Source organism: Pseudorca crassidens, chromosome 5 (genome assembly GCF_039906515.1).
Source record: "Pseudorca crassidens isolate mPseCra1 chromosome 5, mPseCra1.hap1, whole genome shotgun sequence".
NCBI classification, from domain to species: domain Eukaryota; kingdom Metazoa; phylum Chordata; class Mammalia; order Artiodactyla; family Delphinidae; genus Pseudorca; species Pseudorca crassidens.
Window position 1 is genome coordinate 121,651,720 of NC_090300.1, and position 1,153,433 is coordinate 122,805,152.

The 1,153,433-nt window shown below is 35.3% G+C and overlaps 1 protein-coding gene, 2 long non-coding RNA genes and 1 pseudogene across 15 annotated transcripts; 3 read left to right on the top strand and 1 right to left on the bottom strand.

The window, feature by feature from the left end:
* The first annotated feature begins 6,913 nt into the window (after positions 1-6,913).
* USP25 (ubiquitin specific peptidase 25) lies at positions 6,914-145,881 on the top strand. 2 transcript variants are annotated; one of them, XM_067739229.1, is made up of 26 exons: positions 6,914-7,370; positions 26,535-26,612; positions 29,982-30,126; positions 41,309-41,432; positions 51,192-51,354; positions 59,266-59,352; positions 65,552-65,689; positions 67,928-68,004; positions 84,813-84,886; positions 88,940-89,088; positions 94,399-94,526; positions 94,875-94,970; positions 96,157-96,318; positions 96,937-97,163; positions 100,163-100,233; positions 101,299-101,527; positions 102,960-103,160; positions 112,275-112,414; positions 117,606-117,719; positions 119,918-120,013; positions 130,511-130,689; positions 132,500-132,578; positions 137,146-137,225; positions 141,234-141,357; positions 144,769-144,964; positions 145,274-145,881. In XM_067739229.1, exons 1-26 carry the CDS (start codon positions 7,326-7,328, stop codon positions 145,444-145,446), a joined length of 3,375 nt encoding a protein of 1,124 aa, XP_067595330.1. In that variant the 5' UTR covers positions 6,914-7,325; the 3' UTR covers positions 145,447-145,881. The 2 variants fall into 2 exon arrangements, with proteins under 2 accessions (XP_067595330.1, XP_067595331.1); XM_067739230.1 differs by lacking the exons at positions 117,606-117,719; positions 119,918-120,013 and having other exon boundaries at positions 6,916-7,370.
* Positions 145,882-216,946: 71,065 nt separating this feature from the next.
* LOC137224318 (protein SET-like) lies at positions 216,947-218,015 on the top strand (annotated as a pseudogene).
* Positions 218,016-336,404: 118,389 nt separating this feature from the next.
* On the top strand, positions 336,405-938,644 carry LOC137225334 (uncharacterized). Of its 12 annotated transcripts, XR_010943792.1 has the most exons (13): positions 336,405-336,491; positions 470,719-470,764; positions 567,954-568,002; positions 627,570-627,646; positions 706,193-706,236; positions 762,507-762,567; positions 809,656-810,035; positions 815,038-815,152; positions 816,205-816,352; positions 823,979-824,101; positions 848,290-848,371; positions 863,915-864,005; positions 865,236-865,566. It is a non-coding gene; the product is annotated as an uncharacterized lncRNA (long non-coding RNA). The 12 variants fall into 12 exon arrangements; XR_010943791.1 differs by lacking the exons at positions 336,405-336,491; positions 567,954-568,002 and having other exon boundaries at positions 470,718-470,764; XR_010943796.1 differs by lacking the exons at positions 336,405-336,491; positions 470,719-470,764; positions 567,954-568,002; positions 627,570-627,646 and adding an exon at positions 650,804-651,435.
* Positions 938,645-1,066,332: 127,688 nt separating this feature from the next.
* Positions 1,066,333-1,113,660, bottom strand: LOC137224553 (uncharacterized). Its single transcript, XR_010943381.1, has 3 exons — positions 1,113,526-1,113,660; positions 1,110,891-1,111,021; positions 1,066,333-1,066,401 (listed from the first exon to the last, which is right to left on the bottom strand). It is a non-coding gene; the product is annotated as an uncharacterized lncRNA (long non-coding RNA).
* Positions 1,113,661-1,153,433: the final 39,773 nt, after the last annotated feature.

Below are 1,153,433 nucleotides of genomic sequence, written 5' to 3' on the forward strand. Positions count from 1 at the left end.
ATCTGTTACCACATATTGCTTGTGTTGAAGAATAAGAGGAAAATCTGGTCTCACACAGATATATAGTTGGAAAAAGGAGCATCTTGCAGACCCCCTGAAAGGGTTTTGAGGACCTCCAGGATCCATTAACCACACTTGAAAAATGGCTGGTCTACAGTGTAGAGGGTTTAAATGCCAAAGCTTTGAAGTCAGACAGACCTTCTACCTGAATTCAATCCAGTTTAATATGTTTTGGTTGTGTGTCCTTGGATAATTTACTTAAATGATAAGACACAACTTCTTCCTCTGTGAAAAGAGTGTAATAATTCCAACTTCATGAGGTTGTGGTAAAGATTAAATTGCTCGGATTGTGAAGTGCTTAGCATAGGTCCTGGCCCACAGTAAGTGTATGGAAAACAGTAGCTGGCTCTAACGTATCATAGGCTGTTTCTCGTACCCTGCGCAAAATAGAAGGCCTAGAATAGTCAACCTAACTCAGCTGACAGTAAGGACAGTCTTAGATGGAAGTTCTGAAATTGAAACCAATAGGATCTAATTTTAAAATATGCTATCCTATTTTCACTTATACAAGATTAATTCTCAGTTAATATTGCCACACAATTGCAGGTGTTTATGATAGCCCAAACTAAAGCTATGGTAGATTTGAACAGAACCATTTAACTAACCTTCACATAAAAAAATTCCATGCATTGTTGTTAATGCAAAACAGACCAAACTGCTAGACTGAGAAAATAGTAGATTATTGTATATACATCTCATTTTATAAGATGGTAATAGGTATTCTAAATATACTAAAAACAGTTTCTGAAAGCCTAGAAAGTAGGAAAGGGGATTTTTAAAATTTGGTTTTATTCATTTACTTATTTTTAAAATTTATTTATTTTATTTTTGGCTGCTTTGGGTCTTCGTCGTTGCACACGGGTTTTCTCTAGTTGCAGTGAGCGGGAGCTACTCTTCGTTGCGGTGCATGGACTTCACATTGCAGTGGCTTCTCTTGTTGCGGAGCACCACTCTAGGCGCATGGGCTTCGGTAGTTGTGGCACACAGGCTCAGTAGTTGTGGCTCATGGGCTCTAGAGTGCAGGCTCAGTAGTTGTGGTGCACGGGCTTAGTTGCTCCACAGCATGTGGGATCTTCCCAGACCAGGGCTCAAACCCATGTCCCCTGCACTGGCAGGTGGATTCTTAACCACTACGCCATGAGGGAAGCACTAAATTTGGTTTTATTTTTGTTTATAAATTCATTTTAATTACACTTATTGAGCACCTATTTAGCATAAACATTGTGCAGAATCCAAAAATGAGTAGCACTTCTGCCTAATCTTTAAGGTTTTTTTTCCTTTTGTTCTGTTTCTACTTGCTAATAGCTTTGTTTGTGCCAAAATAAATTTCTGACTTGCCATATCTCTAGTATGTATTTTTAAAAATTAAAGACATTTATATCTGAACTTTGTGTCCTTTTTACTATCCAAGAGAGAACACAAATGATCATCAAGGGTCTGAAATTAGTGGTAAACTAGTTGCCCAGGAATAACTAAACTAATTCTTTTGTACATTATATGATATATGAAACTATTACAGAAATGTCAGTAGAACAGTCCCTTCTTAGACTGTCAGATTTTGTAAACTGATCTCACTTAACTCTGCTACTTGTATTGTTTTCCTAGACTCAGAATATTCAAACCCAGCTGAATAATTCTTCTTGGTGTTCATCTAATGGTTTTAACTTCTCAATTTATAGATCATGTGGAATCCCTAATAATAATCATAGCAAGAACCTGCTCACATTTATTATGTATTTACTTTGTGCCTCATGGTGTTCTAAATACTTTACATGTACTTAATCATGTAATCATCAAAATAACCCTATATTATTATTCTCATTTTATAGATTACTGAGACCCAGAGAACATATGACAGTAAAGGTCGTGTCAGAAAAACACAGTACTCTCTGAATATTTAAATCAAGGGATAATTCAAAGGATTGGTTACACAGGTAAGGGAGGAGTACACCAAAGAGGGACAGTGAGTTAAATCAGAGTTTAGCAACAGCAAGAAATTATTATGACTCTTAATTTGGAGAGATGATGGGAGGAGGCAAGGTTTCCAGAGCTCAGGGACTTGCTTCACCAGGAGAACCTTGAACCAGGGTAGGTCAATCTGGTGAAAAGTGGAACCACCGAAGAGACATAGCTCAAAGAGATGCCCCCAAGGGGAGAGGGAGAAGGAGAAAGCAGAATGGCCTGGCTTCTCCCTTTCTCTCACATTCTAATACCCCACCTATCCCTTTCATTGGCCAATCCATTCTGAAGCCAGCTGAGCTGAGAGCATGGGATATGCATGGGTAGTTCTTCCGTGATTCAGAGCAGAGCAATAGAAGTGCAAGGAATGTTCCTGATAGCAACTAGGCAAGGAATATGCAGAAGGCTTTAGGAAGTTGGCCAAGATAAACCAGCTATCAGTCTTTCAGTGGCTCTTTGGGATTTGGACATACGTAGTAATCATATGCCCTGAATAAGGGAGATAGAGGTTTCGAAAAGTGACATTAGTCACTTTCTGATGTGTTTTTTTCTGCCCATTTATGTCATAGGATAATTTCAGGGAATGTTTGCCTACCACTATAGCAGGGGAAGAGAGGTAAGAAATGAGAAAGGGTCTGGGATTCTAAACCATTTTCAGTGTCAGAGTATGCCTTTGAGCATGTTCAAGGTAAGAAGAACAAGTGATTCATGCAAGAAATCTCCACTTTATTGTACTGTCTCTCAGTTGATGAAGTATAGCTTTTTCTCCACGTAGATCTTGCTTTCAAAGTAGACCTTGCAAAGATATAGTTCACATTCAACTAGAATCTGTTTTCAGTTTTTCAAAACTATTCTAATTGGAAGTGTCAATATTGGCAGAAAATGTGGAGATACTATCTTTTAATGTGTTAATGCATCCCTTGACAATCTAAGAGGTTATGGGATGGGGCAGGAAAACAGGATATTTGACGTCACATAGGCATGAAGTATAGGATTATAAGTAAAGTAGGCTAAATATAACTGCTATGAGCTGAATTTTGTTCCCTTAAAGTTCATAGTTTGTCCCAACCCCTAGTACCTCAGAATATAACCATATTTGGAGATAAGATCTTTAAGGAGGGATTAAGTTAAAATGAGGCTGTTAGAGTGGGGCCCTAATCCAATATGATTGGTCCTTATAAAAAGAGAAAGAGACACCAGGGGAGTGTGTATACAGAGCGTCAACCAAATATGCAGAGGCAGCAGCTGCAAGCCCAGGAAAGAGGCAGCAGGAGAAACCAACCCTGCTGGTACCTTGATCTTTGACTTCTAGCCTCCAGAACTGTGAGAAAATAAATTTCTGTTGTTTAAGCCACTCAGTCCATGGTATTTTGTCATGGCTGCCCTAGCAAACTAATATGCTGACCAAAGAAGCAACATCTGGAGACTCTCAGTGTGGGAGGCATTATTGATGGCTGGAGATCCTAATAGTGATATATTTATAAAACAATATGGCTGCCAGGACCACAAAGCTGTCAGATTGGAATGAGAAGTTAGAGTTAGACACACACTGTAAAAGTGTAAATACACTTGTTTTTCTCTCCTTCATGGCTGTCCATTTAATTCAATATGCATTTTATTGTGCATGTATTAGTCAGGAAGTACTCTTACAGGTTCCAATCTGAACACTCTATTGCTGAGTGGTGCTATTGTGACATCATAGAAACCTCCTCTTTGAATGATTGCTTATGGTTCCCTTATTGGTGGAAACAAAATTGTCCCAGAATGTCAATACACCTTAAGAAGAAAAATAATTCCAATCCTCTTCAAAGTAGATTTAAAAAACACTCTTCTCTTGTGGCAATTGTTCAAATCTACCCTGTGAACTGAATGTTTCTCACTTGTTCATATCTTACAGATGTGCTTTGGCAACATATTAGACTTTGGGTGTCCAGAAACACATTTTCAAACCCTTTCTAAATGAAAAGAAATAAAGAGTCAGGATAGAATAATACCACCCTTTCTAAATGAAAAGAAATAAAGAGTCAGGATAGAATAATACCAATGTCCTTGGTTCATATATAAGATATAATATTAAATATCGTTAGAAACATCATTTTGATCCACAATAGAAAAACAGACTTTGTGTTAAAATCTAAACATTTAAACAACCTAAATATCCATCGACAGATGAATGGATAAAGAAAATGTGGTACGTATATACAATGGAGTACTACTCAGGCATAAGAAAGAATGAAATAATGCCATTTGCAGCAACATGGATGCAACTAGAGATTATCATACTAAGTGAAGTAAGTCAGAAAGAGAAAGACAAACACCATATGATATCACTTATATGTGGAATCTAAAATATGGCACAAATGAACCTATCTATGAAACAGAAACAGACAGACATAGAGAACAGACTTGTGGTTGCCAAGGGGGAGCAGGGTTGGGGGAGGGATGGATTGGGAGTTTGGGGTTAGTAGATGCAAACGATTACATATAGAATGACTAAGCAACAAGGTCCTACTGTATAGCACAGGGAACTATATTCAATATCCTGGGATAAGCCATAACAGAAAAGAGTTTAAAAAAGAATGTATATATGTGCATAACTGAGTCACTTTGCTGTACAGCAGAAAGTAACACAACATTGTAAATCAACTATACTTCAATAAAAATAAATTTAAAAAACTAAACATTAAATTTTATATGAAATTTATCACCTTACTTGCTTACCTAAGTGTCAACAATCCAGAGCAATGCAATAATTTAGGAATTATTAAATAATATAATGGGGATATATAATTCCAGCAACCATCCATATTAAGGCTGACGCATGAACAGCAAAACTGATACTGGGGCACATTTTAACAATGATTTAGGATATCTGGCAATGCGTCTTATGTGCAAATTTATCTCAAATTCTCACATTTTTATCCTCTATTCATTCCGATTGTATGCTTTCTGGAAAAAAAAAATACCTATAAGGAAACATGAAATTTACTTCTTAAAGTTCTACAAAACCACAATTAAGATTTAAAGAAAATTAAATAGGAAACCATCAAAAGTGATTAGGGTACAAACTACCCTATAAAGAGTTTTATTTGGTAATAGTATAGTAAGCACTGGTAAGATAATTTTTTGTGGAACTAAAATCTAACTCAGGGGTGGGATAGGGAGGGTGGGAGGGAGGGAGATGCGAGAGGGAAGAAATATGGGGTTATATGTATATGTATGGCTGATTCACTTTGTTATAAAGCAGAAACTAACACACCATTGTAAAGCAATTATACTCCAATAAAGATGTTTAAAAAACTAAAAATTAAAAAATAAAATCTAACTCAGAGGAACATTTATTGCCAAATTCTAGAAACTAAACTAGTATCTGGCAATATCCTTATAAAACCACAGTACTAGATTTTTATGTTAAATTTAACTTTCTTAAATTCAAATGTCATGAACTGGATAGATTTAAAAAAAAAATCTGTAACACAGACAAACTTGGAGTTGATATGTGGAAAGAATTTTCATCTATAAATGAGGAAAAATGGGCTGTAGTAAGCTTTTGTTGACAAGTCACCCTCTTTGGGTCTCAGTGTTATAAAAAATGTGTGCATTCTATCAAAACTGTTGCATTATTCCTTAAAATTCTGGGTTTCCAACCACTTCACAACCTTTCAAATTCTTCTGTTAAAGATGTAAAATAAAATTTGTAATCTGTCAAAATCAAATGAGCAAATAAACATGAAGACTCAAGAGAAAGACCTCAAAAGCGATTGAAGACATCTAAGGGTGCAGAGCAAAGACAGTTTGTAAAGTGCACAGATTGATTACAAAACCTTAGGAGTTACTGTAATCCATGATTATTAAATAAAACCTGATATTTCAATGATCACGTACCAAACTTGCTTTTCTTGCCATCAGATTAAAAACTGTATCCAGATTTGCATATGTGTGCATTGTATTTGTGACAATACGCACTGATTATTCCCCCTCTCCCGCCACACCATCACCCTCACGTCCCTATCTGCTTCCTATCCCCAGATTAGCTCCTGAAACTTAAGATATTTTTGAGGCTACATATTGCTTTCTCAATATTAGGTTTTCCTTACAATGCCACATATAGTCAAGTATTCCAAGCAGGGTGGTTAACAGATAATTGTTTGGCAACTGGGATATTAGGTGATGTATACCATCTAAGCAGTGATACTTTTGTAATATTGTCTGTTGTATAGACCGTATTTCATTTATATCAAACCTTTGGAAAATATACCTTATTTCTCCAGAGCCTAGCAGTGACTGGCACACGTTTGAATGAAAGAAGTAGACAGAGAATATCAATATTCATTTACGTAATGATTAGTTAAGGAATAAAGTACATTCCAGCATAAGGGCTTCTGACAGCCTTTTGCTTAAACCACACTTGACTTTTCCCTTCGGGCGAGTATACTGCTTGTGAAATTCCTAGAAAGGCCAGAGACATAGAAAGGAGCTGGGATTCGGGACCCAAAGCGGTTTTGGGACGTTATGCGGCCTGGAGAGAAATGTTTTGTCTTGGAGGAGTTCGGAAAGCCAGCGATCTAACAAATTCTGGGCACAGAGAGAAACGCTGCCCTCCCGCCTCGGCTTGGAGCATCGCGGAGCCAAGGGCAGGCGTCGCGCAACCTGCCGCAGGGGCGGCTCCGAGGCCCGGCCCACGTGGCGCTCCCTCGCTCCACCCCCGGGAGCGCGGGTACGGGGGGTGGGGCTCCGGGGCGGCTCCGCCCCGCCCCACCGCCCCGCGGGTCATAATGTAGGGTTAGGGCGGCCGGAGGGCGGGGCTCGGCGCGGGAGGAGCCGCCGGGCGGGGGCGGTGACGACTGTTGGGGGAGGGGAGGGGAGGGGAGGAGGAGTCGCGGCGGGAGGAGGAGGACAGCGCCATTCCGGCCGCTCCCTCTGTCCCTTCTCCCTTCCCCGCAGTGGCCCGCGAGCCGCCAGCGAAGGAGCGCGTGAGTGACGCGTCCGGACTTGCTCGCGCCCTCCCGCGCCGAGTGTCCGCCGCCCCGCTCATGGCCCGGGCCGCGGCCGACGAGCCGTGCTGAGGCGGGCCGCGCGGAGTCGTGGGGCCGCCGCCGTGGCCCTTGCTGTCTGCGCCTCGCCGCCAGCCCGCGGTGCCCGCGCACGCCGGCCGCCATCGCCTTCGCGCCTGGCTGGCGGGGGCGCTGTCCTCCCCGGCCGTCCGCGCCGCTCCCTGGAGCTCGGCGGAGCGTGGCAGTCAGGGCCGGCGGAGGCTCGAGGAGCCGGACGCCGCCGCCGGTGTCGCCGCCGGCGCTGCGGGGGCCATGACCGTGGAGCAGAACGTGCTGCAGCAGAGCGCGGCGCAGAAGGTGAGGCGAAGCCGCGAGCCGGTGCGGCCCGGCCCCGCTCCTCCTTCTGACATGCCGCCTTCACCCGCCTCGGCCGGGACCTCCCCGGCCTCCCCCGCTGCCGCCCGGGCCTCCGCTGCCCTGGGCTTCCCCCTTGCTGCCCCCGCCCCTACCCGCTTTGGGGGCGTCGCGCCCAGTTCCGGGCTGCGTGTGGAAAGCGGGGTGTAGTTAGCGTGTTTCAGTCCATTTCCTTCTTGCCGATTGTTTTCCTGTAACACGGTGCTGGGTATTTGGTTGAGCGCGACCTCACATTCCTACACTCCTCTATATGGCTTCTTAATTAAACTTTATCTTCCTCCTCTTTTATAAAAAAGGAATAGCCAGTTGTCATCCCTTCTGAACCCAGTTTTTATTTCCAAGGTAGAAACATTCCAGGCCTGCTATTTTGCAAAAGGGTCTCCACCAGAATTGAATAGTCGGCCTGGCGGGACAGGTACATTAACCAGGTAGACTCGGTGTAAAAGTAGAGGATTTGGCTGGTTCCTTTTCCTTTCTTCCTCCCTCCCTCCCTTCCCTCCCTTCCTTCCCTTCGTTCCTTTCCTTCCTCCCTTCCTTCCTTCCTTCCGTTTCTTTTTCTTTTCTTTTTTTTCTTTTTTGAATATAGAAACTGTCCCTTAAGGAAACCTTTCTGGCCGTGTTTATTCCAGGAATCCTTTGTCCCCTAAGTTTGACCTTGTTCCATCGTTCACCCTTTACTCTTGCCTTAGTCACACATTCGAATGGTCACTCACTTAAGAAAAAAATCTGCGTGAAGTTTCAGATCTTTTACGTTAAGTAATGAGAGATGCTACTTTTTTCCTAGATTTTGCTTTCAGAATCTCAAGTGCACTATCACGGCTTGCACCATATCCTGAAAAGTAGTTGGCTATGACTTAATTTTTTGGGGGGGGGGTGATCATTGGTGTGAAAAGCATTTTGGGCAAAAGGAAAACATTGCTTTACTTGTCTTGGAATTATGGGGGTAACCAGCGTTTACAGAGAGCAGCTACCAAAAGTATATTTGATTTTTCTGGGAGAGTAGTGAATGCCCCACCCTGTTGTAGTTTTGGCATTGTTATATCCTACCTGTGCTTGATTTTAGAATAAGGGCTGCTGTCCTGCTGACTATGTGTATACACGCAGCTTGCTAAGTTTTTGCTTTGAGATTATTTTTAGAATTTTATTATAGTACTTGAGGTAATTGAAGATGCTCAAGAATTTTGGAAAGCAAGGATAGTGCATTGTTAGTTTAGGCGCTTTGGGAAACTTGTCTTTGGAACTCTTGTGTGCCGTACTGGTTAATTTAGAAGACTATTGCAGACTGCAGTTTATTTACAGTGAAATAATTCTAGATTTAATAATGGGAGTTTAGAACAGTTTATCTCCTAATCCCCTCCATTCTGTTTGGAATACCTTAAACTTTAGTTTTTGATGTTGAGTATGACAAAGTCTTAACACTTAGAGGAGAATCTTGTGGTCATATGTATACTAAGCAATATTTAATAGGTTTGGTGTCGCTTCTGTTTATAGTTCTGTCCAAAGTTGAATATTAAAGGCTATGTGTTACAAAGTGGGAAATATAACTATTTTTCACATCTCTTAAATTTGAACATTGGCAAGAAATTTGTGAGTTTTTTAAATTGATTTTGGACTAAAGTACTTCTTTAGCATAAAATTAGGTAATGCAGATCTGCCCAATTCAGAGGTTTATGCATAAAACTGTGAATCAAGAATCAAATTACTGAAAGTGGTCCTGGCCACCAAGTCCAGTTTCCTAGTTTACTGAGTCCCCTCTTTAAACAAAGGGAGTAGTTGTTAGTCTAAAATATTACCATTATGATGCTGTTTTTAGTGTATGTCTGTCAGATCATCTCGTTGATACTGTGGACATTTTTTTAGAGCAATACAATTGCATTTATTTTTATACTTCCATCATGGTGTTTATGTATTATTTTTAAAAGAAACATGTAATGTGTTTGCTTTCTATATCAATATACTATTACTTTGTTACTCAGAACTATTTAAAAATATTCGTATAGGTTCAAATACCTTAAACCATCCACTTAAAATGAATTGACAATTTAAATCCACCGTGCTAGTAACTAGGAAGTAGACTTCAAGCTAGTAACTAGGAAATGAACTACTTTAGAAGAAACAAAAGTGAAACTCTTTGCTTTTAAATTAGAAACTTTATGAATTATTAGTAAAACGAGAATTGCCTAGTGCATATTGCATAACCAAAATCTTAGCCTGTTTTCTGCTGTCCTTTAAAAAATTGTGTGTTGTATGCTCATGTATAATATTAGCTTTATATAAAGAGCCATATTTTGGTAGTTGGAACAGTTTTCTATTTTTCAAGATTTTTTTTTCTTCCAGAAGGATGTATGATTAAAAAAAAAAAAGCACAACACTCATATGTCTTTTGTCACCTACAGAGTAGCTTGTCACAGGGTAACATAAGGCAAGGGCTGTCTTTTCCTCTGATGTGTTCTTTGCTTGATTGCTCAAGTTTAGCCATGGCAGGGAGTTATGAGATTAATTGTAACTGCAGAGAGCAGTTTTTTTGAGGTTTAAGATGATACAGGTGAAGTGGAGTTGGCAGCAGATTAGCTACAGTTAAAATCTGTCATAATTTTGTTCTTGAACATGTGTATTCGGCCTTTGTGCTTGATATTTACCGAAGTGTAGGATCCTTGCATCTCAGAAATTTGATTCATAGATTCAGGTCCCAAATAAGGATTTTTTAAAAAAATACATCTTTATTGGAGTATAATTGCTTCACAATGCTGTGTTAGTTTCTGTTGTAGAACAAAGTGAATCAGCCGTATGCATACATATATCCCCATATCCTCTCTTGAGCCTCCCTCCCACCCTCCCTATCCCACCCCTCTAGGTGGTCGCAAAGCACCAAGCTGATCTTCCTGTGCTATGCTGCTGAGTAGCATTGACATATATACACTACCAAATAAGGATTCTTTAGGGCAGCAATATAGTAGCCTTCCTCTCAGGGACCAAATTAATTTGTAGAGTTAAGTGAGCTGGATACTATTTTCATTAAATGTATCCTCCTGAGTTAAATAAAACATAAGGTTCATAAGGGAAGGTATTTTGCCTATTTCATTTCACCCTAGGGCTTAGAACAGCTCCCTGCACTTAGTAGGTTTCAGTAAATATTTGATGAATGAGTGAGTGTTTTCTAAAAGGAATGCAAGCGCAGGGGTTATTTTAGTTCCCTAACTGAATCTCACGATTTAACATTATTGAGAAACGATGAAAGCTCGAAACTGTGGACAACTGTTAGAATAAAGGTGGTGTAGTGAAAAGACTAGGATGTGGGTTGATCTAAATCACCTTTCTATGACCTTGGGCAAGTCATTAAATGCCTCTGAATCTTCTTTTAAAGCCTTAAAGTTAGTATGATTAGACATGAGCAACTTTTTAAGATCTGAGTGTTTAGTGTAGCAAAGCATACATTTATTCCAGACAGGGAGGATAAAAAAGAAATAGTAGAGGATGGAGGCAGAAGGAATCTTATGGATCAACAGTCAACTTTCACTTAGTTATACTGGGGGTTAGGTGGGAAGGATGTCACAGATTAACCAAATTAAGAGTTAAAACAAAACTTGCAAAACAATACAAGCTGAATTCAGGGTAAATTTCTTAGTTAAAATAATGTGGTATTTTCTAATTTAGGTATTATCTAAAGTTATAAAAATATAATACAACATTTCAAGGGACAGTTAACATTATATAAATCACTCTAAACATTATATAAAATGGGTATTCTTTAGTATGAAATAGTTGGTTATCTTGGTATTAGCATAAGACTTGGTTTGCAGAGAGAAAGGGATCCAGCTGCTTATTCCCTTTTTACTCCTTTCTTTTCTCACCTAATTTTGATTTGTTATTCTAACATTGTATCCAGCTGCCTTAATGAATTTTCATTAGTTCTACTATTCTGTTGATATTCTTCAATATTCTTTGTATGCAGGCCATATCATTTGCAAATAATTATCATTTGACCTCCTCTTTGCCAATCTTTACACCTCTTTACTCCTAAACTGTTTCATTGTTTTAGCTAAGATTACAGAATACTACTAGGGTTAATACTAGTTTCTGTTATGTATTGTTTCATTGTAATATGAAATGTCCTTACAGTTACACGTTTTTAAAATGCTTTGAAATCAGATTTAGATGTTGACTCTTTATCACATGTTTTTTGTTTTGTTTTTTTTTGCGGTACGCGGGCCTCTCACTGTTGTGGCCTCTCCCGTTGTGGGGCACAGGCTCCGGACGCGCAGGCTCAGCGGCCATGGCTCACGGGCCCAGCCGCTCCGCGGCATGTGGGATCTTCCCGGACCTGGGCACAAACCCGTGTTCCCTGCATCGGCAGGCGGACTCTCAACCACTGCACCACCAGGGAAGCCCTGTACATGAGGTTTTAATGATCATATGAAAAGGATATGTATTTTTTTGAGAGTTATAGAGTTCTATATTTATATATTAAATGAACACTTATAGTGTCATTTGAATATTTCATGTTTTTTTCTTTATGTCTTAAATTCTGAGAGATACTGACATCTCTACTTTTAATGTAATTTCATCAAATTATCTTTGTATTTCTAATGGATCTAATCCAAACTTGTGTTTTTGCTGGTCTTTTAGTAAGATTTCATCATTTCCATATATAGTGATAACAAATTTAATCCTTTTATTGCCCTCTGACTTTGATTTATTTAAAGAGCCTTTTCTGCTCTTTTAATTCTAAACGAATATATTTAAGCATGTTTTTTCTATAAATAATTAATAGTTTTCTCTCCTTCCCTGTGTCTTCAATAAGATAAGACTGTTTAGCATATTTTTACTTATAGCATTCTTGATTTTGTTGGGATAATATGGAATTCTAATTTAAATGATGATATTTAAAATTTTTTACAATATACCTTTCATCAAAAATATTACTTAATTGTGTTACATGTTAGTAGCTAATAAGTTTTTAAAAATAGGTGTTTAGGTGTTTAATTTTAACTATGTTTTTCTGTGTAGTTTAATACCGTTTGATTTTTTTTGGTAGATAAGTTGTTAACCCTCTGTATAAGCTTATAAGATTTCTTCTTTGGTTTTAGAGTGCAGAAATTTCACACACGTGTGTGTGTGTGTGTGTGTGTGTGTGTGTGTGTATTTTTAACCATCCTGGCGAGGATTTTTGATCTGAAAACTTTAGTGTTCTTCTCAGGAAAAAGATATATATTTAAGAATTATTACTTCTACTCTATTCCTTTTTTCTTTCTCCTTCTGAAACTACATTATTTGAATATTAGATACCATTTATCTCTCTACCTTGCTTCAAATTTCATTTTATAATTTCTTTCCCTTTTTGCTCTATGTGCTAGGATAACTTTTAACTTTGTCTACATTATTATTTTTGTAATGCCAATTCTGCATTTACTCCCTCCACAGGTGGTGAGATATTTTTTTGTGGATTTGTTTTAATAATGTATACACTAGTTGGTTCTGAAGTACACAGAATTGAATTAATCATAAACGTTGGATCATGATCAGCTCTCTATGCAAATGTTTTTATTTACTTATGAAATAGCATATTAATCTTTAATGATAAGCACACATTGAATGCACTACTTAAAACACAAGTGAGAACTTTGAAAGGAACCTATATCTAACCGTATAGTCCCCTCATCGCATCCCTCCATTTTCATTTGAGATTGTAATCAGCTTGAATCCTGTTTTCATTTTCCCCTTGAGTTCCTTTTTATTGCCGCTCTGAATTCCTGAAGGTATATGTTTTTTTTGTTTGTTTTTGTTTTTGTTTTTTTGTTTTTGTTTTTTTGTTTTTGCGGTACGCGGGCCTCTCACTGTTGTGGCCTCTCCCGTTGCGGAGCACAGGCTCCGGATGCGCAGGCTCAGCGGCCATGGCTCACGGGCCCAGCCGCTCCGCGGCATGTGGGATCTTCCCGGACCAGGGCACGAACCCGCGTCCCCTGCATCGGCAGGCGGACTCCCAACCACTGCGCCACCAGGGAAGCCCGGTATATGTTTTTAATTTTAGTTGTTTTAACTTTGGAAACTTTTTTCACCTTGATATATAAATGAAATTCATCTATATAGTAGTAAGAATTTTAAAGTTATGTTTGTAACATCTAGATCTTATTCTGTCTGTACTTAATATTTTGTACCTGGTGTGAGGTAGGGATCCAATTTAATTTTTATTTTGTATATGATTTTTTGTTGTTAATCTTACCTTATTGAAAAGTTAATGCTCTCCCCCACTGAACTGACAGACCATCTCTGTCATATATAAAAGCTTTATGGAAAATGCTTTTTTTCACCCTCTGCTGTTTTGTTCCGTCATTTGTTTTGTGAATACCGTCCTGTCTTTGTTGCTTTGGCTTCATAGTAATCTCTAGTACTGAAAAAATAAGTTTGCCCCTCTTCTTCCGAAGTATTATGGTACTTTATCTTCCTTAGAAAGTTTAGAATAATTTTACCAAGTTCTCTGAAAAACCCTGTTTGAGTTTTTTAGTAATTTTATTGAATCTATATACCAATTTGGGATCATTAACATCTTTATGATTGAGTCTTTCTATCCATGAACAGGGTATACTTCTTTTTATTTAGGTCTTCTTTAATTTTTTTTTTTTTTTTTTAGTTTATAATTTTAACAGTAGAATTCTTACACATTGTTTGTCCTATGTAGTTGATACTTTCTGATAACAATAATATGTGGTGCTTTAAAATGTTTGTTATTTGTTACTGGTGTGTATGAATGCAGCTAGCTTTTGGATAGTGATCTTATATTTAGCCACCTTGCTAAACTTTATTCTAATACTTCCATAGATAATTTTGGAATGTCTACATAAAAGATATCATAAATAAATCATGACAGTTTTATTTATTTGCAATTTCTATGCCTATAATTTCATTTTTTCTTATACTAGGTAAGACATATGATAAATGTTGTTTAGAAGTGATGATAGTGGATGTTTTTGTTTTATTGCTGCTTTTATTTATTTTTTTTTAAATTTATTTATTTTTTCGGCTTCACCCCCCAACAAATGAACAAGTGGTTTGGTTTATTTTCTTTCTTGTTTTTTACTCTTGTGAACTAAAACATGCCAGTCTATTCTGGGACACTGATAGTATAAGATCACACCCTTAAACGTAATAATTTCTAAGCTAATGTCACCCTAGGAGACCTTTATAAACAGCTATCCAGAGTTTTCTTGCTACACCCTGATCTTGTCATAGTGAAACAGAGCAGGACCCTATGGTCCTTGCCCCCCACCCCCCCGCCATGTCCTTAGCCTGCCTTTGTAAAAAAATTAATTAATTAATTAATTAATTGGCTGCATTGGCTCTTTGTTGCTGCGCTGGCTTTCTCTAGTTGTGGTGAGTGGGGCTACTCTTCGTTGTGGTGCGCAGGCTTCTCATTGGAGTGGCTTCTCCTGTTGCGGAGCACAGGCTCTATGTGTGTGGGCTTCAGTAGTTGCAGCATGTGAGCTCAATAGTTGTGGCTCGTGGGCTCTAGAGCACAGGCTCAGTAGTTGTGGTGCACGGGTTTAGTTGCTGTGTGGCATGTGGGACCTTCCTGGACCAGGGCTTGAACCCGTGTCCCATGCATTGGCAGGCAGATTCTTAACCACTGCACCACCAAGGAAGTCCCAGCCTGCCTTTTGTCTGTGGAAAAACTTATCGATGACTTCATTTTAATCCTCCTCCCTTATTTTCCCCATGATTTCTCCATCCAGTTTTAGTAATGTTTTATGGTATCTCTGTTAACTGCCTCACATCCTTCTTTATTGCTGTTTTTAAAGGACAGTTTGTTACTTTGTTACCTGATATACTTCTAAAGTATTTCTCTTGGACAAATACATAGGAGTGGAATTGTTGTAAGATATGGCTAAATGTTTATTCAAAATGGTTATACCATTGTACATTCCCATCAGCAATGTATGAGAGTTCCAGTTGGTCTATATCTTTGTTTACACTTGGTATTGTCAATTTTTATATTTTAGCCATTTTAATGAGTATGTAGTGGTGTCAATGTGTATTTCCCTAATGACTAATGGTTTTGGACATCTTTTCATGTGCTTATTGGCTATTTTTGGATGACTTTTAAGTATTGTTTCTCATTTATTATTCAGTTTTACATTCTCACAGGATCAGCAATAACAAAAGCTACTTATTTTTCCAAGTCTGAAAATGGCAAAAAAGTTAAAGATGTTCCTAGAGGTAAAACACTTAGGAGCATGTACTGATATGCTTACAAAACAAAATGAAATTGCACAATTTTTCCTTCATTTTATATTTTTTAAAGTAATACCTCATAAAGAATGCTCACTACTGAGGAATGAAAAGCCTTTTCTTCTTCATGCCTCAGACTAACATTAATCACTTTAATAATTAATAGCACACACAAGAATAATCTTTATGATGTGTATTTTTCCCCACAGGGTACAAAAGTACTTTCACATTGTAGTTAGCTTGGAAGTTTGGAAAGAACTTGGGGGACCAATGATGGGGTGGGATGAACTGTGGACAGGTAAACAATTGAGCAGAGAAAGACTTTTCTTACGGTTTTTGGTCCATGTGAGAATGAGACAGAAGAATAGCTTGTTTTGAACTAGAAACTTATTATTTGTTGGGTTTTTGTTGGTGGTGTTCAGCCTGGAAGTGGCTCTGTTGGGGTGAGTGGCACTAACTTTGAGGACAGGTTTGGCTGCAGAGCTGAGAGCTAGGTCCTTAGTGAAGAGGAAAGATGTGGGGGAGGAGTATAGAGAGAGGGACCAGGAATGAAGAACCATTAGTGGCCCGGATCTGATGCTGTGCTTGCACTAATGTGAGAACCAACCATACACCTGCATATACAAAAGTTTATGCATCATAATTTGAGCCAGAATACATGCAAGCTTGGGCTGGAGGTGTTGGGCTTGCTGTATCCTCCACTGAGGCCTCTGAGCTGGTCTTGGTGTGTCAGAAAGAGGGCCCCTAATGTCTTCCCATGAGACCTTAGAGAAAGGCTTTGGGTCAGGACAGGGCCAAGGAAGTGGGTTGAAAGGAAATTAGCAGCAGTCCACTGCCTCAGGTCTAAAATTTCCAGCGTTTGGAGGGAAGAAGGAGCTCTCTGCACAGGCCTCCTGGGGTCATGGGCACTCTTTGTGCCTGTTCTAGTTGTACCATACATATTCTCAGAACTGACTTCCGGGCTTCCACAGTGGCGCCGGGACTTCAAGTTGGTAATAAGCTGCAGAACTAATAGAACTGATGATATTTCCATTTTTGCTTGTGGCATCAGAGGGAGGGCACCCAGGGTATCTGAGCATGTGATGCTTTGGTGGGATAGAGAAGGAAGCATATGAGCATATGTGGTGGTTATTTATACTTATGGTTACACAAACTTAACCATTCTGGTGTTGATAACCTAATTGGTTATCTTTTTATATGTTTATGGACCATTGAGGCTTTTTTTCCCTGCGAAATTCACATTTGTTTCTGTTTTTTTTTCTTGGGGGAGTGATTGTTTTACCTTTTTTGCTTTGAAGGAGTTCTTTATAGTTTATATACTACTTTTTTTCCCCCAACTTACATATTCTGCAAATATCTTTTTCCGTTTATCAGTATGTCTTTTTACTCCCTTTATGTTGTTCTTTCATGAATAGGAGTCCATTTTGATTTAGTCTTATATGTAATTAGTTTCCTTTATTTTGATCTTTCATACCTGTTTCATAAAGATACTCTCTTTTATTGCCGTGTAATCTTTTTCTTGTTTTACTTTTGGTATTTAAGTCTTATTCCAATTGGATTTGAATTTTGCATGTCTAAGTAGGTGTCCGAGTTGATTTTTCTCATCTGGAGAACCAGCAGCTTTATTGAAAAGTTTCTCCTTCCCATTAATACTCCACTTGATGGCAGTATTTTTTTATCCTTGAGTTAAGACTGTTTTAAAGGAAGACAGGAAAGGAGGTTTCTGGAACTCTTTCTTGAACTAAAGTATTTTTATTATATTTTTACTGAAGCTTGCATAAATATAAAATAGATATACATTTATTATGTTCTATTGTGTAGCTTTTATGCACTGAAACCAAAAACTAACTGTTAACTCAGTTGTAACCAAAATTAAAAAAACAGAATAACAAGGTTAGCTTAATTTGACAGATGGTAGTGTTTTACAGAAGCTAACTTGGCAGTTGCAGCTTCAGCCAAGGAAAGTAATGTATGTATATCAGGATATTCTTGTAAAATATCTTTATTAAACATTCGGAATAGATTTTATTGCTGCTGTCATCCACATTCCATCTGTGACCCTGGTACTTATTTGATAGCCTTTGTCTTAAGAGTAGTGTTCTCAGCCTTTTTGTTGTCAAATCTTCAGAGATGTGCCACCAAGAATGATCATAGTTTAAAACTTTTTTTTTTGCTATAGCTTAGTAAATGTATTGTAATTATTCTAGTATCTCTTAAGCAGAATGTTGAACTGAACAGGTTTTGTGATTTAGTGTAGAGTGGAATACACTTGCTGTGAATAAGAGGTAACAATTATAGCTTACTTTTAAGTTAGTGCCATATAAATATTATGTATTGGAACTTGTCAATATTTTGCCTGTGAGCATGTCTTAGTGCCTGGATAATCAAGAGGGTGAGATACTACTGTGCAGTGTGATAACTCCTTTTGCAGGTACCATGCAACCGTATTGTTGTACTGGAATAATAATTGTGTTGTAATTATTACCACTTCCTTTAGGAGTTGTTGAATTTTGTTGTGGTGAAAGTTTTAAACCTTTTCAAGTATGCTGCCAAAAATATTTAATATTTGAACAAGTACTACAAACACAGAGAAGTTGAGAATTGATGGGTAAGAAGACAGTAGCAAGTAGGCCTAGCTATGGGCAAGATTTTTGTAAGCTTGTCAGCTTTTGCTGTGTACTTTCAGTACATATATTTAAACTATTTACATTTGGGCAATACAGCATGGTAAAATTTGGCTGTTAATACCATATACTATGTGTCTACTTAACTGTAGGAGTTTTTGAAGGTTTAGTCTTTGATTTTCTGCTTTCTTCTTTGCAAGCTTTGAGAGATTATGTAGTTTCTCAGTCATATATGTTCATTACTACCAAGTTTGTATTTTCAAAATAAAATTTTCACCCTCACATAAACTCTTGTTTCAGGTTTTCAATTCCTGTTGTACATTTCTGCTTAGATACCCAGTCGACTCTCATTATCATGTCCATCCATTCATTTATTCTTTGTCTTAAGCAGATAGAGAAATAAATAATACACTATAAAAAAACTTATAGTTTGGTGGGTGGGAGCCAGAAATGCATACATTATATTAGAAGTTAAGTGAAGTATATACAGGATATATTGGTAGGACCAAGGAGAGGCTCTAAGAACAGGAAAGGCCTCATAGAGGAGGTAATGTTGAAGATGTATGGGGAGATTGAAGGTAGCATTCTAAACGAAGACAAGTCCATGAGCAAGGACAAAGAAACCAAATAATTTGGTGCCTTCTGTTATCTGCAAGTAGCTGTACGAGGCTACGCGTGGTAAAATAAAAAGTAAATGTTTAGTCTTTTCTCCCGGTTTCTGCCACAGAAATTTACTGTCTTTGTATGCTAATGAGATAACTCCTGGTTGGGGGACTAGATAGTTTCAGAATGGGAGCTGTGCCTCAGAAAAACCAACCACTATGATTAGCGAGTTAGAACCTTCAGCCCACTCTCCAGTTCAAGGAGGGGAGAGGGACTAGAGATTGAGCTCAGTCACCAATGGCCAGTGATTTAATTGATCATGCCCACATAATGAAATCTCTGGTGCCTTACACACTTTTAATAAGTGCTCAGTAAGCGGTGGTTCTTGGATAGCACTTGCCATATATGGTTAATTTTCCTCTTCCTATTGTTTTTGAGACTTACTCTCTTAAAAGTACAGAATTGCATCATTAACGTAGTATTAGAATACAAAAATTGCTTTTAAGGAAGTTGTATGAGTAAGAGTCCAGTTAGGACACAGAAACTACACAGTAATTTGAACTAGTAATAGATGATTGGCTACTAAAGTGCAGAGAGAACTCTAAAGAATAAAGGAAGGAATACATTTGGGAGAGGTCTTACTAAGCCCCAAGTATGAGATTCAGTTCTTACTGGAGAGGTTGTGATTGAAGCCCACTGGATGGAAGACAAGTTTGCTGAGGTGCTGGAGGCTGAAGGCTTCTGCAAATGGCTCTTTTATGGGTCCGGGCAAGAAAGCTTTATTAAACCTAACATTATATCTAGAAGAATGGAGTTCGTAATAGTCAGTAGGATGTATTATGAATGTAATTAGTGTGACCAAATACTGTATTTGCTTTAAGGAATTGTTTGTGACACGTATAGCTGCTAGGAATTATGTAGTATTCTAGTCTGAAAGTTCTACGTAAAGCATACTTATTAGTGTAAGGGATTTTATTTTTGGACTGAAAGTTAATTATGAAAATTTACAGAAACCAAGAGACACATAAAGATTTAATTGGACACAAAGATTTTATATATCTTAGAGAGGTATATTAGGAATCAGCCAGATCATTAGCATCAAAAACAAGTTAAATATATACTTTATTTAAACTGAAAACGTTGCAGTTCAAGGATATGATTTGATTCACAGAAGTTTTGTTTACCCACATATTCCATAATGTAGGCATTCTAATTTAAAAACACAGTTCCAAAAGATTTTGCAAGTTGAGTTTTTGGAACTCTAAATGCATATTGCCATAGAAACCATGTTTCATGATATTAGGTTCTTATTTGGCCAAGATATGTATTTAATTTTGTGTGAACTTAGCTTATAGGGCTGTGTAACAGTATATTTGGGGAAAATTGTGTTTAGAGTTTCTACTTCTGATGCATGTCTTATATCTGCCAGTTAATAGGGATGGGAGATTCTATTAGGGGCATGGACATCATGCAGATGTTAGATTGGTTGAAGGGCTGGAGTGGAAGGTAAGGGTATGAACTCTTAGGTGAGGAAGGATGGAAACAAACATTTATTGAGGGCGAACAAAGTATCTCATTTCTTCACTTCTTATTTTTTTGGGGGGATTACATAATGCTTAAGATTGTAGCTCTGGATTCAATAAAAAGGTGGGAAAAGACTTTAAATTCAGAATTTCTAGCATTTCTAAGGCTAAATGTAAATAGTGAAGAATAAAAAAGCATACTTTTAGATTTATACATCCATAGAGGTATGTGATTAATTTATCTGAATAAATAAAAAATAAAGTGCTGTTAACCCAGCAAGATTGAGATAAACCTTAGCTCTCTGGCAGTAGAAAATACAGGATACCCCAACTATTCTTGAGATTAATATGTAAATTATTTGCAGTTGGGAATTTGAACAATATTGTACTGTACACTCCCCTTCAGGCAGGATTGACAGGACCAGAACTAGGTTATAAAGTGTTCTGTGAACTTCTAGGTGCAATGTAGGAAAGTGTAGAAAATTTGCTAAGCGGCGTGATTTACGCATGCTTCTTGTTCCCATCTCCAGTAATTAGTTTGTACCTCCTTCCTGTGGATGAGTTCAAGCCCTGTGATCTGACTTACTCCAGTTCACCTCTGCAAACTCTGCTATATTCATTTATTCAGTCAATATTTATTGAGTTCCTACTGTTTGCCAGACACTGTACTAGTTAGTTATCGGGAACACAGTGATGAGCGAAATAGAAAGTCTTGTGCTCTCTTCGATTTAGAGTCTGGTGATTAACATAGTATGTTATTACAATCTGTGGTAAGTGTCAGGGGAACCTCTAACCTTAACAGAAAGGTTAGACCTTTGAATTAGGAAGTTGAATAGTATTTTGTAGACCCTAATGAAAGAGGGAAGAGGAAGAAGGGGAAAGTAGTGCAGGGTGAAGCTAGAGATAGCTGGGGCATGCAAAGGGCCCTTTAAGTCATGAGAAGGGTTGTACTGTAGGAAAATTCCTCAGAGAGGTCATAGATTATTACATATGAAGGGAAATGAAAGGTCATCATGTTGTCCTCCTTAAAATTACGAATAAAAATAAAAAAGACTAATGAAATGAAGTTTTTTTTTTCTTCTTATATATCTGGTTAGAGGCAGGTTTGGGTCTTACAAAGATGTACTTGAAGGATATATTATGTACTTGAAATTATCCATCAATGAAGTTTGGGAACTTTTTGTTATGGTAAGAGATAACATGAAGTAAGGCAGTTCAGTGTTAATTAGGTATATGCAGAAGGTATTTGTAAAAATAGATATATGTATGGTTATGTACCTTAAAGGCAGTAGTATAGTTAATCCTTTCATTGATAGGCAACTTTGAAATGTTTACCATTTGGTGCCTAGCAATGCTGATTCTGAAGTTTAGGGCATGTGATTCTGAAGCTTATGAATACTTTGGGATTTTCTATCAAATTGGGTTTTTTTCTTCTTTTCTTAGAGATTTTGAGGTTTTTTTAGAGGTTATTCTAAGAGTTACTGTATTTTCCCCTGAAGATGAAAACCTTTGTCTTTCTTTCTTTTGCACTAAACCAAGTTTTGTTTATATTTAGAAATTCAGTCAAAGGAACCAAGGACTGACTTAAGAGTCACTCACCCCCTAACACAGAAAGCTTTCCTGCCTTGTGGTCATCATTACTCCAGTTTTCTTGTACCATTATCTAAGTATTTTATGTCAGCATAGTAATGGATTTTTGGGCTGAGTTTTCAATTTTCACTGAATCTTTAATCTGCAAAATCAGATACCATAGAGAAAATGTGGAAGAGACATGGGCTGTGGAAGTTGAAAAATTAGTCAGTCATTTCTGTCTCTGTACTCATTAGTCTCTTAAATATTCTATTAGTTATAAAATGAGAGTAACTTTCTAGAGGGTTTATGTGTGTGCACGTGCACGTGTATTAAATGATATTATACACCGGAAGCACTTAAAACAGTCTGGCATACAGCAGGAGCATAATAAATGCTTGTCTTCTGTTTTGGCTTAAGCCAGTGATCATTTTTTGCATTCTCAAGAAGTTACACCAATGTTAAATATGCTGTAGTCTTACTTAAACAGATTTAAAACAGACCCAGCATTACATAGGATGAACGGCAGGGGGTGGGGTGGGGAGACGGAATTTCTGTGAAACACTCTGATCCTTACTTTATATTGAAATTACTGATGCCTTCTTCTCCCTGAAGTGCATAGTACTGGATTTTGCACGTAGTAGGTACTTAAGGATGTCATCACTCAGTAAAGATTACATCGAGGAAGGAATCTGAAGGCCTGTAGGTAGTCTTGGTTTGTTTGCTTATTGATTTTTGTAGTGTTTGCAAGCCATTGAATCTCTTTGAACATTGTGTCTTGGTCTTCTTGGTCCAGCAGTGTGAACATGTTGCACCCACCTCCTTATACTTTAGTAGATAAGAAATCCACACAAGGAAGACCTCAGAGCTCAGAAAAGGAATTCTAGAAATGATAGTGGGTTAGATCCACCTTGGATCCAAAATCGCTAGTCAAGGAGGAGAGAACCATATGCAGGACGTTTTTAGTTGAGGATCAGGGTATATCAGACCAGAAGTTTGGTGAATAAGAAGGTGCAGACCTTGAAAGAAGACCAGGGTCTTAATCACAACAGAAATAATAGCAACAAAAACATATAATTGTAGGAAATGAAGGTGCACATTTTCAAAGATAGGAAAAGCACAGCTGGAAGATGCCAATAACAAAGGGGAAAACTTGACAAATGAGGTGGCTTCTCTACCATAAACTTAGAATTTTTCTCATAGCTCGCCTCTTTCGATCTCAGTCCTGTTTCTTGCTAACTTAGTTAAGAAAATACATTTACTTTTTCTCCTTCCCACTCTGCCTTCTTCCCCACCCTCATCCTTTTCTCTTTATTGTTTCATTTTTCAGTCAAAACTCATGAGATGAAGAACCATGCACCTGAATTATTTTATTAGGATATTTAGCTGACATTATTGTGAAAGATGAACAAAATACTAAGTGAAAACAAAGTCTTAGGACTTCCCTGGCGGCGCAGTGGTTAAGAATCTGCCTGCCAATGCAGGGGACACGGGTTTGAGCCCTGGTCCAGGAAGATCCCACATGCCACAGAGCAACTAAGCCCGTGCACCACAACTACTGAGCCTGAGCTCTAGAGCCCATGAGCCTCAACTGCTGAGCCCTTGTGCTACGACTACTGAAGCCCATGTGCCTACAGCCCATGCTCCACAACAAGAGAAGCCACCACAATGAGGAGCCCACACAACACAATGAAGAGTAGCCCCCGCTCGCTGCAACTAGAGAAAGCCTGCACGCAGCAAAGAGGACCCAACACAGCCAAAGATAGATAGATAGAGAGATAGATAGATAGATAGATAGATTAATTAATTAAAAAAAGTTTTAGACATTGCTTCTCTTCATAAAATACTCAGTATTCTTATAATGCTCTCTAGCAGTCAACTATCAGTGTAACAGACCACAGCAAAAGTTAGTGGCATACCAAAATATTGTCATCGTGTTCAGATTGGTTGGTTGGGGTGGCTCTTCTCACATGCCCCATTCTTCTGGGGCAACAAGTGGGCTACCCAGCTTATGTTCTTCTTGAGGAAGTTGCAGAAGTTCAATAGGGGAAGCCCAACCATGCAAGCACATTTCATGTCTGCTTGCATACTGTTTGCTAATATGCCATTGATGAAAGCTTGTCACATGGCCAAGCCTATCATCAGTACAACAAGGAAATATATCGTGTTTCTAGTGAGAGGAGGTGAGAAGTGGCAAAGGGTGTGGGTACAGAGATGGGAGAAGAATTGGGAGTCTAATGCAATGCAGGCTCTGTAAACTTTTCTGGGTTTTACATTCTTTTTTACATCTTACCTTGTACTTATTAACATATACACACAAAATTTTGTATTTTACCACTTTAGCTTAATATGATTTTGTAAAGATTAACTGCTATATAGATTATATATTTGCTATTTAAAAATATACAGTTGTTTGCTTAAATCAAACTGTGCTTCTAGGTTCATTTATATCAAAATCATTTGAGATGCTTCCTAAAATTGCAGATCCCCTAACAGATCCCCTAGCAGATCCAGATGGCCCTGGAATCACAATTTCTGGGTGTGGCGCCTGGGAATCTTCTTTATTGACAAATTTATCAAGGCATTCTTTTGCACATTACAGTTTAGAACCTCTTCCTTAGTGGAAGGACATTTGCATTGTTTCCATTTTTCCAGCATTATAAATAATAGCGAGCATCATTTGTACACATGACTGATTTCTTTGGGGTATTCAACAGTCTTTTCCTGATACACGATTGAATAATTGCAGTTGAGGAAAATTATATTCTGTGTAAAGAATGGAGTTTGGAGTGCTGGTAGGGGTGATTACAAACAAGCTTGTAAAATCTTTGAAATATTTTATGTTCACTAAAATAAGACATTGCAATTAGATAAGGAGAATTTCTATAAAATTTGTATATATCTTTAATTTGTAATGTTGCGTATTGTGTAAGTTAGTCGTGGTTCCGTTGCTAGCTAATAGTAATTTTTAAAATGAAAGTAGAAAAGTTGACAGGTCTAAAGAGAATTTTATTTTTCTCATGTTTCAGCACTGTGAATTTGGCAGTTCAGTTCTTTTATTCAACTATTTTGATTCTTTTTGGCATTTTATATGACCTTTGTTTATATACTTTATTATGTAATTTATTTTTAGTCTCAGTTATCTCAGCTTTTAATAAGATGTTTATGGAAATTAAAATTCATTGATGGCATGGCAGATACTGCCAATGCCTGTTCAGTACATTCTTTTCTTTTTCCTTAGCAACAGATTTGCAGAAAAGCTTTTTGCCTAGCTGAAAAATACATTTCCCAACCTCCTTTGCAAGTATGAGTGGCCACATGACGTGACTTTGTTCTGCTCAGTGAGGCCTTAAGTGGAAGTCACTAGATAAGGCCTATTAAAGAACACAGAGTCATTTAGCAGACACCCTTTGTCCTTTGCCCTTTATCCTACCTAGAACTTGGACAGGATGCTAGAGGAGGAAACACTGAGTGACATTTAGTGAGTGTCACCTACGAATGTTTAGTGCGAAGACAGAAGATTTCAGCAGATCATTTTATTCTAGTGGTGACTTGTTTTCCATGTCATATCCATTGAGCTTTCCTTATTTCATGGTGCCATCTTACAGTTTTGGGGAACTTGTTTTAAGAAATGCAGAGATGGGGCTTCCCTGCTGGCGCAGTGGTTGAGAGTCCGCCTGCCGATGCAGGGGACACGGGTTCGTGCCCCGGTCCGGAGACCCCACATACCGCGGAGCGGCTAGGTCCGTGAGCCATGGCCGCTGAGCCTGCGCGTCCGGAGCCCGTGCTCCGCAACGGGAGAGTCCACAACAGTGAGCGGCCCGCATACTGCAAAAAAAAAAAAAAAAGAAAAAGAAATGCAGAGATGTAGGGAGGAGCATGGTTCTTAATTAGGGAAGTTTAGGGAACGGTTTTGGTAGTAGAATCTTATCCTACCTCTTTTTCTCTCCAGTAGAGTATAGTCGATTATATAGATCAATAGAGTATAAACAGATTTAAAGCAAATGGGGGCAAGTGATCAGTTTTACTTCGGATCTTTTATGACAGATTGGAAAATGAGATGATCCTTTTTTTCCTTGAATAGGGTAGAATCCCCGTGGTGTAATATATCCACCTAGTGCTTGGCCTACCAAAGGCATGTTTTTTCCAAACGTCCTAGGTGCCTCAATGCCGGTTGACTTAAGGTAGAGGGAGCGATTAGTAGGGCTGCCTGGATTTCATTCTGTTGTCTCATCCCCTAGTTAAAGTAGCCCAATGAATACCTGTTTTCCTTAGTTAAGTTTAGCCATCAGGCAGATCACTTCTTTTCTTGCTGGGAGGCATAAATTAGGCAGTGAAGAATGGGCTTTTAGAAACAGGAGAATGGAATGAGGGCTACCACAGTATGGTTCATTCTTCCTAAAAGAATGAAATTTATTCAGTCTTTGTCAAGTTCTATTGTTTTTTTGTTTTTCACTCTAGTTTATTTTGTGTTTTCTGTTTTTTTCCCAAAGGTCATTTATTTTCTTGTCCTTGTATATTTTCAGATTTCATAGATAACACTTTTGGTTTTTCCCTTCCTCTAGCACCAGCAGACGTTTTTGAACCAGCTGAGAGAAATTACTGGGATTAATGATGCCCAGATACTACAGCAAGCCTTGAAGGTATGGCCTCTGTTTCGCGACATACAGTTTCTAGTACACCCTCATCTCCACTGCCTACCATATTTGAAACTTGAGTTTTTAAATTATACCATGGGTGGTAGTAGAGATATAGGAAAGAACTTTTATAAAGTTAAGAACCTTACTTAACATAACATAGTGCAACTTCAAGCATGTTAGCTTTTAGCAGCCTAATGTTCCAAGATACCTTGGAGTGAAAGAAGACCTCTCCATGTGAAACACTTTTCATGCAAAAAGGTGGGAAGTGAATCCAAGTGCTAATGGCTGGTTTTACTCAAGAGACATGATTTTAGAGTTTAATTGGGGGTGTGGGGTAGGGTGGGGTAGAGGCGGAGGAGGAAGAGGAGGTGGGAGAAAATTAATAGAGTATCAGAAGTTAACATTTTTTTCTTCCAAGAAGGAGAAATATAAATTGGCTAACATTCAATTAATTGCACCTTAAGAACATTCAACATCAAACTGTTCTATTATGCACCAAATGAAGGGCCTGAGTTTTGTTATATTTTACAAAGTTATGCTCATTTCCACACAGTGGCACCCAGATGAGTCAAATCACATGGATATGCACATTGAAAGAGAGCGAGTGAATGAAAGATGTTCAAGAACTAGAACTGCATTTTAAGTTTATTTATAGATTGCTGCCAAAGGCTAACAGCAGTACAACATTTTTGCTACTATAGGCATACACATAGCTTCAGTCCTTTGCAAGTTGCTCTGAGAGACAACATTAATTATATCATTTTTGATTTTGTGCCAAAAGTTCTTCATTTGTTTCTAGAAATAATTTATCTTTTGGATGATTGTAATCATAACTGTAGTGATAATAACTAGCACTTATTAAGCACTTACAGTGCTATTCTAAGTACTTTATGTGGCTAACTCATCCTCCTAATAACTATGACGTAGGCATTATTTTTATCCCCTTTTTAAAAGATAAGGAAACAGAGAAGTTAAAGTGACTTGCTGAAGATCACATAGTATGTGGAGGAGCTTGGAATAGAAACCAAGCAGCCTGATCCCAGTGCCACACATAATTTCTCCTTTCACTGGAAGCTTTTTCTTCTGCGGTACGCAGGCCTCTCACTGTTGTGGCCTTTCCTGTTGCGGCGGACACGCAGGCTCAACGGCCATGGCTCACAGGCCCAGCCGCTCTGCGGCATGTGGGATCTTCCCGGACCGGGGCACGAACCTGTGTCCCCTGCATCGGCAGGCGGACTCTCAACCACTGTGCCACCAGGGAAGCCCTTACTGGAAGCTTTGCTTCAACTGTTTTCCCCAATCAGGAAAACAATGAAACAGTACGGTTAGGAGCATTTTAATGGATGGTTATGAAGCCACTGTAAGTATTTGGAGAGGAAGCAAAAGTGTTGTGCCTCAATTTTTATGATTATGACATTTAGATGATTGCCAGTCCTTTCTTTATTCTGCTAAATATGATTAAATCATTCCATGTCTTTTTTCAGAAATTGCCTTTCCCGTTCTGTTATCACTGAGTGTGGGGCTACACCCATTACTTTGTCAGGGCAAATTTGGGGAATTCACTTATTTATTTATTTATTTTAACTTGGGAAACACGTAGTATATGCTAAATTAAGTAAATGTAAAGAATTAAATTATTGTCCACATTTCCTTTGAGGTAGGTTGTGTGACCATGGTTTTTGTTTTTTTTTTTTAAACTTTTGTTTCAGTTATCAGTATCTGGGGAGGAAAACAGTGTACTTAAACCTTAATTGTTGCTCAATATAAATTTGTAAGATGTTTAATAATGAGTTGACTCTCTCAGCAATATACTGACAAGGAGTCTACTTTTGGGAGCCACAATGTCATTTATCGATTTTAGCACTTTTACTGTTTTTTATTTTGAGAATTTATTTACCTCCAAAGTGAGTGTAGATCCCTGCTGCATTCAGTTTATTATTATTGTATGAGAGAGTATATAGAAAGCCCTTAGCACATTTCTTGGCACATAGTCAGTGTTCAATAAATGTTAGCCATTGTTATTACAGTTATTTTACGACTAGTTTACTTATCTAACTATAGACTATGCTAAACCCATATTTTGTATGATTCATTTAAGTATCTTATAATGGTTGTGACAGATAACTAAGTTTAAAACAGTGGTGCTTTTCAGACTGCACTCCTAATTTTTTCTCTCCTCAAAGGCTGCTAGAATTGGAGTTAGGATGGGTTGGAGACTTCATTCTTCCAGTTGCTCAGGCCTCAAATCTTGGAATCATCCTGTTCTTTCTCCTTTTATCCTTCCCCACATTTAATATGATAGCAAATAATGTTGGACTCTCTGCTTGTACCCATTCTCTCCTATAGTCTATTCCCAGCATACAGCCAGAGTAATCCTTTTAAATTGTAAGTCATACCATGTCATTTCTGTCCAAAACCCTCCACTGGCTTCCTATTATGCTTCGTGTGTATGCTAAACTTCTAAAGCCCTACGTAGTATTATGGGTTATGGCCTTCTGTTACAAAGATAACTTCATTACTAATATCTGGATTTCATAATGTGGTTTCACTTAGCTGTCATAGAGCTAGTGTTATATTTATCATTAACTGTGGAGAGCATATAGAGATAAGTGGGCAAGTCTCTTCTCATTTTGCTATTTCAAAAATTTTTAGTTTTTTAGCATCTGTTTTCTTCTAAATTAACTTTAGAATAATTTTGTCCAGGTATTCTTTTTTTTTTTTTAACATCTTTATTGGAGTATAATTGCTTTACAATGATGTGTTAGTTTCTGCTTTATAACAAAGTGTCCAGGTATACTTTTGATGAGAACTACATACAATTTATATATTTAATTTGGGTAGGATTTTCATCTTGATAGTATTGAGTATTTCTAGGAGTTCTGTGTGTCTCTCTATCAAGCTTCAGACCATTTTGCTGTTTTCTTCTTATGAGTCTTTGATATTTGCTTGTTAGTTTGCCTCTAGGTAGGCATTCAGCATACATACTAAAGGGAATATCTTTTATTGTCCTTGTTTGCTGAAGTACTATTTTAAATATTTATTTTTCACCCTTTTGTGTGGTCAGTTCCAGAAAACATTTTTTAGTTTGTTCATTTGTTTAGGAGTGTAAGTTATGATTGGATAATTAGTTATAGAATTAATTTTTACATTACATTAGTAGTTTTAATTAATAGAAAAAGGAATTACTATTTATATAGTCTACTTTGTTTACAGTGAATTTATACTGTAAAATTAAGAATCACATAGAATAATTTTAAATCTGAAAATGATTTTTACTATTAGTATTAGTTGTTATGGAGAAGATTACATAATCATATGAGAATGTATAGAGTTATTCCAAAATATTTGATGTTCCGTTCTTGATATTTGAAGGATAGTAACGGAAACTTGGAACTAGCAGTGGCTTTCCTTACTGCGAAGAATGCCAAGACCCCTCAGCAGGAGGAGACAACTTACTACCAAACAGCACTACCTGGCAATGATAGATACATCAGTGTGGGAAGCCAAGCAGATACGAGTAAGTATACTTCTTTCTTAATATTTTAATTAGAATGTAATGAAAAATTTTTCTTGGAGCTGTGTTTTGTTTAAACAGAGGTGAAGAACAAAAAAGGAACAACTTCAGCTTTGATTCTTTTTGGTGTAGTGGAAAGGCTCATATGTTTTTTTTAGCTGCTATCTTTGTTTTCAGTTTAGGAGTAAAAGATTATATTTAAGTTGTATATCCTTTTATAAAACATTTCATATTGTATTCATTGTTTTGAAATATGGAACATCTAAAGGTCTTACTCATTAAAGAAACAAAAGTTTCTGGAATTTTAAATGGGGCACAGTCATTTGTTTTATTGATGTTAAGTGTTGGTAGAGATCTTAGTATTATTTTTGAAGATAAAGTATTGTTTCTAATTACTGATAGATTTACTGTTTAACAGAATTTTCCTTCCCTTAACTCCAACCTCTCTCCAGAATAAAGATCTTGGAAAAAGGCTTACTACAACATAACAAAATAAATAAATACACATATACACATACATACATATGGAAAATTTTACACGGGACTCTAATTTTTCTTTATAATGTGAATAATTTATGCTTATATAGTTGAGTTTTGAAAAATATGTTCATTTATCTCTATCTCATTATGTAATAACTGCATTATATAAAATGTAGGTATTTCTGTGCATTCTGGATTTGAGAAGTTTGATTACTAACTTGTACTTAAAGAGAATTTTTGATTTTGTTTTATAGACTTTCTCAAAGTTAGGAAACAACCAGGAAGATCCCATTCACATAGATGTTTATAGCTATTGATTGACATTAAATGCTGTTTAATGTTCATTGATAAAATATTTTAATTTCAAAATTTCAAGGTAATCTTAGTGTTTTTGCTCCAAAAATGGTCTTATGTCAGCCAAAGCTAGGATACTCCTATCTCACACATGTAATAAGTGATGGGAGAAGTTTTATGTATGTAAGACAGACTCAGTTGCTGTGTCCAAGTTCAAGACAAAGTGTGGTTTGGCCCCTATCTACATCTCTACCTTCATTTTCTACTGTTTTCCTCCTCTCACTTTACACTGTGATAATGCAGAATAGATTGGAAGTTCTCATTCACCCAGTGCTATTTAATTTCTTCTGTCTTTACACTTGTTGTTCCTTCTGTCTGGAATCTCCTCCAGCCTTTATCCCTAGCCTAATTTCTTCTGATGTTATAAGACTTAGCTTAAGAGCTGCTGGCTCCAGAATGTTTCCTCTAGCCCCTAGAGTGAACCAAGGGCTTTTCTGACACCCAGAGCATACTTCTGTCTTAACGAGTACTGTGCTATTTTGAAATTATTTGCTGTGCCTTTCTTGCTTACCAAACTAAACTAAACTTAAAAGAGACCATTGGTAGTCCCACCATTATAATAGGATGTTATTGTTTCTCAAAAAGTGTTTGTTGAGTTGTTTTTGATAATATGTGTAAAAAAGCTGTTTTGAAACCAATGAAAGTTCTCTTGAACAGGGTTGAGAAGCTTGTTATAAGAAGTTGGAAAAAAGAGAAGTGGTATAAATAGAGGAGGAATTAGTATGTGAGAATAACATATCTTTCAAGGTTCTGAGACTTGGGAGGAAAATGAAATTAGGTAGAAAAGGAAAAAAAGAAAGATTTTGATTGAAGACAGCTGGTTAAAATGAAGGAGACAAAACTGAGTAAACATGGTTCAGCGTTCTAGTTGAAAGGATGGAAAGATTTTAGAATGATAGCTGTGAACTCAATATAGATGGTAGACTTTGAGACGTGGGACAGCATATATAGATATGCAGGGGAGAATTAGGATTATAAGACTGTCATTAAAGATGATGTGTGAAAATTAGAAAATACTGTTTAAGTCACATGTTAACACCTGTTCAAGACTTTGACAAGGAACAGTGAAAATGTTATGGACAAAAAGAGAGATTTGAATAGGTGCTCTTAGGGAGGAAGCAGCCTGATTTCAGAAAGCATGTGTCCCATTTGTTGATAATTGAAAAAAATTTTTTGTGTGTATGTGTGTAGCTCTCGGAAAATATGCACTAAGTACTTTCATATTCCGCTTGAAAGAAATGGTAGAGAGATGGAGTTTCTGGTTTCATCTTACTGATTATCTTATTGAGCAAATTGCTCGTTGTTGTGGTTTCTTTATTGATAAAATGAGCTGTCCTTCTAACCAGGATGCTAATTCATATTTAATAATTGAATAATTTGGATAGTGCGTTCATAAAGTTGGTTTGAGATTATTGAGAAAAAAACTTGTAGAAATATAGTGGGGTGATTGTATTATAATAGTATTAGCATTAAACAGAAAAATATAGCTGATGAGGTGACAATAGTTATTTTCTATTTAACAGATTTGTACCATCTTTCATAAAGTTCTAAGAAGTACAGCTGCCTTTAGGAGATAGTCTTTGTTCAGCATTTAAATTTAGTAGTGTCATAATAATACTACAAGTGTTATGACACTTGTATAATACCAAGTGTTACAAGGTTTAAAACTGAGAAAGTAAGTAGATGTCATGCATTCAGCAGATTCTTTAAATTACTATGCTGTAATTGCTGAGTAGAAATGAAATCTCTGTGTATTTTTAATTCTTGGATGGGGTGGTAAAACGTGGGAAGGATAGGAAATAATTATAAATGAATATATATATTCAAACGCAGGCCTCTTGGGGAAAACTCTGTAAGTGCTGAAGGAGTGTGGAGTATTAGAGTGATCAGAGTGTGAGGAAGTTTTCAAGGGATTGTTCTAGATATAAAAACCCTTTTTGAGCATTTTCTCAATTTTATGTGAAATGCATTGTTACTTGAAAGTTGACCATAGTCGAACTTAATTCTTGCAAATATGGTAAGGGTTTTTATTTTTTCAATTTCTTCTTTTTTTTTTTTTAAGTATAAAGTCTGTTACAACCAGGCTAAAGCATAAACAAAGCTTTGCTAACTTTAAGTGTGTCATCTGTTGGTTGTAGTGCTGACAAAACATCTATATTTTGAGATAAAAGTCTCTAATGCTAAATATATAATGGTTCTTTATTGTTATAAGCTAGAATATAGCTTATAACTGAAGGTCTCTTTTAGAATATCTAAAAATACATGTTTTTTTGATGACTAGAAAAATTTAGCTTTCAAACTAATATCCCATAGAAGCTACTTTTGGGGTTGCTGGGAAATTTTCATATACCCAAGTATATCAGAAGAGAAAGCAAATTATGTCACTTGATTAGGAGAACACATATTTGTGAACTTTAATATTGAAGGGGTAATTACATTTTCAATTGTTGGCCTTCTCAGTGTATTTTTACCTTTCATTTTTGAGAGAAAAAGGAAACATTTCAAGGAAAGCTTGTACTCTGCATAGTAAGGAATTAAGAAGTATTGCTTTGGTAACATTCGATACTGTAATATAACACTCTGTTGAGTTCTGGGAAAAGACCCAAACCATTTTGTAGTACTGTTAGCAAAAATTTGAGGCACCTTTTTAAATTACTTACATCTCCTGTCTAGATTGGATATTGTGAATTGTCAAATGAGTGCCTCCTACCTCTCGCTTAAATGAGAAATAAAATTACTGTGTTAGGAGTTTTGAAGTTAAAAATGCAAAGGGAACTAGGAAACAATGCAAGATATAGAGATATCATAGGTGTATTTAATAATCAGAGAAGAGATTGTGTGAAGTCTTTGTGTCATGGCAAACTCTGTCATAGACATGACCATATAAGGCTTTTGCCCAATTTGAAATCAAATAGTAATATTCTTTCTTTCATGATCATTAAATTCTTTTTAACTTTTTTAAAATGGGAAAAAAATGGTATATACCCGCCAGAACGAGATGTGCTACAATTGAGCAATCAAAGTATGGATCAAAAGATAAGAGGGATTTGGGTAGGTAATTTTAACACAGAAAATAATGCCGCATATTGGCTTAAGTTTTAGAGAAACTAGTATAACACATTGGAGTGAGTGTTAAGTGGTAGACTCTTCACAAATTTAGAATCACTGTATTTTTTTTAAGACACACTGTATTTTTTTTTTTTTTATCCTCCAAAAGAACTTGAATTATTTGGTAAGGATTGCATAGAAAGTGAGAAAAATGTTGAAGTTCTGTCCTAGAACTCTAATCTTGGTTATATTGCTTGGCTAGCCTAAAAGTGATTTAAAGCACAAATGATAAATAGATCCCAGTCTAGTGCTCTCACCCCTGCTGAGGGCAAATCACTTATGTTAAGCAGTTTAGGATTTTATTCATTGAATACTGATATTTTTCCCATTCACCAAATTTGTTAAACAAGCATCTGCAGATAGAAAAAAAAAATTAGTGAAATGGAAGTTAAATCTCTTTCTGTAGAGATTTCTAATGCATAAAACTATTCTGATGATTCACCAAAAGTCAATGTTAAGCTTAAAAATGAGATGCTACAATGGTATGAAAATTACTTGTAACTGATTGGATGCAATTAGACTTACATTCTATATTAGACATACACTGTAGAGTTACTTGTATAACTTTATGAATTTTCTTTAACTTTAGGACAGAATGATAGCCATGGGCCTTTGCACTTTTTGTTGACTAATATAGAATGTTAACTTTTAATTTTTTCCAAGTTGGAAAACACAGTAAAACAGATGACAAAAATCAAGAATGGCTCCTTTATTATTACTTTCCTTACTTAGTAATGCTGCCATTATAAATTTAGCAGCTATTATTAAAAACAGAGCAAGACCATTTAGAGCTGAGCTGTTCAATACAGTTGCCAGTAGTTACATGTGGAGACTTAACTTTAAACACAAAATTAAGTAATACTGAAACTCAGTTTTTTCCATTGCCATAGATACATTTAAAATGGTCAATAGTAGTCACATGTGACTAGTGGCTACCTTATTGGACAGTACGGATAATAGTACATTTCCATCATCACAAGAAGTTCTATTGGACGTCACTGTTTTGGAGAATGTGAGTTTAGCAATGAGAGGATTGGAAAAGTAGGAACATCTTAAGAGAACTGAGTGACGGCAGGGGAGAATGGGAGAGTGGGATGAGCAACAAAATTTACATTGCTTTTGTCTTCTTGATTTTAAATATTCTTTTAACATGATACTTTATTATGCTACTTGTCCTTTTACTAGAAAAAATTTTGGATAAGGTATATATTCTCAAGTATTCTAACTAGTGCCACTGTGGAGATGACTCATTAATTTTTATTTCTATTCCATAGTCTAGATATTAACCTTTATTTGCTTAACAAATATTTATTGATTGCCTAATATGTGTCAGGCTTTTAGGCCCTTAAAAAATCAAAAAGTGTCTCCGTTTACATAGGGGGAAGACAGACAGTAAACAATAAATAAATATTGTCAGATAATAATAAGTTAATGAAGAACAATAGAGCAGGGTAGAGGGACAGAGGCCGGCAGGGATGAGGTTGTAGTTCAGACATGGGGTATGCTATTTTAGATGGAAGGTTGGTTGGGAAATGTCTCATTTATACAGAGACCTGAGGAAGTGAAGGGGTGAACCTCAAGGATGTCTTACGGAGGTGTGTCCCAGGCTGGGGTCTTGAGGTAGGAGTATGTTTTTGGCTCAGGAGGTGAATGGTGAGGACAACAACCGTGGTTGAAGCAGAGTGAGAGTGAGAATGGTATTTTTCTCATTTCCAGTCGGCTGACCATCGCTTTCTTCATATTTGCTTTTTTCTCTTAAGGGTATCCCTGTCCTTTTGGTGGGCCAGAAGATTTTTTCTGCTCTGGTACCTACTCTTATTACAACTCTTCTCAAACTCTTGTTCAGCACTTTTAACTCCTCAAACTCCCAAAACAGTTATTTCTACTCATATCACTCCCCTGCCTAGAAATCTTTGCTGGTGGTAAATATAAGCTTGGCTTATTAAAAATAAAAAAGTGTTTCCCCTAGGTTTAGCCTTATGTAGGTAAGGAAAATAATGAAAGAACTATTTTTTTCTAAAATAAAAATCTTTGCATATATTCAATTGATTATGGGCTAAATTGGCTCTTGTGAACTAACTTGGAAGCCTCATGTCATTTTATATACCATTTTCATGAGAAAAAATGAGTGATAAACAATTCATACATTTGAAGTCTAATTTATTGTTAAGTTGATGACTTTCTGTTTTGGAGTTAGCAGAGAAATGTTTGGTAGTTGGTGTGTAAGTTTTTGGAGAGTGGAAGATTTATTGGGGTGGATGTTATGTTTTGGTATATATATTTCTGACTTTACAGGAAAAAATGTTTTATTTTGGTCAATCTTGAAATGTTGTAGATTACTGTTCATAGGCTTTTGTAACGTGATTTTCTACAGTGTTATTCAGCTGACACTAACACACTTGTGCCCTTGAATTCTGTTCACACTAATGCTAATACTAATACTGGAGGGAGGATTGGTTCAAACAAAGTTTGGTGTTTTACCAAGGTCCTCCCTTGGCATTGACAGAAAAATATTCATAGTACTTTGGTATTTGGATGGAATTTTTACAAAGGCTAAGTTTTTATAGTTGACTTTTGCCAATTAGAAATTGTTTACTGCTAAGCTTATTCTCTGTTCCTTTTTGAATAAACACATAAGAAAATCATAGAGGGCTATTTTTCATTGTGAAATTGATAGTTTATTACATATTTTACAGAAATCATTCTAGTAAACTCCAGAAAAATAAATTTAGGATTAACCATTCTATTAAAGTTTTATTTTCTTAATATCTGTTCTTAAAATCGTATGTATTTGGTATGTGAGTAGATTATAGTAATTCAAGATTTCTGTATTGTTCTAAAATGACCTACAGAAAGAAGCTTTATGAGGTAATGGGAACATCATGGAGAAAATTATTGTAATTATAGTGAAACTACAAATAATAAATAAACCTTCTCCATCACTTAAAGGAACAAGTCCCAGCTTTTCAGTTAAGAACTGATAGTCTGTGGTCAGCTAACCTTTCTAGCACTAAAGACTATAATTGCTTGTTTCTTCCTCTGCTCATACTTATAATACTTCTGACACCAGATATGTGAGTTTTTTTCCCCCTCACGCGACCAATTCTCCAACACCAGCTGGGTGTTCTACAATTCTGATACCCTCTACCTGGAGTTAGCATCAGACCCCACAGGCTAAATGCTCAGTCCCATAAGATTGCCCCTACCTTAGACACCAGTCACAAGTAGTGGGGCCCCAGGTTACCCACATTCTGTCTGACTTGGCTACAACAAATTGGGGTTCTCAAGACCCCCTCAAGTTTGATCATTTGCTATAATGGCTCATAACTCAGGGAAACACTTACTTTTACTGGTTTATTATATAATAAAGGCTATGATAAAGTATGTACAGCCAGATGGAGAGGTATATAGAACAAGGTCTGGAAGGGTCCCAAGCCAGGAGTTTCTGTTATGTGGAGTTGGGGTGCACCACCCTCCTAACATGTGGATATGTTCACCAACCTGGAAGCTCCCCAAACCTTGTATTTTAGGGATTTTTATGGAGGTTTCATCAGGTAGGCCTGATCGATTATTAACTTAACCTCCAGTCCTTATGTCTCCCTGGAGGATGGGAGGTAGGGCTCAAAGTTCCAAGCTTCTCATCATGGCTTAGTCTTTCTGATGACCAGTGGCCCATCCTGAAGCTATTTAGGAACCCCCCAGAGTCAGCTCCTTAGAGCAAAATATGTTCCTGTCAAGCTAGGAAATGCCAAGTGATATAGGAACTTTATGTCAGGAACTGTGTCAGAGACCAAATATTAGAACAAAAGGTTCTCCTAGTGTCTTATCTTGCTCTTTGAATGAATTGTTTATCCATGCATGATTTAATAACACAGCGCATTGGTAATTTGGAAAAGGTTTCCTTCCAAATGTTGGAAGAAAGTCTACATTATAAAACAAATAGAAATTGTTAATATCACTCGATTTCACCAGAAAAGCCTTTTAAGTATTGGGAAGATGTCAAGCTCATAGTGGTAGAAACAAGTTTTCTGAAGTTTCCGTTTTTGCTTGAAAATTCCATGGTAATCATTGGCAACAAATACTCTTCATTTGTTCTTCAAGTGACAGGCTCACTTTATTTTTCAGAAAATGTCTGCCAAATACTGATGTCTGAATAATCATAGTTTGTAGTTTGTCAGTTGTTCTTTCAAGTAAAAATAGTGCTCCATGAAAAAAAAATCAGTTCAGCTTGCAACTCAAGCAGTGTTCTAGTGTTTTTCTTTACCAACGGCATACTTTGGATATACAGCAGAAGTACTATGCATACTTTCTGTTTTGTCACATAGAATTAAAAGAACATGTAAAACAATGTTTGAGATTTAATAAAATTAGTTTCCTCATTTTATCAAGAATTTAAGAGACTGGCTTTTTTTATTTTGAATAATGGGTGTGCATAGTTGTAATATAATTAACTTGATGCTACTGCCTTGATTTGTGCTAAGATGCTGTGGTTTTATGCATTGTTGTTTTGCATAATCACTGCAAATGTGACCCCAGTAGGAAAGGCAAATAACATCTTATTATTATTATGAGAGTATTTTTTATTTAAGGAACGCCTTCCTTCATAGGGTCATTGGGGATCCCAAGGATCCATGGATTACACTTGGATACTGCTAGTGTAGAGGAAAGACCATTGGACTTAATCATTTGAAGACTTAAAGTTGAAGCCTGTGTACCATTCTTTATTCTTATACTATTAGACTTCATTTCTTGCAACTTCATTATCTCATTTATGAAATAGGGTTAAAAGCATCTTGCCTAGTTTTTTGCTTTTGTGTTGCTTGAGTTACGATTGCTAAATTATGAAAAGTTCTAAGTATAACTTGTTGCCATTTCTAGGTGAGTTCTGCTCTAGCCAGTTTGGTTTACTTGTCAGTCATGAAACAGTAAACACTCTAGATAGTTCCAAAGAAGAAATTTAATACAGGGAACTAGGTTCTTAAAAAAATCAGTGGAAGCAATGGAGGAAGGATCTCTAGCTCAGCTTTCTGAAATGACTCCTGGATTCTTGCAGGACTGGCCAGCCAGGGAAGCCATTCCGTCTGCCACAGTCAGGAAGATAGTGAATCAGGAGACTGCCTTTGGGACTACAGGGTTCAAGAGCGTACATAGCTCTATAGCTGCTGCCCAGGGAACAAGCAGGCAGGATTAGGTAACTGCCACTGAGCTGTGCCTGGGCATTGGAGTGCAGAGTCTGGTTACCACTTCTACTCTATCTCTTGACATACCTGAAGCTGTAAATTGGATACTGGATTGCTACTGTGGAACAGCCCACATTTCTTCAGTCATGCTGGAGAAAAACAGCCAAAAGCAGCAGGATAGTGGCTTCCCCCCTCAAGTCTGCCTTCCAAATCTTATGCTGATGCATCCGATTGGTGGAACCTAAATTTTATCCAGAACCATAACTGCAGGTGAATCAGGAAAATAAGCTTGTTTGTTTTAATCTTTTCAGCTTCTGTAGTTGTAGAAGGCACACAAGGAGGATGAGAGATTGGAATCTGAGGGCTAATTGATCGTGTCCCCAAAACCTGTTTTTCTGCTTCTTTGTGATTTTCAGGTTATTTTCTTTACTTCCATTATTCTCTCTTTACTCACCCAAGTTCTAGTCATTATTTAATGATCATGATAGTTCTCATTTTTATGAGGCCACTTCATGCCTCTCCAGTCCTAGCTTCTTTATCAATATTTCAGCTGGACTGAATGACTACACCCGGTGATATCCATCTACAGCTGTGGTTTGGTGGACTCGGAATTTGTAAACCAGAATTAGGAAACCTTTGGCCTGCTGACGTACGTATGCATGCTCCATCATTTCACTTGCTCTATAACTCTGTTCCACATTTTACTTGACTGAGTTTTTTGGACCTTACTTACTACATTTTTGTGAGGTTTTGTTATACTCTCTAAGAACATTAAAAAAATCTTCCGTGGCCAACTGTTATTTTTAATATTCTCATAAGCTGCTGTTTGGAGAAAAAAGTGTATATAACAATAGAAGTAGACTTTTGAAACTATCAATATACTTTATTTTTTATTAAGTGCAAAATATTTTTTTTCTAGTAGTTATATATAACCCTGTAGCCAGATGGTAAAATGAAGACACTTTATCTCCCATCCCCAACCCTTTTGTTTGTTTCTCTCTTATTCTAAGATTACAAAGAAAAAAATTAATTTTAACATGTCTCGAATACAAATAAACAAAGTGATTATAAAACTTGTCCAGGATACCAACCAGCATAATCCCAACTATGCAAAGATAAGGTAGTAACAGCTATACTTCTTTCTCTTTCTCATCCCATTATTTTGTAATATCCTACTTAGTAACATGTTATGATCTATCATTGTTTAAATGATAATAGGAGTATAATTGACATCTTTTGAGGTAAGGAAATAAATCGATGTATATTGGGAAATTGGATTAAAAATCAGTTTTTTTGAATGTGGTAATAGTTGTAGACTTTATTCTTTGGAAGAAGAACACTTACAGCATCTAGACTACTTTATTTTATTCTAACAAAAGAAAACCTGTCATTTACTTGCATATTTTTCTTTTTTGTGAAATGAAAACCTTTTTTTAATTAAAAGGAATGCATAGAACATTAAATAGAAAGTGAAAGATCCTTATACTTCCTTCTCCCCATAACCCTCCTCATTGAAATTAACCACTGTTAACAGCTTCATACATTCATCCAGACTTTAAAAGTGTATATAAACATAGATATGTATGGTCAATTAGTTTCTGAAACATAGTTTTTGAGAGCTCATTTAATTATTATACTTTAATAAATGTCTAGGTAGTATAGCCGACTGGAATGTGTGTGTATTTGGGTTGACTTCAGAAAGCATAAATATAAATGTTTAATTATGTTGGCTTCAGTTTTTGTTGTTAAAGAACCTGTTTTTAGCAGTCTTTCTGCTTATTAGCTTTTAATCAGAGACTTCATAGTAAATATTGAGATTCCTCTGTAATGAAAAATATTTATACTCTTAATTGCTTTAGGTATATTTTATAGAGAAGAACATTCAATTTCAAAGTATAACCAATTTAAAAAGTTTGCATTCTCTTCAGAGAGGCTCTTATACAGAATTAAGTTGGTGCTGTCTTTGATTGGAAAGGGTATATTGGGTATAAAATCTCCATTATAAGAATTACCTTTCATTTTGTTTGACTTTTAATTTTGAGAAAGATAGTTTTGCTTTTCAGATGTGATTGATCTCACTGGAGATGATAAAGATGATCTTCAGAGAGCAATTGCCTTGAGTTTGGCGGAATCAAACAGGGCATTCAGGGAGACTGGAATAACTGATGAGGAGCAAGCCATTAGCAGGTAAAAATATAATTTGTATAAAGTAGATATAAATACTATTTATAATAGAAATAATAATTGACTTTAATTTGAAGAGGCACAAAGATATACTTTGCAATTCTAAATAAACTATTAATAAACTTAGTATTGTTTTTATATTTTATGTAACTCAGATTTTCTTATTCTAGATTCAACTGCATTTGAAACTTAGATTGTTTTTAGGATTTTGGAGCGGCATTGTGGGGCATTAAATTTAGGTATATATTTTAATATTTCTTTGATTTTTTTCTTTCTTCCCCTAATTCCTTTTGGATACATTGTCCAATTCAATTTATAGTCATTTATGGCCAGGGTCAACAAACTTTTTTCTGTAACGTGCCAGTGGTAAATATTTTAGGCTTTGTCAGCCATCTGGTTTCTGTTGCAGTTGCTCAACTCAAGTGTTGTAGTGTAAAAGCAGCCATCGATAATGCATAATTTAATGAGGGTGGCTGTGTTCCAGTAAATCTCGATTTACAAAAACAGAGGGCCAGCTGGATTTGGCCCATGGGCCATACTTTGCCAACTTCTGATCTATAATATGATAGTATATTTATAGGTTTTTTGTTTTTTTTTTAAGAAATAAGCAAGATTCCAAGATGTGTGATGGAATGCATCTTTTTTTTTTTTTTTTTGCGGTACGCGGGCCTCTCACTGTTGTGGCCTCTCCCGTTGCGGAGCACAGGCTCCGGACGCGCAGGCTCAGCGGCCATGGCTCACGGGCCCAGCCGCTCCGCGGCATGTGGGATCTTCGCAGACCGGGGCACGAATCTGCGTCCCCTGCATTGGCAGGTGGACTCTCAACCACTGCGCCACCAGGGAAGCCCTGGAATGCATCTTTTGATTTAATTACCAAAACTTTTTAGTTTGAAAAAATTTGATCCACCAAAGGATTAAATAAGTTTGATTTAAAAAATAAAACTTTAAATTATAACTAAACATAATCTTCTAAACAACTCTTTGGAGCCAATGGTAAGTTTATCTTACTGAAGAAGAAATTTGTCTTTTAAGAGGTTAAATGATTTTCCAAAGATACACAGCTAAGATGGGTCTTATGACTCCAATGTTCTTTTCCCCTGTTAACAGAGTTGTTTGGTAGCAGAATGTACCAGCTTTCTTAGATAATTTCCCTTGGCACAATATTAATAGTACATTTCTTTCTGAGTAATCTGAGATTACCGTAGGAGATGCCTCAAAATGCTATGTTTAGCAAAGGCACATAATTTTTTGTAGTAATACTTTTTAATGTCTTTGTTACTTTGGAAACTGCTTTGTATAATAAGATATCAAGATGGCAAGCCTTAATTAAAATTCATTATCCTCTTTAGTTGTGGCTAATATCATTTAATACCAGTAATTTTAAATGAAAACCAAAAGTACATGTGCTATTTTTAGACATTTTATTTAGGCTTATTTTTTGAAGGATTTGGAGAAATTATAAAGTTAGATTTTGTCTTATAAAAATGAATTGGAATGAAATATTTGTCTTGAATAATTATAAAATTTGAAAATACTTAAGCTTTATGAGAAATATTTTAAACATGAAATACATCAGTTGGAATTCATATTTAAGGGGAATGATAATCTAGTATGTGAAAAAGAGATTATAAAATAGAATATATACTATGATACAAATATTTTTAAATGTATATATATTGTTATATATATTAATTTATATTAGTACATAAATAGAAAAAAGTCTGGAGGGTTATATACCAAGTAGTGTCAGTAGTTTTGTATCCTGTGTTTTCTAATTAAAATAACATAATTTAGATAATCAGTATAAATAAATAAATAAATAAAAGTTAAGAAATTTAGATTATTCCTAATCTCTATTACGTACAATATATGTTATATATTCTTTAAGATACTGATTTTTGTCCAAATGGAAAAAAAAAACTCTTTAAGTTAATGCACTTTTTTTTCCCTTGATCTTTTAATTTTAGTATACTCTTAAAATAGTAAATACTTTGCAAGTATTTTTATTGTAGATAGCATTGCAGAGAATTGCTATAGTGTAGTATAACAAAATTTTATGTAAAATTATACTCAGAAGTAAAAAAAAATAATTTACTGTTGCAAAATGTAATTTTTTCCCTGATATGCATAGATTTTATAATATATAGTTAACAAAAAAGTTAACTGCAACATTCAGTAAATAAGCACATTTATAAATCATATTGTATTAGAAATAAGGGAATATGAGAATTCTAGTTAAGCATTTGACAAATATAACATTGCAGTGAGTTTTATTAAGGCTTAGACTCTAAATTCAAAAGGGAAAATGGTGAATTTTTTAAGGAAAACATTTATATATTATGCTTAAAAGTAAATTTATTTGTTCATTACCTAGTAAGTTCAGATGACAAAATCTTGCCAAGTAAAATCCTAGAATCATTTGACTATGGTTATATTTCAGTATACATACTTTAATATGAATTCACACATTTGGAATACTGCGCTATTGTGTACACCTAGATGAGATAAAACCTTTTTACATCTTACAATCTTGTGTTCAGGCACCCATAAATTTCATGGTAAAATTTCTTAAGTTGAACATTTTACAAGTGTACTTCTTAATATAATTACTTCTTAATGTCAGGATTGGATGCATTTATTATAATTATCTTAGTTATCACTGCACAGACAGGGAACAAGTAGAGTATGGATAGTAGAAATTTGTTAATAAACTGCATTGTGGCTAGTTTGTGTCTAGCATATTTGTTGTGAAAATGGCTTGCCTCATGAGATGACTTTGAATAAGTTGGGTAGAAGGTAGGAATAGGTTCTAGTTAAAATTGTTACAAAGACCACACCTTCAACAGTTTCAGGAAACATGGTAGACTAAAACAGATATTCTAGTGGAAACAACCAGAATGTGTTGTTTCTGTTGGATGTAAAATATTTTAAGATCTCTTGAAAGTATTATAGAATTGTTAAGATAGTAAGGGCTATAATCAGACTAAATCAAAGTGAAAGGTGGAACCCAAAGAAGTAAGTTCGGAATGCTGAAAGTCACTTTTTGACATGATGACATTTGCTTGTGTGTATAAATTTGAATTTCAGTTTTGATATCCTTGTTGAATGTGGGAAAAAGAAGTTAAAGGCCATTGTCTATATTAGGTGGGAAGTTTTAATAAGAAATCATTCCCCTTGTAAAGTTATGTCAATGGATGACATATTCACAAATAAGGGTAAATCAGAACTATCCCCCCCTCTGAAACCCCTATAACACTACAAAGACAGTTGCCTTAGCTATGAGGAGTGTTGTTGGAGGGGATGAGATTTGCTCCTGAGAAGTTATACCATGGTTGTACAGCTGAAATTTGTGTCACTTTAATGATTCAATAAATCTCTACTTGAAAAAGTACTGTGAAAATATCTTCTAGAAATGAAAATAAGAATTACTAAATTAAAAAAAAGGAAAAGAAAAAACAGAACACAGGTTTAATAGCAGATTAGAAATAGCTGAAGAATGTATTAGTAGACTGTAAGCTATATGAGAAGAAATTATCCAGTGTGTAACAGATAGCTAAAAAGTTAAATAATATGAAGAAAGGTTGAATGACACGGAGAATAAAATGAGTAGGTCTAACATACATTAATTGGTGTTACTGAAGAAGAGGAGGGAGGGAGTCAGAGGCAAAATTTAAAGTGATAATCACAGAATTTTTTAGAAGCGAAGAGGTAACTTGTAATTTCATGAGCCAACAAATCCCAATCAGAAAAATGAAAAGAAACCCACACATAAATTCATTATAGTGACACTCCAGAATACATAAGACTGGGAAAATCTTAAAATTACTCAGAGGAAAAAGGTAGAATTATCCTAAAAATAGTACCAGTGAAAGTGACAAATGACACAAATTTACATAGCAGTTAGACACATGAAAATAATAAGTTCGACCAGTTAAAAGTGGACAAGTTGCCATGTTGGGTATGATGATAGATTATAGCAGTGGTGGTAATCTTTGTGGTACAAGTTTGTTGAGTCACCTCATTGGAGAACAGCCACCACTATATATCCAACACAATGGCTAAAATGAAAAAGACTGACAATATCAAATGTTGGCAAGCATGTAGAGCAATTGGAAGTGTCATATATTGTTCGTAAGAATGTATAATGGTACAGCCACTTGGGAAAACTGGGAGTTTCTAGTGTATTTCAACATATATTATGCTAGGACTTAGCATAGTCCATGTTTCCACTTCTAGGTATAGACCCTTGAGAAAGAAGCACATAGTGCCTTTATTGATAATAACTAAAAACTGTAAACAACCAAATATCTGTAAGAGCAGAATAGTTCACAGTGGTTGTATATTCACACAGTGGAATACTAAGCAATGTAATGGAAAACATTTTCCTGGTAATTTAAAAAATGTGGAGGAATCCACAAAGTAACATGTTGAGTGAAAGAAACTTGACACAAAAGAGTAACTGCTGTGTGATTCCATTTATGTGATGTTTAAGGACAAGCAGAACTAGTTTATTGTGGTAGAAGTCAGATTGGTGATTATCTGAGAATTAGAGAGACACTATTGATTGGGAAAGGGCATGACAGAATTTTGGGGAATAACAGAAATTTTCTATATCTTTGTCTGGGTGGTGGTTACATGCAGGGTGGTATTCATTGGTAAAAATTTCACTGAACTATACATTTAAGGTTTGTGTTTCTTATTATATGTAAATCACCTCAATAAAATACTCTTACCAAGAAAAGATGTATTTAGCCCTGTTGGTTGATAATCAATATAAAAAAGGTTATGTTTTTATGTATAAGAAAGAATGATAAGGAGAAAATTTTAAAAGCTACCATTTATAACACATAAAACTATTAAAGACCAGGAATAAATCTAATAAGTGTGCAAGAACTTCTAAGAAGAAAATTATTAAATAACACTGAGACATATTAATAAATATGGAAATAATTGGAAATGTATTCTGTTTCACAAATTGGAAGACTGAATATTGTAAAACTGGTTAGTTCTCCTTAAATTAACTTACGGGTTTAGTGTGATCACAATCAAAATACCAATAGATTTTTTTTAAAGGAACTGTAGAAGATGAATACTCCTTTCGTCCCTCCCTTCGTCCCTCCCTCCCTTCCTCGCTCCCTCCCTTCCTCCCTCCCTCCCTCCCTTCCTTCCTCTTCTTCCTTCCTTCCTTCCACCTTCTTTTTTCTTTTCTTTTTGGTTGATCTGTATAGCTTAAATGATATGCATGTTTTCCAGTGAGTATGTTGCTTGCTTGGAATAGACTTAGATGATCCAAAGTGGAATATTTTCTATAATGCAGTTTAAATAACAATACAAAAGAAAACAAGCAAAAAAAAAAGCCCTCAAAATCAGTACGATAAAATTCTACTAGGAACATGAACACTTACTCTAAGTAAGTGCTTTGAAGATTCATTCAATATAGTGTGTAGAAGGAAAAGAGACAGCAAAACATTTTGTCATCTTTTTATATTGTTGAATGCCATGGTCATGACTAGTGTTGAGAAGATAAGGTGATTGTAGTTGGGGTTGGTATTTGTGGCTTTTGGGCTTGCCTTTTTCAGTATGCTACATTTTGTTCTAAGCTATTTCTGAGCTCTGAGATTTGCAGTGTTATTTTTTTATTCTCTCTCTCTACTTGCAGCCTTAATATCTGAAATGTAGCTATTGGCATACTTTACACTTTAAAGCCTGGGTAGAGTCATTGGCTTTACTTTGTTTTGTGAGGCCAGGGAAGGAACCCTTATGAGGACTTGCCTTTATATGACGCTTATATTAATATGCCAGGACTGGACTATAGCAAAGGACAAGGGCTTGGGAATGGAGGGCTCATATTTGGGCTAGAGGTTGGGCTTTTTGTTTTTTTTTGTGGTATGCGGGCCTCTCACTGTTGTGGCCTCTCCCATTGCGGAGCACAGGCTCCGGACGCGCAGGCTCAGCGGCCATGGCTCATGGGCCCAGCCGCTCTGTGGCATGTGGAATCTTCCCGGACCGGGGCACGAACCCGTGTCCCCTGCATCAGCAGGCGGACTCTCAACCACTGCGCCACCAGGGAAGCCCTAGCCCCTGTTTTTTGTTTTTGTTTTTTTAAAATCATGTACGCTCTAGGGATGAAACAAATCCATGTTTCTATCCTCTGGTTGCTGGTGGGAGAGACTGGTTGATTAATAATTTTGTGCAGTGTAATAAATGTATTTATAAAGTCTTTTAGGATCCAGGAGGAAGTGGTAGGAGGAAACCTAACTGGAGCATGTTGTAAGTCCTTGGTGATTAAAAAACTAAATGTGTTATAAGCTCTAAGTGAAGATCACAAAGTCATGGCATTCTTTAATCTACTATTTTTAGTACCATAATTCTACCATATTACCATATGTTTAAGGAATATTATAATAAATCTACTTCTTTAAAACTCATGCTTTTATTATAATGAATGATGATCTCTACCATATGACTGAATTGAGTTATATGAATATTTAATTATATACATTTAAGTATGTATACCCACCCACCAAAAATAAATGTGGTTTAGAAATGGATACTTCAAAAATTTTTATATCTTTAGGTCACTTTGAGAAACAGTGAACATGTATGTCTTAAGCTCTACTCAGTTATTACAGTTTGTATGTAATTTTACCTCTGTAAAAAGTTTTATGGGAATGCTGGAGAGATGGTATCTTCAGTTTATATCCTTGACTTTCTTTCCCTCCTCTTGTAACAAAAAGTGCAGGTAAGCTGCTTGGTCCTAGAAACTACATTTGAGGCCATACATTCTCCCAAAAGTAGGCAAGGGAACTAAAAAGCTTATATTATCTTATCACATTAATGTTTTCATACAACGTGAAAATCAGATGTATTTTCTTGGTGGGAGGGGGCTGAAGAGGAGGGTGCCTGAACTGACTGTATCGAACCATTAAAAAAATACTTTCTGGTTTTTAGTTTTTAATAATCTTAACTAGATCTGGAATTAGAAGAATGTCATTATCTCAGGGGAGTCTAGATTGTAGATTTGGGATGGGTTGTTGACACTTGTGGGGAACAGGAGACCTAGTTTTACTCAATATGGTCTTGAGGCTGAGTTTCATTTTGTTATTAACTTCATGTGACTTATTTTTTCAATTTTTAATATTTATTTTTTTAACCTCTTTATTGGTGTACATGTGACTTATTTTTAGACTTTAATTTTTGTAGACAGTACATTTTATAGAAATCAGGTCTTCTCAAGTTTTCCATGACTGTTGTCTGTGTGACCCGTTTCCTGGTCATTATGATACAAATGATCTGGTGTGTTGGCATTGAAAAGGGTTATTTCTAATTAGTATTTTATTATAATTAGAAGTTTAAAAATATGTAATGGTAGAGGGTCATCCACCTAGAAGATTTAGGAATGAGTGTAGTTCTCCTTGTTCTCCTTCACTTTTGATCAGTTTATGCTTTTGGAATATACTGTAGAATCCTCTTTTTTAATGGTTATTGTACATGCCCACTGTTGCTAATCAACTGCTTTATGCCTCTTCTGTCCCTTATATATGACCGCTGGTGCTAATTCTTCTTTCCTGTTTGTGTTATTGTTGCTACTTCACCCAGAACCCATTGCTTGTTTTTTAGTTCATTCATTTCTAATTACCAATGAGGAATAAGGTTCCTTTATTTATACTTCTGGATATACACATGTTACAAAAGGAGCAAACTTTTCAAATGAAAACATTCCCATTTATAAAAGTCAATAAATAATTAAATATACCTTGTTATATAAAATAGACTTTGGTGTTGTATTTACCTTTTGTATACCATGTGTTAACTTTTCTCTTTTGAAGTAGTCGCCTTGTACAAATTTAATTTTTCCAGTTGATTATTCTGATTCTTGTATTACATTATGTTGAATTGTACAACTTGAACAGTAGGAATTCTCTCAGGTTGGCTCTTTGACTTACCTCCCCCTTATGTTCTTTAAAACTTATTTCTGATAAGAGTGGGATGTTCTAGATAAATGCTGACTTTCTTATGCCCCAATTCATCTAATAAATACCTTCCAAGGAGTTCTACTATTTTTTAGTGGTCAATAGTTTAAGAGAAAAAGCTTGTATGGGCTGAGGTTGCATGGAGAGTTGATTAGCAGAGTACTGCTGCTAATGTTGGACCACTCTTAAAAGTGTATACTGTTTATTTTAAATATGTGAGTTTACTTTGATCTTTGATCTTTACATTGTAATGTATCATGTTGTTTTATTTTTTAATTAATTAATTAATTTATGGCTGCGTCGGGTGTTTGTTGCTACACACAGGCTTTCTCTAGTTGTGGCGAGCAGGGACCTTCGTTGCGGTGTGCGGGCTTCTCGTTGTGGTTGGTTTCTCTTGTTGTGGAGCACGGGCTCTAGGCGTGTGGGCTTCAGTAGTTGTGGCACACGGGCTCAGTAGTTGTGGCTCGCGGGCTTAGTTGCTCCGTGGCATGTGGGATCCTCCCAGACCAGGGCTTGAACCCGTGTCCCCTGCATTGGCAGGCGGATTCTTAACACTGTGCCACCAGGGAAGTCCCTATCATGTTGTTTTCTGCTTTCTTTTTTTCAGTATGTGGTTTTACTGATTCCCAAAGAAGACTCTATCCTACATTCATATAAGTTATTTTAAGTAATACTAGTTTGGAATCTAATACATTGTATCTAAGGTCATGTTGTAAGGTTAGAGACAAAAGAATAATTTACTTTTTCTGCATAATTAAGGAAGATAGCTATATTATTTTGACATTAATCTGATAGAGCAAAATCTTTAGGAGAAAAATAGTGTAGCATGAATGAGATCTTCTCAAGAAGCCAAAAACGTTGAAAAACTTATTCTTGCTGAGGTTTTGTAATGAATACAGAATGCGTTAAGATATTTAGCTATTATTTATGCTTATTTAGAATAGTAAGTAACACATGTCTTGAGCAGGCAAAAATGCATGGTTAGTTTATATGTGAGGATTAGGGTTTTCCAGCATGTTGTTACATGTTTAAGAGCAAGAAGAACACCATTAAGCAAAGTAGCATTACTCTTAGCCATGTTTAGATATTTTAGATATATTTTTAGATATTGTGTAAGTGCATTTATTTTGAAGAGTTTAATCTTTTATTATTCTGATATGTAGATATTTATTTCAGTAGATTTCTCCCTAGGCAAACTTTTGGGTAAAGAAGTGAACACATAAATATTCTCTCCCTTTATTTAGCTCTTGTAGAATCATGGATCTCTAGAACTGAAAGGAACCCTAGAATTTACTTTACCCTTTTTATAATAGAAAAGGAAATTAATGGTCAGAGGAATAAAAGTACAGTTTTTTTCAATTTTTAGTTTTCTTGATTCAAAGTAATTCTTATAAAAATAGTCATTATGTTATATTGTAAATATGTATTTCAATACAGTGACTTTTCAGAAAACTTACCTAGGTACTGTATCCCTGGTACTAAGCCTCTAATTTGTTGAAATATAATTTAATATATTTCCTATTACATAATGCTGTCTTTTTGTGTTTGAAATTTCCTTTTTCTGAGAAAAATAGGCTGCATGCCTCTTGATGTGTTGGCATTGCCACGGCTATGTTCTTAAAACTAGCCTCCACTTGAGTAAATTTAATTTTAAATATTACTTCCCCAGATGGATTGTCTAGAGCTTAATCTATTAAAATCCTTAGTTTATAGTATGCTATTTTCTAGGGTACAGCACTAAATTAATACTGTACTTTTTTCCCCCATCATCTTCTTCCCATTGTTTTAGAGTTCTTGAAGCCAGCATAGCAGAAAATAAAGCATGTTTGAAGAGGACACCTACTGAAGTTTGGAGAGATTCTCGAAACCCTTATGATAGAAAAAGGCAGGACAAAGCTCCTGTTGGACTAAAGAATGTTGGCAATACTTGTTGGTTTAGTGCTGTTATTCAGGTAAGAGTCTTTATGCAGATCTTATTTGGTGGGCCTGACAGCAATGGAAAGTGGGTTGGGGTTGTGTTTCTTTTAAGCTGTATACTTTATATATAACTGCAGATCAGGTTTTAGTATGCCTTTCTGTCTACTAACCTAGTTTGGGGATTGCAGTATTCCGCACCCCACTTTGTTCCTCACTCCCAGTATGGAGTTTTAATGATAGAACACTACCTAATGCCTTATTCAGAATTAATTTTTCCTCCTTCCCATTTGTTGGGAATTGTCAGAGTGGAAAGAAAATATTTTTGTATATAAATCCCTGAAAATTTAGGGAAGGATGTAATCAAGGTATGAAACCAAAACTGTTTTTTTTTTGTGAGTCAAATCAGAATTATTTATATATAATGGAAAATATCATTCAAGAATTATAGTCATTTAAATACTATTTTTTATGTAAGAGAGCATTTTATTTGAGGAGGGAACAGATTGACAAATAATTCTCAATACATATGTGAGAATGACGTAAAGAATAAATGTTGATAAATAAAGAATAACATATTTTCTTTCTAACTTGGAAAGGCCTTAATGAAATGTTTCTTGAGCTCCTTATTCTAAAATGAAAAATGTTTGTATGCATAGATATCCATCATCTTCTCAGTTTGGACTAATTTTCTTTTTTTTTTTTAAACTTTTATGTGATATGACTTTTGACATAAATCTTTACCATTCTCAGACATTGATAATGTTATCTGTCAAATTGTAAAACGTTAAATTAAAGTCTCCTTAAATAAAACAATCTATGAATAACATGCTCTTAATTTTAATTGCCATTTAGGAAAATTAATATTTGTGCTTATTTTCCTAATACAGCTGAATTGTAGCTTATTTATTATTTCTGATGAGTACTTTTTAAATCATTAGATGTATTCTAATTTACATTCTTTTACATTCAAAATATCTCTTCATTTTGTACTTTTCCAAAACTGTATACTGTGTAAACTTTCATATGATATTAATGCAACTCACAGGTTATTAAGTTCATTTCTACAAGGTTGTTAATTGTGTTCTCGAGGCGATTAACTAGTAGTTTTAACTTTTTTTCTACTTCCGTGTTATAATTTCCAACTCTTTTCTGCCTTTCTGGCAAATAATATTATATAATGTGATTTCCTTTGGTTTTCTGGATTTATGCCTCACTTTTTAATAAACTGTGGTATACGCTAGTTAATAATATGGTACGTTATTTGTTTTCCAGCCTATTAAAATGTTAAGGAATACCTGGATTAGCATAAATTTGTGATGATACTTTTGTTCTTGGCCTTGAGTATGCATTAATTGTTCACTTACATGCCAACAATATCTCAAACTTTATTTGCTATCTTAATCTCTTAGATCTTCTTAATAGGCTATCTTGCTTTACTTGCACTGTTAGTAAGGGCTTTTTTGCATTTCATTGTTCAATCTAAATTTCATAATTTAGTCATCATTTTAAAATATGAAGCACAGTTTTAAGGCTCTGATCTGAGTGTTTATGAGTATGCTTTGCAGCCTGTATTTGGACAAGTAGATGCTACCTTTACACTATTACAGCCAGTAAATGAGGCTCATTGATTAGCTGTTTCTCTTAGAAAACTATAAGAAGTAAGAAAGTGCTTCTAAAGAATCAATAGTTTAGTTAGAATAAACACCTAGGAGAAGTAACCGCTAACCTTGAAAAATTTGGATTATAATAAAGTAATAAGATACTGACTTGGGGATGTGGAAAAACATTAAGCTTCAGAGTTCAGAAAATTGTGGGTGGGAAGAAAAATTTATCTGGAGATAACTTCATTTTGTTTTTGAATGTAATTTTAAAGTCTCTTAACCCATTTTAAGTACCTTTTACTTTTCATTTCTAGTAATTGAAATATTTTATTTTTTCATTTCTTGACATTTGCTTAATTTCACAGACATCTGAAATAAGTTTATCATCATAAATGGAACTTTTCACTTATGAAAGAAAATTTGGGTAGGAAATCTGTATTAGTGCTGGAAGTTTTTAAATTGTGTTTTCCAAAGCAAGGTGGAACTTGTTCAGGCTGTGACATAAATGTACTGTGAAGTTTCAATTACAAACTTTTCTCAGGGATGGAATTTATTATACTTAGTTGGCAAGACTAGTATGAAACAACAGGGAATTCTTCTCTTTGTAAGTATTTCTACCAATTATAGTAGTTTACTGGGATTATAAATCTCTAACTTCAGAGTAGGTAATGAGCATAGGCTACAGAAGGCACAGCTTTGTTATATTTGTTCCTTTAGGTACTGAGACCTAAGTATTTTGGAAGAAAAGGGGAACAGAATATCAGAAAGAGACTGTAAGCAAGGAGAAGGTTGTACAGAGAATGGCTTACATAATCTTTTGGATGCTAATAATATTAGCCTGACTGTCTTTAGATTGGGTATCAACCAGTTATCTAGTCAGGACTATTTTCATCCTGTTCAAAAGGAACTTTTATGTAGAAAGTACTAATTGGGGCTGCTTTTTCCACTAGGGTGTCAGTGAATTAGGCAGTTACTTATAGGAATATGTTCTCCTCTTTCTCTGGTTTGGGGTGTTAAGTTCAAGTAATCCATGGATTCTCACGATAAACCTTAGCACCATTCCCATTTGGATGCCTCTGAGATGCTCAGAAGTAAGGTGCTCATACTTCTCAGTTTGCCTGGTACAGTCCCAGTTTACTCACATTGTAGATCTATCAGCACCTATTAATTAGTCTTGAAGCCCTTTTTCATACTCAGAAGGGTTATGGGTTGGATGGTAAAGTATATGGTCACCTTATGCATAAATTATGAAACTCTAAGTTGACTAAAATACACGCATCCTGAGGGCAGAGAGCACATCATCTAGGTTACTGTTCTGTACCAGTGTATAGTAGAGTGTCTGACACGTTGGAGGAACCCTTTAAGTAATTACTGAGTTAGTAAATGAATGAACCGTAAAGGAGCATATATTACTTATGGTGGAATTGAAGACTTAAGATGCTTCTAGCACTCTAATGTATTAAAAGTATGGTATTGAAAAGGTGCTGCAAGTTTTCAAAACATTTCAGGATATCATTTAACGTGTTTTTCATAGCACTTGCTTTTGTCTCTAATTTTCATCAAAGAACATGAGTACATAGTTCAAAGAGAAAACCAAAAATCCCATAGCAATAAAAGCCTTGTGAAAAATAACAGCCCTCTGCTCCAAACCACCCTGCCTGAGAAGCATAGTCCTGCTTCTTAAAGGCATCTACAACCAATTCTGTTTCTCTAGCTATCTTTGTTTTTCTAAATGACATGCCTTTCTGCAGAGATAGATGAGGATTTAGCTCTTTTCATTTCACCTACCTAGAATTGCCTTTCCTTTCATCTCCCAACATAGTTATATCACCAGTTAAAAATAGTCAGTAGTCAGTGTTTACATTTTCTTTGACTTTGTAGACATTATAGTGGTTTACTAAGACTACCCCTCTGTAATTCTTTGTTTTCATGGAGTTGTCAGTTGCCACCTTTTCTTCTTTCTGTTTTCTGTATACTTATTTGTCCTTAAAAATTTCCAGCTGCTTCAACCTCTCTTTTGAGGTATTATCCATAGTGTGTTTCATATACTCAAACATCTCAAACATGTTAACTCTTTTCTTTTCTTTTTTTTTTTTTGGTGAGGGGAATCCTTTACAACATGAGATTTCTGTGCCTCAAATCCAGACTGGATCCTGATTTTTTTGTGGTTTAAGCATGGTTGCTAACTTTCCAAAAGCAGGTCTAGAGAAAGGGAATTGGGGAAGGGACAGTTGGGGGTCAATTGGCAGGCTTTTACTTAACCCTATTTGTAGCCCTGAATCTCATCCTACCCTGAAATACACCATGACTGATTTTTATGAACCTGAGTCAGTTAAATTATATTCAAAGTTTAAATTTTCCTGTATTCCACAGGAAGAGAGAGAGAGTACTTGTCTGATGCTTCTCAGTCTGGGAAGGACATAGGGCTTTAATTGCTCTGTATACAGACTTTCAGTTTTTAATCCTGCCAGTCTGTTTCTATCTCACATTGAAACTTATCTGATACCGTTTCATTTTTTTAAAAATCCACCAAGGAGAATTTATGTTGCTCTTCCTTAGTATTTTTCATTATAGACAGTTTATGTCTCCCTTTGCTCTCTTGTCATCACTCTTTTTGTTTTCCACAAATTATGTATTTAAACTCTCATCTTCCATTAGCTCTCTGAAATTAGCAAGAGTTTAACCAAACTCTACTTTAACAAATTTCAAAATTGACACATTAGCTTTGGACTGAATGAAAGGATACTTGTTTTCAATGTGTATGACTCACAAACACAATTTAGGCAGTAGTGACAATTACTCTTTCCCACCCCTTTGAAGGCATGTGTTGACTAATAGTACTATGCCTGGTTTATGGTATAGATTGGTACTTAAAATAAATTTCTGTGATTTGTTGTGATAATCCACGGTCACAAATTCTACTTCGGGTAGTAACATTGTTTTCGGACATCTACCCGCTCATATTTTGCTGGAGTCCAAAACAAAACAAAAGAAAAATGAAATCAGCTTTTTGAAGGCATCATAAACCCTAAAGCAGTGAGGAATTTTGAGGCTACACTTTGAGAGAACAAGAATTTCAGAGAGTAAGCTTCACATTTTGGGCTGATTTTATCTTTGAGGCAATTTCAGTAGTGACTACTGATTGGCTGGGGAGCTAAGCAAAGTTTCACACAGGCTTGGAGCCCTAGGAAACACCTCAGATTTTCAGTTAAATTCTAAAGGGCTACACCCTAGAATTAACTGAGAACTGAAAAATAGGCCAGGCTTTATAATTTGTGAATCCCAGCTTGAGATTTTCTCAGAATTGATTGGATTAAGATGATCTAGGCTTGCAAGTAGTCCCAGTTTTGCTGCCTGCCAGAAGGAAATGTAAATTCTGTTAGAAGATACTATCATCTCGAACTTAGAATTTTCTCCTTTTGCGGTATGCGGGCCTCTCACTGTTGTGGCCTCTCCCGCTGCGGAGCACATGCTCCGGACGCGCAGGCTCAGCGGCCACGGCTCACAGGCGCAGCCACTCCGCTGCATGTGGGGTCTTCCCGGACCGGGACATGAACTCGCGTCCCCTGCATCGGCAGGTGCACTCTCAACTACTGCGCCACCAGGGAAGCCCCTTTTCTCCAGTTTTTTACATACAGTGTCTAGCACTCAAATCAGTCATAATTAGTTATATCAGAAAATAAGACATGTCCAAAAATTAAGAGAAAATAATGGATAATTAGAAATATACCTACAGGGAAAACTAAAAATCGAATTATTTGTTATGTAACTATTACTATGCTCAAGGAATTAGAAGCATGATTGAGAATTTTGATAGAAAACTAAAAACTATAAAAAGAACAAAATAGAATATTTTGTTCAAAACAGAATATTTCTAAAATAGAAAATTTAGAACTGAAAAATATGATAAATGAAGTTAAGATATCAGTGGAAGAGTTTAGCAGGCTACAGACACACTGAAGAGAGAATTAGTCAACTGGACAGTTTGTGGAACATTTTCACACTAAAGCCATGAGATACAGATGAGAGCATATAAGAGATATTTTGGACATGGTGTAAATTGTATTAACACAATTTATTTTTGGTTCCAGAGGGAAACTAAAAGGGAAATAGGATAAAAACAATATTTGAAGAGATGACAAAGAATATTCCAAGCTTGATGAAAGAGATGAAGCCACAGATTAGGGAAGCAATAGGAACCAGGTAGTATGAACGTAAAGAATACTACACCAAGGCACATCATAGTAAAAGAGAGAAACACTCTAGACAGAGAAAATAGTAAAAGTAGCCAGATAGAAAAGGTGTATCGCCTCTATGAAGGAGCAAAAATAAGACTAATGGTTGACTTTTCAACAGAAGTGCTATCTTTAAAGTTCTGGGAAAAATTAACTGGCTGTCTAGAATTCTATAACTAGCAAAAATCTTTAAAAAATGAAAAAAGCCCCCACAATTTTCAGTTTAGCAGAAGCTGAAATACTTTGTTACCAGGAGACCCACACCAAAGGAAATTCTAAAGGGTGTTCAGGAAGAAGAAAAAAGTTTTCCAGTGGGAGCTCAGAGCATAGAAGTGGGATTGAGATTCTCCAGATTTGTCAATATACTCTTTCCTATTTAAATTCCTTTTAAGAACAGTCTGTACTTTGTCCCCCTTACTTTTATCCCATTTCTTCAGGACCCATTGCTGCTATTCTGCCATTCTACCATTCTACTGGAAAGATGACTTCCCAATTGACAAGTCTAAAGATTATTTTCTTGCCCTTACCTTACTAGAATGTGGCAACCTTCAACCTTTGCTAATTTTGTCCTTCATGAAATTTGCCAGTGATTCTTGGATGTACTCCAGAATCTTCTATGGTACTTTATATCTTTGTTGAGAGGTTCCTGACATAGGAATTTTTAAAGCTCTGCAGTTATTCTGATACACAACTATGTTTGAAAACTTTTCTACTCCTTTTTCTTCTGTGATCTCATACTCCACATTTCCTTTACTATTTTTATTTTGTCTTTCTTATAGCTCTTTTTCCTCTGGCTTTTAAATGCTGCTTCCTTAAGTTTCTGATTTTGGTCTGTTATTGTACTTATTATTTCTGACTTATAACATCTGCTCTCATTGTTTTAACTTGCAATAACAAGATAATACAAGGGCAGAGACTTGATATATTTTATTCTCTGCTGCCTGTCTTCCTTGTGTCTGGCATGTAGTAGGTGCTCCATAAATATTTGTTAAATGAATGAATAAATAAACGAATATGTTCATATTGTTTAATTTAAAAATACTTCAGATCACAATTATCAGTTTTATGGTTTTACCTTTCATATTTACGTCTTTAATCCACATCTATATCTATATATGACTATTTATATATAGTAGACCAGTTTTCCCAACACCCAGTATTAAACAAAATCTTGTTTTCTTATGGATATGTGGTGCTATTTTTATTTTCTAGCAAGTTGGCTAACCCATCTTTTACTAAGATTTAATACATTATAACCTCCAGTGCAATGATTTTCAAACTTTATAAACTGTGACTCACAGAAAGGAATACGTTTTACATTGTAAAACACTTTACACATACATACGTATGTAAAAATATCACCAATGAAAATTTTACAAATGATACTCTGGTGAATTGACTGTTTATGACATGTTCTGATATTTTCCATTATATTTTATTTCAGTTTTTAAAATTAATGTTTATCATGATGACATTAATGGGTTACAAGCTATAGCTTAAAAACATAGCTGCAGGAAGCTTTTTCATGAGCATCTTTCACATGCTTTCATTATGCTCTACATGATCAATATTACTGTATTTTTGAGTAACACTGCTATTGTTATAATTAAATATCTGTCTCCTTTCTAGGTTGTGTGTCTCCTTGACCATTAGCGATAATACGTAATTTCTTTGTGTCTCTATCACGTAGCATCTGGCCCATAAATTTATTTGTACTGTATTTTTGTAGAATTGATACCTCTAGAAAACTCATACTGAACATAACATGTCTAAAAAGTTCTCAACTTTGCATTTGTGTAGATTTTATTTTGAGGAAACTGCTTAGGCACATAGTAACATAAAGAAAGGAAACTTTTAATAATATATATTATGTTTTTTTGAGTTGTCCACGTATAATTTTCTCCTTTGCAGTACCATAAATATTGTTAATGATCAAGAATAATATGTCAAAATAAAAGAAATGTGACTTTTTCTCAGGGAGAAAATAGGCCTTCTTGTGCTAGTGGGAAATATTCTGTATATAAAATAAATCTTTCAGGCCAGTCATATTTTTATAGTTCTGTTAATAGAATTTTCCCTTCGGTTATCTTAAATTGTTGTTCTTTTTCAGTCATTATTCAATCTATTGGAATTTAGAAGACTAGTTCTGAATTACAAGCCTCCATCACATGTTCAAGATTTACCCCGAAACCAAAAGGTAAAATTATGAAAATTTTCATAATTTTTTTTTTTTTGTGGTACGCGGGCCTCTCACTGTTGTGGCCTCTCCCGTTGTGGAACACAGGCTCCGGACGCTCAGGCTCAGCGGCCATGGCTCACGGGCCTGGTCGCTCTGCGGCATGTGGGATCTTCCCAGACCAGGGCACGAACCCGTGTCCCCTGCATTGGCAGGCAGACTCTCAACCACTGCACCACCAGGGAAGCCCTATGAAAAATTTTTAAGCAGAGTATATATGGTCTTCATATTCTTTTATCTGTGCTTGCTTTTGGGAAATTTGCCAAATCAAATCTGAAATAGTGTCAAATTTGAATGTGAACCTATTAATCTCAGCTACAACAGTAACTTCCTATTCTTGGTTAGTATATTGTAATTATGAATTTTTCTTCACCTGTGTGTCAGTAATAGGCCAATTTTTTTGTTTCACTTTAGTAATTTCTTTTTTCTTCTTTTTTTTGGATGTCAAATTTCAGTAAATTTTATAGGTTACCATTTACAATTCAAGGCCTTTACTCAGTTGCCTCCTGAAAAATTGTGTGGAAATCAAAAATTTATCAGTTATTTCTGTAGCTGAGCTCTTTAAAAGGTTAGTTTTGCACTTGTTGTCTTTGCAGTGCGAATCTATAACTTCTAATATTGTTAGGCAATATAATGTGACAGAGAGCACAGGCATTAGGACCATATTTCCTGGGTTCTGGCTGTGGACCTGCTTGGTCTAGTTACTGCTCATTTTCCTTATCTGAAAAGCATAAATAATAACAGCAGTTATTTTATAGAGTTGCTGTGAGAATTAAATGAGATAAAACACATAAAGGACTTAGAAGTACCGGGTACATAGTAAGTACTAGGTGTCAGCTATTGCTAGTTATTGTACTGTTCATATTAGCTTTTCAAAAGATAGGACTGATTTGCACGCAGAAATTCATACTTAATGAAAAAAATTAATTATGGAGTTGATATCCTTGAGTGTAAGACTTCAGTGATCTTGTCATAAAGAAACTGTAGCCCTAAAGGGGACTGGTTGCAAAGACAAAGAAGTTATAGGTTTCAGTAAAGTGTTGAACTTTGTGTGACCTATTGTTAATAGTAATAATACATTATTAAATTATGTTTTCCTTTTAGTATCTAATTTTGAAAACTGCTTTTCCTGCAAACACGTGAAACATTTATAATGCTAGCTAGTGGGAATATAATTTGATTTATAACCAGCTTTTCAGGCCGTAATCTTTGGCCATAGAGTGTCAGACTGATAAGCCATTTTCAAAAGGGAAGCAAGATCACCTGACCAACTACTCATACTTCCAGAGAAATTAAGCAGACACCTTTAAGTCATTACAGTTTTTACATGAAACTTTTTGGACTGTTGCCTCCCTCTGTCACAATTTGGTTAGTTTGTTGTTCTGATGTCTTGGTTGAAGTATATTTATAATTCACATGATTATTTAGAATTATTACTTGCAATTTGAAAGATATCTAGATAATCCCCCTAGTACTTGGAAATTATTTACACCTCTAAATAATCCCAGGAACAAAGAACAAGTCAAAGAAGAAATTTCAGGGTATTCTGAACTGAATAAAAAGTAAAACATGATGTATCAAAATTAGAGGGATTTAGCTAAAACAGTGGTTAGTGGAAAATACATGAACTAAATGCCTTATTAGAAAATAAGAATTGTTTCAAATTAATGGCATCAGATTGCATCAAGAAATTAGGGGGGAAAAGCTTGTTAATTTGAAAGCAGAAGAAAGGAAATAATTAAGACAAGTACATAAATCAATGAATTAGACATCAGGAAAACAGTAGAGAAAAATTAATGGAACCACAAGCTGCTTCTTAAGAAAGTTGGTAAAATTGATAACCTTCTAAGTAGACTGAGTAAGAAAAAAGAGAGAAGAAACAAATTACCAAAATAAAGAATGAAAGAGGGGCACATCACTGCATATTCTGTAGACAGTAAGAGAATAGTGGAATATTATACACAACAGGCAAATATTTAAAAAGCTAACAGCTATTGAAACCGATGAAAAGATAGATAACCTGAGTATCTCTATATTATATTAGAATTTTTAGTTAAGAACCTACCCACCCAAAAAAAAAAAAAAAATCAATAGCAGCAAGATTTATTGGTGAGTTATACCAAACATTGAATGAAGAAATAATAGCAATTCTCTACATGTTTTCCCAGAAAATTGAAAAAGAGATAAAACTTCCAAATTTACTCTATGAGACCAGCATTATGCTGAAACCAAAAGTAGAAAAATATATTTCAAGAAAAGAAAACTACAGACCAATATTCCTCATGAATAATAGAAGAAAAAATTGTCAGATTTTTGGCAAGTTGAATGCTGTAGTACATATAAAGGATAATAATACCTCATTGGCAGGTGGAGTTTATCCAGGACTGAAAGATTGGTTTAGTGTTCAAAACTCAGTATAATTCATCATATTAACAGACAAGAAGAGCCGTATGACTATCTCAGTAGATGAAGAAAAAGGATTTGAAGAAAGCTAATATATATTTATGGCAAAATCTCACAGAAACTAGGAAGAGTAAAAAACTTTTTTATCCTGATAAAACTCATTTATGAGAAACTTACAACTAATTATAATACTTTCTGGTGTAAGACTGAACCCTTTTCCTCAAAGATCAGGAACAAACAAGATGTCCCTCACCACTTTTCTATTAAACATTAGACTGGAGTTCTTAACCAGTGCTGTAAGGTAAGAAAAAGAAATAAGCATGCAGATTGGAAAGGAAGAAACAAAGCTGTCTTTTCATTTATATGACTGTCTATTTAGAAAATCCTAAGTACTCAACTAAAAAAAAAAAGATGCTAGAATCAAGAAGTGAGTTCATTCAGCAGCATTACATGATACAAGGCAAACATACAAAAATCAACTGTATTTCTTAATACTAGCAACACACAATTGGGAATTTAAATTAAAAAGTACTTATGTAAGACAGCATAAAATATGGAATATTAGAGATCAAGTAGCCAAAGATATGGAAAACTACAAAACATTGCTGAGAGAAATTAAAGAAATAAAGAGATATACTATGTTCATGGATCAGGGGATTCAATTTTTTTAAGATATCAGTTGTTCCCACTTTAATCTATAGAATCAGTGCAATCCAGTTATAATTCCAGCAGGCATTTTCATAGGAATTGACAAATTGATTGTAAAATCTATATGCAAAATCAAGGGATGTGGAATAGCCATAGCAGTTTAAAGAGAAAGGCAGTGTTGGAGGAATTAATTTTTTGGCTAATGATCAAGACACTGTGTTATTGGTGAAAAGATAGTCATATAGATCAGTAGAACAGAATAGAGAGTCCAGAAATAGAACAACACATATAGGGGTAATTGGTTTTAATCAGAGTTGCCAAAACAATTAAATGGTCAAAGGAAAATCTTTTAAACCAATGATGTCTTAGACAGAAAAATACTTTCCAACCTTTACAGGACACTATTTATGAAAAAAAAATCACAATGAACTAACTATAGACCTAAAACAAAGAAATAAAACTATAAAAATTCTTGAGGAAAACATAGAAAATTTTAGGGTTCTGGATTAAGAGAAGATTTCTTAAGAAGGACAATAAACAGGCACAAATCATACAAGAAAAAAATTGATATTTTCATCAAAATGAAAAGCTTGTCTTTGAAAAATTCATACAAAATGAAAAGGCAAGCCACAGATTGGGAGAAAATATTAGCAAAACATATATCACACAAAGGAATTGTATCTAAAATATGTACAGAACTTTTACATCTCAATAGTAAGACAAGTAACCTATTACTATATTGGGAAAAATATCTTAACAGATTACAACACCAAAGAAGATACACAGATTGTAAATAACTACATGAAATGATGCTTAATGTTACTAGTCATTAGGCCAAATGCAAATTAAAATGAGGGGTGCCACTAGAAGAACTAAAGTTAAAAAATATAGCCCATATCCAGGTGTTTTAGAATGTGGACCTAGAACTCTCATTACACTGCCAGTGAGAATACAAAGTAGTTTAATGCCTTTGGAAAACAGTTTGTTTGTTTCTTAAAAACATCTACCATACAGCCTTGCCATTTCCCTTCAGTTCTTTACTCAAGAGGAATGAAACCATATGTCCACACAGAGCCACATCCAATAATATCCACTGCAGCTGGAACAGGTTAATGGATAAATAAGTTGTGGTCTGTCCGCACAATGGAATCCCACTCAGCAATAAAGTGGAATTAACTATTAATGTACATAAACATATGGATGAAGTTCAAAATAATTATGCCGATTGCAGGAAACCATTGACTAAAATGAGTACATAGAATATGATATGATTTATATAAATTTCTAGAAAGTGTAAAGTAACCATGGTCACCTGGGAATGATTAGGGAGGGGAGTGAGGGATGAAGAAAGTTTTGGGGTGATGGACAGGTATGTTATTGATTGTGGTGATACATTCATGGATGTATACATATGTGAAGCTTGTAAAATTGTACACTTTCTAATGTACAGTATATTGTACATCAGTTATATCTTGATAAATCTGTTTTAAAAAAGATAAAGAATTGTGTTTGAATAATTTCTAGATGTGGTGGTATTTTCATAATTTATGCAGTGGCTAGTCTTAACAGCAACCACTCATTTTGCCTTTTGAAATTCAAGATGTTCTAGCCACAGGAATTGGCTGAGAGCAAAAAATGTTTTATTAAAGTATTTAACTTTTCACATGTGCATCTCAGCAGAATTTCACTTGATTTCAAAAGTCATTTATTTCATTCTTGTCACTTGGCAAGGAATGTCTCAAAAAACTGCCTTGCCTTAGGTACAGTGATAAATGAAGAAATTGATCACAAGAAATCAAGGAGATTTCTGAAAATTATTTTATGGATTAAAATTTTTAACATTTACACTCTTGAAACCTATTTATATAGGACACTTGTTGGGGAATAGTAAGTACCACAGAAAAATCATGGATTAATTTTTTATCTCATTTAAAACTTTTGCATTTCATCTTTATCATCAATGATGGAATTTGTTATGCTTAAATAAAATCCATGTTTTCTATAACTTAGCGTTTTTATGTTAGACTTTATGTACTTTCTGATTGCTGTAATGGGTATGTAGTTTTTAGATCAAATAAATATTTGGAATCAATTTTATTCCTTTACACCTATTTCTTAGGACTGCTCTTTAATGTATTGTGGGAGCAACTGTTTCTTTATTAATTGATTATATTATTCTGGGTAACAACTGTACACACACAGACACACTGCTACAAAACTATGCAAACTTGGAAAATTTTTCTAATATTTAAATAGTATATGTAAGCTTTATCTGTTAAAATTGTTATTTCAGGAGCTAACCATAGTAAGAACTGCCTGTCTGATTTGTTACCATAATGTATTTCACTAAGACATGTGAATTACATTCTTATAAAAAGTTTTCTTCTTATTTTAAAATAAATTGTTTGTGATTGATAATATTGGGTTGTTTTTGTTCCTTATGGAAGAAGAAAAACAATAGTGAGTTTTCAAAGGAACACTAGAATGATGATACATTAGTCTAATATTAGGATCTAGTCTAATTACTTATTAGACTAATGTGTCTGATAATTAGGATTTTCACATAACAGTGGCAGTAGTGATTCATTACTGAATGAAAAACATTAATTTCAGTAGATGTGGAGTTTGAAGAGATCATTGACTTGGAGGGGCCTGGGAAGGCTTCATGGAGGAGGGGGATTTTTGCTTAAATGGGTTTATTGAGCATAAAGTACTTAAGTAGTGCCTGGCACGTGGTTAGCACTCATTGAATATTGGCTCTTGTTATTGCTGTCCTCAGCAGCAGCTGGGCTTTGCTGAATGGAAAGGATTGTAATAAACAAACTTAAATGAGGATATTCTTGGCTGGGTAATGACATGATTTACTGTGAATATGTGGCATTTATTCTAAAATTGTGAGCTTAGTCTAGGTCCTCTGCTCTTTCCATGTTTGACTCCTTCTTTCAGTCTCCTAGATGACAAGATCACTCTTCTTTTTTTATGATAATAGGAGTGCTAGATTCATCCCTAATCTATATTAGTCAAATTTTTGGTTAATTTTAAAATGAGTATCTCTTTACCAGTAAAGATTTTAATCTTCACTTAAGGATTTTTTCTTTTTTTTCAATAGGAGCATCGGAATTTGCCTTTTATGCGTGAGCTTCGGTATCTATTTGCACTTCTTGTTGGTACTAAAAGGAAATATGTTGATCCATCAAGAGCAGTTGAAATTCTTAAGGATGCTTTCAAATCAAATGACTCCCAGCAGGTAGCTTTGTTGTGCTTACTAGTTTATTAACTTTTTTATTTAATCTGATCTTTTCTTAAGCATTTTTTTCAAAGATAAATGACAAAGATGTTGTCATTTATCTTTATACAAATAAGCTGGAGCCACTTAAAACATTGTTTATTTGGAAGATTTACTTTTAAATTAAGAAGTAGTGATAATCTTGAAAGTATATGATAAATGAAGCTGTAATTTATATTATAATTAAAATTACTAAATGAAAGCAGTAGGTAAAATTCAGAATGTTCACAAATTTTTAATTAAAAATCTTCACCAAGGTGTGATAACCCAGTGTCAGTATAGTATACACGCTTTTGATATGCCTCTTTTTGCTGGCAGAAAGTAGTTTTCCGTAATTACTCAGAAAAGGTTTCTGAATGACATTAACTTTGTTATTTTATTTTTCTTTTATTGCTCTTTTATTTCCCAATCTTTATGTAGTGCTGTTTGGTTGCTTTTTATCAATTTTTTAGAAAGAATATTGGGAATTTTCCTATAAAAATAGAAAATGTCTGTAAACAAACCAACATTTTCACATATAATGTGAGAAGTCAGAGAAATTAAAGAAGGAAAGTGGAAGAGAAGGAAAGAAAGTAACAGAGAATAATAGCAACAGTGTTGGAAAAGATGACAGTGACATAATGGGCAAAAAATAAAGACGATACTTGAGATTTTAAAAATATGCTACGTTTGCAGTGTAGGTGTTGTAGTACTTGGATATATATCTGTTACGTGGATGTGTGGAGAGCTGAAAGATGTCTGATTTTGCCACTGCCTTCCCTGTGCTTTTTTTTAAAAATTCACTTTTTATGGCAAAGATAAATGAACAAAAAGGGTGGTCATATCAGAATTTGCTTATATTTGTTGTTTTTCTCCCCCCTAACAATTTCTTCTAAAGAGTATTGGATAAGTAGAAAACCTTTTTGTTTCTTGTCAGATATAACCTTGCAGGGTAAGTAATGTTATAGAAAAGTATGGAAAGTCATTTTAAAGTCTTATATTAGTGTGCTAGGACAGCTGTAACAAATTACCACAATCCAAGTGATTTCAAGACAATAGAAAATGATTCTCTTATAGTTCTAGAAGCCAGAAGTTCAAAATAAAGGTGTTGGCAGGGCCGTGCTCCCTCCGGTGGCTCTCAAGGAGAATCCTTCCTGTTAAGGAAGTTGTCTTTATATGTTAATAAGTTTAGTTGTCTTTATATGGCTTTGGAGCAATTTATTTAAGCTTCCTAGACCTTAGTTTCAACATTTTAAAGGTAAATAGGTTGGCCCAGATGCTTTTCAAAAAACTTCTAGCTGTGAAAATGTATAATAGTAAGTTTGTTTTATATTTGGGACTATTTTGATAAAGGCAAATTGCTTACACTTATTTATCTGTCTTTGGGAAGTCATAGTAGGGTTGCTTTATCCCCCCAGCCCACCCCAGCCCACTCTACTCCCCATGCAGGTTCTATACAAACCTGTTTGCTATGCTCCAGGTTGGAGTGTTGAAAGAATTTTATGGTAGTTGACAAGTACAACTGCCACTGCTTATTCCTGTATATCTATGTCAGGTGATCTAGGACGAAGGGATGGCAAAAGGTGAAGGTTGTGCTGGTTCTGATTGGAGAATCAGTTCGAAGTTCATGAGGTGGTAGACTTGATAGTTGAGGAGTCAGTGATTAATTAGGCTCAACCTATCCAAATTAACAGATACCTTAGTAAAATCGGATATGGCTTAAAAAGCTGTGCATTAACAGTTGAATTGAAAAAATGAATTGTTTAAAAACACATATTCCTTCTAAGACAGAAACCAGTAATAAATCTTTATATAATGAAGAACTCTTTGGTAATGTGGGTCCTTAATTTTATAAAGATTCATTAGAGAGCTCTTTGTGGGGAGGTAATAACTTTTTAAAAATCTCATTGATAAGTTTGAATTTATATACACACACACACACACACACACACACACACACACATATTTTTTTCCCTCCTAAGGTGAAACCCAGTTACATGATTATGAATATAATGCTTGTTTTTCTCAAATAATGATTTTATGCTCTGGTTAAGTTATAAATATTTCTTGCATTTGATGTGAAACATTTCAGATGATACCGTTGCGAGGAGTCAGTTAATTATACATTTGAAAAGACTGGCTGTAAGTTTTATGTTGCAGTATTTAGTGTTTTCATTGGTAGGCTCGAATATCAACAAGACTTTTTTTTTCCCCCCACAGCAAGACGTGAGTGAGTTTACACACAAATTATTAGATTGGTTAGAAGATGCCTTCCAAATGAAAGCTGAAGAGGAGACGTAAGTTATTGTGAAATTTAGTGATGGAGATAAATTAGGAGATCGATAAATAACACTCATTTTTTTTTTCTTATGTATTCAGTGTCAACAGAGAAATAAGAATCTGAGATAAGTGTGTGGAAACCCAAATGTTATCTGTATTTTTGACAAACTCTTTGGAATTTATGGCCGCAAATGTTGGGTAGCTTTAGATGTCCAATATAAGGTCAATCTAGTGAGAGATATCTAAGAAGTGATCTCTGAAAAAGCTAACCCCACATCAGTTCTTATTCCATGAAGTCATATTCCATGAAGAAGATGGGTCAGTGGTAGGGAAACATGCCAGGAGTAATAATTGTGATGAAATCTTTTTACATGGAATCGTGAGGACATTCGTGATTCCTTCCATGTAAAGTTTCTTCTTAACATTCCCTGGGGCTTTTTATTTTGTGCCCATTTGGTTGAACCACTAAGACTCTGGTCATTTAAAATATATGGGCAGACCTCCTTAAGGGAAGAAGTTCACACACTTTCAGGGTGGTCCTACTCCCACTCTTCTGAGGCCACTCTCCTAACACCAAACATTGGTTCCTTTGTGCATCTTCCTGAAACATTGGTGGACCATTTAGGATTTGCCACCGCAGGTTTTGATATGATTCTACAAGATGCATTATGTAAATTAACACCTAGAATACAGGCAAAAATCCAAGGCTGAAAATTCTTTCCTTCTCTTTTTATCTATTTTTGTTCTTATTTGTTCTTCTTCCAGTTTTATTGAGATATAATTGACATAACAGCACTGTGTAAGTTTGAAGTATACAGCATAATTATTTGACTTACATACATCATAAAATGATTACCACAATAAGTTTAGTGAACATCCATCATCTCATATAGATACAAAATATAAGAAAAAAATATTTATTCCTTATGATGAGAACTCTTAGAATTTATTCTTACAAATTTCACATATAACATACAGCAGTGTTAATTGTGTTAATCATTTCAGTACTTATTTATCTTATGACTGGAAGTTTGTACCTTTTGACCACCTTTATCATACAAAGATATTTGATTATTATTGACTATATTCCCCATGCTGTACATCCCTGTGACTCACTTATTTTGTAACTAGAAGTTTCTACCTCTTAATTTCCCTCACCTACTTCACTCATCCCCCGCCACCATCCACTTTCCTACTGGCAACCATCTGTTTGTTCTCTGTATCTATGACTCTGTTCTGTTTTATGTTTGTTCATTTGTTTTTTAGATTCCATATGTGAGTGAAATGATACAATATTTGTCTTCCTCTGTCTGACTTATTTCACTTAGCATAATACCCTCTAGGTCTATCCATGTTGTCACAAATGGCAAGGTTTCATTCTTTTTTTATGGCTGAATAATATTACATGGAATGAGTATATACACACTCACATACACACACACAGACACACACATCTTTATGCATTTATCTATCAGTGGGCACTTAGGTTGCATCTGTATCTTAGCTATTGTGAATAATGCTGCAGTGAACTTAACGGTGCATATATCTTTTTGAATTAGTGTTTTTGTTTTCTTTGGATAAGTATCCAGAAGTGGAATTGCTGGATCATATATGGTAGTTCTGTTTTTAACTTTTTGACAGCCTCCATACTGTTTGGCATAGTGACTGCACCAATTTACATTACCACCAAGAATGCATGAGGGTTCCCTTTTCTCCACATTTTCACCAACGCTTGTTGTTTGCTGTCTTTCTTGTTTGTTTAGCCTCCATATGTTTGTGTTTTTTACATTTTTTTCCCTGTAGTTTATTTCTAATCTCATAGTGTTGTGGTCAGAAAAGATGCTTGATATGATTTCAATTTTCTTAAATTTACTGAGGCTTGATTTGTGACCCAACATGTGATCTATCCTGGAGAATGTTCCGTGTGCACTTGAGAAGAAAATCTAATCTGCTGTTTTCAGATGGAATGTCCTATAATATCAATTAAATCTATCTGGTCTATTGTGTCATTTAAGCTTGTGTTTCCTTATTAATTTTCTGTCTGGATGATCTGTCCATTGGTGTAAGTGACGTGTTAAAGTCCCCCACTATTATTGTGTTACTGTCGATTTCTTCTTTTATAGTTCTTAGCATTTGCCTTATGTATTGAGGTGCTCCTATGTTGGGTGCATATATATTTATTAATTGTTATACGTTCTTCTTGGATCGATCCCTTGATCATTATGTAATGTCCTTCCTTGTCTCTTGTAACATTCTTTATTTTAAAGTCTATTTTATCTGATACGAGTATTGCTACTCCAGCTTTCTTTTGATTTCCATTTGCATGGAATATCTTTTTCCATCCCCTCACTTTCAGTCTGTATGTGTCCCTAGGTCTAAAGTGGGTCTTTTGTAGACAGCATATAGATGGATCTTGTTTTTGTATCCATTCAGCAAGCCTGAGTCTTTTGGTTGGAGCATTTAATCCATTTCCATTTAAGGTAATTATCGATATGTATGTTCCTATTACCATTTTCTTAATTGTTTTGGGTTTGTTTTTGTAGGTTCTTTTCTTGTGTTTCCCACTTAGAGAAGTTCCTTTAGCATTTGTTGTAGAGGTGGTTTGGTGGTGCTGAATTCTCTTAGCTTTTGCTTGTCGGTAAAGCTTTTGATTTCTCCACTGAATCTGAATGAGATCGTTGCTGGGTAGACTAATCTTGGTTGTAGGTTCTTCCCTTTCATCACTTTAAATATGTCCTGCCACTCCCTTCTGGCTTGTAGAGCTTCTGCTGAGAAATGAGCTGTTAACCTTATGGGAGTTCCCTTTTATGTTATTTGTCGTTTTTTCCTAGTTGCTTTTAATAACTTTACTTCGTCTTTAATTTTTGTCAATTTGATTACTATGTGTCTCAGTGTGTTTCTCCTTGTGTTTATCCTGCCTGGGACTCTCTGTGCTTCCTGGACTTGGGTGGCTATTTCCTTTCCCATGTTAGGGAAGTTTTCAACTATAATCTCTTCAGATATTTTCTCGGGTCCTTTCTAGGTCTCTTCTCCTTCTGGGACCCCTATAATGCGAATGTTGTTGCATTTAATGTTGTCCCAGAGGTCTCTTAGGCTGTCTTCATTTCTTTTCATTCCTTCTTCTTTATTCTGTTCCGCGGCAGTGAATTCCACCATTCTGTTTCCACGTCACTTATCCGTTCTTCTGCCTCAGTTGTTCTGCTATTGATTCCTTCTAGTGTATTTTTCATTTCAGTCATTGTGTTCTTCATCTCTGTTTGTTCTTTAATTCTTCTAGGTCTTTGTTAAACATTTCTTGCATCTTCTCAATCTTTGCCTCCATTCTTTTTCTGAGGTCCTGGATCATCTTCACTATCATTATTCTCTATTCTTTTTCTGGAAGGTTGCCTATCTCCACTTCATTTAGTTGTTTTTCTGAGGTTTTATCTTGTTCCTTCATCTGGTACATAGTCCTCTGCCTTTTCATTTTGTCTGTCTTTCTGTGAATGTGGTTTTCGTTCCACAGGCTGGAAGATTGTAATTCTTCTTGCTTCTGCTGTCTGCCCTCTGGTGGCTGAGGCTATCTAAGAGGCTGTTGCAAGCTTCCTGCTGGGAGGGACTGGTGGTGGGTAGAGCTGGGTGTTGCTTTGTTGTCTTTTTGATAATAGCCATTCTGACAGGTGTGAGGTGATATATCATTGTGGTTTTGATTTGCATTTCCCTGATGATTAGTGATGTTGAGCATCTTTTCATGTGCCTGTTGGCCATCTGTATGTCTTCTGAGAAAAGTCTCTATTCAGCTCCTATGCCCATTTTCTTAATTAGGATTTTTTTAATTTATATATATTGAATTATATGAGTTCTTTGTATATTTTGTATATTAACCCCTTATCAGACATATCATTTGCAGATACCTTCTCCCATTTAATAGGTTGCCTTTTCATTTTGATAATAGTTTCCTTTACTCTGCAGAAGCTTTTTAGTTTGATGTAGTCCCTTTTGTTTATTTTTGCTTTTGTTTCCTTTGTCTGAGGAGACATATCCAAAAAATTGTTGCTAAGATTGAAGCCAAAAAGCCTACTGCCTATGTTTTCTTCTAAGAGTTTCATGGTTTCAGGTAGTCATTAATACATTTTAAGTTTATTTTCGTATATGATGTAGGAAAGTGGTTTGATTTAATTCTTTTGCATGTAGCTGTCCAGTTTTCCCAACACCATTTACTGAAGAGGCTTTCTTTTCCCTATTGTATATTCTTGCCTCCTTTGTTATACATTAATTGAGCATATAAGTGTGGGCTTATTTCTGGGCTCTCTGTTCTGTTCCATTTATCTACCTGTCTGTTTTTGTGCTGGTACTATACTCTTGATTTCCATAGCTTTGTAGTTGTATAGTTTGAAATGAGGAAGCATCATACCCTTGGTTTTAGCTAACAATTTTTTTACATATATCTATTCTTTTTCAGATTCTTTTCCCATATAGGTTATTACAGAGTATTGGTTAGAGTTCCCTGGGCTATACAGTAGGTCCTTGTTGATTATCTATTATATGTATAGTAGTGTGTATATGTTAATCACAACCTCCTAATTTATCCCTTCCCCTCCACCTTTCCCCTTTGATAGCCATAAGTTTGTTACCTATTTCTGTGAGCCTGTTTCTGTTTTTTAAAGTTCATTTGTATCATTTTTTTAGATTCTACATATAAGTGATATTGTATGATACTTGTCTTTGTCTGACTTACTTCACTTAGTATGATAATCTCTACTCCATCCATGTTGTTGCAGATGGCATTATTTCAGTATTTTTTATGGCTGAGTAGTAGTACTCCATTGTATATATGTACCACATGTTCTTTATCCATTCATCTGTCAGTGGATATTTAGGTTGCTTCCATGTCTTGGCTATTGTAAATAGTGCTGCATTGAACACTGGGGCGCATGTATCTTTTTGAAGTATGGTTTTCTCCGGATATATGCCCAGGAGTAGGGTTGCTGGATCATATGATAGCTCTATTTTTAGTTTTTTAAGGAACCTTCATACTGTTCTCCATAGTGTCTGTACCACTTTATATTCCCACCAACAACATAGGAGGGTTCCCTCTTCTTCATGCCCTCTCCAGCATTTGTTGTTTGTAGACTGTTTGATGATGGCCATTCTGACCAGTGTGAGGTGATACCTCATTGTAGTTTTGACTTACATTTCTCTAATAATTAGCAATGTTGAGCATCTTTTCTTGTGTGTGTTGGTCATCTGTATGTTGTCTTTGGAGAAATGTCTATTTAGATCTGCCCATTTTTTTGATGGGGTTATTATTATTAATTTTGATAGTGAGCTGCATGAGCTGTCTCTGTATTTTGGAGATTAATCTCTGGTTGGTTGCATCTTTTACAAATATTTTTTTCCATTCTGTTGGTTGTCTTGTCATTTTGTTTATGGTTTCCTTTGCTATGCAAAGGCTTTTAAATTTAATTAGGTTCCATTTGTTTATTTTTGTTTTTAACTTTCATTACTCTAGGAAATGGATCCAAAAAATATTGCTGTGATTTATGTCAAAGGGTGTTCTGCTTATGTTTCCCTCTAAGAGTTTTATAGTATCTGGTCTTACATTTAGGTCTTTAATCCATTTTGAGTTTATTTTTCTGTATGGTGTTAGCAAATGCTCTAATTTCATTCTTTTATATATAGCTGTGCAGTTTTCCCAGCACCACTTATTGAGGAGACTGTTTTTTCTCCATTGTATATTCTTGCCTCCTTTGTCATAGATTAATTGACTGTAGGTGCATGGTTTTATTTCTGGGCTTTCTATCCTGTTCCGTGTATCTGCAAGTCACTCTTTGTGCCATTACCATACTGTTTTCATTACTGTAGCTAAAGTCAGGGAGGCTGATTCCTCCAGCTCAGTTTTTCTTTCTCAAAATTGCTTTCGGTATTTGGGGTCTTTTGTTTCCATACAAGTTTTAAGATTTTTTTGTTCTAGATCGGCAAAAAATGCCATTTGTAATTTGGTAGGGATTACATTGAATCTGTAGATTACCTTGGGTAGTATAGTCATTTTGACATTGTTGATTCTTCCACTCCAAGAACATGATATATCTTTCCATCTATTTGTATCATTCATCTTCGATTTCTTTCATCAGCAGCTTATAGTTTTCAGAGTTCAGGTCTTTTGCCTCCTTAGGTAGGTTTATTCCTAGGTAATTTATTCTTTTTGATGCGATGGCAAATGGGATTGTTTCCTTAATTTCTCTTTCAGATCTTTTGTTATTAGTTTATAGAAATGCAGCAGATTTTTGTGTATTAATTTTGAATCCTGCAACTTTACCAGATTCATTGATGAGCTCTAGTAGTTTTCTGGTACCATCTTTAGGATCTTCTGTGTATAGTATCATGTCATCTGCAAACAGTGACAGTTTTACTTCTATTCCAATTTGGATTCCTTTTATTTCTTTTTCTTCTCTGATTACCATGGCTAGGGCTTCCAAAACTATGCAGAATAAAAGTGGCTAGAGTGGACATCCTAGTCTTATTCCTGATCTTAAAGGAAATGCTTTCAGTTTTTCACCATTGAGTATGATGTTAGCTGTGGGTTTTGTCATACATGGCCTTTATTATGTTGAGGTAGGTTCCCTCTATGCCCACTTTCTGGAGAGTGTTTATCATAAATGGGTGTTGAATTTTGATAAAAGTTTTTTCTGCATCTATTGAGATGATCGTATGGTTTTTAATCTTCAGTTTGTTAATGTGGTGTATCACACTGATTGATTTACAGAGATCGAAAAGTTCTTGCATCTCTGGGATAAATCCCACTTGATCAAGGTGTATAATCCTTTTAATGCGTTTTTGGATTCAGTTTGCTAGTAGTTTGTTGAGGATTTTTACATCATTCATTTTTACATCATGTTCATTAGTGATATCGGCCTTTAATTTTCTTTTTTTGTGGTATCTTTGGTATTACTATCAGGGTCATGGTGGCCTCATAGAATGAGTTTGGAGTGTTCCTCCTCTGCAATTTTTGAAATAGTTTCAGAAGGATACTTGTTAACTAGTCACTAAATGGTTGATAGAATTCACCTGTGAAGCCATCTGGTCCTGGGCTTTTGTTTGTTGGAAGCTTTTATGTCACAGTTTCAATTTTAGTGCTTGTGATTGGTCTGTTCCTATTTCCTATTTCTTCCTGGTTCAGTTTTGTGAGATTGTACCTTTCTAAGAATTTGTCCATTTCTTCTAAGTTGTCCATTTTATTGGTATATAATTGCTTATAGTAGTCTTCTATGCTCCTTTTTATTTCTGTGGTGTCAGTTGTAACTTCTCCTTTTTTTTTTCTAATTTTATTGATTAGAGCCATGACCCTCTTTTTCTTCATGAGTCTGGCTAAAGGTTATCAATTTTGTTTGTCTTTTCCAAGAGCTAGGTTTTAGTTTCATTGATCTTTTTTTATTGTTTTTTTCATCTGTATTTAATTTATTTCTGTTCTAATCTTTATGATTTCTTTCCTTTTGCTAGCTTTGAGTTTTGTTTGTTGTTCTTTCTCTAGTTGCTTTAGGTGTAAGGTTAGGTTGTTTAATTGGGATGTTTCTTTTTTACTGAGGTAAGATTGTATTGCTATAAACTTCACTCTTAGAACTGCTTTTGCTGTGTACTGTAGGTTTCAGATCATCATGTTTTCATTTTCATTCACCTCTAGGTATTTTTTGATTTCCTCTTTGACTTCTTCAGTGATCCATTGGTTATTTAGTAGCATATGGTTTAGCCTCCACGTGTTGGTGTTTTTTTAGTTTTTTCTCGTATCTGTTGTCCGATCTCATAGTGTCGTGGTCGGAAAAGATGCTTGATACGATTTCAGTCTCAAATTTATAGAGGCTTGCTTTATGGCTCATGATGTGATCTGTGCTGGAGTGTGTTCCATGTTCACTTGAAAAGATTGTGTGTTCTGCTACTTTCAGATGGAATGCTCTATAAATATCAATTAAGTCTATGTGATTTAGTGTGTCATTTAAGGCCTGTGCTTCCTTATTGACTTTCTGTCTGGATGATCTGTCTATTGATGTAAGTGGGCTGTTAATGTTCTCCACTCTTATTGTTTTACTGTTGATTTCTCCTTTTATGGCTGTTAACATTTGCCTTCTATGTTGAGGTGCTCCTATGTTGGATGCATATGTATTTACAATTGTTTTCTCTTCTTGTATTTTTCCCTTGATTATTATGTAATGTCCTTCTTTGTCTCTTGTAACAGTCTTTATTTTAAAGTCTATTTTGTCTGATATGAATTTTGCGACTCCAGCTTTCTTTTGATTTCCATTTGTATGAAATACCTTTGTCCATCCCCTCACTTTCAGTCTGTATGTGTCCCTAGATCTGAAGTGGGTCTCTTGTAGACAGCATACATAAGGTTCTTGTTTTTGCTTTTGGTTGGAGCATTTAATCCATTTATGTTTAAGATCATTACTGATACATACTTACTGCCATTTTGTTAATTGTTTTGGGTTTGTTTTTGCAGGTCTTTTTTCTTCCCTTCCTATATTTTTCTCTTCTCTTGTGATTTGATGACTGTCTTTAGTGTTGTGTTTATCTTGCTTTTTCTTTTTTGTGTGTGTATCTATTATAGATTTTTGGTTTGTGGTTACCGTGAAGTTCTGATATAGCAGTCCATATGTATATACAAGATTGTTTTAAGTTTCTGGTCTCTTAATTTCAAATGCATTTCCAGTATTCTATATTTGTACTCACCTCTTCTCACAGTTGCTGGTTTTGATACCATATTTATGTATGTATATTTTCCTGCCTTTACTGGTGAGCTTTCCCATTTGTAATTTTCTTGTTTCTAGTTGTGGCCTTTTCTTTTCTGCCTAGAGAAATCCCTTTAGCATTTGTTGTAAAGTAGGTTTGGTGTTGCTGAATTCTCTTAGCTTTTGCTGGTCTGTAAAGCTTTTGATTTCTCTTTTGAATCTGAACGAGAGCTTTGCTGGGTAGAGTATAAGAATATACTTGTAGGTTTTTTTCCCTTCATCACTTTAGATATATGTGTTAGTCCATTCTGGCCTGCAGAGTTTCTGCTAAAAAATCAACTGATAACCTTATAGGGATTCCCTTGTATGTTATTTGTTGCTTTTCCCTTGATACTTTTAATATTTTCTCTTTGTCTTTAACTTTTGTCAATTTGATTAATGTGTCTTGGTGTGTTCCTCCTTGGGTTTATCCTGTATGGCATTATCTGTGCTTCCTGGACTTGGGTGACTGTTTCCTTTCCCATGTTAGGTAAGTTTTCAGCTATTATCTTTTCAAATGTTTTCTCAGGCCCTTTCCTCTCCTTATGGGACCTCTATAATATGAATGTTCGTGCATTTAATGTTGTCCCAGAGATCTCTTAAACTGTCCTCATTTCTTTTATTCTTTTTTCATTATTCTGTTCCACAGCAGTGATTTTCACCATTCTGTCTTCCAGTTCACTTATCCATCCTTCTGCCTCATTTATTCTGCTATTGATTTATTCTAGTGTGTTTTTCATTGCAGATACTGTATTGTTGAACTCTGTTTGTTCTTTAAATCTTCTAGCTCCTTGTTAAACATTCCCTATATCTTCTTGGTCTGTGCCTCCATTCTTTTTCCAAGATCTTGGATCATCTTTACTATTACTCTGAATTCTTTTTCAGTTAGATTGCCTGTCTGCACTTCACTTAGTTGTTCTTCTGGGGTTTTATCTTGTTACCTCATCTGGAACATGTTCCTCTGCTGTGTCATTTTATCTAACTTTGTATTTGCAGTGTCACAGGCTGCAGGATTGTAGTTCCTCTTGCTTCTGGTGTCTGACCCCTGGTAGGTGAGGCTGGTCTAAGAGGCTTGTGCAGGCTTCCAGGTGGGAGGGACTGATACCTGCCCACTGGTGGGTGGAGCTGGGTCTTGTCTCTATGGTGAGCAGGGCTCTGTTAAGCAGTGTGTTCAGAAGCAGCTGTGGGCTCAGGAAAACTTAAAGCAGCCTGTCTGCTGATGGGTGGGACTGTGTTCCTACCCTGTTGGTGGTTTGGCCTGCGGCATCCCAGCACTGGAGCCTAAGGGCTCTTGGGTGGGACCAGGTCTTTGCATCAAAATGGTGGCCTCCAGGACAGCTCACGCCAATGAGTAGTACTCACCAGTACCTCTGCCACCAGTGTCCTTGTTCCTGCAGTGAGCCAGAGCCGCCCCCTGCCTCTCCCGGAGACCTTCCAAGACCAGCAGGTAGGTCCGTCCCAGGCTCCTGTGAAGTCACTGCTTTTTCCCCTGGGTCCCGGTGTGCACAAGACCTTGTGTTCACCCTCCAAGAGTGGCATTTCTGTTTCCCCTAGTCCTGTGGAGTTCCTGTGATCAAGCCCTGCTGGCCTTCAAAGCAAATGCTCTGGGGGCTCCTCCTCCTAATGCCAGATGCCCAGACTGGGTAGCCTGATGTGGGGCTCAGAACTCTCTTTCCTGTGGGAGAACCTCTGCAGTATAATTATTTTCTAGTTTGTGGGTTCCCCACCCAGCATGTATGGGATTTGATCACGAATACGCCCCTCCTACCTTCTCATTGTGGCTTCTTCCTTGTCTTTGGAACTAGAGTATCCTTTTCTGGTTGGTTTCAGTCATTTTTTGTCAATGGTTGTTCAGCAGGTAGTTGTGATTTTGGTGTTTGTGTGAGAGACGGCTAGCTCAGGTCCTTCTACTCGGCCATCTTGTCTGCTCCTAGATAGCTTAAAGAGCACTGACTTTGATGACGAAAACCAAGTCCTAGCCAATCTGCCAACTAGCTGTGTAAACTTAGACAAGTTGTGCCTTTCTGAGCAATAATTTTCTCATTCCGAGAAAGGAGTTGCACTTACATGTGCTTTCCCACCAGGCACTTAAAACCAAACTCACAGGCCCTGCGCCACCTCAGACCGGTTCCAGCTGGGTTACTAGGGGCAGCTTGATACTTTTGGTTTTGCTCTTTTTTCTCAAGATTGTTTTGTGTATTCAGGGTCTTTTGTGTTTCCATACAAATTTTAGAATTATTTGTTCTAGTGTTGTGAAAACTGCCTTTGGTATTTTTATAGAGATACATTGAATCTGTAGATTGCTTTGGGTAGTATGATCATTTTAACAATACTAATTCTTTCAATCCATGAGCACCATATATATTTCCATTTGTTTATGTCTGCAGTTTCTTTCATCAGTTTCCTAGTTTTCTGAGTACAGGTCTTTTAGTTTCTTAGTTAGATGTATCTTTTCTTTTTCTATTTTAAAATTATGGCCAGGCTTATTGTCCAAAAAAGGCATAATAACGTAGTCTGCAATGAGATTGAATTAAAGTAAAAATATTCTAATTATATATTGTTAGCAACTAGGAGATGCTTCTAAAATTTTATATAGCCCTCCTCATTTGTTCTCAAATTCTCAGGGGAAAAATAAGTTTCCAAATTATATCTACTTGATCTTTTAAGGAAAAATCCAAACAAATTATACTTGAAAGTCAGATTCTTTTGCCCTTTCGTTGCAGTCTAACAAAAAAGAAATCATTTTTGACTTTCTGAGTTTGTTCAGCCTTTACACTACAGGCCTGAATTGAGTTGAATTCTGTGCCTGAATTGAGTTGAGGTTCTTCAGGTGAAGCCTGTATTCTCTTTCACTTGTATGTGTGTAGTTCTTTCAGTCCTTCAAATGTTGAATTTCATATACTCTAATTTTAGATTTTGAAGGATTATTAGGACACATGATTAACATTGATCTCTTACTTTTGAAATTTTGAAACAAAACACAACTTCAGCCCTTTAACTTTCAGTCCAGCTATAATATTCCTAGATCTTAGTACAATCCAGACTCAAGTTATTGTTGCTAAAGACTGTAGCAGAAAATCTGGATAATGTCATAAATGGAGGCAGTCATCATGGTTTTAGTTCTGCCAAGATGCCTGTCATTAAGGGCCAGTTGGTCTTAGACAACTACTTATAAACTTACGTTGGAAGAAATCTCTCGAGATTATGGTGCTAAATCTACAGTATCTGAGGGAAAAAATTCTACTGTTGGAAACTGTCTTGAGAATGTGGCATTGAACAAAGCCGCTTCCTTCTTGACATGTTCAGAAGTTTATGATGCTAACAGCTCTGGTCAGGTGCCCTTCTTTTCTGTCCACCAAAACTCTTAAGTTACATTTTTCTTAACGAGCTTCAGTTTTCTGGCCCTCAGTGCTGCATTGAATGTAAGCTCTTTCTAATAACATATTTCTGTGCCCAGTGGTTGTTGCCATTGCATTGGTATGGGATTGTTTAGGCCTGTAAAACATGTTCTAGGTAGTTTCTTTCTTCTCTTCATGTTAGCTTCATTTGTAAATCTCCCTATCAGATTGCTGAACTGACTCTGCTGTTGATGCTTCTGAAACCTGAGTTCCAGCATCCAATGAAGATCATCATCTCTATGATATGCTCTTTCCTCAGCTTTTGAAAGTTCTAGGACTTGACTCTATTTCCTTCTGCTACTTTTTTTTTCTGGGCGGGATAGCCCTTTAAGGTTCAGTTACATAGACGTTTTTTTCATTCTTCTTTAAGGAAGACTTGGCTGAATTTTTAATAGTTTAACCTGCTTCTTAGCTTCTACCTCATTCAGGACCAGCTGTGTTTGGTGGACGAGTATCTTCTCTTTTTCTTCTTTTGACTTTGTATTCTGACCTATAAATTTGTTTTTGTCTAACATGTTCCTCTGTATTTTCTTGATAGGGCCCTCATAATGAGAGCTAGTGAAATATGAGTTAGGAGTATGCCCAAGTAATTTATTGTTCAAACATGCATTGTCCACCTTCACCTCTTTTGTGTTGCAGAATTCCACCAGGGTTCTGTCCTGTCAGACCAGCAGACAGCCCATGTGTGGACTTGATCTATGATTGTCCACCCTGGCTCCTCTTTAGTAAAACTCACGTTCCTTGTACTTTTCCTTAGAGTTCCAACCCCCAAAATTTATTGAGCTTGTTTCCTCAGAATGTGAACAATATCTATATCCTCATCAATGATTACTGAGTCTCTTTGAAGTTCTCTCAGTAATTCTTTGAATGTTTTACCCTGAAATCCCTAGTTCCTCCTCAAATCTATCCAGATTTTCTATAAGCAGCTCATATAGTAACCTATCTGCAACACAACTCCCTGATTACTTTTTATCTCTAGCCTTAGAAGACTGCCACTTGACTGTTGCCTGAATCCTGGTTATTTCTGAAAGGATCATTCTTTTCTGATTTTGGAGATCTTTCCTTATTACTCATTTACTTTTGAAAAATTTCTTTGGGTCCCAGTGTCAACTTTTCTGATCTAGTAACTAACAAGTTCTCTCCCCGTTTCCTAAAACTGTTTTAAAAGAAGCTAGAACTTTCCCATTTCATCTAAAATTGTCTTATTTGAAATATGTCCTTCTCCTCATTCATTTCTCAGTAGTTTTGTTTTTTCTTTACTGTTTATGGAGCTAAAATTTTTTTTTTTTTTTTTTTTTTTTTGCGGTACGTGGGCCTCTCACCGTTGTGGACTCTCCCGCCGCGGAGCACAGGCCCCGGACGCACATGCTCAGCGGCCATGGCTCACGGGCCCAGCCGCTCTGCGGCATGTGGGATCCTCCCGGACCGGGGCACGAACCCATGTCCCCTGCATCAGCAGGCGGACTCTCAACCACTGCGCCACCAGGGAAGCCCCAAGCTAAAACTTTTTGAACCACTATGCTCTGCCTATCTAGAACAGAGCTTTCCAGTTGTTGTGCCATGGTAAGCCAGATTATAGGTATGTGGAGGTATTGATCCTGTTTCTGTGATCATGAGAAAACATGTGGTTTTATTCCAGAGTTCTCTGCATATATTATCTGTGTGCCAGTGACATTAAAAAGATTGGGAAGCACTGAGTAGGTTACTCTATCAGTTGCCCTAGATCTCTGAACTCTTTCTGTGTTGACCTAATTCCCAAGGCTAAAGTGTCCCTGATACAGGTTTTCTTTAGTGATTTCTTTTGCCCTTTGCTATTTGTGTCAATCTAGCTTTTCTTCATGCAGGTGGTGGGTATATCATTTTTGTTATATCAATAGAAGTCTCACGTCTTTTAAATTGCTCTTCACTTGGGTTCCTTACATTTCTGTTGATAACCACAGTGTTAGTCCCTGATGTTCAAAGCTTAAATGCACAGTAAAGAGTAGGACCTCTGAGAGGTTGCAAAGAAGGACAGGGTAAACAATTTCTAGAAGATTGGTCTGTCTGACTCCTTAGGGAAGGTCAGTGTGCATACCACAAGTCAGTGGAGAGCAGACCAAAATTCAGATACGAAGATTTGGAAAGAGAATTCAGAATTAGTCGCAGCTCTTACCCAGTTTCTTCGGCCAAAGTCACCAACCTGGTATGTCACTGCTCTTTCTATGCAGTATGTATGTGACAGTAAGGAGAGAAACCAGGAATGTTGCTTTTCTACATGGAAATATGACCTGTGGAAATGGATATACTAATATTTATGTCTAAAGATTCATAGACATTTACATTAAGAGAGACAATCTTTGGATTCTTCCTCTCCCCCATATCAGTCTCAAGTCACAGTGTAAAAAATAAGGTGTGAAATAAACTGTTTTCATAGAGTTAAAATGCCCAGAGATTAAGTATGCATAGTGGGAGGATTCGTAGGTTTTAGAGGCAGACTTGAGTTTGCTTTTCAGTTTGAGCACTTACTAGTTGTGTGAATTTGGGCAAGTGACTTAGCATAGTCTACAGTTTTATTACCAGTGCAATAGAGGTAAGAGTGCCACCTGCTGCCATTTAGGGTGGGCTAGATAATCCTGTGGCAACATCCCCCAAACTTCAGAGGTTTATGTCATAGCCTTAGCTATGCCCAATGAGTGTGAGCAATGGGCTCTGCACATCCATTGACAGGGCCTTACACTGACAGAGGCTTCATCTCATCACAGGATTCTGGGATCACCACATCAGTGGAAAGTATATTGGCTCTCAAAGTTACAGCCCAGAAATGGCACACATTACTTCCACTCACATTTTGTTGTGCAGAGCAAGTCATGTGGTTTACTTAACTTCAAAGTTAATGGGAACACCTCATACCCATTAGGATGGCTGCTATCAAAAAACAAAAACCAAAAAAACCCTCACCAAACCAAAACCAAAACAAAACAGAAAATAACATGTGTTGATGAAGATGTGAAAAAATTGAAACTTTTGTGCACTGTTGATGGGAATGTAAAACGGTGCAGCTGCTGTGGAAAACATGGTGGTTCCTCAAAAAAATAATACTAATATAATTATTTGATGGAGGGAATCCTTTCACAGTGTATACATATGTCAGATCTTCACATTGTACTTTAAATACCTTACAGTTTTGTTGGTCAATTGTATCTATAAAGATGAAAAAAACAAGAATTAACCACATGATCCAGCAATTCTACTGCTGAATTTATATCCAAAAGAATTGATAGCAGGGTAAAAGCAACTGATGTGTCCATGGATGAATGGAAATACAAATGTGTTATACACATACAATGGAATATCCTTAACAAGTAAGGAAACTCTGATACATCCTACAACATGGATGAACCTTGAAGACATGATGCGAAGTGAAATTAGCCAGTCACAAAAAGACAAACACTGTATGTCACTTATATGATGTGTTAATAGTTGTCAAACTCAAAGAAACAGAAAGTTAGGATGGTGGTTTCCAGGGCCTGGTGGGAGGGAGGAATGTGGAGTTGTTTAATCAGTTTCTCAAGATGAAAAATAGTTCTGGAAGTTGGTTGTACAACAGTGTGAATATACTTAACACTGCCAAACTGTAAACTTAAAAATGGTTAAGATGGTAAATTTTATATTGTGTGTATTTTATCACAGTTCAGATTTTTTTCAAATTTCAATAAAAAGTAAATGGGAAAGTGCTTCTTACTATGTACCTAAAAGTAGAGGGACAGAAATCTCTTTGAATAGCACTGATGACCACCACACTACCTCATAGGATTGTTCCAGAGATTAAGTGAAGTACTTCCCACCAATTATTTTATGGTTTAAATGAGGGTGAATGTAACACATATATCAAGAGACAGATAGTGTCCTTCTCTCTTTTTTAAAATAAATCAGTTTTACTAATTTAAACACAAAATTTATGAAGAAAAAGTCTCTCTGCAGTTGTGGACACAACATACTTTTATATAGCAAGGCCAAAATAAACTTTGTGTTTTTAGACCACATGGTACAAAGCATTAAAAAAAAGTTTAAAATTGTCAGTTTCTATTTGCTTCAAGCAAAAAAGAAAAACAACAAATTTATATGTTAAAGAATTTGGAAAATTCACAGATGACTAATTTTACCAGCAACATGAAACTTTATGGAGTTTCTCTTTAGCTACCTGGGTTGAAGCTGGTGTTTTTCTCCTTCACTGCTGATGGCTATTGTTCATTCTTCTGGGTAAATGTGGGAAATGACTTATTGAAATTTTATAGAAATTTATTTTGATTAAAAATGGCTTTCCCTCCTTCCCAGCAAGTCCAGATAAGCATGTATTGTACAGACTGAAAGTTCAAGGTCGAAATGATAATGGAAGGATCAGGCACTTCCTGAATACAGACTCTACTTAGGTCTTCTTATAAGAGGTCCCACATAGTAATTCATTTTAACCCTTACAACAACCTTGTGAGTTCCATTACTATTACTATCCTCAGCTGACAGGTGAAGAAACGGAAAATAAATTTAAGTACCTTGGCCCAACACTAAGTCGCAGCGCCAAACACATGATAACCACATAAATGTTATTGTCTTGTCATATATTATTGTTCTTTTAATGTTTTCTCTATTATTTACAGTTCTAAAAATTAAGAATTATAACCACATTTATATTTTTAATGTTATTTTTAGGGATGAAGAGAAGCCAAAGAACCCCATGGTAGAGTTGTTCTATGGAAGATTCCTAGCCGTGGGAGTGCTTGAAGGTATAGTTACACATGTTTACTTTTTTATTACAATTGAGATATTATTAGCTTTTAGCTCCTTTGTCATGATAGTGACTTTATTTGTGGAATGGTTTTTAATTTTAATTTGACTTTCTCTGTCTAGTAGTTTCTGCTGCATTGCTACTGCTAATCATTTATATAAAAAGCAAAGAATTGAGTGCCTGTAAAGGAAAGTACAGAGTATATTGTCATATGCTACTTGGTACTTAGTTAATGTTGTCCTGATGTTCTTTGCCTGGGACAGGTTCTGTGATACTGTGAATTGTTAGGATACAGGGATTAATGGGGCAATTGGTGGATCTTTTAAAAATAATATTGGAGTTTAATACTGGGCTTGGTATGATGTATGATGGTCACTGTTTTTGAGGGTTTCAAGTCTATGCATGTTGAAAGCTGTACTTAGCAATTTAGCATAGTCAGGGTATTGCAGGGTTTCCATTTTGGGGGTGATTATAAAATTCTTCAGAATATAGTTTTCAAGAAAGAGTTGTACTCTGTCTACTGAAAAATCAGTTGAGTGATACTATTCCTGTTATGTAAAATCCAGGCCTCACCAGTTACTCTTTGGTTTTCCTAACAAGGGCAGGGAACTGACTCATAATATATACTTCAAGTAATAATATTACTAAGTCCCAAAGCATACATTTTTGAAAAATTGTTATTCCCAAATGACCCTATACATCAACTTTTGAAAGTTCACCCAAATCACCCAGAGTATAAAATTTGGGAAATTAATTTTTCTTCAGGATCTTAAGTGATGGAGTCCCATGAAGTTTTGTTTGAATGTAGTTTTATATTTGAGATTTGGAAAAAGGGAGACACTAACTCAGGATTTAATCAGACATCCTAAAGGTTATATTGAGGTGTTAGTACATTTTGTTTGCCTCAAATGCTAAATATTCATTATATAAATAGTGGAATATTTTATATAGTGCATTGTATTCCAATTTGGGATGTCCACACTATCATACCAGTTTTTATCTGAAGTAGAACACTGTATATAGCAGAAGAGGAGCTCTAATCAGGTTGTGACTGGGCACTATTTGTAATACTTCTCATGAGCACTTCTACCTATATTATCTGGATTCTTAAAAGTGATTATTAAAATTTCTCAGTCAGTGAAGTCTTTGTACTTGGTTTTGGTGAGTTGTTTAAAGGCTACTGTGCTGCATAAATGTGCTTTTAATACATTTCCAAGTGAACTATGTGTTTGCTTTGTTAACAATTTATTTTAGAACACTTTATTATTTTTACATATATCTTCTTAATGCCTTTTTTTAGACTAGTGACTCTCAATTAGGGGTGATTTTCAGTTTGTTTACTAAAGTACTCTATTGCAAAACTTCTTCAACTCTTCTAGAATTTCTAGGCCATTGACCCCTCCATTCTGTTCTTCTCAGTCTTTGCTTTACTTCCTTCCTTGTCCATTATGATCATCCTTATACATTTCTAAAACTCTTTCCCCTCATTCCCTTCTGGCACCACCTCTCTGGCTAGTCTCTGACCCTCATGGAACTATTATTCCTCTTCTCTCTGCATGTACTGAGAAGCTGACCATTGCTAGGAGAAAGTCACGCAAATGAGCTAACTGTAATGGATCATAAAGTTGTAGTGACTCTAAGCTTTACTCGTCCCAAGCCTGTAATCCTACCTGGCAGTCATCTTTGTTTTGTTTAATCACTGTCTTCTTTCCCATTTTCTGCAATAACTATTTCCAGTTTTTCTACCTCTAATCTAATTTCTTTGTGTCTTCATTTTCTGAGAAAGATCTTAACTCAAATTTCATGGATTTACCATGAAGTTAATGAAGCCTAACTATGGGTCCTCGCTAAGGCTCTGAATCTAATTTTTTACTTATAACTTTTTTATCATAGTTCTTAAAAGTGAGTTCCTCATATATATGAGCTTCAGGCTTCCCAACTTGGATCCATTCCAACCTCTACCACATTCTTTTATTTGTCCCTCCAGGTAATAGAGGAATTATTTAGTCTAATATCAATGGCTATTCATTACATGTGCTCAGAATCTCATCCTTTCATGTTTTCACTCAGGCCTTATTCTGTCCATTATCTTGCTTTTTTTCTGTATCTTTAGCTTCTTCCTTTCACTGTGTCTTTCTCGTCAATATTTAGACATGCTCTGGTGTTTCACATCTTTAAAATTAAAAAAAATCTCCCTTCACATGCTCTTTTTCAGTCAGTCTTATTCAGAAATAAGCTCCTTTAAAGTGAGGAGTTTGTTTTCACCTGCTATCTCTCCAATTATTCTACCTGTCCCACTTTCATTTTCTGTCCCCAGACCTCTTCTCAAAGGGGCTTTTTAAGGTTATTGATTTCTTACATGTGTGTTGGTCCATCGAATCCCTCTCAGTTCTTATTGAATTCTTATCAACTATTAATGCTGTTGACTCCACTCTCTCCTTCTCCCCCTCTTCCCCACTCTTTCCTTAAAAACACTTCTCTGGCTTCTATCACACCATATTATCTTGGCTTTCTCATGCCTCTATGGGTACTTCTTATGAGTTATATTTATAGTTCTTCCTGTATCTAAAGGTAGGAGATCCTTGGGAATCAGCTTAGGTCCTCTTCCTCTTCCTGTCAGATAATTCCTTGGGCAGTCTCGTTCACTTCCTTATTTCCTGCTATCAATAAGCTAGCAGTTCTCCAATTTATAGCTTCACACCAGTCTTAGTTACAGACTTATGTATGTCCACCTCTTTTCAACTTGAAATCTTATGGGCCATTCGAAACCAATGATTTTCCCTGCTGCCTTAAAACAAAAGTAAAAAAAAAAAAAAATCCTCTACTCTTCCTTCACTGGTGCCCCTTTCAGTACATAAAAATCAATTCAGTTGTCCATGCTAAAAATCTGAGTATCATTCTTGATACCTTGCTTTCTCTTCTGTTCCCCATCCTGCCTATGAGCCATTCAGTCAAGTCCTATCGGTGCTCCCTTTTGTGTATATTTATAAATGTGTGTATGTCATTTCATCTGTTTTTATACACTTTTACTAACACCCTATTCAATGCTACCTTTATTTTTAGATAGATTCTATAATAGTCTCCTGACAGTCTATCACTCACTTAACACAGAAACCATAAGGATGTTTCAGAGATATAAATCTGAGCCTCTTATTCCTAGATTTAATTATTCAGTAACTTTCCATTATATTCAGAATATACTGGAAAAAAATTCTCAACAAGGGCTACTAGACTTCGTTAAGAATTTGATTTTGATCCCTCACCTAACTCTTCATTGTCATCTCCGTCTTGCTCCCTTAAGCTATACTTTCCTTCCCTTAATTCGTTAAAACATGCCAAGTTCTTTGCAGCCTGAAAGTCTTTGCGTGTGCTGTTGCTTGGCCAAGAATACTCTGGCTCCCCGACGTTCTGGCCTGGCCAACTCCCATTCACCTTTACAGTCTCAGCATAAATGTCATTTTGCTATGGAAGTTTTCCCTGCTTCACCCTCCAGCCCTAAAGACTAGGTTTGTTCCCCGTTTTTATACCTTCTCACAGCACTCTGTCTCACCACCCCTTTTATAATATCTGTAATTATAAACAATTGTTTGTTCATAATTATATATACAATTAATGTGTATAATGTCTTTTTCCAGAAGAGGATAGGAGTTTCCTCGGCTCAGAGACCATATCTCTTTTGTGCACTGCTATATATATTCTCAATGTTAGCACACTCTCTTACCCTTAGAAGGTACTTTTTTAAAGAATAAACATATATATATACATATATATATATATATGTATGTTTATATACATATATACATAATATGTACTTACATATGCATGTATATAATTACATACACACATAGGGGTGTGTAATATCTATAGCATAGCTGGATGTGAATATACATATGTACAGGTACAAACCAATAGGAAAATTATACCAACTACTACTATCTGGAGCATAAACAGTTATAGTTTTCAGGTTCAGGAGATAATTACTGTATACATCTATTTACTTTTAGTAGCTAAAAGGCCATATTGAGGAATATTAATTTCCCCCCTCTTATAGGTAAAAAATTTGAAAATACTGAAATGTTTGGTCAGTACCCACTTCAGGTCAATGGATTCAAAGATCTACATGAGTGCCTAGAAGCTGCCATGATTGAAGGAGAAATTGAGTCTTTACATTCGGAAAATTCAGGAAAGTCCGGCCAAGAGGTGAGTTTAGCATCTTTATTCCCCTTTCCTTCAGGTCTTTCTTAAAATGTTGTGAAGTGCAATTTAAAGCTCTAAGGATATAGCTACTAATAATTGAGAGAATACTCAGAAAATGTATTTGGATTTAATTATGATAATTTATGCATATTTGGGAAACCTGCAGAGTCAATATACTCTATAATCTAAGTTAAATTTTCATTTAAAATTTTTCTCAAAATTTGATGTTAAAATCCTCCTTTAGGACACTGTTCAGTCTTTTAAGACTTTTCAGTCATGGTGCTGGCCATTACAGCATGCTAGTCCTGGAAGTAAGGAAGAAAAACACTGATGTTAGAGTGGAATTTTATATAGACATATGTTACTTACCTCAAATATTGTTGGAATATGTCCACACCCAAGTAGGCAACACCACACTCCTTTTCTTGTAAAATTACTGTGTGATTGCCTGAAGAGCAGATGAAAAAACTTGCTTTCTCAAGAAAGAAAGAATTAAAAAAATATATTACAAACCTATTTATCTGTCTCCACTGGTCTCTGTCTAATAACCTATCTCCATCTCTCAATTCATCTCTCTAGCTCCATCTGTATATCCTTCCATCCATATATTCTTCTAGAATAATAGAGTAAACGATAAAGGACAGATTATGTGCGCCAAAATCAGTCATCATTAAGCAATTGCTGATAGCTGTCTAGATGTAAACTCCGTGCATGAGGGTGGGGGTCTTCATCTGTGCCATTCACTACTGTATCCGTAGGGCAGTGTGGTGACTGCAGATAAAATTACATAATACATATTGACTGAATGAATGAAATGTCTCAGTCATATTAAAAAAGTTGCCAAGGTCTTTATTCTGAATAGGTACTTAATAAATATTAAGTGATGGCATCTCTGTTTATCGAAAAAGGGACTAGGTTCTTGTATTTTTCAGAATAAATTGCTTTTATTTGAGTTGTATGCTTTTTTAAACAGATATAATTCTATCGCCATCCTCATTTCCTTTTCTTCCCTCACTCAAACAAAAAAGGAAATAAATAATATTTACTATGTTTTGGCTGTTTTTTTGAGAGAGAGAAAATATTTGAAATAGTTTTTCTCTCTACATCATAGAGCATCTATTTCAGTGATTCTCAACAGATATCTACACCTCACTTCAAAGCTATCGAAATCAGAATCTAGGGTAGGGGTATGGTATATGGCCACCAGAGCTCCACAGATGACTCTGATATAGACCTTTAATTAAGAATACTTAAATTAAGCATATCTATTTTATTGATTGGGAAACAAATCTGTAAAGATTGGAACTTTCCAAGGATCCCAAAATGGAACAGGTTTGCAGAGCCCCATGAAGTGCAATCTGTTTCCTATTAAACAAAAGAATGATGGGTTTGGGCAGGGAAAAAAGGGATGGCATTTTCCTCACATTGTCAAAGTAGCTTATAAATGAAACACACTATGGTTTATTGGTAAATAATTTAATAATTGGTAAATAATCTTTCTCACATATTCCTAGCTTTTAAAAATGTTTTTCTTACATTGACTCTGATTGTCATTATTTATTTTTTAAAAAATCTAGTTTGTCCTCTGTCTTTGGCTTCATACTCTGAATGCCCTATACCACAATATATAATTTCTGCCTAGGTTTTCCCATCTAACCTAAGATAGACAGTGGTTTGTTGTCATCTCTGAATTCAGTTTCTAAGCAGTCTCAATAACAGCAAATTTGATTACCTGTGATTCCTAGTACCAGTTGCCTAGATTTGCTGAACACAGTAGTTTCAATAATAATTCAGCCTGGTTTAAGTGACTCTCACCGACTAGAGCAGAATATCTTAAAAGTGTTTAGTAGCACCCTTAAATTATAGTCTTATTATGTGCTTCAGAAAAGCTATTTTGTTTCTCTATAAAGACCAATGAGTAGCATTTTAGGCTTGTTTCTAAACAAAATTGGCATAATCCCCGATGTTAATACCTTTTATCTCTTACACTATTATTTAATAAAAATTATTGATTTTACTTTGATACAGAAAACATCTGTTTTTTTTTTTTTTTTTCTGAAATAGCTGGGGCCAACTAATATAGGAAGATCTCTAGTCTCTAGAATTGCTTATGTTAAAACATCCAGTGGGCTGTAAGAGTTTACATTTCTGTAATGACTACCAAGAGGCAACTGAATAAATTAAAAATGATTATATGTAAGATATTTTTCTAAATCATAAATTTTAATTAAATGGTGTGCCAATTGTAAATGAGTTATACTCTCCAAGAAACCTGGAGCTATTTTTTGATTGCCTGTTGGAGAGAAAGAATTTCAAAGAGTAAACACCTCACTTCTGGTGTGGGTATTCACTACTAATAGTATGATGTACATCCTTTTAGACGATTGCTATGCACATATAAATATTGTATTTGTCTGTTCATACTGTCCTGAGACTTGCATTTTTTTACTTAGCAGTATATTGTGAGCATCCTTCCATGTCAGTATATAGCTTTACATCATTCTATTTAGAACCTGCATAGTATCACTGTAGCCCGTATTTATAAAATTAAATTGTTGTAATTCTTCTGTGAGACAGTAGTTGGACAAAGAATTATTTCAAAGAATGTCTTCCTGTAAATACCCTTGAGCACTTAGGAATGAAGGATAGTTAGAAGTGGAATCTTTAGGTCACAGGGCATACTCATTTAAAAATGTAAGTACTGCCAAATTTCCCTTCACAAAGTTGTACCAAGTTATAATCAAAGTGCTGAGAGAAATTTTACAGAGCTTTAATTAAAAAACTAAGTTATAGAAATAATACCTATGTATACTATATTAGATATATGGAGATATTATATAGGAAATATATAGGGCAAAGGAGTGAAGGCAATTAAATGACTGAAACTAATTTTTGAATTGGAATTGCAAGTTTTCTCTTCTCGTGCTTAGTTTATATCCTAGCTTTGTTTGGTGTTCTGTGGGGAATTTGCAATGATAGGTCTGTTTTTTCTTGTTCCTCCCCCCCCACCCCCCATATTCATGTAATCTTCCAAAAGCAAGGTAGTTAAAACATATTAATAGAAAAATCAGCTATTTACTCATAAAAATGGCCACATTCTCTCTAGAAGATATTTTAACAGGTCAGATTTATATTTACAGTAAATTCAGGAGTACTGCTGTTGCCATTGCTGATTGTCTAAGTTCTTTTTTCATTAACTGCAGAAATCTATTACCCCTGTCAGTTCATTTTATAATGTAGTAATAATAATAGTAATCAAATGATATGTGTTTTGAGATATGGAGAATATAAGCATCATTTTTACCTTTAATGACCTGTGTCTCACAGCATGGCCTACTGGTTAGATTAGGGATAAAGTATAGAGTTTTACTGAATGGAAAAATATTTTGAAAGAAAAAAGTCTCATTGGTTTATATTATTTGAAATTCTACTTATGTACTGCTGTACTTATGATCTAAAAATCACAGAGCTAGACATACCCATAGTATTTTTGTAAATGAATTTAGGGAATGGTGTGGCTATCTCTCGTCCTGATCAGCATGATAATGAAAAAGTGAAATCCTTCCACTCCTGTAGTAGGAAAGAACTGTCACTGCTGTTGGAGGAAACAGATCCATACAGAGACATATTACATAATATATTATGAACATTCTTTCATAAGATATGGAACCTATTTCCTGGACTATTTATGGTTTACAGAGAAGCATACCACCAATTTGGGTCATTTCATTTCTGCTGGCCATTGTAGGTTCCCGTGAATTAAAGTATGTTAACTATTTAAAGTTAATACTTAGATTTAATTTTAAATAGTAACATTTAAAGCATTGCAAAAAAATGAAGGTAATAGTACTTGAAATCTACTTGTTTGAGTATTATAGAATGGAATAGAGAATATCATCCTAAGGCATCAGACGTTTTCCTTGTGATATGTGTGGGGTATATTTTAATTCTTAATAGTAATTTTAGGTGTGGATTAAAGCTTAACTAAAAAAAATTCTTTCCAGTGCCATGGGAGAACAAAGCAAATAAGCAAACTTTGCTCAAGAAATTTTAAAACTTAAGAGATGTTTCTAATATTAGATCTTCCATAACTTTCCCTAGTCAGTTTCAGGTAATATCCATAAAGCAAATTCCTTAAACTTCAACTTTTAGTAAAAGGTAAACCAAATCCAACTCAGGAAATCTCAATTCAGGTAATCATTAGCATTTTGGGAGGGAGAAATAGTTTTTAATAACCATTTATTTTTATTGATTTTATTTACAGAAAAGTAGCAACTTTCAAGATCATATTCAGTTTGCCACATGTGCAGTTTCTGCTTTTCTTTTTCTTGAATGTTTGAATTTAAATTAGCATACTCTTAGCTTATTGACATTTATGTGGTGACATTTTGTAGCACTTGAAAATACCATACACAATATAGTATGCAAGTTTCTTTTTACAGAAGTACATTGCATGGCTTAAAATAAGCACTTCAGAAATACTTGTTACATTAATTTATACTTCTGTATTTGTTAATTCACAAGTTTTTTCCTTTTTCTTTCTCTTTAAATAAATAAGGTTTATGTAAAGCTTGAATCTGTTTATTGAAGTTTTGTTGCATTTCACGCTTAATTGAACAGTTGCCAAAGTGTGTGGAGGAAGTGCCTCATAGCAGTGAGGCATTCAATTCTTTAAGCACTAGTCATTTTTTAAAATATTAAATGTAGTTATCATCAGTATAAACTCTGTTTCCTAGTGATAAATCTTTTTCTCAAATTTGTCAAAATTCCAGTGGGAACATTAAATTTAAAACAGGAAAGTATCAGTTTCTAGTTTTAGCATGAGAATTGTGATCATTTATGCTATAAAATTTTTTTTTCTTTAGTGTACTACCTCTTACATGTTACTTTGTCACAGGTTTTTGACCGTGTGGTTGATTGTATTAAGTATATGTGCCATTCCTGGTAGTAATTGTGACATAATATTGAAGAAGCCAGAAAACTTGAGATACTAAGCCATACTTTTATTCAGTGTCTTTCTCTTTGGGTTAGAAACTCTAATGTAAAGAATTAATCATTGAAGAAGGAGAGTCATTAGAAGGTTTTTCTCTTTCCTGGTTGTGTGTTACCCCATTGGAATTTTCAAAAGGTGTGAAAAACTTTTAGGAGGAAGTTGAGTTTTAACTAAATTGCATACCCAATCAATTATTTGTCATGTTAGCATTATTATGATGCATATAAAAATGCCACTGCTAACTAACATCCTGTGCCTAAAATTGCAATGGAGAAAACAGAAAGGTGATATTAAGGGGTTTTGTTACTGTTTTCTTTCAGCATTGGTTTACTGAACTACCACCTGTGTTAACGTTTGAATTGTCAAGATTTGAATTTAATCAGGCATTGGGAAGACCAGAAAAAATTCACAACAAATTGGAATTTCCTCAAGTTTTATATCTGGACAGGTATGGTTTGGTATACAGCATGACTTAGTTTTGAAACAGTTCAGTATCCAGTGAAGACTTATTGTGCTTAGAGAAAATTTTACTTAATTTCCTTAAAATAATTTTTACTTTTTGTGTAACGTATCTAATACTATTTGTCAAGGAAAATGGAGTTCCCTTTTTATTTAGAAAAGGATAGTTACTGGGAATAATGTTATAAGGAAAAATACTAATTTGTATTGTCTGTATGATGTTTTATTATAAAATTTTGGATGAGTTGATCTTCTGTGGTGATGGCTAGACTTAATATTGTGTCTACTTCTGTATTTGCAAATACTGATAATTGCTGTATTTCTTTTTCCTGATAAGATACATGCATAGAAACAGAGAAATAACAAGAATTAAGAGGGAAGAGATCAAGAGACTAAAAGATTACCTCACAGTATTACAACAGAGACTTGAAAGGTATTGAAACTTCAGTGAAATTATGAGCTAACTATAGGAAGTCATATTTTTAGTGACTGTCTAGAGCTTTAATTTAAAATTTGCTTTGAATGATTTGTGATTCTAGGAGTAAATAATCATTCTGGATTGATATTTTTCTTGAATAGTTTAGGCTTGAGTTTCGTTAGAGACTAAAATAATTCATAGTTGGCATTAGAAGATGATTTTATTGTTTAAAATTAAATATTCCTACCATAAAGAGGTAATACACATGGTACTAAAAATAGATGTAAAGTTAAACTAATCTATGATTGAGATTTCTTCTTGTCTGAGACTAAATATTACTCTTGAGATTTCCCTTAAAACTAACAGGTAACTGAGTGTTTCTCCTTAACACAGAAGATACAAACTCAGATGCCTACGAGAGGCTCATGGAGGCTTTATAAAGAAGGGAAGCAAGTCAAGCGTGAGCTGGTGGGCAAAGGGAGTCAGAGAGCACATCCCTGTGGAGAGAGAGGGTGGCTGCTATCCGCACTAGTAGGCGGTGCCACGCGTGAACATCATCTTCCTATTGTCTGTAGCTTCGCATTGTTTCCAGAAGAAGCCAGAATCTAGAGTATGAAATATTCTGTAGTTGAGACAAAAGTCTACAGGCTGAAATGTGGTCTGAAAGATCCCAGTTTGCAACCTCTGATCTAATCTGTATTCCCTTGTTTTAGTATTAATTTGAAAGTTAATAGCCTAAAACTTTTAATACAAAATAATATGTTATTTTTCAATAGTTTTAATTCTTAAAAGGTATCAGTAATCATATTGAAAAATAGTCAGACATAAACGGTGGGAGGATAATGTTAGTCACCATCTTGAGACCAGATAACAGATCTAAAAATAAAAGTCTCAGGAGATGGAAATGTCAGTTTTCATTTTACTGTTGGGTTACAACTTAGAGCAGCATCTAAAATTTATAACAGTGTATATACACATTCAGTCTTAATCAGCTTTGGTTTTGTGTTCCTTTGGAGAACATTTAATTTATTTCTTGAGTGTATATTTAGTTTTACCATCTTCATTTGAAAGCAAAATTAATTTCATTGTTGAGGAATATTTATTGAAGTGTTTTTATTATGTTTTATAACAATTATTGGAAAAAAAAAACAAATGTGCTTTATACACAAATGAAAGCATTCATACATTTTATGGTTAACAGGTATTTAAGCTATGGTTCGGGTCCCAAACGATTCCCCTTGGTGGACGTTCTGCAGTATGCGTTGGAATTTGCCTCAAGTAAACCTGTTTGCACTTCTCCTGTTGATGATATTGATGCTAGTTCCCCATCTAGTGGTTCTGTACCATCACAGACATTACCAAGGTAAAAAGTTTTCTTGATAGAAGAGACAGCTGTGTTACTGTATTACGTAATAACATAATTGATGCCTTTAAAGACGGTTTTATAAAATGCATGTTGTGATTTATTTTAGTGAACTCTAAAAAGATGACATTCACTTAGAAGGTTGTATGCTTCTGGGGGCTTTCTTATTTCATTGTTTCAATGGATTTTGTGGTTGTGGATTGAAATTTTCATCATACTTTTTTCCATTCAGAATTATACTTCAGGTTGTATGTTATATGTATCAACCTTTCATCCATGAAAATACTACTGTTAAATTAGAAAATTTTCTGTAATGTGAGCTGCTAAGTATTAGCAAGGGAAGGTTTTATAATTCTGGTATATGTAAGATTTGTATAAATAAATATGATTAAGCCATTTCTACTATAAAGCCCCAATTTTATAGTAATGTAGTTCCATATATTAAGAATCTCATTAGGTTATTAGATTAATCCACATATTTCTGGGGTTTTTTTTAAGAAAACTTTTTCTTTTTGAAATTATAAGCCAATTTAATGCTGTTTGTTTGGCACATAATCATTGTCCAGAGCTTCAACTTGAAAAGTTTAATAATGAATATTCTGTACTTTAAAAATACAGCACAACAGACCAGCAGGGAGCTCCTTCTTCAGAACTGCCAAGCACATCACCCGCATCAATAGTTGCCATTTCGTCGAGATCAGTAATACACAAACCATTCACTCAGTCTCGGATACCTCCAGATTTGCCCATGCATCCAGCACCAAGGCACATAACAGAAGAGGAACTCTCTGTGCTAGAAAGCTGTTTACATCGCTGGAGGACAGAAATAGAAAATGACACCAGAGGTAAGAAGTTTCTCATAGCTACTCTACCTCAGATGGACATGATTAATGTTAGAATTGAGAAGGGAAGTCACCTATGGATTATGGGTTTCATGTGTAAATATTAATAAAGGTTTTTTTCCCCTACAAAGTGTTTTCTGTAAGATAAACTAGTTTGGCTTCCTTTTTTATGATCTTAATATCAGGTTTAGAGAGACCAAAAGATTTTCCCTGTATTACTTAGCTAATTAATGACCTAACAGATGGTCTGATTTTCTGGTTTAGTGCTCTAAATTTATATCAAACAGGTATTCACAGGTACTCCATTGGTGAAACATCATACAGCATCAGATTTTGTACTTAATCAGTTATGTACCTCCCGTGATGTTTGTGCAATGAGTTCAAATGATACAATATTTTCTTTAGGTTGAAGAATTAGAAATGTGAATTTTAATATTCAGTCTTCTCTAGTAGGTTTCCAAATATGATCTATTAGCTCAGTGCCAGTCTATAACGAGTTTTAACTGGCATGTAGTAAAATCAAAAAAATAAGGACAGTGCTCTGTGGTGTGTGTGTGTGTTAGTGTTAAGTTGCCATCTGTCCATGCTTGGAAGGAACTCTCCTTTATTCTGAAATTATCTCCTTTACTTTTATCCTACTTTACTGTTGTTAAAATCTCCTTTTTCTTAAAATGAAGTGATATTAATATTTTATGGTAGTTTTATCATAATTTTTCTTGCATGTCAAAATATAATAACCTATTATTGCTCCCTAATTTTATCCTAATTTTATTGATCTATGAAAAAAACATCTAGGAGTTACTCTTTTTATACCAAAAGGTTGGACTTGTACTAAACAATATCACTTGTTAGATTTTAAATGCCCAACTAGATGCTTTATAGACAATATGGAAATAAAGAGCAGTCTGTATTTAATAGGGAGTAAATAGGGTGTGGTGGTAACTAACAGTTAGCATTAGTAACTAAAGATTTTCCTTAGTATTTTTCATATATAAGGAAATTTTTTGTATTTGAAATCATTAGTAAACATTAATTAAGCACATAGTTTTTCCTGAATACTGTGCTAGGTGTTGGATAATTTTCTAGTGGACTTGGCAGATTGTGTTTGTTTTCATAAGATTACATTCAGAAGGCTGAAAGCTAAGAACTTTTGACACCAAGGTCATAGCATTGAGGGAGGAAAGAAATGAATTTGGTATATTCTTTGATGTGGGTCATTGACAAGAGGGAAGGAGGGGGAGGATCAGGGATGATTCCCTTAGTTGTTCATAGTGATATGTATAACTACATAGATGGAATGCACTTTGGAAATGAGCAAACTGGTGGGGAGCAGGCCCTCACCTTGGGGGAGGAAGTAGGAATATGATGAGTCCACTTCTGGCCATTTTAAGTTAGAGGAACTTGAGAGACATGTCATAAGGTTTTGGACCTATAATACTATGCATCAGGTATTAAAGATTTTCCTTGGAATATTTGTTTTCTCTCTTTTATCCCTGATGATATTTGCTGTTAGCATTATTTTTTAAACTATTACGTAGTATTCCAGCATATGAATATGATATAATTTATTCAGTTTCTATGTTGTTACTAACTACCAATAAAGCTGGCCTTCCGCATACATATTAGCATACTTTGTGAGTTGAGTATATTAAAAATGCCATTTCTGATCCAAAGTGTATATACTTAACATTTTGACTATTTAAAAGTTTCCCTCCCAAAACAATGAGGCAGTTTACATTCCCAATAATTTTGTGTGAGAGAACCTGTTTCCCAGTACTCTCCCTAGCTCTGGACACTTTTTAATTTGTGGTAGTCTGATAGTTGAAATGAAAATGGTATTTCAGTGTCTTGATTTGCATTTCATTAATTATGAGTGAAATTCTATTTTTCTCTAAATTGGTGACCTTTGCCCATTTTTTATATTGAACTATTTGTCTTTCTCTTACTGCTTAATAGAAACTTTAATGTTATGGGTATTAACCTGTTGCCTGTAGTGTATGCTGCAGATAATATTTTTCCAGTTTGTCATTTGATTTTCTTTATGTTGGCTTTTGTTTTCTTTCTATAATAATAGATTTTCTTAAATTGGGGGAGGGAGTCTTTTCATTTATGGTTACTGGATTTTCTCGCAAGCTGTAAAAGGCCTTTCCCTAGTCTAAAGTTCCTAATTTTCTTTTGTAGTCTTTGGTGTTTTTTTCCTGATTCTGTTTAACAGCTTCATAGTATAGTGTGGTTATACTATAATTTAACCATTTCCCTATTGACAAATATTTAGGTTGTCTCCACTTTTTAAAAAAACAATTATAGGCAATATAACTGTGAAACATCCCTACCTCTAAATAATTTTGTAGGATAGATTTCTACTGGAAGTAGAAATAATGAGTAATGGGAGTCTCATAACTTTATTTCAGTTGGTGATTAAAGTGGATTTTTATTCAGTTACTTCTGTACATATACATATATGTATGTGTGTGTGTGTGATGTGTGGTGAAGTTATTTTATTTCACTCTAAAGGTTTTCGTATAGGTTATAGCTCCCCTTTTCAACTTATGTGCCCTAATTTCCTCTGGCTCCAAAGTTACATATTTTGACACAGGGGGAACTTCATCAAGATAAAGAACTTTATTCTTGATTTAGGGCAATAAAAGAATAAACTACAGGAAAAAAATAAAGTTTTTCCTGTTTTATACAAATATGTAGGGGGGGTTAGTTTTAATTTTCATTGGAAACTTCCTTTATAAATTTGAACAAGGTTCAGTTTTATTGGCTCTGCACATTTTTAAAATAAACCATATTTGTTTTCATTTTTCCTTTGTGCTATATCTTTTATAAAGAACTAAATTTCATTTTATACAAATCCTGAATAGTAAGTTTTAGAACAGTTTTAGAAACTTTTTCTTATTCCTCTAACATATTGGTAGGAAAACCCTTATTCCCTACCTTATAAGTCTCAGTAGAAACATACTTGATGTTAATCATTAAATGGCATCTTCTATCCTTAGATTTGCAGGAAAGCATATCTAGAATCCATCGCACAATTGAACTAATGTACTCTGACAAATCTATGATACAAGTAAGTTGAATTTTGAGCTAGTAAGCATTATCAAAATTATTTACATATTTTAATTTATCTTTATGTTATTTATCATAATTCTCATACTTTTTGTTATAAAATTGTTGAACTTTAAGATTTTTATATTAATATTTTCCTCATTCAGTTGTATTCTCATACTGTATTAGCCTACCTTTTTATTCTTTTATAATAAAATTTATCAAAAATTTCTAAAAGGGCTTAGCATTTAAAAAAAAATTCTATGGGAAAATTACATGGTTGTTTAACGATATTAAGATTATGGGAGTGGGGCTTCCCTGGTGGCGCAGTGGTTATGAATCCACCTGCCAATGCAGGGGACACGGGTTCAAGCCCTGGGCTGGGAAGATCCTACATGCTGTGGAGCAACTAAGCCCGTGCGCCACAACTGCTGAGCCTGCGCTCTAGAGTCCGTGAGCCACAACTACTGAAGCCCGCGCACCTAGAACCCGTGCTCTGCAACAAGAGAAGCCACCGCAATGAGAAGCCCGTGCCCCATGAAGAGTAGTCCCCCACTCACCACAACTAGAGAAAGCCCGCGTGCAGCAACAAAGACCCCGTGCAGCCAAAAATAAATAAATAAACAAACAACTAACTAAATAAAAGATTATGGGAGAAGGTAAAGGGCTCAGTTACATTTTAACTTCTGAGGCTCATATAATGGCTTATTATATAAGCCATTTTGCTGAACTCATCCATCAATTTATAACTGTGAAGATTTAAACAAATCATGTGCTGTATATAAAAATGTTCATCATAAGTTCTTTATTCGAAAGAAATAAATAGATCAACAAATATACTTCCAAAGTTTTGAAAATCATCTTATACCTGTCTGTTTTACATGTCTTTAGTTTGCTTATCCTCTCCGCCCCCTGCCTTTTTTTATTTCATAGTTTAATTTTTTCAAAACTTTAATTCCAGCCAATTTACTCTTGTTAAAAAACATATGCTCCTATGGGATTCTCCAGTCAGATGGTTTGTGGGTTTCATGGGATGTGGTGTAATAGACTACATAACTACAGTTTAACTCTTCTTTTTCATATTTAGGTTCCTTATCGCTTACATGCTGTTTTAGTTCATGAAGGCCAAGCTAATGCCGGGCACTACTGGGCATACATTTTTGATCATCGTGAAAACAGGTGGATGAAGTACAATGATATTGCTGTAACAAAATCATCATGGGAAGAGCTAGTGAGGGACTCTTTTGGTGGTTATAGAAATGCCAGTGCATACTGTTTAATGTACATAAATGATAAGCCACAATTCTTAATACAAGGTAAGAATATGAAATATATAGGGTGGTATATATTTTTAAATAAGTAACCCTTTTATGTGACTCTGGTCTCTGGTGTGATTAGTTAAGTGTAGTTTACTAAAGAGTGTGATGAATATGATTAGGAAATGCTGCTGGGTTATTGTAGGTGAGAAAACTGGAATTGAAAAGTAATGTGACCAGGGCTGAAAACTGGAGTATACTTTGTATTCAAAGTTAACTATTTAGTAACTATTATAAAATGTAAATCGGACTTTTTTCTCCTTGTTAAAATCCCTTTAATGACTGTGTCACACATTGACTCATATTCAAGCTCCTTAACCTGACATAAAAAGCCTCCATTTTCTGGCCTCTAATTGTCTCTCCAGCTTCATTTATAACCATTGTCCATTTCAAACTTTATGTACTTCACTAATATTTGAACTTCTTTGGCTCACACCAAATCATTTCACACATTTATATCTATATGTTCTTATGTTTTCTGTTTTTATTTTTTGCCAGTAATGATCTTATTTCTTTCTTCTTTTGCCTAATTCTTTCTCATCTCTCAGGATTCAATTCAGATGTCATCTGCTCTGCCAGGTTTTCCTTGACCTGCCACAAAGTATCCCTCCTTGTGTTCTCATAGCATACCTCTATTGGGCACTTACTGTGTGTTGGAATTGTATGTTGACTTGTCTTTCGCACTTCACTCTGGTCTGCTCAAAGCCAGGGAGCATTTCATACTGTGTCTTAACCTTTTTATTTCTCATATTCTAATATAGGCTTTGCATATAAAAAGCACTTAATAAAGGTTTGTTGAGACTGATAAAAATAAACTTTCCTTTTGTATTTAACCATTTAGCAAAACTAGTTAGGCAGTTCATTTATGACTGAAAGCTAAAATTTATTTTGTGTGTGTGTGGTAGAGGTTGAGTAACGCTTTTAAGTACTACTTATGTGATGTTGAAAGAAATCTTGCTATATTGATTGATTAGTTTTCAAATTGCATATAAGTATATTGCTATACTTAACTGCTTCAGATGAAAAAGAATTTTAGTTCTATTTTGAGCTTTCGAGGTTATGAGTTATTTCTTCTCATTTTGTGGTTTTACTTCGTGAATAATCAAACGTCTGGTATTTTATAATAGAAAAAGTAGCACTATGTCAGTGTTTGAAAAGTAGCAAACAATTTTGGCCTTATGTCTTGTTCCATTTTTTTACTCTTCAGCCTAAAAGTAAAAGCTGAGAACATTACCTATAATGGATTATCAAATATTTGCATCATTGTTTTTCTGAGCATTTATTTGGGTTTTCTTTTAATATATAGGTAATATTGATTCGCCAAGTGGTAATAATTTGTACTTTAAATACATTTGAAACACCTTCTATTTTGAGCTTTGCATTTTTCCTTTAATCCTTAATTTTATAATAGTTTTTGAAATATGATTTGCAGAGGAGTTTAATAAAGAAACTGGGCAGGCCCTTGTTGGAATAGAAACACTACCACCAGACTTAAGAGATTTTGTTGAGGAAGACAACCAGCGATTTGAGAAAGAACTAGAAGAATGGGATGCACAGCTTGCCCAGAAAGCTTTGCAGGAAAAACTTTTAGCATCTCAGAAATTGAGAGAGTCAGAGTCTTCTGTGACAACAGGTTAGTCCACTTTTATTGCATTTTATTATCAATATCATGTTTATTATTGATATTTTATTATAAAAATAAGATATGCTCATTGAAAAAGCAAAAACAACATAAAACTTTAGTTATCCTAAAATATGAAGACTCCAGTAAAAATCATCTGAAATTCCGTCACTCAGAGATAATAAAAGGCAACAATTTAGTTTACTCCTTTGCCAGATAACACTGTATGTACATATATATCATTTTCAAGTTAAATGAGATGATTCTGCTAACTCTCCCTCTACCTATTCTGCCTACTTTGATTGACTTTTTTTGGCAAGATGCTTAGAAAAACTGTGAAACCGCAGGTAACCCAAGCCAATTCACTAAAGCTATCAAAGGAATGAACTCTAATAATTTCATATTTGAGCAAAATAACACTACTGGTAGATAGTATTAATTCATATAGAGTATTTATTTGATTTTTTTTCAGAATTCTTAAAGTTAAAAACAGAATTAGCAGGAACTAAATATTTAATATATTCCAAGCAAAAATCTGTATAGATCTGTAAAACAAATGAGAAGATAAGTATATAAAAATATAAATATTAAACATTCTACAATTATTAGATGATAAAAGCAATAAAATATTAAGAATAACACTGTACAAAAGTATCTTCTAGCAAAGCTGAAAATACAATGTCTAATGATTTTTTTTAAGATTAATTTCATCACTAAGTTGTCACAATATTTTAGGATGACATTTTGTACTGTAGGAAAGGTCCTCTTTCTGTTTAGTGGTTGGAGAAATGAGAAGAGATAAATTAAACAGATATTTTCCTTAACCCCATTTGTCTCTTTCTCTTTTTTTTTTTTTTTAAATAACTCTGAGTGGATCATTTTGAATCACCCTTTTTTTGTAAGATCTGTAGATCTGTGTGTTTTGTTTTTATTTTTGAAGAAAGCATTTTAGGTGTTTGTTTAATTTCATCTTTTATAGACAGATTCCCATGCAGCTTTACCTGGGTAGTTTTCAGCATTATCATCTGAACTTTACAAGGAATTATTCTTTCAGTGAGAGATTTGTAATACCACAATATGGTATGGTGACTGAGGTAGGCATGCACAGATCTTTCCAGACTTGGAACTTGTTCTCATATGAATTGAATAGTTGAGTCCTTGATCTTGATTTTAGGTGACATCGATTCAGAATTTTTAAAAGACCAAGATAATGGTATTATACCAACAAAGATACCAACATATTGATACAGAAATGCAGTACAGTATATCTGAATACCACCATTGTAGTCTCTGGTGAGCTCTACCAGACGAGGACTTTCTTCCTGTACATCAAGGGCCACTGTGTAGAAGAGGTGAAACTCTATAGTTTCACAACAATGCAGTTTCATTATAGTAACTTTGTCCATATTAGTAGGAAGTAAAATAGCTCAGTAGATATCAAGAGGTTTCTGAGTTCAAATCACAGTGTAGTAACTGTTACAGTTCCTTTCATTTTTGAGTCAGTTCCATCTCTTTGTGATTTCATCCCTTGTCTTCTGTACATATCCTTTCCAAATTACTCCCTAGAACTTGCCCCAAGATGGAGCTACTCTGTTATTCTTTGCTTAACTTTTAAGTGCTCCAGTTGCACATGGCTCTTCTTATCTTATTAGTGGGAGGACAGGGCTGCACAATTGGCGTGATAGTGGCACCTAAGCACTCAGATGAAGGTGAGTGCTCCAGTCATTGGTTAAGCTCCAACCCTATTATTCTTGGCTCAGTTATATTTTGTAACATCAAAATATTAAATTCTATACAGTCTCTTTTCCATCTTTTCTGTTTCTCACAAGACTATCTAAATTTACAGACTTGACACATTTTATTTTTACTAAATCAGACTAATACATATTCCCCACTAATATTCCTGTCTGACAGGACTAGCCAACTTTTCCCCATTATTTACATTTGTCATCTTATATTCCCTCGCTATGAAAAGGCCACATGTGTGTATGCTCCACACCCTTTTTATCCTGGTCAATACTTCCTATTGTACACTTTATATGGTGTTTCGTAAGTTTTAAAAAATTCAGCAATAGGTATTGGGCATATATGTTCATGTCCCTCTTTAGTATTTTAAAAAAAAAAAAATTGAAGAGAAGTACAGATGTATTTCTGAAAGGAGCCAGAATAACTAAAAAATAAAGAGATGGAAAGGTCAATTCATATGTAATTACTATGATAGTTATCTTCCAGACTGGGTTTTTAGAAAGCAGTGACAATACTGCCTCAGTAGAAAACATTGTGTCCTGTATAGGATTGCTAGAAATACGCATTTTGAGTTAGTAGAAATAGAATGTTCTAAATCTATAAATTTGGGGGTGAGATTATTGTTTAAAAGATTGGTTTCTATTACTGTTATCTTACATATCATATTAAGAAATCCATCTTCTGTTACAGGGGAATTTAACATACCACAGTTGAATAAGGGAATCTATTATAGTGTTCATTGGAATCACTTAACATCCTATCATAAGTAGAGAAATTTTACTTTAATGCCTATGCCATCTTTTTCCTGTTTCTCCTCACAGTTTTCAAAGTAATTTGTTTAATTTGGTATAATACTTTCAGACTGTCAAAGAGAACCTGTGTTTAAATCTCTCAGGTGTGCACTAGGATTATGAGTGACTAGTGGAAGTAATACAAGGAAATCCTGTTTATAAAATCCATCAGAGTGATTTTTTTTCTCTCCCTGCAAATCTTTTCAGTAAAGCTGTAACCTAAGAACCATTAAAATCCAATTTCTTAAGGGTGATATTCCAAATAAGAATATTAATTTATATAGTATTAATTAAATGAGTATTTGTTCCTCTTCTTTAACAGGTGACGAAGAAATCCATAGGTATCACTTCTCCCACACAATTCATTGTCTTACTGAAACTAAATAATAAATGATAGAAAAGTATTCTTTAGTCCATCTCACACTACCTCCCTAACCTGCCTAGTGCAAAAGAAAACTTACCTTAACACTTATGTTTAGAGATTTAGCCAACGGTTCTTTACCACGGTATATATCGATACATCAGAATTACCTGGGGGACTTTTTCTGAGTATAAACAGGACATACCACCTAAGATTTACTGGGCTCAGAATCAGTGGAGGAAGGGTCCAGAATATATATTTTTAAAAAGATGTTCAGATAATTCTGAGGTGTACCTGTGGTTAAGCAGCATGGCTCTAGGCTGTATGTATAAAACAAATTATTCTGAAGGAGAGAGAGCTTTGCCTGTTTTGCTTGTGTTACCCATATCTTACTCAAAAACTATTTGAAGTCCTTACAATATATATAACATACTCAGATTTTAAAAACAGAAAGAAAGGAGCTGAAACCAAAAAATGACCTCATTTTTGACAAAAATAAGCTGATATTCCAGGAAAGTACAGCTGGTTCCTGAGAGTCAGACCTGGTAGAATGAACAATATCCTCAATATTTTCAAGTTCCTTTAAAACAGGGACCAGGTGATGTTCTTATTTAAATCTCCAGAATCTAGCATAATAAATGACAAATGGTTGATGCCCCTTGAATATTTTCTGATTTGATTTCATTCCCTATGGAAATTGCAATAATGAGTCTCCTAGGGGTGATCCTCAGTGTATGGGAATGCAACCGTTTAAAAAGGAATGTAAAATTACACTTAAAAAGGAGTGTAAAATAGATAGCTAGTGGGAAGCTGCTGCATAGCACTGGGAGATCAGCTTGGTGCTTTGTGACCACCTAGAGGCGTGGGATTGGGAGGGAGGCTTAAGAGGGAGGGGATATGGGGATATATGTATGCGTATAGCTGATTCACTTTGTTGTACAGCAGAAACTAACACAACATTGTAAAGCAGTTATACTCCAGTAAAGATGTATATGTAAAAAAAAAAAAGGATAGCCAAAATAACTATACATTAGGGAAGAAGGCTAAAAGTATGTTGTGCAGATACAGCTCTATCCTGGATAATTTTTAGGTTTAACTTTGGTTCCTAAGCCTCTACTCCCCACATTGCTGAGAATTCTGTTTGTGGTGCCACCTAGGAATCTGAAGTCTTAAAATTGTTTCTGTGATGATTCTATGCAGCCAGCTTAGCATGGCTCTTTATAGGCTGCTTTTGGGGAATCATTGATTTTAGATACATTTCTGTAAGAAAAATGGACTGCTATTCTTTGATGCAGTACTCTTTAAATATTGTTCTAAATGTGCATGTAATAAGTATGACTCATTAGTAAGTTAAGGTATAAAATACTTCTGAAAGATATGAGTTGTGTTCTTTTTTTAAATAGTTGATTAGAGAGCAGATCCTTATGCTTTAACAGAAAGTCAATTGCTTGTCAAGTTGACTCTTAAAATGCTAAAGGCCACAACCAGGAAACAGGCATAGAACACCCCCAAGGTCCTCCCAACCCCTTACTTCAACATGAAGGTGGACTAAAGGAGCAAGTTCTGAGTACTCTCAGAATGTTGGATTTTATATAACAGCCAAATAGGTGAATGAATAAGTTCTATTATCAACATAGAACATGGCTGGAAAATATCTTATGTGGAGGATAGCCATCCAAAAATCTCAGTGAAGCATCCATAAACTAAATAAATGATTAGAAAGATACTCCGGGTACAGGGACATTTTATACCTCTACAGAGAACTGGTCATTCACGGTGAAATGAGTGTGTTTAGGAGTTTGTAGCTGCAGGTAGGTAACTAAAGAAAACTTCCCAGGAATTAAGAGTAACAAATGTCACATAAGTAATCACCAGCTGTATTTCAAGCTGAAGCCTGAACAATAACACTTTAATAACTGTGGGACCAGTTAGTACATAAAATGCCAGTTAGTGCATAAAGGAAACAGCGTGGTCTCTGTTTATTGAGCTCTTACCATTTATATAGGCTAGCAGGGATGAGACTTCTATAGGGATACAGGATGAACAAAAACTGTTGCGTGAGACTTCTATAGGGTTACAGGATGAACAAAAACTATTGTGCGTGCAAAAAGCATAAAAGAGCCAGATGTTTTGTCCTAATGTTGTTTTTAACAAAGAAATGGAAATTGCCTAAATGTATGGTAAAATATTAGTTGTATGAGCCCTTTATACAGAAGAACACGGTATAACCAGTAAAAATTGTATCGACAGGAAGAATGTTTGTTATATTAAGTTAAAAACAGTATATTCAGAATAACTTTTTGTTTAAAAAAATTTGGGTAGGTAAAATCTGGAATATATAATACTAAAAATATTAATAGTGCTTATGTCTAGGTAGTGGAAAGAGCCTTTTATTTTCCTCCTTTGGTTATTTGTTCTAGTGAACATGTTTTTTACTCTTCTGGTTTGACAAAATGAAGCTAAAACCTCTTTCCTTTTTTATGAAGACCCTCTATTATAATCTGACTCCCTTGTAATTCTTTCAAGACTACTATTCTATGTTTCATCTAAGCCAGGGTATTCCCCATTATTCTTGCTGTAGGTTATTTTCCTGTCATTAAGGCTTTGCTCATGAAGTATCCTTCATTTGGAAAATGTCCTCTTATCCTCACTATTCTTGAAATTTTATCCATTTTAAGACTTTCCTCATATCCCCAAATCTTTATGAATCCCCCTAATTACCCCTGTAGCAATTATTACCTTTTTTCCTCTATTCTAGTCCCAATCTATTCTCACTACCAAATTTATGTTATATTTCATCTTGATTACCAGTGTAAAGGCTCATTAATAGCAAGGATTTTATTAATCTTTTATCTGTCCTTACAGTGCCTTTGCATATGCTATTCCTTCTGCCTGGAATCATCTTGTTTCTCATCAAGATAATTTTCTCTACAAATCCTTCAAGACTCAGCTCAGTTGACATTCCTCCTTTCTTAGCATGCAGCATCATTCCAAGTGTGTGTATTAGGTCCACAATGCTTCTGTAGGACGTTGTGCATAAGTCTGTTATTGCATTCAGTACTTCGTGTTGTAATGGAGTATACATTTATCTGATTTTGTTGAGAGTTCCTTAAAGTGAGTAAATTTTCTTTTTTTTTTTTTTTTTAAACCATTGTTAATACCTAGCTCGGTACTAAAAATGGCATATGCTCAACAAACATGTTGGGAATGAAGTTTGGGTTTTTGTTTCCAAACTCCCAGAACCGAATCCTTATAGGTTTACCTACTGTGATTACAGTACCACTCAAATAAGTTCCCTGGAAGATATTTACACAGGGAAAATTCTAGAGGAAATAGTTTTATATGACATTTAGGCAGAATCATTCAGCATCACATAAGGTTTTTGGACTCAAATCCCTATGTGGAAGGAAACCTTGACGCTGGGGACCTAAGGTGTATTTGACTGTGTCGATCAGATAAAATTACTTTTTCTCTTAAGGACTTAATTTACATACATTGTCCAGGTTTCCCTGGCTTAGACCAGTGTCACGCCAGATGGATTTCTTGGCCCTCATTGCATTACGCTCACATCCTATTATCAACTACTGATGTTTTATCTATTACAGTGAGAAGAGACAAAGAGGGAAAACACAAGTAATGAAAGCTTTATCAACAAGAAGTCTCTCTCTGTTAATCCCTAGAGCAGCTGACTTAATTCACTTACGAAAGCTTCCAGAAGCAGAAGACTTGCTAAGCTGGAGTTGTAGTGGTTAAGATTTTCTTAACCTTGTCTATCATACAGGGACACTGAAAAGAACATTGCAGTCCAAAGTCAGGAAATACAGAAATGAAGACATTTAACTTTTTTAAACTTCTTTACCTATCACACACATTGTAAGCATTTCTTCCTTTAGTTTTCCTTGTCATAGTGTATTTCACTCCCATTATCCTAATCACTCATACCCAAAATTTAAGTCATCTTCACATCAGTCTCCAAACCTTTATGTCTAAAATGCATCTTGAATCTAACCAATTCTCTCTTTCTTGCTGTCTCTGTTATCCAAAAGAATAGTCGTTTCTTGCTCGTATTGCTGTAGTACCTTTTAGTACTTTCATTGACTTCTAGTTTTACTTTCCTCTCTAATCTGTTCTTTGCAGTGTGGTCAGAATAATGTTCTTTAAACTTGACATGTTGCCATTGTATTTAAAATGTTTATTCACTTGCTTTGCCCTTCAAAACTTCTGTGACTCAAAGGCCTCCGTTTTGTCCCTATCTGCATCATCTCTTGCCACCTCTCCCCTCTTGTTATACTATAGTCCAGCCACACTAGATGCCTTTTGGACTGAGCTTATGCTCATTTCATGGGCTGTTCATTCTTCCATTTTCAAACCTAATCCATTTAACTTCAGCTAAAAAGTCAGTTTATCTCATATCCCATAACCTAAATTACCCTTGCCCCATTTTATTCCTATAATGTATTATTATGATATTGTCACAATTCATATGCGTGATTCTTTGGTTAGTAACTTTCTCCATAGTTGACTATAAATTCCATGGGGGTAGGGACTGGCTGCTTTGTTCACACTCAGAGTCCCAGTGCCTAGCCTAGAGCCAGGCACATAGTTAGACACTTAATTAGAATTCATTGGATAAATGAATGCTCGTGCATCTATGTTGAAATTACATTATTTCTTTTTGAATAATATTTCACTTTGAGAAAAGTTTTAAATTAGTAAAATATTGGAAAGGTTGACAGTAATCCTGTCGTGTCCCACCAATTGATTGAGCAAGGACTCATCCTATCCCAGTAACGCTGTAGAATATTTTAGTGTACTTTCTTATTTCTTTTTATCCATTCATTAGCTTATTAATTCATTTGTTCCATTAAGTTATTGTGTGCTTATTATATGCTAGGTATTGAAGAAATAGCAATACAAAAGGGAGATAGCATCACTGCTCTTTGGATTCTTACAGTCTAGCAGGGGATATGGGCTTGAAACAAATACTTAACAAAAATAATGAAGTTATAATTGTGTGGTAAGTGCTATTAAAAAGAAAGTATACGTTTACTCTAGAGCAGTTATTCTCACCTGAGAGTGATTTTGTCCCTCAGACGGCGTTTGACAATACTGGAGACATTTCTGGTTGTCACACCTGCGGAGACAGTACAACTGGCATCTAGTGGGTAGATGCCTGGGTACACAGGACAATCCTCCACACCAAAGAATCATCTGAACCAAAATGTCAGTAGTGTTGAGGAGGAGCAACCCGGCTTTAGAAATGGGGTTATCAGGAATACTTCCATAAGGAAGTGATATTCAAACAAAAGGATATATAGAAGTTATTAGATGGTGGGGGGGATGAGAATTGGTGAACACACAGGCAAAGGGAAGAAAATGAGGAAAGATACAAAAGTTGGAAGGTAAACCTCTTCTCTGATGTATTAGATAAGCTGAAAAAAGTCTGGTATGTGTTCCTTTTTGAGTAAAGGGCAAAGGACACCTGGCGATGTTGGAGAGATAGGCAGAGACCCATTTATATAACGCCTTGTAGGTCGTATAAGGATTTTGGGGTAGTCTGTTAAATACCCAGTGGACATTCAGAGTACATTGTTGCATCTGTGGGTTTCGAACTCAGAACATAGGCAGTAGATATAACTTTAGGAGTTCTTCACAGAAGTAGTATTTGAAGTCTTGAATTTATATTGGTACCAGTTGGGCAAGTTTTAATTGTTTTTCTCTGACAACACTCAGCTACCAGGAACAGGTTCAGAAAAGATAGAAGGTTGGGTTCGTTCAGGGTTAGGATTTTGTTAGGTAAGTATGAAAAAGGATACTGTGTCCAGAAAAACAGCTACTGTGCTGTCTACAGAAACTCAGACCAGGATTGTTGTACAAACCACCCCCCCACCTCTTTTTTTTTTCTTTTTTTTTTTTGGTAGAATGCTCATGATTTTCCAAAGTTAGACTTTGATACTTATCATGACAAAGAAATTTACTATGAATTTCTTAGCATAAACTATAATGAGTGCTTTCTTCAGTAATTATTTGACTACTCTGAGATCTGATTCTTTCTTTTGGTAAATTCTGGGGGAAGTGCTGTATACTGAAGCATGTATTACTTTAAATTGAGTAAGTAAAGTAAAATTAATTATTGTATAACTTCAAATGAGAAATAAATTACAGATATATCTTAGTATAGACTCACTGATTTATATTAGATATACAATTGATTCTTTTCTCATGAAGCACAAGCAGGAGAACCAGAATATCTAGAGCAGCCATCAAGAAGTGATTTCTCAAAGCACTTGAAAGAAGAAACTATTCGAATAATTACCAAGGCATCACATGAGCATGAAGATAAAAGTCCTGAAACAGTTTTACAGTCGGTAAGAATTTTTCTTTTAGCTCTCTGAACATACCCATCAATGTTCACGAGGTTTCCTAGCAGTATAAGGAGAATGACCTGTCTGGGAGTCAGGAGAGACCAGGCCAAAGGACGGCTTCGCTTGAACATGATGAATGATTGTAGGTGTCACCTAACTGCCAGGCTGTAATTTCCTCAGCTGTAATTTTTAAAATGCTTCTTTTTTAAAAAAAAGTTTCTATCTTCCTGTTAGAGAATTATGAAAAATTATAATCATAGACTAAACTAGTCATTTGATTTGGAACTTAAAAAAGAGAAGTACAAAATTTAGCATTATTTTTCTTTTCTTTCAACCCCTCCTCCCATCTTTAGTCTTACTACATTGGAATAGTTGGTAATATAAGGTATAAATTTCATTGTTTCATGGACTGTGTTTAACAAAATACTAGATAGTCTAGGTTAGAGTATTATTAGTAGAATAAATATGATATTATAAAACACTTTATGCCTATTTCGTGTCCTGTATAAAATTGTCATTATAAGCCTCCTTTATTGTTAATTTTCAAGTATTCAAGTGTGTCTTTTTATAACAGTAAGTTGAGCACATTGGTATTGCATTACGTTTCAATGAATATGATATTCTGAGAGATGTTGTTTCAAGAGTTTCATACTACAAAACTATTCAGTTGCTATAGTCATTTATTTTTTATTTTATTAGTGAGCACAAGCAACTCTAATACAAGTTTCGTGATAGCTAATTTTAGGATTTGAAGATTCCACTCCTAGAGTGCTAAAGCGAACAGGGCATGTAATTTTTCAACACATAATTTTCCACTGAGTGAACTTAATCTCAACAATAGCCTGCTAATTACAGTGATGTCTTTAATATGATAAGATCTTGATTAACCAAAATGTTCAATTAATATTCTGTTAATTATGTTTTGATGAACAAAGTAATCAGAAATTATTTTTTAATTTAATTTCCTTTTTGAAAAAGTTTGATTATATATCATCTTACCATTAAAAAACGTATTAATATAGATTTTTTTTTGATCATTTCGAATTTTGCAAATGTCCCTGGAGACTAAAAAACTTGAGATGAGGAACTGCTAACTCTAAAGCACTTCCTGAAAAATGCTTCTTTTAATAGATCTGGGATTTCTACTTCTTGGGGGATGGTAGAAGAAACCCTAGGGAGGGAGAAAAAACACAGGAGTAGGTAACAAGGGAGAAACATTTTTGCCTGATATAAAAAAAATAATTTGCCAGGGCTTTTGCTAATTAAGATTTTTATTTGTTAGAGCCTACATTATGGTTAATAAGTATCATTCTTTTAACTGGTATCAGAAAGCTGGAAGCATTAATTAGCTTAATGTAGAATCATGATTTTTTTTTTTTTTTTTTAGTTCGGCTAATCGTGTAATTTAAATTTGTAGAAATCAGCACTTAAATTTTGATTGATTAGTTTATTCATATGGATATCATCTTATACGCTAGCAATCTGCTGCTTCACCTTTACTTGAAAAAAGATGGCATTGAGGGAATATGATAGCTAGCATAAATATTTTTCTATCTGGCATATCTTCGGAGTAGCACCAATAGTTGGCCACATTGTCTGTATAAATTCTGCAGCATATCTGAGAATATATTAATCATGACTCTCTGACCAGTGGTTCCTGGTCTCATGGTCAGTTGCTTAGGATCATGGTAACCACCTACTGGGTTTTCTCATTTAAAGGTATACATTAGAAACTAAATTTCAGAGTCTTTAGATTTGGGGATTAAGTAGTCCTGGGTTTTTGAATATTAATTTTACTTCTTGCTAGCTATGCAAACTTGAATAAGTTGCTTAATTTTTCTAAACCTTAGTTTTCTTTTATATAGAATGGAGGTGATTGTCGGATGAATTAAGATCATTTTTTTAAGTGCCTAGCATGTAGTGTAGGCCCTAAGTCTCTCTTTATTTCCTTCTGTTACTTAAATCCTAAACATTTCACAAATACACAATAAAGTTCCAACCTTAGTAGAAGAAGAATTTCCTGGAAAGCTTAGAATCACAGAAACCATAGAGAGATACTCTCCAGATGTTTAGACAGCTTGCTTTTTAGAAGAATGTCTTTCATTTTAAGTGAAATATTTTAGAAAATTTAAAAATTCAAAAAAGTAGACTCTAAGAAAGAATCATGCATATTTCCACTACCCAAAGTTAATCACTTAATAAGTTGGTATGTTTTCTTTCATTCTTATATACAGATTTGGGATTTATTTTTGTAATTGAGTTACTACTGTATATAAAATTTTATATCTTAACTTTTCTTCTTTTAATCACTGAACATAACCGTTTCCCCATGTTACAAACTAAAAAACATTTAATGGTTGAATAGTATTCCATTAAGTGATTAAATTCTTACTTACTTACTCATTCCCCCTTATATATTGATTTCTACTTTTACATTATTATAAATAGGCTGTTAAAAATGAAACTTTTTCCATATTTCTGGTTATTTCTTTAGACTAGATTCCCCCTAAGTTAGTAGGTTAAAATGGTATGAGCATATTAAGGGAGCCAAAGGGGTTGAACATATATAGCTTTCTAATCACCCTTTTATGGGACCACTTTTTTAAAAAATCATGTATTTAATAGATTCAGGCAATTAATAAAAATCTTTGTGTTCTAATTATTTTTACAACTTATTAACTGAGGAACTTATCTTTAATCTCTTTCAAGTTCAGCCTTTGTTAAGGTGTTCATATGGGACCTGACAGTAAAAGGAAAAGATAAATGTACTTCAGTGAACCCTAAAATTCTTTATATGAAAATTTTTTATGGTACTTTAGGATATCTAAACTTGATGGACACAAAATAACTACATACGCCCAAAATTTCTTCCCTTTTTCAACTTTCACCCAAATAATTAATTAGTGTTATTGCTGTTGAAACTCTTCTGTGGCAACTGGAAAGGATTATAGAACATTTATTTTTCCTAAGTGCAGTTATTTTTCAAAGGAAACATGTCATTTTTTAAGGATAAGTATTCTAAGGAATACATTTTCTGGTTGCTACTTGCCTTAAATTTGTATTTTTTCTTCTTAATATAGTATTGTTTTGGGTTGGTTTGCTTATGAGAAATTTTTCACCAAAAGTTAAGACAAATTTCTTAGTTTACCTGCTTATATTTCACTCTTGTGAATGGAGACGTAGGACAATTCTTCCTCTCTCAAATGCTGGAAGGATTAAAAATCCTTAATTAAATGTCATAGACCAAGCTTATCTCTGTAAGTAGTAATATTGGGTTAGGATTATTCCGGTATAAGCAATTTCAAGAAGCATAATAGTATAATATTTGTAATACCTATCATTTATAGAACAACAATTAATGTGTCAGGTTTTGGGTTAGCTGAATATTAGCTCTCAAGATCATGACAACCATGCAGGTTGGTTGGTTCCTATTGAAAAATTGAGGACTCAAGCAGAACGAGGAAAGCTTTTCTGAAAATGTTATGGTTAAAAATAACATTTCTTTTAAAGGAAGCAATGCCGGTCTTGGCCATTATTCTTGTTTTATTGTTCAGTTAAACTTCTTCTGCATATGTACTTCGGAATATTCAGAAAATCTTCACATCACTAAAATTTACCTGTATTTTAAACTGCAGTAAAACCACTCTGTTTTTATTAAAATTTTCTGTTTATTTGATGTCAAAAGTAAAGTTCATCTTTGCTTAGGGAAATTTTTATGGTGCAATTTTTTTTTTTTTTTTTTTGCGGTACGCGGGCCTCTCACTGTTGTGGCCTCTTCCGTTGCGGAGCACAGGCTCCGGACGCGCAGGCTCAGCGGCCGTGGCTCACGGGCCCAGCCGCTCCGCGGCACGTGGGATCCTCCCAGACCGGGGCACGAACCCGCGTCCCCTGCATCGGCAGGCGGACTCTCAACCACTGCACCACCAGGGAAGCCCTGTGGTGCAATTTGAAATTACTTAAGCAAGCTGCTTTCAGGCACCTTAAGTACTTCTGAAATTTGTTTGTAGGTGAATAGTGAATATGCTAGTTATAAATCCATTCAGTAAAGTAAGATCCTTGTGAAATCTGAACAGTGTTTTGAATGAACCATATTAGTGTCTTTTTTTTGCGGTACGCAGGCCTCTCACTGTTGTGGCCCCTCCCGTTGAGGAGCACAGGCTCCAGACACGCAGGCTCAGAGGCCCAGCCGCTCCGTGGCATGTGGGATCTTCCCAGACCAGGGCATGAACCCGTGTGCCCTGCATCGGCGGGCGGACTCTCAACCACTGCGCCACCAGGGAAGCCCCATATTAGTGTCTTTGAGTGGACTTTCTGGATTTCACACTGGCTTCCACTCCATTAGTTTGGGTTAGTGAAATTCTTAGAATTTGTTAACAAAGAAAAGAAGAAGAATCTGAGTTTTTAAAAATGGATATCACTTTCTAGCAGCTTTCCCCAAAACAAGAATTCACTGGACACTCATGATGTAAATATATTGTACTAGGTCTCATAGGCTGCGACCGAGTGGGTTTAAACACAGTAGAGTGTGGATATTAAGTAGCTATACAATCGATTATTAGAAAGGATAGAAAGGTAAAATCATAAGAAAGAAAACTTACAGACTCTCCTGGATTCAGAGGAGGTCATATCTTATTTTGATGGAGATCTCTAGAAAGGCTTTGTGGAGTTATTAGAATTTAAAAAAGTAAATAAGGGCTTCCCTGGTGGCGCAGTGGTTGAGAGTCCACCTGCCAATGCAGGGGACACGGGTTCATGTCCCGGTCCGGGAAGATCCCACATGCCGCTGAGCTGCGCGTCCGGAGCCTGTGCTCCACAACGGGAGAGGCCACAAAAGTGAGAGGCCCGCGTACAGGAAAAAAAATAATATTAAAAAATAAAAAAGTAAATAAAACTTTCACCTGTAGAGACAGCAGTAGGAAATACAACTTCAGTATTAACTATTTTTAAGAATTTGAAGATGCTTTGTGGGAAAAAAAATTAAAATTTAATTTAGTGTTTGAGATGCAAAGTGAAAGCTGGAAATCTTGTATTATTACCTGATTAATGCATTTGCTTTAGTGTTCAGTTTTAGATGTTTTCATTTCATGCTAAAAAAATGCAGGTATTTTTAAAAGGATCAAGAGTCTATGCACTTAAACTGAGTGCTTCCATTGTGCTCTTTTCTAATGTTCACACTAATGATTTTCTTCTGCAGAAACCTGAAAATACCACAAGCCAACCACCTTCTAACCAGCAAGTTGTAGAGGTGGCGATTCCTCATGTAGGGAAATTTATGATTGAGTCAAAGGAGGGGGGTTATGATGACGAGGTACCTTTATTATAGCCCTCTGCACTGTTTCCACTTGTTTTTTGCTATTTAATGCAAGCACTTTGGGCATGCCTGCACCCTTACATTGTCTGTTGCTGCATAACATACAGCTTTGCCACCCACCGTCTGAAATTACCTTACCAATTGCTGACAGTACTTCGAATTTCAAATGAAGATTTAAGTAGAAAGCTTATGGATTTGTCAAAAGAATAATTTTATGTTGCTAGAGTTAATTCTTTTGTGCAGACATAGGATTTGTTTACTCTAGGGTTGATAGGTTTTGATAAGGTTTGTTTAAATAGCAGAAATTTTGAGCACTTAAAAATATTTTCCTTTCCTACTTTCCTTGAATTATGGATTATAATACTTTGCCACTATTTCCTACCAGAAGATCCTACAATCTGATTAGATATAGATTAGATACAGATTAGTGTATAGATAACTGTTTTGTTCTTTTTTCTTCTGCACCCTCTGTGTGACTGAATTGAATGATTCATCAACATAGTCGAATGCCTACCAGTGTTGTATACACTGGGCACCTCCATCTTATCTCTTCTTACTGCCCCACTGTTAATTCTCATCTACTTAGTTTTCTAACAGTATGGAGGCATTTTTGTTTCCCATGATATGGTTCTTGGGAATCCAGATGAAAATTGCTGTTGTCCTGATCCCATCAGATATTTTTTCCCCTTTACCACGTTTTTCTTTACACTGTTCAGTTTTGATCTTTTCTGTATTTGAGAGGGGGCCAGTAAAGCTGTTTCTGAATAGTAACAACAGAAAAGACAGACCCTGGATTCTATCATTTGTTAGTTTTTACTGGCATGGATGAGAATTGAATGTATATTGAATAGTTTTTTCCAAGTAATGTTTTTTTCAGATTTACTTCAAGGTTATGATTAAACTCTTATATGAGTTAATCAGCAAAATCAGACGTGTCATAAAGACATTACTATTACTGTGCTACTGTAAGAAAGCATGGGCCGTAAAGAGAATAAGAAGCAGGTTTGTGAGTCAGGAACTGGCCAGAAGGATTTTCTGAAGCAGTTAATGTTAGGTATATTGCAACTGTCAGTGTGTACTCCAAAATAAATACTATGGGTAATAGGTTCAGTGAATCAGAGGTAATGGATGCAGTCTCTTTATTGCTCTAATATGATAGCTTCTTAGTGTCTTGAGTTGTTTCACTTTGCAGATGTTTTAAAATACAAACATTTAAGAATACAGTCATCCCTTGGTATCCGCGGTGGATTGGTTCCAGTACCCTCCCTGTCCCCAGCAGATAAGAAAGTCCACAGTTGCCCAAGTCCATTATATAAAATGGCATAGTACATAATAAACTATTATGAAGACAAAGAAATATTTAAATATTTAGTACTTAATAGCAGTACGTTTTTCTGTTTAACTGTTACCATGTTGGTGCTTGCAGATTATGGAAACTGGCATGTTTTTAGTAAAAATGTTAATTTGTTGATCAAGCATCTTAGTGCTTGTTTTAGGGTGAGCCTTCTGGCATTTAAAAAAGTAGAATTGTGATTAATCATTTAACACTACCTTTTGTGCAAGTGCTTATGCTCTTGGCAGAGTTTTTTTTGTGTTTTGTGTATATGTTTTTTTTTAATTCGTTGGAGTGATACTTTAACAGTGCATGTGCCTTGTAACTTTTAAAAAGAAGTCATATGGGTACAGGGCTGCTGCTTAGATATTTAGACTGTATGGTTGTGCAGGCAGGGGTGCCAGGCCAACCGGCAGAAGTGGAGTTGGAATTGAGCTAATGCTCAGTTCCCCGAGCCTTAAAGAAGAGGCATCTTTTTTAATAAAAAAAGTGTTGCTTTTTCTAAATGGTTCTCTTAGAGAGCAGCACATTTTTCTAAATTGTCTGTCAAGAAGGGGGTGCCTTTTAAAAAAATTCTTCAGTTCAGACAGTATGCCTTTTTGCACTTCGCACAAAGGCACGATGTCAGCTAACTGTGGCCCTGTATGGAAGATTTCGAGATACTTATATGCATATCAGATCACATTTGCTACAAAAAAGTGCAACGTTTGATTTATAAATAGTGAAAAACAAAGGACTTTTAACATGCATGTAAAAACAAAGGACTTTTAACTTGCATGTAAAGGAATTATTTTGGTTTTTTGATTTTTTTTTTTTTTATGATAACCATTCAAAAGTTCTTACTTTAAATCCCTTGTGGCAGATCATGATGACACCGAACATGCAAGGTATTATCATGGCGATAGGTAAATCCCGGAATGTATATGACAGGTGTGGCCCTGAAGCAGGGTTCTTTAAGGTACAATGAACGTTTTCATTTTATTTATTTATTTTTTAAATAAACTTCTTAAAACGTTTTATTTCCTTGAATTAAATTTGTTTTCCTGTATACCTTCTCTCTTCCTATCCATGGCTAATCATGGCCACATAATGTTCTAGGGGTTTCTTTTATGCATGAATCTAAGACTGATTATTCTTTTTAAAGTCAGATAATTAAACAAAAACAAAGCAATTTACCTGAGCTATCCTAATAGTACACCTCTGATTTGTTAGCAGAAATTTATTGTATTTGAAGCAAATAAAGGGTATTGATGGGCAAAAATAGGAACTGAGTAAATACTTGTGGTAATAGTTTATTTTCTCCTCTGGTAATATTGTTAGTCAAAATTATAATATTTTTCTTTACTTTTATTATCATTTCATACTAAATTGATTTCTTCATTTAGTTGTTTCTAAAATGATTCATTCATTTATTATCTTATATTTCTTGTTTTCTCCATAATTAATTTTAATATCCTTGTCATTTCAAGACTTGAGGCCATCAAGCTGATGCATTATTCCATGACTAAATCTTTATTCCCTCTAATACCAGATCTAATGTTTTGATTACATTATTATTTGTTCTTATATATTTGAAAGATGAAAACACTGTGTTTCGTTTGTCACTTTCTTTAGGTTAACCAAAGCCAATTCAGGCCCCTTTTAGTGTTTGTTATTTTAAAAAAAAAAAAAAACAGCTTTATTGAGGTATAGTTCACTTCAACAAAGCTACATGTTCCCTTTCTTGACATTTAAAATCTAAAATTTTCCCTTAATGTTCTATACCACCATTCACTGCAGTCTTTAAGAAACTGCTTATTTTCAGTGTTTCTTTTGGTATATAGTATAAACAAAGGCCTTGTGATTAGTAGCCTTATATCAATAAACACTTTTGAACTGGTTAGAATTAGAGTGACCAATCATCCTGGTATGCCTGGGACTGAAGGGTTTCCTGGGATATAGGACTTAGGTGCTAAACTGTTGAAGTTCTGGCAGGCTGGTCCCAAGATGAGTTGTTCACTCTGTTAAGATCCCATGAGAGAGGTTGAAAACTACTCTTATCAAAAAAAAAGAAAGAAAAGAAAAACAACTTTTATGTTTAAAAATTAATCCTTATTCCCAGGCAGTCTACATTTCTTTCTTAGAAAACACTAAATATGTGTGTTCAAAAGTTTTCTTCTGTTTCTTATGGAAGAGTTATCTGTCATTGATAGTACCATTGTCATCTTTGTCAAGTTGGGTATCTTTATCTATTTTCCAGTTGAACTGGAAACTTAACTTTTATTAAATTAATACCTGCATATATTTTAAAGAGCCAACTAATTGTACATACTACAAACAACAGTAGTCACATCATATCCCTCCCACCCCCAGCTCTGGTAACAGCTTTCAGTTATTTCATCAAATCCTTTTGGCATTAATTCTATATCTTTATGTAGAGTGCTTGTGATTTTGTGATTCTTAGTTTACACATTTCCTGTTGAATTCCCTACCATGGGACGTGAATGATGAGCCCTCTTTATTCTCCTGCCCCATATACACGCACCAGCACATACAGTTTTCATCCCTCCATCAACATACACACACACACGCAATATGTGTATAAGAATCTTGTCATTTGATTAATTCAGAATTCTCAGCTTGTATTATTATTTCTTGTGTGCTACTCAGGGTTGAACTAAGTCATACATATTATTACTTTTACTTCTTTTCCCTCATCTTTCGTTTTCCTTGGAATTGGTTGTTTTGTTTTTTATTTGCTTAGTTTTTTGCTCTGTTCTTTGTCAGCTTTATTTTCTTGTGGAATTCTGTTCTGGAGCTTTATGACCTGCTGGAGTTTGCATTGGTTTTCCTTTATTCCTGGTATATAACTGATGTCTTGAGATCTCCTTTCATCATCACTTTGGGGATGCCCTTTGCATCTTATCCTTTGTGTATTTTCTATATCTCATATATTTGTCTTTTTAAATATACCCTCTGATTTTGAAGCAGCACAAAATCTCTGAAGTTTATATTTGTGTATATTTTCATCTATCTGTAATTGAGGAATACGTAGGTGAACATTATCAGTTTATAATTAATGTATACTTTTGGTATAGGTAAATGATTAGCATTTGGAAAGTTCTAGCTGATAATATAAAATTGGAGAAAATTTGTCATATAAATAACAAAAATAACGTATACAAATGCAATCATTCAGTAATATAGAGGTGTCTTAAGTAAAACTAATAACAACAGTCTGCTTCTGCCCTGTTGTAACCACTTCTAACATTTGTATAACCTTTCTGGTTTTTTCCTTTTGTTTTTAAAAACATGCATATATAGAGAAATTTTTTAACTTTTACTCTTCATATTATTTTGTAACTTATATCACTCAGAAATATATTGTGGGTATTCTTAAAGTTAAGACAATATATCTACCACATTATCTACACCACCTGCATTTAGTATTCTGTGGTATAGATGTACATATTACTCTCTCTGTGGATGTACGTCCTATATTTTTTCCCAGTCTGCCATTTCTGTTTGAATTTAGTTTATGGTACCTTTTTCCATAAAGAAGTTTTAAAAATACTGTGATATCTATACTGTCTTTCTTCTCCTTTCTGGATTCTGGAGTTTCACTGCTATACAAAAAGTCTTCTTCAACCTAAGGTATTATAAATTTTCTGGAATATTTTCTTAAAACACTTTTCTTAATAAATTTTTATTTCATGAATTTAAAAATACCCTATTTACATTTAACTCAGTAGCATTTTATTTGGGCTTTCTGCATTCTATATTAATAAAAAAATTGCTGTAAGTTTTTATTTGGGGGCTGTCTTCCTCAGGTTTGATGTCATGCTTATTAAGTTCATTTACTAAATTCATTTAGTAAATGGATTTGAGCTCTCCTGTTTTTCTTTAACTCTAGTGTAGTTTACATAGGAGTTAACTGTTCCATAAGAGTAAGCTAGAATTCACTCGTAAAACCATATGAGCTTAGCCCCTTTTTTGGTTATAGGTCTTTTGACAGACTTTTGGTTCCTTTTACAGCAGTTGACCTTTTGATTGTTCCATATGTTCTTGGCAATTGACTCTAATCATTATCGACGTTCAGTATTTAAATCACTAAATATATACATAGCACAGAATCTAACATATGATTCCTTTTGTCTTCCTATGTTCCCTAAATCAGATATAATATAGTTTTAATTTTCTTCCTTTTTAATGCTTAGTTTATTAAAAGTTGAGGGAAAGAGTTTTGTTTTTTTTTTCTTCTATCCTGTCACATTACCCAAAAAAACTTTGTTGGGTTTATTTTATATTAGCTTTTTGGCTGTGAGAAGTTTTTCAACTCTGCATGTTTAAGTACTTCTGTATATGGATTTCCTTATGCATTATTATCAGAACAATTTTTAAAATGTTATGTATGTTTGCTAGTAGTAAAACCATGTGATGAAAATGTTCTCTTTGTTACTGATAAAAAGATAAGTTGGGAAATGAAACTTACATCTAGCTGGGTAAGTGGATTTGCTAAGAATTAACTTTTAAATTAGGAAGGGTTACCAACCCAGTCAGTCACAGTTCCTATTTCAACCACAGGCCCTCCCACATGGGAGTCTGCCCCTGTACACAGAATATTAAAGAGTTAATAGGCAGGCAGATCTGGAAAAACAAATGAGAAAAGACATTTACCTAAGTCCTTTTCCCAAGTTGTGACTCTATTTATTAAGATTAGTTTTCACTGTTAACAGAAAGTCCCCAAATCATAGTGGCTTAAAGGCAGAAGTTTCTGTCATGTAAAAACAAAATCCAGGGAAAGTCAGTACAAGGCTACTGTGATGAGCAAAAAATAAAAGCCAGAAGGAAACAAAGGAATAATATTCTCAAAGTACTAGTTGCCTGTATGTATATGTACAGGGGTGGGAGTGGGAGGGTCACATCATAATTATAATCATGAGATTAGTATAACTTTTTTCATTTACTTTCAAAGACATTAAAATTTCTTTTTTGTACTTTTCTTTTTTTTTTTGTCTGTACCTATTAAAGTGCCCTTAGGATTTTAATGAAGCAGTAACACTTCTATATTATGAAACTTTTTTTCCTTACTGGTTATTTCATTGCTTCATAACAATTGTTCCCAGTTGACATAACTTTATTAGTTTGTTTTTTACTTTAAAAATGCCTATTATCATTACCCCTCTGTTTATTCAGTAGTTATAAAAATATTTTTATTAAGATGTAAAACATGCTGAAAAGAACACAGTTCTTGAGTTTACAGCTCTGTGAATTATCACAGAGTGCACATATTCATGTAACTATCAACCAGGCCAAGAAATAGAACATTATAGTATTCCAGAAATTACCTTTGTTTCTTCTTTCTATGAACTACACTTTCCCCCTATCCAAAAGTAGATGTTATCTGAACTTCTAACAATGTAAGTTTTCTTGTTGAACTTTATATACCTAGAATCTTTTACTATAGGTACTTTTGTGTCTGGCTGCTTTTACTGAGGAACATGTTTGGAGCTTCATATATATTATTGGATATAGTTAGAATTTGTTCATTCTCTTATGGTATTCTGTTGTATGACTACACTATTTTTTTTCCATTCTGCTGATGGGCATATTCAAAAGGTATTACCTGCTTATATCAAGGTACTGTACTAAATCCAATGAATATAGCTGGGGAAATGATGGACTGAGTTCCTGCCTTAATGAAACTTATTTTCTAGGGGGAAGCAAACACTAATTAGAGTCATAATTAGTATGTTAAAGGAGCATTTTGTGGAAAGAGACCTTATAATGGAAAAACAGAGCTGTTATCTAGAGGGCTTCTTAGAGAAAGCGATGTTTAAACTAATAAAATATACATATACCAAAACATAGAATGAAAACATTTCTCTCTCACTTTTTAATTTTCACTCCACAGTTAGCTTCTATTGATTATTTCTTGTATATGCTCTTAGGTAGATAAATGAGACTGATATTCAGTACTCATCTATACATTATAATTTAAATAAAAATAGAAGTATGCTCTATCTTTTTCTAGTTTTTTTTTTTTTCATGTAATGTGGTGGATGATTATTCATGTCATGATTTGTAGATTTATTGTTTTTCATAAGTACATTTTATTTCTTGTTGAGCTTACCAAAATTTATTTAAACATTTTTTTAGAGCAGGGCATTCCAGTTTTTTCCTTGTTATGACAAACATGGATGGATCTAGTGATGGATCTGGCCACCATAAAGGCTGATGGGATTAGTATCTCAGAATTCTTACAGCTTATTCGTGGCCTAGGTTAGAAAGTTCTGTCCCAGGCGAGCTGTTACTAGCAAAGGCTCTATGTTCAGATGCCTGGGTTTAAATTCTAGCTTTATCACTTAATAATTGTGTGATCTTAGGCAATTTACTGACATTATCATGGCCATTGTTTTTTATTTATAAATGAGAAGTTATCTTGAGAATTAAATGAGATAATCCATGTAGACATCATTGGACAGTGTCTATCACATAAAGTGTCAGTGTCACATAAAGAACACTCACAAATTGTAACTTTTATTAAATTCATCATTACCATTTTTGTTGCTGGTTTAGGTCATTTCCAGTATTTTTGTGAACATTCTTGTACATATATCATTTGAAAACTCTTGTGAACATAGCGTAGTAGAATTTCCAATGTACTGTCATTGATGCTTAGCTGACAAAATGATATAAAAAGGGTAATCCCATTATTTTATGTATCTTTGATCTTTAGTTAGGCTAAGTATCTTTCTGTAAATTTTTTGGCAGTTGGTATTTCTTATGTTAACTGCCTGTCCATTTTTTGCACACTTTCTTTGTTTTTTTCTTTTTTTTAACTTAAATGAGCATCTGATCTGCTAAGAATTTTGATTCATCTATAATTTGAAAATTGTATTTTGTGGTTTGTCATTTATCTTTAAATTTGTTTTTGGTGTCTTAACTGTACATGATATTTTTAATCTTATAAAATATAGCAATATTTCCTTAATGGATTTGAGACTATATGATCACTTCTAAAATTATGCAAATCTTTAATTGTTACTTTAATGATTTTTATTGTTTGATTCCCAGATATGAGATTTCAGTTTTCTCCAAATAGAGAAATATCCAAAAAGTCCAAACGTATCATGACTAATAACACTTTGACTAATGCATTCTTTGCACACTGACTTAAAATACTGTATTGTATATTAAATCCCATTTATAAATGGATCTCTTTGGGTCTCTCTGTTCCATTGATCATTTTTCTGTTTTTGAACATTACACTTATTTACATTATGGACCATTTATTTGTAATGTATTTTGTAGTAGAAACACCTCTTAATTTTTTTTCTTTTATAAATGGAAAGTTTGGCAAGTTTCATTTTTTCTTTTTTGATAATTTTTAACCAACTGCAACTTGTCTCCTTAAATCCTTTCAGAATTTGATTGTACTTGCATTATATTAAGTTACAGTGAGGTGGATAATTATATTTTTCAGTATTTTTAGTCTTCTCAGAAAGGAACATGATATGAATCTTCAGTTTTTTGGTCCTCTCTTATGTCCTTAAGTAAGGTTTTATAATTTTACTTCATAATGGTCTTATACCTTCCTTTTTAATCTAATCTTAGATATATAAAAATTATTTCTGTGAATTGAGTTGTTTATCCTCACTTTTAATACCAAATTATTGGTAGGGTAGGTAGTGGAAAAACTAATTACTTTTATGTATTTATATTGTATCCATTATTTTATTGAACCCTTTGTATTTTCTAATAATTTTTTGGTTGATTCTTTTGATTATTTCAGTAAACTGCCTCCCAATAACTATCTCATTATTGGGATAATTTCCATTATACTTATTTCTTATTTCTGGTTTTATTATGTTGACCAGCCTTTTCAGAATATAAATAACAAAATAATGGTAGTAAACTCCTTTGTTTAGTTCCTGAGTGTAATGTGAATGTTTCTAGTGTTTTATTATTAAATAGAATGTGTAGTATTGGTTTTTTACAGATCCTCTCATAAATTTAAAAGCACTTTCTTAAATTTACAGTTAAGAGTTGTCTTTTAAACTGGCTGGTATTGGAATTTAGATAATTTTTTAATGCATGTATTTGAGATGCTGAACAGATTTCTCCTTAATCCTTGCAAAGTAAGGATCTTAGCATTCGTCTGTCTTTTTTTTTAATCATTGTAAACACTATCTGTTCCTATATATTCTTTATGTACACAAGCTCCCCTAAGATGTGGGTCTTGGCATCTATGTTTACTGACAAAATTGATCTATACTTCCTTTTTTAAAAAATATTTGTCAATTTTTGATATCAGATTATACTAGTTTTATATAATCATTAAGGAGGCTTTCCCCTTTTTCAGGTTCAGAGCAGTTTAGATACAGGAATCATCTTGTCTTTGAAGATCTGACATGACAGCACAGCTCTGAAACAGAATGGGCCTAATTTCTTTATTGGGCATAGATCTTAGGCAGCCTTTTCAGTTATCTATATTTTTTCTGCATCTCTTCAGTTTTTCTGCCTCTTAAAGTAATTCTGATAACTTAGAGTTTCCTAGATGATCATCTGTTTAATGAAGATGTTATAGTTTATTGGTATAAAGTTATGTATTATTATTTTATAGATTTTAAAACTTTTTCCTGTATTTTTGGTATTATCACCTTCCTTATTTCTGGTGTTGATTTCTCCATTTTTTGGTCTTCCATTCAGCTTTTTGGAAAGAAAAAGCCTTTGGTGGTCTTTATCTAATTGCCACATTATTTTATTTCTTCTACTTTATTTTGGTTTATTTTCTTTTTCTAGCTTCTTGAAGTAAATGCTATTCTGTATTGCTTAAGCTGGAATTTTCCTTTACCAATCTGGCTGTGTCCTTTAGGTTTTGAGATCTCATATTCCCAGTATTAATATAATTTTGATTCCTTTGGTCCAAGAATAATTTAGAACAGTATTTTAAAATTCCTAAGTGTTTAGTTTGGGAATTATCTTTATTTTTAATTCCTATTTATATTACATTGTGCTCAGAGAATATAACCTATATGATTCTGACCCTCTGGAATTTGAAGTAGTTTTTCTTCATCTCGTAGTACACTATCAGTTTTTAAAATAAACAATTTTAAAAATAAAATGATATACCTAGCTTTCTGAATTTTACTCCAGCTGATTTTCCCTTAGATCTTACTGCCTCCAGAGTATACTGTATGTTTGTATTTTTGACATTTTCTAGTGTATACATATACTTACATCAAAATAGTCTGTAAGAAGTTATAAATTTAGAATATGTTTTATTGTATGATTTAGAAAAGTAGAAAAAAGTCTAAGTAGAAATCGTTTGGAAGAAGATTTCAAAAGAGAGAGACTTTAACTAGTCTCATTGAATGAGTCATGTGTGGCTAGATGGGGAATGATCAAGGACATCATGCATGTAGAGAACTTAAGGAGCAAAGACGTGTGCATTTGTGGGGAGTCGAACCTGATCTGGGTAGAAGAGTAACAGGAAATAAAGCTAAATAGGTTAACACTGAGCCTGATTAGTAGGACCATGTTAAATGTTAACGGTAGATTGTGTACAGCTCTCCTAAATATACCAGTGTGGAACACCTTGTTGAAAATCTGACGGAATATGTATGGTTGCAGTATACTGTAGAAGTCAGAAAACTTCTTGTGAAGGAAGTTCATTAAAAAAAAAAAATAGTTGATAAATTAATTTATGCTGATAAAATGTGGTATTTTGTGGTTGAAAAATTGCTCCTAGATATTTAGAAGTACCTTTCTACCTCTACTGGTTTAATAAAACACCTATAGATTATAACTTTGGCATTTACTCATTAAAATTGGGAGAATCTTAAATAGAGAAAAATCAAGAGATAAACATAATCGTAGAGTTAAAGGCGATGTATATTCTAGCTCTAATAGAAATCTATTTACTATTTATAAAAAACATCACAACCTGTGTTTTGAAGGTGGCGGGGGGGAATGGATAATCATTTAGTGTTGTAATTCCTTATGTCTAAACCTATAATATTATTTAAGAGACAAATTTATTTTATTCTGGTCATACTAATTTAGGCCGAAAGGATGACATCTGAAATATTTAAATATCCAAAAACCTTCTAATAGCCTATGGCAATCATTGTCTAAGGGCCATAATAAGGAAGAACAGTTATTTATTGTTTTTCTTTTATACTTATTCTCAAATTCCGTATAGTTCAGTTATTAAATGATCATGTGCCTTTGTTTCAAATTGGAAAAATTTTTAATCTCAAATTGGGAAGATTAAAGAGTTTATAAGCAAAACATGCAGTAAAGTGAGCCATGATAGTCTTACATGACTAAATATAGTTAATTTTCATGGCTGTTTTTAACCACAGCAGTAACACTTTAGAATGACATGTATATTGAAAATAAAATTGGAATAATTTATTTTAGCCATAGAGTAATTATCTTACTCTATTTATAATGCTAAGCTATATATCAATAGAAAGGACTTATTAGCTCCCCTAAGAATATATAACTAGAATATTTCATTTACTGTTTTTCAGTTACGTTTTCTCAATTCTATAAAATACAGCCCAATAGGTGGTAGTTTCTGGATGGCCAAGAATTGCTTAAGAAAGGCATGCATTTAAAAGAAAAGAGAAAAACCCTTTCCAGTAGAATGGACTTTTTGTAAAATATATTTTGCATATAGCCCCAAATGTTTTATGGTTAGCAGAGTTAGAATTTAGATGTGTCTAATATAAATGAATATTTTTAAAGTGTTATGTTTAACTATATGGGCTTCTTATTTATAGTAGTATTTTATATATAACTGTACACATATTTCTTTATGAGCAGATATTTTTCAAATCATTTGCTTATGTGTGGGAACATGCATTAGTATTTATTGTTTCCCATTATAATATGAATTCTAAGGTGTTTGTAAAGAAAAAGTAAGCTCACGTATCAAGGTAGTAATAGTGATATTATGCATTAATTATCATTACACTGATAAAATTCAAATATTTGTGAAACAATGAAAAATTTATTTTATGGTAAATAAAAAACTTGCTTTTCATCCCTTATTTGTCAGCTCTGCAATTGAAGTTAATTGTGGTGATGTTATGCATTTAAGAGCCAGCCATTTTCTTTCAGATATGGGTATTCTAGGGAACTGCAGTTCAGCCCTAGAATTTGAAACATTAGAGGGGTACATCAAACTGAGCGTAGGTTAGGTGATATACCTAGTATCTCTGTCTTATGCCTCTGAATAGACTTTGACCAGGCTCTGATAAGTTTTACGAAGTTACTCACCTGGTAAGCTTAGATGTATTTAAACTATGCAACATGGGACAATATTCTTAGATGTACTACCTCCTTATTTGTAATATTTTAAAAGGAAAAAAGCATATTTCACTGTAAGGATAATTAAGTTATAATATTGAAAGATTTTAATTATTATAATTAACCAAGATTGACATTGTCTTGTATTTTCTAGGCAATTAAGTTGGAATATTCAAGGTTGGTTAAATTGGCCCAAGAAGATACCCCACCAGAAACAGACTATCGATTACATCATGTAGTAGTCTACTTTATCCAGAATCAGGCTCCAAAGAAAATCATTGAGAAAACATTGCTAGAACAATTTGGAGATAGAAATTTGAGTTTTGATGAAAGGTAATTTGAAAATGTTTAATATCTTATTCGTATGCTCAAATTGTCCTTGTCTTTTTTATAGTTCCCAGTGCAATTTTTGAATGTTTATTTTACACATACACAGACATATTTCAATAAATGCAGTACAAAGTTTGACTTCACTTAATGTGAACAATTGCTTTGTAATTTATTTGAGATTTATAATCATGACCTTTAAAAGTTTGAAGTAAAAATAATTTAGATCGCTTTAGTACATTTTAATTGTGAACTAAGGTACTGAGCTAGGCAATGTAAAGATACACAGAAGAGTATAATATAATTATCACTGCCCTTTGGGGACTTAATATTTGAATTTCTCAACCTCTCCACTATGGATATTTGGGGCCAAATAATTTTTTGTTTTTGAGGGGGCTGTCCTGTAATTTGTAGGATATTTAGTAATATTCCTGGCCTCTACCCACTAAATGCCAGTAGTACTCTCCAACTGGTGACAACCCATACGGTCTCCAAATACTGCCAGATATCCCCTGAGGGAGCAAAATCACCCTTGTGTGAGAACCACTGGAGAAAAGTAATTATATGTACAAGTAAAGTAATTAAACATCTCCTGACATAAAGAGAAGGCTTAGAATGGTTAAATTAATTTTGGTTTACCAAAAACTGTTTTCTCTTAGAAACTCCTATAAAACTATTTACTAATGTTAAAAATTTAAATTTAATCTAATTAGAATGAATACTATTTAAAACAATTTAGGCCTTAGGTAAAGATCCAAAGTACTGAAAAGTTATTTTAGAATACAGAAACATTTATACTATCTTGGAGTTCATTGTAAACACATTTAAATTCTGAAGTAAATGATTATCCTTTCATGAATGTCTCAAAAATAGTGAATTAAAAATACGTGAGTAGAGAAGAGTATGAGGGAAAACAAAGCATCCAGGTTTAATTTCTGCCTGACCATGTGTCTGCTGTGAAATTTAGGATTAAGTGAAATAATACAGGTGAATGGTTTTGAGCATTATCTGGTAGACAGTAAATGCTCAGTGAGTATTGGCTATTAATATTTTTATTAGTAGTAAGGTTGGCATCACTTATTTTGTTACATATAACTGTGAAGAGCTCAGAAGCTATAACCCTCATTATCTGGACTGTCAGTATACTATGTTCCAATGAGTATATGCTATTGAATTTGGGGAAGATACTTATGGAGTACTCACGTTGATTTTTCAGTCTTTTGCAGTTATTTGCCCTGGCAACTAAAAATAGTTTGTTTTAAGAAATCTGATTTCTCTTGTGCTTGAAATCCAGAGTAAAATGTGTGTGATAACGAAATATATTTTGGGCGGATTTCTTTAGCAATGGTTCTGATCATAAAATCTATTGAAATGTTTCCATTCCTACCTGAAATGATAGGCACATTTTGGATTCCTTTTTACTATTTATGAATAATACCATTTGGAGGAAAATAAGATTTCATGTCTCTGGAGCTTACTTAATAATACATTATAAATTTTAAAATTTTTTTTACATATTCCATCTTTATTAATAGAATATAATTTAAAAGCCATATGTATCAATAAATATAACATGGTAAATTTGAATTAGAATTATTGCTTCTGTCTTCTTTATATATTTTGTAACTATCTGGTATTGTCCAAAAAACACATTTTTCACTTAAGTATTTGAAAGTTGTTTCCTCAAAAAAATATTACTCAGTGATAGTGGATTTCATTTTCATATGTGTTGGGTAGTCTAGTTTTATATAACACATGTTTTTCAGTCTTTATGGAGTTTGCTTTTGATTTAGAAATACATTTCTTTTATTTGAAGGTGTCACAACATAATGAAAGTTGCTCAAGCCAAAATTGAAATGATAAAACCTGAAGAAGTAAACTTGGAGGAGTATGAGGTAATGTGCCTTTTGAGAGGTTGAACTGTAGATTGAGGAATTGTTTAATTCAGTAATCTTTCATTTCAGTACAGCTAATAAGCACGTGAGAAAATTTGACATAGAGTGTTGAAGTAACTTGCCTAAAGTTCTCATAGCTTCACGTCACAACTTTGTTAACAGAACCTATGTTCTTAAATACTGTACTACAGTGAAGCCATGCTATATTTTTTCTTTGCTTCATCAGATATTTTGGGGGGAAGTTAGAAATTCGTTTTAATCATTGTATGCCATATATATTTGTCATTATTGGACAGTGTTGTGTGAGAGATCTCGAGCACACACATGAGTAGTCGTATCATGCCTGTGGTAATTTTTGTGCAAAATATTCTCTTTGTGTTAAGTTTGGCTTTAAAACTAATATTTTTTTAAGTTACCAATTCAAACACCTAGTATTTTTTCAAGCTTTTAAATTTAACTTTATACGTTGTCTTTTCAAAAACTTATAAACTTGGTAAATTTTAACTTGCTTTCATGAGTGCCTTTGATTAATGACTGCTCTCATTTACAAACTTAATTACTTTATATTCCCTTAAACAATTAGTGTAATTCACTACATTAACAGATACAAGGAAGGATACAGAAAACAGTTATTTTTTTTATAATATAATCGTCGTTTATTTTTCTCCACTTATTTTTTGTTTTGTGTTGTATTTTTTTAATATTTTTATTGGAGTATAATTGCTTTACAATGTTGTGTTAGTTTCTGCTATTCACAAAGTGAATCAGCTATATGTATACATATATCCCCATATCTCCTTCCTCTTGTGTCTCCCTCCCACCCTCCCTATCCCACCCCACTAGGTGGACACAAAGCACCGACCTGATCTCCCTGTGCTATGCAGCTGCTTCCCACTAGCTATCTGTTTTACATTTGGTAGTGTATATATGTCCATGCCACTCTCTCACTTCGTCCCAGCTTACCCTTCCCCCTCCCCATGTCCTCAAGTCCATTCTCTATGTCTGCATCTTTATTCCTGTCCTGCCCCTAGGTTCTTCAGAACCTTTTTTTTTTTTAGATTCCGTATAGATGTATTAGCATACAGTATTTGTTTTTCTCTTTCTGACTTATTTCACTCTGTATGACAGATTCTAGGTCCATCCACCTCACTACGAATAACAGTTTCGTTTCTTTTATGGCTGAGTAATATTCCATGGTATATATGTGCCACATCTTCTTTATCCATTCATCTGTCGATGGATACTTAAGTTGCTTCCATGTCCTGGCTACTGTAAATAGAGCTGCAATGACCATTGTGGTACATGACTCTTTTTGAATTACGGTTTTCTCAGGGTATATGCCCAGTAGTGGGATTGCTGGGTCATATGATAGTACTATTTTTAGTTTTTTAAGGAACCTCCATACTGTTCTCCATAGTGACTGTATCAATTTACATTCCCACCAGCAGTGCAAGAGGGGTCCCTTTTCTCCACACCCTCTCCAGCATTTATTGTTTGTAGATTTTTTGATGATGGCCGTTCTGACTGGTGTGAGGTGATATCTCATTGTAGTTTTGATCTGCATTTCTCTAAGGGTTAGTGATGTTAAACATCCTTTCATGTGTTTCTTGGCAATCTGTATATCTTCTTTGGAGAAACAAGGTAGCTACTTTAATCTACTAAAGAGTGTCTTGAAAAACAAAAACAAATATAAAGAAATCTGAACATTGAAAGCTTTCCTTTTGTGATCAAGAAAAAGACAGGCATGTATGCCATTACCACTTCTATTCAGCATTGTACTGGTAATTCAAGGACAGTAAGGCAACAAAAAATAAAGCAAAAAGTAAGAGATTGCAAAAGAAGAAACAAAGTTTTCATTATTTGCAGATTTTATACCTAGAAAATACAAAATCTACAGATAAATTTATTGGAGATAAATAAAGATAATAAGAGAGCTCTGTAACATACAAGTCTTATGTCAAATATCAGTTTTATTCCTTTATACCAGTAACAAATAATCAGATAGAAATTCTAAAGAATAACAGCATTTTTAGTAGTACCCAAACTGTGGAGTACCTAGAGGCAAATTTAGCAAAAATTGTGCATGACTTTAGGAGACGTTATAAAGAAGACCTAAACAAATGGATATATGTATCGTATCGTGTTTGGGAAACTTTGTATTATAAAGATGTCAGTTTTCCCCAAAATGGTTTATTGATACTGTGCAGTTTCTGTCAGACTTCTAGCAAGTTGTTTTATGGAGCTTTAATAAGCTGATTCAAAACTTTTATGGAAATGCAAAGATCTCACTCTAGTCCTGACATTCTTGAAGAAGAACGAGGTAGGAAGGCTTTTTTACTTGAAATCGATACAAATTATCTTAACCTTTATGCTTTATAATAATATTAGCATAAGAATAGGTAAATTCGAGCAATAAAGCAGAATAGAAAATCTAGGAACACAGCCACAAATAAATGGACACACAATACATGCCAGAGATGGCAGGCAAATTGGTTGCTAACTCTACCCTTGTCTCCAAGATTCAAGTAACATGGGACTTGATTTTTTTTTTTTCTTTGCGGTATGCGGACCTCTCACCGCTGCGGCCCCTCCCGCCGCGGAGCACAGGCTCCGGACGCGCAGGCCCGTCGGCCACGGCCCAGGGGCCCAGCCGCTCCGCGGCATGCGGTATCCTCCCGGACCGGGGCACGAACCCGCGTCCCCTGCATCGGCAGGCGGACCCTCAACCACTGTGCCACCAGGGGAGCCCCGGGACTTGATTTTTTATTTGTGATTTGATTCTACAGTCTCTCTACAAGCATGCTTCATCAGATTGGCTTCAGCATATTTTTATTATGAAAACTTCTCATATTTTTTCTAACTGCAGAGCCACTAAGTCTTATAGGTATTTACATGACATGTTTTTGGATTCTGTATATCCCACATATCTTTGTCTTGCTCTAAGTCACGCATCAGCAGACCTTGCCCACAGACCAAATCCAGCTCACCACCTGCTTTTTTAAGTAAAGTTTTATTGGAACACAAGCCATTTGTTTAGGTATTGCATATCAGCACTTTCACACTACAACCGCAGAGATGAGTAACTGCAACAGAGACTGCATGGCCTGCAAAGCCTGAAACATTTATTGTCTAACCCTTTAAAGAAAAAGTTTACCTACTTAACAACTTCTAAGGTGATTCTAATGACAATAGAGTGGCAATTTGAATACTTCCCCCAGAAAAGTTAACTTTATGCTTGCAGGACAATTTTACCTTTATTTGTTATTAAGGTCTACTTATAGTGTGGAAATTATGCCTTTTAAAATTAAAAATTAAAATGATTCATATTCAAGTAGAATGTAGCTGGTCAATAACTGGCCTGTATGTTTCTTATTTTCATTTACTTATAATAATATGTATATAAAAGCTTTCACACTTCTATCATCACTATCTCCTTTAGGTTAGTCCTATATTGAATTTTAGTTATGATTTTCCTTGAATCAATTTTTATTAAGTAAGTTAAGAAAAAAATCTTGATTTTATTTTTTTAAGTCATTTTCTAGAGTTATAAGTTGTAAGTTCTGAATCATTTAGTCACATTACATGCCCAATAATTGTGAGTTGTTTTGGAGGGAGAGGCTGTTGAAATGTGAAATGCATCTATCTTTTTCACCATAGCTCAGCTGAAAAGAGTATTCAGCAACCACATTTAAAATTTAACACAAATTTGGGAAAATTAAAAGGTTAAATAATTTTATTATGATGTAACATTTTTTTTTTCTTTCAGTTCCTTAAAACTGTGCTTCAAATAACAGTCTTCAAGCTTTGCTTCCTGTTAGAGGAGTTAGCTTCATTTACCTTCTACCTTCAATGTGATGTAGATCTATAATAATACTTTTTAAATTTAAGTGTATTTGCTTTACGTTATATTAGTTTCAGGTGTACAGCATAGGTTCAGTATGTTTACAGATTATACTCCATTAAAAGTTATTACAAGATAATAGCTATAATTCCCTGTGCTATACAATATATCCTTGCTGCTTATCTATTTTATACATAGTAGTTTGTATTTTGTAATCCTGTACCCCTATCGCACTCCTCCTTTCCCTCTCCCCATGGGTAACAGTATGGAGGTTCCTCAAAAAAATGAAAATAGAACCATCAATATAATCCAGCAATTCACTCCTCTGTATATGTCTGGAAAAAATGAAAACACTAATTTGAAAAGATACATGCACCCCAAATATTCTATAATGATATCTTAATAATAAAATTTTACAATGAAGAATTTTTGAGAGAGAGAGATGACCTACCTGACTGATTATCTTGCCTTTGTATTTCTGTTTTCTTCTAGTGAGTCATTGTTGTTTAATTTCTCATCAATGTCTAATAATTTTTACATTTATTATTATACCGATAAATAGTTTTGTATGTAAGACAGTAAAGTCTTGATTTAGGTCTAGTTTATCTTTAATTATGAACTCTTTGCTTCTGTTAATTCAAACAGTTATCAAAACAATGTATTTATAAGCAGTTTTCATTGTAGTTTTAATATATATATACTTTTACTATTTTCTTTCACCTACAGGAATGGCATCAGGATTATAGAAAATTCAGGGAAACAACCATGTATCTCATAATTGGGCTAGAAAATTTTCAAAGAGAAAGGTAAGGCAAGATGTACACACATGAAAAGGAGAGCTTAATTTTTGTATTCTATTCAGATGTGACCTCATCTATAGAAAAGGTTTTTTTCACAGTGTATATTTTCAATAAATGTTTTATTTTAGAACAGTCTTAGATTTACAGAGAAATTGCAAAATTAATGCAAAGAGTTCCCATATACCCCACATACAATATATTTTCCATTTTAAGCTAAATCTGTAAAGCTGGCATTATTGTCATTGTTTTTATCAGCTCTCAAACACTGCAATTGAAACTTAGAATGGAATAGGATTAGACTGAAGCCTAGAAGTTTGCTGGGGACCGAAGAAGCTGGTAGCCCAGCAAATGGAATTCTTTGTATTCTTCAACATCTACCTTCCAGTCACTAGCCTTTTTCCTGTTCTTTCTGAGTTTAATCTTGACTTCAAATTAGAGATAGTGTTTCTAATCTGTCTCTTTCTCTGAACTTCGAGGTACTATAAAAAATATAGCTGTAGAAAACTAATCACTTGTCTTCTAAATACTGCGACTGTAAATATTTTAGATTACTTCTCATACAAATTACAGATGGTTTTAAAGGAATTTCTGCTTTTTAAATTGCAATCATTGTTACCGAGAAGAAAAGGATACATATTGATTTATTGACCATTATAGATTATTCATTAATGTGTATTTACTTATTATACACGTATTTCTCAATTCGTATCCTTTAACATTAATTTACTTGACTAAGGATTTTTTTATGTGCTATATTTAAAATACACTGTAATACTGCTGCCAAGTAAAAGGGATATTGATTTCTTTCTTTTTTTTCCTTTTCTTTTTTATTGTGTAAAGTATAAGAAACCTCCACTTGAGGTAATAATGTTGTTTTTTTTAAATGCCAACATGCAACATTACTTCTAGAGCTATGCTGTCCAACATGGTGGCCACCAGCCACATGCAAAAATTTAAATATAAATTAATTAAAATTTTTAAAGCTAAGAATTCGGTTTCTCAATCATACTAGCCACATTTTGAATGTTCAGTAGTTACGCGTGACTAGTGGCTACTGTTTTGGCCAGCACAGATACACCACTTCCATTATTGCAGGAAGTTCTGTTGGACAGTGCGGCTCTGTTCGTTGGACAGTACACAATGCCATCATTCTTACACTTATCAAAATCTTAAAAGTTATCACACAAAAGTAAAAAGTAATGTTAATACTTGGATACAAATTATTAAAGTCCTAGTGATTGTGTACTTTTAAGATAATTTACTTTGGTTACTGAAATAGAAAACTGTTTTGATCAGTAGCTCTATTTTATTAATATTTTGGTCAAAGTTTTATTTAATAGGGATATTCTAATTAGCTTTAGGATTTTGGAGATTAAGTTTTCTGAGAAAAATATTAATATGGTCTTACAATTGAACAGAGTATCTAAAAGGTATTTCCATTTTATAGGTAAAGAAACTGGGCTCCACAGTGCTGCAATAACTTTGTCAAGGTCACACGACTAACTAGGGAGAGAAAAATTGAAATAGAGACCTCTGTATTCTTGTATAATTTAATGAAATCAGAAAAGGACAAAATGTATTCATTATCGCAATAAGAATTAACAAGATGAGCCTGTCATTTTCTTGCTCTCTGCATAGCTTCTACATTAGCTTTTCTGAGTTAACATTTGTTAAAGGACTTTAAGTATAACTTGGAATTATGTTTAAATTTCATAATTTGCTTATTCTTAAATATGTTCTTGTTGGTAAAGTGAATATTCTTAGCATAGCAAATGTGAAAGGTCAGCTAGAAAATCAGTAGTGGTGACAAATAATATTTATGGAATATTGTAAAAAGAAATGTTAATTTTACCACTTTAAATATAGCGGTTACCGTTACTAGCAGTGTATAAAACATTGCCAAAAGGTTTTGTCAAACTTGTTTTTAATGAAAACTTAGCACTTGAAAGCCATAAATTGAATTATTTATTGATGGGTCATTATTACTTCTCTGAGTAATGAAATGAAATCATGTTTTTAGGAACCATAATTTTACAGCAGTAAAACTGGAAGATAAAGAGAATCTATCAGGCTACATAGTCTTATTTTATCTTAAATAAGAATTTGGTAACTGGACTGCTGAATTTTATTCTGATTACTTGAAGTGTAAGCACTTTAAACGTTGATAAAATGTAGAACGTTTTGTGTACTTCACTAGAAAATTGGAACATGTTCATAGTTTCAGAGCTATTCTCAGAGCGATGACTCAGGTCTAGAAAGCCAGATATGGATGTCATTCAGGGGAGACCTTTCAACAGGAAACTTAATAGCTATAAAAGGGAAGGTAGATGTGCCAGCAAACTAATTCAACTTAGTGACGTAAAACAACATTTAATATTATTATCACTCTTTAAACAAAAAAAGCTTTAGCTGAGACTATACCCATATTATTTCAAAATAAGATTTCATACCCTAAGTTTTCTCAAAAACAAATTCCTGGGAAAAGCTGTTTCCAAAACATAACTTAAAAGAACTTATTTTTTATGAAGTAGTTTCAGGTGTGTAATTTGATTTGTTATGAATGTGTACATTAATTTCCACATAATTCTACATTTAACATTTGGACTATAGACTTGTTTCTGAGCACCTGAAATTAATAAACAGTAACACTGATTGGCAGTAAACATTGTTTCTGTACAGTATTTCACTTTTTAGGATGTTGCATTTTTCTGAATTTGTGAGAAGATACGTTATGATTGGAAAATCTGACACATAGGAAATATCTTAAAATATCTTTCATATTTCAGTTATACAAATATATAGCTGTATATATTTTTTCCTACAGCATGTTAGGAGAAGAATAATCGTTTTAGAGACAAATATAGTACTCAAACATTTTTCCCATATTCCCTTTTTAAAACCTAGTTTGAACTTCTTCTTGTTTTTTTTTTTTTTGCTGTACGTGGGCCTCTCACTGTCGTGGCCTCTCCCGTTGCGGAGCACAGGCTCCGGACGCGCAGGCTCTGCGGCATGTGGGATCTTCCCAGACCGGGGCACGAACCCGTGTCCCCTGCATCAGCAGGCGGACTCTCAACCACTGCGCCACCAGGGAAGCCCCTAGTTTGAACTTCTTAAGGTCTAGACTTATATAAATAACATATTAATATTAACTATAAAACAAAGGCCTAACCCTGCCTGCCTTTTATGTTAGTGTTTTCTTTTGTCTGTTTGTATCCCACTAGATTTCCCAGATTTAGAAGCATTTTTTCCCTTCTACTTCACCCATCTCCTTTGGATATTCTCCCCTCTTACATTTTTCTCAATGAGTAGAACTGTGCCCTCACATAGAAAAAAACCTGACTAAAAAAGAGTCACTGAATGAATCGAGTGCTGTTCGTTATAAAGGAACAAAGTAATCTGATCCTTCCCTCAAACAAAAATGACATTATGTTGTTTAAAAAGTAGATCGTTGGACTTCCCTGGTGGCACAGTGGCTGAGAGTCCGCCTGCTGATGCAGGGGACGCGGGTTCGTGCCCCAGTCCGGGAAGATCCCACATGCTGCGGAGCGGCTGGGCCTGTGAGCCATGGCCGCTGGGCCTGCGCGTCTGGAGCCTGTGCTCCGCAATGGGAGAGGCCACAACAACAGTGAGAGGCCCGTGTAGCGAAAGAAAAAAAAAAAAAAGCAGATCGTTGACTTTCACATCAGTGTTAATTTTGAGTCTAAATGGAAATAAATACCAAGGAAGACAGAAGGAACTCTGAATTCATCAATTATGGCCTTTTTCTCAGTTTTTTCTTAATTCCTAGTTCTGTTTTTTGTTTGTTTTACTTTTAAGACAACTATCTGCTGGTTTCAGATGTGGCTGTTACTCAAAAGATGCCTTCAGGCATACAGTGTATCATCAGATGATACTTTTTATTTTAATGTTGTTCTGGATAATCAAAATTTAAATGTGTACTTAAAATGCTTTAAAATTGTAATTGACCTTTTTTTACAAAGATAAAATAGTAATGCTGTACTTTTTTTTTTAAAGTTATATAGATTCCTTGCTGTTCCTTATCTGTGCTTATCAGAATAACAAAGAACTCTTGTCCAAAGGCCCATACAGAGGACATGATGAAGAATTGATATCACATTATAGAAGAGAATGTTTACTAGTAAGTTGAATGTACATAGTATGTGTTTACTTTATCATTTTGTCTTACATTGGGGCAGTTATCTAGACTCATATATAAGTGATTGACTATTAATTCTGATGGGGTGTCATGATGATGTCTATAATCTGGGTCTATTCCCTTGAGGTGGGAAAATACACTCAATTCTTTATCCCTTCTTCTTTAAGGATCTTAAGTTTTACAGATGATGAACCAGAAATGTTCTTAAAATGAGGTCAGAATAATTACATTTTTATATTTAGATTTCTTCTCATTCTGCCATTCCCTCTTTTGATGACAGAAGAGGGCCTAAATGATGAATTATCATCATTATTATTCCAGAAAAAGAATAGATTTTTCTGAGTTTTTATAAATAGTATATTTGGTGTACATAATGTTAAAGGATTCATTGTAGTATCATATCATTTTTTTTCACCTAGTCAATGGAATTTTTTTCCTCAAATATTTTTACTATCTATGTGCTGAAATATTATTGTTGTTATAAACTTTAAGAAATCTTTTTAGCAAGTTTTTTTTTTCCCCCACCAGTTTACTCTCTAGATATCTGGAGTACTTTGTTAATGTTTCTTGAGTCAGCTAACCGTTATGTATAAAATTACAAATTCCATCTTTATACTTTTTTCTGATTAGATTTTATTTAGCTATTAACATGACTATAGATTGTGAACTTCTAAGTTGCAGTTTTTTTCTATAAAATATATAAAGGTATTCAAGAGTATGATTTTTGAATCTATATAGGTTACTTGGTTTATGTGTACTTTAAAAAACTTTAAGTAGGTGTACTGGTGAAATGTTTTCTTTCAGTAGAACTACATAGTATATGTTAATTGTAGTCTGCGGTATGTTTTCGGAATTTTTGAATGTGAATATTAGAGGCTTGTGATCTTGTTATTTTTCTCTTAGCTGATTTTGCTGCATTTGAGTGTATTTTAAGACTTGAATTGTTGATGGTTTGTATCCATTAAGGATGGTATTCTTAATTTGGTCAGTTTCAAAAGGTTTTTAATCAACCCCTGAGAAGGAAGACCTGAATTATATATATTTCAGTTTAAAAAAGTACAGTTTTATATAATTATATAAAATTTTGCATTGAATGAGTTAAAGCAATTTTTAATGTAAAAACGTTACAGTGTTGGGATATTGAAATATTTTGGTAAAACTGTTTTAAACATAAATACAATCAAAAAAACTTGATGGTTATTCTAAGACATTTATAAAATGGTAGAATGTGTTTCTTTTATCATTTTAGGTTAGTAAACCAGCCACACTTTGTTGTTTCACATAGGGATTTAAATAAAACCTCAGGAGGATTATTTTAGTGTTCCTTTAAGGTTTTTCTTTTTTTTTACATTGAGTATTTACTGAGTGTCAGATTCTGAGGGATGCAAAGATAAATAAGACCTATTATTTATCCTAAGAGAATTCAATCTGGTGAGTGATGTACACAGATAATTTTTATATTTCAGAATAAGTATTATTATGAGAAATATGCAAAATAATATACCTGGAATTGTTGGGGAGAAGCTTAAGAGATAAGATAAACACTGATCTGGATCTTGATGGATAAATAAGAGTTTAAAGCCTTGTAGAGAAGAGAGAAAAACATTCCAGACAAAGGAATATCATATAAAAAGGCATGGGAAGTATACAACAGAAAATGAAGATAAATCCATTGTGGCTAAGTTATGAGGAACAGGGTTAGGTGGAAGTGATGAAGCCAACAGGATTTGTTGTTAGACTGTGAAGAAGCTTATGCACCATTCTAATGCATTGGTACCATTGTAAAGTTGGTGTAAGTTTGGCTTGATCAGGTTTTGGAAAATCATTCTGGCAGTCGTATACTAGAAGATGAACTGGAAAGGAGTAAAGATTGAAATGAAGAACTCTAGAGGAGATAGACAGGGAAGAGAGGGTGAGAGCCTCAACTAAGGCAGAAGTACGATGAATATGAAAGAGAGGGTATATAAGATGGTAAAGGAAATGAAATCAAGGACTTGGTAACTATTAGATGAGTGGGAAGAAGGAAATAGAAGCATTAAGGCTGCCTGACTTACTAGTTCTGTCTTTGGCTTTCGGGACTCTTAAGAGAATGAATAAGGTTGGCTTTGGACATACTATGTTTGAGTTGTTTCTAGGATATGTTTTGATTTAGTGAACTTAACATCGAATTTCAGAATAATTACATGTCTTCGAAAGCAAATTATAAAAATTACACTAGATACTTAAAGGCTTACCTCATTTAATCGTCTTAACCACTGTGTAAGGAAGGTAATAGTATCTCATTTTTCATATAAAGACGCTGAAGCTAGGAAGGTACTTGTTTGCTGAAGGTTAAATAATTTGCTTAGTGGCTGAATTGGACTTTCAGCATAAGCCTCTCTACAAAATCAAGATAAATTGCACAAGAATGACATAACATAACCGTAAGAAATAATAAAATTTTTGTATTTGAAGTTCAGCTTAAAACTATTTAAAAATCATATTTATCATTCTGTAAACGTAAGACTTCAGACATAAACGTCTTATTATACCTGTACCTTTTTATCTGTCTCCTATGTCTCTGTTTCTTATCACATGGATTTCTCTCTTCTACTCAATTAGATGTCAGCACACTTGGCCTGTGCTACAGCCTACCACTTGTTTTTATAAATAAAGTTTTATTGAAACATAGGCGTGCTCATTCATTTACGTATGGCTGCCTTTGTACAGCAACGGCAGAGATCAGTCATTGCAACGAAAACGATATAGCCCTCGAAGCCTAAGATATTTCCTATCTTGTCCTTTACAGAAAAAGTTTACTGATCCCTGTATTGTAAGGGGTTGTAAGCTCCATGAGAGTTTTCTGTATTAATCACTTGGGTACCCCTGCATCTAGAACAGTTTCTGGCACATGGCATGTACTGAGTAAGAATTTTTTGAAGGAGTAAATGAACTAATGGATTACCTTTATATTTTTGTATCAAGAAGTATAACAGTCCCTGTTGAGTTGACATTTATGGAAAAGATGATGAGTTTTTCAAAAATTTCTTCCTTTTTAAAATTACTTTGAGTGCTTGTCAAATTTTAGAATTGGGGGAAATTCACCTCTGGAGAACAAATTTTAAAATGGTCCCTATAGTGATGATCAAAGTAAAATAAACTGAACTTAAGCTTTAAAAACATGGCAACATTATTTCTCCCACTTCTTTTTTGCTTTTGTTTCTGTTGTTATATGCATAGCCTTTTCTAAGAGACTTTTCTTGCTCAATAGGTTGAGGTTGCGTTTTGTGACTTCCATTTGTTCTAATACTGTCTGCGAACATGCTTGTTATGTTGCCTTCAGTATTAACACTTACATTTTTATTTAATTAAAAAAGGAAACAAACTTGTTGTTCTTTTTTTCATTGCGTTAAGAAATTAAATGAGCAGGCTGCAGAACTGTTTGAATCTGGAGAGGATCGAGAAGTAAACAATGGTCTGATTATCATGAATGAGTTTATTGTCCCATTTTTGCCCTTGTTATTGGTGGATGAAATGGAAGAGAAAGATATACTTGCTGTGGAAGATATGAGAAATCGATGGTGTTCCTATCTTGGACAAGAAATGGAATGTAAGTTTAAACAATGCAGGTGGACACCTGGGGTGTTGGGATTAAAAGCAGTTAGAATTAGATGTTAGTTATTATCATTTTTTATATTCTGTAACATGTTTATATTCGCATCAGTTTTTTTTCTTATTTACAAACTAAGCTGTGCACACTACTGTTGCCATTTATGTTTTACTTCTTCCCCCCAAATGGTAATGATTTTACATGTTTTGAAATGAAACATCAACTGACCACTCCAAATTAATAAATCTTGTTGAAGATAATTTCTCTCCCTGTCGATCTTTAGTTACGTCTAATTGTTTATATTTGCAGCAAACCTCCAAGAGAAGCTGACAGATTTTCTGCCAAAACTGCTTGATTGTTCTACGGAGATTAAAGGTTTCCATGAACCGCCGAAGTTACCTCCGTACTCCACGCATGAACTCTGTGAGCGATTTGCCCGAATCATGTTGTCCCTCAGTCGGACTCCTGCTGATGGAAGATAAACTGCACATACTTTCCCTAAACACACTGTATAAACTTTATTTTAGTTCTTAACCCTTGCCTTCCTGTTACAGGGTTTGCTTGTTGCTGCTATAGTTTTTAACTTTTTATTTTAATCACCGCAGAAGACGAAAGGACTCTACAGACTTTAGCCAGACTGCAAACAAAGCTGAGAATCGCATGGCGCTCAGACTTTGTTTTAACCAGAACTGATGTATAATTACAAATCCAGTTGATTTTATTATGGCAAAACCATGCTTTTGCCACTTGTCTTTACAGTATTACTTTGCTTTTATCTTTTCTTTATCTACAGCTTTCCATTCAGTCTGGATCCTCCATGACTACAGCCATTTAAGTGTTCAGCACTGTGTACAATACATAATATTTGGTAGCTTGTAAATGAAATTAAAGAATAAAGTTTTATTTATGGCTACCTATGTGTTTGTAAGCAGGTATATTATATATTAGTGTATTTTTTTAGTTATATAAATGAATTTTGTCTGGGGATTGTTTAAGATTGGGTGATAAATAGATTAATACACACTTTTAATTTTGCTCTAATGTTAGCACATTAGAAATTTACTGAGTACTTGACACTTAAATATATCTGTATTTTTGACTAAGTTGTTAAACTTAGTATGGCACCTAAACCTGTTTTGAATTCAAATCAGGTTTTCACTGAAGTGAGCGGCTGATATTTAAGTCAACCACACTGAAACTTTTAACCTTTTCTTAGATTAACCTTTTATTTTTTTATGTATTTACATATAATATAGCAAGGTGATTATTTCAAGAGATACCAGAAAAAAAGTACTTGAATAAGGGCTATTTAATAGTGAAACTTATAAAAAGTATGTATATGTATATATACATACATACACACATGTATACACACACATATTCTTCATAATGGAGGACAGTGTTTGCATTATATAATCATTCTATTTTTGTAAATTGTATACTACTTTATTTGAAAATGTTCTCTACTAATCAGTGCTGTGAAATGAAGTTGATATTGTTGAACTAGAAGTTATGAGTATCTTACCTGCATTTATTTACCTCCTTTTCAAAAAGGAAAAAGCTGTAGAACATTTTGTAGATGGAACTGCTGTTTAAGATTAATGAAGTAATATTGTGAATGAAATTCAATGCTTTAAAGGTAATCATTGTTACCAACAACCTATTTTTGAATTTATAAAAATTCTTTATAAGTGATACTTTGTTAGTGTAGTAAAATATATCATTATACTATGTGTATGTTTCTTATAGCGTCGCCAAAGCTAGTGCTCTTCATAAGTGCCTCTCATAAAAGATGCTGGGTGGAAGAGGAACAAGAAAATATTAAACTGTTATATAATACTCCTTATAAAGGTATCAATATACTGCTAAGGTATTAATGACAAAGAATTGGTACTATTTCTGTTGTAAAGTTAGATTTTGCATATTATAGCCATCAGAATGTGTTTTGGTTTAGATTTCAAGTTCTCTACTGAGCAGAACTAGTGCTCTGCATCGGTTTTCAAGTCCTATTGCAAGTTTAGAAACTTCATATGTATCATCAAGGCATTTATAAAGTATCTTCAGTATTTTATGATATTCTACCATAATGGTAAAGTTGTTTGTGTTTATGTGTATAATTGACCACTGAGACACAAACTGCTAAACACCATATGGAAATTACTCCTTTTACAAGGCACATCCAGGTAAGTATTATTATCATATTTACTCTGTACTTAAAAGCCAGTTTATTCATTCCTAGTTATGAATCTGAAGTTCTTATTTAAAAAAGGGACCTTTTTCAAGACCTAGGGAAACAACTTGTTTTTATATCAGCTTTTAATCTACTCTTAAGATTTAGGTTAGTGAAATTTTCTTAACATTATTTACTGGATTAAATATAACTTATGGCTAGTAATTTAAAAATTGAAACCTCATAGAACTGTTGTCCATGGCAGATTTCACTTTGATTTAATGACTCTCATTTTGATTACTATAGTACTCCCTTCCCACTCCCCCACAATTACATTTTGAAATAATTTAGGGTAGAATTCAAATAGATAGAGAAGATTTTTAGGAACTTGTTACAAACATCTTGTATAAGGAGACTGTAGCCATGAGTGAACCTGTGAGATCCCATAATACTTTGCAGATTCGTTAAAATACAATACACTAAATACATTAAATAAGTAGTTCTCAAAGTGTGGTCTCCAGACAAGCAGCTTTTCAGCATCATCTGGGGACATGTTAGAACTGAAAATTCTTGAGCCCCGTATCAGAACTACTGACTAACACATGTTAAAACTTGAAGAGTTAACAAGTTTCAACAAGTCCTTCAGAAGATTCTGATATCTGCTGAAGGTTGAGAACTACAGCACTAAATAAAACTGTCAGTAGCATTTTATGCACCTTAAATTGATGTTTAAATTCTGTTTACTTTTGAACCCCCATTTCTTGGAAACTTTTCATTATTTCCCTCACTGGCAATTTCAAAGAAGTGACTAAAAATTATTTTTCTTAGTTTTAGATTTATTGAGACTAAGGTGGATTCTCTCCTCCTATATCTAATTCTCCAGAAGTTCAGTGTCTTTGTTTTATGATTCAGAATTGTTGACTTTGGCTTCTGAGTCCTATTGTCCTCCCTCTGAAGTACAGTCACACAGCATACTTGGGAAGAGTAAGTAGGGATACAGTTGTGTAATCATTTTTTTTAAATTTACTTTACATTGTTAAGCAGATTAAATATTATTTGTTGTGCCAATGATAACCTCATCCAAAGCATGTGTATTTTGCTGCTAGGACTGCCATAATAAATACCACAGACTGGATGGCTTTAAAAACATAAGTTTATTTTCTCACAGTTCTAGAGGCTGGAAGTCCAAGATCAAGATGTTGGCAGGTTTAGTTTCTCCTGAGGCCTCTCTCTTTGGCTTGCAGAAAGTAGCCTTCTCACTTTGTCCTCACATGACCTTTTCTCTGTGCATGTGTGCATCTGTCTCTTCCTCTCCTCTTCTTATAAGGACACCAGTCATACTGGATTAGGGCCCCACCCTTATGACCTCATTTAATCCTAATTATCTCTTTAAAGGTCCTGTCTCCAAATACAGTCACATTTGGGGGTAAGGGCTTCAACAAATGAATTTGGGGGTGGGAGACAACAATTCAGTCCACAGTATGTGATGGCCCAGTTTATATACCTCCTTTGCAGACACAAAAGTATTGTTGTTACAAGATCACTGTGCAAATATCTGTAGTTCTATTCTTTCATCTGCTTTTCTTTTACTCTCACTTTATTCTAAAAACCATGTCAAAGTTATAGCAAACCAAGTTAGAAATTGCTCACAGTGCATCCACCTAATCATTTCAGTATGTTTTCATTGAACAAATTTTTGCTGAATGAATGAAATAATTCATGTTGACTTGCCCTTGTTCGTGTTTATTTTATTAGTTTCACTTAACATTATACCATAGGTCTGTTTCTGTTTTGCTGGTGTTTTTATTCTTACCTACTTTATATCCCTATTCCCCAGCTAGTACTGGAGGCACTGGTGTTAACCATTGTGGACACATATTTTTCCATGTTTGGATAATGTTATGCGGTGCGTACATATAAGCATTGGTGGGGTTTTTTTGCAGAGGGTTGGAGGGTGGAAAGGGAGAGGGTCGTTGCTTTTAAAAAATGAAAAAACAATCTATTTTACATATGCTTTCCCCTACCCCCTCCTGTACTTTCTAGCCTCCAATTCCTTCTTTTTCTAATTAGCCATTTGATAGAGGTGACTTACAATAATCAAATAATAAGTACTATAATACTACTAATAAAAGTAAATGAGTCATGATTGAGAGAACTACATACGCAATTGAATGCACACAGACATACACACCAGAATTTCAAATATCCTTACTTACTCCATGCAAAGTTCTTTCACACCTTCACTACCATTCTCAACCTCCTATTCAGTGCAGCTCCAGTAAAATAGGATGATCTCACCTTTACCAAGAAAGTTGGGGAGCTTGGATATGAACCCCTTCAACTTTTCACCTCCACACTTGTAAATTTACAGTTAATTATTAACCAGGATGTGACAAGGGATAGACATTTTTGATAACCCAGTGTTATGAGGATGATACAAATAAAATCAAATTCAGTATAAAATGAATTTATAAACTTAGTTAAAAAATACGTTCATTATTTGGGAGACATATTTGCTCTACTACAAAAGTAGCTCACTGTTTTGCTTTGTATTAGCCCAAAGCCTGTACAATATCAGTTTGTCCTTTAGCAAATGGTTCTTTTTCAATAATCTGGAACTAGATTAGTATCCTTAACCTTAGGTGTGCATCAAAAGGGTGAGCTTTCTTTATAAAAGGTGTCTAGGTCCTATGTATCATGTGGATTCTTAAAAGCCTTTTAAAGTGAGAACTATTTTGAGAACATTTGGTAGGTGCTTGTCCAACTTTAATTTTTCTAAGGATTACCTCTGGCCCTCCCCTCAGAGACTAATTGAGCCTGACTAGTAGGGTGGAGAAATGTGCTTTTTGCATTATTTTATGTCACGTGAAAAGGCAAGGGGTATAAATTTGCTGATGCCCCCCTCAGCCATACTGCATGCGCATTTTAGTCTGCGCTCCAGCTGAAGCTGCACTCAAATGTTCTTCAGTCCTTAACTTGCTGGACTTCTTTCTCTCTTCTGAGTGGTAAGAGTGCAGGCTCTAGAACCACACTGCCTGTGTCCAGATCTTGGCTCAGCTCCTCACTGTCGTGTTGATCTTGAGTGCACTCTTTAACTCTTCTGTGCCTACATTTCTTCATCTATAAAATAGGATTACAGTAAAAACTGCCTTATATCATTTTTTTAAAAGATTAAATGTGTTTCTGTATTTAAAAAAACTCTTAGAAAATGTCTGCAACAATGTAAGTGTTCAGTAATCATCAGCCATTTTATAGTTTGTCACTATTGGCTTCTGCTCATGATTTTCAGAATCTCTGCCTTCCTGAGACGAGCTGCTTTGGACTACTCTCATTCCTGTCTGCATTCTTTGTTTTCTTTTCTTTCTACTCCTTAAATATCAGTGTTGGCAAGGTCTGTACTTGACCCTCTTCTAGCTCTTCACCCTTCCTGGATGGTCGTGTCTGCTAGTTTGTCTTCCTCTGCTGCCTACATACTTATGATTCACAAGTTTGTGTTCCTAACCAAACCGCCCTTGTGCATTTTAGATCTGTACGTATGTCCAGTTATCTGTTCAACATAGAGACTTGGATGCTTCACAGGCACTTTAAACTCTGTATATCCAAAACTGAATTCACTACTTCTTCCCAAACCTGATTCTCTTACATTCTTTTGGTGAATGATATAATGATTCAGAAATAAGGAATTATTCTCAATTTCGCATTTATTTCCCATTGATTACTAGGTGTTGACAGGTCAGAGTTTTAATACCTTGCTCATGCATCCCTTTACTACTGTTGATGAGGTTTCTCATCTTTTAATTTGGACAATTGGATTTGGCCTTGAGTGGCCTATCTTTGCCCTTGCCCCTTTAATCCATCTTATATACTGTTGGCAGAATAATCTTTCGAAGAGGTTTTGCATATCTGTCTTCCATTGCTGGACTGAACTCCTTTAGAGGGAAATAGTATCTCCTGGTTTTGTAACCCTAGTACCTGTTAAAATATCTGGCAATTTAATAAAGGTGCAGTCTTGCAGGTTGTCTGGTCCTCCAATCACCTTAGACCTGCGTGGTCTAGTATGATGGCCACTAGTCACCTGTGGCTATTTAAACTTAAACCAAATATTAGTCATCCTAGCCATATTTCAGATTCTCAATAGCCACATGTGACTGTTGGCTGCCGTATCGGACAATACATTTTAGAACATTTCTATTATTGCAGAAAGTTTCATTGGACAGAGCTACCTCAGACCCTTGCTGATATGGACATCTTCCTCTATTAACACCCCTGGAACATTCAAACACCCTCCAAAGTGCTAACCTGAGCAAATTGGCCATCAGCATTTACATCTCCTTATCTTGATCCTGCCATTAACCACTTTACTACATCTGCTCTTCAGAGAGCATCTCTACCATCATATATCCAGTCAGGAGCGCCCACACAAGGTATTTCAACAGAGGAGATGTGGTAGAGGCATTAGAGAGTAACCCAGAGAGCCTAACTGCAGGATGCAGCTACTATTCCTAGGGGTAGGGAAACAAAAGGAAAAGTTGGGGTTACCAGAACCTTGGAGCTCCAAAATAAGGGTCCCCATGGAGTTGGTGCTCAAACCTCTGAGAAGGTTCACCACCTAAGTGCTCTTGCTACTTCTGAGGGATGCAATGAAGATAGCTCTAGAAGTTCTAAAGTTGAAGCTCTAAGTTCCAGTTGAAGAATCAATTGAAATTATTAGGTCACCGGTAGGATTGGCAAGCAAAGACAAAGAAGTAAGTCTTGTTTTCCTCTTTCTACTTTCCAACTTTTCTCTAATACTTCATATTGACAGAACCTAAATGGAGTGCAGAGAAGAGGTCAGGAAAATGCACTTTGCAGAGTCCCAGCCGCAGCATCACAGAGCAGGGGATAAAAGGGTGGATGGAACTGGAGCTGAGAGACAATAGGTATAGAACCTACACAATAGTTTCCGCTCCAAGATTTCATTTTTATCCAAATATGTTAATCACTAAAACACTAAATATTCAGAAATGTATCTATGGAGTATCTCTGGGACCTCAAGAGTAAATGCACTAGTTCTGATTGAAATCCTGTTGCTCTTTTTTTATCAAATGAAACTTTTTAATGATGCTATTTAATGCTTTATTTTTAAAGTCAGCAGTGGAAGGATGTATATATAATATGAATTCATGCCCATTGACACGTTTTGCTTGTGTGCCATATGCCACAGTATCTGCCAGGTAGTATGTTTATAAAACAAACAATGATTAGACAAAAGTAATAATCCCCCCAAATTCATCTATCTACCCAGAGTTAGACACTTAACATTTTTGCGTTGATCCCCCTGGACATCTTTCTGTGCATGTGCACATATACATGCACACATACAACTATATCTAAATGAAATATAATAGATGTAGACATATTTCCAAGGAAGTGTGTATATATATCCCACTGCTCTACAGCACTTTATTATAAGGAAGATGTACAATATTTATTCATGGATATACAATGTAGGCTGCTACTTATGTCTCTCTGTGTACTACTTTTTATCTCTTTTGTCTTTCTGCTAAATTTGTAGATGTATAACTTTTGTCTGAGTTACGGAGTATACAGATATAAAATTTTGAGCTAAATTGTCAAACTTTACCAAACTTCCTGTTTATACTGCCACCACTAGTGCATGAGAGAGTGTTTCTTCACAGGTTCAACAACATAGAATATTAACAGTCTTTAATATTTTTCAGGGACAGCCGAAAATTTATTGTATTTTTAAAATTTTTAATGAGAGTGAATATGTTTCGATATGTTAATGGCCGCTTGTACTTGCTTATGACCTTTGCACTTTTTCTGTTGGGTGTTCACGTCTATAAATTTGCAATAGCTCACATTAGGAATCATTAGTTCTTTACTACTACACACACTGCAGATTTTTACCTTCTGTCATTTACTTTAAGCTTGCTTATAATATTAGTGTCTTATGACTTTATTTTTATGTAATCAAATCTGTTGACCTGCTTTATAATTTTCACCTTTGATACCATGTTTAGAAAGGATTTTCCCTGTTCAAGATTATAAAAATACCCATATTTTCTTCTGATATTTTTATGATTTTGTTTTTTATGTCAGTCTTTAGTGCAGTTGGAAATTATATTAAAGGGTGAGGTAAAAATTCACAAAATTTTGCCAAGATTATCTAGTTGTCTATAAAATATTATTTTTCCTTACTGCTCTAAAATGTAATCTGCACTAGGTAATAAATTTTTATATTTGAAATTTATGAACACTCTCTTCAGTTCCACTTAATGTTTTTGTCTATTCAGCTACCATTACTAATTTAATGACTTTTTTTAACATTGATTTAAAATATTTGTTTTATAACTAATACACATTTTCCTAGTAGCTAATATGTTGTGTTACTACCCAACAGAGATGCGCTTAATACTCATTTTTTTCCATAATTTTCTGTACTCTTTTACAGATAAACTTAGAATTATTCAATCTTCTTTCAAATAAAAATCCTACTGGCATTTTGACTGTACTTACATTGGCTTACATAGATTGGCATATAGAGAAATCATTGCGCCTTTACAATGATGAGTCTTCCTATCCAAAAACAATATTGTCTATCCTTTCATTAGATTCATGTCTTTCAGAAGAGTTTAATTTTTTTTTAATTTTTCTTTAAGTATCTTAATGTGTTTTAATGTTTTTGTGGTGTTTATGAATTGAATTCTAATTGAATATTAGTGGTAGAGAACAGCAGGTCTCCAACTTTTTGGTCTCAGAACCTCTTCACACAAAAATTTTTGAGGACCTAAAAGAGCTTTTGTTTGAGCAGGTTATATCTATTGATATTTTACCACTTTAGAAATTGAGTAAAACAATATAATATTTAAAATGATAAAAATACCAGCATAACAAGTTAACCAAAATAATATATTTTAAGTGAAAAATAGTTAAATTTTCTGCCTTCTTTTTCTTTTGGAGTTTGTTGTGCTTAAATCACAAACCTGAGGCTTGAAAGGAAATTAAGTGCTGATTATAACTGCTGCATCCCTTATATTAATTATGAAAATTACGCTGTTCTCACACTTCCACATGACACATAGAATTAGCTTAAAATTTGGACTAGCAAGGACAATTATTTTAAAGATAGATAGGAATCATTTTTCAAAGTAGTCATGTAATTTCTTAGAAAAATAAAAATCATCTAACAGTTTCAAACTTCAGTGTGCCTTCCATAGTCCTGGAAATTTCACCGAATAAGACACCTGCTCTTTGCTTGGTTTGCATTTTCCATACCCCATATTTTGAAAATGTCTCCAGGAAGAAAGCTTATCTGGTGTTCTACACTGCCCTCGAGTATTGCAACCTTGCGTGTCCATTTTCCAAACACTGAAAAGAGTTGCTTCATATTTTTTAAACTGTTCCATGATGGCTAAATCACAGAAGTCTATAAATCTTTTAGAAGATAGTGTATGGGGAGTGTCTTTAAGATCTTGGAATAGCAAAGGATTTCTTAACACAGAAAAAGAATTAAACATGAAGGAAATCTTTGATAAATTTAACCACATGAAATTAAGAATTCTGTCCATCAAAAGATTCCCTGAAGAGAGTGAAAAGACAAGGCAATATAGTGAGAGGATATTAGCAATTTGCAAGATGGCAGTGCAGTAAGAAAAATAAAGAATGGACTTACGGCTTGGGTGAGATAATCATGATAACATACTTTCTAAAATGTTCCCAGATCCTTTTTTCATTAAGAAAAGGATAGTTAAAGAAAAACATAGGATTTTTCAACAAAATGAAGTGACAGGAATTCTTATAAGCTACAAAATACAAGTGGATGGAGCCAAACTACACGCAACTACAATATTTTGGCAAGACTTTGACAGGTTTAGCAGATGTGAGGAGTTATCAGTAAAAAGCAAGCAAACAACAACAACAAAAAAAAAAACAAGGAAATTCTGTATGTCCTAAGACCCTCAGAAAACAGAAATTGCCAATAAATACCATAAAGTGAGAAGACCTCAATCGGAATCTTCTGCAAATAATTCTGAGAACGATAAGCAAAACAGGGAGAAGACTCCACTGGCTTCAGTTTGTGGTTGAGTACAAAAGGATGTGGACAAAAATATCGGAGGGGTCTGAGGCAGTCTAATCCTCAAGGAAATAAAAAATGCTCAAAATCAAAATTGCTTCAGAAGGGTAGACATCATCCTGGAGAAAATGCTGGGAATAGAACCTAGTTGAGGTAGACCTAACCCAAAACTCTTAATATCTGACCTGCATGAACTCCTGCTCTTGCTGGTGTACCATAATGACATTCCTGCAGCCCCAGGAATTATGTCCATCATACCTGAAATGCTTGATTATATCCTTTTCCCCAGTGCACAGTCACCTTAATAACTGGGGACTTTCTCGAGGAGACTGAGTCTCCTCTTCATTCAAGTGGCTCTGCGGCTGCACACTGGCTTGTCTTGGAATTGGTTGAGGGGCCACGACTCTTCATTTGCTGATTCAAGTGAAATTTCTCTTCAACAGATTTATAAGCTTTTCTTCTTTAATAGTCTACCTATCTATTTTAGTCCTAGGACACCATGACAATTAGACGTTGCCAAAAATCAAGACTCCCAGTTATTTTTGGCTGTGCTGCCATTAAAGTAACCATATCTACCTTGTCTCTACTAGTTCAGTGATGCTACATGACCCCTACCTCTCTGAGATCGTATTATTCCCATTGAATTCTCGCAAGTTTGAGGGCAGCACTTCCCATTGTCATTTCTAGTGCACAGAGAATAGCTACAAGAGCTCTTTTAAAGGATGCTGGTGATCACGTCACCAGTATATTTCCCAAGGATTTGATGAAGGGAGTATCTTCTGGCCTCTCCAGTGGACACAGCAGGGATACATAATCTACTTCAGCATTGCAATTTCTGTAAACTTTTGGGCAATTCCATATGCAGTGTACCAAGGAAGTTCTGGCATCTCAACTTTGTTCAGTTTTTGCCATATTCGAGTCCAATTTCAGTCACCCAACCAAGAAAACTCTTAGAGCTGCTGCTAGCCATTGAAGCCAAAAATTGAATCCAAGGTCTCTGCTTAGTGCTTTCATATCAATCAATTTAGCATTATATTCGAATTCCCTCACTCTTATCAAACATCCATTCTCACACATTGTCCTCAGGTTCCTCTCAAAATAAATTGGCAGAATTTTGCATTTTTTTAATGTACATAGTGTCTCCTCTTGGATCACACTTTAAGTTTAACCCTGGGGCCTGCTAGAATTTGAATCTGAATATAGGCCTACAAACAATGAGAGGTGGTGTGAATATTGAAGAGAATCAGCAGGTCCCTGCTAGACAGCCACCTCAGGTGAGGCCATTACAAGTTTTTCAGGCAAGGGAAATCCAAACTCAATACAGGAGAAGAAGGCTGCTCTTATTGACAAGGTTCAACAGAACTTTGGGGTTTAAGGTCCTCAGCTTCACTGGAGACTTCCCTTGTGTCCCTGTTCCAATTTTCAGGGTCCCACTCTTTCCCAATCAATGACCTGACTTTAACATAAGAGATCCTCTATAATGCTGTGAACTCAATTTGGTTTTTAATTCAGCCTTGCACAGAATTCAACTTTGGGTATGGTTTTAGAAAAGACCTTGTGGCTATAGGAGACAAGGGTTTCATTTAAGATAGTTGCAGTTTTCTTGTCCTTTACTCAGACTTTGAGATGAGAATTATTTAACCCCCTGAGCTCATCATTTTCTTTCTTCAAATTCTTCAGTGCACTTTGATGTAACCAATCAATCTGTTAATACAACAAATTTTCACAAAAAATGGCAGCAGCTACTTAGTCACTCCAAGTCTTTCCTTCTACAAGTGATTTCATGTGATAATTTAAGTCACGGTTTTGCCACTGCAATTCACGGCCTACCAGCATCGCCTTTATGATAGGCAACGTTAATTCATTTTAATCTAATTGGATTGGAGATAAACATGATAGATTAATGTACTCAAGATTCAGTTACCCTGGAACCACTTCTGATACCAATATCTACATTAATGAGGTTAAATGAGGGAAGCAGAGCTACTATGAGTTGTGAGATAAGATACTTATAATAATTAAAACTTACACAATTATGGCAGCATCTGGGAAGTGACATTCTAGGAGAGAAGTTGGCAAATCAGAGGAGGTATCACTGATCAGTAAACCTGGGGAGCCAAGCATGCCCAGCTGCTGAAGTGGGACTCTGAAGAGAAGGCTCCTAGATCTATGAGAAGGTATGCTCTGTATAGCTACCAACTCTGCAATGATGATGGGCCTGGGGCAACTGTTGGTCAACAGAGTTAGCAGCCAAAGAAAGCTGGGTGTGGAGTGGAGGAGAGCAGGTTCAAGCTAGAACCTACTGGCACCTCTGCATTTGTCAGTCACCACATCTAACTAATGACCTTCAGAAAACAAGGCTCATTCACTTCTACTTTCCCAGTCTTGCAATTCTTTTGGCCAATGCTAACTAGCAACCATACAGGAAGGAGATTCTAGACAGGGACTTACAACTTTCATTGTTGACACAGTTCAGGCTACCATAGTTCAGGCTATGATGAAGACATAGAAGAAAAACATAGCCACAAAGAAAAAGAATTATATGTATATATAATACAAAAATGCCTGAGAATCCAATAAAAACCTGAACTTGAATAGAGGCTTTACCAAAAAAAAAAAAATCCAAATGACTGATAACCAGAAAAGTGTTCAACCTCATAAATAATCAGGAAAATGGGAATTAAAATCACAATGAGATACCACCAAACACCCACAAGATTGGCAAAAAACAAACAAATATTGGTGCGGATGTGTATGTAGCAATAGGAACACCTAAATTATACTGGTTGGTGTGTAAATTAATGCAACCTCTTTGGAAAAGTGTTTAGCATTATTTTAAAACACCTGAAGTTATGAGTACATTGTTCAGTAATTCCTAAGTATTTTTCCTAAAGATAGTTAGGTACATGTATATCAGTTTACACATACAAAAATGTTCTTGGAAGCATTGTTTATACTAGCAAAAACTAGAAACAACCCAAATATCCATCAACGATAAACTGACAAATTGTAGTATGTTCATATAATGGAATACTGTACAGCAATAAAAAGGAGAAGGTGACAGCTGCATATATCAACATGGGCGAATCTTATAAAGATATGGCTGACTAAAAGAAGACAAAAGCATATACAGTAAAATTCCATTTATTTAACATTAAAAAACCTAGGTAAAATAAAAATATATAGGAATGCATTAATGAATGGCAAAACTGAAAAAAAAAATTAAAAGACAAGAAAGGATTACCATGTAAGTCCAGATAATAGTTACTCCAGGAGGGAGGATAAATGTGTGATTGGAAAGAGACACGTGGGAGGCCTCTGGACTTGCTTCCAATTTCATAGCATTTAGTAAGTTTTAATTTTCTGTTTCTATGCAAGTTTGCCATTGGAGTTCTAAGTCTGGAGCTTGGTAGAGGATTATCCTCTAGAGACATAAAGTTGAGAATAATCACGTCTGAGATGCAGTTAGTCAAGGGAATTCATGTTATGTGATAAGATGATGTAGAGAGAAGAGAGGAGGGCCCAGGACTGAGTTCTGAGGAGCATTAAAAGGTGTTATGTTGGAGGGAAAACCAGCTAAGGAAATAGAGACTCTCCAATGAAGTAGGAAGATCTGGTGTCTCTTACTCCAAGACAGAAGAATTTTTCTAAAAGTAGGAAATGGTCACCTATGATAAGTGTTTCTGGGTAAAATGAGGACAGAAGAGTAGGTGATTTTGACAAGGGTCTTTTCAGTGGAGTGGTGGAGACAGAAAGCATGTTGGATTGGCTTCAAGAATTTAACAACACGGCTGAATTGATAATTTAAAAAATGCTTGATGACAGGATGGTTACACTGAAATAACTTGATTGTTGTCTTCTAAATTCCCAGTAGGTGGTGTCATAATACTGTATTTAGAGAATAGTTTTTTTTCTTTTTAATAAAGTAGAAAAAGAAGAAAATGCTAGTATACTTGCTTAAACATATGTACTTTCATTTTAAAAGCTTCTTTACTTTTTCCTCTAAGATGACACTATGATAAGCACCTTAATTCTTTATGATGATTCTTTAATTCTCATTTTTACAAGAAAGGATGTACTAAGTAATGGCTTTTTATTCTTTTATTCTCTATAGCTATACAATATTACATAATCAGTCAAAAGAATGAGATGTTTAAAATGTCCTACCCCAAGTTTCCCAGGATCTTTTTTTACTCTTTTGTCTTAGACATATGAAGAAAGAAACTGTTTTCGACCTGGAAGTCAAACAGGAATGCAGGACCTGTCATTATAACCATTATAAGCGTTATTTTGCCCTCAAAATGTTGTCTACTTTTAGATACTCTTTTGAATTATCGATATCATAAATGATTGACTTTGTGGAAATCTAGCTATTTCTAGTTGAATTCAATGTACTCTTAATCTTCCTACCTTACATTTCAGTAATCCTTACATTTGCTTTGGCCATGCAATATATGCAGTGAGATAATTATAACTTGGAGTGTAGTATGGCCTCTGTGTGAGGATGACTCTCAACAGCTATGTAACAATCCATGTTTTTAGGGTCTCCTCAGATTATATACCCTTGGAGGATCAGGCCAATGGATTAATGGGTGGTTTTGTTTTTGGTTTTGATTTTCATAACCACCACAATGCCCTTTTTGAACTATGCAAAACTGTATAGTAGATGTTTGTGTTTATTAAATAAATGTGCTACTATCTACACATAAACAATTCTCCTTGAAATTTTCCTACATCCTAGAGATATGGTGTCTACACTGTGAGCTCTATTACTTTGATAATTTCATACTTGTGACGCTTCAGTAGTCAGGAATCTGAAGATGTATGCTCTCCATGGGGTTAGTGTTTGATGGAATAATGTAAATTCTTTTGAAAAAGTTATAATTATTTCACTTACTTTTTAAAATCTGCTAAAGAAGTTAAAGCATTTTTAACTTTCTATTTTCTGAAAATTAAGATATTGAAATAAGATAATTTTAAGTTAAAAAAATAGTTTTTGAAAAATACTGAGAATCTCGTTACATTCAAGGAAATGTTGAACACCCAGGCCTTCGAAAGAGCAGAAAGTATGACCATTTCAGGGACTTAATAAGAATCCATTGACGTTCCCGGGGCAAGTTGTGTCTTTACTTTATCACTGAGTGTATTGGTATGAAGAGCCATTTCCTGAAGGCTCTGTAAGAGTTCTCTCGGTCTGAATCTAAATTGTAATGGCCTCTAAAGTATAGAAATAATGAAATTTCTCCTTGAGAGCCAAGATCCATCACCCCAGGTGTTATGGGCTGAATTGTGTTCCCTTAAATTTTGTATGTTGAAATCTTAAAACCTAGTACCTTAAAATGTTACTGTATTTGTAGATAGTGTCTTTAGAAAAGTAATTAAATTAAAATGAGGTGGACCCTCATTCAATATGATGGGTGACTTCATAAGAAGTCTGTACATGGACATGTAAAGGTAGAAGACCATGTGAAGACACAGGGAGAAGATAGCCATCTACAAGCCAAGGAGAAGGGCCTCAGAAGAAGCCAATCCTGTCAGCACCCTGATCTTGAACTTACAGCCTCCAGAATTGTGAGAAAATAAATTTCTATTTTTTAAGCCACTCAATCTTTGATATTTTGTTATGGCAGCCTTAGCAAACTAATATACCAGCCAATGTTGGTATGATCCTTTTGGTTTCTTCCTTTGGTACAAATCCTCTCAAATCTCTCCTTTGCTTAAAAATGAAAGAGAAACTTCATAGAATGCAAATCTGAGCACTACACACAGAGGTCAGTAGGTCTGATTCTAATTAAGGTGGTCTCTAGCAGCATGAGGAGGCCAACATTCTCTTTGAATTCCATTCATCCTGGTAAGTGACTCTTTCTTGGGAAAAAAAAAAAAACAAATAGATTCAGAAACCTACGGTCAAGAACTAAACTTTTGAGCGGAGCTTTTATTTCTGAGAATGGTACAATCAATGGCTTCAGAGAAATCTTCCCTGTTTAAAAAAAAAAAAAAGCTGCACAAAATAAAGTACATATATCTATGTGAAGGCACTGGAGAACTAACTAAGTAATGAAGATTGAGGATTTGTGCACACTTGAATCCAGAAAAGAATGAGAGCAGATATAGACAAGCCCAGCATCAGATGCTTCTTTTCTCTTCAATATATTTACCGGTTCCTAACGAGGCAGCTCAGAGGTGGGGAGGCTGAGAAGCACTTAGGCTGACTCACGGGGCAGCAGGGATTGGAGTTCAGGACCCATATATAAGAAAAACCCAGCGCCTAGAATGGTTACACACTAAAGACACTAAAGAACAAAAGCAAACAGAAAAAGGCCCTCAGAGGGACTAAAGCCCAGATTTGACTCATTTCAGTGACTGATAAAATTAATGTCAATTGGAGCTGCTAGCACCCTTAACTGAGCTGCCTGACAGAAATAAAAGTAAATCCTCTGTAGGTAAATATATATATCATCCAGAACCTGATATGATCCCTTTGAACTTTATATATAATCTGTACTCAAGCAAATCAAATAAGATGAAGCAAACATATACAACAAAAACTAGAGAAGACATGAATCTGAATTTAAATGACAAGCAAAAAGTCATTAGGAAAAAATATATGGAAGATTCAGATCACAGAATGATCATACAAGGACTTTAAATTAAGTGTCATAAATAGAATTTATTCAAGGAATTTAAAGGAGCTCAAGGAATTTAAAATAGAAAATTTCAAATGGCTGTAAGACAGGTAAGAAAGAATGAATAGCAAAAGAAAAAGTATATATATGGAAGAAGGAAAATATATAATGATGGAGTAAGGACCTCTGAAAATATATTCCTCTATAAAAACTATGAGAACATTAGAAAAATTATCAAAGCCACTTTATTTCAGAACTCTGGAAAATTTTCAAAGGATTGTGACAATCTGAAGAGTGTTATTCATGAAAAACAAAAACCTTTTTTTTTAACATCTTTATTGGAGTATAATTGCTTTACAATGGTGTGTTAGTTTCTGCTTTATAACAAATTGAATCAGTTATACATATACATATGTTCTCATATCTCTTCCCTCTTGCATCTCCCTCCCTCCCACCCTCCCATCCCACCCCTCTAGGTGGTCACAAAGCACCAGGCTGATCTCTCTGTGCTATGTGGCTGCTTCCCACTAGCTATCTATTTTACGTTTGGTAGTGTATATATGTCCATTCCACTCTCTCACCTTGTCACAGCTTACCCTTCCCACTCCTTATATCCTCAAGTCCATTCTCTAGTAGGCCTGTGACTTTATTCCCATCTTGCCCCTAGGTTCTTCATGACCTTTTATTTTCTTTCTTTCTTAGATTCTATAAATATGTGTTAGCATACAGAAAAACATTTGTTTTTCTCTTTCTGACTTACTTCACTCTATATGACAGACTCTAGGTCCAATCACCTAAGTGCAAATAACTCAATTTAGTTTCTTTTTATGGCTGAGTAATATTCCATTGTATATATGTGCCACATCTTCTTTATCCATTCATCTGTTGATGGACATTTAGGTTGTTTCCATGTCCTGGCTATTGTAAATAGAGCTGCAATGAACATTGTGGTACATGTCTCTTTTTGAATTATGGTTTTCTCAGGGGATACGCCCAGTAGTGGGATTGCTGGGTCATATGGTAGTTCTCTTTTTAGATTTTTAAGGAACCTCCATACTGTTCTCCATAGTGGCTGTATCAATTTACATTCCTACCAACAGTGCAAGAGGGGTCCCTTTTCTCCACACCCTCTCCAGCATTTATTGTTTGTAGACTTTTTGATGATGGCCATTCTGACTGGTGTGAGATGATATCTCATTGTAGTTTTGATTTGCATTTCTCTAATGATTAATGATGTTGAGCATTCTTTCATGTGTTTGTTGGCAATCTGTATATCTTCTTTGGAGAAATGTCTATTTAGGCCTTCTGCCCATTTTTGGATTGGGTTGTTTGTTTTTTGACATTGAGTTGCATGAGCTGCTTGTAAATTTTGGAGATTAATCCTTTGTCAGTTGCTTCCTTTGCAAATATTTTCTCCCATTCTGAGGGTTGTCTTTTCGTCTTGTTTATGGTTTCCTTTGCTGCACAAAAGCTTTGAAGTTTCATTAGGTCCCGTTTGTTTATTTTTGTTTTTATTTCCATTTCTCTAGGAGGTGGGTCAGAAAGGATCTTGCTGTGATTTATGTCATAGTGTTCTGCAGATGTTTTCCTCTAAGAGATTGATAGTGTCTGGCCTTACATTTAGGTCTTTAATCCATTTTGAGTTTATTTTTGTGTATGGTGTTAAGAAGTGTTCTAATTTCATACTTTTACATGTAGCTGTCCAGTTTTCCCAGCACCACTTATTGAAGAGGCTGTCTTTTCTCCACTGTATATTCTTGCCTCCTTTATCAAAGATAAGGTGACCATATGTGCGTGGGTTTATCTCTGGGCTTTCTATCCTGTTCCATTGATCTATCTTTCTGTTTTTGTGCCAGTACCATACTGTCTTGATTATTGCAGCTTTGTAGTATAGTCTGAAGTCAGGGAGCCTGATTCCTCTGGCTGCGATTTTCTTTCTCAAGATTACTCTGGCTACTCGGGGTCTTTTGTGTTTCAATACAAACTGTGAAATTTTTTGTACTAGTTCTGTGAAAAATGCCAGTGGTAGTTTGATAGGGATTGCATTGAATCTGTAGAATGCTATGAGTAGTAGAGTCATTTTCACAATGTTTCACAATGTTGATTCTTCCAATCCAAGAACATGGTATATCTCTCCATCTATTTGTATCATCTTTAATTTCTTTCATCAGTGTCTTATAATTTCCTGCATACAGGTCTTTTGTCTCCTTAGGTAGGTTTATTCCTAGATATTTCATTCTTTTTGTTGCAGTGGTAAATGGGAGTGTTTTCTTAATTTGACTTTCAGATCTTTCATCATTAATGTATAGGTATGCAAGAGATTTCTGTGCATTAACTTTGTATCTTGCTACTTTACCAAATTCATTGATTAGTTCTAGTAGTTTTCTGGTAGCATCTTTAGGATTCTCTATGTATAGTATCATGTCATCTGCAAACAGTGACAGCTTTACTTTTTCTTTTCCGATTTGGATTCCTTTTATTTCTTTTTCTTCTCTGATTGCTGTGGCTAAAACGTCCAAAACTATGTTGAATAATAGTGATGAGAGTGGGTAACCTTGTCTTTTTCCTGATCTTAGTGGAAATGGTTTCAGTTTTTCACCGTTGTGGGCAATGTTGGCTGTGGGTTTGTCATATATGGCTTTTATTATGTTGAGGAAAGTTCCCTCTATGCCTACTTTCTGCAGGGTTTTTATCATAAATCGGTGTTGAATTTTGTCAGAATCTTTCTCTGCATCGATTGAGATGATCATATGGATTTTCTCCTTCAATTTGTTAATATGGTATATCACGTTGATTGATTTGTGTATATGGAAGAATCCTTGCATTCCTGGGATAAACCCCACTTATCATGGTGTATGATCCTTTTAATGTGCTGTTGGATTCTGTTTGCTAGTATTTTGTTGAGGATTTTTGCATCTATGTTCATCAGTGATATTGGCCTGTAGTTTTCTTTGTGACATCTTTGTCTGGTTTTGGTATCAAGGTGATGGTGGCTTCGTAGAATGAGTTTGGGAGTGTACCTCTCTCTGCTATATTTTGGAAGAGTTTGAGAAGGATAGGTGTTAGCTCTTCTCTAAATGTTTGATAGAATTTGCCTGTGAAGCCATCTGGTCCTGGGCTTTTGTTTGTTGGAAGATTTTTAATCACAGTTTCAATTTCAGTGCTTGTGATTGGTCTGTTCATATTTTCTATTTCTTCCTGGTTCACTCTCAGAAGTTGTGCATTTCTAAGGATTTGTCCATTTCTTCCAGGTTTTCCATTTTATTGGCATAATGTTGCTTGTAGTAATCTCTCATGATCCTTTGTATTTCTGCAGTGTCAGCTGTTACTTCTCCTTTTTCATTTCTAATCCTATTGATTTGAGTCTTCTCCCTTTTTTTCTTGATGAGTCAGGCTAATGGTTTATCAATTTTTTTTATCTTCTCAAAGAACCAGCTTTTACTTTTATTGATCTTTGCTATCGTTTCCTTCATTTCTTTTTCATTTATTTCTGATCTGATCTTTATGATTTCTTTCCTTCTGCTAACTTTGGGGTTTTTTGTTCTTCTTTCTCTAATTGCTTTAGTTGTAAGGTTAGGTTGTTTATTTGAGATGTTTCTTGTTTCTTAAGGTAGGATTGTATTGCTTTAAACTTCCCTCTTAGAACTACTTTTGCTGCATCCCATAGGTTTTGGGTCACTGTGTTTTCATTGTCATTTGTTCCTAAGTATTTTTGATTTCCTCTTTGATTTCTTCAGTGATCTCTTAGTTATTAAGTAGTGTATTGTTTAGCCTCCATGTGCTTGTATATTTTACAGATTTTTTTTCCTGTAATTGATATCTAGTCTCATAGCATTGTGGTCGGAAAAGATACTTGATATGATTTCAGTTTTCTTAAATTTACCAAGGCTTGATTTGTTACCCAAGATAGGATCTATCTTGGAGGATGTTCCATGAGCACTTGAGAAGAATGTGTATTCTGTTATTTTTGGATGGAATGTCGTATAAATATCAGTTAAGTCCATCTTGTTTAATGTATCATTTAAAGCTTGTGTTTCCTTATTTATTTTCATTTTGGATGATCTTTCCATTGGTGAAAGTGGGGTGTTAAAGTCCCCTACTATGATTGTGTTACTGTCGATATCCCCTTTTATGGCTGTTAGCATTTGCCTTATGTATTGAGGTGCTCCTATGTTGGGTGCATAAGTATTTATAATTGTTATATCTTCTTCTTGGATTGATCCCTTAATCATTATTTAGTGTCCTTCTTTGTCTCTTGCACGAGTCTTTATTTTAAGGTCTATTTTGTCTGATATGAGAATTGCTACTCTAGCTTTCTTTTGATTTCCATTTGCATGGAGTATCTTTTTCCATCCCCTCACTTTCAGTCTGTATATGTCCCTAGGTCTGAAGTGAGTCTCTTGTAGACAGCATGTATACGGGTCCTTTTTTTGTATCCATTCAGCCAGTCTATGTCTTTTGGTTGGAATATTTAATCCATTTACATTTAAGGTAATTATCGATATGTATGTTCCTATTCCCATTTTCTTAATTGTTTTGGGTGTGTTATTGTAGGTCTTTTCCTTCTCTTGTGTTTCCTGCCTAGAGAAGTTCCTTTAGCGTTATGGTAAAGCTGGTTTGGTGGTGCTGAATTCTCTTAGCTTTTGCTTGTCTGTAAAGGTTTTAATTTCTCAGTCAAAACTGAATGAGATCCTTGCTGGGTAGAGTATCTGGTTGTAGGTTTTTCTCCTTCATCACTTTAAATATGTCCTGCCATTCCCTTCTGGCTTGCAGAGTTTCTGCTGAAAGATCAGCTGTTAACATTATGGGGATTCCCTTGTGTGTTATTTGTTGTTTTTCCCTTGCTGCTTTTAATATGCTTTCTTTGTATTTAATTTTTGATAGTTTCATTAGTATGTCTTGGCGTGTTTCTCCTTGGATTTATCCTGTATGGGACTCTCTGTGCTTCCTGGACTTCATTAACTATTTCCTTTCCCATATTAGGAAAGTTTTCAACTATAATCTCTTCAAATATTTTCTCAGTCCCTTTCTTTTTCTCTTCTTCTTCTGGGATCCCTATAATTCGAATGTTGGTGCATTTAATGTTGTCCCAGAGGTTCTGAGACTGTCCTCAGTTCTTTTCATTCTTTTTTCTTTATTCTGCTCTGCAGTAGTTATTTCCACTATTTTATCTTCCAGGTCACTTATCCGTTCTTCTGCCTCAGTTATTCTGCTATTGATCCCTTCTAGAGAATTTTTAATTTCATTTATTGTGTTGTTCATCATTGTTTGCTCTTTAGTTCTTCTACGTCCTTGTGAAACTTTTATTGTATTTTCTCTATTCTATTTCCAAGATTTTGGATCACCTTTACTATCATTATTCTGAATTCTTTTTCAGGTAGACTGCCTATTTCGTCTTCATTTGTTACATCTGGTAGGTTTTTACCTTGCTCCTTTATCTGCTGTGTGCTTTTCTGTCTTCTCATTTTGCTTAGCTTACTGTGTTTTGGGTATCCTTTTCGCAGGCTGCACGTTCCTAGTTTCCGTTGTTTTGGTGTGTGTCTCCAGTGGCTAAGGTTGGTTCAGTGAGTTGTGTAGGCTTCCTGGTGGAGGGGACTAGTTCCTGTGTTCTGGTGGATGAGGCTGGATCTTGTCTTTCTGGTGGGCAGGTTCACGTCTGGTGGTGTGTTTTGGGGTGTCTGTGGCCTTATTATGATTTTTGGCAGCCTCTCTGCTAATGGATGGGGTTGTGTTCCTCTCTTGCTAGTTGTCTGGGATAGGGTGTCCAGCACTGTAGCTTGCTGGTCATTGAGTGAAGCTGGGTGCTGGTGTTGAGATGGAGATCTCTGGGAGATTTTCGCTGTTTGATATTATTTGGAGCTGGGAGGTCTCTTGTGGACCAGTGTCCTGAAGTTGGCTCTCCCACCTCAGAGGCACAGCACTGACTCCTGGCTGGAGCTCCAAGAGCCTTTCATCCACAGCGCTCAGAATAAAAGGGAGAAAAAAATAGAAAGAAAGAAGATAAAATAAAATAAAATAGTTATTAAAATAAAAAAAATAATTATTAAGAAAAAATTTTTAAAAAGTAAAAAAAAAGGCGGACGGACAGAAGCCTAGGGCAAACGGTAAAAACAAAGCTATACAGACAAAATCACACACAGAAGCATACACATACACACCCACAAAAAGAGGAAAAGGGGGAAAAATATATCTTTGCTCCCAATGTCCACCTCCTCAATTTAGGATGATTTGTTGTCTATTCAGGTATTCCACAGATGCAGGGTACATCAGGTTGATTGTGGAGATTTAATCCGGTGCTCCTGAGGCTGCTGAGAGAAATTTCCCTTTCTCTTCTTTGTTGGCACAGCTCCCAGGGTTCAGCTTTGGATTTGGCCCCGCCTCTGTGTGTAGTTCGCCAGAGGGCGTCTGTTCTCCGCTCAGACAGGACGGGGTTAAAGGAGCTGCTAATTGGGTGGCTCTGGCTCACTCAGGCCGGGGGGAGGGAGGGGTGAGGATGCGGAGTGAGCCTGCGGCGGCAGAGACCAGCGTGACGTTGCAACAGCGTGAGGTGCTTCGTGTGTTCTCCCGGGGAAGTTGTCCCTGGGTCACGGGACCCTGGCAGTGGCGGGCTGCACAGGCTCCGGGAGGGGAGGTGTGGATAGTGAGCTGTGCTCGCACACAGGCTTCTTGGTGGCGGCAGCAGCAGCCTTAGCGTCTCATGCCCGTCTCTGGGGTCCATGCTTTTAGCCGCGGCTCGTGCCGATCTCTGGAGCTCCTTTAAGCGGCGCTCTCAATCCCCTCTCCTCGTGCACCAGGAAACAGAGGCAAGAAAAAGTCTCTTGCCTCTTCGGCAGGGCCAGACTTTTCCCCCGACTCCCTCCCAGCTAGCCGTGGCGCACTAGCCTCCTTCAGGCTGTGTTCACGCCGCCAACCCCAGTCCTCTCCTGGCGCTCCGACCAAAGCCCGAGCCTCAGCTCCCAGCCCCGCCCGCCCCCGCAGGTGAGCAGACAAGCCTTTCGGGCTGGTGAGTGCCGGTCGGCACCCATCCTCTGTGCGGGAATCTCTCTGCTTTGCCCACAGCCACAGGGCTGTGCTCTCCTCCGCGGCCCCGAAGCTTCTCCCTGCCTCCGCCACCCAGAGTCTCCACCCACGAAGGGGATTCCTAGTGTGTGGAAACCTTTCCTCCTTCACAGCTCTCTCCCATTGGTGCAGGTCCCGTCCCTATTCTTTTGTCTCTGTTTATTCTTTTTTCTTTTTCCCTACCCAGGTACGTGGGGACTTTCTTGCCTTTTGGGAGGTCTGAGGTCTTCTGCCAGCGTTCAGTAGGTGTTCTGTAGGAGTTGTTCCACATGTAGATGTATTTCTGATGTATCTGTGGGGAGGAAGGTGATCTCCGCGTCTTACTCTTCTGCCATCTTGAAGCTCCTCCAAAAACGACAATCTTGGTAAGAAGAATGAGCTCTGTCTCATTTTAACTTTCCTTCTTCCCATCTCCTCCCCCAGCTCCATGATAGCCTTTCAAACCAGCAACTTAGTAACCACTAAAGGGGACAGAATGGATTTTGGACTCTCCAAAAATCTCCATCCCCAGATAGTGGTTACTACCTCACCTGTCTGGCAGCTTCATGGAAAAGTCCACTTCAAAGGGCTTGCTGTATTTAAACTGACTCAGAACTTGCTCAGTGGGAAAGATACTACACCCAGAGCATTTGTGAAATACAATCAGCAGCAATTTTTTAACATGCAGGTAGCTGAGGTAGCAATATCAGTTGGGGCAAACAAGAGGCTGGCCCAAAATCATAAAAGAAATATTTGGAGAATAAAATGTCCATATAGGGTTTTTTAAAGCTCTGATATATTCCTGAATCTAGAAGGTCGCACACACTGAAAGGGCTGTGATGTGTCTAGGCCAGGAAGGACCTAAGAAATACTTCTCTCTCACAGAAAGTAGACCAAGAAGAGTATGGTGGTTTTGCTAAGTTGAGAAGACAGAGATTAGGGTACACAGAGGCTATGTCTGGAATTTATGTAGCAGGATACTTGAAAGAAGGTCATTCTGAGTCTGTTCTGAGGTTCAAGATGTGGATTTAATGTTTTTTCTCTGGCTCTTTCCCTTCCAGGGTCTTTCTTCACTTCAGTGGTATTTTTCTGGCATCAGTTTTCTGGCTCCCCAACCCAGAAACACAGTGTGATTTTTCACAAGTGCCCCTCCCCACACACACACTGGGTGGCCTCAAAGATTCCAATTAACTTTAGGCTAAAAGTCGTAGAAATAGGTGCTTACTGCTCCACTGCCTTCCCTTGAGGGTATATGCCACATCTAAGTCTGCTTTAGTTTCCTCTTCAGTGCCTTAGTGCAAGGTTTACAGTTGTTTCCTAGGAGGTGAGTCCTCTGATAGGACATTATTCCACTATTAATGGAAACTTTCTGATTGGTTAATCTCCATAGTTCTGAAAAGTTGATACTAATAAATACCTAATAAACACTTAACTTGTAAACAAGTAACATCGGTTGTATACACTCTATTTACTCTGAGTCTAAAGGGACAGATAAGGTTGATGTTAATTTGAACCAATAGAATGTAAGACATATCAAATATGCCCAGGTCCCTAGTTAGCATAAAGTGACTAGCCTGCCACTCAACAGAAAAGAACAACACTGTACTCTCTCCCTCTCTCTGGAGTACTCTGATCTTGCAGCAGTTACATGAGGTTACTATGACCACTTAGTGCTGCTTGGATGGAGAACACTTATGAACAAAGGATCAGCTGGGAATAAATAACAGCCAAAGGAAATAGAGTTTTGGCTAAGTAATAGGCATAAGTTAGTACATCCCTTCCTGCTCTATCATCTGTTATGGCTTGTTTGCTTAATTGATTGATTGCTTAATTAGGTTGTTGAATGAAAATAAATGTATTTTGTAATAATAAGTAGTTTACTTGGTTATTTCTCTTAGCATTTTCAGCCAGGTCTTTGCTTTAACCTGAGGTAGAATCTAAAGTCAGAGTATACACTCAAATTTAACAGTTGGTTCAGATACAACAGCCTTGCGACTCACATGCTCTAGCTACCCAGAAATTAAGTTTTATTCTTTTTTTTTAACTTTCAAAATTATATATTGTCATTAATAACTTATACAGACAAGTTGTTTTATATTTATAGACCCGTTAATCATTTCGTTTGTTCAATATTTCTTATGTTCCAGCTGTCATCCTATAATCGGTTTTCTTCTTATGGGGGTCCATCTGAGGTGCCTTTAGTTAAGGTGATAAACATTCAAAGGTTTAGGTTTCTAAAATGCCTTTATTTCACCCTTGTTCTAGTAATAAAGTTTGGCTGGATACACTATTCTTGGTTGATATGTATTTCCTCTCAACACTTTGAGGTCTTCCCACAGTCTTCTGGCTTCCCTTGTTACCGTTGAAAATTCTATCAAAAGTCTTTCTATCATCAATCAATCTATCATGCCTTTGTAGGTGGTTTGCCTTTTCTCTCTGCTATTTTAAGATCTTCTTTATTTGTCAGATGCTTGCATTTTCACCACGATGTTTCTATGTGGATGTTTCTTTGTATTTATCCTGTTTCAGATATATTGGCAGATACTTTTCTTCCACACAATCATTGAGGGACTCCGATTTTTCCTTCCTGTGTCTCAATAATTTACTTTTCATAGTCTTATCCAGCCAGAAGAAGGGAAAAGAGACTATTGTGGAGGGACACTAGCTTCTTAATGTCATTGGCCTGGAATGACAAACATCAATTTCTTCCACTCACTTTTCATTGGACAGTCACTATTCACATGGCTACGTCTAGAAGCTAGTAGGGCAGCTGCTTCACAATCCACCTTTTTCTTTCCAAGCATAGAACACATTTACCTTCTCTCCAAGAAAGATAGCCCAAAGTCATTTGGCTATTACATCCAGACAAAAGTCGAAGCACTTTGGTGCTCAGCGTACTAGGCTGAATAATGGCCACCCAGAGAAAGCCACAAATCCTGGAAGCATCCCTTCACGCTACAAATGCTATCTTATAAAGAAACAAGGTCTTTGCATATGTGATTAAATTAAGGATCTTGCTATTGGAGATTATCCTGGACTGTGTGAATGAGCTTTAGATGCACTAGCAAGTGTCTTTATAAGAGGGAGGCAAAAGGAAATTTGAGATAGATAGAAGAGAAGAAAACAGAAAAGGAGAAGGCTATGTAAAGATGGATGCAGAGATTGGAGTGATGTGGTCACAGCAAGGGAATACCAGCAAGCACCCACAGCTGGAAGAAGCAAGGAGTGAATTCTCCCCTAGAGACTCCAGAGGGAGCACAGCCTTGCTGACACCTCGATTTTGGCCCAGGGAAACTAATATTGTACTGGCCTCCAGAACTGTGAGAGAATTTCTGTTGTTTGAAGCTGCCAAGTTCATGGTAATTTTTACAGTAACCACAGGAAACTGATATACTCGGATGAGGACTCCTCGTAATCATGTGAACAACATTTTTTGAGTGGGTCCTAAGGACAGGGAAGGAGGTTAAGTAGTCACCAGAACTTTATTTTCCTTCTTGGAGAAAGAAGAACATTTTAGCTGTGGATACTACATTATCATCTCTGATATTTTTGGTTTGATGGGATAAAGTTTGATAGCAGTTCACCAGGAGAAATGTTTTGGGGAGCATGCAAAGTAGACCTGCCTCTTCAGTGTTCTTTGGAGTGATCTTGCTCCTCTTTTAATACGCAGACAGCCCACAGGAGACTAAATTTACCAGATTTTCAACTATTACAATCACTGTTTGATTGTATTTCATCTGTCACTTACCTGTTAGCTGTGGTGTTTAAGGAACGAGAGACTTGATCTCAATGGTCTGTGTAGTGAAAAAAGTGTTTGGACTTTCCAGTATTCTTTCACCCTACCTTAGCTAATATCATCCTGACTTCCACAGAGTTAATTAACTCTCCCAGTTTGTGCGATTTTGGTGAGACTGAAAATCACCGTGCTCTCTCTTTGATCCATGTGCTGTAAAATGCTAACATTAGTGATAGGGAGTAGCCTTCCATTCAGGTAAGTTCAGAGGTACTATAAATTATGTCATCTAACATGTACAGACGGTCCCCAACTTAGATGCTTCGACTTACTATTTTTCGACTTTATGATGGTGCCACAGCGATAAGAATTCAATAGAAAGTAAACTTCACATTTTTTAATTTTGATCTTTTCCAAGGCTAGTGATATGTGATACGATACTTTCTCATGATGCTGGGCAGTGGCAGTGAGCTGCAGCTACCATTCAGCCACGTGATCACGAGGGTGAACAACTAATATGCTTACAACCATTCTGTACCCAATACAACCATTGTTCTTCACTCTTAGTACAGTTTTCAAAAACTTACATGAGATATTCAACAATTTCGGCTTTGTGCTAAATAAGTTTGCCCACCTGTAGTCTAATGTAAGTGTTCTGAGCACATTTAAGGCAGGCTAGGCTAAGCTAGGATGTTTGGTAGGTTAGGTGTATTAAATGCATTTTTGACAAGATATTTTGAATATCTTACGATAGGTTTATTGGGACATAACCCCATCAGAAATCAAGATCTGTATACAAATCAACTTCTCTTTAAAAGTACGTAGTTGATCTCATTTCATTTGGCATTTTTACTGATGCATGCCTGTGTAAATATTTCAGCAGCTTTTCCACTAAAGGAAATTTCCTTTCAAACATCAATAATAAGCAGATTGGTTTGATAATATTTATTCTATTAGGTGGTTTATTTATGTTGACAGTAAGTGGTTACTTTAAATATAATGTCTACTGAAAGAAAAATTGTGGGATCATATGTTTTTAAGATAGTGTTTTAGATTTCCTATGTTATTATACCATGATTTTTTGGAAACAAATTTGTACTCGTATCGTCAGTTACTATTTAAAACTGTTTGAATGTACATGTCACTCAGGATCCAATCGGGAGATGGAAGTCACATTACAATTTTAACAAAGAAAGTTTAATTCAAAGAATTAATAACTATAACCAATTACTTAGCAACAGAAAAACTCTAAAAAATAATTGAATTGAAGAACACATCTAGGGAGAAGCCACTATCTCTAGGGCTGAGTCAGAGCACCAAGAGAAAGACCAAATCTGGAAGAGGTACTCTTCCCCACCAATGGAGAGGGTGTAGCCATGACCATGGCCCATTGGATGGTGTCCTCTGAGGTATATTGCCAGCTGAGATTGCCAGGAAGCTGCCTTCTGGGTGCTTGGAAAACTGTCCAAAGGAGAGTGTTGCTTCATGGAATTTGCTGGGGAGCTGCCCTCTGAAGTGCCAGAGGAACGTGCCATTGTGGAGGTGCCATTCAGCAGAACACACTGTTGTCCTATGCACTGCTGGATGCTGTGCACCACAGTAGCAAGTGGAGAAAAACACACTGAAACAAAGCCTCGTTTTCCAGTAGTGTTCTCTAGCGCCATCTGCTGACAATACTTACCATTTTGTCCTCTGAGGAAAGAGAAATGTTTTCAGGGTCCAGCTCCAGGATCATCAGCAGGGCAATGGTGAGTGGATTTGGAGATGAGAGGTAATCACTTGGTAACTGACACAAGGTAAGTGAAATTGATCTTTTTTCCTAAGTGAAAGCAAGGGATTTTGCAAGACTTGGTGTTCCATTGGTTTAATCTGATAAGGAAAATCAGTCCTTGAGTAGAATTTTACATAGGGTTCCATATAGGTATTTAAACTGCAAAAACAAGAAAATAGCTCATGTTTTGTTTTTGGAGTATTTCTTTGAAATATCTAGGTACACTTATGCAGTGAAAATACTGGAATTCTCAGTTTTAGCCTGTGAAAATGCTCCGTTAGAAAATAATTTTCTTATAAAGAGACAGACTGCCCACAAACAGTCTATTCCCTAAGGGAAAAATCTGTGGTTTCTTAAAAATTGAGCTCAGATTGTGTTTGCATGGTTAGGGCCAAGCTGATTTTTATGTACTGATGAATCATCTAAGACATGGAACTGTATTCCATCCAACATAATTGGATGGGAATAAATAGGCCATCGGCTGAGGTTGCATGTACAACACACTGTAAACTATAAAGTTGTATGTAAAAGCTGTTCCAGAAGGATTTCTGTTTTGAGTCTGCTCTTTCTAATGTCATTTAACTCCCATAAAATTTTTCCAAATACTTGCAGAAAAAATTCTTTTTTTTTTTTTCGGTACACGGGCCTCTCACTGTTGTGACCTCTCCCGTTGCGGAGGACAGGCTCTGGACGCACAGGCTCAGCGGCCATGGCTCACGGGCCCAGCTGCTCCGCGGCATGTGGGATCTTCCCGGACCGGGGCACGAACCCGAGTTCCCTGCATCGGCAGGCGGACTCTCAACCACTGCGCCACCAGGGAAGCCCCAGAAAAAATTCTTAAAAACTGTTGAAGTGACAAGGCAGAGCTCAACAGGTGGGCCAAATTTACAATTTACTCTTTGTAACGCTCTGTGACTATTGGAGTTTACTATAAAATAACAGATTCTAGATATCATCTATAGAAAAACTAACTCCTTCCCAAGTGGGTCTGAACATTATTAGAACTTCAGACAACTGCTACCCACCCCCTAAGCTTTTCTCCAGAAATTCTGACATTTCATACTATCCTTGTAATGTTCTAAATCCTTATTGTCTAGAGTTTGTTTTGGGATGGCTGCAGAACCAAGCAGAGAAGAACTAAATTGGAGCAAGAATTTGCTATTTCCCAGGATAGGACACAGAAATGTGACCAAATCCTGAAAATCAGGAAGAATGTTTTATAGAGTTGAGCTAAACTTTTGTGCTCAGATTTCTAGAGTTTACCTACTAACATAAGGATTAACCATATCTCAAAGTTGATTTGCCCACAAGCACGTGGACCACAGACTGGTTGGAACCAGAAGGTCGATGATGCTGACTCACCATCAACCAATCAGAAGAATGTCCACGAGCTGATGACGCCCTCTTTGAACCATTACTATAAAACTCTTCAATAACCCCTCCAAGTTGGGACACACAGTTTTTTTTGTTGTTGTTGTTATTTTTTGTTTGGTTGTTTGTTTATAATTGTATTTATGTATTTATTTGGCTGCATTAGGTCTTCGTTGCTGGGCGCGGGCTTTCTCTAGTTGTGGCGGGCTGGGGATACTCTTCATTGTGATGTGCGGGCTTCTCATTGCAGTGGCTTCCCTTGTTGTGAAGCACTGGCTCTAGGTGTGCGGGCTTCAGTAGTTGCGGCTCACAGGCCCTAGAGCACATGGGCTTCCATAGTTGCAGCGTGTGGGCTCAGTAGTTGCGGCGCACGGGCTTTGTTGCTCCGCAGCATGTGGGATCTTCCTGGACCAGGGATCGAACCTGTGTCCCCTGAACTGGAAGGTGGATTCTTAACCACTGCGCCACGAGGGAAGTCTGAGATACACAGTTTTGAGGGCATTAGCCTGCTGTGACCCCCTTTGCCTGGCAAAGCAATAAAGCTATTCCTTTCTACTTCACCCCCCCAAAAAAAGGTTTAAGAGTTTCCAAATATCATTAACATGTTCTCCAATCATGCACAATCAATTGTAATCTAAGCAAAAAGTAAAATACAGCATGGGGGGCTTCCCTGGTGGCGCAGTGGTTGAGAGTCCGCCTGCCGATGCAGGGGACACAGGTTCGTGCCCCGGTCCGGGAAGATCCCGCATGCCGCGGAGCGGCTGGGCCCGTGAGCCATGGCCGCTGAGCCTGCGCATCCGGAGCCTGTGCTCCGCAACGGGAGAGGCCACAGCTGTGAGAGGCCCGCGTACCGCAAAAAAAAAAAAAAAAAAAAAAAAAAAAAAAAAAAAATACAGCATGGGTAAAGCTAAAGTGTTTGCATCTCATATTTCCATCTAAACTGTAGAGCTGAAAGGTGGGTGTCTCGGATACTAGAGAGTGGGGCATGGGCTGCTTACCACATACTGTGTTTGTAAAGTTTCTATAACAGCATCTTTGTCTAATTAAGTAGTGTAGATTCTCCCCCTCCTTAAATTAATTCCCCCCAAACTCCACATCTCTTAATTATTATAAATACTGGTTTCATTTTGCTTGGAAGTAATTTTCTGCTTCCTACATTTTTGTGGTTTACAAATTTGGAAAGAATTATAGCCAGTGTGCTCTACTTCAGATAACTCTGCAATACTACAGAGTCCTCGGTGAAAAGTTCCATTTTCTGTGTCTTGGGGAATTTTCAAGGACTCATTCACAGCACAGTCAAATGGATTTTTAGAATAAGGAAAAATCCCCTACAAATATGATCACATGTTAGAGAAGTTGCATAAAAGAAGGACTCTCTCCCTCCTTCCCTTCCTTCCATCCTTCTTTTATTTTATATTCAAATTGAATACCATCTCTTTTTTTTCCCCGTAACAGGACCCATCCCTGAGATTCACAAACCTCCAGATAAAACTAGTAAAAGTGGAAAATGATAAATTTATCTTTTTTATCTTTTATCTTTTTATATTTTCATTTGTATTTGTTTAAATGGAAAAGTTAGTCCTCCACAATTTTTTTCTCTTGACATTAAAACCAGGTGAAAGATATCATATAAAGACAAATGACCATGCAATTAAAGATGTCTCATAGTTTTGAAATCCTAGCGGAGTCTGCCAACTCTTGCTTTTAAGAGTGAAGAGGTTTATGAGAACTTTTAGAGTCTTATCTCAGAGGGAAAAAAGTTCTACAAAAAGCCTTGTATTGATTCTGGATCATGACATTATCTCATAAATAAAGACTTAATAAAATTTGACTATAAAGAGAGAGAAGAAAGTATTTGCAATGAAATGATATCTTAAAGACTTATCAGATTCAGTAAAATAATTTTGGGTTTGTTTTTTCAAGGAACTAGGCACTGAGAACTCTTTAAGGAAGGAAAGTAGTTCAGAGCAAATAGGAAATTAATTATTTAATTTAAAGTTTGATGTGCCACTTGCCTTTTGTGATATATATCCACTTGACTGGAATATGGGGTGACCAGATATTTGGCTAAATGTTATTTCTGGGTGTGTCTGTGAGAATGGTTCTGGATGACATCATCATTCGAATCAGTGGACTCAGTAAAGCGGATTGCCCCCCGCCCCCCATGTTGATAAGCATCATCCAATCTGCTGGGTAGAACAAAGTGGGCTGAGAAGGGAATTTGCCCTTTCTGCCTGACTGTAGAACTGGGACACCCATTTCTCCTGCCCCTAGACTGAGACTTAGAGCACAGACTCCCCTGGTCCTCTGGCCTTTAGACTCCCACTAAACTACATCATCAGCTTTCCTGGGTCTCCAGCTTGCAGACGGCAGATGGTGGGACTTCTCAACCTCTGTAATGGTGTGAGCTAATTCTTCATAATAAATCAATCTCTCTCTCTCAATATATAGATATAGGTAGATATAGATGTAGATACAAGTATAGACATACTATCTACCTACCTAACTATAGATGTATATATAGATATCTACACAGATAGATATATACATCTATAGATAGGTAGGTAGATGTGTATATATATATATATATATATAATTGGTTCTGTTTCTCTGGTGAACCTTGACTAATACATCTTCACTAGTTTCCATTATTTCAAATAATATTTATAATTATGTTTGACTATATTTGAGTAATTCTAATTTGTAAGCAATCAGGTATGCAGGCACTCCTAAGTGATTGTGGCATGTATATGTAGAGATTGGGAAGGATGGTGAAGGAGACATGGAGATAAATGTTTGTAGACAAATGAACCCCAATCCGTAACTCAGTTTTAATGGTTTCAATTATAATCTGCATGGATTAAATAGAATGTGGGTACTTTTTATCTTGATTCTTAATCTCTTAATCTATATTCCAATCTCATTTTTTAACAAGCCACCATTAATTACATCAGTAATAACAAGCTGTCATTACTTCTTTATGGTTGTTGGTGCTGAGTGACCATTTGCACAAATACATTTCATTAAATGTGAATTATAATTCATTACATCTATTTTAATCGGGCTGACCACTTCATTGAGAAACTACAGTGAATCTGCTAAAGAAGAATTCTGTTAAATTCCTTGTCAGATAATGTCAACATCTGTGTCATCTTGGTGGTGGCTCTGTTGATTGTCTTTTCTGGTTCGAGTTGCGATTTTCCTGGTTCTTGGTATGAGGAGTGATGTGTGATTGTATCCTGGACATTTTGAATATTATGTCATGAGACTGGATTTCATCTAAATCATATTTTAGCAGGCCTCCTCTGAAGCTGGCAAAGGATTGGGAGCATCTCTTCATTACTGCTAGGACATGGTGGAAGTCTAGGTTTCCCCACCTCTGTTAACCCCACAGTGCGGGCAGGGGGTTGTTGAGGGGTACCTCGTTACTTCTGGGTTGGGGGTGAGAATTCAGGCTTCAGTCTAGACCTTCACGGATACCTCCCTGGCTAGAATGGCTGCTTATTGCACACAGGTGTCCTCCACTGATATGTGGGGCAGGGATAGGGTGGCAGTGGTAGAAGTTCTGACCCTCTGCCAGTTTTCATCTGATACTGCTGAAACATGGGGGGAGAGGAGGGAGGGGAGCTTTATTACCACAGTGCAGGGGTACAAATCCAGATTCCCCATGTGGTGTCTGCTGACACCAGGGTAGGGTGGGATGCATTACAGCTTGATGGAGATGGACTTCCCAAGCCCTCACTCAGCCTTCTCTGACACCATACCAGCAGAAGTGGAGGCAGGAGCAGGGTCATGAGACAGCAGTTTTCTCTGTGGTATTCGTTTGGAGCTGAGTTGTTATTGTCTAGGCCGACTCTTTCCTAGTCCTCTGGGTAGAGAAAAATAGACTTTCATTGAGGCTTAATTGTCTATGCCCATTAGTATTTTCTGCTTGCTGGTTTCTTCGGCTCTAAGTCTGAGGTATATGAGATAAAAAGAAAACCCAGGTATTTCACCGTGGTGTCATTCCTTGGGTCCACAGTTTAGCCAGTCTGTGTAGCCAGCCTGTCCTCTTGTCTCCACCATTCAGAGCCTTCTTTTGTTTTATATATAGTGTTCAGGATATCCAGCTGTACTTAGTGACAGAAATGGGCAAATGTGCCTCCCGTCAGTCTTTCCAAACTAAGAATGACTTTTTGAGTGATCAATAGTAAAGGTACTGAAAAAAAAAAAAAAAGGGCATGAGCTACATGGGAGTGGGATGGAAGGAAGTTACTAAAAAAGCCAAAAGAAGTGGGAGAGAGGAGACAGGGATTAATTTAACTGAATATGGCGAAAAACACTTCAGCTGTTTGTAACCAGCATGTTCCCACAAAGGTATTTCCCAACCATGGTCATACTATCCACAAATATGCAGATTTACCCCTATGCCCTCTCCCAGGATGATGGGACGTAAATACCCAAATCTTTGGGGAGAAACTGGATGAAGCAATAGTAGTGGCTCTGTGAACCTTTCTCCAGGATTCTTGCTTAAGTGCTGGGCAGATCGGGCACCAGTGTGACTGCCTGTTTGCTTGGTGATGTGAGTGTCCTTTGTTTACTTTCTCTTTTCTCTACCCATATGAAAACTTGACTCCTCTCATTGTGGTTTCAGGTGAAAGCAATGCAAAGCTTGGCACCAGAAATTCCATTCAAGACAGAATTTTGTGGTTTTACCAGACTTGTGAGCCCTGACACTTTATTTTAACCCACAGTTTGTAACCTCAAAATATCCCAACCCATGCATGTCGTTTTTAGAAGAAGAAATTTCTCCAGAAACCTAAAAATCCCCTGTCCTTCAGTTCTCCAGTGTTCCATCATTGAAGTCACAATTCCCATATTTATTACGTGAGAATCATATCTGATTTTCATTTCTTGCTCTCAGTTTACCAGCTGGGGTGAGACCTTGTACAATATGGATTGACTCATGACTGAGATAGAATAAGATAGAATCACAATTGAGAACTGGTAAAAAAAAAATTATTTTAGGAAACTTAACACCCAGCATATCACCTGGGACCCATGTTGGAATTTACTCTGCATATTTAATCAGGAAACTGCAGTTTATCCAAGCGTGTGTCAAGGATAAAGTTTGAATATGTGCTCCTTTACTCTAGATTATGGAGTGAGGCTGGCCCTAGAAGAATTTGAGGCAGTTGGCAATTTTCTTAGATTTCTGAGTTTTACATCACAAAATCCTGTGAGTACTTTCTGCAGAGGGTAGGGAGATAAGGAAAAGTATCTCAAGTCAAGAACTGGACTCAAGGGGCTCATGGCACTAACTGCTTTCTAGAAGCAATGCAAGGGGAACTACACTCATTTACTCATATATCAGCACTCCTAGATGTTTCCAGGGTCACATGAGCAACTACATGAAAACATTTGTGGATTATTACAAAACCTTGATGTGGCCTCTGTCTCGCTCTACCATCTCAGTATGGGTCATGCTTGAAGCAGGCAAAGGTGGAGGGGGGGGGTCCCTCTGTTGGGTACTTGTATCTTGAGAGAAAATCCTTGGTCCTTCATTACAAGGATTTGTACTTCTAGAGATTTCAGTACGCAGAACAGTAACCAGCATATGTAGTAAGTACTCAATAAACACTTCTGCTTTGACCAAATTCCTCACTATCAAAAAATATTAATCATTTTCAAGTGTCACAGTTCCCCAGATTCTGGTTAGGGCTCAAGCTAATGACTGAGACCCTGAGAGAGAATGCAGTTCTTGGGTATGTGATCCATTTGACAGAGGATTACAAATATTGTAGCATAATATTTAGGCATATTAACAGTGATTCCCCCACCTTTGCTTTTCTTTGTACTCTTTGATGTCTCTCAATTAATCAGCTAGAACATTACTTATTCATTTCCCTTCTTATTTGCAAAATACTCGATTAATGATATTTTAATCTCTTCAACATGGTTAAAAAAGGGGTAATTGATGAGTAACACAAAACTTGCTGCCTCCCACTGAAATAATAGATTCTTAGAGCTGGGGTAAGAGGAGAGAAAGATGGAGAACATACTTTATAAAAGGGAGATGACCCTTCTCTTGGATGAGCTAGGGGTCATTCAGACACTCCAGATAAATTGGGGAGATTGGAGTGAAAGTGGTGCCTCTTTTCCCTTCTGAAAGTACAGCCATGGAGGCACATCAATATTACAGAACAGAAACCACTGTTTAAGATATCTAATCATATGGGTCTGTGTATTAGTTAGGATAAGCCAGCCTGTGGTAAGAAACACAATCTGGTAATGGCCAGACAAAAACAGGAGTTTATTTATTGATCAATAACAGTCCTGGTGGGTGTTTCAGATTACAACTCTCTGCTCTATCATTCAGGAAGCAAGGTCCTTTGCAGCTTGTACAGCTTGTATCTTTTCAGCCTTTAGAGATTCACTTGTCTGTGTCATGACAACAGAGGAGGAATGAACATAAAGGAGCATGTGTGAAAGGCTTGGGGGCCAGGCTGCAAGTGACTCATATTATTTCTGCTCATATCCTATTGGTTAAAACCCAGTTACGTGGCCACACCTCCCAGCAAGGGAGGATGGAATACTGGCTCAGGAAAAAGACAAAATGGATTTAGGTGGACAAACATCTCTGATCAACTTATGGTAACATTTTTCTCCTATGCCAGGTTGATACCTGATAAGTATAAATATCGCCTGAAACTAAGAGGAGCAAGGAAGTGATGAGAGATCATAGGCAGCCTCTCATCCTGTAAATCTCTGTGGACTTGTGTGATTAAGAACAGCAGAATAATCCTACATACTCTAAAAGAACATGGGACATAGCCTAGACAGAACATGCCCGCAGGAACCTTTCGGATGACTTAGCAGTGACCTGTTTCGACAGAAATTCATGGACGGAAATGAATTATGAATTCCTCAGCTGATCTCAGGAGATGCCAGAATATACAGATTGTAAGACAAGAGCCAGATGCCCATCAACTCCCACCCACCCAGCATTTAGAACCCAGTGACAAGACAAACGGATATTTAAAGGATATTAAATTTTTATGATCTATTTGGAAGCTTGTGACAGAAAATAAACTGAGTAATAGAAAAATGAAATTGTATTCTGTGAACACCTAATTTTTATACTGCATTTTGTGCCTACTCTACATAATTAATTATTTAAATCATATTGCAAAAGAAATTAAGGCTCTGATAAACCTTCTCTGAATACACTAGTCTTCCAGATGTCTTCATTGGCTTCTGAAAAACTTAACTGACATAAATAGCCCTGAAAATTATATAAAGTAGTGATGTACATTAAAGTACACTCTTTATTGTGTAATGGGTTAGAGTGTAGGCTACCATGTTCTACTCAGGTTCAATTCCTAGGCCTACTATGGAATATATAGCTTTGTGACTTTGGGCAAGTTACAACATCTGCTCCTATCTTCTCATCTGTAAAATGGCAATATTGAAGTATCTAAATCTTAGGATTGCTGTGAGAATGGAATGAGGTGGTATATTAATGACAGTGCCTAGTAGAGAGTATGCATCCTGTAAATATTACTTATACTTACTTGTACTTCTAGAGATTTATGTGTGCTCTAGCTACTGCCTGGAATGCTTCCACTCCCACCTCCACTCCCACCTCAGGGTTCCTTTCCCCTGAACTTATTCCTCGTCTTGCAAACCCATACCAATATCACTTTCTTCTCAAAATGACAACCATTCTCTCATGTCTATTCATAGAACTACTTATTTTATTGGGAATAATGATGTTGGTGAAATGAAAATGACAACAATTTTTGTTTCAATCATTGTGATTTTTACTCTGTTTTCATGAATCTTCAAACTCCCCAGTACTCTTTCAGAGTATATTTTATTGTTTGCATTTTATGGACAAAAAAACTGAAACTCTGAGAGGGTAAGTAATTTATCCAGAATTATATTGCAAGTAAGCAATGAATCTAAAATACAAGTCTAGTTTATTTGATTTCTATTTATTGCATTACTATTATTTCTTACCTGAATGTCTCCTTTAGTAAACCATGATCCCCTTGATATTAGGAGGAATATAGTCATCTTTAAATCCCTAAAGTATAAGTCAAAAAAGATTGAGTGACTATGAAACTAATTTATATGACATTTATTATCTTGAAGAATTTTATGTCAGTGATGTATATGCATGTGTGTATGTGTTTCTATGTGAATGCTGGAAGAAAAAGAGTACCAGACCTGTTATTAGTAGACTGGTATTTAGTTCCCAGTGGATTATATTAGTTATATGATCATTAGTTATATTAAAAACAAAACCTTTAATTTTTTCATGTCACATTTTCTCCGTCTGTAAAATGAGATCTAGGAATTGCCAAAAAATAAGACCACTACTCAGTATCTGCAATGTAAATGCCAAAATTACAGCATAAGCAAGGGAGAGCTCTGATGACTAAGCTTAATCTTGTAGAGCAAAGCATATTGACAGTCTTTTTTTTAAAAAAAAATTATTGGAGCATAGTTGCTTTACAATGTTGTGTTAGTTTCTGCTGTACAGAAAAGTAAATCAGTTATACATATATATATATATATCCCCTCTGTTTTAGATTTCCTTCCCATTTAGGTCACCACAGATCATTGAGTAGAGTTCCCTGTGCTATACAGTAGGTTCTCATTAGTTATCTATTTTATACATAGTAGTTTATATATGTCAATCCCAATCTCCCAATTCATCCCACACCCCCCGCTTCCACCCTTGGTATCCATAAGTTTGTTCTCTACATCTGTGTCTTTATTTCTGCTTTGCAAATAAGTTCATCTGTACCATTTTTCTAGATTCCACATATAAGTGATATTATATGAAATTGGTTTTTCTCTTTCTGACTTACTTCACTCTGTATGACAGTCTCTAGGTCTATCCACATCTCTGCAAATGGCACTATTTCGTTTTTATGGCTTTAGGAAGACTTCGTTTGGGGTCATGCTAGTTATAGAGGAAGGAGTGTGTTGAAGTCAATCTTAGAAGCATGTTTTGTGTTGCAAATAGAAACAGAAGTAGGGTGATGTTTTGTCTTAGTTGCAGAGGTACGTACACTGAAGTGAATTGTCCCTGAACAAGTAGACAGATTTAAAATCACTTCTGCTGTTACCATTGCCAAATATCTGTCATTGATACTTTAGACAGATTTAAAACCAGTTCTGGTAGTTATATGTTCCTATGACTGTGGGATAATCCGGATTTCCTTTGGAGTTTCAGGCTTTTTATCCTCAAACCCTCTTTTTGTTCTTCCTAAGCCAAAGCTGCAGAAGAAAATGCTCGTATGTAGAGTTCAACAGGTCCTCACCATTATTGTTGATTTGCCTTGAAGGTGGGGTATAAAAATATTTAGGCTCTGGAAAACTGGTGATAAAACAATTATAATGAAACGTTCTATATGAGGGGACTGAAAGGCACTATGGAAATTTATTCAGGTAGCTGAATTTCTTTTAAAAGCTGTTTCAGTTTTTTAAATAGACTTTATTGAGGAATAATCTACATACAATAAAATGCACTTATATAAAGCATATGGTTTTGTGACTTTTGAGAGACATATACCAATGCAAACAGCAATCCAATAAAGATATAAAACATTTTCATTATTCAAAAAAGTTCCCTTCTGTCCCTTTGCAGTTAATTCCCTCCTGACCACCCCCAATCACCGGCAATCACAGATCTGCTCTCTGCCACTCTAGATTAGTTTTGCCTGTTCATATGAATAAAATCAAACAGTACATATACTTTTGTATCTGGATACTTTTGAGAACATAGTATTTTTGAGATTCATCCATTTTGTTGTGCATATAAGTAATCTGATTCTTTTCATTTCCGAGTGGTATTCTGTTATATGCATATACCATTATTTGTTTATCCATTCAGCAATTGATGACCATTTGAATTTTTCAAGCTATTATTTTCTGTTTTTAAATATTTTTTAACATCTTTATTGGAGTATAATTGCTTTATAATGTTGTGTTACTTTCTGCTTTATAACAAAATGAATCAGCTATACGTATACATATAACCCGATATCCCCTCCCTCTTGCGTCTCCCTCCCACCCTCCCTATCCCACCCGTCTAGGTGGTCACAAAGCACTGAGCTGATCTCCCTGTGTGATGCAGCTGCTTCCCACTAGCTATCTATTTTACATTTGGTAGTGTATATGTGTCAATTTTACTCTCTCACTTTGTCCCAGCTTACCCTTCCCTCTCCCTGTGTCCTCAAGTCCATTCTCTATGTCTGCGTCTCTATTTCTGTCCTGCCTAGGTTCATCAGAAAAAAATATTTTTAGATTCCATATATATGTGTTAGTGTACAGTATTTGTTTTTCTCTTTCTGACTTACTTCACTCTGTATGACAGACTCTAGGTCCATCCACCTCACTATAAATACCTCAATTTCATTTCTTTTTATGGCTGAGTAATATTCTATTGTGTATATGTGCCACATCTTCTTTATCCATTCATCTGTCGATGGACATTAGGTTGCTTCCATGTCCTGGCTATTGTAAATAGAGCTGCAATGAACATTGTGGTACATGTCTCTTTTTGAATTATGGTTTTCTCAGGGTATTTGCCCAGTAGTGGGATTGCTGGGTCATATGGTAATTCTACTTTTAGATTTTTAAGGAACCTCCATACTGTTCTCCGTAGTGGCTGTATCAATTTACATTCCCACCAACAGTGCAAGAGGGTTCCCTTTTCTCCACACCCTCTCCAGCATTTATTGTTTGTAGGTTTTTTTAATGATGGCCATTCTGACAGGTGTGAGGTGACAACTTATTGTGGTTTTGATTTACATTTCTCTAATGATTAGTGATGTTGAGCATCCTTTCATGTGTTTGTTGGCAATCAGTATATCTTCTCTGGAGAAATGTCTATTTAAGACTTCTGCCCATTTTTGATTGTGTTGTTTGTGTTTTTTTTTTTTTTTTTTTTTTGATATTGAGCTGCATGAGCTGCTTGTATATTTGGGAGATTAATCCTTGGCCAGTTATTTCATTTGCAAATATTTTCTCCCATTCTGAGGGTCGTCTTTTCATCTTGTTTATGGTTTCCTTTGCTGTGCAAAAGCTTTGAAGTTTCATTAGGTCCCCTTTGTTTATTTTTGTTTTTATTTCCATTTCTCTAGGAGATGAGTCAAAAAAGATCTTGCTGTGATTTGTGTCATAGAGTGTTCTACCTACGTTTTCCTCTAAGAGTTTCATAGTGTCTGGCCTTCATTTAGGTCTTTAATCTATTTTGAGTTCATTATTGTGTATGGTGTTAGGAAGTGCTCTAATTTCATGCTTTTACATGTAGCTGTCTAGTTTTCCCAGCACCACTTATTGAAGAGGCTGTCTTTTCTCCATTGTTTATTCTTCCCTCCTTTGTCAAAGATAAGATGACCATACGTGCATGGCTTTATCTCCGTGCTTTGTATCCTGTTCCATTGATCTATATTTCTGTTTTTGTGCCTGCACCATACTGTCTTGATTACTGTAGCTTTGTAGTATAGTCTGAAGTCAGTGAGCTTGATTTTTCCAGCTCCGTTTTGCATTCTCAAAATTGCTTTGGTAATTCGGGGTCTTTTCTGTTTTCATAAAATTGTGAAATTTTTTGTTCTAGTTCTGTGAAAAATGCCTTTGGTAGTTTGATAGAGATTACATTGAATCTGTAGATTGCTTTGGGTAGTATAGTCATTTTCATAATGTTGATTCTTCCAATCCAAGAACGTGGTATATCTCTCCTTCTGTTTGTGTTGTCTTGGATTTCTTTCATCAGTGTCTTATAGTTTTCTGCATACAGTTCTTTTACCTCCTTAGGTAGGTTTATTCCCAGGTATTTTATTATTTTTGTTGCAATGGTAAATGGGAATGTTTCCTTAATTTCTCTTCCAGATTTTTTGTCGTCAGTGTATAGTAATGCAAGAGATTTCTGTGCATTAATTTTGTGTCCTGCTACTTTAGCAAATTCATTGATTAGCTCTAGTAGTTTTCTGGTAGCATCTTTAGGATTCTCTGTGTATAGTATCATGTCATCTGCAGACAGTGACAATTTTACTTCTTCTTTTCCAATTTGGATTCCTTTTATTTCTTTTTCTTCTCTGACTGCCGTGACTAAAACTTCCAAAACTATGTTGAATAATAGTGGTGAGAGTGGGCAACCTTGTCTTGTTCCTGATCTTAGAGGAAATGGTTTCAGTTTTTCACCATTGTGGGCAATGTTGGCTGTGGGTTTGTCATATATGGCCTTTATTATGTTGAGGTAGGTTCCCTCAATGCCTACTTTCTGGAGAGTGTTTATCATAAATCGGTGCTGAATTTGTCAAAAGCTTTTTCTGCATCTATTGATATGATCATATGGTTTTTATTCCTCAGTTTGTTAATATGGTGTATCACATGAATGCTTTGCATATATTGAAGAATCCTTGTTTTCCTGGGATAAACTGCACTTGACAATGGTGTATGACCCTTTCAATGTGCTGTTGGATTCTGTTTGGTAGTATTTTGTTGAGAATTTTTATGTCTATGTTCATCAGTGATATTGGCCTGTAGTTTTCCCTTTTTGTGACATGTTTCTCTGGTTTTGGTTAGAGGGTGATGGCAGCCTCATAGAATGAGTTTGGGAGTGTTCCTGCCTCTGCTATATTTTGGAAGAGTTTGAGAAGGATAGGTGTTAGCTCTTCTCGAAATGTTTGATAGAATTTTCCTGTGAAGCCATCTGGCCCTGGGCTTTTGCTTGTTGGAAGATTTTTAATCACAGTTTCAATTTCAGTGCTTGTGATTTGTTTGTTCATATTTTCTATTTCTTCCTGGTTCAGTCTTGGAATGTTGTGCATTTCTAAGAATTTGTCCATTTCTTCCAGATTTTCCATTTTATTGGCATATAGTTGCTTGTAGTAATCTCTCATAATCCTTTGTAATTCTACAGTGTCAGTTTTTACTTCTCCTTTTTCATTTCTAATTCTGTTGATTTGAGTCTTCTCCCTTTTTATCTTGATGAGTCTGGCTAATGGTTTATCAATTTTGTTTATCTTCTCAAAGAACCAGCATTTAGTTTTATTGATCTTTGTTATTGTTTCCTTCATTTCTTTTTCATTGATTTCTGATCTGATCTTTATGATTTCTTTCTTTCGGCTAATTTTGGGTTGTGTTTGTTCATCTTTCTGTAATCGCTTTGGTGTAAGGTTAAGTTGTTTATTTGAGATTTTTCTTGTTTCTTAAGATAGGATTGTGTTGCTTGGCTCTTAGAACTAACTTGGCTCTTAGAACTTCTTTTGCTGCATCCCATAGGTTTTGGTCACTGTGTTCTCATTGTCATTTGTTTCTAGGTATTTTTTGATTTCCTCTTTGATTTTTTCAGTGATCTCTTGGTTATTTAATAGCATATTCTTTAGCCTCCATGTGTTTGTATTTTTTTTACAGAGTTTTTCTTGTAATTGGTATCTAGTCTCATAGCATTGTGGTCGGAAAAGATACTTGATATGATTTCAATTTTCTTAAATGTACCAAGGCTTGATTTGTGACCCAAGATATGATCTATCCTGGAGAATGTTCCATGACCACTTGAGAAGAAAGTGCATTCTGTTGGTTTTGGATAGAATGTTGTATAAATATCAATTAAGTCCATCTTGTTTAATGTGTCATTTAAAACTTGTGTTTTCTTATTTATTTTCATTTTGGATGATCTTTCCATTGGTGAAAGTGGGGTGTCAAAGTCCCCTACTATGATCGTGTTAGTGTCGATATCCCTTTTTATGGCTGTTAGCATTTGCCTTATGTATTGAGGTGCTCCTATGTTGTGTGTATAAATATTTACACTTGTTATATCTTCTTCTTGGATCGATCTCTTGATCATTATGTAGTGTCCTTCTTGTCTCTTGTAATAGTCTTTATTTTAAAGTCTATTTTGTCTGATATGAGAATTGCTACTCCAGCTTTCTTTTGATTTCCATTTGCATGGAATATCTTTTTCCATCCCTTCACTTTCAGTCTGTATGTATCCCTAGGTCTGAAGTGGGTCTCTTGTAGACAGCATGTATACAGGTCTTCTTTCTGTTTCCATTCAACCAGTCTATGTCTTTTGGTTGGAGCATTTAATCCATTTACATTTAAGGAAATTATCGATATGTATGTTCCTATTACCATTTTCTTAAGTGTTTTGGGTTTGTTTTTGTAGGTTTTTTCCTTCTTTTGTGTTTCCTGCCTAGAGAAGTTCCTTTAGCATTTGTTGTAAAGCTGGTTTGGTGGTGCTGAATTCTCTTAGCTTTTGCTTGTCTGTAAAGGTTTTAATTTCTCAGTCAAAACTGAATGAGATCCTTGCTTTGTAGAGTAATCTTGGTGGTAGGTTTTTCACTTCCATCACTTTAAATATGTCCTGCCACTCCCTTCTGGCTTGCAGAGTTTCTGCTGAAAGGTCATGTTTACCTTATGGAGATCCCCTTGCATGTTATTTCTTGCTTTTCCCTTGCTGCTTTTAATATTTTTCATTATATTTAATTGTTGATAATTTGATTAATATGTGTCTTGGCATGTTTCTCCTTGGATTTATCCTGTATAGGAGTCTCTGTGCTTTCTGGAGTTGATTGACAATTTCTTTTCCCATGTTAGGGAAGTTTTCAACTATAATCTCTTCAAATATTGTCTCAGACCCTTTCTTTTTCTCTTCTTCTTCTGGGACCCACCCCCCCCCCCATAATTTAAATGTTTGTGTGTTTTATGTTGTCTCAGATGTCTCTGAGACTGTCCTTAATTCTTTTCATTCTTTTCTCTTTATTCTGCTCTGTGGCAGTTATTTCCACTCTTTTAACTTGCAGGTCACTTATCCGTTCTTCTGCCTCAGTTATTCTGCTATTGAATCCTCCTAGAGAATTTTTAATTTAATTTATTGTGTTGTTCACCATTGTTTGTTTGCTCTTTAGTTCTTCTAGGTCCTTGTTAAATGTTTCTTGTATTTTCTCCATTCTATTTCCAAGATTTTGGATCATATTTCCTATCATTACTCTGAATTCTTTTTCAGGTAGACTGCCTATTTCCTCTTCATTTGTTTCGTCTGGTTGGTTTTCACTTTGCTCCTTCATCTGCTGTGTATTTCTCTGTCTTCTTATTTTGCTTAACTTACTGTATTTGGGGTCTCCTTTTCACAAGCTGCAGGTTCTTAGTGCCTGTTGTTTTTGGTGTCTGCCCACAGTGTGTGAGGTTGCTTCAGTGGCTCTTGTAGGTTTCCTGCTGGAGGGGACTGGTGCCTATGTTCTGGTGGGTGGGGCTGGATCTTGTCATTCTGGTAGGCAGGGCTGTGTCCAGTGGTGTGTTTTGGGCTGTCTGTGAACTTAGTATGATTTTAGGCAGGCTCTCTGCTAATGGGTGTGGTTGTGTTCCTCTCTTGCTAGTTGTTTGACATGGGGTGTCCACCACTGGAACTTGTTTGCCGTTGGGTGTAGCTGGGTCTTAGTGTTGAGATGGAGATCTCTGGGGGAGCTCTCACCAATTGACATTACATGGGGCCAGAAGGTCTCTGGTGGTCCAGTGTTCTGGACTTGGCTCTCCCACCACAGAGGCTCAGGCCTGATACCAGGGCGGACTACCGAGACCCTGTCGGCCACACAGCTCAGAAGAAAAGGAAGAGAAAAAATAAAATAGAGTACAAAAACAATAAGAAGAAAAAAAAAGAAAGGAGCAACCAAATCAATAAACAAATCCACCAAAGATAATAAGTACTTAAAACTAAACTAAGATAAATATAAAAATCAGAAACAAAAACAAATCAGTCACAGACAGAAACCCCAAGTCTACAGTTGCTCCCAAAGTCCACGGCTTTAATTTGGGGAACATTCATTGTCTGTTCAGGTATTCCACAGACACAGGGTTCATCAAGTTGATTGTGGGGATTTAATCCGCTGCTCCTGAGGGTGCACAGAGAAATTTCCCTTTCTCTTCTTTGTTCGCACAGCTCCTGGGGTTCAGATTTGGTTTTGGCCCTGCCTCTGTGTGTAGGTCACCCTCAGGAATCTGTTCCCAGCCCAGACAGGAGCGGGTTAAAGCAGCGGCTGATTAGGTCTGTCTTTCTTTCTCAGGCCAGGGAGAAGGAGGGGTACAGTAGTCATAATTGGAATGTGGGTTGAGCCTGCGGGTGCATTGGCTGGCGTGACATTGCAACAGCCTGAGGCATGCCATGTGTTCTCCTGGGGAAGTTGTCCCTGGACAACTGGTGTGCTGCATAGGGTCCTGTGGGGGGTGTGGGTAGTGACCTGAGCTTGCACACAGGATTTTTGGTGGCAGTGGCAACAGCATTAGCATTTCATGCCCATCTCTGGGGTCCTAGCTGATAGTCACAGCTCATGCCTGTCTATAGAGCTTTCTTAGTCGGTGCTCTGCCTTCTGTGGGCACATGGGGAAGGAATCCCCTCTTCTCCTGCACCCCAAAACAATGGTCTCTTGCCCCTTAGGCAGGTCCATACTTTTCCCCTGACTTCCTCCTGGCTAGTTGTGGTGCACTAGCCCCCTTCAGGCTGTCTTCACGCGGCCAACCCCAGCCCTCTCCCTGGGGTCTGATCTCCGAAGCCCAAGCCTCAGCTCCCAGACCCGACCTGCCCTGGCAGGTAAGCAGACAAGCCTCTCAGGCTGGTGAGTGTTGGTCCGCACCGATCCTCTGTGAGGAATCTCTCCGCTTTGCCCTCTGCACCCCTGTTGCTGTGCTGTCCTCCATGGCTCTGAAGCTCCCCCCATGCCCACCAAAGGAGGAAACTTTTCCTCCTTCACAGATCCCTCCCAGAGGGACAGGTCCCATCCCTATTCTTTTGTCTCTGTTTTTTGTTTTCTTCTTTTGCCCTACCCAGGTACGTGGGGGTTTTCTTGCATTTGGGAAGTCTGTGGTCTTCTGCCAGCATTCAGTAGGTGTTTTGTAAGAGTTGTTCCACATGTAGATGTATTTTTGATGTATTTGTGGGAAGGAAGGTAATCTCCTCATCTTACTCCTCTGCCATCTTGAAGGTCGCCCCCAAGCTATTATTTTCGATAAAACTTATAAACTTTCATTTAGAAGTCTTTTTTGAACATCTGTTTTTTTGTGTTTATTATTGACTAACATGGTAAGTGAATTTTAACTTTATGAGAAGTTGCCAAACAGTTCAAAACTGTACAACTTTACACTTTTACCAGCAATGTTTGAGACTTCCATTGTTCTACCTCCTTGACAACACTTGATATTGTCTGCCTTTTAAATTTCACCTACAGTAAGTCCCCTACATATGAACGAGTTTTGTTCTGAGAGCGCATTCTTAGGTCCAATTTGTTTGTAAGTCCAACAAAGTTAGCCTAGGTACCCAACTAACACAATAGGCTATCTAGTACTGTACTGTAATAGGTTTATAATACTTTTCACACAAATAATACATATAAACAAACAAACACAAAAAATAAAGTAAAAGTTTTTAGTCTTACAGTACAGTACCTTGAAAAGTACAGCAGTACAGTGCAAAAGCTGGCATACAGGGACTGGCATCGAGTGAACAGGCAAGAAGAGTTACTGACCAGAGGAGGGAGAGGAGGTGGGAAATGGTAGAGCTGAAGTATCCTCAGCAATAGGAGACAGAGGACAAGCTGCAACTTCACTCACACCTGACATTGATGGCACAGGTTCTGGTTCCTTGCTAGAACCAGATGCACATTTGCATCTTTGAAAGTTCACAACTTGAAGGTTCATATGTAGGGGACTTACTGTATTTTATAGGATGTGTAGGGATATTGGAGTTTCCATTTGTACTTCTTTGATAATTAATCATTTTTAGCATCTTTTCATGTGTTTATTCAGCTACTCATATCTTTATTTATGAAGTATTTATGAAAAAATCTCGCCTTTTAAAATATTTTATTTTACTTTTGATTTGTAAGAGCTCTTTATATATTCAGAATACATGTGCTTTTCTATATATGTAAATTGCAGATATTTCCTCCTAGGCTGTGACTTGTATTTTCCTTTTCATAGTGGTGTTTTTTGGGCCTCCCTGGTGGCACAGTGGTTGAGAGTTCACCTGCTGATGCAGGGGACACGGGTTTGTGCCCCGGTCTGGGAAGATCCCACATGCCGTGGAGCGGCTGGGCCCGTGAGCCATGGCTGCTGAGCCTGCGTCCGGAGCCTGTGCTCCGCAACGGCAGAGGCCACAACAGTGAGAAACCCGTGTACCACAAAAAACAAAAAAAACATAGTGGTGTTTTTCTAAAAGCAAATGCTTTTTTTTTTTTTTTGGCTGCATTGGGTCTTTGTTGCTGTGCACAGGCTTTCTCTAGCTGCGATGAGCAGGGGCTAGTATTCGTTGTGGTGCATAGGCTTCTCACTGCAGTGGCTTCTCTTGTTGCAGAGCACGGGCTCCAAGCATGCAGGCTTCAGTAGTTGTGGCTCATGGGCTCTAGAGCGCAGGCTCAGTAGTTGCGGTGCACGGGCTTTGTTACTCCATGGCATGTGGGAACTTTCTGGACCAGGGCTTGAACCTGTGTGCCCTGCATTGGCAGGCAGATTCTTAACCACTGCACCACCAGGGAAGCCCAGAGCAAATGCTTTTAAATTTGTTGAGATCTTTTTATGTTTATATCTATGATTCATTTTAAGTCCATTTTTCTGGACAGTATGATGTGAGCATTGATGATAGTTTGTCATAAAATGATGCTCAGTTGTTTCAGCATTGTCTGTTGAAAAGACTATTTTTTTCTTATTGAAATACCTTGGTTATCTTTCTTGAAAAATCAATTCATCATATATATGTAGGTCTATTTGTACACTTTCTAGTCTACTACATTGATCTCTTTATCTGTTTTTACTCTCAGCACCAACACTGTCTTAATTACTGTGGCTTTCTAGTGAGTCCTAAAATCAGGTAGTTTAAACATCACATAAATTAAGTATTATATTGGTTTCTGTTTTCTCATTATTCTGTACAAGGAAGGTGATATCACTAGAGCTTACATATAAAGAAATACAAGCATCAAGACCAGAAGGCAGTATTTGTGCTCAAGCAATTAATTAATGTTTCTTTAGGTTACTATCAATATGATAAAACAACAAATAAAAGAATTTTTAAAATATTCTAGAGAACTCAAAGGGCCTCTGTTCTTGAAAACAGATTTAGATTACACTAGTATCAATAGAACATCATTTCAAAAGGTAGTTATCCATATGGAATGGTTAGTCCTTCCTTGCACTGATCTGATTCTGCAATATGCTAATTGCTTTGTAAATCTTCTGCTCACCCTTATTAGATGGTCTGACATGTAGTATGAAAATCATTCACAAATTTGAAAAAAATACAGAAAAAATAATACCACTTTATAATTTTTTATCACACTTTCTCAGTATTTGCCATAAAATTTCTATGAACTCAATGAATTTGAATCACTACCCTATCACTTACTTAGAAAATTGCTTGTGTGTCTCTGTTTCCTTATTTGTAAAATAAAAATAATAAACTTGGCTCAAAAGATTTTTGTAAGGACTAAAGGAGAAAGCATTTGAAAATTTCTGTAAGTAGAAGATGCCAGAAATATTAGTTTCCTTCCTTCCTTGACGCCAGTGAGTAATAGAAAAGATGCTTTAGCTAATTTTGATTAGAAATAATCATGATTTTGTCTCTACAGATTCATAAATGGATGCACTTTAAAGTTTCATTTAAAAATATTATTTTAAAGTCTTTATTAATTTAATGGCATGATAGAAACATCTCACAGATATAAGCTCTGTTGTTGGTATTCAACCCTTTGGTACTGTATCAAACACTTTCCAAAGTACCATTTAACTCACTCAGTGGAGGTAGATTGCATGAATAGCCTGCTGTGGGTTTTTCTTCCTTTCATATAGTTAACATTGATTGGGAATAAGTGCTTCAGATAGTTTGGATGAGGTAGTGTAAGACAGAATAGTAATCATTTAACTACGGCATAAATTCAATTATTATTGTGTCTTATATCATAAGGTGTAATTAGGCAAAAATTAGCTTATGATTTCAGTTGATATAATTACTGTGGTAAAGGAAATATTATGATGTGTGAGTTAAGAATGGCAATTGTTTTTTTCTGGATTTCTATGTTTCGATTCTCTGTTATAGTTTCTACTTCCCATAAGCAGTTTTCAGTCCCCTCCTGCCTTTTAAAGTCACAATACAAACTTTTTCATGCAATTTTACATAATTTTATTTTCTATGAAAGAGCAAACGGCTCAGGAAGGAAAAGAGAGCTGCAATATCAGCCTTCAGATGGTGTGGGCAAAACCAACAGGCACTTTCTTTTCAGCTGTGCTTTGACTTCAAATCACTTAAATTCTTCCTGAAAATAATTTTTTTCAACATACCCGTATAACGTGAGCACCATCTATATTGAAAATGTTGAAGCCTAATGTAGTTAGGAGAATAAAACTCCTTAAGTAGTTAGGAGAATAAAACAAGATAATGTTTCTGCTCATTTATTATTAATATTCAAAAAAATATTCATAAAGAATAGCCAATAGGTAGATGGCATTTTGTAGTCTTTGATAAAGAAAAGAGGCAGATGGGTTGAAAGTATTTGTGTTGCATTTCTAAGCTTCCTTAGATAGTGTTCTTAACTCCTACTGATTTTAAGTGTTGGAATTGCCAGCACATATAAAGATAAGTGTTTTAAGCTGCTGATTTGCTAGAGTCATTTAATATCTAGAGTTTGAAAAATGACAAAGGAAATTATCTAATATTAGTTAACAGGTAGTTTTGGTTTAAACGTAATTGCTACATGTTTTAGTGGCATCTTTTAAAAGCCTTCTCTTGTTTATTTAATACAGTTTTCAATGTATTACTACAAACTTTAAATACCAGAAACACAGCATAAAATATGTTCTATGTTTGTCTGTCTTGAAATTCCAATCACATCTGAATAAACACTTTCTCTTTTTCTAAAATCATTTGATGGAATGCAATCCACTGAGTTCTGATTCACTTCAATGTATTATCACAACCTTGTTATTAGAGGTTGATGTCCAAGAATTAATGTCCCTTAAGAAGCTCTTTTATTTATTTTTTGGCAATTGTTTTCCTATTGGATAAAACATTGAAACTCTTGACTAAAGGACATACTAAAAAACTATTTGGTTCCTATTCAAACCTAAGAAAATTAATTATGAGGTCAGACCTAATTCTGTTATTTATTTGGCAATAATAATAATACATCAAATGAATGCACCCTTTATTTGGATTTTAATGTATTTTTGGAAATATTCCATTTTTAAAAAGTTTGCACATTCCCTTTTTTGTTGTTGTGATTATGGCCATTTTGTGATAAAGAAATGAAAGTGTTGAGTTGTTTGTGGTCACATAGTCTCGATTAGTGGAAAACTGTCCAGGTCTTCTGATTCTCAACTCGCCTTTTTCCACAAGACTTCACTGCCAGTTCTGACCTTCACTCATTTTAGTTGCATGGTTTCCTTTTCATGTCCTCAAGTAAGCAAGGGTAATGCGGCTCTCTGTGTTATTGCAGCTGAGGGAAGTGAAGTGAAGGGGTCACCGGGGTCGAGATGACAGCGGAACTCTTACCGTTAGCTCACCAGGCTGCTGCTCAGCCCTTCCCTTCCTGCTGCCTTTGAAAACACACTTCTTGAAAGTAACTCCTTCTATTTCAAGTGTTCAAAGGTGGGCAAATCTTGTGGATTTTTATCAAACATAAAAGGATCATCAGCTTCATATGAGCAGTTTGCAAAGGGTAGTGAGAGAAAAGAATGTGAATTAATGTGTCTCTTACGGGCACTCAGGATGTGGTGACAGTCCATGAAATGATCACACGTAATTAATAAATAGCTACATAGGTGAGGGAGTTAACTAATGGATAAGCGGGTGATTAGTGGTTACCCCATTTTCCACTGTCTGAACTATTGATAAAAATGGTGTCTCCATAAATACAATGTGAGAGTGTATTAAAATTCCTCCACAATCCCTTTCAACTCTAAAACTGTATTGTTATAGAAAACCAATAAAAATCAGAATGAGTTGACAGAATTGGCTTATTTAGAATGAACACTACAAGGACTTGTGAAAGAAATGTATGTTATTCTGAAACTGAAGCTTTGACAAAAGATAAACTAAGAATCATCAAAGGGAAAAAAATGTTGTCTCAACCAAAAATGAGTCACTTCCCATAAACTTGTCTATTGGATTTTAGAACTGGGGCGGGGGGGGTCTCTCACTTTTGGGTGGCAATATAGAAAGCAGCAATTTTGTCCCAAGTGATTTCTTTTCCAGAAAAATACAATTCAAATATGTTTGCCTAATAAAATCACTGCTGATAAGAGTATAATATACCATACCATTGTAGTATTTAATAAAATTATGTTTTACTAACACGCTAGAAAATCTCAATAACTAAACACTCATGTGCGGTATCCTTTACAATTGAAGTCCTGTAACTTTGAACTTAGGCATGTTTAATACAATTCAAGCAAAAAGTATTGCTTTTACAGAGAACAACATCTCTGTACACATTCATGGTACTTTGCAATTTAATTTTTTCCATGCGTAATATTTAATTATCGAAGTATAGTTGACTTGCAATATTATAGTAATTTTAGATATATAACACAGGGAATTGATATTTTTATAGATTATACTCCATATAAAGTTATTTTAAAATATTAACCATATTCCCTGTTTTGTACATTACATCCTTATACCTCACTTATTTTGTCTAGTCGCTTGTATCTCCTAATCTCCTACCCTTGTCTTTCCTCTTCCCCACCTCTCCCCTTTGGTAACCACTAGTTTGTTCTCTGTATCTGTGAGGCTGTTTCTGTTTTTTTATATTTATTCCTTTGTTTTATTTTTTAGATTCCACATGTAAGTGAAAAATACACTATTTGTCTTTCTCTGTCGGACTTATTTCTTATATAATATTTTACCAAAGTATTAGAATATAAGTGCTGTGGAAAACAGACATTTATTAAATTCACTGCACAATCCAAAGTAAAACTCACTTTTCTTCCTGCCCACTCCCCCATATCTATATTTTTGTCCAACTCATTCAAATAAAAATATTCAGGCTGAACTGAAGTTAAACAAGAAATGTAGATTGGGGAGGGCTGACAACAAGCAGCCTCTGTCTCGGCATCATTCCTCACATTGAACTTTGTGCTCTACACTTCATTCAGATAAATGCCCAAAGGTGCAATTTCTAAGTTGTATGGTAGTTACATGGTTAGTTTCATAAGAACACTGCCAAATTGTTTTAATGAGTGGCTGTATTATTTATATGCCTACCAGCAATGTCTGGGTGATTGTTTCCCAGATCCTTATGAGCATTTGATGTTGCCAATATTTTTAACTTTAGCCATTCTGATAGGTAAGTAGTCATATCTCATTTTGGTTTGAATTTGCATTTCCCTAATTGCTAATGATGCTGAACATCTTTATGTCTTGTTTGCTGTCTGTATATGCTCTTCAGTGAAATGTCTGTTCAGGTCTTTTGTCCATATTCTAATTGGATTGTTTTATTACTGTTGTTTGAGAGTTCTTTATAGATCCTACCTATTAATCCTTCGCTGGATATGTGTTTTGCACATATTTGGGCTCAATCTGTAGCATGTCTTTTCATAAAGGTGTTTGAACACATAAAAAACGTTTAATTTTGATGTGGTCTAATTTATCAGTTTCTATATTTATGCATCATGCTTTCGGTATCATGTCTTAGAATTCTTTGTCTACCCCTAGATTCTAAAGATTTTCTCCTGTGTTCTTTTCCCAAAAGTTTTATAATTTTACATCTAAGTTTGTGAGCCATTCTAACTTAATTTTGGTACAAGACATAAAGTTCAGGTTTGAGGTTCGAATTATTTTACCTTGGATGTCTTATTGTTCTAGAACTATTTGTTGAAAAGTCCTCCTCCATTGAATTGTTTTTGCATCTTTGCAAAAAATCAGTTGGCAGAATAATATTCCATGGTATGGATATATCGTATTTATTTATCTATTCATCATTTGATGGAAACTTGAGTTGTTTCTACATTTTGGTTACCAGTAATGATTCTGCTATGAACATTGGTGTGCAACTATTTGTGTGGACATATCTTTTCATTTCTCTTGGATATATTCTTAGGAGTGGAATTAATGGGTCTCATGGTACCTCTATGTTTAATATTTTGAGGAACTGCCAAACAGTTTTCCAAAGTAGCTGTACCATTTTACATTTTGATGAGCAATGTATGAGGATGCCAATTTCTCCACATCTTTACCAATGCTTGTTATCTGTCTTTTTTCATAACAGCTATCCTAATGGATGTGAAGTAATATCTCATTATGGTTTTTATTTGCATGTTCCTAATGAGCATCTTCTCATGTGCTTACTGGTCATTTGTGTATCTTCTTTGAAGAAATGTCTTCAGATCCTTCGCCCATTCTTTTTCTTCTATTCATTGTTCTGGTTTATTTCTTAAAATTTATTTTTTATTTTATTATTATTTTTTAAAATATTTTTATTGGAGTATTTTGCTTTACAATGGTGTCTTAGTTTCTGCTGTATAACAAAGTGAATCAACTATATGTATACATATATCCCCATATTCTCTCCCTCTTGAACCTCCCTCCCACTCTCCTTATCCCACTCCTCTAGGTCATCACAAAGCATTGAGCTGATCTCCCTGTGCTATGTGGCTGCTTACCACTAGCCATCCATTTTACATTTGGCAGTGTATATGTCAATGCTACTCTCTCACTTCATCCCAGCTTTCCCTTCCCCCTGCCCATGTCCTCAAGTCCATTCTTTACATCTGTGTCTTTATTACTGCCTGCCCCTAGGCTCATCAGTATCGTTTTTTTAGATTCCATATTGGTGTATTAGCATACAGTATTTGTTTTTCACTTTCTGACTTACTTCACTCTGTATGACAGACTCTAGGTCCATCCACCTCATTACAAATAACTCAATTTCATTCCTTTTTATGGCTGAGTAATATTCCATTGTATATATGTGCCACATCTTCTTTATCCATTCATCTGTCAATGGACATTTAGGTTGCTTCCATGTCCTGGCTATTGTAAATAGTGCTGCTATGAATATTGTGGTACATTTATCTTTTTGAATTATGGTTATCTTATGGTATATGCTCAGTAGTGGGATTGCTGGGTCATATGGTAGTTCTATTTTTATTTTTTTAAGGAACCTCCATACTGTTCTCCATAGTGGCTGTATCAATTTACATTCCTACCAACACTGCAGGAGAGTTCCCTTTTCTCCACACCCTCTCCAGCATTTATTATTTGTAGCTTTTTCATGATGGCCATTCTGACCGGTGTGAGGTGATACCTCATTGTGGTTTTGACATGCTTTTCTCGAATGATTAATGATGTTGAGCATCTTTTCATGTGTTTGTTGGCAATCTGTATGTCTTCTTTGGAGAAATGTCTATTTAGGCCTTCTGCCCAATTTTCGATTAGGTTGTTTGCTTTTTTCATATTGAGCTGCATGATCTGCTTGTATATTTTGGGGATTAACCCTCTGTCAGTTGCTTCGTTTGCAAATATTTTCTCCCATTCTGAGGGTTGTCTTTTCGTCTTGTTCATGGTTTCCTTTGCTGTGCAAAAGCTTTGAAGTTTCATTAGGTCCCCTTTGTTTATTTTTGTTTTTATTTCCATTTCTCTAGGAGGTGGGTCAAAAAGGATCTTGCTGTGATTTGTGTAATAGAGTGTTCTCCCTATGTTTTCCTCTAAGAATTTTATAGTGTCTGGCCTTACATTTAGGTCTTTAATCCATTTGGAGTTTATTATTGTGTATGGTGTTAGGAAGTGCTCTAATTTCTTTCTTTTACATGTAGCTGTCCAGTTTTCCCAGCACCACTTATTGAAGATGCTGTCTTTTCTCCATTGTATATTCTTGCCTCCTTCATCAAAGATAAGGTGACCATATGTGTGTGGGTTTATCTCTGGGCTTTCTATCCTGTTCCATTGATCTATATTTCTCTTTTTGTGCCAGCACCATACTGTCTTGATTACTGTAGCTTTGTAGTATAATCTAAAGTCCAGGAGCCTGATTCCTCCAGCTCCATTTTTCTTTCTCAAGTTTGCTTTGGTTATTCGGGGTCTTTTGTGTTTTCATACAAATTGTAAAATTTTTTGTTCCAGTTCTGTGAAAAATGTCATTGGTAATTTCATAGGGATTGCATTGAATCTGTAGATTGCTTTGGGTAGTAGAGTCATTTTCACAATGTTGATTCTTCCAATCCAAGAACATGGTATATCTCTCCCTGTATTTGTATCATCTTTAATTTCTTTCATCAGTGTCTTATAATTTTCTGCATACCGGTCTTTTGTCTCTTTAGGTAGGTTTATTCCTAGGTATTTTATTCTTTTTGTTGCAGTGGTAAATGGGAGTGTTTCCTTAATTTCACTTTCAGATTTTTCATCATTAGTGTATAGGAATGCAAGGGATTTCTGTGCATTAATTTTGTGTCCTGCTACTTTACCAAATTCATTGATTAGCTCTAGTAGTTTTCTGGTGATATCTTTAGGATTTTCTATGTATAGTACCATGTCATCTCCAAACAGTGACAGTTTTACTTCTATTTTAATTTGGATACCTTTTATTTCTTTTTCTTCTCTGATTGCCATGGCTAAAACTTCCAAAAGTATGTTGAATAATAGTGCTATGGTTGGGCACTCTTGTCTTCTTCCTGATCTTCGAGGAAATGCTTTCAGTTTTTCACCATTGAGAATGATGTAGCCAGACTCATCAGGAAAAAAAAGGGGAGAAGACTCAAATCAACAGAATTAGAAATGAAAAAGGAGAAGTAACAACTGATGCCACGGAAATACAAAGGATCATGAGAGATTACTACAAGCAACTATAGGCCAATAAAATGGACTACCTGGAGGAAATGGACAAATTTTTAGAAAAGTACAACCTTCCAAGACTGATCCAGGAAGAAATAGAAAATAGGAACAAACCAATCACAAGCAATGAAATTGAAACAGTGATTAAAAATCTTCCAACAGGGCTTCCCTGGTGGCACAGTGGTTGAGAGTCCACCTGCCGATGCAGGGGACACGGGTTTGTGCCCTGGTCCGGGAAGATCCCACGTGCCGCTGAGCTGCTAGGCCCATGAGCCATGGCTGCTGAGCCTGCGCTTCCGGAGCCTGTGCTCCACAACGGGAGAGGCCACAACAGTGAGAGGCCCGTGTACCGTAAAAAAAAAAAAAAAAAAAAAAAAAAAAAAAAAAACTTCCAACAAACAAAACCCAGGGCCAGATGGATTCACAGGAGAATTCTATCAAACTTTTAGAGAAGAGCTAACACCTATCCTTCTCAAACTCTTCCAAAATATAGCAGAAGGAGGAATACTTCCAAACTCATTCTATGAGACCACCATCACCCTGATACCAAAACCAGACAAAGATGTCACAAAAAAAGAAAACTACAGACCAATATCACTGATGAACATAGATGCAAAAATCCTCAGCAAAATACGAGCAAACAGAATACAACAGCACATTAAAAGGTTCAGGGTTTATCCCAGGAATGCAAGGATTCTCAATATATGCAAATCAGTCAACGTGATACACCATATTAATAAACTGAAGGAGAAAAACCATATGATCATCTCAATAGATGCAAAAAAAGTTTTTGACAAAATTCAACACCGATTTATGATAACAACTCTCCAGAAAGTGGGCATAGAGGGATTCTACCTCAACATAATAAAAGCCATATATGACAAACCCTTTGCCCATTTTTAAAACTTGGGTTATTTGTCCTTTTATTATTGAGTTGTAACAGTTCTTTACATATTTTGTATCCATTTCCTTTATCAGATATATTATTTCCAATTATTTTCTCCCATTTGTGGATTATCTTTTTGTGCTCTTAATGATATAGTTCACAGCAGAAATAGTTTTTATTTTTGATGAAGCTCAATTTATCTAATACTTCTTCTATCTCTTGTGCTTTGGTGTCATATCTCTGAAGTCTTTGCATTATCAAGGTCATGAAAATTTACTCTGTATTTTTTTTCAAAGAGCTTTATAGTTTAGCTCTAACATTTAGGTCCATAATCATTTTGAGTTAATTTTTATTTATGGCATAAGAAAGGGTTCCAAATTCCCTTTTTTCCTCTTTTTTTTTTGCATGTGGCTATCCAGATTTTTCAGAACCATTTATTGTAAAGACTCTTTTTTCTCCATTGAATGTCTTGGCACCATTTTTGAAAATCAATGGACCATAAATGTAAGGGTTTATTTCTGGGCTCTCAATTCTATTCCGTTGATCTAAGTGTCTATCCTTAAGCCAGTACCACACTGTTGATTGCAGCAGTTTTGTAGTAAGTATTAGAATTGGGAAGTGTGATTCCTCCAACTTTGTTCTCCGTTCTCAGAATTGTTTTGGATATTCTGGATTCCTTTCAGTTATATGTAATTTTATGATCCGCTTGTCAAATTTCAAAAAAAAGAATAAAACAACTGGGACGTTGATAAAGATTGTGTTGAATATGTATATCAATTTTTGGAGTATTGTCTTCTTAACAATATTAAGTCTTTGCCAATTGAATTTTTTAAATTAATTAATTAATTAATTAATTGTTTTCCTGCATTGGGTCTTTGTCACTGCATGCGGGCTTTCTCTGGTTGTGGTGAGTGGGGGCTACTCTTTGTTGTGGTGTGCAGGCTTCTCATTGCAGTGGTTTGTCTTGTTGCGCAGGCTCTAGGCGTGCGGGCTTCAGTAGTTGTGACATGCAGGCTCAGTAGTTGTGGCTCACGGGCTCTAGAGCGCAGACTCAGTAGCTGTGGTGCATGGGCTTACTTGCTCCGTGGCATGTGGGATCTTCCTGGACCAGGACTCGAACCTATGTCCCCCGCATTAGCAAGTGGATTCTCAACCACTGAACCACTAGGGAAGCCCACCAATTGATTTTTGACAAATGTGCCAAGGTAATCCATCTAGGAAAGTCTGGTCTTCTCAATAAGTAGTGCTGGACCATAGAACTAAATGCAATAGGGAAAACAATGACACTTCTAGAATAAAACACAAGAGAAAATCTTCATTACATTAGGTTAAGCAAATATTTACTAAATATTATATCAAAAGCATAATTTGTAACTTGGACTTGAAAAAATTAATCGACCTTTAAATGACACCATTAAGAAGTTGAAAAGACCTACACATAGGGAATACTACATGGACTTTTTTCTTTTTAACATCTTTATTGGAGTATAATTGCTTTACAGTGGTGTTAGTTTCTGCTTTATAACAAGGTGAATCAGTTATACATATACATATATCCCCATATCTCTATCTCTTCCCTCTTGCATCTCCCTCCCTCCTGCCCTCCCTATCCCACCCTTCTAGGTGGTCACAAAGCACAGAGCTGATCTCCCTGTGCTATGTGGCTGATTCCCACTAGCTATCTATTTTACATTTGGTAGTGTATATATGTCCATGCCACTCTCTCACTTTGTCACAGCTTACCCTTCCCCCTCCCCGTGTCCTCAAGTCCACTCTCTAGTAGGTCTGCGTCTTTATTCCCGTCTTGCCCCTAGGTTCTTCATGACCACTTTTTTGTTTGTTTGTTTGTTTAGATTCCATGTATATCTGTTAGCATACGGTATTTGTTTTTCTCTTTCTGACTTACTTCACTCTGTATAACAGACTCTAGGTCCATCCACCTCACTACAAATAACTCAATTTCGTTTCTTTTTATGGCTGAGTAATATTCCATTGTATATATGTGCCACATCTTCTTTATCCATTCATCTGTTGATGGACACTTAAGTTGCTTCCATTTCCTGGCTATTGTAAATAGAGCTGCAATGAACATTGTGGTACATGACTCTTTTTGAATTATGGTTTTCTCAGGGTATATGCCCAGTAGTGGGATTGCTGGGTCATATGGTAATTATATTTTTAGGTTTTAAAGGAACCTCTGTACTGTTCTCCATAGTGGCTGTATCAATTTACATTCCCACCAACAGTACAAGAGGGTTCCTTTTCTCCACACCCTCTCCAGCATTCATTGTTTGTAGATTTTTTGATGATGGCCATTCTGACTGGTGTGAGATGATATCTCATTGTAGTTTTGATTTGCATTTCTCTAATGATTAATGCCGTTGAGCATTCTTTCATGTGTTTCTTGGCAATCTGTATATCTTCTTTGGAGAAATGTCTATTTAGGTTTTCTGCCCATTGTTGGATTGGGTTTTTTGTGTTTTGGATATTGAGCTGCATGAGCTGCTTGTAAATTTTGGAGATTAATCCTTTGTCAGTTGCTTCCTTTGCAAATATTTTCTCCCATTCTGAGGGTTGTCTTTTGGTCTTGTTTATGGTTTCCTTTGCTGTGCAAAAGCTTTGAAGTTTCATTAGGTCCTGTTTGTTTATTTTTGTTTTTATTTCCATTTCTCTAAGAGGTGGGTCAAAAAGGATCTTGCTGTGATTTACGTCATAGAGTGTTCTGCTTATGTTTTCCTCAAAGAGTTTTATAGTGTCTGGCCTTACATTTAGGTCTTTAATCCATTTTGAGTTTATTTTTGTGTATGGTGTTAAGAAGTGTTCTAATTTCATTCTTTTACATGTAGCTGTCCAGTTTTCCCGGCACCACTTATTGAAGAGGCTGTCTTTTCTCCACTGTGTATTCTTGCCTCCTTCATCAAAGATAAGGTGACCATATGTGCGTGGGTTTATCTCTGGGCTTTCTATCCTGTTCCATTGATCTATATTTCTGTTTTTGTGCCAGTACCATACTGTCTTGATTACTGTAGCTTTGTAGTATAGTCTGAAGTCAGGGAGCCTGATTCCTCCAGCTCCATTTGTCTTTCTCAAGATTGCTTTGGCCTTTCGGGGTTTTTTGTGTTTCCATACAAATTGTGAAATTTTTTTGTTCTATTTCTGTGAAAAATGCCACTGGTAGTTTGATAGCTATTGCATTGAATCTGTAGATTGCTTTGGGTAGTATAGTCATTTTCACAATGTTGATTCTTCCAATCAAAGAACATGGTATATCTCTTCATCTGTTTGTAGCATTTTAAATTTATTTCATCAGTGTCTTATAATTTTCTGCATACAGGTCTTTTTTCTCCTTAGGTAGGTTTATTCCTAGGTATTTTATTCTTTTTCTTGCAATGGGAAATGTGAGTGTTTTCTTAATTTGACTTTCCGATTTTTCATCATTAGTGTATTGGACTGCAAGAGATTTCTGTGCATTAATTTTGTATCCTGCTACTTTACCTAATTAATGATTAGCCCTAGTAGTTTTCTGGTAGCATCTTTAGGATTCTCTATGTATATAGATACTGACTTTTTATCTGTTTTCTCGAATAGATGCTACTTTTCCATGTATATCTCTGAGTCAACAGAATACTGGTTCCTTTGTGGTGCCTGTTTTTTAACTCTTTCATTATTCTGTGTTTTAGTCATTGCTATGCTTCAGTTCATCCTGCATCTATGTATTCTTGGTTGACTCTTTCTTGCCCATCAGTTCCCTTAACACAGATTAATTCTTATTAATGTTTAAACTATGTTCAACACAGCTATATTCTAGCCCCTTATAATAAATATATTCTGTTATCCTCTTATTTTTGTAATGATGGGCATGGTTTGAGTGGGAAGTGTGATCTGTATATTCATATAGGATTAATAAGACCAATTTTCACAGGTGTCTGTTATGCTTTGGATTATAACTGTAGTCTTTCTCCAAACACCTGTCATTATAGTCACTACCCAAGTATCCATCACAATTGGAACATGCCTCCTGGGTACGTATTTTGCCTGAAGGCTTTGCTTAAAATTGCAGCTCAATAAAATTTCTTATGGCCACAGGACATTCAGTTCTTTTGGCAATGGTGATTTTCCACCTATTATGTATTGCTTATGACTGAGTTTAAGTGAATCTCTATATGTATTTTTCCTCTTTAGTTACACCATTCCATTTTTTCCTCAGTACTACAAGTAAATTTACTCTACTGCTAGTATTTTTATGTTCAAATCCATAGTAGTTGCTTATTTTCTAATGGAAGACATTTTACAATAGTAGACTAGTAATGATAGTGTTCAAGGATACTGAATAAGTCATAGAGGAAGAGGCTTCAATATAACATTTTTCTTTTCAATAAGCAATATAAAATAAAAAAATATATAAATTGTTTCTTTCATTGTATTCTTATATTCTTAAAGTTTAAGTTACTTTTATGACATAATTTTTAAAGTCTTAGCTGAATTTTACTGTCAGTTATATCTAATTTTGGATATTATTTCTTAAGAGGCCAACCTTACATGGCAGGAGGACACCATAGCCATGACTTAAGGTAAAGGTGAGATTAAAAATGGTGGCTCCTGGTTATAGTTTATTTGTTACAGCTAGGATGATGTCAATAATGTTGATGATGATGATGACTTTGTTGTGGGGTGATTGTGAACATGTTGTTCTTGAATGCCAACCTGGAAACTCTTTTTCAGAATTACAGAGGTTAAAACAATATTCTGGAAACACATCTATAAAATAGGCATCGCCAATCACCAGAATAATTAAGTGCATGCTGTATATTAAAAGTTTAAAGTTTCAGATGACAACATTTTGGGTATGCTTTTATATACCTCTCTATTTACTAAAGTTAGCTAAATTAAATTTTCATCAGCTACTTTTCTTAAATCAATAGACAATTCCATCCTACCAGGTCTGATATGAGGTCATTTCATTACAGTGTGTACCTCATCAGAAAGAGAGGAGAGTTGTAAATTTAGTCATTATTAGTTTATGATACTATGCTGGTAAATGCTAACTTTATCTCCCCATTTTGCTGTGCACCATTCTGGGGTCTGAGGGTTATGGGTGTTTTTTTCTACTGGCTGTACTGTCATCCAACCACTGTATTGTTACATCTCTCTTAAAACGTATCTTGGTAGTGACTACAAAAACTTCAGTGTTTGCTCAACAAAGAGAAAATATGAAGTAAAAAGAAAATCCTTATGATATGGCATTTTTTTGTATGGAACCCTTACATGTAACAAATAGTTGGATATTTCTTTTTTTATTATTATTATTTTAAATAGAACTTTATTGGAGTATAATTGCTTCACAATACCGTACTGGTTTCTGTTGCACAAAAAAGCAAATCAGCCATATGCAGACACATGTCCCCATATCCCCTTCCTCTTGAGCCTCCCTACCACCCTCCCTATCCCACCCCTCTAGGTCATTGCAGAGCACCGAGCCGATCTCGCTGTGCTATGCTGCTGTTTCCCACCAACCAACTGTTTTACATTCAGTAGTTTATATATGTCAATGCTACTTTCACTTCACCCCAGCTTTGCCCTCCCACCCCATGTCATCAAGTCCATTCTCTGTCTACCTCTTTATTCCTGCCCTGTAACTAGATTCATCAGTACCATTTTTTTTTAAGATTCATATATATGCGTTAGCATACAGTATTTATTTCTCTCCTGACTTACTTCACTCTGTATGACAGACTCTATGTCCATCCACCTCACTAAAATAAAGCAATTTCGTTTCTTTTTATGGCTGATAATATTCCACTGTATATATGGGCCACATCTTCTTTATCCATTCATCTGTCAATGGACATTTATGTTGGTTCCATGTCCTGGCTATTGTAAATAGTGCTGCAGTGAACATTGTGGTACATGTGTCTTTTTGAATTATGGTTTTCTCGGGGTATATGCCCAGTAGTGAGATTGCTGGGTCATATGGTAACTATTTTTAGCTTTTTAAGGAACCTCCATACTGTTTTCCATAGTGGTTGTATAAATTTACATTCCCACCAACAGTAGAGGAGGCTTCCCTTTTCACCACACCATTTCCAGCATTTATTTTTTCTAGCTTTTTTGGTAATGGCCATTCTGACCGGAGTGAGGTGATACCTCATTGTAGTTTTGATTTTCATTTCTCTAATAATTAGTGATGTTGAGCATCTTTTCGTGTGTCTCTTGTCCATCTGGATGTCTTCCTTGGTGAAATGTCTATTTACGTCTTCCACCCATATTTTAACTGGATTGTTTGTTGATTTGATATTGAGCTGCATGAGCTGTTTGTATATTTTGGAGATTAATCCTTTGTCTGTTGTTTCATTTGCAAATATTTTCTCCCATTCTGACGGCTGTCTTTTCATCTTGTTTATGGTTTCCTTTGCTGTGCAAAGGCTTTTAAGTTTAATTAAGTCCCATTTGTTTATTTTTCTTTTTATTTCTATTACTCTAGGAAGTGGTTCACAAAAGGTCTTGCTGTGTTTTATGTCAAATTGTTTGACATACGTTTTCCCTAAAATTTTATAGTGTCTGGTCTTACATTTAGGTCTTTAATCCATCTGGAGTTTATTTTTGTGTATGGTGTTAGGTAGTGTTCTAATTTCATTCTTTTACCTGTAGCTGTCCAGTTTCCCCTGCACCACTTATTGAGGAGGCTGTCTTTTCTCCATTGTATGTTCTTACCTCCTTTGTCATAAACGAGGTGCCCATATGTGCATGGGTTTATCTCTGGGCATTTTATCCTGTACCATTAATCTATATTTGTATTTTCATGCCAGCCCCATACTGTCTTGATTACTGTAGCTTTGTGGTATAGTTTGAAGTCGGGGAGCCTGATTCCTCCAACTCCACTTTTCTTTCTCAAGATTGCTTTGGCTATTCAGGGTCTTTTGTGTTTCCATACTAATTGTAAGATTTTTTGTTATAATTCTGTGAAGAATGATATTGGTGTAAGTGTTGTGTTAAAGTCTCCTACTATTATTGTGTTACTGTCGATTTCTCCTTTCATGGTTGTTAGCATTTTCCTTATGTATTGAGGTGCTCTTATGTTGGGTGCGTAAACATTTATAATTGTTATATGTTCTTCTTGGATTGATCCTTTGATCATTATGTAGTGCCCCTCCTTCTCTCTTGTAACTGTCTTTATTTTAAAGTCTATTTTATCTGATATGAGTATTGCTACTCTGACTTTCTTTTGATTTCCATTTGCATGGGATATCTTTTTCCATCCCTTCACTTTCAGTCTGTATGTGTGCCTAGGTCTGAAGTGGGTCTCTTGCACACATCATATATATGGGTCTTGTTTTTGTATCCATTCAGCCAGTCTGTGTCCTTTGGTTGGGCATTTAATCCATTCACATTCAAGGTTATTATCGATATGTATGTTCCTATTACCATTTTCTTAATTGTTTTGGGTTTGTTTTTGTGGGTCTTTTTCTTTTCTTGTGTTTTCCACTTAGAGAAGTTTCTTCAGCCTTTGTTGTGAAGCTGCTTTGGTGGTGCTGAATTCTCTTAGCTTTTGTTTGTCTGAAAAGCTTTTGACTTCTCCATAGAATCTGAATGATATCCTTGCTGACTAGAGTAATCTTGGTTGTATGTTTTTCTCTTTCATCACTTTAAGTATGTCCTGCCACTCCCTTCTAGCCTACAGAGTTTCCACTGAAAAATCTGCTGGTAACCTTATGGGGATTCCTTTGTATGTTATTTTTTGCTTTTCCCTTGCTGCTTTTAATATTTTTTCTTTGAATTTAATTTTTGTTAGTTTGAGTAATATGTGTCTTGGTGTGTTTTTCCTAGGGTTTATCCTGTATGGGACCCTCTGTGCTTCCTGGACTTTGGTGACTACTTCATTTCCCATGTTAAGGAAGTTTTCAACTATAATCTCTTCAAATATTTTCTCAGACCCTTTCTTGTTCTCTTCTTCTGAGACCCCTATAATTCGAATGTTGGTGCATTTAGTGTTTTCCCAGAGGTCTCTGATATTGTCTTCAAGTCTTTTCATTCTTTTTTCTTTATTCTGCTCCTTGGCTGTTATTTCCACCATATTGTCTTCCAGCTCACTTATTCGTTCTTCTGCCTCAGTTATTCTGTTATTGATTCCCTCTAGTGTAGTTTTCATTTCAGTTATTGTGTTGTTCCTCTCTGTTTGTTTGTTCTTTACTTCTTCTAGATCTTTGTTAAACATTTCTTGTGTTTTCTTAATCCATTCTTCCATTCTATTTCTGAGGTTCTGGATCATCTTTACTATTATTGCTGTGAATTCTTTTTGAGGTAGATTGCCTATTTCCTCTTCCTTTATTTGGTCTTGTAGGTTTTTACCCTGCTCCTTCATCTGTGACATATTTTTTTGCTGTCTCTCTTTTTATTTTTTTTTTAGTGGAATTGTGTTTCTGTCTTACTGGTTGTTTGGCCTGAGGCTTCCAACACTGGAGTTTGTAGGCTATTGGGTAGAGCTGGGTCTTGGAGCTGAGATGAGGACCTCCATGAGACCCCACTCTGATGAATATTCCCTGGGGTCTGAGGTTCTCTGTTTGTCCAGTGGTTCAGACTCGGAGCTCCCATTGCAGGAGCTTTGGCCCGACCCTGGACTTATGAACCAAAATCCCACAACCCACATGGGGTGGCAAAAAAAAGAAAAGAACAATAACAAAGTAAAAAATACAATTAGACTAGGCAACCAACAGATATGTTAGAAAGAATGTAAAAAATATATATAGGTGAATCAACAACCAGGAAGTACATCAGTACCACAGTAGTGAAAAAGAGGAGGAGAGAAAAGAAAAATAGAAAAAAGAAAAGGGGGCAGAAGGCTGTGGCTGTGGAGGGTGAGGCCTAAGCAAGGACAAGGTTTGGGTGGTAGGCGGGGCCAATGCTCAGGACCCACAAGGCTGGAATAGGCCCTGGGGGGTGTGGGGGTGGGACTTAGGCTCAAGGAACAGAAGGGGCCCAGGCATGCTCCCCACCCCGTTCTCAGAGGGTAGGGGACCTCACCTGGGAGCCCAGCAGGCTTCCTGGGCTTGACTGAGCAGTGCAAACATCTTCCTCTCCTCTCCCGCTCCTCCGGTCTGGGGTCTGGGAGGGCCCCTCCTGCCTGCCTCTTCTGATCTCCCCAGCCTCCTTCCTATGCCCCCAAGGACCCACTTGGCCTGGAGGGGGGTTTGAAGGGCAGAGGACAGGCCTGAGAGCTCAGCAGGCTCTCCATGCTCGAGTGGGTGGGGCAGTCGCCCTCTGCTCCTCCTAGTTGGATATTTTGAACCCTTATTAATAGTAGGATACATTGTTTTTAACTAAGATCAAAATTAAATTTAATATAAACAGAGATGGATTGTACTCAAGTATATTATAAAATTCTGTTTTTTATTAAAGGGATACCAAATAGAACCATGGATTTTCTACTCTGCTTAAAAAGTCTGATTTTAGTTAAAACAATTAGTCTCACGAGACCCCCTCCCTTATGTTGGTGAGAATGCTGGACAGTTGAACTAGTGCTGGGATTTGCGTCCTAGAACCAAACAGCCTGAGTCTTGCATTTATTCACAGTCGATGATGTTGACAGTACTGATGCCTCATGACACAGTCTAGAGTAGCAGAATAAAGTTAGAGTGAAAAAGTATAATATTAGTCAATACAATGAATAATTATTGAAGAATATTTGTATTTGACCACAAAAATTATACTGCAGTATTTTTGCATTTTAATCACGAACACAGTTATTCCTCTACCACGTAGGACTGAGGTATAATTTGAGTTCCATTATATACATATTTATTTCTTTAGCAACTTGTTGCTATGAGAATGGGTTAAACCAATAAATGATGAGGCTTGAGAACTTGACTTCCTTAAACCACAAATATATAGTATACAATAAATTTTGAACAATCATAATATTTTATAACTTGAATACTTTGTCTTATCACAAAAATATTCATTGTAGAATATTTAGAAAAAAATTAAGCAAAAAAAAAAATCCCTGAAATCACTCATAATCCTACTACCCAGAGATAAACACTGTTAACTTTGTCTTCTATGTCATTAAAGTTTTAAAATATGCACCCAAACTTCTCTAACACAACTGGAATTGTTGTGTAAATGTTATTACATCCTACTTTTTAAAAAATTTGATTAAGTTTAAGTATCTCTGCACCTCCTTGGTCTTTGGGTAGAGATGTGGGTATGGTAACCTCTCCAATCTTTCTGGCTTTGACCTTCACTTTCTTCATAGAACCTTAAGTCTAGGTCAAATTGTTATGTCTGTATATTCTATTGGTGACTCCCTTTGTTCCTAAGATGATCTTCTGCATTCCTTGCCACATGGTTCCTTGTATCACCATGTCCTGCTTGGACTATCGTCGTATCCCACCAACCTGTTGGAGAAATTACTGTGCCCAACAGGCTTCTCTGTTGTTCCACTGGGCATCGCCACTGATGTCATGGGGTCTCACGGGGCAAATTATATGGGAAATTCAATGGTGCAGCATGAAAACCTGCCTTTGCCCTCTTTATGTTATGGTCTGTTAGAGGATATTAAATGAATACTGCAATACCCCAGTGTTGCAAGAGGGAAATAGTAAAACAAACTACTAAAAATAAAATAGTAAAAATAATAAAACAAATAGTAAAAGAGTAAAATGCAAGCAGATACTTAAAACGACTATGTTTTAGTGTACTATTAAATGGTACATGATACCAATCACATGTATCATCAGGCCTTGTGGAGTTGGAGGCACCTGCTGCTCCAAGGTGCTCGAGGCTCTGGCTCAACACAACAAAAGATTGTGAACAGACCACACTGTGTGATGTGAAGAGAGTGACTGTATGTGAAGACAAGAAGATGACACAGGAGGATTTGCCTCAATTCAGTTCTTCCTATAAAATCTCCCCCTGTCCTCCAACACTGTAGCCCAGATGTCTGAGGATGTCGTCTTGCTCTTGACCTTCTTCACGTGGCCTTTTCCTTGGGGGTTCGATGAGAATATTAGGGGGAACTTGAGCTTCCTCTAGAGTGTGCCTCAGTTAATGTAGACCTTAGACCTTACCTGGGAAAGGCTCAAGTGGTGATTTGGAGGCCCGCTTAAATAACATTTTGTTCTTAAGTGCCTTCCATGGATATCTGCTAAAACCTGTATATAGTTACTCGCATTTCTCCTTCCAGGAGACCAGGTTCCTGATGATAAAGATTATTGTGTTCCTGTTTAAAAATACGTTTCCCAAGCTTTTCCCCAGAGATTGGCATGCAACAGGTGTTAAGAAGCATTCCAGGAGACACGGATCATCAGGCAAGTGTGTAAAACATTTTTCTCACAATTCTTATTACTTACCTTGTGTTTGTAGACCTCCTCAGTTTACAGCCCTGGGTGGATTTTAAAATCACCTAGACCTTGCTCCCAGATATTCTCGTTTAATTGTTCAAAAGTCGGACCTGGTCATTGAATTTTTAAAAAAAATTCTTCATGTGATTCTAATAGTGAGTATTGCCAACCATTACCTTAGGAAATGCAAATGTCAGATGCTTTGTAGCCATAGCAATCGTTCTACTGTGAGTGTTCTTTGAAATATCTAATATAGATTTTTTAGACTGTGGAGATTGCCTTTAAAGTTGAAATTTCTCAGGCATATTGGAAGTTCTTTAAAAAAACGATTTTCATCGTTTTTCAAAAAATAAATTGCTGTTTTCTTCATCCCTCGTACCTAAACATGTTGGGTTTCAAATTATCTTTGTTTATCTGCTATGCCTCCAGTTTTAAAGGAAAATTGGTCATGTTTGCTTGTTGTGTTTTTAAGTATGAAACTATGTGATTAGATCCATTTTAGGATTTGGGAGACGAAAACATTTTTGAAATAGCTGCTATTTAGGTTGCAGGAGGCATAACTTAAAACAGGCAAACCCACAATGAGGTGAATTGAGGACTGAGTTTTTCCACTTGCTGTTGTTGGGACCAAGTCAGCATCTGTCCAGTTTGAATGAGCCCCATGGATGTATTTGCTCTGGCATTGCTAGCCAAACTAAGTCTACCACTTTGGCCAAGAAGCTCACTACATTTATTCTTACTCACTACATTTATTCTTACTGGTTGACAGTTTTATTTGTGATCCCTATTTAAAATGGAGAAATTGAGCCCAGCCCTTAAGACTTTGGCTTTGGTAAAACTGCTTTGGGCAAGATACAGAAGGCTAAAGAAGGAGAGACTGAAACTTTTCCTTCGTAAACCTTTCCTCTGTAAAGTTGGCATGCTGTAACCTACTAAATGGTGGGTGAGTTCAAGCACCGTGTTCAGTGCCAGCATGAGCTAGAATTTCTTTACCAGGGAGCACACTGGCTCCTTGTCACTCATGGTGTCAGTACTTTTAAGTCACATGTCCCAGAAGAACCTTCTTAAACTTTTGAAGTTTTATAAATATCAATTTGTGGCTTTGGTTTAACCATCCCAATTTGTGTTGGGAGACATATGTGGCTTCATAGGTGCTTGTAGCTGTTTGCAAACTTTTTGTCTTATAGGACTTCAAAAAATGAGTCAGCAATTATAAAATGTTAAAGAATAACCTCAAAGGGAGCAACTTGTATTTGTAATGAGAGAGAAAATGTTTTCTCTAATCTTTACAATTTTCATCCTTACATTTCTGGTATATGAATACCGGGGTTAAAACAGTTTTAAAAAAAAAGACAAGGGGAAAAATGTCAATCATGGATTGAAAGGTTTATCGAAAAGGAGACTGACAGCCAATAAGAGTGGCAGTAGAGAAGTAATAAATATTGCATTTAATTAAGCATTAATTTTTATGTCTTTATTGAAACATAAAAGGACAGTCAGGAAAAGGAATCTGTGAGTGAGACTCATAAACTATCCTATTCTCTTTCAAGAATTTGAAAGATATTCATTCTTGGTAGCATCCTATATATGTAAGGTGGACCTTTATTTCACCAAAACCTATCTAACAATGCTTCCCTTACTTCCGGATCAGTCCTAGAAGAATGTTGGGCATACCAGACACTTGACTATTGTGAAGTCCTAGTCCCTGATCACTTCCTGATCTTAGCAAGGTGACCTGTGGACCTGTCAGTTCTCCACTTTTCGTGGACATCAACCGGGCTCTCCCAAAGTGCACCCTACAAATAACTATTGAAAATATGTGCTCTTGGTTTTCAGCATTCCCCTTCCCCTCTGGAACCTCCTATTGGCAGAGTCTGTACAGGCGCCAGGTGGCAAAGCAGAGATGCGGTGAGAGTCTCCGCTCCAGCATCACAGAGTTTAGAAGGGTGGGAAAGGAGTCGGAGACAGCTCAAAACCTGGCAGATGACCTCGATTTTTAAAAGCATTGGTTCTGATGGAACCGTGCAAGGGCAAGGAAGTCAGAGGTGGATCAGCTTTTCTCTATCAGGATTTAAAATGAGAAATAACCAGAAAGATCGATCATAGAATTGCCTTCTCAGGAAAATTTCAAGACTACAGTAGACATATCAAAGCAAGGCTGGTGATGCAAATGCTTTACTTCTCAAATCTGTTTGTGATAATTAAACCTCTGTCACCTGGGGCAGCCTTAGTTCTCAGAGCTCCTGGTACAAGCCTCTTCCCTTGGGTGGATTTTTGGCTTTTCTCCCAGACTGGTTTTGGCCCCCAAAATCAGTCTTCACTTCCACCCCAAGCAAAGAAACTGAAGAAACCGAGACTGGCTCCTGCCTCCAGGCCAGGGGAAACGTCTGCTTCTCTGAAGTTGCCGAAGGAAGAAAAAGAACAGCAAGAAGCAATTGAACATATTGATGAAGTACAAAATGAAACAGACAGACTTAACGAACAAGCTAGTGAGATTTTGAAAGTAGAACAGAAATATAACAAACTCCGCCGACCATTTTTTCAGAAGAGGTCAGAATTGATCGCCCAAAGCCCAGATTTTGGGGTAACAACATTTGTTAACCATCCACAAGTGTCTGCACTGCTTGGGGAGGAGAATGAAGAGGCGCTGCATTATTTGACAAGAGTCGAAGTGACAGAGTTTGAAGATATTAAATCAGGTTACAGAATAGATTTTTATTTTGATGAAAACCCTCACTTCGAAGATAAAGTTCTCTCCAAAGAATTTCATCTGAATGAGAGTGGTGATCCATCTTCGAAGTCCACTGAAATCAAATGGAAATCCAGAAAGGATCTGACAAAACGCAGAATAAAGCCAGCAGGAAGAGACAGCATGAGGAACCAGAAAGCTTCTTCACCTGGCTTACTGAGCATCCTGATGCAGGTGCAGATGAGTTACGAGAGGTCATCAAAGATGCTATGTGGCCAAATCCATTACAGTACTACTGGTTCCAGACGTGGATGATGAGGAAGGGAAAGAAGAAGATGACAATGAAAAGGAAGAAGGATTGGAAGATATTGATAAAGAAGGGGATGTGGATGAAGGTGAAGAAGATGAAGATGATGATGAGGGGGAGGGAGGAGAGGAAGATGAAGGAGAAGATGACTCATGGAACACTGATGGATTCTGACCTTCTTTTTTAAATTTTCTCCCATCCCTGGGAGTAAGTTACAGTCTTTTTTTTTTTTTTTTTTTTTCTCCTCCTCTTGTGCTCAGTCACCCTGTTTTTGAGGTCTCTTTTCTCTTTTATACCATGGCTCACAACTTATTTTGGGGGGAAATACCTTGAGCAGAATTCAGTGGGAAAAGAATCTCTATCCTTTTCTGTTCCAAATTCTTTTTTACCCCTTCCTGTCTCAACAAAAACTTTGTGGAATCAACACCACCATGCTCTGTGGGAAAACAGAAGACCCTTCTGCTCCCTTAGGTCTGCTGGAAGCTGGAGGGTGCTAGGCCCCTGTGTAGTAGTGCATAGAATTCTAGCTTTTTCCTCCTTTCTCTGTATTTTGGGCTCAGAGATTACACTGTGTCTCTATGTGAATATGGACAGTTAGCATTTACCAGCATGTATCTGTCTACTTTCTCTTGTTTAAAAAAAGAAAGAAAAAACTTTAAAAAATGGGGTTATAGAAGGTCAGTAAAGGTTGGGTCTGAGATGTTTGGGTGGGTTAAGTGGGCATCTTGACAACATGGCTTCTCCTTTGGCATATTTAATTGTGATGTTTAATGGACATCCTTGCAGTTTCAGATGACAATTTTAAAATAAAATTCTCTCCTAATGATGACTTGAGCCCTGCCATTCGATGGGAGAAGCAGCAGAACCTGTAGGATCTTATTTGCAATTGACATTCTCTGTTGTAATTTTATTCCTGTTTATTTAAAATTTTTTCTTTTTGTTTCGCTGGAAAGGAAACATGATGCTCACTTTAAGCGTTAGAAGTGTACAGGTTGCTTTGTTACGATAAAACTAAATGCGTACACAAAGGAAAAAAAATCTGTTTGTATGTTCAGTTTTTACCACTTCTTGGGGATAATAAATTTCCTATGTAACTACTGGAAAAAAAAAAGAAAAGATTCATTCAATGATCTATCACTATTTATAAAGGGTCTGTTTATCGTGAGTGAGGCAGTGTTCTGGGTGCTAGGGATAACTCAGTGGACATGACAGCTAAAAAGTCACTTTCTTGTGGACATTATATTTTATTAGGGAAAGAGAGAGATAACACCCAATGAATATAACAAATGAATAATATAGTACGTTGGAGGTTGCTAAGTGTTATGGAATAGAAATTGTGCAGGGATAAGGCCAATTCAGATTGTGGAGGTGATGGTAGTTTGCAATGTTCAATAGAGTGGTCAGGATAGGGGTATTTTAAATAATAAGATGCGGCAAAGACTTGAAGAAGGTGAGTGAGAGAGACATCTGGCTATCTGGGGGAGGAGTCTTCCAGACAGAGGGAAAAGCCACCCTGAGGTAATGGAACTGTAAATTCCAAGTTTCAAAGGAATGAAAAGAAATCAGAGGTTTAGAAAAAGGCTGGTGTCATGTCTGGCTGGATCGTAAGGGGAAGGAGAGAATTATAGGTAGAAGGTAGACGATTGAACACTGTATGCTGTGTTGAGCTGGTTAGGCTTTGTCCTGTAGGGGTCAGCCCATCTTCCATACAAGGATGAGACCGTAGGCAGGGATTCTTTATATCTGCCAAAGACCTTTGGACAGAGGAGACACTCAATAAATGTCTAATGAATGAAGACATGTTTGGTGACAAAACGCTTCTACAAGTAAAGTCGTGGGAGAACTATAAGAAATATAAGCTCACAACTGTGTGTATAAAAAAGAATATTGATGTTAACCTTAACCAGAGGTGTCTTTTTCCTAAGAATTGTTTTTCTTTTTCACAAAATAAATTATATGAGTGAATTGAACATCTGTAAGTAGTTTCCTATTGCTGTCAAAACAAATTACCATAAAGTCAATGGATTAAAACAATACAAATTTATGGTCTCACAGTTCTACAGATGGCTTAATTGGTTTCTTTGCTCTGTGTCTTGTCTCACAAAACTGAAATCAAGATGTCAGTGATCTGGGATCTTATCTGGAACTTCTGGGAAAGAATCCACTTCTAAGATCTTTTAGGTTGTTGGCAGACTCCAGTTCCTGTGGTTATAGATCCGAGGTCTCCGCTCTCTTGCCAGCTGTCAGCTGGGGTTTGCCTATAGCCTCTAGAGACTCTTCTCAGTCCTTGCACATGGGCCCTACATCTGAGCCAGGAACAATGTGCAGTTGAACCCTTCTCCTGCTTAGAATTTCTCTGACTTCCTCTTTCTGCTGTATCTTTCTTCTTCCTCTTCTAATGTATTTTTCAAACTTACCCTTTAACCTTTTCCTTCATAGGGTTATATGGAGTCCACCCTGATAAACCAGGATAATCTTCTTGCTTGAAGGTCAACTGATTAATAAGCTTTTTTACATATGCTAACAGTGCCTAGATAAATGATTGAATATTCAGGAAATGAGAATCTTGTTGGGGGGTTGGTGCATCTTTAGAATCCTGCCTACCACAATATCACATTCTGGGTTGATTCATGCCAAGTACTGACTGTCTTTCTAGAGCAGGACACAGCCAAAAACCTGCCCGCACAGGTTTAGGTGGTACCACAAAACCTGCTCTGTGGTGAAGAACTGACACAGAGGAAATAACTCAATATAGATGCTGATGGGAAATGGGTGATAAATTGGGGGGCTCAATTTTTGAGGAATGTTGCAGTCTAATTTGCAATGCAGAAAAAGATCATTTTCTAGTTACATCAGTAGTGAGTAAATCAGAAAACAGGGAATATTGTGAGCCAAGGAGACAGTGGTCATCATTGCACAACTGACCTGTCTGTAGGCAGAGGTCCCCCTGGGTAGGGTTCAGGACAGGGCTTTGTTCCTTAGATGGTGGAAGACTACTAGAGTAGGCATGGAGTACTAGGCAGGGAACAGGTCAAAACTAAATTATAGGGCCAATTACAGAATGAGAAGACAGAGGAAGCAGAGATGTAATTCCAGCAATTTAGGGACAGAGAGCTGGCTGTGTGCAACCTTAGACAGCACCAATTTCTGACTCTTACTTTAAGTAAGTCATTTTCCCAAAAAAGCCCAATGCTTCTTCAATGGTGCCCTATGAATACAAATGTCCAGTCTAAATCCTTCTGTCTCTAGGAAATATACATTTTCTCCTCTTGTAAATGCAGTGACATATTTGATTTAATATATAACAAGGTAGATATCCTACTGTGTTTTAGAGGTATAGGAGGGCAGCATCTCTCAACCAGCTTTTATTGTATTGACTTTAAAATGTTTTATGCCTGGTTGTTTATTTTACCATGCATTTTCAAGAGTTTTAGAAGACAAAATATAAATGCAAACAGACATTTGCAGAGACAGAATAGAAGAACTTGGAACTTTTTCCCCCTCTTAGCTGTAATTACTTTAAAACATTTCTTTTTGTCTGAAAAAAGAGAATATCTCTGGTAAACTAGTAGGATTCTTGGATTTGGGAGGAGAATCTTAATTTGTCCTTTGGAGAAGACATCATCGATACACCTTAGAAGCAAAGTGAAGATTTTCAAAGCATCTGCTTTTAGAACTCTTTCCTGGGCCACATTTCCTGGACTCTGTCTTGTGACCAAAGACTTTCATACCACATATCCATTCATTATTAGATGTGTGTGCTGGGGGCGTGGAGCAGCTGGGGGAAAAGGTGATAATTACAAAATAGTATTACTCTGTTTTTAGTCAACTTGCTCCTCTATAATGAGCAAGTTTCTGCTTCACATTTTTTCTGCAGCTAGCTAACCTGGCCAAAACTTAATCTAGCAGATGATTGAGTGTGGCATTAGCCAACACCATACTGCTTCCAGCTTCCTGTCCTGGGCCTCCCCTCCTGGGTTTATTATATTTCAAGTCTGGTTCTCCTCCAGCTGGCTCACTATCCCAAATATTGCTTTGATTGTGATATGGACAGGCCATAATGCGAGTTAAGTTTCAGGAACATCAGAAACCCTTCCCTTTATCCATTCACTAAACGGTCTCTGTAAGTTACTTAATGACGTGTATTCGAATCTGTATATCTGTACCAGGCACAGGGAAAACAAATGCCTTAATTAGTGTTAACTAAACTTTTAGGTAATCGTACAGACATAAAATGCTGTGTGTTTTGCTGTAGATTATTGGAATTTCTGCTAAGACATATACGAATCGATGTAACAATGATTATGATTAGTGTAGCTGATAGTCAAAGTAGAAGAAAAACAACAGGAAGAAGCCAATAATTAAATTTTAAGAATACATGGGGGAATAAGAAGGGGTATTGTCTCATTGATATGTTGCTAGCATTTTGCAGAAATCTAGGTCTTCCCTGGCAGCCAAGTGAGGCTTCCTTACTGGATAATGTCTGGGACGGTAACCCAATGAGTTGGCAGTAGGTACTAAGAAAGCTAGAGATTCGTTCTCCTGTAGAAGAACCATAGATTTGGTTCTCCTGTAGAAGAATCATAGATTTAATCTTTACTCCCAAAATTGAGTTTCACTTATATTCTATTGGTAAAAGCTATGTATCAGTGATTCAGCAGAATCTACCTCAAATTCTGGAGCTATTACTAGATACCTTTCATTAAGAGTAGATTAGTGACACAATTTTCATAGTCAGAGGACAGTGTAGGATAATGGGCTTGAAAGAGCAGGGAAGAGGTGTACAGCCAGCACAAGGCAGCCAGCCCTCTGGAAGTTTTCTGATAGGGTCACCATGTTCTGGTTCGTAGGACCAGAATACATACATATTGTCAGTTATCTAAACTACACCAAATTCACAGGAGTCTAAGGCATAGACAGGAATGCCATTTTTGTTTGTTTTTAAAAGATAAATGTTATTTCCATATAGACTAGCTATGATGTTTGTAGGCTATAATGTTCTCTACCGATTGGCACCTCAAGGCAAATAATAAAATTGGAATTTTTCTGAGTGAGTATATAGTCAGAATAAGTGATTTATCCTGGACAAGAGAACTTTGAGTACTCCTCTCCCCTGTAGACAAGGTCTTGCTGATATATGCCCCTAATGTTGTGTCTGAAGGACAGATTCTACTAAGGAGTGTGGGGTAACTCTCGGTCAGGCCCAATGTCTCTTACCCAAGTCTTCAAAAATTTTCTTTTCTATTTTGAGAAATTCCTTTATTCATAACTTTAAAATTATGTTAATAATATTGTCTATTTTCAACTCAAATTTGGTAGTAGGACTCATCTCTTGATTAGAACATTGTTGTTCGGTGAATTCCTCAGTCATCCATTTGTAAATTGTTGCTTAGTTTAATTAATTAACATATGGCCAACTTTAGTCATTATATGTTGATTAGATTAGATTAATTCAGAGTGGTGAGATACATTACTATCACCCATATACTTAAGGCTCTAAGTGAATGAAAGATCTTACCTTAAAAAACTTTATGTAGTTTCTCTGTGAACATGCTTTTCACCTTTAGAGCTGCGTAGAGACTTTAAAAAGAGAATATGGCCTCCCATGCTTTACCTAATTGCTCCCAGCAATAATAATACTAGGCAGAGAAGCCTTTATTGTTTTCAAAGATTTTTAGCATATTAAAAAACTCTATAAATAGTGATAAAAACTTATTCATTTGCTGTTTTCTAGTACAATTGTTTAGTACTAGAAAATTATCTTTCCATTAGCTGTAATAGCTCCCAAAGAAATGGAATATATCAAATCATGGAGTTAACTGAGAGTTAAAGGGATTTAACTAAATAAACATAATGATGAGATTGTAAAATATGAGGTTTCTCATTTAATTTGTTTTTCCATGTGATTCCTGTAACTTTAAATAATGATTTTTTTTTTCCTATGGAATGACTTTTTGAAGATGTGGTGAAGAGAGCATAACATCCTATTTCCTATTTCTTGGTATACTTGCTTCATCTGGTGGCTGTCATACTGAGATTTCCTGGTGAATGTGGGAGAGGTGGTATTTCTGTGGTCTCTTGATTCCTTATCAAAAATCAATGTCAGTGCCTTTCTGCCATTTGTGAGACTCACCTTAATCTTACAAGAGCACATTTTTTTCCCCCTTCTTATTCTTTTTTTTTTTTTTTTTTTTTTTTTTGCGGTACGCGGGCCTCTCACTGTTGTGGCCTCTCCCGTTGCGGAGCACAGGCTCCGGACGCGCAGGCTCAGCAGCTATGGCTCACGGGCCCAGCTGCTCCGCGGCATGTGGGATCTTCCCGGACCGGAGCACGAACCCGTGTCCCCTGCATTGGCAGGCGGACTCTCAACCACTGCGCCACCAGGGAAGCCCTCCCCTTCTTATTCTTTCAGAGTAAAAAAATGAGAGTTATTTTTTACAGTGCTTATAATTCAATCTCATCACTGTTACTAAGAGGTCCTCCTACCTTCCAACAGAATATATATACATTGTATTTTATGCATAGCTATATATCCATTACCATGTTTTCACTTGGTTAAGTATAAGAAATAACTGCTGTTCATATTCCAAATATGGAATAGATGGCCTTGGTAGATAGTCACCAAAGGCTTGGCAATTCCTTTGATGAAATTGATGAACATTTGTTTAATAAGAACTTTCTACTCTATCACTGTTCCTTAGGGTTTCATCTTGTTAGAAAAATTTTACCACGTTTCATAAATTTCATGAAAGTATTACATAATACACTGAAGAAATAAAATGTGAGAACACTGGTATTCATCCATAAAGAACAATATATAACTTTCTATTTTTTCTTCTTTTCTATGAGTTTTAACGTTAAGTTTTTTCACAATGAGTAATTTGTAGTCACTGACTAGGAAACATAGTGGTTTATGGAGTATCTATTTCTACCTTCTTCCTTGCTACTAGAACCCCCCCACTTGTGGAGGATGGCAATGTTTTCATGTGATAAAATGTTCTCATGTGGTAAAATATCATTGCTCTAAACCACACGTGGAGTCCTGATCCTCTTTGCAGTATACTGGGTTTTTAGGCTGTATTGTACCTAAAAGAGACCCTGTGACCAAATTTCAGCAAATGAGATAAAAGGAAAACCCACTGGTGGATTTGCGAAAGATTTTGTTGAAAGCGGCACCCTGAAGTGGAAGGCCTCATATCCCCAACCAACAGTGAGACCAAGACTCCTCCATCTCCACTGCATACTGGCAGACACCTAATGGAGAAGAAAAACCTTTGAAAATGAATGACAGGGGGCTGTGAAATTTACAAGATACACAAAGGGAATAGGAATTTAGTCACTGTTTCAGGATGCAATTGGGCATTCCAGGAGAATGTGTGGTACGCGATACCCAGGTATCTGCATCAAATTGTTTTTGCTAATAAAATTCCCATTCTTGGACTCTGTATAGCTTTGCATAAAGAATAGCTTAATCTGTCCTTGGGATATAATGTGAATTCTCTTTAGGAAAGATGGATGAGGAGGTATTAAGAACATGCAGAGGAGAAGTATCTCCTTTCCTTCCTGGTCAGCTAACATCATCATCATCATCATCATCATCAAACACCCACATTGTGAGTGTGGTAATGAGTATATGCCTATAGTTTGAGAAATCACAAGATCAATCCCTTTTACTGTTTCCTGTCCAAGTGTGTATAGACTCCTTATGTAGGGATAGGATACAGCCCTAGGTAACCTGGATTACAGTAGCTTTTATAATTATAGAAATTTTATAGAAAAAATCGTATACTCGGGGGAGATCCAGGTTTTAATTAGGGTAAGAAGAGAGAGTTTATGTAAACTGCTTAAACATGTAGGAGAACTTGATTTCAGAAGTGAAGGGTAAGGAAGTGCAGTTGTAAGTGAGGGCACCTCTGATGATGGGTGAGACAGAAATAGGACATGATGGATGTGGGACAGCAGGATAGGATAAAATGGAGTAGGCATAGCTGAAGAAGGTTGTATTCCATTGAATGATGCAGGACTCAGGAATAAACAATATATTTGGGTGGCCCTGGCATGCTACAATATAATTTGAGTGTTAAACGTTTTGCTTGATATCTCTCACATTGTTAAGTAAATGGTGACATGTACAATAATTTGACAAGCAACAGCAGAAAAGGGGTGTTTTTAGCACAGATCTTCCTCTACTGATGACGGGGTTATGTCCCAATAAACTTATCATAAGATGAAAATATCATTAAGTCGAAAAGGCACTTAATACACCTAACCTACTGAACAGCATAGCGTAGCCTAGCCTACCTTAAACATGCTCAGAACAATTACATTAGCCTACACTTGGGCAAAATCATCTAACACAAAGCCTATTTTATAACAAAGTGTTGAATATCTCATGTACTTTATTGACTACTGTACTGAAAGTGAACAAAAAGGAGGTTGTCTGGATACAGAATGGTTTTAAGTACATTAAATGGTTTTAAGTACATTAAGTACATTACCCTTGTGATTGCGTGACTGACTGGGAGTTGCAGCTATGGATATGAGAGTATTGTACCTTTTACCACTAGCCCAGGGAAAAGACCAAAATTCAACATTTGAAGTACAGTTGCTACTGAATGTGTTATCTCTTTTGAACCGCTGTAAAGTCGTAAAATCACAGGCCAATCCATCAGAATTTGGGGATGGTCTGTATAGTGTCTGTATTTTAACAAGTTCAAAGTTGGGGCAAGTGATTTAAAATTCTGCTTTCGTGAGTTCTTAATTTTTAAAAAAATTTAGGTCACTGTGCTAAAGGAGTTTATTTCTATTCAATTTCAAATTTGTATTTTTATTCACATTAGAATTTGTGTTTTACTCAAAATAACTTCATTCAGTGGAGAAATGAGATATAATGAATAATTAAAATTTCAAGAGAAGATTTGATTAGTAAGGGCACATTCCAGCTCTAAAAATTCTATTATTTCCTAGCTGACCCTATAAATATTAGCATCATTTAGATTTCTTTGGTGGATAAACTTTTCCCCCTAAATGTTTAAAAATCTCTCTATATACATGTTCACAAAACAATGTAACTTTTAATTACTAGTTTTATGCAATCTTTATAATGTTATTGCCCTTTTTTAGATATAGAAAATATAAGTCATTTAGCTGAATCTACTCTGTCATACATGCATACCCTGAACTTCCTTTCTGTTTACATTCCTCATTTGAACTTAGTTGAACTTCCTCTTTTTCATCATTAATGGACAGAACGTCTGACTGTGATGTGTGAGCAGTGTAGATAGTTAACTGAAGCAAAGGCTGAAGCAACCTTTACTTAGGTTGCATATTTATTTATTTATTTATTAGTTTATTTTAAAGTTCTGTCTTTTTAAAAAATAATTTATATTAACCTTATTTATTTATTTTTGGCTGCATTTTGTCTTCGTTGCTGCATGCGGGCTTTCTCTACTTGCGGTGAGTGGGGGCTACTCTTCGTTGTGATGCATGGGCTTTTCATTGCAGTGGCTTCCCTTGTTGCGGAGCACAGGCTCTAGGTGCGTGGGCTTCAGTAGTTGTGGCACACAGGCTCAGTATTAGTGGTGCACGGGCTTAGTTACTCCTCGGCATGTGGGATCTTCTTGGACCAGGGCTAGAACACGTGTCCCCTGCATTGGCAGGCGGATTCTTAACCACTGTACCACGAGGGAAGCCCAGGTTGCATTTGTAGAATCAGAAAATTATGATCGTCACTCAGTGTCCTTTGACATTTACCAGCATTCAAGCATAGTACTTTTTTTAGCAAAAGTAATTGCTTCAATCACTTAATCAACCTCACTAGCTTCAAATTAAAGGAGGTATAAATCATCATACTGTAATCTTTCAGGAGTTGTTCTGTAAAGAAAATGAGAAGTCAGGTTTCCCTCTGAAAGTACAGGCAGTGGCTGCCCTTGTCTCTTCCTTGTCTCCTGGGATCACTGTGATTCTGGTATTTCAGAGGAGGACCTGATTTCTAAATCTTACTCTCCAGGGATAAAACTGTGAACTACTGGATCATCTTACTCATAAGTCAAAAGTTAGTTTCTATGAAACTAATCTCTTCACTTGATAGTTTGAATAAAAATTGGAAAAGTCATATAAATAATAGATAATATTTATCTACATTTTAAGAGGGTTCCATCTTCATTTTCACATTTGCAGTGGTAACTTGAATGTGATCTTTCATTGCATAATTTAACCTGTAAAGTCCTTTATCATTGTTAGCTTTTTTTCAGATGGAAACAGAGCAAAACTACAGATAGAATCCAATTTTACCAAATATAAGCATCTTGAAAAAAATCAGCATCATTAATGATATATGAAGGAGTATGTCTAATTAAAGATAAAAACCTACATTATTATTTTCTTTTTCACAGTGTGTAATCTCAGAGGACAAAGTTTAAGAAAGGCACCTCTGGACACAAAATTACAATTTAAAGAGGTTTATTCATCCCCAATTCCAGATATCTTCCCTTGCCACTCCTGGTTTCTCATTTAGTTTGGAGTTAGTTCAACAAAGAGGACTCTACAATCCACATGAAAGGGAGTGTCAGCCTTGGGTTTGGTGCCAACAGAATGCTGCTGAGAGGTTCTGGCCTTTAAGCACCTTCTCTTCATAATACAGAGGGAGTTTACAAGTCTCTCTTGTAGGTGATGATGTGCCTCAGTCACATGTACTGTTTTGGAAGGTGTGATGCTTAGTAAGGTGTCTTATCTACAGCTTACAGGGAAAATTACTCTCAAAGATGTTCAAAGTTCCTCCCCAGATTTATAATTCTCTAGAGGCTGAGATCTGAGCAAGCCACTCTATTTCTGGAAGACTGTTATTTGATGAGAAGTACTGATAAACATTTCCTTCAGACATCTTATCCCTTAGCAGATTCCAATCACACCTTTATATTCTCTATAAATATATAAATGCCATTCATTGATATATTTTTATTTATTCTCTGAATTGGCATCAATTCATTTTAATAACAATATTAATAATTATTATTAATAATCAGCTTTATAAAAATGATTATAATTACCTATATAACTATAGTTCTCTAAATACTAACTTTGATTATTAATAATTTAATGTTATCCAACACATGGCTAAATTGTTTCAATATAATTTTATTCCATATGTTAAATCTTATAAGAAAATGTCACTTCGGGAATAGAAAAACATTTTATTAATATAGTCACATTTTTTAAATTAATAAACATTTTCTGAGAGATTCTAATTTTATGAGGGAAAAGAATGATCGTGTCATCACTAAATTCTATTGCTGGAAACAAACTAAGTCCATTTAGTCCCAAAAGCCCTTTATTACAGATGGAGGGACTTAGGTGACTGACTCCTTATTTATTAATGAAACTATTAACAGGAAATGCAGTTTTGAAGGAAAGCACAGACGGAAGACACAAAACTCTTTCCGAGAGGTCAGACTTCACAAATAATCAAATGCTAATTATTTGTAGTCACTAAAATTTGGTTAATATTTAAAGGGTAAATTTTATGATCCTCTTAGGAGGAATTTTAATAAAGGAATTAGGGCCATAATCGCCCCTGAATGAACTTTGTATAGAGTGGGCCTGTAGGCCCAGTCTGTTACAGCAGGGACTGTGTTTAGAGAAATGTATTTGCTGTGAAGTGGAAAGAACACAGGATTTAGAAATAGGATATCTGGCTTCTGGTTCTGCATTCACCTCTCTGTGTGCAGTAGAAATGATTAAAACATGCACGTGTGGGACCAGGGGTTATAGATAGGGAATATCTTTGTACCTTCACTCAATTTTGCTGTGAAACAAACTGATTTAAAAAATAAAGTCTATTAAAGAGAAAAAAATCAGTCATTGCCAAAGGTTAGGGAAGAGGGAGAATGAATAGGCAGAACACAAAGGATTATTTGAGCAGTGAAACTATTCTATACGATCCTATAATTGTGGATATGAGTCATCACCTTTTTGTTAAAACCTATAGAAAGTACCACACCAAGGGTAAGCCCTAAGGTAAACTATGGACTTTGTGTGGTAATGATGTGTCAATGTAGGTCCATCAACTGCAATAGACGTATCATCTGGTGCAGGATTCTGATAGTGGGGAGGCTTGCGTGTATGTGAGGCGGGAGGTATATAGGAAATCTCTGTACCTTCTGCTCAATGTTACTGTAAATTGCTCTAAATATGTCTATTTTTTTTTCAAAAGCAGAGAAAAGTAGGAAAAAACTCATAGGCTTTGTTATTATTTTAAATTCTAAGGAGGACATGAAATCTTTATTAAATAGTTTCCATCACATGATAGGTTTCTATTTCTATTGTGGAGAAAAGATGAGAACTTTTCTATGAGTAGAATTTAGATTAAATATGAATCCAAATGTTTAATTGAACTTTGGCATAATAACAAAATATGTTACAGGTTACCCTTTGCAGCATATATATTTAAAATAATTTAGATGCTTAAAGTGCTTTGGGAGAAGACTGTAGAAGTCAGGCTGAGAAAATAAAAGAATTGATGGATCATTTTATGTCACATCCTACTCTATCGCTCCATACTTTCTATGGTTATGAGGGTAGTCTTTGGTTAAATAAGGTTTTGTAATAAAAAAATGACTTATTTTAAAGTCATTTTTAAAATATGAAGTGTTTTATTGAATAATGGAATATTCCAGGACTTTAATCCCTTTAATGAAGTGTTTAATTGAATAATGGAATATTCCAGGACTTTAATCCCTTTAATGAAGTGTTTATTGAATAATGGAATATTCCAGGACTTCCCAGATTCTGAGGCAAAAAGAGGTGATGACTCAGTCTTTGCCCTTAATATCTTATTGTGTCAAAAAAGCAAGTCAGTGATTCAAAAATATGAAGAAAGGACCAATATGATCCAAGGTCTGATCAGGGCTGAAAGTAAGGACTTGAATCAAAGGGACTTGCTGTATATTAAGGCTCTGCCATTACAAAGAATGTTACTACCAGGAACAGAAACAAAATCATGAGAGGCAGCCACTTTGGGGGAAAAATGAAGTCTATTTTAGACACACTGAATGTGAGGTGATGACAGGAAAAAAAAAAAAAGAGCAAGTCAAGTGCACAGTTAAAATACAGTCTAAGTGCTGTAATACAGAGCAGTACTATAATGAAGATTCTGAAGAAACAGTTGTATGCCAGACAGAGGTACGATAAAAATGTTTCCTCTTTCTGAATAGCCAGGGATATTTATGACTTAGGACAGATAAATGCATAGATCTCACTCATGGTACCCGAGCCCATGTGTGTTTCCCTTATTAATGTGCAAACTCCTTAGAATGAAGACCTGTTTTCTTCTATAGAATCTAGCACAGTGCTTTGCACAGAGTAAACATATACACAAAATAATGATACACATATATTGCTTTCCCATTACGCCTGATATATGGAAGATGGTCAATAATAGTTCAGTTTCTTTTCACTTGAGAAGTGGTGTATAAATTTTAGCATGCATAATTTCATGTCTTTGTATGATTTTATTTCTTTGTTTTGTTTATTTCTAAAAAGAGTAAATCATGAGGAATTTCTTATACTTGCTGGGATTAAAACCTGATTCTTTGGTTTTAATAATACAGTGAGCCCTTTGTATTTGTGGATTCTGCATCCTTGGATTCAACCAACCAACAGCAGATCAAAAACATTTGGGGGGAAAAAAACTCCAGAAAGTTCCAAAAAGCAAAACTTGAATTTGCTGAGTGATGGTAACTATTTACATAGCATTTACATTATGCTAGGTATTATAAGTAATCTAGAGATGATTTAACATATACAGGAGGATGTGCATTGGTTAGATGTTGGTATCCATAGGGTTCTGGAACCAATCCCCCATGAATACTGAGGGACGACACTATTAATAATGTAGTGAGATTTGTTTGGTATTGAATCTAAAAGTAGATTGTTTTTAACTTACATAAAATTCAAATTGCATAAGCCTTGGCAGAATAATGATAGTATAAAATAGTGTCTGAAACTGCAACCTGTTCTTTTATCAGATTCGTGAACATTAATTAATATGGCCTTATCCACTAGAATGCCGTATAGAAACACATTCACCTGTCAAAACTCTGACTATGCTTTTCATTTTCAAAAGCTGCCTACAATACTATTTTCTCTAGACAATCACCCTAGAAGTAAATGTTTCTTTATGTGAACCACCACAATTCCCTGATTATTCTGTGCTTGAATTACTTATATTTATTTTGCTTATTTGTATATTTGTACGTACCACTAGTGTCTAACCTAGATTGTAAATTCTTTGTAAAGCTAAAAGGTGTCTCATTCACTTTGTATCTCCTGTGGTGCCCATCTCAGGGCATGTTATAGGTCTTCACCAAAGGTACCGAGTAAATAAAGGATGAGATATTGGGGGATTTCCTTAGGTAAAATTCCATATATGAAGCTCCAATGAGCCTCTTTCTTGGGTCTCTCCTTCCTTTCCGTGTCCAGGGGCTGGTTTCAGATTTCACCAGATCATCTCCCAAGCTTGCAAACCAGAAGTTCTCCATATCCCACCCTGGGCACATCCAGGAATCAGCTGAGATTTTTGGTGGGGGTTATACACAGTTTTGTGGGTTTTGTTTAATTGTAAAGCAACAACAAAACTAAGCACATTTATTATCACACAATGTTATGTGTATACCTACCAGATATGCACAATCTCTATGTCAAAGCATTATTTTCAAAAAGTTAAAAACACAATAATACAAATATAGAACAAATGCATGCCAAAGATTTATAAACCCATTAATGACTGATCCAGTAAAAGAGCATTTTGAGAAACTAGGAATTTACAGGCATTTATAGAAGAATGTTAGAATGAGATTGCTAGGTTATGTAAAAACTGATCAATTTCCTACAGGGCAATAAAACCTTTGTAGTTACCATATGTACCTGAAGTAAAAAGAAATCATCAATTTCAGGGTCTAAACTCTAATCAAATAGTAAATGGGTTCATACTTCTAGATAATTAAACAATCATGTGGGCCTATTAAACAATGTTCCTGAATAATGTCAAAAGGTCAAACTATAAAAACCTCTTTAAAAAATTTTTTTTTATATTGGAGTATAATTGATTTACAATGTTGTGTTCATTTTTACAGTATTTACAAGTTGTGTATAATTTTTCTTAGCACATAGATTTTAATCTTACGCCATAGAACTCGAACTGGGAAAAACAAGTATGATATTTTGAAGGAACATACTACATAGGTCTAATGCCTTTCAAAATAGGCAGATGTAAATAATTCAGGTTTTTTTTTTTAACATCTTTATCGGAGTATAATTGCTTTACAATGTTGTGTTAGTTTCTGCTGTATAACAGAGTGAATCTGTATACATATATCCCCATATCCCCTCCCTCTTTCGTCTCCTTCCCATGCTCTCTATCCCACCCCTCTAGGTGGTCACAAAGCGCTGAGCTGATCTCCCTGTGCAATGCAGCTGCTTCCCCACTAGCTATTTTACATTTGGTAGTGTATACATGTCAATGATACTCTTTCACTTTGTCCCAGCTTACCATTCCCTCTCCCCATGTCCTCAAGGTCATTCTCTACATCTATGTCTTTATTCCTCTCCTGCCCCTAGGTTTGTCAGAATCTTTTTTTTTTTTTTTTAAGATTCCATATATATGTGTTAGCATACAGTATTGGTTTTCTCTTTCTGACTTACTTCACTCTGTATGACGGACTCTAGGTCCATCCACCTCACTACAAATAACTCAATTTTGTTTCTTTTTATGGCTAATATTCCATTGTATATATGTGCCACATCTTCTTTATCCATTCATGTGTTGATGAACACTTAGGTTGCTTCCATGTCCTGGCTACTGTAAATAGTGCTGCAGTGAACATTGTGGTACTTGACTCTTTTTGATTTAAGGTTTTCTCAGGCTATATGCCCAGTAGTGGGATTGCTGGGTCATATGGTAGTTCTATTTGTAGTTTTTTAAGGAACTTCCATACTATTCTCCATAGTGGCTGTATCAATTTATATTCCTACCAACAGTGCAGCAGGGTTCGCTTTTCTCCACACCCTCTCCAGCATTTATTGTTTGTAGATTTTTTGATGATGGCCATTCTGACTGGTGTGAGGTGATACCTCATTGTAGTTTTGATTTGCATTTCTCTAATGATTAGTGATGTTGAGCATCCTTTCATGTGTTTGTTGGCAATCTGTATATCAACTTTGGAGAAATGTCTATTTAGGTCTTCTTCCCATTTTTGAATTGAGTTGTTTGTTTTTTTTCATATTGAGCTGCACAAGCTGAGTGTATATTTTGGAGATTAATCCTTTGTCAGTTTCTTCGATGGCGAATATTTTCTCCCATTCTGAGGGTTGTCTTTTTGTCTTCTTTATGGTTTCCTTTGCTGTGCAAAAGCTTGGAAGTTTCATTAGGTCCCATTTGTTTATTTTTGTTTTTATTTCCATTTCTCTAGGAGGTGGGTCAAAAAGGATCTTGCTGTGATTTATGTCATAGAGTGTTCTGCCTATGTTTTCCTCTAAGAGTTTGATAGTGTCTGGCCTTACATTTAGGTCTTTAATCCATTTTGAGTTTATTTTTGTATACGGTGTTAGGGAGTGTCCCAATTTCATTCTTTTAAATGCAGCTGTCCAGTTTTCCCAGCACCACTTATTGAAGAGCCTATCCTTTCTCCATTGTATATTCTTGCCTCCTTTATCAAAAATAAGGTGACCATAGGTGAGTGAGTTTATGTCTAGGCTTTCTAGCCTGTTCTATTGATCTACATTTCTATTTTTGTGCCAGTACCATACTGTCTTGATTACTGTAGCTTTGTAGTATAGTCTGAAGTCCAGGAGCCTGATTCCTCCAGCTCCATTTTTTTTTCTCAAGATTGCTTTGGCTATTTGGAGTCTTTTGTGTTTCCATACAAATTGTGAAATTTTTTTGTTCTAGTTCTGTGAAAAATGCCAGTGGTAGATTGATCGGGATTGCATTGAATCTGTAGATTGCTTTGGGTAGTATAGTCATTTTCACAATGTTGATTCTTCCAATCCAAGAAAATGGTATATCTCTCCATCTGTTTGTGTCATCTTCAATTTCTTTCATCAGTGTCTTATAGTTTTCTGCATACAGGTCTTTTGTCTCCTTAGATAGATTTATTCCCAGGTATTTTATTCTTTTTGTTGCAATGGTAAATGGGAGTGTTATCTTAATTTCACTTTCAGATTTTTCATCATTAGTGTATAGGAATGCTAGAGATTTCTGATTAATTTTGTATCCTGCTAATTTACCAAATTCGTTGACTAGCTCTAGTAGTTTTCTGGTACCATCCTTAGGATTCTCTATGTATAGTATCATGTCATCTGCAAACAGTGACAGTTTTACCCTTTTTTTCTGATTTGGATTCCTTTTATTTCTTTTTCTTCTCTGATTACTGTGGCTAAAACTTCCAATACTATGTTGAATAATAGCGGTGAGACTGGGCAACCTTGTCTTCTTCCTGATCTTAGTGGAAATGGTGTCAGTTTTTCACCATTGAGAATGATGTTGGCTGTTGGTTTGTCATATATGGCCCTAATTATGTTGAGCTAGGTTCCCTCTATGCCTACTTACTGGAGAGCTTTTTATCATAAATGGGTGTTGAATTTTGTCAAAAGTTTTTTCTGCATCTATTGAGATTATCATATGGTGTTTATCCTTCAGTTTGTTAATATGGTGTATCACATTGATTGATCTGCATATTCTGAAGAATCCTTGAATTCCTGGGATAAACCCCACTTGATCCTGGTGTATGATCCTTTTGATGTGCTGTTGGATGCTGTTTGTTACTATTTTGTTGAGGATATTTGCATCTATGTTCATCAGTGATATTGGCCTGTAGTTTTCTTTTTTTGTGACATCTTTGTCTGGTTTTGGTGTCAGGGTGATGGTGGCCTTGTAGAATGAGTTTGGGAGTGTTCCTGCGTCTGCTATATTTTGGAAGAGTTTGGGAAGGATAGGTGTTAGCTCTTCTCTAAATGTTTGATAGAATTCACCTGTGAAGCCATCTGGTCCTGGGCTTTTGTTTGTTGGTACATTTTAATCACAGTTTCAATTTCAGTGCTTGTGATTGGTCTGTTTATATTTTCTATTTCTTCCTGGTTCAGTCTCAGAAGGTTGTGCTTTTTTAAGAATTTGTGCATTTCTTCCAGGTTGTCCATTTTATTGGTATATAGTTGCTTGTAGTAATCTCTCATGATCCTTTGTATTTCTGCAGTGTCATTTGTTACTTCTCCTTTTTCATTTCGAATCCTGTTGATTTAAGTCTTCTCCCTTTTTTTCTTGATGAGTCTGGCTAATGGTTTATCAATTTTGTTTATCTTCACAAAGAACCAGCTTAGTTTTATTGATCTTTGCCATTGTTTCCTTCTTTTCTTTTTCATTGATTTCAGATCTGATTTTTTTATTTCTTTCCTTCTTCTAACTTTCAGTTATTTTTGTTCTTCTTTCTCTAATTGCTTTAGGTGTAAGTTTAGGTTGTTTATTTGAGATTTTTCTTGTTTCTTGAGGTAGGATTGTATTGCTATAAAATTCCTGCTTAGAACTTCTTTTGCTGCATCCCATAGGTTTTGGGCTATTGTGTTTTCATTGTCATTTGTTTCTAGGTACTTTTTGATTTCCTCTTTGATTTCTTCAGTGATCTCTTGATTATTTAGTAGTGTATTGTTTAGCCTCCATGAGTTTGTATTTTATACCGTTTTTTTTTCCTGTAATTGATATCTAGTCTCATAGCACTGTGGTTGGAAAAGATAGTTGATATGATTTCAATTTTCTTAAATTTACCAAGGCTTGATTTGTGACCCAAATATTATGTATCCTGGAGAATGTTCCACGAGCATTTGAGAAGAAAGTGTACTCTGTTGTTTTTGTATAGAATGTCCTATAAATATCAATTAAGTTCATCTTGTTTAATGTGTCATTTAAAGCTTGTGTTTCCTTATTTATTTTCATTTTGGATGATCTGTCCATTGGTGAAAGTGGCGTGTTAAAGTCCCCTACTATTATTGTGTTAGTGTCGATTTCCCCTTTTACGGCTGTTAGCATTTGCCTTATGTATTGAGGTGCTCCTATGTTGGGTGCATAAAATTTTATAATTGCTATGTCTTCTTCTTGGATTGATCCCTTGATCATTATGTAGTGTCCTTCTTGGTCTCTTGTAATAGTCTTTATTTTTAAAGTCTATTTTGTCTGATATGAGAATTGCTACTCCAGCTTTATTTTGATTTCCATTTGCATGGAATATCTTTTTCCATCCCCTCACTTTCAGTCTGTATGTGTCCCTAGGTCTGAAGTGGGTGTCTTGTAGACAGCATATATACAGGTCTTGTTTCTGTATCCATTCAGCCGATCTATGTCTTTTGGTTGAAGCCTTTAATCCATTTACATTTTAATGTAATTATTGGTATGTACGTTCCTGTTATCATTTTTTAAATTGTTTTGTGTTTGTTTTTGAGGGTCTTTTCCTTCTTTTGCGTTTCCTCCCTAGAGAAGTTCCTTTACCATTTGTTTTAAAGCTGGTTTGGTGGTGCTGAATTCTCTTAGCTTTTGCTTGTCTGTAAAGGTTTTAATTTCTCTGTCGAATCTGAATGAGATCCTTGCTCAGTAATCTTGGTTGTAGGTTTTTCCGCTTTCATCACTTTAAATATGTCCTGCTACTCCCTTCTGGCTTGCAGAGTTTTTAATGAAAGATCAGCTGTTAACCTTGTGGGGATTCCCTTGTATGTTATTTGTTGCTTTTCCCTTGCTGCTTTTAATATTTTTTCATTTTATTTAATTTTTGATAGTTTGATTAATATGTGTCTTGATGTGTTTCTCATTCGATTTATCTTGTATGGGATTCTCTGTGCTTCCTGGAGTTGACTATTTCCTTTCCCTTGTTAGGGAAGTTTTCAACTATAATCTCTTCAAATATTTTCTCAGACCCTTTCTTTTTCTCTTCTTCTTCTGGGACTCTTATAATTTGAATGTTGATGTGTTTAATGTTGTCCCAGAGGTCTCTGAGCCTGACCTCAATTCTTTTCATTCTTTTTTCTTTATTCTGATCATGGTAGTTATTTCCAGTATTTTAACTTCCAGGTCACTTATCCATTCTTCTGTCTCAGTTATTCTGCTATTGGTTCCTTCTAGAGAATTTTTAATTTCATTTATTGTGTTGTTCATCATTGTTTGTTTGCTTTGTAGTTCTTCTTGGTCCTTGTTAAACGTATCTTTTATTTTCTCCATTCTATTTCTATTATTTTGGATCATCTTCACTATCATTACTCTGAATTCTTTTTCAGGTAGACTGCCTATTTCCTCTTCATTTATTTGGTCTGGTGGGTTTTTACCTTGCTCCATCATCTAATGTATATTTCTCTGCGTTCTCATTTCGTTTAACTTACTGTGTTTGGGGTCTCCTTTTCACAGGCTGCAGGTTCCTAGTGCCCATTGTTTTTGGTGTTTCCCCCCAGTGGGTGAGGTTGGTTCAGTGCCTTGTGTAGGCTTCCTGTTGGAGGGGACTGGTGCCTGTCTTCCTGTGGGTGGGGCTGGATCTTTTCTTTCTGGTGGGCATGGCCACGTCCGGTGGTATGTTTTGGGGTGTCTGTGAACTTAGTATGATTTTAGGCAGTCTCTCTGCTAATGGATTGTGTTATGTTCCTGTGTTGCTAGTTGTTTGACATGGGGCGTCCAGCACTGGAGCTTGCTGGCCTTTGGGTGGAGCTGGGTCTTAATGTTGAGAGAAAGATCTCTGGGAGAGCTCTCACTTATTAATATTACATGAAGCTGGGAGCTCTCTGGCGGTCCAATGTCCTGAACTCAGCACTCCCACCTCAGAGGCTCACAGCTGACACCAGGGCGGAGCACCAAGACACTGTCAGCCACACAGCAAGAAGAAAAGGGAGAAAAAAAGAAAGAAAAAATAAAGGAACAAATGAAAAAAAATTATTAAAATAAAAAAATAATAAGAATTAAAAAAAAAGAGAGCAACCAAACCAAGAAACAAATCTACCAGTGATAACAAGCACTAAAAACTATACTAAGATAAATATAAAAATCAGAAACAAAACAGTTGCAGACAGCAAACCCCAAGTCTACAGTTGCTCCCAAAGTCCACTGCCTCAATTTTGGGATGATTTCTTGTGTATTCAGGTATTCCACAATGCAGTGTACATCAAGTTGATTGTGGTGATTTAATCGCTGCTCCTGAGGCTGCTGGGAGAAATTTCCTTTTCTCTTTGTTTGCATAACTCCCGGGGTTCAGCTTTGGTTTTGGCCCCACCTCTGAGTGTAGGTTGCCCTTCCTCTTGGGAAGTCTGAGCTCTTCTGCGAGTGTTCAGTAGGTGTTCTTTAGGAGTTGTTCTACATGTAGATGTATTTTTTATGTATTTGTGGGGAGGAAGGTGATCTCCATGTCTCACTCCTCCATCATCTTGAAGTGAATCCCAATAATTCAGTTTTTAAAAGGTATTCAGTAGCTCTGAAAAACAATATCAAATATTCCCTGCTGCTAATGTACTCCAAGTCTGGGCAGAGAAAAGAAGAGCATCCTGAGAAAGGCTCCTGCAACGGGGTCCAAGTTCACAGTAGCTGGGGCACACCCACTCCCAAACCCAAGGTGTCCAGACAGCTTCTCTGAGCTGGGGTCTGCCTTCTCCCTCCCTCTCTGGGTAGACAGTGCTCCCTCTAACTTGCTCTGCGAACCTGCATACTGTATGCAGTTTTGAGGACTGCCCTCACTGTGGTCTTTTTAATTTGATTTTCTCCTCTCAATTTTCAGCCATTTAGCATCCCAAACTTCCTTCTATGACTTTTGAAGCCAGCAAGTCTGAGCCTTTGCTTGAGCGTCAGCCCCCTTCATCCCCTCCCCAGGTGTTACCTGGTGGGTGTCCTCAGTGAAAAGCCTTGGAAACAAGGATTTCACCTGGTGCAGCTCCTTTCTTTCCTGAAAGAGTCAAATGCCCTCCAGTTTCTTTCTGCTTTTGCTCACTCTCCAGGATTTCCTCAGAGTTACTTTTTATATTTTGTTTGGCATTTTGAATAGTTATAGGTTCAATATAAGTGACTCCATCATTCTCATAGAATAAATTTAATTAGGAAGGTTCATATTGTGCTACATCCTTGAAAGAGAAATCTGAAACAAAGAGAGTAAAATAGATTCAACTCTGAGAGTGGCTTTGTTATCAGGGGAGATATAGAATTAACCCAGGAGAAAGAGTCTGCTTTCTCTGAGGGGAATTTAATTTTATTGTATAATGGTATATAAATTGAAATTTAATTATTTATTTGATCAATTTTATTAACATATGTAAAAAATAATTGAATATTTTATTAAAGATAAGGAAGAAAGAAGCAGTAAATCAATTTAATAAGCATTTACTGAACACATCCTTGGTCCTTAAAAAAATCACATTCCAGTTCATAAAGAGAAAGCAGAAATGTTCCTAATCTTTCCAGGTTCTCTTCATTATTCAGTTTAAAAAAATTAACTCGATTTTTGGGAAGATGGAGGCAGTGGCCTAAATTTCAGTTCTTCGTGAATCCACAAATGCAGAGAAAGAAAGCCAGCTGGAAAGGATGGCAATCTGAAAAGAGCAGGCATAGCCGGAGGGGTTCTCAGGATCAAATTTACTGGTTAGTGCGTGGAGACTTCTGTAAGGTCTGGACCCTAAAAACTTTTGATGCTAAAAAATAGAAGCTCTCTTTCAGGTCAGTCTTGCTTGAACCAGGAGAAAAGTCTGGGAGTAGAATCCTAACTGAACGGAACAATGACAAGTTCAAAAGAAAATATTGACCTAGGACTCGGGATGGCAAACTTTTTCTTTAAAGGGCTAGCTTTATTTTGGGGCACCTGCGTCTCTGTGCATCATCTTCTTTCATTCTTTCCTTCCTTCCTTCCTTTTCTTTTCTTTTAAATGTTTTAAAAATGTGGAAAACATTCTTAGCTTGAAGGCAGTACAAAAACAAGCCAGAGGTCCATAGGCGGTCATTTGTCTCCCTTGATCTAGGTGAAAATGAGAAAGGGAAGCAAAGGAAGCCCATCTCAGAAAGCAGGACTCTGTATTATTTCAATCACTTTGAGAAAACAACAAAAGAGGGAGCTCTAGAGCCATGAAGTTAGAAAAGATAGCAGGGCTCATTCCTCCTTTCAAAAAAGACCCGAACACTCATTTTACTTAAAATTGAGCAATAGAAAAAGGTGAGTTGAACGTCATATCCATTTAAAATAGGAAAAGGGAGAGTAAGGAGCACAAGAACCTCCATACAGATTAGGAGAATTCTCAAGAGATGTGCCCTCAGAGATATGAAAACTGTAACCTAATATTTCAAAACAAAATACATTAAAAACATAATAGAGAATATGGATAAACAACATAAACTTGAATGATGAAAATGAAGAAATACACTACTCTGAAGAAAACTGTTAGTAAAGTGTTTTTGAATATATATGTAAACTGTTGAATGATGATTTCAAGTCTAATAATGTGGGCATAACAGTAACCTCCCTCTCTAGTACCTTATACCTTAGGAGGGGTCTCTGGTTTTATGAAAGATATAATTTAATACTGCCTTAATTCTCTGTTCCTTCTCTTTCAGACAATCTTCTTATCTTCTTTGAAGCCATCCAACGATTGGGGTATGTATTAAAATGGTAAGAATTTATTTTGTGAGGAATTTTATTGAATAGATCGTGCTAATAGAAATAATGTTTATAATTTCAGAAGTTAGAATAAATAAGCAAATTATATGTGTGAGATGGATGTTATTTGTTACTTTATTGCTGTTTTGATCAAATCTCAGGGGTGATTAAATCTACTGAAATTTATCAAATTTATCATTTATCTGAAAGATGACCTTTTCTAAACTGCCTCGTGCACTTAATCCATTATACGAATGTACACTATTCCGGGAGGAGAGGATTTCCATTTTTCTAATATTACCCTTCTTGCAATCAATGCTATTCTCAAGAGGATTTTTGTTTCATGGACTGGATGTTCTTTGTAAATTCTCAACATGACCTGATATAAAAATCAATGCATCTTTAGGTAAGTTCATTTCTATTATTAGATCTCACTGTAGCTTCATGCTAACGTGTTTCGAAATATAAGCAGCGCCCTACCACAGGGTATGGCTTTTTCCTGGTAATGCATTAAATTTCATTATGGTAAAAACCATTATAGCAACAATAAAATCCACCACACGTTTAAAAAAAGTCTCTCAGCTCCAGCCGATTGCCAATAATATTTGTGCTTTAATGGTCTAATTACAATACTGGTCTTAATTAAGTTAAAACGTGCTTATTGTCCAGGTTATATCTCTATTTGTGATCTGCCCCCGTGATAACGAAGGCAGATTTTCTAGCTCAGTAAGGACTAAAGGAAGTGCTTTCTGTGAAGAGAGGTAAACAGCTTCTCTGGAAGCCCACAGCAAAAGAGGAAAGCAAAGCAGTGCACATAGCATTGCTTACAGGATAAATCTGCATGAGCAATTTATTTCATGGAATAAAGAGAGGATGATTAATTCTGCATTTTGCATATTCATGAAGTAAACCTACCCAAATTAAAGAAAAGGTGCCAAAAGATGTCCGGGGGCATTTGAGGTCTGTTTTATTTCAGTCCGATTCTGATGGAGGAGGTGGTTAATTATCCTGCAACTTGGTTTTTCTAGCCATAGTAATTAGAACATTCCAGCACAAGGAAAGAATTTAGACACTTTGAAGTGGCTGTAGAAGGCTCTGCCCTGCACTATAATTTTTCTAGAGTCTAGAGTACACAGAACACTTCAGTGATTATATTTTCTATTGATCTTACTCTCCCATCAGAGCCCAACTCTTCATAACTCACATGTATTTGGAGCTGTGTGGCTTTCTATTGATCACCTCCTCTTTTCATTATCCATTAAAAAAAATTTCACGTTCATGGTCTAGACTTCTTAATGATGTACTTGATTGAAATAGTCATCTTATGCTTTTCAAGTTTAGCATAGCAAGAAGAGAGATGCTTTTGAAGCAAAACCATTATTATACATATTCAAAAGAGGTGTGAGTCAGCAAGGTTGCAGCAATTCTTTGGGCCTGATCACAATGCCAGTCAAGTGTTCTCATGATAAGTTAGAAAGTGTTGTAGAGGCATTTGTGGGACACGATGGAGAAAATAAAGCTTTATGGTAAAATTTCAATACCTAGTTTGAAGTATTTCCAGAAAATTATACATGCACAAAGTAACTACATATAAGAATGGTCTGAAAAGACAAGTAAGTCATGGTTGGGTTGTCCACCAATTTGGACAATAAGAGCTCCTGTGTCCTTTGATGAGCACTATTTACAGTTTTAGGCCACTGTTGAAAACATATTTTTTTCTCAATGGTTAGTGTCCTAACCTTACAATTTTGTAACATCATTTTGAATCTTAAAAACATCCATATACAAAATGTGCCTTACATTTCCATTATTGGATGCAATGAGCAGCTTTTTAACATTTCATATTCTGTTGTTTAAGGCAAAAGCATTGTGAAAATCATAACCTTAACGTTAATTACTCACGGGAAACATGGTGCAATATCTTTTATACTCCAACATGGCTGTTTAAAATAAGGAAGAAAATTCCCATGGCTGTCACAGGAGGAATGTGAGGCTCCTTATGAGAAAGTGGAGTGAAAGTGGAAAGAAGCTCTTTCAATATCTTCAGGAGTCCTTTGTTTTAAGGCTTCTTTCTCCGAGGAGTAGTGGAGATTTCAATGATTGTCCCTTTTTATATTCTCTAGCTTTGCATCAGAATGGCTAGCAAATTCTCCAGTATGGTACAATTCGTCTTGACCCTCATGAACAAATAAATGAGCAATAGCAAAGATTACTGAAATCTATTACAAATCTACAGAGCCTGAAAACTTGAGGACTATAGTCCCTTCAACGAGAGCGCTAGATGCTACGGGGCCTTCAGTAGCTATCTATTTGAGGGGACCTTTTTTTAAGGAGAAAGGAGATAGGAGTAAGTTTCAGGAGCCTGGTGGTTTTAATCCCAATTTGCCTATTACCAATGATATAACTTCGGGAAAGACCCTCAACATTTTCAGGTTTCTATTACATAAAGGGTCAAACAAGGGGATTTCTCAGGCCACTTTCATGATAACATTCTGAGTGGTTTTTATTTGTTATATTGTTAGAAGATTTGTATATTTTAGTTTATAAGAAAAGATCACATTTTTATTTTATGCAATTCACCTAAGGAAATTGATAAAGGGATGAAGACACAGCCTAAAATAATTCTAGAGAGTTAGGCTGTTTCCCTCCATGTCTCTTCTGGATTCTTTATAGATGTATTTAAGAGATTAAAGAGAGAAGACCAAGCAGAAAACCAGTGTTGTTCAGTGATACATCTTTCAGTATCAAAGAATTATTTAACATTTTGAAGACATTTTCTACCAGAATTCTTGACTGGTCATGGAATGTTATAAAAATTCATCATTCTTCTGGAAAAAGAATGACTTTTATGTTAATCAATGTTCTTTGTTCATTTCCTGGACAGAACTCTTAGCTCTTCGATAACAGGCTTTTCTAATTCTGTTTTGTAATTGCAGTAAGGCATCTTTGAGGATTTATCTCTACTGATGCATGCCAGCAGTATGTGGCCTTTTCTTGAACCCATCAGAATTGTGACTTTTCTTTGAACTCTTGGCTGCTTGGTGCTACTGACCTTGTTGCTCGTTTATAACTTGGGTGCCATTTATCACTCCCAGACTTACAGATATTATTGTGGAAAGGGACTGAATGCAATCATTCATGCTGTTGCGTCTTTCTAGTGGTGCCTTCCAGCTTCCTTCCTTACAGGATAACTGATAGGGAGAGATTAGTGACAAAGCTGTAATTCTATTGAGGGGTTGTGATGTAACTGTATCATAAACCATGAAGTGAGACTCAGGAGGTTTGAGATCACGAATGCAGAGATTAAGTTACAGCAGCCATAGTCAATCTCTGTCAATATGTGTTTTGTGATGGTTTGTAATCTGCCTGTAAGATATTAGCTACCTGTAGAAAAATACCTTTTTTTTCCTTCTAGTATTGACTTTATTACACAGCTTCTGCAATTTCAGAGCTTAAAAGAAATATTGATTTTTATTTTTACAAGTACATACAGACATTTTACAGGCCATTAAAAAAACTTGCTCTTTGTTTTGGTGATATATGTGGTTTTTTTTTTAATCGTAGTATAATTGACATAATGTTATATTAGTTTCAGGTGTACAACATAATGATTCGATATTTGTAGTAATATATGTTTTAACTCTGAAACTTTTTGTAGGTTTGTCATACAACACTTGAAATAGTCAGGTTTTGATAATTTGAAATTGAACTTTTTATACACGTATGAAATTTTAAAAGATAATTTATTGAGGTTGAAATTCACCTAATAAATGGAACCATTTTGACGTAAATAATTCAATGACATTTAGTGCATTGATAGTACTGTGTCACCACCACATCTATCTAGTTCAAAACACTTCTATCACCCAAGGTAAAACTCCATACCTATTCAGCAGTTTCTCCCCACTTTCCCCAGCTTTATGTATAAAAATTTTTAACGAAAAAGAAATGAATTGACATTTTATTTGCTTAACACTCAGAAGGAATTTAAGCCATTATTTTGGAATCCATATCATTTCAGTTAACTTGTGCCTTGAGCAGCACTTTTTTTTTTTTTTGCGGTACGCGAGCCTCTCACTGCTGTGGCCTCTCCCATTGCGGAGCACAGGCTCCGGACGCGCAGGCTCAGCGGCCATGGCTCACCGGCCCAGCCGCTCCGTGGCATGTGGGATCTTCCCGGACCGGGGCACGAACCCATGTCCCCTATCAACCACTGCGCCACCAGGGAAGCCCTGAGCAGCACTTTTGTAAGTTATTTGGGGGAATGGAGTTTGTCCAGGTGACACAAGTCTGTGGGAGTATTAACAGATGTTTGTTTAGGATGCCAAAGAACCTGGTTAAGTTAGTATACATAGATTTCCTTCCTGCAGGATTTTTTAGAAACCTTTTGCTTATTAATAAACTCTGCTTCTCTTTAGTCTAGAGCAATAGTATACAGCATTACCTGAATTATGTGCCTCATTTTTCCTGGAGCGTTCTGAGTCTACTGTTGAGAACCACTCTTTGTCAAACAGTAATCTATGTCTAATTGTGATATTGTTAGAGGAGAGTAACAAGAAATAGGAGGGTTTTTTTTTTTTTTTTTTTTTTTTTTTAAGAAATAGGAGGTTTTTACTAAGGGAATTTTAAAAAAATGAATCAGATTTTTAAAGCTTATGCTGACATCCTACACTTAGTTAGAAAGAGCAAAGAGCTGGGATTTAGGATTTCTGGAATTTCTTCTAGTAAAGAAAAATAAGAGTTAACATTTTAAAAACATTTTTATATATTATCTGTATTTCTATCAATAACCCTGAAAGCTAGGTATTATTGCCCTAATTTTATAGATGGATAAACTGAAGTTCATGGTTAAATTATTTAACTTTAGTCACATCAAAATATCTTCTTCTGGGATTAAATGATTTGCCCAATATATCATAATTATAAAAGGCAGAGTAGTGATTTGAATTCAGAAGTCTGGGCTTCCACATCCTGCAGCCTTTTTTACTCTGCAGCATCACTGTCTAAACATGAGCTTTAGACTCTGGTTTCCTGGGCCTTGGTTTTCATATTTATGATAATGAAGAGACTGATGATCTCTAAGTTCTGTCCTAGCTTTGAAATCTGTTGCTTAAATCCTGTACTATTTCCTAGCCTGTCTAAAGATTTAGTAAAAAGGAAATTTTATACCCCTACATCAGGAATCCCAAGATCTCAATATAAATGTTAAAATACACTCTCAAATAAATGAGCAATTATGACAACTGACATTTATACAAACCTCCCAGAACTCAGAATGAGTTATAGAATCAAGGGAGGAACTCTGCCCTGCTTTTATAAATATAGTTAAGACCAATGTAAATATATGACTTGCCTTTAACACTAGGGTGTCTTAGACATAGATTGAGCTTGCAAAGAGGGTATGTGTGTGTTTGCCTTCCCCTGGCCATCCTTGTTCATCAAATAAAGGTGTCAGTTCTGGAGCTGAGGAGGTCTGTATCCAGGTGAGAGAGGAGAGAATGTCAAAATAGATTCACCACCTTTAAATCAGCTCATTTGTTATTTTATTAGAGGAAAAGATTAGAGTAAATAGATTTGGTCAAGCCTCAAATGACCAAATGGAATTTTTTTTTTCTCACCCTTAAATTATTTTTTGCCTGTTTACAAAGACCAGTGTTTCTCTCCCTTTTTCTACACACATGCATTGCAGAAAAAATTCTCAAATTTCCCTTCCTTCTAATTATAATAAAGCTTCTTTAAATCACAGTAGCATATTACCACTTATGAAGATTTTATAAGCTTTATTTTCTATGGTTTGTATTAATAACTGTTACGATATGACAAAGTACTTTTTTTGTTTGCTTTGTAAAATTTAAAATAAATATCATACTGAATATGTTTTTCAAACCATGTGCCCCCCTTTCCCTCACCCTTCACCCTGATATTCCAGTATCTTCCCTCAACCTTGTTCTATACTGTAAATCACCCCTTTCCAGGGTAGAAAGTAAATTTCTGTTCTCATTTCATTTTCATAAGACTCCTCTCCATTTTTAGATGAGAAACTGAAAACAGAGAGTCTGCATAGAGGAGAGGGATTTGGTAAATCAGGTCGTTGTAGGCTAACTGGATCAACATAGGAATGGGGGAAATGCTCAAAAGATTTAATTCTTTCAACATGTACACCTCCTACAAAATTATAACAGGTTTCAAACATCTTTTGAAGACCAGTGGGCTTTAAAAAAGCCCACGTTTGACTTTTATCGTTATTAACAGAATTATCTTTGGGAAAAAAGTGGTAGCATCATAACTTTTCCCCAAAGCCTCTCTTAATCTTTTGATACTTAGTCATCTGTTTTGGGGTCAATGTCTTTTCTTCAATTGTTTCCGTGCATATAAGTAAAAGCAGTCCTCCAAAACCACTTTCATGGACTTCATGGAATCCCACATCTTTTGCAAAATGTGTAATTTTGCTTAGCTATCAATGTCCACTGTCATTTCATGACTCCTGACAAAGAACTGATAGACTGGTTTCATTAAATGGTTAGTATGATGGGCAGGAATAGAAGTTAGCATCGGGAAGGAAGGAAAGTTTTCATTAGAGTCTAATTTTTTTTTTTTTTTTTTTTTGTGGTACCTCACGGGCCCAGCCGCTCCGCGGCATGTGGGATCTTCCCAGACCGGGGCACGAACCCATGTCCCCTGCATCGGCAGGCGGACTCTCAACCACTGCGCCACCAGGGAAGCCCTAGAGTCTAATTTTTAAGTTATAATTTTATGATATATTTAATTATGCTATGTGACTTTATGAAAGTGGTGGGTCAGAAAAGAAAGATCCAGATATCACAGACACCTTTTAAACCACAGATCCTTCTAAAAAATAACTTTTGTGTATGTAAAATAGTTTATTCTCTATATGTGAATATTTTATTCCTAATAAAACTGCTTCTCTCCTTAGATATCTCACCACCATCCAGATTAAGCACTCATTTCCATTTGTGAGCCCATCTAAATTTATCCCTCATCCATCCCCAAAGAGAGAGGCATCAGAAGTACACAGTTAGGGCCACCAATAACTAGCTCTTGAATATATCCTAGGGTTCACAGCTTACTGACCATAGAATATGTCAAATACTTCATATACGTAGCCCTGGATATTGACCTTCCTGTTTAAGGACAGGCAGCACTGCAGCTCAGCAGCACCCGGAGGTCTATGAAACCACTTTAGGGACACGTGGCTGGTTCCGACATAGGGAATGGATCTATGCAAGGACTCATAAAATCTGAATGATTTATCCAAAGCAAACACTAGGATATTGCCCCCTCTGGTCCTTTCAATGTAGGGAAGGGATATAACAAGCTACTCTTGCTTTTCACTAGAGGATGTTCATGAAAATTTTCATGACTTGTTTCATTGCCAAAAAGATTGATTTTTCTCATAGGAACAACTGTAATGGGTGGTAGGTGTCATATTTCTGATCAAGGACCCAACATAAAACTAATCAGAGCAAAACATCTAACAACTATAAAAATCTACAATAATGCAAACTATCAAAATCTTTCTTGAAATAATAGGGAAAAATATACTGAACACATCAGTTATATAAAAAAAACTATCATTATAGATTTGACTAAAAACACATAGCTAGTTGTGATAAACATTCTCTAAGTGACTTTTATTTGCTTGCTTAGAAATTAGAAAGTATTCTTTGATATGATTTTTTTCAGCTAGCTTTAAAAGCTGTCCAGGGAAATCTGAATGCCTTATTTTCCTTTCCTCACTTTTTTTTTTTCTGTAGCAAGCAGATGTGTTTTGCAAAAATAATCTAGAGTTCCTTTTATTTTGCCAAGCCAGTGTATCATTAAATATTGAGTGAGACTTCCAAGGGTGTGAAAATTGAATAAGGATAGTGGTGAAGTTTACCAAAGACACTTAGTTGATGGACAGTGAATGCCTCATACAAAAATATTCAGGGAAAAAAAATATTCAGGGAAAGTTCCTTGAAGCAAATTTTTGTGCTTCTTAGTGTCATCTTTGTTTACGGCATGTTCAGGTTACCAGAGCCTTCTCTGGAGATGAGGTGGTCTAAGGAGGCTACCGGGATAATGCTTCCCTGTAGACCTCGGCATTCCGCCCCCCCAACCCTCCTTGTAGTTGAGTATGTTGGCACTGGCTCAATATTTACTCTCTCCCCATCTTGGGATGGACTACACAGGGTTCTCTGACTGATCCTCATGAGCCAGAGGCATTCTACTCATCTCTCCCAGCCCTTCACTGCCACACCTTTTCTAAAGCATAAGTATGTTCCTTGCCCAACCCAAGGACCTGGTTTATTCAGCTGAACATGCTCATTTTAAAGAAAGAATTAGTGCACAGTAAGTGAAGTGCGGAGTGGGAGTTAGCTTCAGAGATCGTTTCACATGTTAAACCACTGAAGTGTGGAAAGAATCAAATGTGAAATTGAAGCCTGGAGTGACGGATAGAACAGTAGACTAGAATTCAGAAAAGGTGTGCTACTGATAGTTCTGCCACTGCTTTGCTGTGTATCTTTGGGAAAATATTTAATCTCACCGTGTTTCATTTTCCTTATCTGTAAAGTGGACCAACTTTAACATCCACAGCTGTATGTTTGTAGGTGAAATATGTCTTTGTTCCCTTATGCCATACCTCAAATGGCAAATACCAAATGTACAGACTGGATTAAATATGTATAAATATTAACTTAGACATTCTCTTCTTAGTTATCATATAGAATTCTTCATCTTATTTATATCAGTTGTATTAGTCAAGGTGCTCCAAGAAAACAGAACCAATGGAATCTATCTATCTATCTTCATGTATATATATATGAAGATATTTATTATATGAAAGTGGCCCATGAATGATAATGGAGGCTGAGAAGTCCTAAGATCTGCAGTCTGAAGGCTGTAGACCTGGGAGGGTCTCTGGTGTAGTTCAAGTCTAAGACTGAAGGCCTGAGAACTGATAGATAGACTCAAGACTCAAGAAGAGACAATATTTCAGTCTGAGTCTGAAGGCAGAAAAAAACCAATATTCCAGCTCAAGCCATCAAGCAGGAGGAGTTCCCTCTTACTCACAGGAGGGTCAGCCTTTTTATTCTATTAAGGGTTCTTCAACCCCTTGGATGAGGCCCCCTCACATAGGGGAGAGTAATCTGCTTTACTCAGTCTACTGACTCAAATGTTAGTCTCATCCAAAACACTGCCACAGACACACCTAGAATAATGTTTGACTAAATATCTGGGGACCCCATGGCCTGGTCAAGTTGACACAAAATTAACCATCACATTAGTGAAAAAGGAAACCATATAGGTAGTATGCATTTGTCTCTAATCTTTGGGATTATCTATTGGATATCTATTTTCTAAAAGGCTTTAAAGATGTTTGAGAAACTAAGAACATCAGAATCATAGGGGTCACCCTAAAAGCTCACCTGACTCCAGAGCATTTGACTTTAATAAGACCCCTTATGTGGAGAGGATGATCTGTATCACAAAGAGTAGAGACTGGAGGCTCTGAAGTATAATTTCCTCTTGATAAAGATCTTTTATCCATGATGTCATTTAAGCTTTCTTGAAGCTCCTAATTTTAATCCTTACCATCTTTCAGGTTGATGAAGCCCACTGAGTGAAAGTGTGCCTTCATTTTCCAAAAATGCCTCCTTCAAGTTTCATGAACATGGTCCCTTACTGGTACACCCTAGACTTGAAAAGAAGCATGCCCTTCATGGTTTCATATTTTTCACATATATCCTTTTCCTGGTCTTTATCTTTTCAAACCAAAAATCTTAAGTTGTCTTTATTCTATTTTCATCTGGAAATTTGTATGTCACATGGCTTAATTGCCCTTGAGTTACGAAAGCCACAATTGCTACTGTACATGAAAGGTGGAAATTGGGCAACAAGGACACTGGATAGCCAACTGGAAGAGAAGGACAGTGATTTCAGGGTCAGAATCTTGGGTTCATGGTTAGTGTTATGGGGCTTTGAACTTGAGCACAAATTCTTGCCCACAGTCTTCCCTATCTTGTGAACACTGACTTACTTTGCAAGAGTTAACTCCAGTATTCATGTATATTGTGATGCCTTCCTTCAACTTACCAGGCACAGTTAGTTTTCCTTTCCATATTTCTGTAACATAAATGCATATTTACTGTGAAGCAAAACATAGTTCAACCGCAGTTAGTTATGATTTGAGTCTTGTTCCACTCATTGCAGTCACTAAAGCATTTTCAGGATAAGGCTAAGGTGAAGCCATGTTAGCTGTAACAAGGAAATACCTTTCGGAAAGTTTTTCATATAGCAAGTAAGAAATTATAGACGCCTCTTTGGGACATTTATTTTTTTTTAAATGGGAGAAAATTTACGTAAAAATTAATGAAATATGCAAACAAAAGCAAAAGAGAAAGGTGAGAAGGAAAATTAATCAAAATTACTTTGACAATGAGAAGCAAATTGTAACAAAACATGTTCAAAACATATCTAAAATAGTACCTTGCTAAGAGAGAGAGATGTTTTTCCAGGGCAAGGAAATTAATAGCTATAAATTGTTAGATGATCAAATTAGTGAAGAAATGAGTCATATGAACACAGTGGAAAATGACTTAAATTTTTTGCCATTTGGACAAGATTATTGACTTTGATGAAGATAACATGAAACTCCTAATGACATCAAAGTAATGAAGATATCTGCAACAAACTGGTTAATAAATGTTGTCAACTCAGAGTATGTGAGATAGTCAATATGCAGGAATATTCTAAATGCCTGGAATCTTATTTATATGAAAGAAACTTGATAAGTTTTCTCAAATTGGATAACAATCTAAACATTTTTATAACATTACCAATAACAAGTTGTGAAGATAAAATTTTCTAAAATATCAATACTAAAATAACTTTATTAAATTGTACTAGAGAAAAGACTGAATTTGCCAATCTTGTGAGGTTTATAGTATTTTCAGCTTTTTAAATTTTGCAATTTTTTCATGATTTATTTTCTCATTCTAAATATTCACATACTTGCCTAATTTTACATTTGTAAGTTTATATTCTTTTTCATTAAGAAGTTCCCTCAAGAATGTAAATTGGTACAGCCACTATGGAAAACAGTATGCAGGTTCCTCAAAAAACTAAAAATAGAGGTGCTGTATGATCCAGCAATCTTACTCCTGGGCATATATCCAGATTAAACTCTAATTTGAAAAGATACTTGCACCCCTATGTTCATAGCAGCACTATTTACAATAGCCAAGATGTGGAAACAAACTTAATGTTCATTGACAGATGAATGGATGAAGATGTAGTGTATATATATATACACAATGGAATACTACTCATCCATAAAAAAGAATGAAATAATGCCATTTGCAGCAACATGGATGGACCTAGAGATTATTTTACTAAGTGAAGTAAATCAGAAAGAGAAAGACAAATACCATATGCTATCACTTATATGTGGAATCTAAAATATGACAAAATGAACTTATCTATGAAACAGAAGTGGACTCACAGATATAGAGAACACACTTATGGTTTCCAAGGGTGAGGGGATATGGGAGGGGGATGAATTGGGAGTTTGGGATTAGCAGATGCAAATTATTATATATAGAATGGATAAACAACAAGGTCCTACTGTATAGCAAAGGGAACTATAATATCCTATAACAAACCAATGGAAAAGAATATGAAAAAGAATATATATATATATGTATAACAATCACTTTGCTGTACAGCAGAAATTCAACACAACATTGTAAATCAACTATACCTCAATAAAATAAAAAATATTCCCTCAAATTTCGGGCCCTACAAAACTTGAATCATCCTGCATAGAATACTTCACATTCTAGTAAGCATTTACTTTATTTTAATTTTGCTTTCCGTCTGTTAGTCCTTTATGAAGGAAACAAGGACTTTGATCTTTAAAACCTGTGTACCTAGCACAGTACTTGATACATAATTGTAGAAATTGCTTGATAAAGGATTATGGGATGTTTGAGTGTCTGACAGGGATTGGGTTAGAAACTCAAGGTGATTCTCAGAGTCCTCTGCTCTTACTAGTAAAATGATTGACATATTTAAAGGAAAGCCATTATATGATAGCAATTCATCATTTTGGAAAATTTAGAAAATATTGATTTGAGTAATACAGATAATCAAATCCTCCAATGAAAGCATAGTGTTGTTCAGCTTAGAGAAAACATTTTTAAAGGTATTTGATTTCATCCTTCCCCAGTTGTGATTAAAAACATAAAATTCTATGTCATAAGTAATGATGACTATTTTGAATGTGAAGAGAAATTTCTATTGCAAAAAGACTTTCACCTCAACTTACTTTTGACTGAGTGCAAATGACGAATAAACTCTAATAAGATTCTCCTTTAACTTAAGAACACATTTAGATATTCTTAGCATCGTTACCGACGTTCCCGAGATGGTCCCAAACAAGGGTCCTCCTGTCCGATGTCAGTCACGCCTATAGGAGACTGAGTTGCGCTAAGAAGCAAAAGAAAGCTTAATTCTCTGCTCAGAGAATACAGAGGTGGGAGCTGGTTCTAGACCACACGCTCTCAGGCCGTGGGCGGGGCTGCGTTATAGGGATCCCTCAGTGAGGAGGGGAGGGAGCGGAGTTCTCGCGAGGCCAGTGCAGCTTCGCTGCTCAGGCTCCCGATCGCAGCGCCAGGTGCAGCGCCTCTGCACACGGTCCGCCGCCGCCGCCGCCTCCATCTTTAATTGCCGTGCTTCTGTGTGCGGCTTCTGCACATGGTCCGAAGCTGAGGTGTTGCCGCAGCCGTTTCACGCCAGGAACTCTGGTCTGAAGGGCCGGTGTGAGGCCTCTGCACGGGCACCCTGTGAGCAAGTGAGACTAGACTAAGCACCAAGGAAAAAAACAGGTTAGACCTTATTTTATTACCCAGATTCTATTTTTATTCCCTGGGAATTGTTAATGGACTTTGCTGGTAACAGTGTTATAATCATTATTATTACTTTTTTAATGTTTGAATATATCTGGAGCAATGAGAGTGAGGCAGTACTTTTGGTTATGGAAAGTTAAAAACAAATATAAACCAAAGAGAACTCTGAGTCTTGCTTCAATGAAGGTGAGAGGCACTTTCATTTTCAAAGAGTAGAAAATTCATACTGCAAATAAGTTTAGTTTTTTTTTTTTTTTTTTTTTGCGGTACGCGGGCCTCTCACAGCTGTGGCCTCTCCCGTTGCGGAGCACAGGCTCCGGACGCGCAGGCTCAGCGGCCATGGCTCACGGGCCCAGCCGCTCCGCGGCATGTGGGATCTTCCCATACCGGGGCACGAACCCGTGTCCCCTCCATTGGCAGGTGGACTCTCAACCACTGCGCCACCAGGGAAGCCCGGAAATAAGTTTAGTTTATTCTGTATGCGTAACAAATAAGTTCTAGAAAAGGAAAAATGATAAAGTCAATTAAACATATTCAAACCTCATTCTTGTAACAGACGATGATATTTATTTTGTACTACGATAATGAGTGAAGTATGAATTCATGTTGTAGATGTACAATTAAACTAAATACATACAGTTTCTTACCATTTCCTTAAGATTAGACATGATTAAACAAAATTTCTTTAAAATTTATCTTATACAATATTATGTCATTCTCTTTATTTTATTTAAATATTGTGATTTAGAGTATGCAGTTAAAATGCTGTTCAGTGATAGGTATTTCTTCATTTGTTTCTTTTTTAAAAATTGTAATAAAATTTAGAAATGGGGATTTCAGGCAGTATCTATTTCTGAAAGCTTTAAGATTGCTTCTTACTTATCTAGGCAGACTTAGATATGCTTCTGTCCTTTTAAATGAGACTTACCGTCCAGGAGAGGATATGATGACTTTTGAATGCCCCCAGAAGAAAACATCATAGGAAAGAAAAAAAATTGCTGCTTGAGTGCTTGGGTTTCAAGACTGGGGGATACAGAAAATCTGAAAAAGCTCCTCAGTGACCCACTAGAGAAATATTCCCCTCCAGTTTTTTCCCTTCAGCTAGATGTTTAAAAAGATAAGCATTCTCTTTCCCTCTCTCTCCCAAAGCATTATTTTATACAGGTCACACTCACTCAATCAGTAAATATTTACATATTGAAAGCCAAACACTAAGAGTGTCAGATACCATGGTATGTTACAGCAAGCGCATGAAGAAACAGATAAAAACATACCTTGCTCTTGAGTAATTCTTGGTCTAATTTTGGGGAAAATATTATGATAAATGCTAATATTATAAGCAAGAATAGAGTGCTATAAGAGCAGAGGGGGCAATGAACTAACTTGGTTTGAGTGAATCAGGAAAGGAGTCATCAAGCAGGCTGAGCAAATGTTTGTGTTAGAGTCATGAAACTTTAGAACTGGAAGGGGATTTATAGATTACCTAACCTACAAATTAGGTATAAATTTTAAAACAAAATATTGAAGTATCCAGTACAAAGTTGAAGCTTTTCATTGATTTATTCAACAAATAAGTGTTGAAAACCAACTATGTGCCCAGCATATTTCTAGGCATTGGTATTAACACTGTCAAGAAAACAAAAACCAAAGCAAGTTTATTGGACTAAGGTGATCTAGAGGCTCCTAAACTCCCCTCCTCCCAGGGACACACAAAATATACAGCTACACCTAGAGCAACCACCTGAGAAAGACATCCAGAAACTAGCTAAGTGACTCCTACATATCAAGTGAATTGGAAATGCCTATATCAAAATGGGTAGGAGAGGCTGAGACACACTCTCACCATAAACCTCACCCCTGACAGGGTGCCCATGAGAAACATTTCAGCTTTAAGGATACACACAGACTGAAAGCGAAGGGATGAGAAAAGATATCCCATGAAAAACCAAAAGAAAGAAGGGTTAGCTATACTTGTGTCATACAAAACAGGCTTTAAGCCGAAGACTGTAACAAGAGACAAAGAAGGTTATTATATATGATAGAGTGGTCAATTCATAAGAGGAAATAACAGTAAATATTTATGCACCCAACATAGGAGTACCTAAATATATAAAGCAAATATTAACAGACTTGAAGGGAGAAATAGACAATGATACAATAGTAGGGGATTTCAAACTCCCACTTTTAACAATGGATAGAGATCATCTAGACAAAAATCAATAAGGAAACATTGGACTTAAACTACACGTTAGACCACATGGACTTACCAGACATTTATAGAACATTTCATCCAATAGCAGAATACACATTCTTCTCAAAGGCACATGGAACATCCTCCAGGAAAGATCATATGTTAGACACGAAATAGGTCTCAATAAATTTATGAAGATTTAAATCGTATCAAGTATGTTTTTTGACCACAATGGTATGAAACTATAAATCAATTACAAGAAGAAAACTGGAAAATTCACAAATATATGGAGGTTAAGCAACATGCTCCTGAGCAACCAATAGGTTAAAGAAGGAATCAAAAGAGAAGTCAAAAAATGTCTTGAGACAAATGAAAATGGAAACACCAATCACACCCAAACTTATGGGATGCAGCAAAAACAGTTTTAAGAGGGAAATTTATAATGATAAATGCCTTCATAAAGGAAAAAGAAAGATCTTAAATAAACAACCTAAATTTACACCTCAAGGAACTAGAAAAAGAATAAACTAAGCCTAAAATTAGTAGACAGAAGGAAATAACAAAGATCAAAATGGAAACAATAGAGACTAAGAAGACAATAGAAAAGATCAATGAAACTATAAGATGGAATTTTGAAAAGATAAGATAGACAAATCTTATATGTGGAATCTTAAAAAAAGTAGAACTCATAGACACAGAGTAGAAAAGTGGTTGCCAGGGGCTGGGGTGAGGGAAATAGGGGGAGGTGCGTAAAAGGGTACAAACTTTCAGTTATGGGAGGATGAGTAAGTTCAGAGGTTCTAATGTATAACATGGTGACTATAGTTTGTTGACTGAAAAAAAAATGCACAACATGAGAGTTGTGAGTTAAGCTTTATTTGGGGCAAAATGAGGACTATAGCCTGGAAGGCAGCATTTCAGATAGCTCTGAGAAACTGCTCTAAAGAGGTAGGGGGGAAGGTCAGTATATATGTGATTTTGGTGAAGGGGGAGTACCTGCAATCAAGCACATATTTTTTGCAGAAAGTTGCTGATAGTCTTGTGAAAGTTACTGCTAGTTACGAGGAGCAGATGTAACCATGAAGGATTTTAGTGCTTTTCTAGATACAAGGAGATACAAGAATTGGTCTCATAAAATCTTCTCTTGAAAATATCTAACTATCTGAAGACCTGTTTTTGCCAGTTTTTCCCAGAACACAGAGTGCCTCATTCCTGATCTCCACCCTGATCTCCTTTCAGGGGGTGTTGAAGGTCAGCAGCTGCAGCAGCTCCTGATTTAATCCTTGTAGAGGTAGATGGCAAGTGCCAGTTTGTAGCTGGCAAGTTGATAACACTGTATTGTACAATTGAAATTTGCTAAGAGATTCTAATTTCATCTCTAATTTAAATGTTTTCACCAATAAAAGCTAAATAGTGAGGTAAAGGATTTGTTAACTTGATGCAGGGAATCCTTTCAAAATGTATACATATATATATATAATCACCATGTATACACTTTAAATATCTTACAATTTGTCAGTTATACCTCAGTGAAGCTGAAAAAAATAATTAGAACCTTAAGAAAAGCCAAAAAAACAAAACAAAACCCAAAATTTGTGTCCTCATGGCATTTACATTTTAATGGGAGTGAGAGTCACACAAACCTACGGTACATCAGATGGAGATAAGTAAATAACTGTTATGGACCAGCTGCACAGAAAAGGAGTATAGAGACTGAGAGAGGTATTATCATTTTAAATAATCTGGCCAAGTAAGACCATTGAGCAAGACCTGGAGGAATTGAGAGAGAAGAGATCTGGGTGTATTAGAGGGACAGTTGCAAAAGCATTCCTAGCAACAGAAGAGTGCAATACAAAGACCATGATGTGAGATTATATCTTTAGCTTTCAAGAACAGCATGGAGGCCGGTGTGGCTGGAGCATCACATGTGATGGGAAAGCACAGGAAATGAATTTAGACAGGACATAAGGAGTTAAATCACATAGGATCTTGTAAACAATTGTAAATCCTGTCAATTCTACTTTTAGTAAAATGAAATATGAAATTGTTTTGAGTGATGGGAAGACAAAGTATGACATGTATTTTAAAAATGCTTCCTCTGGGGCTTCCCTGGTGGCGCAGTGGTTGAGAGTCCGCCTGCCGATGCAGGGGACACGGGTTCATGCCCCGGTCCGGGAAGATCCCACGTGCCGCGGAGCAGCTGGGCCCGTGAGCCATGGCCGCTGGGCCTGCGCGTCCGGAGCCTGTTGCTCCGCGGCAGGAGAGGCCACAGCGGTGAGAGGCCCGTGTACCGCAAAAAAAAAAAAAAAAAAAAAACCTTCCTCTGGCTTCTATGTGATTGTGGACAATAAGAGAAGAAACGGGTCATTTAAAAGTTGCTTTCGTGACCCTGGTGAGAGATGATGTAAGCTGGATCAGGGAGGAAGCAGTAGAGGTGGTGCTATGTGGTTGAATTCTGGGTACATTTGTAAAGGGAGCATCAACAGGGCTTGCTAAAAGAATGAATGTGGGGTATAAAAGAATGAATGTGGGGTATAAAAGAATGAGTAATCCTAGATGATTCCCAGGTTTTTGGCCTGAAAGCTAGAATGATGGTGAAGATGAGATGGTGAAGACTATACAGAGCAAGTCTGGGATAATAATGAATCTTTTTTCATACACATTAAGTTTGAAATGGCTAATAGGTATTAACTGAGATGTCAAGTAGTCAGTTGAGTATAAGGACACTGAGGAGGAGAGAAGGGCTGGAGATTTAAATTTGTTGCTTCTCAATATATAGATGATATTTAAAGCTCCAAGGCTGATTGAGGACCAGAAAGGGAATGAGCACAGAAAAGAGAAGAGGTCCACTGGTTGAGCACTGAACACACTATCGGTTGGGCATGGTTGGAAAGGAGAAGCCAGTAAAGGGAAGTGAAAAGGAATAACCACTGGGAAAACTTTACCCTAGAAAAGTGAGTGAACTAAGAGTGTAATGAAGGGAGAAGTGGTCAAACTATTGCCAACTGCAGCCAGAACCTGCTAAAGGATCAGGTAGAATGAAGCCTGAGGAATGACCATTTGATCTAGCATCATACAAATTATCAGTGACTTTGAAACAGTTTAAACCAAGTGGTAGTAGTGGAGAAAGTCCAAATGGAGTAAGTTCCAGAGAGAAAGAGAAGTTGGAAATAGCCAGTATAAATCCTTTTTTGAGGAGTTTTGCTATCAAGAAAAACAGAAAAATGAAGTGGTTGTGAGAAAGGGTTGTGGAATTAGGAGAGGTTTTTATTTTTAAGTATTTTAAGAAAGGATAAATAATGGTCTCTATGCTGTCCTGAATATTCAAAAGGAAAATTTACTGATGCAGGAATGAGGATAATTACTCTTAAAATATTTTTGATATGGTCGTAACTTACTTTCACTGGAAGTTAAGGATGTAATTTTTACGTCTCTTGACTGAATCAATTTAGAATCTCTTGACTGAATTTTGAGTCTCTTAGCTGCTTTTTGATTAGTGGGAAAAACTAAAGCAGTGGTTCTCAATCTCTTCTGCCCAGTAGAATCACTTAGGGACATAAAAACAATCAATGCCTAAGCCCCAACTCAGGACAGAGAAACGAGGCTTTCTGATTTATCGCATAGTTTGGAAAGGTCCCTAGGGGATTCAAATCTAAAACTAGCCTTGAGAACTACAGAAGTAAAGGAACTAGAAAATAATTAATAATGAAGATAATAAAATGCACTAGGGCATGGAATTTTTAAACTAAGCCTCAGGCTAACAGAAGTAAAAGCAAGACCACTTATCTGAAATATCTATAACATAGCATGTCGTCCTGATTTATTTAATTTCAAAGACAATCTAATAATAAACATTTGTTTTTATTATGGTAGATTTTAAGATGATATTTGCTGAATCCTTGCAAATCAAAAGAGGTGATTTCTAAAAAAGTGCCAGGCAAGTAAAAAATGAAATCTTCTGGGTTATTTTGCAGCAGGAAAATTAAATGGAAAGATCTTAGAATGGTTGGAAAAAAAGGAGAAACAGATTCATATTACAAATGAGCTCTCCTATGAAAAAGTTTCTTCTAACTCTAAGCAATTATGAAAATATAATGGTACTATAATTGGTTGAGGATTACCTACATTGCTTTGGGGGATCTGATATACAAAGTGTTTCTACATATTTTGTCATTTACCCTTTTTACAGAGTGGTAAAACCTAGACTCAAACACAAAACTTGGTCTTCCAACTCTGAAGTCTATGCTCTTTGCACAGTTGTTGGCTAATCTTATGAATTAAGCATCAGTCGAGGATGTGGAAATTTATAAAGAAAGCCTCTGACAGAGTTATTGAATGAAATGAATAGTTATTCTTATTTCAAGATTTGTGAATCATAAAATATTCTCCATGTTGCACAAAATTTAACATGCCACAGCTTAAAAATTTGCAAGGACACCTTGGTTTTCATCTAGTCTGTAGTTTGGACATAGTTCATCTATCTAATGAATGTCATGGTTAATCTGTGACATTGTTAGTTTTCATTTATCTGGGAGGAAAATATTTATGATTGCTTGAAGTTTTCAAACCCTAAAGATCAACCCTAACAATTTTCCATAATTTTTCCTTTTTTCTAGTTAATGATCTTTTCTTCTCTTTGGCCATATCATTTCCAAAGTGCTATGACTCCTTTTCTCTTTAATGTTCATCCATTCTTTTCTTTCTCCTATCTCTACCCCATTTCCTTTTTGTCCTTCTTTTGCTCTTTCTCCATTTTCTTGAAGGGAATATTTTGTCTCTATTTTTTTCTATTATGCAATGGTTTATGATATAGTACTGAGTTGTATAATCAATTAACTAGGCCTCAAACAGCATTTTTAAAAAGGAAATAGAAAAGAATATAAAATACCAGACAGTATAGCATGTAGAAGGGTAGGTATTATTTTATGAAACTTTTTTCCATTTTATAATTTCATATAAATATATAAAAATATATGAAGTTTATGTATATATATAAAGCTATATGTAACATGTGTACATACATATATATAAAGATATATATGTAAATATATATAGAGAATACATATATATACATATATAGAGAGAAAGATATATACTTGTCCATGATATAAAATATATTTTTTATTGGAAGTCACAGTAAAAAGTTAAAAGGCACTGGAGCAATGAGTGTTAAGGACTTGATAAAATTATGTGGAATGATTTTGAATAGCGTATTTTAAAAACTCAACCAAGTATGGGCCATAAGCCAGGGTTTATGACTATTTTCCTTATGGTGATTATTTGTTTTAAAATTTTTGTGGTAGCAGAATTTGGCCTTATTAACTTTTGCTATAATGTTCATTTATATTAAGTATATTCAGGTTGGAATGGGTTCAGTTCACAGAACAATCTGGCCCTCAGAAAAGAGGTGAAATGAGGAGAGATTTTTTTTATATTCATACCTAAAAGCCCAGGCAACTTTCTCCTCTGCGAGGTGGCTTCCAACTCATTATTCATATATTCTTACACACAAGGTTTATATTAAAAGCCATTTTTTCCTCATGAAGAATTTCCTTGCCAATAATTCATGGACCAACTTACTAAAACTAAATGTTTAACGTGAAAATGATGGGTGTAGTTTTGTATTAATAAAGCAAGATTGTTGCCCACACTTATTTTGGAATTAAATGTTTCACTCTTTCCTTTTCTTTACATTTCTTTTCCAGTAATTGCTATGGGAATAAAAGTGAGAAGTATTATTTAACTCCTTTTTTTATATTTAAGAAATTCATTTCAGAGTTTTGTCTGATATAAAGTAGGTAAAAACTCTATGTCCCAAATAATTACTTGGTTATTTTTAAAGTTGGCTTAGATATTAATCAAGAAGTAACTGACAACTTACTGTCTGAGTAGCAGAATTAAGAGTATGATATAATTCCTACAATGTAAAATTTACAGTCTGGGATAAATCATGTTTATTTTGCATAAATAAAATTAGAGAACTAAATAACACAAGACAATCTGAGTGTTGATATTTTAATATGTGCATCCCTCATTGGCCCTGGTCCACACTTCCCAATTGCTACCAACCTTATACATTCCTTGACATGTTCTGGCAAGGAATGAACATGGTCCGTTATTACATGGGGGTACTCAAAAACTTTTGTTGGGAAGGTGGACTTTGTGTGCTCTTGAGACCCAGTAAACATCAGCAGGAACCACACAGAAACACAGAATGTGAGAGTATGAAGAGCCTCAGAGATCCCATTTTAGGGATTTGGACACTGTGATTAAAAACCCAGAGGTTCAGGACCTTGCCCACAGCCATGGACTCAGTAGAAGAGGGATCATCAAAACCGGGCCTTCTGTGTCTGGCTGAGGGCTCCTTCTAGTAACGGTTGTTTCAGATGTCTTGAAATATACCAAAATAGACTTTGATCAAGTACCCCCAAGATAATGCTACAAACACAAGTCAACCATTTAGTCATATATCCATTCACAAAATTTCATACAAATGTGTTATTCTACATAATCTGTCTAAATGTTTCAATTATATACAATTGGGTAAATCTTATGTGCCAGGCAGGTGAGCTGTAGTTTTACTCTGACTTGATGAACACCCGGACTGTCACTACATAACCTCTAAGAGTATGTATATGTACTATCCCTTGCTATCTTAAGGGAGAATAAGATAGTAAGAGAACACAAAGAAAAAGAAAATAGGTCATTTCACTTCATTGCGAGATGATGCTTATTCTGTTGTACTTAAAATAGAACCTCTATTTTCATGTCTCTAATCATGATAACATAGTATCGTGTGATGCTCCTTTAATTTGTACAGGATCATGTTACACCAAATTAAATTTTAAACTGGTACAGTACACTTTTAAAAGTATGTTTGGTTCATATATCATCTCCTACATAATTTTAGTTGCTGTCTTTTTACTCTGTTTTGATGTCAGAGAACCCAGATATATTTGTATGATTCACCAAATCTCCAATAATCTGCACTTTGAGTAAACTCATCCATCACAGGAGGTGCCTTTTCAAAATTGTACTGACTTGGAACTATCTTTACGAAACTTTTTTTGTAAATCATCACTAACGTTTTTAATAAGTTTTAATTTTTTATGAACTGTTGTTAGTGGCCACCTAGGATTTCAAATAATGCAGGAAGAGCAAAGGAGTTACAATGTGATTGTTAGGGCAAAGAAATAAAACATGTTTTTCAAGGTTCTGTCTATGGTATAATCTCAAGCCAAATCACAAGAGCCTGAGTCTTTTCAAAATGTTTCTGAAGTTAAGTACTCATTTAGTGTGCCCTACTTTTCTACAAGCATAGCATTCATCCCACTTTACTGTACTGGCTTTTTAATTGTTAGTCTCCAGTAAGAGGCTTTACAGTCTATGACCTCAGACCAGGTCCATCTTTTCACTGCTCTATCATTTGCACCTAATATAGCACCAAGCACTTTACAGGTAGAAAACAGATTTTGTTGAATTAATGAGGGATACTCTGAGTAGTGGTAAAATTTCACCTATTTCATTTGTATATTTGTTGGGACATAATATTATTTGAGTAGTACCATATTTAGTAATTGAAAACAATGATACTTTGTTGTATTTTTCCAGACTTATTTCTTGAATTATCTAAAAGGCTCTGAAAATATCTACAGTGTCCAAAGAATAGAGCTAGCTCTACTACAGAAAGCCTGCCAATGTTAGAGCTTCTTAGACCCTTTATGATACCAGGTGGGACATACATTCCAAAATGTATGTAAAATCTTTTCCATATGTTCTGTTTAAATTTGTTTAAAAATAAAAATATATTTCACTATTTAATGTTAATATTGATAGGAGAACATGCATGTGACTTGCAAATAACTATAATACATTGCAGAGCACTTCATTTTTTTGACAAAAGTATGTGATTTAAAAATTTTTGACTATCACTGTACAAGACCACCATCAATACATATCCAGAATACCAAGGTGACATGAAATACTAAATGGTAATGCATTAATATGTTTTCTCTTCATTGACATAAATGAAGATGACGTAAACCATATATACTAAATCTGCATATATTTTAAACTAACTTTTAGAGATCACATGGTAAGAAAATTCTGAAAACCATAAGAAATGACAAATACACAGGGAAACCAAAGGGAATTGAGGAAGCTACAATACAGGTGAAGTAGAAAGCCAATGACAAAGTGAGATTTCTCAACAAACTGTGGAAAACTCCACAAATTGGCATTGATGAGAGCTTGAGTAGACTGTGAGTTTATGAATATTGGGACAATTTATTGGAAAACTAATTGGAGCCAGAGGCCAATGAAGTATGGAGATGAGTGGTATCAACAACAACAGCAGAAGGTAGAAGACAGGAGAATATTATCTTCAAATAGTGACGGAAAATAATTGTTAACCTGGAATTGTATACCACTGAAGCTTTAAAGGAGAAGGACAAACCAATGATTTCTGCAGACAAAAATGGAGAGCATTTCATACCAGCAGACCTGCTTTAAAGATGAACTAATTTCAAAGGAAGGTCTGAGATGCAGGGAGGAATGGTGAGCAAATAAAATAGAAAATATCTGTGTAACTCTAAGTAAACTTACCATGTGAAATAATTACAAGATTTTCTAATTGATAAGGGTAAAAATCGAGAGAAATTAGTACAGAACAATAAGAGACTATAAGTTGGGAAATGACTGGTTAGCGTTAGAGCATTCTGAGTTCCTTTATTTAGGAGCAGTATAAAAGGGTGGATGAACTTTAATATTTCAGTGAAACATACATGTTAAATTTTCTAAGAAAACAGCTAGTAGAATAGAAACAAAATGTTTAAATACCAAAAAAAAACTGATGGAGGGAGAAAGCTTGGATTTTAAATGAAGTGATTTAACTAATTTAGTTAAACATGCAAAATTATAATACTGACAGTAGAGGGCAGGGTATCCCTGATACTGTGTTGATAATTTCTTGAAAGTGCAAAGCATATCTAATGTTATCCCTGAAATCTTATGTTTTATGTATTGAGCCGCATATTAGAGATTTTATGCTTAAAAATACTAATGACACAATTTAAGTTTTAATTAAAAACAGAAATCCTGAAATGACCTGTGTAATATTGTCAGCTTCTAGGTGAGGAAATGTCATATTTATTATTAGTCTTTGGATTTAGGAAATCTGTTGAATTTTGCTAGTGCATTTTGAGAGTCATTTCTTTTTTCCTTGAAAATAATTTTGAACTTTCTTGGTTAAAAAATAGAAAAAGAAAAAAGTGATTGTAAAATAGATGGTGAGAGCCCTAATTTCTAGGATTATAGATAATCCCTAAATGATGGCCAGTATTGTTTCTGGATGTGATTCTCTGGTTTTATGGCTTTCTATCCTATAAATAACTTGAAAAATTATTGCAGTCTGAATCCCTTACACCATCTTTGTGGTTTAGTGAGACAAAACTTGGTTTTTATATCCTGTTGTAACTGTGTTCACATATAGGAAGCACTGGAATGCTTGTTTCTTTCTTAATAAATGAGATTTTATGTTGCTGCCATGTTTCTGTTAATTATTCTAATTGTCAACATACAGAGTATAACTGGACTTTTGCATTCTTGTAATTAGTCACTTAGGATAGCCTAGGTAATCCTGTGGTAGCAAATGACTTAAAGTATCAGTGACCAACAGGAACAAAATTTTACTTTTCACTCACTCTACATGGTGTCACGGGTTGGTCTTAGTGCTGTTTTATGTTGTCTTCATTTGGACCCCAGATGTTGGAGCAGCCCTTATCTGGAATATTCTGGTCTTATAGCGTAGGAGAAAACAGAACCTGGCAAACGACATAGTGGCTTTTAAAATTTCAGCATGCAGGTGACATGGGTCACTTCTGCTCATGTTACAAGAGTCATACAACCGAGGCTGATAGTAGTGGAGTAGGAGGGTATAAACCTTCCGGAGAGATGGGCTGCAAATATTTGTGAAAAATAACACAATCTAATATTACAGTGTCCTTATGATATTTCTTAGAAATTTAACCAAAATGTTAGTAGATTTATTTGTGCAAGCTACCTTTTACAAATAACTTGGTTCAATAAGTACTATTATTGTTTAGTTTTTAGTCACTGAGATTTCTAAAGAAAATGTGTAGGAATCTAATAGACTGAATATTTAGAAATGTTGGTGATTACTAATGGTAAGGAAAATTTTAAAGGTCCTAAAAAATAAAACAGTAGTAGAATTACGGCTTTACTTTGTTTTTTCACAGTGAGGGGCTGGCAAAAATTCTGAACTCTGGGTCTCTTCTGTTTCTGGTGAAAGGGATTATAGATCTGTGAAAGAAGGAAAAACATAAAAGTATTTTCCTTTGTAAAAACAGATTGTATTATAAACCTTAGATGTCTACCTTAATGAATATAGCATTTTAAATTTATAAGATAACTTTATGAATTTTTTTCATATAACTTTCACAATGACCCTGGTATGGTAACAGATGATATAATTACCATTTTTCTAAAGAAGATGCAGAATTGGCTGAAGGTCGTATGACTGGTCCATAGTAACATTAAGACTGAAGTATAAATTTTCTGACCATTCTCCTGCCCAGAGAGCTTGTTACATCTCCATTATTTAAGGAATGTTATGTCATCTTGACTCATTCTGTCATGGATGTGGCTCTCAAATTCTGGTGAAGATCTACTACTAAAAAATCAAACAACTGACTCAATCTGTTGATTAATTTTCATTGCTACTTTATAATTTATAAACACAAGAAAAACTAGATGTGATTAAAATCTTTCCTCATGACTTCGAATTTTAAACAACTTAAAATGGATATAGCTATATTGCCCAATATTATTGTACTTATGAGACAAATTCACGGATAATAATTTTGAAATTAAGAAAAAAATATAGAGACTTGTTAAACTAAGTATTGCTATATTTTAAAAGAACCCAGAGTCATCTTCTTCTTTCTTCTTTTCCATTTCAGCAGGCTGAGTACTGCCCAAATTTCAGATCTGCACATCTATCCTAACATAATGTTGTTAAATCCACATTCTGTTAGGTGAGCTACCTACCTTGTTTATGCTCTCTGGGCATCCAAATCTTTCTGCTCACCAAATCCCAATAAGTGACAATTCCTATTAACTGGTTAGATTCTTTAGAACAAAACTGTATAGAGAGGCAAAGAATATTTGAAAATTAGTGAACCCATGTTATGGGAGGAGAACCACATTTATTTCATTTTCTCTTATTGTATGGCAGTTTAGTTATTAAAGGCATAGAGTTGAGTTTGAATCTTGCTTTACTACGTTCTATATCAGAGGTTGGCAAACCACAGCCAGCGGACCCACCACCCATTTGTGTAACATAGCCACATTGACTCCTTGAAATATTGTCTGTGCGTGCTTTTGTACTACACAGCAGAGTTGAGTAGTTGTGACCGAGACCTTGTGACTGGCAAGCATAATGTTAACTCTCTGACCCTTTAACAAAAAGTTTGCTGACCCCTGTTCAAGAAGTATGATCTTGGCCAAGTTATCTAAATTTCTGGGCCTCATTTTTCTAATTGTAAAATATGAATAACAGTCTACCAAGTTGGGTTAGTGAGCACTAAATGAGTTACTCTGTATAAAAAGTTAGCATAGAGTAATAACATGGAGAGTAAGTGCATCATAAAGACTGATGAAACTATAATCATATCCAGAAAATATAATATAGCCTATATTTCCTCCACACTAAGGAACTGGTAAAAATTCTTATGAGAGAATAAATCTCTGGTTATGTTTGGTCAAGAATATGGATTCCTTTTGCGTTGTTTCATTTCTGCTGAGTCTATTTTCTGGGTCCCGTGTAATTCTAGCCTCCTACAAGCCTGTTCCGGACTGTCACTTCTTGTAGCCGACCCTTCTTTATTATTTGTGGAAAATTCTCCATGTCTACATCTGGAATTGCTCAAAGGTCAGTGTAAGTACTGAATCTTTATTAATGGTTTGTTCCCATCCAAAATGCTTTCCAAAATGCCTGCAGCCAAGGACTTAGAGCTTGTTCGAAGAGATAGTTTTCTCTCTGTTTTCAGGGATCTCACAGTTTGCTCTTATTTGTTTTATCAGTGGAGAAAAGAAAGGTTTTATCCTGCTTGCTATGAGGCATGAAGATTTTCATGAGTTAAAGCAAGTTCTTTGTTGGGCAAATGTATTTCAGGCCACTACGTTTAAACATTCCAGATTGGAGCACACTAGGAGTTTGCTGTTTTGTAAGTGTACATCTAACATTAGATGACCTGAAGACTTGTTTCTTTGGCTTTGAGACTTACAGTATTTTCTGAGCATATTGTTTATCAGATTGCAAGTAAAATATGCAGAAATTCTAGGAAATTTGACAAATATAGAAGAGCATTAAAGAAGTTTTAGAAATTTAATCTAGTCCTTTCCCTCAGTTTTGACAATTTCTGCCATATATATGTGTGTACATATGTGTATATATTCGTCTCCACATATATAATTTATATAGTAATGTATCATATCAATAGTATGCTTTATCTTATACCTTGTTTTACTTGATACAGTCCTATGCCTAGTTTTCCATGTCATTAATTTTTGCAAAATAGTATTTTAGTCTGTGGAAATACCATAATTTATTTAAACGTGGTTATATTGCACGCTTAGGGAGAGAGAATAAATTGTTACAACTTTTCTAGAGGGTAATTTATTTATTTATCTTATTTTTTATTCAGCAGGTTCTTATTAGTTATCTATTTTATATAAGTGTATATATGTCAATCCCAATCTCCAAATTCATCCCACCACCACCACCTCCTTCCCCCCTTGGTGTCCATATGTTTGTTCTTTACATCTGTGTCTCTATTTCTGCATTGCACACCAGTTCATCTGTACCATTTTTCTAGATTCCACATATATGCGTTAGTACACAATATTTGTTTTTCTCTTTCTGACTTACTTCACTCCGTATGACAGACTCTAGGTCCATCCACGTCTCTACAAATGACCCAGTTTCCTTCCTTTTTATGGCTGAATAATATTCCATTGTATATATGTACCACTTCTTCTTTATCAATTCGTCTGGCGATGGGCATTTAGGTTGCTTCCATGACCTGGCCATTGTAAGTAGTGCTGCAATGAACATTGGAGTGCATGTGTCTATTTGCATTATGGTTTTCTCCGGGTATATGCCCAGTAGTGGGATTGCTGGGTCATATGGTAATTCTATTTTTAGTCTTTTAAGGAACCCCCATACTGTTCTCTATAGCGGCTGTACCAATTTACATTCCCACCAACAGTGCAGGAGGGTTCCCTTTTCTCCACACCCTCTCCAGCATTTGTTGTTTGTAGATTTTCTGATGATGCCCATTCTAACTGGTGTGAGGTGATATCTCATTGTAGTTTTGATTTACATTTCCCTAATAGTTAGTGATGTTGAGCAGCTTTTCATGTGCTTCTTGGCCATCTGTATGTCTGCTTTGGAGAAATGTCTATTTAGGTCTTCTGACCATTTTCTGATTGGGTTGTTTGTTTTTTTGATATTGAGCTGCATGAGCTGTTTATATATTTTGGAGATTAATCCTTTGTCTGTTGATTTGTTTGCAAATATTTTCTCCCATTCTGAGGGTTGTGTTTTTATCCTGTTTATAGTTTCCTTTGCTGTGCACAAGCTTTTAAGTTTCATTAGGTCCCATTTGTTTATTTTTGTTTTTATTTCCATTACTCTAGGAGGTGGGTCAAAAAAGATCTTGCTGTGATTTATGTCAAAGAGTATTCTTCCTGTGTTTTCCTCTAAGAGTTTTATAGTGTCTGGTCTTACATTTAGGTCTTTAATCCATTTTGAGATTATTTTTGTGTATGGTGTTAGGGAGTGTTCCAATTTCATTCTTTTCCATGTAGCTGTCCAGTTTTCCCAGCACCACTTATGAAGAGACTGTCTTTTCTCCACTGTATATCCTTGCCTTCTTTGTCATAGATTAGTTGACCATAGGTACATGAGTTTAACTCTTGGCTTTCTATCCTGTTCCACTGATCTATATTTCTGTTTTTGTGCCAGTACCATATTGTCTTGATTCCTGTAGCTTTGTAGTATAGTCTGAAATCAGGGTGTCTGATTCCTCCAGCTCCATTTTTTTCCCTCAAGATTGTTGTGGCTATTTGGGGTCTTTTGTCTCTCCATACAAATTTTAAGATTTTTTATTCTAGTTGTGTAAAAAATGCCACTGGTAATTTGATAGGGATTGCATTGAATCTGTAGATTGCTTTGGGTAGTACAGTCATTTTCACAATATTGATTCTTCAATACAAGAATAGGGTATATCTCTCCATCTGTTTTTGTCATCTTTGATTTCTTTCATCAGTATCTTATAGTTTTCTGAGTACAGGTCTTTCACCTCCTTAGGTAGGTTTATTCCTAGGTATTTTATTCTTTTTGTTGTAATGGTGAATAGGATTGTTTCCTTAATTTATCTTTCTGGTCTTTCATTGTTAGTGTATAGGAATACAGGAGATTTCTGTGCATTCATTTTGTATCCTGCAACTTTACCAAATTCATTGATTAGCTCTAGTAGTTTTCTGGTGGCATCTTTCGGATTATCTATGTATAGTATCATGTCATCTGCAAACTATGACAGTTTTATTTCTTCTTTTCCAATTTGTATTCCTTTTCTTTCTTTTTCTTCTCTGATTGCTGTGGCTAGGACTTCCAAAACTTATGAGTAATAAGAGTGGTGAGAGTGGACATCCTTGTCTTGTTCCTGATCTTAGAGGACATGCTTTCAGTTTTTCACCATTGAGAATGATGTTTGCTTTGGATTTGTCACCTATGGCCTTCATTATGTTGAGGTAGGTTCCCTCTATGCCCAGTTTCTGGAGAGTTTTTTTTATCATAAATCGGTGTTGAATTTTGTCAAAAGCTTTCTCTGCATCCGTTGAGATGATCATATGGTTTTTATTCCTCAGTTTATTAATATGGTATATCACATTGATTGATTTGCATATATTGAAGAATCCTTGCATCCCTGGGATAAATAAATTCCACTTGATCGTGGTGATGATCCTTTTAATGTGCTGTTGGATTCTGTTTGCTAGTATTTTGTTGAGGATTTTTGCATCTATATTCATCAGTGATATTGGTCTGTAATTTTCTTTTTCTGTAGTATCTTTGTCTGGTTTTGGTATCAGGGTGATGGTGGCCTCATAGAATGAGTTTGGGAGTGCTCCTTCCCGTGCAATTTTTTGGAAGAGTTTGAGAAGGATGGGTGTTAGTTCTTCTCTAAATGTTTGATAGAATTCACCTATGAAGCCATCTGGTCTTGGACTTTTGTTTGTTGGAAGATTTTTATTTATAGTTTCAATTTCATTACTTGTGATTGATCTGTTCATATTTTCTATTTATTCCTGCTTCAGTCTTGGAAGGCTATACCTTTCTAAGGACTTGTCTGTTTCTTCCAGGTTGTCCATTTTATTGGCATAGAGTTGCTTGTAGTAGTCTCTTAAGGTGCTTTGTATTTCTGCAGTGTCTGTTGTAACTTCCCCTTTTTTATTTCTAATTTTATTGATTTGAGTCCTCTCCCTCTTTTTCTTGATGAGTCTGGCTAAAGGTTTATCAATTTTGTTTATCTTTTCAAAGAGCAACATTTAGTTTTATTGATCTTTGCTACTGTTTTCTTTGTTTCTATTTCATTTATTTCTGCTCTGATCTTTATGATTTCTTTCTTTCTACTAACTTTGTGTTTTGTTTGTTCTTCTTTTTCTAGTTACTTTAGGTGTAAGGTTAGATTGTTTATTTGAGAGTTTTCTTGTTTTTTGAGGTAGGATTGTATTGCTGTATATTTCCCTCTTTGAACTGCTTTTGTTGCATCCCATAGGTTTTGGATCATTGTGTTTTCATTGTTGTTTGTCTCTAGGTATTTTTTGATTTCCTCTTTGATTTCTTCAGTGATCTCTTGGTTATTTAGTAATGTATTATTTAGCCTCTATGTGTTTGTGTTTTTTACGTGTTTTTTCCTGTAATTGATTTCTAGTCTCATAGTGTTGTGGTTGGAAAAGATGCTTGATATGATTTCAGTTTTCTTAAATTTTCCAAGGCTTATTTTGTCACCCAAGATTTGATCTGTCTTGGAGAATATTCTGTGTGCCTTGAGAAGAAAGTGTAATCTGCTGCTTTTGGATGGAATGTCATATAAATATCAATTAAATCTATCTGGTCTATTTTGTCACTTAAAGCTTGTGTTTCCTTATTAATTTTCTGTCTAGATGATCTGTCCATTGGTGTAAGTGAGGTGTTAAAGTCCCCCACTATTTTTGTGTTACTGTCGATTTCCTCTTTTATAGCTGTTAGCATTTGCCTTATGTATTGAAGTGCTCCTATGTTGGGTACATATATATTTATAATTGTTATATCTTCTTGTTGAATTGATCCCTTGATCATTATGTAGTGTTCTTACCTGTCTCTTGTAACATTCTTTATTTTAAAGTTTGTTTTATCTGATATGAGTATTGCTACTCCAGCTTTATTTTGATTTCCATTTGCATGGAATATCTTTTTCCATTCCCTCACTTTCAGTCTGTATGTGTCCCCAGGTCTGGGAAGTGGGTCTCTTGTAGGCAGCATATAGATGGGTCTTGTTTTTGTATCCAGTCAGCCAACTTGTGTATTTTGGTTGGAGCATTTAATCCATCCACATTTAAGGTAATTATCGATATGTATGTTCCTATTATCATGTTCTCAATTGTTTGGGGTTTGTTTTTGTAGGTCCTTTTCTTCTCTTGTGTTTCCCACTTAGAGAAGTTCCTTTAGTATTTGTTGCAGAGCTGATTTGGTAGTGCTGAGTTCTCTTAGCTTTTGCTTTTCTGTAAAGCTTTTGACTTCTCCGTTGAAACTGAATGAGATCCTTGCTGGTTAGAGTAATCTTGCTTGTAGGATCTTCCCTTTCATCACTTTAAATATACCTTGCCACTCCCTTCTGGCTTGTAGAGTTTCGGCTGAGAAATCAGCTGTTAACCTTATGGGAGTTCCGTTGTATGTTGTTTGTCATTTTTTGTTGTTGCTTTAAATAACTTTTCTTTGCTTTTAATTTTTATCAATTTGATGACTATGTGTCTCCGTGTGTTTCTCCTTGGATTTATCCTGCCTGGGACTCTTTGCACTTCTTGGACTTGGGTAGCTATTTCCTTCCCATGTTAGGGAAGTTTTCAACTATAATCTCTTCAGATATTTTCTTTCTCTCTCTCTTCTCCTTCTGGGACCCCTATAATGTGAATGTTGGTGCATTTAATGTTGTCCCAGAAGTCTCTTAGGCTGTCTTCACTTCTTTTCATTCTTTTTCCTTTATTCTGTTCTGCAGCTGTGTATTCCATCATTCTGCCTTCCAGGTCACTTGTCCGTTCTTCTGCCTCAGTTATTCTGCTATTGATTCCTTCTAGTGTACTTTTCAATTCAGTCATTGTATTGTTCATCTCTGTTTGTTTGTTCCTTAATTCTTCTAGTTGTTTGTTCTTTAATTCTTCTAGGTCTTTGTTAAACATTTCTTGCATCATCTCCGTCTTTGTCTCCATTCTTTCTCCGAGGTCCTGGATCATCTTCACTATCTTTATTCTGAATTCTTTTCTGGAAGGTTGCTTATCTCCACTTCATTTAGTTGTTTTTCTGGGGTTTTATCTTGTTCCTTCATCTGGTACATAGTCCTCTGTCTTTTCATTTTGTCTGTCTTTCTGTGAATGTTTTCATTCCACAGGCTGCAGGATTGTAATTCTTCTTGCTTCTGCTGTCCACCCTCTCATGGATGAGGCTATCTAAGAGTGTTCTGCAAGCTTCCTGATGGGAGGTACTGGTGGTTGGTAGAGCTGGGTGTTGCTCTGGTGGGCAGAGCTCAGTAAAACTTTAATCCACTTGTCTGCTGGTGGGTGGGGCTGAGTTCCCTCCCTGTTGGTTGTTTGGCCTAAGGTGACCCAACACTGGAGGCTACATGCTCTTTGGTGGGGATAATGGTAGACTCTGGAAGTGCTCATGCCAAGAAGTACTTCCCAGAACTTCTACTGCCAGTGTCCTTGTCCCCACGGTGAGCCACAGCCATCCTCTGTCTCTGCAGGAGACCCTCCAACACTAGCAGGTAGGTCTGGTTCAATCTCTTGGGGTCACTGCTCCTTCCCTTGGGTCCTGATGCGCACACTACTTTGTGTGTGCCCTCCAGGAGTGGAGTCTCTGTTTCCCCCAGTTCTGTCAAAGTCTTGCAATCAAATCTCACTAGCCTTCAAATGATTCTCTCTGGGCACTCCCCATCCTGTTGCTGGACCTTCAGGTTGGGAAGCCTGACATGGGGCTCAGAACCTTCAGTCCAGTGGGTGGACTTCTGTGGTATAATTGTTCTCCAGTTTGTGAGTCACCCACCTACTGGTTATGGGATTTGATTTTATTGTTCTTGCGCCCCTCTTACCATCTCATTGTGGCTTCTCCTTTGTCTTTTTATGTGGGATATCTTTTTTGGTGAGTTCCAGTGTCTTCCTGTCAATGATTGTTCAGCAGTTAGTTGTGATTCTGATGCTCTTGCAAGAGGGAGTGAGTGCATGTCCTTCTACCCTGCCATCTTGATCCAATCTCCCCTAGAGCATAATTTGTTAATATAATGTAAAATATAATTTTAAATACTCTTCAACATGAAAAATTGCATTTCTAGGAATTTTCCTAAGGGAAATAATAGTGCAAGTGCACTCAAATATGTGTACTGAAATGTTCACATTAGAGTATATGATAGGGAAAATAATTCTGCAACCTAAATTTCCATCAGAAGAAGATTGCATAAATAATTATGGTGCATACTTCCAGTAAAATGCAATGTAGTTAAAAGTGAATGAGCTAATTTTTATTTATGTGCATTTAAATTGTTTATATTGTCTTAAGTAAAATAGAGAAAATTTAAAAAAATAGTTTAGCAAATCTTGGTTTGGTAAACACACCAATATATATGAATATAAAAATCGGGGAGAATATACTTCACAATACCTACTGTAGTTATCTCTCATTACTGGCATCATGGGTGACTGTTTCTTTTAAATTTTTTCTGTGTAACATTTGACAGTGAGGCATGGTTACTCTTGTGGTCAGAGAAGAAAAAAAGAGAATTTCAAAAAGAAAAAAAATGGATTTATTAGAAGACTTCATAAATCTGTGTTTCCACTTTTTTATAATAGTTGAGAGAGTACAGGAAACAAATTTTACTTGTTAGTGAAATCTTCATTTCTATTGCACCCACAAAACTTTGTAATTATTATACTTACAGTTCAGTGGTGCTAGGGAAATATTTTTATGCAAGAATTGTTGGACCCATAGACAGATGGGGATATTGGGACCCCTCATAGCAGGTGGACAGTCCTATGGCTAGAAGTACATGCTTCTGGCTATTGCTTAATATGATTTCTCCAGAAAGTTGTTCAATCCATGGGATGAAAGAAGGTGATAAAAAGGAGATTGAGTAGGAGACCTCATGTTGCCATTAAGAAATTCTGTAACCAATAAAGAGCTTATATGACTTTTCCCATTTTTTATTATTCAGGTAAATAATGGGGCTAGGAAAGTGCATATATGTTAAGTAAATCATTATTATGGCTATCCAGAAGTAGTTTCATTCCTGATTCATCTATAAATAGATTTTGGACTAAGAGTTTTAAAATTCAGACCAAACACCACACATCCTTGGTAAAACTTGCTAGTTCTAATTCTATGGTTCATCTCTCTCTCTCTCTTTCTCTTTCTCTCTCTCTCTCTTTCCCTCTCTCTCTCTCTCTCTCTCTCTCTCTATATATATATATATATAAAATATGTGTGTCTATGTATGTATGTATGTATGTATGTATGTATCTATCGACATTTGTATGTATGCATTTCATCTTAAGAAATTTTGTCAAATTTATGCCAGTATGCTTTCCCCCCTTCTAGCCATGTATCATGGTATTTATTTCATAATGTTGTAGGGAAAAATAGAATTTCATTGTTTCCCTTTGTATTTCTTTGATTACTAATATGGTTGAATGTTTTTTTTTTTGTTTTTTTTGTTTTTTTTGGTGGCCTCTCCCGTTGCGGAGCACAGGCTCTGGATGCGCAGGCCCAGCGGCCATGGCTCACGGGCCCAGCCGCTCCGCGGCACGTGGGATCCTCCCGGACCGGGGCACGAACTCGCGTCCCCTGCATCGGCAGGCAGACTGTCAACCACTGCGCCACCAAGGAAGCCCTGAATGTTGTTTTATTTACTCTTTTTGGGACCAGTTTATTTAAAATTTTTTGTTACTGTTCTTTGCCCTTTTCTCCTAGAGCAGAGGTTGGCAAACTATGGGCTACAGGCCCGTAGTTATTTTTGTAAATAAAGTTTCATTGAGACACAACCAGACCCATTGATTTCTGTATCATATTGTCTATTTTTTTTTCTTGCTACAACAGTAGGGACAAGTAGTTATGATAGGATTGTATGGCCATCAAAAGCTAAAATATGTAATCTCTGACACTCTACAGAAAGAGTTTATGAGTCCCTAGTCATGTTTTCGAGGGATAATTTTTTTTAATTTTTTTGAATTGACGTGAATGAGCTATTTATGTAAGAATTTTTACTTTTGTTTGAAATTTTTCTTGCAAATATTTAATTTCATGTCTTTTGCTTGCTTGATCAGGCCCTGATGGTTTCCATCTCTACTCCCTCTTTCTCTCAAACACCCTGAGCCTGGGGTGCTGGAATGATGAATAATATAGTGTCCTTTGACTTAGAAGGACTATTACCATCCTTTTTACCATGAATGGTGGATGGACCAATTTATTATCTTGGTCATCACTTTCTCACCAAAATGTTTGTAACTCTCATTCTTGACCTAGATGTTAAGGAATATCCATTTCTGAGAATCATTTAGAACACTTCTATTTCTATTCAGCCTTGATGTCCTAACTATGATAAAGCTTTGAAGCTGTAAGTAAATGCTTTATATGGACTCTTTACTTACTATCTTTTTTAAAAATAATACCTTATGTTCTACAGCATTTTAAATCTTTGCTGGATGTTTTTATGTGGCTTTACTCTTACTTTTCTCCTTTTTATTCATCTCTTTTCCTTCGTATTTCCTGTCCCACTTCTTAACTGTTTCTTGCTAGTGACTTAGCTTTATTCAAACATTTGTTTTCCATGTGGTACCATTAGTTCTGAGGGACTTTTTTTTAAAAATTAAGAGCTAATTATATTGTCACGTAGCTTTCTTGTATAGCTTATTAGTCAACAGGTGTTTTCAAAATTGAAGAAATGGATCAAATTCCTGCTTCCTATTTACACTTATATGATCCAATTATTTTTTTCAACAAATGTTTCTCCATTACAGTGATCAAATAACATTACTGTGACTTATCTATATTTCCATGTTTATCTGAACATTAAAAGTAGAGGAAGATAGACATAACTAGTCTGTACAATATTCAGTTATCCTCTCCTTCCTAAGCACACTTAAAGACTTCTGAGTCTGTCTTGTCATTAGGGCAGGGTCATATGACTAACTGTGGACTATGGTTGTGAGAAGAAGTGACACATGTCACTTAAAGTCTGAGACGTTTAAGTGTGATTGTAAGTTCCTTTTGACCTGGCAACCTTGACAGCCATGGATTGAGATGGCCAGCTAAAAAACAGTGGCACCACTGATAGCCTGGTTCCCTGAGTGACTATATAGAGGAGTTCCCTTGAAACGTGTACATTTCACATGAATAAGAAATTAACCTGTGTTATGATAAGATACTTAGATTCTGTGGTTAATTTGCTACCACAAATTAACACACAGTTTTACCTTATCTTTACTCACTAACACAGAAATTAGCTTTAGGAAAGAGGGCTCTACTATAATAAAACAATTGATATGTACTTGTGGACCCGCAGTGGACAGTAAGAAAAATGATCCCAGAGGAGACAAAGAAGAAAATGAATGTTATGTAGCAGTGAAACATTTGGTGAAACTCTTGCATGTCAGAACTTGGAAGGCAGATCATACGCCTAGGTAACTGTTAGCTCCTAGGTAAGATGTAGAAAACAGAACCATAACAGTGTATGCTAACTGCCATTGGCTATGCTTGACAGGGTATCACAAAAATAAAGATGAACTCAGAAAAGAATTAGCTGGTTCGCAAGCAGAAATGAAGATATAATGAGGGTCTAGAAATATGGATTCCCTTAGTATTGGAAAAGCCAACTGCTTCTAGACCCAAACTACACTCAAAGGAATTTTACAGAGGCTTTAAGTAACAAACATTCAACAAGACCTTTCAGTTGATTATAGTACTTAAGGCAGAGAAAGTTTTAAAAATCAGCCCTTCTCACCTGTTATTACAGATAAGCTTCAGTTAGCCACTATCAAATTGAGAGAAAAAGACAGGAGGTTGAGAAAACAAAGAGCTACTGGAGATTTGAGAACTAGGTATTTGAAAGTGTGGGTGTGGTTACTGGCATGTGGAGCTGACTGGAAACAAATAGAGAAGAAGCCTCTTAAGTATTTGAGAGAAATGTACTGCCAAAGAAACCACAGGCCTGGACTGAAGGGGCCTTTGACTGTAGAAGCTGAAAATGGCCTTTGTGCTCACAACCTTCTGTGAACAAGAAGGAGCCTGAAGAAGCTGTGCAGCCCTGAGACTTATTTCCAGATACAGTCAAAGAAGGGAATGGGAAAAAAAAAGGAACTGCCATAGGGTGGCTACTGAAGGCACACGCAGGTAGGGAGCCTCCCATGAGTGTCTCAGCAGGACTTCAGGATTTATACGGGCTGCTGATTATGTCTGATTGTCTTCTTTCTAAAAGTGAGTGTGTTATTGTAATTATCCTGGTCCTGTCACTCCTTTGTTTATTGAGAATGAGAGAGAAAGAGCGAACGTGTGTGTGTGTGTGTGTGTGTGTGTGTGTGTGTGTGTGTGTGTGTGTGTGTGTGTGTGTGTGTGTGTGTGTGTGTGTGTGTGTGTGTGTGTGTGTGTGTGTGTGTGTGTGTGTGTGTAGGGACAGGAAAATTCTGCTTTTAAATTCATAGGTCTCCAGACGAAGAGAAGCCACATCTAGGCTTGGTAACTACTGAACTTTCCCTAGACACGTTGGACTTTGAGATTCTGGCACTGATTGAATGAGATTCAGGCTGTCTCCATTTGAGTTGCTGAGTATGTGTTATGTGTGGGAAGAAGAAGGAACTGAATATTTAGAGAATAGAAAGTGATGAGATTACTAGTCTTCACCATAGTTGACTCTTTTCCCTTTGCTTGAAAATTTCCTAATATCCCTTGAAGTTTATGTTGGGGCCATAGCTTGCCAGTGAACTGTGAACAGAAATGAATTACTTCTCTTATGAGCAGCTTTGGGTTTTCTAAGCTCTCTCTTCCTTTGCTGTGGCCAATGCCGAAGCATCACAAGATACAGCATCACCAGATACTGAAGTCTCTGTCAGCCCAGGTCCCCCAAAACGCTTGCAGGGGAGAAACCTCTGTTAATCCAAGTCAGATATATATTAGGGTAAGAAGTGACATATACTGTTGTGCTAAGCCAGTGAGATTTGGAGTTAATGATTTTTTTTTTAAGATGAATTTTATAAAACGTTTTCTGTTTGGAAAAGCTCACCTGGGATTTTTTCAGTAAACATTGGAGTAGACCACTTAAATAAGAAACCAAAGCTGCTCACAATAAAGACTGTTTAATATAGCTTAAGCTAGGAGAAAGCTGAAAGCTCCTGTTTGCAAATTCTGATCCCCTAAAACTGTATCTCATGCCCTAACAATTGTTCCTAAATCATGAGAGGTAAATTATCTGATTTTAAACACATCACATTTTTAATATTTTAACCATCTCAAAAGACTGATTAAAGTTGTATGTATTTTCTTTTCAGTAAACAATATTGGTTTTTATGTATAATGATGTGCAGGTAGAAAGCTACATAGCACCTGATTTAATTAGGCTGGTCTCATTTTCTAAGTTAATTTATTTTTACCTAGAGACATCAGAGTAACTCAAATATTTTTAAAGGATCTGAACAAACAACAGTGTTTGCATTAGAGAAATAAAGCATTCACTATTTAAAATGTTCAAAGGACATAAATCTGCAGTTAACACCAGCATAAATTAGGCACAGGTTTAAATCTGCAGTTAACACCAGCATAAATTAGGCACAGGTTTAATGTGTGATGATGAGTCAAGAACCTCTATCCAACACACCACACCACGAGAATATTTATTTTTCTGCTTAATTATTGGCATAAAGTTTAATGAGAAATGAAGTTTCATAGGAAAGGTAAATAAGAGTGCTAAAAATGGATAGAGTTCACTGAAAGAGAAGTTGGGAAACTGAAACTTAGTTTTATAGGAACAAAGAAAATTTCAACAGATAAAATTGAACTGTGCTACTTAGGAAATACACACACATCATTTTTGTTTACATAAATGATCATTTCTAACTATATTGTATATAGTGGAGATGGTCAAATTTCCATACTTGCAAATTAAAATTTGCACATGAAATTGCCTGTATGATAGACATTCCCCAAGCTTTTCAGTTTAATTTGCTAATGTTGACTCTTATTTTCTTGTTTAAACTCAACTCTTTCTTTAGAGTAGTCTTTCATCTCTCTGTAGTAGGCTCAGATCTTGTGCTCGACCTGCCCACAAATATAAGACAGATGGAAATAAATAACCCACTAGAAAATTCACTTGACATAAGTACTGCATTTTATGTCTTAGAGGACTGGAAATGAGTCTGACTTTGAAGTCATTGACACTTAGAGAAAATAAATCTTTCTTTTTTTCCATTCAGTTGAAGCTCTCTGGCCTTCAAACTCATGCAATAGTAAATTCATTGACACTGCATTTGCAAGGTTGATGTTCCATTTCTAGGGGAAAAAATGTTCACTACAATTAGATAATATGGTTCTCTTTTGGTCAGAGAGGGTTTCTAAAGTGTACTTCACGTAGGAAACAGAAAAGTGAGTATTTCATTTTTAGGAGTAAGTTTGTATTGCTGTTTAGAAATCTGAATTTATTAATGGCTTTATAAATCCAATATTCATACTAATAAATATTTTTGTAACAAATGAAAGCAGTATTATTTTTTATTACATGAATTACATTAATTGGAAGTGATTTGTATATATTTCCTAGTATGGTAGAATGCTTCTTTCCTTTTCATGGCATCCCACAAATTCTCAATGTAATAATATTGCATTAAGAGTAATTCTTTGTTGAGATGATTTAAATGAATTTCTTTGCTATAGTAATCATTAAAGCTTAGTGATCCACAGTTTTTAAGTCATTGAAAACAAAAGCAAAATTATATTGGAATTTGGGACAAATATTCCACAAATCCTTTTCACCCTAAAACTTGAAATTAAAGCAACTGATAACAGCAATTAGTGAGCCTACTAAAGAAATATCCCGTGGAGCTAATTTTAGGTAAGAGACAGGTAAGAGTAAGGCAGGCAGATGCTTAGAATAGTAAATTTTCAAGATATTAATATTAACCTTTTTAGATTCATCATTGCTGCTTACTTGAGCATTTTTAGGCAGATAATTTATCTGCATCTTTCCATGTTTAATGAGGAACATCTCTATGTTTTTGGTGAAATGCTTGAAATAGTTTGACTTTGAGGGCTATTTTATCCATGCTCCAAACCCCAAATCAGTTAATAGAGTTAACTGATTAATATGAATATTGGAAGCATAAAGACAAATTAAAACTTCTCTCTGTCTCAACCAAATTTTTCTAACAAAAATAAGCAAAAGTGTAGAAACACTATGAAAATGAAAATAAGAGAAACAAATGCCAGCTATGCCTTGGACTATAAGCAATTTCTGGAACAATTAATGGAAAAATGATCTGGTTTAATAGATTACTTGAGAGTCTCAGAATATATCACTTATGAATTTTTATGTATTTTACATAAATGAGAAATTCTAAAATCGAAGTAGCTAAAAGATGTTTTCTTACCTCAAAACTCTACACCTGTAACTTACTTGAATCACCTGCAGTCTGTTCTTCCTGCCCTTAGATAATGCCATGAGTTAATTGCTCCCGCTGCCAAAACATTTTAAAAAATGTATTTTAAATTGTTTTAGAAACTGAATTTATAATAACTTCTTCAGATGCTCAAAACCAAGTGCAGGACTGTGTTACATCCTTAAGAGATAGCAGAGTTTTCATAAAAATAACTAAAGAATCAGTAAATAATAAACAGGAAGACAATCTTAGAGATACTTCAATTACTTAAAGGAGTTTATGTTGCCAGATGTCACTAAAGGGCATTGAGAAGATGTAGGTTGAACATTGAAGAAATCTTTTGATTAAGAAAAGGATTATGAGCAGAGCTGCTCTTCGATAGAGATATTAGTAGAGGCAGTGGTGATATTAGGGTAATAATGTTTCTCGAGCGCTTGCTATGTGCTAAGCACTGTGCTACATGCATTCCAAGAATTCACATTTAATTCAGTCCTTTACAGTCCTGAACTTCATTTTATCCTCATGTTGCAGATAAGAAAACTGAGTCTTAGAAAACCTCACTTGTCCAGGATCACAAACCTAGAGGGTTATGGAGCTGAGACTAGAGCAGCTAAGCCAGTAAAAGTTGCTTAAATTCTCTAGGTCTTAGATTTTTCCTATGTAGAATGAAGATAATAAGACCCATCTTTTATAAGGTTTGTAGTAGAAGATGAGGTAGTAGGTGAAAGCACCTAACTCATGTTTAATGAATATTATTTATCCTCCTTGATTAAGTAGGATTATACATATCGCTCAAACTCTGTCATTTATAACATTGCATAAAAATTTTAATATGCCCTCAGTCTATCTTTTGACAATATATATGCATGTACACATACATATTATAAAAGTATATAAATAAAAAAATTAACAACTGTTATATCTGGGTAAAGGATCATAGGTTATCTTTATTTCCCCATACTTTTCTTTATTCCTATGAGTTATTTTGTAGAAAGCACTTTTTTAATATTTGAGAAAACAATAATTTATTTTAAGAAACGAGGGGAGCATCATTTTCAATAATGACTTTTGATACCGGACCTCAGCAGCAGACAATGTTTCAGGTTTTTAAAATCTTTAGCAAATCACATTTTTAAAAAAATCGTTCAGTATTGTGGAATGATTAAAAGCAACAAGGTCTTTTTGGCTAGTGGCCTCCTTTTTGTTTCTTTGCAAACAACTAAACATAGAAAAGCCTTTCAGTACTTTCTCAGTTTGCCTCTTTTTTACCCTTCGTGCTTACATGAGGTCAGATATACAGAACTTTGAATCACTGAGATGGGATTTGTCTGTGTGGTTTAATAATGGGGAAAGCCACAGGATATGTTTGAAAAACTCTCAGTTAGGTAAAGCAACAGAATCCCAAGGCACTTCATTCTGATTTTTTAAAGATAAGAATGCACATTAATATTAAATGGACAGATTTATTTCTGACTATTTCAGAGAAATATTGACAATGGAACACTTGGTTGTATGCAGGTTGTATGTAAGCCCATGTGGGAAGGAGTTGTGTAATTCAAAGTAAAAAAGACTTCCATGTTCCATCTGTGGGGAGAGTGGAGCCTTGGTATCTGTTGTTTGTCATAGTGGACAGAATGAGATACAGAAAGACAGACCCAAGAAGAGGGGCAGTAAATATGGAAAAGTATGTATATAGTATATGAATATATGAGTAAATGTGATTCCAGAAATCAGAAGTGGGATCAGAATATGAGATTTCAGGAAAACTAGCCTCCTGGGATACCTATAGAATAATTTTTAAACATTCAGTGTTAAATTGTAGGAGTTTTAAGTAATTATAAGGGTGTCTCCAGTGCAAAGGTTTGGGCAAAATTGAAATCAATTGCCCTGTCCTTTGTCCTTAAAGGGAATTTCTTTCCTGGCTTATTTCTGCTTATTATGATCTTTGCAGTTGAGAATTCCAAAATGAAGTGGAGCAACTAGAACACAGAATAACTGTGAATATGACTTGGGAGAATTTTGCAACAGTGGTGGTTATCTTCTATACAATTCTATTTTTCTTGTCAAAGACTATAATTGCCATTTTTATAAAACATTTTTCTCACAGAGAAACTTTCTATATGAAGAATATAAAACTTAGTTTTGAGTATTAGACCTGTGGGATTCAATACTGGAGACCACCAGTTCTTTTTTATTATGTGAAATGAGATTTGCCCTACAGTAGGGTCTGTAATTATTCAGCTCCTCCAAAAGTAGCTCCTGACTTTGATTTTGCAAAACACATTAATATTAATTTTGTTACTTGAACATTTGCTTTTAATATGACAGAATCCACATGCTTGGTTAAGTCCAACATATGCTGTTTATTATTCAGGTTTGTCTGTTCCTGAAGGTGCAGCACATAAATCAAATCTAAATTGAGCCAACACCACTTCTCCCTTATGCCATGATATCTGGGGATGAGGTTGTTGGCTAAGGAATCATGAGGAAGAGTGAGACACTTCTGTGCATTGAATGTGACACAATATATTTAGAATCCTTTGTGAGATATTCTCATTTCTCTCAATAGTGACACCACTACCAGTCAGGAACTTGAAATATTACCACTATAAGTATTCCTGTATATGAAGTTATTTTGCTTAGCTTTTGAAATCTGTTTAGTAGTTGCATATGAGCTTACAAGAAACATGGAATTCAAAAATTAATTTGGTTTAGTGAGACTAAAGGTTTCACACTTACCGGGTTGATCTTAACATCTGGGATACAAGAATGCAACATTAATAAAATACATGTTTAAAAAGGTTTGGTGGCCATTTTTATTCCTTTGGTCTTCAGTGGAATAAAATGTTGGTTACAGCAACATTCAGATAGATGTTGGGGCACTTATATAAAAATGGTTTTTTAATCCCAGAACTAAAGAAATATGGGGAGACATCTTTGTTAGCAGTTTCTTAAATTGTCTTTATAATCAAACTACTTATTTTTATATTGAGCTGTTCTGAAGTGAAATTTCTGTGCCAATTTCTCATGCTTCCATATTCTCTATTCAATGTAGAGATATTTATTGAGCTCATGAATGCAACATACTGTTCATTGGAGACCATAGGCCTGACCTCAAGACTCTCCAACTCTGATCTGAAAGACAGACATATTGGCACAACCAATTTGTCAGGTGGACCAGCTTAGTTTGAATATTACCTTCTCCAGAACGCTTTCCTCTATTATTTTGTTTGTTTGTTCACTTGTTCACTTTCTCTTTCCTGAGCTGACACTTCTCTTCCCTACCTGTCAACTTTCATGATAGCTTTTATCTTTAAGGTTTGGTTGCAAGGAACAGATTCATTCAAGTTACGTAAAAATAAAAGTGAGACTCTTATACGAATTTTTAAGGCCCGGAAATGGAATCTTCTCAGGAGTAGATCAGGCATTCTGGCTCCTTCTCCAGCTTACCCTGGGCCTCAATGGTTTCTCTACCTGACATTTCTGTCCCTCTCTCCTCTGACTAGCATGGCCTTGGTGACCTGTTTCTCAGTTTCTCTATGTCCTCTCTTCCTGCTCCTGCCCTTACTGCTGGGTTTCTGTTTTTAATTCCCAGTATAAGAGTGATCACTTTACTTTCCATGTCAGTTCACCTCCAGGAGTCTCAGAAAGCCCATGGAAGGCTTCACCACAGTTGCCCTGTAGCTTTCACTCATTGCTGACACTCTGGTAAGCATCTGTAATTAGTGAAGCAAAACCGTAAGATTAGCAAGGCCATAATGCACATTTGGATATTCTGTGAATGCCTAATAAGTGGAAGGTAAATATTTTGTTTATATATAAACAAACGTATTTGTTTATATTTGTTTTTATTTTGTGTATGCATACTAAAAAAAGTGTCCAGGACCTCTGTTTCTGCTAAAGATTGTCAGAAAGCTGGAGAAAAAGAACATAATGATTAGTCAAAATGGACTTAACATTGGGATTAAAATGCTGTCTACTATTCTTTGAAACAGAAATAAAAATATTTCTGTCTGAATAACTGTCAAGATACTTAATGTATCAGAAGCCATTATGATATTAAAACATGGAGAATTGGTTCATTGAATTCTGTTAAGTCCTCATCATGTCTGACCTCTCTGTATTTGGTGGTATGGGCCACTCTTCTCCTCTAGACCCTTCCTTTTTCCTTGGCTTCAAAAATGTTACTCTGCCCTGTTTCTCTTCTAACCTTTCTAGCTATTTCTTCACAGAATCTTCTGTTGGATTCTCTCTTTCTTTTTTTCTCCACTCTCCAAGGATTTCTGTTATTCAGGCTATTGTTTTAGACATGTTCGCAATTATACAACTGTCCTAACCAACATCCTTCTTTCATCAGCTGTAATCACGAAATCTAGGTTTCCATCTTCAACTTCTACGCTGCTAAGTTTCAAATTACAGGACACTTCCAGCTGGCTACTTACAGACACAGGCAGTCCTGTCTTGCCAAATTGAACTCTGTCTCCACCTCTCACCCTGACACCACTTCTGACTTTTGTATTTCTTATGTCAGCATTTCCAATTAGCCATTACGTCAGAAAGAGTGACTGTCTACTTCTTACTCTTAACTCCCAGAGTGGATCCGTAATCATCTTATTTACTTACCACTATCATAGTTTAAAACTTCCTCATACCTTGCGTAACTTTTTTCCTGATTTGAGGGTCATTCTTCTTTATTCTACCATCCTTATTGCTTCTAGAGTGAGTTTACTAGACTATAAATATGTCAAGCTATTCCACTACTTAAAACCCTTCAATGGCTTCCCAATGCCTACAAAATCAAACTCCCATGCATTTTGTATGGTGTCAAAGATTTTCAGTGATCAGACCCTCCTCTCACCTTTGTTCTTTTTCTTCTCTTTCACATATTCTTTCCTTCATCTGTGCCTGATGTAAACATACATAAAGTAAGAAAATCTGGTTTGTACAGAAATTAAATAGAATACAGTGTTTCAGTATTCCAATGAAGACTGCAAATTAAAATTTCCATTATAAGCTATGTTGAATTTTTGACTTCTGATAAAACATTTAAGAATATTTTTACTAAAGATAACCATACTCTCTGGCTTACAAATAGTAATGCCAACATATACTTTTAGTTGTGAATTGATTATATGACAAAGAAAATGTATTTATGCTGTGATCTATGAAATATATAAGAAGTATAAACTGTTAACTTGAATTGTATGCTCATACCTTAATTTACATGTGGTCATATTAACTAAGAATCAAAATTTTTGTAGGTTGCTATTAAAAGAAAGAAGGCACAATATGTTTTAAAGACTAAATAGAATCCAGCATTCTAGTGCTGCTTGTACTGATTTTAGAGGCTATTTGGGAACCTAATATACTGACTTATGGCCTGCAAGAAGAATCTGTAAAATGAAAAAATGGGGTTTGGATGAGAAAAATAGTTGTGTTCTAAAATATGTAGGGTTTTGAATTAGATATTTTGTGGGAAAGATCAGAAATTTAATTTAAACTTCTATAAATGCTTTTGTTCTATTTCTACTGTATTATCAAAATATGGTTTTCCTCTTCTATCATATAAGTCCTGTATAACTACTTGGACAGCGTGATTGCTAAAATTTACCAAATAAATTATTTAAGATTATTTTTTTTTCCTATTCAGATTTTGTTCTTTACCTAATTGATAAACGTGAGATTTGGTGTTCTTCTAAACACTTTTTTAAAAATAAAATTACATTAGTTTTCTTCTTAAGTAAACAAAAAATTTCATAGCAAACAAAATATTCCTCCTTGGAACATAAAAAAACAATCACTAACATTGTTGCAGTAAGATAAGGTCAATATTTCAATCTTCTTTATTTCAAGTAGCATAAAAATGAATTGGCCAAATTTTCATTTAGAAATAGTGTAATTTATCAAGTTAACTATGTAAAAACCTTTAAAAATGTTCAACGACTAAAGGTGTTTCATGTATTTGATAAAATATGTCTATTTTTAAAAGTCTATCTGATAAAAAAATGAATTATTATAAGACTGGATATGATCAAAACATAAAGCAGAAATGGAAACAGTGTCCTCCTTTCTCTTGTTTGCTTGTTTTATTTTTTTCATTTTACAATATCTCCTTTGTCCATCATGACGTATATTTTAAGTCTTGTTGCTCTTAGCTATTTTCATTTCCTGAGAAGATTTTTAGTTTGTTTTGTGTCTCTCTGAATTCTAAAGAGTTTTATTATTTTTCTGTCTTTCTTCCTTAAGTGTTTTTTCCCATAAATAAAATACATTCAGGGTAATAAAATATAGACAACCCTTTCTAATACATTGCCTCAGGAGGAAATATTACTCTATGTGATTTCAAAATTTGGCCCAGTCCATTCCAAAGACCTAAACAGAAAATATAGGCAGAAAGATAGAGGATATATATGCACTTCAGTAACCCACAACTATATTATGACTTTTACTATGTGTATTAGTTTCCTATCGTTGCCATAACAAAATACCACAAACCGGTATGATTCTAATGTTCTTAACTATTTATGTCACACTGTTGGAAAGGTTAAAGATTAGGATGGATTAGTTTGTCACAATAACTGTAGTTATCTGGAATTGCAAAGCATCAAGATCAATGCCATTTGTTAAAAAATACCTGTCCAGTTGCAAAGTAGGAGCTGTCAGTTTCTGGTCCAGGGACCTAAGGGGAAATCAATGAGGGAGAACTCACTACAAAGGCAGCATTATGTAATGATTAAATTAAATTAATTCTGGCCTAGAGCCTAATGTTATGTTTACCTGTTTCTAGAACTACCTAAAAGCACTTGACAACTCCTGTCAGAATGAGACAAAATTCCCTAGGAAGAGGTGCTTACCTCTTTATATCCTAGAACTTAATGTAAGTAAGCCAAGCAGTAAATGAGATGTCTCTATAGGACCCAATATTTAGTGAGCCACCATTCAACGCAGAATCATCAAATCATAGAAGTTTGATGCTACAAGGAATCTTGTAAGACCATCATCCTAAACATGTACAGAACATGTAGTTTAGGGAAGAAAAAGTCTTGCTCAGAGTCCAACAATGCACTGTAATGGGCACATGGTAGCAAAGTTACAGCTCTACTAGGGTAGGAACACTTTTTGTTCTCTGAAGTTCATAACTTATTGAATGTGACTGTGATTATGGACTCTATATACTATTTATATATATATTCGTATTCAACAAGTTATGAAGCATATATAAAGAATTATTATCATTCTCACTATGTAGCTTTATAACTCTTAGCTGGAGTAGCTAAAGGCTTACTTTTCTGTTCCTCTGATCCTTCCTCTGCTACTAATTCATGTAATCTGAGCTGAGCTGAATGAGTGCTTTGGCTTCAGGTCCCTAGTTACTGATGACAAAAGTTTCTTAATCTTTACTTGTGTACTCCTTCAAAGTAGAACTTGAAGCATCAGCTAATAGCAATGAGGTCTTGCTTACATGTTCAATGAATGCTGTGGTTCTTGTTTAATGAACTTCTCTGCCTTCCTACCCATAAAGCACTATGTCTTCACCTGTGTTCTCTCTGGTTCCTTCAGTCTCATGATGGATTTGGTGTTCTGAATCATGTGGGTCACTTCTTACTTGGGGAAGACATCAAAAAAATTCCTCCCCAACTCAAAAGTGTGATGTTACTTTCCATGTATCATCTTAAAAATACCTTCTAAAAGAATAGTGGAGGGGATATTATCATGTGATCACTTTGTGTCCAATATCCTGGAGGCTATACTTGCTCAGTGTAGAGAATAATGAAATTCAGGAATATAAGCTAATTAAAAACCTATAAGCTTACTCCCTAAACACGTTACTGTGCACAGTTTGATGTATTTCCCCTCAGTGTTTGATGTAACTGTAATCACATTACTCTCATTCAGTTCTGCTTTGTTTTTCAAATTTACAAGTATCCATGCCTTATATTTTTAATATTATCTGCATATTATTCCACAAAATAATCTTTTCATAATGTATATAATCATTTTCCTCAAGAATTGGAGATGCTGTTTCCTCTCATTTTACCTCTATAACCATCTTTGTACATTGAGTGCCCCTAGTCCCCGTATTTTTGATAATTGCTTAGAAGATATTGTCAGAGTCTATGTGGTAGTTTGCAAAATTGGCCACAATTCTCAATGCCTCCCTCACCCCCTGCCCCTTTGCAGGGTGATTTTACAGCTTCTTCCATCAAGAAGTGAAATCCGTTCCCCACTACTTGAATCAGAACTTGGGACTTGCTTTGGCCAATAAAATGCATCAGAAGTGACTATCATGCCTGTTCCTAGCCTCGGTCTTAAAAGGCCTTGCAGCTTATGTTCTGATTCATCGAATCCTAGCTGCCATTAACCGAGCTGCTCATCCATGAGAGACACGAAACCCATTTGCCGCTGTTGCTCCAGCCAATTGTCAGTCAATTGCAGAAGCAGAGATGCTTCCCTGAGTGGCTACTGAGGCATATGCACAGAGTGAGCCCAGCATGACCAGAACTATCCAGTTAATAGGCTAATAAATGGTTGTCATTTTACATAGCTAAATCTTGGGGTGGTTATTTCATAGTAAAACTAATGTATACAATCTATATTTGGACCAAAAAAATGGACATTTTTAAGCCTTGCAATTCACATTGATAAATTGTTTTCCAAAACTTTTGTAGCAATTTGCTACCCTCTCCAGCTAGGTTTATGATTATTGTAAATATTTGCCAGTGGATAAAAGATAATTGGTGTCGTTTTAATTTTAAGTGCAACATTTTAAAAGCTATTTTTCCTCATTCTGATGATAAAGTCACCATGTTAGCTATCATTTCATTAAAACAAGTCATATTTCAGAGTGAATTGTTTCCCAAATTATTTTCCTGAAATTGAGATAATATTTATCAGGTTTCTTTCCTCTTAAAAGGTGTAGAAATGCAGAACAGATGTTGATTTTCAATTTACTAGGTAATAGTTTTTTGAAGTCTCTTAAGGTCTAACATCTTCCCTCCAATATTTTTTTTTTTTTTTTTTTGCGGTACCTGGGCCTCTCACTGCTGCGGCCTCTCCCGTTGCGGAGCACAGGCTCCGGATCCGCAGGCTCAGCGGCCATGGCTCACGGGCCCAGCCACTCCGCAGCATGTGGGATCCTCCCAGACCGGGGCACGAACCCATGTCCCCTGCATCGGCAGGCAGACTCTCAACCACTGTGCCACCAGGGAAGCCCCCTCCAATATTTTTAATTCAGTAACTATCAAACTTATAAAAGTTAAGTTTTATCTGGAGTTTCTACTGGCCTCATATGATGTTGTTAGATGTTGATCTCAGTGATTATGACTAAGCTGTTAAAAGTCATGTGATCTTTCTTGTCTCAGAAGAGAAAGCAAGACGGTAAGATATTTATATTCAAATTGGAAAATTGGCTTCTGGGTGAAGCAGATGTGCAGAAAATGTAGACAAATTATTGGCCATTATAGTTGTGGGACTTTGAAGTTTTGCCATCACTCAGTGCTTTCCCATTGTTTCCAGGATAAAAGCACAAATTCCATCATTTATGTTGTCTTTGTAGGTGACAGAAAACCCACCCAAGCAGTGCTAAATTCTGAGACTCACTGCTTGGCTGATATTTAGCTAATTCACACCAGGATAGTTATACTAATTTTTAAAACTTAAAGTATATTTTCATTGGTTGCTAAAAACTATAATAGTAATGGCAATAAGTAGTACAATTAATTAAATAGAAATTAGCTATAAAACTTACACCTGCCATCTATGGCCACAAAAGCTCAGTGGTGTGCAACAATATAATTCATTTAGCTTGTGATTTTCTAAGACTTAGATGATCTCATCTGCTCTTGTGATCTCAGCTGGGTATGTTCATGTGGCTGCTGTCAACTGTGTGTCAGGTGGGGTCTTTCTGATGTTGCCTGGCTTTACCACATCTCTCAGGGATGTCCCTGGCTTGCACAACTGGAGTGACTCAGCTCTGTTCCACGCATAGGCCATCCTCTAGAAGGTTAGCCTCGGTTTGTTCTCATGGTAAAGACAGAGGAGCAAACGCATGCCTATCACACACATACTTTCAAACCTCTGCTTGCATCACACTTACTAATATCACACTGCCTAAGCAAGTCACTTGGTGGAGCCCAGAGACAGAATGGGATGGCACTACACAGTTACATGGCAAAAACACATAGATGCAGAGAATGGTGAAGTAGTGAGTCCATTGATAAAATCAAACTGCAACAAATTTGTTAATCCAAGTTAATTGTCATAGGATGTCACAATATCTATTGATTTCACAATATTGATTGGTAAATAGTTCTCTTCTTATAGTGAGATCCAAAACATTTGCAGTTCTGACTACTAAATAGATCAGTATCATGTAGCGTGCATTCTCTAAAAAGTATTCTGTGTTTTAGGAGAATCAGCGTCTTGTCACTGTCTTTTAATTAATTAATCATTATTGCTTTGAAATACAGGTATCTCTTACTGTAAGAATCTATTGGGATGGTGAGGGTTTGTGTAGCAACAGGTGTTATAAACATGAATCTTTAAAATTTGTAGGAACACAGAAAAGATGCCTCCTGTGACATCTTCTGATGTTAGGGAAAAAATAAAAAGAGTCCAGAATGTATTTTGATAATGTCCAAGAATTAATACAAAAGAAAACAAATCACTTGTATTTCTTGAATAAAATGCAACTTGATTATTTCAACAAAATGTATAAGTAGCGTATCATTGCTTCTGAGTATTAAAAAATGCTAAATTAATCCCACTGGGCATATACCCTGAGAAAACCATAATTCAGGAAGAGTCATGTACCACAATGTTCATTGAAGCTCTATTTACAATAGCCAGGACATGGAAGCAACCTAAGTGTCCATCGACAGATGAATGGAGAAAAGATGTGGCACATATATACCATGGAATGTTACTCAGCCGTAAAAAGAAATGAAATTGAGTTATTTGTAGTGAGGTGGATGGACCTAGAGTCTGTCGTACAGAGTGAAGTAAGTCAGAAAGAGAAAAACAAATACCGTATGCTAACACATATATATGGAATGTAAAAAAAAAAAAATGGTCATGACGAATCTAGGGGCAAGATGGGAATAAAAAGGCAGACCTACTAGAGAATGGACTTGAGGACCCAGGGAGGGGGAGGGGTAAGCTGGGACAAAGTGAGAGAGTGGTAGTGTATATATGGACATATATACACTCCCAAATGTAAAATAGATAACTAGTGGGAAGCAGTCGCATAGCACAGGGAGATCAGCTCTGTGCTTTGTGACCAGCCAGAAGGGTGGGATAGGGAGGGCGGGAGGGAGGGAAATGCAAGAGGGAAGAGATATGGGGATATATGTATATATATAACTGATTCACTTTGTTATAAAGCAGAAACTAACACACCATTGTAAAGCAATTATACTCCAATAAAAATGTTAAAAAAAAGCTGAATTTTCTGCCAATAAAGGTTGAAAGTGCTAAACACATGTATTTCATCAGAATGTTAATCATGTTTTATTAAAGCTCATGGTTCAAATGGAGAAAATTTGCAAACATCAAAGGGGTAAATCATTACTCAATCATCAGTTCAGTTTCATATAATTTCACATCAAGCATCACATAATAAAACATTTGAAATAATATAAACTGCCAAAAGTATTTTTTTCAAAGAGTATCAATAAAGTAAATTAAAATCATTTAGAAAGTATCATCAGAACTTTATCTATTTTGTATTAAAAATATTCAAACATGTCTAGTTATAAAATATTAATAGCATTTCACAAATAATAATACTAATATGTGCATATTTTTGTAATCCAGATTTATGGCTCCACTTGTGAGGAAACGTAATTACTTTTGGAAACATACTTGGAACTTTGCCACATTGTTTGAAAAATATGCACAAGACTGGAGAATTTCAATTATCATTGATGAGGCTTCAGTTGTTTCACATAAAAGTGATTAATGATTAACTTAGTAAAGTTAAAGACAGGATAATTTTGTGGTTTTCATTGATTATGGAATTAGAAGGAATATCATCTGGAATAACTTATCAATCTTTATTGTTGGTGCTCAAGAAAAATAACTTAAATGAAAAACATCTGCATGAAAATATGCATGATATATTTTCACGTGGTTGTATCAATGTAATATGCAGGAGAAAATTTGGAGTTTAAGCGGAGTTTTTATTAAAATTTCTGATGTTTTAATTTGGCAGTACATTATCACATTCAGTTATTTCTGGGTAAGGCAATAGAATATGTAAATAACACATCATTAAATTCTTTTCTTGATGAACTTTATCTTTATCATCATATATTAGATACACAGCAGAGAGAATTAAATGACTTACTAACTTGCTGGGAATTGACATCCTGAAAATTGGAAGGGTATTTGTATCTCTGTTGGCAGCCTGTGCCACTAGAGCAGCAAATGTGGTTTGGAAATTTTAAGAAGCTTCTAATAGTCACTTGTAATAGAAATTTTGCAATGGGAATAATTAAGAACTTGGAAAGTGAACTTTTTTCCCAGAGATCTGAGTTTGAATAATAGTACATCTTTTGCTACTTTGTTTAGTTTTACAAGAAAAAAGTTGTTTTATTAAAGCTGTCTGATTAATTTAATGCATGACAAAATTATTAAATATATAAACTAAAGAAAACTAGGAAAGAGAATAAGATATAGAAGTAAAGGCATGTGATACAACATTTGAAGCAAAATAATTCTAATAAAAGACTAACATTCATTGATAAATCACATAAAAGTGATATCACAAGTGAAATATTTAAAAAACATCTAAGTTCTTTCAATTTATTGAGTTGAATTCTTTTCAAATAATATTAAGTTTATTTATGGATTGAAGATTAATAAAAATCAATATAACAAGGCTAAGTAATTAAATATTATATTCCAATAAATAATTTTTGTGAATTAGTAATAGACATTTAATATATAAAAACTACAGAGTATATAAGTTAGACATGTTTTGAATATAATTTTTGTTAGTTTGGCAGAAACATGGAGAGGATTCAATATAATGAATTACATTTCTCTATTTAGATTATGTCACATAATTTTATGGGGAATTTTTGGAAGAAGTTTCTTTGGTCAAGTATAACTTAAACAGATGCATCATTTAGTCAGAGGCAGCATATCAAAGAAAAGATCATGACAACACTTCCTAAAAATCAAGAAACAATTTGGAAGTTATTAGAATGATTTTATGACTGATATACATTGTTTTATTTACATTACATATATACATATATATATATCATGGCATACAGGTTGTTTCATATTTTGAATATTGCTCTGCTTATTGGTTCCTGTACCTTAAAGTCCAGAGACAGGAAGAAATTTGGGACAGGTGTAAGTCAATTTCTCCAACTGTTTCTCTCTCTTTGGTTCTGCTCTCATCTGTGTGGACTTTATCCTTCAGCAGTAGAGTCCCCAACTGGTGGCAGACTGGTTGAAGCAATACCACATGGTCATCCTCATGCACGACAACCAAAGAATGAGTACCTTGCAGTGGTTCTCTATTGAGATCAAGAAAACTTCATCCCCTTAAGTCCACAGGAAACCCTTGGATCTTGCATCTTTTTCCATACTAGGTCACATACATGTTCTAAGTCAGGTCTCTGGTTAGGGAATGTCATACACAGAATGGCATAAGCTGAGTTCAGCCGATGGCATGCCCCGAGGCCTGATAGGCCCAGCCCTGCACTCTGGGTGTTCGAATGAATAAGCAGTTGGGAACAGCCACCTGTCCTGTACAATGCAAACAACATAGGTTAACATGTAGCACCTTTACATTTCTGTGACTAGGTACCTGCCTGAATCTCTAGCTGCATGTCCTGCTGCATTTCTCTGGGCCTGTTAAACTCTGAACCAAGTATAGTTCCCTGAACCAACAAAGCAGAATAAAGCTGCTGAGTTCTTTTTCCTCAGTCACCTCAATCTGAAATAAGCTTTTCCACTTCCAATCCATCAAAATCCAACTGCTCTCTTTTGTCTTAAAGTTGATTTTGCTTTGTGATCTGAGACTGTATGGACTTAAAACAACAAGGTGGATCTTTTAATTATACGAAGTTAAGTAACTTATTATCTCTTGCCCTTGGAAAAAAAGGAAGGTCACTTAAATTTGCAATCAGGATATTAAGTGCTTAGTTTAGTATATTGTCAGTTGAGCTTTAATTTCAGCTGTTTCCTTGAGTAAGTAAAAAAATGATTTTCCTGAGAGGGAAGTTGAGATTATACCAAATGTGCCTAATGTGGGTTATTGAAGGTGGAACACCTGCAACTTTGAGGAATATACTCTGAACTCTTGAGGTTTCTTTGACATTTCACTTGGTTGTGCTGCTTGGGTAGTTGTCAAGGAAAGGACTGTGTCCACTCTTGGAATTAATGAGTCAGGAAGTGGATGGGGATTTGTTTCTGGGCACAGTGCAGTTGATGCTATTGTCTGATATCAGGTTATTCATGATAAATCTCTGAATGAATGCCCTGCAAAATATAGGTAAAATGTTTATCCTTTCCCTCTGCCTACATACACAGCATCGAATATGGTGTTCCACTTCCTCTTTCCTTCGTAATCAGACAAAACCACGTTGCCTCGGATTCTTTAATCTTGGGTGAAGTTCAGCACCCCACCCCCAGTCCAAGTCCAGGTTTGAAGGATTGAGAGACAAGAGTCAAATTTCAAGGAACTAAGAGTAGGGCTGGACAAAGCCTGTAGGCCCTCCCTCTGTTAACCATCTTCACTGCTACTCGGTTCTCCTGCAGTTAACTGCTTAACAAGTTAAGATGTAAAGCTAAAAGGTCTTCTGTGAAAATAAAACAGTGAGAATCTGGGGTTCTAAAATTCGTATTAGCAAAGGGTCTAAAACTCCTTTGTTTTATATTGTCTTAAAATCATTAAAGAATCCAACAACTCTAGAGAATGTTTGCCCAGGGCAAGTCTATATTTTTGGCAAGCTAAAAAATGTTGAATATAAATGAAAATCACCCCTAATCCAAGAATATGCATCTCTACATTGTTATTTCCTTCCAGACTTTTTCCACATTTATACTTTTAAAACATATTTAACATAATACTAAAATTATGTATCTCGAGTTTTCTATACATATGCATGTTTCACAATTTTCCTCTTGGTTGCTATGATCTTCATAATGACTATTAAATGTAACCAATTTTCCAAAGAACACCCTTCAGGTTCTTACTGCTTAATAACTTTGCAATAAACAAATTAATTAATTAGATTTTTTTTCCTCCTTTTGGATGTATTTCCTTAGACTAAATTTCCAGAAATAGTATTACTGAATATGGTTATGAAATGTTTATGGCTCATTATATAAAATGCCAAACTTCTTTATAAAAAGGGTTATTAAAATTTAAATCTCTTAATACAGCATATATATTAGTTTTATTTCTAACATTATGTATTAATTGTAATTAATAGTAATTCCATCTAACATTTATTGTTATTTTTACAGTCCCACTTCTATTCTCACAGAAAATCATATGCTCCTAGAGACATAAGACTATGTATTTATTGCTCAACTTTTAATTTTCTGTAGCACTAGAATAATACCTAACACATACTAAATAAATGCTAAATGTTTGCTGCATTGATTTGAATTAATAATACAAATCTTTTTCACAGTTACAATAAATACCAAATTGCTTCATGTTTTGGTGAACTATTTCATTATGATTTTATCATTTTTAAATTAACTGAGACTTGTATTCTGTATTCTTAGTGCATTTTTTAAAAAATGAAATGCTTCATGTTTTTCTGTGTCATTCTTGAAAAGGGACATGTTGACCTTCTCCAGACTGTGCCAAGTTTAAGATATTTTTTGCCAAAGCATGCCTCATTTAATTTTACTAATATAGTAAACAATTATATCACTGACTTTACAATTGAAATATAATTGAGGCTAAACATTTTAATTTGTTTACTAAAATAGTATTCTTTATAATTGTTTGCTCGTTGCTTTGCCTATTTGTATCCTGAGTTTAATTTGTAAAACAGGAATTATAATTAAATTTTAATCTATTTCTGTTACTTTTCCTCTAGATTTTTAAAAGACTTTGAAGTTTTATTTATGGCTATAATTCAGAAATTTCAAAATTTTATATAACTTCACTTGTTTTTCGGGAAGGAAATATGTTTTTTTCTTAGATAGTTCAAAAGTTATTGACTACCGCTTCACTTTACCACTCCACTATGGGCTAAATGTCCAGTTTTATTTTATTTGGGGCATTCTGGATATTGTTAAAGTTTTATATAATGATACATAGTGCATGCCAAAATGTTTAGGGATGAGCTATTATTTTTTGTGATCATCTGAATAGATTTTTTCCCCAAGCATACAAAACTATTATCTTATTATTTTAATTCAAAACATTAAAAATAATTTTGATGTATGGGTTAATTTTTACTTTTCCCAACTTTTCAATATAATGTAATGTGTTGATTTTTGTAGTACACTGTTTTAGGTATTGATTAATGCATATTTTAATATCTAATAAATCTAGTTCCCCCATTACATTTCTTCTGAGACTATTCTGAGATATTCTTTACTAATTAATAGTCCAAGTACAATTTATCATCTGAATGTTTTGGTCCAAGAAAGAGCTTTTGATTTTGATTGAGTTTTTATTAAACATTCATATTATTTTAGAAGAGAACCAGTATTATACATGACTGCATCTTCCTATCTGGGAACGTGTCATTTCTTTACATTTTGTCAAATACAGTTTTCTTCCGATAAAGCTTTCTAGTTTTTTCAAAGCATGTCATATATATTCTCATTCAGATTTATTAACTATAATTTATGTTAGTTAATATTGTGATGAAATACATTTTTATTTTTTTACCATCCTATTTGGTTATTCAGGAATGAGTATTGGATTGTTATCTTATACCATATTAACTGCATGTAATAGTTTTATTTCTTGTTAATGATGTGTCTCTTCCTTTCTTGTACATATGTACATTTCCTTTCAGTATAAGATGACAGTTGTTTCAGGATATTCATTCATTATCATGACAAGTAATTAGATTTTATTTCCATTTTCACTGATTTTTATTTGTAAATAACTTGAATTTGAACAAATGTTTTTTAAATGGTATTTACTAGGATTACTATATTTTTGTAAACATTTCTTAGATTGTTGATTGTGATGTGCTTCCATTGAGCAATTATGGAATTTCTCAGCTAAATTTTCTAAATCATGATATTCTACCATTCTACTCAATATCATATACTTTTTTTTTCTTAATCTGAAAAGAAGGGGAAGGAAAAATAGCTGCAATGAAAGAGGCCTTTCTCAAATATGTAATAACTTAGGCAATCTATTTATGTCTAAGAGTTTTCCAAAATGCTTATGAGAATCTCTATCTGCTTTGGCAAGGCTTGCTGACTTGTGTTTACTGAAGGGTGGTTAGAAAGGGATGCCCAGTATTCCCAATATGCTGGTCAGTTTTCTCAACACTCTTCAGCCTGAGATAGTTGTCTGGGTAGTGATGGGGTTTGGAGGGGTGGTCTCCTAATTCAGCATGCAGACTTTCACTTATTCCTTCTTTGGCAATACTCTACCTCATCCTTGTTGTCAACTGTTTCTCTGCTCTATGACACAGTTTCTCCAGAAATCGACACTTCAGCTGTGGTGAGGGATGATTAATCACAGCCTCAAAAGGGGCATATAAAAAATACTTTTTCTTCAGACTTTCTACCAGTCTTTCTGTTTTATGCTTTACCCCCACACCCCTATATCCCTTCCTCTGGGTACCTTTAATTCCTGAGTCTTTCTAGAGTTTTACGACATAAATTGGCTTATATATCCTGGCTTCTCTCCAAAAAGTCACTTAGATTTCTGTTACCGTTGTTCCATCCGTATGCCTCCAAAGTTTTATTGACTTCATTAGAGTGCTTTTATTTCCTTTATCATTTTCTTTGTCCTTGTGGGTTAATGATTTTATTTTTTTAATCTATGTAAGTGCCATTTCAGTCAGGTTTGGGGAGGGAGCAGAGAGAAATGTGTGTCTGTCATGCTTTTCAGGAAGTCTCTGTCATGATATACTCATATATTATCTATGGTGGACAGAGCCAGTTAACTCCCTGGCATCAATTCTCTCTTTACCCATTGTTAACAGGACTTCAGATTTAACAGCTATGTGGTTTTGAAGGAGAAGGCCCTTATTGACCCCAGGTAATCATCACCATGGCTGGGGTGGAGGGTCAAGAATCTTCCAGTTCTTGACTTCATTTTTCCATATGGAGAGATTTCAGGTGGAGTAACACTCTTCACTCCTCACTCAGTCTTCCCTATGGAAAAAGATAATAGCTGATTGTGAGTTGGAAGGAGAAATCCAGTGTTCTCAACTCACCCTTTCTCTTTCTTGTTAGATATTCTCCCCCTCAGCAAGGCAGCATGGATAACCTTTGTAGTAGAGGTTTTGCCTTAATGAGGGTCTCCAGAGATGTTTGGTTGAAATGTGAGCAAACCCATTGGGCCCCAGCCCCAGCCATATTCTCCATTCAATCTATATAAGTAAAAGGATTGACATTTTGCTCTCCATATGTCTATCCCTTATGTGTTATTTTTCATTTGTTTCTGAACTTGGGAAGGAAATAAAGAGCTATTATTTATTATGTCTACTCTCACCCCTATCCTTGAAACAAACAAACAAAGTAACCCAACAAGCTTAATTCTATCCCCAGTGCAGCAATGTTTGGTTTAGTGATAAACGTGAAGGCTGGGTCTAAACTATCAGTGCAGAGCACCCTTTTGACTGGTGACTGTTCAGAGTTGGGTAGCATCTAAGCATCTGTATAGTGAAGACCATGGATTTCATTTGGTATTTTTACTTAAGAGATGTCGACCTTACTCTGGTTGGTTTCATGAAAAGATGTCACACTGAGAACAACTGCAACTAGTTTATACCCATGACAAAACCAGCCAGTACAAAAAAAGAGGAATTTAGATCAGAGAACTAAGACAGACCCAGATGGAATTCCACTTGAAGTTCACACTACTTCTAGACTTTTAATTTATGTAGGCTAATAAATTTCTTTTTATGTTTGAGCCAATTTGAGATGGTTTCTCACCATTAAACACATTATAGAACTGTTGAATTTGCTTGTCTAGGATTTCTATAGGATTTTCACATTCATGAAAAGGTTAGTTCACAGTGTTTCACAGAACATTAGGGTAATGCCCAGTCTGCTTGAGCAGTAGCAGTGCTTTGGGCTTCCAGTTGACTCTTAAATTCACAAGTCAAAATAAGTTTTATCCAGGTCTAAGTTTTCTTAGCATTAGGACAGGATATGTGGCGGCCAACATATCCTGCAGTAATGGCAACAACAAATCAGAGGTCTTGGGATTCCTAGGTATGTCTCCTGATATCCTTACTTCATTGTTGAGATGAATATGGTCACATGAGACAAGATAAGCCAAGTATGAACCACCTCAACTCAGGAAAGTCAGGCTCTGTGAGTTCTTTCATCTTTTATACCTTGAAGATGTACATGACATCTTCCTCGAATGTACATGACTGGCCCCCGTTCTCCAGTGCAGCAGAATCTCAATACTTTTATGTGTTACTCAATAAACAGTATCAATAAAGATGTGCAAGTGTATAGTCTGGAAAATAGTAACCTCAGATAAATTCTTATTAACTTGGGTCTAGTATACTCCTATGATTCCTTGAGTTTATGTGCAAAGAGGATTTTAACAAAGGTCAATCCCTCAACTGTCCCTGAGGCTAAAAGAGAAATCATAGATCTGTTTTAAACTTTCTCCTTCAAATTAGTATCCTATGAATATTAACAGCAACAACAATAACAACAACAGTATTTGCTGGATACAAAGTAGAGTGATATATATACATATTGTTGTATAATGTTAAAAGAACAAAAAACAAGAAACATGGCTGGCCCTTGTTCTTGGGAGGCAATCTCTAATGACTTTGAAGTTCCTGAGTGATAGGAGTGTCTTTGTTATTCGTGATGGGTCCTGGTAGTTTATGATATTGATGTGACTTGTGGAGAGCCCCTAGATAATTTGTGCTAACAAGATGACTCAGGGTAGGAGCTGGCTACTCCAGAAAGACCAACAATGTGATTAGAGGGTTGGGGTTTTGAGCCACATCGTATCAGCCTGACCTCCAGGGAGGGGAGGAAGAACTGGAGATTGAGTCTAAGTATATGGCCAATGATTCAATCATTATGCTTACACAATGAAAACCCAATAAAATTTCTGGATATTGATGTTCATATGAGATTCTCTGGTTAGTGATACTCTTTGTGTAGTGTTACTCGTCATGTGCTCGGAGAGTGATGTGTCCTGATTCCATGGGGAGGTGACACTAGAAGCTTCACTTTTCTGTGGGGATGGACCCTCCTAGACTTCCCACGTGTCTCTTCTTTGTGAAGGTCCTGATTTGTATCCTTTTTGCTATAATAAAACTGTAATTTTAAGTATATTGCTTTCCTGAATTCTGTGAGTTTCTCTAGAAAATTATTGAACCTGAGGGGGTAGTGGAAACCCCCCAAAGTTTAGCCAGTTGGTCAGAAGTGTGGGTGGGTTGGGAACTCTCAGGCTTGTGGCTGGCTTCTGAAGCGAGGGCAGGTGTGTGGAGAACTGCGTCCCTGCCCTGTGAAGTTTGGTCTAACTCCAGGTAGTTAGTGTCAAGTCATTGCACATATACCTATTCAATCTCTTAATATTTCCATGGTGTGGAGATTTTATTCTTGTTTTTACACAGGTTAATAAGGATTCTGGGATCAATAACCTGTTGATAATTGCTAACTATTACATTTCATCTCTTTTTCATAGCTTATGTAATGAACTCCTTTCTCTGAGAATTTTTACAGCAAAATGCTTATCTGAAGTTTTCTTATGTCTTTTAGAAATGTAAATTATATTGCTTAGTAAAATTTCACTTCCTTCTTAATTTGAATTCTATTTCTTCTAAGTCTAAAACTGTTTGGAAGATTCCAAGGGAGTACAGTAGAATAAATTTAAAGGGTGCCCAAAAGACCTAGATTCAAAACCTAATGACTGTGTTAAGCCAATTTAAAAAATCATTGGAGATCCAATTCCTCATTTCTGAAAATAGAGATAATTATACATATATCAGAATAGTGTTACGAGGAGGTATGAGATAACATATGTAATACATCTAGAAAAAATGTTAGGTCCATTTCCCCTTTAGATTTCAAACAACCTTAGGGTAAGGGCAAGCAATCTACATATTTGTATTAGTATAATCCTTTTATGGATGGTAAAGTTATAGAATGAGATCCACTTCCTTTCCACTCTTCCTCAGGGGCTGATGTTTCAGTGGTTGATATAATGTCAGAACAATATGTGTGTGTGTGTGTGTGTGTGTGTGTGTGTGTGTGTGTGTGACAGACAGAGAGAGAAAGAGAGAGAGATGCTTAAACTCATATTTTAAAATAATTTTCTAACAGAAGAAGTTTTTGGAAATACCATTCTAAATTTTTATTAATGCAACTTATTTATTCCTCAGAGCCTTAAATGCTTGGTGATCATGGATTCACAGATCTCCAATCATAGGAAGTGTAACTCACTAAGGGCCCTGGCTCCTGCAGAATCTCCTGCATGTTTGTGATAGAGCCCCACTTCCTATGAGCTGTTCCCAGTCAGTGACTGATAAGGACACAAAGTGAATACAAAGTCAGTGTCCTTCCTGGGAGACAGAGGACTCCTCTAATGGCCATTTGGCTCAAGGACTCCACTCTTTTATTCTACTGCTGATTATTTTCTCTTGTAGTTTACTGTGGAAATTGCAAAGAAGAATGATTTACTTGGGCAGAGTTTGGGGAAAACTCTCCTTGAAATCTATTGAATTGGAAATCAGAGTTTTGATTTTTTTTTTTTTTTTTTTTTTTGTAATCTGCATTTTATGTTTTGGTGGGGAAATGTGGTCAGGAGGAGACAGAAGATGGTCCAAGTCATTCCCTGTCCTGGGTGTTTGCCACAAGCAAATATTTCACATCACATCCCTTTTATATAGGTATATATATTGATTTGTGAGCAGTATTCGTTCTTTTTATAGTTAAAGTGACTCTACTTTCTCACCAGTTATGTCAGATTAATGAATATTTCTGAGATTTAAATATTGCTCCCCCGAGTCTTTCATGCGTTTTCCCGTGAGATAGGTTTAGGAGTATAGAAATAACCTGCCTTATCTTCTGGTAACCCAGCACAACTGCTACAGATCTGTGTCATCTATTAATGGAAGATGCACAGCCTTTTGATGTTATTGTTGTTCTATAAAGGCTATTTTTATAGATTTTAGTAACATGCTCAAACTTGTATTTAGCAACCTGTCAACTTCAGAAATTAAAAATATTAATTTCCTCTATGGAATTTTAGACAATTAGCACATTTATATTTCCTCTTTTCTTCCCCTCCCTCCCTCAACATCTCAAGTTTTGTTGATATGCTCTGAGATTTGGGCCTCAGTTTATTTAATTAAAATGCTCATTTTTACATTGAATTTTATAATATATGGTGTAATATTTTAATGCTGGCATTTTAGAGTATAACCTTTTTTACATGTGTATTACTTTAAAAAAGTGAGTTCAATACTTGGTTGCCACTGTAAATATATTTACTCAGATGATAAGGCAGAAATAAGACATATCTGTTGAGAGGTATCTGTGATAATTAGATGATAAAGGGAGCAGAGCTGTGGTGCAGGCACAGGGCAGGAGGGAAGATGGTCACTGCCACTTTTCTATAAGTCATGGAGCTTTATGACCAGGGGGTGACTACTACTACTGCTACTACTACTACTACCACCACTACTACTACCATTACTCTACTACTACTACTACTACTACTACTACTATCACTACTATGACCACTACTACTACTACCATTACTCTATTACTACCATCATTACTACTACTATTACTACTACTACCACCACTACTACTACCATTACTCTACTGCTACTACCACCATTACTGCTACTACCATTACTACTACTACCACCGTTATTACCATTACTACCACTACTATTGCTGCTACTATTACTACTACTACTTCTTCTTCTTATCATTATTATTATTTAAATAGAGGTTGCCCTCAAGCCATGAAACTATAGACATCCCAGGAAATTATCTCCTGCTGCAAATCACCTGTGGCACAACTACCAACATATTCAGAATTTGAAGATCAAATTCCCTGGAAGTAAGCTGAAGTTGCATCCTGTGTCTACTAAGATCAAAATTCCCTGGAAGTGAGCTGAAGTTGCAACTGTGTCTACTAAGCTGAAGTAGACACAGTTGCAACAAGCTCATTTTTCTTTCCAACCTCTCCCGAGTGACCCCCTCCCCCACCATTTGATACTACTGAATTAAGTTTTTCTCAATTTATATATAAAACAACATAATTTATACTAAAGATCTGATTTAATTTACCAAGACTCTTGTCTTAAAATCCAAACTAACAATTCCATGTAGCAAATTATTATAGAAAAAATTTTATATCAACTTCAAAAATCATTAGTTTTATATTTGGACTCATTCTTAGATTTCTTCAGAGAGTTTTTTTTTCCTCCATAGAAAGGAAACAATGCAGATATATAACTTCTGATTTCTTGTATATTTCAATCTTTTTGTTGCTTTATTAAATAAATGTCAACAGGAATGAGAGTAGAATTCTGGAATCACACCCTGTCAATTATCTCTAGCTGTTAGTTATTTTGTCTTCTGGCATCTAATATTGTACATGGGGAAGTTTGGCACCTGATTGATTTTTGTTCTTATGAGTGTCTTTTTGTTCTGCCAAGTTTCCAAGGAAACGTAGGTGAACGTAGACTTCTAGTAAGTCATACTGATGAGCAGAAGCTTGTAGAATCCTTAATGTATCCTTAAATTTGAATATTTTACCAGACTCTCTAGATTTTGTATTTTATCAATTTTGCCTACCACGTAATGAACGCTTTTGATCTGAAGATTCACATTTTCACTTTCTTCAAGATTTCATCTATTATTTAATGGACTATTTTTTTCAGTTCCATTTGTCATGTTCTTTTTTTTTTTCAAAAACAGTCATTGTAGGTTCCATCACCATTATGTCTTTCATTTTCATATCTTCTCATAGAACATTTTTAGTTTTTTCATTTTTGTTCCCCTCTGTGTTGTGGAGGATTTCACTCTATGGATTAGGTTTTCTGCAGTATTGACTCTGCATTTTTCCACTTCTATGGCCATTTTCAGTTCTGATACAGGTTTTTTTTTTTTTTTTTAACTTTCTTAAATTATTTTCTTAAGTGTAAAATCACTCCTGGTTTGTTCTTATTTATAATAACTTCAGCTGACCCCCACATCTTGCCTTTCTAGTTAAGCATGGGTCTTTGACAATCATGGGACAAATCCAGCCTTCTGATGGGATTATGGGTTAGAGGATGGGCACATGCTCAGGTGCCATGGCCTTGGAAGGCTGTTGATCAGTGGTGGGTAACGGGGAGACTTTCTCTCCCATGTCAAGTGTAACATCCCCTTTTCTTGTTTTTCCAAGCTGGGGTGGGGGGGTGAGTAATTAGTGAGATTCATTGGGACTTTCTCCAGTTATTTTATCATAAAATAAAATGCTTTCTTAAGGAAAGGGGGTGTGTTTCAGGTTACATTATTTTTTTTTCAGTTCAGCCCAAATTGTGCTGTATCTGATAAAATTCCATTTAAGTTTGTGGCATGTGACTTTAATACTTCACTAGGTTCAGTATTGGAGGGGTTTCCCTCTCTTCTAGGTTTTATTTGGTCTTTTCATTTCATTTTTGGCAGAGAGTTTTCTGTCAGCCAGTTCTTAAATTTCTGTTTTTCCCAGAATTCCCTTTCATGAGTTGCGGGAACAATCTTCTGAAACTTGTAACTTGACATGTGTAAATGATGTCTTGTCACAAATGTTTCCTTCGTGTTCTTATTTTTTGGTGTCCTTTTTGACCCAGTTTGTTTTGCTGTAATAACTATTTTGCAATTACTACTAGTTGTAAAAATGAATGAATAGAAATGAAAAAGGTGGAATAAATAAGAAAAAAATATGTGCAATTATCACTTCATTCCCATATTCTATGGGCAAGACAAAATTTCAGGGTTATCTCTCCCCCAGCACGAGATTATCCCTAATTCCTAATTCTCTCTCTGCTAGTCTGAGATTACTTATTGCACACATAAGCCCTCCTGTGGTTTCATTATTGCTGCAAACTATTTTATTTTATTAATTTTTTAAACATCTTTATTGGAGTATAATTGCTTTACAATGGTGTGTTAGTTTTTGCTGTATAACAAAGTGAGTCAGCTATACATATACATATAACCCCATATTCCCTCCCTCTTTCGTCTTCCTCCCATCCTCCCTATCCCACCCCTCTAGGTGGACACAAAGCACTGGACTGATCTCCCTGTGCTATGCGGCTGCTTCCCACCAGCTATCTATTTTACATTTGGTAGTGTATATATGTTCATGCCACTGTTTCACTTCATCCCAGCTTACCCTTCCCCTCCCCGTGTCCTCAAGTCCATTCTCTATGTCTGCTGCAAACTATTTTCGAGTATATATTTTATAGTCTGACGTATTAGAGAAGTGTCAACCGAACTGCTCCTGGTAAAGAAAATGAAGTACATTTGATTTTGAATATGCTTTAAAAATTTTTTTCCCTTTCCTGCTCACATAGATTGATTTTTGTTGAAATCAATATATGGGATAGGCTAGGCACCATTAGTGACTTTTTTCTGTGTTGAAGATCATTGTCTTTTCTGAATACAATATCATGTAATTCCATAGATTTATGAAAGATTAAGTGTAATAGCACAAGGGCTTTTGTATCTTTATTTTATTATTTTCTTATTCTTTATGAACACTAAGGAATTGGGGTTGGAGAAATTTCATTAAAATGAGTCAAAACTTCCTCCTCTTTTTGTGCTATTTTTGTTGTTTTTCCCTTTGTTTTTATTTTGGATCACCTTTCAAAAAATATCAACCAATATCTTTTGTCAAAGTCAATGGATATAATCTCTCTCTTAAATTATGGTGTTTTATTATTTGATTTTTTCCCTAAAAGACAACCTTATGCTAGCATTGTATAACTTAATATTACAAGAGAACTTTCCTTTTTAGCAGTTTCAGAGTGTTTTTTGTTAGCGTTGTATTAATTCCCATAATACACTTCTCAAGGAAGTAGTGGAAACAGCCCTTCAGCACAAGATAGTCGTCATCATAGGGCTCCTTTCTGAGAGACCACACCTCACCCACAGCCTAAAAGGGCTTAGCTCCAATGACCTCACCTTCCCGTCCCACAGCAGATTATTTTAGGGTCGGGGCTTGATGCCAATATGACTAATAAAATTTCCTCTCAAGGGAATTTGGAATCAGGTAGTAACTAAGTCCATTAATTATAGCAGATTGGACTAGAATTACACGTTTCCCTTCATTTCAGGGTAGCCATGATACGGTTCGTATAAAAGTGTATAAGTGAGCTGAGAGCTGGTTTGTAGAAAGAAATGGGAGCAAATGCAGAAAAAATGATGTGGAGATGAGAAAGTAGATAGCCCCAGAGTTGCTGTTTGATAAATTCCTATAGTTTTAAAATATTTTCTGCAATTGTGTTTCTATATTTTCTGCAATTGTTTCTGTATTTTTTTGCAGTTGTGTTCTCTGTACCCTTATGATATATCTTTTTGAAAATCTAATTTGAGTAAGATTTTTTTTCTTTCTGGACCAAATGGTTTATGACAAAGATAACGTTACACTAGAAATAAGAAATCATGTATTCTAGTTCCAGCCTTTTCATAAATTTGCTATGATCTTACTCTGAAGAATTAGGTTTTTCTTTCCTGTTTCCCCTAGTATTATTCATAGCCCTGCTACATTACTTGATACACATACTGTAATTATTGGTTTGAATATGTGTCCCCCTCACAAAAGGGGATGATTTTGTTCTCCTTTTCTTGGTGTCCTCAGCACCTGGTTTTGTGGTTGGCACATAATACGTGCTCAACAGCTTTCGTTAATCAATAACCTAACCACCAACTATGTGGAGTACAAGTCACCTTTCAATTCTTGGGTACAGCTTGCTCAGAAGGAATCAGAATAGAGAATTCCTGAAGTCCCAACTACTTCTAAAGTTTTCCCATTGTTCTCTAGGTTCTTCCTGTTGATCGGGACATCTGTGGAGTGTTTCCTTTCCTGTCTTTAGTGTTGCTTTCTTGAGTGAGTGCATTCTTGTCTATTAGGAAACTAAACACTTTCAGCATTTTGGATATTCTTTCCTTGTTTCTCTCTCTCACATATGTTTACATATGTTATCACTGGAGGTGGTTTAAATAAATGCTCTAGAGTTGCTTCCTTAAAAAGAAAAGAACTATTTTATGAGTGATGAGTATATGAGATAGAGAGGAGAATATAAAAGCCCTCCTGTACTCATTTCCCAGTTTCCACAATTATTAACAATGGCTAATTTGGTCTTCTCTACTCCTCTCAATTCCCCCACCTTGTTGGATTATTTAAATTGAACAAATCTTAGATATCATATCAATTTATCTGTAAATATTTCAGTATGCAGCTCTAATATTTAAGGATTTGGTGCTTCCTTTTAAAAAGTCAATTTGGTTTGTAATAATTTAAATATTAGAAAATGAATTTCTAATACTCTTTAGACTTAGGCTAGTATCCTCAGCGATTTCCAAACATAAAAACTAAAATTTAATTGATTTTAGAAAAATGGCAGTGATTTGTAGTGAAAAGGCAATTATAATTAAAATGTATCAGATATATTTTTCTTAACCTTTTAGTCACTTCTCCTGTTTCTAGTCTCCTTTTTCTGTGCTTGGCTCAGATCAGTGGAGAGCTGCAACTTGTTTCCACTGCTATGCATTCCATTCTAGTGATTATGGGACAATTCTCCAAAAGTTACGTCGAACTTTAAACTACATAGCAAACCTTATTTCAACATAATAATATGAATTCATATTTCACGGACCATAGTCCTTACATATTTCCCTGGAACGTCCTGCTTCAGCTGTTTCAAATTATTTTCATTTCATATGTCATGTTTAATAGCAAGGAGGAGACTATTGCTAATGTTTTTTTCTTAGAAATTAATCTGTCACCCTGGTGAAAATACAGAGTTTGAGCAGATGAGCAGGGATCCTTCAATTTAATATCCTAAGCATATTAATTCACTTAGCGAAAGCATAACAAGATTAAGTAATCGATGAGAATTTCCATTAAGAATGAGAAAATGTAGCACATAGAGAAGGTGATTAACAGCCGGTCAATGTGATGTATTCATAAACTTGTTTAAAAAGATATATTTAGGTTTTAGGTAGTGATGGCTGAATTTTAATGATGTGTCTTGGGGCTGAGGATAGACATATACAGGCAATGTCCAGACTTTAATGTAATATTTCATGATGTAATATTCTATATCGAGCCTGCATGTGTGACCCTGGAATGGGAGGAGATCCTTCCCTGTCAGCCAGGTGTAAAATAAGCTTTCTGTTTCTCTGATGATAGTCACTGAGAGGATTTTCACAAGTTGCATTATGTCCTTGGATGGATAAATGTATCCAGGACCCAGAATGCTTTTTATTAATAACCGTAATTCCACTTCTGAATCTAAGGAAGAACAGATGAGGGAGAAAAAGCACAAAATACTTCTTCACTGCAGCATTTTTATGATAACAAGAATTGAAAACCACCCAAATATTACATTACAAGTGAATTGTTAAATAATGGCTAAGTAAATTTTGGGACATACATTCGGTATGCTATTTGTTACTAATTTAAAGTGACAACCAGAGTTATGAAAATTGCTAAATATAATTACTAATATATAAAAATGAGATCTATGGAAGCAAATTTAAGTGTTTAAAAATTTTTAAAACTGTTACTGTGGTTATCTTTGGTGATATAATTATGGATAGTCTATTTCTTCTATTTTCTTTCATTTCCCAGTTTTCTATTACACAAATGTAACACTACCCCTTAAACTCTATCTTGGAGAAGGTTAAACAACTTAATGTAAATTAGTGCCATGCTGTAAGCTTAATTCAATTTATGTGACTTAGAACAGCAGCCTGCCATTAGAAGGAAAATGTAATTATTTAATTATTTTGAGATACATGATATAGTGAATATAGTAAATGTTAATGAGAGAATATTGGTGGGGGAGAACACACTTACTCATTGTAAAATTCTTTCAACTTTGTTGAAACCTTGAAATGTTTTATGGTACAGTGTTAGGGAAAAACAACAAAAACATGCTCTGAGTTTTGGGTTGCCACCTTACAGATAAACTTTTGGAGCATCAATTCTTTGTAAGTTGGTGGATGTGTCAGTGTATGTTCCACTACTATTCATTTTAGAATTCTGTTTTCTCTGGTATAATCTATGTAGATGCAAAATAATCAAATTTTAGGGATTATTCCAGTCAATCTGTAACTTGTAATGGTTTATTTCTTATGCTTTTGGTCATCTTGACTCTAAGTTTGTTCCTGTGAGTTAAATACAATATTTTATTACATTTTCTCCTAAATATCATCTTCTGTATTATTTGCTTTTAAAATTTTATTCATATGTAGATGTAACATTTGAAGAATTTATATATAGAGAAGCAAAAGTACAACTTTCACAAATACTATTACTATAAATGTATATATATATATCACATGTATGAAATATATTATGCCTATTATATACAGATATACAAATTAAACATTACTAAGAAGATGGTAACCAGCTGCTCTCCCTCCAACGATGCTACAATGAGTAGGAATGGGATAAATGTATGGCAGACAGAATTTCGTTATGCTTTTGTATTTTACTTGGGGATACTACATATTTCAGTGAAGTGTGTGTGTATATACATATACACATACATATATAATTAAATATAGAAACATATATAATTGAATATAGAAATAATTGGCTTGAGAAGTTCTATCTGGGAATACATGTGTACTAAGTTGACATGTTCAAATAAATAATTTTTCTTTTTATGAGCTCATAAATTTGAGTGTAAAAGTCTAGAGGCAGTATATATTCAAGATCCCACTAGGTAAAGGGAAGATAAAATATATATATATCAGTCCTGGTGTGCTTCTTCTTTTAAAATTTTTTAATCATAGCTTTTTTTTTTTTTTTCTAGTACACAGATTAAAAAGATAGATCAGGCTGGTCCTCATCAAGGAGACAGAAGACGTATGCAAAGGCCCATAAAGGAATTTTTTTTCAGTTGGCATTGTTCTTTGGTCAGTATTTGTTGCTAGCATTTAGACCAATCATTTGAAGCTATGAATTTGTTAAGAGTTTACCGGAAATTCCCTGGCTCCATTGGTTAGGACTTGGCGCTTTCACTGCCTTGGCCCAGGTTCAGTCCCTGGTGGGGGAACTAAGATTCTGCAAGCTGTGGCCTAAAAAAAAAAAAAAAAGATTTTACTTTACTCATTGTAGTGATAATGAAGTGACCCAATGATATAAATTTATGTTTAATCTTCTAAATCCAACTTTATCTAGAGACTTCCTTTTGGCTCCTTGCATATAAACACATTAGCTGTCATTATCATAAAGTTCCTCTACTTACAAAAAATATTTTGTACACACAGAGCCAATGATATAAGTTTTTTAAAATATGAAAGTTTAATACTAGTTTATATAATGCAAAAATACATTTGTATTAGTTAGCATTAAATCTGGGTATAATGGGAAATTTCAAATAATCATGGCTTAAACAGACAGAAATATATTTTTATCTCATATTCAAGAAGTCTAGAAGTGAGTTCAAGCTTGTTTCATTGTTCCAAAAGAGACTCCAAGTTTTTCAATCTCTTTTTTTTTTTTTTTTTTTTTTTGCGGTACGTGGGCCTCTCACCGTCGCGGAGCACAGGCTCCGGGTGCACAGGCTCAGTGACCATGGCTCACGGGCCCAGCCGCTCCGCGGCATGCGGGATCCTCCCAGACCGGGGCACAAACCCGCGTCCCCCGCATCGGCAGGCGGACTCTCAACCACTGCGCCACCAGGGAAGCCCCAAGTTTTTCTATCTTGTTGTTACACTATACATGGCTTCCATTGCAAAGGTTGACTCTTTGATCCAAGATGGCTGCTGATGTTCCAGCCATTGTATTTGTATTCCAGCCATCAGGATGGAGGAAGTCAGAGAGCATACCAATTTCCCTTAGGCAAACTTCCTGAAATTTTCACAGAGCACTTCAGCTTATATCTCATTAGGCAAAACTTAGTCATATAGTCATACCTAATCACAAATGAGACTGTGGTATGTAATCTTTATTGCCTCTAGCCTTGTACTAAGCTAAAAGTCAGGATTATTTTACTGTGCTAGACAGAATACTATCCCCGACCCCCAAATATATTAATGTCCTAATCCCCATAACCTGCAAATATACTAATTTAGATGAATCTTCAGATGAGATGATTATCTGGGGTTATCCAGTTGGGCTCAATGTAATCACAATGGTCCTGGAATGTGTGCTGCAAGTTCAAAGAAGGAAATGGGTAGTGGAAGCAGAGGTTGAAGTGTTTGAAAATGAATAAGGAGTGAGGACCTAAAGAATGCAGGTGGACTCTGGAAGTGGGAAAAGACAAGGAAATAGAATTTCCCTTGGAGCCTCCAGAAGGAGCCAGTCATGCAAACACTTTAAGCCCCTTAAAATTCATGTCAACTTCTGACCTCCAGAACCATAAGAGAATAAATTTGTGTTGTTTTAAGCCACCAAGTTTGTAGTAAATATGTACAGCAGCAAAAGGAAACTACCGTACTTACTAAGGAAAAAGACGGGAATGGATATTAGGTCCATTAGCTGTCTGCCATACATTTTCAGTGACATGTCCATATTTTTGATCCCCGGTTCTATCTGAATTCTTTTTATGTTTGGATTCAGCAGTCCATGTCATTGGTAAATGAATAAATATTCTAATCTGGTAGCCTGAATATTTAGGTTAGGATTAAATGTTTGGTAATTAAGTACATCAATTATGCAGCCACTAGTGCTGTGGGTAAAGACCTCCCTCAGGTGCTCTGTTTAATATTTGCCTTTACATTCCTGAATCCCAGCATCAGCCAATCAGGTACTAAGACTTAGAATGAGGGCCTGAGAGAGAGCTGTGGCCAGTGAAAAACAAAAGACTTGGGTCTGGTGAGGAAGATGAGGAAGACCAGGGAGTGGCATGGAGTTTGACATCCTGGCCCTTTTTTTGTGTGTGGTACGCAGGCCTCTCACTGTTGTGGCCTCTTCCGTTGCGGAGCACAGGCTCCGGACGCGCAGGTTCAGCGGCCATGGCTCATGGGCCCAGCCACTCCGCGGCATGTGGGATCCTCCTGGACCGGGGCACGAACCCGTGTCCCCTGCATCGGCAGGTGGACTCTCAACCACTGCGCCACCAGGGAAGCCCCTGGCCCTTTTTATTAGTGGCCGAAGGTCTGCTTCCCAGGCCTCTCCTGCTGTCTGTCTGACTGAACTATCCATTCCCATGCCCATCCCCAGGCTGATGATTTCTGTCTAGTAATCGTACTTCAAATGCTACTCACTCCTTTTTGAGGGGGATTTGGGTTATTATTTTTGAGCCTAGACTATTCCCCAACCCAGATTTTATATATTTGGTGAGTGTTAATTCTGCATTGTTAATTTAAGACGTGTTCCATGTGGTAGGCAGAATAATGGGCCCCCAAAGGTGTCCATGTCCCAGTTCCCAAAACCTGGAAATATGTTACATTTCATCACAAAGAGATATTATGATTGCAAATGGAATTGAGGATGCTGATCAACAGATGCTGAGGTTATCCTGGATTATCTGGTTGGACCCAATGTAATCACCAGGGTCCTTAAAAGTGAAGAGAGAGGTAGAAGTTTTCAGAGTCTTAGGGAGATGTGATTCGGGAAGAATGGTCAGAGAGATATAGTGTTGTTTGCTGGCTTTGAAAAGGGAGGTAGAGGCCATGAAGCAGGGAATGTGGGTGGGTGGCCTCTAGAAGCTGGAAAAGACAGAAACAGAACAAAACAAAACAAAACCCAGATTCTCCCCTAGAGCCTCCAGGAGAAACAACCCAGCCAGCACCTTGGTTTTAGCTCGCTGAGACCCACTTTGAACTTCTCAACTCCAGAACTGCAAGATGATAAATTGTTTTAAGCCACTAAATTTGTGGTAATTTGTGACAGCAGCAATAAGAAATGAATACATTGCCCCATCTATTTAAGAAAAGACTCAAAAGTTTAGAAGTTAAAGCACTGAACAAAAGGAGACATTTAAAGGTACAAATATCCCACTGAGGGAAGCAGAGCAAGTACAAACTACAAAACTGGCAAAACACATTTTGCTTCACTATTTCTGACATCAAAGGCAAAAAGAGAAACATTTTTGACTACACAGTTTTTATATTCTGATGACAGCATCTAAGTACATTCGAAGATATAACATTTTACTTTAGACTGTGCTAGCTTTGGGATTTATTGAAGTGACCTTGCTTAGAAGACACTGAGGAATACAGAAGACCATTCTTTTAACCACGGTTTCGGAAAAGATAAAAAGAGACTTTTCCCATTGGGTCCTAAGGGAGCAAAGTCTCTGTTGTGGATCATGAAGGCATCTCAGGGAGGTTCCAATATTACGTTTTCAGGGACTTCGCTTTTTGAAAGCCTTACTTAATGTGGCGATACCTTCTGGAAAGCGTAGCTGAAAGAAAAGTTGATTCAGCTGATGAAAAATCAATGTTTGGTTTAGGAGAGTAAATCAGGTGCTTTCTCCTTTGGAAAAGAAGTCTTTTAGACAGAGACAGCCTTAATGAATGTGAACACCTGCTCTTGGCAAATCCCACTGAGGAAGAAAGGTAAGGGTTCCCCTCCCCCAACAAAGATGAAGGTGCAATTCCTCATCACTTCAGCAAGGTAGCCTGAACAGCCATTGCCAGGAGTCGGGATGTTGCCCACAACCATGGTTCCTTTTCTATGTATAGAGGAGGGACAAAACTTTCAGCAGCAAGTCCCAGTGGGTAAAACAAAGCTATAAATTTATCTGCTTTAATATATAATTCTATAGGCTTTATCTACTCTAGGCCGGAGTCTGAAGACCTGAAAAAGGCAAGTTGACTTACACAGTGGTGACTTTTGATTAAGACACTTGGATGGGCTGTTACATCAGCAACCTCTTATTAAGATAAAAGGTTAAAAAAATAAGTCCTTGAAGAGTTAATATCATTCTCAAAATTCAGATGTTGATAAGATCATCTTTGTCCAAATTCTACTTTGTTGATTCAGGTGAGAATCATGTTTTCTCTAAGACTGAAAGGAGGTTCTCAATGTAAGAGCCAGACTGCATCGTTTTCCTGACCTACATATGCTTTAGATGAATTCATGGAAGGGACTAATTCATCTCTTCTTTTAACCCTAAAAAGGATTTTAAAATTTTCTGAGCTTTTATCATACTTCTTCACCACCCTGGTATATTTATCTTCAAAATTCTGAATTAGATAAATAGAAAAAAAATTATTCTAAAAGCTGTTTGGATTAGGATATCGATTATCAGGGAGACTGAGGGAAATGACATACATCAAGTATATATGTTAGGCTGGACATTAAGGAAGATATTTTAACATATTTCATTTAATCATCACAATAACATTCTAAAATAGGTTTATTTTCTCTGTTTTATAGATGAATGTGCCACCTCAAAGCCAACATTCAAACCTATGCTTCCTTCCCATGCCTGTGCTTTTCCCATTGTTTTACTTTACTGTTTATTTTACTTAATTTCCACCTCAGAAATATCATTGCTAATTATTTTAGGGAGAAATAAGTGTAGGTAAATACTCTAATTTCTATACCTCCATATTGAAGGAGGACGATGCTACAAATTTTAACATTTCTTAAATATTAACTGAGGAAATGTCTACATGATCTTAACCATCTGGAAGAATCTGAAAAAAAAAAGTGAATAAAATGTTTCCAAATGTTTCCAAATACCTGTACATTTGGCATCATCTAGTTAAATGATGCATATGCTTATGCTTGGTGTCATTTATTTTTTAATGTTTTACTTGGTTATGTTGTTCTTAAAAATAGTTAATTTTTATATTTTATCCAACTTTATAATTGTTTTCAGCAGGAGCATTGTTCCATGCTAGTTACTCCATCTGTAACCAGAGCTAGAAGTTCCTATCTCAAGTGTTTGGAATTCTGCACTAATATGCTGTGGTGTGAATCCATACTCATGGATTTCTCAGGGAACTCTTTCTGGAGACTCATGTTCTTTAGTTCCAGAATATTTCCTTGAATTATGTCATTGATGAATTTCCTTCTTAATCTTCTTTATTTCTCTTTCCATGGACTCCAGTTGTTTGAATTTTGCATTTCCTAAATTTCTCTTCTTTCTCATAGTTTCTCTTCTGTTGTACATTTGTCTTTTTCTCTACTTTATGAAAGCATTTTCTCAAGTTTAACTTCCAACTTTTTTAGCTTTTTATTTTCATTATTATGACATTAATTTAATTTTCAATTAAATTAATTTTTCTGATTATATAGATGTTCTTTTTGTAGCATCTTGTTATTATCTCATGGACATAATAGTTTTTTTAATATTTTTCTGACAACATTAATGATAGTCCTTTAAAAAGTTTTATTCTTCTTATATAGTCTTATTGCCTCCATTTTGCCTTTTTTCTTGTTACTTGTTTTATTTACTGTCTTCCATGCTATACTTTCAGTGTCCTGTGTATTTCTTTTCTGCTTAAGATTAAGAGATAGTGACTATAAAGCTGAAAGAATCTCTGAGTTCAGGAATGAGGCTTATTAACTGTGATTTTCACTATATATAATATGGCTGGTGAAAGTGTGTATATTACTTAGGTATGCTATCTACTGTACCTAGTAAAGCCAAAGTGTTTAATGACTAAAATACACATAAAAATTATTTCTTGCTCATATAATAGTATTGAACCCAAAATTATTTTGGAGAACATCCCTTCTCCACACAATTATTTAGTGGCCTATACCAACAGAGGCGTTGCCATTTTTAATACATGCTGTTCAAGGTCACCTTGGAGCTTGTCTATATTTTAGCCAGGTCAAAAGAGAAAGGAACATGCAGGAAAGCTACCTGAAAAGGTTTTATGGACCTGCCAGGCCTAGAAGAGGTGCACATTGGTTCCACTCATGTTTCATCACCATCATTTTGCATATACATTTGTAAGATGATGAGAAATATGATTCTGGCTGTACAGCCCCTTCCCAATGGCAAATCTATGGAAGCAGATGATAATTTTTGTTATATACCTAGTTATCACTTCCACATTGTATGTATATTTTATTTTATTTTATTGCTAAGTCAGATTGCTCAGAAGAGAAGGTATAGAAGCTAGCACTTTGAGACCCAACCTAGTTAGGGAAGAAAATAGTGTGGGAAGAGTCTCAGTCTCTAGAATATATACATTGACTTAAAGCACCTCCTTAGAGTATGGGAATCCATCCTCAAGTATGTCAACTTTTTTTCACCTTCTTTAGATAATAAGGCTTCAGTCGTATGTGTAGTGAGAAAGGGGAATTTGCACACAAACATGGAGTAAAGGAAGAGGTATAGGGATTTAACTTGTTTGTAAACATAATCTAACCTTTTTTTTTAAGCTCTATCCCTCTCTGTCCACATTTCCCAAAGCATCTAATGCATCTGCTTCTTTAAAATTTCTTTTGTCTTTATCTACTGCTGGCTTAGGATCTAGTTTTCTCGGATCCTGTACGTCAGTCACCAGTTATCAAACTCTCAAAATTTTGTTCTACTTTGCAAAATTTTGTTTTGTTCTCCTTCTTTATTCTTTTTTAAAACATCTTTATTGGAGTATAATTGCTTTACAATGGTGTGTATATATCCCCATATCTCCTCCCTCTTGCATCTCCCTCCCACCCTCCCTATCCCACCCCTCCAGGTGGTCACAAAGCACCAAGCTGATCTCCCTGTGCTATGCGGCTGCTTCCCACTAGCTCTCTGTTTTACATTTGGTAGTGTATATATGTCCATGCCACTCTCTCACTTCATCCCAGCTTACCCTTTCCCCTCCCCATGTCCTCAAGTCCATTCTCTACATCTGCATCTTTATTCCTCTCCTGCCCCTAGGTTTTTCAGAACCCCCCTTCTTTTTTTTAGATTCCATATATATGTGTTAGCATACGGTATTTGTTTTTCTCTTTCTGACTTACTTCACTCTGTATGACAGACTCTAGGTCCATCCACCTCACTACAAATAACTCAAATTTGTTTCTTTTTATGGCTGAGTAATATTCCATTGTGTATATGAGCCACATCTTCTTTCTCCATTCATCTCTCGATGGACACTTAGGTTGCTTCCCTGTCCTGGCTCTTGTTAATCGAGCTGCATTGAACATTGTGGTCCATGACTCCTTTTGAATTATGGTTTTCTCAGGGTATATGCCCAGTAGTGGGATTGCTGGGTCGTATGGTAGTTCTATTTATAGTTTTTTAAGGAACCTCCATAGTGTTCTCCATAGTGGCTGTATCAATTTACATTCCCAACAAAAGTGCAAGAGGGTTCCCTATTCTCCACACCCTCTCTGGCATTTATTGTTTGTAGATTTTTTGATGATGGCCATTCTGACTGGTGTGAGGTGATACCTCATTGTAGTTTTGATTTGCATTTCTCTAATGATTAGTGACATTGAGCATCCTATCATGTGTTTGTTGGCAATCTGTATATCTTCTTTGGAGAAATGTCTGTTTAGCTCTTCCGCCCATTTTTGGATTGGGTTGTTTGTTTTTTCGATACTGAGCTGCAGGAGCTGCTTGTAAATTTTGGAGATTAATTCTTTGTCAGTTGCTTCCTTCGCAAATATTTTCTTCCATACTGAGGGTTGTCTTTTCCTCTTGTTTATATTTTCCTTTGCTGTGCAAAAGCTTTTAAGTTTCTTTAGGTCCCATTTGGGTTTTTTTTGTTTTTATTTCCATTTCTCTATGAGATGGGTCAAAAATGATCTTGCTGTGATTTATGTCATACAGTGTTCGGTCTATGTTTTCCTCCAAGAGTTTTATGGTGTCTGGCCTTACATTTAGGTCTTTAATCCATTTTGAGTTTATTTTTGTGTATGGTGTTAGGGAGTGTTCTAATTTCGTTCTTTTATGTGTAGCTGTCCAGTTTTCCCAGCACCACTTATTGAAGAGACTGTCTTTTCTCCATTGTATATTCTTGCCTCCTTTATCAAAAATAAGGTAACCATGTGTGAGTGGGTTTATCTCTGGGTTTTCTGTCCTGTTCCATTGATCTATATTTCTGTTTTTATGCTACCACCATACTGTCTGGATTACTGTAGCCTTGTAGTAATAGTGTGAAGTCCTGCAGCCTGATTCCTCCAGCTCAGTTTTTCTTTCTCAAGATTGCTTTGGCTATACGGGATCTTTTGTGTTTCCGTACAAATTGTGAAATTTTTTGTTCTAATTCTGTGAAAAATGCCATTGGCAGTTTGACAGGGATTGCACTGAATCTGTAGATTGCTTTGGGTAGTAGAGTCATTTTCACAATGTTGATTCTTCCAATCCAAGAACATGGTATATCTCTCCATCTGTTTGTAACATCTTTAATTTCTTTCATCAGTGTCTTATAGTTTACTGCATACAGGTCTTTTGTCTCCTTAGGTAGGTTTATTCCTAGGTATTTTATTCTTTTTGTTGCAATGGTAAATGGGAGTGTTTCTTTAATTTCTCTTTCAGATTTTTCATCATTAGTGTATAGGAATGCAAGAGATTACTGTGCATTCATTTTGTATCCTGCTACTTTACCAAATTCATTGATTAGCTCTAGTAGTTTTCTGGTAGCATCTTTAGGATTCTCTATGTATAGTATCATGTCATCTGCAAACAGTGACAGCTTTACTTCTTTTCTGATTTGAACTCCTTTTATTTCTTTTTCTTCTCTGATTGCTGTGGCTAAAGCTTCCAAAATTATGTTGGATAGTAGTGGTGACAGTGGACAACCTTGTCTTGTTCCTGATCTTAGAGGAAAGGGTTTCAGTTTTTCACCATGGAGAACGATGTTGGCTGTGGTTTTGTCATATATGGCCTTTATTATGTTGAGGTAAGTTCCCTCTATGCCTGCTTTCTCGAGGGTTGTTATCATAAATGGGTGTTGAATTTTGTTGAAAGCTTTTTCTGCATCTATTGAGATGATCATATGGTTTTTCTCCTTCAGTTTGTTAATATGGTTTATCACATTGATTGATTTGCATATATTGAAGAGTCCTTGTATTCCTGGGATAAACCCCACTTGATCTTGGTTTATGATCCTTTTAATGTGCTGTTGGATTCTGTTTTGTAGTATTTTGTTGAGGATTTTTGCATCTATGTTCATCAGTGATATTGGACTGTAGTTTTCTTTCTTGTGACAGCTTTCTCTGGTTTTCATATCAGGGTGATGGTGGCCTCACAGAATGAGTTTGGGAGTGTTTCTGCCTCTGCTATATTTTGGAAGAGTTTGAGAAGGATACTCTTCTCTCAGTGTTTGATAGAATTTGCCTGTGAAGCCACCTGGTCCTGGACTTTCGTTGATTGGAAGATTTTTAGTCACAGTCTCAATTTCAGTGCTTATGATTGGTTGGTTTATATTTTCTGTTTTTTGTTGGTTGAGTCTCAGAAGGTTGTGCTTTTCTAAGAATTTGTCCATTTCTTCGTGGTTGTCCTTTTTATGTCATATAGTTGCTTGCAGTAATCTCTCACGATCCTTTGTGTTTCTGCAATGTCAGTTGTTACTTATCCTTTTTCCTTTCTACTTCTATTGAATTGAATCTTCTCCCTTTTTTTCTTGATGAGTCTGGCTAATGGTTTATCAATTTTGTTTATTTTCTCAAAGAACCAGCTTTTAGTTTTATTGATCTTTGCTATCATTTCCTTCATTTCTTTTTCTTTTATTTCTGATCTGATCTTTATGATTTCTTTCCTCCTGCTAACTTTGGGTTTTTTTTTTTTGTTCTTCTTTCTCTAATTGCTTTAGGTGAAAGGTTTGGTTGTTTATTTGAGATGTTTCTTGTTTCCTAAGGTAGGATTGTATTGCTATAAACTTCCGTCTTAGAACTGCTTTTGCTGCATTCTGCATGTTTTTGGGTGGCCGTGTTTTCATTGTCATTTGTTTCTAGGTATTTTATGATTTCTTCTTTGATTTCTTCAGTGATCTCTTGGTTATTTAGAAGCGTAATGTTTAGCCTCCATGTGTTTGTATTTTTTACAGAATTTTTTCCTTTAATTGATATCTAGTCTCAAAGTGTTGTGGTTGGAACAGATACTTGTTATGATTTCAATATTCTTAAATTTACCAAGGCTTGATTTGTGACCCAAGATAGGATCTATCTTGGAGAATGTCCCATGAGCACTTGAGAAGAAAGTGTATTCCGCTGTTTTAGGATGGAATGTACTATAAATATCAGTTAAGTCCATCATGTTTAATGTAACATTTAAAGCTTTGGTTTCCTTATTTATTTTCATTTTGGATGATCTGTCCATTGGTGAAAGTGGGGTGTTAAAGTCCCCTACTATGATTGTGTTACTGTTGATTTCCCCTTTTTTGGCTGTTAGTATTTGCCTTATGTATTGAGGTGCTCCTATGTTGGGGTGCATAAATATTTACAATTTTTACATCTTCTTCTTGGATTGGTCCCTTAATCATTATATTGTGTCCTTCTTTGTCTCTTGTAATAGTGTTTATTTTAAAGTCTATTTGTCTGATATGAGAATTGCTACTCGAGCTTTCTTTTGATTTCCATTTGCATGGAATATCTTTTTCCATCCCCTCACTTTCAGTCTGTATGTGTCCCTAGGCCTGAAGTGGGTGTCTTGTAGACAGCATATATATGTGTCTTGTTTTGCTGTTTTTTTGTTTTTAACATCTTTATTGGAGTATAATTGCTTTACAATGGTGTGTTAGTTTCTGCTTAATAACAAAGTGAATCAGTTACACATATACATATGTTCCCATATCTCTTCCCTCTTGCGTCTCCCTCCCTCCCACCCTCGATATCCCAGCCCTCTAGGTGGTCACAAAGCACCGAGCTGATCTCCCTGTGCTATGCAGCTTCCCACTAGCTATCTATTTTGCGTCTGGTAGTGTATATATGTCCATGCCACTCTCTTGCTTTGTCACAGCTTACCCTTCCCCCTCCCCATATCCTCAAGTCCATTCTCTAGTAGGTATGTGTCTTTATTACTGTCTTACCCCTAGGTTCTTCATGACATTTTTTTTTCTTAAATTCCATATATGTGTGTTAGCATACGGTATTTGTCTTTCTCTTTCTGACTTACTTCACTCTGTATGACAGACTCTAGGTCCATCCACCTCATTACAAATAGCTCAATTTCGTTTCTTTTTATGGCTGAGTAATATTCCATTGTATATATGTGCCACATCTTCTTTATCCCTTCATCCGATGATGGACATTTAGGTTGTTTCCATCTCCAGGCTATTGTAAATAGAGCTGCAATGAACATTTTGATAGATGACTGTTTTTGAATTATGGTTTCCTCAGGGTATATGCCCAGTAGTGGGATTGCTGGGTCATATGGTAGTTCTCTTTTCAGATTTTTAAGGAACCTCCATACTGTTCTCCATAGTGGCTGTACCAATTCACATTCCCACCAGCAGTGCAAGAGTGTTCCCTTTTCTCCACACCCTCTCCAGCATTTATTGTTTCTAGATTTTTTGATGATGGCCATTCTGACTGGTGTGAGATGATATCTCATTGTAGTTTTGATTTGCATTTCTCTAATGATTAATAATGTTGAGCATTCTTTCATGTGTTTGTTGGCAGTCTGTATGTCTTTTTTGGAGAAATGTCTATTTAGGTCTTCTGCCCATTTTTGGATTGCGTTGTTTGTTTTTTGGATATTGAGCTGCATGAGCTGCTTGTAAATTTTGGAGATTAATCCTTTGTCAGTTGCTTCATTTGCAAATATTTTCTCCCATTCTGAGGGTTGTCTTTTGGTCTTGTTTATGGTTTCCTTTGCTGTGCAAAAGCTTTGAAGTTTCATTAGGTCCCATTTGTTTATTTTTGTTTTTATTTCCATTTCCCTAGGAGGTGCGTCAAAAAGGATCTTGCTGTGATTTATGTCATAGAGTCTTCTGCCTATGTTTTCCTCTAAGCGTTTGATAGTTTCTGGCCTTACATTTAGGTCCTTAATCCATTTTGAACTTATTTTTGTGTATGGTGTTAAGGAGTGATCTAATCTCATACTTTTACATGTAGCTGTCCAGTTTTCCCAGCACCACTTATTGAAGAGGCTGTCCTTTCTCCACTGTACATTCCTGCCTCCTTTATCAAAGATAAGGTGACCGTATGTGCGTGGGTTTATCTATGGGCTTTCTATCCTGTTCCATTGATCTATATTTCTGTTTTTGTGCCAGTACCATACTGTCTTGATTACTGTAGCTTTGTAGTATAGCCTGAAGTCAGGGAGCCTGATTCCTCCAGCTCTGTTTTCCGCTCTCAAGATTGCTTTGGCTATTCGGGGTCTTTTGTGTTTCCATACAAATTGTGAAATTTTTTGTTCTAGTTCTGTGAAAAATGCCAGTGGTAGTTTTATAGGAATTGCATTGAATCTGTAGATTGCTTTGGGTAGTAGAGTCATTTTCACAATGTTGATTCTTCCAATCCAAGAACATGGTATATCTCTCCCTGTATTTGTATCATCTTTAATTTCTTTCATCAGTGTCTTATAATTTTCTGCATACAGGTCTTTTGTCTCTTTAGGTAGGTTTATTCCTAGATATTTTATTCTTTATGTTGCAATGGTAAATGGGAGTGTTTTCTTGATTTCACTTTCAGATTTTTCATCATTAGTGTATAGGAATGCAAGAGATTTCTGTGCATTCATTTTGTATCCTGCTACTTTACCAAATTCATTGGTTAGCTCTAGTAGTTTTCTGGTAGCATCTTTAGGATTCTCTATGTATAGTATCATGTCATCTGCAAAGAGTGACAGCTTTACTTCTTCTTTTCCAATTTGTATTCCTTTTATTTTCTTTTCTTCTCTGATTCCTGTGGCTAAAACTTCCAAAATTATGTTGAATAAAAGTGGTGAGAGTGGGCAACCTTGTCTTCTTCCTGATCTTAGTGGAAATGCTTTCAGTTTTTCACAAATGAGGATGATGTTGGCTGTGGGTTTGTCATATATGGCCTTTATTATGTTGAGGAAAGTTCCCTCTATGCCTACTTTCTGTAGGGTTTTTATCGTAAATGGGTGTTGACTTTTGTCAAAAGCTTTCTCTGCATCTATTGAGATGATCATATGGTTTTTCTCCTTCAGTTTGTTAATATGGTGTATCATGTTGATTGATTTGCGTAATTTGAAGAATCCTTGCAGTCCTGGGGTAAACCCCACTTGATCATGGTGTATGATCCTTTTAATATGCTGTTGGATTCCGTTTGCTGGTATTTTGTTGAGGATTTTTGCGTCTGTGTTCATCAGTGATATTGGCCTGTAGTCTTCTTTCTTTGTGACCTCATTGTCTGGTTTTGGTATCAGGGTGATGGTGGCCTCGTAGAATGAGTTTGGAAGTGTTCCTCCCTCTGCTATATTTTGGAAGAGTTTGAGAAGGATAGATGTTAGCTCTTCTCTAAATGTTTGATAGAATTCGCCTGTGAAGCCATCTGGTCCTGGGCTTTTGCTTGTTGGAAGATTTTTAATCGCAGTTTCAATTTCAGTGCTTCTGATTGGTCTGTTCATATTTTCTATGTCTTCCTGATTCAGTCTTGGCAGGTTGTACATTTCTAAGAATTTGTCCATTTCTTCCAAGTTGTCCATTTTATTGGCATAATGTTACTTGTAGTAATCTCTCATGATCTTTTGTATTTCTGCAGTGTCAGTTGTTACTTCTCCTTTTTCATTTCTAATTCTATTGATTTAAGTCTTCTCCCTGTTTTTCTTGATGAGTCTGGCTAATGGTTTATCAATTTTGTTTATCTTCTCAAAGAACCAGCTTTTAGTTTTATTGATCTTTGCTATCGTTTCCTTCATTTCTTTTTCATTTATTTCTGATCTGATTTTTATGATTTCTTTCCTTCTGCTAACTTTGGGTTTTTTTTTGTTCTTCTTTCTCTAATTGCTTTAGGTGCAAGGTTAGGTTGTTTATTCGAGATGTTTCCTGTGTCCTAAGGTAGGATCGTATTTCTATAAACTTCCCTCTTAGAACTGCTTTGCTGCATCTCATAGGTTTTGTGTCGTCGTGTCTGCATTGTCATTTGTTTCTAGGTATTTTTTGATTTCCTCTTTGTTTTCTTCAGTGATCACTTCGTTATTAAGTAGTGTATTGTTTAGCCTCCATGTGTTTGTATTTTTTACAGGTATTTTCCTGTAATTGATATCGAGTCTCATAGCGTTGTGGTCGGAAAAGATACTTGATAACAATTTCAATTTTCTTAAATTTGCCAAGGCTTCATTTGTGACCCAAGATATGATCTATCCTGGAGAATGTTCCATGAGCACTTGAGAAAAATGTGTATTGTATTGTTTTTGGATGGAATGTCCTATAAATATCAATTAAGTCCATCTTGTTTAATGTATTATCTAAAGCTTGTGTTTCCTTATTTATTTTCGTTTTGCATGATCTGTCCATTGGTGAAAGTGGGGTGTTAAAGTCCCCTACTATAAATGTGTTACTGTCTATTTCCCCTTTTATGGCTGTTAGTATTTGCCTTATGCATTGAAGTGCTCCTATGTTGGGTGCATAAATATTTACAATTGTTATATCTTCTTCTTGGATCGATCCCTTGATCATTATGTAGTCTCCTTCTTTGTCTCTTGTAATAGTGTTTGTTTTAAAGTCTATTTTGTCTGATATGAGAATTGCTACTCCAGCTTTCTTTTGGTTTCCATTTGCATGGTATATCTTTTTCCATTCCCTTACTTTCAGCCTGTGTGTGTCTCTAGGTGTGAAGTGGGTCTCTTGCAGACAGAATATATATGGGTCTTTTTTTTGTATCCATTCAGCCAACCTGTGTCTTTTGGTGGGAGCATTTAGTTCATTTACATTTAAGGTAATTATCTATATGTATGTTCCTATTCCCATTTTCTTAATTGTTTTGGGTTCGTTATTGTAGGTTTTTTCCTTCTGTTGTGTTTCCTGCCTAGAGAAGTTCCTTTAGCATTTGTTGTAAAGCTGGTTTGGTGGTGCTGAACTCTCTCAGCTTCTGCTTGTCTGTAAAGGTTTTAATTTCTCCATCAAATCTGAATGAGATCCTTGCTGGGTAGAGTAATCTTGGTTGCAGGTTTTTCTCCTTCATCACTTTAAATATGTCCTGCCCCTCCCTTCTGGCTTGCACAGTTTCTGCTGAAAGATCAGCTGTTAACCTTATGGGGATTCCCTTATGTGTTATTTGTTGTTTTTCCCTTGCTGCTTTTAATATGTTTTCTTTGCGTTTAATTTTTGACAGTTTGATTAATATGTGTCTTGGCATGTTTCTCCTTGGATTTATCCTGTATTGGAGTCTGTGTGCTTTCTGGACTTAACTATTTCCTTTCCCATGTTAGGGAGGTTTTCAACTATAATCTCTTCAAATATTTTCTCAGTCCCTTTCTTTTTTCTTCTTCTTCTGGAACCCCTATAATTCGAATGTTGGTGTGTTTAATGTTGTCCCAGAGGTCTCTGAGACTGTCCTCAGTTCTTTTCATTCTTTTTTCTTCATTCTGCTCTGCAGTAGTTATTTCCACTATTTTATCTTCCAGGTCACTTATCTGTTCTTCTGCCTCAGTTATTCTGCTATTGATCCCATCTAGAGTATTTTTAATTTCATTTATTGTGTTGTTCATCATTGCTTGTTTCATCTTTAATTCTTCTAGATCCTTGTTAAATGTTTCTTGCATTTTGTCTATTCTATTTCCAAGATTTGGATCATCTGTACTATCATTATTCTGAATTCTTTTTCAGGTAGACTGCCTATTTCCTCTTCATTTGTTAGGTCTGGTGGGTTTTTATCTTGCTCCTTCATCTGCTGTGTGTTTTTCTGTCTTCTCATTTTGCTCATCTTACTGTGTTTGGGGTCTCCTTTTTGCAGGCTGCAGGTTCATAGTTCCCATTGTTTTTGGTGTCTGTCCCCAGTGGCTAAAGTTGGTTCAGTGGGTTATGTAGGCTTCCTTGTGGAGGGGACTAGTGCCTGTGTTCTGGTGGATGAAGCTGGATCTTGTCTTTCTGGTAGGCAAGTTCACGTCTGGTGGTGTGTTTTGGGGTGTCTGTGGACTCATTATGATTTTTGGCAGCCTCTCTGTTAATGGGTGGGGTTGTGTTCCTGTCTTGCTAGTTGTTTGGCATAGGGGTCCAGCACTGTAGCTTGCTGGTCGTTGAGTGAAGCTTGGTGCTGGTGTTGAGATGGAGAATTCTGGGAGATTTTCGCTGTTTGATATTATTTGGAGCTGGGAGGTCTCTTGTGGACCAGTGTCCTGAAGTTGGCTCTCCCACCTCAGAGGCACAGCACTGACTCATGGGTGTAGCACCAAGAGCCTTTCATCCACATGGCTCAGAATAAAAGGGAGAAAAAGTAAGAAAGAAAGAAAAAAGAAAGGAAAGAAAGAAAGAAAGGAGGGGGGAGGAGGGAAGGACGGAAAAAAGGAAAGAACGAAGATAAAATAAAATAAAGTAAGATAAAATAAAGTTATTAAAATAAAAAATAATTATTAAGAAAATAATTTTAAAAAACAAAGAAAACAAAACAAACAAACAAAAAAAACCCTAAAACGGACGGATAGAACCCTAGGACAAATGGTGGAAGCAAAGCTATACAGACAAAATCTCACACAGAAGTGTACACATACACACTCACAAAAAGAGGAAAAGGGGAAAAAATAATAAATCTTGCTCTCACAGTCCACCTCCTCAATTTGGGATGATTCGTTGTCTATTCGTGTATTCCACAGATGCGGGGTACATCAAGTTGATTGTGGAGCTTTAATCCGCTGCTTCTGAGGCAGCTGGGAGAGATTTCCTTTTCTCTTCTTTGTTCTCACAGCTCCCCGGCTTAGCTTTGGATTTGGCCCCGCCTCTGCGTGTAGGTCGCTGGAGGGCATCTGTTCTTCGCTCAGACGGGATGGAGTTAAAGTAGCAGCTGCTTTGGGGATTCTGGCTCACTCAGGCTGGGGGGAGGGAGGGGTATGGAGTGCGGGGCGGCAGAGGCCGGCGGGACGTTGCACCAGTGTGAGGTGAATCGTGCTGCGTTCTCCCAGGGCAGTTGTCCCTGGATCACGGGACCCTGGCAGTGGCGGGCTGCACAGGCTCCCTGGAAGGGAGGTGTGGTTAGTGACCTGTGCTTGCACACAGGCTTCTTGGTGGCTGCAGCAGCAGCCTTAGCGTCTCATGCCCGTCTCTGGGGTCCATGCTGATAGCCGCAGCTCGCGCCCGTCTCTGGAGCTCATTTAGGTGGTGCTCTGAATCCCCTCCTCGCGCACCCTGAAACAATGGTTTCTTGCCTCTTAGGCAGGTACAGACTTTTTCCCGGACTCCCTCCCGGCTAGCTGTGGCACACTAGCCCCTTCAGGCTGTGTTCACGCAGCCAGCCCCAGTCCTCTCCCTGCGCTCTGACCAAAGCCCAAGCCTCAGCTCCCAGTCCCGCCCGCCCTGGCGGGTGAGCAGACAAGCCTCTCGGGCTGGTGAGTGCCGGTCGGCACCGATCCTCTGTGCGGGAATCTCTCTGCTTTGCCCTCCGCACCCCTGTTGCTGTGCTCTCCCCGTGGCTTCGAAGCTTCCCCCCTCCGCCACCCTCAGTCTTCACCCGCGAAGGGCCTTCCTAGTGTGTGGAAACCTTTCCTCCTTCACAGCTCCCTGCCACTGTTGCAGGTCCCGTCCCTATTCTTTGTTTCTGTTTATTCTTTTTTCTTTTGCCCTACTGAGGTACGTGGGGATTTTCTTGCCTTTTGGGAAGTCTGAGGTCTTCTGCCAGGGTTCAGTAGGTGTTCTGTAAGAGTCGTTCCACATGTAGATGTATTTCTGATGTATGTGTGGGGAGAAAGTTGATCTCCACGTCTTTCTCCTCCGCCATCTTGAAGGTCTCCCCTAGATCACTTTTAAAATGGAGAAATCATGTTTTCTTTGGACATCTGTGCTGTAGTACACATAATTTTTTTACTTCACTACATTTATATTATGAGATACAATTTGATACCTTTTTTATTAATGACAGATTAGGCAACCACTGCATAATATAATTTTGGATTTATCTCATGGCTTGAGTGGAACATTTGTTATTCTTCCTAGATGTTAAAAACAATCTTTACTTAGAAGAAAATCATTATCCAAAGACTGTGAGATAATTCTAGATGCTTGGTGACAACTCAGATGAAAGATTTTCATTTCTCTTTCCAAGACTTCTGCTATTCCTTGTAAATAGAAGCCAAAAAATAATAATTATAAAGCATCATGCTAACAGTTGCTGAAATCTGTGGCTGTTTTTTTCTAATAGAACATTTCTCTTAGGTGATTAATCTGCTTGAAGCTTTTCTTTTCTTTTGGGTATTTAGATGTCATAATTTGTTATGTTTTCTTCACGAAGTGCACCTTAATTCAGAAAGAGTCCAATGTCACTGCAGCTCTATTTACAATAGCCAGGACATGAAAACAACCTAAAAGTGTTCATCGACAGATGAATGGATAAAGAAGATGTGGCACATATATACAGTGGAATATTACTTAGCCATAAAGAGAAACGAAATTGAGTTATTTGTAGTGATGTGGTTGGACCTAGAGACTGTCATACAGAGTGAAGTAAGTCAGAAAAAGAAAAACAAATACTGTATGTTAACACATAGATACAGAATCTAGAAAAAAAAAAAGGTTCTGAAGAACCTAGGGGCAGGACAGGAATAAAGACACAGATGTGGAGAATGGACTTGAGGATGCAGGGAAATGGAAGGGTAAGCTGGGATGAAGGGAGAGAGTGGCATGGACATATATACACTCCCAAATGTAAAATAGATAGCTAGTGGGAAGCAGCCACATAGCACAGGGAGATCAGCTTGGTGCCTTGTGACCACCTAGAGGGATGGGATAGGGAGGGTGGGAGGGAGACGCAAGAGGGAGGGGATATGGGGATATATGTATATGTATAGCTGATTCACTTTGTTATACAGCAGAAACTAACATACCATTGTAAAGCAATTATACTCCAATAAAGATGTTAAAAAACAAATGGAAATGTTGCAAGAGAAACAAGTTTTAAAAACTGAGGTATTAAGTATTTTCTTCGTAGGGTATGCACTGCTAACATTTTTGAGGTCAATATAAATGAGATTAATCATAACTAAGCTCTAAAAAGTATTATTTGGAAACAGATTTATGCACTGCGTGATCCAAAATTGGCGCCTTTAAAAATCCTGTGTTTCTCATAAACACAGGATCTCCTGTATATCCCATAAAGATGATCATTATTAAAGACTTCAAGAATACTCATTTTGAATCCAGCATATAAACACTGACATTTTAAGTTGTGAGTTTATGGGCACAAAAACAGCCAGATATTTAGAACTATTCTGATGGTTAACTGCATCTTGTTTTGGCATCTGGATGCTTGTCATGTGTAGACAAAGACATAAACAGTGGTTTCTTGACGTTGATTACACTATGAATATTTTCCATACTTATTAAAATGGCTTAATTTTTTAAAAAGAATGAGTCACATCAGGAGATTGACAAGTTACTTTTTAATGTATTATTTTTGCATCTCTCTCTAAGTTGGCTCTGCATATAGAATGCCCTTTATTATTTATAAGGTTAATGTGATTGGCTGCTATTTCACATTCTTACAGCCAATTTGTGCTGAGTTGACTCTCTTGGTGAGATCATTGTGATTATAAGTCTAAGGTTATGCTTTTGATCTTTATAAAGAAGTTAACTTAATTCCATTGTCGGAACACAGATGACAATCATATTCTCCATTCGTTATGTTATAAATGCATGGCTTTGATCTTATGGGAGGATACCATAAATTCCTTATCTTTGGTAAAACTCAACTAATTAAGAATATCCTGTCAGCAGGTCAGAACCATATTTTTTTTTTTTTTTTTTTTTTTTTTTTTGCGGTACGCGGGCCTCTCACTGCTGTGGCCTCTCCCGTTGCGGAGCACAGGCTCCGGACGCGCAGGCTCAGCGGCCATGGCTCACGGGCCCAGCCGCTCCGCGGCATGTGGGATCTTCCTGGACCGGGGCACGAACCCGTGTCCCTGCATCGGCAGGCAGACTCTCAACCACTGCGCCACCAGGGAAGCCCCAGAACCATATTTTTAATATAGGATGGCAGTGTGATGGGTGGAAATACACTAACTAGTTACTAATTTTCTTTAGTTGTCATGTCTAAAATTAATGGATTCAATCTCTAAGATACAGCTTAGGTCTAAGTTTTCTCATTCAATGATTCCGGATAAGATTTTATTGCAAAATTACTTTGGTTTGGGTAGTATGTTAATATCTCACAGTTACATTTTGTATTTTAAGTATGAGAATAGTAAAGCCTAATACTAAAATATTATAAAAAACGCAACCTTGTCTTCAAATATATCTAGTAACTCAAACCACGACAGAATGTTATAATAGGGAGTAGGAAGCCTTGCGTGGTTTAATGAATTGTAGTACTTAAGAAAGGCCTCTTTTATTTCTAGTGATCATTGTTTGCAAATCCCTATTTATTTAAGGAGGTCAGATATGGACTATCCACTAAACTAGTTAATAAAATTAATATATTCATCAAAATCCTTTGTATAACAGTGAATTTCCAAGTGCATTCTGTGTTAGTGGAATCTAAATGTATGTGATATTATGAGAGCTTCTCCTATGTTTTGATTTTTACTTAGCAAAATGGATAACAAGCAATTAAGTATTACCTTTTTGATTTTTGTAAGCTTTTTTGTGCAATGACAGATCAAAAATTGAGATAACTAGGTAGAAGAATTGCTAATTCTTACAATAAAAGGACAGTCATGATTTTATATATGTGTATTTCTGTTTGTGTGTGTGTGTGTGTGTGTGTGTGTGTGTGAGAGAGAGAGAGAGAGAGAGGTAGGGAGGGAGGGAGAAAGAGAGAGAGGGAAGGAGGGAGAAGGGGACAAGAGAGAGAGGTGTAGATGAGGTTTACATATTTTAATTTGATTACCAGTAAAATTTTCATGATTTACTTGAAGATTTAGAAAGACTGGCTTTTGATAGGAAAACCATCAACAAGGTGCGGCAAGTAGCTTCTTAAGTTGTTTTGCAATCACTTAGAGAAGAAGCAGCTTACTTTATATATCAAGTAATCAAATTACATCTTTGAGTTTAGGTGTTTTGATTTCAATATATGTAGCAGTTCAGAATTATAGATGTTGCATTTTCTTATATTGTTTGTGTTTTTTATAATCGAGCCTTTTGATCTCTTACTGGTCTAGTTAGGAATTTGCCTCACTTATCCCTCCTACCAAAACTTGATTTTGGGAAAGTGTAGATAGAAGAGCTGTACTTTAAAAAAAAAAAAACCTTATAAAATACAAAGTCAGCATGAATACATTTTGTAATACAAATCTTGCAAACATTAATAATAAGGGGATGATAAATTATAAATTGATAATAACATTATTGGGATTCTTTCTCTCTAATGTGGTGGATTATATGTTATATACATTCATCTATATGGATATAGATGAGTTACTGTTTCTCCTAATATACCCACTGTAATTATGAATTCCATTCCTAATTAGAGAATCATGAGCTAAAAATAAAAATATATCAATAAAAATAGGTAAAAATTGGTAAAATTCCATCCTAGAATATAATCAATGCTTAAAGCTTAGCTTTTTGATATGGAACAAGAAATATGTAAATTATAAAATAATGAGAAAATACAGAGTTGCTGAGCACACATCATTTTAATAATATTCTATTAAAATTAGTAGGCAGAAAACAAAATACAATTTTATTTACTTGCAAACACTCAAGCCAGAAATCTCCATTTCAAAATGCTTATTTCTTTACTGTGTGGCTGAATGACCATGAACAATGCAAATTGGTTTTACTTTCTAGGTTCATTATACTTACACATTGTTTGATAGGTTGTCTACCCAGATCCTTTATTATACAATGAGGTAACCCCCAAATGAAACCCCAAGCATCTTCTCTTCCTGGTCATCATATGCTGCCGTTCTTCCCCTAGAAATTAATACACTCTGTATGCTGAATCCTGCCTTTTCATCTCCTGCTGCAGAATCAGCGGTCATAACAGCTATTCTGTTCATGAATATGTAAATGCAACATGCATTATATATTAAAAAAATCAGCAGGCGGTTCCCACTTCAGACTGTACCCATCTCTGTTCGACTAATACACGAAAAGCGAAGATTTAATTTTTCAAGCATTTCAGTCAGTGTTGCCAAAAACGCTATAATTATGTAACATGGAAATTCATAAATGAGACATATGCAGATGCTCAAGACAGTTGGACTCCAAATAAATCGGCATCTAGGCACAGCTGTGGTGATGCGTGCAGATACACTTATTATTTCACTCTAATGCCTAGTGATAAGGGGGAAAATGCCTTAGATGCTCAATAACCTTTTATTTGCTGACTAGGTTCCACTCCCATACCTTACCCCAATAAATGACTAAAACAGTGTTTAAATTATACGCATATGCATATACACATACACACACATGAATGTATATGAACACTTTTTTTCTTCTGAAAGGAAGAAGTGATGACTATATCCACGAGAGTGTTCTGGGGGAAGCATTAAGCTCTGGGAAAGAAATAATTGGGGGATTTTATTACTGAAATAAGCAAGCATGTTCATGCATATTTTTACGGCTTGCATGCCCATGCGCCACTCCGTGCAAACAGTGCTATTGCAGCTCAGGCGCGGTAATTAGGTTGATGTAATTATGGCGAAATAAAGACAGCCTCACTGATAATTTCACAGTGAATATTAAAGACATATGTGCCTTCCAGTGTACAATAAATGAACCTGAACTGCTGTCAGGGGCTAGGAGGACAGTGTGGCCAATGCACCTATTGTGTCCCTGCTGCAGAAAGGAGGCTGCCGATTGGCCACTGTCTGCAGCACATAGCACTGGCTGGTTATAAAGGACTTGTCTAGGGGAGAGCCTGTAGGTACTCCATTGTCTGGTAAAGTTCATATGACTGCATTCTTTTTTGCAAGGGGGGTGGAGGGAGAGTGGGGAAGGTGGGGATGTCAGCTCAACTGTAAAAGCTGCACAGATTTTTTTTCTTTCTCTTTCTCTCTGCCTCTCCATAGATCGTTTCTGTTTCATGCCCTGTCTCATTTCGCATAGCTAAAAAAGAATGCTAATTAAGATCCCTTGTCTTAACCTGAAAATAATGACTCGGATATAATTAGAAATCTGATGAGAGTTTAAAATTCTGGGAGAGGACCAAAAACATCAGTTACGGTGCTTAGGAGGGAAATGAAGAATTATTTTTCTGTAATCAAGGTAAACATGGGAGAGGGGGGTTCCCCCTATCTTTTTAAACTAATTTGAACCAATGGTGTTCTACTTCAGATGAGAGGATACTGTATTTCAAAACCTGTTTTAGCCATCAAATTGAAAGGACACAAATCAGTAGCAATAGAAGCCTTCTTAATCCTCCTTAGGATGCAATTCAGATGAAAGAACTGCTTTTTTTTTTTTATTTTTCTTTTTGTATGTGTGTGTTATAGATGGATCTGAGAACGCTGTCTGGGCTTGGTGCCAAGTGCTGGTATTTCACAGCGGCGACCGCCTCACACGGGCTGTGGGAAGCAGGAGGGAGACTCTCTTAGGGTGCCACTACTATGGAGACACAGCTGGGCTGAACAAGATTTGCTTCAAACGACAACAAGAGAGACAGAAAGTATCTGGTTCAACCGCTGCCCAAGCAGGCAGGCACCAGAAGAGCTAGCAGCCAATCCGGCCATGCTCGAAGCCAGCTTTGCAGCTCAGCCAATCAGTGACATCACTGGTGAGAAACTCATTTACATCATGCAGTAATGAACTTTGTTTAACATAGCCTTCCCCCTTTCCTGTTACCCCCCTCCCCATATTAGGTCCTTCCATTAATTATTCTGCCGGCATAATTTAAACCGCTATGCAAAAATGTGGCTGTATTCTCTCTGACAGCCTCCACGTTTTTTTCCCCCCCATTGGTGTCTGCTGTCACTGAAAGTGATTCTGGGTACAATTCTATTTCGTTTTGACCTTGCAATATTACCTTCTTCTAAAAAACCTTAGAAAAAATTAAACCTTTGCTTATTGTATCTGAACCCCACTCCCCCCTTAAGAATAGCATGCTTTCGGCAAGTTGGGATTCAGAATTGTGCAAGGTAATGGAGAATAAGAGGGTGCATTGCCATGGAAGTTGCAATTTTTCCGAGCAATCTGCATCTTAGAGCTTCCTTTAATGTTTCCATGTATTATGCTGCAGTGGCCATTTTTACATATAGTGTTTTTTCCAAAAAGTGCTTATGTGCATCTATTCCAGGGAGGAAAGTTCAACTCTTGTTATATTTTATTCTTCACTGCTCTCAGCCAATGTGTCATTTTATTAATGAATAGAACTGAGGTCATTTCTGGACAAATCTCTCTCTTCCCATCTTAGCACAATGCACCTGATTTGCATCCATTTACTAGAAAAACTGAATGCAAGAACCAGTTTGAAAAGAAGTTAAGGGACCAGTTCACATATTATTTCAGAATATATCGCAGCAGTTTGTTTTTCAGAATGCGTAATATGTAACATCTACCTTAGTGTTTCTATAAAAATGCTTGATCTCCATTCCCAGTGTAATACCTTTAGCAAATGTATTGCTTTGTTATATAACCAAAATAGACCAAGTGAAATAATATTCAGCAATGAGTTCATATAATCATCAGAAAACCTTTGGAAACACAATTTTGTCTTGTTTGTCAGAGATAAACTCATTTGTTCTATAGATAACTTAAAAAGGCTGGAACATATGACATGTGAAGATTTTCAGGTTGCTTTAGAGAATCCCAAAGAGCGGAAACTGGGTCACACTTAAATGTGATTTCTCTTAAGCCATATCTTTATTGCATATTGGCATTAAAGGGATAGAGTTTTCTAGCAGAGAAGGTAGTTTCATTGTCTTATTTTTCAAAGAATATTTTGAATATAATTATTCAGAGACATGGAATTTTAAAAACATCGACAAGGGTTTCATAACAGTGCATGATTCGTTTAAGAAGCTTAAACAGTACCATGATAGGCAGAGACACTTTTTAAAGCATGTGAAGGATTTAGACACTAAACCACGGCCCTTTTAATTCATGAGGCATTCCATCATCCCATCATCAGCATTCAGGGAGCGACTGTCCTGAATCAGTCATGAGCTCCCCTGCTGCAGATCCTGTAATTTGAATCATGTGTAATAATATATTATCCTACTGGGGGCCTTCTTTCAGTAGGAGAATGGTTTATACATTCTGCTGTAAGAGAACTTTTGGCTCCTAGCCGACTCACAGCCATTAGTCTCATAGGCAATCATGATCATCTTCCTTAAGGAATAACATCTGCACGACCTCCTGCGCCAAAACGCTTCAACCTCCCCCATGTTCTGAATTACGATTTCTTGGAATTGGGAACACTTGACAAAACTGAAAGAGGAAAACGGAAGGTTTAGAGGAATGGAGCACAATTTTATTGAGGCTGCCATGTGGCGAAAGCACAGTTCCCTTTCCTTTGAAATGTTGGAGAATGGTGAGGAAAGGGTGCCCCCAAATAGACCTAGATGTGTTCATTTTGTTTTGAGACACAAGCTGAAATGGAATGTGTTTTATGAAGAGGTGGCTGCCTCTGTGTTTTTCTCTGGACATCTTAGCAAGGTCCTGCAAAGGGTGTGGCAACATAAGGGAATAAATGGAGGGTGGAGATGGTTGTGAAGACAGAGAAACCTTGTCTTACCTCAGGAAGGAAGCAATTTGATAGAGCAGGAACCATTTGACCCAGGAGTGAAAAGTTCAAGGAGTGGCTCTGATTCTTTCTCTTGTTCTAACCTTGGTCAGATCATGTTAATGTCTCTATTTTTTCTTATCTGTGAAAATTCAATACACTGCCAGCACAGAGATGTATGGAATACTCCTCCATCACCCCCCCCACCCCCTTCTTTAAACATTTGAAATCCTTCTTTGCTTCAGGGACCAGGTTAAATGTTCCCTCTTCTATGAAATCTTTTCAAATCATTGTGGCCAGAACCTTTCACTTTTCCATCCTTCTCTTTGTGCTTCCATTATTGCATGTGTGGCAGTCAACATTGCTGTAGGGCCACATGTGTGCATATCTTTACCACTAGACTGAAAGCCCCCTGGGGACAGAGACCATGTTGAATTCACCCTCCACCTCTAGCTCTAAGAATAACATTATGCTCCTAAGTTTTAAATCAGTGTTCTAATTAATGAGTTAAAAGTGCATTGTAAGTTGTAGAGGGAGGGTTAACAAATTCCAATTACTATTGTTGTCAACGATTACCACCGTGTTCCAGATGATGTCAGTTTTGCCTTGTCAGTCTTGTCTTTCATTTCACTGGCCCTTCACTATCAAGCTCAGAGTAAATGCTTGTTGCATTATTTTTCTTAAATAACCAGTTGTAGGGAATTGTAAATTCTTTTATTCATCAAGTGTGGAATTAAGCCAACTTAGCCTGGTGTTTTAAAACTTAAAAATAAATGAAATTGATGTAGATTAATTGTAAAGCAGCTAGGATAAGCAAATTACAGTATCAAGCTCTACTGTTAATGATATGAAAGAATTAATTACTTGGAAGAGGTAAGCAATTAATGTTGAAATGCTCTATAAAGCATAATAAATCAGGAAATATGGAATCCTGAGTCTTAGTGTTATTCTTTGAGATATGTATTTTTAATCTACAAACTAGTATAGTAATCTTTTAAGAGTGTATTTCTATGTGATTTTGATATAATCTGATAACATTATGCCAAAATATGGTTGATTTTATGCTACTCATCTATTTAAGTTTACACTTTTGGCTACTGTACTTACTGCTAAGTGGAAATTAATTTCTTTGCAAACAATGATATTCTTGTTAATATGTTTGCAAGCTGTGTTTAGATTTTAAAAATTATATTTCATAGTGTTTGCCCAGTACATGTTATTAGAAAGGAATGGAATAACTAGAAAATATATACATCTTTGCTTTTTATAACTAGGAAAATAGAAATTTTAGTACTGGAAATCAGCTAAAGTCCATATTTTGTAAAAGTCTTAGAGGGGAAAAATATCTTACCCAAGAGTATGTTCTATCAGTTTTCTGGGACAGCTGAGACTGGTATCCGGAATTCAGAAAGACTGGTTCAATAATTTTTCCAGTCCACCAAATAATCGGTACTTTTAAAATCAGCCAGATAGGATTATACAATTTTACAGGGCTAACATAAATTAAATTCACTTACGTGATCCAACACTGTGTGTATGTAGGATTCCTATTTTATGGTTGAAAACAAGGGGACTGGACTTAGTGAGGTGTATTTTTTTTCCACTACCCAATAAGGATGTAATCAACTACTAATAAATTATCATTTATATTAGTATTCTTTAAAATAATTTTGGTTTTGATGAAGAAAAAATGGAAACCTGATATCTGAGTTCACATTGTAGTGGTTTTGAATTTAATTAACACAAATATTGTATCTTAAATTACAGGATTGGTTACGTAGATTTGGGTAGGGCCAGTTTGAATTTTTTTTTAGCCAATGTATTGTGCTGTTATAATTGACCAGTTTTTTTCCCTGCTGAAGTCTCCAGTTATCTCAATGATGGTATCTTCTTCTAACCCAGTATTTAAAAAGAGATTTCTGAATCTTACAAATACTGAGAGATGAATTATGCCCACTTAAGGAATAAATGTTTCTCAAATACAGTAAAAATAGGGTCTGTCCAGCTTCTTCTGTTCAGAAAATGATTTTTAAGAGCTAGAGAGTGAATGAGTAAATGGGGAACATCTTAATTAAAGAAAAAATGTTTCTTTAGCATCATGGTTTGAGACATGGTAACTGAAAGCCATTTGCATCTGAATAACAGTGATAAATTAGATAAAAGCAATGAAGCATTCTCCTTCATGCTGACAATTTTTGATATCATAATCGTATGATGCTTGTTCCAAAATTAACTCTTGATTAGCAAAATGGGGTTAAATATTGGGATCTATTCTTACACAATAAAACTATAAGGTTTTGATTGAGAATCACTTATTTGTAAAATGGCAAAGGAATAGATGAAACTGGCCTAAAAAGTTTGCATATTCTAACATTTTTTTAAACTTAACTCTTAAAACATGCTCAATATCAAGAGCAATATCAAGTACATTTAGGAACTTAATGAGTATTTTCATAACATTGATGATAACGTGTCTTACTGTTAATGAGCAATGACATGGCTTTATAACTGGTTACTGACACAAAAAGAGGAACAAAATGATGAGGATTAATGGCTAATATTCACTGGGTAATGACTTATATGCCATGTGCTACACTATGTACTATGCAGGCATTATTTCATTTAATCTTCAAATCAATCCTTTGGTATTATTATCTTCATTTTGTCAAAGTCACATGACTAAGAAGGAGCAAAAATGGGATTCAATCCAAAGATTCTGACTTGAGAGCCCATGTTCTTAATCACTGTGCCCAAATTGAATAATCACTGCACATGCTATTGCTGTTTGGCTGTAGGAATAGAATGTTTTTCCGTATATTATGCCCATAAATAGTTTATCTGGTTCATTTTTTAGATATGCACACATAGTTTTACTTTAGTATTTTATAAATCACTCTGAAAGTTATTGACCTAGCTATAATACCTAGATTAATATTTTCCCTATATTTTTCTATTTATGTAACAATACAGATCACTTAAGGTAATGCATGCAAAAGCAATTCTAAAACAGTAAAGTACTAGATGAATGTAGGGTCTTGACATTATTAAAATGCCTTTGTAAGTGCGAGTCACTAAAAATTATTATTAGACTAAATGTTTCCGTTTCCTCTAGGTATATTATTAAATATGTCACCTATTTTATGTGGAAATTAATGCTTATTGATTTGGCAATTGCAGAATGTTGCTTAACAGTCTCACTAGATCCTGACTATCCTGACACTTAAGGTATTTCAGTTTCTTCAGTCCTGGTTACACATCTCCTGTTTACAACCCACTGAAATCCATGGGATGCTGAAAGAGAAGGATCTTGCAGCTACTATTTGCTAATAAATCCTGTACCTAATGCTAGATTTTCTAGCTTTTACTTAGTGGTCAGAACTAAGGGACATAGTCAACAAGTTGTTGAATTTACAGAATCAGTTCAGTTTTGGGAAGGCAAAAGAGTAAAAGCAGAAGGATGGTTAGTTTTTCCTTTTCGGGATGAGTTATTGTCCAGTTTCTCCTTCAGTTTTCTTACTGTTTCTTTCTCAAACACGTGTCGTGCACTTACCATATGCAGACAATAAACCTATACTCTTGAACTCTAGTTCAACATTCTTATTAATGTTCATTATGGAAATGCTATATATCACTATATATTAGTATAAAATTAGAGTTTAAGTGTTTAGTCTTATTGCATAATGTATGGTCACATCTCCTCAAAAAACCTAGAAAAGCAGTAGTTTTGAGCCCTATGATTCTCATTTGAGTTTATTCCCCTTTATCTGTGGTGTTACAACCCTGACACCTAGAATTTAAGAGACTGCTCCTTGGAAGGTCTAAGGAACGCAGGCAGAAGCAGGGCTAAATCTGTGCTCTGAAAACACTAGGCTCACTCTTGTGGTCTAAAGGCTCATTAGCAGTTTTCAGGGTCACATTGTGATTTCCTATGCCCTGCATTATCCTCCTCTACAGTTAGAGCTTGATAATTATTTTTTTCTCCCAAGGTTTTTTTATTTTAATGTTTCTAACAATTTTCTTTGTGGGCAAGAATGAAGGTCAATGTAGCAGTCTCTCTCATTGCTTTCTGAACCTGCCCAGAAAGTGTATCACTAGCAAAGTATTTAAGGTGTTTATTTTCAGAATGTTTATTTTTACACAATGAAAAGCAGAGCTAATAATAAGGAAAACTATGTCAATTACTACTTAATTATCCCTTAACTCTGTGGGGCAGTTTAGAAGTGGTTAGGAACAGAGGGATCTCTGGTCGAATGCCTGGTTCTGAATCTAGATTCCAATTCTTACTATATATATAACCTTGGACAAGTTATGTAAGTTCTCTGTGCCTTGGTTTTTCTCATTTGTATAATAGCACCTACCTTATAAGGTTGTGAGGATCCTGTACATTTTTGCAAAGGATGGTGATATAAAGATGGATAAATTCATGGTTTCTGTTTTTCAAAGTGCAGAATATAGTTGGGGAGTGTGAGTGAATGAGTATGTGTGTGTATATTTAAATAAGTAGTAATATGGTATAGTTCAATATAGTGCAACAGAGATGTGTCCTTGCTTGTGTAAATACTTTTGTTTATTGATTCTACTCTACCTATTCAATTAGCTTTTCCTTTTATTTGAACAAGTTATCAAACTATTGTTATAATTATCAGTTTTATCCCATCAAATATCAGTTTGATTTTAAAAGTTTTTTAAAAGACTGTATAATCTTTTATTGATATTGGTATAATTTTGAAAATCCAGGCAACTAATAATATGTAATTCATGTATTCTACTTTTTCCTTCCTTACTGATTGGAGTTGCCGGGAAAAAAATGTCCTAAGACATGTAAAAATGCATGAAGGCACTTATTTTAACTTTTTTCAGACTATGATACCCTAGAATGACCAGTGATAAGTCCCTAATCAACGGCATTCTGTACAGAAACTTAACCCACAGTCCAAGTGTCTAATGTTCATGAATCAGATAATTGATACCTATGGACTTCCCTATAGCAATCTCTGTAATGATCAGGAAGAAAAAAATATTGTAATCAGAAGACCTGGGTTAGAACCCTGTGTAAATTCTCTAAGCCTCACTTTTCTTATTATAAGATAGGGATAGTTATAATGACTACCAAAAAAAAATAATTGTGTGGGTGAAATAAGAAGACCTGTGGAATGATGTTAGGTTTTCTCTTTTTTCTGTAGGTATTGTAAAGCCTGTTCAAGTGTGTGTTTAAATGTCAATAAGAGCAATATGATTTCAATAAATGCCAGCCTCTAAGGAGATCTCTAGTATTATGTGTCCTATAGAACTATAGAATAGAATTCTCTATAGAATAGGGAATAAGATTGCTTTTATTTGCAATTCAAATCAAAACCGCCATTAATTTGGATGATTTGAGGGGATTGTGAGCGCAACTTAATTAAATCAGGTTTTTAAAAATCTTAACTTGGGAATGACTGAGATTAAACATAGTTGGCATTTTTAAAAGAGGTACAAGAACCTCTCTCTTTCTCCCCCCTCCCAAGGACTTAACATATTTAAGTAGACGAATCAGAAAAGGTTTCTGATGATTGAGGCAGAGAGATGTTCAAAGGCATACAGGTTTGGAGTTGCAACCAATTTTCAGGAGTATCATTAAGGTGCAGAAATAATATGCTGTACTCAATATCATATATGAACTCCTATGTGCCAGTTTTTTGATGTTTTACAACTTCATCTTATCTATTAAGGTTTGTTACTCCTTCCTTCAAGCTCTGTGCATGTTTTTTCATGGTGTCAATAATGATGATGGTGATTGAAAGAACTCTGTCATGGTATCTTGGAAGTATAGTTACTGGTTAAACTATGAGTATAAGAAGAGCAAAGAAATTACACATTGTTTGGGGTATCTTATAGTAATGTTGTCTTTCAATAATCCCTGTTCCCATTTTTCTTATACACAGCAATTAGCTAACATCCTATTAAACATCACACAAAATAGTCTTGAATGTCAGTGTCATTGTGCATTAGGTTCTATTTGGCTTTTCAGTTCTTGAAAGCTATTCATTTTGCTATGGAGTTAAATTTTGCCAGTACCTTCCCAGCAGTGATGGTCTCAGATTCTTCAAAATGTCTTTAATTATTTTTTACCGTTCTTATTTAATAATCGATTTTCTAGAATTGACTGACTGGGATTTTTACTACTGTAGAAACATGCCCTTTCACGAGGTATAGACTTTAGCATGGTGTCTGTAAAAGAGACCATACATACTGTTTCCCCAGGGACACTTCAAGTTAATGTCTGATATCCTGGCGTAATTACTAAGGATGTGCTCTTTCATTTCCATAATGACCCATTTTAGATTAGAAATTATGTGGCCCTTCTATAATATAAAGTTAACTCCTCAATTTTTTTGCCAAATTTATATTTTCAGCAACATATTCTGTTGCATTCATAAGGTAATTTATACTTTGCAGATCATTCAAACTGAGTTTTTGTTTTGAAAGTGTAGTTGCAATAGTGATAGATAATTTTGTTGACATGTGTTGGACACTCAGTGAGTAATTGATGAATTAAATTCTCTCATTCGAACATCAGGTATCATTAATATTCTGGTCTACACTAAGAGCAGGAAGGAGTCCAGGATGTTAATTTTTTTGACAGATATTGGTTAAGTACCATGTATGTGCCAATCTGCTATCAGCGCTGAAGGACACAGCAGTAAAACAAGTAGACAAAGTCCCATGCTCTCATGAAGATTTTGTTCTTGAGGTCCTCTGCAGGGTAATAATATGTTATACTGATGAGATTCTGCTCTCTGATACAAATTGCTTTGATAAAAGGAAAGCTGTATTTTAAACCCAGCCTGTTCTTAATAAGACTGCTTCATGCTGTAGGCTAACTTTATACAATGAATTCCTACTGGGTACATTCTTCTTTCGTTCACTCAATAGCTTACCTAACACCTTAGGCCCTCCTGGAGTTGATGGTGCCAGTTGCCTGTGATATTTGTATTATAATTTAATAAAAAGAAGCACAGAAAATCAAATTTCTAGCAGTCTTGATATCTTCTATGTTCTAGCCAACATGTAAATAAATGTACATGGATAATTTATTACTTCATCTGTCTTTGAAAATTTTCAGTTTTCCTTACTGAGAAGGAGAGACCTTTGTCATTTTCTACCACCATGTATATAATTCATTTTTAAAATGTGTCCTGGAGGGCTTCCCTGGTGGTGCAGTGGTTGAAAGTCCGCCTGCCGATGCAGGGGACACGGGTTCGTGCCCCGGTCCGGGAAGATCCCACATGCCGCGGAGCGGCTAGGCCCGTGAGCCATGGCCACTGAGCCTGCGTTCCGCAACGGGAAAGGCCACAACAGTGAGAGGCCCGCATACCACAAAAAAAAAAAAAAAAAAATGTGTCCTGGAGCTTTTCAAATGTTTTCTCTTTGGAGAAAGCACCTTCTCTTGTTATTTGGTTCTTCATAAAGCCCTTGAATATTTAAAAATTTTATTGACTTATGGGCATAAAAGAAATAATCAGCAGTTTATATAACAACACATACTTATTCAAAATGAGAACAATCATATAGTAAAATCAGAATCATTTAAGTGTTTGAAACAGACTTAAAATGATCTAGCTTAATTCCCTTATTTTTCAAATGGGTGCAGGAAGTACGGCAAGGAAATGGTATTTGACTCGCCCAAGTTCACAGAATAGTTTGTGGCAGACTCGGAAAAAAGATCCAAGATTTTTTTTTTTTGCTTTTTTAAAAAATTTCTGATTTTAAGAGTAATATATTTTTCTCTAATATATAACATTTCTGATTATAAGAGTAAAATTATAAATTTGAAAAATTCAAGAAGAATATGGAAAAAAGTAAAATGTCTAGTTAACTTACTGCATGTAAATTACTGTGGTTACACAGACTTGCTATTTAAATAATAAATATTTAAATGAATAATTTACATCTTTTGAATAATATTGAAGTTATTCCTTATAAACAACTTTATATCTTTCTTTTAAATGCTAAAAGACACATGATATTATGTGGTGTCATATGAGGGATGTACATTTGGATTAAAAATAAAGGAGGGGGCTTCCCCTGGTGGCGCAGTGGTTGAGAGTCTGCCTGCTGATGCAGGGGACATGGGTTCATGCCCAGGTCCGGGAAGATCCCACATGCCGCGGAGCGGCTGGGCCCGTGAGCTGTGGCCGCTGAGCCTGTACATCCAGAGCCTGTGCTCTGCTAAGGGAGAGGCCACAACAGTGAGAGGCCCGCGTACCGCAAAAAAAAAAAAAGTAAAACAAAATAAAAAATAAATAAAGGCGGAAGTAGCTTTTAAGATAGATATAGAAAAAACCCTGTAGTTTTGAATTACGAATTTACAAATTATAATGAGATGATACAGGATAGATGTAGAAGTAAATATAAATACATCAACGTATTTGAAAAAACTACTTGTTTTGTGGCAAATTCAAGGGAGATATATCAAAGTGACAATGCTACTACAGATGTGGACACTCCATCTCGCTCCTGGAAAGTGGTGTCTCTTCTCTCCACATGCATTCTGGAATATATATATTCTCTTTAAGTCCTCAAGGAACTTGTGCCACTGATGATCCTTCTTTCCCTTGTATCATCATTTCCCTTTCAACCAACTCCTTCCCAGCACACAAAAATCCCCAATTTTCACCCATCATAGACAAACAAAACAGTAACGACTGCCTCCCATAAACCTGTCTCCTCTTTATCTCTCACTCTTGCATCCTATTGCTGGACAGGAGGTCAGGAGAGTGGAGAAACATTGTAACTAACCTGGGACAAGTAGTGTAACTTCTCTGCATGCCAGCAGAGTTAATAGTTTTATGTTTTATAAAACCTGACATAATTTTTTAAAAGATGGTTTTATTAAATGATTTGTGATATCTCTTTGACCTCTAAAATTAAATGATTCTAAGGGAGAAGAGAGGCAATACCCAACAGAAGCTACTTATTCATAGTATAACTACAGTTTACAGCCATGATTTCATTTGCATTGATGTGTTTTGAGATTCTGTCCCTACTCAGGTTTCTAACGGTGTAAGGGAGATAGTAGAGTCAAGTTATTTTAAATAAGGATCAAGGAAATACTCTATTTTTAAATGAAATAAGCTCTTTGTGCTACTGAAAAAGAGCACTGGACTTGAAGTCTATTGGACTTGAAGTTACCCCCAAAATTATTTGAATGAGAATAGGAATCAAAATATCTCTGTTCTACTGCTAGCTATGCCACTAGCCATTTGTATGACATTAGAAAAATAATGGCATATCTATTTATACAGTGATGAACATGAGACCAGATAAGGTCTTTCACCATTACTTTTCCTTTTTAGAAGTGAAATCCTTTCTTCAAGTGAAATTGAGTTAGAAGCCCAAAATATAGGATAAAATTGCAGTGCTCTATTGGGTTAGAGGTGGAACCTCGGAGCCATAACCTTTCACCCCTCTCACACCTCACATGGTGCCCAAGGTGCCTTGGTGAAGCCTCGGAACTCCATGAGGCTGACGCCACTGGAGTAGGTAATCATCTAGGTTCCGTGGAGTTTGAACTTAGACTGACAGTAATTTTCTTTCTTGTTTGTGCTTTTGTCAGCTGCTAATAAATAAATATAAATAAAATATCCACTAGATGGCAGTAGATCAAATCTTTGTTCTAATAGTTTCAGCTGACAATCTTACAGTCCAATATTTAAGTACATATTTGGATTACTTACAAAACTTTCAGAATAATTCCATTTTATCACAGTTTATATTTTGAAATTCTTCAGCCTCTCAATTTATTTTCACTTGGTGTCCCATTTTCAAGACATTGTAGAATTATTGGTTAGTCCAAACAGTCTTTATGACTTGCTCTGGTCATGGGAATTTTATTTTAATTGCAAAATATTCAAATAAATACATGTCCATGAGCATTTAAATTTATTTGTAATACCCACTTGATTTTCCAGCTTTACTAGAAGCCAGTCTTTAACCCAGAATGATGGTGCCCTGGTTGCTCATCTTTCCTGTCTCATACCATCTGCTCCATTGCACAGCTCTGAGCTTCCCATGATAATGGTAGGCTGCATTGTGTTGTGTACTAATGTTTCAAGAAGGAGATGCTGTCAGGTTATACTAGGTGATGGGAGATCATGATAAGGGTAACCAAGCAAGTGAGGTAGCCCAGGACGCTGCTCGATGCTTCCAACATTTAAAGTACTGCAGCCTCATGGAAGACAGAACAATGACTCTTTCCTTCAGGATTCAGTCGGTTTTCTCAGACTCAACAGTTCTGGTAACTTCATGCCAACACTGAGCCCCCCAGAAGTTGCTACCTGGTTTTCTTTTTTGGAATCATTTATTTATACTCTCCAGGAGAGAACTGGTTGAGTGAATTTGTTGTAATCTTACATAGTGATAAAGTTAATTTATATATTGGGATCCAAAAAATGGAAGCTGCCCCAGTGGCCCAGCCCACATGAGAAATCTAAACCTAAGTCAGCCTAGAAAACCTAACATACATCAATCACAATCCTCCAGCTCAGCTTTAGCTAGTTCACCTTACCCTAAAAATAAGACCTGCTAGCCTTATAAGGAAATCCTCAACCTCCCAGCTAATCATGCCCTGTTTTTTGTTGCCTCTTCTGTAACTCTATGAAACCTATAAAACTCACTCTAGCCCTAAATCCCTCAGGAACAGGGCTTCACTGCTTGTGAGGCAATGTTCTCCCCCAATCCATGGATTGTTTTCCCTTGAATAAAGAACATTAAACTTATTACTCTTATTGTTTTCATTTTGTCATTTGACAGTAGAGCACCCCTCATATGCAGTCTCTAAGTTACCTTAAATCTGGTTGGATCCCATTGAAGGCAGTTTATATGTAGAATGGTCAAGGGAAAAGATCAAAGTTTTGGCCCGTTTTCTAGATGAAATTAGTAATAGCTCCCTATTTTACTCCCAGGATTGTCCCACTCAGGATGATAAATTACATGATTACCTGAATACATAGTCATCTTTGTCTTGAGCTAATTCCTGCTCTTTAGGCCAGGGTTATGTGGCATAAGACTTGGCTAATGAGAAAAGCACTGCCTGAGACTACTTACTTAGGAAGCAGCTATGGGGCACAGACATTTAGAGTTGTGTGGACTACCAGTTGTGCAGTCCTTAGAATAAACGAAAAGAGAATTTAAAGAAGAAAGCTAACTTTAAACTCAAGCTTCTATCTCATTAGTTCAATTTTATCTGCTAGATGCAGTCTCTTTCTAATGCACTGTGGAAACAAGAATATGATTTTTATTAATAAGGAAAATTATAAAGCTAGCATTTAAGTGGTTTGCCTTAAGTACCTTTGTGATACTTTGCGTGTATTACATTATAAATATCAGAGAAAATTCCAAAATTAGAGCCTTAAAGATGGTGAATTCACAATCTCTCATGCATAAATGGTAGATTAAGTCTTTTAATTATCACTCTTAATAATAATTAACATCACCACTAAATGTATGGGAAGTAGTTATCTTTCCATCTAAGTCATTACCCAAAATTCTCTTTAATAATCATATCTTTAAATACTTTTTCCCTTGCATTACTCCTCTATCATTTTAATTGAATAGATTTAATACAGCAAATCATGCACTGCAAAATCTATTTTTGCCCTCAGAACAGGTTTATAATGAACAAATGCTAAGGGACCGTTTGAAATGTTTTGCCCAGAGACTGAGGGGCATTGTTTTTCAAAATGTAAAGAGATGTTTTTTCAGGGAGGGCTGTGATGAGCTTTTTGCTTATCTCCATGCAGAACGCAGAAAGAGATTAAATGATAACTTGGGACATGTTGTTTAGAATAACTTCAGGAATCTTTATTTTCCAGCTATCAGAATAGGCCCATAAAGACATTTGTGCAAAGCTTTTTCTCTGAAAGTCATTTATTTCACTTGTGGTATTTTGAACATTATCATACTGAGTTGAAGGGCAGTGAACATAATGTTCTCACAAATGTTACTGTATTACTTTGAGTAGATAAAGTATAGAAATAGCTACTTGTTGGGTTGAAAATCTCCTATGTCTTTCTGAAAGATTCACTTCTGTTCACCAAATAATCCCATTTCTTTTTCTTCCTCTTGAGTGCAAAGAAAGAGTAAATTCCTTAACCCCTTAGAAGTTAGGTGGCACCATGTGACTAGTTCTGGCCAATGAAATGTGATCACTTCCTGGAAGAGCCTTGAGGAGCCCACCCTCCTTGTTCTTCCAATCACAGTGGCAGTGGGATCATGTACTGAGACAGCAGAGCCCTAGGGCAGAGACAGCCTGGATTTCCAAGACTCTGATTACAAAGGAGCTATGTGGAAGTAAAATAGAGTGAAGTGAAACATTCTAAATACTAAATGAAAAATAAATAATTATATGTCATAAGTCTCTGAAATTTCAGGTTTGTTATCACAGTGTAACCCAGCCTGTTTTGACTAACATAGGGCTTATAGGGAAGTTTAGTTTTACAATTTAATTTTTTTTCCTGACTTGGATAGTCTTTGCCATGACTGAGTTTGTTTCAAGCAAGTATTAAGACAAGTCATCACTCTGAAATAAAGAAAACATGAAATTAGACTTTCATATAAATAATTTTTAATTTAAGTAAAATGTGGGAAATTATCCAAAACATGTAGGATTATTTTAGCCAACAAATATAATCTGTAGGAAGAATCCTTATAAGAAGGGAAGACAAAATCTATAATATTCTATGGTTTGTGGTTTAAAAGATCAATTTATAATTTTATAGTTCTCAGTTTTTATTTGTAAAGTAATAGTGTTGCAGAACTAGAAAAATAAAGTTTCTAAGACACATAAACTGGTTCAGCATAAGAACATATAAATGTTCACGTTATAGATATGCAGCTGTGTCCTGCTTTGCTTGGGACAGTCTCAGTTTATGTACGCTGTCTGGTAATTCATAATAGTGTCCTCTTCATTCAAAGATTGTGCTGAATTGGATGATACATTGTATGTATGTCTATGGGACCAGACTCATCAGAGATAGTTTGGAAAACGTGTGTAGTGCAGCTAAATTTTCTTCTTTCTTAGTTCTGTGGAACATATCATTGCATGAAAATAACATTATATGAGATTGTTAGGTGCCCAGGCCAGCCCACAGAATTTTTTAAATTCATAACTGAGCCAAGCCATAGTGATTAGTAAATGCAAAATAAAATTTTATAGGTTCTTGTGGATTGGCTTAGGCTCCTAATCATCATGTATGTAAAACATTGTATTAAATGAAAAATGTGGTCTAGTTTCCAATAACTAACTTACCAAGGAGTTTAGAACATAGCCACTTTTCATTTGGGCATAAACAGTGGTTTTTATATGCAGCTTTCATTATTAGTAGTATTAATATTTTATTTTTTATCATGGAAAATTTTGGAGACACAAAAAGTAAGTAATAGTATAGTAAACCGCTATGCAGCTATTACCCCAGTCCGAACAACCACCGACAAATGGCCAGTGCTATCCTATCCATACCTCCAACTAATTTTTTCCTCCTGTATTATTTTCAAGTAAATCCGGACATCATATCATTTTAGCCTCATACATTTCAACTTTTATCTCCAAATGGTAAGTACTCTTCGATAAACATGGTATTATGTGGTTATCATATAATAGTATGTGTTTAACAAATGTGTGTCAAAGTAGGTTTGGGTTGAAGAGTAACATGTCACCATTTAGCCACATTAAATGGATACTATCTCTTGGACTAACAGTCTCCCCATTTCACCTTTATCAGAACAAATTACCTTTAAACATTCCAAAAGTAAACTCTAAATTTCCCTTTAGACAATTTAGAAGTATATGTACACACTCCAATCCAGAGATCAAGGAGCTGTGAAGATGTGTTCTGCAGCTGTCTGCCTTTGAAGTTCTCTGCTCTGACACTTCAGATAACAGTATAACTCAGGTTTCCAGGGAACTGAGCAGTCTACTCTTCAAAGAAGAGGTGAATACCTTAGCTTGACAGGTTAACTTCAAGAAAGGTAATCCTAATAAATGGAACTTACGGAGTAAATGTTAAGAGAACTGAAAAATGGCTTTTGCTGACCTATTTATTGAGACTAGCAGCATGTTATAAACAAATCTTATAAACTAGCAGCATGTTATAAACAAATCTTATTTTCTTTGTGCTAAAACCATTCCTGCATAATCTTTTTATGTACTTTGCAGGATTTGTAGGAAAGGAAAATTATTGCCTTTCGGTTTCATATTTCAGGACGTAATTAAGCTGTATTTCTGATTTGTTTAAAAAGAGAAAGCCAAAACAAGTTTTTCCTTTATTTATCAAATATGTAATTAGAAGAAAAAAGAAGGGAATTTATTTGGTACAGATTATATTTTTAGTAAAATTAGAGAAATTTGGCTGACTGCAACAGATTATTTATATATTGTACCAATTTCCTTGACTCATATATATATTTTTGTTTATATGCAAATGATATAAAATGACTAAGAAGATAGAAGTAATGTTGCTTATTTGTGGGGGGAGGGAGGATTGGAAATAGGGTTCACCTAACTGGATTACTAGTTTTCCTTTTTTCACCTCTTGTATCAATGACATGTAGATGGCATTTACCTTAATTTAAGCGTTTGGTTTAGATTCCAATGCAGGTGTAAGCAGCATATTAAAGGGAACAGTCCTGTTTCTACTATTTAGTAGCCTTATACCCAAGGTCAAACCTTGACTGTCTAATTATGTAATGACAGTAATAACATTTTTAATCTATAAAGGTACTGAAAGGATTAAATGGGGTCATCTATATAGTTTTTTTTTTTAATTTGGATTTTTTTTGTATTTATATGTAATACTAAAATTTTAAGTGTACAATTTGTTTTTTTGACAAACCTATACATTCATGTGACCAACGTCATAATCATGATAGAGAACATTTCCTTCACCTCCAAAAGTTCTCTCATGGCCCTTTATAGTCAGTCCTCTCCACTCACCTTCAGCTTATGTCAACCACTGATTTGTATTCTGTCCTTACAGGTTTGCATTTTCTGAAATTTCATATAAATGGAATCATGTGGGTATGTGGTAACTCATGTCTGGCTTTTTTTACTCAGCATAATGCTTTTGAGATTTATCCACTTCGTTAAGGATATGAATAGACCATTCTTATTTATTGCTAAGTGCTATTCTGTATTAAATGAATATACAATCACTTGATGGACATTTGGATTGTTTCCAGTTTGGGACAATTAGGAATAAAGCTTCTGTGAATATTCACTTACAGATATTTATGTGGACATAGTTTTTATTTATCATAGGTAAATGCATAGAAATGACATTGTTGGGTTGTATGGTAAGTCCATAATTAACTTATTAAGTAACTCAAAAGCGTTACCTCTTTAAAGTCGTTATACCATTGGCAATCCCTCCAGTAATGAATATATTAACGGCTCCAAATTCTCATTTATACTTGGTATTGTCAGTCATTTAACAAATTTTAGCCCTTCAAGTGTACGTGTAGTGCTATATCATCATGGTTTTAATTGCATTACTCCAAAGGACTAATATCTTTAGCATACTTCCTTGTGTTTATTGTCCATTTATCTTCTTTTGTTATGTGTCTGTTAGAATCTTTTGCCCAATTTTATCACATCTTTTCTTCCTGTTGAGGTTTAAGAATTCTTTAAATATACATGATATAAATCCTTTATCATGTATGTTTGCAAATGTTGCTCCCTATCTGAGGCTTGTCTTATTTCCTTACGTGTTTTTTGAAGAATTAGAGATTTTCATGTTGATGAAGTCCAATTAAACAATCTGTATTTTATAGTTCGTATTTTTTTGCATTGTGAAAATTCTTTGCCTAACCCAGTACCACCAAGACCTTCACTTATATTTTCTTCTAAAAGTTGAATAATTTTAGCTGTTTTATTTAGTTCTATGAACCATTTCAAGTTAGTTTTTGTGTATGGTGTTAAGTCAGGGTCAAGGTTCATTTTTTTGCACAGATGTATGTATTTGTTCCAGAACCATTTGTTGAAGACAATATTTTCCTGTTGAATAACCTAGGCAGCTTTGTCAAAAATCAATTGATTATATGGACACCCTATTTCCTGTTGAATTAATTTATATGTCAGTTTTGACACCAATACCACAATGTTTGGATAATTGTAACTTTATAGTAATTCTTGAAATGAAGCAGTGTAAATTGTCCTCTTTTAAAATTAAGGTTATTCTAGGTTCAATGCTTTGCCGTTTAATTTTAGAATCACCTTGTCAATTTCTACATAAATAACTACTTAGTTTTTCGTTGGAGTTCATGGTGCCATAGATATATACAGAGAAAATTAAAACCTTTGTAGTGTTATGTGTTTTGATTCATGAACGTGGCATCTCTTCCCATCGTTTTTTCAGCTGTCTTTTAAATCCACTCAGCAATATTTTAGAGATTTCAAGATACAGATTTAACATGCATTTTGGTAAATATAATTTGTAGACCTATATGTTTCATTTTCATTAGTGCTACTGTAAAGAACATTTTAATTTTATTATTTAGTTGTTTGTTACTAGTATATAGTATATATACTATATAACTGATATAACTGATATATAACTGATATACTATATAACTGATATAACTGATATATAACTGATTTTTGTATATTTATCTGGAATCATCTGCCTTTACTACACTCACTTCTTAGTTCCAGTAGCATTTTTTTGCAGATTTCTTTGATTGGTCTACATAAATGATCATGTCATCTGTACATAAAAAGTTTCATTTTTTCCTTTCCAATATATATGACATTTTTAATTTACTTTATTATCAGTTGCACTCTTTTTGCTTCATCGCACTGCAGTGTTGTGCAATGTTTGCACAAAGCTGAACAAAAGGGGTAAGAACAGACTGCTTTGCTCCTGATCTTAGAGGAAAGCATTCAGTCTTTCATAGGAGTGATATCAGTTGCAATGTTTTGGTGGGTATTTTTATCAGATTGATAACAGGTAACTTCCACTCATAGCTTGAAGGTAATTTTTATTATGGTTGGATTTTGAATGTATCAATTGCTCTATTACACATATGTTAGGATAAGCATATGATCTTTTTTCTATTATTTAATAAATTGATAGATTACTGATATTGAACCAATCTTAACAGTACTAGAATAATGTGTTTTTCTTTCTATGTATTGTTAGATGTTGTTTGCTAATATTTTGGGGTTTTTGTATTTGTTTATCCAATCTCCCAATGATAGATATTGTATATTTCCATTTTATTAATAAAAATTCTGCAATATCTATCATTTCACATATTTTCATGTGCACACCCAAGATTATCTCTAGAGTATATGCTTAGACATGGATATATCTCCAGAGTATATATCTAGAAGTAGGTTATAGAATAAGTTCATCTTCACCTTTATTAGATATTATCAGAGTACCATCCAAAATGTTTGCACAAGCTATGCACTCAACAGCAGTATATTAATCTTCCTTCTTCCTCATAGCCTTACCAATAATCAGAGAAATATTTGTGTTTTGGCCAAATTTTGATGGGTTTGGGAAGCTAACACATTGTTTAATTGCCTTTTCTTGATTAGTAGTGAAAGAAAGCATAAAGGATTTTCTTTGGCAAATTGCTTACAACCTGTTCAAGTGCTTGCTAATATTTTCTTTGAGGTTTTTGCATCTATGTTCAGAAAATTTAATTAATTAATTTATTATTGGCTGCGTTCGGTCTTTGTTGCCGCATGTGGGCTTTTTCTAGTTGTGGCCAGCGGGGGCTACTCTTCCTTGCAGTGCATGGGCTTCTCATTGCACTGGCTTCTCTGGTTGGGGAGCATGGGCTCTAGGCGTGCGGGCTCAGTAGTTGTGGTGCACGGGCTTAGTTGCTCCGCGGCATGTGGGATCTTCCCGGACCAGGGACTGAACCTGCATCCCCTGCATTGACAGGCGGATTCTTAACCACTGAGCCACCAGGGAAGTCCCCAGAAAGCTTACTGATCTGTTTTATGTATGTATGTATTCACTTATTTAAAAATTATCTTTGGTTTTTATATCAGATAATTTTGGCATCATAAAATGAGTTAGAAAATATTATCTCCTCCTCTATTTCCTGGAAGAGTTTGTGCAAAATTGGTGTTACTTCTTCCTTACATAAAATTTATTTGGACAATTTACCAATGACATCATCTAGGCATGGAACTTCCTTTGTGAGAAGGATTTTATTATGACTTCAATTTCTTTAATAGTTATAAGGCTACCCAGTTGCCTATTCCTTGCTGAGGGAGCTTTGGTTGTTTGTATTTTCAAGGAATTATTCCATTTCATCCAAGATGTTCATAAACGTGTAGTTTGTTCATAATATTCTCTTTTTGTCATTTTAATATCAGCAGGACCTATATGTATGTCTATGTTTTTATTATTGATATGATTATTTCTGTATTTTCTCTTGTTTCCTGATCACTGTGGTTAATGCTTTAACTTTATTTCTCTGTTCAAAGAACCAGATTTTGAGTTCATTGATTTCCTGTATGTTTTCCTCTTTTTCTTTTCTTTTTTAAAATATTTTATTTCGAAGTATAGTTGATTTACAATCTTGTGTCAATCTCTGCTGTACAGCAAAGTCACTCAGTTATACACATATATACATTCTTTTTTTATATTCCTTTTTTTTTTGCAGTACGTGGGCCTCTCACTGTTGTGGCCTCTCCCGTTGCGGAGCACAGGCTCCGGACGCGCAGGCTCAGTGACCATGGCTCGCAGGACTAGCCGCTCCGCGGCAGGTGGGATCTTCCCAGACCAGGGCACGAACCCGTGTCCCCTGCGTCGGCAGGTGGACTCTCAACCACTGCACCACCAGGGAAGCCCTATATTCTTTTTTTCATTATAGTTTATCACAGTATATTCAATATAGTTCCCTGTGCTATATATTAGGACCTTGTTGTTTATCCATTCTAAATGTAACACTCTTTTTCTTGATTTTTGCACATACCTTTATTATTTTCTCCCTTCCATTTACTTTGGGTTTATTTTGCCTATCTAATTTTTGTTTTGTACAATGGAAGCTTAGATAATTGATTTTAGCTCTTTCTTAATGCTATAAATAATTGATTTTATAGCTTTCTTAATGCTATACATTTCCCTGTAAGCACTGCTTTAGCTGCATCCCACAAATTTTTATGTTATGTTTTTGCTTAAAATTTTATCTAGTTTATTTTTTACCCATGGTTTATTTAGTGATGTGTTATTTAATTTCCACATATTTGAAAATTTTAAAAATATTATTTATTTCTAAATTAATTCCATTATTGTCAGAGAACTTTGTATGATATCAATTTTCTTACATTTATTGAGACTGCTTAATTTGTTATTTGGGAGGGTTTTTAATCTCTTACTGATTTTTCTGCTTGCTTTTCTTTTATTGTTACTGAGGTATATGTGTATATCTCCAAATATGATTTTGGATCTACTTATTTTTCTTTTCATTTCTACATATTATTCTTCATGTATTTTAGTTCTGTTATTAGTCTATCCACATTTAGGCTTTTATATATATGCTGATGAATTGATCCCTTTATCATTATGAATGACAGTCTTTAAGTTACATTGCTTATAAACTCTGCTTTGTGTGTCTCATATGAATATAGCCACTATAATGTCTTTAAAATATTTGTCTGCTTGGTATATTTATTTTAATCCTTTTGCTTTAAAACTATATATGTCTTTATATTTAAAGTAGGTTTCTGTTAGACTGTACCACAGTTGGGTTTTGGTTTTTGATTCAGTCTGACAATCTGCTTTTTCATTACTTTTAATGAAAGTCTCAGAGACAAATTATATTTAGTATAATTTTAATATAATTGGGTTTATATTTATGATGTTACTATTTGTTTTTCTACTTGTCTCATCTGTTGTTTATTCCTTTTTTCCCTTTTCTTCTTCCTTTATTTGGGTTAAGTAATTGTTGAGAATTATTTTTATTTCCACTATTGGTTTTATCTTTTTGTTTTATTTTTGATTCGTTTCCCTAGGATTTATAATATAAATCTTTACGTTACAACACACTTTGAAATAATATTATACCAGTTTATGTGCATAGTAAGAACCTTGTAACAGTATACTTCTATTCCCCAACTTTATCCTTTGTGCAGTTTGTGTTGAACATTTTACGTCTCCATATGCTATAAACAACACAGTGGACTTTTAAAGCATTACATTACTTTCTGTAGTAATTGAAAATTAATTAAAATATAAGGAGTTTATATTTACCCACCTGATTGCCATTTCCAATGCTCTTCATTCCTTTGGCCAGTTACAGATTTTTTTCTGATACGATTTTCCTTCTCCCTAAAGGTCATTCTATGACATTTCTTGTAGTATAGTTAGCTGATGATTCATTCCCTTTGTGGTTGTTTCTTTGAAAAAAGTCTTAATTTTACCTCAGTTTTGAAGACATCTTTTCTGGGTAAAGAATTATGGGTTAGCAGTTTCTTTTTCTCATTCAGTACTTTACATATTTCACGCCATTGTGTTTGATTTAAGTAATTTTTGAGGAGAAGTCTGCTATAATTCTTATCTTTGTTCCTCAGTGTGTAAACTGTATTTTTTCTATGGCTGATTTTAAGACTTTCACTTTATCAGTGATTTTCAGTGATTTGATGTTATTATACTAATTTTACTTTTCTTCACTTTTATTCTGTTTGGAATTTGTTGAGCTTTTTGAATCTGTGGTTTGGTAAATATTATCAAATTCAGAAAAGTTTTGGCCTTTATTTCTTCAAAAAGTATTTTCTATTCCCTCTATCTCTTCTCCTGGTACTCCAATTAGATGTAAGGGATACAATATGATGTTTTCTCACCGGCCACTTTTTTGTTCATTTATTTATTTTTTTAGTCTTGTTCCTCTCTGTGCTTCATTTTGTATGGTTTCTATTTCTGTGTCCTCAATTTCACTGTTTTTTCTTTCTTCTGCAATGTATAATCTGCTGTTAATCACACCCACCGTATTTTCATTTCAGATGTAGTATTTTCCATCTCTAGAATCCCATTCATGTTTTTTTAACATCTTCCACTTCTCTTGTTATAAGGCTTATATTTTCTTTTTCTTTATCTTCTTGAACATATAGAATACGGTTAACCCTTGAACACCACGGGTTTGAATTGTGCAGGTCTACTTATACACAGGTTTATTTTCATAAATACATACTACAGTACTACATGATCTGTAGTTGGTTGAATCCACAGATGTGGAACCGAATATACAGAGGGCTGACTGTAAAGTTATGTTGTTTGTGACTTGATTTTGTTGTAGTTCTTTAAACAGTGTAAATTTTTATTTTCTGTAGAATTAAGTTACTTAGAATCAGTTGGACCCTATCTAGGTATGCTTTTAAGCTGTTTTATACTTTATTTCTGGACCAATAGTGTCACCACTAAAGTGGTGACAGATATTATTCTGAGGATTTTACCCGGTTCATGTGTATTATAAGGAATGTTCACTCTGACTTGTGGGAACATAATTTATTCCCAGCCCTCTGTGAGCTCCAGAAATCGTTCTGCCTAATCCTTTGTGGTGGTACTTTTTCCAGTCTCTCATAGTTTCCTCTCATGCATGCATGTATCAGTACTTAGCCAAAGATTTAAGGGGATCCCCTCTACACACTCCAGATCTCTCTCTGGATATAACTCCTTCCACAAATTTCAGTGTCTGTGATCTCTTCAATTTCAGTTCCTGGCTCCTCAACTCAGAGAAACTGCCAGGCTCTACTTGGATCTACCCTCTTTGCTCCGTGGCCTGGAAACCACCTCAAAGCAGTAAGCTGCAACAATCTTAGGTCTCACCTTGAATGTTTCCCTTCTATATTATATCACACTCTCATATTACCTGTTGTCCAACATATGAAAATTGTTGTATATATTTTTTCTGGCTTTCTAGTTGTTTAATTTGGGACAGCAAATTAAGTTCCTTTTATCTTGGGCAGAAACTAAAGTCCTGTAAAATAGTTTTATAAACTGTAAACTCCTGTACTATCATCCATATTATACTTTGTGAATGATGCCTTATAAGTGGTACATCCTCATAACCAAGGTTTCAGTTTCCATGTTTCTTCCCTGCAGTCTGTATCCATATAGCTGTAAAAATGGTTTTTTATAAATGCAAATATCGTCATGCCCCTCCCCTGCTTAAAACCTTCCAATGGCTCCATCATTTTGCAATATATACAAATATAGAATCATTGCACTGTGCACCTGAAACTAACATAATGTTATATCAATGATACCTTAATTAATTAAAAAATAAAAGTTTTTTTTTTTTTTTTTTTTTTTAAGAATTCTGGCAGTAATGAATGCTATAGTCTAAGAACCATGGGTCTCCCTAATTCTTGGACCACATAGGGCTGAGATCCTTATATGATCTTATATGAGCACAGAGCATTTGGGGAAAGCCTCAAAAGTGGATTAATATTGAACTTTCCACAAATTCAGCTATTGTGGTTATGATTTGGAGTTAACGTTATTAAAAAATAATTTATATAAACAGCATTACTTGTTTTGTTGGTATCATAGAACAATTCATACCTGGTAAACCTATCTGAATATTTTTTAAAGGCACACATATTTTTAGCTTTCTTCCCAGTAGCAGATTCTTGATAAATAATAATTAAATGAACAAATGGCATATTCTATTTTAATCATAATAAAAGCAACTATGACACTAATAATAACAACTAACATTTACTGAGTGCTTACTCTAGACCAAGCTCTAGACTCTGTGTTTATGAATGAACTTCATTTAGTTCTCACAACAAACCATAATGGAGGAATGATTTTTATCCCCATTTTAAAGATAAGGAAACTGAGGCTTAGAAACACTGTCTTGCCCAAGGTCACACAGCTAGTCAGAGGATTAACCTAGATAACTTGTCTCCAGAATCCACAGTCCTAATCACTAATTTAGAGTACCTTTATTTTAGCCACGTGAACAAATCAATTTAGTGACCATATTGGTTACAACTCTTGGTACACAGTGTTTGGTTATATAATATGATTAAAATTTTTTCTTTGATCAGATTGCTTTTCATTAGGATTATCATAGTGATCAGCCTGTTCAATATTTTTCCAGTCATGACGCCTTCCATTTCAAATTCTGCAATGCATAGTCTCAGAGACAAAGAATTGTTTCATAACTGTTAGGCCCAGTCCTTGGAAAGGTCAATCCCTCTAATGCTCTTCTTCCTCCCAGTTAGTAAGGCTTGGGTCCTCACATCTCTTTGGATTCTCTTTTCAGAGGCAATAGGAAAGGAAAACGTTTGGGGTTTCGTCCAGTACTTTTTTGATTCTTAATGCTCTTGTTTGTAGTGAGGACAATGTGAAAATAGCAGTGATTATTCATATTTTCATTTTTTCTTTCTAACCCTCTTGGGAGCTACATTTTTCATTGTATGGGTTTGTCTGTGATGGAGAAAGCTATGGCAAAAGCTATAGTTATCACTCTCTTTACATGGAATGGAAGCATAGATATTTTCCATTGTAATCCAAAATAGGTCACTTCTGACAGAGTTGAAAAGAATTCCCTCACTGTGCTTATCCCATAGCTGCTAATTCATACTACATCTCCATAATCAGAGGATGTTTACTGTGGGTGATCTTGATCATAGTCTCACCTAAAAAAGTTGGGAGGTACAGTGATGCTTCCTCTTTTACTTACTATCTTTCTGCTTTCCTCCCCCCTTTCCTTCCTGGGGGATATGTGAGTGTGTGTGTGGGTCTGTGTCTGTGTCAGTTTCAATGTGTGCACATCTCATAACATAGTCCTTTCATCTCAACCTCCCTATTGTAGCTGGAATTTATCCATCTCTTCATCTCTTCTGTCCCTACTTATTTCAGCCTGATGGATAACCTCTTCATTGGTGTTTCCACTTCTGCTCTTGTTTCTGTATCCATCCCCCACACAACATCCAAAGGATGTTTTCAGAATGAAAATCTGATCGTGATATTGCCTCCTGCTTAAAAACATTTGATGCCTGCCTGAAATTCATAATGTCTACTTTTCATGACCTTGCTCCTGCAAACATAAGCAGTCACATTCATTTACCAGATAAATAGCTTTTGTGTTTTGATCACAGTAAGAAATGTATTTTGCATCATCATTCAGTACATATGTACACACATAAATACACACACATATGTGCCTAAAACAAAAGTTTCACAAAAAATACTTAGCTTTTCTACACACACACATGCACACACACACATATATATGTGACGTGTACTGTGCATGGGTGAAATTTTTATGTATTCTCCCTTACTGCATGAGACCAGGGAATATGTTCTACTTGAGCATTACCTTATGTCCAGTACCTGGAATAGTGCTATATACAGAATAGTTACTCAGGGTATATTTGTTGAGAGAATACATATTAATGTTTGAACTTTATTGAGAAACAATTATCTCCAAAATACTACTTAGTGATGCTGATTTGGTTTATAAGTTCTGATATTTAGGTAAAATAATTGCTAAGTAGAACCTATCAAGAAAAACCATAGAGTTAAATTTATTTCTTTCTCTGATGTTTCTATGAATCAAGAATATTTGTTCTGAACTTTGAATTTTGATTTGGTGAAGGTCTTTGTCAAAATGTATCTTAGCAAGCTCACTGTCAGTTGCTTTTGGAATTTGTATAACAAAGTCCATTAGTAGCTTTTATTCTTTCTATTTCATTTTTAAAGAACGTTGTTTGGAATTACAGTTAACATATAAAGAATCTTTTTCCCTAGGTTTTTTTTTAAAATAAATTTATTTTTGGCTGTGTTGGGTCTTCGTTGCTACGCGTGGGCTTTCCCTAGTTGGGGTGAGCAGGGGCTACTCTTCGTTGCAGTGAGGGTGGGCTTCTCATTGCAGTGGCTTCTCTTGTTGTGGAGCACAGGATCTAGGGGCGCGGGCTTCAGTAGTTGCGGCACTTGTGCTCAGTAGTTTTAGCTCACGGGCTGTAGAGCGCAGGGTCAGTAGTTGTGGTGCATGGGCTTAGTTGCTCCGCGGCACGTGGGATCTTCCCGGACCAGGGCTTGAAGCCGTGTCCCCTGCATTGGCAGGCGGATTCTTAACCACTGCACCACCAGGGAAGTTCCCCTAGTTTTCAATATTATATTTTAAATAGGAGCTGTAAACTAATGCTATGTCTGTAAAAGCATGTTATAGAAAAGTTTTTTCTGTTGTTTGAAATGAAATAGTTTTCTATAGGAAAAATAAAGCTCAGAAAATATTTCCTGTTTCTACTTATGGATATAACCATTTTATAAATTAACTACAAGGAATTCACACTTGTTATAATTTTCCTTTAAAAATCTGTAATAGTAGCTATTTCAGTGACAGTTTCACATATTAGACATTTTAATGTATACTATAAGATATAGGGAAACAAGTAGATTTAAAGATATAGGGATAGATTTAAAGATATAGGGAAACACATAGATTTAAAAATCTATGTGTTTCTTTGTTTAAAGTAGAACATCACATTTCTTCTGCCTCTAGGCAGACATATATTTTCATTTATTAGATGAGATTCAACATTTTAAAAAGTCCATTAAGCAGTAACTGAGCGTCTAAAAGCTTTAGGTGTTAATAGAAGATGTTTGCAAATCTGAAGAAGTGGGGATCCACGCTGAACAGGTAGGGTTTATTAAATTTGAGGACATACTAGAGTCGGCTTTAAGGTAGATTCATCATGATTGTTGATAAAAACATCCAGTATTTGTAATTGGTGTGAGATAGCATAGATAAACTTCCTTCCTAAGATATTTGAGCTGGCTATTGAACCTTTTAGCTTTCATTGCTGGATATAATTTATATTAGCCTCAAGCACTAAACCAAATGATTCCACATATTAACTATTTGGTTGTCCTAATACAGTCCAGCTTTAGACCAGGACTTGAGTGGAGGCAGAAGTACATTAATCTTCAGAGATACCAACACAGCAGATGCTGAGATCGATTTCCTAAAGTCATGTATTATTTGCATTTTTTTTCTCTTTGCGAATCTCTAATCGCTGTGCTCTGGAAGCACAGATCTGTTTTGAAGTCCTGAGAAACTTCTTGTACCAGATGCTGGAAGGGAAGTTTGCGAATCAGGAGTTCAGTGGACTTCTGATAACATCTAATTTCATGGAGTGCCACAGTACCAGGCCTGTAATGATGAGGTTTCTTCACCGCTCCAGAAGAGGGCAGACTCTTATGAGTAGCGTTTGTAGCCAGTTGCTTCTTCCTTGCTTTACCACTGGTCTGTTTGTATCCTTGGTACAGAGACCTACTTAGAGAGCAACTGTGGTGCAGTGGAGGCTGTGAACACAATTGAAAGATGGCTGACACAGAGCCTACCCCCTAACACGCCCAGCACCACTTCTGTGCCCTGCGTCAGCCAATCACACGCCATCTGTTGCATTTCTTGATACCAACTGTGGTTATTATCTTTTCTGAGATCACTCAAAAGGAAAACAAGGTTAATTCTTAGTGTTCTTTTTTCTCCCCTTTAAAACAAATATTAGTGCTTTTTATAATTAAAAAAAAAAATGGAGAGGAAAACAGACTCAAAAGGTGATAATGGTTGCAGTCCAGTCCTTACATGTTACTATTCAACCCTTGAACTCATATGATTCGATAACGTGTCCTTCATACAATCACTTATTAGTGAGGTATCGACCGAGTTGCAGTGGAATTTTAAAATAATTATGAAAATTTTAAAGAATTCTCAATAAAAGTTACTTTTAAAAATTTTCTAGGTGAATTGAAAGTGTTTATTGTGTGCTTTTTTAATTTGTTGCCCAGCCTTTAAACTTCTGTTTCACAATGATGGTTTTAATCTTTCTTTCTTAGGAAGGTATAGGCATGATAATTTTTTTTTCCAGTCACATTCCTTGTATTTATGACTGTCTCCTGGGTTAGACTGTATTGTTAGTGCTATCTTTGGAACCATGTAGAAGTCTTGGCCATTTAGTGTTAGAAGATGAACTTGGGCGAAGTCATTTGTAGAAAGGACAAGGCAACTCATAACCTGAAGAAAAAAGGATTCAAAAGCTCAAGTATTGCTATTTGAAGGTATGCAAGACTTTATCTCTGTAGCCAGTGGCTTCAAAAAGTAGGATCAGGCAGTTTCTGGCAAATGTCATTGTAGTAGACGTCCATATTTTTCCTATAACTACCACTGTACCTTCTTGTCTTTGAAGTTCCGCCTTCTACTCCTCTCTGTTCATATTGGCATCTTGGTAAAACATAATCTGGCTCTCTATATGGCCTCTATTAATACAGGGGTGAATGTTAATCAGTAATGAGCATCTTACCCAATCAAGTTCATTCTCTTCCATTTTGAAACTGGGATTGTGAGTCAGCTCAATTTTTTCTGAGTGCCTGGGTTGGGACATGTGAAACTGAGGAGCTCTCAAATGCTATAGTTTCTTTTTCTTTTTCTTCCAGTTTTATTGAGATATAATTGACATACAGTACTGTATGAATTTAAGGTATACAGCATAATGTTTTGACTTGCGTACATCATGAAATGTTCACTAAACCACTATAAGTTTAGTGAACAGCCATCAGTTCATATAAATACGAAAATAAAAAAATAGAAAAAAAATTTTTTTCCTTGTGATGAGAACTCTTAGGATTTACTCTCTTAATAACTTGCATATATGACATACAGCAATGTTAATTATAGTTATGTTTTATATTACATCCCTAGTACTTTTTTATCTTATAACTAGAAGTTTGTACCTTTTAACTGCCTTCATCCAAACCCCTCTCTCCCCACCCACCCTCGCCTCTGGCAACCACAAATCTGATTTATTTTTCTGTGAGTTTGTTTGTTTGCTTTTGAAGTTTAATTGACCTACAACACTGTTTTAGTTCTGGTTACACAATATAGTGACTTGAGATTTCTATACATTTCAAAATGATCACCATGGTGAATCTGGTTACCATGTATCATCCTGTAAAGATATTACATAATTATTAGCTATATTCCCCACATTGTACATATCTGTGACTCATTTATTCTGCAACTAGTAGTCTGTACCTCTTAATCTCCCTCACCTATCTCTCTCCTCTGGCAACCATGTGATTTTTCTCTGTATCTATGATTTTCTTGTGTTTTGTTATGTTTGTTCGTTTGTTTTGTTTTTTAGATTTCACATGTAAGTGAAACCAGACAATATTTGTCTTTGTCTGACTTACTTTACTTAGTATAATACCCTCTATGTCCATCTGTGTTGTCAAAAATGGCAAGATTTCGTTCTTTTTATGACTAAGTAATATTCCAGTGTGTGTGTGTATATGTGTGTGTGTGTGTATGTATGTATATGTATGCATGCACACATACACACACTTAAACAGCACATATTTATCCATTCATCTATTGATGGACACTTAGGTTGCTTCTGTATCTTGGCTATTGTAAATAATGCTGCAATGACCATAGGGGTGCAAGTATTTTTTCAAATTAGTTTTTGTTTTCTTCAGGTAAATAGCCAGGAGTGAAATTGCTGGATCATGTGGTAGTTCTATTTTTAATTTTTTGAGGAATTTCATACTGGTTTCCACAGTGGCTGTACCAATTTGCAACTAATTCCACCAACAGGGCACGAGGATTCCCTTCTCCCCACGTCCTCCCCAACACTTGTTATTTATTGTCTTTTTGATAGTAACCATTCTGACAGGTGTGAGGTGGTATCTCACTGTGGATTTGATTTGCATTTCCCTGATGGTTAGCGTTGTTGAGCATCTTTTAACGTGCCTGTTGGCCATCTGTATGTCTTCTTCAGAGAAATGTCTATCCAGCACCCATTTTTTAATTGTTTTTTGGTTTTTTGATATTGAGTTCTGTGAATTTTTGGTATAAGCTATAGTTTCTAGGTGAATTGGGGACAGAAAAGTCATTCTGCAGCAAAAAGGAGCATAAAGCAGATGAGTAGAAAGGAGAAGAAATGAGCAATATTAAAAATTCAGAAAAGAAGACTGAGTCCCTGGTTGTGATGCGGATAATGTAGTAAATAAGACATGATCTTTAATTCAACAGTAGTAGATGTGGTTTCCTGTTGGTGATGACTGTGATCTTGTCAGTTTATAAATCTTGGTGGCTAGCATATTAATGTCAGTGATGATGTGGTTCTGGGGCTAGCTGCTATACTGGAAGCTTTCCAATTTGCCAGGCAGCTTCCCATTGTAGAAGCATTAGTTTTCACCGTGGCCTAGTTCTGAATTGTGGCTTTAGGAGTACTTCCTGAAAGTTCAGTTTAGAGTGTTTTCTTTTCCAGCCCTCCCAGCAATTCCGTAAGCCATCTAACACCCTGTAATAAGTCATTTGAGGCTCAAAATGCAAAGTGTGGATTCTGTTCCCTGCAACTGAACCAATAACAAATAAGTAAAGAACACTGCTTGTTGCATTGCAAGCACTCAAAATGTATTAGGTGATATTATAAATGTATTCATTCATTTAAATGTGCTTGAGAGTCATTGGTAAACAGAAAGCATGCTCTTATGGAATTTACATGCTAGTGAAATGAGAAAGACAATAATCAATAAACAGAAAAAAGTAAATACATTTTATACCATGTCAGGAGGTGATAAGACCTAAGAGAAAAGAATTGGAGAGGGTGTTTGTAGCATTAAATAGGGTGATCAGGGTGTGTGGTATTTGAGTGAAGACTTGAAGAATGTGTCTATTTTTTAAAATATTGTTTTACTATACAAGATTAAAGATGAAACTAATTTCTCTTTGCTTCTTTACTTATAGTGAGACCTTAAATATAACATTAAAGAAAAAACCCATCTTGCTATCATCTTTGTCAAGTGGCATCATTCATCTTCTTCAGATGATAACTGATATATAGGCTTATAACACAAGTCTTTTCCCCAAATTGACCTGCACAGATTGTCAGGTGGTAGGATTTCCCTCTCTTATGTCTCATTTAGATCCAGAGTGATTGAAGAGTGGCTTGAAACTGAACAAAAACTTACTTAGAGGCCATCAGGCTAGAGTTGTAGAAGGAACATTTTAAATTTTGGTGAGTATAATAATAACAATAGAGAATTTTCCACAGGATAAGGGTTTCACACAACTGAGTTGCAAGAAACCTCAGAATGCACTAATCTTTTTTTTTTTTTTTTTTTTTAAGCAGAACGCGGGCCTCTCACTGTTGTGGCCTCTCCTGTTGCGGAGCACAGGCTCCAGACGCGCAGGCTCAGCGGCCATGGCTCATGGGCCCAGCCGCTCCATGGCATGTGGGATCCCCCTGGACCTGGGCACGAACCTATGTCCCCTGCATCAGCAGGAGGACTCTCAACCACTGCGCCACCAGGGAAGCCCACAAATCTCTTCTATAACAGCAAAGGATCATTCCAATTTGCCAAAATGTCCCAAATTGAACAAATGTTTCCTTTGTGATTTAAAAAGGCCTATGAAATGGAGTTTTTCCCTTCCCTATTCTGGCCACTCTAGCTTACATTTTTACTAGATATTTTTGCCCCTTTATCACACATCATGTTATTGACCAATATACAACTTGAAATCCACTAAAAACTCTGTCATTCATGCTCACTCTGTGCTCTTCTATACCCTTGCAGTTTTCTTTGTCAAATTCTTATAGCTGAATTTTGCAACTTTTTCTGTTAAATTTTATCTTTTTAGATTTGAATGATTGTTCTGACTGTTGAATCTAAGTATGCCCTGACTCATTAAATAAACAATTTTGGTATCTCCCTTTTCCCTCTTTTTCAAGCTCTCTTTCATTCCTATTTCATGGGACTAATTAATCCTTAAATGTACCAAAACAGAAGAAGTCTGGCAGTATGCTACTAGCAATCTCTCATTGACTGCCCATTGGTTCTACACTTTTGGGAGTGATCATCCAGCCATTTACACATTTGCTGGTATAAAAAGCAGTGTGCGAATTGAGTTAATGAACTGCATCTGGTTCGCTGTGTGTGTTATCTATAGCTCTTTGGCTTTTGGTCTTTAAAGGAGAATCATATCATGAAGCTTGAAATGCTACTATTAGGATTAAATGTTAGTAAAATGCCTGGTGTATAGTAGTTATTCTGAGTTTTTCCCATCATTTCTCTCTTTGCCTACCTATTTTATTATTAAGCTCCACCACCAGTGTTGTCCACCAGAATATAATGATTAAGTATCTTCCTGAAATTTAGATCACAATGACTACAATATTCCTTGTCAAACTGAGTTTTTGAAGTCAGGATTTTAACGTGATCATCCTTCTGTGCTTGACATCAAGGGTAATACTGGTACACAAAGGCAGTGGATGCAGGATGCTCTAGGGATAGACCTTGTCTCTGAGGTCAGGCAGAGCTAAGTTGAAATCCTGTTTCTATTCCTTTACAGTAGTCACTGAACTTCTGTCAGCCTGAATTTCCACACCAATGCATGGGGTTAGTAATAGTTTTCTACTTCAAAGATACAAGTACAATCTTTGGCATATAGTCATAATTATGAGATGAATGAATCTTTCCCTTCTTGAATAACATAAAACCTAAGATGACATAACAGCTTTAGCCAAAAATTCATATTTATTTTATTTTGCCAGCTAAAAAGTGGTCAAAATTAGGTCACAGGTAAGAATTTGGGCCATCACTTCCCCCACCTTCTTTAATCATTCTCATTCTACAGTGTAGTGGCCTGTGTTGTCACAAGGTCTGATTGTTTTCATTAAATACTCAGTTTAGGAAAGCAGCAAAGCTGACACATCATTTTCTTCATTTGACTTTGTTTTCTCCTCATTTCACAGCTCACTGACTTCTGATATAAAGGTAAGGGTAAAACTGTAAATTTTTTATTGCATACTTTTTTAATATTTGAGATTTTAATTTTTATAGTATGAGGAAAAACATTTTAAGTATACAGTTTATTTTCTTTTAAAACTTTCTCATCACACACCAGTATTATCTGAAAAAGAATTTAAACACCTAATCTCAAAGCTTTATTTATTTTCTGTTTTATTATTTTTGATTTTTCTTGAAAAATGAATACATGAACAATTAGTCATACAGTTAAAATAAATCTCCCTCTTGCTATGGACACTTCTCCTACCAAACTAAAATAAAAATTTATTAGTAGCAGAAAAATGTAGTAGAACACAGAATGTCAGTCTAAAAGTCTTGTCCAGACAACGTCAGATATACGTATTAGTTTTCAGATCAATTTCCTTCATACATATAATTAAGAACCCCTTTTGATGATGTTCTCTTTCTGCATGAAGCACATTGAATCCTGACTACTTTATTTTTTATTCTAAATTTATGACATAGAACCTCATTTTGTTTGTTTTTTAATAGAACTCAAGAAAATAGGTTGCCTTGATTCTTACAGGGCTTGAAATAAAGAAAACAGAAATCAAATTGAAGAGAAGTTAGCTGAGATATGTTTATCAATTTAATTGAAGGGAAGCTACAGTTGGGTTGTTTAACAAAATGGTTTTGGAAATGATAATGTCACAAACCATAAGAGAAATCTCATTCTATGCCATCCCTGAAAAATATTTTTTCCAAAAGTCTAGGGAATTAACTAATTCAGTGAGAAATAGAAACTATGTTTATTAATTATGAATACAAACCGAGAGACTCCTTGCTTGACTGACTGGTTATAAGAACAAGTCCGTCAGGAGTGATCCTCCTAAGCAAACAGGAGGATCCCAAAGATTTCAGGTGTGGAATTTTGAAGTGTGTCTGTATTCCACTGGAGATCAAAGAAGTCTAACTAAAAGAATTGTGGGCTGACTCACATGACAGCTGTGGATCGAGCAAAACTTCTTTTTGAAAGGGCTATCTTATCTTGACGATTATGACTTCGGAGGAGCTAAGGTGATTGGTAGTGGAAAGAATCAGAACATGTGAAATTCCTTAAAAATTTATTGACTTAAATAATTTTGCCTATGTTACACATAATAAAAAAAAAACCTTTAAAAATAAAAAAAAATAAAAACAGGAAAGGGGGAAGAGTGAGGAATATAACGTTTTCAAGTAAAGTCAACTCTATTTGATTTGAAAGTCAAAGCAAAACCTTTCCAACAACTCAGTAAAAAATTTATGGCCAATTTTTCCTGACTTTTAAATTTCTGTCTTAACCAGAAAGGAATTTAAATTTGATCTAAACAAAACTTAAAGTGCAAAGTGAATTTAGATAAAAATTTATGACAGGTTGTGTATTTTCACAACTTTGTGTTTTTTCTTTCATCTACATTTTAAATTAATGTAATTAAATGTATCTCATTTCTTCAGTCATTTATGCAACAAATATTTATTAAGCACCCACAATATGCCAGACACTGTTCTAGGCACTGGGAAAACAAATCAGGAAACTCTTTGCCCTCATGGAGCAAAGGGGAGGAAGAACTGTGATCTCCAAATGTACAAGTAAGACATATAATAAATCAGATTCAAATAAGTGCTTTGGAGAAAAACAAAGCAGGAAAGTGAGAAGGGAGGTAAGGGGTGAGGGGCTGTTTCAAACAGGGTAGTTTGGAAAGAATTGAGTAGAGACTTAACAGAGATGAGAGAGAATCATGGAGCTCTCAGGAGAAAGGCTTTGCAGGCAAAGGGAACAGCAAGGACAGAATCTGACACCAGAGGGTACTTGGCAAGTTTAAGTAACAGCAGGAGGCCAGCATGATGACAGGGAAGAGCCACTGGAAATGGGCTCAAAGCAATAATCAGGGTCCAGTCTCAGAGGATCCTGTAGGCCATTGGCAGCAAATTGGTCTTCATTCGGAGGGTTCTGAGGGGTGACATTATCTGACATATTTTAGAAGAATCACCCTGGCTATTGTGCTGAATATAGACTACAGTGGCAGAGGTTTGGGTAAAATTAGGAAGACGTGTGTGTGTGTGTGTGTGTGTGTGTGTGTGTGTGTGTGTGTGTGTGTGTGTGTGTGTGTGTATGTGTATGTGTGTGTGTGTGTGTATATATATATATATATATATATATATATATATAGTTGATCCTCATTATTTGCAGGTTTCCTATTTGTAAATTTACCTATTGGTAAAATTTATTTGTAAGGCCCAAATCTTCCAAAGACATGTGCATATTCAGAGTGGGTAAAAATTTGAGATGCACAAAGGGCACATTCCCACCTAAGATCCCACAAAGGAAAGCTCTGCTTTCTCATTTCAGCTCTTATACAGTAAACAAGTGTCCTTTTGGTGGTCTGTTTGGTGCCGTGTTTTTTGCATTTCTGTGCTTTTTGTTAGTGATTTTATTGTTTAAAATGACCTGGATGCGTATGCTGAAGTGCTGTCCATTGTTCCTAAACACAAGAAGGCTGTGATCTGCCTTATAGAGAAAATATGTGTTAGATCAGCTTCGTTCAGGCGTGAGTTATAGTGCTGTTGGTCACAAGTTCAATATTAATGAATCAGCAGTAATAATACATACAGAAAAAAGGAAGAGGCATCTGCCGATCTGTATAGGAGAGAGCTCTGGAAAGCATTAAAGTAACGTCTATAGTGCATGATGAAGCTATGGAAAAGATAGAAAAGTAACTAAATTTGTGGATTCATGAGATGACGGCAATAAAAAAGGCATAGTGGACAGAAATGTTGTGAGGCTAAAGGCTACAGAAATTTAGTCACGTTACCTGGGGTCAGGAAAATGTTAAACCCTTCTCAGCTAGTGCTGGCTGACGCACACATTTCAAAAGGCAATGTGGTGTGAAAAATATTCAACTTGCAGGCAAGGTAAGTTCTGCAGATCAGGAGGCTTAGGAATTTAAAAGATACCTGTTAAGTGTTATACAGAAAAAAGATTATGTGGAAGCGTAGGTTTTTGGTGCTGATGTGACTGACTGGTTTTACAATGACATTGGCAAACAAACTTGTAATTATTTATAAGAAAAATATGTTAAATAAGGTGTCTTTATATAGAAACACACAAAAAACAAAAGTATGTATTGATCAATTGACAAAAATATGCCAGAGGTTTGCAGGAACATAACCTTGTATTTCCCCTAGGACCAATGGTTTCGTATTTGCTAATTCAGTGTTTAATGGCATTTTTTAGTATATAACTATCACAAAAATGGGAATCAACTCTGTGTGTTTGTTTATTTTGTGTGTGTGTGTGTATGTTATGGACTAAATTGTGTCCCCTCAAGATTCATATGCTGAAGTCCTTGCCTCCAGTACCTCAGAATGTGACTGTATTTGGAGCTAGGACCTTTAAAGAGGTAATTAAGTTAATCTAAGGCCATAAGGGTGGGCCCTAATCCGATTTGACTGGTGTCTTAAGAATAGAGGATTTGGACACACAGAAGACACCAGAGAGGCATGTGCATAGGGAAATGACCATGTGTGAAGAGGTGACAAGAGTTTGGCCATCTGCCACCAAGGAGAATGGTCTTCAAAGAACCTAACCCTGCCAGCATCTGGATCTTAGACTACCAGCCCGCAGGACTGTGAGAAAATGAATCTCTGTTGTTTAAGCCATGTAGTCTGTCATATTTTGTTATGGCAGTCCTGGCAGACTAGTACAATATACATCAGGCAAGTTATGTTAGTAGCTGGAAACAGGCATGTTTTCCAGGTGGTAACTTGGACTTTTGTGAGACATGGTTGAATTTGGGGTATATTTTGAAGGTCAAGCTGAGACGAATTGCTGGAGAATTAGATATGGCTTATGAGAGAAAGACAGAAGTTTGCCTTCATGGGTAAATATTCCCTTATTTTGTTCTCTCTTACTATTCAAATGTTGTACCATATTTTAAGAAAAAACAAAATCGTATGAGGAAAAAGAGACTGTCCTACACCATTGAAATATTTCCAGTGGAATCAGTAAAAATATGATGTTGTTTAGGAAATATGATAATGCTGTTTGTGATAACACAGAATGTGAATGTTCAGGGTCCAATTTTTAAAAAATTGATTAGGAAAACTTAGTTTTTAGAGTTAAATAAAGGGGAAAATGATTTCTTTCTTTTTCAATATTGTTTTCCATCGTTCTCTATTAAGCAGAGATCAAAGTTAACTGCCCAAACTGTAATTAAATTCAGGAATGAGTGAGTACAGAATGGGTCTTAAGACTTCCTGGTATATTTACTTTATCCATGACTAAAATTACCTGAAAACTAGTTGGTTATTGGATATTAAGCCTGTTTTAGGGAACAAAGGCATTCCAAATAAATATGTCGAGACTTTCTTTGCATTATGGATTAAGGTTTATTGTTTTTAAGGTCCAAAAAAAAAAATCAATGATAATTACATAACTTAGAGAATGCACTTTGAAAAGTAATTTCTGCCCATTTTAGTTCTGCCATTAAAGTGTTCAATTTCATTATTTGAATTTGCATTTTAAAGTAATAAAAATATGTTTTTGTTAGATAATATCTTGGGGTTATTTTTAGGAGAAAGTCATTTTCATCTATTTATTCAATTCCCATTTTGTTTTTAGATGCAATCTACACATTTCACTTGAACAAGGTGCCAAATACAGTCTTAACTTTGCTTTTGTTCTCTCATCTCCAGTGGTCATTGTGACTCTTTTTTATATTAAGAGGATTATGTGGCTATCACATGATTTTCGTAATTGCCAGCATTCTAAAGCTGTATTCTTCTCTTCATGTTCATATGTTTTTTTATTTGTTTCATCATATTTATAGTGAGGAAAAAAAAAATCTGTTGGAATTAACTAAGTCTTTAACCCAGAGTTATCTTGGCTAATTAAATGCAACTACATTTTTAGCTGCAGAATCTTTGTTTCCTGACAGATTTTTCTTTCTTAGTTACATTTAACATGTTATCAAGTAGCTATTAGAGCTCAGTGGCCAAAATTGAAAACAAGAAATGTTGAGAAAAGAACCAAAGAAGCAAGGAAGTGTAAACCAATCTCAGTCCCTTTTTAACCTACCTTCTAAAAGCAACTACGGTATCCCTTCAGGTCATTATGAAATACCCTTTAAGAAGAAAAATGTACCAACAATTGTGGACTTAACTTTTCAGCAGCAAGCATTGAGACAGTCTCTCACTAAGTTGGAGAATGTTGGGAGACCCTTAGCGTGGAGTCAACAGTGAAAAGGAAGCCTATTTGTGCATTTAAATGGAACTTGTGAGACTGTGAGGAACGCTATCACAACAGAGTTATCAGCTTTTAAAACTGTGGGATGAGAAAGGGAGAAGAAGTGGGAAAACATTGGCAGTTATTCCTGGGCTGGGCGACTTGAGTCAGCATCAAGACTGTGATTATTTGTAGGATCAGAAGCAGTTCCAGAAAGAGTACATGATTTATCCAGAGGGAAGGAACTGCTGGGAAAGAACTTTCCTCCAAGTCTTAGAGCAAGGATTTTCAGGGAAGTGGCTGGGTTTTCCCAGCAAGTTCCAAACCCTAGAATATTTGTTTGATATTCAATGAAATTGATTAAGAGATCTTTTTTTTTTTTTTTTTTTTTTTTTTTTTTTTTTGTGTTACGCGGGCCTCTCACTGCTGCGGCCTCTCCCATTGCGGAGCACAGGCTCCGGACGCGCAGGCTCAGCGGCCATGGCTCACGGGCCAAGCCGCTCTGCAGCATGTGGGATCCTCCCGGACCAGGGCACGAACCCGTGTCCCCTGCACTGGCAGGCGGACTCTCAACCACTGCGCCACCAGGGAAGCCCAGATTAAGATGTCTTATCCATGTTATTTAGAGAAACAAAGCTACTTAATTCTATGTAGCTAAATGTTATTTAGAATAAATATATTAATTTTTTTCTTCTTTTATCTAAATTTAGACATTATCTACTTTTCACTCTTAGAGCTGACATTATTTCTGCTTGTTCTTGTTCTTCTGCCAAAGATTCTCTCATTTCTACTCTAGAAGCAACTTGTTCTGATAATTAGACTCATTATCTGTTGAGTTACTATCCATTTCTTTTCTAAGGCTTTGTAGGTTTGATTTATAACACTTTGCAAATTACTTTCATATATATTATTTCATTTGAACCTGACTGACTTCATCCTGTGCAAAAGATAGGAGATTATTATCTTCAATATATAGATAAAGAGACAGAGGTTCAAAGAGAGTCTGTGTCTTGCCTTTGGGCACACTGCTGTTGGGAGTGGGATGGGTAGAGTTAGGACTTACTCGGTTCTTTTGACTTCCAAATCTTTCCCTCTTTCCACTAACATCATATAACCTTTGAAGGTAATTGAAGCTTAGATATTTTGGAATAAGGAATTGTCTCAAGACTCTCAGTCTTGAATATAACCGTGAGTACTATAGTTCTTAATAAATGATACTATGTACATTAAAGTAGGTGTATGTGAAAGTGCTTTATGAATTACATCTCTAAAAACAATAATGTTATATAGTTTAGCAAAATAACATTAATGTAAGTATATATAATTTAGAAGTACTTAGTGTATTCAGAATTATTTCAGATCAGCATTTCTTTTTTTAACATAATATAATTTTAGCTTTTATCAAAATAATAAATTGCACATCACTTTTAAAAGGCATATAATTTTACAAGATTTATGCATTCAGTAGGATACTGGTTTCACTGCTTTAACAGAGACCAAATGGACAATGGCTAAAACAAGTCAGAAGCCTTATTTCTATTTTTCTCATGAGAAAGTCCAAGATAAGAATCTGTTGTGGTTGCAAGGGAGGGGTTGAGGTGGGAGGTGGGGTGGGAAGAAGGCTGAAGGGAAGGGATGGAGAGAGAAGCTCTGCCCCTTGCTGTCACCTGGAGTCCCAAGTTCCTTTTGTATTTTTACTTTATCATCTCTTTGAGTGTTTCCCTTGTCTATATAGGCAAAACTGGCTCACCACTACATCTACACTCTGGCACAAGGGAAAGGAGGAAGAGGGAGTTGAAGACAAGTAGCTTCCTTTCAAGGCTGTGTCCTTTTCTGCTGACATCCACACCATTTCTGCTAATATCCAAGAAGCTGTTTCTTATTTATATGGCTTCTCCTAGCTGTCATGCTTTCAGCTAAATCTTTGGGGATTCTGTTACTAAAAGAATAGAATGAGAGACTGGTTATTGGTTGACAAATCCTCTTGTAGCCCAATTGCCCATTTACTCCTGAGCTATATTTTAAAATTTTTTGGTACATTTAAAACATACCTTCACCCTTCCCACATAAGATGTTCAAAAGTTTCTTTTAGTTACTTGATCCAGCTGAAAGGATGTATAGTTCTCTCCTTTGGGCTAGATAAAGCTAATTGTGATCTGGCAACCTGTAACTAAAGGAGGAATTATTAATCTCCCCTTTCCTGACTCCACATACAAACTCTTACACAGTGGGTCAGGTTACCACAATAAAACTTCCTTTTTCAGAAAAGCCAAGAATATTATAGGAACTGAAGTCACTGATTCTTTAGAGTTATTAAATCTTATTAAGCAAGAACTGCTAGATCTTCCTAAATTAATTGCCACTATTCTGCTTTTAGTGGGTAACTACTTTTTTCTGTTGTCCTCCATGCTCCTAGATTTTCCATCTGGGAAGTTTTTTGTTTGTTTTTTGTCCATTTTTCCCCATAGTCAAATTATAGGTGAGTGTTGGAATGTATGCCCTTCTTTGAAAAAAATACAGATTTCACAGCCTATTTCCTGTGAGTATAGATTCAGAGAACTGAAGGTGGCTTTGACAGTTGAAAAGTCACAGACTTTTTGTGAATCTCCCTGGTGGTTCCTTTGAAAAGACAACTTAGGTAAAAATGTAATAGTTTCAGTCAGTTCCATGTGCACATAAGCACAAGCCGAGATTTCATCTCACCATAGATATTAAGCCTGAAATCTTCTATCCATTTGCTAGTTTTGTGTGAGCCCCGATCCATAACTGACATTACAGCTACCAGAAAAAGCAAGGTAAATTACAAAAATAATATTTGTAAAGGAATAATAGAGCAATAAGAAAAAGGTATCAGAGCAGGCAGAATCATTCTGAAATGATCTGAAGATCACCAGCTGTTTTTAACTCCCTAAGGGCACTGGCCAATTCTGAATAAGGGCAGAGAAACAGCTCAATCTAAGCAGAGAGCTACTACCAGGGAAAAGGAAATCAACAAAAGTTTTAATTGTCATGGAAAGCTAGAGTGACAAACACTAAACTTGAGAGAGTTCGTACACCACTGAGTTCTGATACTACTCAAGAGGTTGAGGTGCTAGATCAAAAGGCAGTGTGAAATTTTCTGCCGACTTATGGAGAATAAGAGAAAAAAAAAATCACCAAAGATAGAGGGTGGTTTACTCAAACACACAGTTAATCTCCCCATGAACAGCAGTGCCAGGATTGGAAGGTCGGGTGGCTGAAGAACTGACCTTGGAACCTGTGACAGCAGAGCTTGATCCCCCAAGTCTTTCTGGGACGAAGAAAGAATTGCCAGACTTTCTGTCAAAAAACCAGGGAGGCCATGCCTGAGGAGCAGTAATCAGCCAAGACGTATATTGAGTCTTACCAAAACTTCAACCCAGCCCTGAAATAATTCAGTCTCTAACTAGTTGAGATATCAGCCCCTCATTAAATGTGTCTAACGAAAAAAGGGGAGAAACCCTTTCTGGTGAAAGATAATATCATTTGGACCCTCTGTGGTTCTTTTATCACAATTTTCAACATACAGTAAAATTTACTAGACATGAAAAGAGGCAGGAAAATGTGACTGATAATTAAGAGAAAAATAGATAATCCAAGTAGATGCACAGATAATCTAGATATTGGCAGCAACTTTAACTGTAATTAAAATGCTTATGAAAACTGAGGAAAAGTTAGAAACAAAATGTGAGGATGTACAATTTCAATACAGAACTGCTCTCTATGAAACAACTCACATGGACATTCTAGAGCTGAAAAATGAAATTAAAATATCAGTATTTGAAATTAAAATGTCGAATGGTTTTAACAGGAGATTGGAGAAAATGAGAAAGAGGTAAACTAGAAGACAGGTCAGTAGAAAACACCCAAACAAAATCATGGAGAGAAAAAAGAGTGTAAAAATGAAATCAAATAAGTGTGTAAGAGATGTGTGTAATATTCAATACATTCAAATAATCAACTTAATTAAAGCTACTCTGAAGCCATCTGAAACAACAGTCATCTGAACAACCTTTTAAATTGATCTTTCCTGCTCAGAAAACATTGGAATGTGACTGAAAGAGGCCTGAGGGCCCCTTTTCCTGCTGTTTGAGATACAAGAACTGGTTAGTTTTTCTAAACTAAATGATGCCCAAATTAAGTTATCTTCAGTCAATATAATTTGAAGGTAACAGACTGAATCAGAAGAGTTTTAGCAAAGCTGTATTCAGCCCCTTCTTTGAAATGGAGTAACTCTTGCTAAGTTTATTTCTTTTAGGCCTCTTAAAATGAAGGAAGAGCCAACAGCACCCCATTTTGACTTTTTCTAATGACTTTCTCTAGAGCTTCATAGTCCAATGAGGTAGCCACAAACTATATGTGGTTGCTTAACTGTAAATCAATAAAAATTAAACAAAATTTAATATTCAGTACCTCAGTTGCAGTAGCCACATTTCAAATGCTCAGTAGTCACTCAAGGCTAATTTCTATTGCACTAAACAGCACAGATGTAGAAATTTTCCACATTTTCTATATCTATATGAAAGTTCTGTTAGACAGCACTACTCTAAAGCTATCATAGTTTGCCTATGCCTAATTTTTACCAAGTCACTAGCTTATCAGCTGGCAATATTTGCTAAGTTAAAAGCTTTAATTTAGAATAATTGGCCAAGGATAGATCAAGTTTTGTTGAGAGTCAGCTGTGAGAAACTATGCACCATTTCTTGAATGTCAATGTTTTAAAAGATGGATCCTTAGATTTTTTTTTTTCCTGGTGGTATAAGCAAGGCTACCTCTTTTCTCAAAGCCCAATAAGGAGTGAGTTTTGTCACGATGAGGTAAGGGACATGTCTTACCATTCAACAGGTGAAATTTTATTTGATCTCTGTTTTCAGATGACACCCAGGCCTTCTACTGTGTGTGGTGTCTGAGTCTGGTGCCCTTCTGATTCAGCCTTGCTATAGAGCAATCCTCCATCCTTTTGGGGAAGTTAAGGAGACCTCGTCGCTTGAATGTGTGGATACGGAAGGAATATCTAGGACTCTCATGTCTTCTCACATAGAGTTTCAACCATGTCAGCTATTTTTCATTTTACCTACTCTTTGCATGTTTGTGGTGTCTCACATTTTTGAGGCTTTTCTTGGTATAGAGTGCATATGGATTTGCTTTGGCTTCTTATGCGTTCACATATTTAGTTTTCAGTTTCTCCTGTATGCTGCTTTCAATCACTTGTCTACCTTCTTTCCAGTTTCCTTGTTTTATTGAACTCTCCTATCTGCCACTTCGTTCTTTCCAGTTTTTTGTCTTCTTGGGTAATCCTCCCTCTTTTTTTAACCTTTTCATAGAAATTGTAATGGAACTTTTAAAGGGAGAGGAGGTAAATAAACATGTTCACTACTTCAGGTTTAACCAGGAACCCTGCGTTACTTTATAACTGAGCTGTGAATGATAAGCACGTGCAAAATTTGTATCAGGGAACTGGCATATATTGTGTATTTAATATGTACCAGGAACTTACAGCCTTTTAACATTAGAATAATTCTATGCCATAGTTGGTATTATACATATGAGAAAACCAAAGTTACAATAGGTCACATCCTGGAGTTCCCAGTGTTAATACATAAGTCAAAATCTTAGCTTTTAAACTGTCTGATCTTGTCATGCTCCCTGGTATCGTATAGTGCAGTGATCAAATGCACCGTTTGTCAAGGCCTACTACTTAGGTTTGAATCCTAGACCTGTAAAGCAATATTTAATTTCAACTTAATTTCTCTGTAACTCACTTTCTTGGTGTGTAAGATGTTGATAATAGTAGTATCTAGTCTCATAGAGTTGTTGAAAGGATTAAATACATAGATGTATGTAAAAGGTTCTGAGCAGTGCCTGGCATATAGTAAGTCAGTTGTTGCTAATTGTAGTATTTTACTCTTCTATCTCAAAATAAAGAACATCACTTCCTCTTATGGATGGTCTTTTAAATCTAGGAGGAGGTGTGACATTGAAAGTCTTATGTCCATTTGTACTTTTCTTTTCATGTTGTCTTTCTAGAACTTTCTACGCCTAAGGATTGAACATGGAAGAACTGTTACTGAGTGAGCTAATGAAAGAGAAACATACTAATATATTTTACTTTTAAGAGGGAAATGGATCATTTCCCTCTTAAACCATTGAAGATGGCTATCATGCTACAATTTTTAAAATAAATCCTCTGATTTCAGTGGTTTTCCATGGTTATATCCATGGATATATTCCATCTATATCCATTGTATCCATTCCTGTTCCCATAACCCTTCTAATTTCTCTGTCCTCCACCTTTGATTTAATATCCCTAGAAAATACTCTCCCCATAACAAAATTGCTTTAGAACCCTAGTTTTCAAAATGTTGGTGCACAGAACATGAGAAGTAGTTGTGGGAACTTTAAAACTATCCTGAAACAACCTCTTCACTTGCTTGGCTTTTATATTTCTAACTAAATCCAGACCACTTCAAGCCTGAGTGCCATGAGCCTTTGACAAAACTGAGTTTCTAGGTTCTATGCAAAAGTGAATCATTTTTTAAACACTCTGATGACCAAGATATAAATCCTTTAGTTTACACAGGTGACCTCATGAATATTCTTTTTCACCTTTTGTGTATTAGAGACTTAAAAATATTAAAGGTATCAAATATTAAAACTTTTTCTAATCATTGTAACTAGAGGGAGAGAGAGGCTGCAGATCCATTCTCTGTACATGTGTTTTAAGGTTAAGGAGGAAAAGACATGAGAAAATACTTTATAGGCTTTGCTGAAACCAAAGCATGTGGAGCACAGTTTAATACATTTGCCAATTCCCAAATACAGCTGGGCTCTCCCACAGTTCTTTTAATTGCAAACAGATTTCTGTGCTAATTCTGTAATGCAAAGAGAGCTCTAACAGTGTTTCTTTCCTAAAAGTAGGACATTATATTTGCAATGAGCACTTCTAATATCAACAACTCCTTAGCAAAGTTTTTGGTATAATTCAAATAACATCTAACTGAAAAATTTACAATATTTTTAGTAGAATTATTACCTTACAGTATATTTAATGAATAGATTTTAATTAATAATTAAATATATAAAAAATAAAATTTGTAATCAAGCTTATAGGTAACTTTGTGTTTAGAAAATATAAAAGTAGAATTTATCTAAAGAATTAAAAATATGAATGTGCATATTAAAAAGTAAAGGTTCACATTTGTTTTTAGTTCACACAAAACAAGAAAGAAGTTTACTTCTGTAAGTTTGCAAAGTTTGCCAAATTTTTAACATTTTGACATGATGGCTTAATATAAAGAAAAAAACTGATTATGTTAAAATAAAAATTTGTATATATGCAATATTTATTTTTATATGTAGTATATATGTTATATAGTTGAAAATATGTATGTATATTCCATTTGATACTGCTAGCTTGAGTCGCCACATGTGCAAATTCATATTAATAAAATGGAAATACAATTCTTTAAAATGTATCTGTATCTAATACCTACATGTCCACTCTAATGCTCAGTATATTTTGTCCTTAATAAAGACTAATAATACAATTAATAATTTCAAAGTACCTCATTACAAAGTTTTATAAACAAAGCATTACTCAGCCATAAAAAGAAACAAAATTGAGTTATTTGTAGTGAGGTGGATGGACCTTGAGTCTGTCATACAGAGTGAAGTAAGTCAGAAAGAGAAAAACAAAAACCGTATGCTAACACATATATATGGATTCTAAAAAAAAAAAATAAAATGTTCTGAAGAACCTAGGGGCAGGACAGGAATAAAGACACAGATGTAGAGAATGGACTTGAGGACATGGGGAGAGGGAAGGGAAGCTGGGACGAAGTGAGAGAGTGGCATGGACTTATATATACTACCAAATGTAAAATAGATAGCTAGTGGGAAGCAGCCACATAGCACAGGGAGATCAGCTAGGTGCTTTGTGACCACCTGACCACCTAAAGGGGTGGGATGGGGGAGTGGGAGGAAGATGCAAGAGGGAGGAGATATAGGGATATATGTATATGTATAGCTGATTCACTTTGTTATAAAGCAGAAACTAACACACTATTGTAAAGCAATTATACTCCAATAAAGATGTAAAAAAAAAGTTTTTTTAAAGAGTAACATTGAGACATTATTTCAGGTTGTCTTATAATGGCCATTAGGTATTGGAAAGAAGAATGCAGCATCTAATTTTTAAAAACAACTTTTTTTTGATAAGAATCTAAGCTGTGGATAAAAGATAAAAGCATTTTAAAGATAGTTCTGCATTCATTGAGCAATTTTTAGGCTGCACTTATAAAGTATACCTTTGTAACAGTAAATACTTGTATAGCAATAATCTATACCAAATAGCATCATGATGAGTTTCAAAATTTTCTACCCTTTGAAAATAATATAACTGACGATGCTGTTATAAGTTGGAATATGTAGCTAATTTTAACAGCATAGTGAAAGAGCTCTTTTAGGAAACTGAGCATAATTGACATACTGGCATTTGCTAAGGAGATTCTATAAAGAAAGTTTTCATTAAGAAACAAAAAAAACATCCTTAAAGTATTAGTTTAAGCATTAAACTTTGTTCCAGCAATGTGATTTGAGAAAGACAGTCCTTCCGTATTACTCTGAAGGGCAGCTAAATAAAGGGTCCATGTATGCATCAATCTGTTCCCAGGATCTTTGTTCTTTTCTGTTTATCTTTGTGTTGTTCTCAGTGCTAATATCACAGGGCTTAATATAAATATACTTTAAGGTTAGTTTTAATATCAGTTGAAAAAGTCCTCCCCTGCTTTATTTTCATACAGGATAATTATCTATTCATGGCCTTTTTAATTTCCATTTTTACTTTAGAATCAGCTGTATAGTCGAAAATTGTATGTGATGTTGGTTGGTAGTACATTGAATCTGTGGATCAGCTTGTGAAGAATTGACATATTTATGAGTCTTCCAATCCATGTACATGATATATCTTTCCACTTATAGAGGTCATCCTTAATTTCTCTCAGTAAGGTTCTATCATATGCTCCATAGATTTATTGCATATCTTCTCTTAGATTTATTCCTTATTGCCTAGTATTTTTGATGCTGTGATAAGCTATACCTTATAAAAATATTTTTTAATGGCTGATATTTAAAAATAAAAGATTTTGGTATGCTGATTTTATAGAGAATGACCTTGCTAAACTCTTATTCATTCCATCAATTTGTAGATTATTTTCATTTTCTGTGTAAAAAAATGATATTATCTACAAATGTTGACAGTTGTCATATAGACATGTTGAATAAAAATGGTGATAATGGCTATCTTTGTTTTGTGCTTACTGTTGTAGTTTTAGCATTAAGTATGATGTTTGTGGAAATTTTTATTTTATAGATATCTTTTGCTAAATTGAAGGATACAGCTTGTGTTTCTAATTTGTTAAAAGTTGATTTTTAAATCATGAAGGAATGTTGAATTTTTTTTTTTAGGGATGTTGAATTTTAATAGTTTTTTTCCTATATTAAATAAGCTAATAATATAATTATTCTCTTTGAAATGTTAATGTGGTAAATTGTATTGATTGATTTTCCAATGTAAGCCAGCATTGTATACCTGGGATAGACCTAACTTGGTCATGATGTATTTTGCACATTATGCATTGCTGGTTTTGGTTTGTGAAATTTTGTTTTGAAGTTTTACATCTATATTCCTGAATGAGAATGACCTAATTTTTATTTTCACATTTTCTTTTTCTGGTTTTGATATCAAGGTATTCTAGGCTTACAAAATGAGATGTAGAATGTGTTCTTTTTGTCTAATCTCTAGCAGACTTTACATAATATTGGAAATACTTATTCTTTAAATATTTGTTAGAACTCACTGAGGAGAACAGAAAGTTCTGGGCCATTCTTTGAGCTATTGCTGCCATGCATTTTAACATTTTTAATTCAATATAACTATATATATTCAATATATGTGTGTTTCTTTATGTTCGTGTATGTGTTTGTATGATGTTTATTGACTAGTGAAATAAAATACACATCAGAAAAACACATCATTAAAGTACAGAACAATGAATTGTCACAAAGTGAATGTACTCATGTAACTGTCACCTATGTTAGAAAAAAAAACAAAAACAAAAACCCCAGAGAAATAGACATACACCAGAACCCCTCCTTGGTTCCTCATCAGTCATTACCTCTGTCTTCAACCCCAATCCCAAAGGTAACTACTATCCTTACTTCATACATCAAAAGTTAATTTTGCCTGTTTTCCAAGTTTCTTTTGTGCCTGGCTTATTTTATTCAATATTATGTTTGTGAAAGTCATCTATATTCCTGTGTGTAGCAGTAGTTAGTTCATTTTCATGGCTGTTAGGTACTACAAAGTATGTCAATTGTACTGTTTATGCGTATTCTAGTTAATGTCTAGTTAACGTTGTTATTATAAGCACTCTTATAGTGTTATAACAATAAGCACTCTTATAGAAGCCTCTTGTTCCACATATGCATATAATTTGGGGGAGGGTATTTACCTATGAGTAGGAGTGGAAATGCTATTCGTAGTGATCTTCTTAATTAGATAATGTCTGATTATTTGTGTATGAGACTTCCTGTTGCTTCACACCTTAGCCAATGTATTGTGTTGGTGGGTGTAGTATCTCATTGTTTTTAATTAAAGTTTTTCATTTTTACTGAAGATGAGTATCTTGTAGTATGCTTAGTAGCTATTTGGATATCCTGTTTGTAAAGTGCCTATTCAAGTCTCCTGCCCTTTTTTACAAAATTAAGTTGCCTGACTTTTCCATATGGATGTGTACAAGTTTATTATATAACTTATAATTATATATCATTCCAGATATAAGCACTTGCTACTAATATGTATTACAAACTCACATAACTCCCTTTGTGGGCTTGACTTTTCACTTTCTTAAGGAGGTCTTCTGGCAAATATAACTTCTCAATTTTAATGTAATCAAGTTAATCAATCTTTACTTAATAGCTAGTGGTTTTTTGGTACTGTTTAAGAAGCTTTTTCTTACTCTGAGGTCTTGTTGATATCCTCCTATATCTATTAGAATATTCATTTTGTTTTTGTCTTTTAAACTCATGTAGGTAATTAGTCTGGAACTGATGGTTCTATATAGTCTGAGGTAGGAATGTTTTAGTTTCATATATTTTTATAAACTTCATAAATAACCTTTATTATTGTTTCATAGGGTCAGTGTTTGTTTTACTCACATTTCCATTCTTTTCCTTGTGCTTCTTTTTTCTTGCCTCTGTGAGCTTCCATTTGGGATTATTTTCCTTATGACTGAAGTATATCATTCAGAATTTCATTTAGTATCGATCTGTTGGTTGTAAAGTCTTTTAGTTTTGCTTTGAAGTATAGATTTTTGACTTTGAGGATTTTGCTTGAATAGTCCTTTTATCACCTTCATTCTTTAAAGACTTTTTTTGTTAGATATTAAATTATCAGTTGAAACTTCTCTTATTTCAATACATTGAAAAACCATTCTAATGTTTTCTGGCTTCCAGTTAAGAAATTGGCCATTAATCCTTGGAAAGTAATTTATCTTTTCTCTCTCTCTCATCTTACATCACTCTCTCTCTCTGTCTGATTTCTTTGTGGTTTTTCTGAGTTTCACTGTGATATGTCTGCTCTTTATCTTTACCCTGCTTGGGTTTCATTACATTTTAAAATTTGTAGAATGATATCTTTTTCAATCCTGGAAAATTCTCACTATCTCTTCAAATATTACTTGTGTCTCATTCTCTTTTTGACACTGCAGTTAAAAGGATGTTAGATTTTCTTACTGTATCCTTCAGTATAGTATCTTTTCTCTCATAATTTAATATTTTTGTCTCTCTGTGCTTCATTCTTGATGGTATCTTATCTATCTTTTAGTTCACAGATAGTTTCTTCATTTGGTACTAATTTGCTCTTAAATCTATTGTTTCTTATTTTGGTCCTTATGTTTTTCAGAACTATACATTCTATTTGGCCCTTTTTAAAATATAGTGTTTGAAAATGCTCTGTTGCATTTTTCCAGCTTGGCTTTTGTCTTCTTGAAAATTCTAAGCATGGTTATTTTACAATTAAAGTATGATAATTCCAATATGTGAAGTATCTATGGGTCTGTTTCTGTTGAGTTTTGAAAATGGTGTCTTTCTTTTAGGTATCTAGTTATTTTTGACTGTGCACTAGGCACTGTATTTGAAAAAAACATCATAGAAAAGTTTTGAAGCTCAGAATAATATTATCTTCTTACACAGAAACTTTTGGTTTGCTTTTGCTACATGTCTAGAAGTGCTAGAAATCCTAGATTTGCTAATCCAATTTCAAGACAATATTTTCTGGGCTCTTGATAATGCACAACTGAGCTGTATATCTATCTATCTATCTCTTTATCTGTAAAATCACTGGTTTCTTTTTTGTTCATCCATATTCTGAGGGAGCAGTCCTTTGGGGTTGTAGTATAGGGAGTACTTCTAAGCCCAATGTAGGCCAACCTTTTAGGTCCTTAACTCCAGGTTTTGTATTTTGATCCCTGCAAGGCTGTTAAACTGCAGCTTAGTAACTCAGTTCTTTCTTTTCATTTCCTAAATAGTCCCAATATAAAAGTAGTCTTGGGTGCTGGGTTTTGTTTTATGAGTTCCATCCTCTCCTGGATCTCAGCCTAGTAATTCTTTATGACTTTTTGGTTATTTGATACATTAAAGAAGATTTCTTCTTAACATTTTATCTAGCTATTTTTACTTGTTCTCAACTACATGACTGGTCTGAATTAATTAGTCTATCTCCAGCAGAGGTTCCTGATATTCTGCAGTTTCAGTGTGATTTCACATCCACAGAAGTGGTCATTGGAGTTAGAAGGATAGAGCACATTGCCGTTTTCTTTAGTCTGCATACATTAGGGTATAGGCCTAGCCCCACTGATGATAATGAGTTCAGAAAAGACATTAACTTTTGAAATCTCTTTGCTTAAGATCAAATAAAGCTGTAGAACAAGTCAGTATTCTGCCCACATATGAAAGAGTGAATTTTATGTCTTATGGTATTATTCCCAGTAAAATATTTAGAGACTTTTTTTCTGTTTCTCTTGCTTAATATTTATCATAAGAGCAAAGAACCTTTTATGTGCAAATGCAGTTGGGTTTGTCAAGTACATTACTGTAGAGACTGTTTAGCAATTTTTAATTTATGTAAGGTATTATAAATTGGAAGGTAACTGGTGAAAATTGGTTTGGCCACAAGGTACATACAGTGGTAATTGGCTAAAGGCAATATTCTAAATTACCAAAAATTAACTTACCAAATATAATTCACTACAGTGAGAAAGTGATCAGATATATTATTAAAATATTTAGATTGTCAGCAGTTTAAAATTATAAACAAAAGTAATAATTTTATGTCCTCAGTTACCAAGAAAGTTCAATTAAGCACATCAAATTATTGATAATAAGCTATACTATATGTCTTCAATCATATTTCTTTGCTCCTTCTATTTTTTCAAAAATGTACGTTATCTAACTGCCTGAATGGAAATTTTCCTTTTGATTTTTCCCTCAGGACTGTCCTGTCCTATTTTATGTTATTTGGTTTTTAGCACCCTATAATTTTAAAAGTGGCCTGGCAGGAACTGAGGTTCATGGAATGAAAAATGGTCCTTGGACCTATTCAGTATTATAACACCAAATCTTTTAAATCACTGTTATGATTTATGGCATTTGTATTCTATTCAGCAAATGGCCATACGACTTACTATTCTGCCTGTTGAAACATTGAATAGGTATTCACTTAAGACATGCATTCTTCAGAGGAATAATAAATTTTATACTATTTAGTGTGAAATAAGACACATCAAAACACTTGTACTCTTATATATCAAAGCTGAAGACACTTCTTCTCTATCAGTTCTTCTTTGTATAGCTTCAAATATAAAGGGGAATACTAATTCATGAACTAGTTATTTGTAAGCAATCATCTTTTCTACTCCTTATCTTCCAGATATTTGCTGATATCTACTTTATGGTTTCACAATAACTTGCATTTGCATCACTCTTTACATGACTACATTGGAGAAAAGTGTATGTTAAGAGTTGTAATTATTGCTCTCATTTTGTAGTAAGAAAACTCCAGTGCAAGAACTTGAGAGTCACATGACTATTCAGATTCAGATCTGGTGCTCCCTCCAGGACCCCTATATTGTTTTTTCCCCAACCTTTACTGATTTATAGCCTTCCCCTGAATTATATTAGAGATTTCAGCTGTTGTGGGATGATTTGTACAAATTATGCATTGACATTTTTGAGAAATTTCCTGAAATTTCTGTTTAATGACTGATACAAATATAGCACATGAGATAAGTTTTAATATCTTAAGTTAATTCTTTAACATCAATTACTTTCTATGACTTGATTCAGCATTTTCTGCCTTACTTGGTGGTCATGGAATAACTCTGTATGTAATAAAGTTGATTTGTAATTTAGCCATTCATGGAACTCTTGGAAGAATATTTTATGTCTAGTTCACATGGCATGGTGACATTTAAAATTTGATTTTAGAGTGCTCTAACCAAATCTCCAAGAACTATAACTAACAGTAAGTCCTTCACATAACCCAAGGGTTTGTTTGGTTTTGATTAGTTTTACTAGACTTCATTTGGTTTCAATTAAACCTTGAGACAGGGCAGTGACTTTCATGAAAAATGTGGGTTTCTCAAGTTAGAAAATAATTCTTTTGTGTGGAAGAGTGTAATGTTTTCTTCACTGGAATGAATAAATATCAATTCAAAGATAATTTCAGAAGATTTCATAATCAGGATGCATAGAGTGAGATATTTGTATATCGAACAGTTTCATGTTTTTGTATATTGATTCTCTCATGTTCTTAGACGATAAATGAAAATCACTCCATATGCTTCCAAAGCAATAACAAGATATATTTAATTATATAACTATAAAAACTTTTTATAGTTAACCACATATTGTGGAAAGCAATTTGATTTAGAAATAAGAAGCTGTTCTAGTGAATTCAGGGAATGTTTTAATTCATGTGCTTTATAAAAGACTTTATTTCAGTATTACATGATCATAGATTGTGTCTGAGACCATTTACTTAAGTCTTTTATTACCTAGAAAATAATCTACCAGTGTAATATCTCTGGATATTAATTAAAAATAATGCATATTATTCATTTGAGAAGGGAGACAGAACAGCTCATCAAGCAGCACACCTTGAGGTTATAATTATATTATTTGCCTTAAAAAAGAGAAATGTGGTCCTTAGAGAAAAACCTTGGTTGTAAGTTCTTTTACATTTTCCAAACATTTATTTCACTCTGAACAAAGTCCTTTGGTCTCCTAAGATTTGATTTTTAAAAACTGTATGTTGAGCAACATAGACAAATACAAAACAAACTCAAAAATAGTGCTATTGGTGATAGAAAATGTAAATTTCTCTTTGTTTAAATTTATGGTTCCCTGGGTTCAGATAATATTGATTTCTCCCCAGAGTCAAATTCCCCACCATCTGTTTAAGGTTATGCCAAAAATACTGCAGTTATAAATACAGGGCATAGGAAGAAAAAATGGATGTAAGAAGTTAAGGACATTATCATAATGTTCTTTTATATTCTTACCATCAAATGAAGAAATTCATGAATATATGAATATTCTGCTCATAAACAATATGTCTGTAGAATTTAGAATTGGCAAATAAATTTGTTCAAAAATGTAAGAAAATTTAATATTTACCACCTTGAAGCTAAGAGCAAATCACCTCTTGAATAAGTGTCTTCCAATTCTGTGATTCTAACACAGCAAATATTTCATATTTACAAGTTTTTTTTAAAAATTGCACTGTTGAAATATTGGATTCCAAGATTTAAATATCAACAGCCTCCACACATATTTTCGTTGAGAGTTGTTTATTAATACCTTATGTGGTGACATAAATGAAAATTAATGACATCTGACATGCATGTGAATAAAGTCTTTACATATTTCATTGTATTTAAATAAATAGCATGGGGGAAAAAAGCACTAACTTTGTATTCAGACTGCTGAGATTTGGGTTTAAGTTTTGCCATGAATTTACACTGTCTTTCTGTGTTTCACTTTCCTCAAATGAAAGAACTAGAAGTACTCAATGATTCTTTCCAGGTTGAACATTCTATTAGTTTAGTTTATTTTGGCCAGCCTAGAATTATACAAACTTTACATTTGTAGTATGATACCCTGTCAATTTTGTAATTATTTTTAACCTTGTAACTTTTAAATTCATCCTGAAGTAAACAAAACTAATTAAACTGGTAAACATGATTCAATATTTTACTAGTTCTAAATGAACAGATATTATTTTCTCTATAGGCCAAGGACTGCCTATTAATCCATTAAAATGTTTTGAGAGCCTCCTGTTTTATTTTCCAGATACTGGTCAAGACCTTAGTGTCCTAGGGATGAGAAATTAAAAAATGAATATGACATGAACTTTGACCCTAAATTCAATCTTTTAGCTAGAAAGATAAGTAAACGAATAAAATCCAGTGCGATAAAACATTTATCAGTTCAAATTTTTGTTAGCAAATCCCAATTTTATTGATATGGAATTTATCTCAGTTTGGTAAAACTAAGTGATAGTACTTCTTTTAGTAAAAATGGAAACATTTTATTTAGAAAATGAACATGTATGCTAGATTTCAGCATGTCTATCAGAAGAGAGATTGATGTAACTATTTCTTTTCACATATAGGGAAACATAAACTTGCACATGAAAGGCTCACTGTGTATTGAATTTCCTTTTCTTGAAAGAAAAGAAACAAGAAGGTAGTGACCAACATTTCTACTAGCGTGTCAGAGGTGCATCTCATAAACTACTCACTTGCATGCTGCCTTCAAGAGTTGTAATGATCATCAGGATAAAGAAAATGCACTAGTGAGTAACTGTGAGAAATGAGAGGTGTGGATGAAATGAAATTCACCACAGGTATGCACTCAACCACTTATTTTCCTGGCTGGATTAATGGAAGGATGTAGAATCTGGGTTTTCTAAAAGCAGAAAGTTCCTCTCAACCTACCAGTATAGTGAAATGAAAAGCAACTGCACACTATCATCCTAACCTCTTTTATTCTTGGTTGTAGTTATGTAAAAAGCTTTACTCTTAAAAAAAATGAAAGATTTGGCCAAGTCATGGGCTCAACTCAGGATTTCACTCAAACCCAGATTTTGGATAACCGCATTTTCTTAAAATGTGCGGTAGACTGAATTGCTTCTCTGGCTTCTAACACCAACCACTAATGCCAAGAACACTTGAGTAGAAGCAGGGAGTCACCAAAACACAATAGAATTTATTCCTACATTCTGGTTTTAAAGAAAGGATATTTAAAGTCAAACATCTTAGCATAGAAATCGTCACAAACCTTTTTCAAATACCTCTAGAAATCTTTGTATTTTGTAGCTCAACGTATTAGTCCGTTCCATTCACACGAGGAGATTCTCAGCTCTAAGGACTCTCACTTGGAGGGGATGGAGTATCAAGTAGGTATAGTCTGGATTTTGCCTTTGATAAAATATTTTCGAAGAATGGAATAGAGCTTTTGGAATAATGTGAAACAGTGAATTATAGCCTTTTTGTTAACCTCACTAGAAAGCCAATTAAGGATATATATTTCTGTATTGATTGAAGGAAATTTATTTTTTCCTTTAAGAAATCATAATAAAATACAAGCTATTATAATGAGAAATAACTGTCCCTTTGTCAATTTCAAAGGCTTTGGAGACATTAGTAAATCACCCCCACATACTATCTGGAGGGGAGCCTTGAACTAGGAGCTAGAGAGCATGAGTTCCAGTCTTGAAACTGGCATGTGCTGGGATCTTGGTCATACTCATTCAACTCTTCTGGAAGAGATCATTAGTTCTAATCAGATATCCATGTGCTCACCAACATTTTCTAGCATTCCCTGTGGTGAGGTTGGAGTCATGACAAAAGTCAGACATTAATCCAGGAGATGATTGTCACTTCCAATCTGAGGGAGTTTAGTGAACCTGGCTAAGTTTTCAATAATCTCTGTCATCTGCAAAGCAGTAAAAAAAAAAAAAAAAGGATTTCAAATGGGAAAGTTGCAAGATAGAAGCAAGGAGATCTCTGAGTTATAAAAAGCAGAGAAAAGCCACTTGCTCATTATGATATGAGCAAGGAGTAAATCTTTGTTGTGTCAGACCACTCCAAACTGGGAGCTGTTTGTTGCCATAGCGCAGCGTATCCTATGCTGATTAGTATCTCTCTAGGAGTCATTGAAAACTGAGGGGTTTGGAGATTTCTAGACTCAATCTGTCCCAGATTGAATTCTGAGATTCTCTTGGGACATATGGCCTTCATTTTACAAGAGAAGGAATGGAGATGTTTGGAGAGAATTGACTAAGGTCACAAAGTAAGTTTGGGGCCATATAGCAAAATGTATTTCTCTGAGACCCTGTAGATTCATATTCCCCAGCTGTATTTCCTAACTACTCATGAGCTTAATTATGGGACCATTCAAACTGGCCATTAATAAAATGCCAAATTGACTGTTCCTGTCTAGTAGTTTTTGTTCACTTAGACATGATGTAATTCTGTGATGCAATGGATGATACAGCATTCAAGGTCCTGACTTTCAACCCAGGGACTTCTCTATCAGACTCTACTGTCTGATAGTGTGTATATTATATTGTGTCCATTTTTAACTGGCAAAAATAAAAATCCCATCTCCCTCTTTAGTTCTAAAATAGTGACAAAAACCTCATGATAGACCCCAAAGCTGTTTTTACACCACTTGAATTTAGAAACTCATTGCTTTTGTAACTTGTTGGTAGTTTCTTATCTTTGGTAGCCAGAGTGAACATGACTGTAGTTACAATGGTCAAGCATAAGAATTAGAATTAAATAAGTAAATGTCTGTAAAGTGCCTAGAATAGCCTAGCACAGAATTAACAACAAATAGGTGTTTGTTCAGTAAAACAAATAAATATGATGAAGATGGATCACGGACTCTCAGAGTTAGGATCTAGTTGGCTTCCCATCTAATTTTCCTCTTGTAGAGCCCCAGATAATGTGGTATCCAGTTTCTATTTGACCATTTTTGGTGCTAGGGAATATAGGTGTGTATTAGGTAGTAATATCTTTTTATTCAGAACCCATGATTATCCAAATTAAAAATGAAAAAACAGGCTCAGAGGGGTTAAGAGGTTTACCCAAGGTTTCACAGCAAGTAAAACCTAGGCTCTGCCTAGGAAGTTCAGTCTTTCCAATATTACTCTTCCTATTAGTAGTAGTAGGAGTAGCGGTGTGTGATTTGAATGTGGTAGGCTACAAGTTCCAATGTTAATTTCCCACAGGATAGGAATTATTTGAGCCAAGACTGTGGGCTAAGGTTATTCCTTTCCCACTGAGCAGCATTTTTTATTCAAACTACTGATTCAATAATTTAATAAGCTGTGCAATTATTTTGTCATGGAGTCACATATGTCTTTTTTCTGGCCTTTTTAAAGTGTTTTTCCCGATGGCTAAGGTATGTATTTCTACAGGCATCTCAAAGGCAAGTCCTGATACATATTGAATATTTGTTGGTTGTATAAATGCTAAAGAAAGGCAGATAAGAATGAGTTCTATTTAACATTATTAGGACTTCAGTAGATATTCAAATATTTAAAAGTTTTCATCACTACTATATCTTGTCTCTGGGACATTTTGGTTTTCTGTATTAGAAGAGCACCATATCACTTCTATCATTGTGTAGACTGTAATTTGCTCACACAATTATGTCACTTACGTTCTCACCATTCACTAAAAATCTTACCATTCTGCCTCTCTCTGTTTCATAGTTGAATCTTAATTCCACTTTTTCCTTCTACATTACTTCTCTAAAATCTAATTTTTGGTTTGCTTTTGTGATGCTGATTAAGGTTTTACGTTGTCACCATTGCATTCTAGGCATAATCCCATCTATAGTCTCAGAGATACTCATTAGATTGTATATTTGCCATATGTTAAAAACTAAAGGCTATGTTTTTTTAAATAACTATGCATTGGCTATTCTTAGCAACTGAAGCCATGTCACTCTTGCCTATTATTTTAAATATATATTTTTTCCCCTGGGACCAAATGATCTCTTTTCATAGGTATATTTTTCTAACCCTAACATGATTATAATTTTCCCCAAACGTTTGCAATTTTTTATCTCCTTAGGGATAATATAGTGGGATAATGATGTGGAAAAATGGAAGGCCTATTGGCTTTGGGCCTGTAAACAACATGTAAATAAATGGGCATAGCTTTGTCCCAGTAAAACTTCATTTACTAAAAACAGGCTTCAGGCTGTCTTTGGCCTACAAGGCATACTTTGCTGACCTCTGATTTAACTGATGACTAACATGCAAATTTGATGGCATCAAGCAGTTATGCCTTTTCTTCCCAAATTATACATACTCAGTCTCTATTGCTCTGTACTTTTGCTTTATTTCCCTTCAGTGATCTGACAAGTTTCTGTTTTCAGTTGTTTGACAAACAAGCTTTCCTAGCTGTGTGCTAGAGAACTCAATCTTATAGTGTTAATTTGGACTTACTGAATAGAATTAACAATGACATTTTAGAATCATACCTGCTCATAATAAAAAGAGCTTCTATAGTTTATCATGATCTCTACTGAGTTTATAATCTTATGATGGCTTTTTCCAAAAAAATGTTTAAATTCTGATTCTTTTCTCCGGGGCCTTGGGCTCCTTCACAGTGCTCTATCATGTCAATGCATAGTTCATGTACTATGGAAAATGGTCGATGTGCTGGGTCTTGATTTATTCTTCTTATTGAAATCTTCATATTGACATTAATTTATTGCAGCCCAAATATTGGCTTTAACTTAGATCCATACCATACTTTCTAAGTATTAATCACTAGCCTCTTCAATATACAGTATGTGGAATTTCAGTTGGTGAAACTGAGGACACATTTGCATTCAAAATAAAAACATCTTAAGATTGGCATACATTGTTGTGGTGTGCATGTTCATGTGCCTTTAACTAAAAGGGGCATAACTGATCAAGAGGCTCAGCTGCTGTGCCTTGAAATCTATCACTGCTTCTGTATCAGGCTTCCGTAGGCTTCTTGTAGCCAGAGACTGAGTACAGAAGGGATAAAAAGGCATTTCTCCATTTTCTGGGAGATCTGTAGCTTACCTATCAGTCAACTTCAGGACTCCCCAGTAGACTTTGCCAAACTCTTGGAACTCACACTATTGTGTAAGATACTTCGAACTACTTTCCTTCCCTCTTTGCATTATCTGGAGTCAAACCTATATCATATATGGTGGCTCTTCCCACCTCTTCTGTCTTCCTCATAGGCATTGCCCCTAATAAATCACTTGAACTGCTTGCTAATTTTGACCTGGGGTCTGCTGCTAGGTAATCTATCAAATGGCAAACCTAAATTAAAAGTATTATTTTGCTATTACTTTTTTGGAATAAGCAAATATTTTTAAAAATAGGTAGATAAAGAGGACTATTCAAGAGTCCAGATAATACATAAGCATGGAAATATATCTTTGGGGAAGCAAGGTAGAATAAGAAGCATATTGTCAAGAAAAATGGAAGATTTCATTAACACTTTGGTTCTAAAAAAATTCATGCAAGAAACTGCAGAGCTTGTGCCTTGTAAGCACTTGTAAGAATTGAAGGATCTCCCCCTCCTTTTCTTGTGGAAATTGATCAAAATCAACTGTTTAAAAAGGATTAATTAACATTTGTGGAAATTCTACTATTCACTAGGCACTGTGGACACTGTAGAATATCCTAATGGCATCCCCTCTTTCTAGTCTGCCAATCATGTCTATTTAATTTGAGAAACAGCAGGCTTTTGTTGTATTTCCCAAATCATTCTGTCATTTTTCCTTAGGATATTTATTTATTTTGACAGGTCTTGTAGGTAAGAAAATTCTGATCATTATCCAATAGCTTTACATTTTGGGGGAGAAAAGTTCTTTATACTGTGCTTAAAGTAAAAAAATTAATAGATATAGCAACATGGAAAAGAGTTTATGCTTAAACAAGTGAAAATACAACATACAAAATTATATGTTCATTATGGTTACTATGTTAACATGTATTTATGTGTGTACATACAATATGGAAAGGAAGTTAATAATAATAATTTGTGATATATGGTGGGACTAAATAATATACTTCTCAATTTTTGAAAATTTGTCTTTTATTGAGTATTGTGCTTTAAATATTAAACATTAAAACCTAATTGAAACTTAAATATTGAGTGACAATATCTTAAATTATGCATAATAATACATATACATAAGAGTTTACAATTATTTTGAAGGTACAGCTTTTAAATTTAGCCAATAAAATATTTGGCTTTTGTTGATTAGTGATTAGGTAATTAAGAAACAGTAGTTCTTTATATATTTTACTTAAATATAATTCCTTTTGAAGTAAGATAGTAACTTTTCCTCTTATTTGGAAAACTCTATGGTCTCAATAATTTTAATTATTCTGTAACAAATTTTATTGAAAAATTTAAATTTTAAATATGTTCAATTTCACTTTAATCATTTCTCATTCTCACATTTGCCTTTGGGACAAGATCCCCAAATCGGGTCTTGTTCTAAAAACGTTTAATAGACTTGACTTATAAATGAAATCTACAGTTTCTCTTGGCTAATATTTAGTGTAAAAATAACCAAATAACATATTTCATGGTGTTTCACAAAACGCTTTCGTTATATGATCTCATTTTATCCTCCCAGGTTTTTTGGCATGCATGGTAGAGTTATTTCCATTTTACCAGATGAGTACACACAATTAAGGTGCAGTGAGATCAGGGTTCAATCTTAATCTGACTCCAGGTAAATCAAAATCAATGGCAATCAAAATGTAAATGGAACATTCATATTAGAATGTATATTAGGAATAAACACACTGGGGAGAGTGAAATTTAGCTCAGAGCTATAATCATTTATTTGTACAATCTTTAGGACCTTATAGTAATTAAATGACTCTCAATTTTTTCTATTAAATTTTTAAAAGTTTAAAGACTATTGCAACAGTAGGGAAAGTATAAAAATAGAAACCTTAGCCATAATCCCACCAGTCCAAAGCAAGTATGATCGGTTCTATGTATTTACTTCCTGTTTTTTTTCCTGTAAGCCATGATGACTGTATGAAAGGCATAACACTTTTAATGATAGAACCACACATGTTTGGGAGGAGTAGGAGTGGAATGAGGTGCATAGATCACAGAATGCAAAGCACCAGTGCCTTTTGTCTTTGTAGGTGAGATATATTCAGGGAGTGGGTCTCCTCTCCTTTCTCCTCTTCTATCTAGACTTCATACCTAGCGTAGTACTTCCCACCCCTGTTACAGACAGCAGAGAGAAAACAGCAGTTCCTGGATAACAGTAACTTTGAGGAGAGTAAATCTTCTTTGGTTCAAACATTTCACAGTTTTGTGAACAAGAAAATTAGGAACAGGCAGTCACTAAAGCTAAGAAATCCAGTTAGAAATTCTGTATTTGAGCAATTACAGACTGAATGAGTATATTTATAGTAAACATATAATTTTGTACTCTTTTATTTATATTGTATCATTTATAACTTATGAAAATTAACTCCATCAAGAGATCTGGAAAAGAGTCAATTCTCTGTTAGCTTAGAGTTTTTTTAAATTGTCTTCTGATTTTAAGATAATTAACTTTTAAATGCCCTTGAACTTTATTTTGGTGAAGATTGTGAGTAGTGAGACTCAACAGAGTATTACCATTTTAATAAGTAATCTCACGATTTATTAAAGAATCCTTTCTATTTCTTTGTCATATCATCTTTGTTAAATACTGCATTCCTATTAATGCCTAGAGTCAAACTATTTTAATTCAGTGACCTGTGGTTCTAGTCTTGTGCCAGGACCACACTTTGGGAAAAAATCCCTACACGAACCCATCACTATATCATTACTTGCCTCTGCACCATTGACCTTTCCTAACATTGGTATAGAAACAGTGTTTGTGCTCCTATTTAAGACCACCCCTACCTGCACCTGTGAACTAAACCTATTCATCTCAGGAATTAAAGGAAAATGCTTCCCAATTGTCCAGTATCTCTGCTTCAACCTTAATTTCCCCCTCCCTGATGGATCACTCCCATGGCATAGAAATATTCTGTAGTTTATCCAATCTTACAAAAATTAACAACTCCCCTGACCCCAGATGGCCACCTAGCTACACCATGTCTCTGATCTCCTTTACAACAAGACTAATCAAGTGTCTTTCATACTCTCTGCCTCTAATTCCTTTCTTCCATTCTCCCTTAAATCCATTCCAAGAAGGATTTTGTCCCCAACATTCTAATGAAATAGTTTGTCAGAGTCACTGGTGACCTCCACATTGCTGAACACGACAGTCAATTCTCAGTTCTCATCCTCCTCAAGCAGCATTTACTAGAGTAAATCAATTTCTCATTCTGGAATCCTTCCTTTGCTTGATTTCTGGGAGTAAACTATCTCTTGCTTTTTCTTCCATCGCACTGACCTCTCCTTTTCTCTTTCCTGACCCCTCTGTGTTCCTGTTTCCTAAGCCACTACTCCAAAACTTTATTATTTTGAACTTGCACTTTGGGCTGTGGTGATTCTTGCACTCCACTGGAACTGACAGGGGTCATTTGATGCCATTCAGCTGGTGGCTGATCCAGTATGAAAGTTTTTCAGGTGACTTCACTCATACACTTGTTGCCTTGGTGAGAATATCTGAAAGGCTGAGCTCAGCCGTGTCCCTGTACCTATCAATTTCTTCCAGTAGTCTCTCCACCAGGGTAATTGGACTTTATTCTTGGAAGTTCTGGCTCCAAGAGATCAAAGCAAAAGCTGCCAGCCCTTTGCAGCCCAGGCCTGGAATTGGTATTGTGTCATCTCTGCTATGTACTCTATTGGTCACTGCAGACACAAATTTAAAGGGAGAGGAAATGGACATGCCAATCATTGGGAGGAATATCAAATAATTCTATGTCATCTTTAACCTTTCACATTCCTCAACACCTTGCCTCATAAAATGCTGGCGTATCTTAGAGCTCAATCCTTAGATATTTTCTCTTCAATCTGCCTATTTTTTATGAACTCATCCAGTCTCTTGGCTTTAAATATCATCTGTTATCTCATGACTCTCAAATAATGCATTTCTGGGGATGGACGGTGGTGGTGGTGGGATGAATGGGGAGATTGGGATTGACATATATACACTAATATGTATAAAATAGATAACTAATAAGAACCTGCTGTATAAAAAATAATTAAATAAAATTCAAAAAAAAAAGAGAAATAATACATTTCCATATTGGAGTCCAGAAATCAAGACTCCTTAATATGCAACTTTATATCCAATATACTTTCTCAGCTTCTTCCTTAGGTCTCTAAATGGACATCTCAAACTTGCCATGTTAAAAAAACTGCTAATTTCCACCCTCAGATCTATCCTCTGGTAAGCTTTCTCTTCCTTCTAGTTCTTCAGTCCAAAACCCTTGGGGTCATTCTTGACAGTTCACTTTCTCTCACATTGTACTTCCAGTTCAACAGAAAATTATCTTGGGACTATGTTCAACATATATCCAGATTCTGGTTACTTTTTACAACTTTCACCACCACCACTAAGCATGTGACTATTATCTCTTACCTGTGATTTTGTAGCAGCCTATTAGCTGATCTTTTCTCTTTTTCCTTTCTCTTTTACTATGATATTTTTGATCATTCATAATATTGGTTAAATTTAGAAACCTTTTTTTTATAGCTCCTAGGATTTGATTAAGACTGACCAGGAAGTATTTCAGCACACTAAGAGCCTAGTATCTGGCCATCATAAGACTGGGTAAGACTGCCTTCCTGGCCACTTGCTAGCTATGTGACCTAAGGCAAATGACCTAACTTCTCTCTAAAGCATTAGCTACACTGTCTTTAAAATGGGGAAAACAATAATACTTACTTCTCATGGATACTATGAGTATGTGATGAAGTAATGCACGTAGAACACTTATGTTTGTCTAGAACATAGTAGGCACCTGACAAATGTGGGTTGCTATTTTTTTTAATGTCAAATATCATAATTGGGGGAGAAACAAAATATTACAACATTTATTATTTATGCAGTAACTCAGACATGTTTCAACTAGAAATATGCTAAAATATGAAGCTAAATTTAAACCAGATTAGAACCACTTGTTAATAAAGTTATCCTGTTTATACTATTTTCATTTACATTTATTTTATTTCAATATATTCTAGTTGGGTTATATTTTCTTATAGAATGGCTATAATTTTGTTGTGGCTATAATTTTGTTGTATCACGTAGGCCATTTTACTCAACTTTTAAAATAATTTATTTAGTGACTAGCTTTTACCTCTGTCATTAGGATATTATGAAATTTTGTCTTTTCCCCTCAAATATTTATATATTTATTTGTGATAATTCTCTGTACAATTGATTAAAACAAGTTATTTATATTGAACTATACTTTATCATTTTATTTATTATTTAATAATATTGGCTAGTTTTTAAAATATTTTATTGCTTATTTCTTGATAATTAGGTAATATTACACAACTTTTCTAAATTATATATAATTTGCATAGTTTGAAATCTTACTTTGCTTTTCAAATTATTTTAAACGAAAAAAGGTCAATTGTAAATGGAATAGAAAATCACATGCCCATTTTAGAGTGCATATTCAGTTGTGTTACAGTGAATGACAAGACCCTACAGTAAATATGGTTTGTGAAATTTCATAAGGAATATGATTTAATTACTAGCTTTTATTAGTCAGTGGAACCAGGACACCATCTGGCTATATGAACAATAAGGACATTACATATCTTTAATATGAATAAATGTTTTAAAGAAATATTTCCCCACTTTATTAGAACAGTTTTAGATTTTCTCAACTATTGGTTTACATTTAGATACTTTGATATTTCCTATTTACTTTCAGTCTTTGAAAATGGAAAAAAAAATTCAAGAATATGAAACCCGTCTCTCAGCAGAACTGTATCTTGTCTGTCACCTTCTTTGCCTTGAAAATCTTATTTGTCAGACTGGCAATGGTGACAGTAGCACCCCCAGACACCATGGTAAACCATCACACCCAAATGCTTTGTTGTGGTCTTTCTTGAATTCTTAGTGATACTGTGAAATCTGATTAGATGAATATCGCTTTCATTCTTCAAGTAAAGAAGTTAGTATGTGGTTACTCCTAGTAGAGTGCTTGGCACTTAGTAGGTGCACCAAGACTGTACCTACTGCTAGTTGTACAGTTCTGGGGAGTTGGCTGAGTATCTCATGATCTCAGTTTTCTTGAGCATAAAATGAGGATGAATACCTGCATCCTGGAAATATAGTGCAGAATAAATGAGAATAAATGAGATTATACTTCTCAAGTGCTTAGCACGATGGTGGAGACCAGTAAGCTCTCAAAAACTGTATACTGCTGGTTTTATTTTTTTTACCTTCTCCTTCACTGTTGGTCTTTTCTTCTTTTTTTAAAAACGACATTGGTTGTATAAAAGAAACAAAAATAAATCTGCACATAAATTGCATAAATGCTTTATTTTTAAATGTCCTGTGAATGTCCCACTATGGCTAGTTGGTACCTCAATTGTAGGTTGCTCAATAAATGATTTATGTTAGCTTGAGGACAGTTTCATAAGAGATTAAAATCTCAATGTTAATAATAGTGAAAATTTTATATTTAAAAAAAAACTTTTAGAAAAAAGATACTGTGTTACACTTTTAAAGGAATATGCAAGTCATCAAGATAGTGGCATAGGTTATTTAAAACTTTAGTCCCCCTCACAAGAAAACCGACTAGCAGCTATCCATAGACAAGACACCATTGTGGAAAACCCAGAACCCAGGGGTGAGGCTAAAGTACCTCCCCCAGACAACACAGACTGAGAAAGACCACATTAGAAGGGTAAGAGGAGTGGTTACACTTTGACTGCATCAGCCCTTACACAGGCAAGCACATTGCCAAACTAAGAGGGCCCCTGTGGCCCTGTGATTTTTCCACTCAGATGAAGAGAGCCCAGGGTAGATATCCAGCCTTCCCAGGGTTATGGAATTCTTCCTGGGAGGCTCACTCAGATATTACCTTGCAAGGATCACTGGAGGAACCTGCAAAGTATGAGAAATGGAGATAGATAGAAACAGAGAAGGGGACCAGGGTTTGTAGAAAGCAGTGCTCAGATCTTAGCCAAGTGTGTTTCTGTTTGCAGTGGTGCCTGAACAGAGATCCCAGCCAGCATATCTGCATATCTGCAGAGCCCAGCTGACCTCTCTGTCCATCCAGGGACCTCAGTAGGCAGTTTTGCCTGATTTGGATCCCCAGCCAACAGGTTGTACTGGCTATGAAGCATATTCTATAACCCACCCAGGCAGGAGAGCACAACCCACAATTGCTTATGGGATGTGAAAAAGCACTTTTAAGAAGAAAGTTATAGTTATAATTGCTTATGGGATATGAAAAAGTAGTTTTAAGAAGAAAGTTATAGTTATAAATGCATACATCAAGAAAAATCTCAAGTAAACAACCTAACATTATACCTCAAGGAACTAGAGAAAAAGGAAAACTAAGCACAAAATTAGCAAAAGGAAGGAAATAATAAAGATTAGAGGAGATAAATGAAATAGAAAATAGAAAACAAGATAAAAAACAAAATAAAAATACGAGTTGGTTCTTTGAAAAGATAAATAAAAATTGATACATCTTTAGCTAGATTAGCCAACAAAAAAAGATAGATGACCTAAATTAATAAAATTCTAAACAAAAGAGGAGACACTGCAACAAATGCTACATAAACATAAAGGATCATAAGAGATTGTTATGAACAATTGTATGTCAACAAATTGGACAACCTAGAAGAATGGACAAATCCCTAGAACATACAATTTACCAAGACTGAATCAGAATAAACAGAACTCCTGAACAAACCAATAATGAGTAAGGAGATTGAATCAGTAATCAAAAGCTTTGCAACCAAGAAAAACCCAGGATCAGATGGTTTCACGGGTGAATTCTACCAAATGTTTAAAGAAGAATTATAGCCAACTTTTCATAAACTCTTCCAAAAACTTTAAGAGATGGGAACACCCTTAAACTCATTTCATGAGGCCAGCATTATGCTGATACCAAAGTTAGAAAAGGATACTCCAAAAACAGAAAACTACAGGCCAATATGCATGATGAGTATAGATACAAAAAATTCTGAACAAAATATTACCAAACTGAATTCAACACTGCATTAAAAGGATCATAAACCATGATCAAGTGGGATTTATTCCAGGGATGCAAGGAAGGTTCAACATCCATAAATCAATTAATGTGATACACCACATTAAAAAAAATAAAAGATGTAAATCATATGATAATTTCAATAGATAAAGAAAAAACATTTGACAAAATTCAACATTCTTTCATGGTAAAAACTCTCAACAGGTTGGGTATAGAAAGAACATACCCAACAAAGGCAGTGTAAGACAAGCATACAGCTAACATCATACTCAATGGAGAAATGTTGAAAGGCTTTTTCTGTAAGATCAGGAACAACCACTGCTGTATAATAAATATGAAAACTGTTAAGAGAGTAAATCCTGAGTTCTCATTATAAGTAAAAAAAAAACCAATTTTTCTCATTTCTTTTTATTGTATCTATATGAGAAGATGGATGTTAACTAAACTTATTCTGGTAATCATTTCATAATATATATGTCAAGCTTTTATGTTGTATACTTGAAAATCATACAATGATTTATGTCCAGTATATCTCAATAAAACTGGGAAAAATATAAAGATCAGGAATGAGTGTGCCCACTCTCACCACTCCTATTCAACATATTACTGGAAGTCCTAGACAAAGCAATTGGACAAAATATATATACATATATTTGGATGCCATATATATATATATGGTATCCAAATTGGAAAGGAAGACTGGAAATTTTCTCTGCAGAGGACATGATCTTAGATAGAAACCCTAAAGACTTCCACACTCACACATACACAAAAAAAACCTGTTAGAACTAATCACTGAATTCAGTCAAGTTGCAGGATTACAGTATACAAAATCAACATACAAAAATCATTTGTGTTTCTGTATACTGACCTCAAACTATCTGAAAGAGAAATAAAGAAAATCCCACTCACAATAGCATCAAAAATAAAGTGCTTAGGAACAAATTTAATCAAGGAGGTGAAAGATCTGTTAAATAAACAAACAAACAAAACTATAAGACATTGATGAAAAAAATTGAAGAAGACACATAAAATGGAAAGATATCCATGCCCATGGAATGGAAGAAGTAATACTGTTAAAATGTCAATACTATTCAAAGTAACCTACAGATTTAATGCGATCCCTGTTGAAATTTCAGTTTTCACAGAAAAAAAAAAATCTTAAAATTTGTATGACCCTGAAAAAGACCTTGAATACTATAGCAATCTTGAGAAAGAAGAATAAGGCTGGAAGCATCATGCTTCCTGTTTTCAAACTATACTACAAAGCTCTAATAATCAAAACAGTATGGTACTGGAATAAAAATTGACACAGACTAAAGCAGAATTGAAAGCCCAGAAATAAACCCATGCATAGAGAGTCAATTAACACTAGACAAGGGAACCAAAAATACTTAATAGGGAAAAGATAGTTTGTTCATAAAATTGTCTTGGGGAAACTGGATGTCTACATGCCAAATAATGAAACTGGACACTTATCTTACACTACTCCTCAAAATTAACTCAAAATGGATTAAAGATGTAAATGTAAGACCTGGATCATTTGTGAAAAAAATTTTTTTTAAATGAGTAAATTTGAAGATCTAATTGGCTTTATTAAACACTCACGAATCAGGCAGCATCCTATCTAGTAAATTGAAGGGCACTCCAAGGAGTTGTACAACATGAAAGGTTTATATAGGCAGAAGGAAGGTGGAGCAAGGAATTTATTAGCAAATGAAAAGTAAGAATTGTTTCAGACCAAGTCATCTTTTTTGGGGGGGAGAGGAGGGAGGGAATGGCAGGGGTCTTATGCAAATTACCTCACTAGTGCTGATCAGGAAATTTCAGATTGTCTCTTTAAAGGTCACATTCCTGGGAGAGCTTGAGACTGCAATTAAGTCTTGGTTTGCTGTCATGGGGGCAAATGACTCCATTTTGGATTTGTTATTTCTAAACAAGTAAAAATCCTAGAAAAAAACAGGGAAAAATTTCCTTCACATTGGTTTTGACAATGTTTTTTCTGGAAATGATAACCAAAAGCACAAGCAACAAAAGCAGAAATAAATAGATGGGACTACATCAGACTAAAAAGCTTCTGCACAGCAAAATGAAGAGGCAACCTATGGAATGGAAGAAAATATTTACAAATCATGTATCTGATATAGGGTTAATATTCAAAATATATAAAGAAGTCATACAACTCATAGCAAAAAAGATCATCATCATCATCCAACTAAAAAATGGACAGGAAAAAGAACCCAGATAGACATTTTTCCAAAGAAGTTGTACAAATGGCCAATAGGTACGTGAAAAGGTGCTAACACTACTAGTAAAGGAAATTCAAATCAAAGCCACGGTGAGATATCACTTCACATCTGTTAAAATGGCTATTATCATAAAGACAAGAGATAAGTGCTGGCAAGGATATGCAGAAAAAGGAACCCTTGGGTACTATAAATTGGTACAGCCACTATAGATAGCAGTATGGAGGTTTCTCAAAAGATTACAAATAAAACTATCATACGATCCAGGAATCCCACTTCTGAGTGTATATCTGAAGGAATTGAAATCACTATCTTGAAGAGATACTGCATCCCCGTGTTTACTGCAGCATTATTTACGATAGCTAAAGACATGGAAACCAATGGATTGAGAAAATGTGATATATGATATTATTCAGCCATAGAAAAGAAGGAAATTCTGCCATTTGAAAAAACATGGATGGATTGGAGGGCATTATACTGAGTGAAATAAGTCAGACAAAGACAAATACTGTATGATCTCACCTTTATGTGGGATATAGAAAAAAAACTAAGAGAAACAGAATAAATGTTGCCAAGGGCATGGGTGTGAGAGAACTGAGTGAAGCTGATCAAAGGGTACAAACTTCCAGTTATAAGATAAATAGGATCTGGATATCTAATATACAGCATGGGGATCATAGTTAACAATAGTGTAGTGCATACTTGAAAATTGCTGAGAGTAAATCTCAAAAGTTCTCACTTGAACTTTTGAAAAATGAAAAAAAATAGTAACTATGTGAGATGATATATGCATTAACTAACTTTATTGTTGTAATCATTTTGCAATATATACATGTATCAATTTATCACATTGTATTCCTTAAAGTTACATGAAATTATATGTCAATTAGATACCAATAAAGCTGAAAAAAAGTAATACACAGTATTTAGATGACTGGTTTTTAAAAGTAGTAAACATTTAGTGTTCAGAAAACGAAGACAAAATAATTCTAAAAAATAATAACACAGGTCTATTTCTGTGATATTGTGACTTATTGGAAATATATATTTGATTATTCAGATGACCTTAGTCAGCATTTCCTGGCTTCTAGCTCCCCAAACCCTTGGAATTTCCTGAGTGATAAGAACAATAAGAGCATCTTTTGTCGTAATATTTGATCTCTTGTCCTAGTTCCTGAAAACACTTCAGAGTCATAAAGGTGAAAAAAGTGTCGTTATTCACAGCAAGCCCCTTTCCACCACTGTTGGGTTTATATAAATGAAGTGACTTTTGGAAAGTACCTGAGGGTGGGGGCTGGTGGTCCCGGGAACCAACGGTGAATAGAGGGTTTGAACTTGGAATCCTACCCCCTGGTTTCTGGGGAGAAAAGGGCCACTGGAGGTTGAATCAATCACCAATGGCCAAGGATTTAATCAATCATGCCTATGTAATGAAGCCTTGATAAAAACGCAAAAGGGCAGGGTTTGAAGAGCTTCTAGCTTGGTGAATACTTGGAGATTTGGGGAGAGTGGTGCGCCTGGAGAGGGCACAGAAGTTCTGCACCCCTTTCCATATACCTTGCCCTATGTATCTTTTCAGCTGGCTGCTGATTCGTATCCTTTAGTATCCGTTGTAATAAAACGCTAACTAAAGAGTAAACTGTTAAGCTCTGTGAGCAGCTCTAGCAAATTAATCGAACCCAAGGAGGGGGCTGTGGAAACCTCTGATTTATAGCCAGTCACTCAGAAGTACAGGTAACAACTAGCCAGTAGGTCTGAAGCATAGATAACTTCCTGGGTTTGTGACTGTCATCGTATCTGAAGTGGAAGGTGGTCTTGTGGGACTGAGCCCCGTGGGAACTAATGCTATTTCTGGCTAGGTAGTGTCGGAATTGAGTTTAATTGTAGGACACTGAGCTGGTGTCCCAAGAATTGCCTGGTGGTGTGCGGGGAACCCCCATCCCACCCCTGTGAAATTGGATGTACAGAATCTAAATAATATTCCAATTTATTTAATTTATTCAACATGGAGGAAAAAAGTAAGTAGAGAGTACTTAATAAAATACTTGAATATTAAAATTACCCAGGGACTTCCCTGGTGGCGCAGTGGTTGAGAGTCCGCCTGCCGATTCAGGGGATACGGGTTCGTGCCCCGGTCCGGGAAGATCCCACATGCCGCGGAACGGCTGGGCCTGTGAGCCATGGCCGCTGAGCCTGCGCGTCCGGAGCCTGTGCTCCGCAACGGGAGAGGCCACAGCAGTGAGAGGCCTGCGTACTGCAAAAAAAAAAAAAATATTACCCAGATTTATAAATTACTTATTTTCCATTCAGAGATAATAGAGACATTTATGAATTAAATTAAAATATAGAAATATGGTTTGCTATAACGAAGATAGTCCTGATCATAATGATTTTAGGTCCCTACAATATGGAATGCATAATCAAAATGGTGGATTTTACTCCAGGTTGTAAAGGCAATTTACAAGTGGGATATTTTGTTTTTAGCACCCATTCCCTTTCAAAAGAAAATAGATTAAACCAAGGCTTACTATTAATACCTCACAAATTCTTATTCCTGTTGTTATCCACCTGTCACTGAAAATTTCCCACACTATGTATGCTTATGGGCCTTTCCTTTGGATTTTTGTATTCTAGGGTCTTTCCTCTTTAAAAAAAAGCGTCACTCCATTTATTTCCTAGGGACATCTTAGCTCTTTAACAGAGAGATGCATTTCAAATGAAAATTTTGGTGGAAGATACTTCAGTGACCTTTGGCAGACCAGGGAATACAAAGTACATATGAAAACTCAAGGCTTTGAAAAATGTTATTGTTTTTCTGTGGTAACAAGAAATAGTACTACCTAAACAAGAATGAATTGTCAACTCTCAAATCATAATCAGAGTTTATGGATTAGTTCAATTGGCTAATTCTCTAAGGGAAAAAATTATATACTCACTTCTGAAGTTGAATGTGGTCTTCCATTGGTTTTCTGAAAGTTTATTTTATTTATTCATGATTTTGGTATTGGTACCTGGATTTTTCTTATCTTGGCTTAAAATCAAAAATATAATTTTTCTTGTTAAATATTTTAATGTTGACATCAAAAATTTAAAGAACATATGCAAATTATTTTTAGTTAAAATTACAACTATTTTGACTCCATTGTATTTACTAGACAAATGTATTTTGTAAAGAACTCTCAGTTTTCAAAAGGCAACTTTAGAAAAATCACAATATGTCACTTCAAATACACAGTTGTGAGGATACGATAAGTCACTTGGAGGATTCATGCTAAGACAATACCAGTAGCACACATTTTAGAAGATGTTAAGCAGAAATGTTGCAGAAGAAATAGTCTTTCTGTTTAAAAAAAAAAAAAAAAAAAAAAGCTGTTATAATTACTTAGTCCAAATAGGGAAGAAGGCCTAAGTTTGAATTCATGGCATATTGCTGTAATACGCTATTAGCCTAATCCTTCATTTTCTTGTCAATTAAAGACTTATCTTTATTCACTGATTCACTTATCAGTAATTCGCTGGGTATTTTAAAGCTGGTTGTTAAAAATCCCTTTGTTTATGGCAATAAGGCACCATTCATTTTGTGAACTTTATAAAACCAACCTCTGCCAATTTTTCTCTTTGAGAATAGCTCTAAAGATGTGTTCCCACAGTAATTACTTATTCCAGAGATGTTCATTAAAGAATGAAGTAAAGAGGCAAGTGTTTGAAACAATTGTATCCCACCAAAGCCAGCTTTACTAAGCACCTTCCCAGCATCTACAGTATTTATGTACATTAGAAAAAAGAAAAGCCCTTGAGAAACATTATGCAAAATTTGTACTTTTGAGTGTTATTACGTAGAGTGATACTAAATATATAGGGTATTATTTTTGCATATTTATTATGCAAAAATGAGAAATTCAGCAGAAGGTTGGGGGAAAGCTGAGATGCTTTTGAATAGGAGCCCAGCTATCCATCATACACCTGCTGTGACTAGTACGGGTCATTCTAGTGTCTCTGCTCTCTATTCCCTACTTACCCACAGCCTCCAGGATGTAAAAGGGAAGGAGGGGGATAAACCCCAATGAAGCCAGCCAAATCTTAATGGAGAAAAAAAAAAATTAAAAAGATGGCTTTAGAGTTGTATATCTCTTTTAGAATAGGTTTGTTATTGTAGGTGAGTAGGAAGAAGAGTTTCAGTGTTTTATTTCCTTGTTGTTAGAACCTGAAGTGCTAGAATGTGTTCAAGTATTGCATAGTTATCCAACAATTACAGTAAATCCTCCCACTGATCCTTAATGGGCAAAGGAAGAGAGAAAATTTAGAACGAGGGAGACATTTTGTGTATCAACCTGTCAGTGACAAATCTGAATTGATAAACCCCTTACATAAATGAAGATTTATTTATTTCTGTTACATAAAATACTACAGGGGACCAAGGGAGGAAATCAGAGAACCTGGGATTGGGTGTGTTTCTTAAAGTTGCAGGAGCTAAACAAAGTAGATACCAACCATTTATAGTGAGCACATTCTTTGTTTGAATGCTAGTAACACAACCAAATTGTTTCCTAAGTGCTTGGTAACAGTTTTCCTTTTTCTGGCCTTTAGATTTGATCTATTTTGTCTGCACTGTTTTTTCCCTTTTGGTTAACTCTTAACCATCATTAAGATTTCAAATATAAATGTAGCTTAGTTTCATCAAAATGAGTGCATTTGGTGCCTTGCTGTTTAAATGAATTATTTTGCTCTAAAATTTCATTGTTTTGCCTGATATGCAGAATGATAAAACTAAAGGTCATATGGAGAAATACTGCAAGGAATAGTGGGGCTTTTCTGGACCATAACTCAAGAAGGGGGGAGATCCTTGTATTGTGGTATCTAGGAATGTTTACTCAGGATTCAGGCTGCTAGCATTTGAGAGAGATTACAGAATCTGGGCCTCATTTTCTTCATCTGTTAAATGGGAATGATAACAATACTTATCTCAACTTTTTTTTATTTTTGTAAATGTAGATTAAATGAGATTCACTATGAACAACTCTAAGATCATTGCCTGGCATATAATAAGTGCTTAATAAATGTTAGCTATTATTATTACTCTATACCTATGACTAGAGCACCTTTTCTTTTTTAAAAAAATGATACTTTTATCCTAATTATAAAATAGTTCCTATACCTGTTATCAAAAATTTTGAAAGTTAAGACAGAAAATAAGAATCCAGTGTAATACTACTCTCTGGATGTGTTCACTATTAATGTAACTCTCATATGCCTTTATTAAAACAGAATCCCATTCTATATGGTGGTTCTTAACCTTTTTTGTTTGTTTGTTTTTTCACTGTCAGTTCATGGGCCTCTTTCTATCTATGAATACAGATGCAGCACTTAATTTTTAGTGTCTGCATCACACTTCATTGTAGACCATAATTTAATCAGCCATCCCTGGCATCTTAAATGATCTTTGTAGATACAGATGATAAGAAATGCTTTTAATCAGCACATTCTCATTAATTGTCTCTGTCTGTTTGTTAAAAATGATTGGAACCTACTTAATGCTTAGACCTGGATCCCAGCTCTGCCACATACTAGCTATGTGACCTTGGGCAAGTTACGTAACTTCACTGTATCTCATGTACTTTTTTTTTCCATTTGTAAAATGGGGATAGGGTATCTGCATAACATTCTGTTGAGCAGAATAAGTTACCTAAGACATGTAAATCTTTTGCGACTGGTTTTTGGTATGCAGTTAATACTTGATACATATTAGCTTGAGGCCCTGGAGTTCCTCCCAAATCATTAAAGAAAAATTACTTCTATGAATTAGGTAAATTTTATTTGCAAACTTTGCATTTCCCCAAAATATTGATATATATGTGTATTTTGGGATATTTATATGTAAAAATATGTATTATCCTGCAATAATTTCTAATTTCCAAACCATGTTGGTTAGAAGGGAGTTTAATTAAGTTATTTCTGGGCACACTGCTCACTGAACAATTTGGAAACAATCATCACTGAACGTTAGTAACTAGGTTAATATTTTGCAACTTTTCTTTCTTAATATATCTGAGGAATAGAGGACACACTTGGCAATGACTCAGTCTTACTACCCTTTGTTGATGGGTGCAGGGGTGCAGCCATGGGATCAGGAAGCCATCCCTCCTTTTTAAGGACAGATCGGGGTGAGGGTAAAATCTGAAAGGATTCTGAAAAATTGTCCTACCTCAGGTGTTGTGATATGTTACGTCTACTTCTGCAGTGCTTATATATGACATCCTTATCAGGTAATTCTGGAACAAAGTTACCTCAATCTATAAGAGAGTCCCAAATTGCTAAGACCACAGAAAAGGTACAAGTACTCTTACATTGACCAACTTCCTCTGCCCCCCAGTGGTCCAGGCAGGGCAGGGCAGCTAGAGCCCTTTGGCCAGGCAATCAGCAGCTTCATTTACTTCCCCCAGAAAGTCCTAAATGAATTTAAGTTTCTCTGTGTGCCTTGACATGAAAAAAGTTGGAAAGCATGATTAAGTACCACTTTCTACTGGCTCTACTTGCTAAAACAATAAGCTACAGATGTATGAGGGAAGATGCTCACATGAACTTTCCTTGTTAGGCAGATTAATTTGCATCTTTGTTATACCACAGTATAGGATTCTGGCATGTAAACCAGTGTTTTTAAAACTTAGAGATTCATGGAGCTTTAGGATACATCTAACGACCCAGTTTGGGAAATACTTCTAAAACTTAACACTATATGGTAATTTAGTGCTCACACAATTAGAAGTGCAAATATAAATTCTTGCAACTGAAAACATAAAGAAAAACATGATCGTAACCTAGCCATTGGGATTAAAAATGCAAGTATTAATATGGCTTTAGGAGATGATCAAAATGAAAACAACAAAATTAATAGAGATATGAAATCCTCTAAGAATGTATCTATGTAGCCTACAGGATAATACCATTCTAAAGCAGTGGTTCTCAGTATGGGGTCTCCAGGACAGCATCATCTGGAAACATAGAAAAGCGAGTTCTTGGGACCCACCTCAGATTTACTGAAACAGAAGATCTGGGGGTGGGACTGAGTCATCTTTTGTTTTAACAAGCTCTTCAGGTAATTCTGATGTGCATGAGTTTGAGAACCACGATTAATGAGGCCAACGACTCTCCAATCTTTACATACCAAATAAATATTGTCTTTTATTTACCGTAGGGCACAATACCCTCATTTGAGTGAGGCTGGTGTTATTTCAGCTCTATTTAAAGAATTTGTCTCAGAGCCAGTTTGTAACTAAGGAGAAATTCAGTTTCATCGTTTTAAAGTCAATCTCATTAAACAGTTACTCAGAGCATCTGTATGAATCTTAGATTTGACTTTGCCCTGCAATGTGAACAAAAAATTTGAAAGCTTTTCAGATTTGAAGTGATTAGTCTTCAAGGAAGGACAATCACAATTTTTTTGAAAGCCTAATACTTATTAAAGAGCCCTTAATAGACTACTTTTGTAACTTGTAGGACATTCTCCACCATAATATTGTTTAGCCTTGAATTCTCCCCAGTCGACCTTTGGTCAGAAACATTAACGTGGTGACTACTTCATTTTTTTGACTTTTCTACCTCCCGAGTCACAGTTGGAGTTGGCTTTGGAAGGAAACTGGGCATCAAGTGCTGGCTGGAGTAGAACCCTTTTTCCTGGGAGAACTCAAAGCCAACAACTTGTGTACCCACCTCATTGCCACAGCTGACGTGGCTACTGATATCTTTGCTGCTATGAAATCCTTTTTCCAGACGCCTAATTCATACATGGTTCTGAAGTCTCATCTTACCTCAGAGCAATTATGGTGGCTTGGCTGCCCAGAATGAGAAAAGAAACAAGAGAGCATAAATTCCAGCTGTCAGTCCTACTTGCTCCTCCTGTTTCATCCATCACCAGTATTCTATCCTCTTTCACTGCCAATTCAAGTTGATCCATCTTTCATCCCAGGTTTTTTAACCTAGAGCTTGTGACAAAATGTCCAGTATAACCATCATTTTTGCAAAAGAAATACACTGTGGAGAAATAATCTAGAGGTTCACATCTGCTTCCTGCAGTTCTCCCTCTAGCACCCCGGTAGCCCAACATTTCTTCCAGAGCTCAAGGGGCGGCCAAGAAAGTGAGGGAACGTTCTGGTTGCTGGAGGAAGAGAAATGCTCAGGGTCATGTTCAGCCTTTAGAACATCCTCCAGAGATGTGGTGGGCAGAACCAGGGTCACTAAGCGAAAAGCACATAAAACTCAATCTATTGCCACACCCAGGGGAAAACCACTGATATTTTTAGTAAACAAATTTGCAGCCATTTATTACTTTGTATGTAACTTTACTATTTTACTCAAGGTAGATCATATCTTATGCTTGTTTTTTTACCTGCCTTTTTTTTTAAACTTAAAAATTTATCATAAACATCCCTTTTAAGGTCACAAATGTTTCTATTCCAGTATCTTTTTGTAAGATTTCATAGTATTCTCTTGTTGTACAAAAAAATGTGTTAAAGCCTTTTTCTATTGTTTAAAATATTTATTGGGTTTCCCTGGTGGTGCAGTGGTTGAGAGTCCGCCTGCCAATGCAGGGGACATGGGCTCGAGCCCTGGTCTGGGAAGACCCCACATGCCGCGGAGCAACTAGGCCTGTGAGCCACAACTACTGAGCCTGTGCGTCTGGAGCCTGTGCTCCACAACAAGAGAGGCCGCGATAGTGAGAGGCCCGTGCATGGCGATGAAGAGTGGCCCCCGCTTGCCGCAACTAGAGAAAGCCCTCACACAGAAACAAAGACCCAACACAGCAAAAATAAATAATAAATAAATTAAAAAAATATATATATATATATATTTATTGTCTTCATTTTTTGGGGACCGGACCCTTTTTAATGTCATCTGATGAGTATGTAGAATAAAACCCAAAATATCAGCATGAGCATTCACATTATTTTATTAGTGAATTTCAATTTATTTTTATAAGACAATTTAAATTGTTCAAAATCAAAGCTGTATAAAAATACAAACTAAGTCCTTCTCGCATCATTTTTATTTGTTTATTTTATAGACTTCCAATTTTTAAAAAGAAGAAATGGAGACTTTCTGGAAAAAAGATGATTGTCTTGAGAATGTGGGCTAATTTGTCCCTGGTAAACATATTTTTGTATGTATACTTCTGAGAAGCTATGTACTAGAAAGTTCATAGTATTCTAATTTGAAAAGACATGACCCAATAGCTAATGGGAAAAGAAAGCATTATTGGGTTGGCCAAAAAGTTTGTTTGACTTTTTCTTGATGTTATGGAAAAACTCAAAGGAACATTTTGGGCAACCCAATATATACGAACTTTGTGGGGAGGATAGGGCTGGATTTCTGTTTCTGGATTTCATTTTCCTATGTCTCTTCTACTACTGAATAAGATAGTAGATAAGAAATAATCATTGGTTTAATTTAGTATCTATGACGTTTTATTATATATTATAAAAGAAAGTGTTTTGTTTTTTTTCTTAGACTCTTCTTATAAATCTTATAGGCCAGTGATTTCCTCATCTTTGTGAATTGGGTATTTTACCAGAAAGATAATGTCTAAAAGTCTATAAGTTTACAGAGTACTCTTTTAAAGCTCCTGCTTCTTCCAACACTCAGAGTAAGTTTATATTTTCATTACTAAAGAAACATATTTGCAAGGCAGTGTATTACCTGCTATGACAATTATCCTTTCATTTGGAGGATGTAATGTTTCTGACTTTTGGTTGAAGCCTCAAACTGATACCAGTTACAGGACAATAGGTACTGTTACTTTTAATGAATTACATTTAGTAACTGGGTTCTCTTCTTGCAGACTTGAAGCATGCTTTCACCTTTCAAATATTTTGGCCTGTCATTAGTCCAATGATTTCACCCTTTTTGTTCCCCTAGACAGGGTAATTTCATCAAAGTTTTCCCACATGGCCAAAGCCTATATTAGCTATTGGGTGTGCTGTAAATTTAAAAGCCAGTAGTAGTCCTCCCACGCCTTATATATACAAAAAACAGATGTAGTGATTACACTGTAATGTTCCTGGCTAAAGTAAATTTAGATGTAAGAATATAGCCTTTACATGTATTGGAGCAAAGTATGTCATTCTTTCTCATTTCACTTAAATAGATGTTTAATAAAATTGCTACTTATCAAAAGAAACTCCAGAGGAACACTAAATAAATGAGGTGATATTTTAAAAGTTAATGAATGAGGTGCCTTGATCTATGGCTCCATTATACTCTTTTCATTGAGTCACAGAGATCTTAAAACACAAGATGTGATGTAAAGTGTAGGTAAGCTAATTTAAACAGTGCTTTAAAAAGTAGGCAGTGAAACACGTTTACCAAAGGGTTAAGAGTAAAAAGTCCTTTATTCTAAGATATTAAAAGTCAAAATATACTGTTTAAATTAATCTCCTTTTTTCACATAATTAAAAATTAAATTTGAATTGAACTGTGTTTAAAGTGAATAAGGCTATTAAAAATGGTGAAATGAAATACATTAAAATACTTTTAAAATTTACTTTAATTTTTACTCAGATGGTACAACCATATTTGCGTTTGACAGAGATTGATTTGTGTTATATGTTCATGAGCATAGGTTTTCTTTTTTAATTGAGGCATAATTGACACTTAACATTAGTTTTAGGTGTACAACATAATGATTTGATACCTGTATGTACTGGAAAATGATCAACACAATTCTAGTTAACATCTGTCACCATACATAGTTACAAAAAAATTTTTTGGCCTTGTGATGGGGACTTTTAAGATTTGCTCTCTCACCAACTTTCAAATATGCGATACAATATTATTAACTATAGTCACCGTGCTGTACATTATATCCATATGGCATTTTTTATGAGCATAGTTTTATAATAAGTAAAGATCATGCTTTTAGTGCCAACTTATTTCACACAGGTGATTTTGAAAGTTCTTTCATTTATTTTACATGTCTGTATAAATGATTTTAACAGCACTACTAAAATATCTCAGACTTAGGACTCTTTGTTCACAAGTAAGCCAAGTTGAGCTATCATAAGCCAAAAATATAATTATTAAATGGCTGCTGGTTTGTTTTGTGCCATCTAATAGCAAGGAAGTGTCTTGCTCTTTAGCAGAGACTGGAAGTGGATCCTTAATGCCTGTTGAAATATTCTCTGTCTTCCATCTCTGCTTCTCCCTATGTACTTGTAATTTTTTCCTGTGCCAGACTGCTGATTCCAGTCTTCAAAGAAGCTGGAAGAGGGCCAATATACAGTCATGAGTTTACATTGATCTCCAAGGTCCTGGACTAAGCTAAAAGAATATTTACCAACACCAATTCTAATTTCCTGGGAGACAGAGTTCAATTAAGCCAGGCTGGGTCAAGTGTCCAACTATGTCAAATCAGTTAGGAGAGATAGTATCACTGAACTCCCAGGGACCCATCCCTGTGGGAGGTGAAGATAGTTCCAAGAGATGAGGAACTGACATAACATCCCAAGAAATGTGCATTTCAACCCTGTTAGATAAGTAGGAAGTGTAAATTTAATTTTTTCATTGTGCCAATTAGAGTAGGTACAAGAGAAAGACCACAGTATATAAAATGTAAAATTAAGAAAGTACTTGTTCATTGAAAAACATTCTCTTTTACTGTATTACCCACTTCATTACATCAGAAAGTCCTTAAATTCTTACAATGGTGTTCTTTAACTTGATCAACTGCTATTTATTTATTTGTTTGTTTCTTTATTTTCTTAAGTATGCTTATGGACTGTTTGAGATGAACGAGAAAAGTAAATTTTGGACTTGGATTATCAGGTAAACTTGTCCTAGTCCCAATATCCATAAAGTAATTTTAAAAAGGTATGAAGTAAACTATATAATGTATGGTACACAAATGCCATTTTCTCAAACAAATTGTTCACAGTATGAGTATTTAAAAGGTGAATTAGGGGTTTCCAAGTCCAAAACGCCTTTATATACATATATGGTGATACCCAGAAGGGTAAAGTGGGATAAGAAGCCACATCTTCTGATTTTCAACCTTATATTAGCTACTTGTCCTATACTTATATTAAAAACGAATGAACAAATCTGTCATGCTGCTGTCAGTGAGATGCCCCTTTGAGGAAAGAGAATCTTGGGGTTTTAAGAATTAGTGCAGGGGACTCCCTGGTGGCTCAGTGATTGAGAGTCCGCCTGCCGGTGCCGGGGACACGGGTTCGCGCCCCGGTCTGGGAGGGTCCAGCGTGCCGCGGAGCGGCTGGGCCCATGGGCCGTGGCTGCTGGGCCTGCACGTCCGGAGCCTGTGCTCCGCGGTGGGAGAGGCCGCAGCGGTGAGAGGCCCGCGTACCAACAACAACAAAAAAATAGAATTAGTGCAATGCTTATTTTCATGTTAAAATTTAAACAATTGTCTGTTTTACTGATTCAACAAGTTCCTGATAAGTACTAAAATTGAGAAAGATATATAGAGCTATATTTGGCACATACCTATCAGAATTTGGAGTCCATGTTTTCAGCTCATTCACAGCTCTACATTACCTAAGAAAATTACGAGTATGCAGAAATGAGTCCACAGAGTGCCCAAAAGAGGTTTGTTAGTAAAATTCACCCAAATGACGATTTTTTACGGAAAACTGATATAGTAAGAACTATATTTAAAATGTACTTTTCTAGCTGAATTATTAAAATATGAGTTTCTTTTCAGGAATAATTATATTTTTGTTATGATTTAGATATTCGTAATTTCCTTTAACTGGGATTTTAAAGTCTTCCACTGTAGTGAGTTAATGAAGAGAATGAATGTAGCAATATTTTTCCTCACAAAGGTAAAAAATGTTTTCCCATTTATGCTCTTTATTTTGAGCACAAACGATCTGTGATAGTGGCAATGGTTTCCAGTACACATTGGCACTTAAGGGGTGGTATTAACACGTATGGTGGTCAGTAAACATTTTTCTGTAACATCAGTGCTGCTTAGAAATGTGATTTTGTCGATAAAGGTCTTGGACAGGATTTATTCATTTTTACATTTATTTTTAAAACTCAAATTATGCGCATGAGAACATTTAAGTGTCCTCATGTATAGGTAAGAAGCTGCACAATGGGGAAAACAACAGATTCTTAGTAATATATCTAACTCTCTCTTCTACTACATTTCTATGTGCCACTTAATAAAGTACTTTATTTTCCTAGGCATTATCGGTAAAGTGTAGAGGTTAAGACTCTTAGGTAAGAGACTAAGGTCTCTTCTAGGTCTAACCAATTATGTTTCTATGATAAATATTAATTACATATATAAATATAAATCCCAATTTATTAGATGAAGGTAAAAGCTAAGGTCCAATTTTTTTGAAACTTCAAAAAAAAAAAAGAACAAAAAGAATTGCTTCTGTGAAAACTAAATTGTTTTGGGAAAACTCCATAAAGGAGACTCTAAAAAATGGCTCTGAAGAATTTACCACTCACTACAAAATTATAACAATTATGGGTGTGGTTTATTTAAGAAAATCAAATGGTATAGACTTCCTTAAGAAATGACCTTGGTGTTAAGTCAATGATTAGGGAATTAATGTATAAATCATGCACATTTTAAGTTAAAATAAAATATTAAGGTGTGCATAGTTTAAAAAATAATAAATAAGTGAATAGCTGTGTATTCCATTGCCTTCTATTGTAAGCTATCTCTATTCTTTCCTTAGTATCTTTCCTGTTGTGGAATTCCAGGAACTCAAGAAAGATTTTACAAACCAAGGATCCTAGAAACTATGATGTAATAGCTGCTCAGTTAATATTATATTCACTTCCTTCCCCTACTCATATTCATAGTAATGTTCTAACCTCCAAGCAAGCAGTTTAGAAGATTTGAAATTAAAAAGAAGAGAAAAGAGGAACATGAAACACTATTTTTAACTATGAGGAAGGCCACTATTTTTGAGGAGAAAATAAAGAGCTGACTCCCAGCTTTTTAGGGCAGAGATGATCTTCCCCATCCCTCCCCTCCCCCAGCTACTGCCCTTAAGATTTGGTTTTTATGAATGAGTGCATAAGAAATAAGCTAACACTACATGGCATTTTCAGGTTCAGCAATGAAAAGTAAGGCAAGAATGCAATATTGGAATGAACACTCAGGACTTAGGAGATGGGAATTCCAGATGTGATGCCATCTACCAATTTTCCAGTGATATTTGTTAAATCTCTTTATTTCCCTACCTTTTCTTTCAATATCTGTAAATTAAGGAGTCTGAGCTAAATTTAGCTCACTTTTAACTATAAACATATTGCTTTTAGATGTATATCCATTATGTACATACAAACAGATATTTTTCTGCAAGTAGTTATTGTTTTAAATCCCCAAAATAGTTTTACCCATTATATTCTGGAATATGCTCAGGGAATGAAAATATTTCAAATATTTATTTAGACAAACTATGGGAAGAAATGTAAACTTCCAGGTATTTTTTCTTTCTTGTGTTATTTGCTATCATATTATAAAGCATTATAAGCAAGATTTGCTTTTAAGATTACCACCCCAGTAAATAAATTTGTACCTGTGAATAATTACAAACAGAGGAACGTTGTACCGTAAAATAAAACAAACAAAAACCATAAAGCCAACAGAAACAAAACAAGAAAACCCCTCATAAAAACCAAATTGAAGTAAAAATTCATAATAAGTAAAAGCTGTAACATACACTTACACTCATGCAAAAACGATAGTACTATATGTCCTAGAGACACACAAGAAGGTGGACCTACTCAGTTTATTTATAAATTGTCAGCTTTTTTTTTTCTATGCTTTCAATAAAATAAACTGTTCTGCTGAATAAGAGGGTAAAGAAAAGGCCTCAGTGAGTCACTTCAATTTGTTTCCACATTCTGACCAGTCAATAAAGGAATTTATTGCCTCATTAGACAGTTTCAGTAGATTTCTGGAAATCTGGGTGACCTAAGACAGAAAAGTAACCTGGTAAGATGTTTTAAAAGCAGTTGCAGCTGAATTTGTTTTTGAAATTGTAAGTTGCCAGTTAAACTGGAATGACATAGCGATTTGTTTCAAGAAACGGTGCCAGGCAGTGGGCTGGTTTCAAGGAGGAAACTGTCTGTTTTCAGCAAGTACTAAAAAGTACTGTAAATACTGGTACTAAAAAATACAGTAAGATGACAGAAGCAGGATGATAGGAAGAGGGCAGTGGTCTCAGCAATGAGATCAAGAGTCAACTTCTGCTAAGTGAAAGCAATGAAATGTGGCCCCTTGAGACTGGATGTTAGTAAGTATATAGCCATAGCCAGAGATGTAATCATAGGTTGTTGCATCCTGATTTCTGCCCTTCTAAGGTCTTGCCCTTTGTTTAGCTGATATTTAGCTCTAAGTTCAAATGATACTTAAACTCAGACCTCCCTCAGACCAAGGTATCTGTAACCACTATACTCTGGTTGTGGGCTTCAAAGACTCATAAGTAGTCAAGCGAGGGTAGATTCCTTCCGCACACTTTACACTTGTAATGATCTTTCAGAGTTAGAGGAAACTTCTGTTTAACTTCTTTTAAAACAACTGAAAATTCGATTGGTGGAAGCTAAAGTATTTTTTTCGAACAAAAGAATGTTGAATTCACTTCAAAATGTAAACAATCCAGGAGGCAAAAACTTGTAGAGCAAATGATTTATTAGTAAGTAGGACGCAATGACTTGCTTGCCTAAACTAACTTTCTTTTCGTGTGTTTAGCAGATAAACACATTAATCACGATCAGTCTGCACTGTATCAATAGAGAATTTGATAAATTAATCAAATCAGCCATAAAATAAGGACATTTCAGGGAGTTTTCCAGATAAAAAGAGTGGAAATATTTGTCTCCCATAATGAAAAAATAATGTGTGTATGTATGTGTGTCATATATATGACATTCTATTAACATATTTGCATATCCATAAATTTAGAGACTAATGGAATAAAAAGGAAAATAAAAGTTTAATCTGAACTCTCTTCTTGTTAGTCAAAAATCAATTTTTCATCATTGTTTTATGTTCTTCTTATAAAAGATTCCAACTTTAGGAGAGATCTTAGGATGTAAAAAGAAGGAAATATTTTCTCCACCATCAAATCTTTCAGTTCTCCCAAGTGACAATTCTCATGTCTGATGACTTGCTACCAGTATTTCACTGAATATCTAGAGAATAAAAGTTAAAAGAGAAAAAATATATGATGACAGGATACTGAAAGGGAAACACTGGGAGAAGAGGCCTGTATTCCTCTCCCAGCTCTTCTCATCTCTCTGGACACAGTTCCCTCATCTGTGAAATGTGTAGGTTTTGGACTGAATGATTTCAAATTGCCCTTGAAGTTTTAAGAATATATGAGTCTAACTTGGTAATCTGGAGGAGATTAAAATCCACTTAAACTTGAAGGATGGAATTAAGAGCATCAAAATGGTGCCATTCCTCGTTACTCCTTTTCTAATTAACATTATAAAAATTCCAGATCTGAGACCCTGTCAAATTTAAAGGTCTGCTATTTTACATACATTCTTCTACATCTAATTGTTTCTCCCTAAGAAAATATAATATCAGTTATTTTTTAATGATTATTGTTGACTATGATGTTCATTGAGGTTCTCATAGAGAGCTCAATTCAGCAAATATTTAATTAATGGTTATTATGTGTTGGGCAGTGAGCAGGCAATAGAGAATACCACCACCACTACCACCACTAGCCTCTTCCCTCCAAAAATGACAAAAAACAAATAGTCCTTGGTCTAGGGAACTTAGAGTGTGCCTGGTACATAATTGTTCAGCAAATATTTGTTTGATGATTGAATGAATGTACTGAAGGAGACATTTAGAGTATAATATTATACTCAATGTATAATTTAGAGTATAATATATATAATATATATTTATTTAGAGTATTTTATATATATATATATATATATATATATATATATATATATATATATATATAGCTATACAGAGGAGTAGGAAAAGTTTGAGGAATCATGGAACTATTTAGGAAGTAGTTGACATTTGAGCTGAGTAGCAATCCACAAATAAGATTTCAAAAGCACATTTTAAACTGAGGTGGCATACCAGTTTATGGAATGTTTGGGATTACTGAACATACGTATTATGGGGAGTGGTCATAGGTTATAGGAAGTGAGGATAGAAAGGCATCTGGAGCAAAATTGCCAAGATTTTTTAATGCCAGGCTAAGTAGTTAAAACTTCATAGTATTAATAAAGGGTAGCATTTGTTTTGTAAGGGAAGGAACAAGATGACCAAATTGTTTTTGTGACTTGTGATTCTTTGGCATGCCCAGAGGATCTGGATTAAACATTTCAAGAGCTTCTCCAACATTTTCGCCCATGCTTCAGCAACCAAACAAAGTCAGCTTTTACTTTCTAAAGTAATTTACTTTCCGTAAGTAATTTATGGATGTTTAAACTATAGCATTGAGCACACTGAGTAGGCCTTTGCAAATGCTACATCCGCTTGCAACTTTCTGGGGATTCTAACATCTTCTATCTCTTCCAGCCCCACCTCCCCCCACTCCATTTTCTTAGACTTGCAAATATACCATATGGGCCCAGATGCTGTTCATACACTAACACAAACCCTTAAGGGACAGAATTATAACCAATTTTATAAACAATAAAAAATAATATGGAAAGCCAGCAAACATTAACAAACATCTGGTTCAGAACTTGGTTTTGCCACTGACTGGCTGTGACTTGACCAGGTTACTTAAACTCCCTGCAGCTAGGTTTTGGAGGATAATGTCACCTTCTTTTCTAGGGTTGTTTTGAGGACTAAAAGACTTAATACAAAATATGACCTGGCGTATAGTAAGTGGTTCATAAATTGCTGTTGATATCGGTGTTGTTACTGTATAGTAGAGGAAGTTGGTACAATCTGTGTCCCTTACAGTGCCTTCTTTCTCTCCCCATGGGTGATGCTGCTGCTTTTTTAGAATGCCCTTGAGTCCTTCTCAATCTCTACTACAAGAGAACAGTCTTCTCTTTGCCAATGCCTATATTTCAGTAGGCATCAATACCTGAACCTAAGAACACATTCAAATCACCTCACGTTAAAACACACTTCTTGTTCTAACCAAAGTCATTTTTATTTTTATTTATTTATTTATTATTTATTTTTTTTCTAACATCTTTATTGGAGTATAATTGCTTTACAATGGTGTGTTAGTTTCTGCTTTATAACAAAGTGAATCAGCTATACATATACGTGTATCCCCATATCTCCTCCCTCTTGTGTCTCCCTCCCACCCTCCCTATCCCACTCCTCTAGGTGGTCACAAAGCACTGAGCTGATCTCCCTGTGCTATGTGGCTGCTTCCCACTAGCTATCTATTTCACATTTGGTAGTGTATATATGTCCGTGCTACTCTCTCACTTCGTCCCAGCTTACCTTTCCTTCTCCCCGTGTCCTCAAGTCCATTCTCTATGTCTGCGTCTTTATTCCTGTCCTGCCCTTAGGTTCTTCAGAACCTTTTTTTTTTTTTTTTTTTTTAGATTCCATATATATGTGTTAGCATACGGTATTTGTTTTTCTCTTTCTGACTTACTTCACTCTGTATGACAGATTCTAGGTCCATCCACCTCACTACAAAGAACTCAATTTCGTTTCTTATTATGGCTGAGTGATATTCCATTGTATATATGTGCCACATCTTCTTTATCCATTCATCCGATGATGGACACTTAGGGTTGCTTCCATGTCCTGACTATTGTAAATAGAGATGCAATGAACATTGTGGTACATGACTCTTTTTGAATTATGGTTTTCTCAGGGTATATGCCCAGTAGTGGGATTGCTGGGTCATATGGTAGTTCTATTTTTAGTTTTTTAAGGAACCTCCATAGTGTTCTCCATAGTGGCTGTATCAATTTACATTCCCACTAACAGTGCAAGAGGGGTCCCTTTTCTCCACACCCTCTCCAGCATTTATTGTTTGTAGACTTTTTGATGGTGGCCATTCTTACTGGTGTGAGGTGATACCTCATTGTAGTTTTGATTTGCATTTCTCTAATGATTAGTGATGTTGGACATCCTTTCATGTGTTTGTTGGCAATCTGTATATCTTCTTTGGAGAAATGTCTATTTAAACCTTCTGCCCATTTTTGGATTGGGTTGTTCGTTTTTTTGATATTGAGCTGCATGAGCTGCTTGTAAATTTTCCAGACTGCATTTTTATTCTATTTTCTTGTGCTTTCTATTCTTAAAATGGTAACTTTTCTCTATCTGCTTCCTGCCCATGCATTCATTCAAGGACCTTTTCTCAGGTTCCTCTTTTATGCTTGGCAGTCATTTCCTTATCTCGACATACTTCCCAATTTGAAAAAAAAAATCTCTTTTATTAATGCTACTTCACATACCTTATTTTTAGAAGACTTTATTAATATTTATGGGTCTTTCTTCTTAGACTTAGTTGAGATTTATACTTTCTTTTTAACCTGTGAAGACAAGATTGAGGTTCAGATAAATTAGAGAGATTGGAGCATGGCCTAGAATGTAGAGTCCTAGACTGGGTTGAGAGTTCTAGAAACGATCTTGGCCTCTATTCGCTGGAAAAGGTCATTTTGGAAGCCATTGCCTCATCTACTACAGCAGCTTTCTCCATCACCGACCTTGTCAGTGGTTTCTCTTCAGACCTATTTTGATGATGCATAAAATAAATCTAAAAAGTGCTTTAGAAGAGAAGTCACTGCAAAATGCGAGCTTTTCTTGATATTAGACTAAATTTAAGAATGATCCAGGATTTCAAAATCAAAATAAGAGTATGACAAAAGCAAAACAGTTCTGTGATAGATTTATTATTTATTTTATTGAAGTGCCAAGGTCAACTGGATTTGAAATATTATGAGTAATATTAATATGATATAAAATAATGAGATATTAAGACACTGTTTGTTTTCCTCATTTTATAGAAGTTGTTTGTTTCTCCCCCCAACCCCCTCCACCTTTTCAATAAAACTAAGCAGTCCGGGACATCCTGAATAAATGCAAGAAAGGTGGATTACTATTATTAATTCTTCTGAACTGAGTTTTTAATATTCTTTCATTTAAGTCAGTGAAAGTAAGTTCTGTTTATCTGAGGTTTCAAAAATGAATAGCATTCTAGGATTGGGTAGACCCAAGGCACTTTGGTCTTATATTGCTCTGAATACCAAAATTCCTTTTTCTTTTTTTTCAGGATAGTTAAATCATCATTTGAAACAGAGCTGCGAGACTACATATGAGCTATAGATGATAATAGGTATCATACACCAAAAACAGAAAGGCACCATTACCTTAAATAGGGTGAAATTGTGAGATGAGGGGCAAAATAAATAAAATAGCCTGTTTGGAAGGACCTTTTTAAACTGAGTTACTCTTCCTGTCGAAAAATGTTGCAGATATATAAAATCAGTTCTTACTGGGTAGTAAGTATAATATATGCTATTTATTTTCATTACAAAGGGTTTTTATTGTATCTGAAGAATTCCACAGAGGGCCATTAAAAATCTATTGTAGTGTTTTTAGTTAGTGATCTGCTCTGCTTCCCAAACCATGGTCATTTTATGAGTATTAGAGTTACACATGCATTTTTATTTCTTGCCTGGTCCAAATTCTGCATACTTACAAATAATTACTTGAGAGGGTTTTTGTTGCCTTGTTGGCCATTTCTTAAAAGCACAATATAATTTATTTGAGCAAAATATAGTAATGCTCTTTAGAAAAATTTCTCTTATGTAAAAACTCAATTTAAACTTGAATGAAAGGTAATTTTTTTATTTGCAGTAATTGAAAGAAATGTACATTTCCAAAAGGAAAGGCTTCATAGTTAGAGTAGTAATAATTGAGTTTGATAACAACATTAGCATTTATCTCTGGGAAAATAAGTTCTCTGTGCCATGCTCAGGAGATTTCATTGCCTTTCCAAGATGTCCCCACTCTTCCACTTGGAATTCATGGTCCCATCCTCTTCTTACATTTTTACTTATTTTATACGTAATTAATTTTTTCCACATAAGCCCTTCTTCGTCCAGTTTTATCTTTCCACTTATGTGTATTTTCACCTTTACTTATATTTTTACTTTTTGGTAAACACATTTTACTCTCTCTAAACACTTTTTCTGTTGCTGCAATTTTTCTCCTGTCCTAAAGGTCCATTAAATTCCTCCTTTCTCTATAAAATCTTGTCTGGATGTGGCAGTCTTTTTCTTTCCAGTAAGATTAGACTCTGCTGTCTTGAACTAATACATCTTTGGGTAGAGCAGAAAGGGAGCGTACACCTGTTGAATGACCATAGTTTTCCATGGATTTTGCTAGGTGTTCTGTATAATATGTCTCATTTAATTCACATGGCAACCAGGGAATGAGGAACTACTGTACTTGTTGTAAAGGTGAAGAAACTGGGCAGAATGAATATAAGTAACTTTCCCAAGTTCCCTCTGGTAGAAAGCAACAGAGCATAGATTTATACCTTTCTCTCTTTTGCATCAAAATCTGTATTATTTGCACTCAGGTGTCTTTCCCTATATGTGTGTCTATTTCATTTTTTCATCTTTCTGACAGCAAGGACTGTATAATTTTTATCTACTAGGTAGCTGTCACATAGCTGACCACATAATGAGCCTCAAATCTGTATTTAAGTCCTTATGTAACTCAGTTGTCTTTTACAGTGTTTTTCTTATTTCTTATTTCTTTCATTTAAATGTGTAAATTTATAATTGGAAATGGTGTATTTTTTCCCTGTAAGCAAAAAATAATTCATACAAATAATGAAAGCTCTTTCAGAAAGTTTTGCTATAGTATTTTCAAGTTGGTTATGAACATAGAAGAGTTTCTCATGTTTCTCGAGTTTAATTTTTATTTAATATATTTTATTCTGTGCATGGCTGATAATATTTCTTAGTTTATAAGCTTTGTGTTCTCCTAAGACCTATTTTTCTCAGATCATTTGAATATTCATTGAGGAAAAATTAATCTTCAAAAAAGTACTTCAAAAACCATATCTAACTTTGAACTAAACTTAGGTGTGAATTTAGACATGCTTAAGAAAGTCAGTGTTTAATATATTACCTTGAATTTGGTATCATTTAAAAAGCAATTCATTTCTTAAAAATTTAAATGAAATAACATGTCTGAAGTTATTTTTCAGACCCAGCCTGCTCTTGTGTAGAGGGAACAAATTACAAAGAAAGTCTTTACTGAACTCATAAATATCCAGGTAACTTGTAGAATTACTGACAAGCAACTCAGAAGCTGCTCTGTAAATATTATCCATCTACTGTTTATCATTTATTCTAAGCCAAGCTCCTAAATAACTAAAAAAAAAAAAAAAGCTTTAAGAGAATGGATACTATTTCTTCACAAGGTCTGCATAAATTTCTTTGTAACATGTCTTATAAGACAAGCAGGAGCCATCCAATATTACTTATGCTAAATGTTGGTTCTTTTGTCAACCATTACATATTAATTGTGTAAGATGAAGGCTCGAGCTGTAAGAAATTAAAACAGAAAACAGAAAACTTTGTTCTTGGTCTAATGGGATTTGCACTGTAGCAAAGGAGACAAGGCATTGGCTTAAACAAATGGAGATACACTTAAAACATCTCAAGATAGCCTAAGATAACTGCGGAGAGAGCCTTAGATGAGTTCAGTAGAGACTGCCATGATCTAGGATGGTTAGGGAAATAATTTCCAAGGAGGTACAGTTTGAGAGGAGTCTTTAAAGATGGGCAGGATTTTGTTAGATGGAAAGAAGGTGACACAGCAATTTGGGTGAGAAGAAAATTGAAAATCAAATTGCAGAAGTGCCTTAGAATGATGAAAATGAAAACTTTGTTCAAATAAAAAATATTTATTTTCTGTTTTTTTTTCTTACCTTGCATCTATCAGTTGACCACTGTTTTTGACTAGTACAGACTACCATGTTTTGATATCTCTTTTCTTTTATCAGTTGTAAGATATAAGCTTTGAATTCTTAGACACAAGTGACCCATTCCTTTGAGGGTCTGACCACTCAACGGGATCCACTGATCTTAGCTGCTAGATGGTTGATCACTTTGCTCACTATGAAACATCATCCTTTCAAGCTATGTCCTAATAGCATCAAAACCTTTAGCTTCTTGAGAAGCTAAAGTAGGAACACTACAGCTCACTTCCACGCATTCTCCAGCTGTGCCTGAACAGCTTGATTTCTCATCTATTTCATGGTGAAACAGAAATATTCTCAGACATTCTTTTTCCCTTTGAGCTACCAAGATTTTGGCCTGCCTTTTTATTGGTCATTTCCTGAAAGTGTTGGAGCATTTGACTTTCCTAAATCACTTTTCTTAGAACCAGCACATCCCAAAAATGGTCTGAGGGCTCTCCTTTGATTATTGGTAAGGATCACTTTGAGAGGAGTCAAAGAAGAGACTGGATTGAAACAGGAATCTGACAGGTTCCCTGTTGCATATTTTTAATTCACACACCCACATGACTACATCCAACAGAGGTGACCTGAATTTTCTCCTTTGATGTCGCATGCCATGAATTCCCATAGCAGGTCAGGAACAAAGAGGGCATTTTAAAGCTTTTTTCTAACTTTGCCCTAGCAGATACTGACTGATTGTGTCCCAGGAACATGCTCCTGATTTTAGAATCATAAACAGCAGTAGGACTGAGTTGCTTGTAGAGTGATACAGTGACTTTGATTTCTCTTGGGTGGTCAAAACACAGCATGTGTGATATTTTTACAAACTGTGGTTCACAAAGCACATAGTTCTAGAGCATTTTGTTTTCATTATGTTCCTGTCAATAGAAACAGTTGTGCTTCCTGATGTCTTACTGAGATGACCTTTTTGGTAATTTTAGGCTCCTTTCCCAAGGATACTGCATGTTGCCTGACCCTTATTCCTGAGGAAATAAGTAGGATTTGGACTGACCTGTTGTGGATAATGTACTTTCTCTAAGAATGGCAGAAGGAAAAACATCAGACTAGGATGCTCTCCAGAAATAATAATGGAGAATCTCATCCTGTTTTGTAAACTCTTTGTACTTTGCTCTCTGTGTTTGGTGGGAATATTATTTTTAAAGGGCCATTATACTCTGAAAGACATAATTTTGCATTAAATTTGTTTTAGAGTTAAGGAAGATAAGTAAGACTTATTAACAAGTTTATAAAATTGGCACAGGTACACCTATAGATGATATGAAGATGGGAATGAATAACAATACTTAACTAGTGCTTCTCTTGAAGAAAATATTCTGGAAATCAGGTAAAAATAATACAAATAACTTTAGGAATGCATATTCCCTTTAAAAAAGAAACTGTTTTCTCTATCAAGTATGCTCTACAGATTCCTTCAAGAACTATATTTAATATCAAATTTAATAAATAATTTGTTTAGAAATATTACACTGTATCTAATATTTCATTTCTTTATGAAGAGCAGAATGTTTTACTAAAGCATACATCATACATTCATTCATTTAATAAAGTTATATTAGTAATATAATTACTTTTGTGGAAATATTTTAAAGAAAATAGAGAACATATTCCTATTTGATTTGACATAATTCTAAACAAAGGAGAGAGGATTAGGTTAAATAAGTTTAATATTTTTTTAAAAAAATAACTTATTTTTATCAAATAAATATATGCACACATATTTAAAATGCAAATAAGTTTAAAGGTAAAAAAATATCTAAAGAAATAAACCATTTTGCATCAGTGCAAGAGGGAAATCACTTTCAACTTCTTTAAGTTTTATTTTACTTCTATATTTTTAAAATAATGTGCATAGGTCTGCTTATGATTCCTCAACTTAGATCTTGTTGATTGACTTTTTACTGGTAAACATGAAAATTTAAAGTCTCTTAAAACTCCAAAATTTTTTTCTCTATTCTTCCATTATAGCTACATCACCATTTTAGTTTATTTCTGTCTTTTTAAATATGAAGACTGTACAAATAGAGTTTACTTCTGAGACTGGTGATAGGATATAATGATATTCCCCTCATTGTAGAATTTTTGTCTTCCCTTAGATAAGTACTTCATTTATTTTTCTTTCTTGCCCAGTTCCTCCTCCTCCTCTCTGTCTCCCTTCCTCATTCCTGCCCTCCCTCCCTTCCTACCTTCCTTCCTTTCTTCCTTTCTTTTTTTGCTGTCTTTCCCAAAGCTTCAAAATCTTTATAAAATGCTTCTCTATTCAATTTTCTATGTAGGCAAGTTGGTTAGATCATCTATAGCATTCAACAAGAATTTTTTCTTATTTTTTCCCTTGAAGTAATCCTTCCTGGGCCCTCTCCTTCCACTTTTATCTTGTCTAGTTGCTCTCTAAAGTATCCTGCAAAAAGACGTCATTCAGGGTTTTTCTGGCTGTCATTCTGAAATTTACTTTTTTCGCTTTATGATGTTGTAGCCTCTTCTTTCTACAAATTATGTTCTCCTTTTACTAGTTTTTTGTCTTTTCTTGCTGGAGCTTATGTTCTGGTAATTTTTTTTTACATATTTATTGGAGTATAATTGCTTTACGATGGTGTGTTAGTTTCTGCTTTATAACAAAATGTATCAGCTGTACATATACATATATCCCCAAATCCCCTCCCTCTTGCGTCTCCCTCCCACGCTCCCTATCCCACCCCTGTAGGTGGTCACAAAGCACCGAGCTGATCTCCCTGTGCTATGCGGCTGCTTCCCACTAGCTATCTATTTTCTGGTAATGTTTTGAAAGAGGTTCTACAGGTGATAAATGTTTTACAAGCTTGTACGTTGAGAAATGTCTTTATTCTACCTGATACTTCATTGAATCTTTGGGAATAGAATTATAGATCTAAAATAATTTTCGCTCAGAAGTTTAAAAACATTTCTTATTACCTTCAAGCTTTTTATGCTATTGAGAAGACCAGTGTCATTTTGATCCTGATATTTTATATATCACCTACTTTTCTCACTAATAAAATTTTGAGATCTTTATTTCTGGTGTTATAGATTTTATCAGAATATGTTTTAGTGTGGGTTTTTCTTCATCCCTGATCTTGGGACACTTGATAGATCCTTTCAATCGGGAGGCTCATGCTGCCAATTATGAGAAATTTCCTGGTATTATGTCCCTAATAATTTCTTCACTAACATTTTCTCTAATCTCCATATCTTGTATTAACATTTGTGAGTGCTGGATTATCTCCATTGACTATCTACTTTTAAAAGTCTTTTCTCCCCTCTATTTATTAATTTTTCTTTTTCAGTTTACTGTTCATTATCTTTTAACACTTTTACTAAATTTTACTTGTGATGCTCCTAGGTTAAATTAGTAATCATACTTCTTATTCTTTGCTTGTTTCTTTTATTTTTTTTCTAATTGCATCCTGTCTTGTTTCACCAAGGCAATATCTTTTCTCATATTTGGGGACATTGTTTATTATTTCTTTGAAATTTTAGTCTTCTCACTGCACATTCACTATTTCTCTGAGTTCCTTCATTCCTTTCACTTATTTTGTTTCCTGTTTTTTCCTTGATGGATTCCCAGCGATGATTCTTGACTTTCTAATCATATTTTTGAAGGTGGCACTGAAAACCTAATTAGAATTTTGTGCACAGGAGGGATGCTCGTCAGCAGGAAGGCTTCACTTTTGATCCATCAGGTTGGCAGTTAGCTTCTTTGGTGGGCAAGACACATTAACACCTGTATCTGACGTTATTTTTCTTTTGGCAGTTATTTACTCAAGAGAAGAATTCTTACTCTTTTGTTTGAGTATATAAACACCTTGGGACTTAGCTAGGGAAGGTTGGGGTTCAGAGTTCTCTGTGTACTTAGACTTTCAAGTAACCTTTCAATTTTTGGTACCATGTCTCTTTGCTGCCTTTTGTGTTATAGATTAGGACCGTTCCAGTTCAATTTCTCCAGATACCATTTCTTTCCTTTAGAAGGGAGAAGTTAGTCCTCTGATTCCTTTATAGTGGATGTGTGACTATAGATAGGTGTCTAACTGCTCCTCTTACCGTTTTTCAAATAGTCTGTCTCTTTTCAAATCCTAGCCTCAACTCCACCTTTGACAATACCTGGATGTTTCAGTGTCTGAGCTTTTCTTGAACATTATTGTGTGGGTATGTTTGTTATTTGTAATTAGGATCTGCTATTTACCTTTGGTTTGTCTTTATTCCACTCTGTTAAATAAAATGCCACTGTTCCACCCACTTTCTGCCTTTATAGATTGTGGTTTAGAGTTATAAAAGTCCCTAGTCTTAGAAAGTATTTGGGTTTGTTTGGTAGACTGATAATGGCTTCCAAAAATATGTCCGTGTCCTTATTCCCAGAATCTGTGAATGTTACCTTATTGAAGAAAGAGTCTTTGCAGACATAATTAAGTTAAGGACTTGGAGATGTGGAGACTATCTTGGATTATCCAGGTAGGCCATAAGTGCCATCACAAGTGTTCTTATAAGAGAGAGGCAAAGGGAGATTTGACACACATAGCAGAGAATGTGATATGAAGATAGAGGTAGAGACTGAAGTGATGTGGCTACAAGCCAGGGAATGCCAAGAAATATAGAAGCCACCAGAAGCTAGAAGAAGCAAGGAAAGGATTCTTCTGCAGAACATACAGAGAGAGCATGGCCCTACCAAAAATCTTGATTTTAGCCCAGTGAAATTGATGTTGAACTTCTGGTGTCCAGAACTGTAAGAACATTAATTTCTGTTGTTTTCTGGCACCAAGTTTGTAGGAATTTGTTACCGCAGTCACAGGAAAAAAACACCGTTTGTATTAGAGCTTCTTTTTCTCCTTCATGCTTTGTGATGATTATTGAAAGAAGAAAGATGTAGGAAGATATTTATTTCACCTTCTTGAAACTGGAATCCTTTAATTCTTTAAGATAGTTTTATTTCTCATAATTCTATTCCTGCCATAAGGAGTATGCTCACTTTCAGAAGCATTGGAGCTTTCCCAGTTATGGAACTTTTAGCAGTGTCTTCATTTATTCCTCTCCTCTTATTACATAGTATCTCCTGTCAAATGGATATTACTCCTTTCCTTCTCTTTTCTTCCCTTCCCTTCCCTTCACTGATTGTTTACTTGGTGTTGGGCATTGTGGTAAGCAATTAAATAGCAGTTAGGATCTGAAAAACAGCTCTTTATTGAAAGTTTTAGAACTGGAATCACAGAACTTTATCTCCCTTTGTGTTCAGTAGCCCATTGTATCCTCTTCTAATTGGAAGTTTAGGTTTGGTCACTGGGATTTAGGCTTAAAAACCTCAGGACAGTCGTATGTTGCCAAAGGTTAACTCTTTAGGATTATCTAAATCAATAGTCTAAATGTTAATAACAACAATCAGAGCTTTGGGTACAATATAACAAGGGTTTTAGAAGTTTCGTGGAAGACAATTTTTCCATGGACTGGGGATCGGGCAGTGGTTCAGGTGGTAATGCGAGCGATGGGGAGCGATGGGGAGCAGCAGGTGAAGCTTCGCTAGCTCGCCCGCCACTCACCTCCTGCTGTGCGGCCCTCCAGGTACCCCTGGTATATAGTAATAACTTGAATTTAGCACCACTAATCCTGGCAGGCTTGCCATTCTTGGCAATATCTCCTAACCCAGAATTTCCCCTGGGTAGTCCCAAATATCCTAGTCTAAAGCCTGATAGTAGTTGTAAAGAGGTGAAAGTAATCTTCATGTGTTCTGTATTTTTTTTTGGTAAGAGTTTCCACATATAATCTTTCACCCATATTCGAATTAATGTCTTGGTACTATTGGAATTTTTGACATCAAAATCTCCAAGGAAGAGAAGGACGAACCAAGAAGAGCTACAGGAAAAGATAAGTTCGGGTAGGCTGGCCTTTTCACACCCCTCAAGCTGAGCATGTTCTTCACGACCTGCTCATGAAAGTCTCGCTCTGTCTCAAAGACATTCCTCTGTAAGTGCCCAATAGAGTCTCGACTCTAGCTCTTGCCTGAACTCTGCTACCCTGCATGAGCCCTAATATGCTAGGGCACATCTGCCTAATGCTTCTAATTTCTTTTGCCTGAACTTGCTACTGCTCTCACTTCCTAGGTCTGTTTCTGGGGCCCAGGCAGATTTAGCTGCCAAGAGCTAGAGCAATGATTTGACTGGATGGGTTCTACTGACATAAAGGTGCATAGGGACTTCTCAATGATTTGACTGGATGGATTCTACTGACATAAAGGTGAATGGGGACTTCTCAGTGTCCCGTGTGTGATCCAAGACAATCTGAATAGAAGGACTGCAGTTCAGCCCTGGCCTCACAGAAGATCCTCCCCTGAGGAGCTCAGCACTTGCCTCCTATATATTTTCCCACAGAATCAGACTTCAGCTTTTACCTGTCACTAAGCAAGGCACATGACCCATCCCAATTTGTCCCAATCTGTGACTTTTCTCCATTTCCCTGTAGTTTTTAAATCTGTTTATTTTCTTTGATCTGAATCAAACTCATACTTTCCAGCCACTTAGCTTTCTCAACCCCACCTGCCACTATCTCCAGTCCAAGTAGACTATTTTCCACATTCTTTTCTAAAGCCTCTGCATATACTGATACAGCAACACATGTCAGAACCACTTACACATGCATTTCATATCACCTCTTCAGGAGCCATGTTTTCTCTTCCTTCCTAGCTCCTATTCTAGTCATTTATTTTTTTCAGATTATACCAGTTCATCTCTTTCTCTGTCTCTCCCTCTTTCTCTCTCTGCTCTTTCTCTGTTTCTCTTTCCCTTTTTTCCTATTTCTAACCTCCACATTTTATTTCCTTTACTTGTTTTACTGTTTGTTTTTTTGTTTGTTTGTTTGTCTGTTTTAACAAGATCTTTAAACTATAGGGCCTAGACTTATTTTTTATATATTTATTGAAGCAACAAAAGTTGTTGAACTGGGTACTTTGGGCCAACCTGGACTCTTTTTCTTCAGCATGAGATTTTGCTTTTATGTTCCAATACCTCACTCAGCTTTCACTCTACATTAATGACCCATTTTTGTAGCGTTCTCTGTTCTCTGTTTCTTCCTTCCTTCCTTCCTCTCTCTCTCTTTCTTTCTTCTTTTACTTTTTCTTGTTAAACAACCTCACTCAGCTCCCTGCTTGCTCACCCATTTTGCTACCCACATCCTAAACTATAGTAAGATTTCTTCTTGCTTTCCTGCTGCTGCCCCAATCCTTTGGGACCCATATAGATAGGGAGGGTCTCAGTCACGAGTTATTTTAGATTGTCTGGGAAGATCTAATTAAGGGTCAAAGTAGTAGATGCTGTGAGAGGGCATTTGTCACTGAGTGAAGGAGATGACACTTGCCATATGCTCTCAAAGGAGAAAACAAAGGGTGTATACATACATGAATGTGATTTTACATATACTTTAAATTTTTTCCTATAGATTTAAGTAACAGGGTAGAAGCAGTGAGATGGAAGGGAAGGGGTAACTCTTCAATTTATTATCAAAAAGACTCCTTTCAAGTACTAACTGACTATATTTGAGAGAATAAATAATCCAAAATAAGTTGAAAGCTTCAAGGTTTGTGATAAAGGGAATGCTGGCGTATACCTAAGTTAGTAATGCCTGCCTCTCCTTTTGTTTAATTAATATTTTTCTTTAATAAAAGAAATACAGTTAAATTAAAATAATTTAGAAAAAAAGCAAAAAATAAAACAATCCATGATTCTGCTATGTAGAAATGACAGTTGTTATCAACATTTCAATACCTGATCCTTTTACTGTATTCAAAAACATTCACCTTACAAAATTGGAATCATATATTATCTGGAGTTTGTTTTATTCCTGCTTTTGTTTACTTAAGGTTCACAACTAAATAATAATAATATGAATAACAACTCCTAAAATAATGATTTTAAATGGCTGTATAAAACAAATTGATCTACTCTTATTTTCAGTTTTGCAGACAGTATAAACAACTTTATACAAAAATGTTGGTCTGTCTCACTTATGACTTTCTTACAAAAGAATCACTGTTATAGTACATCTTTAATACAATGTTACTGAGAATCATGTCTCAGCTCAGAGCCTTTTCACTGGCAGGTGCCTCTCTGGCAATGTTTTCTCCCATATATTATCATGATAGACCCCTACATTGTGTTCAGGTTACTGCTCTAACATTATCATATCAGAGAGACATTTCCCTGAGCATCTATGTAAAATGTCATGCCAACCATCTCCAAAATCATTCATTATCCCTTTAGCCTGCATTATTTTTCATGTTAGTATTCAACAGTATCTAACATGTTATGTTTACTTGTTTCTTGTCTCTCTTTACCTCTTAGAATCTAAGCTAAATGAGAGCAGAAATTCTATTTCGTTAAACACGTTCTCCCTAGTGCCTCAGACAATGCCTGGCACATAGTAAGTGATCAATAAATATTTGTTCAATAAATAGATAAATAAAAAGAAAAAATGCAAGAATTTTGATGCATATAAACTAGTTGCTTTCCAGGAAGCTTGTTCCAGTTTATACATTCATAAGCATAGAATAACCCAGAATATTAATTTTAAAATTGTCAAATAATAGGAAAACTTTATACTATATCTCACTGTTGCTTTAGTTTTTTTGTTTTTTTTTTTGCGGTACGTGGGCCTCTGACTGTTGTTGCGGAGCACAGGCTCCGGACGCGCAGGCTCAGCGGCCATGGCTCACGGGCCCAGCCGCTCCACGGCATGTGGGACCTTCCTGGACCGGGGCACGAACCCGTGTCCCCTGCATCGGCAGGTGGACTCTCAACCACTGCGCCACCAGGGAAGCCCTGCTTTAGTTTTTATTTCTTTTATTTCTTCTTTGAATTATCTGTTGCTCTTCTTTATATTTTTCATTAAGGTTTTGGTTCCTTTAAAATAATGTGTAAGAGCCTACATGCATTGTGTTGTAATTTTTCATATTTTTATAGACATTTTCTCTCTTCCATAGCATGCTTTCAATTTTTCCTTATGTTTTATGACATCTTAGATAAAATGTGTGGAGTCAAATATTTCAGGATTTCTTCCAGAGAGCTCACCTACACTGTTGCTATAGACTTCAAACTTGTCTCCCTACCTTTTAAAGTTTGTCATCCTTATCACTCCTATGATTTTTTGGAGCATCATTTCTTATTTTCACTTCATTTTTTTCTTTATCCATTATACCCTCTTTTCTTTTTAAGAATGTATATTTCCATTGTATTTTCTTTGTCTGTATTTTAGGCCATTTCTTCCTTATAGGGGTCATGTCTTCAATAATTTTATTTAAAATGTCTGTTTTAATAAATGATGTATTCAGTCATTGCTCTCCTTTTGATAACGTTCTTTTCCCATTTTCTCTATCATATTTTTATATAGGCCTCCACTTTATGTTTGTTTTCTATTTGCTCAACACTAAATTAGCCTAGATCTATCCAATGTCATGTTTACAACCAGATGACACCTGTTGTTTTCTTACCATCCACTTCTTGCTTGTTCAATCCCCTTCTTGTCACCCCAGCTTGGTGACAGGTTGCTGTGCAGATCTCCCAGCTAGTGACCAAGAAGCATACATGAAGTCTAACATTGCTCTCTTAAAAGTAAAGGTGTTCTCCTATGTCTCAAACCTTGTTGTTTCACAAGCAGGAAAAGCCACAGTTCTTAACATGGGCCTTTCTCCACTATCCTCCTACCTCTGCTACCATCTACATTGCTTTAACCAAATTTTGGAAAGAGTAAGGCGTCAAATACCAGTCTTCTCTCTCCCTTCCAGTTTTCAAATACTAATGCCAAAATAGGAAAAGATGGTGCTGTGAGGATGCTACTCTATTTGTCCCAAGAAGTAGCACTTTCTTTTGATACCCAGTAAAATCACGGTAATCCAGGATTTTGTTAGAAAGAGCCCATGAATCTGAATACAGTTAATTAGGAAATGTTGGAATACTTTCTTGACTTTCCAATGAATAGGACTAGTCTGTCTAGTCCTGACACCTGTTGTTTTTTTCTTAGTCCAATATCATTAGCTTTAGAAGAATGGTAAAGAAATTCCCTCTATTAATCTTAGTTTTTAGGACTGTTGTAAGAGGTGTTTTTCTGTGTAGGTGTTTTAATAGAAAATTGGCTAAAACCACCTTATGATGGCAGACTGCTAATCAGGTATCTTGGAAAACTGGTAGTTTGATAGTTTTTCAAGCCTTTTATTTTAGTTCATCTCTTCCTCTCTCCAAAAGTGACTACCTTCCAAAGCATTGCAGGGAAAAATGCATAGATATAGAATAGAATTACTGTGGGAAATTTCAACACCACATAATTAGCAACTAATATTTTGTTCTTGTTATATAATGCTTAGAAATTGTCCTTATAACTTTATATAGAAATATTATATCCTATCATTTTTGAATGTTTTTTTAATTAATTGAAAGATAATTTAAAATTATTTTCATTTTTATTATGTATTCTAACTTAGTATCTCTAAATACAAATGATAAAGTTTTCGTGTTAAAGTTATCTAAGCTATTAAAATCCTTTACAAATTAGTTGAATTTGGCAAAAATTATCTGTAGTGTTTGATTAAATTGCCATTGCATACAGAGTAGTAGACTTTTTCTCCATAAAATGAAGATGCAACTGAGTAGGGTCAAGTTGACAAACTATTTTCAATAGTATCCTGGTAGTAACCTTTTTAATGTAAGAGACCACACTTTCACAAAGGGGATTCTTTTCCTAACCTGTGTGTAATTCAGAAACGTCTGTGGTTGTCTTAGTCAACTGGCCATAAAAGAAGACATTCTAGACTATGAAATCACCAAAGCTTTCAAATGCTGGTGTATGTTTTATGTTTTATATAGGTTACTAGTGACCCTTCTGCACTTATTAGAAACTCTTTTGTTTTGTGCCTGCAGAAACTCTGTTGCAAACGACACCAGGTCCTTGAGGTGATGACTGCAGACTTCTGCTGTTTAAGGCTGTTGACCTCGTTGACTGTTAGGAGCTAGTGGTTAGGTTTTTAATAAGGGAAAAAGAAAGTAAAGCTTGTTCTTCATAACATATGAAAATAGAATATAGAATTACAGGGTGGCATTGAATCATAGACGTTTTGAAGACTAGGTATCTTTCAAACAGTAATTATAATTCTTTTTTTTTGCCTTTAGTAATTAGAATTCTTGATTTTCTGCATCTCTATTGCCCACATAGCCCAAAATGCTCTAGAATAATGCTTGTTTTCAGTATATAAAAAAGCCGCAACTGAATCACTAAAAGGTGCCAAGACATTATTATCATTGTTGTTATTACTATTATTACCATCTAACTTTTTGTTTGTTTGTTTTTGTTTTTGCGGTACGCGGGACTCTCACTGTTGTGGCCTCTCCCGTTGCGGAGCACAGGCTCCGGATGTGCAGGCCCAGCGGCCGTGGCTCACGGGCCCAGCCGCTCCGCGGCACGTGGGATCCTCCCGGACCGGGTCACGAACCCGCGTCCCCTGCATCGGCAGGCGGACTCCCAACCACTGCGCCACCAGGGAAGCCCACCATCTAACTTTTTATTTAATTTTATTTTTATTACTACATGGGAGAAGAGTTTTGTGCAAGGTTTGATTTTTTTTTGAGATATAGTTGACATATAACATTATATTAGTTTTAGGTATACAACATATAATGATTTGATATTTGTATTAACTTATTTTACTTTTTCAACTTAATTAGAGGCAATGTCAACCCCAACCTATCAATGACTCTTATTGTGTATTGGAAAAAGTGGAAACCCGTTTCTGCCTTAATCCCCACCCAGAACTGATTTTAACCTTCTAATTACTACGTTCTTTATTACTACAGTTTTCAAAACTGATCCTGCCCACTAGATACTATTATCTGTTCCTGTTTCTCTCACCTGCTTTATTCATTCTTGCATCTTTGGTTTGTTTGTCTTATTTAAGTCAGACAATGTCCAATTTGAAGGTAATTCCATTGGTCAACTAAAGGTTAATGGGATGGAAATGCTAAGTTTAGCATCTATATGCAGTATTGCCATTCCTATATAGGGCTGCACCAGATGATGCTTTGTGGCATCACCAAGTAAATAGGGTGAGAAAATGTGGTGTGGCGAATCCATCTTTGAATCATGGCTATTGGAGGGGAGCTGACTCTCTATAATTACTATAAAATATATGCTCTTTAATTGGATTGTACTATTCAAAAGGATGAATTTGATTTGAGATAAAATTCCCTGATATTTTTGTGTCACTAACTTACTGATAATGATGGTGGCTATTATTTTTAAAGTGTTTTCTTTGAGGAATATGCAAACAGTGTATGAAGTTTAAACAAACCTGTAGTTTTAAAAGATTGCTTTTCTCTTTAGTGTCTCACTTATTTTCTGTTATTTTGACTCTCATTCTATATATATTTTAAAGACAGGAAGCATTTTGTCTTAACTAGAGAACAAAACAAAATTCTAGTGAAAGTAGTTATGAGAATAAGAGAAATCATGACATTAAGATAATATGTAATCTTGAAAGGGTTTTAAATAACTATTCCTATCTCCCAAAGTGGTAAGATTTCAATTTCCCTAAGCTTAGAGAACTTTGTTTATAGTAGTATAACTTTGCAGTTAGATATAATGTCAGTATCTTTAAAAAAAAGAAACTAAAATAAAACCTAGGAACCAAAGTGATTAAGTGATATCTGTGACTATGTGATGCCTTATTTTGTCATTTCTATATTCCCAGCTTGAAATTTAATATAAAAGAAATGCTTTGCTGCTTTGTTCTAAGTCCTGTTTGATCCAACATGGAAAAAATATATTGTTTTGAATTTCTTAATAGAAAAAAAAAAAAAGATCTTTGACTGAATTACTAGTTGCTCCTGCAAAAAGAAATTTGGAATTTACCTTTGGTCTATTTCACATCTTTAGCATGTTTTCTTTTAAAAATATTTCTAGATACTAGTGTCTGCTTGATTTTGGTTATCTTAGCTGTAATAAGTAGCCTTGGGACCCCTGAAGGCACACCCCACACACTTATGCTGTGTGACCTAAGGTCACAAGTAATGGCTGCAAGCTAATTGATTGAGAAAGGCTTGTCTGGAGGGGCCTCTTTGCGTCCTCCCTTTACATTCCTAAGTTCTGTGAAAGAGTCACTAGCAGCTCAGCCTAGCAAGGAAGGAAAAAAGAGAGGAAGTTTCTCTGCGTTCTGATTACACTCTGAGTTCCCCTGTAGTGAGCTTACTTCTCTCCACCCACTTCTTACCAAGAACTCTTTCACTTGAAGGTGAACAACTTAAAGCCTGATCTCAGAGTTACCCAAAAAGTGATTTGCGTATTTATTGAACTGAAAGAACAAATTACCTACTTCAGGCTGTGGGAAGCGTATGGAAATTATATTAGAACTTCAGCAAAGTGCACAGCCGCATAAAACAGAAGCCGGGACTCAGACTGACAGGCAAATAAGCCAGCTCGTGGAAGGGGCCTCTGGGTGGCAGCTCTGGGCTATTGGGTGTTGGACAACTATAGGCAAAACTGAAATGGAACAGGGGCAGAAAATAGCACACTGTTACGCTACGCAACCGTTGCTTTCTCATGGTGAGTGCAGATTTAAGATATTATTTAAAGTATACTTTCTATGTTGTAAAACAAGTAAAGAAATCTTTTGTGCTTTGAGGGAAGTTATAGTAAGAGCATTTCTTAAAAGTTCTTAGGCGATTTGGTTTTGTTTCTGCTTGATCTCACATTAAACTTGGCAATGCTAACAGAAATACAATATTTGTATTGTCTTGCGTGTCCTTTTTCTTAAAGTTGTCCTTTTGTTTAAATCATGCTTCTCTTCAACCTGAATAAACATTGTTTTAGGCAAATCATGTGTGGAATAGATAATAAAGGAACAACAGTGTGACAGAATATATGTAAACATTTCATTTAGTCCAACTTTGTGTCACTTCTCCACGACTTCATGTTTTGCCGCCTTATCTCGGGAATATATAGCACAGTCTCTATGAAAAGAGCTTTGTGTGAGAATTCCAGCGAGTTAAAGGGTCAGGGCCTGTGTGTTATCTGACTGCCACCAAGACTCACTAGGGTGTCCTCTATTTTTAATCTAAAATAGGGGAAAAAGTGCATCTTTACATATTAAAAAGTAAGTGTGTTTTGATTCCAGCAGTTGCCTTCTTATAGTTTATGTGTGTTATTCCTGGCAAAGGATTGTTTAAGCTTCTTTTGAGAAGCAGCATGCAAACTTCTTTTGTTTCTTTTTGGCTTGTTTGCTCACATTTCACTGCAGAAACTTTGCACACAGTTTTTTGTTCTATGTTTTTTAATTTTAAATATCTTGAAACAATACTGAGTAGTTTTTATTTCAGTGCAAATATCTTGGAAGTTAGTAAGCTTGCTTTTTCTGGGAAAAAAAAAAATACCTCAGAGAATAAATTGTGCTTAATTCCTAGTTTAGCCATACTTAAAATCCTGTTTTAAATGTGCTGCTTCTTAAAAAAAATCAGAGTCTACAAGGAGTATTCCTAGAATGTTATAGATGAGATTCTTCTGCAAAAACTGCAAATTCAGTATTGTGAATTTAATAAGTGCCAAAATATTATTGCTGTTGTTGACTTTGTTTAGAAAGCAGCTTTATTAACAAGGTGACTGCATTAGATGTTACCAAATGAAAGGTGAAAAATATGTCTTCCATACTGCTGATTTGATAGAATACAGAGGTCTGCATTGTTACTGTGTTTCATGCTCACTTAAACTTTTTAAAGAGCACCTCTGTAATACAAATTTTGAATAATAATTTTAAAAATGAAATTTACTAAAGTAAGCTCCTTATATTTTGAGACGTATAGCTTCTGTTTGCTAAAGTAAATTAATAAATGGAAAAAATATATTGGAGTAATTGTGAAGCTGTAAAACTTTACAATAAAAGGAGGAAAGTTTTTAAGAAAAAAAGAATATGTTTTCACTTATGGGACAGTTTTGAAGTACTACTTAGCTCTTCTTTTCTAAAGATTTACGGAAAACTTAACTGTTGCAGAACTAAGTAATAGTCTTGACTTTTATGCTGTATGTAAGAAGGATAATTATTTTTGATCTCTTCTTATGATTTGATACAAGCTTCTTTCAACAATTACAAAATGTGACTGACAAATCCCTTTCTAAGAGAACAAGTTCATTATGTTTGTCACCTGTTACATTCATTCTTTCTTTTGCCTACATACACAGCTCCTAGCTGTTTATTAGTGCTGCAGGAAGGTGAAAACCTTTTTTTAAGAGAAAAGATTTAAAGGTTTATTTGCATGAACATTTTGAGGTTTCTAAAATTATATTCTCATCAGAATCACCCAGTGTTTTTAATAAGGTCTTTTGTTATGATCTCGATATGAATGGTCAGAACAGGAGATGTAAATTGTTTGAGTTTTTCTTTTAATATGTAAGTAAAGTTAAGGTGTGACTGAGGATTTTTGAAAGGCTTTGCCAAGACATAAGCCTTTTGAAAATTTCTCCCTTTGCTATAAAGACTATAAAAAAATGTTTACGCCTTACTTATTCCCTTCAAACCAATCCAGAGACCAAAAATTAAAGAGAACTTCATTATTCTCCTCCGTTATAAACTCTAACAACAACTCAGGAAGTTACCCTGCTTTGGGGAGGGGCTACAAAAGAATGGGGTTCCCTCTAATGGAAGTACCTAAATTGTGATAAACAAAAGATAGAAAGGTCTGCTGCTAAGTTTTACTCACACTTAATCTTAAACTACTATCTTCAGTCTTTTCCATTCATATTTACTTATTGATTGGTTACTGAGGTGAAGACATCTTTTAAAAACTACTAGACCTAGAGTCTGTCATACAGAGTAAAGTAAGTCAGAAAGAGAAAAACAAATACCGTATGCTGACACATATATATGGAATCTAAAAAAAAAAAAAAAAATGGTTCTGAAGAACATAGGGGAAGGACAGGAATAAAGATGCAGATGTAGAGAATGGACTTGAGGACACAGGGAGGGAAAAGGGTAAGCTGGGATGAAGTGAGAGAGTGGCATGGACATATATACACTACCAAATGAAAATAGAGAGCTAGTGGGAAGCAGCCGCATAGCACAGGGAGATCAGCTCAGTGCTTTGTGACCACCTAGAGGGGTAGGATAGGGAGGGTGGGAGGGAGACGCAAGAGGGAGGAGGTATGGGGATATATGTATATGTATAGCTGATTCACTTCATTATAAAGCAGAAACTAACACACCATTGTAAAGCAATTATATTCCAATAAAGATGTTAAAAAAAAACTACAATCAACCATAGCATTATTTTAAAAAACATGATTTTAAGAAGGTATATATTTTCTTATATAAGGCTTAATTTTCCACAGATGTTTAAATTTTTTATTAGGTTAATAGGAAACAACGGAACTATGTTCACAAATTAATATACAGTTATCTCTCTTATTTCTATATAAAACATATTGGTGATTCATTGTCCTTCCCCTACATTACTATATTACACCAGATTACAGTGTGTGTGTGTGTGTGTGTGTGTGTGTGTTTTCACGTTTGCACTTATGAGGTCACAGACAGAGTGACAGAGTAGCCTGGACATATGCTAGGGTTATGACACTCTTTGACTTACTTCCTTAAATCTCATGGTCACTAAATATCAGGGTTTTTGCTGTACCCTGGTAGCAGTAGACATCTGTTGCAGTGAATTTATGCCTTCTCTATTGAGGATGAATATCATATTGGCTGTATTATTGTTTCAATTACATTCATCAATTTGCTTTTAAAGATGAATTATTCTATCAAAATATAGGGCAGAATTTATAGGATTAGATTCTGTCATCTCTGACAAATTATTTGTCCTCAAAGGCTTTCCTAGAGAGTGGCCGTATGGTTTTTATTATTCTCCTTACAGGGAAGAGAGCATAGTGGTTGTTCATTTTTCTAGACACTTTGATCTTAGGACTCACATCTTTCTTAAATTATGGAAATTTTCAAAATTTTCTTTTCAAATATGGCTTCTTTTACCATTAGCTCTAATCTCTTTTTCTGGTACATCCTAGTATATATATGTTGAAGCTTCACAATACATCATACATATTTCTTAAATTCTCATTCATAATATATTATAACCTTTCTGTGCTACATTTTTTCTGAATTGCTCAAGAGATATCTTCCAATTTACTAATTCTTGTTTTGACTATATCCATTCCAGAATTTTTTTCAGCTGTATTTTTTTTTCCTGGTTATTCGAATTGATTCTTATACCACTTTTATTATTTCATCTCTACTTACTTTTTTGTACATTGTATTGACATTCTTTCTTACTTTGTCTCTTCAAGGATACTAACATGCTTATATTGAAATTCTGAAATTGACCTATTATTTTCATGTCATCTGGAATGACTTCATTGACTTTTAAAAAAATTTTTGCTGGAAATCTTTTTATATGATTTTACATGTCTTGGAATTTTGGTTTTCAAGCTTAACTTGAGTGAGAGGGATTTAAAAATGTTTTAAAAATTTCTCTGTCTCTTTCTTTGTTAGACCCACCCCACCCTTATTGTCATAGAGTAGGCCCTGCACACTCTCCATCCCCAGCTCAGAATCTCTGATAATGGGGATATCATGTATCTAGTCACCAAGTCAAATAGTAGTTTGTTCCAGTTGCTGACTGTCAGGTTATGGCTGCTGCCTTTGGCCTCCCTACTAAGCAGCTCTGTGTAAACCATGGGTCCAGGGAGGTAGTCAGTTATTCAGCTTCCTGTTTTCTTGCACTCAGGTTTTAATCAGTAAACATGGCATTGATTTTCACTCCCTGTGGGGCAAGTGTGGCACTCTAGTTACCTTACAGATAGGGAAATGCTTGCCTCTTATTCCAACAACCAACTGGTGCATTGCAGCTCACCAGCTGGTGCGTTGCAGCTCACTTTCTATTTCTATTCTATCTCTAGTTTGCAGAAGGATTTGGCTTGGTTTTGATATCACTTTTATATGATCTCATTTATTACCGTTATATGTTGGAAGCAAAGGCAAGAGGTTCAAACCATATCTTGACAAGTTTCCCAACTCATGGGCTTTGGAATCAGAAAATGTGGGTTCAAATTCTGACTGATTTATTACCTTAGGAAAAGTCTTTAATTTCTTAAAAGTCTCCATTTCTTCCCATCAAAAATATTTATAGCAATGCTTGTCTCATAATGCCATTCTAAGCATTGAATGAGATAATGTATGGAAAGTAGTTAGCCCTGTGCTTAACTATATTAAATATGCAAATTCTAGGGAGTAAAAAAGCAACCAAAGCCAAAATAAAACTAGACTCTATAAATCATGAAGTGAATGAACGACAAAGGAAATGTAATTCTTGTTTCTTGTATTCTGAGTGAACGCAGCGTTATTATTTTTGATAGCTAAAGTTCTAAAGACGAATGCCAAGAGCGTGTCTAACAGATAGGTAAATATTCTGTTACAATATCTACATACTTTAGTAAGTGTAAGTGAATATATTTCATAGAATTTCAGTAAAGCATTTTGCAAAATGACCTTTTGGTATAGTTATTCTAAATCCAAAATAGAGTTATTCTTAAGGACAGTAGAAGAGTGTGAGGTATGTGGCATGGGAACATGTTTTTGGATTGTTCTTTTGACTTTATTAACAGTTATATATAATACATGTTATATATATATATGTATACAGTATACAAATTATACATATTATGTATGTATATAACAGTTATATATATATTACAGTTTCACCCAAGGATGGGTTTCTGTAATAGTGAAAAAAAGAAGGAAAGGGGGTCTTTTGTAAGGGTTTCAAAGTCTTGTTTTGTAGCCGATTCGTAATATTAGTATCTTTTCAAAACATCTGTTTTGATGGATTAGGGTTCAAATTGACTATATTGTCAAAGGGTATGTTTAGCTGGGTGGGAAATGAGTTTCTGAAAATCAAAAGGTTTTAAAAGATGAAGAAAAATGAGAATAAAGACAAGTGAGCCACTTCTTGGAAGTAGTCTTAGATTTTGAAAACAAAGAAAATAAAGACATGTTTCTAAGAAGCTATTGCCAGTATGTCCTCAAGTAGAACATTTATGAAATAAGCATTTTATTTTCCTTTCTTACCACTGTTTTTTTCTCTATCATGTTAGTTCTCTCTTTCATTTCCATTTGTAGGAACACCTTCTGCTCATTTCTTAAATATTCATGAGCTTCAGTACTCCTTCCTGAGCTGGCTTTTCTTTTACTATCCTCTCTTCTTTGTTCTCATCCATCACCATGACTCAGATACCATTACTAGCCAATCTCTAGCCCATTTCTCTCTCCCAAACTGTAAATCAGTATATCCAATTAGCCACAGGCACTTCATATTCAAAACATGTACAAATCTGAATCATCATCTCCCTGCCAGAACCCTTTTTGATCTCAGTCTGTCATACACCTGGTTGCCCAAAACGGAATCAGGATGTGAAAACCTGCCTTCCTTATACTTCTCTCTCCCACACATTTAAGCTTTATAAAATATTGATTCTATTTCTAAGCATTTCTTTTTCTTATCATTTCTCTGATAACATCAACACATTTCCTACCATCTGACTGAGATTGTGAGCCACTTCAGAGTTATATAACTCAAGGACGAGGAAGCTTGGGTCTGTCTCCAAAATTCTCATCTGGCATTGGTTGAGGGCTACTCCTGAGACCATTAACTCTAGAATTCCAGCACACCTCCTAACAGTTCAAGTATGTTCTTGGCTAGAGAACACCCTCAGGCAGAGAGTTTCAGGTACTTGCAGTAAAATTCCTTCAATGTGTAAAGTCAATATGAATGCCAAAGATATATGAGTAGTACAGCAAGAGCTTCTGCACTGTACACTTAGAGGCAAATGTGTTGCAAATAGCAAATCCAAATGTTTGCTATTTCAAATAGCACTGCACATAACATCATTTGTATATGTCCCCTTGTGAGCATGTGGATTTTTCTTAGGGTCTGTATCCAAAAGTGAAATTACTGGGCTGTGAGAGATATGTGGTCTCAATTTTAGGACTCTGCAAATTACTCTCCTAAATAGTAAAATTACTCTCTGAAGTTGCTATACAAATTTCTGCTTCCTTCAGCAGTTATTAGAGTACCCTTTAACCACATTTTTTTCAACCTTTAATATTGCCCAGTGTTTTAATTTTGGATATCTGTTGAGTAAAATGGTATGTTAAACTTCTTCAGTTTGATTTATTTTTATTCCTAATGAACTCAGAAAGATTTCCAATGAATTTCTGAAAGTAGGTGAGCAATGGAGACCTTGGCTATAAAGAGACTACAATACGCTACTCATTTTTTAATGTGAATGCAACTTTATTTATTGACAATTCAAATGCCCTCTTCGGTTAATTGCTTGTTATACCTTTGCCAATTCTTTGTTAGGCTGTTTGTCTTTTTCTTGTAGACTTTCTGGCATTATTTGTTTATTGTATCCCATCTGCTTTACTCCTCCCCACCATAGGTACCTTTGCAGAGTGTCTTTTTGAATGTAAAGCAAATAAAAAACATAGATTTTTGTCCCATCTCATTATATACAGTACTTTAAACCATGCTTTGGTCATGTAATATACTGTGGAGTTATTTCAGGGTATGCAAGAAACTGTGATGCAAACTATGAGAGATGAAAATATGAACACAACACACAGTCTCTCCATTGAAAACTTGGTCTTACAGGTGACTTTAAGAGAGTTATAAAGTGTTATGGGAATTTAGAGAGAAGATATTTATTTTCCCATTGAAAAATTAATATTTTTCAAAACAGTTGAGAATCATGCATCAGGAGATACAATTTATTCCTACGTTTTACCCAGCATCTTATATATCAAGTTTTCTATAGCTGTGGAAAGTTTGCAAATTTGTAATTAAAGAACATGTGTTTTAAGGGCCTACTGTATATCAACTGTGACAAGTATTAGTGGGGATGTAAAAGTGAACAAAGCAGATAATCCTTAAGTTCATGGGAAGTAGAAGCTGAGAACTAAATAACAATTAGGAAAGAGTGGATACAGTATAAAAGGGCATTCTGGGAGATATAGTATATTCATTGACAGGGCACCTGGGTTTCAGGCTGAAGGATGTTTGAGAAGTAAAGATAGCCAAGTAAGCATGGAGAAGGCTCTAGGCAAAGGAAAGGTGTGCAATATTATGAAATTGAGAATGTGGTGAGTTTGAGGAACTGCAAGTTCAAATTGGATGGAATAGAGTTCTAGGGGTGGTGAGTAGCTGAGAAGAAACTTTAGAGATAAGTACCGGCTCAGTATTGAACGGCCTAGTTTGAATTCTATCCTAAGGACACTAGAGACCTATTTAAAGGATTTAATAAGGCTGTCAAAAGTCAGATATTACTTTAGATAGAAAAATATCCTGAGAGATTAGTGGTAGTTAAAACCATGACAATTGGTATATTTCTCAAGAAATTCCTTCATATGGCTACTATTGTTACTTAGAGGGTTCAAAACAGGTTTCAGGTTATCTGTAAATGGCCAATGTTTATATTCTGTGTATATATATGTGTGTGTGTGTGTGTGTGTGTGTGTGTGTGTGTGTGTGTGTGTGTGTAATCTTCATTAAATTATCAAACTTGTCATTGACTAAAAAATTTAAGAATCACTAGGTTAAATTAAGAACCTAGTTGATTATTCAGTCATAAAAACGTCAGAAATCCTGCCATTTGCAACAATATGGATGAACCCTGAGAGTATTATACTAAATGAAATGTCAAATAGGGAAAAACAAATACCGTATGATCTCACTTACATGTGGAATCTAAAACAACCAAACTCATAGAAACAGAGAACACATTGGTGGTTGTCAGAGGTAGGGGGAAGGGAGTGGGAGAAATGGATGAAGGTGGTTATCTTCCACTTATAAAACAAGTAAGTCCTGGGGATGTAATGTATAGCATAGGAACCACAGTTAACAACAGTGTATATTTGAAAGTTGTTAAAGAGAGTAGACCTTAAAGGTTCTCATTACAGGGAAAAAAATTGTTAACTATGTGAGGTGAGGTGATGAATGTTAGGTAAGCTTATTGTGGTAATCATTTCACAGTGTATACATACATAAATCACATCATTATGTTGTACATCTTAAATTTATAAAATGTTATATGTCAATTATATCTCAATAAAACTGGAGTAAAAAAAAAAAAAAAAAAACTGTAGTTGGCCAGAAAAGAACCCTTGAGAAAATCAGTATTTAAGGAACAGACAGCGGAAGAGAAGGAGTTCAAAGGGAAAAAGAAGAGTGGTCAGAGCAATAGCAGAGGCAATCATAGAAGTCAAGTGTGTTAAAGGCTTAGTAGCTATAAGAAAACGATTCCAAAATTAAGTCCTTTGAATAAAATAGAAGTTTATTTCTTTCATACTATAAGCCAGCCTGTGTAGGCAATGGTGCTGTTCTGCTCCTCCAGGCCATTCAGGAACCCAGGTTCCATCTGCCTTGTTGCCTTGGTTGGGTTGCAGGCATTCCTGAGCTCACTCAGGAAGAGATAAAGAACCAAAGTTCAGGGACAGCAGCCTGTCTTTAAGTTGAAGACAGCCTAGGAATTATATATGATATTTCTGCTCTGCTCATCTAAATTTAGTCACACAGCCACAAATGGATGTGAGAAAACTGGGAAATCTAGTTTCCACTGGGAGGCCATGAGATTAGGAAAAGGGGCAGAGTGAATTTTGGGAGAATAACCAGCAGTTGCCACACCAACTTTTTAAGTTAAAACAATACTTAGCGATTAGATTAGATTATCCATTTAATATGTTTATTGAGCAGTTCCTCTATTTGGTCATTATTCTATGCGGTAAGTGTACAGACATTTAAAAAAATCCGCTACCAAATAGCTCATATTCTAGAAAGGAGAGATAGGTACTAAACAAATTAACAAATAAATATGTGACATAATATTAGAAAGTAATAAGTACTAAGAAGAAAAAGTGAAAGGATAGAAGTGCTATTTTTAGCTAGACTAGCAAGGGAAAATCTATTAAAAACTGAAAAGCGTCCTTTGAAAGACAAAATATTGAGATCTCCCTCTTTGGGGAAGAATTTGCAGTTGAGTTGAAAGCCTAGAATATTGGTTGAAATAGGATGAGGATGGGGACATATGTATATGTATAACTGATTCACTTTGTTATAAAACAGAAACTAACACACCATTATAAAGCAGTTATACTCTAGTAAAGATGTTAAAAAAAAAAAAAGACATAGGATGAGGAAAGTTGCTAATTCAGAGATTCAGAGTTAAAGGAGAGTTATCTTTTTAAGGATTCGGGAGAAAAAATTGACCATGATTATAACCTAACTAGAAAATGCATATAGAGATGAGGATATTGCATGTCCTAGTGCTGGAAGGAGGGGCATGATGGGCATGGGTGTAAATAGTTCGTATAGGATGACCTCATTTTTCCCAAGTAAGAATCAGGAAAGCTACGGAGAGTGAGAGCTTTGTAGGTTGTATCAGGTTCTTGATAACAATTATGAAAGTATGGAGTTATTGTGGGAAACCTCCAGCAAATATGAGAAGCCCAAATCTAAGAGAGAAGAATTGTGTCATGGGATTGAATCTGTGCCGGGTTTTTTCAGGGTGTGGGTAGTAGACAGGTCCACCAACCCTGGGTAAGAGAGGGTGAAAATGAGAGTGGTTTAAGTGATGAAGCATAACGTCTATTCCACATGGCAAGAGGAATGGTTTCCTTCAGGAGAGAATAACTAAGGAACCACATGCCCAGTTCTGGATTATGCCTGAGTTTGTAAAGTGACTGAGAAATGTGTTTCAGATTATATTTTTCAGGACAAGTTTCTTTTTTATTAACTTGCTATTCAAAATTCTGAATTTTTAATTTAGTTGACTTCCTTGTTTTTTTGTGTTGGATTGTTATGTAGGGTTGTAAATTCACTGTCACAGTTATGAAATTAGGAAGACAAGTCATAAAATTATTAAGAAATTAAAACCTTAAGTGAACACCTATTGAATTATGTCATTTGGTTTTTCTTTAACATCTGCTGGTCCCTAGTAGAAATACTGTTTATGCTTCATGGAATAACTAAGGAAATGGAAACTTTGGGGGGGGAAAAAAACATGTAGTTTATAAGCTATTTATTAATTTACTAAATGTTTAGTATCATGTATGTCATCTTTCATATGCCATTAATCCACTGACTTAACCCGTGAATTAAATCATAGAGCTGTCACCCCTTCTTGGCAAGTGTATTTTTCTTGATAAGTTGATTCTATTTTTTTCCATGTTTTGTTCTTTATGTCTGGATATTTGCCTATGCCCACCTAAACCACATCTTTTTATCAGAAATGACATCAGTATAGAGAAATCATGGCCAGAGCTATCAGGATTTTTTTGCATTTTGAAAGTAATACCTTAACATTATGACATTTTCTGTTCTTTCAAGGCTTTTAGTTTCTTTTTATAAAACTATTCATAGTTTCTGTTAATTTTCTGGTTCTCAGATTAATCCAAGATATGTCTAATTTAGCCTTTTTGAGGTATTGTTGTTTACTTGTCTCCAAGCAAGCCCATCTTCCTAGTATTTATTTTTCTATGGGATATTTTTTTTTAGTTTGTTTTTCCTCTAAAAGGGCACTAGAGTCTTTATGATTTTCTTCTGGCCTTTCAATTGCATTAACTTATTTTGTCTGGCTTCTCCTACCTTTCCTTCTGGAAGATATAGCTAATTTCTGCATTCACACCTCATAATTTGTTACTTTGATATGAAATGCCTTTTTGCCTTCAGATCTCTGCACAATCTTTCATTACTCTGATTTGTATTGCCATTTCTTGATGCTGTGAGTTTTTCCTACACTGTTCCCCATTGCTGACACAGTCCACCACCCCTCAGCAGAAATTTCACACCAATTTCTGTAAAATACCTCCCTCAACAAAGAAGAGGTAAACATTTAAACCTCATAACTAAATACAGTATTCTTTGACATCAGTATTTTCTATGTTAAATTCTGATGTCTTATATATGCTGATAATTGGCTTTCTTATTGTTCCCACCTTCTCAATATTTTCTTGTCAGTCAGATGCAAATTAGTAAGATTAGATTTCATATGTTCTTGAAGGCAGGATATCACCACAATGTAGCAAGATTTTTACAATCAATATTCATTTGTACTGTTTATGCACTAGAAATTACATAGGGGAAAATGTCACAGGAATATGGCTCAAATCATCTAGGTTTAGGACACTTTAATCAACATTTAGAATTCTTTTCTCCTGTGGATAGAAAAGATGATCAATGCTTGCTAAATGTTATTAACCTTTTAATCACTGTTATACATTTAGCAAATCAATTTAATCATCTATTGGGTGATTAGAAATGACTAGTTAGGGAGATCAGCTTAGTGCTTTGTGACCACCTAGAGGGGTGGGATAGGGAGGGTGGGAAGGAGATGCAAGTGGGAGGGGATATGGGGATATATGTATATGTATAGCTGACTCACTTTGTTATACAGCAGAAACTAACACAACATTGTAAAGCAATTATACTCCAATAAAGATGTTAAAAAAAATGACTAGAGACAGAAATTTAGAAAAGCAACATTGATGCTTGATACACATGTACAAACATACACAAGTAGATTGATAGACACACGTCATGGAACGTTGTATTTCATATTTTATCTGCCTAAGTTACTGAAATACTTTGAATTAGATCAAGTCAAAATGAATTCTGTGATTTGGAAAATCCAGCACACAGCACTAAAAATGAGGAACCAGAAGGTGTACTCCTTGGAATTTTTTTTTAAAGATTATTCATGAATCATGTAACTTTAAAATAATATTAATCTTTAGGAAAATTTGGGGGATTGACTTTCTTTAATGCTTTTAGAGCCAAGGGATTCAATTTTTTAAATAGGGAAAATTTTGCATTTATCATACATTTGGGAGCATCAAATCTTTCCCTCACTTGCTAGACACAGGGATGCAAAGGTAACTAAGACACAGTTGCCTCTTTCAAAAAGTTCTTGCATTTTTTAGTTCACTTCACTTTGCAGAAAGTGTGACTATTGTTTATAATGCTATTATATCCCATTTCTTTTTAATTGTTTTGAAATAATGACTACTGATATAGATTAACTTTTTGAGGGATTAGCCTAAATGCTTTAACTTGTTTTACTGGGAGGAGTGCTACGTGTTCCGTATCAGCAAACTAGGAATGGACTAGTTACATTCCCAATCTCTTTCCAGCCACTCTGGCAGGTACTTTGGGATCCACAGAGGAATATCTGACAGAATTCCTGCTCACCAGTAGTTGAGTGGAATTAGGGAGAGTTAAGTAACAGAATTTCTTTGACATTTTTTAGAAAAGTCAGAATATAAAGACTCATTTAGAAAATAAAGTGTTACCAAATGAATGCCATAGAAATACATAGCAAGGCGAAAACAGTCTGAAAGACTTGATAATAAATATTATGTAAGAGCAAAGCACCTGCTAGGCCTTGAGTGATGGGAAGGACTGAGACATATGGCTATGGATTTAAAAGTCTAGCTGAATGGATTCAGTGCTAGCAGGAGTGTCTGTAGACCAATTCCATACAGATGTCGCAACTCCCAGAAGAGTAAGTGTGTCCAAATATAGAAACTGTTAGTTAGATCCAAGCAAAAGCTTGAGGATGGGTTCAGCACTGGAGAAAAGAAAAGATGGCCATTCCACTCGAAGTAGGGTCATTCCAGCAAATCTATCCAAAAATAAGATCATTATGGCAATATTTATTATTTTTCACAGTAATAACTGGCTGATTAGTCTGCAGGCCTATGCTAGGAAGGCCACATTTGCTGACATAATAGATAAAATCCCAGCAGTTTAGAAGTTTAGAACTTACTCAGAGCATAGTCCAGGGCAGTACGCCTTGGGCAGCTTTCTGCTCAGGTTCATTCCTCTTGCAGCTCCACCAACATCGACTCCCACAGTCTCAAATTACGAGTTCACACATGAAAGGAGTTTACAGTTCTGACATGGAACATCAATCCTACCCACACTCTGCTCTCTTCAGAGCTCAGCCACATGGCCATCTATACCTTGTGCTAGTGAATCTGGGAAATGTGGTCTGTCTATTCTCCCAAAAGAAAAAACCTCAACCGCTTATTCAAATAACACACACTTCTATTGTGTGTACAGATCTCTGAGTCCGGTACTGTGGAGAGTATCTCTCAATAAGCAAGATATACCTTCTGCCTTCAAATTCTTAGACAGAACTATACGTAAATAAATGTTAATGCAAGGCCAGATGTATTGGGTTCTATAATAGAGGAATAAAGAACCTCTTACAAAGGAAAAACTTCCGAGAAAAGGCGAGATTTGAGCAGAGTTTGAAGCATAAATAGGGGCTCACCACCACGTAGAGGTGGAGGGTACGGCATGAAAAGTGACATGCGAACAGGCTGTATCAAATGGCTAGAGATGACAGTCTACGATAGGTACAGAAATAAAGATGTCTGAAAGATATTTGGGGACCACAACATAACAGACCTTAAACACTCTGTTTATAGTTCAGGAGCCATTGCAAAATCTGCAGCATATGCTTAGGAAAGAAAGCCATGTTCAGCACACATTAAAATGGAAAGAAATTAGGGATGGGAGTGGCGGGGAGCTATTTGAACTAAGGCAGTGGGAATGGAAATGAGAGAACAGTTAATGCAAAACATTTGAAAAAGTAGATTTGAAAAGACTTTGAGATTGTTTGTGTTGGTGAGTAAATCCAGTGATTTTTGCATTTCACCGACAGAGTGTTCTTGATGGTTAATCCTTGGGAATTATTTGATGAGTTCAAAGAGCACGTATAGTTGATCTCATTAGCTAAGGGAGTGTTAAAATCTGCCAAGGCAAGAACTTTGAGCAATGACATCTCTGGGGCCTTGAACTTGAGAGAAGTGCAACAGAGATATCTAACTTCTATTGTAGCCACAAATTACCATATTTTGAAAAACAATTTCTGAACAAGAAATAATACAGAATAGGTCACCTCCCATCCTTTAAGCCCTAAGTAGGCAAGTGTATGCCTTTTATCTCTAAGTAACTTCCCATGACCAAAATCCTCACTCCACATTCTCTTCTAGACTTACTGTCAGGATATAGATAGTTTTGAAATTATGCAGAAAGGTAAATAACTTTAGAGAGTTTGAAGTCTTCATCAGCCCTTTTAATTCTGTTATACTTCAGTGAAGAAGAGGGTAATACCAGAGCGCTTCTCAAGTGGCACATGAAGTCTCCTCTGTACGTTAAAGAATATTCCTTACTTAAAATGCTCTCTGGGAGTGAGGGCTTTGAGGGCCACTTCTCCCCATTTTTACAATGCAAGGGAAGTATTTAAATGTTTAAGGAGTAAAATAGCCTCTTCAACTCCCGTTAGACCTGCTAGCAACAATTTACCAGATGTAAAACATCAAGAAGTGTTAATGGAGAATATTTGAAGCCTGGTCTCCAGGTGCTCTGCCCTAAGAAAATTTTTCTATTAGCTACTGAAAATCTTAACCCCTCCAAGAAGACAGTCTAACCCTTGTTAAAGTCAAAACAGAAGATCCTCATCAGTTCCTGCAGAGAAGAGGTAACAAAGTTTAGATGACAACCATGGTGTTATAATTAATATGTAGGGACTTCCCTGGTGGCGCAGTGGTTGAGAATCCACCTGCCAGTGCAGGGGACACGGGTTCGAGCCCTGGTTCAAGAAGATCCCACATGCCGCGGAGCAACTGTGCCCGTGCGCCACAACTACTGAACCTGTGTACCTAGAGCCTATGCTCCGCAACAAGAGAAGCCACTGCAATGAGAAGCCTGCACACTGCAAGGAAGAGTAGCCCCCACTGACCACAATTGGAGAAAGCCCGTGCGCAGCAACAAATACCCAACGCAGCCAAAAATTAAAAAAAAAAAACAAAAAAAACCCTGTACTTAAAAAATAATAATAATAATTAATATGTAACTTTTAGATCGAAAATTTACTTTATTCCAAATTTCAGAGAAATAATCTTACTTCCATTAAGCAAATTATATGCTATGTTGAAAATAAGTTGAGACTACCAATTGGAAATACAATAGACTAGCAGAATTCAAATGAAAATGTATTATTATAAAAAATTTCATCTCATAATACAGTTTTCAAATGGGTTTAGTTACAGTAATTTATAGCATTTATGTGTTCTTAAAATGCTTTGATCTAATGTGTAGCTTTCCTTTTAATAATGGATAAATTTTCAAAATAGTGAAGAGAGAGGAACAGGACATCCTAAAAGTGACTGAGATAACATTTGTTCATTCCTGTTCATTGACGGTATCCTTTTGATAAAGTGAGTGGAAAAGGACTGATTAGTTATCAGAAAATATGGGTTTAGCTTAGGTTACTCTCTTGTTGACCACAAAACTTGTTTGAGTTCTTATCCATGATAACCACTCTATCCACTGCATAGATTTACTCTGAGGACCAAATTATAATATTTCAGCATACATAGAGAGAAGTATGAAATACTCTTGAGGTCTCTCCAGTATTTTTATACTATGACCTAGCTCTACTGACTTAATCCCCATGTCCTATGTTGTGTCTTTTTGATCACTCAAAAGCTCTGTAAAGGAGTCTTGGTACCCAGGCTACCAGTCTCAATTTTCACCACCTGGGAGAATGATACAGTTTTTGCATTTTAGTAAAGTAAAATACTGGGACAGTGATAAGGATAAAGAAAGAAAAAAATTGTATTCTATAATTGGTTGCTGCCATAGGGTTATTTTTTCCCACATTGCAATTCTTATTATATCATACCAGTCTACTTAAAAACATCCATTAATATTTTATAAATCTCTTGGCACTTATTTTGGTATTTCTTCAAAGTTATCTTATGAATCTGTGATTTGAGGATTAGGCTGAAAATGTGTAATGATTAGGTACTCTTCTTAAGGTTTGCTTGCTGAATTCAAATAAAACCACAATTCTGTTTTTTTTTTTTTTTCTGATAAAATTTAAAGGCTAACTCCCACCAACTTTTAAATAATATGCAATTGAAGGAAAAAATTGTTTTGTTTGTTGATTTTTTTGGGGGGGAGGTATCCCTCAAAACCATTTCTCCCACCTTGTAGGATTGTACTACAAAGGGACTAACTGTTTAGGACACATAACTTATTATTTAAACAAAGCAACAAAAATTTTAAAAAAGGAAAGTTAGGAGTGAAAACAACTCTGGGGCTAAGTTTGTGTACGTAATAACTGGGTAAATCCTTTGGTGAAGTACATTGGGTAGTTATAGGGATTTGATATGTAAAATAGAGTGAATTTCATATGGACATGATTTGAACAGCCAAAATATTTATGATTAAATAAAACATTTCCCAATTAGGGGTTATGGGCATACGTTAAAGTAACAATAAATTTTGTCAAGTGTCTCGAAAGTCCTAAACGATTTGGTGGATAAGCAGTCAAAATATTAGGATGAATGAGTACATGTGAGAGTGTGTTTGGTTTGTTTTCCTATCCTTTTATATCTCCTTTAAGAGGTAAGATGTATCTTCTGGTTCTTTTACAAGGGTAGGATTTTCATTCACCTCTACTTTTTTTTTTCCAAAGAGAGAAACCTTAAGTTTCCAGATGTGTACAGAAAAGATTAAACATTTTAGCTACTATTTTATAATTTTTTCCTTGCTTGTCAAAAGCAATAATATTACCATCATTCAATGTGTATGATAATGTTGACAATTCAAAAGCTTTTGAGAACAAGCTTATTATTCATGGGAAATTTACAAATGACTGTTGATTCCCCTAGATTTGTAAAACAAAGCAAAATTAATTTTAGGTCCTACAGATCTAAGGTAACTGTCTGCAGCTTAATAAACATCAGGAAGAAGATGAACTGAAAGGCAGGAAATACAATCTAGCAGTGAAATTTGTTCAGTTATGGAGGAAAGTTCCAACGGAAATGGTGGAAGTACCGGCTTACCAGCACTTTGGATAAGTGAAATCCAGCTCGACAGAGGGCTAAATTGCATTCAGTAAGAATTTAATATTGCTCTAAAAATGAATGCCTCCCATATCGCTTATATTTATTTAATGAGTAGATTTCTGAGCTGAAACTTTGACATTTTACTGTCAGTTTTCAGTAAGTTGGGCAAATCAAGGTATGGAAATTGGACATATACCGTAAATGAAATTTTTTTCTCCCTGGTAGGATTTGGTTGCTTATGAATATATAGCAGGTTCTGTAATACCCAGAGGTCCTTAGTTCCAGTAACACTGAGGATGTAGTAGATGTTTAGCAAATACATGTAATTACTTAAATTGTATTGTAAATATGTATATAGTACAATCTTAAATTATGTTAGGAGAAGAACATGTTTGGTTTAGTGAAACAGATTTAGTCACAGTACAAAGCCTTAGAACTGGCGACTTAAAATGTATCTTTAAATTGGTAGAAATGCAGAAGAACATGCAGGTTAGAAATGATGGGATGGTAACTTAGATTTGATTATAGCAAGATTGAGCTAAGCAGCTGTTGAGATTGGATAATGATATGTGAGTTTCTCATCAGGCCTGTAACATGTTTCCACTAATACAGATTAAGAATGTCTGGATGAACTAAAATTTATCCCTGTGGCTTTTGCATAACATAATTAAGCCTTGCTAATGCAAGGTATTTTTATTAAGTGAAAAATGATGTTTAAAAAGTTATGGAAATGGCTACAAGATCAATTGAACTAAGGACAAACGTTGGCACTCATAAGAGTAATGCAAAAAAAAAATTTGTCTATTTTTGTTATATAGAGTTTTCAGAACACAGAGTCTTGTTTATGTGACAGGCACATGAAGGATGGTTTCAATTATGCTGACCCTCTTGCTGGAGCTTGCGCACCAGGTGTCCAGACCACAAAATGGAAAATGCAATCTTTGCTTTACTTAAATACAGTACTGAGATCAGGCTGTCTTTTAAGTGCCTGATTGCTATTTAATTACAGAGAATTTCTTTTTAAACAGAACAACCCAACAACAACAAAAAGACAATACAGCACTCGTTTCAGAGTCCCCTGCTCCTTCCTTTCACATAGGAAGAATGTGATATATCTAATAACCTTACACTGCTGGGTTTATTAAGTGGTAGTCATTATCTGTTTTATAAAAGCTATCTTTAAAATATCTAATGGGAATATTTCTGTTGACTAATAAAAGCCAACTAAAACTATGAATGCAAAGTAATCATGTTCATTCTTACAGCGTTTTTATGTAAGGATTTTAAAGTAACCGTGATGTGGTAATAAAAACTGTTAATCTAGAGTGAAAACATGGGAATTCAAATTCCACCTCTGAAGATGTGGCATGCTATCTCTAAGCAAGTTTGTTAACTTCTCTGAGCCTAGATTGATCATCAGTAAAATGAGGCTAATAATTCCTACCCTAGTGGGCTGTTGAGAGAATTAAATGAGGTGATTTATATGAACCGCCATCTTAAGAATATATTGATTGAATCTGAGTTTGAGAAATCACAAAAAGTCTCTCAAAGGAGGGAATATGAAATAGATTAAATATTTTTGAGAAAATACTACATTTGAAACTATCTTTTATTTATGATTGTGAATTTATCTTTAATTACAGAATAATCACTTCCTTTTCTTTTTATCTCCTTTAAGTGAATTATTTAGCTATCTCTTCTCTAATATTTTGAGAGAAGGTGAATATTTTTTAATATTTATATCATACTTCTAAAAGTATTTCTCATTTTTTTCTTAAGTCCTTTTTTGAAGATTTAGAAAAGCTTTTTTTATCTTTCATTGTCATATTAATTGCTTTTGAATAACCAGACTCATGGGCCCGTTTCCTTGCCCTTAATTTTTGTAAATAAGGACTGGCTTAGATATGTAGGTGATTAACAGGGCCCAGATATTTATATTACTAGGTGTATTATTTAAGAGAAGGCAGAAATATGAACCTGCCAATTAGCAGACCATCAGGACCCTTTTATCTCTTCTTCACCATCTAGCCCTTCTAGCACCTCCATGGAAAATAGATGCTTAAGATGTGGCTGAAAACAAGTGTGAGAACTGAATGGTTGCATAAATTTGATCAGTGAAACTTTCTTAACCATTATAACTTTTACCATTTTATTTCCTGTCAGAGGTTACAGTAATGTAGATATAGCACCAATATTTGTTTTCCACCATTCCACATTTATTTAGCACATTCCATGAGCAGGATAGGTAGGATAAGTTAGGTAAAGTGATAAAAAGGAAAGGAAGACCCATATCTTACAAGTATTTTATTTTATAGTATGACAATAAATATAAAAATAGAAAGCAAGATATGAACAAATGGCAAACATACTGCAAACTATTATCAGAAAAGAACTACTATTCTTTTCAGTAAGTTTTATACTTAACCAATTAAGATTAAACATTCATTTTGAAGTAAATTGTTTTACCTTTTAAAAATACATTAGTGCTGAATAGTGAATTAAGATGAACTCAATGTCACTAAAAAAGAGACTTTTTTTTACAAGTGCTGTACTTAAAGTGCAGTGTTATTTAATAAATTATCATCCTTAACTAAAGACCTATTGTTCTATTAACCAATTGTCCTTACTTATTGTATAAATTAAGTTGGTAGGTATTAAAGAACTGAAATAATCAAAATGTAGTTGAGTTCATCAAAGAATTATTGGAGGAGGAATTTTCATTATAGTTTTTAAACACATTTTATGAGTAGCTCTCTTTACCCTAGGTCTTTACACTGGGTGCTTTCATACTTAATTATCATTGTTATTATTCCAATTTGGAGATTGGGAAACTGAGGCTGAGAAAAATAAAGTCAGTTTTCTCAAAGTTAGTTTTCCAAGCCTAATGAACTTTGTAACTACACCCCAAGGGGGTGAGAGTTATAAGAAAAACTAAATCCTATCCTTTTCCAATCTGAAATCTACCAGAAATTTTTATTATCTTAAGAGTTTTTCTCTGACACTGAAGAACTTATAATTACTGATATTCTTTCACTAGACTTATTCTTGAGGAACATTGCTTAGAAATAAAGCTAAATTAATATTTCCAGAAGAATAAATAAATAACTTATAAGTACATAAGTTCACTACATTTATATAGTATGGGTATATCATAATATATTAAAACATTCCCATAATATTAGATGTTTATATTGTTTCCATTACTTCATTATTTCTAACATCCCTGTAAGAAATACCACTGTTTTTGCCATGTTTTGCAGAAGTGGAATTGCTAGTTAAAAGCTGAATTTTAAAATCACCCTTCAACAATTTTCTTGACAGTTTACACTTCTACCAACAAAGTCTTTAAGTCTCACTATTAAGAGAAAATGCAAGACATAGATCAATACATAGAATTAATCATATGTATGTTAAAAACCACATATGTAATTTTGTAACATAATAACTTGAATGATGTACACTAAACTCTTACCTCTAGAGAAAGGAATAAAATTGAAGAACAAGAGGAAGGGAAACTTTCTTATATCAAATATGTGTGTATTGTTTGAATCTTTTGCAATTAACATAAGTGTTTACACTGTATGTATTTTAAAAATTAAAATAGAGACTCAAATGTAATTAATGTAGAGGTACAAAGTAAATTTCAGAGTTGTAATATGACGGCATTCAGATTCAAATATGTCTGGGCGTATTTTACGGTCGGAGACTTATATGTACTAGCATGTGAACTTATTTCTGTAGGTAAAAATGGTAAAATAATAAAACTATCTCAGTTTCCAGAACAAATCATTTCCATCTGTACCACTGGATAAGTGTAGTTCTGACTCAACCACATGAATAACATTACATATGTTTTGAAAAAACATTATGTGCTGAAGACCTGAAGCAATTCACATGCTTTGCCTATGGTTAGCTTTGGCAATAAGAAACAAGACAGCTAACAGAATTTTAAGCCGTATCTAGAAATAGTGCCAATTGAATTTAAGCTGAACATGCAGTTTATTTCGGTTGCTTTCCTTCTGCCTAAACTCTGAAGTTCAAAGTTTAACTTGGAGTTGTTTTCTCAAGTTTAGCTGTAGCCAAAGTCCATGAAATGGCTTATGTCTGTCAATAGTTGACCTAATAGACTTGTCCTGTGTTGACATTTTGTTCTTTTCATGCTAGACAGTTTATATAATATAGGTGTATTATTTTCAGTGAGCTCTACCTTAAAATGAGATTAGAAAATAAATCATGGAGAGTTTTAACAATTATTTGGAATATTAGGGGGTTTTGTAGAGTTTTGGGAGAAATCATTTTTACAGTAATTAATTCATTATTCTTCTTTATTCATTCCTGAATAGCATCAGTCATTTATTGAACACCAACCATGTCAGTAGGGTTATCAAGACAAGACCAGTAGAGTGAGGTTAGAGGCATGAAATTAATGAATTCCATAAAATATTAGAGTTGCTATATGAGAACTTAGTACAAACAGGAGTAAAATAACCAAGAAGAATCCCTTCTACCAGGATGATCAAGGGATACTCATTTAAGTGGGGAAGGTCCAGCAGAATCTGGATGGTTAGAGAGATTATTCATGGGTAGAGATGGGGCCATATTTCTGATATAGTGCACTTTGAGAAAAACAACAACATCAAACAACAGGTCTGATATATGCTACTGCTAGAGCATGTAGGTAGGGTTTGGTGAGAGATAAGAATGAAGATAAGGAGATAAAGGAGGGGTCAGATCTTGGAAATAATCAGAAGCCACACTAAATTCCATGGACTTTTTCCTTTGGGTAGTGAAGGCCTTTTAAAGGGTTGTAAGCAGGAGAGCAACTGGGCTGTACAGTTTTGAAAGAGACCTTTGGAGGCAGTGCAGTGGAGGAATAGGGGAAGCACAGTAAGAGGAATGATTCATTCAGGTAATGCTGAGACATAAAGCCAGAGCACATTGGGGGTGGAGAAGGGTTGATGCAGGATTTGTTAAGGAAGTAGTATTGACAAGAGTGGGTCAGTGATAAAATCTGGAAGATATGGAAAATGCAGTACCATGTGTTGATTCTCAGGCGAGTCATGAGTCAATGAGTGGATGGCGATGCTACCCACCACAGGAATAGGAGGGGAGGTTTGGGAGTGAAGATACGGAGCTCAGTGTTCAGCCATGCTTTGTTTGAAGTGTATACGGGACAGCCAAGTGGAGATGCCAAGTAACCAGTTGAATATGTGGGTCTACAGGTCAGAATACAGAAGTGGATTAAAGATATAGATTTGTTGGTCATGAGCAGTTAATAAATGGAGTGTTAATATTACTCATGGTGTTGAGAGGATAAAGAATAAAATTAGCAATAGTGATGTGAAGAAACATCACATTTAAATGGAGGAGCCAGTAAAAACTTTTGCCGAAATAATCCATAAGATATCACAATTAAGAGTTTATTAGGGACCTTTGTGAGGTCAGTTTCAGTAACGTAGTGGAAGTGGAAACACCCACTCAGTAGCGCAGTAGAATTAAAAATAAACGGAAAAGTTCAAATGAACAAGTTCATATTCTTTTTTAAGAAGCTTAGCTGTGAAAGGGAGGGGAGGACATTAACTAGAGGGGCTCACAGGATAGAGAGATGTATTACTTGCCAAAATAAGAGATATATGAGCATTATTAATGATTTGTGGGAAAGGAGCTGGTAGAGCAAGAGGTTGAGAATATAGATATGGAATTACTCAAGAAGCACCTCAACACGATGCAGCAGAAATGGGAAGCTGGCTATTGTCCTTCCTATCAAGGAAACAGTGATTGATAAAGAAGAAATTATAGTATTTGACAGAACATCTTGTTTACCATGACTTCTATAACAAGTTTTTTTTTTTTTTTTTGCGGTACGCGGGCCTCTCATTGTTGTGGCCTCTCCCGTTGCGGAGCACAGGCTCCGGACGTGCAGGCTCAGCGGCCATGGCTCACGGGCCCAGCCGCTCCACGGCATGTGGGATCTTCCCGGACCGGGGCACAAACCCGTGTCCCCTGAATCGGCAGGCGGACTCTCAACCACTGCACCACCAGGGAAGCCTTATAACAAGTATTTTTAAAGCTACATAGTCAAATGGCCAAAATAGTAGTCTTTCCTCCCATTCTCCTTCTGCTCCACCACGCACAAGTATGTCTGTCTCTCCCTAGACCTGTTTTAAAAAAAAGCACTACAGTCTATCTTGTTACTCAAGCCAGAAACTTGAGACATCCTCTATTCTCTAAATAGTTAGTTCTCCAGACATCTCCACTGCATCTGCTTCTGTCATTTCCACTACTGCATTCTAGTTGAAAGCATCTATATGTTATGCTTGCACTGTAGATAGTCTTCTAATTTTCTCCCTGCTTCTCTAGAGCCATCCCACCCCAACTCCTGCATCTGTTCTCCACTTAGCAGCCAGAATAATGCCATTGAAAGGTTAATCAAGTCATGTTCTTCTCTGGCTTAAACTCTCTATAACTCATAGTGGGCATGGGTACATGATGACTACTGTCGTCATTATTAGGATTTTCCTTCCCCTTTCTCTTTTAGTGGCCCCTTTTCTTTCCTTTAACTGTCTAGCAAAGACATTATTAAAAGAAATTGGTCATCTTATTTCAAACATATAGTAACTGATAAACTTGCGGCAAATAGAGTTAGCATCAATGTGGCTTGTTTCTGTCATAAACACTTGGCCCCTAGTTAATGCCTTGTTTGAATGAATGGGAGTGAAACATTGTTTCTATCACCTGCTTTATTGGACTCTCCAATTCCCAGTCATAAGTAAGGTAATACTTAGAAAAGATAATCTTTGACATTTTTTTCTAATCAGACGACAGATAATATCAATGCATGCACCATTTGTTTCAAGGATATAAATAAGAATTAAGTTTTTAAGTAAAGAAAGAAATAGAACAAAAGAAGGATACTCTGATATTTTGAAAAATTCAAGTCTCACAACCAAGATTTATATAATGGTATTTATTAGGGATAAGAGCAGAACATAGGACAATAAGCTGTGAGGTTTTTCTTAGGAATGCACTAAATTTAATTCTAAAAGTGGAAGGCACTTCAGAAAAACCTGTAGAGATCTCATCTACTGGAAAAAGTTTACTCCAAGGAAGGTAGAAGCAAGTTGGCCAAAGTTAATGGTTACAAACATTGGTGGTGCAATTGATTATGTTTCCTAAATGTCATAATTCTGGAAAGATAGTATCTTTATTTCTAAAATTTTTATTATTATTCATTATTATTAGTATTTAACATTTTTAAATTTTATATTGGAGTATAGTTGATTTACAGTGTTGTGTTAGTTTCAGGTGAATCACAGCAAAGGGATTCAGTTATACACATATATAATCTATTCTTTTTCATATTCTTTTCCCATATAGGTTATTACAGGATATTGAGTTCCCTGAGCTATACAGTAGGTCCTTGTTGATTATCTATTTTATATGCAGTAGTGTGTATCTATTAATCCCAAATTAGGAGTTTGAAATTAAGATAGTATCTTTAAATGTTGGATGGAGTTGGTCACTAGAAGCAGAAGACACAGATTTCAAGTTCAGACAATTCTGTGAATATATATATATATATTACACATGTATTCAGTAATAATCTATATTATTATAGTATTTTATATATTAGCATTTTATTTTTGTGATATCTGCCATAAAATGCCCCTTAGATGCTAAGTTAATGAGAATAAAAGAAACTCTTCTTAGCTTAGCTGTGAAGCTGTGGAAGACCTGGAACTAGTAATTAAGGGTATTAACCAACTTGGGTTGTAATCAAGTATGTGACCATGGGCCATGCTTTTGTCACCTCTTCTTTAAAATGAAGGGAACAGTTCTCCTCAGGCTTCCTCTGATGTGTCTGTTCTACAATTTGATTTTTTTTTTTTTTTGGCAAAGTGATTCACTAATTCAGTATATTGAATGTCATATTAAGGGAGTTTATGGGGAATCTGAAAGTTAACTGCTAAAACAGAAGCATTCTTAAGGGACCTGAGACAGTAGTCACATTCACAGACTGAGCTGTCTATCTCAAGGAAACCTAACCAATAATCATTTTATATTTAGTAAACATTCTGTATATATCTGTGTTAACTGTGTTACTTTTAGGCAGAACTGTAATTTTAGGCAGAACTTTGACTCATGTTTAGTACATTATTTTGGGCTCTTTGTTTATATTTCCAAAGTCGTCAAGCTAATGCAACTAAACAGGAAAGCAATTACTTATATCTTATTGGTAGGAGGCATGAAAATGGAGTAAGAAAGGTGCTTTAGTAGTCTAGAAATTCAATCTTTTATGCTTAAACTATGTCATCCTATTTTGCAAATGCCTACTATAAGCAGAACACTGAACTCATTGCTAAATATGAAACAGTAGTTAAGAAATTATTTGCAGAACGGATCTCAAGGTCTTTATTTTGTTCTTCCATGTGGAATCTATTTACCCATTTGCACATGTGGAACTTTTAACTCTACAGCATGCTTTTAAGCTTCACACTGAGTCTGAAAGTTGAGGCAAATTCAGATCAGTAAGCAAATAAAAGATTCCCTTTAAAATAGTCAATGGAAAAAATGTATTCTTTTCAATTTTTGAAGGATCTGTCTTTGCACAAAATATCTATCTGCATGTCAAAGATATTCAGATGTTTAGCTATGTATTTTGTGGGACAAATGTATTTCAAGGGTTATAAAAAGAATATTCATTGGAAAGCAGGCTTGCCTCATAATAGAACTGCATCCTAAAATCTTGGTATCCTGGTTATATTTGCATTCTATATCATTTATATGGATGGAAATGTATATTCAATACTTTAATGAGTCAATATAAGTAGAATTAAGTTTCATGAAGGCAGGTCCTTTATCTATCTTGTTCATTATACAGTGCCCAATTCAGTGCCTAGTATATATCAGACCCTTAATAAATGTTTTAAAATAACACCATGGAAAAAGATAACTAAAGCCTTGAGATTTAACATCTGGTCATTAGTACTGCCTCTAAGCTAAGATCTTACCCAAGCCATTTCTCCTTCACTGGGTCTCATTTTCCTCATCTTTTAAAAATAAAGATTTTTTTTTTTGTGGTACGTGGGCTTCCCACTGCCGTGCCCCCCCCCCCCCCCCCCCCCGCTGCGGAGCACAGGCTCCGGACACGCAGGCCCAGTGGCCATGGCTCACAGGCCCAGCCGCTTCGCGGCATGTGGGATCCCCCCGGACCGGGGCACGAACCCGTGTCCCCTGCATCGGCAGGCGGACTGTCAACCACTGCGCCACCAGGGAAGCCCCAAGATTTTTTTTTTTTGATTGATGAGTGGTCTCCTGGTTTTATGAAAGTACTTAACAATTATAGTATATATCTGAATACCTTGTAATCCCTACCTTAAATATTTTTCCGCAGGTTATATAATTGCCAGACTTATCAATTAGCTCATGGATGTAAAAATTTCATGATATAGATTTTGTCCTATCACACTAAAACACCACAATGCAATTTTACCCCACAGAAAGTTTGCATTGAAAAATAAGAACAGAGTGGTGCAGTCTCTTGACTTTAAGTGAAATATAGACTCAGAGTCAGAATGAATTATTTCTCCAGGCAGCCTGGAGCAGTGCACTAAGGTGCATGAAAGGTGGTGTGTGAATAAATAAAAGGGCATGATACTTCCTGAGTTTAGACAATATTCATATTAAATGAAAATTCCAAGTCTGGCTGCATCCTTGTGGAAATTTAGAACAGGTATACTCAAATATCATATGGAATTAATATATTATAAAATGATGTATAGAGTATGTGTTACTGATCCTCCTCAATCGCTCTCATTTTCAGATCTTTAGGAATTTTACTGGGATAATTCGAAGTATCTATCCAAATGGTAAGTAGAACTATTTATTATATCACCATATTTTTTCATCTGTAATTAATATAATTTTCTGAGTATTGAAATGAGAAATATGAATTACTATTCTTCACTCATATTTTAAGTTTATTTTTTTAAAAGGAGAATTGTGAAAAAACTTGCTTTTCTTTTTAAATTATCATACTGGAATGCAAATATATGGCATGTAAACTTGGGAACTATTTATAACTCTCCTCTAAAATCTGGTATAAAGTAGTGTCTGGAAATTAATAGATCTGCTACAAGCAAATACAGATAGGTAGGATTGAATATAGAAATATATACATATAAAATTCTCTTTCCAGATAATTATGTTTATGTTCTTATATTAAAATTATAAAATATAATTGATGGGCTTAAATAGATGCATAAATTCTGTACCTCATACATTTTGACATCTGAGTAAACTGGTCTAAACTTACTCTGGAATCATCTTCATTAAGAGTTTATTTCCTCAAGTTTTGAGATTGGAGAAATGAAGTCATTATTCTTCTTGTTTATAAGCACTTGTCAGGAACTAAGGACTGTCATCCTTGAAACTTGCTTCTAAAGTTTGTGGTCATCATGGTGTCAGCCAGATGGGCTCTTAGTCCTTTCACACTATTGAATATAAGGAAGATGTCCAAAATGCAGATAATTTTACCTCTGACCTCATGACACAAGGAAAGTGCTTTAAAATTGCATTTATTATATTATAATATAATACCCATATTATATTTACAATGGACAGATATTAAATGAAGATAAATTTAAATAAGAACAAAACAACCATATTCATACCACCTAAGTATAACCAGTTAACCCTTCGTATAAACCGTGAATGTTTTCAGTATGTGAACACACATCTTTTTGCAGGAATTTGAAAAGTGAGAGGGATAACAATGTAAAATTTAGGTTAACCCCATTTGCCCCCAAATGATTCTGCAACCTGGTTTTCAATCACTTGTGCTCTCTCTGCATGACTTTGGGCAAATTCTTACTCTCTCTGGGCCTTCCTTTCCTTATAGGAAAAAATGGAGCTAATAATCCATACCTAGTTGATAAGTTTGTCTTGAGGATTAAATAAGTTAATACAGATAAAGTGCTTAGAACAGTGCCCAGATGTTGCAAAATTATCCATAATATTTTAATTGTTTTCTTCTGCAAAGTCAGGTAGATAATATAAATTTGTACACTTTTTTTCTGTATCCTGATACTTCATTTAGCTCTTTATTAGTTGTGATTATTTTTCAGTTGGTTCTTTGTGGTTTCAGGCTGAAAATCATATTATCTGAAAATAGAAATGATTTAGACAGTTTATCTTTTCCTTTTTAATGTCTCACGCACTTTTAAATTTCAAGTTCACCACTTATTGTCTTGACTACAGCTTTTAGTTCAATGTTAAATAACGGTGAGTAACTTCTTCCTAGTTTTATTGGGAATGACTCTCATGATGGTATTAAAGTATGATGTTGACTAAGTTTTATTCCTTTTCATGTTAAGAAGTTATCTTATTCTTAATGAACTAAATTAGATCATCAGAAATTTCTGTTGATGCTCTATAAATCTTGAGATATACAAATATTTTTTGAATCTGTTGAGAGGGTGATTTGGTTTTCCTTTCTTCATCGGGTGACTTGCTAATTTTATGTTATCCTTGAATAGCTGGAAGCTTATTCTTTTCTTACATACTTTAGTTCAATATTTTTTTAATTGAAGAGGGAATTTGAAAGAATGCTCAAAAGTGAGGATGGTCTATAGTATTTTTTTATTGCTTTTCTTCTTTTTGGTGCTGTTAAGGAAGTTACATTTACATTAGAATCTTTACAATATTCTCTGTGGATATATTTTCTCTATTCTAATTTGTTAATTCTGCTGCATACCTAATCTATTTCTCATTCCATTTTTTAAATTCTGAGAATTATTTCTATCAAAATTTTTCTAAGTGTATCCTGGATTGTTTATAATAAGGTTTTAATATAATCAACTTTTTTAAATGTTTGGAGAATGTTTTAAAACAATATGTAATCCATGTCATATACTAAGTCAAATAGAGTTCTGTCAATTTAACACAAGTAATCCTATTGCTCAAATTTCAATATTCTGGTCAGAGATGGGGCTAGTTTGTGCAAATTCTACTGGACAGAGATGGGGCTAGTTTGTGCAAATTCTTAGAAAGCCCAAGTGATTCATTGGATTTACACTCTATGCACAAAGCTACCAAACATAAGCTGGTGAATTATATGATTCACACTTATTTAGGAAGGTGAGTCTTTCGGGAATGGGAAAGATTAACTACAATGGGGGTAACACTAGGGCCAGAGATAAGAATTAAAGATCTATTTAGATCCAGCATTAGGATCTTTTAGGAATCTGACTTTTAGAAATACTGTCTTGTCAAAAAAGGAAATGTTTAATATCCTTGCTCTTTCCCAAGGCTATTCCCTCTGTATTCCACTTTTCCTTCATCCAGAAAATTTACTCTATTAGATTTTCTTCTCAGTACTTTTTGACTCTCTATGACAATAACCTGTTAAATGTCTAGTATAATGGCTTTGTCTGGTGAGTTCTCTTATTGCCCTTCCCTTTTCTTTTTAACATTTTTACTATAGCTTGTAAAAGCCAAGATAAATTTCTGCCAGAATTTGATATTCAGTGTTTATCCAGCCATCCATCAAACATTTAGTGAAAATCGGCTATGCATTAGGAACTATGCTAAGAAGTAGAAAATGCTGTCTTCCAGACAGCTAGAATATTTAACCCCTACACTCAAGAGATCTTAATCTTCTGCTTGAACTCAGTATCTCCAGTTGGCATAGTATATTTTTAATTTGATAACCCAAAGATACCCAAAACTTCAATAAGCTCTGTCTTTCTAAACTGCACCTCCTACAGTTCATGTCCTTGTTGATTATAACCTACTAGGCTCTTAATATATAATCTTTATTGAATTATTATTTTATGCTAAAGTCTTTGTCCTATCCCTAACTGACTTTCATCAAAATCCTATTGATCACATCTTTACATTTGTCCCAAACTTCTCTTTATCTTTGTATCTATTACCTTAGTTTTAGAACCACAAAATCTGCTCCTTGATTTTTTCTACAACCTCCTAACTATTTCTGTATTCCTCCTTCTCTTGTCCACCAACCACAGTGCCATCAAGGTTCTTCCTGAAATTTGTATGGAATTAATGAGATAGTCACCCATTCAAAAATTTTTATGACTTTGCATTGCTTAGAGGAAAAAGCCCAAACTCCTCAGCTTGCCATTTGCTTTTCTTCACAACTTGGTACCCAGTTCATTTCTTCTCAATTTATTTGCCATCCCCTCTCCCCACTCCAATGAATTTAATCACATTTGATTACTGTGTATTGTGGTTTCTTCATATTTAGACCATTTTCTGACATGTAGAGGGTATTCAAATGGTGTTTGCTGATCATTATTTTGAGAAGACTCAGGTTTATAATAAGCAGGAGCTTGTGATCTCCTGGGTGGGTCAGACTGAAGAGATATTGTTTAATTAGGTAACTTATGGGGGCCTTTGAAGTTTCATATTCGGGGAATACCATAGGAATGGGAACCATATATGTGATTTAGAAATGATCTAGTCTGGGCTGTGTTTTCTGGATGTTAAATTGAGGCTTGAAGTATCAGAGATTTATTCAGTATTATAGCTACAGCTGTTTAATACTCTGAGATTGACTACTTCCAAATCTGTGGAAACTAAAGTAAACCATAGTTTGAATCCTGAGTAAAAGTTTAAGAGACATGATGAATTGTAACTATTATATGATGCAAGTAGATTATCCTGATTTGATTCAAAATAGTTGTATACATAGACCACCAAATAATTCACCTCCAAGTCTATATTATTATGATTTTTCCTGATATTCATATTGAAGTATTTATGATTATGTAATTGTCAGTGTCCTTTGTTTTGAAGAATGTAATTGGATATTTGATTCTTAAACTCAAAGAGTAAGGCTGAGCTGGCTAGAAATAGGAAAGTCATGAGGATATCATGGAAAATTTGAGATGGAGAGATTGACATCAAGACTGAATGAATTTAGCAGTTATTTCACACAACTTGAATCAAGTAGTTGTTTTTGTTCTGCTTGTCTTCATCATATGAAAAGCAGCCAAGCTAGGTTTTTCTTATGATATTTTTGTTTAGTTGAAAATTTTGAACCAAATGTTAAGGCTCTGTAATTATCCTTGATAAATTTTAACTGCTTAGTCTTAGTCGCTTCTTTCCAAGTGTCAAGTTTTGTTAACTCTTAATAGTGTCATATGTAGTATATTTCACACACATTGTCAATGACACAGTCTTTGAACACTTGCTAGATTGTTTTGACTATTTCAATAATGAAGGAAACTAAATTGATTGTACTATGGTTGCACTGATTTATCAACCACTGTTGAAGAAAACACTATTCTCAACTGACTTAGTTACTATCAAGACATTCTTTTCCTATAGCTTGGGAAGAAAATCTTCAGCTTTCTACTTCTGTCAGCAGGGGAGAAAATGAATTTTTCTTTGTAGCTTTGTTTTTATTTTACACATTTCTCTTGACTTTATAGTTTCATGAGACTTATAAGCCCTAGGAATTTATATTTAGTTTTATATTTAAACTTTGAAAAAAAATTGAGGTCCGAACTAAAGGTCTGCAAACACTTTTTTCTTCTAAAAAGGGGCTCTAGTGATCAAGGTTGACAAATATGATGTGACAGCTAATAGCTTAAAATGGTTCTAGCTTTCCAAATTTAGACTGAGTTCCGACTGTGGAAGGTTGGGCTTCTGTATATGAAAGCATACTTTTGGAGGAGCTTCAAGATGACGGAAGAGTAAGACTCGGAGATCACCTTCCTCCCCACAAATACATCAGAAATACATCTACACGTGGAACAGCTCCTACAGAACACCTACTGAACGCTGGCAGAAGACCTCAGACCTCCCAAAAGACAAGAAACTCCCCGTACCTGGGTAGGGCAAAAGAAAAAAAAAACAAAGACAAAAGAATAGGGACGGGACCTGCACCAGTGGGAGGGAGCTGTGAAGGAGGAAAGGTTTCCACACACTAGGAAGCCCCTTCGCGGGTGGAGACTGTGGGTGGCAGTGGGAAGCTTCGGAGCCGCGGCGGAGAGCGCAGCAACAGGGGTGCGGAGGGCAAAGCAGAGAGATTCCCACACAGAGGATTGGTGCCGACCAGCACTCACCAGCCCGAGAGGCTTGTCTGCTCACCCGCTGGGGTGGGCAGGGGCTGGGAGCTGAGGCTCGGGCTTCGGTCAGAGTGCAGGGAGAGGACTGGGGTTGGCAGCGTGAACACAGCCTGCAGGGGGTTAGTGCGCCACGGCTAGCCGGGAGGGAGTCCGGGAAAAAGTCTGGACCTGCCTAAGAGGCAAGAGACCATTATTTCGAGGTGCGCCAGGAGAGGGGATTCAGAGCACCACCTAAAGGGGCTCCAAAGACAGGCAGGCGTGAGCCACGGCTATCAGCGCGGACCCCAGAGACGGGCATGAGATGCTAAGGCTGCTGCTGCCGCCACCAAAAAGCCTGTGTGCAAGCACGGATCACTCTCCACACCTCCCCTCCCAGGAGCCTGTGCAGCCCACCACTGCCAGGGTCCCGTGATCCAGGGACAACTTCCCCGGGAGAACACACGGCGCACCTCAGGCTGTTGCAATGTCACGCCAGCCTCTGCCAACGCAGGCTCACCCCGCATCCGTACCCCTTCCTCCCCTGGCCTGAGAGAGAGCCAGAGCCCCCGAATCAGCTGCTCCTTTAACCCCATCCTATCTAAGCGAAGAACAGACTCCCTCAGGTGACCTACACTCAGAGGTGGGGCCAAATCCAAAGCTGAAACCCAGGAGCTGTGCAAACAAAGAAGAGAAAGGGAAATCTCTCCCAGCAGCTTCAGGAGCAGTGATTTAAATCTCAGCAATCTCAGCTTGATGTACCCTGCATCTGTGGAATACCTGAATAGACAACGAATCATCCCAAATTGAGGAGGTGGACTTTGGGAGCAAAGATATATATTTTTTTTCCATTTTTCTCTTTTTGTGAGTATTTTTATGCTTCTTTGTGTGATTTTGTCTGTATAGCTTTGCTTTTACCATTTGTCCTGGGTTCTGTCTGTCCGTTTCTTTTTTTTTTTTACATTTTAAAATTTCTTTCTTAATAATTATTTTTTATTTTAATAATTTTATTTTACTATATTTTATTTTATCTTCTTTCTTTCTTTCTTTGTATTTTTTCTCCCTTTTATTCTGAGCCGTGTGGATGAAACGCTCTTGGTGCTCCAGCCAGGCATCAGGGCTGGGCCTCTGAGGTGGGAGAGCCAAGTTCAGGACACTGGCTCACAAGAGACCTCCCAGCTCCATGTAATATCAACTGGAGAAAATCTCCCAGAGATCTCCATCTCAACACCAAGACCCAGCTCCACTCAATGACCAGCATGCTACAGTGCTGGAAACCCTAGGCCAAACAACTAGCAAGACAGGAACACAACTGCATCCATCAGCAGAGAGGCTGCCTAAAATCATAATAAGGCCACAGACATCCCAAAACACACCACCAGAAGTGGACCTGCCCACCAGAAAGACAAGATCCAGCCTCATCCACCAGAACACAAGCACTAGTCTCCTCCACCAGGAAGCCTACACAACCCACTGAACCAACCTTAGCCACTGGGGACAGACACCGAAAACAACGGGAACTTCGAACCTGAAGCCTGCGAAAAGGAGACCCCAAACACAGTAAGTTAAGCAGAATGAGAAGACAGAAAAACACACAACAGTTGAAGGAGCAAAGCCAAAACGCACCAGACCTAACAAATGAAGAGGAAATAGGCAGTCTACCTGAAAAAGAATTCAGAATAATGATAGTAAAGATGATCCAAAATCTTGGAAACAGAAGAGAGAAAATACAAGAAACGTTTCACAAGGACGTAGAAGAACTAAAGAGCAACCAAACAATGATGAACAACACAATAAATGAAATTAAAAATTCTCAAAAAAAATAAAAAAAAATAAAAAAAAAAAATTCTCTAGAAGGGATCAATAGCAGAATAACTGAGGCAGAAGAACGGATAAGTGACCTGGAAGATAAAAGAGTGGAAATAACTACTGCAGAGAAGAATAAAGAAAAAAGAATGAAAATAATTTAGGACACTCAGAGACCTCTGGGACAACATTAAACACACCAACGTTTGAACTATAGGGGTCCCAGAAGAAGAAGAGATAAAGAAAGGGGCTGAGAAAATATTTGAAGAGATTATAGTTGAAAACTTCCCTAATAAGGGAAAGGAAATAGTTAATCGAGTCCAGGAAGCACAGAGAGTCCCATATAGGATAAATCCAAGGAGAAACATGTCCAGACACATATTAATCAAACTACCAAAAATTAAATACAAAGAAAAAATGTTAAAAGCAGCAAGGGAAAAGCAACAAATAACACACAAGGGAATCCCCATAAGGTTAACAACTGATCTTTCAGCAGAAACTCTGCAAGCCAGAAGAGAGTGGTAGGACATATTCAAAGTGATGAAGGAGAAAAACCTACAACTAGATTACTCTACCCAGCAAGGATCTCATTCAGATTTGATGGAGAAATTAAAAGTTTTACAGGCAAGCAAAAGCTAAGAGAATTCAGCACCACCAAACTAGCTTTACAACAAATGCTAAAGGAACTTCTCTAGGCAGGAATAACAAGAGAAGGAAAAGACCTACAATAACAAACCCAAAACAATTAAGATAATGGTAATAGGAACATACATATCGATAACTACCTTAAATGTAAATGGATTAAATGCTCGAACCAAAAGACAGAGACTGGCTGAATGGATACAAAAACAAGACCTATATATATGCTGTCTACAAGAGACCCACTTCAGACCTAGGGACACATACAGACTGAAAGTGAGGGGACGGAAAAAGATATTCCATGCAAATAGAAACCAAAAGAAAGCTGGAGTAGCAATTCTCATATCAGACAAAATAGACTTTAAAATAAAGTCTATTACAAGAGACAAAGAAGGACACTACATAATGATCAAGGGATCAATCCAAGAAGAAGATAAAACAATTGTAAATATTTATGCACCCAACATAGGAACACCTCAATACATAAGGCAAATATTAACAGCCATAAACGGGGAAATCAACAGTAACACAATTATAGTAGGGAACTTTAACACCCCACTTTCACCAATAGACAGATCATCCAAAATGAAAATAAATAAGGAAACACAAGATTTAAATGATACATTAAACAAGATGGACTTAATTGATATTTATAGGACATTCCACCCCAAAACAACAGAATACACCTTCTTCTCAAGTGCTCATGGAACTTTCTCCAGGATAGATCATATCTTGGGTCACAAATCAAGCCTTGGTAAATTTAAGAAAACTGAAATCGTATCTAGCATCTTTTCTGACCACAATGCCAAAGGACTAGATATCAATCACAGGAAAAAAACTGTAAAAAAATACAAACACCTGGAGACTAAACAATACACTACTTAATAACCAAAAACTCAATGAAGAAATCAAAGAGAAAATCAAAAAATACCTAGAATCAAATGACAATGGAAAACACGATGACTCAAAACCTATGGGATACAGCAAAAGCAGTTCTAAGAGGGAAGTTTATAGCAATACAATCCTACCTTAAGAAACAAGAAACATCTCAAATAAACAACCTAACCTTACACCTAAAGCAATTAGAGAAGGAAGAACAAAAATACCCCAAAGTTAGCAGAAGGAAAGAAATCATAAAGATGAGTTCATAAATAAATGAAAAAGAAATGAAGGAAACAACAGCAAAAATCAATAAAACTAAAAGCTGATTCTTTGAGAAGATAAACAAAATTGATAAACCGTTAGCCAGACTCATCAAGAAAAAAAGGGAGAAGACTCAAATCAATAGAATTAGAAATGAAAAAGGAGAAGTAACAACTGACACTGCAGAAATACAAAGTATCATGAGAGATTACTGCAAGCAACTCTATGCCAATAAAATGGAAAACCCGGAAGAAATGGACAAATTCTTAGAAATGCACAACCTTCCGAGACTGAATCAGGAAGAAATAGAAAATATGAACAGACTAATCACAAGCACTGAAATTGAAACTGTGATTAAAAATCTTCCAACAAACAAAACCCCAGGACCAGATGGCTTCACAGGTGAATTGTATCAAACATTTAGAGAACAGCTAACACCGATCCTTCTCAAACCCTTCCAAAATATAGCAGGGGAGGAAAACTCCCAAACTCATTCTACAAGGCCACCATCACCCTGATACCAAAACCAGGCAAAGAGGTCACAAAGAAAGAAAACTACAGGCCAGTATCACTGATGAACATAGATCCAAAAATCCTCAACAAAACACTAGCAAACAGAAGCCAACAGCACATTAAAAGGATCATACACCATGATCAAGTGGGGTTTATCCCAGGAATGCAAGGATTCTTCAGTATACACAAATCAATCAATGTGATACACCATATTAACAAATTTAAGGAGAAAAATGATATGATCATCTCAATCGACGCAGAGACAGCTTTCGACAAAATTCAACACCCATTTATTATAAAAACCTTGCAGAAAGTAGACATAGAGGGAATTTTCCTCAACATAATAAAGGCCGTGTGTGACAAACCCATAGCCAACATCGTCCTCAATGGTGAAAAACTGAAACTATTTCCACTAAGATCAGGAAGAACACAAGGTTGCCTACTCTCACCACTAGTATTCAACATAGTTTTGGACGTTTTAGCCACAGCAATCAGAGAAGTAAAAGGAATCCAAATCGGAAAAGAAGAAGTAAAGCTGTCACTGTTTGCAGATGACATGATACTATACATAGAGAATCCTAAGGATGGTACCAGAAAACTACTATAGCTAGTCAATGAATTTGGTAAAGTAGCAGGATACAAAATTAATCAGAAATCTCTAGCATTCCTATACACTAATGATGAAAAATCTGAAAGTGAAATTAAGATAACACTCCCATTTACCATTGCAACAAAAAGAATAAAATATCTAGGAATAAACCAACCTAACGAGACAAAAGACCTGTATGTAGAAAATTATAAGACACTGATGAAAGAAATGAAAGATGATACAAATACAGGGAGAGATATACCATGTTCTTGGATAGGAACAATCAATATTGTGAAAATGACTCTACTACCCAAAGCACTCTACAGATTCAATGCAATCCTTATCAAACTACCACTGGCATTTTTCACAGAACTAGAACACAAAAACTTACAATTTGTGTGGAAACACAAAGGACCCCGAATAGCCAAAGCAAGCTTGAGAAAGAAGAACGGAGCTGGAGGAATTAGGCTTCCTGAATTCAGACTATACTACAAAGCTACAGTAATGAAGACAGTATGGTACTGACAGAAAAACAGAAATATAGATCAATGGAACAGGATAGAAAGCCCAGAGATAAGCCCACGCACATATGGTCACCTTATCTTTGATAACGGTGGCAAGAATATACAGTGGAGAAAAGACAGCCTCTTCAGTAAGTGGTGCTGGGAAAACTGGACAGGTACATGTAAAAGTATGAAATTAGAACACTCCATAACAGCATACACAAAAATAAATTTAAAATGGATTAAAGACCTAAATGTAAGGCCAGACACTATCAAACTCTTAGAGGAAAACATAGGCAGAGCACTCTATGACATAAATCACAGCAAGATCCTTTTTGACCCACCTCCTAGAGAAATGTAAATAAAAACAAAAATAAACAAATGGGACCTAATGAAACTTAAAAGCTTTTGCACAGCAAAGGAAACCATAAACAAGACCAAAAGACAACCCTCAGAATGGGGGAAAATATTTGTAAATGAAGCAACTGACAAAGGATTAATCTCCAAAATTTACAAGCAGGTCATGCAGCTCAATATCGAAAAAACAAACAACCCAATCCAAAAATGGGCAGAGGACCTAAATAGACATTTCTCCAAAGAAGAGGTACAGATTTCCAACAAACCCATGAAAGAATGCTCAACATCATTAATCATTAGAGAAATGCAAATCAAAACTATAATGAGAAATCATCTCACACCGGTCAGAATGGCCATCATTAAAAATCTACAAACAGTAAATGCTGGAGAAGGTGTGGAGAAAAGGGAACCTTCTTGCACTGTTGGTGGGAATGTAAATTGATACAGCCACTATGGAGAACTGTATGGAGGTTCCTTAAAAATCTAAAAATAGACCTACCATACAACCCAGCGATTCCACTACTGGGCATATACCTTGAGCAAACCATAATTCAAAAAAAGTCATGTACCACAATATTCATTGCAGCTCCATTTACAATAGCCAGGACATGGAAGCAACCTAAGTGTCCATCAACAGATGAATGGATATAGAAAATGTGGCACATATATACAATGGAATATTACTCCGCCATAAAAGGAAACGAAATTGAGTTATTTGTAGTGAGGTGGATGCACCTAGAGTCTGTCATAACGGAGTGAAGTAAGTCAGAAAGAGAAAAATAAATACTGTATGCTAACACATATATATGGATTCTAAGAAAAAAAATGGTCATGAAGAACCTAGGATTAAGACAGGAATAAAGACACAGACCTACTAGAGAATGGACTTGAGGATATGGGGAGGGGGAAGAGTAAGCTGTGACAAAGTAAGAGAGTAGCATGGACATATATACACTACCAAACATAAAATAAATAGCTAGTGGGAAGCAGCCGCATAGCACAGGGAGATCAGCTTGGTTCTTTGTGACCACCTAGTGGGGTGGGATAGGGAGAGTGGAGGGAGGGAGACCCAAGAGGGATAGATATGGGAACATATGTATATGTATAACTGATTCACTTTGTTATAAAGCAGAAACTAACACACCATTGTAAAGCAATTATACTCCAATAAAGTTGTTAAAAAATATAAAATAAAATAAAATCATAGTTTTATATATCTGATAGTTTTCTTGAGAGCATGTAACCTAATGCCATGTTATATAAATATGGTACCAGAAAAGTTCAGTGAAGTATCAAGTTCATGAAGCTAGTCAGTGATAGATGAACCATAACAATAGTGATAAATATATACAAATAAGCATGACAAAATCTTTCACAGTAACTTCAGATTAATTATAAAAAGTGAACTGGGTCAAATCAGACTGAGTACAGAAGAATTAAAATAAATATCTCAGTATTAAAAATAAAATGAAATTTTGTTTGATGTAGGCTTTTTTTTGATGTAGGCTTTTTTGAATTTTTAAATAAAATTCTGAAATAGCATCTAACAGGTACTTTTTTGTAAATGAGTTGTTAGTTATCATAACAGCAAATATTAACATTGATTTATTTTCATTGCAATATATTTTAAATATTATTTTGAAATACTGTTATTTTTATGTGATTCAGAGGAGAGTAAGCTATTTTTATTGAGAGTTTTTGAAAGACAAATTTTATAGTTTTGTTTCAGAGTAAAAGTTATTTCAGATGATGAATATGATGATTTTGTCATGTAAGATGTTATAAAACATAAATGATTTTAGCTATAATAGAAATTTGTCATTCATCAGATTATAGTTGATTGTGGCTAACTCTAATGTGAAGATGTTTTTCTCATTCCTATGGTTTTTTCACAATACAATGCTTGTTTCTGTATTTAGACTTATTTTAGTCTCCCTTGTGTTCAGAATTACCTATTTGCTAGTCCCCTAAGAATGATATTATGCTACTAGAGAGGTATCATTCTTATCTGTCTTTCTCTCTATCTGGAACCGTGTTGTTCAACTTTGGCTGCTCTTCAGAAACAACTGAGAATATTTTTAAAATATTCATGGATAGATAATAAAAGTTGATTGTCGTGATATTTTATGTGCATCTACCTATGTCAAAACTTATCTAATTGTATACTTTAAATATGTATGGTATTTTAAAAAGTAAAATATAATGTTACTATATGACCACAAATCCCCCTACTCGGTGGGGGAGGAAGAATAATCAGGTCTAGTTGCAAAGATCCTGATTTAATTGGTTTTAGGTGGGGCTCAGGAGCTGGTGTTTATTAAATCTTCCCAGATGATTTTAATGTCACTCCAGCATTGAGAACCTCTGCCCTAGCACTCATCAGCTACTTTGTATATGGTAAATTCTCAAAAATGGCTGTTATCATTGGTGAATTGAATACATTTCTTCTTTGTATTCATTCATTCATTCATTTACAAGTAATGAAGCTTCACTCATTGAAAGGACTAGAGGTGTACAGATTATGCCAGAGGGACTCCAATAAAGGAAGTACATTTGTTACAGAGGATGGGTTCCAGGACCCACCAGGGATACCAAAATCTAAGGATGCTCAGGTCCCATATTCTACCCTTCATATCTGTGGTTCTGCATCCAAGGATTCAACCAGCCTCAGGATGATATAGTGCTGTAGAAATTTTTCAGTATGAAAAACCATGTATCAGTGGACCCATGCAGTTCAAATCCGTGTTGTTCAAGGGTCAACTGTACTCTCCAAGTAGACTTAAGCAGAATGTAGCTATGCCACAGTACTTTAGGAATACATCTGAACTCAGACACATCATAAAACCCCATCTTCATGGTAAGTTATGGTCCATTTTGAACAAAGACTGACAAAAATTGACAGATTGATCAGTTTAATGTATGGAATTTAAGGCACAGCTTTTATTGTGTTAAGGGTTAAAGTATCTATTTGTTGGGAAATTTCAATTTTATATGATATGTCACAGTTTATAAAACACTTTCTTATTAATGGTATATGATCAATGACTAACATTTGTCTTTTTAACATAGACTTTAATGTTGATATCCCCAGCTTTTCTTTTTTATGTCAAATTCACTCCTTTAAACATCAGTTTATACATGAAAATTTCATACAGTTTTACTGTGGTTTTGCTTCAAGGCAACAGTTTTGATAGTGTCACCATTTTTGTCTGTGTGACAGTATTTGTGCAGTTAATTTACCATTTAATTTAATTTCCTGTTATGAAAATGAGTGGATAACAGAAAAAACTAAAGAGCTGATATTGGTGATTAGAAATGTAGGAATTAAAAATGGACTGTAATTGATTTGAAAATGCCATCACAGTTTGTGTCAAAAAGACAAAGTTATTTACTTTTAGTCCTTTGGGTATAACTTTTATAATTTTGACCTTTGGTAATTTATATATTTTGTGAGTCAGAATATTCTAGGTTATGCTGCAGTAATAAGCTATCCCATATTTTATTGGTCTATCTCAATAAGGGTTTACTTTTTACTTATACTATAGAGCAGAGAGTCTTGTTCATGTTAAAGTTAGTTGAAGTCCAGGCTGATGGAGGGACCACCTTGACTGATAGAGCAGAGAGAGGGACTCTGGTGAATGGCATGCTAACTCTGAAGCTTCCCATCTGCTCACATTTCATTGGCTGACACAAGTCATACAGGCATAGCTAATTCAAAGGGATGAGAATGTATATTCCTACTAAGTGCCCATGAAGGAGGAAAATTGGAGCATTTGTAACCAAGTTCCAGTGAGTATCACAATCATTTTCTACTGGATGAGATAATTTTAGGGATAACTTATTTATGATCCTGAATGACAGGAAATCTTTTCTTCTCAATATAAGCCTGTATTGCAAAGCAGGTAGAATATTATTGTTGCTCCTTCTCAGAGAACCTGAGAATCAGAAGGCCTGGACTGTGTCACTATACACCCACAGTTAGTGAAAAGGAGACGGGGGTTTATTTTATCTCTACAGAATAATTGCTTCTCCACATAGTTCATTGATAGGAATCCTATACAGTGTTTTTCTACTTTACATTCTATGGTCTTTTTTCATAACTGCTACTCATTTTATAATCAAATAAACAGCCAATTTATGATAAGCATACATTTTAGGTTTAAAAGTGTAAATTTATAACTACTACTATCTCTTTGTTTTCTATATTTTCCTTTTGATAATTTTTAACATAAACATTGCTCCAGCCTTCTGCCCATCTTTAGAGTTTCACTAGAAAATTATATTCTACTAAGTAATAAAATAAAACAAACCATTGTCACCAGGGTATCACTGTAATATCACAGGTTATAATGTTATTGTTCCTTAGTAAGATTTAATTTTGCTTGAAATCCCAATCTTTCAACCAACAACATGAAGAAACAAGAACAACCTGCTAATGCAGTGGTCCCCAACCTTTTTGGCACCAGGGACCAGTTTCATGGAAGACAATTTTTCCATGGACGAGGGATGGTGGGGATGGTTCAGGTGGTAATGCGAGCGAAGTGGGGGATGTTTCAGGCAGTAATGCGAGTGATGGGGAGCGGCAGATGAAGCTTCGCTCAGCAGCCAGCCGCTCACCTCCTGCTGTGCGGCCGGGTTCCTGACAGGCCGAAGACCGCTACCGGTCCCCGGCCTGGGGGTTGGGGACCCCTGTGCTAATGGACAGTTTCTTAAGAAACAGGAAGGAAGTTTTTTCAATATGCAAATTTCAACTGATGGAGGGTTATTTAATGTAATTATACTAAACTGGAATATTGGTATTTATTTATTTTTAATTTTATTTTTAAATAAATTTTAATAGAGATGAGTCAGAAGACCTAATGAGTCAAATACGATTTGTAATTATATATATATATTTGGTAAACGCTATGAGCATGGAGTTAGAAATTTGGAGATTATATATAAAAGCCTTATGGAACCAAATATTGTGGGATAGGTTCATAATGTATCAGGTTTTTCAAGTTCACTTTCTACAACTTTACAAAGAAGCTGTCAAAGGAGGGATGAATCAAGTTTTCCCTAACGTCACCACTCTAATTTCCATGAAACCAGCGTGGTTCAAAACTACAAACTGGGCTGCCAACCTTTTTCTTTCAAATGTTTAACATTTTGGGGAACACATGGATTCCATTCTATTTTCTTTATTAAAGATCTCCATTTTATAAAGTGCTTTATTATGATGTTTTATTGCTGGAGATTCAATGGAAAAAAGGAGTGTTTCATCAACGTGAAGTAGTAATGAGACAATATTCATCATTTGATGCACAAAACAGCCTATTGATACGTCATTCTGCTGCTAATACAGTAGAGTATTAGGGGTTAACCTCCCTGCCCCTTTAGAAATATTACAGCCATGATTTCTGAAATATAAAGTCCCAGCCATTTTGTGCTCAGAAATCTGACGGCATCATGAGACACCAGTGGAAATAAACCATGATGAATAGTTTAGCTCCATTTCCTCTTCCTTCTCCAAGTGCCTATGTTTCTCATATGTATATCCCTTTCTTGGACTTATCTCTGAAGTCTGTGGGAGATAACTTCCTCCCATTGCTAGCCAGCAGGGGGGCCCATGTTTCCTTGTTTTGGAGCAGCAGCGTATTTGTTCTACCCTGTTTACAGCCAGCGGGAGCCCTTCTTCTTCCGTATAGCTCGGCTTTTCATCAGCACAGAGGGAGATTCAAAATCAGAAATGATCTTAATTAAATGTTTTTTGTATAGAAACACCCATTCCACACCCGTGGTCTTTCGAACTCTTTGGAGGTGTCCCTCCCCACCTTCTGCCTTGGTGAAACTGTAGACAATAGACTTCATCACAAAAGGCAAGGATAAATATTTATCAGGGCACAAAAGATGTTTAGAGAACCTACATTTATTTACATTCATTATTGTGAACATGTTTAATCATGTGATGTGCTATCAAAACTGGCTGAAATATTTTCCTCTATAAAATACTTTCAAATAAAATTTTCTTCTCCAAGAAAATTATAAAAATGAATTTAAACATCCAGAATAAATATTTAGAGAATATTTATTTTAGGGTTTGGGTTTCCAAGAATATCTTATGCTACAATAAGTTATTGTAATACCTGTCTTTTAGAGGAACTTATAAGTTTATTAGCTTTATAATATTAATATTTTCAGATATGAACCATTTTATACTTCTTAGTGGTCTATAAATTGTATGAGGAATAAGTGAAAATATAACCAGATTTTAGTTGGTTAATTAACCAGGCTTAATTAATAATGAATTTTTTTCTTATAGACAAAGTCCTTATTTTTCTGTTTTTAAAATCACAATTAAAGGTATCCAATTCAAATGTAAACTTTACAATGCCTTTTTTTGGGATATGAATAGAGTAAAAGTTTATATTTGTTTAGTTGTAAAAAATTATTTTCCTCTATCATGTAAAGAGCATAATCATGATTAGGGAGATAGGATCTAATTAGTAGATTATTCACAAATTTTAATTGAATAAATTTTTTTTAAATTATATGAGGCATTTGAAATAATTGTTTAGTTAGCTACCAAAAGTAGAATTTAGCAATTAATCTTACTCATTAAAAAACACATTTTCAAGAAACAAAGAGAAACTAAAGTTTCTAGATGGAAAATTTTATAATAATTATTTGTTTTAAGAAGAATTTAATTATCTTACTAAAATGGAAATATCTACCACCATAGGAGAAATGTTATATTTAGATGAAATATAATTTTTTATTTAGACATAAATTATCATTTTAAATTATAAATACTCCTTATTATAATTTTCACATTTTCACTTCCATGTATTGTTATTTATTGATTCAATAGTCACAATTAAGCAGTAAAACACTATTTTGAAGTAGAATTTTTCAACAAATACGTTGTATTTAACAATGAAATCATCTGTTGAAGAATTGTGAATATATTTGCATGATTTTTCTCATAGTTTTTGAACTTTTTTTAAGGTTAAGTACTTGTTTCTTTTTATAAAAAAAGTAATAGAATAATAATTTGCTTAATCACTATAAACTTTTACACTTGGGTGGAACAATTTTGCAAAATTCAGATTCTTTTAGTGATGATCTAATTTTTCAAATAATGCTTTAGTGTTTACACAGTGACTATGATGAAAACTTCATTTACAGATATTTGGTCCTGTGGACTGTTTTTTGTTCAAAAGGCATTGTTATATGTGAATTAGACATGCTTATTTTATATTCTAATTTGATGCCTCTAAAGCCTACCTTTGTTTAATTCTCTGCTCTCTGAGGTTTTCTCAGGGGGAAAAGAAATAGAAAGTCACTCCTTTAAAAGATATGTTGTCTTACAAGAATAAAACACCTTTTGAAATGTTAGTGAAGTACTGGTATTTTAATGCCCTTCATGTTTTGTGATTATTTTTTTTTCCTATCTCAAAAGCAGTTGATTTTGAATTAAAATTAAATATATTTGAATCTACATTTTCTACTACTACAAAAGGAAAGAAATGATTATAATTACTGCATTTGGAGATTTTTTTAAAATGTACCTTCTCGTTTAAAAGAACTTATTTCCAACCCTAAGAAGTTGGTTATTCTGTGTGCATTTATCAGATAGACCTCATATAATTTCTTGTATCTCTTAAGGAAGTTCCTATATAATAGACAAAGCATCCAAGAGCACAAACCTAATGAAAAATATGCTTTTGTCGAGATGGTTTCACTCCAGTAACCTCAGAAATGTTGGCAAGTAATTTGAGTTTCAGTGATAAGATTCTGCTTCTGCCAGTGATGGCTCTGGCCATTTGATAGGTTGAGTTTTTACAAGAACAACTTGCTGTTTATAGAAAGCTTAGGTCTTAGGGGATGCATCCCTTCCCCCAAGTTTAGATTTTGTGTGCGCATTAATAAAAAGGATGATTTCTGTTTTGGAAGATGAACAATATATTTTTAAAATAATTTTAAAATATATTTTTTTTAAAAGGAAGACTATTTTAGCCTTCTAAATTGTGTCTTCTACATTCATGTGGTATTGCTGAATTACTAAAATTTGCTTTTGCATTTCCTGCTGGAAATTTAAATTTTCTTAACAAATCTTTTCTGCTCCAAGTAAATGTAAGTAAAGGTCATTAAAATATGGTGTTTCAAAAATAAAATTTTTGAAAAGGTTCAGCTCTTAAGTTCTGCAATTACCTGTAAAACTTTCTATCTATGAACTTACTTTTTGTTACTGACAATTTTGTGTAAACAATGGGTGGCTAAAATATATGTTTAGCCAAAAAAAGAAATTATTTGCAGCAAAATGAGAATAGCCACAAATAAAGACTGGTCTGTCAGGGTTCCATTGCCCAGCTAAGAATGTGAGCTGCCACTAAGTAGGGACATGAACACATCATTTAACCCTATGATGTCTCAGATTCACCATCTGAAAATAGAGGATTGGATAAAGAAAATCACAGTACCATTTTATAATTCTAGATGACAAGCTGCAACATCAAGTCTTTGACTTCTTCAGATATGATAGAGGACTTCAAAATGTTATTACTCACTAGATTTGGTATGAGCATATATATAAAACATTGATTCTTTTAACTTTTTGTTTTGAAAATAATCAAAAATAAATCATGAAGGGTAATTCACTATGTTAATATCATATTTTATAAAGCTTGATATTTTGAACTTAAGTAAATGAAATATGAAAGTCCTCATCTTATTAGTTCTGTCATATTAGTGTAAGTTTAAATTCTGTGACAATCCATGTCTAGATTAAGACAAACTTATTTTCAACCCTATTCTGAGTGTTTCAGATGAAGATAAGATCATAGCAAAATTCAACTTATAGCACTCTTAAAAGGTTAAACTTTGTTGCTCTTTTCAAGGATAAAATAATTTCACTGTCAACTTAAAAACATTTCTTTTACTTAAAAAGATGGAATTTAATTTGAATTATGAATAAAGAAATGTACTTATCTTTTTAAAAAAATTGTCATTCCTTTCCCAAAGATGTACCATTTTGTGCCAAATCAGAAAGCAAGGACACATTTAATGGTATATGTAATATATTAAGTTGCAGTTTCAAGGCTGATTCAAGAACAATTGAATACACATCATGAAACTTCCTTATTGATGCTCAAGCTAGTTAGTAATGGCTTGAGGTATAAACACCATTATCTAGATACATATTGTCAAATTTAGAAATGCATTTGTGGTACTATAATGAATTTTATACGGCATAATTTGCTGAGAGATTTGTCATATTAGGTTCTATGGAAACCTCTCAGGAGAATACTGCCTTTTACCACAAAATAAGTTTTTTACATCTATACTGTGGGGATGTAAAAATGGATAGCAAATATATAACAAAAAAAAATATTTGTGATGAGGTGACTTTTAAAATTTTTTCTAATTTACACCAGAAATTCTATATCTAGTAGTATTATCTTTAGTTACTTGTGAACATCGTGAATTATTTTGACATTTAAAAATATTATTCATCACTAATTTTGTACAGGAAATTTAATGTACTTAATCTATCCTTATACTTCCATTCTGTGTATTTTTCCAGACAAACAGTCCTTCCAATCACTTTTAGAGTTTGTCCCTTTAGCAATTTCCTCTTCTATTGTCTTTTAGTATAAAACTTTAGTATAAATATTAATATCATCAAGTCAACATACAGAATGCTTATTCATCTTTGTTTTTTTCTATTACTTGCTCTATTTGCATGAAAATGATATAATCAAAATTGTCAGTATATTGTCTGTGTAACAGTGTCTCTCCATTGAAATATTTAGTATAAAGCCATGCTGTACAAATTCAAGGGTAAAATAGATCTAGATCTCATCCTATTAGTAATTCTCAATAAATAGTGTGTGACTATTCCAACTGACATACTGAAAGACAGAGATATTTCTTAGAGGGTTCAGTCACTTGGCTAAGCTGATCTTCTAGTAGTATGGTAATTTTTAAAAGTGTGACCCCTTTTGATAGAAATAAGATGAACCATATTTCCCATGATTTTCAAGTAGTTTACAATTTTTATATGTTTACCAGTATCTATTTCTATGCGCTTTACACACAATGTCACACAATTTGTTTGTTTCTTTTTAAATCAATATTATAGTTTTTTCAATGTTTATGTACAGGATTTATAGCAACAACTGGAATGAAACTTCTTTGCTTTGCACTCTCTATTTAAGATGCTTCATCTCAAATAAGCTCTGCATTACTAGTGATATTAAAATTTATTAAATGGAAAAATTCTCTTTCAGTTATCAGATAGCTCATTTTACCACGTTATTGGTGTTCTTGCCTTCACACAACTCAGCCAAATTACATTAGATATAATTATCTATTTAAAAAAAAAAACCTATGGATTTAAAGTGGAATATCACGAAAGACCTTATCTCATTATCCACAGTATATCATGGCTGAGAATATATCAGATGAGATAATGCATTAGATCTCTGCTTTCTAGAGACATTAGCATTAAAATTAAATATAGAAGAAATTAAGTCTGAGTATTTGATGTGAGTCCCAAGGTTTATGCCAAGCATTTTAAGCCATTGCTAGAAGCCAACTCTAAACTGTAAATCAAGAGATTTAGGATTCTACTGTGTCCACTATGGTAGAACTTCTCAAATGAAAATGAGCACAAGAATCATCCAGAACAAATTATTTTAAAAACAGAATCCTAAACCCACCCCCAGAAATTGAGATTTTTAAATAACTCTTCAGTGTGTCTTTTGAATTTGCATTTCTTAGCAACAACCCCAAGTGATTTTGATATAGACCATGTTTTAAAAAAATATTGTTTAGAGCATACATTTTTAGGTGTTTTTTTAAATTATTACAAATTCATGTATTTTATCCAGCAAAAAATAAACAAATCATTTAAAGGAATCTAAACTCTTACAAAATCACATACTGTATGTTAAGGAATAGCATCTTTAAAAAACAGAGATTTAATGACTGCCATACTCTTGAACCTGAGCACCAATCTTTTTGTCAGTATTTTTTGTCATTATCTGTTACTATTTTAGAATGTGCTATTGTAGTTTTCTGAGGTGACTCAGATTTTAATCATACTTTTCTCCTAGTACCATACAACAGAAGTGTTGCAGAAATTTTAGGTACTTCTAGAATCTAGACTGTATCTCCCAGACTCACATTCATAGAAACACGCAAAAAATTTTCGGGCAAGTTGTTTCACTTTGTGGTTCAAAAACTATGATTGCAATAGATAGAAGTAAACTTGAAGCATAATATTTTAGAGCTTAAAGATGCCTCAGAGAATGTTGACCAACTGCTGTCCTATAAATGAATTCCTTCTTTAGCAAAGTGCTGGGCACATAGGATGTTCTAAAATATCACTGAGAGCAATACTGGATCATGTTTTAAAACAGTCCGTTAGAAATTCATGTGCAAGTAACATTTCAGTGGTTTGAACTGAAGCACGATTACTTGACTCACACTACAAGAAGCCTAACGTTAGGCCATAATTAAGGCTAATATTGAGGCTCAGGGATGCCCTTTATATTCCAGGCTCTTTCTCTCTGGTCCATATTGGGGCCTCCTACCATCATGCTTGCACTTTCATTTGATAGATGATTACTGCACATCGGAGCCCCATAGCCTCATGTTGACTGTCTAGGAAGGAAGTAAAGAAAAAAAATGGACTAAAAGCAAGACTATGCCATTAAACTTGGGAAAGGATGTCTAATTCTACCTACATATGACTGGACAGAACTGTGTCACTTTGCCTTCTCTGGCTTTATGAGCTGAGAAATTGAGTAATCTTACTTGAGCACACTGATGTCCCAAACTAAATCAGGGTTCTGACAGGAAAAATTGGGAATTTATATTGTGTTGGCAACTGGAATTACCTGCTGCTGCAGCTGGTGTATGTGTAAAGGAAAAATGTATCCAAAAGCCTCAGAATAATTGGTATAGACATGAAGATAGAATTCATTATTTGCTTGTTATGTGCAGCATTAACTATTTGGCACACTGTATTATTTAGTTTTTTTTTTTTTTAATTTATTTATTTTTTGCTGTGTTGGGTCTTCGTTTCTGTGCAAGGGCTTTCTCTAGTTGCGGCAAGCGGGGGACACTCTCCATCGTGGTGCACGGGCCTCTCACTATCGCGGCCTCTCTTGTTGCGGAGCACAGGCTCCAGACGCGCAGGCTCAGTAGTTGCGGCTCACGGGCCCAGTTGCTCCGCGGCATGTGGGATCTTCCCAGACCAGGGCTCGAACCCGTGTCCCCTACATTAGCAGGCAGATTCTCAACCACTGCGCCACCAGGGAAGCCCCACACCATATTATTTAGAAGGTGTAGTCATGAGTCTTCATGGTGTCCCTCTCACCCAAACATGACAAAAAAAATTGGGGCTGGTGATTACCTGTCATAAAGGAGGCTAAACTAAGAGGAAAAGAGAAAACTTCCTTAAATCTTGAGAGAATAATGGTGGATGAAAAGTGGTAACAAACCCCAAAAAACTGCAAAAACTTTAATTATTGGCATTTCAGTGTGGTAGTGGTCAGCAAGAAGGTGATCATTGTGTAACCGACCTCTATACTGTTTTTATTAGTTTAAATATATGACTGACTTTGAGAAAGTCAAAGTGAAATGACAACGGCTCCACCTCTGAGTGACTCCGATATTTTATGCCTTGTTCAGCAGCAGACAGGAATTAAAATGCTACAAAATGGGAATCTTCAACCTTCTTTTCTTCTTACAACACCATTGGTACCTCCAAAATTTAAGTTTTTCCGAAGTGGTCTAGAGTGGAGGTAAGGGAGGTGGCATGGAAGGGGGGTGTCAGTGTTCTCTGACAGCTTCCTCTAGCAAGCCTAGAGAGGTTGGGCAGAGGTCGGAGGGAAACCTCTTTCTGACAGCCTGTTGAAATTCAGATTAACTTGGAATTCATCAATTCAAAATTAATCTTGATTATTACTTTTATGCCATAGCTTAGTTACTTTATAAGTTAAAGTTTTTTTTTTTTCTTTTTGTGCCTAATCCTAGAAAGAAACACACCTGTACCATGTTGAAAGCATACACTTATTCTGAGGAGAATAATTGACAAATCTCTCAAGAGAGATTTTCCACTACAAAATGTAAATGTAATTTTTCATGATGCACAAACCAACACTACTCATTAAATATATTACACAACAGTCTTAAATACTTAAATAAATATTAGTAATATGTTGGTATATATACTATCTGTGTTTCTCATGTATCCTAACCGTATTCTATAGACAAATGAATATTTTTTAAAAAGAGTTCAAAAGAACCTGCAGTTGGGATATACACACAAGGTCTTAATGGAAAATAAGCACAATAACTCTGGAAAATACAACAGATCATTAAGAACATTTTGAAAGACATTTTTTCTATGTTAAACAAAGAATCCATTTCCTAGTTACATATTTACATTAGAAAATGGAACAGGTGATATTATTTTTCCATTGCTTGAGTAATTTCTTTTCACTTAATTGATTTTCTTCTGTCTTTGCTATCAGTTTGTCAGGTACATGTGGTTTATTACTTTTATGGGGCTCAGATTTTCAAACATAAGAGTTGAACCTCTTTGCCATAATTTTATATCATCTGATTTCAGATGTATAATATAGAGAGATAGATATGTGTGTTTTTACATCATTATGTTTCTTGCAACATGAAGCAATATTTTATATAAGAGCTCTAGGTATTCTATAATTATCACTTGGACTGAAAAAGGCAAACATTTTCATTTGAAGATATTTTAAAAATCATTTTTCAAATAAGTATATTTGTTTGGATCGCAGAGTTCCCAGATTTCCTCCCATGGAGCTTCAGTAGTATAACCAGGCTAGACAAGAGCTATTTCATGGCACAACTGGGTAGCTTTTATTATGTATTTCAATTAATGATTTGAAAAAAGCTTTTGAAGTTTAGTTTAAAAACTCTGTTATCATTGTAGTAGAGCAGCTCTGGCTACTTTTCTTCAGCTGATTACCATTAACGAATGCTAAGCCATTCCCCAGGATAATAAGGAACAATTAGGGATTGCATTAACCCTTGAGGTTCTATGCAAAATCAGGAGTAGCAGCCTGATAAATAAGAAGCAACCACTAAAAGTATTGGGGACCAAGTGAGGAAGAGCAGTTTTGTCAAACTCATGTCAATCCTATGGTTTATGAGGAGTGCTAAAGACTTCATTGTTTGTCATGGTGTATGTTGTTACTATTGTCATTAGTGTCTATGGGTGTTTTCAGTTAAGAATAGGAAACTTTGGAATCTGTATTTCTTTCAGGAGGAATCTTACTAACTTCTGAAGGAATGGGATGTAGGGTGAGACAAAGATTCCCTCATTAGCTTTCTGATATACAATGGCAGTTCTAATGTAAGAGTGGTCATATGTGCATATCCCATTTCACCCTTACAGAAGTCTGTTATACTCCTCTACACATTCAGGAGCATTAGAATAGCTTCAAGCAAATCTGACTTGTTTATCTAATTCCTTGTATACTATAAGAAGAAAAATAAACCAAGACTTTACCCTGAAGAGCTTGACGTTCCAAAATATATAGTATTAATATCTTTGAAACCATACAGTTATTACCACTGTTGCTTTGATGATTTTTTTCCCATGATTTTTTTTTTTTTACTCTGTCCTGATTTTACATAGTTGGAATCATAGTATACAAATAATTGTATCCATTTTTCATATAAGAAGGCTATTAATCTTTATGAATTCCACTCCAATTTGGTCACTGGCTTTCACCTTTTTACAACAATATGGGTAGTGTTTATATGATATATGACTCTGATAATTACCTAGGTATAAGATGAAGGAAAGAAATGTACATTTCTATAAAATTGTGTCAGTGATTGAGCCTAAAATGGAATCTTTACTTCAAAATATTCAACCTTTAGACATTTTTATTTCTATAAAAATAATTATTAGAAGGATCTAAAATATTCTACTCAATCCAATGTACCTCATGGAAAGTTTAATAGATTTTGAAATTAGTGAAAATTTTGGTATGCCAAATGTAACATTTGACTCTCAATACATTCTTACATTTGTATCATATATTATATATATGATATGCATATATGATACACATTTCATATATGATACACATATACATATAGATATGTGCCACATATATGTATCATATATGTGTACATGTGTGGCGTGGTATGGGTAGGTATATATGTATATGGAAAGAGAGATAAATGCTTCATAATAGATTTCATATTGAAATCTACTAAAAATAATATGAAACCATGATGTACCAATATAAAAGTAACAGGGAAGAAAAAATTTTTCAACAAAAACAAAATTTAAAAACCAGAAATAAAGCCCATTTCATGCTTCCACGTGTTTGTGAACAATACTCACTGTCATTATATGCCAATTAAAAATAATGAGATATTTTATAAACATCATGAATATTGTGTTTAACTTTTTAGAATACAGAGTTTCAATAGTTAATAGACTATAAATAACATTTTGTAGAAGTTAATGATCATTTTTAGAGTTCCATCCAGAGAGATTCAACACTTTGCTAGAGTTGATTTGAATTATGATTAAAATTATGAAATATTGTCTCTATAAAATTTGAAAGACTTATACATACTAGATTCAGCATTAAATCTATTAGAAGCTCTGGTACATTTTTTAGGTCTAATGTGAATTGATATACTGGTTCAATTAAAAAAAAACATGTTAATTTGGTCCCTGTACCATGCCACTGGGAGTCACATTATTATAATATGTCATAATCTTTAAAATTAAATTAGAGTATATTCTTTTGTGATAAAATTTAAGTAAATTGCATTAGACTGTTTCTGAGTCTCCAACAAAACTACACATTCTTTCATTTAACATAATTTAAAATAATATCGACGATGTCAATATTTGGAGCGAAATTCAAATTGTTCAAATTACTCCCAAAACATAGAATTGATACATTATTGCTTGGTTTAAACATACTTTCTTTAATGTGACATTAGTACTAAAATGTAATCTAAACCATGCTTTGGAAGATCTGCTGCTTCTAAGTTTTTTTCCATTTTAATAGATCATTTGAAATTGATAATTATCAGCTTCCTTGAGACAGAAGATGCAGTCACAAACCTCACAGATGCTTAGAGATTTCCAAGGATAAAATGATAAAAATAATTTAAATTACTAGGTTGTAATTTGAATTATACCACCCCTTGGGAAGCACAGCATATCATGTAACTCTGAGGCATAACATTCATTAGAATAGTATTTTATCATAGCATTTTTTTTTTTTTTTTTGCAGTACGCAGGCCTCTCGCTGCTGTGGCCTCTCCCGTTGCGGAGCACAGGCTCCGGATGCGCAGGCTCAGCAGCCATGGCTCACGGGCCCAGCCGCCCCACGGCACGTGGGATCCTCCCAGACCGGGGCACGAACCTGCGTCCCCTGCATCAGCAGGTGGAATCCCAACCACTGCACCACCAGGGAAGCCCCTATCATAGCATTTGTAGAACATTTTAACCACCAAGGCTAAAAATAAGATGTTGGGTACCAGTTTTTAATTATCTGGACTGCCTCGCATTGGGGAACAGGTATTTTCAAGGGTAAATAAAGGAAAATAATTTTCCTTTCCATGTTCTCTTAAAATCTAGAGAGTAATAGACTTCTTTTTTTTGAGGATCATGAACAACAGAAATTTATTGTTCACAGTCCTAGAGGCTGAAAGTCCAAGATCAAGACACCAGCATTGTCAACTTCTGGTGAGAGCCTTCTTCTTAATTCCTGGCAGGTGGCTTCTCACTGTGCCCTTACATGATGTAAATGACTAAAGATCTCTCTGAGGACTTAAAAATGCTTATAAGGGCACTAATTCTATGTATGAGGACTACACTCTCATGACCTAAGCACAACCCAAAGACCCACCTCCTAATACCATCATCTTTGGGGGGACACAAATATTCAGATCATAGCATGCTACCTTCCACTGTATTTCCAATTATAAAATGCAAAGTTGAATTACCACAGAGTATTATTCTTTAACCATCATCTCTGTTTCCTTGAAAACAAAATTGCCCAGACTGTAGCACCTGTAACCATAGGCCTTGTAGGATGCTTTAGGAACAAAGTCCACGATATCCTGGTTCCCTGTTGAGTTGAGAGATCCAATGGGGATGCCACCTTTGCTGGGATTTCAGTATTTATCACAGGCTTTTCCTACAAAATGATATCATTCTAGTCTCCATACCAAAAAATTATCAGTAAGGCTGTTGGACACATCATTTATTATTAACGTTTATTTTTGCTTCTTCTGTATAACTTCATCAAAATTCATTTTGAAGAACTGATTTATCAAGTTTATGTGTGTTTGCATGTCTGTATATCACAAAATTTAATATAGCTTTATTTTACTAATTTTTTTTTAAATTTGGGAAATAACTGATAACAATAATTTCGAAGAGTATCACTAATACAAAAGCTTCTCCCCATGTTTTTGTGTTGGTAGCCCTCTTAATAATTAAATATGAATATTTTTAAAAGCCAAATCAATCCAAGGGAAAAAAAAGGCTTTCATCTTTTATTCTCTGTGTTATTTTTCTTACTGCTGGCGTAGAAGCACTTTCTCAATTCTTCCATTTATTTTTATAAATGATGGATAAATTATTTATTTTTAAAATTTCTTATGTTTCTGTTCCTGTTTTTAGTGTTACCATGCAACTTATTTTGTATGGATATTTGCCAGAATAAATAGTTTCAATGAATAAGATGTTTGCCATGTCATCTTTATTCAACAATTTCTTTAAAAAGCCATTTCTTATCATATTGTACTTGGTTACAAGTTATCCCTATGCTTTACTGCCACTGAAAATCTCAGTTAAGTGTACTTATCTTACATATCTTACATAAGATATAAGATATGTAAGATAAGTACACTTATAAGCTTACATATCTCTGGGGTGTTCTGAATGGCAATTAATGGCTTAGAAATAGAAAGTTTTGTAATTCAAACCTAGGTTTTCACAGACATGAGATGCATCAACATTGCTATTAACACAATAGAAAACTTGTCATAAATTATTGCTCTTAAAATGTCAAATTTGTTAACTTCATTGAGAGAAATATTTCAGAACTAGTTTAAGAAGAGAAAGCTAGCGAATTACCTTCCACCGCAAATGTAATAGTTTATATATCCATAGAATAAACAGGAATTGTTTTGCTTTGTTTTCCAAGGGGATGGGAATCATTCATTATGGCCTATCCTGCTCTTGGACTTTCTTAAATTTTCTTAAAGGTAGAGGCTTCTAGAAACAAACTGGCTCCAACATTTGATGTTTCGATTCCTTAGAAATGCTTCCATGTGAATAATTTTGTGACCCTATCCTCTTAAGTACTGGCATTCTCCTAAGATATATGTTTAAAAAAAAATTAAACTCTCAAAAAATCTTCTAGTTAGAGTAAAAAATGATAATTTTGATGAACTAATTAGCAATTATTTATTAAAAAATATTCTGCCACTGTTTCTTCTTTCATAGTTAAACTTAAGCATTACCAAATACAACTTTGGGAATGATTGTCAGGAAAGATGTCATTTAAATTTTACAAATAATATTTGTTATGATGATTTGTGCTGGCATTTTTGTAGTTATTTAGCAAGAATATATAGGCCAATATAAGACAATTAACCTTTATTGCTGGGTATTGATTAGGAATGTGCTACTCAGTTAAAAACATCTTTGAGTTCCCCCTAAGTATTTTGTTGAAGTATGCTCATAGATGATTTTTATTATGTCATCTCATAGAAATTACAGAATACAAAACAGTCTCCCTTTTTGTGTAGCAATTAGAGAAATAGAAATGCATGTAGAAATAAGAATATAAAATAAGCCAGAGTTAAGTGGAAAATAAATCTAGTCCAGTCAATACACCTGTATTGTCACTGGTGGTAGCTTGGAATGTTATCTTCTAGGATTTTTGTATTTAATAGGGAATTACTGAATATCATCTCTAACCTAATGGACTAAATGAATAATGGAATTCTAGGCCCTTATGCCTGAAGAAGGAAGGCATTTGGAGGCTGACGTTGCATTTTGTCCTTGCTGCCGAGATCAGGGAGGTGATATGTGCTTACTTGATTAAGTCATGAGTCTTCTGGGCCAACTTTACTCTAACGTATGGTTTGGTGTATAGGCAAGACACGCATACAATAGGCTTAAAAGCAACTCCCTACCTTTACCTCTTTATAGTTTCAATTCATAGTGTTGATCCTAAATAAGCAAAAGTTTGGATCATCCATGTTTTATGATTAGATACCCAAAATTTCTTTCAATCTGATGTCAGATGATGCACTGCCTACTAATAAACTATCCAGTGGCAGTAATTTTTTTTCCAGTGGCAGTAATTTTGATATAATACTCTACCCTTATTCTTGAACTATTTAACTGTGTACATGTGCATGTGATAATTCTACCATATTGCTTGCTATTTCTATTTTTTTCCCTAACGTCATATATATGTATATCTCTGGTTATACATATTTAAAACATCCTTTTTAATACCTTCAGTACAAAGACATATTTAAATACATCAGTTCCAAGAGCCTGAACCATAATAGCATTTGTAATAGCATTTTAGTCTCAGTTGGTGTTGATTTTTTAAGAGTACTTTTGCCTCAGAAACATTCTTTTTAGATCATTTGGTATATTCTTTACATTGCAAACTGAAGAAATTCAAAGTCATTAGAAAAACATTTCTATTTAACTGGGTCTTCTTCAAACTGCAACCATATTACCTAAAAAAAGTTAATAGTTAACTAGATATTTTCACATTTCTAGTTCATGCAATGAGCTAATTTTATGAAAAGGAGAAGCCAAAACTTTTTCTCTCTATGATTTGGCTTCATTTATTACAAAAGATCTCAAAGTAATTGACGGAAAATGAAAACTAAATGAAATAATTAAATAAGCAATCTAATTTTAGGTGTTAATTCAATTCTATTTCTAATCAATTTTCTGTATTTTAAACTTCATTTGCTTTCTATCTCCTTATTGCCTGCAGGCTTACATGTCTCAAATTATGGGTTGGATACATCCCTGAGTACTTAGCATGATGACACAAGGGAAAAATGCCACTCAGAGAGCTAGACTAATACATTTAACAGTTATTCTGTTATTTGGTGGTTTCAAACTCCAGATGGCCATGTCTAGTTAATTTGATTGTCTTTGCCTGTAAGTTAGAAATCTGCACTGTGAAATAGTATGACCAGAAAAGGATGAATCTTGATTTACTCAATATGACCTTTTGCTTCTGAGATATTTTTAATGGAAAGAAAGGGGTAGGGTATCAAAAATGGCAACGTTGAGCAAGGTAAGTGAAAACCTTTTTAATGTGTCTTGGTCAGTAAATTATACCAAATGGACAGGTATAAAACATATTGACTTTTATACTGATGCAGGTACCAACTTTTCATGTGTTCTACCTACATATTTACGAATCTGAGAAAAAAATTTAGCAGAAGAATTCACTGAATTGGCATGTAAGGGCCTTTTCTATAAACCATGAGGTCAATTGTCAATCCCTTCTTGAATGATTAATTATCTCTAAAGCTAACAGAGGTGCTCTTGAACCTAAGTACATTTTTTAAGGCAGGAAAGATACGTAAAAGTACATGGGAGGCTGACTATTAGCATTATAACAAATATCCTCCAGCATAAGTGATCAGGATATTGAATTTATGGTAATTGAATTTAATAGCTTTTGTCAGAAAAGTATTTTCAAATATGAATAAGTAATTTCTTAACTAACTACTCCTCTTTGGCAAGTACTTAGATAAAAATTAAAAGTTTTAAATTTGCTTTTAGGATGCCACTTAAAAGAACAGATAAATTTCACAGCCTTAATGGATTTCTTACTAGGAGACAAATCTTCCATAAAAATTCCACTGTAGCTTTTTGCATCCTCAAATTCACATGAAGTTAATATTTAAATTAATCTTGACCATCTTTTACTTTTCCTTTTTGAAAAATTAGATATTTAGAAAAAAATTAGAAAAATTTAGAAAAAAATTTAGATATTTAGAAAAAATTGGTGAAAATTTCAACTGCTCAGTTCTAAATATTTCTGCTGGTCCAAGGGGACCATTTTAAAAGATAATCACTAACAGATTTTTGAGATCCCTTTTACTACAGATTGCTTCATAATAAAACTAACATTCACAGTTGAGTAATATTAATGCATTCACCTTTTTCCTTCTAATCCAACTGCATTAAAACACACGTGGAATGGCAGTTCTACCTGTCATTTGAAATAATGCTTAGTAGTTTGACCAATTTTTAAATAGTGGCCTGATTAATTGTACTAAACATTGGACATTAAATCAAGCTTGTGCGTGCGCATGTGTGTGTGGGTTTTTGTGTGTGTGTGAATCATCACTGCATGAAGTTCTTTATAGCACCATCCATTCTTTATACCTCTCATGCCCTTGGAGTTTTTGTGCATACCTTTGCTCCTCTGTGGCTAAGCACACATCCCTAAATTATGATTGCAAGTGGTAGCAATCTGCCTTATCAATATCTTGAAGATGGGTTAAGTGAGGCTGGATTTGTGGACTTTGCCTTCGGCCGTGTCAAGAGACCAATGCTCTCTCTCCTTTGGGAAACTGTGATGAGGAGAAGCCATGAACCGTTGTGCTTCCCCACTCCCATATCCTATTCCTGAATGATCAGAATATGGGGTTTCAATTATTTATTGTCTTATCATTCCAAGGATAGATAAAAATCCATGTTTCTCAATTATCTTGAAAACTTCCCAAACCTCTTACTTTGGTATGATATTTACATTATTACTGACTTTGAAAGAGCCAATTTTGTAATGCTATTGTATCTGATAGTACGCTTTTGCTTTTAAATGTGACAGTCTGAAAGCTTATTCTGAAAGCTGCTTCCAGTGAAATCTAATTATTCTTGGTTAGGAACGTTCTTTTGGTGATACCACCAGCCTCCTGGGTACTAAGCATGTCTGATGATAGGTGATTCATAAGCACAATGTGACATTTCCCAGTGAGCTGTTTTGTCACAGGTTATCCATTTTGTGAGATGTGTTATTTCATCCTGAGGTTCAATGTGACTGTCATGTTGCTGGGCAAGTAGCTGAGAATGTTGTATAGCTTGTCAAAACCATAACACCCTTTGAATCAGAATACATAATTTTCAAATAAGAGCATGTGAAATTTAAATGAGGATACCACCAAGTCACAGCTAATTTCTTCCTTCCTTACTTGGTGACCTGAGGTCCAATGTATGAGCATTAGACTACCATAATAAGCCCTTGCAAATAAGTTAAATCAATGGAGAGGTGTATGTTCTCACTAGGGCAGGCTCTGTTACCCGTTCTTGTGTTAGATTACTGCTGGACGAGTTTAAGAAAGCAGTCTGTTCAGGTGGCAGATCTTGGATGAACTGTGACAAATGCAGGAGACTGTGTGTGTGTGTGTGAGTGTGTGTGTGTGTGAAATTCCAATGTTCATGTCTCTAGGCTTGCTTATTTTATCTTCCCACCTTGCGAGTTAGTACACCTATTAAAATGTGAATCTGTAATTTCAGTACAATTCATTTTAATAGAGCAACTTAATTGCATGAGGTCTATAAATTCAGAGGAATTGAAGATTAGAAACAAAGTTCCAGCATCAATACAGTATAGGTATTCAGACCATTCTTAAAAATAGCTCACTTCTTTAACTAATTTTTTGTGTGTGTGTGTGGTACGCGGGCCTCTCACTGTTGTGGCCTCTCCCGTTGCGGAGCACAGGCTCCGGACGCGCAGGCTCAGCAGCCATGGCTCACGGGCCCAGCCGCTCCACGGCATGTGGGATCTTCCCGGACCGGGGCACGAACCCGTGTCCCCTGCATCGGCAGACGGACTCTCAACCACTGCGCCACCAGGGAAGCCCATAACTAATTTTTAAATAAACGTTGGAAATTGAAGGTAGAAATATCTTGTCAACATAGCATTCCCTTTAATTAAATTATTTTGAAATTAGCTAAAGAGCATTTACAAAATCTGAATTAGTTGAGAGCATAGTTTTAATACTTTCCCTTGTGTTAGTATTTGGAGTTTTCTTTTACATTTGTTTTCTCTATTTGTCTTTTTGTTTGTTTGTTTTTTAAAATGATTATGTATTTATACTTATATGGATAGGTAGCGATGTGTGTATGTGTATACAAAGTCATCCTGACAGTAAAATCAAGCCAATGAATGTTTGAATTAAAATAAAGAATGCAGGGCTTCCCTGGTGGCGCAGTGGTTGAGAGTCCGCCTGCCAATGCAGGGGATGCGGGTTCGTGCCCCGGTCCGGGAAGATCCCACATGCCACAGAGCAGCTGGGCCCGTGAGCCATGACCGCTGAGTCTGTGCGTCCGGAGCCTGTGCTCTGCAACGGGAGAGGCCACAACAGTGAGAGGCCCACGCACTGCAAAAAATAAATAAATAAATAAATAAATAAATAAATAAATAAATAAATAAAATAAAATAAAGAATGCAGAAAGGAAAGACCGCAGGGTGAAGATAATGGCAAGCTTCACATCTATTTAAGTATAAAACTAAAACTTAGCAACTAAAGGTAATATTTTAACAGAAATGACAATGTTAAACCTAGAGAAGGTAAGTTTAAGCATATTCACATTTTAAAATTTGGAAGTAAGGGGCGAGATTGGTACGTATGAAACTGCTAATATCGTCATACATCACAGCAAAGAATCATACAGAATCATACCCTTTAGCATGTAGTTTAAAAAAAAGATAATGACCTTACTTCTTAATATTTTTCATAATCTTAAACCAAAAGGAAATTTAAAGAAATAATATCTTTTTTGATAGAGAAATATTAGAAATTCATCACTGTCTTCAGTTTCATTCTTTTGTTATACTTTATTGAAATTAAATTTAATAATTTAAAAAACAATATTTGTAATGATTCAATATTCATAAAGATGTCATTTGTCATCCATTCATCCATCCATATGTATGCTTTGAAAGATGTCTGAAATGAAGTTCCCCTAATATCAATTCTAGTTATTTCTGCATGAGGATTTTGAGTATTTTGAAACATTTTGCTATACTTTCATTTCTTGGCAAACAAGGTTTTGAGTTCCTTACACTGAGCATGACTCCTAGTAAAAAAATAATTAAATGATTTTTCTGAAAAAAAATACAAACAACAAATATGCTAACATATCATTGGTGGTGAATTCTGGGTATGGGAATATGTATGATATAAGATGGCTTATTTACTTCTTGGTACATTTCAGTATCTTTTTCAATTTTAAAAAATAGGAACAAAAAAAGTAAGATACACAGGACATTGTAGAGCCTCCAATGACAACACTCTACAATGGACAAGGAATGGTATTTCCAAGAAAAGAAAAGAATTGAACAAATTGTTTCATCATGTGGGGCTATGTTCTGCCTGTTAGTCAGCGACTCCAATAATATTTCCATTCCTTGAGGGAGCAGATTTTGAACCTTGTAAAATGAGGTGGAATTTTCCATGAGGATGGAATTCATTAGCACAATATCTGCATTCTATGAAAACATCTGGTGATTTTGGCCATACTATCTTGTGTTCAGGCGTAATTTCCTGCCAAATAACAAGGCTAAGTTTTAAGAATAATTCATGATTTTTCTGTCCATAGAATTTTCACCAAGAAAAGTATATTTGCATTAAAGGGCTAAATAAGTTGCATTATAATTGTAACAGTTTTTAAACTTTTCTGAAACATGTATAACTTTTTTCGTTTTAAATAGTAAATGTCACATTTCTTAGAATAAGTAAGTCCAGTTAGATTTATAAACAAAGCCTCCAAAAGGTTCCATATATATTGATGCTTGAGAAGGAAAGTAATTCTACGTGTTTTTTCCACTCCTTTTCTACATAATATACTATCTTATCAACATGATTTAATGTCAAAGAGAATGAATAGAGTTAGTGCTCACAAATGAAAGAGAAATCAACCTTACTGACTTTGAGGTGAGATCTAGGAAGAAAGAAAATACAATGAGGTACATTTTATAACTAGAAATGGTGAGGTAATTAAAAAGTATTTTTAGAAATAACCACCTTCAGTGTTTGCATTGAACATCTTCAACGTTGCATTTTCTGTGGTTTGTTAACTTGTCATAAATATATTAATGAACTGTTGTATAGCTAATTTAGAATCAACAGACTGTTAACTTAAAGAGAGCAGTAATCGTTGAATTATCTTTTTGTCCCAGTTCTTTGCATAGTTTCTGTCATGCGGTGGGGTCTCACCACATGTGAAATAAGTGTTCATTGAAGTTGGAGTTGACTTAAACGCAGGAAAATAATTATTTCCAATGCAAGATTGTCTATTATTTTCAAATTGTAAGCAAGTCAAGAAATTGTCCTGATCTTAAAACACAATAGCAGGACTTCCCTTGTGGTGCAGTGGTTAAGAATTCGCCTGCCAAGGCAGGGGACACGGGTTCGATTCCTGGTCCAGGAAGATCCCACATGGCATAGAGCAACTAAGCCTGTGCACCACAACTACTGAGCCTGTGCTCTAGAGCCCGCAAGCCACAACCACTTAGCCCACGTGCCACAACGACTGAATCCCGCACGCCTAAAGCCTGTCATCTGAAACAAGAGAAGCCGTGACAATGAGAAGCCCACCCACTGCAACAAAGAGTAGCCCCTGCTCGCCACAGCTAGAGAAAGCCCACATGTAGCAATGAAGACCCAAAGACCCAAATAAATAAATAAATTTATTTAAAAAAACCAAAAACAATAGCTTAAATGGATAACTGAAAGATTGTTATAATAGTCTATTAAAACATAACCCATTATTATGACCAATATTAAATATTATATTTATATATATTCCATTTGTAATATTAGCAGAGATGAGGAGTATTTCTTGTTAGTTACTTGGACCTTATTATTACTTATCATAAAGTAAAAAACGTTGATTAATTTTTTATTTTCCAATACCAATTCTTCTCCTTGACATTAGACTATGTTGATGAGATAGTTTATTATCTGGAAAGGATAGTTGATTTCAAGTAGCAATTATGATGTCCTCTGTCCATTTGTAACTTTGCATTAAGGGTGAGGAGGCCATCTGAACTCTTGGGGCTTGTTTGCATATTGTAAAATGGGGATGATATTATTTGCCTTTTGCAACTCTGAGGGCTGTTATAAGAAGTAGAAGAATTGTGAGGGCTGTTATAAGTAGAAGTATTAATGAATGGATTGTGAAAAATTACCTCCTAGTGTAAGGGTTTTGACCATCAGTGGATCTGGGTAAAAGCTAAATTTTCTAATTTCCATGATTCTGTTTCACTAGTCAAATCTATTTCCACTTTGTTTTCCTCCTCCATTTGGTCTGGTTCTCACTTTAAAGAGTAACATTCTGTTTATTTACAGAGATGCTCCAATTGAACCCTCTTCATTAATACCTGCCCCATCCCACCCACCCCCAGGAATATGTCTAAGGTATCTTTCGTTAATAATTTTTAAAATATAGTTTTCATTGGGGGGACTCCTCCCATGTATCTTGAGGTTAAGTAATTTCTATTGCTGCATGCGTTGATTACTTTTAGATAAAAGTTCACAAGTTTGTGTAAGTGATTGAATGGAAACTCATGAGTCAGCCCTAAAAGGAATTTTATGAATGGATAATACAATTCCCTCTCTCTAATAAAAGCATTGTACATCTCACATTTAGTTTATATTGATTGCTTTCTGACACAGAAATAAACCAATCTTTATATTATGCAGGATTCCTTGTTAGTGGTACTATCAAGAATATAAATCTTCCCTTGTGACTTCTATTACTGTTCTTTTCCCCAACCTGAAGTGACCCTAAGCAGGTTTTTAATTAAAGTAATGTGAGCCACTGACTGTATCACCTCTTTTATGCATGATCAGGTTACCATAGCATATATTCCAGCTCTCTTGTAAACTTGAATTTTATGGATGGGTAATAAAATCCTTCTTTTCAAGGTTTGCAATTTTATTTCCACCTTAAAAAAAGTGGTGTAGTCTTTGACAGTGCTTATATAATAATGTGTAAAGTGTAAAGGAATTCACATAAAGGTGTTTTAGATGGGGTTTGCAAATGTGGACTTTTAAGCCCCTTTTAATTTTTCAGCCTGTTTAGAAAATGAAGCAATACTGTTTTTTCTACACAATTTATATGTGATAGAATTTTATTTTAATCTCCTTAATTTGAAAAAAGACTAAATGGTGGAGTCCAGCAGAAATATTTTAGATTTTAATCAGTACTTCATTGTATATAGGACTAAAACCCTCAGTCTTTGGAAGGATGCCTTTAAGAATATCAGTGTACATGAAGATCATCAAATGATAGTCCCACATAATGCATGTTACCCTGTGTCAGCACAGGTGGTAATATAGGATAGGGCTTAAGAATGTGGTGTTTGGAAGTAGACCAATGTCCAAAATTGATGGCGCTTATGACCTTCAACAAGGTAATTAATCTTTCTAAGACAGTTGATTTATCAGTAAAACTGAGAATAATTATATTATTACTTTTTAGGCTTGAGAAATTAGAGATAATACAATTAATATAATACTTATCACAAAGGGAGCACTCTAGAATGTTAACTATTCTTAATTATTTATTCATACTTCAAATGACTAAAGACTTTCCCTTTTGCTCAGTCCTAAATAGGAGGCTTCAGATAGTTTAACAGTTGGTCTGTGAACGTGTTAGTCTCTTGGACCCTCCATAGGTTACTCAAAACTAAGTCTTTTTTTATTACACATTGTAAAATTTTAAAAAGTTGATTAACTTTTCACCCACTGTCCAATACCAATTTTCCTCCTTTTTGTATAGAGCACTGTACACTAACCCAAGTTTTGCCTGTAGTCCTAACACTAACGAAGCACTTTCCGGTATGCAGGCCTCTTACTGTTGTGGCCTCTCCTGTTGCGGAGCACAGGCTCCAGACACACAGGCTCAGTGACCATGACTTACGGGCCCAGCCGTTCCATGTCATGTGGGATCTTCCCGGACCAGGGCACAAACCCATGTCTCCTGCATCGGCAGGTGGACTCTCAACCACTGCACCACCACGGAAGCCCTAACGAAGCACTCTTTGATAGCACTTTGAACTAGCTAAATTTCTGTGCCAGGTCTGCCCATATCCCAAGTTGGTTCAAGAAATTCCTTACATTTCCTTTTTTTTTTCCCTATAATGTTCTGTTACTTTTCCAGTTGAGGCTGTTATGTGACATGCTAGACTTTTAGATGGATACAGGTCTGCCTTTGTTCAGGATTGGCTGAAATACTTGTCCTTTCTTTCTTTCTTTCTTCTTACAGTGTAAAATTGGAAAGCTTTTTTGGTTGAAAATTACCGAATAAAGGTTGAAATAGCATTGATTCCTTTAAATACTTTCTTCACACTCCTTTAAAATACCATATATGTATATATGGTATGTATGTATATATATGCATATATTTATTTTAAATCAGTAGATGTCTACTGTTGATTATGTAACATGATATATATATCATGTTACATATATCATATATATATGTATATGGTTGGCAATTGCTGATTTTAAACAAGGAACTGAATTTAAGAAACAATTTTCCTAAGAACTTATTTTTTTAAAGGATAAGTCATTCTTAAAACTCTCAATGATGGACTAAATTTACCCATTTTTAAGTAGAGATGCTGAATGATGTACAGGAGATATGAGCTCTTGGCTTGAAAACAGAATACTTGCACTCTGGGCACAGATGGCATTCTGTCTTAACTTAGAACTATTATTTATGTCTTTTCATTCCAATTCTTTCTTTATGAGATAGACGTATGAGTCTAAATACCCCAACACAGAGAGACTGGACACAAATATGTTTTTCATTTTGTTTGACCTTACGTTTCTTCAGGTAAATTGGGTTGTACTTAATTTATGCAGGATACTGTAGTTTATATTATTAAGTGTCATAATAACAAAGTTAAATTAAAGAGTTAAGCAGAAGTCTAACTACTAAGAACCTAGTGAATTGCATAGGGAACTCTATTCAGTACTCTGTAGTGACCTATATGGGACTAGAATCTAAAAAAGAGTGGATGTATTGTATGTATAACTGACTCACTTTGCTGTATATCAGAAACTAATACAACATTGTAAATCAACTACTCCAATAAAAAGTTAGTTAAAAAGTAAATAAAATTAAGGAAAAAATAAAATAAACAAAAGTCACTCTTCTCAAGCTTTCTGAGACTGTGTCTCTTAAAATCATATTTTATCGTAGAATTCTTTCTCAAATAAGTAATCCTCAAGGAGCTGAGTGGATTGTGCAAAGCTGTCTGAATGAGTTGGGGAAGTTTTCTCACAGGACGTAATAATTGAGCTTGGAGAAGGAATTTTCCAGGTGAAGAAAGAGGACATGGCATTAGAGCTACAAGGACTATAATGCAGGAGTTGGGAGCTGGAACTAGAGATGAAAATTCTATTACCTGGAATGTTTTGAGCTTCCAGTATTAGAAAGCACACTTCATAATGCCTTAAGCAACAGTAATAAAGACACCCACATACAGTGGACCAAACAAGGTAGAAATTTCCTTCTGTTTCAGTAAATGTCTTGAGAAAACCAACTAGTAGGTGGCTCTGCTCCATGAAAACATCCAGGGTCCCAGATTCCATCTATCTTACTGTCCACCATTTTTCCAGACTGTATGTAGTTTCCTGAACTGTCTGTATGTTATGAAGTTAACAAAATACATGCAGGAAATAACTGTACTTTTTTTTTTTTTTGGCACAAATCTGATTTTGGAGACACCTTTTTTTTTTTTTTTCGGTACGTGGGCCTCTCACTGTTGTGGCCTCTCCTGTTGCGGAGCACAGGCTCCGGACGTGCAGGCTCAGGGCCGTGGCTCACGGGCCCAGCTGCTCCACGGCACGTGGATCTTCCCGGACCGGGGCATGAACCCGTGTCCCCTGCATCGGCAGGCGGACCCGTCAACAACTGCGCCACCAGGGAAGCCCTGGAGACACCTTTAATGTTTCCTAGGTAATTTACAGTTCTACATACTGAGAAATGCTGCCTTCAGTTATGGTTTGTCCATTCATTTCCAACCCTTTGGTGTCAGGAAAATGCTTAAGTTTGTCATAGAACTTCTGTAAAGTTGGTCCTCAGAAAAAGATGTACTGACTAAGAAAAAAAAAAATAAGGTAAGCAAGAGATACTGAAGACTTTTGTGCACATTTGGAATTATAATTTCATTGACCTACAAGAGTTTTAGTATTTATATAGTCTTATGGTGACAACTGTAATTCGAAAATGAGAGTCTCAAAATGTGGCCGTCAGGTAATAGTCACTATCTGGACTAAAATAAAAGGAACTAAATGGAAGCATTGATTATAGTTACTGTTCAAAAACATCCAAACCAGGAAGGTAGTCTTTTCATTTTTAAATCAGATACAAATTAATATTGGGGTGCACTTGGGCATTATGCACTAGATACTCTTTGGAAAAGCAATTCATAGGACCCTAATTGAATTTTTTGTACTGTAATAGAGATAATGTCAAAGTGCCAAAAAAAACAAAATTAGCAAAAGTAAAGGCTCTTACTAATTTGATTTTTACTAAGGGAAACCATGTGATTGAAAACTTGAGAGACTGAACTATTTCCATCATCAAGTTCACAATATGAAGGGAAAGCAAAAACACTTCCACTGAGGAAAGGTACCTTTTTTTTTTTTTTTTTAATTTTGACTTTTCCAACAGCAGGAAAAGAAGGTGATGAACAGATTTTTGTCTTCAAATTATTACTATTGTTGTGGTTGTTTTGAGCAGAATGACTGCCTACTTGTGCTCTATGTCAATAAATAACCAATAAGAGGATTTAAATATACAAAGTCATTTTTGAACAAGAAAAAGGCAGAATACGTCTATTTCCATATCTGCTAACATAAAGGATTGTATTTTTATAGCTGGTAACATTGCCTGTCTACATACATGGAGCAAATAATATTCTAAAGTCAGTTTCAGGGTTTTTTTTTTTTTCTAATACTATTTGAAAATAAATTTTGCCAGTTATTTTTGTTGACTATCTTAAATTCCAGACATTTCTTTAAAATATTAATGTGGACTACATAGGGGAAAAGGTATATCTACCTTTGCATGGCTTTTATAAATCCTGTATTGTATACTTTAATCCTGTCAGCAGCATTCTGAGGGCAATTAGTTGAGTCTCCTTTTTGCACATGAGGATTTTCAAAACCAGACAATTTTAAAGAGCTGATGCTTTCTTGATTCCAGTGCAGAAATCTGAACACAAATCTATGAGGCACCTAAGTCCCAAAGCTCCCATTTCCCATTTATAAATTTGTAAAAATCTGAGTGATATGAGGACTATTTCTGCTAAATGATGCTTTATGCTCATATCCATATTATTATTATTTTATCATACAAGAAGAGCTGTTATAAATTTAACGAAATAAGGTCTTCCATTCATTCAATGGTTTGGTTTTTACTGTAACAGTAAAATATTTATTAAATGCCATTTAAGAGCCCTGCTACATGCTGGGGATACAGTTGTGAGCAAAACAGATATGATTCTTGCTTTCATTGACTGAATGGCTCTTTGGGGATCTTTTGGGTTATACACTATAGGTGAGTAGAACAACTAAAGCAGCAAGTCAAAGTGGATGATGTATTTTTTCCTTATGATTTCTCAAATGCAATTTGAATGTATCTTCAGAAAAATAGAAATGTAATGGTTCCAAGGAATGTGTATTCGCATAGAAAAACACGTGGCCTATTTGTTTTAGACCCCAAAACAACCTTCTGGTAAAAAAAGCGGTTTTACTTCCCTCCTTGCATCCGCTGCCCACCAGTCCGTGAGTAGATGCATGTGTGCACACACAACAGCAGAATACAAACACACCCAGACAAAAAACACTGTATAAACCTAAATGTGGAAGGACAAAATTGTTCCTGTGGATTAGGCTTTTTGAAAGTTCAGTGCTCTTATTCAGTTGGTTAACATGATCATAATCTTATTTTCTTATGCTTAGAAAATTTCAAATTGTAAAATCCTCCTTACAGTATATCATTACATTATTACTTATTACAGTTATTACTGGAGATTTTTGTGAATTTCCAAGAACTATAAGCCCTTTCATAAGAACTTATGTGCCGGTTTTTCTCTCCATTTAAAAGAAAATGGTGTAAAATTTGTACTTTCTCTGAAAAACACCAGCTTCTTAAATAAGTATAATTCACATGACAAGTGAAATAAATCTGCTAACAGTAATGTAGGGCTAATGTAGAAAACATTTAGTGTTTAGTGTTAATTTTGTTATAAGAGAATCAAAACATTTCATATATTTATAACTAAGTTAGGCTATCATAATTTAGTTGGCAAAGAAATCATACATATAAAATGAACCAACATGGACATTTAAAAAAGAGAAGAAAAAGCTTAAAAATTGACATTCCAAATGGGTGATTTCTTTACAAACAGAGAAAAATGCTAAAGAACATAATAAAAATAATTGAAAAAATTGGGCAAAATATAAATATTGGTTTTCATGTCAGACCATAAGCACAAAAGGAAACAACAAGGCAGATTTCAATTTGGAATTAAATTTTCCTTAAAAAAGAATTGAAAAACATTAAATTTGGTCTTTAATTTTTCCAGGAAATGAAATGCTATAATGTTTGTGTTTAAAATATTACTGATTGACTAGTTTATTCTTTTTTTTTTCTTTTTCTTTTTTTTTCTGGCCGCATAGCACGGCATGTGGGATCTTAGTTCCCTGACCAGGGACCGAACCCGCACCCCTTGTATTGGAAGCTCAGAGTCTTATCACTGGACCACCAGGGAAGTCACTGATATGACTAGTTTAAATCTATTCATAGATCTTACTTGAGGTAATAGCTTTCCTGAGAGACAGGAATATAACAAACATTTTTTTCTTTAGAATGTGTTTTATCATTACTCTAATTGGAATTATAATTATTTGATGAAATTCAATTAGCGCTTATTGATAATGAGCTTAACACAGGATGCATTATAGCTGGGCACCCAATTGTCTAATCTACTTATGCTCCATAATACACATGCTGGGAAATGAAGATAGGGAAAATATAATGATGGCAGAGCATAGTGCTACCAAAACAATAGACTTTATTCCCTTTAGAGCTTATTGTATTTGGGGGTTCCATGGAAAAGAATAATTTTTATAATTTATCGCACATTGAGAGTCATGGGGATCACTTCAGAAAGCTCTTTTTTTTTTTTCTTATGGTGGAGCCTGTGTTCTAGTTACAAAATTTTAAGATTTCTCGTGAAAATGTGGCACTCTCTCAAAGAGGCTACCGTGGAACTGTTGCCAAGTATGAGCTGTAACCCTAGAATGATGAGATTGCCTCTGTATTCTCATGTTCTTGTGTGTTTTCCCATTCAAACATGTTTTAAAATTTTGAAGTTTTACAGAATGTGTAGTCTGTTCATGATGAAGAATCACCCAGATGACACATGGAACGTTGAAGCTGTCATCAATGTAGGATGATTATTTAGTGATCTCAGCTCCTCTGTCATCCAAGAATTAAGTGCCTCAGCAGCCAGATCCCCCAAACTCATGAGAGTATAACAATGCATTAGTTAGCACGTGCAAGATATCTGAAAATTGAGAGTTTCTGCATAATTTAACCATGTCAAAGACTTAGAATGAAATTAATCCACTGAGCAAAATGTAATATACAAGACTGATGAACGAACATACACTGTGTGTCAGGCATTACTCTAATGGCTTTACACATATTCTCATTTAACCTTACAACTTCTCTAGGGGTTGGGAATTATTTTCAATCCTATTTTACAAATTTGTAAATAGAGTCCAGAAGATAAGGTCTAGAGTCACAAAAGCTAATTGTTGATTGAATTGTAATATGAACACAGGCAAGTCAACTCCAGATTCTGTACACTTAACATATAGCTATACTGCTAAATAAACCGTGATTGTTTTAGAGTTTAATTATATTCTGAAGGTGTTAGGTAACAGGAGTGTGGAGTTGAGATAATCACTTGGGATCTTGAGACACTGCAATCACCAGGTTTAGCTGTTTTGGATAATGTGATCAATTCTGAACTCCATACACCAGGAGTCCCCAACCCCCGGGCCACGGACCCTTAGTGGTCCATGGCCTGTTAGGAACCGGGCCTCACAGCAGGAGGTGAGTGACGTGCAAGCGAGCAAATGTTCGTCTGTATTTACAGCCGCTCCCCATCTCTCGCATTACCGCCTGAGCTCCGCCTCCTGTCAGATCAGCGGCGGCATTAGATTCTCATAGGAGCGGGAACTCTACTGTGAACTGCGCATGCGAGAGATCTAGGTTGCATGCCCTTTATGAGAATCTAATGCCTGATGATCTGAGGTGGAGCTGGGGCGGTGATGCTAGCACTGGGAAGTGGCTGCAAATACAGATTATCATTAGCAGAGAGGTTTGACTGCACAGAGACCATAATAAATCAATTGCTTGCAGACTCATGCCAAAACCCTGTCAGTGAGTAGCAAGTGACAATTAAGCTACAACTTACGGAGTAAACCAGACATAAGCAACAATCTTCAGGTGTCACTGTCTCTCATTACCCCCAGATGGGACCATATAATTGCAGGAAAACAAGCTCAGGGCTCCCACTGATTCTGCATTATGATGAGTTGTATAATTATTTCATTATATATTACAATGTGATAATAATAGAAATGAAGTGCACAATAAATGTAATGAGTTTGAATCATCCTGAAACCATCCCCCTCCCCGGTCTGTGTGAAAATTGTCTTTCACGAAACCAGTCCCTGGTGCCAAAAAGGTTGGGGACCGCTGCCATACACAGCTGTTTTTCTGAGAAATACATTTTCAGCTGCTTCTCCCCTCATTTCTGCTGTGTCAGTATAGTCACCCTGAGTTTCCTCATAGGTGCTGTAGACTAAACCTGAACACAGCCACTCTGGCCAGGGCACTAAAAGTCTTGTTATGCTCTATCCAGGGGAGGCTAGAACAAGTTCCTTTAACCTCTCATCCCTGAGTAGAAAACTTTTATAAAAATTCTTGTCACTTGAAACTTCATGATTAAATTTTGGACTTTCATTGTGTCTGAAGCCTCCCACTGTCAATGTCCAGTCCTTATGCAATATCTTGGGCTCCTGTTGCTCTTGCATCAACCCAATCTCATGGCGTCTAATTGAAACACTGCATGAAACTCTCGGTTACCCAACTTGGAACTTCTACCTGAAGTCTGGTCCTTGGCCTGCTGTCTTGGCTTTCTTTGTCCAGGCTTTCATACAGAATGGTGTGCTAAAGTTCTATCCGATAAGCAAAATAACTTTTATCATAGTAGTTCTTAACTTGATACACTCTTTGGCTGCAGAAGGTCTCTGGAACCCAAACATTGTGTACAACATTCTGTGCATATTCATAAACACTTTTTTTCTCAAAGGAGTCTATAAGCCAAAAATATTTAGAATCACTGCTACTAACAGATGCAAAGCGAAAGGGAACAGTGATTTATTTTTTGAGACTCTTCGATTAACTTTTCTAAAAAGCAATATGTACCTAGAATTAGTGTTTTACATGTTCAGTAGCCATATGTGACTAGTGGCTACTGTATTAAACACACAAGTTTATAGCAATAAGTGACTTTTTATACATACAAGTTTAAAATATGGTGGCAAAGAGAAGTATTCCAGTTGGTTTTTGGTGGTTTGTGAGAACTCAGTGCTGAGGATCACACTAAGAGTAGAGAAATATCTACTAAGAAGGCACATTTAAAAATTATTTTAAATGTCTGAAAATAAGAAATTCTGGTGTATTTGATCTATATCAATGTTATATGGGATTTTTGTTTTTAAAGATCAGGTATGGAATGTGATCTTCAAGTGGTTTAATGGTTTATTGGTGGTGGTGAAGTGACTCTTTGTGGAATACAATAAATTGTATAATTCAATCCATTAGGAATTTATAAATTCTGGAAATGTGATAATATTCTACCTACCCTGAAGCTTTAAAAATGCTGGAATCAGTAAATATTGTTATGAAACCAGTAACAAAACATGCTAAATAACTGGTAAATATAGCTATAAAGCCAAACAGCAATATTATGTCATAATTAGTGGTTACAGAAAAGTAGGTAGTAATATATAATGTATATGAATGTACCTGCTTTGAGTAAATATGATAAAAAAGTAAAAATTACATAAGCAATGAAATTAAATAAATTAGAATATATGTCTGCCACAGTACAAGTAGAACAACAAATATTTTACAAACAACTGTTAGAAAGCACAGGGTAAAATACTAAATTTGAAGGAAATGCACATCTTTCCAAATATTAGAAAATAAGGAGCATCAGGAGGAAAGAAAAAAAGGAATGAGTGTTAATCAAACTGATAGATCATTGGCTATCCCTATGAAGACTGTATTTGCTGAATCACATGGCTCTTAGCTCATCTTGTGTGTACAGATTTTATCTTTTTATTTTTCCAAGTGGTGACCTTCCAAGATGTTGTTCTACAAAACTCGTAGGAAGCACATTTCCACGTGTACAACATTGAGCCTGAATCTCACATTGCAACAAATTTCAGTTATGTCACAGATTATGATGGTAAAATTTTTATATTTAAATGTTTTAGGGAAAAACATCAATTCTAACTCCAGAGAACTTGTAAGCTATGGCTCTTCATATTTGTAAGAAACCTAAAGCCACACTGTGATCTTTTCCCTACTATGCTCTGCTACCAGGGTGCATCATCACTGCTAGTGACCCTACTATTGAGATCCTTAAATGCAGGGTAATATTTAGGTGTGTTCTGTAACACCAATAAATGCTTCATTTATTATAAAAGGCATTTTGGAAAAGTTCTTAGCAAGATTGTTTGAAAGTATTGTAATCAAAATGAAACGTTTCCTTGAACAAAAATATCATATGCCTAAAGAGAAAAAAATATTTTGATAGTTAATTTGTTGTTTCCTTCTTGTTAAAGGGTCTTTGCCCTTCATTTTATAAAAATCCCACTATTTCTTAAGACTCATGGTCTTAAGGAACCATGTGAAAGAAACCAGGAAATCTGTAAGAGTAGGCATAGGAATCATTATGCTTTAAATAGAGCAAAGGATTTTTCTTTAATTTTCCATCCTTACCAAATTCCCAAACTTTGTCAAAGAAAATACAGGGAAACTATCCTCATTACCATCACTACCACCATCACCACCACCACCACCACCACCGACGCACACGAATCCACGCACGTGCGCCCGCGTGCACAAAGGGAGAGAACACAGAAAGAAAATGAATAAATGACTGAGATCTTCATATAGGAAAGCAAAGGAGTTTGAATTGATAATGCTCATCATTCTGCTCTATCAGGTGTATGAAAAGGTGGGCTTTGGGGTCAGGCACCATGGATGAATATCCCATCTCTACCTCTTACTTGCTATGTGATGTTTGACAAAGCATTTAACCACTACAGTCCTCACTTTTCACATCTTCTAAATATGGAGAAAATCATATAGCTCTCTAATGATCTGAGGCAAAGATCTTATCATGTCTTATTCTCTTTTCCTGGATGTAATTAATTTACCAAGCACACAATATGCATGTGAGAAGCAACAGTTAAAAACTTAATTAAATATTGTGTCACACAACAACCATGCCCAGAATAACATAGGTGCTCAGTGTTAACTAGGATTATTTTGGTAATGATGATAGTTATGTTTCCACTTGCTAAATTATTCTTAGTAAGTTAGGCATAATTTATACTACCCTTTCTGTGAAATAAATGTATTCAGTTTCTATAAATCATGTTTTTTCCCTCCCATAATCTAAAGATTTTGCCTTAAATTTGCCTACAGAAGTTCTTTCAGAATGCTCTATATTTAGAGTTTACTTTTGAACTGTAGTTATGAGAATTAAGTGTAGGAGATTATGTTTGCCAAACATATAATCAAATATAGGAATACCTCGTTTTATTGTGCTTTGTTTTATTGTGCTTCAAAGATATTTGTGTTTTTTACAAATTGAAGATTTGTGGTAACCCTGTATGGAGTTAAGTCTACCAGCACCTTTTTTCCAACAGCATTTGCTTACTTCATGTCTCCATCTCACATTTTGGTAATTCTTGCATTATTTCAAACTTTTTATTATTATTTTTTTGGTACGGTGATCTGTGATTTTTAAAAATTATTTTATTTTATTTATTTATTTTTGGCTGTGTTGTGTCCTTCGTTGCTGCACACAGGCTATTGTACACTTAATAGACTACAGTATAGTACAAATATAACTTTTATATGCACCAGGAAACCAAAAAAACTGCGACTGCCTTTATTGTAGTATTTGCTTTATTGTGGTGGTCTGAGCTGGCCACCACATATCTGGCATATCTCCAAGGTATGCCCGTGGAACTGCCTGGACTCTGCATTCGAGCCTATTGTGACCGAATTCTCATTTATTTTTGACACAGCACACACGGTCCAAAGGCCTTGGGACTTTTGGGGAGCAAGCCTCTCCAGAGTTAAATGAAGCTGAATAAGCAACAAAAATAGAGGAGGAGCATCCTTGGCAAATATATATTGGAAACTGCCGTATTCAAAATATTTCTGAAATAATTTGAGAGTTTTTTTCAAACCAAGAAAAATATTCTTGTGAAAAATTTGTTTTGAAGTTTTGGGGAAACCATTGTGTTTTAACTATTTCTTACCTGCTATTGGGTTTTAACCAGCATGTAATTTTTGATATTACATAAAGCTAAGCTAATACTTTGAATTTATTGGTAGATGCATTTATATCTGAAAAGTGATCGATTGTTGAGTAAATTCAAATTAGCAGCATTAACGTTACAATTTAGAGACAATACTTTCTTATAGAACTATGGCAAGGATATATATTACATAATGTTCTACAATTTTGGAAATGTACTTATACACAGTTTTAGTCATTTTGGTCCATTTTTAGCATCTGTATATTTCATTTATAAACCAATCATGTATTAATTTGTCAAAAGTCTTCCCTATTTGTCTTTAAAAAGTTCTTTAATAAGTGGATTTATTTCACCGATTACATTTTAATATATTTCAGGACAAACCTTATATTCTTGTATTTCATTATATCTATTATTATCAATCAAGATTTCCCTGTTTTGTTTGATTTGGCTTTTTTCATATGCACAGTACCTATACACAATATTTATAGCAACTAACAGGTATTGAATACCTAACATTTTTCAAGCACTCTTCTGGAAAATATGTGGTAAATTATTTAATTCTCACCCTACTCCTTTGAGATTACACCTATTTTACCGATGAAGAAACTAAGGAGAAGGTCTAACAACTTGCCCAAGATCACACAGCTAATAAGTGGCCATGCTTTCTGTGAATCCCACAATTTGATCCCAGAGTCCCATGATTTTAACTGCCTTTGACGTTCTAAATCCATTTTTCTAAATATGTGTGTATCAACCCAAATCTGAACCTTCCTGAGAAGGAAGTACAGAGAGAAATGAAAAAGGGAAAGACTGGGTAAAGGAAATAAAAGTGAGAGTGTGGCAGTTACAAAAGTTACAAAAGTCATTAAGTCATTTAGCTGCCTGAAGCCAGTGTGAAAACAAAGTGTGATAACACACAAACCTCTTGTGTTGTGAGTAGAGGACTCATGCCTGTCACTCTTAAAATATCATATAACAGAGTCCTCAGAAACATCCTAGCATCAGGATGAGATACTGTCCTTTCTCATAATGAACTCTGAAGAAATTTTCAGAAGTTTGTTAAAAAATCATTTATGTGAAGGTGATTCTAAGAATTAGGATTATGTGAATACTAGGGAGTGTAAATTGGTGGAACCACTATGGAACACAATATAAAGGTTACTCAAAAAATTAAAAATAGGACTACCATATGATCCAGCAATCCCAGTTCTGGGTATGTATCCAAAGAAAATGAACACAGGATATTGAAGAGATACCTGCTCTCCCATGTTCATTGCATCATTATTCACAATAGTCAAAATAAAAAGTGGTTGCCACGGGCTGTGGGGTGGGGTAAATAAGAAGAGGTTGGCAAAAGGGTACAAACTTTTGGCTATAAATGAAAGAGATCTGAGGATCTAATGTAAAACATGGTGATTTTAGATAACACTGTATTGTAGAATTGAAATTTGCAGAGAGAATAGAGTTTAAAAGTTCTCACAAAAGGAAGGAAGGAGGAATGAAGGAAAAAATCTAAATGTAGAATTCTGGTACCTTTATTGAACTGAAAAAAAATTCAGGGAGACTAGAAAAGTGTCATGATAGTGATGATGATCATAATCATAATGAAGATTTGTGTCACATTACTGGCAGCAACTTCAGTTGACAACCTTTTGATGTCAATGATGTTACTCCTATTTTGCAGCTCAGAAAACTGAGGCTTGGACAGGCCAAGTGACACATAAGGGCAAAGAACAAGTAGGTAGCTAAAGCTCATTTGTGTACCCAGACCTTTCTCTAAAATCCATGCTCTTCCTCATTACACTTTAGATTTTTTTTCTTTGTACTATAGACTTTTTTTTTTTTACTTGGAAGGAAAATGACTCTATGAGATATTAAACTTAATACTCTTTAGTTCAGGTATATAATCAATGATGTTCGTTAATGACAGATTTACAAGCTGTCCAGCAGATGGGTGGTAGGCTTAACACCTTATAATAGAAGCAGGGATTCAGCCTGAGATTCTTGTCCACCTCATCTAGCTCCACAAGAAAGGAAGAGATACAGGTAAAACAGAGCTATCCTTAGAACGCAGTTCTGGATTTATTCCAGTTTGCTATTTTTGTTGTTGGATTTAATATGTATACTAATATGCCTGGGCTTCTATAACAGAATACCACAGACTGGGTGGCTTAAGTAACAAGACATTTATTTTTTCACAGTTCTGGAGGCTGGAAGTCCATGCTCAAAGTGATGGTAAATTCGGTTTCTGGTGAGGACTCTTCCTGGCTTACAGACCTCTGCTTTCTTCCTATGTCCTTACTTGGCCTTTCTTCACTGTGTGTGTGTATAGGGATAGAGAGGGAGAGAGAGAGAGTGAGCACCCTCTCTGGTGTCTTTTCTTAAGAGAACACTAATCCTATGTCTGTGAGTCTATGGTTACCAAAGGCGAAAGGAGGGGGAGGGGTAAATTAGAATTAGCATATGCACACAACCATATATAAAATAGATAAACAACAAGGACCTACTATGTAGTACAGGGTACTATATTCAATATCTTGTAGAGACCTATAATGAAAAGGAATCTGGAAAAGAATATATCTATATATCTCTCTATATATCTCTCTCTATATCTCTCTATATATCTATATATATCTATATATATATCTATATATCTATATATCTATATATATCTGAATCACTTTGCTGTACACCTGAAACTAGCACAACATTGTAAATCAACTATACTTCAATTGAAAAAAAAAGGGCACTAATCCTAACAAATCATGGCCCTACCTTTGTGACCTCATTTAACCTTAATTACTTCCTTAGAGGCCCTATCTCCTATTACAGCCACACTGGGGGTTAGGGCTTTAATGTGTGAATTTTGGAGGAGCACAAACATTCAGTCCATTACAATTGGGAAGCCTCAACATGTCTCTGAATTTATCTGGAGACTGTCTAAAAGCCTTGTTAAACCTCATACCATGGAACCACATTGATATCTATGTTCTGAACGTAAATACACATGTCCAGATTAGACTTCTCAATTTCTTCATCTCTTTATCACTTCCAGGCTGTTTCTCGGGAATGAGTCCTCTCTCTGTGGCTCATAGGGTTTCCAGACAGAGATAAGGTTGATGGACATAGAATATGTCATACAGAGTGAAGTAAGTCAGAAAGAGAAAAACAAATACTGTATGCTAACACACATATATGGAATAAAAAAAAAAAAAGTTCTGAAGAACCTAGGGGCAAGACGGGAATAAAGACACAGACCTACTAGAGAATGGACTTGAGGACACGGGGAGGGGGAAGGGTAAGCTGTGACAAAGTGAGAGAGTGGCATGGACACATATACACTACCAAATGTAAAATAGATAGCTAGTGGGAAGCAGCCACATAGCACAGGGAAGATCAGCTCTGTGCTTTGTGACCACCTAGAGGGATGGGATAGGGAGGGTGGGAGGGAGGGAGATGCAAGAGGGAAGACATATGGGGCCATATGTATATGTATAACTGATTCACTTTGTTGTAAAGCAGAAACTAACACACCATTGTAAAGCAATTATACTCCAATAAAGACGTTAAAAAAAACAACAACAAAGTACTATTAGCTCTCACCTTCCAAGCCTCAGAGTAAAGCCTCAAGCATGTTCAATTTTGCCTCTTCCTTCACCATATTACAGAGTGCAGGACCCTAATTAATGGGACAAATACCTTAGAAAAAGAATGAGGTGCCCTACTCTAGAACTGCAGTAATATTTTGAAAACACATATTTTGAAAATCAAACTCTTAAAGAGAATTGACCAAACATTAATTCCTGCTTCTCGGAAAATACCCATCACAATAGAAATTGAGGTTTGGTAATTCAAATTCTGCACTAAAATATTACTATGCCTTTGGCAATTAATGGAAATAGATCAACACAATAAAGTTTTGAGATGATATAATTCAGTAACACACAGTCTTATGAATAAAAATTATTGAATTTCACAAAGTCCTGTTTAACTATTAAACTCATTGCTATAAAGTTAGCTAATAATTAATGAGCATAATTCTTCAGCATAATTATGCTGAAGAATAAAATTGAATTTTATTTTGTATTTGTAGTTTCATTGTGTCTTTAATGAATTTCTAAAGTCATAATACCTAAGTAGAATTCTGTGAGGCACTGGGATATTTAATATAAAACTAAATTTACTTTTGTTTTGAAATTTTATTAAACTTCTGTGTGACTTAAATTTTATGTAAGAGAATTCTTTGAGCTACTGATTTCTATGTTTCACATACTAAAGTGATACCTATGGATATTGAGTAAATGAATGTGCTGTTTATGATAATAACTAAGTTTCAGATAAATTGAGTGAGATAATACATTTCTATGACTTTATGATGTGAGTGGTTAAGGAGCGTCTTGTGTTCCTTTTACTTTGCTTGTTTTTAAGAAACTCTAAGTGGGAGGCGGGGGCTGGGTGTGTGTTCATGTAAATTTATCTTAAATATTACCTAATAGAATTTCTAGATATATGGTGATAAAATTTGCATATTTAGTCAAATTACATTTATTTATGTATAGTTTAGGAATATTTGTTTTTAAATGATATTCAACTTTTTTGACATATGCAGGTACAGGAAAGAAAAGTTTAATGAAAAGTATCTTGGTACAATTTATGTGCAAAGAGTTTAGAAGTTAATATTGCTTTACTGACCAAAATAAAATGAGGAAACAAAGACTTAAGAGGGTCAAGATGTTAATTAGAGTGGAAAATATAACTTTTTATTCTGAAATGGACCTGCGTATGTTATAGCAATTTGAAAATCTGAAGCACAAATTTGAACGAAATGTTAAACTTTTTTATTCCTTGTAAAATCATTGTCAAGTTGAAATGGAAATTAAGTGCATTAAAGACTTTTTGAGCAGAAAATAGTAGATGTACTTCAGGAGCTACTGGATAAATTTCTTTCAGTTTTTACAGGAAATACATATTGTTTACTATTCCTGATAAGGTTAAATAAAAATGAAGCACTCAGGTTTAAAAAAATAGACTGGAAAGAATGTAACACATTCACTCCTTAGGTCTTAAGTCATTTTTTTTTTTTTTGTTCTTTTGTTCTGTAATTGATTGCTAGCATCCCCTTTAACCCACCTTAAAGGGCAGGCAGGAAATTCATGTTTTCGTTCATCAGCCTATCCCTCTGAAAAGCGTTCGATATTAAAACAGTTTGCAAGGAGCAAAAGCAGAGGAAACAAGAGGCCCAGCTAGCCTGTAGCAAGGTTAGAAGATACACGCAAGATTGCCTGAAACATACATCGAGAGTCTTGTTCCTGTCCAGTATTTGCATGGAGCTATCAAGTTAATTAGGGTATGACTCTGTTCGCTTTCTATGTGACCTTTTCTTATATCTGTGGCTCTCTCGTTCATGTGGTGTCATAAAGCTATGGAAAAGTCTTTCTAGCTGTTTGACACAAACTAGAAAAAATTAAGCATTGATATTTGCTTTTGCCTGAAGGTTTTACAGCAGCAAATTACTGCAGAGGCAAAGTTGATGTTGTGGTAGATTTGCTGTGGGTGTCAGAATGTTTCTTTTGTCTTTTAGTTCCCCGCCTTCCCCGATGATCAGGTGCGACCAAGAGAGTTGTGCAGAGAGGTGGCGGACTGGGGGCGGTTCAGGAAGAGGTTACATGGCAGAATTCCCACGAATGCTGGCGAAGGATGAAAAAGATAAAGAAATCTTGTTTTTCTGAACTAGAGGATTCTCTGCATGACTTCCCCACTGTTGGGGTGATGAGCTTTCAGGCTAAGATTTTATTAACAATTCATATGGAGATTGAGGGCAGTGGAGGAGCAGATTCTCACATAAACTTGATCTGTCCATGAATGCTGTTCTCTGTTTGCCCTGACCCTGCCTGGCTTAAGACACTGCCTGTGAGGCCAGTGTGCCAGACACAAAGAAAGAAATGAAAAGCAAGCACATTCCAGGAGTCTGCACAAAAGACCGAGCAGTTTCTAGTCATCTCCCCAGAGAGGATCTTATCTCTGCATGGCCAAAAAAGTCTAAAATGTTTTCATTTGTGTACCTAAAGTTTTAAAATCGATGTGGCTCTTTATTAGGCAATAGTCTATAGTGATGTTGTGTTAGGTTTTAAAGTTTTGTTTTCAGAACTTGTTGAAACTAGAAAAATATTTGCAAGGGTGCATTTTCTGAAGTTTAGCTTTAGAAGTCCCTGGCCTTGAATTGTTTTTACTTCGTTGATGGGTAGGTACATTGCAAAATGAATCCTTTCCAGCTTTAGAGAAGCCAGAACAACATTTTAAAGCTTGACTTGACTTCATGATGCCTTGTGACACTGCCACTCTGAAACTTGGGGCAGGGTTAACGCATGAGATGAAGTTGACATAGGGGCACAAGCACAGCCTTACCCCAAGCTCCTGAGCACAGACGGCAGAGCTACATTTGAAAAAGAAGCAAGTGGAGAGAAAAGTTTGAATGAGACAACGTGCAAGGGAGACTAGGGACTTTTAACATCGTGATATTTCTACAATTATTGGCAGTTCACTATATCTAGATGCATTACAACAGGATAATGACAAGCTATAGCAAGATGTTTCTCTATAATTTAATATACTAGGTTTTATTGTTTAACAAATGCACATTCTGGAAGTATAATATATTAAGGTTTAGGGGTTAAAAATTTGACAACCATAATTAATTCTATTGCTAAATTACATTTCCACAGATGCTTAAAAATCCGGACTTACAGGCTCTTGAATTTTGTTTACGTGTTTAACCGTTCAAGTTGTTTCAAACTTTTATGGTTCCTGAATTAAATAACCAGTAGAGGAATGTAGGCAAGTGCTATTAATTATGATAGGTTTTGTTCCTCTCATTTTATAGTGGTTTTATTTCCATGAAATTAACTGTTGTGCTTAGGCTAATTGTCAGTAATTGGTGACAAAATCACTTCATTGTTTTTCTATAGCGTGGTACTAATTAGGATCTTTGCAATATTGGCTCAGCCGTGTTCTATATTTTACCTTCTATATTGAATCATTGGTAGATAATATCAAGTGCAACTTACAAAAATCTATGAGATAAAATGTTTCTATTAATAATTAAACAAGTCTTTTAAACAGCTTGTAAATTAATTTTAAAATATTGAAATAGAAGGAAGCTTTTATTATAGGTTTAGTCAGTTTCATGAAACATCAATTGATTTTTCTGATTTGAATTGAATCCTCTTGGAATCATCCTTAAAATATCACAGTTACAACTTCAACTGCTTAGCCACATGCATTTTTATTATTCTATTTGTGTCTGCAACATTGAAATTAGCATTGCTAAAAGTGTTTTGGTAAGGTATCACAGGGCTGGACCCATTGTCTTTCTTTTCATGCCTGATAGCTATATCGTAAAATATAGCATGTTGTTTATTCTTGTTTTCTAACAAACTTTTTCTGTTTTTTGCCACACAAGAATGTTTTTTGAAGCAGTTATATTCACATGAAAAAATATATGAATAGTTGAGATTCTAAGAGCTTAGTTTTATGTTTTTCTCTTAAATATAGAAAAGTATGTTCCATGTAGGTGACAGGTTATAAAGAAAGAAAATGGGAGAATATTCTATTTTGTGAAGTGAGGTTTAATGCCGATGGCAGAAAATAGTACAACACTGTATATCCCATTAAAACAATCACAGTCAATACTACTTCGCTCATTTTTTTCCTTAAAAGAATTATTCTCAGCCAATTCCCCTGTGATTTTTACAAATTTGTAAGTTGCAAAAGTTTTCTAATACTTTGAGGTATAGCCTCCTTGCTTCTTTTCCTTATTCTAAGATACTTTTACCAACTGAGTGCATTTTGCAGTTTACAATGCACTCAGTTTGTTTTAAATGCCACAGTAATGTATAACTTAGAGCTTAGTGTCTCACAGTCTTGAAAAAAGTTTTAAGAAGCGATTAGAAAAATAATTACCTATTAAAAGGTGAAGATTGGTTTAAGCAGGGAGAGAAGAAACTGAACTTTGAAATTGAAAGCATTCATTGTTAGCCCGACACATATGCACCAAATCTGAAATTAGAGAAAACTCATGAAATACGTATCTTGGCAAGGGGAATTGTTTAAATTTTCTAAAGCTGTCAGCCCTTTTTTTTTTTTTTTCTGTTAAAGAACAACTTCAAATGGAAAACTTCACCTTTTGTACAAAGTTGAAATGTTTTATTTTTTCAGGATTGTTCTACACTGTACAAAACCAGAACAACAGCTCAGGGGGAGGGGGAGTGCACAAATGAAAATCTTTCTATCATGTTAGAATGTTCATAGCAAAGCTCAAGAACTATAAAAATCTATGGTTGTTTCCTTGAAAAAAAAATCTTTTGATTTACAGCAGTTATTTGAATAACCATTCCGTTTCTTTTGTAATGTGTTGTAATAAATGCACGTCTCCTAAATGAAGAACACTCATGAGGACACAAAACTCAAACATAAACTGTGTTTAGATGCTGCATTTCAGTTGGTTACCCCATAGGATTAAACAAAGTTCTTTTTCTCTTCTCTTCTCTCTCTTTTTTTTTTTTTTTTTGTAGAAAATAAATTCCCCAAAGTAAAATGCAGTTTGTTCCTTTTTCACCTTATTGGTGGATATCCAATATATTCTCTTGTTATCAGTTTTAAATATATAGAATGTGAAATATTAATAAGTTTGAGACTGACTTCTAGGTTTAAAAATGAGAAAGTATTATAAAAGTTACTTTGGGAAGATAATTTTTCTTTTTGATTCATCCTGCCTTATCATAGACTCTGGAGAGTACAATAGGATGGGTTTTTTTCTTTCTTGAGTATTCTAAGTGTACACAGAAAACACAAGAGAGGAACTAGAACTCTGGTAATACTGTGAGCCACATCCATGGGCATTTGAATCCTATAGTAAAAAAAACAAAAAAAAAAAAAAACAGAAAAAACTAATAAATCCAGTCTGCTTCTCACATAATCATACTTGACAACCATAGAGACACTGCTGGGGCTAGCACGGGTATCAGTTAGCATCTTTGACTGCTCTGGCTCAAGAAGTCTTTTATAACTGTAATCGGTTTCTTCATCACTCCAAGCTGTGCCAACACCCCTAATTAGCCATAGTCTCATTTTAAAAATTAAAAACAACCCACATGCAATAACATCAACAACAAGAAGTACCCACAGCCATATAACTACGTTCTTTGTGTGAACTCACACTACATACAAGTTGCATTCAGTTCCTAGCCTCTGAACTATAAGGGCCATACATGGGGTTAATCAACTGCCCCAATGGGAGGTACACACACAATTAGGATGACCAGATCCCACTCTGGTGCTACGAGACTTTGGTAGTGTTTGTTATATTTTACTGTGTTTTTTTTCAGTGATGTGCTTGTTCATATCAGCCTCACTGTCTTACTGTTAATTGTACAACCCACTAACTAAGGCAAGCAGCAATAAATGGAATTTAAAAATGATTAGCTTGGTGCTCTGTGGCGACCTAGATGGGTGGGATGGGGGACAGGGGAGGGAGGTCCAAGAGGAAGGGGATATATGTATACATGTAGCTGATTCACTTCATTGTACAGCAGAAACTAACACAACATTGTCAAGCAATTTTACTCCAATAAAAAAAAAAAGATCAGAGGTAGAACATATTTACTCCAAGTTAGTTTTAGTTTATGTTGCTCAAATAAGTTTTACATTCCATGAAAATTGTCCTTTTCCAGGGTTACCTTCCTGAAGCCCTTCGGAAAGTGGGCAATGACTACATTAAAAAACATAACCCATGATAAAACAACGTGATAGTGTGCTTGAGGTGCTTTAAATTTTACTTAATTTAGAGTGTAGAGAGTAACAATTTTCTGTCTTGTAATATATGCATACATGTCTAAAGACATATACTAGCCTTCCTATAATATTCACCTTTCCTGGGACATTATTCTGTGTTGAGCCATATGAATGGCTGTGTTGAGCCATACCACAATCTGTAACTTTGAGAAATTTTTCATAATATCAAATACAGGCCTCAACAAGTAAAACGTGGATAAAACAGATTCATGAATGCATGCCCTGTGTCTTACCTGGGGGCAGGCAGCCATCACTTCCTGCTCCAGGTGCCTAATGTTTGCAGGTGAAATGAAACTGTGTATGTTTTGCCCTTTGTTCCATTTGGCCTATTGTTTTTATTTGCAAATATGATTGAATTGAAAACTCATTTGCTCTGGAATCCAGGAGTAATCTCCAACTAATGATTATTTTGCAAATTACCTATCCATCTATTAGCTAAGAAAATAACTTTTCTTTTTAACAGCAAAGTCTGGCTACTTAAGATTTTATCTCCAAGGATGAACATAGAAAAAGATCAAGCTCTAAATCACTCTTTGGGTGTATCTTCTAATTCTCTCTTTAAATTACTTAGGATGAGATGTGACATTTATAGTTTGTCATATTATTCAATGTCTCATTTTAAAAAAATAATTTTAAATAAAATAAAAAATCATAAAGCTATTAGGCACTAAAATGTGCTATAATCTTGCATTATTGAAATATAAAAGAGTAAAATTATGTAGAGTATCTCTGGAGGTACATATCTTTCATAAGGTGTCACGTGGCCATGGAAGGAAGCTGTGTGAAGACAGAGCAGTCACCTATATCTAATTAAGTTGCAAAATGATACAGAGAAAATTTACTAGAATGAAGAAAAAAATCTGCCTTTTTGGAAACTGCATTAAAAACTTAATTTTCTTTTCAAATACAGACTTTTGTTCTGGGGATAACTTCTAACAAGCTCAAGATGTGGACTATTCAATGAATTATTACAACATATAGCCTAGAGTATGGCCACATTGTAAACTGTCAAAGGTACAGAAACAGCCGAGCAGGCCATGTGATTTTAGTTAACACACTCAGAGTGAAGTGAATGTAGGCAATTCTTAACCTTGATTTTTACATGTGCAGTTTTGTTCTTTGGTTTCTTTCTTCCTTTCTCTGATCGATTCCCAGGCAAAGCCAGAGTTCTTCAGGAGAAGGCTGAGATTATAACAATGTCAGCCTTTGCTTTTAGCAGAGTGATGAGGTTATCAATAATGCATTGGAGATCTCAGGAACCTTGTACATACGGACATCACAGCTGACCAGCATTTATTGTAGGACTTGCAGATTTGAGCTGAGATGTCACCACATCTGCTTTTGAGCCAGCCATCGATGCATTCTCAAGAAATCTTGGGGGCGTAGGGAGAGCTGTAGAGATTATGTAACTGAAACACTGCATTTGAGGAGGTGATTCAGGGGTGAGAATACATCTATGAAATTGCTTTTTTAAAGAAGCCTATTCAATACTCCTCTAATAACCTTCTGCCTCCCCAGTTCCCTTCTAACGTTTATAAGTTTTGTTGTTTCTCTGACAAGCTTATTCATATCCTAACAGCTTGCCTGGCAGCAGGGTTCATGTTCTGTACTTGGGCTTTCTGGTCATGGTGGTGACTGAGAGTAATAGAGAGGAGGAATAAGAGAGTGTGGAAATGCAAAGCTGTCTCTTGTTACATTTTATCGATCTCATTCTGGTGTCATTCAATTAAGACAGAAATGTGATGGATAGTCTCTGCACAGATTCCTGGCTTGCTCTCCATCCTTTGCAGATAAAGCTTTTGTGTTTTATTTTTGAGTGGGGGAGGGGTGAGGAAAGGGCATGGGCAAATGGGAGAAATCAAAGATGCTATGTGATCTGAATTACAAATCAATGTCTCTCCAAGGGTGCTCCAAAATGTCAAACATACTATGTTTATATTTTCACTTATTTTCTCATACACAGAATACTTCTGTTGATGTATTAGATAGGTTACTAGAATTTAAGGTAGGGCTAATTCTTGCTTATTATTTTCAAAGACTGAGGAACTATCATCATCCTCCTGCCAGCTCAAGATAATTAAAAATGAGCAACATGGAAAAAGACTTGAGTCAACTCATGCCATCTTTGAAGTCTGAGAAAATGAAAAATTCTCTTCTCATTTTTTTTTTTTATGGACCTGTGATTCTAGGTTGTCCTTTTAGCAAATATATTTTAAAGCTGGTAAGACAAAAATAGTACATAAAGGGTTTTTTTGTTAATAAATAAATCATTCTTATTATCGCCTATGCTACAAAGAAGTATGCTGTCGTGAGTTAGATATCAGAATTTAGTACTACAATATAAATTCTGATCCTTACTCCTGGTGACATGCTTCCCCTTAACTACATCACTCCCTCATATTTGCTGCCACTATTATAATGACAGTGATGGTAGTTCATGGATGTGAGAAGCTGTAAAACCAATAACTCATGTATGCAAAGTGTTTTATTTGTTTAAAGAATTAAAATAATTAGTGCAAACAGATATCATAAAAGCAGGTTACACTAAGCAAACTCTCTTGGTTCCTCCCAAAGCAATACCAGATTTAAAATGAGCATTCATGATTTTCTAATCAAGGTTACAGCTTCTGATAATTAATGCACACTGAAAGGCAGTGTGGAATAAAAATATAAGCAGGACTTTTAATATCAGACAAATATGTTGATGTCCAGGCTCCCCTAGGTATTTGGTATATGACCTTGGATAAGATACCTACAACCTCTAGTTTAAAACTTAATTACTTTATCTGAAAAATAACCAACAGAATTACCAGATTAAGTATATGGAAATGTCTACTCCATGCTTGTCCTATGTACTTGGCACACAGGAGGTATCAAACACGTTTACTTTCATCCTGAATCTCCCTATATGGTTTTGACACTGAGTAATTTGATCCTCTAATAAGCTTGCTCAGTCATTAGGAATGTAAACTAAGAAAAGTAATACAGTTGGACCCTACCACTTTGAGTCCAAAATTTTTTCCAGATCCTAATTCATAGAAGCTAATTTACCAATCTGTGATATTTTATTAAAGAAATTCCCAATTGTTCACTAGAAGTTTGTCCAAAAACTTTCTTTGTGAAAGGAACTCTGTGTATTAGATCTTAATCCAAGTTGTAGTTGTCAAAGATGTTTTAACTATCATGTTTTAACCTTAAAGTTAAAGAGCAGCAGTAAACTAAAGCAGTTATTTACTAATTTCATAAAGGTTAAGGGCACCCGGAAATGACTTATTTGGGGATTTAACTGATAGTTAACATCATAACACACTCAGTAAGCTAAAAAACACAAAATCTTGTATTGCTGGCTCATGCGTAGCCTTATAGGCATTGTTAAAAGTTAAATGTATGTATGTGTGATGGGATTTGACTCTCTTCATTTTCACTCCCTTCTGAGATCATGCATGCTTAAATAGAGTGTTTAAAGAAAGTCATCTTCATGAATCAAGGTTTACCACAAATACACATCAAGGTGTAATTGGCATTTATTAAAGACAAATACATCTATAAAGGATAGGTAGTAAGAAAAATATATTTTTCTCCATGAACAAAACATAGTGAGTAACTAGATTCTTTCTGGTGAAAGGAAAGTTTTATCCTAAACTTCGCACTTTTTTTTTTTCATTTATCTGCTTCGTGTGTGCAGCCTCTTATATCCTTTCTGAAAACTACCAACGCTTTGCTTGAAGATATAATGAGCTAACAGATTCCTAGTCTCACACAATCATTGTGCATTCAATCAGCATTACACGGGAATATATGTATTTGTGTATTTGGATGGGTGACTAATACAGTCAATTAACTCATTTCATAGACGGTACGAGAAGTGCTCCTTGATGTCCTAGGGTAATGATCAGTTTTCCCCCCAGTAAGGTAGAAATTACCATGCTGTGTTCTCAATCACCCTTTGAGGTATTTCAGGTCCAATTCGGGGGATGGAGTGCTTTTCTACTTTCCTGGGTCCAAGGAGGTGCTACTGAAAAACAACTTTCGAAGTTGCACCACATTCCATGGCTGACCGACAGAATTAAAGTATTTCAGAAGGTAGACTTTAAAAAAAATTACAAGTAATTATAATTTACAGAAGCAGAGACCCCCTGTACTGAGATCTTACCTTATGCATTATAACTTTCCATGTTCAATTCCATGAGAGCATATAACCTAAGCCTTGTGGCAATATTGCCTCCTCTTAAATTCTTAAAGAACTGCTTTCATCGCAATTTACAAGATAGTTAAGCACCAGTGGCCAAGGACATTTTTTTTCTTTAAAAAATTCTTTGCTCCCTTCAGCTAAATTGAATTCCTCGTTGTTGTTGTTTACCTTCTACTTCTTTATAGGCTCTCTTTTTTATTAGAACGTGAGCATTGTGAAGTAAAAAAACAATTGCAGATGATCAAAGAATATCTGTTAAAGTAATCATGCTGACAGTACTAAGGGGGTCCTCAGGAAGCAAGAATGTTGCTGTATTGTCTCCATTCCTATTTTATGATCATTAAAGGGATTTCAAGGATGATGCCACCCTTAGTCCTTGGCTGTCCCTTCTCTTCAACACTCACACTTAACATTACAGATTACGGAACAGGAATCTACTCTATAAGCATGCAGTTTGAAGCATCTGTTCTACATTTGTTACTGAACTCACATGATGTTCTGGGCATTTTGTTGATTGCAGGGTGTGAACAATTTCAAACTGATACCTATATACAAAGTAATACTAATGTTTATCATCATTTTGTGTCTATTGTTAGATTTTTCAGGATCTGATCGGTATCTCTCTCTCTTGGTCTATCTTCTTTTTCCTGGTTCTTAGAGAAACCTTAACCTTTATGCATGGCTTTCTGGCTGTAACAACATGTTTTAGAATGCTTCTTCAGCAAGCAGTCCATGACCACATAACTCAAATAAATCATTCTTTTCCAACTTAAAAAGTCTTTCCTAATAGTATTTTTGTTAATGTTCCAGACTAAGACAACTCCAAATTGCTGTTCTCCAGCTGAAACTCTGTTTCTAGGTTGGCTCATTCTCATTCACGCTCAGTTTCTTTTTCTCTTTTATTTTTCACGCTTTACTCATCACCTCTTCTCTAATTATGTTGGCAACTCTTTGGAAACGTAAAATTAGAGTTTTAGACTTGGCATGAACCCGAGGCCCACTAAGGTCATAATTGCTCATATTAAAGAGAAAATTTAGAAAATGTCCTAGCCTTGTGAAAAAACCTAGATGCCTTTTTAAAGAATCAACACTATCATCTTATCTTGGAGTTTGCAGACAATTCCTCGTCCTATTTATCTTTCTGTTCATGGTGCCTAGCACACAGGAGGGGGTCAGTGAATGCCTGTTGAAATAGGCATACCATATTTATACCATATTTGAAGATATTTTTAACACAAGATGAGTTAAATTTTATCTTCCCAAACACAGATGTGGTAATTATGCATTTTTCTGATCATGAACAGGAGTTTGAATGTTTTATAACTATGTCTTGATAATTCTTCATCGAGATTCTATTGCTCTAGAGGAAAGAATCAGGGCCCTATTTTTTCTGTTTCCCCTCAGACCATTTCTAGACAATTAGTATTAGCATTAATATTTTCATGATTTTTATATTAGAAGATGCAAACTTGTTTGCTGAGTATGATTCTCTTTGAGAACTCCTGGTGGTTTGCTACACATGGGAATGTGACAAGCTATTTTGATAGTGGAATTTTGAGAAATATTATGCTAAGGATATAAGATATACACCCAAAGCACACACATTAAAACATACTAGAGAAGAAAAATAGAAATTTTCCATGTTGACAAAGCTTCTCACTGTACTCTCACCAAGAAAGACCATCTCTCTCACCAAAATCTAATTTTGCCTTGTAGGTTTTTCTGTTTTGTTTTGTTTTCAGTCACTAATGAGAATAATATCAGCTATTTGGCTGTCCACTTGAATTACTCAGTTTAGTATTGAACCAGATTGGTCTCTGACCACTAGGCACAGCACGCATCCTAAAAGATGGACTTATAACAGATTGAATCAAAAGTGTGGGAAAGGGAGGGGGAATTATCTGGACATGCTGTGTGACTTGAGAAAAATAATTTTGGTGTTTCTATACATAATTGGAGAAGTCTTAAAATATAGACATGTACTTCTTGCCTCATTTCTGTCATGTTAGATATTTCATGGTTTTTTTTTTTTTTTTCCCCAGTGAAACAGGTTCATAAAGATGAAAGCTCGCTCACTATTTTAGGCTGAACCTTGAAAAGGATTTGCACCTCAGTTGGGCATAAGTGTTCCAGGGCTCTGTTGTATTTGGTCAAAAACATATTTGATCATTTTATCCAAAGGTTATAAAGTCCTCTAAGCTTAACTCTTACAAATTCAAGTTTGTAAGAGAATTTTTGATAGAAAAAAGCAAACTACCATGGATATATAGACACATATACTATGTTTGCTGGTCAAAGATTTTCTTCTCAGTATAATAGACAATTTGGGAAACGATATTAGTGTTTGTATGAAGCTTACAGATTATAAAATCAAAATAAATAGTGTACATTAACCCTAATGATATACCAGATAATTATCACCTGAAGTTCCAGTCAGGTGGCGAGGAGTCCTCAACTTGGTTGGGGAAGAGTTTCCTTCAAATGGACTCTGTTATCGCCTCCCTTTTTAGTATTCATTTAGATCATTCACCATTTATAGATGAAATAAATCATCATGCTGATGTAGCTCAAAATAGACAAAAATAACTTTGAAAAGTAAAACTCCAAAGAACAAACCAGTCGCCAACAAATCAAAGCATTTCACTGGCACAGATGTATATTTTGATCCTTTTTGTTTGTTTGCCTACTTGTCTGTTTTTGATTTAAGCAGGTAGCAGTTTACCTAGCAAAGTTTCAAATACAAAATAAAGTTGGGTTAGATTATCTGTAATATTGCTGCCGGAGTTTATGATTTCACAAATATATAACAAAAGTCACCAAACAACTATACTATTTTGTGTCCTTTCTGAATTTTGGAAAGTAGACTTTCTGATTGTCTTTTAATCAGCAGAAACGAATCAAAGGCCTCTTATGTGAGCACTATGGTCAGCAAAGGGTGATTATGAGTATACAGAAGTCATCACTCTTAAGAAGCTTGCAATGCTCCTAGGGAGAAAGCACCTAGAAATAAAAGGAAAGCTAAGAATTGTAAGTTGGTTCTAAGTGCTCAAGAAGGGTTACAAGGGATACCTTCTTCAGACTTAGGAAAGATTTGGGCTCTTTTTTAATGTGACCTGGAGCCGTCAGAGAAGGCTTTTGGAATAGATCTGTTTTGAAAATTGTTCTGAAAGAAAATTAGAGATGGAAAAACCACCACCACCAACGACAAAATCTCAGCGAACTATATTTCTGTTCCCAACCTCAGGACCATGGGAAAACACACATTTTACAAGGAGAAAATGGGCCTATTAACAATTGCCCCTGGGCATCATAGAGATGATCTATGAGCAAAAAGAAGATTAATATTCATTGCATGTTGCTTCTCTGGCTGGACTTAATCACTGGTTTGATGATCCAAATCAAACTATGTGTCCCAGTGAATAATTATGTAAATATAATATAAAATGGTAGGGGCACTTGTGTATTTGTGTGTGAGTGGATATGAATAGAGACACGTTTTTTCACCTCTTGCATAAATCTCTCTCTCTCTCTCTCTCTCTATATATATATATATATATACATCTGCCAAAAACTTTTAGGTTTTTTCTGATTTAGTTGAAATGTTACAGCCTCAAGATGGTACGGAGACATGTATAATATGCCATAAGAAGTAATAATGTGTATGAAACATGCTTCATTTCCCACTTATCTACTTCTAAAGTCCTGCTCCTTTCCAATTTTCCTTGTCTCAGTCAATGGCACCAACATCCACCAAGTACCTCAAGCGTAAAACCAAGGTGTGATCTTGGATTTCTCTCTTTTTCTGATACACACATCTCTTCCATCATCAAGTCCTGCCAACTAACTCTGTTCCAGTATAACCACTCCCCCCTAGCTCCAAAGCCTCCAGTCTTCCTTGAGTCACTGTCATCTCTTGTGGAGGCTGTTGCAGTGGTCTCTAACTGGTATTTCTGTTTCCACTCTTCCCCCTAGAGTTAATTTTCCAAACGACAGTCAAGGTGATTTTTCAAAGCCCTCCAGTAACTTCTCAGAAAAGAAAAAATCCCAACTCCTTACCCTTGCCTGCTTAAGCCTGCATGATGAGATCTCTCCCTATACGCTGACTTCACCTCCTACTACTTTCCCACTTGTGCATTCTGTCCTCGTGATGCTGGCATTCATGGAGTTCCTCTAAAATGCCATGCTCCTTCTAGCCTGGAACACTCTTTCACACAACCTTCATATGAATTTCTCCTTACTACATTCAGACCACTACTAAACTATAACTTCCTCAGAAAGGCCTCTGACCTCCCAACCACTACTTCCAACTCATTACTCTCTATTCTCTTACCCTAATTTGTTTTATGTCATTAATACTTGTCAATACCTAGACTCATGTTATATATTTGTTTATTGTCTCTTTCCTCGATGTAAGCTCCATAAGAGCAAATAATGTCTCTCTTGCTCATCTGTAGCATCTAGGAGAATTCAGGGCACATAAGAATTATTCTATTAGTATTTGTTGAATAAATTTGTTAAAGAAAGTGGAGCATAGTTTGCCAGACTTCATCTAAGTGAGAAATTTTTCTATAGCCAGGAAAACCTGGATTTAAATCTCAATTTGGACTCATGCATAACTTCTGGATTGGGGGAAATCACCAAACACTTGAGTTTTCTTTTGCAAAAATGAGAATAATTTTACCTATCTGGATAATTTGTAGAGAGGATTAGAGGTAATGAGCAGTATAAACACAATAGTTGGCCAATACAGATGTTTACTAATAATAGTAATAATAATGATGATGATGATAAATATAAGAGTAACATGAACGTTCCCTGAATTCTGACCAGTCTCTCACCAAAGAAGCAAAAACCCAAAAATACCCACCCTTCAGTTTATTATCAGGCACTTCTATTAGGCACTTGAATATGCACCCTTGGGAAATAGAATAAGAACCAAAGCTTAAATAGCTTAAAGACATATGGGACAAAACAATGAAAAATACACAAGAGAGAACAATCTTACACTGGAAAAGAAATTGATCCAATGACCTAATGTATCTTTTTACTATTTCTAGGCAGAGCATGTATGTTTAATTCATAGAATTCTTCATTGCTTCTGTGTTGGAATACACTTAGATGAAAATTGCATTCCTATCAACAAAATTGGATTAAAAAAACCTCACACACCAAAGATTTCAGTATTGAAAAGTTTTTCTATACAATATATTAAAGTTCATTGACTAGATTAATCCCCACTTGCACTTTGTGTGAATTATAAAAAGGTGCCCTTTCCTCTGTGCAGAGGCCACATGCACATTTGCAGGTGTAATTGGACTTGTGCTTGTGGTTTGGTAAGCAGAGTATGAGCTGGATTTCAGCCTCACTCGCTCCCTAGCCAGTGTCCTTTTTAGAGATCCCCACCCAAACAACCATAGGCAGGGGCCCTGTAAATATTGGAGAATGAATACGATGACAGAATAGGATTCTGAATAAGGTGAACTGAAGATAGGTCCATGGTTTCAGCTCAGTTATGCTTTCCTTCAACTGGAAATTTGAACAGTCTGCTGAATAAATGAGACATATGGTTTCTATAACAGGAAGACAATTATAATCATGTCATATTTAATTATAGCTCACTGATTATTGTTAATTCAAATTCTAAAAAAAAAAATGCTATTACCCAAGTAGCATGTTTGTGAATTTTTTGGTTGTTGTTGTTGCATTGGTTCTTAGTTGCAGCAGGCAGGCTCCTTAGTTGTGGCAGGGAGGCTCCTTAGTTGCGGCAGGTGGGCTCCTTAGTTGCAGCTCGCAGGATCCTTAGTCATGGCTCACTGGCTCCTTAGTTGCTGCTCGCGAGCTCCTTAGTTGCGGCATGCGGACTCTTAGTTACGGCATGCATGTGGGATCTAGTTCCTGGACCAGGGATCGAACCTGGGCCCCCTGCATTAAGAGTGTGGAGTCTTAACCACTGCGCCACCAGGGAAGTCCCATTTGTGAATATTTTAAGGCTAAAACATATTTGGATAAATTTGTTGTGGTAAGGAGGTCAGGGTAGGAAAGGGAGGAGTTGATCGGGAACTGAATTTGAGTCATCCCTCTGCTTAGAGAGTACCTTCAAGCTCAGTTTAATTCTGTTGATCTTTATTGAGCATCCACTCCTCTGATGGAGAATACAGTTGTTAACAGTTTCAGACCTTATGAAAGCAACACCTGGGAGCACAGTATCTGTATATGTATATGTATCAGGGTACAGTCATATCAATGCCTTAACAAAGAATGCAGGTCAAAGGAAGAAAAGTCTACGTACTAACAGGTAGATCAGAAAAGTTTTATGGGTGAAGCAGTCTTTCATTTGGAACCTTTCAAGGCCAAGACCACTCTGTCTTGTTAATGTTAATATCCTAGTTGTCGACATTAAGGCTGGTACTTTGAACAACTGGAAAAACAAAAATGTTCAGCTGGAGGGAAACAACATGAACAAAGGCAGAGATGAAAAAACAAAGGTACAGCCTCTTCAGGGAACAGTAGACAATTCATTCTGGCATGAGGGCAGGGAACATACCTGGAAAGAAGGGCTTAAGTTGAGCTCAACAAGATACAAAGGAGTCATGATTTAAACTGGATTCTATAAGAGTTTGCTTTTTTCTGTTTTCCTTTCTTTTTCAAAGTAATATATTTTCCTTGAAGGCTTTCGAACATGACCAGGTCTATAGTTTATAATGAATGCTTTGTCTTATGTATGTAGAATGGATCACTTGAGTGAGGGAAAGTGAGGATGGTATTTAGGAAAAAATTCTTGTGTAGAACCTTGGAGAAGCAATAAGGACTTAACGTGAGATGAAAGTGAAGATAATGAAGATGAAGGCTTGGCATCATGTCGGAACTGTTCAGAAGAAAAAAAAATGGAGAAGAAAGAGTTAATGAGGATTCTGAAATTTTGTACCTAAGTAAACAGAAAAATGATTTTGTGATGAACAGATTGGGTAAAGCTAAAAAACATTCTTGAGCTCAGTTAATTTATAAAATAATTTTTTTCTTAAGAACAAGGGCAAGAAGGTCTACAATGTTGAGCAAGTTTGCCTTTAGATTTATTGTGGATTCTTAGCTCCTTTATAGTTCTTTAAGATAATATTAATTCCTATTTATTCATTAAGCTTCAAGACATTTTATGTAGTCATATATTTATTCACATATTCCTGTTTTATTTCAGATAATTTAATCAGATTTGATTTGCAAATGTAAGTGAACTCATACATTTAATCAAGAATAAGTAAGACATAATACTGAATTAAAGCCCTTTAATGCTCATATTTGAATATCTGTCTTTTTCAGATATCATGTATACATATTTCCCTTTTAACTCTGCTGTAGCAATGATGATTTACTTTTTAGCTTTTTTTTTTTTTTTTTTTTGAGGTACGCGGGCCTCTCACTGCTGTGGCCTCTCCCGTTGTGGAGCGCAGGCTCCGGATGCGCAGGCTCAGCGGCCATGGCTCACGGGCCCAGCCGCTCCGCAGCATGTGGGATCCTCCCGGACCAGGGCACGAACCCGTGTCCCCTACATCGGCAGGCGGACTCTCAACCACTGCACCACCAGGGAAGCCCATACTTTTTAGCTTTTTATTTTGAGATAATTTTAGGCCTAGAGAAATGTTACAAAATAGTTCATAGAGTTTCCATATATCCTTGACCCTGCTTCCCCTAACATTAACATTAATATCTTATATAGCCATAGTTCAATTATCAAAACCAAGAAACTAACATTGGTACTGCTAATTGATCTTAATGCTATTAGTCTCTCAATAATTTTTATAAAAAATTAAAATGTATATAGAAAGAAGAATATTATAGCCGACTATTTATATGCTCTGAATGCTATTTTAAGCTTTTAACAAATAAGAGCTAATATGATGGACTATATACACTGTTAGCCAATAGTTATGAACACAACCTATCGCAGATGATCCTAGCACTCTATAATGCACAGTTTTTATGCTATTTATTTAGGGTTCCAACAAACAATTTTGACCGATTTTAGCTGAAATAAATGTTTGCAAATAATAGAAGTTTGCAAAAACCAAAAGTTAAAAAAAAAAAAAAAAGAAAACAGAGCATTGCCAGATGTAAAATGTCCAGTTTACTAGTGGCCAGGAACACCATCAAGGAGATGGTTAAGACAGTGGAAACACATCAGTGGGCAATTAAGGATTGATGGAAATTATTTGACATTATTAAGGGCATTATTCATATCCCTGGAGCCTAGGAGGAGTGGCCAAAAATCTGTAAGGAAAAGAAAATGAGGTTTATGTTTGGTGAGGACTTTTATATCCATCTTTTGGCCTAGAATTGACATACTCCAGTGAGACTTCCAGCCTTATTTCACCACCCAGCCTTGTTAAATATCTTCATCCACCCAAATGCTCAAGCCAAAAACCCAGAAGTCATCCTTGACCTCTCTTTCTGTAATTTCGCAAGTCTGATTCATCAATGAGTGCTATTACTTTTACCTCATAAATGTATTTTTAAACCATCTCATTCTGTTCATCTTAACTGCTACCACCCCAGAATGTGGCTCTCTCCTCTCATACCAGAACTATTGCAATAACACCCCAATTTTTTTCTTGGAATTTATCCTTATCCCTCTCTATCCTCTTCCCCATAAATAAGCTGGATTTATATTTTTAAATCATAAATCTCATCATGCCACCCCTCCCTTAAGATTTTTCGAAGTCTTTCCACTGCACACAGATTAAAAACCTTCTTTTTAAAAAAGACCCACAATACATCCAGATAATGGAATACTATTCAATGCTAAAAAGAAATGAGCTATCAAGCCATGAAAATGCATAGAGGAAACTTAAATGCATGTTACTAAGTGAAAGGAGCCAATCTGAAAATGCTGTATACTGTATAATTTTGACCTTATGGCATTCTGGAAAAGATTCAACTATGGAAACAGTAAAAAGATCCGTGGTTGCCAGGGGCGAGGGATGAATAGGTGGAGCACAGAGGATTTTAGGGTAGTGAAGCTATTCTGTATTTTGATACTATAGTATGTATAATGACATGTATCCACCATTATAGCATCATACTATAGTATCACACATATACTATATATATCATATATATCATATAGTATGATACTATAATGGTGGATAGAAGTTGTTATACGTTTGTCCAAACCCATAGAATGCTCAACACAAAGAGTGAATCCTAACGAACTTCCAGTGATAATAATGTGTTAATGTAGGTCCATCAATTGTAAAAAATGTCCCACTCTGGTGAGTGATGTTGATAATGAGGGAATCTGTGAATGTGGAAGCAGGAAGTATTGGGAAATCTCTGTACCCTCCTCTCAGTTTTTCTGTGAACCTATAACTGCTCTAAAATATAAAGTCTGTTTTTAAAAATGTCCTAAAGGCATTGCATCAACTGGCTGCAGCCTATCCATCTAAACTCATCCCTCCTTTTGCCCAGATGGGATCTGCTGCAGGTAAGATGTCCATGGCCCAGGAAGCAAAAGGGAGAACCTTCTCTCCTTCCCCACCTAGGGCTTGCATTTCTCCTTTAGCATCTTTCTAAGGGCAGTTTCTAAAGCATAGGAACAAAGTTGCAGTAGGGAGAAGAAAGAGTTATCAGGAAGTTCTAATTTGACTGTTATTGTATTAAAGGGGCTTCCCACTGTCTAATGTGGGTAGTTGTCTTAAGCTCATAGGGTGCTTTTGGACGTGTGTCAGACGTCCCCATTGGGAACATTCAACTGCACTTCCTGTGTATGGGGTAATAGATTTTTCTCTCTTAGCTGCACCATCGTCAGCTTGCATTTTTGGGGATCTATTTCACACACACTCTCGTGGTCTCCACCTCCTCCTTCCAGGTGCTCCTCTAGGCAGCTTCTCTTCATGCTGGAACTGCATTGTTCCATGGGCCATATTCACGCATTTTTTGCAGGAACAAACTCTGGAAATTCAAGCAAATATCAACATTGTAGAAAGCTCTCCTTTAATCTGACACTAGGGCAGCTAGCTCATCCATGTGAGCTATTTATCCATGTGAGCTAAATTGTGGACAATTTATATTGTCCAGCTAGGAGTCAAAGGCAATTTCACTCTGTCTCCAAACTTCAGCTCTCCAAGTGTTCCTACAGAAATTCCCTCACTAAAATTGATTGGAGGGCTTCCCTGGTGGCGCAGTGGTTGAGAGTCCGCCTGCCGATGCAGGGGACACGGGTTCGTGCCCTGGTCCGGGAAGATCCCACGTGCCGCGGAGAGGCTAGGCCCGTGAGCCATGGCCACTGAGCCTGCGCGTCCGGAGCCTGTGCTCCGCAACGGGAGAGGCCACAACAGTGAGAGGCCCGCGTACTGGAAAAAAAAAAAAAAAAAATTGATTGGAGAGGCAGAGACAGTGCTCCCCAAAGAAATCTTTTTCAGAAAACCCTCTCATAACTCCTCATTCCGAGTCTTTTCAGTGTGTTCAGAGTCACCTACTTTGATATTCCTACAAGGAGGTCTGTCTCAAAACTTACTTTGTGGTCTATTTCATATGTAGTTACCTCAGTAAAAACCTTTTAATGTAGTGAATTGATATTTACATAAAATAGATAAGATCTTATACAAAGTGACAATTTTAATTCTCTGGTTTTTAATTTGATTTATCAAATTGGACATTTAAAAGGCATTTCAGTATATAAAGAGAAGTATAGATGACATATTGAAAAACTTTTTAATGGAAACCAAAATATTGAATGCATTTATAAAAGTATACTCTTGACATTAGGTGAAAAATTCTACAGGTAAGTGTATTAAGCATTCCCTGTAGCATTATTTTCATCTTTTACATGGTTTAATATAAATCTCTAGGAAGGGGTGAATCTAGATATTATTCTTTTAAGAGGTGAAAGATATTTGTTTGGTGAGAAATTCACTAAAGGGAAGCCCCAATTAAAAATGTCAACTATAGCAATTCCATGGTAATTTTAAAGCATGTTGCTATTAATCATGTGTTTTAATATCTAGAATTTACAGTCCTGTAATGATTTATCTTTAAGGGGCTGATAGAGTACAATAAAACTTGTGATTAAGTATCTCAGTCAGCAGAAACACCTTGTAATTTAGCTTAATAGTAGTGTTTTATTAATTTCAAAGTTGTGGTTTTGGTCATAGCTTACTAATATTGATTCCAACTGCTTATCCAATATTTAGAGCTCCTTTTGGTTTTAATGAACATATTTTATCTTTCCAAAATCGATCTAATCAGTTAAAAAATTCTTAAAACTTAAATGATATATTAATTGAATATTCCTAGTTATTGTTCAGTAGAAAATAAAATCATATTTATTTGTAACATAAAGAAGTAATCTATATATGTGTGCTATTCATCAGTTAATAAACTGAAAATACCTGATTCAATCTTTTGAATGTGTTGTGATGCCCTTAAAATTTTCAGTTGAATATTTAAACAGCTGATACAATTAAATAAAATAATCTCATTGGTGAACTATTTTACCATGTGAATAGTCAAGCTCATAGGATGCATGTTCTTGATAGAGAATGTTACATATCTTGGCTTCCAGAAGCAGATGCCTTACCTGATAGCCAAAATAACCCAAGTTAGCACTTGCTTTTAGGAAGATACTTGTTTCATTAGCTCCTGGGAACAAAAACCATAAACTAATATCCCAAGTGTGCAGTTTTCAGTTAAGAACATTTAGGAAGCCTGAATTATTCCCTAAATGATGCAGGATTGTTCTTTTGATATTGTTAACAACTGCTGCTTAATACATTAGGTTATAAGTGATGGTCCCAGAATTTAGGGAGGTTAAAAAATTTCATATTGCAATGTCTCATTCCGGAGAGAGTCTACCGCAGGAAGCAACCACTACTCTGGGAATAAGATCCAAACTCCTCCCCATGAGCCTGTAAGTCCTCGAGTGGTGAGTTCCCTGCTCCTCCATCCCAGCTGGCCTCAGGTCCCTCCTCCTCTGATCTCTGGCTGTGCTCTAGTAGCCCTGATCTCTATTTATTGCTTCAAATATGCTGCATATCTTTCTGCCTTGGGTCCTTCACATTCTAGTGGAGAAACTAAATGCTGTTCTTCCCATGACTAGGTCATTCTCATTTTCTAAATCTCATATCACACATCGCCTCTGGAGACCTTTCCTCTTGGCCTTTCCTGACTACCTTCTCCATGTAGGAACTTTCTGCTCCTTGTCACTTTCATTATTCTCCATCATAGCATATAATCACTTTTTAAAACTTTGTAATTACATATTTAGCATCTGGAACATTGCTAAATAGATATGCAACGAATATTTGTTGAATGGATAATGTCCTCAAAACCTGGGAAAGCACAAAGGCAATAAAAAAATGTTAGTTGACTAAATGAATGGATTTAAGACCAAAAGACTACTTGATATAAAATATTGTCAATATCCATTTCACTTTATGAGTTATTTCAGAAATGATTTTTTTGACAACAGACCTCTATTAAATGATTCACATCCCCGAAGAACAGTTACCAGTTTACTGAAAGTTTTCATGGCTTATCATATTAATCTTTCAAACTGTATATAACTTTTTTTGGTCTGAATCTATGGAAGAAATAACACTCTCTAGAAATACTGTCATGTTCCAACTTTTAATCAGCTTTTTTTAAGTAAAATATGAGCTTAAATTTCAATTTATTTTCCATTTTCAAACAACGTTTCACAAATACACGCAACTGAAGAGTAGTGGCTTTTGATAGCAAAGACTATAATACTCCAAATATCTCAATTGTATTTTTCAAATCAGGTAGAAATTGAGAAGTGTGTAAGCCAGTGCACTAGGCTCCTAGAAACAGATTTGAACTTGAGGCTTTACTTTGAGGAATAATATTGACTAAGATATATTTTTTCCTAAAACCACAGTGACACATATTTTCTTTGATTAGAGAACAGTATAGCTGATAGATTGGGTTACACCTACAGTCCAGATTAACAATGAAAGCATATAAAGTTTTTTTTGCCCACTTAGGATATATTTATTATATTTATATGTAAAATTTGAAATTTATCAAGTGCATAAATTTTATCAAAATGTAATTCATCCAGTGTAAAGGTAATGGTAAATTATAGTGATTAGATTTCTTTAAAATCTCTTCAATATATAAAGTATCATTGGATATATTTAAACTGAACTTCCATGGACAAATTTTAATGTAAAAAGGAAAAATAAATTACATTTTAGCCCTATTTGTTTTTCAAATGTTAAAGAAAAATGAAGAAACAAAGGAAATACAGTTAGTGATACTGATCTTCCTTTAGCAAATCCTGCATTCCAGATAAACTTGGATAGAATGTGAAGGATGAGCCCATTTCTGACTTGAATATGAAACTTAAAATACATAAAATATTAACTACTGTGTCAGGATGCAAGTTTAAAAGCCATAGTTTTTAGGAACCCCCATATGACTTCAGGAACATTTAAAAACAACATGAGAGTTAAAACCAAAGCTAATAAACATATACAAATCAGCACACAAGGGTTTTTAGTTTGCTTGCCCACATTTAAACATAAAGTGATTCTCATCTTCCTTTTATGTTTTGACCCACCTACTTGAAATGACTTTTCTGCTTTTTAAGAAATTGTATTGTGAATGGCCCAAGCTAATCGTCACTCTAAAATGCCTTAGTCCATCCTGGTGTCCTTCTTCTGAATTGCTGTCTGAGGCTTGGCCTACCTAACTTTTACCTTCCCATTTCGAATTTGCTCCAAGTTCTTGGGGGCCCAGAGCGTGATTTTTGCAAGTCATCTTTGGGTGTGGTGCCTGCTCAGTCTGAAAAAGGTAGCCTGGCAGGTAGATAAGAAGAAAGAAGGGGAATAGAGTTAGATGTTCTCAGTGGTGAAGGCCATCAAGCACAAGGAAACACAACTCAACAGTAGCCCCACTCAAAGCTATTTCAGACTATCAGAAATTGAGTTCTGGAGGTGAAGAAGAATGTCTTCTAGGCAGTGACAGTCTGGAAACTTTGACTTTGGGTTCATTGGCCTGAACTTGTTTATGCAAGAAATATAGCGCGAAAGATACCCCTTTCTGGTCAGAAATATTTAGGACCCCTTAAAACATAAGAGAGTACCTTCACATCTCAGACCTTATTTACAGGCTGTGTTTGAGGAAAGCCCAGCTTTAGGAACAACTTTCTATCACTAGAAAGGGAATTTTATTAATCATAGTGACAATAAAATCATCACTGGCTGGTGACAGAGAAGCATGTCCTCATAATATTTTGCAGAAAAAAAAATATTGAAACAAAATTTGAATTGTATTTTCCTTAGTGGAGAAAACTTTCCCAAAGTCCAAAATGTCAGGGTCATGTAATTTGCATAAATGACATAGCGTTTTGATAAAACAACCAAAAATTACTTGATTTAAATTTGAGTTACCCTTTTATGTGTACCTTTTATATGGAACAGGTAGAATACATTTGAATAACAAATATGTTTTAAAAATTATACCAGAGAGAATTGTAAATTGTACTTTTTATGAAGAGATTCATTTATCTTATGTTTGAGGAAATCAGGAGATATGTAAATTGAAATGCTTGAAACTGATGTGTAAAAGGAAAATATCCTCACTTATAAAATAAAGGAAAAATAATTCATTCAACTACCATTAGTGTTGGTGTACATGGCTTATCTTGTGCTTTCAAATAATTTATGAACGTAAAGATTATCTTAGTTTTGATATTTAAAAATAATTGAAATGATGGTTCTATTATATGTAAATGGAATACACAATCGACACGTTTCTTTTGTTTACTGAGCTATGCTTTGTGCAAGAGAACTCCTAAAAGCAAATATTTTGGTAATTTTGAGGCAAGATAAAGTTTATCAGAATTAAGTCTTTTATTGAGAGATGAGAGGAAGGTGGCATTTGTAATAAGGATTTCATATACTAATTTCAAGGTAGAAGTTTTGCTGTGCATAAATTTTTGGGGGGAATATCAAAATGGTTTTATAGTAATGTCTTGCTCACATTATAGTCAATGAGCAAGAATCCTTTTTTGTAAGGTTTTCATTGTTTAAAAAGAATGTTTTTTTTTAATGCAACTTTGACAAAGATTGTACTATGAATTTTTGGTTGTATCCTATGTTGCAATACCAGTTTAGGCATGTTTGCTTTAAATGACCATGTACACTAATTAGAAAGAAAACAATTCACCAGGAGCTATATCAAATACAGCCCTGCAAATGGTATGAGCTTTTTCCAAGGATCCATATTGTCTTTGGACTTGGCTGTTGTATTATACTTTAAATGGCATTGATTGTGTGGTTGTAATGAAAGTAACAGATTGATTTCTATCCAGTGTTACAAACAGTAAATAGAAAAAAGTTCCTGTCTTGACCTGCATTCATAACCGATGGGATTTGCTGGCTTTAGACCCAATCCTTAATAAGAGATAAGATGCAAATGTAATAAAACTGGCTTCAAAGTTTAAGGATCTTTTCAATACTCATCAAAGATGTTTCTTTTTTGCATTTAGATGTGTTGTATTGATTAGATCACAATCACCTAGGAAATGTTACATTCTTTAAATGCTATTCATAATTTATCATGTAATTAGCATTCATATGTGCCTTTATAAACACATTAAGATTATTGAAGTGGAGATTATAACATAGTGGTATAGTTTTTAATTGTCTTTAAAATTGAATTGTCTTTTTTGGTTATTTAAGTGAATGATGATGGTTTACTTTAGATTTGACTGATTATTTTTGGTTAATAAAAATTTTTGGCTGTGGAGTAAATTTTTACATTCCAATATAATAGGTAAAGTGTAATATTAGTATATTGTAGTAGTGCATTGTAGCAGTATTTTTTCTGGAGGACTATTCCTGCTGAATATTCATTCAGATTTATAATTGTATTATTTATTAAAATATGAAATACTTGTTTCCAATAGTGAACTCTTAGTCTTTTCGCCTCATTCTTTTCTTGATAATTTAGAAGATAAGCAAACATGAATATTATAATTGCAATTTTTACTCTGGTAGTCAGGATTTTATAAGACCTTTCCCCTATTCACCCTTTGTAAATAAAACTCAGGCCCACAAAACAAAGAATTTAAAATACAAAGTACAGTTGGGAACTTCACTTTGCTATAAATGAAGGAATGAAAAAAAAAAAGGATAAAAAAGTAACAATTCATTTGTAAGCAACAGTTTCTTCACACATTATGTGACTTTCTTTTGGATTTGTTTTATGTTTTGGGTAAAACAGTTTAGTATAATGATGCTTAGATGAGATAAAACAAAACAAAACAAAATTAAAAAAAAAAAAAAAACTAACACATCCGACTGCCGATGTTTCTCAGTTGTAGCTTCCAAGAGCTCTGTATTCTTCCCAGCCCACTTGATACCCTGCAGGTTGTGGCAGACAATTCACAGGAAAAGCTTAGACATCGAGCTTGCATGCTTCTTGACTCCATTTTAAACCTTTTGTTCACACCAGGGTGGCATTTTTTCACACTGCATGTGGCAGTTTTGACTCCTATCCAACTTGTCGTATAAAATCAAAGTCTGTGATTTTTTTTTTACATTCACAGGACTGCTTCCTGAACTGTACTGCTGTTTGTGTCTTTCCTAGCGACTGGTGCAGAAGTTTATAGCAAAATGTGTTTTAGGGAGGGGGAGGAAGAAGAGAGCAATATGAAAAATGTCCTGGCCTAAAACACAGGAAATAAATTTTGAATAAGACAGAGGTTGACTCTGCAGAGATCGTACATGAAAATCAAATACACTTATCACTATTTTAATTATTTTTTGCAGTATACAAGTTACAAGTTGTATATATATACAAGTTAATTAAAAATATATTTAATGATATCACTTTCAGGTTGCAAATGACGTTTTTTAAAAAGCTGTCATGTGATTGCAAAAGAAATATCTCATTCTCAAATTAATATAATTATTTTCTTATTATTTTATAATATTCAATGAGTACAAATGAATTTTACTTTTAGATATGATCATTCAACATACCTTACTATTTGATTTTAAGTTTAATCATGAATAAAATAAAACCTATTAAAAAAATTATACTGTGGAACACAACATTTAAATAATTTCTGTATCAGCTTTATCATTCTTAGTTTTCTTCTTTCCCCTTTGCTTAATTAAAAATATCATTTTAGTCCTCATTAATTTCCTTCATACTTTCAAATAATAAATTACACAGATATTTCAAATGAATTATATAAAGTCATACTTATGAAATAATAGCAGAAGTAGAAAATTTTACCAAATGCAAAAGTTGTGTGCCTTGGCATGTTTCTACAGAGTAATTATTAAGAAAGATATGAAAACTATGAATAGGAAATTTCTGTACATGATCTGGCAATAGTAAATATATATATAGATATATATATTTATACTTGTCCTTTGGAATTCTTATTTTGTTTAAAGATTATCTTTTATTTGTATTAAGTATATAAAAATATTCTAAAAATATTCCATAAACATGAAATAATCCCTAGAAATATTTCAATATTAATTTTGTAGAGGGTATAAGGAAAGATTTCCATTTTAATCAACAGATAAATAATGACTATAAGATTTCCTATATTTTCTGAACTTATACAGTAGTCACATTCTTTTATTTTTAAATTACTATATTTTGAACAGTAACAATTCGATCACAACATAAGGAGAAATGAAAATTCAGTTAATAGAAGGAAATATTTAATGCAGTAATAAGTATTTCTTAACAGTGTTAACAAATTTTAAGGTAAAAAATCTTATTGCAAATTTTATTAAATTTTTAGCTACAAAGCCAACTTAATTAATTGAAATAACTTTAGTTAATTCAAGTTGTATACTTGATATATTATAAAGAACAATGTTATTTTAAGAAAAAATATATAAAAGGAGTAGCTGTAGATTATAGTTTTTATTCCTTCTTCTAGGGAATACCTACATAATTTTAGTGCATCTGAATTATTCATTAAAGTATTCGAAGTACGAAATGTATCTGTTATATTGAAAAAGACCTCAATTTAGAATTTAGATTTTTCTTTCACTTTCTGGAACAACAAACTGTGATTGACAAGAACATAGCAGAGAAATAGCACTTTATTGTAAGTTCTGTAATAGTAGATTACTAGCGGACAGAACAACCCCTTGCTTTTCCTTTTACAGATAGAAAACTACTTTAACTACAACTCCTATAAAGTATTTGAAAATAAAGCAAAAAAGAAAAAATATTTCAGGAATAAGTAAATCCAAATTGTTGGTGTAAATAAAATGCTATTTAAAACAAACAAGATGCAATGGATTTAGTAGTCTGGAATTTTCTTGTGATGCATAGATATTTTATCAAGCACAATTTTTTTTTTAACCTGTCTTTAGTTAATTAAAATCTGTCCTCATTAGAAAAAGAAAGAAAATAAAAAGTATTTATACTTGAATACAAAAGTTTTATAAAGATCAAATAAAATTCTGTCATTAGAAACAAATGACTGAAAACAAATAAAATATCCAAATAAACACATACCTATTTAATTGAAATTTGTACTAAGTCCTAATTTAAAACCTAATGGCATCTGGAAATCTAATAAACCATTTGAAATTAAGAATATGGAAAAGAGAAAAATAATCATCATCTAAAGAAATTTTTTATGAAATAAAATTTACCTACTTTTGCAGCTCATGTTTGTTGAAAAAAACGTATGACTTTATTTCATGTGCATGCCAAAGAAGGTAGAAATATATTTAACTCATCATTTTTCATTATCTAGCAAGAAAACTCCAACTTTTATTGCTTTAAGTTTCTTATTTCCTACCCTCCCCGCCTACTCCCTCCGTTTCTTCAGACGCTCTTCTGTCCAGCATTGCTTCTGTTTGAGGTGAACAAAGTAAGACTCCCAAGCAGACACACGCAAAATAACCACCACCCAGCTGAAGAGAAATAGGTTTTCTGCCTTTGACCTGTCCTTATATGTTAATAAAATCAGCTCATACATTCTGCCACCAAATTCAGCTTGGAAGTAATCCTCTGCTACTTAAGGCTGAATGAAAAGAGTACTCATTGTGAATTATGTTTCATCTGTCACAATAACCTTCTTTATTCTGTCATGGACCTCCCCTTTGCCTGTGGCAATTAGAGAAAATAGGTATGCCTTGAAGTATGAGATAGTGGATTCTTAAAACAAAACAAAAACTGATACACACAGACAATGCTTGCTAAGCAACATATTGAAAAAAAGCATATGAAGCATTTTGAAGTGATTCTGATTTTTTTAAGGACTCAGTAAAATAAAACATTTTAGAATAAGCAGGTGGGATTGTGGCTGTCGGTTATTGTTAACATCAGTTATTGATGAAAAGCAATGAATTAGAATTGCATTAAAAATTAAATGTCAACATATTTTTGTATTGTATACTTTCTAATTAAATCATGCCATAAGATACATATTACAAATATATGGTATTTATTTAAAATACCAAATGAGAGTAATAAATTTATGTGCCTTTTAGTATATTTCAGTACTCCAGACTAACATTTTCACAAATTTTTAAAAGGAGAAAAACAAAGAAAAATTTTTCCCTTAACAGAGCTTAACAAATATTTTATTTAACTTAAAATCAATGTGATTATTTGATTTACTTACTCTTACAAATCACTGAAATTACCTTGAGGCAGTTCAAGTTCACCTTTCTGGAATTAAATCTGTTAAATGATAGACATCATCTAATCATCTTCTTGAAAAGATACCTCAACTTTTTGGCTTAACAGGATACAGTTATATCACTTCTAGTTACAAATGAGTTAAGCTAGATCTTAAGCTACAAAAGACAAAAAAAAAAAAAAAAGAAAAAAAACAAACATAGTTGACAAAAAAGAAAATGCTCCTTCTCGTACCAAAAGAAAGTCACTGCTGATGAAGTAATTCAAAAGTCATCATAACAGTTGCTAAAATTGAAGCACATAAACAATTTAAGCTATCAAGAAATTCATAAAGTCTGAAGAAAAAATTCTTGAGACTAAAAGGAAAACCTTTTGGCCCACTGCACAGGTTGGGCACAAAAGTGCTTGCTAAGCTATCTATTTCACACATGCAACGACAGAAGGTTCGATATTCATTCGATCGATGAGTGAAAAGGCACAATGGCAAAATCAGACAGACTTCTTTTGAAATACAGATCTCCAATGTCCCCCTACAGTCTACAGATGCACGGCTGGTGGCGTGGCTCAGACGGAGCAAGGGTTACATCAAGGCTGTTCTCTGGACCGTGCAAACAGTCTAGACCAATGACCTGCAGCATCATGCCCTTTGAAGAAGAGGCAAGTTCGGTCATGATGAAGAAAAATCAAGGCGTACCCCTTTTAACAATAGGGAGCAGCTCGAGGCTGCAAAGAGGTAAGCAGGGGTAAGAAAAAAACGGCATCTGCTTCCATGGTTACAGGCCAACTATGAGAACCTTGCTTTTCAAGGGAGTCTGTTCTCAGGCTCCCTCACAGGGTATGTCATGCATTATAAGCAAAGGCAGGTTGAGCTGAAATCCGCATAGTTATTTCAGAGTAAAATGATACGGAGCACATGGCTGGCAGAAAAAAAAAGTCACATGACTATTAAGAACCAGACTTGGGCTATTTCAGAATAGAATTTTTTTTCTTATGCCAGTTTAAGTAAAGACAGTAAATTTGTATAAAACAAACAGTGATGATAAACATGATTTTCATTTCTCAGGCTCTTATGTAAGTAGAGGTCAAGGGTCAAGATAATACCTCCCACACCATGGCAGGACCATACAGCCTATTGTTAAAATAACTTTATGATGGATATCATTTAAAAATATTTCCATTTTTTTGCTGGACTATAAGGTAGAATATATGATCTTGTGAATATCTTTCTCTGTTCTGATTCTCTTTGATTTCCTGCCCTGGATCTTCCCATGTTTACGTTCATTTCTGTGGTTAGACCTCGTGAGGAAAGGTAGGAGGTTTGGTGAGAAACTTCCTCGGTGTGGCAGTGAAAGCTAAGAAAGTGTGGAGTTTCCTCTGCCTTTATAAATATAGTGAATTCAAATCTATGTCAAAATCATGAGCCTTTGATAGTAGTTCTATTTCTAATTCATGCATTTATATTTTATTCATTGCTTGATACATCGATGAGTCTATAGATTTTTTTTTCTTTTTCTGTGAGATGGTTAGTTGTTAAAGTTGAATTTTGTGATATGATACACTAGCAGCTAATGCTATTTGAATAAAAATTTGACAAATATAAAATGCAGCATATTCTGTAATATTAAGGATCAGTCTACTATAATAACTATGAAAAATGCAGACATATGAATAATTAACATAGATAAAACATTCCTGTAACAATGTGCCATAACTGAATATTAGAAGAGCTCATATTTGGTTTTCTTCCAGTGATGTACAATTAACTCTAGATGTCCCATGCAGTTTATCCTCGGAACAATTTTTGTTTGCAAGTGTGTTTTTAAAATTAGGGAATAAAAAAGGAAAGAAGGTTCCAAAGGGCAAGGTATAAAACAACTTTCATTACATTTATTTTTCAGAAGTTATGTATGTTACTATAAATGAGCACCATATGGTCTTGTTGTACGCAGATATTCATTTCAAATACTTACCTTGAAAGAAAATTACCTTGTAGCTTTGTGAAAGCAATTAAGTGTTGGTGATCATGATAGCAACAATTTTGTGCTCCCAACTGAGAAATCAGACGGTAATTTTCTGATGTGTTCCTCCGTACTGATGGTGTGTTTTAAGCTAGGTTCACGACTAAAGGTATGCATGTGGTTTTGTTTCTTTCAATGTGATGAGATACATTCATTTCTGTGCTTGCATGGTGAGGAACTCATATAGGGTAAAAAATGAACTACTGAAGTGTTACTATTTTAGTATATAAAAATCCATACACTATTATAAACAGTGAACACATTATCTTAAGCAGTCATGTTGTAGTTTCTTTAAATAATTTACATACTGCTAAGATAATTCAACATCAGAGTTTCTTTGATGAAACAACAGATCATACTTGCTGCCAAAGGTCAAGTGCCAGCTATTTCTTCTGTGGAAAATCTACCTCTCAGTTCTCCAAAGGAAAACAACAAAAAAGCAAATGCACAAAGGTTTACGTATTGCATGATAATTTGTGGGTTGTGGTTAAAGGAAAGAGAGGCTATTGCATGGAATCTGTTGCAAAATAGCTGGATTCTTGGGGTTTTTTTTTTGTTTGTTTTTCAGTTAACATTGAACCATTAGTCTTGCTCCTTTGTTTTTCAAAACATACTCAATTTTATGAATATTTATGTGTGTACATAAATTACACTAACTTGCCAAATGTGGATATATGTTAAACACTTGGAGATATTCTCATAAACTCAGATGGATAGTTATTAAAATGCTATTACTTTAACACATTAATATGCAGATAGACATTTAATATTGAGTGCTTATGGGGGAAAAGGACAGCTTCTTTCCTTAAGAAAGATTCTCTATATCTGAGTATTAAATATCTGAGTCCATATTACATATGTCCATACTACATGTAGTTTGCAACAAAAACTCCACTTATAGAACAAGGCGTATTAGATTTAAACATTCCCTAGAATTAAATGTTAGAATAATTAGTATACTCTGCCCTCCCCACTACAAAATCAAAAAAAGAAGGACTAAAATTGGCCTTGCCTAACGGAGACTTACTCATGTAAGTGAAATAAAAGGACTGAAATTTTCAGTGCTTTGAACATAGTAGATGCTCAACAAAATATCTCTCTAATAAATGAATAAACCTGTAATTGCACTGAAGAATCAATTACCTAAGTATAATTCAATCTCATGAAATGAGGAACAGAAACTTTTCTACTTACGTGTGTATGGTTTTTTTTTTACCTTTTTCTTATGACCTTTCTATACAAATAAGTACTTTTTGTCAATAATCTGAGATCACTGAATGCCTACTATATGTCCAGTGAGACTTGAAGTGTGTAACCAGAGCCACATTTCCCTAATGGGATTCTATGAAACACTACTATTCTGAAAGATGTTACTAGATGTTCTGGGACAAACAAAAATCCAGAAGTCAAATAGATATGAGAGGGGTACCATATTAAACGATGTTAAATAGATTTCTCATATAAAATACTTCTCAGGGCATTCAGAAAACTAAGTATATAATGTATCCGTAAGAGGAGCGTATACTTGACACTACCTTCCAAAGTTATTTAATCAACTTTGTTCATAAAATAGTTATTAATGTAATATGACCTAATTCCAAAGATATGCCAAAGCTGGCTAAAACCAGCTTGGATGAGCCAATTGTAACTATCTCTTCCTAAATTCCGTTTTTAAGAGACATCATTTTCTTGCTTGAAATCAGCTATGGCAGAAGTATTTGCATCATAGAAATCATCAAATACTACAAATCAGAGCCTTTTTTTCCTTTTTTTCAGAACTGGTTGTTAAACATTTACTGGCACACCATTATCTAATTTCTTCTCTCACTCCATCTCTGTAGGTAAGTTATGACCACTAACAGGTCAGTAGGTTCAGAAGTTTTCTATTTATCAACCTGTCTAAAATACAAAACTTTTTAAATCAATTATGAAGACTAGACATAAAAGAGATAGGCAGCTATGGAAAATAATAGACACTCCATTTTTTCTTTAAAGTTTTTATATCAGGAAGTAGTATAGTTTATCTGTCTGACTTCTCTAATTTAGCTGAGTAAACATCTATGTATATATTCCTTTATACTTTTTCTAACAAAATATTTATATAGTCTGATATATAATTGTCTAATCATTTCTGAGTGCCTGACAACAAATTTCTGAAAATTGCCAGACAGTTTTTAAATGTGTCTCTTAGACTTGCTTCATTATCATCCAATTTTTATAAAACTGAGACAAGGTATCATGAAGTAATTTATACTTTTGTATTGAATATCATTTAATTTCAGGCATTTTATCAATCGTATTAACCCACTTGATCTCTTGAGTGAGATTATTAGGAGGAAACAAAAATGCAAAATCTATGAGTAGAGATATTGAAATACACGTTTTTGACAGACAAGCCACTTAGTTCCCATTTGATATTTTACCTGTTAAATTACTGTGAGTAGGTTATAGCTGAAATCTTTAAATATTGGGTGGATTACAAGTATAGATATTTGGTTAAATAATATATGACTTAGAATCATAAATTGATTAGTCTTTGGCTGTATTGCTTGAAGAATGGGTTCTACGGTAACAGGTTTTGAAGGGTTTCTGGGATCTATTTTGTGACAATAAATAGGATGATTTATAGTATGGTTCTAATTTACCTTTCCAATCACATGCACCCAAAACACTATGCACTTCAGCTTATATGGCTCTCAAATTAGTTAATTAATCTGAGTGTCTATTTTGGGGCCACGTATTATGCTATTCATTGGAAATCCAAACATGATTAATACATGGTCTCTGCCCCTCTGGAGCCCACAATCAAGTACGAAAAGAAAGCAACTAAAATGTGCTGGTATCATGAGGGAAAACCATCTGAATATAACTCTGTCTACTTTAGATCTGACATGCATCTATATCATGAATGCCAAGAATTCTACGAATTTAATCCCAGCATCTCATAGACTTTCTATATTCTACTCTCATCACATAATATGTGTCACAGAGAGCTTCATATTCACAAATATAATTATGAACAGTACACTCAAGATGGCCAGGACATGATTCTTAATATATAACCAAGTAAAGAGTAAGTGGAAACAGATAAATTACAGTAACTAGCTGTACATTCTATTTATAAAAACTAGGAAGTAGTATATACAAAGTCAAGATGCTCAGAGAATATTCTGCCATTATCATAAGATAAACATCATTATCATAAGATATCAGACATTCAACTTAAGCAATATTGTGTGTGTGTGTGTGTGTGTGTGTGTGTGTGTATGAAAAGAAATATGTGTTGAATACTCATTGAATAAGATATTTCTTGTAGTTGAAAAAAATCATTTGAACATACTAATATCATGCTTCTGAGAAATCGAAAGCTAATCGAAAGTTCTCAAAGGTTTTACTTTGTTATCGTATCAACCATATTGGACATAATACACAATTTTAGCATTGGAAAATTCTCTTCCCTATGCCACATAATATGGAACTCTTTTCTCCTTCAAATATACTTCACAATTGTGAAAACATATTAATGCAAAATATTTACACATGAAAGGTTTCCAAGTGACTTATTTAATATAAGGTATTTAATGAAAATACTTTTGATTTTTGATAGATAATTTATTAGCACTATTTATAAAGTTATAAGCACTATTATCTTTTAATTTTAGAAGGAAAAATTGTCCTTTTATATGTTTTTTAAGAAGCTGTCTTGCTTTTTTATAACAAAAAAGTTATTTTTTAAAAATTTCTATCTATAGAATTTAATTCATCTTTCCGGAGCTAGCTCAACTCTCCTCCCTTTTGTAAGTTTTTCCCTTCTTTCTGGAACATCTTCACTTCCCACCTTTCCCTCCTTTTTATCCACTCACGTTCTCTTTCCTTCTGTTCCCTTTATATTTTTGCTGAGGCAAAAAAAGAAAAATAGATGGCAATGGGAACCTTCTAAAATACATGCAAGTAGCACAGGGAGATCAGCTCGGTGCTTTGTGAGCACCTAAAGGGGTGGGATAGGGAGGGTGGGAGGGAGGGAGATGCAAGAGGGAAGAGATATGGGGACATATGTATATGTATAACTGATTTACTTTGTTATAAAGCAGAAACTGACACACCATTGTAAAGCAATTATACTCTGATAAAGATGTTAAAAAAATAATAATAAAATAAAATGAAGTAATAAAATAAAATAAAAATACATGCAGGAATCTTCACACTCCAAAGCTGTAGTAATTGAGTATAAAACTCAGCTCTGAACTTTCAATCACTTTTTAAAAAATGTTTTGTCTCTATCTTAAAAATGCAAAATAAAATAACCTCTCACCCTTCTGAAAGGGGAGATGAACTTCCTGCTCTTGTCCATTCTTTGATCTGAGGCATGAGGGGTACATGTGTTTATTATAAGCCGTGTTTAGGCTCCATTACTGCCTTGCTTTCTAAAAAGTAGTGTTTGTTATTACTAACATAAGATCACCAAAAGCAATTTCCCTTAATTAGCATGTCACAGACTTCATATTTTCATTGAACATCAAAACCATTCTACTTAGCTATTGTATGTGTGTGTATGTGTTAACCCCCAGATGTTAGCATGTGTTGAAACAGGCATCTTTCAATACCTTGTTTTTACAGATGGCTGCCAACTATTGTGCTTGCTATATTACTTTGTGTTCCCTTTGGTATTTTTTTTTTCTCAAAGACATGATAGAATCCCTAATATGCCCAACAGACTGCTCAGATTTGTGTTAATTAAAAAGAGACTTTCTTTAAATATATGTTTTTCTTTAAGGGCCATATTCATGGACCTAAACTATGTTCCTAATTTATATTTATTATAATACTGAGTATTATTTATAATAATTAATAATAATAATTTGTTTCTCTCCAAGGGTAACATTTCTATATGATGATTCTGTTGCTATATATTTATGTATATATCCCCTATATTATGCTATATATATATATACCTATATTTATATCTATGAAGGCACACAGATCTATATTCAATTTTGTATCAGGTAAGCTGTTAACTTTAAGATTACTTCAAATCACCAGGGGATATTGTTAATATTCAGATTCTGATTCAGGTGTCTGGAATGGAGTCTGAGATTTTGCATTTCTAATAAGACCCCAAGGGTGACAATGCTGCTGGCCTGTGGAACACAGTGTCAAGGAGTTAGAGAACTCCTAAAAAGGACTTCAAGCTTTGACTTTGACCCTGATTCTGATCTTAACCTAGATACTTAATCCTTTTGATCTTGTTCCTTATTTATAAAATTGGTGGAAGCTTGTTTCTCCTGCCTTTTCATGGACTTGTTCTGTGGTTCAAATTAAATTAATTTAAAGAGTGCTTTATAACAAAAGAGCACAGGAAGAGGTAATACAGACAGATATTTCCTCTCATCCTTTGAATATTATACTGTAAACAAATGACCTAATTTCTGTTGTTGTCTGCCCATTTGGATTGAAATGATGGACCTAGTTTTAAGGTTATCTTCTAATACTTCCTTGTTCTCATATATTCTTCTCTTTTTGTTCATTTAGTCATGTATTAATCCAACAGATATTTATTGAGTAGCTACTGTGTACCGTGCATTGTGCCAGCTTCTGAACATAACAATTGACTCCTTCCACTTCTACTTTTCTTCATTCTCTCAAATAATTTTTTTTACTGATTTCAGTCTATGGTTTATTTTTCTCTTATTCTTTGTCCCTTCAATAGAGTGCTGGGATCATTAATCTGAAGGTTATTTTTTTTTCTCTTTGAATAAATTTTATCCAGTTCCACAAATATTTGTTAATTCTCCACTATGTGGCAGATTCTCTGCAAAAGGCATATAAAATTGAAGAATTTACAGAAGGGACAGTCCCTTATCAAATCATTTGTATTCTACTTGGGGAATGGAATATTTAACAATTCCTTAAATAACTATATTACAAGGCAGGATGTTACTAGTGTCATCAGACTTTGAAGAATGCTATGTGAAAGGAGAAAAATCAGAGCTGGCTTGAGGGCTTTGCAAAGTCTTCTTAAAGATGGCTAAATTGTGACAGAAAGAAATGAGAGATAGAAGAGGGTAGATATTAAAGATGGAGCAAATCGTACCTTCTCCCTCTTTGCTATTGTTCATGTTGAATGACTTAAATAATCTGGCAAGGGTAAAAAGATCTTAAAATATTTGTTTAGGTATGTATGAGGTAAAGCTGGAAATTCTCATAGAACTCACACTGTGATGGCCTTGAACGACAGCTACCAGAGTCTGAAATGGTTTGGGGGTTGTTAAGGAATCTTTGAAAGTTAATGTTACTGTTGGCTTTCCTGCCACTCATTCGAAGTCAACCTTTAATTCAGTGTGTGGAATTTAAACACAAATCAACTGTATGAACTCGGTTCATATAGAGCAGATTGGCAACCTCCTGGTAATCTTTTGCGAGTTTTCAGCAGACCAGCATGGCATCATGGGCATGGTGTAATGGACTGTGTGAGGACACCTGGCTGCTAGGTAAGCCCTGTTCACTAACTTGCTAGTCTGTTGACCTTAGAGAAGGAATTCACTTCTGTGAGTCTTAGGCTCTTTTTCTTAATGATTGAAATAATAAACTCCGCTTATTTTCGGAGGTCATGGTGAGAGATAAATATGGTAAATAAACTTGAAAACGTAAACTTTGAAAGTATAAAGCTCTGTACAAATATAAGCATTCCCCCTTGAATTTTTTCTGTTCCTTCCTATCCCTCTTTGGGTTGAGGTATTGGAGGAAGTGATCCTTTCTTCCTCCTTTAAATGAAATACCATCTTTTTACTCCATCGTTTTAGGACTCACTCTGCGCTTTTTGAGAACACATCTAACAATTGACTTGTTTTACCTGTTCTTTTTTAAAACCCTAAAATCATCCACAAAGCTGCTCTTTCTCTTTTATCCTGTAATGAGTTTTTATTTATGTGCAGACTATACTAATTGCATTATTATTCTGACCTTAGTTTTTATATCACCTCTTGATATATCCACCACTGACTGGCCACAGCACCCCCCATGGGGTCACTCATCATCCTCCTTGATTTGCTTTATGGCACTTTTCATTACCTTAACTTACTTTCTTCTTGTATTTACTTATATATTGTATGTCTCTTGAGTCAATAAGATTTTATTAGTTCATTATGTGACATGACAGTGTGATATGAACTGGTGATAGGAACATAGAATCTGAACCAATGTGTATGTCCTTAAGGAGACAGACAGTAATAAATATTGATAATAATATCTATATTTGTGTATAAATATCAGGTGTTTAAAAAGAAGAATGTGCTACAAAGAATAGAGCAAGCTGAAGGATTAAACAGGAAAAGTTGTTATGCCATTCTGTGTTACACAGATACTCAGGGCAGGGTCCCGATTAGGTGCTACTTATTCAACGACCGGAAGGAAGTAAGGGAGCGAGACAAGAACACATGTAGGCAAAAAGGGTTCCAAGCAGTGAGAAGTGAAAGTGTTTTTTTGTCTCTCTCTCACTCTTCCTTTTTTTCCTTCCTCCCTCCCTCCCTCCCTTCCTCCCTCCCTCTTTCTTTCCTCCCTCTTTTCTTCCTCTTCCTGCTACTTTTCTCTTCCTTCTTCTTCATTTCTTCCCTGCTTACTTTCGTGTCTGCCTTCCTTCCTCTTTCTCTTCTTTCTCCTCCTTCCTTTCTTCCTTGCTTGCTTTTCTTCTTTCCTTCCTTCATCTGTCCTTCCCTCCTTCATTGTTTTCTTTCTTTCTCTCCTTCCTTCTTTCTTTCCCTTTCTTTTATAACATTATAACTACGTATTTGTTGTTTATAAATAAAGTTGTTGAGAAACATTTACCAGCACGTCTCTGAGGAGCCATTTGAAGATCATTGCAGCAGTCCCAGTGAGAGATGATGGTGGCTTAGACCAGGGTGGTAGTGAAGGAAGACATAGGAAGTGGGCAGGTTCTGGAAGCAATCTTCAAAGGAAGCACTGACAAACAGCTTTGCTGAATGATTGAGAAAATGGTTGAGAAAATGATGCACCAAGGGTGCCTTCTGGGTTTTTAACCTAAGTAATCAAAAGTATAGCTGCCATGGATTGAAATGGAAATGGCTTCAAGAAGAACAGTTTTGGGAGTGAGTGTGAATAATTTGGTTTTGCGCACATAAAGATTGAGATGTTTATTAGGTCCATCCAAATGGAGGTGTCTTGTAGAAAGTTGGATATTTGAGTCTGACACTCAGGAAAGGAATCTGGATTAAAGATATCAATTTGAGTATTATCTGTAAAGAGAATGGTATCCCCCCGTTCTTCATAATCTAAATGGGGACTATTTGCATATCAGTTTTTCAAGGTTTTCATGCAGAGTAGAAAAGCCATGTCATTACATAGCTATTGCATCTTGTTGAGACTGCTGAGTCAGATGTTCTCTTGATACATTTGTTTTATACTATAATGTCAGCAACTAAGTAAAATTTGCTATGAATTGATTGAAGCCCTATTTGCTTTTTTCCCAATTCAATTTCATACTTATGCTTCTTGCTTCTTAGAACTGATCAACTATAGTCATCACTTCTCAAAATCTGGTTCCAGGACTCAGAACTGCCTGCATCAGAATTAAATGGGTCTATTTTAAAATGTAGAATCCTGCACTCAAATACTAAGTCATATTAGTCCAGCGGCCTAGGAATCTGCATTGTTATTAGCATGCAGATGAAGATTTAGCCACTCCTGCTATAGTGTGTAAATAAAAGTATAGTATCTTTTTAATCTTTTTTTAGACTCTCTCACTGCAAAAATTTTTTTAATGTTTTTTATATTAAACCTGCCCACTCATATTCTAGGTTGCTTAGATTAGAATAGAATTGATTTCAATCATAAAGATTAAATCATTAGTTAAGCAACTTAATAGCAAAACTAAATTTAATCATTCCTTCTTTTTTCTTTCAAAAAGTGTAATTTTAGGATATACTGCAGCTTTAGGATATACTATTCAGACAAAAACTTGGTTTCAATGGTAGATATTGAATTGCTGTGGTAATTTTAAAGGGTTGTTAAATATTTCTGATCCTCCCTTGTTCTGGGCACATAACAGAATTGTATTGCATTTCCTAAACCCCTTGTGATTTAAGTGTGCACAGAAAAGGAGTAGAGGCCAATAAGTATTATACTTAGTGCCAGAACATTTAATAGCCAGTGTTCCTTTATCCTTCTCGTATCTTTCCCTGTACTTGAGATGGAGGCTGCCCTGTTATCCTACTTACCTGAGTTACTACAATTAGCAGAAGCTCATCTGCTAACCTGCAATAGCACAGTGTGAATGGGAAATGCAACTTTGCAATTTTAAGCCACTAGGATGGGGATTGATTACCGCAGCACAATCTACTTTCTCTAGCAGAACTGAGTTACTTGGGCATGAGTTATCTCCCATTCAATAGGCTGATATTGTGAATTGACTTAAGCTAATTTATTCTTCAACAATTGTCAGGGATTTTTGCCAGTATACATCTCTTCTCTTATAACTATGATACCACAGAGTTTATTTAAAAAACAAACAAAAACCAAAGTAAGTTACAAACCAATTTCTGCAAATGTACACACTTTTATTAACAGTCAGGTACAAAATCCATCAAACAGCCCGTTCCAATAATCTGGGGGTGGTTTCCCCTTGTCCTTTTCAGCATGTCATCCAGCACACAGTAGGAAAAGTTCGCTGATGCACGACACAACATATTCTGGTGTCAGGAGAATGAGCCTTGTAGTAGTACCCAGGTGACGGAGTCACCTTCTAAGTTAAGGGATGGGTAACAAATTAAATAGGATTCTAAATCTAGGGTGTCAAAGATTTTAGCCTCTTGGCCTTATACTGGCACTTTTATACTTTGCTCACAATGAGGAGATGATTACCCAGTTCTAGCCAGTCATACATCTTGATCACCATTGTCTCACCAGTGAAAAATTGTCAAAACTTTCCGTAAATCACCAACCCCCCACGTATAATTTCACAGAGCAATATTTGGAAATTCCAAGCATTTGTCACAGTTACCCCTGGAGTGCAAACTATAGATTAGACACTTTAAATCTTAACCAACTTGAGAATGATTCCCTAACTAGAATTCTTCAAATCTTAACTAATTTTTCTAGTTTGTAAATTAAAGGCAAACTAATGTACTTCATACCATACTTACTGGAGCATTTTAAAGTAAATTACAGGCACCAATAGAATTAATTATGGATTTTAGTTTTTCCCCCCCATGTTCTACTAAGAGTACAAAAAACATAAAACTGACCAGAAGCGTACAGTATTTTACTTAACAAATGTAAATCTATTAGTACATGATTTTTAATAGTTTACGTTAGACTTTCCCAATATTTTTGTTATTCATCTTGGTTCCAAACAGATTAAGAATTATTTGTAGTTATTTAAATGAAAAATATATAATTAAACTGTTTACATATTGTGTAGAGTTTTTTAAACAAAAAATAGACTACATTGACTTAATATGAAAATCTTGAAATATTGGGTTATAAATTTAGATTCTGCTGCCTTCCTTCTGCATGCTCATGGTCTGGAAAGGAGACTAGCCTCCTTAATGTTTTAGTTTCCAAATATTTTGCCAACTATGAATGAACTAGGTCAAAGGTGGAAAGCATTCTTTCTACAGCCTACATGAATATTCTGCTGTTTGAAAAACTGGACTAGCCCATCAATCATGTTAATACTGTAGATTCTCACAGAGTTGAAATATAGCCTGTAAAACCTTATCTTATGTAAGCATATGTTTTCCAAAATCTTCAGCTCATTTCAAATTATTTTAGTTACTGCTATGAATAAATAATTTCTGGATGCCTAGGACAGCAAATAATATTGGTAAGAAAATTAATTGTAAATAGAACATATAAAATGACTTATTTTAAAACACTTCTAAAAAACTTAGAATAGTTTTAAATATTAAACTTTTAGACATTAGACTTATTTTTGATGATATATTTTAATATTAACATTTAAAAATAAAACTGTATTTAAAATGTAGCATTCTACTAATAACCCCTGTGATTCAAAAAAACATTTTTAGTATAGAATTAGAAATATTAAACAAGTTAATTGGTGGTGTTTTGCAGGTTCACCCATATGACAATCTTTTGTCTCTAAAATATTTGTGGTATTTTGGAAACAACTATAACAATAAAAATAGCAAGAGCACAATTTGACTTCAAAGTCAATTTATGTATACTTAACTTTGGCTGGACCTGTTTAATATTTTTGCTAACTTTAATCCCTGTGAATTTTGATGTTTGGAAGTCGTACATTTCCAAATTTATTTATTTATTTATTTAATAAAAAACATTTTAATGATTAATGTTTAAACATTATTTAACATTGTGGGTATATCCAGATGAGCTAAAGCACACTTTGACTGCACACTATTGAATGTTATAGTTTCTGTATTGAAATATGTAAAGACATTCACAAACTAGTACCTAGGAAGACATGCATTTAAGCAGACCTACAATGAATTGGATTGATTATTCCTAGCAACGTACTTTATTGATATTATTGATATTGTTATTGTGCAGTAATTTTTATGGAATCCAAGAGGATGACTACTTTTCTATAGGGAAGGTGGTTCCAGTTGACAGCATGTAAACTGCAATATTTAAATTTTTTAAACTCCCATTTATAAAAAGACATTTTGGCTTTAAGATTTTTTTAAATAAGTGTAAATTGAACACTTCGTATGTTAGTTCAGGGAAATTTTTTAAATTTCAGTTTTGTTGAGGTATAATTGACATAAAATTATAAGATATTTAAGATATACATCATGATGATTTGATATGTGTATACACTGTAGGATTTCCCCATCTAGTTGATAAACACATCCATCTCCTCACATATTTATCTCATATTTATTTATTTATTCTTTGGTGAGAACATTTAAATTGTGCTATCTTAGCAAAGTTCATGGGAAGTTTTAATGATGACCATATCCTCCTTTATTCATTTTCCTTTCAGGTTATTGATCATTAAAATGCCATTGTAAAGGGATGACTCAGAAATAACAGTAAGTTGAAAGACATATCATTTTAATATTGTACTATAACATATCATACCATATGTGATGACTTTTTTCCTTCTAATTTTGTACACTAGTGTAGGGCATAGAATGTGACAAGAACCCCTAGACCTTAAAGTATATTTTTCTGTGAAACCAAAATATTTTTTAACTAAACTCTGCTGGTCAGTAATTTTTGGATTTGGCAAGTTTCAGTGCAGTCCTGTTTTTGAGAAAAGTCAACAAAAGTATTTCCCTTCTAATTCAATATTCTTTTTTCCCTTAAACAGTTTTTCCTTTTGGTGCAAATACTTATGAACTCAGTATTTTGACAGTAACAATAATATATTCTGTTTTGTTTTTTTTTTTTTTTTTTGCTGTACTGAAAGTAATGTTTATGCTGGATTTAAACTTTTGTCAGACAGATCTACTTATTAAACCAAATGAAATAGGTATGATAAGAACGCTTTCTTTGTTTTATTGAATTACATGAGCCTTGTTAGTAATACACTTACATCTAATATTTATATATTACCATTGCTGTTTCAAGCTATGAATCTTAATGTTTCATGTTTTAATAAACTATTTTGATCAGCCACATATTTTCTTCTGAAATGGACATACATCATATGCAATGGACTGGAGGAATTATTTTGCCTTTTCTCATGATTCATTAGAATAAATAAAAATTTCTGTTCTGGAAGAATTATCAACCAATACTTTAATGAAGTGCTATTTTAATGCAACAGATTTACTTCCTCTCCTGACATTAAGATATACTTTTTTGCTTATAACATTTACTACCCAAAGATAGCTGATACAAAAAAATACTGAATAAAGATAGCCTCAGGAATAAAACACAGGAAAATAATGTTAAATTAAAAACGACTTGTGAATTAAAATATACATATATGTGTGTATTCACATACAAATACACACGCATAGAGATATATAATAATATATCATCATATATTTACAGGTATGTAATTATATATTATGTAAGTATATAATAATATATAATTGATTTAAATAAATTATATAAGTATATATAAGTAAATTATGTAAGTATATATAAATATTTAAATCTATATAATTATACAGATAGATAATTGTAAAAGCAATATGTAGTAAAACTCAAAGCAGATTCATGTAAGAGAAAGTTGCTAACCCTTTCCACTTCTCGGTCTCCCTCCTGTCCCTGGGGTAGCCAATGCCAAAGCTGGTGTGTGTTCCTCTACCTCACTCCTGTGAGCTTCCCCACGCTCAGAAAGCACAGATGCACATTTTTATGTCTTTTTTATCAGAAAGGTTTATTTTTTCTTTTATTGTTTGTTTTTATAAACAAACTACCAAGAACATTGCTCTTTAGCTTGTTTTTTCAAAGTTGTCCCTTTAAGTTAATATATGTAATATTCCATATTATGGTGCACTAACTTTTAGTTAAAGAAAATAAAAATCTGGATGTTTAGTGTCCTCCTTCTATCACAGCCCTAGATTAGAAGGCATAGATACTGCCATAAATGGCAAATCTCACTGATATTTTAACTCCAAAACAGATAGCCAAATGAAAATGACTTGAGGCCTATATTAGAGCAGGATATCAAGATTTAAGAAGCGAATAGTTATTCAGTAAACAATGAGTTCTTGAACTGATTTATTGTACATGTGATCTGGTGTTATCCATCTCCAACAATATATGATCCCCAAAGCAGAATACATGCTGCTTTGCTATGATGTAATGGTTGCATTCTTCAGACACTACATTTGATGAAAAAAAAAAAAATCACAATATAAAACCATGTTTCAGTAGAAAGAAATGAGTTAGGGAATGGATTTGCTAATTTTACTAACTTCCATCGGTGGTTTAAATTCAGGATTCTCTTTATATCAAGATTAGGCATAATGAAGAGAGCAAAAATAAATTAAGCCATGGACTTATATAAATGAACATAAATTTAAAAAAACATAATAATATCTGAGAGTAAATAACTTTACTTATATAAAACACAATTAGCAATTTTGTTTAGAATGGCACAGGTCATCAGAAAGCTATATATATATATATCATATAAAATATCATAATACATGTCATATATATTCATCATTTTTATACATTACATATCTGCTGATGATACTGATGTTATACTGATGTTATGTCTATTATATACTTATTTATTTTTATATATTATACTGATATAGTATACTCACCATGCTGATAGGTGCATCTGACTTTGCCCCCTTAAATTTTGTGTAGAAAAGATATTTTTATTTTACAAAATTTAAATACTAACACAACAGCATTACAAAGCTAGAATGTGCATTTAAGAAGTTTCTTAACTAACAAGTTTTTAAAAGTCTCTACGTAAGGGTGTGTTGTGTGTGTGAGTGTGTGTTCATCATTGAGCCTAGATTTGGAGCTAACAGTGTGGGTCAGGCAGTTTAAGCCCAGCCGACTGTGAAGAGAAACTTGATAAGAGTGATTCAATTCAATCCATCAATGTTTACTGAGCACTTACTATGCACTAGGTAATCTTCTAAATGGTAGAGTTACAGTAGTGAACACAAGTTCAGGCAAGCATAGCTTTTACATTCTAGTGGTAGTGATGGGGCAGAAGGGGGGCAGGCATTAAACCAACAACCAAATAAAAAAAATGTTATACTGTTTTTGATAGTGTCAAATAATGGGAAGAAAAATAAAGTTGGGTGGGAGGTCAGGGAGAGGATATCTTCTATTTTAGGTTGGGGAAGGCTTTTCTGAGTTGGTAGCATCTGAGGAGAGACTTGAAAAAGTGACGGAGTACGCTTACCATAAGTTTTCTGGGAAACAGCATCTCAGGCAGAGGGAAGAGTCAGAATTAAGTTCCCAAGGAAAGAGGATTGTTTTTGGAGAGCACTGTCTCCAAGGAGAGAGCACATATTTGAGCAATACCAATGAGGCCAATGGGATGGGGCAAAGTCTTGTAAGCTCTTGTGGCCATGTTAAGAATATTGGGGTTTTCTTCTAGTCAAATGGGAAGCTGTTTTGATCAGAGATGTGAATTGACTTACATTTTTAAGAGTGTGCTTTGCTCTGTGAAGAATAGCCTGAGCGAAGGGTGGGAAATCATTTAAACACTTACAGTACTTCGAAAGAGTGGACTTATATCCACTTGGTGCTTTTAAACAGAATGATCTGAATACCATAATGTTTGATTTACACTGTATTTCGTATTCATAATAGAATAGAATAATATTTGTAAAATCTTTAAAACAATATTGGCATACAGTAAGTTCTATGTAAATACTCTTATCTTCATCCTCTTTGTCATCATCATCATTACTGCCATGATCAAAAGGCATAATAGATGCCCTTAGGGAAAATGATAGTTCCCTCCAATGTTTTTACAAGTATGACCCTCTATTCCTCACTAGAATCAAACAGAAAGGATTTTGGGGTGTACTATACCACACAGAATTGTTTAAGAATAATATGTATAACATCCAATACTTTATATTCATTTTGAATTTACCTCGTAAATTATAGCTAAAACCTCATTTTTTAAAATAACAGCTAAAATAAACCTGCTTGCATTATTTCTATTTACATTTTAAAAATTAAGTCTTAAACTTTTATGAAAATATCATCTGAAAACCTAAATATGTACATTCATTCTAAGCTGACTTTTTTGAGCACCAGTTAATTCTTAGATATGACTGTCTTCTGTGTATTGATGTTTTGTATAATTTTTTTCACTACTTGGCCTAAATTGATATAGATGACACACATACATACACAACCTGCATAACATTAGCTGTACACGTTAAAATCCAAGGCTTAGTATGTGGAGAGAAGCATAGTATCAAAAATAATATTTTTGTTTCTTCTTCAACTTATTAGTTCTTTAGTTTCCTGAGGACTGCTTTTTAACAAAGGGTACACAAATCTGTTTTGTGTGGTTTTTAAATTTTTGGTGCGTAATTTTTTTGTTTTGTTCTTTGGGTGGGCTTTGTTTGTTTGTTTGTTTTAAACTGGAAACATGATGAATAGTGCTAATTTTAACTTGAGTTTCAAACACTCACTGAGTGATATTTTAAGACCTACACCTTTGATATGGTAACAAAATAAACAAACAAAACAGGCCAATAAGCCAAATGGAGAAATGCTGGTACAGATAAAATGTTTTAGTTTTCTGATCTAGGTCTGGCAACCCAATTTATATACTTTAGAAACTTAGGTATATTTACCTATCCTGGTGTGTAAATAAACTGGATAATTGCAATATAGTCCACATTTTGTACATTAAACTAGAAGAAAAAAACATGGAACATATAAAATCATAAAAGATATTAGTAATGCTCAGAAATATAAACTAACGCTAGGAGTATGTCTTTTAGTAAACATTTCCGATTTAATGATATATAAATTTGCATACCTAAGGCCAGATCTGAAATAGTCTAATGGTGAAATTCAATCTGGTTTCAGCTAACTTACATATGATTAACTAATAAAAGTTGACACTGAGCTCACTTTGTATTTTAACTATAAAACGTATGTTGCAAAAGTTAGTGTGACATATGTCAAACCCCTCAAAATATATGTATCAATATTTACATAGTATTCCTTCATAAATCTTTATGGAATGATCTTGAAATTAAATTACTGGTCTTTAGAAAGTTAATAGGACAATATCTAAACAGAGTTGAGATCTCAGACATAAAAACATAAGTTCTGATCTATTTGCCTTTGGCCTAGCACCAAAGTACCTTCTGAAAGAGTCACCATAGAAAGCTGTTTGTGTGTCTTTTCATCCTGCTACCAAGTAAGCATACATAGCTCAGTTGATGTCTAGAAGCTGTTAGATTGTGCAAGCAAAGACAAGGGTTCTGCTTTTCTTGCTAACAGTATAAGTTGCCATTGTTTAACCTCTAGATCTGGCCCTGGAAGAGAGTTTGGTCATCAGTACTCAATCTGGGGAAAAAAAGGGCAGAGTAGTGGTGGGAGAGGGCTATACAGAGAAAGAAGGCAAAGGCTCAAGTGAGCGCCAGCTGCAAGAAAAGAATTAGCCTCTGTGACAGGAAGCATCAGATCCTGAGCACCCATCTTGGGCTGTGTGTACATCCAGTGTTTAAATAGAAGATTTTTTTTCATACTACATAGTACCTAAATGGGAACCAACTATAGTAGTCTGGATGACCAAAGGAACCAAATTTAAAAAGAAAAATTAAAAATCCTGCCTTTGTAAGACTCTTATGGAGATCCCAGTTTGGTCTTCAAACAGGCCCGTTCCTCAGGAATTTTCAATGATATATCTGACTAGTCTTGTTTTTCACTATGTGGGGTTGCATAAAACCTAACTAACTCCCAGTAGATGCAGCTTCACTCTGTGAGGAAGCAAGGAAGCAATCTAGAGCAGGGCTCTATGCAAAGTGCGCCACTGGGCAGGCCCTTTGCCTATCAGAACTGTCTAATACTAATCAGAAAACATATAAGAATTGATAGTAAGCATTAGAAATTTTTATAAAGATTTGACAGAAGTATTTTGTGTCTGTTGACTCAAATAATAGCATATGCATGTTTTAATGTTTTATAATTTAATTTTCCCAGATACTCATTTTATTGTCCATGACTATTTGGGAAAAACAGCTGTCTGGCTCTTCACCACAGTTACTTAGAGAAGCACTGGGCTAGCACTTGCAGTTTAACACAGATCATTACAGGACAAGTCTGAAGAATAGTAAGATCTGTTGTACATCTACTTCCTTGAAGCATCAGGACTAAAATGAGGCTGCATAATTGTATCCCCAAAGGACTTTATCTTTTTTTTTTTGAAGTTTAGAATTTTATTTATTTTTTTATACAGCAGGTTCTTATTAATTATCCATTTTATACATATTAGGGACTTTATCTTTTGATTAATGAAATCCTTCCTTTCCTTAAGATAATTGTTAAATATTTATGTGAAAACATTCTGAATGCAAGAAGTCATATTTAAACACTAAATAAAATGCCAATAGAATTGCATTTATAAAATCCTATTATCATTTTACTATAAACCCATTTTTTCTCCTTGCTGTTATTGTTTCACTTCATAATATGGTATTTGCATATGATGTTCTTCAAATATTCAGTAGCAAAAAACTTAGTAAAATATGAATCTATCAACCCAATATGTGATTTCTCATGAAAATCTTGAATTTCTGCATTTAAAAATTATACACACATAGTCTTTGATAGAGAAAAAAATAGATCAAAACTCCTTAAAAACTAGAAGAGTAAAATGAGTTATTGACAGTTATGCTAACAAAGTATCTTATTTTAGCAACCACCTGTCTATTTTCAAACACTTAGCTGTAGAAATCATTCATAATAGCTGATTCTTATAGCTGGGGTAAGAGTTATGCAAACAAGACTGCTTTTAATCTTGAAAAACAAACATAACGAAATTTAAACATAGACATCAATAGAGAAAAGTATTCTCAAATTTGTCACTAAGTCATTGCTCCCTATATTAAGCCCAGCAATGCCCGAAACCCTAACACAAAGAGTCACTGTCTGCTGTGCGTGTGGCAAGCTTGCAGTCGCTTTATACAATGTATTATTAAGTTGCCGTTGCTGCCACCTAGTGGGAAGAAATAGTACCTGTCATGTGTAAATCCTAAAGTTCTAGGAGGAAAGGGAAGGCCACTGTTTGTGATTTGTCTATATCCTAAGAAGTAAAATAGCAAACTGGAAGACACAGTCTCATGGATATTGAAACATAATAGACTCCTATTCACTGAATAAGTTAAAGAGGTTTGTGGGGAGAAAAAATGGTGGGTAGGGACGCATGCATCTGTAAGATTCATTTTGGAACCAAAATTAAATATAAAATGTTATTTCTCACTGAATGCAGTGAGGTCATCTGAACCAAGGCATTTTTATTACTTGTACACTTATTTTAATTTTACCTATTGAAATGTAAATTAATTGCATATGCTCATTAAGTCTTGAAAATGAATACAGTTGAGATTTGCTCTTCTCAAACTTTAAGGTACATACCAAAGCATCTGGGAATCTTGTTACAACGCAGATTCAGACTCTGTTGGCCTGGGGGTAGGGCCTGAAATTCTGCGTTTCTAACAGCCCTCAGGTGATGCCCACCTTGCTGTTTACGATCAGGCTATACTTTGAGCAGTGATAGCCATTGAGTAGTTTCTCAAAGGGGAAGAGTTCAGAAATGAAGCAAGTTCCCCACAGAGTATACTTCACTGTCTATTATCTTGTTACAATGTAGTAGAGCAGCTCATTCAACAACCTAAAGAGTCAAATTGCCAGATTCATTTCTTGACATTGTTGCTTACCTACTATGTATGTAACCTTGGGCGAGACACATCTCTAAGCCTCCATTCACCATCTGTAAAATAAAAAGCATTCATACTAGCACCCCATGGTGCTCATAAGGAATAAATGAGCTAAAAAATAATCTCATAATGAGCCATATGAAATTGCCATTTTTATAGATAAAAAACAAGCATCCGACAATTTTATACAGTTAACACCAAATATTGCTTAACTATTTTATGTATAGTAGTTTGTATCTATTAATCCTATAATCTCCCATCCCCCTGTGGTAACAATAAGTTTGTTTTCTACATATGTGAGTCTGTTTCTGTTTTGAATATAGATGGATAGACAATAAGGATCTACTGTATAGCACAAGGAATTATATTCAGTATCATGTAATAACCTATAATGGAATATAATCTGCAAAAAAAAAAAAAACACCTGAATTACTATGCTGTACTCCTGAAACCTATGCAATATTGTAAATCAACTATACTTCAATTTTAAAAAAAAACAGAAAAACTAAATATATAAATTATGTAACATAATGTCTAGCACCCAGTGGCCAATAAATGTTAGTATCAGCAACAAGTATCAGAGAGTACATTTATGGACACCTGAATATATTCACACCCTAAAAAGTTTAATTCAATAAAAAGAGAATTTTGAAATTTCCGTAAAAGAAGCCTGATATAAATCTGTGAAAGGTGTTATCTTGAGGTTTCATCCAAGGATAAAATAAATTCGTGAATTATTCTGTAAGGAAATCCAGTTGAGTATGGTAAACAGAAAGAATTGCTCTAGATAAAGAAGTATTGGGATTATTTACCTTTGCCTTTTTGTATTACCTGGAGCCAAGCCTAGAATGGAAGGTAATGCATTTATTTTTTAGAGCAGTTTTAGGTTCACAGAAAAATTGAGAGGAAGGTATAGAAAGTTCCCATATGCCCCCGACCCTCACACATGCATAGCCCCCCATTTTCCATTCCCACATCAGAATGGTACATTTGCTGTTGTGCCTCCATTGCCACATCATTATAAGACAAAGCCCATAGTTTATATTAGTGTTTACTCTTGGTGCCGTGCATTCTCTAGGTTTGGACAAATGTATAATGACCTGAATCCACCATTATAATATCATACAGAATCATTTCACTATCCTAAAAGTCCTCAGTACTCCACCTTAACTCCTTGGAAATCATTGATCTCTTTTTTGTCTCCATAGTTTTGTCTTTTCCAGAATGTCATATATGTAGTTGGAGTCATACAGTATGCAACCTTTTCAGATGGGCCTCTTACACAGAGAAATATATATATATATATATTTTTTTATGGCTTCATAGCTCATTTCTGTTTAGCACTGAATAATAGTCTATTGACTGGATGTACCACAGTTTATTTATCTGGGTAATGTACTTTTATTCAACATCAAATTCATATCATGTGGCACATATACATAAACTGTGAGGACAAAAAGGGCAAAGATTTAATATTTAATTTAAATGTAATAATATTATAAGCCTATTGTGGGGAAAATAGGCCATGAAAATACCTATTGTTTTCTAAGTTATTAGAGCAAATCATATTTTACGTATTTGAATTCTCTGTCATGTCTTTCTTATGCTATAAATATTTTACATGATTTAATAAGGTATGTTACATTCCTTAGTTGTATGCCAAATTATAATAATATGTGGTAAATAATTCATATTTATAAAGTTTTGCTCCAAAAATAAGAAGATTTTAGCATTGTGATTGGATAAAAGGACAATAACTTCTATCCATTTGGATTGAAAACAGTTCTACTTTCTTTTGAGCAAAGCTAGTGTCATTGCTTATACAAGTAGATATTTCCTAATTTTGACCCTCAGGTTTTAGGATTGCCTGAAGTTTATTTATTTTGGCTTTTATAAAGTATTGTTGGTAAACTTCAGAGAAGCATGTAAAGAATTTAAAAATTTAAAATTTTAAGTTAGAGTCAGATGTTATTAACTTAAATTGATGTTAACAGGTGTTGATTTATATATGCTATCAAGCGAGAGGTAACGTATTTTAATTTTCTTCCTGAAAATTCCCTTTCTCTAAAATTTGAGAATTTGAAATCTTTTCAACCTTTTAATGTATAGAAAAGATGAGTTATAAATCCAGTTTTATAATGAAAATAATTTCTATTACCATGGAGTTTAAAGACTAATGTTCTAAGTTGCAAAGACAGTGGCAAGAAGAATGTAAGCCAGTGTAATCTATTCAGTGTGGACTGCCTAATGCAGTTAAAGAATAAAATTATTAGACTGTATTTATTGGATGATGAAATTCAAGTGGATGTTATATAAAAAGATCAGGGGATTACTGAATTCTATTCCCCAAAGATGCAATACCATTTTTCTGTTGTAGAAAAAAAAAAAAAAGGTTAACATATTCTGGATACAAGAATATGTTACAAGCATACAACATGTTTTCAAAAGAATTGAAAGCAGGAACTTGAACAGGTATTTGTTTACCTATGTTCACAGCAGCATTATTCACAATAGCTAAAATGTGGAAGCAATCCAAATGTTCATTGATGAATGTGTGGAAAAACAAAATGTGTATATGCATATGCTGGAATAGACTTAGAAAGGAATGAAATTCTGATACATACTATAGCACGGAGGATCCTTATTTCCTATGCTAAGTGAAATAAGCCAGACACAGAAGGACAGATATTGTATGATTCCAATCGTATGAGGTATCTAAGATAGTCAAATACATAAATAAAGACAAAGTAGACAGTGGTTACTAGTGGCTGGAGGAATGAGGAAATGGGGAGTTATTGTTTAATGGTTACAGAGTTTCAGTTTGGGATGATGGAAAAGGTCTGGAGATATGCAGTGGTGTTGGTTGCACAACAATGTGAATATACTTAATGCCACTGAACTGTATATTTAAAATGTCAAATTCTATAATATTATGTTTATTTTAGCACAAAAAAAAATTCTAGAAAAGGCTATCAAACTCCCAGGCATCATACTGCATAAAAATATTTTTTAGGGACCATACAATTAATCAAAAAAGAAAAATAATTAGTCTGGCCTCATACCTGTACTCCTAAACTTGCATGGGAATTTATGTTTGCCACATCTTAAGTTTTTTTAAAAAGCAAGTGATTTGGTGAATTACTGTTAGGTTTGTCTACAAAAGTCAAGCTTCTTTAGTCTGCTAGGATAAAGAATTAGAGTGAATATAATCACACACAAAAAGAAATGTGGAAAGTAAGGTAAGCAAGCATCTATCTGTATCCCCTCAGGCAATGTTAATTAGCACTCAGTGTCTTAGTTTCCTCTTTATAAAATTGGTCATTGTGGGAATTACAGGAGAATTAAAGGTACCTATCATCGTCTTAGACACAGAGTAAGTTCTCAATGATGGGTGGTTATCATTGGTTTTTCTCTGTTGTGATTGTTGTTGTTGCTTGAGCTTTCAAGATGTAAAGTTATAAATTTGATATAAATAACAAAATTTCAACTAAACACTGTTCTATAAATATGTGGAGTATGGAGGCATAAAATTGAGCTTTACGACCATACAAATATGTTAAAATAGATTAGAAACTAGTATAAATGCTAGAGGGTCACACCTGCCCTTTCCCACACCCCCCAGTACTATTAGAGAAAGAGAATTAATAATAGTATCACCAAAATAGTCTATACAAGCATTTTCAGCTTACCAAACACTTTCATATGTGACTTCACCTTCACATCAACCCATCCAAAATTCCTATGACAAAAAGTTTAAAAATCCTAAAACAGAGATTGTGACTGGCAAAGTCACAAAGTAATGACACGAAGTCCAAGTCCAGCCCCTTCCTTCATGCCTTGCTGCATATTGCAGAGTTAGGCATGGATCAAGTATTGGACATCTTACGCTTTCATCATATTGGATTCTTAATCCATGTGTTTATTCAAGAAAAAAAATGGTGACGAAGAATACATTAATCCACAACTTACAGTGTCTTCAGTCAGAAATTCTTGGACATAGGTGCTCAAGTCAATTGATAGTCATACTTTTTTCTTAACATCTTTATTGGAGTATAATTGCTTTACAATGTTGTGTTAGTTTCTGCTGTACAACAAAGTGAATCAGCTGAACATATACATATATCCCCATATCTCCTCCCTCTTGAGCCTCCCTATCTCACCCCTCTAGGTGGTCACAAAGTACCCAGCTGATCTCCCTGTGCTATGCAGCTGCTTCCCACTAGCTAGCTATTTTACATTTGGTAGTGTACATGTGTCCATGCCACTTTCTCACTTCGTCCAAGCTTACCCTTCCCCCTCCCCATGTCCTCAAGTCCTTTCTCTACATCTGCATCTTTATTCCTGTCCTGCCCCTAGGTTCATCAGAACCTTTTTTTTTTTTTTTTTTTAGATTCCATATATATGTGTTAGCATATGGTATTTGTTTTTCTCTTTCTGATTTACCTCACTCTGTATGACAGACTCTAGGTCCATCCACGTCACTACAAATAACTCAATATCATTTCTTTTTATGGCTTAGTAATATTCCATTGTATATATGTGCCACATCTTCTTTATCCATTCATCTGTCGATGGACACTTAGGTTGCTTCCGTGTCCTGACTATTGTAAATAGAGCTGCAATGAACATTGTGGTACATGACTCTTTTTGAATTATGGTTTTCTCAGGGTATATGCCCAGTAGTGGGAGTGCTGGGTCATATGGTAGTTCTATTTTTAGTTTTTTAAGGAACCTCCATACTGTTCTCCATAGTGGCTGTATCAATTTACATTCCTACCAACAATGCAGGAGAGTTCCCTTTTCTCCACACCCTCTCCAGCATTTATTGTTTGTAGGTTTTTTGATGATGGCCATTCTTTTCTTCAGCAGCCTCAGTTTTGACGTTCCTATGGGGCAGATACTCTAAATTTCTGTAGAAATTTAGATAGAATAATTTTTATCCTTAAGTCTTAAAGAGTATCAGTAATAAATCTGGTAGCAGGAGTTGAACTGCATACCTCTTACAATGCTACCATGGAGAGACTTAACCATGCTTACACAATTTTTCATACCTCCTTTTTAAATTTTTTCTATGCACATATATTTTCCTCATACAAATTTGTTTATACAGTCCATTAATTGTCTTCCTATTCCAGTTACCTAAATTTCAGTAGATTTTTTGTTTCTGTTTACCAACATTTTGCTTTGTGGAGGTGTATGTAGATATTTACTCCCATGGCTCCTTCTGAAATTATCCATGTTTGGTCAGTGCTCTGAGCTAAAACTCTGATCGTTAGCCTTACTTCACTTTAGAAAACAGATTGGTTTGGTTTTATGTGGAAACATTGTATAATTGGATTGCTGTGTTAATATAACATTACTACAGAGCAATGGTTTAAGACCACATTTATTGTATAAAAGTTTATTATATTTATTTTCATTCTCTTTACAGGGTTAGAATTATTTTTTTAGTATTGGTGTATAGAGAGCATGCCCTTTGTTTTGTTAATTGCTATATGCCACTTTAAAGTTTATTATTCCCCCAAAGGAAATGGCAACTTTGTTCTTTAAAAAGACCTATGTAAAACCCAAATGACTTAACTTGCTTTTAGAGTACTATATTTTTCAGATGGATAGTGTGAAAAACCTGCACCTGTATAGCAAACTTGTTTTAGGTAACAACTCCAGGGACCAGCAAAACTTGGCCGCCTAAGAAAGATGTATAGTTAACTAAAAATTGAACAAAAACTGTCCTTGAAATTTAGAATACATTTAAAGCAGCTGTATAAATCATCAACCATCTGTGTAGCTGATGCCAGAAAGAAAAAAAAAGAGTAAAAGATTAGCTTGAAAAATGGACATTAGGAAAGATCTTAAGGAATAAAACATGCAAGTAAAATTTATTTCTTCAGATTACTGACGATGTAAAATACTACTAGGTAGTTTGCTAATTATGTGGCACTGGGACAATAACAAGGGTAAAGGAGCGTGTTGTCACTCAATAGGTTTTTAAATAACATATTTGTTGCCTGAATGGTAAATGTTTATTGTGAAAAATGGAAAATGCAGATAAATAAGAAATAAGAGAAATTATTCACAATCCCAGTTTTGAATATAAACTATGCACATTTTGATATATAAATTTTCCTACATTTTTCTATGCATATATACATTTTTAGATACATCAATTGAATTCTTCTGTAATTAACATTTTAACATATTGGAAATAACTTTTCATGTCAACAGTTTTTGATAATTTTGAGTATTAATTTTTAATAAGCAATGTACTTAACATTTAAGAGTTTAGCTCCTCCCTGTTGATTTTCTCAAAATACCTGTTTGGCAATGACAGGAAACAACATTCCGACCCAGTGTTTCCTATTAGCTCCACACAAGTTCCTAGTGTGCAGTCCAGGTGACTGTGGGTATAACCTTTGAGCCTGGCGTCTGTGTTTAAGCCCTGTGGCCTCAAGCATATTCTAGAACTAGTACAGACAGATGAGACTGGGCATGCTGGGGAGCTGAGACCAGGCTGAGGTATAGAATGAAGAAGGATATGGGAATAGGCTGGATTCAGCCGCAAGTGAACAGGGCTAGGAAATACTTCGATCTAGGGAGGGTGGGCTCAGGAGCAGGTCTCAAAGATTGGAGAAGCATTAATTGTCAGAGTAAGTAACACTTCCATAAACTAAAGGATAATTAAGACTAGGATCTAAGAAACTGTGATATGGATAAGGTTATAAAATCAATTTTAAAATGACATACATTGACATATTTTAATTCTACTAATATTTATAAATCATGGGATGATTTTTATCCTTAGCTTCAAACAGTTTATAATCTACATGATGTAATAAGACATGATTGTCAAGTGCTACAGTACAAGGCAGTATATAAGCCATGTGTGCCAAGAATAAGTGCTATAGGAGGTCATATAGAGGAAAGGATACCTCTGACTTTGGTCTAGAAATTTATGATGATAATAGCAGCTGATATTGACAAGTATTTCAGAGACTTGATCTAATTTTATCCTCACAACAACACTTTGAGATAAGTTGTTATTATCAGGAAGACCGTGTGTACGGTGGTTACAGTCTCGGAGCCAGAATGTCTAGGATTGAATCCCAGCCACTTACTGTTGTGGCTTTTGGCAATTTATTTAACTCTGTGTTTCAGTTTTCTCATCTATAGAAAAGAAATAATGACAGTATCAACCTCGTAGAGTTGTTGTAAAGACTAAATGTGTTAATAGACATAAACTACTTAGAACTAATAATGATAGTTATTTATATTAGTTCCATCTTTGTGATAAAAAAATTAAAGTTTGGACAATTTAGATAATATACTCAAGTTATGCAGACAGTAAATGGTGGAGCCAGAGGTGAAATCCAACTCTGCTCTCTTGTGAATCTGAGTTCTTTAATTTAACCACTTTGATGCCTCGGATTTTAAGCATGAAAAGAATGAGTCAAAGGTTAAGAATTTTGATCATGGCTGACTGGAATTATTAGTGAAATAGGGCAGAGACTAAGAAAGGTTTTTTTGTTGCTATTGTTGTTGTTTTTGGAAGGAGGAAAGGTTCAATTTGAAATGTCTTGAATTGGAACTGGTGCTGAGGCATTCAGGGTGAAATGTGTAACTCTTAGCTGGAAATCCTGGACTACGCTCTGGACTGAGCAGGAGTGGAAATTGAGATTAGGGAGAAATATCTACGTAGAGTTAACAGTGAATGCTGTGAGAGTAGATAAGATTGACAGGGAGATAATATTTAAAAAGCCAAAAAAAAAAAAAAAAGAAAAATGAAGGCCAACGTCAGAAGTCATTGACTTTTAACTGTGGGGAAGAGAAGATACTAAAGGATACACAGGCAAAGTTGACAGTGTTCAACTGGAGATAATGATAGTCTATTTTCATGGAAGAACAAATTGAAGAATTTCGATAAGGATAGAGTGGGACCTCCCAACTATGTCGGCGGAAAGGAAAGGCACTTCCAGTGTGTTGATCCTGAAATTGCTCATGAGTTTCAGGCCTCAGAGGTTTTGAAGAGTCTGACATGTTTTTGTTTTTGTTTTTTCTTTCTGGGGTGAGGGGATATGGGGTGGGTGGGCAGAGAAGCATTTTTAGAGCACTCAAACATGCTAAGTTCCTCTTTATTTTGGTCCTTCCTAGGGCTGATTGTAATTTATTTTTCTATGGTTATCTTGAGCCATGTCAGGGTTATCTGCAACTGTGATGTGCTATTCTGGAGTTATCACATTTTTCCTCTTTCAGACCACACTTTCTGGGAAATACTAGAGATATGGAAGCAGAGGGACGTGAGCAGAGAGCTTTATAACCCATGCTTTTACACTAGCCTAATGTGACTATTCAAATTTAACCTGATTAAAATAAAATAAAATGTAAAATTCAGCTTCTCATTTGTATTCTACACACTTCAGATTTTTAATAACCAGATGAGGCTTTTGACTATTTCAATTTCATGAAGAATTGTAGAATATTTCCATCATATCAGAGAGTTCTGTTGGACAGTGTTGCTTTAGACAGTGTATGTCTTAAGATTTCTGTGATTTTTAAACAATCTGGCAGTCATAAGACTAGTTTTTACATTTTGAAGATTTTCAAACTAAATAAACAGCAATAATAAACAATAATTAACAACAACAAATATTTTTCTTCACTTTTTTTTACTAGTGGTTCTTGTCATCTGTGATCGAAATTTATCTTTATCTCACTCATTTCATATATAAAATTTTAACTTTCAAAAAAAAACCTTTCTGTTTTGTATCATAGCCAGAAGATGGTCACATACCAATATCTTGAGCAGTCTATCAGTGTGATGATATAGAAATCATTAATTCGTATCTCAGAAATAAAATGACTATTAAGTATAAGATTTTTTTTCTTTATGAATTATTAACTTAAAATTTCTAAACTTGGATTACATAATTACTGTTTGATTTCATTTGAAAATGTAGACGTTAACTAGAACTTCTATAAGATAAATATGCTTTTTCCTATTCAATATTTTTTTTTTTTTTTTTTTTTTTTGCGGTACGCGGGCCTCTCACTGTCGTGGCCTCTCCCGTTGCGGAGCACAGGCTCCGGACGCGCAGGCTCAGCGACTATGGCTCACGGGCCCAGCCGCTCCACGGCATGCGGGATCTTCTCGGACCGGGGCACGAACCCGTGTCCCCTACATTGGCAGGCGGACTCTCAACCACTGCGCCACCAGGGAAGCCCCCTATTCAATAAATTTTGATGAACATTGAGGAGGAATAAATTCAGCTTGTCAAGATGGCATTTGAAAAATGATCTTGATTAATACTATGAGAAGTATCTCGTGGTAGCTATCAATACTGTGGTCCTTGCAGTTCCAGCTGTGCTAAAGGCATGCCATCTGCAGATAATTGGTGCTTAGTTTTACAAATATACAAAATATTACCAAAACTTTATTCCTTGACATGTTAACTTGATGGCTTCCATAATTTTTGCTAGTATATGTTCTGTTTAATATGAAGGTCAAACAATGTTTTTGCATGCACTTTTAGGAATCTGAAAAATATTAGTAGTAAATGGTTTTTACTTAGACATGGATATCATTTTTTAACTTGCATTATTTCAGAGAAAAGTGAAAGGCTTCTATGTGTGTGTGCTATATGGTTTTGGCTTTTCTTAGTCAAGTATTTTCAAATATGATTCACCATAGAATGTTTTATTATTTCCTGTTTCTGTTTATCAAAGACACTAAGGGCATTTATCTTTCCCAGAAATTTTGACCTTTAGTCTCGTGTGGAAAGGGCTGAAAATTGAAGTTTCTTTTAGTATTTATATTGACATTAAAAATATGGCAGATTCTGTTTGGGGAGCATTCTGTCATAAATGGAACTAAATATTACCTTCCAGAAATTAATAATGATGGTAAAATATTTTATTTGTTGTTGGTATTTCTTTAAAAAGTTTGCTGCAGAAAACTATAAGAAATATTTTAATAAAATTCAACTTTCAACTAAAGTATAGGAATAAATCCACTAAAGTTTCTTTTGTAGGCCTTAGCCAAAAAGTGGGAGAAAACCTAATAGAATAGGTAAATAGTAGCAGCATGGATTTTCTGTAACAAAAGGAGAGTAAGCTACAGTTTTGGAGGGAAATACCTAGTTTTGAAGCACACAAAAGAAGCTAGAAAACTGTTGAAATTCTTTTTTGTTTTAAGAAGTTCTTTAACTGTTGTGCTTATTTTTCAGTTCTTTATCTATAACTAATGCTTTAAAAATGCCTCATTACTGACACGCATTTCCTAAAGGCATTGTTGGAAGTCACTTCATATATGTCCAATGGGTTCAAGTTGGTGTCAGGAGCTTGAAGCTTAAGGCAGGTTTTAGTTCTGCAAGATTAGAAATGTGTTATCTATTCAGGTAATTTGGAATTTTATATTTTAAGTTGTATTTTAAATAAATTCCTCTATTATTTTATAGAAGACTCTTGGATCATTCAAGCTCTATCACCATCTTGGTGACATTTGCTCAAGTCCATTTGCTTAGTTATACATTTTCAAAAGAACATGGAATAGCTATGCTGAACAATTGAAAATTTTCTTCTATTCTACTTCTTCCTTCAGCTATCACACGATCAATTCACCAATCTGCCCTCACCCAGAGTCCTCACATGTTATTTTACCTTCACTAGTGTTCTATCACTGTGGCTTTAATATCAGCCAAATTCAGTTCCAGGTGCTTGATGTTGAAAACTTGAATTTAGAATCACGTGATGTGTATCTAAAGAAACTGTTAGATTTTCCTTATAAGAGAAGATACCTCTGAAGTTTTAAACATTTTCCTGAACGTTGCTAAATCCATTTTGGAATTTTACTATGGCTAATAATGTCATTAAATATTGAGTGGTAGTAGTATTAGCATGACCTTTAATTTTAGATAATTTTGGGGTAAAAATATCATTCCCATGCAGCTAGGAAATTTTGAGTTTGGAGACAGCTTGGTTTGGTGAAAAGAACATCAATTTCAGTGTCAGACTGCTTGTGGGTGGACAGATCCAATTCTAGCACTACCACTTACTAGCTATAGACTCTCAAGTAATTCAATTTCTCTGAGCCTCAGTTTCCTCAAGTAGAAAATAAAAAAGCTTTATTGCCAGACTGCAAAAATCTCAAATGAGAAAATGCTAAAAAACTTTCACTGTCAGTGGTAGAGTAGAATCTTAATAAATATCAGCTGCCTCTTCTTCTCATCTCTGCCTTATTCCAAACTGTAATAGTCTTATAACACCATCTTAATTTTTAATGCAAACAGATTCAGAATTTTACTATCATCCAATTCATCCATGGTCATTCAGTCAGTTCCTGTGTAGTTTGTAGAATCATAGCAGCTTAGACTTGGAAAGGCCTTAAATATCATCTAGTCTAATCATTACCTAAAGGCAAATAGTCTTTCAAATTATATTTGAGTATTTCTAATACTGAGAACTCTCTACTTCACTAACAAACCCATTATAATTTTCAGAAATTTAACTTATATGATGGCCCACAGATTCTAAATAAATATTTTAGACCCTCAGACTGGACACTAGAGAAAGTAACCTGACCATTTCATCTTTAAACGGGTAGTCACTGACCACAGGAACCCAGAAAAACAGCCTGTGAGAAGTGGCACCAACACAAGTTACAACTGTACTAATTTAAAAAGATACTGTCTGCACCTTAAGTTCTCTTCCACTTCTCTTCCCTAACCATGGGCCAGCATAGTGAGTGGGGAAAAGGAGCTCAAGGTGTGAATTCTGGAAAGAAGTAACTATATATACCCTTCCCTCTTTTCTCTACCACAGCAATTTCTGAGCCTGAGTTAAGCCCAGCTAGAAGAGATGAAAGTATTAGACTGCTCTGTAAAGTTTAGTGCAGGAAGTTGTCTACAATATCTGTGGCTCTTCCCAAGACTGTTTTTCAGGAAGAAAGCATGTATATTCAGAGTAGCATGAATGAAAGACATTGGCTAAAAAAATAAAGTTGGTTTATTTTGGACTTCAGTCCCTACCAAGTCCAGCTTTTTCAATAAACCTGTTCACAAAATTTTATGTTAGACACCATGCACATTTTCCTTGCCATTATACTTAATGCAACACTGAAAATCTTAAAAGAAATGGGTACTGGTTTTGAAATATTCATGTGTATACAGACGTTTTGATTGAGGCAAAAATGCTTAATGAAATCAAACCTTCCAGACTTTAAATTGCAATCCAAGTCACATGAATACGAATGAGCTTAAAAATAATATTGCATATGTATAAAACGTCAAATAAGGGGAATATAAATCAGCAGCTATACTTGTATCTGTTTAATTTTAAGCCATGATAAAAGAATTGCTCTGCTGAAGCTCATTAACACACTACTAAAAAACAAACCGTAACTTTTTTTCCATTTTATGTAACACTTTATTTTGCCTGATTATGTGTTCTCATAAAATAGACCTCTGTGACTTATATAAATGTTGAAAAGAGTTATTTCTGAGAAATATTATTGGCAATAAGAAATTGGCGTAGGTAAACTATTTTAGAATCACTAGGGGCCCATATGGGTATCAAATTATATCACCGTGTAAATACATAACATATACATTTGATTTCATAGCTCTGTTGTTATTGTTCTGTTTCTTGTGTACATAACCTAATACATTCTTTGCTCACATTCTCCAGTTTCCTGATTCCCTTCTCTTGATTTTCTGGAAGATTTAGATAAATTGAATGTTATTAGTGGTAGTGATCTAATTAGAATGTTTTTATGAATTCCGTAAAACATTATGTTGCTAGGGTAAATTATTCAGAACATGATGCAGGCCAAAAAAAAAAAAAAATCCCTTCAACTCCAAATTTTCTCTCAATCATATTGGGCTATAAGTGGTATTTTGATATTTATAAATATTAGTTATGAATATAAGATTTAGAGTTGGTAACTAAATCATAATATTTAGCAATATGAAAGATCCACTAGCTTATTTTAAGATTAATCAGCACAGTTCTGTTGTCAAGTATATGCTAAAATAAATATGAATTTGAAACCAAAAGTGCATGAAGAAATCAGCTAAAAGTGCCAGACTTAGGAAGAAATGATTAAATACATGATGAATATTTATAGAATTTTTATTTTATATTAACAAGGACTGAGACTAGTTTGGTCTTTGTAGTGAATATTGTCTTTTAATTTATTTACATGTAATATTATGGGGAAGTTCTAAAACCTTAATCAGTCTTCAAGAGGGGTAAAAGAAAGGTATTCAAAAGCAGATTTGAATAAATATTTCATATTTACTGTTTTGAAGCCTTTGTAGTGAGATCCATAAAGCTGTGTCACCCAGAATACTTATTACTAAAATTTGCCCAGTAGCAGTAGATTGATATTAACAGGGAAAAAATAAATGTAATCCATTTCTCAAGACACTAAAATATGCCGAATGAGGCAAAAAAAGTAAAATAATTTTGAAAATGTTAAATACTGAAATGTAAGTTAATTTTATCTTAGTCATCATCACCATTGTTATTGAAGAAAGGCAGATTTTGTATAACAGATTTATTTTAGTTTAGATTAAAAGCTGCTTCCTGTCATATGAACTGACTCTTGTATCTACTTTTCTGAGACATTATTGACTGAAACATGTTGATTACATTTTGTAGTAACTCAATTACAAGATTCATAGCTGATAAAGCCTTAATGTAGTTTATAATTTTATAATATGAACTGACAGTTCTCTAGTGCTAGGCAGTTTCCAAAATGCTTTCATAAGCATGATCTCTTTCGAGTTCTACAACAATCTCTGCAGTAGGAAATAGTATCCCTCTTTTAGAGATGAAAAAAATTAAGTTTCAGAGACATGAAAGCACTTAGCTATTAGATGGCTGAATCAGAACTCAATTCATGTCAAGAGAGAGAGTCAGTCAAGGTTAAGAGTCTGGACACTGGAGTCAGAAGGTCTGAGTTCAAATTCAAAATTTCCCTTTTACTAGTTGTGAGCTCTTGGGGAATTACAAAATCTCTTTGTGTCTCAGTTTCCTTAATTATTTAAATGGGGCTAATATACATATTTTCCTTGTAAGGTTGTTGTGATGATTAAATGAGTTGGCACCTGAAAAGTGCTTTGAATTTTTATATATTTTTATTGGACACCACTAAAAATCTGTTGCTTGTTGTTGGTTAGTACCAATTCAACCTTGAGATTCTAAATTGCAGTTATTTGATGTACTGGTCAGAACTCTTTCAGCTTTAGTGAGAGACATCTCACTTAAAGTAGCTTAAGCAAAAAAAAAAAAACGGTGAATTACTAGACCTCTGAGTTGGGAGACTTGCTGTAGTAACTCATACATTCAGAGGAAGACCTGAATCTCAGGTGAGATGGCACTGGAGACTCAGTTCTTCCCCGATCTATAATCTCCATTTTTCATTTCTGCTGTCTCTGATTTGCCTCATGGGTTTGCCTCATTCTCTTCTACAGTAAATAGGCTTTATTCTTGCCTATCACAGGGAAAGATTCAGATTGGTTCTGCTTAACTTTTTTGCCCACGCTTTTTCTTCTACCAATTATTGCCAGGGAAACAGGGAGGTCTGTGTCATATGTGCTCCTCTGTGTTAGGGGATTGGTTTGTTATTCAGAGCAATTGAATGGAAAAAATATGCTGGTCAGAAAAAGAAAAAGAAAAAAAAAGATATGAAAAATTGCACTATACCTGACTTCTTAAAAATCAGGAAAAAAACCTCTCATAAAACACTAAATACGCTCTGTAAGGTTTTCATAAGGTCCTCTTTTCACTTTAGATGATGATTATGCCATAATACCATCATGCTTGCTAGCACCAGGCAGAGGCCTCTGAACCTTGCCTGGCCTTTTGGTGAAGGAGAGGATATTTGCTTGTACAACTCCATATTAGCCTACAAACTAATGACGGTCTGACATCAAAAACAGATCAGTGTGGATGTGCAGCCATCTAATTAATGACACATTTACCAGACATTCATATGTGGTACTAAGATGACAGCAGAAGTTTTATTTGGATAATTGCACAAAATGAGTTTACAAACCTAACTGCAGTAGTTACTTCGTTAGTTTGTCACCAAGGTAGCACCCCTATATCACCTTTGAGTAAGCATTCATGTTGTTAAAGTACTTAAAAGTCACGAGGTTTAATTTTCAAAGTGTGAAATTTGAAAAAAAGTATTTGCCAGCCCCTCCAGCACCTCTGTAGTTTCTGGGTGATACTTTGCAAACCCCCAATTTATGTAGATTTCAGGGGAGGCTGAATTACAGATCTGTTGAATTAAAGAGTTAATTTGGAATAGTTAAAACTCCACTTCAAAGAAAAAGAACTGTATATTTAACAATACAATTATTTTAAGTTGACCCAGACTTCAAGTTTTTCCTCACTGTACACCTGGTTTAATGCTTAAACACTATTTCTGCTCTGTACTTGGTATGAATTCCTCCTTTTCTTGCATTACCTAAGTTCTGAAGTTATCCTCTATATCCAAACTTGAAATCATCACCCTTTCCCCAAACCTTCTCTTTCTCCTATTATTTCTAACTCAGTAGTTGCCCAAGTTTGAAGCCTAGATGACATCCTTGACCTCCTTCTCAACTCCTTAATCTATATTTAATGTTGATTGAATCTGACTCCTAGTGGCCCTTCATTTTTACTATGTATTTATATTATTACTTTTATTCCTCTACATTAGGCCACCATCTCTCTGGTGAATTACTGAAATGATCATTTTTTTAGTTTCCTTGTTTTCAGCCTTGCCTTCCCTTATCTACTCTCCATATTTCAACACAGTGATCTTTCTCAAATGTAATTCTCATCATGCTGACAACTGTCAATGGCTCCATTACGCTTAGAATGAAGCTTTATTTCTTGACTTGGGATACTAGGCCCTTTGTGGTTGGTTCCTATTTATCTCTGTAGCAGCATTATCCTCTGGATCTGAATTCTTTCAAGAAACAGTCCAAATAGTGCTTAAATATTGGTTGGGATGTTTAGTTCTTGTGATCTTCATTCCATAGGATCTTCAGACTAAAGAATCTCAATGTTATGCAGATAGTAGCATCTTAACAAACCAATTTACAATGAATCTATAATGGTTAATAAAGCTCTTTAATATAAAATATACCTACTTTAACGTATTTAGAGAACTCCATTGATTAATTTCCATGACATTATGTTACCTGGTATAAAATAGGAATTCTTTTTGCCTGGTAGAAGAATGCTGATGAGTATTAATATATAGCTATAAAATATACAATTGGTGCTTGGTTAAATTACTTCTTTTTATGGTCATTTCCTTTTGTTGCAACTGAGAAGTCCTCGCATTTGCTTCCATTTCTTATCATAGTTAATATTAATTACTGCTTTGAGATACAGAACTTTCCAAGGAAAATATTTCCAAATAATAATTATACTATAGTGTTCATGCTATTTTTGTTTTCTTGTCATATATACAGCAGCCATTAAGTGCAGTGTCTGGAGATACACTGTCAAGTTGACGTTTTGATAATTTAGAATAGTCTGTCCATTTCCTGAAGTAGGAAGACTAGTACATGACCAGTTTGTATTAAACATAGGACTCAATTCTATTTTTCTGTGAAGTTTCAGTGTAATGATCTTTCTCACTGATCATTAGTAATCACTCATGTCCTCCTGCATTTCTCCTGGTCCTTGTATAGACAAACATGCTTTTCATGTAAATATAGAAAATATTCAACTTCTCTGAATCTTTCACTGTTGATTCCTTGGAAAATGAAGCCTGATGACTGAATGCAGCCACAAGACATGTATGGATAAAATACACTTTCTTCTTGCTTAGCTTCACTATTGTGCCCTATACCTTGTGATGGTGTATAGAAACTTCACAGCACAAGATTTTCCCAGCTCCAAGTACAGATCATTCTTTACTCGTTTAGCTGTATTGCTTAGAAACGTTAAAACTCATCTCTAATGACACTTGTTTGGTATTTTAAAGTTTAGGATGATTGATAAATGAACTGTTAACAATAACTCATATCAAATATAAAAAAAAGATATTCAAAAAGGTATTGTATTGTTTCTGATCTCATGTAACCAGTTTCATTTGAGACATAATAAAGTTTGTTGGTAACCAGTAAGAGCTATTTCAAAACTTATATTTTAAAGTGTTTTGGAGAAAAAGGAAGAAAAGCCAGGAAAGAAAATTAACAGTGTCTTGGGTACTGTTATTAGCGGATTTTTTTTCTTTAGAGTATGTTTCACTAATTAATGATTTTTTCCCCTATGTTTCCGGTGAAAGATAACCAAAATGCAAGCTTTTGAAGCATTATAAAATAAAATAAAATTATTATGAAGAATTTTAAAACATAGAACTACCCATAATTTCATCAATTAGAAAAAAAATATTAATTTTGGATTTTATTCATTCCAAACTTTTTTACAAGTAAATATTTTACACTTAATGGAAAAAAATGGGGAATATATTATCGTTTTGTACCTAATATAATTACATGAATATTGTTGAAATTTTATTTTATTGGCTATATAATAATATAATCTAATACTTAAGGGTCTGTCACCATTTATTTTATCATACTCCAATTGTTGAATATATTGTGTATTTCCAGTTTTCACTATTACAAATAACACTTCAATAAACATGTGCATATAATGTCTAAATTCTGCTTCTTTAACATAGTTTAGTAATACTTGAAAAGGAAATTAGTGTTTCAGAGGTAAAGTTGTCAATATCTTTCTTCTGAAGAACATTAAGTGTATATAGTCAAGAAGGCTCAAATTGCTACCCCAGTACAAGTACTATGATATATTTACATTTCATTTTTCCATTTAATATTTTCTTTATGTCACATAAAGCAGACCTTAATTTTTATGTAGGTACTATAAAGGTGATGCTCTGTTGTTGGTATAAAGAGATTCTAGAGTTGAGATAATTGACTCTAGGTACTGTCTTCTTGATTATAGCTTGTATGATTCATGTCCGCAGTTGATTGGTTAGATCGTTCAGAACTGCTCCCAAAATTTACATAAGAGATTGGCTTCATTTAATTTGTTCCAGAATTTCTCAGAGTATCTCTAGTACTTTTTTTAAAAACAAGATTCTATTATGTATCTTCTAAATAGAATGCCTATATAAATAAGTTCAATTAAAAATATATTAACAACATGGCTGATATCACTTTATTCTTAAAAGAATCAGAAGAATTTTGATGACATCACTTAATAGGATAGAATCAATCAATCTAGTACATAACAAGTTCTATTATTGGATAGTTGTATTTGGAAACAGTTGCAGAATCCAGAAATTCCGCTTCTGAAATTGGTACTATTAACATTTCCATTTAAAAGTTGATTTGAGTACCGGGCAGACATTCCTAACTATTGATTAAGCATGCTAGAATCCATTAGTTTTTCTAGAGGAGAATGATTCTTAATTTAAGAAGGAGTTATGACAAAATGATGTACATTTTATAAAAATGCTTGTGCCCTGTGGTTGGAAGAGTGATACTCGTGCGTTTATAAATATACAAGAACGTAGATATGGTTGAAGCAGAGGAAGCAAAAGAAAGACTAATAGGACAGATGGTCAGAGAGCTAACAGGTGATGTCTTGTAAGGTCTCAGCTATTTTAAGAATGTGGCTTTTTAATTCTGAATGAGTTGGTACACCACTAGAAGTTTTGAGCAGAGAACTGACATAATATGATTTACATTTTAACAGCTTTACTTTAGCTTCTGAGTTAAGAGTAAGAAGTAGGGAAGGATGGAAGTTGGATGACCTGTTGGAAGGCCACTTCAACAAACAACATGTAAGATGGTGGCACATTGACCCCGGTTGTTAGTGTAGAGGTATTGAGAAGTGACAAATAAATTTTGGAGATAGAGCCAAAAGTTTTGCGGATGCATTGGGTGGAGTTAGGGATGACTCCACATCTTCAGCCTGAGCAACTGGCTGAACATTTCATCATGTCAATATGGAATTGCAATCATCTAAGTTGAGGATGGATACCATGGACCAGGTTTTGGGGAGAAGAGCATGATTCAGATTTGAACATATTAGGATATGTAGCAATGTTTAGTTGGCATTGTATTTGAAGTTTGGAATTTAGGGGAAAGGTCCATGCTGGAGATATGTATTTGGATTTTGTCAGTATGTGGAGATTATTGAAAGCCATAAACTGAATCTGATTATCATCATAAGTCTCAGGAAATAGTAAATAAACAGATAAAGGAAAAAAATTGTTGTATGTAATCATATAGTTTTATTAAACAGACAATTAGGGAAAACAGGTTTTGAAAAAGTATTTATACTATTCTAGATTCTGTGCCATTATTATATTGTTCCATAATCTGACATGGATTTATAATAAATGTTAACATAAAGGAGATATCAAAAACAATGGTAAAATTTAGAATAATATTATTTGAGTTAATCAAGTTTTTTTTTCCTGTACCTTCTGCATTAGTGTGGAGGTAATGATGTAATTTTCAAACTTCACGTTTTTAGTCTTGCTTTCCTAACTTTCCTATGTGCAACACAATCCTATCTGTAATATCTGTGAGCCAATGCAGTCTTCCCCAACTAGGGTGGAAATGTATATATGAAGATCCTCTCAACCCACATGTTTAACCTCCTTTCCTAACCCAGCTTAACCCTCACCTCTGTAACAGATCTCTGTGTAGCTGAAAATATCACTGGTGCAATGACTGGCTATTCCTCTACTACAATTATCAAAGTTAGAGAGAATCTTTAATTTCATGGTGTTTGGCCCTTAAACTTAATCCATACTTTTTGTGTTTGGCTGAGAATACTATGTGAATTTCCCCCCTTTTTTATTATTAGATGTTGAATATAAAAGCCCAGGACTAACACAGATATGCCCAATATTATTTAGTTGGTTTGTAGCTATAACCTTACTTCTAAAGTGCTTTCAGATATATCTCCTCATTGAACGCTCATAAAAAATCTATGTGAGGGAGGCAGGGCATATGTGGCCCTCATTTATACACTGCAAAAGACTGAGGTTCCAGTTGTTTGGACCTATTTGAGATACAGAGCTGCATAATGAAATAAGAACCCAGGCCTTACTGCTTCTACTAAATATATATGGGGGTTTATGTGTGGTGGATGCATGCACACATGTACATTTGTGAATGTGTATATATTTCAATATATATCCATGTGGTTATATCTCCTCCTGGCAAGACAGATGGTAATATATATAATGAAATGTGTCAAAAGAAAAAATTATATATGGTATCTGCTTATATAAGAACAAACAAAATGTGTGCAATTGTCTATAAAAAAAGAAATTGTTTATGGTTTTTAATTAGCATTCAAATGAATTGAGATTATGTTAGATGATAAATTCTGTTCCTTTAAGTTTTAATAGCTCAACTGTTAGTATTTTATATTACTCTGGAATCTTATATTAGTAAGCCTACCTATTTAGTCATTAAAATCAAAATAATTATTTAGAAGATGCAGAATTAATAAAATAACCAACTTTGGCAAGTTATATTGAAGTATTTACTTAAAAAACAAGATTTAAAGATGTGTGTTTAAAAAGTGATAGATGACATCAGCTGTAACTGTAAACAAAACTAGTCTTTACAGAGTTACCTATGAAATGTGGCCATTCACCTGAAATCCTATTTGGTAATTCAAGAATAATATTCAACCTAAATTTAGATTTCATTTGCATTAAGTGAAAAGCTCAAAATGTGCATTTTATTCAACTCTGTGGTATAACTCTCTTTTTTGAAAACTACCACTTGCTTCGATAGTTAATCATGTACATTCCACAGTCGACTGACTTTTGAGACCACTTGCACTTTTGAGATGGGAAGTAATAGTATTTTGTTTCAAGGGTCCTTTTATGTTATGAATGAATCTAATGTCTTTGAAGAGTGGTAGTGTCTTACATAGTTGAAAAAGGGAAAGAAGTCTAAGATTGGCTCCTTAAATTTAATCTAATGCAAATGAGATTTCTTATTTAGTTTTGTGTAAACAGAACTACGTATGTAATTAGTGTTGAGCAGCATATGGAATCCATCAGGAATGTGTTTTTATATATGCATCTCAAGGACACCAGGGGAATTTTGCTTACAAATATATATTTTAATATAACTTGCTGCTACTGACTGCAATGTCTTAAAATATTTCACAGATGTCTGTTTCTTCATGTGTTTTAATAATATTTTCCCCAAACATTGAACTTGATGTTTTGAACTCTGCTTGGCTGTCACTTGGCCTATACCCTTGTTAAATAATTTTAAAATGTTTAGTACTATTTTATTTATTATATCTGTAAGTGAGCGTATGCTAGCTCCGTTCCTGACACTCCATGTGCATTCAACAGATGTTTGCGTGCAGGAGGAAGGGGTGAACTCTTGTAAAGCTTGAAAATTCTCCTCTAAAAACAGCTTCATTGTGTGGATTCTTATAGCTCTAGAATTTCAAAAACACTTTGTCCCTAATCAGTTTTGGACATTAGGTTTTTAGCTTGGGCACCAGGTCCCTCCCATTCCCATATTATTCCATTTTATTGGAACTTGACTGTGCTGTATTTATGTATTTGTGAAATATGAAAAAATATTATCTAGGAATCATATGATTAATATATAAATACATGTCAATTGGAGGTTAGGATAACACCCTTTTGATTGTGGAGGAATATGATAGCCATTGGTTGATTTGGTAAAGGGTTTGAGATGTAATAAAAATAAAATAAAAGATTACAAGATTACTCTATGTATTACTATACATAGAGTAATACATACATAGAGTATAGAGTATTTAAAATGTATTATAAATACATTTTCTATAAATAAATAAAAAGAGTATCCAAATTTAGATAATAGATTCCAGATAAATTATATACAGATCACACCCTAATAATTTTGTAAAACAGATTCATTGTCTAAAATGAATCAATGCTACCTCACTTATCACTTTGTCATGTAAAGGTCACCCCTAGCAATGGAGTCATCTTCCAGGTATGCAAATGACTAACTTACTAGAGTGTACACAGTCTTTTGTAGGACCTAGATTTTAAGGAAGCAAGAGATGAGACGAGACTGTCCCTTGAGTCCCAGCCTTGTGTATGTTCCTGTGAGTATGTACCTGTAGTGAAGAGTATAAGAAAGGGGAAGGGTTGTAAAGAGATCACAATTAAGAGTGTGTTATTTTTCCATCCAATTGACACTAAGTATTAGGTTGTGGATTCTAAGGAGTCTTGGAAGAATGTCTTGATAATTTAAAGATGTCACAGGTTTCCTTGAATAAAGGAAAGGTTTTGGGTCACCATTCTTTCCTTTTTTCTGTTGAGCTTGATGAGTGAATAGTTCTTTGTCTTTCTATAACCTCGGGTAATGTAAGCAGAAACTCAAATTCTGACAGAAAGATGAGAATTTATGATATTTTTCTTTGTTTAAAGTTGTATTCATAATGTTTACATGAATCAGTAACCTTGAGGAAAGTAGTGTTGCCATCATTGGGGGGAGTGGGAGAGTAAAGCTGGAAATAATCCTAAGACAAGGTTTTTTCCCCTAGGTTTTCTTAAACCACTATATGTTAGCACATCTTTATGTAAAAAAGTAAATTTAGGAAGTTAATAACACAATTAACACCATAAACTAAAGGTGATAGTAAGAATGTTCGAATCTGGATTGAGTCTAATCTTAGACACTTAAACTCTGGGATTTGAGTGACAACTCTCAGGTGGCTGAAATAAATGAAGAAAACAGGAACAGTGCCAGTTAAAACACTGGAAGAAACCCAGAATTCAATCCTTTAATGATGTGATTAATATTGCAGGGCATGTTATTGTGATATATTTTACATCAGAGTGCTAAATATATTTGATCATTTGCAATGATCTTCTCTGCCATCATTTTATAAAATATTCATGTTTGAAAGATTCATTTCATCATACATATTTGTCTGTTCTGTAAACTTTGAATCCATTAATTAAGATGGCTAGTTTTGAACAATCTTTTTGTTTTTCAGTTAATAGTACTTTCTAGCATAAATTTCATCTAAACTAAGAAATAAGTCCAAACTCCAAAATAATACATTCAGAAAGATTATGCTTTTTAGAATCCAAATGTATGTTTTGCAATCAAATTTGATATTAATTTACAAATGAAATTTTGAATGTGGAAAATATTTAGGTTTAAAAGGTATTCACTATTTTCTAGGTCTCATAATTTTTTGTCAATATTCAATTTCAAAGAAAACTAAACAATTTGAAATGACGGTTTAAAATATAAATGCAAAATATTTGCTATATAAGTAATTAGCACACCAGATTAAAATTATTTTACAACTTGTAGTTTGCATTCTTAATTCTGTAATTGTAAGAGTTCTTATGATGTATCGTTCTTATAGTGAGTCATATAGAAGGCATTTATAGTATAAGACTCACTTTTAGTCCATGCATTATAATGTATAGAGCTATCATTTTAATGAAGGCTAAAAATAAGAAAGTTTAGATACCTAACGAAAGATGTCCACATACAAAAAGAATCATCAGCTGCTGCTTCTTAAATGAGAACTTCACATTTTCAAAAAAACAAGTTTTCTTTCTGTATAAGAGTTTTGTTTCTTCTCGATTACAAAAGAAATTGGATGACCATCATCTGGAAAATAAGTTAAAATGGAGGAGTGGCTCTGCCAATACAATATCAGAAAAATAAAGGACCTGCTTTATTCCACAAGTGAATTGAAATACAAGAGTATATTAATATAGAAATATAATTTTACCACAGTCCTATTACTCTCTGAATTGGAGTATCTAAAACAAATTGGGGGATCCCTATCTATTTATAAGAATATAGGAAGATTGATTCTGGAAGAGGATCGCCCCTTTACTGATATGTTCTGCATAGATTAAAGAATAATTTAGTCATGGATAATATTTAATGATTGCAATGCTGTGTGTTGAATATAAAACATCACTATTTTACAAATTAAAAACTTTATAAATTCAATTTATAAAATCAGCTATTGCCGGCACCTTCAATAACAAAGCCTTAATTACTTATTGAGATTGATTAAATTTAGTTGAGCTCTTAATCTTGATCATTCTGGCAACTTGATTTTGGTGCATATTTTGAGAAAAAAATTCATTCAAATTACACCATGAATTTCAGGTACTGATAATTAGTAATATTTCAATATACTCTTGAGGTGTTCTTGAATACTCTTAGAGCTGATGATAGCTAGGTTGGTGGATAGGATGCTAGAAATTACTTATTCATCAGAGTAAATCTGGCATTGAAACATAACGTAATGAAATGCTGAGTAAGTCAACTCATGACTCCAAATGTCCTCAATTATAAAATAATAGTCTTGCATTTCACAGTCATTCAGCTTCATTTCAATTCTTGTATAATCATTTTGGGGAGTGGTGATTTTATTAAATTGGCATGTAAAACAAAGAATTTAGAATGTCTTCCACAGAAGCTTTCAATTTAGCTCAAGGCAGGCATTGAATATACACATAAAATGTAATTCAATGTCTGTGTTAAATCTAGAGACTCAAATCTTGTATGTCCCAGAAGTGTATGGACCTATGACTCATGTATTGTCAAATTCTGAACCACAGTAATGCTTTGTATCAACTGGTAGCTGCAGAAGTGTTCCCTGTGGTCTCTGGATGGAAGAGGCAATCAAACAACTGGGTCTGAACAGTCTTCTAAGAAACAAATCAAGGAGCCTCATTAGCAAGGCTGTTGGTTGCCTTTTACATTATCTTTAGAATGAACAAAACCCTTGGGCCTGATTGGCAGTTTCTTCTTTACCTCCCTCCACTTCAAGGCTTTCCACAAAACAATTCCCAAAAGCCCCAAATGTATTCCTCATGCAGAAAGATGACTGGAAAAACCTTTGCAAGCTTCATACAGAAAAAGACAAGAATTGTAAAACCATTAACCGGTCATAACTAAAGTATTAGGAGTATAGTGAAACTCTCCTTCACCAAACTGAAAGGCCATATGAAAAAATTTTATGTACTTGTAGATATCTTTTTTATTTATGACATATAAATTCAAGTCTTTCAAGGAAAAAATTCAGTCAAGTGAGATCCATTGGTAGTTTGAGTTCAAAGTCAGTGAGCAAATGGAAATCATTGCAGCATCTCTTTCATTTCCCTAGTGGACATTAGACCACTCAGAACGTGTCACATAATTTACAGTCCCTTGATAGTAATTGAATATACACATTGAGAGTGCACTGGCAGAACACTTAAGGAAGATTGAGTATATGAGGACCTGCTTATGTTATTTTTGGCTCTACCCTGGTTTTTGCTTTCAATTTTTTTTTTTTCTTGAGATTAATTTCAATTTGGTTCTTCCATCCTATCCAAACAAAAGCTTTGGGAAAAGAGATTAGCAGCATCAAAGACATTGTGATTTTTAGTTTCAGAGACATTATGATGTAATGACAGAAGGACAAAATTTACCATAAGTAACTTACCATAAGTAATTTTTAACCTGCAAGAGTAGTAGAATTAAGCAATCAATGAGAAAGGTGACTTTTGAGCTGTTTCCTAAATATAGAGTGGGATTTTCTAAATTTTAACTTAATATTTCTATTTTAATATTTAATATACCATTAATATGGAAATGAGATAACTTTGTAGTTAAAAGTGTGAGATATAAAAATTTTTTCTTTTTAACACTAATAATTCTAAATCTTTGTATTTTTTTGTGTTCTAATACATTTAAAATTTTTAGTCATATTTTATAGAAAGTCATTCTTTAAATGGTTTGTTTGCCATGCAACATGGAATCTTCCTGGGTAGTAACTTTGAATATTTAAGAGGCTACAGATAAAGTAGTAAGGATTTCAACTTGATTTTATAAAGACTCCCAAGTATTCCAAACATGTAATAGGGAAATGGGACCTGACAAAAATGGCTATTTGGAAAACAGTTTTTATTTTCTTTTTTTCTCCCCATTCCTTCTCCATCTCTCTCTCCATGTCCCTGCCCCTCTTCTTTTTTTTCCTTGTAGTGTGTTATATCCACCAAAGATCGTCCAATCGACCTCTATTTTCTCACACGTGTGAGTCAAACTTGATGTCACACTCATGGAGACCAAGTTAATTTTTTCTGACCACTAAGATTTACTTTCATAAATTGCGTTTTTCATTTGATTGAGACAAAGACGTGGAATTAATGATAGTTAATAATAAAGTGTTCATCAGTGAATATTTTCCCATGCTGAGGCTAAATTAGAACATATGCAAGTAATTTAATTAATAACAACTTAAATTTATTTCAATATTTGTAAGGGAAAATTCCTCTATGCTAAGATATTTACAGGCCTTTCAATTTCAAGAATACTATATACATAAAAGATTTCTTTTTAAAGACACAGTATTCCTTTTTCCTTTTCTGCTACTTAATACGTTGATAATCATGTGTTCAACGGTAATTTTTTGCCTTTGGAGATAAGGCAAAACAAGATGAAAACACAGACCCTTAAGATTAAGAGATTACAAAAGCAATCTTATTTCATTTACCTATTTACTTTCTCCATTATCTTTATTGCTTACTTTCACTTTACTCTTGTTTTTTTTTTTTTCTGATCTCCCTTACCCTTCTTATCTTTAAAATCTTGCTTAATCTTTTTTCCTTCTAAGTCAACCTTTTTATTTTTCCTTCTACTCAAGTTTTTTGTGATTCTTGTTAAACTTTTGTCTCCAAACCAAACCGTATATAGTATTGTATGTGACATAGTACCATATTAAATAATTTTACACATACTTGCTTTCCATAACGTATTGATGTTTCTATGGTAGTTGAAAGGTGTTGTTAGTGATATTTGTCAGTAAAGATTTATGATTTTGTGCATGCTATTCATATAGCATTTATATAATAAAAAAATAAGACTAGAAAGTTCTGAGAAAATGTCATCACCCCCTCAAACATTTTTTTTTTTTAAACAAAACCAAATTCTCCTTTTTAATCATGTTCATTTTGCCTTGGTCGGGCTGACATCACACATTACTGTCTTTAATAAAATATTAATGTATGATGCACACTATAAAGTTGAAAAGTAGTCCCCGTCTCCCTCTCTCCTATCTTTGGAAAAACTGTGCTACCTTATTTGTAGAGATTTGCAGTGAAAATCAAAGATGGAGTAGACTTTAAACTAAGTCAGTATTTCCATCTTATTTCCTGTTACTTACATTAGACAGATTGACTCTTTCCATAAAGCCATGTTGATGAGCCAAAGGAGAATCATGCAGAAGTGGGTAATACAAATCCTAAATATAAAATATCCATAAAAAAATAAACTTTTGTTCAGATAAAACAAAAATAAACTATATTTTATCAACTATTTTATATTTATGTAAAAAGAAAAAAAATAAGAAAAAAGTTACAGGTATTTTTAGCACAATGATATGATGCCTAAAGTCTTTTGTCAATGATGTCAACTTTGTTGAATGGAAAACACTGAACTGACAAGTGACTCTGTTTCAGTCAAATCCTACGTTCTACTAAAATGTTGTGTCACTCTCCGATTACTCGGACCTTCTTCTCTAATCTATTACAAAATATGGAGACTCTCAGGAAGAAACTAAGAGAGAGTAATAATAGCACATTAGATGAAAGGCAAGGGCAGGCTTCCAAACATTTTGTAGAGTAAAGCTTCAGTTAACTCTGATTGAATCAGTTCACAAATCTCAAATGTACAAATGAACATATTATTTTTTTATTTTTTGTGTTGAAGTATAGTTGATTTAAAATGTGTTAATTTCTGCTGTACAGCAAAGTGATTCAGTTATACATATATATGCATTTTTATATTCTTTGTCATTACGGTTTATCATAGGATATTGTATATAGTTCTCTGTGCTATATAGTAGAAACTTGTTGTTTATTCATTCTATATATAAAAGCTTACATCTGCTTTTATCACAAATGAACATTTTTATACTAGATTTCTTCTACCAAGCCAAACTTATACATCATATATACAATCTTTGTTAATAGTAGAATATGTGAAAATATGAAGCAGGGTTCATGAAGGAGAACCTAAATGCAACAAGAAAAGCAAAACCAAAAATAAAATATGGAGCACAATAGTAGACATTACTATGGCAACACCTGGTTCCTAGTAAGAAGTTAGTGACCACTGAGATTTTTCTGAGCACCCATATGCTTTTGTTCTTTCACTCACCTAATCAATAAATATTTACTGAGTATATATCACTCTAGATGATGGGAATTAACTGATCATGGTTCCATGCTCTTGTCTTATGATGCTAAATGTATTTGCAAAATAACAGAAGAAAATCACCCAGGGACTAAAATTATTTTTCAGTTATTAATTCTTTTTGTAGTACATGTGAAGTGAAGGGGTCAATGTTATTGTCATGTAATGTTATTTGCATTAAGATTCCTAAAAGCAGGGAATTTAATTTGAAGATCTATGGGAGAGAATGCCTCACTCTCAACTTAGTGGCATGGCTTATTTTTTCACTTTGTCTAAATATAGCTTTTTCCTTGTAGTGGTAATCAGAAACAGTATAAGCACAGACACTGCATTATCAGCTTTAATTTGGGCATGGTCATGCTTCAGGGAATTAAGTGGCTATAAATTATAGCAGTATTTTAACATTTGTGTAAAGACCTATGATATGTGCTCGTCTGTTCTACAATTTTAAATTTCACAGGAAAAGTGGTTGAATAAGAGTTACATATAACCCTATGAGCCTGAATTTTTGGTATTCAAATATGTGGGAATGCGGAGTGAACGTATTCTAATCAATATACCATCATTCACCTCTTCCTGTCCACTTTGCTACTGATTGGCAATTTTCTCTTCTAGATGCTGAAAATCACCTACTGAGTCCTATGAAAGACTGTTAGGGGCTCAGAGACATGAGGTATCAGGTCTACTACCCACTGTTTCATGCTTCTCATCACTATTAGCATAAGTGATCTTTCCGGAGAGCACTGAGGCTTATTAAGCAAAACTCAGTTCTCTGAAACTACAGGTAAAGGACATACAGGCATAATTGAGGTGAAGTATTGGGTTACGGACAGACACCTCACCTGGAACTTAAGAGAGTGTTTTGGATCCTAAATGGTAACCTTCAAGACATTGTGTGTAGAATATGCCATACACACACACACACACACACACACACACACACACACACACGTTACATAAAGTTAAGTGTTTCATCCTAGAAATAAAAGTAAAAAATAATAATTTTAGTGATAAATCAGAAAATTCAAAGCTAAGTAAACACTTTCAGTAATAAACTTATAATGTTTCAGGTACTCTTTAGATAACTAACTTTATTTTCACAACAACTATATATTTGGTAGTAGCATCATTGTCATCTACAGATAAGGAAACTAAGAAACAGGGAGATTAAGTAATATAGGTAAGTATACACAACTTGTGTTAAATTAATTAAACAAGGAAACCATTAGACTGAGGTGGCTTTAAAGCCTAGATAAGCAAACCAAAACCTAAGCCTGAAATGCCTCAGGGTTAGGAAATTAAAACCCAAGGACAACCAATCACAAGCAGTCAATTAAGCTTTCCCAAATAAGGCAACCTTCTTGAGCCACAGTCAAGCAAATAATTTCCTTTCTTTGCTCTGCACCTTCTCTATAAAAGTCTTTCCCTAGCTCATGTCCATGGAGTGCTTCTAACAACTTCCTGTTTGGAGCTCCCCGATTAATTCAAATTTATTCTTAAAAATTTTAATATGCCTCAGTTTGTCTTTTAGCACTACTAATGCAAGACCAGAATTTGAACCTGAATAATCTGATTCCAAAATCTGTATGCCTAATCACCACTGCCTGACAATTCAACCTTATAGTAAAATATGAGTCTTTATATTAAAGTGGTTGAATGACCTAAGACAAATACTATGCTTAAAGAATTTGCATACTAGGGTGAAAATGAAAAATAATTTGAATATCCATGAAATCTGTGGATATAACTACAAGATTCAAGACCTTGAGTAAAGTAAATGAAATAAAAATAATTATATTTAAGAAAGATGATTCTAATAAATTTAGACTATAAAAGAAGGAAATCACTGGGAAATATTTAACAGAAAAGGGAAAGTTCATACTAGAAGTTCATCAAATAAACAATTCTCTATCTCAAGAACAAATTATACAGGCACACAGAAAGGCAAAAAGAGTAACAAGATACTAAATTGGCTACAATCAGAGACCTGAAAGTCAAATTGAAAAGCCACGAAGAGTGGAATCCAAGCCAGAACCTGAAGGAAAAAATAGCACAGTGAGAAAGACTTGGCAAAAAGCTAAATGAGAAAGGTGATGCAACCATAACTAAGGCATAGTCATAGCACACATATCCACACCAAAAACAAAGAAACCTTAATACAGCAATAACAAATTATCTATCTGCTAAAATTAGTTGGTGTACAGCCTCAATTATTTACACCCTAATTTAGAAATTATCAAAGCTGAAATGATATTGCATTGAAATTTACTTTTTTTTTTAATTTATTTTTTTAAAATTTTGGCTGCGTTGGGTCTTTGTTGCTACACGTGGGCTTTCTCTAGTTGTGGTGAGCAGGGGCTACTCTTCCTTGCAGTGCGCAGGCTTCTCATTGTGGTGCCTTCTCCTGTTGCGGAGCACGGGCTCTATATGCATGGGCTCAGTAGCTGTGGCATGTGGGCTCAGTAGTTGTGGCTCACGGGCTCTAGAGCACAGGCTCAGTAGTTGTGGTGCACGGGCTTAGTTGCTCCGCAGCATGTGGCATCTTCCCGGACCAGGGCCCGAACCCGTGTTCCCTGTGTTGGCAGGCGGATTCTCAACCACTGTGCCAGCAGGGAAGTCCCTGAAATTTACTTTGACTTAGCAAAACTTTTGTCATCCTAAGAAAAAAAAAAGTAAGGTAAACATTTAAGAAGAGACTTTAAATATTCTAGGAAACCTATTTAAGAATTAACAGTTGGTATGCAAATTAAAACTGAATGAACTACTTAATTAACAGATTCTCATTTGTTAAGCTGAAGTCAAGTGATAAGTTTAATGAAAAGCACATCTATACTGGAGCAGGGAAACTCTATTTGCGTCATTTCATTAAATCAGACAGAACCTAATCAATGAATATGTGTGACGTATTGCTGTATAAATCTGATTATATGCTTCCTGGGTTTGCTAAAATGCTGAACATTTTATTCTGATCTTATACTGTAACAATTGAAGAGCAAGAATGGCTGTCTATAATTCAAATTCAATTGTCTTTAAATTCTAATCTCTAAATAGTCTCTCTTAAATAGAAGCCATTGATTCAGTGATCTATAGTTAAATCAGTGACATTCAATCAATATCAGAGTTTAAGGGTTTAACCAGGAGTTCTCCAATAAGTTCATGTCAAGTACACATCTTGTAAACTGCCCTGTCTATATTTTTAAATTATTTCAAAATCTTGAATTTGCAATCTCTGTGATTCTGCAGGTCTTAGGCATGAGAATTTGCCTGGGGGAATGGGGGAAGGAGAGCATGAACCTTGGTAACTAAAAAAATATGATGCTCCAGGTTTGTTTTTCCTCACCTAACATTTTTCTCTTTGGCATGATGAAGGGCAGATCAACGTTGATTGTAAAAACAAACACAATTAGCGCTAAAGCAGCATATGTTAACACTGCTGCAGCCTGATGATGAATGAGCTGTAAGTGATGCCAACACCTGTTCTTGACTATGGTGCGTGACACCCAATCCCAGTGGAGTAATGAGTGTGCAGACACATTGGTGCACATTTCATCGATTACAGTGGTTTATGGAGGAGTTCTGGTAGCATCCTCTCTCTCTCTCTCTCTCTCTCTGTCTCACTCTGATTACTTCTCTGTTCGTTCATGTATTCATGCATAACTTCACAGTCGGCATTGAGGTATGTATATTCAGATATAAGTGAATATAAGCTACATGGGACAATACTAGGTTACCCCAAATCCTGGGTGACTAGAAGTATGCTTCTAAATCAAAATAGTCAACTTTAAATCACCATTGTTAAGTTATCTTATTTGGGTCTGAAGTTGATTGAAATTATCAGGCATCTCAAGTAGATTGATTCTGAGAATGGCTGAAGGGGTTATTAAGTTGCACTGTTTTATAAAGACAATCTTAAAACAAAATGAGAGTAGCTGAACATATGTGATAGTGTGTTATAATTACTATGTAAAATACTTTACATAAGCATGAAAATTTCTATGTAATGTGTCAAATAACTATATAGTTTTGATATTATCTTCCAGTATTGTTTCAGCAAAGAATAAATGATGTATCTATGTGGAGCTTTAATACCACGTAATGATCTTTGTAATGTTACATATGGTTCCATGTCCCATAAGAAAATTCTGTTAATAGGGCTAAATAATGTGAATTACTTATTCTGTCCTTAATTTTTACCTCATTTTATTTCTGGTCACCCCCCTTTCTCTTTGCTTTGAAACCTAGACAAAAGTTTCTTTCTTGTCCTAAAAATAATTCCTTTACCTGTAGTTAGATCATCCCTACCTGGAGGGACTCATATTTATATGACTTCTTCCTATTTTTTAAACTCGGTTTTTACTTTCCAACTGACACTTTTGCTCTGTCTCTAAATTTATTCAGAGCTTTCCATTCTTAAAGAGAATTTTGTTTCCAATTCTTGCTCCTACTTTTGATGTTTCTAAAAAAAATTTTATTGAAGTGTAGTTGATTTACAATGTGTTAATTTCTGCTATACAGCAAAGTGACTCAGTTATACAAGTATATTCTTTTTTGTATTCTTTTCCATTATGGTTTATCACATAGCCCAGCCAATAAGACCCTGCTTGACCTGACCCTGCCTGTTTCTCCGAGCTCATCAGCAACCATGTCTCACCTAGCTCATTCCTGCCTCTGACACTTGTTATTCCCCCTTGCAATGCTTTTCACTTGAATTCTCACTTGGCTGACATCTTCTTATCATTCAGGCTCTGTTGAAACATCCTTTTCTCAAAGACATCTTCTTTGATTCACCTCCTTTCCTCGACTCTTATATTCCTGCTTTATTTTCTTCATATCACTATCTGAAATTATCTTCTCAATATATTTGTTTACTTGCTTATTATCATCTATCTTCCACTAGAAGCAAGTTCCATGATGACCGAGACGTTGCCTGTCTGATTCATCATTTTGGCTCACTGCTTGGTACATTATAAATTATTATTAGCTATCTGTTAAAATGCATTCATAAATGAGGCTAGAGGCAGTAGCCATATCACAAAGAGCTTTGTATATCATGTTGTAGAGACAGAATTGTATCCCAAAGGCTACAGAAACCATCAAGAGATGGTAAGTAGAAGATTGGCATTTAAGAAAACTTTAGAAGATGTACCTAAGTTAGTACTTGAAGAGCAGGTGAAATTTGAAAGAAGGGAGAGGTACATTCAAATGAGACATCCTAGAATGATAAGATGGTCAATGATGCCATAGGGATGGTGTGTGTTTGGGATATAGTGAGTGAGTAGATGAGTTTACTTACTGCAGAAGTTTCCCTTAAGCTAGTAGTGGTAGAAACACTGAAATGGTGGAGATGAATCACAGAGTGCTATTTTGCTTGGCAATATGATTTGGAATTGTATTCTAACAAGTGCTGTTCTTTGAAAAGTGGAGATCAACTGGAAATCAACATGATAGAAATCAGAAGAAAAATCATCCTTGACATGTCAAAATCCTTCTGTTTCTTTAGAGCCCAGCTTAAGGACCAAATCCTTCATATGTCCCTTTCTTATGAGAGTAATAGAAGGATATTCTTAGATGCAGTCTGGTCCATTCCTTTCATTTTACAAGAATTCAGACCCAAGGAGATAGTGACATCCCCCAGATCACAGATAATTAATGGACCACAGTCTGGTCCATTCCTTTCATTTTACAAGAACTCAGACCCAAGGAGATAGTGACATCCCCCAGATCACAGATAATTAATTTAGAGTTAAGACCTGTAACATATATTCAGAGGATAATATTCTTAAACTGAACTCCCCAAATTTAAGCCAGCATTCAAATTTTTTTTTAAACAGTCCCATTTCCCATCTAAAATTTCTCAATAAAAGTTATAGCAACAGTTTCAAAACTGCTTTACTGTGTGATTTTGAATTTTATTATATACTAGGCATTCTTTCTGTGATAAACCTAATAAGCATCTTATTCATAGAGGAAATATAGGGATATTAATCTAGGCATATCTGTCAAACTAAAGTATCTTTGCCTTTTTAAAATCTTTATGGGGATAATAAATAGTTCTTCTGATAACAAATATTGGCTGTGGAAAATTGTTAGGACCCACGCACACTGTGTAAACAAATATTACAAAACCAACGTTAATGTTTATATTTGCAATTTTTAAAAGTTTATTGGAATACATGTGAAATATAGAGTAAGAAAAGACTCAAAATACAACATTCTTCCATTTCATTTAAGGGAGAAAAAAAGGACATATAAAAAGCACTATTACAAAAGCAAAGGGCTTTTGGATATATTTATTAAGTGTAAAGGAATTTCTTGACAATGAACATCTGCATGTCCTCTAACCAGCAGTGTCCAATATAAATTTATACAATCTATAATGTATTCTAATGCTCAATTTAAATTCTCATGCAAAAGAGCTAAATGGATTAATTAAAGACATCAAAAAATCTCTTAAGTTTAAAACAAATGAAGACCACAAGTTATTTGAAATCTTTCCTTTAAACTATCATTTTAATTAAAGATTAAAAAAAAATTTGTTTTCCAAGTTTGCTCTGTTTCATCAGTTTATTTGGTCCTTCATTTATTTTTTTCCCAAGGGTATATAGTTATGGTTTTAAGTTTAATTTGGGGCTTCTGAGTTTCTTTGCTACATTAACACAGTAGTTGTAGACATGTGATAATCAGTATGCAAAGGTTGGAACTCTTTTGAAAAGATTGAAAATCCCTTTATAAAAATTTGCTTTGGAGAAAAAAATGATTATACCAGTTTTAATAGCATGAAGTGAATGCCTCTTCTTTCTTCTGTTTAGTGTGATTCTCCCTTTCTTCAGTGTCATTTTTGCTAAGTGCAAAAACAGTACAACTGCCTTAGTCAGTTTGGGCTGCTATAACAAAATACCAAAGACTGGGTGGTTTGAACAACAGTCATTTGTTTTTCAAAGTTCTGGAGGCTGAGAAGTCCAAGATCAAGGTGCTAGCAGACTCAGTGCCTGGGGAGGCCCTCTTACTGGTTTGCAGGCAGGTGCCTTCCTTCTGTATCCTCACCTCATGGAGAGAGTGAGAGGGCTCTTCATCTTCTTTTAAAGACACTAATCACATCCCCAAGGGCTCCATGCTCAGGACGTTATTTAAACCTAATTACCTCACAAAGACCCTGCCTCCAAATACCATCAACAAGATGATTAGGGCTTCAACGTATAAATGAGGAAGGAGGTAGTTTGGACAAATATTCAGCCTATAACAAGAACTAAGCACATACTTTAAGTTTTCTAAGTGTTTTGGATTTTTCTTCCAGTTTGAACTTTATGTGAGGTGTTGAACCTTGTCCCCAAGAGCCTGAGGACTTTGCCACTAAGTGTCATGGTGACACAGAAGGAGTGAGGACAGGCTCAGCTAGCCTACTCTGGGTCTGATTCTAATGGAACACTTTTGCTTTTATCCTTTTTTATATTGGGATTTCTAGTAACATATTATTTAAGCAAAGAGTTCTATTATTCAAGTTAAATGAAACAAACATTTGAAAACCACTGGTGTAGCCAGACTTACAAGAACTAGGCAGTAGTGCCTCAACTGGGATCCGATCTGTCCAGCTTTTCCATCCAAGGCTGTGTGATCTTGGGCTCATCTTAGAAGCTCTAGAAGCCTATATCTTTCCCTTTAATCAGACTCTCTCATAGAGCTGCTAGAGGTGTAAATGTCTATGCACTTCAGATTGACCTAAAGAAGTCTGCAAGGTGGGTATTTGTAAACCCTGGCATTTTAGCCATTTCATCAGTCCTTTATTTTTGTAAGGCAAATGACTGTGATGAAAATGAAAATGGAACTGAGTCCATCATTATTTTAGTATGTGGCCTGACACAGAATAGATGCTAAATAAACATTTTGTAAATGTATTTTAAAAATGAACAAATGCGGTGGCAGTAAAAATGGAGAGTGGGGAATAAATATAGACTTCTGGACTTAAAATGTCACTGATAGTTGGATATCCCCAAATGGCTAAGAGGCGCTTTCTTGCTATCTCACAGGCTTCTATTCCAGGGGTATCACAGCTGCCAAGAGGTTAACAGGCTCCCTTGGGTTTTGGCAGTAGAGAGAGGATGTGTTGGGGAAAATGGCCCTTGAGCTGAGCCCTTTTGGAGCTGCTGTAGAGGATCTGTTTACCTACTGGTTAAATATGAGTGGGGAAAGAGCAACGACTTTGATAAACCAGGACAATGGTATGAAGTTTGGATATACCTGAAAAATGTCTTAGACTATTCAGTGTGCATCAAGGGAGTCTTCCATCTAGCTGATAATTTTTACTGCCACATATAGCGTAAGGGATATCCATTCTCAGAGGAGACATATCTGTCTTTTGTGGGTCAGGCGAGTGTGTCATAACCCTAGGAGTACTTCTTCTGAGATGGTAATTGGCTTTCTGGCCCTTTCCTGGGAGTAGAATCTCCTCCAAGCTCTGGCCTTTGTTCTTCTGTCCTCTGTTTGGCGTTCTGCCTCACTTGCAACTGAAAGAGTGAGTATCTTCCTTAAGCCCCAGCCTCTGATTTCAACATGTGTCCTAACTATTCCTCCTACTTCTTTGCCAGTTGTATTGATTCTATATTGCGGGCAACCAAATCATTCATATTTTAAGCCCTTTCCATGACAACATCACATCAGATAAAACTAAGGTCTGAGAACTTGTGGTTTTTAATTCCTAAAGTGGCATGAGCTTTGAACCTCATAGTGTATAGAATATATCACATTCACCTTCTTGATAATTTAATCCGCAACAGTAGACACTATACCAGACATTACTAATCATTCCTATTTTTGGTTGCATGTTACTTCTGCTTAATGCTACAGTCTAAGTTATCTTCCACTTTTCTCCTTTTCCAAGTCCATATAGCTGTTTTGGAGTTAAACTCATTATTCACTAGGATTCTAAGTAAAATTCTCTCCCCCAAATAACAGCATATATCCATTGTATCACATTTTTATCTTTACCTTTGCAGGTTCTCATCAAAGTCTTCTAACAGCCATTGGTGGCTGGTATCATCACCATCCATATTTTATAGATGAGGTAAAGGAGACCTAGGGAGTTTGGATGGCTTATCCCATATTCTTCTGATAACAAATGTTAGCTATCGAAAGTTACTTGGGGCCACCTATGCTATGTAACCAACTGTCGCAAAACCAGCATCAGGGTTTTCTATTCACATTTTTAATCTTTATTTTATTGGAACATCTGTGGAATATAAGGTAACAAAAGGCTCAAAATAGAACTTAGCAGAGTGAAGATGAGACTGTTCATCAGCTCTAAAGAGCGTTCGGGTGCCCCGTCTTCTTCTGCTGCTCAAGCAACCTTTCCCTGATAACTGACCAGCTCACTCTCACTTTCAAAGAGCCAGTTCTTTCCCCAGAAGAAAAAAGATCTTTCAGTATAATTTTCTACACTGACTACCTGTCTTTTTCCATATTTAGATATAATTTGTGCTGCTAAATAGGGTTGCCCCCTAGCCCTTCAGACTAAACTCTGAATTTCAAACAGACACTTTGTTTATAACTGCTGTAAGTCATCAGTTCTGAGGATAAAGAGACTGGTTATTTTAAGTACAAAAAAATTTGGTAAACAGACAAGAGAGAACTTTTCCTTCTTTACTTAATGCCCATGGACGAAACCTCAGGATGCTGCCATTTGAATTTCACTGCCATTCTGTCATAGCCTTCACCAGATGAGCTTTCTGAGCTTGTTGGTGAATGAAGATTGGCACCCCAAGGTCGTAACCACCGGGCCCACGGATGGCGGACTGCCAGCACCACTTCTGAGGTGCCCAGGGTTTGCGGGACTCGACTGCTTTCCATTCCTCCTCCTTAGTGGGTTTCCTCCTTCACCACCTCTGAGAAAGCCACAGTGTCCAAAAGAAGGAAGCGGTCCAGCATCAACAGTCAGGGGCCTCTGCAGCCTCTCACCACTTTCCCTCCACCCTACCCTCAATCTGTGAGTCAAGGATACAGAATTCAAAAAAAAAATCTTCCACTAGACCAAGTCCTGCCTATGCTTTTGGCTTTTCTACATGCTGTTACCTTTTTGGAGAAAATATTCCTTTCTTATCCCATTTCCCCCTTTTAACCCTGCTCCCAAACTTGTGTCCTTCCAAGTGGTGAACCAAAGCTATGTAGTATGTGTTAACCCATGACTTCCTCTATCACAGCATTATTTCACCTTGCTTCAGAGAAAGAAAACCACTTGCTCACATAAAATACGTGTGTACCAGTTAGCATTCTTTGTGATTTTTTATATGCATTGCATGATAGGATGATAGGTATATGGGTGTGTGTGTGTGTGTGTGTGTGTGTGTATATATATATCCACAAAAATGTGTATACAAATACATATGTGTGTATACACACACTATACCTGCAAATATATAAGTTCATATTCATCTTTGATTGTGTTAGGTGAACAGATATTTTAGCCTTCCCTTCCAGAGTCTAACTTGTGGTAACATTTTTGATTCCAATGCAGAATTATAACAGTCTGCCTATTTAGTTCAATGTCATTCCAGTTGTTGAGTGAATGGCACTATTCTTTTTTTTTTTTGAATAAATTTATTTATTTATTTATTTATTTATTTATTTATGGCTGTGTTGGGTCTTTGTTGCTGCACACAGGCTTTCTCTAGTTGCAGTGAGCAGGGGCTACTCTTCGTTGTGGTCTGCGGGCTTCTCATTGCAGTGGCTTCTCTTGTTGTGGAGCACCGGCTCCAGGCACGTGGGCTCAGTAGTTGCAGTAAGTGGGCTCTAGAGTGCAGGCTCAGTAGTTGTGGTGCACGGGCTTAGTTGCTCTGCGGCATGTGAGACCTTGCCGGACCAGGGCTCAAACCCATGTCCCCTGCATTGGCAGGCAGATTCTTAACCACTGAGCTGCCAGGGAAGTCTGAGAACGGCACTATTCTGACTTCATGCTGGTGATTTGAAGGTTTAACAATAACTCAGCTACACCAACTGTTTTATTCTGTTTATTTTGTATTACCTCAGAACTAGAAATTGGGAATTTATAAAGGCTAAGAGATAATAGAGAGGGATGTGATAACCATTTCTGGATACATAAATATGTGAATCCCTAGGATGGAGAGACTGGGTAAGATGAAGCCAGGAAGTGTGCTTAGAAAGAATGGAATAAAATTTAGAGGCAAAGTCTGAATCCTTCCACCTGTTAGGAAGAGGTCAGGAATTAAAAGGCCCTTGAACGCATTTCTTCTATATAGTTCAGATGTAGCCTAAGAAAGTTGCAGTAAATCTCAGAACAAAGAATGTTATCCTAAAATAAATATTGAGGGAGAGACTGAATAAATGTATAGGTCTTAGTGGAGGTAACAATAGGAAATATTTGAGTGAACACTATATTATAGGTAATACTATTAGGCTTGGGAAGTACCAGGATGACTAAAATATTGTTCTAACCCTGAGAAAGCTCACATTCTGGTGTGGGAGAAAGAAATAAATCATCACAATCCAGACATATGACCCAAATTCTTGAAAATATTGCACAAGAGCCATTAACTTGCTTGGGAAAGTGTGTGTGACGGGAGGAGCTGGGGCAGCACCCTGAAGAAGATTTCCCTTCCTCTAGATGCCAGAATTCGATGGTTTTCTTAACCAGACTTTTTTCTTATAAATGCAATTCAGAACAGCTATTTCTGCTTCTGCCTCCAAATCCTGATTGCTACTAATTTTAAATACTTTTCCTAGAACATCATTGTTCTCTCAGCTATTATTTACATATTATTTCTCTTGGCTTCTATCCAATTTCTGTTTTCTTCTACCCATTAAAAGCAAAAGGTGATAGCTTATCAAATAATTTATTTTTGAAAACACTTGCAGAGATTTAAACCGTTCTATATACTTTTCTATCTTCATATTTATGATTTCTATTCATTTTCAGGGTGATTACATTTATCAAGTTATTGACTTATGTGTATCCTAGAGAATGTGTAATTTAATTCTCCCAACCTTATTAATGAAAACTGTTCTTGGTAATATTGTTTGATGAAGGCAGTCAAGACATACTTTTGTCAAAGCATTGTTGAATTAGAAGTTCTTGTGGAACATGTGGCATACTTATCCAGGAATAACATTTATTCTGCCAGCATCTGTAAGAGGAATTTTTTTACTTTGTCCAAACACTCTGAACCCCAGTATGGAAAACATCATTGAGGTGGATTTGTATACAAAAAAATAGAAAAAGATAGTTGAGGGAAAAAAACAAAACAAAACAGTAGGCTATATTATTTAAAGTTTTCTAAATAGTTAAGCATACATGAACCTTCTTTAATTGCAACTGATTTAAAGTTACATACCCTCTATGTAGTCCTAATTTTACTACTAATTCCTTCATTTAGAGTATTGATGAAATATTTAGCCAGGAGTTGCTGAGACACACACACACCCTCCCACACACATACACAGGCACACAGCTCATTGTTTCCTATAGATAGCTACGTGAAACTTGTTTCAGTGTTCCCAGATGGTCCTCTTTCTATGCCTAATGCCAGTTCTTGTGCTATGGTAATTTCCATTGAACTGACCATTTGCTTGCATATAAGTTGATATATTTGATATATTCATTGCAGAAAATTCTCTCTGACTGTAAGTGCTCAAAACACATTAATTGTATTTTGGTTTGTTTGGTGTCTTTTATTCCTATTAGCTACTAGAAGAAAAATCCATTTATGTGCAATTTAAAGAGGACTGTCTCTTTTTCAGAGCTTCTAACTAACTTTTTACAGCAGCTGTCGGAGCCATGAAGCAGGAGTGATAACAGACATGAGAGGGTATATATCATAACTGCCTTGAAAATTAGAGGAAAAAACCCTCCATGTTCTAAGTGAAAAATCTTCCCACATTACCTAGGAAATAATCAGAGGGTAAATGACTTCTACATCTGGATAATTCATGTCCATATAAATGTATATTCAACTAATTTAACTTTCTGAAAATCTAACATGCCTATAGACTTTACCCTCTCAATTTTTATTGAAATGCTCTCAATTAGATATTATCTGTCAAAAAATAATGACAATAAAAATAAAGGTTTAATACAAATCAGGCACTCTTGTAAATATTTTATATCTAAGAACATAATATAGAACCCAGATGATACCTAGTGAAGTATACTAAATGTATTGTGCTAAGTAATGTGACAAGTAATTTGATGAATTAAAAATAATATTTTAAACTTAGTTTTCATCTTTAAAACTAATATTTTTTATTATTGTCGAACAATTCTACTTTTGGGGGGTTACTATTGATTAATTAGTTTAGTTTAAATACTAAACTCTAGTTTCTAAGCTGAAATCTGTGTCAGTTCAGAGGACATGGCTATCCTTTGTGGCTAGGCTTTTCTATTCTAAAACCATGCCCATTTGTGTAACTAAGGACCCTTCTATTTAAAAAGAACAATTACTACAAGATGGAGTGCTTAAAGTGGAGTGAACTGTAGTGCTTCGTGCCTGATTGCTGCCATGTCTTAAACAAGAGATATTAAAAGAAATAAATGCCAGGTGGTCTCACGAGGACATTTTGACTTACGCTTTTGAGCCTTTGGTACCCACATAACAAAACGGCTGGTGGCTTTGATGTTGTTTCAACATGAGAAAATCCACAATTTTATTGTTTGCAAATGTTAGCCTCTTCCTCAAATACCCATTTTCTCTAATTATGAAGAATTCTTCCACAGGGAAATAGTCTTTTTATAAACTGCAAATTAAAATTTAGTATGTTTTTAGGATAACACCTCTGAACAGAGCAGTGGAGAAAATTCTAAAGACTCTTTTCATTATTTTTCCCCTAAATCAAGACTTTGGCTACATAGAATTTAAAACATTTGGTTAGGAGAAAGTTAATAATAGTAATGTGTACTCATACTTTGTTCATAAAGTGCCTTTTAAGATAAATTTGTAGTTTACATTGACTAAATGTATTTATTTTCAGGGATAGACTTTCACCAAGGGTTTTGATTCCAGTTATCTGAAATACATGTATACAAAGTATAGATGGTATTTTTGTTAATTTATATTAAAATAGCCTTTATAAAATGGTTCTTAAATAATTTCTTTTAAAAGTACACATTGTAAGACAACCTACAGACTGGGAGAAAATATTTGCAAATGATGTGACCGACAAGGGATCAATTTCCAAAACATACAAACAGCTCATACAGCTCAATATCGAAAAACAAACAACCCAATCAAAAAATAAGCAGAAGACCTAAATAGATATTTCTCTAAAGAAGACATACAGATAGCCAACGGGCACATGAAAAGATGCTCAGCATCACTGATTCTTAGGGAAATGCAAATCAAAACTACAGTGAGGTATCGCCTCACTCCAGTCAGAATACCCATCATCAAAAAGTCTACAAATAAATGCTGGAGAGGATGTGAAGAAAAAGGAACCCTCCTACACTGTTGGTGGGAATGTAAATTGGTGCAGCCACTCTGGAGAACAGTATGGAGGCTCCTTAGAAAACTAAAAATAGAACTACCATATGATCCAAGAGTCCCACTCCTGGGCATATATCCATAAAATATGAAAGCTCGAATTTGAAAAGTTATATGCACTCCAATGTTCAAAGCAACGCTATTTACAATAGGCAAGACTTGGAAGCAAACCAGATGTCCATCAACAGAAGAATGGATAAAGAAGAAGTGGTATATGTATATAATGGAATAGTACTAAGCCATAAAATATTGTCATTTGTAGCAACATGGATGGACCTAGAGATTATCTTACTAAGTGAAGTAAATCAGAGAAAGACAAATGTTATATGATACTACTTATATGTGGAAACTAAAAAATGATACAAATGAACTTATTTATAAAACAGAAACAGACTAACAGGCATAGAAAACTAATTTATGGTTACTAATGGGGGAAGAGAGGGGAATAAATGAGGAGTTTGGGATTAACAGATATACACTACTGTATATAAATAGATCAACAACAAGAACCTACTGTATAGCACAGGGCACTCTATTCAATATCTTGTAATAACCTATAATGGGAAAGAATCTGAAAAAAGAACATATATATATATATGTGTATATATATATATATATATATATATATATATATATATATAACTGAATCACTTTGCTGTACACCTGCAACTAACACAACATTGTAAATCAACTACACTTCAATTTAAAAAAAAACTCATTAAAAGCACACATTGTAAATGGATAAATGGTAAGAGTTTGAAGTAAGAACAAATTGTAAATGATTTTTCTTTTTTTTTTTTTTGGTTAGCCTAGGTGAATAAGTATATAGCTGCTAAAACTTTAAAGAAATACAAATTTTTAAGTAAAGGACTCCTTTTCCATCATAAAAGAAGAGATGTCAAGTGATAGATAATTTGCATTTTAAGGAACTGCTTTCCTCCCCCCAAATAGATGGGTTAACATACACCAAAGAAAACGATCTCCTCTGTTCCAACGAATATTTAGTATGTAGCTGAAAGTTGTTTTACTGAAATTGTTTTTAATGGGAGATTACAAATGCTACCTTTCTGATTAGGACAAGAACAGGGACTTTCAGTATCAAAGCAAGTTTTTCTAAATTGTGTTCTGCCTAGAATTAGAACAGATATATCTAGGACAGATTTATTATTCTCTCTGGAATACAAACATATGATCTAAAATTTGACATTATCTCTTAACTTCGCCTTCCTCTCCTAAAATACCCTCTCTCCTATGTATGACGCAGGTAGCTTCCAAATGACTGTTTATCCATAAAGATTTCGCAATGTACCATACTGTTTTACCATTAAGTATTTACACATCTCTATGCTAAACCTTGTGGTTAGGAAGCACTTTTAATAATATGTATTAGTACATAGAGACATGTATTTTAATCTTTTTTGTTTTCTTATTTTTGTTCTTCCTTTCCTTTCTTCCGTGTTTCTTTTTCTCTTCTTTCTTTCCTTTTTTTTTTAAATTTTTTAATTGTTGACTTTTCAGTTAGCATCCCAAGGAATTCTGTTTCTGTGAATTTATTCTGTATTTTTTTTCATTTGCTTTGCTTCTCGGTAAGTCTTTTTTAGATACACTAACATTTTTGTTGTTTGACTTGAATTTTTCATGTTGAAAGTTGACCCAAATGTGATATATTAAAGATATAAAATTAAACTTGCATTCAGTGAAATTATATGTATGGCTATTACATTTTTTAAAATGCCATAAAACTTAATATAGCTTCATTCATTCTACAGTAGCCTTTAAAAATGCATTCTTTAATTAAAAAGAGAACATTTTAAATATGCCAATTAAAATGTTAAGCATCCTAAAATCTTAAGATGTCTAAATAATATTCAAGACAGTTTACATATTTTAAATTGCCGTAACTCTTCTCAAATTAATCATGGTTTAAAAGTAGCCTTTGTACTACTTTCTCTTTCATACTTTGGTATGAAATTTTCACTACTGATAAATGTTTTACCATTTTAATTTGATTTCTCAGGTTGTCAGAATATTGCAGCCCTGAACAATATTCAGATTAGTCTCAAAAACTCTTTTCTAAGGAGGTGATGTATGAAAGTAAATGTAATTACTCAGATTTTAGATTTAATTGGTAGAAACATGTATTGGAATGAAACAGGAAAAAAAGGCAGCCATTTTATGACCACTGTGTTGCCATTCCAAACACAAGTACGTTAAATGTCATTATTTCAAGTTAACTATATATTCTTGTGATTTGACTGTTAAACTTCATAAATTCTCCTATAGAAAAAAATAGTATGCCTCCGGTAATGATTACTCACCATTTGTTGGAAAAAGGCATCATATTTCATGTACTTTAATTACTGTAGGGATTTTTACTCCTAGTAAAAAAAATCAAAATGCCCTTAGGGTTCTAATATAATCACATGTCACTCACTGTACTATTGACAGCCCAAATGCTGACTCACTTTATTATTGTTTTTTTCAAGGTATTTTGTTTTTGTTTTTTACATGTTACATGAGCATTTGCTCATCACATCACATTACATATTTTATTATGTTTTATTAATTGCCCAATATTCTATCATCTGCTATATCAGCATTTAATCATTGTTATTGAACCATTAAAGGCTTTTGAGAAGATAATTATTTGACAAAGCACACCCAATGGCAGAATTATCTGTGTTCACAGAAGAGATTTTTTTTATGATGGTGGTGTTTCATTCATTTAATTTATTGAGCACCTATTATGTGCCAGGTACTTTACTGGGAGCTGGCAATACAGAACTAAAAGAAAAAGATGAAACTCCCTGGCATCGTGGAGTCTACATTTTAACGAAGGAAGTGGGTAGTGAACAATATAAGCAGGTAAATCACACAGTGTGTTAAATAATGAAAAATAATAAAGAGGAAAAAATAATGCAAGAAAGTAGGGGCAGTACAGAAATGTCAGAGATGGGATAAAAATTGTAGACAGGGTAGCCAGTGAGGGGCCTTACTAAGGCACTAACTCTTGAGTAAAATCTTGGAAAAATGTGAGGTGCTAGTAGTGTGTATCAGGGAGGAGATCCAGGCATGAGGAACAGAAGGCTGATCCTTCACTAGTGGTGGCTGCCCACCGAAGGTTTGTACTTATCTTTCAAGTTAAGGAGTAGGAAGCAAGAAACAAACACTCGTTGCTCTGAGAAGAAAGAAGGCCTCACTTTGCTTTAACAGAACTGTTGTTTCTGTATTCTAAGTAACATTACCTTATATTTATCTAAGAATTCCAGGATTTTGAAATAAAGTATTATTCCATTCTGACGGTCAAACTTTTACTGAAAGCTTTTTCTAGATACTATGACAAATAATATTTCTTCCACATGAGTTTGCTTGGTATCCTAGAGAGTGAAGATTAACTAAAATGGTGAGGAAAAAAAAATGTGTAATAGCAACCTGGAGAGAGTTGGAGTGACCTTAGATGCATTCTTAGTAGAAGCAAGAACAATCAAATCCAGTATTTACCTCAAGACTCAGATAATTCCAAAACATTTTGCTTTCTAAATAGAGGAGGCTGTCCCAATTAAGTAAATTATAATCTGTATGGGAGGACTTGATTATAGAAAAAGGTTACTTTTTTTTTTGACACTAGTAAATCCCCCAAACAAAAAATTATATTAAAATATACATTATGCTTTTTTTTTTTTTTGAAGGGTGTATAGTGTCTGTCATATGTTTGGCAATTCTGATCAAACACTTGAGAAAAGATAATCTTACTTTTTGTTAATTAATGTGACTATAAACCAAAAATAATTATGATTATGTAAGCAGCCTAATTAAAGGGCAAAAAACCCCTTAATTAACATATGTCTGATTAAGAAATATAATGGCAGATATAAGTGGCTTTAACCTCAATCACTGCTACAACCACAAAATACTTAGTTCTCAAATAAACAATCTGATGACTATACACTGACATTGTGAAATGACATATTGTTTTTGGTCGAGTATCATTTCTGCTGATCGAGACCCTAATGCTGGACATTAACATGCTTCCACTTGTCAAGCTACAGAACTGTAATACGATGTGCATAGAAATCTCCACTCTTTTTAAGATCCAACTACCCGAAATTACTAAACAGTTCCAAAGTATTGATGTTATATAATTATATTGTATGGATGTAACGTGTTATGGCTGCCTTGTAGTAGGACCTAGAGATCTGTGAGGTAATGTTGATCTTAAAATAAAGTGGGCCATTATTTTACCGGCAAAATAAGTTTATCTGGGAAAAGGAGAGCACTGCAATTCAGGACAAGCAACATATGGTGAACCATAGGCATGTCTGGAGAACAGAGGAGAGGGGCTTGCTTTTATAGAGGAAAAAAGGAAATTGGGGAGGGCTGTGGCAGTTCTTCATTGGCTGCATGTGGGGGAAGCTTGCTATTGCTGGGTCAGGAAATCTTTCTTCCTGCTGGGATCTGCAAGCTGGGGTGAGTGATATGCATGAGAGCTCCTCCCAGGACTTCCAAGCTCCACTTTAAATGAAATTTATTTATTTTCACAGTACATAAATATTTCCAAACTGCTACTAGATGTCTTGTATTTTATTTTCTTTGAAATTTATCTAGCGGTTTGTGTTCCTGACTTTCTCTTGCAGTGTTTCTTTTGTTTTAGTGTTAACATCATCACTTACGTGACCACAACATCATTTAAGTGACCATTTCAAATGATTTAACCATATTATAAGAGCAATAAAATTCAGATTTCCGATTAACAAAATAGCTTTCCCCCAAAGAAGGTGACAAGAAAGGACATATCTGTTCATGATTGTTTTTCTCCCCACTAATTTCTATTTTAAAAGAAGAGACATTTTCCCAAGGAAAGAAAATTTTCCAATAGACGATATTAATTTTAAAAGTTGACATTACAGTAACTACAGGGATCAGAAATGAAGCTGTTTTGGAAAAGCTCCTCTTTCCTCATAGACATTTCATTAAGCCATTCCATCAAGTGTGTGATAGGCTTAAAATTAGGTGAAGCAGAGATGCATCTGGTGCAGTTTTCAAATGTAGAACACTTGTATCACTAGATTTCTATTGGGATTTGTGTAACAATGCATCTTAACTCTCTCCTCTTAAATGCCATATTTCTCATTAGCATTTTCAAGGTTCTGATAACTCCTGTAGCCAAAAAAATCTGATTAACCTTCCTTAATCCAATGTTTACCAAACTTATTGGCTGAGGGAACACGTTTTCATATCAGACCAATTAACATATTCTGGGACTAGTGTTTCACAGAGCAAATACAGTTAAAATACCTTAGCAGTTGCTGCTAGAATGAAATCCATATCCAATTAACAAAGAGGTTTTCAGTTTTGTAAAACTCAGTGAACAGTTTAATACTGGCCTAGGAACCTGTTGGGCAATCTGAATTATTGATCTTTTAGAAGTGGGCAGTGGATAGTAATTGACTACTTAGAAAACAATACACTCAACATATTTTAAGATCCAGCATCTTCGGAATTTGCCAGTACCGCTTTGGAGTGGGCAACTAAAATGCATATTTCATATTTCGGGTTCTATGAAAATACGCTGAATTTAGGGAAAGAAGTGTATTGAGCAACGTTTAATGGAACTGTTCTTAAATGCGAGATGGGTTAGTGTTTACACAACACATAATTTTCTGGGAGCTCCAAGGCTCTCTAAGCCCTAACTGACTTGTTCACATCCTATCACTCAGTGAACTTCCAACTCTGGAGCTCCTTGCCCTCTCACTTGAATTAGAGAATCAAAACAATCCTGTCATTTTCTATCCCATGACTTTGCTTAGGCTTTTTCTTTTCTACAAAATGCCTCTCTCCTTTATGCCTCAATCACTACCCATCAGAATTCTCTGCTGCCTTCAAACTAACTTGCCTCCCTGTTACCTTTCCTCATCTTCTCCTTGATGGACAACTATTTGTCTAAGCCTCTGTGAGGTTATCCAAATTATTCCTTTTTTCCTATGTCTCAACAGGACTTTGCTTGCCTCTTTGTTATAACACATTCTATGAAATACTGAGAAATGTGTAATAGTCCACCAACATTGATGAGGCACTTTTAGTAGTCAGAGACCATGTTTTACCTATGATAGTGTCTTGCACAGAGTAGATACTCAAAATTGGGTGGCATGGCAACTTCAAAATTGGCCTTGATCATCTTTTTTACATTAGGAAAGTCACATGAAAACTCCGATTGAAAATCACATTCTGCGTTTCTATTTATTAGTCTTCTACTGAAATGTACAGGTTACTCCAGTGTGAACAAGGAATTTCTTTCTTTAGGACCCAGGCGTTTTGCTATATTTTATTATAGTCACTTAATTCTGCACACTTTACAGCTGGTTGAAGTTTTTTAAAAAAATTCAAAAGAGGTATGATACATACAGCTACATAGTCAAATTTTGGTCTCTTATTCCCACTGGATGTTGTTCTTCACCCATTTCTTTTCATAGTTAGAAATTGTTCTTTTTTAACTTTTTACATTTAAATAATTTGAGACTTATAAAAGAGTTTGAAAAATACTACAAAAATTCCCTTGTAATTTTCAACCAACTTCCCCAAATGTTAACATCTTACATAGCAAGGATACAATTATTGAAACCAGAAAGTTAACACTGAAACAATTCTATTACCTGCTCTATAGACCTAGTCATGTTTCTTTAGTTGTTTCACTAAGGTCCATTTTTTTGGTTTAGGATCCAATCTTCAAATCACCTTGGTCTCTTCCAATCTGGCGTCTCCTTAGTCTTTCTTTGCCCATCATGACATCATGATCTTGATACTTACAAAGAGCATGTGTGCCAGTTATTTTATAGGATGGCAATTTCAGGTTATCTGATGTGTAAGCAGTGATTATATCTTTGAGAAATGTATTCGCAGTCTTAGGAATATTTGTGAGGATTGTTTGGGTGGAAAACATTTGTTTCTCCAAATGTTTTGTTGAATCATATAGCCTTATTTTCCATGTGGTAAGAGTGGCTATTTTAGAGTTTTTTAAAGAAGGCAGCAAATGTCTTATTTTTCTTCTTTGCAGGTGTTTTGTCCCGTATAATTCCTTTGAAACATTTATAATGAGTTTGTTCCTGAGCTCTGTAAGTCTCTGTTGACATGAATATGCATCTTTTATTAAAAATATTTTTAAATATGAAAGTTTTTTTTTTTTAAATCACCCTCAGTATATGTTTTCTTTCTTAGTAATCAGTAGGTAGGTAGTACTGGACAACTCAATATACTGAGATTTCATTGGTTGAAGTGATCTACTCATTGCCCAGGCTGGAAAATCTTAGGCTTGATAGATGCACCTCTTCAGTGAATATCACAGAGAAGCCACATTTGAAATGTACTATTTTAAACTGATATTGCTAAAGATTTTTTTATGTCTGTGCCTCCTCCTTTTCTAATGTTGCTTACTCTCTGGAAAACTTTCCCACCCTGCTTTTTCGATAGCTTCTGCACTCATTTTGACCATTTCCTGCATTGATCAATTTACTCTAACCAGTTGGAAGTCTGGTTTCCCTCCACACCACTTCACTGAAACTGCTCCTTTAAAGAGTGCAGATGACTTTCTAAAAGTGAAACCTGCTACTTGTGTGCATCCTTTAACAATGTTGGCTACTCTCTTCTTTCATGAAATGCTTACCTTCTCGTGATATCTTAGATACATTCTCTCTTGGTTCTCCTGCTGCTTCCCAGAATGTTTCTTCTTATTCTTATCTTCTTACTTGTGTTTACACATAGGTGTTCCATAGGTTTATTGTTTAACCATGCTCTGCATATGCTCTGGGTTATCTCAAATGCTCCCAAAGCTTTAGTTATCACCTTTATGCAGGTGACTCAGTCTTTGCCTCTAATTTGGATATCCATCCTGAACTTTAGATCAGAATTTCCCATAGATACTTCAAACTCAATTAGCTCTCAAACAAAAATCATTGATTCCTCCTTTAACATGAACTTCTTATGTCTCCTACACCTATTCCTAGACTTGGGCTGAGGTTAAACCCACTCATTAGGCTCTTCCATCACACTTTGTCCTCTGCCTCCTAACCCACAGTATTCTTAATCTGGATGGCTCTCCTCTCTTTCCATGTTTGTACATGCTTATTTTTCTTTTAGGTACAGTTCAAATTCTACTTCAGTGATGCCTACCATAATCAATTCAAAAATAATTTGATTCTCGTGTTTATAGTTACTTTATTGTTTCATGTTTTTTTTTTTTTTTTTTTTTTTGGGGGGGGGTGAAGTTGAAAAGAATAGCTTTATTGCTTTGCCAAGCAAAGGGGGCCACAGAGAGCTAATGCTCTCAAAACTGAGTGTCCCGACCTGGAAAGGGTAGTGAGGAGTATTATAGTAATGGTTCAAAGAGGAGGATGTGATCAGCTCGTGGACTTTCTTCTGATTGGTTGGTGGTGAGGTAAGTGGGAGTCAGCATCATCAACCTTCTGGTTCCTATAGGTCTGGGGTCTACGTGCTTGTGGGCAGCATATAGTTAACTTCTTCCACATGGCAGGGGTTTCAGTATCTGGTTTCAGGACTTAATGAAGCTCAGGTTCTTGATGTCTCATGGCAGAAAGAATTCAGTGAGAGACAAAGTGATAGGTAAGAAGTGGATTTATTTAGAGAGAAACACACTCCACAGACAGAGCATGGGCCATCTCAGAAGGTGAGACCGGCCTATTGTTTCATGTTTTATCATTAGTTGTAGACATGTCGGCATTGCTTTCTTCACTGGAGTATAAATACTTCAAGTGATGTCAGTGGTCCTCATAAGCTAGCCCAGTGCCTTACTTACATACTGATTTGTTGAACTGACTTGAAGTGAATCACTCCTGGTTGTTGTTGTCATTATGGTTGTTTGTTTTATTTTGTTTAGCCAGCATGTTTTATTTTGTTAACAGCATGCTCCTCCCAGGTATGATAATGTCACACTGTAACACAGAGGCCATTGGTATTTCTTTTTCATTCATTCATCCATAATAGGGACAGGAATAATTAGAATGAAAGCAGCTGGGACTCCCTAGAAAATAATACACTCCATCTCAGTCACTCAGAGAAATATCTTGGGCAGTTACTAAATTAAAACTGTTTTTAGCAAACCCAGTGTGCTGAGGTGGGAAACACAATCACATTACTTGCAATTTACTGTTGCTCCCTTAGTGATCTACAGATCAAAAAGTATCTGTTCTGACACCACTTCTGAAACTTAATGCTGTGTTTAATTTATCTAATTAGGACCTCTTAGCACCTCAAATAGGTACTTTAAAAAACACCACCACCACCCAGCTGTTAGCCTAGGGACAAAAGAATAAATGCAAATTTAACACTTTTCAAAGGTGAATCTGCACATTTTGGTCTCTTGACAGCATTCAATAAAAATCAAGTGTTCTTAGAGACAATATACTAATTTGTTGATTGTTTCTGGACCTCAATAAATATTGAAAATAGTTCTTAAAACTGATAATTATTTGGGTAAATATTTGTGTGGATATGCGTAAGTATAATCTTTATAACATAAACTACTTTTCAGGAGTTTGTTGCTGCTTCTGAGACAAAGAACTCTTGATGTCAAGATTTGAAGACAGAAGAAATGAAATACAGAATATGGTAAGCGACTTGCAGATAGACTATTTCAGCCTCATCTAATCTAATGCTCCATTGTTTAGTTTTCATTTGTAAGTTGCATACATATAAATACATACTTATGGTAGTCACTGTTGCAAACAGTTGTGAAATATGACCACAGTTGAATCAAACTTTGTCCACTCTTATAAGCTTATTTTGATAAATTGGTGTAACAGACACTTGGCTATCAACCATGGTGGGAAACTTTAACTTTTCAATTTCTTGAAATTTGGTTATACTTAAGTTATTCAGATTATTCAACAGTGATATGCAACAGCTAAATAAATATTTCTTGATGCTTAAAGGGCTTTTTTATTAGTTTACAAAAGCAAGTTAGTTTTACTGAGTTTATAAGAATCTCTAGTGTTTTGGCTTGTTCTCTTTTCTTGCTGTGTTTTCTGTAATGGATAAGAGTTATTTTCTCTTCTCATCCTATTCAGAAGACCCTCTCTAGGGCTTCTCAGGGGATGAATTATAGAGCAGTAGTCTCCAACCTTTTTGGCACCAGGGACCGGTTTTGTGGAAGACAATTTTTCCATGGACCGGGGGTGGGGGGAGATGGTTTGGGGATGATTCAAGTGCATTACATTAATTGTGCACTTTATTTATATTATTATTACATTGTAATATATAATGAAATAATTATATAACTCATCATAATGCAGAATCAGTGGGAGCTCTGAGCTTGTTTTCTTGCAGCTAGATGGTCCCATCTGGGGGTGATGGGAGACAGTGACACCTGAAGTGTGTTGCTTATGTCCAGTCTACTCCATAAGATGCAACTTAATTGTCACTTGTCACTCACTGATAGGGTTTTGATATAAGTCTGCAAGCAATTGATTTGTTATGGTCTCTGTGCAGTCAAACCTCTCTGCTAATGATAATGTGTATTTGCAGCTGCTCCCCAGCACTAGCATCACTGCCCCAGCTCCACCTCAGATCATCAGGCATTAGATTCTCATAAGGAGCACACAACCTAGATTCCTTGCATGTGCAGTTCACAGTAGCATTCAAGTTCCTATGAGAATCTAATGCCGCTGCTGATCTGACAGGAGGCGGAGCTCAGGCAGTAATGTGAGAGATGAGGAGCGGCTGTAAATACAGATGAAGCTTCCTTGCTAGCCCGCTGCTCACTTCCTGCTGTGTGGCCCGTTTCTTAACAGGCCATGGACCGGTAGCAGTCCGTGGCCCAGGGGTTGGGGTCCCCTGTTATAGAGGGTTGAAAGAACAAAGGAAAGATAAAGGAAGAGAGTTCCAGAGTCATTTTTGGAGCACAAGTAGAGACATGCTGCTGGCATTGTACTCTGTCCATCCCCACGCCATCCAGTGCCCAAGAAAATGTTGCAAGTTTATGGTGACATGGTGGCATGAACTAGATTTTTCCTGCTAGTCGATTTTCAGAAACCATTAGTAGATCCTACTTTATTTAGTTAGGGCCATTCTTTTAGACTAGAACTTCTTAAATTGGAATCAGAAAGTAAGCTTTATATAAGATTATCAGTAATCCCTCTGAAATTATATGCAGTGTATTGTGTATAGTATATTCTTTTTTCTATGGAGATGACCAATGGGTTTTATCAATTTTAAAGGATCTTGATGACATAAAAAGTTTTTATCCAGCATAGTTATATTAATTTAGAACAGATGTGATTAAAATAAAAAATTTGAAGCAAGTGTGGAGTTTTTCTCTCTATATTTTTATTAATATTCCAGGTGGTGTTGGCTGTAAAATTTGCGCCCTCGTAACTCCTTTTTAATTATAAATGTTTTTAGAGGAATAAAAACTATTCAAGAGTTTTGTTGGTACTTTCCCTTTCGTCATTCTCTAAAATTTGAACCAAATTTGAATAGTTATTCTTGCAAATAGGAAAAATATACAACTCCATTCATATTCCTTTTATACTCACTTTACAAACCCTTGCATAGACTTTTAGTTATTCTATGACTAAATGTATATTTTTAAAAGTCATCTATTATTTTTAGATATTCTTCCGGTATTGGACCCTGTTATATGAATATTGATCACTATCGCCTCCAGGGTTTTGTTTTGGTTTTGTTTGTTTCATTTGTTTGTTTTTGCTCACAGTTATAAGTAGGAAAACTATTTCTGACCTGGTCATAATTTTTCTTTATCTTAGCTGGAAACTCTAAAAAGTATTTTCTCTGTTTCCTGCATCGTATATCTATCCCTGCTAACGTGGACATTGCTTCCCACTTCCATTTACACTCATGAAGATATTAATTCTCTGGTATTCCAGCAGCCTATTTTATTTTCACTAAACTCTATTAACAGTTTCTCAGCCTGTGGCTATACCAAATGATAACTAATTTTATCTTTTCCAAAAGATATACAAGTTGTAGAGGAATAGTCCAGATATTTTGGTAATTTTTTTGGTGGGGGAGGGGAGAGATTATCCTGGCTTCTGATGAGCCTGAGAAGGCTTCCCATGCCAGCCCATGTCTCCATTTGATAGTGAGTGTGTTTCCCACCTAGAAGATATCTGAAGCCTATTCGCTTTAGTCATTGCACCAGAAGTGTTTTTTTCTTCTCTTAGTGAATCATGTTTCCAGAAGAAAAGTTGAAATTTGATAAGATCAACGTAGAAAGCCAAAAGTTGCTCTGAGTTATGGTGTTATTTCTCAGCCAGAGGCTTGTCTCTTCTGCCCAGCTGCAAAATTTCTCTGTACACAGGGGTCTCTTTAGTGCCAAAGGGGATAAGCAAAAGAGGATGAAAATACATCTGCTGTTGCATGGATGACCCCAATCACACTGACTCCTTCAGCAAGTTTTCCTTAGAATCCTTGGAGGAAGCTTTGCCTAACCACCTATCCCAACATTCAGGATTTACTTTTAAGATGGTCAGTTAATATTTCTTGAATATAAACTATTGGCTAGAGTAACAGGAAACTTGAGTTTATTAAACTTATACATACTTAACTATGGTCTACAGGGTATTTTAAAGTCAGTCATTTGGCTTCAGATCTACTTTCTTACCCTCCAAAATATACAGCGTGAAATGTATGAGAAGTAATTGGATATAGCATCTTTTCCAAGTCCTCAATATCTTATTTCTTCCAGATAATAGGGAAAAAAATATACAGTATTCCCATGATTAAACATACTAGACATAGCTATAAGCTTGAATTTCTAGGAAAATTAAACGAAAGTGGTAATGAGTTGGAACTTAGGCCCCTAAATACCTAAGGTAATATATATTAATGTGTGAAAACCTAACTTGAGAAAGGGACAACAAATTATGGAATATTTAAATGACTTATGAGACACCATACTATGGAAAAACAAGTAACTTTAAAAAATATATGGTAGGACTATGAATGACAGCTTTGGTGGTGAAATGGTGAACTAACTACATACAGATTGATGGGAAGTTCTGACTTGGAAAGTTTTCCGTAATGTATTTTGGGGAAAAAAGTGAAATCAATCAAGTTATAGCATAATATGTATGGTAAAACCTCTTTTCTCACAGAAAAAAAAAACCTATATCAATCATGTTATAGCACATATACATATGTACAAACTATAATTTTAGTCCATTTGTTTTACAAAAACAAGACAAGTCAGCGTACATTGGTTCATGCAGTGAAAATGTCTTGAAAACACACACAGGTTAGTAGTTATATCGGGGAACAGAATGATAAAAGAAGGAAAGCCATCTTATTTTATGCTTTTCGTACTTCTATATTACTAGATATTTTTAACGTCAAGAAAGTATTACTTTTATAATTTAAAAGTCAGGTATGATATTTACTGAACAATTGTTCAAATGTTTCTTTTGCATGGCTTGCTATTTGGTGGCATTCCATTTAGTAGTGTTAATTGGAAAGTCCCAAACAATTTTTTCAACAGAAATGAATGAAGTAAGATTGAGTTTGTGCTATATTCTTAGATTATATAAAGCTTTATTCTGGTACGAATCTATGTTGTATTTTTCTCTTCCTATTTCACCGTGGTTAGAGTGACTCATTTATTCTTTGACCTGCTGGTTCGGATTCCTGAGACATTACTTCCCATCAATCTGTATGTAGTTAGTTCACCATTTCACCACCAAAGCTGTCATTCATAAATTTGCCAAAGCTTGACTTGAATGTCCCTACCATGACTCTGGATCACCCCTTAGAGGAAGTGATCTCGAACTAACACTACTTCTTATTGCTCCTCCTGGCTACAGTGTCTCATTCACCAGCCTTCATTCAGGTTAAGCTAAAATACTCTCAGAAATTGATTTGTTTTCCATGCAAGGCAAGATTTCAACATGGTCTAAATCCCACTTATTGGTCCTATACCTACTTTCCATTGGGGACTGAGCTTAAAATAGTAACAATATTCATATATAACTTCCTTTTTGGTATAAGGAACATGCATTTTATATATATATATATATATATATATATATATATATTCCTGGAGGAGTAGATGGTAGTCATACAGTGGTTTTAAATACAGTTTACCTACTATGTTATCCTGGGAAAGTTCCTAAATACCCCATACCTTAGTTTTCTGCTTCTGTTAAAAGCAAATATATAAAAATATCCAATCCATAATATTGTTTTGAAAATTAAATGAATTATTATATGCAAAGTACTTAGAATAGCATCTGATACAGAAAAGCATGAAATAAATATAAATTAGTTTAGAGAAAAACATAAACCATGGTATTCCTTATTAATGAATATTTTAAATGAATAATTAGTAATAGTATTTATGATATATATGGATGTGCTTTGCATTGATGTCCTATTGTAAATATAAGTAAGTAAAGACATTCTGATAAATAGAAGCTGTTTATGACAGGTTACGTATTTTAGTAATAATAATGATAATGATAATAAATGTAGCTCATTGTGATTCTTCCAAATGCACTATACACATCTTAAATAGGTGACAGATTACTAAAGTGGAAAATATAGACTTAAATCTTAGTTCAATAAGTATTTTTCTAATTATAGATTTTTTAAAAAGTCATCAGCAGAAGAGAATATTAAGAGTATAAATATTGCCAGCATTGGTGAATGAGGAAGTTGAATTTGCCTTGGGAAAGACAGTGATTGCCTTAGTTTAATCCCTATTTGGATGCCAATTTATGGATAAGTAACTATACAAAAAGGGAGCCACATTACTGAGCCAGTAATGAGAGAGAGGGAGAAAGGAGTGTGGGGGCGGGGAGGGAGGAAAGGAGAGAGGAAAGAGAAAGAATGAAAGGAAGGAAATGTAGGAAGGAGGGAGAGAGAGAGGGAAGGAAGGAAGGAAGAAAGGAAAGAAGGGAGGGAGGGAGAGAGGAAGGAGGGCAAGCAATGGAAGAAATTTGAGTATAAACAAAAGGTACTCAGAAGGTTTCCAGTTTAATACATCTCCTTTGTATATTCCACAAATTAGACTGTCAAGAACTCAGCTTCTCTCAGAACTTTAGGCTATTAGCCATTTACAACTTACTTCGAATTAATTTAATCAGATTATCAGATTAGGATTTTGCTTAGAGCCTGCCAAAATCAGCCAGCCTGAGGAAAATGGGGTTTTGATTGAAAAGTGGAACTGACAGGAAGCTTGATTTTGAAACACAGGCTGCTGCTCCAGGAGGAGGGGATGCGGGTATTCAGCGGGTGAGGAGAGCCTGGGGCAGCCAGAGGGCAGCTTGAGGGCCCTGGATGCCTGAGGGCTGATTAAGAGAGTTTACCAAGAGGTGAGAAGTTTCCCAAGACAAACAGCATACTTTGCACTTTGGCTAAGGTCCCTAGTGGCAGTACACATTCTTGATATCTGCTCTCATTACACTTAATCACAGTGATATTACTTGTGAGATTTAGAGGTACCACCTTCTCTGAGAGGACAGCTGAAGCTTATGAGTTTATACCTGCATGTCTGTTGAGTTTTATGTCCCACTGGTTTTGCTTATAAACTAAAATGTATTATATTTTAGACCTTTGCTCCAAGAGGCTAATGTAACATTAATCATGTTTTTAGCAGACTTGAGATTTTAACCCTAAATCCTCGTTAGCATTTCATATGTCATGTTTCACATGGGCCTTGTGAAGTGTAGACTAGATTTATCAGAACTGAAACAGGCTTTTCGTTCCCACTTTTGAGCATTTCAGGCTTCTTCTGAAGGTTATAAATTTGAAATGCAATCTGTGTCATGCTGTGGGAAATACTGTGGTGAGAGGTCTGGCCAGATGAAAGTGCAAGTCTGTTTGCCATCAATGCCTTTTTCCCGAGAGACCTACATTCCATTTCAATAAATTTGTCTCTCTTCAAGTTTTAACAAAAAGTTATTATTAGAATACATATATATGTATCACATATATATGTATATAAGTGTTAGGATATCAAATTGTTTTTATTACCATGACTACATTGTTTTAGATGACAGAAAAATTGTACTAATGTAAACATTTAAGAAGTTAAGTTTCCATGAACCCAAAGCAGGTTCTTTAGAAAATAAAGTGGGAAAGATTGCATTCAAGTTAAAGAAACTTGTATTAATTTCCTAGCGCTGTCATGACAAAGTACCACAATCTGGGTGGCTTTAAACAACAGAAATTTATTCTCTCACAGTTCTGGAGGCTAGAAGTTCGAAATCAAGGTGTTAGCAGGACCTCTCCCTCTGAATGCTCTGTTGCAAGCTTTTCTGTTAGCTTCTGGTAGTTGCCAGAAATCTTTGGTGGTTCTTAGTTTGTAGAGGCATCACTCCAATCTACCTGCACTGCACAATGGTGTTGTCCTTGTAAATTTGATTCTTTATATGGCTGTCATCCCTCTATGTGTCTGTCATAAGTCTCCTCTCCTCTCCTTATAAGGCCACTCGTCACACTGGATTAAAGACCCCCCTTACTACAGTGTGATGATCTTAACTAATTACTTCTGCAATGACCCTATTTCAAAATAAGTTCACATTCACAGGTACCTGGGGTTATGACCTGGACTTAGCTTTGTGGTGGACACAATTCAACCCACAAAAACTTCAAACATAGGAATAAACCAGATGACAAACATATACTTAAACCATTATAAAGGAACAAATGTTCCAAATAAGAAAATCACTTAAAATTGAGTGTTAAATTATTCATTTATCATATTATTCTCAAGTCTCTTAATGAGAATATGAAATGACTCAAAAATGTTGTCTACTCTCCAGAATGTAGTTTCTTCCTGTATGTGAATTTGTATTTATTCTGAAACAGGAAGGATGGGGGTAGGGCACGACCTTTGAAAGAATAATATAGCCATAGTACAAGACAAAGACTGGTTAGAACCAACTGGGTCCAAAATGGCGGAAGATTCAACTTCCAGGGGACCTTGAGCCTCATTATACACTCATTGTAATACATTAGCATGCTAATGGACACACCCACCAGCGCCATGACAGTTCTGAGGACCACCCTAAAAGGTCAAAAAGTGGGCAGTGGCCCAATTCCTGGAAATCCTTGCCCCTTCCCCCAAATAATTGGAATAATCCTCCCACTTAGCCCATGAAATTACCAGCCCATAAAAATTAACCATGCCATATTTCGAGGCTCTCTCTCACCTTCTGAAATGGCCTACACTCTGTCTGTGGTGTGTGTTACTCTCTAAATAAATCCACTTTTTACCTATCACTTTTTCTCCAAATTCTTTTGTCGTGACGAAGAAAGAACTTCACATTCACCAGGAACATATTGGCGAAGGCAGCCAGGAGAATTTGGTAAGCCTCAGCCTCTCTCCTCCCTTGGGCTTGAGAGGTGCCACCTTCCCGCTGTTACTCTCTCTCTTGAGAGGCATGGCCTTACTTCCAGCCGTCTCCATCTCTCTCTCGCCCTCTCTCCCTTTCTTATAGTCTGTCTCGTTTTCGGACCTATTGCCACAAAAATGTGGGCACAGGACGAGCATAACACTGCCCCCTCTCCGCAGCTACCCTCATAGGCTTATTATTGATCCACCTATGCCTAACTGTCCTTGTCTCAACTTGGCATCCTTACCTCACTCTTACTTTCCACTTTATTTCGCACCTTACTCTGCTGGAAATGGGGAAAAAGAAACCTGCCAGGCATTTTCCAGCCATGCCACTAAGTCTTCCACTTCTTACTGTTTGTTACATATGCGCAGGGCACGTCAGGGAAAGTTTCTAGCCATCCTCACAGGCAGCTAGGGACCCGAACCATAGGATCTTTGCCCTCTGGGTTTGCCTTATCACCATTTAATTAACTGTTAACAGGTCCAATTGTGTAAAAATATGAAATACAGCCTTACTTAGATTTTGTGCCATGGTTACAGCGGCTGCAATCCCTTGGGGAGGCAGTTTGTGTGTATACCCCCCTTCATATTAGGAGGGGGATGGTCCTGCACCATGTGGTTGGGACTCGTGGTGGTGGGACCATTGTTCACCGCCTGCCTTCTGGTGTTGGGCTGGGCCTCTCCAGGGTCTGCCCTCACCCCATCCTGCTCTGTTAGAGTAGAGCGGGTGACTCAAGGTGGATGGGTCATACACATGGCTGCACCCCAGGGATACTTGCCTGGGCCATGACCCACATTTGCTGTGCTTGCCTCTCCGGGGTCACGCAATTGGGAGCGTCCTTCCAGGGTCGCAGGGCCCTCCATCCCCCTAACTACAGTCACGGTGCCTCCGCTTCAGCAGCCATATCTGCCCCTGCACCCAGCCCTACTGCCAGCTGGCCAGAGCATGTTTGGGAAGGGGGTAGGGGGAGCATGGCACTGAGAACTCAGGGGTGCCACCCACAAAAGGGAAGGGAAATGAGAGGTTTTCTTCTTTTTCACAAACCATCTCCCTTAACGGCCAGTGCCTGTTTTCTGAAACTTATCACCTTTTTAGAAAAAAAGGCTGGGATTTTGTGTTAGAACCATGAGGATGTCCAGGGAAACATATCCCAGAACACAGGGATTAATCTATAGAATCTATAGAGAAACCTTCAGGGAAGTCACTCATCCTGGCTACCATGGATGCCAGGATAGGACATGGGCCCCAGGATGCTGGGGCCAACAGAACTGCTACACAGGGGAGGAGCTGACCCCCATTTACCCTCCCTGAAAACCAAAGCCAAGGCACATTTTTGTCTGGGCTATGTATTGTACAAGACATGGACAGTCCAACCCAAAATATTCCCCCAGAAACTGAAAAACTTATAGATCCGCAGGTCTGGGATCAGGGAATCCCAGGGAAGGCAAAGTAACTCATTTTCTTTCGTAACATATAAACTTAAGGTCGATGAGGCCTGGACAGAAAATGGGAGCCTCAACTATAATGCCATCCTACACTTAGACATCTTTTGCAAAAGGCAGGGGAAATGGACAGAAGTTCCTTATGTACAGGCTTTTATGGCCCTAAGAGAAAACCCGGAGCTATGCAAGTCCTATGTTAGGGGACCTTGCCGGCTGAGACCCATTTGGGCTACACAAAAGCCCTCTCTAGTGGCACCCGTGGAAGAACAGAAACCCCTGACAGAAGACCCAAATACTTTCGAGGGACACATTGTATTTGCAACCCACTTCATCAGCCAATCACCCCCTGACATCTGTTGGAAGCTTCAAAAGGTTGCCATGGGGCCCCACACCCCTCCTAACCTTCTTATTGACACAGCTTTCAGTGTTGTTAACGATAAAGACCAGGCTGAGGAGGAAAAGAAGGAACAGCATAGCTTCAGGAAGGAATGACAGCAAGCCAGGCTTTTGGCAGCTATCATGAGAAGACCCAACCCACTTCCTTGTCACCCCAAAAGTACTCCCAGAAGATCTCCACCAGGAAGGGGAGCCAGTTTCAGCTGTGGGAGTCCTGAACACTGGAGCAAGGAATGCTCAGGAAACAGGTCCCAGCCTTCACCCAAAACGCTATGCCAACTCGGCAAGAAGATGGGCCACTGGAAGAGGGAAAGCCCCCAGCTCTGAAGGGAGCAAGGAAATTCCCCTGTGTCAATCATGGCAGTGGCTGATTGATGGGACCCGGGACCACCCAAGGCTCCCAAGAAGACAGTCATCACACAGGAGGAACCGCAGGTGACCACTGACGTGGCAGGTAACCTTGTCCAATTTCTAGTGGACACGGGAGCCACTTACCCTGTCCTGACTTCTCACGCTGGGCCCCTTGCCCCTAAAACCTGCTCTGTTGTTGGGGTCGAAGGAAAGCCAAAACTAAAACATTTCGCCACTCCTCTAACTTGCACCTGGAGAAACACTCTTATAACTCACAAGTTTCTTGTCATGCCTGAATGCCCCAGCCCATTATTGGGAAGGGATTTTCTCTCAGCCTTGGGGGCAGCTCTCACCCTCCCTGAAAACCAAAGCCAAGGCACATTTTTGGCTGGACTATGTATTGTACAAGACATGGACAGTCCAACCCAAAATATTCCCCCAGAAACTGAAAAACTTATAGATCTGCAGGTCTGGGATCAGGGAATCCCAGGGAAGGCAAAGCTTGTCACTCTTATAAAAATCACCTTAAAGGAAACTAGTAACTTCCCTTCCAGGTGCTAATACTCCATAAACCAGAGGGTCAATAAGGCCTCCAACCCCTAATCTCAAAATTCATTAAATACGGGCTTTTGATGCCATGCCAATCTCCCTGTAATATTCCAATCCTACCTAGTCTTCTCTGGGAACCCTTATTGCCACCATCCTTTTAAAATGCAAATTTCAAAGAGGGGAAAGTAATTTAGAACTTGACTTGTCAAGAATAAAAGTAAAAATCCTAAGTGTCTTTTCTGTAAACATTAGTAAAAAGTAGCCATCTAGATAGGTGACCTTGATTTGTTCCATCTGCCAGGAGCCCAGTTTGAATCCAACCCCTTATAACTGATGGGTTTTACGTTGACTTAGGGCTACAGTTTTGAAATGGGAACTTTGAGGTTTCTGTGTCTGTGTCTTTGTTTGTATCTATGTGTGTTGTAACTGTATGATATTGCCAAAATTAATTCATAAAAGAGCTCTATTGAATTGGCTTAAAGGAAATTAAGTGCTTATATAAATACAGGAATATAAATCTGGCCAGAATGAATTTCAGGTTCATGTCATCTGGGAAATATTCAAGACTAAACTAATATCTGGTATTGAAGGTAGCTTAAGCTTGTTGGTCTGATTAATATAGACATGTCTTTAGAGTCATCAATGTTAAGTATAATACATCTATTGCAGCTAGGTTTACTAGAGGTCAAATAAGACCTCATTCTATCCATTACAAATTTGTCAACGAGAAAAGTAACTTGTTATGAAAAAAACTTTTAAGGAAAAAAGTGCAATGAGAAAAGCTTTGGGTAAACTTTTTAAAAATAATTATGTTTTAAAAATGTCTGTCTAAATTAGTCTCTCCAGATTCTGGTAACTTGAAATTCTAGAGTTGTGCTAAATTAAGTTAAATGATGAAAGTTTATTAAATAACTAGGTCATTTCCAAATAAAATAAGATACTGAAACATTAATTGCTGAACATTGGCTTCCTTTTACAGAGAAACAAAAGGTTTAGGACTATTAATAAATATGTTTGGTGTCACACTGAGATATTTTCTATAAGAAAGCACATTTAAAAAAAATTATTTGGATTTATGTTTACCAATCTACAGAGTACTGATATCAATGACAGTGCATGATTGCTTAAGGAAAGTAGGATGTGTGTTTTCAGTAAAGAAAGTATGAGGAATGGAATTGCATTTTATAATATTAAGGGAAAAGGAAGTTGGCTGTCTCTGGATGGCTGTTTCTGGATGGAAAAATAAAGTGATGGATACAGAAAGTGATGAAAAGTTGTGGATAGGAACTGTGAGAAGAAAAAGTTTTGTGCATGGTTAATATTGACTAAGTTTAAAATGAATTTAATTGAGTAAACGAATTTTAAAAGTAAGCTGGTGCAAAACCTGAATTTGGCCTTTCTCTCTGTTAAAAGGACAAGCTTCTTAAAATGTTAAACTGCCTTTAGTAACAGGTTTTAAACTCTTTACCTTTTAAGTGATCTGTTCTGCATTTGTCTTTGAAATCTTTTATTGTCACTTTGGCTAAGTAAATAACTATTTTTTTCACAGTGACCTATGATCCTATCTGACTGTTTTAAACCCTTTTGATATTTTTTTGACAAAACTTCCTAAGTCAAATTAAATTACATGTGAAGTACTGTCAAATGAGTAATAAATCTTCTTAGGTTACATTGTATGGCAAATGTTACTAATACAGATATTCTAGAAATTATATGGAGTTCCTAAAATTCTGACATGTCATGGTAAAGTATTATCAGTCATAATTCTAGTTATTATCTTAAAATATTGTATGTCACAACAGTAACCAAGTTTCTTTATCAATTACACTGTAATCAGATGTTTAACCATGGCTTTTAAGTCTTTTGTCATTTATAGATAGTTTTGTACTCTGATGCTGTTACAAAAAGTGCTTCATCATCAAGAAAATTCATAGGAAGGCTATGGTAGCAGTTATAACAGTCCCACATCAAGATGATGGCTATGTGAGGATTCTAGCCCATACCAAATGAAAACAAGGAGCTGTCCTGCCTCTGAGGCCTCTAGATCAGGCATCCAGAGTTTTTACTCCCTGACAGGCAGTGTCCATCCCCCTATTCAACCTTGAAGCGGTTACAGAAGATGGACTGTCACCCCTCTGTTTCCCATAAAAATACGGGAGTAAAATCTCTGAGGGGGAAATGAAATAGGAGGGAAGGGGGCAGGGCACAACCTTTAAAAGAATGATATAGCCATAGTACTTGACAAAGACTGGTTAAAGCCAACTGGGTCCAAAATGGCGGAAGATTCGACTTCCAGGGGACCTTGAGCCTCATTATATGCTTATTGTAATACATTAGCATGCTAAATGACACACCCACCATCACCGTGACAGTTCTGAGGACAACCCTAAAAGGTCAAAAAGTGTGCAGTGGCCCAATTCCTGGAAATCCTCGCCCCTTCCCCCAAATAATTGGAAAAATCCTCCCACTCATTAGCCTATGAAATTATCAGCCCATAGAAACTAACCATGCCATATTTCGAGGCTCTCTCTCACCTTCTCAAATGGCCCACACTCTGTCTGTGGAGTGTGTTTCTCTCAAGGTCTCTCGCCTTCCTAGATGGCCCACGCTCTGTCTGTGGAGTATGTTCTCTCTAAATAAATCCACTTTTTACCTATCACTTCATCTCCAAATTCTTTTGCGGCAAAGAAAGAACCTCAAATTCAATGGGAACAATTCCATAAGCTTAAATTGGCTATTTTAAATTAACCTGTAAACATCTATATTTTCTATGTAATTCAAGATTTCTGCTTTACTTAACATTAAATGTTCCACTCAGTAATTTTCTCATTAAGTAATTCATAACATTTAGGAGTGCCTATTCAGTGCCAAGGATGGTATGGGTTACTGATATTGAAATGAGGGAAGCATAGTCCCCTGTTCTTAAAGTCTTGGGAAATGGATAAAAGCAAATTATAATAGATTTAGAAGTATGTATTGTACTATGGCAAGGCATAGAAAGAATGCTGAATTAGATTTTGGTCAGAAAACAGTCTGGAAAGTCTTCCTATTACAACTTATACCCATGCTGTCTCCAAATAGAAGATAGGCAAGCAAAGTGCTAGAAGGAAGCACATTACCGCAAGTGCCCAGACTAAGGAGAGAGAGCATAACAATGAAACCTAGGTTTGTGCATGGATAGTATAATGTGGATAATTTACAAAAGATGTTATCAGAGAGCTAAACAATGATTACATCACAAATAAGACAGAGTCAGTGCCTATTGTATAATGTGCACTCAATAAATGTTTCCTTAGAGACAGTACAGACAGTGATCAGGAACTAAAGTTCTGGCATCAGATTGTTTGGGTTTAATCCTGCTCTTCCATTTATTTGAACCTAACTTAGTAGAATTAGTGCTCAATACATTTTAGTTATTAACTGTTTCTCTTTATTTAAGATCATTATTGGTTGACTTTGAAGCACATAAGAGGCGCATTCATAGGAACTATTTTTTTTAACATCTTTATTGGAGTATAATTGCTTTACAATGGCGTGTTAGTTTCTGCTTTATGACAAAGTGAATCAGTTATACATATACATATGTTCCCATATCTCTTCCCTCTTGTGTACATTCATAGGAACTTGATGTTAAATGTTACAAATTGGGGTTTTCTCAGGAAATAATTGCATCTGCAAACTTTTTATTATATCTTCTCACTGATCATCATGGTGCTCTACATATTTTTTTCTGTGGAAAAAGAAACAGTAAGTGAAAGAATTTTTTGTAATTCTGGCACAATATCACAAATTGGTAAATAATTAATTATTGTTAGCAAGTATTGGAGTACAACACATCACTATTGTTTGAAGTGGTCATCCAACATTGTGGTATGAAGAATGCAGCATGACAAACATTTCTTAGTATAGGGAAAGGAGGAGAAAAAGAAGTAGAATATCTTAGGGAAGATTTCTGAGTCCAAATACAGTTTTGGGTCTAGCTTGAGTAGGAAAGACCTCTATACTAAATTCTTTTTTTTAAACTTATTTTTGTTTTTTCCAGCTTTATTGAGGTATGATTAACAAGAAAACTACACATATTAAGGTATAAAACATGGTGTTTTGATATAAGCATACCTTGTGTAATGGTTACCACACTCAGTCAAGCTAATTAGCACATCCATCACTTTACATAGTTACCTGTGTGTGTGTGTGTGTGTGTGTGTTTATGTGTGTGTCGAGAACACTTAAAATTTACTCTCCTAGAAAATTTCAGATATACAATGAACTAAGGATAGTTACCATGCTGTACATTAGATATCTAGAGCTTATTCATGTTATAACTAAAAGTTTGTACCCTTTGACCAACATCTCCACATTTCTCCCACATCCTCAGTCCCTGGCAACCACTATTCTACTCTCTGTTTTTCTGAGTTTGACTTTTTTAGATTCCACATACAAGTGAGAACACCAAGTATTTGTCTTTCTATGTGTGGCTTATTTCACTTAGAATAATGTCCTCTAAATCTGTACACACTTTCAGAAAAGGCAGGATTTCCTTCCTTTTAAGGCTGATTAATATTCCATTATGTATTATGTATATATTTCTTTATCCATTCATCCACTGATGGACACTTAATTTTGATTCAACTGTTAGTCAGCCAGCATGTCTTATGCAATTTTCTTAAGAATAATATAATCTCTTAGTTTTTGGCCATTTAAGATGTCTTTCTGTTGCCTTTACACATGAAATGAAATTTGGCTAGCTTACAAGTTATGATACTTTCCATTTGTATTAAATAAAAGTAAACTCTAAATGGCTTAAACAATAAGGAAATTTACTGGTTCACATAACTGAAAACAGTCATAGGTAGGGTAAGATGAAATCTGGGTTTTAATAATATCATCAAGGTGCTAGTTACTATTTCACATTATTTTGTGATGTCGCTTTTATCCCAAAGCTTGGTTCTGTCGTAGTTATTAAAAGGTGACTCTTAGATATAGTTGCCTCCTTTTCACATAAGAGACTAGATCAATTATGGTCATGTGGTCCAGCTCACTCTGAACCAATATCTGTGGTTGGAGGAATGCAGTACATCGATTGGTTTATGTCTGGTTTTCACCTAATTCTATTGGATTAAGACAGTCATAGTTCACCTTTGATCCCTATGGTTGGACCTAAATCCTTTTATTCAAAAACGAATATACCCCAATGTTACATGGATATTATTAATTTTTCATTTTGTAAATAATGTGGACAGACTATTTTTATTCCTATGTAGATACACACACACACACACACACACACACACACATACACTTTCCTTTTCAGTTTTGATAGTGGTAAGATCTGTCCTTTAAAATAATAATTAAAATTTTTCTTTGCTAGAGTGATCTAGGTCTGTATCTTCCTCCAATAATTTTGCTAAGCACGTGGTGAATTATTTAATTTAGCATTAGGCTTGAGAAAGTTCTATTCTATCTTTGATTTTTTTAAAATTTGTTCTAACACTTCAGGAACATTAATTATTCATGAATTATCATTTTAATTTTAATTATTTCTATAAATCAGTTTCTATTTCATGATTTTTTTCTTTTGCTTTCCGAGAACAAAATAAATGTTTTTGATCTGCCCACTAAAGTTTCTTTTTGTTGTTGTTGTTAAGAACTTTTGTCGTCATTTATACTTTATATTCCATGCTTTTCCAGTTGTCCCAGTGTTTTACTCAGGAACTGTTGAGATATCGTGAGATCTCTTCTGACTTCTGGCATGTGAGAATGGTTGACTATTAAACAGAGTAGCAGCAAGTTAAAGGGAAAAGAATAAATATGGTTTTAGGAATGGAGATTGGGATGCTGATGGACATTTAGGAAATGGGATCTGGAGCACTATATAGAGGTGTCTGTGCTGAAGATTTGGAGGTTATCAACCTATTTGTAAAAATCAAGTAGATTTCTGAGTAGAGCGAGAAAAGAAAAAGGTAGCTGAGGAGGTAATCTTGAGTAACACGTTTAAACAGTTGAAAACAAAATCAGATATATGGGAAGAAAAAAAAATATTGGGGAGACAATGTTATGGAAATCAAAGGAGTAGTTTTATTACTTTAATACATATTTCTCAAGACTTGCTTTCTGGACATTGCTTCCACACCTAAGAAAGTATTCGGTAACATACCATGAAGTGTTTAATCATTTTTTCTATCTAAAATATTTTTCTAGTGAATATTTTAGTAAAATTTTAATTTTAGAACAATTTTATATCTACAAAATTATTGGAAAGATGGTACAAAAAAGATTTCCTGTATACCCCACACCTAGTTTCTCAATATAGTAGTGTGGTATATTTGTCACAATTGGTCAAACACAATTGATACATTATTACCAACTAAAGTCCATACTTTATTCAGATTTCCTTAGGTTTTTCCCTAATGCCCCCTTTTTTGGTTGTTGTTCCAGGATCCCATCCAGGATACCATATTGCATTAATAGTCATGTCTCCTTAATGTATTCTTGGTTGTGACAGTTTCTCAGACTTTCCTTATTTCTAATGACCTTGACAATTTTGAGGTTTACTGATCAGTTGTTCCATAGAATATCTCTCAACTGGAATTTGTCTGATGTTTTTCTTATGCTTAGACTGAAATGATACATTTTGGGAAGGAAGACCACAAAGGTACATTGCCATTTTCATCACATAATATCAAAATTGAATGTTACTAAAATAACTTATCACTATTGATGTTACTCTTGATCACCTGGCTTGCAGAAGTGCTTGTCAGCTTTCTCCACCATAAACTTATTATCTTTTTCTCTCTTTTTCAATATTGTGCTCTTTGGAAGGAAGTCACTATGCTCAGCCCACACTTAAGGAGTGGGCAGATTTGCTCCACCTCTTTAAGGATGGAATATATATTCATTAATTTATATCAGTATGTATTCATGGACTCTTATTTTGTACTTTGGGTTGTAATCCAATACTACTTCTTTTACTTTGTTGTTCAAATTGTTTCAACTTTGGCCATCGAGACCTCTTTCAATTGGCTCCTGAATCCCTTTAATGTATCTTCATCATTATTTACTTTTTATTTTTGGCACTAATTTACTTTTTGGCACTATAAGATGCCTCAGGCCCATTTTGCCTATTTACTGCTGAGTCCTAGAATCAGGTAATTCTCCAAGGAGCCCTAGTTCCTTTTATTGAAGAATGGTATTAGAAACCAAGATCTGTGTGATGGTTGTGCTCATTTGTACTGGAGACATTGCATCCTGGGCCCTCTCCACCAACAAAGCAGCAGTTTGTAGTTTTCCACATATATGTATTGTACATATTTTGTTATATTTATGCCTAAGTATTTAATTGTTTGATACTATTATTGATGGTATTTTTAAAATTTCAAATTCTATATTTTTACTAGCTTTATTGAGACATAATTGACATATAATATTATACAAATTTAAAGTGTACAATGTGTTGATTTGACACACTTTTATATTGCAGTCTGATTACTACTGCAGTGTTAGTTAACACTCCATCACATCACATAATTATTGTTTCTTTTCTGTGCTGAGAACATTTAAGATCAATTTTCTTAACAATTTTCATGTGTTACAATACAATACTGTTAACCATATCACAATGCTGTACATTAGAACCCCAGAACTTATTCATCTGCTAACGGTAAATTGGCTTTTGTATATTAACCTCGTACCCTGAAGCCTTGCTATAGTTGCTTTTTTATAAAAAAAATTGTTTGGAATTTTTCTATATAGACAATCCTATCATCAATGAATAGCAACTGTTTTATTCTTTTCCAATATTTATCCTTTTATTTCCATTTCTTTTCTTATGACACCAGCTAGGACTTCCTATGTGATGTTGAATAGGAGTGGTGAATGGGAACATCCTTGCCTTGTTTCTGGTCTTAGGGGAAAAGTGTCTAGTTACTCATTGATTATGTTAGCTGTAGGTTTCTGTAGATGGTTCTCCATTGATTTGGAGAAGTTCTTCTCTACTCCTAGTTTGCTGAGTATTTTTATTATGATTGAGTATTGGATTTTCTCAAATGGTATTTCTTCTGTGTCAATTAATATGATCACATGATTTACCCCCTTTAGTCTGTTGATACAGTGGATTATATTGATTGATTTTTCAGGTGTTGAACCAACCTTGCATACATGGAATAAATACCACTTGGTTGTAGTATATAATTCTTTTCATACATTGTTGAATTCAACTTGTTAATATTTCAGTGAGGTTTTGTTTTGTGTCTATGTTCATGAGAGATACAAGTTTGTGATTTTTTTTCTTATATCTAGTTTTAGCATTAGAGTAATGCTGGGCTCACTGAATGAGTTAGATAGTGTCCCTCTGCTTTTAATTATTTATTTTTTTTGAAAGAGGCTGTGGAGAATTGATATTATTTCTTCCTTTAATGTTTGGTAGAAATCACTTGTGAAACCATTTGCATCTGGTGATTTCTTTAAGGAAAGGTTATTAGTTATTAATTCAATTTATTTATACATATAGGGCTATTCATGTTATCTGTTTCTCCTTGTGTGTATTTAGATTGTTCTTAATCCTTCTGAAACTATAAAATATACTTGATAAAATTTGAAAATGCCTACAGAGATTGCCTCAAAAAAGCAGATTTATAGATCTAGAAAATAGAATGAAGCAGCAAATGGCTTAAATTAAAAAAAAATTTACAGTGGGAATGTGAAGTCAGTTTCAAAATTTTAATCAGATCAGTTAGAATAGTTCATCATCTTTCTATTACTTAAATATTTTTGTCTGTTTGTATGTGTGCTATGAGTCTGTGTGCCTCATCATTTGTTACCCCAGGTAAGAAATTAATTTTTTTTTCTATTTTGATAATAGTATATTGTGTTATGTTTTATTTTAAATCTTTACAGGGAAATATTTACTTAGTCATTTAAGATCATTTTCCTTATAATAACTTGAGTCATTCCATTCACTGATCACATTTAATTTACATTTAACATTTATCTGAAGTTGCTTCTCAATGTTTTATGGATATTCTCATTAGGAAACAGGTGTCCAAAGTACTGTGTTATTTACTTTGGAGTAATAATGGGCTTTTGTGCACAATGATGATGTTTTGGATTTTATTTTTTAACTGTGAGGATTTCAAGAGATACGTGATCTTTTTGGTCTCAACTAGCGTGGAAAATAATGGAACTGCTTACCAAAAAAATAAGAGAAACTAGCAATCATAATTTCACAGAAATAATGATGTCTTTAGGCACTTTAAGACAATGACATCATGAAGCTGTTGGGTGACCAAAAATATATTAGTTTTTACAATACAGTAACTTGTTTATTAAAAGTAGTTGAACATGTGATAATTATCAATATTGTCATAACATTCTATGACATTTATTAAACCACTTAATTACCTAATGCCTCAGCATTCTGAAGTGCTCAACAAAAACAGTGCCATTTTCTTTAGAATTGACTGTTCAGCTATCAGTTTGCTTACTAGACAGAAACATCTGTTTTTTCATCCCACACAACACTTAGCCCAGTGGTCCCCCCACCAAACACACACACGAAGTCAGCATTAAATAGAATTTTTGAGAGGATAGGTGAATCAAAAAATGAATGAATGCTCACCTCCACATCAGCTGGTGGGTAAAACAGCATATCATTGCTTTGGTAACGTCAGTCATCTTTTCCTTACTTCTTCTGGTCAGGTATATTACTTGGATATTGGCTTCTTCTTTCTCCTTCTACCAACTCTACATGGAGATATCATTGATTCTTACATAGAGGTTGATAACCTAATTAACAAAGCAACTAAATAATCATATTCATGGGTTCTGCCCAACTTCTGGTGTAGTATACAAGTGTTTACCAGGGAGTGGGAATCTTAGGGCTGTCTTAGAATTCTGCCTGACACAACAGCAAAAGTATTCCTACTCTAATCCATTTCCCATAATTATCTTGCTGCTTCCAACGTTATGTAAGTGGAATGTCCATTCTTAACTATCTGGACAAAGATGGCTTCCTTTGGGGATATTCTGATTAACCCCTTGATTTATTCTATCTTTGATTATTTTCAGTCTCACCTCCTTTGCTTTTATCCAGACTTTCTTGCAAGGCACACACATTTCTTTTCCTTCTTCCGTTAGAGTCTATTGCCTTTGTAAAAGTTATTTGAACTCTCCCCTTAGAAAGACTAACCTTTTATATTTCCACCTCTTGATAGGAAATTTTTATCTAGCATCAGGCCTCAACTGTAAGTTGTCCATGGATCAAAACTACCTTGCAAAATCAGAAGTCTACATTCCATTTTTTATTGTCCTAAAGGAAAAGCTAAGCACCTATTTATTCCGTAATTATTTTCAAAGTCTATGCCTGTTAATTGTGCACACAGCATTTTATTATGTACCAGACAATGGCTTAAGCATGGTATTCCTGTTCAAAACATGAAAATGAGAAGTATCATGAAAGAATGGCAACTGTGTCATATTTTTCTTCATTCTTAACACCATGTACAGCTTTTATATAAAACTCTGGCACACATGTAGTTTTTCCTTTTCCTGGAAAATGCAAATAATGTATACTTCCTTCATAAATTACATGCTCTATTGAATAAAGTCAAACACCCGAGTATAGAAACAAATTGTAATCAACGATAAGATAATTTTTCACTCCTTTTTATTTAGACATTGTATTAGTTTTCTCAGGTTGCCATAAAAAATACCACAGTCTGGATGGCTTCAAAAACAGAAATTTATTTCTCACAATTCTGGCAGCTAGAAGTTCAAGATCAAGGTGCCTGCAGGGTTGGTTCCTCATGAATCTCTTTCCTTGACTGCAGGTGGACTTCTCCCTGTGTCTTTACATGGTCTTCCCTCTGTGTGTATCTGTGTCCTAATCTCTTCTTGTAAGGACACTAATTGTATTGCATTAGGGCCTACCCTAATGACCTCATTTAACTAAATGATCTCTTAATAGTTCACATCTCCAAATACTGTCACATTCTGAGGTTCTGAGAATTAGGACTTCAATATGTGAATTTCGAGGGAGGGGAACACAATTCAGCCCAAAATATTCGTGATGTGAACTAACTGCTTTGTGCACAAGTGTCTAAGGAGAAGATAGCAGTGCAGAATGCAGTGTAAGAGAAGTAATTACTGAGATGAACAAATGTTACTACAGGGCCACCCTTTTATAGCTACTGCAGAAGTACATGGAGCTGTGTAATTCTGGGTGATAATTTTCTCGGTAGATTGTAATAGACTATTCAGAGAAACCTGTTGAATATTTTCTTGGATTGAAAGAAAGAGGCACAAAAGAAACCATTTCCCAACATTTTACTTGATTCCATGAGAATTTTTAGCAGCTAATTATACTCTGCTATGTAGGAAGCCAGATCCAATGGGAATCTTTTGGGTTAATATGTGTATTACTTTCAGGATGAGATAATAACTCACCTGTTACACAATATTATCAATATTATCTTGACATGCATTTTTAATGAATTGGTTCTTTCAGTTTATGTGCACTCATCAAACCTAATAGTTCAACCTCTCTATAAGTATCTTCACCTCTTTCTATCTGAGAAAATAACATTTTATTATAAAATGACAATTTTTGTAACTTTGATCTCATTTCTAAGATAAGAAAACAAACATTATTTTGGGGGCAGAAATAGAAACAAAGTAAACTCTCTGTTAAAGCAAAAGAAAAACTTTTTGAAACTATCCCTGGACGTACTTTTACAGTATATCAGAAATATTTCTTTTTTGGTCATCTTCTGACTGCAGTGTGAACCAAATTAGTTATGTTAAAAAACATGAAAGTCTTACTGGCTACTTGCCCTAAATGAAGAGACATCCTTCTACCCGCAAGCAACAACAGAAACTAAAATCCCTCTGTCTTCTCTCTCCACTGTTGTCCATAATGAGGAATTTGGTCAGGAGTAAGAATAACTCAGTTATAGTCCATGTTATTACACTCCTCTCGACTTCTCTACCTCTTCCACGTGTTGAATGACTTCCTGACTTATTTTCTGCATATATGTAATGTTTGTCTCCTATCTTGGGTGCAATAGCTCTTGGTTATCAGATCTCTTCTCCCTGATACATCAGATAATTTTGACTATTATTTAAATTGTGCTTCTCCTGACTAACTTCTCTTTAGTTTCCTTTTCACTTTAGACTACCAATGGGCATGTTTTAATCTTTTACAATTCAGGATTTATTTTCACATTCAGCCTAATAGCTGAATAAGCTTAGAAATTTAGGAAAGATAAATTGGACCACTTTGTACTTTTCCATATAAGGAAAACAAACTACTTGTGTGCTTAGATGTTGCTTCTGGAGGAACTTTCCAGAGCATTAAGCAGTAATTACCAACTCTCAGAATGATGAGTCTCTGATCCTGTGATACCAACTTTCCACCTAGGTAGGGCCAAAGACATTTGGATTGGGTTGAATGGGTACCATCTTTGTTCTTAGAAGTGCTTGGTATAAGTCTTGTTATTGTTACACACAAGGGTTATTTTAGTGTTAATTTGAATACATCAGAAGAATTTATGTTAGAATTTCAAAGAAATATATGAATCTCTATAGTCTTCAAATCTCAATTTTCCTCTGTGATATAAAATATCACTCTTCTTTAAATAGATCGCAAAATTATTCCAAAATACAAGATCCAAACGCTGAACAACAAACAGTTCATATTTACCACGAGGAATAGGGTTAAATTTTGCTCTCCAATGACAAATCCCAATCCAGAACAGATTTTAGCCAGGCAGCTAGCAGAGCTCGCTGGGTGAACTGCACAAGCCATGTTGGGTGCAGAGCTCAGAGCCGGAAAGCAAACAGCTGCTGTAGCCTGATTTGAGTTAAAATAGTGTGAGTGTTTAGTCTGGCGCACGGCTTCAGGGGAGATTGGCAGCTGGGTCAAACAAAGTCCTTCCATTGGCTCTCTTCCCAGGCAGCTTCTGCTAGTATTTAGGTACTAGTGCAGTGTAGGGCCCTTTCTCAGGCAAAACCTAACATCTGACCGCACCCTCTTTGCTTTTTCCAAAAAAAAAAAAAAAAAAGAAAAAAAGGAAAAAAGCTTCTTTTTCCTTCTTTCGTTAAGATAAATTCTCCAGTAGACAACCTCTCCCACTAATTGTGTATTAGCAATGTATTTTATCTTGAGAGCTGGCACACTGGGCTCTCAACGTGGTGTGGAAGGCAGCCTGTTACAGTGCTGGATTCATAAAAGGCCCTTTATGGTTTGTGAAAGAATATCTGTGTGCTTAGGCAGGAAACTTTTTGATCTGCAGAAAAGCCAGAAGACATCTAGGTAAGGCTGCGTATCAAATCTACTTTTTTGGGGAAAAGTTGGGCAGTGAGAATGATTCATCACAAGCGACGTGAGTTTGGAGTGTGCCTGTTCACTTTTGTAGAAGTTTAAAAGGTACTATTTGTTTGCTTATTTTTTGTTTGTTTATTTAAATCTTAAGGGAATACTGTAGTCTGCATTTTTAAGATTTTGTTTTCTGCTGTTGAACTGATTATACTGGATATAGGGTTTTATTATATAGCAAAATCTTTGTAAACTGCCGTAGAAAGAAAGTGTATTTAGAAGGGAAATTGACAAGTTTTAAAGAGTAATTGTACAATCATTTGAGGACAGAGGAACGCTGCATTAGACTAACAAGGGTTTAATTACCAAAAAAAGTTTAATGTTGCTTTGGAAGGAATATTAAGTAAGTTGTCTTTGTCTCTTACTTTTTAATTTTAGTCGCTGATTTAGCCTGTTGGGTCACATTTTTTGTTAGTGCTGAAGGCTGCCATGAATCCCTAATGAGGCCCCTTTGCACATGATTTTGGCACTTGGCCAAAATCAACTTCCCAGCGGCAAGCTTTCTCTAAAGAACCTGGAGCAAAAAAAAAAATTTTTTTTTATTAGGAATCATGTCTGAGAGCTTCCATAACCAGTTGTGTAGGCATGTCAAAATGACTTTATACAGTAAATATGAAACAAACATTAAAAAAAATTTCCTTATATTGTTGCTTTGAGAATTATGAATTCCTGCTTGTGGCCACCTAAAATACGTTATAACAAGAACAATCTTAAAGAAGGTTTACCGATTTTTTTGTTTTTCTCAGCAGACCAGAGTAGGGATGGTCATCACACTGAGAAGTATACAGTACGAAAGGGTTATTCAAAACACTTCAGGATAAATAACAGATGAATTCTTAAAACTGTTAATCTCTGTAAGTAATACTCAGTGAACAGTAAGTAATGAAGTTTTCTAGAAGTTTCGCTGTGTGCACAATTCAGCTTAACCTTTTTAAAATGGGATTTTTGTATATTTTAAATATCATAGTATTTGGGATTCTAAAAAATGTTGGCACTTTTTGTATAATTTTAAAAGTGTATTAACACCCTGATGGTATTTATAACAAATGTTTTAAAAGTGCTTGATATATAAACATGACTGAATAACTTAAAATAATTGTATTTAATTGCTGTTTTGCAATAAAAATGATGATTTTTTTTTATGAAAGAAAGGTCAAAGTCACTTTCATCTAATTTTCAGAACTGTCAGTTTTTATTTTATTTAACTGGATTTTATCATGTAAGCCGGTACGTTACTTTATACTCCAGTATTTTAAGAGTTAAATTCACAGGTTGCAATGAAATACCTTAGTAATCAGATATTAACAACCTCAGATTTTATGTAACCATTTTCAGCAATATATTTAGACATTAAAAATAGACACACTGCAGTGTGTTTAAAAGCAGAATAGTAGGATCTCTGTTGCCCTGTTTTTTTTTTAAGAAATCCTATTATACTAAATGCTATTTTGCCTTATATGTTAGTCTGTGGTAATCTAGAGTGAAACTTTATTTTTCACTTTACAATAATCATATTTCTTTTAAAAATATTGATGAGAGCCTGATTTATTCTTTAAAGAAACATGAGTTAGAGATGTCTTACTAGGTATGTTTTTCATTTATTTATCACTATGTTTATCTTCTCTTTTTTATTATACAGTATAAAAGATTGCTAATTGGGGTCATAGAAAAAAATGAAAATTAACTTTAAATAAATTTTAGCATTAGAAAATGCATCTGATTTCTTTCAGATCAAATAAATATATATATAATTTATGTATATATAAAATATTTTTTGGTATTTCTGTATTTACATTGCTGTTAGTTGCACTGAGGCATGGAGTGTTTGAAGTTACCCTATCAGTCAGCATTAAAATACAGAGATGCTATAAATTGGGAAAGGGCAGTACATATCTGCTATTTATAGATATTTACCTGGATAAGTTCTGTACTTCCATGTGAGTTCGCAGTTGAATTCTCATTTAATGTAATCTTCAATATTCTTAAAAAAAAAGTTAATATATGTTCGATATTTCAAAATTTGCATAAAGCAGGAACATTTTTATCATTTACTGTCATCAGACAGGTGCAGGAAAAATAAGATAGCTTGCTTATTCAGCAGGGTTCTTGCTTAAAACATTATTTTTGAATTCTATTTTTATTTTAATCTTAGCTCTCATACATACAATATTGTCTTCTGTTTCCATTTTTTATTTTTTAATTAAGTATTTTGCTTACTTGAAATTGACAGAATGTTTCTCTAAAATATACTGAAAAATGTTTCAGCTGATGATTTTAGCTGTTGTTGTGGGGTTTTTTGGTTAATTAGAGGCCATAGCAAAATAAATGCCATAAAATATCGAACTTTTAAAGTACACAGATATGTTAGTTTGTGAGTTCCGAAGAAATTTAATTGTATAAAATTACTGACAAACACTTTTGAGTTGAGGGAGAAACAAGTAAGTAGTGAGAAAAATTTAAGTTATACACTTTAGCTAAATTTACTAAGAAATTTACTGTCTTTTGCTATAGCTATGAATTGTAATTGCGTATTTCAAAAGTGTAGGCTTTTTAGCAGACTTATTAGCTAATTTTCCTTTAGGAACCATAAATGCAAAACACTGATTACATTTTTTCACTGAGTTGACATTTTAAAACAATATTCAGGATACAATTACTTTCAAAAAGAAAAATATTTTGATATTTTTGTTAAATTTATTTGCAAAGAACAGTTGGAATAATTTGCTTTATTCAGCATTTTCCCCAAGTTTTTGGAAATACTAAAACCTATTCCACTTTACCATAGGGAAACTACTTCACTCTTCAGAGAAAGTGAATTTCATTTGTAGTTGTCAATTTAGATTATGGGCCTTTACCGTTTTAAGTGTGACAGTGTTTTGGTTTGTTTCAATTATGCAACAGGCATAAAATGCTTTCTTCCCCCCCCCCATTTAAAAGAACTCCTAAATAATTAAGTATAAAATTTAATTCTTGTTAAAAAGGAAAACTTTAAAACTGCAGTGTTTTATCCACGATTTTTAAAATGTGAGAAATGTTACAACAGGGCATTTTGGATGAGCATTTTATCATTTAAATGAAATGCTTTGTTTTAAATGGTAAATTCCAGCAATGAGATAAATGTATCGCTGCATTAGATAGAATATAAGTATTGAATTTTGGCACAACTTCAGTGACCTCTGCCATAAAAGATTGGTATATGTGGGATGATCTTGGATTTGCAATAACAAACGTAGATGGTGAAGCACGTGAGAAACCGACCTTTGTTGTTTTGGAGGAATTATGTGCTAAAAGTCAAGAGATACTTTTCATGTAAACTGCTGATAAATATTTTGTCATTTAATTAGTAAAATAAATCTTGAACATTAAAGAATTAATTACAATTTAAAAAATGCATTCGTAAGACTTTTTCCACAGAAATAACTGTAGTGTATTATTCTTTTATGAGATGAACAACTGTCATATTTCCACGCAGCTAATATTTAACTATAAATTAGATAACCAAGTAATTTTTTAAATGTTATGCTTTGATTTAAACACAGTTAATAGTGAATAAAAATAATGTTCTCTGGTTTTGACTTTTTCATATAAAAGAATGGTTGATTTGCACTTGTTGCATTTTTTACTTAATAATGGTTTAATTTTTAAATTATCATAAAGTAAATATTGCTATTTGATATCGTTTTTAAACATGGTAGGGTTTATTTTATAAGCGACCTGACCTAGTATATATTTAAACAATGGTTATTTATATTTAGCTGTATAGTCTTTCAGAATCAAGACCAGCAAAAGGCCTCTTTTTTGGTGCTCAAAATTTTTTCTAAAAAACTTGTTTTTAGTTTTCTCTTGTTTATGTGTCCAGGTATGTCTGCCAACCTGAGTATCTGCCTACATCCTGAGATATCTGTCTTGTGAGCATTAGGCCGGAAAGTGTAGTAGTAGGCTCTAAGTTTATTCTTATTCCATATTCCACTGAATAAATGAAGATTTTAAGTTTCTTATTGAAATCTAGTCTATATATGAGTCAGTATAAAGATCACATCAAATCTGATGATTTTGATATTTTGAAGCACTGAATATCCTGTGTAAGTTAGTGGTCATTTACATGTTTGTGTAGTGATTCTAAATATATGATCATTATTAGTTTTAAAGATTTACTAATTTATAGGAAATATAGAATGCCATCATTTGCTTAAAAATTATTATTTACTAATTTTATAATTGCTTCCACTTTGCTATTATTGAAATGTTACATAATAGTTCTCCTTAAAAATATCATGAGACTAAGTCGTGCCTTGCTTTCCATTTCTCCCATTAACTTTAGAGGTCATAATGTGTGTGTTGGGGGGTGCCTGAAAATATTTCAAAAAATTTTTTCTTTCCTGTGATTATCAACTACGATTTACAGAGATTTTGAAAGGAATGATTGTGTATTTTTTTAATGTTTATGTAAATGTGAGGAATACATGGGCTTTCTGTGGACTTCAGTTTAAAAAACTAAAATAGAAAATAAGATGAAGATTAATGACATGGTGTATTTTTATAGCAACTAATTACAACTTGCTATTCATACATAAACAACAAACTGGAAAGATACCCAGTGGGCTCTGAGAGCAGCCTTCACTTAAGAACTGCTGGGAAAGTGGTGGCAAAGGGATGATTTTGGTCCAGTCTGTATGATCTATGGTGTTTCAGACCCGTGCAATCATTTCCCTGTTGAAATCCTCTAGTCTTGCTTCAGAGCCCCCATAACACTAATCTCAGAAATTTTTACAGAGAGGGGTTGCAGAACACACTCTTTCTTGTTGTTCACTGGAGGGTCTGTGATTGGGGTTTCTTTGGCAAAGGCAGTGTTCTTCTCTGTATAGTGGTTTAAAAAAACAAAATCACAGTTTGGGTAGGTCAGCTCAATCAGTTGGCCAAATCAGCATAATAACCAAGCCAACTCAGCCTTAACAAGGATAATTAGTTTTTCATTCTTGCCTAAACCTGGGCACTTTCCTGAAGAATGCGGACAGTTGTGCATGAAAGGTTGAGTTGCTGAAAACTGTACAACATGCATTTTCTACTTGTGAATTAATAAACTGTGTTTTGTGATCAAAATAGTTTATATCAATATTCGTTGTGTGTGCAAAATATTTAAACAGTGAAAGAGCAATCTTCCTGAAATTAAATATGTGGGATTAGCTTTATTATAATTTTATTTGAGATGTCATCTGAAAATTACTTTTTAAAAGCATTCTTTAAGTTTTTTTCTATTACATTCTTCATAAGGCATAATAATTTAGATATGAATTTTTTGCTAGTGGAGCAGTTTTTGAAAATTATATGTATGTTGCCAGTGCTTATTCTGTAGGATTCTAACCTGATCACATGTTCTTTCCTCTCCATTCCTAGGGTTCATTCATAAATATTCTCTGGAGGGATTTTTTTTTTTTTTTTGACAACAGCCAATTTTAGATACATTCAGGGAGCGTGACAGTTAAAAAGTTGGTGCACAGAAAATCTCTGTTCAAATGTGATTTAGCTATTTCTAAAACATGTTCGATTGTCAGGAAATGAATCAACAAGGATGTAGAAATAAAGAACGATTTGTAATTTTGGCAGATGAAACAGAGCAATAATCAGTTCAGAATATTTATAGAATGATAACATTTTTCTATTGACATATTTTGTGCCAAAAATTTAATTTAGAAACTGCTATTTGTTACTAGAAGCCAGTAATTGACTTTGGTAATCAACAGTTCAAAATGTCTGATATAAGACAAAAGGCTTATTGAATGAATTGGTCTTAGATAAAATGTTAGGCTATTACGCTACCTCATATCTTGAATTTGTTTTAATTTTCAATACCCAAATCATTAAATAAGAATGTAGGAGTATTTGCATATTTCCTACTTTCAGAATTAGCCAGTCTACCTAATGAAAATTGTTCCCTCCTCTTAGATAAGTTAACAACTTAAGAGTAATCAAATATCTTACAGTTTCCATTTTCCATTTTAATGCCTACTCAAGATGAAACTTGTAGTAGCTAAGTCACATAAAAGTCTGGATTAATAGTGAGATGAGATTATGTAGCCCAAAATGAAATTATATATATAAAGCACAGGCATTTACTAGCATTTCTGTGGTCAGATATACAAGTTGCATTGAAGGTAGAGCTTCTCCTTTCTCACTTGAGGAAAGTGCAATCAAAAGTAATTTACAGATGTGCAAAATGTACAGCTGTGCTCTCCTAAATTTCACAGAAATGAGCTAAATTGTAATGGATTTAAATTGGATTGGAAGCATCATTACTAGGTTTACTAGTTAAAGGCAAGTAATACCTATGAGTACTTGGAATGATGTATGTCTAAGTGGCAGCAGAACCATTAATGTATTGGAAATTACAACCAGACCAAAACATGCAGCAGGTTTTGTGAAAATCAATTAAGTGTGTAGATCCCCTCTATGTACTGTATGCCTTTATGCCATTTACATTATATACTCCCTGGCAACATGCAAAATGATCCAAGTACAGCTGAAATATGTGTTTATGTGTGTGTGCATGTTCACAAGATGATGTGTGTGTGTGTGTGTGTGTGTGTGTGTGTGTGTGTGTGTGTGTGTAAGAGATCTTTATGTTTTCTTTCCCTAGTGGTAAGGAAAATATCAAGAGTAGGATGTAAGTACCTTGGTAAAAATAGGGAACACTAGTAAACTGTCTTTGTCTATTGGATTATAAGCAATGACCATGAACATACATCTCTGGAAAATCAGCTTTTTTAAAAAAATCCATGCGTTTCACTTGGAGCTACTTATATACTCAATAGGGAAAAAACTACTGTCATTAATATTATCTGAGCAGGTAAAGACCTTTATTTTATTGAAGTATAGTTGATTTACAATATTGTACTACTTTCAGGTGTACAGCAAAGTGATCCAGTTTTACAGTTATATATATACATTTTTTTTCAGATTATTTTCCACTATAGGTTATTACAAGATATTGAATATTGTTCCCTGTGTTGTACAGTAAATCCTTGTTGCTTATCTATTTTATATATAGAAGTATGTATCTTTTAATCCCATACTCTTAATATATCCATCCCCCCACTTCTCCCTTGGTAACTATAAGTTTGTTTTCTATGTCTGTGAGTCTGTTTCTATTTTGTAAATAGATTAATTCTTATCCTTTTTTAAGATTCCACATGTAAGTGATAGCATATGATATTTGTCTTCCTCTGTCTGACTTATTTCACTTAGTATGATAATCTCTAGGTATATCCATGTTGCTACAAATGGCATTATTTCATTCTTTTTATGGCTGAGTAGTATTCCATTGTGAGTGAGTGTGTCTGTGTGTACACACACACACACACACACACACACACACACACACCACTTCTTCTTTATCCATTCATCTGTTGATGGACACTTAGGTTGCTTCCATGTCTTGGCTATTGTATATAGTGCTGCTGTGAACATTGGGGTTCATATTGGAATTAGAGTTTTTTTGTTTTCCAAATATATGCTCAGGACTGGAATTGCTGGATCTATTTTTAGGTTTTTAAGAACCTCCATACTGTTTTCCACAGTGGTAACATCAATTTACATTTTTCACAAACAGTGTAGGAGTGTTCCATTTTCTCTACACCCTCTCCAGCATTAGTATTTGTAAACTTTTTGATAATGGCCATTCTGACTGGTGTGAGGTGATACCTCACTGTGGTTTTGATTTGCATTTCTCTAATAATTAGCAATGTTGAGCATCTTTTCATGTGCCTGTTGGCCATCTGTATATCTTCTTTGAAGAAATGTCTGCTTAGGTCTTCTGCCCAGTTTTTGATTGGGTTGTTTGTTTTTCTGGTATTAAGTTGTATGGGCTGTTTGTATATTGCAAATTAACCCCTTGTTGGTTGCTTCCTTTGCAAGTATTTTCTCCCATTCTGTAGGTTGTCTTTTTGGTTTGTTGATTGTTTCCTTTGTTGTGCAAAAAGTCTTAAGTTTGATTAGGTCTCATTTGTTTTTTGGGGGATTTTTTGCTTTTATTTCTTTTGCCTTGGAAGACTGATCTAAGAAAATATTGGTAAGATTTATGTCAGAAAATGATTTGCCTGTGTTCTCTTCTAGGAGTTTTATTGTGTCATGTCTTATATTTAAGTCTTTAAGCCATTTTGAGTTTATTTTTGTGTATGGTGTGAGGGAGTGTTCTAACTTCATCAATTTACATGTAGCTGTCCCGCTTTCCCAACACCACTTGCTAAAGAGACTTTTATCCATTGTATTTTCTTGCCTCCTTTGTCAAGGATTAATTGACTGTAGGTGTATGGGTTTATTTCTGGGCTCTCTATTCTGTTCCATTGATCTGTGCGTCCGTTTTTGAGCCAATACCATGATGTTTTGGATGTGTAGCTTTGTAGTATTGTCTGCAGTCTGGGAGGGTTATATCTCCAGCTTTGTTCTTTTTTTAAAAAAACTTTTTATTTTATATTGGAGTATATCCGTTTAACAATATTGTGATAGTTTCAGGTGCACAGCAAAGTGACTCAGGCATACATATACATGTATCCATTCTCCCCCAAACTCCCCTCCCTTCCAGGCTGCCACATAACATTGAGAAGAGTTCCCTATGCTATACAGTAGGTCCTTGTTGGCTATCCATTTTAAATACAGCAGTGTGTACATGTCAATCCCAAACTCCCTAACTATCCTGTCCCCCCATCCTTCCCCCCTGATAACCATAATTTCACTCTCTAAGTCTGTGAGTCTGTTTCTGTTTTATAAATAAGTTCATTTGTATCATTTCTTTTTAGATTCTGCATATAAGCAATATCATATGAAATTTCTCTTTCTCTGTCTGACCTACTTCACTCAATATGAGAATCTCTAGGTCCGTCCATGTTACTGCAAATGGCATTACTTCATTCTTTTTACTGGCTGAGTAATATTCCATTGTATATATGTACCACATCTTCTTTATCCATTCCTATGTCGATGGACATTTACGTTGTTTCCATGTCTTGGCTATTGTAAACAGTGCTACAATGAACATTGGGGTGTATGTATCCTTTCAGACCATGTTCTTCTCTGGATATATACCCAGGAGTGGGATTGCAGGGTCATATGGTAGTTCTATTTTTAGTTCCAGCTTTGTTCTTTTTCCTCAGGATTGCTTTGGCAATTCTGGGTTGGTAAAGATGTGTTCTTGAACAAGTTTCCTTGGGCTTGAAATAGACTTCTTTTCTTTGCCAAACTTTTCTAAAACTCTTCTGGGAAGGTGTGTTGATGGTTGAAGGAAGAAGGGGAAATGGAAGGTGAATGATTGCATGGTTGCATTTGGCCAGGGAATTAAAGGGCTTTTACCCTGTGTAAGCTCAGAGATTTATTATAATCAATCCATCAGTATTTCAACAATAATTTGCTTTTCTAAGAGTTTTACTAAAATAACTGCAAAAAATTGACCTGGGAGGTAATTAGAAAACTGACTCATTGGTTAGGAGTATGCTGATGGAACCCTTTATCTATTCTGCCTACAACATTGTTTTCAAGTGATTGACTCCTGCCATTGAAAGTGTTATACATGATCAGTTATTGATGCAGTGGTTCAGATCTTGTGCAGAGGTCTTCATATATCTCATCTCCCTTAATCCTTTAACTAACCATGAAAGGTGGGGATAATTATCCCTATTGTACGGATGAGAGTTCTTAGAGTGCTTAAGTAATTTTCTTAGAGTTCCTGGTCTAGTAAGTGTCCATGTTAGGATTTGAACCTGTGTTAATGGTGCTTCCAGTCCATGCTATTTTCCATTGCACTATAAATTTAATGATTTTGACTTTGAGAGTATGAGGAACATTAAATATAATCCTCTGATTTAAAAGCTCTTTTTTTTAACAGTTGAAGAAACAAAGTTCTGAAAGTATTAAAAATCAGTCATAGATGGAGAATAGTGAGAGATATTTCATATAATAGGTATTTTTTAATATATGAATTACATTTAATGTTGTTTAAGTTAAGCAATAGCCAGTGACCAATAAAACACTTTTGATCATAAGAGTTTTTCTCCAGAAAGAAATGATGATGTATATGGGTAACGATTGCATTTCTAGTATGAGGCTGTTTTGCACATCAGTGGCTTAAAATATTAAGAGCTGTGGAATAGTACAATAGGGGGAAAACATTCTCTCAGTCAGGAAATTTCACTAGCTTGTTTTGTTAACATATATGTTATTATAACCAAAAAGGTACAGGAATTGGAGAGGCGCAGTGATTTTTCACTGTGGTCATCAATAACACCCAGTGCCCCTGAGCAGAGCACTATCGTGGCATTCCACAGAAGCGGAGACTCAGAACACTTCCCATAGTGCTTCACTGCTCTGAAGTAGGTGTTGCCACTAGATGATGGCATCTCTTTAAAATTCAGTTTGTCCATATCACAGGCTGTGTAGAAAGAAACTTGAACTATATTATAGACCACTTGTTAGTAAAAGTTTTAAAATTAGATTTCTAACTTCTGTTGATAAGAGTAAGACTTAAAAGAAATGAGGATATGGGCATAAAATACATTTTATAAAATTGTTAATCTACTTCAGTTAAGTTTTATGTAATGCTGGATATTATTTTTCAAAATATCTTGGTGAACATTGAAAAATTTGGTCCAAAATCACTTTTCCAACACTCAGATATTTGATTTATTGTCTTTTAGAGCTGTGATCACTGAATGCTCTTTCTTTAACTTCCTTATTTTCTCCAGGAGAAAATGGTGACTTAGAGGGAAAAAAAATGTTTTTTCTGCTCATGGTAATAATACGAGCGCCTGGAAAGTTGGCTTTGAATATAAATCTCCCTTCAAGTTTTGTATTCCTTTCTTTACATAAGGACCTCATTTATATCCAGCTAGCAAATGTTCTGTTTTCCTCTTTTTAAAACATTAGTGGTATGGAAACAGAATAGAAGGGGGACTTAGCTTCATTATTAAATGTGAAAAAGACTAATAAAACATATATATAATCGAATATAACCTTGCCATGAATTATTGTTTCTGTAAAGTCACATTATTAAAAGTTTCTAGTTTATAATTTCATCCTTGATTTATATCCTAGATCACTCTGATCCTTTAATGAGTTTTGTTGAAATGTTCACTTAGCATCCTTTCTGAAAAATTGAAGATAGTCCTTTGAATTTTTTATTTCTTTATGAGATTAAATTTTTTTTTTTGCTAAATGGAGATATTTAACATACATGATTCTTAACCATACAGCTGGGTGAATGTTTTACATATGTGTAAATATATGTAATCATATGCATACATGTAATCTCTCAGATCAGGATTTAGAAATTTCCAGCATCCCAGCAGACTATTTCATGCCCTATTGATATCTATCGCCATAGATTAGGTTTACCAGTTTTTGATTTCATATAAATAGAATCACACAGCACATATACATTTTTGTCTGGCTTATGTTACTCATCATTTTGTCCATGTGATTTTCCCCATCAATATATCAATAGGTTGTTCCTTTTTATTGTGGTGTAGTATTTTTTATGTGAATATAGCAAAATTCATTTATTAATTCTACACTTACTGGTTGTTTCCAGCTGTCTTTACATAATTTTTAAAATGTAGATCTGGTGTCAAAAAGGTAGAAGTCAGTTTTTCTCTCTAGTAGATAAAATATGAAATAGAATCACTTTAATTAAACCAGTAAAGGCAGTGATTGCTTTATATAACTGACTCATGCGTATTTGAACCACATGACACAAGGACTCAGCATCACTATTATTAATGGAAATATTTTCTGAAACTGAGAACTAGTATGTATTATTTTAGGTAGATGCTACATAAGTATTTGAAAATATTTAAACCTTTAACCATTATTCTTTTGCTTTTGTTATTTATTACATATATGTAGCTATAATTATAGGTTGGCCCACATATGCATCTTTTTAAACTCAATTATCAATTTTTTTAAACTCAATTATCAATTTTTTTAAAGTCCTTATGGATTGCTGAAATTTTATGGTGTAGAAAAAATTTAAACCATTGTCTTTGGCAAAGAATAATTTGGAATGATTCTGAACATATTTAACCTCATAATTTCATATATGAACAAAATAAGATCCAATATTTTGACACTAAGGATATATATTTGTTTGAAAGTAATGCAAATAGTTTTAGAGAGATTTTTGTTACCATTTTCTGTCATTTTTTTTTTTGGTTCCAGGGTTCCTATCATTCTATATTCAAATTTAAGATGACTTACTCTACTAGGAAAACACAAACGTTACCAATAAAAATTGAAAAGTTCTTTGTTGTAGAATAAAATAAGATTAAATTGTTGTTTAGATGTTATTAAACAACTCACCTATTGAGTTATTTACTAGCTTCTACTGAGTACATCCCGCAGTGCTAATGAATATATTTGTTACATTGTCTTTATTGGTAAATAATCTGGGATTGTCATTTGGTATTATTTACACACTAATAAGCAACTGCTTTAAATAAAATAAATAACATTAAAGTAATGTATTCAAATGTAGTTTACAAAGCCCGTTCACATAATACACACATTAACTTTGGCAGGGAGAAGATATCGCACTTCCCCAACCCAAACAGTGAAATAATTAGTATCCTATAGTTAGTAAAGAATGATCTATGAACTGTACTAGGATTTTTTTCCCACTCTAATTCTGTTATCTCTTATTATAAGAAACTACATCTCTGTAAATAATGGAGCCCTATTTAAGAGGCCCAGGGAGAATTGTTTACTACATTTTTCCAAAATATTTTTTTAAAACTGGTTTTATTTATATTTATTGCACTACAAAATTCCCTTATAATATGGAAATTTATCCTCAATAAATAATAATTTGTTTTTACAGGTCTTTCAGGGATTATATTTTAAAGACACTTTAGCCTCTAAAAACAGTAGTACCACTTTCTAATATTTTTGTTTTTATACAACCAGTCCAAATTTGGCTGAGGTCGGTGATGCTTTTTATTATTTTTGACAACTATACAATGCCCAATAATGATTCTATTCTTGATACCAGCTGGCAGTAACCTTCTCTCTCAGATGAGTTCATAGATGGCCTGTTCACCATGCAAACATGTAATGGACACTCCAAAATTCCACTGCTGTGCTTCTGCTTAATTAGGTGTAGTTTCATCTAATAGGAAGAGAAAACCAACTTCCTGCAATGCTTTTTTTTCCAGAATTTTATTTTAGATATTAAATACATTTTTAAAACTGTGAAATATCTGAAAGCCTCTGAGAAAACAAAGTAATGCAGACATTTTAAAAATACTAGTTTGCCTTATTACTATGTTATGTATCTTTGGCTTTGCAAAAATATGGTTGACTTCAAAATACTGTCCTCTTTAACTCAGGATGTCACCTTGTAGCGATTGGCCTTTACTGACCCATGAAAATGGATGGAGTTATTCTGATCTCACTATGGAGAAGGTCAAGTTCACAGCTTGGATTTGAGAACAGCAGAAGGAATCACCTTAGAGGAAGAAGCTGATTTTAAAAAAGCAAATGTTTATTTACATTGAGTCCATTAGAAATAGGTAGATATCAGGAAGGAAACAACTGCAGAATTACTTCAGGATATTTTTAAAGCGCCTCTACTTAGGTATCCTTGTCTAAATATGCTAGCTTTATAGCCATTTCCTCATGAAGAATGCATCAACTTTTCTCTAGACCCATTTTTTTTTTTCAGTTAACACATGCCTATTTTCTTGCTGTAATATTTAAGCAATTTTATCTTAAAGATTTCATAATACTTCATCTGTCCTTATTTCTGTTGTTTTGCAATTCTGTTTGCTTTAATAGAGCTGCTATAAAAAGCAACCATGGTAATCAGAAATAAATATTATAATTCACAAAACTAACATGGCTTACAGAGATACAAGTTAAAATATAGTAGAATATATGCATATATTTATTATTATAAGTTCATCTCAGTAAATATATATGTATATGCATACATATACATTTTACTATAAATATATACCATAAATACATTTATATTATATATAATATTACATATAAATATATATTTATAGTAGAATGTATATGTATGTGTATCTATTTACATATACACATTTATTTACTGAGGTGAACTTAATTCCTGAAAATTATTTTATGCTTTGAAAATTTTATCTGGAATAGTCTAAATCTTGGGTTATCTTGGGTGGGTATAAAAGGTCTCCAAGAGAAAACAGCAATAAATATGACTTTTTATTAATAGTAATTCATTTTGAAACTATAATATTTATATTCTGAAAACACTATTTTTTTTATTTGTTAGTTTGATATAGAGCAAGAAGCAGTACATTAATAGGTTATCATTTTTCCCAATATTATAGTTTTTTGTTAAAAGAAACTGAATTTACATTTAAGTACAATGAACAAAGAAAAGAGCTCAATGTTTTTATTTTGTCCAGACTTATTGTGAAATTAGTCTAAATAATTTCTAATTAAAGCACAAAATTTCTAATCAATAACATGTTTTAAATGCACAGAACTTAACTGTCTATAATAGCTGTTTTGCTGTAATCATAGTTATGTGTATAATTTATCAATAAGTTTTCTTTTGAAGGGAGGGGATATATCTGATATTTCTTTGATTTTTTTCTTGTCTTGTTTGTAAGAAGTTCTAGTTTATAGAAAACTAAATGGCAATTCTGGCTGATACAGGCCATAATGATACCCAAACTCAAAAAGAAAATTGCCATATGTAGAAGATTGTCTTGCTGCACTGTCCAAACTAGTTATTCCTTATTCATTGTAAGACCTAATGTTCATTGATAGGAAATAACATTCTATTCTGATGCATGACTAATTTGTCATTTGAGTTGTGTTAAAAAAATCAATAAAATTCAAGCCATAAAGGATTAAAGAGTTATAGATTATCTCATCCTTTTGCACCATTTTGATTACAAAATTTTTTTAAAAAGTCTTTTTAAAGGAAATGTTGCAGAATTAACTGCTAACCTTTAAACCTGTGGTGTTCTTCCAGTTTCTGGTGGGTGCTAGCTATTAAGTAAATGATTCAAGGAAGGAAAAGACGAACAAAGGGCATGGTATATGCATTGAGCATAGTAATATCTGCCTTCTCCCTAGAATAATAAAAATCAATCTGCAATCAGAGTGGTTCATCAGTTACCTATCTTCCATGTAACGAACACACATTTCTATACCCTTATTAAAAAGACATTTGTAGGTACCTCTGTCCCCATGAAGATTATAACTTGGTTGAAAATATTAAACAGAAATGAGCCACATAAGAAAAATAGAAAATAGGCTAAATTGACTGAGCTAGTGGATTTTTTAAAAAATCATATGCTTGGGTTTCCCTGGTGGCGCAGTAGTTGAAAGTCCGCCTCCCTATGCAGGGGACGTGGGTTCGTGCCCTGGTCCGGGAAGATCCCACATGCGCAGAGCGGCTAGGCGCGAGAGCCATGGCCACTGAGCCTGCGCGTCCGGAGCCTGTGCTCCGCAACAGGAGAGGCCACAACAGTGAGAGGCCCGTGTACCGGAAAAAAAAAAAAAAAAAAAAAAAAATCATATGCTTTACTTAAAAGAAAGAATAACCAAATCAATGCCAGTAACAATCTCTTTGAACAACTTTCTATGAAAAATAGACTTTGAAATTCCATATGAGCCTATTCGAAAGATAACTGAATTTTACAAGACCATTAGTTGATATTCTGTATGAAAACTACCCTGATAATATATTGGGAACCCTATTTTTATATCTGTTGTAGAACAGGAATTGACATATAATTAACAAATACATGTTGAATGAATGAGTAAACAATCCTAGTAATATGAGTATTTGTTTCTCCAACTGGGTTTCTCCTTCTCAACATGGTTCATTTTCTTAAAGACTAAGAAGATTCTTAAAGCTGTTTCTGGAGTGCTTATCTTTCAATGATTCAGTTGCTTGGCAGAGGACTGGCATCTAGTTAAAACTTACATATTCAGAGAAATCACTCTAATTCCCATTTTGTAGTATTATCAGCCAATGAAATTGATAATTTCAGAGGATCTTTAAGTGTGGGAACTTATAATCCTTGTGGCTTTATCTGGTCCGTGAAAGAACGAAGGCTTACCAAGGGTTTAATAATTAAAGTAATATTCAATTATTAATAAATTTTGATGTTTAGTGAGGATACATACAGAAATATTATAATAAATTTGTTTGGCACCTATGTTATAATACCTTTTAATTAGTGTAGTAAATGGAGCAGTATTTTTCCTCTTGATGTAATGATAACTTCTAAATACTACAGTTCATAGGTATCCTGATTCTCCTATTCATGGCTGTTGACTTTGGCTCTCTGTATGCCAAATTATCACTAGAAAATTTCTTTACTAATCATCAAGAAGGTTTAATCAAAATCAGTTTGTTTAGTTACCAGCAAATGTACCCTTAGGAGTATGGGAGAAGCCAAGTTTATAATGATTGAATTATTTTATTATGTATTATGAACACAGATACAAAACCCACGATCTTTCCCCCTCCTCTCTCTTCCCCCAAATAATAAATTGAAGAGAATTGGGAGCAAATAATTTTTTACAGCAAAAATATTTTCAAAATCATTACTAGCACCTACTACTAGTACCTCTTGGAGTCTGTACTGGGCTTCTCCTGGAACAGTATTGTTAGAAGAATGGGTGCTGGAGTCAGACTGCCTGATTCAAACCCACGTCTGCCACTTGCTAGTTATCAAATCTGGGAAAAAGTACTTTCCTTACCTTCCTTTTCTTGTTTGTAACTTGGTAATAATAACACAACTGATTTTTGAAGTATTTGTTAAATTAAAAAATAATAACATCCCTTCCAATTAAGTGACGATGTATAGAACTTAATCCAGATGTGGGAGTGAACATGAATGAAATGGGAAAGGAGTCATGCCTTTGGAGATGTTAGTCTTCCTTAATATAATGTCATTGAAAAAAGCATCATAGTAGCCAGTGTACTGCCATCATGGAAGTCAAAACAGAGAACAGAGTGGCAGGTTTCTAAGAATATTGAAAAGTGAGAAATGTTGCCTGCTTCAGTTTTTTGTTTTTTTGTTTTTTTTAAATCAGCATTAAGTGGAGGGTATGCCAGCCTTACCTTCCATTTATATTTTATTTTGAAACATGTCATCAAAGAACCATAATCATCTTAATTACACCAGAGTAAAACTTCAAAGAATCCACTTCACTCATATTATAGGTTCACATAAGAAAGAGCAATTAATTTAAAATCCAAGTTTTATATATTCCCAGGTTTCCAGTTGGGAGATGACGAAATATACGTTCTCAACTCTCTTATTTCTCTCTGGAATCAATTGTCGCTTTCTTTTGGTCTTGTTTTCTGAAGTAACTGGTTATTTTGATTACCTTCAAAAGGCTGAATGGTGTTCACAATTATCTCCTTTCTCCTTCTGACTCTAATTCTATTGTTTAGTAAATTAAGGGAAAGGAATGCCAGATGAAATGAAGCCTGGTATGATTTTTAAGGTTTGGAAAGGAAATCAGTATTAACTTAATTGTTGTCTTTTACGTACAGGTTTGAATATTTATATTTGGAATAGCCTTTGAGCTTAATTCATCTGTTTAGACATGAAATATAGTTCCAAGTCAAGCTAACCAATCTTTCATTAAGATGTATTAGTGTCAGTGTATCTTGCCCTGCTTAAAAATATCTTTTTATACTTTCTGTTTTGAACTATTTAATTTTTTTAAACTTTAGTGAGTTTTCAGTGTGGAAAGTCTTATTTGTCTCTAATCTAACCTCTTTATACAAAGTCTAATAAGTCCATTTTAAGAGCAAAATTGACCTTCTTTAGATGACTAGCTATTAGTGGGGAACACAGCAACTAACCTATGCTTATCTAAATCTCAGAAATGTTTCCTATCTCGGATCTCTTGCATTGCAGATATTGAAAGCATCAATGCTTCTATTCTCTAAAATTTTCACAAAAATATCAGACCTGATAGTGTGATTTTTTTTTCCTTTTTACCTCAAGATCTAACTAGAAACATAAATCAGAAAAAAACTAACTGAAAGAAAAAGTTTGAAAAAAAGAAAAAGAAAATGAATTGATGCTTTGGGAAAGGAAATGATTTGGTGGTAGAGTGTAGATTAGATTAAAGCAACCAGGTTTCAGAAACTAGAGTGTTGAAGTTCAATAAAAGATGCCCAGAATTCTTGAGTGCAGTAAAACACATGTATAGCAGAGGGCCTTCTGTAGAATCTGGATGTTGCTTGGTTTAACAAAAAAGTGAAAAATATCCTTCAGTGGATCTAGCAATTTCTGAGAACATCTGTATGTTACCCATCCAAAGTAATAAGGAGCTGAAATCATCTATCACTACCTACTGCCACTTACTTCATTTTCATAACATCCTTCTAACTATGTCTCATCAGGAAATTAAATTTCTATCACACAGGTTGAAGGTTATTTACAAAACAGACTTCCACTGTGCTAGTTCATCCTGCATATTGCAGCTAGATTATTACAGCCAGATTATTGCAGCCATTTTCCAACTGATCTCCAAGATTTTATTCCTTCGATTATGTACTCTTTTTCTTTTTCCTGAAGTTTCCTTCAAAAATTAAGATCACATCTCTACTTTTCTAAGAGTCTTATGACTCTGTTGCCTGAAGTTTGTTTCCTCCCCACAAACTTGCATATTGAGTATCATTAACTGGTTATTAATACTAAATTGATCTTGGAGAAACTTTCTGTGAGAAAACATTTCTTGGTATTGTTTTGTAAGTTAAAATACATAGGCACCTTAGATGGCCCAATAGAAATTTTGCAGAAAGATTCTGAAAGATTTCTTTTTCTCCCCACTTTTTTTTAATTGAAGTATAGTTCATGTACAATATCATATAAGTTACAGGTGTGCAATATAAAGATTCTGAAAGATCTTAAGAGGTACATGGAAATAGGTGAAGAATAGAGCTGATAGAGAAAAGTGATGGCCTTCTGCAGGGCAAGACACATTATGTAGAGTTTAATTTTTCTTAACCTGCCTTATTGAATAAACTGAACGTTTTCAGAAATTCCATCTTTTAAAATATGACCACCACAATTAATATTTAAGACAATAGCTCTACATATAAGCCATGTATTAGGTCTCTGAGGTCATTGCTTGACTAAACACATAGCTTTGAAAATTTCAGAAAATCTCTTCAGAGTCAACTTCTATAAGCTTGGCAATCTGCATTTAAAGATTGAAAAGAATGAGAAAGTGATTTTGTTTCATTACCAAAACATAAAAATTATATGCTGTGGTTTTATTTTTTTTTGAACAAGAGTTTAAGTAAGGAGGTAAAATTCTCATTATTTCAGTAACTATTTTCTAGTTGTTAACTACTCCCTGAAGATATTATATTACTAAATTGTTTTAGCACCAATAGCTACCAATGTAATATAATAAGATATTTGAACTCACTGTACAAATAACATCCAGAACGTTTTTAAATGAATTTTTAAAAATCAGTTGAGTTTGTTTCTAAATTATTTTGTTGGTGGCCATGGTAAAATATTGACAATAATGGATTTAAAATAAATGAATATTCTAATTAATAATAGAAGTCAGACTTCCAAAAAAATTATTGGAAGATAAAGTTTTTGAAATTTTTTATGGCAGTAAAAGAGTAAAATGAAAAAAAGAGAGAAACACAGGTCCGTAGTATTAAACATCTATAAAAATCACTATTTGAACTTTCTTGTTACTTTACTATCCTGGACTATCACATTTATATATTGAAATGCTCAATATAGTTTTTATGTTATTGGGGGGGGGGAAATGGTGTTCTTCAGAAATTGTACTTGCTACAAGCAAAAAAATTAAAAAGTAACTTCAGTAAGAACGAACTGGAATAATGAGAAATTTCTGTATCATGGTCAAAATAATGCCATTACCTCCTGCAAGATTGCTGCAGTGATTTTTGAAAGCTATACAAGTTGTTTTATCTGATTTTGGCTCTCGAAGGCTTTTTCTATCTAAAAGCAGTTGTGGTAATATACAAATGTAGAATAACTTGTGAGTTATATTTTAGATCTAAAACTATATGTATTTAATGGTATGACCAAGTTCATGTTTGGGAAAGCATCACCTGAAAATTGGGTTTTTAGTATTTTAAGTATTGTCAATTGAACTAAGAGGTGACATTTTTCCTGTTTACTTACATTATAGTTTGTATGCTCTATTCAAAAGCAAAAACTCAAAATTCCCAGTTTTAAATGTTACCATAGCTTCATATACCAAAGAAAATAGTTTACTTAATTGAGTTTCAAATCTTGAGCTGGATTTAGTATTAGACATAGTTTAGTGATTATGTATATTTTTCATTGATAGTTAAACATACACACAAAGTATATTTTCTTTTTTAAAAAATGCAAAAGCTGCTTTAACATAAAATATGAACAGTTGAGCAAAGCATGATAAAAATACTTACTTGGAAGGATTGGGAATTGAGCAAGCACAGTGTATTTTTTGCCCCAGAGGTGGCAGTGGGAAAAGGTCTGTTTACCCGAGCTCTCCTGCTTCCAAATGAGCTCTGATGATTTTAGTTTGATGAATGACTTCAGGGAGCTATGATGCCCACCACACTGCCCAATGTCTTGGCCCAAACAACAAATCAGCTCATAGGTCTCCATTAATGTGCTGCTGGAAAGGATGTGGATTGGTTGGGGATGTATACAGGGAAAAGTTATTTCTGAAGATGGTATTTTTTATAAAAAAATATTTTAACTGTGCTTCTCCCCTGCTTAAATACTTCCAAGGTAAAGACTATTATTTCTTATTTATGTCTATCCAGAGTCTTGTATATAAAGGTTCCTTTCCTCATAAATGTTTGTAAAATAAAATTTGATGTTAGTAGCAAGAATGAACTTTTTGCTTCTTGTTGCTTGCAGGGTTAAGGCAAAACTCATGGGACAAGTCTGGTTTTATGTCTTTTGTTTGTTTGGGGCGGGGGGTTGTTTTGTTTTTCTTTTTTGTCTTTTTGATGAGCTGTGGTATAATAGAAAAAGAGCCAGCAAGCGAGCAAGAGAGCGATGGTAAAGAGGACAGGAACTAGGGAAAAGTTGTTTGTCCATCCTTTCCATGTCAGCTTCACATTTAAGGCCTTTGCCACTCCTCTTTAGCGTATGATTCAGTTAGTGTGGAACTCTCACCAGGTTTTCCTAGCACCATATGTTTGTATATACTATTCTACATCATGAAAAATTCTTCCCTTCTTTTTTATCTGAAAATTGTCTGCTGGTCCTCCAATATTCTGACATCTCCTTTGAAAAATCCTCGCTTACTCCCCCAGGCAGAGTTTGATTGTTCTTTTCTGGGATGGTACATATCTCTATCACAATGCTTTTCACAGTGCCTTACAAATATTCATTTACATACATGTTTGCTCTCAGGCTAAACTGTCAACTCCGTACAGCAAGGCATATTTCTTATTCATTTCTGTATTCCCACCACCTTCTATTATGCCTTTCATAGTTGGCATTTGATGAAAGGCTGATTAATCTTTCTAAGCATTAAACTAGTCTTTTAGAACAATAATGTATTTGCCATGCAGTGATATATGATCCTGAAGAGTAGTTTATGCTCTCTGCTGCCTTTTTTTTCTCTATAAAACTACATAATAAAGAAAAAATGCACCAAATTTAAGAACAAGATTTGTTTGAAAAGTGCTAATTTGAGTAACTTGAATAAAATAGCTAAAGTAGTATGAATATCATAAGATAAATTGAGATTATAAATAATTTTTTCCACACTGCTTCTCAGTTTTTCCTAGACAATAGAATATTAAAGTAGAAGAATCATTAGAGGGTATCTTATTCAATTACATTATAAATGTATATTGAATAAATAAAGGAATGAATGAAGCTGAGAAATGTTAACTGACACACTCAAGTCACATCTTTTAGTGTCGATGCTAGGATTGGAGCGCAGATCACAATGTCAAGTGAAAAGTAAAACCCTGACTTTTAAAATGCTGTGATTTTTTTAAACTTTTTATTTTCCAATAATTTTAGACCTATAGAAAAGTTGCAGAAATAACACAGAGAGGACATGTACAGACCCTTCCTTAGTTTTCTCTATTATTAACAACTTATATATTGATAATTGCAGTATAATTATAGAACCTGGGAAATTAACATCAAATTCAGGATCCCACATTACCATTTTTTGTTGGGTCCCTTTGTCTCCTCAATATTTTATAGTTTCTCTGTCTTAACTTTTTTATGACCGTGAAGGGGACTCATCAGTTATTTTGTAGAATGACCTTCAATTTGGGCTTGTCCGGTGTTTTCTCATGAGTATATTGGGATTATGCATTTTGGACAAGAGGAAGTGTTATGCCCTACTCAGTGCATCATATCAGGGGATACATGATGTCAATTGATCTTATTATTGACGAGGTTAACCATAATCTCTTGAGGAATGTGGTGTTGGCCTGGTTTTTCCAATGTAAGGTTACTATTTTCCCCTTCATTATATAACTATATATTTATTTATATATATATTTATTTTTATGTATATATCTCGGAATAGATACTTTTAAACTGGGCAAATATCCTGTTTTCCTTCAATCTTTTGCCCACTGATTGTAACACTTCTTGGTAGATTTTATCTGTAACAATTGTTACTATTGCGTTTGCCTAATGTGATTTTGTATGTCCCTCATTCCTTCTACATTTATTAATTGGAATTCTTCAAAAGAAGAGATGTTCCTTCTTCCCCATTTGTTTGCTTATTCAATTATACATTTACATTAGTGTGGACATGGGTATTTATTTATTGTAGTACTTATAATTCAATACTATCATTGTGTAGTTTATTCAAATTATTCCAGCATTGGTTATTGCGGATCTTTTTCAGGCTGGCTTATTGTCTATTTGATATGTCCCATCCTTTTTTGAGGACTTACTTATTTTTTGGCAACACAAGATATTCCAGACTCACTTTGTGTTTTTCCTGCTCAGCCCTGAAATAAGCCACTTGTCCAAGGAGTTCTTGTTCCTTTTATTGGAGAATGGATTTAGAAACCAAGATCTCAGTGCCAGCTATATGTATTGCTAACAGGGTGTTATTATTTCTAGTCCTTTATTTTTTTGTGGTACGCGGGCCTCTCACTGTTGTGGCCTCTCCTGTTGCGGGGCACAGGCTCACAGGCCCAGCTGCTCCGCGGCATGTGGGATCTTTCCGGACCGGGGCACGAACCCGTGTCCCCTGCATTAGCAGGTGGACTCTCAACCACTGCGCCACCAGGGAAGCCCTATTTCTAGTCCTTTTTAATGGACAGTGTTAGGGAATATGTGTATATATACTAATCCATGCATAGACATTCATCCATATTTATTTCTACATCAATCTGTTTCTAAATATATGAACAATTATGAATTAATATTGATATCTCTGATTCTAATACAACAGGGTTCTCTCTAGCCTCCAGCCTTTCCTTATTTGTAAATCTTCCTCTAATAGAGAAAAATGTGGCTCTCATTATCTATAGTATATTTACTTATTTGTTCAGTCCTGGTATGCACATCAAGTAATTACAAAATTGATAACCCTTACCCCTGTGGGAAATTGACTTACTAATCAGAGTAAAGTAATCCTGTACAATTATTTTTGCCCCACAGTATCTCAAAATATTTTTTTTCCAAAGCTACTTTGGTTCATCATTTTATTTTCCATTCCATTCAATGTGGTTGTGTTATTCATTTATAACATAACTAGGTTCATTTGTTACTCATATGTTTACCTCATATACTGGGGTTATTTAATTTTTTAATTAATTTTTTTAAATTTTATTTTTTATTAAATTTGCCATGGTTCTAAAAGGCAAAACTATCAAAAATGTTATACTTGGAGAAGTGTTGCTCCCACTACATCCTTACTACCAGGTTTCCCATTCCTCCCTTCTTCCCACTCTTTCTCTCCCATTCCGTGTAGGTAACCGCCTTTTTTCGATTCTGGTTTACCCTTTCTGTATTTCTTTTGCAGATATGTAAATGAACAGATACATGTTTATTTTCTTGTATCTTTTTCTTTCTTATAAGAAAGGTAGCTACTATTGATAGTCTTTTGTAACTTGCTTCCTTATTTAACAAATCTCTCTGAAAACCACTTTGACTCAGTTCATAGAGATCTTCCTCCTTCTCTTATACAGCTGCCTAGTAACTTGTTGTGTAGCTCTAACATAATAAAGTCAGTGACTTTCCTGTGCATGAACAGTAGGTGGTTTCCAATATTTTGCAAAAAAAACAATGCTGCAGTGAATAACTTTGTGCACACATATTTTCTAATTGCTGGAGATGTCATGAGGGTAGAGTCCTAGAAGTGGGATTGCTGAATCAGTAGGTGATTGATTGCATAGGTAGTTTTTGTTAGGTATTGCCCAATTTATCTCTAGAATTGTATTTGAGTTAGAAACACATTTCCTAATACATGGAAAAAGGGGAATTTATTCACGTTTTCTTCTGGTACTTATATGGTTTCATTTCAAAAATCTAGGTCCTTAATTCATTTAGAGTTTATTGTGGTGTGTGCTATGAGATATGGACCTAATTTTATCTATTTCCAAATGGCCACCCAGTTGTCCCAGCACCTATTATTAAAAGTTTATCTTTACTTCAGTAATTTGAGATGCCACTTTTAACGTGCCAAATTTCAGACTGTTTCTCGTTGTTGCAGTCCACTTTTCTGGATTATTTGTCTACCTTTGTGCCAGTACTACTTGTTTTAATTATAGAGGATTTATAGTATATTTTAATCTAGTAGGGCTGGTCCCCCTTACAGTTTTTCTTATGTAGTGTTTCTCTGGCTATTCTTTTATATTTGCTTTGAAAATGGACTTTAATATCAAGTTATCTAACTCCATAAAATAGCTTGCTGGTGTTTTTATTGAGATTTTATTGAGTTTTAAAATTAACTTAGGAAAAGCTCACGTCTTTTTAATGTTGAGTTGTCTCAACAAGATCAGGGTATGTTTTTTCATTTTTTCAAGTCTACTTTTATGTCTTTAAAGGGTATTTTTTAATTTTTTTAAATGTTCCACATTGTTAAATTAATTCCTAAGTATTTAATCTCCTTTATTGTTATTGTAAATCGTTTTCCTCTATCATTATATCCTTTATTTATTTATTGGTATATTAAGGCTATTTATTTTTGTATGTTCATATTATATCATGATACTTACTGGAGTCTATTTGTTTGAATTAGCTTTATCATCCATTCTCTGAGGTTTTCCTTGTATTCTATCATGTTACCTGCAAATAGATAGTTTTGTTCCTTCCTTAACTGTGTTTGTGCCACTAATTAATTTCTGTCATCTAATTGCATTAGCTAATATCTTGAGTGCATTACTGAATAGTAGGATAAATAGTGGGCATGCTTACTTTGTTCCCAATTTTAGTGAAGATGCTTCTACTTTTTCCTCATTAAATAAGATAATGGATTTTGGATAAAGTAACCCGTAATTCCTATTTTTTTTTGCACTTTATTTAAACATGAATGAGTGTTCAAGTTTGTCAAAGTTGTTTTCAGCTTCTATAGAGATAAATTTTCCTTAGATCTATGACATAATAAGTGATAGCAGTAGATTTATAAATATTGAAGTGATTTTCCATTTCTAAAATAAAGCCCATATGGTCCTGGTGCATTATTTTCTTAATATGGTATTGGATTCTGTTTGTTAATAGTTTATGTAGTTTTCTTGCATTAATTATGAGTGATGTTATTCTTTTCTTTCTTCATAATGTATTTATATTTTAAGTATCATTGTTATGCTTGTTTCATAAAAGGAATTATGAATTTTTAATTTCTTCTCAATGCACTGGAATAACTTCTAGGGTCTTTAGATTATATGGTCATAGAAAGTAGGTAAAAAATCCCCTGTCAAAACATCAGGACCTGGGGCTTTTTGTGGAGTAATTTCTAGAATAGTTTCAGTGTTTTTTCCTGTGGAAATTGGACTAAGATTTGTAATTCACATGTAATTAATTTGGTAATATATATCTATCTAAGTTTTCAAATTTATTTGAATAGAGCTCTGCAAAGCAGTCCTGTGCGTGTGTCTGTGCATGCATGTGTACATGCATGCATGTATGTGTTTTAATTTCTTTGGTTTCAGTAGTTATTTCCCTTCTGTCATTTCTTACTTTACATCATTTCCTTCCTATATTTTCTTTCTGCTTTTGCTTGATCAGATTAGCTAGTACTTTTTCTCTTATTATTTTAAAAAACAAGATTTTAATTTATTAATTAGATCTACTTTTTTATTATTCTCTGATCATTTACTATTTGTTTTTTTTTGCTGTACGCGGGCCTCTCACTGCCGTGGCCTCTCCTGTTGTGGAGCACAGGCTCCAGACGCACAGGCTCAGCGGCCATGGCTCATGGGCCCAGCCGCTCCGCGGCATGTGGGATCCTCCTCGGACCAGGGCACAAACCCATGTCCCCTGCATCGGCAGGCGGACCCTCAACCACTGCGCCACCAGGGAAGCCCTGATCATTTACTTTTATTTTTATTATTTCCATCATTGTGATACTTTTTGTTTTATATTTACTCTTTTTCTAGTTTTTTGAGCAGAGAATTTAATTCATTTACTTTCATTCTTTCTTTGTTATTATTTAGTGCAATGATCTTCCTTTTATCAGATATATAGTGTTTTCATTGTCACTTTTTTATTTCTATAATTTCAGTTTGTGTTTCCCCTATTAACCAAGAGTTATTTAATGAAAAGGTGTTTTTTTTGTTTTTTTACATCCAAGTGGAAGGACTCCCTTGTTTGTTTTTTAAATATAAATATATAATTTCTTATTTTATGGCCTTATAATTATGGAGTATTATTTATAATACTTTTACTTTATGGAAGTTACTGGTATTTTCTGTGCAATTTAATATGTGATCAATTTTTGTTAACATTCTCACCTGAGAAGAAAGTGTACTCTTTATTCTTAGAGGTAGAGTTAAATATACATTCATAAGATGTTGGTTATGTTGGTTAAATCTTCTATCTCCTCTCTACCTTTTTTGTTCACTTGTTCTGTCTTGTACTTAGAGTGCCATAATAAAGTCTTTTATTATTAGTGTTTTTCTCTTCTTGCATCTCTTGTAGATTTTGCCTCATAAATGCAATGTTTTGATTTCTTTAGACCTTTTTCAGCTGCCTGAATTCATGGATGATTCATAAACCTTTCTCATTGAATGAAATGGCAAGATGCATTGGAATTACCTTATTGCTCTGCATAAAAATAAGATTCCATCGATTATTTAATATATAAATCCCCTTGACAGAATTCAGAACATATGCATCTTACCTCAAAGTGAATTTTATACCAATTCTATACCAGACAATACAATGAGAATTGTCTGTGTATATCATATAAAACACTTTGTCTCAAAAATAAATTTTTTTAATTGTAATATTTAGCATTGAATACTTTAGACCATCAAACTATTGATATTTCATGAAAGTTAGCCCCGTGGTTCCCAAACTTGACTGTGCATCATGTTAAGAGCTTGTCACATAGATGCATATGCCCTACCAATGGAATTTTGGTTCAGCATATCTGGATGTGGCCTGAGACCCAGAAACAGAAAATCCAGAACTAGATAGGGGAACCACTGATGTAGTCCTCTCATTTTGCAAGGGTTCCTCTTAAGCAATATTTAATTCCTCACTAACTCACTTTGATATTCAGATGCATTCATATCTATTATGTTGCTTTGTTGGTAAATGTCCCCCTTCTGGACCTTTGGCATTATGACATATATTCAACCATTTAAAACATACTTAGCTTGACAATAGGCAGTATTAAGACACTCCTGGATAAAATATAAAAATTTCCTTAAATCTATTACTCTTATCTTCCCAGACAAAAAAAAGTCAGAGGAACTGTACTAGCGTCTGAACTAACAGCCTTAAGTAAAGCTGAAGGATGTGATTATTTAACAAATTTGTTCACCATAAAAAAGAAAGGAAAAACTTTGTACGCCATAGGTATCTGGGCACTTAGTAAAGACTGTGAGTGATAAGAAATATACAAAGAAGGAACATGAACAGAGATTATTTGGAAAATTATGCAGCAAAACTATGACCATTGAGCTCATTCAAGCAACAGAAATATTAGAAGCCAAGCTCTAATCGTTTGGGGTTTTCCTGGACTTCGAAATAACTAACATCACTTCATAAAGTCAGGTAGGGGAATATTCTGTAAAGTCTTTGTTCTGAGTTTTTAATTGTTTTGCTAAAGCCTCAGGCTCAATTTCAACTGAACTGTTAGACTGAAGTCTCATCCAAACTGACAAAATAAGCAGCGAATCTCTGTAATTCTCTACAAAGTACAAAGGAAAAGAATAGGTTATATAACTGACTACATTGCATTTGGCTGGTAGTTTTTCTGTTCAGCTGGTAGGTGAATTACTTATCGTCTCCTTCGATTGCAAAATAGATGCAGTGTAGTAATTCAGAGGTTATTCATATATCCTTTAAGATTGATACTGTGTGTTTACATATTGCACATTGACAACCATTTTCACAAAATTATTGTGAAAGCATTGGTCTTACATTTTTACGTGGTGAAATAGAGACAGAGAGGGAATGCTCTGCCTCGGGCTGTCAGTGTGAATCTCTGAGATGACTGGAGGCTGAGAAAGAAATTCAAGCCTGTCTTCATTTACCAGGCCAAGATTACTCTACCAAACCAATTTTCAATTTAGATATAAATGTAGTCTTTGATTTCCCTTCATAATATGTGTAAACACATAGAGCCACCTTTGTCCTTATTTCAGGGTTCCTCACCTTCTGCTATTGGAGGCAAAGCAAAAGTCAGGAGAATTCAACTAATTTGAAAAATGACCAAATTATGATTGCCCTGGAGCAGGGCACAGTGTGAGTTTATCAGTGAGTCATTTTATAGCCTCTGATAATGTTTCTATCTCCTGAATCCATCCTCTGCTAATATTCCTATATCTTCCAAAGCAACTCCATGGAGGAATTAATCAGCAAAATTGTTCTTTTGAAATGGAAGCACCTTAATTCATTGAAGTTAAAGCAAATTTTGTCAGTTTTTACTCCAACCCAAAAAATGAAAAATACCATAAGAGAGTCATACATAACAGATGTTAATATTAAACAAAAGAAAAACTACAAGATCTTTCCATCTTTTGAAAGATAACAAGGTGTCCAACCACTATTTTGTTACAGTTCTTGACTATAAATAAGACTAAAGCAGAATCAATAAAATTATTTTACTTAAGAGGTACTCATGCATCTCCAAGAATATTTAAATATCCATTGACATACAGATGTTTGGCTATTCAACAGATGCCTTCCACTGATACATGCAATACTTTCAGTGATATACGCAAACAAAATTGCATTTACTTCAGAGTTTTGAATGTGTCAAAAATGCCCTGGTATATTGCTTAGTAGTTACAAGTAGTAAACGATTATTTGCACAATTATTGATTTGAGATAAGATCATTGTCATCAGATCCTGGTTCAAAGAAAGTAAACACTATAGTTATACTAATAATGTACACATTTTAAACAGTATTTAAGGGACCAATTGTTTTAAACAATGTTCTTGGTGCAAAGACCCCCTGATAATGACTTTTATCCCCATCACTTCTTTTAGAAACAAACATTGTAGGCAAGAAGATATTATATAAGATTTTAAGCAACTTTGCAACAAAATTTGGTCATGTAAGAATTATTCTTGAGACATTAGTTTGGTTAATAGATGTTCCAGATTTACAATAAGCAGTGTCTGTTAGAAAAATTGTTTTAGAGTTTTTAATTTTACCAAAAGAAGAAAGGAGAATTTTAATGATTAAGTTCTGCTGGATAATGCTTAATTAGTTGTGTGATTGTAATAATGATGCTAAGAATAGTAATGTAGCAGTTACCATGTTTTCAATATTTGCTTTGTACCAGGCACATTGCTATACACTTTACAGTTACACAACTACTGTTATCTTGGGCATTTTGTGTAAGCAGAAGCCACTCTCAGAAAAACTAGGTAACTTCTCCAAGGTTAGACTTATCCATAATTTATACTCATTTCTACAAATGTCTTCTCTCCGTGGTTAAGCTAAATCTTTGAAGAACTGCCTGGATCATGCAATGTAATCATGATACAATGTTACAAGAGTAGTACCAACTCTTTGGGCTTTCTGGATAATAGTAATGATATTAAACTGTACTTGGGGAAATCATTTGACCCTGGGTGTAACTGGGTCCAATGTAATTGTGAAGTTCTTTATAATGGGCTTTGATTGTATCTGGTTTTCTGCTTTGCTGCAGTGACAGGACTGTGTGTTTGATGAGAGTCACATTGGTGTAGCTATAAATGTGATACTACAGATGATTTCATATGCAACACATGAGACAATTATTTAATGAACAATGACTATAGCATTCTACATTGCCTTTTATTGAGAGTTGCATAAGAAAAACTCTTTTGTATTCCATGAGCTGATGATAGAGTAATTATATAGTATTTTTTTGCAATGGGAAGATTATGAAACTTTCATTATATAAAAACTAAAGAGATGACAATATAAAATTCAGTAAAGATGCCACCTACTCCACATTTCCATACACATGACTATTTTTTCCAATGTTCTCTTTTTGTCTAATTGCACTACAGGAAAGTCTGAACGTTCATTGAATTAGGTAAATTAAATGTGGCTCCTGGTTTCTACCTTTCATTTTAACTCAAGTTTTTCAGACAAATTGTGGTTTTAAAGTCCTTAGCTCAGAGCTTTAATAAAAAAACAAACAAACAACAACAAAAAAAAAATTTGAGAAAACATTTATATGCCCCAAATTTATTGAGTACCAGCTCTGGGCCAGATACCTTGCTTGAGACTTGAGGACAGAAATAAATGATTTAGTCTATTAGTTGAGATATACAAATTAATACATCATTATTCACAGCTTTTTACATGAAGTTCATAGCCTCTGTATAAGTCTATGAATACCTTTCAGGGGATTCTTGAAATCTTAAAATTATATGCAAATCATTGTGGGTCTGTGGATATGTATACTTTACTAGGGAGGCGTTCATGGATTTCATCAGGTTCTCCAACGTTTCATAATGTAAACAAAGTTAGGAATTATTAATCCTCATCTTCCTTGGCAACGTTAACTAGTTTTAGTGGTATAGTTTTTAATATGTAAAGAAATTTTGGTTCAAAAGTACTGTGACTTGCTTAATATCAAGTATCTTTTTAATGGCAAGTTTAGAATAAGAATAATAAATTGTCTTTTGACATAATCCAGAGTTGCTTCCCACCATGTATTTATTTCATTAATATTATCTGAATTTTTGTTTAAACTCTAAAATGTTGGCTAGCCATATAGCCTGAACCATTTTTTTCCTACATTCTCTTCATCTGTTAAATGGAAACATGGGCTTTCATATGCCTCCATGTTTAATAGGGGAAAATTCCAAGCCAGTATTAGACATCCAAACTCTAATTTAGTTTTTATTTCTGCTCAATTTTTGTAAGAAGTGAATGATCACCAGAATTTTTTCGATGTAATTTCCTGGAGGAGACCTAACCTGAGAGTGTTGTCCATCCAAGTCACAATATCTTTGATGTCTAATAATCTTTGTTCATCATAAAGATAAATTACAGAGGAAAGATTCCATTTACTTCATCTATTCTCTGCCAGCTAGGACAAGGGCATAACTGAACAGAGTTTTAGATATTTCAACAGGATTGGGCCAGATGTTCTGGTTAGATAAGTAAACCAGATAGCAGGGTTAGTCTGCGGAGCCCATTCTCCATGCATTCTCATAGTCGTCAGTGGTTTGCTTTGCCTTTTTCGTTTGTTTGTTTGCTTAGCATTAAGATTTGGTTTCGCCATCAGGAAAATGGTGTTTATCATTTATCAGTGTAAATCATAACAACTTAGTGCTTTCTTATAAGACCTCAGAGTGTCACTTTTATCAATACAATATATAAACACACATTGGTTATTTATAATCCTTCCGTGAAAGCTGCATTAAAGATTTTACTTGTTTTTAGTTGAAAAGTTAGAAGACATGATCTTTTCAAAAAAGATAATGTGTGTTCCTATTTCGTCATTATGAAGAGTAAAGTTCATGTTACATTTCATGTGCTTATCTAACATTTTACCACCCTAGGGACTGAAACATAGAAGGAAATTAGGTCAGACTTAGCCTTTATAAAGGCATTTTTACTCTGACGCACCACTGGGTGGAGTACATTGCTAGCCCAGAATCTAATGTTACTGTATTGTAGGGTGTTTCTGTGCCAGATGAGAGAAACTCCTAATCAACGTTGAGGTTTTGTGTATTGTTTTAAAAATCTGGGCATGTTTAATAAAGGCTAAATATTAGAATATAATACCAACATTGAATATGCCCTGGCATTATAACTTTCAAGATTCAATCCATCTTCTCTACACCCATGGGAGATAAGGTTTGATACCCTGCCTAGAAAACTCAAAGAATTATTTGGAAGAAGGCCATTTTGTGTTCTCTTCAAAAGAGCAGCTGCAATTTGGGCTGAATTAGTGCTTTAACTCTACTTGGAAAAGCATAAAGCTTATTTTTGATAATGGAATCAAACTGTACCCAGATATTGAATTTGACTTTTCATTTGATGTTGCTTTGATACAGTTTATATTGGAGCTGAGCCCTAATCTTATAATAAAATGAACTGTCAGATGCTCTGTGGGACTATCGTTGTCAATAGCATTTACCTGAATTTGGCCTTCAGAACTTTAAGGATGAGAATGATTTCCTAGTAGGTGTTGGTTCTGTATGATTTTCAATTTCCCCCATTCCTCTCTTATCTCTCTAATTCTTTCTTTCTAATGCTGGGAAAATGAAATTTACCTATCAAGTCTAAAAATCTCCAACCTTACAAATTTACTGTGCCTCAAACTTTGCAGTCTAATAAAATTACAAGATTTCTATAAAACTATTTAGAATCTATAATTCTAAATATATGGGTGCATATCTCAAGTAAGTATTTTATGTTCCTTGTAAGAGAGGATTCTCACTTTGACAATTCCTTTCTCTTTGTTTCTTTTATTCCTTTAATTTCATTTTCCTGCTCACATTACACTTCCTCATTTCTTCTAAGCTTTCAGCTCTCAAACCTCAGCCTATAGCTTTCATGCTTCTGAAGCAGCCCTCATTCTCCATTTTCTATTCTAAAATGAATTCTTTCGACTGTGTTTGTTAATAATGTCATATTTTCACTTCACTTAAATTTTCTTTCCAGTGCTATTACAGATTCTTTATTTCTCCTTTCCTCCTCATCCCTCCCTACCCCCACCCAAGTATAGCATCTCATCTATTTCTCTATATGAAGCTATGGTTTACCCGAGGGAGGGACTTTCTCATGCATGCAGCTCAGTGCTATGATGATTTCAATGGTGCCAGCATATTTTAACCACATCATTATCATGTAGTCTCAAAGCCTTGCTCGCTGAAAACACCATCTTTAAAAGGATTTCATTTCCATTAATCAATTTTAAAACTTGAGATTCAAGCACATAATGCATTTATTAGAATGTCCCCTACTTGTTCCCACATTCATTTCATTCTCTTGACTATCTAAGAAAAAGGAATTGTGCAGGAGTCTTTTCTCTCTCCATGCTTACCTCTCCTTTCTATATCCCACCGAGCCCCTCCAAGTCTATTCTTCCATACAGTAGTTAAATCAGAGCATGCGGCAGGACCGCATTGTGTGAACTGGTGGCCACACAAGTACTTTGTATTCACTGGAGGTTTAAAAGTACAGCAGCTGCATATAAATATGCATAGTTGAGAGATTCATGATGGTGCCACCTCATTCTAGTGCTGGTTGGCTGCAGTGCAGGCACTACAAATCAATGAACATTTTCCCCATCCATCAGCTGCTCGCTTGCAAGCAGACAAAACACTTACAATGCCAGAAACCCACAGAGAGCTCCTTAGTGAACGAAACCTCACTGTCACAAGATTCAAAATAGCCCTATCCCTCCCACCCTGAATCTCCACAGTTCTCGACCTCAAATGTCTTTTTTATCCAATGTGGATCGCAAGCACTTAAAAAATAACATGAGAAAAGAAAGAGAAAAAAAAAAGGAGCAATGATAAATCAGGGTTGGAGGGTCCTCACGTTACACTTGTCATAAAACAAAGGACTCTTTGAGCATTAACCTTTTAGAGAATAAAATAAAGATGGATTTGCTTATGTTGACTATACTGCTTTATAGCTGTAGGGTGTGAGTGTTGAAGCATTTAAGTATGCAAAGCATTGTGCCATGCTCTGGCAGACATTTGTAATTTATCCATAGTTATTTGATGGCTTTGGGTGTTGAAGGAGTTATAATATGCTGATATGAGAAAAATAAATCACAGGTATATTTAATAAGTAGAAATCATGTTTTCTCCCATTGATTGAACAATTTTTGCAGAGGGCTTAGGTATATTTATATTGTCAACCATTCAATCCATGTAGAAATTTTAATAAAAGCTTAATTCCATTTAATAAAATTTCCTGTGAAATATATTAATGAACCAAATGTATATTTCTTGGTGAAAAGGTATACATTCATTACATCTAGAGAACAAATCTATTTTTCATTTTTAGATAGATAACATTAGCAACAAAAATAGTTTATTCTTGTGTAGAGTGAGTACTTAGCTATTCATCAGTTTATAACACTTTCTGACAACTTGCCAATCAACTTACCAATAAGAGCAATAATCAATTAGATTTCTCATTCATTTTTTCAACTATTTGTCAAATACTTACTGTAGCACTATGCAACATAAAATAATATATGATAATATCTATAGTCCCTGTTTTGAAGATGTGAGTATTCTTGTTAGGGAGACAAGAAATACAGTTATACAGGGCTTCCCTGGTGGCGCAGTGGTTGAGAGTCCGCCTGCCGATGCAGGGGACACGGGTTCGTGCCCCGGTCCGGGAAGATCCCACATGCCGCGGAGCGGCTGGGCTTGTGAGCCTGTGCCCTGCAACGGGAGAGGGCACAACAGTGAGAGGCCCGCGTACTGCAAAAAAAAAAAAAAAAAAAAAGAAATACTGTTATACAAATGACCATGTAACTTTCAAATTTCAAAGAAGTCTAGTTGGGGTTTGGCATGTTCAAGATATTTAGTAAATATTTGGTAAGTATATATGACATATTGATTTAAAACTTATCTAGCTGATTAATATGTTTGGTTACCATATTGCAGGAAGGGTAAAAACAAATACAGTAAAGGTAGTTATAATTGTCCATAACTATGGGTCAGAGAAGCTGACTTAGCCCATGTTTTGTTTGCTTGTAAGCAGCAAAACCAAAATTCAATCCCCTATCTGCTTAACTCCAGAGTCCATCCACTCACTTCCACTGTGCCATGTTGAATTACAAGACAGGATGTGATAATTGCTCTAGTGGATCAGAGGAGGTAAAGATCACTTCCAGCTGGGATGACCAAAGAAGACATCATTAAGAAGGAGTAGCATTTGAGCAAAAGCCTTTGAAGAACAGGCACAGCAACAAAGCAGAAACTACAGACAGGGGTGAACACCGGTGAAACCTTATGACTCTGGAAAACAAGTTGCCAGATAGACAAAGGACATCTCTTTCAGTGAAATGGGTGCTGTAAATAATACCACTTTTAGAGAATTGCCAACAGGACTCCTCACTTATTAGAAGTGGAATCCACAAAGTGATTTATATTTCAGATTTCAAAAAGAAGTCAAACTGTCTGGATCCCAGTTTCTTCATTTCTAAAGTAAGGATTTAAACAAAATAACCAGTGAAGACTCCTCTTGGGGGTTCTGTTTTGTAATGATTTTATTTTCATTTTTCTCAGAATACAAAACAAAAACGCCAGAAGTAGCTGATTCAGTGTATACTAGTTATATAACCTGTGTATATGTAATTATTCTTAGAATACAAAGCATATCTAGATATTCAGATATCTATATCTATATGTCTATATCTATATATAAATAAGTTATTTGCATTTAACTGGCTAATCTAAGCTCTAAATTTAATTTCAAGAGAGCATTTTTTTTTTTGGGGCCATGATGTTTCCCCATTTTGCTTCCCATTAGTGTTGGAATGCAAACTAATTCTTGAAACAATTTAATCAATACTTAAAGAGAAAGTGAACATATATTAAGTACATGATAAATACAAAATTTGGGGATTATGCACTCTTTCATAATATCTGTTTCTGTATTTCAACTATTGGAGAAGATACAGAGATTGGAATATTAGATATTAAATCATCAATAAAAAGGCCTTTTTGCAGTCTTAAATGTTTTGAGTAGATTCATATATTTTCCACTTATCTAGCCTATAACTCAGACAATGCTCAAAGCAATATTTTGGCAATGTTTATCAAATATGTATCAATGATATATATACGTATATATCAGATGAATATATTGTGTGTGTGAACACGCATGCATGCATGTAAACAAGTTAAGGGAACATGAGAACTTAAAAGAATGATACAGTACTTATTTTTTCCTGACTTCAAATCTTTTTTTCTTTCTGTCAACATTTTCCCCTAATTTTCCTTCCCAAACAAGAAAAAAGAACAAAGAGAGAAGTGTTTTGTTTGAATTTAGGGTGAGAATAAAATCAAACATCATTTTTCTCATAATTTTTGCAAAGGCTATTAAAGGGATATTAGTGGGGAGCTCTTCCTTGAATAGAATTACCCTGGATGGAATTCCATCCTGCCATTGTTGCTGCTAAGCACATTCAGGGGGAACTGGATGTTGTGAGAGTCTCAGACTCTCATTTTCCATCTCACTGTTTCTCTTATGTCCTAAGGTAGTATGTTTTGGTAAATACTTATTTGATTCCAATCTATTTGAGTTGAATTTATTAGGTTTGTTTTAGTGATTTGAATTAAACTGAACCCCACTCGTAGCGAACAATGCAATGCTTTGATCATTTTCATTCTGGTTCTGATCTTAAGTGGGATAGTTTAAGCTTATTTTGGTTAAATCAGTTTATGGTCAAATTGGCTAATCTTCTTAACAAATATTTACTGAGCACCAACTACATTCATTAGCACTCAGTCTTGTTACAAAGAAAGGACACATAACAAGATTTCTAACCTTGACGGCTTATATTTTATGTTGAGAAATAGTATTAAATCCTTGAAAACTTAACCAATTTATTAAACTCTTACATACATGAATGCTAAATGAGTGATAAGGTATACAAAAGCCTTTGGAAGTTCAGAGACCAGGAACTTACATTAAGTCCTGGCTTTGTAACTAGGCAGTTTGGGCACCACTTTCTAATGGGAGAAAACTCTCTAGATAAATTTGCCCTCTGTTGCATGCTGAGCAGATTCAAGTTGAAAACCGCTGCTCCAGGCAGTGAAAATAGTTGAAACAATTTGTGCAGATAATCACTTAATAAAAAGTAGATGAAACCGGAGCAATGGGTAGATTGCAGTAAAATTTACTATCATAACGTGAAAAAAACGTCCCTTCAGAAGAGAAAGGGTAGGATCTTAAGTTAGAAGAACTTTAGTTTTATAAATGCATTTCTGGTGGGAAGCATGAGTTACTTTTCAGTAGAATCATTGATTTTTATCAAATAAAATTGTCAAACTTATACCATGTAATAATTAAGAACAAACATTATTTAGTAATTTCAAAACCAGTCATGGAATTGAATACTTATATTTCAAGAAAAAAGAATATGAATAAATACCAAAAATGTACAACAACATCTTAAGGCTGGAACTTGAATAGTATGTTAACCTAATAACCCTTAAGTCTTCCCATTTTTCTTCGTTACCATCTATATAATCACCTATTTAAGTAAGCAGCAGGTCTAGTAATGTGTTAGGTTGGAACCAACATTCAGATGTGCATTGCTTCAAGTTAGTCCATTTACACTCTCAGTGAACTTGGAAATCTGTTTCAAATCATATAAATCTCAGATTTCTCAGCAACAACATGTAAAATAATAATTGTTACCAAACCTACCTTCCAGAATTGTGAGGGCTCTGTAGGAAGTAAATGAGTATGCTCTAAAAGTGATGCAGCCCACATTTGAGACGTTGTCATTGCTGCTATATTACCTGCTTTGTTCTGTGATAATTTTCTTCTAATGTTCAAAAAGTCAAGTACGTTTTAAATTCTACCTTTTAATAAATTTCCTGTAGACAGAAATTGTGTTATTTCTTGTCTTTTCTTCTCTTATAAAATTGATAAAAATTTTGTCTGATATACACATTTATTATTTTAATCAGTAGCTGGAGGAGAGGTGAATGCATATTAAAAATAATTATAAAATCTGTCACTAGAAAACCTGCAATTGTGGACAAAATAATGAGAAAACTACTTCTAAATTAATGATTAGAGTGTAATGTGTGAGCTTTTTAATCGATTATTGAGTGCTGGATTCCAAAACCATGTTATTTCTTAAAATCTAAGTCTGCTGAAGAGGAATAAAAACAAATGTCTTAAGATTAAAAAACTAATTTTATATTGAAAACTTACTATTGAGTCCACAATAAAGTGCTACATGGCAGGAATATTATTAGCTAAACAAACATAAATTTGGCTAAAAAATTTAATTTTGACCAAATTGACATTTCATTGTCAGTGTTCATGCACTGTATATTCAGTTTCAAATAAAATTCTGGCCACCCAAAAACACCTAGGTAACAGGACATCCTCTCATCTACAAAGTGATTTGTTTATTTCTTCTTAAGCTGTTTGGGTCCAGATAGTGATTTGAAATGTTATTCATCTCTGATTTGAAAGATATTGGGTTGTTCTTAATTTGCCATTTCCTAACTCACTCACTGGTTCTCATAGACAAAGCCAAGAAATCTCTCCCTGTGTAGTCAGGGTAATGCTTTGGGCTTTAGAATAAGATCTAGAAAGTTCAGATTCTAACTCTACCACATTATGCCTAGGGCCAGTTATTTAATCTCTAAGGTTCCTGCTCTGTGAGAATGGAGATATCATTTTTTTCCAAATTTCATGTATTGGTGAAAGAGGATATGTATAGCAGAAATGAACTAGCTTGATACCTACCCCTTGCTGAATACTTAGTAACTATTAGTGTTGCTATTCATCCAGTCATTAGGTATTTATCTGTCAAGTACTGTGCTAGGAAGTGAGGGTGTGAAGATGGATGTGACACATTCTCAGCCCTTAAGGAATGTTCAGTATGGTGGATGAGAGAGAGATGGGACAGACCAAAGAGGTAGGCAATTATAACGCAGTATAAGTATGCTGAAGGGTAAGCAGAAAGAGCTAATGAAACATAAAAATGTCTAACTCAGATTTAAGAAAAGAGAGCTACTTGAGTATTCGTTGAATCATTCAGACAAGTATTTATTTAGGGCCTACTATATACTAGTCATTGCCCAAAAAGCTAGAGATATGGTGAGAAGAAAAACAGATATTGTGTGTTCTGTGGGGAAGATATCATCTTGTGGGAGAAGACAGTATTCTAATAATTACTACAATAAATATAAAATCACAACTATAACAGTTGCTACTAACTATAACAGTTGCTACTAACTAACAGTTGCTACTGATCACAACTATAACAGTTGCTACTCTCAACTGAGGGTGATTTTGCTCCTCCCAAGAGACAATTGGCAATATCTGGAGATTTTTTGAGTTGTCCCAACTGAGGGAGTGCTACTGTCATGTAATGGGTAGAGGCCACGGATACTGCTTAACGTTCTACAACACATAGTATAGGACCCCACAATAAAGAAATATCTAGGTCAAAATGCCCATTGTGCCAAGGTTGGGAAATCCTGAAGTAATTCCACCACTCTTTATAGAATATAAGCCCATGATGGCAGGGGTGCTTCTATTTTTTTACACTGACATAAGCCCAGTGCCTAGAAACATGCCTGTCATATAATAGGTACAGACCTCCCTCAGTATCCACCGGAGATTGGTTTCAAGATCCACCATGGATACCAAAATCCACGGATGTTTTGGTCCCTTAGTCACCCCCGTATCCACGGGTTCTGCATGGGCCGATTCTGCATCCATGGATTCCAGAATCGTAAGCATACTATGCAGTCCGCAGTTGGTTGAACCCACAGATGCAGAACCCGGGGATACAGAGGGTCACTGCACTTAGTAAATATCTGTTGGGTAAATGAATTAGCTGTGACTGACTACCTGAAAAAGTGAATAGCATATTCAGAAGTCTGGGCTTAGAGTAAGTAGTTTATGTTAAGAAGCTGAAAGGAGGCTAATGAGTCTGGAATCAAAGCAAGCAAAAGGATGGTTCCATTGATAAAACCAATGAGAATGGGCTTATAGATATTTAAAATCTAGTTGCAAGTCTTGATCACTTTTTATGTAAAACCTAAATTGTTCCTCCTGAAATTTCATACAGTTTCTTTTTATTCTGCTCTCACTGGAGAACACATTATACATGTTTAAGTAAATCCAACCCTTTTTTTTGGTCAAAGAAGTCTAAAATATTCTCAGCCTATCATTTTCATCTTTGCTGATTTCTGTTTTCAAGGTCCTCAGAATTGTGGTCTAGATCAAGAACACCAGACAAGAATCAATTAATGACTTAGACAATTTTATGTGTGAGAACAGATAACTCTGGGAGGGATTGGGTTCCTTAGAGTGGTAGTTCTTGAGGGTGTGGGTAGGATGCTGGGGCAGAAATAGGATGGATATTTCAAAAAAGCTGCACAGCTGTCTATTCCTGCCATTTGCATCCAACAAAAAAGTGGAACATTACTTTATCGGGTGATGTGCTTTGACTCCCTGAATGAGGCAGTGTCTACCGTTTAGCAGCTCTCCCAGCTCCCTGTCTATTATTTCTTAATGATGCCTACATTATAAATATTTTTCTTTCTCCTTTACCAGTGGGGAAAGGGTTAAACAGTTTGTGAATTAAGCGTGGTAAAAATAATACTGATAGTGATTACATTTGTGAAAATCTTAGAACATATTATGGATCAGCAAAAGCACCAACATGTTACAAGCTTGCACTCTCTCTCTCTCTCTCTCTCTCTCTCTCTCTCTGTAATAATATATTCTAAGCAGTTCATCCCATCTATGATTACCTGAACTGCTTCAGCTTTCCTTAATCAAGCAGGAAAATGTGCCCTACTGTGTGCATACATGTACACACACACATTTTCGCCAGTCACTGCTCCTAAGGGCACAGTAGTAGCCCTCCGCATTTGAAGGCAAAGGGATGTCTGGGAGTACATGGGGAGTGTAAGTGAGGAAGGGAAGGAGAGGCTAGGGGGCGTGCAGCTGGGTGTGTTTATCTCTACTCATTTCAGGTTCCATTCTATTTGAAAAAGGGAGAGTGTAGCTAAAAAACAGGCATAATTAACAAACCATTTAAATATTTTAGCCATTTAAAAAAAATCTATATACTTATTTTTGGCCGGGGCATGCAAGATCTTATTTCCCCGACCAGGGATGCAACCAGAGTCCCCTGCAGTGGAAGCACAGAGTCTCAACCACTGGACCTCCAGGAAAGTCCCCTTAGCCAATTTACATCAAATCATGCATGTGATATCCAATATTCTTATTTTTGAAATTGTGTTACTATATACTTTTGTATAGTTTATACAATTGTATTATGCATCTAAATAGCTGATTAACAAATATTAACAAATAATTAACAAAATTCAATTACTCCAAGTTCAACTTGTAAAATTGTGTAATTTTTTTGTTATCTGAGTGTACCACCCTTTTAATATTGATATAACTGAAGAACTTAGAGAGTCATAAACTGAAATTTTAGAAAAAGTACCTAAAACCTAGCAGAGGCATTCCTGGGGTCTCTTTCCATGCCCCAGTGGAACAGTGGAAAACCCGTATCAATCTATTGCCCACCTTGAAGCTTTTCTAGTACAGATGAAAAGTTTCATTTTTCTGGTGGATGAAGGAACTTCAGGAGTAATTGTGTCTACATCATGACATTTATTGAAGTAGACTAAATCAAGAATGGGGGCCATGGTCTGTGGGCTGAGCAATCCTCACTCCCATGTAGGACAGTAATTCTTATCCCCATCTGAGCATCAGAATCACCCTGGGGACCTTTCAGAATGCACGTGCCTTGGACCCATTCCTGGATATTCTGCTTCAGTAGGTCTAGAGTGGAGCGTTGGCATGTATATTTTGAAAAGACTCCTGGGTAGGTCCTGTGTACTTTGTGGATTAGAAATCACCAATCTAGGGTTTTCTTCTCACAGTCATGCTATGAGGGTCCCTAATATTTGGAGAGTTCTCTACTGGACAGGATGTTAAGAGACTCCATTCTTTAGGACAGTGACGTACCACCCTATGATTTTTGGATGTAGACTAACCTAACGTCCTGAGTTTCTTCCCACATTTTTACTTGTGATTAACGCTTTATCACAAAAGCAAAGCCCTACATGTTTTGCCCGTGTTTAAATAATATTTCAAAGAGAATTTCTTGTAGTGTAAAATATCTCCAACTACTAATTTATTTTAAAAGATTCCTTTTTAAGTAATATAGATTAATAAATCCTGTATGCTTCTTTGAGAAATAATAATGTAGAGAAATATTTTCAAAAGACAGTGATAATGAAGGAAATAACAATAGGTATAAATAACAAATAAATGCATAATAGTTTTCCCTTATAGAACACCTTTATATCTAGTGTCTAACCCATTAGATTATAGGCATTCTGAAGCTCACATGTATTTTAATTAAAATGTGATTCATCCTTCTATATATTTAAAATAATATAGAAATGACCTATTTTTGAATTAGTATTTCATTTTTATGTTATATGTACAAGGAAGAAATCATAGTCTTGCTTTTATTTATTCAATAAACATAAGAAAACCTTTATCAGGTAATTTAAAAATATAGTTTCTGCCTTTATAATGCTACTGAAACTACTCCGCTACTATGAACACCTGATGAGGTTTAGTTGCAGATCCAAGGGACACATGTAGTTCTTACTTTATTGGACTTCTCGATGCATTTGACTTGGACCACCATGCTGTTTGAAACTTTATTGACTTCTGTGACTCTCCCCGTTCTTCTCCTTCTAATTTTTCACTATTCCTCCTCTCTATGTCCAGGAACACTATTATCTATCATTCTTGAATTTCTTGTCCCTACACTCTACATAGTGTTTCTAGGTAGCAAACTGATTCTCATAATTTCAACTCTTACTAGTAGGAGTTTCCCCAATTTTTATCTCCAGCGAAATGACTTCTCACCTGAGTCACATATTCACTGCCCTCTAGGTGCTCTACCAGTATCTTAAATTTCGAAGCCACATCTCAGCATTTCCTCTTCCAATCTGCTGTAACTCTAACACCTGCTATCCAAGGTGATGGCATCGGAATGAACCAGTTTCCAAGCTGAAATTTAAGTCACCTGTGACTCCTTCAACATCATCTCCCATACCTGACCCCTTCTAATATGACCTTCTAAATATTTCTTTCTTTCTTGTTTTTTTTTTTTTTTTTTTTTGGCTGTGTCAAGCAGCTTGTGGGATTTTAGTTCTCTGACCAGGGATTAAACCCAGGCCCTAAGCAGTGAGAGCGTGGAGTCCTAACCACTGGACTGCCAGGGAATTCTTAAATATTTCTTGAAACTTTCCTTCCTCTCCCTGTGTATTCCCACTGCTCTGGTTTAGGACTCTCATCATCCCTCTTTTGAACTGTTACAAAACCCTCTTAATTTGTTTCACCATTCCAATTCTTGCCTGAGCAATCTACAATTAAATAAAAATCTTAACATATTACCCCTCACATACACTGAAGGGCATCAACTATGTATAACAGGAATATCAAATATGCCATCAACGCCATGACTCCGTTGCAACTATGGAAATTTTAGTAACTAAAATATTCAAATTTAATAAATCCTAATATTCATCCAGAATCCTTCTCAAAACAGAAACCAAGCCACCCAGTTACGTCATAAAAGCTTTGGCAATAAGAGTAAATTCACTTGCCATGTTGATTAGGATAAACCCCTTTGTAGGACACAAGTTCATCCATGATCTGGCGTTCGTCAAATTCTCCAATTTCATCCCCATCCACTCCCTGCCTCATATTCTATGTAATGCTTCAGTGATAGTCTTTTCTTTCTTAACCATACTGTTTCTTCTTTCTGGGCTTTTGCTTATGCTGACCTCTGTGTCTGGAGGCTTTCTCTTCACACCTCCAACTTTTTGCCAATTTCAATTCCAGTTAATTCTTTCCTGTCCTTGTGGAGCCAGCCTAGTCTGTACCTCGTCCTGACTCCAGTGAGAGATGATGACTCTAATCCATGTTCCTGTAGTATCCTGTGCATATTTCTACCACTGTCTGTCATTGCTCTTATTTTTCTTGATTATAATTTTTTCCAATTATGTGTTTGTCCAGATGATAGGAGTCTTGAAACAGAAACGCAGTTTTATTATTACTCTTTGCAATCTGGGGACAACTTAAACAGTAACTAGCACATAATCAAACACTATATAAGATGAATTAATTAATTTTAAAAGTATTGCTGCAAATGGGGAAAAGTAGGTACATATAGGAAAGGTTTTCATCTTTTTTACAGCAAAAGTCATCAACTTCTGACATGTACTCTCCAGCCTCATAATGTCCACCCCAGTCCACATAATTAATTCATGTTGTCAGGTTGCTATAGGAATTAGAGTTTCAGACATCTGTCTAAATGCCAGAAACACTAAATACATTTTCCATAAAAATGTATATTTAAATGATCACTGCATTAATGACTTCAGAGAAAACAAGCTTTTGTTTTTTTTGCAAATTGCCTCTAAATATCTAAATTTTGGGGTTTTGTCATGAATTATTATTATGTATCATACATCAAAGTTATATATATTTTGTGTTTATTTGTCTTTGCCCATATTTAAAAGAACACATATTGACTTATCGGTGCAATGTAAGTACTATTTATTCATCTCATCAACATGCTGTGCCTTTATATGGTTGCAGAACATCTAACAGAAGTAAGTGTTTCAAGGTAGTTTTTATAACATAATTCATACTACTTTTCTGGTCTTCTTAGTCATAAACTGAAGATATAACTTTGCCTTCAGTGAAATTAGCTATAAGAGCTCTATTTAGCCCGGAGAAAATTTCTATTAAAATCCACTTTAATACGGCAATAGATTTTTAGAGTCCTCAGTCAAAAAATTTTGTTCTCTTGAATTTTACTTGTATGTTTCTTTTGTAAAACTAAACAGAAATGACTCTATGCTAATACAGTATTTCCATATTGTCTGAGTCTAAATTCTTGATCAAGGTGTGTGTGTGTGCACATTGTAAAGAATGTGAGAAGAAAGAGACAGAGGAAGAAAAGGGTCAGTTTCAAAATACAAATGCCGTGTCATTTGATCCAATAATACATGAGCTTTCAAGCTGGAACTTAGGTGAACTGAATCTCATATTTTACATGGAATGTTTTGAGAATCATGAGACAGCTATATGAAATATTTCCACTTGATTCACCAAAACATCAGTAAATAGTGCAAAGTAGTTTTCTCTTTGGTGTCTGAATATTATCTGGTGACTCCTAGTTTTGGAATGTGTTGAAATAAAATTGTTTGTCTTAAAATATGAGACAATATGTGCACTGGCCAGTTCACAGAGATGAATGGGAGGCTCTCCAGACATATCATAAAAAATTTCAGGGAAAAATATCTGTATGACAAATAGAAATAGTTCCCTTTTTATCCTTGTTTCAAGTTAGCTAGGGAAACCAACTTCATTTACAGGAAAATGGAGAAGGAAAATCTGGCCAAGGAAATGACTGATTCTGGGCTTTCATAAGTATGTGTTTCTATGTGTGGGAGTACAGATAGGAATCATTTCCTCTGAATGATGTTGTAGCCCAATTCATTCATTCACTAGTGTTTCCTGAGCACTTACTACACGCCAGGGATGATAAGCAAAACAAAGAATTGACCCCACCTCACAGAGCTTACTTACAGTTTAGTGGCAGAGAGAGGCAGATTATTCAATATTCACACAAACAAAAGTAAAATGTTAACTGTCAGAATTGCTGAGAAGAAGGAGTGCAGAGGAATAAACAGGGTAGTGGGGGACCTGTCTGAGGAAGTAACACATCAGTTGACATTTGGAGGATGGATAAATGTTAACTGGGCAAACAGAAAGGGAAGAGAGCTATGCAGTATCTTTGTTATGAAGACACACATTCTTATAAAAGTTAAAAGTCACATGTAGAAAGCATACCCACTGACCTCAGACTGTTATTGGTATCTGAGGTGGTATGGAGGGGAAATGAAATATGTTGGGTAGACCTGCGGCTACAATAAGATATTTATTTAGCTTACATTCTAAACAGAGGAACAGATAATAAACATTTTGGCAAATAAATATATGTTAGATAGTAATAAATGTTATGAAAAATGAAGCAAAACAAGAAGATGGAACAGTTAGGGAGGGATGCCACTTCAGATTGGGTGGTAAGGGAAGACTTTTCTTAGCAGATCCCTGAATGAAGAGAGATAGTGAGCTATGCCCTATTTTATTAATTTCAAGAGCTAGATAAAAAGATGACTTTGGCAAAATGGTAATGCCTATTTAATATGGGTTGGAGATTTAGAACCTGTTTTATAATTCTTGATAATTCTGTACATTTGTATTTTGAAGTATTAAAAAAGTCATTATATAACGTATATGTTTTTAGTCTATGAGAGGGAGGCTGGTGATTGCAAGGTCCTGGAAGAATCTAGGTTAGCACCAACAGTATGGTAGGAGTTTCATGTGCGACAAGCCTGGAGAAGTGGGTGGGTGCTAAACCAGCAAGTCCTTGTAGACTCTGTTGAGAATGTCGGTTTTTATTCTAAGACCAATGGGAAGACATTTAAGCCTGAGTAGGAGTAACAAGATTGGATCTATGATTTGAAGAATTTAAGAATTTCCATTTAGTCAAGAAATTTTAAACTGGCATCTACCATTTGCTAGGTATGGGAAGAATAGTGGTGATAGATCTTTATACTTAAAGAACTTGAAGTATAGAGATGGGTGAAATTTTTGCTATCATCTGTAGATGAACTCACTGGCTAGATAGTTTGAGATCTCCCAGTAAACTGCATGTTCTGCACCTTCAGCAACCTGCGTGTTACCATCTTTGGCAAAGGTTGGGCAATCACCTTGATCTCAATGGCTTTGAGAATTTTGGTAACTCACTAATTCATTTATTGTGGAGAAAAAATTTGTTTTTGTGTAATCAAGTATCTTCCTATATGCCGTTTTACCAGTTTTCTGTTGTATCCGTGCAATGTTTATGATCCTTTCCTAAATTGGAGGCTTCAAATATTTCAAGATTAAGAAGTCCTGGGCAAAGGACAGAAGAACCACGTGAGGGGCATGTTCCTTGCTAAAACAAATATATATATATATATATATATGTATAGCTGATTCACTTTGTTATAAAGCAGAAACGAACACACCATTGTAAAGCAATTATACTCCAATAAAGATGTTAAAAAAAAAAATCACCCCTTTGGAGTGTCATTTGAGGATTGGAACTTTACAGATTTTGCCAAAAAGGGGATTTAAAATTCAAGTATCAGTGAAGAATAAACTTTTAGTATTTTGGAGGTAGGGTATGTTTTCTGTCTAAGGAACATTAAGTGATTCACTACTACTGAAGACCTGGAAGAAGTGATAAAGATGAACTCTTGATGAAAATATATGAGTATATGGAAGGATGCCAAACAATTCCAAAAATTGGTTTAAGATCTTTTGAGCACTTGCTTCTGACTTTCATATTTCCCAATGATTTACATCATTCCTCTGGTGTTTATTATTTTCCACAAAAGTTAACTAATATACCTCTCAAGACAAATGAGGTTCGTTGTTTGCCACGGAGCACATGTTGGTGTTAGTCAAACTTGGTCCTTGATCCATTCTCTTTAGTTGTGTACAAAACAGGGCTACCAAGTTACTCCATCATCTCAAGTGATTTATTGACTGAGGCATAAATTTATTGGCAACTAAGATTTTATCTAAGTAACTCAAATTGACACCATATAGAATAAGCTACCTTATATTCATCATAAAACAAGAGCAGTTTCTTTCTGGAACTTGAGAGGCTATTAAATCTTAATCTTTGGAACATCTAAAATTCAGTTATCATACTATGAAAAAAATAATTGTGCCCAGACTATAATATCTATAGATGAATTCTGAGGAAAAATAATGTATAGCTAATAATGACATTTGCTTTTAAGATAATCATGGGTAATATAAGCAATTAACTGACTCATACATATTTTTATGCAAATGCCAAAACATTGGTGGAATTGCATAAAGTCTGACATATAACTTTTTATGTTGCCACGTTAGAATTGATGAAATTGATTTGTTTGAATGTGGCAAGGGAACAAAATGAAGGGTAAAATAAGCTTATTTATGAAAGAGAGTTGAAATTTATTTATGAAATCAGAAAATGAGGGAACTTGATTTTCAATTCTTTTGTATTTGTTACTACATAGGTTCAACCTCAAGGAAAAAAAAAACAAAACAAAACAACAGAATTGCATCTCCAGTTTGGAAAGCCTTTGCTTCACTTTTCTAACTCAAAGTTTAAAGCGGTATGATACAGTAGAAAAACAAATGGATTCATAGTCTGCTAACTTAAGATTTAGTGCCGTCTTTCTCAGTAGCAATGAGATGAAGTTACATAAGGATCATATAACTGTTTTGTCTTCCCTTTCCTGAATAACACCTACTTCATAACTTTTGTAAGAGTGGCAGTAAGTAATTAGGGAACATGCTTTAAAGAATTTTAACACATGGCAGAAACATAAAGCATTAAAGTTATTATACTAGATATTAAAGATTGAGAGAGTTGACCTGATGGTGGATGGAGCCTTATGTTTCATCTTCAGAGGGTCAGTAAGGTGGAGCTGCAGGAATTGGGCTTTGGAGCGACAGGGACACAAATCAAAACCCTGCCTTTGCCCCTTATAGTCTTTCTGAGGTTAGGAAGTCATTTAATCCTCTTAAGTATCCATTTCCTTATCCATAAATGGAAATAATGAGTTTTAACTAATATGTGTAAATGACCTAGGATGGTGTCCAAAGCTAAATGAAGCTCATTAATTTCCTTTCTGGTGCATTTTCTTTAATCACTGTGTTCTTTTCAGATATTTATCTATAATATTTTTGCAATCAATTATGTGCTGCAAAAATTTGAAAAGTGTACTTGTTATCCCATTTTACAGCAAGATCACATGGTGACATGAAGGAAAATCTCAGGCTCAAACGTTTCTAATACCATAAGAGCAAGGTGATAGCTGAGAGCCTCCAGGAATCAGTGTGATTTCTTCTTTTTGTTCTTTTCCTTCTTGATCTTCCTAATCTTCCCACCTTATCTAAAATCTTAACACCAGCTCCTCACTTTCCCATTTCCCTGCTTTCTTTATCTTCATGGCATTTATAGCCATCTGTTATGTTCCATATTTATGTATAAATTAGTTTATTATTTTTGGTAGTATATAAACTCTGTGTGAACAGGAATTTATTATTTTGGATGTAACCTTCCCTTAGTTAAAATTACTAATTATTTTGTATTTCCCAAAATAAAAGTTGGGATATTTTAGGAATAAAATACTGTGCATTTAATTTGTTGCAAAAGAAAATATATTTAAAGAGAGTGTGTATGTCCTTTTAATAAATGATTTAAAACTTACTTTGTCATGTATATAATAAGCATAGCTAAAAATTATGCATCCTAAAACTGTGTGATTTTTAAAATACAGCACATTTTCCGTGTATGGAGATTTTTACTGCAGAAAGGTATCTAACATGACAATCTGACAATCTGTCATTGGGATGCCACCACTGCTTTTCCCAGATCAACTGACAAGACCTTAGCCGGGTTCTTACAGGTTACTTAAGAATACTTCTAGAGCCATCCTTGGCCATGAAGTTACTGTTGGAACTATTCTTAAACCATGCTATCACCATGCAAGAAAGCTGCAGGTTTTGAAAAATCAGGAGTGGGATTATAATGATTTAGACCTTCTTACTGTTAGGTAGTGAAGGTGATTATAATACTATAAAAGCACTGGGTCTTACACCCTTTTGTGAGAAGGATCTGTGTGCCATTAATTAAACCACAACTTCTACTATTAGATATTATTAAAGAGACCAAACCCAAGAGACTAACGATAACCCTCACCTTACTGTGGACTTGGATTCAACGTGTAGAATTGGGTTATTCCAATTATAGTGTATAGAAGAGAAAATAAGTCGTGTAAAAGGCTAGGCAGAAACAATACATTTATTTCTTATGAACAAAAATTTATGCTTTACAAATAATGTCAGAAATTTAGTATTTTAAAATGGAGATTTATTTTTTAATCTTGTGTTATTCTTCTATGTTGACCATATAGAAGAACATGGGTTTTCAAGTAAAAATATTCTACTAGTAGACATCATATAATATGAAGGGGAGCTGGAAGTGAGCCTCAAAGCTCAAAATGTGAATGCTTTCATGCCCACTATTCCTAAATAATAATTATTATTAAATAATTATTATTAATTATTGTAAATATTGTAGTATACATCTTAATTCATCTATATATCTGTAAAATAAGAAGACTTATCTAGATAATCAAAAAACTTTTAACCCAGTTGGCCTACAGGTAATACTATACTATCAAATTCTATTTTAATAAATATGTGAAGTATAATTATATGTTCATTATAAGAAGCATGCATATTTTGTGTTAGAGGTGTAAAGTGTACACATTATAAAGTTGGTTGTTCCTATGTACTTTTGTAGAAATGCTAAGGTCTAAATTTGCTCTTCTTCAAATGCATTCAGCAACTTTGTGGAATATACACTTGTTGTGACATCTTATTCTAATGAAAGAAATAAACCCTTTGGGAACGAAAACTTAGATAATATTTTATACAATATTTTAAATTCTCTTGGTTGTTCAAACTGCATTTTTCTAAAACAGGATATCTTTTAAGTGTTTTTGGTAGCATCTTTAATAAGCAGTAGTCTCTCAGTGGAAGAAGAGAGCAGAGAACAAGAGAGTTTCTAATTTGTATTAAAAATAGTAATTTGACATTTACTTCTTAGTCCTTCTCCAACTGTCTACAAAATCTTGCCTTGCACACTATGGTAATCTTGCCTTAAATTGGCAGTGATTTGTACCATGTATGTCACTTTGAAACTTGTGTTCATGTTTATTTACATAACCCTGATATTAGAGATATTTAAAAAGCCAAAACTCTAATCTGTAGTCAAGGATATTTGAGAACATAAAATACATAATGGATTAGAAGTATGTATTTCAGTGTTTAACCATATTTGCTTGTGTACAATATAATTGTGTCCATCCACAATACTGTGTGTGTGTTTATATTTATATAACTGTAAGAGTGCTGAACTATAATCATATAGCTTCTTATAGAAAAATGTAGAAACATTTTATACTTTAATGATTACTGAAATTTCAAAGAACATATTTCCTTGTAATTCCTTCTGTGACTTTATTTCTCTTAAATATGTTTGGGTTAAGTTGCTTAAACTTTGGCTCACAAAAAAATTTTTTTCTCAGAATTCTTTCTTCATGATTTAAGCAGAATTGAAAAACTGGAGCAATAAAATCCAACAAATACATCTTATTACTTAATAATGCTTTATCTTCTTAGGGACACTAGCTGCTTTGGCTAGATAAACTTCAAACTCTCCAAATGTTTGAATTCCACATTTTGGAAACACTTTTTATTCAATGTCTTTTTTATATCCGATATAACTTTTAAACTTATGACATTCATCCTTTGACATTCTGCAAAGGAAACATGAATTAATCATTGAGTTTGTCCGGCAAGGGGAGCGGCATCTTACACTGATACTGTGAGCACACACAAGCTGTGCCTGAGATTATAGCACAAGAAAACATCCCAACAGCTATTGCACTGCTGCTTGCTCAATTCCCAGTCTCCTGAAATTCTAGGCCTTGATAGTACAGGGGTGGACTCTATGCTTATGTAATGTTGACTTTGTTATTGCACTTTCTGAAAACATAGAGGTTACTGTTAATAGCAATGCAAACTGGGCCAGGGGTTGCGGTCCATCTTTTGAAAGCATTTACAGGAAACGGTTTAATAAACCATTGTTATTGTTACAAAAATTATATTTTATTAATTAAGAATCACAAATGATTGTAAATATATAAGTATTTTTTTAATGAAGTCTAGCTGGAAAGCAGATGATTTCATTACTGCCTACAATAATACAGATCAGCCTAGAAAGGGGGAGCATTTGTTAAAGAGCAGTGTTAGACTTTCTTTGAAAGCTGCCCAGAAAACAGATTTTATGTGAAGTAACTACTGTGCGGTTTCTCTCATACCCTGCCTGTAGTGTTAATGACTGCTTTTGTCAGCTTTGTAGCTCTTATTTCCTTGATTTCTTTTTTTTTCCTACTTTCTCTCACTGATTTGTAAGCAGTTTAAGACTAGAACCCTGTCATTTAACTCTTTGGTACAGTGGTTCTCCGTATCCATGGGTCTGCATCCATGGATTCAACCAACCGTAGTTGGGAAAATATTCAAAAAAAAGAAAAATTCTAGAAAGTTCCAAAAAGCGAAACCTGAATTTCCTATGCAGACAACTATTTATGTAGCATTTACATTGTATTTACAACTATTTACATAGCATTTACATTGTATTAGGTATTCTAATGATCTAGAGATGATTTAAAGTATACGGAAGGAGAGAAATAGGTGAGGGAGATTAAGAGGTACAGACTTCCAGATACAAAATAAATGAGTCACAGGTATAAAATGGACTGTGGGGGGAATATAGTCAATAATTATGTAATATCTTTGTATGGTGACAGATGATAACTAGACATCATGGTGATCATTTTGAAATGTATAGAAATATCAAATCACTTTGCTGTGTACCAGGAACTAGTGTAGTGCTGTAGGTCAATTATACTTCAAAACAAACAAGGAAACAAACTCATAGAAAAAGAGATCAGATTTATGGTTACCAGAGGTGGGGGGTTTAGGGAGGGGAAATTAGAGGAAGGCAGTCAAAATGTCAAACTTCCAGTTATAAGATAAATAAGTACTAGGGATGTTATGTACAACCTGATAAATATAATTAACATTGCTGTATGTTATACATGCAAGTTATTAAGAGAGTAAATCCTAAGAGTTCTCATCACAAAGAAAAAAATTTTTTTCTATTTTTTTATTTTGGTGTCTATATGAAATGATGGCTGTTCACTAAACATACTGTGAAAATCATTTCATAAAGTAGGTAAATCAAATCATTATGCTGTATACCTTAAACTTACGTAGTGATATATGTCAATTATACCTCAGTAAAACAGGAAGGAAAAATTTAAAGTATATTGGAGGATGTGTATGTGTTATATGCAAACACTGCACCATTTTATATAAGGGACTTGAGCATGCGGGGATTTGCGTATCCATGGGGAAGGGGTAGAACTAATCCCCTGTAGATACCAAGGGAGGACTGTATCTCCCTTCACCAAGGAATGGAGTTTTGAATGAGGTAGATACAATAAATGTTGATGCTGTAGGTCCTTTATGCAGGTAGAAGTATGAAGCTTCATCAAGAAGATGGAACTTATCCAGAGAAGAATACACAATTCCACTCCCTCTACTCCTTTCCAATCTTGGTAGTTACAAAGAATTAAGTAACTTAATGCTGTGGGATAATGATGGGTCTGGGAGATGGAAATTCTACCCTTAGTTCTGCCATGAGCTAGCCATGGGATCTTGCTTTGTTTTGCAAAGTGAGGATGTTGGACCAGTTGATTTTTAAATTACCTCCTAGTTCTAAGATTAATTCTTTTCTAATGAAGAGCACTAGAATATCCTTACAGTAATTCCCTATGCCAGGTAATAACTCTCTTAAAACTCTGGAACGTAGGACTTGATTTCACTACAAGCGGAAATCTTGTGATCATATCCACAAAATGGACTACAATTTTAGTACCTGTATTTTTTTTAATTTTATTTTATTTTTGTGGTACGTGGGCCTCTCACTGTCGCAGCCTCTCCCGTTGTGCAGCACAGGCTCTGGACGCGCAGGCTCAGCAGCCATGGCTCACGGGCCCAGCCGCTCCGCACCATGTGGGATCTTCCTGTGTCCCCTGCATCGGCAGGCGGACTCTCAACCACTGCGCCACCAGGGAAGCCCTAGTACCTGTATTTTTAATGATATAAAAAGATGTTATTAAATCTAGAAGTGTTTTTAAATTTTTTTGTTGTTTTTAGGTTGTTGTTCTAGGTTTTAGGTTGTGGTTTTGCTTCATTTTAGTAATATGGCATGACTTTACATTTTTCTTTTCACCTTTACCAACTGTCAATAGTAAAATTTCTAAATTGGCTAATAGTTGTGAACTACAAGAGTCTTAATCACAATGTCCACGTACTACAGACAGTAAAAAGTTCTCAATCCACATATATATTTTATTCTAATACTTGTGTGCCCTTCAGTGTTGCCAGAATCATTTGTGGATGGAACAATTGATGCCTTGCCATGATAAATAGACTAACCCCCAGCAAACAGACCACTAACACTTAATGTTAATAATAATGCTAAAATAATAATGCTTAAAATCCTGCTATTTTATTATCCTCTATGTCATCTATTTTCCATTTGTTTCTTAGGGTATCCTTGAAGGTTAATCAGAGAACCACTCACATGCCTCAAGGTAGGAAAAAGAACCCTTTTTTTGATTATAAAATATTTTGTATTTGTTTTAGCTATGTTTTAATACTTCACTCCCTTTGTTAGATATAGATAGAATTGATGTTGCTTATTCTGAAAACCTGAAAAATATTATGTCTACTTACCTGTTAAACTTGAAATCATCCAACACATAGTGTTTAGTCATCAGTTTGAATTTTTCTTCCATACTATTACATACTACTACAGTTTATTATATCTTTTAGAGTTTATGTTTTACTGCAGATAGAATTTATTCAATATTTTATATTTTTGTATTACCTTTTTCATAATTTTAGGGTAGTTTGACATTACCATATACTATTTCCATGTATCAGGAAGATAATTATATAATATATACTCTTAGGTATACTAATATATGCAATATATTGTTAGAAACTGAGATTCTCTAGCCTACCATAATTTCATAGCTTTCTTCTTATTTTAAAACTGTAATTTTTGAAGAAACCACCAAAGTAACCATAAATATAATTAGCTATCATGATTTAGTAAACTAAATGTTAATTTGGAAGAATTTACTTCAGTATTAGCTTTTCTTAATAAGAGTGCCAGAAAATGTGGCCCTTTTCTTGGCTAGGATGTATGTGAAGATAAATTTAGAATTTCTAGTCTAGTAAATAACTTCTCTGATAATAGCTTAATTGTAGCTATTTCTAACCAAATTGTTTAATTGTGATAAATCACATGCAAATTGTTCAGATGTAGGTCAACCTCTCACTCCTTCATTCTAGCACCTCTTTTCTAATTCAAGACAAACCGCTCAATGCCTAAAAGAGGTAGAATGGTACAGATTAAAAACATAAGACAAAAACCAAACAATAATAACATAAAAATAAATAGTGGGCTAGGAGCCACAAAGATAGCAAGGCAGGTTGCATTTATTTTACCTTAGCTGATGATCTCTTATGCTGTGTTTGTACTATCATTTGCTCACTGCTCATGAGATTTGTGGGTGACAAATCATGGTGCCTCTAGGATGCTAAGTTTCCTCATCTGTATTTATTTTTGGTGATCTGGTTGAGTGACACAAGTGGGACTCAGTGATGGGAAAGAATGCCTTGTGTGGCTCTGGTGAGGGCAACTGAGCTATATTGCAGTTGTATAAGGTCTGGAAATCCTTTATTTTCCTAACTGCTACATTCTAGTTCTAATCTATAGTTGCCTTTGTGATGGGTCATTGTATCACTTTCTGATGAACAGCTGAGATTTTATGAATTCTATTTAATCATTATATGTTGTCTACTATACTTTGAAAGAAAAATTTTTATCTTCAGTTTCTAAAGCATCAAAAAATGATAAAGCAGATTCATGAGTTTGTTATATTTGCTGTCTTTTACCTCTAGGTGATTATCGCTGATACTTTTGGTATATTGACAGAAAATAGTGGGCATTCCTGGTTATTGACAAAAAATTATTTTGGCCTTAGTGCTAATAAAATTAGAAATCTGCCTTACTATAAACATAATTTTTAAAATTATCTTCATTGGAATTTTATTTAAGAATTTGAATTTATATTTTCATATAACTTATGATTTTAACATTTTCTAACATTTGTTTTGAGTTAAATTTTTCATTCTTGAAAAATTACTGAATGAAATTACTGACTTAAAAAGTGCCAATGATTTTTCTAATTCTTAGAATGGGGAAAATAGATAGTGTATACTTCGTATTTCTTTCAATATAAATACTTTTGTTGTTTGAATTATTTAAAATTAAAAGTTAGAGAATTATACTAAATAGAAAGTGATATTTCCCTCAAAGTTAGCTACTAATAAAGTTTGGGTGTTTATTCTTCCAGATTCCTTCTTTATATACATAAACATCAATATCAATCTATGCACATAATGCTTTCATACCATATGCATGATTCTGTGTTTCTTTAACATTTTAATTATGAAATTTTTTCTAAGTCAATATATGTTACCTATTTCATCCTTTTTAATGGCTGCATTTTAGACACATTTTTGATGTACCATGATTTATTTAACAGGCCCTCTAAACTTCTTTTTAATAGAATTTTATAATAGAATGAAAGCAGGCCTTCCTTAATTACATTTTTGGCAGGCATACAAAAGGGTAATTCCCATTTGTATGTTGAATTAGGAAATTAAGGAGTGAAGGAAAAGTGTTACAGTAAAGAGGCATAAAAAGTATTAGGTAAGTGCACATAAATGGTCAGCGGAAAGAAAAGGGAATAATATAGATGTTCATGGAACCGTGTTTTAGATATGTAAAAGTAAAATTCTGATATTTTTTCCAGGTTCACACCACATGATACACCTTCCATAGCTTTCAAAGAGACATTTCCCTTCATCCTCAGTCTCAGCAGTCTTACATCTTTTTAACGCTTTGGGGAAAAATAGATCTCATCACACATGTTATGTCACAATATAAAAATTCATCTCGCATTTATCTTTTTTTTCTCTACTTGCTGTTAACTCTTAGAGGGTAATGACTGTGGGCTACTCATATCTGAACTTAGTAGGTGCTAAATTGGATTGAAGTGTGAAAAGGGGGAGAAATCAGGTAGAAATGTTTAATCTTACCAGAAGAAGAAGGTTCCACTATCTGCCTATTATCTCTGGAGCAAATACAGTAATAATTAATTATTCTGATGAATGGGATACAAAGGATATAAACACGTGATTTTTGATACATAATGAAAGTTCTTTTAAACTGAATTTTAATGATTCTTAGAGGCACTCATGCTTAAAATCAGACCTACAAGTTAAGTGTTTCAGAAAAATATTTATAAATTTATGAAAAAATATTTGTATAGTACTGAGTTTATTTATACATTACCTCATATGGATCTAAAAACACTTTGTCAGCTTTAAAGTATTATACACATGTAAGACATTATTTTTATTGGTAAGACAGTAAGAAAGTTGGCTCCGTGGATTTAAAGTATGGATGGTTATTTACAAAATAGAAGTAATATATAAAAGAAGCAGTTCTTTATGTGAATTCTGTTAGAAGAAAGGGAATATTGCTTTTAATACTTGTATATAATGCAAATTGCTACTCATGCCATTTAAATGAATCTTTGACATTATCTCAACCAGCAAAAGTAGAGTTATTAATAGTTTGAATTATGCCTGAAAGAACCTTTGATTTCACATTAGTCTGAATTCAATAGTAGTGTTAATTTAAAATATCTGAACATATGTACCAATTTCTTTTTTTTAACAGGAAAATGAAAAATTAGTGGGTGTAAAAGTCTCTTTTGAAACTGAATGTAATACCTACTGCATAATAGCTTTTCTCCTCATCTGACTTTCAGAAGTCACTAGCCCCAAACTTTGATTTTACATACATTTTACTGGACAAATCAGGAAGGAGGAAAGGATCTTGGTCAGTCTTCTAAATACATTTTTGAGCTTGTTTTGCTGACCTTTGCTTGACCAGAGCTTGAACCTTAGTATTTCAGATGTATATTTTTACATTGTCTTTGCTCTCAAAGCTCTCCAGTCGTTGTTATCTATTTGGCCAGGGTTGTAAATTCAAGTATTTTTGGGACCCATGAATATAACAAAAGTGGGTATAACAGGCCAGTATTGTACAATAGGGAGTGGTGTGGATTGAGGAACAGATGATCACATGCTCAACATCCAGGGGCTGCTTCTGCTCATTGCAGTCAAATATTCTAACTAACTGTATGTTCCAGTAGCCATAACTTCTAAAGGTAAAGGGAACTAAATATTGGAATTTCTATGTGAAGTCTCACAGTTTTTGAATATGGGCTCAGATTTTAAATGTTGGGGAAAAAAAGAAAACCATGAAAAGCAATTATGACGTGCCCTAGATAAGCAATTTGCTACCTTTGCATAGATACCTTGTAAATATTTTCTCAATCAATGAGTGAATTATAAATCTCAATAAGATATAGGGAAATTAAAGAGCACTCTAACCCTTGTTCTCCCATGTCCATTGGAAATTTCATATAATTCTTTAAGGAGGGTCATAGCCATTAGCAACAAATATGGAGACCTACCAGATAAGCCTTTTCAGTCTATCTCTGGATTCCAGAAAGGGGAAAGCAAGAGTGAACCTTTGTTAAAATATAGTATGATATGCAAAAGAATGATGGTTAAGAGACATCTTTTTTGAACACATTTTTATCTTACCCCCAAATTCATCATGCTATTAATTTATTACCATTTTTTCTTTCTTTTTTTGTGGTACGCGGGCCTCTCACTGTTGTGGCCTCTCCCGTTGCGGAGCACAGGCTCCGGACGCGCAGACTCAGCAGCCATGGCTCACGGGACCAGCCGCTCCGCGGCATGTGGGATCTTCCCGGACCAGGGCACGAACCCACATCCCCTGCATCAGCAGGCGGACTCTCAACCACTGCACCAGCAGGGAAGCCCTACCATCTTTTCTTTAATTCAAGCCTTCTGCAAATCTTTTGTCATTTATTAATTTTAAAGAAAATGGTGAATTAAAATAATGAATCGGAAGTCAAACCCAAGGGAAAAATAAAAATCACACATGCAAATCTTGACACATAATCATTAATGAATAAACATGGATCCAATGGACTCTGTTTTATCTTTTGACCTTCAAGATTTACTTTTTTTTTGAGATCTCTTCTGCTTTCCTTCTGGACAAACTCACCCTTCCTTCTTTTATTTCAGTCCCTTATATCACCACACATTTCACTGCATTTAATGGTACCTAATTACGGTTGCTCTCATGTCTCTCTTCCCAAGTAGACTTGAGAATCTCAAGGCCAGAAACTATCTTTTAAAGATCATAAACTTATAGAAAACTTGCAAGTACAGTACAGAGAACTTTTTCCACTGAACTGTTTGAAAGTAAATTTTCAACCTAATGCCCCATTACCCTCAAGTACTTTAGGGTGTGTCTCCTTACAAACAAGAACATTTTCCACACAACCACAATAAAATAGTCAATATCAGGTACTAAGGACTGAATTGTGCCCCCACCCCCCATTCATATGTTGAAGCCCTAACCTGCAGTGTAACAGTATTTGGAGAAGGGAATTTGGGGAGCTAAGTAGGATTAGATGAGGTAATAAGCATGGTGCTCTCATAGTGGGATTAGTGCCCTTATAGGAAGAGATGCCATAGAGTTTGTTTACTTTCTCTGCCATGTGAGAGCAAAGCAAGCAAGAAAGTTCTCACTGAGGAGAAACTGGTTATCGCCTTGATCTTGGACTTGCCAGCCTCCAAATCTGTGAAAAGTAAATTCCTGTTGCTTGAGCCACACAGTTGATCACAGTTTATTAAGGCAGCTGGAGCTGACTAATACATCAGGAAATTAACATCGATACATCACTACTGTCTAATCCCCATTCAAGTTTCACCAGTTGTCCAAATAAATTTCAACTATTGTTCTTTGGAGTGTAAGAATTTGTTTCCAAATGATGTGCCTCGTTCGATAGTTTCATTTTATTAGTCTCCATGAGTGTAGAAAAGTTCCACAGACTTCCCTTGACTTTCATGACCCTGATGCTTTTGAAGATTACATTACAGTTGTTTTGTAGTACAGCCTTTACTTTGGATTTGTCTGATGCAGGGACCATATTTTATGCAAATTTGGATCCTAGCATCTAGGACAGTGTCTGCATATAGATGATGTTCAATAAATGCTAGTTGAGGAAAGAATTAGTGATTGAAAAACTCTGACTCTGAATCACTTGCATAATGCTAATAGCAACAATTTCAAAACTTTAAAGAGAAAAATGTAAAGCATGTCCAAAATAAGAAAAAACACAAATTCTCGTGTCTTCTGGTACTGCTATTGAGATCTGTTGTTTAACTCATTTAGTGAGCATACGTACACTGGCTATTATGTAAGTTAATACCAGTTTCTTTAGAGCAGTGCTTCTCAAAGCATGTTTTGTGGACTGCTTCCAGTTCACACACTGTTTCTGGTTCATGATGACCTAAGTAGAGAAATTGGTGATAAGCATTTAGAAGACCTTTTTAGTATTTTGACTAAGTGGCTCTATTTCTGCTGAATCTAATAATTCTAAAGTGATATTAGTAGATATATTTTATCTGATTTTCTTTTTTATTCCATTTATCTAGTAATTAATTTACATTATATTTGCCATATTATTGATCCACAATGAATTAGAAGTTTAAAATGGGTCACTTATCACAGTTCATGGTCATTCCCATCAGAGTAAAGTGCAACTAAAGTGGGCTAGAACTTGGTGGGATTTGACCTTGCACCTGAAGAATGGGTAAAATCTTACTAGTTTAAAAGTTAGAGAAATGGATAATTCAGGCTTAACAAAGTGTAAGAATAAGCCTGTGTGTATTTGCATTATGTGTGTGCAAGTGTGCTCTTATTTGCTTGCTTGTGTGTATTGGATGGGTATTACTGAATGGAAGACAAGAATTTAAAAGACAGTAAGACCTCATGATTCTAATACTGAGTGGTAGCAACTCTTCCTGCATCTGATTGCACTGCATGCCAAAAGAGTAGCATTGTCCTCTATAGAACATTCTCATGTTCTCCCTTTCCTTTCTGAAAATGTTCTTTCCCTTGAGCACCAGAGATTTAGAATTCCCATTGCTGTCAAAATACCAATAAGCTGCTCTGACCAAGAAAGTGGCCAGTGCTGCTATTACCACTTGTAGATGACAGAGCTTATGCACAGATTTCCAAATATTTAAATGGAAAAAGGAGAGATGTAATTAGAAAAGAGGAAAAATGATGAGAGAAAGAATAGAGTGAATATAAGAAATACTGATAGGGGGCTTCCCTGGTGGCACAGTGGTTAAGAATCTGCCTGCCAGTGCAGGGGACACAGCTTTGAGCCCTGGTCCGGGAAGATCCCACATGCCGTGGAGCAACTGGGCCTGTGTGCCACAGCTGCTGAGCCTACGCTCTAGAGCCCACGTACCACAACTACTGAAGCCCATGCGCCTAGAGCTCGTGTTCCGCAATTAGAGAAGCTACTGCAATGAGAAGCCCACGCACCGCAACGAAGAGTAGCCCCCGCTCGCTGTAACCAGAGAAAGCCTGCACACAGCAACAAAGACCCAATGCAGCTAAAAATAAATTAAATAAATAAATTGAAAAAAAAGAAATACTGATGGGGAAAAAGAACCGAAAAGGAAGGATGTATGATTGCATCAAGATTAACTTACACTGGCGGCTTTCAAGGGCAATAACATTCAGTTCAGTTCAAAACATGTTTATTAAGAAACTGTCATGGACCAGACACTAGACTCGGGGAATGAAAAGAAGAATAAGACACAAGAACTTGCCCTAGAATGACTTCAGTGTTTTGGGTAAGACAGATAAGCAAACCTGATTTCAATGTAGTGATTGAGACATTCATTGGGATATTCACAGGTACAGAGGAAAGGATGATCGTCTAGCCTCCCAGGCTTCTCTGAAGAGATTATGCGTATGAAAGGTCTTGATGAAAACTATAACAAATTGATAAAAACAGGATGGGAAAGAAGCACAACTTGATAATCAGCACTCAATCTAGGAGCTGGTACATTGTTGGTGCTGAATAAATAGTTGTTGAATGAATGAACAATTTAATTAATTAGAATGAACTGACAAACTAGAGGTAAATGCAACTCTAGAAAGAGGAACTAGAAAGAATCGTGGAAGCATAACATAGCAGTGGTGAGTCAGGGAGAGTAGAAGATCTGCAGTCCTCCATGGTGGAGTAAAAATTGTGTGACAGAGACATGTGAGTTGAGAATGGAGACATAAGTAGAAGGCAGGTAATGGAGACATTTCTCTGCAGTACTAAGGCCCCAGGCTTTATCTATGAGTAATAGGGACGTGACATTGGGATATTTGTATTGTAGTTTGATTGTAGATGACTAAGTGTGGGGAAGACAAGACAGACACAGTGATACTAGTTAGGAGGCCAGCTCACTGGTCTTGACAAGAAAAGACAAAGATCTAAGATACAGCAATGAAGGAAGGGATGGAGAATGAGGAAGGGGCAGGTACACAGATTCAGGAGTCACTTGAGAAATAAAATCGGTGACATGTTTCACTTCTTTAATGGATAGTGTAGAGGGAGATGGATAAATCACAGTGTGAAGGAAAAGGGTGAAAGCTTGGACAATTCCTATATTTATGACTTGAGTTTCTGGATGAATGATGATATCCTAAATTGAGCTAAGGTATATGGGAGGACAAATAAGTATTTGGAAAATAGGGAGAGACATCAAAATGAATCCATTAAATTGAGGGGCCTGTTGAGGAAGAGAGATGGTCAAAACTGGAGAAATGTATGTACATATTTTTATATATGTATATATAAATATATATGTATTATGTAATATTACAGGTATACATATATAGCAAGGGTTTAATGTGTCAATTCTGTCTGCACAGGATCATGTAAAACTACTTTCTCATTAACTTATTGCTGTCAAATTAACTTACTGCTTGAATATATCATTTGAAACTCTAGTAGTTCACTCCAAATTTCAAAACGTACCACAGAGAAAATGCTGTAACTTAAAACTGGTTCCAGACTTATGAAAACATCATGTGTCTCCGCAACCAAAGCCAAGAGGAGAACTGTGCCAATTCATGCCTGAACCTCTTTCAGTTTAATTACCTGGATTATTGAGGCAGAAACAAGCTTTGTGCCTAATTCACCCTTATAATTGCCTTAGTTCTCTGCTTTGCCTTTCTTGTGGGTGTATTTCCATGTTCCACTATTATTAGAAAGGAAAATACACTTCCTTTTTAGGTGGCTCCAGAAAAAATCATTTAAAACATACTTTACAGTTCAGAGAATTAACATTTTATCAGCCTCTGTATCTAGAGAGTAATATACTGAGCAAAGGGAAGAGCGTTGACCAGTAGTCACCTCATTGTCATCATGTGACAGTTCAGTTACCTCTTACTCTTTTTTTTACAACCAACCCCAGTGACTCAGTCATATCAGTAGTGATCTTTGAGCATCTCCCAATTTGAGATGTCCAAAGACCAAATAGATTCTTGAACTCTCCATATGTTTGAGTCAGTGTTATAAAGGTTAGGTCTCCAGTCAATACACACACCTGCAGGGAAACTCAAAATGGATTAGTCAACAGGAAGAGAATGCTTACCCTTCAGTCTCTCAACCACAAATTCAACTTTTCCACATAGCAGTCCAAAACCTAAGAACTTCAACTAAATGGAGACATTAACAGCACAGACGTCATTACATCCCTAATATTTCACTCATAATACCTACTCAGTAATTTTTTTCAACTCAGTTAATGGAAAACCCAGAATGGTAAGGTCATACATGAATAAATTATGATTCTCTCAGATTACCATTTTGGATTATCTTTTATGAAAGAAGTAGACAAAATTTATGTAATGCCACTCCTTTTCCCCTGGACACAGTCTGTGAGAACGAGTATTTTTAGTAATCAGTTTCACCTATCTATCTTAAATATATAGACTCCAAAATGTACAAATCTAAGTTGAGTGTTAAAACTCAGAAATATTTAACAGTCCAAGTTCACAAAGTATGTGGGCAGCCTCTCATCTTTTATTGTCATCCATTCAAGTGTTTATTCATATGCTGATTTCGTCAATAAGTACTGAGCACATGCTCTGTACTAGGCACTGTATTAGGCTTTGCAGACTCATAGGCATAAGTCAGATTGTCTGTCTTCAGAGGGATGCACACAGATGTAAAAGCACAGAGGATAGCTTTTTAACCTTAATCTGTCCCAGAAACCTCAGGTATGGCTTCCCAGAAAACGGGATATGAAGGTAGAGATTTGAACAGTCCGGCAGACTGACAAGATGGATAAAGGATTTCCAGTTACATTAAACAAATATCAATGGCAGGAAAAACGCACTTGAGGAATAAACCATGTGATGTTGAGAAACACAGAGGATAGGTGGGGGAGGAATAAGACAAGTAGGCATGTGCCAGATCACAAGAGCTTTGAATGCAATGCTAATAACTTTGAATTAAATTCTAAAGATGGTGAAGAACAAATGAATAAATATTAAGAATGGGCATGAATTGACCAGATTTACTTTAGAATGATCTCTGGAAGTTTTTGCAACTATGAAAGCTAAGTAAATGGATCAAGAAAAGTCAGTAAAGAGGAGAGTTATCAATGAATAGAAGAATAATAAGAAGGTAACTGTGTAGGTTATCCAAGAGCTATTTTAGATATCAGATTGACCACTCATGTGAGGGAGGTTAACATGAGCTGGAAATCTTGGATGACTCTCAAAGTTTGCAAGAAAGTTTGGGTAGATAAATGTGCCATTAGCTGACTACAAAGAAGAGGTTTGGAGAACAGACAATGAGTTCAATTATGAACATGTTGAGAGGTTGACGTGTGTTAGGTACATTCAGTTAGTTATGCAGGTTGACTGTTGAATAGATAGAGAGAAACTTAGACTAGAGCTAAACTGGAGGTAGTGATTTGAGTATAATCCATATAGAGGTGGAAGGTAATTCACTGATGTAAGTGAAACAGTCCAGCGGTATACCTATGGCAGGAAGTGAACATAGCTTCAAACCATGGTGAGCCAGTAGAGTACGTGAAATTATAAATGCAGGACTGATATGACGAAAGTCTTATCCGAAATCTTAATGTCTTTGAATATTAATGTGGGATGGCTTCTTTCAAAAGATGCCTTGTATTTTGAAAAACAAGGATCCAAATTCTAGGAAAAATCTTTCCCAAATAAATAGAAGAGCACCCAAATCTTGAAATATGTTCCATTTCTGTAAATCTTATTTTTAAACAATCCACTTTGTTTCAACTCAGAAGTAATTAAACTAATCCTGTTCATATATGAGCACAAAAACATGATCAAGGATTACTCAGCACTCAGGATCCCACTTTTTCCTATCAGATTTTTTGTTTTTCTTATTATAGCACCCAACTCACTTAAAGAAGAACAACCTTCTCAAAGTGTGATGTTTTCAATAACTCATTCAGCTATGGCAGTATTTTCATACATTAGCTCATCAGAAAGAATGCCAATGACATAAAAATAAATGGGAGTAAAAATAAATTAAATATTTGACTTAATAACATATGCTTAATTTCTGTTTTGTTTAATGTCGCCTTCACATGAATTAACGTAATCTAAAAGAATGATTTCATTTTCTACACTGTAAAACATAGTTACAGAAAGTTTAAATGACCACAGAAAGAAACATAGTCTAGGAAGGCTTTTTTTTCCTTTGAGAACTAAATAGGCTTTAGACAGCTATTAAATCTTATATAAAATATGTTTAAGACAACATTTTAGTCAAGTTAATATTTGACTTTTAATTATTCCTATACACATTAGTGAAATCTTTGTGGGATCAATATTAGTAAAAAAAATATGAGGTTGAATGCCATAAAGATGAATCAATTCCATAGTCTTTTTCCAATTCTTAAAGTCTTTTAGGATTCATTATTACTCAGATTTTACTATACTTCATTATCATCATTAAGATATTTTTCAAACAAATCAGTTAACTTTTATCAAAACCAGATATAGAACCTAATTACTTAGTTTGATAATAACTTTTTTCTAATTTATGTTGTCAGAAAATGTATATCATTTTCATCAGATTGTCATAATTGCCATTTTAAAATATATATATGGGCCATGCATGTCCAAGTCATAAATAAACAGATAAAGCCTTTATAACACTCATTTGTCATACTAAAAACAATTTTTTAGAAATTGGCTTCACAAACAAAAATAATATTTTATCATTTAAGATAATTTGAAGATCAGTCATTACTCATGAACACATTGGATGGGTTGATTCTTTGTTAACCCAAATTCTCACTGCTTGTTCCCCTTCTGACTCCATGCCTCCTCTCTCTTTGATGGACTATTTTCTTGACCAGACAGAGCCACATATAGCTCTGACCTGTGTGTTGTTAATAAATATCAAGAGAATTTGGAATGCTTCCAAAAAAGAACTTTAAAAAGAAAAAACTTTCTAAAGGGGAAACACAAAAACAAAATTCCCTTCCTCACTTCTCAACTATCATATGTTGTTTGTAAGTGTATGACTTTGAGGGTTGCAAGAGGACAGGGCAGGGGTGAGGGGAAGGTGGGACAATGTGCTTGTTTGAAGGACTGTCGAAAAAATTATGCCATACAAGACTAGTATTTTCATGAGTTTCTTGATGTAATATATAATTAAAATAAGGGTTTGCTTATTTTAATATTGCTCCAATCTACTTTTAGCAAGAGGCTTGTATCCAATTTTATGGAGTATATTTTTAATTTAGTGTCTAAAAATAAATCCTTCCTTAAGTTTAACTACTAACATATTTTTCCAGCTTAGGATTTCATGAGCAAAAAATGTTTGTATTTTTAGCGTCAATAACCCATTAGAATATAAAGTTTTTGTTATCTTGGGTTTAAAATAAGGAATTCATGTATTCATGGAGGTAAAAAAAATTAAGAACACTTTTGACAAAAAGTTGCATTAAGAAAAAGAAATGTTCTTGTAACAATTAGACCTTTTCTCTTATAGCCAACGAATTAGATCTTGACTTTTTTAAAGGAAGCATTTTTGAGATGTTTATTTTCTCATATATCAACTTACATAGACATCTTTCTTCTTGGGCACTTTCATTCCATTCAACTTGGTCTAACTCCTTCTTTTCCAGATCTGTGGATAGCTTCTCCTTACTCCTTTGAGATTGCCATTATTTTAATGAAAAGATATCCTTCATTTTTTCCCCTTGTATTTTTCTTTTCTCTATACCTTACAAAAATTGGCCTCACCATCTTCTCCAACATAGCTCCAACTCTTTCTTCAGTCTTCTTCCTACCTTCCCTTAGCTCTCCCCACCCTGCATGCCCCTACCCTTGCCTCAGTATTGCCTGGTCAAGGCCCCCCTTAGGCATATCCACACTCTCTATGGAACTCTCACTCTATGAATAAACATCAAGCAGAGCAATGCATTGCATTTATTGATTATCAAACTCTCCCTAATATTTTATAAACTGAATTGTATTTATATTCCCAGAAGCATGCTACATGATGACAGATAGTTCTAGTTGCTCAACAGTTGTTTATTATACGAATGAATAATTCCATCATCCAGAAAAAAAACAGATATTTGTATTTTTAAGCTAGTTCCTTCAGATATTATTTAGTTTCCATGCAGTATTTTTTTAACTGACACCTAAACACACTCTGCCTGGTTTTAGCACTGTTATGTATTAATTCAATAAGTATTTTCTCATGAAAATTAAAGTTCTTTGTATGTAAAATTTTTAACATAGCTCAATATTTTATTTCATATACATATCATTTTATAGACATTTATCTATATTTTAATTTTTCCTCTGGATACATTTCTATATATTAAATTATTATAATCCTGCAAGTTTAGATTTTTTGATACATTTTGGGAAACTATTTTCCAGAAAGATAGTACCAATTTATATTTCCATGAGAAATTTATGAGACTTCCAAATTCACTGCTTTCTTACCAGTACTGGAAAGTCCAGTGGTATTTAATTTTTGCTAATTAGATAAGCATAAAAAATTTTAATTTGTCATTTTAAAATATTTTTTTCATTTATGCTAGTTAATGGATAAAGTTGTTAAATGTTTAGCACCATTTTCATAAGAGTCTTCTGACTTCCAGTCTTCCCACTTACTACCTCTAATCCACTACTGCCTTATAGCACAGTCCTGCCCGTGTTGTGCAGAGAATATCAGTGATTCCAAGTTATTCACAAAACAACTTCCAAATTGGTCATCCAGATTCAGATTACTATCCTCTTTACAGTCTACTCTCAACCTCCTTTCTCTTCATAAAATTTCTTACCTCTCCCATACACACCCTGTAATTGTGTCCAGCTGGTATACTTTCCAATCCCCTTCCTCCTATAAATTTTATCCTCCCAGTTCTACCAGTTGAAATCCTACCTATGGTTTAATATTTGGTAAATATGCCCCAACATTTTTGTGAGATCCCTGTCTATCTAATATTACATTTAGTTTTCCATTTTCTTGTCCTAGATGTTCAATTTTACTGAAAAGTCCCAATGCTGACATTTCAAAAGACCTTTGAAAACATGTCCTACTGTTGTAAGATTTAATTATAAAACAGTAGACCTTGTTAAAATCTTGTGTTTTAAAATAACCTCAGGTCTACATATCTAGAATTTCCCAGAAATGTTTGTCAAATTTTGGTTTCTGAGTCTTTGAAAAATAGCATAAAGATATATAAATAATAAGTATTTGAACCAATTAAGATAATTTAAAACAATCTACATATGGTGGTTATGTTCTATATAAGTATATATTTAAGTTTAATTCAAAAATTATGCAGACTAACTTTGCTTAATTGTCACCAAATTGTAGTCATTAAATCCTATTTATTTTGTAGTGTTCTTGGGATACATGTGTTTCATTTTTGATAATCTGCCTTCCATTCAGCCAAACACATGTTTTTTTCCCAAAGAAAAAAATAAGAGCATAATAATCAAGATATGCACTTGGTTTACAAATTAATTATTCATGGAAAAATAGACCAATTGACTTGATAATCAGTTCTATTGGCTTGTATTTAGGGCTGTAACTTCAAACTCTAGAAAATAAATCAAGGATATTTTCTTTCATCTGTTAATATCACCTGTCTCATTTAGATATATATTTAAATTTATATTTGCATTTATAGGTATATTTATATCTTACTTAGCATCGTGGTTGCACACAGTAATCAGGAAATTACAGTGGTCCTTTTAATAACCAGTGGTAGGTCCAATTATAAAACTATATGTAGGAAATCAATCAGTAATTTTTAAATTCTTTAGGTTTTTCTTTTTAAGTAATTATCTGGAATACACTTGCTATTGCTCTAGTCTAGATGGAATTTGAATTTTTTGTGGTTTTATTAATTTATGATCATGGACTCAAAGAAAGTATAGTTATTGCTTTAGGTGAAATTAGAGTGAAAAGTAACATAGATAATATTCTCAGGTCAAATATTGAGTTATCAGGATCCACATTTATTAATGACTTTGATATAAATGTAATTGTCAATTAACTCTGTTGGAGAGAATTGATGTTTTTTATAGTATTCAGTTTATTTCATCTAAAATAAATAAAATGTCTTTGTGGCCAAAAAAAAAAAAATTACTTTGGTTTCCTGGTTAGGCATTTTATTTCCAGAATCTTCAAACACCTCAGTCACACAAAGTACAATTCCAGTAGTCTTGAGACCACACAAATAGTACAATGTTTAATACTTGCTTTAACAAAGTAGAGGTATTAGCACTCACAATTTTGATTCTTTACATATTGACTGGACTCTTTAAGGCAAAAGATCAAAGACCCTTTTTAAAAAGAAAAAAAGGAAACCTCCATGGTAGAAAAATGCAGAAAAGCTGAGCTTGAAATTAAATCCTAAACCTTATACGTTGGCTTTTCAACAGTCCAAACTTCAGTTTTTTGCTTTTGCTCCCATTTGAAACAAAACTAAGTGCTATGTGTTGCTAGCTTTTTTGGTTTCTTTGTTAACAGCATTTTCTCTTTTTAATCAGCCTGTCTCCTGCTTTTATTATTTTCTTTGATCTGTTCTCTTTTAATTTTCCTCTCTTTCTACATAGTCCTTTATTTTCTGTCACCCCTTTTCTTCATCCTCCTGTAAATCTTCATACTTGAATCTATTGATTAGACCTTATAGCAATAGAATACTTTTATCTGCTTGGAATAAGCATGCATAGACAAAACTGTGACATATTCTCAGTACTTTTGTCCCACTTCCACTATTTTTATAATCTATGAAGCTATAGTAGATGAAATTTGAGAAAATATTCTCAACATATAAATTCCATCTCTTGTAATTCTCAGTGCCAATTTGGAGTATTGTTCATCTATATGCTTCTCTGGCTAACTCTCTGGCTAGTTCTCTGGCTAGGTGGCACCAAACCACAGTACTTCAGACCACACAATGTACTTCATCAACACTTTAGTTAAACTGGCCTTTTTGTTTTTTTTTCATCCTATAGCCAAAAACAAAAGAAAACATACCCCACCAAAAATATTATAATTTTTAACTTTTTGGTTGGTAGTTTTGGCATCAAGTGCATAAGCTTTAATCATAGAAATGCCTTTCTTATAGAAGGGTAGAGTATGCCAACAACTAGAGCAAATCAAATTTAAAAAAATTCTCAAGACGAACAGGGCATTCACGCAGACACTGTGGCAAGGAGGCTGGCACTTACTCATCTAAAGGACAGTGTCTTTTGGCCAAGGCTACCCTCCTCTTTGCTTTGACACTTGGAAATGGTAACTGAGTTCCTAAGACAAAACTAAACATTATGCTTCTTAATGTGACGAGAGTATGAAATAGAACTCACAAACTGGAATTCATGAATACAATTATGTTGCAATATTGCTGGAAAACAACAGACGCATGACTATACTAAGTCAATGATTTGAGTGTAAGGCACCAGTACGTTTAATTTATTAAAGGGATGATTTGGGTGTAGTCAATTCCAGAGAAATGGATGCCTTCGATTACTGAACTTGGGCTTTCATTAAAAGTCTGCAGAGCGAGACGTAGGTTAAGAAAGGAGACTATTAAGCGTCGTGTCATTAATTGTTGAGATTTTTCTCAAGGCATATGAAACAAAGAAATACTGGTATAAATTCTACTCTCTTTGATGTTGATTTGGAAATAGTTATTTTAGAAAATTTAGAGCAAGTAAAATAGAAATAGAATTTTAATTTTTTAAATTGAAGTATAGTTGATTTACTATGTTGTGTTAATTTCTGCTGTACAGCAAAGGATTCAGTTATACATATATATACTTTTTAATTAGAATTTTAAATTCAACACCAAAGTAATTTGAAGAAGTAAAATGAAAACATACTTTAGATTGTGGAGTTTTCCTAGTTTATTTCTGTGTTTGCTGAGTTTTCCCTATGCAGTAGAATTGTATAAAAGATAAACAGTAACCCTGTATTCTACAAAGAAATCAGACAACACACCTTTTTTTTGGTGATTGTTGTTCTTTGAAAATGCCTTATTTGAATTTGAAGTGAGAACAATATCATATTTCTGGGAATAATCCTACAGTCCTAAAATGAACAAATGTATAGAAATAAATTTGTTATCACAGCTCTCCTCTTTACTTTGCACATTTATATTATACAGAGCAGAAAAACACATCCCACTAGTTTCCCCAGACCACCCCATGACTTTGATCTTTCCCGTCTATATCCTACAAGCTCTCAGATTTCTCAATCTCTATCCCTATGTGTTTGGAACAATCTCCTAAGCTGCATTTCTTTTTAGAGCACTAGATATCTTACTATTACTATTAGAAATATTAATAAAATATGCATTATCAATCTTATAAAATATTATTAATATTATCTATGTGGTATCAATATTCATTATGACCCCCTCTTCAAAGATGATAATATATATGCAAAGGTGCTAAGGTAGGCAGATCCGACCCTCCAACAAGAAGGGACAGGATAGAGATGTGTGAACAAAGAAGTAATGAGATCCAGGGAAATTAGAAATCTCATCTAGGAGAGCTTCTACTGGACCCCTTGTTGTTGCTTTAGTTGATAGGGATAAATTACTAGTGATCCCTGTGTTTTTAAAATAATTAATGTCAAAATAGAATTGTTGTACCTTTTGACTTTAGAATGTCACTTCTTTGTAAGTCTATAAAAACTCGACAAGAATCCCGATGGGAGCTTATTTCTAGAATTATAAACAGCATTGAAAGAAACAGACAAAATACCAAACAATTTTTTACAAAAGGACAAAAGCTTTCAAAATGGTTAAATTTATATAATATTCACTAGTGCAATTTAATAAGAATTGATCACCCCTGAGGTGTGTGTCATCATAGAGCTTGAAAAACTTTAATTGCTGGATTATTTAGTTTAAAAGAATGGAAACAACCAGAAAGAAAATAAAATCCCTTCAGAAATCCAAAAATTACTTTAATAAAGAATTATTAAAGGTGCATTTGTTACTAAGTTCCCTTATACTATCAATACAGATGTGCTGACTTTTGAGGAAATGGGAAAAAGCCTTAAATAGTGTGTAGTATTTGGGAGTTTGTGTCTACATTTTTGAGCAGGAATACACTTTGGGGTTGGCATAAATTGTTATTTACATGTCTTCTCATGGTTCTGAAATACTGTGCTACATATATCTGGAAATTCAGAAGTTTTATATACAAGAGTTTTACCTTTTAAAAGTCAGTACCATGTGACAAATTTTAACTTGCATAAATAGCAAAGAAAAAAAAATTCTGTTATGGCTTAAAAACCATTTCCATTACAAGAAAAGCAAGAAGAAAATGTTTTATGAATTCTAAAGTGAGCAGATGTGTAATGCTTTAATTTTTTACTGCTTTATAAATGTCCACTACAATTGATCAATAATTTATAAGTGCTTGCTGTATTTTAGTACAGTTTTCATCATGAAGTAAAAGATACCAAAGGAATTAACATTGTACCTCTCTTCAAATAGGTTATGATATAATTATGGAAATGTATCTGAAACACATGAAATAACTTTGAATGATAAAAGCTTTATTACCAGAAAGTGTTATTAGAGATAGAGGAGTTGAGAGGAGACGGGGCCTAATGACGGTGGCAATAAGAGAGGGCTTCATAAAGCATCAGGATTATAATATTGACTGTGTAGAATTTTGTTAATGAAACAAGGGTAAAAGTGGAAGGCATTTTATATGGGGTGAATCTGATGAATGAAAAAATGCAGTTTCCAATGGATGTCACCTTTAATGAGACAGTGAGAGGATGATCCAGAAGTATTTGTTGGTGAACCTCAGTAAATTAATTTAGATGAGACTGATGGAAACAGTTTATGTATGGTCTTGACCTCTAGATAGAAAAGTTTGTGTTTGGTGTGGTTTGAATAGAACTCTATAACTGATTTTTTAAGCAAAGTTATAATATGATGACAGTAGCATTTAAAATGGATTAGTCTGGAAGTGGTATGTAATATGTGGGTGACAGTTGAAGTGTGGAAAGAAAGGCGAGAGGCATCCTGGAGTCATGAAAGTCCACAGGAAACAGTTGCAGTGTTGCAGGTGTGGAATGAGTGATAAGCTTTTAGCTTTAGGTGGTGGCAATTAAGATAGCATGAAAAGGGAGGATACCTGACACATTTAATTTACAATAACACTATATATCTATATTCTAATCTTTTAACTACTCTCATATGTTTGGTCTGAAGGTTGTTGGTTTAGTCCTGTGAGCAAAATATGTTTTCGTTAATGCATTTCTTATCTCTTAGTTAAAAAGGCCTTATTAAAAATCCACATTGTCCTGTCTATACAAAGGTAGTACAACATAGTATTATGTCTCCACTAAGAGCATGTACTTTTTATTATTTGCCAACAAAGGCAGTAGAATTTGCTGAACCAAATATATGCTCTCAATCTATCCCCATGGTGACCAACAGCCAGGACTTTTGAGATTGTTGGCAAGAGTTAGTGACCCAATGATGGCTTATGACTGAAGTCTATAGCTATGAAATAGAAGGTAGCAGGTACATAATGCATACCAGCTCCAAATAGTATCATAAATGCCATTTACTGAGCAGAGAACCGATCCACCATGTGTAATATGCAGGGTAAGCTGGCTGCCAGAAAGATGGTAAAAAAAGTTAAACAGAATTTCTTTTTGAGCTCTATATCTAAGAAAGCCTTCTAACTTTTCACTAGTTCTGTAAATTATCAGAATCCAGGCTCCAACTTAGGCTAATAGCATATTTAATGAGATATGAGATTGATGCTTATATGAATCTTATGAATAACAAAGGAGTACATTTTCCATTTTTAAAATAGTTTTTTCACTTTTAAAATAGCAATTCATACTGTTTTTGTCAATTAGAATGCCATTTAGAGGTCATTTATGAGATGGAATTCAGCAATACAAGTATGAGAATTCGTTCCATAAAGCGGGAAATTTTCTTTCCTGCCCATTGGAAGGATAATATCCATTTTGTAATTAGAGGGTGAACATTAGAAACAGTGTTTTACTGTTGTCATTGCTACTGTTGTTGTTTTGTTTGATTTAATTTTTATTTTTTAATTTCTATTTTTTATTGAGGTAAAGCTGATTTACAATGTTTCAGGTATACAGCAAAGTAATTCAGATAGATAGATAGATAGATAGATAGATAGATAGATAGATAGAGATCTATTATTTTTCAGATTATTTTCCCATATAGGTTATTACAAGATATTGAATATAGTTCCCTGTGCTATACAGTAGGTCCTTGTTTTTTATCTATTTTATACATAGTAGTCTGTATCTGTTAATTCCAAATTCCAAATTTATCATGTCCCTCCCTTTCCCCTTTGGTAATCATAAGTTTGTTTTCTATGTCTGTGAGTCTATATCTGTTTTGTAAATAAGTTCGTTTGTACCATTTTTTTAGATTCCCCATATAAGTGATATCATATGATATTTGTCTTTGTCTGATTTACTTCACTTAGTATGATAATTTCTAGGTCCATTCATGTTGCTGCAAATAGCAATATTCCATTCTTTTTATGGCTGAGTAATATTCCATTGTATATATATACCAAATCTTCTTTATCCATTTATCTGTCAGTGGACATTTAGGTTGCTTCCATGTCTTGGCTATTGTAAATAGTGCTGCCATGAGCAATGGGGTGCATGTATCTTTTCAAGTTCGAGTTTTCTCTGGATATATGCACAGGAGTGGGATTGATGGATCATATGGTAGTTCTATTTTTAGTTTTTTAAGGAACCTCCATATTGTTCTCTACAATGGTTGTACCAATTTACATTCCCACCAACAGTGTAGGAGGGTTCCCTTTTCTCCACACCCTCTCCATCATTTATTGTTTGAGGACTTTTTAATGATGGTCATTCTGACTGGTGTGAGGTGATGCCTTATTGTAGTTCTGATTTGCATTTCTCTAGTAATTAGTGATGTTGAGCATATTTTCATGTTATTTTTGGCCAAAAAATACATGTATGTCTTCTTTGGAGAAATGCCTATTTAGATCTTCTGCCCATTTTTCAGCTGGGTTGTTTGTTTTTTGTTGTTGAGTTGTAAGAGCTGTTTGTATATAGGAAATTAATCCTCTGTCAGTTTGCAAATATTTTCTCCCATTCTGTAGGTTGTCTTTTTGTTTTGTTTATGGTTTCCTTTACTGTGCAAAAGCTTTTAAGTTTCATTAGGTCCCATTTGTTTAGTTTTGTTTTTGCTTCCATTACTCTTAAGAGACAAATCAAAAAAAAATATTGCTGTAATTTATGTCAAAGAGTGTCCTGCCTATGTTTTCCTCTAGGAGTTTTATGGTATCTGGTCTAACAGTCTTACATTTAGGTCTATAGTCCATTTTGAATTTAATTTTGTATATGGTGTTAGGGAATGTTCTAATTTCATTCTTTTACTTGTAACTGTCAAGTTTTCCCAGCATCACTTATTGAAAAGACTGTCTTTTCTTCATTGTATATTCTTGACTCCTTTGTCATATATTAATTGACCATAAGTATATGGGTTTATTTTTGGGCTTTCTACCCTGTTCCATTGATCTATGTATCTGTTTTTGTGCTAGTACCATACTGTTTTGATTACTGTAGCTTTGTAGTCTAATCTGAATTCAAGGAACATGATACTTCCATTCTTCTTTCTCAAGATTGCTTTGGCTATTCAGGGTCTTTTGAGTTTCTGTACAAATTTAAAAATTTTTTGCTCCAGTTCTGTGAAAAATGCCATTGGTAATTTGTTAGGGATTGCATTGAATCTGTAGATTGCCTTGGGTAATGGTCATTTTAACAATATTTATTCTTCCAATCCAAGAACACAGTATATTTTTCCATCTGTTTGTGTGGTCTTCAATTTCTTTCATCAGCATCTTATAGCTTTGGAGTACAGGTCATTTGCCTCCTTAGGTAGGTTTATTCCTAGGTATTTTATTCTTTTTGATGTGATGTTAAATGGGGTAACTTCCTTGATTTCATTTTCTAATATTTCATTGTTAGTGTATAGAAATGCAACAGATATTAATTTTGTATCCTGCAACTTTACCTAATTCATTGATGTGCTCTAGTAGTTTTCTGGTGGCACCTGTAGGATTTTCTATGCATAATATCATGTCATCTGTAAACAGTGACAGTTTTACTTCTTACTTTCCAATTTCTGATTGCTGTGGCTAAGACTTACAAAACTGTGTTGAGTAAAAGCAGCAAGAGTGGGCATCCTTGTCTTGTTCCTGGTCTTAGAGGGAATGCTTTCAGATTTTCACCATTGATTATGATGTTAGCTGTGGGTTTGTCATATATGTACTTTATTATGTTGAGGTATGTTCCCTCTATGTCCACTTTCTGTATTGTTTGATTTTAGAATTGAAACCATTCTATACTGGCTTTTTCCTAAACAACCTCTAACCTGACTAAGGGGGTCAATACAGGATGGTTTTGACATATCAATGTTATATACATTGTATCTGAAACCTGGTCAATTCAATTTACCCTGCTGTTTTAACTAATTTTCTCATATCAACAAATTGACAATTAAGTGACCCAAATAAGTTGTTTTGATAGCTCAAGAGATTGCCTTTAATATGCGTTTTCCCCTTAGACATTTATACAACTTTATACCAAATCTCTGTGTATCTGTCTATTTTTGCCATTTCTAACTCCCTAAAAACTGTTATTTATATAACAGATATTCAATCAGTTATATTGTTGCAACCCATAACCCATGACTCACATGCATTACTGTATATTACTTCTACATCTCAGTCATGGAAGAATTCTAGAGATATAAGTAAAGTATTGTGTGAATTTTATATAATAAGGCAAGTATTTTTTAGGACTTTTTGAACCTTGCGATTGCAACTTCTATTTTGGAAAGTAATTAGTGACCCATATTTGAAAATTTCTAGGAATTTTCTCTGGGCAATACTAGCCTTTCACTTTTTAAAGCGATGGATAAAACTTCCCTTTCTGAGTTATACTTTTCTGAAGCAACAAAATATTAGAACTTTGGTATCAGCTGACAGGTAGCCTAATTCCCCTTGGCTCTAAAATGCCTAAAAAAGCTTGAGGGAGGTGGGGGAATCGATTTAAACCATATAGAGAGTTCACTGTTTACAGCCAGTTTATCTGTCTTTTTCCCACAGGTGTAGTGATAATTAAAACTTACTCATCAATATGGGGATTGCTTACTTAATAAAGAAAAGAAAATAATCCTTCCTTGTTAATAATGAAGAGAAAATATAAATAGTTTAGATGGGAACATCAAGCTGATAGAAGTGAAATTATGCCGGAATCATGGAGAGGGAAAGCATCACAAGCTTCTTATAACACCAAAAATAGCAAATGAGGAATAAAAAGTACAGCAGTGGTTAATAAGTGTTTTGATATTTTTGATGACTTCAGGAAAAGAACACTATTGAGTAGACAAGTATAAAACATATTTAAGATATTAAATCAAAATGTAAAGACCAAGAATTGATTGTAACAGATTGTACCATATTAAAAGGAAAAAAATAGAGATAAAGCCTTAAAATCGGTCTATTTTTTAAAAGCCTAACTATGCTGAATTAATACAAGTCAAGCTGGGATAGGTTCAACCAGGGATTTGAAATTCTTACTCTAAAATATGAGCATGAAGTTTATCTGAAAATTGCTTATGTAAATAATTTATTTCCATGCAAATATTTCATATAATTTTTTGAAAAAGTCAGTGTGAGAAACTATATCTAAATTTCACAAGTTAGAACGTTTTGTATTATATTTCAATTTCTGTTCAGAGAATACAGAATCTTATGCACTTTTTAAGCTTTAAAAGACACAAATCTCCCCATTGTCTTATAAGTATAGAACAAAATAGGAAAAAGGAATTTCTGGAATTCCATGGCACTTTCTGCCTTTGATTAGCCACTTATAATGTAGTGTAGGCCTTGCAAGCATCTTAATCATTGTGGAGAAACCAGTTAATTTTTTTGTTCTTCTGCTTATTTATTTATTAATATATTTTAACAATATAATTAATAATAAAATGTATTTGCTAATCACAAGATGTATGTTCTCAAGACACTGTTAGTAATCATGTTTTACTAAAAATGATTTTACTAGATTTATTTCACTTACTGCTGTTTTTCTTTTTTCAAGAAATTTTATCTTCTGGCATGAAAGAATTGTGCCCATCAGTCTGTGTATAATAGGAAGAGAGAATGCAGAGGAGAGAAATAAAAGGACAGTGAGTGAAGGAAAAGTGGAATGTAAAGATCTTTGGGAAGAGATTAGAGAACTGCTCTATAAATCAGAGAAATTGGTAGTCAAAACCAAGAGCACTGATCAAAATCATGTTGTAGAAGTAACCATAGAATACTGGATATCAGTGGGAGAGCTTATATATGCCACTGGACATTTGTACATGTGTGAGTGGTGTGTGTGTGTGTGTGTGTGTGTGTGTGTGTGTGTGTGAGATATGGGGGATAAGGAGGAGGGAGGCATTGGTGTACTTTTTATTCTGGATCCATTTTCTATTTAGACGCAGTTACAATGGTATTAAGATTTCTGGGAAAAAAGACATTTTAAAAAAAATTTCTGCAAATATATTTAATACAACACATTCAAATCTGTCCTAAATACATTTTAATATAATTTGTCAACCTATAATTCTTCAAGAATTGGAATCAGTGGTTGACAATAATTGTTCATCTGTGGTTAATTAGCTCAGTTAGTTGAATCATAGCACTAATAAGGCTTTGGCCTCATATGGGCCAGTGTGGTCTGGTGAGGTTTGCTCTCTTCTTGAGCCACAGACTACAGTTCAAACCCAGGCCAACTATCTCACAGTTGCGTGCCACTGACCATAAAGAAACTGGGCAAGAGAAAGTAAATCTACCAATATGCCTGGAAATGATTGTCAACCGTACACATTATCTGCTTGTTAATATTTATCAGTAATGTTCATGTGTGAAGAGAAGCATCACTTAGGCACTCAGTACTGCTACAAAAGGATACAAAGGAAACTGTCTGTGGCCTCAAATGGCACATGAAGGAATAAATAATACTTAAAGTTATCTAAGGAGCCCATGGAAAATGAACTAATTCATAACTAAGTATTGAATCTATCTCAACTTGCAAGTGAAGCAAAATTCCAAGGGTGATTTTTGTTCAGTAGATCGTAAGGGCCCTTAAGAGATCTGATAGAAATGCAGCCTACAGGCTCCTTTCAATTCTGAACCAACTGTGAAATAAGACAAAGGAAGAGGAAGAGGAGACAGATGGCAGGCCAAAATATCACATTTGTGGTGAATAAAGACTATATTGGAGGATTTAGCTTGGACCTATAGATATACAGACTTTTTCATAGTAACCTCAGAATCAGAGAAACTTATTCACCCATTTGTACTAGAAAAGCAAGGTCTCCTCTGTGGGATGGGACCATTTTATTGCCTGATAGCTCTTTTTGCAGTAAGGTCATCCCCAAAGAAAATAGGACAGCAAAGGGGATTGATTTATTCATGGACATTTTTTCTTGCAAACATATCAATCAGATTAGGTCACTGGAAAGACTGAGTAAGAGGAGAGAGGCCTGGATTGTTTATAGGAAAAAAAAAAACACATCAGGAATTGAAAAGAATTCCTGCCACCCCCACCCTACACAAAATCTTTTAAATTGAATAACTAGCTAGCATAAAATAAAAAGCAGGGAAGATGCCAGAAACTTCAACTTACACTATGTGTACATTGTGGTGGAAAAATAGTTGTAAACTTTTTGAGAATTGATGTAGCTCCGTAGTGTGGTGGTCCTTCCTGATGGTCTCCCAAAATTCTGAGGGTGGATGGTTCACATGATGTCTGCCAGATTGTGGTCATAAACATGATTGGAGAGAAATGCCTCGATTGGAAAAATATACATACCGTGATGAAAAGTCATATTCAAAGCAAATATTTTGGTGAAATAATTCAATTTACTGGCTCATTACCATTTTTTTAAACATCTTTATTGGAGTATAAAGTGCTTTAAAATGTGTTAGTTTCTGCTGTATGAAAAAGTGAATCAGCTATACGTATTCATATATCCCCATACACCCTCCCTCTTGCATCTCCCTCCCACCTTCCCTATCCCATCACTCTAGGTGGTCACAAAGCACCTAGTTGATCTCCCTGTGTGATGCACCTGCTTCCCACTAGCCATCTATTTTACATTTGGTAGTGTATATATGTCCATGACACTCTCTCACTTCGTCCCAGCTTACCCTTCCCCCTCCCCGTGTCCTCAAGTCCATTATATACGCCTGTGTCTTTATTCCTGTCCTGCCCGTAGGTTCATCAGAACCTTTTTTTTTTCTTTCAAATTCATTTATGTGTTAACATACAGTATTTGCTTTACTCTTTCTGACTTACTTCACTCTGTATGACATACTCGATGTCCATTCACCTCACTACGAATAACTCAATTCTGTTTCTTTTTATGGTTGAGTAATATTCCATTATATATATGCCCCATCTTCCCTATCCATTCATCTGTCGATGTACACTTAGTTTGCTTCCATGTCCTGGCTATTGCAAATAGAGCTACAATGAACATTGTGGTACATGACTCTTTTTGAATTATGGTTTTCTCAGGGAATATGCCCAGTAGTGGGATTGCTGGGTCATATAGTAGTTCTATTTTTAGTTTTTTAAGGAACCCCCAGACTGTTCTCCATAGTGGCTGTATCAATTTACATTCCCACCACCAGTGCAAGTGGGTTCCCTTTCCTCCAAACCCTCAACAGTGCAAGAGGGTTCCTTTTTCTCCAAACCCTCTCCAGCAGTTATGGTTTGTAGATTTTTTGATAATGACCATTCTGACTGGTGTGAGGTGATACCTCATTGTAGTTTTGATTTGCATTTCTCTAATGAGTAGTGATGTTGAACATCTTTTCATGTGTTTGTTGGCAATCTGTAAATCTTCTTTGGAGAAATGTCTGTTTAGGTGTTCTGACCATTTTTGGATTGGGTTGTTTTTTTGATATTGAGCTGCATATACTGCTTGTATATTTTGGAGATTAATCCTTTGTCAGTTGCTTCATTTGAAAATATTTTCTCCCATTCTGAGGGTTGTCTTTTCATCTTATTTATGGTTTCCTTTGCTGTGCAAAAGCTTTTAAGTTTCATTAGGTCACGTTTGTTTATTTGTGTTTTTATTTCCATTTCTCTAGGAGGTGGTTCAAAAAGGATCTTGCTGTGATTTATGTCATAGAGTGTTCTGCCTATGTTTTCCTCTAAGAGTTTTATAGTGTCTGGCATTACATTTAGATCTTTAATCCATTTTGAGTTTATTTTTGTATATGGTGTTAGGCAGTGTTCTATTCTCATTCTTTTATGTGTAGCTGTCCAGTTTTCCCAGCATCACTTATTGAAGAGGCTGTCTTTTCTCCATTGTATATTCTTGCCTCCTTTATCAAAGATAAGGTGACCATATGTGCAGGGGTTTATCTCTGAGTTTTCTATCCTGTTCCATTGATCTGTATTTCTGTTTTTGTGCCAGTACTATACTGTCTTGATTACTGTAGCTTTGTAGTATAATCTGAAGTCAGGAGCCTGATTTCTCCAGCTCCCTTTGTCTTTCTCAAGATTGCTTGGGCTACTTGAGGTGTCTTGTGTTTCCATACAAATTGTGAATATTTTTTTCTATTTATGTAAAAAATGCCATTGGTAGTTTGATAGGGATTGAATCTATAGGTTGCTTTGGGTAGTATAGTCATTTTCAGAATGTTGATTCTTCCAGTCCAAGCACCTGGTATATCTCTCCATCTGTTTATATCACCTTTAATTTCTTTCATCACTGTCTGATAGTTTTCTGCATACAGGTCTTTTGTCTCCTTAGGTAGGTTTATCCCTAGATATTTTATTCTTTTTGTTGCAATGGTAAATGGGAGTGTTTCCTTAATCCCCCTTTCAGATTTTTCATCATTAGTGTAAAGGAATGCAAAATATTTCTGTGAATTAATTTTGTATCCTGCTACTTTGTCAAATTTATTGATTAGCTCCAGTAGTTTTTTGGTAGCATCTTTAGGATTCTCTATGTATAGTATCATGTCATCTGCAAATAGTGACTGCTTTACTTCTTCTTTTCTGATTTGGATTACTTTTATTTCTTTTTATTCTCTTATTGCTGTGGCTAAAACTTCCAAAACTGTGTGGAATAATAGTGGTGAGGGTGGGCAACCTTGTCTTGTTCCTGATCTTAAAGGAAATACTTGCAGTTTTTCACCATTGAGAACAATGTTGGCTGTGGGTTTTTCATATATGGCCTGTGTTATGTTGAGGAAGTTCCCTCTATGCCTAGTTTCTGGAGAGTTTTATCATAAATGGATGTTGAATTTTGTCGAAAGCTTTTTCTGCATCTTTTGAGATAATCATATGGTTTTTATCCTTCAATTTGTTAATATGGTGTATCACATTGATTAATTTTTTTATATTGAAGAATCCTTGCATTCCTGGGATAAACCCCACTTGATCATAGTGTGTGATCCTTTTAATGTGACAATGGATTCTGTTTGCTAGTATTTTGTTGAGGATTTTTGCATCTATGTTGTTCAATGGTGTTGGCCTGTAGTTTTCTTTTTCCATGACACCTTTGTCTGGTTTTGGTATCAGGGTGATGGTGGCCTTGTAGAATGAGTTTGGGAGTGTTCCTCCCTCTGCTATATTTTGGATGAGTTTGAGAAGGATAGGACTTACCTCTTCTCTAAATGTTTGATAGAATTCTCCTGTAAAGCCATATGGTCCTGGGCTTCTGTTTGTTGGAAGATTTGTAATCACAGTTTCAATTTCAGTGCTTGTGATTGGTCTGTTTATATTTTCTGTGACTTCCTGATTCAGTCTTGGAAGGTTGTGCTTTTCTAAGAATTTGTCCATTTCTTCCATGTTGTCCATTTTATTGGTATATAGTTGCTTGTAGTAATCTCTCATGATCCTTAGTATTTCTGCAGTGTCAGTTGTTACTTCTCCGTTCTCATTTCTAATTCTGTTGATTTGAGTCTTCTTTCTCTTTTCTTGATGAGTCTGGCTAATGGTTTATCAATTTTTATATCTTCTCAAAGAATGAGCTTTTAGTTTTATTGATCTTTACTATTGTTTTCTTCATTTCTTTTTCATTGATTTCTGATCTGATATTTAGTATTTCTTTCCTTCTGCTAAGTTTGGTGTTTTTTTGTTCTTTCTCTAATTGCTTTAGGTGTAAGGTTAGGCTGTTTATTTGTGATTTTTCTTGTTTCTTGAAGTAGGATTTTATTGCTATAAACTTCCCTCTTAGAACTGCTTTTGCTGCATCCTGTAGGTTTTGGGTCATTGTGTTTTCATTGTCATTTGTTTCTAGGTATTTTTTGTTTCCTCTTTGATTTCTTCAGTAATCTCTTGGTTATTTAGCAGTGTATTGTTTAGCCTCCATGTGTTTTTTTTTTACAGTTTTTTTCCTGTAACTGATATCTAGTCTCATAGCATTGTGGTCGGAAAAGATACTTGATATGATTTCCATTTTCTTAAATTTACCAAGGCTTGATTTGTGACCCAAGATATGATCTATCCTGGAGAATGTTCCATGAACACTTGAGAAGAAAGTGTATTCTGTTGTTTTTGGATGGAATGTCTTATAAATATCAATTAAGTCCATCTTGTTTAATATGTCATTTAAAGCTTGTGTTTCCTTATTTATTTTCATTTTGGATGATCTGTCCATTGGTGAAGGTGGGGTGTTAAAGTCCCCTACTATGGTTGTGTTACTGTCAATTTCCCTTTTTATGGCTGTTAGCATTTGCCTATGTATTGAGGTGCTCCTATATTGGGTGCATAAATGTTTACAATTGTTACATCTTCTTCTTAGATTGATCCCTTGATCATTATGTAATGTCCTTCTTTGTCTCTTGTAATAGTCTTTACTTTAAAGTCTATTTTGTCTGATATGAAAATTGCTAGTCCAGCTTCCTTTTGATTTCCATTTGTATGGAATATCTTTTTCCGTCCCCTCACTTTCAGTCTGTGTGTGTCCCTAGGTCTGAAGTGAAGACAACAGGTCTTGTTTATGTATCCATTCAACCAGTCTATGTCTTTTTTTTTTTTTTTTTTCTGGTGGTACGTGGGCCTTTCACTGTTGTAGCCTCTCCCGTTGCGGAGCACAGGCTCCAGACGTGCAGATTCAGTGGCCATGGCTCACGGGCCCAGCTGCTCTGTGGCATGTGGGATCCTCCCGGACCGGGGCACGAACCCGCGTCCCCTGCATCAGCAGGCAGACTCTCAACCACCGCGCCACCAGGGAAGCACCAGTCTATGTCTTTTGGTTAGAGCATTTAATCCATTTACATTTAAGATAATTATCGATATGTATGTTCCTATTACCATTTTCTTAATTGTTTGGTGTTTGTTATTGTAGGTGTTTTCCTTCTCTTGTGTTTCCTGCCTAGACTAGTTCCTTTAGCATTTGTTATAAAGTTGGTTTGGTGCTGCTGAATTCTCTTAGCTGTTGCTTGTCTGTAAAGTTTTTAATTTTTCCTTTGAATCTGAATGAGATCCTTGCTGGGTAGAGTAATCTTGGTTGTAGATTTTTCCTTTTCATCACTTTAAATATGTCTGTCAATCCATTCTTGCAGAGTTTCTGCTGAAAGATCAGCTGTTAACCTTATGGGGATTCCCTTGTATGTTACTTATTGCTTTACCCTTGCTGCTTTTAATATTTTTTCTTTGTATTTAATTTGTGATAGTTTGATTAATGTGTCTTGGCATGTTTCTCCTTGGATTTATCCTGTATGGGACTCTCTGTGCTTCCTGGACTTGATTGACTATTTCCTTTCCCATATTAGGGAAGTTTTCAACTAAAATCTCTTCAAATATTTTCTCAGTCCCTTTCTTTTTCTCTTCTTCTTCTGGGACCCCTATAATTCGAATGTTGGTGTGCTTACTGTTGTCCCAGAGGCTCTGAGACTGTCCTCAATTATTTTCATTCTTTTTCTTTATTCTGCTTTGCAGTAGTTATTTCCACTATTTTATATTGCAGGTCACTTATCCGTTCTTCTGCCTCAGTTATTCTGCTATTGCTTCCTTCTAGAGAATTTTTAATTTCAATTATTGTGCTGTTCATCATTGTTTGTTTGCATTTTAGTTCTTTTAGGTCCTTGTTAAACATTTCTTATATTTTCTCCATTCTATTTCCAAGATTTTGGATAATCTTTACTCTCATTACTCTGAATTCTTTTTCAGGTAGACTGTCTATTTTCTCTTCATTTGTTTGGTCTGGTGGATTTTTACCTTGCTTCTTCATCTGCTGCATATTTCTCTGTCTTCTCATTTTGTTTAAATTACCATGTTTGGGTTCTCCTTTTCGCAGTCTGCAGTTTCATCATTTCCGTTGTTTCTGGTGTCTGCCCCCAGTGGGTCAGGTTTGATCAGTGGGTTGTGCAGCCTTCCTGGTGGAGGGGACCGATGCCTGCATTCTGGTGGGTGGGGCTGGATCTTGTCTTCCTGGTGGGCAGGGCTGCATCTGGTGGTCTTCTTTGGGGTGCCTTTGAACTTAGTATGATTTTAGGCAGCCTCTCTGCTAACAGGTGGGGTTGTGTTCCTGTCTTGCTAGTTGTTTGGCATGGGGCATCCATCACTGGAGATTGCTGACCTTTGGGTATAGCTGGGTCTTAGTGTTGAGACAGAGATCTCTGGGAGAGCTCTCGCCAATTGATATTATGTTGTGGCCGGGAGGTCTCTGGTGCACCAATGTCCTGAACTCAGCTCTCCCACCTCAGAAGCTCAGACCTGACACCAGGTTGGAGCAGCAAGACCCTGTCAGACACACAGCTCAGAAGAGAAGTGTGAAAAAAAGAAAGAAAAAAATAATAATAAATAAATAAATAAAATTATTAAAATAAACATTTAATAATAATAATAAAAGAAGAGAGCAACGAAACCAATAAACAAATCCACCAATGAAAACAAGCACTAAAAACTAAACTAAGATATTCATAAAAGTCAGAAACAAATCAGTCACAGATAACTCACCCCAAGTCTACAGTTGCTTAAGTCCACCGCCTCAATTTTGGGGTAATTTGTTGTCTATTCAGGTATTCTAGAGATGTAGGGTACATCAGGTTAATTGTGGGGATTTAATCCACTGCTCCTGAGGCTGCTGGGGGAAATTTCCCTTTCTCTTCTTTGTTCACACAGCTCCCGGGGTTCAGCGTTCGTTTTGGCCCCACCTCTGCATTGTAGGTCTCCCTCAGGCATCTGTTCCTGCCCAGACAGAACGGAGTTAAAGCAGCAGCTCATTAGGGGGCTCTTGCTCATTCAGGCCAGGGGGAGGGAGGGGGTACGGTAGTTATAATTGGAATGCGGGGCGAGCCTGTGGCGGCAGAGGCCAGTGTGATGTTGCAACAGCCTGAGGAGGGCCGTGTGTTCTCCCTGGGAACTTGACCCTGGATCATGCGACCCTGGCAATGGCAGGCTGCACAGGGTCACGGTGTGGGGGATGGTGTGTGGATAGTGACCTGTGCTTGCACACAGGATTCTTGGTGGCTGCAGCAGCAACGTTAGCATTTCATGCCAGTCTCTGGTATCCGCGCTAATAGCCGTGGCTCGCATCCATCTCTAGAGCTCGTTTAGGCAGTGCTCTGAATCCTCTCTCCTCACGCACCCCAAAACAATGGTCTCTTGCCTCTTAAATAGTCCAGACATTTTCCCAGACCCCCTCCCGGCTACCTGTGGCACACTAGCCCCCTTCAGGCTCTGTTCATCAGCCAACCCCAGTCCTCTCCCTGGGATCTGACCTCCAAAGCCCAAGCCTCAGCTCCCAGACCCGACCCACACCGGCGGGAGAGCAAACAAGCCTCTCAGGCTGGTGAGTGCTGGTTGGCACCAATCCTCTGTGTGGGAATCTCTCTGCTTTGCCCTCCACACCCCTGTTGCTGTGGTCTCCTCTGTGGCTCTGAAGCTTCCCCTCCACCCACCCCATATCTCCACCAGTGAAGGGGCTTCCTAGTGTGTGGAAACTTTTCCTCCTTCACAGCTCCCTCCCAGAGGTGCAGGTCCCAACCCTATTCTTTTGTTTCTGTTTTTTCTTTTTTCTTTGGCCCTACTCAGGTACATGAGGAGTTTCTTGCCTTTGGGGAAGTCTGAAGTCTTCTTCCAGTGTTCAGTAGGTGTTCTGTAGGAGTTGTTCCACATGTAGATGTATTTTTGATGTATTTGTGGTGAGGAAGGTAATCTCCATGTCTTTTTCTTCCGCCATCTTGAAGGTCCCTCTTACTGGCTCTTTATCATTAATGATAAACTCAATGTAACTTTATTCTAATGAGATATCCCATAAATCTTTTATTTTTTCTTTTTGATTTTACTACTTTTTGTTTTGGTTTGGCTTTTCTTCCAGTTTTACTGAGATATAATTGACATGCAGCATGGTATAAGTTTAAGGTGTACTGCATAATGATTTGACTTACATACATCATTAAATGATTACCACAGTAAGTTTAGTGAACATCCATCACCTCATATAGATACAAAATTAAAGATGTACAAAAAAATAATTTTTTTTGTGATGAGAACTCAGGATTTACTCTCTTAACTTTCATGTATAACATATAGCTGTGCTAATTATACTTATGCTGTACATTACATCCCTAGTCCTTATTTATCTTATAACTGGAAGTTTGTACCTTTTGACTACCTTCATCCGATGCCCCTTCCCCCAACCCCCTGCCTCTGGTTGCCACAAATCTGATCTCTTTTTCTATGAATTTGTTTGTTTGTTTGTTTTGGAAGTATAATTGACCTAAAACACTATGTTAGTTCCTGTTACACAACATTAGTGATGTGGTATTTCTATGCATTTCAAAATGATCCCACCATAAACCTAGTCACAATATGTCACCGTCAAAGATATTACATAGTTATATACTATATTCCTCACACTGTACATTTCATACATATGACTCATTTATTTTGCAACTGAAAGTTTGTACCTCCCAGTCTACGTCACTTATTTCTTTTCCTACCCCCACCTCCCTCCCCTCTGGAAACCACCTGTTTGTTCTCTGTATCTGTAACTCTGTTTCTGTTTTATTATATTCATTTATTTTGTTTTTTAGATTCCACATCTAAGTGAACTCATACAGTTTTTGTCTGAAGGTACTGATATATCTTTGAAATACCATGTGGCATGTTCCCTTTTGGGGATTCATAATACCATGATTCATTTCAGCTCTTTAACATTTGACTCTCTTCTAGCATTTCCCATACTTTTGATAAGAAACACTATTGTAACCAGTGTTTGGTAAATTTAAGATGGGGAAACACTCATTTAAATTATGGTGTAGATTTACTATCTACCAAATTCTTTGTAGTAAGATTTTATGGTGTCTAATTTACAACTAACAATGAGGAGAGAATTTATCCTCAAATTATGTTGTTAAAAGAAAATGCATGGCATACCAAGTGGAAAGAGCGTTTTCATGTTGTAGAACTAGTAAGCTGTTTTGCATTTATACTCTGTTGCCATCTATAAAGACTCTAGGAATATGTTTGCATTGTAATGATTATTTTGAGCGTAAATGACTATAGATATATTAAAGATTTTTATAAGGCAAACTTCACATTTTTTTAGAATATTACTTTGGTCATTGAAAATATTCCATTTAAATTTCCACATAAAATTGCAATTATTTTTTCCAAGGAGAAAAACCACCTTGGAAAATTAACTTGGTTATACAAGTGAGAACAACTCAATATTCATTAATTTGAGGAATATTTGGAGCACCTCTTTTGTGCCTGGCACTCTTCAAAACACCAGTGATACAACAGTCAACAAAATAGACAAATATCCTTGCCCTCATAGAGTTTACATTCTAATGAGAGAAGCCTACTCCTCCACCACTTCTCAAATATTTTGCAGTGAATACCTCTCCAAATTTAAATAAATAAAAATGTTTGTCAATATAGGATTAAAAGCCCCCCAAAGCCCCCCAGTAAATAATAAAGAGGTAGGAGGATTTGGGTTGTTTGAACACAATTTGTTTACTCTATTTTCAAAAAGGTAGATATAAGATTATACCAATACAAAACCTTCTGTGCATTTTAGAACCCACAGAAAGCTTTTATGAAACAAGTAATTCAATATTACTCTTTTGATCCCTCTTGGAGCATTTTTCTCTTCTGTTTTCTTTCTGATCTCAAGAAAATTTCTAATAATCAATGCATCTTTGTCACCTTTTCTACCTAATTTATCTGCATTCTATGACTGAATATAACTGAATTTTCAGTCATTAAAACAACAGACTAAATTAACTATATTAATTTCATGATTCAAACTCTATAACTTCTATGCTTGTCATAATACTTTTACTAAGTGGCAAATAAGTGGTTTCATGATAACCATTAAGTGTGAACTTTTACTTTCTCTCTAAACTCCATACTTTTTAAACTATTCTGAAATAATATAGATTAGAACAGAAAATAGTTTATGACCCTAGTAAAGAAAAACTCTGATAATAAACTTAAGTTCATAATTTTCCATCACAATACTAAGTTATAGTTACACTTTAAATACATACCATGCAGTCTTTTAGGAAAATTGTATTTTTTTTATGGATTTCCTATATTTCTAATTTGCCTTAAGTGAACCTGTACTACAGATTAATGAATATTTTAAAAATGAAATATCAGACAACACTGTATATATTAAGTAAATAAAATTTTATTTAATTATGATAAAGTGGATGTTTTATTTGAAAATCTTTACAAGTCCTGCATATTATTTATGGTTTACAAAAAAGTTTAACCTGAGTTTATATGCTGATATTAATTAGATTTCAGTCTCAGTCTCAGTCTCAAGTCTCCATGTAAAGTGGATATATGGATTTTTGTGAAATCTGATTCACAGTCATTTAAGTTAATAACATGCTCTTTTATACTATGTGCAGTCCTATTATTCTTTATAGATTTAATTTGATCTTTGGAGATGTTATTAAAATGGTTTGACTATATTTGAAATGAATAAATTTTAATTGTGAAGATTCAAAATTGTATGGAAAAAAATCTGTAAGAAAATACTTTTTTAAAAACTAGGCCTTTTCTTGATGAAAATAATCATAAAAAACATCTCAGTATGTTTACTTATCATGTTAATAAAACTGGATGACAGTCTAATTTAACTTGAATTCTTACCAATTGGTTTTTTTTTTTCAGAAGTTATCACGAAACGGAGCTCTAAACGTTCCTCACATTCTTCATGTTCTTCTTTGCATAAAGCAAACAGTCCAAATAATCAGAATTCACTAAACTCAAAACTATTTGCTTTTACTTATTTTCAGTGAATTTTATCCCATCCTCAAAAAGACCCAAAAAACAAAAAACCCAATGTCTAGTGGTCTAAACAAGACTCAAAAATATTCAATACAATTTTAATGGTAAAATAATTTTATATTCTATGCCTCCTCCTATCCCACTACCCCCACGGTGGGCAGGAGGTGGGAGAAGGGAGAAAAAAGGGAGAGAGAGACAGACGGAGACAGAGACAGAAACAAACAGAGAGAGAAAGAGAGGGAGAAACAGGAAGAAAAAATACAAGCTAAAAGATTTACTCTTCAAAAAAACAGCGTGTTTAGTGAAAAAAAAAAATTGGCCTTGGATAAGAATCAGATGACCTGGGTTTCTGGGTTTTATATCCCAGATATATTACTTTAAGCAAGGATGCTAATCACTCTGACCTTCAGTTCATTGATGGGTAGATGAGAATAATAACACCAGCCCTATTTAGTTTTTAAAGAAGTGAAGATTATCAAATGATATATGTAAAATACAGCATCATATAAATGTACAATAGTGGTAGCAGCATTGATGTTTTTAAGAAACATTACTGGGAAATATTGCTAGATAGCTTTTTGTTATTTTCAATTGGGCCTAAAGTTTTGAGGCTTAAAATGACTATAATAGCTAACATTATTTAATGTTCATTATGTGTAGACATGCTCTTACCCCTGTAGGTGAATTTATGTATTCAATCCTTTCAACAATCTAAGGAGTAATTATTATCTTTATTCCTATCACAAAAGAGAGGAAAGTGAACATAGATTGATTAAATGACTTTAATCAGGGTCACAGTGCCAAAAGGGCTTCAGATTATCTGGTCTACCCTGTCTCAACAGGGCAGTATCTTCTGTGGGATTCATCTGCACATTTTTCCAGCCTCTGTTGAAACATACCTGAGTAACCGAGATGTGGATGATGTGTTCACTGTGGTGAGAAGGCCTCCTTCTATAGTAACTCCCCAGTCTTTAAAAAGCACTTCCTTGAATTAAGTGGATGCTTATTTCCTTATTACAGCAAACATAAATATCTAGAACTGTAGAAAGAAAACTACTTCAATAATTCACTACTCCTATTAAAAGAAAGAAATTTCAATAATAATTTGGACAAATGATAGTGAAGGGCATAGGAAGGGTCAAGTTCTAAAGTAAGTTATTAAATATCATGATGGGACCTTATAACTGCATTCTTAGATGCTTGTTATTATGTATATGGGGAAAGACATTTTGTAGTTATAATCTAAACAATAAACCTTTTGAAATGAAACATATTGACCATGCTTGCTCAACATATGTAGGAAATTCTTGCATATACACATACACATGTTAACATTTCATAAGCTCAGACTGAATAGTTAAATAGATCCATTTTCCACACCCTGGAAATGTATCTCCTAGGACCCACCATTATCAAATTCAGATAATACAGTTAAACACAGTGATCATTGATGGATTGTTTGTGAAGTGAATAAAGCAAATGAAGTCAAATAGTCAATTCTGACCCCAACTCTGACTATAGTCTAAGCTATGCTTTCTAAAGCAAGTTTTATTCTAGTTATTAGATTATTTTTTAATATATTCAGCATATCTAAATGTTACTTTTAATTTTGCTGATCTTTTTTCTCTTTTCTGTCTTAAAATAACAAATAGATGCTCCTTTTCTTTAAAATTGAAAACAGTGTCATATAAAGAATAGTTTTAATTATTTAACTGTAAGTAAATAACACTATACACACACACACACACACACACACACACACGTGTTCTCTTTTCATATAATTTCCTATTTTCAAATAAGAAAACACACATTTGGACAAGCAATGCATGGAGTTTGTTCGGTAGAAATCAATTTCAAAAGTATTTTGAAAATAGTCAAGTGTATAATCTACCTTTTAGCCTACTTGAACTATTTAATCAAACAAAATATGCAGCTAACAATGATTTTATTCAGGTGCGTGCATTATACCTGAACTTTATCTTTTTCTTTTCTATCTTTGGTGCAGAGTTGTATATGTTATTGTCTATGGACTAAAATCGATACTGCACCAAACACTAACTTTTTTTGCCACCTTCTAGATGCTATCACACTGAACGCCAGACAAAGCTTTGCAATACACATCCCATAAAGTATATGATTTTTGTAACATTAAAGCACAGAATGAATTTTGAAATATGTCATAGAATTGTTCTTAATGTCCAGATTTTTACTTAACCATCAATGTCTAGGTGCACATAAAGCTCTTCTAGATTTTCTTTACACTGCTTCTCACTCAATCCTCTCTTTACACCTGTTCTCAGTCATAATCCGCCTTTAAAGGTACATATGACTTAACTGTTACAATGTGTTGGAGGAAAATCATTTAGTCTTATGTTAACTTTTTGACATATTTTATTATTTGTACTAGATTTTAAGCTTTTTGAAGATGTAGGACTACTTCTTGCATAGCAGCTTACACATGTGCAGTATTCGTTATTCATTAAATGTTAAAGGAGTAATGCCTTGATTATTTGTTTTTATTTTAGCCACATCAGATTAAATTCAGTAAATAAAGAGTTGGCATAGACCCTGACCAACCAATAGACAACTGACATCCCTACAAGGAAACAAAAGTATATGAAGTTGTTGAAACTCAAATTATAATATATATATATATATATATGTATATATGACCTGTAATATAAAATATAAATATAAGGAGCAAAACATCATGTAGTTTAGGGATGAATAACCAAATTATATCTTTGAAAAACTGTATTGACCTTACACTCAGTGCAATAGACTACCTAGGCACTTAATGTTATGGCAAGTTAAAGGAGCACATTCTTTTTTCTTTTAATAGATTTAATTTTCTTAGAAAAGCTTTAGGTTTACAGCAAAATGGAGAAGAAGGAAGGTATGGAGATTTCCCACATGATCTGTGTCCCCATGCATGCGTAGACTCCCCCATTACCAACATCCCCCAGGAGAGGGGTACATTTGTTACAATTGATGAACCTACTTTAATACATCATTATCACCAAAGTCCGTGAAGTTTACATTAGGATTCACTCTTGATGTTGTCCATTCTATGGGTTTGGACAACTGCGTGACATCTATCACCATTCAGATCCTCTGTGCTCTGCCTAATCATCCCTTCCTTCCCGCTAACCTGCTGCCGTAAACATAAGTGTGTAGGTTTTTGTGTAGTGGCAAATGTTTTCACCTCCTTTGAGTAAATACCAAGGAGTATGATTGCTGGATCACGTGGTAAGGATATGTTTAATTTTGTGAGAAATTGCCAAACTGTCTTCCAATGTGGCTGTACCATTTTGCATTCCCACCAGGAATGAATGAGAGTTCCAGTTGCTCCACAACCTTGTCAGCACTTGGCGGTGTCAGTATTTCAAATTTTGGCCATTCTGATTAGTGTATAGTAGTATATCATTGTTCTTTCAGTTTGTATTTCCCTGATAACATATGACGTGGAACATCTTTTCATATGTTTATTTGCCATCTGTATATCTTCTTTAGTGAGGCATCTGTTAAGGTCTTTGGCTCATTGTTTAATCAGGTTGTTTGTTCCTTACTGTTGAGCTTTAAGAGTTCTTTATATATCTTGGATCAATCCTTTATCAGGTCTTTCACAAATATTTTATCCCAGTCTTTGGCTTGTCTTTTCATTCTCTTGCATATTCTTTTTTCTGAAAAACTATCTTGCTCTATTACAGAACTGGGACACTATATTCAATCAAAGTTCAATTACCAAGGCCCATAATAATGATGCCAAGAAAACTAAATATACCTAGAAAACTAAAATTATGATAATATATTCTGTTTAGTAAGTAAAATAAGCAATGTGTTCTAAACATATATGCTTATATTTAAAAAAATATTTTCCTGTTAATAAAGTTCCATTACTGAAAAAATAATTTGTGGGATATTCCATTCTCTGATAATGCAATATAAAATATATAGTCCTGTAATATATTTTATAGCTAAAGAATTGGGGAACAATAGAAGAAAGAACTGATTAAAGTGGGTTCAATTCATGTACAAATCACTTCCCATTTTATTTTTTGTAGTTACACATGGTGTTTTATGAAATGAAAAATTCTTTTAATTTATGAAGTTAACATTAATGAAATTATCCTTGCACTACTTACAAAATGAAGGTTGTTGATAAACAAAAACCTATGTTGTCACTCATACTAGTATGCTAATAGAGAAGAGTTTGCATGCAAAATATGAACAGTAAGTTCCTTGTGCAGACCATGAGATGATTCCAACTGTAAGTATCCCAAAGAATTTTCATTTGGTTCTAGAGAGATAAAGAAGATGTAAAAGCTGATGTATTGGACCAATGGCCATCAATGTGGGACTAATCTGAAGCATCCCCATTATAAATCTGGAATAAATTTAACACAATTGACTACAGATGGCAGCATATGAATAATCCATGTTTTGCTAATTCTGCCCACTCTTGTTCAACCACAGTCCTTTTAAGGAGAATCTGTCATCACACATACAGAAGATATGCAGACCTGGAAGATGACACTACACCAGCACAACCACAAGTTAGTGGGGACGTTGAGGGTAATTTTATCTGAAATCAAAATTATTTTAAAGTATCAGTAATTGAGAGTACATGCATGAGGGTAAAGTCAGGTCATATGTGACTTTTCAAAAGTAGAATGTGCTATCTATAATTGAGAACAGACAGTGGAAAAAGATGTGGTGAAGAGAAAACCGAGGTGCACTTCCTTATATGCAGTTAGATACTTAAGTATGTTATAGAATGGATTGCCTCTGCCCTTCTGGGATGACATTAATTAATAATTATTCTATTTTTTTATTCTTCAAACACTTTATAAATTACATGTGGAAATCACTTGAGTATATTCATTTCACTGCAGAGAAACATTCCTATCAAATAATTCACTGGCTAAAAGGAAATAATGAACAGGCTTTTCCAGTTCTGAGTGTCATGACCTTCCCAATAGTACTCCCAACATTGCCTCAGTCCTAGGATCAGGTCTTGACTGCACACCTTTGGCTGGTGCTCTGCTCGCTTCCAAAGGCTTTACCGCTTACTTCTGGGAACGCAACTGGTAAAGTCATGTGAACATTTGATATTGAGTCAAGGGACCCATCGTGGTGCTTACCATTAAGTAGAAAGCAATGTCTTGGCTATTTATGACTTTGTTCCTTAACTTTTCTAATAAAAACTTCCATTTTACTAAACAGAGATTCTTACAGCCCTTCATTGTCATGAAATCCGAAATTAGTTAACATATAAGGCACAGCTACTAAGTGACTGTGCCTTATATGTTAAGCAAGAAAGATGCCAGACTTACAAGATTGCCACACTTAATACGTGAGCCTCACTTGTATGTGAACCAGGAAATAAAATATCATGCATATTTATGGTAAATGCTCATTTTAAAGTCAAATTAATACAAGTAACAGTTTTACCTGTCTGCAACATTTTTAGCTACGCAATTTTATTAATTTTAAACTTGATATGATTTATCTTCTCCAACATTTAATACAGTACTGGAACTGATTAAAAGTCCCATAGAAGGAGAGCATTGATGACATACACATAACATACACATCAGTTTATTTAAGGGCCTTGTAATCTGGTTTGTATACTTCCAGAGGGGATGATCTTGGTACCCAAAATTCTTAAACCAGCTGAAGCCTGAAAGAATCTGCTAATTACTTGTGGGCCAAATCTCTAGATCTGAGAAGGCCCAGATATCCGAAAGCAGCAAAAGAGGCATTTTTTAATTAGTTAGAAAAGACTTATATACTGAAAATTGCAAATATTTAGTTTCTGTGTTTTGGAAAAATAAAAATTGAAATGTATAATTCCATAGTCACTGCAAAAGTAATGGTTAAAAAACTCTAAGCCACTTAAAACACCAGTGTTACCACACACTTAAAAACAACTCTTTTCCCCAATGTGGAAGTGTTATACCAGCAAAGATAACCATACATGTATGAACTTCTTCATGCTCCTCAAGGTTGTATTAGAGATATTAGTCTTAAAGTCATCAACTGAATCAATTCACATAAATTGCTTAGCACCAGACCTATAACTTGAGAGTGCTCAATAAGTATTAATACTTTTCTATAGCTATTAAAGAGTTTTAACATGACTTTTAAGTATATGTATTAACTAGATAAGTAATGATGAAGCCTCATTTTACTTTATGGTCAATATTTTAAGAAATCTTGTTTATTTAAAACTTCTCATTTCAATTAAAATGTTTTTATCGCCTCCCCTCTGATAGAAAGATAATTAATGGTCATAATTTCTTAATGAGTCTTGGTGATCATAAGGGTAAAAATAATAAATGATTTAATTTTTGCATTAATTGTTTGAAGTCAGTTAATTTAAAAAAAGCCTTTGTTCTCCATCTATTCATTCTAATTTTCTAAAGAAACTCAGACAATATTGTCTGAAGACTCCTGAATGTTCTTCGTTTATATAATTTAATAACTGTGTTTTATGGTGTCTTTAAGCATATTTTTGTAGAAAAAATTCTTATTTTTCCTGAAAATAATAATCCCATTACAAGCCTTCTCCTTTAAAACCCACATGGTCTCAATGGAGTATTTTGACTTCAAGAATATGCAAGTTATTACTTACTATTCTTACTCCCATCTAGGCTTTGCTTTTAAATTTCACATTGTGCTTGACATAGTTTTATATTTTTCTGACTTAAGATTAATTCTGTTAAAAGATAAACTGAGGCATATTAAACATTTTAAGCATTTATTTGAGTAAAAACTGATTTGAATCTGGCAGCACCAAACGGAAAGTGGTTAGAAGCTCTCAGAAGGGCTTTACTGACAGGAAATATGGGATAGACTTTTTACAGAGAAGACAGAGAAGCAAAGCCAGGAAATTATTTGATTGGCTACACCTTAATCAGTTGCCTAATTTGGGAAAGTTTGTTGGCTGTTTGTGATCGGTTGTCCTTAGGTTTCAATTTCTTATCCTTGAGGCATTTCAGGCTTAGGTTTTGGTTTGCTCACAAAGGCTACTAAGGCACTAAAGCCACCTCATCTCATGCCCTTCTTGTGTGATTTGTTTAACAATTTCAATCTACTTTTTATTGTCATGAGCTATTTATGTTTTCTGCTTTTTAATACCATTTGTGCTCATCATCACCACCCCCTCCACCTTGCCAACCACCATCATGCAAGTGTCAAGGAGGAAAATAAACTTTCCTATGCCCTTCTAGGTTCTTCTGGTTGGTCTAAGAATTAAATTAATGTGAGACATAATGTGAGACAGGTTAACAGGGTGAAATAAAAATTAGTTTTGTATGTACGGGAACCTCACAAACATGAGAAGTTCAAAGACAGAAAGGTAAAGTGAGGTATATATGCCATCTTGAGCTAAGGAATGGGATAGGTGCCTGGGCTTCCAAGGATAGGAAGGTCATTCACAGGACAATAAGAAGAACAGATGTTCAGTAATTAGATGTTTACTCTGCCATATAGGTGAGGCCACTAAGATAAAATTTATCTCTGATGATAACTTTTTCTGGGAAAAATCCCCAATTTAAATTCTTCTCGTTAAGGGAGGGGTAGTAGTTTCTCTTGAGCCAGCAGGTCCTCAACTGCCATTAGCTCAAAATAATCCATGTGTCAAAGTGGTACATCTTGGGGAGATCTGTTCTGAACCCCTACAAAAGTAATACCTATAACCACAACATACCACACTGTTTCTTTTTATTCTTTTCTTTTCTTTTTTTTTTTTTGTGGTACGCGGGCCTCTCACTGTTGTGGCCTCTCCCATTGTGGAGCACAGGCTCCGGACGCCCAGGCTCAGTGGCCATGGCTCACGGGTCCAGCCGCTTTGCGGCAGGTGGGATCTTCCCAGACCGGGACATGAACCCGTGTCCCCTGCATCGTCAGGCGGACTCTCAACCACTGCGCCACCAGGGAAGCCCCACACTGTTTCTTATAGCATTTTTATTTATGTTTTTTAAAAACTTTCTGGTCTAAACAAATTTGAATCGTTCAAATAATTTGCTTCATGTAGTTTCTTCTCTTAAAGATTCTCAAGGCCCATATCATCAAAGAGGCCCTGTAAAAGAAAGTATTTTTTTCTCACTAAAATTATGAAGAAAATTAAACAAAAGGTAGTATGGGGAAGATAACTTTATCCAGTTTTTGATTTTGTCCCAAGCTTCACATTTCAGCAGTAAAACTTCTGTTTGTATCCTCTGACAACACAAGAAAGGAAAATGTACATGGAGGGACAGTGAGGGGGAATTCCTAAATGGCAGCAGTTAGTATCGTTTGAAATATAGAAAATGTTCAAGAAGAAAATAAAAAGGAAGCAAAACTGAAACATAAGACAACAGAAGATTTCAAAAATTGTAATTTAGCTCAGAGGTCAGCAAACTGTAGCTGGCGGGCCAAATCCAGGACCTATTTTTGTACATTCTACTTGCTAAGAATGTTTTTTACATTTGTACATGTTTGAAAAAACAAACATATTTTGTATGTGAAAACTGATGAATTAAAACTGTGTTGTCCATAATAAAATTTTATTGGAACACTGCCACATTCTTTAATTTATGTATTGTCTGGACTGTTTTCATACTGCAATAGCAGAGTCAAGCAGTTATAACAAAGACCATATGACATGCAGCACCTAAGGCATTTATTATCTAGCCCTTTAGAAAAGTCTGCTGACCCCTGATTCAGAACATTTCCCCAAGCTAATTTTCCTAGCTGATCAAATCATTGTTTATTGAATAGCATTCTGGGATTTCAAGTCCAAATAAACCAATAAGCAGCTAGTTTGTTCAGATTTTTCCAGGAGCATTTTCTTTAGAATAACACAAGGACAGTGCAAACAACCGTGAAAGCAGTTGCTTTGGTGTATTTGTTACTAAAATAATAAATAAATAAATAAACTGCTTATTTTGAGATAACTCATATGCAGTTCTAAGACATAAAACAGAGAGATACCATGTATTATTTACCCAGTTACCACTTGAAAATAATAGTATGAAATCACAACCTAAATATTAACATGAATACACTTAAGGTACAGAATATTTCCATCACCATAAAGGATTCTTCATGTTGCCCTTTTATACCTACACCTGCTTGCCTCCCACTTCCACCCTCGCCTTAACCCCTTAACCACTAATCTGTTTTCCATTTCTATAGTTTTATCATTTAAAAGATTTGGAAATGGAATCATAAAGAATGTAAGCTTTGGGGATTGGCCTCTTTCATTCAGCATAATTCTCGGTTGTGGTGTGTGTCAATAGCTTGTTCCTCTTTATTGCTGAGTAGTACCCCATGGTATGGATTTATCAGTTTGTTTGACTACTTATCACTTGAAGAACATCTGGGTTGTTTCCAGTTTCAAGTTATTATGGAAAAAGCTGCTATAAACATTCATGTACAGGTTTTTGCATGAACATAAATTTTCATTTCTTTGGGATAAATGCCCAAGAGGAAAATTGCTGGGTCATGTGGTAAACAAATGTTTAGTTTTTGAAAGAATATGCCAAATAGTTTTTCAGAGTTGCTGCACCATTTTACATTCCCATCAACAATAATATGAATGATCCAATATCCTCACCAACGTTTAGTGTTGTCATTAAATTTTTAGTTTTAGCTCTTCTACTAGAAGTGTAGTAATATCTCATTGTGGTTTTAATTTGCATTTTCCTAATGGCTAATAATGTTCAACATCCTTTAATGTGCTTATTTATCTATATATCTTTTGGATGAAATGTCTCTTCTTTGTTTTGCCCATTTTCTATTTGGATTATATGATTCTTTTACTGTTGAGTTGTGAGAGTTCTTGATATTTACTAGATACTGGTTCTTTGTCAGATATGTGGTTTGAAAATATTTCCTTTCAATCTGTAACTTGTCTTTTCATACACTTAATTGGACCTTTTATGGAGCAAAAGATTTTAAATTTGATGAGGACCAATCTATCCATTTTTCTTTATGGATTATGATTTTGCTGTCAATTCTAGGAACTCTGCCTAGCTCCAGATCCCAAAGAATGTGTTCTATGTTATTTTCTAGAAGTTTTGTAGTTTTATGTTTACATTTAAGTTAATTTTTTGAGTTGATTTTTAGTTGTTTTTAATTAATTAAAATAATAAAAAGAATAAAAAAGAATAAATTACTAAATAAAATACATAAATTGAGTTTTAAAATTTTGAGTTAATGTAAGATACATATCAAAGTATTCTCTTTCTTTTTTTTTTTTGATTGGTAGATGTTTAATTACTCCAGTATCATTTGTTGAAAAGTTTATCTTTCCTCCATCGAGTTGTTTTTGCATCTTTGTCAAAAATCAATTAGGCATGTATATATGGATTTATTTCTATATTCCCTGTTCTGTTTCATCGATCGATGTGTCTATTTCTTTGCCAATGCCACACAGTTTTTTTTTTTTTTGAGCCACACAGTTTTGATTATGATCAAACAGTAATCTAATATTGTATTTATTATTAATATATTATTATGTAGATATATAACCTTATACCTAATGTTAGTATATTAAGTAATATACTATTATATAATGAGTCTTGAAATTGGATAATTCCTACCAATATTTTTTTTTCCAACATTGTTTTAGGTATTCTAGTTCCTTTGCAATTCCATATGAAGTTTGGAATAATATTATCTGTCTCTACAAAAAAATCTTGCTGGAATTTTGATAGGAATTGTGTTAAACCTATATATCAATTTGGGAAGAATTAACATCTCATCTATATTGAGACTTGCAATCTGTGAACATATGTTTCTCCAAATCTCTTAGGTTTCTTTCATCAGCATCTTTATAATCTTCAGCATACAAGTTTTGTACATTTATTTTAGATCTATACCTAAGTATATCATTTTGAGTGATTTTCATTAGTACTGTATTTGTATCTTTCATTTTCTTTTTCCTTTTTTTTAAATATACTTTGTTACCCTAGCTAGGAAAGAACTTACAGCACTAAGTTGAATAAGAATAGTGAGAGTGATTATTGCTTATTGCTGATTTTAGGGAACAGCATTTAGTCTTTCCCATTAAGTGTAACGTTGACTATAGGGTTTTTTGGTAGAAGATCTTTATCAAATTGAGGACATGCCCTTTATTCCTAATTGTAAGATTGTTTTCAATCAGGAATGGAGGCTGGATTTTTTTCAAATTCTTCTTTAGTATACATTCATATTTTCATGTGATTTTTTGTTTCTTTAGCCTGTTAATATGATGGATTATATTGATTTTGGAATATTGAACTAGACTTGCATCCCTGGAATACATCTCAACTGTCGTAGTGTATAATTCCTTTTATATATTGCTGAATTTTATCTGCTAATATTTTTTTAAGAATTTTTAAGTCCATTTTCTTAAGGGATATTGGTCTATACTTCTTTTTTCTACTGTCTCTGTCTGGGTTTATTATCAAAAAGATATTAGTTTTATAAAATAAATTAGGAATTGTTCCCTTTTCTATTCTCTAAAAAAATATGTATAATTTGCATTAAATCTGTTTAAATATTTGTTAGAATTATTCAATGTAACTGTCTAAGCCTGGAGATTTCTTTTTGAGGGAGTTTTTAAATTATAAAGTCAATTTTAAAAAATATCTATAGGGCTATTCAAATGATCTAATTTATGAGTTGCGGTAATTTGTGTTTTTGAAGAAATGGTCCATTTTATCTAACTTGTCTAGGTTCTGTGTTTAGTGTTTGTAGCTTTCCATTATTGTTTTTTGTCTGCAAGGGTCTATAGTGACATATCCCGTTTCATTACAGAAATTGGTAATTTGTGCCTTCTCTCTTTTTTAGTTGCCAGTCTTGCAGGAGATTTGCCAAGTTATCTTCTGTTATATTTCCCTTATTGGTTTCTAGTTTGATTCCATTTTGTTCAGAAAACACACTCTGTATGATTCCACTTACTTCTAATTTGTGCACATTTGCTTTATGGACCAGGATATGGCCTATCTTGGAATATGTTTTGGGGCACTTGAAAAGAATGTATATTCTGCTATTGTTGGATCGTATGCTGTAAAAATGTCAGTTAGATCCTGTTGGTTGATGATGATGACTCTATATCTGTGCTAATTTTCTGTGTAGTTATTCTATCAATTGTTGAGAGAGGTGCATTGAAGTTTACAACTATAACCATGGATTTGTCTGTTTTTCTTGTCTATTACCAGTTTTCACACTATACAGTTAACAGCTCTTTTGCTTGGTGTATACACATTCAGGGTTGTTATGCCTTCTAGTTGGACTGTCTTTTTTATTTTTTAATCATTTTATGATGTTTGTCTCTGAGAATTTGCTTTGAAGTCTCTTTTATTTGATATTAATATCACTTTCTTTGATTAATGTTTGCATGATATATGTAGTTTCCATCATTCTACTTTCAACCTGTGTATATTATTGTGTTTGAATTGAGTTCCTTGTAGAGAGCATATAATTGAGACATGATTTTTTTTTTTTTTTTTTTTTTTTTTTTGCATTACGCGGGCCTCTCACAGCTGTGGCCTCTCCCGTTGCGGAGCACAGGCTCCGGACGCGCAGGCTCAGCGGCCATGGCTCACGGGCCTAGCTGCTCCGTGGTATGTGGGATCTTCCTGGACCGGGGCACGAACCCGTGTCCCCTGCATTGGCAGGCAGACTCTCAACCACTGCGCCACCAGGGAAGCCCGAGCCATGATTTTGTTTTTCACTCTACTGTGCAGGTCTCTGCACTTTAATTAGTATATTCAGACAATTTACATTTAATTTAGTTATTGATATGTTATGGTTTAAGTCTGCCATTTTATTCTTTGTTTTCTGTATTTTCTCTCTGTTTTTCATTTCTCCTACCTTGCTGTGGGTTACTTGAACAATTTTTAGAATTTTGACTTACCTAGTATTTTCCAGTGTAGTTTTTTTTTAGTAGTTGCTTTATATATTAAATTATATATACTGATGTCTTCATTTTGCCAATTCAGGCGAAGTATGTAAACTTTACGTCCTTTTTTTGTACCTTTATCCTTATCCATTTATGATATAATTTTCTTAAATATTTCCTCTACATAAATTTAGAATCGCATCAGATAGTGCTAAATTTTTATTTTCACCATCGACCATAATTTAGCGAACTCCAGAGAAGGAAAGTCTATTATTTTTACTCATTTTATCCTACTGAATTCTTTCTTCTTTTCTGAAGTTGTTCCAAGGTTCTTCTTTTATCATTTCCTTTCTGTTTAGACAACTTCCTTAGCCATTCTTTTAGGGTAGGTTTACTGTTGAAAATTATCTTAGTGTCTGTCAGATACTGTTTTGATTTCCCCTTCATTCCTGGAGGATATTTTCCATAGATATCGGATCCTGGGTTAACAGTGCTTTTCTTTCAGCCTTTAAAAATGTTGTGCCCCTTCCTTCTGGCCACCATAGTTTCTGACGAGACACTCACTTGTCAGAATTGTTTTTCCCCTATAGGTAAGGTTATGTTTTTCTCTTGTTGCTCTCAAGATTTTTTTCTTTAGTTTTCAGAAGTTTGACTAAGATGTGTTTTGGTGTGGATTTCTTTGGGTATTTCCTGCTTGTGGTTTGCTTAACTTCTTGAATCTGTATGCCTTCTGCTAAATTTGGAGAGTTTCCAGTCATTATTTCTTTGAGCATGTTTTATAACTTGCCCTTTTTATCCTTTCTTTCTGGGATTCCAGTGGCATAAATATTTTATCTTTTCTTATAGTTCCATAGTTGCATAAGTCTCCATTACCTTATTTTTTTTTTAAGCATATTTTCTTTGTGTGGTTCAGTTTGGGTAATTTCTATTGTTCTAGCTTTCAGTTCACTGATTCTTTCCTTTGCCCCCTCCATTTTTTTAATTAGTTATTGTATTTTCTACTTATAAAATTTCCATCTGGTTATTTTTTATATCTTCTATTTCTTTGCTAAGACTTTTAATTTTTTTAAATTTATTTCAACCATGTTCATAATTACTCATTGAAGCACTTTTGTGATGGCTGCTTTAAAATCTTTGTGAGGTAACTGTGATATCTCTATCATCTTGGTGTTCACATGCATTGATTGTCTTTTTACATTAAGTTTGAGATCTTCTTGCTTCTCTGCATGAAAAATTATTCTCAGTTGAAACCTGGACATTTGGGTATTATGTTATGAGACTCTGGATCTTATTTAAACCTTCTGGTTTAGCTAGCTTCCTCTGACACTAATCCAGCAGGAAAAGGGGGAGTACAGCCTTGTCACTGCCAGGTGTATGTAGATGTACAGGCTTCCCCCTTGTGGCCACCACTGACACCTGACTGGGAGGGCTCCTTGTTACTGCAAGGAAGGGCTCAGAGTTCCTCTTCCCCAGCAGGCCTCCACTGATACCTTCCCGGCTGGGAGGGGTTGGAGTGGTTTGCTACTGCTCCCTTCATGGCCTTTGCTGGTTTACAGGTTGAGGGATAATGGGGTTGTCTTATGACTACTGGGAAGTTTCTAATGTCCTGACTCTCCACTAGGCCTCCTTTGTCTGACACCACTTTAGTGGGAGGAAGAAGCTTGCCTCATTACTTTTGGGTTGGAGTGGGTGTTCAGCTTCGCCATGAAGTTTCCACTGAAGCTGCATTTGGGAAGGAGGGCCCTTGTTATCCCCTGACAAGGACGAAAGAACCAATTTCCTACTCAGACTTTCCTACACTGCCCTGGGGCTGGGGAGAGCAGGTTGGGGCATTTTGTTCTAGCCTAGCAAGGGTGGCACTAGGCTCCCCACTCTGTCTTTGCAGGTATGTGGTGCGTGTTTGTGTGGTGTTGACTGGAGCAAAGTGTTACTGTCCCCGTGTTTTCCATCTTTCTAGCCTGCTGCTTTCCTGGTGTTTGGCTACTTCTTCAGATCCAAGTTTTGGATATATGAGGCAAAATTAAAATGCAGGGAACTCACCACCATGTTGTTCCTTGGGTCCTAGAGTCCCTAATTGGACTGTCTTCTCTCCATCTTTCAGAGTCTCCTTACCTTTGTTTTATATACAATGTCCAGGTTTTTTTCATTGTACTTAGCAGGAAGATTTAGGAAAAACTACATCTACTCCATCTCCCTGGAAGTGAACATCTGCCATGTCCATTTTTTGTTTTTAATTGGCAAGGCAATATATAATTTTCAAATTAGGTTCTTTAAGTAATCAAACAGAACTATGAAAAGCTTATAATTGTATTTTGTATTAAAAAGAGAAAATTTAAAATAGCAAAATGACAGAAAGCGTCTCTATCTGTAAGCTATTTTTTATATCCATTTCACTTCCACTTTCTAATTCCTATCACTTTTTTTCTTGACTAGCAATAAATGCTCGTTTAGGACCTACAACCCTTCTCTTTAGATGTGAGCTTTTCTCACTTAAAAGTTCTTACTGAATGAGTCCCACATGGGGGCATATCCATTTGATTCATTGCTGTTCCCCTATGTCTACCAGAAGGCCTGGCCACATACTACTACTTAATAATATCTACTGAATAAGTGAATGAGAACTCAAAATTTAATTTTTTTCTTTCTGTGAGAGCTTATCTACTTTCCTCTTACTGTGCTGAAGCATGGGGCATATGTGTGTGCCATGCTCAATTCTCCACCAAGCACTCTAAGGCTTAGGACATTAGCAAAATTTGTCCAGAATTTTGCAATCAAGAAAAAAGCATTTTTAATTTCAGTACATATGTAAGTTTTGTTTTATGGTTTACAATTGTTTGTATTCTGAATTACAAATGGAGAGGACACCAGGATGTTTCCCACGCATGTGTGTGTACACATTCACTCCTACCATTCCTCAAGAAAGCGACCCAAGGACCATGACTCAGAAAAGACTGTAGACCTTTTCCAGGATATTTCCTTGGTCCCTGATTTTTTTTTTTTTTTTGATGGTTTTCTTTTATTAAGCAAGTCATGGTTTGATTATTTTTTTGAATTTTTGTCAGGTATTGTGCAGTGTGTGTGTGTGTGTGTGTGTGTGTGTCTATACATGGAGGAGGGATAACATTAGTCCATAATTTTGTAAGGCACTGAATATAATTGAAAAACTTTTGGTAACATAGTTATAAAGATTCCCTCATTGTTGAAAAATTGAAACATTTTTAAATGCAGATAGGAGAACATGATTCTTTTTAGTACTACTGAGTATATTTGGCTTAAATACTTATAAGACTTGCTTTACCGCTTGGCTTTAGATTCTGCTTAAGGAAATGGTGAAAGATTTAACTCACTGTACTTTTGTTAGAAGGTATGGAAATGTTTGTCCACTGGAACTTTCGTCGTCTGCTAGAATGGCAATTCATTCAGCAGAGGGAACCATTTCATTTTAATGCCTAAGAGCTGTTGATATATTTCCTGCATCTTTCAAAGGCATCTTTCATGCCACACAGGAAAACTGTAGCTTGTGAAGGAACAGAAAGATCACTTCTTACATGAGTCAATCTCAGCAAAGTTGCACAGCAGCTGTGCTAGGTACTGATGAGGATTACCACAGGACCCAGTTGCAGGGGTTTGTGTGGTTGAGGAGACAGCTGGCTCCCTCGGGGGACCACTTTGAAGGAGATTGCAGCAATAATGCATCCCCACTGTTGCTAGTGGATATTGTGGCCATGTAGTACAAAACTGGTGCCAGATAAAATCAGAAAGTAATAAAAAGCAAGACGAAACTCAGAGATTTTAAATCTTAATGTGAGGGACTAAAACAAATGTCCTGGGCTTGTTGCATTCACTCATAAGGAAAAGGAGACAGAGGAAGGGATGCCTTTAAACTCAGAAAACTTACAGAGACTTCAGTCTTTTCATTTGAGAACCATTTGGGTGTGTTGTGACATAAAGTTGCAGAGTAGGCATGTTCAGACCTTTATTTGCTACATTTAGTAGGAAAGATTCTCCGCCCCCCCGCCCCCTCCCCCTTTAACTACAAGAAGCCAGAGTTTTCCGTGCAACTGAAGCAGGCATTGCAAGAATCAGATTCACTTTGGACGACTCTTCACATTCCAAGTCATCATTGCATTAGGCAGCACAATTCCATCTCTGGTTGATGGGCAGAAAAAGTGGGCAGCTTGCCAGGTAGACGTTTCCATGACTCCCAGCCCCCAAAGGTGATGCGTTTTTCAGCTAATTCAATGAAGAGTGGGCTGAACTTTGGGTCTAAACGAGACAATAGCTGCCTTCGCAGTATCAGCAGAATGGGTGATGGGAACGCACTCTACATTTGGCAGAGAATCATGTGACCTTACGACTGAGATTTTGTGATGGTGCCAACGGAGACTTGGAAAGCAGCAACCGTCCTGACTTTTTTCTTCTTTTTTAGCATGGCTCAGAAAATGGTGGATCTTAGTACTTGACTTTAGCCAGACTCAGCAAGAGACTGAGCTTTGCAGCACAACTTCGCCTTTATTCTGGGTTTTTGGCAGGCCACCAGGAGGCTGTCCCTTTCACGCCTGATAAATTCTGCTGCTTATCTCTAAATAGGGGAAAAAAAAGAAAGAACATATAAACAGAATATTGAGGCATAACAAGTGAATCCTAAAATTGTATGTGCTTTTTGTTTTTTGCTTTTTCTTACTGCTGATTTTTTTTTTTTTAATGTTAATACCCTTTCTGCTTGCTGAAGAATCCAAGTAGTTTTGTTTTGTTGTTGTTGTTGTTGGTTTATAATGAACAGGCATTTGAACTGGGCAAACAGGACGACAGCAGCAGTGAGCATGAGATCATTGCTGCAGTGTAGCAAACTGGCACCCTGCCTTCTCACCCTTTTGGTTCAGGAGACAAACGTGTGCAATCCTCATTTCTAAAGTCAGCACAGCCTGGAAGGATTCCTGGTCTCTCCCACCTTCTACCATTCTGCTGCCAGGGACGGCAAGGATTGGTGCAGCTTCTGCGCAGTGCTTTGTGCCTGGAATACCGAGAAGGAAGAAAAAGAAGACAAGCACCCTGGTCCTTTTTTCCAAGAAATAACAGGATCCATGAAGAAAAAATAATCTGAGTTTGTCTTACTCCATGCAACAGTGCTGAAAAAAAAAAAGAGAGAGAGAGACGCTACTGCTCAAAAACAAAAACAAACAAACAAAAATCCAAACCAAAACAAACCAAAAAAAAAAAAAAAGCAAACATTGGCTTGTATAACTACAGAGACATCGCGCTTTGTAAAGCAGCTTTGTAAGGCAGCATAAGCAAATGAGCCTTCTTTATATGTATATTTCAAAAATATGGCATAATAAGCAATATATTGCACTTGGTGAAATCGCACCTTTCATATCAGGTATAACTTTTTTTGTTGTTTCTTTTTAAGTCTACTGTTATATAAAAGGGGATACTTGAACTTTCAGTTTACTCTTTTATAGCTCATCACCCACCTTACTCTTATTAACTTTTTCCTTTTGCTCTCTTGCTCTAATCCTGACTAGAATAGAAACTTTAGTAAAAATAGAAAAATCTCTATGAAAAAGACGATACCTGTTTTTATTTTTGTTATACATAGAAGTTTTGAAAAAACATTAACATGTTATCTGTGCTTTTTGTGTACAGTATTAGTTTTTGCTGTCTAAGAAGAGTGAGTGTTTAGCCCTAGTTGGTAAAGAAACTAAATCTTTCATGTGCTGTGACTCATAATTTGAAATGTGAGAGAAGAAACTTTTTGAACTTCTAGAAAAGGGTTGTATTAGAATATGTATTAAACTTCTCTGATAACTGAAATTTAGTTTAGGGGAAGTTATATTTAAATTACTCACCAGGATTTCAGTATACCAGAAAAAGGGATGAAAAGATCATTTTCTCAGTTGCTAAGTAGAAAAAAGCTTTTTCCACAATAATACTGACTTTTAAAATATATTTTAAAGAAGAATTTGTCTTACAGCTGTTACTGAGAGCGTTGGAAAAATCCATTAAGTATTTTAGTGGAGAAAGTACATATAAACTTATATGTTTAAAGCAATGTTTTGGCTTAGCAGATAAATGCATTGCACTCTAATTATTTTGTCTGTTTGTAGAAGTAAATTGCTGAGCAGTTTAAGCATTTTATTATAAAAACCCAGTTTTGCCTGGTTCAGTGGGAAAGGATTAACTGATATATTGCACCTATTTTAATTTTTATTAAAACTGTTTCTAAACACGTTTAAAAATTGTTAAAGAGAGAAAATGCTTTTGAAATATACAGCTTATATAAATAAAGACTATAATTTGCATGTTAAGAATTGATACTATATTTTCCATGAAAAGAATAAACTTTAAGCAAACTGTTGTGCTTTAAAATCGTATTTTATTATAATAAAAATATATAGGGTATACAGTGAAAAATACTATAGAACCGATGAATTCTACCTTCTTATTTGTTATTCTACAAAGAATTGTGGGAAATTACAAATACCCTATATACTGATAACATTCAAGTAAAACGTTTTATTAAGTTTATTGGTGATTGTTCACTAATTATTTAAAAAGTAGCTCTTGTTCCTTTATGCTGCCTCAGCTAATGGAACATCAACTTTCACAGGCTTAATTAACATTTATAAACCTGTTTTCATGTTTCAAGATCCTTTAGTTGAAAAACATTATTTTAAATGTTATTTTTAGGAGCCATTAATCTCTACACTCTTAATTATCTTATTAAGCTCCATGCCAAATCCAAATCTCTTTTCAGCTTTCACTAGTTCATTGTGCAAAACCTAGTCCCTTCTTTAACAGCCATGCCTCCTTTCACTTTCAAAACTGTTACTGTGAAAACAACACCAACCAAAATGAACGCATAAATGCAAACTATGAAACCACATTATATGTCATATGAGTAGCCTTGGGTGGGGCTCCATGAGTCTTCCAAGCCTTTAAAAAAATACATTAAAAGGTTTTGCCCATTTTGATATTGTGTTTTCTTCTCGATCGTCTACCTTCATTCCCACCATCCACCCAGATGCTCCTCCTAAACAGCAGTTGTCTGATATTTCTCCCTTTGTGGTTGTTTTAGGGAAAAACTTAAAATGGATATGAGAAGTGAAGAAAGTGATCATAGGAGAAAATCATCTCAGGTAAAAATAAAAAGCAAAAGAGCAATTAATGTTTAAATCTTTTAAAGAAAAAATAATTTTGACTGTGTTTAGTTATAAGAATTTGTTTCATACTCTTTATGGATCTAGCTGTTGGAACTGTCACTGATGGTTTAAGGATTTATAATATTACCTACTTTTGTGAAAAATTTTTCTCTCAGTTTGTGATCAATGTACAGTTCGGTTCCCTCTGAATATAGATCTATATATCCATTCCTATAACATAGGTGAAATACAGTTGAATAGAAAGTAATTTAGGAAAAAGAAAAATTATATTTTGTCATTTGTCATACTATAAAAAAGGAAGTGAAATCTAGGGAAAGAGAATAAAGTCATGCTTTTTCTTTTTTATGATCTAATAAGAGAATGAAACCAAAATATACATTCTTATAGTTAAGATGAAATGCAGAACAAATATTGCCTTTTATTTCATGTCTAAATTTATGAATATATGTTGAAATATTTTTACTACATTTGAATTCATGATTATTGACTTTTTTTACTGTAGTTTTTAATAAGTATGGGAATAGTTAGAAAACATAATAGTAAAAATTATATAGACCACATTATCTATAGTTTATAAAAAACATTTTATTTATTTCAAAACATGCAAAAACACTAATTAATTTTTATGTAGTAATATTAGTTTTCACAATGAAGATATAATTAAAAATGCTAAATATTGTGGATATGTGTGAAACGATTAATAATGTACAACTTTTAATTTTGTTGTCCTTGAGCCTGGAATCTTAAAAAACGTGTACATGACTGGCTTTATGTTTACTCTTTGTGTGTTTGCTTATTGTCTGGTGGTTTAAATTTTTTTTTTTTAATAACAATTTATTTTGCCCAACCTGTTGACCAGATGAGAGTTGTATGCAGCCATATAGTATGTTTTGAGTATATCTTTTTTGAACAATAAGTTTAAATATATTGTGTTTAAGAAACAAGATATCCTCTTTTAGGCAATAGACCTGGAGTTTAAATGTTAGCGCGTGGTGGTAGTAATAATGCTATTAATGTGTCATTAATTTTTGTTTTCTGATATTAATTTCTCCAAATATTGTTCATTTCAGTATTATTCCAACTACAGACATATGTACATATGTATATTTAAGAATTTAAATAACTTCCTATGTTCTTTGCCTAATCAATAAAATCTTACTTGTTTTATGAGAAAGTTATATTACCAATTCCTTGAAACCACTAACTGAGGTTTTATAAGAGTTAAAACAAGCAGTCTAACTCTTACACAATTAGCTTAATAGTTAATTTGGTCTTAATTATAGGCTTATAATACTATATTCATGCCTCAAAATTACGTAATTCATACATGCATGTATGGATTCTTTTTTATTTTCTTTTAAAATTCATCATTAATTAGAATAGTCTAATTCCAAAATATTCAACCTGAAAACAAAAGTAATCTGTGAAAACTCTTTCACTATACTATTTTTAAAATTCTCATGTATATAACCTGTATTTAGTGTAGAATATTTATGAAGCCCTTTAAGTGGGAATATGCATACTTAGAGAATTTCAGCATTTAAATACTTATGCTAAGGGATTGATATTATTATTTTGGTCTCCTAACTTCATCATACATTTACAACAAATTCTGCATTATGAGGGAGCCCATGTGAGACGTTGCCCATTGGCATAAACCCGTAGATCCGATCTTGTGGTGAAGTGGACCGCACAAGCTCGCTTCTATGGGTCTGTGTCAGTGTGGTAATCTGACAAAATGCTATACACAATGCAGTTAAATAATATTTCAATCAAACTCCTGTTAAACTCTAGTTGTTTACTTTTGAAGTGACTATACTTTCCTTTGGTTTTCATGTATATATATAGATATATATATAAATCCTCATCTGTCTTAACGAGGCAGGCTTCAGTTGTTGACCACTTGGAAGGGCTCATAGCACAGCCATTGAAGTTTAAATCCAAGTATATTAAATTGCTTAAGAAATTTGAATTTTTTATAGCAAGGTTTGCACCAAGCTCTGAATAGATCCTGTTCAGAAACTTCTGTTCACATTCCAGTGGTTAGTGCAATTCATCAACTTTAATAAGAAAATTAAAGGCTATAACTGGATTTTGTGTCCCTATTGAGCCTAGTTCTCTTTATAAATGAAGCTGAATGATACTGACTTTTAATATTATTAATTGCTGGTGGAATTACTCCATGAGAGATGTCAGAAGACATTTTATATGACCTATGCTGGAAACCCAAGAGGTTAGGGTAGTCCTAGTAGATACATATTAAGTTTATTGGTAAATGTTAGAATATTATATCTACATCCTTGCCAAGTCCTTAGGTATATGGCTGCCATATTTGGAGGAGCTGACTGAAGATATGATAAGGAGTTTGAAGCAACATTGGAAGCTGTGTGCATCCGGGTTGAGGTAGTAGGTTGTATGGTTTAGAGTTACACCCTGGGAGTTAACTGTACAACCTTCTAGCTTTCCTTGGAGCACACTTGAGCCATCGAGGAATTCTTCATCATTTTAATCTAATCGAGCTAATTTCTGTGCAAGAAGGTTATGTGTCATGAGTATTTTAGATAATTAAAATTATCCTTTGTCCGTAAATATTAGATTATTATATTTGCATCTGCTTATAAACTCTGGCAAGATGGTATTTCTGATAGGTTGTTACTCTATGATTAAACATTTTTAAGAATTGGTGAGTAGTGACAAACTGCATTTATATTGCAGCTTTCATCATCCATAGATTCACAAAATTTGGCACTTAATTTTGCAAACTTGTCATTGGTCTTTCTATTTTTATTGGCTACTTAGACACTACAGTTAAAAAAAGAAGTCTGCTAGTGTCAATGACTTTCACAGCACATTGTCTGAGTCTTTCTTATGACACATCACTTTCTCCCTTATGTTATGGCTATCTATGTGCTTGTTTATTTTTTCCATACTAGACTGTAAGCCCCTTGAGGGCAAAGTCCATGCCTTATTTTTCATTGTATCCCCTGCAACGCCTTACACATAATAAGATCTATTTATTTATTGGATGAATGAATGGAGATCTCACCCTGTGATGAGTTTCTATGGAATATTTGAACGAATTACAACAGTGGTCATAAATCTGAGTTTTTTTTAATTTGTCCTAAAACTTACCTAAATTTAATTCACAGAATGCTGTGCAACAGCAACATACTTGACTTGTTTTTTGACTGTGTTGAGTATGTCTACTCGTCATAGACATATGATTTAATTTCAGACTGCTTTTTCTCTAGAATAAAAATAATGGACCAAGTTCATTTTTATTAATAAGTTCATTACAGTTTATAATCTTACATTTTGATTATGTAGATTTCTTTTGACTTTTTAAAGTCCTTGATTTCCAGATGAATGATTTTCCTTTCAGCATGTCTTATAAATCAGCTTTTTGTATACTGTATACTTTCCTTATCTTTTACTTTTAATTTTTCTACAGCTATATCTGTTGAGTAAAACAGGAACAACTAAACCAGAAACGTATTAAGAAATTAATAACAAATAAGTATATGAAGTATAATTTGAGGATTACATTTTTGCTTGCAGGAAAGGCACCTACAATATTCTGTCTGTACAAAGCAAATTGGTCTCTTTGGAGTCCATTAGCTTCGTGCCAACTTTAATGGCAGTGAATGGTGTAATTTATATAGATTGTTTTTCAGTCACAGAATTAAATAGCTGTAGATATTATACCTTATTTAAACTCCCAGCATGAAACATTGAATACATAAGAAAAGGTTTTTAGATACAATTATATGTTAAGAACTATAAGATCCTGGCTATGTGGTGATGAGATTTCTATAGAACACTCTGGCATCCAGATGTCTCAGAATCTAGAATTTACCAACAATGGCAGTGAAGAAGGAACTTTCGAATTACCAAGGGGAAGAACACATGAGCCTTAGAAGGCTTGAATACCAGTGAGTTCAAGCAAAATTATTTGACTGCTATGCAGAAGTTAGAAACTAGTAGTCTCTGAGAAAGAAAAGTCTTTTCAAGGACTAATCAAGAGATAATGAACAAGGGTCAGGTGACATAGACAAGAGAGTGAGAAAAAGAGGGTTAGAAGAAACAGACAACTGAGTGGTAAACAATTACATCTTGTAAATAGTTTAGCCCTTGAGAGCCTAGTTTCCCTTGCATGTGTATGTGTGCATGTGTGTATCCCAATACTCTGTGTACAGATTTGGAGACCAAGTCATGTACACATTGAGGTCCAAATAAAATACTATTTCCAATAAATGCCTGTTTCCATACAGTGCAATAGAGTTAAATATATCGCAGAAGTCAACTATGATGTGCAGTTTAAGGATAATTTTATAAAAATACTATGACAGATGTATAGAATATCTAAAGTGAACTGGTATAAAAGAGTACCTGAAAAGTGACAAAGATGTAGCTATGATCCACTGTGTTAGTCTTGCAGAAATCATAACTCTGAAGGGCAGAGGATAAAATTAGCCTCAATGAAGAAAATAAAGAGAATACTATGTGGGAGAATTATGCTTTCACTAGTGATTAATAGTAAATTTTGCTCTTCCAGGTCCTTTATTTATGTGAAAAAAATGGCAAATGACAAATATATAAACTGACAAGATTATTTTTAAAGAAGCTAAGTTTCAGGACCACTGCTGGTGTCTATATCTAGAAATAGTTAAATTATGACTAAGAAACCATGGAGAAACTTTGTACATTTAGAAAGTTAGCATTCAACTGGAGAGCAACTATGTAGATGGAATAATTCCTTTAAGAATTTTAAGCGGTCAAGTTTTACTCTGTTCCAATGTTTCCACATTTGGTAACAAAGGAAGTGTGAAAATTCAGGAAACAAACACCAGCAAATCATATTTTACTTAACTAATATCTCTTTTGGTATTTTGGGACACTAAACTTAGGTTCATAGTGGCTGATTGACCTTACATGCTTTGTGGAATGAGGCAGGAAGGAGTGAGAGTAGGAAGGAAGGAAGGAAAGAGGGAGAAAGGAAGGAAAAGAAGGAAAGGAAAGGAAAGGAAAACAAACTGCAAAGCAATTGATTGGACCTTACCAGAAAAGTCTAACTTAGTTCATAATAATAGCTCATAATATTATGAACTAAATTGGCCAAAGTAACTATGAGGGAATCAGATAAATCGCTTGGCAATTGGACTGAGTCTTCTTGAAAACAATCCAGCAGTTCATGAACTATGTTATTAGAATAAATGAGTCACTTTCTGTAAATAATCATTTTGTTTCTCTTATTCCCTATTACCAAACGCTGACTCATGAGCCTAGGTGATTCCCCAAATGATGTGATTCAGGATTCTGCCCCCCTGAGCATTATTTCACACCCGTATCTAGTTTCTCTTCTCAGAATATAGGAATAACTCTTGAGGCCACTGATGTTGGCTATACCCACAACAGCCCCCTAAAAGACCCCTAGGGAACACCCATGAAAATCATTAAGTGAAGATTCTGACATAATCAAAAGAGCATTTATCTATCACTTGCTTACCAATTCCTGTCATCCACTACTACTTCCAAGCAAACCTGCTACCAGTTGATATCATGTTCTTCAAGATCCATGTATATCACCTCTTCATCCACAAAGCTTTTTCTCTTTCTCTAAAAGGGAATTTCTCCATTTTAAATCCTCCTAGCCTTGCAGCTTTTATTCCCACAGGGTTTTCTCTAACTTCCATTAGTAGTGAATCCAAATGCCCCAAGGGAATGTGACCTGTGACTGACCTTTGTACCTCCTGCAGTATACATATAGTTTTTAACTATTGGATTGAGTTGAACTTTAAATCATTTATAGGCAATCGAACTTACACACATCTTAAACTATGCTTCAGCAGTAAAATCCTGTGTTATTCAAGACATTTCTATACTCTCCAGAATATATCATTATGGGATGAGGAGGGTTTTTTTTGTTTGTTTGTTTTTAACCCTGTCTTGATTAACAGACCAGCCTTGATTAAGCCTGTCATATGCCATTGAAGCTTATTTATGAAACTAACTAATCTCTATTATTTTTAATAAATCTAAGCCCCTTACATACAGAAATATGTATTTTCGAAACTCACAACTCTTACCATAGTGCTCAGCTTATAGGGTGAATTGAAGAACTCTCTGGTGAATAAATAGAACTTTTTTAGTGAAATAAAAACATTATGTGATACAGTGGAATAATTTTATATTTAAGTGGACTTCTTCCAACTTTTAAAATTTGGAATTTAAGAGAAATTAGGAACATCACTTTTAACTATTATGAAATCTGTTTGATGGTGGTTCTTAATTTTTAAGTTGGCGTTGTCTGTGTGTGCCTTCATTTGTAACCTCACTCTAGGCTATGCAGAATGTGTGAGTTAAATAAACTACCAATGTTTCTTCCCCACACCTATCTGATCCCTCTTAAATCCCAACTTTGTTACTTTTCACTGTGAACTCTTGGAGCACCTACTTGACTCCAATCATACTCAGCCTTGCATTTCCCCTTACTTTTTATATGTTTAGATAGCAAGTAATAAAGTTAGATTGTAAGCCGTATAGTTCATGTATACTTTTACGTAGTAGGCACTTAAGTAGTACTTGATGGAAAGTAAAAATAAAATCTAGAATTATAAATGGTAAGAACCTTAGAAATCAATTGGCCCACTTTCTAGGTGACCAAACTGAGTCCCAGAATGTTTAATGATTTTGCAGGGGTCAATCCACTAGCTATGGACATAGCCCAGATTTCTATCCAGGCCAGTGATCTATCCAAGAAAACATATTTTATGTTTGCTATCGATGGATTTTTGAGTAGTAATTTTTGAGTAATTAATCTTAATTAATTAACTGATTGAAATGAGATAAGGTTTTACTACTGAAAGACTACAAATAACACTATCTTCAGATAAAAATATGATAAGTATATAATTAATATTATTTAAAATCAACTCCATATCCATTTAATTCTTTCCTTTCAAGTACCAGTGCACTCTTATTCTTCTAGGCATAGAGAGGAATTTACCCTCCAGCTCCACTGTGATACTTCTCCTCCTTCCAGAATCATTCTTTCCTTCCAGAATCATCCTCTTCCAGACAGGAATTTACCCTCCAGTTCCACTGTGATACTTCTTCTCCTTCCAGAATCATTCTCTAGAAGTATGGCCTAGCAGTTCGTGGTATATCTTAAGTGAAAAGGGAAGAACTATGAATTGGTTAACCTCTTAGCATTGTGTCGCTTAGGAGAATGGAAATTAATATGAAATGGTAGCCATAACTAAGTCTAGCTTTAGAGCTCAATTACCTATGCCCCCCATGAGATATGCAAGGTAACATGTTGTAAAACACCTTACCAGGGGTCATGAACTTAAATAACTTCGGAGTCTAGGCTGTGTAATAAGCCAGACTTAAAGACAGAGGAAGTGAATGAGGACTGTGGTAGACCAAAGAAACCACGCTTACTTTCAAGATATTCCAAAATGACTTCAGCAGTCACTCTAAATTTGGCCCCCAGAGTCAACCAGTTCTCCATCTTTGGTATGAAGGTATCACACAGTAAAGCAAAATTGCAGTAAAACTGTTTTTTTTCTGATGAGCCTAACCACATCTTCTCTTCTGGTTGAACTAGATAATTTGGAGTATCTTTGATACTTTCAGGTAATTCTAAGGAGTATAAAGAAAGGTAAATTATGGCACACTTACATGCTTATGCTGTTATTTCAAATAAACATGTATGATTCATGATAGTCTAAATATTTCCTTGAATGTAATTGACTAATGAAAAATATTCATTGGTCAAGCAACAACTACCAATTACAATATTATTTTGATGCTATTTTAATGAACAAAATGTAGTAGTAGAAATTGTAGTAGTCTTAGTAGTAGTATGTAGACTTTCATTTGCATCTAAATCTAGATGTAGAAAGCAATGAAATTCTTATACTTCTTATTTCTCAACTAATTAATGTTATAGATAAATGGGTAGATAGCATTTTCAAGTCAGAAAAGAATCAAAAAGTTAAATAGAGTGAACACAATTAAAGTTGAGTGTTCTTGTCTCCATATAAAGTCTTAGACACTCAGGCAACTGGGTAGACTTCAAGAGTAAAGTAATAATATTGCTGTTAGTTATATTTTGTGTTATAATTAAAAGACCAGTTATGCATAAATCTGGAATTAGATCAGGTTCCTGTTCATAAGTTTTTCAATATAATTTAATCCAATGAAAAATTTGGCAAATAGAAATGACACAATCATTTGTGAGTTTGAAAATGCTGAGTTTATAGTAATAAAGAAAACATGTGTTTGCAATTTTGCTATGCGTAGTAGAAGCCTTCTTATTTAATACAATTGGGATCAGTAGTTGAGTAAATTCACAAAGACTTTTAAAGAAACAGTTCTTAAAATTAATACATGCATACGGTACATATTTTGTTTAAATTTTAAAACTTGATTATACGTTTATTTGCCAGTATTTTTAATTTGGCAAATTAAAATGATACAATCAATTGTGAAAATGCTGAGTTTATAGTAATGAAGAAGGCATGTGTTTGCAGTTATGCTCTGTGTAGTAGAAGCCTTCCTATTTAATACAATGGGGATCAGTAGTTGAGTAAATTCACAAAGACTTTTAACAAAACAGTTCTTAAAATTAATACACGCATACTGTGCATATTTTGTTTAAATTTTAAAACTTGATTATGTGCTTATTTGCCAGTATTTGCCAGTATGTTTATGTAAGCCAAGACCTGTTTCTGAGTTTGGGTTGCTGATTATAGATCTTAGTCACCTTTTCTTTCTGTAAATCCCATAATGCATCATTTTTGATTTCTAATTTTGATTGCTTATATGTCTTTAAGTGCAAATCCAATACAAAGAAATCTGAAAGGAGATTCCTATTTTTCTCTATGATTTTTTTCTAATGTTGTCTTACCTACATTTTATACTATAATAATTTTTAAAGTGACAATTTTATTGTCTTTCCAAAATTTTCAGGTTTAGAACACCTCTCATTCTTTTACACTCATATTTAAATTGGTTTAGATAATATTTAATTAAATTATACAATTTTATATTAAGCCAACGGACATAAACTGGTTTGGGAACAAACATAACTGACTGCCAACGGGCATAATCTGGTTTGGGAACAAACAAAACTGATTGCCAGCAAGCATACACATCTCTTGGTGGGATTAAAAATACTTGGGTGTTCTAGAACTTTCTGAGGTGATGGAAATGTTCTCTGCACTGTCCAAAACAATAGCCACTAGCCATATGTGGTTACTGTGACTGAAGAACTGAATTTTAAAATTTAGTTAATTAAAATTTAAATAGCTGCATGTGGCTAGTAGCTAGTATATTGGACAGTACAGCTCTAGAAAGTACTTTACTTGCTTTTAGCATGCTGATGGCATCTGTAGAAAATGTCAGATAATCTGTAAAGTGGTGAATGGTTAAGAGTACTTTCTCTGTAGTTGAATTAAGATTTAGGGGAAGAATGGCTTGGGAAACTCAAACTGGTTTGGAATTCATTTTTGTTTTGTTTTTAATTTGTTTGTTTATTTTAATCCTATTTGAGTATAGATTTAGTTCGATGGAATTTTAAAACTTTGTTCAAAAAAAGCAGCCAAAACATTAGAAACTACAGAGGTTTGCAGTTTTTTTCTGAAGCATTCGATGAACACAAACCTAATTAGAAAGTAAAGACATTACTTCTCACATTGCCCTGCCATCCCCCCAAAAAAGTGTTCTTAATTTAGGATCCTAGATCCATAAGGAGCCATGGAATAAACTTGTTCAGTCTCTGTGCCCTTTGAAAATATTTATAATTCTTTAAAGGTATGCGGATGTGTTTATTTTACTGAGGAAAAAGTCCTAGCTCTTGTCAGATTATCATGGGAGTCCATGATTTCCTGAAAAAGTTAAGAATAACTTTGGTTATTTGTTTAATACTTTTTAAGGTGCCAGAAGTTGATTAATTAGTACATTCTAATAGAATTGTAAGCCTTCTCTTACAAATATTGTAAATCTATCTACCTATCCATCCATATATATGTTTCAAATTATATAGTTTATATATGTTATTAATATTGAAATTTTAATTAAACTTTGTACATATATTATTTATATGTAATTTAATTAATACTATATGTATAATTTAATTAATTAGCTAAACCTCTGGAATGTGGTTGAAAAAAGAGAGAGAATAGCTTCATTTCTTGGAAAGATTCAATAAAATTGAATAGCTAAAATCCCTGTCATATTAAATTTGAAATTTCAACTGTAAATTATTACAAAAAATCATAAAAGTGTAGATTGAACCATCTCTGTTTCTTGTATCAGTACCTTTACGTGTTCTTGCTTAAGAATGGACTGGGTCCACTGAAATGGCACACCATGGGTACAATTTATGAAACCTGAAAACACCATTGCCAGTCCCATACTCAATGAAAGGACTTGTCTCACATGAAAATATTGGAAAAATTAGAAAATTATACTTTATATATATTTTTTAGAGAAGATGTTGGGGGTAGGAGTTTATTAATTTATTTTTGCTGTGTTGGGTCTTCATTTCTGTGCAAGGGCTTTCTCGAGTTGTGGCAAGCGGGGGCCACTCTTCATCGCGGTGCGCGGGCCTCTCACTGTCGCGGCCTCTTTTGTTGCGGAGCACAGGCTCCAGACATGCAGGCTCAGTAGTTGTGGCTCACGGGCCTAGTTGCTCTGTGGCATATGGAATCCTCCCAGACCAGGGCTCAAACCCGTGTCCCCTGCATTAGCAGGCAGATTCTCAACCACTGTGCCACCAGGGAAGCCCTATACTTTATATGTTTTAAGAAAAATTAGGATATTTATGTTTTAATGTATATTTGTGCTTCCCTTTCTATTATTTTTGTTTAATATGTCAACTACTGAGCCCAAACCCATCAAGTAGGATGGCCTCTACTCTAACAGTATCAGTCCTCTTTTAAAAGTGAGAAAAGCCACAGTCAGGTTTATATAGTTCCCTACAATCACATAAATGGTAAATCCTAGCACTGGAACAAATGTGTCTTACATCAGAGGGGTTCATTTGAACTGTTTTGCTATAACGCTTCCAGTGACAGAGGCTTAGCAATTCGGGAACAGTTGGTCCCCACAGTAAAAGTTTGAAAGTAAGATTTGCTCTACTTAGAATGAAAATGCAGCTTCGCTAGTTAGCTGACCAGCCCTTTTTGTGCCTCCAGAGACTTCCTAGACCAGTGTTTCTTTCATTGAACAGCAAAAGTTCAATGGGCTCTTTTCCGTTTCTGATTTTTTAAAACATAGAATAACATGAGGTTGTCGGACCTACCTAAAAATAACAAATATATTTACTTCTAACTGGGAATTTACCAGCTCAGTGTGGTAAACAGTTTATTTAATGATAAAGAGAAACATGGAGCGGCATCTATTACATAAATAATTACTTCTGTTTTTAAAGTCTTCAAAACATAGGAGTACAATAAACCTTACTCACAGGCTACTTGAGAGAGCTTATTGCAATTTGGGACGTATCTAACAGTGTTCCTTACATCGTCTGGGGACTCAGAGCAACCTCCTGTTTCTTTCTACCTCTTCTAATACTATTAGCTTGAAGCTTTTTTATTTTTCCCTGCCTTGCTCTGAGTTTTAAGACCTCTTAGAACAGTGGTTTCTCAACTTCACTGCTTGAAGACCTGCAGTGCGGAGGGGAAAGTGGGGCAAGAGGTGGGTGTAGTTCGAAAAAGTCCTCAGTGTTATTCAGATTTTCCATCTGCGTTGTCACCTATTCCGGAAGACATCCGTTTTGTGATAGTATTTCAGAGGCCTCAGAAAGGTCACTCCTGCTCCAAAATAGCTTGGTCTTTGATTGCACAGTAAGCTTAGAGCACAGTTTTTAGACTGTTCCCCATTCTGCAGTAATAAGGAGATTGAACTCCAGCCCTGGAGTCTGGCACACCTGAATTTATAACAAGTCTGAGTCAACTACCACTACAAAAGCTGATTTTTCCATCAGTGCCTCGTGACCTTCATCTGTAAAGTGAAAATTATGGCACTAATACTGCAAGGTTTTCGTGAAGATGAGAAGATTATATATATGGCATGTAGCAGGCGTGGTGCCTAGTAGATAATAGGAATTGAAAGAAATATAATTATTATGGCCATCATTACACATATTAAATGGTGCAGTGTAGTGTTTACTTATTAAACATCCCACAGATTCAGTGCTGTGGAGTTTACCCTGGTGGAGCCACAGCAAACACTGAGAGGAGGTGGTTTTCTCTGAGTCCTCCCCCTTGATTCCTGAGCACCGTGGCTTTGCCGCCTGGCTTTGCTGATTTGAAGAGGTCACATTTCAGATGGTCTTCTCACTGGCAGATCATGGTAGACAAGAAGTCTCACCTTTTTCTTCTGGGAAAGGAAATAGTCCATCTTCCTATGTCTGAAGTTGTCTTTTCCTTTTTGGCTCATTTTTACTTTGAAAACAGGCAGTCTGTCACTGCTGTGATAAGTTGCTTAAGTGCCTTAGTTTTCCCATCTGTAAAATAGGGTTAACAACCCCTTCCTGTAATACTTCTCCAGACTCTTGAGAAAATAAAACTATGTAATGTGAATAAAGAAAAAAATGGAGCATCAGCATTCCCACAAATAGAAAATTAACCATTTAAACTTACCTATAGGAAATTTTGTAGACTTCCAGGGAAGGGGAAGTAGCAAAGTCTTCTTAAGCTATTCATTCCCAGGGAGAAGATGTCTCTCTCAATACCTCTCATTGTCACTGTCTCTTTCTCTGTCTCTGTCTGTCTGTCTCTCTCTTTCTCTCTCTCTCTCCTTCTGTCTCTTCCCTTTTCTCTCTTGGGTTCTGTTTGTATTACTGCTCATGAGTTCCTTTCTCAGATCTAGCCAAGTGCTAAAAGTAAGAATGTTATATTTATGAGCTAAATGAATGAATTATTGATTAATCAAATCAGTTAATGAGAGCAGCTACAGAAATGTAGATTTTAGTTCATAAGAAACTAGAAGGTATTAGCTACAGTGTAATTAATATATTAATAGTTGGTTAATCTTGGTGATCATCTTGGACAGGTGATGCCATAGGAAGCTAAGTCAGTCCTGTAACTTCTTCCCAACAGGTTTCTTTTTTTATAAAGCTGATCATTTCAGTATTAGCTAGGGCATGCCCACCTTTCCTGTGTGATAAGATCGATTTGCATTAAACATTTCTCACCGAAAACTAGGTGGGTCCCTATGTTTCATGATTAAATTAATGTTTGGTTAATCTATAAAAACTTAAGTTCAGTTTGCCATGCTAGTCCAGTGAAAGCATATTCAGTAATTTTATTGCAACCAATTTTCATTTTAGATAATAGACAGGAGGTTTTTGAACTGAGTTCAAAAGTTTGTGAGGTTTCAAACATGGTTCTTTGTCCCTCTTTGCCTCAAGCTGGATACAGTGCTATGTCAGGGTATTGGATGGTTTCCTGAAGCAGGATAACTTCCAGGGAGGAAGCAACATAGGCATCTAAAGTTCAATGGTGTCATGCATGTAGGGTCTGATATCCATTAACTATTGCTTTGATCATGTCCCACAAATCTACAGAAAGCCCACATCGCCTTCCTGGGTCCTGGATGAGGGCCTAAATACTCTCCAGAAAATAGCATCTTTACCTACTTGGCCCTAAGCACCTATTATTCCATTCATGGTGGTGTCAGAGATTTCAGAAGCTGAGATAGTGACCTTGCCCATTTTCAGATGCTGACTGTTAAAATGATGACTTTGAAAGTGCTGTGGCTTTCAGAGTAGGTGTTTTCAGACTAGGTGGATGATTGTTGGGTGCAGGGAAGGTGGACCTTCTTTCTTTGTTTAGATAGGTTCATTACAAAGCATGGGCTTTATATATAGGGCTGTTAGATTTAGCAAGTAAAACTATGGGATGCCGAGTTAAATCTGAATTTTAGATAGATGATGAATAATTTTTTAGTATCATTATGTTCATTACTTCATGTTGTTTCCATTGTTTGTCTGAATTCAAATTTGACTTCACCACTTACATTTTTTTTTAACATCTTTATTGGAGTATGATTTCTTTACAATGGTGTGTTAGTTTCTGCTTTATAACAAAGTGAATCAGTTATATATATACATATGTTCCCATATCTCTTCCCTCTTGCGTCTCCCTCCCTCCCACCCTCCCTATCCCACCCCTCTAGGTGGTCACAAAGCACCGAGCTGATCTCCCTGTGCTATGCGGCTGCTTCCCACTAGCTATCTATTTTATGTTTGGTAGTGTATATATGTCCATGCCACTCTCTCACTTTGTCACAGCTTACCCTTCCCCCTCCCCATATCCTCAAGTCCATTCTCTAGTAGGTCTGTGTCTTTATTCCTGTCTTAATCCTAGGTTCTTCATGACATTTTTTTCTTAAATTCCATATATATGTGTTAGCATACAGTATTTGTCTTTCACTTTCTGACTTACTTCACTCTGTATGACAGACTCTAGGTCCATCCACCTCATTACAAATAGCTCAATTTTGTTTCTTTTTATGGCTGAGTAATATTCCATTGTATATATGTGCCACAACTTCTTTATCCATTCATCTGTTAATGGGCACTTAGGTTGTTTCCATCTCCTGGCTATTATAAATAGAGCTGCAATGAATATTTTGGTACATGACTCTTTTTGAATTATGGTTTTCTCAAGGTATATGCCCAGTAGTGGGATTGCTGGGTCATATGGTAGTTCTATTTGTAGTTTTTTAAGGAACCTCCATCCTGTTCTCCATAGTGGCTGTATCAATTAACATTCCTACCAAAAGTGCAAGAGGGTTCCCTTTTCTCCACAACCTCTCCAGCATTTATTGTTTCTAGATTTTTTGATGATGGCCATTCTGACTGGTATGAGATGATATCTCATTATAGTTTTGATTTGCATTTCTCTAATGATTAATGATGTTGAGTATTCTTTCATGTGTTTGTTGGCAGTCTGTATATCTTTTTTGGAGAAATTTAGGTCTTCTGCCCATTTTTGGATTGGGTTGTTTGTTTTTCTGTTATTGAGCTGCATGAGCTGCTTCTAAATTTTGGAGATTAATCCTTTGTCAGTTGCTTCATTTGCAAATATTTTCTCCCATTCTGAGGGTTGTCTTTTGGTCTTGTTTATGGTTTCCTTTGCTGTGCAAAAGCTTTGAAGTTTCATTAGGTCCCATTATTTGGCAACTCATTTTGCCAAATGAGCATTTTCCATAATAAAGTGTCTTATCCCATTTCTCCATATATTCTCCACTCATTAAATAAGGAAGTAGAAGCTTATAAAGAGACCAGAATAAGATTTATGTCATGAGATAGTGGAGAAAAGCATACAAAAATAATATAATAATTTATATTAAAATAATAGAAAATTTGAGATAAACTTTTTTTCCTAAATGTTAGGGTCATGCAAAATAAGTATTAGGCCATATTACTTTACATGATTAAACAAAGTAGTTTAGCAAGTGACATTTAATAAATAGAAGCCAGTTAATAACTTCAGCATAAAATTCAGTGGATAAAAATTTTGTTATAATGTCAAAGCAACATTACCTGGTGCATTCTGTGACATTCTAAGCCATCTTTGCATTAGTAATGACAGATTTTGTTTTGTGGTTTTTGTGAGGTTTCTGAGAGCTCTGGAGGGCAAGTTTTCCAGAAAATGAACATTCTGGTGAAAGCAATTTCACTTCTCAGTGAATGTAAAACGTTGCTTGCTTTGCACATTATCTGTTGCTGTCAGTTACTTTAGAATCTTTGTTAGCTTTTCAAACATCGTTTGCCATCACAAGATAAATCTTCTACACATAGCTCATGCTATGCTGTGTCTGGGTTTGCCCTAGACTTGGAGAATATTTCACATGGGGCCTCTTAGAGTTGGGTGATGCCGACCGCCACACGCACTGTGTACACACCACAATCATCCTTTCTCACTGACTGATTTCTTCCTTCCCCACCATCCTGACTGCCTCCAGCTCAATGGCTCCCACCCTTTCCAGTTTGGCTCAGACCCCCACCAGAGCCAAGCTTCCCAGCTGGGTCTTTCTCCCCACACTCATCAGCCCCAAGTTCCTTTCTATTCTGGCAACCTTGGGCAGAGAATCAAGGACCTGGAGGCTTTCAAAGTGTCACCCATCAAGTCACACGAGGCACACATATGCTTGTCCATGTGTTCACACGCAATGAATCTTTTCATTTAATGAGGCAATTTGTCCTGTCCACTTGGCCCGTTTCCTTTATTTTATACAGAAGGATGTAAGTACATAAAGATCAGAAGATTGTTTTCAAAGTCACATAGTACTTACAAGTCAAGGTTGGAACCCTGATCCTTTCATTAAATCAATCTTTTCAGAGAATTAAGTTCTTCCTCTGTCATATGGGATCATATGGCCAAAGAATGATGTTTTGTGAGAATTAAACAAAAACCTAAAGTATCTAGCTGAACTGCTTATAATGGGCTTTCAGAAAATATTTGTTTCTTCCTACTATTTTCACTAAACAATTTATTAGAATTTATGAGTAAAATTTATTAGAAGACCTGGCTTTGGTTGGGGCTAAGAATTCCATTCATTCCCAGATCTCTGCCTAGCTTGCTTTTTGACACTGAAATTTATTTAACCTTTCTGTTCCTGTACATAGTTCTCTGTCATACAATAATGTTCTGTCATTATATGATTCTATAATTTTTCTATTTTAGAGTTTGCCTCATTAATTAACCTATAGTTGTTAACTCAATAAGTATTTTCAAATGAATAAACACGAGTGAATGGCAGTGTCCAGTGCTGTTATTTTCCAGCTGTTAAAGACACATCTGAAAGTAATATAGGTATTATATGGTTTCCATAATAGTTTGAAGTAAACCATGGGATATTTTAAAGTAACTGGATTTATAAAAATTGTCCCTTATATCTAAGTTAGATATTTACTCAGTTTTCACAATATTTCACATTGACCCTCACTGAAACCTCTCACTTTATCACTTCCAGAAGCTCCCTCACTTCTAAGTCGTTCTGCAAGTCAAGGAGTAGTGTGCATTTTGTAAAAGTTTCATTATCTTGTATACAGAATAAAGTTTAAATTCCTCAGCAGGACAGGAGGAACTTTACAGTCTGTTACCAATGTACCAGCATAAATCTATGTCAGGCTACACTTCCATCTCCTGACACTATTTCTTTCCAGGTCATACCCACTCACCACTGCCTTATATTCAGCCACCCTGGGGCTCCGTGCCCAAGGGGAGCTCAAGCTCTGTAACGGAAGGCAGTAAAGTACATAAGCACAGGCTCTGGAATGAAGCAGCCGGAGTGTAAATGTGGACTTATCATTTTGTAGCTGTGGAGTCCGTCTCTATAAGCCTTACTTGTGTTGTCTAAAAACTAGGGTAATAATACAGCATAGAGCTCCTGTAGCATTAAATGAAACAGCATAATTTAAATTATGTTATAAATTGTTACTGGGAATGCAGTAAGTAGAAGCTGATGTAATATGATAAAGATGAATGTGAAAGTCTTTGCTGATTTTGTTCCTTTTGTCTAAAAGTTTTTAAATTATTTTTATTTCTGGCAAAATTGCGTTCATTCTTTGAGATCTGCTTTTCCCCTATATTCACATTTATATGTAATGAATAATGCTTAAGTTGCATGCTCTGGCCTTTTCACTCTCATATTTTTTTAATTGACATTGTATCCTTTTCTATTCTTTAGTTTGTAACTTAAAAAAAAATCAGTCATAGGTAATAAGAGTGACAGGAACTTGGACAATCATTTCCTCTAATATCCTCATTTAATAACTAAGAAAACTGAAGCTCAAACTTTTTTTGAAATTAATTTTATAATGTCTGCCTCCCTAGTAGTCTGTGAATTTCCAAAAAGTAGAAAACTACGTGTGTCTGATCAGTTTAGTATCCACAGTGATTGGCACAAGGTGGACCTATAGCGATGGATATTTCCAGAATAAGTGAATGCTGTGGAACTACTCCTGGCCAAACTTCTGAATTCTAGGTTAGTGCTTTTGTGCTATACTGTATTTCTTCTTACTCAAACTTCATCTTATTTTACAGATTCATTTACTGAAAATCTCTCTTGAAAGTTGTTGATCATCCTGGAGTGGCCCATAGAGGGCTTATCTTTATAAGATCCAGGAAATCTTCTGGTTCTATGATACAGTCACTTAATTTGCTTTGGAGTTGTGACAATGCATACTTCCAGGGATAGGCCCAGGGAAAAGCGAAGCTGAAGCAGTATTATTTTTCCTAGTGAAGTTGATCCGGACATGTGGATCTTCTACCCTTGACCTCAAGCCCAGTGGTCCTTTCTTTTGCCTAACAGTTGGTTGTTTCAGCTTTGGCTTCACAACAATGCCTACTTTGTGGCAGTCTGCAGACTACTTGTATGCTTGTTACCTTGTTTCTATTCCATAATAACCCAAGGAGAAGCAGGGAAGTTATTAGGATCCATGTTTTGCAGATGAGGAAACTAAAGTTTGGTTTGAATTCAGGTTTCCTTTCTCCCATCCTGCTGTTTACACTACACGATTTTGCCTCTCATTGCTTGGTCTGGGCTGCCTTAGACCTATGGCTGAGCTATTCTACACTAGTAGAATATTCTATACTTACATACTCACTTATTCTACACCAGTAAGAGAAAACTAATATTCTCCCACGTACATTCCAATAAAGTTCCAAGAACAGCCATGGGCTATACACCCATTGAGTCCCCATGCTACAGGTCCCTTTAGTTCCTGAAAATAAACAGCTGGCTAGTTCAGATTGCAGTTTAGGGATTCTCAATCTGTGTTTAGTAATTAGCTCTTAAACTGAGCAATAACCTTCAATGAGTCTTTCACTTCCCTGCTCAGGGAGAGAGAGAACAACAAACAGAGATAGAACGTGCTCCAGTATCAGGTTGTCAGATTTGGAATAGTTTGCTAGAACTGTGCTTCAGATGCTTCATCTGTAAAGTGATGCCCAACCTCAAAGGTTGTGGAGAAGGCTGAATGAAATAAATGGAACAGAACAGTGCTTGACTCGTAGTGAGGGCTCAGTAACTATTAACTCCTAGTCATTATTATTATTATTCATTACTTTGTGGACATTAAAAGCAACAGTTTCATCCAGTCGGAGTTGGTCATTGAAAATAGTATTATATTTTTCTTTATTCAAGTAAAAACAAATTCCTTTTAAAATAAGAAATGAAGGGGTTTGGAATTAATTTTTTTGTGTACAATGAGGTGATTTCAGTTCCCTCTATTTTCAGTTTAAGCATCTTTGTCAGTTTTGACCATGGTAGAAAGTGAACACATCCCCTCTAGCATTACTGGCCTCGCACTGGGAATGCATAGAACCTTATGTTGAAAGTACAATTGCAAGTGCCAGATCCTCTCTTGATATTTGCTTGAAATTCATCCCTTTAGGGTTATGTGTTAATAATGAAGGTTGGAAATATGCTGTAAGCATTCAAGTTTGATTTAGACATAGGTTGATATTGTTTGCTGTAATATGTTTAACATTCCAAGACTCCTTTCTGATTTATTTTATCACATCTACCATAAAACTAACAATTATTAATCACTCCCATTTTTCTATGAAATCAGCTAGAACACAACAAAGCAGAATATTAATATAGCTTGGCAAATGATAGAATTTCAGAGCTCCTTCTCCTAAGAAAATGGAAAATATTCAGTGCAGGCCATTGTCAGTAAAAAGGAAATCTGTCCCTACAAGGTTATCTCATATAAATATTAATATTCCTTATATGGCCATTACTTCCAGCATTTCATTTTCCAAATGCACTTTTTACAAACATGTAATATTATGGTCCATTACCAACCACTAATGGAGAATTTTATGACTAACTTTTGCACCAAAAATGATTATTTGCTGTGTGAGGATAAATTTGCAAAACAAGATATGGTAGCATTTAAATGGCCACTTATTTTTAGAAGAAGACTGCCCTGACTGTGTCCTAACACTTAGATTACCATCTCATGACATCATTATCTCCAGGCCCAGATGGGCGTCTCTTGCACTTAAGGAGCATAAGGGAAGCCAATTTGATTAAAATAGGCTGTTTCTTATCATTAGGAAATTTGGGGATGGAAAAATAATAACTTGTGTAATAAATACTATATGGTTTGAAGCCATGTTCATCTTCCAAGGTAAGTAGCAATTCAGTTTTTTCAGGAACCAGGAAGGCACCAGATTTTCCTACTGTATGCTCTTTTCAGGAAGAATAGTGGGTATAATTGATAAGTTAAAATGAGCAAAGTGAACTGTTGCATTACAGTGTGAATATGATGAGAATTATTCCATAGGTCATTTCCTCTCCTGAGCCCATAAAACTGTTCTTTTAAACATATTTACACTCCAAATTTCTAGAAAAATACCAAAGGATCCCCTGTTGTAATAACCTCATAATTCTTTCTATCTCAGTTTTATTTGATATGTTGGATAGCTGGATCTTTTAATATTATTTTTTAAATGTCTTCCTTTATTGATGTTCCTATAATCCATTTCAAACACTGAAATCTGAGGATAATTATAAACAATGATTCAGTAAAACATATAATTTACATTTGTATTTTAAATAGTGCTCGAGGAGATTTGGTTCTAAGTCTAGAATTCATATACTGGAATCAAAGGTGATAATGTGGAAGTTTTTTTTTTTAATTTTAACTTCTAGGACTTACCCATACTTAAATTAACTTTAAGTATATATAACTAATCTCCACTGAAAGCTCTTTCAAACATTGTTTCCGTGTTATTTAAAGTGTAAATGAGGAGAATAAAGAAGATAATGGTTAAGAAAAATAGAAGTTAAGCGACACGCCTGAAGCCACAAAACTAGTTCATAACTACACCAAGAATTCAACCTTGATGTTTTTTGTTTGGTCATGTTCTTTTCACTACTCTTTTAAAGAAGTCAGTGTTTTATTTAACACAACTGACCTTAGTACATGGTTTAATTTTGTCAGCACAAAATACACTTCACAATATTATGGTGTTTACATGAAACATACAAAATATAAATGCTAATATGACACCTAGTATGTGATGATTAATCACAAATAGCAGTGTAATGTGGCAAAATTCATTAAATTGATAATTCTTTCAACATATTTCCATGAAAAGTATTCTTTTTACCTTAAAGAAGTCAAGTAATACCAATAATTAATGAGAAGTGAAACCACTCAGTGGTAAAATGCTTTCAGGTTTTTAAAGCTAATTTACTTATATGCAATACATTTAGGAACACTATTAAGGATTTTTTGCATTGTGAAGATGGGATTTTGCTATTTCTTCTGATAGAACATTTACCAAATCACAAAAGTGATAAGTAAGCTTATAAGTTAGGAAATTCTTGCAATGTAGTTCCGAAGAGAAAACTTCCTACATTATGGAAGAAAAAACTAATTTAACTGAGATATTTTTCAGTACAGTTTGGAAATTGATGAACCGTACAAGATTACAAAAGGTTGTCGGCATGATCTTTGGAACAAGACTAAGACATGAGGAATTGAAGGCAGCCCCCCACCCTTACATACATAGCATCATCCCTCTCACTCCTCCCTCCTGGTCTTTTCATCTCCTCCATTGCCTGAAATATTTACCTGTCATGCATCAACCTTAGATATTGCATTCTCTAAGAATCCTCCTTAGATACCTTAAAGCTGTGGTAAAGATTCTCCAGTGTGCTCCTTAGCATCCTGTAATTTGCCCAGCCTTTGTCACAGTGTGTTATTGCAGTTGCCCATTTATCTGGCAGTATCTCCCACCAGACTTTCAATGCCATGAGGAAAGGAGCTGGATGTTCCATTACCTAGCTCAGTGTTTCACACATAGTAAGTGGATCAGCTCGGACTGAGCTAAAGGATCCCAAAGTTAACCAAGTGCCATGCAACTCTTTATGACTTACACACACAGGATCTCTTTTGAGGCTCTATACAACTCCTTAGTTCACCCATATTACAGATGAGGAAGGTAAGATTCAAGGGGGCTAAGAGCTAAGAGGTCATGCACCGTAAATGGAAGAATGAGGGAATCCCACACATTCTCTCTCCTCACTAATTCTTTCATTTTATGGATTTATGCTGAGCATCCTCTACTTGCCAGACATTATGTCAGAACTTGGGATCCAAAGATTAATAGGTTAAGATCCCTGAAGCTCTCTGCCTGGTCAGAAAAATAGACTATAAACAGTAATTATAATACAATATGATAAGGGTTTCGACAGAACAATGTACTCTTGTGCTTTGGGATTTCCAAAGAAGTAATAAAAAACCATGCATATTCACTTGCTCTATTTTATTTTATTTTTAAAGTTCTTTTATTACATTCTTATGTCTGAATGTTTAGTACATAACCAATCTACTTCAGAAAAAGGTAAGCAAAAGTCTATGCAAATTAATGAAAGTTTAAATATTGCAATACTATTTCTAAACTAGTTTTCATTATTGTTCATATCATACATTAATTTGAATATCAAAAAGAAGTCTACATAAAGCCTAACCATGATAGTTTTAAATGGCTTGCTTAGGAAAATCACTTTCATCATCATTTATGTAACTTGGAATCCTAATATAATTCTCAAGAGAGAATTATCACAAGCATATTAACAGGAATAGATGAGTGGAAGAACTGGGGTAGGAGTGCAATATGGCGTGAAGATGACTTCAGGTGAGTCAGGAACTCGCAAGACTGTTCTAGAAAGCAGCTGTGTGCTTGAGTTTTGATCAGAAGTTTATTTGCTGTTTTGAAAAATCTTTTAAAGAAAAACTAGTTGAGTGGAGGAAAAGACTTACTTCCCTTTTCTTAGTTTTTTAAATTATTTTTCAGAGAAAAGAAAGCAACCATGAAAATGAATGGTATTTAATGAAGACAATTAAAATATTTTACTGAAGGAATGAAAAATAGGTAATTGTCAATAAATATTTAGCATGAGTCTATTTGCTGTATTACTAATCTAGAGGAAAAAGGCCTTGCCTTATTTACCTGTGTATTTCCCATGCTAAGTATGGTGTCTTGCTCATGGGTGAAAAGCTTCCACCAAGATGAGATGATTCTCTCAACTTCATTCTTTAAAAATAGAATAAACAAAACAAAAATTGAAGACATCCAAATGAAATGTGGATAAAATGTAGCTCTGCTTTGAAAGCCCAATTTCAGAAACCTATAAGCAGTCCTTTGTCAGTGATTAAGAGCTAGGGAATTCACTGAGTATTTCAAAATAATACCTGTGTCCTACTGATGCAGCCAAACCACTGAAAATGGGTAGATGCCAATAAGGGGGCAGTCACCTCTTCCCAGCATCTAAAGAATGCACATTCAACACATTCCAGGAACAACTCCCCCGCTGGTGACTTTGCTCAGCACAGTGTCTATCCACCTCAAACTGCATTGTGCAAAAATTAATCGGGAAGAAAGAGATGCCTTTCTGAAATTGTCAAGTTGCTCCACACTGGTGACCCTTTCCCTTGTAAGTCAGTAAGAAACCCACTGCAAAAAGGGGAAAAGTGTGTATCCAAAAGTTTCTGGTAAAGGGAGTGGAAAGGACTGCAGGGATAAAAACAGTAACCCACCTAGAACTTGGTAGATTTTTTTTTTTTTTTTCCTTTTAGTCACTCTTTATAATTCTTTTGTTGAAGCGCCATCTGACCACCCTCAACTGAATGCTCCTGTTTTCCCAGTGTAAGAATGGAGGAGAAGGTGTTTCATTGTAGACTAAGGCCACCCCACCTGTGGCTTAATAATGTGAATGGCTTCAGTAAACAGAAAACCCATCCCTTACCAGTGTTCACAAACCATCCAATTGCTGTTAACAAACCAAGCCTGTCAGGAAATTCATTCCACCCTTGATAACCAGAAGCAGTAAATCAGCAAAGTGAATTAATTGTACTATGTCACTGGTTTTTACTGCTATGTAGATACCTATGGATCCCCCTCAAGGGATACCTAAATCTCATGTATGTGGTGATGACTTGCTCCCAGTTCTTGTATATTCTGTCAGTACCTATTGTTCTTAGTAAAGTGCTCGTAAAACTTTAGCAAGATTCTAAAATTAAAAAATGAGTCCTCGGGCTTCCCTGGTGGCTCAGTGGTTGAGAGTCCACCTGCCGATGCAGGGGACGCGGATTCGTGCCCCGGTCCGGGAGGATCCCACATGCCACGGAGCGGCTGGGCCTGTGAGCCATGGCCGCTGAACCTGCGCGTCCGGAGCCTGTGCTCCGCAACGGGAGAGGCCCGCGTACCAAAAAAAAAAAAAAAAGAGCCCCACATAACTAAAATTTCTACTGTAAAATAGCAAGATAATTGTAGTGAGGTCTAGTAATTATCTGTGTTAAGTATGATTTCTCTGTAAATCATACCTTTTTTTCTTACATAGGCCTATGCAATCATACGTCATAAAACATATTGGGTCACTTTTTCACCAGATAGGTATTATGCTTCTATCTTTTTTGAAAAATAATTCTGTTCTAGCTTCATATACTAGTGGGAACTTAATTTAACATTTACTTTTCATTATGATCATATATTAACTTGAGGTCATAATTCTTTTCTTTTTCCATAATTCCTCTCTTTTCTAAATTATAGATGTAGGAGGATGAAAGTGTGTTTTATCTCAGAACAAATCCTGGAGATATATCAGTCTTGCTTTTAAAAGACCAATCATTTATGTAAATATTTATAAAATATTCTAAAAAATGGCTTTTATCACTGCTTGTCATGTTATTTTTTATTGAAAGTGAATATTATACTAATTCTAGTTGACTCAGATTTTTGAGACAATACATTCTAGTCTGTCCTTCATATGGGAAATGGTTAATAAGACAGGTTATTTTTATGGGACCAAAAGTTGGAAATGAACTTTTCTGCAAATAGCTGTATTTCTTTATGCCATTCCACCAAGTAGAAAATGCATGTCCTTGGATTTTACCTGCATGGTGTTTTCCTAAGACTGAAGTTACTAATTCTTGGTTTTGGGGCGCATGTTTCAAATTCTTGGCATTTTGATTTTTATCATTCTCAGGTAGAATAAATTTGTTCTTAGGTGTCTTGCCTTCACTAATTTTCTACAGAAAATATAATAAGTGACAGTACAAGCTCTCTAATGAGAATTTATCTACTTTTGTTGGTCAGTTGAGAGGCATCAATAATTAGGAGAGGATGTATCTGCAAAATTGTGAATAACATTTTGGTGTTGAAACCAACGAGGCTTGTTAGTCTAATATGTCCCCTATATGCCACTCTAGGCAACACTTATTCCTTACTATTCATACCTACAATCTTGTTTTCCCATTTCTACTTGACTTTCTACCTTCAGATCCCGTGTGTGTGTGTTTGCGTGTGTGTAACATGATGACTTTTTGAAAAGTAATGTAGATAGGAGAGATAAACTGGGGAGTAAGTACAATGATTAAGCTGTACTTTAAGTGTGCTAAGTACCATACTATAACATCAAGACTTACCGTATATGTTCAAAATTGAACATTAAAATGAATATACATTTTTATATAATAAAAATTCATCTTAAAGTTATGCCTATGGAAAAATGCATAAAATATTAAATATAATTAGTCAGGAAAGGGTCACATTCAATAGTGAATTGTATCCTGCACCATTAGACTATGATGTCTCTGGTTAAATATTTTGTAACCTAAATTCATGAGATGTACCTTTTTTAAATCTTAGTTACTTCCATCAAATGATTTGAGTGTGGATCCCACTTAGTCATTGTTTTTTGTTCTTACTGGCAACATTTTAATTTAAAAGTTCTTATAAAAAATACAGATGATCATGTTTCTAGGGTTTTTGAGATGATTCTGAGCTTATTGCCTATGTTAAATACCATGAGTTTATAATATCTAATATCATTTGTCAAAAAAGCAAATTTATTATTTTTCTTTTTCTCAACAAAATCTTTAAGGGGAGAATTAATGTATCCACCTTGCCCTGTTCTCTTCCTTAGTAACTGACAACCTTTGTAAAAACTAACTTTAATATCTAAGGAATGGAACATCATGGATCCATGTTGCAAAGTGGTCAATTAAAAAGCTTTTTTTTCTGAACCCAGCAAATTTCATTCCTTATCCCTTGAATCAAGCTTAATGTACACTGAAAAATAAAGCTTTACTTTGAATTATTAAAATTACTGTAAGATCACCATTTTTTTTTTCAGATTTCCATGGTCTTCAAGACTCTAAGGGGTTTACTCTGAGACCACTTAACCAAACCTTAACATTTTTGGTGTTCTTATTTTCTCACTGGCTATCAACACCATACCATCATCAATAACAGAAGGTTTTCCTTAAACAAAATAATTATAATATCTTCAACATTGCTCACTAATATTTTTCCTATAGGAAAAAAATCCTCCCCTATATATTTATAGGCAACTTTTGATCCCGTATTTGGTCTAGATTAGCCTCTCTGCTAATTTTCATGTTCAGCTGGATGAAGGGATGACTTCAAGTTTTATATTTCTTGGAAACTAAGAAAAAGTGAGTATCCCACATAAGAAAATCAAATTTACTATACTTATTTCCTTTGTGCTGCTGACTCACACATGTTGCATGCATGGCAACCTTCTGCAATGAAACTGGTTAATTTATATGCGAGGCCTCTCTTTCAATCTTGTAAAAGGTATCTAAATATTTGATAATGCATTGTCCACACCTAGGGTTCCAAAACATAGACTCAATTAACTGTATGAATCCAGTCTCGGAAGAGAGGTAAATTAAAAAGCATTTAAAAATTGTTTTGAGGAATGCATTGCTGCAAGGTGGCACAGCCATGTAAACATGACACCACCATCTTATGGAATGTACAAAAAAGGGGTGGCTTTTGTGCCAAATAAACATTCTTCAATTAACGCTGCACAATATGTAGTGTGAACGTTCATAGTCTGTGTTTATCCATCCTGAGGCTGCTACTTTTAATGCCTCAAAAACTGTTGCCTGTGTATATTCTCCTTCTGGTGGATCTTGGGGGGGAAGATCTGATCACAGACACATTTTACCCTTGAATCTAAAAAGCTGAACTAAAACCAAATGAATATGAGATAAACAAATTAAGTGTGTCCTATAAACAGAAGTTAGAGAGGACTACAAGAAAACCAATGGCATAATAAACTCTTTGTATTTGACCATATAATACTTACTTTGAATTCCATAGTTAGGATACTCATATATAAAATGTTTCCTACTCAGTATGTTTTTACTCATAGTTTTGAGGGAAAATGTTGTTTATTGTGAAGCTTTGGAAAAACATTTTGACACCCATTATCTATTTGCAGGGAAAGGATAGGTCTTCAAAGTGAAATAGGCCGTGTTACCTGATTTCTCCCTTTTGCTACTGAAAGATTTACTCTCACATTGTTTTGTCTGTACTACTCTTATTTTTTTTTAATTAATGCTCATTACTTTTCATTAGTTTTATATTTTTAATAAAATATAACACCTTAATTTTGAATAGCTATGAATACCTTTATGTGTTATTCTTCAAAGAGGTTGATGTTCAAATAATTATAATGGTTCTATTTATTATACATTTATACATATTCTGAAGACAAAAAAAATGCTTATCTTTGGCATGGCTTAAATTGTTTTGCCCCCATTTTTTCAGGAGTATTAATATTTCTTAGAGCAACCAAAATTCACATTACATCAGCAAGTATACAGACTTCAATGTTGGGTGATTAGGCTTTAGTGGGAGGGCATTTCCTGCATGTTTTATTAATGACTCTATTTCATGGATTTTTATTTTCCAGTGTCTGTACCTTGAATTACTTTTTCTTTGCTTGTATTAGCCTCAGCTTCATAAAATGATGTTCAAATGGTTAAATAGTTCTTTGAAGCTCAGATTTTAACTTGTTTAGTTCTACCAACATGATTTATTCCAACTAAATATTATCCCACCCCCCTCTTAGCTGCCTGTTAAGTGGTAGTAGCAGAGGTTGGTCCAGTCTCATGCAGGAGAAACAAGGATGGATTTGGCAGATAATCTGGTCAGTGAGGCTATGTCAAGTGATGGCTCTTAGAACATTGTTGAAATCACAGGTTGTTCCAAAATAGCTAGGGTGATGCTTTTTGAACTGTGGGAAACTGGCCTTCATCTTGATGCATATATTACCTCCTTCATCATTGCTAGCATTTTTTTCCACTTGTTATTTTTACTGGAGGAGAGACATAATATTAGCCTTATTATATTCCCTTATGTGTAAAAATACAATATGTACATATTACCTAAATCATATAAGATCCATTCTTCAATAGAAATTTTAAAGTCAGTTGTTCTTTCCTAATAATTTTTCTGAAAATTTTTAAATAATAGGTAAAGCTAATAGGTAGTGGTCTCCTTGGTGTAGACTCTTAACTAGAACTAAGCAATGCTCTCTGATAACCAGACTTCAAGGTATAAAAATGTTTTTCATTATCAGAAACATTGTTAGTATGACTTAAAGCTCCAAACTGTTATTACATTTATGAAATTCAATTCTCTGGTTACTTCTTTCATATTCAAGTTATCTTCACTTAGAGCATGTTATTGTAGCACTTGGAGAAGACAAAGATTTACTTGGCTCCAGTCTCAACTAGAAAATGCAATGAAAATTCATGTGATGAATTTTGCATGTATAAGTAGAAAGAAGTTTTATTGTTTGAAAACAAGGTCAAGCATATTTTTTTAATTGCTGTAATAAATAGAATCAACATTGGTTTACAAAACAAGTGCTAAACTACAACCAACTACACTCCAAATGAAGACAACTGGGTAAAATTAATAAAGTATTTTCTAAAAGTCATTGCTAAAGTTTCAAAGGAAAAAGAGACAGTTGCAAAATCACCAGGTCTGGTGAATGAACCAGTTGGAAGTGTGATTAAAAGCCAACGGAAATTATAGAAATGGCAGCAAAAAAGCATCCTGCATGTAGGTAGAAATAGAGGTACACTCACTGGTCAAGAGTAGGATTTCTGTTATCACGTGGCTGCATTAGTGGTTGACAATACACACTAGAAGACAGAGGTTTCACGTTTCTTAATGCATCTGCCCAGTGGATAAGTAACAGGTGATATGGAGGTTGTTCAGTAAACCCCACGAAGATATAAACTGGAATGTGAAAGAAACATGTTTGAACCTCATGTTGTTCAATTTTGAAGCCCTTAGTAATTTCATCTTTTTTTTTTAAATATATCATTGTTTTTTCTCCTGAAGAACAGGCCGTTCTATGACTTTTCTTTACTGTCTTCATATTTTTAAAAATAGTATCTAACGCATTCTGTACTTAACCTCAAGGAAAATTTTACAGGGTTTCTTTAAATCCTTAACTCAGTGTTTTACAAGGTAGGGCAAACCATTCTGAAGAAAGAAACACAAAATTCCAGACATGTTTGAGGTGTGTAAAAACTCTAAAGTACCTGGATCCTGAAGAATTGGAGGCAACAGCTTAGGTAGCTGTCCAGAAAATTTGGAAGCTCAAAAACCTCTTTGGTTAGAAAGTCTACCTCTTTGATTTGTTCAAGATAGACTTTTTTTTTTTTTTTGGCTGCGTTGGGTCTTCGTTGCTGTGCGCAGGCTTTCTCTAGTTGTGGCGAGCAGGGGCTACTCTTCATTGTGGTGTGTGGGATTCTCATTGCAGTGGCTTCTCTTGTTGTGGAGCAAAGGCTCTAGGTGCACGGGCTCAGTAGTTGTGGCTCACAGGCTTAGTTGCTCCACAGCATGCGGGATTTTCCCAGACCAGGGCTTGAACCCGTGTCCCCTGCATCGGCAGGCAGATTCCCAGCTACTGCGCCACCAGGAAAGCCCCAAGATAGCCTTTTTTGTGAAAAGAGTTTTGACTGTAAAGAGTGAATGAATAAATGAATAAGCATTTTTTATTAAACAAGCTCGGCTTTGTTTCATTGCTGCTGTTCCTTTGTTTTTGTAATGTATGCTTCTAATTCATGCAATACCCAAGGTGTTTTTCTTCTCTTTAAGAAATAACCCTTAGTGAAACACTTCCACTTCTAAACAGTATGACACACACACACACACACACACACACACATATATATATATGTATATGTATATATGTATGTATATATATATTTGAAATTTTCTTTTAGTTAACAGAAATCTATGTAGGAGTGTTGTCTGGAATATTGATAAAATTTTTTCCAAATACCCTCAAGTCTATCTGAACAGGAAATGAAGAGTACTCAGAGTAGAAATTTACCTTCTATTTCCCCACACTATTGATTTTTTTTCTAAATAATGAATAAAAGGGAGAAGACACTTTAAAAATTATCCAGGGTATATGGGCATGTACTACTACTCACTTTACAGTTATAAAAAGTTGGCTATCTGAAGTTGGGATAAATTATTGCAGTCACAAGTCAGCTTCCTTTAAAACTAGCTGGGATTATTTGAGAATCCACCCAATGGATCCTCTCCTACCCTACTGAGAAAGTCCCTCACTACTACCGCTCTTCAGACAGAAAGATCAGGGTTCATGGAAGAAACCAGGAAAAGAATCTCTGTATATTACATTTCCCTGACTTGTTCACTCACTTCCTTTTCCTCCTCATAAGAAGTAGATGTGTTTTTAGGGTCTATGTGCAAGTTGTTATTTTCAAAATTATTATAAGGTCATCTATTCAAAGGAGTCTGAAGTGCCTTTCATATTTTTAATTGCTTTTGTAAATCAAACTTTAGGAAGGGACTTGTGAATTGAGATAGCATTATTACAATTTGGAATTTTTATTTATCTGATTCTTCCTCTTAGAATAACAGTGCCCTCAGACCCTGAAAAGTCCACTAGTTGTTACTATTTCTTTTTACCCTACTAAATCTTATGTACCTCAATTAAAGGGAAATGTTTAGACTTTTCCCTTTACTCTTTGCTCTGCTTCACATCTTTAAAACCCAGCAACTTTGACACCATGTTCCAGGTGCATCAAGCCAAGTTTAAACATAGAAATGAATTGGGAACATCTTTTTTTGTTTCATTTAACAAAATTTGATTTTAAAGTAGCAGGTAAAATAACCTCAAATCAAACTGTTACATGAACATGTTATTTTGCATTGATATGGCACTTTTTGTTTAAAGTGGGCTTAGTTGTGAAATTAACATTCCAATCCAATGTGGTAGCTTGATGCTTTTTCAAATTGGGCAACCAAAACCTTGAAGTGTTAAATAGCCTGTCGGTAGTTGCACAATGAACATAGCAGAGAAAATTAGAACTCATTTTCTAAGTTTCAGTGTATTTTTTCATCTGCGTTTCTTTCATATATTAAATTTTCAAATTAGGAGTGGTATGTGCTTTCAAAATTAATTTAGACCTCTCAAAAACACTTGTCCTATGATACAGTTAGCTTTTCTGTGATTTAAGTGCTTATTTTCAGAAGGTTAAAAATGTTAGAAATGTGAATGAAATAGAAACACAAATAAAAGTCTCCAAATTGATAGATTTCTTGTTTAGATAAAATCCTCATGGGAGATTTGGTACAAACTTTGATGTTCTACAAACTGACTTTATTCCTTGGAATACACATAATGGTGTATTGCTAAATACTCTTTTATCGTGTAACTTGAAAATACCTCATGAGAGAAAATAGAATATTTTGTTGATATGTCCTTTGAACATTAAAGTATTCAGTGGCTATTCACAAAGTCTACTAGATAAAGAAAAGTCTTAAATTTAGCTGATTTTTTTAGCTAACTGATGTGTAGTCAGATCAGAAATAGATGAACAACAAAATAGTTGGGTAATGAACCAATGGAAAAAATGAATGAAACTTACAAGCAAAGGCTTTCAAGAAATCAAATTAGATATTACGGTTGTATGTTTGATATGTTGTAAAATTCAAACAAAAATGGAAAAAAATCTCTAGGCCACCAATTATTCAGTTATGCCCAAGTTACTCAGCTGTTTGAAATCGTAACTTTCCCACTTCTGCAATGTTACACAAAGGAAGAAATTCAATAGGGAACAAGACACATGGAGAAAAGTATTGATTTCAACACTATTTGTAACATCCCCAAATTAGAACCCCAGAGATTCTCAGCAATTGGGAAACAGTTAAACACACTATGGTACTTTCCCGGAATGAAATTTTATACAGCTACTTAAATTATTAATTAGACAAATAGTAACATGCGATTAAGGGAAGAGCATGAGCTTTGGGATTGAACAGACCTATGTTTGAATCCTTCTGCCACTTCCAAAATTCTCAGAATACAGAGGGACTTCTAGAATCTCTGTGCCTAGAAGTTCTTCCTTACCTGATGGAGACTACCTATTTTGTTGGGTAGTGAGATCCAAATTCAAAAGTCTACTCTCAGAGAGGGCAGTTTAATTTTGAGTTGGTGCTGTGACAATACACTTAAGAAAGAGATGAACTTCAGAATTAGATAAGCCAGGATCAACTTCTAGCCATTTACTAGTGGTTTGATATTGGGTACATTACTTTACTTTCTTTGAACCTCAGATTCCCTGTCAACAAATTGCAAATAAGGATATCATTTACCTCATGGAGTCATTGTGATGATAAAATAAAATGGCATGATCTATACCAGCACCAGACTAGATAGGAATTAGGTGTTGAATAAATGGTAATTATTTGTATTACTGTTGGTGGGTCATTATACTAATCAAAAAAACAACCCTACTCAAAAAGATTTTAATTGTTCATTTTTGACTAACTTATTTTCAATATAATATTAAAGACCCTCTGTAACTGTGCTCCAATTCAACTGCTTGGCCATTTTTCCTAATAACATTCCTTGCATAAGCCAGTTGTACCTCTCTCACCTGGTCGTTTCCCAAATGTTGTATGAATTGCCCCCCTTTAAGCCTTACCTCTTTCTCTGCCCTCAGACCCGATGTCTTTTCTCTCTGACGTTGCCTTCTCTAACAATTCTTCTCATCCTTCAAGGCTCAACTCAAGTGGAGTTGTTGGTAGTCTCTCTCCCCTATGTTCTTACACAGTTTCTTTAAAACAGCATGCTTCCCATTTTCCCTGCATTATAATTTTGTTTGTGTCTGACACTTCCACTACATACTAGGCTGTTTTAGGACAGAGACCATTTTTCCCCACATGTTATTAATTTTTTTAGCAACTTAGTCTCTTGTACACAGTGGAAGGTCACAAACTATATGTCAAATTCAAGACCGACTGAAGCTCTAGAAATAACCTTGTGTAACCCTTCTTGATGGGTAAGTGCCATTTGAAGTACCCATTTGAATGTGATTTTTCTAACTTTTACATATCAAATTTTCATTTATATGAGATTGGTCCTGTAAAGGCAAAAAGTATTGGAATACCTGACCCCAAATCACTTTTTTTCCACTCTAATTTTAATTAATTACACAGATATAAGAATTATTGGTACAAGTTACATGGGTATCATACTCTTTCTGTCTAGGCTAATTCATGGTCATAGCCTCTATGTAATCCACAAACTCTATCCCTGGCTTGCTTACAACAGTGCCTGTAGTATTGTGGGAATTTTTTACTACTTAGAAGTATGGAAAGATAAATGCATTCATTAACATGGTATATTTGGGAGACTTGTAAATCCTCTGCAAAGAAAATAGACTTGAGATTTCAAACATGCTTTATAATTGTTTCTTTGGAAATAAAGAAATTTTAGGTCTTTAAAACTGATTTACTACAAGGGTGGTGAAATTGGGAGAAAGAAAAAGCCAAAAGCCTTGACATGAATGTCAGCTCATCTTGAAAGAGTTCTTAATTTCAGTCTAATTAAAATAATTTTTTTTAGCTATCTGGTCTATAACTTCACCCATTGATAAGTAATATCCATTAAATCTCAAAAGATAAAAGCTACCCTTGTAGATTTTTGATTTCTTCATATCTTTACAAATCTAGGAACCATTTTTACAGAACATTGCTCTCTGAGTGACTGAAAAGATCAATTAAATTGCAAAATCGGATACATATATAAAATATATATGTGTATACGTATACATTATATACACATGTAGGTTTTTTCTTTTCCAAAGAATTTATACCCAAATTAATAGCCTATTCCTTCCTGACCTAGAGAATTTGGCTAAACCCTTGGATAAAACATTCTAAAATGGTTCACGATACTCACTTTCTGACAAGGAGTCAGTATATCTGATAATCCAATCAAAGAATCAAAATGCCTGATTATAATCTTATGACTTTTAAATATCCTATTACTTTCTCTCAGTGTTTCATATTGAATGACCCAACCCTGGTTAAAGAAGTGACTGGACCTGCCATAGTTTGACAAAGAAAACCCATCAAAATTTAAAACTATCAAGGTCAGAGTAGACTTTCAAAAATCTTTATTCTTGATCATATGCAGTAGTGAACTTAAACTTTAAAGATAAATCCATCAGTGTTTTTCAAATCAGTAGAAGATCCAGTTCTCTTTTATCAGAAATAGAGAAGGAATCATTTAAGCATTACTTATTTTTCTTCAAATAGAAGAGACAAACTAGTTCATGTGCAATCCTAACTTGTAAGTATTATTTGATTTAGGAAGAATCTAGAATATGTGTTAAGAATCTTGTCTTATGAACCCTTTCTCTGTTTCACCCCAGCCTCACCCTCTGCCCCTGCATTCTCCTCATGTTCATCTTTATGCAACAAAACAGGACTTCTCACTCCATCCTGAATATGTATTTTTATTACTTTCTACCTTGCCTAGTTCCAAACCACTTTTAACTTTGTAATATTCTACTATTTCCCCATGGAGACTGAATGATACTTGTATACCACCACTATAAACAACATATACATGTAAGCAAACAGCTAGTACAAGTAAATGCTGCTTTGATATTAAAAATTAATTATTAGGATTTAAAAGCCTTTATTAAATAACAAATATAATCCTTAAGCTAGTTTAATGGTAATTATATTTGAGTACCTACTTTTAAAATTTATGTTGTGATGCAACACCTAACCCCCCAAAATTAAAACTATTATCACCACACAAATTTATATGTAATATGCCTAACAAAGGATTTGGAATATTGATGAAATACCATGTCTTGCTAGTACTTAAAAAGAGTCAAGGTAATATTAACAGTGAAATAATCCTTTAGCATAGTAAGAGCAAAAATCACAAATAGACATGAAATATTTGCCTTTCTGAGACCATTTCCCTCAGTCTACCAGCTCAAAACTGGATGAGAAATCCATTCTTAGTTCTTGAGGATGAATTAAGACTGGCACACATTTGTAGAGTTCAGTAGCTCAGAGTGACACAGATAGGGCATTTTTCTATAAAGTTTTCATAGCCTGTGTTGCATGGATCACATATTAAGAATTTATTTTATAACTAAAAGGCCAGAGAAATTGTGAGAAAAGAAAATGAGTAAAAAGTTAAATCAAACTTAGATAATACAAAGTTTTAGTAAGGAATTAATTGCTTTCTATTACCTTGTAATTCTTAAAGATAATCCTCACGGCATTGAATAATTCATTATTTATTAAATTTAGTTGTTAGCTGAGCATATTCTAAGATATTACCAGTTAGAGAACACCTAAGATAAAATATTTTTAATAAGAACCCACCTGCTGAAATTGTCATGGGAAGTCTATTTTGTTTGTTTGTTATGAAAAAGTATTTGTGGAACAGTTTGTCATGCTATTGGTACAGGTGATTTTCTATGGTAGATTATGAAGATTCCTGGATATTTTTTTTCACAAACATAATAAATGTTCATTTATATAAAATATGTGTATATATGTAAATATATTATATGTTACAGATGTCTTAAAAGTATTACACATGTGAATAAATATATAGGCATCACAGGGTCACAGGATTCTGGAATACATGTGAATTCAAGTAACAAAAATGTTTATAAATAGCACTGAAAACTTTAGTCATGTAGATTTCCTTATGAAGCATACTTTAATATTGCAGTAGAGAACAGTGTGGGAGTTGCCTAATTTTAGTTCTATTTTAAAACAATGAGAAATTTAACTGGCTGCTTAATTTTAAATGGCATATTCATAAAATTAAGCTGTGTCCATTCAAGAGTTTTTCCTATCAAGTTAACTTTCCCTGTGCTTACCAAAAACATTATCTAGTAGATTTCTGGATCGGTTGGTTCATATTTGAAAAAGGATAGATTGATTTTTAGTGGTGTTCACCCCCAAAGTGATGAAACTAAAAAAGAAAATTGGGGATTTTACATTTCAGGAGCAATAGGGTAAACATATTGATATATTAGGATTTTTGAAATTATCTACAAAATTGTGGACATTTGATCTGGAAAGGACATTAGATCCTGATTCTACAGGGGACCTGAAGAGAGTATGTGTTTCCTCTAGATCCCACAGCCAGTTAATAACCAGCGATAGACAAGAGCCTTTTGGTTGGGTGCAATTTTCTATTGCCCTGAAATTCTTAAAGGTAATCCTCAGGACACTGAGTATTTCATTATTTATCAAATCACATTTCCAACCCTTTCGAATATTTTTCCATAGCCTGTGTATACAGTGAATGATACATAAAAATCAGTCACATGTTTACCATGTGAATGAACTTAAAACACCTTTATGTGAATTCACTATCTAGTGGGAAATTGCTACTTACTATGTGAGCACCATCTGTCATTCAGTAGGGAAAGTATACCTTATTACTATTTTTTTTCCACTCTTTTTAGTTAGAGGTACAACTCATAAAGAAGTTACTGATTATTGATCCAGTGTAATTGAAATAGCCACACATTTGAATAAGATGGCTAAATAATGAAAATAACATGTTCACCAGTATATTAACTAAGAAAAGAAAATAAAGTATATTTGTGATTTATGTTTTTTTTGTTTTGTTTTGTTTTTGGCTACGTTGGGACTTCATTGCTGCAAGCAGGCTTTCTCTAGTTGTGGCGAGCAGGGGCTACTCTTTGTTGCAGTGCGCGGGCTTCTCATTGCGGTGGCTTCTCTTGTTGCGGAGCATGGACTCTAGACACACAGGCTTCAGTAGTTGTGGCATGCAGGCTCAGTAGTTGTGGCTTGTGGGCTCAGTAGTTGTGGCTCACGGGCTCTAGAGCGCAGGCTCAGTAGTTGTGGCACACGGGCTTAGTTGCTCCACGGCACGTGGGATCCTCCTGGACCAGGGCACGAACCCGTGTCTCCTGCATTGGCAGGCAAATTCTTAACCACTGCACCACCAGGGAAGTCCCATGTTTATGCTTTTTAAACACAACAAAAACTGGATTGAGAAGCTTGCCAGACATATTCATTTTCCCAAGAATATCTTTTTTACGGCTTTAGTGAAGAAAATGATGCATTTGAATCAATATATTGTGCATAATTTAAATGTCAAGGATACAGTTACTCTTCTGGGTTTTTATTTGCTTTAAATTTATCAAACTTTTATGGAAGGCTCTTTACCACAAGGATTGGCTGCATCAGATTTTGTTTTTCAGGGAATCTTAACTTTTACCCTATGTGCAGTTATATGCTTCCAGGGTAGAGCTAAGTGGCTGCTGCTCTTGGATTTCTCTTCTTCCAGTGCCAGAATCACCTCCCTGCAGTACTGCATGTGGAACATTCCTAATCCACATTTGTTTCTCCCAGGACGCTGGTTCCTTGGGGACTTGCCTACCTAGCTTGATGGAAGTATTCCAGCTCTGCTTTCTTTAGAGTAGTATTTCTCCTTCATTTTATCTAAATAGAGGATTATATTAGTTAAACATGATTAAATTTGAGATATGAGTAGGTACATTTCTGGTATCTGGTTTTGTTACAGTTTCTTATGGCCTATGTCTCTGCATGTAACATAGTGTTTTAATGTGACCATCTTTTAGTAGCTACAACTCCTAGGAAAAAGTTTGGAAGCAAGTTGTTTGAAAGAAACAGGTATTTAAGTTCTTAATTCAATTAGTAACTCATAAAGTCTATACTGATGAGGATGCAAACAGCCTTTATAAGCTATAATTTCATGAAATGAACATTTTGTAAAAGTGAATGTTGAGTTTGTAGATCCTTAGACAAATCTTCACCGTCGGTTGAATTTATTTAAAGAGCTTTTCTGGTCACCTTTGAACTTCAATGATTTCTCCAGATGTACAGAAGTGAACAATGTAAAAATCTTGCTGTTTCAGCAGAACTGATTCCAGCTGGCTGGGAACTGGATCTGCAAGTCATTGGTTACAGCTGTGTTTCAATTTATGTGATGGTTGAAAAAATAAATTACCCGATTAGATGGCTAGAAAGAGGACTCTTTGTTTAGCCCTTGTGTGGGGACTGAAAGTGTTTATGGTGCTGTTTTCTACGCAGTCTTTGCAAAGTAAGCTGGACAAATAGACTTATTCAATGCTCCTAAGAAATGTTGCATATTCAGCTTTAATTCTTTGCTAAGGAAACTTTTTTTTTTTATAATGCTGTCATCCAGCAAATGTTTTAAAGGTCTAGCATTTAAGAGAAGCAGTAAGTTTTCTGTCCTACTGAGCACTGCATTTGGTAATTGAAAAGCTGTTTCCTTTTAGTGTGTGCTTTAAAACATGTCTTTGTCAGGCATACGAATTAAAATACATTTCTCTTAAATTCAAAGCTTTATAATAGCAAAGTATCCAAACATAAATTCTAATTTAACCCTTTTCTTTAATGGGTTATGTCTCATGGCACGTAAGAGAAAATTAAAGTAGTAAATAAAGAAATATAATCAAGCATTACTGCAAAAAATTGACATGTCTGTGGGCCACTTAGGCTATGAGGGGTTTGAATTTGTGACTATTTTTGTTGTTATCTAAGTAAAGATTACAGATAAGAGTAGGAACCGTATTGAACAGCATGTAACTTTTCAGGTTAGTAAAAGTCAAAATGCTACTACCTCTTGGAGATTGTTACCCTCCCAAGAGAATTAACATACTAATATAAGATTGTATGAAGTTTTTTTTTAAAAAATTGTTTTCCAAGGTAGGTTTTCTTCCTAAGGTTTTTATAAAATCCTTAAAAGGGACAGAATTCTCGAGTGAACTTGAAAATGAGGCCAAGCACTTGATCAGGTGTTATAATGTCCACCAAGTTCAATAGCAATTCAGTGTGGGGAATACCCAGGAACATATCATTTTTTACCAAGATTATTCTTTAACCATTTCCTTTGTTAGACTGAGATATGTATTATGGAATTTAAGTGATGCAGAATGAATAACCGTAATGTAACCAAAAGGAAACAAAGGTGGGATTGATCTGTCTTGAATTAGCAGACACTTTTGCTGTGTCAGGCTATTTTTCTGATCAATGGAAGTATACCCTCTAACCCTTAACAAGTCAATGCAATTGCTTGGAAAGGATGGAACAAAGCATGAGAATGCAGGATACACCTGAACCTTCACAGTTCAGAAATATTTAAATGATGTTTATATTGCTTTAAGTATTTTCCCCTGCTCCCATGTAATGGTAGCTTCTTCAACATACATTGAAAACCTATATAATAAGGTTCAAGAGTATGCTGTAGTGGCATTCTTCATGAAAGAATATATTTTGAAAAGTTAAAACTTGTCTCATAGTACTTATACATCTAAAAGTGTGTTAATCAGGAAACAATCTCCATCACTTAGCATGGAGACAGCAAAGTGAAAATTAAATCTTGAAAAAAAATATGTATGATTGTGTGATATTGTTTCAAAATGAACAGAAAAAATCAGGAAATGAAATAAAAATATCTATAAAGAGAGAATATTTTATTTAAGATAACTTACCCTATCATTTGTGTTCCATTCCTACCTATCATAATCAATGGATAAAATATTATCTTTTCCTTATGTTAAAAAGCTTACAAAATTAGCATATTTTTTCATATTGAAGAAAACTCAAAATCTAGAATAAAAGTGATTATGAGCAATCAGAATAATAATTATCCATTAATAACTTTACCTCACCTAAGTTAGGCAGCATTCAAAATGAGTATTCTTTAAAAAATCAAAAAAGGTGTTTTTAAAGTTTTTGATAGATGATAGAGATTTTTAAACCTATGATTCACCTGATTTTCTGATATCTTTTTTTTCCTCAGGCTTCTAGAACCCACCTAAGTAGTTTTATGAACTGACATATTTTAGCCTGAATTTTAAATGCCTTTTTAAAGCTAAAATATGTCTATTCAATCAATTAATCCTAGATTTGTTTAAATCCGTGTAGGCTAATTTTTATCAATAAGTTGTCCAAGGAGACTGTGAGTTCATCTCCTTAGTGCATGTACCATAACAGTGTATATATATTTTTCTAAGACTTAGAAAATTACTACCTCCCTACATCTAAAATAAAAATATTTTATATATTGTTTCAAATCAATGAAAATGTAAATGTAAATAGGGTAATCCACATAGAAGATCTAATATAACATTTTAATATTGCCATATTCTGCAGCTAAGATGAAAGGTTACATTTTTTGAGATTTAATTATTAGGTGAGATATCACAGGGACATATGAAGAGGATTTATCATTAGTCTTTCTGGATATAAATGCTACTGGACAGTACTATAACTATTAAATGATGCAATTATGCATAAAAACATCTAAATAGTAGGTAGTAATGACCAACACGTGTTTCCAGTTTTACTCCCTTTCACTGCACAAAATTTTAGAGCTGAATTAGGTCTTGGTGATGAACCGAGTTATCTCTCCTAATTTTAAAGATAAGAGAACTAAGGTTCCAAGAGTGAAATGACTCATCCAAGACCATAAATTTTATTATTTACCAAATTGGCACTCGAACCAATTACCTGACTCCTAGGTTACTTCCCTTCCAACTTCTTTTGAAACTGTTGTATATAGAACATAAGGAAAATAGTACAGTTGGCCCTCCAAATCCGTGGGTCCTAAATCCACAAATTCAACCAACCGCAGATCAAAAATATTCCACCCCCCCTCCCAAAATTCCAAATGTTTCCAAAAAGCAAAACTTGAATTTGCTGCATGGTGGCAACTATTTACATAGCATTTACATTGTATTAGGTATTATAAGTAATCTAAATATGACTTAAAGCATATGGGAAGATGCGTGTCGGTTATATGTAAATACTACACCATTTTATATAAGGGGCTTGACAGTTCCTTATATAAGGATTTTGGTATCCCCGGGGGTTCTGAAACCACAGATACTGAGGGATACCTGTACTCTTCCGTAGTTTGTTAGCTAAAACATAAGTTATTATGGCTCCTTTGCCATAGTATTCAAGCTCTAAATATGACAGTAATTCTGAAGTCACTTGATCATTTCCACCTAATGTCCCATCTTAACAAGTGAAGATTAATTTTTCACTCTCTCATCTGTTAGGAAGCACATTAACAGAGCAGAAACATTCCTTTATTGTTAGAACGTATAAGCCTGCTAACTATTGAAAAATACTCTTCTGGATTGCAAGATGATTTGATATGGCATAATTTTTTTCCATGGTCTCCAAATTGCCCCTCATTATTATACCCTACCTTTCTCCTGAAAGAGAAACACTCCACCAGCATCTTCAAGACTATTTGTTCATGTGTGTGGCTGTACAACAGCCACTGTCATTGTCACTTCCCCCTCAAGACCTCCCTCAAGTTCGTATTCTTGCTCTAATTACCCCTATCTCAGACTTGCTCTCCTTCTGTCATCTCTCTGGTGTGGCTTTGAATGTGGCCCCCTTGTGGATATTGATAACAGACTGGACTGGCAAGTGGGTTACACACTTGGGGAAAGCAGTGGGGAGGAGAAGGGGAGAGGAAAATGGGGGGAGGGGGGGAGAGAGAGATTGGTATAGAGTGTTACAATCATACATTTTCTAAATAGAAGAATGAACATTAGATTTCACATGGCAGGGTCTAAAGGGTCATTCTTGAAAGGAAGAGAAATCTGTGTGATTATTTTTCCATGTTAGTTGTGATGCTCTGCACTTATATATCAAAAGAGTAAGAAAAAAGTAATTTTAGGTTGACGAATAAGCGTTTTGCCTTACAATCCAAAAGTGTCTGAGTTAAACACTGAATCATCCCCTAGTCCAAATACTAAAATACTAGAAGAAAAGATGTCAGGTTTTTTCTTGTTGAAAACCAGCTGCATCACTCACCATGAAATTTTTAAAGTAATAACATATACACTTATGTTTTACTTTATTTTCATTTTGCTTAAGATAATTAGTTCCAGAATCTGATTGATAACTCAAAATTATCTTAACAATGTCTACACACACACACACACACACACACACACACACACACACACACCTGTTTTTCTTTAATAGAAAATTCCCAACCAGGTCATCCTAATTCACTGGCATCTGATTCTTGTCTCCCCTGCCCTTTAATTATTCTTTTCTCTTTTAAAAAAAGGAAGAAAACGGTATAACCATACTTGTTGCTCTTAACTGCAATTTTTTGCTTATATGAATAGGATTTTTAAAAATTGCTTTTTCTCTGTATTTTTGCTACTCACACTACTATTACAGCCCTTCTTTTTTGAAAATAGAAATTTGTAATATGGGTTGTTTGACACCAAAAAGAGCATGACTCTCATTTCTGGAAAGGTTAGACAAATAAGCATCTGACAGATTTATTCAGAGACTTTAGTTTGAGTATGTTTTTGTGTCTTCTGATGGTTTTGTTATCAACTACCTTAAAGTTCATTTCTGTACAACGCTTCCCCTTAAGTAATCTTACATATTTCAAAACTATTAGTAAATAAAAGTATTAGATGCTCTTTAGTCAAATGGAATTCTCATATTTTAGATCTTCAAATAAATCAATATAAATTTCATCCTCTTAAAATAGACTGGAATAAAAGTATTGTGATACAGTGACCAGTTATGCTATAAACTTTCACAAGGACAGTTTAAGTTAGCACTGTCCCATAAAGCTTTCTGCAAGGTTGGAAATGTTTTATAGCTGTGTTGTCCAAAATGGTAACCACCAGCTACATGTGCTGTTATACGTTTGAAATATGGCTAGGGCAACAGAGGAACTGAATTTTTACCTTATTTAATTTTAATTTTCATAACTACATGTGGCTGGTCACACCTTATTGGAAAGTGTAGGTTAAATAAAGCAAAGAAAATATGCAAGTAATAAAAAAACAATATATTCTGCACATCCATGAATTTTGAGTCAAAGTTAGAGCTGTAGATCATTTTTGTCCTCCATCTTCCTTATCTTAAACCTCATCAATGTTCTTAAACACAATTCCCATAATAACAATGAGTTCAAATGACCTCTCTGAGAAAAGATCGCTTGCCTTAGTAATAAGGTAGAAGGCAGGTTGTATTAAAGTATTTCAGAGCAGTCATTGCTTCCTTTAACTTAATACATCATTTGATAAACATCCAGATCTATCTTAGTTTTTTTTTTAATATTTATTTATTTATTTATTTAGGCTGCACCGGATCTTAGTTGTGGCAAGTGGGATTATTTTTTTGTTGTGGCGTGCGGGATCTTCAGTTGTGTCACTTGGACTTCTTAGTTGCGGCATGCATGTGGGATCTAGTTCCCCAACCAGGGATCAAACCTGGGCCCTCTGCATTGGGAGCACAGAGTCTTACCCACTGGACCACCAGGGAAGTCCCTATCTTAGTTATTTTTTAAGTTAACGGAACAAAACTCGAATAATCCATAAAAATAATTGATCTAGGAAGACCATACTTGCATTGCTTGCTCAAATTAAGTATAAAACAGACTGAAAAATTTACTTTGTAAAAAGTTTAGCCATAGTCAGAGTCTCATTTAGGGATGTTTTAGTATTGATGAATGGAAGTTTAGAATAAGAAGAGACCTTAAACCCATGTCTATGACAGACATAGTTGAACTGATTGATTACATCTTCTTTCAAATAAATATTGATTTAATCAAGTCTGGATTTCCAGTGGCCCAATGATGGTCTTGACAGAAGCCTGGGCACTTGAAACTGGCTCACCCCTGTCTGGATATAAATATTTTAAATGCCTGGACATTTATAATTATTATTTTTCTTCAATCCTTTATTCGTGATTTTCTAACTCGCTTGGGTAATGTTTTTATGCCTTCTATAAAGTTATGCGTGTGTCTGTCTCTGTATGTAATAAACAGAGATAGTGTGGAATAGGAAAAAGAAAGTTGTATTTGCATCTGTTGTTTCTGATTCACAGAGCTGGGAGTGAGATGCTTATGCAGGCAGTCCACAGAGCTAAGATATCAGTAGGCAGTTTGCTGTAAGCACATGTTCAATTATTAAAACAGTCGACATTTTATGTCTGATAGCCATAGCGAGGTCATAACATTAATTTATCCAGAGTATTGTGGGCAACTGTCTAGAAAAAAAAAAAATAGCATAAAGGACACTGATGATGCTGGAGAGAGAGAGGAAAAAAAGATGGATCTGAGCAAAGAGATTTTAAGAGATGACCAGTTTAATACACACACGTAGAACAGGAAGGATGAAGGCGGCAGGCTTCTCACTGTTACCAACAATAAGTATTTTAAGCTATGCCGTGCATGCATTAATTTCTGTTACAGTTTTTCATTAAACTCTAAGCTTGAACATTATTCTGGAATCTTTGGTTTCTGAAATCTAATTTCATATTTCATTTGTTGCTTCAGGGCTCAGTGATTCTCTGCTCTTTCCTCTCAGTCCCTTTCTTCCCCTTCTCCACCTTTCCCCTCCCTCTTCCTATTTTCTTCGTTTTCTTTTCTTCCTCCACCTCGTATTCTTTTCCTTCCTCCCTTTCTCTCTCCAGTGAGAGTGTGTACTTAATACCATGCTTCCTCCGGATGCCCACTTCTTTATTTATTTGTGGTTTTTTGTTTTGCACTTGAGTTTTTCCTTTTCTTTCCTTTCTCTTTCAAATCAGGAGCCTGTAGGAGCTGATGATAGAGATACGTAGCCTACTGCAGATGCTTCTTTCTCTCTATGGGTTGTGTGATGTTTTCTCTGGAACCTCTGCAAATGATTTTCCTTCACGTTTGTTGCCACAGTTCTGTTGCCAAACTGCTACCTTAGTTGGTCCTGCAGTGCCGCAGTGCATGCTGGGATCTGTCTGTGTCGGTAAACCGAAATTTCTCCAGCCCCAGACAGCAATAGAGTTGGCTTGAGAATTGTCGTACTTTCCTTTGTATGTATTTCTTGTATGCTGCAGAGTCACTGATGGCTAGCTCTGTCTGGCAAGTAATTCAGAAATATCGCTCGTGTAGAATGGAAAGGTAGGCAGTTTACCACATTCTATCATTAAAGGGAACAGTTGAAGAACAAAGGAACTGGATAAATACCTATATACTGCTTTTTATGTTATGAAACACTGTAGTACAAACACGACTGTGTTCAGCCAAAATTGTACTTCCTTTTGTAACAATGCACATAGTAGATTGTTTTCACATATGTACACAAATCCATATTTTACGTAAACATATATTTAATTATAATATTTATAGCCTGCAAACATTTCTTAGTCTCAAAGACTTTCACATATTCGCCAACATGGCTATTTATTATTATTTTTAAGAGTTATTAAATCGAAAAAGTAAAAAATATACTAACATCCTGTTGGTTGATTTCATTCCAGCAAGTTAGAATTTCAACACAGTTTAAGTCATATCGATGATTCAGATCCTGGCAGGTCTTGTAATTCCTGTGAAATGAGAGCACAGCTAATACAAATATTAAGCAATTATTTTTATTAAAATCAGGGGTTTTTTCGTTATTCAATAGAAATGATTGATCTATACAGATCCACCTAACTCATCTGTCTCTTGGGCTGCTTGGGGGCTTCATATAGAAGTGCAAAGGCTCTTTTTGCTCTTTCATCAGCTGGGAAGGGGGAGGATGGGGGGGAATGAAGGCATAGAATAAAGTCTAGGACTGCTAAAGAATTGCTGGCATTATTTTTCTATCACGTGTGTGCCTGGCTGCCTGCTTCTTGAGGTAGTGAACCCAGGGTGAGACTGTGTCGGAGCCTGTTTCCACAACTGTATTTGGATATCTGTGTTATTGATCGGGGGGGAAAGGGGTGTGTATCCAAGTTTGAGGGGAGGGGAGGACTAACTGACTACTGGCTCACTGAAGCACAAGACAGCTTCTTCCGGAAAGATGTCAAACAACTGAGACATAGCCACAGAGGAAGTAGAAAGGTGGAAAAATAAGGAGACCCTGGAAGAAATGAAGGCTTTGGGGGCTTTTCCTTTTCACTCCTTTTCTTTCTTTCCTTTTTTTTTTTTTTTTTTTTTCCTTCTATCATCTGACCTGCAAAGGCTAGAGTGACAGCGTCATGCAAATACTGCAGTCCCGCAGGTCTGGGAGAGGGTGGATGCTAGACTGTGAGTTAATGTTAATGATGAGCGCAGTGAAAATACCAGCCGCTGCCACCCCCTGCACACAGAAGCGCTCTGAGTCAGCATCAGATGCTTTGCCTCGCCTCTCGCTGGGTGTCTGTATGCCTGTGCGCGCGCGTGCTCGCTCGGGCATCCGTGTCTAGCCGAGGGGAGGGGGTGGCGTGTGAGTGCGTGGAGGGTAAAAGCCAGTCAGTCAGTGAGAAGCAAAGGTACGTTGGAGAGCAACTAGAATCTGACTGATTTCCATCTTTGGAGCATCAGATGTATTCCCTAAGGAGGATGGGTCTCCGTGATGGGGGTGGTATAATTATGTTAATGTCATATTTATGGAGGGGTGAGATTTTTCATTCTAATAATTGGTTGAATGCTATGGTCAAAAATTGTAAAGCCATATTCAGTTTTAACGAAAAGCATGGACTTATATCTAAGGACTGTTTTATTTTTTGCTTTTTGTGAGTGCTGCTTTTTTGTTTTAATTTTTTTAACTATTTACTATTTTAAGCCATAACTGATTCAGTATGGAAAATCAAACGATAAACAGAAAGAGATCTTATATAATGATGCATTACATCATGGAGCAGAATATTTAAAGTCTTAACAAGGCAAAGTAAAGATCTGGACAGAGGGTCGGGGGTGGTGGTTGGAAAGGGGTGTGGTACTAGGGTGGAGGAGGGGGCCAGTTAGCAAATATTTTGTTCAGTATAGCTTTCCTTGCAGCTTACTTGGAAATGGATGATTCACCTGTTCTACAGGAAAACATTCTAATTCTTTCCATTTTTGTTTTTTCCTCCTCTTTTCCCTTTTAAGATCAACCACTTCAGAAGAACCAGATTCCACTTCTGTGGCCAGGACTTTTATGTTATGGCTGGTCCGATTGTTTTACCCTGCGTTCTATGCTACTAAACCTTGGATCATTCCTAAAGTACAAATTCTGTTCTCGAACCACAAACAAGGCTAAAAGATCGGAGGAAATTCAGTGAATATGCAGGATTGGGATTGTGTATTTTCAAAAGTATTGAGCTTTATAATGCAATTGTTTAAAAGTAGAGCCTTTTTTTTCTTATGTTGCCAGCATTTTAAGTTACGTGTTTATTAAGAGGCATTGCTCAAATAGCTACAGAGTATGCATGGAAATATTGGCTGTCTGAATAGTTTGGAGATTCAAAGAGAAATAGCAAGCTTCAGAGGTATTAAATTATGACATGCAAAAAAGTTTTTGTTTTATTCTTAACTGCAACAATGTATATTTAAATTAGAGTTAAAGTGTTATATGTCCTGGGCCCACCTTACAAGTTGTGCTGTGTAGATGTGTAATGGGAAGCAAAATTTCAATTAGGGTCCCATTAACTGGCATATAATCCTTCTTTAATGTAACAGAGGTTATGGTGTTGCTGTACAAATCTGCTAGAAACAGATTTTAACCCATTTTTGGTCTCTTTCTTGGATCTAATGGAATGACTCTTAACTGTACATTATCTGCATTGTTTCATACATTCTTCATTATTTTAAAGTCTGAAATTAGTCTCTAAATGGTTGTCATGAATATTCAGCTCATCCTAACTTTATATACCATATATATATTTCTGCGTATGTATTTTAATTAGTATTTAGAGGAAAAAGTTAACTGAACCCAACTGTAATTTCGAAACTAGCCTTATCACTGGAAGAAGAATTCTACCGCATCAAACCAGACTTTTCCTAGTCCCTGAGACCCTAACTTGTGAGGTATTTTAGTAACATCACAAGTCAGGCTCTTGGGACCTAGGCGGAGGGGAACCAGCAGCTTTGGACCTTATTGATTGTCTGCAGTTACCATCAGAACAAAAGAACATACATAGATTCTGCCTAGGAGAAATGAACAATGCTCTTCTTTATAATCAGCAATGTTTTCACCATGACCCACCCCCCAAAATACTATTTTCAGAAACTGTACTCTAAAGTGATGACAGAGTGCACAGGAATAGCATTTGTATTATAACAACATTTATATAAAAGCAATATAAGATATCTGTGTAAGAAGCAAAATTAAATACAAGTGTCTTTAAAATGCTTCTTTTGGTGTATTTAAGGTGGCTAGCCTAAGAGACTAACTCCTTAGTTAATAATTAAGAGAGTGGTTTATATTTGTAACTTTTTTCATATGCATAGAAATATATACATTAGCTACTTAAATAAATCCTTTATGTTTTCACCCAACTATGGCTGAGAATATGTAATGTATGGCTATAATCATGCTTGAGGCCTAGAAATAAAATCATTTGCCATCTTCTTTATTTGACCCTATTAGATTTTATACTGATTTAAGAAGAATGCTGCATTATACTTAGTATTTATTGCCAGAGTTTTCTTTAGTCTTTTTAACCAGACCACATGCTTTGTATGTCTTATTATAAGACATTATCTTGTTATAAGAGTTCGAGTTATCATAATTAGCAGAAATATAATACCTTTTAATTTTTGCATTTTACTTGGCATATATCATGGACATATGTGTGATAAATTAGTAAACACCACCTATGAAGTCAGGCTGTTCTAGTTCATCTATCGACTGAATCTGAACTGCAGACTTTTATGAGAATTTTAGTTTTATATGAGGTAACTATTCCAACTATATCATGTCACATTTGAATATTATTAGCCATTGCCATATCAAATGTGCTTTTTTGAGAGCAGAATTATACATTAAATCTATTTTTAAATTTTACAATAATGTTGCAGATAATAAGATTCAAAATGGAGATGAGAGATTTTCCATAATAGGAGAAACAAAATGATTTCATTCTTTAAAGTCTATTGCTTTACAGGGGTACTATAAATTATATATATCTTCACATTTTTAAAATAAATTTCTGAATGTGTTTTAGAATACTGTAATAGAGTCTTTGTTCACCTTTGTATTGGACTTGTTAGAATTACTTATGATTTGAAGTATCACAGAATACAAATCATCCACGAGTTATATTTCCTAAAAAATTGATGTTACAATATCATAAACATATTCCTCACCTATGAAGGCACATAGAATGTGTTTAAGCATATATCCACCCTGTATCTATTCAGATTCTTTACTTATATCACCTGTTTCATTTATCTGAAATTTTAAGTGTGTGTGTATAAACAAATGTTTTAAAACTTCAAATGAATGGAGATAATATAAACCATAAAGTTTTGGGTAGTATTTATTTTTTACTTCTTTTAACCTTATTCTCATTGCAATCAAGCATTTTTAAAAGCATAAGTTTCTCAATACAAAGAACTCTATGTATATGTAGCTACAAGTACACAGAAACTTGATTATATTTAATAGCCATGTTTACACAGTGTATCAGAAACTACCTCTTATATAAAACAATATCACATACAGGTATATGTTTACAGACACCTGTATGTATAAGATGTTCCATCAATTTAGTTCCAAAATAATGTAAGGGATATATGTTTGTTGGCTATAGTGATATCAAATATAACTATTTCAAATGCAAGATTTTTTTATGTCATCATATTTATGAACCACAATATATATTAACTTCTGTTTCATAGTCGGAAGATACCAAAGCTAGATTTAAAATGCAATTGTGTTTATTTTCCCCAAAAACATATAAAATGTATATATTTTTACTAATCGTCATGCATTCTCTGAACCCTCTGTATGTAACCTTCCGATCTATGAACTATCTTTTCTGAGAGCGTCATTGATAAAACTTTTCTCTTACTCCATAAAGGTGAGTAGAGCTATAAGTGGGTAACTTTGTTTATATAAATTACTTTATGCTGTATATGGATAGATGGATGCCACTTTTTTTCTGCATTTCTATCTTAGCTGTCACAGGATAATATTGTTTGGGGGCTGTATAATATGATTTGGAAAATCAGATCATGCTAAGCTTAAAATAAAAGGAAGGATCTGCAACAAAGACCAAGAAAATGATGTGTTGCATACAAAAAAAAGCAGTGATATTAACAATTCGATGGCTTCCTGGTTAGGAGACCAGCCTGAGCCAGACGCATATATTAAAGGCTGTCTGCTGCCGATGCGAGCTTGCTCAATGCGGTGGAAATGAGGAATCACCTCCTCTCTGACACCAGCTTATTTTTACATTTTAATTCTGAAATAGAGAATCACTGTTTTACATAAATATACTAACCCCTGCTTGATTCTTTTCCTTTCTCACATTGTTTGCTAATTTACTGTGAGCTTCAGGTTCTATTTTTTTAAATATCATCACTCACCTTAAACATCTATCAAATACCAATGAAGTAGTAGTTTTTCTTTTGTCTCTTTTATATTGCTCTGTTAATATTGTTATACTCATGCTTTTAACTTTTAATCTCTGTAAGGAAAACAGCAGTTTTTCAAAATGACATTTTTTAAAGCCATTTAAGGTCCATCAAGGAAGGCACTGCTGGAATTTTGCCAAATCTAAATATGATTATATTTCATTTCAGTGCTCATGGGGTCAACATCTTTCTGAGTATAGAAGTCCTTAACACTTTAGTGTTCCAGTGAAGCTGCAGATGTGGTGTAGAGAGATTCTCAAGTCATTTAAGTATTAGGCTACATAAATAATGTCAAGGAAGAGGTATAGGTATCTCAGGGGAATTATAGTACAGGTTAATTACTAATGAAATCACAAAAGGTATATACTATCTTAAATTTCTTACGTTCAAATGGACACGCTGGTACGTGTGCCTAGGCTCAGTTTAATTCACCTGATAAATATTTAAATGGTTTTGCAAGTTGTCATGTTTGGATGAGTTTCGAGAAAAGCAGTACGTAAAGGATTAGCTAATGCCCGAATTTTCTTGCCATTTACACATGCAGAGCATAGCCTACATTTCGGTAGGCAGCGAATGCAGTCATCCTTTTGATTACTTGGATTCTTTTGTCAAATTTCTTACTAGACATTTAACTTAGCACTCAGGTCCCACTGATCCTTTAGTGACTGTATTTGGAAAAGGAAAACAAAGTTCCTAATATAGAGAAGTTTTCAAATATCCTGAATGTTTGTAAGCAATATGAAAAACAGACTTGTTAGTGCAGCTTTGCAAATACATAGTTAGTATGTAGAAACTTAGGTGCTATCATTATCTGTCATCTCCATCTCCGTATTTAGTTTTTTTATCTATCAGTAACCAACTATACTCTGAGGCATTATATGTATATATATTAATATATGTTAACATATGTACTTAATATATATCAATATATACACATGAATATATAAATTAATATATACGTTTTATATATTTACATATTATATATATATATATCTTAATTTTTTTAAACCCTTGGTAAAAATAGTATGAAAAGTGAGACTTTGTCATAAACTTATCCACATTTTTTCAATAAATTAGCTTCTATTTTCATTGAATGTTGCTTTTTCCCCAGCTTTATCAGATGGAGTGTATTACTAGCCAATAATATTAACTTGTATGTAATGTCTTACTTGTGGAAGTTTGAAAGCAGATAGAACTTCTTTTCTTAAACATCTTTATTGGAGTATAATTGCTTTAAAATGGTGTGCTAGTTTCTGCTTTATAACAAAGTGAATCAGCTATACATATACATATATCCCCATATCTCCTCCCTCTTGCGTCTCCCTCCCACCCTCCCTATCCCACCCCTCTAGGTGGACACAAAGTGCCAAGCTGATCTCCCTGTGCTATGTGGCTGCTTCCCTCTAGCTATCTCTTTTACATTTGGTAGTGTATATATGTCCATGCCACTCTCTCACTTCATCCCAGCTTACCCTTCCCCCTCCCCATGTCCTCAAGTCCATTCTCTACATCTGAGTCTTTATTCCTGTCAAAAGCAGGTAGAACTTGAAGGTAACTGAGATTAAGTGAATTTGAGATTAAATAGTGTTATATAATCAATCAGCTGATTCCATGCATATTTTATGAAGAATTTAAAAGTGAAAAACTTTCATATGGTGAAATAAATTTTTCCTTGTATCTGATGTAAGAAATGTGATTTTTAAGAGTGTTACTTTAATAATTAATTCCTGAACAAATAAAAACTAGCATAAAAATAATCATGGGCTATATCTGTTAGGTCAACTAAATAAGAATCGTAACTCCTAGGTTTCATCTCGGGCTTTTAAGGTTTCTGGGGTGCTTTGGGTTCTTTTACGTAGGTGGATTTAACCATTCCCCTTTTCTAAGAAGTTTCTTCCTCTCTGTTGGTAGGTGTCTGATGATTTGTGGGCACCAAATGGCTATTCTGTGGAGTCATCTCTCCTTGCCTTTGAATTAGTTTTCCCTTGGCCATGAGTCAACATCAATATTTTATACATCCAAATTGGTAGGTCTTTCTTGAAATTCTTCTATGTATTTTTCTGGACATATAAGTGAATTGTGAGAAATTAAATGTACTTTGTTATTTATGGTCTTTCCAGTTTTCAAACATCTTCACTAAGAGATTTGGGTGATGTTGAAACGTTAGCCAATGGAAGCACTTGGTTTTGTAGGATTTAAAAATGTAATGTCTTTCTCATGGTAGACTTCTTATTCTTAGCGGTGATGGGGGAACCGGTAGGTGGCTAAGTTATTACTCTGTTAAACATCACGCTGAAAACCCAGCCCACGCATTTCTTTTTTTTTTTTTTTTTTTTTTTTTGCGGTACGCGCGCCTCTCACCGTTGCGACCTCCCCACAGGCTCCGGACGCGCAGGCTCAGCGGCCATGGCTCACGGGCCCAGCCGCTCTGCGGCATGTGGGATCCTCGCGGACCGGGGCACGAACCCGCGTCCCCTGCATCCGCAGGCGGACTCTCAACCACTGCGCCACCAGGGAAGCCCAACCCGCGCATTTCTAAAGCTTGGGGAGGATTCTACATTAGACAACATATTTTGTTGGGGGGTTACACCACAGTCGGTTCCCTTCACTTCTCTCTCTTCCTGACACCCCCTCCACCCAACATGGAGCCTTTTCAACTTCTTCAAAGAAGTGGGGAAAAAAAAGTAGACTCTTTATTAATGGCAGAAAACAAACTGGCTGCTGGACTTCGGAGACAGCCTTCTAATAATAAAGCAGAGTAGGCACTGGAACAAGGAATTCTTGAACGTACTAAATATATAGGGAAGCCTATTTAAATTCACCAGAGGGGCTTAGAGGACAAGCAACAGAAAGTTTAGAATTCAATTCAAGCCATGCCAGAAAATGAAAATGTACCTTAAAAAGGATTTCTGAAACAATTGTTCAAAGACATGTCAACTTTTAAGGTTCTTTCGAGAATAATGAAATTTGTACTTTAATTTCAGCGGTGATTTTTTTCAGTTAGAAAGGAAAAGTGATTAACAGGATATCCAAGGAACTGTGTCTTATGTTTAAAGAAAATGTGTTTTCTTTCCGTAGGGTGTGCTCTAGTGAGGTCCGCCAAGTACACTGACGAAGATCGCCCAAATATATACATGAGACAAAGAGATGATGTATTTTTTTCAGCACTTAGATGCATCATAAAATGGAAACCCTCTTCCTACTTTGGAAGAAATTTACTCAACTTGTATGTTCTCTCTAGTTCCTTTCCTCCCATTGAATTTTATGACATATTATTTTAAATAAATGTAATGAAGTAATTCTGAAAGAGTAAATTGCTAATAAATAATAGGACTATGTGTTGCTAAATTTGAGAGGTAAAAAAGATGATCCCTACCTTATCTCTTATTGACTTTAGAAAATGCTCTTTAGAAAATGCTCTTACACTTTATAAGATGTGCATCTATAAGAAGTACCACATCTATAAGAATGTATATTTTATTAGTCAATGTTGAGATAAAGAACTGCTTATAAAGTTTATTTAAAGGCCTTTATGACTGACTCAGGGAGGAAATTTCTAGTGGGCTTTTTCTTAATGTCTTCTTGTAGAATTAACATAGATATTAAAAAAGATTGTCATTCTTTGTCTCAAGGATTACAAGTTGTAAATAGGATGGAAACTTGGTCTCACTAGTGACACATCTTTGTTGCCATTGAGGAAAGATTCTGCTTGAGAATGAAACCCACGTGAAATTCACCAATTCATAAATACAACTTATTACCACAAAATAAACTGTTGAATCATTAATTCATCCATTCACTCATAAATGTAAATTTAACATAAAAACAGAATTCAATGAATTAAGGCTGCATAAACACATGGGACCACTATGGCCAATTAAGATGTGACCATTTAACAAAATTTGATTGACTTTCAAATGAAATGTCAGATATGTGAATATTAGTTATAGATGTTAACTATTTAATGATAAAAAGTAGTTGTTGCCTTCAATAAGTTAGATGAAGCCTGATTCATAATTTACCCAACAATTGTACTGCTTTCCACTTAAGTTTTAATGACATTTTAATATCAAGTACATTTTAATATCAGGCTTAATGATTGATCAGTGAAATAATCCAAGTAAATTCCTTAGGTCAGTGCCTAACACCAAGAAAGTACTCAATGAATAATAGCTTATTTCTTCCTGTTTGGATTTTAGTATTTGCTTTTGCTAAACAGACTATTTTTTTCATCACCCAAATTTACAGGGTATACACTGTCTCAAAGGGTGAGATGCAGACACCATTAGGAAATCATTTCAGCTCCAGGGAACTCACAAATCATTTATTATAAACATCTTTATCAAGGGTTTTCTGAGTGTCAGCTATAGGAAATAAAAAGAGGAAATCTGCTCTTAAATAGCTTATGGTCTACAAAACATATCTTTCAGTTGTCCAACACTTTTTATCGTTCTTGTGTGCCTTAACCTTTCATAAGTTCTGTAATTTGGAAGTTTTATTCTTTTTTATATTTTATAGATTAGCATTTTATGTGGTTTGTCCTATTTTCTAGTTGTATATGTGATAACTTATCTCTATATTTGAGTTGCTTTGGACAAGATATGGGATACTATTAGGATTTTTCACTGCTGAGATTCTGGTCATGTTATTCCCTATACTATGCAAAGGTCTGGTGATTAAGAATCATAGATAGACCATGAAAATATTAATAACTGTGGTTTATAAAAATGGCACTTCCAGAATAATTGGACCAAAATGCAGTATTTACATATGATTTCAGTCCATCTAAAAAAAAAAGCCATCATTTAATTTTTTTTTAAACATCTTTATTGGAGTATAATTGCTTTACAATAGTGTGTTAGCTTCTGCTTTATAACAAAGTGAATCAGCTATGCATATACATATGTCTCCATATCTCCTCCCTCTTGTGCCTCCCTCCCACCCTCCCTATCCCACTCCTCTAGGTGGTCACAAAGCACTGTGCTATGCGGCTGCTTCCCACTAGCTATCTACTTTACGTTTGGTAGTGTATATATGTCAATGCCACTCTCTCACTTCGTCCCAGCTTACCCTTCCCCCTCCCCGTGTCCTCAAGTCCATTCTCTACTTCTGTGTCTTTATTCCTGTCTTGCCCCTAGGTTCTTCAGAACCACTTTTTTTTTTTTTTAAGATTCCATATATATGTGTTATCATATGGTATTTGTTTTTCTCTTTCTGACTTACTTCACTCTGTGTGACAGACTCTAGGGCCATGCACCTCACTACAAATAACTCAGTTTTGTTTCTTTTTATGGCTGAGTAATATTCCATTGTATATATGTGCCACATCTTCTTTATCCATTCATCTGTTGCTGGACACTTCAGTTGTAAAAAAGCCATCATTTAATTTCTTAAAAAAATTAAATTGAATATAATAATATTGATCATGCAGAGTTTCATAAAGCAGCAATTATAATAATTAGTCAAAAGATCAAAACATTCTAATTGGGCTATTCTCTGGGAGTTAATAAAACATGCAGAATAAACTTGGACTTTTTTAGACTTTTGCATCATAAATGCTACCATTGAACTTGAATAGTGAAGCAGAAATAGAAGACCAAAATTCTAATACCACTCTTACCACTAGTTATCTTATGGGACTGAACCACTCTCCTTTTCACTTTTTAAATTTACAACTGATTTATAAAATTAAAATGTAGGGAAAGATGATTTTAAAGTGATTTTCAGGTAAAAAAATCAGTGTATCATTAGATAGTTGGATATTTTTCCATCCTACAGGGGACTTTTTGAGTCAAGTTAGGAAAGACCTAGCATTAGTTTAGATCACTACATTAATCAGACTCTTTCAGTAGCAAAAGATCAAATCTCAGCTCCTAGTTGAAACAACAAAGGAAGCTGTATGTACGTCATCATCTCCTCCTCCCCCTCCTCCTCCCCCTCTTCCCCCTCCTCCCCCTCCTCCCCTCCTCCCCCTTCTCCTCCTCCTCTTCCTCCTCCTTATTCTCCTCTTTCTCTTCCTCCTTCACTTGCTTCTCTTTTCCTCCTCCACCTGATTCTCTCTCCCTTTCCCTCTCAATCTCTCTCTCTCTCTCTCTCTCTCTCTCTCTCTCGCTCTCTCTTTCTCTATCTCCAATGTGTTGACTTCATTCTCAGGCAGTTGACCTCATTCTCACATTCTCTCTGTCTGATAGCCAAGATGACCATTGGGAACTCTAGACATGCATCATACATCATTCCTAGAGCTTGTGACTCCAGGAGGAAAAAATAAAAAGGTTCTCTTCATCCCTACGTCAATTTAATTTCCCTGAAAGGCTTGATTGGCTGTGTTTTGGAGTCACTTCTCTGTGCATTTGAGAGTTACTCAGATCGGACAGCCTGCGCAGGGAGTCGGTACAAGAGTCACCCAGCAAAATTAATGTCAATGGCAGACGGTGAAAGAAATTCAAAGGAGGAAAAACTGTAACAGGGCTTCCAACAACCACTACATATTTCTAAAGTGCTTAGCATAATGGTATGTTATAGGCTTCGGTCACATATGTTTGTCTTGGTAAACTTAGTGGACCCGGTCAACATATAGGCAATATTAAGTTTTTTAGCCCAAATGTGTTCTGTACAGCTTTATAACTATAAAACATCTACAGCAGCAAATCTCAATCTTGAGTATCATGGAGATTAATTACATTTTATTAGCATTTTTCATGATCATTTAATATTTGGCATACATCAGGAAGTCAATATTTGGACTCATTTAGGAATTTCTCATTTTAAAAATTATTTAGGATTATTAAAAATGGGAGACTGGGGCTTCCCTGGTGGCACAGTGGTTGAGAGTCCGTCTGCCGATACAGAGGACACGGGTTCGTGCCCCAGTCCGGGAGGATCCCACATGCCGCAGAGAGGCTGGGCCCATGAGCCACGGCCACTGAGCCTGTGCGTCTGGAGCCTGTGCTCCGCAACGGGAGACGCCACAACAGTGAGAGGCCCGCGTACCGCAAAAGAAAAAAAAAAAAAAAAAAATGGGAGACTGGTATAAAAGGGATGGTGATTATATTTTGTAATCTAGTGTCTACCTCAGCCACCATATGTTTAGGCCATTCTGTTATAGCAAATTTTATATTCTTTCCACTTTTACCTCTAATATTATAATGTTAGGGAGCTTTATGTTGCTGATTCTTGAAGGTATTTTATTTTGGTTTATGAGTTGGTTTCTTCCTCTTTTAGTGTCTTTAAAGATACATCTATATATGTATATGTATGTGTATCTATATAAAACATTCTAATTGTATAAAATCAATACAATGACTATAATTTTATACAGATATATTTGTATATATAGTCATATATACATTCATATAATACACATATATATATAACTACGTCTTCTTTATATAAGTACAACCATTATGTGATTTTATATAATTTGAATGTCAGATCCTTATCCTTTTCAGCACTTTTTTTTTTTTTTTTGCGGTACGCGGGCCTCTCACTGTTGTGGCCTCTCCCGTTGCGGAGCACGGGCTCGGAACGCGCAGGCTCAGCGGCCATGGCTCACGGGCCCAGCCGCTCCGCGGCATGTGGCATCTTCCCGGACCGGGGCACGAACCCGTGTCCCCTGCATCAGCAGGCGGACTCTCAACCACTGCGCCACCAGGGAAGCCCAGCACTATTTTTTATCATGGTATGACCTGGACAAGTTTAAACATTTTACTACCACAAACTACTATTTAGGGATCTTCTTCAATGAGAAAAAGATTACTTTGCTATGAATAATTATTCTCATGAAAAACATTTTGGGTTTTTGTGATGCAGATGAGTAATGCTATAAATATAATTTAGAAAGTTTGAAAATTGATTATAACATTCACAAGTTTTCTTCCTAATTAATCAAATTACAAAAGTATGCTGTGGTTTCCACTATATTAAAATAAGTTGTCATATTTGGAATATCCATTTATACTCCGTGTTTCTAAATGTCTGAAATATAGATTGCCATAAATAATGTTCATTATTTATTCTGTGGAAGTATGATACCTACTTCCTCCCACAATTCTTGTTTATTTCCCACAAAGTAAATCTTCCAGATTGTATTTTATCTTGATCTTATCAAGATACAGAAAAAAAAAGGTTAAGCTTTTAGTTAAACCTTGCTGATTGGTTAAGAAAAGGACGGTTGCCATCGGCAGCCTTTCCAGACACTGGACCGTGGCTCCAGACAGTCAGCTGGTACTACTGCTTTGTCTCAACTATAAATCAGTCTTGTAATGGCCAAGGCTGACACGCTGACATTTTCAAGAAGAGTAGAAGACCTGATTTGAATGGAAATCAATTTTATTTCACAAATCTTTGGTTGCTACTCCGAGCCTTTTCTTCTTGTGTCTTCTTGAGACTTATTTGGGATTTTTTCATGATCATCAGAGGATTGAGTTGTTATATATGTTTTAGCTGTAAAAACCATATTCCTACTTCCTTATTCAATCTCAAGATGAAAACTTGATTTTTTAAATTTTATATAAGAAAAAAAATCACCGATAAGCCAGATTTTATTTTAACCACGATGTATTGATAGTTTAAAAATGTGGCAGTAACAGCAATTGCCATTAGTTTTGCAGAAATTTTGTAAAGTGTTCTGTGATTTAAAAATATAAGCTGTGTCCCCTGCATTGGCAGGCAGATACTTAACCATTGTGCCACCAGGGTTTGAGCCCTGGTCCTGGAAGATCCCACATGCCACGGAGCAACTAAGAAATTGTGCCACAGATACTGAGCCTGCACTCTAGGGCCTGCAAGCCACAAGTACTGAGTCTGTGTGCCACAACTACTGAAGCCCTCGCGCCTAGAGCCCGTGCTCCACAACAAGAGAACCACTACAATAAGAAGCCCACGAACGGCAACCAAGAGTAGCCCCTGCTCACCACAACTAGAGTAATCCCATGCTCAGCAACAAAGACCCAACGCAGACAAAAATAAATTAATTAATTAATTTAAGAAAATACAAGCTGTGTACACACATACCCAGATTAACCTTTGATTAATAATACATAATGTCATTTATGGAGTGATTTTGAACTTCAATTATAAGAGGGTCTCAAGCCTAGAATCCTCTGAAAAGTATTTGATTTATACTTTTATGTTCTTGCACATAAAATATAGGTTTAAGGATTATAAAGTCAGTGAGGAATAGCATGCATTTAATTGTATTACATGGGTCAAGCATTAAATTCTGCCTCAATATTTTTGACCAAGTGGCATAGAAAAAGTTCCACATTTGACTAGTGTGAAAAGTAGTTCTATACAGATCTTTTAGGAACTTGGCATTGAATGTTAAAAAAATTCTTAAAAATTAATTATGCTGTTATGTCTTCCACCTTTAGGAGAACACTGCAATTTCTTTAAAACCACAGAAGGAGAGAAACTGGTACTTCCTTAGTACTTTTGCTTGCTCCTTCAACAAGGTTGATTTAAACTCAATGAAACTTTAGATCTTTTAAACACAATTATTAATTGAGAATCTGAGCATCACCCCTCTCTCTTGTCAAGTATAGAAAAATTACCACAATGCCTGGCAGTGATTTCTCTTTATCATCTTCATTATTAGTCGTCAATTTTGTCCCAAATCTCACTCCTAAACAAGAATATTCTTTGATTGCTAAATTCATTATTTTGTGATGCCCCATGAACAAGTACAGTTGTAGACAGTTGAGGAGCCTTTCAACCCTTAAATCTTTTTATCCACCCTTCTACTCATCCATCCATTCATTCATAATCTATACAAAACAAGACCCTATGCTAAGTATGTGTAAAATACAAAATGAGATTAGAATTCCTTCTTCACAAGATATTATGTTCTTATGAGAAAATAAGAAAAACTAAAAAAAAAAAGTCATCAACTCAGAATGTGACAGATCCAGAAGGAATATATAATGTTTTGGGTTTGGAGAGGAAGTATTTACATTGGTTGTTGAGAATCAAGGAAGATTCCCTAGAGGAGGCTGCGTTTAGCTAGTCTGTGACAGATAGGATTTCTGGAGGGAATAATGGCTGGATTTCGGGAAGAATATGCAGCATGTGCAAATGTGTAGATGCAAGAAAGATGGGCTGTGGTTGGCATTCAATTTTGTTGGAAGATTTGGTGCATTTTTATAAAATGGCTATTGAAGTGTAAGCTGAAGTCAGTTTAAGGAGGCCCTATAATGGTCACACGGGCTCTTCTGGTAATTGTGTAGTTTTACAGTGTGGCAGGCACTGAGAATCCTTTAAAGATTTGGGGGATGATGCAAGATTAATCCAAAGTCAGTGTAACTTAAGACCTCAACCCAGGGGACATAACAGAACTACTCAGAAAGACTTATGAAGATACACCATTCTTCCTACCCTGTACTTTCTGACTCAGTATGTTAGAAGTCGAGCCCATGCAGTTGCATTTTGTAAAAGCTCCTAGATGATTAACACCCCAATTGATAAAGAGTTGAGTAGAGAATGTTAAACTATGAAGAATCAGGGATAATTAGACATAGAAAGAAACAAAAAAGGAGATCTAAACCAAGGATTCCTAATCTGAGGTCTACCATGTTCCCATGAGATTATAAGATTATATGAAATATTTTGAGTGGATATTCATTTTTTGGGGGAAAACAATCCTAGTGTTTATAAGACTCTAAATGGAGACTAAAATCACTCCAAAATTAAGAACCATTAGTAATACTTAGTGTGAAAAGGAGAAGGTAAATATGAGAAATCATGACTATATAATTAAGACAATTTCATAACCTAATATATTGCATGGGGATAAAAATTATGGCAGGTAAGAAAGGAGTAGAAAGTGACAATAAATTTTTCCTCTTTTTGACACTAGAAGAATGAGAATGATGATAATCCTTCTGTGAACCAGCATCAGATCCCCCCTGGCTCCTATTTCAGTTAGTAGAACTTTGATACCATGCATGTTGGATTCATGGTGTGAATGTGACTCCCAAAGGTAAGATGTCAAACAAGTAATGAAAATTTTGGAGGTGATTACACAGCTTTGAAAATCATTTTTATGGAAAGCTGGTCAGCAATCTAGGCTTCTTCTATCCTGTTTCTCTCTTTGACTGACTCATTTCTCAGGTAATCTCAAAATGACCATTGAAGCTACACCATGTTGTTTTTTGGTCAGTAGGAGTAAGAAGAGAAAAATAAGGACACTACACTTTCTTTTAAAGAAAATTTCTGGAATTCTTATACATACCTTTCCCCATGCCCTTAGATCTCAGTCAGCAGGTACACAAAGCTTTTGGGAAATGGTTGCATGGAAATGTAGACTTTCTTCTGAGTAGTCATTCATCCAGCTAAAAATTAGAGGAAAGAGAGGAGAATAGATATTGCAGAAAGCTAGCAATCTCTATCATAGTATCTCACTAATAATTTTTAAGCATTCAGTAAATAATGAACAAAACCATAATATAGAGACATTTTATCTCAACCTTCAGCCTAAATAAATATGTTGATTAGCAATAGGTAGAAATTTCTTTGTAACGTATTTATGAAAACATATCTCATTTCAAACTCCTGTTTTCCTCAAGTGCTTCATATCCTGAAAAATCCTGGAATTCTTCTGTATGCAACTGGAAAGATAGCATTACTGATTAAAAATAGAGTAACTACAAATGGAGTAACCTACCTATCCAATGTTATTAAACTTACTAGTCTCAATCCATCTTAAGCTAATTCAAGATATTTTCACATTAGTCCAAAGACAACTAGCTTATTTACAAAATAAATTAAACTTTTCCTACACAATAACAAGTGTTCATTTTGTAAAATTAGAAATTCCAGACAGATAGAAAAAATATACATATATGTATGTATGTATGTATACATATATATATTAATCTCATCACTCAGAAAATAACTCCTGTTATCATATAGTATATAATCATACTTCTCTCTCTCCCTCTTTGCCTCTCTCTCTCTCTCTCATTCACACACACACATACACTGAATATCTTCATAAATATTTGTAACTTGCATTTTAATTGTTAAATACCAAATGAACACTTCCCCACATATTATCATTTTAGCATATGCTCATTATGTTATTGTTTGAGTATAATACAGTTTGTTTAACTTGTGCATTCATAGGTGTAAACTGAGTTTCTTTCCATCCTTTTTTTCCTAATATAAATAGTATTCTGATGATAAATACACATTTATATAATTATTCCATTGATATATTAATTGGGACAGATGATAATGGCCTGAATGAAGGTGGTGGCAGTGGAAGAGAAGAGACAAGGAGGGAACAGAGAAGTGTTTAGAAGATAGAATTGGCAGAACCAAGTGATTAACTGCACGTGGAATGATTTCTGGAAATGTTTAACCAAAGCTATTACTTTCCCAATTTATGTTTGTTGCTTTATTTTTCTGTACTTATTTGATCAATGACATATACTTCTTTAGTGGAAGGGCAAACACAGTCAAGAACAGAGTCAACAGAAGATTTAAAGTGCTTAGTAGATTATTTTTTAAACTTTAAAGCAAGTACAATAAGCTCAAAATGAACTGTTCTGATTTGGAAGAGCTAGGCTCTGGAGAGGGAAATGGTTTTATTTTTCATTCTTAAAGGGGTTGGTTAGAAGTATTAACCTGATGCTAGAGATCTGGATCATAGAATTTATAAAAGTTAACCCTACACGAAAGAAGGGTTCAGGATATGAGTTAGAAGTAGTTGGAAGTGGGTAACAGATTCCTGTTGGATGAGTATAAAGACATAAGGGCCAGAGGGGTTATGAGCCCTGACACCTGGAACCCTCCTGGGGACAGGGGGCAGCTTTGTAGATGCTTCTAAGAATGGCAGCAGGGGAGAACTAAAGGGAGTCTGAACTAGCATCCTAGCCCTCTCACCCTAAACCCATCACCTTCTCCCAAGAAAGCCCTTCAGCAGGGCACAGGAGAGATCTGGAGAAGCTTCCTTGTCTTCAAGAGGCATCAGGGAGATAGCTGAAAACAGATGGAGGATGCTGTGGAGTTTCAGAAGATCCACAACAACAGCTAGAACCAAGGAAAGAGGTTTAATCAGCAAGCTGGGCTCGCTGAGAGCAGCATTATATAAATAGTTTCACTGCTGAGGGAAGAATTTCATGAATTTTTCGAAGGTGAAAGACCAACACCCAAAAAAGACATATTAGCAGAGGTTAGTGAGGACCAGAAAACAGAGGGTAGCCTTAGTGGGAGAAAGTAGAAATCAGAGATGTGAAATGCCGACTTTATTACATACAAAATTCTCATATATTCTAGAATATTCTAGTCCATTTTAAAATGGTAGATTCAATAGTGATAACTATATTTCTAGATTTTCTTTTCCATTCCCTTTCTAGTGAGTGAATTAATAACCTTTGGAAATTGGAACCTTTTTCATGTAGTTTATCCAAGGTTTAGCTAGGATGTAGTCTTTTTCAAGTTTCTTTCACGACTTTGTTTTTTCTTATTTTGTCTTGGTCCTTGTCAGATAGGCTCGTTCATTTATTCAATCAATCAACAAACACGCTGAGTACCTTCCATATGGCAAGCAGATTATTCTAATCTGTAAATGTAGTTTTAAAATGTAAACTTAGTTTCAGCTACAGTTTATTTTATTGTATTTGTTTAGTGTTAATTGAACATACCCATTCCTTTGTACTGGATGGAGCATGTGCTTCACAAAATTCTTGCCTGTGGGTGGACAGTAGGATTACAGTTAGAAAGAAACAAAAGCGCACAAAAGCACACTTACCCACAAAAATATAGGGAATGTTGATGATGCTAAAGAAAATATGCCATGGAATAGTTGAGAATGTGCTATGCAAAATCATGGCACATCTCTTCAAAATCATTGGCTAAGAGAACATCATGAGAAAAACAGTATTATTTCTTTGTTAGTCCTTCCAATATCCTCCCTGGCAATTCAGGTGGAACAGAATCCAGTGAAATCTGGTGCTTTGCGTCATTATTAAGCTCATATCTGCAAGCTAATCATGTGTGATAAGGTTAAAATGTAAAAGCATTTGAATCAATAGCTCTTTCAGATGCTTTTCTGATAAAATTGCTTCATTTTCTTTTCCAACTAATTAATTCATGTAGGTGGAAAAATTAAGAGAAAAACTTATTCATATTATGAGTAACAGGATCCAAATCGTTTATTGGACTGTATTGTTGGCATCTTGGCAACCCATAAAAAACTCTTTAATAATCAGGTCTCAGAAACATCTGTCTTAGAAAGGGGTATACACTCTGGCTTCTATTTACTTGGAAAGGAATTCACCTAGGGTCAGGAGCAGAGGTTAGGTTACTTCTACCTGGAAGTTAATCAGAAAATTCATTTTGCCCTCTGATGTTGCTTGTCTGCACACTTCAACCCCACTACTACCACCTTTATCTTCTTAAAATCCTAAAGCTCCCTTTCATGCATTGTGGCAGTGTAAAGGAATTTAAAGTTATGGATTTCTATATTTATGTAATTATATACTGAAAATATAATAGGGTAGGGTAAAATGTTTTTAAAAGATGTGACACCTTAAAGGGAATTCACAGACATCATAGGTGACTCTAATATACTGGCAAATTTCAGCCTACGTTCTTAATCATATTTCTGCTAGAAGAAACCTACTTTCCATTTTGTGTTTTCTGATTTGCATTACTGCAAAGTTATTCATGCATATGAAAAGGATATTGTTCATCTCCAGATCCCTTCCTCTCCATATTCCAAACCCAGTGTGTTTATGAGTTATACAAAAACACTGCTATATCTGTATATTTATGCATGTATATCTATTTGATTCAAATTTGGTATCACAACTGGATAGCAAGCCCAAGTGATAATATTATGTACTAGACGTGTCTTATTACATCATTAATGGCATATCAAAATTGTCAAATATGTTGAAATCCAATAATTGTAACTGACAAGCTTTAGCATGATTTGTCTCCATTGGGAAAGATTGAAAGAGAGAGAGAAAGGAATGTACTTCTGAATTCCTCCTCTAAGTGCGTATGACTATATGGTAAGCTCTTATTCTGCAAATATTTTTAGTGAGATGCTGTTTTCACTGTATTCATGGTAACTGGCCAGTGAACGTTCTGTGTGTGTAAACCTTATCATCTCCTAAATTCAGAAATCCAGTGCTGTTCCAGAAAGAACTACAAAGTTGAACTGGCAAGAAGAAAAATGACCAACCTGGCAGGGCTTATGTCCGTCTAATGTATGATTCTCCTTAACTCAGTATTCTAGGAAATTTTCACCTGACAGTCTAGAGTTCACAGAGAAAAAATATTTCTCTTCTACTCTCTAGTTCTACTTCTACCCCTTAGAAAAGCAAATAGTATTGCTTAATTCCAAAAAGTTTTCTCTCAAAAATATCTTGGCATTTGGCAATAAGAGAAAAAGAGGGTGATAATGAATTTCATGGACACAGAATCATTCATTACAATGATGAGTTATTCAAGAATCCCCACCCTTTGTGTTCTGCTTTATCTTTATTTGGGGATGGCATGGAGGAGGAGAAAAGGGAAGTTTATGTTTTCTCTTTAAAATTAATTTGCAGGTAGCCATTTACTAGTGGATTATTTTAAGCCTAGAGGATGTTATAGTTGCATTTTTCTTTTAAGTAATTGTGGCAGATATTCAAGTGAATAGACAATGGTAGGCATGTATAGAATAACCTGGTTTTCTAGACAGACCCACATGTCCGAGATCAAACGGCTACAGCACATTTAGGGTTACAGTCTCCTTCCCTTCCACCTCATTCTCAACGGCAGTGGAGCTTTTTCCAGCGTTGCCATGGTAACACTATATCTGGCTGCTAGCTCTGTCGTAAGTTATTGAACTGAGACTGGCTTTTGGTTTAGCAGATAATTAGGTTCTGTCTCACAGGTTCATTTTCCTGTGACTGGGACGTGAATATGACCTACAGCTGGCCTCAATTTCAGTGTCACAGACAAAACTTTAACCCTTCCGGAGCTCCCAAGGCAGTCTCCTAAGCCTTGCTTGTGAAGTGGAGGGAGTCCACTGCAGCCCACCTATACCTCAGAGAGGATTACCAAGCCCCATTTTATTTTTTATCTTCATCATAACACTAAGGAACATATGATCAAGATTGTACACCTAGAGCATTTTCAAAATTAAAAATATATCAACAATATGGTGTATGTACTTATGTCTTTTACGTATAACATGTAGTATGTAGAACTTTCCCATGTCATTATCATTTCCCTGCTTCTTTAATAATTTTTTAAGTTTCATTGAAGTGTCTTGTGTTGCAATTTGAATCCCACAGTACTTAGATGTCAAAAACACCATTTTCAGGAGTATTATATTGGTACACTTATTCTCAGCTTCCAGAACCGTCTGCCAGTTGGTTCATGCCCCTCTCTCTCCTTTTTATAAACCCTAGATTTTTGCTGATGTTGAATGGTTCCTTTGGAGTCACAAGCAGGTCCGTGCTACAGGGAACAACGCCATCACTGCTAAAATGCCCAAATATTCACTCAAGGCTTGACTCTTGCTGGTTTGGAAAATCAGCAAAGGTCTGCCCTTTGTTTAGGACAAAGAAAGAAACATAACTTTGAGGACAGATATTGAATTTACAAAACCCACAGCAACACGGAGACCTGTACGGTTAATATGAGAGAGTATGTCTTTCTATGTCAACGATAAAGACCTTCAAAGAAATCTGTTTGAAAAATTTACTGTATTTAATCAAAACCTTCCCATGGAAAGATAAGAAAGGAACAAGGGAGAGCTGAGATCACCATAATTAAAGCATGAATTAAAGAAATTCTATAGCTTAATTGTCTGGAGAATCACATAGCTATGTCAATAGATATAGGAAAGACTTGGAAGACTCAACAGTTGGACATTGAAACTAGGATGTGTGTGTGTGTGTGTGTGTGTGTGTGTGTGTGTGCATGTGCGTGTGTACCACATAGACTATATTGTTTTAATCCATTCCTTCCATTCTCAGACTCTAGATGAGAAGAGCATCTTGGATGGCAGCAGCCTCAGATGTCCTGAGTGAGAGCAGCCATGGGCCCGGCAGGGTCCCATGAATTCAGAGAACTTAGTGGAGGAGATGGAGGTCAGGGTGGTGGGGGGTTGGTGAGGGGAATTTGTATGAAGTAAGGGAAACAGCTGATATGTGAGAAACCCAGTTATTGGCAGCTATTTTCCACTAAACTGAGCTTCATTTAACTTTAAATCTCAAGTATATAGCACTTGTTTTCTTATTGATGATCAATGTGTTTGTTGAGTGAATGTATGAATTCCTCCCCACTCTTTATCCTATGCAGTGAGAATTAAATTAACACTCAGTTTTAAAGAGGACTTAGGAATTCTACATGCATTTTGAATCCAAAATCCTTTTAACTGTCTTCTCATGGTTTCTAGTAACCCCTAAGCCCTACACATACAGGTCATCTCTTGCCTGCACGATTGCAATAGCTTTGTAACTGCTCTTCTTCCCTCTTATTACCTACTGTAGTCTCTACTATGCACAAAAGATAGGGCGTTCATTTAAAGTGCATATCAGAGCTTCCCTGGTGGCGCAGGGGTTGAGAGTCCGCCTGCCGATGCAGGGGACACGGGTTTGTGCCCCGGTCCAGGACGATCCCACATGCCGCCGAGCGGCTGGGCCCGTGAGCCATGGCCGCTGAGCCTGCGCGTCCGGAGCCTGTGCTCCGCAACGGGAGAGGCCACAACAGTGAGAGGCCCGCGTACCGCAAAAAAAAAAAAAAAAGAACCTAGTAGGCTGGACCCTAGTAGGCTGGACCCTAGTAGATTTTAATAAATATTTGTTGAATGAATAAGTGAATGAATGATTGAATAAAGAGATTCAGGTAGAAGGTCTGGGTATCCCAACCTATGTGAGACCAGTAATGAGTGTTCCCAGCACAATGGATGAGATCTCATCCTACATGATGAAATTGCTTGAGTAGATACAATAACATTGAGGGGCATAGCTTACATTTCTGCAACTCTCTTCATTAGATTGAGATAAAACAAGGAAATGAAGCTTATTTCTACCTCATCCTTGCATGCATTAAACTCAAAGCATCATCCATATACCAAACCCATTTCACTCATGGAAGACTTTTTCTGTGAAGGATAGTAGATAGTTTTGGCTCTGTGGACCATACAGTCTGTGTCACAACTTCTCAGCACTTCTGTTGAGGTGTGAAAGCAGCCACAGACAACACATAAACAAATGGGTGTGGCTGCGTTCCAATAACATGTTACTTATTAGAACAGGGGATCAGCCACATTCAGTGCACAGACAGTAGTTTGCTGGCCCCTGATGTAAAGTCTTTCCCCAATTTCTCCTCCCACCAAGTTATTGAGAGCATGCCCAAAGGACCATGGCTCTCTCACCTGATCTTTCAAGAAATGAAACAACTTGGGGAATGGCTTCCCAGAGTTGGCAGAACACTACTGAAGCAGTTTTTTTTCCTCTCTCCTTCTTTGCTCAATATCAGTCATTTCCTAACTTTAAACAGTCACTGCAGTAGCAATAACAATGATAAATGGTAATGTAAATGGTAAATGTCTAACAGTTGTCTCTCTGGGGGAGAAAAAAAGATGTTTACTTATTTCTGTAGTGTAAATTCTCCCACCATGGCCATTTTAAACTACCAATATGATGTCACTTAACCTTGAATTTGGAAAAAGCTGCACATAATAGTCTCCTGAATCAGTATGAGCTGGCTCCAGTGCACAGCGGGATACATATTTAAAAGCTGCAATAACTTTCCTCACCACCACTGCAAAATCTGTAGGACAGTGGTGGGCTTGATGGGTGCAAATGGCTGGATGATCTCTTGGAATGCCAATAAATAATGAAAAAGTATATAAATGTAATGCTGTATGTAAAGCCCTTAGATCGGTGTTTCGTTAAAATACATACTCAGTAAATGGTAGCTATTATCCTCTAGTTTAAGTTTTTATAAGCATTAAAATTAAATGTTTAGCTACAGACTCAATCCAATTTTAATGCCTTTGTGTTAATAAGGCCTCTTAACATGGAAACAACAAAGATAAAGGAATCTTATGTAGCTATTCATGATTCTGCCCAGCTCAAGGTTAAAATAGCAACAAAATACTCCAACCAGAATAAAAGAAGTCTCCACTTGACTGCAGATCTTCATAACACTTCACAAGGGTCAAGCTGTGTTATTTTCCTTCAGTGTTGAACAAAAAGCATCTTAGGAGCATAGTTCAATTATTGATTGTATAGTGGGTTCAATTTGACTGTAATTCTAACAAATATACTCCGATGAGTTCAAGACCAGGGCTGGGCCAACAAAAGCTAAAGTTTTCACTCAAGCTTTGAGGCAAATGCTCAGATTAAATTAGTAACATGGATGTCTTATAGTGTTGGGCTACTAACAATACTGCTCAGTACCAGTTAGACAATGCTAGTAGAATAACAGGCAAAATATTGACGACGGTTTGGATGACTAGACACCAAAATGGACATCAACCTAAAAGAAATTACTGAAAAAAAAATATAGACTCTGAAAGAGATGAATACACAGCTTAGGTTTAATCACTCAGTATTTAGGAGAAAAGGCTAATATATGCTGTTTTAAATACCATAAAAGTGCTTTTTAAATTATTTACCCTCTAGTATCCTTTGCTCATTCTCTTCAATCTATAAAGTTTTCTGTACTTGTATAAAAGATATGACTTAGTGTTTGGTCTGTGAAATAAGGTGAGAATGAGAGTATTCCTTTTAACCTTTTAGCTAATCTTAATCTTTTTCTCTGTGCTTCTATTAGCATGTAATTCAAATATATTGGTTTTGTGGTGGTTATCCTCCTCTAATTCTTGACGGCCCTTTGTTCTAGAAGACACAGTTTAACAATGGAATACCTCAAACCAAACCCTGGTCAGAAGCTCCCCAATCCCCAAATATTACTTAATGAGTTGTATTTTCTGTTTCAGTGAACTCTTCCATATGTATTTTTTGCTACATTTTCTTTTGGTTTTCTGCTCATTCTAAAATTAATGAAAATATATTTTAGGTAATCAGCTTTCTTTTAAAAAGAACTTCTATTATGGAAAATTCCAAAGCTATACAAATTAGAGAGAATAGCATAATGAACCTCTAAATGCTCATCCCCCATAGAGGTTCAACTATTCAATGATTTATTAGATGGGAGGGGGAAAATTGACATCTTTTTTCCAGCTGCATTGAGATACATTTAACATGCAACATTGTGTTGTATATGGTGAAATGATTATCACAATAAGGTTAGTTTAACACATCCATCACCTCACATAGTTACATAGTTACCGTTTTTTTGTGGGAAGAACATTTAAGATCTACTCCCAGCAGATTTCAGGTGTTCAATATAGTGTTGTCAACTACAGTCACCATGCTGTACATTACATCTCCAGAACTTATTCGTCTTATAACTGGCAATTTCTACCCTTTGATCATCATCACTCATTTCCCCAACTCCCCAGCTCCTGGCCACCATCAACCTACCATTTATTTCTATAGATTCGTTTTTTATTTCGATTCCATATATAAGCGAGATCATATAGTATTTGTCTTTCTCTATGTGACTTACTTCATTTTGCACAATGCCCTCAAGGTTCACCCAGGTTGTCACAAATGACAGGATTCCTTATTTTTCATGGCTGAATAATATTCCACTATATTATATATACATATATATACACACACAAACATATACATACACACCACATGTCCTTTATCCATTTATCCATCAGTGGATACTTAGGTTGTTTCCATGTTTTGGCTATTTGTAAATAATGTTGCAATGAACATGGGGCTGCAGATATGTCTTTGAGATAATGATTTCACTTTCTTTGGATATACACCCAACTAGTCAACTTTTATCAATGTATGACCAATCTGGTTTCATCTGTACCCACCATTCACTCATTTCTAATTTCCTGGATTATTCTGAAACAAGCTCATCCATCATATAATATGCAGGCATTTATAAATATTTCAGTATGTGTCTCTGAAAGTAGAGCACTGCCTTTTTTAAAGCACAATATCACTATAACCCTACAAATATTTACAATAGTTCCCTAATATCATCAAATATCCCATAAGTGTACAAAGTTTCCTGATTGTCTCATTTTTTAAATGTTAATTTGTTTGAATGAGGATGCAGACATGGGCTACACATGACATTTTGTTGACATATGTCCAAAGTCCCTTTCAATATATAGGTTCCTCTTCTTTTAGTTCTTTGCAAGTTATTTGTTGATGAAACAGAATCAGTTACCCTTTAGTGTCTTTCTCATTCTGGATTTTGCTGATTTAATCCCTAAAGTGTCATTAGTCATGTTCTTTTCTAATGGTGTTTCCTGTAAACCAAGTGCTTCACTGAAATGCTACATTCAGATTCTTTTCCTTTTTTTAGTAAGGTTTGTTTGCAAATGGTATTGTATACATCCCAACAGGAGGCACAGAGAAAACCTGTCTTTATTGTGACTAAGTGGGAGGAATTTTGTGATTTTCTGAGTATTAAATTATGGTTGCATCATCCAGGAATCAAATATTTCAAACTCATGTTAGAATTTAATATAACATTATTTTATGATATTTCAAAAAGAGCACCTTAATCTCCAGGGATTCCATCAACTGAGCAGGTTTGAGCACATTTACCTAGTGCATATCAAACTATGGATTATCCCACTTGTATGTCTGAAATTGGATTAAATTATGGAGAAATTCCAGGGAAAGTAGCCTTGAACAAACACAAGGTACATATGTAGACCTTCTCCAATATAAAATAATTCTAGTTCATTCTCAGAAAGGTATGAGGAATATTGCATTAGAACTAGACTTTTGTGGTAACCTTTAACTTTATAAGAACTTTAGAGAAGATCAGTATGGGCTAAATTACAGGGACAATTCAAAGCATCAGAACTGTCTTGTGGTGGAGCACGTGAACCATTCTAGCCTGCTCCAAGAAGATGGTACAACTCTGTCACAATCCTGAGGAGTGCAGAGTTGAGATAAAAATGTGAAGACATTATATGAAATGTTAATTGTCATTTAAAAACAGAAGTATGTGTGTATTCTTGGGAATACAAATAAAAGAATGTGATTGTTTATGGACTTTCAGAAATGTATGGCTTTTTGAATAGCCACCTCTAGGGTTGTCTTTTTGATTCCTCTTATGAAAAAAAACTGGAAAATTAGATGGAGTTAATTTATAGTTAGCTCATTATTGACAGTGCTTTAATCTCATATCCCTTGCCAGATATGAAGAGGATATATCTTTCCTTTATATATTTATTGGGGATAAGTTATAGCTAGTTTTCCATTGGTATGGATGCTTTGAGTTCAAAGCTATGCTATCACATATAAAATACTCCAATTTTTCAATAATACATCACTAAAATTAGACCCATATTCTATTTTGAAACTGGGAGAAAATCTTACTTAGACTCTGAGAACTGGATTACATTAATGAATTTTCTTCAAGTTCTAAGGTTCCCTGAATCTATTTTAATTCCATGTCAAGAATTGGAGAGATTTTTCCAAGAAGTTATATAAATTTACAAAATGAAATATGGGAGTCTATGACCCACTTCTTAAACTTCTATTCTTCCTACTGCTTTTGCCCCCAAAGTAAGAAAAGAGACATATTGCTTTGTTATATCATTGTTACCAATTTTTAAAAGAATTTTCTGTTTTAATTAAGATACTTAATCTAATATATAATTTTTAAATATTATTTCATATCATATCTTACTTGTCACAGTTAGGAACCTGGAGCAGGCTGAGCCTTTAGAAGAAAATGATGATGTTATTGTGAAAATAGGCAAGGATAGCCCGAGGCAACCCCAAACTTATAGGGTCTACAGAGCAATAGCAATAAGATATTCTGAGCTACGTTGGACCAGGGAGTATTACACTTCTCATATGGCAGGATTCTTATTATTTTATTTTATATTTCATAACATTATCAGGTCCATGAAATTAGCTCCCTTTAGTAAAGTGCTTTTGTGTTGCTTGTTCTGACAATGCTTTGTGCTGATCAGAATATTAACAGAAATGTGTGAAATGTAATATTCCTTATATCAAGGAACAAGTTAGTTTCTATTTGTTCAATAAAACCCATACTCTGTTTTACTCAAGAACCTAAAATTCAGTTGAGTGTAAAGAAATGGCAATTACTCATGAAACCTCAGGAGGCATTTTTCATGAGCGGTTGATGTGACATTTATTGGGATATTATAATGTGAAAAATGTTTCATGAAATGCAAGTAAATATATTTTGCATTAAATTAAATTGTTGTTAAGTGTGTAGTTTATGTTCTTGTGTGACAGTTTTACATTTTGTTTATATTCACTTATGATTCATTTGAAAAAGCTTTTCTGGAGTTTGATTCATTTGCAACCAAATATCAGTTCTTATGGTACATCATTAAAATTCTGTATTGGTGATAGAAGTGTTTTTCAGAAAAAAAGATAATTTCCATTAATATTTAAAAGTAAGTATTCCTTAATTTATCCTGATAATGACAGAAACTTATATGGGAAGATTGAGTCAGCACTTTATAAATTTAAATGTTCTATCCTAGGGCATTCTTTTTTTTCTAGTATTTTTAAGCAAAACAAAATTAACAGATTTTGTAAGAGCCAAATTGAACAACTTGCCCTATTAAATATGTAATCTTGGTTCAATTAGTTGCTATTTTGAAGAACTATAGACCATAAAATGGCAGAATCTTAGAGTTTGAAGATATCTTAAAAATTATCCACCGTCCTCTGAGGCCAGAATCCCTTAATAATCCATCTGGCTTATAACACTCTACACTGGGAATTAATATATTCAAAGGTAGAGAGTTTACTGCTTTCATAAGCAGTTAATGATATCTTTGGATAGGTCTAATTTTTAGAAAGTTCTTTCGACATTGAGCCAAATATTTTCTAACAATATCAAATATGTCTACATGACAATACTTTGAAAATTTAAGGTCATTTTTCATGCCCCTCCTCTTCACAAATTTTTAATATGCTATAATCCATCTTCAAGGATCTCTGAAATTATTGTGTTATTGTTGTACATCTACACAGAGTAAAGGGTATGGTCTTCCAGACTGTTATGATCTTCCAGTCTGCCCAAGATTTTATAGCTTAACTACAAGGAGTTAGGGGCCAACTACAAAGTTAAAGGGAAGAATCCACACAAGACCACCCTTTCTTCTGAAAGTTCAGGTTTCTCAAACCTACCTTCAGGTTTGATAATTCACTAGAGCAGCTCACAGAAATAAATATCTACTCTACTTACAGTTTCAGTTATTACAGGGACATGGTACTGATAATCAGCCAAAAGAAGAGCACACGCGGAGACTGGGAGGGTTCCACGTGGAAGCTTCCATTGTCCTTAGAATGTGTTTCCCTTCTAAGTAATGATGTGTGACAACACACATGATATATTGCCAACAGGAGAAGCTCATGTGAGCTTCAACGTCTAGTTTTTATTGGGGCTTTATTATATATGCATGATTGATTGATTGATTTACCAGATTGTCCAAAAGGTCCACCATGAATAATAGATACTCCTGACACTTGGGAATTTCCAAGGTTTCAGAGGTTATCTCCCAGGAGCCGGGTATAAAGGTCAGACCTCTCTTTAGGTAAGGCCATATCCTTATCATGCGGTATTATTTACTATTTTCTTGGAGAAAAGACTTCAGTTCCTTAATTTTACATAAAATATAGTTTTAGGGCTTCCCTGGTGGCGCAGTGGTTGAGAGTCCGCCTGCCGATGTAGGGGACACGGGTTCGTGCCCCGGTCCAGGAAGATCCCACATGCCGCGGAGCGGCTGGGCCCGTGGGCCATGGCCGCTGAGCCTGAGCATCCGGAGCCTGTGCTCCACAACGGGAGAGGCCACAACAGTGAGAGGCCCGCGTACTGCAAAAAAAAAAAAAAAATATATATATATATATATATATATATATATATATATATAGTTTTAGGAGCTCAACATATCTTGGTTGCATTTCTCTAGATAATCTCTAATTTATTTATGTCTTCCTTGGGGTCTCAGAAACTTTGGGTAACACTGGTAACAAAATATATACCTCATATCACTCCAAAAGCCTCCAAAGGTCTCCAAACCCATCTCTCTATGTTGAAGTATTTGGTCCCTACTGTAAAGTGTGAAATAATACTTTGGACTTGAGGGTTCTGCAGACAGGAGAATCCTGACATTTAGCAGCCATTAGACCTTGTAAAAGTTATGTGTGCTTTCTGAGCTTCCATTTCTTCACAGATACAAAGTTAATAATAATAATTATCTATATATTAAGGGGACTAAATGAGATCACATGTAAAAATCTTTAATGTATCATAGGAGCTTAAGAACTATTAGTTCTCTTCTAGAAAAATTACTGTGTGGTGTGAATTTGTGTTTGAGAGGTATCTTATACAATGTTTGCCTACTACATATTTTATACTAGATATATGCATACATTATTAAAACAAAACAGAATTCATTCAATTCATCAAATATTTATCTAAGTCCAGCCGAGAAGTGTAAAGCTTTATGCTAGTGACAAAGAGAAAAAAAAGATAGTTTCTGCCTTCCTGGAGAGAGAACATTTTCATAAATATCTGATATAAGTAGATTGGCAAAGGTGTTGAATTAAGGGACATATCTCCTGCAATAATGGAAGTATTAGAGAGAAAGAAATTCTGATTGTAGTTATTGGAGAATGCGTCTCTAAGAAGGTGATATGTCATGGAAGGCCCAGAGCATTAGGAGGGCTTTGACAGCATTTTCTGGAATAGTGAATACCATTTTTCAGAATTTCTGAATAAAATTTACTTCGTAGAAAAGTGAATTTTATGCTCGCTTCAGCAGCACATATGCTAAAAAAGAGAAAAAAAGAAAAGTGAATTTTGAGGCAAGATGTAAATAAATTTATCATGAATATAGGGACAAAATATAAATAAAATAATCTTACATCAGAAATGAGTTCTCTAAAACAAGTGGCAATCTTAGAAAAAATTTAGCTGAAATCTTAATCTTTGTATTAAAAATGTTATTGATCTTTTTGGAATGTCAACAGATTGCTTCTGTACTTTGTACTTTTAAAACTCAGAAGACTTTACCCTATTTCTGAAATTCATTCTGAAATTTATTAAGTCAGTTTTTGAATTCAAGGAAAATGTAGATTTTACCTGAGGCAGGCAGTTTATTTGAGAACTGTGAGAGAGTTAAGCATCATCAAACAATTCATTCAGCAAATATTCACTCTATGTATTCTGTGTGCCAGGCACTGTTCCAGGTTCTGTGGAAAACTGACAATAAACAAGTAAGTACATAGAATGTCAGATGGTATAAGTAGCATCAAGAAAATTAAAGCCATGGAATGGGTGATAGTTTTGGAGAAGAGTGGAATTTGCTCTTTTATAAGTCAGGAAAGACCTTTTGACAGAGATCTGAGCAGAGACAGTGTGGAAGCAAGTCAAAGTGATCTCCTGGGGTGAGGGTTCCACGCAGAAAAACAGCAAGAACAAGGCGAGGTCAGAGCATGCGTGGAATTTCCCAGGAACAGCAAGGGCTCCAGCATGGCTGAGGAGAATGAGAGAGGGAGAAAGCAATGGAGGTGGCTATAACGTCGGGCTTTGTAGACCATTGCAAAGACTCTGGATTTTATTACAAGTGCTATCTGCATAACCTGAACCATGCCTACCTCTTAAACCTTATATTCATTTCTTATCTTTGTATTCCCTACACCTGTGCTGTCCAATATGGTAGCCACTAACCACATGTAGCTACTGAACATTTAGAATTTGGCCAGTTGAAATGGACAGTATGAAAAAAGTAAAATATCTCACGAATTTTTATATTGTTTAATAGGTTGAAATGAAAATATTTTGGATATATTGGCTTAAATAAAATAAAATAAACTTAATCTGTGTCTTTTAATTAACATTTTTATTTTGAGATAATTCTAGATTTCATGCAGTTGAAGAAACAATACAGAGAAATCCTGTGTTCCCTTTACTCACTTTTACCCAATGGTGACATCTTGCAAAGCTATTGTCACCATATCTATTGACAGTGATACATCTTATTCAGATGTCCCTAATTTTAATTGTATTTATGTGTGTGTGTGAGTTTAGTTCTATGCAATTTTATCACATTTGTAAATACATGTTTCCACCACCACATCGAGGTTCAGAACAGTTCCTTCATCTCAAAGATTCTTTGTGTTGTGCTTTCATAACCACAACTACCCCATTCCTGTGCTCCATTCCCCACCCCCCAGCCCTAACCTCTAGCAACCACTAGTTTGTTCTCCATTTCTGTAATTTTGGCGTGTCAAGAGTGTTAAGTAAATGGAATCCTACAAGATATTTATTTTGGGAATTGTTTTTATTCCCTTAGAATAATTATCTGAAGGTTGATCCAAATTGTTACATACATCAATAGTTCATCCCTCTTTATTGCCAAGTAGCATTCCATGGCATAGAGGTACCACACTTTGTTTAACTACTCACCCTTTGAGGCACGCTTAGATTGATTCTAGTCTTTGCTATTATAAATAAAGCTGCCATAAACATTCCTGTGAATGTTTTTGTGTTAATGTACGTTGTAATTTATCTAGGGTAAATGCTTGAGTCCATCAGTCATATGGTATTTACATATTTAGATTTATGAGAAGCTGTCAAATCATTTTCCCAGAGTACTGTACCAACCTCTTTTTACTTTTTGTTAACATGGCTGCTAGAAAATTATCATATGTATGTGGCTCACATTTCTGTTGAACAGTGCTGCTGTGGTTCATCCTATATGCATTTCTTTCTCTCTGGAGTGTGTTTTCATCATCCCTTCACAAATGCACATGAAATTCTATGGTATAGTAGTTAAGAGCAGAATCTAAGACCAGATGGTCTGTGTTTGTATTTTGCACCAAACCCTTACTGACTCTATGATTTAAGATATTTAGTACCTTTCTTTCCTCTGTTCATTTGTGAATGGGATGACTGTAGTAGTACTGATTTCATTGGGTTGGTGTAGGATTGAGTGCATTAACGCATGTGAAGTTATTTTCCAATGATACCCTTATGACCCGCTGTCCAAGAGCAGATTTAAATCCTAATATAGACTTCCACTGCAGTCAACATCCTCATTAAAATTGTAACTATATGATTATTTCATATCTTTCTCCATTACTATAAGGGAAGTGGCACTGTCTGATTCAGTGCTGTATCCTCAGAGTTAGCATAGAACTAGCCAAGAGAGGGCAGTTAATGTAACATTGTCGAATAAATGAGTGAATGAATGAATGAATGAATGAATGAATTTCCTTCAATGTAAACATTTAAGTAACTCATTTAAGTAACTCATGAGTTACTTAAAATATTTTATTTCATCTTAATATTTTTTAAAGTCATTATATTATTCATGTTTCTCTGATTGAGAAGACATGGTCTCTATTTTAAGTTATATGAATAGTTTTTTCATGTGGATCCTCTATATTGTAGAATAAAAACTGTTCTGGGGTAGTGATAGAATTCGATGGTAAACATATTAAGACTCATATGTATACTATAATACTCTTTGATTGGTAGTTTTGGTTAAATTGTTCAGTTTAAGTAATCATTCCATTGTTATGCTGGGATTCCCTGAAGGTTGATGGAATTCATGTTACTTAACTGCTTTCTTTGGCATTATGGGCCTTATGAACACTGATTCCCCTGAAGCATCAGTAGATGACATTGAGGTAGAAGTCCCTCTTTACACTCCTGTAGATAATTTTATCTCAATATATCAATTATTTAAGGCCTTAAATAGGTAAGTTCCATGACATTCTTAGGAAAGTCAGAGAAAACCATGGCTTAACATAGATGATTTTCATTACCTGCTCTCTGTTTAACCCAAACTCTGTACTAACTACCAAGAGCACATGCTTTTTTCATACACACACACACACACACACACACACATTCACACACACTCACACAAATACAGTTTATCAGTGATCCACCTTTATCTTCTCACCTACCAAGGGAGGTTACTATAGTAGAATGAACACTGACTTATGGTCACTTTGATCTATGGTGAGTGAGGCTCTTGTTATTTAAAAGACCAATTAACATGTTTGAAAAGACCAATTGATGTGTTTCATCCTTCATTTCATTTGCTAAGTAATGGGGATATGATGAGATCTACCAAGATCTCATTGCAGTGATAATTAAATACAAGGGTCCATCTATAGATCATGGACATATACATACATGTATGTTTCCTCCGATTTTACCATCTGCCCTCAAAGACAGCTCTCATTAGACCAATGTCACACCTTAGCATGCTGAGTATCAGAAATGCACTTAACTTCACAGTTACATGATAAGGCTTTGCCATGAAATTATGATCCTTAACTCTAAACTAATCAGGAGAGAAATAAAATATCCCTTCTTCCCATCTAAATATTTGAGCTCAGATTTGTACTGAAGCATATCCAGGTGTAAAAGAAAGATTATGATGGTATTTGTTTCCTGGTTTAATGATTCTTGATGCTGAGATATAATTAACATATAACATCGTAAATATAAGTTTAAGGTGTACAACATGTTGATTTAGTACATTTATATATTGCTATATGCTTTCCACCATAGCATTAGCTAACACCTCCAATGTGTCCCATGATCAGCATTTCTTTTTTGTGGTGAGAACATTTAAGATCTAGTTTCTTAAAAAAAAAAAAAAAAAGATCTAGTTTCTTAGCAACTTTGAAGTATATAATACAGTATTGTCAATATAACAACACAAGTAGTTATGATAATCATTCTTATTTTATACTTGGGCACACAGCCTAAGAGAGATTAAATTAGTGGCTCAAGGTCAGAGTGCTAGTAATTATTAAAGCTAGGATATGATTCTGTGTAATGTGAGGGTTCAAGCCTTTAACAGCAATGCATGTTGCCTTTTATTTCAATAATTTAAGTTGGTCATTTGGGTTAATAACAGAGAAAGTGATGCTCCCTTTGTTTTCATGTGCCTTATATTTTTCAACATACTTCATTTACATGCAGTGTGGTAAAATAAAATCAGGTTCTCTTTCTCCTATGCCTTTACATTTATCATGTTCCCATAGCCTTTATAAATAAAATAAAAAATAATAACAACAAGCCCTTGCCCAAAGTGAGTAAAAATTCTAGCTTCTCCCATCTTCTTATTGCAGCCCAAAGACTTTGACATCATAAATATCTATATGCCAACAATATTGAATTTTCATCATCAGGTAACTCCAGTGTTACAGACATGAAAGTGTAACACCATATCTTTTTACAATCACTCCTGCCACATTTTAATAGATCTATAGTTACCGTCTGGAATAATATTAAATGGATTATTTTTTCTCCTTAAAATATTAAATCCTTATTTAAAGTTGACCATTTGTTTACATAGTACACAGGAGTCTATGTTTGGAATTTGTTAGCCTTCTCTCTACTGTACATGTGCTCCACACAGCTATTTTTATGTGAAAATTGTTGCTTTATAGGACCACGTTGCCTCTATGTTGCTATTTCATTATTGCTATTCCCTTTAACTGAAATGCTCCTATTGTGTAACCAGGAAGAGTTCCTTCACCCGGGAACATTTGCTTCAAATAATATAGAAATGTTTGTTTGTTTGTTTCTTTCTTTCTTTCTTTATTATTGTCATTTTCCTAAAATATCAACTTTGACTAATAATTATATACAGGCTTTGTTCTTATCTGGGTGTCAACAGTAATTGGAATCCATATCCATATCCTACCTTGCAATCATGCTGCAAAAGGCCCAATAAATTCCCGCTGAGCGTGTTACTTGTTAAATTTAGTGCATTACTTTCAGGGTAATGAATAAAAGCAGTGGGCCGTTACCTTCTGGCTGGCTGAGGAAGGCTGGAACAGCCAGACTCCCCTGAGGCTTTGAGCCAGCTTAAAACGGTGACAGGCAGAATCAAGGGAGTCCCAGAGCATCACAGTTCAGTTTGTCTCCCTTAATTTCCTCTTCTGTAGAGACTCAGAAGGCTGTAGGAAGGTGAGGTCGTCTTAGCCGTTAATTCACCACACGTTCCTAAGATGCTGCATGCTCTGGTTTCATTAAAAAGAAAATACAGTTTATATAGTTACCTTTTTACCTTCAGCAGAGAGATGAAAATACCATTGAACATATATTAGTAGCTACGCCTCCATGCAGTTTACTTTGTGTATCTACATATGTCTTCTGTGTATTCATTTTTGTATGTTAAATATGTCCATAGGTTTTTTGTTTTGTTTTGTTTTTTTTGCGGTACGCGGACCTCTCACTGTTGTGGCCTCTCCCGTTGCGGAGAACAGGCTCCGGATGCGCAGGCTCAGCGGCCATGGCTCACGGGCCCAGCCGCTCCGCAGCATGTGGGATCATCCTGGACCTGGGCACGAACCCGTGTCCCCTGCATCAGCAGGAGGACTCTCAACCACTGCACCACCAGGGAAGCCCGCCCATAGGTATTTTAATATGAGTGAATAACCAATTAAGCAAGCTCCATAGAGATAATGTACTTATTTCCATCTCATATTTATTGAACATACATAAGCAGGTACTGAAAAAATGACTACCACATTCTTAAGCCAACATGTAGCTCTTTCTTAATAGATATATTCTTCATATGAAAAAATTCTTTCTTAAACTATAATATCATAAAATTTAACATATACTGTAAATGCACAGATGCAAGGATGTTAGAGCAATGTGCTCTATGTTCTCAGTAAACTTTTCTTTTTTAATAACTGAAAGCCAGTCTTCATTCTTCCAGCAAATAATTGTTATACACTATGTTTTATGCCAAAGCCAGGTGACTCCCTTAGTCTTTTGAATTATTCTGAATGTTAATATCCATCTAGAAACAACTAAATTCTCAAAGAAAGGAGGAAAAAATAATTTGTATGAAATGACTACTTATATTATTCTTGAATGTCTTGGAAATTTTAGTGTAAGTGTCCTTTGCTATCCATGGTAGACATCTGGTTCCAAATAACATGGTGTATCTCATTAGAGAGATATTAGATCTAATTATGCAACATATAAGTGAGATCATTACAGCAACATTATCTCAGTGAGGGAAGTAAGCACATGTGAAACCTAACACTCTGCTGCTTGAAAGAATTTTTGAAAGCAAATTTAAGGAATTAATGTACATTAAGAGATGTTGAAAACCAGTCATGAATCTTTGACATGTAATGGAAAAATATAATAGAATGATAGGTACCCCGATTAATTCTCCTGGAGATAAAAACAAATATCTTGGGCAAATACTATACTTTAATACAAATTATTTTCTAAACAAGATAAAACGAAAAGGTGGTAGAGGAGATATAGCTTTTGTTATTTTGTTTATTCTATTGCCTTTTTTTTTTTTTACACTTCTACTGTTTTAGAGATCCTCAAACTTTGGAGTGTAACAGAATCACAGAGAAGGAGTGTTAAAACAGACTTTGGCCCCGTCCTCAGAGTTTCTGATTCAGTTTGGCTGGGCGGAGTCTGAGAATTTGCATTTCTAAAATTCCCAAGGATGCCGATGCTGCTCGTCCAGGGGTCCCATTTGAGAACCACTGGACTATATGAAAATCACTATAGAAGGCATTTAATTCACATTATCTTCTTGATTATTTTTCAGTAAGATGAGAGTCCAAGGATCTTATACTCTGCTCAATATTTTTCAATCAAGCTGTATATCTTGGGAAATACAGACTCTATTACAAAGAAAACATTCTTAAAATATAATTAAGGCTGCTGTCTGACAAGTGCATTGGGCATATTTTTAAAATAAATTTATATATTTATTTATTTTTGGCTGCATTGGGTCTTCATTGCTGCGTGCAGGCTTTCTTTTTAGTTTCAGTGAGTGGGGGCTACTCTTCGTTGTGGTGTGCAGGCTTCTCATTACAGTGGCTTCTTTGGTTGCAGAGCACGGGCTCTAGGCGCGCAGGCTTCAGTAGTTGTGGCTCGTGGGCTTCCGTACTTGTGTCTCATGGGCTCTAGAGCGCAGGCTCAGTAGTTGTGGAGCTCAGGCTTAGTTGCTCCGCAGCATGTGGGATCTTCCCAGACCAGGGCTCGAACCTGTGTCCCCTGCTTTGATAGGTGGATTCTCAACCACTGTGCCACCAGGGAAGCGCTAACAACATATTTCTAAACAATGACACAATCAAAAACATGAATAGATATTACCTAGCAGTGAATAGACCAAAAATAATGAGAAGTTATAGCTCCATGAAGCTAATTTAACTCACTCTTATCTGTAGATGTTTTCACTTTCCTAAGATATTGGAGTATGTTAACTATTAAATTGATCAATTCTAATGTACAGCATGGTGACTATAGTTAATAATACTGTGTCATATACTTGATTTACTAAGAGTGTAGATCTTAACTGTTCTCATTACACACAAAAAAACTGGTAAGTATATGAGGTGATAAATGTGTTAATTAACCTGATAGTTATAATTTCTCAAGGTATATGTATATCAAATCATCACATTGTACACTTTACATATTTACAGTTTTATTTGTCAATTATACCTCAATGAAGCTGGAAGAAAAAATAACAAATAAATTGATTGATGCTGTCAAACAAATTTTAAATTTAAAAAAGTAACAATAAAATAAAAATTGTCATCATATATAAAACAGCTAATTGGCTCTTTCCCTTGTAAAGTAGTGCTAACTATAGCTTGAACAGTTCTGCTAAAATATTACCTAACAATGTGTTTAGGAAGATGTGTATATAAAATACCACCAAAAGTTTGCATGGATTTTGTTTCTATTTGTTTGTTTTTTCTGTTTCTTATCTCAAGTCAAGCATTATATTAGTTATGGTAACAATGTTCAAAAGACATTTCCAGAGGGACTATTTCCTTGACGCTACTCAGGCAGCCTTCAAAATAAAATAATCTGGTCCATATTCTGAGCTCAAATATCTGAGCTTTATAAAATTAGGAAACATCTATGTGGTAATCTGCCTAAAAATAAAGGAAAAGATTGTAGGACCTCAATGTCAGGGCAGTAACTTCGTTGTTTTTTTTTGTTTGTTTGTTTGTTTTGTGGAATAGAGCCCAAAGCAAATTTTGAAACAAAACTCTTAATTTTTAAAAAGTGGGTTATAGTCTGTTTTTCCATGTTGGCTTTAACTGAGCTGTCTGATCAACTCTGAGGAACACTTTTGTTGTCTCCCCTCTTACCCCAAAATGCAGCTGGACTCTCCCTTCATCTGCATGTTAAAAATGATGTAACAGTTATTATTGCAATGATACAAGTGGGTTTTTTTTTTTTTTACCATTTTGATGTGATTATCCTATTCCAGAACAAAGTTCTGTCTCCCAGTATCACTTTTTTTTTTTTTTTTCGGTACGCGGGACTCTCACTGTTGTGGCCTCTCCCGTTGCGGAGCACAGGCTCCGGACGCGCAGGCTCAGCGGCCATGGCTCACGGGCCCAGCCGCTCCATGGCATGTGGGATCTTCCTGGACCGGGGCACGAACCTGTGTCCCCTGCATCGGCAGGGGGACTCTCAACCACTGCGCCACCAGGGAAGCCCCCCAGTATCACTTTTAAGTGTCCAAAAAACTTGGGTTGTGTTATATCCACAGGCAAAACTGGACTGAGTGTTCAGATTCCATTAAGTCTCCTATATTCTTATTCTTGGTTGCATTCTGTAGTCACATGAGAAGCTTTAGAAAATACTGACAGCTGGGTCTCAACCAAAGTGATTTGGATTTAATTGATCTGGTGAGTAGCTAGGTCATTAAGATCTTTTAAGAATCTCCCCATGTTATTACAATGTGTAGCCAAGTTTGAGACCAATGTTTACTTACAGGTGAATCCATTAAAAGGGCTAATGACAATGAAGTTAGTGTAGGCACCTCACATTCCAAGGGTCTGAGCACAGGGGAAATAGTAAAGTGTTCATCCCATTTGTATGGATTTGTGTGTTGCCTGTGTTTTTGACCATGGCAGAGATGGGGTTATCAAGGTGGAATCCACTCTATGGAATTACCATAATCTTGGTGGTAACATGTTTCTGGTAACATGCACTTACAGAAGCAATGTTTATTATGTGGGTTTAAATTTTACTTGGTTGGGTTCTTATCTTCTCTCTCCTGTTCTACTGTGTTAGTTCCTTAAACAGAATTCCTGAGAGCACATGATGTTCCAGTCGTTGTGCAGGGATAAGAATATAGCAGTGAAGGAATATAAAGGTAAGATTATACAATTGTTGGTAATATGCTTTTCAGAAAACTGAGTGAACATGTGAAAACCATTGGCAGAATAAAGTACTTAAATGTTTTTTCAAATTAAACAACAACGAGTTGGTATTAAAATATAGATTATATTGACAAAAATTAGAAAGATAAATGTGGACATGGGAGTGGAAGGAAGAGTGGGAGGATTATAAAAGGGAACATGTAGCAAGATTTTCATCTTAGCAGGGAGTAGCCAACTATTTTGCTTCATTCTTGGCTTTGATAATGACACAAGTATAAGGTATAAAGAATGTATGTGGGCATTTTAAGGGAAATATAAAATAATGTAAAATATAAACATGATGTGTAACTACCAAATCACTACAGACGAATTGCATCATTTATTTTTTTTTAAAGATTTTTTTGATGTGGACCATTTTAAAGTCTTTATTGAATTTGTTACAATGTTTTTTTCTGTTTTTTGTTTTGGTCTTTTGGTGGCGAGGCATGTGGAATCTTAGCTCCCTGACCAGGGATTGAACACGCACCCCTTGCATTGGAAGGGGAAGTCTTAACCACTGGACTGCCAGGGAAGTCCCAAATTGCATCATTTAAATAACTAAAATTAAGGAAATAAAAGGGAAAGTTAATAACTGATATCTATAAATACCTCTACCCTACAAACAGAAACTACACTATTTTTTTCAAGCATTTGTGCTTTATTTACCAAAATAGGTCAGTATTATTCAAGAACAAATAAATGATAAAGAAGAGAAATTGAAGAAATAACATATGGTCACAATTATACAGTGCTAAAGGATAAAACTACCCTCCCAAATACAAAAAACAAACAAAAAAACAACATTAAATAAACACACCATTTGCCTAAGTAACTGTTGGGACAAATTGAAAAATAAAATCGTAGCTGTAGACATTAGAGATCTACTAACATTATAGCACAATGTTTCAACAGAGGTGTATTACCAAAGCTGTTCTAAGTGACAGATTCATAAGCTTTAGCCTTTCTATATTAAAAATAAATGTAAATGAATCAAATATTTACCTAAAGAACTTAAGTAGACTGCAATAAACCAAAGAGAAAAAGGTTAGGAACAGAAGCAACACAAATATAATTGAATTAGAGAAATGTAAAATCAACAACTGAATTAGAACTAAATCTATTTTTCTAAGGAAAAATCCATTTAATTTTATGCAAAGAGTAAAGAGAAAAAATAAATTAGAAATGAGAAAGAGAATACAAAAATAGGAAATGAAAAAAAATGTAGAGGGTAATCTTGTTCAAGAAGGTAGTTGTAATTTTCTTGATGAAATACTAGCAAATATAATTTTCACAGAGTATTAAAATAATACCCAATAATCCATCAATACTTCCATTTACCTTACCATATATAGATGATTTAATGACTAATTTATAATATTGGTCATATAACAACAGTATGTTGCTCCATATATTCAAGTTTTCTTATAGGACCCATAAATACATTCTAAGTGTATTTCTTACAACTGTATATTTTTGTGCAAATTTGAATCAGAATTTTTTCCATTATATTTTCACCTGGTTATCGCTGGACTAGAAGAGTCACAAAATTCCATACACACAACAATTTGGATGTAAAGAGAAAATATAGCACCCATAATCTAATCTTTCTCTCAAATAAACATCCAAAATTTGTCAGTAAAACAAAGTGCTCAGTCTCTTTAAATCTACTTTGATCTGCTATGTTAGAAAATGCTCAGTCTCTCAGTAATGTATTTCCCCCTCCCCAGGATTTCTTCCTAAATGCCGCTTGGGAATTGCAAGCCCATTAAAGTTCTAGTTCTGCTACTTAGCAGAATATGGATTCCAGTTTCAGCTCAGATAAAGGGACATATTAAAAAAAGTCAACATTTTTTATCAATATCATTAAATTTTGTGGAGGGTTTTTGAAACTTCTTTATTTATATACTTTTGCTTCATTTTATGTAATTTTTATAAAATACCTCTTTTTAATTTTTTTACTTTTAGCAGATATGATACATCTTTGAGAAATATCAATAATTACTAGAGACCTGCATTTTACTCTCTACTGCATTTTCTTTTCCTATCATCACTCCTTGGATTTCAGCATTACTGGCCTTGGGACAGCCTCTTCCCCACAAACACTGTCCCCTACCCCCATTCCCAATTGTTGTGGCTCATCCTGTTTATTGATGTGGTGATGGCAGAGCTGACTTACAAGATCTTTGTAGACTGGACATTAGGACACAGGCCTGTACCATGAGAGCAGCAAAGTGGTATCTCAAGCCTCATTCACAAAGGTGGATCTAGTCCAGGTCCTTCCCGATTTCATACTCATTTACAACTCACTTTTCTTATTGTAACAGCCCATGTCCTATAACAGACAACAAGAACCATTAGCGAGCATTAAGAGTGACACATTTCCACTGTTTGTCTTCCAGGATCTCATTCTGTGAACTTTACATAGACTGGGATACCTAGCACTTGTGAACTTACACTTGAAGAGGATCAGTCTATATCATCATTTCTCCAATTTCTTAGCACCAAGTATTTTTTTCATTCACAAATGCCCAACCTGGGACATCTAATAGAAACTGATATGTCAAAGATGAAATGAGTATCATAGAGGAAAGTAAAGAAGGCCAACTCTAAATATATTTAATCATAAAAATAATTTAGAAAAAAGTCTAAAATAAATGGGAATGTAAGTATTTCACACCAGTGAGGGTAGGTGTGAAATACCAATTCAAAGCACACTTTCACCCTTGAGGCAAGCTGTAATTTCTTCTTTAATTGGGAACTTACTATATATCAGGCGTTGTGCTTAAGAAATTTGCGTATGTAATCACATTTAATCTTTCCAATGCCCATGTCAGGTAGGCTCTATTATTATCCTTCATTTTTTAGATAAAGGGAGATAAAATTTGGAGAGATTAAGAAATTGGTCCTCCACAATACAGATAATAAACAACAGAATCTTGATTCGGACTCTAATTTTGTACCTGATTTTACGTTCTTAAGCACAATGTTGTAATGTTGTTATGAGCTACTTTTACTGATTGCAAAGGATTGAACTCCAACTTATAGTTTATAAAAAAGTAGAAATCATAGAAAGGAGCCTGAGGGGTTTCATAGAACCAAAGACAGGAATGAAGCTGGGCCTCAAGAACATCAGAAACCAGGCCGTAAACACTGTCCAAACTTGGTTTCCACCCACCTCTACTCTCACTGCATCACCCTATCCCATCAACCCCTACTTGCTCCCTCCCTGGCTCCTCCCCCTACCATCTACCCACCCCTCGCCTCTCACTGGCTTACTGTCTTTGGTTCATAGTGAGGAGAGACAGGCAATAAATAAATTAAAATTATAAATATCTGAGGCAAGTACATATATTAAATAAATATATAAGTCAATGGTGCTAAGTTAAAACAAGGTAATATATACAGCGAGTGACGGGATGGAGTTCAACATCAGAGGATACTTCTCTGAGATGACTTTTGAGTAGAGACTCAAATGACAAGAAGAAACCAACCATCAAAAAATCAAGGAAGATCATTCCAGGAGGAGAAGATGAAAGGTACGAAAGCAATGAGCTGATGCTATTAGTCAGCCAGGATGGCTAGAAATCAGTAAGTAAATGGGAGAAAGATAGGAGATAAGTTAAGAGTCAGAGAAGAAGACAGGGACTAAAAATCTGTATAGGAGACATTTGAAAGTTATTCAAAGTGGAAAAAGTTATAGCCATAGGGAGGATGCTTTCATTTGCCCAAGTTGGGTCTGATCCCTTGGGTTATATTTTAATTTGGCTGCTGTTGCTGCAGCCAGAGGGCTGTAAAAGGAGGATGGATATTTCCCGGTGGGAGCTGTGGTTCTGGGCAGATAAAGCAATGAACAATTCTGTCCTCTTCACAGTTCTGTTCAAGGACCGCTGTTATAAATTCCTTTAACAGTTCCCATATATTGTCAAGCACTACCAGCCACGATTCCTTCAAAGCCAGCTTTATATAGGTTATATTTCATACCAGTTTTAAACATTTTAGGTTTTCTGATTTTTCCATATAATTTTAAGGCTTTTTGAAGGAGCCAGTTCACTGGAATATCATTCAATGTTGGAAAATTATCTTTTTTAATGCTGATTTGTTGATTGATTACCTCTTGGCTAGTATGTACTTAAATACTGTCTATTGATCTAGGCATTGGCTTCCAGTTCAGTTTCACTGGGTGTTGTTTTTTTTTTCAACATCTTTATTGGAGTCTAATTGCTTTACATTGGTGTGTTAGTTTCTGCTTTATAACAAAGTGAATCAGCTATACATATACATATACCCCATATCTCCTCCCTCTTGTGTCTCCCTCCCACCCTCCTGATCCCACCCCTCTAGGTGGTCACAAAGCACTGAGCTGACCTCCCTGTGCTATGTGGCTGCTTCCCACTAGCTATCTATTTTACATTTGGTAGTATACATAAGTCCATGTCACTCTCACTTCGTCCCAGCTTATCCTTCCCCCTCCCTGTGTCCTCAAGTCCATTCTCTACACCTGTGTCTTTATTCCTGTCCTCCCCTAGGTTCTTCAGAACAATTTATTTACATTCCATATATATGTGTTAGCATACGGTATTTGTTTTTCTCTTTCTGACTTACTTCACTCTGTATGACAGACTCTAGGTCCATCCACCTCACTACAAATAACTCAATTTCGTTTCCTTTTATGGCTGAGTAATAATCCATTGTATATATGTGTCACATCTTCTTTATCCATTCATCTGTCGATGGACACTTAGGTTGCTTCCATGTCCTGGCCATTGTAAATAGTGCTGCAATGAACATTGTGATACATGACTATTTGAATTATGGTTTTCTCAGGGTATATGCCCCGTAGTGTGATTGCTGGGTTGTATGGTAGTTCTATTTTTAGTTTTTTAAGGAACCTCCATACTGTTCTCCATAGTGACTATATCAATTTACATTCCCACTGACAGTGCAAGAGGGTACCCTTTCCTCCACACCCTCTCCAGCATTTATTGTTTGTAGATTTTTGATGATGGCCGTTCTCACAGGTGTGAAGTGATACCTCATTGTAGTTTTGATTTGCATTTCTCTAATGATTAGTGATGTTGAGCATTCTTTCATGTGTTTGTTGGCAATCTGTATATCTTCTTTGGAGAAATGTCTATTTAGGTTTTCTGCCCTTTTTTGGATTGGGTTTTTTGTTTTTATGATATGGAGCTGCATGAGCTGCAAATAAATTTTGGAGATTAATACTTTGTCAGTTGAAACGTTTGCAAATATTTTCTACCATTCTGAGGGTTGTCTTTTCATCTTGTCTATGGTTTCCTTTGCTGTGCAAAAGCTTTTAAGTTTCATTAGGTCCCATTTGTTTACTTTTGTTTTTATTTCCATTACTCTAGGAGGTGGGTCAAAAAGGATCTTGCTGTGATTTATATCATAGAGTGTCCTTCCTATGTTTTCCTCTAAGAGTTTTATAGTGTCTGGCATTACATTTAGGTTTTTAATCCTTTTTGAGTTTATTTTTGTGTATGGTGTTAGGGAGTGTTCTAATTTCATACTTTTACATGTAGCTGTCCAGTTTTCCCAGCATCAGTTATTGAAGAGGCTGTCTTTTCTCCATTGTATATTATTGCCTCCTTTATCAAAAATAAGGTGACCATACTTGCATGGGTTTATCTCTGGGCTTTCTATCCTGTTCCATTGATCTATATTTCTGTTTCTGTGCCAGTACCATACTGTCTTGATTACTGTAGCTTTGTAGTATAGTCTGAAGTCCGGGAGCCTGATTCCTCTGGCTCTGTTTTCCTTTCTCAAGGTTGCTTTGGGTATTCAGGGTCTTTTGTGTTTCTATACAAATTGTGAAATTTTTTGTTCTAGTTCTGTAAAAAATGCCATTGGTAGTTTGAAAGGGATTGCATTGAATCTGTAGATTGCTTTGGGCTAGTATAGTCATTTTCACAATGTTGATGCTTCCAATCCAAGACATGGTATATCTCTCCATCTGTTTGTATCATCTTTAATTTCTATCATCAGTTTCTTATAGTTTTCTGCATACAGTTCTTTTGTCTCCTTAGGTAGATTTATTCCTAGGTATTTTGTTCTTTTTGTTGAAGTGGTAAATGGGAGTGTGTCCTTAATTTCTCTTTCAGATATTTCATCATTAGTGTATAGGAATGCAAGAGATTTCTGTGCATTAATTTTATATACTGCAAATTTACCACATTCGTTGATTATCTCTAGTGGTTTTGTGGTGGCATCTTTAGGATTCTCTATGTATAGTATCATGTCTTCTGCAGACAGTGACAGCTTTACTTCTTTTTTTCTGGTTTGGATTCCTTTTATTTATTTTTCTTCTCCGATTACTGTGGCTAAAATTTCCAAATCTATGTTGAATAATAGTGGTGAAAGTGGAAAACCTTGTCTTGTTCCTGATCTTAGAGGAAATGGTTTCGGTTTTTCACAATTGAGAATGATATTGGCTATGGGTTTGTCATATATGGCCTTTAACATGTTGAGGTAAGTTTCTTCTCTGCCTACTTTCTGGAGGGCTTTTATTGTAAGTGGGTGTTGAATTTTGTTGAAAGATTTTTCTACATCTATTGAGATGATCCTATGGTTTTTATTCTTCAATTTTTTAATATGGTTTATCACATTGATTGATTTCTGTATATTGAAGAATCCGTGCATTCCTGGGATAAACCCCACTTGATCATTGTGTATAATCCTTTTAATGTGCTGTTGGATTCTGTTTGCTAGTATTTTGTTGAGGATTTTTATGTCTATGTTCATCAGTGATATTGGCCTGTAGTTTTCTTTCTTTGTGACACCTTTGTCTGGTTTTGGTATCAGGGTGATGGTGGTCTCATAGAATGAGTTTGGGTGTGTTCCTCCCTCTGCTATATTTTGAAGAGTTTGAGAAGGATAGGTGTTAGCTCTTCTCTAAATATTTGGTAGAATTTGCCTGTGAAGCCATCTGGTTCTGGGCTTTCGTATGTTGGAAGATTTTAAATCACAGTCTCAATTTCAGTGCTTGTGATTGTTCTGTTTATATCTTCTATTTCTTCCTGGTTCAGTCTCAGAAGGTTGTGCTTTTCTAAGCATCTGTCCATTTCTTCCAGGTTGTCCATTTTATTGACATATAATTGCTTGTAGTAATCTCTCATGATCCTTTGTATTTCTGCAGTGTCCTTTGTTACTTCTCCTTTTTCATTCCCAATTCTGTTGATTTGAGTCTTCTCCCTTTTTTTCTTGATGAGTTTCGCTAATCATTTATCAGTTTTGTTTATCTTCTCAAAGAACCAGCTTTTAGTTTCATTGATCGTTGCTATTTTTTCCTTCATTTGTTTTTCTTTTATTTCTGATCTGATCTTTATAATTTCTTTCCTTCTGATAACTTTGGGTTTTTTGTTGTTCTTTCTCTAATTGCTTTAGGTGTAAGGTTAGATTGTTTATTTGAGATGTTTCTTGTTTCTTGAGGTGAACTGTATTGCCATAAACTTCCCTCTTAGAACTTCTTTTGCTGCATCCCATAGGTTTTGGGTCGTGTTTTCATTGTCATTTTTTTCTAGGTACTTTTTGTTTTTTCTTGATTTCTTGATTTTCTTTTTGTTTTTTCTTGATTTCTTGATTTTCTTGATTTCTTCAGTGATCTCTTGGTTATTAAGTAGTGTATTGTTTAGCCTCCATGTGTTTGTAATTTTTAATTGTAAAATTGTAATTGATTTGTAATTGATATCTAGTCTAATAGTGTGTGGTCAGAAAAGATACTCGATACGATTTCAATTTTCTTAAATTTACCAAAGCTTGATTTGTGACCCAAGATATGATCTATCCTGGAGAATGTTCCATGAGCACTTGAGAAGAAAGTGTATTCTGTTGTTTTTGGATGGAATGTCCTATAAATATCAATTAAGTCCATCTTGTTTAATATGTCATTTAAAGCTTGTGTTTCCTTATTTATTTTCATTTTGGATGATCTGTCCATTGGTGAAGGTGGGGTGTTAAAGTCCCCTACTATGATTGTGTTACTGTTGATTTACCCTTTTATGGCTGTTAGCATTTGCGTTATGTATTGAGGTGGTCCAATGTTGGGTTCATAAATATTTAAAATTCTTATATCTTCTTCTTGGATTGCTCCCTTGATCATTATGTAGTGCCCTTCTTTGTCTCTTGTAATAGTCTTTACTTTAGAGTCTATTTTGTGTGATATAAAAAATTGCTACTCCAGCTTTCTTTTGATTTCCATTTGCATGGAATATCTTTTTCATCCCTTCACTTTTAGTCTGTATGTGTCCCTAGGTCTGAAGTGGGTCTCTTGTAGACAGCATTTATACGGGTCTTGTTTTTGTATCCATTCAGCCAGTCTATGTCTTTTGGTTGGAGCATTTAATCCATTTACATTTAAGATAGTTATCAATATGTATGTTCCTATACCTTTTTCTTAATTGTTTTGAGTTTGTTATTGTAGGTCTTTTCCTTCTCTTGTGTTTCCTGCCTAGAGAAGTTTCTTAAGCATTTGTTGTAAAGCTAGTTTGGTGGTGCTGAATTCTCTTAGCTTTTGCTTGTCTGTAAAGATTTTAATTTCTCCATCAAATCTGAATGAGATCATTGCTTGGTAGAGTAATCTTGGTTGTAGATTTTTCCCTTTCATCACTTTAAATATGTCCTTACCCTCCATTCTGGCTTGCAGAGTTTCTGCTGAGAAATCAACTGTTAACCTTATGGGGATTCCCTTGTATGTATGTTATTTGTTGTTTTTCCCTTGCTGCTTTAATATTTTTTCTTTGTATTCTTATTATTATTATTGTTTTTTTTTTTTTTGCCATATGCGGGCCTCTCACTATTGCGGCCTCTCCCGTTGTGGAGCACAGGCTCTGGACGCACAGGCTTGGTGGCCATGGCTCACGGGCCCAGCCACTCCACAGCATGCAGGATCTTCCTGGACCGGGGCACGATCCCGTGTCCCCTGCATCAGCAGGCTGACTCTCAACCACTGCGCCACTAGGGAAACCTCTGTATTTTTTTTTTTTTTTGATAGTTTGTTTAATATATGTCTTGGATGTTTCTCCTTGGATTAATACTTTTTGGGACTCTCTGTGCTTCCTGGACTTGATTAAGTATTTCCTTTCCCATATTAGGGAATTTTCAACTATAGTCTCCTCAAATATTTTCTCTTCTTCTTCTAGGACCCCTATAATTTGTATGTTGGTGCATTTAATGTTGTCCCAGAGCTCTCTGAGATTGTCCTCAATTCTTTTCATTGTTTTTTCTTTATTCTGTTCTGCAGTAGTTATTTCCACTATTTTATCTTCCAGGTCACTTATCCATTCTTCTGCCTCAGTTATTCTGATATTGATTCCTTCTAGAGAATTTTTAATTTCATTTATTGTGTTGTTCATCATTGTTTGCTCTTTAGTTCTTCTACGTTTTGTTAAACGTTTCTTTTATTTTCTCCATTCTATTTCCAAGATTTTGGATCATCTTTACTATCATTACTCTGGATTCTGTTTCAGGTAGACTGCCTATTTCCTCTTCATTTGTTTGGTCTGCTGAGTTTTTACCTTGCTCCTTCATCTGCTGTGTGTTTCTCTGTCTTCTCATTTTGCTTAACTTACTGTGTTTGGGGTCTCTTTTTGGCAGGCTGCAGGTTCATATTTCCTGTTGTTTTTGGTGTCTGCCCCCAGTGGCTAAGGTTTGTTCAGTGGTTTGTGTAGGCTTCCTGGTGGAGAGGACTGGTGCCTGTGTTCTGGTGGATGAGGCTGGATCTTGTCTTTCTGGTGGACGGACTACGCCTGGTGGTGTGTTTTGGGGTGTCTGTAATACCTTATTATGATTTTAGGCAGCCCCTCTACTAATGGGTGGGCTTGTGTTCCTGTCTTCCTAGTTGTCTGGCATAGGGTGTGCAGCACTGGAGCTTGCTTGTCGTTGAGTGGAGCTGGGTCTTAACGTTGAGATGGAGATTTCTAGGAGAGCTTTTGCTGTTTGATATTACATGGAGCCAGGAAGTCTCTGGTGGACCAATGTCCTGAACTCGGCTCCCACCTCAGAGGCACAGCCTGACACCTGGCTGGAGCAAAAAGACCCTGTCAGCCACATGGCTCAGAGGAAATGGGAGAAAATAAGAAAGAAGGAAAGAAAGAAAGAAAAAGGAAAGAAAAGAAAATAATTTAAAAAATAATTATTAAAAATAAAAAAATTAAAGTAATAAAAGAAGAAGGAAAGAAAGAAGCAACCAAACTAAAAACCAAATCCACCAATTATAACAAGCGCTAAAAACTATACTAAAAAATAAAATGGATGAACAGAACCCTAGGGCAAATGGTAAAAGCAAAGCTATACAGACAAAATCACACAAAGAAGCATACACATACATGCTCTCAAAAAGAGAAAAAGGATATATATATATATATATATATATATATATATTAAAAAAGAGGAAGAGAGCAACCAAATCAATAAACAAATCTACCAATGATAATAAACTCTAAATACTTAACTAAGATAAACATAAAACCAGAAACAAGTTAGATACAGAAAGCTAACCCTAAGTCTACAGTTGCTCCCAAAGTCCACCACCTCAATTTTGGGATGATTTGTTATCTATTCAGGTATACCACAGATGCAGGTACATCAAGTTGATTGTGGAGATTTAATCCACTGCTCCTGAGGTGGCTTGGAGAGATTTCCAGAGATTTGTTCGCACAGCTCCTGGGATTCAGCTTTGGATTTGTCCCTGTCTCTGTGTGTAGGTCACCTGAGGGTGTCTGTTCTTTGCTTAGACAGGACGGGGTTAAAGTAACAGCTGATTAGGGGGCTCTGGCTCACTCAGGCCGGGGGGAGGGAGGGGTACGGAATGCAGGGTGAGCCTGCGGCAGCAGAGGCCAGCATGATGCTGCACCAGCCTGAGGTGTGCGGTGTGTTCTCCCGGGGAACTTGTCCCTGGATCACAGGACGCTGGCAGTGACGGGCTGCACAGACTCCCGGGAGGGGAGGTGTTCATAATGATCTGTACTTGCACACAGGCTTCTTGGTGGCTGCAGCAGCAGCCTTAGCATCTAATGCTCATCTCTGAGGTCCGCGCTGATAACCGCAGCTCGCGCCTATCTCTGGAGCTCGTTTATCTGAATCCCCTCTTCTCGTGCACCCTTAAACAATGGTCTCTTGCCTCTTCGGCAGCTCCAGACTTTTCCCCGGACTCCCTCCCTGCTAGCCGTGGCGCACTAGCCCCCTTCAGGCTGTGTTCACGCAGCCAACCCCAGTCCTTTCCCTGGGATCTGACCTCCGAAGCCCAAGCCTCAGCTCCCAGCCCCCGCCCGCCCCGGCAGGTGAGCAGACAAGACACTCGGCCTGGTGAGTGCTGGTCGGCACCGATCCTCCGTGCGGGAATCTCTCTGCTTTGCCCTCTGCACCCCTGTTGCTGCGGTCTCCTTTGTGGCTCCGGAGCTTCCCCCCACCCCAGCCACCCCCATCTCTGCCAGTGAAGGGGCTTCCTAGTGTGTGGAAACTTCCTCCTTCACAGCTCCCTCTCAGAAGTGCAGGTCCCTTCCCTATTCTTTTGTCACTGTTTTTTCTTTTTTCTTTTGCCCTGCCTATGTATGTGGGAAGTTTCTTGCCTTTTGGGAGGTCTGATGTCTTCTGCCAGCGTTCAGTAGGTGTTCTGTAGGAGTTGTTCCACATGTAGGTGTATTTCCCATGTATTTGTGGGGAGGAAGGTGATCTCCATGTCTTACTCCTCTGCCACCATGAAGGTTCCTTCATCGTGTTTTGTATCTTCAATTTCCCATCTTCCAAGCTCTGTTATTTGCCATGCTTATTTTCAGTTTTCTTAGTAAAGATGATTTGGATGTTGAGGGTGTTTGTTAGGTATCAGACAAGGAGCATCATACAACTATAAAAGCAAGTCAAACTAATGGAAAAATGGAATAAAATGGAAAGAGATGACAGGAGAAAGGAGAGAATCTGCAAGCAAAAAGAAAATGGAAACTATAGACAGTCAAGGTAATAGTCATATCCAAAAACAAAGAAATAGCCCGAAGAGTTGTGAATCGCTACAGCAGAATTAATGACATGGAAAATTTCTCAAGGAAAAGAGCCAAGGATAGATAAAGGAAGAAAAACCCAGCATAAAAGGAAGAAAAAGCAAAATAAGAGAAAATAGAAATTAGAAAAACCCCAGGTGCAAAGTGAAAGAGTAAAACAAAAGAATGGATAAATTAAGAAATAGTGCATTGAATTAGAGCAAATGTATTCTCTTTTCTTTATTCTTATCTTTAACTGGCTTTGCATTTCTTGGGTAGCAAAGCCAAACTGAAAGGATAATTTTGTTTATGTACCCAATTTGCATAATTGTGCAATATAAATTACAATGCTAATTAAGGACAGCCCTTGGGCTTCTGGAATTGGGTCAAAGTGGCTCCCTGAGAGCGAAGAGGTTGGGGCATTGGCTCTTTCCCCTCTCCCACCGCAGGGAAGCTGGGCAAGAGCAAAGAACCTCTCTGACAGTGTGTGAAATCTTGTCAGAATTTGTTGAAGACCCAGAACTATACGTCTCACTCCAAAATTTGGCTTTGGAAATCATCTTTGTGTGATTTAGCAAGGAGGCACTTAAAAGCTAAAAGTTCTCCTAATCCTAAAGGGTCTGTATTGCTTATCATTTTATGAGTTTTTCTCCCCCTCACTTTTTTTGAATGCAGAGAAAAAGACTTTTTTCAAACTGTAGATAGCTGAGTGTGAATCTGGCATATGATATTTTTGTGCTGGACTGTTGCCAGAATTGTCCCAAACCAGTGTATGACATGCCTTGCTTGGAAGCCTGGGGAAGCCAACAAGTTACTTTCTGAGCTTTAGTTAAATCCATGTCCTAAGCTATTGCACCATAACTACATCAAAAGTTCAATCCCAGAGAGTTTACTCCCTGTACTATTCTTAAGAGGGAACTGAAAGGTGTAGGATTCATATAATCGTTAGCTTGGGTTTTTCAAGAAAAGAATATCTCTGAGTTCCTATCACGAAGGCTGCCCTCGTTACAACGGAGGAGCCTCTGTTTAGGCCTGTTCTAAAGGAGGTGTTTTGCAAGTTTTGTTTTAGCTATTGAATCCCGACCTCAAGCAAAGGTTATCTGGAAAATAGGAAGAAACAGATCCAGGGACTTCCCTGGTTGTCCAATGGTTAAGATTCGGCACTTCCAAGGCAGAGGGTATAGGTTCGATCCATGGCCGGGGAACAAAAATCCCGCATGCAGGGGGCATGGGTTAGATCCCTGGTCGGGGAACAAAGATCCCAAATGTCTCGAGGTGCGGCCAAAAAAAAAAAAAAGCAAGAAAACAGTAAACAGATCCAAAATCACTCAGGTTGGAGTAAGGATGAGGGAGTGGCAGCACCAGCGTCCAGGTGTTCTCTCTCAGCCCTCTCTATCCACTTCCCCCAGCTCTTCATCTTTGAAGAGTGCAGAAGCCACTTCTATAAGGGATTTATTATCTACCTAACTTAGGTGACAGGGCAACAGTTAAGGATGTTGGTTTTATACACTTCATTTTGACTTTAAGACATCTGAAGGTTCGGGGCTTCCCTGGTGGCACAGTGGTTGAGAGTCTGCCTGCCGATGCAGGGGACACGGGTTCGTGCCCCGGTCCGGGAAGATCCCACATGCCGCGGAGCAGCTGGGCCCGTGAGCCATGGCCGCTGAGCCTGCGCGTCTGGAGCCTGTGCTCTGCAACGGGAGAGGCCACAACAGTGAGAGGCCCGCGTACCGCAAAAAATAATAATAATAATAATAAAATTTTTAAAAAGACACCTGAATGTTCTTTTCACTGGAATCATAGGAATAATTGGAAAACACATGGCTTATTTCTTATCCTATGATACTTTGCTTTCTGGAGCATTTTTTTCAAATTCTTTTATCTCTAGGCATTTAAAATGGTAATATTCTTATGGAACACTGGGATAAACCAGGGGAGAATTGAGACTGGATGAGGCTGCTCATGTTCCAAGGTGACTGTGCCTCGGCTCTAACCAACCCAACCCTCCAGCTACTTGAGGCCATAGGCATTGGTTCATGGTTCAAAATTAGACTAAAGTCTTGCAAAATACAATCCATCTCAGGAACAATTGGGAAAATTGGCAAAATCTTGAGAATATTGTGTGAGAGTGTGGATACAACCAAGAATATGTTTTCTAACTTACTCTTGGTACAGGAGACAATATGCTTTCCATTTTGCTAAAGTTAATTTGAGTTGTTTCATTTTCAACTGGAAGAGCCCTAATTGATATATATTTTCATTCCTTAAAATTCAGGTCTAATAGGTTACGTTCCAGTTTAAAAATCTTCAGGACTCACCATTTCATATAGGAAAAAGTGCAAATCTTTATCTAATTATCAGAAACTGTGGGGATGGGTCTTAGAAATCTGTGTTTTAACAAGGTGATTCTCTTGCGTGATAAAGTTTGCAAACCATTGTCAAGGAGAGTCAGGCTTAGAGAATATCTTTGTCGAGGACTTTCTAAACTCCTCTCTCATTACTTCAATACACTTTCCTTATGTCTTTTTAATTTCTGTTTCATTGGAGTTTTCTCTTCTATAGGGAACTCATCCCCTCCAGGGCTAAATCTTCCCTAACCAGTTGGGTTTGCAGTTTAACAATTTCATGCCCATGTTGTGTGGGTGACTATTGTTAGGTTTTCACTTCTTTAAAATTTTCCTGGAAGATTGGAAAATTAAAGTTACTAGATTTATCAATCACATGCCATCATATTTCCTTTTGGATGGAATTTTGAAATCATAAAATGTACTTTTTCCCTTCTTAGTTTGCCTCTTGTTGATTTCAGGCTAGTATGAAAATCATATTTCCTAGGCATACAAAAACTGATGACTTTGTGAGATACAAAACAATCAATATTGCATGGCAAGGGGACATCATTCTAGAGTTAAATTCTTGTCATGAAAATCCACCAAGAAGGCAAAATACATTTGCATAAATTGAACGTTATACTTGCATCATGTAGAAGATATAGATGAACACAAGCCTTGTTTAGGGGTTTAGAGCCCCAGCTCAGGAGCCAGACTTCCTGAGCTCGCATCCTGATCTACCACTTACCGGTTATGAGACCTTGTACAAACCCTCTGTGCCTCAGTTCCTTTATCTGCCCGCCACAGAGGATTTGTTCAGTAAATTTTAGCTAACTATAGCTGTTGAAGCAGCATCTTGCCAAGGATACCCACTCATAGTAGTCAGGCAAGGTTTGTATAAATTAAGCATCTATCTCTAAAAAGACTCATATTTTGATGACAGAGGACAGGTCAAGAATGATTAAACCCACACTGGGAAATGAAAACAATGAATAGGTTCTTTTCAAACTGGCAATATATACTCAAACCTAATGGAACTTTAATTGGTATTCAATGAGATTTAGTATAGTTTCCAGTTTTCCCAAACCCAGAAACTTAACACCGATTTTAGCTAAGATAATAGTTCTGTTATTTCTAATCTGTGCTCATTTCATCTGACTGTGAAATTTCTTCCTTTTTCCAGAGCCTCATTCTCTTCTAGCCCCCCTGCTTCAGAAAATGTTACCTTCATGTTTATAAAAGGATTGTGCTGATATGTTGTTACTTTGATGCCTGTAAGCACATACTATTGTTTGCCGGAAATGTTCTAAAATTTGTAAATAGCTCAAAGTCTATGCTAAGATTCTTGATAGACACAAGTCCAAAAGAGGTTTGGCTTTTCTACACTTTGGCTAAGCCTGCCAGGAATTTCTTAATTATCCCAGAATGTTTGTACTGTCTTTGAGAGTCTGGGCTTAGAATTTTGCTGTTTTTCCATTTCACACTCTGTATCTTATTGGCTACATTATTTTCCTTCACAGTTACACCCATAATATGCTTTCTAGTCTTGAAAACTCACTTAAATATTACATTTATGATTGTATATTCTTATTAAAAATATATTAAGCACCAGGCACTGCTCCAGTCATTTAGGGCAAATTGGTTATTAAAGTTCTAGCCATCATAATGCTTATATTAGTAAAATAAACTGTAATTTCCTAGAAGACAGAAACTGAAGCTTATTATATCTATTTTCCTCTTAGCAGACTTCTGGGAACATAAATAGAGTGTCCTAAGTTCACAAAACCCACATAAGATAGTTCACTCAACCTTTCAGGAATGTTGTTAAGAATTAAAGGAATAGAATATTTGAGAGCACTCTGATACATTTTTATAAATGTGAATTATTTTCCCAGGCAAACAGAATTGGGTTTGGGGAATGTGTCTTGAATGGAAAGATGATGATGAAAACAGGGAGTCATTGGGAAAAGGGGAAACAGGCCGTAGTTAACAATTATGTAGGACTGCTGTGAAATTCCACCCCCACCTCAGAATCTAAAACGCATATATAGACCTTCTAGAATATGTAACTTAGTCATCAAGAAGTTCAACTACAGTGCAACTTGCAGTTTAGACCATTATTATATAGTAGAGTTAATTAAAAAATATTTAATCTCTCTGACTCTGAAATATTTAGTACAGAATACAAATGGAAATTTAAGTATTTCTCCAGTCCATTATGAAAATGTCTAGCATATTTTGTGGACAATACTTTCTTAGATTATTAGTTACTTTGCTGTTTGTTTTTCAGTAGGTGCAAGCATATTGTGAAATGTTCTATATTTATGAAACTTATGACAAACTGTGAAGATAACATAATGCATTTTGGGTTAGCCAAAGCAGTAACCCAAATACTTCATTAAAATCCAGACCAACACTTTGGGTTGTATAGTTATTCATAGATAGATTTAAACATATTATTGAAGATACATTTTGCATTGCCATTTTTTAATTTCCATTTTTAGATTGTGAGACATGCATTAGACTGAAAATCAGCAAACATGAGGACTGGTCCTAACACTGACTCATCCAGGTTGGATATCATGTCTTTGGAGAAGTCTTCTCTGCACCCCTCTCCCAATAAAGCTAAACATTCTTCCACCATGTGCTGTCCTCTAATTTGTTCTCATATTTTCCTCTGGTGTAGTTGTGTGTTCACATACCTATCTGTTGTATCAGACAGTGAGTTTCCTGATGGGAGGCACTTAGTCTTTTTCCTCTTGGTTATTTTAACACAGGACCTGGCACATTGTTGATGCTCAATAAATGTTTCTTGACTCCAATGCATTCAATTGATATAAATATTAATCTTTGATTAACTCTGGAAACATGCTGCAAGGTTAGTTAGGACCATCCAGAACTCTTTTTATTTCAATTCTGATTAAACAATAATTGAACCTCTGAACTTCTGAACACTTGATTTACAGAAATAGAAACCTGGGCAAATAGCATTTATGTTTTTATATTCCTCCAAGAGTATGCTTATCCTTTCAGTGAAAGAATCTACTGAGGAAATCCACAGATATTGAATGCAAGTGAGCAAAATGAAGTGGCCCAAGTGCATGTCTGTGTGTGTGTGTGTGTGTGTGTGTGTGTGTGTGTGTGTGTGTGTAATTTGAAGGTTAGATGGGAAAAGGCTGTGTCAAGATGGCAGATCTTATCTTGTTAGTCACTAACAGTGACAGCCACTACCCAATGCCTACTCTGTACCCACTTCTCTCTTTCTTAACAGCCATTCCAGTTACGGAGAATTGTGTTCAGCTAAAAACTTTGCTTTGCAGCCTCAGGTGTAGCTAGTAGGCAAGAGACCAATTCTGGCCAAAGATAAAATTAGTGGAAGCCTCTTGCTAGGGCTTCCAGGGAAGTTTTATAAGAGAAATAAACTCACTGGGATGCTTTTTTATTCCCTTTGCCTTCCTCTCAGATAGATGTCTGGATGAGCAATCCTCTTGCAATCATAAGCATTAAATCCACATTTTAGGATTGGTCCCAGTAAGAATATGGAAGAAATCTGGATCCTTGATGACACTGGGCTACGGTACTCACCCTGATCTTTCTATCCATGGCTTGTTGCATAAGACAAGTAAACCACTTATTTAACTCACTGTTGAGGTTTCTTGAAACCAGACACAGTTCTGATACATTTGCCCTTCCAAGGAAAAGGGGAGCACATGACTTTCAAGTCTGATGAGATTTTCCATGGCCAAAACCATGAAATAACTCCACTGAAATAACTCTAGTGAAATAACTCCATCTCTGCCCATGGTGCAGGGGAATTGTACTGAATGACATATGGTGTATGAATATTTCTTTGTTACTTTTTCCTGAAGCCTAGGTTTAAAGAACATATGAGAGTTGTCTTAGAGGTAAATATGTAATTTCTGTGTGTATCAATAGATGAATTCAATTACTATATATATGCCTAGGTTTGGCAAAAGCCAAATAAGCAGCTCCCCTTACATAATGTTGCTTTAATTAAGTTCATTTCTCTCTGGGTGTAGTATATACTGCAGATGCACAATCAATGAACATTGGTGATTTGCTTCAATCTTGCTTTTTGCCCCGTTTGTATAATTTATTGTGTCAGTGGTTCTCGAGTGGTGTGCTCCTACAGCTCATCATCTGGAAATCCTTCCCAGATGTGCTCAAAATTTTTTATTAATTTGTGTACTTTATTTTTTATAAGTGAGTACACATGATTGTGACTGGAAGAGAAAACACCCTTCTTTTAATCCCGGAGGATTACTTGGCCTTGAGAATAATTGATTCATATCCTGCCCACTCCACCCCTATTATTCAAATAGAGATTGTTGAAGAAATCTCTGCCCTATAAATTTAGCTGATCCAAAAATGAAAGGGAAAAAATACTTTATTTTAAAGATGTCTGCAGGATCCATGTATAACTCAGGGTTTTTTTCCAATTAAGAATCATATGATCCTAGGAGAGTTTCCATTCCTAGGTATCAAAACTGCAACACAGTTTTAAAACAAGAAGTGATCATCTCTACGGTGGCATTTATCCACGGAGGTAATATTTCTGGTTAGTGAATTTCAGGACTTGAAACCAGGCCTCTGCCTCTTAGTTTGTGGAACAGTCAAAGGGCTAAAAGAGCTCTGTATAATCACATGCAAAACTATTTATTATAAGCAGCTATCATTATGTACATTGTTTCTCTTTATGAATTATAGTGCTTGTCAGTGGGGATTGTGTGCCCATATACGTATACACATGTGTATACATGTATGTGTTTGTTGGACTCATTAATCTGCTAAATACACCAAAGGAATGAGGAGAAATATTTTTACCTTAAACTGAAGAACCTGGCATAGCTCAACATCTGTACAGTCTACTTTCTAGTGTCCAATTCTTTACCATGAAGAAGGATACCTAAAACTGAAATTGCATTTGCTAGACTGCTTTGCAGCTTGGTTTCTGGGTGAAATGATGTTTGACCAACCAGACGACCTTGCATAACACTTAGAAGGTGACAGTGAGGCAAAGGTCACATGGCTGGCTGATTGTTTATTTTTAATGACATTCATTGGGATACACATTATATAGTATATAAGTGACCTTTATTGGGGTACACTTTATATAGAATATACATTTTAAGTTTATAGTTTGATGAGCTCTAACAAACGTGTAGACCCGTGTAACCAGTCTCAGTATGAAGGTACATAATTCCCTCACCCCAGAAAAGTTTCTAGTGCCTCCTTCCAGTTAATCATCCTCCCCTGATCCAGGCAACTATTGATTTCTGCTTTTTATTACCACGGATCACAGTTATCTTTCCTAGAGATTCAAGTAAGTGGAATCGTATATGTATCCTCTTTAAATCTGGCTTATTTTACTCAGCAGACTGTTTCTGAAATTTATCCACATTCTAGACATGGTGGACAGGATTCTAAGCTTCTCTTAGTTATTCAGTCAAACTCTAATCTAGATGCTGTTGTGAAGTTATTTTCCAGATGTAATTAAATTCTCTAAGTTTACTTTAAGTAGGGAGATTTTCCTCAGTGAGCCTGCGCTAAACAGATGAGACTTTACAAAAAGTTAGAGATATCTGAAGTCTGAGAGAAGCTCTGCTATTACCTTTTAAAGAGAGAACTTCCATGTTGTAGAGGAGTCATAGCAGAGAACACCAAGCAGTCTCTAGGAGCCGAGAACAACCCTGTGTTGACAGCCAGCAAGGAAAGCTGCAAACTCAGTCTTACAACCAAAAAGAACTGAATTCTGTCAACAACCACAGTGAACTTAGGAGAGACCCTGAGCCTCAGGAGAACAAAGCAATGGCCAACACCTTGAGTTCAGCCTGGTGGGACCTGAGCAGAGAGCCCAGTTATGCCATGCCCAGACTTCTGGTGGACAGAACTATGAATTAATAGATGGGCATTCCTTGAAGCTGCTGAGTTTGTGGTAATTCATTATGCACCAATAGAAAACCAATACATTGTATATGTCATTGAACTGTTCCTTCTTATTGGTGAGTGTGAGTTATCTACTATTGCATAAGAAATCACCAACAATTTACTGTCAAAACAACACACAATTATCTCAGAGTTTCTGTGGGTCAGCAATCTGGGCATAGCTTCTGTGCATAATCCTCTGATTCAGGGTTGCTTACAAGCCTGCAAACAGTGTCAGCCAGCACTGAGGTCTCATCTGAAAGTTATCTTGGGGACAGCCCACTTTCAGTGGGAAGGGTCCACTTAATGTGATTGTTGGCAGGATTCAGTTCTTTGAAGTTATTAGACTGATGGCCTCAGATACTAGAGAGCTGTTAGCCAGAGGCTTCCTTCAATTTGTTGCCTTGTGGGCCTCCTGGAGATGGCAGTTTGCTTCATCAAAACCAGTAAGAGAGGGGGTCTGCTAGTAAGATGCCACAATCTCTAGTAATACGATCATAGAACTGACATCCCCTTAACAATGAGGTGTTTTATTAGTTAGAAATATAACACTCATGGGGAGGGGATTACAGAAAGCTGTGAATACCATTTGGAAGCTGGGATCCCTGGGAGCTATCTTAGAAGCTACCTACCACTGCAGTGAGTGAATTTATGTGAATTTATCAGAATGTTTTCATCCATTCCATTCAACAATAGGTAGACACTTTTGTTGATGCCAGATTTGGACTTTCATTTAGAAAGAAAACAAAAGTTGCTATGAACATTCAAAGTATAAGTGTTTCCATGGGCATATGTTTCATTTGTCTTGAGTGGAATTGCAGGGTCACATAGAAAGTATATGTTTAATCTGAGTAAGAAACTGCCCCCAATGCTTTCCAAAGTGATGCTACCAATTTACACTCCCCACAATGTACAACAATGTGTCAGAGTTCCAGTTATTCTGTAGCTCCACAAACACTTGAAAGTGTCAGTCAACTAAATTGTAGCCATTTGAATGGGAATATAATGGTACTCATTATGGTTTTAATATGCATTTCCGTAATACATATTCGGTATGTTAATGAGGTCAAGCATCTTTTCACATACTTAGAGGCCATTTGTATATCTTCTTTTGTGAAATATGTTTGAATAGATTGCCCATTTAAAAAATTGACTTGTTTGAAACTTTTTATTATTGAGTCTTAAGAGTTTTTTATTTATTCTGAATACAACTCCTTTATCACATATATGTATTGCAAATGCTCTTCCTAAGTTTGTGGCTTGCATTTTCAATTTTTTTTTGCGGTACGCGGGCCTCTCACTGTTGTGGCCTCTCCCGTTGCTGAGCAACAGGCTCCGGACACGCGGGCTCAGCGGCCATGGCTCACGGGCCCAGCCGCTCTGCGGCATGTGGGATCCTCCTGGACGGGGGCACGAACCCGTGTCCCCTGCATCGGCAGGCGGACTCCCAACCACTGCGCCACCATGGAAGCCCTTGCATTTTCAATTTTAAACACTCTACTGTAAAGCTGTTTTTATATTTGATGAAGTACATTTTATCCATTTTTAAAATGATTGTTACTTTTTGAACTACCTATGAAAATATTTCTATCTTAAAACAAAACTATTGTATTTTTATCTCAGGAGTTCTATGATTTTAGCTTTTATTTTTGTACCTGTGATCTATTTTGAATTTAATTTTTCTGTGTATTTTGAGGTAAGGGTCGATTTTTTTAAATCTATTTGTAGATACTTCTAATTTTCCCAGCACCATTTGTTGAAAAAACTCTCCTTTCCCCATTGAATTATTTTGTCTAGATTATTACGTTTAAAATCAAATGACCAATATATGCATGGTCTACTTTTAAACTTTTTTTTTTCTCCGTTTATCTGTATGTGAATTCTTTCAACAATACTATTGTCTTGATTACTGTAGATTTTTGGAAATCTTAAAATCTAAGTACTCAAGTTTTGTTCTTTTATAAAGTTATTTTGGCTATTCTAGGTCCTTTGTATTTCCCTATAACTTTTTGAATTAGATTGTCAATTCTCAAAAATAAAACTTGCTGGGATTTTGAATGGGATAGTGTGGAATCAATAGGTCAATTTAGGGAGAAGTGGTAACTTTTAATATTGAGTACCTTAATCCATGACATGGTATTGCTCTCCATAATGATCTTTTTTTTTAATGATTTCTTTTTTATTTTAATTTTTTAATTTATTTTTGGCTGCATTGGGTCTTCGTTGCTGCATGCAGGCTTTCTCTAGTTGCAGTGAGCCGGGGCTACTCTTCGTTGCAGTGCACAGGCTTCTCATTGCACTGGCTTTTCTCTTGCTGCGGAGCACAGGCTCTAGGCCCGCCAGCTTTAGTAGTTGCAGCATGCAGGCTCAGTAGTCGTGGTGCACATGCGGAGGGTGCACAGATCCCTCCGCATGTGGGATCTTCCCGGACCAGGGCTTGAACCTGTGTCCCCTGCACTGGCAGGCAGATTCTTAACCACTGCGCCACCACGGAAGTCCCTCCATAATGATCTTTAATTCCTCAGCAAAGTTTACAGTTTTCAGTGTGCAGGCCTGGCAGTTCGTTAAATTCTAAGTATTGATATTTCATAGTTTGGGATGCAATCGTGAATAGTTAAAACTTAATTACCTTTTGTTCATAACTAGTACACAGAAATACAGTTGATTTTTATATTGATCTTATCTTCTGCAATCTTGTTATACTCACTTGTTAATCCTAGTAGCTTTTCTTGTAGACTCCTTAGGAGCTTCTACATACGTCATCATGTCATTTGCTAATTAAAACAGTTTTACTTCTTACTTTCACATTGTGTCTTTATTTATTTATTTTGCTTTATTGCACGTCACTACAGTTGGTTAAGGATGTTAAGTGTGGAGGCCCTTTCCTTTTTCCTAATGTTAGGGAGAAAACAATCTTTCACTTTTCAGTATGATGTTAGTTGTAGTTTTTTATAGATATTCTTTTTTTTTTAACATCTTTATTGGAGTATAACTACTTTAAAATGCTGTGTTAGTTTCTGCTGTATAACAGAGTGAATCAGCTATACATATACATATATCCCCATATCTCCTCCCTCTTGCGTCTCCCTCCTACCCTCCCTATCCCACCCCACTAGGTGGTCACAAAGCACCAAGCTGATCTCCCTATGCGATGCAGCTGCTTCCCACTAGCTATCTGTTTTACATTTGGTAGTGTATATATGTCCATGTCACTCTCACTTCATCCCAGCTTACCCTTCCCCCTCCCTGCCGTGTCCTCAAGTCCGTTCTTTATGTCTGCGACTTTATTCCTGTCCTGCCCCTAGATTCTTCAGAACGATTTTTTTTTTTTAAGATTCCATATATATGTGTTAGCATATGGTATTTGTTTTTCTCTTTCTGACTTACTTCATGCTGTATGACAGACTCTAGGTCCATCCACCTAACTACAAATAACTCAATTTCGTTTCCTTTTATGGCTGAGTAATATCCCATTGTATATATGTGCCACATCTTCTTTATCCATTCATCTATCGATGGACACTTAGGTTGCTTCTATGTCCTGGCTATTGTGAATATAGCTGCAATGAACATTGTAGTATATGACTCTTTTTAAATTATGGTTTTCTCAGGGTATATGCCCAGTAGTGGGATTGCTGGGTCGTATGGTAGTTCTATGTTTAGTTTTTTAAGGAACCTCCATACTATTCTCCATAGTGGCTGTATCACTTTGCATTCCCACCAACAGTGCAAGAGGGTTCCCTTTACTCCACACCCTCTCCAGCATTTATTGTTTGTAGGTTTTTTGATGATGGCCATTCTGACTGGTGTGAAGTGATACCTCACTGTAGTTTTGATTTGCATTTCTCTAATGATTAGTGATGTTAAGAATCCTTTCATGTGTTTGTTGGCAATCTGTGTGTCTTCTTTGGAGAAAGGTCTATTTAGGTCTTCTCCCCATTTTTGGATTGGGTTTTTTGTTTTTTTGATATTGAGCTGTATGAGCTGCTTGACTAGATGAGAATGTTCCCTTCTATCATTAGTTTACTGAGATATTATTTCACAAATAAGTGTTGAATTTTGTCAGATGCTTTTTCTGAACCTAGTTAAATATCTAGTGTTTCTTCTCCCTTAGTCTGTTAACTTAATGAATTATAATGATTGAAATTAAAAAGTTAAATTAACTGTTCATTCCTGGGAAAGCACCATATGGTTATATTTCCTTTTTACAGATTTACTGGATGAGGTTTGCTAGTATTTGTTCAGGACTATTGTGTCTAAATTCATGAGGAATATTTGTCTGTACTTTTCTTATATTATTTTGAATCGTGGTAATATTCTCTCATAAAATGAATTAAGCGACGTTCCAGTATCCTACAATTTTCCATAAGAGTTTACATAATATCGGTATTATTTTTCCTTAAATATGTGATAGAATTCACCAGTGAAGCCATCTGGATCTGGAGATGTTTTTGTGGGATCATTTAAAATTTTAATTCCAATTTCTTTAATTGATGTATGGCTATTCAGATTTTCTATTTCTTTTTGAGTCAGTTGGGTAATTCATAGCTCTTTTCAAGGAATTTATTCTTTCCATCAATTATTTAAATGTATTGGCTTAAAGCTGGTCATAGTATTCACTTATCTTTTTAATGTCAGTAGAATTTATATTGATGACCCCTTTTTCATTCCTAATATTGGTGACATATGTCTTCTCACTTTGTCTCAGTATATTTTCCTGCTTAGGGTTCATTGTGCATCTTACATAGTTAAGTTTTTTTCTTAAATTTGGAAAATTGTTCATTATAGCTTTAAATATTTGCTCTGCCACCACCCCTTTCTGGGACTTCAATTATACAAGTTTTAGATTGCTTAATATTGTCCCACTGGTCACTGAAATGTATTTCAATTTTTTTTCACTCTTGTTTTCCTCCCTGTGTTTCATTGTAGGTAGTTTTTATTGACATTCTTTAAAAGTTCTCTAGTGTTCCTTCTGCAGTATCTAATCTACCATTAATCCCATGTAGTGAATTTTTCATGTTAGATATCCTATTTTTCATCTCTAGAAATTCTATTTTGTTCTTTTCAAAATATTTCCTTTGTCTCTACACTATGATTGTTTTTCTGTACTCAATTGAACAAAACTATAATAGATGTTTTAATATCCTTTTCTTCCAATTCTCTTTCTATCATTTCTATGATTCCTTGTTCTGCTTAATTTTGGTAGTTTTTCTCTTGGTTATGTGTCTCATTTTCCTGTTTTTTAGCATGCATAGTAATTTTTGGCTGGATGCTGGATGTGTACTCTTTACAGTGGTGATGATCAGTAATTGGTGTCCTACTTTAAAGAGTGGTGGCCTTTGTTCTGGAATGCAATTAAGTTACCTGCTGTTTAACTTCATCTTTTTAAATTTTTCTTTGGATATGACTTGGATAGCCTTTACTCTAGGTATAATTTGGCTCCCCTCCTAAAATGTGGCTTTTTCTAAATCTCTATTGAGTTTTAAGAGTCATCAGTGAGGTCTCTCCACAGTGACTGGAGCAAACATATGGATCCCCATCTCTCCCAGTCAGTTTTTGCCTATTGTCATAGGGTTTCATCCCATGTGTTTACATCTTATTATTCAGCTAAGTTTCAAAGGGCCTTCTTAAGATTTCTAGTGTTCTTCTTCTACATAGCTCCCTCCTCGTTGGAACTCCAATTCACTATTTCCATGCTTCTTAAACTTCTTGAATTACAGTCTCTTTCTTCTCAAATTATTGATATAGCCATTATCTGATTAAAACCATCTTCCCTACTCCAGGTTCTAGAATATATAACTCCAGATAGAAATCTAGGGCAATCATAAGGCTCACCTTATTCGTTCCTAGTCTCTTAAGGATCACAGTCCTGCACTAGCCATTGTCCAATGTACAGAAACAGTAGTTTCTAAAATTATTTTATTATTTTACCCTTTAATTGTATTTTTAGTGCATTTTTATTTGATATAAACTTAACTGTGTTTTCCCCCAGTTTTATTGAGATATGATTGAAATACCTGTGTAAGTTTAAGGTATACAGCATAATGATTTGACTTATATATATTGTCAAATAAGTACCACAATAAGTTTAGTTAATATCTGTCATCTCATAAAGATTTAAAAAAGTAAGGAAATCCCTTTTTCCTTGTGATGAGAAATCTTGGATTTACTCTTTTAACACCTGTCATATATACCATATAGCCGTGTTAATTATTGTCATCATGCTGTACCTTTCATCTTTAATACTTATAACTGAAAGTTTACACCTTTTTTTTTTTTTTTTTTTTTTGCGGTACCCGGGCCTCTCACTGTTGTGGCCTCTCCCGTTGCGGAGCACAGGCTCCAGACGCGCAGGCTCAGCGGCCATGGCTCACGGGCCCAGCCGCTCCGCAGCACTTCAGAAGGAAAAGAGGAGAGAAACCAGAGTGAACAAAGGCTTAGGGTTAGGCATGGGAAAGGTGATCAGGTGGAAAATTCAGTAATTAGGTGACAAACTATGAATTCAACCTAGGATAAGACCTTGATGTTTGTGATATTGTGATTTGTAATAAATATATATTTGGTTTTCATCCCCATTTCTGGCACACAGCTCCTAAAACCCTTGGAATTTCCCAAGTATAGAGCATAAAGGTGTCTTTGTTATGTTAATGAATGACTTTGGGAAAGCATCTAAGGATGCTGGTTGCTAGGGGAGCCAACCATGTGATGGAGGGTAGGAGATCTCAGTCACATCCCCTGAACTCCAGGGAGAGGTGAGGGGCTGAGTGAATGGCCAATGGCCAATGATTTAATCAATCATATCTATATAAGGAAACCTCCATAAAACCCCCAAAGGAAAGAGTTTGGAGAGCTTCTGTGTTGGTGAACAATTGGAGATGTGGGGAGAGTTGCACACATGGAGAGGGCATGGAAGCTCCATGCCCCTTCCCACATACCTTGCCCCATGCATCTCTTTCATCTGGCTGTTTCTGAATTACATTCTTTTATAATAAACTGGTAATCTAGTAAGCAAAGTGTTTCTCTGAGTTTTGTGAGCTTTTCTAACAAATTAATCCAACGCAAAAAAGGCATTGTTGGAATCTCTAGTCTATAGTCAGTTGATCAGAAGCACAAGAGAAAACCTGGACTTGCAATTAGTATCTGAAGTGGGAGGCCGTCTTGTAGGACTGAGCCCTTAACCTGTGGAATCTGATGGTATCTCCAGGTAGAAAGTGAGTTGAATTGAGTTGAACCGTAGGACACCCAGCTTGTGTCTGAGAATTGCTTGGTCATGTTGGGGAAAACCCCACACATTGGAATTGGTTACAAAATCATAACATTTATCTCATAGAAAATGAAAATCCACTTATTTTTGGAGCATGGATTATGAATGATCTTATCTCGTTACCTTTTTCTCCCACTTCCACCTCTTCCTCCTTCAATGTTGTTCCAAGGTAATCTCTCCAATAGACTTTCCAATGTTGTTCCAACATAGTCTTTCCACTAGTCTACTATGCACATTCAAAACCTCTTCAGTCTTTTTGCATTTCTTCAACACCTCCCCCAATCTCATAATTTTCTCCTCCCTTCTCTCAATCAATTTATAAAACTTAACATAGTGACTCTATGGTCATTTAGATGTGAATGTTTGCAAGTGAGCCATGTGCAGAAGTAGTACCACCCAATAGACATTTTTCTTTCATTTCAAACCCAGAAACTATTTAGATGTTGACTGTACTTGAATATTCCTTTGATTAAGAGGTAGGGTTTCTATATTTTATTATAGCTCCAACCTTACTGTAACAAAATGCAAGGCAGATTTAAGTTTATATTTAGCAGGGATCTGTTTAAAATGTGAATGAAGACCAGTGTGGGTGAGTGGGAACCACACTTGCATTCACTGGTAATGCTCTGGTTCACTCTGGCTTCAGTGATTTCCCTTCGGCATGCTAGGGTGGAGCAGAACAGCTGATGAAGGGGGCAGCAGTTTGAACATACGGTTTAGTCATGTAAATATTCTCTAAGCTCCAGCACTGAAATATTACTCTCAGTTTATTAGTTCACAAGAAAAACACAAATATGTGTGCAAATAAGCATTGCATGCAAAGATACCTTTAATACTGTAACTAGTCTTATTATTTCCAATTTAGTCTTTTCTGGAAATGAACAAAAATGAGGATTACAAGCTTGTCATGATATCTTCACAATAGTTATTTCTAATACAACTGAAAACAACAAGGCATAATCTATGGAGTAAGAGGTGGTAAGTAGGTTGTATATCCCATTTCCCTTCCTATGTTCCTCCACACATCACATGACCACAGATAATGAAGTATCATATGAATGCTTTGTTTCTCAGCCTTTACACATTTTCTCCTCCCATCCAGGCTGCCACATAATTAAAGGAGCACTTTAAAGAGTCCCATATTGTAGAGCATCACGTAAGCCTCAGGCAAAATATAACAGCACTAACTGGTCATGATAGAAAAACCATCCCAGAGCCATGATTATTAGCGAAAACAAACAAAATGAAAATTATACAGACTAACTAGACAAACTTTATCAGAAGTGTCTACTCTCCTTTTAAACAGCAAAAACAAAGCAATGAAGAAAAGTTTAAACATGACCACTGATTCTGGAAAAGGAAGAAGAATGTTTTAGGTACTCTTTCCTATGCCAAGGTCATCTGCTTTTCTGCATCACTCAATCATAATTAAAGGTAAATGAATACATCCAGTGACAGTAAACTGGCTCCTAGGTGGTCTCGATCTCCCAAGGGCCGGAGGAAGAACATCTACAACAGCAGGTAAAATGTATTAGATTTGCTGAGCCTATGGAAAGACAGAATATGCAAAAGTGTAAAAAATTGTCTTTGAATGTGAAGTGGCAAGCTGCTTATTCCCATAAGGCTGAGGATTGTGTCTAAATTAATCTTGCCCCTGGCATGAACTGTAGAGAATCAGATACTTTTACAAATGTGACTGTTACTGTTATAGCTAAATGAATGCAATGTATGGGACAAAGGATTTAGGTTGAGCAGTTTAAATAATTTGCACATTTTAGGATTTTAAAACTGGAGTTGTCAATTTGTTTTTGTAAATGGAGAGAGAGCAGATATTTTAGGCTTTATGAGCCATACTCTGCCACAACTACAGAAATCTGCTGTTGGAGCAGGAAGGCAGCAATTGATCATATGTAGAATAATGGGCGTGGCTATGCACTTGCACTGAACTATTAACAACTCCCACTCTAAAGTATTAACATGTTTACCAGAGCTGAGCCAAAGCATGGCTCTTGGGGAGTGAGAATGAAAGTGGCTGATGATGAGGTTTATTGTCAAAGAGAAAGGCTAAGCTCCAACTCCCATAGTTTCTGCTAAATGTCTCTCTAGGGGAAAAGCTGGCTGGCAATGCAATGGAAGCATCAATACAAATTCCATAGACCTCTTTCTAATTAGACTCCTGCACTCAGTCTCCACTCCATCCACAGCAATGTTGCAACTTGCATGGCACAGGAAAATACAGAGAGTGTTCACCTAGCGAAAGGAATGAGTGAGGTGTCTTTCCTGCCCATTAGGAATGGAATATATTGCTTCTCACAGCCAAATCAATTGAAATATTTCAACAGTTTAAATAAAATTGAATTCTGATCATTATACTAGATCAATGGTTCTCAACCGGAGGTGATTTGACAATGTCTGGAGACACTTTTGGTTGTCATAACTGGAGAGTGGTTGCTACTGGCATCTTGTGGCTAGAGGCCAGGGATGCTACTGGACATCTTACATGCACAGGACAGTCTCCAACAACAAAAGATTATCCAGTTCCAAATGTTACTGAATCCAAGTTCACACTGCTCACAGCATGACAGGCCAGTAAATCGAGAGATGAGTTGTGGGGCAAGAAATAGCAACTTTATTTGGAAAGCCAGCAGACGGAGAAGATGGTGGACTAGTGTCCCAAAGAACAATCTTCCCCAAGTTAGAATTCAGCCTTCTTTTATACTAAAAGGGGAGGAGGTATTGTTGGTTGCTGCAAATTTCATGGTGCCAGAATCTTTTGTTCTTCAGCTGTCCACATAGGTCTGGTCACGATGTTCCTATAAATATCCAAGACAAATGTTATTCTCTGTTCTGCAACTTTTTATCTCTGTATGAATGGAAAAGTGTTATACCTTTAAAGGTCAGAATCTTGAGAATGGGCTATGCTGTATATTTCAGGCTATAGGCAACATTCTTAACCTGTAGCAAAAACAATAGAATACAAAGGTTAAAGTAAAAGACACAGATCCAATATGGAGTCAGATTTGTTCTTCCCCTTTTCAGAAATACCGATAGTGCCAAAGTGGACAAACCTTGTGCTGATACTTTAATAAAGTCCTCCTTTAGTGAACATAATTACAAAAAACACAAAATACATTATCTGGAGAAGTATTGAGAGCCATCAGCAAATAAAAAGTTGTAAGAGCAAAAGGGTTCCAAGTAGTTTGCAGAAGGTATTCTCTTGAAAATATTTTGCTCTTTCAAATTAATGCAAGAAGCAAAAGAACACCTATTATTTTTAGATCTCAGTGCAGTATCTTTCAGAATATGATTTGAAACAATTTTGTTTTGAATTCAGGTATTTTGTAGTTTAATTTTCTAACCCTGACACTGGTTACAAATTTAGATATATTTAGGTTTTGCAATATGTGCATGATATAGTCTGGAATTATATCAAGTTTGAACAATAATTTACCTGGTTGATGCTGAGGATTGGAACTTTGGAAGAGACATGGTTTAAAGGACGTGATAAAATAGGAGCAATGCTTTTGTAGAGTTGCAAAGGGATTAGTGGGGCCTTAGAACTTCCTGAAAACTATATGCTTTTCTGTCGGGAAGGCAGGAGCTAAGATATGGTTGAGGTTGTACTGACAGAATCAGGTCAAAGTGTTCTGCTTCATTTTGATGTGTCTTAATATGGAGTTCCTCAGATGGAGATAAACCTATATAACTCTGAGTCTGGGGAAAAGAAGAACACTCCAGCAGACACATGGAGTTTCCTCAATGGATAAACTTAATATGTTAATCAAGTTTACCCTAAATGACCAGGAGCTATTGAAACTTATCATAACATCCAAATCATTCAATAATAACTAAATTAGGAAACAGGAACTAATCAATAATTTCTCCCCTGAACAAAAATAAAATCAAACTAGCTGGTTATTTGCAGCATTTAAAAGAAAATTCCTGCTACTAGGTAATTAATTAAAAAAAAAAGTTTATCTCAAACTCCCAATCTATCCCTCCACCCCACCCTTCCCCCCTGGTAACTATAAGTTTGTTCTCTAAGTCTGTGAGTCTGTTTTATAAATAAGTTCATTTGTATTATTTTTTTTTTGATTCCATATATAAGCGATATCATATGATATTTGTCTTTCTCTGTCTGACTTACTTCACTTAGTATGATAACTCCACATTTGGGATTGACACGTACACACAGCTATATTTAAAATAAAATGTCTTTTTATGAAAAAAGTTTACTTTAGAATAGCTTTAGGTTTATTTTTTAAAAATTTGAAAGGTAGTACAGAGAATTCCAGTATATACCACATCTGGTTTCCCCTATTATTAATTACATTATTACATTACATTATTAATATCTTACATTAGTAAAGTGCATTGTCACAATACTTTATTATCAACTAAAGTTCATACTTTATTCAGATTTCCTTAGTTTTTTTCCTAACATCTTTTTTCTATTCCAGGATCTCATGCAGGATGCCATATTACATTTAGTCATCATATCTTCTTTTGTTGCAAAAGTTTCTCAGACATTCCTCATTTTTTGATGGTTTTAAGAAGTCTTGATCAGGTATTTGAGAAGTCCTGATCAGGTATTTTGTAGAATGTTTCTCAAGTGGGATTTTTCTGATGTTTTCCTCAATATTAGTTTGGGGTTGTGGGTTTTGGGAGGAAGACCAAAGAGATAATGTGCCAATCTTAACAAATTGTAACAAGACTATATGCTACCAATGTGATGTATAACTCTTGACATTAACCTTTATTGCTGAGCTGAGTTAGTGTACTTCATTGAGGTATTCAATGTTAAACTGAATTTTATTTATGTGTTGAAATTGTATGTACTAAGTGACATACATCATATAAAATAGCTTGACAGAATGTTCAGGTAACTTTCCTTTTTTTAAATCACTGTATTTCCCTGAAAAGTATTCATTCAACTATTTCTTTAATTGAAACCAGAACCGTTCACTACTGTGTCACACCTGATCCTAGACTAACTTATATTAAGCCTATGCATAACAGTCTCTACTTTACTTCTGTGAAATAATAGTGAAAGACACATCTCTTTTCTAAGGTGGCATAAAAACACACTATTACTATTGACTATGATATTTTTAGTGAGAACATCTTGCACTTTTTATAGCATTTTCACATGCACTACTTCTCTTGAGTCACATCAAAACCCTATAAAGTAATCAGCAGATATTATTTCTTTAGTCACAGTAACTACCTTTGGTAATTAGCTTTCAATATAGCAATTTTTTGGATATTGTATGTGTCTTCATTGTTTTGTGAAAGCAAAGATATATTAACAGTTAAGGAAAAGTACAACTCTTCTTTCCCTAAAAAATTTACATTTGTACTTATTGAGTGTATGTAATATATAGACTTGTAATTAGAATATATCCAATGATTTCCATTATAAAAAATATTGTCAGCACAGGCCCATCATGTAGCTGCAGCACAGCATTCCCTAACGTTGCAACTGGGGGAAAAATCACTTTCCAGTCTGTTTTGCAAGGTGTGCATGTCCATCTGGATTCCCTGAAAGTCCATCTGCTGCCTCGGTCAAGAGAAATTCCACTTGCATGAAGGTTGCATGCCTGCAGATTGCATCTTTGTTGCAAAACTAGCTACAGAAGAGAAGCAAGACAAAGTCTTCTGTGTTCCCCTCCACTATCAAAGGAAAGGGGAAAATGTCTCAGTTGAAAGCCATATGACTGATAGGGTCTTAGTGTTCTGGCCTGGTGTCAGGCCTGAACCTCAGAGGTGGGGGAGCCAAACTCAGCACATTGGACAACCAGAGACGTCCCAGATAATATCAGTCAGTGAGAGTTCTCCCAGAGATCTCCCTCTCACTGCTAAGACCCAGCTCCACTCAATGACCAGCAAGCCCCAGTGCTGGACATCCCATGCGAAACAAGTAGCAAGACAGGAACACAACCCCACCCATTAGTAGAGAGGCTGCCTAAAATCATACTAAGTTCACAAACACCTTAAAACACACCACCGGATGTGGTCCTGCCCACCAGAAAGAAAAGATCCAGCCTCATCCACCAGAGCACAGTCACCAGTCCCCTCCACCAGGAAGCCTATACAACACACTGAACCAAACTTACTCACTGTGAACAGACACCAAAAACAATGGGAAGTACAAATCTGCAGCCTGCAAAAAGTAGACCACAAACACAGTAAGCTAAGCAAAATAAGAAGACAGGAGAATACACAGAATATGAAAGAGCAAAGTAAAAACTCACCAGACAAAACATATGAAGAAGAAATAGGCAGTCTACTTGAAAAATAATTCAGAGTAATGATAGTAAAGATATCCAAAATCTTGGAAATAGAATGAAGAAAATACAAGAAACGTTTAACAAGGGCCTAGAAAAAATAAGAGCAAACAAACAATGATGAACAACACAATAAATGAAATTAAAAATTCTCTAGAAGGAATCAATAGCAGAATAACTGAGGCAGAAGAATGGATACATGACCTGGAAGATAAAATAGTGGAAATAACTACCACAGAGCAGAATAAAGAAAATAGAATGAAAAGAATTAAGGACAGTCTCAGAGACCTCTGGGACAATATTAAAAACACCAACATTCAAATTATAGGCATCCCAGAAGAAGAAGAGGAAAAGAAAAGGACTGAGAAAATATTTGAAGAGATTATAGTTTAAAATTTCTCTTATATGGGCTAGGAAATAGTCAGTCAAGTCCAGGAAGTGCAGAGAGTCCCATATAGGATAAATCCAAGGAGAAACACAACAAGACACATATTAATCAAACTATCAAAACTTAAATACAAAGAAAAAAATATTAAAAGCAGCAAGGGAAAAGCAACCAAAAAACATACAAGGGAATCCCCATAAGGTTAACAGTGGACCTTTCAGCAGAAACTCTGCAAGCCAGAAGAGAGTGGCAGGACATATTTAAAGTGATGAAAGGGAAAAATCTACAACCAATATTACTCTAGCCAGAAAGGATTTCATTCATATGCGACAGAAAAATTAAAACCTTTACAGACAAGCAAAAGCTAAGAGAATTCAGCACCACCAAACCAGCTTTACAACAAATGCTAAAGGAACTTCTCTAGACAAGAAACACAACAGAAGGAAAAGATCTACAATAACAAAACGAAAACAATTAAGGAAATTTTAATAGGAACATGCATACTGATAAGGACATTAAAACTAAATGGATTAAATGCTCCAACCAAAAGACATAGACTGGCTGAATGGACACAAAAACAAGACCCGTTTATATGCTGTCTACAAGTAACCACTTCAGACCTAGGGACACATACAGACTGAAAGTTAGGGGATGGAAAAAGATATTCCATGCAAATGGAAATCAAAAGAAAGCTGGAGTAGCAATTCTCATATCAAACAAAATAAACATTAAAGACTATTACAAGAGACAAAGAAGGACACTACATAATGATCAAGGGAGCAATCCAAGAAGAAGGTATAACAATTGTAAATATTTATTCACCCAACATTGGAGCACCTCAATACATAAGGCAAATGCTAACAGCCATAAAAGGGGAAATCAACAGCAACATAATAAAGTAGGGGACTTTAACACCCCACCTTCACCATGGTCAGATCCTCCAAAATGAAAATAAATAAGGAAACACAAGCTTAAAATGACACATTAAACAAGAGGGACTTAATTGATATTTATAGGACATTCCATGCAAAAACAACAGAGTACACTTTCTTCCCAAGTGCTCATGGAATATTCTCCAGTATAGATCATATCTTGGGTCACAAATCAAGCTGTGGTAAATTTAAGAAAATTGAAATTGTATCAAGTATCTTTTCTGACCATGATACTATGAGACTAGATATCAATTACAGGGAAAAAAACTGTAAAAAATACAAACACATGGAGGCTAAACAATGTGCTACTAAACAACCAAGAGATAACTGAAGAAATCGCAGAGGAAATCAAAAGTCACCTAGAAATAAATGACAATGAAAATGCGATGACGCAAAAGCTGCGGGATGCAGCAACAACAGTTTTAAGAGGGAAGTTTTTAGCAATACAATCCTACCTCAAGAAACAAGAAATATGTTAAATCAACAACCTAACCTTATACCTAAAGCAATTAGAGAAAGAAGAAAAATAAACACCCAAAGTTAACAGAAGGAAAGAAATCATAAAGATCAGATCAGAAATAAATGAAACAGAAACAAAGAAAACAATAGCAAAGATCAATAAAACTAAAAGCTGGTTCTTTGAGAAGATAAACAAAATTGAAAAACACTTAGTCAGATTCATAAAGAAAAAGAGGGAGAGGACTCAAATCAATAAAATTAGAAATGAAAAAGAAGATATTACAATGGACACCGCAGAAATACAAAGCATCATAAGAGACTACTACAAGCAACTCTATGCCAATAAAATGGACAACCTGAGAGAAAGGACAAATTCTTAAAAAGTTTTAACCTTCCAAGACTGAACCAGGAAGAAATAGAAAATATGAACAGACCAATCACAAGTAATGAAATTGAAACTGTAATTAAAAATCTTCCAACAAACAAAAGTCCAGGACCAGATGGCTTCACAAGTGAATTCCATCAAATATTTAGAGAAAAACTAACACCCATCCTTCTCAAACTCTTCCAAAAAATTGCAGAGGAAAGAAAACTCCCAAACCCATTCTATGAGGCCACCATCACCCTGATACCAAAACCAGACATAGATACTAGAAAAAAAGAAAATTACAGATGAATAGCACTGATGAATATAGATGAAAAAATCCTCAGCAAAATATTAGCAAACAGAATCCAACAGCACATTAAAATGATCATATAACATGATCAAGTGGGATTTATCCCAGAGATGCAAGGATTTTTCAATATACGCAAATCAATCAATGCGATACATCATCTTAACAAACTGAAGAATAAAAATCATAGAATCATCTCAAAAGATGCACAAAAAGCTTTTGACAAAATTCAACACCCATTTATGATAAAAACTCTCCAGAAAGTGGGCATAGAGGGAACCTACCTCAACGTCATAGAGGTCCTATAAGACAAACTCACAGCAAACATCATACTCAATGGTGAAAAACTGAAAGCATTTCCACTAAGATCAGGAAAAAGACAAGGATGTCCACTATCGCCACTCATATTCCACATAGTTTTGGAAGTCCTAGCCACAGTAATCAGAGAAGAAAAAGAAATAAAAGTAATACAAATTGGAAACGAAGTAAAACTGTCACTGTTTGCAGATGACATGATACTGTACATAGATAATCCTAAAGATGCTACCAGAAAACTACTAGAGCTAGTCAATGAATTTGGTAAGGTTACAGGATACAAAATTAATGCAAAGAAATCTCTGGCATTCCTATACACCAATAATGAAAAATCAGAAAGAGAAATTAAGGAAACAATCCCATTTACCAACACAACCAAAAGAATACAATACCTAGGAGTAAACCTGCCTAAGGAGGTGAAAGACTTGTACTCGGAAAATTATAGAACACTGATGAAAGAAGTCAAAGATGACATAAACAGATGGAGAAATATACCATGTTCTTGCATTGGAAGAATCAATATTGTGAAAATGACTATACTACCCAAAGCAATTTACAGATTCAATGTAATCCCTATGAAACTACCAATGGCATTCTTCACAGAATTAGAACAAAAAATTTACAATTTGTATGGAAACACAAAAGACCCTGAATAGCCAAAGCAATCTTGAGAAAGAAAAACAGAGCTGGAGGTATCAGCCTCCCTGACTTCAAACTATAGCACAAAGCTACATTAATCAAGACAGTATGGTACTGACACAGAAACAGAAATATAGATCAATGGTACAGGATAGAATGCACAGAGATATATCCACACACGTATGGGCACCTAATTAATGACAAAGGAGGCAAGAACATGCAATGGAGAAAAGACAGTCTCTTCAATAAGTGGTGCTGGGAAAACTGGACAGCTACATGTAAAAGAATGAAACTAGAACACTACCTAACACCATACACAAAAATAAAAACTCCAAATGGATTAAAGACCTAAATGTAAGACCAGACACTATAAAACTCTTAGAGGAAAACATAGGAAGAGCACTCTTTGACATAAACCACAGAAAGATCCTTTTTTGACCTACCTCCTAGAGTAATGGAAATAAAAACAAAAATAAACAAATGGGACTTAATTAAACTTAAAAGCTTTTGCACAGTGAAGGAAACCATAAACAAGACAAAAAGACAACTCTCAGACTGGGAGAAAATATTTGCAAATGAAACAATGGACAAAGGATTGATCTCTAAAATATACAAACAGCTCATGGAGCTCAGTATCAAAAAAACAAACAATTCAATTAAAAAATGGACAGAAGACCTAAATAGACATTTCACCAAAGAATACATACAGATGGCCAAGAGGCACATGAAAAGATGCTCAACATCACTAATTATTAGAGAAATCCAAATCAAAACTACAATAAGTTATCACCTCACACCAGTTAGAATGGACATCATGAGAAAATATACAAACAACAAATGCTGGAAAACATGTGGAGAAAAGGGAACCCTCTTGCACTGCTGGTGGGAATGTAAATTAATACAGCCACTATGGAGAACAGTATGGAGGTTCCTTAAAAAACTAAAAATAGAGTTACCATATGACACAGCAATCCCCCTACTGGGCATATACCCTAAGAAAACCATAATTCAAAAAGAGTCATGTACCACAATGTTCATTGAAGCTCTATTTAAAATAGCCAGGTCATGGAAATGACCTAATGCCCATCGACAGATGAATGGATAAAGAAGATATGGTACATATATACAATGAAATATTACTCAGCCATAAAAAGGAATGAAATTGGGTCATTTGTAGAAACATGGATGGACCTAGAGTCTGTCATACAGAGTGATGTAAGTCAGAAAGAGAAAAATAAATATTGTGTATTAACACATATATGTGGAATATAGAAAAATGGTACAGATGAACTGGTTTGCACAGCAGAAATAGAGACACAGATGCAGAGAACAAACGTATGGTCACCAAGGGGGGAAAGTGGCAGGGGTTGGGGTGGTGGTGGTGGTGGGATGAACTGGGAGATTGGGATTGACATGTATACACTGATTTGTATAAAATAGATAACTAATAAGAACCTGCTGTATAAAAATTAAATTAAATTAAATTAATAAAAAACAAGGTATACCAAAAGGTGAAAATAAAACAATAGAAAATGCTGTACTTTTTGATCAGTACCAGAAGAAAGCTGGTATAGCTATACTAACAAAGAAGACCTTAATGTTAGAAGCCTAACTAATGATAATGAGGGTATATGATAATTTTCAAAAGTAAAGTCCACCAAAAATATCCAGCAATTCAAAATTTATAATAAGAACAATTCAAAATATATTAAGTAAAACTAAAACTAAAATGAGAAAGAAACAAATCTACAATCAGAATGGGAAATTTCAAAATCTTTCTTTCATGAATGGATAGAGGCACTTGACCATATCCAGGGTTATAAAATTTACCTAAACAATTGAAAGAACAGAAATCTTAGAGAGTATATTCTCTGATCACAGTGAAAATTACCAAGAAATGAGAACAAAAAAAATAACTATGATATTTCCACATGTTTGGAAATTATTCAGTACAGTTCTAAGTAGTCCATGTGTCAAAAAGAAATCACAATTGAAATTCGAACATATTTTGAGTTGAATGGAAATGAAAACGCTACATATCAAAACACATAAGATGTATTGAATACTGCCCTTACTGAAAAGTTTATTGCCTTAAATTCCAATATTAGCCAACAATAAAAGCTTAAAGACCTATAATCCAAGCATCCAAATGACAAATGAAATATAAATAAAATGAAACATCTGATGAAGTCCAAAGCTTAGAAAGGAAGGAATAATAAAAACAAGAGCATAAACCAATGGGGGGTGGGAGCACAAACCACAAAGTTAGAAGTTTGGTTTTTGACAAGATAAATAAAACTGGCAATCTCTTTGCAAGATGAATCAAGGGTGAAAACAAAGCACAAATTACCAATATCACAAGCGGAAAAGGAAATTCATTATAGATCCTAGAGCTTCAAAGAACAATGAAAACATATTTGAGAAAGTTTATGCCAATACATTTAACAATTTTAGATCAAATGACAAATTCCTAAAATTACAAAATTAGCCAATGGGCACAGGAAGAATTAAAAATCTGAAGTCTTGTGGAGAAAGGACTTGAGGACACAGGGAGGGGGAAGGATAAGCTGGGACAAAGTGAGAGAGTAGCATTGACATATACACACTACCAAATGTAAAATAGCTAGCTAGTGATAAGCAGTTACATAGCACAGGGAGATTAGTTTGGTGCTTTATGATCACCTAGAGGGGTGGGATAGGGAAGGTAGGAGGGAGATGCAAGAGGGAGGGGATATGGGGATATATGTATACATATAGCTGATTCACTTTCTTATATAGCAGAAAGTAACACTGCATTGTAAAGCAATTATACTTCAATAAAGATGTTAAAAAAAAAATCAGAATCTTTTCCCTCATACTTGAAAAACTTGTCTGTAGGAGAATGTCCAGATGGCTTTGCCATGCAATTCTACTAAAATTTTAAAGAAGAACGAAAATGCAAAAGACTGATAATAGTAAGTGTTGACAAGGATGTGGACAAACTTGATCTCTAATAAATTGATATTAGGAATTTAAATGGGTACACTTTAGAAAACTGGCATTGTCTACTCAAATTAAATATACCCATACTAAATTTATACCCAACAAAAATAGCTACCTATAACTGCATAAAAAGAACAGTCAAATATTTAAACAACCCAGTTATTCACCAACATTTGAACTCCTAAATCAAAGTGTGCCATTTTTATACAGTGGAATACTATGCAGCAATGAAAATGAACAAACTTGTGCATCAACATGAATGAATTTCAAGCACATAATTTTTAATGAAGGAAGGCAGACAAAAATAATCCAAATGACATAACTTCATTTTATGAAATTCAAAACCAGACAAAATTATCTTATGGTGTTGAAGTAGAAGAGGAGTTATCTTTGGAGGGTGATTGGAAGAGCTTGAATTGGGGAGGTTCTGGGAGATTTGTGATGTTCTATTTCTCAGCCTGAGTTATTGTTCCATGAGTTTTTTTCATTTTGTGATAATTAAGTTAACTGTACACTTTAACATTTTTTCAGTTTTTGGTATTTATCTTTTTAAGTTAACTTAAGAAAGCAATTCTTTATCAGTAGAACTTTGTGCACATGGAATTTAATTTAGTGTCTGTATATCTTGAATATCCTGCTTATCCTACATATTTTTAGTAAGAAACTCTTGCCGTAATTCCACCTGGAGTACTTTTTCCCTTCCTTCATAAACTCCTTGAAATAGCACCACGCACGATCTTTCTTTCTTCACCTATCTCAATGTGTTGCTATTTTTATGTCTATGGACTGTATAATGTATGTTTCTAACCATAGTTTTCTGTTACTAGTAGCTTATCGTTGTATACTGTTGGATTTCTTTGTGTTGAGTTCATTCATTTTAAAGGATTAATTTCACTTTAGAGAATTAAAAATAGCTGAAGTTTGTTTAATTATGTACCGTGAGACCATTAAAGGCACATGTTACACATGCTAAAAAAATAGATGCTGCTGCTATTCCTTCTGCTCATGGTGATGGTAGTAATGAAGGAGAAAAGGAGCACAGGCTAAGTGAAATAATGTAGAGAGTCTTCCAAGGGCATGCCTGAAGAATGCTAGATCCTCTGGTTGGCAGAAATCATTGATCTTTCATTTTATTGAGTGAAAAGTACAAGCCAAGGGAGCACATGCTCCCTTGTTCAAATACTTGGGAGCACAGTAAAGGAGATTATTTAGAAATGGAAGAGAAAGGATAGATATGATGTGGTTTGTGGAGACATAAATTATGAAAAAGATATGCTTTTAAAAACCTTTCATGGAATTTTACTATATGGCATATGTTTAAAACCTTGTATCATATCTTCAAACAAAATATTCAGTAAAATATCCATTTTTACTATTGACATTTTTTGGTTGGATATATTTTTCACCCGCATAATGATCTCTGTTTCAAAGTCAGGAGGTTGGCAACAAAATATGCTCGTGCGTAGCCCCCAGTATCTTGGTTACAACTAGAAAAAAAACAGTACAGAAATATTTCTTAAAACGCATCAAAATAAGATGGCTAGATTTTAAATCCTAAGTCAATTGCTTAGAAACTCTAGAATTCACTGACTAGCCAACAGTAAATTATCTAGCCTTCAAAAGCAGGAAATAGAATTCTCTGTGCTTCTTTTTAGCCCTGTTTCTGCTTCCAGAGTTCTTTATTCCATGAATTTACCAAATTCTGCCTTTAAAAAAATCTTTATTTTCAAACTCATCCTGCTCAAAAATTGCTTAACACTAAAAATAAAAACCTAATGGGACTTTTTCTAGAGATCCTGGATTTAGATTACCTATCAAAAGATTCAGGATGCTTCAGTTGGCCTTTTTTGCATCTCTTATATTTCTCAACAATTCTAGGCAAACATATTCAAAATTCAGGTTATTTTTTTACTGTTAAATTTCCAATTAAACTCTCTTTTGTCTGATACAAATTTGAGTCATTGCAAAAATTTTAAGTATGATTTCAACTCCCTTAAATATTAAAACTGCAGATTAATAAATTGTTAGCATATTTTAAAAGTTAACGGTTTTCTTTTTTGGTTTATTATGATCACAGGTTCTTCAGGGATTCAAAGTTTCTTAAGCTTAAATTGAGAGCTCTGTATCACAAATCAAATCTTACTGACTGCCTTTGAGCCTTCTTTCTTAGGAATGTGAGTGATTTGGTAGTTTGAAATTAAGTATTATATCTGTACATTTTTTAATGATTATTATCATGTTTTCTGAGATCTAAGATGACAGATAAATTTACTGCTATTTGGAAGCAATTTAATTTGTTCTTGTTTTCTTATTTTCAGAAGCAAATGTCTCTCTGGAGACCTCACAATATGTTAAATAATATGTATACTTATTATCGTACTTGAAAATTTAATTAATTTATGAGTTAACCTTGCCATAATATTTGCTTGCTAGTCTCATGTTAATAACGGGTCTAGAAAAAAGACAAATCTATACATTTCAGGAAATGAGAAACAGCGCTTGCTTTAGAATGCATCAGGTTTTGCCTCAGTTCTTTAAATAAACTCTTAAAAATACAACAGTGGAAAGTCAGTAATTATTATTCTGTACCTATAATTGAAAAAAAAATGCATTTGGTTGTGACATGACTTTGTTCCCCAAGAAAGTGTTTACTTTCTTCTTTCTGGCCATCCTAAATCTATCCTTATATAAAGAGCCCATCTGACCCCTCTCCCTATTCCTGGGCAGCTAGTCACATTCACAGCAGTGTATTCATGGCTTTGGGCTGTTCAATATAGCAAATTTCTGGGCCTATGTATTTTCTCTTTAACTGGAGGGCAGCCACAATTTATTTTGTTTCCCTTATATCTGCTGTATCACCTACAATGTCCTGAATATATTTTTCCTCAGCAATGTACACAATAAAATGAATACTTATTCACCAATTCTGTGATATATCTTCCTCTCTGGTGACACCAGGATGATATGATGCTATGTCTAAATGGATCTCTATGTGTCAAGAGAAGTTCATAGAGTCTAGTACCCATATAAATATGTTGCTTAAGATAGATCTCTCTTAAATTAATTCAGTTCAAAAGGTATTTATTGAGCACCTACTATATGCAGGACAAATACAGATAGAGTAGAGAATAGAACTGACAGAAGTCTTTGCTTTTATAAAGCTTACATTCCAGTAGGGATCAGAGGATAAGTAGGAAAAATAAGTGTTGTGTGTGTGCTTGTGCACACGCGGGCATAACATCTGAGTATATCTGAGAGAAGAGCATTCTGGACAGGGAGAACAGCAAGTGCAGAGGCCCTGAGTTGAGTGTGAAGGCATAACAAGGAAGATGTTACAGAGTTAATAAGAAGTCAAGTGACATCAGTCCTTACTATTAGATTATAATAAGAAGCCATTGGACAATTTTGAGCATGATCTATAATTCTGTAAGATTATGTAGCCCCTTTTTCTTCTTTTTTCCCTTGGTGCACATTCTAAATAAAAGTATCAATTTATAATCTGTATATGATGACAATCTTTCTACACATATCACATATGTTTCATATATGTATAACTGAGAATAATATCATACAGATGTAGGAATAAGGAAACTTCCTATTACATGATCACCCCCATAAAAGTTAGAATCTAATTTGTAAATACTCAAATGCTTTGTACATACCATCGTTCTTAGGTTTACACAGAACTAGTTTACTCTCTGAAATATTCTATTTATTTATTTTTATTATTTTAATTGAAGTATAGTTGATTTACAATATTATATTAGTTTCAGGTGTACAGAAACATGCTGATATTTAAACAGAAATGTTTCCAGAGACATTTTGAACGTAAGCAAATGGGCTTTTTAAAATCATTTTTGTGATTATGTACATACTTCTTTCCCATACATGTATTTTAAAATTTAAAACAAAAAAGCAGTTGTGTCTAATACACATTTTAACACACATGTCCTCAGTATCTAATCAGTGTTTAGGTGAATCATTTTCACAGTTGTGTAAATATTTCAGAAAAACACACACACACACATGCACACACATACACACACACACACAACCCAAAAACACATTTTATCAGGGAATTAGGTATTATATGTACCTATTGAAACATTTTCTTTATGTTTAAAATATTTATTTCATTATGAGGGAAATTACTTAGCAAAAATAAAGCAATAAAAGAAAATACTATTGCTAGGATGCTTTTTCATTCACAAATCCTAACTTCATACAGATAATCAATCAATAAATAAAATTACAAAGATTATGTGATGAGTGAGAAGAGCCTTTGTGTTTAACCTATTTGGGAACTTTCCCATCCCTTTCTTCCCAGAACGTATCTTACTAGTTTTGGGGAAATTTTTACTTGTTTCCATGTGGTTCTCAGGTGGTTGTTAATAGTAAAACAAGTGTGACCTAACCTGAAACAATCATCTATTTCTGTAAATATCATGTTTAGTATAAGTGTGACTAAGCAACTCAAACTGAAGGAATTGAAATTCCTTATTGGAATTATCTGCATTCCTTATAGAGGTATAGCTTTATTTTCCTTTTCTTAAGTGACATTTAAGTGTATAATTCTGGATTAATCTGCATCTATATTTACTGACATGGAAAAATCCACTTTGCAGGCGGAAACAGTGAGAACAAGAGAAAAAAGCACAAATGAGAAGAGGATTTACAGACACATTTAAAGGAGTCAGAGAACAGAGAGAGAGAGACAGACAGACAGACAGCTAGTGAGAGATAGGTAAATACAGAAGCAAAGAAAGACATTTATTTTCCCAATTCTAACCTACTCTACTGTCTCCCCCAGCCACATAAACAAATAAAATTCTTTGTGTTTAAGGAAATTTGAGAAGAATTCCTGTTATCTGCAACCAAAACAAATGAAACAGAAATTAATACGAGAAGTTATGTTGGAAAAAGAAGACCCTAAAATGGAAAACTGGCTGTGTTGAGGTGGGCTAAGTTACAAGGATGATTCCATCATCCCAGGATGGAAATTGGCAGCCTTTGTTACACCACAAGAAGCATATCTTTGGGTTTCATGTGCTTACTGAGACTGGAGCTATAGGAGACTTGCTGGAAAATATCATAATTCTTAGAGTTGATTTAAATCCTTTCCTTCAGTAATGTCCTGAATGAACATCACAAGCTTTTATATAAACTGGCCCATTGAAAATTAGAAAGGGCATAGCCATTTTGAGTTTATTTTTGTGTATGGTATGAAGGAGTGTTCTAATGTCATTGATTTAATGCTGCTGCCCAGCTTTCCCAACATCACTTGCTTTCCCAGCATCACTTTCCCAACATCACTTGCTGAAGAGACTGTCTTTTCTCCATTGCATATTCTTGTCTCCTTTGTTGAAGAGTAACTGACCATAGATGTGTGGATTTATTTTGGGGCTCTCTATTCTGTTCCATTGATCTGTATATCTGTTTTTGTGCCAATACCATGCTGTTTTGATTACTGTAGCTTTGTAGTATTGTCTGAAGTCTGAGAGTGTTATGCCTTCAGCTTTGTTCTTTTTTCCTCAGAATTGCTTTGGCAATTCCAGGTCTTTTGTGGTTACATATAAATGTTAGGATTATTTTTACTAGTTCTGTGAAAAATGTCATGGGTAATTTGATAGGGATTGCATTAAATCTGTAAATTGCTTTGCGTAGTATGGCCATTTTAACAATATTAATTCTTCCAATCCAAGAGCATGAGATATCTTTCCATTTCTTTGAATCATCTTCAGTTTCCTTTATCAGTATTTTATAATTCTCAGCTTTCACCTCTTTAGATCCATTTTCTCTCCAATACTTTGTGAACTAAAGCAATGACAGTGAGAATGAAACAGTAAAAAAAAACAGCTGATTCACTTTGTTATACAGCAGCAAGTAACACAATAATGTAAAGCAATTATACTCCAATAAAGATGTTAAAATAAATAAATAAATAAATAAATAATAAATAAAATAAAGTGCAGGGAACCACGAAAAAAAAAGAAAAGGAAAGGGAAAAAACGATTTAGGCTGTATTTAGAAGATAAAATATATACAAAGATGTCATGGGTAAGAAGGAGAAGTAAAGATGACTGAATAATTACTTAATATGTATCAATATAATAAGCATAATATTTCAATTTGCTTATAATTTTTATTTCCCTGCTGAAGAGATGGGAATGCTGAAGAGATTAAGCATTTTTTTTTATTGTTACTGACCATACACTTACATGTCATTTGCCCATTTTTGTATTTTGTTCATGTGTGTATGTTTTAGGGCATGGCACACAGAATTGTTGAGGGACCTTATTTATTCTTTCTCTGCCTCTCCTCATTTAGCTTGGGACAAAACGTTAGGAACTGGTTATTTTTCAGGAAGCATTAATTATGTAATTCTGCAATGGTCTTGGATTGTTGGTAAGAGAAAGAGAAGAAAGAGAGAGAGAGAGGAGTTGAAGAAATGAGAAAGAACTATTCCATAGACCTGTCTGTATCAGTTTGAATTCTCTAAATTTTGACTAACAAAATCTAATTCCAATTCATTTGAGCAGAAAAATAACTTATTAGTTTATAGAATTTAAATTCCAGTGACAACCTGAGCTGTATATCCAAGGACTCAAACGATATCCTCATGACACAGTTTCTTTCTGACTACTTGCTCTGCTTACTTCTGAGTTTGCTCGATTCTCAGAGATGTTCTCCTTTATTCAGAGGGAAAAGATAGTTGTTAGTAAGTCCAGATTTATATCCTCCCAACTCCACTTCTAGGGAAAAACATTGTTCCTCTCTTCTGGTCCCTTAAGTGAAAAATCCAAATAAAAGTCTCCATCAACATGACTGACTTGACTTGTGTGATGTTGGGCAAATAATTTTCTCTATCTTACTTGTAATGTAGGAGTAATAATTATAAAAATAATAACAAAAGTAATAGCTGCCTGATAGTGTTGTGAGGAATGTGAGTTAATTTATGTAAAACTTGGCAAATATAAGGTGCTTGGCAAATATGAAGTTCTGTAAAAAGATAAGCTTCTACAATCTACCATAACCCACTCATGCTCAGCACACATAATAGTGTATATTAGTAGCAATAGTAATAATAATTATTAATTAATTAATTTATAACTTTTTAATACAAATTTTAAAGGTCACTTTCCATTTACACTTATTACAAAATATTGGTTATACTCTCCGTGTTGTACAATACATCCTTGAGCCTATCTTACGTCTAATAGTTTGTAGCTCCCACTCCCTCATCCCCACCCTTATGTTATTATAGCAATTGTTTTAAGCTATCCAGAATGCCTTATGATCATCATCCTTGAATTAACAGTACCAGTCAGCTTTAGGAAATCCTCTCTTTCTATATTCACTCATATTGGAGCTGCCAATCATGGTGTCACTTTTTTCACAGGGTTTTAGATTAGCCAAGTGATGTAGACTGGCTCAGATGCAATACTGAATCTCCTAGACATAATGATTATTCTAAAAGATGAGCATGTTCAGTCCAGAGACCATTTCCCAAATTTTCTAAACAGGAAGTGAATGAGTGTAGCTTTTAATTCATCTTGGATCAAAAGCCCTAAATATGTAGAAGTGAAGCCATATAAGATTTTATTTCTACTATATGGAGATAGTTGGTCTGAAAGGGTTGAGAGGGAGATTTTGGTATTTTTGCCCAATTCCAGTCCCTAAAACCCAGTTTTTGGTTCTTTTGATTTTATTTTTAGCTATTTTATTATTTTTCCCAGTCATGTTTATGACAAAATTCCATTGTTTCTTAGGCTATGATGAGTAATATTTCATTGCTCAAAACCAGAAGTGACTGGAATAAGGTAGGATGTTATTATAGGTAATGAATTATATACAGTTTGATAAATGTCTTACAGAGAGCTAGTCATAGAAAGCTAATTCTGAGAAATCCCCAGAGATCATTGAGACAAATGTCCTCTTAGATATAGATAAGTAAATTGGTTTTGGAGAGGGTGCATTAGCTTTTGATTTCAAGAAGAATCCAGCTGGATAAATCAAGCAGATCTTTAGATAATGCTAATATCTAGTGTGGCAATAGAAGGAGAGGTTTGGAGGAGAGGCATGAACTACAGGTCCATGGTCCACACTATAAGAAATTCTGGGAACTGATTCTTATAAACCAAATGCAGAAGATCAAATTCACAAACCAAAATGTCCATATCTTAATTTAGAATGTGAGATGAACTTTGATCGTAAGACATACCAGCCATATAAGAAGACACTCAATTGCCTGTGTATTCATTGGTTATCATACATAAATGTATTACCTAATTCTTTATGCTGACAGAGACGTTAAGCAATGACATCTCAGTGGCACCAAGCATACCCAGTACCCAGACCTTAGTTTCTACACCACTCTCTACTAAATACGTCTGATATGGCTGATTCTGGGATTGAGGCTGAGAAATACAAGATGTGCCTGGAGCGCCTTGTGGTTTGAGAAAGTAAGAAAGAGCTCAAAAAAAAAAAAAAAAAGATGAGGTAATTGTCCAAAGGACAAGAGGTGCCAACCTGAAAGACCCCAGTAGCCAGAGCAACAAAAATATGTAAGCAACAAAATAAATAATGTAGTATTGGATTATAAACCAAAGTATAAAATAATTATACATGACTCCACATAGATATAAATGCTTGATAAGTAAACAGGGAGAAGAGTCAAATCTTTCTTGAAGAATATATTCAAATAATTTATGTAGGTTCTTTCTCCTATAGGTGGTGGAATTTAATTCTCATCTGACCCCCTACACTTGAGGATGGGCTAGACTTAACCACTTGCTTCCAAAGTATAGAGTAGGGAATGGGAAAAAAAGTAACTTTTTAGTGCAGAAACCTGGAAAACACTACCTTAACCAAATGATAAAATCTAACATTGTTAGTGATTTCATGTGAATATCATGTCATACCTGATATGATGTTACAAGTATGGTGCTTCACCTAGTTAGCATTTTTGAAAAATATAACTTCAGTCTAATCATGAGAAAAACAAAAAACAACCTCAGATCAGAGGACATTCTATGGGATACCTGGTCAGTACCCCTCAAAAAGCTCATTAAAAAAAAAAAAGATTGAGAAATAGTCACAGACAAGAGAGACTGGAGAATTGACTACTAATTGCTGGTAAAATCCAAATAAAGTCTGGAGTTTAGTTAAGAAGTGAACAGTCATGTACCAATGTCAGTGTCCCAGTTTTGACAAATTTACTATAATAATGTAAAAGGTTAACCACTGGGGAAACTGGCTGAGGGGGTACACAGCCAGTATCAGCCACTGTATGATCTTTGCAAATTTTCTATAAACCTAAAATTATTCCAAAATAAATGTTCATCAAAGTAGTAAGAGTATGTTGAATATTCTTAACAAATATTTTCATTAATTTATGAACCGCCTTTTTTGACTATAGGGGTGCTTTTGTTAAATGTGATTGTGTTTGGATCAAAATACACAGAAAGTGCATCAATAACATTCTTTTTCTTAGCTGTTTCTTTTTCTGGCACTACATAGGACAGTGCAGAATCTGTCCTGTCATCCCTCATTGCAGTCACTATTCAACAGTATTATCTGAAATTAGTAGAAAGAGACAAAGGAAGCATTGGCATTTCTACTTTCATAAATGCTAGCAGATGGAGAGTCAGGAGGTCTTCCCAGACTTAGCCAGTGGGTGGTTTCAGAGTTTCCTTCCCAGCGTGGTCTTATTTGAATAATGGTGGCAAATTACACATGACTTTATTAAGCACCTTTCACTTTTCAGAAGAAAACTACTTTCCATTAGATGTAATATAATAATAGTTATGTTAATAATGACACCAACCTCTCATCATAAGAACCATATTCTTTTTTTTTTAGTTACTATAGAAATCACCTTAGATTATGTGTTGAGCTTGTTGCAAAGTTGAAATGCAACATAAATTGTCTCCAGTATGATTTTTTCCAACTTGAGTGCAAAGTAAAACTAAAATCCTAGAACTCAAAGCCTCAAATCACTATCTAAAATAAATTGAGAGTAAAAACATTAATTAGAGATGTTTTCTATGAAGGATTTATAGTTTAAAAGAGAAGGTAAGAGCTGCTTTTGAAATATGTTTGAACCTATGGACTAAGCAGATTTATGAGATAAAGAGATTCAAGATATAATTTTTATAAAAATCCAAGTAATATTAAAAGCACTAGCAATTGTAGTCAAATCAAGCCTTGGTAGTAAAACTATTATAAAACTTAGGCAGTACTCTTAATTCTCAAAAATTATGCTGCTGTTGCTCTATTTATCTTTATGATGCTCTGCAGAAAGTTCTTCTCTGAAGAACCTGAAATATATTATATTAGGTGATCTCTGAGAATTGAGTGTCTAGGATTATTTGTGCATCTTGTTGCTTAAACTGATGCTGCTATGAAAAATCAATTAATTAAACAAGTAAGCAAATTAAATTGGGTTTTTATAAATCTTTTCTTCATCTGCTTTGTATATGTTCTTTTTTCAGTAATAAACAAGTAGGGGTTTTGTAATAAAAATTAGTAAAAAATATTTTTCATACACAAAATTGAACAAGACTTCCATCAGTTAACTGACTAAATAGTGTTAAACAGAAATATTGAGCCCATTAATGATCACACTTAGCTAGAATTAAGAGGATTTGGGGGACTCCAAGATTAATCCAAAACTCCAAACATATTTGGAAAGAAGGTATGCTATATACCTTTAAAAATAAGCAAGGCAATTTGTCTGTCCTGAATCCTTTCATTCCATTATTTTCTGGAACCAAATTTGCTGCTAGAACTTTTTGTTTCCAACAAACTTTTACCATTGCTGATAAAAGAGCTTACTTATTTTTAACTCTAAATCAAGCAAGAACAAACTCTGTCCAAAAATCACAGGAAATTCAATACTTGAATGTCCCATCATGACCTCCAATGTAATTTGCACAAAGTAGAACTTATCATTTACTAATTTCCTCAAATGCTACAAACCTATAAACAACACTGCCATTATTCTATTGTTTACATGTGAGAAATCTTGGAGAAACTTAGAGAAACTTTTCCTTTTTTTATCAATCTTTAAAAAAAAATAATCACCAAAGTTACCTACTTATCTTTTGAGATATCTTTTGGAATCACAGCTCCTTTGCCATTCTGTCCACAACCGCTGTCACCCAAGAATTAAGCTTCTCATTTCTGGACCATCAGTTGATCCTCCTAGTCTCAATCTGTCTAGTGAGATTGTCTATTTAAAGAGATGAGATTGTCATCCATCTGGAAACTTACCTTTCTTTTATCTAAATGTTCATATCGAGACTCTATCCATTCAGTCTACTATTGAATTGTCTTTGACCCATTACACTTATAATCAGCACAATGAAATTTACCATTGCTTAATGATTGCTATTTATGTACTATTAAAGTTTTATCTTCAAATAGATTATGAATACTTGAGTAGTTGAAGCCATGTCTTATATCCTGCTCTCTCATAGTGCTAGTATAGTTTTAGGATCAATAAATATTTGCCTGATCACAAAACTATTTTAGTGCCTCAGGGAGTTTTATTATTTATGAGTGATAGCAGACATGGTTTATTTCAAATTCTCATTTGAGTTGCAAAGAATGGTGAAGATGAAGATAAAAAATCAGTACCAGTGTAAGTAATTCTCCTTCCAGGTTAGCCTATCAAAATAAGGACCTTGTTGTGGTGTATATGTGCAGGATGCAAGGAAATATGATGGAGTAAAAAGTTCTTTGGTTTTTATCCAGACCCTACCAGTAAGTTCAAGCAAGCAAGCAAACAAGTGTTTGGCTAGTACCTCCTTTTCATAGTGAACAGTCTCATTTTATAAAGTGGTTAGAAAGTATGTAATTGTAACACGATGGGGCTAGGTAAAGACTTTCCCCCTTCTACTCTCAGAAATTGTCCCAAAGCAACAGAAATAAGAAGACAACATGCAAAATGAACTAAACACAAATTGACAAAATTCAATACAACAAGTGGATATCTGAAACTCTAAATCACAAAATGGCTGCCTAAATCTATGAAGAAAATAAACAGTAGTTCAGGAAGATGCTAAAAGAGGGTACCTACAGCTGCAGATATCATTTTAAAAAAGCCCTTTAACATATGTCATCTAAAAAGTGGTATGTCTGGGGTATAAATCCACTACTTGGAAGAGCCCCTGTGCTTGAGCTAATTTCAAAGAAAAGTAAGATGATGAAGCTCAACAATAAAACATTTGAGACATAGGCAGGAAGCAGTCTGCTATTGAGGCTGGCAGGGATAAGAGAGGTTGAATTCTGAGTAACTCTATAGCTGTCAACCTCAGCTGATTGGGCCAAGGAGGATGGAAGGGTCACAAGGGCCAAGGGAATTCATTTGCATAAACAACCCTGAGGTAGTAGGAAAATATCTGCTTACTTTGTAATATAGTCCTGGCCTTTGCCTATATGAAATTTTTGTAAATATGTGCTCCAGGAGAAAAACTCTCACATTAGCTGGAATAAAGTGAATAAAGAGGAGCCAAAACCAACGTAACACAAGGGGAAAAAGTGATATGAAAATTTAAAAGTATAAAGGATTATAGAAAAGTGATTCATATGTAATTCAAACAAAGAGGATTAAAATATGCACAGTTTGTATCACAGAAGGAAAATAAATGAAATAATGTAACAGAAAAAAAGTTAAAATGAAGTTGACAGAATTACAAATGAATTGGAGAAGAACAGATCTACATATTGATCCAGGAAAACTAAACAGATAATTCATGAGGAAAATTGCTTGTAGACAGACTGAAAAAAATTAAAATAAAAATTTCTATGAGAGGAAATAATCAGACTCATCTCACATTTCTCCAGCACCAAAGACTAGAAAATAGTGGAACAATGCCATGAATAACTTATGGAAATAAGTGTACACAAAGCCAATGTATGTGCATATATAAAAGCAGTGAGAAACATTTTGGGTATATAGGAACTCAGGAAACATTGTTCTCAGGAAGCTATCTTGTAGAAACCACTTGAGAACCAACTTTAAACAACCAAGATATGAATTGAGAAACAATAGTAAATGGATCATGCACAGTGTTAAACACCAATAAATCAAGTAATTACATTTACAGAAAGGAATATCAATATTGTAAACCTGACACAGTCAAAATGATACAAAATAATAGTATTCGGTAAGAAAAGGGAATGAGAAGCCCATAGGTAGTGTAATTACACTAATTTTCTCATTTTAAGGCTAAGAATCTGAGGAGCTCATTTATTATTTTTTAATTTAATACAAAATTATAAAATCAAAGGTAAATAACAAAACCAACTAGTGTTAAGTGGTGGATAAAAGGAACGAGAAGAGGAAGAGAGACTCAATGTATAATTACATCATTGCTTCTCCTAGGGAGTCAATAAACATCTCAGTAAGTGCAGAAGAATTAGTCTGTTATTAAAAAAAAATTACTCAGATTTGAAAAGGAAGGGAATTTTGACACATGCTACAACATGAATGAACTTTGAAGACAATAAGTTAAATGAAATAAGCCAGTCAAAAAAGATAAATACTGTATCTTTCCACTTATCTGAGGTACTTAGAGTAGTGGAATTCAGAGACAGAAAGTAGAATGGTGTTTGCCTGGGGCTAGGGTGAAGGGGAAATGGGAAGTTATTGTCTGACAGGCACAGAGTTTTAGTTTGTGAAGATGAAAATGATTCTGGAGATGGATGGTGGTGGTGGTTGCACAACAATATGATTATAGTTAATGCCATTGAGTATACACTTAAAAATGGTTAAAATGGTAAATTTTAAATTTTGTATGTTTTACCACAGTTTGAAAAATAATTTTAAAAATATAAGTAGTAAACAACTGTGGAGTATTTACCATGAAGTTAATGAAACATGCTTCAAGGTCCCTCTTCTGCACACTTTCTACATTTTGTTGTGATTCATTTCCTAATTCTAAAAAAAATTTTACTTGCCTGGTTATTTTGTTTCATTACTTTATTTTCTTGAAGAAGTTCCTTCAAATTTTATAAGCTTTAGATTCTACTGGATCTACTCCTGGTTTTAAAGGTAAATATCAGAAAAAAAAATACACAAGTCATGTGTGCACACACGCACACACGGCACAAAGTCATTAAATTCATAATGGGACTGTTTGAACAACTATAACAAATAGAATAATTATATATATAATACATATATATATGAAGAACTAAGATGAAACACATCTTGATTTTAAAAACTGTAAGTGGACCAAACTTACTTTTTTTTTCATGGAAAGCATTTTATTTTAAATATAGCAGTGTGTACATGTCAATCCCAAACTCCCATTCCATCCCTCCTCCCCACCCTTCCCCCCTGGTAACCGTAAGTTCATTCTCTAAGTCTGTGAGTCTGTTTCTGTTTTGTAAATAAGTTCATTTGTATCATTTTTTTTAGATTCTGCATATAAGCAGTATCATATGATATTTGTCTCTCTCTGTCTGACTTACTTCACTTAGTATGATAATCTCCGGATCCATCCATGTTGCTGCAAATGGCATTATTTCATTGTTTTTAATGAATGAGTAATATTCCATTGTATATATGTACCACATCTTCTTTATCCATTCCTCTGTTGATGGACATTTAGGTTGCTTCCATGTCTTGGCTATTGTAAACAGTGCTGCAATGAACATTGGGATGCATGTATATTTTTGAACCATGTTTTTCTCCGAATATATGCCCAACAGTGGGATTGCTGGATCATAGGGTAGCTCTATTTTTAGTTTATTAAGGAACGTCCATACTGTTCTCAACAGTGGGTGCAACCAATTTACTTCCCACCAACAGTGCAGGAGGGTTCCCTTTCCTCCACACCCTCTCCAGCATTTATTGTTTGCAGATTTTTTGGTGATGGCCATTCTGAGTGGTGTGAGGTGATATCTCATTGTAGTTTTGATTTTCATTTCTCTAATATTTAGTGATGTTGAGCATCTTTTCATGTGCCTGTTGGCCATCTGTATGTCTTCTTTGGAGAAATATCTTTTTAGGTCTTCTGCCCATTTTCTGATTGGGTTTTTTTTGGTTTTTGGATATTGAGCTACAATGAGCTGCTTGTAAATTTTGGAGACCAATCCCTTGTTGGTCACATCGTTTGCAAATATTTTCTCCCATTCTGTGGGTTGTCTTTTCATTTTGTTTATGGTTTCCTTTGCTGTGCAAAAACTTTTGAGTTTAATTAGGTCCCATTTGTTTACTTTTGTCTTAATTTCCATTACTCTGGGAGATGGATAGAAAAGATATTGCTGCGATTTATGTCAAAGAGTGTTCTGCCTATGTTTTCCTCTAAGAGTTTTATAGTATCTGGTCTTACATTTAGGTCTTTAATCCATTTTGAGTTTATTTTTGTGTATGGTGTTAGTGTTCTAATTTCATTTTTTACATGTAGCTGTCCAGTTTTCCCAGCACCATTTGTTGAAGAGACTGTCTTTCCTCCATTTCATAGTCTTGTCTACTTTGTCATAGATTAATTGGCCATAGGTGCTTGGGTTTATTTCTGGGCTTTCTATCCTGTTCCATTGATCTATATTTCTGTTTCTGTGATGGTATCATACTGGTTTGAAGACTGTAGCTGATTCCTTCAGCTCCGTTTTTCTTTCTCAAGATTGCTTTAGCTATTCAGGGTCTTCTGTGTCTCCATAAAAATTTTAAGATTTTTGAATCATTATAAATATTAATCTTTATAGTGTGTACCAGAGAATCTCCTAAAACCAAATGACACAGAGAGATTGAAAGTGAAAGATGGGTAATGTGTAGCAGACAAATGAAAATCAAAAATAAATCAGTCACAATCTTAACATCAGACCAGGCAAAATCCAAAGGAAAAAGCAGTATACAAAAGTATACTACTATATAATGAATAAGAGTGAAATCCACAGTGAACATCTAACAGATAACTTTCTATGCACAAAAAAAGTATAGCATCAATAATCAAGAAAAAAACCTAAAGAAAATACCTGAAGAAAGTGGTATGAATGCATTTGTGGTCGGTAACTTTTATTCACCCTACATGCTCAAGGAGTCATAAAATAAGTTCCAAAATGTAGACTTATGTATTAAAATTGAGATGTGCTAATTGATATAAAGTTAACTTTGTTCCCTGAGTATAAGAACAAGCCTAAATTTTCTAGTACCCATGGAATATTCACATTAGCATGGGCACACACACACACACACTAATTGCTGAAACCAGAGTGGTAAGTAAATGGGGAACTATGATTGTCCTGAGGCCAAATGCTATTATCAGGAATCTCGAATTTGGGGGAAATTAATGACATCTTGGGTCTTCACAAGATGGACAGTTAAATCTGAGAGCCCTGCACAAGATTGGAGACATCTAAGATACTATAAGCTCAGTGAGAATCTTGGTTAAAACAGCAGCAACCGTAACAAATGGAACCAGAAGGAGATCTGTCTGTCTCTGCTACGGCTCTGGATAGAGTAAAAATAATATTTGCTGAACCTGATAAGCATAGGCCTGCCTCACTAATTTACACCACCTGAACTGGTCAGGGGCCCCTCAATTTGAGAAATGAATTTAAAGTTCCAGTTTATTGGTATCCAGGTACTAGCAGAGGCAACCTCAATTCTTCTCTGGAGATCCTTATTCTAGTCGCACAGGAATTTCAAAGATTAAAGCCAGCAAATAGATTTAATTCTTAACAAATGACAAATACACAATGAAACAAGTTATGATCAGGAAACAATAGAAGCAACAGGAAAATAATTTGGTTTATGACATGCTGGAATAACTAGACAAGAAAAAAATAAAATAAATATGTACAGAATATTTAAGGCAATATAACTTATTGGGAAAATGGTCAAATATCAAAAGATTATCATTGCTAAAATGTCCAGTTATGCAGAACCAGCAATAGCTTGCCACAGATATAAACATTACATTAATAATAAGTATAGGACGCTCCCCACCATTAGGAAATTTTCAAAGCACAAAATGATGAAGAAATCCAACTAAAGGACTCTATAAACTAAACTTTATATGGCAAAAACAAATCTTCCCCCTCCATTCCTGACGGACCGAATTGCAATTCTATTGCTTTTCTTCTAAGAGGCACTGATAATCTCTTATCCAGGAAAATCACCCTTTGAAACTACAATCTAAATATTAGCCTTTGCTTTCTCTTGCCAAATTCAACTAAAAATTGTGTAAAGTTAATTTTGACATTACTTATGAGACTAATAATGGTAGAGGTGTACACCCTTGGCTATCGTCACAGCTACTATGACCTGGAGACACATTTCTAAGTTAGGAAATTGGTTTATGAGTGTGTTATCTGTCCAACAATTACGTCTCTTCACAATGTACTATATAAACTTTACAGTTGGTGAGAAACTTTAATAAGCTTTTTGTAAACTGAGATTACATGGAAAAGGAAAATAACAACATTTTACTGTTGCTTTGTGGGTCTCTTTCCTTTTATACAGCATATACATATACATATACATATATATACATATACATACATATACATACAGCATATACATATACATATACATATGTATACAGCATATACATATACAGGCAGCATATACAGGCTCATGTCGTTGAGTGGGTAGCCAAACTCTGCCAACCTTTTGCCCAATGTTAAATTCCTATTTGACAAAGAATCTAGGGCTATTTTTTTAAAAAAACAATGTTGTCCCATGTTTACAGTCTTAACAAGTGACAAAACATTGCTCAAATGAAAAAACTTTAATTTGAAAATACAATCAATGCAAACCACAGCTCCTTCATACAGTCTTCAAGAAACACTTCCATTCTCCAGGAAGTTGTGTAATGAATTGGCCATAGCTGGATATTGAATGTGGCACTGTAACTACATCTTGAAGCCCCAAGAGTTTAGATTGGCTTTTCTTGAAATGCTTAATTTACCTGTTAAAAGTCTGCACTTTAACAATTTTCTCTCATCTCCTCTGCTGGAAGCCTGATAGCCAGGTATTCTGTCTTCTTGTCTCTGGCAGTTACAGCTTGAGCATTTGACCAGTATGAGATTTATAGTCTTAACAACATGACCAAAGGTTACTTGTGCCATTGAAAATATAGCACCTGTGGCTTCACATGTCCTGAGAAAGCCATGTGCAGGGCAGCAGTGACAGGGGTACATCCCAACCCAATGGCTCCCCAATGAGAGCCTTGCTCTTTTCCTGCTGCCTCTCTTTCTTTGCTTCTGCCTGTTGATTTGGCACCCCCATCCATTGCACAAGTTATCAGCCTTCCACTATATTCCTTTCTGCTCAGACTAGAGTCCATTTCTATCACTTATAAGAAATAAGCCTGACTGATGTAATATCTCACCTAAAAAGTAAAGTATCTGTCATGATATCTTTTTTTAGTAATTTTTTCCATGTAATGCAGGTGAATTTTCTGTTTGTTGGTACAATTTCACTGTATCCTGATCTCTCCCTGCTTTCTCATTTCTGAATTTGTATACCAATAGAGTACAAGATTAAATTTTTCTAATATATGCTTAACTTTTCTTTTTTTTTTTTATTGTTGTGAAGCAACAGGCACACAAGTAGAAGGCACCAGGGCAGAAGCCAGAGGATAGCAGTTGTGAGGCGTTCATCTATTATCAAGTACCCTGGGAATGTGTTTCTTGGGGACAAACTAAAAAAGAAAAATTTGAATTGTTTGATGCTGAAATCAGCTCCTTAAGAAATTGCAGGCTCTGTTAGATTTAACTCCCAAAGGAAAATATGAAGTACAGAAACAATGACAAAATTAAAAAACGATGGGAAAAGTTGTATACAATAAGGGGAAGTAAAAAACTTTAACATTTTTCAAGTAAGATTTTACTCTGCATCAGGCACTGTTTCAAGTGATTCAGATCAGGGTTGCTTAACTTCAGCCTTGTTGACATAGTGGGTGGGATAATTCCTTGTTGGGAGCACCCATCCTGTGAATGTAGGATGTGCAGCAGCATCCTTGGCCTCTATCCCCTACACCAGTTACACACCCTCAACCTCATTTATGGAAAAAAAAAAGTGTTTCTAGACATGGTCAATGTCACCTGGGTAGGGGGCAGGGGAATCACCACTGTTTGAGAACCATTGCTTTAGATGAATTACTCATTTAATCCTCAGAACAAAAAAATGAAATAGGAATTATCATTACATCTTTTTTACAGATGAAGAAAAGGAGGCACCAATGTTTATAGCTGCAGTCAAACAAACAAACAGCTAATATCAGGAGAGCTGGGATTCAAACCTAGGCAGTCCAACTCCAGAATTTTTGTTCACATTATTTGTCAGTTTTACTCAAAATGGTTGGGCTCAAGGGTTTTTTGATTCAAGGGTTTATTGAATTCATTTAAATATATAATTCATTTAAAAAATACAGTCTCGTAATGTCTTCTGATGTTTCATTTGCAGAAACTCACTTAGGTATTCAGTGCCAGGGAAAGGTTCACAATACCTAAGCTTACACTTAAGTCATCATTCCTGTATTTTAGATACACTTAGAAAAAGGCTTGGTGGGGAAAAAAATGTAGAGATATGACTTTTAAAAGTCAGCATTAGTATCTTCTAAAGTGAAATTAATAGCACATAGACAATTTCAACACCCCCTCCTTTAAATACATTATAGACCTGAGCTATGAGCAGACTCAGTCCCACCCCAGTACAGACACACTTCACATGTAAGACCACGATTGCCTTGTGAAACCAAAATAGCAAGTCAGGTTTTGGCTTAAATGTCTCTAAACTGGAGCACATGCAGTGCTTATATGAGAACTTTGAATATATGGTGTTTCAGTCAATTTTTCTAAATTTCGAAGGCTTTGGGGTTTTTTTCCCCTCCAAAGCAGAGTGTAGGTAAAAGAGGGGAATGAAATATGGACAAAAAGGGAATGTGGAAAGGGAAAGTTTGTGAGAAAAAGGAAATGGGAACTGAATGTTTTATTTGAAAGCAATTTTCCCCCTTTAGAACATTTTTTAAATTTATAATTTTAAATATTAAAATTTATAATTCTTGAAAATTAAATTTTAAATATCATCTGTAACTTGAGTTGACAAAGTAATTAGATATATCCTGCCAGGAACTCTACTTCTAGTAAACAAATAAACAAATCTACAGAATGTCCCTTTTTTCTCTAGACTCACAAAAATTTTACAATTGGTTATATTAATATATTGAAACATACAATTTTCAAACCTACTTTAAATTTTTGTTTCTTTCTAACTTGGCTAGAACATAAGGATCAGGTGGGATGGAAATTGAAATGTTCTTGCAAATTTAGGAGAAATGGTTCATCAGAGATGAAAATTCCAAACAGCATGCTAAAGCTAATAGAACTTAGTGCCTATGGATTCAGTGCAGGCCATAATCGAGTTTTATTTGCCCTTTTAAGGACTTAGGCAAAGCTTTATTTCCTTAGCATAGTACATACAAGGTGCACTTTTCAACAGTCTGACTTCAATTATGGATCTTTTGGAAAGCTAATGATGTCTGTATTGTTAATACTGCCAACATTGTGTCAGTACATAGAAGAACCTGTGATATTAAACATGCTGATGTAAAAATATATGTTATTTCTGTTCAGCTGTGTGCAAACAATCTGGCTGAAGTGTTAGAATTATAGGCAAATCCTCTCCAGAGATAAAAGTAGAATGGAATTCTGTTGAAAGCCAGTAAAACGCTCTCTTCTTTTAAGTGGTTTCTTGGAGTGTCGAGGCCAAAATTTTAGAAGTTAATTACATGAGGTCTGTCACTCAAGACTTTTGGTTAAAGTTATAAATCCTTACTATAATATTCTTATTTTTCGGGGTGGGGAGGTCATCATTAGATATCATTTAGACAATCATTTAGAAATTTTAAAAATCTATACAAATTGAGTATTGAATAAAATAATTGATGATGTTTAAATTTTAAAGACAGTGGCAATAACAGTTCTTCAAGCAGCAAGATATAAGGATCTGAGACTCAATATTTTCCATCACCTAATTACTGCAAAAAAGCTAAGATCATATTCTTAATGTTTATCCTTCACAGTAAACTTTCATTGATTGGTTATGAGTGTTGGCTATTGTGATGGGTTCCAGATGTTTAAATACAGTGACAGCTCATTGATAAAATGAATTATAGTGACCAAAGTAACAAATGAAAAGCACATTCTTCTAAAAAGTAAAAGGAATAATAAATGTGATATTTAGTCACATATTTAAGGTATCATGCTTCCAGATTAGTTTTTAAATATTTTTATTACTTAGTTCCAAATCTCTTGTCTAATATATCTCCTTTAAACAATGAATTCCCAGTGATATTATTTCCCATGTATAAAAATGTTTGTTTGATATTTTCAGAGAATAAACCTTATTTGGCATAAAATTAAAGTATATGCTATACATTAAAATTTTCTTTCATTTGCTGGTAATGACCAAAAGCAACAAAGTATTTGGTGCAGAATAGAAATTATCTTATCATAACAAAAAAACAGTGAGGAAGAAAGGTTTTATTATAAAGGAAACCAAGAAATAGCATATTTAAAAAATATTCTGCTATCTTAGAATAGTATGGTATATTAATTTAGAGGTAGTCAAGAAAATTATGTGTCAATAAAAAGATAAATATTATTCCAAAGACCGGTGCTGCAATATAAATATTAGAATATATTCTTAGAGGCTATTATTTAATAGAATTTTTGTAAAGTTTTAGTAAATAGCTTCACTTATATTACAAAACAGAAATAATACTGGTTTTCATCTATATAAACTGTGATGGTGTCTCGTATATAACTTCCATATAATAATAAATATTATTAAATATTTATAAAACAATAAAATAAATATAAGTAGAGATTAAGAAAAGTAATCTTTCTCTAGAGGTCAAATTCTGTGGTGTTTGTGTTTATTGACCCTGTTTTGCTTATATTTCCAGTGGAAATGGGTTTGATGATGGTGGAAAAGTGAAGATTTGGCACCCATCTAAGATTAAAGACTCGAGTTTATCATTACATAGCAACATTTAAAATGACTATTACCTTTCAAAGTAAATTTGTAATGATGGGAAGACTTTATGGAAAAATCTTTTCATATAAGGGAAAAACAAAGATTTTTTTAACTAAAAAATCATAATGGTGATAAGTAATCCAGGTTCTTGGGCAAGATGTCATCAAAATTTTGACAAAGTTAGAAACATTTTTGCAGGGAGGGGAGTTTTAGGGGGGAGAATGGCAGATGCACAAGAGATGATTATTAAAAACTTTGATGATCCTTAGTATTAAAGGTGATTCAATTATAGAAATAACTCCTAATATAGTAAATCATTGAGCCACCTCACTGAGTACATTTTTGTCTTGTTTTATTTCATTTTTATAGGTGCTCTGACTAATTTTTGCATGATAAACTGTTGCTGAAGATAATTCTAAATGGCCCTGTGGAGTATTTTAAATTATAATATAAATTGATTTTCTTAATTGAATGATGTATCTCCTTTGTCTTAGTTTTCTGTTGCTGCATAGAAAATTGAATAAATTTAGTATTGTAAAACAATACCCATTTATTAGCTGTAGGTCAGAGGTATGGGCACAGCATGCCTGGGTTTTCTGCTGAGAATCTCACAAGGCTAAAGTCAGAGTGTCATTTTGGCTGCAGTCTCATTCTAGAGGTTGGGATCCTCCCCTAAGCACACATAGTTTGGGCAGGATTCAGTTCCTTGCAGTTGTGGGACTGAGGTCTCTGTTTCTTTGCTGGCTGTCACCCAGAGGCCACTCTTAGCTTCTAGAAGCCACCCACATTCCTTGCCATGAGGTTCCTTCCATCTTCAAAACCAACAGCAGAGTATTTCCCTCTCATTAAATCGCTCTCACACTTTGAATCTCTTTTGCAAGAGCTCGATCCTTTTAAGGGATCCCTTGATCGGTCAAGCCCACTCAGGATAAATTCCCTATTTTAAGGTCAAATTATTTGGAAACTTAACTACATCTGCAAAATCCCTTTGTGATAGGAGTTCTGCCTACCACATCTCTCCGAACTGAACTCTCCATTTCCTTCAAGCTCTAATCTGCTGCCAGATAGCTCATATTTTTTTTCTGAATCCAAATATAATTATGTTGATCAACACCATCACCAACGTCATTCCACATGTAAATGCAAAAATTTTTCTGGCTTTCATTTGTTTATCCTTATGATAACACACTTAGCTATTGTTTCTTCAAATATTTTCTGCCTATCATATCTTCATACTTAGTCCTCAAGTTTCATTTACCTAATTTTAGTAACTTTTTAGACCTTTCTTACTTCCAGGCTCCCTCATGCTTTGGATGCTTATTTCTCCAAACATATTAGCTACCTCTCCACTATACAAGTGTATTATAATTTTAGGTTCATTAAGATTCCAGCTTGGCCATCATACCCAAGAAACTTTCCTATCACCTTGCCACCATCCTTTGGTCTGGGACAGATGTCTTGTCTCTGTGATCCCATAGGACTTGTGTGAATCTCCTAACATCATTCTGCACTTTAGTTGCCTGTTATTCTCTCTACCTCACTGGACTGTAACTCTCTCGAGGAAAAACCTTTCTGAACTTTCTCCCATATCTCAATTGTTGTATTCCTGGTGTCAGACATAGTGCCTGTGACGAAAATTTGTCGAATTCATGAAATTTTGACACTTTCCAGTTGTTTACATCATGTGTATAAAACACAAATAAATGGACTATTCTGTATTCTGGTTATTTCAGTTGCCTTATGGATTAGATAAGATCACTTCCACAGAGCTAATGCAATAGTTGGCTAAGTAAATGTTTATTATGTTTGTACAACTGGGAACAGGGTACTAATTGCACCTTTATTTTGCCCAGTTAGTTAGTAGAATAGATAATGTTGGAACCTGGATCAAAAAGGACCCCATAAGTTCAACCAAAATGATGCCACAAATGCATAATTAATGAGGCAAAAAGATAAACTTTTAATGAAGTTAAAAACTCAAATAGATGTTATCTTTGTTTTAAAATATTGGATTTATCTTGGCTGCAAGATATCCTTTATATCCTAGGTTGTATTTCCTTTTATTTTAATCTATTACTTTAAGAAAGTTTCCAGGGTGAGATAATTCCTTTAAAAATTGATTCTCCTAGGTCTACCAGGCACACGAAAGCATTTATATAGTTTCTTTTATCAACACTGATTAAATACTAACCTTTTTCTTTTCTTTTTAGTGACTGGCAAATAAATAAGCTCTTAATTTCTTCATATGTTATGCACTGATTGTACCTTTTTTTTTTTTTTTTTTTCGGTACGTGGGCCTCTCACTGTTGTGTTCTCTCCCGTTGCGGAGCACAGGCTCCGGATGCGCAGGCTCAGCGGCCATGGCTCACGGGCCCAGCCGCTCCACGGCATGTGGGATCTTCCCGGACCGGGGCACGAACCCGTGTCCCCTGCATCGGCAGGCGGACTCTCAACCACTGTGCCACCAAGGAAACCCCGATTGTATCATTTTATAGGCATTTTATCATACATGTGTAGACATTGAGGAGTTAGTATTAGTTTTGCTAACAAAATATTGATCCTACAATGCAGATAGTACAATTATAGAAACAATTCTTAAGAAAAGTAATCTATTGAGATAAATGAAGTCCCCATCATCAAATACAACACACACACACACACACACACACACACATATACACACACATCATCCAAATTAAAAATATATGTATATTTTTAGGGCAAATTTTCTTGTTGATACTGAAGAGTGAGAACATGCCCCTTTCTGCTGAATCATTTCAAGTATAAGCATTTGTATTTGTTTTTTGGGGAGAAATGCTTTAAGTATTAGCATGTATAAATTAAGTAATAAGAAGTAACTCATCCAGTGTTTACACAACACTTCAGCAAGCTATAGTAACAAAATCATATAAACCCATTGCACAAGTGTAGAAAAACAGTTTACACCTGGCTTCTCTCTGAATGTGTTATCAAGTCTTTCATTAAATGAAAAAAGTCAACACTACTTTTTCATTCAGAAGCATGCTTTAAATAGCCACTCCTTTCTACATTCCACTTTTAAGCAATTGACAGTTTACATTAGTTATCAAAAGCTTGTGTTCTTAGGAAAATTCTAAGTAAAATAAACATTTATAGGTGACTTTCACACATCTGAAAATATTTGTTTGAGAATTGATCATGCCTTTTAAACATGGTGATCTGACCAAAAATTTATTTTCTATTCTGTATCTCATTTTTACTTATGAGTATTAAAGTTCTCCCAAAGATTATCTTAATTGTCATACTTACTTTAAAAATAACTTCTTTGAATTATACTTTTTATAATTTTCTTTCTTCAAATAGTAATAACTTTACCCTTGAATCTTATACTATTACAACAAGGACAAGATTTTTCTTCCAGGATATCTTCACATGTAATTATCAGTTATTCCTTGCCTTGATTTGTTAAATTGCATTCAAATAAAGTCTATTTTAAAACTCAAATTTTAAAAATTCCATGTGAGAAACTTTAGAAATGTGAAATTTATATTGATCTTCTTCTGACCCAACAAAAAGTGAAATGCTAGCGCTAGTTCTTAGTCTTGACCATTTACTAGAAATACCTGGGCAGCGGGGCTGCAGGAGACTCCTTATATTCTGGCTGCACCTCAGGACAATTGCATCACATTGAAGTGTGGGAACTTGGCACCAATATTTTTAAGAATTTCTAGAAGTTTCCAATGTGCAAGTAGGATGGGGAACCACTACTCTAATTTGGTGGTTCTCACTTTTTTGCACATTAGAATTATCTATGGAGCTTTCAAAACTTCTTTTAAAAAATCCAAACCATACTCCATACCAATCAAATCAGGTAGAGTGGACATGAGGATCAGCAGTTTTTAAGTGTTCCAGATAATTCCAATGTGTAGCCAAGTTTGAGAACTAGTGCTTTGGATTGAAAATCAGTTTAGATATATTTGTCTTTTGTATTATGTGTTGTGGTTTTATGAGATAGGGAGGTGGTGGGAAAGATGGCAGGAAGGGAAAGAATGATCACTGCAATTTTAAGAAATGCTCTTTTGTAGATTCTGTCTATTTCAGAGCAATTTAATTAAAACTTAACTTGTACTGTAGGTGAAACACATGTAGCAGAGACTTTTGCATGAAAACAAAATAAAAGTGTTTAATGAAGATCTGAAAAGTTTAGGAGAGGAGCATGTAAACCACTGTGTAAACCACCCTTTATATTTTTCACAGATGAAATACATAATAAAGGGGACAGACATATGCTAAATAAAGCAACAGTTCTAGAACTTTTATTTTCTTTCCTTATACATTGTGCCCTTTGTTGAAAAACTAAGTGATAGATGGTTTATTTTTTTATATCCTTAGGTTGTATGAGATGTACCATTTTCAAAACCTGTTCTGACATTTTAGTCTGAATTGAGCTTGGATTCTTCCAAGTTCTATTACCATATAGATTAAGTTTCAATCCAAGTTTTAAACTTTCAGTTATGCTTTTTCAATAAGCTTTCCAAAGAAAAGCTACAGTCAGGTCAATTTCTTAAAATGTTCTAGAAAAAAAAAGCCAAAATAATCATGAACTTTCCCCCCATAATCATTATGTTTATTCCTACATATGTCCAAATAATATTTTATGTAGTTCATAGTCAACTGTAGACATGCCCAATATTTTCTTTGTGCAATTCCTTCTGCAGCAAGTAAACTGCCAATTCAATACAATTTAAAAGATATATAAATTCTAAAATATGGAACAAATTAAATTTTGAATAAGTTTTCTTATTCCTTGGTGAGAAGGGCTGTGAAAAATATATATTGAAATTTGGAACAAAAGTAAGAATTTTACTAAATAGCTCCTTCATGTTCTTAAACTCCTGTTTCTACATGTGTCATCAAAATCACTATCTAGCCCTCAAGGGGTGTTATATTTTATTGAAGTGAAGATACTCTCTGCAAGGCTTCTACACCACACACACACACAAACACACAAACACACACACACACACACACAAACCACATAAAGTTTTCCTAATAATCATTTCTCTACTGGCTTTTTGAAATTATGAGAGTAATTATATTTCTACTCCCTGATTTTGACCATATTTCAATGATCAAACATTGTAGAAACAGGATTGAAACACATCCATGCTTTAATCAACATCATTCTCCCTGCTGGAGCTATCATTTGCATCAAGGTCAAACATATGAACTCAGATTGAAAATCATTCAAAAAGCTAGAATAACTGTGGCAAGGCATTTAACCAAGATTCTACATGATCAGCCAAAAACAACTGTGTCTTTCACTCTTTTTGGTGATTTTACTCACACACCCCTAGGTTTAAATTGGATTGGTTTTTTGGAGATAAGTGTCTATACCTTATGTACAGACACTTAAATGTCTGATGACTTCCTAAAGCCCTGTTGAGCACATGACTCAATGAATTGGGAGGAGTCCTCTATGTTAGAAAACCTATGCTTTCATGTCAATGGAAACTCTTGCTATGACCTTAAACCTTCTGTTTGATCTGCTGTGGAGCCCTAGCTGAATCCCTGTCTCAGCCATGAGGCATACTGAATAAAAATTATTGAAATGCCATGCTTGTGGAACAGTGTGTAAATCTTTGAACTACTGGATGAACGAACCTTAAATTTAACGTCTCTGCTTCCTGATCTTTAAAAAAAAAATAGCTATCAGAGATGAAACTATTTATATTGCCCTTGAATATATACTTTAGGAATTAGCCTGACTCAATCCAGTCATTTTGGAAATGTTTTTATCAGTAGATAGAAGATGAGTTTTGACATTAGCCAGGCATAAGTATGAGCTTCATCACTCACCGGCTCTCTAACAATGGGTAAATCATGTAATTTCTTAATGCTTTAGTTTCTTCATTACAAAATGGAAATAATAAAACTACCTAGGAGTTTGTGAGATGCAGTTAAATAGGACACAGTTTGTAATTACCTAACGTAGTAAATTGCACACATTAGACACCAAATTAAAATAACCTTTCCTGCTTTATAAATGTAAGGAAAGAGAAGTCTGGATCTGAGAGTGGGCTGATTTGAAGTGATAAAATAAACAATATCAGAGAGGTAAAAATAAAACCTATATAAAACTAATATATTTTTCAACTGTTCTATGTAATTGCATTCCCTTGCCTTCTTTGACCCACTTTCTACTTGTTTGTCTCACTCCTCTGGAGGATTGTATGCACGTCTATTCAGCCTAACCATCCCACAGGCACAGATGCATACTCTGGCTTTCATGTCTAAAAATGTTTTAAAACAAATATATGCAGTTTAGATCAAAATATATACATAATTGTTTATAGATATTTGAGAAATATATTTTCTCAAATATCTATAAGAATATCTCTGAACAATGTACATTTACACTCAGTAGCAATGGCAAAAATGTGATAAATCAAGAAAACTAGGAACCACCCTCACATTTCTGACTTATCAAAAAGCACATGCCCTCATGCTTCTGATGTGCTGACATAAACACATCACCACAATGTTTCAAAGACGAAGGTGTGTGGTATAGCAGTCTTAGTGAAAAACTTATCAGTGCACTTATTAAGAAACCCTATTAGGGCCATTTCAATATAGCTACTATTTTACTTATTATTTTTGAAATATTTATTTACTTATTTGGCTGCTCTGGGTCTTAGTTGCATCATGTGAGATCTTTGCTGCAGCATGAATGACATCATTCCCTGACCAGGAATGGAACAGAGGTCCCCTGCACTGGGAGCATGGAGTCAAGCATTGGACCATCAGGGAAGTCCCTATTTTACTTATTGATAAATAAAAACTAATATTCTTTTCTTTTCTTGGAAAAATTTGACTCAAGAATATTGTTAGATTTATCTAGCTTTTATTATAGACATTGGCGTGCACCATTCATATTCTTGGAAATTTTTACTCAGAATAAGGTGAAAATCACTGTATTAAAAGAAAGTTTGTTGACACCTTCAAGATGGCGGAGGAGTAAGATGTGGAGATCATCTTCCCCGACACAATACATCAGAAATATATCTACATGTGGAACAACTCCTACAGAGCACCTCCTGAATGCTGGCAGAAGACCTCAGACCTCCCAAAAGGCAAGAAACTCTCCACGTACCTGGGTAGGGCAAAAGAAAAAACAGAGACGAACGAATAGGGATGGGACCTGCACCTCTGGGAGGGAGCTGTGAAGGAGGAAAAGTTTCCACACACTAGGAAGCCCCTTCACAGGTGGAGACGGGGCGGCAGGAGGGAAGCATTGGAGCCACGGAAGAGAGCGCAGCAACAGGAGTGTGGAGGGCAAACCAGAGAGATTCCCACACAGAGGATCAGTGCCGACCAGCACTCACCAGCCCAAGAGGCTTGTCTGCTCACCCTCCGGGGCGGGCGGGGGCTGGGAGCTGAGGTTCGGGCTTCGGAGGTCAGATCCCAGGGAGAGGACTGGGATTGGCTGCGTGAACACAGCCTGAAGGGGGCTAGTGCACCACAGCTGGCCGGGAGGGAGTCTGGGAAAAAGTCTGGAACTGCCTAGGAGGCAAGAGACCATTGTTTTGGGGTGCAGTAGGAGAGGGGATTCAGAGCACCACCTAAAAGAGCTCCAGAGACAGGTGCAAGCCACGGCTATCACCGTAGACCCCAGAGACGGGCATGAAACCCTAACACTGCTGCTGCAGCAGCCACCAAGAAGCCTGTGTGCGAGCACAAGTCACTATCCACACCTCCTTTGCCGGGAGCCTGTGCAGCCCGCCACTGCCAGGGTCCTGTGATCCAGGGACAAGTTTCCCGGGAGAACACACGGCACATCTCAAGCTGGTGCAACGTCATACTGGTCTCTGCTGCCGTAGGCTAGCCCCGCATTCCATACCCCTCGCTCCCCCACGGCCAGAGTGAGCCAGAGACCCCTAATCAGCTGCTACTTTAACCCTGTCCTGTCTGAGCGAAGAACAGATGCCATTAGGTGACCTACATGCAGAGGCGGGGCCAAACCCAAAGCTGAACCCCAGGAGCTGTGCAAAGAAGAGAAAGGGAAATCTCTCCCAGCAGCCTCAGGAGCAGCCGATTAAATCTCCACGATCAACTTGATGTACCCTGCAACTGTGGAATACCTGAACAGACAACGAATCATCCCAAAATTGAGGCGGTGGAGTTTGGGAGGAATTGTTGACTTGGGGTTGGCTTTCTGAATCTAACTTGTTTCTGGTCTTATGTTTATCTTAGTTTAGTATTTAGAGTTTATTATCATTGGTAGATTCCTTTATTGATTTTGTTGCTCTCTTCCTTTTTTATATATATATATATATATATATATATATATTTCCACTTTTTCTCTTTTTGTGAGTGTGTACGTGTTTGCTTCTTTGTGTGATTTTGTCTGTACAGCTTTGCTTTTACCATTTGTCCTAGGGTTCTGTTTGTACGTGTTTTTTTTAGTATAGTTTTTCGCACTTGTTATTATTGGTGGATTTGTTTTTTGGTTTGGTTGCTCTCTTCTTTCTTTCATTTTTTAAATTACTTTCTAATTTTTATTTTAATAACTATATTTTATGTTTTTCTTTCTTTCTTTCTTTTTTTCTCCCTTTTATTCTGAGCCATATGGCTGACAGGGTCTTCATGCTCCAGTCAGGTTTCAGGTCTGTGCTTCTGAGTTGGGAGAGCCGAGTTCAGGACATTGGTCCACCAGAGACCTCCCAGCTCCATGTAATATCAAAAGGCGAAAGCTCTCCCAGAGATCTCCATCACAAAGCTACGACCCAGCTCCACTCATCAACCAGCAAGCTACAGTGCTGGACACCCTATGCCAAACAACTAGCAAGACAGGAACACAACCCAACCCATTAGCTGAGAGGATGCCTAAAATCATAACAACATCACAGACACCCCAAAACACACCACCACATGTGGTCCTGCCCACCAGAAAGACAGATCCAGCCTCACCCACCAGAACAGAGACAACCTACCCTCCACCAGGAAGCCTACACAACCCACTGAACCAACCTAGCCACTGGGGACAGACACCAAAAGCAACGGGAACTATGAACCTGAAGCCTGCAAAAAGGACACCCAAAACACAGTAAGTTAACAAAGAAACACACAGCAGACAAAGGAGCAAAGTAAAAACACACCAGACCAAACAAATGAAGAAGAAATAGGCAATCTACCTGAAAAGGAATTCAGAGTAATGGTAGTAAAGATGATCCAAAACCTTGGAAATATAATGCAGAAAATGCAAGAAACGTTTAACAAGGACCTAGAAAAACTAAAGAACAAACAAACAATGATGAACTACACAACAACTGAAATTAAAAATTCTCTAGAAGGAATCAATAGCAGAATAACTGAGGCAGAAGAATGGATAAGTGACCTGGAAGATAAAATCGTGAAAATAACTACTGCAGAGAAGAATAAAGAAAAACAGAATGAAAAGAATTGAGGACAGTCTTAGAGACTTCTGGGACAATATTAAACACATGAACATTCTAATTATAGTGGTCCCAGAAAAAGAAGAGAAAAAAGAAACGGACTGAGAAAATATTTGAAGAGATTAGAGTTGAAAACTTCTCTAATATGGGTAAAGAAATAGTCAATCAAGTCCAGGAAGCACAGAGAGTCCCATACATGATAAATCCAAGGAGAAACATGACAAGACACATAGTAATCAAGCTATCAAAAATTAAATACAAAGAAAAAATATTAAAAGCAGCAAGGAAAAAACAACAAATAACATACAAGGGAATCCACATAAGGTTAACAGCTGATCTTTCAGCAGAAACTCTGCAAGCCAGAAGGGTGTGGCAGGACATATTTAAAGAGATAAAAGGGGAAAATCTACAACCAAGATTACTCTACCCAGCAAAGATCTCATTCAGATTTGACAGAGAAATTAAAACCTTTACAGACAAGCAAAGCTAAGAGAATTCACCACCACCAAACCAGCTTTACAACAAATGCTAAAGGAATTCTCTAGGCAGGAAACACAAGAGAAGGAAAAGACCAACAATAACAAAACGAAAACAATTAAGGAAATTTTAATAGGAACATGCATACTGATAAGGACATTAAAACTAAATGGATTAAATGCTCCAATCAAAAGACACAGACTGGCTGAAAGGATACAAACACAAGACACATATATATGCTGCCTACAAGAGAAAACTTCAGACCAAGGACACATACAGATTGAAAGTGAGGGGATGGAAAAATATATTCCATGCCAAAAGATATAAAAAGAGAGCTGGAGTAGCAATTCTCATATCACAAAAAATAGACATTAAAATAAACAGTATTAGAAGAGACAAAGAAGGACACTACATAATGATCAAGGGATTGATCCAAGAAGAAGATACAGCAATTGTAAATATTTATGCACCCAACATAGGAGCACCTCAATACATAAGGAAAATACTAACAGCCATAAAAGGGGAAATTGACAGTAACACAATCATAGTAGGGGATTTTAACATCCCACTTTAACCACTGGACAGATCATCCAAAATGAAAATAAATAAGGAAACACAAGCTTTAAATGATACATTAAACAAGATGGACATAATTGATATTTATAGGACATTCCATCCAAAAACAACAGAATACACATTCTTCTCATGTGCTCATAGAACATTCTCCAGGATAGATCATCTCTTAGGCTACAAATCAAGCCTTGCTAAACTTAAGAAATTGAAAGTGTATCAAGTATCTTTTCTGACCACAATGCTATGATCTAGATATCAACTACAGGAAAAAATCTGTAAAAAATACAAACACATGGAGGCAAAACAATACACTACTTAATAACCAAGAGATCACTGAAGAAATCAAAGAGGAAATAAAAAAATACCTAGAAACAAATGACAATGAAAACACGATGACCCAAACCTATGGGATGCAACAAAAGCAGTTCTAAGATGGAAGTTTATAGCAAAAAAATCCTACTTCAAGAAACAAGAAACCTCTCAAATAAACAACCTACCTTACACCTAAAGCAATTAGAGAAAGAAGAACAAAAAAACCCACAGAAGTTATCAAAAGGAAAGAAATCATAAAGATAAGATCAAAAATAAATGAAAAAAAATGAAAGAAACAATAGAAAGGATCAATAAAAATAAAAGCTTGTTCTTTGAGAAGATAAACAAAATTGATAAACCATTGGCTAGACTTATCAAGAAAAGAAGAGAGAAGACTCAAATTAATAGAAATAGAAATGAAAAAGGAGAAGTAACAACTGACACTGCAGAAATACAAAGGATCATGAGAGATTACTACAAGCAACTTATGCCAGTAAAGTGGACAACCTGGAAGAAATGAACAAATTATCAGAAAAGCACAACCTTCTGAGACTGAACCAGGAAGAAATAGAAAATATAAATAGGTCAATAAGCACTGAAATTGAAACTGTGATTAAATATTTTACAAAAAACAAAGGCCAGGACCAGATGGCTTCACAGGCGAATTCTTTCAAATATTTAGAGAAGAGCTAACACCTATCTTTCTCAAACTCTTCTAAAATATAGGAGAGGGAGGAACACTCCCAAACTCATTCTTTGAGACCACCATCACCCTGATACCAAAACCAGACAAAGATATCACAAAGAAAGAAAACTACAGGCCAATATCACTGATGAACATAGATGCAAAAACCCTCAACAAAATACTAGTAAACAGAATCCAACAGCACATTAAAAGGATCATACACCATGATCAAGTGGGGTTTATCCTAGGAATGCAAGGATTCTTTAATATACGCAAATCAATCAATGTGATAAAACATATTAAAAAATTGAAGGAGAAAAACCATACAATAATCTCAATAGATGCAGACAAAGCTTTCAACAGAATTCAACACCAATTTTTGATAAGCACCCTCCAGAAAGTAGGCATAGAGGGAACTTAACTCAACATAATACAGGCCATATATGACAAACACACAGCCAACATCGTTCTCAATGGTGAAAAACTGAATCCATTTCCTCTAAGATCAGGAACAAGACAAGGCTGTCCTCTCTCACCACTATTATTTGGAAATCTTAGCCACAACAATCAGAGAAGAAAAAGAAATAAAAGGAATCCAAACCAGAAAAAAAGAAGTAAAGCTGTCACTGTTTACAGATGAGATGATACTATGCATAGAGAATTCTACCAGAAAACTACTAGCGCTAATCATTGAAATTGGTATCGTAGCAGGATACAAAATTAATGCACAGAAATCACTTGCATTCCTAAACACTAATGATGAAAAATCTGAAAGACAAATGAAGGAAACACTTCCATTTACCACTGCAACCAAAAGAATAAAATTCCTAGGAATAAACCTACCTAAGGAGACAAAAGATCTGTATGCAGAAAACTATAACACATGGATGAAAGAGATTAAAGATGATAAAAACGGATAGAGATATACCATGTTCTTGGATAGGAAGAATCAACATTGTAAAAATGACTCTACTACACAAAGCAATCTACAGATTCAGTGCAGTCACTATCAAACTACCAATGGCATTATTTACAGAACTAGAACAAAAAATTTCACAATTTGTATGGAAACACAAAAGACTCCAAATAGCCAAAAGAATCGTGAGAAAGAAAAACAGAGCTAGAAGAATCAGGCTCCAGGACTTCAGACTATACTACAAAGCTACAGTAATCAAGACAGTATGGTACTGGCACAAAAACAGAAGTATACATCAATGGAACAGGATGGAAAGCCCAGAGATAAACCCACACACATATGGTCACCTTACCTTTTTTTTTTTTTTTTTTGTGGTACGCGAGGCTCTCACTGTTGTGGCCTCTCCCGTTGTGGAGCACAGGCTCTGGACACGCAGGCTCAGCAGGCATGGCTCACGGGCCTAGCTGCTCTGCGGCATGTGGGATCTTCCCGAACCGGGGATGAACCCATGTCCCCTGCATCAGCAGGTGGACTCTCAACCACTGCGCCACCAGGGAAGCCCTGGTCACCTTATCTTTGATAAAGGAGGCAAGAGTATACAATGCAGAAAAGACAGCCACTTCAATAAGTGGTGCTGGGAAAACTGGACAGCTACATGTTAAAGAATGAAATTAGAACACTCCCTAACACCATACACAAATATAAACTCAAAATGGATTAAAGACATGAATCTAAGGCCATATACTATAAAATTCTTAGAGGAAAACATAGGCAGAACACTCTATGACATAAATCACAGCAAGATCCTTTTTGACCCACCTCCTAGAGAAAAGGAAATCAAAACAAAAATAAACAAATGGGACCTAATGAAACTTAAAAGCTTTTACACAGCAAAAGAAAACAAAAATAAGATGAAAAGGCAAACCTCAGAATGGGAAAAAATATTTTCAAATGAAGCAACGGACAAAGGATTAATCTCCAGAATTTACAAGCATCTCATGCAGCTCAATATCAGAAAAACAAACAACCCAATCCAAAAATGGGCAGAAGACCTAAATAGACATTTCTCTGAAAAAGATATACAGATTGCCAACAAACACATGAAAAGATGCTCATCATCATTAATCATTAGAGAAATGCAAATCAAAACTACAGTGAGGTATCACCTCACTCCAGTTGAAATGGCCATCATCAAAAAATCTACAAACAATAATTGCTGGAGAGGGTGTGGAGAAAAGGTAACCCTCTTGCACTGTTGGTGGGAATGCAAATTGATACAGCCATTATGGATAACAGTAAAAAGCTAAAATAGAACTACCATAAGCAAGCAATCCCACTACCGGGCATATACCATGAGAAAACTGTAATTCAAAAAGAGTCATGTACCACAATGTCCATTGCAGCCCTTTGTACAATAGCCAGGACATGGAAGCAACCTAAGTACCCATTTACAGATGAATGGATAAAGAAGATGTGGCACATATATACAATGTAATATTACTCAGCCATAAAAAACAAAATTGACTTATTTGTAGTGAGGCGGCTGGTCCTAGAGTCTGTCATACAGAGTGAAGTAAGTCAGAAAGAGAAAAACAAATACCGTATGCTAATGTATATATATGGAATCTAAAAAAAAAGTAGTTTTGAAGAACCTAGGGGCAGAACAGGAATAAAGATGCAGATGTAGAGAGTGGACTTGAGGACATGAGGAGGAGGAAGGTTAAGCTGGGACGAAGTGAGAGAGTGGCATGGACATATATACCCTGCCAAATGTAAAATAGATAGCTAGTGGGAAGCAGCCCCATAGTACAGGGAGATCAGCTTGGTGCTTTGTGACCACCTAGAGGGGTGATATAGGAAGGGTGGGAGGGAGACACAAGAGGGAGGAAATATGGGGTATATGTATGTGTATAACTGATTCACTTTGTTATAAAGCAGAAACTCACACACCATTGTAAAACAATTATACTCTAATAAACGTGTTAAAAATAATAATAACCTAAAAGCTTTTGTATGGCAAAGGAAAAGTATTCAACAGAATTAGAGGACAACCTCAAAAAATTAGAGAAAATATTTGCAAAACAAAAACAAAAAATAAGACAGTTTGTTGAAATAGATTTAGGTATCTATTTTCCCCATCTCATGTTCATAATGTTCCCTGTATAAAGACTTCTGACCACTCTTCATCCCTAGCCTTTGAGGACTTCAGTTAGAACTATGTATGTAACTGTTCAGCTCTATTACCTGTATAAATAGTTTTGTGACACCACAAAACTATTCTATGTACCAGTTATAACTGTAATGCTTTTTGGTCTCAATCCTTAGATTTCTGCTCTTTTCTTTCACCTTAATTTTATTTTGAAAAGTATTGAATATCAGCCTTCAAATGGTCATATTAAAATGCTTCATTCTAATCATGGGAAAAACATCAGACGAATCCCAGCTGAGGGACATCCTATGAAATACCGAACCAGTACTCCTCAAAATGATGAAGGTCGTTAAAGACAGGAAACAACCTAATTGTCCATCATCAGATGAATGGATAAAGAAGATGTGGCACATATATACAATGGAATATTACTCAGCCATAAAAAGAAGCGAAATTGAGCTATTTGTAATGAGGTGGATAGACCTAGAGTCCGTCATACAGAGTGAAGTAAGTCAGAAAGAGAAAGACAAATACCGTATGCTAACACATACATATATGGAATTTAAGGGAAAAAAAATGTCATGAAGAACCTAGGGGTAAGACAGGAATAAAGACACAGACCTACTAGAGAATGGACTTGAGGATATGGGGAGGGGGAAGGGTAAGCTGTGACAAAGCGAGAGAGAGGCATGGACATATATACACTGCCAAATGTAAGGTAGATAGCTAGTGGGAAGCAGCTGCATAGTACAGGGAGATCAGCTCGGTGCTTTGTGACTGCCTGGAGGGGTGGGATAGGGAGGGTGGGAAGGAGGGAGACGCAAGCGGGAAGAGATATGGGGACATATGTATATGTATAACTGATTCACTTTGTTATAAAGCAGAAACTAACACAACATTGTAAAGCAATTATACTCTAATAAAGATGTAAAAAAAAAAAAAAGAAAGGAAATTCTGAGAAACTGTCACAGTCAAGGTAACATGGCTACTTAATATAATGCGGTATCCTGGATGGGAACCTGGAGCAGAAAAAAGAAGATTAGATTAAAAATGGAATAAAGGTATGGATTTTAGTTGATAATAATGTATCAACATCATTTGATTGTAACAAATATACTATACTAGTATAATATGTTAGTAATAGGGGAAACAATGTGGGGTATATGGGGACTCTATGTACCATCTTTCCAATTTTTCTGTGAATCTAAAACTATTCTAAAATAAAAATTTAATTTAATGCTGCCTTTTTGCTATTCATATGGGTATTTGGTGGCAATCTGAAATCTTAAAATAGTGTTCAGATTCAAAGCAACAAGTGGTTATTCATCATTCAGCATGGAAAATTTCCTTGCCCTTGAAATTTACTATCTTGTGCAGATAATATATATACATAAGAAATATTTAAAAGACCAACCCAAGAGCAATGTACAATTAAGGGATAAAATGAGGAAATAAGACCCAAAAAATCTTAGCATTGAGAGGTAAATGTGCTAAAAAGTGAGAATTCTTAGAAAGTACTTTAGGGAGGTAGAGCAGCACTGTCCAATAGAACCTTCTGTGATGATGGAAATAATTCTGTGTGTAGTCACAATAATAATACGTAACCACAAAACAGAGGTGGCCTCCAAGCACTTAAAACATGGCTAGTGTGATTGAAGAACTAAATGTTTTATTTTACTCAATTTAAATGAGTTAGTGCAGGTTAGCATATGAACTGAACACAAAAGTCTTTTCAGTGCAAAGATGCATTATAGTTAAGTGAAAAACACTACATTTGTGGAACAGTAAGTAGATCTTTGAGTTATTGGATCAACCAATGCTAAACGCTGGCTCACATCTGTACTTCTGATTTGAGCCAACTCATTTTCCACGTAGCCCAGATTTAACTGGCATTTCCACTATATGTAGCCAAAAGTACCAAAATTTATCCATGAGGATTAAATGAGAAAGTAATATGTGAAGTACCAGTCGTTACCTAGTAGATCCTAGATTCTCAGCAAATGACACTCCTTCCCTTGCTCTCCTCTTTAATCAAGTCACCTTCCTTGTATCCCTTGCATTTGTGCTTCCATGATTTTGCTCCCAGCATGTTCTCTTCTCACCCACGTCACCTATTCAAATCCTTCCCACCCTTTCAGTCCCAGCTCAACTGGAGTCTTTACAAAGCTAATCAGCTCATGAGGAAGTCTCATCTTAGCCTTTACATCGCTTGCACCCAATATGCCTCATCTGAGTCAATACCTGTCCTGTATTCCCTGCCAACAAAGTCCTTTCGAAGAGAAGCTAGAGGGTCAGTTGGAGTCCCTGTATGTTCTGAATTGGAGGTGAAAGTGAAGTTCTTTTTATTTTCTCTTCTTGGACTTGGAAGGAGGGAATCCTATAGCTTCTGCTGGTTATGAGAGAATGAGACTTCCCTGTAGATGAAAAAAGATGAAGGAAGGAGTGACAAAAGCAGGGGTGAGAGGATGCAAGGCCCGGGTTCTAAAAATTGCAGATTTTCCCCACATATGCCCTTGTCCTTTCAGCTGTTCTTTTAATCCCCTCAACTGCCCCTACTTATTCAATAAACCCTCTTTTAGCTTAAATTATTTAACATTAGATTTCTGTCCAGCTACTCAATTTGTGTGTTTCTCTTCATGCCAAAATATTTAGAAAAATGTGTTTATTTTTACTATCTCTACTTCCTTACCTTACCTTCCTTTTTATCTTTTACCCACTGAAATCAGGTTTTTATCTTCACCATACTTCTGAAGTCACTTATATAAAATTTAGGTATAATATCTATCTTCAAAATCTAATGTTAAATTCTCAGTCCTTCTCTTAACCTCTTAGCAATATTTGAAACATGTTTTTCACTTGGCTTTCAGGATATTATACACATCTGGCTTCCTCCTTACACACTTGCTGCTCCCTTCCAGCTCTTTGCACACTCTTTTTCTTCCTTTCCAACTTCAGTGTTGAAGTGCTTCAGAGTTTGGTCCTTGCCATCTTCTCTTCTGCATCTTCATTCATGACCTAATGACTTCGTCCAGTACAACCTCAACTAAGTGCCGATGACTCCCAAATTTATGTCTCAGCTCTCATCTGTAGTCCTTCTTCTGACCCCTAGACTCACATCAGCCTACTGGACAGCTCCACCTTGATGCCAAATAATCTCTCATATTTAACACGTTCGACACCAACCCTTTGTACCTCTGCCTCCAAACCTACCAAGTAAATGGCACAACTGTACCACCATTCACCAACTGTTCAAGTAAAAACCTGGATATCATCTTAGACTTTTCTTTTTCCACCACTCTCACATCTAATATATCATCAAGCCACATTAGTACTATCTTCAAGAATATACCCTACAGCTGGCCTTCCCATCCCCTCTATCACCAACACTTTTCAAGCCTCCAACCTTCATTTCTTAGCCAATTACTATAGTGTAGTCTCCTGGCAAATTTTCCTACTATCCTCAGACTCCACCACCCTTAATTCTTCACATAGCAGACACTGGTAGAAGAATCTCTTTAGAGAATATGTGTTATCATTCCCTTGTTCAAAACCCTTCAGTTAATTCTTATTAAACTTGGATTTAAATGTTCTAGTTTTTCCTACTCTTTGTAAAATCAGATTCTATATTCTTCTCTGACTCAGTCCTGCCACTGGAGTCTGTCTCATTGTTCCCTCGGGGATGTTAATCTGCCTTTTCTCTGCTTGGAACATTTTCCAGCAGGCTATCACACAGTTTCTTCTTTCACATCATTCAGGCATTTGCTCCAAAATCTCCTTCACAGAGAAGCCTCCCCTGACCATTGTATCTAAAATACATCACCTACATTCCTCATTATCTCTTCCTCTAAGCTGTTTTATTTCCCCTCCATATTTCCAGTGATTACCGGAAATTATAGTGCATATTTGCTCATGTATGAATTTATTACAATCTCCTCTAAGAGAATGAAAGCTGCATAAGGATATGAAACTTACGTGGCTCATGACTTTTCCTCATTTCTAAGGACAGTGCCTAACACCTAGTAGATGATGATGATAAATATTTGCTGAATAAATGGTTAAATTCTGATCTTAAGCAGACTTAAGAATAAAAAAGTGCTACTTTGTGATCCATCAAATGGGGACTGGAGGTTTGCTTCATGCAAACAAATTAGTCTGGTGATTTTACAACATTGGTAGTTTAGATGGTTGACTCAATTCTTAAAGGCTGGGGTCAATGTTATTACATATTGGCATAGCTATCGTCTCATTCGTGGTCTGGTTCTCAGTAGGTGCTCAGTGAATTTTGATAATTGAAGGAAAGCAAGCAAAAGCTCAAATTAATTGACTGATCTTAGGCTTAAACAACTGACTAGATATAATTCTACATTTTATGTCGTTATTGTTAGTGTCTGGAGAAATGGTAGCCCAGAAGAGAAGAGCATGCATGACGGGTAAGAGTCTTTGATGCTAAGGGTAGAATGGAAGTTAGTGGGATGTGACAGAAAGAGAGAGGAACCTTCTTTTAACTATCTGAGTTTAAGTCAAATGAGAGAGTAATGAAGATGGCCAAATGGAACTCTAAAGTTATTTTTATTAAACCAGTTTGCTTATATGAATAACAACGAGTTTTCAAATAGTCAAACCCAGAATTACATAGTCTTTCCACTCACACTCAGAGTAAATAAATACAGAATCTCAAATTGCAGCTCTACCCTGCCAGTACTTAGGCAAAGAAGCATATCATATGCTCCCTGCAGGCAACTGACTCTATAACCAGTTTTTACCAAAAGATTTCCCAGTTGGAATTCAGTTCTCTTCTTCAAAGGAAAAGTGAGTGAAGGAATGGATAAAGGCTATGGGTTTTATGCTAATGAATGTCACTCCATATGGAAATACAATGAAAGGGGTACAAAGGTTTCCCTAAGGATAAGCCCCAAATAATGGAAGACAGAATGATATTCTGGCCTATAGAACTTAGAGATAAAAATAGAGGTTCAAGTGATTTTCCTGTAGTGAACCGACTAGGACACAGAAATGTTTTACTATCAGTGAGAGGAAAGGAAGTCAGAGATCCCCTCTGGAATTGTTGATGACTCTGTGATCTGAACACTGTCTTTTGAAAAATTCTATGTACCAATTATCGATGTCACAATACTACAGTGGTAACGCCACAAAACAAACAACCACAAAACTTCAGCAGTAATCAACAATAATTGTTCATTGTGCACATATCTGTAATTAAGTGGGGGGTCAGCTAAGGGGCTCTGCTAAACTTGCCTGTGCTTGCTCAGATACCTGGAGCTCAGCTGGCTGTTTGGCTGACACAGCCTTGCTTCGGCTGGGGTGACCAGAGAAACGTTGCATTTGTCATGTGCTATTTAAGTCTAGTAGGCTGACTCAGACTATCTTCTGGCAAAGGCAAAGACTTAAGAAAGAGTGTACTGGAACATGTAAGACCTCCTAATGTCTAGGTTCAAAACAGGAACACCTTCACTTCTGAATCATTCCACGGACAAAAGCAAGACACATGGCCAAATTCAGAATAAAGAGGTGGGGAAATATACCCTTTCCCCTTTTCAAAGGGACTGCATGGTCACAAGGCAAAGGGCATAGACATAGGAGGGGGTGGGGTGGGGGGGAGTATTGGGGCCATGAATACAGTCTACCACAATGTAGGTTTGAAGCAGTGACTGGATTTCTAAAATCTAAATAATGCCAGAAGAAAGATACACAAATAGCTAGACTACAGCTGACTTTTCCTTACCCCTAACATTTATAACATATCCAGTGTACTCTCATCATTATCTCCTGGATAATCACTGATGTATGAGCAGAGCATCAGATATATTGTTCAGAAACAACTTTTTTTAATTATAAAGAATTTGTCACCATATAGCCATTCACTATAAGATGTTGAAACTACTTCTTAGAGCAATGGGAACTCAACATTCCTGGTGATGTCTAATGGAGAGGTGATCATACTCAAGGTCAGCTTATTTAGAATAATATAAACCAAACCCAGTGAGTTAGGAAACTACCTACAGGTCCAAAAGAGGGGGTTGCCATTGAAACACAGGCTGTACTGGAGTGAGACACATTGTATGGTCTGGTTGACAGTCCCAGCAGAAGTTCAGTGGCTCAGCTGCAGGAAAGATAAGTTGTGTCCAAAGGGTTCAGATTCACATATGTGAAAACAGGGAACCAGAATATCTATGCCAAAAAGAAACTGAAGAATCTTTAACAGCAAGCATTGGTATCTCGGGTACCCCCAGACCTCAGCTCACATGTTATTAATCCCTTCACCTTCCAGGTGACCTGTTTCCTAAAAAGTCGCAACACAAACTTTTTAGTTAGATTTTACTTAGAGATACAGAAAAAGGGATGCTTGACAAGAATTTTAACATAAGAAGATTCAATTTATATGCTAAAATTAAAAATGCACTCATTGTAGGTGAGACAAGAATACAGAAAAGAATGTGAAGAGTTAATAAAAGGAGACCTGGGGAGGGGGTGGGGGGGGGTGGGGAGAGAGAAAAGGAAGGAAGGAAGGAGTATGGATTAAAAAGAACGAAGAAAGGGGCTTCCCTGGTGGCGCAGTGGTTGAGAGTCCGCCTGCCAATGCAGGGAACACTGGTTCGTGCCCCGGTCTGGGAGGATCCTACATGGTCTGGGAGGATCCTACATGCCGCGGAGCGGCTGGACCCGTGAGCCATGGCCGCTGAGCCTGCGCGTCCCGAGCCTGTGCTCCGCAACGGGCGAGGCCACAACGGTGAGAAAGAACGAAGAAGAACAAATAATAGGTAGAGGAGTCATATTAAACTAGGACATGAATTCCTTTCTTTACAAACATAAAAAGTAGGGTCATACATCAGCCTTCTTATTGCTTGAATTTTTCTTATTCATCATGATAGAGAGGAAAAATGATGGCAAAAGTTTTAGGAAAGTGGGTATCAGGGGAACTTAAGCCACCATTTGGTCTGAGACTGATTCAGAACTTGAGTGTGCATTTTACAAAACCAATACACTATATATATATATATATATATATATATATATATATATATATATCCATTGAGTCAATAAGTTTAATTCCAGTGAATGTGTTTTATATTAATGAGTGTGTAGAGCTAGTGTATAATGAAAATGTGTTATGCTCATGAGTATATATTTTGGATATGCATTGCAGTACGGTTTATGGCATCAATGGGTTAAATTACAACTTGCTTACTTTGTTCAAATGAAATCCAGCTAAAACTGTCAAAAGTCAGGGCCAAGCCATTTGAATAGATAAGTGATAAAAATATACAAAAACTGCAGTTTTTCCATTGTATCAGCAATATTTACTCTGAAAACCTATTTAAATAATTTAACCGTTGCTTATGTTGTAAGTAGAAAACAGCTAGGTTTATAATATTTTTTAGGCCAGAGAATGCAATTGAAATTCTTTAATGATATCTGTCTAGTCTGCCCCATCCAATTCACTTTCATCTTAGAAAAAAATTACTTGGGTCAAAAGTCATTGGTTTAAGTCCCAAGGTATATTATGAAACACAGAATGATAAACTCAAAAGCCATTATCAAGTTTCTGATAAAGGCTTTTGTGACAGAAATTCTAATTTGGTAGTCAGGGTTATTAATGAATATTGTGGAGATTTAGGGTCTCGCTGCTACACTTGGACTGCTGATTCAGTAGAAATACGTTACAACCCAGTTATTCTGGTAAGCTGCCCGCATTCTTTCTCTGTAGCGTTACTTTGGCTTAGTTCTACCTAGAGAAATTATTCTTGAATGCAGCTCCCCAAGAACGTCAATGTACTTTCTCTTTCATGTATTTTCTTGGAAATGCAGCCTGTTGAAAGAAACAAGTGCCAACTTTTAACTTAAACTTATTTCACATAAAATCTATAAAGCACCCATCACTTTGAAGATTGTTATGGGTTTTATATTTCACTTTAGTAAACCATGTCCTTCCAGTAAGTTTGATACTATTTGCAAGTTAATCCTAGACCTACAAAATACAAGTAGAAGTTGACAGGACCTTAAACAGAATCAATTTTCTCTTCAATAGATGTGTAGATCAATTGTGATGATAGATGTAGCCTGCCATTTTTTTTTTTTTTTTTTTTTTTTTTGCGGCAGGCGGGCCTCTCGCTGTTGTGACCTCTCTGGCTGCGGAGCACAGGCTCCGGACGCGCAGGCTCAGCGGCCACGGCTCATGGGCCCAGCCACTCCGCAGAATGTGGGATCTTCCCAGACCGGGGCACGAACCAGTGTCCCCTGCATCGGCAGGTGGACTCTCAACCACTGCACCACCAGGGAAGCCCCAGTGATATGTCTTTTTACTTCCAATGTCCTTCACAGAGCCCTATCATGGAGGATGTTTAAAGTGTTTCTTGTTAATATCGTCTCCTTCTCTTCTGTGAAATTTAGTTGCTCTATGCTTTATATCACAATATTTTTATGGAAAATTGAATTTTTGGAAAAAATCTGCTGAAAATCATATGATACGTTATAAAGCCAAATAGAAATTTTCTCAGGACTTGAGGTCATTGTGGAATGTTAGTGCCGCTGTATTTCTTCATTAGAACAAATTATTGAGAAGTGGCTGAATTGCCATAACTTGAGTTTATTCTCTCTATGATTTCCTGAACTGACATTTTAAATATGAACTTTTTTTTTTTTTTTTTTTTTTTTGCAGGACTGCATCTATTTGGCTAGTCCTATGGTGAGATTTGATAAGTGCTAGAAAGTCTATCCTGTTTCCAAATACTTTCATCACAGCGCTCAAAATGACTATCATGAAAAGTTCTGTCTTTGAGGTTAAAACCTTCACTCCAAAATTTGTTTTGAGATGTAAGTACCCTAAAAAAGAAGTTTATTTATCTTTTATCTGTCCTTAATACAATTATAACTTGTCAAATAAATATAGAATAGAATATAACAAGCAAACCTTTTTGAATAATCAGTTTATTGAAGAAAAATTTGCATAAAATTATTTCACTCACTTCACTATATAGTTTGATGAGGTTTTTAAAATGCATAACTGTGTAATAATCACTTATAGAACTTTTCCCTAAATTGTGTCTTTGTATGTGATTCTTTGCGTGGGAGCCATTTCCCTGGCTTCTCTTTATTTCTTTTCATCACTGGTTTTCAGTAAATTGATTATAATGTGTCATGGTGTGGTTTCACTTGTATTTATTCAGGTTCAGTGCTTTTTTTGAATGTGACAATTTTTCAAATTTGAAATATTTTTATTATTCTTTCTTCAGATATCGCTTCCCCCTCAGACTCCAACTTCCTTCATATAAGACAGCTTGATATTATCTCACAGCTCCCTGATAAACCAATCCCTGTTTTCATTCTTTTCTTGCTTTGTTCTTTATTTTGGATACTTTCTGTTTATATGCCTTCAAGTCCACTATGTTTTCTTCTGCAATTTCTAATCTGAAATTAATTACATCTAATGTATTTTTCATTCAGATATTATATTTTTAATCTTTAGACGTTCTAAAGATTTCACTTTTATATCTTCCATTTCTTATGTTTTCTTAACATCTTTAAATCTGTTTTTAAGGTTTATATTAGATGCTTAAGGCATTTCTGTCTGATCACACCATCATTTCTGTCAGATCTGGTTCTGCTTCTATTGATTTCTTTTCTACTGGCACTGAGGCATATAGTCCTGCTCTTTTACACGCTGGTTATTTTTTATTAGATGCAAGAAATTGTGAATTGTGAGGTTTTGAGTGGTGATTCTTTTCTTTGAATAGTTTTGAACTATTTTCTGGCCTAGAATAAATTTGATACTTTCAAGGTATGCTTTTCAACTTTTCTATTGAAGTTTAAAAAAAAGCCTTTATGCTTCCGAAGACTCTACCCAGTACTGCACATATCATGAAGTTTATTACACGTGGCTGGTGGGAACACACATTCTTCCAAGCCATAGCTCCAGAGAATTTCCAGCTTACTACTTTCAGTTGGTGTTTTCCTTGGCTTCATGAAATTTTACTTCATGTTTTATAAATTTCTATTCAATCAAAGACTCAAGAAGGCACTTTTGCAGACCTCCAAAACTCTGTGTGTGTATGTGTGGGATCCCTTTGTTTTGGGATATTCTGCCCTATGGATTTTAGCCAATTTCCTCTCTCAGCTCTGATCTCAGTCATCAATGCAGCTAGATGCTAAACCCTGCTTGAATTCCTCCTGGATGCACTGTAATCTCCTAACTTCCCCCCTCCCCCACAGTGTAAATTGGGGAAATGTTAGGGTTCACCTCATTTATTTTCTAACCTCAGAGATCAGAGTTGTTCACTACCTCTTGTTCAGTGTGTGAAATTGTTTGTCTTTTGTCCAATTTTATAAATGTATTTGGCAGAAAGGTAATTCCCATAGGAGTTAATCTTTCATGGATAATAGTGGAATTTCAGGTGAGTCTTGATGAAAGTGAAGGAAAAACTTCTCAATGAAGGAACTTGATCCTAAGAGATTAAACTGAGTAGAGAATTGAAACAAAGAATTCTGGGAAACCATAGTATAACAATAAAAGGCACTTATGGATGAAAGAAACAGAGAAAAATTTTACTAACTGCCCAGTTTTTCTTATAAGAATATTCTATTTTAGTTACGTCCATCTCCACGGAAAATCCTACAAAGCATTCAGTAAAGCTCTGTAAGAAATCATTATCCTCTTTCCAATTTCTGAACTTCTGCAGGGCAGGGAGTCTAGGGTTGATCTTAAGAAAACCTAAGATTGGGTTCTAGTCTTTTCTTCCACTCCTTTCCTGCTGCCGCAGGCTCAGCGGCCATGGCTCACGGGCCCAGCCGCTCTGCGGTATGTGGGGGGTCTTCCCGGACCGGGGCACGAACCCGTGTCTTCTATGTGGGCAGGCAGACTCTCAACCACCGCACCAGCAGGGAAGCCCAACTACTGCTGCTTTTTTTTGAGCTATGTTTTTCACCCAGTTTGCTGTATCATCTCTTTGTTGTCTTGTTGTCTCTAGTTGCAGTCAAGATGTACAACAGCCTGCCAAGGTATATTACTACTAAGCTTCCGATTACCACACTTAAACCTATTTATTTTCTAAGAATATGCTATATTTATATTATACTTTTGCAAATGGCTCTTCTACACATATTTGAAAAAGCAAAATAGATATTATTTTTATAGCTTCAAATACCACCCATATATTGAAAATTCCCAAAGCAATACGTGTATCCAAGATTTCCCTCCTAAATTTCAATCCCATATATCCAACAATTTTCTGGACACTTCCACTTGGACAAATTTAATATGTGCTCAAGTGAATTCATCACCTTTCTTTGCCAGATGTACTGTTGAAGGCAACTGCCTTTGTGGATCAAGACTAGAAAATAAGGACAGGAAGGGCAGGAGATTGATGGATCTCATTACAAACATTTTAATACATTTTTAAAAACCATATGCCGATTACTTTTATAGAATTTTTTAAAAGTTAGAAATAAAAAATGAAAAAGGAAATCTTATCTCCTGTCTTGAAAAGCAAGCACATCTCAAGTGAAATTAGCATCTTGACCCTAAGAAGAAAGAGAAAGTACTCTGTAAAGTGTTGAACCCCAAACACAAGACAGCACAGAGGGAGGGGATATTTTCTCCTGCACTTCATGCCTGCTCTTTCTCCTTCCATAATAGTGTAGCATCAAATAAATCTGCTGGTTGTTTTTTTATTTAAATGATAAACTAAGTTTCACAGTGAGGAGACAAATCTTACTATTTTTTACATAGTCTATTTAGTAATAAACTTGGACAAAAAAGAAAATGTTCTAGATTCTTCAGTAATAAATCATACAGCATGATTCCTAATGAATGATGGGCAATGATGGAAACATTTCTTAATGTATGATGAGGTTGATTGTTTTCTCTCCTTTCGGTTATATAATTAAATTTAAAACATCCCTGCAAGGTGACGGGAATTATACTTTTAATTTTTTAATCTAATGTTGAGCATATTCAATTAAGGCTGTCAACATAGCAGAGTTGATTTGGTACCTGATATTTGGAGACCTGTGATTACAGCCCTCAAAGAAAAATTATGCTCTGGTTTGAGAGGAAGATTTGTATTAGAGACACAAAGGAAAGGTTGAAGATTAAGTTGAGGAACTTAACTGTTCACTCTCAATTTACCTGCTTCCAAAGACCCAAATTAAGCAACTAAGTATATTTTAAACCACATGTGATAATTGATTCTGTTTAGTTTAAATGGAACAACATTTCCACTATCTGATTTATGACTTCACTTCGAGATATTTCTGGTATTATATTGCTTCAAATAGTCTAAGAAGAATGGATAGATCATCCTGAACCATTTTCTCCCTGTAATTCTAAGTTATAGCAAATGGTACATCTTAGTGGTCAGACCTTATGACTTGATTTAGTGATATCGTGCCTTCTCCTTTAACTAGTTTTTTACAAGCTCACATACTTGTGGTCACTCTACTTCTGCCCCTGAGACTTGACTTCCACATAGTAAATGCTTCTGAACTAGTTATATTTTCTTAAAGTTTATTCTTACCAATATATATTCTTTTATCTTTATTCCTCTGAAGCAAATCAGTGTAAATGGACCCAAACATTTGCCATCTTCTTTTAAAAGGGCCTGGCTTATTACGACAAAGGTTTTATGCTGCACTTTGTAGTTTCCATTGGTACATTCCTGTTTTTACAGTGGATTATAATGAAAACCAACCATATGTTTGATATTTATCTATTACATTTGAGAGTCAAGACCAGTTATTTTGTTTTATTTCAGCCTACAAATAAATGACAGTAGAAATTCATTTTCAGGATTCTAAAGATTAGAAGAAGCCAAATACTGGATTTTTAAAAAAATATCTTTAACAAATTATCATCTATTTAAAAAATCACCATGGCATTGTAATAAATGAAGAATTAATTATAAAAATACAGAACTGAAATGTTTGCTATAGGGAGCTGGAAGGGTAGATGAGGAACAAGGTGGGTGTAGAGAGGGGTAGGAGCAAGGCTTGCTTTTATGTCATTGTGATTTGTGAACCGTATGATGCAGTACCTATTTTAAATAAAAAGAACGCCTTGTGGTGGTGGCTTTATCCATCGCCAAAAGGGCTAAAAATGCATAGTATAAGTGTTCACTCAGTGGCCCAATCTGTGTGACTCAGGCAGGGTGGTGTCTATTTTAATGATGATTGAGAGTGTTGTACAAATTGCACAGATTTCATGAAACAAAGATAATTTACTACAGAGCAGGAGATTCTCCAGATGCACAGGCTGAGGAAATATTTGAAAAGGAAAGACATAACAAGAGGAAGAAGATGACTCTGATGGATGTTTTCAAAAGAGCTGTCACATCACAGCTCTCCTTTGGTTTCTGCAGATGCTGTTAGAACTAATCCTGATGATGAGTGATTTTACTTCACATTATCTGCAGATCAACAAGGATTCTCTGGTAAATTAAGTTTCTTTCTTTCTTTCTTTCTTTCTTTCTTTCTTTCTTTCTTTCTTTCTTTCTTTCTTTTCTTTCTTTCTTTCTTTTTTCATTTTCATTGAGCACAATGCCTTTTGCCATTTTTGAGGGAAAAGAAATAATACTGCAAATTCAGCTCTACAGTAAAGGATTTTCAATGCAATTATTTTTTGCTTTTGGTTTATTAAATATTTAGGATTTATTTTTGCTCCATTTTTAGTTACAGCCTGATATTTTAAGATATGTAAAATGATAGACATTTAATATATTCTTCAATTGACTTTCATGATATATTTTAGATAATAAAAATTTGGAACAATAATATTCATAAACTTTTAGACTACTTATCATATATCTATATTATGTAAATGTATTAAATGCCACAATATCTTCTTTATTCTTTTTTTTGTGTCCGTCAGAATTTAAGCCATCAAATCATAGAAATATTAAACTACAGCAGCAATATTAATCCTAAACACTCAGATAAAGTATTGGTTTAATGCAACGTAACACCCTGACAAAATATATTAAATTCTAGTTTAGATTTATACAGAACATTAGAGAACACCAAGTTGGAAATCACTCATTTTTCAAATAAGGAAATTTAGTTTGATAAAAATCTAGTAATTTTCTCAACATCACAGAACTAACCAGTAGACTGAGCAGCAGAATGAGATAAATTTAATATTATTTATGTAAATTACTTAAATATTTTGGAACCAATATTTTTAACATGGTAGACTAAATGTAAGTACAATACCTTAGATTGTCCTTACCCTTCATTCACGTTTAAATCATGTCATTTGGTGCCAGACTGGAGTAATGAACTCTACATTTGTTGAAGTGTTTGCTATTGTTTCTGGCAATGAATTGCAAGGAGGACATGAGTGGGCAAGGCCAAACTCTACTTCAGAAATTTTCAAATTATAATGAACAATTTTTCATTCTTTCTCAGAATGTACACAGCATTCATGCGAATTTGTGGACTAACCAGATTCTTTACAAAGAAGGTTTTCAAAATATGTAACTAGAGGTAAGATTGCCAAATAATTCTAAATGAGGCATTAACAGTATTCTTTTAGCTCTAAAAAATCTTTGTGTTTCAGTTTTAATTTTTCCTCATGCTAATTAGATGAGATTTTAGAAACAACCCTACTATGTTCTATTTCTCATTTAATTGACATATCAGATCTTTATTCATGCTTTCATGAGGCAAAGAATGGCTATTACAGCTATTACAATGATGCCTCACTGCTGGGGTCCATGCCACAGGGCCAGTAGACATAAATCAGTTTATGAGTCATAATATGCTTGTGGTAAGTAAACTCCTCTTCAACTGTGTCCCATATGTACCTTGTTCTGTGTTAGGAAAAACATCAAGAAAAACTTCCACAAAGCAAATGTCATCCACATTATAAGGCTAATCTGACTGGAACATACACATTTTTATCCTGAGGAAATAGCTTTCCACAATATGAATGATTGTCATGATAAAATTCCCATTATTATGGGCCACACCCTCACACTAATGAGTGTACTACTGGATTTAGAAATATTAATAAATTGATAGATTTAATGTCTCCAAAAAATGTATTCCTACATAGAACTTTACTGTCAAAGTATGTGTTTGAGTACATAATCCAAGTATAAGTAAAGTTATTGTGAGTTTCTCTCAGAATCAGAACTTTCTAATTAATACACTGAACTTATCCCAATGCAGCTAAGAAATAAAAAAAAAATTCCCAATCAAAAATCTAAAATATACACCTTCACTATGTTTGAAGAAAGTGAACAGTGGTATAATTTGATAGTCTTAGGCAGAGACAATTTTTTATTGGAATATACAATTTGGGGAATTTTATAACAATAATTCTTTTTAAAAAACAGATTGCTCAGTTATAACACTGTTCCTTTAAAAAAAATTACACACACACACATATACATGCATTCATTTTCAAATAGTTCCACATATCTCCACACAATGAAACCTGTTTTGATATAAAATTATTAAGGATCTAGCTTCTAAAGAGACTTAGAATTTTTAAATTGCAAAAGTCTGAATCTTGTAGGGTAAATCAGGCTTGGCAGATGGGTGGAAAGAGAAGAACAACACACAAAGCCAAAAGAAATGCCTGGAATGTAATTGACATTTGGACTTTGTGCAAACACATAGGGTGATGCCTGCAGAGGAGGCTACAGAAGGAGAGAGTATAATAACAAATCAAATTTTGGTGTTTTAAATTAAAAAAGCAATTTTATAACAATGTGAAATAATCGTGAATGTAGTTTACAGTTTGGTCGAGAAAGTTCACTGTAAGTGTTCTCAGATATTTCTCTTGCTCTTATCACCTTAAGTAGTCCTTCGCCCAGAATGGGTTGTGTTTATAAGTCATGAGATGCTTCTTCCATGACTTTAGTGGCCTCTAAACTCATGTGAAATTTATATGTTTAAGTCCTGTCCAAAATGAATCACATCTGTTTTTTTAGGAACTGTGGCCAATTTAAAGTATTCAATACAAAATGAGAACTAAAAATGCTTTAGCTGGCTTACTGATGCAGAAGAGAAAGATATGAAAGGATATACAATTTGACATTATGGACATTATCCCATTATTTCTGCAGTTTTAATATAGGAAAAAAGTACTAAAACTGAAATTTGAATACATGTCACCAAGTGGCAGAGCTGTTTCAATCATAACTGAAGTGGAGAAAAACATTTTTTCTCTCTCATAACAAAAATGAAATTCTTCATTCTAACAAGCAAAGTTTTCAGAGACCTGATATTATGGAAACTGTCCTTAATTGTAAGAAAGCTTATTATACAAATAGGATTGTAATAAATCAGGCAAAGTCAAACAGCCCTGAAAAGCTAGGATATTTACCTGATATTTACCTAGGATATTTTGTTTTTTTTCCCTTCTGTTTATTCCATATAATTCTTTGGAATATCTTTGTTATTTCCTGATTCTATCTTGTTCATAGTGTTTCATTGTACAGGAACTGAAGACTGAAGAAAATATTGGATAGGATAGTCTGTGTTAAGAAATATACGCCAACATATATAAAGGATAAGAAACAATAGACATTTACTTCTTATACATTTAGTAGTTGAAGTAAGGGGCTACTTTTCAGCTGGCAGCTCTCCTCTTGTGATAGTTCAAGGAGCCACACTCTTTTCATCTCATGACTGCCAATCCAGAGGCCACCCAAACAAAACTGATGTAATGACAAGGAGGAAGAGAATGATTGCACTTGGAAATCAGAAAAAAATTCTAAGTGGAGGTCTTAGGTTGTGATTTGAGGAGTGGATGGTATTTCAACAGAAAGGGACGCAGGGAAATGACACCCCAGAAATCACTGTGAACCAAGGAAAAAAGAAAAGCATGTTCTGGAAAAGATGAATGTCCTGGGTTGACAGTAATACAGGGTTCATGAAGGAGAATAAAATGAGGGTCAAGTCTAGGAAAAGTTGTAAGTGTCAGATCATGGGTGACCTTGATGTTCTGCCAAGCTTTTGTTACTTACACACACACACACACACACACACACACACACACACACACACACTACTGGGAGGAAAATAACTTGATGGTAGCGTGAGGAAAAGAGAGGTGGGAGAGAAACCAGTTAGATCGCTACTGTGAAATCCAGGAACTTATTAAGTTCCTGAATAAGGCATTGGCTAAGGCATTGGCTACAGAAAGGGAAATGGGTGGTTTTATTTGAGAAAAAAATTGAGATTTAGAAATACCAGGTCATAATAGCCAAATTGTTGTTTTCGGGAATAAATGAAGAGAGAGGAAATTGAGGAAGTGGCTTCTGGTTGATTAACTTGAGGGTAGTGGCGCTGAATAAACCATGGTGGAAAACAAAGGCCGTGGGGCTGACTGAGGGAAAGAAGATGATAGGCACGGTTTGAGATATTTTAGCTTTGCTGTATGAGCAAGACATGTCTTTTACACTCAGAGAAGCAGATGAGGGTGTAAGTCTGAAACTTAAGAGGGAGCCAGGGTTTGAGACATAGGTCTCCTGGGGACTATTTGGGAAGTGTGAGTAAAATCAGTTAGGAAAGGACTGTCAAATAGGACATCAATCAATTTTAAATCACCTAGGAAAGCAGTTCCACTGAGCAATCATGACCTTCTCATGCCAGATGTAATTTTTTTATTTAACTCAGTGAGAGATGAGAAAAAAGAAACATCAACAGACTTGTTAGAGTGAGGTTTTTAAAATATGCCCTGATATAATTTCGGGGACAAGATTAAAGTAGGGTCTTATTTTCTTTTTTATGTATTCATTTTACTTTTTAAATAATGAAAAGTGGATCACTGTCAATAGTTTCACTTAAATATTGAAGAACAATTTGGACCCTTCATGAATAAAATGCTAATGAATCATAACAGGGTCACATGTCTATTACTGAAATGATCACAGGCAAGGGGAATAGGATTACCCCTTGGACCATCATTCTCTTCCTGGGGAAAGAGTGGAGTTCACCTCATCAAGATACCTAGCTGTGTGTGTGTTGGGGGTGGGATAGTATTTACCTAAAAAATCAGGGTGCTCTTGGGGAAAAAAAAGAAGAGTGATATTGGGAAGGCAAATGTAGTGTTAATTATATCATGATTATCTGGTTAAGTGAATAAATAACAATAACAAGTCTGCATTTCAACCCTTATTATTGAATATTCTAAAATGTATTAGTTCTTACTCGAGTGAATAGACTTTATAGAAGATTTTTGTCCCCAGGGTTATCATTTTGGATTGGCAAGAATCATCATTACAAAAAAATACACATATAAAAAGTGTAGAGAATTGAACTGAATACATCGGGTATATATTGGATTTTAATGAATTTTTACTATGTATTTAAATATTTTAATGAATTTTTATGATATATTTATAATATTTTAAGAATATAAGTCCACAAGGGAGGAATGTGGTTTGTTGTGTTCACTGGTGAATGTCCAATGTCTAAAACAATACCCTACACACAGTAGGCTCTCAATAAATATCTGTGGGATGAATAAATGGGGAAAATATTTATATCACCTTAGTTGTATTTTTTATCTTTCTCTGAAAAATGAAAATTCTCTCCAAATATTTTATATTTGATTATTTGGTATTTAATTGGCTCTGATTCTGCTATTCTTTTTTGCAATGTTCTTTCTAAATTTAACTATATGTGACCTTCTAATTTGCCCTTCAACTTCAGTTCTGGGTTTAGTCATATTGACTGTTTTCTCTTCTTGGCTTTCAAATATCCTGGTACAGTTTGTTTTGAATGGGTAGAACCATATTCTTTTTAATAGCCAACTTCCTTGAACTACACTTCCTAAGAGAAGCCTAAGGATTCATTTTACTAGTTTTCAAGCTTGATACAATTAGCTTCCCAAAGTTAATCTTCTTAATCTTGCTGACATTTCCATTCCCTTCCCTTAGGGAAAGGAATTCAATTTCATCTACTTGTGATTGTTTCCTCAAGGTTCCCTTCTACTATTAGAAACCCATCTAATTTTTTCCCTGTGAGTAAGTATCAGATCTGATGTCTGCCTTGGGAAATGTTACCTTTGTCAACGAAGACCATGCTATGAGATTTCATTGCTTCCGAACTTCTTGGTCATCAGTATTCTCATTTTGATGTGTGCCTGTCAACACTTATCTTTATTTAAAATTTCTTTAAGTTGACTAAAAACCTTATTAAACTGTTGTTTCTTAGTTTAGTGATTTACATGATTTATATTAGATTTAGGATATAGTTATTTCATGTGTTCTTACCATATTAACTTTAATCCAATTATTCATCCCAAATAATCTCATTACTATATTTTTATTCTGGATTTATGAAGGCATTAATTTCACAAATAATAATGTAATTCTCTCTCTTTCCTAAGCCCATCCTCCAGTTCCAAGTACTATCCTACTAGTTGTCAGGTATTTTAATAGTATCTCAACTCCAAATACTCTTGATTAATTTTATCATTTAAAAGTTACATCAGAGCATTTTGCATAATTGTATGATTATTTCCTCACAATGGAATGTGATATAATAAAGAGATATTTTAAATGTTGTGTGATAGTCATTGAAGCACATAAATGTCACTGTTCACAGTGAACATTACATAAAAAGAAATACACCAAAGACAGTGAACAAATAATGATACAAAATCTTCAATTTATTTGTATTAGAAAGAAAAAAATAAGTGATAAAAGATTTGGTGCAAGCCTAGGGAGGAGTTAAATGAATGGCTACATCTGTTTAATGGATTAAACAAGAAGCTATTAGATGACTAAACAAGATAAGAAAATAATCATTTTATAAAAACTTAAAAGCACCTCACATGATTTTTCATTAGTTCTTTATATTTTTTCAGCTAGTATATTTTGAGTGTTACTATGTTTGAGTTCAGAGAACACAGAGATAAATAACATGTAGTCCTTGACAAGAAGGAGATTACAGTCTTGGAATGAGAGAGAGTTATATTAAAAGGCTTTGTTTTCTCTCTTTTATTTCATGTCTATGATAAAAATCATAATGAGTACAATGAGAATGCAAAGAAATTTTGGTAGAGGAGTCAGTTATCCTTAGGAATATAAGGAAATGATTCAGGGGTAAGAATACCTATTTGTACATATAAGTCACCTTGAGTAAGATTGTGCTGACTGCACAAAGGCCAGGGTACTCCATTGCTGTATAACACATCTCAAGCCTAGAGTGTGAGAGTAGAGGGTTAGAGAGATAACCTCAGGCTACCCTGTGAATATTTTCATTGGAAGTTGAGTCTCTGAAGCACAGAAACCTTTGGTTCTTTATATAGGGATACCCATGCAAATCACTAGGGCATAGGATTGGAGGATGATTAGCATCTTATTGGGTCTTCAGACTATGAGAGGGTGAAAGATAGATTTAAGGTGAGACGTTTGGGGTTAGAAAGCCACTGGGTTGATACCTCTGCCAACTTGAAGGGACAGAGATTATAGCATGGATTTAGCATGTGGGAAACAGTCAAATGATAATTTCCTTTGGGGATAATTTATCTGTGTATCATGCTCATCAAGATACTTCCCCATCTATCCCAGTATGTCCTAAATGGGTGTCTTCAAGTTAACTTCAATGGAATTTTCTACTTGTTTTTAACAGTGCATATTAAATTCCTTAAAGAAGAATTATGATAACTCTTATTTGCTCTGGTAATTTTTTTAGAAGTATGTGTTTGACTTTTATGGAAGATCACAAGGAGAAACCATCTTATGATATCCATATTCACATGAACACACTTTAGTATTTCCCAAATTAAAAATGAATTATAGGTGCTCCTAGACTCCATATTTTGTCTATTTTAGTTATATTCCCATCTCTCTCTAACCCTGTTCAAAGCAAACCTTCTCAAAAGCGTTATCGATGCTTGCTGTCTCTCCTTTCTCAGCAACTATTCACTCTTCAATCTATACCAATCTGGCTTCATCCCCAAGCATGACCCTTAAGATGTCATTTAACCTACTTTTGCCAAGGTCATTTACAATCTTCAGGATGCCTTCTCCAAGGAACATGTCTATGTCCTCATCTCACTAGACTCCCCCAGCAGGATTTGACAAGGTTTGCCATCCCTTTCTTCCTGAAACACTTTTTTTTTTTTTTTTTGCGGTACACAGGCCTCTCACTGCTGTGGCCTCTCCCGTTGCGGAGCACAGGCTCTTGGACGCGCAGGCTCAGCAGCCATGGCTCACGGGCCCAGCCGCTCTGCGGCATGTGGTATATTCCCGGACCGGGGCACGAACCCATGTCCCCTGCATCGGCAGGCGGACTCTCAACCACTGCGCCACCAGGGAAGCCCCTGAAACACTTTTTCTTCTTGGCTTTATTGACATCACACTGGTCGTAACACCCATCTTAATCAATGGGGTGGTAGATCTATATTCTTCTGTTTCCCATGGTTCTAATTTTCTTTTTCTACTTCTGTTTATAGCTAAGCCTTGTTTGTGAAGTATCTTAAATCCTTGTGGGAAAAGGAATGTATATAATTAAAATAAAAATTAAATATGTAAGTAATAATATTGGCTATCTTATAGTTAAAGGATGCCATAAAGGAATTAAAAGAACTCATAACCATGGACATAGTCAAGTAAAAGTTGCATGTCTAAGTATGTTATCTAAAAAGATATGAACTGTCAATTCTGTCAAATAAAGAACATTTGTGTTTATGTACACACTACTTAAAGATACACATAATTCTTACAAAATAAGAAACTAGAGCTATGAGGGCAACAATAAAAATAAAACTGGAGAAAGCCTAAGAAACTATATAGTGTTGAATTCTCGCTCAAGTAAAATGAGTCAGTTTTCTTAGGGAAAGGCCCTCATTAACCTTGAGATCCAGTAGCAGCTGCTGTAAAACATTCCTAACCAGAATACATAGAACAGCTTATCACTATGGGCCTGTGATGTAATCACAGAAACACTGGATGTGAGCCAGAGCAGGTGGATTAAAAATTATGGTGTTGCACCTTAGCTGTCCAGGGGATGATTAGGTTAGACCTTCACAGGCAAAGGAAACACTGCACTTACAGAGTTATTCAAATAAATGTCTTGCTTTTGAATACATTTCACAGGGAGATTATAATATAAACCAAATAGCAAGTGATTGAGAATTGGCAAATGGAAAATTTTACCTATAAATATATCTAAGTAAAGGTGAATTCTACTGATTTTCTAAAAGAGTAGAACTGCAGTGCTGAAAGCTTTTATTGTGGCATTTTATTCTTTCTGAGAAGATTACAGTTGTTGCTGCAGTCAATGGTGAGATCCAGATCATAGTGGTGGGACATCAGAGGCATTTGAGACCCTTATTATGGTGGTTATTTTAAAATAATTTTCATAAATTGTGAAATGCCAAATAAATCAAATACACACAAAAATGGAATTTGGTTATTACAGTGGATAGCCTATATGGCAAAATATTTTGCAGCCACTTAAATATATTTTAGGAGAATATTTAATGCTTTAGGAAATTGTTCATAATATTAAGTGAACAAAATAGGTAATAAAAGATATTTACAGGGCTTCCCTGGTGGCGCAGTGGTTGAGAGTCCGCCTGCCGATGCAGGAGACACGGGTTCGTGCTCCGGTCCGGGAAGATCCCACATGCTGCGGAGCAGCTGGGCCCGTGAGCCATGGCCGCTGAGCTTGCACGTACAGAGCCTGTGCTCCACAACAGGAGAGGCCACAACAGTGAGAGGCCTGCATACCACAAAAAAAAAAAAAAAAAAGGTTTTTACAGGTCTTAATCACTTGTGTATACACACAAAATAACTTGAAAATATATACTAACATATCAACAGTGGTTATTTGTGGGTAGTAGGATTATGGGTTATCTTCATTTTCTCTTTTGTGCTTTACCATATTTTCTAAATGTTTTACAAAGAGCATGTAGCATGTTAGTAACAAAAATGTCAAGGCAAAAAAAAAAAAAAAAAGAAAAAATTCTTTGTAGAATTTCTTCTATTTCTCACTGTCTGAAGTCTCTCCAGGTTTAGTAACCTATGGATTCACTGTAAAATCTTTTTCTCAACCAAATATTCAATGTATGCCTGAAAGGCCTATTACAAATTTGACTGTCTTTGACTTGGTGATATAGCCTCAGCTCAACCCTCTCCATCTCTCATTGATGACCCTACAAAGCAACACTGTGTGCTTGGAGACCATCAGAAGTTTCAGTGCAGATTGAGCATATTCACGTACTTAATTGAATTATTTCTCCTTGACACAGCCAGTAGAAACAGAAGAGCCAGGAATAAAAAAAGAGTGTTGAGAAGATTTAAGCAATCATTCAGCACATTTCGTATGAAAAAAAAGAAGAATGATTTATTTCCTGAGAAAGGAGCAGCACCCTGTACTGGAAGACTGTAAAGGAAACTTTGTGATTACAGATACTCCGTAATCACTCAACAAGATCCAGAACCTGTTGTCACCTGTCATATGTCCAAAGCATATGCTATCCTCTTTGTTTCCATTTCTGCTTCTTTTTTCAAAAGTGTCTCACATAATAAAGAACTAAGCATCGAGAACATACACAGTTTACCTCAACAGTTTAAATTTAAGGTGTGAAAAATAGTAGAAAACCAAGCAGGTAGCCATGGTTAAGAGAGTGAGAACAACTGGTTTGGGAAGCAGACAACTTACATCACAGCTGAAAGCAACAAAATGCCAGTTGTAACCTGCTGAGAAAATAACAATGGCAGAAAAGAAAAAAGCAAAACAAAACAAAACAAAAGAATCTGGCTGTGTTAGTTAGAAATAGAGTAGTTTTTCTTGAGCAGAATTTATGATGATGGTGAACTTAAGGAAAAGAATTAGTATACGTGCCAGACTGAAAATATAACTCAAAATAATATCTTCTGGACTTCCCTGGTGGCGCAGTTGTTGAGAGTCTGCCTGCCGATGCAGGGGACATGAGTTTGTGCCTCAGTCCAGGAAGATTCCACATGCTGCAGAGCAGCTAGGCCTGTGAGCCATGGCTGCTGGGCCTGTGCGTCCTGAGCCTGTGCTCTGCAACGGGAGAACGGGAGAGGCCACAGCAGTGAGAGGCCCGCGTACCGAAAAAAAAAAAAAAAAAAAAAACTATATATATATTATCTTCAATAATTGATAAATAGAAAATAGTCCTTATTTCACACATGAACTTTTTCTTCTGCCACACTGTACTAATTTTACAGAAAGTTAATCATCAGTAAATCGCCATTGCATATGATAGAAATTTTGAAAAGTTTCAAGAATCAATACTTTATCTTGATAGTATTATCATATGCTCAAACTTTACTTCTTTATGGAAACCTTAAAAACTATGTACCTTTGACAAGGATGCCCCTTCCAGTCAGGTATTAATTCATTTATTCAACAAATATTTTTGTACACTTACAAGGTAATGGATATCATAATTGGCTCTGAAGACAAAGATGAAAATATGGAAGTTTTTGTTATGAACCTCAGGGTGGAAGAGGAGATCATGAAGTAAAAGATAATATTATGTTACCATATGTAAATACAAGGGTCAGAATGAGGCGGTGGATTATAGTGGCTAAGCACGTTGATTCAGAAGCCATTCTCCTGTGGTCAGGCCCTTTTTTTTATCACCCACTTCCAATTTGGGTACCTCTGGACTTAAACCACTTTTTGGTTTCCTCACCTATAAAATAGGAATAAAAATAATGCATCTGCCTATTATAATCTAAATGAGGCTTAAATGAATAAATATGATTCACGTATATGTAAACAAAGATATGTAAAGAACAGTGTCTGATATGGATTAAGCATTATATGTATATTAGTTAATGCTATAAAACAGAACAAAACAAACCAAAAAAGAACAAAGTAGTAGTGGATGAAGAAAGGAGAGAATGCTTTTGGGAAGAATTTGTCAGGAAAAGATTAACACAGGAAGACTCTAAAGATGATTGGGGGGAAGGAGCTTCAAGATGGCGGAAGAGTAAGATGCGGAGATCACCTTCCTCTCCACAAATACATCAGAAATACATCTACATGTGGAATAGCTCCTACAGAACACCTACTGAATGCTGGCAGAAGACCTCAGACCTCCCAAAAGGCAAGAAACTCCCCACGTACCTGGGTAGGGCAAAAGAAAAAAGAAAAAACAGAAACAAAAGAATAGGGATGGGACCTGCACCCCTGGGAGGGACCTGTGAAGGATGAAAGGTTTCCACACACTAGGAAGCCCTTTCACTGAAGGAGACGGGGGTGGCGGGGGGCAGCTTCAGAGCCATGGAGGACAGCACAGCAACAAGGGTGCAGAGGGCAAAGTGGAGAGATTCCTGCACAGAGAATCGGGGCTGACCAGCCTGAGAGGCTTGTCTGCTCACCCGCCGGGGTGGGCAGGGCCTGGGAGCTGAGGCTCGGGACTTGGAGGTCAGATCCCAGGGAGAGGACTGGGGTTAGCTGCGTGAACACAGCCTGAAGGGGCTAGTGTGCCACAGCTAGCCGGGAGAGAGTCTGGGAAAAAGTCTGGAATTGGCTAGGAGGCAAGAGACCATTGTTTCGGGGTGCACGAGGAGAGGGGATTCAGAGCACCGCCTAAACGAGTTCCAGACACTGGCACAAGCCGCAGCTATCAGCGTGGACCTCAGAGACGGGCATGGGATGCTAAGGCTGCTGCTGCAGCCAACAAGAAGCCTGTGTGCAAGCACAGGTCACTGTCCACACCTCCCGTCCTGGGGGCCTGTGCAGCCCACCATTGCCAGGGTCCCGGAATCCAGGGACAACTTCCCCAGAAGAACACACGGCACACCTCAGGCTGGTGCAACGTCATGTTGGTCTCTGCCGCTGCAGGCTCGCCCTGCACTCTGTACCCCTCCCTCCCCCGGCCTGAGTGAGCCAGAGACCCCTAAACACCTGCTACTTTAACCTTGTCCTGTCTGAGCGAAGAACAGATGCCATCAGGTAACCTACATGCAGAGGCGGGGCCAAATCCAAAGCTGAGCCCCAGGAGCTGTATGAACAAAGAAGAGAAAGGGAAATCTCTCCCAGCAGCCTCAGGAGCAGTGGATTAAATCTCCACAATCAACTTGATGTACCCATCTCTGGAATACTTGATTAGACAACGAATCAGCCCAAACTGAGGAGGTGGACTTTGGGAGCAAAGATATATATATATTCTTTCCCTTTTTCCCTTTGTGTGAGTGTGTATGTGTATGCTTCTGTGAGTGATTTTCTCTGTATAGCTTTGCTTTTACCATTTGTCCTAGAGTTCTGCCCATCCTTTTTTTAATTATTATTATTACGTTTAAAAATTTTTTCTTAGTAATTATTTTTATTTTAATAACTTTATTTTATTTTACTTTATTTTATTTTATTTATCTCCTTCCTTCCTTCCTTCCTTCCTTCCTTCCTTTCTTTCTTTCTTTCTTTCTTTCCTTCTTTCTTTCTTTCTTTCTTTCTTTCTTTCTTTCTTTCTTTCTTTCTTTCTTTCTTTCTTTCTTTCTTTCTTTCCTTCTTTTCTCCCTTTTATTCTGAGCCATGTGCATGAAACGCTCTTGGTGCTCCAGCCAGGTGTCAGGGCTGTGCCTCTGAGGTGGGAGAGCCAAGTTCCGGACACTGGTCCACAAGAGACCTCCGAGCTCCACATAATATCAACTGGCGAAAATCTCCCAGGGATCTCCATCTCAACGCCAAGACCCAGCTTCACTCAATGGCCAGTAAGCTACAGTGCTGGACACCCTATGCCAAACAACTAAAGAGAAAGGAACACAATGCCATCCACTAGCAGAGAGGCTGCCTAAAATCATAAGGCCACAGACAGCCCAAAACACACCACCAGACATGGAACTGCCAACCAGAAAGACAAGATCCAGCCTCATCCACCAGAACACAGGCACTAGTTCCCTCCACCAGGAAGCCTACACAACCCACTGAAACAACCTTAGCCACTGGGGACAGACACCAAAAGCAACAGGAACTACGAACCTGCAGCCTGCGAAAAGGAGACCCCAAACACAGTAAGTTAAGCAAAATGAGAAGACAGAAAAACACACAGCAGATGAAGGAGCAAGGCAAAACCCCACCAGCCCTAACAAATGAAGAGGAAGTAGGCAGTCTACCTGAAAAAGAATTCAGAATAATGATAATAAAGATGATCCAAAATATTAGAAATAGAATAGAGAAAATACAAGAAACGTTTAACAAGAACGTAGAAGAATTAAGAGCAAACAAACAGTGATGAACAACACAATAAATGAAATTAAAAATTCTCTAGAAGGGGGCTTCCCTGGTGGTGCAGTGGTTGAGAGTCCACCTGCCGATGCAGAGGACACGGGTTCGTGCCCCAGTCTGGGAAGATCCCACATGCCGCAGAGCGGCTGGGCCTGTGAGCCATGGCCGCTGAGCCTGCGTGTCTGGAGTCTGTGCTCCACAACGGGAGAGGCCACAACAGTGAGAGGCGCGCGTACCGCAAAAAAAAAAAAAAAAAAAAAAAAAAAAAAAAAATTCTCTAGAAGGGAACAATAGCAGAATAACTGAGGCAGAAGAACAGATAAGTGATCAAGAAGATAAAATAGTGGCAATAATTACTGCAAGGCAGAATAAAGAAAAAAGAATGAAAAGAATTGAGGACAGTCTAAGAGACATCAGGGACAACATTAAATGCACCAACGTTAGAATTAAAGGGGTCCCAAAAGAAGAAGAGAAAAAGAAAGGGACTGAGAAAATATTTGAAGAGTTTATAATGGAAAACTTCCCTAATATGGGAAAGGAAATAGTTAATCAAGTCCAGGAAGCACAGAGAGTCCCATAAAGGATAAACCCAAGGAGAAACATGCCAAGACACATATTAATCAAACTATAAAAAATTAAATACAAAGCAAAAGTATTAAAAGCAGCAAGGAAAAAACAACAACACACGAGGGAATCCCCATAAGGTTAACAGCCGATCTTTCAGCAGAAACTCTGCAGGCCAGAAGGGATTGGCAAGACATAGTTAAAGGGATTAAGGAGAAAAACCTACAACTGATATTACTCTAGCCAGCAAGGAACTCATTCAGATTTGACAGAGAAATTAAAAGGTATACAGACAAGCAAAAACTAAGAGAATTCAGCACCACCAAACCAACTTTACAACAAATGCTAAAGAAACTTCTCTAGGCAGGAAACACAAGAGAAGGAAAAGAACTACAAAAATAAACCCAAAATAATTAAGAAAAAGGTAATAGGAACATACATATCTATAACTACCTTAAATGTAAATGTATTAAATGCTCCAACCAAAAGATATAGACTGGCTGAATGGATACAAAAACAAGACCATACATATGCTGTCCACAAGAGACCCACTTCAGACCTAGGGACACATACAGAGTGAAAGTGAGGGGATGGAAAAAGATATTCCATGCAAATGAAAATCAAAAGAAAGCTGGAGTAGCAAATCTCATATCAGAAAAAATAGACTTTAAAATAAACACTATTACAAGAGATAAAGAAGGACACTACATAATGATAAAGGGATTTATCCAAGAAGAAGATATAACAGTTGTAAATATTTATGCACCCAACATAGGAGCACCTCAGTACATAAGGCAAATACTAACAGCCATAAAAGGGGAAATTGACAGTAACACAATCATAGTAGGGGACGTTAACACCTCACTTTCACCAATGGACACATCATCCAAAATGAAATAAATAAGGAAACACAAGCTTTAAATGATACATTAAACAAGACGGACTTAATTGATATTTATAGGACATTCCATCGAAAACCAAAAGAATATACATTCCTCTCAAGTGCTCATGGAACATTCTCCAGGACAGATCATATCTTGGGTGACAAGTCAAACCTTGGTGAATTTAAGAAAATTGAAATCTTTTTGTTGTTGTTGTTGTTTATTGCGATACGCAGGCCTCTCACTGTTGTGGCCTCTCCTGTTAAGGAGCACAGGCTCCGGACGTGCAGGCCCAACGCCCATGGCTCAGGGACCCAGCTGCTCTGTGGCATGTGGGATCTTCCTGGACCAGGGCACGAACCCGTGTCCCCTGCATCGGCAGGCAGACTCTCAACCACTGCACCACCAGGGAAGCCCGAGAAAATTGAAATCTTATCAAGTATCTTTTCCAACCACAACGCTATGAGATGAGATATCAATTACAGGAAAAAATATGTAAAAACTACAAACACATGGAGGCTAAACAATACACTACTTAATAATCAAGAGATCACTGAAGAAATCAAAGACAAAATCAAAAAAAATACCTAGAAACAAATGACTATGAAAACACTATGACCCAAAACGTATGGGATGCCGCAAAAGCAGTTTTTAGAGGGAAGTTTATAGCAATACAATCCTGCCTTAAGAAACAAGAAACATCTCAAATAAACAACCTATCCTGACACCTAAAGCAATTAGAGAAAGAACAACAAAAAACCCAAAAGTTAGCAGTAGGAAAGAAATCATAATGATCAGATCAGAAATAAATGAAAAAGAAATGAAGGAAATGATAACAAAGATCAATAAAACTAAAAGCTGGTTCTTTGAGAAGATAAACAAAATTGATAAACCATTAGCCAGACTCATCAAGAATAAAAGGGAGAAGACTCAAATCAATAGAATTAGAAATGAGAAAGGAGAAGTAACAACTGACACTGCACAAATACAAAGGATCATAAGAGATTACTACAAGCAACTTTATGCCAATAAAATGGACAATATGGAAGAAATGGACAAATTCTTAGAAAAGCACAACCTTCTGAGACTGAACCAGGAAGAAATAGAAAATATAAACAGACCAATCACAAGCACTGAAATTGAGAATGTGATTAAAAATCTTCCAACAAACAAAAGCCCAGGACCAGATGGCTTCACAGGCAAATTCTATCAAACATTTAGAGAAGAGCTAAAACTTATCCTTCTCCATCTCTTCCAAAATATAGCAGAGGTAGGAACACTCTCAAACTCATTCTAAGAGGCCACCATCGCCGTGATACCAAAACTAGACAAAGATGTCACAAAGAAAGAAAACTACAGGCCAATATCACTGATGAACATAGATGCAAAACTCCTCAACAAAATACTAGCAAACAGAATCCAACAGCACATTATAAGAATCATACACCATGATCAAGTGGGGTTTATCCCAGGAATGCAAAGATTCTTGAATATACACAAATCAATCAATGTGATACACCATATTAACAAATTGAAGGAGAAAAACCATATGATCATCTCAATAGATGCATAGAAAGCTTTCGACAAAATTCAACACCCATTTATGATAAAAACCCTCCAGAAAGTAGGCATAGAGGAAAGTTTCCTCAACATAATAAAGACCATATATGACAAATCCACAGCCAACATTGCCCTCAATGGTGAAAAACTGAAACCATTTCCACTAAGATCAGGAACAAGACAAGGTTGTCAACTCTCATCACTATTATTCAATGTAGTTTTGGAAGTTTTAGCCAGAGCAATCAGAGAATAAAAAGAAATAAAAGGAATCCAAATTGGAAAAGAAGAAGTAAAGCTGTCACTGTTTGCAGATGACATGATACTATACATAGAGAATCCTAAAGATGCTACCAGAAAACTACTAGAGCTAATCAATGAATTTGGTAAAGTAGCAGGATACAAAATTAATGCACAGAAATCTCTAGCATTCCTATACACTAATGATGAAAAATCTGAAAGTGAAAATAAGAAAACCCTGCCATTTACCATTGCAACACAAAGAATAAAATATCTAGGAATAAACCTACCTAAGGAGAAAAAAGACCTGTATGGAGAAAATTATAAGACACTGATGAAAGAAATTAAAGATGATACAAATAGATGGAGAGATATACTATGTTCTTGGATTGGAAGAATCAACATTGTGAAAATGACGCTACTACCCAAAGCAATCTACAGATTCAATGCAATCCCTATCAAACTACCACTGGCATTTCTCGCAGAACTAGAACAAAAAATTTCACAATTTGTATGGAAATACAAAAGACCCCGAATAGCAAAAGCAATCTTGAGAAAGAAAAACAGAGCTGGAGGAATCAGGCTCCCTGACTTCAGACTATTCTACAAAGCTAAAGTAATCAAGACAGTATGGTACTGGCACAAAAACAGAAATATATATCAGTATAACAGGATAGAAAGCCCAGAGATAAACCCACGCACATATGGTCACCTTATCTTTGATAAAGGATGCAAGAATATACAGCGGAGAAAAGACAACCTCTTCAATAAGTGGTGCTGGGAAAGCTGGACAGCTACATATAAAAGTATGAAATTAGAACACTCCCTAACACCATACACAAAAATAAACTCAAAATGGATTAAAGACCTGAATGTAAGGTCAGACACTATCAAACTCTTAGAGGAAAATATATGCAGAACAGTGTATGACATAAATCACTGCAAGATCCTTTTTGACCCACCTCCTAGAGAAATAGAAATCAAAACAAAAATAAACAAATGGGACCTAATGAAACTTAAAAGCTTTTGCACAGCAAAGGAAACCATAAACAAGACCAAAAGACAACCCTCAGAATGGGAGAAAATATTTGCAAATGAAGCAACTGACAAAGGATTAATCTCCAAAATTTAGAAGCAGCTCATGCAGTTCAATATCAAAAAAACAAACAACCCAATCCAAAAATGGGCAGAAGACCTAAATAGACATTTCTCCAAAGAAGATATACAGATTACCAAGAAACACATGAAAGAATGTTCAACATCATTAATCATTAGAGAAATGCAAATCACAACTACAATGAGATATTATCTCACACTGGTCAGATTGGCCATCATCAAAAAATCTACAAACAATAAATGCTGGAGAGGGTGTGGAGAGAAGGGAACCCTCTTGCACTGTTGGTGGGAATGTAAATTGATACAGCTAGTATGGAGAACAGTATGGAGGTTCCTTAAAAAACTAAAAGTAGAACTACCATACGACCCAGCAATCCCACTACTCGGCATATACCCTGAGAAAACCATAATTCAAAAAGAATCATGTACCACAATGTTCATTGCAGCTCTATTTACAATAGCCAGGACATGGAAGCACCCTAAGTGCCCATTAACAGATGAATGGATAAAGAAGATGTGGCACATATATACAATGGAATATTACTCAGCCATAAAAAGAAACGAAATTGAGTTATTTGTAGTGAGGTGGATGGACCTAGAGTCTGTCATACAGAGTCAAGTAAGTCAGAAAGAGAAAAACAAATACCATATATGCTAACACATGTATATGGAATCTGAAAAAAAAAAAAAGTTTCTGAAGAACCTAGGGGCAGGACAGGAATAAAGATGCAGATGTAGAGAAAGGACTTGAGGACATTGGGAAGGGGAAGGGTAAGCTGGGACAAAGTGAGAGAGTTGCATGGACATATATACACTACCAAACATAAAAAATATAGCTAGTGGGAAGCAGCCGCATAGTACAGGGATATCAGCTCGATGCTTTGTGACCAGCTAGACGGGTGGGATAAGGAGGGTGGGAGGGAGGGAGACGCAAGAGGGAAGAGATATGGGAACATATGTATATGTATAACTGATTCACTTTGTTATAAAGGAGAAACACACACCATTGTAAGCAATTATACTCTAATAAAGATGTTAAAAAATTAATAAAAAATAAAGATGACTCATTTAAGAATGAGAATCTGGTCTAAAATTATTATATGTCATAGAAGTCCTTCAACAACAACAAGAAAAAATTCTAAATGCATACAAATTTTAAAGTAGTTTTAGTGGGTGGGGTGGATGTTTGTGTGGGGATCAGGATTTTTTTACAGTATAATAAATGATAAATGCTAGAGAGCATGTAAGTAAAGGGAACACTCTTACACTGTTGATAGGAATGTTAACTGGTGCAACCACTATGGAAAACAATATGGAGGTTCCTTAGAAAACTAAAGTTGTCATATCATCCAGCAATCCCACTCCTGGGCATATATCCAGACAAAACTATAATCCAAAAAGATACATGCACCCCCTGTGTTCATAGCAACACTATTTACAATAGCCAAGACACGGAAACAACCTAAGTGTCCTGATGAATGGATAAAGAAGATGTAATATATATATATATAAGTCAGAAAGTGAAAGATAAAAATACCATTTGATATCAATTATATGTGGAATCTAAAATATGACACAAATGAACATATCTACAAAACAAAAACAGACTCACAAATAAAGTAACAGACTTGTGGTTGCCAAGGAGGAGGCGAGGGAGGGAAGGATTGGGAATCTAGGATTAGCAGATGCAAACTATTATATATAAGATGGATAAACAGCAAGGTTCTGCTGTATAGCACAGGGAAATATATCCAATATCCTGTGATAAACCATAATGGAAAATAATATGAAAAAGAATATGTATGTATAACTGAGTCACTTTGCTGTACAGCAGAAATTAAACACAACATCATAAGTCAACTGTACTTCAATAAAATTAAAAATAAATTATTCTAGGCCAAGGCCATAAAAGTCAGTTTTAAGTAACAATGAGAAAAAAGTACTAAAATGAATAAAAATTTTAAATTAGTTTCGGTGGGTGGGGGAGATATTTGAGTGAATATCAATTATTTTTTACAGCATACATAGTAGTGCATATTACAGCCGACTCTCATACTGTGAAAATCTAAGGCACAGGTTAATTAATTTTCACTACCCCTATCTTTATAATGAATTTCTACCCTGCTTCCAAACTTCAACTTTCTTAATTAATTGAATCAGATATTTTCGATGTTACAGACACTTGACCAGTATCTAAGTAAATATACTCACTTTGCTTCTAAATATGTCTGTGACTACTAATAAGTCCTCAAAAGAGTAGCCAATTGTTAGTAAATTGATAAGAATTGGCCCCAAGAACGTCAAATGAAGATTATTACATTGAAAGTCCTTTGAGGGCTACTATTGTGTGTTTTTCATCTTAATAGTACACTCCACAAACACAATATGCTAGGTATTGTATTACGTGCATGTTAAGACAATAGTTGCTGGGTGAAACTGGAGCCAGACGTGGAATAGGTGTTAGAAAGCAGAGTATAGCTTATACTATACTGTTCTTTGGAGTTATATTGATAAGTTCCTTATATGTGTTTTACTACTGTTATCTTTGTTCAATTATTTCCAGTTATTTCATTGATTGTGGGATTGGGCATAGAAAACTAAAAGAGAATAGACCTTAATTTCGACCAACAGCTGGTGGTTACACACGTAATTAATGGGGAAGACTGTTTACTGGTATTTATTTTAGAACCGATCCCATCCCTGCCAAAGAAAATGGCCGTGCTGAAACTTCACATTTTCAAACAGCCAGTTCAATTGGCTCTCATGAATTTGTTGCAGTAATAAATTTACTTAATTTTTTATACTACATATGTAAGAGTCGGAATTTATACAGGGAACAGAGTTTTATTTTCATTTGATAATAGTCCTCTGGTTTCGATACAGATTAAATGAAATCCATGGCATATACTCTGGGCTATGAAATTATATGTCTTTATATATATATATTTAACATGTTTTTCCATACTGTTGAGGCATTTCAGTAGCCTAATAGATACCACAAGCTAGTCTAATGAACTCCGTGGGTGACTTCATGCCATAGTCTATGAAACTCTGACATTTTCATAATTAACCAAAGTCTGGGATCCAGTTCTAAGCTGGTCTTTTGCCCAAGCATGCAATTTGTGAATGTGATTAAGAAGCTGAATTTTATTTTTGAGCACTTGGCTTCAGTTCCTAGAAGCCATCCTACTGAAATCATTTTGTTTCTAAGCATTTCCTTGTGGAGGGTATAATTTCCATAAAACAGTATGTTTTTAGAGATATTTCAGTTCAATAGTCTATATAATGCGATTCTCTCTGTACAACATTCCCTTGCAGGCCTGGTTCTTCTTCATCTTCCAGATTTCAGCTTAAATATCACTTCCTAAGAGTCCTTTCCTGAGGGATCTATGTAGCTTCCACCAGAACATTCTCTACCTCAATTTTTTTTAAACCATTGTAACACACTTACCTTCTATGTCTATCATTAACATATTTTAAAGGCCCCAAATATATGGAAACTGTCAACTCCTATTATTGTTTTTCCTGTGTAATTCAGATAATTGTTTATTGACATTTTGAAGTTGTTTCTTTTTCCTGACTTTGCGGAAAATTAGAAAAGAGTAATGAAAACAAAGCAAATTTGTTCTGATATTCTTGCCTGAATATATAAGGTCAAAGAACTTAAACAGCTAGCCATTTATTTACACTTAGTTATATATTGAAGTTTATAAGAAGATTTTCAACATAATAAATCTTCTTCAAAGTCCCTGATAGTATTTTTTTTTTTTTTTTTGCGGTACGCGGGCCTCTCACTGTTGTGGCCTCTCCCGTTGCGGAGCACAGGTTCCGGACGCGCAGGCTCAGCGGCCATGGCTCACGGGCCCAGCCACTCCGCGGCATGTGGGATCCTCCCGGACTGGGGCATGAACCCGTGTCCCCTGCATCGGCAGGCGGACTCTTAACCACTGCGCCACCAGGGAAGCCCCCTGATAGTATTTTTTAAAGTACTACTCTCTTCCTTAATGACTCCTCCCCTGATACACCTTAAATTGATTATTGATACCGTCTTCTACCACTTCTGAGCATGGTGTGGAATTCTTTCTCTCTCAATCCACCACTCTATAAGTCACCATACATATCTGTATATATTTATGTGTACATAAATATCTATCATATCTGTGATACCTGTAATAAGTACTTATTTATACCTATTTATTTGTAATTATCTATCATATATTTATCTGTCTACCTATGTGTCCATTTTCCTTTATATTTAAAATAGGTAACCAACAAGGACCTACTGTATAGCACAGGGTATATTCTGCTCAATATTCTGTAATAATCTATATGGGAAAATAATCTGAAAAAAGAATGGATATATGTATATGTATAACTGAATCACTTTGCTGTATACCTGAAACTAACACAACATTGTTAATCAACTATGTTCCAATATAAAATAAAAATTTTTAATAAAATAAAATAAAATTCTAATCAGTTCCTTCCTTTCCATCTTTACCACCTTTGCCACTTCTTGGATTCAGGTCAATTTTTTGGTCCGAGATACTGAATTCAACCTCCTGTGTTGCCCCCTCCAGTTCATTCTACCATTACAGAGGGATTTTTTTCTAAAAGTGTATCTCTTCTGCCTAAATTCCTCTATGGCTCCTGAACGTCTTTAAAATAAAAACTAACATCTTAGGTCCATGTATACACAATTCTTCATGATGTTGCCATTGCTATTTTTCAGTTTTACCTTTTCCTTCTCCCCAATCTGAGCTTAAATATAAAAATGTAGAACTGTTTGTAATGCTTGAAAGTACTCTTCTTTTCTGTGTCTCTGGAATATTTGTGCATTTGTTACTTTCTCTCTGAAATAATCTCAGTGCTTTCCTTATCCCAGTTAACTACTGTGTGTCCTTCAAACTTTGGCTGAGCTATAGTTTCATCATAGATTGAAAATGAGTTTTCAATCCTCTCATTTCAGGTAACTGCTTCCTATTTCCATAGTGTTGTGACTATCTCTGTCAGTATTTATTACTGTATATTTATTGCTTTTTTTTTCTGCCTCTTCCACAAGGCTATGAGCTTGTTTAAGAGAAGGATTATGTTTTTATATAAATCTCTGGTATATAGCATAGTGTCTAGCCTAAAATTTATGCTCAACATTGCATATGAATGAAATAAAAAGTAGTTATGGAACCGAGAACATTGGCTTCTATTTGAAAAAAATTCTGCAACTGGGAAAAGGAGATGTAAAAGTGATTAATACATAAAATTTTGCCTCAGGTTCTACTTACTGTGTTTCAGGAAATGTTCTAAGTGTTTTTCATTGTGGCTGCATTTGGGCAGTGCAATTATCCCAAGCGATGAATACTATTATTATCCATCTTCATGTCAGGACATTGAGACACAGAGGAGTTTATTTACCTAAGGTCATATATTTTCTTAGCCTGGGTTCCTCTGAAAGCACAGTCTGAGGCAAAGAGTTATGTGCTAAAATTTTATTAGATAATGCAAAACCAAGGACACAGGAATTAGGAAAAAGGGACTGAGACTGGGAAAGAGAGAATCAATATAAGGTAGCATTACTGAGCTGATTGGCACTTACCATCAAGTGTAAATGTCTGGGTTTCTCAGAACATCTTCTGAGAGGCTTTATATTGAATGCGTCTCAGGACTGTCTATACATTGAAGAAGAGGGAGGGGGAGAATTATTCACGGGTTCATGTGTCCCATTGGTCAAATGTTTTTCCCACATTTATTTCTGGATGGGGCAAGCACAGGATCCCCTGGCACTGTAGGTCTTTTCATAAACAGGAATGCACCAGAGGAGGGCACTGCAGGGGCGAGACTCTAAGTAGAGTTGATTTGCTTCCTCCTGAAGCCATTTGAATCCCACGTGTAGACTGTTACAGCAGCAATGGCTAGGATGGAATGGCAGCCAAAGGCCCTGTAGAAGGTATGGCTGAAAGGATCTGCAAACGTAGGTAAGAAAAGTCTGATATGGTAAATGGTGAAACCCTAATTCAAGTACTGGCAGTCTGAATCTAGATCCTATTGTCAGTGTTACCCTTCAGCTTGGGCAACAGTGGCCCTTGCCCAGTGCTTTAGCAGGACATATGTCACAGAGACACACACAAAATAAAATTATTAAAGAAAATGTGGATGCCTCTCTTTCTGAAACAGCACTACCACAATCCAAAACACCTGCTCTCTTGACTGTATACTGCTCAGACTGCAGGAAAATGCTTCTGCACAGTTTTTTCTCTGCATCCTATATCCAAACCCATTATTGTCAGTCACTGGGCTGCTGACATAGAAGACAGACACTGACTTAAAGTACGGGAAGGATGTGATCAGCTGAAACACGTAGGTGAGGGGAAAAGACAAAAAATTGCCAAACACTTCTCTCAGATAGCATGATTGTAACAAATTCTTACCTAAAAAAATATCATTTTTCAGTGTTCCAATTTGCATTATGGGGGTTTTCAAGAAGGAGCATCATATTTGCAATAGTTGTATGTGACATGTAAAGTTATTCTCTATGTGGCCATCTGGGTTACTACCGAATGTTAGAATAATGAATGGTTTTATTTTTATAAAATAATTTAGTAGGACTCAATTCATTTTTTTAATCGAAGTATATTTGACTTACAATATTACATTAGTTTCAGGTGTACAACATAGTAATTCAATATTTTTATACATTATACTCCAAAGTTACTAAAAATATAGACTGTATAAAAGTTTAAAAATTCAGTTGTATATAAAATCTAGATATTAAATTATATTTGTCCAGTATAGTTTGTTTTGCCTATAACTTTAGTAGATAATATTGAACGTTTTAGAGGAAAATATAACTTTCTGAGACATGTATGAAAGACAATTTAATTAATTTAATTTTTACATTTGTTTCAATGTATATTTCTTGATGAAAATAACTCAAGTATTATGAACTCTGAATATAATTAAATGCTATTATTTTAGTTCTTTACATCATTAGATGTCATTAGAACACAAATCATGAAAAATCTTGGTAATAATAGCATAATTCATGATTTTGCTGAAAGGCACAAATAAATTTATGGGATACAATTACAATAAATTATGAATTATATATGTTTACTTTATACTTACCCAGATATCCTTAGTCAATCAACAGACTCAATCATACAAAAACCAAATATAACTTTCAAATATTTAGATATAGTGTATGTGTGCCCTAATTTGCACTCATGCCCCAGACTTCACAAATAGTTGGGGTGGTTTTGCCCATGTTTATAATAAATGCCTATACTCTGCTCTACCATACTTCACTCCACTCCACTCTACTCCACTCCACTCAGGTAAAGTACATTACTCCACTCTACTCCTTCACTACACAGCCTCTGTATTGTTTCAGGGATTGGGCCAATTGAGCAATTCATTCCAGTTGAACAGTGCTTACTAAATTGACAAACCGAAGACATCATTTTAGCCCTGTTAAACTATTGGTAGTGTGTTTAACCATCCATATGCAAATATGAAAACAATTATAGATGAGAAGGACTAAATATTCCAACTCATAGTACAGTACACCATAAAGCTTTTAGCTATTGAGAAAAGCCCTATTCAAATATCAGCCATCTCCTAGACTCCACACAGAATTTTATTTGTCTTCTTAATTCCTCCTGCTAGAGAAACCGTGATTTTCCTCTTCCCTAACTGAGTGAATAATTCAGGTAAATTGCCTGATACTATAAATTTCATAGAGCATTTGCTTATTATCTTATTTCTGTATAAGACAAAATGCTTTGTGGACTTGTAGAAATTTTATTGGGTAGTGCTAAAAACATTCTTAAAGGATTGTAGTTTTACTGATTTTTATATATTCTCTTTTGAATGGATTTCCAATAAGGGGCTTCTGAGGAGACAGAAGTAATAAAATATTATACCATTTTTACCTCAAATTCTACCCTATCTCTGCTTTTCCCTGTTGAAGTCATAGGCTCTGGGCAGTACTTTCCAAAGCCACACTGTTGATTTGTTACTTAGCTGTTGTTTTTATGTTTGTTTCCTCCATAATTATAATTTTGGCATGTTGTGCTCAATAAAAATTGGAAGATTATAAAATATTTCATTCTTCATCTCCCTGTAAAGGCCAAAGGAGAAGATATAGCTGCTATACAACTATCTTGAGACAGCACTCTTACAGTTATAAGCCCATCTTAAACCACAAAGTAACTTAAATGTGTTTTTGTTTTTCTCAACAGCTTTATTTTCATCTCTTGAATGTCTCATAGAAATCTCCCTTGATGTAAATGTAGATGTTTTGTATTTCAATATGGTAAAGATCTTTTTGTTTTTCATCTTTTATATGTAAAAATAAAACAAAACCTCCCCATTTCATCTTGGTTCTTGCAAAACAATTGATTATTCAAAAACTCTATCTTCACTTACAGGCTATCAATTTCTTATAACATGCTCCAAGTTAAATTCAGAAATATAGATTACAGGTTTTAATATAGTCTCTGAGGTTTTCTACCAGAAATTTAGTATAGTTAGCTCCATTTCCATGAGATAGCAAAGCCACTCATAGGTCACAGTACTTTAAGGGTAATCCAAATATTCACTCTCAAGTATTCATACAAATGAGACAAAGTATTGGCATCATAATTAAATATTTATAAAAAATCTGCTCTGCTTTTTGTGGGGCACAGATGTATTCTCAGAGTTAAATGCTGATATGGGAGGGAATCAGTTGTCTAGGCATGACAGATTTCTCAACGCCAAGCAGCTCCATGGTCCCAGAAGATGTTCTTATGAACTTGACCTGAGTCAAATGACACAAGCAGGACAGCTGGGAGGACAAATCACACTAGTGAAGGCAGGGAATCTCTCACCCTTCTGGCTGAGTTAGTTCTATAACTTGTATTTGCTACTACAAATATTTGAAATTGATTACGAAGTCATGACATCCAGACAACATATTTCTTACAAAATCATGTTTGTTGCCAGAGACCTAGACAAATTTCCTGTTTCAAGACATATTAAAGCTCGTAATCATGATGATTTGTGGCACTCAATTCCCTCCCCAAGCTACAAATAATCAGGATATTTGGCCTAGAATAAGAACTTTTCAAAGTAAATTAAATAATTTCTTTGGAAAATTTTAGAGCAGTGAAAGTGTGTGTGTGTGTGTATTGTTGTTGCTGAGGCTGCTTCTTTATATATCTCATTTATTTTTAGGTTATAAAACAGCTTAACCTCTAAGATTAATATTTACCTAAAATAGCTATTATTGGAATTATCTAAAGTAACCTCTTTATCCATGGGGAAAATACTGCATACAAACAGGTTGTAGTTATATGTCTTAGAAAATTTTTTTTGAGAGCTGAACGTCTCCTACTAAAGTCAGACAGCTTTTAACATCAAGTGATATAATTAAATGGCTGTGAAATATTTGGAATGCAAGTTGATACTTTAAAAATTGCAAATGAAAATATTGTAGAAGAAAACAGCTAAAATCAGAATGTTTTACTGAACTCAGAAGTAAAGGGTAGGCAATGTAGAGTGCGAAAACTTGAAACAATATGTTTCTAGGGCTAAGGAGCAGTTTTATTTAAAGGAGTTTGTGGAATATGGCAATTTACTCAACTGTGGTAGATTATTCCTGTTGTGGATTTTAATGTATGAGAAATGTAAACTGTTTCATGATCCAGACTATATGTTACATTCCAGAATCTTTATCCATTCCATCAAACATCATGAGTACTTACTACACTGAAAATATCCACCAAATACCGGCTTCTCTCCCTCTGAGACTTGCATACAGTAAATCCTTCTACTTTTAGGGCCTATTCCTCATTCTTTTTTTCAGTCTAGAAAACTCCTTCTCATCCAGTAACAGCCAACTCCAAAATCACCATTGTTTGAAGCCTGCCTTGACTTATTAGGCAAAGTAAATTCATACTTCCATTAATCAACTATTTACAATTATTTACTTATAGATATGAGTTTAATTATTAGAAACCCCAAACCTCAATGTCAAACCATGTATTCCATAATTGCAGAGAGTTTGTGTTCTTTTCTATATCCTCAAAACTTTCACACTATATTTCTATGTAATAGGTAATTGGATCACATTTGTTGACTCATTGCTGTGCCTCTATACACATTCTGTCTCTCCATCATGTATTTCTTGGTCTGTGTCTCCCACTCTCCTCTCTCCTTCTCTAGATTTCCATCCACACCTTCATCCATGCCACCACAGGATGTGACTTTTAGTTCACTAACTCATATTAAGATATTCACTTGAAAGACTTTTTTGAAAATCAGTTACAAAATTCTGTTATCTAGTTTACTTTTTGAGGTTGCAGATAAGACAGTTAAAAAAGACAAGTGATAAACTTATTCTTTAAGATGATATCATCTTGACCACACAGAGATAAATATTTTGCAATATTTATTCTAGGGGACAGAAGGTGCATCAATCTAGAGGTACCATGGAGCTGCTGAACCTACACTCTCTTCCTCTACAATATCCTGAATGCCATCACTTGATGCCTCAGACCCCCCAAAGACAAGTGAGAGTACACATGTCAATTTGTACATTAAATTTCTGTAAAACTTGACTTCCTTCTTCTTAATTTTAATATAAAATAAATGAAAGTTTTGTTATATCACATTGAAAACCGTTAGTTGAAAAACTTTCTCTTTTAATATCTATATTATGCTCTACAAAGAATTGTATAGGGCTTGTGTTGAAAACACCCTATACTAAAATATAGAAGAGAATTTAGAGCAAACACAAATTTTCCCAGTGATTTTTTTTTTTTTTACTCTCCTGTGGTTACTATTTTTTAAGTAGCTTTATTCGAGATATTCACCTACCATACAACTCACCAAAGTGTAAATTTGATGGTTTTTAGTATATTCACAGTTCGATCATCATCACAATCAATTTCAGAACATTATCTTCATTCCACAAATATTCTGTACCTATTAGCATCCACTCCCCATTTTCCCTCAACTCCTCCTCTCCCCTGTCCCAGGCCTAGGCAACCACTAATCTATAGTCTCTTTCTAGTTGCCTGTTCTGGATATTCCATATAAATGGAATCATAAACCATGTGGTCTTTAGTGAGCTTCTTTCAGTTAACATGTTTTCAAGGTTCATCCATATTGTAACATGTATCTGTACTCTATTCCTTTTTATAGCCTAAGAGTATTTCATTGTATGGATATATCCCATGTTATTTATGCATCAGTTGATAGACATTTGGGTCCCTTAAACTTTTTAGCATTTATAAATAATGCTTTTATGAATATTCATCTACAAGTGTTTGTATGGACATATGTTTTCATTTCTTTTGGGTATATACCTGAGTGGTATTACTGGGTTATATGGTAACTATGTTTAACCTTTGGAGGAACTGTCAAACTACCATATTTTTTTTTTACATTTTTTTCCCACCAGCAATGTATAAAAGTTCTAATTTCTTCAGATCCTCACCAGCAATTGTTATTATTTTCTTTTTGATTATAGTCATCCTAGTGAGTGTGAAGTGATAGCTCATTTTGTTTTGATTTGTGTTTTCTTGATGGCTAATGATGTTGAGTATCTTTTCATATGCTAATTGCCCATTAGTGTATCTTCTTTAGAAAAATCTCTATTTAGATACTTTGCTCACTTCTAATTTTGATTATGTTTTTATTATTGAGTTGTAAGCATTCTTTGTGTATCATAGTTGAGTACCTTAACATATATATGATTTGCAAAATTTCTCCTATTCTATGGATTGTCATCTTACTTCTTTGATAATGTCCTTCAAAGCACAAAAGTTTTTACTTTTGATGATATCCAATTTACCAATATTTTTCTTTTGATGCTTGTGCTTTTGGTATCATACTTAAGAAACCATTTTCTAATCTGAAGTCAAAAATTTCTATGCCTAGGTTTTCTTCTAAGAGTTTTATAGTGTTAGTTTTGATAGTTAGGTCTTTGATACATTTTGAATTAATTTTTTATATATGGGGTGAGTTCTATTTGTTTTAAAATGTGCAGAATGATAAAAAAAATGTATTTGGTTTTTGTTCCTCGTTTCTGACACATAGCTCCTAAAATTCTTGAAATCTCCTGAGTGACAGGAGTGTCTATTGTATGCTAATAATATCACTGATGACTAGGGGCTCCTGGATATCTTCAGGATTGGGCTGGTCTTCAGAAAGACCAAAGCATGATTAGAGACTTGGAACTTTCAGCCTCACTTCACAACTTTCAGGAAAGGGAAGGGGTTAGAGATTGAGTTCAATCACTAATGATTGATGATTTATTTAATCATGTCTACCTTATGAAACCTCAGGGGGTTCAGAGAATTTTGGGGCTGGTGACACACTGATGGCTTTGGAAAGTCATGTGCCTTCAGAGAACATGGAAGTTCCATGCATCCACCTTACTCACCTGTACGTTGCCTTATTCATCTCTTCCATTTAGCTATTTCTGAATTGCATCCTTTATAACATACCAGTGAACATAAGCAAAGTGTTTTCCTGAGTTATGTGAGTTGTTCTAGCAAATTATCAAACTTAAGGATAGGGCTTAAGTTTATTTATTTATTTATTTATTGCTGGTTGGCAAAACGTACAAGTGGGCCCTGGAATTTGTGTCTGGTGTCTGAAGTGGTGGCAGTCTTGTAGGCTTAAGCCCTTAAGTAGTGGGGACTGTGCTAATTCCAGATAGTAAGTGTCAGAATTAAATTGAATTGTTGGCTACTCAGCTGATGTTGGCAAATCAAAGATTCACAGAATTGCAATGCTGTTTTGACTGTTATTAGAAACCTTCCTCTCTTCTCTCTCACTCTCTTTCTCACTAACATAAATTAAGTACCATGGTAGAAACAGTAATGCTTAACAAAATCCATTTTCTCTCTTATGCTTCCTAGCCCCAATGCAACCAAGGGTTAATGGATCTTTGAGCAGCTCAGCAGTGAAAATCCCACATACGATTCTTCAGTCTCTCTTTCCTGCTGCTGAGACTTCAGAAGATATTTTTGAGATGTCATACTGGCCGTCAGATCAGTCCCTGAGTGATTATGTGGTGTAGAGGTCTCTGCTGAGCTATGTTAGATATATAGCATGAACAATGAATACACTTCTATCTTGTTAAACCATAGTTTTTGTTTTGTTTGTTTTGGCTACCACAGGATGTCATAGTCTATCCTAACATAGGTCCTTCTACTAATAATTTTCCATTAGCTCTTTAACTCTTAAGAGGTAGAATAATTTTCATGGAGTAATTTGGTGAAACTGCTTGCCTCTGCTTATTTAACAGAATGACCTTAAGAGTATAATTTTTAGATTACAAAATGTCTTACATGAGTTAGCATAATTTTTCTTCATAGTGTTCCTGAGTTAAGCGGAGTTGTATTAATATTCACACTTTAAAGATAAGGATACCAGGGTTTAAAATGGTTAAGGAAATTAATCACTTAACATTGCATGACTAGCCAGCAGCAGATTTGTCTATTTCCTTCTGGTCAGTACACTTTTTGCAATCCTGAGCTTTCAAGACTTCTAGGGCCTTTCTTTCTATTGTTTACTCATAATTGTCTATGTTTCTGGATAAAATGAATATTTCATGCTGTTTGATGATTTAGCATATTTCAAATAAATAATACATTCAATAACAATATCAGTCCAACAGATAATGATTAGATTTTTCCTCAAGCTTTTTTGCAAAGGTTATGTATACATAAAACATTAAAGAATCAAGTGTGATCATGGGCCATTCAAGGTAGCTTTAGAGAAATTTTATTTTTTGTAATTTTATTTCTTGTAGTGTTCTTATCTGGCTTCAGTATTAAGGTAATGATGGCCTTGTAAAATGAGTTTGGAAGTGTTCCCTCCTCTTTTGTTTTTGGTAGAATTTGAGGATTGGGTTAATTCTTCTTTAAATGTTTCAAAGAATTCACCAGTGAAGGGATCTGGTCCTGGGCACTTTATTGTTTTTGTTAGGATGTGTTTGATTACTCATTCAATCTCCTTATTATTGGTCTGTTCGGATTTTCTATTTCTTCATGATTCAGTCTCGGTAGGTTGTATGTTTTTTAGAAATTAATCCATCCTTTTCTTATCCAATTTGTTGGCATATAATTGTTCATAACAGTCTCATATAGTCCTTTGTATTTTTGTGATTTTCAGTTGTAAGATCTCCTTTTTCATTTCTAATTTTATTTATTTGAGTTTTCTCTCTTTTCTTTAGTCTTTTTTTGATAAGGTTTGTCAGTTTTATTGATCTTTTAAAAAAACCAACTCTTAGCTTCATTGATTTTTTTCTATTGTTTTCTAGTCTCTATTTCATTTATTTTTGCTCTAACATTTATTATTTTCTTCCTTCTGCTCGCTTGGGGCTTTATTTGTTCTTTTTCCAGTTTCTTGAGGTGTAATCCTAGGTTGTTTATTTGAGATCTTTCTTTTATCTTAATGTAGGTATTTATCACTATAAAATTCCCTCTTAGAACTGCTTTTGCTGCATCCCACAAGTTTTGGTGGTATGTTGTGTTTCCAAGAAATAAAAGGCATTCAAATTGTAAAGTGAGAAATAAAATTGTCTCTGTTTGCAGATGACATAATCTTATATATAGAAAACCCTAAAGACTGCACCCCAAAACTGTTAAAACTAATAAACAAATTCAGTAAATTTACAGGATACAAAACCAACATGCAAAAAACAGTTGTGTTTCCACACACACAAACAACGAACTATCTGGAAAACAAATTAAGAAGACAATCCCATCTACAGTGAGGAAGTGATGGTCAAGGGGTACAAAGTTTCAGTCATGCAAGATAAATACGTTCTGGAGACATACTAAGTAGCCTAGTGCCTATAGCTAACAGTACTGTGTTGTATACTTAAAATTTGCTAAGAGAGTAGGTCTTATGTTGTGTCCTTATCTCACACACACACACACACACACACACACACACACACAATAATAATAATAATATAGGAGGTGGGAGGAAACTTTGGGAGATGATGGGTATGTTTATGGCCTTGATAGTGGTGATGGCTTCGCAGGTGTATAATTATCACCAAATCCACCAAGTTGTATACCTTAAATATGTACAGCTTTTTACATGTTGATCATACCTCAATAAAGTGGTTTAAAAAATAAATTATGCAGTTTAATAATTCTAGTAAATATTACATTACACTTAAACTTTGCTACAGCAAAGCTCATTGGGTATGGCACATTACCATCTCCAGGTAAAACTGTGATATAAATTATCAAGACTGTGTTCTTTTATAAAGATTGCATGACAGCAACATTGAGATGAATTTATGGAAAAAAAGTTTTGTATGGTAACGCCTTACCATATCACTACTGCGTAGGACATGGGTTCCTCTTACCCACCCATCGACCCAAATGGTGAAGAAAACAAAATGTAATTAGTTTTAGGCATTCCTTTCTAGAAGGTTAAGTATTCATGGTGTGGTTGTAAAATATTGTGTCATCATGCAATATTTGAAGGACTGAACTCCTTATAAAATATTAAATATTGAAAATATTAAATCTAATTTGTAAAGTTTTTTCTTCCTTTCCAAAGATATATATGCACAATAGTTTATATACTTCACTGTTCTGAGATTTATTCAATACTGAGGTGCCACGTGATGGCAATCAGTGCTCCTCTGGCAAAGGGATTTCCAGGCAAGGAGGTCAATGGGTTTGACAATTCTCTTACTTAATGGACCAAGAAAATGCAATCACAAGCCTAACCCTTGAAAACATAAGTGTGATGTATTGTGTCCAAAAACCATACAGTGACATGTTAATAGTTGGGACTCAGTGAATTAAATAATGCATCTCTACTGAACTGATTCTCAGAATGTTTAATGTGCTAATGTGTGTTTTGAATTTCTCCAAAGAAGATAAAGTCAAAAATGTCTTTAATGTTGTTTAGCAATACAAACTTATCTTTGTGGAATTTATTTTGAAGGAATGTGATTTGAGAAATATAAGTATATTTAATATAACTCTGAGCTAGGAGTAAGAATGCCTTAGATCCTTATTAGCTCTGAAGCCCGGGCAAGCTATTTGATTTCTGGACTTCAGTTAATAATACTCCTGCCTGTGTCATGAGGAGGGCTAAGGAGACCACAAGGTCCAGGGAGTTAGGACTGTCCATAGCCATCATTATATGTCTATCACCAAACAGTACAATAAATATTTATTGAAGATTTCAATAAAACAGCATATTTATATTCATAATACACATACATAACTGGATAATTATCAAGCACTTGACAAATATAAAATATTATTTCATAACATTAGAATGACTCATCTCAACCAAACATAATTTCTAAAGTTTTATGTCTGCCATTGTAATTTTGGGTGACTCAGGATTTTTTTCCTATTGTGTAGAGTCATATAATTAGCCATGTATAATGAATATTCTTAGTATCAAATATTGTCTCAGTAATAATCTTGGAAGGAGAACAGTAGTAGTATGTAAAAAAATGAAGGAAATGAATGATAGGGAGAGAATTATATTATAGAATGCTATTAGCATTGATCCTGTTTAGTTTTTACATAATTTCTGTTTGGCTCAAGAATAATTACTACAGAAAATGAGATGAAACATTTCTGTGGCATAACAGATTACTGACAGTGACATAACTATTTTAAGTCACTAAAAATGAATTGAGTTGGTGACAGTAACAAAGCTTAGAGTCAAAAGAGTGTCAGGCCTGGGATTTTTTCTCATACGGCTTTTCATTAGAATAACTCTTCATGCTTTTATCACTTCCTTCACTGCTACTCTGTCCTCTTCTACTAGTGACTTACGAATTTATTTGCACTGTTAGATATCTCACACAATATTTATTTTAATAATCTTGACTTGAAATCTTGTTTCAATTTTTCAAAAAAGAAAAATTTATGAAAATAATAAGACCTCTAAGGCCCTACATTTTGAACAAAGCGTTTGAGCCAGTTAGAAGATTTTCGTAGATTCATCACTTCAGCCTAAGTAGAACTGCCAGCCAGGTAGTGTATATGATGTTCCCAAGAAATTTTTTATTTTAACCAAATCACTGACTGTATCTATTACCAATTCAGAAGCAGGTCTGTGAGGGCAGCATGTATTTATTCCAGATATAAATCCCTGAAGAAATCAGCCATATGTGCATTATACCCACAGGGATGTAATTGACTGATAATTTGTACAGAAAGAAACAAAAAAAGTGTTTTTGAAAGTGAGAACACAAATTAACATCTGATTTCAAAGGTACACTTACATTTCTTTACTTCACATAAATTATAATTCATGAGAATGGAAATTGAATATTTCAGAGAAGAGGAAAAATAATTTCACATTGTTTTTTTCCTGGTCCAAAGCCGAAGTAGACTTGTGCAGCTGTGGAAAAAAAAAAAAAAAAAGGCGTTCAAAGACTCTCAACAGGCATGCTTCAATAAGATATCCTACTGTTCTAGAAAATGCCTCAACAGAAAGGTCAATTTTTAAGAAATCCTTCAAAGGAATAAACCAAACTTAAAAGAAATTTGTCTGGGATCCTAGGTAACCTTCCTTCGCCCCTTCTGAGTTGATTCTGTTTCATGTCAGAGACACACCAGACAAGTGGATGTGAAAGGAAAGGGCAATTCGAGCCTTACTGGCTGATCCCTGACAGCCATTCTTAGTAATGTTTCCTCCATTGTCAACACTTCAAATAGAAACTATAATATGGATATTGCCAGTGAGAGATTTGGAAAATGTACCACAGCAATGACTTACCCCCTCTCACTGACCACTGCCCGCCTCCACCACCAAGAGTACGTCAGAGCTTATCAAGAGACTGTAAGAGAATTTTTAGGCAAATTAAAAGTCCCCTCCCTGCCTCAAGAGGGAGGGGGTATGGGGATATATGTATAAGTATAGCTGATTCACTTTGTTATACAGCAGAAACTAACACATTGTAAACCAGTTATACTCCAATAAAGATGTTAAAAAGCAAAGAGTCCCCTCCTGCCTCATTGTTACCTTATTCAGTGGCATCCTGGCATTTCACAACAAAGCCTTTGATGATAAGTTTTGATGGAGCATTCCAACTCCAGAAAGTATGTTAGGGAATTTTAAACAGAAGCTATTTACTCTTAAGTTTTCAGTAGATTCAGGATTTTCTTTGAATGTTCTAGCGTCGACAGGTGCCACAGGTAACAAACTAGAATTTTGTGTTGGTTTTAAAATGTTAAGAGAAAAGGAAAGACAATTTTTCTCCATATAGCAATAGTGTGCCTCAAAAGAAATACATAATTTCGACTCTTAAGTCACTGCTATTTCTGCCACATCATGCTTCCCAGTACCACCGTGATGACTTTTCTCTACACTATTATAAATATTGGAAATTTGCCAGATTCTTTGCTCTTTTGGTTCATTGAACTATGAGCTTTAAATGCATTATTTAATATACAGTGGTAAAAATTTCCCACACTCTTTCAGGACTACAGCTCTTAGAGTATGCAGATATATACATATCTGGAATCTACATATCTATATTCCAATATTTCTACTCCCACCCCCATTCCTTTCTACTCTCATTCAAGAAAGAAAGCCCACTCTGCAAAGGCTAAAATGAGGTGTCATATTGTACCTGGGCAACTGTAACCAACTTCTAGTCACTCCCACTGCCTCTATTCTCTTTTTCAATCTCAGACAAATACCACTCCCAGACAAATATTTTGAAAACTTAACTTTCATTGCTTAATCCCTTGATGAAGAACCCGCCGTGGCCTCTCATTTCCCACCATATCATGTTCACATCCATCAGCCTGACTGCAGCTCTCTGCATAAATAACGGAGCCACAACCTATGGCCCACTCTTCTAGAACAAATAGCAGTCTTTCGGGAAAAAAAAAAAAAAAAGTTTTCCCTTTTCTTGTTTATATTTATTCTCAGTCCTGTGATTTTGCTATTGCTGTCACTCCCCAACCTGGACGTTTTTTGTTGCTGTTGTTCTTGAATTGTTTAAATAAAACTATTATTAATGACTCACCCTTTCCATGAAGACTTCTCTGGATATTCCTGAGAACAGAACAGAGCATCCCTCTCTCTAATGCTACAGTTTCCCTTAGAGTGAGTCATGCAGAGTCGGTCACTTCATTATGGGCTAAGGTTGCCATGACTGTTAGTTTTCTCTTTCTGTATTTATGGTACCTCTTCATGGGACCATAACTAATAATTATCTTGGTTTTTTGGTGACTACTACTGGCTATATACTTAGGAGGACCTCCATATGTATTTTATTTTAGCAAAGATATGACTTATTTGAGAAGAAAAGTAGGGAGAAATTAATCTCTCCCTCTCTCTCAATCTCTTTCTGTTTCTTAACGAACTACACAAATTTTGGGTCAGGCAGACAAGAGTTCCCCATGTAATTTCAAACTAATTACTAACTAGTTTCTAAAACCCTCTATGTCTCAGTTTCCTCTGATAGATAACAAGAAGAGCATCTGACTTATGCTTTATGTAAGGAGTAAATAATATAATCATATATGCGAGGCCATTAGCACTATTCCTGGCATATAGTAGGTACTTAATAGGTGGTGTTTTTTTTCTAATTTAGGAGAGAGAGAGTCTAATGATTAAAAGAATAAGCCTTAAGAAACACAAATCAGGCTTTAAATTCTAGCCCTATCATTTATTAATTTGCTAAGGTCTCTAAACCTCTGTGTTTCTTATTTTTCTCCTTTCCAACATTTGGATAGCACTTTCTGTAAAACATTGAGGTGATTGCACAGGTAATAAAGATGTGACCAATATGTCAGCAAACATGATGTGTGATCACTGAATAAAGTTTAATGAGATAGTGGGAGAAAATATAACCTCCTCGTGTCCCTGGAGGGAACACTCAGACAGCTTTCTGTGCCTTTCCTCTCATTATTAGGTAAAAGGAGATCCGACTGTTACTTTCAATGGAAACACAGGCTCAATTCAGTCACCAGAATGTTTAGTCTGATAGAGCAGTGAAAATTCCAAACCTGATTTAACATGCAACTTAACCCCTCAACCAGCTGGCACCTGTTACAGGCTGGGACTTAACAGTGGTGCAAGGGCTCTGGTGCTTCTCCCTTCCAGCTCATCATCTCTCCCAGTCCTAGCTTCATTTCGGGATCAAAGATGGAGAGAGGGAGAAGAAGTAATACCTGGGTGGCTTTGTGCTTTCTGGTCATCAGATAGTTAAAGCTGGCAGCTCTTAGAGAAATGTCACGTAAATGATCACAGCCGATGCTTTAGGGGGCTTTTTGAATGTTTTCTTTAGCCAGTCTTTCTCATGGTTCTCTTAGTCCCAGCAGATGCATTTCTACTCTAGGCCCTTGACTCCTGTTTCAGCTACTACTCACCAGCTGAACATCCTTCCCCTGGGGTCTTCTCATGCCTCCAGAAGCCCCAAGACAGACCTCGGAAGACCTAAGATAATTCTACACCAAGGCTCTCTTCCAGATGGCCCACAGCCAACTCTCATGCATCATCCCTTGTTCTAGCAAAACTAGATCATGTCGCTTTGATTGCCTATTTAGCCTCTCAGCTTATAGATTTCCAAGTATGTGTTGTATCTAAGCCATAGTCCATTGTAACTTTCTTAGGCACGAATAAGATGTCAGTCCTTTGTGTCCCCCTTAAGTCCTTGTCTTCCCAACCACAAAAAAGGTGGGGGGGGGGGACTCACAGCAAGGTAATTGCTCTCTCTGAAGAGATACCTACACACATCTTTTCTCTCAAACTTTTTTTTAGACCCTTGATCTGGATGAAGGGTCCAAGACAGAAAGAACAGGTTCTTATGGCCACTTCCAGCATAATGTTTTATATGGAGTAGGCAGGCTACCTCATGCTCACTTTGGTGTCCTAACATCTATGCTGCTATCTGTCTTGTTGTACCTCAGTCAAAACTGAGAAGGAGGGCTTCCCTCGTGGCGCAGTGGCTGAGAGTCCGCCTGCTAATGCAGGGGACACAGGTTCGAGCCCTAGTCTGGGAAGATCCCACATGCCGCAGAGCGACTAGGCCCGTGAGCCACAACTACTGAGCCTGCGCGTCTGGAGCCTGTGCTCCGCAACAAGAGAGGCCACGATAGTGAGAGGCCCGCGCACCGCGATGAAGAGTGGCCCCCGCTTGCCACAACTGGAGAAAACCCTCACACAGAAACGAAGACCCAACACAGCCATAAATAATAAAATAAAATAAATAAAAATTAAAAAAAAAAAAACTGAGAAGGAAGGAAAACCGAGGAGGAATCCTGTTATTAGTAACAAAGCACAGAGCAGTGCCTGGCACCAGGAGTGGCTGTATAATCTGCTGAGCCAGTACAAAATGAATCTTCAGGTCCTCTTGATCACAAATTATTAAGTTCCAAGATCACACTAGTAGGGCATTAAACTGCCCATCCAAGTGGGCGGTCCTGTGTGATAGCGCAAGATAACTGCCCATGAAGTTGGTCCTAGAAAACAGATGGTAGAAATAGTCATTGTCATTCGTCCTTTGGCTCCAATCCCACATAATCCCACTTTGCTCAGATGTGCCCGCATGGTCCTAGCAGCACTGAAATCTTACTGATAATCCATTACCAAAGACCTCACTGCGGCACATTTGTGCACGGTTCAGAGCTGATTTCATGCTGAAACAAAAGCCAGTCCATTTAGATCAGGACCAAAAGCAACCAGAATTAACTGGTTACTTCCCTGATAAGGAAATAGGGACTCATTAATATCCTTTGTCACTTATTTTTTCTGATTCCATGCAGTTGAAAAAAGCAAAGATGTGTGAAATGCTTATAAAGAACTACCACCTAGACTAGTAGCCTCTTTGTTTTAGCTTTGAGAAAATAATAGCAGAGCAACGAGACAAAAACAAAGTCCTATAATCAGGAATATTGAGGATGAAAGGACAACGTGCTATCCGTCAACGTACCTAATGTGTGTCATTATTTCCATTACAGTATTTTGTGTTGGGAGAAAATAAGACATTTCTTGGAAGGGGGCAGTTTGCCTTTCTGATTCAATGGCACAGAATTGAGCATCCCCGAGGGAAGGTTCAGCGAGAGCTCACACAGTCAGCACCGAGATGCAGACACTGCAGATACCATCCATCTCTCTGACACATGCAGGGACTCATTGTGTGGCTGCCAGACACGGTGGCTGAGATGAGAATGTTACAGAATACAGAAAAGGAAACCGTGTTGTTGAGCTCATTATTGCTCTTATCTGTGAATAGCTCCATAAAGCAGCTCTGAGGAGCATTATTCCGAGATGAAGCAACAGAGATTCAGTCTGTGGCCATCATAACCCAGGCAGGCAGTCAAGGAGTTAAGTGAATGATGCCCAGGGAAGGTAGAAGCTCTAGGTGTTTGCAGTGAGGAGGGGATTGCATCTTTTTAGAGCAATAGTTTTGATGCAGACACTGAGTCAGATCAGCCACCTCTGGAGATTGATGATATTCCAGCCTCTCCCATTCCTTGAATTCCAAACCAAAATAACAAAGAGTGCCCGATAGGAAAGACATCACTGTCATCATTGGAAAAGGCAATTAAAATGGTAGTAGTGTGTGTGTGTGTGTGTGTGTGTGTGTGTGTGTGTGTACATGCATGTGTTTATAGTGGGAGGGTGGAGTGCAGAGTGAGAAATTCCAGTTACAGTTCATGTCTGGGGCTCTTCACTGATTGGAAGAGAAAACAACAAGGAGAAAAATATAACAGTCATCTGGAAAAGGCAGACAAGGGCAAAGCGCTTTGCAGAAACAAAGCAAAACAAACAGCAAAAAGGGACAGTGTAGGGTCATTTGGGGCTCTATGACAAGGAAATGGTTTAAGCCAGTCTCAGAAGAGGAGCACTGGGGACTGGGTCATAACAGCACCTTATCACATCTCACTGCCATTTACAAGGATTGTAAGGTTTCCTGCTGTGCCTTGGGATACATGATCTGATCTGTGACTTCTAAATCTGCATGATATTGATTCTTGGTAAAGGGATATCGTACTGTGTAAGGATCCATACCTCCTGCTGCCCACCCCTCCACCTTTTATTTTAAGCAAGACTTGTTTCAGGAAAGAGGGCAGTTAGTACAAAAATCTATCAGAAGGCGTCTCAACCTGTCCTCCAGTCTCCAGCCAGGAACTCCCTGGAATGAGGCCATGCAACTCTTCTTACTTGTTAGGCCATGGCCTATTTTTCCAGGCTGTTGTATAAGACAAATCCATTGCCTCATTTCTCATAGCCTCTATACAAAGGAAAAAAGCAGACAGATCTTCCCAAACTCAGACAGAATATTGTGCACAGCCAAGTGGGCTGAAAAAAAGCACACTGCCAAATTGGCTAGCACAGCTCCATGCCCTGCTCTCTTTCCAGAGTTTCAGCAACAACAACAAAGATGCTGGACCCCCCCTCCTCCCCATACATGAAAGAGAGAGCTCAGATGCTTCTGTTTGGATAGAATCGGGATTCTGAAAAGCAAGCAAGAGATGTTGCCGTCAAGCCTCAATGCTCTTCAGAAGTATCGGAGCGAGGTCTGGTAACCAATGTTTCTTAAAAATCAAATCTGAAGCAGAAAAACTTCATGTCAGAGAGATGAACACTGAAATGACCTAAATCATTGCCACGTACAGGACAAGGCATTTACACACACAGATGGGTCCTGGGTCAAGTTCAGCTTCTAAAGGATTGTCAACATTCCTAACAAGCATGCTACGATCATTATAATCCTAATAAAGAGTTAATAATAGCCCTGCTTTATGAGTTGACTTAGTTTCAGGCACCGTGACAAGCTCTTCGCATAGTTTATTTTATCTCATTTTCACCACAACCCTGAAATTTTTCCAACTTTACAGATGAGAATGCTGAAGTTCAGAGACGTTCATATACTTGCTCCAGCTAACAGCGGCAGTCAATACTCAGTGTCAGGATAGGCTGATGCGAATGTTTCCTATTGTGAAACCACTTCTCATATACTTCAGCTGCTCTTAAAGTGAACAATGATGGGGTTTTCATTCTCAATGGCTTCATCAGTACTTATGGTGTGTAGAGTAATAAACTTCCATGACAGATGATATTTTTACCCTTAGAGAATTAAAAATCCCTAAAAGGATCTTCTTTACATGAACTTAATTTTGAGGGGACAATATCTTTGAGATTATCAACAACTAAGGAAGAATTAGAACAACTGGAACAGATCTTTCCTTGCCTATCCAAGTGATGGATCTCTCTTTCTCTGTCTCTGTCTCTCTGTCTCTGTCACTGTCTCTCTTTGTTTCTGTCTCTCTCTCTCTTTCTCATTCATTCATTTGATCACAGAACTTCTTATGCCCATGCTATACATCGTGAAGGCCAACTCCCATCTGCCCTCTTTTCTCATAGCCCAGTAATGAGGCATTCAGACTGTAGGGACCACATTCCCAGTGTCTGCAGGGCCTCTGGTGGTGGCCAGGAGATTGGAAACTCTACAGCTTCAAAACACTCCATCAAGCCATTCAGCTGGTGGCATTTCACATAATGCTACATGATTAAAGACCATGAAGGTTAAACATTCTAACCAGACACATATGTCTAGCAATGGTCTTTTGAAAACCTTCATTCTAAGGAACCATCTGGACATTCCAGGTGATCTCCATGCCTACTGATGGGGGTCCACTCTATCATACATAATAGTGTGTGTAATCCAGCAGAGAGTGTATTTGATGGCCCCTTTTGTTTTAGCTTCTTTAAGAAGAGAGCCAAAGACTGACTTCACTTTCATCAAAAGAATATTGTTACACATAAATAAGAATGTCCTGGCTCTTAAAGAGTGTTAGAATTTAGAACTTGTTCCCGAGCAGTGTAGGGATTCAGTTTCTAATTGTGACTCTGAAGACGAAGAGAGAGGATTCTGAGAATAGATACTGGAAGTGCCAAGGGATAAGTTTCACCTGGACCCAAGGAATACCTTCTAACTTCAAGAGCAGTTCAGGATTTGATTAGATTCCTTGGCTCTCAGAGAGCAAGATATTCATAAAATCTGAGAGTCAGACGAGATCTTAGTAGTTGTCTCTCCAGTACACTATTTATACAAAGGAAGAAAAGGTCAGAAGCCTGGGAGCTTGAAGAATGAACCTCACTCAGACTCCTGGATTTCAGATTCACAGGACAGACCATTTTCTTCAAAAACAAACTGGATATGTTCAAAGAGAGACTGGATTAAAATCTGTTTGGAAGGTTGCAGTGATGATTCAATGTTTAGATAGCTAAAAATGGGTCAAGGATTATTTTCAATTCTAACAGTCTATGATATTGCAACTATTGTACCTGGGATAAATGGTATAATCCTGGTAGGTGATAATATACTAGATAACCTTCTTAAGACTCCTCCCTATACTAAGAGTATACACAGTCAGAAACAACATCCATGATTACAAAAAAACATTAGGATACATTCAACAAAAATTACTTCAACATATATATATATATATATATATATATATATGTATATATACATATGTATGTATACATTGCATATATGTAATTTTACCCAGATCATTTTAATAAAATACCTAAAGAAGCATTGTGCTAATACGGTGCTCCCCCATCTCTCTTTCAGGAGGTGATTTCTTAACACATATTTTTTACTATGTAGTGTAAAGTCTTCCAAAGAATGTTGAATTTGATTGGAAACTGATTTGTGAGACACAAAATGGAATTTATAAAGTGTAATGCTTTGCGGTGGACCACAGCATTCATCCATTTAATATTTGCAGTTTGGAATCTTCAAAACAAACTCTAGAGGCTGCTGCCATTTTGTGATGTGCATTTTGCTAAGTAATGGACATAAAGGTCAGCATGCAAAAAAGAGTCTCTTAAGCAGATAAATGAGATTGCTCAACTAACACTTTTGCTATGATTAAATTGAATTCAGCCAAGAATTTTCGAACTTCTATTCTTTGACATTATCAACTAAGCAGTATTTCTCATTAAGTGTCTGAAGTGTCACTTCTGTCATGCTTTGTTCCATTTTATGTGGACAATTTTATGCTGTATTAGCAGTCATGAATTTGAGGTTTCTTGAACAAATACAAACAGTCCCTGTGGAAGTCCAGGACCTGATATTAATTTTGTAATAAAAGAAGAAAGAATTTAGAATCAAAGAATATAATCTTGTCAGAGTTTCGCTGTTTATATAAACATACATATCATGTTTTTCATTCTCTTTTCCTTGAAAAGTTATTTATATGACTCTATTTGTACGTAAATTTGAATGGATGACAAAATCTTGCCAGTACTTCTAATGTTTACTAGAGTCCCATATCCTGACACTAGAATGCTGACTAAACTTAATATATAATGTTAATTTCTATTTAAATATCTTTTTTTCCCACTATGCTATGTCTTCCAGATTTTACCTATTTTTTTCATAAACTGAGCACAAACTTACGTTCTATATATTTTTTAAAATCTTGATTTTGCTAGCTCAGGTCAGATTTAATTATACTTAAATGAGGAGCTACCCTAACCCTGGCTAGACGCATGGTATCAAGCGTAGGGAGAAGGATCAGTGTCATAGACTTAAAGCCTGAAATGTCTGATCTCGACTGTTTTACACCCCACTCCTAGTTCTTTTTCTGAAAATGCTATTGGTTGTTAATATCACCAACATCTCCATTTATATTCTTACTTGTCTCTTTACCTTAACTCCCTTCCCTACTTCCATTTCATCATGCAATGCCCAGAGAAAGTGTGACTACATCAAGTTCAAAAACAAACTCATATCACTGCCCTCTCCATTCCCTCCAGCTGAGAAATAGAACTTAGACCCAAATGTATTTGATATTTTGGAACCTATTCAAAACACAATGTAAACTCCAGAATGTCTGTTGTCACTGAAAAAGTTTACTCTGTAAGTGATAAATACAGAAGCTATGGCCATTCATCCTATAGTTTTACAATTTTAAGGAGGAAAAAGTCATCATTATTTACTGGCTGTAAGGACACAATTAGTGCAGGGCAGCAACATGTTTTTATGCATTTGACTGTGCTTGTATCTTCTATTATGACTTTCTGTTGGTATATTAAAGTGAGAAGTAAGGATGAAATCATTTGGAGGTTTTTTTTTTTTTTTCGTATGTCTAATATCAGATCACATTATATCTGAATAGAGCTGGACCCTGGTTGTTATTTAACTAATGATCCAAAGGATGTTGATAGCATAGAAATGTCCCCCTTTGGTTTCTTTATTTTTAAAGTAAAAGGGTGATTTAAAATAAAACTTTAAGTTTTTGATATTTCAAATAATTACTATGTAAAATAGGACTCAAAATGGTTAATTTAATTGAAATGTCTAAGCCTAACACTACTAGACCTTTCAAAAGTGGATGGCTTAAGCAAATACACAGATAATGGTTTAATTATATGTATTCTCTCCCTCGACATTGGTCCCCCTCGGTAAACAATGGCTCAAAAGCCATCAGCCAAACAGAAAGTGAACTAGTTTAGAAAGTGCTGAATGCTTCTATTATGCATTATTTTAGCTGGGGTAATGAATATTGTATGATCCCTTAATGTCGAGGTAGTTCTATACTATTTTGGTGTCTATTATTCTTAGAGAATCCTTAAGTAATGCAATGGAGCTAAGCTTAAATGCTATTTTGCTGTTTAGGTCATTATTTTTCCTTTTTTGTCAACACCTTGGATTATATGAAACCCTGCAGAGGCACTTTAAAGATACAATAGAAGCAATGTTAACTTTAAAGTGAATCTTTCCTGGGAAGAACACAAAGCATTTTCAGTCATGATTTCTAATTACAGTATAGATGACTCAAAAATTGCCAAACATTTGATTCCTCAGAAAGGCACCATAAAGAAGTATCATGTTATAGATGAGGAAATTTAGGAATCATAAGATTAGATGACTTGCCTAGAACTAAATAAATATATATAACAAAATATATATTTATTATATATATACATACACTTATATACCTATATATAGCCAAATATACATATAACTAAATATATACAACTAAATATATATACACAAAACTAACTAACTAAATATATATATATATATATATATACGTAACTAAAATATATACATGTATAAAAGGAAATAGAACTAAAGAGTAATTTTCTATTTTGTTCTAGGAATTGAGGTAAGCAGGTAAATGTTTCATAAATGATACCTCATTGACCCTCCTCCTGTTGATATCTTTTTCCAAGCACTAAACCCTTACAAAATTTCAAGCCACTTTTACCAAATCAGTTGTACCACAAAGACCATTTCCCATCCATACCTCAGAGTCAGCCATCTTCCCTACTAACCAGAAAAAGCATGGAAGCTGCAATCACATTTACTTCTCTCCATGAGTCACTTGAGAGCCTAAAACCTTTCTGAGGCCCCTGAGCTAGTAAGAATTCCACTTACATAGCCTCTTTTTTCCCTATCTCTGCTCCTGGCTTTTTCCCGATGTCTCCTTTAGTCACTGCCACATCTATTAACAGCTGCTTAAATGATACCCTCTTCAGTTTATTATTTATTTAACCCCCTTAACATCTTCCTGTAACAGCCATATTAATTCAGGAGTTTCATCTTTGAGGACAGTGGATTAGTTAGCGTCTACACAGCCACCTTCTTCCTACAACAGCTAATTCATCATCTTGCTACACATGGTTGGACCTCTTCCCGCCTGATTATTGTGTGTGGGTACCAGTGGTGATCATTCTTTCCTGACTTGATTTTCTACATTTTCTGGAACTAGTTTGCTTGTTTACTTTTCCCAATATGCATCCTTGCTTACACAGATGCAGATAAAATTATATCTATATTTCAGAGACAGATATGAATACAATTTTATGAGAACTCCTTTACAGTTCAACACCCCCAATTATTTTGAAATTAATAGAATATGTACACATCTTACTATAGTCATTTTTTCCCTTATATTACAAAAATGTTTTATGTGTTTAATGTTAACCGGAGCACTATTTGAATTTATCAAAGCAAAGTTTTTAAACATTTATTTCCTTTTGACCAAAATCAAATGTTTGATATTTAACTTGTCACCGTTAGCTCTCTACTATGTTTGGAAATCTAGTTTAGACTGATCTCTTTTTCTGTCTTCAGAAGATAATTGTTTAAAGAAAAATTGTCCCTTTCAGGGGAGTGGTGTGCAACAGATCACCATCCTGATGTTAAATTGGCAGGTGAGTAATTCTAGAAGCAGTGTGCTTTATTTGATGACAGATTTTAAAGTCATAGACTGCTGTTTCTCTGTCATTTGCTTTCTTTTTCCTAATGAGATTTAAAAATTCATTCTCGTCTTCTTTTTGATCTCAGTGATTTTTCTCTCTCTATCCCCCATGTTACATATTGTCACTCTAAGCCATGTGTTTAAATGACAGTGTTCCCCAAAGATAAACTTTAATTTTTTTGTTGTAAAATTAGATTTTATTTAAATAAACACTAAAGGAACTTTTATGGTTCATTAGTCATCCTCTTCCCCTTTCTCTGTTTCTTATTCCATTCTAGCTTTGGGGAAAAGTAGTATGCTAATAAGGATTATAATTAGACAAGAATACATGGCTAGAGTATGCTATTACAAAATGATGCTTACATATTATTTCTTTTTGACTGGTAGCTAAAACAGCATAGAGTGATTCCTAGTAAAGGACCAGATGAATCTGCTAGTTATCTTTATTTTAGTAGAAACAAGCTCCCTGAGAAAACACTTTCATCCACTTCCCATCACAAAATAGCACAGTGAATATAAAGAAACTTACTGCTGTAAATCAAGTCCTGTATTTCTTTTACATTTTGCTTTTCCCATTATAGTTGTTGTTACTATTGTTTTATCACAGCAAGTTTCAGTATTAAATTTTAATCCTTTAGAGGAGCTTCAATATTATGCACACAGATATTTAATACCTCTGTTTTGAATAATCTTATAACTAGAGCTGACGTGCAACAAGTTTAATAAGAAAAATAATCAAGAAGAAACATGACAGACAATTGGAAACATCCCCCCTGAAGATCACGTACAACAATGTTTTATACATTCTATAAAAAGTTTACAATATTGCTTACAATTTTAAGTACCAATAGAGAGAAGATCCGGGTACAATTGAGCTATAACTTATTCAAATTACAGTGTCATAATTCCATTACATTTTTTGGCCCTTTCATATCACTCCAAATAATCCTCACACATTTAACAAGGTATCAGATTTTTTTTTTTCAAGTAAAGTAAATCCAGGAAATTCAGAAAGTTGCAGTTAGCTTAGTTTGATTACAAATATCTGTCGTTGGCACGTACTAGGGTACTGCTTACCTATGTCCCCAATTTAGCACACTGCGGTAGCTATAAATTGCTCCACTAAGCAATCAGATAAAATTCGATCATCTTGAAACATTTTTCAAGTTTTGATTTTAAATTTTAGTGTAACTTAGCCAACCATATCTTTTTTTAATAACTTGACAATTTAAGCTTAGCAGAAGTTCTGTTTGGGGAAATGTTACCATCTAAGGAAATTCCCATTCTGATGTTAGCTATTAAATTTTTACTAAGGTGTTGTCAGTTCCAGTTCAGTAAAATAACTTCAAGTTTATATAACTTAAACTCAAAGTTAGTAATATAAGACATGTTGCTCAGAATTTGTTTTATTGCTGTAATATAATATTCACAGTCACCCTGAGAAATGTGTTCTTTGATCCCCACTAAAGAGGTATGAGGCTTAGAGAAGTTAAGTAACAGGCCCCAAGGCAACGCCAGCTGCTATGGGGTTTACCCAGGATTTGATTTCAGGCTATTCTGACTCCAAAGACATTAGTCCAGGTTAAATGCAATTGATGTCTCTGCTTTCCTCTACTCATTTCTGTTTTTGAGAGAACTGGTCAACCATGAAAAACCTCTCCTATGTACTGTCATCTACAGAGATTTCTCTCTTCTAAAATATATCAAGGGCAGAGATTATTCTTAGTTTTTTTTTTTTTTCTTGTTCCCACAGTTTCAAAGCCTAGGCTTTGCACAGTGGGAATGAGGTTTGTTTTGCAACTTGACCAAAATGCCTTAAGCAACTAATACTAATTTTTCTTAAGCAGACACGGAGGGGGTTAAATGTATCTAGGAATTGTAAATGAATTTAAATAGAACAACATTCCCAGGATTACTCTCTTTTGTTTTTGTTGTTTTTAGCAAAAACAGCTGAATTAGAATTAAACTAGATATGCTTCTCTAGTTCATGAATGTGCCCCTCACTTGTGAAAGGAGATAAAATATTACCAGAAACCTAAAAGAAGAAGGAAGTCAGCTGCCTGTCTATTGAAAATGGGATGTAGCTGACTCATTTGAAAGCTTACTAGGAGGTTTTTTTTTGTTTTGTGTTTTGGATTTTTTTAATCACATAAATTAGGTGGGTGACTATTGTTGCTATAGGTGCTGTCCTGGTGCTTTCCAGATATTTTGTTAGAAGGCAAGCAGGGATCTACAATTATGGGGTGACCCATATCTGTCTTTTATGAGGGACATTTGGAGAGAAAACCTGCTAGCACTTGCTGTTGGTTGAGAATCACCACAGATCTTTCAGTGTGGATTCTAACCGTGGGATACCTCAGCAGGATACCAGCTATTTGGTTCCTAGAAAATGTACTATAAGTTTGATGTTTTCATTCTGCAATATATATATATATATATATATATATATATGAAATTTATTATTTGGGAACCACAAGAAAGAATTGCATTTTATAACTGTCCAGATACATAAAATTGAAACAAAAACTTTACCCCCAAAAACTGAAACTCTTTCTTAGCCAATGAATTCTTTCAGCAGTTTTCTTTAGAGGGAACAGGATAATGTTTAACCCATAATCATGCTTTGAAATTTGCCAACTGCCCTGTCCCTTTGATCACTACAAAGAGAAATATGTTCCTGTCTGGTTGAAAGAGAACCAGAGACCCTGTACTTTGGTTAGAGATGCTTGGTCATCAGATTCATAAGTGAAGTTGTTTAAAATGCAAAGAAATGATGAAAAAAAGAAAAAGCTGTTGGAAATTCAGGAACTCATACCTGAGGTAGACATAAAAAGAATACCTTTTCATAGCACATTTTTTTTATGGGTACTGTAAGACAAGGGTTAACAATATACTTGTGACTCAGAGAAATTAGTTTGTCCTTAGAAATATTAAATGTTAGATTCTTTCATGCCACTGAGGAAGAAATTGACCACAGCTGTTCAGGGGATAACTTTGGTGATTATGAGGAAAAAAAATTAAACTTTCAAGGAAAAATTAAGAAGGAAAGTTCTATATATGCTTATGTTTTCAGAGATTCTGAAATGATCAATCTGTTTGGATGAGCATCAGAGAACTTTTAAGGGCACCAGAGCATCTTGTCAGCAAAGTGAAATACAAAGACTTAGATATTGTGAAGAATCTCTTTGATTTGAAATCTCACTTCCTGGATAAAACTCCATGAAGAATGTTTGACTTGACTAGTTTTTCAACCTTTAACACTTTGGTATCCTCCAGGTAGAGCTCAGCTCTTCATGGGAAGAATGTTTAAAAAATTCAAGTTTTAAAATAATTCATTTTTCCTCACAAATTAAAAAAAAACTTATTCATATAATGAAATTAGTTAAATTTTGGAAGTTGGAGCAAATAGAAGCCAGTATAAGGGCCTAAAATAGCCTAAAGCAGTCTAGAAGTAAACTGTTAAATGTTTAATGTCTCTCTAGTTTTTATTTCTTTTCCTCGATCTTTCTCTGACCCTCATCTGGATGGATATTTTTACTAGCTGTTCACTCAAATGTGTATTCAAAATACAGTTGATCCTTGAACAACACAAGTTTAGACTGCGTGGGTCCACCTATATGAGGGATTTTTCAATAGATGCGAACTACAGTACTACGTGATGCCCACATGTAGTTCCATGGATATGAAACCATGGATATGAGGGACAACTGTAAATTTATACATGAATTTTTTACTTCAGGGAGGGTCAGTGCCCATAACCCTTGCATTGTTCAAGGGTAAGCTGTACAAATATATTGAATTCGGAAACAAAGAGAAAAACCTGTAGCATTATTGGCAAAAATGTAGTTATAACTAAACTAGCTATCAACATACTCCAGAATAAAAGTTTGGGAGAGACCTTTTTTTTAGAGGGGGAAAAAATGGCAGAGCTAAATTATTATATGCTTGTATTATATTAGTGGGTTCTACTAAAAATTTTAGTAAATTTTAGGTGAACTATGACCTACTCTTATTATACAATGATTAGAAGTTTCAGCACAGTTCTGAGAAAAGCGGATTTCTTGTTAGCCTCCTGTTAGCTACTGTTACTCAACAAATAATCCTGTAACATTGCAGCTTAAAAAAACAATCATTTTATAAACACCTCATAATTTGTGAGTCAAGGATTTAGTCAGAGCTCAGCTGGTTGATTCTTCAGATACATATGGTAGTGACGAAGGTCACCCAGTGCTATTCATCTGGCAGATGGGCTTGTCTGCAGCGTACAAGACAGCTTCATACACATGTCTGGTGCTATAGATTGAATCTTTATGTCCTCCCAAAATTCACATGTTGAAATCCTAACCCCAGTATAATGGCCTTTGGAAGTGAGGCATTTGGGAAATGATTAGGTTATGAGGATGGATCCCTCATAAATGGGATTTGTGATCTTATAAAAGAGACCTCAGAGAGCCCCTTCTGCTATGTGGGGACAGTGAGGAGGTGGTCATCTATAAACCAGGAAGTGGACCCTCACCAGAGACCAAATTTTCTGGTGATTGAACTTGGACTTCCAGCTTCCAGAATTGTGAGAAATAAATTTCTGTTGTTTCTAAGCCACCCAGTCTATGGTATTCTATTATAGTAGCTCTACTGGTCTAAGACATCTGGCATCTTGATTGAGATGAGTGGAATGCTGCATTCAGTTGGAACTCCACCACCTGTTATGACCTCTCCAAAATGGTAGTTTCAGGGGGATCAGATTTCTTCCATGGTAGCACAAAGTTTGCAAAGAGAGTGTTCTGAGAGAAAAAAAGCAGGAAGCTTCCAGTTTCTTAAGACTTGGGCCCCCTAACTGGTACAAAATCATTTCTGTCATATCTGTCAAAGATTCAAGGGGAGGGCTTCCCTGGTGGCGCAGTGGTTGAGAGTCTGCCTGCCGATGCAGGGGACACTGGTTCGTGCCCCAGTCCGGGAAGATCCCACATGCCGCGGAGCGGCTGGGCCCGTGAGCCATGGCCGCTGAGCCTGCACGTCCGGAGCCTGTGCTCCTCAACGGGAGAGGCCACAACAGTGAGAGGCCCGCGTACCACAAAAAAAAAAAAAAAGATTCAAGGGGAGAGGACATAGGTACCACTTTTTAGTTGGAGGCATTTCAAAAATTCATAGCCATCTTAATTTTGCAATGCTGTAGTTACTAAAATCAAGTAAATATGTCTTTTCAATCTACATATTCTTAGCAATCTGATATGGAATCCCAAATAGTGACGTATATTATTGAACATATACTTTTTGTTTTTCATTTTTAAATGTTCCTAATTCTATAATAACTAAATACAGTGAGTAGATCTTGTCTGGATCCTGAGTTGAGATCAACTGTAAAAAGAAATTTAGACAAAAGAGGAAATTTGAAATATTAACTGGGTATTGGATATGGACTGAGTCTAAATAGTTTCTTTAGATGTGGTAATGTCACTGGGGTTGTGTAAGAAAATATCCTTATTGTTATTTTAAAGAAATATATTAAATTATTTAGGAATTACATGAGATTCTTTTGAGGATTTGTAAAAATATGTCATTAATAAAGGTGCATAGATAGATGAAATTAATATAGCAAAATATTGATGATTGTTGAGGCTGCTAATGAGTATATGAAGGCTCATTGTACTCTATTCTTGTGTATGTTTATAAATTTTCTAACAATAAAAAGTAAAAAGAAATGTTTTACTCTTTTAATAAGAGTATGTTTTACTCTTATTAAATAAACATAATTAGCACTGATTCATTGCTTAATGGAAAAATGTTTTAAAAGCCACAGCACATTTTTGAAGTTAGAGTTCTTGTTGAGTAATTCTTAATTTACTATGCATGTTTTGTCTTAGTGTATAGTTCTGGATTTTGTCTACTAACAGACACCCCTGAGTCTGTTCTCAGCAGCTTATTTGTATTAGTTTTTATCATTAATATAAAATAATTTTCTTCATAGATATTCATGTCTTCCAAGTATTTATTCTTTTTTAAATTTTATTAGAGTTGATGTACAAGGTTGTGTTAGTTTCAGATGTAAAGCAAAGTGATTCAGTTATACATATACATATGTTCATTCTTTTTCAGATTCTTTTCTCATATAGGTTATCACAGAATAGTGAGTAGAGTTCCCTGTGCTATACAGTAGGTCCTTGTTGGTTATCTATCTTATATATAGTACTATGTGCATGTTAAACCCAAGCTCCTGATTTATCCCTCCCTTACAGTGTTTCCCCTTTGGTAACCATAAGTTTGTTTTCAATATCTGTAAGTCTGTTTCTGTTTTGTAAATAAGTTCATTTGTGTCATTTTTAAATTAGATTCCATATATGAGTGATATCATGATATTTGTCTCTCTCTGACTTACTTCACTTAGTATGATAATCTCTAGGTCCATCCATGTTGCTGGAAATGACATTATTTCATTGTTTTTAATGGCTGAGTAGTATTCCATTGTATATATGTACCACATTTTCTTTATTCATTCCTCTGTCAATGGACATTTAGGTTGTTTCCATGTCTTGGCTATTGTAAGTAGTGCTGCAATGAACTTTGGGGTGCATGTATCTTTTTGAATTATGATTTTCTCTGGATATATGGCCAGGAGTGGGATTACTGAATCAAATGGTAATTCTATTTCTATATTTTTTAAGGAACCTCCATACTGTTCTCCATAGTGGTTGTACCAATTTATGTTCCAACCAAGAGTAGAAGGGTTCCCTTTTCTCCACATTCTCTCCAGCATTTATTGTTTGTAGATTTTTTGATGATGGCCATTCTGACTGGTGTGAGGTGATACCTCATTGTAGTTTTGCATTTCTCTGATAATTAGTGATGTTGAGCATCTTTTCATATGCTTTTTGGCCATTTGTATGCCTTCTTTGGAGAAATATCTAGATCTTCTGCCCATTTTTTTATTGTTTGTTTTTTTGATATAGAGCTGCATGAGCTATTTGTATATTTTGGAGATTAATCCCTTGCCAGTCACTCCATTTGCAAATATTTTCTCCCATTCTGTGGGTTGTCCTTTTATTTTGTTTATGGTTTCCTTCATTGTGAAGAAGTTTTTAAGTTTAATTAGGTCCCATTTGTTTATTTTTGTTTTCATTATTCTAGGAGGTGGATCAAAGAAGATATTTCTGCGACTTATGTTAAAGAATGTTCTGCCTATGTTTTCCTCTAAAAATTTTATAGTGTCTCGCCTTACATTTAGGTCTTTGATCCATTCTGAGCCTATTTTTGTATATGGTGTTAGGGGAAGTTCTAATTTCATTCTTTTATATGTAGCTATCCAGTTTTCCCAGCACCACTTATTGAAGAGACTGCCTTCTCCATTGTATATACCAGCCTCCTTTGTCATAGATTAATTGCCCATAGGTGTATGGGTATATTTCTGGGCTTTCTATCTTGTTCCATTGATCTATATTTCTGTCCTTGTGCCAGTATCATACTGTTTTGATTACTGTATATTTGTAGTATACACAAGTATTTCTTGAATACCTACTCTGGGCCAGGCATGTGCTAGGATCTAGAAATGGAATTTTGAATAATAACAATAATAAAACAGACCTAATCACTACCTTTAAAAAGTTTATAATATAGTGGGAAAGGCAAATATTTAAGGAAAAAACCCAACAATAAAATTGTATTATCAGAAACTATGATGTATGTTTTGTAGAAAAGATTATATTACTTTGAGAGTAAACAACAGGGGACATGGCCTTACATAGGTGGTTACTAAGACTTGACAAGGAAGTGATTATTAATTTAAATCTCAAAAAAAGAATAACAGTCAACTGAAAAAGGAGTTGGTATATTCCATGCAAGGGGAAGAATGTGTGCAAGAACATTGGGACCAGAGGAAGCCTGGTATATCTACAAAGTAAACTGAAATAAAGCATATTCACCTAGAGTGTTGAGAGACTGGGGAAGAGGAAGCCAAAAGCATAGGCAGGTTGGAGGTGTATGGAGCCTGGTAATGCTCCCTCCCTCCATCCCTCCCTTCCTTCTTTCCTTCCTTCCTTCCTTCTAAAAACCATGAGAAGCTTTGAGAAACCATGGAGAATGATGGATGGAGAATGAAATGATCATGCTTTCAGTTTTAAAAGAAACTTCTCACAGGGTAGAGAGCAGATTTTAGGGTGAAGTGAAGGAAGAGTAGATTCGAGGAGGTTACAGCAGACATGGAGACAGTTTAAGAAGAAAAATCAACAAAATTTGGTGACAGATTAAATATGGAGAATAAATGAAAGGAACTGAAATTTCAGTGCTTGCTGTCTACCAATATCTATTATCTCCTGCTTAATAATACTCATTTTAACTGAAAAAGACTTAAGTGTACCAGGCACAATTCTAAATACTTTATAAATATTTTTCTGTGAAGTAGATAAGATTATGTACATTTTCCATATGAGGAATCTGGTACAGAGAGAAACAAAATTCCTTGCTGAAGAGCACACAGTTTGGTCAGTGGTAGACCAGGGATTTAAAGCCAGGCTGTCTGCCATTAAGAGTCTGTAATCTTCATCCCAAACCATGTTAGCCCATTTGGATTTTAGCTAGGCTAATGGTCAATCATTTCTCAAATTACAACTCTCTTGCAGTTTGATGTGTTCTTGTGATTAAGCTCTGGTCAGTGGCATGTGAGCAAGGGCCATACATGCTACTGTTTGATCATGTGTTTTACTCCCCTGCCTTTCTTCTTTTCCCACTGAGAGATGGTCAGCATTTGAAAAATTGCTTTGAACCCAAAAATGGAAGTCATATACTGATGATAGCAAGGCTTCCTCAACAACTTATTTATTCAGACCACTTATTTAGAAACCATGTAAAAGAGAAATGTGCTTCTATGTTAGTTAACCTATGATAAATTACATATTCTTTGTTGGAGCAAATTAACCTGTCCCCTACTTACTATAAAGACTGCTGTAGATAACTCCTCACTTTCTGAAGTGTAGAAATGGAGACACGATGAGGCTATCCACTAAGAGAGGAAACACAGAAGAAGAGAGGGTTTGGAAGAGGAAACGATCTTATTATAGTTATGTTAGTTACAAACGTGTTAATTTTGAGATAACTTTAAAGCATTCAAGTAGAAACGTTGAGTAGGTAGCTGTACGTATGGATCTGGAGCTTAAAAAAGAGCTGGAGATAAACTATTTCATTGATACAACTCTGAAACCAGCTGGGCATTGAATGAAAAAAAAATGTATATATATTTTTTTGTAATAGCTCATAATAACTTCAAGGGCTAAAAGATAGGCTTTTTTCCTCTCATTTTATTAATTTCTGAATTTATCTGTATAAAATTAAAATGTATGAAATACATTTTAAAATTATGAATGTTTAGAATAAATGATCCATTCAGTCTTATATTTATGAAGAAACACTTGTCTATAGCCTCTGAAAAGTTAGCTTAGTAACCTTGTGTCAGAAAAATTACCAGGTTTAGGGAGGTTAGATTATTGGTAATTGTAGCAGTTGTCTACTGCTTCATAACAAATTATCCCTGAAACTAGCAGCTTAAAACAACAACCATTTGTTATCTCATACTTTCTGGGGTCAAGAGTCTGGGCATAATTTAGCTGGGTGCCTCTAGCTCAAGGTCTCTCATGAGGCTGCTGTCAAGCTGTATGTCAGAACTACATCTCAGAATTCAACTGGGGCTCAAACATCTGCTTCTAAGGTCTCTCAAGTGGTTACAGGAGAACTTCAACACTTTGCAGCCTGTTGAATTGAGGGCTTCATTTCTTCAGCATTCTACACGGGCCTCTCCAAAGGGCTGCCAACAACAGGGTAGCTTGTTTCCCCCAGCTCAAGTAATATGAGAGAGAAGAGAGAGAATATTACAGGTGGAAGATACAGTCTTTTAAAACTTGATCTTGAAAGTGCCATCCTATCACTTCTAAAATAGACAGATTCATAAAAGCAGAGAGTAGAATGGTGGTTACCAGGGGGTGGGAGGAGAGGGAAATGAGAAGACATTGATCAGTGAATACAAAGTTTCATTTATGGAAGATGAATAAGCTCTGGAGATTTAATGTACAACAATGTGACTATAGTTAAAAATACCATATTATATATTTGAAATTTGTTGACAGTAGATCTTAAGTGTTCTCACCACCCAAAAGGCAACTATGTGAAACGATATATTAATTAGCTTGATTGTGGCAATTATTTCACAATACATACATATATCAAAACATCAAGTTGTATACCTTAAATGTATACAATTTTCATTTGTCAGTTATACTTTAATAAAGATCAAAAGAGAGATAAGAATTTTAAAAAGTGAATCAGTAAACCTAGCCTACTCAAGGGGAAGGGATTATACAAATCTATGGATACTAGGAGGCATGGATTATTGGGGGCCAATTTAGAGGCTGTCTGCCACAGTAATCAAGATATAGAAAACAAACTTTTTGTTACCAAAGGGGAGAGGAAAGGGTGGAGGGACAAATTAGGGGTATGTGATTAACAGATACAAAGTAATATATATAAATAGATAAGCAACAAGTATATACTGTGTAGCACAGGGAATTATACCCATTATCTTGTAATAACGTATAATGGAACGTAATCTGCAAAAGACTGAATCACTATGTTGTATACCTGAAACTAACATAATATTGTAAATCAGCTACACTTCAATAAAAAAAAAAATTGGGAGTTTGGGATTGACATATACGCACTACTCTATTTAAAACAGAGAACCAACAGGAACCTACTGTATAGCATAGGGAACTCTGCTCAGTATTCTATAACAACCTAAATGGGAAAAGAATATGAAAAAGAATAGATACATGTATATGTATAACTGAATCACTTTGCTGTACACCTGAAACTAACACAACATTGTTAATCAACTATACTCCAATATAAAATAAAAATTTTTAAAAAGAGTCCCTAAAAATATTAATGTAAAATTTATGAGAATATATAAAGAATATTATATATTCTTTATGTTATATTTAGAATATAGTTTATAATATAACATGTGGGTTATTTACTCCTTAATTGGAAACATATTACTTTGGGAGTTCAGCTAAATATATAAGCATGCATACACTCCCCATATGACAAAATGGGGTATGAGAAAATACTATATTTTTTCTTACATGGAAATAAGTCAAATAATGCCTTTGTATTTGACACTGCAAATATTCTAGGAATAATAAATATTAATAATATCATATTTAATAATTGATGTCTTAGCTTTCACCAACAAAACACTTTTATTCTTAAGAAATGGGAATTGAAATATTTTTTTAAAATATGCATCAGTGAAGAATGTAAAATGCTTTTACATCTCATACTTGTTATAATAAAATTCAAAAGGGGGTAGCAATGATAAACCTCTACAAAGCTTCCTGAAAAATTCATTGCAGATATGATCCCATTTGTTAGGTATTAAGATTAATAAAAAAAAGCAATTAAATTAAGATAATTAACACAAAATACAGTGTTCATGCTCGGTAGGGTTAATTTACACTGTATTATAATTGAAAACTGACATCTTCTTACCGAACATACTAACCAAGGGCTTTTATTTCATCTTGAGAAGATAACATATCAGTATAAATCCAGGGATTAGAAAACTCTTTGCAATTACACAAATTGCTTTTCTAATATTGTGTCAATTTAAATGTTACATAAAGATAGAGCAAGAAAACTAAAAAGTCAAAATAAATAATCATTTAACTGCTAGGGAAAGTCCATATAAAGGGCATTGTATTACTCTATCAAGAAAATATCAAAGATTTTCAATACTTTATTGATCAGCTCATCTCCATAGTGTGAAACCTTGTAAACTATTGAAATAGGTGAAAAAGAAGAGCTACATTTGAAAGTTGCAAATAAATATTGCTTTAATTCTTGGGTCAAGATACAAATATAAAACATTTGCTGTACCATTGTTTTGAATGTGGATCGTCACATCAAATTAAATTTATATGGTGAGGTAAAATGCACTTCTCACAGATGCATGGAAGTTATTCCTATATGTCATCACTACTGTTGTCTAAATTTGTAGTCTATTAATGGTCATGTTTAAAATTACTGCTGTACAATTTTAAAAAAAATCAATTAAGAAATATTTGAGAAGATAAAGTATTGACTAGTTAGGTAGAGGTAATTGACTAGCCAAAAGATTCTTGGGTCAGTAGAGAATTTCTCATATTTTGTGTAAGATGAGCATCAGTTTGATATATAATATCCACTAGTCACTTGTCTATTAGATTCCAACAAACATTGGTTAAGCACTTAGTATGTAACAGATATTGTAATAATCACTCCGGCATACAGTGATAAAAACAAAGATAAATAAAAGATAATATTAGAAATGATCCAAGAAACACACCTCAGATAATGTCAGGAATCTAACCTCAAGTGCTGTATAATACAATATGAAAGTTATATATTTCCCAGTTTGAAACTGATATGACTTTTTGGAGCCAAGAAACTACTAAGAGAATTTCCCTACATGAGTCAAGGATACAAGTTCTCTTTCTCCTCCTAGAAATCATGCAACAACACCAATGATAATAAAAACCTCTCTAAAACTGCATTTTCAAGGAAATTAGGAAGCAGAATTGAAAAGTATGTACTGAGAAGAAGGTATATAGAAGAAATTGCAGGGAATAGTATGTGAGTTATAGACTTGGTCAGTGGCAGCACATTTCAGAAAGCACGGCAAAAGTATCTTTCCTGAAGGTGAGTGGCTCACTGTGAATTGTGAAACTGTATCCCTTCTTTGCAGTAATCATGATATGGGAAGAAGTATGAACAGTACTGATGGCAAACCTGCTCTCCACCCTGATCTGAATGGTTTGGATGAAAGGAGAGGAGAGAGGGCTAAAAAAAAAAAAAATTCCCAGAAGAGAAGTTTTAGCAAAAACTAGTCTGGAGAGATAATTGTCAGCAGAGGAGAGATCATTTGGATTCTGAAAATTTTAAGACTACTCTGAAATATCTAACCCTACAGAAAATTCCTGAAAATAGCTTGTCCAGGAAAACTCCAACACATTCAGTGAGGAGTAATACAAAAGGAACTAGAACAGCATCTATACAAAGATAATATACAAAATGAAGCATAAAACATAAAGGTTTACACCACAGAGTAAACTCATTGCCATGGTGCCTAAGAAAAATGTGAACAAATATTATATTTCAGCATGAATTGGAAAAAAAAAAACACCTTATGAAACAAAAGTCTCTATAACATTATAACATTAGACTAGAAACAGATAATGAACTCAGGTAAGAGATGTCAAGAAACTGTGTGGACTGAAACATGAACTGTCTTATCTTAGAAAAGAAGTAGAAAAAAATAATTGCAGAAATAAAGGAAAACATGAAGGCTGCAAAGAAGAATGGTTACTAAAAAACACTACTAAGTAAGATAGACAATAGAAAACAGGAAAATGAAATACAAAGACTTTAAAATAAACTATTAGCTATTTAGATTTGGTGGAAGTGTCCTCACTATATGCGCCCCCAGGGAAGCCCCAGAATTTCATTTTAAGAGGATAAAAATATTTTGGAGATGGAGGGTGGTGATGATTGCACAACAATGTGAATGTACTTAATGCTATGAACTGTACACTTAAAAATGGTTAAAGTGGTTTATGTTACATATAATTTACTACAGTGAAAAAAATCATGAAAGAGGAATTATCTTTTCATAACAAAAAGGAACATCTTGTATTGTAAAAAACTGACCTAGAGGGCTTCCCTGGTGGCGCACTGGTTGAGAGTCCGCCTGCCGATGAAGGGGACACGGGTTCGTGTCCCGGTCTGGGAAAATCCCACATGCCACAGAGCGGCTAGGCCTGTGAGCCATGGCCGCTGAGCCTGTGTGTCCGGAACCTGTGCTCCGCAACAGGAGAGGCCACAACAGTGAGAGGCCCGCGTACCGTAAAAACAAACAAAAAAATGACCTAGAACAGGCCAAGGCATGGTCCATTAAAAACTTTGGAAACTAAAGATAACGAGACAAGCAACAGCCTCACAATACTTATAAAGGGAAAAACAGATCAAACTAGTCTCAAATTTCTCCACAGAACCTGTCAATACCAGAAGTCAGTGGAGCAATAACTAAAAGATACTTAAGGAGAGAAAGCATAATCATGGATTTTATATTCAGACAGCCATACTCAAGTATAAAAGTTACAGATAATTGTTTAAATGTGCAAGAGACATGGAATTTTATTCCCAAGAGACCTTTTTAAGCAAACTACTAGAGGAAGAGACTTCAGATAATTAAGGAAACATTGGTGAAAACATAACAAGAGAACTGGCATAAAGCATTGAATGTATTTAACTGCAAAGCAAATGTGAAGATTAGGATTAAGTCAACAGGCAAAGGAATATTCCCTGACAATAAAGAAATAATAAAAGAAAAAGTAGGAAAGAGATGACAGGGAAAAGACTGGAAGAAGAATTTCTTGATTGTCTCTTCTAAAATATTTGGGAACCAAAGAATATCATTTACAGACGACAAATAAAATACAAATATGTGAACCATAATACTTGTAATACTATATATATATATTTCACCATTACCATAATAATATAAAAAAAAAATCAGTGGTTAAGACAATAACCTTTAATTCTCTGAAATTCTCCAGAATCTGCTGCTTGGCTGGGACAGCTCTGCTTCAAGAAGCATGTCTGTGGGTCCAAGTCTTCTCCACACATGGTTATCATCATTTGGCGGACAGTGGACTAGGTAGCCAGGCATGATTTTATGATTATGGCAAAGGCTTAAGAAGCACACAGACCTCTTGAGTCTTAACATTGAAAAACATCCTCCCAAAATAGGTGAAGGTGAAGGGAGTCAAAAGGAACAAACTTCCATTCATAAAATAACTAAGTTATGGTGATATAACGTACAGCATGGTGACTACAGTTAATAGTACTGTATTGCATACTGGAAAACTGCTAAGAGAATAAATCTTAAAAATTCTCATCACAAGAAAAAAATTTTTTTAACTATGTATGGTGATACATGTTAACTAGACTTATTGTGGCAATCATTTCACAATATATGCGAATATTGAATCATTATGTTGTACATTTGAAGCTAATATACCTCAATTTTTTTAAAAAGGTAAAGTAATTTTTAAAAAGCCCTCACTTTTCTGAGCTCATCTCTTTACTGTAGTACCTTAGATGTAGCTAAAAGCAACCAAAATATGCGTCTGACATTATGCCTGGAAATATCTTGCCCAACCTTGCATTCTACCCGAGATCACAGATCCTTGGGTATGTTTAAATTTTTTCAACTTATAGTAAGTGACAGTTTTACCAAATGTTTTGTCACCATGTAACTTAGGATGTTAGGCTGAAAATGCCCTCTCAAAGATGCTCACATCCTAATCCCAGAACCTGTGACTATTTTACCTTGTTAAGAAAAGGGTCTTTGCACATGTAATTAAATTAGGGATCTTGAGATGAGAAGATTATCCTGGGTCATCTAGCTGTGACCAAAACAATCACAAGTGTCCATATAAAATAAAGGCAGGAGGATCAGAATCAGAGAAGGTGGTGTGATGACAGAAGAAGCAGAGAGAGATTTGAAGATACTATTCTGTTGGCTTTGAAAATGGAGAAAGGAGTCCCGGTCCCAGGAATGAAGACAGACTCCAGAAACTGGAAAAGGCAAGGAAAGAGATTTTCCCAAAGAACTGCTCTTAGGAACCAACCCTACCAAAATCTTGACTTTACACTAGTGAGACTGATTTTGGACTCCAGAACTGTAAGATAATAAATTTGGGTTAAGTCATTAAATGTGTGGTAATTTGTTATAGCAGCAATAGGAAATCAATATACATAGGTTATCAATTTCCCAAATTTGTAAAATTATTTTCTCACCAATTTTTCCAACCTCTTGTAATAAATATGACACAAACATTCACTGAAGAATAGAGAAAATTAAATGGTTGCCCAGCAAGTTTTGCTGACTGTCTCATCTAAAATACCTGAAAGCTAAATATATTATTTAAATTTGGCAAGTCAAGTGATATAAGTTTGTGCATGTTTAACAGTACAAAGGTAAGGAGTAAGAAAAATAATCAAATGTTGGAAGAGACAGGGAGTGGAGGGAAGCGAGAGAAAAATGTACCAATTTTCTTATTATAGGAAACTAATAAGCACTGTTTAAATCAATAAAAAAGGGTGTTAAGGTTATAATTATAGCAATGGGAAAAAAAACAAATATTCTTAAGCATTAAATGCATGTGCGCACACACACACACACACACACACACAATACATAAACCAAAATCAAAGAGATCCATAGTGAAAATGTACAAATAACACTGGGGGAAAAAACCCAAAAAACATAACAAGATAATGTGAAAATAAAAAAAATAAGAGTACCCTAAGCAAATGCAAATCAAAAGAAGGAGAGGCATAATTTCATTATCAATTAAGGTAGAACTCATGGTGAAAACAAAAAGTGGTACCAGAGGGGGAAATTTACAATTATATAAGGTACAGTTCACATGAAGATGTAATAGTTATGGATATCCGTGTACCAAATAACATAACACCATTATTCCAAAAGCAGAAATTATAGAATATTCAAGCGGAAATATACTAAACACACCAGCAGGTAGATACACAGTCACTCAGTTTAACTCAATCCAGCAAATATTTATTGAGCTCCCATTAAGTACTGGGAATTTAGCAACTAGAGAAATAGACAAAGACTCCTTCCTCTACGTATCTTGTATCCTACCGTGGAGAGAGGAACAATATGTGAAAAAAAGTAAAATATACAATATGGTAGAACATGATCAATTCTACGGAGAAATTAGAGTACTGGGGACATGGGTTTCAATTTGAGTAGAGTGGGCAAGAAAAACATCAATGAGATGGTGATTTTGAACAATGTTTTGAAGGAGCAATATTTTGTTTAGATAAGGGAATGTGGAGAGAGGGGTTGATGGGAAGTAGGTAAAAGAGGCAAGGAGTGAAAAGTGTACTTTTCACTCTACAGCTTCTATAAATTTTGAACAATGTGGCTATAATACCTTTTCAAAAACATTAAAAAATTAAAATATACTATTTAGAGAACTAGGACAATTTGGGGAAACAAACTGAACATGAGACAGAATATTGGGTTTTGGTTCAGGTTCAGTTACTAACTTGCCTGTGACTGTGGATGAGCCACTTAATCCCCTGGGCTTACTTTCTGGATCTGCAAAAATGGTAGGACTGGATTACACGATCTTCAAATTCCTTCCCCCTTTAATATTCTGTGGGTCTGTGATTTAATACAGTGTTTACCAAACTGTGGCTTAGGAAAATAGTTTTGGAGTCTAGCCATTATTCATCCTTTTTATCAGCACCCAGTTCTCTGCTTCCCTGCAACAGACAAATAATGAATAATTGTTTTTTCAAATCTAAAATTATATAATTCAAATTGCATAAAGAATAAATATTAGAAAATTCATGAAACAGCACCTTTTCAAAAGGATTCAAAACTAAATGACATCAGAAAAAAATCCCTAAAAATATAATACCAGACTATCCTTTTAGGCCTCATCATCACCATCATAAAATCACAAATATATTTTAATATATATTTAATATAAATCTACAAAAATTACCTTTTTATTCTTTTGTAGATTGCCATAGCCTTTGGGTAAGCCCCAGGAAATTTTCTGTTCATCATGAGATTAAGCTCAATTAGATCTGTGGGTGAAATATGCCTTTTTCTATGTAATTTGGCAATTCATAATGTTATATGATTTATGTTAGTCTTATAGTTATGTACCTAAATTCTGACCCCTGTCTCTGAATTTTATGGAATTAATTTCTTAGAGCAAGATCTTACTTGCTTGGTAACTTCCACAGCATATTTTACATAACTCTGTACAAATATATGCTCAAATATGGTTCTATCTTGACAGATTCATGATATGAGGAAAGATATAAAGTGGAAGGTCATGAGTAGACATTTTAGAGGATGACTTCTAAATTCTCCTACCTTGATGAAATGAGCACATGATAAAATTAGGCTAAGTATGCAAAGTCTCTCCTATCCACTAGGTCAACACCTCTTCCCAAAGAGAATAAATGTTCCAAGTATGAGATCTTACCATTCACACAGTGAAAATATTTGCATGGTCACAAAATAAAATAATGGTATTTTTTTGCTCTCTGATCCAAGGGGGATTTGATACCCAGATATTTCCCTTAACAGCAAGGGAAGGATGACTACGGTTTTTATAAATAGACTGTCTCAAAATGCAGATTGAATGAAGTTCCTTGAAAGCAAGACCGCAACATTCACTACAATCTCCATATATCCTCTGGAAACATGAAATATGTCTGGTGTGCCATTTTGGTAGAGTATCTTACTACATTTCTTTTTTCATTAATCTAAATGTACTCTTTGTTTTCTATGGAGACTTTTCGAAACTGTCTTTCTCGTCTAAGAATTAATAAAACCATTTCAAATCTTGCACTGCACTTGGAATCAGCATCTCTTAAATAAATGGTCCCACATATTTGATTACAAGTTTATACACTATCTTTTGTCCCCGTACATGAAAATATATGTTTTGAGGATTTTTTCACCAGTACCACCTAATAAAACTGTATAACTCCCTAAAATCAGACTGACAGCAGTGAACATTTTTAAGCCAGAGAGGGATCATGTTATAAAAATAAGTTTCAGTCAGAGCAATAAAACTGCATCTTACTTGTTTGTAGGTCCAAAACAGCTGTTTCAGCATGTGCGCCAACAGAAGTTTGGGAGTCTCTACTCAGAAGAGTTCTGTCCTAATTATCCTCAATTATCATGGATATCACCTGGTTTGAATTTCTTACTGTTACTCCTTGACTAATTTTCCATTATAGATGTGTGTTTACATGTAGCACATCATTGATATGTAAAATGTATCTAAATATTCTCTTTATATTTGTCTTCTCTATTCTTTTTTATTGTGTTAAATTACCATACTATTGCTGTGTAAAAACCTATTATGGCTATATCCAAACTAGAATAATGTTGTATAATGTTAGTACAAACAATTTTTTAAAATATGATACTGCAATAATGATTTCACAAAATATTCATTTTTCTCAGAAATTTATATAAGATTTTCGCTAAAACTAAATGAAAGAAGTGCCTCAATTTGTTTAATTATTTTCTTTTTCTTGCTCCCAGCATACAGACATATCAGAAAATTGAACCAGTAATATCTTTATTTGAATAAGTAGCTTTGTAGGGAAAATGCTTTAAGAATTGTAATTTGGATTAGTTGTTCTCAGGAAATTGAAATCCCACCAATTAAAAAACTATTGTTTTTTTCAGAAATAGCTGAAACTAAAATGTTATTTTGCAGTGATACTAAAACTGGGCAGGAATTGATATAAGAAACAAAATCAGTCATTTTCCAAAGTAGACAAAAAGCAAACAAGAAAAATTGAACTAAGTTAAAAAATATGAAATATTATGTTAGATCTATAAATGAATCATGACATTAGTACAAGATGGACACAAGCTGAAAAACATATTGTGGTAGATACACCCCTAAAATGCTTCCTTATTTTCCACCTCAATAGAAAATTGTCATAGTTTTGTTGCTCAAATGATATTTATGTGGGAAATCTTTATGATATATATTTCCAGGCATTTTAAAATCTAAACCTCAATATCAATACCCTGTTGTTTCCAGAGGTGATATAACCTTTGGGATATCAGTACATTAATCATTTTTTTTAATTGGGGTATAGTTGTTTTACAATGTTGTGTTAGTTCCTACTGTACAGGGAAGTGAAGTAGAGTTCCCTGTGCTATACAGCAGGTTCTCATTAGTTACTTATTTTATGCATATTAGTTAGTTAGTATGTATATGTCAATCCCAATCTCCTAATTCATCTCACCACCCCCTTTTCCCCCCTTCGTGTCCATATGTTTGTTCTCTATGTCTGTGTCTCTATTTCTGCCTTGGAAACAGGTACAGATGAACATTAATAGTTTTTATCACTTAAAACAATTCAGTACTTCCTAGGATCTTGGATCCAAAAATTGATAAGCTATCTTAGCTAAATCATAGCTGATCACCATTCACTGGTTTTGTTTCACAGGACACATGAATTAGCAAAAGACTTCAGGGGACTCTACATTGTCTAAAAGAGAACATAGTTTGTCTGGAACATCTTCTGCCAATCATCGAATTCACCTGAAACCCGTAGGGCAAAAGGGAGTACGTTCTTGAACGTTCCTTGCTTCTGAAGTTGCAGAGGTGGTCTGTTGTTGACTGAGGGCCTCTAAGTAGCCAGATCAGAACAGTTTCTGAGACCTACAGGAACTTCTTCCAGCCTACTTATTCCCAATTCAACTGCTAAGTGCAAGACTCTGGATTATGTGCAGTGGAAATATGTAGACAAAAAGCTACAGATCTTGCCCTGAAGGACCTAATAGTCTGAGAGCAAAGTTAATAATTCTGTACAAATATCTGGATAAATGGTGAAAACTAAACTCACCCAATTTAGAGCCATCCTCATTCTACTTGGAATAAACCCTGGGCTTCTCTCTCACATCTCTTGTTTTAGTAATGGTATCTCCCAAGGCAGATACATGGCAACCTTCCTAACTCTTTCTTCCATCTTTCCCTCTCTATCCCAGATACCCATGTTTTAGGTTGAAAAATAGTTTCATTCCCCTCCACCAAATAACTATCTGACCAGTTCCCCTCATCCCATAGCTTTCTTCAGAAACGCATATCTGATCATATTCCTTCTCAGCAACCAACAAGCTGAGCTCCAAACTCTTGTGTGTAAAAGATAAGGTTTTGGTCATCTCATTCCTCACTGCCTCTCTTGTCTTACCAGTTTCCTCTGTGCAACTGAAGTTACAGTCATTTGGAATTGTTTAGTTGTCCTCAGATAAGTTACTGGACATGTGCCTTTGCACATGTTGATCTGTCTGGAATGTCCTATACCACCCCATTGTATACCTGATGTGATTTGCTGTGAACTCTCCTTCATCCTTTATTCTCAGTCAAGGCAGTTTTCCTCCTGTAATATACTTCCTAGTGCCCTAAATAATAATATAGACATTTATTCATATAATAGCATCTGTTGTTCTCTACGTCCAGAGCCTTTTCAACAGGATGTTGTATTTTTTCTCATGTCTGCCTCAACACTAGATGAACACCTTGAGTGTAGAGATAGCATGAGTTTTTTTCATTTTCATATCCCAACTCTTACTGTAATACTGGACAGACAGTAAATTCTCAACAAATATTGAATTGAAAATACAATTATAAAGTAATAACCCACGGACTTCCCTGGTGGTGCAGTGGTTAAGAATCCACCTGCCAATGCAGGGGACAAGGGTTCGTATACCTGATCCGGGAAGATCCCACATGCCACGGAGCAACTAAGCCCATGAGCCACAACTACTGAGCCTGCGCTCTAGGGCCTGTGAGCCGCAACTACTGAAGCCTGCATGCCTAGAGCCCGTGCTCCACAACAAGAGAAGCCCCCACAATGGGAAGCCTGCGCACCGCAACGAAGAGTAGCCACAGCTCGCTGCAACTAGAGAAAGCCCGCGTGCAGCAACGAAGACACAATGCAGCCAAAAATAAATAAATAAACAAATAAATAATAATTATTTTTAAAAAGTAATAACCTAAAACTGCATGCGAAAAATGCTATAATATTTACATCTAAGTTGACAGAGTACATCAAGCTGAGATAATCAGGAAAGGCTTCCTGGTATGTTATACTTGAGTCAAACAAAAGAATGAATAGAATTTATAGACATGGAAATGGAAGGGTGAAAATGCTTAGCTTGGGGAATTGCATGATCAATAAGCAGAAAATGGAAAAATATGTCCTGTCAACAAGGAACTGGACTCTACAGAGAATGGGTGCAGGATAAAGAACTATAATAAATAAGGTGGAAAAGTATGCTTGGAGAATAGATTGTTAGAGATTATGAATATCTGATTAAAAAGTATTAGTTCATGTTTTTTCTCTAGGAAATAAAATACGAATATATTGAAGGAGTGCTGTCTTATGCACAAAAAATAAACACATATATTCTGTCAGGAAAAGGAATGATAACTTAAGTAGGAAAGTTAGCTTAGGAAAGATATTATAGAAGCTCACATACAGTGTTTTTCCTCTAGAAAATATGGATGTATTTCAGGATAAATAGATGATACTGATATAGCCATAGCCATAGATATAGATACAAATATAGAAAGATATAGATATAGATCCTGACATAGACATTGACCTAGATATTCCAGCAAATTTAAGACATGAAATAGTAGGGTTTGACATCGTATAGAACTTGGATAATTGCAATTCAAAGTATATAAGATTCTAGGAAAGACAATCTACATAATTCAGTATCTGTTGGCAGAAATGGTAGTGGGGGAAAGGGAGGAGAGAGGGCGGAGAGAAATGAATCAAAGAACCCACTGATTTGGCATCTTTTATCTATTAAATTGTACTATGAATTTGCTTTATTTGCATAAAGCCAGACAAGTTTACTGAAGGTAGGGCCCTTCATTATCTTTTTTGAAACCCTACCACTCAACCTAGGGTGTGGTCAATTTGGGGTACTCGAACAAAATCGAATTGATCTGACCAGAGCTGAACAGTTAATGCAACCTCCTGTCTACAGCTGCTGTCATCTATGGCATTTGACTATTTTTTTTTTGAAATTTGGATTCCCTGGGCCATGGCAAGGGCATATCTATATTAGATTTACCTGTCAGTGGTTTATCCTACAAATTCTGGTCACATATCAAATCCATATACTGTCTTTCGAAGAACTGTTCTTATATAGTTCAATGACCCCTGCTGTTTAATCTTACTACACATGGAAAAAAACCTGCCAGTTTGAGGAAGCACTGTTTTATTGTAACAGTAAATACACTGTTTTATGCTAAACTTAGTGAGATATACCATGCTTGCCAACAAATTACTCTTAGGAAAAATAGCAACAATTGTGTATCCATCTAAAGCTCAAAAAAATACTGTATTTACCTTTCAATAGTGAAATGTACATTTATAAAACCAAGGGAATTAAGACACTTAATCTTTTATGCACTCTTTATTAAGTTTTCTTTGTGAAAAGCAAGCTGTGCTGTTTAAAGTATCACCTCAAGAAAAAAGGAATTCCAAAAATATGTGTGGCTACCACTTTAAAAACTTCTATTAGCTATTTTTATTTATAAGCTTGTTCCCTTTTCCTTATAAATGTTTTTTATTAAAATTTAGACACCAATAAATTACCTCCTGATATATACCAATCTTGAATACTGCCTGTTGTCTAGAATAGCTATTAAAGCTTTCTAAAAATCCTTATAACTTCTAGGGAGATATGGGGACTGTCTTTTAAAGCTGATGATTTTGGTTTTTCTTCCTTTCTTTCCTTGGCAAATTGTAAAGTAGCTGGAGTACATTTGGCCAATAATGATCTAGTTTGAATTTTTTTTAGTCAATTAATTTATTTTTATTTTTGGCTGCATTGGTTCTTCATTGCTGCGCACGGGCTTTCTCTAGTTGTAGCGAGCAGGGGTTATTGTTCGTTGCAGTGCACAGGCTTCTCATTGAGGTGGCTTCTCTTGTTGCGGTGCAGGGGATCTAGGTGCACCAGCTTCAGCAGTTGTTGTGCGTGGGCTCAGTAGTTGTGGCGCACGGGCTTAGTTGCTCCGCAACATGTGGGATCTTCCCGGACCAGGGATTGAACCCGTGTCCCCTGCATTGGCAGGTGGATTCTTCCCAGGCCACCAGGGAAGTCCTTAAAATTTTTTAAATATCATAATAGTTTTTAGGGAATTGTCTTTCAGCCATGTGGGGCATTGAAAAGAAACTTGTGAACTACTGTTCACAGTGTCTATATGTGACAGGATCTATTGTTTCTACAGTTAATTCAGTCAAAGAAACCATTTGATCTGAATGTTTGACCAAATGAGCAGCGGTTTGACTGAGCTGACAGCCATCATGGAGGCTCTGGTCGTGCATGTCCATCCAGGCTTTGTTTGTAAGCTGGCAGTCTCTGCACAGAGAATACACAGCATATGCCAGGTGGCCATGTGTCTGAGGCAGAGGGAAGGGAGAACAAAGCTAAAAAAGCTTCTTGGACAGAGATGCTTTAAGCCAGCCGACTGCCAGTAATATATTAAAGAGAGAAGAAAATGCAATGATGCCTGACTATACTCAACAGTAAACAACTCCAAGCCTGAGATTCAGATCACAAATCTTCCTCTGCTGCTGACAAGCTCAGCTTGAGCATGGCTGCAGGAGACAAAGAAACCTGCTCCAAGAAGAAAACAGGAAAGGAGATCCTCACACTGATTTTAATCTACCCCAGATGCAGGTTTTAGGAACCTCTTATATTATATCCACTGTATTTTTTTTTTCAAACAACAACATTTATTTCTCACAGTTCTGGAGGCTGGAAGCCTGAGATCAGGGTGGAGGTCCCTTCAGTTTCTGGTGAGGGCTCTCTTCCTGGCTTGCAGACAGCCACCTTCTCCCTGTGTCCTCATGTGGCCTTTGCTCAGTGTGTGCCTCTCTATTGTATTCTTAGATCACAAAACTTTTCTGTTGAAGGTGAGGATGGGGGGGGAAAAAAGTTCTAGAATGGCAAAAATAAGAACTTCCTGTTTATCTCTTTCCTCTTTATCTCTACCCTCTATTTGGCATTTGCATTGGCATTTACTTCTCACCACCATCTTCCCCACAAACTTCGGAATACAGGGGGGCAGATGCTAGATGGCATCTCAGAAGTGTTCCAAAATATTATTTTGGAAAGGAAGTAAGATGGAATAGGTTCCCTACAAAGTGGAATGAATAATTGATCATATAAATACAGTATTGCCCTTATTCCCTGCATTATGCTTTAGGATAAATAAAATGTTTTCTCTTCTGCATCATTTTCCCTTTGCTCATTTATTGAGCAGCTGCTATGGGCTAGACAGTGTGCCAGAAGACTGACCTTCAGTATTTCTAGTCTTCCCAACAGTGCCACTAAGCCCCACTGTGTTCATCTTACAGATAAAAACAATGACATTCAGAGCAGTTGGTTAACTTGCCCAGGCTCACTCAGCTAATTAGTGTGAGAGATTTAGAAACCAAGGTTATATGACTTCAAAACCGTGCAAATCAGCTTCATTCACAAATAAGTCAGTTTGCAAGGGTCTCTCAGGTGCCCTATACTTCTACAAGTTGTATCATTTAATCAACACAAAATGAGGGCTCTAATGGAGTATTGTTCTATTTCTGACACTAGAATGCTAAAACTCTCAGCTCTAGTGACCCAAGGTCACACTTTCAGGTGACCCAAGGCCGGATCAAATTCAAACATGGGTCAAACTCAATGTATATTTCACTCCTAGCCGGAAAGTTCTGTTGACCTGAACTCAAGTGAGTTTAAAGAGCTAGTTCCTCTCTTCTTGAAGGTATTATGCCATTTTGAAATTAACAAAATGGATGCAAATTTGAATTGATGTTATCATCGTAGGACTTTGTGGTTTTGAATATTTTGTGCACTCTGCCAGGAAAGTATTTATCTCTATTATATCTGACAAATTCCTTCACAGTTTAGTTCTGATGTATGTTTTTTTGAACACACTCTTTAATTCAGAAAGGCAGAACTAGTTGCTCCCTTGCTGGTGCTCCAACAAACACTGTATCGAACCTGTATTAGAGTATTTTGCTGTGTTGTACTGAATTGTTTGTCTCTGTGTAGGGCTCCTCCAGGCAACCTGTGATCTCTCAGAAAAGACGTTTTTTTTTATCATGTTGACCTTTGAGCTTCCAGTACTCAGGTCAGTGTGCTACTGCAGCAGATATTAAAAACATTGGCTATGAGAGTATATAATTAAACAATATAAGAATGAAAAACCATCAGAAAAATATAGGTGTAGATCAGCATGGAAAAAGAAGAAATGCCATTTATATTGAAGGGACAGAATTATATTACCCTGTATCTGGCTTTTAAGGCGATTTGGCTGAGTTAAAAATCCTATTTTCTGTAGAAAAGCCTTACCTGAGCTGCCAATATCATCTAAGATTATTAAAAGAAGGATTTTAAAGATCTAATTTACTTTTTGTCATGCACTGCTTGCTATTTGCATTCCACTCTGGTTGAACATTGAAACGAGACAAGCCTTTATCAACTTTGTGTCTGGTCACGTCTGCTTCCTAGTCTCCCTTGCTAGCCCAGCGTCACAGTACCAGGCTGTAAACATAGCAGCAAAATGGTTCAGGAAAAGAAAGAGAAAAAAAAAAAGCTGCTTTGGTTCACAATTGGATGAAAATATATTTAATGAAAACATTTCTATCAGTAGTAGGCTTTTTATAAACTCTTTTCCTTATAATTAAATTTTCTAAAATGCAGACATTTGGCCTTAAGTATCTCATGGATGTAATATTGGCACCAGATCAGTACAGCTTGCTTGCCAAGCTTAAAAGGGAAAATATAATGGGAAAATACTGTAATTTTATAGTTCTTGTAAAAATGAGGAAATCACAGCCTGCACAAAAACCCCAAGTAGTATGTCCCTAAATCTGCCCACAGAGAGACCGAGATATATGTTTTCTTCGTTGAGGATGACCCTAGAAACCTACTTGGGGTTTATTTTAGTTTACCCTAACATAACTATAGACCCATCTCAGCAAACAGATGTGCAGAACATGAACTTTATGTTCATTGGCTCAGGAAATGTAGCTGAGAATTTAAACTGATTTCCATTTTTATTATGTAGTATGACTTTTGCTTCTTTGTTCTCCTATAACAAACTTCAATCCCCCTGAAAATACCCTAACTGATAGCTTCTAACAGGGTTAGATTGTGTGAGCTGAATGTAGACTTGTTTATGACTGCCTTATCCACACATGCACCTGACATATTTTCTCTCAGTGGATCAACAAATTGGATTTTTCAAGAGCAGGAGAAAGGTACAAGCTCCTTCTAATAAAGTAAATATGATACCACTTGTGTATAGAAGAATCTTTTGAACCAAATTAAAAGTACATTTTTGAGGCATTAAGCATAGGAAATTCAGCATCTACAACCTTGCTAAAGAATAAATTGCACCAAGCTCCCCAGTGATGGTAAAGAAAACTATGTCTGAGCATGTGCCCTGGCTCTTCTTTCTTTTCCCATAGAACCCATTTACCTCTCCCCTCAGACCTCTCTGTGCTTGTGATAGTTAATTTTATGTGTCCACTTGACAGGGTGAAGGGATGTCTAGGTAGCTGGTTACATTATTTCTAGGTGTGTCTGTGAGGGTATTTTAGGAAGAGATTAGCATCTGAATCAGTAGACTGAGTAAAGCAGATAGATGGCCCTCCCCAATGCAGGTGGGCATTATCCACTCCACTGAGAACCCAAAGAAAACAAAAAGGTGGAGGAAGGGTGATTTCACTCCTCTGCTTGAGCTGAGACATGTGTCTCCTCCTGCCCTGAGACACTGGCACTCCTGGTTTTTGGGGCTTTCAGACTTAGACTGGAACATATACCATCAGGCCTTCCAGCTCCTTCCAATTTCAGGCCTCTTTAGACTCCAATGGAATTATACCACCAGCTTTCCTGGGTCTCCAGCTTGCAGATGGCAGACTATGAGACTTCTGGGCCTCCATAACCATGTCAGCCAATTTCTATAATAACTCTCTTTATATAGCTATATATTTTATTGGTCCTGTTTGACTGGAGACCCCTAATACAGTGTCCCTATAGGTGATTGCTATGACTGCCATGTCCTTGCAGCTCTCCTCGGCTGCAAGGACATGGCAGCCTCTCTGTGTCCTTGGCTTTCCTGCAGGCATACCTTTAGTTAGGTTTGGCCAATAAGAGCATCAAAGGAGAAGAGGGTGGGAAGAGAGAAAATCTGTATATACTTTTTTTTCCTTCTTGCTTTGGTGTCACAAGTGTGGCTGTGGTGTTTCCCTCTACAACTAATGTTTTCATCAGAGAGTCTTCCTCCATGGTCCTCACTCTAGTGGTCCGCCATAATTCTGTGTCCTTCTTGTATTCATTGGTCCTTGGAGTGACTAATCCTCCCTAATATTACTAGAATTTGGGTGCCTCACCAACTCGTGTTTGCTCTCCTATCCCTGCTCACAACTCTATATATTGTATTTTTATTAAAAACTCTTCCATGTCTGGACAGCAACATATAAATCAATGAAGTTAGAACACTCCCTCACATCATACACAAAACTAAACTCAAAATGGCTTAAAGACTTGAATATAAGACATGAAACCATAAAACTCCTAGAAGAGAACAGAAGCAAAAGATTCTCTGACATAAATCGTAGTGATATTTTCTTAGATCAGTCTCTCAAGGCAAAAGAAATAAAAGCAAAAGTAAACAAATGGAACCTAATCAAACTTATAAGCTTTTGCACAGCAAAGGAAACCATAAACAAAATGAAAAAGCAACCTACGGACTGGGAGAAAATACTCACGAACGATGTGACTGACAAGGGATTAATTTCCAAAACATACAAACAGCTCAGACAACTCAATATCAAAAAAACACAAACAACCTAATCAATAAATGGGCAGGAGACTTAAATAGACATTTCTCCAAAGAAGACATGCATATGGCCAACAGGCACATGAAAAGATTCTCAACATCACTAATTATCAGAGAAATGCAAATTAAAACTACAATGAGGTATCACCTCATACCAGTCAGAATGGCCATCATCAAAAAGTCTACAAGTAACAAATGCTGGAGAGGGTGTGGAGAAAAGGGAACCCTCCTAGGCTGTTGGTGGGAATATAAATTGGTACAGCCACTATGGAGAACAGTATAGCAGTTCCTTAAAAAATGAACATATAGTTATCATATGATCCAGCAATCCCATTCCTGGGCATATATCCAAAGAAAACTCTAATTCGAAAAGATATATGCACCCCAAAGTTCATTGCAGCACTATTTACAACAGCCAAGACATGGAATCAACCTGAATGTCCATCAACAGATAAATAGATAAAGAAGATATGGTATATACATACAATGGAATTATTACTCAACCATAAAAAAGAATTAAATATTGTCATTTGCAGCAACATGGATGGACCTAGAGATTATCATACTAAGTGAAGTAAGTCAGACAGAAAAAGACAAATATCATATGATATCACTTACATGTGGAATCTAAAAAAATAATACAAATGAACTTATTTACAAAACAGAAACAGACTCACAGACATAGAAAACAAATTTATGCTTACCAAAAGGGAAAGGGAGGGGGCGATAAATTAAGAGTATGGGATTAACATATACACACCACTATATATAAAATAGATAAACAACAGTGATTTACTGTATAGCAGAGGGAACTACATTAAATATCTTGTAATAACCTATAATGGGAAAGAATCTGAAAAATCTAAAAAGATCATATATATATATATATATATATATTTGAATCACTTTGCTGTATACCTGAAACTAACAAAATATTGTAAATCAACTATACGTCAAGTAAAAAAAAAACTTTTCCTGTGAACTGTCTAAGACAAATCCAATGTCTTGCTAGGATCCTAAATAATAAAGACAGCAACATTTTTTAAGTTAGTGGTCACTTGAATGAAATAACCCACTGGATAGCCATGGAATGATTAATGGGCTTCCAGTAGGAGGGTCTTTGTGAGCAAAGTTTCCCAACTGCCTTCACCTTTAACATCCAGCAAAGACTGAGAGCACATGAAGTGACTGAAGTCTGCATCCTCTAAGGAAATAAAAGAGCTGTCAAAAACTTCCCAGGTTCTTTAAGGAAACTGGTAGATTGAGTAGAAATTATTTCATATCAGTGGATGCATAAGGGGCTGATTTGTGAATCTCCTGGCTGGGACACAACTTCAACTCAAGGAGGAAGAGGATAGAGAAGACCCAACAGAACGTAACCCTCTGTAACTCAAAATGGCAATGACAAACTGGACTGCAGAGCATCTTAGCAAAAGAGAAAGTAAATTTTCCAAGGACATAATGTGCCCAGAAAATAAGGAAGTGCTCAAAAATGATCTGAACATATCAGAGTGATAAAGGACTTAGAGGAGCTCCCACTAGCCAAATCTGACCATTTTGAGCTCAAAATACGTAATGATAATTAACTCATTGAATACAATATTGAAATAATAAAGGGGTCAGAGGTGGGGAAGGAAGGAAATAAAGAAAGAAGGAAGGAAGACAACTCTTCCTTATAGTAGAATACCAATTAATAAACATATAATAATGAAGTTAATAATCAATCTTTAATAATTATGGATGCTAAAATAGTGTGTGAAAATGGATTTAAAAAAGAGGACATTTCAGAGGCTCAAAGAAACTCACCATAAATTACTTCTTGATTGTTAAGGGAAAAAAAAAAACAATTTCACCTTGGAGAAACCTAGCAAATACTACCTTAGTCAAAGGATCAAAGTTAGCATCTTCAGTATAGGACAAAACACCATCACGTGCCTCCTGATATGATGTGTTAAGAAGAACATAACATCATTTTTGTGATATTCTTGCCAAGGCTGAATGAATGATTCCTCTATTAACTCAGTGATCTTCATGTAAAGAAATCATCCTCACTTTTATGTTGCTTATCTCACAGGAATTTCAATCTCATATTTTAGATAATACATACCTGCCGAAATGTTGTGAGAGAGGACTCTTCAAAGACTGTTGGAATTCCAAGAGGCTGTGCCTGAGGGCACAGCCACAATACTTAAGACTTCCAAGAAGAGTGTAACTAGAAGAGGGGGCTTGAGATATGACAATTAAGAAAGAGAACAGAAGTAGAAGGCAGGGTGGACTGACAGAAGACCAGAGTTCTACTCAAATCTTTTTTCTACTTGCTTTCACTATTAATGTTCGAGATCTTCTGCTTAGATATAATATTTGATTTCATTTAAAATCTATGGCAAGTCCACTAAGCATTTTTTTCCTTTTTTTCTTATTTTAACCCCTCTATCTGTCAGGCATATTCCAGGACCCCATTTATTCTATCAGATATTCAACCTATCCACTTTTTTTTTTTTTTTTTTTCCGGTACGTGGGCCTCTCACTCTTGTGGCCTCTCCCGTTGCGGAGCACAGGCTCCGGACGCGCAGGCTCAGCGGCCATGGCTCACAGGCGCAGCCGCTCCGCGGCATGTGGGATCTTCCCGGACTGAGGCACGAACCCGTGTCCCCTGCATCGGCAGACGGACTCTCAACCACTGCGCCACCAGGGAAGCCCTATCCACATTTTTAACTTACTCTTGATTTCTTTATTATTATTTGAACGGTAATGTCTCATTCAATTCTAGATCCTAGTTTTTGGTGAAATTCCTTATTACATCAGTATTGATATTGTCAAGAGGTTTCTGCATTATTTTCTCACTGCAATTGTTTGAACATGTTGTATATTATTCCTTTAGTTTGAATGTCTATTTTTGAGTATGGACACCAACTTGGCTACTACAAATTCTGGAATTCTTTAACTTAATCCCACACAAACCAGAAGTACGTTTTAAATAAAACTAGAGGGAGTAGGATCATTCAGATGTCTTTTTTAAAAATAATGAAATCATATAAGACATTGCTTTATTTCCACCTTTGGACTTAGAATAAGAGGTACAGTCATATATTAGAGGGCTTTCTTAGCAAATACTGAAACATTTATAAAAATATAATGGTACATACAGTTTTTGAATTACTACTTGATGATTATGCTTAAAGTGAGGTTATGAGATGTTTTTTAAACATGATTCTTTGATGTAAAATAGATATATTTAAGTAAGTTAGATATATTTACATAAGTACAAGCATACCCTTCTTTAGTAAAGACGACAATCAAGGAAGATTTCAAATCAAAAAATTTGGAAATACAGAAGCAGACAACATGAGCTTGTTAATTGTATTCTAATATAGAGGTTATTCAGGATTCCTTTATTTTTATTATTCTTTTTTTTGAAACTGAGAAATCCTGAAGGACTCAGGGACTTCTCCATGGTGGCATTTGTATGCCCTCATCCCTGCAGATGTCCTTGCCCACTCCCTTTCGCACACAATGTTGATCCCTAACTCTTCCTCCCCAAGAAAAATTCTTGCCTTTTCTAAGAACCATTTTTGACTAACTTTCCTCTGAAGTTAGCTGAACTTCACCTGATCCTCTCTGATAAACCTTATAAAGCCTTCCATCCTCCTTCTCAAGCTAGATTTTTCCTTGAAAGCCTCCTCATGCCCAACAGTTTTTAAATTTGCCTGTACTATTGAATGGTATTCTGGTTACTTTTCTTCTGCTAAATATACTATGTGTGTCTGTATATTGGTACATGCATGTGTGTGTATTTATAATAAAAGAGTTTGTCACAGTGCTTTAAAGTGAATGAAGTGTTTAACCTTAATTTTCTATTTAATCATTACAAGGAAGGATAATCCCTCCATGTCACAGAAAGGAATGTGGGTTCAGGCAGGATAAGGTGGGAATATGGCAAAGAAGAGAAGGACGTTCTGCAAGTACTGGGAAGATGGCCATCGAAGCCCCTAAGATAGGGACTTTAGGAGTAGGACGAGGTTTAGATAAAATGTGAGTTCAATTTGGACATCATGCATCTGCAGTCACTCCTCTGAGATATCTAAATGCAGAGGTTAATAGTTTGATGTATGGTCTGAGGCTCAATAGTCAGATCCCAAAGATCGGAAATCATCAAAAAGATGGAAATTGAAAATCTTGGCCTAGGGTAATCCTACTATGCAGATTAGTTTAAAAAAATGAATCAGTGCTTCCCTGGTGGCGCAGTGGTTAAGAATCTGCCTGCCAATGCAGGGGACACCGGCTGGAGCCCTGGTCCGGGAAGATCCCACATGTCGCGGAGCAACTAAGCCCGTGAGCCACAACTACTGAGCCTGCGCTCTAGAGCCCATGAGCCACAACTACTGAGCCCGTGTGCCACAACTTCTGAAACCCGCATGCCTAGAGCCCATTCTCCACCAGAGAAGCCACCGCAATGGGAAGCCTGCGCACCACAACAAAGAGTAGTCCCCGCTCGCCGCAACTAAGAGTAGTCCCCGCCCGCTGCCCACGTGCAGCAACGAAGATCCAACGCAGCCAAAAATAAACAAACATAAACATAGCCCAAGAAATTTTAGATCATGTAACACTCCACAGATATATATATAAGATTTCAAACCTGGTATCAGTGTTCTACTAAATCCTCTTGCAATGGACAGAGTAAAGGGGCAACAATAAAAAGCTTGGAATCATGTTTATATGAACAAGTCTACAACATGATTAATCATCAAAATTAACTTTCCTACAAGTTATAAAGATTCTCTGAGTTGTTACATTTCCTCAATAAAGTTATGATATTTAACTTCAGAATTTGTGAAATGGCAATAAGTATACTCGTTTAAGTTATGGACTCAGAATCACTAAAATTACATACGATTATATCAATTATTTTTCATTTCCTGTTCCAGTATCTCAGCCCACTTCAAAAATTTGGCTCAGGATTGAATTTGCTAATCATCCCTTAAGAGACTAACCTTCCATTTTGGGGAAGTCCGAATCCCTGACAAATAATCTAATTAACTGATTAATCAATTTCATAATTCCACCAATTCCCAAGCCAGGATTTAGATGGCCCATTTGAAAAGAGGTCTTCTTAATATTGGAATTGTTCTACTGACCCCTCTATCCACTTACTATATCCTTTATTAACCCTTCAATTCTCCAGTTGCTTGCTGTTGAGATATTGGGTCTTTTGTTTTATTTCCATTTTCCATCATATAGATTGCGGTAACTTTTCTCAGACTTTATGGTGAATTTTGTTCTCTTCCAGCAAATCAACCTAAAAAGACTGCAAATATTCCCTATAAATAATTAGTCATACTATTTGCAGAGTATACCTCAACCAGCAGTTAGTAGTCACGATCTCTCAGATGCCTAAGGCTAAAGGTTATATCCTGATAGAGGACAGTTTCCATATAGGAGACTTACCAAAGAATAAGATTTCTCCTCCAGAATGCAACAAAATGAATTTTTATAAGAACTTTTCTTTTAGGCTACAGCATTATTTCAACATCTCATTGATTTTTTTCTTTAATTTTCATTAATTTCAACAAATCACTCATTTGCAAGATTTTAAACTCCTTTCTTTTCAGATTGTAAAGGCAAAACAGTTTCACAGAATTGTGTGCTTTTTCTACAGAATCCTTTTATCTCATTTCATTTTGCAAAGCCCCATGAAGTCTGTGTGCTAATTTTGCCAATGGTTTCCATCCAGACCCAATCAGACAAGGTCACTCAGATAATGGTCAAGTTATATCTCTAACCCTTATTACGGTAGAGTTTCTAGCTCTTTGTTAATATGTATATGCATTTCCTCCAAAATTCTGCTTGCTTAACAGGTTCGTGTTTATTCTGTATGGCCAACCTAAGGGAGTAGAAAAGCCAGAATTATATTTCAGACTTTCCCAACTGTCAGTTTTGTACTCAAACAAACTAGTCATTGCTGTCCCTCAGAAGGAAAGCTGCGTCTCACATATAAAGAGCCTTCCTCTTGGAAGATTCTGTATCTTAAAAGGTTGTTTTGAAATGTTGATGTACCATATAAGTAAAAAAATCCTCCAGGCAGATTAAATGCATATATAAATTTATAATAGCCCACTAACTCCAGTTGGCAGAGTTATAGCTGTAGGATAAGTGGCAAAACACTTTCCAAAGAAGTTTGGAGACTCTTTTGTCTTTCTGCCAAGTCCTCCCCACTGAATCTCGCGCCCTGACTAATGCATATGCTTGTTTGTGTAAGGTTCCAGGAAATGGTCTTTATTGAGGCTGGTAGGTGAGAAGAATTTCAGCTGCAGCCTATTTGAAGTCTTGACTTGGACGGGTTTTGGCTTCTGCTATATTTTTAATGGCTGTCCTGTTGTATCTACATCAACATTAACTCAATGGAAGTCCTGCAACTTTTAATTCATATTCAGTAAGCTCAAATATGAAATATGTTTTACAAATTTACAATGTACACCATGAAACAATACATACATATTGTTTAAAAATAAGAAATAAAGGAATAAAATTCCCACTTAATCAGCTGCTTTTAATCTTTGCTAGTAATTACTTTAAATAATATTCTTACATCTAAACTTTTTAAAATTGATCCATCAATATTAGAAAATATCTATTTGCTCTCTACTATGTAAATGAAAAATTAGAGTTCCAGAATTCCTTCTAACTCTTCCTACTGACCCTCCCACTTCTATCAAGCAATTTCTTTCCTTCTATATTATCAGTGTTACTATGTGTCGTTCATGGATGCTAAATATTCCATTACATAAATAAACCATAATGTATTTATTTATTTTCCTGCTTATGGATAATTGGGTTGTTTCCTGTTTGGGACTACTATGAATAAAGTTAAAAAATATTACTGTACCTGCTTTGTGTTGCCATAAGCATTTATTTCTATTGTATATGTCACTTGGCAGAATTGGTTATGTGTATATTTAGCTCTGGTAAATACTACCAAACAATTTTCTGACAAAGTTATTACCAGTTGGAATATTAGTTATTAATTAAGTCTTAATTAAGTCTTAATAATATTCTTAATTAATTTTTACAGTTCTATTTGATTCATATCCTCACTAACACAATATTTTCAATCTTTTAAAATTTTAGTCATTCTGCTTGAGATAATGTTATTTCATTTTCACTAAAATTTGCATTTAGCTGATGACTAATGATTCTGACTACTTTTTCATATGCTTACTGGTCATTTGGATATCCTCTCCTGTTTAAGTAACTGTTCAAGTATTTTGTTCATTAAAAATTGTTTTTCTCAGTGATCTGTTGGCATTCTTTATATGTCTTGCGTATGAGTCCTTTGATTTTGTGTGTGTGTGTATATATATATATAATAAACTATTTTCTCCTATTTGTTAGTTTGACACTATTAATATTATATTTTAATGAAAAGAATTAACTAATTTAAAGGAAGTCCAACTTATTAATCTTTTCTCTTATTGCTAATAATTTTGTCCAATTTATGAAATCCTTCTACCACAACATCATAAAGGTGGTCTCCTATGACTTCTTCTAGAAGTGATTTTATTTGGCTTTTCACATTTATGTATAAAATCTACTGCAAATTCAACTTTGTGAATGGTATGAGGGAGGGTACAGCGTAATTATTTTGTTGAAATAGGTATCCAGTTGATTCAGTTCTTTATCAAAACAACTATCTTGTCCGCACTGAATTGCTTTGTCATCTTTGTGATAAATCAAGTGACCATATGTGTGGGTCAGTTTCTGGATACTCTATTTTGGTCTATTGATCTATTTGTTTATTTTTATATCAACATCACACTGTTTTAATCATTGCAACTTTATAATAAGACTTGATCTCTGTTAGTATAATTCAGCCAGTTTGTTCTCTTTTACAGATTGCTTTGCTATTCTAGGTCCTCTGCATTTCAATACATTTTAGAATTAGTAGGCCAATCATCCCTCCCCCATTAAAAAAAAAAGAAAATATCTCTCTGTTATTTTTTTTGAGATAATATTGAATATATAGATCAATATCAGAAGAACTTACATCTTAATATTGAGTCCTCCAATGCAAGAATATGTTCTATCTCTCCATTTATTGGATTAAATATTTTTTTCTCAGCACTGTTCGGCTGTTTACAATGTAGAAAACATGGATATGTTTCATAGAAATTAGTTACGAATATCTGGGGGTTTATTTGTCCAATTGTAAATGGTATTTATTCATTTTTTCTTAATATTTGCTGCTAATTTATAGAAAGGCAATTATTTTTTGTATATTGATTCTATGTCCAGTGAATTACTAAATTGACATTCTTTCTTTCCATACATAACCTTTAAATACATACTTGAATTTCCGTGTAATATCTATAAAAATTTTATATTTTTTCATATAAAACTACACTTCAAAGGAACAAATACACTCTCACCCTCTTCCCATAAAGGGGAGACAGAAAATACCAACAACCATTGATTTCCAATCTGAGCAACAGTCAGAATATTCACCACTGGGAAATGGTGTCTACTCCTCACAGTCCAACTGGAACATCCTGTAATCTAAACACTAAATTGTGAAGTAAACCATCATCAAAAATCTTAACAACATACAATAAAGGAAAAGGAAGAGAGAGAAAAGTGATTGATTAATATTTACAAATGTGTACATATAAGTGATATACACAACCATATATTACATGTACATATACAGCAAGCAAGAAAGAAAACGTGCAAAGCTGCTAGAGTTCTCTTTATCATAACTGGTCATGAAATCTTAGTTGCTATATGTAATTTCTTTATTTCACTATCAATTCCATGTACCCTTTGTCCTCACCTCACTCTTCACCTGGTTACCTGAAGGACCTTAAATCATTTGGTCCTCAACAGACCCACAGACATAGAAAACAAACTTATGGCGAACGAAGAGAGGAGATTGGGATAAATTAGGAGGTCAGAATTAACATATACACACTACTATTGGAAATAAAATGGATAACCAGCAAGGGCCTACTATATAGCATAGGGAACTATACTCAGTATTTCGTGATAATCTATAAGGGAAAAGATTCTGAAAAAGAATATATATAATATATATGTATACAACTGAATAACCGTGCTAGATATCTGAAACTAACATGACATTGTAAATCAACTATACTTCAAAAAAAATTAATAAAAAAAATAAAAGCAACAACTAAAAAAATGCATATTATAAACCCTAGAAGACCAGTAAAAAATAAGAGATATAACAAGAAGCCAATAGTAGAGATAAAATAAAATCATTATAAAAACTAAGCTGATCCAAAAGAAAGTAGGAAAAAAGAACAAAGAACAGATGAGACAAATAGAATATAAGATGGTAGATTTAAATCCAATCAATAATTTCATTACTATAGATGGGCTAAAGAAATGAACATTCATAATGGGGAAGGCTGAGGTGTGAGAGGCTGGGGATGCAGAAGGTATAGGGGAACTAACACTCTGTACCTTCCACTCAGTTTTGCTGTGCACCTGAAACTGCTCTCAAAGACAAGTCAATCCAAAAAAAAATTAACCCCTCAAAAAAAGAAAGAAAGATCTAGAAATGGGCTCACACTTATAAAATTCTCTGCCCTTCCATATATCCTATCACTGCAAAATCACCTGGCTTGACACACATGGCATGGGCCCTAAAGGCCCCGTTCCAGTGGTAATCGTGAGACATGATTCCGGAGGATGCAGGATATAGTTTGAATCAGCCATCAGTATGTGGCTCTACTTCTCCAAAAGCCAGAAACATGGACCTAGGAATGAAATGGGAGAAGGGGAAGTGACCACTTTCACTGCTTGCTATATTTTTTGATACCTCTTCTTACAGCTGTGAGCTCTTCTGAAAATGCCTCCAACAAGGGACTAGGTTGGAAGCTGAGACTGTCCCCTGACCATTTTAAACTCCAGATGTCACCAAACCAGTAGATCAAGTACTGGCTGGGAATGATTGACTTTGTTTACCAAGGAGGGATTGATTTTTTGTTATCTAATTAGGGTAAGAAAGACTTTGGTGAGAAGCTGAGGTTTCCTTGGTGTGCCTCTTAGTACTCCCATATATAAAGGTAAAATTAATGAAAAATTACAAAAACTCCCAAATCAGGACCATTGTGATTTAAGACATGAATTCTAATAATATTTGTAGATTCTTTTGGGTTTTCTAAGTACATAGTCATGCTTTCTTCAAATAATGACAGTTTAAAGCTTTCTTTCCAATCTCTCCTTATTTTCTTGCCTTATTGCATTTGGTAGGCCATCCAGTACAATGCTGAATAAAATTTAAAATGGTGATAATTGTTTTCCACCTCTAGAGAAAAGGTAACAATACTCGCTATTAAGTAATACGTTCACTGTAAGTTCTTTTTTGGATATATTTTATTAGATTAATGAAATTCCATTCCACTTCTAATTTGCTCAGCAGTTTTTGTCATGAATGTATATTGAATTTTAATGAATGTTTTTTCTAAATGTATTTAGATGATCATATTGTTTTTCTCCTTTATGGTGTTAGTGTGGTGAATTATACTGATTGATTTTTTTTTAATATTAAAAGTCAACTTTGCAATCCTCTGATAAACCACACTATGTTACTATTTACCAGATAGATACATAGATAGATAGATTCAGTTTGCTAATATTTTGCCTAGAATCTTTTGCAAAATTGTACATAGGAGATTTTGGCTTGTACTGACAATTTTCTTTTATTGTAATGTCCTAATCAGGGTTTGCTAGTAAAGATATGCGGCTCCATGTAATTTTTGAAGCATTCTTCATGGAACATGGTGATTTAACAGCACAATCTCTGATGGCCTGGGTTCTAATTTCAGCTCTCTTATTTACTGGCTGTGTAAAAAAAAATTATTGACTATATTAAATTTTTAATTGACTATTAAAATTTACCTTCATATGTTAAATAAACATAATAATAGTATTTACTTTATAGGGTAGTTGTGAGAATTAAATGGAATGATCTATGTATTGTATTCAGTACAGCACCTGGCACAGTAAACCCTCAAATGTTAGCTTTTATATAGATGATAAATAGATAGTTGATAGGTACACAGATAGATAAGAGGTAACACACACACACACACACACACACACACACACATACAGTTGACTGTGTCAGTTGGACTGTAAGTATAAGTTTAATCTGTAATTTTGATTACCAAATCTGAACTTTGGTATCATGACCTATTTTTATTATCTGCCAATGCAATATTTAAAACCTTTTCTTAAGTTTAGTGGAAAAAAGAACTCTCACTTTAAATGTAACTTACACTGTGCATGTTTAAGATGGCTACTAACTCTGCTTTGATCTGTCCATTGTTTTAGCCAAGGTTCTTCAGAGAAAGAACCAATAGGATGTGTGTGTGTGTGTGTGTGTGTGTGTGTGTGTGTGTGTGTATAAATATATTTATTATAAGGAACTGTCTACGGCAATTATGGATTCTGGCCAGTCCAAAATCTACTGGAGGCTCAGCAGGTAGAAGTCAAGGAAAGGTGATGTCTCAGTTCAAGTCCAAAGCCTCTTGCTGCAGAGTTTTCTCTTGCTTGGGGGAGGAAGGCCTTTTTGTTCTATTTAAGCCCTCAACGGATGGATGAGGCTCACCCACATTATAGAGGACAATTTACTTTATTCAAAGTCCACCAATTTAAATGTTAAACTCATCCAAAGACATAGAAATACCTAGAATAATGTTTGACCAAATATCTGGGCACCCCGTGGCCCAGCCAGTTTGACACCTAAAATTAACCATCACATCTATCAACATAAAACCATGCAATTCTGATTTCAGAAAGAATCTGGTTCTGGATTCTAGTTACTGATTTCCAGGCTATAAAATATATTTAGGGGTTTTGAATATTTATTTCTTATTTTAATGGGATTTAGAAAAATAGAGGAGTTAGATATGTATACTCAGTACACCATCTTGAATTGGAAGCTTCTATTTTATAATCTTGGTTAGGGAAGAAAATGGTTTAGAAGTATAGCATCTGAATTATTATTATAATTTGAGGGTGACTGATAGACTCCAGGAGACAGAGTAATTGTGTCTTTTTATTTAGGTAACGGAAGTGAGATTTTAATTATATTAAAGCAGTTGCACATGTAGCTAGAGGTTCGGCTACATTCTTCATGTTGGAAATACAAGCTCCCCTGCCCATAAGTTTCTCTTCTGTGGATGATGGTGACTGAGCTAGATGAGAACGGTGACCATCATTTTGGATCATAGAAAGGTCAACTGAGGTCCTGCTCAGGGTGAGGGGGAAGTGTGCTTTATTCCTTGTGGCCCAGAATTGACTGCCACAAACTAAAACTCAAATGTGTCAGAGTTTTAGCGGGTTTTTTTCTTGAATAATTCTCTTTTAGCAATCTGTGATCTAACATGGACATTCATCTGCAAATATATCAGACTTACATGAATCAAATGTCAGTTCCAGTCATGTCTGGGATCTGACCATCCCAAGTAAGATAGAAATTCAGGACTGCCTAAAGTCCTATCTTCACAGCTTCCAATATTGATAAGATAATAAAACACAGATAATAATACTATGTTAAGTTTTGCTTCAACTTATGTGAAAAGTGGGAGGCAATAAACATATATATGCATATCAGTGATTGTCTCTTGGGATAAAATATTGGGAATCTACAATGGGAGAAAGGTTTATCTTTCATTAAATACTCTTTTACACATTTGGTTTAAATTTTGCCATGTACATATATTTTTTAATTAAAAGTTCCAATTAAACAAGTCATCTTCTTATAGAGTTAATATTTTTTAAAAATAAATTGAGGTGGTTATTCCTTCTGTGAATATAGCTGTGGCCAAATGAGATAAGCCCCTAAACTTTCTACCCAGAGAAGCAAGAAATAGCAAAAGGAACATATATGAGTAGGCAATACAAGGTCCTAATTGTTGATACCATTTGTTTCCAACCAGTAACTTTTTCTTAAGTACCAAGTAGACATGTAGGTAAGTTTCATGACTCTTCAATAAAATTGAAATCATAGAGGTTTTAATTCCTGGAAAGGATTTCAGAATACATATGCTTCTTTAATGCAATTGAGTTCTTGTGGTTTAAATGGAAAAGTACCTACTGCAAGGTCTACTTCACATCTCAAGCAGCTAATTTATTCATCTGGGTGGATCTAGCTTAAATTATTGAGAAATCGTCAGAACTTCGTATCTGGGGCTTCCAAGTAAGCAGAAATTTGCAACTGGATTCACGTCTAAACTTTAGTAGCTTTGCTTTACTGAAAACAATTAAGTTGTTTATATTTCAATATCGTTTTATACGTATTTATTTTTTCTATCTAGCCTACTGGAATAAATGACTCTCAAGATAACCAATGAAATTTCAAAGCTAGACCATTTGTCTTGCTGTAGGAATTTCACTTAACAAAAATGGTCCCTAAAATTTTATTGAAATCCTTCCAGGACCAATAGAAAGAGACGCCTCTTTTTGCCTATGCTTCCAGGATTCCGATGTAAAACCGCTGCCATTTGCACTGTACGCTAATGACAAGCTGGATGTTTGCATGAAAGCCAATATGTTCTTACACTGTTTTTTGAGACAAGTAATAATCAGTCTGTCATCAATGTCATGCTGCAATCAAGCTTTGACAAGGTTTGCAAATAACTTGAAAGGAATTGCTCATCCCTGAACACTGCAGATCAAAACCAGACCTGAACAAAAACTAAAAGTCTTCTGTGTGTCAGCTGCACAGTCTCTGGGAACGTGCCATGCATAAGCAGTAGCAGCAGCAGAGGAAACAACGAATCCACCACCCCACCCCCCATGTCAAATTTTTTATTGACAAGAACTTTTCTCAGCTACCGATCCTGGGAACGCACTATTCAAAACCATGAAGTAGCCACTTGAAATGCCCAGCCTGACTGGAAGTACTAGTTATCTTATTCCTGAAAATTAATGGAAATGCAAGTAATACATTCATCCTAGGCGTGGTGTGTATTCTTAACTCATGGGCTGGAGCAGGTAGGATGGCTGATCAAACTTGGCACTGCCATCAGTGAGAAGACTGTGTGCACATGGGATTGAGGCACTAATTGCTTTCTTTTCCTCTCCTCCCCTCCTCAATCCTTCCCACCCGAGAAAGGGGTGAGATGTGTGTTATTTATTCACTGCTGTCCTGACACTTGTTAATCTATAAGCTTTCACAGTCATAAGAAACAAGTTCAACTTATATAACTGAGAATAAGTTAAACTTATACAACTTTGGAAGCAAGAACCTTTGATGGAAAAAAGGGTGTTTTTTTTAGAAGTATCAGCTGGTCACAGGTCTGCTCAGAGCTTCAAAACTTGTTTGTACTTCTTGTTTGTATAAATAGCTGGACAGCCACATGACATATGGATGTAAGCATTCACGAATTATGCCTAAAATATGAGTAGGGATTTGAGATGTGAATTAACTGTTGATTTTATTTTAGCATAAGAGAAGAATTTGGTTCAGTTATCTTGTTCTTTACAAGGAACCTTAAAAATAAGGTGCTACTGAGGGAGCATAAGACATTCAAAGTTAAGTGAAGATGGTAATGAAAGGATAAAAAGCAAATGCATCATAAGTAAAAAGTCCACATTCCAAAAAGAAAGGATATATACAACATATTTAAGATTATATCTTATGGGATTACAATCATTTGAGACTATAGGCTATATAGTCCTCAGAAGAATTGTCTAATAAAGTTTTCATTTAATAAATATATGCTGAGCACCACAATAATGGCTCAGTACCATGTTAGATATGAGAGATAAGCATGATGTATACGAATGAATCCCTATATTTTCAAGGAGTTTACAGTCTTGTTAGGGAGAAGACACTAATGTACACCACCGTGTAGCCATGAATCTTTGAAAGTGCATAATATAAGCACTGAAATATGAGACAAGAACCAATCTTGAAATAGGCTGAGGACTTGTAAAAAATATCCGTAGGCAATTTCTCTAAGTCATTGGCATATCCCAAACTTTTACAGTCTTCTGAGCTTACTTGTTACCATTTGACTACAATCCAAGCCCCACCCTCATGAATACAGGAAGTCCAGACCATTTCAGCTGTTTCTGAAACATTCCCCGCAATGTGGACTGCACTTATATACCTAGACTCTCGCCTGTCACCTCTCAATTTTGACTGCTTAGCTGGCATTCTTCAGCTATTGCTTCTGTCCATCCTGTTATTGGATCTCTTTGTTGAGCTCGTTCTGTCTGTTCAATTTCATCCAGAGACATGGATGTTATGCTCATGGATACATACTTCGGCTTCCCTACAACAGTTTACCTGTGATTGTGTTGGTTTAACAAATTGAACAGAAGTCTTAAGGACTGCATCAAGGATTTACAATGCAGAAAAATAAACTTAAATTGGTTATAAAGTAACTTGTCTCCTGGAGGTACCTATGCCTGCTCTTTTTTTCCCAAGCCATATTGCAAGACCCTTCTATCTTCCCCTGGAATCAGAGACCCTTCTCTCCCAACTACCTAGGTCTCCAGCATCCTTCCTCTGGTTTCCTCACTGCGAATCCCAAAATCAGTTAACATGACAATACCTCAGTGGTGTGGCCTGTGCTAAATAAAGGCAGATTTTTATATAATTGGTAAGGCCTTTTAAATCCTCTCATCTCAAACATGTCTTATAGAGTAAGCTTTGGGTCTTGTTAAGATTAGTAACTCTCATGCACTGCAGAGGAAAACAAAGACTTATTTCTAGGCTTCTAGTAATTTGATTGGCAAGACTAGATAGACCCTGAAACTACCTGTTCTTTACACTAGTCATTAATATTCAAATGAGGAAAAAACCTAGATACTATTTGTTGAATTCTGCTTAAAAATGCAGTACTGTTTATCCATTTCTTGGTATCAGTCACTCAAATACACTACAAATCCACCTTACATTTCAACAATTGCTATCTGTAATTGCTGAAAGAATTCACACAGCACAGAGTATGGTACTTCCTGTGGAAAGAAAGACTTTTAAATCATTATCCATGTTATGGTTGGAACCCAGTATTTTAATACATAGTTAATTCTTAAAATAATAACATTCCTGAAAACTCTACGTTCTTATGCAATGACAAAGTTCAGTGTAGCAAAGTTTGTGTACCATTTAACAGAAAAGTTTTGCAGCTCCCGATATATAACATTGGGGTCTGTAAATATATTTAATCTTTCTCTGTTTCCTAGATTCACCTTTGTTTCCCTTTCCATGATAGCACTGAAAAATTAAGTTAACCTAGAATTCTCACTAGAGAACTCTCTCCCTTATGGAAAACTAAAGCCTGATTGTACTTAGATATTTTGGAGAATCCATAGGGAAGTCATATTCTAAAGTATTACTTACGAGTCTCTTTTAATTTGTGTTGTGCTTTTCAATTCCATTTCAAATAGCTCAGCAAACTTTCAAAAAATAGTAAAGAATACCAATTGTTTTAGGACACTCAGAGGTAATTGGGCACAGAATCAAGTACAGAGTTCTGTGGCAACATCCTTGAGACCTCCTGGTGGACTCACATTACTTCATTAACTCCCTTGTTCAACAAATATTTACTAAATGTCTGCTAAAGAAGGTGTTGTGTTGGGAGCTAATGAGTCAGTGATGAACAAGAAAGCCAAATACTGACCTTCAAGGAGCCTATAAAATAATCAGAGAGACAAATGATGACCAAGGACACAAATACATGAATAAAATAAGGACACATTGTATTGAATGCAAGGAAGGAGATAAAAACAACGTATGATAAAGTGAAAAGAAGCTCAAATGTTCTTAAACATATGAAAAAAGTCTAAACTCAAAAAATATGAAAATAAATATAAACTAAAACTACATTGACAGCGTTGTTTTACCTTCCTTATTGACAAAGATTGAAAAGTTCAATAGCACATTCTATAAGTAAGAATGAAAAACAAAAGGGTATTTTGATCATTACCGTAAATCAATTCATGTTGTATGAAAAGTAATCTGGCAATATCTATCAATATAAAAACACATAACTTTTGAGGCTTATTTCAGAAATAGCAATATGGCCTATACATATTTTCTCACTTATGCAAAATTGTGTCATGTATAAAGTTATTTATTGTAATGTGTTTTTAGTAAGCAAGATTGGAAAGTATCTAAACATCCGTTAACAAAATACCAGTTTAATAAATTATACTACATATATATATATATATTACAATGCAATGTAGCCATAAAACAGAATGAGAACACAGTTTTTTGTTTGTTTGCAGATATGGGCCAACTATAAAAGTGTTAAATAAAAATAATTAACAGTATACAGTTTGCATACTATGCTAAAAAGAATGTGTATGTTTTTGTTTGTATATGCCTAAAATAGCTCTGAAAGTGGAGAGGGAGAGTTTTTTCAATGTATGCATTTCCTTTTGTACCTTTAAAATTTTGAATTATTTGAATATATTATCTTTTAAAATATTTAAATATTGTTATAAAAATAAAAATTCCTAGTAGTGTCTACTGTGGTATTCATATTATTAGCTCTATAAAATGTAGAGTCCAAGAGCAAAGTTCGTGAAAAATGTATTATGTCAAACTTAATCTCCCAATTCATCCCTTAGGTTTGACATAAATGCACTACTATGTGTAAAATAGATAGCTAAGTGGGAACCTGCTGTATAGCACAGGGATCTCAGGTTGGTGCTCTGTGATGACCTAGATGGGTGGGATGTGGTGGGAGGGAGGTCCAAGAGGGAGGGGATGTATGTATACATATAGCCGATTCACTTCACTGTACAGCAGAAACTAACACAACATTGTAAAGCAATTATACTCCAATTTTAAAAAAGTATTATGTCAGATCAACTAAAATAATACACAGTAGAATCTATTAGATTTAAGGTGCTGTGATCTTGGGATATAAAATTAAAATATAAACCTTCAAGAGAATGCACCTCAGTGAAGGAACTGGATATTTCCATAAAAGGTAAATGGTGATAAATGTGATTAGTAGGAGTATAAAGACTTTTCACTATACCTTTCAAAATTCTTCCAGAGTTACCATGAAGTATTGGGTTTAAATAATTACTAAAAGTTTCTAGTGTATTATTTATAAAATACTGTTTATTTAACTAAACTCCTAAGGTATTGTGGGTCATACCCTTCAAATATTATTGGCATACATATGGTGAAAACTATTCATTCAAATCGAAAAGGAATCCTAAAAAAACCTGCATTAAGCACTTATTTAATTATATCTATTATTAAGATTATACAACAACTTCTTCCAGTCAGCAATCTGTTTCCCACCAGAATTACATAGAATACACTCCAAATAACATGGTTAGCAGATAAATTAACTATTTTTAAATAACTCGATCTGTTTTATTTCTTTTCTACTATTGACCATTTCATTTTCTACTCATAATTTTATTAAATGGTTTTGAAAGTACAATGATGCAACTTATATGTGTAATCTAAAATATGACACAAATGAACTTATCTACGAAACAGACACAGACTCACAGATATAGAGAATTTACTAGTGGTTGCCAAGGGGGAGGAGGATGGTGGAGGGGATGGGGTGGGAGTTTGGGGTTAGCAGATGCAAACTAATATAGAGAATGGATAAACAGCAAGGTCTTACTGAATAGCACAGGGAACTATATTCAATATCCTGTGATTAAACCGTAATGGAAAATAATATGAAAAAGAATATATAAATATATATATATATATATATATATATATATATAACTGAATCACCTTGCTGTACAGCAAAAATTAATACAACATTGTAAATCAGCTATACTTCAATAAAAATTTTTAAAAATTAAAGTACAGTGATGCATACAAACCACATTTTTGTTATTATTTTTTAAACATGTGCAAGCTTGAGATTACTTAAAGATCTATAGTATCCCCTAAAGCAAGATGAAAAAAAGTAAAACCAGACATGAGTATTCAAAACAGAACTACAAGATTAGAAATCTGAATGTCATGAAAAGTGATACAATGGCAATAATATGTAATCAAATTAATCACTTATATTTCCCCTTCTGAGGAGTGGATCCAGAATTTGCATATCTTCAAGTGTATATAATCAGGGAGTGGCTTTTTAAGAATAAAAGTAATATATGTACAAATGTAAATTGAGATACAAAGCCTTGAAAGGAGGCCTTGCAAGTGAGAAACGCTGAAGCTTCAGCTTCTTTTGCTTCATAGAAATCCCCTCTGCTTTTCTTAGCAAATAGAATTTTCCTTAAACTTTATTGTCTGGTTTAATCTGAATATTTATATGGGGGAGGAGATGTAAATAACAATAAAGTCATAGGTAATTGAAAAAAGTTTTCCTTCTTGCTATCTAGATTACACTTCCATTTTTTTAGGTTTTCTTCATTTGACAAAGAAAGTAAAATTAAATCTGCTATATCAGATTCAGACCAGACCAGAAATTTCCACTCACAGAACATAGCATCTTGCAATCCAATTTACATACTGTTCTTTTAGCCCACGTGTGGAAATTCAACAATGATTTTTTTCATTCCTCACAAGTGGTTTGTGGTAACAGTTCTGACAATTAATTCTCCCACCATCAAGCATTTATTAGTATGAGAGCACATAGCTCTTTTCTAAGAGTGCCCCTCCTTTCAGTCTTGACTGCAAAGATATGCTGAATTTCCCCTGATAGTAAGAAAAAAACAGATATTTCTAAGCTTTCTCTCTTTCTCTATGCTGGGTCCAGGAGTGGGAACCAGATTCAACTAATTCTGGTAACCACGTTATCTAACTCTCATAACAGGGAAAATGATGGAGGAAGAGAGGAGGCAGAAGTTCTGAGAAGCATCCCCTGGTTATTGTTGCTAGGGCAACTGCTACTTGGCATCCTCCAAATAGTCATCGTCTGTCACACTTGGGGTATAATTCACAGGCATGCAACACATCTAAGTGGATTGGGGGGAAAAGGGTGAGGGAGGGGATGAGGATTCAAGAAAATAAATAATGAATTTTAAACAGGCATATAAACAAATATGCATGCCTAATATGTAGAAAGAAGAGAAAGGGTGGGCATAAGAGGAATACAGTTTTGAAAATATGAGTGTCACTGCTAAATATTAATGGTTTTCTTATTACACAAATTAGTTAGCCTCTACTCCTTCACAATAATTGTCTACCCATCTGCCTCCTTTTATGAAAATCTTTCTTGCTCCAAATACTAGTCTTTTGTAGTATGACTTCAAACTGAATATATGCAAAGATTTATATATCATTTTCCTTTTTACAGTCATCAAGAGAGCAAAGAACAAAATACTTTTTTATTGTTTACCAATGTGTCTGACTCAGAAGCTAGCCTGGCTTTGTTATAGGAGAAGATACAGTGTTTATTACCTAAATAATCATTAACACAAACAGACATGAGCCCTGAAATATGCTTGCTAAATCTAAGTTGTGCAAATGTGCTTGCTAAATCTAAGTTGTGCATTTGTTTTTCTTGTGTCTTCATTTCTTACAGCCAGGTTATCTGCTTAATCTTTCTAATCACTGTTGCTTTTCTTAACATTAGAGGAAAGTTATTTTATACATTGTGGAAAGAAAGAGCTACACTGCTCCAGTTTATATAGCAAAAAAGAAAGCCTTAAAAATATCTGTCATCAAAGTCACATAAAGCCCCGGCAGTATCAACCTCCTCTTAGCTTTTGCTGGTGTCAGCATCATAAAAATGTGAAAGAAACTCATATCAATGTACCACATTTACAAAATGAGTTTAATAGCAAATGCATTTTTGGAAGCAAGTGGGACGAAGGAGAAAGAATTTTAACCAACTTGTGATTAATAAATTTTTTTAAAAGCATGGTGGATTAAAAAGCAAGGAATAAAAATCAGAAAAAGCAACTGTTGGTAATGGCATCACCAAAAGCTTTTCTTTTCCCTTTAGAGAGAATTGTTAAAGTCCTCCTATGAAAGTCAAATATATACTTTCATGTAACCAAAATAACAAAACTAGAAACCAAAGCAAATAAAGAAAAAAATAATTTAATAGTAATTTAAAGTAAATTAAGGCTTAACATTGCATGTTGGTTCATACAAAACCAGCCAGGCTTCAGTATTATTTTACATGTTTATTTTTAATAGAATCACCTAAATTTTGTGAACCAATACACTCACTGCTTGGAACTCCAGGGAAAGGATAATCACACAGTGGTAGCCATAATAATAATAATAAAAAAGATAGTTTACTTTTGCTAAGCATTTAGTGATTCAATATTTTAGAGGTTATATTCTATATAAGGTTATTATAAAATATTGACTATATTCATTGTGTTGTACATTACATCCTTGAATCTTATTTACTTTATACTTAGTAGTTTGTACCTTTTAATCCCCTTCACCTATTTTGCTCCTCCCCCAACCCTCTCCTCACTGGTAATTACTCGTTTGTTCTCTGTATCTGTGAGTCTACTTCTCTTTTTTTATATTCATTCATTTGTTTTATTTTGTAGATTCCACATATAATGAAAACATACAGTATTTGTCTTTGTCTGACTTATTTCACTAAGCATAATAGTGTCCAGGTCCATCCATGTTGTTGCAAATGGCAAAATTTCATTCTTTTTTATGGCTGAGTAATATTCCTTTGAATATATATATATATATATATATATATATATATATATATATATATACCACAAATTCTTTATTCATTCATCTGTTGATGGACACTTAAGTTCCTTCCATATCTTGGCTATTGTAAATAATGCTGCTATGAACATTGGGGTGCATGTATCTTTTTTTTTTTTAAGAAGATGTTGGGGGTAGGAGTTTAGTAATTTATTTATTTATTTTTGCTGTGTTGGGTCTTCGTTTCTGTGTGAGGGCTTTCTCTAGTTGTGGCAAGCGGGGGCCACTCTTCATCGCAGTGCGTGGGCCTCTCACTATCGCGGCCTCTCTTGTTGCAGAGCACAGGCTCCAGACGCACAGGCTCAGTAGTTGTGGTTCACGGGCCTAGTTGATCCACGGCATGTGGGATCCTCCCAGACCAGGGCTCAAACCGGTGTCCCCTGCATTAGTAGGCAGATTCTCAACCACTGCACCACCAGGGAAGCCCCGCATGTATCTTTTTAAATTAACGTTTTCTTTTTCTTTGAACATATACCCAGGAGTAGAGTTGCTGGATCATATGTTAGTTCTATTTTTAATTTTTTGAGGAACCTCCAAACTGTCTTCTGTAGTGGCTGTATCAATTTACACTCTCCAAACTCTATACTAGGGTTCCCTTTTCTCCACACCCTCACCAACACTTATTCCTTGTTTTTTTGATGATAGCCATTCTGAGAGGTGTGAGTTGATATCTCACTGTGGTTTTGAATTGCATTTCCCTGATTATTAGTGATGTTGAGTATCTTCTCATGTACTAAACATTTATTATCCTCCAGACACTATCATGTAAACTTGATAGGGTTAACTCATTTAACGCTCACATACAGTTATGAGGAAGTCACCATTAAATTATTCTTATAGTACAGATTATGGAATTAAAGCTCAGAGAAGCTATGTAACAGGCTCAAGTTTGCATAACAAGGAAATGACAGTACCAAGACAGAACCTTTGTTTTTTACATTAGTGTTACATACTATAGGGATCTGATTGGATGCCCAATCTCCATGTGGGCCTGTGACCTCTTTTCACCTGGAGTAGTGTTTCTGTGATTTTAAGATGCAGCTTCCCTAAGTAACCACCCACCTGTTTCTGGTGGATGATTCTGATTGTCCCTTCTTCTGGATCGCTGGTTCCTACCCCAGATCTCTTTTTACACTTACATTTGCACAGAAACAATATTGCAGGTGGAAGCAACTGAGGGTCTCACCTGTGTATCCTCAGCCTTTCCCTTCCCCCAGGATCCTCTACTGGCAACATGTTGCTTAGGTAGGTATCTAATCCTTGGTAATATCTTCTACTACTTCCCACCATGTTGCTTTGATTTAAACACCTTGGATATTTGACCACTTGAATTTGCATTTCCTATACTTTGTACTTAGGGAGTTGATTTCTAGAAAGACACTACCTCCCTCCCAAACACACACACACACACACACACACACACACACACACACACACACACAAGCAAATACTCTACCTCTTGATAATTCTTATGCTTATTTCTCCATCATGCAGAATAGAATTGTCCAGTATAACATGACCTGTACCCTACTATTAAAGATAAACCTCTCATGAGAATAAATTCTGAGAGAGCAATGAGTCTTGCTAATTTCTATATCTGCATCCCAGATAAATACCTAGTGCTATTCCTTATGCACAGAGAATTTAAATAAGTGATTGTAATTTAAATGGGATCATATACCAAGAAACTAGCTTTTTAATTTACATTAATGAGTATACTAATCAGTATAGGCTGGGCTGTGCAATAACAAGCACACCCAAACCTCAGTGGCTTTTCCTAAAAAAAGTTTAGTTTCTACTCACCTTGTTCATGCCTTGTCGGTTAGTGTGGGGACTGTGCTCATCATAATTATTCATGTTCCAGGGAGAGAAAAAGAGAGAGAGGGAGAAAGAGACTAGATGGATCCAAACTATAATTTCACTCATAAAATCCCCCAATAATGAATACAAGTTTTATTTCCTTTAAAAAGGGTGTTATCAAGATGCAGTATGTTCAGATTTTACTGAAAATCACTCAGTGGAAGATCAGATTCCTATCTAGTGCCACAATTCACACATGGTGTAGGGAGTCAATGGTTCCAAGATTATCTTCCCAAAGAATGAGCAGATTACAAGAGTCACAAAGGATAGGAGACAGCTCTTTCTTCACCCAATTATTACTTGCTTTAGAAAGTAATGAGAAGACACTGGGACTTCCCTGGTGGTCCAGTGGTTAGGACTTCGTCTTCCAGTGTAGGGTGTGCAGGTTCGATCCCCGGTTTTGGAGCTAGGGTCTCACATGCCTTGTGACCAAAAAGCCAAAACATACCACAGAAGCAATATTGTAACAAATCCAAAAAAGACTTTAAAAATAGTCCACATCAAAAAAAAATCTTTAAAAAAAAAGTAATGAGAAAATACTGCAGATATTCTAGAAAGAAGAAAAAAGTATAAGATCAGCCTATGGTTACTTTCATATAGTCAGTCCTGGCTATTTGACTTTCCTGCAGCATGAGATTTACCTTTCCTTTGAACTTCACTTCTGCTTTATAGATTATTTCTGAAATGTGGACCAAGAAATTCAAGTACTCTAGCAATGATTTCCCAACTTCAGAGATTCTTCCAAAAGCATTCCTCTGTCCTGTATCCTGCCTTACAATGTACGTCTATATTGTGTTTACTCCTGGACATTCAGACATAACTGAGCATTTGGGGGAATATAAATGGGATAAAACTGAAAGCATCTATTTGCATGGAGAGTAAGAATACTCCTAGGAAAGAGTTATTCTTGAAGTACCATGGATCTTGGAACTACAACTTTGACCTAGTTATGAGACCTTAGTTATCGGAAGAGAATAGAGATTCTAAGCACAGTGCAATGGCTCTTGTAAAAATCTGATGTTGGCCCACACCTTTGCACGCACATCCTTATGTTTGGGAGAGAGAAGCCTAAAAGTGTACTAAAAGGGTAGGTTTGCTGAACTCTGTCACACACCAGTGCCCAAGAAACACTGTTTGAACCTCACAAAAAGGAGAGAGATTTTTCTAAAATCTCTTCCATAATTCCCACACAGTGTTTGGATCCCACTGGACTCAAGGGACCACTAAAAGAGAACCTCTCTGTCCAGCAGAGCAATGAAAGAGACCACCACATTCTGAAGTGGAAAACAAGTCACGCCAGTGCCTGCTACATCAAAAAGAAGGATAGTGGCTGCTTTGCTGGCAGAGGAGAGGCAGCCATCAGAAAGAAGTTTCTAGATCTGCTAGTTCATAGCAATGAAGGTGCCCACCACACTTAGAGAGCAGCAGGTACACTCTCTATGACTGGTGGAAGCGGAGCAGTCATCAGAGGATAAACTTCTCTGCCTAAAATAGGGGCAAGGAGAAGTGGCAGAGCATTCTAGATCTGAGGACCCCCAGTCTTGGACAGTGGCCATAGCAGCAAGGAACGGCTATGCCACATAGAGCAGATTTTGGCATTTTTCCAGTTAGTTCCCCACATGTGTGCTTACTTCACAACATTTGACAGATCTTTGGAGACTAACATATATGAGCCCAGAGTCTTTGCAGGAAGGCAAAGTATATGCATTATTAGTAGATGAAGGTAATCATCTTTCTTATTAATTTAAACATGTATATGACCTCATGTATACTCATCAGTTGGTGAGGCTGAGAAAGTTCAAATTTCTTAGTGTCACTGTTTTCAAACATACAGGTAATTTTGTATTAAATTATGCTACATATTTGTTAATGGCAGTTCCAGGAGCAATTTGATTTCCCCATAAATTGTTTGCAAAGCATACCAGAGGATGGAAAACTTCTAGAAAGATTATATTTTGAAAAACTGATCCAAAACATACCATGTAAATTGTTCTTAGCTTAAGTCACAAGAAGCAATCCTTCCTTACCTAAATGTTTTGTGCTTTCCATGATCTCTCTTTCAATTATCTTTTGCCCTAGTAATTTATTTTCTGAAATGTTGACAATGCTTTAAAAGTATAATTACTCTAATTTTCTGCAAAGAACATGACAGATCAACAGTTGTTCTTGCGTTTTCTTTGTTCTTTTTTTTCTATGTGTGTCTTTGTGTGCATGTGCATATGTTCATGTGCTTGCTTGCATCGAACACTTCTAGCAACATCTCTCAAAGAAAGCCACAATTCCAAATAAGGGGGTGTGAAAAGAATTTCTGAATTCTTCGTGAAGTAGAGTTTGAAAATAAGCCCTCTCTACAGTGTAAGTTACATCCTGAGGCTTTGTACATACCGGGAGCTCAATAAACAGTTGTTGAGTAATGGAATCACATTTTTATAAATTTAATTAGGGATTAAATTGAAAGCTCAACTGATCTGTTATCCAAGATGGTGGAAAAATTGTTTCTGTGGTTCCCCAACTTGACAAATTCAGTCTCTAGAACCAAGAAAAAGGATGGGTCCCATTATACCCTTAAGGCCTTGATTCCAATTGTATATCTTTATCTGGAGAATTCCTACTTATATCGAATTGAAAACTTGCCTCTCTGAAACATCACCCATTATGCCCAGTGATTTTCTATGAAGTATTGCAGAGAAAATCTACTACTTAATCTATATAAGATAACCTCAAATATTTTAAAGCAGTCATTATTTACCCTCTCAGGGACTGCTTTTCAGTTTAATATCTCCAATTTCAACCACTATTTCTATACCCTTCACCACCTAGGCCATTCTTCCTTCTATTTCATCCAATGGGTCATAACCTTGTTAAATTTTAATCCTTAGAATTAAATGCAAAGTTTCTGATAATAACTAATCAGTATTCATGATTCACTCTTTCAATAAATACTTTATGAGCACCTATTATAAGCCAGCTATTACAGTAAGGACTAGTGGTTAAACAAGACTGGTAGCCTTTACCAGTCTTAGGAGTCTTGGAGTCAAAGATCATGCTGGGATTGTGGCAGAGATAACCATATTAATACCAAATTACAACTGTGGTAAGCTTACAATCAGAATCGGGATGAAATGTCTTTTTCTGGACATTATACTACAGAAATCTAATATTACGTTGGTGTTTTTAACATCCACATAGAAATTGTAATTAAAATAAACTAGTGGTCATTCACATTTTTGTATAATTTTCTAATAAGGTCAGCCATAAAAGTACACATATCTGGTGTTGAATTTCTCAGAGTGTGTGAAAGAAGCAAAACCAGAAAAGGAAAAGCCTAAGGGAAAACATGATAAAACATCTCTAGATTTCTGATAATTTGTAAAAAGAAACATATGCTTAAACAGAAAACAAAAATAAAACCTCAGAAAACATATACTTCAAAGCAAAGAATTTTGTTTTCCCTTGAGACAACACAGCTCAGTGGACAGAAAACTGAAATTAGAAAACTCGATATCAATCTATATAGTTTAGGCTAAAATCACTTACTCTCCTTGAGGCTTAATATCCTTATCAGAAATATGGAGCTTAAAATTTCCCTTCTTTCCTGATTATCATCAGGAGTGTTAATTCATTTGATAATGTTTGAGAATAAGATGAGATAATGTATGAAAATGAGTTAAAAATAATGAGCCACAATGCAAAGGTAACTATTTGTTTTTACAGAAGAAGGGGAGAAATTGCAATTACAGCCAACACAGAATAGCAGGTGTTGACTTATTCTCTTACCATAAACAGCAATAAAATGGTGTTGTCATGCACAGATAATGCAGAGCTGTGATCCTTAAAAAGAGGAACACATGCCAGGTAAACTCCATATTTACCTCAGCTTCTCATCTGGGAACAATTTCCAAACTGAACCAGAGAGAACAGAGACAAATATAGAGCAACAGTATTGCTGAGCAGAGAAACAGAGATCAGAAGAATTTGGAGCTGCTAAGGTAGCTGAAATTTATGAGAAAGAATCTGAGGAAGAGAGACATAGGTAGAGAAGGACATCCAGAAATCTACACGGGGTCTCTCTTTATTCTTTTATGAAGTACTAAGTTGCATTTGCACAGGGTGTGGCATCATGGGGTCTGAAAGAGATATAAATGGAAGCTGAATAAAAATTCTAGAGGTTTCTCAGTTCTGAGAGTACTGGAGTTCTAACCAGTCAGAGTAGATAATCATCACTAAAAAGCCATTGACTTTCAGACTTCAGAAAGACCAAGTTTTAGGAGTAAGACTGTTCTAGACATGACTAATCCTTGACAGGATCAAGCTGATCTGTTAGTAAGTCAATCATGCCAGAAAAAAATTTAATATTCTTTAAAAGAGACTACATAATTTGGATTTAAGCAATCTAACTTCCACAGTGTCTAGTATACAAACAAAAATACTAGACATTAATAAACAGAAAAATAAAGAATAGGCAAACAGTAGACACAAGATGAAATGGAAAAAAAAATCACAGATTGGGCACTGCTGAAGAATATATCAGTGAATTGAAGACAGGCCATAAAAATTGTGCAAACTGAAGCAAAAACTAAAAAAAATGTAAACACAAAAGGCCTCACTGATGTGTAGGTCAATATGGAGCACAGGTAAATATATGTAAAAATATTTTAAAAAATTAGCCCACATATCCAACAAACATAAAAAAGAAAACAAAAAACACAATTTGGGTGAACACAAAGGAAAGCACACTTAGGCATATTATTGTGAAATTGCTAAAGCTCAAAGATAAATAGAAAAGCCTTAAATGGAGCCAAATAAAAGACACATTATGTACAGGAAAAATATAACAAGAGAAATCATGACTTGTATAGGAAACTATACATTTCAGAAGACAATTGAACATTTTTAAATGCCGAAATTTTTTTTAAAAAAATGTCACTCTAGAATTCAATACATTGCACAAAAAATTCCTTCAAAAAAAAAATTTTTGCTAAACAAATGCTGAGAGAAGTTTTCACTAGTAGATTTAAAATTCAATATTGAGGGCTTCCCTGGTGGCACAGTGGTTGAGAAACCTCCTGCCAATGCAGGGGACACAGGTTCGAGCCCTGGTCCGGGAAGACCCCACATGCCGCGGAGCAACTAAGCCTGTGCGCCACAACTACTGAGCCTGCGCTCTAGAGCCCATGAACCACAACTACTGAGCCTGCGTGCTGCAACTACTGAAGCCCGTGCGCCTAGAGCCCGTGCTCTGCAGCACGAGAAGCCAGAGCAATGAGAAGCCCGAGCACTGCAACAAACAGTAGCCCCTGCTCTCCACAACTAGAGAAAGCCCGCGTGCAGCAACGAAGACCCAGCACAGCAAAAAATAAATAAAATAAATAAATTTTAAAAAAAATTCAATGTTGAAGGAAGTTCTTTTGAAGGAACAGGTACCATATAAAAAATCAGTTTGAAGGAATGAAGAGAAGGAATGATTAATATGTGGTTAAACATGAAATATGCTTTTATAGTTTTTCTTAATTTTTAAAAGACAATTGACTGTTTAAAATAAATATTAATAACAATGTATTTTGAGGTTTATAACCTCAAAATAGGTAAATGGTATGAAACAATAGCACAAAAATAGAAGTATAAGGAGAAATATATTGTCATCAGATTCTTACATTAAGAGGTGATAGAATACTACTTTGAGGCAGATAGTAAATTAAAGATGTATCTTTCTTTGAAAATAAAAATAAATGATGGAGGTGTATTTAAATATGTAATATAGGAGATAAAGTGAATTTCTAAAGGTCCATTTTAGAATAATCTAACAGAGGGCAGTTTATTTAATGAGCCAGGAACCTCCTGATACCAAAAAATAGGGAAAAAAGAAATAAAGAACAAGTGGCACCATAGAAGACAAATAACAAGATGAAAACTTAAACCCAATCACAGTCATAATTATATTAAATGCAAATAGACTAGACACTCCAATTAACAGACAGAAAATATGCAACTTGCCAGAAACACAAACAATGCTCAGCTCCCAATACAGCACCACTCCAGGAGAAGACCATCCACTTAGTGTCAGTTTGACAACTTTAGACCTCCTTCACCCTGAATGATTCGTCTTGACTGGAATTGCCATATTCTGTATACCTTTGCCTTTTCTGCTTCATAGAACCTCAGCCAGCACCAATATGTATGTGCTTACAGAGTATCATCTACAAGCACAAACACTGCATGAAACCAAGGGACTTATGTTATAGCAAGAGGTATGGCTATGGGTATACAACAATGGGATCTACTGGTCCTGATGTATACAATACCTCCCAGAAGCTGCCAGAATGACCTTGCAATAGAATGGCTTAATGAAGTTGCCGATGAGGCACCAGCTCAGATATGTTACTATGTGTGAATGAGTACCACCCTCAAGGATGCAATATATATGCTTAATTCACGACCAATGTATGGAGCTGTATCTTCAATTAATAGATATCATGGGTCCAAAAAGCAAGATGTGAAAGTGAAAGTGTTTACCTGTTTACCATCACTTTTCTTAATCCATTCTCCTGGTCTTTGCAACACTGAACTCTGCAAAGGTCTTTGGAGATCCTGTTTATCCAAATGGTTAACTTCTCCAATTGTGCCAACAACAGTCTCAATAGATTTTATTCTCTGGCTACTGCCTGGGCACTCTGAACTCACGCCAAGAAACCAGCAGAAACCCAGAAGAGTCCCTGACTTGAAGGGGTTAGTCCCTGGTTATCACCAGGAGACAGAGCTGCTGTTACACAATGGAGAATAAGTTTTGCACTCAGATGACATACTTGAATATTTTTGGTGCCTCCTTTGCACAATTTTATCAGTTAATGAATAAATGTAGCAGCCACATCCAAAGAATGGCATGGTGACGGGCTCTCGGTACCCTCAGATAAGAGGTTCTTTATTATGCTACCAAGTAAACCTCTTAAAAGATTTGAGTTGCTAGCCAAAGGTGAGAGGAATCTCTTGAGGATGGAGATGATGAATATCAGTTGTGGCCAAAAGACTCACCTGAGTGATAGAGGCTATAGTTCATCCCACTAAACTTTCTTTTACACATTTCCTCTGGGAAATGAGGCCCACCAGAGTCCTGACGGATCTGTTCCCAGGAATTTTATGAATTAAGTGGATCCAAGTGGCACAAAGGATGAAATATAGTAAATGCAGTCCTGTGCAACCCAGTACCTCAGCCCTTTAATACTAAAGGAATTATTCTCCTAGCTGCTGGAAATGTTGGCAGATAGCTGTCAGATGTGAGCTCTTCAGCGAATTGCTCTCAACTAAAGAGAACCACCTCATCTAAGGCTATACCTCCTCCTCCTGTGACCTAAATTCAACAACTGATTGAAACAGGGTCATAGAAGTCCAGTCACTTTGCTCTAGTTCAGAACTTTTAAGGTCTATCCTAGATTTTGATATGTATTCCCATCAGATCAGTTGAAGCCTTTGTGGTGACTGCATTTTTTGACCAACTTCTAACTAATCCCACTTTCATGGCTTTCACCATAGGTTTATCCCAAGAGAACATGCTGCAATAAACTTCCTGCAAGTTAATCTGTCTCAGAGTCTGACCTGTGACACCTATAAACAGAAAACTGTAAAAACTTTGCTGAAAATAAATGAAAGAATATTTAAATAAATGCAAAGGTACATTAATAAGTTACAAGACTTAATATTGCTAAGGTTTCAAATATTCCAAGGTGTCCTTTGAATTCAATATAACCCCATTAAAATTTTTGTAATATTTTTGGTAGAATTTCACAAGGTGATTCTAAATTGTGTATGTAAATAAAAAGTATTTAGATGGTCTAAAACAATCTTGGCAAAGATAGATTTAGAGGATTTACGTTTCCTGACTTCAAGACTTTGAATAAAGTACATTAATCAAAACAATTTAGATTGGTATAAGTATGAACAGATAGATTCGATGAAACTAAAGAGAGAGTTGAGAAACAGACCCAATTTGTACACTCAATTAATTAATTTTCAACAAAAACACTAAGTACAATTTAATGGAGAATAAAAAAGCTTCCCACCAAATGATTCTAAAACAGATATTCATGTGGAAAAAAGTGAACATCACTACCTTATTTCATACAAAAGAATTAATTTGAGATGGATCATAGATTTAAAAGTACACACCAAAGTCATAAAGCTTGTAGAAGAAATTATTGAATAATTTCCCAAAACACTTTGTTTCTTAGGTAGGACACACAATGCATTAATCACAAAAAGAACAAAAAGATAAATTGGATTCCATCAATATTAAAACAGTTGCTCATATAAAACACTTTAAAAAGTGAAAAGCCTTGGGGGAAATATTTAGAACACTTGTGTCTGAAAAAGGAATTCTATCCAGTATATATAAAAACCTCTTACAATTTAATAACAATAAAGAGCCGAAATTTTAAAAATGAGCATAACACTTGAATAAACACCTCACAAAGGAACCTAAGGAAGATACACGAAAGGCAGATAAGCATGTAAAAAGGTGCTCTGCATCATTAGTGATCAAGAAAATGCAAAGTCAAACCATAATGAGATATCACTTCACACAAATTAGAATGGCTGCAATTAAAATATTTGACAGCCTAAAATATTGGCTCTTGGAGCAACCAGAATTCCCATACACTGCGGGTGGAAAACTATTTGGCTATTTCTTACAACGTTAAACAAATACTTATCCTTTCATTTAGCAATTCAATTCCTTGGTATTTACCCAAGTAAATGAAAACATGTCAAACGAAAGATTCCTAGAAGAATGTTCATAGAAGGTTTATTCATAATAGCCCAGAGCTAAAAACAATACAGATGTTCAACAGTAAAATGGATAAACAAATAGTAGTGTATTCACACAATGGAATACTCCTCAGTAATAAAAAGAATGAACTACCGATACACTCAAGAACTTGGACGATTCCAAAAAATATCCCACTTACATGAATTTCTAGAACAGACAGAACTAATACATCATGATAGAAATCAGAAAATAACTACCTCTGAGGTATTAATTGACTAAGAAGGGCAAGGAAAAAAAATCCTGAGGTGATGGAAATGTTCTATCTTGATAGGGGTGTGAGTAACACAGGCGTATTTTTCATATACTCTACACTCAAGATTAGTGTATCCCACTATATAAAAACTATACCTCAAAAAATTTAAAAATAGGAAGTAAAATTATATGTCAAGAAAGTACTAAGGGGCAACACAATGCAACATTTCTGGGAAGGTCAAGACCAAATTATAAGTTGGTCGTTTTTAGTGACCACATAATTCAATTTTATCTTCTCTTCCTCCTTGTAAAATGTCCTTCTTTTTCTCATCAGTCAGGAGATAAATAGTTGGTGAGCATCCGTTATAGACGAGGCGCTGTAATCTCAGGTTTCCTGTATCTGATATGTCACGGCAGATAGCGAACCAGTTAATTAAGTTACAAGTTGTTTGAATGTAATATGTTTCCTTTTCTTTACCATTTGCAAGAAGATTGGAAAAATTAATAGGGAAGAAAAAATCAACAGTTGGTAATTTTTCAGTCAGTGATAAAATGGTTGGGAAGATATTTTTTTGGTTGGGATATCCCTAGCCCCCGTGAAAGGACTGGAGTCTTATATTCTTCATGTTGAATCCTTTCCATCTCTCAAAGAGTTTGATGGAAATGAAAAAAACAAAACAGATCCATTTCACAGTAGTTTTACTTCACTGTGTCATGTAGAGCATGCTTCCCGGCAGTTGAAGTGTCATTGGAAAAGCTTGATAAATATGTGGATTTTGAGCCCTAATCTTGCAGATTCTATTTTAGCAAGACTCTGCAGTCAAGTTCTTAAAATAGTATTACAGAGAGTTAGATTTTAGAAATAAATATACAAAGACTCTTTGAAGAAAAGAGAAAGTTTTATATGAGAGATTGCTATAGACTGTTTGTGCCAACCCCAAACTTCATCTATTGAAAATTAACCCCCAACCTGATGATATTTGGAGGTGGAGACTTTGGGAGGTGATAGGTCATGAGGGTGGAGCTCTCATAAATGAGAATTTGTGTCCTTATAAAAGAGACCCCAGGGAGATCCCTTGCCCCTTTCTACCATGTGAAAACACAGATGGGCAGCTATGAACCAGGAAGTGGGCCCTCACCAGAAAATGAATCTGCTGGCACCTTGATCTTGGACTTCCCAGCCTCCAGAACTATGGGAAATACATTTCTGTTGTTTATAAGCCACGCTGTCTGTGGTATTTTGTTATAGAAGCCCAAATAGGCTAAGACAAAGATCATCATAGGCAAAAAAGTATAGCTGTATGAATGATTTCTCTCTTCCAAGGATTTACACCTTCCTCTTGGTTCTTTTGTCTTACTTCAGTCTCCATGGACACATGGTTGTCTCGTTACTGCAAGACCCAGACATGGACAAAAGCTCCTTTCCCATCTTGCTCCTTGCTTAACAAAGAAAAGCTAAACATTTGAAAATAACTTCACTAAGAACTAAGGAGCAAGTAAAGGAAAATAAAGAAAATACAAAGTTAGAAAAGGCTTAGCCTAATAAAACACAGATTTCCGATCCAAACATAGCTGAATTGAAGCCACAATTTAATTGAAGCCACGGTCCCATTTACCAACATTCAGGCCATGGTTTTACTTCCTCCAACACATTCTACTGATTAGAGATTTGCTTAGGTTTGAAATAAAAACAAAAAAAGAGCGCTCCTTTTAAACTTACAAATTACTCCTCAGGGAGGTCAAACCTATTGTAAATTTTAATCAGATAATCTTGTGTTGTTTTGCTTTTTTTCCTAATACAAAGCTGAGATAATTGGAGAGGAGCAGGGTTAAATAGTCAATTTTGGAGCAAGAAACACAGCAGGGTAACAGGTCAGAGTGTGATCTTTTAGCAACTCCTTGTATGCCCATGCTAGAGACCCAAAATGTTCTTCACACAGGAACTTATCCTTCTTTTTTCAATCAGAGTCTCTCTTTTAGTCCTCCACCTTGAAAGATGCTTCCTCTAATCTCCTGGATTTTTAATTCTCTTTGCATGGCCCCCTTCTGACCAGTGACCCAGTTGGCCAGTCTGTGACTTGGCTGTAAGTTACTCCCCTGGAAGGTTCCGCTCATTTGATTGGCTTTAATCTCTACATTCTGGCCTCTCCCCTGATCTTGGCCTAGACTCTAAAAACACTGCACTACAGCCTAGTGTGTGCTCAGGGATCCTCCTTGTCTGGAAGTTGACTCAGATGCGTGAGGACATAAACTATAGAACTCTGGGTGAGGAGTGCTCTCAGGGCACTCAGTATGTGAGTAAGGATCGTGTGTGGGGATTCTAAGTTGAAAAGGAGCAAAGGAAGTGAAGGAAGAGACTGATAGAATTTTGTTTGACCCTGGGAATTACATTAGCTTGCAACACATATCAAATCATTTTGCTTTCTCTAATGACATGAACGCCAGAGGTTCTGACCCCAGGGATATTTAAAGTAATACTTAAAGATAATTAATAGATTCGCTCTGCTTTTCCTCTGTCACCTTGAACAGACCTTCTTTTTCTCATTCTCAAGATATAATCCTTGGCTTTTTGCTCTTTCCTCTCTCTGCTCTATATAAATCATTCTTCCATTTACACATTTTCAAATTCTGTCTCTATGCTTTTGATTTCTCACTGTGTAATGTATATTCAGTACTATTCCTTCTACACTCTATTTTCCTTAAAAATAAATGTTACTTGACCTGTGGCTTCCAATAGCTACTTTCCTCCTGCTGATAGAATTATTTGCTGACAAATTTATTTGAAAGTCTAGAATTATTTGCTGATGAAATTATTTAAAAGACATTACATCCAAAGCACATGTTTTCTTTTCCCTGGTTTCTTACATACTGCCATCTGGTTTCTGTCCCTGCTCTATTTCCATCTACAATCTCTCTTAGACCTCTTTGCTACATTAAAAACTATGAAGTCTGCTTCATTAAAAACCATGAAAAAATTTTAGTAAACTTCCCTCCTTCCTGAGTTGCCAAGACCAAGTGGAGCAGGGGTATACAATGAAGAAAAATAGTACTAGCAAGTCTAAGTATAAATTGAAAGCTGCTCCACTCCTAATGAAAAATAACACACCTTTACTGAGGTCCTACTATCTCCAAGACACTTTATTTAAATGCTAGAGAAATAAAGGTGGAAAAAAAGGATGGGTTGTTGACTTCTTGGGTGATTGATGAGTTATTGAAAAGAATTCAAGAAATTATAATGTGAGTTTTTTCTGAGTGAATGTGAGTTCTAAAACTCCACTTGCAAAGGCCTAATAGATGTTCCATATACTAACATGCATGTTGAAATGCATGTTGAGCAAGTCCATTCTTACAGTACATGTAACTGCTCTTTTCTACCAATGAAGAGAGATTACATGTGTGACTTATGGCAATAACAAACAAGGTATGAACATCCTAGGAGATACTTGATAGATTTCTCTTTGGGTTTATAACTAAGTACAGGTATGATTTTAGAGAGTCAAGTTGACACTTTCTGACATTTACAAATAGTCATTGAATTACATTATTGATTAAAATATCAATAATTACTGGCTTTTTATTAAACTGTTTGTTTTGTTTTGTAAAATCCAATTATAAAATTGAACAAAAGTGTTAAAAACTATTATTGAAAGAGAAAAGATATAATGTAAAAAATTACTAAATAAACATAACTGCTGCTCAGAAAACAAACAAAAACAAAAAATATAAAGTTTTGAGCAAGTTAGTTTAAAACAATTAAGCCTCAACACTATTGTCACTTTGGGCCAGACCATTCTTTCCTGTGAGAGGCCGCCCATATTGCAGGGTATTTAACAGCACATCTGGCGTCTACCTACTAAATGCTGGTAGCACCCCTCTTCTTTCAGGAATGATAATCAGAACTGTCTCTAGACATTGCCAAATGTCCCCTGGAGGGAGCACAAACTTGTTCCCAATTTTGCACCACTGGTGTAGATGGGATCACATAAGATGGAGAAGTCCAAATCCTGTTTTTAACATATAGAAACAAAAAATAACATTCAGGGGGCTTCCCTTGTGGCACAGTGGTTGAGAGTCCACCTGCCGATGCAGGGGACACGGGTTTGTGCCCCGGTCCGGGAGGATCCCACATGCCGCGGAGCGGCTGGGCCCGTGAGCCATGGCCGCTGAGCCTGCGCACCCGGAGCCTGTGCTCCGCAACGGGAAAGACCACAACAGTGAGAGGCCCGCGTACCACAAAAAAAAAAAAAAAAAAGCACATTCAGAATACATAATTTTTATTTTATGATAATTTCCTATTGTTAAATTTTAGAAATGCATTTTCCAATTTTAGGTTTTCAGAAAATGTTTACAATGAGGACACATCTCAGTAAGCAAACTACTTCAATAGTTATTAACACCTCTTTGTATATTTACTGCTTTAAACCACATAGTTTTTCCACATTATGAGATCCTTTGACATATTGAGGTAAATTTTAAATAATCTTAATTAATCATATAGGACTTTATGAATCTGAACTGTGGGCTGTACCATTATCTATATATTTTAAAATAGCATAATTTCGGCTTCTGTTTATGCTTTAAGTTCATTACAATATTTTTCATTTATATCAATTTCAATAGTGGTGTTATGATAACCTCAAGAAATTAAAATTTTCAGTTACTTGTAAAGGTACCACTTTCTCACAAAAATAAATCTGGATATAAAAATAAAATAGTGAAATAATTATCCTACCTCTGACAAATGGGGGAGAAGTAGTTATTCATTAATATTGCTTTTGTAATAATAGTGGTAATGATGTACATTATACTTTTAATTTCATTTTCTGGTCATCACCGTGCTAGCTCTAAGTCAGGCTCTTACCCCATCCTTAAAGAAACAGCAGGAGTGATGGTTCTCAGATTTTTCTGCCTCAACTTTTTTCAATTAGTAATAATAGCTCAAAATGGCTAGGATTTTCACTGGGATGAGGGGGGTGGATTAAACACATGCTCTGCCAGGAAGGGGTTCTCAAATTCTCGCCTGTGGTTGCACATGAGTACCTCTTTGATACTGAATACTGATATCTAGATCTCATCCCTGGGGAATTTAATTTAATTTGTCTGGGGAGGGGCCTGGCCGTGTTATTTATTGAACTCTCTGAATAAGTCTAATATATAGCCAGGATTGAGAAGCATTACTGGAAGAGAATAGAGCTCAACTATGAAAAAGCTATGTGTAGTTTAAAAAAGTCCTTTGGTTAATTTTCATGGACCTCCTTTTTTTTTTTTTTTTGATTAATAGTGCTCTTTATTAAACTATATTTATAACATGCCATTTAGAAACTAGCACAATGCAAGAGTACATGCAGCCATTTCTATAAGATGTATTATTAGTAGGAAGTGACCTCATATTGTCTTCTGACAAAGTCCATGGTTGAAGGATGAGCTGCACTGTAGGATATAACTGGTGTAGCGCTGCTTCTTTCTTTTGTTTTTATTAATTTTTATTGGAGTATAGTTGCTTTACAATGTTGTGATAGTTTCTCCTGTACAGCAAAGTGAATCAGCTACACGTATACATATATCCTCTCTTTTTTGGATTTCCTTCCCATTTAGGTCACCACAGAGTTTCATGGACCTTCTTTAAGGGACCATCCCAAGAATGAATTGTCCATGAACCAAAGATGTCTCCTCTCCTCTCCTCTCCTCTCCTCTCTCTCCTTCTCTCTCTTTCTCCCACTCCCACCCCAAAGATGGAACCCCAATTAAAAAGGTACTTTACAATGCAGCATTGGAAAGATTCGCATGGAATAGGATGCTTTCTTTAACATTAGGATTTAATCTGGGAAGATGAGGCCCAGGGTCGTTACCAAAAAGAAATTTCTCAAAAGAGTGGGGACAAACACAAAAGCCACTGTCCCTGAGGATGGATTTGGGGAACTTCTCTGGCCCATAGATCTATCCAAGACACTGAACAGTTTCTGCCTTTGTGAGCTATGTATTCTAGACACCGAAAGTCACTCTGAGAGCCTGACTCTACTAGCTGCCATGTCAGCTCCCAATCCTATTTTATGTATGCTCCAAACTACAAAACATCTTCCTTGTAGGACTGTGTGGCTGCAATAAATTTGGTTAATATTTCTACATCTCTTTTATCATCTGTAAAATAAAGTAAATAGACTAGATAATTACCAAAATCGATTCCTGCTCCAATAATTTACATTCTTTCTTTGCAAGATTTTTTGCAAAGTAATTATTGTTATGAGCTTTGAAATCCCAATGACACATATTAAGTTAAATTAAAAGGTCTTGGATATTTCTCTGCCTTCAAAGTTAATCATGGACCCTCATATTCTCCTCCTCCTCTTCTTCCAGTTCTGTTTTGCTTTGGCATTTCCTTTTCTGAGATAGTTAAGGCAGGGAGATAGACTACTAACTTTCTATAGAGGGAAATTAATGGGCTTAGTGTGAAACACAGAAGATAGGGAGTAACAACTGAAGTAACAAAAAAGAGAGAGGAGGAAATGAGATCATAGACACCAAATGCACATAATTCTTAAAGATAGGAACTTGCACTAATGAGGTGTCAGCAAGGTCAAGTAGATAAGTACTAAACTTAGAGGTTTCTGGTTACATGGGCATTTGAGTTTGTAAATGGATTGCGCACTCTCCTCCAGCCCCCAACCTCAGAAAGCTGCCACAATCTCTCCTGCTGCTTTGACAACTCCCCTTAGCCCTTCTCTTCCTGCAGAGAGTCATGAGTAATAACCCCAAGGCCCTGCAAAGATGCCCCTCACCCTCACTGTGGGCGGGTGCTGTCATTCAAAATATACCCAAATTCCGTGGAGAAGAAGACATTATCACAGCATTGCAATCGATCTCCTCACTGCTAAAGAAGTTAAATCCACGTGACCTATATTCATGTACAGATTAGCTCAGATGGAAAAATGAAGGCTAGTGACAGTGAATCATGCTGTAAATACAGGAGTTCATAAATAAATAAAATCCCTCTGGGTAGAAAGCTCAGAGTTGAAATAAAAATGATAAAATGAAAAAAAAGAAAAATATAAAAAACATAAAACTTTGGGGGAACTGGTATAACAATTTTTTCCAATACCTGTAAATATATTTTTGCCCTGGATAGACCACCTGAGGGAGGTTGCACCAGTAGCTGAGTGACAGATACAACCTGAATTGGGGGACTTAGATAATTCTGTTTTGGTCAACTCCTTCAAAAAATAAAATACGCTAATTGTAAAAATGTTTCAAAATTAATGACTAAAAAAAACCCAATCCCTTATTTTAGCCCCCCAGTCCTAGTCTCTAATAGTAACCACTGTTACAAACTGTGACACTGTGTGTGTCAAAGTCACACACACACACGTGTGCAGTTGCCCCTTGAACAGCATGGACTTAAACTGCATGGGTCAACTTACACGTGGATTTTTTCAGTGGTACATACTACAGTACTATACAATTACTGTGCAGAAGGTTGATGCCCCAACTACCCCCATTGTTCAAGGGTCAATTGTATACACATGTGTACGTATATATAGACACGCATATATTTCAAATATGCTTATATTTCACATATAGCTACTAATTTAAATGTGTATTTACATCTTTACATTCACATATGCTTTTGATGTAAATGCAATCATATTTTCTACCTTGATGAACATTTCTCCTTTTTTTAATTCAATATAGTCCCACTTCCTTGGGTTAGATCCTGGCTCCATCACTTAGTACCTGTGTAACTTTAAGATATGTTCAAATTCTCTGTGCCTCAATTTTTCCACCAAGAAACAGATGTAATAGTGGTATCTACTTCTTAAAGTTGTAATGAGGATTAAATGAAGGACCATATAACAAGATCTTAGGATAGTGTTTGCACATCAAAGTGCTGTAAGAGTGTTAGTTAGTATTTTGATAATCATCATCAATATCATCATAATCATCTTCATCATTACACATATGGATGGTGTGGTACTCTGCCCAGATCCCTTCTTCAGGACACTTCTGATGACTCATGACCATGCCCCTTACTGGTAGTTACCCACACAGAACTGTTATGAACAAAGTTATGCTCACATTCCAGGGTATAATCCACAGCTAATGACTGGCTGATATGAGGACACAAATGCTCAGCCTCCTTAGCCTTAATTGGACAATTCTAAAGGGCCATCCCAGATCCAGAGCTCTCTGTAAGCTTATGTGACAACTTCTCCCTTTGCTCAATCCTGTTTTCCTCACTCACTTTATGCTTACAGATGTAAGTCCTGAGATCACTCACAAACTAATGTGCTGCATACAATTTCCTATCTCAGAATTTGAACTGTAGATCAACCTGTTCTTTGAGGACTGCAATTCATCCTGCTAACCCTTCCCCTGTAAGTTTGTCTAGGAAACTTCATGAGTCATAATCTTGAAGAAGCACTTCCCAAATGGAGTGAACTCAACCATAAAGTGTAAGGAGATCTGAGTAGCGCAAAGAGAGGACTGCAGTGTATAGTATGGGAAATGGCCCAGAACCCTCATCAGGGCCATAGAACTCACTCTTGGAAGCTCATAATATCAGCTGTTGACAGTTTTAGCTCAACTCCAAACTAAGAATCGCCCTCAGTCACAAAGAATTCCCTTGCCCAGTGTTCCATCTCAAGGTAGACCATGGCCAATGACTGTATGGTGTGGGAATACAATCCCCCTTCTCCACTTTACCACATTCTGTAGAACTCTGAAGGACCATCCAAGGTCAGGGTTTTTGGTAATATCAATTACAGCCTTAGTTATACTTACACTGCAGGTCAGATTCTCCTGTACCTAATCCTGTGTTTCTCACTCTTTCACTCCCCAGTAAAAATTCTAGACATGTCTCTCCATCTCAGAATATGTTTCCAGGGAACCTAAACTAAGATATCATATCATGAGTATCTTTCTATGCCAATAGATAAATATCTGTCTCATTAAAATGCCTGCACAATTTTCCATTGTATTTATAATTTATAGTGGCATAATTTACATAACCAGCAAGTTAGGTCATTCTTTTTTTTTTTTTTATAAGCTAACCTGCTGATACCCAAAGCTTAAAATAATACAAAGACTTGCAGGTCAATTTTATTTTAAAATATTAATACAAAATTCATAAATCAACATTGGCAGAAATAATCTCACACAGTAAAGTCATGGATTAAGTTCTGATGTCATCTAATAAAGCAAAAATAAAAGATAACAAAAATTACTCTTTAAAAGTCTCTATATTGCTTTTAAAGTACAGTGTATATGGATTTGTATCTATAACTTTGTGCAGTAATATGTGTTTATAAATGTTTAATGTATACAGTGTTTCCTCCAACACTGGAATAATTTACTGCTTCTTTGGGTGAACAACAGATAAAGTCATTGGCTTGGTATATAAGAACTATGTCATATGTTAAATACTTTAAACATTAGAGTCACATGCAGCATGTTGAGAGGCTGTCATTCAAGAGAAGTACAGGGGAATTGGAACCTACTGAAGAAAGAGAAAATTAATGTTTCTTATCCCATGTTCATTCTTGACCACGCTCTTATGTATAATGGTAAGTGGAATCATTGCAATGTCTAAAGTAATATTTTATCTTTACTCTATTTTTTCGTTTTAACTCTTAGGATTTGTCTGTCTCTTTTCATCAACTTCTCTATATACATATAGTTGAATTTATGTAAGTTCAAAGCAATCGTGAAATATCCTTATTGCACTTCAGAAGAATACACCTTCACTGCCTACTGTAAATTATTCTAGGAATGCAAGGGTAGGGCAATATTTTTAAATCTATTAATATATTGAATATGGTGAATATATCTATTGACCATGATATTACATCATACATTATTAAAAGGTAGGTTAAAATATGTGACAGAAAGCCACATAACAGAATCAAAGTTCCATTACTGACCTTAAAAATTGATAATACAATTGCCAACAGATGTGATGGATTTATGAGTAATATTTATTTATTTTCACATCTTTATTGGAGTATAACTGCTTTACAATGGTGTATTAGTTTCTGCTTTATAACAAAGTGAATCAGCTATACATATACAAATATCCCTGTATCTCCTCCCTCTTGCATCACCCTCCCTCCCACTCTCCCTATCCCACCCCTCTAGTTGGTCACAAAGCATGGAGATGATCTCCCTGTGCTATGTAGCTGTTTCCCACGAGTTATCTGTTTTACATTTGGTAGTGTATATATGTCCATGCCACTCGCTCACCTCGTCCCAGCTTACACTTCCCCCTCCCCGTGTCCTCAAGTCAATTCTCTACATCTGCATCTTTATTCCTGTCCTGCCCCTAGGTTTTCCAAACTTTTTTTTTTTTTTTTAGATTCTATATATATGTGTTAGCATACGATATTCATTTTTCTCTTTCTGACTTACTTCACTCTGTATGGTAGACCCTAGGTCCATCCACCTCACTACAAACAACTCAGTTTCATTTCTTTTTATGGCTGAGTAATATTCCATTGTATATATGTGCCACATCTTCTTTATACATTCACCTGTTGATGGACACTTAGGTTGCTACCATGTCCTGGCTACTGTAAATAGAACTGCAATGATCACTGTGATACATGACTCTTTTTGAATTATGGTTTTCTCAGGGTATATTCTCAGTACTGGTATTGCTGGGTCATATGGTAGCTCTATATTAGATTTTTAAGGAACTTCCATACTGTTCTCCATAGTGGCTGTATCAATTTACATTCCCACCAACAGTGCAAGAGGGTTCCCTTTTCTCCACACCCTCTCCAGCATTTATTGTTTATAGATTTTTTGATGATGGACATTCTGACTGGTGTGAAGTGAGGCCTCATTGTACTTTCCATTTGCATTTCTCTAATGATTAGTGATGTTGAGCATCCTTTCATGTGTTTGTTGGCAATCTGTATATCTTCTTTGGAGAAATGTCTATTTAGGTCTTCTGCCCATTTTTGGCTTAGGTTGTTTGTTTCTTTGCTATTGAGCTGGATGAGCTATTGTAAATTTTGGAGATTAATCCTTTGTCAGTTGCTTCATTTGCAAATATTTTCTCCCGTTCTGAGGGTTGTCTTTTCATCTTGTTTATGGTTTCCTTTGTTGTGCAAATTCTTTTAAGCTTCATTAGGTCCCATTTGTTTATTTTTTTTTATTTCCATTTCATTAGGAGGTGGCTCACAAAGGATCTTGCTGTTATTTATATGATAGAGTGTTCTGCCTATGTTTTTGTCTGAGAGTGATACTATCTGGACTTATATTTAGGTCTTTAATCCATTTTCAGTTTATTTTTGTGTATGGTGTTAGGGAGTGTCCTAATTTCATTCTTTTACATGTAGCTGTCCTGTTTTCTGAGCACCACTTTTTGAAGAAGCTGTCTTTTCCCTTGTATATTCTTGCCTCCTTTATCAAAAATAAGGTGACCATATGTGTGTGGGTTTATCTCTGGGCTTCCTATCTTGTTACATTGACCTATATTTCTGCCTTTGTGCCAGTACCATACTGTCTTGATTACTGTAGCTTTGAAGTATAGTCTGAAGTCCAGAAGCCTGATTCCTCCAGCTCCATTTTTCTTTCTCAAGATTTCTTTGGCTATTCGGCATTTTTTGTGTTTGCATAAAAATTGTGAAATATTTTTGTTCTAGTTCTGTGGAAAATGCCATTGGTAGTTTGATAGCGATTGCATTGAATCTGTAGATTGCTTTGGATAGTAGAGTCATTTTCACAATGTTGATTCTTCTTATCCAAAACATGTTATATCTCTCCATATGTTTGTATCATCTTTAATTTCTTTCATCAGTATCTTATAGTTTTCTTCATACAGTTCTTTTGTCTCCTTAGGTATATTTATCCCTAGGTATTTTATTATTTTTGTTGCAGTGGTAAGTGGAAGTGTTTCCTTAATTACTCTTTCAGGTTTTTCATCATTAGTGTATAGGAATGCAAGAGATTTCTGTACACTAATTTTGTATCCTGCTACTTTACCAAATTCATTGATTAGCTCTAGTAGTTTTCTGGTAGCATCTTTAGGATTCTCTATGTATTGTATCATGTCATCTGCAAACAGTGACAGTTTTCTTCTTCTTTTCGGATTTGGATTCCTTTCACTTCTTTTTCTTCTGTGATTGCTGTGGCTGAAACTTCCATAACTATGCTGAATAACAGTGGTGAGAGTGGACAACCTGTCTTTTTCCGGATCTTAGAAAAAATGGTTTCAGTTTTCCACCATTGAGAATGATGTTGGCTGTGGGTTTGTCATATATGGCCTTTATTATGTTGAGTTAAGTTCCTTCTGTACCTACATTCTGGAGTGATTTTATCAATAATGGGTTTTGAATTCTGTCGAAAGCTTTTTCTGCATCTATTGAGATGATCTATGGTTTTTCTCCTTCAGTTTTTAAATATAGTTTATCACATTGATTGATTTCCATATATTGAAGGATCCTTGCATTCCTGGGATAAACCCCACTTGATCATGGTGTATGATCCATTTGATGTGCTGTTGGACTCTGTTTGCTAGTATTTTGTTGAGGATTTTTGCATCTATGCTCATAGATGGCCTGTAGTTTTCTTTCTTTGTGACATCTTTATCTGGTTCTGGTATCAGGGTGATGGTGGCCTCATAGATTGAGTTTGGGAGTGTTCCTCCCTCTGCTATGTTTTGGAGGAGTCTGAGAACAATAGATGTTAGCTCTTCTCTAAATGTTTGATAGAATTTGCCAGTGAAGCCAACGGGTCCTGCACTTTTGTTTGTTGGAATATTTTTAATCAGTCTCAATTTTAGTGCTTGTGCTTTGTCTGTTTATATTTTCCATTTCTTCCTGGTTCAGTCTCGGAAGGTTGTGCTTTTCTAAGAATTTGTCCATTTCTTCCATGTTGTCCATTTTATTGGCATAATGTTGCTTGTAGTAATCTCTCATGATTCTTTGTATTTCTGCAGTGTCAGTTGTTACTTCTCCTTTTTCATTTCTAATTCTATTGATTTGAGTCTTCTGTTCTTTTTTCTTGATGAGTCTGGCTAATGGTTTATCAATTTTGTTTATCTTCTCAAAGAACCAGCTTTTAGTTTTATTGATCTTTGCTATTGTTTCCTTCATCTGTTTTTCTTTTATTTCTGATAAGATCTTTATGATTTCTTTCCCTCTGCTAACATTTGGGGTTTTTTGTTATTCTTTCTCTAATTGCTTTAGGTTGTTTATTTGAGATGCTTCTTGTTTATTGAGGTAGGATTGTATTGCTATAAACTTCCCTCTTAGAACTGCTTTTGCTGCATCTCATAGGTTTTGGGTCATCCTGTTTTCATTGTCATTTGTTTCTAGGTATTTTTTTTTATTTCCTCTTTGATTTCTTCAGTGATCTCTTGGTTATTAAGTAGTGTATTATTTAGCCTCCATGTGTTTGTAGTTTTTACAGATTTTTTCCTGTAATTGATATCTAGTCTCATAGCATTGTGGTCAGAAAAGATACTTTTTAATTTTCCTAAATTTACCAAGGCTTGATTTGTTACCCAAGATATGCTCTATCCTGGAGAATGTTCCATGAGCACTTGGGAAGAAAGTGTATTCTATTATTTTTGGATGGAATGTCCTATAAATATCAAGTAAGTCCATCTTGTTTAATGTATCATTTAAAGCTTGTGTTTCCTTACTTAGTTTCATTTTGGATGATCTGTTTATCAGTGAAAGTAGAGTGTTAAAGTCCCCAACTATGATTGGTTTTCTGTCGATTTCCCGTTTTATGGCTGTTAGCATTTGCCTTATGTATTTAGGTATTCTTATGTTGGGTGCATAAATATTTACAATTGTTATATCTTCTTCTTGGATTTATCCCTTGATCATCTTGATCATTGCTTAGTGTTCTTCTTTTTCCCTTGTAATAGTCTTTATTTTAAAGTCTATTTTGTCTGATACGAGAATTGCTACTCCAGCTTTCTTTTGATTTCCACTTGCATGAATATTTTTTTCCAACCCCTCACTTTCAGTCTGCATGTGTCCCTAAGTCTGAAGTGGGTCTCTTGTAGACAGTATATGTATGGGTCTGTTTTTGTATCCATTCAGCCAGTCTATGTCTTTTGGTTGGAGCATTTAGTCCATTTACATTTAAGGTACATATCGATATGTATGTTCCTATTATCATTTTCTTAATTTTTTTGGTTTGTTATTGTAGGTCTTTTCCTTGTCTCATGTTTCCTGCCTAGAGAAGTTCCTTTAGCATTTGTTGTAAAGCTGGTTTGGTGGTGCTGAATTCCCTTAGCTTTTGCTTGTCTGTAAAGTTTTTAATTTCTCTGTCGAATCTGAATGAGATCCTTGATGGGTAGAGTAATCTTGGCTGTAGGTTTTTCCCTTTCATCACTTTAAATATGTTCTGCCACTCCCTTCTGGCTTGCAGAGTTTCTGCTGAAAGATCAGCTGTTAACCTGATGGGGACTCCCTTGTATGTTATTTGTTGTTTTTCCCTTGCTGCTTTTAATATTTTTTCATTGTATTTAATTTTTAATAGTTTGATTAATATGTGTCTTGGAGTGTTTCTCCTTGGATTTATCCTGTATGGAACTCTCTGTGCTTCCTGGAGTTGATTGACTATTTCCTTTCCCATATTTGGGAACTTCTCAACTATAATCTCTTCAAATATATTCTCCGTCCATTTCTTTTTCTCTTATTCTTCTCGGACCCCTATAATTTGAATGTTGCTGCATTTAATGTTGTCCCAGTGGTCTCTAAGACTGTCCTCAATTCTTTTCATTCTTTTTTCTTTATTCTGCTCTGCAGTAGTTATTTCCACTATTTTATCTTCCATGTCACTTATCCGCCCTTCTCCCTCAGTTATTCTGCTATTGATTCCTTCTGGAGAATTTTTAATTACATTTATTGTGTTGTTCACTGTTATTTGTTTGCTCTTTAGTTCTTCTAGGTCCTTGTTAAATGTTTCTTTTATTTTCTCCATTCTATTTCCAAGGTTTTGGATCATCTTTACTATCATTACTCTGAATTCTTTTTTAGGTAGACTGCCTATTTCCTCTTCATTTGTTTGGTCTGGTGGGTTTTTACCTTGCTCCTTCTTCTGCTGTGTGTTTTTCTGTGTTCTCATTTTGCTTAACATACTGTGTTTAGGATCTCATTTACACAGGCTGCAAGGTCATAGTTCCCAGTGTTTTTGGTGTCTGCTCCCAGTGGGTAAGGTTGGTGCAGTGGGTTGTGTAGGCTTCCTGGTGGAGAGCACTGGTGCCTATGTTCTGGTGGATGAGGCTGGATCTTGTCTTTCTGGTATGTAGGACCAAGTCCAGTGGTGTGATTTGCAGTGTCTGTGACCTTATGATTTTAGGCAGCTTCTCTGCTAATGGGTGGAGTTGTGTTCCTGTCTTGCTAGTTGTTTGGCATAGGGCATCCAGCAGTGTAGCTTGCTAGTCGTTGAGTGGAGCTGGGTCTTAGCATTGAGATGGAGATCTCTGGGAGAGCCTTCACCGTTTGATATTATGTGCAGCTGGGAGGTCTCTGGTGGACCAGTGACCTGAACTCGGCTCTCCCACCTCAAAGGCACAGGCCTGACACCTGGCCAGAGCACCAAGACCCTGTCAGCCACACGGTTCAGAGGAAAAGGGAGAAAAGGAAAGAAAGAAAGAAAGAAAGGACAAAAGAAAGAAAGAAAGAAAGAGAAATAAAGAAAGAAAAAGAAAGAAAGAAGAAAGAAAGAAAGAAAGAAAGAAAGAAAGAAAGAAAGAGGAGAGCAACCAAACTAAAAAACAAATCCACCAATGATAACCAGTGCTAAAAACTATTAAAAAAAAAAAAAAAAGGACAAACAGAACCCTATGACAAATGGTAAAAGCAAAGCTATACAGAAAAAATCACACAAAGAAGCATACACATACACATTCCCAAAAGGAGAAGGATATATATATATATATATATATATATATATATATATAAAAGGAAGAGAGAACCAAATCAATAAACAAATCTACCAATGATAGCAAACTCTAAATACTAAAGTAAGATAAACCTAAAACCAAAAACAAATTAGATGCAGAAAGCAAACTGAAGTGTACAGTTGCTCCCAAAGTCCACCACCTCAATTTTGGGATGATTCGTTGTCTATTCAGGTATTCCACAGATGCAGGGTACATCAAGTTGATTTGGGGATTTAATCCAGTGCTCCTGAGGCTGCTGGGAGAAATTTCCCTTTCTCTTCTTTATGCGCACAGCTCCTGGGGTTCAGCTTTGGATTTGGCCCCGCCTCTGAGTGTAGGTCACCTGAAGGCATCTGTTCTTCTCTCAGACAAGACAATGTTAAAATAGCAGCTGATTACACGGCTCTAGCTCACTCAAGCCGGGGAGGTGGGAGGAGGCGTTGGGGGGGGGGGAGGGGTGTACAGAATGTGGGGTGAGCCTGCGGCAGCAGAGGCCAGCATGATGTTACAGAAGCCTGCGGCACACTGTATGTTCTCCCTGGGAAGTTGTCCCTGGATCACAGGACCCTAGCAGTGGCGCGCTGCACAGGCTCCTGGAATGGGAGGTGTGCGCGCTGCACAGGCTCCTGGAATGGGAGGTGTGCCTGCTTGCACACAGGCTTCTTGGTGGCTGCAGCAGCAGCCGTAGCGTCCCATCCCTGTCTCTGGGGTCTGCGCTGATAGCCGTGGCTCGCGCCTGTCTCTGGAGCTCGTTTAGGCGGTGCTCTGAATCCCCTCTCCTCACGCACCCCAAAACAATGGTCTCTTGCCTCTTATGCAGTTCCAGAATTTTTCCCGGACTCCCTCCCAGCTAGTTGTGGCGCACTAGACCCCTTCAGGCTCTGTTCACGCAGCCAACCCCAGTCCTCTCCCTGGGATCTGACCTCTGAAGTCCAAGCCTCAGCTCCCAGCTCCTTCCTGCTCCAGCGGGTGAGCAGACAAGCCTCTCGGGCTGGTGAGTGCTGGTCGGCACCGATCCTCTGTGCGGGAATCCCTCCACTTTGCCCTCCGCACCCCTGTTGCTGCGCTCTCCTCCATGGCTCCGAAGCTTGCCCCCCGCCACCCCCTCTCTCTGCCAGTGAAGGGGCTTCCTAGTGTGTGGAAACTTTTCCTCCTTTACAGCTCCCCCCCAAGAGGTGCAGGTCCCGTTCCTATTCTTTTGTCTCTGTTTATTCTTTTGCCCTACCCAGGTACATGGGGAATTTCTTGCCTTTTGGGAGGTCTGAGGTCTTCTGCCAGCATTCAGTAGGTGTTCTGTAAGAGTTGTTCCACATGTAGATGTATTTGTGGAGAGGAAGGTGACCTCCGCGTCTTACTCCTCCACCATTTTGAAAGTCTCTAGTTAGGTCGTTCTTAAGGCAATTTAGAGTAGACCTCATGATGATAACAAGCATAGATCTTAATAGCAAACAGTGAGCCAAAAATTTAGTCTCTCTGTTGAACATTTAAGATGACTTACTGTCATTTACAACACTTATGGTTTATTTAGTATTTACTGATTTTAAAAACAAGCTGGCTTTATTTTTTTGGTTACAGGATTACATGGGAAAATCTCTGATCCTATGTGGTAATGTACTTCTTTGACGCTACTTTATCACATTGATGGTAACTGTATGTAAGTGAATGAATATGAACACAGCAGAACTTGTGGTCTGAAGAAAATGTAAAGCTATTTGAAAGAACTGAGTTAGGGTTGTAAATAGAAATGCAGGTTGCTATGTATCAAGGATTTTTATTTGTAGCTTTTATTTAAAATCTGTTCTTTAGTTATTTTCCCACTCCTGAAAGGTCAGTGATGCTGTGTTTTAATTAAAAGCATTAGGGAGACACCGTCTATCTTTGGAAGTCTTTATTGCTGCTCAAAACTTTCTTTATCCACAGACAAATTTGTTCGTATTCCCTTTCCTTCCATATCTAAGGTTGAAGTGCATTTTTAAAAAGAGCAAGAAACACAAGAGGAAATACCTGTAGTTGATGCAAACTGTATTTTCCATTCAGTCACACGCAAGTGCAATGCTGCAACTGTCCCATATTAAGTATTTATGTCTTTAGTAGGTAACACTAATCTGGAATTTTCAGGCCTAATTCATAAACGTTGGTAGATACTAGACAAAATGTAAAATGATAGCGCTTATGCCACTATAGGTTTTTATGACTATGAAGGTCGTTCATTCCTAGCAAAGAAATCAGGTAGAGCATGTTTGGGATGTCCTTTTGCTCTGCTCCTCATTCTTGATGGCCCATCCTCACAGTAATTCTGAGCAGATATTTGTCTTAACTATGCCTTGACTTCCTGGAGACATTCTCCCTGCATCCCTCTCCAGTTCAGGAACCACATATATGATTGTCTCTTCAACATCTCCATTTAGATAGCTCAATATAGAAAAATTTTCAAAATATATCTGATTAAGGATTAATATCCAGAATATAGAAAGAACTTCTAAAATTCGACAACAACAACAAAAATCAAATAACCCAATTCAAAATGGGCAAAAGACATGAATAGACATCTCTTCAAACAAGTTACACAAATGGCCAATAACACATACAAAGATGTTCAACATCACTAATTATTAGAGAAATGCAAGTCAAAACTACAATGAAATACCAGATCACACCCATCTGAATGGCTACTATCAAAAAAACAGAAAGTAAAAAGTGCTGGCAATGATGTGGAGAAACTGGAACCCTTGTGCGCTGTTAATAGGAATGTAAAATGGTACAGCCACTGTAGAAAAGAATATGGTGATTCCTCAAACAAATAAAAATACAACTGCCATATGATCCAGCAATTCCACCTTTGTTATATACCCAAAAGAATTTAAAGCAGAGTCTCAAAGAGATAGTTGCATACCCATGTTCACAGCAGCATTATTCACAAGCTAAAATGTGTAAGCAACTCCAAGTATCTATCACTGGTTGGATAAAGAAGGAAAATGCACTATATACACACAATGGAATATTATTCAGCCTTGAAAAGAAAGAAAATTCTGACACATGCTACAACATGGGTGAATCTGGAAGACATTATGCTAGGTGAAATAAGCCAGTCACAAAAAGACAAATACTGTATGATTTCACTTACATGAGGTACTTAGTCAAAATCATAAAGACAGAAAGTAGAATGGTGGTTGCCTGAAGATCTGGGAAGGGAAGAATGGGGAGTGATTGTTTAATAGGTACCGAGTCTCCATTTCACAAGATAAAAAGAGTTATAGAGATGGATGGTGATGATTATTGTACTTTATGGATGTATTTCAATACGATTGAACTGTATGCTTAAAAATGGTTAAGGTGTTAAATTTTATGTTCTGTGTATTTTACCAGAATAAAAAAATTGAAAAAATATCAAATACAAGTAAAAATATAGCAATATTTGATATTCATGATTTACCACTTTCTCTGTCCTCAGTCTGGTCTTCTGTATTTCTCTGATCTCTGAACGATGTCACCATGCCTCCACCTACAAAGAGGAGAAATCTAATATTCATCCTTGAAATTTCCCTTTTTTTCACCTTTCATATGTAATCCACTACAATGTTTTAAATTATACATTCTTGTTTCTTTGGAACACCTGCCATCTCTCCCTACTGATGCAGTTTATGTGAAATCATCAAAATATTAGTGTGTTGTAACTCAGTGCAGTATTAATGAATTGTTACATCATAAAATTAAGCATGAGCACTTTTCAACTCCTCAGGTAACACCCTTCAGAATAATTTGGAGCAATGAATCATTTTTGGATAGAAACAAGCCATATTATAAAAACAAAATAACCATTTGATATGACATATGATTCCCTCTGAAATTGTTTATTTTAGTTATGTCTTAAAAGATAGCTGAAGAAAAAGGCAATAAACAATGAAGACTGAGCTTTGATCATTATATCTTTAAAAAATTATCTTTCTATACATCTTTATACAGATATAAAACTTTTTTTTATAGAGGTGAACATAGAGGTGAATGCTACCTCCAGTATTTTCCAGGAATGATAGGCTACAAAATAAATACCTCATGAAAGGGGTTTGGTCAAAGATGCACATGGAATCACAGACACAGTTACCTCGAAAGGACCCCAAAACGGAAAGTGAAAGTGTGAGTGGTATATGTGGCTGCAATTTTGGTGTATGTAATATTAACCACAGTCAAGGTTGGAAAAAAATATTTGTCTCTGACCCTGTCAAAATTCACTTTTTAGAGGCTTTCCATTTTCATATTTTAAATTTTGAATGACTGACTCCTTTACTGCTGTTAATTTATGTGACGCTTTTGTAAATATGTATTCTATAGACTTCTAACTGCCCATGTGACACACATGTTTTTAGATTTAAGACGTTGACATTTTTTTTCTTTTTTAATTTGAGAAAAGAAAAACAAGAGCTGGATTTAATCCCTGCTTCAACATTTTTTGGATGTACAACCTTGGTAATGTAGCTAATGAATGCACTTCTCTGAGGCTTGGTTTCCAACAATATAGCTGGAACAATGGGACTACTAATACCTACCTCAAACTGGTTATTGTGAGGGTGAAAATATAAAAGTCACTTCACACTCCTTACCAATTAGGCAATCAATAACTAGTAGCTCTTAATAGCATTAATATTGAGCTTTCAATCACAATTTGCTTACAATCACAGGAAAAATTATCCTGTTTAATTTTGCGAAGCCAATTAAATATATAGAAACAAAATGAAATACAGGTTGAGGTAATTTATTATTATTATCATTATTATCTATAGAAGACAGTAGTTTCTAAGGTCATGATAAGGTTTGGTTGTCAAAGAAAAGTGGTTGGGACAAATTATATATTGTGATGAAGTGGTGAGAATTCAAATTCAACAGCTTATGGAAGATAACTAATAAACTAAATTTGAATCTGAGATGTTGAAATTGAACAGGTCCATGGAGACAACGTCAACCAACCTTCTCCTTTTCCAGTCTGTAAGGGCTAAGCCTACAAAAGTTTGCTGATTTCTGACAGCAACATAGCAGTTAACAAAAGGGAAAGTAGAAACTACATTTTTTAAACTCCCAGCTCAATGCTCCTTCTAATACTGCATCATGCAAATGAAGAGAAAGTTAATTCCCAAGTTATTTGCTTATCTTACATACAGAGTACATTGTATAGAAGATGTCTAGATTATTTCGGAAATATCATCACAGAGACATAAATGGTCAGTTACGCTTACAAACATCTTGGAGAAACTTAAGTGGTTAAATTTCTGGGATAAAACTTATCATTTAATTGCGTGTCCTTACTGAGTTAGGTATCTGGAAAGAAACATAAGCCTCATCCAGCACACTGTTTCAGTGAGCATAGTGACTCCATAACATAAATTCAGTTTTTTGCGCTTAGTGTGAAAAGCTAACTGACCATGAACCTTGCCCTCTAAGAGCACATGGTCTAATGAGGAGGAAATCCTTATGCAATTCAACAAGGAAGGTGCTGAGATGTGGGTATGCAGAAGATGTTACGAAAGTATACGGCAGCAATATTTACCTGTGGTCAAATGATCACTTATAACATAGACTTTCAGGTCAATAAATTAACTTTTAAAAATAACCAGATGCGGGCTTCCCTGGTGGCGCAGTGGTTGAGAGTCCGCCTGCCGATGCAGGGGACACGGGTTTGTGCCCCGGTCCGGGAGGATCCCACATGCCGTGGAGCGGCTGGGTCCGTGAGCCATGGTCGCTGAGCCTGCGCGTCCGGAGCCTGTGCTCTGCAACTGGAGAGACCACAACAGTGAGAGGCCCGCGTACCGCAAAAAAAAAAAAAAAAAAAAGAAACACATGCTTATTCAGATAATAATAAAATTACCATCACCTTAAATTGTTTCTATCAGCAAAAAAGGCCGTTGGAAAGTAGTACTCTGTTCTCAAAAAAACAAAAATGTGTTGATATCATTACCATAACCTTTCATTATTCTATATTCCTTGGAGAAAACAGAGTAAGAATCTGTTTTCTAAACTTCCAGGTAATATGATTTATATTCCTACCTTCAGAAAACACACAATTTCAATCAAAAAGGTTATTTTCCATACTTTCCCTCTCTGAAAATATGAAAAGAAATTCCAAGCAAGTACAAAAAAGGAAGCCAGGCAGCTGTTTGGGCTATTACTGAATAATTATGATGCTCATCACTATCATTTCCCTTTAATGTTAATTTAAAATATGCTAGGCACCGTAAAGCACACTGGTAAATACAGCATTTTAAAGAAACTTTGGACTGAAATACATAATACTTTATTTGAAAGAAACAAAAGGAAAGAAACCAGATGCCACAGCATAATTTCCTCTTGTTTTGAGGGGAGTAGCAATCAATTATTCTGAAGTAGAAAAAGTAGTGAATGGAATGGATGTTCTGGAGTCATACTGAATCAGATATACCTCATGAAATCACTGCAATAACAAATTTAATTATTTTTCCCCAAAGCCAACATTCTAGCCTTCTTGTAGGTTTCATGCTCTTTACGAATCTCTACTTTTATTACAAAAAAAATAACCGTTAATGACACTACATAATAGCTAATAATATTGCTACATCGCCTTACTGTATTTCAGGTCAATGAAGTGTAACAAAATATTAACATTCATTCATATCAAAAGAGATTTTATATGAGTATTTTTAAAACTTTTGTTTTTTTATACTTTCTCTTAATTGAAGCTTTTAGAATCCATCAAAACATTAGAGAACTTACAGCAAAATCAACATGTGAGGGTCTAAACTCTTGAGTCTAAATATTTTTACAGGGAAATTCATTTTATTTTATACTCTTAACACTCACCATGTACATTCTTATAAAAAGTCTTGGTGATAAAAAGAAACAAAATTGAGGTATTTGTAATGAGGTGGATAGACCTAGAGGCTGTCATATAGAGTGAAGTAAGTCAGAAAGAGAAAGACAAATACCGTATGCTAACACACATATATGGAATTTAAGAAAAAAAAAAAATGTCATGAAGAACCTAGGGGTAAGACAGGAATAAAGACACAGACCTACTAGAGAATGGACTTGAGGATATGGGGAGTGAGAAGGGTATAAGCTGTGACAAAGCGAGAGAGAGGCATGGACATATATACACTACCAAAAGTAAGGTAGATAGCTAGTGGGAAGCAGCCGCATAGCACAGAGAGATCAGCTTGATGCTTTGTGACCGCCTGGAGGGGTGGGATAGGGAGGGTGGGGGGGAGGGAGACGCAAGAGGGAAGAGATATGGGAACATATGTATAACTGATTCACTTTGTTATAAAGCAGAAACTAACACACCATTGTAAAGCAATTATACTCCAATAAAGATGTAAAAAAAAAAAAGTCTTGGTGAAGGAATTGAATATAAAGAAACAAAAACTGATTAAGGAGGATTTCCACCAGAAAAAATCCAGGAAATGTTTTCATAGATACAGACATTGCTAGCCCTGTATTATTAGCATGGAGGGAAGATTGGACAAAAAGGAACACACCTTAAATTCAAAGGGGAGGAAAAAAATGAGAGGGTAGAAGATAGCACATAGGCCAATTTGCAAACTGAGTTCTGTTTTGAAATTAAGATTTGAATAAAGAGGAAAATAATACTTTTTCTCAGAGAATTCATTCATTAATTCAACAATGTTTGTGAAGCACCAACAGGTGCTACACACTGTTATAATTTATGTAAGTACAGGAAAGAATAAAAACAAAATCCCTGTTTTATGGACTTTATATTACAGTGGATGGAAAGAAACAATAAACAAAACAATCCAATATATCAGGGAAGAAAAATAAAGCAAAGTCTAAGAATCAAGAGTGTGACCAGGAGTTACGTAATGTAACTCCTGGAGTTACGTTATGTTACTTTTCATAGTGTGATCTGAGAAGGCCTCTCTAAGTATATACTTAAATGAACGGAGGGAGTGGAGCTCATTGATTTATGGAGCAAATGGAGATTAAGAGCTTCCCTTATGGGAACCAAAATAATATAGAAGTATGTATGTAATAATTTTCAAATTAGAATACAAATAAGGGACAAGTAAGAGGAAATTTCAGTATTTGATAAGAAATGGAAATACTCATATATATTTATATATGGGAAATACCCATATACCTATACTTATATGGAGATTTAAAAATTAGGTCATGGATAAAATTTAGATTGTGGATAAAGCAAATTTTTATAGAAGTAATAGTAGAATTAATATACACATAGATACATTAAAGCAATTTAGAATTAAATAAAAAGTGTATTTCCCAATATAAATGGATATATGTATATAAGTTTATATATATAAATAAAAATAAGGGATATGTATTAGATATAAATGGATATAAAGGGTACATTTTCATGCTTTCAGAACCAATGATTATCTTCCTAATAGGAATATGAAGATTAATTCCTGAAGGGTGTGTGTGTGCTGATCTGTTTTTAGACCAATTTTCTCCTATCCTCTCGACAAAATTTAAAATATATGTTATGTTTTCATCTTGAAAAAAACATGCAGTGTGAGGCTGAGAGACAGAGAAGCATGTTCTCAGCAGCTGTGCAATGCTAGCATGTTGTGAATATTCAACAAATATTAAGTGGCTTTGAAATATGAATTGATGGATAATGAATCACTTTAGGGAATTATCCTGCCAAAATGTTTTGGAAAATCCATGAAACATTTGACAAATCCAAAGAATCCCAAGATTTGCTTTTGCTGAGATTTATTTGTTTATTTGGGGGGATGGGGAGACAGGTTCTGATTTTTCATCTGACTCATTAGGTCCTTCTGTTAGAGTGCAATTCATGTTCAAATCATATTACTTTAACTTTTGTTAAGCAATTGATTTCTTACTGGTTATATAATTGGAAAAACAGAACATCCAGAAAAAAACTGCCTCTTTTTATTAAGTACAGAAATAAAATTAATTAAGCAGAAACTTAATTATAGTAATGGGATTGACCCTGAAGTGGAGAATGAGTACCAGGACGGGACACAAATATTGCATTTACAGAGTTTATAAATAACAACATAATCTTATTTAGCATTCACTTAAATAAGGGGGAAAAATACACAACTTATAATATATTTTGCTTCTATTTTCTTCTGATTACACTCAAATTAACTGTTAGGATCTTTGCTTAAGACCTATTTGGTGATTTTAACATAATTCCTTGAAAATTATCTCATTTTAAAAGCTAAGAAATTTTAACTCATTTCTTAGCCTCTTAACATACCCTGACACATTTGTTCTGTGTTTACCCATCACTATCATTATATAAACGTTTTCACAATTCCTGTAATGTGGAAAAGTGTATGGATTAGTCAGGATTTTTAAAGTTGCAAATTACAAAAGCCAGCTGAAGAAAAAAGAGGGGACTTCTCATTAGAATACAGGGATCACTAATAGCAGTTAAAGAAAATAATGCAGCCAGATACCAGGTAGGACTGCAAGAAGCATTAGAAGATAATTGGCAACTGGGATGATTTTCTCACCGCTTCTTGATTCTGCTTCTCTCCGTGCGTTTACTTTATCTCTCTGTTTTTGGGCATACTGCTATTCTTTTCCTATTCAATTCACATGATGGCAGAAGAAGAACTGAGACACAATATACGGTAGAATTCAAGCCATATTAGAGAGATGGACTCTCTTGACCCTAAGTCCTAATTCTCAAGGAAGTGACTTGGACCCAGACCAGGTGGGGTCTCCAATTATTTCTCAATTAACTCTGGGCAGGGATTCTAGGTGCCATTGTATAAATATGGCTAAGTGCCACTAGTATGGAATGAGGAGATCTGAAGTAGGCGGGAGTAATTAAGTGGTTCATTGTAAGTTGAGAGACACCCAAAGGAGTCTGCTATGTTATACAAGTGATATTTTATTTAAAAGTCTCCTTCTCTAGTACTTTACTCTTGATATCTACCATAATTTTTAAGACAACATCTTTTCACCATTCAAAATCCAGTACCCACCCCACCTCTTAAATCCTCATGTTAATGGAGAAATGATTATCCAATAAAGCAATCCTCCTAGAAAAAAAATACCTATACGCTGGAAAAATTACTGTCATAACTACCTGAAAGTTCTGAAGACTGAAGTACCATAGGGAGATTTCAGAGCAGAGCCGAAACTTGGGGAAAGCCATCAGACATATTGAGTTCCTCATTTTTTTGCAGTTCTGTCCTGCGGCAGCCTCAGTCACAGTGGTGGTAGTGTAGGGATGATTCAAACACTGATAGAGAGCCCACTGGCTTACTGGCTGAGGAAATAGGGCAAGAAATACAGAGCGACCAGAGTTACCAGAGAGTGAAATGGAAATCAGAAAGGAGAGAGCCAAAGAAAGAGTATTTCAATTTCTATGTGTAAACTCAGCCTAAGTCTCTGGCTGAGCACTGAACCACATATTGAACTGAAAAAAATGGAAAGCTACACGTAGCTATGGTTTAAGAAACTGATCTGAGATCTAAGCAGCCACCCACCACAGGCATGCCTGTTTGCACTTTGAGTCTAACCAAGTTAATTGCCTGCTAAAACAAAAGCATCAACACTTTTTGGAGCAATCTAACAGAATCCAGATTCTCCACAGCCTGATATTCAGAATGTCCAGGATACAGTCCAATATTATTCACATATAACTAGCCAGGAAAATGTGATCCAGTCTCAAGGGAAAAAAACTACAAACAGACGCCAACCCTGAGGTTAACAGATGTTGGAATTGTTAACCAAGTACTTTAAAGAAGCAATTATAATTATGGCCAGTGACATAAAGAAAATGAGACTTGTAATGAATAAGGTATTTTTGCATATACTGAGAATCGGAAACTTTAGAACTGAAAATTTCAATATTTAAAATTAAAAAATCCACTGGATAGGCTTAGAAGAAATAGAGATAAAAGGGTCAGTAACTTTGAAAACATATTAATAGAACACATCTAATCTGAAGAAAGCTATCCCCTACTACATACTTATTAATTTAAAGGAAAAAAAGAGTAAATTTATAGTGGAGAAAATGGGAGATACCACTTTTACCAAGTGATAGAGTTAATATCACCAGTAAAGAGACAGAGTGATAACTTCCACCTCTTGATGTGATACACTGAGAAGAGTACAGCATCACGTCTAAGGTTTTCTTTCTGAAAAAGAATAATCTGAACTTAATCACAAGGAAACATTAGGACAAACCAAAAATGGGAGGTGCTTTCCAAAATAACTGGCCAATGCTCTTCAAATGTGTCAAGGACTTGAACGACAAAGACTGAGTTGCTTCCAGAATAAGAGAGACTTAGGATACAGGACAACTAACTGCAATGTGTGACCCTGGATTGATCAAGGTCCAGAAAGAGAACATTAATAGAGCAATTGATAAAATTTGAATAAGGTCTGTAAATTAGTTAAATAGTATTGTACCAACATTAATATTGTGATTTTGCTAATGGTATCTGGCTATGTTTGTATTGTTAAGAAATCTCTTTTCTCCAAATTTTTAATTTCAATCCAATCCCAACCAAAATCCCAGAGTGTGTTTGCAGAAGTTGACAAGCTTATTCTAAAATTTTTATGGATATGCAAATAAACAAGAATAGCCAAAGCAATATTTAAAAAGAAGGAAAAAAATTTGAGAACTTCAATGTTCTGATTTCATGACTTACTATAAATGTATAGTAATCAAGAGAATGTAGTATTGCAGAAAAAAATAGACAGATAAATGGAAGAGAAAGAGTCCAAAAATAGATCCAAACATAGCTGGCCAAATGATTTTCAAAAAAAAAAGTACAAAGTCTTCTCAATGAGGGAATAAAATGCCTTTTCCAGAACAACATTGCAACAACTGGATATTTATTTGGGGACGTGAACATTGATCTTTACCAACACTATATTCAACACAATCCAAAAGGATTTCTATAACTTAGTATCAAAACTAAAAAAACTCCTAAAAGAAATAAGGGAAAAATCCTTGTGTCCGTGAGATAGGTAAATATATCTTCGATAGGATGTAAGATGCTCGATTCACTTTTAAAAAGGGATAAATCAAACTTGATCAAAATGAAACTCCAAAATGGGCCTCAAGTATATGTTTATGCAACCAGGGAGCTACCCCACCCCAGACTTTCTTTGTAATTCTTTCCATCTTGGAGACCTATTTTTCCAAAAACCCAACTTGGTAAATGCTGTCAAAGCATTTTTTGCTTGTTCCTGACAAGACGTAATTTTTTTTAACTAGCTTTATCTGTACATTATGGTGCTTTACATTAACTTCCTTCTAAGCGTAATGTTTAGAAAGGTTTCTTCCTACTTGATACACATAACATGGTCACTAAGGTTAAACCATATGGGAGTCATTTGGACTGAACATGCAGAGACTGGAGTGAGACAGAGAAGGATAGATGTTCTATAGGTTTGTTTGTTTGTTTGTTTGTTTGAACACAGCATAACCCATGTGCCTGTTTTGTGGTACAGATGAAAGTTCAAAAGTGAGGACTAGAAAAAAATTTCAAAGGAGAGAAGGTTGTTCTCCTCACTGAAAAACCTAGGAATACAGCAGTCAGTGATTTCAGGACAGTCTGTTAGGAGAGTAAAAACCTGAATTAGGTCTTTACACAGTTGTCACGTACTCTTAAGAGAAAATTTCTAGCAAACGGCAACATGTTGACCAGAATCCTCATTACACCCCTGACACTCTAAAGGTATTTCTCAATTATTTGGCTCTATGGCAACTCACAAATCCTTGTAATTCTTGTAGCTATGTATGTAATTTTGACTCTCTTTATGTTAAGACATCAGAACACAGGAGTTTCTGTTTTTAAATAAACAATTTGAATGTCACAGAATCCTGCTGACTACTTCTTATAAGGTTCTCCCTACCCCTTGCTTAAAAGCTTTACACTGTTTTCCTAAGAGCAAATCTATTCCAACGTTAAAAGGTTCCAATTAGATATGAAACTCCAAACCCATGAATTTTGAGAGGGTTCTAAACTTGCCAAAACAATTTCTCATAGACTTGATACTTGGATACACACTCCCACTGCATATTTAAAAGCCTTTACTATAAAGGTTTCCTATAACAAAAGGGAGATGAAAAGATACAGTAATTATTCACGGAACATATTCAAGCCATCATTGCTGATGAAATATGATATCTATGACATTCCTCCACTGTAAATGAGGCAGTGATTCTGAGGAGTGCTGTTAGCTGCAGAAAACCCATTTTTATCCTTATTAACACATAAAACAATAGCTTTCATCTCAGAGTACTCTGCCGCTCCGTCTAAAACAAAACATACTAAATCTAAACTCTTTGGGAATAAAATTTAAATCGCAAGTCTGTTTCAGCTTTGCAGACTTTCAACTCAAGTGGAAATTTGGGGTGCCTTTCTCCTAATGATATGGCCAAGGCAATATCTTTCCCACCTGGTAAAGAAAAGCCAATATTCTAGCAGCCAGATGCCCTTCAGTAGGTGGACCTGGACAGGGGAACTGGGTTAGAGGAAAGGCTGATTTCTAAGTGAGGGCTGACCTCGTCAGTCTGGAAACTATGCTAGCAGTTTCTTGTGAGGACTCTGAGGCAGAGATGGCTCTCATTGCTTGCTGTGTTGTAAGCAGTCACATCAGCTCCGAACTGGAAACGGAGCACTGAAATTAGAGTGAAGCACGTACAATACCTCAATGCAGTTTGCAGCCTGCAGAGTGAGTGCTACCCTTGCGTTCATTCTGATAAGACAACCTTGAGATGGCATGTAAATATATCCTGATAACCACAGAAATGCTGGTAAATGGACAAACACTTGATCAGAGGAGTTTCACCGCTCACTGTGTTATGCTGTCCAGAGAATCTGTCTTTGCCACTGGCACTCCTTTAGAAAAGGAGTCAAGCAGCATTGAATCTCTCGGTTTAATAGGCCTCTAAGCTGCCAGTGCAATTATTAAGGCTTTCGAAAGTGGCATGGGCAGCTTCAGTGCCCAGGATCTTCCCTCCAATTTTATTACAATGAAGCTAATGTAAAAAAGTTGTGGGGGAAGATGACAAGTTGACACACATGCCATTTCTTCTGTACCATCTCGACCTGATGCTACGTGATTTTTCTTGCAAGCTATGGTGCTGTTAGTCTTGACCTCAACAAACTTAGAAAGCCTGCATCCATTTTAGCCGCTTGCTGAAAGCACACAGAACTGCTGAAGATAAAATTTCCAGGAATATATTAAAAACAAAACTGCTAATTCAGCCAAATTTCCTGCACATTTGGAAAGCCTATAAAACAGCAGGCCAATGGTAATACACAGAGAGAGAAGATAGTACAACTAAGTAAAATCTGTTATTTAAAAGTCAAGGTTTTGAAAATTAAGGGAATGTTTACATGATCGCCAATTATCTTTTAATGGCCACAGTGAGTTTTCCAACTTACCTTGGAGTTATTTTAACATTGAAAATTGAGATCGCAATTTGCTGAATATATCAGTTTTATTTTATTTTTTCTAAGTGGAAGAAATAATTTTGTAAATAAGGTTAGGATTTCTGAGAAACCACCACATGTTCCAGTTTTAGAAAAAAGGCCATTCCAAATATTCCCCCAAACTATTACTGATATCAACAAGTAATATGTGGATTGTTCAATACCTTTATGTCTTGTTTTAGGCACTGAGTTTATATAAACCATTTCTACCTACTCCTTGCTCATTTCCAAATATCCTCATGGCTCAAAAATATCTTGCTCAATTATCTGCATACAGTATGAGGAACCCAGCTCTTAGCTTTTCATCCCAATCACATTTACGACTGTAGGTTGTAGTTTCTTAATAAACTCACTATGTTTATTCACCTGATACTGTTCTTGGCAAATAGTGGTCACAGAAAAAAGTGTTTATTTAGCAGAACCAGAAACTACATTCTTCACACAATTTATTTTGGTATTTAGTCTGAAAAAAACATTTAAAATGCAAAATATATTCAATTATTCCATAGAGAAGAAAATACCAGTTTAACACCTGTTGTTACTGGCACAGCGCATTTAACCACTTTCATTTCTATCTTGTACCTTTCTTGAATGTTCTTGAATGTTGTACCTTTCACTTCTATCTTGTACTTTTCTTGAATGTTTTGTGTATGTATATGAATTGCTTAACTAGTTTGAAATAAGTAACTCCATCAAATATATATTTTTTTCTATAACCCAGACCAGAACTAGACACTAATTCTGTTGAGTTGGCCTAAAATCAAATTAAGGAATTTGGGGTATCCTTCATGACAGGTAGCCTTTGCCATTTAAGTAAGCATCAACAAAATATGTTGGTCACTTGACTTGATACTCCATTTTTTTAAAGAAGAATTATTGTAATGAGATATTGAGCCTGAACCAAAGGAAAATTACCTATTAACTAGCCATTCTCTGTGAGTTAAGGGTTTAACATCTTCACTTACCTAAATAGTACTTCTATGTGATTAAGAAGTTTTCAAAAAATGTTCTCAAGAAACATGGGAAGAAAATGCTGGAAATAAAGAGAAGTATCTTTCTGTGAATTGATTAACAAACAACATAGATTAAGAAAAGGGATTATTGGTGAATTCAAATTCTGAAGAATATTAACAGCAATATATCAATGTTCTTTATGTTTAAGAAGTTGATGAAAATGAGGATATTTTATAAAGTAAGAGCCTAGATTTGTAAAATTTGGCTTTTCTGCAAAAAATAAGTAAAATTGTCCTAATCATGAATGGGTTTACTATTCTAGATACCAGATTGTTTGTTGAACTGACAACATTCCATCCAGGAATATTGAAATAACCAACAATACCATACAGAATTAATATTCCACTGGGAGCCCACAGATCTGTTTTATAATACTGGTCCCTGTCACTAACTAGTTGTTGAGTTTGCATAGTCATTAATCCCTGGCCCATAATCTCTTTTGCTGTTACTGAGTTATCAGATCAAGTGATCTATCAGTTCTATTCCATCTTTAAAATTCTCTGATCTTTCAGAAGACTTCAATTCTGCTCCGTAACTAAGGGTTCCCTTTAAGTATTGTTAAAGGTTATGTTTAGGATTGTGTTTTTCTTTCTTTATAACTATTATATTAGCTGATTTAGCAAAGACGTTTGTGGATAATTTTGTCTAAAAGTAGATAATGGAAAAATAAAAGATATGAGAAATAGATTTGTTTGGGGATCACCCACGTTTATGAATAAGAGTACATGGGTTAAGTGTGTGCATTTTGTGCGTTCTTTTGTTTGTTTTCTTTGCTTCCTGCCTTTTGGCTCTTTAGCATTTCTTACTTACAGAAACTTTAAAACGCCCCCCAAACCACATTTATATGAAAAGATTTTTGGAGCATTATTGCTAACCTTGATTTGAAGCTGCAGTTTACAAAATCTTCACAGAGCCTATTTTAATGAGGTTTCCAGCTTTAATAAAAAGAGTGTGGTTGCTTAACTGAAATGATCTGCCAAAACTTTCTTAGGTTCATCCATGGTTACACTGAATATTAAAAATATTGAATAGATTGAAGCAAGAGGATAAGCTTTCATCTAAAAGGCAGAGCGGTTGCTCCAAGCCTTTATACTAAGAAGAAGCCCTCTCAGGGCTTATGTACAAACAACTCATAATTCTTATTAAGTAACCTTATTTACTACAGGTATAATTTGTGGTAGTTAACATTTTGTAAAATTGAATTTGCTTTGGTTTTGATTAAAAGTATTTCATACTCCGTGAATAAAAGAGCTCCAGTAAAAATGATGAAGATTTTGCAACTTGCTAAAAGAAACTAGCTTTTGCTCTTAAATTCTTAAAAAAATATGAAAGCATATTTATTTCCAGATGGAAGATAATTAACACAAAAAAATTACTTTATCCATAAATATGTTTCCTTCTTAAATTTCAATAAGTTCCCCAAAATATATAAATTCCCTTGGAACAAATCAAACTGGTACTGGAGAAAAATTTAAGTATTGAACCAGCTATTTTTCTTCCCAAATCCTGGGAAAGATGGGTATTATAAGTTAAGAAATATGTCTTTGTTATTCTCATTATTTCTTTGTGCAAGATGTTTGTTAGAATGAGAATCAGGATGTCTACAGACAAAATTATGTGACAATTTGCATAGTTATGTTGCATATATGTGAGACTAGTTATGAATGATTAGATTGTCATTCAAATTTAGAATGTCTTTATTTTAGAGAAGCCAGTGACTATGAAATGAATGGAATTGTTTGTGGCAGTGAAAATATTTTGAAATTGCAGAACTAGACTGCCAATATCAAAAGGACTTAGGCTGAGTAACATTATTTACCTCTATCCATTAATGATAGGAGCTAAATAAAATAATCCGCATAAACACAACAGTATAAGTCACCACTAAGTATGGTGTAACTTAAATTATTTCTGTTCAAGGGCATTTAAAGTGTCAATTAATTGCCTCCATTTCAAATGCACACTTTTTCCCCAATTATCAAATTAAAATTTGAGCTGAATCAGTGAGCACAATGATAGTTTAATTATATTAATCCACATGAAATAAACAGTGAGGGAGTGTTTGTGCAGATGGGCACCTGAGTCTGTCTCCTCCAGGCAAAGTCAATGACAAGTATCATTCTCTTGGTAAATAAAATTGCTTTATTTTACTGTCACTGCAGCATCCCTACTTTTTAAGATAGGACAATGGGTTGAGATAGAGATTTAAGGGAATTACAGAAGGAGAAATTGCAGACGCAGATGTATTTTTTTTTTTCCTAAGGGCACCAGGTGTTTTAAATGCCACCAGAAGGGTGCTCCAGGCAATTCCGTGCTGTCCAAGATAGCTTGGCATAGATTATCTGAAAGCTTTTGTGTCTTTTCAGCTTTTGATTAAAGGCCAGTGTCAGGACTCCTCTGGGCTTTTGCTTGGTACAGTAAAGCCGAGGGATTTTTTTTTAAGCTGCTGCCAAAAAGATGCCAGTTAGGATAATTACATTTCAATTTAAATTGGTAATTTTATGAAAATTTAAACCAGAATATGTGTCGCCCAAATCTCCTCACTTTCATTCCTCCCAAACATGCACACACACACCCCTCTTGTTTTGGGGGAGACAATGACAGCAGCCCACCAGAACCTTCCCATGACCCAGAGCTATGTGCCAGGAATTAAACAGATGAGAGAAAATTGAACAGAGCCTGTTTTCTCGGTCCAAATTTATTTTCTAGCTTGGATTTATCACTAGTGTACATTGGAACCATCCCAGGGCATCCTAGCTTCCAGTATCTTTTTCCCGTGGACGCCAGCAAAAGAAGCTTTAGACCATAACCGTCGTATTTAAGACATTGTTTTCCATTCACAGTCAAGCTTTGTATTTGTGAACAGGATGTAGAAAAGGAATCAAACCTACTTAGAGTCTCTCACCCTCTTGGTGAAAGGAGTGGGGACACAAGTGGCTAGATGAACCCTGAATTTTCTGTCTGCCACTTTCTTTTTCCAGGACACATACGCCAGCTTGGCGGCACCAGCAAAGTGGAAGTAATGTTCCTTTGTTTAGAATGCAGTGTGTACGAACATTTACATAATAAAATACACACACAAATAACAGATGGTGAAGAGCACTCATATCGCCACATGTTGTAAGCACGATACTGTTCCTTGATGATCTCATTTCTCTTATTTCTGCCTACAGATGTCTACCAGCTATTTAACCTCAGGGGTTATTCAGATGGTGAAAAGTTTGAAGACAGGCACAAATCTGTCTGTAGAATTTGCCTTTTCCATCAGGTGTAAATGCCCTTTCTTCCGGGTAGAGTTATCAAGCCACAAAAATGTTTCTTTGATCTAAAGGGCTGAATAATAAACTCCTTTCTCCTGACACTTGTTGGGCAGATACTGTCTACCAAAGAGAACAATAAATACTGTCAATATGCTGACTTTGAAAGAGGTCTTTCCCCACTAACCTTTTGTTCTGAGCTGAAAGTGGCTTATTAATAATCTTGGTTATTAAAAGAATAGCCTGCTTTGATAAATGTGGAGAAGGGCCTTCCGAAATGAGTGGAAGTGTCCCAGATGCTGTTTGCTCACATGTCCAATCTGTAATTAGAGTTAAGCCTTGAATGTGTGGTAATAGATACGTTGTATAGAATTAACTGCCACTTCCCTCCCTAATTTACACTTCGATAACACTTTTCCTCCCAAAAGCACAAATTACATTCCTTTGAATTAACTCCCAATGTCCTTTATTAAAGTACATTGAGAATGTGCGTTATTAACCTATTAATATATGAACACACATTATGCAAAAGCATATAATCACTAATTAAATATTGCAACACATAAGGAGACAGCATTATCATGCCCATTTTACAGAAATGGATGCATGTTAAATTATCTGGGCAATGATTTATCCAGGAAAAGAACCCACGTTGATCTGTCTAGGATTTATGTCCTTCCAAGAGGACATATTTTCTACTAAATTCTTTTATTACTTCTTAAAGTGAATTATAATCTTTTAAGCAACAACTGTTAAAAAAAAAATGATGCACTTAAACCAATTAGGACTTTTGATATAGCTTTTCCTTTTTTAAAAAAATTTTGGGGCTTCCCTGGTGGCGCAGTGGTTGAGAGTCCGCCTGCCGATGCAGGGGACACGGGTTCATGCCCCGGTCCGGGAAGATCCCACATGCCGCAGAGCGGCTGGGCCTGTGAGTCATGGCTGCTGAGCCTGCGCGTCCAAGAGCCTGTGCTCCGCAACGAGAGAGGTCACAACAGTGAGAGGCCTGCGTACCGCAAAAATAATAATAATTTGCCTAACATTAGTATCTTAAGAAAAGGACAATGGACACTGCTCAAAATGGCTGCAAACAATCTTATGTTTCAGTGAATATCTAGAAAATAATATTCAGAAATAGGTTTGGTGACTGGCTGGAATGTGGATGAAAACAATTTAAAAATCAGAATGCTTTTTGGAAAAGGAAAACAAACAAACACACAAGAGTGTTCTTTTAGCCATATTCCTGAGGGCTGATTAAGGGTACTTGATGACAATTGAACATAGGCATATTCCAGAATTAGCAGATGATTCATTCACAACTGGAAGGAAAAGTAGGGGTTACAGAATAAGGAAAAGGATGGGAGAATAAAGAGAGCAGAAAAGAACAGATGTTGGATTGTTGGACAAGGTGATAACAGGGCCTTCTCCTTTACAAGGAACTTCAGGCAAAGGAAGAAAAATGAAAGCACAATAAAAAGCTTGTAAGAGCAAAAAAAGAAAAAACGTTGATAATCTGACAGAGTTTACCATCAAGCACTACATTTGAGTAGTGTTATAATTCCCAAGAATACACCATGCACTTATGCAATTGCAGATGTTATGGGGAAAAAATAAATCTGTGTTTCTGAGGATAGGTATCAGGTAAATGACTTCACTTGTTTTATTTTAGTCACCTCATGGTGGCTTTTCCTATGTGTTAAGTAGCAGAAGACTCTTCCCTAACCTGGCTCTTCCCCCATCTTCTGCACTCCCCTCGTTTTGTATATTCCCCCATGCTTCTGTCACCAGTGCCTTAGTGTACCATCCTTCTTTGTTTCATCTGGTATAGCCAACAACTGGGATAAAACAGTCATGGTAGACTGTTGCTTTTGGTATATGCCTAAGGCAAACCATCACCAGCCATTGATCGATAGAAGAGATGAAAGAAACCATGGGCCGGGACACTGATGTGCCAAATGCTAGATAAAATGTCAGTTCTCAGCTTCTGCATTCTTCTTCTATGGCACCTTCTGAAAAAATAAGCAAGGAGAGCTAGACTACTAAGGGATGTATATGAAACTCAGCAGGAATTATGTACATTCCAAACCACACACTGGGATCCTCCATTAAATTTGGAGTTGTTCCAAGTTACAAATGAAGCCAATCATCTTTTCCCTCTCCTCAGAGTTTATAGGGGTACCTAGAAGGAGCAGAAATTTGCCCATTAGTCTCTTCTCAAAAATTTGACTGCAAGTACCCTTTACCCCAGTCTGCAGCTTCTCTTTTACCACCCTCTTTTCTCATCGTCTGGTCCATCCTCTCGACCTCAGTCTCAAAGAAAGTAGGTTCCATAACTAACATGTGCTGGTTGAGAGGCCAAGCAATGTGCTAATTGCTTGCATGTGTGTTAATTTATTTACTCCTTTCAACCATGTCCTGGAACAGGTCTCCTTATTCCCAATTAGAAGGAAATTGTAATAATCTGTGAAAGCTTGAGTTCAAGCACAGGCCTGGGAATGATCATATTACCTCCACCTTCCTGCTGCAGACTACCCTTCCTACACCAGTGCTTCTAGCATAGTCATTCCCTATGAGAAATCCTCAGTAACTCTTCCGTTTCCTTAAGATTGCTATATGTAGGCATCCTCCTGGAATGCCTTGAACTCCTGGATATTGCACTCCAAACTTTCACACAACTGAGTATCTGGGTCATGATCTGCTGCCTCTCTACCTCTTTCCCAGGCTCTCCTCTTCACTTTAATCTTCCCTGCTTCTTCTGGATTCCAAAAGCATTTATTACAAACATTTTCTATACCATCCACTTTAGCTGCTTATTTCATAATTGCCTTTGTAACTTCAAGATAGAGATGGACTTCCTTTTTTAAAAAAAAAAAAAAAAGATTTCCGGCTCCTAAGACTGAAAATTTCCTTTGGTTAACAACAGTTGTTTTTCTTGTCATTATGATATAAAGTTTTTGAATTGCAAAATAAAGCTATGGAATTTTCACAGGTGCTTGAATGGAACTCGATATTTTCACATTGCATTGGTCTGTATAAAGATGAAATGTTTTACTTAAATGACACAAACTAGTGGCTAGTTATTGTCTGGTGACAGGAACTATCCCATATTCTAGATTACAGTTTGACATGTGAGTGTGTACAAATACACACACACCCAGAGGAACACAAAAATATACAACCCAAAATATCATGGATTTCTTCAACAGAAATAGATATAATAGGAATTAATAGAAATGAGTTGATTTTATTGACACTTTATTTGTACTTGATTTTAATCAAGGACTTCTTTATTTGTTTTTAGTTTCCTTCTCCTTGGTTTTTACTTCTTAAAATATGTTCTTGGGCTTCCCTTGTGGCACAGTGATTGAGAGTCCGCCTGCCGATGCAGGGGACGCAGGATCGTGCCCCGGTCCGGGAACATCCCACATGCCGCGGAGCGGCTGGGCCCATGAGCCATGGCCACTGAGCCTGTGCGTCCAGAGCCTGTGCTCCGCAACGGGAGAGGCCACAACAGTGAGAGGCCTGTGTACCGCAAAAAAAAAAAAAAAAAAAAAAAGATTCTTAATTTCTTTCCTTGATATCTTTTCTTGGTGATGTTCCTTTTCCATCATTTATTTCCAGTGAAGCCTTCTGGAGCTCTGCTGGCAATCACGTTGAAAAAGTAATGTTTCAGGTTGAGTGTGGCTCTGCTGCCCAGTTGTTACTTAACATAGCATCAACCTATGCTGACCACTACTCTTCATTTGTTTCTATGTTTTTTATATAAAATAACGACTACCTATGGAAAATTGTAGCTCTCTCCAATGTAGACCCCAAGATAAAACTTGGAAACTCAGGCTGAACTGAATTTGAAAATTAATTTATTCTTACTGCCTTGCCTTTGCCACAAATACTGGTAGTAAATCCCATTCTGCGATATATCCTTATGCAGAAACTTTAACTCCAGCAGTGTTATCAGCACCGTAGAGTTCCTTTGCTTCCAAGCATGCACCTTGTGCTGTATATTTCAGATCTGCTCCCTCCAGATCAATTCTCTACACTATCCCAGCTTTTTCTACCCTCTTCTGTACCCAAGATGAACTCTACAGATCACATCCTTCTGCCTTTCTTCCTCTGTACTTCCATTTGGTTCAGCTATGGAAGACAAGGGAAGGGAAAGGAGAGGGAATCAAGAGTATTCATTCTCCCGACTCCCTACATGCTTGACTGAGGGTTAGCAGAGGCTGGGTTCCTCTAATCAAAAGATATTGTTTGGTAGAGGTACCTCTCCCAGAGTTAATGCTCTCATAGGCTTTCAGTAACTGCTTCCTCTCATCCCTTTAGTCTCAGGAGTGATGATAAAGGCTTTCCAATATTGCTAACAGTTAGATCCTTCACTAGATCTCATCAATTACTCTAGATGCTCCTTCTCTGTAGCATGCTAAAAAATCTGTCCATAAACTCATTTCTATCACCCCATTTCTACTGTACTATCTGCTTCCTTCTGGAACACTGATTGATACTTGCACCTTTTCTTTAACATACTCAGTTTTCTGTCTCACAGGCCTAATTCAATAACTGAACATTTATGGAACTAATTAGTAATAGAATAAAAATTTTAAAATATAACTACAATTTTAAAAAAATCACCTAACCTAAGCCACAAGACCTATACCTATCGCTCCCTCATTTCATCCTCCTGAGACTCCACTAAGAATCCTTCAAATGTGTTCTCTCTTGTTTTAGTCAAATAAATTGTTCTGCTTATTGCAAAAAAAAAAAGTAAGAATAATCTTAAAGCTTGAAGATGTAAGCTGAAATTTTAAATTTATATTCATTTAAATAACCAAGCATTACATTCTTTCTGCAAAAACTTCTATTAAAAATGCCGCACACATACCTAAAAGAATGTGAAAGCAATAAAGCATTTCATAATTGCTATAAAGTGGCTGAAGTATTTTCCACATTAGTAGCTTTAAAACTGGGCACGGGGAGGAAGGGGAGGGTGGGATGAATTGGGAGATTAGGTTTGACATAAATACACTACTATGTGTAAAATAGATAGCTAGTGGGAACCTGCTATATAGCACAGGGAGCTCAGCTCAGTGCTCTGTGATGACCTAGATGGATGGGATGATGGGAGAGGGAAGCCCAGGAGGGAGGGGATATATGTAAACATATAGGTGATTCACTTTACCATACAGCAGAAACTAACACAACATTGTAAGGCAATTATATACCAATAAAAATAAATAAATAAATAAATAAATAAATAAAATGTGAAAAAATCCAAATCCCAAAATACATTCATGTTAAACAAAAAAAGGAGTAGAATCATGTTTGACATCTGCAATTTAGCTTTCTCGAAAATATCTCACCTACATTCTCCCCATTTGTTCAGAAGAATCAAACACAAAATATTCCTCCTCAAGAGAGATAAGTGACTCTCTCCCCTCATCATGAATATCATCTTAATAACTATATGGTTGCTCTGAAACTTTAAAGGGAGAATGTCTAAAGAGAATCAGGTTTCTAAACAAATATCTGCATACTTTAGTTGTAAACAGTTGGAACTAAGTACACTGTGTGGTTATTTTCTTGAAGACATACTTTCAGCCCTTGAAAACTTTCTCATAGACTGAATACTGATGGCTTCACAGATTAAATATTTTTCAAGGATTCACCTACACTTTTTCTTTTCATCCAAGAATAATGAAGAACATTGAAAATGCTTCATGACAACATGGAATTCTTTGAAATAGTTGCATTAACTCAAAATAAAATGCTGCTAATTCACAGAGACAAGTATAAAATAGGAAAGAAAAATAAGGGAACTCTTTCTTAGGTCTACATTATTTATGAGGTTTGGGCCTCCTCCCGCTATATCAATGTAAGAAATAGTCTTTAATATGCCACCTCTTTCTTCTTCATTCTCTGAACTGGTTTTTTCTCTATTTGCTCCCTCTAGATACACAGGCTGCCCTTCACTGCACTTTGCCTTGCCCTAGGGACTACCACCGTAAATTGTAGAACCTAGACATTGTTGCTCTCTGGCCTCTGCCTAACAAAAAGTGAGAGTACAGGGGACACCAGCAGAGAATACCCAGGGTATTTCTCCCCCGACTCCCTTCATGCTTCAGTTCCATGGTTTATCCATTGGTTGTGTCCCTCTGACTGCAATCTTTCTAGGCAGTGTTTCTCCTGTCTTTAACATCACTTCAATAATACTGTTTTCTCTGCTTGCCTTTTCAGGCCTGAAGGCAGTGATAGCTTCTCACTGTGTAAGACCCTGGGTTCCTCAACATCTCTTGTTGGTTCCTTTAAAATAATTTTATCAGAGTGAGCCCTACTTCAATTCAGGATGCTGACTTCAACTTTCAACTCAGGATGCTGATACATCCCTTTTCTTTTCTCTTCTATTCTTTCCCTTTCTTTTCTTTTTTAAAATCATGGTAAGAACACAACATGAGATCTGCCCTCTTGACAAATTTTTAAGTGCACAATACAGTGGTGAGGATAGGGACAATGTTCTACAGCAATCTCTAGAAATTATTCATCTAAGATACCTAAAATCTTATACCCATTGAACAGCAATTCCCCATTTCCCCCTACCCCCAGCCCCCAGCAATCACCATTCTACTCTGTAACTATGAGTTTGGCTATTTTATATACTTCATATAATTAGAATCATGCTGCATTCGCCCTTCTGTGACTGGCTTATTCCACTGAGCCTAATATCCTCTAGATTCATCCATCTTGTCAATTATGGCAAGATTTCCTTCTTTCTTAAGGCTGAACAATATTCCATTGTATGTACATATCACATTTTTTAAATCTATTCATCTGTTGGTGGGCATATGGTTTGTTTCTATATCTTGGCTAATATGAATAATACTGCAATAAACAAGGAGGTACAGATACCTCTTCAGTATCCTGTTTTCAACTCTTTTGGCTATATATCCAGAAGTGTGATTGCTGGATTATATGGTAGTTTCACAACATTTTACATTTCCACCAACAGTATACAAGGGTTCCAATTTCTCCACATCTTCACCAACATTCCTTACATTTCTTTTATAATAGCCATCCTAACATGTGTAAAGTGATATCTCATTGTGGTTTTGACTTGCATTTCCCTAATGATTAAAGATGTTGAACATTTTTTCACATATCTGTTGGCCATTTGTATGTCTTCTTTGAGGAAGGAACTGTTCAAATCACTTGCCCATTTTTAAATCAGGTTATTCATTTTTCTTTTTTTTTTTCTTTTTTCTTTTCATTTTCTTCTTATTAAGTTGTAGGAGTCCCTTATATATTTTGGATAGTAACATCTTAACATATAAATAATCTGCAAATATTTTCTCCCATTCTGTAGGTTATCTCTTTTATTTTGTTGATTGTTTCTTTTGCTTTGCAGAAGCTTTTAAGATTGATGTACTCCAGTTTGTCTATATTTTGCTTTTATTGGTTGTGCTTTTGATGACATGTCCAAGAAATTATTGCCAAGAGCAATGCCATGAATCTTTTCCCCTTTCTTCTAGTAATTTTACAATTTCAATTATACCTCTTTCAACCATTTCACCTTACTTGTTCCAGGTACTAATAAGTTCGTAGTACCTGGTCACTATTCACAGTATGCTGTAATGGAATGATGTGGTTTTTTTCCACCTAGGAGTATGGAAATATAAAGGTGGAAGTACAGTGCGTGATCAACTACTCAGGTAGCAACAAGAATTCGATTATTTTTTGCCAAGATGGATCTCCTGATATTCTTAAATGTTCAATATATGCTACTACCTATTCACTTGCCCATCAGGTTCCCTAGCTCTTATTGCCTTAATTTATTGCTATGGTTAAAACTTAAAAGGATGAACTGCTTTATATAGCCTGAATATCTAACAGCTGCCAAAATGAATAAGGCAGCACTGCAATAGATCCATAAAAGTTTCAGTGTCTGGAGAGTAGGTGTTCACAGTAGAATTTCAAAGTAGAATTTGTCTCCTACCCTCTCTTCTGTTCCTTTCTCATTGTCTCCCAACCCCATTTCCAAGAAATATGTATGTGAAATGTAAGAAAGTAAACAATCTCACTTGAAAAGAAAATACATTGATGAGAAAATATGGCAAAGCCATATTTTGGGAGGAGGAGAGGTAGATCACCATGGGACTAGAGAGACTGCATTCTAAGTTAGTCTTTACTATTTGTTTTCAAATATGCTTTGTCCTTTTGATAAACTTTGGTAGGAAAATGAAGTCTACTAGGACTAGAGTCATACAAATCTTTCTGGTCTCCTCTTTATCTCTAAACACAATGAGGTCACAGGAGCCTAAGGGCTTACTGTTACTGCCGTGAGTCCAATGTAGACTTGCCATATATACCATTAGACCAGTGATGGTGAGCAAATTCTCTTCCTCTTCAGCTCAGCTCAGAGCTCCTAGATAAGTAACAAAGACAAGACCTAAACTGAAGATATCTGGAAGCAGCAGACTGGTAAATCAAGATACTGGTCAGGCCAGAACATACTGCAAGAAAAAGGAAAGGCAGATCCCTAATATGACTTTTCTAGAAAATAAAATTATTCTCCATATTATTAGCATATGATATTTTCCTCTTTCTTGTTCCTTGCCTGTGCAATATGCTGAGGCCTCTAAGCTCTTCTATTTAATATTTTCTCACTCATTGATGTTTGCATTATCAATTACAATGTGTTGTTTTCTGTGCAGCATCTACAACATTATTGACCTGGGAACTTTGAAAACACAATAACATAACTTTTTTTCCATAGATTCACATAATCTTAACTAAGCCCTCCAAAGTATGAGAAGGTTATAAACTGAAAATATAGTAAAACTGAAAATATAGTATATCAACATCTATTATTAGAAGAAGCAACATGTAATATTTAAGAGCCCATGTTCTGGAATCATGTTGCCTCTGTTTGAATCCTGGCACTACTACTTAGTAGGTTTGTGACTTAGAGCAAACTACTTAACCTTTGTGTGCATCCGTTTCATAATCTATAAAATGAAGGTAATGTTAATACCTGTCTCAGTGTGTCATTATAAGGATTAAATTGGTTAGAACAGGGCCTGATAATTGTAAGCAGAGGGGGAAATATGATACAGAAGACCTTGGACCAACCCACAACACTAACATTATGATTGGCTTCTTCAGAATAAAGACTGAAGCCTTAGCCTAATTTTGTCTGATGGCACCCCGAACTTCTAACTTTAGGGAAAATGTTAGAATAAAAGTCTTGAATATGTTTGTGCTACCTGAGAATACCTGCCAGTGCAACCCTAGATCAGGGAACATAGGAAGAGTGAAGCTGGGGAGCTCACAGCCATGAAGTATATTCTGGCATCTTCCCTGATTTCCTATACCCATTATCAAGATCCTTATAAAATATTTATAAATATTTACAATACATTTATAAAATATATTTAAAATTAAATAACATTAACATCCTATACATGACATATTTGTAAGTATATATTTAAGAATTTATATATAAAATATTTATGTACTTAAAGGCATTTGACCCCTGAACAATTGGGGTTGACATTTCCTGGTGTGCCATGCTTACTCCTGAGAGAATCAAGGAACAGCAGACCCAAGTTAAGAACTCATTATACAAGTTGAGGTAGTGCTTCTCATTTTCCTCCCTCTTCTCCTCCAGCCCCACCAAGTTATAAAAAAAGAACTGGGGCCATTGTACACTCTTCTTATTCTAATACTGCCTGATCTTGAGAAGGGGTCAATTGCAAAGAATCATGTGAATTAAGTTTGGAATAGTGAGGTGAGCTCATAGAATCTGTCTTGGGAAGGATTCAATTTCATAGTCCCTGTTGATTTGCTTAGGAGATATGAAACATGGGAACCTATGAATGGCTAGAAAATACAGAGTAGCAGATCTAAATTGGGAGAAATAATTTTTCCCAAGGAATAATGTCTTAAAAATTGAGAAGCTGGAGATCATTTGTAAAGATTGAAAGTGAGCTCCATAGCCTCAACAAGGACATTTAAAGAGCAATACATAGAATACTTTGGATGTATCAGCTCAGAGAATAATTTAGTTTCATTGTGTATTTCTGGAAGAGACTATAGACAAAAGTTTTAATATTTTGAGATTTGTAGATTAGCCTGCATCACAGAAGACAAAGTAAATGAGGTGGGGTGGAGGGGAGGGGAGAGAGAGATCTATGTTGGATAAAATTAAAATGCATGGGATAACATTCAAATTTAAATTGGGGTATAAGCTGGAGGCATTACATTTGTGTACGTGTGTGTGTGTGTGTGTGTGTAGTTTGATTTCTTTTACATTGAGTATAATTGCCTTTTTAATAATAATTCTTTTTAAAATGTCTAATAAAATGTAAGAACATTTTCCAAACCAAGTGGGAATAACAGAAAAAAGTAAAATATAAGGAAAATGTATGAGTTCTAGAGTTCACTCGATTTCACTGTGTTCTTAGCAAGCACTCAAATATCAACAATAATGGCCAGGGCTCAGTTTCATTGACCCTTGCAAGGATAGTATCAAGATTATTACCTGGTATAAATTGAGAAGACCACTTGATCTATCAAAACAATGTCCTACCTAAATTATTTGCAGATTATTCTGGAGCAACCAGCTGGAAAGCGCCCTGAAATAAATATAATTTAGACTCATTTACACTGGAACTTAATGTCAAACCAAGGTAGCATGTTAGCAAAATGCAATCACTTTTCTAAAATATGAGGAAATATATTGAAGCTTGAATATTATGAAAGGTGCTTTGTGGAGGTATGGCTACATATCCCTCCAAACCATATAAAATAGCAAACCAAATGTCTGATCAAAATATAGGACTTTTGGAAGACATACAGACGGACAATAGGCATATGAAAAGATGCTCAACATTACTAATTATTAGAGAAATGCAAATGAAAACTGCAATGAGGTACCACCTCATACCAGTCAGAATGGCCATCATTAAAATCTACAAATAAATAATGGAAAGGATGTGGAGAAAAGGGAACCCTCCTACACTGTTCGTGGGAATGTAAGTTGATGCAGCCACTGTGGAAAACAGTGTGGAGGTTCCTCAGAAAACTAAAAATAGAATTACCATATGATCCAGCAATCCCACTCCTGGGCATATATCTGGACAAAACCATAATTCAAAAAGATACATGCACCCCAACGTTCATTGCAGCACTGTTTACAATAGCCAAGACATGGAAGCAACCTAAATGTACAGTGACAGATGAATGCGTAAGGAAGATGTGGTATATGTATACAATGGAATACTACTCAGCCATAAAAAAGAATGGTTAATGCCATTTGCAGCAACATGGATGCAACTAGGGCTTATCATACTAAGTAAAGTAAGTGAGAAAGAGAAAGGCAAATACCATATGACATCACTTATTTGTGTCTAAAATATGACACAAATGAACCTATCTATGAAACAGAACCATGGACATAGAGAACAGACTGGTGGTGGCCCAGGGGGAGGGGGTTGGGGGAGGGATGGCATGGGAGGTTGGGGTTAGCTGATGTAGGCTTTTACATATAGAATGGATAAGAAGCAAGGTCTTACTGTATGGCACAGAGAACTATATTCAATATCTTATGATAAACCACAATGGAAAAGAATATAAAAAAAGAATGTGTGTATATATATATATATATATGTGTGTGTGTGTGTGTGTGTGTGTGTGAGTGTGTGTGTGTATAAGCGAATCACTTTGCTCTATAGCAGTAATTAACACAACACTGTAAATCAACTATACTTAAATTAAAAAATAAAAGTCAAGCTGGGTCTCAGATTTTGATATGGCACACCTCAATGCCATGAAGGAATGAAGCACTCTCTTCTAAGGGCTGAAAAAAAGAGTCCCAAGAACACTGTATCCAGCCAAGTTATCACTCAGTCTTAAAGTAAAGCAACAGACATTTTCAAAGACCAAAAAGCTCAGAAAATACAGCACCTTCAAGTTCCTTGTAGAAAAATCGACTTGATCATGAACCCAGCCAACCAATAAATTAATGAAAATTAAGAAACAAAACTAAATAAAATAAACCTCAGGATTGGATAAGTCATGGTAAAAATATATATATTTTTTGAAGTTCCATCACACTAAGAGATAACCTCTACTCCTTTGGTCTGCATAGTTCCTTTCTCTTCATACAGAGCTACATAAATTGCTAGTGTATCCCTGGCATTACTTCTCAAAACCCTATTCCAAGTTTGAATTCCCTTGTTGTGTCCTTTGTGTTACATTAATAATGGGCCTAACAGAGAAAGGAAAGAAAAGGAAAGAAAAGGAAAGGAAAGGAAAGGAAAGAAAGGAAAAGACAGGGGGAAAAAGAAAAAAGAAAAGAAAAGGAAAGATATTTCAGCTACTATCATTGAGAGGTAAAAATTATACACTGGGATTTCTAGGTAAAATAATGATTTGGTTGGAATTCAGAAACAGAAAAACATGAACTCTAGATTATATCTGGTCACTACTAGCTGTGTAACCTCTTTGACTGTCATTTTCTTTTGGAGGATGATACACTTTATGGAGATTTTGTGTGACTTAAGTAAGTAAAATTTGAATAACATGTCCTTCTTATAGTAGGAACTCAATGAGCACTAGTTCTCTCGCCTAGAACCAATTAGAAGACACTGGCTGGATGCATGCTATTCATGTCCACTACTTTAGACCATAATGAAAGGAAATGTATAATGTCTAGGTGGGAAACCATATAAATTTAAACAGAAAATAGATTTAGGCAGTTTGATAAAGATCTCATATTTAAAAATGAATAGACTGCTAATGTACATATATTAAATTTTGCCATTAAAACTTAAAATTCTCTCTTATTTTCTAATTATATTTACATCTGGCATTATAAATTTTCATTATATGTACTGTGAAATTGGGAGATTTCATTTAAGTATCAACATTTATTTCCTATGTAACATAAAAGTGAACATATTACAGGAGAGGAGGAAAACGTTTCTAGTTTTCTAAAAGAAACATGCCAGTCTAAAAAATATATATGATCAGGGTCACCCTTAGAACATGTAAAAGCAGCAAGATTACTGCAGAGTTCATTCTTCAGGAATCCTTTGGTAGTAGTGCTTGGCAGTGACTCAGACAATGCAAGTGAAGAGGGAAGAGTACACGGCTTCATCAAATGATGCAAGAAAAATGAAGACACTCATATACATCCAGATATGCCACAGTCCCCAATTCCCATACCACCAAAACTGCTAAGGTGAAAGAGTAGAAACTTCCATTTCTTCCTTGGCCATACGTGTGGTTTGTTTTTGTTATTTTACTTTGTCATATATTTTTAAAGTATCTCTTTATATTCAAATATGTAAAGATAAATTTTAATATGTTGAGTTCCCAAACACAATCATTCTTGGCACTAAGCTATAAGGCTTGGAAAAAAAAAAAAAAGAAGAACTTTACTTTGTAGCCAATTACTCAGATATGCCCAGAAAGAGAAGGCATGGTCAGCACCCGTCTACATGCACATCATACCTCTGAGAATTATCTTGTTATTGGAAGTGATAATATAAAGATAAAAACCAAATTAAGAGATTATTACTTTCATTTATCCACAATTCCCAGATATTTTAATTTCTGTAACAAAATAAAATTTATGACATAAATTGATTATTATTTAGATGGCTAAGGAGTAATTTTTTAGGATAAAAATAATGTTACAGCTGAAACTTTATATTCATCTTTCATGTTTGTGTTGTATACCAAATACTCACTTGCTCAACAGGGTAACTCAATAGGAAAGATCTAAGAAATGGTTCATATCCATATAACATGATATCACAAGTACTAAGTTGTGGAATGGGGTGTAGTAAAAAGTGGATATCTGCTAAATCTATGATGATCGAACACTATATAATGTTGACATTAGCTACCTGAGTCATTTGAAGTCTTCTCACAGTGAGTAAAATTGTTATCTCTCCAGTAAAGCACGAAAATACTTCTTCAAAAATAAACAGAGAAGTTATATAGAACATTAAAAAAAAAAAAAACTCTCAGGGAAGCACCAATAAGAAACAATTGAGAACTAATCAGTGACTGAGTACAAGCAGGAAACAAGCTGAATGAAGAAATCATGTTATGTCAACCTGAAAAACGAAATAGTCAGTTATTTTACCAGCAAAATGAGTTTATTCAGGAATAGCAGAGGAATTGCAATTTGCAAAATGTAAACTATGGTGAACAATAGGCAAGTCCAAAGAGACAAAGGGAAGGTCAGCTTTTACTAAGGATTAGAAGAAAATTGGGGAGCATTGTTTGAATACAATTTATTGGAGAAGAACGAGTTCAAAGTTGTGGTGGTTTCTTATTGGCTGCAAGAGGTGGTGAGTGCTTTGTTGCTAGGCTAGGGAAGGATCCTCCTTCTTTTTCTTAAAAACAGGAGATGAAATTCTTATGTGAAAAATGCACCCCCCGCCCCGACTTGTACCAGAAGAAAAGCAACATTCTTATCACCATAGATAAGAAGTTGAGAGCGAAAGAATTTTATACAAAGAATGCTATACAAACAGACCTTGCTAAAATAATTCTTATCTTCCTTCTTCCTGCTGGTTATGCAGGCTGTAACAAGTGATATATATGTGAGAGATGCCCTTTCAGGGCTTCCTGACTCCATTTTAAATGAGGTTCCCTTTATTTATTTTCACAGTTATTATAATAGAAATTTCCAAATTGTGTAAGAAATATTGGAAAACTGAAAAGCCCCATGAGTGAGTCATATAGATTCAGTGAGTCACTAAGCCACTCTGTGATTCTTTCCTAATCTATAGGAAAGATACAGATACCTACTCTTTTGCTATGTGACAGTTCTGTGATGTTCAAAGGAGATACTGTGTAAAAGTACTTGATAAATTATGATACTGTCTTCAAATTTTTTCTGCACCTTCACCTCTTTCTCTGTTAAATACAAAGTAGGGCAACTAAATTCTCCAGTTTTTTCCTTCGCTTACCTTCTTCATATTTGATTTTGAAAAATTCTACATTTTGGAAAAATTCTACATTCAGAAGCCAGTGCTTTCTGCTCACCTACTCTGTGGAAATAATTTTTCTGCTACTTACATGAGGCATTGCGTTTCAGATATCCTATAGGTCTTTAGGGAGGTTGTAGAACTCAACTTTTTATGGCTCTAAGCCTGGGACTATTCCCAAATCTCAACTTCAGTTTGAAAAGCATTTTAGACAGGTGAGCTACAAGAATAATTTGACATTATTTGGCACTGTGGGATAAATTGCAATTAGATCCTATAAGACCCTACACACTGCTATATGTGCCAGTGAGGGGCACCAGATATTCATATCAGATACACCTAACCTGGAGTAACCATAAGTAAAGGAAATGGAATGAAAAGCTCAAAATTGCTGAGGACATTCTTTAGAGCAGCCCCTAAGAGAAGTCCTAAAGCTAGGTACTTACTTATTATAGCCATTTTATGATGTAGGCATTCCATCCCCATATTACTAAAGATGAAACCAAGACTAGGAAAGGTAAAATAATTTACCTAAAGTTTGTAAAGACGGTGAACAGGAAAAGGGGATTTGAACTTTTGTGTAAATGTGTCAAGTAAATGTATCCAGTTTAAAAAATGTAAATGTATATAACTGAATTTTATAAATTACATAATATTTCCTATTAAAAATGGAGATTTGGAGATAATTCAACAGATAGAAGATTTTTTTAATAAATTATAAAAGTTATACTTAGGAAAAAATGTAATGAAAATCTTATATGACAAAGTTGTGATAGCCAATTAGAGACATTCAATTGAATAAAATGTTATAAAGAAAATTCCTACTGTAAATACTAGAAATTGTGGTGATTATCTGTAAGATCCAGGAAGGAAAAAGTTTTAAATCAAGACATTTTACCTGGGTTCCATAGACTTTGTCACACTTGTAATGGCACTAAAATTTTATACAAAAGTTTGTGTTTATATATCCTTTGTTCTGGAGAGAGTTTGTAGCTTTAGTCTCAAAATGTTCATCATCCAAATAGGGGCAATACTTACTTTTGCAAAAGGAAAAAAAAATAAAACTACTTTTAGCAAAACACTTAGCAGTCCCTCTTTCCTTTTCTAGTCTCCTGTTAAATATTTTAAAGTAGGCAGTCAAGCCATAGAGAAAATGGGAGGTTTATGCTTTTTAATGAAACAATTATGTTAACCATTTAAAATTAGGCCTGGTTTTCTCCCATGGGGTAGAATGTTTACTTAACAACAGAACCCAGTGGAAACTCATTCATTTAACAATGTAAAAAGTCTGTCTAGATGGTTTCAAATATGAGCCTAATATGAAAATTCGGTAATAATTAAATCTAAGGAGTAAAATAAATCTGGCTTTTCAGTCTGTCACATAAGAAGCTTGGAAGTTGGCACTCCACTTAATAAAAAGTAAAAACTGAACAAACTGAAAAATCAACAACTCTTCTTAGATCCTCTAGAGACGTGAGGTCACGGGGCAAACTGCTGTGTCCAAAAGAGAGACAGACAGGCGGATCGAGACTCACAACTTACCGGAATAGAAACCCACCAGTAGAAACCTTCACGGAAACTAGTACTGGGGCAAAAAACCTGAACTGTGGCTGAATTATTGGAGGCTCAGTGTGGGCACGTCTGAAAGTTCAAAACTCCAGGGTGGATCAGTCTTGGGGAAGCATCACATTTTGAGTTTTACATTCAGTAGATCTATCTGGTTTTCACATTAAATATCACAGACAAGTCCCCTCATATTTCAGGCAGGAGGAAGGAAAAAGTAACTATTTTGAAATAAGCCAGAGCATTCTGTTCTTTTCAACAAAGCCTGTTCTCAACAGAAGGTATTTTACCAGAACTAAACCTATTGGAGTTTTATCGCTGCCTAACCGACCTGGAAGAAAGCCAATAACCAACTGCAGATTCTTCTAGACATCCTGTTCCATCTAAAGGATGGGAGATAGAGGATGGAGGGAACTGAGAAGCACTCATGAAGTTCACATCCCAGAGACTCATGCTCACCAAAAGATTGAGACCTACTCATAGTAAGTACTATAATACTATAGAATGATTCCCCTCCCTCATGCCTTATCACCATGTCACTAAAGGCCTTTTTACCAGAGCTCATTTTACTCAGTATGTCATGTCCAGCTTTCAACAAAAAATTACAAGGCATACAAAAAGGCAAAAATCACAATTTGAATTTTAAATAATTATGATTAATATGCTAAGGGCTCTAACAGAAAAAGTAGACAACATGCCAGAACAGATGGTTAATGTATTTTTGATTCTAAGATAGAATCAAACATAAATGCTATATATCAAAACCATTATAACAGAAGTGAAGAATGACTTTGAAAGTTCTCATTGGTAGACTAGACACTGCTCAAGAAAGAACCTCTGATCTTGAGAATATGTCAACAGAAATTTTCAAAACTGAAAACAAAAAAGAAGAAGATAAAATAAAAAAAGTCTTTTTTGCAAGAACTATGGGACAACTCCAAAAGGTATGACACATCGGTGTAGCAATACCAGAAGGAGAAGAAGGAAGGAACGAAGGAAGGGAGGAAGGAAGGAAGGAAGGAAGGAAGGAAGGAAGGGAGGAAGGAAATGAAGGAAGGATGGAATAGAAGAAAACTTCCTTGATTTGATAAAGAATATCTAAAAATACTTCTAGCTCACATCATACTTAAAGGTGAGAAACTAAATGCTTTCCCACTAAGATCAGAAATAAGGCAAGAATGTCACATTTCACCACTCCTTTTCAACATTGAACTGGAAGTCCTATGTAATGCAACAAGACAAGAAAAGGAAGTCAAAGTTGTACAGATTTGGAAGAAATATCACTGTCTTTGTTTGCAAATGATATTATTGCGTATGTAGAAAATTCAGACAAATCAATAACAAAAAACTTCTGGAACTAAGAAGTGATTATAGCAAGGTTGTAGGATACAGGTTCAATATACAAAAATCACTCACTTTCCTATATACCATCAATGAACAAGTGGAATTTGAAGTTAAAAACACTACCATTTATATTAACATTCCCCCAAATGAAATACTTGGAGGAAATCAATGAAACTATGACCATACATAGACCTAAATGTGTATGAACAGCCCTGTTATTGCACTTTGATTCATCCTCTATAATTGTTTCTCAGTTGTTTCTCTGTTCCTCTGACATCTATGGCTTTGATGTCCTTTCTATTCTTAATGAAAGTTTGCATAAGATTTCACAGTAGAAAGCTATCTTGAAAATAAGGAAGGGGTTTGTCATCAAATAATCCCTTGTAAAAGTATTGTTTAACCTTATCATATATTTGTAAAAAATGACTTGTTTTTTCAAATAATTTCCAAAAATTGTAACAGCAAAAACCTAAGTTTTCAAATATCAAAGTAGTCTCACTATATTACTTTCTTAGTAAGAAGAGAGGATAACAATATTTATAAGGTGATATACACCTTTATTGTTTATAATGAGAACTCTGAAGATAAGTAAAAATTGAACTGGCAATAAAAGGCAGAAATTTAGTTTAAGTCAAGAAAAGGGGAAACTGTAAGTAGGCTTTGTAAAGTTGTAATGAGCCATATACAAATATAATTGAAAATAATCTTTAGATAGACTCAGGATAAATTTCATAGCCATAAGTATACCAGTGCATTTTAAAAATCACAACTATATTGATGTCCCATTGAACTAATTCCATTTTCTTATTCTCACTTCAAAGTTTGCTACAACTTTTGCATTTTCTTCCTATTAATGACTTTGTCATCTTCTTTTCTGGGTTGTCTACTTTCGTTTATCTTTTTCTATGTTATTCCTCTCTCAAAACATGACTCAAAATTTAACAGCTCAATGAATAATTTTCTTCTCATTGTCTTCTGACATTAACCACTCTTTTACTTTGCATTTCAGTCTTCAATTTACTCTTTTTACAGATGTTTGTCAATAAGTTGCTCTGTGTGTGAGATCTAATAACAATGATTTGTACTTAGCTTTGAAGCGTGTGGGGTTTTTTTTTTTGCATTTATGTATGAAGAGATCCTGAGAATTTATAACATTTCAAACTGAGAATTCATCATTTGGAAGGTTGCTCAACAATCCCATTGTTCTCTGCTTAAAATGTATCTACTATGTATACTATCTACTCCCGTTCTATTTTCTAGTTTGAGTCAGTCTTTTCTTCCATCCTTGGGTGACTATAATGAAAGATTTCAGTGTTTAAAAGCCTAAACTAGAGGTGTACTGTAAATCTTCACATCCCTTCTCTTTTACTTCTTCTAGGCTTCAGATAGTAAGCAAGCAGAAGAGTCAAGAGAGAAGGTAAGAAAATCAACACATTTGCCTAGATCTCAACAGTGGTTATCAAAATACAAGATGGACAGTAGGCTTACCTAATGGCAAGAGCTGACATTTGATGAAGAAACATGAACAGATTGGGTACAGTTGGAGAAAATCTTTTCTAAAATTAGCCTAAAGGTATTCTATGATTACTAATAAGTGTCATAGAATCCGGGTCTAAAAGTAATATAATGGAAACTCTTTTTAATGGCATCCTGTTCAATGGGATAGAAAATTCATACAAAGCACTTATTTGACCCAAATTAAGAACAACTATAATTTTTTAGACTTTTCTTTAAAAAAACTTACCAAGGGAGATAAAAGGAGTAATGTTTACATACAGTTTAACATATTACCTTAATAAATGTTTTGTTGATGCACAAAGGTAGATTCAGAGGCTAGTTTATAATGTTGATTTAGAGTTGAACTTGTCATAAGAAAGTAAATGAGATGTTGTGTCATACTATATCTTTTAATTCCACTCCCCCTCAGCTGGTAAAGACTGGTTTTGGAAGAGGAAGGGAGAGCTGAGGGGAAAGTTGGGTCTCAGAAGAAGAAAGGCTGAACTTTTGGAAAGAATAGTAATGTCTAATATTCACATATTTCTAAAAATTATATTTTGTTATTAGTTTGAATAGTTAATACATTGACATGTTTCAAAATTCAGAAGATACTGCTATCTTTTTTTGCTTTTTTATACAAACACTATCTCTATTTGCATTGAACTGATTATTATTTAATAGCAAATACTGGAGTTCATATATCAGTATAATAAAATTTTTCTTATTCTTTTAAGTGGCTTTTTGAATATGTGCAATATATTGACTCCATACTCTAAGAATGGACTTCTCATTGTTCTGAGTCTTTTGACCCTTGCAAAAAAAGTTATTCACTGAATAGCTGAGTATATATATAATTTTGTCTATAGGCAAATTTAAGTATAGCATAAAGTCCTAGAAGTGGAATTGCTGGGTCAAAATTACATATTTTTAACTTTGGTAGATATTGACAAGTTATCCTTCTAAGAAATTATATGAATTTAAACCTTCACAAATAATACACGAAAGTGCTTTTTTTACACATCTTTACCAGCATAATGGAAAATTAAGACTAAGGGTCTTGGCCAAACTTCTAGATGAAAGTAGTACAATAGAATAGTTCTAATTTGTAATTATCATATAAGTGTCACTGAGAGTTTTTTCATGCTTTCTAAATCCTTTGCAATTTCTTTTATGCTATCTTTTGCCTATATTTTTTCTTGGTTGTTGGAATTTTTCTTGATTTGCAAGAGTATATCAATGAGTCCAAACTTTTTTTTTTCAATTTGTAATTTTCCTTTAGGAAAATTTTCCTTTAGGTGGTTATTGCTAAGTAGAACTTTTTATAGGAACTGAAATTTATTTGTTTATTTATTTATTTATTTGAGAACCATCCACATTCTGATATTTTTAAGGATCGCTTTTTTCCCATTTTTTTCTTAGAATTTTTATTAGTTCCCTTAACAAATTTAAATATTTAACATTTTGGAGTTTATTTGGCACAAGATATAAGGGCTAGCACCAAGTTAATTTTTTTCAAGATTGTTACTTTTACCCAACACCAATTTTTGATAATCTCATCTTTACTAATTAGAAGTGATAGCTGGTTATATATTAAATTCCCAAATGTATGTAGGCTTATTTTTAAACTTTACATTCCTTTTCACTGGTATATATCTATTTCAACACCATTACTTCAATTTAAATTATTGTAGCTTTTATATTAAGTTAAAAGTGTATGACAGGAGTGTTCATACTGCATTGGTCTTCTTTTAATTTTCCAATTTCTTTTTCTCTTCTGTTTTGCCATATAAACTTTACAATTAAATTTTTGAATTTCTAATATTTTTATTGGGATTTCTTTAGATTTATAGATTAATTTAGGGGCACTTAGTACTTTTTATGATGTTGAGGCTTTCTTTTCAAGAACATGGTCCATAATTTCATTGATCAAGACACATTTTACATCCCAGAGTTTTCTTTACATACATCTTGGAAATTTCTTTTATTCCTAGGTATTTCATTTTATTTAGTGGTTAATTTTAGTATGAAATTTTCTTCTGTTATAGATTTTAACTAGTATATTGTTTCTATAAATGATTACCATTGATCTCTCTGTATTAATTTTATATCAGATACATTTCTGAATTCTTTCACTCTATGCTTGCTCAGTTGTTTCTTCAAAATCCTCCAACTATAAAATATAAAGTCAAAAAAAAATATAATTTTACATTCCTCTCAAAAATGGTATATTTATATTATTTTCATGGCTTCTATCTGAATTGACTATTACTGCTGAGGTATGGATGCCTTTTCAAAGCAAAAACAAAATTTTAAAGAAACCCAAGTAAACAAACAAACAAAAAAACACAGTCATTAAAAATATAATTGATAAATTTCAATTCCTAAAAAAAGTTCAGAATAGCAAAATCAACCATAAAGAAAGTCACAAGACAAATTTAAAAATAAGAAAAAAAAATTTGAACTAATTATCATGCTCTTATAAATCAAGAAAAATGCTTAAAAGTTATAAGGGTATAGTTCACAGAAAAGAAAATTATTCTAAACATGAAGATACGCCCAATATCACTTTTCACATGACAATTACAAATTAAAACTACCTATGATTTTTAACCTAACATTTGGCAAAGTTCAAAAGTTTTAATAAGGATGTAGAAAAACAGTGCTTTCACATATTATAATGAAGTAATAGCCATAACATTGATTTTTTTCCTCTCATTTGTAGGGAGATAATTCCAGATCTTAGGTTGAGATAGATAATATTTTACCACTTTATAATATTCATCTATTACATTTTATTAAGAGTTTCTATGGATATTAAATTTTATCAAACACCTTGTCAGCACACTTGCTGATTATCTGCTATTCATTACTCCATTACCATTACAGTAATGAAGATATCATATATCAAAGACTACAGAATAGAGCTAAAGCAGTGCTCTGAAGAAAAGTTCTAACAGTGAATAATTACATTAATAAATTAGGCAGTAGAACAACTGAAGATAGTGCATAGACTATCCCTTATGTTCAGGCTTGATACTGAATAAAAAATGTAAAGAACACATTATCTTCAATAACCTCAAAGGACATTTTTCCCACAGTTGATATTATGCAGCTGTTACTTAGAGTCTCTAAACTAAATTAGTCATTTTTTTATACTCCAAAACTACCTGGAATTCCTTCCCTTGAGTTTATAAGTTCTTTAGAGTAGGTTCCCGATAAATATGATAGAAATAGTATATTAACATGAAACAATTATAATACATCATCTACTGATTCAAGGTTCAAAACTTATCGAGTTGATTTCCTACTTGCTCAGACCTATGAAATTGGAAAGCTCATTTTCCCCTGGCTCATCTCAATGAAGTGGCCCTTTGACTTTCCAGGCTTAGACCATTTGCCAGCCCTACACTATTCATATAACTGCGTTTTTAGCACAACCGTCTGCCACTACAATCACTCCTGTTCTTTTGCAGCCCAAAGTCTAGGTAGCAAAACCCTTTTGACACAGAAGTTTCTAAGTAAAAAGTAGCTGGTGAAGAGGGTATAGCTTCTCTGGATACACTGATGTTGACATAACCTTATAATATAATATATCCATGTGAAGTGTAATAATCTGGGTTTTACTGTCCCTAAAGGTTTAGCACTCTTATATTCAGATATTTATTATCTTTGTTGGTTTTGGGTTTTTCATTTATTTGTTTTCACCACATAGAATTCCCTCATGCCTCTGGTGTGGAAAGGAAAGTATGAGAATATCAGTCAGCACTTTCTGTTATATAATAATCACCCTGATGATTTACAGCACAGCTTACTAAAGAAGAGAAAAAGCATTCATAGTAGCAGGTTATGAGTAATAAAGGCCTAAATTTAGAGTAGACCTAATATTATTGTCTTGCTGTGAATGATACTGTTTATGTGAAACATAACTGATCAAAGCTACACCTATTCCTGAATAATTCCTAATTGATGTTCCAAATGATTGAATAGTTGGCTCACTCTCTATTAACAAGATGCTATTGAGCAACTTGTTTTTAGATAAATCTTTTCATCTGTTTAGTTTATGAATGATGCAACAAGTTCAAATGGTAGAAATAGTATATTAACATAAAAATCATTATAATATATCATCTACTGATTTGTTAAGATGTCTAAGACTCCTCAAACAGAAAGAAAGCAATTTCTTGTGGTTTATCTTGCTTTTAGGTCTGCTATTGTCTGGATTTAAGCCATCCATCACCATGTCTGTTTTAAAAGTGGAGGCTTTTAAAGGATCTAATGATAAATGCCTAATATTGATATTTAGAATAAAACTAGGAATGTAACCTCATTTATCTAGTTCATTTTATAATTGCACAGTGTATGTCATTCAAGTAAAACCTAATTATAACTTCTGTTCTAATTTCCAAAGACTTTTCTAGCATGAGATATAATGTGTTTGTTTATCCAAACCAGGTGATCAAACACACTGAATAGACAAGAATTCCCTTCAGGTGCAGTGCACCCTGTTTTCATACTGATTTCAAAGGTCTGTTGTAGATCCTTAACTTGAGAGAGTGGCCAAGATAGCAGAGTAGAATAAACAAACTCAGTTGCCCTCATGAGCACACCAAATCACAACAATCTACAGAACAACCATTGTTGAAAAAGACTGAAACCTACCAGCTAAAGACATAAAGACAGAACCACAATGAGACTGGTAGGAGGGATGGACTCATGATATAATCAAATACCATGACCCCCCTGGTAGGCGAACCACAAACTGGAGAATAACTATATTACAGAACTTCTCTCACACGAGTGAGAGTTCTGACCCCACATCAGGCCCCCCAGCCCGGAGGGTCTGGCACCAGGAAGAGGATCCTCCAGAGCATTTGGCTTTGAAGACCAATAGGGCTTGATTGCAGGAGTTCCACAGGATTGGGGAAAATAGAGACTTTACTCTTAAAAGGCACACACAAAATCTCATGTGCACGAGAACCAAGGGCAAAAGTGGTAATTCGATAGAAACCTGAGCCAGACCTACCTGATGGTCTTGGAGGGCCTCCTGGGGAGGCAGAAGGTGACTGTAGTGCACCCTGAGGACATAGATACTGGTTGTGGATATATCCAGGAGCATTCATCTGCATGCGCTCTCCTGGAGGCTGATAGTTTGGTGCCAAGACCTGGCTCCACCTAACAGCCTGTAGGCTCCAGTGCTGGGATGCCTCAGCCCAAACAACAAATTGGGTGGGGACACAGCCCCACCCATAAGCAGACAGGCTGCCTAAAGTTTTCCTGAGCCCATAGCCACCTCTAGACACACCCCTAGACTCAGCCCTGCCCACCAGAGGATCAAGACCTAGATCCACACATAAGGGGGCAGGCACGGGCCCCTCCCACCAGGAAGCCTGCACAAACATCTAGACCAGCCTCACCCATTACGGAACAGACACCAGAAGCAAGAAAACCACAGTCCTGCAACCTGCAGACTGAGTCTGCAAACACAGGCCAGACACTAACCTGAAGCCAACTGGCCACTGGACGTTGGGACACAAGAGGGAGGGAAATGCAGTGCAAGGATGCATAGGACGTCTCCTACAGAGGGCCACTTCTCCAAGGCTGAGAAGCATAACCAACCTGCCACATACATAAAAATACAAATAGTAATTTAGACAAAATGAGGTGACAAAGGAATATGTTTCAGACAAAGGAACAAGATAAACCTGCAGAAGAACAAAGTGACATGCAGATAGACAATTTACCCAAGAAAGAGTTCAGAGTAATGATCGTAAACGTGATCAAAGAACTCAGGAGGAGAAAGAATGCACAGAGGGAGAAATCAGAAGTTTTTAACAAAGAATTAGAAAATATTATAATAACAACCAAATGGAATTAAAGCATACAATAACTGAAATGAAAAATACACTAGAAGGAAGCAATACTAGACTAAATGAGGCAGAAGAATGGATCAGAAAGGTGGAAGACAGAGTAGTGAAAATCATTGCCACTGAACAGAAAAAAAGAATGAAAAGAAATGAAGACAGAGAAGGAAAAGAAATAAAAGGAATCAAAATTGGAAAAGTAAAACTGTCACTGCCCTCAGATGACATGATACTATACATAGAAAATCCTAAAGACACTACCAGAAAACTACTAGAGCTCATCAATAAATTTGGTAAAGTTGCAGGCTACAAAATTAATACACAGAAATTTGTTGCATTTCTATACACTAACAGTGAAAGATCAGAAGGAGAAATTAAAGAAACAATCCCATTTACCATAGCAACAACAACAAAAAAAAATACCTAGGAATAAACCTGCCTAAGGACACAAAAGTCCTGTACTCCAAAAACTATAAGAACTGATGAAAGAAATTGAAGATGACACAAACAGATGGAAAGATATACCATGTTCTTGGATTGGAAGAATCAATATTGTCAAAATGACTATACTACCTAAGGCAATCTACAGATTCAATGCAATCCCTATCAAATTACCAATGGCATTTTTCACAGAACTAGAACAAAAAATCTTAAAATTTGTATGGAAACACAAAAGACCCTGAATAGCCAAAGCAATCTTGAGAAAGAAAAATGGAGCTGAAGGAATCAGGCTCCCTGACTTCAGACTATACTACAAAGCTACAGTCATCAAAACAGTATGGTACTGTACAAAAACAGATATATAGATCAATGGAACAAGATAGAAAGGCCAGAAATAAACCCACACACCTCTGGTCAATTAATCTAAGACAAAGGAGGCAAGAATATACAATGAAGAAAAGACAGTCTCTTTGATAAGTGCTGCTGGGAAAACTGGATAGCTACATGTAAAAAATGAAATTAGAACAATCTCTAATACCATATACAAAAATAAACTCAAAATGAATTAAAGACCTAAATATAACACTGTATACTATAAAACTCCTAGAGGAAAACATAGGCAGAACACTCTTTGCCATAAATTGCAGCAATATTTTTTTGCATCCATCTCCTAGAGTAATGGAAATAAAAACAAAATAAACAAACGGGACCTAATTAAACTTAAAAGTTTTTGCACAGCAAAGGAAACCATAAACAAAATGAAAAGACAACACATGGAGTGGGAGAAAATATTTGTAAACAATGTGACTGACAGGGGATTAATTTCCAAAATATACAAACAGCTAATACAGCTAAATATCAATAAAAAAAAAAACAACACAATCAAAAAATGGGCAGAAGACCTAAAAAGACATTTCTCCAAAGAAGACATACAGATGGTCAACAGGCACATGAAAAAATGTTCAACATCACTAATTATTAGAGAAATGCAAATCAAAACTACAATGAGGTATCACCTCACACCAGTCAGAATGGCCATCATTATAAAGTCTACAAATAATAAATGCTGGAGAGGATGTCAAGAAAAAGGAATGCTCCTACACCACTGGTGGGAATGTAAATTGGTGTAGCCACTATGGAGAACAGTATGGAGGTTACTTAAAAAACTAAAAATAGAGTTACCATATGATCCAGCAATCCCACTCCTGGGCATATATCTAGAGAAAACTATAATTTGAAAACATACATGCATCCCAATGTTCATTGCAGCACAATTTACAATAGCCAAGACACAGAAGAAACCTATACGTCCATCGACAGATGAATGGATAAAGAAGATATGGTATATATATACAATGGAATATTACTCAGCCATAAAAAAGAATGTAATAATGCCATTTCCAGTAACATGGATGGACCTAGAGATTATCATACTAAGTGAAGTAAATCAGACATATATGATATCACTTACATGTGGAATCTAAAAAAATCATATAAATTAACTTATTTACAAAACAGAGATAGACTCACAGACATAGAAAACAAACTTATGGTTACCAAAGGGGATAGAGGTGATGGGGATGGGGAGATAAATTAGGAGTTTAGGATTGACATAACACACTACTGTGTATAAAATAGGTCAACAAGAACCTACTGTATAGCACAGGGAACTATACTGTATATCTTGTAATAACCTAGAATGCAAAAGAATCTGAAAAAGAATATATATGTGTATATATATATACATATATGTATACATATATATATATAAATTCATCACTTTACTGTACACTTGAAACTAACACAATATTGTCAATTAATTATACTTCAATTTAAGAAACAGTCTGTAGCTATGTTCACAAAGATCTAGTATTTGAGGACACTAATTATGGTGTCTGTGATTAAGAACTGCAGAATTACAAACCAACTCTCTAAATATGCAGAACCCTGAAGATATAATAACTACTTTATAAGACTTTTTCAATACCTACTTATTAGATTTATATAATATTATTTGATCCAGGATATTTCTATATTGTAATAAAAATCACAAATAATGTTCTATATGAACTCAACTGATTAAATAGTAATTTCCTAATTAAAATGGTGGAATTTAGGAAAGGTTCTCATGGCTTTAGAGGGTGATCCTTTAAGAAGAGAATCTAAATCGCAGAATATGACAAAGACACAACAAGCTTTCATACCATCTCTGTGTTTCCTAAGACTCAATAGTGAAGAAAAGCAAGGAATTGATATATCTCAAGAATAGAGTTAAGGGCCACAATAATATTTCACCACCCCAGGCAGGGGAATGCAGACTCTGGTAGAGGACACTGGTAGATGTTGTCTCCAAAGCCATAGCTTCAGAAAGCTCAATCATTTTATGCACAGACGTAGATGAGACAGAACTTCATTTCCCAATGGGGATTTAGCTCCTTAGAATGAGGGTATAGAAATAAGTATCCAACTAAAAATAACACCCAGTCTTAAAATAAGATTTTTGTCTTTATTTCAAGTATAAAATAAGTAAAACTGTACTTTTTAGTGTCAACATCAATATAGATAACTTGATTTGAGGAATCTACCTCACTGGCTGTTAGATTTTCAGATTCGGGGGAAAAAAAAAAACCCTCACTGAGCAGGATACGGCACTTATCAATATTGGGGGATGAATTATGGCAGAAGAATTGCCAATGGAGCAAAGGATGAAGAACAGAAAAATGATATGCTCCTCAAACATTATTCTTCCATTCTTCCCGCGGTACGCGGGTCTCTCACTGTTGTGGTCTCTCCAGTTGCGGAGTATAGGCTCCGGACGCGCAGGCTCAGCGGCCATGGCTCACGGACCTAGCCGCTCCGCGGCAATGTGGGATCTTTCCGGACCGGGGCGCGAACCCGTGTCTCCTGCGTCGGCAGGTGGACTCTCAACCGCTAAGCCACCAGGGAAGCCCTATTCTTCCATTTGACTTATCCTTTTAGCTTGCCTTTTGCTACAGTTTGCTGCAAAATTCAAATCTATATCTTAAATCCATAATTGTTTTTATGAGAAACAAGTATATCAAGATCTCTTGAAATAAAATTATAAAATTCTCACCCTTTTATATAGTGCATCAACTCATGTTTAGTTGCCTTTTACCCTATAGATGATCATATTGTATACAGAGGGTCCTGTTTATTGTGACTTTCCCAAACTAGCTGTTATGTTATCCTGGAATGTCCCATAAACATATTTGTAATGAGTACAGTTTTTCATTCTCACATGCTTAATTGTACACACCAAATAACTTCTAGTAGTTGTCCTAATATGACCTGGAAATATATAACATCTTGATCCATGTTCTCATTGAGCATTTATTTATACTAGTGGCATGTCAAGGACACAAAAGTTCCTTCTCATAGAAACAAAAACCACATCCAGATGGTCAAAGTCTCTTCCAGGAGAGTATGGTTGACAAAACACAGACCAATGCACGCCGCCCCCCACCCCCCCCAAAAAAAGAAGTCCATTCTTTGTCAAAAGAAGTCCTCTAGCAGAGAATCAAAAGAGGTCTGTGGCATCAACACAACCTACCTGATGTGTCTTTTCCCTCTTCCTGGTGTTTGGACAGCTTTTTGACTGTTGGAAGTACCAGGTCTCTTGTTTCCAAAGAGCCGCCTGTGTTGGCCTGTCTTTCAGACTCTCATGTTGCAAAATCTGAAATTCTGTTGCAATAAACACCAGATTTCAAAGGAAAAGCAATGGAAATTGTGCAAAGATTAAACTTCATTTTTATAGCAACAGTTAGTAGTAGCATGATTATGTGTCTAAACAATGCCTGCTATTCCAATATAATATTAGATTGAGAAAGACCGGCAGTTTCTTTGTGTAGAAGCAAGCACTGATTTTGAGGGTGCATTTAGAAAAACATATTTAGGCTTAGGGGAAACAGAAGGTTGTCTTTTGTATAAACACAATAATTGTATCCTTTGAATCCCTCCTGAAGGAACCATATGCAAACAGATAACTTTAGATATTGCATTATTCTACACTACTCCCCAGCCAGATGTAGTTAAAAAGTGATTGGGCATAATGAGGGCAACCTTGACACACACATGAGCAATATGCGTCACAAGATAAAAATTTTTAAAAATCTAAGTCAGATGAGAGCACAGTATTTCAGGAATATTTTTTTTCTCATGATGCTTATTTAGTATGAAATTAGGAATGGTGACCTCCAATAACACTACTGATGAATTTGCTTTTCTTGGTCTTCTTTCAAGGGCATCTTCATTAACATTATAATATCTGTCATTTTCAAGGTGCAAGACACAATGTTTAAAGAAGACATAGGAGTTAAAGTATCAAAGTGTCAGAGAAATGCCCGTAAACTGCTGATAAAACCAATAAGAATATGCCCAGGGTACTAAGGAAACTAACACTTTGGTTAGGGTAGAAAGCCCTTAGGGTAGAAAGTCCTTTCAGCTCACTAATTTTCTTCTAGGCCTCTTTTCATTCTTTCTTGGCTTTATAGAGCCAGGGCTGCTACAATCCAATTGCTATGGAAGTAAAAGCTCTCAGATTGATATCTTCATCACAGAATGGCAGGCCATAACGAGTAATCACTTCAGCCAACCTATTTTACAGATGAGGAGGTTGAAGCTCTAAGAGTTTAAGTGATTTGCCCCAAAGGGATGGCTGGCTGTGTCAAAATGGGGAAGAAAATCCAGATCTCCTAATTATCAGGTAAGAGCACCCTTTCTAGCATACTACAGTTAAAAGTTCCTGAGTGAAGATTTCTTAAAAGGTCTACAATTAGATTGGAGTTGGCAAAATGTAAACTAATTCTATAACAAATGGTGCAAATAAATTGGAGACCTGGCTGTGTCGAGGTTGAAGAGTACATATGGCGGTTGACAGGATGTTTTCATAGTAAATGTTTATCCTGGGTGGCTGGCTGACATTGGCATTCAGCAAAGGTGAATTTATCATGGAACACGATTCCTGTAAAAATGATCTTGAGCCATCTTATAATAGTTGCTCTAGAACCAACCGATTCTCAAACAGTGGTCAGTACAGATGCCATGGGTTAGATATATTTTCCCTCAGAATTCACTCTCCCAATTTTTCTTTTTACAGTACCTGACACAAATTAACTATCAATGACTTTTGAGAAATGATATTGTTACTTTTATTTTTTTCTAGTTTCCTAATCTTCAAGCAACTATCAAAGCTTTTTGATATCTTTATTTTTGCTAGACTGTCATCCCAGGGATTGTCCATTGGACTTTCACGTCTTCCCTTTCCCCAGTATAAGAGCAGATGCATGGAAGTGAGTATAATCGTACTGGGGTGTTGGGATGAGCATGGCGACCATCCATAGGACACATGCAGGACACTCTGTGAAAACAGGCCAAAATGTCAATCAACTATAACAACTCATGGCAGGATTGAGTTTCTATTACTAGTTTTTAAAAATAATAGTAAAAGATGCTTTTGGTATTTTTCCCTCTAGAATTTTTGGATAGTTGTAAGGTATAAACAATTAAGACTTATTTGGGGAAAAAGAAATGCAGATATTCATAGATTGTGGTAGATCATAATGTACTGAGTCAAAACTGGGACCGAAAAATGCAGAATTCTGGACTATAAATCTTTAACCTTGGATTTTCCAAAAGAGTGAGTTTAAAATGGTTTATTTATACATAATTTATAAATACAAATTGCATGGCGTTTATTAATTTAATTATTAATTTAAAATACAAAAGAATGTATATTCTGTTCATGAATGAATCCCTGTTATAAACCGGTCAAAATATGAATTGGTATTCCAATTAGAGCAAACCCAATCCAAAGATTGAACTATTTCAGAGGCAGTGACCACTCTGAGATGAGGCCCTCCTGGTGGAACCATGGTAAATGATTGCTTTTACAACCCATAGCCCCCGTTACCCATTACTCAGATAATGTCATATTTTGTAGTAGGGAAATATGTTTGCATTGTCAGTCAGGAAGGTTTAAAAAGTCACACATAGCTACCAATTAAAATTGGCTACCATCCTGGGATATCCCAAGACAGGGGCTGACATTTTAGCCTGTTGCAGTATAATGTAACTATTACGGTTCTGAAATATTCATCAACTGATTATTTCCCTGATAGAATAATAAATCAATAAGTACAATAATATTACTTATGGATCAGGGCAGAAATAATATGCATTAGTCTTACTTTAAGAAAGGTGCAAATTGTTCTCTTGAATATGTTCATCCAAATAAAGACCCTTTTTTTCAGTTGCTTGACATGCTTTCCTTGGTTAATCTCATCACACAATTGCCATTAATGACAGGAGGTAAAAGGGGGTGTTCTAGGGATCACCGAGACTCCTCTTTTGCACGATGTTCTTCTGCGAGCCTACAGAGATTATGCAACCTGGAGATTATGAAGACAAGGATGGGTAAATCAGATCTGGCCTTGACCCTGACTTTAATACAAAAAGCTACATATACATTTTCATCTCTGAGCCTCATTTCCCCACCACTAAACAGGAGACTATAATAGTACCTGCCACATTAGGCTGTTCTAAGTATACCATGGAATAATACATGTAACACAACTGGTAGAAGACCCAGTTCATAGTAAGACTTCAGTGAATGTTAGGTTTTATTTTATCTATCTATCCATCTATTTATTTATTTATTGTATTTTGATTATTACAAAAGTGGCCCATGTCTGATCTTCCCCATTTTAAGTCAGAATATTTTTTGATTATTGAGCTGACATGCTTGAGTCTTTCATCAGAGAAGGACAGTTTTCACAGCAAGATGTGAAAACAGCGATTCTGCAAATAATTTTGTGAATTGTAAGTCACGAAAAGGGAATACATTTCAACGCCCCTGCCCCCCCCCCCCCCCCCCCCCCGATCTTGTGATATTGATGTGAAATAAGCACCAGACTGGTAGTTAGGGATTTGGGGCCCTAGTCCTGACCCTTTTGCTAAATTTCTGAGTGACTTTGTACAAGTCATTTTGGGGCCTTAGTTTCCTAAATTTACTTAACAGTAAATGGACTATATGGTCATTGTCAGCTCTAACATTGTGTGGCTGGGTTGCAAAGGACTATGAAGTTGGAAAACTCTTCCTTCACTTAGTACATTGAGAACTTTGCTAATTCGGGTATATATGTCTTAGAGAGGGTGCCATGGAAGCAGTTCCTATAATGGGAATTCTTGTGCAAGTGATTTCTCATGAGAATGTTCCCAGGAAAAATGTGCTCATTAGGTAAGAGAGGAGGGCTTATATATCCCAACAATAGTCCCCTGGATGCCTAAGGTTGGGAGCGAGGTGGCTCCAATCCTATATCTAAGCAGCAGTTCCTGCAGCAGCCAGTAAGAGAAATTATTGGAGATCCAGAAGTGGCACCAATAGCTTTTAGTATATTACGTTTTGATGTACTGCATATTTAAAGCACTTGAACTTATGAAATAGCTTTCTATAAATCAGCCTCTCCAATATAAGGCATCACTGCACATAACTCTGAGTTCCTTCACTATATCTTTACTGGACAAATGTTAGAACATTCTAAAATTGTCCGCTTGATCTTTGCTAACTTATGATTACCAAGTTCACCTTCCCCTCTATTTTCCCAGGGTCATAAGACCTTACTCTTCCTACTGATCACAAGGTAATTTGAGGGGATGCTCTTAGGATGTACTCTTTTTTTTTTTTAAATAGATCTTTATTGGAGTATAATTGCTTCACAATACTGTGTTAGTTTCTGTTGTACACCAAAGTGAAACAGCCATATGCATACATATGTCCCCATATCCCCTCCCTCTTGAGTCTCCCTCCCACCCTCCCTATCCCACCCCTCTAGGTCGTCGCAAAGCACTCAGCTGATCTCCCTGTGCTATGCGGCTGCTTCCCACTAGCTATCTATTTTACATTCGGTAGTGTATATATGTCAATGCTACTCTCACTTTGCTCCAGCTTCTGCCTCCCACACTGTGTCCTCAAGTCCATTCTCTATGTCTACATCTTTATTCCTACCCTGCAACTAGGTTCATCAGTACCATTTTTTTTTTTAGATTCCATATATATGCGTTAGCGTATGGTATTTATTTCTCTCTTTCTGACTTACTTCACGCTGTATGACAGACTCTAGGCCCCTCCACCTCACTACAAATAACTGAATTTCTTTTCTTTTTATGTCTAAAGTAATATTCCATTGTATATATGTGTCCATCTGTCGACGGACGTTTAGGTTGGTTCCATGTCTTGGCTATTGTAAATAGTGCTGAAATGAACATTGTGGTACATGACTCTTTTTGAATTTGGTTTTCTCAGGGTATATGCCCAGTAGTGGGAGTGCTAGGTCATATGTTGGTTCTATTTTTAGTTTGTCAAGGAACCTCCATACTGTTCTCCATAGTAGCTGTATCAATTTACATTCCCACCAACAGTGCAGGAGGATTTCCTTTTCACCACACTCTTTCCAGCATTTACTGTTTCTAGATTTTTTTGATAATGGCTATTCTGACCAGTGTGAGGTGATACCTCATTGTAGTTTTGATTTGCATTTCTCTAATAATTAGTGATGTTGAGCATCTTTTCATGTGCTTCTTGGCCATCTGTATGTCTTCCTTGGTGAAATGTTTATTTAGATCTTCCACTCATTGTTTAATTTCATTGTTTGTTTTTTTGATATTGAAGAGGGAAGCACTCAGCAGTCAGCTGTCCACACCCTGTAATACAAGAGTACATCCTGGATGTACTCTTGTATTATAAAAGTACATACATTTAAACCAAAGTAGGGTGTGGACAGCCAACAGCTGAGTGCTTCCCTCTTTTCTTCCTGAAAATGCAATTTAAATTCTGCAACACTGTTTCTTTTTCCACAGCAAGAGTCAACTTCATCAGAAGTATACTAAGAAGTGCCTTTCAGAAGAAAATGGGAAACCCAGAGAGCAAGTGCAAGTTTTTCCTTTAAAATAAGAAAAGAAGCTGAGACATAGATGTCCATTTTTGAAATTAAAAAAAAAAAGCTGTTTTTGATTCTAAGATTACTATTTATTTTACTGTAACACATTATCTAGTAAGAGGTAATGTGGTGTTACAGTGGCCACTAACTTCCAAAGTTGCTTGTCTGACCACCATGGCCCAGTATAAACTCTGGGAGAATATGACTCACTTTCTTTTTAGGCTTCTAGAATAGTATTTCCCTGGTTTTTACTTCCTTTGAGATAAATCACACTTTTTTTTTTGACACTCCTGCATTGTTTCCATTAGAATGCCTCTCTCTCAGCACTGATTTATTTCTATCATTGAAGCAAGAAAGAGTAGATCACATAAGTTAAGAAGATTTTGCATGTAAAATGAGTAACTGATAGATTTTCTAACAAGGGAGAATTAATCTCAAACTTACATCAGCTTTTAGATATAATATACCCTGAGAAAACCATAATTCAAAAGGACACATGTACCCCAATGTTCATTGCAGCACTATTTACGATAGCCAGGACTTGGAAACAACCTAAATGTCCAATGATAGTTGAATGGATAAAGAAGATGTGGTACCTATATACAATGGAATATTACTTAGCCATAAAAAGGAATGAAATTGGGTCATCTGTAAGATGTGGATGGACCTAGAGTCTGTCATACAGAGTGAAGTAAGCCAGAAAGAGAAAAACAAATATTGTATATTAATGCATATATGAGGAATCTAGAAAAATGGTACAGATGAACATATTTGTAGGGCAGGAATAGAGACGTAGACAGAGAGAATGGACATGTGGACACAGTGGGGAGAGGGGAGGGTGGGATGAATTGGGAGATTAGGTTTGACATAAATACACTACCATGTGTAAAATAGATAGCTAGTGGGAACCTGCTGTATAGCACAGGGAACTCAGCTCGGTGCTCTGTGATGACCTAGATGCAGGGGTGGAAGGGAGGAAGGGAGGCCAAGAGGGAAGGGATATAGGTATACATATAGCTGATTCACTTCATTGTACAGCAGAAACTAACACAGCATTGTAAAGCAATCTTACTCCAATAAAAAGAAAAAGATCTAATATATCCTATCAATGAAATTAACATGAAGATTTTAAAGAATTTAAATTCTATCTAAATGTGTATGATTTAGTTCTGATTTGTTTTAGGGGATAGACTTTATTTAATATGTATTCTTCGACTTATGTAGGTTTTTCTTTTTTGGGGGAAAGGGGACATTAATTTACATAAAGGATGTAACCATTATTCAGTTTTAGAGTGTATTTAAAACTACTTTAAAGCTTTAGAATATTAGCAATGAATTCCATTTCATAGTCTATGAACAAATGTGAATTTCACAGTTACTTTGATGTTTAGGGTTTGTTTTCTGGCTAGGACATTAGTGATAAGTTGAACGTTTGCCCTATATGGTTAATTCTTTCTTGACTATGTTATGTTTTTATTATGTCCTGTCATATTAAAACAATGCCACTTTGCAATAGTAGAAAGTGCTAATACCACAAAATGAATTGTGACAATGATCCTGTGTTAATACTCTATTTTCAGGCACCTATAAAGCAGTCATGCACATTTGTCCAATATTGAAATGTAGCATAAATCACAATCCAAAAGCAAGTTTTATTTTTCTTAACCCTCAGTCTCTAAATGAGAAAGGAAAAAAAAAAAAAGAGGTATTTTTCCCCATCAGAGCACACTCCAGAAACAAATATGCTACATCTGTTTTAGCTGGCATGGACCAGGCCCTGTAGGATAATGCATTACTTTAGATTTCAAAACTGACAAGCCTCCAGAGTAGTAAGTCTCTGTGCTGTAAAGCAGCAGACATCCATGTGTAGAGATTTTATTTTCCAGTGACATTTTATTTAGGATTTTTCACTGGATGAATTGAGCTTGCGAGTTTATGAACTCTACTGAAGCAATTATCTCCCCAACTCAGAGGGAGCTGTTGGAATTCCTCACGTCATTACCATGTGGCCAGCAGGTTCCCTCATCACAGACCATCACAGAGGGCATTTTTGTGGTTTATTCGGAAGACATTTTCATGCTAAATCTTATTTTTCAATACTTTGCAACTTCTTCAAAAGATTTTGTTAGCTTTAATGTGGAATTTAGAGCAATGTATCCATTTTTTGAGAGATTGATGCAAAAGAAAAAGTGTTCCGAGGGTATTTGCTGATGGGATAATATGAAATTAGGCCACGATAAAATATAGTCAAAGCCCAACATTTTAAACCGAAGAACCATGTGAAAGAATTGAATTCAGATATTTAGATGCTGAAGAATACACTGGGAATATTTTACATTCACAAAGGATTTTCTTTCTAACCTCCTTTCCCTACTTCATCCATTCCCCAAACGCAAACATGCACACATTCTTTTGAAGTATGGGAAGGTGAAATCATAGCAGGCATGCCTCTCAGTCTATGCCTGTGGGCATGATTTTAAACAGAAAGCTTGAGGGGATTTATTTCTGTTAAAATGCACAGACAGAACCATGTTTAAAAAATATGCACAGCCCAAGAACTCAATAAAAGCAGAGTCAATATATGTATACATACGTGTAAAACATATACAAGAGCTTACTAATATAAATATATATTTATGCTATTGGCAGAGATGGGCAATTAAACAATGTGCAATTTGGTGTGTAAAACTGAGGTCCAGTCAACAGCTGTGAGTGTATTTGAGGGTAAAACTGCCAACTTGCACTATAACACAATATGCTTATATTCAGAAAATACACAGTACATGAAAGAAACAGAAGGAAAATCTTCTTTCTTTGCTCTATTTCAAAAGGAGATTGCTTTTTGGTATTGTTTTTATTACAGGAGAAAAAGCAATAATGATCTAATTGCCAGAAAACATGCATACAACATGAGACTTGGGAATCTGAGTTCTTGAAAGCCATATCCAGAGATTTTCTCTAATACCTTTATTTTCAGAGTGTTTTTCCCCAAGGGGACAAAATATTTCTACAGCCTTTATCTCATTAATCCTCACATGATCATTGTTAGGGAGTCAGGCAGGCTAGGACTTCTGTAGATTCCACTACTGAAATAGACAGACAATGGTTGCCAGAGTGACTTGATTGAAATTATAGAACAAGTCGGGAGCACAGCTGGTGAAAGAATCTGGGTCTGCTGTTTGCCAGAGCTTTCTTTTACCCAACAGAACATATTGCCTAAAGCTGAGAATCCCACAGTGTCCTCGATTACGTATTTTCAAATTATAGTTCACTTTAGAGATTCCTATTAAAAATCGGATATGACAGCAGGCCTGGAAATCATTTAGGAAACCCCAGGTTTCAAGCAAGTGGGAGATTTAAGAAGCAGAGCTGGAGGGATGGAATTCTAAAACATAGGTGGGGATGGAATGTCTAAACACTGTCTACTGGCTCTTTTAACATGGAGGGCATCATGCTAGGTGCTATGCTGGGTAATCAAAAAGATGCAGAAGGTATTCCCTAGACATTCATTCATTCATTTACTTTTACAAGGGGCTTCTTGTTAAAGCTTCATTTCTACTTTTAACTTATGGAGAAGACAAATTAAGAATAGGAAGACATATAGCTATTTTAGAAGCTCATGGGCAGCTTGAAATGAACTACCTCATAAAAGGAAGGGCTTCTCTCCTGGGAAAGACTCATGAGGCTCTCTCTTGTCTTACTAGGATTTTTTTTAAGATATAGTCTAGCAGGGATAGACTTTTCCCTCATGAATTATTGATACTCTAAAGCAGTTTTAATTGTTTTTCCTTTCAGCACTATATAGAAAAACCCAATAATGATTCTCACTGCAATATTAGCATATATTTTAAGCATGCCATAATACCAAGGGAAAGCATCTAATTTTCCTGAAACAATATGCTTCTTTAACTTCAAGAAATATGATTTAAATTAGTAATAAAGATGAGAAGTAATCTAACTTAGGTTATAAAATTGCTTTCTGTGCTGAAATATTTTGTAGGAAAATAAGAAAAGAATACATTTGTGTAAGATTTAATTTAATCATTGGGTAGCGCGATTGAACATTGAAATATGGAATTTGTAGATATAAGGTAAATTTCACTACAATATGAAGGTCTTTTTTTGGTCACAAATATAAAAAAATTAAGGAAAAAAATTTAGAATATATAAACACGTGAAACACTTAAATGCAATATATATTAAAGTAATACTGTTTTCCTAATAAGCACAACATTTAAAAATATTTTAAGTAAATGTTCTCTAATACTGCAGTTGTCAAACTTTTGAACTCAAGACCCCTTTAATTTATTAAAAATTACTGAGAATGCCAAGTACATTTACGTAGATTATACCTATTATTATATACTCTATTAGAAATTAAAACTGAGAAAGTTTGGAAATGTTTAATTTACTAAAACATAAATAATAAACAGATTGCATGTTAACATAAACAATACATTTTTATGAGAAAGTTTGCTATTTTCCAAAAAAATATATATAATTGAGAAGAATGGCATTGTTTCACATTTTTATAAATATTTTTATTGACTGGCTTAATTGGCTATATTTGCATATCTGCTTTTGCCTTCAATCTGTTCTGAAGTAATAGAAGTGCAGCTTCTGGAAAACTATTGTAAGCTAGTGAGGGAATGAGAGTAAGCAAGGCAAATATTAATAACATGTGGGTATTACTATGGAAAGACTCAGGCCTTATGGATCCCTGCAAAGGTCCCATGGACCCGCAGATCACACTTATAGAACAGTTGAAGAAAAGAGCCCCAGATTGGGATGTTGTAGACCGCATTTCTATTTTTGATGTTATATTGGCCAGATTTTTCACTTTGAGTTGAACAGTTCCATCTGCAAAATGAGATTATCAGACTATCTCTGAGGTAACGTCTGTGCTCTCATTGTCCTCAAAAACTGTCTTCATTATCATGTTAATCCATACCCACAAATAAATTTTTGTATATGACATTATCATTAGGAGTAAGGTTAAAAAAAGAAGTGTATAAGTAAATATTGATACATTGCATTATTTCTATGTGGGTGCTTATTTGGACTCTGGTGTCGATACAGCTTGTTTTATTGGAGAAATGAAGACAAATGATTAATCTCTACTCCCTTCAACCACTGAGGTAGGCATCAGGAAGTGGAAGACTCTCACTCCCACTATACGTGTGTCCTGGATATGAGCAGAGCTCTGTCTGGAATTAAACATGTTTGTGCACAAATCCCAGCTCTTCTAATTTTTTCTTGTATGATATTGGTCAAATAATGTAAACTCTCTAATCTTCATGTTTTTCAACTGTTAAAAGGTAATAATAGCTGGTAGGAATGCAAAATGCCATGGCCACTTTGGAAGACAGTTTGGTACTGTCTTACAAAACCAAGCATACTCTTACCATATGATCCAGCAGTCACGCTCCTTGGTAGTTGAAAACATGCCCACACAAAAACCTACACACAGATGTAGAGCATCTTTATTCATATCGCCAAAACTTGGAAGCAACCAAGATGTCCTTCATTAAGTGAATGGATAAACAAACTGTGATGCATCCGGACAATGCAATATTATTCGGCACTAAAAAGAAATGAGCTATCAAGCCATTTGACATGAAAAGACACGGAGACATTGTAAATGCATATTACTAAGTGAAAGAAGTAAAAGGCTACAGAATGCATGATTCCAAATATGTGACACTCTGGAAAAGGCAATACTATAGAAACAGTAAAAAAAGCAGAGGTTTCTGGGGGTTGGGAGCAGTGAGGGATGAATGGACGAAGCACAGAGTATTTAGGGGGCAGTGAAAATAGTCTGTGTGGTACCATAATGATGGATACATGTCATTATAAATTTACCTAAACTCATAGAATGAAGAACACCAAGAGTGAACCATAATGTAAACTGGACTTTGGGTCGTTATGATGTGTAAATGTAGGCTCGTCAATGGTAACAAATGTACCACTCTTGCGGGGGATGTGGATAATGGGGGAGGTTATGCAGATATGGAGGCAGGAGGTACATGGAAGATCTCTACCTTCCCCCAAAGTTTGCTCTGGACCTAAAACTGCTCTTAAAAATAGTCTTAATAAAATTTTCTTAAAATTTTAGAAAAGCTAATAATAATAGTCAACCATCATACATGATTTTTATAAGAATTGCATAAGATAATCCTCATAAAGCACTTAGCATAGCATAGTACCTAGCAAAAAATCAAGCACTCAAAAACTATAATGTTATTTTCACAGACATTTCCTCCTACATCCCCTTTGTTACCAATGTTTGGTGTATTATTATTATTACTATTATTATTCTTTTCTATTTTAACTCTTCAGAGAATCTTTTTTTTAAGCATGGTTGTGCTCAATGCAGTAAACCTTTAACACAAAGCAAAGGAAAAAAACACAGAAACATCTATATTCACAGTGCAAAGGAATGACCACTCAATATTTCTATGGGTACTTCTAGTCTTTTTTTATATTACGTTTATATTTATTTTCAAATAATATTTTATTCTACATGAAGAATGTATAGTCCATTTCTCCCTCTTATTAATATGTTGTCAACAATTTTCCATGCCAAAATATTCTACTACAATGAGATTTTTACACTCAATTGAAAAATCATAAGGATGTTCATAATTTACTCAATTATTTTCCAGCTTAGGTAAATCATTCCTGGTCTTCTACTATTGTGATAAATGCATCATTATTGACTAATCCTAGTACATATTTCTCACCTCCTGTAGAATTCCTTTGAGTGTGTCACTGTCTTAAATAAAGATATAAAAGCATCCAAATACTTGTTTTTTTGTGAGTTTATGTCAAATGATTTCTTAGGCTTCGGTTTTAAGCCTCATTGTGGTCTCTCCGTAAACTCTCTCTCTCTGAGTCATCTCATCTATTCCATTAGCTTTATTGTCTCCCAAATTTATATATCCAGCCCTGAAATTTCTTCTGAGATCCAGACTCATACATCCATTTCCCTACCTGATGTCTCTGTTTGGACGTATCAAAAGCTCTTAAAATGTAATATATCCAAAACTGACTCTTCATTTTCCTCTTCCCTTAAATCTTTTCCTCCTTCATTTTCCTTCCCATTAATATCAGCAAAACTTTCTTCTAAGTTGCTAGCATCAGGAACATGGAAATGATTTGTGGTTCCTACCTTTCTCTCCCTTCCGGTAATCAATCCTTCTTAAGTTGTCTAACACAATCACTTTTCTGTATGTCATTGCTTGTGACTCAGAAAAACCTGTCAGTTTTACAGAAGAAAGGGACTTAGCTTCGTACAATCCAAGGTCTGCAATTCTACTTCTTTTTCCTAATGTCATTTTCATTTGGAAATATCCTTAAAAGTTTATAGATCATAAGGCTCTCATTTTCAGGAACTATAGGGATACCTAATAAAACAAGTAGATCTATTGTCAAAAGGATGGAAAGATGTGCAAATAAAGAAACAGAAGCAGATTTGGCATGGCTTAGAGAACAAAGGGCCTTGCTTTGATGTCAACATTTATTTGAAGGAGTCTGAAAAGTGTATTGATAAAGAAGGTAAATGGAATGATAATGATTTTCTGGTTTGGATGAAGCTTCATGACCTTCTGTTAATTATACTGTTCAAGAAATATTTAAAAGTCTATAATTTTCTTTTATATGGAAAAAATAGGTAGAAATATTCTTTAATGATAAACTCCATACCTCACACTTTCTTAGCTTATACACTCCAATCCAATCTAAATAAATATTCAAGGTTCAACACTAGGAAAAATGACATATTCCAGAGGCATGAGGAAACACAAAAGTTCTCTAGCCTGACCAAAATTTGATAAGATCCTTTCATTGTATGAATGTTAAATATTTCCTAAGAAAGCAAATTGGTATGGTTTTGCCTTCCTCAGGAAGGGACTAATAAAATATACTATGATTTCTTAAGTTTAAAAGAGATAAGTAAAAAAACTGAATTTTTGTGCTTTAAATGTGTTGTCCCATAAAGAAAAAGAATCTTTCTCTGCATGTTCAGGAAAAGTCAAACTGTGATGCTGAAGGTTGATTTCTAGACATGAAAAAATACTTTTAAATGACCATTAAGCTATTAACAGTCATTAAATGAACTAGTGAAAGCTTCTTTGTTCATATTTAACAAATAAATATGGAAGAATTATAAGCATTCTCATTTGTGTACTATCCCTTTTAATCAAGATAACTCTTTCAATGAATTACATTGGCTTATTGATTTTTTCTTAAATGAACTATGCATCTTTCTTGCTGCAATGAGGAATACAGTATATCAGTTAGCTTTTAATGAATCACAAAACACCTCAAAATATAGTGGCTTCAAACAATAATACTTTTACTATTTTATATGAGATATGGATTAGGTGAGCAGTTTCTCTTGTCTGGCTATCTCAGTTGAAGCTGGATGCTCTAGGATGGCCTCAGGCAGTTGGCTCAATGTCACCTGTGGTGATGAGATGACTTGGCTATCATCATCCAACAGGCTAGGACTGTTGATGTGGTCATAGTTGCAGAGTTCCAAGTACAGAAAATGGGAACAAGTTCCAGTACACAAGTCCTTTAGAGTTTGTGCTTGTATCATATTTGTTAGTATCTCATTGGCCAAAGCAAGTCACATGACCAAGCCCAGATTCAAGAGCTAGATTCAAGAAACAGACTCTACCTCTTGATGGGAGGAGCTGTAAAATCAGAATGCAAAGAGATATGCTAAACAGATGGAAAATTTGTAGCAATTTTTGCAATCTACCACAGACTGCCTTCTGGCCACAAATTATTCTTACTTTGTGTAACATATGCTCACCCTTCCCAGATGCCAAAAGTCTGATTCAGTTATGCCATTTATGGCATCTGGCTTGAAGTTCAAGTTCTCATGATCTGCTTCTTGTCTAGATGTGGATGTGGCTCACTGGGTGCAGCTGCTCTTCATCCAGACAATTGTGAACTAAAAACATAAGTTATCTGCTGCCAATTAACCTAATAGGGTGAGAAGGGAGCAAGAGAACTGCAATAGTCGCTTCTAATCAAAAGGAAAGGAATGGGAGGCCCAGAGAAGTCCTTGGTCTGAACCAATTCTATAATCCATCCAGGCACATGTTAAAAGGTTCCCCAACTCTGGGTCTGGGGATGTTCCTTGATTAGAGTCCATTTCTGCTCCCTGAGAGTAATTTGTCCACAATCCTCTGAGTCTCTTGGCTCCACCTCTAGGGTTTTCATCTCTTCAGGTAAGAAACGTCTGTGATTCTCATTCTGATTTCTACCCATAAAATGTTAGAAGCCCAGAAATCTAACTTCTTTTTGAACTATTGCAATCCCCTTTCATCCAAGCAGGCAGTTCTTTTGTTAGTACAATGGTCTTTAAAACTTCATGGATTGCCTATGAATCTCATGCACATCCACTCCATGTGAGTCCTAAAATTCTCTACTCCTAAAGTTTGCAACCACATTTTTTCAAGGCAGGGCTCTCTCTACTTTGGATGTGGCAAGCTGCTGTAGAAAAAAAAAAAATGTCCTTAGGATTATTAGGAGCCTATTTGTCTTGCTAAGCACTCTTATGTTTAACTTAGAACTTTTACAGGTATTATTACAAAGGGTCTTCTGTCCAAGTTTCTGTAAATGAAAGTTTTGCAAAATGTTCTACTGTGTCATAACATGGTTCACCATTTTTTTCAGTCTCTACTAACAGTTGCCTCATTGTTTTTCAACCTCCATCTACAGCCTGAATCCAAAGCCAATATTATATATATACAAATTGTTATGGAAACAAAACCTAAAGTGGGCAACACTCTCTTTCAGATACCAGTTTTTACATCATTAGCTTTTGCTGTGTTAAATATCTGCTTTAAACAATAACCACTTATAACTTTTTATGATTCTGTGGTTTGCCTGCTGGTTCTTCTTCTCTGGTCTAGCAGTCTGGTGCTAGAAATTTTTAGATAGCCTAGTTCACATATCTGGCAGTAGGTTTGATATCACTTTGGGGGGGGGGGATGATTTTGGCATGAGTCTCTCATCATCCAGCACATTAACATGGACTTATTCAGTCATGGCAAAATACCTAAGAGTCACAAGGGGAGTTCTCAGTGTGCAGTGTTTCTCTGGCTTCATTTTATGTTACCTTTGATAATATCCATTTTTTCCCAAAGCAAGTCACATAACCAAGCCCACATTCAAGAGGTGGAAAAATGAATTCCACCTCTTGATGTATAGAGCTGCAAAGTCATACTACAAAGAGCAAGATGAATAAAGGGGTAGAATAATCTCTGGCCATTTTTGCATTCTGTCACAGCAAGCATGTTAAGACTTGGTTACAATTTTTTATGGCAAGTCTCATTGTTTAAAATTAGCTAAATTTCCTATGCTAGGTTTACAGGGAAGATCAATTATTATTATTTCCATAAATTATTTAAGGTTATGAGGATATAAACATATGTGTTAAACTAAATTGAATTATAAATATTGATGTCTTTTAAAGACCTCTTGTGAACTGGAGACAGTCAAATCGTGTGAACTTAGTTACTACACCTACCCTATCTTGATAAAGTTGTAAAAGGTTATCTCTCTGACAAGCATTTGATAGTTTGATTGTGTTGCTCTGTCAGACTAATTTAAAAATAATTTCCAAGATTCTTAATTTTAGTAAAATAAATTTGTACAAACTGAAATAAAACACTTTTCTCATTGTAACTGGTTCTGACCACTCAAAATTCAAGAAAGATATTTCACACACAAACCTGTTATAGATTGTAACCCTATAAGTATAGAATAATAATTATATAGAATAATAATGCATATTGGTAGTTTTTGTCTGAAAAACTGTCTAGAACAATGTTCAAAAGCATTCAAATGCTTTTACTGAGCTTCTTTACTTTGCATGGTACAATGTAGTTACTTGCATAACTATAACCTACTTCCCGCCAGTATAGAATCAAATAAACAAAATATGTAAGAAAGAATACACTTAAAAACAAACCTTGTTAATTAGTTATAGCAAGCTCACAAATTAAAAGGATAGTGTGGAAATAAGGCACACAAAATTCTTTTGAAAAACTCATCTGTACCTATTCTATGACTTATAAGGTCCTACCCTTATATATAGTAAATAATATCACTTCCTGGAAAATCAGGAACATTAGCAAACTTGGGGAACTCAACAAAGGAGAATTTCCCTACAGTTAAATGTACTGCAGGTGAAACCCGATAGAGGCAAATGGAATGGTTCTTGGTTCCACTTTTTGGAATTCATGAACCAACAGGAGTAATAAAATTATTTCTGGCAAATAAACATGATTTTTTTTAAATGTCACCATGGGTTTTACAAAGCTAACAGATGGAAGTAAATTCCCTCACCTCAAAATTGCATGGCTCTAGCTAGGTTGAACATTACAACAAGGATGTCTTTAAATATTTATCAATCCTCGAGTCTTGTTACACTTATCAAAATAAAGCAGTTCTATAGAGCAGTAAATAAAATTAATACTACTGAATCAAAAAATTGAAAAGCAGACATTTTTAGTCAAATATGTGCCTTTTGAGAAGAATTCTGACCACAGTGAGACCCCGGTCTCACCCCCTTTCTACCAAAATTTCTCAAAAAAGAATTTCAATCATTTTGAAGGTATGGTTCATGATTTAGAGGTAGGCTTTGAAAAGCTGGAGCTTTCTCTCATCAGCCTATTCTGCAAAGGTAACAGAGTAGCGGAGTTATTCTTAAATCCCTGTTTCCAGAGACAGGCTTCCAACAAGAGAAGATGTTGTTAACACTAAAATCCAGGAACCGCTAGTTTTGTTTTTTTAATAAAATTGACCCCAAAGTCATCCAATCAGAATTTTTGATGGTCAAATAATAATTTGAACTATACATTCAGCTTCTATGAGTATTCTGTAAGCCTGGTTGAAAGCTAGATTCCCTTGCATGACTTGGTTACAAAAGCCTTTACTCGGCAATCAGAATTACCTAGGAGGATTTCTTATTTTCAATATTTAAAAATGATTTATTTTAGTAAAATGTTAGTCTCTCATTGTAGTTGGATGTGTCTGTATACATAAATATAGATATGGGCACAATTTCTGTTTATATGAAAATCAACCCAGTCTGACATCTCCGCCATTTCTTCCATGATGACTCCCACTTTGCCAATCTTGTTGCAGGAAGAATAATGGCCCCCCGAAGATGTCCACATCCTAATCCCCAGAACCTGTGAATATGTTAGGTTATCTGACAAAGGAGAATTCAGGTTGTAGGTGGAATTAAGGTTGCTAATCCGCTGACCTTGAGATGAGGAGATTTCCCTGCATTATTTGAGTGGGCTCAGCGTAATCAAAAGTGGGAGGAAGAAGAGTCAGAGAGAGATTTGAAGAAGCTACGCTGCATACTTTGAAGGTGGAGAAAGCAGCTGTAAGCCAAGGAATGCAGGTGGCCTTTAGAAACTGGAAAAGGCAAGGAAATAGGTACCCCAAAGAGACTTCAGAAAGGATCACAGCCTTGCTGATATCTGAATTTCAGCCCATTGGGACCCATTTCAGACTTCTGACCTCAAGAACTGTTAAGATAATAAATGTGTACTGTTTTAAGAACTAAATTTGTGGTAATTTGTTACAGCGGTTATAGAAAGCTAATACACTCCCATATTTACAACAGTCATAAGAATAAAAGCCAAATTCCTTCCCATATCCTAAAAAGTATTGCATAAACAAGCCTCTCCTTCCTCTCTTGCCTCATTTTCCCACTCTTCTCTTGGGTTACTCTGCTCAGGAAACACTGACATTCTTTCATTGCTTTAACCTTGCCAACTTCTTCCACCCAAGTCCGTTGCACTTGCCACACCTTTGTCTATAGCATTCATTTCTTTGCTCTTTGTCAGACTGGCTCTTTCTCATTCTTCAAGTTGACTTTAAGTCACATTCTTCAAATGGTCTTTAAAATAAATATCTTAGGAGATATGTGTGTGTGCATATGTGTGTGTGTGTGTGTGTGTGTGTGTGTGTGTGTGTATTATTGATTCTGTTTTTCTGGGGAACCCTGACTATGCAGGAGGGGAAAGACACTCTTCCACCTCTTGAAGGAAGGAACACCAAATGTCTACAAGGAAGGAAGAAAACGATAGTAGCCATCTTTGGAGATATTTTAAAATAAATGCCACCTGTGTAAAATGGTTTTCACTTTTCTTTGACAAGCCACAGCACCCAGTGCTCTTCTGTTACGTCTTTAATTACATGCACCTATACTTTGATTACTTTATCTTTTCCACTGGGTTTTTAGTACTTTAAAGGTAGGGATTGTGTCTCATGAATCATTATGTTCCTAGTACCTTACTTCAATACCTTAATAATACTTGTGGGATGAATGAATGGCTGAATGGAAAATGTACCCTATATTCATGAATATTTTATTGAATTTTTATAAACTTTATTAATTCCCTCTTGATTCCTAATTATTTACCCAATACTCGCCCTGACAAATACATGACACTATTTCTCAAGGACAGCATGTCCACCTTCAAGATAGCCAAATAATCCAGAACAATATGGAACCAGTAATATACCATTATTGCTGTGCAGTGTCTGTCCCTCATTTGAACAAAGGAAGATAACCCAGTTATAATTAACAATATCCCATAGAACATTTGATGAGTTAAATTTTAAATTATAAAATTGTTTTAATACTTAGAAATTTAAAGAGTCACAATCTGCTTACAATTTAAAAATCTGTTTATGAAAGAATAACATATTCCTTCATACTGATTTTGTGCTGAATGTGATTCTTTTATATTTGGAAATATTTAAATATTCCAGAGCTCATAACTCCTGCGGTGTAAGGAAAACCTGGGTATGTTCTTCTTATAAAGATTGTCACTAAGTTAAAATCCCTCACTCCAATTTCACTCTCTCTCCTCATCACTGTTTATGAACCCTGCATTTCTAACAAAGAAATGACAATTTCAGAGCTTAGGAAGGGCCTAAACTTTGCTTTATCAAGGACAATACTGGCAAATTTCCAAAAACCTGGAGGCCATGGCTCATCTGCAAATCATGTACATATATTTGCATGAATTTTATTTTGATTAGTAGCCTCAACCCATGATGGTACTTAGGATGAATGAAGCATTTTACATATATGAATAAATGAAGACAGTTTAGTAGTCTTACTGCTCATGGCCGTTTTCCCTGTTCCTCTAACCCTGACTCTCCTCATCCATCCCCTTCTTGTTATTTCTTCTCTTTAAATCTAGAGTGGGTGTTGCTTTTCTTTTTTTAGCATATTGATTCTATATAAATGGTGAGAACAAAGGAGACCTGCTTTTGTGCTTTATTGACTCATTCAGCAGATCTACTATGACCCAAATCATTGTGACTTTGTGATTTTTGCAAAGTTCTTCATCTTAACTGGCATTAATTGTCATCTCTTTTGGGCTGAGTCAGTGAAGTATACAAACCTTGATAATCGTGCAATTTTCTTTTGAAGAGCTTGTCCCTAAAGACTCCATAACCTAAAATATAACTTTAGCGACAAATATATTAAAAGTAGTATATGAAAGTGCTAAAAGTGAGGAAAAGGTGAAGAGCTACTCCATTAATACTTTTTATTTCCTGTAAACTTTAAAATCCCCCTGAATGTAATTGTGGGTGTGTGAGTGTGTGCACGTGTGTGCATGCCTTTCCATGTTTGATGTGAGGTAGAATAAGTTGGTAGAGGACAACAGAGCGTCCTTAGTTGGTCGAGATAAAGAATGCTGATGATGGCATAAGATGGCTACTATCAGAAAAATGAGGGGAAGAAGACCTTGGCTTAGCCAAGTCGTAGAAAATTCTAGACAGCACAGGAGGTAATAAAGTGGTGGTGACTAGTTTATAGATCAACCATGTAGGTCTCTAAACTTTATCCAAAAATCCATATTCATTTATTGCAGTAGATGAGTAATAAAGAAAATGATTTCTCTCTATATATATATATTCTATGTATTTCTTGCCTAGAGAATGGAAGGCAATCAATTCTAGATTTGGGGAAATATTATTTTTTCTTCCTTACCTTGCTGCTTCATTCTGTATTCTTTTCTCTTTCCTGTTCTTTTTTCTCTTATTTTATTCTCCTATGATCCAACACATTCAAGTCCATTCTAGTGTTTCAGTGTAGTCAGGTTTCCTACAATAATATATTCATTTTTTATTAGCTATTATTGAGTAGGGCCTAATTCTCATTTACTTATGAGAAATAATATTTATGTATTCCTCTTATGTTTGGAGCAATAGAAAACATAGGATATTACTTCAGAATATGATTAATGTCTTCTATATATAGTTTATAAGGATGGAAATATGGTTCTAACTATTTAAGATTAAAATCTACAATATTACAGAGAATTAAATTAATGTTACAAAGTAATAGAAATATTATTAGAAATAATGCCTAAGGAATTCTGCTTAAAATAAATTTGGGAGTTGAATCCCTTAGGGTTTGATCAGAGAAGTAGAACCACATGGAATAAGGAATTTATTATAAGGATTAGATTTTATACAATTATGGGAGCTGGTAAAAGGTCCATGGAAAGGCTTGTCACCTGTGTCAGATGCTGTATGTAAGTCACAGCTGGTTATCAGGGTCGACAATTAGGAAGGAAAGCTGCACTGGACAGATTGGGGATCAACTGGAGCCCATTCAGATAAACTGGAACCCAGGAATTTAAACCGGAACTCACACCTAATTTTCTTCTAACCTGGCACAGGTGACCCACAGGATAACTGGTGCCCTTTGCCACAGAGCTGTTAATATACTTGCTCCCAAACTTGGAAATACTGAAGTGGAAGATCCAGTAGAATCTGGAGGGCTCCTCGGCCTGGCTGCTATGTTATCAAAAAGATGAACTAGCAAGTTCACAGCAACATGAAAAAGCTGCAGCGGATCTGGTGCCCTACACTGACTTTCAGAAAGTAGAGCCTGCTGACTCACTTTCACCTTCCAAATCCCATGCAAATTTCTCTTGTGGGACACCCTGACCTAGGACCATAGCAGAAGGACATTTAGAGAAATGCAGTTTCAACTTAACCTAAGTTGACACAATCAACAAGCACCGCAGTCAACCTCTTGAGCAGTTCTAATATATAGGTACCTCTTTGAACCACACTCAACATTTAAAGACAATACTTAAATCATGCTTCTGGCAAATGTGATGCAATCTCCCTTGTACAATTAATCATATGGCAACCTCTCCCAAGAAGAAGACACAAGTACCTTTATCCATCTTTGGATTATGTTCCTTCTTCGAGTTGAGCCCCTCTTGCCTTTTGGTCATCCTATAACTTAAATATTGAGTTTGGGAAGGTGATTCTTCATAAGCCTCGAATGTTTGTGCATGTCTTCAAAGGCCTTAACAGCTAATTTCTTTGGACTGTGTTTTCAAGGATGTTTGGAAGATACAGATATCCATATTCTAGGATAATAAAGGTAGAGGTATGGCTCTTCCCAGAGGGAGATTGCATTCTAGAGTAAGAAAGATAATGTTTCTCTCCAGAGGGGAATATGATCAGGCTGACCAACAGCTCCTTTTATAAGATCTAGGGTTCCTAATATCAGTGTTCCATTCCTATATGTGTGTAATGCAATGAGCAAGCAACACTTACCTCTCATCACATCACCCTGTAAAAACTGGGGCTTGAAGAGCTGGCACAAGGCTGTTATTCTGGCTAGTGTTACTACTGTGAGTGAAAAAACTGTCTTTTGTCTCTAATCCAAGCATCTTGTGTTTTCTGCCAGTAATTATGAAACCAGCTAGACTATTAGCATGCAAGTAGGGTAAAATCTTAGACCCTGAAGAGTTTCTGATGACACTGAGATATCAAGCTGCAATTTAAAAATAGTTACGTTACATAATAGGAAAATAAGAGAGAAGGAAAAATGTTCAATATACATAGGAAATATCAATATTAAAATAATGAATTAATATTCATAACTATTACAATCCTCATTTCTATACTGGACTCATACTTGTAGCTGGTATGTATGATTTACTTCTTCCTTTGGCAGTTCTGTATCCCCTTTGTCCTCAGAAAGCACTTCAGTGGTTGTGTTCCCTTGTCAGGGTGTGTCAAACCCTCATTCTTTAAGGATTGGATCTTTAGTCATTGTGCCTGGTTTGGTTGTAATTTTCTGTTGACTTTAATCATAGGACATGAAATTGTAAGAGGACCCTCAGAAGATCTCCTGCATTTCAGATATAGTCTTCTTTATCTCCGTTGTATAATAGCAACTCAATTTTCCTTTGATAATTATGATCAGTAACTCACCAAGAGAGTCAACCCCTTTTGGCCTACTGATTCGCTAACATGAGGAGGTCAAAATGGCCAATCTGCATGTCAGCTTCCAGTTTAATGGAACCATTTCTATGTCCCCATGGAAGCATTCCTTCCTTGGGAACAAAACTAACAGAACCCACAGTTGTGAGTACAAGAAGTAAATATATTCACTAGTGGATCACTAGGCATAATAATAAAAGGAGTTACTCACATTTTCAACCCTTGATTCCTGGAACCATCAATCCTGCCTTTTGGGGGGGAAAGCCATCATAGAAGAAGCACACAACACATCCTGGAAAACATTAGCCCAGCCCTCACAGGGTGTTGTCACCCAGCTGGTGCCATAACTGAATCATCAAAAGTCCATTTAAGTATTTTACCAGTTAACATGGTAAAGCTAATTAATTCGAAGTGCGTTAGCCTCTTGTCATGTTTTACTTGATGTAAAATGAAAGTGTGCTTCAGTGTAAACAAAGAACTGCTCCTTCCCTGATGGAAGAGTACCTATATAAACAACTTAATCCCAGGTGGTTGGCTGATCGTCTGGAACTGGTGCCATAATGGAGACTCAGTTTTGTCCTCTGCTGCTGGAAGATTAGGCATTCAGAATGGCTGTTGCCATATTGATCTTGGTAAATGAGAGTCCAAGTTGCTGAGCCCATGCATAACCAGCATCCCTACTGCCATGTTTACTCTCTTCACATCCATTGGGAACCCACATAGGGAAAGAGATGACTGGCATTCACAGAATAGGTCATTTTACCCACTGAGTCTCCTTGGTGAGTATGCCTGCCCATGGGACACAAATATCTTCATAGTGCATTTCCATTCCCATGTGTTTTCCTCAGACATCTTTGTCACCACTTTTCCAATCATGTTCCTTTGAAGTCTCTGAGAATCTCTCCTTCTAGGCAAAAATGACAGCAATTGTCCTACTTGAAGTTCTACCTCCAACGGGTTTTCTTATACCGCTATTCTTCAAGACCAGGAATAGTGGTACAAGTCTTTCTTGTACCACCATTCTTACTCTCCTTTGCCAGTTTAATGTAATTTACATACTATTTTTCTGGCTACCAGTTAGTTCAATCATCATGAATTTTCATGTAATTACTATTTGGATTTGCTTTCTGTGAATTATGTACTCGTGCTCTACCCAGGGTTTTATTGATAACACACCTTGTTCTTGTCAATTTTTTAAATATTTTGGATATTATAGACATAATACTTTGTCACCTGTTTACAAATGTCTTTTCTTCCTACCTATGTTTTCTCTAATTACTTTTTCCTAATAGAATTTTATCAGAATTTTACATCTTAATGGAAATGGTTTTGCCTATTATTTTTCTTATATAGCTTCTTGCTTTTCAGCTAAGAATTTCTCTCCTCTGACTGTATATGTATTATCCTATATTCTTTGGAAATATTTTAACTGTTTAATTTTATTTACATAAGGTTTTAAAATCTAGAATTATTTTGTGTTTATAGTATAGGAAAGGTCCATTTTTATATGATCTTCCACAGGTTATGAAGTGTTCCAGGATTATTTATTAAATAGTTTGTCTTCTTTCAACTACATTGAATTACTACCATAATTATTTAAGAATACTGTATTAAATTTTTGTTGATAGTGGAGTCAATTACTAGATTCTCTATTCTGTTGTGATCTATTCATTTATTCTTATATCAGTTCCTATTATTTTTATTACAGTATCATAAGTGTATGATCTGATATCTAGAAAGGCAAGTTTCCCTTTGTTGATCTTCCTTATGATACTTTTCTTGATTAAAGTGTTTAGTCTTCCATATAATCTTTAATATTATTTTACTCAGTTAAAATAAATCTATTATAGAGTATTTGTCTTTCTCTCTCTGACTTATTCTACTAAGCATAACACCCACTAGGTCCATCCACATTGTTGCAAATGGCAGAATTTCATTCTTTTTTTGGCTAAGTAATATTTCATTGTGTATATATACCACATCTTCTTCACCCATTCATCCATTGTTGGACACTTAGGTTGCTTCTATATCTTGGTAATAATAAATAATGCTGCTATGAACATTGAGTTCATGCATCTTTTCAAATCAGTGTATCACTTGATTATAAATACTTAATTTTAAAGACCATGTTTTGTATTTGTAATATGAAGAGCATTAAGCACAGAATCCTGTGATTACTGACTAATCATAAAGTAGTTAATACATTTGGCTAGAGATTTAGGAATATTAGAAGTATGTTTAGATAGGGACAGAGAAAATAATATTTTATTGGTGATATTATACTAAAGTATATGATCCTTATATGCTTCTATTTTGTTCACAGAAATATTCCTAGTGTCCAGGGCAGTGATTGGCCCAAAGTAAAGACTAAATACATGTCTGTTGAATAAATAATGATGTTGGAATTTTGAAAAATTTGAGGCATGAATTGGAAAATCACACCATGAATAATTAAATCTTTTTGGGGGGCCAGTGGGGGACTACAAATCTCTGCCCTATTCCTTTTCAATACCAGGTACCAATGTCAGGGAATTGTACAAAAAGATAGAAATCGTAGTTGCTTCCCTCTGCAAGTTTACTACCTTTTCAGATAGACACATACATATACATACATGCACCCAAAAGCATACATGTGCAGTTACATAACAGCATGTGAGTTATTGAACATATACATAAAACCTGCGCACTGCCACATGAATGAAGAGTGCCCAGAAGTGGCTCCAGTCCTGTCTGTGGCACATTGTCTGCTCTGCTTGCTGCTTCTCAGCTATGTGTCTGCATTCAGGTGTCATATGCACCCAAAGGGCCAAATATACACAGTCAGCAGAACACGCTGGGATGGAGACATATTGTGTCTCCTCATGCAGTCAAATTTATTAGAATCCCAGATTGAAGATAACATAAAGATGCAGCAAACATTCCTCCCAGAAAATCAAAACCAGAACAAACTAAAGGACCATGTTGTTAATCCATAGGATGTTTATGAAAGATAGATATGTATTTACTAAAACTCTAAGCCCTTTGGTTAATTTATATACATGTTATTTTTCACTTATTCTTCAAGTCGAACTCATTTCAAAGCAATAGAAAATAAAAAGAGAAAAAAATGTTTTATTCTTTCTTATCTTCTTTCTATATATGTGCTGCCCATTTAATTCCCGTTTTAAATTCTTTTGTGATCGTCATGAGCAGCGAGGAGTACTTCTCTCTAATATAATGTTCTGTACACTGTGTCCTGCCTATAACATAGACTGTTTCATAATAGTGATCTATTATGATATAAATAATTGTCTGAAATTTCAGTACACAAAGCCTGAATCTGTGAAAGTACAATTACATTGCCTAGGGACATAGCAAACTTAAATGAGACCTGGTTTGAACCTAAACATCTATTTGAAATTTGACCAGCAAACAACCAACATTGAATGGAATAGAGGGATGTACAAAAAACACAATCAGCCTGCACTGTCACAGAAAGCCCCTGAGATGGTTCTGAGTTCTCCAGTAGGTGGATATCTACTGTGTAATCCGCCCAATTCTACAGCTTTCCCGCAAAACACCTTTTTAGATCAAACTGTGACACAAGGATAAATGTCATTTATGTGGAATATTGGTTTATTTATAAATGAAAATAGTAAACATTTAATGACTTTAAGCTGAAGTAAAATGTGTGTTGAAGTAATCATATTTTAGGGTTGCTATTCTATCTAGAATCCACAGGCATGCAGAAAACATCATCTCAAGTTTTGAAAAATAACACTTTGATGCATATAGCTTTAAATAGCACGAGGGCATATGTTTCAGTACAGCCAACCTCTGCTTACACAGTGGATATAATTACCAAATCCTGCTTTTAGAATGCTGACTACTGCTAGCATCCCCTCAGGACTTGTAAAGAAATGAGAAACCAGAAGCGAGAAGAAGCCAGAATCTAGAAGAAGTTAACAATTATCTAGGCTTCATTTTAGAGGTGACCCTAAGAAGTTGAGAGAGTTGTCCTATGTCACACAGGTCATGAGAGACAAAGGAGGAACAAGATTGGGAATCCCAGGAGAGTGAGTTTTCCAACAGGAATGAGTTTGCTAGAATTAAGGGACAATCAGATTTGGAATAGGCCCTCTTGGTGGCAGTCATTGGGAGTGAGGCAGTTTGCCAATGCCAGACTTATGACAAAAGTGAGTTTATTTTCAAGAGTAGCTTCTCTTTCTTACTTTCTTTTAATGACCTTTATTTTTTTTAATAAATATTGTGTCCAATATGACTACAAGTTATCCAAAGGGAAGATCTTCCAGTTCTCTGGGTGAGAAATAAAGTCAGGTGCACATACACCCATACTAGCTAAGTTAATATACATCTAGCAGCTGATAGGTTTTTTTTTTAACATCTTTATTGGAGTATAATGCTTTACAATGGTGTGTTAGGTTCTGCTTTATAACAAAGTGAATCAGCTATACATATACATATATCCCCATATCTCCTCCCTCTTGCGTCTCCCTCCCACCCTCCCTATCCCACCCCTCTAGGTGGTCCTAAACACCGAGCTGATCTCCCTGTGCTATGCAGCTGCTTCCCACTAGCTATCTATTTTACACTTGGTAGTGTATATATGTCAATGCTACTCTCTCAGTTCACCCCAGCTTCCCCCTTCACCACCCCATTTCCTCAAATCCATTCTCTATGTCTGCATCTTGATTCCTGTCCTGCCCTAGTTTCACTAGTTCTAGTTTCACTAGAACCTTTTTTTTTTTTAGATTCCATATACATGTGTTAGCATACGGTATTTATTTTTCTCCTTCTGATTAATTTCACTCTGTATGACAGACTCTAGGTCCATCCACCTCACTACAAATAACTATTTCGTTTCCTTTTTATGGCTAATATTCCAGTGTATATATGTGCCACATCTTCTTTATCCATTCATCTGTCAATGGACACTTAGGTTGCTTCCATGTCCTGGCTATTGTAAATAGAGCTGCAATGAACATTTTGGTACATGACTCTTTTCGAATTATGGTTTTCTCAGGGTATATGCCCAGTAGTGGGATTGCTGGGTCATATGGTAGTTCTATTTGTAGTTTTTTAAGGAACCTCCATACTGTTCTCCATAGTGGCTGTATCAATTTACATTCCCACCAACAGTGCAAGAGGGTTCCCTATTCTCCACACCCTCTCCAGCATTTATTGTTTGTAGATTTGTTGATGATGGCCATTCTGACTGGTGTGAGATGATATCTCATTGTAGTTTTGATTTGCATTTCTCTAATGATTAATGATGTTGAGCATTCTTTCATGTGTTTGTTGGCAATCTGTATATCTTCTTTGGAGAAATGTCTATTTAGGTCTTCTGCGCATTTTTGGCTTGGGTTTTTTGTTTTTTGATATTGAGCTGCATGAGCTGCTTGTAAATTTTGGAGATTAATCCTTTGTCAGTTGCGTCATTTGCAAATATTTTCTCCCATTCTGAGGGTTGTCTTTTTGTCTTTTTTATGGTTTCCTTTGCTGTGCAAAAGCTTTTAAGTTTCATTAGGTCCCATTTGTTTATTTTTGTTTTTATTTCCATTTCTCCAGGAGGTAGTCAAAAAGGATCTTGCTGTGATTTATGTCATAGATGGCAGTTGATAGATTTCTGAGGAAATAAGAAAGCATAGAGAAATTCTCCTGCAATCTAATCCAAACTGTTTCTTTTGCCTTGCCGACATTCTGCTCTGCCAAGCTCTCTTATCATAAATGCCTTCACCAAGCAAAAGTTACTAACTAGAAACTTGTGTTGTCTTCTTTAGCTTCTCTTTCCCCTCCTCTATCATTTGGCCTGAAAATATAGTCTAAAAAACATTGAAAATCATTTCAATCTTTTGTCTTATAAATTATCCTGCATTGCATAACCATTTATAAACTTCCTGTGTAATTTTTTCTCAAAACTATGTTTAAAACGGAGGTGTTGGGTTGAAAGTTAAAATCACTTAAACTATGGTCAAAACATCTATAAAAGTTTCATCTATTTATATTTCTACCAACAATACATGAGAGGACTTGTCAATCCACCAGACATTCACATACGCACATTAGTACAGTATATTTTCTCTCATCATGAGTGTTTGACCTATTTTTCTTTATTTAATGACATTGGATTCTTTTTCACATCCTTTTTTCATTTTTTTCTAAATGTCCATCATAAAGAACTAGTTAAATATATTACTGTGTAGCCATTTAATAAGGCAGTCATTACTAAAGTTCGGGCAATTCGACATGACCTAACATGGGAAAACCTCCAATATATGTTGTTAAATTTTTTTAAATATGTCAAATAGTGTGATAACATTCGAACATTAATTTTCTCAGAAAATTACATTCTTGGATGTGCAGAGAACATCTCTGGAACTATATACAGAAAACTGGAAAGCAAGGCTGCCACTGAGAAGTATAATGGACTAAGAGACAGGGCAAGGAGGACAACTTTCTTTTACATAATATGTCACTTGGTAACTTCTGATTTATTTTCATTTTTACCATATGTATGTGTTAGCAATTTAAATAAAAATAGTAAGATCTTAAAACTGAAAAAAATAACATTAAGTGGAAATAGTAAGGAGTAAGGGAGGGTGAAATCAAAGAGCTGTCAGTGAGTCATTCCCTAAACAGTCAGTGGAGGCTGAAAACACAGTTGGCTGTAACTGTCAATGAGCAGCCAGAGGTATGATCATGACCTCCTGTGTTGGCATCCACCCCCTTGGGTGACTGGTAATTCCATTTTCTCCTAGTAGATTTTCCCTCTCCCTTGCAGGTACTCTGAGGCACATAACCAGTACAAAGAGTTTTTAGAAGGCCCGGCTAGTAGTGAGTCTTCCTCAGAGAAGCAAAGCACAACACAAGAACAAAACAAAACCTAACTCATGGGCAATAATTTTTGCCATCATGAGTTCCTAGGGATCATGTAACACTCTGGAATATATTCTTCCATAAGATGAACATCATAAATATAATATGAGCTATTTACTTATGTATTTTTAGCACAACAGAAATAATAAGAATTACAAAGTATTTCCAACATGACTGGAAAATGAAATCGTGTGTAATCCCCTCTTACAGATAAATCAAATGTTAGTATTTTGGTTTTTCATACATATAAATACATACATTACATACTTTGCATGCTCCATATGCTTTTTAAATTTTTGCATGAATATATATATTAACTTTTGTATATTTCATGCATCTATTTTTACATACTCAGGATAATACTTTTTAAAAATATTTTTACAAATAGTTACAAATAGTTATCGCAGGGAATGCTTTCAGAGGAAGTGAAATATATGTTGAGGTCAGAAGTATTTAGGATTATTCTATTCTCTTTAAGTGTGATTATTGAGGAATTTTCTTACTTTGGACAGGGTTTGACAGGCTGTAATATTAGGTTATGCTAGCTTTGTAAAAGCCATTTGAAACCTCTCCATTGTGTGTGTGTGTGTGTGTGTGTGTGTGTGTGTGTGTGTGTGTGTATGTTTAAAAGAATTTAGAAAGCACTGCAATGAAAGTTTGTATATAATATTCTCCAACGCTGTCTAGACCCAGAAACTTCTAGGAAGGTAGATTTTTGACATAAATGTTATTGTTATATTTAGTTATCTATTCCTTCTTGGCTTCATGTTAATAATACATGTTTATTCATAACCTATCCAATTCAAGGAAATTGTCAAGTGTATATTTTTAATCTCTTCAGTTTTCATACACCCTCTTCATTTTCAAATATTTGAGGAGTAGGGTAGTGAATTGCTTTTGTTCTTTTATACCTGATTTCAACTGTACGTTTAACTGACTTGTTTTCTAGAATCAACTCTTGAACTTCACTTAAAATTAAAAATTTACTTAGATTTATAATTATACTCCTTGATGCTTTCTGATTTTATTGTTATCTTTATTACTCACTTGCTCCTAAGTATTAATTTTCTAAATTTAAAATTTATATGCTTATTTATTTTCTTCTTTTATTTTTAAATAATGAAGACTTTCAGAGATAGATTGCATTATCGATCCATATTGAACTTTATTTCATAAAGCAAGGATATATTATACAAATCTCTAAAGCCTTTAAAATATTTGCAATTTAAAAATTATGCTTGCAGCCACATAAAATGTACTAGCCATATCGATTTTAGAAAAATCTCTAAAGGTCTATAAACATAGCAAGTATAAATCATAACACTAATATAATAAATTTGATGTAAGATGTATAACAGTAAAACATAATAAGGTAATAAATTATCAAAGGTATACCTTCTAAGACTTTAGAAGAACATTTGGAGATAAATTTTACTGTAAAAAGGAGACATTCAAGATGCCGGAGGAGTAAGATATGGAGATACGTCAGAAATACATCTACATGTAGAACAACTCCTACAGAACACCTACTGAATGCTGGCAGAAGACCTCAGGCTTCTCAAAAGGGAAGAAATTCCCCATATACCTGGGTAGGGCAAAAGAAAAAGAAAAAAACAGAGACAAAAGAATAGGGATAGGACCTGTGCCACGGGGAGGGAACTGTGAAGAAGGAAAAGACCCACACACTAGGAAGCCCCTTCACTGGTGGAGATAGGAGGTGGTGGGAGGGAAGCCTCAGAGCCAAGGAGGAGAGCACAGCAATAGCGGTGCAGAGGGCAAAGCGGAGAGATTCCTGCACAGAGGATCAGTGCCAACCAATGCTCACTAGCCTGAGAGGCTTGTCTGCTCACCTGCCTGGGCGGGTGGAGCTGGGAGCTGAGGCTTGGGCTTTGGAGGTCAGATCCCAGGGAGAAGACTGGTGTTGGCTGTGTGAACACAGCCTGAAGGGGGCTACTGCACCACAGCTAGTGGGAAGGGAGTGCAGGAAAAAGTTGGGAACTACCTAAGAGGCAAGAGACCATTGTTTTGGGGTGTGCGAGGAGAGGGGATTCAGAGCACCGCCTAAATGAGCTCCAGAGACTGGCACAAGCTGTGGCTATCAGCGCAGACACCAGAAATGGGCATGAAACCCTAAAACTGCTGCTGCAGCCACCAAGAAGCCTGTGTGCAAGCACAGGTCACTATCCACACCTCCCCTCATGGGATCCTATGCAGCCTGCCACTGCCAGGGTTCCATGATCCAGGGACAGCTTCCCCAGGAGAACACACGGTGAGCCTCAGGCTGGTGCAATGTCACTCCGGCCTCTGCCACCAAAGGCTCGCACTGCATTTCGTACCCTTTTCTCTCCCCGGCCTGAGTGAGCCAGAGCCCTGTAATCAGCTGCTCCTTTAACCCCCTCCTGTCTGAGCGAAGAACAGACACCCTCAGGCGACTTACACACAGAGGCAGGGCCAAATCCAAAGCTGAAGCCCAGGAGCTGTGCGAACAAAGAAGAGAAAGGGAAATCTCTCCCAGCAGCCTAAGGAGCATCGGGTTAAATCTCCACAATCAACTTGATGTACCCTGCATCTGTGATACGTGAACAGACAACGAATCATCCCAAGTTGAGGGGGTGGACCTTGGGAGCAACTTTAGCCTTGGCATTTGCATTCTACATCTAATTTGTTTCTGGTTTTATGTTTATCTTAGTTTAGTATTTAGAGTTTATTATCATTGGTAGATTTGTTTATTGATTTGGTTGCTCTCTTCCTTTTTTTTTTATAGTTATATGTATTTTTTTCCTTTTCTCTTTTCGTGAGTGTGTATGTGCATGCTTCTTTGTGTGATTTTGTCAGTATAGTTTTGCTTTTACCATTTGTCCTAGGGTTATGTATATCCATGTTTCTTTATTTTTGTTTTTTTTAGTGTGGTTCTTAGCACTTGTTATCATTTGTGGATTTGTTTTTTGGTTTGGTTGCTCTCTTCTTTCTTTCTTTTTTTTATTACTTTTAATTTTTTATTTTACTAACATTTTTATTTTATTATCTTTTTTGTTCTTTCTTTCTTTCTTTTTTTCTTCCTTTTCTTCTGAGCTGTGTGGCAGACAGGGTTTTGGTGCTCCAGCCGAGTGTCAGGCCCATGCCTTTGAGGTGGGAGAGCTGAGTTCAGGACACTGGTCTAGCAGACACCTCCCAGTTGCACATACTATCAAATGGCAAAAGCTCTAGCAGAGATCTCCAGCTCAGCAATAAGACCCAGCTCCACTCAATGACTAGCAAGCTACAGTGCTGGACACCCTATGCTAAACAACTAAAAAGCCAGGAACATAATCCCATCCATTAGCAGAGAGGCTGCCTAAAATCGTAATAAGGTCACAGACACCCCCAAACACACCACCGGATGTGATCTTGCCCACCAGAAAGACAAGATCCAACCTCATTCACAGAACACAGGCACTACTCCCGTCCACCAGGAAGCCTACACAAACCACTGAACCAACCTTAGCCACTGGGGGTAGACACCAAAAACAACGGGAACTATGAACCTGCAGCCTGCCAAAAGGAGACGCCAAACACAGTAAGATAAGCAAAATGAGAAAACAGAAAAACACACCGCAGATGAAGGAGCAAGATTAAAACCCACCAGACCAAACAAAAAGAGGAAATAGGCAGTCTACCAGAAAAGAATTCAGAATAATGATGGTAAAGATGATCCAAAATCTTGGATATAGAATGGAGAATATAAAAGAAACATTTAACAAGGACGTAGAGGAACTAAAGAGCAAACAAACAGTGATGAACAACACAATAAATGAAATTAAAAATTGTCTAGAAGGGATCAATAGCAGAATAACTGAGGCAGAAGAACACAGAAGTGACTGGGAAGATAAAATAGTGGAAATAAAAACCTCAGAGCAGAATCAAGAAAAAAGAATGAAAAGATTTGAGGACAGTCTCAGAGACTTCTGGGAAAACAATAAACTCAACAACATCCAAATTATAGGGGTCACAGAAGAAGAAGAGAAAAAGAAAGGGACTGAGAAAATATAGGAAGAGATTATAGTTGAAAACTTCCCAAATGTGGGAAAGGAAAGAGTCAATAAAGTCCAGGAAGTGCAGAGAGTCCCATACAGGATAAATCCAAGGAGAAACACTCCAAGACACATATTAATCAAACTATCAAAAATTAAATACAAAGAAAAAATATTAAAAGCAGCAAGGGAAAAACAACAAATAACATACAAGGGAATCCCCACCAGGTTAACAGCTGATCTTTCAGCAGAAACTCTGCAAGCCGGAAGGGACTGGCAGGACATATTTAAAGTGATGAAAGGGAAAATCCTACAACCAATATTATTCTACCCAGCAAAGATCTCACTCAGATTTGACAGAGAAATTAAAAGCTTTACAGACAAGCAAAAGCTAAGAGAATTCAGCACCACCAAACCAGCTTTACAACAAATGCTGAAAGAACTTCTCTAGGCAGGAAACACAAGAGAAGGAAAAGACCTACAATGACAAACCCAAAACAATTAAGAAAATGGTAATAGGAATATACATATCGAAATTTACCTTAAATGTAAATGGATTAAATGCGCCAACCAAAGGAAATAGACTGGCGGAATGAATACAGAAACGAGACCCATATATATGCTGTCTACAAGAGATCCACTTCAGACCTACAGACAAAGACAGACTGAAAGTGAGGGGATGGAAAAATATATTCCATGCAAATGGAAATCGAAAGAAAGCTGGAGTAGCAATTCTCATATCAGACAAAATAGAGTTTAGAATAAAGACTATTACTAGAGACAAAGAAGGAAACTACATAATGAACAACGGATCTACCTAAGAAAAGGATATAATAATTGTAAATATTTATGCACCCAACATAGGAGCACCTCAATACATAGGCAAATGTTAATAGCCACAAAAGGGGAAAACGTGAGTAATACAATCATAGTAGGGGACTTTAACATCCCACTTTCACCAATGGACAAAGCATCCAAAATGAAAATAAATAAGGAAACACAAGCTTTAAATGATACATTAAACAAGTTGGACTTAATTGATATTTATAGGACATTCAATCCAAAATCAACAGAATATGCTTTCTTCTCAAGTGCACATGGAACATTCTCCAAAACCAATCACATTTTGGGTCACAAATCAAGCCTTGGTAACTTTAAGAAAATTGAAATTGTGCAAAGTATCTTTTCTGACAAAAACGCTATGGGACTAGATATCAGTTATAGGAAAAAAAAACCTGTAAAAAATACAGACACATGGAGCTAAACAATTCACTCCTAAATAACCAAGAGATCACTGAAGAAATCAAAGAGGAAATCAAAAAATACTTAGAAACAAATGACAACAAAAACACGATGACCCAAAATCTATGGATGCAGCAAAAGCAGTTCTAAGATGGAAGTTTATAGCAATACAATCCTATGTCAAGAAACAAGAAACATCTCAAATAAACAACTTAACCTAACACCTGAAGCAATTAGAGAAAGAAGAACAAAATAAGCCCAAAATTAGCAGAAGGAAAGACATAAAAAAGATCAGATCAGAAATAAATGAAGGAAAAAAATAGCAAAGATCAATAAATCTAAAAACTGGTTCTTTGAGAAGACAAACAAAATTGATAAACCATTAGCCACACTCATCAAGAAAAAAAGGGAAAACATTGAAATCAATAGAATTAGAAATGAAAAAGGAGAAGCCAACAACTGACACTGCAGAAATACAAAGGTTAATGAGAGATTACTACAAGCAACTATATGCCAATAAAATGGAAAACTTGGAAGAAATGGACAAATTCTTAGAAATGCACAATCTTCCAAGAATGAACCAGGAAGAAATAGAAAATATAAACACACCAATCACAAGCACTGAAATTGAGATTGTGATTAAAAATCTTCCAACAAACAAAAGCCCAGGACCAGATGGATTCACAGGCGAATTCTATCAAACATTTACAGAAGAGTTAACACCTATTCTTCTCACACTCTTCTAAAATATAGCATAGTGAGGAATACTCCGAAACTCATTCTACGAGGCCACCATTACCCTGGTACCAAAACCAGAAAAAGATATCATAAAGAAAGAAAACAACAGGCCAATATCACTGATGAACATAGATGTAAAAATCCTCAGCAAACTACGAGCAAACAAAATTCAACAGCACACTAAAATTATCCTGCACCATGATCAAGTGGGGTTTATCCCAGGAATGCAAAGATCCTTCAATATACGCAAATCAATCAATGTGATACACCATATTAACAAATTGAAGGAGAAAAGCCATATGATCATATCAATAGATACATAAAAAGCTTTCGACAAAATTCAAAACCCATTTATGATAAAAACCCTCCAGAAAGTAGGCATAGAGAGAACTTATCTCAACATAAAAAAGGCCATATATGACAAACCCACAGGCAACATCGTTCTCAATGGGGAAAAACTGAAACCATTTCCACTAAGATCAGGAACAAGACAAGGTTGTCCACTCTTGCCACTATTATTGAACATAGTTTTGGAAGTTTTAGCTACAGCAATCAGAGAAGAAAAAGAAATAAAAGGATTCCAAGTCAGAAAAGAAGAAATGTGAAAATGACAATACTACCCAAAGCAAACTACAGATTCAATGCAATCCCTATCAAACTACCAATGACATTTTCCACAGAACTAGAACAAAAATTTCACAATTTGTATGGAAACACAAAAGACCCTGAATAGCCAAAGCAATCTTGAGCAAGAAAAACGGAGCTGGAGGAATCAGGCTCCCTGACTTCAGACTATACTGCAAAGCTACAGTAATCAAGACAGTAATATAGAAAACAGAAATATAGATCAATGGGACAAGATAGAAAGCGCAGAGATAAACCCATACACATATGGTCACCTTATCTTTTGATAAAGGAGGCAAGAATATACAGTGGAGAAAAACAGCCTCTTCAATAAGTGGTGCTGGGAAAACTGGACAGCTACATGTAAAAGAATGAAATTAGAACACTACCTAACACCATACACAAAAATAAACTCAAAATGGATTAAAGACCTAAAGGTAAGGTCAGACACTATAAAACTCTTATAGGAAAACATAGGCAAAACATTCTATGACATAAATCCAGCAAGATCCTTTTTGAACCACCTCCTACAGTAATGGAAATAAAAACAAAAATAAACAAATGGGACCTAATGAAACTTCAAAGCTTTTGCACAGCAAAGGAAACCATAAAAAAAGACAAGCCTCAGAATTGGAGAAAATATTTGCATATGAAGAAACTGACAATGGATTAATCTCCAAAATTTACAAGCACCTCATGCAGCTCAATATCAAAAAACCAAACAACCCAAGCCAAAAATGGGCAGAAGACCTAAATAGACATTTCTCCAAAGAAGATATACAGATTGCCAACAAACACATGAAAGAATGCTCAACATCATTAATCATTAGAGAAATGCAAATCAAAACTACAATGCGGTATCACCTCACACCAGTCAGAATGGCCATCATCAAAAAATCTACAAACAATAAATGCTGGAGAGGGTGTGGAGAAAAGGGAACCCTCTTGCACTGTTGGTGGGAATGTAAATTGATACAGCCACTATGGAGAACAGTATGGATGTTCCTTAAAAAACTAAAAATAGAACTTCCATATGACCCAGCAATCCCACTACTGGGCATATACCCTGAGAAAACCATAATTCAAAAAGAGTCAACTACTACAATGTTCATTGTAGATCAATTTACAATAGCCAGGACATGGAAGCAACCTAAGTGTCCATCGACAGATGAATAGATAAAGAAGATATGGCACATATATACAATGGAATATTACTCAGTCATAAAAAGAAACAAAATTGAGTTATTTGTAGTGAGGTGGATGGACCTAGAGACTGTCATACAGAGTGAAGTAAGTCAGAAAAAGAAAAACAAATACCATATGCTAACACATATATATGGAATCAAAAAAAAAAAAGGTTCTGAAGAAGCTAGGGGCAGGACAGGAATAAAATCGTAGGCATAGAGAATGAACTCGAGGACACGGAGGGGGAAGGGTAAGCTGGGACAAAGTAAGAGAGTGGCATGGACTTATATATACTACCAAATGTAAAATAGATAGCTAGTGGGAAGCAGCACATAGCACAGGCAGATCAGCTCAGTGCTTTGTGACCACCTAGAGGGGTGGGATAAGGAGGGTGGGAGGGAGACGCAAGAGAGAGGAGATATGGGGATATATGTATATATATAGCTGATTCACTTTGTTATACAGCAGAAAGTAACACAACCTTGTAGAGCAATTATACTCCAATAAAGGTGTTAAGAAAAGAAATTGTACTGTAGCAAAGTCCTTTACTATATCCCTTAATAATGGATTTAAGCCTAAAGTTGAGATAATTTCTTTAACAAAAAATACCTCCAGTGAAACTGAATATTAAAATACCTCACAAAGGAACCTTTTAAAGTAATATTTTAGAGAGAATTCTCAATATAATCTCTTATTTCCATTTCTTCATTATTTTACTTTTGTCTCCCCCCCCCACCCTCCACCCAACACACTTCATAATGCCCAATATAAGTATAGCTTGGAAAATAACACAAAGGTGACATGGGAATTGTGATTGATGCGATACATCACTAAAGCTCTCCTTTGTTGAAATATAGCTATGAAGGTATTAATAAAACTACTGGCTTTCAACTGCCGAGTCATCATATAAACTGGTGCCAAGAGCAGCAGTGTGAAATGCTGTTTATTTCTTGGAAGATATTCAACATAATCCACTCCGGTCTTTAATGAGCAAGCAGATAAAGGTGGCAAGAACTTAACTACAGGATTTTATTTGGTAATATCAAATAATCATGTTAACTAAATGGGTCATTACAAAAAATAATTTGTACTGTTGCTATTTATCTACAATTTGTATCTACTTTCTTAATGTAGGTTCTTCATGGATTGGGGTAAATTTGTAAACAACTGAGTTTCTTCTCTGCAAGTAGCTATTTTCAAAACATATTTTGAAGGAGTAGTTTTCTCTTGTGAGTTTGAAATGGATGGTAAGCAGAATTTAACATAAAATGAAAGAACTTGTGATAAAAACATAAAGTTTTAAAGAAAGAATTTATCTTTTCTACTTTGGATTCTTACCTTTTCCTTCTTTTAAACAAGCAAAATTTGCTGGTTGACAGCAAAAATTTGAAGAAATAACCTATTTATCATCTAAGAATCACTGTTGTATCATAATATTCCTGGAATTATGAAATGTGTGCTCCTATTACACCTAATATGAGATAGGTGAAATATAAATATTAATAGTTTTTTCTTAGCTTTTTCTGTTACTAACCCTCAGGAATTAAAAGGAATTTATTTGAAGGATGTATACATTAATTCTTAGGACCTGGGCACTATTACAAAAATGCATAAGCAATCATTAAATGTCAAAGCAGGTTTTCTGGCATTTTTATTCAGTAGAATTTTTAAAACATATATCTTTAAATGTGAAAGAAGAATGTTATTTAAATCAGGAGGGAGTGTCACTTTTTGGAAATGCCCTTGTCAAACAACTGCTCTAAAATAGTACAGCATGTAATTCTGAAATGCCATAGACTAATAAGAGACATTCAAATCCTGCAATTCAATTCAGTTTTTACCTCTGGCCATGACTTCCTTTTCCATGGTCTTTGGTTTTGTTTCTTAATTCACATATGTGCATATTGACAAATTTCCTTACGTAGTAGAAATAACAAAGAGGAGATGGAAATGAACAGTAAAATAAGACAATGGGGGAAACTTCTTCATTCACACAGTTATGCATTTACACTTAGTTTATACACAACCCAGTTGAATTATAATTTTTTTTTACTAATTTCAGAAAAGTATGGGAGAGGGAAGAGTAAGCTTCATGAAGTGAGAGATTAGCATTGACATATATACACTACCAAATGTAAAATAGATAGCTAGTGGGAAGCAGCTGCATAGCACAGGCAGATCAGCTCAGTGCTTTGTGTCCACCTAGAAAGGTGAGATAGGAAGGGTGGGAGGGAGACACAAGAGGGAGGAGATATGGGGATATATATATATATATATATGTGTAGCTGATTCACTTTGTTATACAGCAGAAACTAACACACCATTGTAAAACAATTATACTCCAATAAAGATGTTTTAAGAAAAGACAAAACAGAAAAGTATGGGATCCACAAGCTAAAAATTGGACTCTGGTCAAGGACTTATTTCATAATATGTATAAGATTGTAAAGTAAGTAAGGTTGAGAATAAATGTTTGCTTAGTACACCATAGATTAAAGTATAACTTTGATGTACACATGCTAACTACGGCTATATAAGTTTTGATAGTGAAATTCAAGAAAAAAGATGTTTAACTTTTCTAGCAAATAATCAAAACTTTAAGAAGGAATTGATATTTTAAAATCTAAGTCAACTAACCATTTTCATTTTGTTGAAAAACAATGTTTGTGTATGGATTTTATTATTTATTTATTTATTTTCAACGTCTTTATTGTTGCTTTACAATGGTGTGTTAATTTCTGCTTTATAACAAAGTGAATCAGCTATACATATATATATACCCCCATATCTCCTCCCTCTTGCGTCTCCCTCCCACCTTCCCTATCCCACCCCTCTAGGTGGACACAAAGCACTGAGCTGATCTCCCTGTGCTATGCTGCTGCTTCCCAGTATCTATTTTACATCTGGTAGTGTATATATGCCCATTCCACTCTCTCACTTCATTCCAGCTTACCCTTCCCTCTCCCCATGTCCTCAAGTCCATTGTCTACATCTGCGTCTTTATTTCTGTCCTGCCCCTAGGTTCTTCACAACCTTTTTTTTTTTTTTTAAGATTCCATACATATGTGTTAGCATATGGTATTTGTTTTCTCTTTCTGAGTTACTTCACTCTGTATGACAGTCTCTAGGTCCATCTACCTCACTACATATAACTCAATTTCTTTTCTTTTTATGGGTGAGTAATATTCCATTGTATATACGTGCCACATCTTCTTTACCCATTCATCTGTCGATGGACACTTAGGTTGCTTCCATGTCCTGGTTACTGTAAATAGAGCTGCAATGACCATTGTGGTACATGACTATTTTTGAATTATGGTTTTCTCAGGGTATATGCCCAGTAGTGGGATTGCTGGGTTGTATGGTAGTTCTATATTTAGTTTTTTAAGGAACCTCCATGCTGTTCTCCATAGTACCTCTATCCATTTACATTCCCACCAACAGTGCAAGAGGGTTCCCTTTTCTCCACACCCTCTCCAGCATTTATTGTTTGTAGATTTTTTGATGATGGCCATTCTGACAATGTTTTTGTATAGATTTTAAAACAGAAAATTTTATAGTAACATCTAAGCCTAATTTTTTAGAATTTCTGTCATTGTCCAAAGATTAGATTCCTGACTTAACCACTCTCTTAAAGGAAACAGACTATTTAAATGGAATCTTTGATATCTTCTTCTCCTTGATATCCTTTAGTACAGCAGTCCCTGACCTTTTTGGCACCAGGGATCAGTTTCATGGAAGACAATTTTTCCATGGATAGGGGAGGGGGGGATTGTTTAGGCGGTGATGCGAGTGATGGGGAGCAATGGGGAGTGATGGGGAGTGACAGATGAAGCTTTGCTCACTCGCCCACCACCCACCTCCTGCTGTGCAGCCCAGTTCCTAACAGGCTGCTAACCGGTACCAGTGCACAGCCCAGGGGTTGGGAACCCCTGTGTGGGTGAATCCCATTGCAGAAAGAATATAATCTAAATTATCAATCCATATTTTAAAGCCCTCATCTCAACATTTCCAAACTTATATCCCTCCACATATGTCTGCCCAACACCGACCTTCACTCTCAACCAAGGCCATCTAGTATCCAGAGTCTTCATCGCATGGCTTCCTCTCTGATTCAAGCCGCATCGATACCAAGCATGGTTCTATTCACTCTTAAAGGCCGACCTTAAATAACATCACCATGACACATTTTATTTCCTCCCAATCAGTCAATCACTCTCCTGGAATTCTATAGGATTTTTAAAAATCCATAATAGTAATATTTATCATATGCTGTTTTGTTTCGTAGCTATTTACTTCATTGTTTTTGCCCTCTAATAAAGTTTGAATTTAGAAGGGCAAAGACTGCCTCTTTTTTATCTTTGCATCTCCTAAAAAACTTCACCCAGTACCTCTTGGCATATTTAATGCTATTTTTTTTTTCAAAAAAAATATGAATCAACAAATATGTAATTTCCTTGGAAAGTAAAAATGTGTATCACTTTATGTTCATTTTTAGACTTCTTCTGGAAATAAGAATCGGGATTCTTGATTTTCAGAAATGCTTATTTTGAAAACAGAGATGGAAAACCATGGGCCAAATCTGGACCTCCCTCCATTTTGTACAGCCTGAAAGCTAAGATTGGTTTTTAAACTTTTCAGTGTTTGAGAAAACATTAAAAGTAGAATAATATGCTGTAACATATAAAATTCAAATTTCAGTGTCCATAAAGTTTTTTTTAATTCACTATATTGAGTTATGATTGACATGTAAAAAGCTGTACATATTTTATGTATACAACTTGGTGAGTTTCAGGATAAGTATATACCTGTGAAACTATCATCACCATCAATGCCAATACCCCCCAATATTTCCCCCAGACCCCTTTGTTTTTAATATCATTATGTTTGTGTTTGTGCAGTAAGACCACTTAAGATCTGCTCTCTTAGCAAATTTTAAGCATACAATATAGCAGTGTTAGCTATAAGCACTATTGCTGTATAGGATGTCTCCAGAACTTATTTATCTTGCATAACTGAAACTTTGTATCCTCCCAAGGTGTCACTCCTCCAATCCCCTGGAAATCATCATTCCACTCTCTGCTTATATGTTTGATTCTCTTAGATTCTACATATAAGTGAGGTCATACACTATTGGTGGGAATGTAAATTGGTACAGTCATTATGGAAAATAGTATG

Bases quoted from the DNA above. Each gene is read 5' to 3' on its own strand.
- USP25 (XM_067739229.1), top strand. From the start codon at position 7,326: ATGACCGTGGAGCAGAACGTGCTGCAGCAGAGCGCGGCGCAGAAG. The intron at 84,887-88,939 runs GTATAGTTACAC...CCCCTCTTATAG, and splicing joins AGCCGTGGGAGTGCTTGAAG to GTAAAAAATTTGAAAATACT. The intron at 101,528-102,959 runs GTAAGAATATGA...TATGATTTGCAG, and splicing joins GCCACAATTCTTAATACAAG to AGGAGTTTAATAAAGAAACT.